Source organism: Schistocerca americana, chromosome 1 (genome assembly GCF_021461395.2).
Source record: "Schistocerca americana isolate TAMUIC-IGC-003095 chromosome 1, iqSchAmer2.1, whole genome shotgun sequence".
Classification (NCBI taxonomy): Eukaryota; Metazoa; Arthropoda; class Insecta; order Orthoptera; family Acrididae; genus Schistocerca; species Schistocerca americana.
In genome coordinates this window covers 1183474596-1184628028 of record NC_060119.1, presented here as the reverse complement: position 1 = coordinate 1184628028, position 1153433 = coordinate 1183474596, and the positions used below count along the sequence as shown (strand labels likewise).

Below are 1153433 nucleotides of genomic sequence, written 5' to 3'. Positions count from 1 at the left end.
AACTTCATGAAAGAATATAACAGTTCCCAACTTCACAAAATTTATAGACAACTGAACTACATACTCGTCATGTTAGCAAAAACACTGACTGACATACTTCACAGATCTCTTTGACTGACTGACAAAACAACAACTCAATAACTAACTGACTTTATATGACATTTTAACAAGAAATTCCAAAATAACCCACTATTAATTTTGTACAATTTTCATGTTACAATTAAATCTTACGAAACATAAAGAAAGTGATGTTACAGCCAAATAAGGTATAAAATACAATATTAATTAACATAATTTTTATAGTATCATCACTACAATAATGTCTCTTGTATAATTTTAGTTATGTAATTAATTATAGCTCCCCCCATGAACCCTGGACCTTGTCATTGGTGGGGAGTCTTGTGTGCCTCAGCAATACAGATGGCCATACCATAGGTGCAACCACAATGGAGAGGTATCTGTCGAGAGGCCAGACAAACGTCTGGTTCCTGAAGAGGGGCAGCAGCCTTTTCAGTAGTTGCATGGGCAACAGTCTGAATGATTGACTGATCTGGCCTTGTAACACTAACCAAAACGGCCTTGCTGTACTGGTACTGCGTATGGCTGAAAGCAAGGGGAAACTACAGCCGTAATTTTTCCCAGGGGCATGCAGCTTTACTGTATGGTTAAATGATGATGGGGTCCTCTTGGGTAAAATATTCCAGAGGTAAAATAGTCCCTCATTCGGATCTTTGGACGAGGACTACTCAGGAGGACATTGTTATCAGGAGAAAGAAAACTGGCGTCCTACGGATTGGAGTGTGGAATGTCAGATCCCTTAATCGTGCAGATAGGTTGGAAAATTTAAAAAGGAAAATGGATACGTTAAAGTTAGATATAGCGGGAATTAGTGAAGTTTGGTGGCAGGAGGAACATGACTTTTGGTCAGGTGGATACAGGGTTATAAATACAAAATCAAATAGGTTTAATAATGAATAAAAAAATAGGAGTGCAGGTAAGCTACAACAAACAGCATAGTGAACGCATTATTGTGACCAAGATAGACACGAAGCCCACACCTACTACAATAGTACAAGTTTATATGACAACTAGCTCTGCAGACGATGAAGAAATTGATGAAATGTATGATGAGATAAAAGAAATTATTCAGGTAGTGAAGGGAGTAAGAGGTAAGACAGATACTGTCTACAGGAAAATTAAAGAGACCTTTGGTGAAAAGAGAACCACTTGTATGAATATCAAGAACTCAGATGGAAACCCAGTTCTAAGCAAAGAAGGGAAAGCAGAAAGGTGGATGGAGTATATAGAGGGTTTATACAAGGGCGATGTACTTGAGGACAATATTATGGAAATTGAAGAGGATGTAGATGAAGATGAAATGGGAAATATGATACTGCGTGAAGATTTTGACAAAGCACTGAATGACCTGAGTCAAAACAAGGCCCCGGGAGTAGACAACATTCCATTAGAACTACTGACGGCCTTGGGAGAACCAGTGATGACAAAACTCTACCATCTGGTGAGCAAGATGTATGAGACAGGCGGTATACCCTCAGACTACAAGAATAATATAATAATTCCAATCCCAAAGAAAGCAGGTGTTGACAGATGTGAAAATTACCGAACTATCAGTTTAATAAGTCACTGCTGCAAAATACTAACGCGAATTCCTTACAGACAAATGGAAAAACTGGTAGAAGTCGACCTCAGGGAAGATCAGTTTGGATTCCGTAGAAATGTTGAAACAAGTGAGGCAATACTGACCTTACACCTTATCGTAGAAGAAAGATTAAGAAAAGGCAAACCTTCGTTTCTAGTATTTTTAGACTTAGAGAAAGCTTTCGACAATGTTGACTGGCACACTCTCTTTCAAATTCTAAAGGTGGCAGGGGTAAAATACAGGGAGCGAAAGGCTATTTACAATTTGTACAGAAATCAGATGGCAGTTATATGAGTCAAGGGGCATGAAAGAGAAGCAGTGGTTGGGAAGGAAGTGAGACAGGGTTGTAGCCTCTCCCTGATGTTATTCAGTCTGTATATTGAGCAAGCAGTAAAGGAAACAAAAGAAAAATTCAGAGTTGGTATCAAATTCCATGGAGAAGAAATAAAAACGTTGAGGTTCGCCGATGACATTGTAATTCGGTCAGAGACAGCAAAGGACTTGGAAGAGCAGTTGAACGGAATGGACAGTGTCTTGAAAGGAGGACATAAGATGAACATCAACAAAAGCAAAACGAGAATCATGGAACGTAGTCGAATTAAGTCGGGTGGTGCTGAGGGCATTAGATTAGGAAATGAGACACTTGAAGTAGTAAAGGCGTTTTGCTATTTGGGGAGCAAAATAACTGACGATGGTCGAAGTAGAGAGGATATAATATATAGACTGGCAATGGCAAGGAAAACGTTTCTGAAGAAGAGGAATTCGTTAACATCGGGTATAGATTTAAGTGTCAGGAAGTCGGTTATGGAAGTAACTGTATGGCGTGGAGCCATGTATTGAAGTGAAACATGAACGATAAATAGTTTGGACAAGAAGAGAATAGATGCTTTCGAAATGTGGTGCTACAGAAGAATGCTGAAGATTATATTGGTAGATCATGTAACTAATGAGGAGGTATGGAATAGAATAGGGGAGAAGAGGAGTGTGTGGCACGCTTTGACAAGAAGAATGGTAGTGCATGTTCTGAGGCATCAAGGGATCACCAATTTAGCATTGGAGGGCAGTGTGGAGGGTAAAAAACATAGAGGGAGACCAAGAGATGAATACACTAAGCAGATTCAGAAGGATGTAGGTTGCAGAAAGTACTGGGAGATGAAGCAGCTTGCATAGGATAGAGTAGCATGGAGAGCTGCATCAGGCCAGTCTCAGAACTGAAGACCACAACAACAACACAATTAATTACAGTTTGGATCTGGTTACTAACATTCAATGACTGTACAAATCTCGTGCTTTTTCCGACTACATACATAAAATACAACTATTAGAAGTTGAGTTCCAGTCTTTGATCTGCACAGTAGTTTGTATTATTGAGCACTGGTGTAGGGACATAGAAATCCAACATGTAGTTTTATCATCATATTAAAGGGCAAATTCTTACTGCAGAACTACTTCAAGGGGTGGAGGATCATACATTTATATCAGAAAAGGAACATAGTTCAAATCAAGACATGATCTCAGTACAGTAAGTGAAGACAAACACTCCAAAATATCAGCTATCGAATTAACAGGACTTGTTGTCATCAAGAAATTAATCATTTTGTGTGTGTATAGATCTCCCAGTGGTAGTGTGGACACGTTTTTCAATAAATTAACAGAAGTCCTAGATAAAGTCTCAAGTACAGAAGTCAACATAATTCTGTGTGGGGACATTAATATCAACACTAGCATCTTAAATGAATCCAGCAGTATCTTCATAAACATCCTTCAAAGTTTTGGCATGTACCTATTGGTCAATAGTGCAGCAAAAGTTACTACAATGGCTGCATCAGTAATTGACCATGTGGCTATAAATATGGTCAAGGAGAAAGAGAAGTAGCTGTAAAAAATCTCAGACTATCAGATCATCTCTGTCAAATAACAACAGTGAAATCAGGTACTGAATCATTCCCTAAACTTCAAGGCTACAAACGACATCTATCTGAACTCAAAATAAAAGTCATTTCAAAAGAACTAGGAAAACAAAGCTGGAATGAAGTGTAAAGGAAACCAATGTGAATATGAAATTCTCTAAATTTTCCACAATGTTTAAACTGAACTTTGAAAAGGCATTTCCGAAAGTATGTCTCTATCAACATCTCACAAAACAGATGGATAACTGCAGGTATTAAGAAATCCTTCCAAACACTTAAACACCTCAGTTCCATGAAAAAGATTTTCAATGATTCAGAATTCTTAAATTTCTATCATAGATAAAAAGATCTGTAGGAGGGGTTTATTGTTGCAAAAGAGTCATTTAATGACAAAATAATATATAATGCAGAGAATAAAAGCAAAGCAGTCATGGATGTTACAAAAAAGGAAACAGGGAGAGGCAAACAATTGCAGAATAACATACTGCTAAGGTAGGGGAATAAGGTAATAAACATATCACAACTCTTGGCAAACTATGTAAAAGAACATTTTTCAAGTATTACACAGAAGTTACGGCAAAATTCCCCAAAACAAATATAACACTTTTAAATATTGTTCCACTAAATACAATGATGTTACTTCCAACTGCAGAGAATGAAGTCAATAAAACTGTTCAAAAACTAAAAAATAAAAAGTCAGTAGGCTTAGATGAAGTACCAATGTGTTGATTGAAACAATGCATAGAGATTGTACAAGGCCCCTTAACAAATATAATAAATAAATCCTTCACATGAGGGAAATTTCACTGTGGTTCAAACAGGCAATTGTTGTACCTTTGCTTAAGAATGGTAATGCAGAAAACATAGGAAATAACCAGCCCATTTCCTGCTGTCAGAATTCTCAAAAATAACAAGCAATTATGTAAGACAGATTAATGAATTACCTTGATAAATACAATCTCTTAAGCGAATCACAATTTGGTTTCTGAAGTGGCAAAAATATGGAGTTAGCCATTGTAGAATTTATAAAAGTTGTACTTGATGCTCTTGATAAAGATGAGTGTGTCACAGGTATATTTTTGGATCTTTCTATGGCGTTTGATACAGATTCTATTAAATAAATTAGAAGCATTGGGAAGTAAGGGGTAGTTAATGACTGGTTTCGATCATACCTAGCAAACAGGGTACCAAGAGTAGAGATAACACGTACTTCAAATAGATCTAAACATTTAGTAAAACACTTATCAGAACCAAAATACATTAACATAGGGGTTCCGCAAGGTAGCATATTAGGACCAATACTATTCCTGATATACATCAATGAGTAGTGTTACTCATGGTGAAAAAATTCTCTTTGCTGATGACAGCAATATTATAGTCATTGAGAAAACAAGAGAACTCCTTGCTGAGAAAGCAAGTGAAACTCTCATGGAAGTTCATGCTTGGTCAATAAGCAATAAAGTGACATTGAACATAAAGAAAACTAATGCCATGAATTTCAGTTTTAAGTGGAAAAATGACAATATCAAATTAAATGTAGATGGCACCTCTATAGACTGTGTAACAAGTGCAAAATTTCTTGGAATGAATATTCAGTCTCAGTTGAAGTGGTGTGAACACACATAGGTACTTGCAAACAGAATGTCATCAGCATGTTACGCCCTTAAAAACCTATCATCAGTGCACAACACGCAGTGTCTTTTAGTTGCATGTTATTCACATGTACACTCAGTTCTTAGCTACAGCATTCTTTTTTGGGAACAAACGCACAAAATATGAACACAGTTTTCAAACTCCAGAAAAGAGCCATAAGAATAATAACCAAAAATACTAGTAGAGATCATTGTAAAGATCTGTTGAAAACACCTGGCGATTTTAACTGCTCCATGTGAATACATTTACCAGTCAGTTGTACACATCAAAAACAACATTGGTAATTACTGCACAAACAGCTCTGTTCATGACCATGCAACAAGGAATAGACTCAACTTACATTTACCAAGAAAAAATAAACATAAAAATCGAAACAGCATTTTCTAGCAAGGAATAAATTTCTACAATAAATTACCAAAAGAGATGAAAGAAACTACAAAAATACACTTATTTAAAAAGGCAGCTAAAAAGTACCTGTTATGCAATACATTTTATACATTGAAGGATTACTTAGATAAAAAAGAGTAGGGGTTTGATAAAAAATGTTACACCAATAAATAATAACAATAGTAATGATGACTATAAAAAACCAACAATCTACATAACACCTTCACTTTATGTTTTATTCCGTCTGTTTTCCTTTCTAGAAATACTTATCCCCAAGCTATGCACAACACAGTACTAACTCCTCTTCCTCTTTCTGAGCTCAACATCTCACTCATTATGATGGGATGCTGGCTCAGTTTTTCAGGATAGCAAATGGAAAGTTGCGGTACAGAAAATGGCCGAGAGATCACCAGCGTGTGTGTGTGTGTGTGTGTGTGTGTGTGTGTGTGTGTGTGTGTGTATTGAGTGAAGTGTTATGAAACGATGTGTGTATTGTGTGTGCAGTGACTGATAGTGAGGCATGAGTGAACAGTATGGCATTACATTATTAAATAATTTATTTGTAAAAAAAGTATTGTATACCAGGAGTAAATATAATGATTGTCTCTAACTAGAAGCATGTAAATATATGTGTATACGAATTAGCTTATTTTAAATTGGTTTAAACTTGTAAATACTTTGACGTGCCCTATATCGTCGTAAAAAGAGATATATGGATGAATAAAGCTTCTACTACTACTACTACTACTACTAGTGCTTCGGGAATTTCGGGGTAAATTCTAGAGACACTCGTATTTCGCCATCTCGATTACACGATATTTTAAGGATGAGTGTGTGGGTGTGCAAATGTGTCTACTGCGCCACAGGTTATGTGTGTGCAGGACAGGCGTGTGTTTCGAGAAGACTAAAGTTGTGGCGGTCTATCGGCGCTGACAAGTGGTGGCTGCACACCCCTTGGAAGCTGTATGTCCAGTACAAGGAATAATCAAGGACTACTCTTTGGCAGTGAAAAATAGTAGCGAATGTTGGGAACAAACGAAATATGCTTTATCGAGAGAGTCATATACTCTGTTGTTTGACTTGCTAGGAGCAGGAACTGTTTTGACAAGGGTTATTAAAGCCATAAGAGACTGTATTGATATATGTTAAGTACTAAAGTTTTCCAGACGGGGTTGATTTGTGGGACTTGAAAGCGCATGTAAAACCTGTTTAGATGTTTTATTCCGAAGAAGAAAATATAGCGAAGTTGATATGAAAGTATTCCGAGAGTAAGAAATCATTTCAAAAGTGGAGAAGTAGTTCAGTATCATTTCCCTAACCAGCACGAAATCTTCGGAGAAGAAGCATTGTGAAGATCGACGCAGCCTGTCCTGAGAAGAAGATCGGCTGCACACAATATGTAAATCACGCGAGAGAGACGTGTGAGTCTTGCACCCCAGCACCACACAGTCGCTGGTCGTCAGGAAAAGCGTTAGAACGTGGCGACCCAAGTGACAGGACCCGAAGAAAGCGGGAATTTTACGACAGAAATCGAGATAAGAAGATACTGAGTTGCCATAGCAACCAAGAGTAACAAGATACAGAAACTGTTACGCAGAATTGGATTCTGCCTAAAAGGAAAAACAGGGTGAAAAAGTTAATAAGCACCAAACAAAGGAACGCGCAGAGAATAGTTCGACTAAGAAGATTTGGTGTGCGGAAGTAAGCAGTACTCACACATACGTTGATCCACCCGACGCCGACTGCAACTGTTCACCGTTGGCGACTTCGCGTCAGCACGCCGACGCGGACGCCGCAACCGACATTCGATGCTGCCGGCGCCCGTGCTGTTCACCGGTGCCGATTCTACACCTGCTCACTGTCGCAGCCTAGACCTCTACGACGGGTGAGCAAAAACAGTTGAAAGAACTGCGGGGCAATAAACTGATGGTGTAGTGATTGTACACAATATTGTATTTTTGGTTAGATGATTACTATGTCAAAAAATAGAGAAATGGATAATATTCAGAAAATTGGAGAAACTTCAGAACCATCCATGGCCATGACGGTGAATAAGGAAATGCCAGACTTGTCTGAGGTAATAAATTTAATCAAAGCTCAGAGTATACAATTAAATACTATATTAGATGAACAGAGAGCAAATTCAGCTTCTTTAAGACAAGAACTAAACGCTCAAGATGCTTCGTTAAGATAGGAACTGAGTGTTTCTTTAAGAAAGGAATTGAATGAAACTTTAAGTGCTCTAAGTCTTAATTTAGATTCAGTAAATACACAATTGAACATCAAATTAGATGCTCAGAGTGCGGTTTTAAGTAGCCAAAGTGAAATCTTAAACAGTTAAGCAACAAATATAAGTTTGCTAAAGATTGAATTTGACACTCTGAATAATAAAGTCGAGAATCTGAAGTTAGATTTAAAGAGTGAACTAACCAATTCTTTAAATACTCATGTTAATCAACTATTTGCTGAATTTAGCCAGACACAGGATGTGCAATTTCAAGATTTAACTAAGAATTTAGCATTTGACATTGAAGATAAGTGCAAAAATGTAGAATCGGAGTTTAATGAAAAACTATGATCGTTTCAGAATGTATGTAATGTTACGTTCGATGCAGTGAAACAAAGACTACATACCTTAAAAGATAGTGCATGCAGGTGTCAACACTCGAGTCGATGACGTGGAGAGAAATTTTTAAGAAGAGCTAGCAACCTCAGACACCATAAATATAAGGGGCCTGGAAGAACAGGTAGAGGAAATAATCGACCTAAAAGTTGCCCCGAGGAAAACCACCGACAACTTGTCTACAACTCTCTCTTATGAACTCATTGGCATTGAGAAAAATATCAATGAGTTATGGAAGGAATTCAAGTTTATACAGGAGAGAGCAGAAATAGAACAACTTTACCTGATGTTGTGTTACATTGTAAAGTGGTGACTGTTTTTCTGTGGGGAGACTTTCACACAAAATTTAATGGGAAGTACCGGTTTCATTTGCTCAAGTGAGGTTACTATCAGATTCATGGGATCCAGATGGAGTCACATCTTCCCCAAGGATGATACCATTCTGTGTTAATGGGCGGAGCGACGACCGTCGGTTCCTGAGTTGTTTTCTGTTTTACTTCCACATAAGTTTTCCCACACCTAATTCCCTTCAAATCTTCAACTATTCTGTAACCTATTCATAACCTCTTAAACTATCCTATCATGTTAGTATTTAAATGACAGAATATGACTAAAAGGTTGAGATTAATTTAAGAGAATAACGAATAAGCAGTGATCTCTAAACATAAAATGGAACAAACAGAACAATAATTTAGTGGAAAATTAGTATGATGGTACTAGGTAAGCAGAATGACATCGAGATGACATGGACTGAACAATGTATTTTATGTGGGTATGAAAGGTAATATGAAGTGACTAACTAGATGAATATTTTATACAATAGTGTATAATTTTCTAATTTTATAGAATATTTTATACCTTTTGATGAGATATGATGTGGACACGGAGGGTTTATATCGATTTTGAAAGAGGTGGGAGTGTATGTACAAACAAGACTAACACTACATACAAACACACACCCACACACACACCACACCTTTCAGACAACCACACTGTCTCAAGTAGTCCGGAAAACGTTAGAATACGTAAAATTTACAAATAAGGCCTCAAATTCTAAAAATGGGAAAGTTGTGTGATGTAAACAGTTGGAGAGTTATTTAGAAATCTAATTACAAAGGATAATAATTACAGAGGAGAACATTAAAAGTAGATAACAAATGAAAATACATCGCTTGGTAATAACTTTTAAGCCGTTTATAAGGTTATAAGGTTCTCTGTGTCAACCCACCAATTAACTGCAATTAAGGTAATTAGAGGCGCCAGCCACTTATGCCAACATTTTCACAGCCTCTTAATATTTGCCACCAAATATTTAACACTTCAATTTCTTGATTAAACATCTAACTCAGCACCTGTACATAATTTTGTTAATGACAAGAATCCCCTGACATTGATGATAATATATGTTCCTCCAGAATATTCTACATACTTTCACAATGAATATCAAGTGTTTTAGCAAATTGGACAGAATGATATATATAAAGTCACACATACAATTCACTATGAAGCACTGACTCGTCAGACAATTAGAGCAACATGTACCACTGTAAATTCCCCTGTTATAGCATTGCCTCCGGTAGAAAAAACAGTAGAAAAAAATTCCAGAGACTTAAGAATGGAGAAGCGTTATCTGCGCTATCAGAATTACAAACATTATTATCTGTGTTCTTTTGTAGAGGAAGAATGAGTGTTTTTTTGTTTCATAGTCTTATCGATTCTGTTGTGCTCGTTGACGGATGTTAATTGTTCAGCGTCTGTAACTGATGCAATTATTTTTAGTAGAAATATAATTGCGCTGAATATATATATATATATATATATATATATATATATATATATATATATATATATATATATATGAGATTAATAACAGTAGTGCGTGTTTTTGTCAGTAGCGAGTACCTGTCCTGTATATGATTCAGTGCATAATAATTAAATGTTGCCCTGGCCATTTCTGTGTAGGCTCATTATTGCTACGATGCCATTAATGACAAACATTATATAAGTTTTCCAACAGTCACTTAATACGGAAAGTATAAAAAGAATAATCTTAATAATCTGAAAACGGTGTCTTTTAGTATTTTTCAATTCATATTAGGCTAGATGTACAGTTTTTTATTAATAGCGATATCAAGAAATGCTTACGCTGCCATTGCAAATAGGCAGCTATCTTGGAGCATCCAGTCCCACAGGAAAAGTACCTAAGCATTGTTTAAATGTATTAACGCGTAACATTAAAAAAAGGATCTTTAATTCATTGTGAGTAGGACTGATGTCTTCACTTTGGGATATGTATGCTTTTGTTGGTGACGGCGCCCTGAGAAAAATTAGCTGTGGCTTTAACAAACATAAAAGAGAAAAGATTTATTATTTCTATTTTTCAAAACCGTTTCATACAATAAGAACAACTGCACAGTTATCGTTGTATGCAGTATTCAATTAAAATTATAAATTTTTCATTACGTGATAACTGGCACCCAGCGTGGGGCCCGATGTTCTGGAAAATTTATGTATGTGGAAAGAATATATTATTAATAGAAGAAAATTAATGCTTGTGTATTAATCTGTTTCACTTATACGAGGATTATTATTTTCGATATAAAGAGGAATGAGAAACCTGGAACATACAACAGATGTGAATAACAATAAAGCTGACAATAAAAACGAAGGTAAGAGCTTCTGAAAATGTCTCTTGGTTTCGTGTGTCATGTTGTTTGCCAATATTGTTGGTTCGTACCGCTTGGTAGTGTCTTGCAAACAGCAACTCAAGTAGACTAGAAAATTTATATTTGCTGTAAATTTGTGTGGAATTAGAAATTTTATATTGTATTATTATTATATTGTATTATTATTATTTTTGTGGTGATTGCCATGTGGAAATAACTGTGATAGCATAACGTGTCGTTCAGAGTCAAAGAGATTACGTAGTAAGACTAGAAGAGAAGTTGATATGGAAGGAGATTCAGCAGAGTGTAATGATAACGAATTGAAGGAAATCCCCATGGGACCTACTTACAACAGAAATATACAGGAAAATATTATTGATCATGAAGTAGAAACTGCACATCAGAGCGCAGAAATAGAGCGTCGCGTTGATAGCAGCGAGTTGCCAACTGTTGCGGGTGAAACAAACGCGCCCACAACTAAACGAACAGTTGCTTGCGCCGCGCCGGGTTCCGACGCCGTGACTGCAACTCTGATGGAGTTAGATTAGTTCGAGAAGCAACAGGAGGAGAGAGATAGATAGAGCGACAGAAAGCAGTTAGAAAGGGAGAGACAGCAAGAAGAAAGGGAAAAAGAGGGGGAAAACAGAATATATGAACAGTTTAAAATTTTAGAAGTCACGAAAGCAAACATAGCCAGATTGAAACAAGCGTAGCAGGTATTACTAAATTTGGTAGCTAGTCTGCAACTAAATTAGAACAGCATGAAGGAAGACATTCAGAACATAACCAAGAGGGTAGAAAATACAGAGATAGGAAACGAGGAAAGAATACAGAAATGCCTCCCGGAACTTACTAATAAAGTTGAAGAAAAAGTAGTAGTAAAATGGATAAATAACAAAGAGAAACAGATAGACGATAAAATACAAATAGAAGATACATGCACAATTCGCGCAGTTCACTTCACTAGTCAGAGCAGTCTGACAGAACAGGAAAGAGTAAATAACATGAGAATGGAGGACAACTATGTACCTGCTTCGCATGTTTCACACGAAAATCCGCTGTTCTCTGCCACCTATAATACATTTTGTGGGATAGGGGCAGGATCGTGTCAAGGAAGCCTAAGAAAGTATTTCGAAAAGTATATCAACAAAACGCTATATTGGGACGAACCGATTTCAAATCGTGATGTGATCGGATTGTTAAAGCGCAGAATTCCGTCAAATATTAGAGAGACACTAATCCATGTTCCAGACAATGATTTGGATAACGTCTTGTCTGTCTTAGATTCAATAGATTTAATTCAGATAGACTTAAAGTTGCAAACTAGCAAGAGAAATAGCTACGATTATAAAGAAAAGAACAATAACAGAAAAAATGTTTGGAATAATTGTGGGAATTGTTCTAACGGACGAAACCACAACCTGTGAACGGAAACCACTCATTTAACGGTCATCCGAATGATGACAAAGGTAATAACAATAGACAGGCCTGGGGAATCAGTTCACCTCAATACCGACAGAAACAAAGGTATGAGGGAAGGTTTGGCCCAGGAGGTGGTAATCAACAGCCTATGTGAGACGCAGGGCCACAGGGAAAGGGTAGATTTGCAATGCCATGGTATCTGCGACAGGATAGTTATAATAACATAGAAAGATACCCTAACTATAGCAATAATAGGAACGGACATGGTCAAGCACGTACTTACCGCAACCCGGTTTGGCAGAATCGGAATCAAAGTGCGAGAATAGTTGATGTGACGAATGACAATCGTCCTAATTCAACCAATTCGACAAACTAAAGACGGCCGCAATTAGCTCTCCGTTGTCGGCCGTGGAAACGACAGCTCACAAGAGAGTAAGGAGAAACATGATATAGTGAATATGTTAAGATATAATAATGGTGTTGGAAGAGGGAGGAACTTCTATCGGAGAATAAGAGATGTAACCAAATAGATGGTGAGTTGACACAGGCTGTGGGTCAGGCTAACACCTTCATTTAACACCTTCATTTAAGGTGTTAAATGATGAAAAATGTGTTGTATAATTTCTGTCAAGATGAAGCCTAAGTCCCATACCAATGGAGTATAAATTATTCTGTTAGTTCGAGAAGGCGAATTTTAGATGGAGGCGACGATCTTTACGACGGCGATGCTCAGCAATGGAGGTACGTGATTGTGCTCACTACTTTCCTTTGGTGGCCGCTAAGATTAAATCCGATGTGTTTTTGCCGAGACAGTCAGAACCTGCAATTTTCTTTTCGTATAAAAATAGGAGTCCGATTGAAAAAGAAATATTCTTAAATTTAAATAATTGCAATTCCTTTACCCAGACCACAGGGAATAATAGAAAGAACGTGGCTCTACCCTGATTGTACGTCCGCAATCTCCGAGAGTGTTACGACGTAATTATTTTACACACAAAAAATTAAGAGAGATCTTTCTCATCAGATCGCAACCACCCGTACTCGAATGTACGTACCCTCTGAACGTGTATAGTCAGTCGTACGCATTGTTCTAAAGCATTTCTGTTAATATTCTGTGGATTGCATCTCCGCAATTAACTTTTGTTTATGCCGCAAATCGCACTTCAAGCGAAGTATTTATTACGCAAGTTTCAGGCTCCATTTAATGTCAAAAAATTCCGAAGTACGGCTGACTAAGCAAACCGCTACAATAATTTCATATCTCTACAACTACAATAACAAAAAACAATAACAAAAAAAACAAAAACAATAACAGAGAGAGGGTACGTTACAAACGCTACTTACTCCGTTCCGTGGCCGAAAAAGGAGGCAGTAAGACTAGAGATACGTAAGATGCTAGAATGGGGAACAATTAGGCCGTCAGTGTCACCTTATAGCAGCCCGTTACTAGCGGTTACAAAAGATAGTGGGAAAATATGTTTGGTATTAGATGCTCGCGACATTAATAAAATTATAGTGCCAGTAATGACTAGGCCAGAGAATTTGGAGGAACAGCTGCAAAAGATCTTTGGAGTAAAGTGTCTTTCGTCCATTGATTTGCGATTTTCCTACTAGCAGATCCACTTGACGGAACAGTCGAGAAAGTATACAGCTTTCATTTTGGCTGGTCGGATTTACCATTTTAAAGTGCTCCCATTCGGATTAAATACGAGTGCTGAGGTATTCATAGCAGCTCTTGATTCGGTGTTAGGCCCAGAGTTGCTTGATAGAGTCACCGTATATGTGGATGACATTTTGATTGCGACTCCTGCCTGGGGAAAGAGCATATTGAGATAATAAATAGAATATTGAGCAAATTCGAACAGGTGGGAGTCACTGCCAATCTAAATAAGTCAAAATTCGGTAGAGAAAAGATTACATTTCTGGGACATGTCATTTCACCCTTAGGGATTGTGCCAGATGAGAAGAAAATGCTAGCCATAAAGAATTTTCCTTCGCCTAGAACAAAAAGGCAATTGAAAGCATTCTTGGGCTTAGTATCCTTTTTCCGGCGTTCTGAACCAGAGCACAGACATCAGAGTACAAAGTACTCTTGATTAAGGATCAAACATACCGATGTAATTTTTTTGATATGTGTAAACGTATGTCTGAATTGCAAACTGCTGACTGTAAGTGGAAAAACATTGTACAAGTGATCACTGAGAATCCAAAATCGGAATTAGCCAAGCAATTTAACATAAAAGATGGCATTTTCTACCATAACCCTAAGAAAGAGGAAGAACAGTGTAGCTAGGTTCCATCCAGAAGCCAGTCCAGTGGAACGCGTATTCAAAGAATTTAACTGATTCATTCGGACATACGCTCTGAATAAGCATGCAAATTGGACTGAATATGTAAACCGGTTTGAGGACATATTTAACCATCTACCACATTCTGCCACGCAATACACGCCAACAGAATTGATGTTGTCTGAGGATGAAAGTGGCGAGTGGGTAACTTCAATGCCAAAAATAAACTGTGAGCAGCCGACTAGAGAAGAGAAGATGAGCTAGGCTTTCATCTCTCTTAAAAAAGTGCTGAATTTAAGAAACTGATGTATGACTAACAGTTAAGAAAAGTACAAGAGTTTGAAGTAGGAGAGATGGTACTTCTAAAGAACCACCTGAAGGCCTCTCTTCCAAATAAAAGAAATAAGAATTGGAAATTATTGTATAGTGGACTGTATGTGATTGAAAAGGTGCCGTATGGATGTAGTTATTTTCTAACTAATCCTCAGAATGGGTTTATACCCATATAAGGATTTACAGAAATTTTATAAATAATAAGTATGTATGTAATAGATGTGGGTTTAGGCTTAATAATATTTCTTTTCATTAATTAATTTTGAATTTATTTGTAGTCAAGATGCAAGTTTTATCCTAAAATACAGTAAAAGTTTCATGCAATTAACGTCATGATAGAAATATGTAATGACAAATGCAATGGCATATCTAGAATTCTAAAAGGGACCTAAAGGATTTATTAAATTATCAACAGCATAGTACGCGTAACGGTACAAGCCATGAATCGAATTAAAAAATAGTTAAAGATCAATAGGTAGAAACTAGGTAGTTTTATCTACCGTATTTATGAAGATAGAAGGTCATTAAGATACTTCACGTTTTGAGTGAACCAGACTGTCAAGTACAGTGATTATAAAAGTATCACAGAAGCAAAGACATATTCAGGAGTCCTCTATTTAGTGAATATATATTTATATGTATCTTAATATGTGACCAACTGAGTTATTGTATAAATCAGACCAGTGTCGAAAAGTCCTAAAAAAGGTCTAACTGGCCAAGCATATGTAACAGGAAGATCTAATTCTACCCCTGCTTAATGTGGCCTGTAATGAGTTATAATGTGAATACGAATACATTGTGTATTTCGTCATGTGAGTAAAATGTTAAAGTTTTCATGAACGATTTAATGTGCCACAAGAGACTGTGAGGAACAGTGACTGTGTGTGAGTAGACCCGAATGGATGTTGTGTAAAAAACTGTATTCAGTGTGACCAGAAGTAACGTCATTTTCGGGAACCGTAGTGTAATGAACAGTGTTCATGAAACGTTATAAACAGTGCGACGCCAGAGACGTTGGTTTTATTCTAGTGTATTAAGGTTAAATGTAGTAGATATATTACAGACAGTGGTAAGCTGAAAAGTGTGTTTCGGACAAAGAAGTTACTTAACGAAGTCGAAGCACAGCTGATCTAAAAGGACACCAGAAAATCAATATCCCGTCAACGACTGGAGTAAGTCAACAGTGGGAATCAGCCCACGCAAGCGAACAGAGCTGCTGATCTGTTCCAGCGTGTCCAGAGATACCTATTCGCGACATTATAGACAGTGTGGTGTGTAACAGAAGCAGTGAGAATGTGTAAACAGCCTACTCTGGGACACAGAAACAGTGTGAAACTATAAAAAAGGAAAAGTTAAAGTGTGACAAACTGTACTTAAACAGTGTCATACAGTGGACTTCGTATGTATTAACGAGTGAACGATTAATTCATATGCAAAATGACATAACTGGTGCTGGATGAAGCAATAAAACAGGATTAATGATCATGTGTTTTTCCAATCCGCAGGAATAAACATGTTTGTGTCTACAATGAACTGATGCTGTTCTTGTTCTTGCATTTCATGAAATTTTCCTGTGTAGCGGTGGCGGAGAACAGCTGCAAGGAGGGTAGGAGACGACACACGTCCGGTACGCAGTTGTGTGCGGCTTGGTGTCGCGCGTCAGCTGATCGCTCGCCTCGGTGACGTCACAATCTGCAGTCTGCCCTGACGGGGCCACAATCCGGCGTCCACTCCCTCATCACATCGTCAACGCACCACGAAAGAGAAATAACGATGAGCATTCTAATTTATGTAAAAACCTTAACGACACACCAAATTGGAGGAACTATGTCTGTATTTATGTATTTATATGTTTAATAAGAGCACAGTCTTTATGTCTCTGCCCTGGTTTTCCCTCGTTTTCCCAGTGGCGTTTATCCAAATGGAGAAGCATAAAACAAATCATTCCGAGGAAAAATAGTAGAAATGGCTGCACTCAACTGTAGAGTAAATGTATTCATGTGCAAGAATTGTACGATAGTACATGTATTATCATAACAATTAAAATCACGTGTGTCTGCATTCACCCGTTTGGACGCAGATAAACTTAAAATCTATTAATAACGTTGAAACGTCCCCTTTGAACAATTATACAAGACTGTGCTTAAACTGACACACAATATTTTGTTAGCGCAACGCAATCTGACTTTCAAAATTCCCTACAAAAGAATGGCCCTGACTAACATTAAACTATACCTTTCACAAATCACTTACCTCACAAAAATCTTCGCTGCTCAAGCTACTGCAATACAGCGAGCGCCACTACTGCCAGCTAAATAAAAGATTCAAACTAAGGAAGGCACTAACTACTGATAGGGATAGTTAGCAAATGAAAGATCTTAATAGAGAACAAACAATGTATTTACCTTGATATCATCATATATAAATATAGCAGTTCATGACAAATTTCAAAACTCCGCCATCTCTCTCCCCACATCCACCACTGCTGGCGGCTCACCTCCAATTGCGCAACGCTACGCGCTGTTCACATCCAGCTGCCGCTGCCCAACACTACAATGGCGAGTATTACAACAATGCAAAGCAGCCACAGACTGCACACAGCACAGCCAGTGATTTTCATACAGAGGTGGCGTTACCAATAAAAAAAACCTAAACAGCCTACTTACATAGCCCCCATGCTCCCCACAAAAATTTTTACAAATTGGATTGGGCAGTGGCCAATACAGATTTGAAAAAAATTTTTCATAATTACAATAACAAAGAAATCAAATGCACACACTTATTGATACAATGTTGGTCAAAAGCTAAAAATTTCTCACAGTCCATAAAGACAGTCCAGATTGTTCATCACAGTAAAAACGCAGAGTTTTTCTCAAAGTCTGAGCAGTAAAAGAAAATGCACACAGAAGTAGTGGATTTCCATGCAGTCTTGAAGAAGTAGTGTTGTCCTTCCAATGGAAAGACAGTGGTGACTCTTGACATGTATACAGGTAATGGACCACAACAGAGCAAACCCACAGCAGAGTCAGTCGAAATTTTGAAGAGTATTGGTAGGTAGGTCATCACAGAGCAGACCCACTGTAGTCCTGGTAGAGATTACGGTATTGGTGGGCCACCAGAGGTGCAGACCCACAGCAGTCCTTGTAGAAATAATGGTACTGGTGAGTCAGCAAAGGTGTAGACCCACTGTAGTCCTTGTAGAAATGGCCAGCAGCCATCTGTTGTGACTGTGCAGGTGCACAATCACCATTGAAGAGTCTTGCGGATAATATAGCAAGTTCATAACCAACACTTGTGCACTCACAAAGTTTTTGGAATTGTCCTTAGAACCAGCAATGCTGTTATCCAGTCCCTTGCTGAATTATTACCACACGTGCAAACACTAACAGTCTCTACTTCTCACATGTTGTCCATATACTATGACCAACAGAAACGTGTGCAGTGAAATGTAACTTACAAGTTAATAATAAGATGAACTGGTGTCAATTACAATTTTATAACATGAGAATACAATTACAAAGGTACAAAATACATCATTAAAGAACATAACAATACAGATAACATTTGTAGTAAAACAGGCGTTACAACAGAATAGAAATAGACATATACGTCAGTGTTACAGGAATTATGACATGAGTACATACATAAAAGATCAGAATAACTTTCGAAACATCAACTTCACACATGAGCATTAACACAAAACAGAATAAATAATGTCTAAACATCTTTACAAAGTAAATAACACATTATTAATGCCAATTGTATTTGAGGATAACAGTATTCCTCATCATAGTGAATGTAACTTAGTATTAGAAGAGAAAAAAGTTCTATGAAACAGTACACAGAGACAGGAAGAAAACAAATACACAAGGCTACACAAACATATAGTGGGATAACACAAAAGGGAAAGGACAGAGTTTGTTTTACTGCAGTATTTTGCATGGAGATCTCCCTTTGTTCATCATTATTCCCAAAAAGTCCTATCTAAGCCTGCTTTCTGTATTCTGTTCATATTTCTTTCAAAATAATTATTTCTGATTGTACAATACTCATTTGGGCCCAAATCTTTTTCATATTACTTCACAATGCATTCTTTACCTATTCTCCATAGTAAGTTACTTATATAGTCTACCCCCTCTTAAGCTAACTTAAATCTACTGAGCTCAGATGCTAAACTAAGGGACGAGGCAATGCAGCAGCACATAAAACAATTAATATAAACAGCAATGAAAAAAAATGGAAAATCGCAAAGCAAGCTACAGTAAATCTAAATTACCAAGCAATTCAACATTACAACTAATATGAGGCAATGCGCAGCAAACAAAAAAATAAATCTGGCTTAGCAGAGTAACACAAATTAAAGTTCAGTAGCACTATGCCTGGCAAACAGCAGCTTATATCTAAACATGACATAGCTCAAGCAGAAAAAATAGTACACTAAAGATAACAATGCATATAAGGGAAATGTATAATCACATCTTAATGTCTAAGTAATTAAACTGGCGCACCACAAATTATTCTACAAAAGAAATTACCAAGTACTTGAAAAGAAAATTATAGATGCAGTTACTGTTATTAGTCCCTTCTTATTGTTCTCTCCATTCCAAGAGCTCCTTTTTCGAAGAATGTGGATCAGAAAATACTTATTTAATAAATCTGTTGACAGAAAGTGTTCACATTAGCAGATGCATTTCAGTTTATTTCATAAAACCAATGCTGCAACACAGCTGGAAACCAGATATTAAACAAAATGAGCAATCTCTTAACTACAAAGACAATAGATGTAAAATGTTTCTAATCATTTCATTAGGCATTTTAGTAAATATCATAAATTACGAGCTCCACAGTATGCTTTCAACAAGGAAATGTCAATAGGGAGGACAATGGCCTCCCCTTTCTTTTATTCTACCTGTGCTTCTGATGAGGCATTCACTAATGACTTGTTCTCCCGGTGTCTGACACAGCTGTGTGCCCACGATGCATTACGTGCAGGTGGTCACTTAACTTTCTTACGGAAATATTTACGACAGCAGTTTCCGCTACTGTGACAGTCTCACATAAAAATATTTCACAGGTCAAGAATTAGCGTTGCAAATCCTATAAATATAAGTGTCCAAATAAAATATTCGTCAGCATTGTGATACAGTCACGCATTTACGCACATTTCATAACTCTTAAAGTACGATTCTTGGTTTCCAACATACTTCTTATTCCTCATATACGGTAGCATCATCTTATTGATCATAAACATATCTCAACAGCATAGTACACATCGTCGTCGTAATAATAACATCATAACACCTCAGTCAAATCTCAAAAACGTCGTAGCTTTCTGCAATAATTTCAAAACCTAAAAAAAATTCTCTGCTCATTTCAATAGTGTCATCTACCTCAAACGTACTTTAAAATCATGCTCCCTTACCAAATACATCATTCAAAGCTCTCATAGTATCACAATGATTCCGAAAAAATATGAATAGTTTACAAAGTACCGAAAAAATACAGTTTCATAAGTGTGAAGTTACCCAACTGTGTATTGCGTAAACATGTGTCACTGATGTAGTAAAAAAATGTTTATCTCTCAGTTAAATGATCAGATAGCTGTGTAATTTGTGTGTTAGAGAAATATGGTACCGATGTGTAAAGTTGTATAAGCAAATACCATATTAGCTAGGGTTCCTTGTGGTTGCCACACACATGGTACACACAATAAGCGTGTACCCCCCTGAGGATTAATGTAATTATACCCTCAGGTGTTACAGATTACAGCAATGGAATGAAATGTATCACGGAAAACTTTCTTTGTAATTCAGAAATCTTTAAAAATAAATGTTTTAAGTACAAAATTAATCACTCAAATACGTGTACTGTAGCGCTAAATGTGCGTCTTGTTGCAACATAATCTGTGTGGAAGTGTCGTAGTTATCGTCCTCCGAAAGCTAAGTTCTACAGAAGTCAATGTACTTACCTCATAATACACAAAAGTGAAATGCTTTGCGTATAAATGTCTTAGTTATTACGCTTATTGCCGTGATGAGGAAACTACTGTGCTGTAACGTATTGTTGTGCTACGGAAAAGGCAGTCTCATTATAGCTATACCACAAAAGTTACTGCTAAAACCTGCCTGATAGTCGTTACGTAATCGTGCAACTAACAAGCAAGAATGTACACCCACAATAACACTGTGTCGTCTGTCCACAATAACAATGCATTCGTCATTTCTGTTTCAATAAGTTCTCTTGGTTCTTGACTGGATATGTAACTTCAAACATTGTTGCATGTTAACAGATTCTAAGTCTGACAAAGCATACTAGCAATGTAAAGTAAAAAATTTTATGGCAAAGACAAAGTTTGAAAGCAGATTATCTTTCGATAAACGGTTTTACATGTGAAATGTGGTGTAAACCTTTACTCTTCCTGGTACGCAGAGGTTCAACTTGAACGGAATTATCATGCGGTATACGTCGGTGAGGAATGTTAAATCTTTTCTCAAGGTTAGCGTCTGTGTTATTTTTCTCTGAGCCAGCCGGCGCAGGTGGCTGCCTGCGGTGCGAGTCATTGTCTGTTCCTTTGTTGGCGCGCGTCGTTATTGGGATTAGGAGACCTAGCTTCTACAAATTCACTTTGTCGAAAGTGCCCTGCTCTGTTTGAATCCCGCCAGTTCTGATGAAATTCAGGTCTGTCGTTATGAATATATCGTCTGTCGTCATGTCGGTAGATTCCGTAGTTTCTTCCTTGTCCGTCACGTGGTGGAGAATTTCTTCCTGAATCGTAACTGTGCACCGAACTGTTGCGTCTGAAGTTATTCTGCCTCCCTTGATAATAATTGTTTTGGTTCCCATATTGTCTGTTTCTCTGATTGTCTCTGTGATAGTCATTACCGCGGAGAGGTGATCTTTCCCTGTAATTATTACTACTCTGCCAACGGTTGTAATACGGGTGGTGTCTGTTTCGGTCACGATTTGTGTTGTGAGAATAGCCTTGTCGCGTCCAGTTATTATTTCTTTCATCGTGGAATTGCGACGGATGTGACCTGTAATTGTTGTGTTCCTGGTTTCGCGTTCCGCAATTGTCAGTGTCAATTTTTAATTCTTGTAAGAGTCCCTGAAATGCTTCAATGTCGTCTTTGCAACGTCCAGCCAAAATAATATGTCGTAAATGTTTAGGCAGTTTGATTAAGCAAATGCGGATGAGTTCTGAGGGGCTGTGTGGGTTTGAAAGATACTGATTCTTATGCAACATGTCTTCAAAATATTTCATAAGACTGGAAAATTCAGATTGTTCGAAACGTTTCATCATTATGATGCTATGTTTTACTCGGTCTTGTGTGGCTTGAGACCAATATGCTGAGAGGAAGGCATGGTAAAACTCTCCTTCACTGTGGCAATCGTGAATTACCGATCGCATTCTTACAGCTGGTTCATTCTCCAAGTAGCCACACATAAATTCTAATTTGTGTTCTAACGACCAGTTGGGAGGAAAACAATGCGAGAATTGATGGAGCCATGCTTGTGGATGAATGTCGTTGCCAGAATTCTTAAATGTTTTGAATTTACGTGTAGTAATGAACAGCTTATAGTCAAAATCATCATGTCGGCGAGTCGCATGTCGGTCATTGTTACGTCGTGTCGGCCGTTCCATCTCAAAATTCGGTGCACATTGCCAATTTCTTTCATAACTTCCGAAATGCCCTGTGTTATTATTTTGTGGCTGTTCCGTATTTCTGTGTCCCTCTTCCCGTATTGGGGCGCGAGTATCCTCTGAAATATGTAATTCTTGTATTACCTGTGTCAGCTGATCTTGTACTTCTCGGACTTCTCTTTTGTACTGTGTATTGATTTGATTTTGGTTCTGTTTGAATTTTCTAATTTGTTCATACTCTTCTGTGTCAGTGAAGGCTACAGGTCTTGTGTCATTCAGATCATCATCTACCTTTGTAGATAAGTTAGTGACCTGATCCGAAAGTTCAGCTACTTTCTCCGATAGTGAACACGTTTCCTCAGTGTGTTTTTCTGAACCAAGTTTCAGAGTGTCCATTTGTGTTGAAATCGAATCTACTGTGTCCTTTAAGTTTTCCTGAGTTTTTGCAAGTTGCGTAACCGAATCGGTAGATGCAACTGAGTCAATTTTAGCCCACAAGGTCTCATGATTTTCATGAACAATGGTTTGCAGTTCTTTTATGGCTGCTTCGTGATTCTGTAATGCATTTTCATGCCGAGAAAAAATAGGTTGAAAATGCTCACAAATTTGTTTTTACGTCATTACAGACTTTTTGACATTTCGATTCAATGTTATGTAACTCAGTAGTTAAATCTTCGCGTGTTTGTTCAAGTGTGGTGTCTAACTTTTGAAGATTTTGTTCCATTGTGTCTAACTGTTGCTGTGTTTGTCTCTGGTGTTGTTCCATTGTGTCTAACTTTTTAAGATTTTGTTCCACTGTGTCTAACTTTTTAAGATTTTGTCCCATTTGTCTCTGATTTTGTTCCATTTGTTGCATTAATTGCAATAATAATGTATTAGTGTCTGGAATCTGTTTCTCTACGCTTTTCGGCAGTGCATTTGCACCGGCAACATTCACATTTTGACAAGCAGAAAATGTGTCTTGACTTATTTGAGAAAACGGTGATGACCCAAAACCTGAATCTACAGTATTTGCGAAATTGTGTCCTGTCATTTCGGATTCCTGAGGCGAGCTGTTGCCGACCGATTGATCGATAATGCTTCCCTGTTCACTACCTGTTTCACTGTCTACACCATTGTTTGCAGCCCGCTCCATTTCCCTATGCACAATTACCAAATTACTGCTTTGAACATCAGTTAATTCATTACTCGGTGGCGCTAACACACTGCTTTCACTTTCACTGTCATTTCTCAGTTTACTTTGGAGCCTAATATTACGTTTTTCACACGCCAGTATTGTCACAGTATTTCACACGACAACACAGGAAAACACAATTTGAAGATCAAAAATAAGAGAACACATTAACATAGCACTGAAAATAATATCTAGTTAATTGCACCTGTGAAACACTTGGTGCAAATCTACATGCATGCCACACCTGTTTTACTGTACAACAATGAAAAACTACAACTACAAAGGAAATTCTCTCTATAATTACGTGCTAGCAATAAACAATAGCTACACTAATTACACAAACTACAAGAAAAAAATCAGAAGATTCCAGTGAGGTATCCTCGGCTAAGGGTCGACATATGAAACGTCCCCTTTGAACAATTATACAAGACTGTGCTTAAACTGACACACAATATTTTGTTAGCGCAACGCAATCTGACTTTCAAAATTCCCTACAAAAGAATGGCCCTGACTAACATTAAACTATACCTTTCACAAATCACTTACCTCACAAAAATCTTCGCTGCTCAAGCTACTGCAATACAGCGAGCGCCACTACTGCCAGCTAAATAAAAGATTCTAACTATGGAAGGCACTAACTACTGATAGGGATAGTTAGCAAATGAAAGATATTAATAGAGAACAAACAATGTATTTACCTTGATATCATCATATATAAATATAGCAGTTCATGACAAATTTCAAAACTCCGCCATCTCTCTCCCCACATCCACCACTGCTGGCGGCTCACCTCCAACTGCGCAACGCTACGCGCTGTTCACATCCAGCTGCCGCTGCCCAACACTACAATGGCGAGTATTACAACAATGCAAAGCAACCACAGACTGCACACAGCACAGCCAGTGATTTTCATACAGAGGTGGCGTTACCAATAAAAAAACCCAAACAGCCTACTTACAACGTGATTAAATTAAATACGTCTATCTCAACTGTTTGGGCGTAGATAAACGATGAAAGCGAATAAGCTATCGTGGAATGCCATTTACAAGACAGTATGTAACTATGCAAACGGCATTCCAGGGCGCTTTTATAACATTGCCTCCAGTAGAAAAAAGCAGTAGAAAAAAAATTCCGCAGACTTAAGAATAGAGAAGCGTTATCTGCGATATCAGAATTACAAACATTATTATCTGTGTTCTTTTGTAGAGAAACAATGAGTGTTGTTTTGTTTCATTGTCTTATCGATTCTGCTGCAGTCGCTGACGAACGTTAATTGTTAAGAGTCTGTAACTAATAAAAATATTTGTAGTAGAAATATATTTCAAATTAATGATTGTAGTGCGTGTTTTTGTCATTAGCGAGTACCTATCCTGTATATGATTCAGTGCGTAGTAATTAAATGTTGCCCCAGCCATTTCTGTGTAGGCTCATTATTGCTACGACGCCATTAATGACAAACATTATATAAGTCTTCCAACAGTCACTTAATACTAAAAGTATAAAAAGAATAATCTTAATAATCTGATAACGGTATCTTGTAGTTTTTCAATTCGTATTAGGTCAGAGGTACAGTTTTTTTTATATTAATAACGATGTCCATGAATGCTTACGCTGCCATTGCACATATACACCTATCTTGGAGTATCCAGTCCCACAGAAAAAATGGCTAAGCATTGTTTAAATGTATTATCGCGTAATATTAAAAAAAAAGATCTTTAATCCATCGTGAGTAGGACTGATGTCTTCACTTTGGGATGTCTTTGTTATTGTTGGTGATGGCGCCCTGACAAAAATTAGCCGATGCTTTAACAAACACAAAAGAGAAAAGATTTATTATTTCTATTTTTCAAAACCGCTTCGTACAATAAGAATAACGGCACAGTTATCGTTGTTTCGGATATTCTATTAAAAATTTAATTATTCGTTGCACAGTACTGGTAAGATGAAAAATGTCATGTGGAATAATTTAAGCAACTAAAGACAGTGTGGCGTATCTTATAAGCAATCTATAAATTAATTTCACTTTTATATTGAGATCTCAAGTGACCTAAACTTAACACATTACTTTCAACATCAAATTGATTCATACAGTAATCATCAATTTTCTTACGTTAGTCACCATTGTATTTCAGAAAGATAGTTAATATTGTAAAATTGTACTTAGTTAAACGAGAGATAGTTTCTCCTTCATTCTCCTACATATCTCTCCATTCTCCAGTTTTTACACTTTACTTGTTTGAGATCATTATTTTAATAACATAATTTGTTTAGTTACCATTCATGAGATGCTAAATTTACCCCATTATTTACCTTAAGGGATTACATGTTGGTGTTTCATCTTAGCTTACTTTCCACGTTTACAAATCTCAGAATTGTTCTCATTCAAGGTGTATTCAGTGTATTCAAGAACTAAAAGTCTAAGCATTCGTTCGAGTCCTAGTAAATATACAGGGTGGGTCACCTAACATTACCGCTGGATATATTTCGTAAACCACATCAAATACTGACGAACCGATTCCACAGACCGAACGTAAGGAGAGGGGCTAGTGTAATTGTTTAATACAAACCATACAAAAATGCACGGAAGTATGTTTTTTAACAAAAACCTACGTTTTTTTAAATGGAACCACGTTAGGTTTGTTAGCACATCTGAACATATAAACAAATACGCAATCAGTGCCGTTTGTTGCATTGTAAAATGTTAATTACATCCGGAGATATTGTAACCTAAAGTTGACGCTTGAAACCTCCGACGTTCAGTTGCGTGTTGTAACAAACACGGGCCACGGTCGGCGAGCAGCATCTGCAGGGACATGTTTACGATGACGACAGTGTCTACGAGTGTGGCTGTAGTGCACTGTCGTGGTTTGGTCTAGCTGTCGCAGTGTCCGCATGTAGCGCTTGCTGCTATTGTTATTCTGCATTCGTCTCCGCACGCAGACCAACTGCAGTACACCGTGTTACCAGACGTCTGTGACAGTGTAGTGTTGTAGGAACTGTGACCATGGTGTATTCGAACTCTGAAAAGGCGGAGATGATACTCATCTATGGCGAGTGTCGACGAAATGCAGCTGAAGCCTGCAGGGTGTATGCAGAACGGTACCCGGACAGAGAGCATCCAACGTGCCGCACATTGCAAAACATTTACGGGTCCGGAAACAGTCCCGTCACAGGAGAAGCGGGTGCAGTTGGTGTGTTAGCTGCTGTTGCCATGAACCCACACATGAGTACACGGGACATTGCGAGAGCCGGTGGACTGAGTCAAAGTAGTGTCATGCGCATACTGCATCGTCAACGCTTTCACCCGTTTCATGTGTCGCTACATCAGCAATTACATGGTGATGACTTTAATCATTGAGTGCAATTCTGTCAATGGGCATTAACAGAGAATGCGTTGCAGTTCTACCTGTTTACCGATGAAGCGGGTTCCACAAACCACGGGGCAACGAATCTACGGAACGTGCATTACTGGTCCGTGGACAATCCTCGCTGGCTCAAACAGGTAGAGCGACAGCGACCGTGGACTGTAAATGTATGGTGCGGAATCATTGGCGACCACCTCATTGGTCCTCACTTCAATTCAGGGGCCCAAACAGCTGCAACATACATCGCGTTTCTACAGAATGATCTGCCAATCTTGTTCGAAAATGTCCCACTGGAAACGCGTCGACGTATGTGGTATCAGCATGATGGTGCACCTGCACATTCCGCAATTAACACTAGGCTGACCCTTGACAGCATGTTCGACGGGCTTTTCATAGGACGTGGAGGACGCATAAATTGGCCAGCCCGTTCTCCTGATCTTACACCTCTGGACTTCTTTCTGTGGGGTACGTTAAAGGAGAATGTTTACCGTGATGTGCCTACAACCCAAGAGGATATGAAACAACGTATTGTGGCAGCCTGCGGCCACATTACGCCAGATGTACTGCGGCGTGTACGACATTAATTGCTCCAGAGATTGCAATTGTGTGCAGCAAATGATGGCCACCACATTGAACATCTATTGGCCTGACATGTCGGGACACACTCTATTCCACTCCGTAACTGAAAACGGAAACCACGTGTGTACATGTACCTCACCCCTCATGGTAATGTACATGTGCGTCAGTGAAAAAGACCAATAAAAAGGTGTTATCATGTGGACGTAATGTGCTTTTGCAGTCTCTTCTGTACCTAAGGTCCATCACCGTTCCCTTTGGATCCCTACGTAGTTCGGTGCTCTCCGATACACACGATCGAACAGTGGAGGAGTGATACTCAAGCGTCAACTTTAGGTTACAATATCTCCGGATGTAATTAACATTTTACAATGCAACAAACGGCACTGATTATGTATTTGTTTATATGTTCAGATGTGCTAACAAAACTAACGGGGTTCCATTAAAAAAAACGTAGGTCTGTATTAAAAACATACTTCCGTGCAATTTTTTTATGGTTTGTATTAACCAATTGCACTAGCCCCTCTCCTCACGTTCGGTCTGTGGAATCGATTCTTCAGTATTTGATGTGGTTTGTGTTAAAAACATACTTCCGTGCAATTTTTTTATGGTTTGTATTAACCAATTGCACTAGCCCCTCTCCTCACGTTCGGTCTGTGGAATCGATTCTTCAGTATTTGATGTGGTTTACGAAATATATCCAGCGGTAATGTTAGGTGATTCACCCTGTATATGCTTTGGCTATTCCGTAGAATACTTCCCTTTTTTCATTTAGATCAGTTTCCTACTTTTGTATTTTTATATTCGCTGCATTCTCATGTAAGTCTCCGGGCGGATTAGTTTTATGTAGGTTTTAGTGATATATTTTTCTAAGTACAGTAGTACCCGTCATGTGTTGAGTATTTAGAGAATGACCAAGTACCATCACGGTTGCTAAATTCTGCAAAGGTGATTGACAAAGACGTTAGGACAAATTACTACAATTAAATGCTGTCATACATATTGCATTTTGAAGAGAAACAACGAAAGTTTTCTCTTTTTTTTTTACGAACATTCGATATGCAAACTATGAATGACCCAGCAGACATCAATACAGTAATCGAATTCTTGCAGTACCAATCCCAACATGGCATCGTCGACTGTGGCAGTCGTTTCCCGTATTCTCTCCCAGAGCTCTGCTACATCATATGGTAGAGGTGATACAAACACCAGATCTTTAATGTGTCCCCACAGAAAAATTTCACATGGAGTGAGATTTGGTGATGGACAGTTATTCCTGTTCACTTTTCCATTAATGTGAAAAGCGGCTTTTTCGCTAAAAATTAAGTGACCAATAATGCCATCCCCATCCTCATTCAATTGTTGCAACTGTGAACAAAACTCAAAATGCTTGTATTTGTCGTCATTGAGCTTCTGCACTAGTTCCAGTTTGAATGGTTTCAGGGACAGCTTCTGTCGCAGGACTTTCCACACAGTCATCGGAGCCATTTCAAGTTCACGGGATGCGTGACGCAGCGATTTCTTTGGAATCCTTATGAATGTCTCTCGTATACGCTCCGCATTCACTTCACTCACACTGAGATGTCCGCTTCTCTTTGCCAGACATAAGCAACCAGTCGCAGCGAATTTGTTGTGCCAGTGGTAAATGGCCTTCCTTGTTGGTGGCTCCTTATCGTAGTTGGTTCTAAACATCCGTTGAACAGCTGTAGCACACTTGTTTTTGTCGAACTCCAACACACAGCAAACTCACTCCGCACCTGAACTCGCCGTGTTAGCGACTAGCGCTGACTATCGGCAAGTTACCAAACTACACTGGGTGGTATACATGGAAAAAAGAACTTTCAGGGTTTCTCTTCCAAATGACATATGTATGACCTCTGTACAATGTTTTGACATTTGTAGAATGTTTGAATACCCTGAAAGAAGGAATATATAAAGCGGTTCAGGTCTTCCCTTCTTTGGATTCACCTGACCACAGTTATAGGTTCCCTTTTTCCAAGGTAAATCTACTCTCTCATTCTCCAACCCTCTACAAATCTGGATACACTCCACCTTCATGTTTACCATTATAAGCCTAGTCTCTGACCATATGGCTTTTACCATTTCTAATACTTAAGATTTATACATCTACATCTACATCTACATTTATACTCCGCAAGCCACCCAACGGTGTGTGGCGGAGGGCACTTTACGTGCCACTGTCATTACCTCCCTTTTCTGTTCCAGTCGCGTATGGTTCGCGGGAAGAACGACTGTCTGAAAGCCTCCGTGCGCGCTCGAATCTCTCTAATTTTACATTCGTGATCTCCTCGGGAGGTATAAGTAGGGGGAAGCAATATATTCGATACCTCATCCAGAAACGCACCCTCTCGAAACCTGGACAGCAAGCTACACCGCGATGCAGAGGGCCTCTCTTGCAGAGTCTGCCACTTGAGTTTGCTAAACATCTCCGTAACGCTGTCACGGTTGTGATCTTACGCAAAATCTACACAAAATATTAGTCTCTTACTTCCTTCTTTTCTCTTATCACTCCTGTTTCTCAATCTGTTATTATTTATGTGTTATATAAGTGCCTCTGAATAACGTAGCTTATATTAGTACGTCACTTTGTGGTTTCTTAAATTGTACCACCTTCTATCCTATCTCCACTTCCCCTTCCTCCCGCACCCATTAACATGACGTCACTAATATAAGCTACAACCATTCAACTTACTGGAAAAAGCTGAAAGTCTTAATGAGAAAAACAAAAACTTTAGTCTCTGTCACTTTGTGATTTTTGTCATGATCTCTCACCTTTACCTGTGGAAACCATTATACGGTCTGGATAAGAGAAGGGTTACAGCGACAGTAACATATGCATATGGAAAGAAGGAGGATAGGATTGGTACTCCCAATGGATAAGAAAGAAAATATAAGAATAAGTGCGTTAGGGTTAACAAGAAAAAGAATATAGACCGCAAAGACATTTTTCCTTCCTCTAAGCTTCTGGACTGTGATGTAGCAGGGAGGAGGTGGTCGGCATTCCTACAGAAAGGACTGTCACTGCTTCACCATCACAGACCTCGAAAACTGATGCTAACCCAACCCTAGGCATAGCCAGTAAAGATCTGGCAGTCACACATTATTCGTCATTTAATTGTAGTCATTTGTCCTAACGTCTTTGTCAATCACCTTTGCAGAATTTAGCAACCGTGATGGTACTTGGTCATTCTATAAATACTCAACACATGACGGGTACTACTGTACTTAGAAAAATATATTACTAATTCCAATAATCTCCCGCTTAAAACCTACATAAAACTAACCTATTGTTTATATGAAAGGAAGAAATACAGAAATCCCACATACAAAACATATAAAAATATTTTTATCATATATTTCATTTGAAATATCAGTGTACCTGTACTTTTTTAACAGATATCCTTCATGTTGGCAAAATCTCTCTAAGACAGTAGAAGAAAGTTGAAAGACAATAGAATAGTTAAAGAGGAAGAAGAAAACTAAAATGGAAAAAATGAAGCAATTAACTTGGAATCTGCAGGTTATTACCCCACCTAATCCGCAAAGAGGGCAGATTATCCTGAAGGCTTGAACATTATTTCGATTTACTGCATGTTCCAAATCTCCTCTTCCTTCTTTCAGGGTATTCAAACCTTCTACAAATGTCAATCGACTGTATAATATTTCTTTATATGCGAAATAAGGCTACCCCTAACCAGCACATGAAACAAGTGTTTTTCATTTAATGGTTTATCTAAATACTTAGAAATTCCACTGCATCAGCTAATAGATGTCCTAGTGCACACTTTACCTTTTTTAAAATATCAACGCATTTCTAGGGCATAGATTGAGGAAATACTCATAAGTATTACGCTGGATGTACTTCGCCTTTGGTCTTAAACTTTGGAAATTGCTTAGCACAGCTAACTCCATTTGCTATATGTAAATCTGCTAATAATTCTGGCGGTTATCTTATGTTAGATGTAACTATTTTGCTTCTAAGTTACTGTTTGGTATCTTCTAATTCTTTCCATAATTACCATTCATTACTCTTATTACTAACGGTATCTTTCACAGAATTAGATATATCGCTGTTGATATCTACTTCATCGTGTACATTTTGCTTTACTGTTACTTCTAGACGCTTCTCTAAATCAATTAAAGTATCTGTATAACTAGAAATTTCAATAATTTTTTTTATTTAGTTCTAATATTTCTACCCTATCTTGAGTCTCTGAGATTTGACTGCATATAGTTTTGTAGTTGCTCGAAAATGATTTCTCTAATTGTGTCATCTAATCATTTACATTTTTAAACTGTATTTTCACTTCTTGTCCATGTCACAACGCTCGGCTATTTTCGTTTTGTACTCCTTAGGTATTTTAGCTAATGTTGAGAGTTTGCAGGGCACTCACACTTCTAATTCTGTGTTGTGCTGCTTCATGTTCTCAGGGAATATGATCTTTGTTGCAACTTGGCTTCATACATCATGATGAAATGGTGGGCAGTATTTAATGCTCTTGCTTGCGTGCTCTAGGGAAGGAATAACGGTAATCTTTAACTTCATTCAAAGGAATAGCGTGCTGCTTTAAACGACTGCATTAATAGAGCAGGGTGACGGTGGGCCGAGGGAAGCGCATTTTTTCTGCAGAACCCGGGTGGAAACATTTCCGGACGGCCGAATTCCACGGTCTCATTGTGGATACACATTGGTTGGCGCCGGTCGGTAGGCAGCCACGTCCAGGTAGATTGACTAGCGCCGAGAAGTTGCCATTGCAATGGCCAGCACATTGTAGACCGGCAATAAAGCAGAGGATGGGCCCTTGTTAGGCAGGAAGCCGACAAGACAACTGTGAGCATTCTGCTAATTTCCGTGGGACAGGTCACTGACTCCCAGACGTCCAGACTCTGTTACAAAACATGTTTGTGAAAGCATGAGACTTTCAGCGAGTCTATGGCCGTTCTTAGGAAACTTCGAAATGGATGCAACAGGGGAGGTGACAGGCTTTTTATGGAGGGCTGTGGTTCCATCCTGGTCATGTTGTTAACAAAAGACGCAACATAAATGCGAGAAAGATGCCACGAAGCTGAACCTTTATTTTCTTTTTCCCATTTAACTTTCTAGTCTCTGATTGGTCAAATCAGTATATGCAGTGCAAGGGGTGCTTTCTGAGCTCCGAATGCTGCGCTCCACCTCATTATTGGCTTGTGCTAAAATGGGGGAAGTCTAAGATGTAAATGTACTTTGTTACCGAGCTGACAAGAAAGCACATTATGACCTTGACCCAAACACTTTTTTAAATGAATATTTTTGTCAATAAAAAATAGTTTAGTCACTGCTTGACGAAATCTGCTTGCCATGTTTGATTACTGCATAAAAGCCTAAAAATAGTTCTTTTGCTTCTATATCGACTGGTTGTCCATTTTCTGATCTGGTTACTAATGCGTATGTCAGAACAATGATTAGCTGATCTACCTTCGATATATCCTGTGTGATCTCCATTATGATGACAAAAAACGGTGATGCTCTAATTTGCTCTAGCAGCTCATTTTCAAGGTTTTTTCCCTAAACACTCAATCATTTCATTTTGAATTGTTGGACTTAGATACCTAGTAGATCCTAAAAAGAAAATGGCGTGGTTTTAAAAATGTTGTCGAATGTCAGCAATTGAAAAAAAATAAACAATAACATAAAATTTCCCAGAAGTGAAAATGATTACCTTTGGGCATATGTAAAACTTGCCGCAAAATGTGATCATACTGGGCGACAAGCTCTACAATTGACAGAAAATTGCCATGGTTTCCTTCTTCCTGGCTTAAGTTCTTTCGATGTCCTCTGAAAGGAACGTTTTGTTAGAGTAAGTATAAAATCGAATAACCCTGTAAGAACCATTTTGAAAAATGACGCTTCTTTACGTATTTCATTTTCAACTACCTTGTCGATAGTATCATTCTTTTTCCACGTTTGTACACAGTACATACATCCGTAAGGCCACTCGAGAATCTGTGTTCTTTAATTCTTTCTGATATGTGCTTCCAGTACCGATTACCCGCACACCATACATTATTCCTTTGCGAAGCAAACAACTAGCGAGGTTGACAGTAGGCAACATCTAGAATTATGGAATAACACAGTGAAAAACGATTAACTGGGCCATACTTAGAATCTGAAACATAGTACTATGTCGAAAAACGCGTGTTGTTCTGATGGGGATCTTTAGGAAAAGGTCCAGAAGCCTGTAACGGTCCCGCATCAAGAATTAGACGTTTTTATCCCTCAATGTGTTCGTGAAGTTTCTCATGTCACAGGTGTGAAGTTTCTCAAGTCACAGGGAGCTCTGTTTACCTTTTCAAGTGTATAGTTCAACGGTTCTTTCCCTGTTTTGTATTCCATGCAGATGTCGTCGACATGATCGGATGGCATCATCGTGTTCGGCGGCATTTTTAAACACAATTATTTGTCGGATCGTCTTCAGTAGGCTTCTCAACAGATACCACGTTATCTGAGTCACAATCAGTACAAGTATTTGGGCCGGAAGTACTTGTAGAAGGCTGAGTAAAGATTTGTCAGTTTTGGTCAATTTATAATAATAATAATCGATAATAATTAATTAAAAGGAAATCTACTACATGAAAAGTAAAATGAACCTAAATATTTCACACGAACACACGCACACACACACACACACACACACACACCACCTTTTTTTTGTCTGAAAATCCGCACGATATTATCGACTACGTAAAAAGAATCACTTCACTCCTTAGCTAATTCTACTCTTTTTTTACCTTTTTTATTGTTTGAAGTGAAGGTCGGTAGATTGTGGCGTGCTGAAAAACGTTTAATTTGGGTTTCTATAATCACAGGGAAATTACTGTCTTCTCGCCTCGTGAGAAAATTCAGAATAGTTCAATTTAATTTCGTGGGTATCGCGATGGCAACTCAAGAAAAATGTAGTAAAGCAAAACCTGGAACATTTATAAATCGGGGATTGATGATCATTACTACGAAATAAAAGCAGAAATGCCAAATGAAACAATTATTATTTAACGAAAGAAGCTTTTTATACAGACATCTGACATGTCGTGCATACCTCTCAAAGTTTTGGACATAACAAAGATTTTTTTCCGTATTCCGCCGAAATACATAAAAATTACAATAATCTTATCCCGACTCTGGAGCGAAAGAAAAAACTATTCATAGTAAAGTCATATCAGTAATCGCAATTAGCGATAATAATGGCACAATTAAACAAATTCCTAACAGGAATACAATTTCAGTTCATTTGAACAAAAAGGAAGAAAATAGGAATCTGATAGCGTAAGATGCTGTCGGAAAGGCGAGGGACTAAAGAAGAGAAAGAAAAGACGACTGCGCATTCTTATATAGAACAAAATACAGATGATAATGCTACGCCGCTCTCATTATCCTAGGCGTATATATTCGCTGACTTGCAGCGCAGTTTATTGACTCAGTGGTTAAATTTTATCTTTAACTCTTGATATTTCGATAGGAAAGGAAAATAGTATGTTATTACGTTGATAGACAGGGCACAATGTTACAAATTTTGGTTTTCTCTCTTCTTTTTTCTAACGTCGTTTTCGCTAAACGCACTACTGGGTTTCTTTTTTTTGTCCATGATTTTAGTTCATTTCAACAGAAATTTGCAAACCAAACAAACACTCCTAATGCTCGATTACCCGTATGTGTTCGAGTCGAATACTCGTTGCGCTGCGCTGACTTTATACGTTGTTAAGAAAAGACCTCATGTAAACATTGCGCTATGTATGCTTCCGCGTTTACTGTTACCTTATTGGTCTGTTGTTTACATGGAGCTTAAAGAACGGCCTCTCGAGTGCACTCAAGTAACATAACAATAAAACAAGTTGTGCTGTAATTTCGCCGATAAGACCGAAAACATCCCACAACCGCACAAATGTTACCGGCACATTTGCGCTGACTGGCCAGCCGTGTCAGCTACCTCATTGATTTGTGAACACCTGAAAATAATTTGTAGAAATGACTATCGACAGAGCAACGCAAATGCTACCTGATTTAAAAACAGTGAATTAAAATACGGTAAAACTTCCGAAATACGCATTTTAAGTCTATTGGAAACCATGTGTCAATTCAGAAAAAGATCAGGTAAATAAAGTGAAGCCACTAAAGGCAGTATTTACCGTCATCAACTCACCTGGTAATCTTTTAACTCCCTCAATATCTGAATACAGCAGTACAGATCACCACTGGAGTTGTTATTTGCTACACAGATGACGAGCCGATCACTAACACAATCCACAAAACCTTCCAAGACCAAGATCCTCATTTTCTCTTCATCTTATATGAAATTCGGAGTGCAATTGGTTGTAACGCTTTATCGGGATATATGATTAAGGATCATTCGCTTAGGGGAATTCCTTACACAATGCTTAATGCCATATTATTGATTGACCGCTACGACGTGGCCCCTCGCTGCCGTGGAGAATTCTAGATCCATGCAGAGCAAGGCCTTAGCAGGCGCGGCAAGAAATGGTAGGTGCTCTGCAGGGCCTGGAATTTCGTGCGACATACCTATCGTTTTCGATGTTAGAAATGATGCGCGCCAGCAAAAATGTTTCGTAATAATACAGTGTAGAGGCTTCGTATTCAAATGTCGTCACACACTGTATTGTCAAACACACTGCTAGTAATTCAGCGACACCCACTGTAAGTTCGCAAAGATTGGCAGCCATGGAAACTCCGATTTCAACCGAGAACACCCGAGTGGCGGCAGAGTCAATGTTTTAGCGGACGACCAATACACACGCCCTTTTATGTTTATATTCTGGATGTGGGAGAAAGTTTTGTGATTTCAATTCGTGCCGTTCGAGGTTTATTGGTCAAGAGCCAAAAATTTAAGTCGAAAATTCTTGGTTCAGCTAACAAGGGGAGGCCGCCAATTGTGAAATTCAGATTCGATTCATACTGCGCATAATAAAAGCTCATGGCCAGAGGTGTAATGTGGCAAAGCACCAAGATGCACTTCTCAGCCGTTGACGAGAAAATCGACAGTTAAAAGAAACCGTTGCGGTGAAATACTCTCGACGATTAGTAATTTTCTACAGCGTCGTGGCGCAGCGGTAAGCGCTCGGGTTCGTAATCCGAAGGTCCACTGATCGAATCTCGCGCCATCCAATTCTTTTTATTATTAGTTTTTTGTAATTCAAATATATATATACATATATATATATGTATAAAGTATTAATGAATTGCTTATGCATGTTGGTGAAGGCGGATCGCTGTCCAATTGTGCCGCCTCCATTTTTCCGTTTTTTTTTAACAGGGTGTACCAAAGCTCTCCCGTCCGCACTGATTTTCGACAATGTTATAAGTTGCGCTAGGGACCGCATCTACCTTCTTTCGAAGTTAGCAGGCAACTACGCTGATACGCGGCGGCTCGTTTCGGCCCATTCAACATCTGTCATTCAAGTGTAACGAGCGAGTGACGGAGTTTATATTTCATACTTGCCACAGCAAATTTGTGTTCGTGGGGTCTCTATTCTAATTCGAACGTTTGACTTACGCTATACGTATTCGTTTCGGAATATCGTTTCTACGTCTTCCGTTAACTATGCGTGGTTAACATTATGAAGACAATTAATAACATTTGTGAAATACAACTTCGTTTGCGGAAAACATAATGATGTTCGAAGTCGCCAGTTTTTCCACGACAAACGTCTTTCAACAACTTATTATATGCATAGTTGCTGCAACTGATTGCCGGGAATTATATATATATATATATATATATATATTTGAATTATAAAAAACAAATACTAAAAAAAAAAAGGTTCCATAGCGCGAGATTCGATCCGGCGACCTTCGGATTACGAACCAGAGCGCTTGGCTTACCGCTGCGCCACGACGCTGTAGAGAATTGTTAATCGTAGAAAGTATTTCAGTGCAATGGTATCTTTTAACTGTCGATTTTCTTGACAACGGCTGAGAAGTGCATCTTGGTGCTTTGCCACATTACACCTCTGGCCATGAGCTTTTATTATGCGCAGTATGAATCGAATCTGAAATTCGCAATTGGCGGCCTCCCCTTGTAAGATGTTATATAACGTTTTCGAATGTCGTTCAGGGAGGCCACAGTCGCTGTTAGCCGGTGCCGCATTCAGCTGCGCTACCAACAGCAAACCGATGGAGTGCTGTCGTCGGAAGCCGCCACAGCATTCGTCGTCGAAACCGTTCGCCGAAAATCCTTCTCTGTAATCGGCTTATCTTTTCGTGATGTACGTGCCGAGAACATATTCCAACACTTGAACGTTCGTTGTTGACCTGCTTGCTGTAGCCAACTGGTATTCCATTCGTTAAAGACCGTGACAATCTAAATTGCTTTGGTTCAGTTACAATAACAATCACTTTAGTTTGAATAATGCTGCTGTCGTTTGTCCGTTACTGCTTATATCCTTACGATACGGTTCTTGATGGTTTGTTTACTACTTCCGTCGCCCTAGGCAATGACGTACATCTTCCCCTTTTTCGTAATAGTTTAGTTTTAATTTCTTGTTATACCTCTCTTATTTTATTTCCTCTCGTCCGTAGGACGCCACACGAGGTGTTTTTCTTGTTGTAGACTTGTTTTAAGTGATCGATGTATTGCGAGGTTTCAAGACTTTACTCGTTCCCTATAATAACACGAACCTTACTTTCCGAATATCCCGGTCGCCGTCTTCTCTCAATGCTGTTGTTCTTGTATGTGGTGCCACGTATTTGACCGATGACCTCTTTTTCCGACTGCGAAGAGGCGAAGACTATAAGATAGTTTTTACATCTAAACAACTCACTACGAAATCACAAAACACGGTTTCCGTAATTCTTCTACATTCAGATAAGTTCTCAACTAATAACAAATAATAATTAACAAGCTTTTCAGACAATATGTTCATACATGATGCTTCAATGCTTGACGAAAACCATAAGTTCGTACTTAACTTGAGATAGCATAGCATAGAATCTATCAGTATACAACAACATTATTTTTCTTCAGTGTTCGACCATTTGCGGTGACGCGTTGCATTGCGAAGTTCCACTCACCTGGTGGTGAATCTCTTATTACACGCACACCTCCTTTAAATTACTGACATGCAGTTCTCAGCCGAAAAATGCTATAGAAAAAGAAAAACAACTGTACACATAGTAATCACAAGTCGTACTAACATTGTTTTGTCGATGGACGGAACAGTTAACTGAAAGAATTTATGTGCGTAAAATTTCACTCTATTACGGTAAGCTTGCATACACCAGTCACTACCAAGCCTCACTCTAAACTGTACAAAGTCTGAAAAGTCCACAGGCACATATCAATAATATTTACAAACGGATTGTTTCTTTTACAATAGCATTATCAGTCTCACGTAAAAAAATGTTTGCGTTCGCCAGTAAGCAACACATCACACGGAATTCAGTTATTTGAATGACACCAAATGTTCCGAATTTCACACTGTGCATTAAATCAAACTCTCTTCCACACTTTACGGCATTTCTCAAACATTTTAGTACCAAACTATCACAATATCAATAATTCTCAGCGGAGCACTTATCAGTAGGTCTGATCCCTATGAGATGCAAGCCCAGACTATACTCATCCCTTTACACAATAGAAATTCCTATTTCCCAAAATACGCGCGAAGTTTTTCTTGAAAATAAAGATATTGAGTAATTAAACTCCAACAACAGCCCAATTTCAAAACTAAAATATAGTAAATTACATTTCTCTTATTTCAGACTTGGTAGTTCTAAAACTAAAGTAGCCTATGATTTGATAAAATAATACTCCTTTTTCACTATGGACGGCGTCTCTTTAGCTTACATCAATTAAATTTTCTCCTGCCTTAATCTTGGCACTTCATTAGCGCCACATTTTTTTACACTCGTTTCTCACATATGTAGGGCACCAACGTATGTTGTGTCCATAACATTTGATTTTCAACTATAGTCCAAGCTTCAGTTAGAAGTCCATAATAGTTCCTGAAAACACAGTTTCGTCTAAACCTACAAATAACATTTACTAATTCCTGAAATGAATATTTGGTAAATATGTTTCATAAATTCCATTTGACATTTAACTGAATTAATGAAAACTTTAAATAGTTCGTTAAAGTGGCACCCAATTAAATTTACTTGAGACCATGAGTAACTAAATCGAAATAATTTCAAAACTTCAGTCAACTGCTGTAGCTAATGTTTGTTTATTTACTTAGCTAAGTGCAATATTCACATTAAATAGATTCAAGTTCTTTCAAAATCGTCTTACATCTAGTACAAATCGTTTTTGGACAATATTTACAACATAACATAGTGTAGTTACCATTGCTTACACCAATTCCTCTTCACAGTTTACATCCAGTCACATGCATTCTAGGTAGCCCCGAATGCCTCTCCAAATCCTCAGAATAAAATTATTTGATCTAATACAGAAAGAAATTACATCGAAAATCAAGGAATTATTTACAAAATTTTTCATGTCACTTTCTTTCAGTCTTTCTCTTTCACATTTGGTTTTAGTCATATTAGGACAACTGTTCAGTATTCCCAGTAAAACTCTACTTTATCATAATACTCCGTTTATCTCAATTAGTCTCATCTGGTAAGATTTTCATGAATATTCCGAAACATATTAATCACTCTTCTACAATCAGTACTTTATTTCATAATTTGTTTGTTTACATACACCAGTTAGTTTCCTGATAAACCACATCAGGTATCATTTACGTTTACCAATCTTTACACTACTCATTCAATAACCATTGTCTACTGTTCAACACAACAACACATCCACTCTACATCAAGTTACCTTATTCTTTCATTAATTGCTTCCCTCATTAACTACTTCATCTAATCACTTCAAATTGCATTAATTCTTCCATCCACAGTTAAAACTTTCTCTCTATTTATAGCCCTCGACTAGAAAAGACCCCCTCCTACTTTAAATTTACTACATAAGTGAAAAAATTAAAGATATTATACCAAACTTCAGAATGACAGAAGAGGAAGACTGGAAAAACGAAAAGAAGTTAAATTGATATGCTGTCAACTTGAAACACATGCGTCAAGCGCAGAGTTTCATCGGAATGTGTGTAGGTTGGGCCGCTGGGGCTGTGTGGTGGGGGGAAGCGATTGGAGCGTCACCAATACCTGTCGTGGTGACGTAAGCGTTATCATTGTACATTAAAATAGTTGAATGTGATTTTAAAAGAGATCGCTACATATTGCTCAAAATATTCTTCGTGTGCATTTAATATTCTTCGTGTGCATTTATTTAAATAATTGGTTGTTTGCAATTCATTCCATACTTAATTTCATTCTTAGTGGTATTGAGGTAATTTGGACTACTAGTTTCTTATTTTAGCACAATTTTTAGTATCTCATTTTCGTTTGTAGGTATGGATTTATCTGTTCCGATGAACCTGGATGATTTGAGAGAGGGTATGGGAGTAGACATGTTGGCCACGATTTGTTTTTTACGAATGTGTGGCCTCGTTGCCGAGTGTGTTTGATGTCGTGAGTGCCGCGAACATATGGTTGGTTCAAATGGCTCTGAGCACTATGTGACTTAACATCTGTGGTCATCAGTCCCCTAGAACTTAGAACTACTTAAACCTAACTAACCTAAGGACATCACACACATCCATGCCCGAGGCAGGATTCGAACCTGCGACCGTAGCAGTCGCGCGGTTACGGACTGAGTGCCCAGAACCGCTAGACCACTGCGGCCGGCCCGCGAACATATGCGCCTCACAAGTGTATCTCGTCGCCGTGCTCTCGACTTATTCGTATGGCGCTGCAGCAAAGATCGGTTGTGGCGGTCCATTAGACGAGGGACGTGGTTAGAAAAATCTAAGCTCGCCTTGAGAGACATTATGAAAATCACGTACTGTTGGTGTTTGAGACATCCTTTGCGGCTGTGTGTCCATGAATGTTGTGTGAGTGAGTGTACAGTTGTGGATTGGTACTCGTTTTGTAGGGAATTTGTGGGGAATGTATGAAATAATATAGGGGGCCGTTGGAGGGGGCCGGGTATTACGGTCGAAATTGACGAGTCACATTTTGGCAAAAGGAAATACAACAGGGAGGAACCTCCTGTGGGATTATGGGTTTGGGTGGCTGTAGTTTCAGGTGACGATGTAGTGTTTAAAGTAGTACCCAATCGAAGGAAGGAAGTTTTAGTCAGCTTAATTGAAGATCACGTTGCAGAGGGTTCCATTGTAATTTCAGATGGTTTTTCTTCATATAGGGATTTAGGAGAAAGGGGTTATCAGCACCTCCTAGTTAATCACAATATTGAGTTCAGATCATTATCTACAGGGGCTTGCACAAATAGCATAGAGGTTTATTGGTCAGCTGTGAAATCCCTTGTAGGAAAGGGGAAACGCCGGATTTCCACACTTAGACAAATATTCGTGGAGGCGTAGTATTCCCCAAACACATTGCTGTTTAAATGTTTTCTTAAACGTGTTGGGCAAATGTACTGCTTTGTTTGTTGCGTATGTGGGTATGTGATTTTTGTTGATGTCTTTCTGGGCGAGCTTCGGTTCTTTTAAGAAGTTCCCGTGTGGTAAGTTCAGTTTTCCATTTTTTTCTTTTACTGCATTTGACTATTTAGACGTATTTCATTGTTGTATTTCACCATTACGTATGTTTTCGTGTACTCCAGTACGTAATAGAAATTTCGCAGCTGTCGTTCTTTCGTTTTCCAGCACTAGTATCAGTACGATTTTTTCGAATCTGTACTAGCAATATTAAAGGCGGAACGCCCGACACAACTAAAATTTGTATCCCGTCCTTCAGTTGACCTTTACACTGACACTACCTATTCGAAAAGAGCGACATACGTAACATTGATGAGATTTACCGATATATGTCAACTGACAGCAGTATACAAATGTTGTGTATAACTATATAGCTCAACTAAAGAACGGGATACTATTGTCACTGTTGTCACTGCTGTGATCAAAACTATAACTTTCAGTCGATACTATTAGCATTGAAGGCGGAAAAAAAACTGTACCCCATAGAGAAGTACGGGACACAAATCGTATATGTGTCGTCTTATTGCCTCTTCGCGTAGTTCAAATGAGGCACAGGTTGCAAATGTAACGTACGTCCATTTCCACGATTTTGTTAGCAGTGTACGTATATATAGGTCAACGAAATTGTGGGATACAAATATTATGTACGTAGCTCCTTCTCTCATCACTAGTACTGCTATCTACGTAAGAACAGTGGTAGCGGAGGCGAAAGAAACAACACCTGTAAAATTTGTATCCTGTGCTTCAATTGACCTATATAGTTCAACTGAACAACAGGATGTTAATGCTAACGAAAACGAAGAAATCGGCGTACGCTAAACTTGTCTCCTGTACTGCAGTTAACCAATACAGATCGAATGAGGTTCGAGATACAACCTATATATGTGTGACGTGAAGTATTCTATGCTACCAATATTTCCAACCATTTCTTCCCCTTCATTTTCCACAGAAATAATACGATACAAACACGCGATATCCTTAACGTGAAAACACTACCCGCCTTGATATATGTCAACTATATTTTTCGTCTCTCGTATTCCTATGTTTCTGAACAGTGTTGTCAGCACTTTCATCTGTGTAATACAGAGTGTTTCAAAAATGACCGGTATATTTGAAACGGCAATAAAAACTAAACGACCAGCGATAGAAATACACCGTTTGTTGCAATATGCTTGGGACAACAGTACTATTTCACGCGGACAAACTTTCGAAATTACAGTAGTTACAATTTTCAACAACAGATGACGCTGCAAGTGATGTGAAAGATATAGAAGACAACGCAGTCTGTGGGTGCGCCATTCTGTACGTCGTCTTTCTGCTGTAAGCGTGTGCTGTTCACAACCTTCAAGTGTGCTGTAGACAACATGGTTTATTCCTTAGAACAGAGGATTTTTCTGGTGTTGGAATTCCACCACCTAGAACACAGTGTTGTTGCAACAAGACGAAGTTTTCAACGGAGGTTTAATGTAACCAAAGGACCGAAAAGGGATACAATAAAGGATCTGTTTGAAAAATTTCAACGGACTGGGAACGTGACGGATGAACGTGCTGGAAAGGTAGGGCGACCGTGTACGGCAACCACAGAGGGCAACGCGCAGCTAGTGCAGCAGGTGATCCAACAGCGGCCTCGGGTTTCCGTTCGCCGTGTTGCAGCTGCGGTCCAAATGATGCCAACGTCCACGTATCGTCTCATGCGCCAGAGTTTACACCTCTATCCATACAAAATTCAAATGCGGCAACCCCTCAGCGCCGCTACCATTGCTGCACGAGAGACATTCGCTAACGATATAGTGCACAGGATTGATGACGGCGATATGCATGAGGGCAGCATTTGGTTTACTGACGAAGCTTATTTTTACCTGGACGGCTTCGTCAATAAACAGAACTGGCGCATATGGGGAACCGAAAAGCCCCAAGTTGCAGTCCCATCGTCCCTGCATCCTCAAAAAGTACTGGTCTGGGCCGCCATTTCTTCCAAAGGAATCATTGGCCCATTTTTAAGATCCGAAACGATTACTGCATCACGCTATCTGGACATTGTTCGTGAATTTGTGGCGGTACAAACTGCCTTAGAAGACACTGCGAACACCTTGTGGTTTATGCAGGATGGTGCCCGGCCACATCACACGGCCGACGTCTTTAATTTCCTGAATGAATATTTCGATGATCGTGTGATTGCTTTGGGCTATCCGAAACATACAGGAGGCGGCGTGGATTGGCCTCCCTATTCGCCAGACATGAACCCCTGTGACTTCTTTCTGTGGGGACACTTGAAAGACCAGGTGTACCGCCAGAATCCAGAAACAATTGAACAGCTGAAGCAGTACATCTCATCTGCATGTGAAGCCATTCCGCCAGACACGTTGTCAAAGGTTTCGGGTAATTTCATTCAGAGACTACGCCACATTATTGCTACGCATGGTGGATATGTGGAAAATATCGTACTATAGAGTTTCCCAGACCGCAGCGCCATCTGTTGTTGTAAATTGTAACTACTGTAATTTCGAAAGTTTGTCTGCCTGAAAATGTACTGTTGTCCCAAGCATATTGCAACAAACGGTGTATTTCTATCGCTGCTCGTTTAGCTTTTATTGCCGTTTCAAATATACCTGTCATTTTTGAAACACCCTGTAAATGCTCTCTGGCCAATGCTGACGTCATTGGTCAAAGCCGACGTGTTGTATCCCCTGCTTCACTAGACCCACGGTGTTTTACTCAGGGGAGTCCGATTCTTTACGGAATCGGGAGTTAACTGGCTAGTACCTAACAGAATACTTGAGCTTAACACCACTTACCACGTACATATTAAAATCTTGCTCGTAAGAAACGCGCCATTTTTAAACTGATCAGATTTTAAAGTGGTTAATACTACATGTGTGGCCTGGCCGAAGAATTCCATGGAAACGACAGACGTTTCTCGTCACTACTCGTTTCCACGGTAACAGTGTCGGTGCAGCCCAGGCGCAGACAGTCTTCGCCGGTATCTCGGATCACAACTGACGCTAAGCGGCAGGCATGGTTTTGAAGGGCGAAGGTAACGGCGCAGTGTCTACTGGCTGCGCAGACGATGACGTCATCTTCGTAGGCGGCTGGCGGGTGGACGTCAAGCCCGAGCTGGTGGAGGACGCGGTCGCTGAAGACCACGGGCTACCAGGTACAGTGACGTTAAGAACCTTACCACTAGCAGCAGTCTGCTACAGTTGAGTATTAGTCCAAACAGAATGGAGGTTGGGGTCTACGCAAATTAGGGATACTAGCCGACGGCTTTGATCGCTGTTGTAACGGTAATGGATGTCACATTTGGTGCGTATTTTGAATTTAATTCCCTTGAACAGTTATTGGCAATTTCCAAGAATGATTGCCTATCGAAGTTGGAGCGCTCCAAACGATAGATATCGAAGTTGCGATAGTAAATCGATTATGGAGGTCTCGTGGCGCGCGTTACGAGTATGTTTCAAGTTGTCACTAGAGAACGACAAAAGAAAGACGTTAGAGAAGCACTGGTAAATGAAAGGAGACGACTTACCTTAGTCGCCGTCGGTGTTATCATCTTGTGAGAGTCCGCTCGATGTATAAGCTGCAGGGGACAAGCCCTTTTTTGCCATACCTGGGGTATACTCTCCAATATCGCGCAGGAATATTGGCAGAGTGTCGCATGCGTCGAATTTCCCCTGGAGACGCAAGTTGTGAAAGTATAGGTACTGGAATAAATAGATTTCGTCCCTCTGTCCTGTCTTTTTTATGGTTGACTTGACAGACTTCCACAGGCGTTCTATGTTCTGGGTATGGACACTTGCGTTATCTGAAGAGACAAACTCCACGGAGTGGTTCAAAAATTCGTGCTCGAACCCTTCAGCTTTGAGACTGTGGTATGACTGAAACCCGTCGATGATGACTTTAGTTCCTGGCAGTATGAAGTGCTTTATAAGACGCACTAGTCACCTTGTCTCGCGACAATACCCTGACAACGAAACACTTGCGTGACTCCCTTTCTATGCCATCAAAAACCCAAATATGATCTACTTCAGTTTTAGTAGGCCGCCCTCTCTGATTCTTTCGCCTAGCAATGTGAGACTCGTCTACTTCCACTATTTTATGCGATCCACCAATCGGCACACTGTCGTTTGTCACTATGACGTAGCACACTTCTCGGCAAAATCCGAAGTAATCACAGATGGTATTCGCCGATAGCCCAGTTTCTGATGCTGTGGCTTGCAGAGTGTACTCACGAGTCCAGCACGACACAAGAATTATGCTCGTCTCAATCGATAATTTAGAGGACTCGAACCATGTATTTTTCCTGATGCTGGTTCGCTTTTCATAAAGCCCGCAATGAAATTGCAATGGAATCTCTGTGTCCGCACTCCTCTTACGCAGTTTCACAGACTTGGCCGCACCACAGTCAATACAGTCTCTCGTGTCTTCGTCGGGCAGAAGTCCATATTTCCGGGAAAAAGTGAAACATTTGTCTACACTAGCCCTGCGCCTGCTATACAGACGTCTGAGTCACAGCTCTCGTACAAGATAAGTAATTTAAGTAGTAATTAACTCTTTTTAACACTTTAAACTAATTTATTACGTTAATTATAGTGCTCTTCAAGCGTACCATTAAAGGTTTTTGTCTTACTCTCGTATTTTCACAGTAATCACGTAAAGTTCGTTTTGTTTACATATCGCGGCCAGGCCGAACTTTTGAGCTTTCAGATTAAACTTCATATCGCAATTTTAAGTGCATTTACTGATAGTTTAGTGTGCCAAATACGTTTGCTGGCCCTTTATATCTGTAGAGTATCGTCATCTGTTAAGTAGTTTCCAGTAAAAAACTTCTGAACCACTTTTTACATAGTCGCGAGTAGGTCTAATTTTTCGTACACGTATTTTCATTGGGAATTGGGAAAATGAGCGAGACTCATCAGTGGTTCTGTAGGCTATGCAGTAGAGATAGAAAGATTGTGGAACAGGAGGGGAAAATTGCTGCCCTTCAGGCTGAGTTAGATGAGGCTAGGCGAGAACTGGGCAGGTTAAGGGGGGAGAAGGGTAAACAGGGGTGGGAAGTGGCGACAGGCATAAGGAACAGGCCAAGAAATTCTTCTGACATTTTTGTTATTAATGTACAAAATAGGTTTGACCTGTTGCCTGAGTCAGAAACTGATGAGCCTCTCACAGAAGTAGATGTAGACAGGGCTCAACAAGCTTTCAGCAACAAATTGAACAAGAATGTAGGGAAGTCTGCAAAGAGAGAGAAAGTCTTGTTGGTAGGTAGTTCACATGCTAGGGGTGTGGGCCAACTTCTGCAGGAGGAATTACGGTCAGAATACCAGGTCACAAGTTTTTTCAAACCTAGTGCTGGACTGGGGCAGGTTACAGAGGATTTAGGTTCACTATGTAGAGGCTTTACTAAGGAAGATACCGTGGTTATTGTGGGTGGGCCGGGCAACAGTATTGACAGACATCCGGGGTACAGCATAGTGTGTGACCTGGCAAAGGTTGCGTCAACATCGAGTCATACCAGTGTTGGGTTTGTGTCGCTTCTGGAGCGCCACGACCGACCTCATTTGAGCTCTTCTGTCAGGAGAGTTAATTTGGAGTTGGAACGGCTACTTGGATCTGGTGCAGGGTCACACATTGGTGTGGTTCCTGTTGATTCACTCTGTAGATGGGACTATACTAGACATGGCCTACACCTCAACAAGAAAGCGAAGGGTAAACTGGCTGGGCTGATAACAGGAAATTTAAAGGGGGGAGGAACTACATCTCATGGTGGAAACTCTTTTTTAGTGTAAGATCAGTGTCCAGTGGGAAACTCAGCCAGGCAAGTACTAAAGATGTTAAAAAAGTTCAAGATACTCACAAAAGTAAAGTGAAAAATAATGTTAGTATATTTCATCAAAATATTGGGGGGGTTGAAGAATAAAATTGATGAGCTTCTGCTTTGTTTAGAAGATATAGAAACTGAGAATGTAATAGATGTACTATGCCTGTCTGAGCATCACATTGTCACTGATATGCAAAAGGTTAGCATCAATGGGTACAAATTAGCTGCACATGTAAGTAGAGATAATATGATGAGAGGAGGAGTTGCCATATATGTCAGAAGCTTCCACAGTGTAAAAAATTTAGAAACTAAAAAATTTTGTGTAAAGCAACATATGGAAGCATGTGCCACTGAACTTAAACTAAATGATGGCATTTTCATAATTATAAGTGTATAGGTCCCCCTCAAGGAATTTACAGCTATTTCTAGAAAACTTGGATGCTTTGTTGTGCTGTCTGTCAGACAGGGGGAAGCAAATTATCGTTTATGGGGATTTCAGTGTTGATTCCCTGAAAGAGGGTAATAGGAAGAATGACCTTGTAGTATTACTCAGTTCTTTCAATTTGAGCTCTGTCATTGATTTTCCTACTCGGATAACAAAGAACAGCAGTACATTGATAGACAACTTTTTTATAGACCAAGATAAGTTTAAGGACATAAATGCTTATCCTGTTGAGAATGGTCTTTCAGATCATGGTGCACAGCTAGTTACAGTATATGACATAGTTCCATGCAGTATATCAAATCAGACTTTCAAAGCAGTGCACTCAATTAACAATATAAATATTGCAAACTTTAGGGAAAGCTTATAGCAGCTAGACTGGGATGAAGTGTATAATGAACCCAATGCAAACTTGAAATATAACTTATTTCACGATACATTTTTAAGGATATTTGAAAATTGTTTTCCCAAGAAAATAGTTAAACATGATTCCAAGAAAACATATAAAAAACCATGGCTAACTAAAGGAATAAGAATATATTAAACCATAAAAGAGAACTGTATCTAACAGTACTGACCCCGAAATTGTTCAATATTATAAAAACTATTGTGCAGTACTAAGAAAAGTTATTAAAAAGTCCAGAAGCATGTGTATCATGTCTGAGATAAGTAACACTGATAATAAAATTAAAGCAATTTGGAATATTATTGAAAGGGAAACAGGGCAACCAAGAGCACAGGAAAAATTTATTGCCATAAAACTGAATGACAAGTGTACTAACAAACAGTCAGAAATTGAAAATATTTTCAGTAATCATTTTTTTAATGTTGTGGAGAAAATAGGATCTAGATCTCCACTAGAAGAGGCAAGGCTACTAATAGAAGAGGCCATACCTGTGCAGTTTGAAACAACTGTAATTCCACCAACCTATCCCTCTGAAATCAGTAAAATAATAAACTCACTGAAAAGAAAAACCTCTTACGGAATTGATGGCATTTCCAGCAAGGTACTTAAAGCTTGTTCCCCACAGATAAGTACGATTCTCAGCCACATATGTAATAGCTCTTTGGAGCAGGATGTTTTCCCCGATAGACTGAAATATATTATTGTAAAACCATTGCATAAAAAGGGGGATACATCGGATGTCAACAACTACCGCCCAATCTCTCTTCTGACAGCTCTACCAAAAATTTTTGAGAAAGTAATCTATTCAAGAGTAGCCTCCCATACTTGTAAAAATAAAGTACTAACAAAATGTCAGTTTGGTTTTCAGAAAGGATTTTCAACAGAAAATGCTATATACACTTTCACTGATCAAATATTAAATGCTCTGAATAACCGGACATCACCCATTGGTATTTTTTGTGATCTATCAAAGGCCTTTGATTGTGTAAATCATTGAATTCTTTTGGTTAAGCTGGATCATTATGGTTTCAGGGGGGCAGTGTGCAAATGTTTTAATTCATACTTAACTGGAAGAAAGCAGAAAGTTGAAATAAGTGGTTCATGTAATGTTAAAACAACCGCTGATTCCTCAAACTGGGGGGGGGCTAATCAAGTATGGAGTCCCACAGGGTTCGGTCTTAGGTCCTTTACTGTTCTTGATATACATTAATGACTTACCATTCCACATTGATGAAGATGCAAAGCTAGTTCTTTTTGCTGATGCTACAAGTATAGTAATAACATCCAGAAACCAAGAACTAAGTGATGTAATTGTAAATAATGTTTTTCACAAAATTATTAATTGGTTCTCAGCAAATGGACTCTCTTTAAATTTTGATAAAATACAGTAAATACAGTTCCGTACAGTAAATGGCACAACTCCAGTAATAAATATAGACTTTGAACAGACGTCTGCAGCTAAGGTAAAATTTTCAAAATTTTTAGGTGTGTCCATTGACGAGAGGTTAAACTGGAAGCAACGCATTGATGGTCTGCTGAAACGTCTGAGTTCAGCTACGTATGCTATTAGGGTTATTGCAAATTTTGGTGATAAGAATCTCAGTAAATTAGCTTACTATGCGTACTTTCATTCACTGCTTTCGAATGGCATCATATTCTGGGGCAATTCATCGTTGAGTAGAAAAGGATTCATTGCTCAAAAACGTGTAGTCAGAATAATTGCTGGAGCCCACCCACGGTCATCCTGCAGACATCTATTTAAGGATCTAGGGATCCTCACAGTATATATATTCACTTATGAAATTTGTTGTTAATGATCCAACCCAGTTCCAAACTAAAAGCAGTGTACATAGCTATAACACCAGGAGAAAGGATGATCTTCACTATGCAGGGTTAAATCTGACTTTGGCACAGAAAGGGGTAAATTATGCTGCCACAAAAGTCTTTGGTCACCTACCAAACAGCATCAAAAGACTGACAGATAGCCAACTAACATTTAAAAATAAATTAAAAGAATTTCTAGATGACAACTCCTTCTACTCATTGCCTGAATTTTTAGATATAAACTAAGGGGGAAGAAATTAAAATAAAAAAAACTTAAAGATTAGTCCGTAAAATCTTCTCGGGTGATCAGCCGAGTAAAGGCGTCGTCTTCTCGCAACGTTTCGAAGGGTTTCGTACCCATCATCTTCGCTTGAAGATGATGGGTACGAAACCCCTCGAAACGTTGCGAGAAGACGACGCCTTTACTCGGCTGATCACCCGAGAAGATTTCACGAATGGAATACGCCGAGAAAGTCTCAAATCACATTTAAAGATTAGTGTCATGCAATATTTTGTGTAATGTAATATCTTGTACAGACATCATTTATTAACCTGACACGTTCCACATCATTACGAAGTGTCGTATTCATGATCTATGGAACAAGTATTAATCTAATCTAATCTGATCTAATCTAATCTACTGCTTATGCATGGGATGAGAGTTCACCATGTGAGGCAATCCGCAGACGAAGCTTGAGAAGCACCACTCATTACACTCGCTACGAAGGGAAAATGTCACAAACATTTATGACCGGAACGTACTTTACTAAAACTGAAGAAACAACGCAAAACTGATACAAATGACGATCACAAGTAATTTAGCATAACGCGTGCCTCTAGACCTCCATAATCGATTTACTATCCCAACTTCGATATCTATCGTTTGGAGCGCTCCAACTTCGATAGGCAATCATTCTTGGAAACTACCCAGTTATTTGTAGGTTTCGAGGGAAACTATAATTTTTTAAAAAATCTTTGTTTTGAATGAGAAAAAGGTAATTTACAAGAATAATTGCCTATCGAAATCGCGCGGTCCAAACGATACATATCGAAAGTGCGATCGTAAATCGATCATGCGACTCTGGTGGCGGGCGTTATGAGTATGTTTACGGTGGTCACTACAGCAACGACAAAATAAGAGCGTTACAAAAATACTTGTAATTAAAAAGGAGACGACTCACCTTACTAGTCGTCGGTTTTGTCGTCATTACGCTGGTCTGGATGGATAATTTGGAAGAGTCGAACCGCCGGCCGGTGTGGCCGTGCGATTAAAGGCGCTTCAGTCTGGAACCGCGTGACCGCTGCGGTCGCAGGGTCGAATCCTGCCTCGGGCATGGATGTGTGTGATCTCCTTAGGTTAGTTAGGTTTAATTAGTTCTAAGTTCTAGGCGACTGATGACCTCAGAAGTTAAGTCGCATAGATCTCAGAGCCATTTGAACCATTTGAAGAGTCGAACCATGTATTCTTCTTTACACTCGTTCGTTTTCCGCACTGTCCGCAATGAAGTTGTAACGGTATTTTAGCATCGAAACTGTTCTTACGACGTTTTACACACATCGCACCACCACAGCCTACACAGGCAGTCTACACAGTCCCTCCTTTCGTCGTCCTGTAGTACAATTTTCTATGGGGGATAAGCATGGAACTAGGTTTTTCCATGTGAGAGAATCCGCCGCAGAAACGTCAAAAACACCAGATATCCCAATCATTACCGATATAAATTATCTGGGTTTCACTAGCAACTCACAAATAATTCGCGGAGGTATGTAATTTAGTGCATCTAAGGGAACGACGGAAAACAGATAAAAATGCCGATCAGAAATAATTGATCATAACGCCTGACACTAGAGTCGTATGATCGATTTACGATCGCATGTTCGATATGTATCGTTTGGACCACGCGACTTCGATAGACAAAAAGCACTGTCTCCTCTACCCCGACATTTTGGATAAATTCTAGCGTTCGATTCCACCCATTGGCTTTGGCCAATGACGTCATACCTAAGCCAAAGACGCGAGATACAGATGATATTTCAAAGCAACGAGGCTTATTCCCAAACAAATGAAAATATCACAAAAAAAGATATACACACCCATACGATCAATTAAATCGACAGTTCACGCATTTAATTCCGTAGCCACGAAATATATCACATATAAATTGGAGAAACGAAAAAGAAAACAGCAACGGAAAAAAGGAAACAAACATGGGCCGGCCAGTGTGGCCGTGCGGTTCTAGGCGCTTCAGTCGGGAACCGCATGACCGCTACGGTCGCAGGTTCGAATCTTGCCTCGGGCATGGATGTGTGTGATGTCCTTAGGTTAGATAGGTTTAAGTAGTTCTAAGTTCTCGGGGACTGATAACCTCAGATGTTAAGTCCCATATTGCTCAGAGCCAAACATACATGCCTGAAATCAATAATTATCATGTTGCACGTGAGTAAATGAAAGTGCCACATACTGCCTTTAATATCATTGCAAGGTGACACAGCGAATACTAGTAATGTTATAGAAAATACATTTTTCTTAACAACGTATGATCTACTAGGCGAAAGTGAGGATATTACGCCGCGGGAAATTAAAATGTAACACGAAAACCAGAGAATGAAGTAAACGGTAGTCTAATTTACAGGACACGTAAAAAGGACATTAACGGGAAATTAGGAGCAAGCAACACAAAAATCCTAAAAGGAAAGACACTACACAGGTAACGAAAATTCAGGAAAAAATCGGTTACTAGAACTGACCTATATTACTCATCAGTTCTAGATGTCGAATACAAAGATTTATTAACCACATTTTTGCAATAGTACAGGAGAAATGTAGGATTACGCGAGACAACACTGATCAACAGTGGTAAATTGGTTCCCAGTCTTTTCGAGGCCATTATCCCCGAGTACAATCACAGAATGACTTATCTTGGACCGAGCGAGGTGGCGCAGTGGTTAGTACACTGGACTCGCATTCTGGAGGACGACGGTTCATTCCCGTGTCCGGCCATCCTGATTCAGGTTTTCTACATCTACATCTACATACATACTCCACAGTCCACCATACGGTACGTGGCGGAGGGTACCTCGTACCACAACTAGCATCTTCTCTCCCTCTTCCACTCCCAAACAGAACGGGGGAAAAATAACTGCCTATATTCCTCTGTACGAGCCCTAATCTCCCTTATCTTATCTTTGTAGTCTTTCCGCGAAATGTAAGTTGGCGGCAGTAAAATTGTACTGCAATCAGCCTCAAATGTTGGTTCTCTAAATTTTCTCAGTAGAGATTCACGAAAAGAACGCCTTCTTTCCTCTAGAGTTCCTGAAGCATTTCCGTAACACTCGTGTGATGATCAAACCTACCAGTAACAAATTTAGCAGCCCGCCTCTGAATTGCTTCTATGTCCTCCCTCAATCCGATCTGATAGGGATCACAAACGCTCGAGCAGTACTCAAGAATAGGTCGTGTTAGTGTTTTATAAGTGGTCTCCTTCACAGATGAACCACATCTTCCCAAAATTCTACCAACGAATCGAAGACGACTATCCGCCTTCCCCACTACTGCCATTACATGCTTGTCCCACTTCATATCGATCTGCAATGTTACGCCAAACTATTTAATCGACGTGACTGTGTCAAGCGCTACACTACTAATGGAGTATTCAAACGTTACAGGATTCTTTTTCCTATTTATCTGCATAAATTTACATTTATCTATATTTAGAGTTAGCTGCCATTCTTTACACCAATCACAAAATCCTGTCCAAGTCATTTTGTATCCTCCTACAGTCACTCAACGACGACACCTTCCCGTACACCACAGCATCATCAGCAAAAAGCTGCACATGGCTATCCACCCTATCCAAAAGATCATTTATGTAGATAGAAAACAACAGCGGATCTACCACACTTCCCTGGGGCACTCCAGATGATACCCTCACCTCCGATGAACACTCACCATCGAGGACAACGTGATTTGCCGGCTGAAGTGGCCGAGCGGTTCTACACTCTACAGTCTGGAACCGCGCGACTGCTGCGGTCGCAGATTCGAATCCTGCCTCGGGCATGGATGTGTATGATGTCCATAGATTAGTTAGGTTTAAGTAGTTCTAAGTTCTAGGGGACTGATGACCTCAGAAGTTAAGTCCCATAGTGCTCAGAGCCATTCTCGAACAACGTGATTTCCCTAAATCGCTCCAGGCAAATGCCGGGATGGTTCCTTTGAAAGGGCACGGCTGACTTCCTTCTCCGTCCTTCCCTAATTCGATGAGACCGATGACCTCTCTGTCTGGTCTCCTCCACCAAACAACCCCAACTTATCTTAGAAGATAGTTTAAAAAGACAGACCTACGTTTATAGCATTTGTAAGCTTAGAGTAAGCGTTTGGCAATGTTAACTGGAATACACTCTTTGAAATTCTGAAGGAAGGAAGCGAGATACTATTTACGTCTTGTACAGAAACCAGACATCAGTTACAAGAGTCGAGGGGCGTGGGAGGGAAGCAGTGGTTGAGAAGGGAATGAGACAGGGTTGTAGCCTACCCCCCCCCCCCCCCCCCCCGCCAATGTTATTCAGTCTGTACGTGCGAGAAAGCAGCAAAGGAAACCACAGAAAAATTTGGAGTTGGAGTTATAATTCAGGGGAAAAAAATAAAAACTTTGAGCTTTGCTGATGACATGTCAGAAGTAGCAAAGGACTTGGAAGAGCAGTTGAAGGGAATGGTCAGTGTCTTAAAAGGAGGATATAAGATGAACATTATATATATATATATATATATATATGAGGATAGTGGACTGTAGTCAAATTAAATCAGGTGGTGCTGAGGGAATTAGATTAGGAAACGAGTCACTTAATGTACGCTGGTGTCCAAAAGTAAAGCAACAAACTGATATTTTCCCGTCCAGTGTCTTTTTCACGAGATAATGATACCAACTGTCAACAGATATCGTTACGCTTGTGTTCTTCAAGGAAGATGGCTTTCCGATCAATGAATAACCACGCCAGGAATGACGTCAGGGCACCTAACGAGCGGTGTAGTGTTTGCAGAGTAGTCCCACAGCCACAGTCTCTATGTACACAGTCACAGACGGTGCAGTATGACACAGAGAACACGCCTACAGACTCTCTGCTGTGGTGGGCCATAGGAAGAATGGAAGCAGAAGAGTCGCAAACTAATGTGGTCCGACGGCTTAATGTGGATAGTTCTGGTGTTTCTCGGATGAGGCGACAGTTTATAGAGACCGAAACTGTATCCCAGAGACCAGGATAGGGCCGACCACGTGTGAGATCAGAGAGAAAAAAATGGTTCAAATGGCTCTGAGCACTATGGGACTCAACTGCTGAGGTCATTAGTCCCCTAGAACTTAGAACTAGTTAAACCTAACTAACCTAAGGACATGACAAACATCCATGCCCGAGGCAGGATTCGAACCTGCGACCGTAGCGGTCTTGCGGTTCCAGACTGCAGCGCCTTTAACCGCACGGCCACTTCGGCCGGCAGATCAGAGAGAGTGGAGTGTTACTTGGCTGTAAGGTGCACGACGGTAACGCCTTAGTACTGCACTGCAACTGGCATCTGACCTCGCAGCATCCCCTGTACGTGTAGTATCGAGGCAAATGGTGTTCAGAAGGCTTCGGCAGAGAGGCCTTTACTGTTGGAGACTTGCTGTCTTTTTACTTCTAGCGTGTCTTCACAGAAGGGAACGTCTGGAGTGGATCCGGCCACGTGCCACCTGGACGATCGAACAGTGGTCCAATGTTCTTTTCACAGTTGAGTCCCGATTTGGTCTGGAGAGTGATTCACTATGGATTCTCATCTGGAGGGCGCGTGGAACACGATTTCGGAACCGAAGCATCATGGAAAGAGACTGATATTGAGGAGGTGGGCAGGGATTATGCTGACCACTCGTAACGCCTTATCATGAAATTGTACGGGTGAATCAGTAAGATTTAACTGCTGCCAGGTACCGTGACGAGATCTTGGGACAACATATGTGGTCTCTGCGAGCTGGTGTGGGCCCAGACTTCGTATTGATGGACGATAATGCTCGACCTCATAGATCATGGGTGGTTGATGTTTTTTTGGAAACAGAAGATACTGCACGCATGACGTGGCCTTCTCGCTCTCCCGATTTGAATTCCATAGAGCATGTCTGGGATGCACTAGGGAGACGGGCTGCAGCACGTCAACATCCACCAACCACTCCCCAAGACTCGTCAGCAGCTCTGCAGGAAGAATGGGCGTCATTGCCTCAGCAAGAGATCGACAACATTATTCACAGCATGCCTGCATTGCTGCCAGGGTAGATCACAGCCCACTGCTGTGACATTAATCAGTCGTCAGAATGTGTGTGTAATTTGTTGGAAAAACACGAAGAATATTTTTGTCTACCGTTAGGCATGTTGCTATTGATTACGTTCTGTATTCCTTCTTTCTACTTTCCTGTCACCTATTTATACTGTTTTGTGGTAAAATAAACGCAACCTTGCAAAATTTCCGTTTGTTGCTTTAACTTTGCAAACCAGTGTAGTAGATGAGCTTTGCTATTTTGGTAGAAAAGTAACTGATAAGGGCTGAAGTAGAGAGGATATAAAATGTATAAAATGTATAAAATGTAGACTAGTAATGGCAAGAAAAGCAATTCTGAGGAAGAGACATGTGTTAACATCCAATACAGATATAAGTTTTGGGAAGACTTTTCCGAAAGTATTTCTACAGAGTGTAATCATACATTGAATCCTAACATGGACGATAAATCATTTACACAAAAAGACAATAAAAGCTTTTGACATGAGGTGCTACAGAAGCACTCCGAGGATTAAACAGGCAGATCAAATAACTAATGAGGAAGTACCGAATAGAGCAGGGACGAAAAGAAATTTGTGGCACAACCTGATTTGAGAAGGGATTGATTGATAGGACACATTCTGGGACTTCAAGAGATCACTGATTTAGTATTCGAGGAAAGTACGGGGAAGGGGGATAGAAACTGCAAACGGAGAGCAAGGATGAATATTTCAGTGAACTGAGAATTGTTTGTGATACCACATAGCATGCAGATAACCAACAAGATCGCCCCATAGTAGCAGCCAAAATCTAGTGAAATGAGACTTTTTTTCTGCTCTGGCATGAAATGATATATAGATGACTAATGAGACTGCCCCACGTTGGGAGCCAACAATTAAGTGACGTCAGTAACTAAATAAAGTCAAACACAAAAATTTATGATATTAAAGGATTGATAAGCGAATGGAATAGACTGTTTAGATAAATAAAACATGAAATGACTGCATTTTATTCAATAATTTTTCATCTGGATCTACATCTGCATCGTACTCCGCAAGCCACCTAATGCTGTGTGGCGGAGGGTACTTTCGGTACCGCTATCTGATCTCTCCAACCTTGTTCCACATGCGGATAGCGCGTGGGGAGAATGATAGTCGGTAAGCCTCTGTATTGGCTCTAATATCTCGAAACTTCTCCTCGTGGTCAATACGCGAGATGTATGTGGGGGGAAGTAATAGGTTGTCTGACTCCTGCTGAAAAGCGCTGTCCCGACATTTCAATAGTAAATCTCTCTGTGATGCACAACGGCTCTCTTGTAACGTCTGACAGTGGAGTTCATTTAGCATCTCCGTAACGCTCTCTCGCCAGCTAAACGATCCCGTGACGAAAAACGCCACACTTTGTCGGATCTTCTCTATCTCCTCTATCAGTCCTACCTGATAGGGATCCCAGACACATGAACAATACTCAAGAATCGGGTGAACAAGCGCCTTATAAGCCACTTCTTTCGTGGATGAGTTACATTTCCTTAAGATTCTTCTGGTGAATCTGAGTCTGGTATCTGCTTTTTCCACTATCTGTTTCATATGGTCATTCCACTTAAGGTCGCTCTGGACAGTTCGGACAGATATTTTAAGGCAGACGCTGTCACCAACTGTTGTCATCAATAATGTAGCTACACAGTAGTGGATTTCTTTTCCCATGTATGCGCAATATGTTACATTTACTTACGTTCAGGGTCAACTGCCAGAGCCTGCAGTATTCATCAATTCTCTTCAGATCGCTTTGCAAATTCTTAGTATCTTCTGACTTTGCTACTTTGGTATAGACAACTGCTTCATCGGCAGATAGCCTTAAAGAGCATTCGACGCTTTCCACTAGAAACTCTACTGGCCAATAAAATTGCTACACCACGAAGATGACGAGCCACAGACGCGAATTTTAACCGACAGGAAGAAGATGCCGTGATATGTAAATGATTAACTTTTCAGAGCATTCACACAAGGTTGGCGCTGCTGGCGACACCTACAACGTGCTGACATGAGGAAAGTTTCCAACCGATTTCTCATACGCAAACAGCAGTTGAGCGGCGTTGCCTGGTGAAACGTTGTTGTGATGCCTCGTGTAAGGAGAAGAAATGCGTACCATCACGTTTCAGACTTTGATAAACGTCGGATTGTAGCCAATCGCGATTGCGGTTTATCGTATCACGACATTGCTGCTCGCATTGGTCGAGATCCAATGACTGTTAGCAGAATATGGAATCGGTGGGTTCAGGAGGGTAATACGGAACGCCGTGCTGGATCCCAACGGCCTCGTATCACTAGCAGTCGAGATGACAGGCATCTTATTCGCATGGCTGTAGCGGATGGTGCAGCCACGTCTCGATCCCTGAGTCAACAGATGGGGACGTTTGCAAGACAACAACCATCTGTACGGACAGTTAGACGACGTGGCTGCGGTTTTGGGTACGGTTACCCTTGACGCTGCATCACAGACAGGAGCACCTGCGATGGTGTACTCAACGACGAACCTGGGTGCACGAATGGCAAATCGTCATTTTTTCGGATGAATCCAGGTTCTGTTTACAGCATCATGATAGTCGCATCCGTGTTTGGCGACACCGCGGTGAACGCACATTGGAAGCGTGTATTCGTCATCGCCATACTGGCGTATCATCCGACGTGATGGTATGGGGTGCCATTGGTTAGACGTCTCTGTCACCTCTTGTTCGCATTGACGGCACTTTGAACAGTGGACGTTACATTTCAGATGTGTTACGACGCGTGGCTCTACCCTACATTCGATCCCTGCGAAACCCTACTTTTCAGCAGGATAATGCACGACCGCATGTTGCAGGTCCTGTACGGACCTTTCTGGATACAGAAAATGTTCGACTTCTGCCCTGGCCAGCACATTCTCCAGATCTCTCACCAATTGAAAACGTCTGGTCAATGGTGGCCGAGCAACTGGCTCGTCACAACACGCCAGTTGATGAACTGTGGTATCGTGTTGAAGCTGCATGGACAGCTGTACCTGTACACGCCATCCAAGCTCTGTTTGACTCAATGCCCAGGCGAATCAAGGCCGTTATTACGGCCAGAGGTGATTGTTCTGGGTGCTGATTTCTCAGGATCTATGCACCCAAACTGCGTGAAAATGTAATCACATGCCAGTTCTAGTATAATATATTCGTCCAATGAATACCCCTTTATCATCTGCATTTCTTCTTGGTGTAGCAATTTTGATGGCCAGTAGTGTAAAAGCGCTATACGTTTCGTATGGAAATCGATCAGTCCTTTTCCGCTCTTGTCTGGGGGAAGCGTAAACGTTTGCAGGGCGACTGAAGATTTCTCCTATCTAATGCGTGACGTGTGGATAGCCCTTTCGAGTTCCTCAGGCACAGGCAAAACCTGTGCTGAATACTAGGTCTACGCTAGAATTTCGGTATTGCCCACCGTTGCACTCTCTCTTAAGACCAAATTTCTTTTTGCATTAGCTTCAGTTAACTCGCCAATAGAATGTAGCAGAGTGGGGCAATTTCAAGTTGCTACCATTTGTGTATTCGCTGTCATTAGCACTCCGAGAATTTTGTGCTTGTCTTTGATGTTGTAGCAATCACGCTGTGAATTCCTCGTGTTTATAGTTACAGACAATAATACAGATTAGCCGCAGTGGGACATCGGGTGCGGCGGAATCCAAGCCGCCTATTGATCCAATTAACAGATTCCCACGCGGAAACGGATGACAATGAGTGTCAGCGCTACATCATCTGGTGACAGCCGCTAACGGCGCAGGGGAGGGTATCCCTCATGTGTCTCGATTCAGCTAGCACATTCAAGATGCAGAGAGTGTCTTTACTGAAACATACAGTGTCGACGGAAAGCGTCGGTTTCTTTCCCGTTTCGAATTTAGTGATTTTAAAGCGGAATTTTACTTGGTCATTAGATAGAGCGTTTCCAAATTAGTCTAGTTTGATTTTCGTTTAATCAGTATGTATTAACTGGAATATTAAAAAAACACGAAGGATAGCCACTATATCAGCATAGCAAAGTGCAACAAGCCGCTAATCTATCCATGTCAACACCTCAATTCGATCCTTCCTACACATCGCCCCCGCCCCCTTGCTAATCTATCCATGTCAACACCTCAATTCGATCCTTCCTACACATCGCCCCCGCCCCCTTGCAAGTATTTCTTACTCATAACCTTCACATTTCTTAGTACAACGTCTCACCGTGCTCAGCGTTTTTAATACATTACTATCTTGCAGTTACTCAGATGCTACGGCTGTCCCCGCAAAATCCATAACATATTACAATTTTGTCATATGATGACATGATGGAGACAAATGTTGATGGTGTTAGGACAGCAACCAGCCACAAATTTACCGGTTTCGAATCGTTGTGATTCATCATCAAACGGTTTACACGCTTTCTTTATGACATTTGGTGTGTCTTTATAGATTAATTGTCGTGAAACGTCGGTTTCGAGTGTTTGTTTTCATAACATTCGTCCAACCGATGTAAATGCATTCCCACTGCATCCTCGTTGTTGCACACGTAATTAGTTCTCACTGTACACTTTAAATTTGTGGCTGCTTGCTGTCCTAACACCTTCAACATAACATATTAGTCATCTGTACGAAGGTGTTTCAGTATTCCACGCAGCTCTTCCTTTAGCACAGCCAAATTAACATTCCACTTCTTATGGTATAGCCAGGTGATTTTTATATTTCTGTGAAACTGTTTCAAGTGATTTTTTTCCCAGTAGTCCTCTTGCTGTCACATTGTGATTCACTTGTGGGAGAAATGATAGCTTCGCCTGGACGCCATGTTTATCTCTTTGTCTAACATTACAGTTCGCCCATTTTCCGTTTGTCCTTACCGATGTCACAAAGTGGTTTTGTAACAGAATATCGAATCGAATATCCAGCGGTCACAGGACCTCCAGGCCACGCGCCGCTTCCAGAATCTGCCTCCATTCCTTTCTGTTTTGTGTTCGCTTCCTTCAGGTGTCTCCAGTCTCCAGGGCTTCCAAGTCCTTCGCCAAGTCATCCATCTAGCGATGCCTCGGTCGTCCTATGCTTTCTTCGTCTATCTTTCTTCTGGCAGACGGGCTACATGGCCTGCCCACTGGATTCTTTTCTCTACAGTCTCTGTAGCATTGCTGGATGTTGCATCATGAGATACATTTCCTCATTCCTCCACTTTCTCCATTGACCTTTATCTACGATCGGACCCCATATCTTCCTGATTACCTCTCTTTCAGATATTAATAGTTTCTCATTTTCGAGTTTAATCATGCACCAGGTTTCAGAACCGTAAACGACTGCTGTGCATATCACTGTGCTATAGATTCTCACCTTTTTATTCGCTGATATTGCTTTTGAGCTCAGCTTCTTCCTGAGGGAATATATGCTTTTCGTTCCCACTGCTATCCTTTCCTTAATGTCAATTTCTATGCTGTTGTTGCTGTTAAACAAAGAACCGAAGTATTTAAACGCGTGAACTCTCTTGAACCTCACGTAGTCTTCCTCAAGAACTCTTGCTGCTCTTGTCTGCTTCCGAATTGCATGAATACCAGTTTGTTTTGACTCATCTTTAGCCCAAACTTCTGTGCAGAGCTGTCCATTTTCTGGTACATTTATTTCAATTCATGGAATGAGTGATGGAGCAGTACTGTATCATCTACATATAAAAGACAACTGAAATTACTATCTGCCTATACTCCAATGAAATGGTTTTGTAGTAGATGCAACCATATTTAAGTTGTTCTTACTATAGAACGCTTTTACCTAAATAACAGAAACCCTGTCTCTATGTCGCCACGCACGTACAACCCTCTCACTAAAATTTAGTTCAGTTTTCAAATAAAATACACATGGGAGGATAGTTCTGTTAATAGGAAACGCTGATCAATAGAGTTACCCTTTTCATAGGATTTGACCGAGTGTTGTGTCTAATGGATAAGTAAATCAGACTATTCAATTCTTTTCCTAAGATATTACCTAGCGGATAGAAAGAAACGCAGTATGAATAGTGCAACGTCCCCTTAGAAAAAATATACATGACTGTCTTAAACCGACACACAATATTTTTAGCGCAACGCAATCTGACTTTTAAAAATCCCTACAATGCCCCTGACTAACATTAACCTATACCTTTCACAAATCACTTACCTCACCAAAAATCTTTGTTACTCGAACTACTGCAATACAGCGAGCGCCACTACTGCCAGCTAAATAAAAGATTCAAACTACTGAAGGCACTAACTACTGATAGGCATAGTTAGCAAATGAAAGATTTTGATAGAGAACAAACAATGTATTTACCTTAATAGTGTTCAAAAGTCATAATACATATAGCAGTTCATGACATCCAGTCTTACAAATTTCAAAACTCTGCCATTTCTCTCCCCACATCCACCACTGCTGGCGGCTCACCTCCAACTACGCAACGCTACGCGCTGTTCACATCCAGCTGCCCAACACTACAATGGCAGACAGCAATGGAAACTAGCCACAGACTGCACACAACACAGCCAGTGATTTTCATACAGAGCGCTACGTAACGTTGCCAATAAGAAAACATAAACACCCTACTTACAATAGTATTATATTGAGGCTAGGACAACTCAGTTCCTGGTGCAGACACTGGAATTTTTTGGCTACTGCACCCTTATACTTACGTTTTTAAAAGAGAAAAAACCCAGCAGATAACTTCAAGGAAGCAAAACGAGCTGTCTTTTTTTAAACCCTCTCAATGTCCTTCAATCCTATCTGCTACAGATCCAGTGCTGCTCTTTAGTACTCCAGAAGAGGATGGACAGTCATAGTGCAGACAGTTTCTTTAGTAGACATATTTACTATGCAGTTGTAATTACAATGTTTCAGGTGCTAACAAAATCGAATGTTTTGCTATGCAACACAATGCGAAACCAAAACTTGCAAGTAACTTAGCGGTGTGTACAAGTTGCCTCTAGCGTGCGGTTCCAAACATTGTAAAGCACACTTGTTAACGAATGATATGGAACTCTATACGGCAGGCCAGTTTTTTCGGAAAACATGTTAAGCTTATTGCCGTCGTATTAAGGGTTGAACTATCTAGGTATTACTTGTCTCGGTGTAGAATGTAAATGTATAATGTCTCACTCTAATAAAAAAAACACAAAAAAAACGCTGCATCCTTTGGATATATAATATTATACAGCCTTTTCTGCTCACTCTATTGTAGTATTTTAGGCTCTGTATCTCTAAGGCAATGTAAACTATGCAGAATATCTGAAACGTCTATTTATCTTCGATGTCTCCCATGTCCGAAGTATAATCTAGACTAGTCTGTATTGCTATACATCACTGTAGTACCGTATTTTAACATCAGAACGCTTACATGCTGCAGGAACCCTACGAAATCTGTTCGACACCTTAGTTATTTTCTTAAGACCTGTGGAATAACAATGTTTGTAGGACCAACCCTAATCTGGTAATATCTCTACATTTGACGATAGAAAATGGTACGGGTGGAATCGATGTAGATGTAGCATTCTCAACAACGACGTTTTTGAGATTCCCTATTCTCGCGCAATTTGTCTGCTACTGATGTGCGGATTAGCCGCGACAGCAGCTAAAACACCTACTTAGGCATCATCATTTGTTGCAGATCGTGGTTGAAGTTTCACATGTGGCTCAACACTTCCTTTTCCTTAAATAACGTAACTATCCGGCGAACGGTCCGGACACTTGGATGATGTCGTCCAGGATAACGAGCAGCACACGTAGCACACGCCCGCTGGGCATTTTGATTACAATAGCCATCCTCAACACGATATCGACTTTTTCCGCAATTGGTAAACGGTTCATTCTAACACGGGTAATGTATCACGAAGCAAATACGGTCCGCACTGATACCACTTACTTATACGTTTGTGACTATTACGGCGCCATCTATCACAAATCGAAAAAAGTGGTCCAACTAAAGCATTCATATTTCTTTACGTACTACACGAATATGTAATAAAAATGGGGGTTCCTATTAAAAAAAAAACGCAGTTTGTATCCGTTTGACCTATGGCAGCGCCATCTAGCATGCCAACCATAGCGCCATCTGGTTTCCCCCTTCAAGCTAGACAAGTTTCGTTCTTTGCAGTTTTTTCGTTTGATGCTTATTTCGTGTATATGAGGACTGTTGAGATTGTCTCCTAAATTATTGATGTCGATTAGAAGTTGGAGAGGGGTTGCGTACTGCCTTGGCGAATGCCACATATCACTTCTGCTTGACTCGTTGGCTTTCTGTCAATCACTACAAACTGTGACCTTTCTGAGATAGCATCACTAATCCAGTCACACGGTTGGGACGATACTCTACACACAAGTAATTTGTTTGGAAGTCGCTTGTGAGGAGCAGCATCAAAAGCCCCTCGGATATCTAGAAATTTGGAATCAATTTGAGATCCCTATCGAAAGCACTCATTATTTCATGTGAATAAAGAGCTTGTTGTGTTTCACAAGAACAGTATTTTCTGAACCAGTGCTGACTAGATATGAACAGATTGTTTTCTTGGAGGTGATTCATGTTGTTGCTGTGGTTTTCAGTCCAGAGACTGGTTTGGAGCAGTCTATCCTGTGCAAAGTTCTTCATCTCCCAATACCTGCTGCAACATACATCTTTCTGAATCCGTTTAGTGTATTCATCTCTTGGTCCCCTCTACGATTTTTACCCTCAACGCAGCCCTCCAATACTATATTGGTGATCCCTTGATGCCTCAGAATGTTGTTGTTGTTGTTATGGTCTTCAGTCCTGAGACTGGTTTGATGCAGTTCTCCATGCTACTCTATCCTGTGCAAGCTGCTTCATCTCCCAATACCTACTGCAACATACATCTTTCTGAATCTGTTTAGTGTATTCATCTCTTGGTCCCCCTCTACGATTTTTACCCTCCACGCTGCCCTCCAATACTAAATTGGTGATCCCTTGATGCCTCAGAATGTTGCTGTTGTTGTTGTTGTTACGGTCTTCAGTCCTGAGACTGGTTTGATGCAGTTCTCCATGCTACTCTATCCTGTGCAAGCTGCTTCATCTCCCTGCACCTACAGCAGCCTACATCCTTCTGAATCTGCTTAGTGTATTCATCTCTTGGTCTCCCTCTACGATATTTACTCTCCACGCTGCCCTCCGATACTAAATTGGTGATCCCTTGACGCCTCAGAACATGACCTACCAACCGATCCCTTCTTCTAGTCAAGTTGTGCCAGAAATTCCTCTTCTCCCCAATTCTATTCAGTACCTCCTCATTAGTTATGTGATCTACCCATCTAATCTTCAGCATCCTTCTGTAGCACCACATTTCGAAAGCTTCTATTCTCTTCTTGTCCAAACTATTTATCGTCCATGTTTCACTTCCATACATGGCTACACTCCATACAAATACTTTCAGAAACGACTTCCTGACCCTTAAATCTATACTCGATGTTATCAAATTTCTCTTGTCAGAAACGCTTTCCTTGGCATTGCCAGTATGCATTTTATATCCTCTCTACTTCGACCTTCATCAGTAATTTTGCTCCCTAAATAGCCAAACTCATTTACTACTTCAAGCGTCTCATTTCCTAATCTAATTCCCGCAGCATCACCTGATTTAATAATTCATAGCGGTCGAATACTTGCAGACTTGCTGGTGTTGCAGTAGCTGACCAGTCCGTGGATGAGGCGCAGTGCGAGACATGCCGCTACCGCTGCAGTCGCACACGTAGCGAAGACAGCGCCCCTCGCGGCGGTGACGGGAACCAGCGCATCAAGCGCACTGTGCGACGTCTCCACCGGCGCATCGACTACCTCCTCGGCGACATCCGCCGTCTCCGCCGCCGCCTCAGGAACATGCACCGCCTCCGCCAACGGCTTCAGATCATCCGCAGCGAACAACGCTACTGGCGCCAACACCACTGGCGCCAGCGCCAGCGCTGGCGGGAGAATCAGATGCGGGGTTGGCGCTGGGAGGAGTAGGGACAGTGGCTTAACGGGAGTTGCAGGAGATGAGGGTATCTCACTTTAGGGTACCAATTTCATTATTTTCCATAAATATTATCTGTCTCATCTGTGCACAATATAAGAAATTCGAGTGCATACATATTCACTCCTTACTAACCAAATTATAGCAGAAGACCGTTTTGTATCTACATGTTCAATTAAAGTGACACACCACAAAACAAGAATTGATGCATTTGAGATGTTCTGGTATGATTAAGGCGTTTTAGGCAGCCAACAGTAAGTGGGAGGACTGGTAAATCCTTTATACACTATCTGAACAAAAGTATCTCAACACCAATATGTAATGCAGAATCTGCCCTACACATCAGGAGATGCGCACTTGCCGTTGTAAAAGGATGCAGGGAGGGAGTATTGTATTGGAAATATAAAAACATTGGCAGCAGAATGGATCAATCTGGGGAGCTTAGAGGGTTTTTACATTTTACATGGGCTGGTCACTGGATGAATAACAAATCCATCAGGGACATCTCAACCATTCTAAAGCCATGCGTGTTGAGCTGAGAATATAAATGTGAAGTGCATACACAGAGGAACAATCAAAACTAAACTAATACCAGGCAGGCAGGGACCACCGAGCATCGCAGAGGATGGTTGTAAAAAATCGCGTGACGTCAGAGGAAGAAATCACTTGACAGTTCCATAGAGTGCTGCAGCCGTTCAGGTAGCGCAATGACTGTATGTAAGGGGTTAAAGGGATTGTGTACAATGGTCGGATAGCACTTCATGAGTCATATATTTCTGTAGTAAATGCTAAATGATACTAGAGGTGGCGTAAAAAGCACCGCCACTGGACAGTGGATGACTGGAAACGTGTGAATTGAAGCCTTGTGAAAATCTAATGTAAGCATTTTTGACTTGACCAATGCACGAAGAATGTTACCTCCCATTGTAGCATCAGTAGTGAAGTACGTTGGAACTGCCGGTATGGCAAGTTTCGTGGTTACGCTGTGGTGCCCTCATTTCGTTTGGGAGAATGTTTAAATGCAGGAGAATATGGACACATTTTACATCACTGCATACTGTGTATAGTAGAGAAACAGTACAGAAACGATAGTAGGGGGACCAGGAGAGAATTACCCCCTGACGTCATCCAAGATGGCTGCCGTGATATCAGCTGATGACGCGATTATGCCGGCCGTTGTGGCCGAGCGGTTCTAGGCGCTTCAGTCTGGAACCGCGCGACCGCGACGACCGCCGGTTCAAATCCTGCCTCTGGCATGGATGTGTATGATGTCCTTTGGTTAGTTAGGTTTAAGTAGTTCTAAGTTCTAGGGGACTGATGACCTCAGATGTTAAGTCCCATAGTGCTCAGAGCCATTTGAACCATTTTTGATGACGCGATTGACGTCATCCAAGATGGCTGCTGTGGCGTCAGCTGATGACGTGAGTACCGTTATACAAGATGGCAGGAAAGTGCCAAGCCCCCCCCCCTCCCCCCTATGCAGGAAGTTTGAATTTTGGTGGGAAAATGAATTTCGGAGGGAAGATAGGTCCATTGGATTACCTCTACTAACCTAAGAAAATGGCAGGAAAAAAAGGAGCACTCGGGCTACCTCCACTAACCTAAGTCGCCCGACCGCTACCTCTTCCTAGGAACTGGGGGGAAAAAGGACTCGGCCTGTGCTGGACATAAGTCTTTATTTCCAATCTTTATTTAAACAATTAGAGGCACTACCACCATCAAGAGTGTTCGCCATAGGGTCCTGGCGTATCATCCTCTGGGAAAATGGGTGGGAATTTCGAAATTTGGAGGGTATTTTGCTCTAAGAGCTTACTCCTGCAGCTGAGGGGAGTATGGCAGAAATTTCGAATTTTGGAGGGAATTTTGCTCTAAAAGCTTACTCCTACATCTCAGGGGAGTTAGTATGGTGTTGCTCCCACTAGAGACTGCTCATGATGTCATTCATTTCGAACTTAATTTGTTTAAATTTATTTGCATTTGTATAAATTTGTTTAAATTTGTATAAATTTATTATCTACCTATAGCGGTAGTGGCTTAGTTTGGTGTTACCACCACAAGAGGCTGGGATATCAGTGCTTCTTGAACTGTTGGTGCCAGACGTGGGGAGCTTTAATAGCTGTATTCCATGCACTCATACAGCCAAGGAGTGCATCCACAGCTCACTGCATGAGGAATGGAAGCGATCATTAAAGCTTGAACATATGAAGAGGGGGAATACAGTCCTGCAAACAAATGCTTTGCATTAAAGATGCATTACACTATGCATAGAAACATCTGTCTCAGCTCCCATCACGTAAGAGACGACTGCCTCCGATCACTCAGACCAAAGAACTAACCTAGTTCTCGAGTTCACCGCTAGAGGGCATCGTGATCGTTCAGTTCAGTCCATAGAAGTACAGGATCATGATGACGTCATGTGTTTTTTGTCAGCTGCACGTGTGCCCCAGCATCCTCATCCATCCCCTCCCCCCTAGTGGTCTGGAAAATGAAATTGGCGTAAAAAGGAATCAGCCTGTTCTGGGCTGTTGGAGAGAGGAAGGAGTGTACTTTATTTTCTGAACAATTTATTTAGGGACAGATTTCATGTAGTTTATCTATTACGCTGATACTCACCCTGACTTGCTTGGGGATTTTCTCTGCCTCGTGATGACTGGGTGTTGCGTGATGTCCTTCGGTTAGTTAAGTTTAAGTAGTTCTAAGCTCTAGGGGACTGATGACCATAGCTGTTAAGTCCCATAGTGCTCAGAGCCATTTGAACCATTTTTTTTACTTGCTTGGGGTCATACTATACAGTTTACAGACCTGGAAACTACTCGTAAGCAATTCATTACACTGATGTGCAGAGATGCAAACAACTCGTAAATTATGTGATCGGAAGCTTTCCCGGCGTATGTGTTGTTTCCAGGGCTCTCGGGTGTCCATCCGGATGCGATCGTTGAAGTCCCACAATATTTCGGCGAATAACCTTTCCGCCATCGTCAGATGGTTCTGATGCAATGGTCTGTCTGCTCGTTGTCGGTGTTATTTATGTCCGTCAGTCGGGCTTCGATTCCCTGCGTCGCGCCGGGTAGTGGAAGATGCAGAATCCCGTGGAGTGTCCTCTGCGGCCGTCGTAGAAGGGTCTTGTGTCCGCTTGTGGCGTGACTCCTTGATGGAGTTAAGCAATGGTTGCCATGCCTTGCTTAGTTGAAAACCTGTGTCTCAGTTTATGAGATTGTCCATTACCCGAATTTCAAGCCTCCTTGAAGATGCTGCCCCAGTAGAAACTGGTAGGGGCCAGAATCGTGGTCTCTTCGTATTTCGCGTTGTGTCCAGTTTCCAAGCAGTGTTCTGCCAGTGTCGATTTGATGGGAATGTGAAGAAGCAGTCAGCCGAACAATTTCCAAAGGAGGGAATAATGAACCAGTGCAAACACACGTCCATAATGAGTCTTCTCAAATTTCCACTTGATCACGAAAGCTGTCCGACACATACTGTGTATTAGTTCGCTATTCGGCCGTCTAGAGGACTACGTGGTTAAGTCAACTACATTCCTGCACTGCAACAGACATCTCCACTCGGACAGCTCCCACGTAAAATCCATACCTTCCAAACGACTGGATATAGTCATTTCCTTTGCACATGTTCGAACACAAACACATACTTTATAAGCCTGATGCTCAAGGCGAACTTATCATACATCCCCTACTACTAAGTATAATACTTCGTCAGTAACTGATTGCAGGCAATGCGAAATAATACTGACCGAAAATCAACGATGGGTGGACTTGTCTCAAATGTTTTCTTGCAAGTGGTACCACTGTGTCCTAGAAAGAGAGGCGTAATCGTCTTACAAACAGCGAGATGTTACTGGTGCATACAAGTAAGTATCCACTTTATAAATCGAGGTATGGCATTACTCACTGAATGAAGTGGTTTATTCCAGACAAATACCATGTCACTAAATATAAGCGTTGATCGCCAGATTTTAAGAAGAGATGGGGTCCCTCCACGCCCGCACCAACGTGGTGACCAAACCAAAAGTTCTACTGTCACCTCCGTAAACATGTTAGTTATCTAGTAAGTGGATCACACGATGCTGGGCTGTGATGTTATCCGTGCGTCTGGGTAAGACTACTCATTAACACGGTCCATCAGGTGATAGATAGTGGACGAAACGCGAGTGAGGGTAGCGATTTGAAGAGCAGAGGGAAAAGAGTGCCATGGCTCGTGCCGTGGGAAAAAAACCTCTGCGACAGTTGGATGGGTAGTAAGGGCAGTAGTGTCTTACTAGCTGCGGCAGTGCATGCAAGGTTGGATTTGTTAGTATGGGTATCATGCATCATTACCGTGGCAAGCGATGGCGACGTATCCCAGTTGCTGCAGCCGCTACATTCCTGGAACAATCAAGATCGTTATACAGTAGTGGGAGATCGGCCATAGATCATCTCACTGTGTGGGGGATGTGTGGAGCTTGTCTGCATGCAGTGTACGGTACGGCTTCCCTGCGTGGTGCCAGTTATTCGGCAGTGTATTCCAGCTGGATATCCAGTAATGGCGTCTGATTAACAAGGGCTCGCCTGTACCGTTACGTTTGCGTATGCTTGGCCATAGATGTTATGTCCTTACAAGTATGTCTTTTGGTCTTTTATGTTTCCATCTATGGTTGTGGTCGTAGTTCCCCAGATTCAGAATAAACGGGTTCTGCGAGTGTCTGGAGTTTCTGTATAGTCTTGTGGTGAGATTGTGGATTCCCTCCGTGAGAGTCTCAAGTCGGTATTCCCGGTGAAGGTCCGCGATGCGTGTGTATCGTGGAGCATTGATTATGATTTTGAGTACTTTGTTTTGTATGAGCTGCAGACGGCGCAGGCTTGTAGGCGCAGCGTATCCCCTGACAGGAGCTGCGTACGTCATCAGGGGTCGGATAAGTGTCATGTACATGGACCTCGACACCCTTCTGTTCAGTGTGCTACGCCTGTTGAGCATAGGGTAGAGCTGTTTGAGCCTCGCGCGAGGTCGGTTGGTCATGTGTTGAATGTGGTCCCCCCAGAGTAATTTCCGGTCCAGCCAGACACCGAGGTATTTGACTTTCTCGCAGAAACGTATTGGGCGTGCATGTAGAGTTATTGGTCTGCAGTATCGGTGTTTCCGCAGTTGCTTCGGTCATCTAGTGAACGGAACGTCTTCGCACTTGTCGACGTTTACTCTAACACGCCATTTCTCCAACCAAGGCTCAGCCACTCTGAGTGCAGACTGTAGGCGTGGTGTAATGTTTGATGGTTTCCAATCTTGCGCAAGGATGGCTGTGTCATCCGCGTAGATTGCCATCGTTGTGTTGTGTGTGGTTGGGAGATCGTTTATGTAGAGGTTAAACAGTAGGGGCCCTAGGATGCTACCTTGGGGTACTCCCGCGTGTATACCGTGTCGTGTTGATTGTTTTCCCTGCACGTCAGTGTTGAAACTTCTGTCTGTGAGGTATGAGTGTATTAGACGCACCAGCCCGACGGGGAATCCCGCGTCGCTGAGTTTGCGAATGAGGCCGTTGTGCCATAGATGGTCGAAAGCCTTTTCGATGTCCGGGAACACCGCCCCTGTAGCTTTGTTTATGTTGAAGCCATATGTTATACGTTCAACGACCCGTAAGAGTTGTTGTGTTGTGGAATGGCGATTCCTGAAGCCGAATTGCTCCGGTCTCAGGATGTCATTTGTTATGCAGTGCCTAGTGATGCGTTTGAGAATCACCTTATCAACAATCTTACTGAGCGAGCTCGGAAGGCTGATGGGTCGGTAATTTTGTGGGAGGCTGTGGTCTTTCCCCGGCTTCCTGAACATCAGGACCTTGGCCGTCTTCCAAAAGGCGGGGAAGTGTTGGTGTTTTAGTATGGCATTCGTTATGTGTGTTAGGTACTCAGTTGCTTTATCTGTGAACTCCTGGAGGACACGGTTTTGAATGCCATCACGACCAGGGCCTTTCCTAGCAGCGGAATGCATTATAGCCCAGGAGACTTCGGCTGTGCTAGCATGTCGAATGTCGTCGCGCAATGGTTGGGCTAGAATGCGTGTAACCTCTTGGTCAGTTGCAAGTGTGAACACTGGGTCTGATGGTACCAGGTTCGGCGTGAATGACGCTGCGAGTGTGCGGGCCATTAGTTCTGCTTTCTCTTCCGCTGAGTATGCAGGTCCGTCAGGCCCTTGAAGCGTTGGGGTGTATATTTTCTGCTTGGTGAAGTGTCGGGCTAGTTGCCACACGCCAGGTCTTGCGGTGTCCAGCCCTTCGAGTTTTTGGTTCCACTGTTGTCTTCTGTGTGTTTGTATTTTATCTTGTATGATGCCCTGTAGCCTGTTAATGTGCCGTTTGAAGTACTGACGCCTGGTGCGCTGCCATTGTCTCCTGAGGCGATTCCTCCATTGAGATTAGGCCCAGGATTTCCTGGGGCAGGGCCGCACTGTGTTGTTGTGAGGTGCGATCAGGTATGGTGCCCGCCATTGCGTCCTGGACGGCGTTAGTGAGGGTTTCTACTGCCTCGTAAATTCGTGCTGTTTCATTAATTTCGTGTATGGGTGGGATGTGGCTGTCGAGCGTTTCCTTGAACAATGTCCAATTCGCACGCCCGTAGTCCAACATCTTGCGTTGTTCCATGTGCTGCAGTGTTTCCTCAATGTATAGTATTACAGGTTGGTGGGTTGAGGGCAGATCGTTTTCAACGGCAACGTTGAGTGTCGCTGTAATGCCCTTGATGAGGGCCATGTCTATCACGTCTGGCCTGTGTCCCCTCTGATAGGGAATGTGCGTCGGTTCAGTCGGCGCTAGTATAATGTAGTTTCTGCCTAGTGAATGTTTTTTGCCGTTGGGATCTCGTATGCGTGAATTCCATTCTGGCTGTTTTGCGTTCAGATCTCCAGCGACTATTACTCGCGATGAAATGTTGAGTAGTGTGCTGATATCGCGTGTTGAAATGCCAACAGGGCTGTTGTATACCGATATCAGTGTGGTGTAGGCTCCGTTGAACTTGACTCTGACGGCCGTAGCCTCGATTTTTTCCAGTTCAGGGAGCTCTATGTTTGCGTGCTCAATGTCTTTGTGTATGACGATTGCAGTTCCACCTGCCACGGCGTCGCCCGGTCGGTCGGTACGATAGACGCAGTTGCCAGGAAAGTTTAATCGTTTGTGCGGTTTAAGCGTAGTCTCGCTCAGTAGCGCGACAAGGATTCCCTTGTGCTCCATGAACGCGGCAAATTCTGCCCTTTTGTTGTGGATCGAGTCTGCGTTCCAGAACAGGATCTGTGATAGTGTGTGTACGGGTTTGCGTTATGGGCCGGGTGTGGTATATTATACATGTAAGAGTGTGAAAGTGTTGTGATGGCAGTGTGTATGACAGCCCAGTATTGCCCGGGTTCGGCGCTCATGAGCTGGGTGATGAGTGTAGTGACGGCCGTGAGCACCTTGGTAAGGATTTGAACGGTCATGAGTCGAGGGAATAGTGTTTCCAGTATTCCCCCAGGTGATGCGTTGGTGTTGGGTGTGGCAGCCTGAGGTGCTGTTGTGGAGTTAGCGGCCGCTTGTGCGGGTATTGGTGTGTTGTTAGGAGTGGTATTTGTGTTTTGTGACAGAGGTTGTGGCGCCTGTGTTACTTCTGTGGTGAGGGGGATGGTAGTGTTACAGTCTCGGTGTCTTGTTGACTGTTTTCCTGTGTGTTGTTGATCTGTTGTTGCTGGGTGGCCTGTTGTGGTGATTTCGTGTTTCCCACCCTGTGTGTACGTGTACGTCTATTCCTCCTCTGGGCTCGAGGTTCTGGGGGTTCTTGTGTGGATGTGTTTTCCTGTCGCTGGATATTTCTTCAGTATTTGTAACGCATTCTGTCTCGATGCCATGTCAGAGGTTTGGTGATGTATGGACTGGGCTATAGGTGATGGTTGATTAAGAAGGATCACAAACAGTAGTAGATGATGTGCTGATTGATGGCGTAAGAAATTTACACTAGCGTTTCAGATCTCTAGTGCTACACTTTCGGTAGAAATGCTGTCTGGGTTTTGGAATTAAGTCTTTCCATTCAAGCACATATCTGCAGTGGATCCTATGCAGAAGTCCTTTAATGATTGCAGCCACTAATGAATAATATTTGTGGCACTCTCATATTTCTAGATGAGGCCCGTTTCTCTAACCTATCTGCTACAGTAAAATTCCAACCTCATTTTAGGTAGTCCCTATGTATCCTGCAACTGCCCCCTCAGGCTCTGCGCTACCATCCCTGCAGCTTTGCGCATGTGATCGTTCCAATGTAAGTTGGAACTTAGTAGAAGTTGGAGAAAACTATATCTACCACCTTCTGCATCCCGTGTAGAAACAGGCAAAACTGTGGTACTGCAACAGGACTGTGTTTTGACCATTCGATGGAAACAGGAACTGGGAGAAGGATGAGGATTTTTGCTACTGCACTGTGGTGCCTCCCAAACTACATATAAGTACTACAGATCTGCATCCATCAAGGCCCATTCACATCTATCATCCAGACATGCTATCTTCGTTATTCTGTACCATCCAACAGAGAAAAATTACAAACTATAAAAGCTCCATTAACTTCATCAGATAGAGAACTCGATAATATTTTCACCGCATCTCCCTCCTCCCAGCCGGCAGCGGTGGTCTAGCGGTTGTAAGCGCTCAGTCCGGAACCGCGGGACTGCTACGGTCGCAGGTTCGAATCCTGCCTCGGGCATGGATGTGTGTGACGTCCTTAGGTTAGTTAGGTTTAAGTAGTTCTAAGTTCTAGGGGACTGATGACCACAGATGTTAAGTCCCATAGTGCTCAGAGCCATTTGAACCATTTTGAACCTCCTCCCATATATCGAAAACAAACATCACATGCGTGCCAGAATTGAGCACATGTGACGATCCTATTAAATATACAGGTATTTATCAAGTGCGTAGACCAGTTTAAAGTTTCATCACCTGCATTGTTGGAGGATGATCGTATCCTGCGGACTATACTGTAAGTCACAAGAGACACTCGTTGTGACCCTGACTCATTGTTTGAAACATTGTTTATTTCTGCTCTAACATGCTGTGTACACTGCCATACATTTGATATTTCTGCGACGACTTCGAGGTCTGTGTCAGATTCTAAACTGACATTAACACGTCAGAAAACTAGATGTTGCACGGTGTAAATCATGTTGTATTGCTGCTACCATAACACACCACACACACACTTGATGATTTTAAATAGAAGTCAGTTACAACATAAGGAAACCTGAACAGATTTGCGCCGTTGTGGAGAGTTTCCAAACTGCAGTCCAAAGGTGATTGACAACCTATGCATTTAAACTTGTCTATCACAATGATGGAATAGCTGATGGCTCTGCGTTCCATTTCCACTGGGTCCTCATCTTGCAGTCATGTACGTGATCACTATTTCAGTGCTAGCCACTCCTAGAAGGTATTGCCCCTCCACACAACTTTGTCCAACTCATACAAGCGTTGTCAGTCAATCATTGTGTGGTAACCAATAGCGTGGCAGTGGATGGATGGGATGGGAAAGCCACCATCAATGTACTGAAATAATAAGCATCGCAGTTGATAGTGCGAACAATTCTAGCAATTTTACAATAATTTCAACACCGACCAATGATGCAACATCATGTCTCCCAATTTCAGTATCACAGCTAAACCACCCCTTCTCCACTTTGCGAGTGTCATAGCGAATGTAGATAGATGACTGTGCAGTACATCCATGCATTGTTAATCCTCAAACATATACATCATCAAAGTATACCAGACAGCACTCTACATATTTCTAACACCTCAAGCATACTGCATAATTTATTATCTATCTTTATGCAGATGGGAGTCACAGAGCATTCTCGCAGTCTTTGGATAGTTATTAGAGACTGAAAGACCCCCTCACACTGTCATTGACCAACCTGCCCAACAGCACCATTACCGATTTAACCTGCAACCGACCAGAAGTAGACTGCTAGAGTCCGCGTCTTGTGAATGAATGGAACTTGCCGAGTGCTCGCCCATCCAAGTGCACAAGATTTCTCGAGATGTGCCCATGTCGAGGAGATTAGCTCTCCTTATCGATGTATAGTAACAGATTTGAAAGTGTTGTGATGTAATAGTTGACGGTAAGAAGTACAAGGAAAGGGTGATTTTTATGCGTGATGGAGCTCCAGACAGATGGAGTTTGAAGAATATTTAAGTAAATCAAACACACCATTAATATTACAGTATTGTTCTAGAGTCTAGGATCAGTACCTGGAAAGTACTGGTAAGAGAGAACATAAACACACGCACTCCTAAGGCTACAACGTTCCGCACTTAAAACAGGCCATATTGTTAGTTCGCCTGCGTTTCCGACCTACCAGTCGTATGGAATGTAGCGTTGTTAATATTCCAATGTAAGAAATATATTTCAAACGCATGACATACATCCTTCTTCCCGGTTTCTCTACGGTAAACTAGGGTAAACTAGGGTAAAACAGAAAAACTGCTTCCTTAAAACATTGGCTCTGTGTGATATGAGCACAATATAGCTTTCCAGAGATGTATAGCGCCCACTGTTCACATCCGATCACGGTTCTGAAATTATACTATGCCCGCATCAGTCCTATATAAAACAATCGTTGGTATTGGGGAATATCTCTTACAAGGAAACAGATAAACACATAGAAATAATGTCTGACATGTGAAATGACAGGTCATTCCGCCACTAACTCCGTAAACAGCACGTCTGTCAGGCTAGTGTATACACGGGGATTGCAGTGCCTCACAAATACCTATCGCTAATTTAGAATCATCTTAGTTATGATGCTAAAGTCTCAATTTTACACCCAAGATGCGACATTTGGATGGAGTACATCGCATAAATCACAGTTCGGTTAGACGAATGTATACCGTTTCATCCCGCATGAGGTAGAAGTCCTCTGATGACCGACAGGTTTGCCGTTAACGATCGCAAGAAGACAGAACTCTAAACCACACACAGAACATGTTGTTGTATACGAGTCGAACGCAGGCTATGTCACGCGACTGACGCATCCAGACAGAACAGCGGAAAAATTGATCTGCAGTAACTTCTCTCTGTCTAGAATGTATCATCAGTCTGCCATTAAATCGCACCTCCTTACAGCTCCGTCTCGATCAGGCCGTCCACTCCACATCTACATCTACATCGACACTCCGCGAGCCATCTGACGGTGTGTGTCGGAGGGTACCCTGAGTACCCCTATCGTTTCTCCCTTCTATTCCAGTCTCGTATTGTTCGTGGAAAGAAGGATTGTCGGTATGCCTCTGTGTGGGCTCTAATCTCTCTGATTTTATCCTTATGGCCCCTTTGCGAGATATACGTAGGAGAAAGCAATGTACTGCTTGAGCCCTCGGTGAAGGTACGTTCTCGAAACTTGAACAAAAGCCCGTACCGAGCTACTGTTTGCCACTGGAGTTGATCTATCATCTCCGTAACGCTTTCGCGATTACTAATTAATCCTGTAACAAAGCGCGTTGCTCTCCGTTGGATCTCCTCTATCTTTTCTACCAAACCTATCTGGTTCGGTTCCCACACCGGTGAGCAGTAATCAAGCAGTGGGCGAACAAGTGTACTGTAACATACTTCCTATGTTTTCGGACTGCATTTCCTTAGGATTCTTCCAGTGAATCTCAGTCTGGCAACTGCTTTACCGACGATTAATTTTAAATGGTCACTCCATTTTAAATCACTCCTAATGCCTACTCCCAGATAATTTATTGAATTAACTGCTTCCAGTTGCTGACCTGCTATATTGCAGCTAAATGATAAAGTGTCTTTCTTTCTATGAATTCGTAGCTCATTACATTTGTCTATATCGAGATTCAATTGCCATTTCTTGTACCATGCGTCAATTCGTTTCAGACCCTCCTGCAGTTCACTACAACTTTCCATTGTTACAACTTATCGATGTACTACAGCATCATCTGCAAAAAGCCTCAGTGAACTTCCGATATTACCCACAAGGTCCTACGACACTCCCCAGCGGCACACGTGAAATCACTCTTACTTCGGAAGACTTCTGTCCATTGAGAAGGACGTGCTGCGTTCTGTTGTCTAGGAACTCTTCAATCCAATCACACAATTAGTCTGATAGTCCATATGCTCTTACTTTGTTCATTAAAGGACTGTGGGGAACTGTATCAAACGCCTTGCGGAAGTCAAGAAACACGGCATCTAGCTGGGAACCCGTGTCTATGGCCCTCTGAGTCTCGTGGACGAATAGCGCGAGCTGGGTTTCACACGATCGTCTTTTTCGAAACCCATGCTGATTTCTACAGAGTAGATTTCTAGTCTCCAGAAAAGTCATTATACATATTCTACAACTGATCGACTTTAGAGATATAGGTCTATAGTTTTCTGTACATCTGTTTGACGTCCCTTCTTGAAAACGGCGATCACCTGTGCACTTTTCCAATCTTTTGTAACGCTACGCTCTTCTAGGGGGGCAAGTTCCTTCGCGTACTCTGTGTAAAATCGAACTGGTATTCCATCAGGTCCAGCGGCCTTTCCTCTTTTGAGCGATTTTAGTTGTTTTTCTATCCCTCTGTCATCTATTTCGATATTTACCATTTTGTCATCTGTGCGACAATCTAGAGAAGGAACTACATCGTAGTCTTCCTCTGTGAAACAGCTTTGGAGGAAGACATTTAGTATTTCGGCCTTTAGTCTGTCATCCTGCGTCTCAGTTCCATTTTGGTCACAGACATTTTGTTTTGATTCACTAACCGCTTTGACATAAGACCAACATTTCTTAGGATTTTCTGTCAAGTCAGTACATAGAACTTTACTTTCGAATTCATTGAACGCCTCTCGTGTAGCCCTCCTCGCACTACATTTCACTTCGCGTAATTTTTGTTTGTCTGCAAGGCTTTGGCTATGTTTATGTTTGCTGTGCAGTTCCCTTTGCTTCCGTAGCAGTTTTCTAACTCGGTTGTTGTACCACTGGGGCTCTTTTCCATCTCTGTTATCCTTTAATGCAGATGCATGTAAGTTTAGAGGCGGATGGTTTTCTGTCTTCTTGAAAGGCGTCAAAAACGGTAGTAAACTCGCGTGTATCACTAATACCTCAATAGACATATGGTATAATGCCACCTCGATGGAAAAATGTGACTGCTTTCCCGGTTCCCTTTGCTTCCATGTCGACGTTTTCTTGGATTCCTCTTGCTGCCGCATACTTGTTCCCTACAAATTTTTCTACGCCAAACAGAAGATACGCAAGTACTTCCTGAATTTCCCCAAATTTCGGTGTATATTCGATCAATTTATGTATATTGTCCCATCATTTTTCGCAAGTCTTTAGATTTTATATCAGTTCTATCCATGCGATCATGACATAACTCCTCGTTCTGTGTTCTAAAATTGCATGTAAATGTAGTACAGCTGCCAACACATAGCCCAAATGCACTGTTCGGGAGGAGTGGTACAGCACTGTATTCGATTGTACCCACTCGCCTCCACACCACCTAACACTGATGTCGGTGATGTAACAAATTCCAAATCATTCTTATAATTTTCAAAGTCAACTAAGGTGTTTCTCACGTCTAGAGAACCAGCAAACGTGTCTTCCACGCTTCTTTCACCTTCTAGATGTAGACATCACAGTCGATGCCGCCTCAACTAAATAAAGCTGCGGCAAGTGTAGAAGGAGTCAACCGGACAATTTACATAGGAGGGAATAATGGTCCAGCGTAAACACACGTCCACATTGAATCTTCTCAAATTTTTACGTGATCATGAAAGCTATCCAACACATACTAAGTATTAATCCACTATTCGGCCGTCTAGAGGACGCCATGCTTAAGTCAGCTATGTTCCTACATCCTAACAGGCCCCTCCATTCGGACACCTCCTACAGTTAACCGGAAACGTGAATCATTCCCGGCACAGGCCACCGGCGCAGACAGAATCATCCTAGGAAACCAGCCACATATACCGCGTGATCAAAAAGTCGGTATAAATTTGGGAACTTAATAAACCACGGAAGAATGTAGATAGAGAGGTAAAAATTGATACACATGCTTGGAATGACATGGGGTTTTATTGGAACAAAAGAAGTTCACAAAATGTCCGACAGATGGCGCTGGACAGCAAAACGTCAGTGACTGCTACCGTGACGGGTGAGAGGTACGCCGATATGTTACAGAATCGCATCATCCCTAGCCTGGCTGATAAACACCTGCTGGAACGTACGATGTTCATGCAGGATGGCGCTCCACCCCATATTGCTAGACGTGTGAAAGATCTCTTGCGCGCGTCGTTCGGTGATGATCGTGTGCTCAGCCGTCACTTTCGTCATGCTTGGCCTCCCAGGTCACCAGACCTCAGTACGTGCGATTATTGGCTTTGGGGTTACCTGAAGTCGCAAGTTTTAATGAAATAAAATAAAAAAATATATATTTATGATGTAAAAAAATAATATTAAAAATATTAATGGCTTTAAATATTCTTGTTATTTACTCTTTCAGTACGAGTACGAACTTTGTTGTAACCCCTTATTTACGTGTGGTAATAAAAATTCATTTAGACAGAATCAAGCACATTTAAAATTACGTGAACGTTAGCAACCCGCTCATGCTGATAAATTCATACTAACTGATTAATAACATTTATTTGAAAATTGTATAAATTAAATTTTTTACGTATTTCGGCCTTGGCACACATTTTCTAAATGCAGTGGTTTTTTAAATATTTACTGAATTCTTTCCCGGCGTTAGCTATGGAACACAAGACTGTCTCTGTTAGCATAAAATGGTTCAACATTGCCAAGCCGACCTGAACGTTTAATTATCTTTGACAAAACACACTTCACTATACGTTTAAGTTATTTGCTTTAGAAATTGAAAGAACCAACAGATTAACAACTTGAACGTTAATTATCCGCCTATGAATGCACAAATGTAAAACCAGTAATAAATTCCGTCAGCCTCAGGATCGCTGTAAAAGAAAAATATTTCATCTCCATATCAGCGCACACTCCGCTGCAGAGTGAAAATTTCATTCTGGAAACGTCCCCCAGGCTGTGGCTAAGCCATGTCTCCGCAATATCCTTTCTTTCAGGAGTGCTAGCTCTGCAAGGTTCGCAGGAAAGCTTCTGTAAAGTTTGGAAGGTAGGAGACGAGATACTGGCAGAAGTAAAGCTGTGAGTACCGGACCTGAGTCGTGCTTCGGTAGCCCAGTTCGTAGAGCACTTGCCCGCGAAAGGCAAAGGTCCTGAGTTCGAGTCTCGGTCGGGCACACAGTCTTAATCTGCCAGGAAATTTCAAAATATTTCATAATTCACTGCTAATTTTATCTGCTCCAGATTTACGGGTTTGGTTAATTTTTTTTATCGGAACAATTTTTTAAATGTGCCGCCGCTGCAAATCGTTCGGTCGCGGCACAGCCCAGCACAGCAACACCAACGATAATCGCTAAAAATGCTGAAAATTCTCTAAAGAAATATTTTAGATGACATGGGCAAGCTAATTTACATTAGTAATACACAATTTTGATATATTATAATGTATTTAGACCACAACAATAATTAAACTTACATTACTTTGTAATTTCTCCTCTAATGGCGGCTAAAGACAGATACAGACAAGAGAAGTCTACTCATTCATAAAATGCTACGTCACAGGTTCCTCTCTCTCACAGCTCCCGAGGAAGACGACAAAGAATACACACTACGTGGTGCTTTTTATACTACTGCTGACCATTAACATCTCTTTGTAATCCTACAACATTATTCTCCTCTGTGGCTATATTTTACATTTTTTTTTCATCGTAGATATTAACATATTTCGTAATTACATTGTGAGTATAGAAATATTACAATCATAAATACATCGAGAATATTGTTACAGAAAATATTACAATAATAACGAATGTCCTTTATACAAAATTAAATAATATTTTTTTGTTAAACAATTACAGTACATACGAATTGCTTCATAGCGGCGTACATAGTACAATTAAATGTCATTTCATTTTATTAATAGTGTGTGTGCTGCCAGGGAACGTTACAAAGTGTATCGTGATCGACCGACATCTCTAGGGATGCTGAAAGACAACATCCGACGCCAATGCCTCACCATAACTCCGCGACATGCTTTACAGTGCTGTTCACAACATTATTCCTCGACTACAGTTATTGTTGAGGAATTTCTGGTACAGAATATCATCTTTGCTTTCTCTTACTTTGTCATGCTAATTATTGCTATTCTGATCAGATGAAGCGCCATCTGTCGGACATTTTTTGAACTTTTGTATTTTTTTGGTTCTAATAAAACCCCATGTCATTCCAAGCATGTGTGTCAATTTATACCTCTCTATCTACATGATTCCGTGATTTATTCGGTTTTCAAATTTATACTGACTTTTTGATCACCCGGTATATTTTATCACTGTACTTACAATTAAATATTACGATCGCGGACTCAATTGGATGGCATTCGGCAAAGAGCGAAGTATACTGGACGTAGTCAGTCCCTTTGCACATGTCCGAACACACACACACATACTTTATAAGCCCAATGCTCAAGGTGAACCTATCTAGCATCCCCTACTACTAAATGTAATACTCCCCCAATAACTGATTGCTGGTGATACGAAATATACTGACAGAGAATCAGCGATGGATAGACATGTCAAACAATACTGAGAGAAAATCAGAGATGGGTGAACATGTCTCATAATTATTTCCTGCGAGTGCTACCCCTGTGTCTTAGAAAGAAGGGGCCTAATCGTCTTACAAACAGCTATATGTTAAAAAACATGATCGCAGTGACTGTAATACTGTCACAAACAGTCTTGGTTCTACAGGTGCAGACAAGTGCCCATGTTAAAAGATATACTGGCATTATAAATGGAGGTATGGCATTACCTCCAAATAGTTTTGAGAGGTGGCATGAGCCCCCTCTCATATTTCTATCTTACTTTTTTCGTCTGTAATTGCATGCGGTGAAAAGTTGCTATTCCTTTACACGCGGACTTGCCACGCAGCGTCTCTCGTCACCCAGGTGGTCCGGTGACAGGTGGGCTCTGCGGATCTCGAGAGGGTTAAGCCGACGAGTGTGAGGGAGTCGAGTGAATGCTTTCCAGGCGCCGACATTGTCAAAAGACACGCCCGGAGGGGCCTGAAGTAGCGGCTGGGCTAGAGGTTCCGTTACTTCGCAGAAACTTAGCGAAAACACTTTCTGGCGGGCTACCAGCGAGGCGTGGGAATGGCTTGTGTACCCAGGCAGTTGTGGCGGGCAAATTCCCGCGCTTTCTGCAAAATATTAACTGTGATTGGCTTGCTCAGGGCATAGCTCTGTGACGTAGCAAAATCAGGGCAGAAATTGGCGCCAAGAATCTCCATTGGTGGAATGGTAGTGCTCCGGCAATGGAGTGGAATTTTCCGCCGGTTTTCGAGTTGCTGATTGGAACGTTTAACCACGGCCACTGTCGTGGGGGCGGGAATGTTCTGTGTTCGGCCTGTACGGGTGCTCAGGAGTAGTCGGCTCTCGCTTTTCGGTCGAGGACGTCGAAGCAACCAGCCATCGCCTCCGGTACGCCAGATCGTGTTCTGGCAGTTAAGAAGACAGTTTGGTAATGTATGTCCGCAGCACCGGCAGACAGGGATTTTCCTAGGTGATAATCAGAGCTCAGCAGAGCGCGCCTGTTCGTCTTTTTCTAACTTTGTTCTGTCTTCGGTAGCAGCAATTAATGTTGGGTTGGCTATGTGTTTTCTCTTAAGATTTGAGTTGCAAGGAATTGGCTCCACATACCACTTCGTCATAATCCTCACAATATAGTTTAGGGACAACTTCACATTCACAGCGTTTATTTGAGTATCCAGTTTGAGCCAATTTGATGTACTGTAAATGTTTCATGTGTTTTGTTTATTATTATGTGTTTAGTCTTAATAAGTCATATTGTTATTTTGGACAGAACTTTCAATCTGTTAATCAGTGGAGCAACCCTATCATTCCTCACTATGTTAATGAAACCTTCGTTTATTTAACTTATTTATCAAATTAAATTATTGCAGGTGCCAAACTCTTTTCTACTCCACTGGCAGGGTTGATTAGAGTCAGTTCGCATTTTTTTTTTTTTTTTAATCCTTGTGCAACAGCAAAAGTCGGAGTTAGAATAGGGGGGGCTTAGAGCATCATTTACATATGTAGATTCAAGAATAATTTACTGTTAAATACACTGCTAGCCCCGGCACCTCGCAGTTTTTCCAGACAAATTCCGCAACACTGAATATCGGTGGTGATCGCCGGAATGGATATTATCAGACCAACAGTGCGGTTACACGTCACCGACGGTTCAACCTCGTAATAAAACTACAGAATTTAGAAAGTGATTCGGCTAAGGAGTGTGGTATGAAACCGGCATTTGCTACTTCCTCGTGCCAACGCTAGATATTTCTCCACTATTTCTAACGCATTCTGTGTCAATGGCCTGTCAGAGGTTCTGTGATATATCCACAGGGTATAGGCGAAGACTGATTGAGAAGGATCACAGACAGTAGATGGTGTGCTGATTGAGGTCGTAAGAAATGCACACAGGCTTTTCAGATCTCCAGTGTTACGCTATCTGCTAGAAATGCTGTCTGGGATTTGGAATCAAGTCTCTTTATTCAACCACATACCTGCGTTGGACTCATGGAGGAGTCCTTTAATGATAACAGCCGCCAGTGAGTCGCATTTCTGGCACTCTCATATCTCGAAACGAGTCACCTTTATTGACTCTATCTGCTAATTCCAACGTGATGTTAGTTAGTCCCTATGCATCTTGCAACTGCTCTTCAGACTCTACGCTACTATCCCTGCATCTTTGCGCATGTGATCATTCCAATTTAAGTCGGAACTGAGTAGTAGTCAGAGACAGCTATATCTACCACCTTCTGCAATCCGTGTAGAAACAAACTGAGCAGAATGAGATTTTCACTCTGCAGCGGAGTGTGCGCTGATATGAAACTTCCTGGAAGATTATAACTGTGTGCCCGACCGAGACTCGAAAGGCAAAGGTCCCGAGTTCGAGTCTCGTTCGGGCACACAGTTTTAATCTGCCAGGAAGTTTCATATCAGTGCACACTCCGCTGCAGAGTGAAAATCTCATTCTGGAAACATCCCCTAGGCTGTGGCTAAGCCATGTCTCCGCAGTATCCTTTCTTTCAGGAGTGCTAGTTCTGCATGGTTCGCAGGAGAGCTTCTGTAAAGTTTGGAAGGTAGGAGACGAGGTACTGGCGGAATTAAAGCTGTGAGGACGGGTCGTGAGTCGGGCTTGGGTAGTTCAGTTGGTAGAGCACTTGCCCGCGAAAGGCAAAGGTCCCGAGTTCGGGTCTCGGTCGGGCACACAGTTTTAATCTGCCAGGAAGTTTCAAGCTGAGCAGAGTTAGTGGGACAGTACTGTGTTTTGACCATTCGATGGAAACGGTAACATGATGTCATAGCTCTGCCAACTGTGCACGATGTGTAAGGTCAGCACCAAATGCAGCCCGCTCCGGCAACAAGAGGTAGTATAAAAGGCAGTATGGGAACTGGTCGAAGGACGAAAATTTTGCTACTGCATTGTGATGCTTCTCGGAACTACACACAGATACTGCAGTCCGAAGCAGACTCGCATCTCTCAGGGCTCATTCACCTCTATCACACCAACCTGCTATCATCGTTATTCTGTACCACACAACAGAGAAAAATTACGAACTATGAAAGCACCACTAACTTTATCCGATAGAGAACACAATACGATTTTTACCGCATCTCCTTCCTCCCATATATAAAAAACAAATACCGCATGCGTGGTTGCACTGAACACATGTGACAATACTATTAAATATACAGGTATTGATCCACTTGTAACGCCGGAAATGCATATCCTCCTATTTCCATCTATTGCACTGCAAATTTTTTTCCTTATTTTGTTACCTGAAGATATAACATTTCTGTGCCTTTATATATTGTAATTGTTTTACTGTTTGTATATATATATATATATATATATATATATATATATATATATATATATGCATTTATGTTGGTTTGTTTTGTGAATATTATTTGTATTTATACGCTGGGTCTGGCCTAGGGAAAACTATGCTATCGAACGAATACATCGATAGGTCGTGTGGAGAACAAAAGTGTTTAGGATCTTTGGTAGTGTTAAGTCTGTCGCGTGGAACGCGGGCAGAGGGAGAGTCTCGCTGGGGTGGTGCAGTGGAGCAGGTGTGTTGTGTGACGCTCCCGCGAGTTGCCGCGCTTTCGGGGTTGGGCAGCATGTAATTGCGCTCGACTTGCTGTGATAGTTTCTGACACGGTGTCGCGGACGGGAAGCATTAGCTGGCGCACATCAAGAGCCCGTTTCGCCTGGTGACCGTGTCGAGAAGAAGGCGCGCCAACATCCAGCTTCTGCAACAGCGACGGCCGACAATGAGTGACTGTCGCCACCTCCTCGATCGACGGCTTCAAACTTTCAATCAACCAACAAGGAAGACTGGAAGCACGTAAAGTTTTAGAACTGTATGGCAGATCTCAGCTTTTAAAATTGTTGCATCACAAAATTACAGCAACTTAGCATGAACCCTTGTTGCTCATTGTCCCAATTGCATTAACAAGCGGGGTCCCTTCCTTTTCCAAAATGAACCCGAGTGTCGTTGAAATTCAAACGCCAGCATTAAAGTAATATAATTAGATTTCACTGCTTTAATTTCAAAGTTCAGTTAAGGCATTCATAGCTGGCTACAATATTTAGATTACACAAGCACAAATTAAGAGTGCGAGTTTTGTTACCATATTTTAGCTTACCTGTGACTTCAGCTCAGCTTGGTACGTACTAAATTTTACTATTGTTAATTGTTCAGAATCATTTAATTCAAGTTCAAAGTCAAATCTCTTATTTCTAAATTGCGTAGATTCAAGTAGCTTTTGAAATGATTGTTGAGGTAGCCCAAGACTAACCGTATTTTACTGAATTTCGATATGCTTCAGAAACAAAGCTCACTATTAATTTCAGTCACTAAATTAACTTTCAATTTTCCGGTTTTATTATTTCTTTTGCTTAATTAAGTCAGAGTGTAGCGAAATTTATTACTTCTGACAAACTTTCAGTTTTCACACTACACGTGTCAACCTTCAGTTGCCACACTTCTAGTGCTAATTATATGTGTAATAACCTTTCTTTTTCAGTTACTATAGTAATTGTCCATAGGACTGGCGACCGTAATTTCCCCCAAATCTCAAATATCTAATTACCGCTAGTTAATTGTTAACGTAACGGCCGCACATTTACTTTCTTTATTAACTTTACCCCTTTTCAAAATTAATTTCCACCAGTTTCACTTGCATTTTTCCTTTCATTTAGATGTAACCCTTTCCTCCCTCTTTACCGACAGATTAACTTCGGTGACGATTGCTTTTCCCGAATTTCCATTAGGTACACGCGGTTTAATTTTTCACTGTCATTAAGGACGATAAGTGAGGGGGAGGTTACACACTGCACAGACCAGTTTAAAGTTTCATCACATGTAGTGTAGGGGTATTACCATATCCCACAGACTATACTGTAACTGTGACCCTTCTCGTTGTTTGAAACATTGCTTTTTTTCTACTGTAACACGCTTTGCACACTGCCATACAAATCGGTTTTCCACTACAATTCTAAACTGACATTAACACGTTCTGATCCATTTCCTCTCAATGGGAAGTAGACGTAGCATGGTGTAAATCATGTTGTTACTACTGCTACCATAACACACCACACACACTGGATGATTTTAAGTAAAAGACAGCTACAACATAAGGAAATTGGAATAGTTTGGCGGCGTTGTGGAGCGTTTCCAAAGTGCTGTCCGAAGGTGATTGATGACCTCTACATTTAAACTCATCTGTCACAGTGATGGAATAGCTAATGGCTATCTGTTCCATTTCGACTGATTCCTCACACTGCAGTCATGTATGTGATCACTGTTTCAGTGCTAGCTATCCCAAGAAGGTGCGGCCCCTCCACCAAAATTCTTTCTCCATCTCAAACAAACTATGTCAGTCAAGCATTATGTGGTGACCAACAACATACCAATGGACAGATGGGATGGGAAAGACACCATCGATGTACTGTAATAATAAGCATCACAGTTGATAGTGTGAACAATTTTAGCTATTTTAGAGTAATTTCAACGCCGAGCAATGAAGCGACAGAAAGTTTCCCAATTTCAGTATCATCGCTTAATTCCCATTCTCTACTTTGCGAATGTAGATAGATGACTGTGCAGTATGTCCATTCACTGTTAATTCTCAAACATAAACATCATCAGAGTATACCAGACAGCGCTCTACAAATTTCTAGCACCTCGATTACAGTGCATAATCTACGATCTATCTTTATGCGGATGGGTATCACAGAGCATTCTGGCAGTTTTAGGGTAAAATTAGAGACTGAACTCCCACCTCGCACTGTCTTCGACCTACTCACCCTGCAGCACCGTTACCAATTTAATTTGCAGCTGACCGTAAGTAGACCGCTACATTCTACATCTTACGAATGAATGGACATTGCTGAGACCTCGCCCATCCAAGTGCACAAGATTTCTCCAAATGCTCCCATGTAGAGGAGGTTAGCACCCCTTGTCGGTGTATGGTAACAGGTTTGAACGTTTTGTAATATCAGACGATTAAGAAGAACAAGAAACGGGTGATTTTTATGCTTGATGGCGCTCCAGATGGATGGAGTTCCAAGCATTCTACGTAAATCAACTACGCTATCAATTTTAAAGTGTTGTTCTAGTGTCTAGGATCAGCACTCCTAGGGCTACACGGTTCTGCACTTAAAACAGGCTATAATGTTAAATCGCTTCAGTTTCTGACCTATCAGTCGCGTGGAATGCAGCACTAATAATATCTCACTGTAAGAACTGTATTTCCAGCGCATGATATAATCCTTCTTGCAGGTTTCTCTACGATAAACTATGGCAACAAACTGTAAAACGAAAAAACTACGTCCTTAAAACAGCGGCTCTATGAGATACAAGCGCAATATAGCTTTCCCGAGATGTATAGCGTCCACTGCTCACATACAATCACGGTTCAGATATTATACTATGTCCAAATCAACCCTATATAAAATGATGGTTAATAATGGAGAGTACCTCTTACAAGGAATCAGATAAACGCATAGCAGCAGCGTTCGATATGTGAAATTACACGTCAGGCCACCACTAACTTTAATACATCATATTTCATGTTTGTGCTATTTTTTATCACAGAGAAATGTGGCCTTCCTTTGTTTTTTTAAATGGAGCCCTATGTTAAATTATAGAGTAACATGATGGGCTTGAAATGACGGTTTGAAATATGTGTATATCATAATATTTAGGCGAATAGTTTTTGAGACAAAGATATGTTCTCGTATCTTGTTCGTCCTTCGAAGCGGCGTTGTCCAATGCGACTTTTCCTGTTGTGTAGAGCACATGGTAAACGTCGCGAGTCCGTCCTTCCACAAACACGCCCATTTACCCGACAATAGGAATACATACTGCGATATTTTGCACAAAAATTAACTGATGATGTCGCGCAAATATTATTCAGTTATTTGGCAACTGTGATACCAAAGTAGTAGACAACGTACAGCATCAAAATACTACAAGATTTTAATACATTTTAAGTAAGTGCGGCATCGTCGGTAATGTCATTGTGGGGCCTTAAGTCATTCCGGGTATACTAAATGGCAATAACTATGCACAGTTCCTGCGAAACGTTCTGCCCATTTTGCTGGAAGACGTACCACTAACTACGCATCAGTTCATGTGGTTGCAACATGACGGCTGTCCTGTTCACTCTTCCCGTGTGGCTACAGAGCTGTTAAATGAAAAGTTGCTTGGTTGTTTGATAGGACGACGTGCTGAAGTGAAGTGGCCAGCCTGGTCTCCTGATTTGACCCCTCTTGATTTTTTTCTGTGAGCAGCAATCAAACATAAAGTGTATGCTCAAATACCAACTACGCCAGACGGTATGAATCAACGTATCATCGAAGCGTGCGCTGATATCTCACGTGACACCCTCGCAGCCGTTCACAAATCGTTCGAACGGCGACTAATGTGCATTGCAGCAGATGGAAAGCATTTTGAGCACATGCTTCAGTAAAGTTTTGTATCATGTACAGTATGTTTATTTCATCTTTGTGTGTATTTGCTTCGTATTGTGATCAATAGTACACATTTTCAAATAAAAAACAAATACGTACGAAATAATTATGAGCAAAGAGGGCTTCCTCATTTACATTTGTATTTCTGTTACTCAAAATGTATTAACAAAAAAATGGTTCAAATGGCACTGAGCACTATGGGACTTAACTTCTGAGGTCATCAGTCCCCTAGAACTTAGAACTACTTAAACCTAACTAACCTAAGGACATCACACACATCCATGCCCGAGGCAGGATTCGAACCTGCGACCGTAGCGGCCGCGCGGTTCCAGACTGTAGCGCCTAGAACCGCTCGGCTACCTTGGCCGGCAATGTATTAACATCTGGTAGTATTTTAATATTGTATGTTGTCTACAATTACGGTATCACAGTTGCCAAATAACTGAATAACATTTGCGCGACATCATCAGTTAATTTTTGCGCAAAATATCGCGGTAGGTATTACTATTGTCGAGTCAATGGGCGTGTTAGTGTAAGGACAGGCTCGCGATGTTTACCATGTGCTCTACACAACAGGAAAGGTCACATTGGACAACGCCGCTTCGAAGGACGAACAAGATACGAGAACATACCTTTGTCTCAAAAACTATTCGCCTAAATATTATGACATACACATATTTGAAACCGTCATTTCAAGCCCATCATGTTACACTAAAATTTAACATAGGGTTCCATTTAAAAAAACCAAAGATGGCCTCATATCTCTGTAATAAAAAATTGCACAAACATGAAATGTGATGTATTCAGGTAGCCCCAGTCCCTGCAATTCACTGTCCAGACGGCATCTTTGTATCTATTACGGTTGGGGAGATACAAGGGGTGTTATGACTTAGCTGCCTCACCTAGCATAGTGTAGTTTCGAACGGACAAGGGACCGGTACGAACGGTGATTCGATCTGCTCCCCAGGAAGTACCACTGAGGTCACGTGGGACATGGAGCGTACGTACAGCGGGCTGCCAGGTAAGACAAGTGGGAGGACCAAGAAAGTTTCCTATCGTGCATGAGCCCCAGGAATTTCGTAGATTAAACGAATGGAAGAGCAACAAGCCCAAGATGTAAAGACGGCGGAGGAAACCAATTGTGCCTCCAGAAATTCATTCAAAGGGTTTTGTCAGTGGAAAAAGAAAGCCATTGTCAATGCTCCATGAGTAAAGACGATCGAGACATCGCTGAAGACGCCGCCAATGAGACAAGTCCGTGGAGAACTGCAATAGATGGCAAAAACGTCAGTGAAAAGGGATCCGGAGACTCCTGGCGGAAGACAGGCCATTATAGGGTTTAAACATCTATTGGTACTGCGATCGTCTAATGATTTTATTGTTATATCTTACAGGTGGCGTGATTATCCAGTTGTGGTAGCTGTACTGCCATACCTCGATCGTTAACGTTGTTGTAGAGGAGATTTTTTGTTGGCTAAGGCCTTCTTGTTCTGTTCACTAGTTTTTGTACTTCTGGCAAAGTAGACCAGATAGAACGAGCAATGCAAATGTTAACCATAACACTAAAGTGACTAATCGTGAATACCTTGGAGGAGATAGAAATTTATATGCTCACATATAACTACTAATGAACATATTAAACGAACAAACAGATCGTAAACAGAAACACTATACTGCAAATGTTATTAATATCTTGAATGCAGATAACGGACAAACGTACACAGCCAACAATATTCTACAAGTAAAGATAAAATTGACAGCAAGGATCAAATCACTAATGCATAGAAACTCGTAGATTAATAAATTAAAACAAAACCGTATGTCACTGCTGATATCCTGTCGAGTACAGCTGCAAAAAGTACCAAGACTAATAAACAGAACAAAAAGGCCATAGTCAGCAAAATACCTCGTCCACAACAACATTGATAATCGAGATGTGACGGTATACATGTGAAACGTCCCCTTAGAAAAATTTATGAATTACTGTGCTGATAAACCTCTTACGTTATTTGATCTTCAAACAGCTGAACAGAACTGAACGTACTCAGACATTTCTCCCTTTACTTATTCTGATCAACACTAAACTGACACACAATATTTTTGGCGCAACGCAATCTGGCATTCAAAAATCCCTAAAAAAGAATGGCCCTGTCTAACAATAACCTATCCCTTTCATGAATCACTTACCTCACAAAAATCTTCGTTACTCGAACTACTGCAATACAGCGAGCGCCAATACCGCCAGCTAAATAAAAGACTAACTACTGAAGGCACCGACTACTGATAGGCATAGTTAGCAAATGAAAGATTTTGATAAAGAACAAACAATATATTTACCTTAATAGTGTTCAAAAGTCATATTATATATATCATAATATATATATCATGACATCCAGTCTTACAAATTAACTCTCTCTGATGGACACACGTCCAGATCATCCGCTCTCAAAACTCCGCCATCTCACTCCCCACATCCACCACTGCTGGCGGCTCACCTCCAACTGCGCAACGCTATGCGCTGTTCACAGCCAACTTCCCAACACTACAATAGTAAATTCCAACAAAGTAGACTTGGCCACTGTTTCTATGTTTCGATACAGTGTATCGATTCGTGGAACTGTTTCAGTCTTTCGGAACGGCTGTGGTTCACTGTTTCGAAACGGTGGTGTTTCATTCCGCCCCTGTCTCGGATAACCGGACCAGATTCGATCTCGAGCCAGACACAGAAACTGTATCGTTGTTTCACAATAAGGCTGTTTCAGTCCACCTGTGCTTGGAACGGACTAATTATATCGAAACAGTGATGTTTCATTCCGCTCTGTGTCGGACGAGATTCGGGTTCGGCACAGGTACTGAATCACAATATACCACTTCGTGAAACACTTTCAAGAGTGTCGAAATCTTTTTGACAAGCAATAGCATGAAGCTTAAGATATCCGAAAATAAAACTTCGTTTCTAGCTGATTGTCATATCCCGAAATGGCGTAACATCTGCTTTATAAACAGTAACCAAACAATAAAACAACGCATACTATTCACATTCAAAATAATAAATATGTGAAAATCATTCAGTTAAATTACACTTTTTTTTATAACATACGCTTCTCTGTTCATGTACAGTAATCATATTAAGAAACGCAAGTAAGCCTACAACATTGTGAATAAAGAAAAGGTGTAGAGTGACAGTTATTAGACATATATACAAATTTGATGTAGGTATAATTGCAAGCAATCTGTTTGACATATCACTGATAGTGTAATGGTGAACCTATAGTAACGGTTCGAAACACCTTGAAAGACAAAATTTTTTCTGTTATATTTTGTTATTTATTCTAATTATTTGGCATGATTTGTAAGGCTATAGTCACTGTGCCTATTATCCACAATGATTCCCTTTGTGTGCATGGAAATTAGCAGGATGGGTATATTACCCATACTAATGGAATGTGGGAATCCCAGTAGCATATCCGTTGTTTCTGCAGTTTGCTCCCACCTCCAGTTCCGTTCGTGGGGTTCTTCTGTCTTCAGCTATGGCTGTCCTCAGCCAATTGAAAAGTATGAAAGTCACACGACACGAAAGCAGCGCATTTGCTGCATGAAATACGAAACTGCCAAGACGCCTAACTGATAGTTTCATACTTCCTGCGATATGATTAGCGCTCTCGCATCTCATTCGTGTTTATATGGACATACTTATACAGTAGACATTCAAGATGATAAAATGTGTAGGTTTATTAAATTACAAAACACAAACTGTTTCACTGTTTCGAAACAGCGTATCGAAACATTACATTGTACTGTTTCATTTGTTTCGAAACAGTTACGTGTTTCAGTTTGCCCATCTCTACAACAAAGCAAACCAGCCACAAACTGCACACAGCACAGCCAGTGATTTTCATACAGAGCGCTACGTGGCGTTACCAATATAAAAACCTAAACAACCTACTTACACATGCCGCAATCATGTAATCACGCCACCTATATGACATAATAATCAATTAATTAGACGGTGACAGCACCAGTTGATGTTTTACGGACGTAAGTACTACTCTATAGTCACCAAACACTGCCAATAGCTACCCGTAAGAATAGAATCAACATTTTACGAAATCAGGTGTTATTCGTAGGCAGCTAGAAAATGGCACTGTAGTCGAAATAGGCCTATCACAAGCCAATAAAGCACTAAATACTTTAAAGATGGCAGCAGTTTGGATTTCTTTACTTATAGTGGAGTAAAAAGTTACACAAAAGATAAACTTATAGAAGGGAATATTTACTATGTAATTGACCTACTTCCATGTGGCCATGGTAATACAAAAAATAAAGAGCAAAACAGTTGTGAGTAAGCAGACAGAGTATTGTAGCAGTTACATGAATAAGTTTACTTGCGTAGGCGTAAAATCAAGTGCAGCTAAATACTGTGTACGTGTGCGTATAGCATGAAAATGAATGTTATAGAACTGATTTGCTATGGATACCACGAAGCACAGCACTGTTCATCAACTTTTCGTTATGGATACAGCCAACCGATGTATTCTCCGCAAAACCTACCTTCATTATACAGTAGTCTTAAATGAAGTGTGGCAGATGTCCGAACGACAGGGTGTTGACGTACAAGTGCGTGTCTTAAAACTTTGAAATACTGGTTAGTAATCTAATGTAAACCGACGTAGGTCATGCTAAGAGTTGTAATTTTTTATACTATCGCCTGATTATGCACTTCTCGTATTTTTTAGCGTTGATAATGGCTAGTTATTAGCCTAAATCTAGATTTGCTGTAATAAAGCCTGAAAGGAAAGAACGACTGATTGGTGTTCTCCATCGTTCTGAGAGTCATATCACAGTCATTGAGAGCATTCCACATTCTTAATGGAAGGTAGTTTGATGAACTAAATTTCCGTCGTTTCCGCCAGGACCAGCTGCACTTGGCCAAGATAATGCTCCTCTAACGGTCCCATCCGGTGATGAGCCTGCTGTGGCTCGAAAACTAGTTAATGGTACAGAAAATTAATCTTATCAAAAACTAAAAAAAAAGAAGCGACTGGTTCTATATCTGTACCCAAATAAATCGCCAACTGTATAGACTTCTCAAGATTTGCGATATGATACGGTAATGTTTCAAATAATTCATACTTCACTACTGACGACGAACGGCAGTACAGTATCAAGATGCAGGAACTGCATGTGTTTTTAACAAGTATGAGTGTGTAGTGAACTGCAACCCGCAACGTGCTAAAGCTGTATTGTGTTTCCTGTCAGCGTGAAGAGCCAAATTTTAGCACAAGTGGATTGGAAAATAATCTAAAAGTTTACACCTGAAATTAATTTTTATTGTCTATGGTGGCCCATAAGCATACATCTGCGGTTATGTCGCAACCGGCTCGTCTGCGGAACCATGTTTTCTGGATCATATTTCGTTTGTTGTCGTGTATTTTCCCCTGTGTCAGCATTTGCTATGAATTATGCCCAGCCTGTACATTTCTAGCAACAATAAAAAAAAAAGCGAATGTGAGATCCATAAGCCGGCCGCTGTGACCGAGCGCTTCTAGGCGCTTGAGTCCGGAACCGCGCTGCTACTACGGTCATAGGTTCGAATCCTGCCTCGGGAATGGATGTGTGTGATGTCCTTAGGTTAGTTAGGTTTAAGTAGTTTTAAATATAGGGGACTGATGACCTCAGCTGTTAACTGCCGTAGTGCTTATAGCCGTTTGAACCATTTGACACCCATACTACCAACAAAGAACTGCGCGTCGCCTCTGTTTGAAAGTTTGAAAGAAAACGATACGAGAATCTCGCGTACCAACAGAGTTGCCACTTTACAACGTTCTACAATGATTTGCATAAATTTTCCAGCTATGTCAATGCAGTCTCATTTATTCTGGATCGCGAAGCTGAAATAGAACGTTGTATTATCTTTGCGGCTGATAGGTAACACGCATTTTAATGAACATGGATCTACGCTCGGCTGTTGTAGTGGGACGAAATTAAGCGTCACCCATCCACCAAAGTCAGCCCAGTTTGCAGGTGACTATAAGTTTAATTTAGTTTTGTTTATGTGTTTTCTTATTATTTGTAATAAGATGTGAATTATCTAAAAGTTTTGTATTTTTTTTTATGTGTTTCATGTACGGAGAGATCGGCGCAACGAACGGGGACAGCATCTTCGTTGCCGCGACCAGAGAGGAAATTGCTGGCCGCTATACGTCGCGGGTCGACAGCCAAGGAGCAACAGAAGATCCTGGAACCGAGTTGTTGCGTCGTGTTTCTAAAAAAATTAAAAATGAATTTTTATACTCTTTTTGTACAACAATGACGTCATAATGAGCTTAGTCTTATTGAAATGTTAGTCACTGTCTGTCAACGCTCAAGTTCACATCTGTATGTGTAGGAAGCTAATAAAAATAGTGTATGCTACTAAAGTTGAAACACGTGTCGTGAAGATTTATTTATGAAGAGTTATGTGAACGGATTAATAATATATTTGACAAGATTATTGATTCAGACAGCGTTGGCCAACACTTTGAATCTAAAAAGTTTATTTAATGTGTGATTCTGATATCGATTAGATCAAGATAACGTGTGTCGATATAATTTTCTGAGGAGAAACAAACGAAATTTAAATTGGGAAAAGTTACAAAAACCAATTGGCCCAAGTGATGTAATTCTTTGCACACGACTCAACGGATGTTTTACAGTTTCGTTAAAGAACCATTCTATGACAATTTAAAAAGAATATGAATCATTTTTGAAGTGGGTTGTAACTGACGTAGGTGACGAAGTCTGCACATGGTCATATATCAAACGAAAAACTTAATACGTCGTTACACCGCACCGTGGCGACCTTAGAAACAGGACTTGTGTGCAACTAAGGCACACAGGTACGAAACAAAGCATCAAGAGTCCTTCGGAAGTCAACGCGAGTTTCTTGGAGCCTTCACCAGCCAGCGGCGACTTCGCGGGTGTGGGCATCTGACGGAGTGCAGCCAAGCAGTACGGTCACGCAGTTGTTCCACGAGAAGGCGCATCTGTTGGGCAGCAGCTGAACGCTGCAAACCTCGACAACCCTTTTTCTCCCTAAACTAATAGGCCCAGTACGTCAGCTGCGGGGCGTTCCTCCGGCTGGTATTAGAGGTGTTGCTGAGGGCTTCGCCTGTCTACGGCGGTGCCGGGCGTGGTTGTAGCCAGCGACGTTTCCGGTGTTCGACTCAGCGTCCGGCCGGTTGCGGAAGCGGGGTCGCAGCATCTCAGCGGCTGCATCGACGGCTGTTACATCTGCAGCCCATAGCAGCACACTGATCATCGAGAACTACAAATTACAATATTAGTGTCCAGTGAGTTTGTTTCAAGTTGGAAGTGAAGTGTTGTATATAGGGAGTGTGCTTTTATAGGATTGTTGATTACAAGTCTGCGTGTGTAAATAGTTAATATCTTACAATAATGTCGGGAAGTGAAATGTCAGACGAAGAGCAATCTATGTCCGATAGGAGCATGAGAGCCCTTTTTAGGGCGATCGCTAAATTAAAACAATCTAACGAAGAATCTACTGCTAGATTAAAAGAGGAACTTAAAGGGGAGCTAACAAAATCGACAGACAGGTTACAGGAACATCTTAATGAAACCAGTCGAGAATTAAGTGGTAAAATAGAGTCTTCTAAAGTTGAAATGCAGGAAAAACTAGTAGGACTTAGTAATAAGATTGCTGATAATTGTAAAAGGTTAGAAGAACATATCCAGGAATCGCGCGAGGAAAAAGCTCGCATGCGAAACGATATCACTGACTTAACCGAGAGACTAGATAGTGTCAATATCTTAGTTGTAAATGAAATACAGAAGAATAACGATATGTTACGAGATGAATTTTCTATGCAAACAGAAACTGTTCGCAGAGAATTATTGAAATCTATTAAAGAGGTCTCTACCAAACCTGTAGAGATTTCTTCAATAGATAATGTAGAATTAGAGACATTAACTCATCAAGTAGAAAAGGACCATACCGAAATCGAAAACATGAAATTTTTAATTACTGAAATATGCAGTAATCTTGAGACTGCCAAAGATAATAACATTGATGAAGGTACAGAGCGTTCACATCGTGAGCACAGTGAAGAATCGATATTAGCTAATCGAGTATCCAATACAGAAATGCGGATACAGGAAATTACTAAACGGTTATCGGAATTAGATAATAACGAGAACATTTCAGGTAGCAGAGGTAATAACATAATCAGAGACAACAGTCGCATCGAATTTGCTAGCTCGGACGACAACAATATGAATAAAGCAATCACGGCAAGCCAATCCGATACAACTCCGTCTCTGCAATCTAAACAAAATCCGACTATTTCTCTCGCAGAATGTCTGGATGACATAACGGCAAATTCAAATGTAGCAAGTCGATTTCCTGTATTTAAACCAGGAGGCGAACTTCACCCTATAATCTTTATAAAAGCTTTTGAAACATCATTATCTCCTAAATGGAGTAATGAAAAACGCATTCAATTTGTAATAGGACATTTAGAAGCAGAAGCTGCGAAATGGGCAGTACTGCATAGAAATGAATTCAGGGATTGGGATGATTTTGTTAAGCAGTTTAAACAAAATTATTGGTCAAGACGAAAACAACAACACTTAACTTTAGAGTTGTTAGCCCCTCCTCCATATTCTAAACGGTGGAGAGGTTATAGGAATTATTTTGAATGGAATTTAAACCGTGCTAAATTAATTGAAAGTCATCTAATACGAGTCCTAAGTAGTAGGTTACCGTATTACATAAAGGAAAGAAAAATGTTATTCTACGAATTATACAAAACCTTAATAATGGGGACGAAGCAGTTAACACCCGGGGTGTGTGGTTATATTTTAACGACTTGTTGTATTGGAAAGCACAGAGGGAACACCAGAGATGGAAAATCTGCATTCCGAAAACTGTTGTGGACGAGTTAATTACTTACATTCATGAAGGTTACGGGCATTTTGGAATTCATAAATGTATTAAACATCTAATGAAGTATTATTATTTCAAAAATATGTCCCGTATTGTGAGAAGTATTATTAGGGCTTGTGAAACCTGTCAAAAGGTTAAAGTTAATAACAAATCCAAGCGTTATAAATTATATGCTGTAATTCCTCGAGGTTTGTGGGATCTACTATCATTAGATTTTTTCGGCCCTCTGCCTCGGAGTTCAGGAGGATTAACATATGTGTTTGTTGTAATGGAATGTTGGTCCAAACATGTGAAGCTATATACTTTGAAACGAGCGAATACAGCAAGCGTTATACGCTGCCTCACCCGAAATTACTTTGTTAACTGGGGAATTCCTAAACGACTTATGTCTGACAACGGTAGTGCCTTTATTAGTCAAAGATTTCAAGATATGATAAGACAATATGGAATCAAACATATCTTAATTTCGAAATATCACCCTCAAAGTAATTTAGTAGAAAGAGTCATGAAAGAATTAGGACGATTATGTAGAACTTATTGTGCGCATAAACATACTCGGTGGGCCAAACTAATGCCTGAATTCGAAAAGATATTAAATGAATTGCCTCACCTAACGACGGGATTATCACCTATAGAGATTTTAGGCAAACGAATTATAGGTGAGCCTTTACTAGCTGCTTTACCTTGGCCACCAGTAAATGAGATCCAACAATGCATTCCAGACGAAAAAGTTTGCGAACAGATTGTAAAAAATGCCGAACGGAGAATTAAAAGTTATAATCAACAGGCTGTAGAACCCTCATTTCAGGTAGGAGATCTTGTGTTAGTACGATCTCATCCTAAAAGCTCTAAGATCGATAAGGAATGTAGAAAATTCTTCTTTATCTTTGAAGGTCCATATGTTGTACATAAGATTGTACATCCCAAAGCATTACTTCTTATGGAACCTTCATCAGGTGTAATTAAAGGATTATATAGTGTTGATCAAATGAAACTCTTCATTCCTAAATAAGTTAATATTTAGTATATGTTACATACGGAAGAGCGTTCATAGTTTATTCATGTGAAGTTTTTCGTGATAGTTACGTATTATTTTAAAGAATAGAACAGAAAGCTTAAACAAGTGTTCTGCAATAATCTACTGGTACTTCAAAAAGAGAAAGATAACCAAAAAGGGGGATTTATATGGAGGAAACTTTGCTCTTAGGTCAAAAGGAATTTTGCATATTTTAAATTTACTCGGATAGTAGGAACCAAAGGGGATGGTTAATAGTTTTAGGGACCATGGGCGTCCAGAGCTATATGGCTCACGAGAACATAGCAGAGTGCCTTTAATAGAGGTTTGCAATAGTGTTAATATAGAACACACCAAACGGGGCTCTCTCGCTTGTTTCTCCTAAATAAATGGCCATTACCCAACAAGGTGTCCGAAGGTAAAGAAAGCCGTGCCGAGATTCTAAAGAGAGTTTTGCTGGATTTCTTCTTGATCTCAGGCATAAATAAGGCATTAGGGAAGAGAATGACGTAAAGTAAATAGTACTATTAGTTATTGTGAGAAACTTATTAGTAATATACATTCTTGAAAAGAATAACTCTAGTAAATAAATGAAACTGAAATTAATCTATCACAATTTGAACGCTCTGTCCTAATGTACAACGTTAAAGAACGTACTAAATTAGTATTTATTAGCAACTATTAACTGAAGAGGAGCAATCTCCCTAGATTCGGTTACGAATTACCATAAGAGCACAATTAAGAGTAAATGACAAATAGTCACAACGATATCGTATTAAAAGGATTAAATCTCTCTAATAGCAAGGACTCTAGGTTACGTAAGATGTGAGGAAAATGTATTAACAGTTAAATATTGTATATTGAACAGTTTTAATTTCGGTTAAAACCTGACAAACTGAGCTTGTGGGTGGGGTATGTAGTGGGACGAAATTAAGCGTCACCCATCCACCAAAGTCAGCCCAGTTTGCAGGTGACTATAAGTTTAATTTAGTTTTGTTTATGTGTTTTCTTATTATGTGTAATAAGATGTGAATTATCTAAAAGTTTTGTATTTTTTTTTATGTGTTTCATGTACGGAGAGATCGGCGCAACGAACGGGGACAGCATCTTCGTTGCCGCGACCAGAGAGGAAATTGCTGGCCGCTGTACGTCGCGGGTCGACAGCCAAGGAGCAACAGAAGATCCTGGAACCGAGTTGTTGCGTCGTGTTTCTAAAAAAATTAAAAATGAATTTTTATACTCTTTTTGTACAACAATGACGTCATAATGAGCTTAGTCTTATTGAAATGTTAGTCACTGTCTGTCAACGCTCAAGTTCACATCTGTATGTGTAGGAAGCTAATAAAAATAGTGTATGCTACTAAAGTTGAAACACGTGTCGTGAAGATTTATTTATGAAGAGTTATGTGAACGGATTAATAATATATTTGACAAGATTATTGATTCAGACAGCGTTGGCCAACACTTTGAATCTAAAAAGTTTATTTAATGTGTGATTCTGATATCGATTAGATCAAGATAACGTGTGTCGATATAATTTTCTGAGGAGAAACAAACGAAATTTAAATTGGGAAAAGTTACAAAAACCAATTGGCCCAAGTGATGTAATTCTTTGCACACGACTCAACGGATGTTTTACAGTTTCGTTCAAGAACCATTCTATGACAATTTAAAAAGAATATGAATCATTTTTGAAGTGGGTTGTAACTGACGTAGGTGACGAAGTCTGCACATGGTCATATATCAAACGAAAAACTTAATACGTCGTTACACCGCACTGTGACGCATTGAGGAAGGCGTCTCTTAGTGCAAACAACACATCCGGGCGACAGACCATAGGTCGCGCTGGCCAAAGGACGAACAGTCTCCTCTGTGCTTCCGAGAGCGATAGGACCGCGGCCCGCCTGTCATGGTTGAGGGAAAAATGAAGAACACGACGCAGGGTATGTACCCCATTTAACGCACAGCAATTCGTAATGCTCTTCATTAACAATGGACTAGTATCCAGTCTGTAAGATATCTTTTGTATTGGGAAACTTGACTGTTGCTGTTATTGGCCTGTTCACTCGCTGAACATTTAGTACCAGCGTTTCTTTTAGAGTAGCATTTATTTTAATTCTGCCGCGTATAGTGCTTTCCGGTAAAACAACCATGTCGTATTGTCGTAATTATGCATTACGAGACACTGCTCTTTTTGTTGTAGTGACTCCATGTCATGTTGCAGATCTTTTGCAGTTTGAATATTCTTATACAGGTTATTTCAGAAGTGATCGTCAATTTTCTGGGATATGACAGGAATGATCAATTGAAAGAAAAAAGTCGAGTAAACATGGGCTCTGAAACACATACCTTAAGAACTATGTGCTATTCTTCACCTCCGATACTGTGAAACATATCTCTTCTGCTGCAAGCTCTTTGCTTTCCACATTTTGGGAAGTGGTAATATGGACCGAAACAAGAAAAACATGTCCAGTAAACAAGTGCTCTGAAATGCATACCTTAAAAGTTATGAGCACTTGTCATTAGAAGAGTTGTGTTTCAAAGTAGCGAAGATGAACAAGTGCTCACAGCATTTTACAGCATGTGTTTACTGGACATTTTTTTCTTGTTTTGGTCCATACTATAGTTCCCAAGATATGGGAAGCAAAGAGCTTGCAATAGAAAGAATTTGTTTCGCAATATCGAAAATCAAGAATTGCTCATAGCTCTTAAGATGAGCGGTTTAGAGCCCGTGTTTACTTAACTTTTTTTGTTTGGAATGATCATTCCTGTCATATCCTTGAATATCGACCATCACGTCTGAAACACCCTGTATACAGTTTCACATCCTGTTCCTCTTTTCTTTTCTTCCCAAAACTTTTTCATTAATTCACTGTGTTTTTCCTTCCTCCCTTCCATATTTTCCCCTGTTGCTTCTTTTCCTGGGATTTTTTCAGTTTTCTTATTATCTGATCTTAGTTCTGATTTGTTTTCTGTCCTTAACTTCGTCTTGCGAGATCTCCTGTCTTTCCAGATTCTTTTGTTGGTTTCACTCAACTCTTCTTTGATTTACTTGCATTAATAATGTTAAAAATTTTAGTTAGCTAGTCTGTTTTCATCCATCCTCCATGGGTGTCCGTAGAACTGTAGCCGTTTTTTCTAATTTCATCGATTCTGTCTGTGTTTTCGTAGAGTTCCTTTGTAGTACTGACCCAAGTTCCGTCTCGGAGAACAGCCCCATGGATTTTTCTAAGAATTTTCCGTTCTTTTTCCTCGACGTCATGCTTTTTTGTCATGTGGTTTCTGTTGCGTATAACACTTCTGGTGAAACAAAAGTCTTGTGACGTAATTTTGCATTAAAAGATATTGCTCTTTTGTTGTAGTGATTCCATGTCAGTTTCTACGCCTTTTGTAGTTCGAATATGCTTTCTGTGTTGGAGGTTGTATCCAGTCCTGTGGTTTGGATAGTTTCTCATATACTCTTGACTTGAGTGACCTGCGAGAGTTTCCCTGGTTGTGTTTTCAGTGGGATTTTTCCTCTTGATTTGGTGTCGGTATGTTGAGATTTTTCATACGAAATTTGGAGTCTAGTTTTTCAGCTTTCATACAGTTTGTGTAGTACTAGTTTGCCTTCATCTTTGTTGTTCGTTAATGTAGCCAATTCATCTGCAAAGGCCAAGTATTTCACAGTCTTTCTTTTTCCTTTCTCCTTTCCATTTTGTACTTGTTTCCCACATTCTCTGGTTACTTGTTTCCAATAAGACGTTGAACAAGAATGACCGATGAGTCAACTCTTTGTTGTAAATTTCGAATAAATTTGAGATTTTTTCCCCATGAAATTCACTTTTGAGGTGATTCCCTACATTTTTTCCTGGATAATGGTCCTGGTCTTTCTATTAGTTCCTGCTTGTTCTAGACTATTAAACACGGTTTGTCTGTCAACAAAATTGTGAAATCCACAAATGTGACTGCAGTGTTGGGGTGTCATATGAATCCCGCCTGATTCTCGGTAATCTGTGGGTCCGCTTGCTGCAACGCTTTAGAGAGAATTTTATAATTTACTGGAAGGAGTGAGGTTACCCTATAATTGTAAGGGTCTGTATTGCCTTATTTCTTATGAAATTGGTGTATCAATGTCCATTTCCATTGTTTTGGGACTTTCTCTATTTTGCAGACATCTGATATTCTATGAATTTTTGTATATGGTGTAAACAATAACTGTTCACAACGTACTGAAACAGTTTACAGGAAGTCGAAACAAACAATTTGATATAGGACACTCGTGATCTGTCAAGTCGGGAACATACCCCAAATTGGCCTACAAAAGCCAACTATCCTACAGTGGATCCAGCCCCCACGCGAACCGCTCCCCCCCCCCCCCCCCCCTCCTGGTTAGCATTTTTAGTAACTTATTCACGACAGTACCTCCTACCACTGTACAAAAGTTGGTGGACATGCGAATTATTTCCCACATTCGACCATTTTTGTCGTCATTGACTGAGCTATTATGCCACGGCTATTTCTTTAACGTTATTAACTTAAACTTTATCACGAATATGCCACGGCTATTTCTTTGACGTTATTAATTTAAACTTTATCGTGAGTAATGAAATAAAACAGACCTTAATCAACGTTATGCAAAATATGAATACGTTTACAATTCGACCCGAACTTGACGCTTACAAGCGTACTAATTTCGTAGTGAAAATGAAATGATTTTTTTTTCGCTTGGCATTATTGGTTGAGAGACCCAGCCTTGGGTGGAACGACCGCGTGGTGCAAGTCTTCTATTCGTATTAAGCTGGACTGTGCGGCGAACTGACTGCATTGCTTAAATTACGATGAGAAAAATATCTTTTGAAAATATTTAATACTAGTTTTCTGTTTTTGGTAACACTCCATTGCCTAAAAAGTATCACAGCTTCGCTCGTTCGCACATGAACCGGTTTGGATTCTTACTACCGTGAAATTATAGTCTCTACAAAATAGCGACAAAATATTTTCTTGGAGTAACTGGTTAATCGAGCGTAATGTTGTCCTCTCACCGCATACTAATATTCTTTTTGCTAATTTTATTGCCTTCAGAGGTTGTAAATTCGTTATTTAAATCTTCTAAGTACGATGTAATTCCGTTTATAGAGAGAGAAGAGATCGTAAAACCACTTCCCATTAATGCTTAAGTTCGAAACAGCTCGCTTGTGAAAGACAATAACCTGTCGAATCTAAGATCGATAATTTACAGCTGCCATTAGTCTCTTAATTTTTTCCGTAAAAATATTTCTTGTAGATGTGATTTGATAAATCTATTATGATCAGGCTCTATAAAATAATTCTAATTAGCCTTTATTATTTCTATTTTCCTAACCACCTTTAGAGATATTTACAACGCTGAGTAAACTTTGATTCACGGTCCAGAGACGCTACTCTTCACAGCTATTCTTCATATTTCACGTAACTGTTTTGTGAATGACTTCTCCAAATCAATCAGCATTAAAACTCGTCTTGCAATTCAGACCAGTACATTTTCTTTTAAATAAAGAGATATTTACAACACTGAGTAAACTTTGATTCACGGTCCAGAGACGCTACTTTTCACAGCTATTCTTCATATTTCACGTAACCTTTTTTGTGAATAACTTCTCCAAATCAATCAGCATTAAAACTCGTCTTGCAATTCAGACCAGTACATTTTCTTTTAAATAAACTGCTTGCACGCTTGTCCACTGTAATAAAATTTACGTAAACTAAATAATATTTTCCTTAATGAAGAACTAAGTCGCTGACGTACTCTACTGTTCAAGACACGTACACAACGCCAAAATACTGTCCTCCTTTTACTGTGCATACCGTGACAGATGTTAGAGCTAATAAGACATTAAAGAAACAGATATAATATTCTGTATTTTTGATTCAAGTTTTGTCGACAAAATACGGAGTCTCTCTTGACAATGCAATCCAGGAAATTTTGCTGGCGACGACTCAGGCTTCACTCCTTCATCGACCCGCACTGCTGCACGCCGCGTTAGTTGGTCATGAACTTGCTTGTTCATCAAACAGGGAAAGGAAAAATAAACATTTTTCAGCATTTTTAATACAGTTAATCAGGACACACCCTGCTATCTGACAGTTAATACTTCTTGCTTACATGACGTCGCTTAAGCGGGAAAATAAAACGGTGCTACGTATCACAATCGGAAGCACTGCAGCTGACAAACAAAACGATTTAACTGTTACTTTCATGCTGTTAAAATTCAACAAACTGGGAGGTGAAATTTACACAAACATCAGTGGCGTAAATAACCCAGTCAATAAAGCCCGCAAAGGGCTGAACATGACAAATCATTCGTACAGTCACAAAGTTTTGTGCTGTAGTTGGAGGGAGTGTCATAAACAACATTCTGAAAATCCTGACTGGTGGTGGAGGGGGGATTGAGTGTCGGCTTAGGGGTGCATTTGAAGATTACTTTTCCACATTTTTCTTGAATAAATCGAAAACCGCGCGCTCTAACGAAAACGCATCCTGTTACAAAATTACACTACATTAAATTTTCTTCTAAAAACGTCCTATACTTTTTTGCTCTAGGAATAATAGTTTGCGCGAAGAGAGCGGGAGAATATTGGAAAACGTCGCTTGATGCACATGCTTTGTAGCTTAGTTGGTTTTTGTAGGCCAATTTGAGGCAGTTTCCCAATTCGGTAGACCAAAATCGTACTATATTAAATTATTTGTCTCCTCGTCCTTTACACAACTGTGGTACGTTGTAAATAGTTATCATTTGATGCTAAGAGCCGCCAGGCGCGTTTTTTCTAGTGTTTCGGCAGACGTTTGCAATTTCTTTTTTGGTACGTGTGGCTGGGGTTGCCAACGGCCTTGCCGCAATGGTAACACCGGTTCCCGTCAGATCACCGAAGTTAAGCGCTGTCGGGCTGGGCTAGCACTTGGATGGGTGACCATCCTGTCTGCCGAGTGCTGTTGGCGACCGGGGTGCACTCAGCCCTTCTGAGGCGAAGTGAGCAGCTACCTGATTGAAAAGTGAGGCTCCGGTCTCGCAAAACTGACATACGGCCAGGAGAGCGGTGTGCTGACCACATGCACCTCCAGATCCTCATCCAGTGATGCCTGTGGGCTGAGGATGACGCGGCGGCCGGTCGGCACCAGTGGGCCTTTCAAGGCCTGCTCGGAGGGAGAGTAGCCGGATTGAGCCCGAACAACCCAGTGTGGACGAAACGCGTCGGTTTGTCTCCCGTTACAAACAAAATGGTTTTTAAAGTGGAATTTTACGTGCCTTTTCGATAGAGCGCCCCCAATTTGATATTCGTTATATCGGTGTGTGTGTGAACAGAAACAGTAAAACGCGAAGAATAACTAATATCACCCTGGCCCACGTCGATTACAATCGCCATAGCAACAGGACAATATACACTCCTGGAAATGGAAAAAAGAACACATTGACACCGGTGTGTCAGACCCACCATACTTGCTCCGGACACTGCGAGAGGGCTGTACAACCAATGATCACACGCACGGCACAGCGGACACACCAGGAACCGCGGTGTTGGCCGTCGAATGGCGCTAGCTGCGCAGCATTTGTGCACCGCCGCCGTCAGTGTCACTCAGTTTGCCGTGGCATACGGAGCTCCATCGCAGTCTTTAACACTGGTAGCATGCCGCGACAGCGTGGACGTGAACCGTATGTGCAGTTGACGGACTTTGAACGAGGGCGTATAGTGGGCATGCGGGAGGCCGGGTGGACGTACTGCCGAAATGCTCAACACGTGGGGCGTGAGGTCTCCACAGTACATCGATGTTGTCGCCAGTGGTCGGCGGAAGGTGCACGTGCCCGTCGACCTGGGACCGGACCGCAGCGACGCACGGATGCACGCCAAGACCGTAGGATCCTACGCAGTCCCGTAGGGGACCGCACCGCCACTTCCCAGCAAATTAGGGACACTGTTGCTCCTGGGGTATCGGCGAGGACCATTCGCAACCGTCTCCATGAAGCTGGGCTACGGTCCCGCACACCGTTAGGCCGTCTTCCGCTCACGCCCCAACATCGTGCAGCCCGCCTCCAGTGGTGTCGCGACAGGCGTGGATGGAGGGACGAATGGAGACGTGTCGTCTTCAGCGATGAGAGTCGCTTCTGCCTTGGTGCCAATGATGGTCGTATGCGTGTTTGGCGCTGTGCAGGTGAGCGCCACAATCAGGACTGCATACGACCGAGGCACACAGGGCCAACACCCGGCATCACGGTGTGGGGAGCGATCTCCTACACTGGCCGTACACCACTGGTGATCGTCGAGTGGACACTGAATAGTGCACGGTACATCCAAACCGTCATCGAACCATCGTTCTACCATTCCTAGACCGGCAAGGGAACTTGCTGTTCCAACAGGACAATGCACGTCCGCATGTATCCCGTGCCACGCAACGTGCTCTAGAAGGTGTAAGTCAACTACCCTAGCCAGCAAGATCTCCGGATCTGTCCCCCATTGAGCATGTTTGGGACTGGATGAAGCGTCGTCTCACGCGGTCTGCACGTCCAGCACGAACGCTGGTCCAACTGAGGCGCCAGGTGGAAATGGCATGGCAAGCCGTTCCACAGGACTACATCCAGCATCTCTACGACCGTCTCCATGGGAGAATAGCAGCCTGCATTGCTGCGAAAGGTGGATATACACTGTACTAGTGCCGACATTGTGCATGCTCTGTTGCCTGTGTCTATGTGCCTGTGGTTCTGTCAGTGTGATCATGTGATGTATCTGACCCCAGGAATGTGTCAATAAAGTTTCCCCTTCCTGGGACAATGAATTCACGGTGTTCTTATTTCAATTTCCAGGAGTGTACACATAACGGACGTGTAAACAATTTTACTCCTTTTTCTCGTTAAATATTCGTTCATGTTCATTGATTCTGCTTTCTCTCTCTGTCAATGGTTTTTTTAATCAGATGTGATAGCCAATTAGCGCAGGCGTTTTTACCACGTTCGCCTCTATACTGATACTACGTAAATAACAGCATTTCTAAATAAAAGTAAATAGATTCATTTAGAAGTTAAACAAAGTAATCATAGTGCAGACATATGTCGGCTTTCTGTTTAAACGTGCGTGAATTTTAAGTTAAATAGTAGCAGTCCAAGAATAATGCCTCTCTTTAAAGTGTTTGTTCAAGAGTCGAATTGATTCTGCATGTAATTTGAATGCAGTGACGTTTCGCTTACAGGTGACAATACAGTGATCGTATCTGAAAAAGATTCCCGCATCTATAAAATTTTGTAGTATAAGAAATTCTTCAACATGATGTAGAATTTATGGCTCGAACAGAACAAGCAAATATACATGATGCAGTCTACTCACGAGAAAGTGGACGCACCGTTGAAAATGTTTGTCTATAGCGCTTGCTATATCAACACAGAGCGAAAAGTGTAATTGCAGGATCCTAGCTTAAGTGGCCTTTTCCGCAAGCTTTTGGCTACTTTTACTGGTCATTAGCGTCTGTTGCGGAAGTAGTTGAACTGTTAAAGACGCCTTTGTTGATGAGGATTCGAATATCTGTAATAACACAATGATGACAGCTATTTCTTCAGCTCAAGGTAAGTGGTGGTTGTTGGGATGTTTAAGGGGGACTAAACAGCGAAGGTCATCAGTCCCCCACTCAAGGTAAGTAAGACACACAGTTCAGATATTCAGATCTTATTCTGGAGATAAACCTTCCTCCTCACCTCGACGATTCGAGCAATTCGTGAAAGTCTGACGTGCAGAAACTCCCGCACAGACTCAGGTCTGAGTGGTATGGTCAAATTTTACGTACAGTCTACCATATTTATTACTGCACCGTGCAGTTAGCACAATGATAATTTCTTTATCTTTTTGTGTGTTTATTTTACCTTGCTAGATTATGACTTATCAGGCCATCTCTCTTATTTCTCTTAAGAGTCTCATTATAATTAACATTTCATTATGCATAATACCGGCTTTTCGTTATATGGTACTGCCCTCCTTCCTCTCCGGCCATGGCCATAACCAGTTTAATAATGAAGCTCCAAAGAACAGCAGTGCATCTGGTTACGGGTTCGTTTAAGAAGTCCGAAGTCGTCATGGAGTTTATCATCGACATGCTCAGACATTACAAGAGAGATTTTTCCGCAGCAGAGTTCTTTATTCGTACAATTCCGAAAGCATGTTCCAAAAAGTCAGACAACAACCTACTGCGCAGCAGGAACGAATGAAAAGGAAAGTGAGAAAATATCCTCACGACACACCGTAAAGTGATTTGTCTTGTGTAAGCACACACGTGGCTGTACAGAGCTCTGGAAACTGCATTCATAATACCAGAATGCAGCCACATTGTTAAATGGCTCCTCTTTCCTACCCACTACTCTCTACCCATACTCATGCCCCCCAACCCCACCCCGAACCCACCGCTCTCAACGTCTGGTTATCCAAGCACAAGACGCTTCGCCTTATCCTCTTGGCAAACATGATTCATCTGTTAAGTGTGTACTAAGACGAGATAACAAGACAGACGACTCTCCGACCGCTCTTCTTAAGCTCCAAGTACAAGATAGGGAGGCTGGAGCGTGGCTTAGCCGTTGCTCACTGTAAACGGAATGAAGCTCAATTCTCTGGAAGTCTTAACTTCCGGAATGTTAGGTTTTGACATCCCGATATCTTTATCACCAAATAATGGCCATTCACATCCGGGAATGACCGTTTAAATAAACTGATATACCACCATTCATAGGAGAGCTTCCGTTACTTGTCATACTGATTGACACAATAAGTTCACAGTTCCACTTCTACCTACAGGTTCCGACCTGTCTTTGGCCAATACCACATAGCCCGTCAAAAACAGAACAGAGATCAAGCATGAAAACAGGAAGAAAGTGTACTGAACTGTAAAAAAAGCAAACTAGAAACAACAAACGGTCCAAGTTGAACAAGGGCAATATTGAACGAAAACGAAATGCTGCGGCGTCGTATTTCATTGGTCACGCTGTTGTACTGTAACACGAATAAGCCGTGTTCAAAATTCCCTCGTACATTTTTTTTTCCACAACATTATGAACTTTCCGTCCCGTCATTGAAATGTTTGTTAACTTTCTGTAGTCTTGACAGTTGTCGTACTATACATTGGTTACAGATTATCAGTCATGTGGTAAGAACACGTTGCTATCGCAAGTAAACGTGATGGATAGTGAGACCAGGCGAGATACCACACAGACGTCTCACAGAAATGGAAATAACAAATAAACAGATGTGAACCATGTTGCAACATAGGAACTCAAGAATCAAAACTTCCAAAACGGAACGCAACTTCAGAAACGTTAAAAATATAAGTTTTGACAGAGTACGGAGAAACTGTGTGATTGTGAAACCATTGCTTTCATTTCTTGCAGCTTATGTGACAAACTATTACGTCTTCATCATTTCCTTGGAAGAGATCAAATTGACACCCATACGAACGCCTACATCAGGCAAGGAGGCATGGCTCAGTCACTTACCAGGCGTACAAATTAGGTGCGACGGTAAGAGATTCCTGTCGTATGACACACGCGCTGTCACTACTGCCATGTATGTTCTTCGGTGGAGGTTTCGGTTGACTTGTCGCCTTGTCGTCAGATGTTTGTCCTTTCCATTCGAAAGCCACTTCGTTTCGGCTGCTAACAGAGTAGCTGTGCAGAATAAATATTATAGGTCACTTCATTACACCTCGCCATTGCAAAAGGACGTTACAGAAATTTGAATACAGCGAACTGCACCAAAAAAAAAAAAACACTGCTCACCAGCTTGGCAGTCCAGCCCGTGACCATTTTACCACGACGCCGTCATTGTTGCATGCTGTTATATATTGCGCTTCCTTTCCTTTGACAGTTCATTGTTTCTATTTTTTCCGTAGTTCGTTACACCTTCTTCCAGTTTTCATGCTTGTTTGTGTTCAGTTTTTGAAGGGTTGCCAGCTGGGTCCTCTTACAGTAAATCTGAAGGGGGTGCAATGGGGAGTTTCTTTTATCAGAGCTAATGAAAAGAAGAGAAAAAGCTTAGTAAAGGAAATCTCTTCGGTTTACTAATACCGTACACATTAGAGTTAGCTAAGCAATGTCACAAAAAGCAGTGTTTCAAACGTCGTCTAGTATTTTATATACACGAGATCCAAAGAATTTCTTGAGACAAGTTATCTTCCTGAGTAGGCCGTTTTTATTTTGAAATGATCTTGTTATTTCATGATTTAGCTGTCAGCTAATTTCGCACACTTGGGCGTTTTCAAGCTATCTGGTACTGAAAACAATATCTAAAGTTACAACACCATGAAGAACAGACATAAAATAAAACGAAACATACACATATATGAAAATTTTCACTCTTCTGTTACCTTTACCACAGTAAAAGGTTGTAATCATATATAATCACACATTCCACGCATCCGTATAGAAGTAGCAACATCCACTGGCGTGCTTAGCTTAATAACAGTTTCTTATGACCACGATAGTTACGGGCACAACATGTACATAACTGCTATTCAGCAGAATTCAAGCAAAAAAAGGTAATAAATATGAATTCAACACTATATTACCGTCAAACTGCAGTTCAACTTACTTTCTCAGACGTGAAGTCCGCTTGTAAAAAGCGAAAATTCTGACCCTCACCTGGGTTTTCTCACTGTGCCAGCGTCCAACACTTAAATACTTCAAAATACGTTCGTGTAACACTTAAAATATAACTCCACATGATGTGATTAACGCCTTGGAATAAAATGGAGTGCGTGTCGTTGAATTTAACAGCACGACTGTGTCGTCAAAGAATAAAAAAAAAAAGTTTTACAAAAAGAAGTACACCCCTGGTCGATGACGTTACTACATATGCTTGATCTAAAAGTCTTACAGAAAATATCGTAAGCGAAACATAAGCATATAGCAATCATGTGAAACTTAAACATGAGAAAGGGAGGGAAGTGTACAAGATTTCAGTTATGTGCGTAGGGAGAAAAGAGTCAGTCAAATCACAATAAAGGCAATCATACAATAAAGATACTAGAGTTCGGCTGAGTAACAGAGCAGTTGTACTACACATATGGAACAAAAGTTGTAACGGTTTTCAATCCGTATCCATAGCGACGGGTCCGCTTTTCTTGTTTGATGAGTTGCATTGTCACAAAACGTGCATTTATGCTGCGAGGATTTCTACTGGTAAATTACAAATCCAGTTTGTGTGTAAATCAGACGCTATTTACGAACAGAAATAAATTATCCCTCTTGCAAACGCATCACAGTACACACCTTAAGCTAATACTGTATGCCACAAATTAACTCTGTAGACGCAAAACTGTCTCTGAATGCTAACTCGCCCGCGACTTACTCCGAAGTCTCTCAGGTGCTGCCTTTTGTTTTATCAAGTCTTAAAGACAGCATTGTTGGCGTCAGCGAATATACTGCATTCATTACATACGAGACTAATGTATCCAGACGATGTCAGTGTGTTCCAAGTCTTCTGTTCGCTCGACAGGCCACTACGTGTAGTACTCCTACAACCAGTGAAACAATTTCATGCAGACGCTGCACTATTATCTTGCAAATTTGGATACCATAAAACTTTAGTGGAATTAACAAGCTAAATATTGAAACAGAAAATACAGATATGAAAACACTGTAAACCAGTTAAAATGGTCTCCATATATCTAAGAATTTATATTACAAAAAAGTCCATTATAAGAGGAGATAATTACATGTTGTATTATTTGTGGCAGGAAAGGCCTTTATAAAGAAGAAAATTACACCTTACACTATCTTTCGTAGAAAAGTCGAATCCCAGTACAACGAAAAAAAAGCAGCATAAAATTACAAATGTTTCACCGTTGTTTAAAAGTTGTCTAGAAACCGTCCATTTTTTTTAGCTCCAATCGCCTAAAATATTTTCTGTTTTTTTTTTTTTATTAAAATTGTGATAATTCTAGATCGCTTCCAAACTATTCATGAGACGCCTCTTAACCACTTATGTAAAATTTGCAGAGCCTCGTCAGTATCTTTAGCGCCACGGCTGTTACTATGCGTGTTACTATCGCTAGGAAGATTGTGTTCCTTGAATCTCGCGTTGAATGATCACCGGGAGAGGTGGCGCATGGGCTGCACACTGGACTCGCACTCGGGAGAACGAAGGTTCAACCCCGCGTCCGGCCATCCTGATTTAGTTTTTCAGTGGTTTCCCTAAATCGCTTCCGGAAATGCCGGGACTCGTTCCTTTGAAAGGGCGCGGTCGATTTCCCTCCCCATCCTTCCCTAATCCAAACTCGTGCTCCTTCTCTAATGACCTCGTTGTCGACGGGACATTAAAAACTAATCTCATCCTCTTTTTCGTGTTAAATATTCTACCCATCCGTCCGATAATAGACTGTCTCATGTACCACAATTGATTTTGTAAATCCCCGACTGCGTAAATGGTTACGTTTGTGAGTGTCGTCTCGGATTATCTTGCCTAAAAAATTGCTTGAACGAAAACTATATGTGCGCTGCCATATTGCCGAAGAAACGAGCTATTTATTCTATGAGATATTTTTCCATGGTATGTGAATACAGGGTATCTTGATTTTTCTTTGCTCTCTGATTTTCTTTCGCACCAACTGGACGATTACATAGCGTTCGTATCCTTTCACAACAGCTACGTCTTTCAATGGCACCAATTCCTTATTAATCTCTTATTGTCTTAAGTTGGCCAAACATGTAAATGCATGCTTGACAAACACGCATGAGCAAGTGTGCACACATCCCTCACGGCTCCACACAGCTCAAGCGTGCTTTTACAAGCATCAGTTTGTTTGCCAGGGTTCAGACGACGATGTGTTGGCTTTGGCAGTCGTTTTTGCTTGTGTTACGAAAAAAAAAAAGAGAACGCGTGATATGTGGCGGAAAGAGCGGTTAAAGAAACGAAAACATTATTCCCATATTAATCATTCTCGGAAACTGTCTTAAAGTGTTGTTTTTCTCTTTTTCATGTTGTATTGCATTCTTTGACTTTTCCTACAGTACAACCTTTGTTCATAATGTAAATGAACAGGACCAAGAAAAAATTAAATCAAGTCACAACCCTCCCTATTCTTGGTAGACTCGCTCAAGCGTGCTCACTCTTGAATGCTTGCTCAGGCAGGCCTAATCGAAGTCCGATCAAGCATCAAGCTGCTTCTACAGTCCTGAGGATTGCGCGGATTGATCCTAAACGCACTTGCAGATGCACGCTTATCAGTCATGCAGTTTCGTGTGCAGCCGCCTTTAGCGGTATTTTCAGCACCCTAGCAATCATTGATTAAAAGTAAGCATTTTTGGGTGATTGTGGGTAGCGTGAGAATTCCGGATGATTTTGTCCGTTGTTAGGTTCGATAAATACCGAAATAGTGGCTACCGTTAGTGATGGACAGATCTAGGAAATTATTTCTGGACTGGCGGGATAATTCACGTGTAAACGTCAGTACCCAACGGGCGCAATGTTTCGGCACCTGATTCTGGACTTGTTTTACTTCCACTGTGAATTTGATCTTGGGATGCAAACAACTCATCTTTTCTGTTGTGTATTCTATTTGTTAAAAAATTATTCGCAATATGATTTACGATAATATTCCATACTGTGCGAGCGGTAAGGTTTCCCACGGCTATACCTTAGACTTTGAAATACACATCGTCATCGAGTAAAAAGTAGTAAAATGGCACGATCAATTGTAGTAGTCCCACAGTTTGTCCACTCTCTCCCCGATATTATTCAATCTGTATATTGAGCAAACAGTAAAAGAAACAAAAGAAAAATTCGGAATAGTTATTAAACTCCATGAAGAAGAAATAAAAACTTTGAAGTTCGCCGATGACATTGTAATTTTGTCAGAGACAGTAAAGGACCTGGAAGAGCAGCTGGACGGTATGGACAGTGTCTTGAAAGGAGGATATAAGATGAACATCAACAAAAGCAAAACGAGGCTAATGGAATGTAGTTGAATTAAGTCGGGTGATGCTGAGGGAATTGGATTAGGAAATGAGACACTTAAAGTAGTAAAGGAGTTTTGCTATTTGGGGAGCAAAATAACTGATGATGGTCGAAGTAGAGAGGATATAAAATGTAGACTGGCAATGGCAAGGAAAGCGTTTCTGAAGAAGAGAAATTTGTTAACATCGAGTATAGATTTAAGTGTCAGGAAGTCGTTTCTGAAAGTATTTGTATGGAAGTGTATGGAAGTGAAACATGGACGGTAAATAGTTTGGACAAGAAAAGAATAGAAACTTTCGAAATGTGGTGCTACAGAAGAATGCTGAAGATTAGATGGATAGATCACATAACTAATGAGGAGGTATTGAATAGAATTGGGGAGAAGAGGAGTTTGTGGCACAACTTGACAAGAAGAAGGGACCGGTTGGTAGGACATGTTCTGAGGCATCAGGAGATCACAAATTTAGCGTTAGAGGGCAGCGTGGAAGGTAAAAATCGTAGAGGGACACGAAGAGATGAATACACCAAGCAGATTCAGAAGGATGTAGGTTGCAGTAAGTACAGGGAGATGAAGAAGCTTGCACAGGATAGAGTAGCATGGAGAGCTGCATCAAACCAGTCTCAGGATTGAAGACCACAACAACAACATTTCTGTATCAAAGTAAGTTATCTTTTATAGTAGAGATTGTTTCTGTCACTGGTTCCTTAGAATATAAGTTGGAATATCAAATAAGAAGAATTTTGACCCATCGGGGCTACACTTTTTTTAAAAATTCGTTCACTGTGTCCATTCCATTTTTGACTGAGTAATGTGTTTTAAAAGTACGAGTATATAGAGTTTTTATCATAGGATTCGATATTTTGCTAGTTAGATACACTAATCAGCTAGAACATTATTAAGCACATACCTAATAGCCGGTATGTCCACTTTTGGCACGGATAACAGCGGAGACGCGTCGTGGCATGGAATCAGTGAGGCCTTGGTAGGTCGCTGGAGGGAGTTGGCACCAAATCTGCAACACAAGTCACCTAATTCCCGCAAATTATGGGGAGGGGGGCGATGAACTCTGACGTCACGTTCAACCACATCCCATTTGTATTCGATCGGGTTCAGATCTGGCGATTTGGGGGCCAGTACATCAACTGGAAGTAGTCCCTGTGTTCCTCGATCAACTCCATCACACTCCTGGCCTTGCAACATGGTGCATTATCTTGTTGAAAAATGGCACTGCCATCGAGAAACGTGTTCGTCATGGGGCTGTACGTTGTCTGCAACCAGTGTACGATACTCCTTGGCCGTCATGGTACCTTGCACGAGCTCCACTGAACCCATGGATATCCTCGTAAATGTTTCCTAGAGCATATTGGAGCCGCCCCCAGCTTGCCTCCGTCCGGCAGTACAGGTGTCAATGAACTGTTCATCTGGTAGACGACAGATTCGCTCCCTCCAATCGGTAAGATATGTGTGTGTGTGTGTGTGTGTGTGTGTGTGTGTGTGTGTGTGTGTGTGTGTGTATGTGTGTGTTGTGTGCTCTGCCGATTTAATTATTTTTCACGTATGGGCCCAATAGGACCACGCGAGGTACAATTAATCAATGTCGTTTTTGATGGTTGGCCTTCCTTTGTGTCCAAATTTGTTTCAACCTTTAAGAATGTGTGCTCTTTCTTTCATCATACCACGGTGTTCCAGTCCGCTTTGTAATTTCCCTCTGAACAACTTTCAGATCAAATATCTTTTGTCTGAATTTTTTTCTATCTGTAACGTCTGCCTGAGTTGTACCGGCTACTTTAAGATCCTCCTTAATCACAGGGACCCATTTAACTGACTCAGTTTTGGCCTTACTTCTGTTTTCGTAGAATCTACTACTTGTCTTGTTAACCTAGTGGGCGCCATTTCTTTTAATGCGCCCATAAAATTTAAGTCCTCGTTTCCTGCTGTCACCGTATATACCTGCGTATTCTTCTGTTTCCTTATTTCTTCTCGACCTGTACGTTTCCCCATCAGTAATCTCAGGCCCTAATATTTTCCTAATAATCTTTCTTTGTTTTGAATTTCTTCAATATCCCTCTTCGTATTTAAAATTAAATTTTCTGCTCCATAATGGTTTGGTTACAGTGCTCTAATGCATAATTTTTTGAATTTAGAGAATGATTTTTATTTTAAATATTTTGTGTTAATCTGAGTGCAGCTGGCATTCTTTGACAGCAAACTTTGTTTACAGCTTATCCAGACGGTTTTATTATGTGATTTCTCCGAAGTATTTAAACTGAGTAATCCTTTTTATATTTCCACATTTCGTGTTCAGAAACTTTGTTGCTTGTTTGTTGTATGTCACTTATTCCGTTTTTTCGAATGTTATTTGTAGTCCTACTTTTTTCGGAACTTCTTTAAGAACTTCAATTTGTTTTTGAGCTGTGGTAATATCCCTAGCTAAAATTGGCAGATCACCTGCAAAGGCGAAGCAGTCTACTCTAATATTACTCCTTCCTGACTTAATTGATTCATCTATATTTTAACTCGACTTTTGCTTTCACCATTCTGTAATTACGTTTTTCTAAACACAGTTAAACAGTGTCCAACACCAGTCTTTATATCAAAAGGTTTAGAAATTTATTCCATGAATTTAAATTTAGAGCCAGTGTCGGTTAACGTTTCCTTAATCAGTGTTAGAGCTTTATTATCTAGCTCTCGTTCCTTTAGAATTTGTAAAAAGAGATTCACGATCAACTGAGTCATAGGCCTTTTTAAAATCAACAAATGAACACACCATGTTGTTGTTAGAAATCCCTTGGTGCTTACGGATTAGTTTTAAATTAGGGATTTGTTCCTGGCAGGATCTGTTTGGTCTAAAGCCTGCTTGGTATTCTCAAATTTTAGATTCTAACTGTTCTTGGGCTCGATCAAGTAAACACTGCGAGATGATTTTGTATGTGACTGGGAGAAGAGAGATTCCTCGGTAATTGTTAACATCGTTTCTGTCCCCTTCTTATGCAATGGATGAATTAGGACACTTTTCCAGTCTTCAGGTATTTTCTCAGTTTGCCAGGTATGTCCTATTAGTTAAGTGACCTCTTTTGTAATATTAGACCAGTTGATTTTAGCAGTTCTGGTATCATACAATCTTCTCCAGATGCTTTATTATTTTTAAGTCTCTTAATTTGTTTGGTTATTTCGATTTCGCCAGATTCTTTGGAATTAGGGTTGGTGTTATTAGTTTGTTGTGGCTGGAACTCACTCGCTGATTTAATAGTTTTTCAAAATAATTAGCGAGTACGTTACAGTTTTCCTGGTTGTCAAGAGCTTTGAGGTTGGTAACCAGTTATTTTTGTTTTGACTATTTTATAAAGGTTTCTTGCATTGTTACTTTGGAAGTCTTTTTCGATTTCTAAAAATTGAATATTTTCGTAGTTTCTGTTAGTCTGTCAGATTAATTTAGATGTTTCTTTCTTACAGATAGAAAGTTTTTGTACATACTTTCCGTTTTGTTACTATTCCAATTTTTGAGTGCCTCATGCCTAGCCTTAATTGCTGCTTCACAATCCGCGTTCCACCAATGCTGTTTTTGTTTCTTTCGAAGCGGAATTAAATTTTGTGCTGTTTTGATGAACTTTTCTTTTAGGCTTTGCCAATTGTTGGATTGTTTTTTTCTCAAGTTCGCTTGTTAGAGTTGGGGTTATTTCAGCAAATTTTAGGATAACATTTTTTTGTTTTGAGGAGTTTTTTAGGTTGAAGTTGTACTTTTATTCGTCTTCAATAACGGTCACAAACAATATTAGACCATTACTAACTTGGACATTTAAAATTTCTTTGTAGTTATGTAACGACATTGCTACATGATCGATTGCAAGTTCCCAAATAAATCTATCTGTTTAGAAGGGTTATTTAAAAAATGTGTTGACATGATGTTAAGTTAAAAATTTTCTGCACGTTTCAACAAGTCTTTGGCCATTTGGGACGTCTGTTTATTCTCAGGAAATCTACAGACCGTTTTCCTGTATTTTTTTTTCTCTTTAGCTACTTGAGCATTAAAATCGCCCACTTAAATTTTAACATGGTTTGAGGGAATTTTCGAGATGATGCTTTCAAACGTTTCCCAAGCTTCATTAACTTCTTAAGGTTTTTAACGGTAATCCTCATTGAGAGTGTATGCTTTATTTACGTATTTAACAGTTATTGTCATTAGTCTATTTTTAATTGGTTTCACCTCTGTTATTAAATTTAAAATATTTATGGAAACTGCAAAAGCAACTCCCAGATGTGGTGTATTATTAAGTAATCCTTTATCAGTTTTACTTTTAGAAAGACGATAATTGCAAAAAGCAATGGTGTTATTGTCCTTTGTTGTGTTTCTTGAAGTGCCAAAATTTGAATCTTCCGTTCTTTTAGTGTATCACCCATTTTATGAAATTCACTTGGCTGCAAAAGTGTTTTTATGCTAAATGTTGCAAAAAATGTATTTGCTCTAGTTTTAAGTTGGTCAGAGGACTGCGACCTCCTCTGTTAAATCACACTGCGTTTTAACCTGGGCGCCTCAGAATCCGAAAGACCAGTTGCTCCAATAATATTGGCGCTGGATTGACCACCTGGGTTAACGTTGTGATTATCAAAATTCTCCATGATGATTGTACCTGGAATCAGGTGAGGTTGAGAAGACTCATTGATCGAACTCAGAATTTTAAGATTGGAAGGGTTAGTTGCAGGACATAAATTTAAGCCGCACCACTGTTGAACAGACGCTGACCACTTTGCCACTTGTTACAAGACAGACGCAAAGTGGATTTGGTTTTGTTTTGCCTTGGTCTGGGACTGCTTATTCTGTATTCTCAGCTGTCCACCATATCTGATGAAACTTTTACTATCCACCACCTGTCGCCAGTCAAGTACCGTAGGCAAGGTTGACTTCTTAGACTTTTAGTTACAAAGTGTTGAAACATGAAGAAAATTCAATAATATAGGCTACTGCTAAAAATAATAAACTTGTTGCTTCATTCGATATCAATAACAGTCACAGTACAGCCTAACATAAAATGTTCTCATTTAGAGTTATTATCAAATATTTAATCATATTTTGAATTTTAATTACTAGTCACATGAAAGCAAGAGTATTCACAATAAATTAAAATTTGGTACCAAAATGTGAAACATCAGAGGGAAAAAAATACTTCTTTATTATTACAGACTGAACAGTATTACTGATATTTATTGTTTCCTTATATGTAGCAATAAAACATTCTTCAAGTTTATATCAAATTTTAATAAATTTAAAATACATTTAAGTAATTATAATAAATAGTAAATAATAAATAAAATGTTATTTTGTTAAACAGATACGATTCTATTTGTGTTAATTACCATCATCATTTGCAAATAACTACGAAATTGTAAAAAGGGTATTCGGAACTCAAAGAAGGACGCAGTTACAACACATGTTTTCTCCTGAAATAGTCTTTCTACTGTGCTGCAGGAATATTGGAAACTGAATATTATGAAAATGGCTGGATGTTGACAATGGTTCATCAGTCCCCTGAAGGAATATTTTCATCTTAACGACGCGGGCTTTAGATAGGAAGTCCACTATTTACTGCTGAGACAGTGACACACACAATCGCCACTTACTCTCTGGACTGATTTACGCGACCAGAATATTCCGAAAACAATAAACCCGCTAGACAGTATCGACAACGCGGGTATTCTCGCAACTGCAGCTCTAGTAAGTCAATGGAGCGATAGAGATTCGTATAGAGAGACAGAGATAGGGAGAACAAGATAATAAGTGCAGTCGCAGGTTAGCCAGTGCAGACCATCGATACCTCATGATAATGTTGCACCATTGTAAAGCAAAGGTCGTGGGTTCGATCCTGTTTGAAACATGAGTGAGACTGAATGGGCCACTGCAGTTATAGACCCACTGCAGAACCAAATGCAACAAATCCGCACCAGTTTCTGTGGGATACGAACAAGCGAAAGGAGGGTAATCCACTGTAGTAGTAACCCAAAATCAATGTGAATAATTACCAAGTACAAATATAGCTGATATTGTAAACATTTATGTTGGGATGGCTGTAATGGACTGTATGTATACTACAGTGATCTGTGGAACTGTGTTGATTAAACTTTGTTTTATTCACACTATAATTGATTTTTAGGGCCGGTTTTATAACCCGTTCCTGTTAGATTCAAGTTTAATTGCACTATAGACAAACAGTAGGCAGTCAGCGGGAAAATTGTTAAGGAATCGACCCAACAACACATGTTACTTCTTTCTCCGTAATAGCTGTGTCTAATGATCCTTAAAAGGCGGTTTCGCAACAGTTTACTGTGATGCTTTGTGAACCACAGGAAACGTAGTGAAAAGTAAACCATAATACAAAACTGAAGTGATGTCTGTAGAGACTTCGTACAGTCACCACGTGTGCACTGTTTTCAGAATAACTGTTCCACTCGAAACACCCGTCATTGTGCAGTCCACGCCGACGTTGATACTAAAGGGCATATTCCATTCTGGGGCTAGCAGAGGAAACCGAATGTACGTGTCCCTGCCCTTGCATAGGTATAGTTTCCACATGAACAGCGAAGGTTACTCCTGATGTGCTGCATCCAGCATACTTATCGTCAGCTCCAGCTCCAATAATATTGGGGAGATCTGCTTTTGCTCTGTCGATAACAGGAATCGGTATAATTATATTGTCACTGATTTCTACTGTGGCGTGTATTGAATCTGAAGCCATCTTCATTCTTTTTCTAGTTGAAACTAGTTGATACTGATAGCCTTAGTTACAACTAGAATTTACTGCTGGTCAAAAGCGAAAGTCAGTTAAAACTAGTTTTAACTAGGCAAAACGCGTTTTGACGAAGTGGCTCAGTAAAAACTAGTTTTAACTAGTAAGAACGAGTTCTAACTGAAAACTGGTTTTGACTGTAACATATGCATTACACAGAAATATGTGTACAAATTTTTGTTCATAACCTCGCTTTAATTATTATTTTTTTTTTACAAACATTTTGATAGTTTCCTTTTTTAATGCCTTGAAAGATTGGGTGTTACTAACAACTGGCCCTTATCTCGCGCTATAATTCAGTATTAATGCAGTTCTTACAGTTCTGACTCGTGTGAACCGTTAGTCAAAAAGGGGCCTAACACAAAACTCTTGATAATGCGCAACAGATGATTGTTTACAGGTTCCTTGGGGCCCTAAATATGCATCTGACTGACTACAGACACGTGATTCCTACTATGGTAAAAGTTCGCCCGCTCGAGGTGGATATTAGTATCAAAGAGCACTTTCAACAAGTAACTTTCCGTATAACATGCTTTAACACAGTGCAGTAGCAGCGCATCAACCAGTCAGCAAGTTATACTGTTGAGTTGGGCGTATTCTTGTGAAAGCGAATCGTAGTTGTTTGTATCGATCTGTAGGATGGTTTTTACAAACGGAAGCGTCTGTAGCGCAATAAATTGTAGCAACAACAAGAAGAAGATACCATATTTGCCTTTTTTTTAGGTTTCCTGGAAGTACTATGAGACATATACAACATCATATTGCTGCACTATTTCGTCAGGCTACGTTTCTTCTTTCGAGTAGAAAATGGCTAGTGAATAGCAGAAGAAAAGAGCACATGAGGAAAGACTCCCTTTACCGGAATAATAACGAGTAGTTTTGCTCGCTGGACTTTGATGTAAACCATTTCATGAACGCAGAAATTAAGAAACTCGTATGAAACGCAATACTCGCATAAGCCACCCCGACAGTCGGTGAAGAGGTAGGCTGCAGTTCTATCCAACATCACATGTAATTCCTCACTAATACGTTGTTACTTGTCTCTATATTCGTGTTTTCAGCCCTATTTCCACTTGTTTTACAAGAATCCATGTCTTCTGATACTACACAAACGCTTGGAGGCAAGGAAATGAAATAAATGTATCGTAAATCACGTAGAAAATGGATGGAAAAGAAACATTTTCCTTACGACGGATCTGACAGTCTGCTTTCATCTACATCTACATCTACATAGATACTTCACAAGCCACCATACGGTGCGTTGCGGAAGGTACCCGATACCACTGCTAGTCATTTCCTTTCCTATTTCACACTAATTTCTTGAATCTTATGTTCGTGTTCCTTACGCGCAGTATATGTTGGTGGCAGTAGAATCGTTCGGCAGTCAGCTTCAAATGCCGGTTCTCTAAATTTTCTGGATTGTGTTTTCCGAAAAGAACGCCGCCTTCCTTCCGGGGATTCCTATTTGAGTTCCCGACGCATCTCCGTAACCCTTACATGTTGTTCCGACCTACCGTTAACAAATCTAGCAGCCCGCTTCTGAATTGCTTCGACCTGGCACGGATCCCAAACACTCGAACAGTACTCAAGAATAGGTCCTGTATGCGGTCTCCGTTACAGGTGAACCACTCTTTCCCAAAATTCTCTCAATAAACTGAAGTCGTCTCTTCTTCCCTACACAGTCCGCACATGCTCTTTCCATTTCATATCGCTTCCCAGCTTTACGCCGAAATATTTCAACGACTTCACTGTGTCAAACAGTATACTACTAATACTGCATCTGAACATTACGGGTTTTTCCTCCCACCCATCAGCGTTACTTACATTTTCCTCATTTAGAGCTAACTGCCATTCACCACACCATCTAGAAATTTTGTCTAAATCGTCTTGTATCTTTCTACAGTCACTCAACTTCGAGACCTGACCGTACAGCACAGCATCATCAGCAAACGGATTGCGTCCCAGCCTGTCCACCGAACCGTTTGTGCAGGTACAGAACAATAGCGGTCCTATCATACTTACCTGGGGCATTATCTGATGAACGGTCGTCATCGAGGATAACATACTGGGTTCTACTATCGAAGAAGTCTTCGAGCCACTCACATATCTGTGAACTTATTCCATATGGTCGTATATTTGTTAACGGCCTGCAGTCGCGCACCGTGACAAATGCTTCCCGGAAATCTAGAAACATGGAATGTGGCTGTTGCTCTTCATCCATAGTTTGCAGTATATCATTGAGAAAACGGCAAGCTGACTTTCGCACGAGAGATGCTTTCTAAAACAATGCTTATTCGTGGACATAAGCTTCTGATCCTCGTTGTTGTTGTTGTTGTGGTCTTCAGTCCTGAGACTGGTTTGATGCAGCTCTCCATGCTACTCTATCCTGTGCAAGCTTCTTCATCTCCCTATATCTACTGCAACCTACATCATTCAGAATCTGCTTAGTGTATTCATCTCTTGGTCTCCCTCTACGATTTTTACTCTCCTCGCTGCCATCCAATACTAAATTGGTGATCACTTGATGCCTCAGAATATGTCCTACCAATCGATCCCTTCTTCTAGTCAAGTTGTGCCACAAACTCCTCTTCTCCCCAATTCTATTCAATACCTCCGCATTAGTAATGTGATCTACCCATCTAATCTTCAGCATTCTCCTGTAGCACCACATTTAGAAAGCTTCTATTCTCTTCTTGTCCAAACTATATATCGTCCATGTTTCACTTCCATACATGGCTACACTCCATACAAATACTTTCAGAAAAGACTTCCTGACTCTTAAATCTATACTCGATGTTATCAAATTTCTCTTGTTCAGAAACGCTTTCCTTGCCATAGCCAGTCTACATTTTATATCCTCTCTACTTCGACCATCATCAGTTATTTTGCTCCCCAAATAGCAAAACACCTTTACTACTTTAAGAGCCTCAGGAAAGTTTATTATAAGTGAACTGAGAGTATGTTGAAGTATTCTGCAGCAAACTGAAGTTAGGGACATTGGTCTGTAGATTTGCGGCTCCCTTCTTTCCTCTTCTTGTATAGTGGAGTCACCTGCGCTTTTTTCTAGTCACTTGGGACTTTGTGCCGGCCGAGAGATTCACAATAAGTGCAAGCTAGGTGTATGGAGCCAATGCTGTAGAGTAATCTTTGTAAAACCGTATCGTAGTTCCATACAGACTTGGTGATTTATTTTCTTTCAAATCTTTCAGTTGTTTCTTTATACCAGACATGCTTATTACAATGTCGTCTATATGGGAGTCTGTCCATGGTCAAATGACGGTACATTGGTACGATTATCCTGTGTGTACGATTTCTTGAACGTGAATAAAATTCGGCTTTCATTTTTCTATCTTCAAGATAGGTCGACAAGGGAATTAAAGAAAGCCTTAGACCCGCTTAGCGATTTTAGATCTGCTTTCGTACTACTTGGAACACTAATGTCACTCCAGCTGGCAAACGGCAACAAAGTTCGTAGCAGAGACTGTCGCGACTGTGCTGTGACACTTTTCACACGTAGATTAATATTAAAGTGGACATTAATTAGTAAATTCAAAATTAAATCATCATCCAGGCGCTCAGATACTCTAAACACGTAAAAGAAACCAATGAATTGGTAAACAAGTGCCGGCCGCTGTGACCGAGTGGTTCTAGGCGCTTCAGTCCGGAACCGCGCTGCTCCTACGGTCGGAGTTTTGAATCCTACCTCGGGCATGGATGTGTGTGATGTCCTTAGGTTAGTTAGGTTTAATTAGTTTTAATTCTAGGGGACTGATGACTTCAGATGTTAAGTCCCATAGTGCTCAGAGCCATTTGCACCATTTTGGTGAACTAGTAAGTCTTCATTATAGTCCGAAAAATACAATTACACTCAATGCGCCATGTAAAGACTAAGTAATTTTCGTGTGAGTCAAACAATATTAAGTTCCATGCCTGAACTTTACTTACGTCATCTACCCATCCAATATTCAGCATTCTTCTATAACACCAAAATAGAACAGAATGACGAGAGATAATAATTACCTTTAACTGGACTCGAAGATTTTTGGGAGTATTTTCGGCTCAGTTGAGTAGCTGCAGAAGCAGCCGTCGACGACTCATCATCGATGTGGTTATAACGTCAGATGAATAATTACTAAATAATGTATGGTATAATGAAGGCTCCAATGAACGTAGAGGTGTATTTAGGATCGCTAACGGTATCCCCCCCATCAACCATGGACCTTGCCGTCGGTGGGGAGGCTTGCGTGCCTCAGCGATACAGATGGCCGTACCGTAGGTGCAACCACAGCGGAGGGGTATCTGTTGAGAGGCCAGACAAACATGTGGTTCCTGAAGAGGGGCAGCAGCCTTTTCAGTAGTTGCAGGGGCAACAGTCTGGATGATTGACTTATCTGGCCTTGTAACACTAACCAAAACGGCCTTGCTGTGCTGGTACTGCGAACGGCTGAAAGCAAGGGGAAACTACAGCCGTAATTTTTCCCGAGGACATGCACCTTTACTGTATGATTAAATGATGATGGCGTCCTCTTGGGTAAAATATTCCGGAGGTAAAATAGTCCCCCATTCGGATCTCCGGGCGGGGACTACTCAAGAGGACGTCGTTATCAGGAGAAAGAAAACTGGCGTTCTACGGATCGGAACGTGGAATGTCAGATCCCTTAATCGGGCAGGTAGGTTAGAAAATTTAAAAAGGGAAATGGATAAGTTAAAGTTAGATATAGTGGGAATTAGTGAAGTTCGGTGGCAGGAGGAACAAGACTTTTGGTCAGGTGATTACAGGGTTATAAATACAAAATCAAATAGGGGTAATGCAGGAGTAGGTTTAATAATGAATAAAAAAATAGGAGTGCGGGTTAGCTACTACAAACAGCATAGTGAACGCATTATTGTGGCCAAGATAGACACAAAGCACATGCCTACTACAGTAGTACAAGTTTATATGCCAACTAGCTCTGCAGATGATGAAGAAATAGATGAAATGTATGACGAGATAAAAGAAATAATTCAGGTAGTGAAGGGAAACGAAAATTTAATAGTCATGGGTGACTGGAATTCGAGTGTAGGAAAAGGGAGAGAAGGAAACATAGTGGGTGAATATGGATTGGGGGGAAGAAATGAAAGAGGAAGCCGCCTTGTAGAATTTTGCACAGAGCATAACTTAATCATAGCTAACACTTGGTTCAAGAATCATGAAAGAAGGTTGTATACATGGAAGAAGCCTGAAGATACTGGAAGGTTTCAGATAGATTATATAATGGTAAGACAGAGATTTAGGAACCAGGTTTTAAATTGTAAGACATTTCCAGGGGCAGATGTGGATTCTGACCACAATCTATTGGTTATGAACTGCAGATTGAAACTGAAGAAACTGCAAAAAGGTGGGAATCTAAGGAGATGGGACCTGGATAAACTGAAAGAACCAGAGGTTGTAGAGAGTTTCAGGGAGAGCATAAGGGAACAATTGACAGGAATGGGGGAAAGAAATACAGTAGAAGAAGAATGGGTAGCTCTTAGAGACGAAGTAGTGAAGGCAGCAGACGATCAAGTAGGTAAAAAGGGGAGGGCTAATAGAAATCCTTGGGTAACAGAAGAAATATTGAATTTAATTGATGAAAGGAGAAAATATAAAAATGCAGTAAATCAAGCAGGCAAAAAGGAATACAAACGTCTCAAAAATGAGATCGACAGGAAGTGCAAAATGGCTAAGCAGGGATGGCTAGAGGACAAATGTAAGGATGTAGAGGCTTGTCTCACTAGGGGTAAGATAGATACTGCCTACAGGAAAATAAAAGAGACCTTTGGAGAGAAGAGAACCTCTTGTATGAATATCAAGAGCTCAGATGGCAACCCAGTTCTAAACAAAGAAGGGAAGGCAGAAAGGTGGAAGGAGTATATAGAGGGTTTGTACAAGGGCGATGTGCTTGAGGACAATATTATGGAAATGGAAGAGGATGTAGATGAAGACGAAATGGGAGATAAGATACTGCGTGAAGAGTTTGACAGAGCACTGAAAGACCTGAGTCGAAACAAGGCCCCGGGAGTAGACAACATTCCATTAGAACTACTGATGGCCTTGGGAGAGCCAGTCATGACAGAACTCTACCATCTGGTGAGCAAGATGTATGAGACAGGCGAAATACCCTCAGACTTCAAGAAGAATATAATAATTCCAATCCAAAAGAAAGCAGGTGTTGACAGATGTGAAAATTACCGAACTATCAGTTTAATAAGTCACAGCTGCAAAATACTAACGTGAATTCTTTACAGACGAATGGAAAAACTGGTAGAAGCGGACCTCGGGGAAGATCAGTTTGGATTCCGTAGAAATGTTGGAACACGTGAGGCAATACTAACCTTACGACTTATCTTAGAAGAAAGATTAAGAAAAGGCAAACCTACGTTTCTAGCATTTGTAGACTTAGAGAAAGCTTTTGACAATGTTAAATGGAATACTCTCTTTCAAATTCTGAAGGTGACAGGTATAAAATGCAGGGAGCGAAAGGCTATTTACAATTTGTACAGAAATCAGATGGCAGTTATAAGAGTCGAGGGGCATGAAAGGGAAGCAGTGGTTGGGAAAATAGTGAGACAGGGTTGTAGCCTCTCCCCGATGTTATTCAATCTGTATATTGAGCAAGCAGTAAAGGAAACAAAAGAAAAATTCGGAGTAGGTATTAAAATTCATGGAGAAGAAGTAAAAACTTTGAGGTTCGCCGATGACATTGTAATTCTGTCAGAGACAGCAAAGGACTTGGAAGAGCAGTTGAACGGAATGGACAGTGTCTTGAAACGAGGATATAAGATGAACATCAACAAAAGCAAAACGAGGATAATGGAATGTAGTCAAATTAAATCGGGCGATGCTGAGGGAATTAGATTAGGAAATGAGACACTTAAAGTAGTAAAGGAGTTTTGCTATTTAGGGAGTAAAATAACTGATGATGGTCGAAGTAGAGAGGATATAAAATGTAGACTGGCAATGGCAAGGAAATCGTTTCTGAAGAAGAGAAATTTGTTAACATCGAGTATAGATTTAAGTGTCAGGAAGTCGTTTCTGAAAGTATTTGTATGGAGTGTAGCCATGTATGGAAGTGAAACATGGACGATAACTAGTTTGGACAAGAAGAGAATAGAAGCTTTCGAAATGTGGTGCTACAGAAGAATGCTGAAGATAAGGTGGGTAGATCACGTAACTAATGAGGAGGTATTGAATAGGATTGGGGAGAAGAGAAGTTTGTGCCACAACTTGACTAGAAGAAGGGATCGGTTGGTAGGACATGTTCTGAGGCATCAAGGGATCACCAATTTAGTATTGGAGGGCAGCGTGGAGGGTAAAAATCGTAGAGGGAGAAGAAGAGATGAATACACTAAGCAGATTCAGAAGGATGTAGACTGCAGTAGGTACTGGGAGATGAAGAAGCTTGCACAGGATATAGTAGCATGGAGAGCTGCATCAAACCAGTCTCAGGACTGAAGACCACAACAACAACAACAACGGAATTTTACTTGCTGATTTGGTCGTCCTGCATCCCACAAGGCATGGCAGTGAATCTTAAGAGACCGTGCCAATAAAGGTCTGTTGACAAGGATGCGCTACTTCATTTGACAATCTTGTTCTCCCATCATATGTTCAAATAGTAGTAGAATCATTAGAACAGCGGTTTACCATGAGTACGCCATGCCGCGACATATTGCAAAGTACTTCGAAAGCGGGAATCTAATACTGCTTCTCTGTAGAACACTGTTGGCAACCAACGAAATCCTTTTGTTTATACTTTCAACGGCTTCTTGTCTAAGCCGTTTATCGTCAGTGTTTTTCTTCCATATATGGCTACACCCCAAACAAGTCTCCAGAAAAGACTTCATCTCTGTTTCTGTGTATTATGACGTCGATATGATCCTCTCGCTTAAAACCTGTAATGTCATCACGTCACTCATTCACTGCAGTATTTACAACCTTTTTTGCGAACTGTGCTCTGACTTCATTTTTTCGTAATGTCAAAGTCTCTCCGCATTGCCGTATGATTGTTAGCCGCGCGTGCCGTATGCCGCCGTGAATATACCGAAATGAAACTCAGTGAAATACAAGTTATTAACTTATTGAATATTCATTTTTACTTACAAATTTTCTCATTAAATGTTGAAAGTGTCCCCCCCCCCTACCCCCTGTTGTTGAATAAACAATTCAATTCTTCTAATTATGTTTCCAAACACGAGCTGTAACATTGCTTCTCTAACAGAAGCAGTGAAAGTGGATATTGCAGTTTTCAATTCATCGATGGATTTTGGACGGTTTTTATAGACAGTTGCTTTCGCTGCTCCCCAGAAGAAAAAGTCAGGTGGTGTTAGGTCAGGCGATCGTGGACGCCAAAGTCCCTGAGAAATTATGCGATCACAAAAAACATCAGCAAGCAGTCACTTTGAAACGCGAGCTGTATGCGCGGTTGCACCATCTTGTTGAAAATAACCGTTCAGAATTTAACTTAACACAAGTTCTCCTATGAATTGGTACAGAATATCACTGCAGTATCCTTGTGCGTTTAATGTTTCGTTGAAAAATATGGGACCCACAATCCGACGTCTAGAAATTACAACCCAAACTCCTATATTCACAGAATGAAGTGGTTCCTCATGAATACACAATGGATTTGCAGTACTCCACATACGAGAATTTTGCGAGTTCATGTACCCGGATAAATGAAACCACACCTCATCAGTGAAAAACGTTTCACTAAGAATATCCCTTCCATTTTGTTGAACGAAATTTTTGAACCATTGACAATATGCAGTCTCTTTCCATGATCAGTATTTTTCAGTTCTTGCACGACTAATTTTTTCCTTACAGCTGTGTGGGCCGTTCCGACGCTAACATCGATTTCCTGGGCGAATTTTCTTACTGACTCGTTCGGACTCATGGACATTTTGCCGGAAATATCGAGTAGTTTATCCTCAGACTAAAAGCTAGGACGACCACTTCTCGGTGCATCTGTTACTGAACCCATACTTCGAAATCTGTTAATCAAATCTCGCACAGTATCGCGATGTGGGAGTGTTGTCTCCGGGAAAACTGAATTAAATGTTTGACGAACTGAAACTGTGTATTTACCGCCAGCATTGAAAACTTAATCTACTGAAAACACACGTTCTTCAATAGTTAGCATTTTAACAGTGGCGAAAACGAAACAAACGAACAAAGGATCTAAACCATGGAGTAACTATGTCTGGAGTGAGCATTCACATGCGCAGAACAGATTTTGTGTTGTCAACATACATTTCCGGCCTGGTCACGTGTTCTTGGGACGTCGTGTGTGTGTCCGTAGCGCCCTGTATATTTAGAATGACACTACATCCCTAGTACAGACGGATTCTTTCCGTACGTGTCGTGGATTATTTATATGTGTTGCGCAGACATTTTAACAGTATCCATTTGATACCTGGAATAAACAAGCTACGTAACTTTTAAGGGCAAGTGATATTACATCCTGCTTCTTTGCGAAAGGTGTCACAGTTCAGGTGCACTCGATTTTTGGTAGTTTTCGGTATGATGCGGCACTTTATAATATTACAGACCCTGACGTACATTTTTGCAGTGATAGTCTTGCAAAACGAATTGACAGTACGCTAGTACTTTTGCAAGTGTCCGAAAAACATATAATTTGCCACACATTAGCGATTATATTGCTGCTCATTCGTCCTTTTTTTCTGCTACTTCTGCGCATTTATTTTCTCGTTTTTGCGACCTAAAGCACAATGTTTCTTACTGGTGATAAAAAAAATGGTTCAAATGGCTCTGAGCACTATGGGACTCAACTGCTGAGGTCATAAGTCCCCTAGAACTTAGAACTAGTGAAACCTAACTAACCTAAGGACATCACAAACATCCATGCCCGAGGCAGGATTCGAACCTGCGACCGTAGCGGTCTTGCGGTTCCAGACTGCAGCGCCTTTAACCGCACGGCCACATCGGCCGGCTACTGGTGACACTTTGAAGTATTTATTCAACGCATTTTACGTACTTGCTCCCAGTTTATTAAATAAATAGTAGACTGAGTAATCTATATACATAATCGACAAGTCACTGATAAATGCACGGAGGATAGTATTTGCTGAAACAACTAACCATTCCCTTTCCTGTTCCACTAGCAAATTTACGAGTGGAATCGATTGTTTGTAAGCTTTTGAACGAGCCGTAATATCTATTATATAGTCATAAAATCGTAGAAAAATAGCTCTACAGAATCAAGCCTTAATTATAATGCGTCTCGAAATTTTTAAACATATACCGTGTCTCTTACTAATATGATAACTATAATTAGAGCTACATGGTATGTACCCATGAAAAGTTACTGTCCCTCCTTTCACATATTTTTCTTTGCATCCATAGAAATGACAGTAATTCACCATCGTTATTACTCTATCAACAAACAGTGAAACACCACAAAAACTCTCGATATTATAAAGTTCAAACGCTGCAGAAAGCACATACGCACAGCGAAGTCCCGAATACACGTGACAATCCTGGTTTAATATTGGCAACATGCGTAGAACGCAATGCTCACTCCATAGATGTTTACTCTATGATCTAAACTTAAAAAGTTCACGTCAACACGTAGCGACACACACCAACGATACGTACTACTGACGCTGGCTGAGATAAGCGAAACAGTGGAATGTTGGGAGAGTCCACTTGAAGGGAAGTAACCCCGGCAGGCGAACAATCATACGGCACTGCAGAGAGACTTTTTGAACACCCCGTATCTTACTCTGCTACTCGCTACACAGAAGAGACCTCGAACGGCTGATAAATACTACGGGTATTTTTGAGCACTATATTGCTTATGGAGGTTACGCTGGTGAATGACGTTGTCCAATCGATTGGGACAAGAGTAACTTGTTACGACAAATACCCGAGTACTGAGCAGTTATGCGCGTTATGACGGTGTGTGTGAGACGCGTGCGTTACACAGATGTGACGCGCGTGTGACGTCGTCAGATCGCTCGGGTACTTTCGGGCAATAATAAATTGATTTGCTGTTGTAACAAATACCCGAGCAGTGAACATGTTGCTCGAAAGCGGTTGGGAGCTCCTTAACTTGCACACCATTGGCGATGACGTCGACGAGCGCTGGGGAGCAATGCGAGTTGCGCTGGAGCAACACCGACTCAAAGGAAGGCCTCGGCGCTTGTTGGTGACGTCACGTCAGCTAGGCACGGCGAACGCCAGGTCTGTTGCAGGCAGAAACGCCCGGGCGTTATAAATCTCTTATTTTTGGACAAACTGTTTGGTGTTGGTTCAAATGGCTCTGAGCACTATGGGACTCAACTGCTGTGGTCATCAGTCCCCTAGAACTTAGAACTACTTAAACCTAACTAACCTAAGGACATCACACACATCCATGCCCGAGACAGGATTCGAACCTGCGACCGTAGCGGTCGCGCGGTTCCAGACTAGCGCCTAGAACCGCTTTGCCACTCCGGCCAGCATTTGGTATTGTTTTGGATTCTGCAGTTTTATTTAGGTGAAAGATTTTCTTACTACCGTAAAGCTACAAATGAAGATCATAGTTCGGTATTACTGAATCCTGTCGAAACAAACGTAGATCAATATGAGAAGATGCTTTGCCCCATTGCAGGCTTCGGAAATTTTACATTTAAGAAACTATATTTACTTGATCCATTTTGTTATCGAAACTTACCCCAACCCCTTTACAATGTACTCGTTTCTTTTATTTATTTTCGTTTGACATCGTCACTGGAAATGTGAACTAATTTACATGTGTAAATGTCCAACTGTTGCCAGCCATTAGATTACAGTCGTTTTCAACGAAAGGAATTCTAAACAGGAAACAAAATAGTTTCATACATCGAAAATACTGCTGAGCTTAAACTTTTTTAAACATGCACAACAGAAAAGATAAATATTCCCCTCTTGCAACTGAAAGGAGAAACTTTATAAGATAAAAAAATTTCATTTCATAAAACAAGTATCTCTATTTTGCCTCTTCTGTCCACCAGCCCCTTCTTCCAACGTGTACAATCGCAAGATATTTCGTTAACATTCAGTGCTCCTCACCCCATAGTCAACCAAGATACCTAAAGAAGAGCACCGACATGTTCACAGTTTCTCGTAAAAGCAACCTAGTACAAACGTAACTTCCTCAGATTAACAAATAAGGTAAAGAAGCACGAATTCTGTTGCTGCTGAACCATGAAGTTGTTTTTGTATGTCAATCCTTATAACAGGTGGAAATTTAAGTTCAGGAGTACACTATTTGTTAAGAAGTGTAATGAATTGCACAATTAATTGATTGCAGAAATCTCTCAGAACAATGTGTGTTGGTCAACTACCTCCAATAGTTTCACATTTTCCTGTGTCAGAGAGGGAGACGCCACCATTATGAGTATGCCTGCAACAGACCTGGCGTTTTTTGACCTGGCGTTCGCCATGCCTAGCTGAGGTGACTTCACATACAAGCGCCGAGGCCTTCCTTTGAGTCGGTGTTGGCTGGAGTCGGGCGCGCCAAGCCACAGCGCGGTTGCTGGTGTCCGCGAAATACAACACGTGCACGCGGTGTCTGTGTCCCCGGCATGACCTTGGAGATAGGAAAGCACTGATACTGCTGTCAGCGAAATATAGCACCTGCGCAGGTTGGGAGCTTTAATGCTGGGCTGCACGTGACAGTGCACGTGCAAACTTAAGAGTCACACGCCATTAGTAGAGGCGTGTGGGAACGCAGGGGTGCACGTAGCCAGATGGGGAAGTCGTCATCCATGGAATATTACGACTCACGTGTGAACTACCGCCCACGAAAACGCGAATGCAGCGACTACGCTGGCTATACATCAGAGCCCGCGATCTCGGGATGGTGGGTCGGGGGGGGGGTGGGGGAGGGGGGAGGGGGAGGACTCCATGCGAAGTGGAGGAGTAGGGGGAGGAGAGAGGATGCCTCCACTCCTCTCCACTACTCGGCCTTGCCACGTGGTTCTCGGAATAATAAGTGTAAGACGTGTATATTTCTATTGTCTATTGTCAAACCACAATTTATGAAAGATGTTTATATTTTATTAATAGAATTAAGTAAGAATGTAGTCGAATTAAGTCGGGTGATGCTGAGGGAATTAGATTAGGAAATGAGACACTAAAAGTAATAGATGAGTTTTGCTATTTGGGGAGTAAAATAACTAATGATGGTCGAAGTAGAGAGGATATCAAATGTAGGCTGGCAATGGCGAGGAAAGCGTTTCTGAAGAAGAGGAATTTATTAACATCAAGTATAGATTTAAGTGTCAGGAAGTCGTTTCTGAAAGTATTTGTATGGAGTGTAGCCATGTATGGAAGTGAAACATGGACGATAACTAGTTTGGACTAGAAGAGAATAGAAGCTTTCTAAATGTGGTGCTACAGAAGAATGCTGAAGATTAGATGGGTAGATCATATAACTAATGAGGAGGTACTGAATAGGATTGGGGAGAAGAAAAGTTTGTGGCACAACTTGACTAGAAGAAGGGATCGGTTGGTAGGACATTTTCTGAGGCATCAAGGGATCACCAATTTAGTATTTGAGGGCAGCGTGGAGGGTAAAAATCGTAGAGGGAGACCAAGAGATGAATACACTAAACAGATTCAGAAGGATGTAGGTTGCAGTAGGTACTGGGAGATGAAGAAGCTTGCACAGGACAGAGTGTCATGGAGAGCTGCATCAAACCAGTCTCAGGACTGAGGACCACAACAACAAACAAGTAGGAATAATAAATATTTGTCATGTTGGAAATAATTGTGGTAGCAGGGAATGTCTGCACCAAAGTATTGGTGGCAGGAAAGACAGCACATTGATATAATTTTAAAAAAGGGCGGGAGAGACCGCCTATGGATACATTTCAAGAAAAGAGCGGGAAAGACCGCGCATTGATACATTTAGTCACGGTAGCAGGGATTGTCTGCACCAGAAAACATTGTTGGCAGCAGAGACAGCACTTTAACGTTCGTAGGAAGTCTGTAGTAAGCGAGATGTGAAGCGAGTCGGTAGCAGGTCTGAAGCGAGAGGTTGAGAGGAGCGGTGTGCCTGCCAGCTACCAGCTATGATTTACAAGAGATTATAAACGGATGTACAAAGACATCAGCTAACTATTATCATAAGAAGAACTAATATTATTGAATTATTTTTTTGAGAAACTCAAGACTACTGAAGGTATGTTTCGGCAATGCTAGTTGTAAGATTATTATAAAAAGTAAGTCCCATTTGAACGTTTGTATAATCATTTTATTCAGAATATAATTAATTTTTGCCAGCAATATTGCATTACTGGTTATAATCCATCTCAAAAACCATCAACATAAAACTTCGCAAAATTTTGTTGTTGTCAAGAAAAAGTTTAACTATGAATTACGTAACTTCAGTCAAATTAATTAAAGAGTTACGTAGCTTTGCTATTAAAGAATAACGTCAGCTTTGCTATTAAAGAATAACGTCAGCTTTGATAATAAATACAGCCACTTATTATGACAGCCCACCAGCAGCTAATAAAGTATAGTAAAACAGAGTAAGTATATTCGTGTCGCAGTTCGATGTAGCAGTCATATGGCGATCCAGTAACAGTAAGAAAGGTAAGGAACAGTTTTGGGTTATTCCAGATAACGACTGAGGGCCACGACGACGACACATTCTATGTTTCGTCAAAATAATCAGCAAATCAATTTTAATAAGCAGCATTTAAATTTCTATGCGAAGATTGAGAAAGAGAATTAATTTCAAAGGAAAGATTTCATTTGTTATTACTAAGCAAGATATAAATGGCTCTGAGCACTATGGGACTTAACATCTTAGGTCATCAGTCCCCTAGAACTTAGAACTACTTAAACCTAACTAACCTAAGGACATCACACAACTTCCAGCCATCACGAGGCAGAGAAAATCCCTGACCCCGCCGGGAATCGAACCCGGGAACCCGGGCGTGGGAAGAGAGAACGCTACCGCACGACCACGAGATGCGGGCAAGCAAGATATTGAAATCCTAAGGGAAGGTTTCATAGGTTATTGTAGAAAGGAACAGAAGAGATATAGAGGAGACGGGAAGGTTTCATAAGGAAGTGCCGATGCTGCAATCAGCAAAATACACTGCCGGAAAAAGAATAGTACACCCTTTTTAAGTTTCCAATTCAGTCAAGATTTATTGTTGCAACAGAGCATGTGGAGTACATGGTATGATTACTGTGGTGTCACCGCCAGACACCACACTTGCTAGGTGGTAGCCTTTAAATCGGCCGCGGTCCGTTAGTATACGTCGGACCCGCGTGTCGCCACTATCAGTGATTGCAGAACGAGCGCCGCCACACGGCAGGTCTAGAGAGACTTCCTAGCACTCGCCCCAGTTGGACAGCCGACTTTGCTAGCGATGGTTCACTGACAAAATACGCTCTCATTTGCCGAGACGATAGTTAGCGTAGCCTTCAGCTACGTCATTTGCTACGACCTAGCAAGGCGCCATTACCAGTTGCTATTGATATTGTAAATAATGTACAGAAATGAGCTACGTTCAACATTAATGGATTAAAGTATTCTACCATCTGCGTCCGTTTGTCTAAGTTCTAATTTCCTTGTCCTGTTCCAGACCTCACGCCAGCCTGCGTGAGCTTAAACGCGTGCCTTTCGGCTTCCTCTAACATTAGTGGGTTGGCTCTCCTGCCAGTCCACAACAATTACATTCACAGATCAACAGCACTAGCGGTTCTAAGGTACCCATGCTGAATCACTCATATTAGTACTTGGTGTAGCGTCCACGGCAATGCAGGTAGTGACTTTGGCATCCAGACGACCATAAAGATGGCGGGCACTGTCCTGGGATTCGTTATGCCACGCCTCCTCCACCTGTTCGCTTAGTTCTGCAAGAGTTATTGGTTGACGTGTCGCACGAATCACTTCTCGACCCATCATATTCCACACGTCCTCAAATGGAGGCAAGTCCGGTGATCTTGCTGGCCAGGGAAGTTGCTGCACGTCTTGCAGAGAACGATACGTTTCACGGGCAGAATGTGGTCGAGTACTATCCTGTTGGAACTACACATCACCTTCCAAAGGCGAACAAGAGTTGTGGCTTATCGCACCCCCAGACCATAAGGGCTGCGATGGGGCCAATGTGTCCTAAGCGAAAGCATTCTACGAAATATATGATCAGATAAAAGAAATCATTCGGACAGTTAAGGGATACAAAAATTGAATTTTGCTGGGGGCTGGAACCCGATAGTGCGAAAAGGGAGAGAAAGGAAAAATAGTAGGCGAATATGGTCACGGGGAAAGGAATAAATGAGGAAGTCGCCTGGTAGAATTTTTCACAGAGCATAATTTAATCATTGCTAACACTTGGTTTAAGAATCATAAAAGAAGCTTGTGTACATGGAAGCGACCTGGAGACACTGGAAGATTTCAGATTGATTATATAATTTTAAGACAGACATTTAGAGACTATCTTTCAAACTGTAAGACATTTCCAGGAACAGATGTCGACTCTGACAACAATTTGTTGGTTATGAACTGTAGATTAGAACTGAACAAATTGGAAAAAGATGGGAAATTTAGGAGGTGGGACTTGGGTATGTTGAAAAAACCAGAGGTTGTTGAAAGCTTCAGAAGGAGCATTAGGCAACGGTTGACGAGAACTGGGGAAAGGAATACAGTAAAAGACGAAAGGGTAGCTTTAAGAGATGAAATAGTGAAGGCGGAAGAGGATCAAATAGGTAAAAGGGCAAGGGCTATTAGAAATCAGTGATAACACAGGAAATACTGAATTTAATTGATGACAGGAGAAACTATAAAAATGCAGCAAATCAAGCAAGCGAAAAGGAAAACAAACGTTTAATAAGTCACTGACAGTAAATACGAATGGCTGGAGGGCAAATGTAAGGATTTAGATGAATAATTCACTAGGGGAAAGGTAGATACCACATACAGGAAAGATAAAGAGGCATATGGGGAAAAGAGAAGCAGCTGTATGGATATGAAGAGCTCAGACGGAAAACCAGTCCTATGGAAAGGTGGGTACATACGAGAGAGATAAACTTGAAGTAAATATTATGGAAACTGAAGGGAATGTAGAATTTGACAGAGCTTTGAAAGATCCAAGTCGAAACAACGCAATGGGGGTAGACAATATTTCGTCAGAACTAACGATAGCCTTGGGAAAGCCAGCCATGACAAAACTCTTTCATCTGGTGTGCAAAATGTATATGACAGGCGAAATACCCTCAGACTCCAGTAAAAATTTAATAGTTCCGGGCCCAGAGAAAGTTGTTGCTGAAAGGTGTGAAAATTGCTGAACTATCAGTTTAGTAATTCATGGTTGCAAAATACTAACACGAATTCTCATCAAAGAATGGAAAAACTGGTAGAAGCTGACCTCAGGGAAGATCAGGTTGGATTCCAGAGAAATGTAGGACCACACGAGGCAATACTGACCCTACAGCTTATCTTAGAAGATAGGTTAAGGAAAGGCAATATACGTTTATAGCATCTGTAGACTTAGAGAAAGCTTTTGACTAGAATGTTCTTTTCGAAATTCTGAAGGTATCTAGGGTAAAATACAGGGAACGAAAGGCTATTTACAACCTGTACAGAAACCAGACGGCAGTTATAAGAGTCGAGGGGCATGAAACGGAAGCAGTGGTTGGTTGAGAAGGTGCGAGACAGGGTTGTGGCGTTTCCCCAATGTTATTCAGTCTGTGCATCGAACAAGCAGGAAAGAAAAACAAAAGAAAAATGTCGCGTAGGTATTAAAACTCAGGGAGGAGAAATAAAAACTTTGAGGTTTGCCGATGACACTGTAATTCTGTCAGGAGGAGCAGTTGAACGAAATGGACAGTGTCTTGAAAGAAGGATGTAAAATGAACATCAACAAAACCAAAACAAGGGTAATTGAATGTAGTCGAATTAAATCATAGGATGTTAAGGGTATTAGATTAGGAGACGAGACACTTAAAGCAATAGATAAGTTTTGTTATTTGGTGAGCAAAATAACTGAAGCTGGCCAAAGTAGAGAGAATATAAAACGTAGACTTCAGTGGTAAGGGAAGCGTTTCTGAAGTAGAGAAATTTATTCACATCGAATAGAGATTTAAGTATTAGGAAGCCTTTTCTAAAGGTATTTATTTGGATGTAGCGATGTACGGAAGTGAAACATGGACGATAAACAATTTAGACAAAACGAGAAAGAAGGTTTTGAGATATGGTGCCACAGAATACTGTTGAGGATTAGATGGGTAGATCACGTAAATAATGAGTAGGTAATGAAGAGAACTGGGGAGACAAGAAATTTGTAGCACAACGTGACCGAAAGAAAGGATCAGTTAGTAGGTCACATTCTGAGGCGTCAAGGGATGAGCAATTTAGTATCGGAGGTAGGTGTGTGTGTGTGTGTGTGTGTGTGTGTGTGTGTGTGTGTGTGTGTGTGTGTGTGAGGGGGAGGGAGGGTGGGAGGTAAAAATCGTAGAGGGACACCAGAAGATGAATACAGTAAGCATATGTACAGTAGTTATTCGGAGATGAAGAGGCTTGCACAGGATAGAGTAGCATGGAGAGCGGCATCAAACCAATCTTCGGACTGAAGACCACAATAACAATAAACTTTTTTACACATTACAGGCAGGATTATACACCGTTTTCGCATACAGAAAATCTGTCAGCGGTGCAAACATGTTTTGAGCATTTTTCACACAATATTTTGGATTTCTTGTCTGCGTTTGTTGCACACATGTAGCGTCTTGTTTTCCTCGTAGTTTCTGGTTCAAAATGGTTGAAATGGCTCTGAGCACTATGGGACTGAACTTCTGAGGTCATCAGTCCCATAGAACTTAGAACTACTTAAACCCAACTAACCTAAGGACATCACACACATCCATGCCCGAGGCAGGATTCGAACCTGTGAACGTAGCGGTCGCGGGGTTCCAGACAGTAGCGCCTAGAACCGCTCGGCCACTTCGGCCGGCCGTGGTTTCTGGCTTAGAAGATGTTGAGGAAAGAGGAGTGCCACCAAGTTTAATTACAACATCTCTCAGTTCACGAGAACGCGGTTGGACCTCTCGACGTCGTGTGTGGGGTTTTGCTCAATCCACTCCGAGGCTCTGTAGCAATTCTTTTCTTTTTAAATCATTAATTTGATCAGTTGTTTTGGCGCACTGGGGTAAAACAGCAGCGGCGACTCCGACTACGTTGAAAATTGCATATAACACAAACATTGGCCATCTGTGTGGTCACCGTGATACTGAATAATTGGTGCACTGTTGGTCCAGGGCAACCACTTCTACTTTTGTGACATTGTAGTCAACGATTACTTCAAGTTTGTTCTTTGGAGTACTGAGTTTCTGAATGGTAGTGCCTAGATGAAAGCAACAAAACAGCTTGACCTTTCCGAGAAACGTAAGAAAAATTGTCTTTTCTTCGTTATGCCCAAATATTTCAGGTTGTACCAGGCGATTTCTGTTTGCTTTCAATTCCGCTGAGATCTGCGTTTTATTTAGCTTTAAGGCACCTAAAACAGTCAAGTTTTTGGCTTTCATCTGATCACAGAATATGAACCAATTGTCTACTGCCACATTTATATAAATTCCAACACATCCTGCGTTGGAATTGACAATGCGCTTTCATGTGTCCCTTGGCCTGTTTAGACAAATACATTGCATAAACAGCATGTTTGCGCATCACAAACGCACATAATTTTGAGGTCGATTTGGCTGCGATCTTAGGCACATACATGGGAAATATGCACATAGCACGAAAGGATCGTAGCATTTTCTCAATTGTCAAGCTCGCTCCTGGAGTATAATACTTTAGACAATTGCATATAAGAAATTCCCATGCATCTAATTGCTGAAAGTCTCGCATCAGCCACACTAGCTTCCCTTGAAGTAGCACAATCGAAACGCAAACAATACAAAATGAATTAAAATCTGTGAGTGCTCACTGTGGTTCGAAACACAAAGACCAGCTCCGTCATTAACAAAAAATCCAACAACATTTTTGTGATTAAATTTCCTTATTCTAGACCAAAAAAATGACTGCTGGTTCAGGTGCTCCGTATTTACTTGACAAGTCATATATTGTGGTTAACTGAGAATTCTTGTCTGCTGTCGGCCACGAAATGACGAGCATGACTACTGAGGTTACTCCACGTTGTAATGAATTCGAGAAATTGTTAGTGATGTCACATAATATGAAAATTACCACCGAGATCGCCCCACACTGGGAGCCAACAAGTGGTGGATATCAATAATTAAATGAAATCAAACACAAATGGCACGAAATTAACTGATTGATTTATGAATGTAAAAGAGTGCTTAGATTATTAAATCATGAAAGAAATGTATTTATTTCTGTGGCGTTCACACAAACAAAAACTAAATTACAAATCTCTCAGCCGATTTGACTGAGCCTGGGCGCGACTCATTTATTGGGGGGTACGGGGTGGCGGTGAATCGTCTCACTGTTATCCATTCATCTTCATTCTGTCGTGCGCTGCTGTCGGTTGCAGGCGCTGCGTCGGTGCGATCTCCGCGTTGTCTGACAGTTGTTGGTTGCGTGACCGAAGCTGTGGTATCAGGGTATCGGAAGTAATCGAATTTGGCGATGGACGGTGGGGACCTCAAGTCCTCTCGCTCCCGCGCCGTCTCTCCGGCACCTGCTCTTCTCGCTTCATCCATTTGCCAGCTCAACTCTTCCTCGAAATTTTTTCCTCTCGCGGCGTTGTCATTGGCGAACTCAGTTTGCTACGCAACCCAATGGCAGATCGCCGTTTCATGGTCACGCCTCTCCGTGTAGGGTGGAAATTTCCTTTCTGCTGTGGGCTGGAGTGTGCCTCGGGAATTGGCATCTTTCTCACAATTTCACATTCTTATGGCGTTTTCCTGCATTCCAAAGCTGTTGTGAGAGCAGCTACACAACACTTCTTTGTAACTGCTATATCTGCATGCGGCCTGGACAGACTGATGTTTGGGTTTCATCTAAGAGTCTACACTATTGGCCACTAAAATTGCTACACCAAGAAGAAATGCAAATGATAAACGGGTATTCATTGCACAAATATATTATGCTAGAACTGACATGTGATTACATTTTCACGCAGTTTGGGTGCATAGATCCTGAGAAATCAGTACCCAGAACAACCACCGCTGGCCGTAATAACGGCCTTGATACGCTTGGGCATTGAGTCAAACAAAGCTTGGATGGCGTGTACAGATACAGCTGCCCATGCACCTTCAACATCATACCACAGTTCATCAAGAGTAGTGACTGGCGTATTGTGATGAGACATTTGCTCGGCCACCATTGACCAGGGGTTTTCAGCTGGTGAGAGTCTGGACAATGTCGAACATTTTCTGTATCCAGAAAGGCCCGTACAGGAACTGCAACATGCTGTCGTGCATTATCCTGCTGAAATGTAGGGTTTCGCAGGGATGGAATGAAGGGCAAAGCCACGGGTCGTAACACATCTTGAACGTAACGTCCACTGTTCAAAGTGCCGTCAGTGCGAACAAGAGGTGGCCGAGACGTGTAACCAATGGCACCCCATACCATCACGCCCGGATGATATGCCAGTATGGCGATGACAAATACACGCTTCCAATGTGCGGCCAAACACGGATGCGACCATCACGATGCTGTAAACAGAGCCCGGATTCATCCGAAAAAATGACGTTTTGCCATTCGTGCACCCAGGTTAGTCTTTGAGTACACGATCGCAGGCGCTCCTGTCTGTGATGCTGCAAACGTCGTCGAACTGTTCGTGCAGATGGTTGTTGTCTTGCAAACGTCCCCATCTGTTGACTCAGGGATCAAGACGTGGCTGCACGATCCGTTACAGCCATGCGGATAAGATGCCTGTCATCTCGACTGCTAGTGATACGAGGCCGTTGGGATCCAGCACAGCGTTCCGTATTACCCTCCTGAACCCGCCGATTCCATATTCTGCTAACAGTCATTGGATCTCGACCAACGTGAGCAGCAATGTCGCGATACGATTAACTGCAATCGCGATAGGGTGCAATCCAATATTTATCAAAGTCGGAAACGTGATGGTAAGCATTTCTCTTCCTTACACAAGGCATCACAACAACGTTCCACCAGGCAACGCCGGTCAACTGCTGTTGTGTATGAGAAATCGGTTGGAAACTCTCCTCATGTCAGCGCGTTGTACGTGTCGCCACCGGCGCCAACCCTGTGTGAATGCTCTGAAAAGCTAATCAGTAGCATATCACAGCATCTTCTTCCTGTCGGTAAAATTTCGCGTCTGTAGCACGCCATCTTCGTGGTGTAGCAATTTTAATGGCCAGTAGTGTATTACCGTCCGTGATTTATAAGGAACGTCCTTACTGTCGAGAAAAACATCTTCTTCAGAACGCTGACTTCTTACAACGCTTCACTGCGGGAATTCCCCGCCCTTTGTGTATGCCCCCCCCCCCCCCCCCTCCTTCCCTTGTGCCTGTGGGGTGTTGGAATTGTGAGCACATTCCCGCTTTCTAAGGCAGGTAAAATGACTGCTGCCAGGCCAGAAGAACTCATATACTTTCGCGCGCACATTTTTAACTTTCTGTCGTAATGGCTGCACGTCTCCATCAGTTCTCGGCACGCTTCTCATTGTCAGCCAGGATCGTATCAGCACCTCGCTTCTTGGGCGAGTCGAGGGCGTCTGAGCGGCTTCCCACTGTGTGCTTGCAGTGTCATCTTCTCGGGCGCCATGAAAATTGCGGCCAGTGAAATTTGCGCCTGACCAGAAATCTGTGAAATCTGCGCCCAGTACCTGCTCCCTTTGTATCTTGGCTTACTTGCTCCGGGCCGTCGTAATTAGTCTTAACTGCCTGCTCTCAAGGCGCTGTCGAACTACTCCCGATAGACCTCCTCGACCACAGTAGCCGACTGCCTGAACAAACATCTCTCGCTGTCGTAGAGTTGACATCGTGCTGTTTGTGTATTTCCATCACAATTGTTCCGATATGGAAGTTTCAACGACCTTTCACGCTGATCATGTTGCCACTATGATACTTATTCTCACATTGTGAAGAGAATGAAAGAAGATGGCACTGTGACGCTGTTAAAGTCAGAAAGCAAACCACAGCTGAGGAATGCTTAAAACCAAGTATTCGACGCTGCTTTTTTTCACTCGAGCGTCAGTGTAGAGCTCTGGATGACGCTCGGTTGGAAGTAGGAAAGACTTTGAACCATGCAAAGAAAAGGGTGCGAGAGGAAGAGACTTCTATTTCCAAAATATATTCAGAGGAGCTGGGTTGTCTGCATAATCGAGGGTATGAGTTTGTTACTGAAATGCCATAGCAGCAAGCAACGCAGAGAACTCGCAGGGAAATGAGAGAGATCCGCAGACAAGAGGAGAAATTGACCTTAAAGCAGAGTTAACCATTAATGATGGCAGCAGTTTACTACTAAGCTACAACAAATTACGAGAAAGGACGATAGCTTTTAACGGAAGAGTAGGGAGAGAGGTCTAGAAACTAAACAAGACTTTTTGTGAATGGTACGTTTAAGTACAGTGGCAAACCGTTTTCGCAAATATATATATCATTCACACCGACTCTGGGAGTACAAATAATGAGACAATCATCTATACAGTTGCCATTGCGTTATTTTCAAACAAAAGAAAAATTGACACACATCCGTCTTTTACGAAATTTGGTGGAAAATATTCGAGAACGGAAACCTGCAATCGTGACCACGTGAGACAACAAATTCTCATGTGTGCTGCGCTGGCGTTTCTATTGCCTGAAGACGTATGTGACGGCTGGCTCGAGATACATTCGCAGGCACCGGATATCCCCAGGATTCCTGCATTTTTTGATTACTTTGTAGATAGATGGTTGGCAAATGGAGAAATCCCTGTCAACCTTTGGAGTTGCTACGAAAGGTGCCACATAACAACCAACGCGTTAAAAGGCTGACACCACAAAATTAATAACATGCTTGCTAAACCTAATCCTAAAATCAGTGACGTAATTACGTATATGAAAAGAGAAGCAGAAAGTTCAGCGTTCGTGTTAATGAGGGCAGAGCTGCGTATGGAAGGTAAACTAAAAAGAATAGTCTACATGCAATGGGATGAAAAGTTGGAAAAAGAAGTAAAAAAGTACGAAGAGGATGGTGAGATCAGGGCTTGCTTGAACTATTTCCTGTCTACAAAAGCTTGATTAAACTTCGCAGAAGATGTATATAGATAGAAAAATGTACAAAATGAAAATAGCAAGTAATAAATTTAAAAAAAATTAAAAATATGTATTAATGATGCTTCCCCCCCATGAACCATGGACCATGCCGTTGGTCGGGAGGCTTGCGTGCCACAGCGATACAGATAGCCGTACCGTAGGTACAACCACAACGGAGGGGTATCTGTTGAGAGGCCAGACAAACGTGTGGTTCCTGAAGAGGGGCAGCAGCCTTTTCAGTAGTTGCAAGGGCAACAGTCTGGATGATTGATTGATCTGGCCTTGCAACACTAACCAAAACGGCCTTGATGTGCTGGTACTGCGAACAGCTGAAAGCAAGGGGAAACTACGGCCGTAATTTTTTCCGAGGGCATGCAGCTCTACTGTGTGGATAAATGATGATAGCGTCCTCTTGGGTAAAATATTCCGGAGGTAAAATGGTCCCCCATTCGGATCTCCGGGCAGGGACTACTCAGGAGGATGTCGTTATCAGGAGAAAGAAAACTGGCGTTCTACGGATCGGAGCGTGGAATGTCAAATCCCTTAATCGGGCAGGTAGGTTAGAAAATTTAAAAAGAGAAATGGATAGGTTAAAGTTAGATATAGTGGGAATTAGTGAAGTTCGGTGGCAGGAGGAACAAGACTTCTGGTCAGGTGACTACAGGGTTATAAACACAAAATCAAATAGGGGTAATGCAGGACTAGGTTTAATAATGAATAGGAAAATAGGAGTGCGGGTAAGCTACTACAAACAGCAGAGTGAACGCATTATTGTGGCCAAGATAGATACGAAGCCCACACCTACAGTAGTACAAGTTTATATGCCAACTAGCTCTGCAGATGACGAAGAAATTGAAGAAATGTATGATGAAATAAAAGAAATTATTCAGATAGTGAAGGGAGACGAAAATTTAATAGTCATGGGTGACTGGAATTCGAGTGTAGGAAAAGGGAGAGAAGGAAACGTAGTAGGTGAATATGGATTGGGGCTAAGAAATGAAAGAGGAAGCCGCCTGGTAGAATTTTGCACAGTGCACAACATAATCATAGCTAACACTTGGTTTAAGAATCATGAAAGAAGGTTGTATACATGGAAGAACCCTGGAGATACTAAAAGGTATCAGATAGATTATATAATGGTAAGACAGAGATTTAGGAACCAGGTCTTAAATTGTAGGACATTTCCAGGGGCAGATGTGGACTCTGACCACAATCTATTGGTTATGACCTGTAGATTAAAACTGAAGAAACTGCAAAAAGGTGGGAATTTAAGGAGATGGGACCTGGATAAACTGAAAGAATCAGAGGTTGTACAGAGTTTCAGGGAGAGCATAAGGGAACAATTGACAGGAATGGGGGAAAGAAATACAGTAGAAGAAGAATGGGTAGCTTTGAGGGATGGAGTAGTGAAGGCAGCACACGATCAAGTAGGTAAAAAGACGAGGGCTAGTAGATATCCTTGGGTAACAGAAGAAATATTGAATTTAATTGATGAAAGGAGAAAATACAAAAATGCAGTAAATGAAGCAGGCAAAAAGGAATACAAACGTCTCAAAAATGAGATCGACAGGAAGTGCAAAATGGCTAAGCAGGGATGGCTAGCGGACAAATGTAAGGATGTAGAGGCTTATCTCACTAGGGGTAAGATAGATACTGCCTACAGGAAAATTAAAGAAACCTTTGGAGATAAGAGAACCACTTGTATGAACACAAAGAGCTCAGATGGAAACCCAGTTCTAAGCAAAGAAGGGAAAGCAGAAAGGTGGAAGGAGTATATAGAGGGTCCATGCAAGGGCGATGTACTTGAGGACAATATTAGGGAAATGGAAGAGGATGTAGATGAAGATGAAATGGGAGATACGATGCTGCGTGAAGAGTTTGACACAGCACTGAAAGACCTGAGTCGAAACAAGGCTCCCTAGTAGACAACATTCCATTGGAACTACTGACAGCCTTGGGAGAGCCGGTCCTGACAAAACTCTACCATCTGGTGAGCAAGATGTATGAAACAGGTGAAATACCCTCAGACTTCAAGAAGAATATAATAATTTCAATCCCAAAGAAAGCAGGTGTTGACAGATGTGAAAATTACCGAATTATCAGTTTAATAAGCCACAGCTGCAAAATACTAACACGAATTCTTTACAGACGAATGGAAAAACTAGTAGAAGCCGACCTCGGGGAAGATCAGTTTGGATTCCGTAGAAATACTGGAACACGTGAGGCAATACTGACCTTACGACTTACCTTAGAAGAAAGATTAAGGATAGGCAAACCTACGTTTCTAGCATTTGTAGACTTAGAGAAAGCTTTTGACAATGTTGATTGGAATACTCTCTTTCAAATTCTAAAGGTGGCAGGGGTAAAATACAGGGAGCGAAACGCTATTTACAATTTGTACAGAAACCAGATGGCAGTTATAAGAGTCGAGGGACATGAAAGGGAAGCGGTGGTTGGGAAGGGAGTGAGACAGAGTTGTAGCCTCTCCCCGATGTTATTCAATCTGTATATTGAACAAGCAGTAAAGGAAACAAGAGAAAAATTCGGAGTAGGTATTAAAATCTATGGAGAAGAAATAAAAACTTTGAGGTTCGCCGATGATATTGTAATTCTGTCAGAGACAGCAAAGGACTTGGAAGAGCAGTTGAACGGAATGGATAGTGTCTTGAAAGGAGGATATAAGATGAACATCAACAAAAGCAAAACGAGGATAATGGAATGTAGCCGAATTAAGTCGGGTGATGCTGAGGGAATTAGATTAGGAAATGAGACACTTAAAGTAGTAAAGGAGATTTTCTATTTGGGGAGCAAAATAACTGATGATGGTCGAAGTAGAGAGGATATCAAATGTAGACTGGCAATGGCGAGGAAAGCGTTTCTGAAGAAGAGAAATTTGTTAACATCGAGTATAGATTTAAGTGTCAGGAAGTCATTTCTGAAAGTATTTGTATGGAGTGTAGCCATGTATGGAAGTGAAACATGGACGATAAATAGTTTGGACAAGAAGAGAATAGAAGCTTTCGAAATGTGGTGCTACAGATGAATGCTGAAGATTAGACGGGTAGATCACATAACTAATGAGGAAGTATTGAATAGGATTGGGAAGAAGAGAAGTTTGTGGCACAATTTTACCAGAAGAAGGGATCGGTTGGTAGGATATGTTCTGAGGCATCAAGGGATCATCAGTTTAGTATTGGAGGGCAGCGTGGAGGGTAAAAATCGTAGAGGGAGACCAAGAGATGAATACACTAAGCAGATTCAGAAGGATGTAGGTTGCAGTAGGTACTGGGAGATGAAGAAGCTTGCACAGGGTAGAGTAGCATGGAGAGCTGCATCAAACCAGTCTCAGGACTGAAGACCACAACAACAACAACAATGATGCTTATAAGCTGATTTTAAACACGCCTAAATGACAATATTTTACTTTTGCCATTTATCCAGTCCAAAGCCTGGGTAAGGTGTGATGGAAATCTGATTATTCTTAAAAACCTATGCTCAATTGTATGGCTGGTCATACCTAATTTGGTTTTCCGTGGTTTCTCTGATCATTCCAGGCAAGTGCTGGGATGGTTTCTTAAGAAGGCCATGGTTGCTTTCTCCCCCTCCTATAACCACAAATCCGTCTGAAATCTCTAACGATAACAACAGTCGACGCGGCGTAATACGCCAAAAGCAAAATTTGTTTTCGCTAAGTTGTTAAAATTAAACATATCAGTGCACTGTAAACTTTGCTTCTATGAGTCAACTTCTGATATAACACTTCTGAGACGCATATGTTTACGTCATTAAAGTATGTGTAAGACTCAAGAGCTATTTAAATGTTACTGAATATCTTGGCGATATTTGCTGTGATCAAAAAAGCATAAAATACAACATTTGTATGTAGGAGTTTTTTCATATGTGTGATTAAGTAATCAAAATATAATATTAACTACTTCGCAGACAGTTATTTATGGACGAAAACGAACAAGTAATACGCGTTAAAAAAGAAACACAGTTTAACTGATTATTAAGAAAACAGAACAAGTAACCAAAGATCTCCTTAGTGACAGGTGACTATCACGTAGCTTATAATTTCATCTTTCTTTTTCGACTTCGAATTTTGAAATTGCCTTATCAATATCGATACCTTTAAGTAGCCCATTTTTATTGACTAATGCTAAATTAGACAGTCGTGCTTGACGTATAGTGGACCCAAGATAATTCTTAATTAATTTGACACTTGAAAAAAGAATTCTTGTAGATAATGCAATCGAAACACACCAAAATCTTCTTAGTTCTGATATTTGTGCAAGGATACAGTCTTCAGGAATCTCATAATAATTTTCAATTATTGTTTGTATGATTGTGAGAAGTTTCGTTTCTGAAGTTTTAATCAAATTATATGCGTTACATGGTTTTGCAAGGTGTAAATTTCTTGGTGCAAAAAGACAATTTCCATCCATTATTCCGTTAACATAATATTTTATTTATATCTCCTAGGTTCTCCAGACCCGGCAGGTTAGCCGAGAGCACTAATGCGTTGCTTCTTGGACTCGGGTAGGCGCCCCAGCCCCAGATTGAATCCGCCCAGCGGATTAACGACGAGTGCCGCTGTGCCTATCACCCTGGATGTAGTTTTTAGGCAGTTTTCCACATCTCACTGGGTGAATACCGCTCTGGCCCCCACGTCCCGCCTCAGTTACACGACTCGCAAACATCTGAACACTTTCGCACTATTCCACGGATTACACTAGACAGAGACACCTGGGGCACACTAATTCCGTCCTGGGAAGGGGGGGGGGGGGGGGTATGGGGTGGAGGCAGGAAGGGCATCTGGCCACCCCTTAACATTAACCTAGCCATATCCGTTCCTAACCATGCAGACGCTGCCAAACTGTGGGATTAAGGCACAAGCGAAAGAAAGAAAGAAAGGATCTCCTAAGTTCTCCAGGACCCCACTAGAGTAGTTAAAGGTTAATACGATGATTATCCCCAGTTTGCAGCTCTAATTCCGTCACCCAGCAAATATCTTCAGGGCATCTATCTAGGACTGTTACTTTAAAAGGCGAAAATATAAAGACACATGAATGAACGCTATAGTTCGGACACTTACAGCATCTTCCTACGTGGCTGCATGGTACCATACCATACATTTTGTGAACAACCGATCATATGAGCCATTCTTAATATTTCTAGTTTTCTATTCGTCAGGATTAACATTCCACAACGCCAGGAATGGCAGATAGATTTTCGTGGACTCTAATAAAGATGCTCTTTTGATGTTGTTTTGAATTAATTTTCAGCACAACAGTAACAATGGCGAACAGAGAAGACAGAAATGTTCACAGACTGTAGAACGCGAGAGAATGTCAAAGATATTGTCAATACTGCCCACAGACGGCACAATATTTCCTGACAGCGCAGCATCTTTAAGAAGAATTTTGATGCGCTCAGTATTATTGCGCAACCTCTCAATCTAACCTCCACACGAACAATATTACTGCACATTCCGAAATATTGCGCAATTCAGTCTAACCACCACTCGTTCAATAGTACTGCACATTCGGAAATATTGCTCAATAATGTTGACTGTCAAGGGCCGCTGAGCTTGTGTCGCGAGCCCCCACTGCTGCCGTCGACGCTGGGATGGGAGAAGAGTGGCGCATGACCTTCACGAGCCATTACTTACACAGAGTGTCCCACAAGGGGTGATCAATATTCTGGGATAGGACAGGAACGATCATTCGAAGCAAAACAGTCTAGTCAACATTAGCTCTAAGACGCTTACCCAGAGACCTGTGAGCACTTCATCTTCGATACTGCGAAAGAAATCTCATCTGCTGCAAGCTCTTTGTGTTCAGTATTTTGGGAGGAGTTAGTGTGGACAAAAAGACGCAAAATTTGTCAAGTAAACATAAGCTCTGAAGGGCATATCTTAACAGCTATGAGCACTTCTTCAGTAAAAGAGGTGTGTTTCGCAGTGGCTCTTAAGATACGCGTTTTAGACCTTATGTTCACTGGAGTTTTTTTCTTGGTTTGATCCATATACTATCCCAAAATTTGTGAAACAAAGAGGTGTATTTCATGCTATCAAAGACGAACAAATGCTCATAGCTCCTAACGTATGCATTTTAGAGCCCATTTTTATGGGGCATTTTTTTCTTGTTTTAGTGTAAGGAACAAGAAAAAAATCACTAGTTAACATGAGCTCTAAGACTCATACCTTAAGAGTTATGAGCTCTTGTTCAGTAGAAGAGACGTGTTTCACATTAGTAAAGATGAACAAGTGCTCATAGTTCTAAAGGCACGCATTTTAGATCCCATCTTTACTGGAAACGTTTTTCTTGGCTTGGTCCATACTTCCTTCTCCCAGGATATGCAAAGCAAAGTCCTTGCAGTAGAAAAGATCCGTTTCACAGTATCGAAGATGTACAAGTGCTCATAGCTCTTAAGATGTGGATTTTGGATCTCATGTTTACTTTTTTCTTGCTTTCGTGTAAGGAACCTGTCCCTAAAGCTTGTTGGTGGTTTTTTTTGAGACACCCTATATACATGTTAACGAGAGAGAGGTACTGTTGGTACGCTCCTTTCAAAGATATATTTTCGCTTTCTCAAAGGCACAGACAGATGTCTGCATTGTGATGGTATAGTCGTTACTGCTGTAGCCATTCGTTCCAGCAGAAGAACTGAAGCAGTAGCTCATTATATCTTCAATTGGAGTATTCCTTTCAGTTTGAGAAACTGTATTGTTGCCTTTTCTTTCTTTGAAAGTGATAACCAGCTAACTTTATATCCGTTACTCCCACATTTATTAGGAAAAGTATTTAACAGGAAGCTCCCATAATGATAAATAAACGTGCTGGTTTAATTGAAGTATGTTCTAATTTGTGCGAAAAATTACCGTTGCCTGAGGGAAACTTCATCTTCTTCCCATCCACTTAAAAGTAACCTAAACAATGAGAAAAAACATCAGCAGCATCATTTCTTATACTGGAGCCAGAATTCATTTCGTCTGCACATGTACTTTAATTGAAAACGTTATTTTTCAGAAAAGAAGTCTCCTAAAATAACTAGCTTAAAAACTTCCTTTTACTTTATAGACGGTTTGGACTAAGTCGCCTTTTAATGCCTTTTGCAAAAAATGCCAGTCTTTTCTTTGTTTTCTTCAATTCTAAGGGGTGGGCTCTTTCACCAGATAATCAACATGTTTTGAATATTTATTCGTATTTTCATGTTTCACGCGCGTTTTGTGAATTATTGACAATGACAACTCACTCCTGAGAGAGGGGGCTCTTATATCCATGTAACATCCAATATTATCGAACATACGTCTGTTATATTAATAAGAAAGTCTTAGAATCTTTGAGAAAAGGTGAGAAAAAGAGAAATTTGGAGTTAGCAGGACATGGGCCAGTACTTTAGATTTCGCAGCTCCACGTCTGTGTCCACTACGCCACAATGAACAAGTACGAATTGTGACCTTGTCCTTCGCCATAGAGCACCTGAAGGCTTTAAACGCCTGTAAGTCTTTACATCTACATCTACATAGCTACTCTGAAATTCACATTTAAGTACCTGGCTGAAGGTTCATCCAACCACCGCCAAGATTTTTCTCTACCGTGCCACTCTCGAACAGCGCGCTGGAAACCAACACTTCAGTCTATCCGTGCGAACCCTGATTTCTCTCATTTTATTACAATGCTCATTTCTTCCCGTGTTATGGGGCCTCAACATAATATTTTCGCATTGCTAAGACAAAGATGGGTTTTAAGTTTCGTGAAAAGATCCTGCTGCAACAAGAAACGTCTTTGTTTTAATGACTGCCACCCCAACTGGTGTATCATATGCACGAGACTATGTCTCCTATTTCGCGATAATACTAAACGATACGTCCTTTGAACTTCTTCGATGTCCTCCTTCAGTCTTATCTGGAGTATCACATACCTGCCCAGCAATAACAGAGCTCGGACAAGCGTGATGTAGGCAGTCTCTTTAGCAGACCTGTTGCATCTTCTAAGTGTTCTGCCAATAAAACGCAGTCTTTGATTTGCTTTCCCCACAACATTATCTACGTGACCTTTCCAGTTTAAATTATTCATAATTGTAATCCCTAAGCACACAATGGAATTGACAGCCTTTATATTTGTGTGATTTCTCGTTTACCAAAAATTTTGCGGATTCCTTTCATTCGTCATGTGGATTACTTCACACTTTTCATTATTCAGGGGTACACCTCATTTAAATCATTTTCCAGTTGGTTCTGATCATCTCATGACTTTACGAGACGATAAATGACAGGTCCATCTGAAAAAAAATCTAAGAGAGCTGCTCAAATTGTCTCCCATATCGTATATATAGAATAGAAACAGCAAAGGGCCTCTAATACTTTCCTGCGGAACGGCAGATATCATATCTGTTTCGTTCGATGACTTTCCATCAGTTTCTACGAACGGTGATCTTTCTAACAGGAATTTATGAACCCAGTCGCTCAATCTAAACGATACTAGGCAGGAAGGCAATTTGATTAGAAGTCCCTTGTGAGGAACGGCGTCAGAAGCCTTCTGGAGATCTATAAATATGGAATAAATTTGAATTCACATGTCGATATTATACATTACTACACGTGAATAAAGAGCTAGTCGTGTTTCACAAGAATGGTATTTTCGGATTTCGTGCTGAGTCTTCGTCAATACACTGTTTTCTTCGAGATAATTCATAACGTCAGAACACATGATAATTATGTTATAAAATCCTACTGCACATCGATGTTAGTGATACGGGTCTGTAATTCAGTGGATTAACGTATTCTCGTATTTCCTCTCAAAACGGATACAGAGATTAGTGCACACAGGGACGTCGTAGCACGACTGAATACCGTAACTCCCAAATCCTCCAAAAATAAAAAAATAAAAGCAGCTAAAAATTCGATAGCGTCTTCCTGAGAGGCAATCTCCACTCCTCCCAAATTAACAATTTAAGTTTACACCAGACATGGCTTGAATTCAATGAAACAGTATCGACAGCAGTTGAGAGATTTATACCACAAAATTAACAAACGAACTAGCTGATCTCCCACGGTACACAAAATAGGTCAGAGCATTCTTGCCGGCCGGTGTGGCCGTGCGGTTCTAGGAGCTTCAGTCTGGAACCGCGTAACCGCTACGGTCGCAGGTTCGAATCCTGCCTCGGGCACGGATGTGTGTGATGTCCTTAGGTTAGTTAGGTTTAAGTAGTTCTAAGTTCTAGGGGACTGATGACCACAGATGTTAAGTCCCATAGTGCTCAGAGCCATTTGAACCATTTTGAACCAGAGCATTCTTGCAGACATAACGAAAAATGCATGCCAAACTTAAACTAACGCAAAGTCTTCTAGATTGGCGATCTTTTACAGAAGCTCGAAATTTAGCGTGGTATTCAATGCGAGGCGCCTATAATAGTTTCCACAAACAAACCTTGTCCGGAAACTTGGCAGAAAATTCGAAGCGATTCTGGTCGTATGTAAAGTATGCTAGCGGCAAGACACAAACAATGCCTTCTCTGCACGATAACAATGGAAATACTATCATGACAGTGATGCTAATATAAAGTTACTAAACACAGCCATCTGAAATTCCTTCGTCAAAGAAGACGAAGTAAATATTCCAGAATTAAGAGTAGCTGCCAAAATGAGTAACTTAGAAGATACCCTCGGAATAGTGAAGCAACTTAAATCACGTAATAAAAGGAAGTCTTCCGGTCCAGCCCGTATACCATTTAGGTTCCTTTCAGAGTGTGCTGATGCAATAGCTCCGTACTTGACAATCACATACAACCGATCGCTCGACGTAAGATCCGTACCCAAAGATTAGAAAGTTGCACAGGTCACACCAATATTCAAGAAAGCTATTGGGAGTAATCGGCTAAATTACAGGTCCGTATCATTAACGTCGATATGCAGCAGGATTTTGGAGCATATATTGTGTTAGAACATATAAATTACCTAGTAGAGAACAGTGTATTGACACACAGTCATCACGGATTTAGAAAACATCGTTCTTATGAAACACGGCTAGCCCTTTATTCACACGAAATGTTGAGTACAATAGACAAGGGATTTCAAATTGATTCCATATTTCTTGTTTTCCAGAAGGCTTTCGGCACCGTGCCTCACAAGCGGCTTGCAATCAAATTGCGTCTTTATGGAATATCTCTTACTTAAGGGACTGTATTCGTGATTTCCTGTCGGAGAGGTCACAATTCATATAATTGACGGAAAGTCACGCAGCAAAATATAAGTTATTTCTGGCGTTTCCCAAGGCAGTGCTACAGGCCCTCTGTTCTTCCTTATCCATATAAACGATTTATGAGACAATCTGAGCAGCAGTATTAGGTTGTCCGCAGATGACACTGTCGTCTACCGACTGATAAAGTCATCAGAAGAACAAAACAAAACGATTTAGAAAAGATATATGTGTGGTCCGAAACTTGGCAGTTGACCCCAGATAATGAAAAGAGTCGGGTCATCCACATGAGTGCTAAAAGAAATCCGTTAAACTTCTGTTACACGGTAAATCGATCAAACGTAAAGGCCGTAAATTCAACTAAATACTTAGGAATTGCATTTACGAACACCTTAAATTGGAAAGAAAACACAAAAATTGTTGTTAAGAAGGTGAACGAAAGACTGCGATTTATTGGCAAATCACTTAGAAGATGCAACAGATCTACTAAAGAGACTACACTTGTCCGTCATCTTGTGGATTATCGCTGCTCATTCTGGGATAATTACCAGGCTAGGTTAACGGAGTAAATCGAGAAAGTTCAAAGAAGAGCACCTCGTTTTGTATTATCGAGAAATAGGGGAAAGAGTGTCACGGACGCGATACAGGATTTGCGGTGGACATAATTAAAACAAAGGCGTTTCTCGCTGCGACGGGATCTCACGAAATTTCGATCACCAACTTTCTCCTCCGAACACGAAAAGAATTTGTTGACGCCGACATACATAGGGAGAAACGATCATCAACATCATAAAATACTGGAAATCAGAGCTCGCACGGAAATATGTAGGTGTTCGTTTTTACTGCCCGCTGTTCGAGAGTGGAATAATAGAGAATTATTGTGAAGGTGTTTCGATGGACCTTCTGCCAGACATGTAAGTGTGATTTGCAGAGTATCCATGTAGATGTAGATGCTGAGTATTGGCGTAACCTGTGCAACTTACCAGTCTTTATAAGTAGCAATCTTCGACCAGTGAGCGGCTGTATGTCATTGTATGGAGCTATAGTATGAGCATACTCTGAAAGGAAACTAATAGATATGTGGTGTGGACCAAAGTAGTTGGCTGTTTTATGCCATTTAAGATGTTTCGCTACATTCTTGATATCTACTCAAAGTTACTCATGTTGGCAGCTGCTCTTGATTTAAATCACGGAACATTTACTTCGTCTTACTTGGTGAAGGAATTTCGGAAAACCATGTTTAATAACTCAGCTTTGGTTGGTTGGTTGGTTGATCTGGAGGGAGAGGACCAAACAGCGAGGCCATCAGTCCCATCGGATTAGGGAAGGATGGGGAAGAAAGTCGGCCGTGCCCTTTCAAAGGAACCAGCCCAGCATTTGCTTGAAGCGATTTAGGGAATTCACGTGAAGTCTAAATCAGGATGGCCGGACGCGGGTTTGTCCGCTTTAGTGGTACTGTCATTGTTACCGTTACCACTGCAATCGTGCAGTGAAGGTATTGATGGAGTCTTCCGTCGGCACGGTAGCTCAGCGTGTTCAGTCAGAGGGTTAGCTGCCCTCTGTAATAAAAAAACTGAGTTAATGAATCAACGACGAACTTAAACGAGTGTCTTACGACGTCCGCCCCGAGCAGATGCAACGAACAAAAGCGAACAAAATCAGATTAAAGTCTTCCCGTTGGTGTACGTTACATACGACTTGAACGTCTGGTCATTTAACTATAACAAATTATGCCAATACCGACCCTTTTCGAGAGCTCCTGAATGTGCTGATCTTTTGAAGGAGCATTTTTTTCTTTATTGTTATTTTCATACCTGTACAATGAGGTAGGCTGTCAGCGGCATGCTACGCCGCTCTTCAGCCATAGAGTTGACAGTTACAGAACACAGAATGGAGATCCAGAATGAACATAGTGACGGGCAAAAAATAGTGGTCACAGAAAGACAAAAAACACGGAGCCGTTCACACTCGACGATAACGACACTGAAAACATGTTGACACGGCGCCCACAACATTGATGAATCCGACGGCACAAGTGAACGTATGAGTATGTCGGCGGACACTAAAAACACAAAACGACGGTACACACACGCGAAAACTGATTGCTATGATCTCCGGCGCGCGAAAGTCCACAGATCGTGTACGAGTCCGGGGACCTGCCAAGAGGGGAAGAAGGGGGAGTGGGAGGGAGAAGGGTGACCAAGAATGCCAATGGTGGAGGAGACGGAGGTAAAAGATGGAGGAAGGCTTGAGGGGAAGCCCAGGGGAGGAGAGGGGAGAAAGGGAGGAGGGAGGGAAGGGGGAGAGAAGGGAGGGAGGATGCCCAAAGGAACAAACACGGGAAGAGGGAGGGAGGATCAAAGTTGGTAGGATGGGTAGATGGAGGGAGGATGACATCATCAGGGAGGGGGAGCTGGCGGAAGCCACCTTGGGAGAGGGTAAGGAGGGTGGAGAGATGGAGACCAGGTGGGACGTGGGAATACAGGCGCGGCAGCGGGCGGGGCCGGGAGAGGATGGGTGAGACAAGCAGGTGAGGAGGATCGAGTTTACAGGAGGTGTACAGGATCTGTATCCTTTCAAGGAAAAGGAGGAGGTGGGGGAAGGGGATGAGGTCGTACAGGATCTGCGCGGGGGAGGGGAGACGGATGCGATAGGCGAGGCGGAGAGCATGACGTTCAAGAATCTGAAGGGATTTATAAAAGGTAGGGGGGGGGGGGCCGGAGATTCAGGCCGGATGGGAGTAACAAAGGATAGGTCGGATGAGGGATTTATAGGTGGTGGTGATTAGTGTTTAACGTCCCGTCGACAACGAGGTCATTAGAGACGGAGCGCAAGCTCGGGTTACGGAACGATGTGGAAGGAAATCGGCCGTGCCCTTTCAATGGAACCATCCCGGCATTTGCCTGAAACGATTTAGGGAAATCACGGAAAACCTAAATCAGGATGGCCGGAGACGGGATTGAACCGTCGTCCTCCCGAATGTGAGTCCAGTGTGCTAACCACTGCGCCACCTCGCTCGGTGAGGGATTTATAGGTGTGGAGAATGGTGGAGGGGTCCAGACCCCACGTATGGCCAGAAAGGAGCTTGAGGAGACGGAGTTGGGAGCATGCCCTGGGTTGGATTGTCTGGAGATGGGGGGTCCAGGAGAGGTGATGGTCGAGGGTGACGCCAAGGTACTTAAGGGTGGGGGTGAGGGCGATAGGACGGCCATAGACAGTTAGATGTAAATCAAGGAGGCGGAAGGAAGGAGTGGTTTTGCCTACAATGATCGCCTGGGTTTTGGAGGGATTGACCTTTAGCAACCACTGGTTGCACCAAGCGGTGAACCGGTCAAGATGGGATTGGAGAAGGTGTTGGGAACGCTTCAGGGTGGGGGCAAGAGCAAGGAAGGCGGTGTCATCAGCAAACTGGAGAAGGTGGACCGGGGGGGTAGGGTGGGTGATGGCGGCGGCATGTCCGCCGTATACAAAAGGTGCAGAAGAGGGGAAAGGACGGAACCTTGGGGCACACTGGCGGAGGGGAAGAAGGTGTAGGAATCCGTGTTATGGATGGTGACGTAGGAAGGACGGAGGGAAAGAAAGGAGCCGATCAGATAGACGTAGTTAATGGGAAGGGCGAAGGTTTGGAGCAGGAAGGGGAGACCGGAATGCCATACATGGTCATACGAGGTCCAGGGAGAGGAAGATGGCAGAGCGACGGGAATTAAGCTGGTCGGAAAGGAGATGAGTGAGGTGCAGGAGAAGGTCATTGGAAGAGAAGGACGGCCGAACGCCACACTGGGTAACGGGAAGGAGGCGGTGCTGGCGGAGATGCTGGTGGATGCGTCGGGTGAGGATAGATTCCAGGACCTTGCTGAAGACCGAGGTAAGGCTGATGGGACGGTAGGAGGAGACGGCGGACGGCGGTTTACCAGGTTTAAGGAACATCAGTATACGGGAGGTTTTCCACAGGTCGGGGTAGTAGCCGATGGACAGGACTACATTGTAGAGCCTGGCCAGGGTGGAGAGGAAAGAGATAGGAGCTTCACGAAGGTGGCGGTAGGTGACACGATCGTGACCAGGAGCGGTGTTGCGTTTTGTGCGGAGTGTAGCAATGAGATCCTGTGTAGTGATAGGGGCATTGAGGTCCGTGTGTGCAATGTTCAAGGAGCATATTTTTTTTGAAGATAAGTTATAATGTAAAACATTAGCATTCTACTAAAAGCGATGAAATCCAACATGGCGCCTCCCAAGTTGTCTAGTCAAAAGTATATCTTTGAAAGGAGCGGACCTACACGTATACAGGGTGATCCATTGATAGTGACCGGGCCAAATATCTCACGAAATAAGCGTCAAACGAAAAAACTACAAAGAACGAAACTCGTCTAGCTTGAAGGGGGAAACCAGATGGCGCTATGATTGACCCGCTAGATGGCGCTACCATAGGTCAAACGGATATCAACTGCGTTTTTTTAAAAATAGGAAGCCCCATTTTTTATTACATATTCGTGTAGTACGTAATGAAATATGAATGTTTTAGTTGGACCACTTTTTTCGCTTTATGATAGATGGCGCTGTAATAGTCACAAACGTATAAGTATGTGGTATCACGTAACATTCCGCCAGTGCGGACGGTATTTGCTTCGTGATACATTACCCGTGTTAAAGTGGACCGTTTACCAATTGCGGAAAAGGTCAATATCGTGTTGATGTACGACTCTGTGATCAAAATGCCCAACGGGCGTTTGCTATGTATGCTGCTTGGTATCGTGGACGACATCATCAAAGTGTCCGGACCGTTCGCCGGATAGTTACGTTATTTAAGGAAACAGGAAGTGTTCAGCCACATGTGAAACGTCAACTACAACCTGCAACAAATGATGATGCCCAAGTAGGTGTTTTAGCTGCTGTTGCGGCTGATCCTCACATCAATAGCAGACAAATTACACGAGAATAGGGAATCTCAAAAATGTCGCTGTTGAGAATGCTACATCAACATCGATTGCACCCGTACCAAATTTCTATGCACTAGGAATTGCATGGCGACGACTTTGATCGTCGTGTACAGTTCTGCCACTGGGCACAAGAAAAATTACGGGACGATGACAGATTTTTTGCACGCGTTCTATTTAGCGACGAAGAGTCATTCACCAACAGCGGTAACGTAAACCGGCATAATATGCACTAATGGGCAACGGAAAATCGACTATGGCTGCGACATGTGGAACATCAGCGACCTTGGCGGGTTAATGTATGGTGCGGCATTATGGGAGGAAGGATAATTGGCCTCCATTTTATCGATGGTAATCTAAATGGTGCAATGTATGCTGATTTCCTACGTGATATTCTACCGATGTTACTACAAGATATTTCATTGCATGACAGAATGGCGTTGTACTTCCAACATGATGGATGTCCGGCATGTAACACGCGTGCGGTTGAAGCGGTGTTGAATAGCGTATTTCATGACAGGTGGATTGGTCGTCGTAGCACCATACCATGTCCCGCACGTTCACCGGATCTGACGTCCCCGGATTTCTTTCTGTGGGGAAAGTTGAAGGATATTTGCTATCGTGATCCACCGACAACGCCTGACAACATGCATCAGCGCACTGTCAATGCATGTGCGAACATTACGGAAGGCGAACTACTCGCTGTTGAGAGGAATGTCGTTACACGTATTGCCAAATGCATTGAGGCTGACGGACATAATTTTGAGCATTTATTGCATTAATGTGGTGTTTACAGGTAATAACGGTGTAACAGCGTGCGTTCTCAGAAATGATAGGTTCACAAAGCTACATCACATTGGAACAACCGAAATAAAATGTTCAAACGTACCTACGTTCTGTATTTTAATTTAAAAAGCCTAGCTATTACCAACTGTTCGTCTAAGATTGTGAGCCATATGTTTGTGACTATTACAGCGCCATCTATCACAAAGCGAAAAAAGTGGTCCAACTAAAACATTCATATTTCTTTACGTACGCAGTTGATATCCGTTTGACATATGGCAGCGCCATCTAGCGGGCCAACGATAGCGCCATCTACTTTCCCCCTTGAAGCTAGACAAGTTTCGTTCTTTGTAGTTTTTTCGTTTGACGCTTATTTCGTGAGATATTTGGCCCAGTCACGATCAATGGACCACCCTGTATATGAATAAGGACCCCGTACCGTCTATACAAATCTTCATCTACATCATACTCCACAAGGCACTTCATTGGTGTGTGGAGGAGGGTATTTCTGATGCCACTAACTGCTCCCCCTACTCTCTTCCACTCGCAAATGGCGCGTGGGAGGAATGATTGTCGGTAAGCGTCTGTATTGGATCTAATAAGGGCACGTCCGCCGGTTAGAGGCCGGACGCCCAGCAGACAGCACGCCTGTGACGTCAGCTGTTGACAACGGCGGTCGCAGCAGCTGCGCGCCAGCACAGAAAGCGGCAGAAGATTCCGCAGCCGCGCCGCTAGCGCTCCCCCCCCCCCCCCCCCCCTAGTGACTATGGAAGGGGGCGGGGAGGGGCTGTTTGAGGCCAGAACAGCTCCTAAGCCCGAAGAGGGAGCACGTGGGCCAGAACTGGAGCGCCGGCAGAGAAGCCGGCAACAGCGGCGCGAAAGACGGCGTGCTGGAAGAGGCCGAGACGAACTTCAGGATCGCACCACGTGCCTGCCAGCTATTGCGGGAAGCGCACCTGGGACAACAGATAGAGTCACATACCTTTGCGCCCGTGAATGTCACGTTGGCTTCCTCCCTAACTGAGGGCAGTCCACAACACAGGTAGCACAAACACTCCACGTGGACAAGCGCGAGAGGTGGTCGGAGCAGAAAGAACCCTGATGACATATTTTTTAATCCATGTAGGAGTACAGCCCCTCGCATGAAACACGGACCTTCCAGAGGTGGGGTGGCTTGCCTGCCTCAAAGACGGAGATAACCATACCATAGGTGCAACCACCCATCGAATATGGGTACATCACATAAGTAATGAGGAAGTATTGAATAGGATTGGGGAGAAGAGAAGTTTGTGGCAAACTTGACTAGAAGAAGGGATCGGTTGGTAGGACATGTTCTGAGGCATCAAGGGATCACCAATGTAGTATTGGAGGGCAGCGTAGAGGGTAAAAATCGTAGAGGGACCAAGAGATGAATACACTAAGCAGATTCAGAAGGATGTAGGTTGCGGTAGGTACTGGGAGATGAAGAAGCTTGCACAGGATAGAGTAGCATGGAGAGCTGCATCAAACCAGTCTCAGGACTGAAGGCCAGAACAACAACAACAGGTGCAACCACAATGAAGGGGCATCTGTGAAGCCAGACAAACATGTGGTTCTTGATTAAGAGCAGCAGCCTTGTCAATAGTTGCAGGGGCAACAGTCTAGATGATTGACTGATCTGGCCTTGTGACATCAACCAAAACGGCCTTGCTGTGCTGGCACTGCGAATGGCTGAGAGCAAGCGGAAACTACAGTCGACACTTTTCCCAAGGGCACGCAGCTCTGCTGTACGGTTGAATGATGGTAGCCTAATAATGATGGCATGCTCTTGGGTAAAATATTCTGGAGGTAAAATAGTCCCTCATTCGTATCTCCAGATAGTGACTATTCAGCAGGTGTCGTGATCAGGAAAGACAAGACTGGAACTCTGCAGGTGGAATGTTAGATCCGTTAATTCGGTACGCAGGCTAGAGAATTTCAAAAGGGAAATAGATAGACTGAAGTTAGATGTAGTGGGAATTAGTGGAGTCCAGTGGCAGGATGAACAGGACTTCTGGTCAGGTGACTACAGGTTTATAAATACGGAATCAGATATGAGTACGGGAGTTGTAGGTCTAACAATAGATAAGAAAATAGGAATGGGAGGAAGTTATTGTGAAGTCCATATGAAGCCAACACCCATCGCAGTAGTACAAATTTATATGCAAACTAGCTCCACAGATGATGAAGAGATTGAAAAAAAAATTATGATGAAATAAAAGAAATTATTCAGATAGTTAAAGAAGAAGAAAACTGAATAATGATGGGTGACTGGAATTCAATGGTAGGAAAAGGAAGAGAAGGAAAAAAAGCAGACGAATATGGGCTGGGTGAAAGTAATGAAAGAGGCAATCACATGACAGAGTTTTGCATAGAGCGTAATTCAATCACTGCTAACACTTGTGGAGGGAGAGCAAGAGGTGAATACAGTAAGCAGGTTCAAATGGATGTAAGTTGTAGTAGTTCTTCGGAGACGATGAAGCTTGCACGGGAGGGAGTAGCGTGGAGAGATGCATCAGAGCGGTCTTCGTACTGAAGATCACGACAACAGCACAGACCTCAAAAACATTTAGAAATCTGGGTATTAATTTCACTCGGTGATGGCCAGTTTCAGATCTGAGTAGACACAGTATAACTACTGAGGCCTGAGCTGTTCTTCACTGACTGAAATTAACAACTTGATATATAAATATTTTTGTGGTCTGTAAAGGGATAAAAAATGAATAAATATCTTCCTGGCTGACTGAAAACTTTTGCTGCAACTATGGCGCAACTCGTGAACGCTGACGACCTTCAATGAGAGAACAAAATTGTTGGTATGAACGTGCGAGAAGACAACGATACTAAGATGGTAACACCAGCAGTTCTCGCCAGGATTTTCGAAGGTTTTACCTGCCTATAGGGGTAATTTTGAAACTGTCCTCCACAATCCCCTCAAAATAGACTCCCAATGTGGACACATAAGTACCCCCTGCACTTACCCAGTCGTTGACTGATGCAAATAATAAAGACGCAAAACAGAAGGAACTCCCCTACACGTGGTTGGAAGCAGGAACGTCAGCCACGCACTGGAACAGCCCCCCTTCCTCCACAAGAGAAAGGAATGAAAAGCACAACAAAAAATAAAACAATAAATAATTTCATCACACTGGTAGTGATAGAGTATTACTTTTTTCAACTCCATTCAGAACTTTTCATGCCATCACTCTGATATTTCTTATGATACCACATAATTATCGGTTACTTGGTATCAATACCCATAAGATAGGTATCGAATCAAAAGGATCGATACTTACACTATATGATTAAAAGTATCCAATACGTATTAATGGACATTAACATAAGGTGCATCTACCCTTCCCCTTTATGATGGCTTGCACTCTGCTGGAGACACTTTCAGTGAGTTGCCTGACTCTCTGGAGGAATGGCAGCCCATTCTTCCTCAAGAGATAGATGGAGGCGGGGGCTGGAGAGAAGTCGCCATTCTAAGTCATCCCAAAGGTGTTCTTTTGGGTTCAGGTCGGTACTCTGAGCAGGCCAGAACATTTCAAGAATGTTGTTGAGTTAGATAGTTGGTTACATGTTTCATAGATCACCTGAACGAATCTTTCACCAAAACGACGTGGAACAACTGAGTTTACAGGATATGTACACATAATTAGTGTTAACGTTAATGAAAAAATTTTCAGTCTTACTCATGCAACCACCGTTTTTTCCCCTGGCTACCTGTTTTTAAACAGAAATTCGACAATGGAGTTGTTCAGGAGAAATGATTTTAAGTTAAATTTAATCTAAAAGTTGCTTCATCAGGGAGATGTTCAGGAGACAGGATTTTAAATTAAATTTAATATTTTCTCCGCTACCTCTCAGACCTTTTATTTTACCAGGTAAATGATCAAACATTTTTGTTGTTCCGTATTGAACTCTTTCCTGAGCAACTGACAGCTTTAACAACGGGTAATAGAGGTCATTTTTCCCTCTAGCCGCGCGGCGTAGCCGTCCAGTCTAGGGGACCTTGCTGCGGTTCGCGCTGCTCCCTCTGTCGGAGGTTCGAGTCCCCTCCCTCGGGCATGGGTGCGTGTGTTATCCTTAGCGTAAGTTAGTTTAAATTAGATTAAGTAGTGTGTAAGCCTAGGAACCGATCACCTCAGGAGTCTGGTCCCATAGGAACTCACCACAAATTTCCAAATTTTTTCCCTCTAGTGTTGTAGGTATGAACATCACTGTTTTTCTCATTTAGAATTTTCTTAAACGCAATAAGGGGACCACATACTAACAGCGAAAAATACCCGCAAATGATAACACTACTTCTTCTGTACTTCGCTGGTGGCAGCACACATGATGGCAAGCAATGTTCTTCAGGCATTCGCCATTCCCAGATCCTCCCCTCGTACTGTCACAGAGCATAGCGCGAGTCATGTCTCCAGATCACTCGTTTCCAGCCGTACACCATGTGATCAAAAGTATCTGGACACCACAAAAACATACGTATTTCATATTAGGTGCATTGTGCTGCCACCTACTGCCAGGTACTCGGTGTCAGAGACCTCAGTAGTCACTAGACATCGTGAGAGAGCAGAATGGGGCGCTCCGCGGAACTCACGGACTGCGAACGTGGTCACATGATCGGGTGTCACTTGTGTCATACGTCTGTACGCGAGATTTCCACATTCCTACATCCCTAGGTCAACTGTTTTCGATGTGACAGTGAAATGGAAAGGTGAAGGGACAGGTACACGGTAAAAGTGCACAGGCTGACATCGTCTGTGCAACGACAAGAGACCGCCGACAATTGAAGAGGGCCGTAATGTGTAATAGGCAGACATCTATCCAGGCCATCACACAGGAATTCCAAACTGCATCATGATCGACTGAAAGTACCATGACAGGCGGGAGGTGAGAAAACTTGGAATTCAAGGTCGAGCGGCTGCTCATAAGCCACACATGACGCCGGTAAATGCCAAACGACACCTCGCTTGGTGTAAGGAGCGTAAACATTGGACGACTGAATAGTGGAAAAACGTTGTGTGGAGTGACGAATCACGGTAAACAATGTGGCGATCCGATGGCAGGGTGTGGGTATGGTGAATGGCCGGTGTACATCATCTGCTAGCGTCTATAGTGCCAACAGTAAAATTCGTAAGCGGCGGTGTTACGGAGTGGTCGTGTTTTACATGGAGCGGGCTCACACCCCCTGTTGTTTTGCATGGCACTATAACAGCACAGGTCTACAGTGATGTTTTAAGCACCTTCTTGCTTCGCACTGTTGAAGAGGAATTTGGGGATGGCGGTCGCATCTTTCAACACGATCAAGCACCTTTCCATAAGGCACGGACTGTGGTGGAATGGTTACACGACAATCACATCCCAGTAATGAACTGGCCTACACAGTCCTGACCTGAATCCTATAGAACTCCTTTCGTATCTTTTGGAATGCCGACTTCGTGCCAAACTCACCGAACGACTCGATACCTCTCCTCAGTGCAACACTGCGTGAAGAGTGTTTAACAAGATAATAAGTTGTCGTCTCTTCCTCTAAGAATAGATGATGAATGCAGCTAGCCGCTAACTTTGTGTAATGTCTTGTCTGTATAGACGTGTATCTGTTGCCTTTAAGACCCTTTCACCTTCACACATAAACCTATACAGTAATGTAAGGGCCTCCCATGTCTTGGCTGATCGGTGATAAGACAGGCGAAAAGTTAGACTAATGGAGGATTGTTAGTACTATCTCTATTTTCATTCGCTCTCTCTCTTTCTCTCCTTTATCTATGTACAGTTTTTAATATAATATTTCATTACGTGAAATCAGCCAAATAGGATCTTTGGTGGAGTCCTTCGTCTTGGTAATCAGCGGCTGGCTTGCTGTAAGAGATCTTTACATTTATTATTACTGTTAAACACTGTATTCATTCGGGAGAATCAATCGTGTGGACAATTTGTTCCTTTTACGAAAGATCGCGAGTTCCAGATGTGTACGAAGCCTTTTTGGACGATTTGACACAGACTCAGTGATTGCAGGCTCTCTTCGACACAGCTGAAACTTCCCCACTAATTACAGGGCCAACGTGATCATCAAATGGATCAGAAAAAACTCATTCGTTCATTCACTCCGGAACAAAAAGTCACAAACCTTATTTATGAAGGAAATTGTGTTTAAATCCATCTCCATTACATGTCCAGATCTCCGGTGATTCCTCGTCTTAATTATTTTTCTTTTACAGTCTCTCTCTCTTGAAACAACCCGCTAGTGGCACAAATGTTAAGTGACTCGATTTAGCGAGAAGGAAAGCAGAATATGTATCTCTCAGAAACACGTCAATCCCTCAATCCATACTCCAGAAGCTGTCCTAGTTACCCCTCTCACAACCATGGAGAATGCATATATGCATCTCTGTTATTTCAAAGAATAAACGTACTAGAAAATACTTTGGCGTCGACGAGTTGTCGCCGCATATATTACGAGAAAATCAGATCAGATACTTTTCCAAAGTGAATAAATGTGGATGGTTTGATTGACAATGATTAATTGTTGCGTGGTAGAGGGTATTTTCTGTGGGGACATTACAAGTGGGCTGCCATTCCCCAAGAAACCTTCCAGCACCTGATTGAACATATACCTGCGAGAGTGGAAGCTGTCATCAAAGCTAAGGGTTGGCCAACACCATACTGAATTCCAGCATTACTGATGGAGGACACCACGAAGTTGTAAGTCGTTTTCAGCCTGGTGTCCGGATACTTTTGATCACATAGTGTATGTTGTCCATCGGTGTCGCTTTTTAAAGCACCTCAATCGTTGAGTAGCGTTAACTACAGAAACGTGTAGCGTGTGAGGAGCTGTTCGATCATTGTACCCCTTTGTTTTTATGTCCCTGCACATAGTCATTACACTAGCTAGAGTGCTGATAGTTTGGAACTCACTCCTTCCGCTGATTTCATGCGATTTTTTTTTTACAACCACCCGCCAGAATGCTAGGCAGTCCCTGCATTTCAGTACATCAGGTCTTCTGATAATAATTTAGTTGCTGTTCCTTCATGTTTCCACCTCACAATCACGTCACAGACAGTCGACTTTGGCAGCTTTAGAGGGGCTGAAATGTTTATGGTGCACAGTCCACGTTCGAAGTCACTGACCTCTGTTGACTGCCCCATTCTGCTGTCACTTCGTCTCTGCTGGCAACACAATAGTCCCTACCTCTTTTAAAAGGGCCAGTTCTGCCTATCATGGCATCTGGCGGTAGCCTAAATTCCGCATTACATAGGAGTATCGAGATATTTTGATTAGATAGTGTACATCGCTAAGAATCGGTATGTCCGTATGCATATGCAGCAAGCTTCAAACGCGATAGTCCACGAGCAGCGACTAGTGTGACTCGTGCATCTTCAGGACTGCCAGAACAAAACAGTTGCTTGTGTCACGGACAAGCTACCAGCACCTCGCACTTCTTCTACGAGCAGTATGGCGCCGTTGCCGTATCTCCGAAACTGAGTCGCCCCGTCTCTCCGAACACCAGACACATAGGCGCCTGCCGCATTAACCGAACCCGCCTGAAAGCATCCAGACGCGATACCGCTGTGATACGTGTGGCGCCGTGGCCAGACCTTCCGCAACTCGGCCCCGTTATCTGGGTGCGCCGCCATGTTGCCTGAGTGCACCGCCCAGTGCGTTAGCCCAGTCGATCGAGGGCTGCTCTTGCCTCCAACGCCGTTTCTAAGGCCAGCGGCACACGGACCGTGCATCCGAATGTTGAGCGTTGAGCGTGGCGAGTTTCTGACGTCATAGCGTGGAAAAGCACGTTCGGGAGCAATATCTGGCATGTCAGATATTCTGAGCGTGTGTCTGAGCGTTGACCAATGAGATGGCACAACGGCACCTGCGTCAAACGCACGCCGTCCCCCTTCAGTACAGAGTTGTGAGACGCCATATTGCCGTTCATTTCAAGCCTGTATGTATATATGCCGTTTCTGAGCACCAGCAAATTGAGAATCACTGGAAAACCCGTTGTTAGTTGTGTGATTCGTTCCAATAAAATAATGAGAAACATCATATTCGTGGCAAGAAAATTATTGTAACTTGCGTATTATGAGAGTAGGCTATTTGAAGGCAGCGACACACTAAAGATCCACCAAAAACGCATTGTTCTTAGTACAATTTTTTATAATTAAATTTCAGTTAGTAACATAATTATTTACGATTAACGTTTTTAGAAAGGGGTAACACAATATGGTTAAGTACACGCAGGGAGTTGTTTGTATAGCGTAATAAGGAGCGTCTCTGTACACAAATGACATTTTGTTGGGGCGGTGGTAAGCGTCTTAACACTTCTAAATTCTTTTTTCCTAACATTCGCGTTTTTATTAGGTTCTGATACTTTATTGTTAGTTTAATATAAGTATATGCTATAATGTTTGAGGTTATGTAAATATAAGTTCACCTTTTTTTGAGGGGTGACTTTGTTCGATTGGCTTAATCTACAGGACAGCTTGCGCTACTTGTGTAAACATATTTTGCTCCTTTTCCTTTTACGCTTCGTAGTTCACATGTTGCAAAGATTCTGCTACTGGCCAGGAACAGTGATCAAGTAAGACTGACCTTGGAGTTTTACTAAAATGTGGGAATGATGAAATAATGTTTAACTTATGCAGAGAAGTATTCCAAATTTGTACCGCGCTGTTTGTAATGGAACTTTTATAAGCCTGTGTCCTTACTGATTGGACATGGTACTTTCCTTTTCGTGGACGATGGAGGAAATGTGCGTTTTAATAGAGCTAACGTGGGAATATGACGCGCGCCCGTTGAGTAAACAGTGCGATTTACGAGCTAGAAACATCCCTCAACTGCTGCTGGAGTGCGTTGCGATCGCGTATACCACGTTGAAGTCCACGTACCGTACGCACAAGTCGCATCGTTCGTGAGCGTTCAGCAGCACGTTGAACTTGGCATGCTCAACGTTAACGTTCGACAGCACGGTCCGTGTGCCGACGGCTTAAGCGTTGAACTGTCTGCACGTGACGCAACGTTTCGACATATCCTGCAATAGTTACGGTCGCTCTGCCACAGCCTGGCAGATGTTACATTGCAATGGACACTTAACTTGATAGTATATTTTGGAGAATGACAGCCGAGTTAACGATTCAATATTAAGTTCAGTTATTCGCCTAACGAGAGAATCGAATTCTTCAGAGGCTCCTACGTACGGATTTATACAGACAGTCTGAAATCCTTAGGGTCAATTATAAAGTACTCGCTGTTAAAATTTCAAGATAAAAAAGGAATAGCAACAATGTATCAAAAGACAGATTGGTACTTCCGTACAGATTACACGTCAAGGCGTAATTAAAAGACACTCACATGTGGTTTCGGCCACAGCCTTCGTCAGTAAAAGACAAACACAAATACACACACACACACACACACACACACACACACACACACACCATTCATAAACACACAATCAATACCTCAAGCACGCAGGACAATCTGTCTTTTCCTACACTGCTGATATTCCAACCTGGAGTTTCTATTGTTTGACCAAAGTAAACAAGCATAACATATAAGGAAATTTTGCTTATTGTGTGTGTAACATACAGCAGGACGAACACGTGGTTAAATTTTTAGGTGATTAGGGGGTATACAGGATGCGTAGTTTAGTATACAGGCCTGCCACCACTTGCAGCGCCGAACTAAACTTGTAAGTAGGCTGTTTACGTTTTTATGTTGGTAACGTCACGTAGCGCTCTATATGAAAATCACTGGCTGTGCTGTGTGCAGTCTGTGGCTGGTTGGCATTGTTTGAATACTCACTATTGTAGTGTTGGGCAGTTGGATGTGAACAGCGCATAGCGTTGCGCAGTTGGATGTGAGCCGCCAGAAGTGGTTGATGTGAGGAGAGAGATGGCGGAATTTTGAGAGCGGATGATCTGGACGTGTGTCCAGCGGAGACAGTAAATTTGTAACAATGGATGTCATGAACTATACAGGGTGTTACAAAAAGGTACGGCCAAACTTTCAGGAAACATTCCTCACACACAAATATAGAAAAGATGTTATGTGGACTTGTGTCCGGAAACGCTTAATTTCCATTTTAGAGCTCATTTTAGTTTCGTCAGTATGTACTGTACTTCCTCGATTCACCGCCAGTTGGCGCAATTGAAGGAAGGTAATGTTGACTTCGGTGCTTGTGTTGACATGCGACTCATTGCTCTACAGCACTAGCATCAAGCACATCAGTACGTTGCATCAACAGGTTACTGTTCATCACGAACGTGGTTTTGCAGTCAGTGCAATGTTTACAAATGCGGAGTTGGCAGATGCCCATTTGATGTATGGATTAGGCGTGGCGCGGTATCGAGACAGATTTCCAGAACGAAGTTGTCCCGACAGGAAGACGTTCGAAGCAATTGATCGGCGTCTTAGGGAGCACGGAACATTCCAGCCTATGACTCGCTACTGGGGAAGACCTATAACGACGAGGACACCTGCAATGGACGAGGCAATCCTTCGTGCAGTCGACGATAACCCTAATGTCAGCGTCAGAGAAGTTGCTGCTGTACAAGGTAACGTTGACCACGTCACTGTATGGAGAGTGCTACGGGAGAACCAGTTGTTTCCGTACCATCAGCGTGTGCAGGCACTATCAGCAGCTGATTGGCCTCCACGGGTACACTTCTGCGAATGGTTCATCCACCAGTGTGTCAATCCTCATTCCAGTGCAAATGTTCTCTTTGCGGATGAGGCTTCATTCCAACGTGAACAAATTGTAAATTTTCACAATCAACATGTGTGGGCTGACGAGAATCCGCTCGCAATTGTGCAATCACGTCATCAACACAGATTTTCTGTGAACGTTTGGGCAGGCATTGTTGGTGATGTCTTGATTGGGCCCCATGTTCTTCCACCTACGCTCAATGGAGCACGTTATCATGATTTCATGCGGGATACTCTACCTGTGCTACTAGAACATGTGCCTTTACAAGTACGACACAACATGTGGTTCATGCGCGATGGAGCTCCTGCACATTTCAGTCGAAGTGTTCGTACGCTTCTCAACAACAGATTCGGTGACCGATGGATTGATAGAGGCGGACCAATTCCATGGTCTCCACGCTCTCCTGACCTCAACCCTCTTGACTTTCATTTATGGGGGCATTTGAAAGCTCTCGTCTACGCAACCCCGGTATCAAATGTAGAGACTCTTCGTGCTCGTACTGTGGACGGCTGTGATACAATACGCCATTCTCCAGGGCTGCATCAGCGTATCAGGGATTCCATGCGACGGAGGGTGGATGCATGTATCCTCGCTAACGGAGGACATTTTGAACATTTCCTGTAACAAAGTGTTTGAAGTCACGCTGGTACGTTCTGTTGCTGTGTGTTTCCATTCCATGATTAATGTGATTTGAAGAGAAGTTATAAAATGAGCTCTAACATGGCATGTAAGCTTTTCCGGACACATACATGTCCACATAACATATTTTCTTTCTTTGTGTGTGAGGAATGTTTCCTGAAAGTTTGGCCGTACCTTTTTGTAACACCCTGTATATATATATATATATATATATATATATATATATATATATATATATGTGTGTGTGTGTGTGTGTGTGTGTGTGACTTTTGAACACTATTAAGGTAAATACATTGTTTGTTCTTTATCAAAATCTTTCATTTGCTAACTATGCCTATCAATAGTTAGTCCCTTCAGTATATAGAATCTATTATTTAGCTGGCAGTAGTGGCGCTCGCTGTATTGCAGTAGTTCGAGTAACGAAGATTTTTGTGAGGTAAGTGATTCATGAAAGATATAGGTTATTGTTAGTCAGGGCCATTCTTTTGTAGGGATTTTTGAAAGTCAGATTGCGTTGCGCTAAAAATATTGTGTGTCAGTTTAGTGTTGATCAGAATAAGTAAAGAGCGAAATGTCTGAGTACATTCAGTTCTGCTCAGCTGTTCGAAAATCAAATAACGTAAGGGTTTTACCAGCACAGTAATTCAATAATTTTTCTAAGGGGACGTTTCATAAACTGACAATGTTGACAGGGGCGTAGGGATATAGGGTGACCAGCTCTCCCGTACTTCCCGGGATCTCCCGTATTATAGCAATTTCTTTAATTCTCCCGTCTTCCTTATCGACCGCCTGATTCTCCCGTATAATTTGTGAGTGATCACTGTTATAAATGTTAAGCCCGTGAAGTACTATCCGTAGCTCAAATTCCCTGAACGAACGATCGCGAAAAGTTTTCGTATAATAGTCGATATTATCGCCGACATGTAATCTTTTATCTTCTCGTGCTTCTACGGAACGAATACGGCTTGGATCGAGGTAATGCGAGGAGCGGAGAAAGAATGACAGCGAAAGCAAGGGCGGCGTGGAATCTGTTGCTGAATCGTCCAGTAGCGTGCTCCTTTCATGTTACGGTGCATGTCCACCAACTTTGTGTATTCCATTTATGCGTGTCTGGTAAGTCGTACTACGAAAATCATTCTGTAGTAGAGGTATGTCGATGGGACTCCTAGCCTTCAACCGTCCTTACTTGTCAGGAGATATTCATCCAGATATCGGCTCCAAACGTGACTATGGTGAATGTCTCATTTTCACCCTCTTAGCACACAGAGACGCAAACAACATAGAACACAAAGACTGGAATACCACAAGAAGTGCACTGACATCAGCACAGTAACGTGTTCACAAAACAGACTGCACATTGAACCATTCTTCCTGGAGATTTATTGTGCTAGAGAGATTTCGGTTGAGGACAGACAAGGATCCTCCCCAACAAGAAACAAAATACACACAAACAAGCTAGCTGTGGAAACGGTGAATCACCGACCAGTAGTGCAATTCCAGAAGCACCAGTCAAAGTATTCAGTGAGAGAGTTCGACATTATAAATGGCATTCGTACTTCTTTTTATTAGATTTTCACGTAAACTACTGGTATGTGATTTAAGCAACAGTTATCTTCGTTTTGTTGTGCCTTAATCCTGCATCTGCGCTGCGTCGACATTGTTATTGACGGATCTGGAGTGGTTAATTTTAAGGGGTCGCCGGATGTCCTACCTTTCACCACCCCGTTAACCCCAGGGATTGAATATGCGAAATCAACTGTCTACGTGTAGTGTTATTCATGTGAAAGTGAGTGAAGTTTTCAAAATGTTTGCGAATCGTGCAACAGATGTAACATCGCCAGTATTTAACTTGTGGGATGTGAGAAACCGCCTAAAAACCAAACCCAGGCTGGGTGGTAGACCCTCTCTTGTCATTAATGCGGGGGCCAGAGCATCTTCCCATCCTGGAAGGGGTGCTTCAACGCACTTGACACTCCAGGTGGGTCATTTGAACAGCTATACCTCCCTAAAAACGTAGCTCTATGTCAGTTTACTGCTGTAAATTTTAAGAAAAACGTTTTCTATCTTTTAGTAGCAAGGAGTGGGGGGGGGGGGGTATCGTTTTCGAGGCAGACAAAGGATTTTACCCTCCCCCAACCACTCAGCTGCCTCCCAGTTAAGATTAATTGGTCCTTGTGGCTCCTCCATTTCTGAGGAACCGCTCTAATTGCCTCTGTAACCCCTCCCTCACGCCCAGTTAAAATTAATTGTCCCCTTGGCCCGTGACACTGTGACACTCTCCGGCCCACGTATCTTCTCGGAGTACGCCTCGGGTCACATGGTCTGCCACGTAATTCCTCTTGCTACTGGTCGGTACCATTCTGTCAAGCAGGGGTAGCTGCAGAATGGAAAACGCATGACTATTTCTGAGTGTTCCTGCTTTTGTTTTGGTGCCCTCAATTTCACTCCCTATCTCCTAAATGAGTGTCTGGACACTAACTTTGCTACCGCTATCAGTCCTGATATACGACCAGAATTTGTTTGGATATTCTGAGAAATGTTCCGAATAATAAATACTGCGGTGCCTAAATTGATGGGATACCAATATGCACATACGCAGATGGCAGTTGTATCACGTACACAAGGTAAAAGAAAAGGGCAGTGCATGGACGAAGCTCTCATTTGTGGCAAGTGATTCATATGAAAAGGTTTCCGAGTGATTTTGGCAGCGCGACGGGGACTAACAGAGTTTGAACACGGAATGGTAAAGTTAGGTGCATGGGACATTCCATTTCGGAAATCAGTAGGGAATTCACTAGTCGGAGATCCACAGTGTCAACATTGTGCCGAGAGTACCACATTTCAGGCTTTACCTCTCACCACGGCAACGTATTTTTCCTTTTTTTTGCTTGTAAATGTTCAAGTACACATCTCACCTCTGCTCACGGGACCATCGCAAACGACGCATGCTTGTGGTCGCAACTGCAGAGCGCAAACCCCCCACTTTGCACTGCTTATTTGGAGAATTCAGCCAGAACGTCATGGCCGTCTACCAAATAGCCGGTACGTCCACTTTTGGCACAGATAACAGCGGCGACGCTCTGTGGCATGGAAGCAATGAGGCCTTGGTGGGTCGCTGGAGGGGGGTGGCACGACATCTGCACACAAAAGTCACATAATTCCCGTAAATTCCGGGGAGGCGGCGATGAGCTCTGGCGCCACGATCTATCACATCCCAGATGTATTCGATTGGGTTCAGATATGGAGAGTTGGGAGGCCTGCACGTCAGTTGGAACTCGCCATTGTGTTCGTCGAACCACTCCGTCACATTTCTGGCCTTGTCACATGATGCATTATCTCGTTGGAAAATGTCACTGCCGTTGGGAAACATTGTCGTCATGAAGGGGTGTACGTGATCTGTAACCAGTGTTCGATGCTCCTCTGCCGCCATGGTGTCTCGCACGACCTCCACTGGAACTGCGGACACTCACGGAATGTTCCCCACAGTATAATGGAGCAGCCGCCTGCTTGTCTCCACCCCGCAGTACTGTTGTCAAGGAGCTGTTCGCCTGAAAGAAGATGGATTCGCACCTTCCTACCAGCATGACGAAGAAGGTCTCGGGATTCATCAGACTACGCAACGCTCTGCCACTGTGCTAACGTCCAATGCCGACGATCACGTGCTCGTTTGAGTTGTAGTTGCCGATGTCCTGGTGTTAACATTGGCACATGCTTGGGTTCTCAGCTGCGGAGTCCTGTAGTTAGGAGTGTTCCGTGCACTGTGTGTTTAGACACATTTGTGCTCTGTCCGGCATTAAAAGCTGATGTTAGTACCGCCACAGTTCGCCGCCTGTCCTATTTTACCAGCTTACAACGTCCCACATCTCTAATGAGGGTTGGTCACCGAACCCCACGACGTCTGGACGTGTTTTCGCTTTGGTTTCGCCACTTGTTGAAGACACTCACCACTGCACTCCCCGACCAGCCGAGAAGTCGTGCAGTTTCCGAAATGCTCGTGCTGAGCCTCCGGGACATCACAATCTGCTCTCGGTAAAACTCAGATAGATCGAGCACCTTCCCTATTCTACACACGGACAGCATGCTCACTCATACTACATCCACCATGCGTGTGTTTGACTAGCAGTAATTTCTCGCCAGGTGACGCTGCTATGACTGGACAGGTTTATATCGATAGTTGGTCGGTGGCCTTAGTGTTCACATCTACATCTACATTTATACTCCGCAAGCCACCCAACGGTGTGTGGCGGAGGGCACTTTACGTGCCACTGTCATTACTTCCCTTTCCTGTTCCAGTCGCGTATGGTTCGCGGGAAGAACGACTGTCTGAAAGCCTCCGTGCGCGCTCTAATCTCTCTAATTTTACATTCGTGATCTCCTCGGGAGGTATAAGTAGGGAGAAGCAATATATTCGATACCTCATCCAGAAACGCACCCTCTCGAAACCTGGCGAGCAAGCTACACAGCGATGCAGAGCGCCTCTCTTGCAGAGTCTGGCACTTGAGTTTATTAAACATCTCCGAAACGCTATCACGGTTACCAAATAACCCTGTGACGAAACGGACCGCTCTTCTTTGGATCTTCTCTATCTCCTCCGTCAAACCGATCTGGTACGGATCCCACACTGATGAGCAATACTCAAGTATAGGTCGAACGAGCGTTTTGTAAGCCACCTCCTTTGTTGATGGACTACATTTTCTAAGCACTCTCCCAATGAATCTCAACCTGGTACCCGCCTTATCAACAATTAATTTTATATGATCATTCCACTTCAAATCGTTCCGCACGCATACTCCCAGATATTTTACAGAAGTAACTGCTACCAGTGTTTGTTCCGCTATCATATAATCATACAATAAAGGATCCTTCTTTCTATGTATTCGCAATACATTACATTTGTCTATGTTAAGGGACAGTTGCCACTCCCTGCACCAAGTGCCCATCCGCTGCAGATCTTCCTGCATTTCGCTACAATTTTCTAATGCTGCAACTTCTCTGTATACTACAGCATCATCCGCGAAAAGCCGCATGGAACTTCCGACACTATCTACTAGGTCATTTATATATATTGTGAAAAGCAATGGTCCCATAACACTCCCCTGTGGCACGCCAGAGGTTACTTTAACGTCTGTAGACGTCTCTCCATTGATAACAACATGCTGTGTTCTGTTTGCTAAAAACTCTTCAATTCAGCCACACAGCTGGTCTGATATTCCGTAGGCTCTTACTTTGTTTATCAGGCGACAGTGCGGAACTGTATCGAACGCCTTCCGGAAGTCAAGAAAAATAGCATCTACCTCGGAGCCTGTATCTAATATTTTCTGGGTCTCATGAACAAATAAAGCGAGTTGGGTCTCACACGATCGCTGTTTCCGGAATCCATGTTGATTCCTACATAGTAGATTCTGGGTTTCCAAAAACGACATGATACTCGAGCAAAAAACGTGTTCTAAAATTCTACAACAGATCGAATTCTACAACAGATCGACGTCAGAGATATAGGTCTATAGTTTTGCGCATCTGCTCGACGACCCTTCTTGAAGACTGGGACTACCTGTGCTCTTTTCCAATCATTTGGAACCCTCCGTTCCTCTAGAGACTTGCGGTACACGGCTGTTAGAAGGGGGGCAAGTTCTTTCGCGTACTCTGTGTTCTGGTTGATCTGTGTAGTGGGCGTAGAAAGATCAGAGATGGGGCTGAAATATTTTAGTATTAGAATAGCCTCACAATTATAGTAGAACTGGAGAACGTCCAGCGGGGTACAAAGATGCAGTTCATTAAGATGGAGTGGGACCACCTCTAAAGCAAGCTGAATTACAGCGAGGACTAGATGTCTGCCGACTACAACCTATTCCCTCAAGGCAGCGATCTCTTCACCATCACGGTGTCCATCGTCGAAGCGTATTGGGATGCTGCGCTGAAGTTAACATCTCAAGACACTGAGCAGAGTGTTTATGTAAAGTATCCGAGTGGTGTGAACATACGCTGTTTGTAGAATGCAACACGCATCGTGGGGACAGCCTCATGGCTGTGTTCTCCACAGTGGCCACTACACATCTGGCGCAGTTCACGGCCCTGATATACGCTATCAAGCCTGGTAACAACATTAAACATGCACTCTCGTAGCCGCTCTACGTGTCACAGAGAATTGACACTCTCAATCATTTACATTTACTCTGATGGAGTGTGTGTACGAAGCTACACTGACATGTGCCTGTGTCTTCTGGGTCCTTCACTTTCTTCGTCAGCCAGCGTATGTTTTAAGGAAGGGGGAAAGGTAAAGTTAAATGTCCTGTCGAATCGAGGTCATTGGAGATGGAGCACAAACTCTGATTGTTTCAAGGTGGGGGAAGGAATCAGTGTATATTTTAAGGATTGATGTAATCCATGCATTCTATATGCGATCAGTTTCAACACCACTCAGTTCGTATCCTGTTTCTTCGCATCCTATTTCCTATTTCGTAAAACGGGAATGTGGATGAATCACCTGTAAGATGTGATGTTCCTACAGCGCTTCCATATTTTTTCACAAACTTTCCATCCAACTATAGGAAACTGTTACATGGAATTTTTCAGGCATTCTGGTGTTGAATAAGAATCCTAATGTCGTCATTGTTATTGAACGTTGCTGAAGCAAAATTCTTGTGTGAGAAGTATTCGTGACATCATATTTGACCGGAGCACTTGCAAAGAGCGATTTGACTGCGTGGTTTCAACCCTATTGATTTACGGAATTTATAGTTCCCTCATGTTATCACATTGAGTTTCCGTTTTAGAGTGATACCCTTACGGCTGAACGTATCGCTTTGTATAGTATGCCCATCCTGTTTTAGGTGCAGACATATTACAATCTCTTCTATGTAAGACTCGGCAAGTTGTCCATCAGTATTCAACTCGAGATGACCTGATGTTTGGGCCGTCACTGGAAGGTATATGGTTTTGGAGGCTGACTTAACTATTTTATATCCTCGACTATCTGTAGGAAGAATCCGTAAACGGTGTTAACCATTTTGCCGGCCGAAGTGGCCGTGCGGTTAAAGGCGCTGCAGTCTGGAACCGCAAGACCGCTACGGTCGCAGGTTCGAATCCTGCCTCGGGCATGGATGTTTGTGATGTCCTTATGTTAGTTAGGTTTAACTAGTTCTAAGTTCTAGGGGACTAATGACCTCAGCAGTTGAGTCCCATAGTGCTCAGAGCCATTTGAACCATTTTGTTAACCATTTGTTTCATTGAGTCATGCATTTATTGCAATGAGAATTTTGCTAATCGACAGCACATCTAAGGTTCAGCAGACACATAAAAGTTATCAGAATCTGGATGAAAAGTATGAGTCCTTAAGCAACCAAATAGTGGTTTTGTTTGGATGTCTGTTGGCTCTGGTTATGTCCTTATTTCAGGTTTCAATGTACTGACTTTTGCATTTAACTGTATCTTTTTTACAAACTATTTTATACATGCATCTAAAAGCTGCAATATTTTATGTGTCACAGGGAATTTTAACAATTCTGTTACTTACTAGATACAGTTTACAGTTTTGTTTTGTGATGTTAGGAATGCTTATACACTCTCCAAGCAGGTCAGTGCAGGTTTCAATATCCTATGCGTAGATCAATTAGCTTAAAGTAATTCATGCTTAGAACTGACGAAAGTCCTTCTAAAGTCAGGGTGTACGACATCACACATGGAGCTCAGTTGGCGAATAGAGGACTAATTTTTTTAAAATTATTCTTCTTTGCTACTATCATGAGTAACGTGAGGCATAAATGTTTGCACAAGTATGTATTAATGTTTCGGCAGTGTTGCAAATTGTAGAACACATGAATGTCATTGATAAAATAGGAATGTAATTGTTCGGGTGTGCATAAGTCTCAGAATGAATCAAAGTAGTATACATTAAACTGCTTTTTTAGCGTATGCCACCCACCGAGTTTCAGGTCCTCCCACAACATTCTAATCTTTTATGTACAAATAAAATTATCACTTTCTTATGAGAAGCGAGATAACATGCTCAGTCATTATTGTACAACAGTCTTCGAGACAATTGTAGGAACAGAGTGGCTGAGTGGCAAGAGGGCAACCATAAGGTTGTAAAAAAAGATTTTAAAAGGGTGTCCACAAGGCTCTATCTACGGACTCATCTTCTGGGATATCATAAGTGAACCGCTCTTGAATTTAATCGAAGGAGATGAGCGATGGGACGGGATCGTTACCTGTGCTGATGACCTGTTAGTTATGATATCAGACAACACAAGACCAATGTTGGAAAACAAGGGCTGTGGTATGCTACACACAATACTACAATGGTGCAACCAAAAGAAATTATCCATAGCAGCACGAAAAACAGGGTACATAACGCTTAAAGGATCACTACAAAGACATCTGGCAGTTTAAATAAACAACATAAAACGCGAAGTAGTAACTGGATATCTTGGGGTACACATTGACGAACGGCATAGCTTGAACGAACACGTACGACTAATCACAAACAAAACCGAAAGTGTACTTCACAAACTAGTGACATTAAATTCGATACGATACAGACTACCACCCACGCACATAGAAATGTACCGCTGTGCACTTTTCGAGTCGGTATTGAACTTTGCAGCTGGTACATGGGAGACACAGACTCACTCTCGTCATGAACAGAATCACTCTTAGGAGGGACATATGAGTGTGCTGCTTAGACTGCCTGGGGCATTCTGCACCAAATCAGTCGATTCAATGCATGTGGTGCTTGGAATATCGAATATCGATATGACCATAAAATATAGGGCCGCAACATATTGGATGAAGATGGGTAGACCTGAGTGTGAGTGAGAGTGATCTCACTGAGCAGCACACAGAAGATAGGCGCCAACTGAAAACTGTCATGTGGACACTTGACAAAAAGAGTGGCACAAGAGTGATAAGGGCCGTCGAGTCTATTCATTTTTCCCCAAAATCAGGGAGCGCCATGTCAACACCAGCGAGGCATGGTTCATTTTGTGACTGGACATGGCCCTTATCCCACGCACTTGCAGCGCATTTCGCTTTCAGACAGCAACAAATGTGCATGCGGGGAAATTGGTTACCCAGAGCACTTCGTTTAAAATTGCATTAGATACAGGCACCTACGTAATAACATAGAACACTAAACTTAAACAACGCTATACAATGCACTGAGGAACCCAGACACATGTACACAGTTGAACGCAATCGCCAACAACATCTCGAAATCAGAACGTGATATATGCAAACAGACTCATCAATACAGAAGGCACAGAAGACGAAGACAGGTCGACGTAGACAGCTCGAGTAGCTCCACTATTGACGATGACACGAGTGACACTAACAGCACTGACATTGCACTGCTACACATGAACTCGTACCTGTAAAACATCCACAACTACTCTCTTGAACATTAATCTAAGATTGCAATTTATATCTTATTATGAATGAATCTAATTAAAAGTAGGAATAATTAGAATAGTGCGTGGATGGATAATGTTTTAGAATCCACGTTAAACCAGTACTCAACATTGTTAAGTTGTTACATAAACTAATACATCATTGTAAATTTAATAGTATGAATGTAATATAAATTTATACAACGTAAGCAAGCAAAATCAACCAGTGTAAATACACAACAAAAACAGATCATGCATATTAAGAAATTATACAAAATGATGGTCCACTAACAAAAAAAAATTTAGTTTAATTTACAAAAAAATTTTACAAGATTAATAATAGGTTAGTGGTGGTTTGTTATTTCTCCTGCAACTACATAGGAGCAATATATAACTTAATTAAGCTACATTGAGGCAGGATATTGTTCCAAAGCCATGCTGCATTTGTTTACTAACTAACATAGTAGTAGTAGTAGTTATGTAACCTAACAATTATTAACTCACACAGCAATGTACAAACGACACCAAAATCGGTTAGATCTGCATGGACTGAATAAGTCGAGTTTTCCCGAAGAGGGATGTTCATGTGGATAGTTACTAAAATTGGTAACACCACACATGGACTCTGGACTTCAAAGCGAAGTTCCCTTTCCCAGGCGGTGCTGCTGAAGGAATATCTATATCTGCTCTTTCCAGTCTTCTTTCATTCTCTTCTTAAATTATACTATAAATTTATGATTTTCTACTTCCAAATTTCTGCATATTTCTTTAAAAAATAAGTGTATTTGCTGTAAATAAATAAAAGAAAACGCCAAAGTGCACCCAAAAGAAGTCCGCGCAGCCCCACCTCCACAGGGCGCTGTATGGGCAACAGTGTCCGTGGCTTCCAATGCTTAGCGCAATTTTGCTGCGCGGTGGTGGCCATGGGTACTGGCTAAGAGATCTGTGTGGAGCACTACGGCCTGCATTAAGTAATAAAATGGCAGGCCCTAGTAGTTGTAATGGAGCTTGGAAAAAAAATGCAGCCATTATAGCTTAGGCAGTTGTAGCACACCACAACACAAACACATGCGTTTGGAGTAGTGCCTTCATTGAGGACCATGGACGGCAAATGAATGGCATCGACTCGATATTGTAATAAGGAAGAAACATCACATTCCCTCTGGATGTTTCACTTTCTTTGTTGCGCTGTGTGTAAACTGCCGAAAAAAATAATAATTAATGTAGGGTAATGAAATTTTGGGAATACATTTGTCTACGTAACATCTTTAATTGATCAACATTGCAAGACGACAGGTTAATGTAAGAGCGTGATAAGCCATTGAAAACGTGAAAAGCTGGTCCATTAACAACCAGTTAAAATGCCAAAATGCTTCGTACGAGCATGTAAATGTGCACGCATTGTATTGTACAGATGCCGGAAGTCACTTTGTGGAATGTAGTTCCGTGCCTGTTGCACTTTATCGGTCAATGCAGGGACGGTTAATTCCGTTTGTGGGTGTCGCTGGAATTTTCGCCTGATGACGTGCCATATGTGCTCGACTGGAGAAAGACCTGGTGGTCGAGCAGGCCAAGACACCATGTCGACCCTCTGTAGAGCATGTTGGGTTACAACAGCGGTGTGTGGGCGAGCGTTATCTTGCTGGAATCTACATGAATGGCAGCGCAGTAAGTCAAATGCGTGGGATAACCACCAGAGTATTCCTGCTGTCTCACAAAATCACACTCCAGACCATAACTCCATGTTACAGGTCCAGTGTGTTCAGCATGCAGCCAGGTTACTTGCAGGCTCTCAAATGGCCTCCTCCTAACCAACACATATCCATCCACCGTCACTGAGGCAGATCCAGCTTTCATCAGAAAAAACAACAGACCTTCACCCTGAGCTCCAATAAGCTCTGAGGCTTGACAACACTGAAGTACCAAATGGTCATGGTTTTGGGTGACACTCGGATTTTGTAGATACAGTGGTCAGAGAAATCTGTTTTTTCAGCCGTCGCACATCAGATTTATTGTCGCTGTGTACTTCATGATATTGAGGTGTGATGCAAATGGCCTATAATCTGTGTCATTAGCTTCTTAGTGTAATCAGTTTGCTTGGAAGGTGCACCCACTCTACTTCCATTAGCATCACCTTTTTATTCTTCTAAACATTCTCCATTTCAACAACCATTTCACGCTCCCTACCTGTCTTCAAGCCAAAATTTACACCCTTTTCCCTGAAAGAGTTAGTTTGCATGTGTCTAGGGACTTACAGAAAGGAGGCCATTCTGAAACTAACTGACTACGTGGGCCAACTGTTGAATCTTATATATAAATGCGCAACCTCCTCTCTGAGTTTCCTACTCCTGCCGTAGATAATAAAAAGGTACTGAGGCAATCAACCTGGATAGGACAGAGAGGAAGTTGGGTGCAGATGGATGAGGGATAGGCCTTGCCCTAAGTATAGATGTTTGCTAGAGAGAGTGGATCGCCCAAGGGGGGAGATTCGTGGTTTAGAATGGGGCAGCTCCAGGGACCAATTAATTTTAACTCGGGGAGGGTTAAGATAGAGGGAAATCCTTTGTCTGTCCTGAAAACGGCGTTGCCCCCTCTCCCCCCCAAAATACTTAGTCCTGTCGTTCAGTTTACGTTAACTGAAAATCACCTTACTTGTGGCTATCTGTCAGAATTAATGCGTCATTATACTAGGGATAGAAACTGTCTTTCGAATTCCCTGCCATTAAGAGTAACACGTCAGCACGGCTTCGTGCTTATAGAATGGATTGCGCAAAAAGGACTTGGAGTGAGCACTACGTGACGTTCTGGGTGGTTACTGCAGCCGTCGCAGAGCCTTTTACCACTATGTTCCTACAGTATTCCCTCAAGCTAATATATGGAAATATCAGTGATCCTGCCTGATGTAAATGTCTTTTCCCAGGCGGGAGAGAGAAAGAGGAGGAGAGGATCGCTCTTCTGGATGCAGAACCAGGACCCAGCTTCACATACGCACAAGGCCCCTCCAACTTTCCGGCGCTAGGCGAGAGCTCCAAAGCAGGTTACGGGACCATCGAGAGAGATGAAGCGGAAAAAGAGAAGAAGTCAGGTGCAAGCGCGTGAGTATCTTAACCAGTTGTTGTTGCTGTTGTTGCAGTAGTAGTGGTGCTAAGTTCCTGTCGGACCAAACTGCTGAGGTCGTTAGTCCCTAGGCTTACACACTACTTAATCTAACTTAAACTAACTTACGCTAAGGACAACACACACACCCATGCCCGAGGGAGGACTCGCACCTCCGACAGGGGGCGTCGCGCGAACCGTGGCAAGGCACCCAGACCGAAAGGCTACCTCGGGCACCTGTTGTTGCAGTGGTCTTAAGGTTCTTTTAATACAGCTGTGCAGACTAGTCTAGTCTGTTCTGGGCGTAACTGTGTGTATCTACTCCAACCTATATCCATTTCAACTTGTTTGCTATATTGAAGCCTGGGTTCCCCTCTAGAAATCTCAAAAAAAAAAAAAAAAAATGTTCAAATGTATGTGAAATCTTATGAGACTTAATTGCTAAGATCATCTGTCCCTAAGCTTACACACTACTTAACCTGAATTATCCTAAGGACAAACACACACACTCATGTCCGAGAGAGGATTCGAACCTCCGCCGGGAAAAACCGCACAATCCATGACTGCAGCGCCTCAGACCGCTCGGCTAATCCCGCGCGGCTAGAACTGTCACCCTCCACAATTCGCTCTATTACTACCATACAAGTGTTTACTCTTTCTGGTACAAGAATTGCGGAATGAGAAAAGCGATTGTGCTGCTAATATTCCACGTAATCAAGTTAGTGCCCTGGGAACATCTGATATCGCTCCACGTACAGCACACCTCGAGTGGCATTTTTGTCAATATGCTAATGATACTGTCATACACACACACACACACACACACACACACACACATACATATATATATATATATATATATATATATATATATATATATATATATTAATTTGTAATTTTTTAGTCATACAACTTTGATTAACCTTCTTTCATAAAAGATTGTTGATTAAGAATTTTTGTTTGCAGTGTACAGTGGATTTTTATGTGCAATATATAATTAGAAATAAGAAGAAGTGCAGAATCGGTGAAAGAAGGAACATATAGAAAACACTGAGAAAAGGAATGCACAGGATGGGAGGACATGTTTAAGTCATCATGGAACAGCCTCCGTGGTACTAGAAGGAGCTGCAGAGGGTTAAAAACTGTAGGGGAACACACAGACTGGAATGCATCCGACATATAACTGCAACTGCTGCTCTGAGATGAGGCGGTTACCGCAGGAGAAAAATACATGCCGGGCCGTACCAGACAAGTCAGAAGACTGATCACTCAAAAAAAAAATTCATTTTTTGTGAAGGAACTAATGGTCGGAAATGTATATTTGTTATGTATTTATTTATTTGACATTCTCACCTTGGGAGATCCGGGATTCAACTACAAATGTTTTGGTTACCCCAGATACAGAAAGGAATCAAACTCACTGCTTATGGAACTGTTTAACATGAAACAAGAACGTAATCTTATGTCGTTCATGTCGTACTGCAATTTGGAAACTGCCCCTGTTTATCGTATAAAAGGTAAATTAAAACCATTGTCTGTGACAGTCATTATTTTGTTGCACGACGCGTTTTAGGGGCAAGTGTGTCAGTTGTTTACAATTACTGGGTTACACAGAACAAAAGAAACTGTGATGTAACACACTGATTCACTTGAACACCAAGGGCTAAGCACTCGAAACTCGTCGTGGAAGTAAATATAAGAGACTGACACGGGTAATTGTTTTAGTTTATTTCATCAGGAACTTGTGACGATTGTTTTAATACTCTTGACAACAGGCACATAAACATTTATAAACTGGTCTTGGGATTCTCGTTAAAAGTTAGCATTAAAATATAAGTTTTGTAAGTGCGTGTGTGTCTGTGGAGGAGGGGGGCAGGTGGCTGAGCGCGTGTTTGCACGCTTATTGTGATTATTTAGAATCTAGTTTCTGAAACTAAGAAGCGCAGGCTTTAACACGTGTCTATCAGTTCTCTGGCTGACTCGTTTCATATGGCCTACCGGTACTGCGATTTATCGTTTCGTGATAATGATGCTCGCACTGGTCGGTATCCGACATGTGTCATGCGAACATGGAATTGATGGGGTCAGGAGTACAATATTTAAAGCCATGCTGGATTTCCGTGGTCCCGCGCGACTAGCTCTCGAGAGGACAGACACATTGCTTGCTCAGCCATGCACGATGGTACAGCCACCTGACGGAAATGCTCCCGTTTGCAGAAAAATAAGTATCCACACGGACAGTGTGACGACATCTGGAGGGTTATTGTCAACGCGGCGAACGTTGTTGGGCTTTTATTGAAATAGCATCAGAGAGAGGCGCACTGACAGTGATGCACAAAACGAATTCACTGGACACAGGAACGGCGCCATGTCGTTTATCCAGAGAACTCCTTTCATGTATGGAAGACCCGGGGAGAATGAAGGCTGCCAAACTCCATTCGTCACCATCAAGGTGGCTCAGCATCTAGCATGATGACATGACATTCCATTAGGTAAACAAAACGATCAGTTGTGGCTGTCATAGCCGGTAATTTGGATAGCAATAAATACCTCTCTGACGTGTAAAGGCCGTGACTATGTCCTATCTTTGAGATCTCCATGGCGTTGCCTTTCAACAAGATAACGCAAGACCACACGTTGCCTGTGCCAGTCTAGGTCCTTCGAGGGAGTTGATCTGTAATCCTGGTCAGCACCTTTTCCGGGTCGCTGAAAACATCTGGTCACGGGTTGTTGAGAGACTGACACGCCACCATTGGCCAACTACTCTTGTACAGAGTTCAGAACAGCATCTGTTGTACAAGCTCAGTTCAACTCCGTGCCCAGCCAGTTTAGACCCCCAGTTTCACCTCAGGTGGCAGCTCCTTTTACTTAATATCGCACCCTGTTCAGTCCAAACTCAGCTATAAATTTTATCACACGTTCCTCCTGCTACGCTTCGTCTACATAAGAAGTAAATTTCGTTACTTGTTGTCCTTCCCGGTATTACAGCATTAATGGCCAGCAGAGTTTGTGAAATGCCAGTGGTTGAGGTTGTGAGGGCTCTACCAAATATTTACTTCTGGACTGAAGTTTCCGTCTGGTACAGACCCAACCATAAGAAACATAACATTAATCTGTTCTCTATGGATTCCTACAACACTAATTAATAATATTTCGGCCCAATAGTAGTCCTTAAGTTGGCACTTCGACATATATCAATATGTAAAAAAAAAATGGTTCATGTGGCTCTGAGCACTATGGGACTTAACAGCTATGGTCATAAGTCCCCTAGAACTTAGAACTACTTAAACCTAACGACATAACACAACCCCCAGTCATCACGAGGCAGAGAAAAACCCTAACCCCGCCGGGAATCGAACCCGGGAATCCATGCTTGGGAAGCGAGAACGCTACCGCACGACCACGAGCTGCGGACTATCAATATGTACCATCTGAAATGGCCCACATAGGAAGTTAGAATAATAAAATTAAGTAACTAAAATAGTTGAAGTGAAAGAAGTTTCACTATAAGAAATAGATTTATTTACCCGTTTTACGAACTATAGGACGCACTTTTTCCTTCGAAAAATTGAGTCCAAAATTCAGATGCGTATTATACTCGAAATTAATATAAAAATGTCCACTGTTTGATTTAGAATTCCCGCCAGACTTAAAAATGTCCATGTATTCGATGCCTCAGGAAACCTATCTCTGTCTGGCAATGTTGGATTCAACTGGCAGCAGCAGTGCACCGATGCGGCGAACATGAGTTGCGGGGATTCACAAGTCTGCTAACATTGTCTCCCTCACGCCCCGCCACCGAGAACACTGTCTAGTCTATGATGCGCCATTACAGTCTACGGTGCCAGTGAACTTGAATTGAAAGCGATTTGTGTTATCGGTAACAGTACAATATTCCTGTTAGTACTCGCAGCTATATTCATAATGGACAAAGATACGAAGGTAGTTCCGAAAGTAAGGTCTCCAATTTTTTATAAGTACAGAACTCTGTTTGTGTGGCAGTTCGTCACACTGTTATGAAGAGTGCTTCACGCGCTGTGTGTGAACATGCGCACGCCGCGCTGAGGCGCTCAGTCATGGCTTGGCAGCCGTTCAGAACGGAGCTCCTGTTGGATGTTACCGCCAAGTGCGAGTTGCACGCGGTTATTCGGTTTTTGAACGCAAAGGGCACTGCGCCGATTGAAATCCATCGCCAATTGACGGAAGTGTATGGTGAGTCGTGCACGGATGTCAAAAATGTTCGTAAGTGGTGCACAGAGTTTGCAGCTGGCTGGACCGAAATTCACGATGAACAAAGGAGCGGGAGACCGTCAGTTTCTGAGGAGACAGTGTTGAAGGTTGAGCAAAGCATGCGTGAAGATCGGATCACCCTGGATGATCTCTGCACGTTGGTTCCTGAGGATTCCCGAAGCACCACTCACAGAATTTTAACGGAAACATTGAACTACTGGAAGGTGTGCGCAAGATGGGTGCCAGGCATGCTGACTGAGGACCACATGCGGCAACGAGTTGATGCTTCCCGCGCATTTCTTCACCGCCTTGCAGTCGAACAGGACAAACTTCCGGACTCAATCGTCGCGGGTGGTGAAACCTGGCCATACCACTTTACACCTGAGACCAAGCAACAATCACGTCAGTGGTAGCATCCTTCTTCGCCAAAGCCGCGGAAATTCAAACAAACACAGTCTGCCAGTAAAGTCATGACAACCGCTTTTGGGATCGGAAAGGGGTATTGTTGGTCGACTTTATGCCCAGTGGGACCACAATTAACGCCGACAGGTACTGTGAGACTGAAGAAACTCAAACGGGCTATACAGAACTGGAGAAGAGGATTGTTGAGCAAGGGTGAACACATTCTCCATGACAACGCTCGCCCACATAACGCTCGACAAACCGTTGCTCTCCTGCAAGTTTCAGTGGAACATAATCACCCACCCACCCTATAGTCCTGTGTTGGCGCCCAGAGGCTGTCACCTATTCCCTAAGTTAAAAGAACATTTGGCCAGAAAGCGATTCAGCTCTGACGACGAGGTGAAAGAAGTGGTTCATAACTTTCTGAACGGCATGGCGGCGAACTGGTATGACATGGGCATACAAAAACTGCCACAGCGTCTACAAAAATGCATCGACAGAAATGGTGATTATGTCAAAAAATAGCTAAATGTTCAAGCTGTAAACTGATGTAAACCATTGTAGAAATAAACAGGTCTATGTACCTATAAAAAATAGGATACCTTAAAAAAAAGGTTCAAATGGCTCTGAGCATTATAGGACCTAACTGCTGAGGTCATCAGTCCCCTAGAACTTAGAACTACTTAAACCTAAGGACATCACACACATCCATGCCCGAAGCAGGAGTCGAACCTGCGAACGCAGCGGTCGCGCGGTTCCAGACTGTAGCGCCTAGAACCGCTCGGCCACACCGGCCGGCAGAAGACCTTACTTTTGGGATTACCCGCGTAATAGGTGTTCATGTAATGCAAGCTACAAACTGAAAGTACGTTAACAGCATATGGAGAAGAACATGGAAACAGAGCAGCTGAGCGGAATTTCAGCCCTCCAGCAACAGAAAAAACAATTCGCGATTGGCGGGCTAGTAAAGAAGAACTGAAACAAATTAGAAAGACTAAATGAGAAAATAGAGGACCGAATGCAAAATGGCTAAAACTAGAATATGATATATTGAAATTGGTTCGAGGACAGCGTCAAAATGGCGTTGGAATTAATACAAAAATGATTCATATGTACGTTCGTAAGCTAGCGCTACAGTGGAACTTACCAGACTGCAGGAGTGAAGTTGATTAGTGCTATAGGTTTACTAAGCGTTATGGACTCAGCATGCGAACCAAAACCAAAATATCTCAGAAAATGCAACAAGAGTATGGTGAGAAAATAATATTTTTCAATTGCCTTATTATTTAACATCGAAAGAAAATCAATGTTGGACTAACAAGGGGAGGCCGCCAAATGTGAAATTCAGATTGGATTCATACTGCGCATAATAAAAGCTCATGGCGAGACGTGTAATGTGGCAAAGCACCAAGATGCACTTCTCAGCCGTTGTCGAGAAAATCGGCAGTTAAAAGAAACCGTTGCGGTGAAATACTCTCTACGATGTATAGTTTTCTACAGCTTGGTGGCGCAGCGGTAAGCGCTCGGGTTCGTAATCCGAAGGTCGCCGGATCGAATCTCGCTCCGTGCAAGTTTTTTTATCATTAGTTTTTTTGTAATTATATATATATATATATATATATATATATATATATATATACTATTAATGAATTGCTTATGCATGTTGGTGAAGGCGGATCGCTCTCCAGTTGTACCGCCTCCATTTTTCCGTTTTTTTAACAGGGTGTACCAAAGCTCTCCCGTCCGCACTGATTTTCGACGATGTTATAAGTTGCGCTAGGGACCGCATCTACCTTCTTTCGAAGTTAGCAGGCAACTACGCTGTTATGCGGCGGCTCGTTTCGGCCCATTCAACATCTGTCCTTCAAGTGTAACGAGCGAGTAACGGAGTTTGTATTTCATACCTGCCGCAGCAAATTTGTGTTCGTGGGGTCTCTATTCTAATTCGAACGTTTGACTTACGCTATATGCATTCGTTTCGCAATACCGTGTCTACGTCTTCCGTTAACTGTACGTGGTTAACATTATGAAGACAATTAATAACATTTGTGAAATACAACTTTGATTGCGGAAAACATAATGATGTTCGAAGTCGCCAGTTTTTCCACGACAAACGACTTTCAACAACTTATTATATGCATAATTGTTGCAGCTGATTGCCGGGAATTATATATATATATATATATATATATATATATATATATATATATATTACAAAAATCAAATACTAAAAAAAAGGGTTGTATGGCGCGAGATTCGATCCGGCGACCTTCTGATTACGTACCCGAGCGCTAACCGCTGCGTCACGACGCTGTAGAAAATTATTAATCGTAGAGAGTATTTCACCGCAACGGTTTCTTTTAACTGTCGATTTTCTCGACAACGGCTGAGAATTGCATCTTGGTGCTTTGCCACATTACACGTCTGGCCATGAGCTTTTATTATGCGCAGTATGAATCCAATCTGAATTTCACAATTGGCGGCCTCCCCTTGTAAGGCAAATAGCGAATATGGACGAAACTGCTTTGACATTTCATGTGCTAAGTAACCGAACTGGTGCCGTGAAAGGTGTTAAAACTGTAACTATAAAAAATCAAGGGGACATGAAAAAATGGACTACACTGTTGTCTTTTCAAGTTGTGCTGACGGTACTAAATTTAATCCAACAATCATTTTCAAGTGCAAAACAATGCCAAAACCTTCTGTTCACGTACATGACAAGAGTTAAATGGACGAGGCTGGTATGAAATTATGGATTAACAGAGTGTGGGAGAGAAGGAAAGGTGCGTTATTAAGGAAGAGTTGTCTTCACGTGCTAGATCGGTTTAGTAGTCATTTAAAAAATTCTGTGAAAGAGGAATTGAGACAGGCAAACACAGAGCTTGCTATTATTCAGGGAGGACTTACTTCACAATAGCAATCTCTTGATGTCGATAAGTAAACCATTGAAAGTGTATATGGCAGAGGAAAGGAACAAACGGACGATGGATGGAACCCAACGTGAATTCACTCCGAAGGGAGCTTTAAAACGACTTACAATCAAACAAGGGTGTCCGTGGATAAAGCAGTCGTGGTCTAGAGTGAGGGAAGACATTATTGTTAAATCTTTCAGGAAACGTGGTATAAGCAACGCTCTTATGTATGAAGAAGATACTTATGATGACGAAGAAGAAAGTTCAGATGACGATTTTCAGGGATCTTAAATGTCAGTTCTGTTTATAATAAAAGAATTTTTATTTAGGCTGGCTTTGCAATCAGTAATAAAAATGGTAAAAACGTTATTTTTAAAAAAAGTTGCTTAATAATTAAGGTGTGTCTTGTACTCACTAGCGTTTTATAGTCCGTAAAACACGGCATCTAAAAACATGTGGGAAATGGTGTTTTGTCATAGGCAAAATAATAAAAATTTGTTCAGACCAATGAGTCGCATTAATGGGAAATGAAGTGTTGAGTTGGCCTGCTCTAATGCACTCCACTATGCCATCTACTGTATTTTTTGGCAACACTATCTGATTTTACTCCATGAAACAGTGATTGTAGACTGAAAAATGTATCGGCTGCAGTACATTTAAAAAATTGATCAGCTGCTAATGCTAAATCGGAAACACACTACGGTGAGAGTTAACTGAAAAACTACTGAATTCCCGGAATTTAGCACAGACCGTTGCCAACGTGTGGACTCCGTGCACGGCGTTGTGGCGAGCTGCAAATCTGCGACAATGGCCGCCTGTGCTCGGTCACGAACCTCGGACTCTGTCGTTGCCACCGACTCTCCCCCTCGTCTTCCCGACATCGACTCTTCCCAAAAACTCGTGTCACTAAGCGCCTCGCACTACGGAATTTCTTCTCGTGGACACTGTGAGAAATGTATATCAACCAATAATGGGCAGCAATGTATCTCCACGCCAGTCGCATGAATAGATATCGCCGGTTTGTCTCCCTCCTGCAGTCGGGCAGAAGACGCCCTCTCAATAGATTTATTTCTCGCCAAAAAGTTAGATGTGCCTCGTTACGTGTCCAGGCGTCACCGTCTGATTTCCAACCAAAATGCTCGCTTATTGCGCACGCGGGAAATCACTAAGCGCGAGAGGGCCGGCCGAAGTGGCCGTGCAGTTAAAGGCGCTGCAGTCTGGAACCACAAGACCGCTACGGTCGCAGGTTCGAATCCTGCCTCGGGCATGGATGTTTGTGATGTCCTTAGGTTAGTTAGGTTTAACTAGTTCTAAGTTCTAGGGGACTAATGACCTCAGCAGTTGAGTCCCATAGTGCTCAGAGCCATTTGAACCATTTGAACTAAGCGCGAGAAGTAAACAGAGAACAGAAAATTTGGCTGTCTATGTGGGCGACACGATCTACATCTACATGGATACTCTGCAAATCACATTTAAGTGCCTGGCAGAGGGTTCATCGAACCACCATCGCTTATCTCTATTATTCCAATCTCGTATAGCGCGCGGAAAGAGCGAACACCTATATCTTTCCGGACGAACAGTGCTTTCCCTTATTTTGTCATGGTGATCGTTTTTCCCTATGTAGGTCAGTGCCAAAAAAATATTTTCACATTCGGAGGAGAAAGTTGATGATTGGAATTTCGTGAGAAGATTCGCCGCAACGAAAAGCGCCTTTGTTTTAATGGCGTCCACCCCAAATCCTGTGTCATTTCAGTGACACTCTCTCCCATATTTCGTGATAATACAAAACGTGCTGCCCTTCTTTGAACTTTCTCGATGTAATCCTTCAATCCCATCTGGTAAGGATCCCACACACCACAGCAGTATTCTAAAAGAGGACGGACAAGCGTAGTGTAAGCAGTCTCCTTTGTAGGTCTGTTACATTTTCTAAGTGTCCTGCCAATAAAACGTAGTCTTTGATTAGCCTTCCCCACAACAGTTTCTATGTATTCTTTAAAATTTAAGATATACATAATTGTAATTCCTGGGAATTTAGTTGAATTTACGGCGTTTACGTTTGACTGATTTATCGTGTAACCGGAGTTTAACGGATTCCTTTTAGCACTCGTGTGGATGACCCCACACTTTTCGTTATTTGAGGTCAACTGCCAATTTTCGCACCACACGGAATCGATCTGAAATCCGTTGTCAATATCACTCATCACCTCATGCGAGTAAAGAGCTAGATGTGTTTCACAGAACGATTTTTTCTAAATCCATGTTGACTGTGCGTCAATAGACCGTTTTCTTCGAGATAATTCATAATGTTCCAAAATCCTGCTGCATATCGACGTTAATGATACGACGTAAGCCACCCCGCTGTGCGCGACCAGTTTTTTCTTGGAAACTGAACTTCCACAATGGCTTCAGATACTGATCGCTGAAGCTAGACGTTCTGCTATTCAGCCCGCAATTACCGAGAGAGTCATAAAACAGTCGTCTTCCGGAATAAAACGTTTTAGAAGGGACCTCCCTGGCGTTAGTAGCTACCACTGTTGCTTGCTAAGGACGCTGGCCGACTATCGAACAATGAAGCCACCGGCGTCTACAGCTGCCGCCAGTCCCATTCGGCCAGGCTATTGTCTCTCTCTCTCTCTCCCTTGCGTGAGGTTCGCTTTGAGTGAAAGTGCCGCACTGCGCCCACTTAATGTACGGACTACCCGTCCTTATGGGAATACCTGCCTGGACATTGCATACAGAGCACAGAAGTAAGAAGAGGTGCCTTTCCTGTGACGAAGGAACCTCGCCACTTCGATTCCTACCGCGCCTAGCTCAGCATCAGTCGCGCTGCTGTTTTTCCTGCGTCTGCTTGTTTACTAACAAGGGAACCTCCCCATCGCACCCCCCTCAGATTTAGTTATAAGTTGGCACAGTGGATAGGCCTTGAAAAACTGAACACAGATCAATCAAGAAAACAGGAAGAAGTTGTGTGGAACTATGAAAAAATAAGCAAAATATACAAACTGTGTAGTCTATGTGTAAGATAGGCAACTTTAAGAACAGTGTGAGATCAGGAGCGCCGTGGTCGCGTGGTTAGCGTGAGCAGCTGTGGAACGAGAAGTCCTTCGTTCAAGTCCTCCCTCGAGTGAAAAGTTTAATTTCTTTATTTTCGCAGTTATGATCTCTCCGTTCTTTCATTGACGTCTCTGTTGACTGTAATAAGTTTAGTGTCTGTGTTTTGCGACCGCACCGCAAAACCTTGCGATTAGTAGACGAAAGGACGTGTCTCTCCAATGGGAACCGAAAACATTTGATCGCAAGGCCATAGGTCAACCGATTCCTCCACAGGAAAACACGTCTGATATATTCTATACGACACTGGTGACGGCATGTGCGTCACATGACAGGAATATGTTGTCGACCCACCTAACTTGTACACTTGGCGAATGGGTAAAAAGATTCTTCAACCTTGCCCGATTTAGGTTTTCTTGTGGATGTGATAATCACTCCCAGAAAAGTGATGAAAACATAAGAGTTTGTCACATAAACTGCAACAAATGAATGCAACAGCTTCACAGTCGCACAGTTTTCCCTGTGCTCTGTCAAAACATAAATTTTTATCGTTTTCAAATTTTTCCGTGTGTAGACCGTCAAATCCTGCATATGTCCAAGGAAATCTGAACATGTCCTGGAATTTTGGAGAGCGAAGTTCATTATGTGTGTGTGCCTGAAGTTTGATAATTGTCTGAAAATAAAAAATTAAAATTTTCACTCGAGGGAAAACTTGAACCAAGCACCTCTCATGCGCCAGCTGCTCACGCCAACCACAAGACCAAGGCGCTACTGAGTTAGTATTATCCTTAATGTTGCCTATCGTGAGCATGGACGACTCAGTTTGTATATTTTGCTTATTTTTTTCATAGTTCCACACAACTTCTTCCTGTTTTCTTGATTGATCTGTGTTCAGTTTTTCAAGGCCTATCCACTGTGCCAATTTATAACTAAATCTGAGGGGGGTGCGATGGGGAGGTTCCCTTGTCAGTACCTCATCTCGCGTTTCTACCGGGTTTGCTTTAAATCTGTTAGTTTGCAAGTTATCGTCGACAGCAGTACGCAGAACTATACTTTGTTTACGTACAGACAGGACCAAAGGTGTCCATCCATACACGACAGTATACAACTGACACACAGTCCTTGGCACTGTACAGTCACATTGTAGTCATAGTGCGATACTACTGCGTATTCTTAGCGTCTGCTGAAATGATAGTCTACGCGCAAATATACATTAAAGTATGCTCATATGTAAAAGTGTTGGTAAGTCACGTATTTCAATTCTTTCCAGAAGAAAAACGTAAAAGTTTCCATCATTTAAAAAATGTAAAAAAAATGTGACGTCTCTAGTTGAGAGGGGGGACACTGTGGCACGGCATGCTCACTTTCTTAGAACAATGAGGAAAAACCAGAAAGATGCAAAGACAGTTACAGCATTGAACTGACCCCCATCTCCAGTTGTTAGAGCGTAAAACAACAATTTCATCTTAATTTCGTATACTCTCTAGAAGAACATATTGATATTATATTACACATTGGCTTCACTTATTAGAAACTAAAACAAGTTTCATTTTATTTACTTTTTTCATTTGCTATGCTTTCCTCTATAATATATTAAAACTAAAACCACTGTTATCTACTACATAGACAGCTGCACTGTGCGAGCGTAAAACAAGTGTTATTTTCCTGTTGTTCATTTCAGTAGACGCGAGTTAAAAGAATGTGTGCTTGTTTTATTTTCTGCGCTTACACAAACTATAGTTCAGGAACCATGTTAACATTTTCACTGAGCGCACTTACAATGCTCGTGCGTCATTACCGAGTGAGGTGGCGCACTGGACTTGAATTAGGGAGGGCGTCAGTTCAAACCCGCATCTGGCCATCCTGATTTAGGTTTTCCGTGATTTCCTTAAATCACTTCAGGCCGGGATGGTTCTGTAAAAGGGCACGGCCGACTCCCTTCCCCACCCTTCCGTAATCCGATTGGACTGATGACCTCGCTGTTCGGTCCCCTTCCCCCAGTCGACCATCCAACCGTGCGTCATTCGAAACAGCCAATAGCAGACCATGTCAAAAGTTCGCAGTGCTCCCAGCTAAGATGGCAATTGTAAAGTGAACAGGTTATAATAAATGAGTGATAAATCCAGTAATATAGGTAACATTGTTTCCTGAAACCAGGCAGCATAATCTTATAAAAATATACCGTCAGCCTCATCGTCATTAGTTGACGATTCCCGGTGTCTTTTCATGGCATTGAAGTGTTTCTCTCACTTCCAGCTTCGGTTTGTATGAGCAGCATACGAAGAAGAGAAATATGAGGCAGCCTCACATTCCACATAGCACGCCTTAGCAGGCGGCAATAGCCGCACATGTGGTGCGTAGCTGCCAGCCTAGTCGCAGAAAATATCCGCTATATCTCACGAATTTCCTAGAGAGTGGAAACAGACATGAGCCTCCTTCCACAGCTTAAAAAAAAAAAAAAAAAAAGTCGATCTGTTAGCTACATTTCGTGCACAGCAACCAATATCCTAAAAGCCACGTAAACTGGTCAGCGATTACATTTTTCGCTGCAGAACGTTTCAAAATATGTGTGGTGTTGTACTTTACTTGGAAGTATCACAGAGCCATAACGAAACTAAAACAAGTTCGTTATCAAGCTTCAACGTTCGGCTAAGTGATGCAGAAAAATAATATCTTTTTACAGAATAGTTTCATCAAAATCCAATGGGAAATTTTGCTTAGCGGAGGACACAAGTGAATCGCAAAACAGTGGTTTTCATTTTTTTACGCGAAAACTAAAAGTTTTACTGAGAAACTAACTAAGGGCAAATCGGGTGACATGAAATTTCATTCCCCGTGTACCGTGCGATACGTTTCGCGTGGAGCGACAGCACTCAGTGGCTGTGGGTACTCAGATGGAGGGGGTAGCTTGACACGCCTCCCGTAGCCAGAAGGTTACATTCTATTTGCTTCTATGCTCTGTGCCGGCGCACTCCGAAAACACCTCATGGTAACACGCTTCCATCTGCATAGAGGATGTTTCAGAAGTGATGGTCAATAACTCACGTGTGGAAAATACAGTCCAAGATGCTACTCCAGGCGGATGTAAAAATTAATGTGCGCAACGGAAAATAATAATGCTAAAATGAATATTTTGGCCCTTTCTGACTATCCCGTGAAACAGATCTTAGGACCTCTTAATGGACTTTAACATATAAATTACAACATAAACATAAATGAATGATTAAGGCAACTAATACTACTAAATGATAAACGTTGTTCCTGCTCATATATTTACTGTAGATAAAAAAAAAAACCATTTATATTACAAAGTTTACATTTCCTAAGTAAAATTACAAATCGATTGCCCAACTCTGCCCCTTATTATGACTACGCGATCTAATTTGAATAACGCGAAATGACTGACATCATCTGCGTACCAAACACTAGAAGACACTACTTTCAAGGATGATCTACGTTGGTGTGGAACCTAATAAACTAAGGTGATCACAGCTGTTTAGCTTTTATAGCCCTAATAAGCCGAAGCAATTTGGGATATCACCGTATGTACTCCATCCGGTGCGTCGAAGTGATGGTTCTCGTACTCGTCTGCGACGATGGAACAACTCCAGCCATAAATAAACTCTTTCAGACACTAGGTCGGCAGAAGGCGGTCCACTGGCTAATATACTCCAATACTGTCTTCTCCTCTCTGTGTTCTACAGACGAGAAACGCGAACTCCCAGCCACAAGGACGGAGTTCAGATAACGTCTCAACGTAAGCATAAACGGAGGAAGTGCTCTCAATTACTGAATGCTGCGTACTTATCGACGACTTCCAACCCGGAGGTGAAGACCAGAATCGTGTAGATTCGCAACAGTACAGTGCCTAACTGTTCTAACTATAAACTCTCCTGCGAGCGAAGATAGCAAGTCTGTCTGTACCGACAAAGCTGATATCGAGCGACCGTCACACACGGGCGCTCACAACGGAAGACCTCGTCTCTCCACCGCTAGCCTCCCAGCAAGGCTCGGCTCCCCACCATCGTAATTCCGAAAACGAATCATATTCTTGAAACCGCGAAATATTCTCCCTTTCTACAGATTGTTCCGAAGGCCGACGAAGCATATTTTAGTCTTTTGTCGTCCAGCGCGAAAACTTTCCAAGGAAAAACCTATACTCGTACAATGGTTCACTTCTGAGTAAAAATCCTTGGAAATAACCCAGCCTGCTGAGGTGCCACTTCTTCGTTCCTCTCACCTGCACCCACGTTTGCAGAGTTCAGAAGTATTATCCGGTTATCCTTCCGACCCTACTACAATAGCGGCTGCCCGTCACCCTATTGAGCTCCAGAGCTCAGGTACCACGACGTCCGTCTGGCTACCTCCTGTGTTTAAGCAGGACCAACACCTGACAACACCTGTGCAGGCCTTCCACCCAGAGCTTGAGTTCTGCTTGCTGTTTCATCTCCACTGTCGTTCCAACCTCTACTAGTATAGCTAATCATTCATTATGCCGTTCTGATAATAAAAACACTCCGTCATACAATAAGCGTTAACAATTATTTACAAGAGGTATGTGAGAACGTCAGTCTCCATTATAAATTCATATATACGATGTACAACCTATCAAATGATATCTAATTGTGTTTGTAGTTCATGGCAAAGTTGGTGCATGGGTGCTTGTAAGGTGTGAAATTATAGCCACCTTACAACAGAGCAAAAGAAGCTAAAAAGCTCCAATAAACATGGGTCTACAAATCAACCATTGTCGAGATGCAACACATTTTCTGTTGCGGTTCATCAGTGTCTAGGAACACATGGCATCCCTAAACGTTAAAGTAGGTGTTGAAAATGTTGTCCAGGTGTATGAACTCATCTCTGAAATGAGTTGCGCATCCTCTCAGGCAGCCCTGGGAAATTCTGTAAATGCTGGAAGGCTACTTGAACCCGCAGCCGTAATGCCTCAACAGATTTGACCTCGGTAGCGTAGACCAAGGTTTTGACTTGACCCCACACGCAGAAACACATGGGATTTAAATCCGGAGACCTTGGAGGCCATGGCACACGCCTTCCTCTACCTATCCAACGCTGACCATACGTCCGAGTTAGAAGCCGGCACCCTCATAAATGAAAAATGTGCTGGAGTACCATCACGGGTGAATCACACGTTCAAGCGTTGGTTCAGTGGGACATCATCCTGTGCATCCGGAAGTAGAGTCCGCAGAAACTGCATGTACTGCTTGCTGTACGATTGGTCTATGTGGCAGGAAGTGTCCAATTATGCGGTCTCCGACTTGTCCTGCCCAGACGTTCAACGAATAACGCTGCTGATGTCGTCACACGCGTGTTGCATTAGGATTGACATCGCCCCAAATGTGACAGTTATGGTAGTTAAAAATACCATCTCAGGTTAATCCAGCCTCATCTGTGAACAGAATACTACTTACAAACAGAGGATTCAGGGTACACTATTGTTGTATCCATTTGCAGAAATCCTCTCTAGGAGGATAGTCTGCATTGTGGAGGGCTTCCACTCGCTGGAGATGATAGGGTAAATCAGGGTGATATGGTGAACAAAAAATTTGGGACTCGTAGAAGATAAGAAATTGTTCATTTAAACAAAATAAAAACGCTCTCCTTTCACAAAATACATAAGTAACACATTAACAGTACCACATCCACTTTAAGGCACTACAAAGGTAAAAAAATACTTATTTTTGTCAATTTCACGATTTCACCCATGTATATGGGTGAAATGGCGTATGCCCTTTGGGTGAAATGGTGAAATTATTTCCCCTGCTTTTTGCCACATACGTCACACATAGATTCATATTTTGAACAGTCTTCATGCAGACAACGTAGGCAGCTAATACATTTGATCCAATCCATATCCTTTTTAGTGCAACTGTACAGTTCACCGTACCCTGCACAACGACACTCTTCATTATCCGCGTCGTCATCGTCGTCTTACAATTGGATATCCAGCGACGAGTCGGATTCGGTGTCAGTGGTAGGCGCTTTTCGTTTCTTAGGCTGCTTCCTGGTAGTCTCTTTGGTTACGGTTTTTCCTTTGGTTACTGTTTTTCCTTTGGTTACGGTTTCTACGTTGGTCCTCTTTTTAGCATTTGCTCTACTCTTTACTGACTCATTTTGTCGTTTTCTGTTTCGCAGGTTGTCGATGTTTTCTGGAGATGTCAAAACCTCAGCTAAAGCTCTGGACTTCTTCCTTGCAGATGCAACTTTATCTAGGATAGGTATCGGCGAAATATGGTCCAAGAGTATGCTAGGGGTTATTTGAGATTCCTACTGTTGCCACTGTCGAGGTCATATCTGTTGCTTCTGATGAAGACTGCATGTTTTCCTGTGGATTTTCCGACCGTTGCGAACAGCCCAGTTGTGGCGAAGCTTGTATGTGTTCAAGTCCCTGATCGTTATCTACGTCTGCAGTCGCTTCTTCCGAGGGATTAGGTATCTCCTGCCAGTGCGAACAACTTGGTCGAGGTGAAGTAGGTCTGTTTTCATGTCGTTCGTTGTTTTCCTGGTGTTGATCTGAAGCTGATGTTAAAAACGCGTATTCGTGGATCACATCAGGATTAAACGGGATGATTCCTGTGCTTCTGAACCCGGATATTGCATTCTCTGTCGTCGCCGCTTGTACCCATGCCTTTGTAAGCAGTCCTCCGAACACTAGTCTGGAAATTTTTCTATTTGGATTCATTCTAATGTACGAATTACAAGCATTGTAATAATAGGATTTCAGAGTTTTAAAAAATGCTCTGTCTAGCGGCTGCAGATAGTGTGTGGTGTGGCTGGGTAGACAGAGCAAAATTATGTTTTTTTGTTCTGCAAACTCTAATGTATCCACGCTGCTGCAATGAGAGCGATGTCCATCCAAAATAAGAACGACTGTTCCCACAGGCTTCCTCGGTGCAAAATGGTTCCTTAGCCGCAGAAGAAAAATATCAGTTCTTACGCACGCCGACTTTTGTGGCATGAAAATCGTGGAACCCAGCGGCATACCGTCCTTGTACTCGGTCTTTTCATTTTTTCCCTTCAAAATACAAGTTGGGGGTAAAAACATGCTCTCTCCATTGCAGCAGGCGATTACAGATATGGTTTCACCCTTTTCACCGGTTGTTATCGCTGGAACGCTCTTAGACCCCTTTGCTGCCAACACGTAACCTGGTCTATTATTCAGCTGAAGTCTGGACTCAACTACGTTGAATATATTTCCCGGCTTATCAAGGAGGTTATGCTCTACCAAAATATTCTGCATGGTACGTACTTCTGTCCTTGTTGGTGCAAATCCGAAGTTTTTTTATGATATGTTTTACCAACTTTTTCTCACATTCTTGTGTTAGTACAGGCGGCCCACCCATAGGTTTTTTCGCAAAGCACGCGTTTGCTAATCGTCTCTTCAGCGTTGAGCATGGAATGTGAAACTCCTTTGAGGCTTTATTCAGGCTCATTCCATTTTGCACCGCTTTCACGGCATCGTTAAGTTGCTCCTCTGTCCAATTAGCAAGGCTGGATCCTTCTTGTCTTTTGTAAAATGTAGGCATCTTTGCCTGGAACAGTGGCGATAGTTAGAAGATTTACTTTTTTAATCACTGACAAACCAAACTAACTCGGAAAAAAGTATGTATAAAAATTAATTTTTAAATTAACGTTTGTATTGAGACGTCGGATAAAACAGAATATAACTCTCGCATGGGATAGGAAACGCTAAGATTTCATGACTTGTCAAAAACCCTGGTTGGGATGTACCTAAACAAAAGCTTTACACTTTACACATAAGAAAAGTCCTTCACCGTATCACCCCTGCCCGAGTTCACCATTTCTCTCATTTGCTATGGGTGAAACGGTGAACAGCACGGCAAGAAATTCAAAACACTAGACGCAACGATTTCTAGGTTATGTGGTACATAAGCAGTGTAAGAAGGCAGAGTATATCAAAAAATACCCCACGGACTATGCTACCTGAGGTAACATCTACAAATGCATGCAGCATATAAAAAATATTTAGCATCGAAAACAGTTTTGTAGAAAGTACTTACGGTTTTTAAAACGGAGCTGGTTTTCAACACGTGCACACTGCACAGATGATCAGAGATTGTTGGCATGCAGACATGTTGAGACATGTGTTTAACCAGTAAAGAATTAAAGCAATTCACCATTTCACCCAATCCACCATGTCACCCTGACTTACACTATACATAGAGTAAAATCCGCCACACACTACATGACTCAGGACACGCTCTTGGGTAGCAGTCCTCCTTGTTAAAGTACTGGACGTTCGTGTACAATGCGCAACACCCTTTTCTCAACATCCGGTGTTACGGACCTGGGTCGACCTTCTCATACATTGTGTGCGAAACTCCCGGTCTCTCTAAGGCGCTGATGTAACCGGCTAAACGGTCGCCTGTCGGGCTGCCTCAAAGGCACTGCCATTCGGTTTGCCATACATGAAGTGGATGTCAGAGTACTCTTCATGGGTCTAATCTCTGTTCATGGTGCCTTCACGATCGTAACTGATCGTGAGGCCAGTAGGGCAGAGCGCAGAGAGGTGAAAGAAAAGTAGCTGCGCTTGCGTAAACAAGACAGACAGTCGATCCCAAACTTTGAGATTCCAACGTGAATACCGCGGTATCCAGGGGCTTTATAGTTTGTTCCCAACTCGATTTAATATGGGCAACGGTTGATTCGCGGACACATGTTTATTGGAGCTTTTTAGCTACTTTTGGCCTGTACTTACCACGTGTGAATTACTGACCATCGATTCTGAAACACGGCAGCGGAGGAGACCAAGGAAATACCAGTCAAATGACGGAAGGATCCGTAACCCCTGATTAACCAGAGCAACTACGTGCGCAGTCAGTGTGTAACCTCCCCCTCACTTATCGACCTTAATGACAGTGAAAAATTAAACCGCGTGTACCTAATGGAAATTTGGGAAAAGCAATCGTCACCGAAGTTAATCTGTCGGTAAAGAGGGAGGAAAGGGCTACATCTAAATGAAAGGAAAAATGCAAATGAAACTGGTGGAAATTAATTTTGAAAAGGGGTAAAGTTAATGAAGAAAGTAAATGTGCGGCCGTTACGTTAACAATTAACTAGCGGTAATTAGATATTTGAGATTTGGGGGAAATTACGGTCGCCAGTCCTATGGACAATTACTATAGTAACTGAAAAAGAAAGGTAATTACACATATAATTAGCACTAGAAGCGTGACAACTGAAGGTTGACACGTGTAGCGTGAAAACTGAAAGTTTGTCAGAAGTAATAAATTTCGCTACACTCTGACTTAATTTAGCAAAAGAATTAATAAAACTGGAAAATCGAAAGTTAATTTAGTGACTGAAGTTAATAGTGAGCTTTCTTTCTGAAGCACATCGACATTCAGTAAAATAAGGTTAGTCTTGGACTACCTCAACAATCATTTCAAAAGCTACTTGAATCTACGCAATTTAGAAATAAGAGAATTAACTTTGAACTTGAATTAAATGATTCTGAACAATTAACAATAGTAAAACTTAGTACGTACCAAGCTGAGCTGCAGTCACAGGTAACTAAAATACGGTAACAAAACTCGCACTCTTAATTTGTGCTTGTGCAATCTAAATATTGTAGCCAGCTGAACTTTGAAATCAAAGCAGTGAAATCGAATGATGCTGGCGTTTGAATTTCAACGACCCTCGGGCTCATTTCGGAAAAGGAAGGGACCCTGCTTGGCAATGCAATTGGGACAATGAGCAACAAAGGTTCATGCTAAGTTGCTGTAATTTTGCGAGGCAAATGGAACAATTTGAAAAGCTGAGGTCTGCCATACAGTTCTGAAACTTTACGTGCTTTTAGTCTTCCTTGTTGGTTGATTGAAGGTTTGAAGCCGTCGATCGAGGAGGTGGCGACAGTCACTCATTGTCGGCCGTCGCTGTTGCAGAAGCTGGATGTTGGCGCGCCTTCTTCTCGACACGGTCACCAGGCGAAACGGGCTCTTGATGTGCGTCAGCTAATGCTTCCCGTCCGCGACACCATGTCAGAAACTATCATCGCGAGTCGAGCGCAATGACATGCTGCCAAACCCCGAAAGCGCGGCAACTCGCGGGAGCGTCACACAACACACCTGCTCCACTCGCTACTCCAGCCAGACTCTCTCTGCCCGCGCTCCACGCGGCAGAGTTAACACTACATCTACATCTACATTGATACTCCGCAAGCCACCCAACGGTGTGTGGCGGAGGGCACTTTACGTGCCACTGTCATTACCTCCCTTTCCTGTTCCAGTCGCGTATGGTTCGCGGGAAGAACGACTGTCTGAAAGCCTCCGTGCGCGCTCTAATCTCTCTAATTTTACATTCGTGATCTCCTCCGGAGGTATAAGTAGGGGGAAGCAATATATTCGATACCTCATCCAGAAACGCACCCTCTCGAAACCTGGACAGCAAGCTACACCGCGATGCAGAGCGCCTCTCTTGCAGAGTCTGCCACTTGAGTTTATTAAACATCTCCGTAACGCTATCACGGTTACCAAATAACCCGGTGACGAAACTCGCCGCTCTTCTTTGGATCTTTTCTATCTCCTCCGTCAACCCGACCTGGTACGGATCCCACACTGATGAGCAATACTCAAGTATAGGTCGAACGAGTGTTTTGTAAGCCACCTCCTTTGTTGATGGACTACATTTTCTAAGCACTCTCCCAATGAATCTCAACCTGGTACCCGCCTTATCAACAATTAATTTTATATGATCATTCCACTTCAAATCGTTCCGTACGCATACTCCCAGATATTTCACAGAAGTAACTGCTACCAGTGTTTGTTCCGCTATCATATAATCATACAATAAAGGATCCTTCTTTCTATGTATTCGCAATACATTACATTTGTCTATGTTAAGGGTCAGTTGCCACTCCCTGCACCAAGTGCCTATCCGCTGCAGATCTTCCTGTATTTCGCTACAATTTTCTAACGCTGCAACTTCTCTGTATAGTACAGCATCATCCGCGAAAAGCCGCATGGAACTTCCGACACTATCTACTAAGTCATTTATATATATTGTGAAAAGCAATGGTCCCATAACACTCCCCTGTGGCACGCCAGAGGTTACTTTAACGTCTGCAGACGTCTCTCCATTGATAACAACATGCTGTGTTCTGTTTGCTAAAAACTCTTCAATCCAGCCACACAGCTGGTCTGATATTCCGTAGGCTCTTACTTTGTTTATCAGGCGACAGTGCGGAACTGTATCGAACGCCTTCCGGAAGTCAAGAAAAATAGCATCTACCTGGGAGCCTGTATCTAATATTTTCTGGGTCTCATGAACAAATAAGGCGAGTTGGGTCTCACACGATCGCTGTTTCCGGAATCCATGTTGATTCCTACATAGTAGATTCTGGGTTTCCAGAAATGACATGATACGCGAGCAAAAAACATGTTCTAAAATTCTACAAGAGATCGACGTAAGAGATATAGGTCTATAGTTTTGCGCATCTGCTCGACGACCCTTCTTGAAGACTGGGACTATCTGTGCTCTTTTCCAATCATTTGGAACCTTCCGTTCCTCTAGAGACTTGCGGGACACGGGTGTTAGAAGGGGGGCACTACCAAAGATCCTACACACTTTGATTCTTCACACGACCCATCGATGTAACCGTTCGATAGCAGTTTTCCCTAGGCAAGACCCAGCGTAAAAATACAAATAATATTTACGAAACAAACCAATTATACATCGACATGAGTGCATAAGTATATATATACAAACAGTAAAACAATTAGAATATATAAAGAGACAGAAATGTCATATCTTGAGGTAACAAAACAAGGAAAAAAAATAATAGTACAATAGATGGAAATAGGAGGATATGCATTTCCGGCGTTACAAGTGTCAGAGAAAACATAACTTGCCACTATATTGAGAAGCAAACCCCATAATGATCGTAGTTATGGAAGGGCGGCAGTAAAATGGACCTGCCATCCGTCAAGCCGTCGTGTGACTTGCCCACTGCGTGCACTGTGTTGTCTTTCAGAGAAGACGGCGGCTGGGACCCCGAGATGAAGAAAGTGCTGCTGGTGGCTGCTCTGGCTCTGGCGCTCTTCCCGCTGGTCATGGGCCTGGCCTGGCTGCTGCCCTACGCGCTGGACGTGCACTTCCGGCACGCCGCCGTCGTCGCCGACGCTCCGGGCTGCGCCCACGCTGGGAGGTAAGACCGCGGCACCGGCGCTCCACCGCTGCTATCCACTGCCGCCTGTGTGATGACGAACCAGACGCTGGCTAGGAGCGAGGCGTCGCGTCAACGCTTAAGCCCTTTTTACACGATAGACTTTTTGTTTCGGATGACTACTCGAGACGAGTGAGTCTACTGCAGCGCCCCTGGAGTTTTATTCCTGTACTGAGAGTATCGTCTGTTTAGAAATGGTCATTTTCGGTTACAAGCAGCACCAAAATTGCGTGTGATGTGAGACCTGTCTACAATACAGTTTGGCATCTTAGCGGTTATTTTATTTATTCGTGTGCCTTGCATGGTCATTTTACAGTCTTATTTAAGGATCTCACATATAAAAGATTAAATATACACAAAATATGCATAACATAAACAAGCAAACAAAGAATCCATAGAAAATATTATAACTGGATATCTACACTCCTGGAAATTGAAATAAGAACACCGTGAATTCATTGTCCCAGGAAGGGGAAACTTTATTGACACATTCCTGGGGTCAGATACATCACACGATCACACTGACAGAACCACAGGCACATAGACACAGGCAACAGAGCATGCACAATGTCGGCACTAGTACAGTGTATATCCACCTTTCGCAGCAATGCAGGCTGCTATTCTCCCATGGAGACGATCGTAGAGATGCTAGATGTAGTCCTGTGGAACGGCTTGCCATGCCATTTCCACCTGGCGCCTCAGTTGGACCAGCGTTCGTGCTGGACGTGCAGACCGCGTGAGACGACGCTTCATCCAGTCCCAAACATGCTCAATGGGCGACAGATCCGGAGATCTTGCTGGCCAGGGTAGTTGACTTACACCTTCTAGAGCACGTTGGGTGGCACGGGATACATGCGGACGTGCATTGTCCTGTTGGAACAGCAAGTTCCCTTGCCGGTCTAGGAATGGTAGAACGGTGGGTTCGATGACGGTTTAGATGTACCGTGCACTATTCAGAGTCCCCTCGACGATCACCAGTGGTGTACGGCCAGTGTAGGAGATCGCTCCCCACACCATGATGCCGGGTGTTGGCCCTGTGTGCCTCGGTCGTATGTAGTCCTGATTGTGGTGCTCACCTGCACGGCGCCAAACACGCATACGACCATCATTGGCGCCAAGGCAGAAGCGACTCTCATCGCTGAAGACGACACGTCTCCCTTCGTCCGTCCATTCACGCCTGTCGCGATACCACTGGAGGCAGGCTGCACGATGTTGGGGCGTGAGCGGAAGACGGCCTAACGGTGTGCGGGACCGTAGCCCAGCTTCATGGAGACGGTTGTGAATGGTCCTCGCCGATACCCCAGGAACAACAGTGTCCCTAATTTGCTGGGAAGTGGCGGTGCGATCCCCTACGGCACTGCGTACGATCCTACGGTCTTGGCGTGCATCCGTGCGTCGCTGCGGTCCGGTCCCAGGTCGACGGGCACGTGCACCTTCCGCCGACCACTGGCGACAACATCGATGTACTGTGGAGACCTCACGCCCCACGTGTTGAGCAATTCGGCGGTACGTCCACCCGGCCTCCCGCATGCCCACTATACGCCCTCGCTCAAAGTCCGTCAGCTGCACATACGGTTCACGTCCACGCTGTCGCGGCATGCTACCAGTGTTAAAGACTGCGATGGAGCTCCGTATGCCACGGCAAACTGGCTGACACTGACGGCGGCGGTGCACAAATGCTGCGCAGCTAGCGCCATTCGACGGCCAACACCGCGGTTCCTGGTGTGTCCGCTGTGCCGTGCGTGTGATCATTGCTTGTACAGCCCTCTCGCAGTGTCCGAAGCAAGTATGGTGGGTCTGACACACCGGTGTCAATGTGTTCTTTTTTCCATTTCCAGGAGTGTATATTCAAACTTTTGTTAGGGTCAGTTGTAAGACAAGAGTTAGTCAGAGGAAACTTCTGCCAAACCTCTTCCCGTTCATAAACATCATATGCAAGAACACGTCTTGCGTTGCGTTGGCTGGGGTGGTTTTCCCTTTCAAAGGGCACGGCCGACTTCCTTCCCCATCCTTCCCTAATCCAGTGGGACCGATGCCCTCGTTGTACAGTCCCCTCTCCCCAAAACAACCAACCATACAACCAGGGAGGTTTTCTATATTTGTGTCTGTTGCCAGGTGTATTCTGTAGCTCATTCTATAGAAGTGAGATTGCTGCTGCTTCTCGTCTTACAGGTGGAGGTGCAATATTACACAATACAGGTAGCCATGAAAGTGGTGTAAATTTAGTAGCGCCACTGATTATTCTCACTGATCGATGCAATCTGACGTCAAGAATGTGTACAAGTGCACTTGTGCTGCAACACAACAAACATGGTTAACACAAAGGAAACTTAGTGTTGAAACTGAGGTTATGAGGGACTAACCTTTATTACGAAAAAATAGAAAAGTAGGAAAATACTGGAACAAGCAATGATAACAGACATTATCAATGTCCACAGCAGAATTCATAGTGGACGTTCTTGTCAGAGATCGTGTGTCACTTTCTTTACACTCCTGGGAATTGAAAGAATAGGAAAAGTGTCATCCAGTCATACCAGAACTTACAGGTATACATTCATTTGCTCCAGAAAATACACACTTGCAAACTCCAAACACGTCAAAAAATATCCAAAGCGCAGTAAATAGCGTCTTTTTGCTTTATCAAATCAAATGGTTCAAACGGCTCTGAGCACTAAGGGACTTAATATCTGAGGTTATCAGTCCCCTAGAACTTTGAACTACTTAAACCTAACTAACCTAAGGCCATCACACATATCCATGCCCGAGGCAGGATTCGAAGCCGCGACCGTAGCGGTCGCGCGTTTCCAGACTGAAGCACCTAGAACCGCTCGGCCGCTCTGGCTGGCTTTTGCTTTATCTTTTATAATTTGTTTTCTTTGCTAAGTGTCACATAACACAGATTTTTTTTTCTTGTGAAATATCTTTGACGTTTTCGGGGTCGAAATAATTTTCATTAAAACACTTTATCTATTTACGGCCTTTTTCTGCATAGTGTAATTTTGATTTCAGACATTTCGTCTAATTTGTAAGAGAACACTAGTTGGCGAAAATATCAGGACGTTGTGTAGCTTTACAATGTGTCACAAGAAGAAAGCAAACAACACAGTAAAGATTAAGGAGACACGAAAACATAAAATCCATTGCCATAACAGGAGTGAGCTCGCCCAGAATAGGTTAACTATCGATTTTAGCAGACGCTGCCAAAGTCCCTTGTTGCTTCGAATGCACAGTGTGCAGCATACTCGGAAATTTACAACTCCACACTCGGCATAATTTTTGGATCATTGACGTCACAGACACACTCGCGTCGCAGATCTTTGATGGTTTACACGCAACAAAAAGGCGCACGCACTCTGAGTAGTCGATTTTGACCAGAAAGTCGTTCGTGTTAAACGCGCCTGAAGTCGGCGTCGCAGGTTGACGTGGACAGGTCATGTGACGTCACGAGAGACTGCGGCGGCGGTACTCTGGGACAAGCTGCTTAACGCGATTTTCGCTCTCAGCGTTCTACAGTGGCCATTGTCAGCTTTATTTGGCTCACCCTTACAAACCGAACACAGAACGTTACAGCCCCCACCACAGTGGCCATGGTTAAACGTGCCAATCAGCAACTCGAAAACCGGTGGAAAATTCCACTCTATTGCCGAAGCACTACTATTCCACCAATGGAGATACTTGGCGCCAATTTCTGCGCCGAGTTTGCTACGTCACAGAGCTATCCCCTGGTCAAGCCAATTACAGTTATGATTTTGCAGAAAACGCGGGAATTTGCCCGCCAAGACTGCCTGGGAACACAAGTCATTCCCACGCCTCGCTTGTAGCCCGTCAGAAAGCGTTTTCATTAAGTTTCTGCGAAGTAACGGAATCTCTATCCCCAGCCGCTCCTTCAGGCCCCTGTGGGCGTGTCACCACCGCTCTTATGACAATGTCGGGGTCTGGAAAGCGACCACTCGGCTCCCTCACACGCGTCGGCCTAACTCTTTCAAGATCAGCAGAACCCACCTGTCACTGGACCACCCGGGTGACGAGAGACGCTGCGTGGGAAGTTCATGTGTGAAGGAATAGCAACTTTTTACCGCATGCAATTAGAGAGGAAAATATTCATATCTTCTGAGTTCTCAGTACTAGCTTTGTAATGAACATACTCGGCTATACTTCCCCAAATCGAATTACTCAGAGTAAGATATAAATATGAGAGGGGCCAGGTCACTGTGTGCATGGTAAAGGCATGCCACCTCTCAGACATAGCATGGCAGTCGCTTTCAGATTTTCATGTAGGCTTGATATTATAATGTAAGGAGGCGATCTAGATTAATGTAAAACAGAAGTACAAGAATGTATGTACAGGGCTATTACAAATGATTGAAGCGATTTCATAAATTCACTGTAGCTCCATTCATTGACATATGGTCACGACACACCACAGATACGTAGAAAAACTCATAAAGTTTTGTTCGGCTGAAGCCGCACTTCAGGTTTCTGCCGCCAGAGCGTTCGAGAGCGCAGTGAGACAAAATGGCGACAGGAGCCGAGACAGCGTATGTCGTGCTTGAAATGCACTCACATCAGTCAGTCATAACAGTGCAACGACACTTCAGGACGAAGTTCAACAAAGATCCACCAACTGCTAACTCCATTCGGCGATGGTATGCGCAGTTTAAAGCTTCTGGATGCCTCTGTAAGGGGAAATCAACGGGTCGGCCTGCAGTGAGCGAAGAAACGGTTGAACGCGTGCGAGCAAGTTTCAGCGTAGCCCGCGGAAGTCGACGAATAAAGCAAGCAGGGAGCTAAACGTACCACAGCTGACGGTTTGGAAAATCTTACGGAAAAGGCTAAAGCAGAAGCCTTACCGTTTACAATTGCTACAAGCCCTGACACCCGATGACAAAGTCAAACGCTTTGAATTTTCGGCGCGGTTGCAACAGCTCATGGAAGAGGATGCGTTCAGTGCGAAACTTGTTTTCAGTGATGAAGCAACATTTTTTCTTAATGGTGAAGTGAACAATGTGCGAATCTGGGCGGTAGAGAATCCTCACGCATTCTTGCAGCAAATTCGCAATTCACCAAAAGTTAACGTGTTTTGTGCAATCTCACGGTTTAAAGTTTACGGCCCTTTTTCTTCTGCGAAAAAAAAAAAACGTTACAGGACACGTGTATCTGGACATGCTGGAAAATTGGCTCATGCCACAACTGGAGACCGACAGCGCAAACTTCATCTTTCAACAGGATGGTGCTCCACCGCACTTCCATCGTGATGTTCGGCATTTCTTAAACAGGAGATTGGAAAACCGATGGATCGGTCGTGGTGGAGATCATGACCAGCAATTCATGTCATGGCCTCCACGCTCTCCCGACTTAACCCCATGCGATTTCTTTCTGTGGGGTTATGTGAAAGATTCAGTGTTTAAACCTCCTCTACCAAGAAACGTGCCAGAACTGCGAGCTCGCGTCAACGATGCTTTCGAACTCATTGATGGGGACATGCTGCGCCGAGTGTGGGAGGAACTTTATTATCGGCTTGATGTCTGCCGAATCACTAAAGGGGCACATATCGAACATTTGTGAATGCCTAAAAAAACTTTTTGAGTTTTTGTATGAGTATGCAAAGCATTGTGAAAATATCTCAAATAATAAAGTTATTGTAGAGCTTTGAAATCGCTTCAATCATTTGTAATAACCCTATAATATTCCATGGTACAGTCCATGTTTATGTAGAATTGTATTATACATCTTTACATCTGATCCCAGTGTGCTTGAATATACTGATCTATGCTTTATGGGGCCGCGCTGGGTAGCCTTGCGGTCAGCCGCGTCTTGTCACGGTTCACGCTGCTTCCCCCCCCCCCCCCCTTCCCCCCGTCTGGTGTTCGAGTCCTCCCTCGGGCATGTGTGTGTGTGTCTTGTCCTTAGCGTAAGAAGTTAGTTGAAGTTACATTAAGTAGTGGGTAAGCCTAGGGACCGATGGTCCTATAGCCCTTACCACAAATTTCTAAATTTTCTATGCTTTACGGATCTGATGATAGCAAAGAAGTTTGCTGAAACTAGTCATCACAGTAAATGCTGTACAATAGCAATCTTGGCTGCTTCAAATTGTACTTTCGTTCTTACATTAAGGTTACTGTCCACTGGGAAAACATTGAGTCGTTGGCCTTTGCAACAAGAATTACAGCAAAAGTCGGCGTTATTTATTTACAATAAATAACATCGACATGAGTAAGACAGGCCCAGAGTCTTTTAGGATACAAGAGGTGAAAAAGGAACTTAGAAGGAAGTGGACGTGGATCTGCTATCTTTCTCTTCCCAACTCGTGAGCACATGACGCAATCAACTACACTACAGCTTCAACATGACAACCATGCCTCCGTATATGGTACAGACTGTTTGCACAGATGTAATTATTTGATACTTAATATGCAAATGTACCAAACAGACACGATTTTCACAGATCATCATTGTGCCGCAGCACTGGAACGATATACTTTCGTACCACACAAGTTATGACACTAAAGGCCGGCCGTGGTGGTCTAGCGGTTCTAGGCACGCAGTCCGGAACCGCGCGACTGCTACGGTCGCAGGTTCGAATCCTGCCTCGGGCATGGATGTGTGTAATGTCCTTAGGTTAGTTAGGTTTAATTAGTTCTAAGTTCTAGGGGACTGATGACCACAGTAGTTAAGTCCCATAGTGCTCAGAGCCATTTGAACCATTTTTTTTATGACACTAAGGGCCCGTTGTATATAGCATTTCAACTTAGTTTAACACAGAAAATGACTTCAGATCACGTTTAAGTCGGAAATATGTGTTTTACAAACGTTAAATCCAGATTATATCGCCGTGAAGTAGGATCGATTTTGACTGGCGAAAATTCGTGGATCGAAGTTGGGTTCAAATGTAATCGTCGGTTTACAACGTAGCGGCAAAACAAAACAACGCTTCTGTTTTGTGCAAACACAAACTGAAATAACACAAAGTTATTAACACGTAAATATGTAACCACGCCACTCCCACACTGCTGAAACACGAAAGCAGCAATGACACAAAAAAATCACTATACGAAAAGATGATTACTGTAGCGTAATGAAATTCTGGGAATACATTTATTTCTCTAGCTAACATTTAAGTGAATAACATTGCAAAATCGCAGGTTAATGAAAGCACGAGATAAGCCATTGCAAATCTGAAATCCAGTTACATTAACAACGGATTTTACCGCCAGAATGTTCAATGCAGGCATGCAGAAGTGCATGCATTGTGTTGTACAGGTGCCGGAATCAGTGTGTGGAATGGAATTCCATGCCTGTTGCACTTAGCCAGTCAATACAGGGACTGTAAATTCTGTTTGCGGATGACGCTGGAGTTGTTGCCCAATAATGTCCCATACATCCATGCCCGAGGCAGGATTCGAACCTGTGACCGTAGCAGCAGCGCGGCTCCGGACTGGAGCGCCTAGAACCGCACGACCACCGCGGCCGGCTGCCATCAAGGAATGTCGCTCCTATTATTCCGTGACTGTGCACTGCACACCATGCAGTCACCCGTTGATGGTGAAGAGACATCTCGATGGCGAAATGCGGATTCTCAGTCCCCCAAATGCGCCAATTTTGCTTATTGACGAACCCGTCCAAAGGAAAGTGGCCAACAACAAGGGGATTGCGCATGCGCACACTAATTCCCATGGTGCCCCGCGCCAACCGTGTTGTTTGAACGTCCTGATGCAAACCGTTCAGAAGTTATGATGATTTTACTTCATATAGTTCAATTATTGTTGCCCTTTGTATAAGACCGTATGAAAAAAAGACGATGCTCGTAAAGTAAGAGCAATAAACACCTAGAGAGCGTCATGTTATATTACGACACTAACAAAAAGAAGCGAAAGGGGACTTCAGTATATATATGTAAAAAGAGAAGAGAGAAGATTTAATAAAACATTTTTATTTACTTACTAAAACATGACTAAAACTTACATTTTATGATGGCATGCAGTAATGTTCGTCTATTACGCTTTTGATGGATTATCAACGTAATGTGTGTTCATATGGCAAAATATGTTTTTTTACGTAATATAATTACCATGTAACAAGTTTCACACTTTTTGCTTCACTTATACTGTGAAACTTTGCTTCATACCGAATTTCATGATAATAAGTTTCATGATATAGGTTCTGGAGCATCAAAATATCTACATCAACATCTACATATATACTAGCCACCAAGCAGTGTGTGGCGGAGGGCACAATTCGCGCCAAAGTCATATTCCCCCCCCCCCCCCCCCCCCCTGTTCCACTCGCGGATCGCGCGAGGGAAAAGCGACTATCTGAACGCCTCAGTGCGAGCTCTTATTTCCCTTATCTTTGAATGGTGATCATTGCGCGATTTGAAAGTTGGTGGTACTAATACATGCTCTACATCCTCGGTGAAGATCGGATTTCGGTATTTAGTGAGCAGCCCCTTCTGTTTTGCGCGCCGTCTATCTGCAAGTGTGTCCCACTTCAAACTTTCTATGAGATTTGTTACGCTCTCGCAATGGCTAAATGTACCAGTCACGAATCTTGCCGCTCTTGTTTGGACCTTCTCAATCTCTTGAATCAGACCCAACTGGTAAGGGTCCCATACAGACGAACAATACTCCCAGACTGGACGAACTATTGTATTGTAAGCTATTTCCTTTGCTGAAGGTCTGCATCGTTTCAGGATTGTACCAATAAACCGCAATCTAGAGTTCGCCATACCCGTTACTTGTGTAATCCGATCATTCCATTTGAGATCATTTCGAATTGTCACACCCAGATACCTGACGGACGTTACCGCTTCCAAAGACTGGGCATTTATTTTGAACTCGTACATTAATGGGGATTTTCGCCTTGTTATACGCAGCAGGTTACACTTACTAATACTGAGAGATAACTGCCAGTCATTATACCACGCTTTTATTTTCTGAAAATCTTTATTGATTTTTTCACAACCTTCGTGTGGTTCATGGTGTGAGTTCCTGTAGTCATGTCCTAGTTCATGAACCACGGGCAACGTATGAGTGGCCAAGTAAGTGGTCCCGACAGTCGGGATACCAGTTACTTTGGAATAAGGCTGGGCATCTCGGACATATTCTGAGTCGTGGTCACCTTTGTGTTCATTCGGCAAAGACCACCAAATCCACCGGTTAGTCCCTCAACCGTTAGGGGTAAAACCCTATGGGACTCGGGGCAAGTAAGGCTAGCAACCTGCTTCCCTGGTACTTTAAATATGATGCTGGCAACAATCAGAGCAAAATGCCTCGGACCTTTGGAGGTGACGGAGTCCCACCTCTAACTGACAAACCAGGGACTCCTAAGATACGACTTGGCAAACAAATGGTAATGAGATGGGGAGCTATTAATATCAATGGGTCTACTCTGGGAAGAAGGTAGAGCTGATGGGGTTGGACGTTTTAGCTGTTAGTGACATTCGGGTAAGGGGTTAGAAAGAAGAGGAAGTGGGAGAATACAAGGTCTATCTGTCAGGAGTCAAAGCAGGAATAGCACAATGGGGTGTAGGGCTTTACACCAGGAAAGAAATGGAACCCAGCGTAGTTGCAATAAGGTGTGTAAACGAACGACTGATGTGGATAGATTTGATAGCGTCTAGCAAGAAAATTAGGATTGTGTCAGTATATTCGCATTGTGAAGGGACAGATCAAGATAAGATGGATAGTTTTTATGACGCACTCAGTGATGTAGTTGTTAGAGTAAAGGGCAAGGACAGTGTTCTGCTCATGGGTGATTTTAACGCCAGGATTAGAAATCGAACAGAAAGGTATGAAAAGGTTATGGGTAAATTTGGAGAGGATAAGGAGGCCAACAGGAACGGGAAACAACTCTTGGATTTCTGTGCTAGTATGGGCTTAGTAATCACAAACTACTTTTTTAAACATAAGAACATTCACCGGTATACTTGGGAAGGCAGGGGAACCAGATCTGTCATTGACTATATAATAACAGATCAGGAATTCAGGAAGGCTGTGAGGGACACACGTGTATTCAGGGGATTCTTTGATGACACTGATCATTATTTAATCTGCAGTGAAATTGAGACTGTGAGGCCGAAAGTGCAGGAGGTCAGGTCCATATGTAGGAGGATAAGAGTGGAGAAACTTCAGGATCAGGAAATCAGACACAAGTACATAACAGTGATCTCAGAAAGGTACCAGTTAGTCGAATGTAGTCAATTACAGTCATTGGAAAAGGAATGAACAAGGTACAGGGACACAGTACTAGAAGTGGCTAAAGAATGTCTTGGCACAGTAGTGTGTAAAAGTAGGATGAAGCAAACAGCTTGGTGGAATGACCCAGTCAAGGCAGCCTGTAAAAAGAAAAAGAAGGCGAATCAAACATGGCTACATACTAGAACTCAGGTAGACAGAGAAAGTTATGTTGAAGAAAGAAACAAAGCCAAACAGATAATTGCAGCATCCAAGAAGAACTCTTGGGAAGACTTTGGAAACAGGTTGGAGACTATGGGTCAAGCCGCAGGAAAACCATTCTGGAGTGTAATTAGCAGTCTTCGAAAGGGAGGTAAGAAGGAAATGACAAGTATTTTGGACAGGTCAGGAAAACTGCTGGTGAATCCTGTGGATGCCTTGGGCAGATGGAGGGAATATTTTGAAGAGTTTCTCAATTTGGGTGAAAATACGATCAGTAATGTTTCAGATTTCGAGGTAGAATGGGATAGGAATGATGATGGAAATAGGATCACTTTTGAGGAAGTGGAGAAAATGGTCAATAGATTGCAGTGCAATAAAGCAGCTGGGGTGGATGAAATTAAGTCGGAACTCATCAAATACAGTGGAATGTCAGGTCTTAAATGGCTACACAGGATAATTGAAATGGCCTGGGAGTCGGGACAGGTTCCATCCGACTGGACAAAAGCAGTAATCACGCCAATGTTTAAACATGGAAACAGGAAAGATTGTAACAACTACAGAGGTATCTCTTTAATCAGCGTTGTGGGTAAAATCTTCTCAGGTATTGTTGAAAGGATGAAAATCAGTGTGGGTTTAGGCCTCTTAGAGGTTGTCAGGACCAGATCTTTAGCTTACGGCAAATAATGGAGAAGTGTTATGAGTGGAACATGGAATTGTATCTATGCTTTATAGATCTAGAAAAGGCATATGACCGGGTTCCTAGGAGGAAGTTATTGTCTGTTCTATGAGATTATGGAATAGGAGGCAAACTTTTGCAAGCAATTAAAGGTCTTTACATGGATAGTCAGGTAGCAGTTAGATTGACGGTAAATTGAGTTCATGGTTCAGAGTAGTTTCAGGGGTAAGACAAGGCTGCAACCTGTCTCCACTGTTGTTCATATTATTTATGGATCATATGTTGAAAACAATAGACTGTCTGGGTGAGATTAAGATATGTGAACACAAAATAAGCAGTCTTGCATATGCGGATGACTTAGTTGTGATGGCAGAGTCGATTGAAAGTTTGCAAAGTAATATTTCAGAGCTAGATCAGAAATGTAAGGACTATGGTATGAAGATTAGCATCTCCAAAACGAAAGTAATGTCAGTGGGAAAGAAATATAAACGGATTGAGTGCCAAATAGGAGGAACAAAGTTACAACAAGTGGACGGTTTCAAGTACTTAGGATGCATATTCTCACAGGATGGCAACATAGTGAAAGAACTGGAAGCGAGGTGTAGCAAAGCTAATGCAGTGAGTGCTCAGCTACGATCTACTCTCTTCTGCAAGAAGGAAGTCAGTACCAAGACTAAGTTATCTGTGCACCGTTCAATCTTTCGACCAACTTTGTTGTATGGGGGCGAAAGCTGGGTGGATTCACGTTACCTTATCAACAAGGTTGAGGTTACGGGTATGAAAGTAGCTAGGATGATTGCAGGTACTAGTAGATGGGAACAATAGCAGGAGAATGTCCATAATGAGGAAATCAAAGAAAAACTGGGAATGAACTCTATAGATGTAGCAGTCAGGGCGAACAGGCTTAGATGGTGGGGTCATGTTACACGCATGGGAGAAGCTAGGTTACCCAAGAGACTCATGGGTTCAGCAGTAGAGGGTAGGAGGAGTCGGGGCAGACCAAGGAGAAGATACCTGGATTCGGTTAAGAATGATTTTGAAGTAATAGGTTTAACATCAGAAGAGGCACCAATGTTAGCACTGAATAAGGGATCATGGAGGAATTTTATAAGGAGGCTATGCTCCAGACTGAACGCTGAAAGGCAAAATCAGTATTAAATGATGATGATGATGACTTCGTGTGATACTACTTTCCTGTAGACTACAGCATCAACGGCAAACAGTCTAAGGCCATCAACCAATCGTTTACGTAAATCGTAAAAAGCAGAGGACCTATTACGCTGCCCTGGGGCACACCTGAAGTTACGCTTGTTTCTGCTGAAGTCACCCCGTTCCCCGTTCAAAACGACATACTGCTACCTGTCTGTTAGAAAACTTTCTATCCAACCGTATATGTCATCGGATAGACCATAAGCGCGCACTTTTTGTGGCTAGCGACAGTGCGGAACTGAGTCGAACGCCTTTCGAACATCGAGAAATATGGCATCAACCTAGGAGCCGGTACATGTGGCATAAATGGCCATATGTGTGGATTGAAGCGACTTGGAAGATTAAAATTTTTACATCTGCAAGGAAACATAGACCTTAATATGTGACATAATTCTGAACTTGATACTTTTACAGGTTACAGAGAAAGAAGGGTTCTTAACAATCAGACTAACAGACTGAAGAACAACAAAGCGATCGTATAAGGATTCCGTTTGTACAGAATGGTCACGGAAATATACACACATCAAAAAAAGTTTTGCATCACCCCAGTTCGCAGAACTCCTGAAGATAGACGATGACTGTGTATATTGTATCACAGTGACAGTCCCTTTGACTGTTCGGAGATGTCACTGAACCCGCCCAAAGATGTAAAAAATGCATACAACCATGTACGAGCAACGCCCATTAGACGGAGAGAGTCCGACAGCAAATCCGCTCCTCTCATTCCACCAGGAAGGAGGTACACGGCTCGTGTTGTCTGTAGTTCAACCATGCCTAGACGGTCAATACCGCGGTTCGATCCCGTCCGATTTGTTTCTTTGTGCCAGGAAGGGCTCTCAACAAGGGAGGTGTCCAGGCGCCAAGGAGTGAACCAAAGCGATGTTGTTCGGATTTGGAGGAGATACAGAGAGACAGGAACTGTCGATGACATGCCTCGGTCAGGCCGCCCAAGGACTACTACAGCAGTGGATGACCGCTACCTATGGATTATTGCTCGGAGGAACCTGACAGCAACGCCACCATGTTCAATAATGCTTTTCGTGCAGCCACAGGACTTCGTGTTACGACTGTGCACAACTGTGTGCAATAGGCTGCGTGATGCGCAACTTCACTCCCGACGTCCATCTTTGCAACCACGACACTATGGAGCGCGGTACAGATGGGCCCAACAACATGCCGAATGGACACCTCAGGACTGGCATAACGTTCTCTTCACCGATGTGTGTAGCATATGCCTTCAGCCAGACAATCGGCGACGTGTTTCGAGGCAACCCGGTCAGGCTGAAAGCCTTAGATACACTGCCCAGCGAGTGCAGCAAGTGGAGGTTCCCTGCTGTTTTGGGGTGGGATTATGTGGGGCCGACGTACGCCGCTGGTGGTAGTGGAAGGCTCCCAACGGCTATACAATACGTGAATACCATCCTCCGACCGATAGTGCAACCATATCGGCAGCATATTGGCGACGCGTTCGTCTTCATGGACGACAATTTGCGCCCCCATTGTGCACGTCTTGTGAATGACTTCCTTCAGGATAACGACGTGGCTCGACTAGAGTGGCCAACATGTTCTCCAGACATGACCCTATCGAACATGCCTGGGATAGATTGAAAAGGGCTGTTTATGGACGACGTGACCCACCAACCACTCTGAGGGATCTACGCCGAATCGCCGTTGAGGAGTGGAACAATCTGGACCAACAGTGCTTTGGTGTACTTGTGGATGGTATGCCACAACGAACACATGAATGTATCAATGCAAGACGACTTACTACTGGGTATTAGAGATACCGGTGTGTACAGCAAGCTGGACCACCGCCTCTGAAGGTCTCGCTGTATGGTGGTACAACATGAAATGTGTGATTTTCGTGAGCAATAAAAAGGGTGGAAATGACGTTTATGTTGATCTCTATTCCAATTTTCTGTACAGGTTCCGGAACTCTCGGAACCGAGGTGTCGCAAACGTTTTTTGATGTGTGTAAATAAAAAATAAAACCCGACGGTGCAAGAGAATAGTCATAATTACGAAATTTGATGCATTGCAAAGTTACGACACTGACGTTACGAGAAAAACAAACGATGCTTGAAAATAGGGAGTAATAAATTCCTAGCGACCGTCACGTTTTATTACCGCACTGATATTACGAATGTGAACATCACATTCGAAGAACGATACCGAAAACAATTTGAAGTTCCATGCGGCTTTTCGCGGATGATGCTGTAGTATACAGAGAAGTTGCAGCATTAGAAAATTGTAGCGAAATGCAAGAAGATCTGCAGTGGATAGGCACTTGGTGCAGGGAGTGGCAACTGACCCTTAACATAGACAAATGTCATGTATTGCGAATACATAGAAAGAAGGATCCTTTATTGTATGATTATATGATAGCGGAACAAACACTGGTAGCAGTTACTTCTGTAAAATATCTGGGAGTATGCGTGCGGAACGATCTGAAGTGGAATGATCATATAAAATTAATTGTTGGTAAGGCGGGTACCAGGTTGAGATTCATTGGGAGAGTGCTTAGAAAATGTAGTCCATCAACAAAGGAGGTGGCTTACAAAACACTCGTTCGACCTATACTTGAGTATTGCTCATCAGTGTGGGATCCGTACCAGATCGGTCTGACGGAGGAGTTAGAGAAGATCCAAAGAAGAGCGGCGCGTTTCGTCACAGGGTTATTTGGTAACCGTGATAGCGTTACGGAGATGTTTAACAAACTCAAGTGGCAGACTCTGCAAGAGAGGCGCTCTGCATCGCGGTGTAGCTTGCTCGCCAGATTTCGAGAGGGTGCGTTTCTGGATGAGGTATCGAATATATTGCTTCCCCCTACTTATACCTCCCGAGGAGATCACGAATGTAAAATTAGAGAGATTAGAGCGCGCACGGAGGCTTTCAGACAGTCGTTCTTCCCGCGAACCATACGCGACTGGAACAGGAAAGGGAGGTAATGACAGTGGCACGTAAAGTGCCCTCCGCCACACACCGTTGGGTGGCTTGCGGAGTATCAATGTAGATGTAGATGTAGATAGAAGTATGTTTCAGTGAAGTCCACCTGACAAAGTTTTTACTAAGAACGACACGAGAAGAGTTAAACACATAGGTAGTGGCTACCACAGAACGCTAAACGATATCAGGAGTTGCAAGGAAGGGCCGACCGATGTGGCCAAGCGGTTCTAGGCGCTTCAGTCTGGAACCGCGCGACCGCTACGGTCGCAGGTTCGAATCCTGCCTCGGGCATGGATGTTTGTGTTTAAGTAGTTCTAGGGGACTGATGACTTCAGATGTTAAGTCCCATAGTGCTCAGAGCCATGTGTGTTTGTGTAAGGAAGGGAGAAGCGTTTATTGTAAGTAATGACTTGCGCCGCGTGCGGCTGAGCAAGGCGCGCCGGTATCGAGACAAACGCACTCTCTTCAACCGGCAGCCGAATGAGACTGAGGGACAGCGACCGAAGCACAGCCTCGCTGCGCAAGCGCACAGGTCCTCGGCCCCCCCCCCCAAAAAAATCCCTCCCCCCTCCACCAGTCCCATCCCGCCATCTACTCCCCACGTTGCAGCCAAGCCTCGCGCGCCATCTGCCGGCCTCAGCGACAAGCGGCCGCTCCTCGCACCATTTCACCGACAGGCGTGTGGAGTAAACATCGTAAGGGGTTCTCAACGAGCAACCCGATAGCTGCTATGATTGTTTGCGAGGCCAGGGTGCCCGTTTACTCACTCTCAGACCTCCGTGATCTTTCGTATTGACAGTATTAGTTACATACATTGAAGATGTTTATTATTCCACATCACAAATGTTACAGATACAGTTGCTTAATTTCTCAATAACAATCCAACCACGAACGTTGTTACACAGCTTTATTTTTAAGCTTATTGATTACAACATCCTCATCGCACTGTTGTATTTTCATCATTAAGACTAATTCTGAAGTAATTACGCTGTGGTGTGTGGCACACGTGCAGAAATAGAATACAGACATTAGTTTTGAGTCAATACATTTTTTGGTGATGGGTTTTGGCAGATAGATTAGTAGAATAGCCCAGAAGGTTAGGCTAAAAGGCGGCAGTTTGATGCTACGTTCGTGAAATCAACGAGTGTGTTTTATGAGAATAGCTACAATTTTTGTTATGGTTACGCATATTTATGTCAGCCATTTTTATGATAGTGGTATAGAATGCTTCAGCAAATCTCGCGAAACAATGAGCATTTAATCTGTGAAAATTGCAGTGACTTAACTATTCTAGCTGCATGTGCAAGGCATCAGCAAAGAATCGAAACTAATTTCCCAGGAGGAAGAATATTCAACAATGCAGTATGCTGCCACCAGTACCTACGATTTTAAAGGAAGCGTAGGCGCAAGAAATGTAATAGAGACGATTGGACTAGAAATGAATATGAATAACTTTACAAATCCTACTCAGAGATCTCGAAACAAATGAAAACGACCTTCTCAAAACATGTCCCTCTTAACAAATCGCAAAATACATGAATATTTCCGTATACGTTACGTTTTTGCCGTTTTACATTTCCCTTTAAAGCAAGAGCCCCCAACCCCTTGCATTTTTAGTAGTTCATGTATTATGCATGAAAATACTCACCTGAAACATGTCCATGATCTAGTGAAGGTTCTCTGAATTTACCTTACAATTTTAGTTTTTATGACGGAAGGTTCGTCAAATATGGCAAATATTAAAAAATACACCCTACACCCTACCCACAAGTCCAGCCATCCTCCACCCCCCCCCCCTCTACAAACTAGTGTATGGGCGTCCTTCTGGACCTGTGACAAATGCGATTTTCATGAATTAGCACTCACCATTCACTTACTAAACTAATGAAATTAACCATTTTAATTGTTATTGTATTATTATTAATTATTAGTTATTTCAATTGTTATTTGTATTTTTACGTATTTTTACCAGGTTTTACGGAATATACGAAACGAGAATTAATAATTTCCTGTTGTACCTCTTGTAGTGTTAAGACTACTGATAAGTCTTACATTTAGTATTAAATAAAAACTAAAATTTAACATCAAAATTCTGAATATTTGTACCAAATAGGAAAATTACAACAACAGAACTCATTCTTATTACTATTTCATAATTTTATTCAATACTAAATTATAATATAAAAACCACAACATAACGTAAAGTAATTTTCTACCTCCTAATATATTTACAGTTGTCACAATCAACATCATAACGTACGTGTCTCATAGAAAGGAGGTAACCAATGTTATGATTCACAAAGCAGAATTTCATCTGTTTTAATGAAGCCGTGTCGGTTTTTTCTCTCGGTACGTATTTATCCTCCTTTAGAAAAGCTGTGCACACAGGTCACAAATACAGGTGGGACACATAATGTATTAAGCACCAATTGATGATGCCATGGGTATAGCAGTTATCAGGATTCCCGCAAGTTTAAGGGATCACACCTGTAGGGAAATATGTCTTAGGTAAATATTTCTCTAGTTCGACTATCATAGCAGATCTCGGCTTCCTTGGAGCTGACTGATGCTGTCATCGAATTCCTACCGTATAGAAGAATCGCCACCTACTGCGATAGTAATTGGATGTTTCTTTTATTTTTTATTCCTTGTATATCAGCAAGTTTGCTTAATGAGAACCGACTTTTTTTGAAAAATGTAACTATTCTTTTGATGCCCTCGACAGTTCCCTGTAGTGACTTCTGTATTGTGTGTTGCACAAGGAGATGAAAAGAAATTGCCTAACATGGGTTATACGGAAATTTCAATTACATACCAGCTGATTTCATATATCAAGCGCAGTCTGTTATCATAGCAGTGATTTTGAGCTTAATAAAATATTCGGTGATAACAGCCTTTACCTTATTTCAAATATTGTCTGTGGTGTGCCTTTCTTCACATTGTAGCCACTCAAGAAGATACGACTTTAATTCTTCTCATCTATAAAACGTAACTTAGGCGCATAGAAACTAATGTTGTTTATAGTTGCATGTCTATAATTGCCTTTCCAGTGGTTTAATCATTTTTAATTTCAGCAAATGATGGACATCAGATTGTTTGGTTACATTTTCCGAATTTGTAAATTACAATTTGGGTAAAGTATATTTCCAATTGTTTTTAAAAAAATGTTGTGTATCTAATACCAGAACATTAATGTTGTGTATCTGTGTGTTCTGCTGAGTTGTTGTTTCCATTTTATGCATAATGTTTCGACGACAAATCAAGACATATTATCTAGGTCCCGCGACATGAGAGGAAAATTAAAATTCCACAACAGAAAATAGCTACAACAATTGATAACATCCTATTAGGACTTAACAGTAAAAATCAACACGAATCAACGAAATAACAGGCCGCAAACTGAAAAATGCTTACACCCTGTAAAGCTAAGAAGCTTCCAATTCTTGGAGAAGACACCTTCTCGATCCTAACATTTCTCTATTCTACCATATGAAATAGGGTCGCCTGTTTGGACTTAAGCACTTGAACCAATAGATTAAGTACAGACGGCTGTGTTCTTCAGAGTCTACTTCAAGAGTTGTGCTATGTAACTCTGAAAAGACAATTTACAGGCCATCATTGGCCTTCTCGGGGCGTTGTTGAGGAAATTGGCAATAGATGACAGTCATGTATACTGCTTCTGTGCTTGTGTTGTACTGGAATCTGCGCTTCACAGTATTGTTTTGACCCATTTCTGCAACTCAAAATGACTGTATGAGGAAAAGATAGAGAAAAGATCGATAACGCCATTCCAGCACTTTCTGTAGAGGTTTGCATCCATTTTCACTGCAGTATAGCACCGAAATTGCCACTGCATCAAGAAATTAACATAATTTATCAAGAATGGTGTGAAAATGAAAAAAATCCCGGGACAGGTGGACATTACTAAGGTGGAGTATTTTCCATCATGCTAAGCAGTGTTAACTCAACAGTTTAGTACAGTTGCAGTAAGTTATTGCTAGAATTTCTTGAGAATTCTGTAGTGAATAAAAAGCCCATACCCAAGATTCCAGGAGGGGGCAAATGCCTCCTCTGCTCTGTCCCCTCCCCCTGTTGCAGACACCTATTAGATATTTTTGTATCAGAGAGTCACTACAAAAAGTTGTGTAATTTCGTATTCTGTATATATTGTAAATAAAAGTGGTTATTTATTCAATTACTAATTGTTTGGAGTGTCTGTAGTTAGCTAAGACATCTCATATCAACTACAGACACAATGTTCATGGCAAACCAAATTGCAACTGAGAAGACTGTGTTAAGAAGAAATCAGGTCGCACTGTGAGTGAACAGGTCAAGAGAACTGCGAACTGAAACAGTGACAGAGCCAAGAGCACAAAGAGTGGAGTGACTTCTGAGACTCCCTGAGAACTGTTCTGTGCTGAGTCACCAACTCCGGTGAGTCAGTTCCTTGCAGCTCACTTGCTCCCAAGTGAGCTGCGAAGAGCACCTTTCAAGTTGTCTTTTCAAGTCGAGATCAGAAACAAAAGGCAAAAGAGTGCTTCCTGCATTAATGCAGCACTCTGAAGAGCTGACCTGTCCATGGCAGACAGAGCTCCTCACAGCAGCAAAGTACGTGGGGGAGTTGGATAATAAGTTTATCTGTGTCGACTGTAGTCAGAGTTGTGAGTGAAAGGAAAAAAAAGAGAATGAGACATTAAAGATAAAACACATCTGTATTTTTCTTTATACACTACTGGCAATTAAAATTGCTACACCAAGAAGAAATGCAGATGATAAACGGGTATTCATTGAGAACTGACAAGTGATTACATTTTCACGCAATTTGGGTGCATAGATGCTGAGAAATCAGTACCCAGAACAACGACCTCTGGCTGTAATAACGGCCTTGATACGCCTGGACATTGAGTCAAACAGACCTTGGATGGCGTGTAAAGGTGCAGCTGCCCATGCAGCTTCAACACGATACCACAGTTCATCAAGAGTAGTGACTGGCGTATTATGACGAGCCAGGGGATCGCAGGGATTGAATGAAGGGTAGAGCCACGGGTCGTAACACATCTGAAATGTAACGTCCACCGTTCGAAGTGCCGTCAATGCGAAAAAGAGGTGACTGAGACGTGTAACCAATGGCACCCCATATCATCACGCCGAGTGGTACGTCAGTATGACGATGACGAATACCCGCTTTCAATGTGTGTTCACCGCGATGTCGCCAAACACGGATGCGACCATCACGATGCTGTAAACAGGACCTGGATTCACCAGAAAAAATGACGTTTTGCCATTCGTGCACCCAGGTTCGTCGTTGAGTACACCATCGCAGGTGCTCCTGTCTGTGATGCAGCGTCAAGGGTAGCCGCAACCATGGCCTCCGAGCTGATAGTCCATGCTGCTGCAAACGTCTTCGAACTGTTCGTGCAGATGGTTGTCGTCTATCAAACTTCCCCATCTGTTGACTCAGGGATCGAGACGTGGTTGCACGATCCGTTACAGCCATGCGGATAAGATGCCTGTCATCTCGACTGCTAGTGATACGAGGACGTTGGGATCCAGCACGGCATTCCGTATTACCCTTCTCAACCCACCGATTCCATATTCTGCTAATAGTCATTGGATCTCGACCAACGGGAGCAGCAATGTCGCGATACGATAAACCGCAATCGCGATAGGCTACAATCCGACCTTTATCCAAATCGGAAACGTGATGGTACGCATTTCTCCTCCTTACACGAGGCATCACAACAACGTTTCACCAGGCAACGCTGGTCAACTGCTATTTGTGTATGAGAAATCGGTTGGAAACTTTACTCATGTGAGCATTTTGTAGGTGTCGCCAACGGCGCCAACCTTGTGTGAATGCCTTGAAAAGCTAATCATTTGCATATCACAGCATCTTCTTCCTGTCGGTAAAATTTCGCGTCTGTAGCACGTCATCTTCGTGGTGTAGCAATTTTAATGAGCGGTAGTGTAATTTCCAAGAACATTGAGAAATTTGTCATACAACTTTATAAGCTTCAAAAAAGCCTTCCAGGAAAAACTCAGGGCGTTCCATACGGAAGAAGCGTTGAACGGCTTTTTTGACGTCAGCATTGCTGCCAAAGCGCCTTCCGCCGAGAGTCTTCTTCAAAGCAGGAAACAGATGCAAATCACTTGGTGCGAGATCCGGACTGTAAGGCGGATGGTGTAGGCGCTCCCGACCAAGAGTTGCAATATCGTTCTGCGTTGCCGTCGCCGTGTGTGGTGTCGCATTGTCATCCAACAGCAGAACGCCAGATCTGAGAAGGCCAGGCCGCTTTTTCCGAATCACCTCTTTCAATTTCGGTAGAGTGGCACAGTACCGCGCAGCATTGATGGTTGCATCCTCCAGAAAGCCCAGCAGAAAAACTCCTTTGGCGTTCCAGAATACGGTGAGTAGCACTTTCCTTGCAGACGGAGTGCTTTTGAAATTCTTTCGGACAGGTGATGACGGATGGATGCAACCTTCGATTCGGGCGTGTAATGGTGGACCTACGTTTTATCCACCGTCGCAATCCGAAACAGAAGGTCATTGCCAGATTCATGGTACCGCACGAGCTGTTTCCGGCTGAACGCCATGCGTTGTTCCACGTGTGTCGGGGTCAGTTGGCGGAGCCCCCATCGTGATCACAGCTTCTTGTATCGAAGAATGTTGTGGATGATCTTGTGAGCTTGTTCATGTCCGCTTCCAAGTTCTGCCGCTACTCCATCGATGGTGATATGCCGGTTCGCTTTAATCATGTCATCCACCTTCTTGACATTTGCATCTGTAGTGGCCGTGCGCATCCTTCCAGGTCTCGGTATGTCCTGTGCTTGCTGACGTCCATCACTGAATTGCTGGCACCATCTCCGCAGCATTAGCCTCGACATCATACCTGACCTATACACCTCAACAAGGCGGTTATCAGTTTCTGTGTCTGATACTCCACATGTCTATTCATAACGGATAACAGCTCTCACTTCCGCCTTTGACCACCACTTCAAAATGTACCTTTTCTCCACAGCTCCGGGAAAAGACCGAGCGGCTGGCCTCCGCTTTGCGCAGGCACTGCGACAGTGCCATCTGCTTGATCGCGGCCGACCTCTACCCAGTGGTGTATCGGTGTCTTGCACGTGCGCGTTCACCTGCTGTGTCGTCTTTCGCCCATATCACACAACTCTGCCCACAGTCGACAGGGGAAAGTTATTTTCCAATCCCCCCTCGTATGTAAACACGCACATACATGTCGTCTACAGTGCATTTCTCAGCACCTTCGGAAGCATTTCACCGAGTAATGTTGCATGTTGTGTGGGATGCTGTTGCAGAAACTTGTTCCACTCGCTAACGTCACTGGAGAGACATTTTGAACCTAAAGAACTACTGATTCTTTCTTGTGAGCCACTGACCGCTTACGCTGTAGAAGGATTTAGCTCTTTGGATCAGTTCGGGAGCAGATAGCCCATCTCTACAGTAAACCAGTCAATGATAAATGGTGATTGAGCACACAGCGGGGGCAACATTGCCTCGCTGCAAAATATAGACGTCGATATGTTAAAAGCAACTGTGATTTTCATAGTGTAACTAGTTTTGGCTGAAAACTAATTTTACGTTTTTAGTGTTTTTCGCTGCTGTGTCATTTCAAACTATGGCAAGTGTGACGAGTGCCACGCGAACAACACGTTAAGTGTCAAGGAAAAATAAAAGCATCCAGGCCTGCGAATTCATGTTTTTGGTGAGGTAGTACATTGAGAAAAAAGAGGAAAGAGATGAGGAGCTCTTATTTCCTTTTGTTCTACATGTAAAGGGGTCTGTAGGACCTTTGAAAAGAAGAAAAAACACTGTTGTAACGACAGGGAAAGGACAGTACAGTGTAGACTGCGACGAGACTGACTACCAAGCTGAAGACACCAGGGAAAACGGAGGCCAAGTATAGGACCGTGACGATTTCCAGAAGGATGCAATTCATTTGTATAACCACTGTAAGAGAAAGGAACATCTGTCACTTTCTAAACAGCTCGTGTCGCTACAGAGAGAGGATCTTTTTAAAGGCATAGAGGGAGCACTAATAATACGAATAATGCAGAGGGTAACGATTTGCCGCCAGATGCTGCTAGCGATGTGAGTGGATGTTATCGATTGTCATGTACTTCTACATCGACATACGTACTTCACAAGCCAACATACTGCAATGCAGTCAGGAAGATAAAAGGAGATGCTGTCGTCGATAGATCATCCATCGTATTGTCACTATTTGTGTCACATTATGACTGTTAATACGTTGCTAGAGTCTTATGTCACTTTTATGTTTTTAATAACGAAATATTTAACAATGAAAACCGAAAGTGTGAATATTCTACAATATTACCAGGACACTTGGCAATTATGTTGAGAAATCGTAACAAATAACTGTAATATATTTTAGCATATTAGATACAGAATATTTTGTTGCAGTTTTTCAAGATTGTGTATCGGAACTAGCCACTATGAATAATTTTACGTGTCATGTCCATTATAATTATCCAGGCTGTTATGCTATGGTCGGTTGATGAATTCTGTGTCAACTGCCAACGTTTCGTCCCCGTCTGCGCAGGACATCTTCAAGGGGGTCTGTAGCTCGATGGAAGGTCCAACACACCCACTGGCTCGCTACTGACTGCCGCTAAATTCCGTGTCCGAGCGCTCACGCGCTGTGGCGTGATGTCACGTGTTTTGAAAACGTCAGTGCAATTGGCCGCTGTCCGCTGCCGTCGATCGCCGTTGCCATCACCCAGTAGTGGACGGGTGGTACACATCTTCTTCAACACCGGCATCCATATACCGTTTAATTTCACGCCCTCCTCCTTTCGACTGAAATTATTAGGGTGTTTGGCGATTTCGATTGCCTCCCTGTAGAACCTTCCATAATAACCGCTTGTGGCCGCTAGTACTTGCGTCTCCTCGAAACGAATATGGTGGTTACCTGGCTGGAAAGCATGCTCCGCAACAGCTGATCGTTCCTTTTCTCCTCCTCTACAATTGCCCTTGTGCTCTTACATACGATTTGAAACAGTTCTTTTAGTGGTACCCACATAAACATCTCCACAGCTGCATGGGATCCTACACACTACAGCTTTTTCCAATGGTTTGCGAGCGTCCTTGGCATGCTTAAGGTATTGCTGTATCTTCCTGGTGGGCTTGTGAATTACGTGAATACTCCGCTTCGTCAAGATCCTCCCTATTATTTCCATTACATTTTTAATGTTGGGAATTGACACAGAATTCATCAACCGACCATGGGATAACAGCCCGGATAATTATAATGGACTTGACATTTCCGGCCGTGAAAGTCTACATTTTAATTTTACGTCACAACCCGCATATTGTCACGTATTTTGTTTTTACCACTAGAGGACGTGAGGCGTGGCGACTGTGGAGCCAGACTCTACGTTCGGCAACGTTGCAGCTGGGCGCATTAACTGTCAGGACCAACCATCTGTTTCACGCAAGAGGCGAGACTAGATGCCGGCCTCCCACTATGTATCAACTTTACTGTCGCAGACGGTGGGGGGAGGGAGGGGGGAGATGATGGGTGTTGTGAGTGTGAATGGATATGGTAGATGGTGGGGGGAAGGGGCTACCCGGGACAGGCAAGGAGGCTGGGTGGGGGGGGGGGGGGCGGTATGTATTTTCGTTGCACCGCAGCTGCGTGCCGGCTCCCAGGCGCGCAGCAGCAAACATACACTACTGGCCATTAAAATTGCTACACCAAGAACAAATGCAGATGATAGACGGGTATTCATTGGACAAATATATTATACTAGAACTGACATGTGATTACATTTTCACGCAATTTGGGTGCATAGATCCTGAAAAATCAGTACCCAGAACAACCACCTCTGGCCGTAATAACGGCCTTGATACGCCTGGGCATTGAGTCAAAAGGAGCTCCGATGGCGTGTACAGGTACAGCTGCCCATGCAGCTTCAACACGATACCACAGTTCATCAAGAGTAGTGACTGGCGTATTGGGACGAGCCAGTTGCTCGGCCACCATAGACCAGACGTTTTCAGTTGGTGAGAGATCTGGAGAATGTGCTGGCCAGGGCTGCAGTCGAACGTTTTCTGTATCCAGAAAGGCCCGTACAGGACCTGCAACATGCGGTCGTGCATTATCATGCTGAAATGTAGGTTTTCCAGCGATCGAATGAAGGGTAGAGCCACGGGTCGTAACACATCTGAAATGTAACGTCCACTGTTCATAGTGCCGTCAATGCGAACAAGAGGTGACCGAGACGTGTAACCATACTATCACGCCAGGTGATACGCCAGTATGGCGATGACGAATACACGCTTCCAATGTGCGTTCACCGTGATGTCGCCAAACACGGATGCGACCATCATGATGATTTAAACAGAACATGGATTCATCCGAAAAAAATGGCGTTTTGCTATTCGTGCACCCATGTTCGTCGTTGACTACACCATCGCAGGCGTTCCTGTCTGTGATGCAGCGTCAAGGGTAACCGCAGCCATGGTCTCTGAGCTGATAGTCCATGCTGCTGCAAACGTCGTCGAACTGTTCGTGGAGATGGTTGTTGTCTTGCAAACGTCCCCATTTGTTGACTCAGGGATCGGGACGTGGCTGCACGATCCGTTACAGCCATGCGGATAAGATGCCTGTCATCTCGACTGCTCATGATACGAGGCCGTTGGAATCCAGCACGGCGTTCCGTATTACCCTCCTGAACCCACCGATTCCATATTCTGGTAACAGTCATTGGATCTCGACCAACTTGAGCAGCAATGTCGTGATACGATAAACCACAATCGCGATAGGCTACAATTCGACCTTATCAAAGTCGGAAACTTGATGGTACGCATTTCTCCTCCTTACACGAGGCATCACAATAACGTTTCAGCAAGCAACGCCGGTCAACTGCTGTTTGTGTATGAGAAATCGGTTGGAAACTTTCTTCATGTCAGCACGTTGTAGGTGTCGCCACCGGCGCCAACCTTGTATGAATGCTCTGAAAAGCTAATCGTTTGCATATCACAGCATCTTCTTCCTGTCGGTTAAATTTCGCGTCTGTAGCACGTCATCTTCGTGGTGTAGAAGTTTTAATGGCCAGTGGTGCAGCTGGGCGACGCCACCAGCGCTAACGTGCATGGTCTCCAGATGCTCGCACAAATATTTGTCAACTAGTCTTGCGTATGACTTCATTGGGCAGCCAAGGAAGTGCAGTTAAGTCTGTTTTACACGAGCGACTTCCTGGTCAAAATCGACGTCTCGTGGGTGCGCCGTGTAAAGGATCCGCATACCCTCGCCGCTACTGTGTCTGCAACGTCAACTATTAGTTGACTGTGGCCACCGAGAAACGCAAGCGTGAGCGCACGTGCTTGTGACGTCGGCAACGCACTGTTCGTGACCAACGACAAATACTTTTTCAAAGCCGTTTGGTCAAAACTTTGACATTGTTGTAGGGTAGCTTTGGCGAAGATCCCTCATAAAAGTTAGAGCCAGGACCATTGTTGACATGCAACTTTGCTTGCCTTAGTGCATGGAAACTATATAAAAAAACGAAGTATGTTTGCTGCGTGCCTACCAATACAGTGATCAATGCAAAGTTTGAACAATACGAAAATCTTCATAACATAAACCATGCTGACGACAAAGACCGTAATAAGCGGTTGGTATCTTACAAAGAAATAACTGCAGCCCTCAGGTCCATTCGAAATTACTGTACTGTGGATGTTAAGGTAACATATACACTGAAGAGCCAAAGAAACTGGTTCCGTGCCTAATATCGTGTAGGACCCCCGCTAGCACGCAGAAGTGCCGCAAAATGGCGAGGAATGGATTCGACTAATGTCTGAAGAAGCGCTGGAGGGAATTGTCAGAAGTAGCGCTGGAGGGATTTAACAACATGAATCCTGCGGGACTGTCCATAAAGCCGTAAGAGTACGAGAGGGTGGATATTTCTTCTGAACATCACGTTGCATCTCAGATATGCTCAATAGTGTCATGTGTGGAGAATATGGTGGCCAGTCGGCGGAAGGTGCACGTGCCCGTCGACCTGGGACCGGACCGCAGCGACGCACGGATGCACGCCAAGACCGTAGGATCCTACGCAGTGCCGTAGGGGACCGCACCGCCACTTCCCAGCAAATTAGGGACACTGTTGCTCCTGGGGTATCGGCGAGGACCATTCGCAACCGTCTCCATGAAGCTGTGCTACGGTCCCGCACACCGTTAGGCCGTCTTCCGCTCACGCCCCAACATCGTGCAGCCCGCCTCCAGTGGTGTCGCGACAGGCGTGAATGGAGGGACGAATGGAGACGTGTCGTCTTCAGCGATGAGAGTCGCTTCTGCCTTGGTGCCAATGATGGTCGTATGCGTGTTTGGCGCCGTGCAGGTGAGCGCCACAATCAGGACTGCATACGACCGAGGCACACAGGGCCAACACCCGGCATCATGGTGTGGGGAGCGATCTCCTACACTGGCCGTACACCACTGGTGATCGTCGAGGGGACACTGAATAGTGCACGGTACATCCAAACCGTCGTCGAACCCATCGTTCTACCATTCCTAGACCGGCAAGGGAACTTGCTGTTCCAACAGGACAATGCACGTCCGAATGTATCCCGTGCCACCCAACGTGCTCTAGAAGGTGTAAGTCAACTACCCTGGCCAGCAAGATCTCCGGATCTGTCCCCCATTGAGCATGTTTGGGACTGGATGAAGCGTCGTCTCACGCGGTCTGCACGTCCAGCACGAACGCTGGTCCAACTGAGGCGCCAGGTGGAAATGGCACGGCAAGCCGTTCCACAGGACTACATCCAGCATCTCTACGATCGTCTCCATGGGAGAATAGCAGCCTGCATTGCTGCGAAAGGTGGATATACACTGTACTAGTGCCGACATTGTGCATGCTCTGTTGCCTGTGTCTATGTGCCTGTGGTTCTGTCAGTGTGATCATGTGATGTATCTGACCCCAGGAATGTGTCAATAAAGTTTCCCCTTCCTGGGACAATGAATTCACGGTGTTCTTATTTCAATTTCCAGGAGTGTATTTTTCACTATTTGCACGACGCTTTGCGAGAACTTTGTCTCACGACATTTGTGTGTGTGTTGTGTTACGATTTTTTTGAGTAGGTTGTGACACTGCCTAGTGGAGAAACGAAACACTATTTCTAAAATAGTGTTTCGTTTCTCCACTAGGCAGTGCCAGAAGTTACTCAAAAAAATCGTAGCACAACACACACACAAATGTCATACAAACAAATGTGAATCCAGCTGACAATGGAGGTTTAAACCTTTGAAACGCGTCGTGGAGATAAATAAACAGCGACTGGTAACAGTTAACTTGTTGTTTCGTTTAATGTCAATAACAGTCACGGTAAAGCCTAACCTAAAATGTTCATATTTAAAGGCCATCTTGTCTCACAACCTTTTTTTTTTAAAAAAAAACTATTTTGGATCTGTTTACTTACAATTCCGTTTTATGTGTGCTACAGGTTAATACTATCTAAAGGCGGTTCGGCGGTGGACTCTGCCGTGACCACAATGTTGTGCCAGGCTGTGGTCCACCCACACATTACCGGCCTGGGCGGTGGCTTTGTAATGCTCATATACACCGCAAAAACCAAAAAGGTCGAGACTCTCAACGCACTGCCAGCAGTTCCAAGTGGATTTTATAACTTCAGTTTACAACTTGGGAGACGCAGTAAGAGAGGTGAGCTGATTTTTTTAACGAACTTCACAGTAGCTTAAGTTCTAACAATTAATACACATTTACAAGCTCGTAAGGTCTGCCAAAACATTGACATAACACCTATCATTTGCAAAAATCCTTCTTTCTACGTAGTCATGTGCAGTTTGACATTTATTTAGAAAAGTTTCTTATTTTTTATGTAAAACCAAACAAAACCAGAGAGAAATCATGAATCTATGGGTCAGAAGAGGTCTAGGCTTAGATGATTCTGACCACTTTTTAAGAGAAATCATAGCAAATTTCAAAATAAAAGACGAAACCCAAAAAAGTCCATAGAACTGACACAAAATTTCTGTCAGACAAAAGGAACGAATACTTTAAACAGCTTCACTCAAAGAAGATGGGAAATAGGAATGAAATCAGAGAAGCAATGATAGAGACGTTGAAAGAACTAGAACAACCTTGAAGGAGAAGGAAACATGGGTAGTGGAATAAGACAGGTGGGAAGCGATAGAGCATAAACTAACTGCTGGGAGAAAATGGAGCTGTTGCCAAAAGGAAAGAGACTGGAACACATTCACTGAAATCAGAAAACAGACATCAAAAATTATTCCAACGGAGAAACGGTAATATTAGAAAAAACTATTAGTGTAAATAGATACAAATTTCAGACAGAACAACACTAGGGATTTCTAAAAACTTTTTAAAGATGAAATAGGAAGTTACAAGCCCATGAACATACACTTCAAAAATTCAACAGGCAAACTGATTACCAACAATGCAGGTAATTGTGAGTTACTAGCTAAATACTTCAAACATCTTCTAAACTGCGAGGAACCAACATAACGACTAATTTTCAGACAACCTCGAAAGGAAAACATACCTTCAGAACCTCTGTCATAGCATCAAATTGAACAACACATTGGCCACTGACAAACAACAAAACGCCAGGTGAAGACGGGACATAAGCTGAGATGTGGAATCTGGGAGTGAAGCGGGAAGCTGAAACCATTGATGAGGTTATTAAAGATTGCTGCAAAAAGAATACGGGACGCCTGGAAACAAGCCATAATCGATCCGCTAGATAAGGAAGGTGACAGAATAGACACCAGCAATTACCGAGACATATATCCAAAGCTCTGCTGAATAAGAAGGTCAAACAGAACACACAACTGGCGAGTACCAAGAGGGGCTTAGAAATATCGTGTCCAGAGCAAGTTTTAACTTCAAAACTGTCCTCAGGATCAGAACCTCTACACTGTCGTTACATTCATTGATTTCAAAAAAGCCTACGATTCTGTAGATAGACAGACAGTATTCCTAACACTGGAAGAAACAGCTGTCGACAAAACCACAAGACAACTAGTTGAACGGCCACTCAAAGACACAACTTGAAAAGCTAAATTTCGAGGGGAAGTTTCTGAAACCTTCGGAATTAGCATAGGTGTTCGGCAGGGCGATGTGCTCTCACCAATTCTCTTCAGTCTGGTCTTAGATAAAGTCATGAGAGACTGGGATAAAGAGCTACGGAGAAAAACAGCGAAGGAATCCATCCAGGACAAGGAAGAGGAAGATTTGAGGTGAAATGGCTCGCTTTTGCTGGCTATATTGCAGTAATTTCTTAGGATAAAACAGATGCAAAGATAACGATAGAAACACTTCACGAAATTGCAGCTAAAACCGGATTACTAATATCTTATATAAGAAAACAGAATACACTGAACACAGACACAACAGAAAAAATGTATACAAATCCAAAACGGAAACATCAAAAGAGTCGATAAAATAAAGTATCTGGGAGAATGGGTACAATTAAATGGATTAGATAACACCACAAGTAAGGGAAGATCGAAGAAAATGGAATTAGCATACAAATTACCCAAAACCAATATAATAAAAGATCAGTTTCATTCCAGGAAAAAATTAAACACTACGCAATACAAATTAAACCGGAAACACTTTACTGGTCTAAATACCTGACCGTGAATAAAGGAGGTGAATAAGAAGAAAAGAAAAGAAAAGATGAGAAGAAAGAAAGGAAAACAATCAGAAAAAATTTATGACCACGAAAGAATAACCGAGCGAAGAGGAGAAATGAAAATCTACATAGAAACGTAGAAACAATGACAGCTACAATTAGAAAGAGGAGATTAAAGTTCTACGGTCATATTTACAGAATGAATGAGAATATTGTAAGAAAATGAAACGCCTACGGCTCTCCTTATGATCTTATTTATTGTGTTGCTACCAGTTTCTGCGCTTCAATGCGCGATCTTCAGGCCTTAGTTGATGCTGAAGGGATTATCACGTTCCATATATACGATGCATCAGTGGACAACATAACTCGTTTACGCAGAGTATCTGTAAATGTGATGTCGTCTCTCCAACCATCAACTGCCAACTCAACTTGAAGAGTCTTTACTCAACAGCTTCTCACCTGCGAGCGATTCATGTAATTTTTATCTTACCGATTATTACAGTGTCTCACATCGGTCTCGTGTACTGACTCTTTCCATAACAATGGAGATTTGCTCCTCAGTTCGGTGGTAACGAACTGGACGCACAAAATAAAATAAAAAATGGGCGTTTGCAAAAATTTATCCAGGCGCAGTGGGGAGGGTAAGGGGGAAAAGGAGGTAAACTCCAAGCTTTCTGTGCCAATCAAAGTTTTACAGCAATTGCTAAAGCTGTAGTACTGTCTTATTGCCATCTACTGCGTAAAGCTACAATCGGTTAAATGAAACGCATAGCCCAAATCACGGGAAATCACTTCTAGAAGTGTACAAGAATCCGGTAGTGAATATAAACAGAGTACTCCAGTTTCCAGCCCGCCCCCTGCCACCTCGCGAACCCACATGTCTCTGTCAGTGACAAAACGTTTCAAATTAAACAACAATTTCTTCCGTTAGTGAATACAGTTCCATCGCAACCAGTTCCCGAGTGAACGGTACGAGGGGAGCTACATACATTGGACATTTGGAGTCGTTTAAATTGTAACGACGTGTAAAGCTGCAAGTCTTCAGTGAACCAGCCATCACACAACTCAGTAGATTCGTGAAGTTTGGTCTGATGAGTCGCGATTTCGCCTCTTTCCTAATGATATTACGCGTCAAATGCAGCGACGGACCAATAGGCGTTTAACCTGCTATGACTGAAAGGTATAGTTCAGGCCGAAGGTGGTTCTGTGATGTTTTTGGAGTGTCATTCATATCATCACTTGGCCCTATTCATTCGAGTTAACGAGAACAGGAACCAGGATGTTTATTTCAGTATTCTGGGTGAGCAAGCGTTACCCTTTCTTCCATACGTTCGCGATGCATATGCTTTAAACATTGATGTATTTCGGAATGACAATAGCCGTCTTGACAGTGCAGAAAGCGTACGTCTCTGGTTTGACATGAATTTAGGCACCACGGCACCCCGACGGTCCCGCTAAATCATCCGCTCTAAATCCCATACATAATATCTTGAACTACTTGCGGAATTGAGTGAAGAAACGCAATCAACATCCCTGTAGTTTCGTAACCATACGGAACGTAATCATTAATGAGCGGCTTCAGGAGGATACAGCAACCTGAACAAACCTATGGACTCTCTTCCTTACCATATGAGGCCAGTTTCACGGTTAGCGGATGTGCTACACGGTATTAGCCTAATATCTCCTGCGGAAGAGACTGGCACGTTCTTTTGTCCGATGTCATTATTGTAAATTATCTTATACAAGCTTTATATGTGTGTGTGTTTTTGCATTGTGCCCGTCAGGCCTGACGGGATGTACAGTGTGCTAAGAAAACTAAAATTATGTCCAGAAAAAAACAGAACACCTTGAACGACTATAGATATGATGATCATATTCACAGCACTTGTACATTAGTATGTTCTGCAGAAATGATTAGTATTTGAACCACGTTAGCCCGCAGGTTCAAGGTCAACATCGATATCGCGGCGTAGCACTTCCTACTGGTAAAATGTGCCTGCGGCCCTTGTTGTCGCTATAAACTGAAGGTAATGGATCAGTGTGACTCGAGCAGTAGCGCAGGATGCCCTGCGGACGTATGCGCGAACCGTACGATCAAACCAGTGAGTTTAAAAGAGGGAGCATTATTGGCATGAGAAAATGTGATGCATCCACCCGGGAAATTACAGCTAGTGGTGGACGAGGTGTTTCGGCAGTGCAGTGGGTATGTGCAGAATGGTTCACAGAAGGCCGTAGAACACGACGAAGTGGGCCAGGTCGCACCATCCAGACCACCCCACGAAGAGATTGACACCTCATCCGAGTGGCATTGTGGGAAAGATCTGCGTCCTCCCTTCCTGCCAGAGCTTCTGTGAAGTTTGGAAGGTAGGAGACGCGGTACTGGCAGAACTGAAGCTGTGAGGACGGGTCGAGAGTCGTGCTTGGGTAGCTCAGATGGTAGAGCACTTGCCCGCGAAAGGCAAAGGTCTCGAGTTCGAGTCTCGGTCCAGCACACAGTTTTAATCTGTCAGGAAGTTTCACATCGTACACTATCAGAGGTGAAGCCCGTCGCCGTTTATTACTGCATGGGTTACGGGCGCGTCGTGCACTTCTCCGCCTACCTTTGACGGAATTGCAGAAATATGCTAGACGGCAATGGTGCATGGAACGACGTCACTAGAGACAGGAATGTATCAGATAGCGTATTCGGACGAATCCAGATTCTACACTACTGGCCATTAAAATTGCTACACCGAGAAGAAATGCAGATGATAAACGGGTATTCACTGGACAAATATATTATACTAGAATTGACATGTGATTACATTTTCACGCAATTTGGGTGCTTAGATCCTGAGAAACCAGTACCTCTGGCCGTAATAACAGCCTTGATACGCCTGGGCATTGAGTAAAAACGGAGCTTGGATGGTGTGTACAGGTATAGCTGCCCATGCAGCTTCAACACCATACCACAGTTCACCAAGAGTAGTGACTGGCGTATTGTGACGAGTCAGTTGCTCGGCCACCATTGACCAGACGTTTTCAGTTGGTGAGAGATCTGGAGAATGCGCTGGCCAGGGCAACAGTCGAACATTTTCTGTATCCATAAAGGCCCGTACAGGACCTGCAACATGCATTATACTGCTGAAATGTAGTGTTTCGCAGGGATCGAATGAAGGGTAGAGTCACGGGTCGCAACACATCTGAAATGTAGCGTCCACTGTTCAAAGTGCCGTCAATGCGAACAAGAGGTGACCGAGACGTGTAACCAATGGCACCCCATACTATCACTCAGGGTGATACGCCAGTATGGCGATGACGAATACACGCCTGCAATCTGCGTTCACTACGATGTCACCAAACACGGATGAGACAATCATGATGCTCTAAACAGAACCTGGATTCTTCCGACAAAATGACGTTTTGCCATTCGTGTACCCAGGTTCGTCGTTGAGTACACCATCGCAGGCGGTCCTGTCTGTGATGCAGCGTCAAGGGTAACCGCAACCATGGTCTCCGAGCTTATAGTCCATGCTGCTGCAAACGTCGTCGAACTGTTCGTGCAGATGGTTGTTGTGTTGCAAACGTCCCCATCTGTTGACTCAGGGATCGAGACATGGTTGCACTATCCGTTAAAGCCATGCGGATAAGATGCCTGTCATCTCGGCTGCTAGTGACACGAGGCCGTCGGGATCCAGCACGGCGTTCCGTATTACCCTCCTGAACCCACCGCTTCCATATTCTGCTAACAGTCATTGGATCTCGGCCAGCGCGAGCAGGAATGTCGCGATACGATAAACCGCAATCGCGATAGGCTACAATCCGACTTTTATCAAAGTCGGAAACGTGATGGTACGCATTTCTCCTCCTTACACGAGGCATCACAACAACGCTTCACCAGGCAACGCCGGTCAACTGCTGTTTGTGTATGAGAAATCGGTTGTAAACTTTCCTCATGTCAGCAGGTTGTAGGTGTCGGCACCGGTGCCAACCTTGTGTGAATGCTCTGAAAAGCTGATCATTTGCATATCACAGCATCTTCCTCCTGTCGGTTAAATTTCGCGTCTGTAGCACGTCATGTTCGTGGTGTAGCAATTTTAATGGCCAGTGGTGTATTTGTTTGAATGCGATGGCCGCATTTTGGTTTCCTGCAGACAGCGGGAGCCGCATCACAGTGACAGCACACGCACGAGGCATACAGCGCTAAGCCTTTCGGGATGTAAGGTCGTCGTCCAACAAACTCTCCTGTCTTGACGTTTCGACCATGACTGCGCTGGACATCCCCAGAGGAGCTCCTCCGCTGAGTCTTGCCGACTGACCGGTCGGACGTCCGAGAGCGACATGTATACTGTAGGAAAGGGGGTGTGGTCAAAGTAATACGTGATGAGCAGAGATAATCCTGGTCAAAGATAAAACTTAACCGTCGATTGTCGTCTTGTCGAAGATAAAACTGTCCAGCGATTGTGCAGAGCTACTGTCCATATGTCGCTAAGTTTCAGTGCCTCCTGCTTCCTATTAAAATTATCCTGATGCTTATAAATTTCTTTGCCTTCTCTACATGGTCATGGATAATAATTTGACGTTTTACATAAAATTCCTGTTTCAGAAAACTTCGTGGTTTCCTGACTGAAGAGCATGCTCCGCTACAGCTGATTTCTCTATTTTTCCTACTGGGCAAGGACTTTTGTGATCTTTTAGCAGTGTATTTACACTCCTCTTCGTAGTTCCAATACAAACTTCACCACACACACACGGAATTTTGTATACACCACATGTCGACAGAGGGGGGCGTTTATCCTTCACTGATCGGAGTACTTGACTTATTTTATTTGTTAGGCTAAAAACCGGTCTGATGCCATGTTTCTATAAAATCTTTTCTTTTAATAGAAGGGAGAGAAACTATTTTATTTTTTCCTGAGTAGATGCTTCAGACGTTTTATTTCAGCGTGCAGGTGTTCCAATATCCGTTTAATGACACCTCTCTTTTGTTGTGGGTGGTGATTGGAATTTTTATGCAAATATCTGTCCGTATGTCCTACCTTCTGAAAAAGTTTATATTCCAAACTTCCAACGGACTTATCATAGACCGCTACGGTCGCAGGTTCGAACCCTGCCTCGGGCATGGGTGTGTGTGATGTCCTTAGGTTAGTTAGGTTTAAGTAGTTCTAAGTTCTAGGAGACTGATGACTTTTGACGTTAAGTCCCATAGTGCTCAGAGTCATTTGATCCATTTTTTTGACATTATCATAACTAAAACATGCAAGAAAGATACTGTGTTATCATTTTCCATTTCCATGGTGAACTAAATTTTTGGATTAATTCTATTTAGATGATCAAAGAATTCGTCCAAAGCCTTACTATCATGGGGACAAACCACAATGTGTCATCTACAAACCTGTACTAGCGAGATGGTTTCTTACTTGCTATGTTTGTCCAGAGTCGATTGTTCGAATTTCTCCACGTAGAAATTAGCGACCAATTACTTTGACCACGCCCCCTTTCCTACAGTATTCATGTCGCTCTCGGACGTCCGACCGGTCAGTCGACAAGACTCAGCGAAGGAGCGCCTCTGAGGATGTCCAGCGCTGTCCGGGCCGAAACGTCAGTAACAGAACAGTTTCTGGGACCGCGACTTCACATCCCGAAAGGTTTACCAGTAGCTAAGTCATCCGGTCGCGAAAGCCTTCATTCTATGATACAGCGCTAACTCGAGGATATATGGTGTGGAGTGTTGTTGGGTACAGCCACAAATCATGGTTGGTGCGTGCCCAAGACACTGTGACCAGTATGACCTACGACACCCCAGGCGCAATTTTTCAGCAAGACAATGCACTGCCATATGTTGCTCCACGAACACCTGCCTTCTTTTTGTCACAGAATGTCAGCTTTTTGCCCTGGCGCGTCAGATCACCAGACTTGTCGCCAATCGAAAATGTGTGGGATATGGCGAAACGATGGTTGCAGCGCTGTGACCCAATGCCAACCACCATAGATGAACTTTGGAACCAGGTGAATGCAGCATGGATGGTTACGCCATAAGACGCAATTAGCCCCTTATACGCGTTGATACCATCACGCATAGAACAAGTCTCTACCAAACAATAGGACATATGCTGAACCAAGGTCATCGAAATGCTAATCGTTTCCGCAGAACATACTAATGTACATGTCTTGTGAATATGAACATCGTATCTCTAGTCGTTCATGGTGCCCCGTTTTTTTAACGTGAGTGTATAATGATTTACGTAATCAATAATGTTATCACTAATGTTACTTATTTTCTGAGAGATCTTTCTATGGGTATGTAGGCAGCGTATTTCCTTGTTTTTGTGTAGCAATTGCCTTTGCATTGCGAGCTATTTTTTTAACTTCTTTGTAAGGCTGCCTAGTTCAGCAGCATGTATAGGGACTACAGCTGTTTGTTTTATTGTAATGAGTTCCTTGTGATTGTTATTTATGTTAAGCAGGGTTTCATTAACTCTGCAGATTAGTATGCGATATGTAGCTTGTTTGTGTTCTGCTCGAAGCGAAAAGTAACTATGTAAATTGTCGTGCCTGTTACTGTTTCTTTGCTGATGGCATTAAAGGTACATTCGTTTTCTTTGCTAATGTGTACTTCGTTTTATGGAAGGAAATAATATTCGGCACTTGGTACACAGTCAGTGTTATCTCGTAATTTATGTTGAGCGACATGATTTTAACACTGTTCCCATATTCAACCAACAGGTGCAGAATCTATCGCAGTTCCTGGTACGTTACCCGGCCTGTGGGAAGTTCATCAAAAGTATGGTAAATTACCCTGGAATATGTTGTTTGATGCAGCAATTGAGCTGTCTGCAAATGGATTCAGAGTTAGTCCAGATCTTGCTAAAAACTTAGCAAAGCACTCAGGAATGATATTATCAGACCCAAATTTGAGGTAATAGCTCTTTTCTCTCTGTCTCTCTTTGTATGTTTGTATGTTTTCTTTAGTGTTCTTAATATGCTGCCAAAAGCGAGAATTCAGACACAAATGACACAAATGGAAAAAAGTACCTTGTATTTGAAAGATGACTAATGCCTGAAACAAAACCCTGCAAAGTCTGAGAGCAAATGTCCCATTGTTCGCTAACGGTAAGCTATACATAATACTTTCTATGTTCTAAACACGTCAGTTGTGTGTTAAAAACCAACGTTTCAACGCCAGTTGTACCGTCTTCATCAGTAGTGAAACTGACTACTGCACCTGCTCTCTACGGTCCTTTTTAATCCTTATTCTACGGCTGAGATATTTTCGAAGACTCGTACCAGAACGCATGTTCTCGGAAAACACATGCGATGCACAGTAACCATCTTACGGCGTATTCCGTCGAAGTATGTTCACTACGTATTTCTGTGAAACATTCGATACCGACGAGGCAGAAAAACTCGCAGTGTTTCTGTGAATCTTCTGTATTTATTCTGTTAATCTGACTAAGTTACTGGATCACCAAACAATATTAATAAATTGGTGGAACGAGTGTTTTGTGTTTGACCTTCTTCGCTGGTGAATTGTGCTCCCTTGGAATTCTACAGATAAATACCAGTCTTGGCCAGGTCTAAATCACTCTGTAGCCTCTGACTGACTCCAGTGATTGATCATTGATCGAGTAGTCAAAGAGTACCAGACTAGTCGGCTATTTACATGCAATAGCTCTTTTGAATCCTGCCTGCAAGTTATGCTCGGAAACAGTCGTTAGGTAGGCCTCCTATTCCTCGTAGCGAGCTAAATTGCGAGTCGGACCTTCATAGAACCTACAGTCCGACGTTAAGATATCCTCAGAAAATGGTGACGAAACGCTGGATATCTCCAAGAAATTAATCTGACCACTGTACAATAGAAAAAAAGTTCGAATGTGTGTGAAATCTTATGGGACTGCTAAGGTCATCAGCCCCTAAGCTTACACACTACCTAACCTACATTATCCTAAGGACAAACACAGACACACCCATGCCCGAGGGAGGACTCGAACCTCCGCCGGAACCAGCCGCGCAGTCCACGACTGCAGCGCCTTAAACCGCTCGGCTAATCCCGCGCGGCACTGTACAGTAGACCGAATTATTTTAATCAGTATATATTTGGTTATGTCAAGCAGGACTTTCTCAGTACAACTGAATAAATGTTCCGATTCCGATATGCCATAGATATGTAACTTGCGAAAACCACACGCACGCACGCACACACACACACACACACACATACACACACACACACACACATCCTGGACTTCACTATGTGCAATCTGCATTTTGTCAAGGAAAAAAGCATTTAGAGTTTCGCACTAACGATGTTAGTGTAAAAAGTGCTAATTCCCACAGACAAGACATGTGATTGGTGCTCAAATGGCTCTGAGCACTATGGGACTTAACGTCTGAGGTCATCAGTCCCCTAGACTTAGAACTACTTAAACCTAACTAACCTAAGGACATCACACACATCCATGCCCGAGGCAGGATTCCAGACTGAAGCGCCTAGAAGCGCTCGGCCACAGCGGCCGTCCTGAATGGTGCGAAAAGTGGCAGTTGACCCTAAATAACGAAAAGTGTGAGATCATCTACACAGAGTACGCGAAAGAACTTGCCCCCCTTCTAACAGCCGTGTACCGCAAGTCTCTAGAGGAACGGAAGGTTCCAAATGAGTGGAAAAGAGCACAGGTAGTCCCAGTCTTCAAGAAGGGTCGTCGAGCAGATGCGCAAAACAATAGACCTATAACTCTGACGTCGATCTCTTGTAGAATTTTAGAACATGTTTTTTGCTCGAGTATCATGTCGTTTTTGGAAACCCAGAATCTACTATGTAGGAATCAACATGGATTCCGGAAACAGCGATCGTGTGAGACCCAACTCGCTTTATTTGTTCATGAGACCCAGAAAATATTAGATACAGGCTCTTAGGTAGATGCTATTTTTCTTGACTTCTGGAAGGCGTTCGATACAGTTCCGCACTGTCGCCTGATAAACAAAGTAAGAGCCTACGGAATATCAGACTAGCTGTGTGGCTGGATTGAAGAGTTTTTAGCAAACAGAACACAGCATGTTGTTATCAATGGAGAGACGTCTACAGACGTTAAAGTAACCTCTGGCGTGCCACAGGGGAGTGTTATGGGACCATTGCTTTTCACGATATATATAAATGACCTAGTAGATAGTGTCGGAAGTTCCATGCGGCTTTTCGCGGATGATGCTGTAGTATACAGAGAAGTTCCAGCATTAGAAAATTGTAGCGAAATGCAGGAAGATCTGCAGCGGATAGGCACTTGGTGCAGGGAGTGGCAACTGACCCTTAACATAGACAACTGTAATGTATTGCGAATACATAGAAAGAAGGATCCTTTATTGTATGATTATATGATAGCGGAACAAACACTGGTAGCAGTTACTTCTGTAAAATATCTCAGAGTATGCGTGCGGAACGATTTGAAGTGGAATGATCATATAAAATTAATTGTTGGTAAGGCGGGTGCCAGGTTGAGATTCATTGGGAGATTCCTTAGAAAATGTAGTCCATCAACAAAGTAGGTGGCTTACAAAACACTCGTTCGACCTGTACTTGAGTATTGTTCATCAGTGTGGCATCTGTACCAGGTCAGGTTGACAGAGGAGATAGAGAAGATCCAAAGAAGAGCGGCGCGTTTGGTCACAGGGTTATTTGGTAAGCGTGATAGCGTTACGGAGATGTTTAGCAAACTCAAGTGGCAGACTCTGCAAGAGAGGCGCTCTGCATCGCGGTGTAGCTTGCTCGCCAGGTTTCGGGAGGGTGCGCTTCTGGATGAGGTATCGAATATATTGCTTCCCCCTACTTATACCTCCCGAGGAGATCACGAATGTAAAATTAGAGAGATTAGAGCGCGCACGGAGGCTTTCAGACAGTCGTTCTTCCCGCGAACCATACGCGACTGGAACAGGAAAGGGAGGTAATGACAGTGGCACGTAAAGTGCCCTCCGCCACACACCGTTGGGTGGCTTGCGTAGTATAAATGTAGATGTAGATGTAGATGTAGATCATCCACATGAGTGCTAAAAGGAACTCGTTAAACTTCGGTTACACTATAAATCAATCTAATCTAAAAGCCGTAAATCCAACTAAATATCTAAGTATTAGAGTTACAAAACACCTTAAATTGGAAGGAAAACATAGAAAATGTTGTGGGGAAGGCTAACCAAAGACTGCGTTTTATTGGCAGGACACTTAGAAAATGTAACAGACGCACTAAGTAACTAAGGAGACTGCCTACACTACGCTTGTCCGTCCTCTTTTAGAATGCTGCTGCGCCGTGTGGGATCCTTACCACATAGGACTGACGGAGTACATCGAAAAAGTTCAAAGAAGGGCAGCACGTTTTGTATTATCGCTAAATATGGGAGAGAGTGTCACAGAAATGATACAGGATTTGGGCTGGACATCATTAAAAGAAAGGCGTTTTTCTTTGCGACGGAATCTTCTCACGAAATTCCAATGACCAACTTTCTCCTCCGAATACCAAAATATTTTGTTGACACCGACCAACGTAGGGAGGAACGATCACCACGATAAAATAAGGGACATCAGAGTTCGTACGGAAAGATGTAGGTATTCATTTTTTCCACGCGCTATACGAGATTGGAATAGTAGAGAACTGTGAAGGTGATTCGATGAACCCTCTGCCAGGCACTTAAATGTGATTTGCGCAGTATCCATGTAGACGAAGATGTAGATGTAGAGCGATCTGCAAAGATATCATCATATGCAAGCACAAAGTACGTTGTATAAATCTACAACAAACTGACGTCAGCGAGATACATTGATGATCGAAAACATAATGACCACTGCCCACCGCGAGATTCAGACTCTCTTGCGGGCACGTGACGCTGTAAGGAAAGTGTGTAAGCGAAGGAGAGATGAATGCAGAATAGTCATAGCGACGATATGGAAATGCAATGTCGTAAGTGACTTTGACGGACAGCAGATTGTTATGGATCGCACCTACGAGCGAGCATCTCGGAACAGCGAAGCTGATGGAGTGTTCGCGTTGGACTGTCGAGAGCACGCACATGAGTGTTTGAAGTATGGTGAAATGACGAGTAGAAGACAAGGTGTTGGACGGTCATGCCTCGTCACTAAATGTGGAGGTTGGATGCGCGCTCGCTCTGTAAGACAGGGTAGATGCGATCTATAGCAGATATGACGGCACAGTACAGTGCTAGTGCCGGCACCAGCGTTTCGAAGAACATTGTTCAGCACATGTTGCTAAACATGGGGCTTTGCAGCAGACCACCTCTACATCTCAGCGACATCGTCAATTACGATTTGCAGTGGGTACAGGATTATTGAGACTGGACCATGAATCAGTGGATGCATCGCTGAGTCATATGAATCACGTTTCTTGTTACACCAGGTCGACAATTGTGTCCAGGTACGCTGGTATCCAAAAGAATGGGTGCTCAAATACCCACCCCGACGAGGACACAGGACTGCGGGGCAGTATTGGGCTACAAGTGACGTTCACCTGGACTTTCACAGGGACTTTGGTAGCAATCATTTCATGCTTGATACCTTCCATGACAGGGACGGCATCTTCCAGGAGGATAACTGTCCGTGTCACAAAGCCAGAATCTTGCCTTATTTGAACCGATACAACACATCGGGACACTATGGAGCACCAGCCCTGCGCCCACGAGCCACCAGCCCAAAATTTACGGGAATTCCTTGACTGAGTGAAGACATTCGGTGACACATAGCTCCAGACACCTGCTGGGGATATGTTCAAACCATGCCACGGAGAATTACTGCTTCATTTCGTTCCAAGGGCGGAGCAAAACGTTTCTAAGTAGGTGTCATAACGAAAATTCCTGACAGATTAAATCTGTGTGATGGATCGAGCCTCGAACTCGGTACCTTTTCCTTTCGTAGGCAAGGACTCTACTAACTGAGCTATCCAAGCACGACTCACGAACCTTCCTCACAGCAGACAGAGATCAGGTACTGGTAGAAGTAAAGCTGTGAGGAAGGGCTGTAAGTCGTGTTTGGGTATCTCAGCTAGTAGAGCACTTGCCCTTAAAAAGAAAAAGGTCCCGAATTCGAGTCTCGGTTCGGCGAGCAGTTTTAATCTGTCAGGAAGTTTCACTTCAGCACACATTAAGCTCTCAAGTGAAAATCTGGCTCATTGGTGTAGGACTGTACGTATGCGCATCTCCACAGTGGCCCTTTGTAGAATCGAATGACATGTGCCACCAACAAGTCATGTAAGACGCTTCGTTGTGACATGTGACAGAACTAAGCAAATGTACAGTATCAACTAAGACAACTTACAAACACTTCGCATAATGAAAATCACTGAACAAGATGAAACCAGCTCTGCGACTCAGCTCTATTCTCTTCTTTCACCCCAGTACTCAAACTAATAAATGAGCAATTTAAAATGTTATAATAAAAACATTTAATTCCGACCTGCGATCATTACAACAAATTCTGGGTGGAAGTCATTTAACATGAAACGATGAATAATCCACTCTTTTCAAGTCAGTCGGAATGAATAACGAACACGATGTAACAAAACCGACTGCAAGTCATTGGGGGGGGGGGGGGGGGAGGAGGTAAGGACCAATACATGGAATTAGACAGATAAGTCAGCGCTGCGGTACAAGTGCACAGAAACATGTGACGTTTTGAAATGAGCTCACCAAGTTGAGTTCTTTTTGATTGAACAGGTGCTGTCCCAAGTGGCATCTGGTACACCAATTGTCCTTTAGCTGCACCCCAAGAACCGATGATTCCCTCACCTGATGTACGGCTGCCCACTTGGCCTACTGTCCTCACGTCCACGTGGCCCCAATGAGCATACCGTGCACTCAGCCAAGAACTGCTTAGAAGGTGTCCTACCATCTTGTTCCTCCTTGAGCGCCGGACTGAGAGACTTCCACGCGAGCCCAGTACACCTCCAAAAGGCTCGCTACTTGTCACGGACGCCCTCTGTGCCACCATGTGTGAAGCCATTGCTTGTTAATGCTCAAAGAGTGTAGCCATACACATTCTTGATAAGAGCCAACACAGCTCAGACACCTACTAAATATTGTGTTTGTTCTCTTTTGGGACACAGTAGAGCAGCGATTCTGCGTGACAAGGATTCGATCAGTCGTTATTTGTCTGGAGGCACAAGGCACCAGGAGACTGAGTACTAAGGCCAAGCAATTCCTGTGAATTATGGGCTGGCTGTTGGTGAATGTTCAGTAGCATCCCAGAGGTGTTGCATAGGGTTCAGAACAGGTCCATTTGGTGACCACGACATCAAGTGACATCATTATCGCCATCGTCAGATGACTGTAACATGGTCCTGGTCTTGTGACATGGACAGTTACCACAATGGAAGATGCTGCCATTGCCCAGGGAGACATCAAGCACGAAGGGATGCAAGTATTCCGTAATAATGTTCATGCAGGCCACCTCTGTCATCGTGCAGTCTATTACTGCCATAGGCCCCATGGGAGACCAGATGAATACTGTCCCCACCGGGCTGCGTCCATGGCGCGTTTCATGTGCAGAGCAGCCTGGATGACAGTCTAGACGGACACCACCATCGACCTGGTACAACAAGAAACTTGATCCATCCGGTCAGGCGTCTCGTCCACTGATCCATGGTCCAAGCTCAATGACTGCATGTCCACCGCAATCGTAACTGATGATGTCTTTGCGTCCACATGGGAAAAGGTCGGAGTCGTCTGTTGCGGAGTCCGCTGTCCAACAACGAGCGCTGAACAGTGTGCTCCGAAACACTGGACCCTACACTCTACCGTCAGATCTGCTGCAGGTCGCGCCACCTACCCTATTTTACTAAGTGGACTACTCTGGTATCTCCATGCTTTGTGATGAGACATGGACGCCCAACACCTTGTCGCCTACTCGTGGTTCACCGTCCTTCCAATGCTTTCAATGAATACTCACGGAAGTATCTCGCGAACATTTAATTAGGTTTTCGCGATACTCGTTCCCAAGCGCCGGTCCATAATAATCCGCCTTCTCAAAGTGGCTTTTCCCAGTGGATTTCCCCATTTGCAGCCCATAAAGTTCGTCTCCTCTCCGCCCACCTTACCACCCACATGCCCGCAACTCCACTAGGCATCATTCAGTCTGCAATGGACAGTGGTCAAAATATTTTTGCTCACCAGTCTATCTGAAGGTCTGTAATTCCAAAATTTCATACCACTGTAATGTTACGTACTATTTTTCCCCATTCTGCTGTTACTAAGTATTCTGTAATAATAGTGTCCCATGTTGTGTTTCAGTGACATTTACAAAAATCAGTCGACAGGAAAGGTAGCAAAGGAAGGTGATACGATACGGAACGTGTATCTCGCAAGGACTCTAAAACTGGCTTCTCAGTTAGGTCCCCAGGCATTCTCATCAGATGAGCTGGGTGACCACCTTTCAAAGGACATAGAAGCTGCTGGTGGCCACCTCAGTATCGGAGATCTCCAGAGTTACAGGTAAGAGTCGTGTCAGTGTTCGTTTCTGTATTGAAGTTATACTTTCAGATTTACGTATGCATGGCTTATCATACAATGTTTCAACTACGTACCTTTAGAAAATAATACACAATATAAAATTAAAACAGAACTAGCAAAATGCTTTCACCCCTACGTGGATCGTTATTACGGTCAACCATTTGACATTCGTTTCCGAAGGAAGTCGATTCACACATGACGGAAACGGACTAAACGGAACCAAAAGTATTTAAAACTGTCCATCGTTGGCGGAACCACGGGAATCGATAGCAAGAAAAAATTTACCTGGAATTGCGATTAAACCTTCTTCAGTTGCTTTCTAAATATTATTTTGTGTTTTTTTATCTACATAATTTCTCTGGCAAATAACTGTCTACATTTTGATATATTTAGACGACACTTTTCCTGTTGCTTCACTTCTCATCAGCTCGTCAAGAACATCCGTTCAAAATGCAACTTTGGCCAGTATTAAACTTAATCGTCACAGTTCCTTAACTCTAACGTAGTATCTCTATATGTGCAGTCTGCTAGACACCACTGTGCAGTGAACATTGCAGCACTTTGGAAGTTTGTGAAATGGTAGCAAAAGATTTCTCGAAAACAGGTTTACTGAGATGAGTTTGTCTACATCTATATATTCTGCGAACCACTGTGAAGGGCTCGGCAGAGGGTACGTCTCACTATACCGGTTATTAGGCCTTACTCCCTAACCATTCACGTATGGAGAGCGGGAAAAATGATTGTTCAAACGCTTTGTAAGTGCTGTACTTAATCTAATCTTATCCTCACGATCTCTAAGAGAACGATACGTAGAGGTTTGTAGTATATTATTAGAGTCATCATTTAAAGCTGATTCTTGAAACTTTGTTAATGGAATTTCTCGGGACAGTTCCGTCTTTCTTCAAGAGTGTGCCAGTTCAGTTCTTTCAACATCTCAGTTACACTCTCCAGCCGGTCATACAGGCCGGTGACCGTTCGTTTTCCCTTTCTCTGTATACGCTCAGTATATCATGCCAGTCCTATTTTGTATGGGTCCCTTACACACATTTGAGTATTACTGTTGAATTGGTTGTACGAGTGATTTTTAATCTCTTTTCTAGACTGACTGAATTTCCCTGGCATTCTACGAATAACCTGTTTTACCTAGTATTGAGCTTATGTGATCGTTCCACTTCATGTCTCTGCTAAGAGTTACACCCTAGTACACACATCAAAAAAAGTTTTGCATCTCCTCCGTTCCGAAAGATCCGGAACTTGTACAGAAAATTGGAATAGCGATCAACATAAACATCATTTCCGTCCTTTTTATTGGTAATGAAAAGCACACATTGCGTGTTGTACCACCATACAGTGAGACCTTCAGAGGCGGTGGTCCAGACAGCTGAACACACCGGTACCTATAATACTCAGTAGCACGTCCTCTTGTACTGATGCATGCCTGTATTCGTCGTGGCATACTATCCACAAGTTCATCAAGGCACTTTTAGTCCAGATTGTCCTACTCCTCAACGGAGATTCGGCGTAGATCCTTCAGAGTGGGTGGTGGGTCACGTCGTCCATAAACAGCCTTTTTCAATCTATCCCAGGCATGTTCGATAAGGTTCATGTCTGGAGAACATGCTGGCCACTCTACTCGAGTGATGTCGTTAACCTGAAGGCGTCATTCATAAGATGAGCACGATGGGGGCGCGAATTGTGGTCCATGAAGACGAATGCTACGCCAATATGCTGCCCATATGGTTGCACTATCGGTCGGAGGATGGCATTCACGTATCGTACAGCCGTTACGGCGCCTTCCATGGCCCCCAGCGCCGTACGTCGGCCCCACATAATGCCACTACAAAACTGCAGTGAACCTCCACCTAGCTGCACTTTCTGGACAGTTTGTATAAGGCGTTCAGCCTGACAGGGTTGCCTCCAAACACGTCTCAGATGATTGTCTCCTTGAAGGCATATGCGGCACTCATCGGTGAAGAGATCGTGCTGCCAATCCTGAGCGGTCCATTTGGCGTGGTGTTGGGTCCATGTGTACGGCGCTGCCTGGTGTCGTGGTTGCAAAGATGGACCTCGCCATGGACGTTGGCACTGAAGTTGCCCATCATGCAGCGTATTGCGCACAGTCTGAGTCCTAACACAACGTCCTATGGCTGCACGAAAAGCATTATTCAACATGGTGACATTGCTGTCAGGGTTCCTCCTAGCCATAATCCGTAGGTAGCGGTCATCCATTGCAGTAGTAGCCCTTCGGCGCTCTGAGCGAAGCATGCCATCTACTCATCGACAGTTCCTGTATCTCTGTATCTCCTGCATGTCCGAACAACATCGCTTTGGTTCACTCCTTGGCGCCTGGACACTTCCCCTGTTGAGAGCCCTTCCTGGCACGAAGTAACAATGCGGACACGATCAACCGCGGTATTGACCGTCTAGGCCTGGCTGAACTACAGACAACACGAGCCGTGCACCTCCTTCCTGGTGGGAATGCCAGGAAATGGTCAGCTGTCGGACGCCCTCCGTCTAATAGGCGCTGCTCATGCAAGGTTGTTTACTTCTTTGGGCGGATTTAGTGACATCTCTGAACAGTCAAAGGGACTGTGTCTGTGATAACAATATCCACAGTTAACGTCTATCTTCAGGTGTTCTGGGAACTGGGCTGATGCAAAACGTTTTTGATGTGTGTGTATATGTATGAGTTTGCAGATTCCACCTGTGACTCTCCAACGTTATATTCATACGATTTTTCTTTTATGAAGTGCGCAATTTTATATATTTGCACATTTAAAGCAAGCTGCCAGTCATTGCGCCGCTTTGAAATCTTATCATGGTATGACTGAATATTTGTACTGCTTCGTTCAGACTGTATTGCGTTATAGATAACTGTATCACCTGCAAAAAGTCTGGGGTTACTATTAATAATGTCCGCAAGATCGTTGGATGATCACTGTGAAGGACGTGGGGACGCTGTGAACTCATGTGGGGCAACGTTATCAGCACCTGACAGAGCCTGTGAGACGCCCCACTGCTGCTATATATTTGGGCAGCTGGTCGAATCGTGCAATATCCAGATTTGTGGGGCATTCGAAAGTGACAGAGGCCCGATATTGGACTGCATGGCAACGTGACAGTGGACATATTCGTCGTCAAGGTTCCAGCCGACCAGTGAGAATCGCCGTATTGTGCACCAATAACATTGTAACTCCTTCATTCCTGTGCCTGCCATCCGAGAACAAGTAACAGACTACCTGCACCATTCTGTATCTTTCCACATCATTGATCGAAGAGTAGCAGCAGCCGCACTTGGGATTGTAGAGGATAAGGGGTTATTTTTAGGTAATACGGTGCGAAATTGTGATTTAGTGTGTGTCAGTGCACGATGCGCCAGCCTCACGGCAGACGGCGGACGAAGGCTGGCCGGCGCGTTATGCAGGTGACACAATTTTGTAAAGAGCGTCAGTATGTGTGTACGTGCACGGCAGCCATCAACAGCCGGAACGCGGCATTAGCATAATTACGCAGACGCGGTCCGCATGTGGTGCGGTTGCGTTAGCCAACTCATCGAGAACATTCTAATAAACATGGCACAGCGTAACTGGCGGATTCAGCAGCGGTCTGCACTATTTAAGGGCATCAGAGCTGGGCGTCGGCATCGGTTCGACCGATTGGGCGTTCGGTCGTTATTACAACATCGTCATCAGTGACGCTGTCCCCGAGGACTGGCCAGCAGAGGGCATTGCCCGCTGCTGCACCAGCGACTCCCGGCGTCGTCACGAGCTGCAGTGTCTGCAGGAGGCGAACTAGTCCGGGCCTTATGCTGCTAACCTCCTACCGCCTGCGCAGCCGCTGACCGAGCACGCCGTCGTGTTCCCCGGGCTGCGCGCATCTGCACGTCTCCACCACAACACAAGTGGAGGGGGTGAGCTACCGGAAAATGTATTGGAAGAACCAACAATAAAGAGGAAGATTGCTAAAAACAGCCACCTTCTTCTACCCAGCAACGCCCTACAACCGCGACCACGTCACCCGCTCCGGTCATTCTAATACAAGTTGTCAGAAGGATTACAGGATTTACAGTTCCATGCGTAGGCTGACATAGACAGCACAGCACAAAGGCTACTTCTGCATTGGTGCTGTGATCGGGAAGCTTGAGGTGCTGACGAATGGCATCACATGGTGCTCAACAGTGAATTACGGTTGAAATGTCTCTGCGGTGTCGTTTCATAAGATGTTTGTCTCACTGGATTCTGTGCATTGTATTCTGTCCATCACCTTATTGCGGTTTAATTTATTAACTCTCCCAGAAAGACTGAGCAATCAAACTAAAGCTTATTAAATGATATTATGTTTGATTTTTTTGATGTTCAATAGGAATTCATGACCTGTATTTATTATGTTTTCCCTTCACCCCACCTTTCGTGTGCGTGAATGTTACTGAATGAGTGTTTTTACGTGTTGTTTCGGGTTTCTTTTGTGGGGGGCGCTGAGTTGGTTGTCGTCTGCTAGAAACAGGTGATGTTTGCTTCTCGTTTGGAGGGTAGCGCAGGATGACCGACTTAGGATCCCAGTATCTGGACAGAAAGGTTTACCCCTTTTAGTCTGAGGTTGGTTTGTCTGTCAGGTTGGTGGCGGAAGCCTACCCCTCTGGTAGCTTCCGTTGCACCAGTAGTTAGACGAAGCTCGGTGGAGAAAGGACACTCTGCAGCTAGCGGTTGGTGAGTACAGTTCGTAGCTCCTAGAGAAGGTTTCTGCTGATAGGAAGTAGGTCGAATTAGAACTTCCCTATGTTAACTCACGGAATATTTAAGTATTTCAGCTTAACTGAAGCGTGTGTAGTTATGTATTTTCGGAGAGTGGCGTAATTATTTTGTAAAAAAGAATCGGCGAGGATGTGGTTGAAATTAAAAGCGCGGGAGTTGCTTTGTTCCTTTTGGACATCATGGTGTGGAATTTCTAGCAGTGAATATGATTAGGAATAGCTAGTCAGCATAACTTCGGGTGAACGTGAGAATAATAGAGTTTTCGAGCAAGTGTGATTTTTATTGTTCTAATTTTCTATGGTTTCGTGGAAGATGCTATTTTCTTTTTGTGTTCGTCTAATACCTCGTGTTTGGCAACCGATGATCCTTCTGGTCTATTATTGCACTGCAGTAGGTTTTCATATTACCAGTTTAATTTTTTCCTGTGTTACAATTTCGGTAAAATATCAGTTTTTTGTGCGCATAGAGGAAATCTTTGTAACGGTTTGTTTCTGAACGGACCACGTGTAAGTTGAAACGGTTGGGGGGGGGGGGGGTTCTGCCTTGCCGAGTTAATTTTATTTCGTGGTGTCAAAATCATTCTGGTGTTGCACCATTAAAATTTCTTACATTTGTGCTTGGTTTAATGTTTAATTTCTGAACAGTTAACTCCTAATCAAATGTACCAGGTTCAGAAGTTTGGCCGTTCGTAAGCGGCAGGTGCGTTTTCTACGTCGTATGTCTACTCTACAAAACCTAGCGAATCAGATAAATCTCTTCCCAAGCTAGTGCATGAGCACAATGGTGATAGGTATCTCTCTGAACTATTTCTGTCGTAGGTATGTAGATGTAATGATTGAATTATTGTGTTCCACTTCCTCTAGTGTTTTTTTCCGTTTTCATTGCGCTGTCCTACCATATTTGCGAATTATTTAGTTATTTATCCAGGCACCAGTCATGGGTACTCATAGGGTGTGCATCAAATTCAGTCATGAAATAAATGTTCCAATTAAAAGATAAATTCAGGGTCCTTTATCTTTCTCATTGATGCCTCTTTCCAAATTAATTTTCTATTCCATGATTTTTTTAAAAAGTTAATCTGCTTGCTTGTGATGAACAAAAATGGAAGGAAAAATCAAAGTGAACGGTCTACTGTCTCAAGATTAAGGAATTCACGTGTAATTAAACAAGATCATTGATGTACGACATACAATGATGTTCATCTTGTTAGTTTTTCTTAATTTAATTAAACTGATAATTTTCAGTTCAGTCTTTCCTTAATTTTTGGAAGGGCTTGGGCTGGTGGCAACCCTGTAATTTTTAAATTTGTAATTTTGTTCATGAGGTGGCTTAACCAGAAATTGCGCACAAGGGTTACATCTCCATCATTCTTGGTACGTAACATATGTCGAGCCTTGGCTAGGATCCGTTTATAGTTCTACATACATACTTTACACGGTTCTGCAGTACCGTGGGTGACTATCGACAGCGAGTATAGTGGCAACCTGAGGAGAGGTTCCATTCTCCCAAATATTTTGAAGAGGTACAGCGGCTTGACTCCTGGTCATGTGGAGAGCGATCGGATATCACTTCAGACTATAGCTCGTAGTTTTTATGGGAACTCCGACGGAACAACGGTAAATAAGAGTTTTCTCTCATGCAGTGGTATCGTCATGTCATTTTTCAACAGGACAGCACCTGTCCTTGTAAGGCACATATCTCAATGAACTGTCAGCTTGATGTTGAGGTGATCCCTTTGGTAGCATGATCACCACATTTGTCCCCGACAGAACGTCTGGAACCAGCTTGGACGTCAACACCATCCCAATGGCAGTATCTGGGCCATCAAGGACCAGCTACAACACTTGTCGGCCAGCTTCCCTGAGGAGGGGACGCGATGGCTTTATAGCACCCTTGCCAACCGAATTAGTGTATGCATTTGGCCCAGAGGGAGTAAAAGTGATAAGTGATCTCATATTCCCAAGTTCTCTTAAATTTGACTCGACTTTATAATCAGTGAAATAACATTACATAACCTCTCAAGTTTCGTTTAGTTTCCTCTTCCCGTCCTCTGCGCTTTTTTTTTTTTTTTTTTTTTTTGTCACGCAGTGTATATTCGGCCTTTTTATATCACTGGTGGTATCTCAAACTCACTTTGATTGTTCGGTAGTGGTCCAGAAGAACTGACGTGTTGACGTTGTGCCTAGTGCAAACAGACGACCTTTTAAAGCTGATATGAAGTTGCTTTCCGTTCTGTTGACGCCCAGTGTGAATCAACCTAAAGGACTTCTTCCAGTCTTTCCCATGCAACAGTCTTCAGCCATAGGCATTACGTTGCCCTTGCGTGTTATCTAATGTAATCTCCTCACCAACCATTAGGTCGTTGGCTTGTTATTTTTCTCTCTTCCAGTCCATCAAAGCAATTTTCTTTCATCTACCGTCCACTCGCCTGGCTATATGCCCTGCCATCGTCCTTTACATTACCACTGCTGTCATAATCGCGCCTTCGATGCAAGTTTGTTTCATAATGCATTGCTAGTTATCTCATCTTTTATGGTACTGTAAATTACGAGAGCGTTCTGAAAAGTAATGCCTCTGATGATTTGTGTGTGAAAACTGTTGAGGCTTTTTGAACAGAATAAACGTTATTAACATTCCTTATCTTTATGCTTCATGTCTACAAATTTGCACCCCTTTGCCGCTAGCGGGCTCCGAGTTGTAGCGTTTAACACGGCGGTGTGTCACGTAACTATGTCGGTGCGAGAGAAGCAGTGTGCTGAAATCGAGTTTCGAATTCGAAGATTTCGTTCTCACCTGGAACATCCTCTCCTTCACCATGAGTATGTCCGATCACACTCGAGTGATGCGACATCTGCAACAATCCGACACCTTGGGTTCACTGTCATCGATCATTATCCATACAGTCCCAACTTGGTCCCATCCGATTTTGATCCGTTTCCCGAACTTAGAGAACATCTTCAAGCACAAGCAGACATGAGGTTGTGGCTCTGTCAACAAAGTCAAATCAGAGACTTTTTGTGGCTGGGACTAAAAACATGTTACGTGAAATGCTCGCAGGCAACAAAACAGTGGCCTCTAGAGATATAAAATTGGCCTTGGTGAAGTGCTCCGCCACGAGACTGAGTCTGCTCTAAGAGTCTTTCTATGAGATTTTCTTTCATCAGTCTGGAGAATTTGTTTTTGTTCATTCTCAATGGTTCAAATGGCTCTGAGCACTATGGGACTTAACATCTACGGTCATCAGTCCCCTAGAACTTAGAACTACTTAAACCTAACTAACCTAAGGACAGCACACAACACCCAGCCATCACGAGGCAGAGAAAATCCCTGACCCCGCCGGGAATCGAACCCGGGAACCCGGGCGTGGGAAGCGAGAACGCTACCGCACGACCACGAGATGCGGGCGTTCATTCTCAAATTCACAAAACTACTAAGTATAAAGAATCTGATAATCCAATGATGGGTGGAGTAGAAGATGCTTGTGCTACCTTCAGTCTGTTACTGGAAAATTTGTAGGGAATAAAAAGCACCCAAGGCGAATGGCCTTGCTGCAGTAGTAACAACCGTTTCCGTCAGATCACCAAAGTTAAGTGTTGTCAGGCTTGGATAGCACTTAGATGCGTCACTGACAGGGTCTGTCGAGTATTGTTGGCAAGTGGGGTGCACTCAGCCTTTGTGACACCAATTGAGAAACTACTTGATTGAGAAGCAGCGACACCGGTTATGAAAACTGACAACAGCCTGCAGGGCGGTGTGTTGACGGCATGCCCCTCCGCATCTGCATCTGGCGACACCAACAGGCTAAAAATGGTTCAAATTACTCCAAGCACAATGGGACTTAACATCTGAGGTCATCTGTCCCCTAGACTTAGAACTACACTACTGGCCATTAAAACTGCTACACCACGAAGATGAAGTGCTACAGACGTGAAATTTAAGCGACAGGAAGAGGATGCTGTGATATGCAAATGATTAGCTTTTCAGAGCATTCACACAAGGCTCGCGCCGGTGGCGACATCTACAAGGTGCTGACAAGAAGAAAGGTTCCAACCGATTTCTCATACACAAACAGCAGTTGACCGGCGTTGCCTAGTGCAACGTTCTTGTGATGCCCCCTGTAAGGAGGAGAAATGCGTACCATCACGTTTCCGACTTTGATGAAGGTCGGATTGTAGCCTATCGCAATTGCGGTTTATCGTATCGCGACATTGCTGCTCGCGTTGGTCGAGATCCAATGACTGTTAGCAGAATATGGAAACGGTGGGTTCAGTAGGGTAATACAGAACGCCGTGTTGGATACCAACGGCCTCGTATCACTAGCAGTCGAGATGACAGGCATCTTATCCGCATGGCTGTAGCGGATCGTGCAGCCACGTCTCGATCCCTGAGTTTGCGACATCGCGGTGAACGCATATTGGAAGCGTGTATTCGTCATCGCCATACTGGCGTATCACTCGGCGTGATGGTATGGGGTGCCATTGGTTAAACGTCTCGGTCACCTCTTGTTCGCATTGACAGCACTTTGAACAGTGGACATTACATTTCAGATGTGTTACGATCCGTGGCCCTACCCTTCATTCGATCCCTGCGAAACCCTACATTTCAGCAGGGTAATGCACGACCACATGTTGCAGGTCCTGGACGGGCCTTTCTGGGTACATAAAATGTTCGACTGCTGCCCTGGCCAGCACATTCTCCAGATCTCCCACCAATTGAAAACGTCTGTTCAATGGTGGCCGAGCAACTGGCTCGTCACAATACGCCAGTCACTACTCTTGATGAACTGTGGTATCGTGTTGAAGCTACATGGGCAGCTGTACCTGTACACGCCATCCAAGCTCAGTTTGACTCAATGCCTAGGCGTACGAAGGCCTTTATTACGGCCAGAGGTGGTTGTTCTGGGTACTGATTTCTCAGGATCTATGCACCCAAATTACGTGAAAATGTAATCACATGTCAGTTCTAGTATAATGTATTTGTTTCAATGAAAACCCGTTTATCATCTGCATTTCTTCTTGGTGTAGCAATTTTAATGGGCAGTAGTGTACTTAAACCTAACTAACCAGGCAGGATTCGAACCTGCGACCGTAGCAGAAGCGCGGTTTAGGACTAAAGCGCTTAGTACCGCTCGGCCAGAGCGGCCGGTAACAGCCTAAAGATGAAACGGCGGCCTATCGGTTGCATTGGGCCTTCAAGGCCTTTTGCGACGGCGTTTTTTTTTTTAACACCGACATTTCAAGAATACTGTCGAAACAGCGATGCAAAATTTCAGCAAGTTGGGTTGTAAAATGAGTGTAAAAGTCAGCTTCCTGCACTCACATATTGGCTTCGTCACTGAAAATGGAGATGGAAAAGTAGACCGGGAAAGATGGAAGAAAGTATGATGGTCAAGTGCTGGATGTTGAAGAGGGACAGTAAAGGTGAAGAAACTCTGAGAAAATCTAAAAAAGAAAAAGTTTGGTAATTCAGTGTAAATAGTACTCACAGTGTTGCTAAGAGAACTGTTTCTGATACATTACCCGACAAAAAAAAAAAAAAAATTGAAGCACCCAGCAGGAAGGAGGAAACATAGTGAAACTTCACGGGTTGAGCCTATAAGTGATTTTACTCGTATTTCAGTGATTATAGTATCGATTCAAATTTACAGCGAACTAAGTGGTATGAGCCCACTTACTGGTATGACGTTGGAACTTCGCTGGCCTGGATGCACGCACCGATTAGGTTGAAAAGAGGGTCATAAAGCCGTTGTATCTTCTGCAGAGGCAGAGATGGCGCACAAATATTTTAACTGGCGTGTTGCAAACGACGTCAGGCGCCGACGCCGCACTGCAACACAGTTCCGTCGGGTTGGTTGACAGCTCAGCCCCTGTGACTACACGCCATTTGCAGCGCGACCTGCAGAACGTCTTCGCATACACCGGAACAAATCTCAGAGAACGCATACACAGGCGGGCAAAAATATTCAGACACTGGGAGTAATCAGAGAAGTAAACCTTAAATGTGTTTTTAACTCAAAATATATATTTTATTCTTTACAAAAATGTAATACATATGTCAGTCTGAATATACGTGCCGGCCGCGGTGGTCTAGCGGTTCTAGGCGCTCAGTCCGGAGCCGCGCGACTGCTACAGTCGCAGGTTCGAATCCTGCCTCGGGCATGGATGTGCGTGATGTCCTTAGGATAGTTAGGTTTCAGTAGTTCTAAGTTCTAGGGGACTGATGACCATAGATGTTAAGTCCCATAGTGCTCAGAGCCATTTTTTATGCATTGGGCAAAAGTATTCAGATACTCAGCACTCAGTATTTGGTAATGCGTCCCTTTCTCTGGATTACAGCCCGCCGGCCGCTGTGACTGAGCAGCTCTAGGAGCTTCAGTCCGGAACCGCGCTGCTGCTACGGTCGCAGGTTCGAATCCTGCCTCGGGCATGGATGTGCGTGATGTCCTTAGGTTAGTTAGGTTTCAGTAGTTCTAAGTTCTAGGGGACTGATGACCATAGATGTTAAGTCCCATAGTGCTCAGAGCCATTTTTTATGCATTGGGCAAAAGTATTCAGATACTCAGCACTCAGTATTTGGTAATGCGTCCCTTTCTCTGGATTACAGCCCGCCGGCCGCTGTGACTGAGCGGCTCTAGGCGCTTCAGTCCGGAACCGCGCTGCTGCTACGGTCGCAGGTTCGAATCCTGCCTCGGGCATGGATGTGTGTGATGTCCTTAGATTAGTTAGGTTTAAGTAGTTCTAAGTCCAGGGGAACAGATGACCTCAGATGTTAAGTTCCATAGTGCTTAGAGCCATACGAACCATTTTAATTACAGCCCTCAGTCTTTGTGGCATGAAGTTAACAACCTTTTTCGTTGTAACCGAACCGACATTCACCCATTCTTCTTCTGTCTTTTGTGTTAGCAGAAGAGCCAACACCGTGTTACGAGTGGAGGCCGAAATGCACGCGTTTTAGCTCACGCAGGCTGGCGTGAGGAGGGAAGAACTATACTGACGTGAGGTCTGGAGCATGGCAAGGAATGAGAATTCAGAAAGCGGACGTATTAGTTTGATTCTTAACTTTAATCCATTAATGATGAACGTCGCTCTTGACGATACATGATTCACAATATTATCTGTTGAGAATACATTCTTAAAGATAGTAATAATAGTAACTGAATATGGCGCCTTGCTAGGTCGTAGCAAATGACATAGCTGAGGGCTATGCTAAACTGTCGTCTCTGCAAATGAGAGCGTATGTAGACAGTGAACCATCGCTAGCAAAGTCGGCTGTACAACTGAGGCGAGTGCTAGGGAGTCTCTCTCTAGACTAGACCTGCCGTGTGGCAGCTCTCGGTCTGCAATCACTGATAGTGGCGACACGCGAGTCCGACGTATACTAACGGACCGCGGCCGATTTAAAGGCTACCACCTAGCAAGTGTGGTGTCTGGCGGTGACAACACACTATCAATGCAGGCAATTGTGTGAAACTGCTCACATGTCTTTTGTGTTGTCTCGTTTTCAGTTCATTCCAAATGTTTTGGCGCTGGATTGAGGTGTGGGGACTGCGATGGGGTAACGAGGCGATGAGGCGTGTTGCATAGGGTCCACAGTTTGACAATTTGTCTTGTTGGAAATAAAAGTCACCTCCCAGAGCCAACATCGCAGTACCTTCTGTCAGATTTTGTTTGAACACATCGAGATAGAGAAATTTGTCCACGGTGCCTTCCATGAAGGCAAGCTCGCCAAAACCTCTGGAAGACATGCTCCCCCATACCCTCACACTGCTCGGCCACCATTGAACAGACGTTTTCAATTGGTGAGAGATATTGAGAATGTGCTGGCCAGGGCAGCAGTCGAACAATTTCTGTATCCAGAAAGGCCCGTACAGGACCTGCAACATGCGGTCGTGCATTATCCTGCTAAAATGTAGGTTTTCGCAACGATCGAATGAAGGGTAGAGCCACGGGTCGTAACACATCTGAAATGTTACGTCCACTGTTCACAGTGCCGTCATTGCGAACAAGAGGCGACCGAGACGAGTAACCAATGGCACCCCATACTATCACGCCGGTTGATACGCCAGTATGGTGATGACGAATACACGCTTCTAATGTGCGTTCACCGCGATGTCGCCAAACCCGGATGCGACCATCATGATGCTGTAAACAGAAGCTAGATTCATCCGAAAAAATGACGTTTTGCCATTCGTGCACACAGGTTCGTCGTTGAGTACACCATCGCAGGCGCTCCTGTCTGTGATGCAGCGTCAAGGGTAACCGCAGCCGTGGTCTCCGAGCTGATAGTCCATGCTGCTGCAAACGTCGTCGAACTTTTCGTGGAGATGGTTGTTGTCTTGCAAACGCCCCCATCTGTTGACTCAGGGATTGGGACGTGGCTGCACGATCCGTTACAGCCATGCGGATAAGATGCCTGTCATCTCGACTGCTAGTGATACGAGGCCGTTGGGATCCAGCACGGCGTCCCATATTACTCTCCTGAACCCATCGATTTCATATTGTGCTAACAGTCATTGGATCTCGACCAACGCGAGCAGCAATGTCGCGATACGATAAACCGCAATCGCGAGAGGCTACAATCCGACCTTTATCAAAGTCGGAAACGTGATGGTACGCATTTCTCCTCCTTACACGAGGCATCACAACACCGTTTCACCAGGCAACGCCGGTGAACTGCTGTTTGTGTATGAGAAATCGGTTGGAAACATTCCTCATGTCAGCACGTTGTAGGTGTCGCCACGGCGCCAACCTTCAGTGAATGCTCTGAAAAGATAATCATTTGCATACCACAGCATCTTCTTCCTGTCGGTTAAATTTCGCGTCTGTAGCACGTCATCTTCGTGGTGTAGGAATTTTAATGGCCAGTAGTGTAATTAATGGACTATAACTATCATAATTAAAATATTGTAGTCCGCAACAGCGCTGATGACCTCTGGGCCAGGGATGTGCTGTAGACAGCTGCGCAGTTAGCCAGTCAAGCGCTCACTCCGTTTCCGCGTTCCTTACTGTGCGAACCTCTGTCATTTTTGATAGATCGATCGCGTTTTACATCTGCGAACATACGACTGACTGATTACTGTGGTATTCTCTGAGTACGGTGAGTTTTGTCACAATGGCAGAAACACCTAAATGGCGTTAAGTGTTTCAGAAACAGGCAAGGGACATTGCTATCGTTCTTCAAAGGCGAGGCAGATTCAGGCGCGCTATTGTGCAAGGCTGCTAAGATGCAAGAACGCAGTGTAGCTTTCTGTGGCGGTATTGGTCTATGCAGTGTTAGATGAATCATCCAGGATGCCAGATTTCTCAGCAGGCAGCTTGAAATATGGAGTTTCGGTCTCCAGGGAAGAAACAGCGTGCCAAAGCGGGTAACAGGAATCAACGATATCGAGCAAGATGTTTTATTTCGAAAGGTTTTAGAATTTTTTGGTGGAGCCGAGTTCCCCACAGAAGTGACGTTGCTATCGGATTTAAACATATAAAATTCAGTGACGGCGGGAATGTTTTAATGGAGTGTAGTGATAGTACTGTTGCTAGGCTGACATTTCTAAGAACTATGCATTAAGTCAGATCAAAAGGAATGTCAGCTGTGTATTACCTGGATGAGACTTGGGTAAATCAGAACCACACTGGCAATTTTATTTGGCAAACATCTGAGGGACAAGGCAACTTGACAGTTCTAGTGGCAAAAGGAGGGCGTATTATATGTCACGCTAGTTCCGCTGTTACTGGATTTGTGCCGGAAAGTCAACTCCAAGAAAAATCGAAAAGCCTTTCTGACTACCGTGCAGAAATCAAAGGAAAAACATTTCGAGAATGGTTTCAGAATCAGCTGTTGCCTTATTTGCATCCAGGTTCTGTCATTGTTACGGACAACGCGAGCTGTCATTTATTCTCGATATGTCTCCCACTACAGTGAAGTAATAATATATCGCATATTGAAACACAAATAAGAGAAACGGTTTTGGAGCTCTTAAGATATCAAAGACAGCGGTAAAAAAATAGAAAATTGATTCCATAGCTCTGCAACATTGTCACAGGGGGTTACAAATATCTCCTTATCGTTATCATTATAAAGCCATAGAACTGGTGTTCATATAGGTCAAGAGATAACTAGGTGGCAGGTAAAAATACTGTGCTCAAAGTAGCCGACACTGAAAGTCTGATCCATGAAGCAGCAGATAAAAATCACCGTTGCTGATTGGGAAACTTGCGTACGTCACACAGAATAACTGCTAGAGGAGGATCGTCGCACACAAGTTGTTACAGACGAAATAATGGATTCGTTAATCTTCAGCCTTCCAACTACTCCAAAATCCGAGTAATAAGCTGTGTGAATGGAATGTAAATTTCTTTTGTAATTTAGATGGAAAATTTACTTTATTGTCAAGCTGTCGGTGCGGCAGAGTGTAGTTCAGAGCACAATCTGTTCTGTATTGAGAATTTTATTTTACATTATCTTGCTGTTCTCTCTACAGTATTGCGTAGTTTAAAATGATGTTCTTCTTCTTGCTGTGACTATTGTATATTTGATTCTTTCGTCATTTTTTCAATAAAGTAAGAGGCAATAGAAGGGGTTTACCTTGGTGCAATCCTTTCTATAAGGTGCAATTTATTATAGAACCCATTCCGCAGTGAGAGAATCTATATCATTGGTTTTTCTTCACGTTATTAAGCCTGGGAAAAATTGAGTACATATTCAATTTGATAATGTATATGTCATAGTTATTAGGTACATTTAAAAAATTCATCACAAAACTGTTTGCAGCGCACATCGAATATGGCCGTGGCGAAACAGTTTAAGCGTCAGCTATTGCAGCCGTTCCTATTGTAGCTACTGTCTTTATATTTTCAGCCGAGTTGGCAACACAGCATCCCTCGGTGCTATGGGGTGAGGGTTCATCAACGGTCTTCCTGACTATAATGGTCTATAACTGTCATTATAATTACGGTACCACAATTTACAGCCAAGACGGCGGCGGAGTAGTGCGCTTGCGCTCATGTTTACCCGGGTGTTAAGTTAATGGTCAAATGCTTTTAGCCTAAATTGATTAATGTATTCATAAAAATGGTAATTTATTTCCCTGCCTCTCCCACTGGTGCAGTGTTCTCCTATTGATCCAACCCCACCAAAGCCTCCCTAAGTGTCCCAAGCAAACTGGGATTTGGTATTCGTAGTCTGTACCTCTCTCGAAAAACAGCAGCATAAAATTCAGATGATGTCCACAAATTTCCAGCAGAGTATTGTATTCAATGGTACTGGATTGGGTTTCGCAAATGCCTGGCTATTTTCTGCAATATTATCATCATCCTTGCCTGTTTCAGTTTAGGGAAGAACACAACTGATCTTTCCATCTCTTCTTAGGACTCCCAGCATTTCTTTTCCGTGAGCGTGAGGTATGTATTTGTATATTAATGTAGTTATTCTTTCAGCTGACTTCCTTTGAGTATGTTCATGCCATTTCTTTCTGTGCTCTATATTCTGAAACATGCTTTTGATGCCCAGTTCGTTTCTAAATTCACTATTCTTTGTCCTGTCTATGAGTTTTTAACCAACTAGAGGTTTTAGGGCTCTCATCTCTTCCGCTTCAATCCTTCTCCTTTTACTGGTCGTTCTAGTCCAAGTCTCTGACCAATACATTAGAAATGATATTGCCATCACGTTCAAAAATTTTGGTACTCTCTTCTTCCTGACTTTTTTTGAGGAGAGTGCAATTTGTAGCACCTACCAACTGTTGTAATTTTTGCAGTTTGTATTCTTCATCATTGGATGCATTATATGGAATCTCACATCCCAGGTACTTAAAAGTATTTATTTGTTCTAGCAGTTTATCATCAATTATTATTCTTGCTCTTAAATGCTACTTACCATGGAATGTCATTATCTTAGTTTTATCTTTAGATATTGTCAAATCATAATCATTTGCTTTTTTGTGCAAGGCCCAAAAAATTGCTCTCTGTGTTTTATCTTCTGACTCTACTATGGTTATTTGAACTTGGACCATGGATCAGTGGACGAGTCGCCTGGATTGGAGGTATTGAATCAGCGGCACAGTGTAGCTCTGATAGTAAAGCGGTACATTTCTTAGTAAAACTGTACAAAATGAGCTGACTGAATTCCGTGACGACGAAATTATTTCGAAAATATTACAAAGAATCCGAGAAAACAGATTCTACAGTACTAAATTTGATAAGACCACTGATATTAGTCACAAATGTCGGATGACAATTTTTCTCATATATATTTGCAAAGCAAAGATAATGATCAGATAATATTTCAAACATTTTATCAATCTGCGGAAGTCAGAAAAAAATCTATGGAAACAAATTACGAAAGTTCACCACGGATATAAAGTAAACGAAGATTCCTCTTAAACATCTGAAAGATACAGCCATTAGCGGGAGTCTTTCGAAGATGACAAAGTCGCCAATATTTGCTACAAGGATAGAGGAGAAAAAGAGAGTAAAGGTCGCCGAATGATTGGAGTAAAATTAGATGAAGCTGTGTTAAACAGCATGATAAGTCGTGATCTCCATCTTTGTAACTGCGTTAGTACTGCAGCAAAAGGATGCTTTGTCGTGAGTTCTGAGGTTGTAGGAGAAGACACTACAGTAAAGAAAGAATTTAATAATGCTGAATGAGCACCTTATTTTAATAATTCTTTAAATTTGTCTGTTTCTAAGTGCTCTGACGTGCAACTGCTGCGAAACTCAACTGGGATCGTTAAAGAGGTTGTCTCGTTTTCTTACAGCTTTGCCATAAGGAAATGCTGTTCTCATAAGTCATGTAAGAAACGAGATAGTCTCCATGTGTGCAACAAGTAGGGTAGAAAGACGTCTGTCTCTAGCGTCTTTCCTTAAAAAAACATTGAAAAATCGTGTCATGCATACCTTGAGGAAATACGCAATGGTCACATTTTTCAAGTGATGTATCTGGCGTAACAACTGGGACCCTTTTATATGTAATCATTATTAAAGAATACATCGTAACTCTTGTGTTCCTTGTTGATGTGCTCAGCCAGACAGCACTTCACAGTAGGTTCTTCCAAAAAGAGACTACTGATGATACCAGAGGAACTGAGATTTTGAGCAATATTTTATGATTTTTGCAGGCTTCAAGCATCTGTACAATCAAGTCAAAAAAACTGGCATATATTATTGGGCGCACCATCTAAACACGTAGGATCACATTTCAGGGATGCCAAAACTCTGGCTACAATGTACCACAGAGTATTTAGGCGAGGATGAAGGTGACTGCATTTCTAATCTGAAGGCAGATTGGCAAAATGGTAGAGGAAGATGCAAACAAAACACTTCTGGCAGGCAGTACAGTCCAGTGTTTGCAGTTTCGCACTCCAGAAAATTTCCCTTCAATTAGACGTTTGATGTTGATCCTTTCTTTTCTTTCTGTGTCAACTGAAACAGCAGAAAGATCTTTCTTGACAGTGGAACTCCTTAAGTGTTGGTTGAGAATCCATTGTGGGCAAAACCGTTTAACAGTACTTGAATTGTGGTATGCCCATAGAGACACCGTTATTAACAAAGAAAAAAAACAGGTGTACTGAGAAGGAAGGAAAGAACAAAAAAGATATGTTTTTTTAAGTACAGGTTTTGTGTAATGCCTGTTGTTATGTGATGTTCAAAGAAAGAGTAATTGGAATACGTACACACCCACACACACACACACACACACACACACACACACACACACACACACACACACTATGTTTTACACTTTTATGTAAGAACAAGGAAAATGCGAATCAAATGCTAATATGTTTGAAGCACACCAAATGTACACTGTATGGCCACAGAAGAAAAATAAAAACATAAAAATGATAATTTTTGTAAAACGGTCTTCTATGCCACATTTTAACCAATAAGAGCATTAATAATACAATATTACTTAAAAATTACGGTTTTGTGCAGTTTCAGGTAAGATTTGAGTTACTGTAACGGTGTAACATCATTTGTAACACCCCAACCGTCACTTATCTGGTTTTGGCGTGTATTCACCCCAGGTAACTGACTAACAGATCAACAGAGAGTGCAAAACTGCCGCAATGTCGGATAATGCAAAGAAAGTAATAAGGCCCTGTGACTCCTGATTGAACTGCAGTGGCAGTGTTGACATTAATTGCTTCAGAATTGATCCCTTTTAATTAAAAAGGGGTGCACATTGATGTTATATTCAGCTATTGAACACCAGATGCAAATGTTGAACATAAAATTAATTAAGAAAGTGACTTGGGATTTCAACTACTTAATTGAAAACAGATGCAGTCAATTAGCACAAATTTATTTTTAACTCACGACCTACAATCGTCACATTACATGACTCTCCTAACAGGCAGTGGTAATAAATTGCGTTTGCGTGGAGTAGTGTAAGAAGAATTCTACAATACATGGCCCATGAAACCCTCGTAGAAACTTTGCCGACGTGATCCAATAAATTAATCAGTGGCCTAACTCAAGCTGGAGTGGGCGCAATATCACAGAATTCAGCGTGTTGGGGCAGCGGCGTTGTGCGGATGTCGGCCGACCTCGTGGTGCTGCAAGGCTGCGCTCGTCTACTTACTCCTAGCTATCTTGCTCGGTACATAGCTAAACAAAAACTTCCTATCTCCAAGCTCAATCGTTCCGTTTGCTAAGTCCTAAACTGCAGAGGTGCTCACTGTCTCTCAGGCAATCTGAGTAAAGAACGCCACATCCATACTCTAGGCAAGCTGGGAACGGAAGACTTCTATGGAGACTTCTGCCAGTCTGCTCTTCGCCTCGGTTGCCCCTCCAGCAAAATCACTTATGCCAATTGCAGCGCACGTCACGTTACTTATGCGTCACTTCCCAGAGCCGACCAATGCCCGCTCTAGGAAGTGAACAAATTCCCACAAAATTTCCTTTCCTCTCAACTTCTGCTGTTTAGCTCCTCCTAGGCCACCCATCAAGGATAGCATCTGCACAAAACACCAATTTTTCCGGAATTCTGACTCCCAGGAGAGTCCTTCAAATTCCTTGGTCCTACATTCCCATCGGAGGCCAGCATATTTCATTCTGTTGCTCTTCACCTGATTTACTTCAGACTCTGCAGACCCTGAATACAGCATGAAGTTGCTATAATCACAAATGCATATTTTGGCTTCTGTTGACCACTCCACCATAGCTTTGTGTGGCTTTCTCGCATGTTTCACTGAAAATGGGATGATGGAAATTTATCAACAGGCGTACAAGTTCTCCGTCTGCTTCCCAGTACACCAACATGGGGTAAATCACCCCCCCCCCCCCCCCCCACTGTCGCTCATCTTAAGGCAGCTGGAGGCCGCACCCCGTTACCGCTTTCTCAGAGTTTGAGCCGTCCTAAGCTGCCTATTGTCGCTTCCCTTCGCTGCTCCCCAGCCCAACCGCGGTCAACTCTGAATACTTCCTTGGGATAAACTAGCCTCCAGTAAGTCAACGCATTTCCACAAAGTTTTCATGTTCCTTGAATTACTTTAAAACCATCACCCAAAATTAATTATTCCAATACGTCCATACTATACCCTCTACAAGATGCATTGTGCCTTGTCAGTTATTTTTGTTCAGCCCTACTGTTCACTTAACATGAGTTCGGTGATCTTTAATGACTTCATGTAAGAGGCATAGTTCTTGCCATCTTACACATTCTCACTGTTTTCATTGCACTTCTTTTGAGGTATTAGTTTCAAATGCATTGTTTTACTTATATAATTAGTATGGATACTGCATTTTTATTCCTGCTACATTTGTTTCAATATGAGCATCATTAAAAGTGTGTTAAAAATAAAAAAAAGTATTTGAATATCTATTCGAGACTTCGCAAATATTATTTTAAAAATATAGGTGTAAATATTTATGAACTAACTGCCAAAAACAGCTGTCAACAAATTAAAAACTACGATTTCAAAATTATTTTAGTTTAATTTCAATTTCTTTGTTTTTAATTTGCTTGACAGCTCTGTGTTGATGAATCGTTTATAGGGCTTGTGATTGCGTGCTAACAATTATATAAAAAAAAGGCTGTGAATGCTCTACATTTCAAGAAAAGTATAATTTTTTTTGTCTAAATTAAAGTACATTTTTGTACTTCTTTGATATTTTCATTTATCAAAACAGCTTAAAATAGCATTTTTTGAAGTTGTTTTCCTTAACTTTCAACACAGACTAAGGAGCAGTTGGACAGAAACTGAGGTGGAGATGGACACAGACAGGGGGTAGGAGATGTAAAGAGGGAAGATGAAGGAGGAAACGGACTGAGAGATTGGTGTAGGAGGAGATGGATGGGGAGAGAAGGATGTGGATAGAAAGAGAGGAAGAAGTAGATAGGCACAGAGAGTTCTCTAGTACAAGACAGGTGTAAATAAATACTCAGGCAACACCAGTTACTCAGCTAGCAAACATACAGTGTCTGCTATCGTTAAGACCAGGGCTTACGTGCAACTGAAGACATAACTTGTGTTTGATCACGTTTGTAATGGTTGGCCAGTTGATTCACAGTTATAAACATTTGAGTCTTATAGCATGGCACTACTTCAAAATTAAAAGATGAGGGAAGTGTAGAAGCAAGAGCCAATAGCAGCCAAACTGCAGAGTGTGATGGGGAATACGGAAGATTTAGCTGGAAATTGATGTTGAAACCGAGAGGGGACTTCGGTGGGGGGGTCGAGAGAACCCAGATGTAATTCTTTTGGGAGGTGTGGCTCCGAGATTAGTGGACTCCTGTTGGCGACTCGAAAGAGCGAAGACGTTTCGGTTCTAGTAGGAGTATAGTTGGACTTGGGCCGTGATGTATCCTGAAATGTATAAATTCCCGAATTTTTCCTTTCCTCGAGAGTATACCGCCATTTAGAAGATTTTCGTGTGGTTGAACTGTAAGAGCTTTGAGCATTCAGTGGGTTTATCTCAGTTTCGAATACTTCCACCAATGGCGCTGTATCCGAGCAGTAAAATTGTGTTGGGAAGTGTGGTCAGACACAGGAAAACGTAGAATACTTTTCGCAAATTGTGAGCAAGACCATAAGTTTCTCATGTAAATTAGCTACTGCTGACGTGCCCGACATAATTAGTGGAACTGATAAACTGTTGCTTTTAAATAAACAAGAACAATTTAAACAAATTGGTTGTGTCGCCTACTTTCGTTTCTAAACTCTAGCTTCTGCTAGATAAATTTGACTGTAACACGGCTAGAAGGTCTGCTAGGACATTATGAACTTGAGATCATTATAAATGCCCGTTTTTGCTGGCCCTATACGAAATGTGACGAGGCTAAATTCAGATAAGATTCAATTGCATTTACGTTCCTCCCCCTAGGTGGAATTGTGATTCAACAGCAGAGATCGCACTGTACTCTAGTAGATCGTACTCTATAAGTGTATCATATCATCATTTAATGTCTTCGTTGTGTATTGCGAGATTCTGTGTTTCAAAGTTGCCATTCAATTTTTTTGTTTCTTGTGGTTGTAGAAGCTTCGGTCCATAATGAACCAGAAGACGTGAACAACAAGGTTGAGGCAGTAATACTAGAAAATAGATTTACAGCCCGAAACTTTGGTCCTGTCAAACACAATTTCATGACGTGTAGGTGGAAAGTGTCTTCTCGTATACTTAATTTAATTACGGGCCATCAGTCGCTAGTCATTGACTTGTTGCATCTGTCGCTGGATTTTCAGTTTCAATAAATAATTTTAATGACGACCATAATTTCCATAATTCTAGTTCACTTTTTCCCCGGCATGAAATAAATAAGATAATTCAAATTATAATCGTCACTGCTGCTACGCATTTACACAGATATTTTTTTCCAGCAGCCACGTTGCACAAGCTGCGGCTAACTAGTGAACAATTTTAAAAGAAATATTAATTTATAATAGAATTCTTATAAATACATGTTTTAATTGCAAGTATCGTACAAGTACCTTGACACTAAGGTGAAAATCATGTACTGACCTTTGTTGAAGTAGTGGGAACGTCATGAATTCATGATCAGCATTGCTGGGATATAGTCTCGTGAAATAGTTAAATGAATTATAATTATTTAATAATGAATAATTTAATCTATTCGACAGGCCTCAATGGCAGAAACCTCTGTCGATCGATGTGAAGGTGCCAGACAAGAGGACAGTCTGCCTTCATACAACACCTTTGCCTACAGATGGCTTCAAAGTTGCGCTCATGATGAGACTCTGTGAGGGTCACTACGATAAAAGCAGGGCCAGTAAGCAACAGATGCTCTCAGCTTTCAAGACGACTTACGCTGTGTCCCATCTTGTTAACAATGGCAACATGGATCAGGTAAGCTATGGGAATTCCAGAATGACTTGTCACTGTAATCTGTGCTGTCAAGTCCCATAGACTGCTCTGCCAATAGGGGCAGCAAATACTTTCCTGCAGTCCTGTGGGGTTACTTCGAGCAGTATTGTGTACGGTTTTAAAAAAATTGTCAGGCCGTACTTTTCCTTTCCTTACATTGCGCGTGTTACAAACAGTATCACAGAACTGATATTTACTTTACAAAGATTTATCAAAACGACTTTGTCAAGGGTTATTAGACTGTATGGGAAACGCCTGTTCAATATATAACTGTAATTATTATAAATATAGTTATAAATCAATTCCAAGGTGTGTGAGTTCTTTGCTACTGACGGAGCGGTATTTTGTTAAACTTGTATATTTTTACAATGGTTTCTACAACTTCGCAACTGCGAAAAGTTTAGAAATCTTTCCATAAAGTAAAAATCTAATTCTAACTTATGCTGACGCCCTTCTTTCAGATTCTGAAATTCTACCGCATCTCTTTATATAACCAATCCACTTACACCTTTTATCAATTATTTTTTCCTTTAAAGTCAGGATCTTTAAATAGGTCCTGTATTTCTAAACTTTTTTTTTCATTCAACGGTCTCCACTGAAAGAGTCTATCATTATACCAAAAGTTTTGTGTAATATTGTCTTCTCCAATATCCTGAGAACTTCTTCATATTGTTTTGTCGAGGGTCCAAGTTTCACCTGTTATAAATTGTGTGTCTTACAGATGCATATTTTATTTTACTGAATTCTCTCTAGACTGGATTAATAACAAAACAGAGAAAAATTATGATGGTGGTTTTAACGCTCAAGTGTTCCTCATAGTCTCCCACCACATCAGTAGAAGGCACAGAAAGTTCACACAACAATGTAAAACTATCATAAAAGTTATTTTTTGGAATGTTTTTCAATTGTGTCGTATTGGCTTGAACGTCGGTTATGTGGTAATAGTGTTGACCTTCCATGTGACTCTCTGCACTTTATCGTTTTACAGTAGGTTCGTATTGATAAGACGAAGTCTCGTCACCCGCGATGATTTTGAAAAGAGTTGCCCGCATTTTGCTTTTCTATCAATTCGCGGATGGTGTCCAAGCGTCTTGTTTTTGTTCTGAAGTCAAGTTGTGCGGGACAAACTTTGTATACAATTTTCCTTCATCAAAACTTTCTAGAGAATGTCTTGAACACATGAGTCAGTTAATTAGTTAGTTACATGTTCAAAAAATGTGTGTGAAATCTTATAGGACTTAATTGCTAAGGTCATCAGTCCCTAAGTTTACACACTACTTAACCTAAATTATCCTAAGGTCAAACACACACACCCGTGCCCGAGGAGGACTCGAACCTCCGCCAGGACTAACCGCACTGTCTGTGACTGCAGCGCCTCAGACCGCTCGGCTAATTCTGCGCGGCGTTACATGTTCCATCGATCATTTGAACGACACTTTTATCGAACTTATGTGGAACGAGTCAGTTTACAGGTTATGTATACATGATTAGTGGTACCATTAATGCGCACATTCGTTTTTAATCCAACTCGTGCAACTGAAATTAAATACAGTGGCCGTCACGAAACTAGACACCTCAAGGTCAAAGCTGCGCCCTGCTGTCAGCCAGCGTCAACCGCTATGATTTTGTACTTCGATAAAGGAGAGTATCCGAGGACTTGAAAAATTGCTACGAAAAAGTTAATTTTTCTGGCTCAGCGATGTCCGTTCTTTGTCTTCACCGTACTTTTTATTTTAAATTCAGGAAGTCTAATGATGGACAATAAACTTAAAAGAAACGCAGTGACACATCAGCAGCGAGAACGACGTTTTGTGTAAAATGCACCACTGTGTGCTGAGGAAAAGTCTTGGGTTTCACAAAAGCACGAGCAAAAATATATTTTGTTCAACTCCAACGGATATATTTGCATGAATGAACCTACTGGGGCTTCAGTATAGCGTATTACCGATCCCCCCCCCCCCCCCCCCCCCCCATGAACCATGGACCTTGCCGTTGGTCGGGAGGCTTGCATGCTTCAGCGATGCAGATAGTCGTATCGTTGATGCGATCACAACGGAGGGGTATCTGTTGAGAGGCCAGACAAACGAGTGGTTCCTTAAGAGGGGCAGCAGCCTTTTCAGTAGTTGCAGGGGAAACAATCTGGATGATTGACTGATCTGGCCTTGTAACATTAACGCAAACGGCCTTGCTGTGCTGGCACTGCGAACGCCTTAAAGCAATGGGAAAGTACAGCCGCAATATTTTCCGAGGGCATGCAGCTTTACTGTGTGGTTAAATGATGATGACGTCCTCTTGGGTAAAATATTCCGGAGGTAAAATAGTCCCCCATTCGGATCTCCGAGCGGGGAATACTCAGGAGGGCGTCGTTATCAGGAGAAAGAAAACTGGCGTTCCACGTATCGGAGCATGGAATGTCAGATCCCTTTATCAGGCAGGTAGGTTAGAAAATTTAAAAAGGGAAATGGATAGGTTAAAGTTAGATATTGTGGGAATTAGTGAAGTCCAGTGGCAGGAGGAACAAGACTTCTGGTCAGGTGAATACAGGGTTATGAATACAAAATCAAATAGGGGTAATGCAGGAGTAGGTTTAATAATGAATGAGAAAAATAGGAGTGCGGGAAAGCTGCTACGAAGAGCATAGTGAACGCAATATTGCAGCCAAGATAGACAAAAAGCCCACGCCTACCACAGTGGTACAAGTTTATATGCCAACTAGCTCAGCAGATGACGAAGAGATTGAACAACTGTATGGTGAGATAAAAGAAATTATTCAGATAGTGAAGGGAGACGTAAATTTAATACTCATGGGTGACTGGAATTCCATAGTAAGGAAAGGAAGAGAAGGAAACATAGTAGGTGAATATGGAATGGGTGTAACGAATGAAAGAGGAAGCCGCCTGGTAGAATTTTGCACAGAGCACAACTTAATCATAGCTAACACTTGCTTCAAGAATCATGAAACAAGGTTGTATACATGGAAGAGGCCTGCAGCTACTGGAAGGTTTCAGATAGGTTATACAGGGTGTTACAAAAAGGTACGGCCAAACTTTCAGGAAACATTGCTCACACACAAATAAAGAAAATATGTTATGTGGACATGTTTCCGGAAACGCTTAATTTCCATGTTACAGCTCATTTTAGTTTCGTCAGTATGTACTGTACTTCCTCGATTCACCGCCAGTTGGCCCAATTGAAGGAAGGTAATGTTGACTTCGGTGCTTGTGTTGACATGCGACTCATTGCTCTACAGTACTAGCATCAAGCACATCAGTACGTAGCATCAACAGGTTAGTGTTCATCACGAACGTGGTTTTGCAGTCAGTGCAATGTTTACAAATGCGGAGTTGGCAGATGCCCATTTGATGTATGGATTAGCACGGGGCAATAGCCGTGGCGCGGTACGTTTGTATCGAGACAGATTTCCAGAACGAAGGTGTCCCGACAGGAAGACGTTCGAAGCAATTGATCGGCGTCTTAGGGAGCACGGAACATTCCAGCCTATGACTCGCGACTGAGGAAGATCTAGAACGACGAGGACACCTGCAATGGACGAGGCAACTCTTCGTGCAGTTGACGATAACCCTAATGTCACCGTCAGAGAAGTTGCTGCTGTACAAGGTAACGTTGACCACGTCACTGTATGGAGAGTGCTACGGGAGAACCAGCTGTTTCCGTACCATGTACAGCGTGTGCAGGCACTATCAGCAGCTGATTGGCCGCCACGGGTACACTTCTGCGAATGGTTCATCCAACAATGTGTCGATCCTCATTTCAATGCAAATGTTCGCTTTACGGATGAGGCTTCAACGTGATCAAATTGTAAATTTTCACAATCAACATGTGTGGGCTGACGAGAATCCGCATGCAATTGTGCAATCACGTCATCAACACAGATTATCTCTGAACGTTTGGGCAGGCATTGTTGGTGATGTCTTGATTGGGCCCCATGTTCTTCCACCTACGCTCAATGGAGCACGTTATCATGATTTCATACGGGATACTCTACCTGTGCTGCTAGAACATGTGCCTTTACAAGTACGACACAACATGTGGTTCATGCACGATGGAGCTCCTGCACGTTTCAGTCGAAGTGTTCGTACGATTCTCGAAAACAGATTCGGTGGGTGGCCGATGGATTGGTAGAGGCGGACCAATTCCATGGCCTCCACGCTCTCCTGACCTCAACCCTCTTGACTTTCATTTATGGGGGCATTTGAAAACTCTTGTCTACGCAACCCCGGTACCAAATGTAGAGACTCTTCGTGCTCGTATTGTGGACGGCTGTGATACAATACGCCATTCTCCAGGGCTGCATCAACGCATCAGGGATTCCATGCGACGGAGGGTGGATGCATGTATCCTCGCTAATGGAGGACATTTTGAACATTTCCTGTAACAAAGTGTTTGAAGTCACGCTGGTACTTTCTGTTGCTGTGTGTTTCCATTCCACGATTAATGTGATTTGAAGAGAAGTAATAAAATGAGCTCTAACTTTCTTTCTTTGTGTGTGAGGACTGTTTCCTCAAAGTTTGGCCGTACCTTTTTGTAACACCCTGTATAATGGTAATACAGAATTGAGGAACCAGGTTTTAAATTGTAAGACATTTCCAGGGGCAGAAGTGGACTCTGACCACAATCTATTCGTTATGAACTATAGATTAAAACTGAAGAAATTGCAAAAAGGTGGGAATTTAAGGAGATAGGACCTGGATAAAGTGAAAGAACCAGAGGTTGTAGAGAGTTTCAGGGAGAGCATTAGGGAAATATTGACAAGAATGGATGAAAGAAATACAGTAGAAGAAGAATGGATAGCTTTGAGGGATGAAATAGTGAAGGCAGCAGAGGATCAAGTAGGTAAAAAGTCGAGAGCTAGTAGAAATCCTTAAGTAACAGAAGAAATACTGAATTTCATTGATGAAAGGAGAAAATATAAAAATTCAGTAAATGTAGCAGGCAAAAAGGAATACAAACGCCTGAAAATGAGATCGACAGGATGTGCAGAATGGCTAAGCAGGGATGGCTAGAGGACAAATGTAAGGATGTAGAGGCATTTTTATCACTAGGGGTAAGATAGATATTGCCTACAGAAAAATTAAAGAGACCTTTGGAGAACAGCGAACAACTTGTATGAATATCAAGAGCTCAGATGGAAACCCAGTTCTAAGGAAAGAAGGTGTATATAGAGGGTCTATACAAGGGCGATGTACTTGAGGACAATATTATGGAAATGGAAGAGGACGAATGGGATATACGATACTGTTTGAAGAGTTTGACAGAGCACTGAAAGACCTAAGTCGAAACAAGGTCCCGTAAATAGACAACATTCCATTAGAACTACTGATAGACTTGGGAGAGCCAGCCTTGACAAAACTCCACAATCCGGTGAGCAAGATGTTTGAGATAGGTGAAATACCCTCAGACTTCAAGAAGAATATAATAATTCCAATTCCGAAGAAAGCAGGTGTTGACAGATGTGAAAATTGCCGAAATATCGGTTTAATAAAACACGGCTGCAAAATATTAACACGGATTCTTTACAGACGAACGGAAAAACTGGTAGAAGCCGACCTCGGGGAAGATCAGTTTCGATTCCGTAGAAGTTTTGGAACACGTGAGGCAATATTGACCCTACGACTTATCTTAGAAGGAAGATTAAGGAAACGCAAACCTAAGTTTCTATCATTTGTAGACTTAGAGAAAGCTTTTGATAATATTGACTGGAACACTCTTTGAAATTCTAAAGGTGGCAGGGATGAAATTCAGGGAGCTAAAGGCTATTTACAATTTGTAGAGAAACCAGATGGCAGTTATAAGAGTCGAGGAGCATGAAAGGGAAGCAGTGGCTGGGAAGGGAGTGAGACAGGGTTGTAGCCTCTCCCAGATGTTATTCAATCTGTATATTGAGCAAGCAGTAAAGGAAATAAAATCCATGGAGTAGAAATAAAAACTTTGAGGTTTGCCGATGACATTGTAATTCTGTCAGAGAGGGCAAAGGACCTGGAAGAGCAGTTGAACGGAATGGACAGTGTCTTGAAAGGAAGATATAAGATGTACATCAACAAAAGCAAAACGAGGATAATGGAATGTAGTCGAATTAAATCGGATGATGCTAAGGGAATTAGATTAGGAAATGAGACACTTAAAGTGGTATATGAGTTTTGCTATTTGGGGAGCTAAATAACTGATTATGGTCAAACTAGAGAAGATATAAAATGTAGACTGGCAATGGCAAGTAAAGTGTTTCTGAAGAAGAGAAATTTGTTAACATCGAGTATAGATTTAAGTGTCAGGAAGTCGTTTCTGAAAATATGTGTATGAAGTGTAGCCATGTATGGAAGTGAAAGGTGGACGATAAATAGTTTGGACAAGAAGAGAATAGAAGCTTTCGAAATGTGGTGCTACAGAAGGTTGCTGAAGATTAGATGGGTAGATCACATAACTAATGTGGAGGTACTGAACAGAATTGGGGAGAAGAGAGATTTGTGGCACAACTTGACTAGAAGAAGGGATCGGTCCCTAGGACATGTTCTGAGGCATCAAAGCATCACCAGTTTAGTATTGGAGGACAGCGTGGAGGATAAGAGTCGTAGTGGGAGACCAAGAGATGAATACACTAAGCAGATTCAGAAGGATGTTGATTGCAGTAGGTGTTGGGAGATGAAGAAGCTTGCACAGCATAGAGTAACTTGGAGAGCTGCATCAAACCAGTCTGTGGACTGAAGATCACAACAACAACAACCACATATTAGCGATTTAGGTAATGTGTGCAACGACGAAGGGTCAGTAAGAGCTGCAGATATATTTTCGGAAGGTAGGAGATACTCTTGGTCCTGTTAAGGTGAGCCGTCGCAATAAAATCCAGGCGAAGAAGTAGAAGCACTAGCGCACTCACGTGCACGGAGTCTCTCGTAAATAAATTGCGTGCATAGATGTCATCAAAATTAATTTCATAGTTTTCTTAACAACTTTCTCGCTAGAAGTTTCTACGATATCCAACAGAACGCCATCTCATCAGCGACGACACTTTTCGTTATGCAGGAGGAACAGTTTCACATCTCTTACGGTATTTTATTTTTTATGTCGGAATACTTTTAAGTTTTAACGATAAAATATGTATCACGTGAATCTATAAATTTAGAGAGCCTTCATACGTTACTTTCACTCCAAATACGTCAGTGGTTCTACTTTTTTCCCACAGATTGAATTAAAAAAACCTTTTTTTTTCAAAATTTCTTGTAACGTTAGCTTTTTATCTTAGCGGCTGGCAAGAACTTTATTTTGAAAAGTACTTCATAATATCCTAAGCTAAAAATGTATATGTTCAATGTTCTTTCAGAATTTTTACTTAAATTTGAATTTTTTATTTGGAAATGCAGGTTTGTACGATTTGTAACACAACAACATTGACACTCTGCAGCCACACGCCCACAACTCACCACTGCCAGCTCACAAATGACTTGTTGAATGCACAGCTGTTGTTTAGAGCTGCTAGTTCAAGCACCCACCGTAATTACTGCACTGATGTCCCTTGTACACCACCAGCAAAATACGTCTCGGAATGTGTTGGATGGACGGTGCATAATGCGAATATGCAGATCAACTCTATATAATGCTCGCTTTTATACAATCCATTCTTTCTTTTAAATTGGTGGGTTAGCACAGAAAAGCACGCCATGAGATATTATTAAGCAGAAATATGCGAAATACGTTAAGACGTATATCTGTTTGTATCCGAAACTAATAATTACGTGGACGGTAAGTTGCTGAACATAACTGTTTGAGTTCAATAGTAATTTGGCAACGTTCTACCTTAGTCACTTACTCTCAGTCCACGTACTATGTATACTGTTTTTGTTCTGTGTTGTACAGAAATGAATCTAGGATGTTGTTTCCGAATCATGGGATGGTTCTCAATTTAAATTTAACTTAAATTTATCCATGTTTTATAGAATTGAGGTCAGCTACAGTATTGCAAACTTATGAAATGATTTTTACTGCTTGTTACTTTTCACTGATGTTAACAATTCATAATCTTCTGAATTTTTTAACTTTTTAACTCTCTTTAATATGATTAAGGACAACATGTGTGCAAGTGACTCAGTACCATATAAAAAGTGCCAGCAGCACTTGACATTTGTGTTACCAGTGGGACGTCGTTTTCACTAGATAAAGAATAGCTGCTCTCTTCGACTGAACAGGCGTTAGAAGACAATCATGTCGACCGACCGCCGTGTCATACTCAGCCGATAGGTATCATTCGATACAGATATGGAGGAGCATTTGGTGAGCAACCGCTCTCCTGGCCGTAGTCAGCTTTCGTGATTGGATCCGCTTTTTCTCAGTAAGTACACTACTGCCCATTAAAATTGCTACACCAAGAAGAAATGCAGATGATAAACGGGTATTCATTGGAAAATATATTAGATCTGACATATGATTACAGAATGAGCGCACACTCCGCTGCAGAGTGAAAATCTCATTCTGGAAACATCCCCCAGGCTGTGGCTAAGCCATGTCTCCGCTGTATCCTTTCTTTCAGGAGTGCTAGTTCTGCAAGGTTCGCAGGAGAGCTTCTGTAAAGCTTCGAAGGTAGGAGGCGAGATACTGGCAGAAGTAAAGCTGTGAGTACCGGGCGTGAGTCGTGCTTCGGTAGCTCAGATCGTAGAGCACTAGCCCGCGAAAGGCAAAGGTCCCGAGTTCGAGTCTCGGTCGGGCACACAGTTTTAATCTGCCAGGAACTTTCATGTGATTACATTTTCACGCAGTCTGGGTGCATATATCCTGAGAAATCAGTATCCAGAACAACCACCTCTGGCCGTAATAACGGCCTTGATACGCCTGGGCATTGAGTCAAACAGAGCTTGGATGGCGTGTACAGGTACAGCTGCCCATGCACCTTCAACACGATACCACAGTTCATCAAGAGTAGTGACTGGCATGTTGTGACGAGCCAGTTGCTCGGCCACCATTGACCAGACGTTTTCAATTGGTGACAGATCTGGAGAATGTGCTGGCCAGGGCAGCAGTCGAACATTTTCTGTATCCGGAAAGGCCCGTACAGGACCTGCAACATTCGGTCGTGCATGATCTGCTGAAATGTAGCGTCCACTGGTCAAAGTGCCGTCAATGCGAACTAGATGTGACCGAGGTGTGTAACCAATGGCTCCCCATACCATCACGCCGGTTGATATGCCGTATGGCGATGACGAATACACGCTTCCAATGTGCGTTCACCCCCATGTCACCAAACATGAATGCGACCATCATGATGTCGTAAACAGAACCTGGATTCATCCGAAAAAATGACGTTTTGGCATTCGTGCACACAGGTTCGTCGTTGAGTACACCATCGCGGGAGCTCCTGTCTGTGATGCAGCGTCAAGGGTAACCGCAGCCATGGTCTCCGAGCTGATAGTCCATGCTGCTGCAAACGCCGTCGAACTGTTCGTGCAGATGCTTGCTGTCTTGCAAACGTCCCCATCTGTTGACTCAGGGATCGAGACGTGGCTGCACGATCCGTTACAGCCATGCGGATAAGATGCCTGTCATCTCGACTGCTAGTGATACGAGGCCGTTGGGATCCAGAACGGCGTTCCGTATTACCCTCCTGAACCCACCGATTCCATATTCTGCTAACAGTCATTGGATCTCGACCAACGCGAGGAGCAATGTCGCGATACGATAAACCGGAATCGCGATAGGCTACAATCCGACCTTTATCAAAGTCGGAAACGTGATGGTACGCATTTCTTCTCCTTATACGAGGCATCACAACAACGTTTCACCAGGCAACGCCGGTCAACTGCTGGTTGTGTATGAGAAATCGGTTGGAAACTTTCCTCATGCCAGCACGTTGTAGGTGTCGCCACCGGCGCCAACCTTGTGTGAATGCTCTGAAAAGCTAATCATTTGCATATCACAGCATCTTCTTCCTGTCGATTAAAATTCGCGTCTGTAGCACGTCATCTTCGTGGTGCAGCAATTTCAATGGCCAGTAGTGTAGCTTCTCAATTGGTCTCAAAATGGCTGAGTGCACCTCGCTTGCCAACACCTGGCAGACTCGGACGGTCAGCTATCCATGTGCTAGCCAAGCCCAATAGCGCTTAACTCCGGTGATCTGATAGGAACCGGTGCTAGCACTGTTGCAAGGCCGTTTGCGCATAAAGAATAGTAGTAGATCCAAAAGTGAAACCTCTGTGACCCCACTAATGATTTCTCCCCATTCACCAAAATTTTCTCTCCTTCCGTCGTAGTCTGATTTATTCAGCTCTAGATTTTTAAATTCTCTCTATTCTAGGTGGTTCAAACCATTAATATTTTCTGGAAGAGAATGGTGAGTCGTATCTCTCAAATATTTACGGGAGTTGCATATAATCATATAAGACGGCTGTTATAATGGCAAACCTGGTTCGATGACCAGTAAAAACATAATTTTTTTAGGCGGCATTGATGGGGGTACTGAATTACAAGCTCTTCGAAATTGCAGAATCACCAAATCAACAAGTTTCCTCTATCCATGAAATTGAGGTTATCACCTGTACAACTGACTGAAGTAACACGAGTGAGGAGTTGCAGCATAAAATAGGTTTCCCGAGTGCGAGCCCCACCAAATATACACGGATGCGCCCAAACATTATGATCACTGCCCACCAGAAGTTGAATCTTGGCGTTTCGGGCAATGGCGTGATGGGCACACAAGAGACGAATGAGTTATCATTCTAGCGATGATACTGGTTGCAAACAGAGAAATCCACTGACATAAGCTATTATGAGAAAGGGCCGGTTGTTGTGGCCCAGTGCCTCGAAACGAGCATCTCGGGAACTGCAAAGTTGGTCGACTGTTCCCCTGCTACTCTCATGAGCATCTACAGAAAGTGCTAGTAGGATACTGAAACCACATATAGGTGACATGATGTTGGATGTTCACATATCTTCACAGAACGTGGAGTTTGGAGGCTTGCTTGCTCTGTATACCGGGCAGCATACTGCAGAACACTGTGCTCCGCAGTAGATTGCACATCTTCCCTTGTGGACCCGATGACGTCATCAATCATAATTGCAATGGACGCAGGACCCTTGAGATTGGACCATGGCTCAGTATAAGCGTCGTCTGCTCAGACGAATCAAGTTTTTTGCTACACCAGGTTGATGGTCGTGTCCAGATAAGCCATCAGTGAGACAAATGGTTTCTCAAAACACGCACTGCACCACCTACGCAGACCGACGTGGGGCACTGTTATTCTATGGGAAATTTTTACCTGGGCTTCTACGGGAAACTGTCGTAGCAACGGAATACACCATGACAGCTATATAAACGGTGTTTCACTAAATGTCTTTGCCTCTGTAAGTTATGAAGTAATAGGCGACGGAAATATTTATTGCGGTAGGTCACCATAAGAAACGTTACACTGTCTGCGGAGCTATGAACATACACTCCTGGAAATTGAAATAAGAACACCGTGAATTCATTGTCCCAGGAAGGGGAAACTTTATTGACACATTCCTGGGGTCAGATACATCACATGATCACACTGACAGAACCACAGGCACATAGACACAGGCAACAGAGCATGCACAATGTCGACACTAGTACAGTGTATATCCACCTTTCGCAGCAATGCAGGCTGCTATTCTCCCATGGAGACGATCGTAGAGATGCTGGATGTAGTCCTGTGGAACGGCTTGCCATGCCATTTCCACCTGGCGCCTCAGTTGGACCAGCGTTCGTGCTGGACGTGCAGACCGCGTGAGACGACGCTTCATCCAGTCCCAAACATGCTCAATGGGGGACAGATCCGGAGATCTTGCTGGCCAGGGTAGTTGACTTACACCTTCTAGAGCACGTTGGGTGGCTCGGGATACATGCGGACGTGCATTGTCCTGTTGGAACAGCAAGTTCCCTTGCCGGTCTAGGAATGGTAGAACGATGGGTTCGATGACGGTTTGGATGTACCGTGCACTATTCAGTGTCCCCTCGACGATCACCAGTGGTGTACGGCCAGTGTAGGAGATCGCTCCCCACACCATGATGCCGGGTGTTGGCCCTGTGTGCCTCGGTCGTATGCAGTCCTGATTGTGGCGCTCACCTGCACGGCGCCAAACACGCATACGACCATCATTGGCACCAAGGCAGAAGCGACTCTCATCACTGAAGACGACACGTCTCCATTCGTCCCTCCATTCACGCCTGTCGCGACACCACTGGAGGCGGGCTGCACGATGTTGGGGCGTGAGCGGAAGACGGCCTAACGGTGTGCGGGACCGTAGCCCAGCTTCATGGAGACGGTTGCGAATGGTCCTCGCCGATACCCCAGGAGCAACAGTGTCCCTAATTTGCTGGGAAGTGGCGGTGCGGTCCCCTACGGCACTGCGTAGGATCCTACGGTCTTGGCGTGCATCCGTGCGTCGCTGCGGTCCGGTCCCAGGTCGACGGGCACGTGCACCTTCCGCCGACCACTGGCGACAACATCGATGTACTGTGGAGCCTCACGCCCCACGTGTTGAGCAATTCGGCGGTACGTCCACCCGGCCTCCCGCATGCCCACTATACGCCCTCGCTCAAAGTCCGTCAACTGCACATACGGTTCACGTCCACGCTGTCGCGGCATGCTACCAGTGTTAAAGACTGCGATGGAGCTCCGTATGTCACGGCAAACTGGCTGACACTGACGGCGGCGGTGCACAAATGCTGCGCAGCTAGCGCCATTCGACGGCCAACACCGCGGTTCCTGGTGTGTCCGCTGTGCCGTGCGTGTGATCATTGCTTGTACAGCGCTCTCGCAGTGTCCGGAGCAAGTATGGTGGGTCTGACACACCGGTGTCAATGTGTTCTTTTTTCCATTTCCAGGAGTGTAGTTTATTGTGTTATTCTCCAAAGAGTTACAGCAAAAAGATACATTTTTTTAAATAGAACAATAGTTGTTTCTATCGTGCACTGGAATCAGTAACACCAGCTGTGTATACATCAATTCAAATTACATTTCTATCACTTTTAGTTAGGGAGCTACAACCCTTCAAAGTTTCAGGGGCAGATACCACACGCGGTACATAATACATGGCTGTGTGGTGGGTGATGGATGTTCTGCCGGTGGGAAATTGATTTAAATGAGATGTTGAATTGTGTGTCCATGTTCGTGAATGCACAATGCAATGCGCCTTCTATAGGATCTGAGGAGGAGATGTAAAATCGCCGGTGTCACGGAGCAACATGCGTCCTCGATGCGCCGTTTTAGATCATCTGGGTATGTGGGCTTAGTGACATAAACACGATCCTTTAGATATCCCCACAAAAAGAAATCTAATGGCTTTAAGTCGGGCGACCTTGCGGGCCATGTCTGAGGACCATGGAGCCCCAACCACCTTCCTGCAAACCTGTTGTTTAGTTCCTCCACAACAGTACGCACAGAATGGGCTGGGTGACTTCGCGCTGCATCCACATATGGACTCTCGTGTGTAGACACACATGTGCAAGGAGACCACCCAAACTGTCAACTATAAACGCGCGATATAACTGAGCTGTCAGTGTACCTGGGAAGCAGTGTGGATCGATGATTTCAAAATGGTTCAAATGGCTCTGAGCACTATGAGACTTAACATCTGGGGTCATCAGTCCCCTAGAACTTAGAACTACTTAAACCTAACTAACCTAAGGACATCACACACATCCATGCAGAACTACTTAAACCTAACTAACCTAAGGACATCACACACCTCCATGTCCGAGGCAGTATTTGAACCTGCGACTATAGCGGTCGCGCGGCTCCAGACTGAAGCGCCTAGAACCGCTCGGCCACATCGGCCGGCGATGATTTCATCCCCAAGGATTCCACATCATACATTGATAGACCACCTACGTTGACGGTCGACAGGTCGTACCCACCGAGGATTGTCTGCGGCCCAGTAGTGCAAGTTATGGCGATTCACTGCTCCATAATTTGTGAACGTGGACTCATCAGAGAACACAACACCTTGTAAAGACTCCAGCGTGAAATTACGCATGGCCCATTCACAGAATGTAACTCTCGAACGGAAATCGTTCCCATGCAGCCCTTGGGTCAGTGACACACGGTACGGGTGAAACCTGTGGCCGTGGACTATACGCCACACAGATGTGAGACTGACACCAGCGACTGCAGCAAAGGCTCGTAAGCTGACATGAGGATCGTGGGTTACTGCAGCTAAGACAAACACCTCCGTCTCCTCACTTCTAGCAGTTCTTCGTCTGTTACTGCGGCGCATTACCAAGCTGCCTGTTTCCCGAAGTCGTTGTTCGGCACGTAGGAACGTAATGGCTGCCGGAGCTCTTCGCCTAGGATATCTCACGGCGTACGCCATGGCTGCTTTAGTGGCATCGTGTCGACACTCGCCGAACATCAGCAACATGCCAACGTACTCGTTGTTCGTGTATTCCATCTTCATCCGGTGCCAGTAACTGTGGTATATTGAGCCCCGTTAGTTTGTGTGGCTCGAACTGTCAGGTATACGGCCGTGTGCGGCGACAGTCGGTAGTCTAACAGCGCATCGAGGAAGCTTCTCGCTCCGTGACACCGGCGACGTTACAACTCGGCCGCACCACGTTTAGAAGTCGCATTGCGTTATGCGCAGCGTGTGTGGTATCTGCCCCTGAAACTTTGAAGGGTTGTAGCTCTCAAATTAAAAATGATAGAAATGTAATTTAAATTGATGTATACACAGCTGGTGTTACTGATTCCAGTGCACAATAGAAACAACAATTGTTCCATTTAAAAAATTGTACCTTTTTGCTGTAACTCTTTCGATAATAGCCGCGTGGGATTAGCCGCACGGTCTGAGGCGCTGCAGTCACGGACTGTGCAGCTGGTCCCGGCGGAGGTTCGAGTCCTCCCTCGGGCATCGGTGTGTGTGTGTGTGTGTGTGTGTGTGTGTGTGTGTGTGTGTGTCCTTAGGATAGTTTAGGTTAAGTAGTGTGTCAACTTAGGGACTGATGATCTTAGCAGTTAAGTCCCATAAGATTTCACACACATTTGAACACTTTTTCGATAATAACACAATAAACTATGTTCATAGCTCCACAGGCAGTGTAACGTTTCTTATGGTGACCTAACGCAATAAATATTTCCGTCGCCTGTTACTTCGTAACTTACAGAGGCAAACACATTTAGTGAAACACCCTGTATATAATATGAATATTACTACGGACCATCTCCATTCCTTCATGTTGGTGGCCTTGCCGACAGCAATAGCATTTTTTTGCAGGGTAACTGTCTGTGTCACGAGGCTAGATTCATGATGCAGTCACTTGAGGAGCATGATAGTGTAGTCACGTTGATGTCTTAGCCGCCAGGTTCACCTGATCTGAAACCGATGGAACACATTAATGATGCTGTTAGATATCAACTCTGCTCTCACAAACCACGGGCCCCGTAATTTGCGGGAATTGCGTGACATGTGCGTAAGTATTTGATTCATTAAACTCTCGGAAACCTACCAAGGAATTCGCGGCTGTAATGCGTTCCAAAGGTGGACCAACACAGGGTACATACCATGTAAATGACTAGTGCATGACGTAAGCATGTCGGATGGAGTCAACTGTCATGGCAGGAACTGTTCTCCGGCGATGTGTCATCTGGAGAGGAACTGTTGCTGTGAGAATATGAACTTCAAGGGCACTACAGATGTGGATGAATGGTGCACCATGCGACTCAAGAAAATTTGAACATTCTGGACTAAAATTACAAAAATGGAAACATTTTTTTGTTTGGCTTTACCTTGATGGTCATAGATACCGAATGAAACAAGCAAGTTTACCGTCACCATTTACTGTTTATTTCCACAGCACGTTTTAAAGGTTTAAACGTCCACTATCAGGTGGATTCTATGGATTCTTGTGTTATGATTCTGGAGTAATCTCGGGCAATGTCCGGCAGAGACATTTATATTTTCATTCATACTTTCAGTCAAACACCCCTAAGAACTATGAGCCATGTACTGAACTAGTGTTTTGTTTTTCTCTACCAGTCAGTGCCACAGGTTACTCCAAACTCGTAACACAACATACACATGCTAATTACTCCATGTAAATGCACCTAACGATGGAGATTTATGTCTTTGAAACGTGTAAGCGACATAAATAAACTGTAGCTACTTCATTCGATACAAACGTGGGTTCTAAACTTTTATTTCCTGCTTTACAATAGGGACAGCATTCAGTGGATTCTTCATGTCATCACAGGTAAGACCAAAGATTTTTACATCTGCCATTTCACTTACGTACGGTGATACTTCTTTTCATTAAGAATGCAATACTTACCCACGTCCTTGAAATACTACAGGGCTATTACAAATGATTGAAGCGATTTCATAAATTCACTGTAGCTCCATTCATTGACACATGGTCACGACACACTACAGATACGTCGAAAAACTTATAAAGTTTTGTTCGGCTGAAACCGCACTTTAGGTTTCTGCCGCCAGAGCGCTCGAGAGCGCAGTGAGACAAAATGGCGACAGGAGCCGAGAAAGCGTATGTCGTGCTTGAAATGCACTCACATCAGTCAGTCATAACAGTGCAACGACACTTCAGGACGAAGTTCAACAAAGATCCACCAACTGCTAACTCCATTCGGCGATGGTATGCGCAGTTTAAAGCTTCTGGATGCCTCTGTAAGGGGAAATCAACGGTTCGGCCTGCAGTGAGCGAAGAAACGGTTGAACGCGTGCGGGCAAGTTTCACGCGTAGCCCGCGGAAGTCGACGAATAAAGCAAGCAGGGAGCTAAACGTACCACAGCCGATGGTTTGGAAAATCTTACGGAAAAGGCTAAAGCAGAAGCCTTACCGTTTACAATTGCTACAAGCCCTGACACCCGATGACAAAGTCAAACACTTTGAATTTTCGGCGCGGTTGCAACAGCTCATGGAAGAGGATGCGTTCAGTGCGAAACTTGTTTTCAGTGATGAAGCAACATTTTTTCTTAATGGTGAAGTGAACAGACACAATGTGCGAATCTGGGCGGTAGAGAATCCTCACGCATTCGTGCAGCAAATTCGCAATTCACCAAAAGTTAACGTGTTTTGTGCAATCTCACGGTTTAAAGTTTATGGCCCCTTTTTCTTCTGCGAAAAAAACGTTACAGGACACGTGTATCTGGACATGCTGGAAAATTGGCTCATGCCACAACTGGAGACCGACAGCGCCGACTTCATCTTTCAACAGGATGGTGCTCCACCGCACTTCCATCATGATGTTCGGCATTTCTTAAACAGGAGATCGGAAAACCGATGGATAGGTCGTGGTGTAGATCATGATCAGCAATTCACGTCATGGCCTCCACGCTCTCCCGACTTAACCCCATGCGATTTCTTTCTGTGGGGTTATGTGAAAGACTCAGTGTATAAACCTCCTCTACCAAGAAATGTGCCAGAACTGCGAGCTCGCATCAACGATGCTTTCGAACTCATTGATGGGGACATGCTGCGCCGAGTGTGGGAGGAACTTGACTATCGGCTTGATGTCTGCCGAATCACTAAAGGGGCATATATCGAACATTTGTGAATGCCTAAAAAAACTTTTTGAGTTTTTGTATGTGTATCCAAAGCATTGTGAAAATATCTCAAATAATAAAGTTATTGTAGAGTTGTGAAATCGCTTCAATCATTTGTAATAACCCTGTATATTATGTGCATTGATATTCTTCCAGAATATTCTTCTGTTTTGGAATATGGGCTTTCTGCTTCAGGTGAACAAGACTCTACAACAGTTGCTTTCCAGTGACCGCCTTGTGGGAATTATGAAAATCTTATCTGACCGTATATCTACAGAGGATATTCTCTACAGTGCCGACAACATGGACACAGATCTCGATTCTGACGCCAGTGGATTTTGTATAAGGGCATCGAATGGAGATGCAGTCGCAGTTGCCAGCACTCTCAACTCAGTGTCAGTATAAATACAGTCTCAAGCTAAGTATGAATCAGCTGTTAACTGCCTGCATCAAGAAACATCCATTCTTTGAATGGGAGGATATGTGAACAAAAGTTGAAGTGAATTGTAGTAGTTGCGTGTGCTATATCAGACTCTTGCACTGTGTTCCAACAAATTGTCAGAATTCAGTCCACCAATGCTGCTGCACAGCAAACATAAAAAAATATGTCTTTGAAATTTTCTGGTTTACTAACACTGTGTGCCAGTCTGCGACATGAACTCATGATTTCGCCTCTTCTGGGCTATGTTCTTACCCAGCCTCACAGCATTACTTCTGCCTGTATCCTGATATGTATGCACCAAATATCCATTTCATGGCATTCCAGTAGAACCGAGAGGTTCCATCTTCAGCTCTACTGTTCTGACCACAAGCAGGTCAATTGGGTCCAACCCACCACTGTCATCCATCAGCCAATAGCATCACTTGGATGCGGTGTGCTTGTGGTCAGCACACTGCCCTTCCAGCCGTTGTCGGGTTGGCATACCCAGACACACCACGACTACTTGGTCAAGTATCTCCTCAATTGGTATCATGAAAGTGAGTGGATCCTGTTTCAGTTCTGCCACCAAGGAAAACTCCTTGGCAGTATCAGGAATCGAACCTGGGTTCTCTGAGTGATCAGCTATGAAGATAGACAAAGTTCGTCTTACCTCTTAAAATACAATTTCTGACATAGTCCTCCATAGAAATTTATCCAAGAAGGGATCAGATTGTAAAACTGACTTTTTGATATAACTGATTCGACGTGTTTGAGAATGTGTCATACGCCTGTAACTAAATTCGACAGGCAGTACACTAAATGTTTCGTATGTCAGCTGATTGATAGTTTTAACTCAATACTTTTTGAAAGTAAATCATAAAATTCTAGAATTTTAAATATGGCAGCACTTCAGCAATGGTGCACATAGAAACTTGAGAGGACTGGAAGTAACAGCCAACTATTTACATAATTAAAGGTTTGTTAACCCTTTACCATACTTTCGACAAAAATTAATTTGTCTTCTTAATAAGAAAAATGGCTTCAGCATCCATTTATGTCAATATGTGATTTTACGAGTTCGTTTTTCTTATGAAGAAGACAAATTCAAATTTGTCGAAAATACACTTAGAAATATTCACAAAAGATACTTTTTTCATATAACAATAATGTTACTTTCACACAGCAAATTAAAAATCTAAAGAAGGAAACAATTATAATAACTGGAGATCAGCTTGTTGGTTAACAAAACCAACTGCAGAAATGTCACTGATTAATACTTTTCGAAATTAAGAAACAGGATATAAACTTTACAACGGTTATTCAGCTATGACCCCATCTTCAACACTTTGTTTGCTTACAGAATTTCACATCGCGATAACGGATTTATTAAGCTATTTGCTTGCTTTATGTTTTTCAGATTTGTCTGGTGTAATTAAATTCAAATAAAATCTGCTTTGAAAACTACATTTTTTGGTTGTTTGGATGAAACGTAACTCTGGCCAGACAAACGTGTGCAGCCTTCTGAAACAACCTCAAATTGGCCGTTATAACCGACTCATAACATGCATAGGACTTACTCAGTATGGTCCTCGTCTTCCCAGTTTACTACGTTTTTGTGCAGACATGAAAAAAACTAGAGTGTTGAATTCGTAATTCTATTGCTGCGTCTCGAGCTGTATTGCACTCCGTGGAGTTTGAGAAAGTCACCATTGCTGGAGTAGAGAGCTTTTGACCTTGACATTTCTTATTATCTTCTGTCTTGTAGCGCAGAAAATGATATTTTGTCTCTTCAGTCAACACATTTGATTCCATACACGAAATCCGGATGAACTCTCTCACGTTATTGTAAAATCATGCTTTTGAGAATCTGTTACAACCGCTCTGTGACTGTAGAAAGGAATGTGATATGAGCAAGCAGTAATGGATTTTCTTTGACCACAGACAAATGGTAAATCATTGTTGTGCAGCAGAGGGATGAGGCGTCTTTGCGGAAATTGTGGTCAAGCCTAACAACCGAACAGACCAACACTACATACACGTTACTAGAGCCGCAATGTTTTCCGTCACACTACGCAATCTGCTATGTAGTACAATCGCAGATAAACATATCTAGAAATATGTCAGAATTCTGTGATAAGTAAAACTTCTGTGCTTCAAGTTCCATGAGGGGTAAACCGTCCCCTACTCCACTTACGGACCCCTCTGCTCCTCGGTAATGGATTTACAGTGACCTGAATCAATTGTTCCACAAGGGTAACATTTTATTCACGTATTATACAACTTGTAGAGTGAACAGGTTCTTAATCACAGAGTTACAGGCTGCCTACGACATTTTGCACAGGTGAGTAGATGTGTCTAAGTCGCTGTTTTTCGTTCAGAAAAAATACTCGTCGGGCTAAAATCATCATTATCATCGTAGCCATCATCAGCACCACTCATCTGACATCCACTGCTGGAGAAAAGGTTCCTCGGAATTCATCCCTGCATTAAAATCCTCATCTACACACACCCAAGTAATTCTTGCTTGTTTTCTAATGTCACCTACCCATCTTCCATTAGGTCATCGTCTCAGCGAAGGATCTCTTTGGGCCAGTTGCCACTCGTGTGGCAGCCTACACGTCCCACCCACCTCCATTTTGAAGGGTGTCCCATAAAGAATGCAACTTCTGAGTGCATAATAACACATAAATTTATTGATGACATTAAGTAATTGTGCATATTATTGCTGTATATGCCACCTGTAATCGTGTATGAAATATTACTGGTTTCTCCACACTTACTCGAGTATTTTCTGTGCCCCAGATCGTGCAATTTTGCTTGTTCACGAAGCCGTTCAACAGAAAGAGCACATCAGTGAACATTATTTTGTTGATGAAATTATGAAATTATTATTCACTCTTTGTTTCGTAAGCACCCATTGTACAAATGTTTCACTCTTTCCACGTTCGTTTGGCTTCAGTTCTTGTATCAGTTGGATTTTCTGGCCAAAGGTGTATATCTTTTTTGAAAACTCGGTGCATGCTAGTTACCGCGCGGGATTAGCCGAGCGGTCTAGGGCGCTGCAGTCATGGACTGTGCGGCTAGTCCCGGCCGAGGTTCGAGTCCTCCCTCGGGCATGGGTGTGTGTGTTTGTACTTAGGATAATTTAAGTTAAGTAGTGTGTAAGCTTAGGGACTGATGACCTTAGCAGTTAAGTGCCATAAGATTTAACACACATTTTTTGCATGCTAGTTCTGGCAATATCCAACTGCTGTGAACGTCGGCGAATAGGTTTCACCAAACTTACAGCAACATTATCACTCTCTACGCCCACGTTTTCCGCAGAAGGGCTAACACAAGGTCGCCCCGAGGGTTTATGTCCACAACCGAACCAGTTTACCCAAATTTAGTGATCAGTCTCGCATAGACATCGATGAATTATATAGACCAAATATTCCATTGAGTTAGCGAACAGCTTTTGCACCGACATTCACTACATTTGTAAGACGTTTTCACTATGACAACACGCTGTTCCGTTGTAAAGCGCTTCGTTATTGACCACAAAGGAAACGGATGAAAATCGTGCCACTTTCAATGCTGCCAGATCACTAGAACAGTAATTGCGGGCACTTCGAAAGCTGCTTTCTCTATGGAATACCCTTTATATTCATTGAAACCATAATTATATCGTCCGCTTATCCTGCTCCCTGATCCGTCCGTGGTTCCTATTTGTGCTACCAATTGGCAATATGCATCTCTCCATTCCTCGCTGAACACTCTGCATTCTTTGACAGTTTTGACATGGAACTCAATGTCTCAAGTCTGAACTGACAACATAAGCTCATTGTAAACTTGTCTTTTCAGAAACAGTAGAAGGTTAGTTTGAAAAACCTTAGTATTTCTAAAAACACTCCACACAATTTTGCTCTTCCATTTGTATCTCTTTCTGTCCAGCCAGACATTGTCTTCAAGTTAACCACATACAAAAACTCATCAACTGGTTCTTCTTCTTCTTCTTCTTCCTCATTCATTTCAGCCGACATTGGAATAATTTAGATCCGACACTTTTTAATGTTCTCTGTCTTTCTATTACCCCAGTAATGTTTCATTCTTTCTCATTTGCTTTCCTTTTTTCTTCAGAGATTTGGATCGTTCATTTCGTTTTGATTTTGACTTGGAACCTGTCTTTCTTGCCTTGGGTAACTTTTTTGCAGTTTTATCTGTGAGCATATTTTCTGTGATTTGTAGTTCTTTTAAGTCTTCTGTTTCTTTGTTACAGAAGTAGTCAAAAAAATTTTTTTTCATTTAGTCTATTTGTGTTCATACTCAGGATGTGACCATAAAAATCAATTTTTCTTTTCGTCTTTCAGTCTGAGAGTTTTTCGATCTGTTGATGGATCAGTTTGTTCCTATGTAATTTGGGGCCTAGGATATTTCTTAATATCTTCCTTTTTTATCTCCAGCCTTGCAAATGGGCCATGGTTGCTGATGGACAGCGTTCTGGCAGCGTGTAGAGCTTCTGATTTCATTACCGTGCTGTATTGCCTAATTTTTGCACTGCGTGAGAGAGACGTTTTGTTATACGTGTCCTTGTTGCGTTGGAAGGCCAGTACAACTCTATTTATTCTAGATTCCATAGTTTTTGTCGATGACATTGCAGTTGAGCCTCTCTCCAAGATATTTGAATTCTCTAACGATTTCTATTTTTTCCTCCCATTTTAAGACTCTTCGGTGGTATTTTTATGTTTGTCATTATGTTGGTCGTTTCGAAGAAGATTTTGAGACCAATTTTTTCTGCTCATTTTTATAGTCCGAGTTTGGTTTCTTCTCAGGTCTCGGCTAGCAGGACCATATCTCTGCAAACGCTAGGCAACTGACTTTGTCTCTGTTTTTTATTCCGAGTCAGATCCCGCTATGCGTCATCTCTGCAAACGCAAGGCAACTGACTTTGTCTCTGTTTTTTATCCCGAGTCAGATCCCGCTATGCGTCATCGCAGTGTTTGATTTCTAAAATTGTAGGTGTCGCAACGCATCTCTCCAACCATACAACCGCTCCCCCCCCCCCCCTCACCCCTCCCTCAACCACAGCCATAAAAATTACCAGTTTCGAAAACTTACAGTGAGAAATCATTTTTTTTACAAAATATTATTCTGAAATTCAATTTAAAATATCATTTCCTATAACCAAAACAATAAAACGACGAGATTCAACATAAACAACAGGTGCTTCCCTCTGTCCCTGTAGCTGTGTCACTTTGCTCCTCAGACCTGCTCGATACTAATCGGCACAAGACGATAGTCTTCGTGACTGTGGCGTCACGTTTTCAGCTGCTACCCCCCCCCCCCCCCCCACACACACACACACGCACATACACATACAGTACCTCGCCCCACGGCCCTGCCCATTGCATAACATAACGTTGGTCTCACACTGTCACTTCACTGGTGCTGGCGCAGCTACAAATTACAGTTACATCGCGATTTAATACAAGCACTATTTTAAATCTCTGATGCCAGCTTGTCCCAGTGAGTTAAGAAAACAATTCCCTCGGATGTGCCGGAAAGCCGTTGCGACCGAAATTCTTTGTGTTCCACTCTCTGACCACTTTTTCTAGGGCACAGTTAAAGAGCAATGAGGAGAGTCCATCCCCTAGCCGTTCACCAGTTTTTAACTCAAAAGGATCAGTGGGTTATCCCATGAATTTAACTCTGGAGTGTGTGTTTGGAAGGGTTTCTCTGACCAGGTTTGTGATTTTTGTTGTCTTTTAGTGTAGAGGTGAGGTATTGCCAGTCTATTGAGTCGTATGCTGCGTATGATTTTGCTCTATTATTTTATTGTTAATTAGTACTATTTTCTTTTCGATATGTTCGTTATACATTACTTTAGTCTTACTATGATTGATTTGAAGCCATTTTTCAAAGCAACTCTTTTAATTTTTTCCATTCATTGTTATAGTGTTCACACACTAGTGACTAGCTGATTATTTTCACCAAGAAAACTTTGTCCCACAAACGTATCATTGGAAGGTAATCTATTGTTTATTTTTTTACATTTTAAGCATTTGACAACGTCATAATGTTTAATTAGCAGCTCGAAGAAATCAAGATGCGTCCATGAAACATGACAATGGTGTTTAGTGCTGTTTACATATTCACCATTCAATACGACACATTTTTCACAATGGTGGGTGACCTGGCGGAGACCTTAGTAGCACAAGACTGCGTTTTGGTTCTTGAGGAAATGTTCCACCTCGATAATCATCTCTCGTCGTTCTGGAAACGCCTGCCACGGAATGTTTTCTTTATACGAGGAAAAACTGAGAAGTCACTGGGTGCCATTTCAGGAGAATGCTTTGTGTGAAGCAACATTTGATAGCCCAATGATGCAGCATGCACCACAGTCTCCTGTGCAGAACGAGTTGCGGTGTTGACAGGAAGCGAAAGCATCTCGTTGGACTCTTTCCTCCGACGATGGGTCTCGACGGTCTCACTTATCTCGTCAAGAGATTTGGGTAGTGTACTTCTCTGACAGTTAGCATAGTCTGGTAGCACCACACCATGGCAACTCCCAAAAGACACACAGCATCACCTTACTGGTTGGGTCTTCAACTGCTTCAGTAGAGCCGGTCGATGTGGCCGAGCGGTTCTAGGCGCTTCAGTTTGGAACCGTCCGACCGCTAAGATCGCAGGTTCGAATCCTGCTTCGGGCATGTTTGTGTGTGATGTCCTTAGGTTAGTTAGGTTTAAGTAGTTCTAAGTTCTAGGGGACTGATGACCTCAGATGTTAAGTCCCGTAGTGCTCAGAGCCATTTGAGCCATTTGCTTCAGCAGCGCTGAATGCACTTGTTTTAATTGCTTGCTTCTATCGTTTGTCTTGGGATGATAGGGAGATACCCATAAGTTGCACATAGTGATTAGGTGCCTAAATAGGCCGTATGGTGAGGCCTGACATGGCTGCAATAGCCGGCCGCTGTGGCCGAGCGGTTCTAGGTGCTTCAGTCCGGAACCGCGCTGCTGCTGTGGTTGCAGGTTCGAATCCTGCCTCGGACATGGATGTGTGTGATGTCCTTAGGTTAGTTGGGTTTAAGTAGTTCTAAGTCTAGGGGTCTGATTATCTCAGATGTTAAGTCCCATAGTGCTTAGAGCCATTTGAACCATTTGGCTGCATTATTTTTGCTGCTGCATCTATTCGGCAGGCTGTTTTAATTTGTGTAACCAGTCGCAAAACCCAGCTGACGGTGACCTTTGTCATGTTCAAGATGGTTGCAAGATATTGAAAGCTGATCCTGATTGACTTTTGCTTCTTATCTTTTCGTGCTTCAATCTGTAAAAAAAGAACCCTTCCAGGATCTCTTTGTTGTCCATCTGTCTGTCTGTCTGTCTGTCCGACTGTTAAGCATCTTATTTCTCAGGAACCGGTAGAACTATTAAGTTCATTTTTGCCTCATACTAACGTCTGTGGTCCCCTGGCAGCGTTAAAATTTTAAACTTGTAAGTCAATTAAGTGAAAAAAAAAGAAGCCCACCCGGCTGGCCTCGCCATCTAACGCGCTGCTTCCTAAGTGGGAAGGCGTGCCGGTCCCCGGCACTAATCCTCCCGGCGGACTAGTGTCGAGGTCCGGTGTGCCGGCCAGCCTGTGGATGGTTTGTAAGGCGGTTTTCCATCTGCCTCGGCGAATGCTGGCTGGTTCCCCTTATTCCGCCTCAGTTACACTACGTCGGCGGTTCCTGCGCAAACACTATCTCCACGTACGTGCACACCATAATTACTCTCTAGCACGCAAACATTTGGAGTTACACTCATCTGGTGTGAGACGTTCCTGGGGGAGGGGAGGGGGGGGGTGTCCACTGGGGGCCAAACCGCACAATAACCGTGGGTTGGGTGTGGGGCGACGGTGGGGTGAGTGTTCTGTTGTGGGGTTGTGAACCACTGATGGCTACGGTGGGACGAAGCCTCTCTGTCGTTTCTAGGTCCCCAGTTTAGTACACAACACACAAGTCAAAAAATACGACCATCTATTTCGAATATTTAGATACTGGAAAACTCAGTCTTCAAAAGCGACCTAGAATCATGGAATTTGCAGAGACGCACTGTTTCAGATTACAAGTAAAGGGAAAAAACCGGAAAATTCTTAATTTGTAATTATATCATACGAAAAGAATGTTTTTTTGATCATTTTGTATCCATCCCTCTGTCTGTCCGCCTATTAAGACCCCTTTTTCTTTGGAACAAGTTGTCATATCATGTTCAAATTTGTGTCACACACAAAAGCTTATGATTCCTTGGCGGTGTAAAACATTTACGCTTGTAAGTTAATTCGAGAAAAAGATTCGAACATTCATGTCAAACATTTAGGAACTTGCAAACTCAGTCATCAGAACCCTACAGGGTAATTCCTGTTGACCTAGAATCATGAAATTTGATAAGAAGCAAGATTTTACAGTAAAAGCAAAGTAAAAAACTCTTAAAAATGTTAAACTGTAGTTATATCACATAAAAATATCTTTTTGCCATTATAACATGCATTGCACTCGTCATCCGTCAAAAGGATAATAGATGAACATTACTGCACACAAACTTAATATGTAAGTTGCACTCACGTTTCAGTAAGTAAATAAAAATCTTTTATTAAGTCTTCTTCTATATCTACATATATAAACATAATTCTCCACTCCCTTCTTTTTGTATATTGGGGCTAGCCTGAGGAACTACTGTAGAGATTTTGATATGCTCTCGGAACTCCTGGGATTGATATTCTGTTACCGAGTGCCTTGGGTTTCGAATCCACACCAGACAGCATGGACGTCAATTACCACTAGAGGGCTCTGCAGCCGTCACTCTGTAAGCCGTGGCTGTGCGCGCTCTTGGCCTGAGTATAATGTGAGGGCGCCACGGTGGAGCACGTGGTCCCAGTTGCCAATAGCGACATACCCTGTCATGTGTTTAAGCATCTGCCTCTTGCTCAGTGAGTCCTCCTCCACCTGACGACCCTTCCTTTCCACTCACCTCAATTCCCGTCGCTCCATCATCTTTGTATCCCTCGACCTAGAATGCGCCGATGACCGTGTATGGCACCCCAGCCTCCTCTTCAAACTCCAGACTTACGCCCTCCCAATCAACTATGTTCGCCCGATAGCCACCTCCCTCTCTCACCGCCCCTCCTATGTTACCATCCACAGCTCCAACTCTTACACTTTCTACCCCTCCACAGGTGTGCCCCAAGGCTCCGCCCTTTCCCCTCTCCTCTACCTCTTATACATGGCAGACATGCCGCAGCCCCCACCACCCGTCCATCTCCTGCAATATGCCAATGACACCGCCTTACTTGCTGTTGCCCCCTTCCTCCAACGTTCCCAGCGCCACCTCCAGTCCCACCTTGACCCATTCACTGCATGGTGCAACCAATGGCTCCTTAAGATCAATCCCTCAAAGACTCAGGCAATCATCATAGGTCACACCACCCCATCCCTTCTGCCTCCTAGATTTCTACCTTACCATCTATGGCCGCCCCATTGGCCTCACTCCCACCTTCAAGTACCTTGGCATCACCCTCCACCACCACCTTTCCTAGACCCCCCAGCTCCTCACAGTGCAAGCCAAGGCACCTAAACATCTCCGTCTCCTCAAACTCCTCTCTGGTCGAACATGGAGATTAGACTCTTCCACTATCCTACATACCTATAAGTCCCTCATTCACCCCATCCTATGTTATGCCCACCCCGCTTGGATGTCTGCCCCCCACCTACTACAAATTCCTCCAAATCCTTGAGTGCCATGCACTCCACCTCGCTTATTGCATCTGTCTCCCATCCCCCACACAGATCCTTTATGATCTGATTTGCTTCCTCCATCTCCTCCTGATCCTTTAATGAATACGGATCCTATGCGTCTCCCGCAAACTGGATCCCCCCATCCTTTAGTTTCCCGCATCCTCTCCCTCTCTGGCCTGCTGCCACCCCTGTACCACAGTGTCCTGCCTAGTCTCCACCTCCACACACTCCATACCCTCGCCCAAGGTGGCTTCCACCAACTCCCCCTCCAGGATGATGACCTCAGCCTTCCATCTACCCCTCCTACCAGATCTAATCCCTCCTTCTTCCCCCACTCCTCAGGGCTCCCTCTCTCCGTCCCTCTCCCCCTTCCCTTCTTCCTCGTTTTTCCCTGCTGACGAACACCTTCTTTCTCCTTTTCACCCCCCCTCCCCTGGGCTTCCAGCTCCTTTCCTTCTCCCCTCCACTGCCCCCTCCTACCACCCTCCTGGTTTCCCCCTACCATCTTAGCCCCCCATTTTCTTCCCCCTTCCTCCCTTCACCCGGTGGTAGGTCCTCTTCGGTGCAGTGATATATAACGTTTTCATTGTGGTGTCAGTGTTTCTTCAGTGTTGTGTGCAGTACTACGTTCCAACAGCACCAACAGTGATGCCAGTATCATTCATTTGAATTCCCACTGTGGAGTCTTCTTTGTTTTCGTGTCGACTCACAGTGTTCAATAATGGTTCAAATGGCTCTGAGCACTATGGGACTTAACTTCTGAGGTCATCAGTCACCTAGAACTTAGAACTATTTAAACCTAACTAACCTAACATCACACACATCCATGCCCGAGGCAGGGTTCGAACCTGCGACCGTAGCGGTCGCGCGGTTCCAGACTGAAGCGCCTAGAACCGCTCGGCCACTTCGGCCGGCTCACAGTGTTCATTCTTCGCATGTGTGTGTGCCTGTGGTCTATGTTGTTTTTAAATCTACCATTTACACTCATCTATTTCTGTTCTTGTTTAATCATCACTTTATACCATTCTATGTTATGTGTACTTTTCTCATTTTTTTTCTGTAACTCTCCTGGCTGAAGACCGGAATATTGTGCCGCAGTCAGCCCTCCCCATTTCGGGGAGTGAAATAACAAAAACAAAGCTCAATGAGGCAGTCTGATATTCGTGTGAGTCTATCGACATCTCGCCTACAGACAGCGTGTTTACTTTACTTCGTTTCCGTGTACGTGTGGACGTTGTGGATTCGTGAGGTTCTCTCTTGTTACCGCATTGCTTCTTGCGTGTTGTTGTTCATAAGGTCTTGCTCGGTCTTCCATCTTCCGTCCTTTCCCGTTTGTTTCGTTTGTTCATGGGCTGCCCCCGTTTGGTCCCGCCGCGCTTTCATTCTCTGCAGCCCCGCGACAGTTCCGGTCGCGGTTACAACAGATATCTTGCCAGTATCTATATCGAAAACAGGCAAAAATCGTTGAGATTATAGATTCCCAGTTTGGGTGAATAATGTGTAAGTCTCCACAGAACCCTCAGTGTGAGAGTCCTACTTGCAATTGACCAGTGTTTTTTACTGTCGCCTCGGCTGCACTTATTTCTCTGCCTCGTGATGACTGGGTGTTGTGTGATGTCCTTAGGTTAGTTAGGTTTAAGTAGTTCTAAGTTCTAGGGGACTGATGACCACAGATGTTAAGTCCCATAGTGCTCAGAGCCATTTGAACCATTTTTTTTTTTTTCGGCTGCACTTCGCTGTAAAATATCTAGGAGTAACTATTCAGAGCGACCTCAAGTGAAGTTAAAATTTCTGGGTTATTAGGCCGCGTCATATTTCTTCTAAAATAGTCGACGTTTCGACCCCTCTGCTGGGATTTTCCTCAGGATCTTCCGGTGTCCACTACTGCTAGAACACACCTTAAGTGAAATGACCACTTAAACAAATAATGGGAAAATCGGATGCCAGACTCGGATTCGTAGGAAGAATATTAAGAAAACGTAGCTCATTCAAGAAACAAATGGCTCATCAGGTGCTTGTTCGACCGATTCTAGAGTATAGTATCTGGGATCCCTACCAGATAGGACTGACCGAAGAGATAGAGAAGACCACATAAAGAGCAGGACGTTTCGTCACAAGATCGTTTAGTGGGCACAAGAGCGTTACGGAGATGTTCAACAAACTCCATTGGCAGATGTTACAAGAGATGCGTTGTGCACCACTGAGAAATTTACTATTGAAATTTCTACGAGAGTGCACATTCCGGGAAGAGTCGGACAACATAGTACTCCCCCCCCCCCCCCCTCCCTCCCACACGTACGTCCCGCCTAATGACCACAAGGAGAAAATTCGAGAATTTAGAGCCGATACTGACGCTCACCCACAATCATTCTTCCTACGGATTATCCGAGAGTGGAACAGGGCTGGAGGGCTCAATCAGTGGTACAAAAGTACCCTCCGCCACACATCATTAGGTGGCTTGAGGAATATGATGTAGATGTAGACTGTGATACGCCGGTCTTTAGAGCGCCAGGGCCTCCACTTCTGTTGCGATTCTTGGTTCTTCAGAGAGTGAGATGGTCTACAACTTTGTTGGTCGTCATTCAGACGTGTTTGACTACACTGGAATGGTCGTGCAATCTATGCACTGTCATATGACGGTGCATTGTTGCCGTACGTGCCCACCGACTTGGAATGGTCTGTTGCAGCGTCGTTCCCCTTCAAATGCACAAAATGATCTTTGCAGATAGTAAAGCAAAATTTGATAACAAACTTAGAAAGTTTCCCGTTGAGAACTCCTTTTATTCTGTAGAAGAATTTCTATTATTGCAATGTGTAAAAAGTGATGAGTAGGGATTACTAAGTTACATCTGCGTATCTTTTTTTTTTCTTTTTTTTTGGGGGAAAAAAAGAAAGAAAGAAAGAAAAAGAAATGTTCAGAATTTAACGATATATACAAATTAATTTGCGATGTGAATGTATAACGACCCATTCTACATCATTACGATTTATCGTGCAAAATGATCCATGAAACATGTCACTAACCAATTACGTTACTAACTAACTGCACAGCACTCCACTTTATCGTCCGCCTCCGTAGCCGCCTTGGGCAACGGTGGTAGATCGCCACAAGACTTTAGAGGGCGTAGTCGATCGCAACCCGACCAAAATGGCGGCAGTTAACTGGCGAAAGGTTGCGATTTGTGTTCAGGGAGCGATCCTTGAATACGAGCTCCGTTTCCTTAGCCTCCTTAGACACCTGTATTTTCAGTAAAGTGTATTACGTAGCACAGATTGTCCCACCTGCCGCGATGATGGCCTGCAGCCTCAATCAACTATCCGGTCGATCCTTGTAGCAACGACACATCGTTCCCGTTCAGTACGAGTTGGTGGCCATGCTAGGAGGATTAGGTCTACCCGATATTAGGGTGAAGGCGTCCATCTTGTTTGTACGACGCAATGTCTTAACATGTACACAGGCGGCGTATTCCGTCACATCTCGTTTATGTTCCTATCTCCAGCCGGTCGGTCTGACTCTTCCCGTTGATGTCGGACGGGTTAACCCTAGCTCGCGACATATCCACGAGTATTTTATAACTGTCTGTTTCTTAGGTGCTGATGTCCTTTCAAAGACGCACCTCACTACTGGAGAGTTATTGTCCCGTTGGGATCAACCATCTTGTCTATCCTCTTTTGAAATAGCTTCCCTGTCCACATGCTGGAAAACTGGCTGGTCTCATCTTACTCTTCCTATATTACAGATGGAAAATGCTACGTCGTGGTAAAGGGTCATTCACCGTTTGATATCGACTGGCGACCGCCTTTTTCGCATAGGCCTCCTCTCGACTGACCACTGTGCTCATTGTCATCATGCTGATATCTTACTCCACAGGCTGGTCTCTTGTGGTCGGGTTCATTGGCTCTAGATTCGGTGACAATTGTCTGTTCTTTCCCGAGGGCCTGGATCCGCTTTCTCGAATGGTTCAAATGGCTCTGAGCACTATGGGACTTAAGATCTGAGGTCATCAGTCCCCTAGAACTTAGAACTACTTAAACCTAACTAACCTAAGGACATCACACGCATCTATGCCCGAGGCAGGATTCGAACCTGCGACCGTAGCAGCAGCGCGGTTCCAGACTGAAGCGCCTAGAACCGCTTGGCCACTTCGGCCGGCTTTCTCGAATGAATTTCGCATCGTCCGGACGTATCGTTTTTTCGTCAGACAAAAACGAATACGATCATCTGGCTCCTGGGTCACTTCGTTGCTGAAGGGGTGGGGGGAGAGGGGGAGGACGCTGATCCCCATGTCTTTCACCAGTATCTGGAGACCGTGCACGGGAAGAGTCTAAGGTTCCCACGTTACAGAGTACTTTTTGCAAATATGCTTTCTCTTGTTTGTAATAGACATGGTGTTGGATAAGTTCCCCTGTGATCTTTGATGCCTCCCTGTTACTGATGGCCGTACACATGAAGACCTGTTCTGTTCACTTTTACTCCTTATACAAATAAAAAATAAAAAAAATGTAAAAGATATGTAAATAAAATTAACAAAAAATGTACAATAGGTTGTGAGTTACTCGTAGTTTCCTGGTTACTCGGGATCTTTTCCTCTTGTCTTGTTATTAATTATTATTTGTTTTCTCGAATTTCAGCCCATATTACATGATGGTTTTGACTACGGGCGTCTGAATGTTCATAAACGTACCAAGTCGACACATTAACAAAAAAAATGAGATGATCTGCGAGGCTGACTAGCATGCAAAGGACCCGGTTTCGATTCCCGGTAGTGTTAGGCCCTTTTCCTTGGTGTGAAGACTGGAATGAGGTACCTGGGTTCGTGAGGCAAAGTGAAGAGCTACTTGAAGGAGAGATAGCGGTTCCAAGGTCAAGAAGCCCAACATTGACCGGGAGAGAGATGTACTGAACGCATGCCCCACTGTACCGAATTCGATGAAGCCATTAGCAGAAAACGACACGGTGGTCGGACGGGCCGGGACACAGAACTTTATCTTACCTTTAATTTACACTATGAATTTGCCGCGCCATTTTGTTTTAGTTTATGCAGCTCCGTTTTACGATATTGTCACGCAGTGATTTCACTGTGTACTGGGGACTGCAGCCATGTACCCGGAAACAAACAAAAAAGTAATGATGCAACTTAATTTTTTTTCGAGATCATGAGTAAAATCTTATGACTAATCCTTGTAGAACTGCTGAGAAAGTTATGGTGTTACCAAGTTTCCTTGTGTGCCTACACTCTTAATTCAGAAATTTTTCTTTTCTGATAAGTCTAATGGAAGCTGTAGCATTGATGTATGTACACTTCAGTATGTTACCATAGTTGTATCAATGACTTTTTGCTTTCCGTGGCAGAGTGACACTGGTTGCTGGCCTTGGATTTGAACCCAGAATCTTGTCTTTCACCGGCCATGCTTCTCCCATTTGAACTATTCACGCGTGACTTACGATTCACTATCGCAACTTCGATTCTACCACTATCCGTTTCCTACGTACATAACTTCACATAATCTCTCGTCCACATTGTTGAATTAGCACTCTTGGAAAGAAGTACGTCACAGTAAGGGCGCCCATTCCCGAGGGAAAGGGGGAGCCGCCTGCCACCTCTAGCCCTCAGGAAAAGGAAAAAAAATATAGTGTTCTAAGTGAAGTGATTTAAAGGTCGGTATTATCCAGGGTCGGAACTGGAACTTTTTATGGCTGCTTAAAAGTCGTCATATTTGTCTCCCAAAATATTAAAAATACTCAATACTTCCAGGTATGCCCCGCCCCAAAAAAAAAAAAAAAAAAAAAAAAAAAAAAAAAAAAAAAAACAAAAAAAAAAAATATCGTATTGGTGCCCTTGCCTGATAGAGAAGTGACTTGGTCACCGGCAGGATTTTGGCACACAGTCTGAATACACTAGGAAGTTTTAAAACAGCATCCACTCCGCTGCAGAGTGAAACATTCATCCTGATACTTGTATTCATTTATTTATTTTTCCGGTGGAGCTTTCCAGTAATAGATTTTTCGACTAACTTTAAGTCCTTTACCACTTTATATCATATTTTTTAGCAAATAAATGACATTTCTTCTTACGAAATGTTCTTCCAATGAACATTTATTCTCGTGTTATAATTGGAATTGTTATTTATCGTTTCGTTTACTTTCAGGTTTGGCTCAGGCGTAATGTCTCGATACACTGGTATACTTTTAAATAATCAGATGGATAAATTTGTTCTGGCTGACAATGTGACGCATGAGAACGGCAGCAACACCATCAAGCTGAAGCAAGAGGTGGTTTCTGTTGCGCCAACGATTATCCTGTCTTCACACGGAGATCTTGAGCTGGTGTTGTCAGGGGGTGGTGGCAGATATACCAGCGCAGACACAGCTTATGTAAGCTCTGTTTTTAATATGTACATATTATAACCAGTCTCATTTCGGATACTACACCTACAAAACGAGGATACTGTTGCGTATTAGAAGTAAATCAAGTGATGCTGAGGGAATAGGATTAGCAAAAGAGAATCTGAAAGCAGTAGATGTGTTCTGCTATATGAGCAGCAAAATAACTGACAACGGGAGAAGTAAAGATATAATATTACCCATTTTAAGTGTGTAAGGTAACTGTTGCTATGTTTTAACAGAGTAATTGTTAGCATTCAACCGTATTTTTGTCCTATATACAGTTCAACAATGCTTCCTGAGAGACAATGCTCTGTTGCTCCTTGTATCTGATTGAAATTGTTCTTCCTTTCTGTCCAACATAATTTGCATTACAGAATGTGCATTGAATTCTATAAACTACCGATCGTTCGAACTTATCTTTTTACCGACATCATGTTTCAGGTTATGCCTCACGAGATTACTTGCCTGGAACGCTTTTTCGATACCGTGCGGTGCATTCACGTTAAATAACTATGGCATATCAATTGCTGCGAACCTAGCATACTAAACAGGACATCCTATTAAGAAAATAGAGGTGGACTCAGAAAGCTTGAACATAGAAAAGAAAGGGGTTAAAACTCAACTTGACCTAAGAACTGGAGATCGCCTTTCATGGAAGGATACTTGGCAATAATCTCAACACTCAGGTGAAAGACAACGGAATGTGATTTCTTAACGACTTTTTAGAATTATTTTAAGCAGGGACATAATTATAAACTTGTAATAATTTTTTGACGAAATAGATAGAGGCTGATTATCGTAGATTTTGGAAATGAGGAAAAATTGATGACCAATAGAACAGCTTCTTTTGAGCCATTAACTGCGCTTACACAAAAACATAACTGTTACACAACTGCCGGATCTCTGCAGATGCGTCGACGTGACACAGTCTGGCAGTAGCTAGTGTGCGATGTGAGATGGGGAGCCAGTTCACTGAAGTCGACGATTTAAGTGCAAGATGAGAACCCACAGTACGATCTGTTTTTATTGGATTTCATTTTGTGAACACAGCAGTTATGTCGGTAGATTTTTAGTGTTGTAACCTCATGAGGAAATTCAACCTGTCGATGAGAGAATTGTCTCTCAAATGTGTTGTTGAGCTGTGTGTAGGACAGAAATATACAGGGCTATTACAAATGATTGAAGCGATTTCATAAATTCACTGTAGCTCCATTCATTGACACATAGTCACGACACACTACAGATACGTAGAAAAACTCATAAAGTTTTGTTCGGCTGAAGCCGCACTTCAGGTTTCTGCCGCCAGAGCGCTCGAGAGCGCAGTGAGACAAAATGGCGACAGGAGCCGAGAAAGCGTATGTCGTGCTTGAAATGTACTCACATCAGTCAGTCATAACAGTGCAACGACACTTCAGGACGAAGTTCAACAAAGATCCACCAACTGCTAACTCCATTCGGCGATGGTATGCACAGTTTAAAGCTTCTGTATGCCTCTGTAAGGGGAAATCAACGGGTCGGCCTGCAGTGAGCGAAGAAACGGTTGAACGCGTGCGGGCAAGTTACACGCGTAGCCCGCGGAAGTCGACGAATAAAGCAAGCAGGGAGCTAAACGTACCACAGCCGACGGTTTGAGAAATCTTACGGAAAAGGCTAAAGCAGAAGCCTTACCGTTTACAATTGCTACAAGCCCTGACACCCGATGACAAAGTCAAACGCTTTGAATTTTTGGCGCGGTTGCAACAGCTCATGGAAGATGATGCGTTCAGTGCGAAACTTGTTTTCAGTGATGAAGCAACATTTTTTCTTAATGGTGAAGTGAACAATGTGCGAATCTGGGCGGTAGAGTATCCTCACGCATTCATGCAGCAAATTCGCAATTCACCAAAAGTTAACGTGTTTTGTGCAACCTCACAGTTTAAAGTTTACGGCCCCTTTTTCTTCTGCGAAAAAAACGTTACAGGACACGTGTATCTGGACATGCTGGAAAATAGGCTCATGCCACAACTGGAGACCGACAGCGCCGACTTCATCTTTCAACAGGATGCTGCTCCACCGCACTTCCAACATGATGTTCAGCATTTCTTAAACAGGAGATTGGAAAACCGATGGATCGGTCGTGGTGGAGATCATGATCAGCAATTCATGTCATGGCCTCCACGCTCTCCCGACTTAACCCCATGCGATTTCTTTCTGTGGGGTTATGTGAAAGATTCAGTGTTTAAACCTCCTCTACCAAGAAACCTGCCAGAACTGCGAGCTCGCATCAATGATGCTTTCGAACTCATTGATGGGGACATGCTGCGCCGAGTGTGGGAGGAACTTGATTATCGGCTTGATGTCTGCCGAATCACTAAAGGGGCACATATCGAACAGTTGTGAATGACTAAAAAAACTTTTTGAGTTTTTGTATGTGTGTGCAAAGCATTGTGAAAATATCTCAAATAATAAAGTTATTGTAGAGCTGTGAAATCGCTTCAATCATTTGTAATAACCCTGTACTTGAATGCTACCAAATTAGAAGTTAAGAAGTCTGGCAATAGCATGGAAAACTTTTACGAAAAAATAAATACGTCAACTTCAGATATAGGAAAACCTTTCTCGAAGTAGGCTATCCCTTCGAGTGTGGCGTTATGTGGAAGTGACACGTGGAAGACAGACATTACAGACAAGAAGAAAACAGTATTGCAAAAAAAATGGCTCTGAGCACTATGGGACTTAACATCTATGGTCATCAGTCCCCTAGAACTTAGAACTACTTAAACCTAACTAACCTAAGGACATCACACACATCCATGCCCGAGGCAGGATTCGAACCTGCGACCGTAGCAGTCGCGCGGCTCCGGACTGAGCGCCTAGAACCGCTAGACCACCGCGGCCGGCACAGTATTGCAGAGAATGCTGAAGCTTTGATGAGTGGACAAAACTAACGAAGAGGTATTGAATCACGCCAAGAAGAAGAAAAAAGCTGTATTGTAACAATTCAGCCAAAATAAGGAGTGCGTTGGTAAGACACATTCTCAAGCATCAAGAAATAGTTAATATGATAAAGGAGGTAAGTTTAAGGAGTGAAAACTTCAAACTGAGGAGGGGCAAGGTTTGAATACGGTAAGCAGGCTGCAATGGGTGTATGTATTAGCTGATTCATGCAGGACACATTCATAGACTTAGGACAGATTGGTGTGTAGGGCTGCAACAAAGCAGTCTTTGGTCTCAAGACCATAACGCAGCATCTTAGCAGATCGTAACTACACGTAACGTCAAACCGTTAATCAAATCAGAGTGATATAAGAGTACAGCTTGGCAAACAGAAGACATATGTGAAAGTATCGGTTTTTTCCCTCTCAGAGTTTCGTCTCTTTATAATAACACTCCATTGTCTCGTAATAATTGAGAAATCAAATAAACGAAATGCTATAATAACACTCCATTGTCTCGTAATAATTGAGAAATCAAATAAACGATATGCGTTCCAGCAGCTGTTGCTAGAAAGAACTTGTTTCATCTAATGTTCTGCAAATCACTGATAAATTTCGTTTGATTCGTTACAGGTTGCAATTAACAGACTGATTTTAAGACGACATCTGCGGTCATCTATCTCGCAAACACGTCACCATGTTCTTCCTTTTACTGATATTGTTGCACATGAGAGAAGATCTCCTAAGGTAAGTATCCCATATGTAATTTTATTTTGTTTATATTACTTAAAAACACAAACTAAATATCATTTTATCTTTAACAACGAGAAAAACGAATCCCACTGACTCTGTGCTAAAGGGAAACACAATCAGTTGCAACGAAGAATGGCAATACGAATGAAAAAGTGTCATTACGTCTTTTAGGGTGTCTGGTGACTTAATTTTAGGCAACAGCAAGGAAACAGACGACTGACAGATTCTTTAGCCATTCTACAAAAAAACACGTGTTTCTTTCTGTATTATCGAATAATTTTGTAGAGACATCTCGAGATAGTAAAGGAATGTCATGCGAGCGTGCAGTCACTGTCTGTCAAACGCATCGATGTATAATCTGAGTAGGACGGGCGGTTGACTGTCAGTGGCGTTTAACAGGGGAAATTTCCTCGCTACATTGTTTTCTGTTTCTGCACATAGTCTCGATGTAACTCTGTGAACCTGGGACAATGATTTTCTCAACACTTTTAGGCATTTCAAAAAGACGACTTATCGAGGACTGAAAAACTGGGCCGTGTTTCGGCTATGATTATTTCACTCGACGTAAATCACTTTTATCGAACTATTTCTTCAGTTCTACCTAGAGAAATTCACCAGAAGCGGACAAAAATAGATACTAGAGGAAGTGCGGAAGCGTATTGTTCCACCCGATTATTTTGACCTTGAGACGCGTGAGCAGCCCATTATCTGGTAAAAATTAATCTTTCACTGCGACCTGTTAGTTGCTTTATGAACTGTTTCTTCCAAAATTTATTCGGATGAGAATTAAAAAAAAAAAAAAAAAAAAAAAAAAAAAAAAAAAAAAAAAAAACTAACCTTTTCGAGCTCATGTAAAAGTTTTCCAATGGTTCAAATGGCTCTGAGCACTATGCGACTTAACTTCTGAGCTCATCAGTCGCCTAGAACTTAGAACTAATTATACCTAACTAACCTAAGGACATCACACACACCCATGCCCGAGGCAGGATTCGAACCTGCGACTGTAGCGGTTGCTCGGCTTCAGACTGTAGCCCCCAGAACCGCACGACCACTCCGGCCGACTAAAGGTTTTCGCCTTCCTTGAAGTAGAGTGGAAAGTAATGAAACTACAGTTCATTAACTGTGACATAGTGCCACAAATTTCACTTGTAACATGTCCAAACATAGCTAGGAATCGCATGGTTTCGCTTTTTAAAGGTGTGTGTCGATTAGCGGGCAGACTTCCGCTAGTCGCTTACAAAGACTACTTCTGCAAGTTTTGACTTGGAGAACCCCCACCAAGTCAACTTTCGCAAGTTTCGTCAACTTCTAGAAGCAGCTACGGCATGTTAATGGAAACAGTATCATACATCTTGCTGCAAGAACTTGTCGAAATTACCGGCTGCTGGAAATTTTTCTCAAACTTCTTCCAGTTTTTGTTTTAGATACAGGTATGAAAATTTTTGTGTCGACAAGGAGAGTGGCGCAAAGACATATCGGCTGAAACAAATGTGCTTCAGCCAGCCCCGGGGGTGATGAGGTTGGTCTAGTGCAGGATGGCTGGTGACATAGGATTGAGGCCGGGTATCAAGCAGCAGTAGGCCCAGAGAGAATCATCTATGAGAAAAATACTTTATTTCACTTAAGCATTTGCTCCATGCCAGAATGGAGCAGTGAGCACATCCTCCGCAGCACGTGGCGAGAACCACGTAGCTTGCGAGTTGACGGCCAGCGTTGAGCCACCTGAGTGCAACCCGTACACCAAGGACTGCTGATGAGAGTGCTCAGTATACGGTACACGACCCAGTTACGTGAGTCACGCTACAAGCACCCTGACTCAGAGGCACTCAAAGACGGTCAGGACTCTTGTACTGGTGGCCAGCTCCGCGGTGTATGACTGCATCCCGGCTGCCCGCGGTGTGAGATGCAGCGGCACCCACACTGCAATGGTGGGAGGTGGCTGCCTTGCCTGGGACACAAACCAGTGTCGTCTTGGGCAGGAGTCCAGTTTTCTGCTGGACTGCAGCTGGGATGATCCAGCTGCACCATGGTACTAATTCTAGGAGGTGCACTTAGTGCTGTTTGTTGCTGTGGTATTCAGTCCTGAGACTGGTTTGATGCAGCTCTCCATGCTACTCTATCCTGAGCAAGCTTCTTAATCTCCCAGTACCTACTGCAACCTACATCCTTCTGAATCTGCTTAGTGTATTCAACTCTTGGTCTCCCTCTACGATTTTTACCCTTCACGCTGCCCTCCAATACTAAATTGGTGATCCCTCAATGCCCCAGAACATGTCCTACCAACCGATCCCTTCTTCTAGTCAAGTTGTGCCACAAGCTCCTCTTCTCCCTAATTCTATTCAATACCTCCTCATCAGTTATGTGATCTACCCATCTAATCTTCAGCATTCTTCTGTAGCACCACATTTCAAAAGCTTATATTCTCTTTTTGCCTAAACTATCTATCATCCACGTTTCACTTCCATACATGGCTGCACTCCATACAAATACTTACAGAAACGACTTCCTGACATTTAAATCTATACTCGATGTTAACAAATTTTTCTTCTTCAGAAACGATTTCCTTGCCATTGCCAGTCTACATTTTATATGCTCTCTACTTCGTCCATCATCAGTTATTTTGCTCCCCACATAGCAAAACTCCTTTACTACTTTACGTGTCTCATTTCCTAATCTAATTCCCTCAGCATCACCGGACTTAATTTGACTACATTCTGTTATCCTTGTTTTGCTTTTGTTGATGTTCATCTTATACCTTCCTTTCAAGACACTGTCTATTCCGTTCAACTGCTCTTCAAAGTCCTTTGCTGTCTCTGACAGAATTACAATGTCATCGGCCAACCTCAAAGTTTTTATTTCTTCTGCATGGATTTTAATGCCTACTCTGAACTTTTCTTTTGTTTCCTTTATTGCTTGCTCAATATATAGGTTGAATAACATCAAGGAGAGGCTACAACCCTGCCTCACTCCCTTCCCAACCACTGCTTCCCTTTCATACCCCATCTGCTTTCTGTACAAATTGTAAATAGCCATTTGCTCCCTGTATTTTACCCCTGCCAACAGCAGAATTTTAAAGAAAGTATTCCAGTCAACATTGTCAAAAGTTTTCGCTAATTCTATAAATGCTAGACACATTGGTTTGCCTTTCCTTAATCTTTCTTCTAAGATTAGTCGTAGGGTCAGTATTGCCTCATGTGTTCCAACATTTCTACGGAATCCAAACTGATCTTCCCCGAGGTCGGCTTCTACCAGTTTTTACATTCGTCTGTAAAGAATTCCCCTTAGTATTTTGCAGCTGTGACTCATTAAACTGATAGTTCAGTAATTTTCACATCTGTCAACACCTGCTTTCTTTGGGATTGAAATTATTTTATTCTTCTTGAAGTCTGAGGGTATTTCGCCTGTCTCATAAATCTTGCTCACCAGATGGTAGACTTTTGTCAGGACTGGCTCTCCCACGGCTGTCAGTAGTTCTAATGGAATGTTGTCTACTCTGGGGGCCTTGCTTCGACTCAGGTCCTTCAGTGCTCTGTCAAACTCTTCACGCAGTATCATATCTCCCATTTCATCTTCATCTACATCCTCTTCCATTTCCATAATATTGTCCTCAAGTATATCGCCCTTGTATAGACCCTCTATATACTCCTTCCACCTTTCTACTTTTACCTTCTTTGCATAGAACTGGGTTTCCATCAAAACTCTTGCTATTCATGCAAGTGGTTCTCCTTTCTCTAAAGGCCTCTTTAATTTTCCTGTAGGCGGTATCTATCTTACCCCTAGTGAGATAAGCCTCTACATCCTTATATTTATCCTCTAGCCATCCCTGCTTAGCCATTTTGCACTTCCTGTCGATATCATTTTTGAGACCTTTGTATTCCTTTTTGCCTGCTTCATTTACTGCATTTTTATATTTTCTCCTTTCATCATTTAAATTCAATATTTCTTTTGTTACCCAAGGGTTTCTACTAGCCCTCGTCTTTTTACCTATTTGATCCTCTGCTGCCTTCACTATTTCATCCCTCAAAGCTATCCATTCTTCTTCTACTGTATTTCTTTCCCCCATTCCTGTCAATTGTTACCTTATGCTCTCCCTGAAACTCTGTACAACCTCTGGTTCTTTCAGTTCATCCAGGTCCCATCTTCTTAAATTCCCACCTTTTTGCAGTTTCTTCAATTTTAATCTACAGTTCATACCCAATATATTGTGGTCAGAGTCCACATCTGCCCCTGGAAATGTCTTACAATTTAATCTCTGTCTTACCATTATATAATCTATCTGATATCTTTTAGTATCTCCAGGGTTTTCCATGTATACAACCTTCTTTCATGATTCTTGAACCAAGTGTTAGCTATGATTAAGTTATGCTCTGTGCAAAATTCTACCAGGCGGCTTCCTCTTTCATTTCTTAGCCCCAATCCATATTCACCTACTATGTTTCCTTCTCTCCCTTTTCCTACTCTCACATTCCAGTCACCCATGACTATTAAATTTTCGTCTCCCTTCACAACCTGAATAATTTCTTTTATCTCATCATACATTTCATCAATTTCTTCATCATCTGCAGAACTAGTTGGCATATAAACTTGTGCTACTGTAGTAGGCATGGGCTTCGTGTCTATCTTGGCCACAATAATGCGTTCACTATGCTGTTTGTATTAGCTTACCCGTACTCCTATTTTTTTATTCATTATTAAACCTACTCCTGCATTACCCCTATTTGATTTTGTATTTATAACCCTGTATTCACCTGACCAAAAGTCTTGTTCCTCCTGCCACTGAACTTCACTAATTCCCACTATATCTAACTTTAACCTATCCATTTCCCTTTTTAAATTTTCTAACCTAACTGCCTGATTAAGGGGTCTGACATTCCACGCTCCGATCCGTAGAACGCCAGTTTTCTTTCTCCTGATAACGACGTCCTCTTGAGTAGTCCCCACCCGCAGATCCGAATGGAGTACTATTTTGCCTCTGGAATATTTTACCCAAGAGGACACCATCATCATTTAATCATACAGTAAAGCTGCATGCCCTCGGGAAAAATTACGGCTGTAGTTTCCCCTTGCTTTCAGCCGTTCACAGTACCAGAACAGCAAGGCCATTTTGGTTAGTGTTACAGGGCCAGATCAGTCAATTATCCAGACTGTTGCCCCTGCAACTACTGAAAAGGCTGCTGACCCTCTTCAGGAACCACACATTTGTCTGGCCTCTCAACAGATACCCCTCCGTTGTGGTTGCACCTACGGTACGGCTATCTGTATCATTGAGGCACGCAAGCCTCCCCACCAACGGCAAGGCCCATGGTTCATGGGGGGACACTTAGTGCAGGAGGCTGGTATCACAATGGATACCCAAACTCGTGACTTCTGCTGATGGCTCCATGATGTCCCCTTAGCTGGCATAGCCTCTATGTGCTGGTAGAACTGTGGGGGCAGCCAGTGCATTTATCACCAAAATAACACACCCATTAGGCCAACGCATAACTTCTATCCACATTCTTGGCAACATTTCTGAAACCCATCAGTGGAGAAACTCCTGGCCCTTACTGCAAAAACTGTGCCTTACTGCTGTGCTGGCAGGCTTCACAGGACAGAGCCTGACCCCTCTCCCAATAAATCAACGGCTCTGTTACTGTAAATGGAATGCCAACACCTGCACTCGCCTGCTACCAGCACCTGCTGCAATGCTTTATGTAAAATACTAGTAGCACTACACTACATTCAGTGCTCTGTCAAATTCTTTTCGTAGTATTGTACCTCTCATCTCATCTTCATCTACTTCCTCTTCCCTTTCAATAATGTGGCCCTCAAGTTCATTTCCATTGTACAGTCCCTCTATATATTCCTTCCACCTTTCAGCTTTCCCTTCTTTGCTTAGTACTGGTTTTACATCTAAACTCTCGATATTCATAAGGCCAATTCTCTTTTCTCCAAAGGCCTTTTAATTTTTCTACAGGAGATTTCTATCTTTCCAATATGCACACAAGCTTCTATCTATAGACTTGAATTTGTTTCCTAACCATTCCTGCTTAGCCATTTTGTACTTTCTGCCAGTCTCATTTCGTAGGCATCAGTATTTCCTTTCACCTGCTCCACTTGCTGCATTTTTACATTTTCTCATTTCATCATTTAAATTCAATATCTCCTATGACATCCAAGAATTTCTGCTAGGCCTTGTATTTTTACCTACTTGATCCTCTGCTGGCTTCACTATTTTGTATCTAAAAATTACCAATTCATCTTTTACTGTGTTTCTCTCTCCTGTTTCAGCCAATTGTTACCTAAAGCTCCCTTTGAAACTCTCAGCAACCTCAGGTTCTTTCAACTTATCCAGGTTCCATATCCTTTATTTCCTACCTGTTTGCAGTTTTAACTGAATTGTGGCCCCTGGAACTGTCTTACAGTTTAAAATCTGGTTCCAAAATCTGTATTACCATTATATAATCATATGAAACCTTCCAGTGTCTCCATGTCTTCTCTACATATACAATTGTCTTTCATGATCTTGAACAAAGTGTTAGTGATGATAAAATTATGCTCTGTGTAAAATTTTACCAGGTGATTTCCTCTTTCATTCATTTCCCCCAGTCCATTTCTCCTACCATCTTTCCTCTCTTCCTCTTCCTACTTCTGAATTCTTGTCACCCATCAGCATTACGTCTTCTTCTCTATTAACTGAAGGATAATGTCATTTATCTCACATTCTTGTATCTCTTCACCTGTAGACTTATTTGGCACATAAACCTGTACTACTGTAATGGAAGCTGGCTTCATGTTTATCTCAGCTATGATAATGGTGTTCACTATTTTCTTATTCATTATTAGATGTACTACTGACCCATCTGAGTAGCCATATGCATTAAAAAGATGATTTAGGATTCAATGAGGCATGCCGGCCCCGGATTGAATCTGCCTGATGGATTAATATGAGGGCAGTTTGTAGTCTATTTCCACACCTGACTGGGTCTATAGTGGGCTGGCACCCACATCTCACCTCAGTTACATGATTTGCAGACATTTTGAAACCCTTCTCCCACTTTCACACAGCATAACACTAGACACAGACAGATGGGGTACACAAATCTGATCCCAGGGGGTACAGGCAGTGACAGGAACGGCATCCAGCCACCCTCTACCAATAATAATGCCAAATACAGAATAAAATGCCAATGCTTTGAAGGCATGAGATAAGGGCACAAAGAAGAAGAAAAAGATTATTAGACACACTCCAACTTGCATTAACCCTAATTGATTTTGAATTTGTAACCCTGTACTCACCTAACCAGAAGTCCTCTTCATTCTGCCACCAAACTTCACTAATTCTCAGTGTATCTAAATTCCACCTGTCCCTTTCCATTTTTGAAATTTCTAGCCTACCTACCACAGTGAAGGGAGCTAACATTATGTGCTCTGACCAGTGAATGCCAGTTTTGTTTTTCATGATGTCAACATTCCTCCTGAGTAGTCCCCAGCCGGAGATCCGAATGGGGGACTATATTACCTATAAAACATGTTACCCAAGATGACACCATCATCATTTAACCACACTATAGAGTTGCATCCCCTCAGAAAAAGTAACAGCTGTAGTTTCCCCTTTTGTTCAGCAATACCAGTACAGTGTGACCATGTTGGCTGATGATACAACGACAGATCAGTCAGTCATCCAGGCTGCCCGTAGTGCCACTGAAAAGGCTGCTAACCATCTTCAGGAAACACATGTTTGTCTGGCATCTTCATAGATACCCGTCCCTTTGCGGTTGCACATATGGTACCACTAACTGTATCACTGAGGCACACAATCCTCCTCACCACCTCGAGGAGAATGGTTCATGGGGGGAAGTGGGGTGGGGATTATTAGTATACTGGAATCAAAGTACCTTTGCAGTATTGACATTTCTACAGTAATGAGAGCCTCTACAAATTTGTAATCTGTTACAATATCTTTGGACTACTATGTGATGCCGTGTTACTTTTGTACAAATAAGTGATTATAATGACCTGCTGAAGGCTAGAATAAGATTCCTATCACAAAGTTTAAGAATATTTTGCCACATTACAAGGTATTAGTTACTTAGTTGAAGATGAAGCACATCATTTTGCCAATACACTAACTATTCATGGATTCAAACAAATGACTGAAGAAGTATACTGTGGAATGAATGAAAGCAGATCCATCTAATGGACATTCATTAGATGTTGGAGGGGAAAGGTGTACAATACCAGTAAGTTAAACAGCTTTTAACTTAATTTCGGACTGTCAGGCCAAGTGGCTTGACAGTGGGCCATTATGTGTTTCCACAGGCCAGTTGACTGGCTGGTACGGTGGTGGGGAGACGCACTTGCAAGTGTTTGTTGCCTGTGGAAACAGGGCTTAAGCTGTTCAGTATTTACTGACTAATAATTTTATGGTCAGTGTAGTTAGTGTAGCTGTCCTCAATCAGAAAATTGGTTAGTGCAGTTAGTGAAGTGGTCCTCAGCCAGGAGGTTGGTTTGGATGCTGCAGTCTCATTGCCTCTTTCTGACTCTGAAGTGACTTACCCACCAGATAAAGGAGGCCTACAGATTTACCACCGACTGAACCATGGTGCTAGTTGAAATTTTTTCCATTGAACTGTTGCCAGAGGTGAATGAAGAGACAAGGGCCAGAAAAAATATCCTAGGACAAACTATGGTTTGAACCTCGGACCTTTGGATTTATGATCAACATCTACAGGTCAGCAAATCACATATGACCATTGTAGTAACAATGAAATGCAAATCTAAATCTTTGCAGTCATCAAATTTACATGTGCATATTTATCAAATTGTAGTAAGCCTACATTATGGGTATTTGACATCCTATGTAGCACATCAATTTCTCCTGTACCTAATAACTTTTCTTCTGTTTTAGGATGAAACTGGAGCACTTAAGAAGCTTGATGTAAATGTTTCTGAAGCATATTCCTTTAGAACGGGGGTTATTGGGGTAGCAAATACCACTTCCAATCAATATGTCGTCAGCCTTGATCGTCGAAGAAGCACAGAGTTTGATGTTATATAATTACTTCTAATAATAATTTTTAGACAGTGTTCACAAATTAAAAAACTCTTATTCTTATTATTTCTTTTTTTGTCGCAATACCTATTTACAATAATTGCAAAACTGTTTTTAAAACTCGGATGACACTTTTTCGTAGGCTGAAAGATAATGCTCTGTTTAATTTTTCCTCAATTTCACAACTTCTAAATATAGTGTGAGCATGTCAGAAAGATGAATATCCATGAAATATTTTTTTGTGTGGCTCCACATAATTTAACTTGCAGAGTGCACCAGAAGTATAACTTACTGCAAACATACAAAACAGGTATAATAACTGGATCCTAACATTTACTACATGGACACCTACATTCCTTTGAGAGTTCTGTTTTGTGTTGAAGTCCACCCTCCCCTTTCTATTCCTACAGAAACAGTCTTTGCAACCTAAACTTGGCTTCCCAGGCCATTGTCAGATAACTTAATGTTGAACAGAGAGTCCACAACTTCAGCGAGCATTCATAGCTACACATATTAAAATTATGTGAGTGTATAAAGCAGAAATGTTCTACAAGTGAGTAATGGCACAGGCTACTATGTCATATGGACAAACTGGTGAATATGATGAACACACCAAATAAAGTGAGGGGAAGAAAGACGTCTATGGAATCGGGTTGTTGAACAGTTATAAAAGGCTTTCAGCTAATGGTGAGGGGAATAATAACTGGCTGCTACTTTAATAAAGGAGAAGAGTGGAACTGTGTTTAGTCATTGAAGACTAGGTCAGGATTCTTTGACTGGTGTTTATTAATGGCCAGAACTTCAAGTAATGTTAGTTTTCTCCCTTTACTTTCTTTATGGAGGGCATCACATTTCACATCATATGAATGACATTCATTAAGAGCATGTTCGGAAAATGTGGAATCTTTCTTTCTCAGTCTCCAGTTCCTTTCATACTCGGTCAGTATCTGAGATGGCCTAAGAAGCTGAAACTTGATTCTAATAAATATTACTGTGGAACATCAATACATTTATTCAAGTTATTAATATGTCTATGTTCCTCCAAGAACTGGTAGAATATTCCACAAATAGAATATTTATACATAATATGAATAATATACACTCCAGACCTGGACCTTGCAACATCAAACACTTCACAATAACTGAAATGGAACTTAAATGCTGTACATGTTCACCTAGATCAGAACTTTCCACACTTGGTGTCCTGACAGATTAGTGAATTCACACACAAAGTGAAACAAATGATTAAAAATGTCAGAAAATAACACTTTTACTTCAGGCTGTATCTTTATTTTATCCATGATATGCCTTAACTAAAACTTAAAAGTAACTAAATAAGTAAATTCAGAAGAAGGCAAGCAGAATGATGTGTACAGTGAACAGCGAGAAAGTTGTGTTCATCTTGCAGAAGTATTTTTAAGCATCTTGGAAATCGGACACTTACTTACCAATACATTGATCCTTAATGGTTTTTGTTGCTAGTACTAAGAGAATGGTTCAGCTGAATTGTGATTTATACACTCAAGACACAAGGCAAAAAAATAATTTTCTATGGTTCAGAATGAGGTTTTGTGTTTTGATGGGAAGATGTTAAATAGGCTTCCATGCAACATGAAGCAAGACATCTGGAATCCCTACCAATTAAAAAGGAAATTAGAAATATACCTTATTAGTCACTCTTTCTACAATTTATCTGGGTATCTAGATTCAGGGATTGAAAAGTTCTGTTAACTACAGCAGTATTCATTGTCAAACTCGCATGACAAATAGTATAGGACTTGGTATATACATATGTGGTAATCCACGCTCAAGCTCATATTGGTGAATTATGAGTGTGGCAAGAGACCTTGTTACTTTGTCACTGGGTGATGGATTTTGCAGTGTCCCGATAGGGGGAACATGGAGAGGAAACTATGAAAATTTAGTGCCAGATTCCCCTGTCTGAGCTTTGTCTTGTTTGGTACACCATCTGGTGCTGATGGTACTAGAGTGCTGAAGTGGTATGCTGTGTATCAGATAGATTGTACCTCAAAACGAGGTATGGTGTACCGTGAGGATGTGCGGTATTTACCAGTTATTTTCCGTGTGTGTGGTGTGTCACAATGGATGGAATCCTCCTTTTGGGAAGGCCTTAAACTGTTGGCATATTTCACTGATGATTTACTACAAGTTCATCTAAGTAAATGTACTATTTTGAATTTAGTGAGCCTCAATTTGTTAAATCTGAACTAATGATTTTGATTCATTGGAGACCCATTTTATTGTAAAGTTCCTGCTGCTCTTTGGTGAAATAAAATAATAGTAACAGTGTTAAATGTGTTTTTAAGGAGCTTTTTATGTGGTGATGTCAACTTGTATTTAATGACCCTTTCAAAACCCATTAGTTTTAACAGTATTCATTAAGTCTCATCTGTGGTGTTACATGAACTTCTCTTGTGTACAAGAATTGGTAATACGAGTGTTGTATATTATGATTTTCATGGCCAGAGGGGTGATGAGTATTGCTTAACCTGTAATCATTTTTTGGTATGAATTTCACATTGCATGGCCCACTGATTGGATTTATTCCTTTTCATGGAATTACATAGGTGGCATGTGTACAACTCTGCTCTCTTTATGTTGTAGTAAACTGGCAGATTAGCTTGAATTGCTTTCATAATCTCAAACAATGGAAAATCCAGGATGGAATGTTCCTTCAGAACCTCAACAACTTCTACCCCATTTGCTTCACCTGGTCTTACTCAACCCAACAAGACACCTTCCTAGATGTTGACCTCCACCTCAGAGATGGCTGGATCAGTACCTCCATCCATATCAAACCTGCTAACCATCAGTGATACCTCCATTTCAACAGCTGCCACCCTTTCCATACCAAGAAGTCCCTTCCATACAGCCTAGCCACCCTTGGTAGTCGCATCTTCAGTGACGAGCAATCCCTCTCGATCTTCAGTGACGAGCAATCCCTCTCGATCTTCAGTGACGAGCAATCCCTCTCAAAATATACCGAGTGTCTCACTGAAGTCTTCACAGACTGTAATTATCCTCCCAATATTATGAAAAGAAATCTCCTGTGCCTTATTTCCAGTCCCCACCACATCCCAAAGTCCCACTGTCTGGCCACAGAGGAGCATTCCCCTCATAACTCAGTGCCACCAAGGGGCAGAGCAACTGAATTACATTCTCCGCCAGGGTTTCAAATACCTCTCACTGTGCCCTTAAATGAGAAATGTCCTGCTCACTATCTTTCTCACCCCTCCCACAGTGGTATTCCACCATCCACCAAACCTACACAATATACCCACCCATCCCTAAACAACCCCTGCTCCCAACCCCTTACCTCACGGCACATACCCATGTAATAGACCTAGATGCAAAACCTGTCCCATACATCCTCCCATCACCACCTACTCCAGTCCAGTCACAAACATCACCTGTCCCATCAAAGGCAGGGCTACCTGTGAAACCAGCCATATGATCTACAAGCTAAGCTGCAATCACTGTGCTGCAGTCTATGTGAGCATGACAACCAACAAACTGTCTGTCTGCATGAATGGCCACTGACAAACTATGGCCAAGAAACAAGTGGACCACCCTGTTGCTGAGCATGCTACCAAACATGACATCCTTGATTTCAATGACTGCTTCACAGCCTGTGCCATATGGAACCTTCCCACCAACACCAGCTTTTCTGAATTGTGCAAGTGGGAACTCTCCCTGCAATAGATCTTATGTTTCCATAACCCTTCTGGCCTCTATCTTCATTAGTCATTGTCCTCACCCATCCAGCCCCTTCCCTGTTTCCATTTCAGCACTACACAGCCCTCATTCCACCATCACACGCAGTCTTTTTACATGTCTCCTTTCCACTCCCCCCCTCCCCCTCTCCCCACATCTCACCTGCCCTCCGTCTAACCCGCAGCACTTCACTGTCCGCGAACCCTATGCTGCTATCTTTCCCCCTCCCCATCCCCTCCCCAGCCTCTTCCTTATCCCCAGCCAGTTGCCACTCCCACAGTGCACTGGTGCTGCTGCTCACACTGTGGCATCAGATGCCTGAGACTACAGTCATTGTGTGTGAGTTGTATTGTGTGTGTGTGTGTGTGTGTGTGTGTGTGTGTGTGTTTTACCAATTTTTGATGAAAGCTGAACATTTTATTTGTGACAGTCCTTTTGTCGTGCCTATCTGCAACTCAGTATCTCCGCTATGTGGTGAGTGGATGTTTCATAATCTCAGCTGCATTTTGTGCCACAGAGTGGTCTACTTTGCTCTTGACCACAGTTTTGCAGTGGCAATTCATCCTAGTAGACCGCTGGTTGGTACTCATACCAATATAAAAAGTTGTGCAGTGATTCACAGCAGAGGTGGATATGAGATGGCTGCTTTCACAGGTGGCCCAGCTTCTGATAGGGTAGGATAAGCCTGTGACAGAACTGGAATGGGATTGGACAGGTCTTGCACCTTGGTCTTAGCCAGGGATATGATTCCTGTGACAAGTGCTTGGGATTGGGAGTGGTATAGAGATAGACTGAGATGTTGAATAGGATGTCCCTCATTTCAGGGTGCAGGATGATAGTAATCAAAGCCCTGGTGAAGACTGTGGTTCCCAAGGTATAATATACAGATTAAATGGCTATGATTTCTTATCTTTTGTTGATTTATGTCTTTGACTTGTTTCATATTCCTGAAGGTTCTCCTCCTTTAGCCAATCTAAAGAACGTGAGGAAAGTGAATAAGTATCTAAAAATAAATGAAGTATGTCTGCAAGTAAGTGATCAGCCAGAATATTAGCAATATCCGTATGATCAGAGACATCCGTATGTGATCTTCTTACAGTAAGGCAACAATATTTTATCTTACACTTTAATTTCACTTTTTTTTTTTTTTTTTTTTTTTTGACAGATGTGTGCATCATCTGATTCTCTGTGTAAAATCTTAAAACCAACAACAGAAAGAATAAAGAATAAACCAATGATGAAAACCACTTAATAATCAGTAGTTGCAGGGTTTCTCTTCCCACCTGGAATCTTTTAAGTAGCTGGAAAAAAAAACGTGTTTTCTTTCCCTTTTACTGTTCATTGATTTAGCAAAACTAGTTCATAACTGTCAATCATGTATTTCCATTGCATGGATATCAAAACATGACTTAACAAAATAATCACATTTTCAATAAATAATCAATAATAAAATTCACAACTGCACATTATGTACAAGAGAACATTAGCAAATAATAAAATAAATATTACACATAAAAAAGGAAGCAGTAATACTGAATTTTAAATCACCAGATGTTAAATATTTCGTAGCTCTTTGAAGCTTAGGACTATGACTTGTTCATAAAACACTGCTCCTAGTACACCACTGTAGTACTCACATACCTATCCATTTATTTAGCTTTACATATTTACACACACACACACACACACACACAGAGTCAATTTAAACCAACATAGACATGAAGAGAGAGAAGGAGTGGTGGGAGGGGAGATGCTTGGAGGGAGAGTAGGGTAGACAAAGCAAAGTATCACAAGATGCACCATAATCTCTTTGTCTTGCTGCACAACACTTTTTAACATTCTGAAAATTCCACAGCATAGGATCACGATCTCAAAAACCAGCAACCACTCCATTGCGCCTGAAGTCTGAATTTGCGTAAATTTTCCCACCAGACACAGCAATTCCAGTTGCTGTCGATCCACCGACAGCAAATTCTTGTACATCATGGCCAATTGCATGGAGGCCTTTGACGACATTCTGCAAATTCATTGAATAATTCAGTGAATAAATGTCACAGCCCAAAATAATATTAACATTGTAACTGTAGATGTAAAATTCCATAATCAGTCATAACAGACAAATAAAGAGTGTGTGTGGCTACTTCTTTACCTTGAAACATTGTGAGGTGACTTTTGTACTGTCAGTTACATCACAATAGTACAAATAATTACTTTCGCTTCTTGAGAATTCACTACTTGTATAAAAACATATGCTGCCTGACAAAAAAAGCGAAGCACCCAGAAGACATTGTCAGATTCAAATTCAACTCTGTAAAGGTACGCACCATTGGTGGGTATGTATGTTGGAATTTGCTGTGACTGCTATAATGTTCACCACAGTGCATCAGTTTTGTTATCAGGCCTGGTAGAGTACAGAAGGACTATGAACAGTGTCAGATGTTGAGTGACCACTGTGAAGTACACAGAGATGAAGCATACTAGTGTGACACAGCATGGTTTTCCATTTGGTCGGCTGGTTAATCCTGCAATATCCAGATTTGTGGCACATTAAAATGTGACATGGCCTGATGTTGGACTGCAGGGCAATGTGAGGGAAGGCATACTCATTGTCAAGGTTCCGGTCAACCACATCTGACCACGACCATGACAAGGAGGATCACCAAATTCTGCACCAGGCACACTGCAATCCCTTCACATCAGTGCCTGCCATCTAAGAACAAGTAACAGACTCCCTGCGACATTTTGTGTCATCCCACAACATTGGTTGGAGACTGACAGCACCTGGGCTTGGGAATTACTGTTCCATGCACAGGCTGCTGCTGTTAACACCATAACACAAATGGCAGTGTTTGGAGGGGTGCCAATGAATGGTGTCATATTGTGTTCAGTCGATGATTCGTGGTTCTGCACTAGCCCAGATGACCACTGTCAGAGATTATGACGATGACCTATGGAGAGGTCCCATTCTTCCAATGTTTTGGAGATGGACAGTGCTATTTCTTCTGGTGTCATGATGTGAGGAGCCATCGGGTATGACTTTGGGCCGTGGCTGGTAGTGACTACAAGAACTCCAATGGCACAATGGTACTCAGCGGACATCTGGCATCTTCATGTGTTACCTGTCATACGAAAGAATTGTGGTGCCATTTTTCAACAGGACAATGCTCATCCACACAAGGCACGACTCTATGAACTGTCTGCATCATGTTAAGGTACTTCCAAGGCTGTCAAAATCTGCAACTCTGTCCCCTAGAGAGTGACAGAATGTGTGTGGGTCCAGCTTGGATGCCAACTTTGTCCCAGTGCCAGAATCCAGGATATCAAGGATGCTATAATGTGATATTGATAACTGTGATTACCCTGCCAAGTCCTTTGTAAATTGGAATTGGTTTTGTAATCACTGAAATAACATCACGTATGGTCTCAACACTTGAAGTTTCAATTAATTTCCTCCTATGCCTATAGATGCTTCACTTCAGGGAGTAGAATATCATTGATGTAGTGCTGTCCTGTTACGGTGCCATGGATGACAACCAAAGTGGTGGTGCTGCTTATGTCAGAGAGTGTAGTTGTAAAATTTGAGACAGAATTACTGGCCACTGCAGTTGTACTGCCAACAGACACACATAAAAATACATGGCAGTATCTGAGCTCTCCAAAGGCTTGAATGCCAAATGCTTTTACATGAATCTATTGGGGGCACTAAATATTTCACCTCACTGGCCAAGGCAGTGTTTGGCAAGCACTATGACAGGCAGCAGAAAGTCTTGGGTGTTATCTTTCTGAAATGTATGTCCAGGATGGCTGCCATGAAGGGCAACACAACAGGGCATAGAATATTGTCGATGTACCACTGCACTGTAAGAGTGCTAAGGATGGCAACTAAACTGGTCCCGCTATGAAAAGAGATGGCACCCCAGGCCATCATTCCTGGCAACAGTCATTTTGCTATCCCACTACTGTCCAGGGTATCTCAAAACATGTTTCAATGGGAATCACATTGATGTGAGTAGAATTGTCTTCTGTGATGAGTCCCACTTTGAGATGAGCCCCAATGACCAACAAAGACATGTCTGGAGACCCCTCAGACAGTGGCGGTATATCAACCTGACTGCCACACACCATATGGCCTGACAATCAGGAGTAACGGTCTGGAGCGCCATAAATTTTCATAGCAGCACCACCACTTTGGTTGTCATCCATGGCACCGTAACAGGACAGCACTACATCAATGATATTCTACTCCCTGTTCTGTTGCCCTTCATGGCAAGCCATACTGGGCTTACGTTTCAGAAGGATAATTCCCACCCATACACAGTGATAGTTTCTACTGCTTGGATGTCTTGTTTTCTTTGTAGAAAGCATCTTTCTAAATGTGGAATCTGTTATGTGACTTGGATGCTTGCAGTTTTTAAGTTTTGTACCTTACAAAGCAAAAAAATATTAAAATTTGTAGATTATCATTTAATTTATACTCACCTCCTCAAACCCTTCTTCATACTGAAGTGCCATGGGAAATAACTGATGATGAATTCGCCTGTGGTCAATAGCTTCCTTTATAGTTTTATTGAACCATAGGCTATACATAGAGACCTGTAAATACATTCTACTGTAGTAGCATAATGATTTGTAATTATTGGTATATGTCTGCATGTTCTTTACAGCAAGAAATTAATTAAATGTGGAAATACCAGTGCTGTCCCTGATGTAATTTTAGTTCCACCAGCTGCCCCAGTAACAAGTTGTACATCTCCACTGCCATTGACAAAAATTGCGGGTGTCATGGATGAAAGTGGTCTTTTCCCTGGCTGAATAAAATTGGCTGGCGATGGAGGAATTCCAAACGCATTGGTAATGTTTGGTGCAGAGAAATCATCCATCTCATCATTAAGGATGATACCTGTAGAGTTTGATACAACCTTTGCACCAAATCTGCAAAAAATTTGAGAATTTTATCAGTTTACAAAGAGTAACCACAAAAAATAAATAAATGCACATTAATTCTTTCATCACACTCCATTGATCACTTCAAGGAGACTCTTCACCGCATTTGAATAAATTAAGTGCTACAGAAACTAATTCTGCATGTGATATTAATAATCCAATATCATAAATTGCAATATTCTGTTTGCACTTACGCAGGTTATAAATTAATATGTTTTCATGTGATCCAGATGCAAAGTTGAGGAAAATGCAGAATCGAGGAAAATATTAAAATCCTCAAAACAGGAGCAAAAACATATGTAGTTGGCATATATTATTGAAAATCGTTATTCTCACCAATACATTGTATAAAATATGTGTAAGTGAAGGGAATTTAATATACAATGCAATGTTTACACGATAATTTGTGGTAATGAATTTCATCAGTGCTTAAAAAATCACAGATGTGTAACAGCAAGTAAAAATTTGTCAAAAAATTGAAATTGGTATCAGGAGACAAGGTAATTAAGCTATTTTCTGAGGTAATTAAGCTATTTTCTGACTTGCTACAACCACAAATTGTGCATCAAAACACACATTTTTGAGAGATCTTTCCTTTGTGCTCACCCTGAAAAAAAGGAGAAATTGATTAACTTCACAGTTTTCAGTTTACTCCACCATGTAAGCTATAAATTTTTTCTGTTTTCGAGGTGAACATAAAACGAAAGAACCCTGAGAACTGTGTGTTTTAAGGTATAATTTGTGGCAGTAGTGTGTTGGGAAATGGCTCATTTACTTCATACATCATTAGCAAAAGTGATTGTCTTTTCAATTATATACTCTACAGTACTACTAGTGGCAAGATCCGCTTTTTTTCTAATAGGACCATTACAAGATGTAAAATTTTGAATTTCTTTCTTGTTTGTTTATGGACTTGCAATTTGGTTATGTCAGTTGATGTTATGAGTGTTTGTGTTGGGAAAATTGCTACTTAGGAGGAGAAGAATGAAATCCTCGCACCAACTTTGATTTATAGATTCTATGCCTGTTTATATTTTATAATCCAGTACTTTAGGAATTTTGAATGTTTCATAGGCTAAGGTCTGTAAACTTATTAAGTGTGTTACTGTGCTGTGGTGACTGTGCTGGCTATTGAGTGACATAACAAGTACAAGAGCTCACTAGCAGGAAATGGCAGTTTCCTTGATTCTGACAGAGCATGTCCTTCGAAACTCGGTGCTTGAATTTGAAAGGTTGAGCATTGATCTTATTGCTGAATTCAGTACATCAGAAATACATGCAAAAAGATGAGACTGCGTTATAAGTGGCATAAAGAAAGGTGGCGGCTGGACTCCTTTGTGACTTATTGGTTTGGTATTGAACACTTTGTGTTGACAGTCTTGTTATTCCATTGATGCTGAAACCTAGCAGTAGTTGTATCATAACTGCGTGGTGAAGCTATACATTGCAAGATGTGTTGGCTACTGTGATCGTGAATTATGTCACCATTTCCTCTCTCATGTCCCCCCCCCCCTTTCTTGCAATGGCCTAAAATATTCCCTTAGCTCTGCCACCAAACTGTGGCACAATTCATCTGCTTTTTTTGCCACTTATAACTCGTTCAGTCCCATCAAATGTCAATGGTAAGAAAACAAATGAAGTCAAGTGAGATATTGCATGAGAATGTAGAACTGAGTAAACCTTATTAGGAAGAAACATAAAATCAGGGAATTTTTAGCATTCATCTTATGGGTTTTTCGCAGGAGCTACGAATTTATGGCATTAGATTATAAAATCAAAGTTCCACTGTATGACATATACGCAGAATTTTGCAGCTGAAATTCAATTTTATTGCACAATGAATGAAAACATTACTATTGAGCTGAAGTGCAAAGTTTCAAACAAATAAAGCTTTTTGTCATCTAATGACAAAAAATTACAGTTGAACCCTAGGACGACTGCACACATAGTATCCGCTACCCTTCATCACCACAAATATTTAACAAGTCACCAACATCATCTGTTTCAAGCATCAGGCCCTTGGACCTGCTGTGAACCTTACATTTCATTGACTGTTGCTCTCTCGATCTAATCTCCAATGTGCCCACTCTAAAGAAGCCTTCAAGCTGATGCTTGCACAGTGATCTTCATAAGTGTGCATCTCTCATCCACTCTACATGAGATCTCAACTTCTGGCAATATTACACATTATTATTATGTAGGCTGTAAATGTTAAGTGATTACTATGTAACTCTATCTCACAATCTGCCTCCTCTAGTTACTCCAGTAATCAATGAAAAAAAAAAAGAGCATGGATTCTATTTTTCTTTTCTGGAAAGGAAGCTTATCCTGCACAATATTCATTAGGTTGATGAGAGTAATCCTTAGTTACTAACTTCAAATTATCCTGTGATGCTGACCATATCTAAATGGTAATAAATAAAAGTATCATCCAATAAGTAATGATAGAAACACGTAAAGAGAGAAAGTAGAGCAACTGAAGCGACACATTCATGAAATACTAGATCTGCGTTTGTATAACATTACATTCAGATTTAGCTCAACTATGATTAATGTAAATGTCCTCAAATGAAATAATGAGAAAAGGGCAACACGTGGAAAAAGAAAGTATTTTTGCTGAGTTTTCTGACTACTGTTTTTCACATAAATCTACACTCCTGGAAATTGAAATAAGAACACCGTGAATTCATTGTCCCAGGAAGGGGAAACTTTATTGACACATTCCTGGGGTCAGATACATCACATGATCACACTGACAGAACCACAGGCACATAGACACAGGCAACAGAGCATGCACAATGTCGGCACTAGTACAGTGTATATCCACCTTTCGCAGCAATGCAGGCTGCTATTCTCCCTTGGAGACGATCGTAGAGATGCTGGATGTAGTCCTGTGGAACGGCTTGCCATGCCATTTCCAGCTGGCGCCTCAGTTGGACCAGCGTTCGTGCTGGACGTGCAGACCGCGTGAGATGACGCTTCATCCAGTCCCAAACATGCTCAATGGGGGACAGATCCGGAGATCTTGCTGGCCAGGGTAGTTGACTTACACCTTCTAGAGCACGTTGGGTGGCACGGGATACATGCGGACGTGCATTGTCCTGTTGGAACAGCAAGTTCCCTTGCCGGTCTAGGAATGGTAGAACGATGGGTTCGATGACGGTTTGGATGTACTGTGCACTATTCAGTGTCCCCTCGACGATCACCAGTGGTGTACGGCCAGTGTAGGAGATCGCTCCCCACACCATGATGCCGGGTGTTGGCCCTGTGTGCCTTGGTCGTATGCAGTCCTGATTGTGGCGCTCACCTGCACGGCGCCAAACACGCATACGACCATCATTGGCACCAAGGCAGAAGCGACTCTCATCGCTGAAGACGACACGTCTCCATTCGTCCCTCCATTCACGCCTGTCGCGACACCACTGGAGGCGGGCTGCACGATGTTGGGGCGTGAGCGGAAGACGGCCTAACGGTGTGTGGGACCGTAGCCCAGCTTCATGGAGACGGTTGCGAATGGTCCTCGCCGATACCCCAGGAGCAACAGTGTCCCTAATTTGCTGGGAAGTGGCGGTGCGGTCCCCTACGGCACTGCATAGGATCCTACGGTCTTGGCATGCATCCGTGCGTCGCTGCGGTCCGGTCCCAGGTCGACGGGCACGTGCACCTTCCGCCGACCACTGGCGACAACATCGATGTACTGTGGAGACCTCACGCCCCACGTGTTGAGCAATTCGGCGGTACATCCACCCGGCCTCCCGCATGCCCACTATACGCCCTCGCTCAAAGTCCGTCAACTGCACATACGGTTCACGTCCACGCTGTCGCGGCATGCTACCAGTGTTAAAGACTGCGATGGAGCTCCGTATGCCACGGCAAACTGGCTGACACTGACGGCGGCGGTGCACAAATGCTGCGCAGCTAGCCCCATTCGACGGCCAACACCGCGGTTCCTGGTGTGTCCGCTGTGCCGTGCGTGTGATCATTGCTTGTACAGCCCTCTCATAGTGTCTGGAGCAAGTATGGTGGGTCTGACACACCGGTGTCAATGTGTTCTTTTTTCCATTTCCTGGAGTGTATTTTTCTACTCCTGAGTGAACATGTTAATTCATTCATTTTATTTCAAACAGCCTGTCTAGGAGGAAAACCTTCATTGATGTGGAATGAGTCAAAGTATACATTAACAGTAGAGAAACAACTCTTAGAAACCCAACCTGTTCACTGTATTAACAATGAACTTCCACTCTCCACTTAATACTGGGTGTTTTTAAAATGAATATCGGAGTTTAAGACTGTGTAGCATTTATTATATTCAACATACAATTATAAATAATACATCAAATGAAAGATCAACTCAAACAGTTTTTTTTTACAAGTGCTCAATGTGAGCATAATTTGTATACAGCACACGTCAAGTCGACAGGTGAGTTTTCCGAAATTTGATTAGTTTACATGGAATAATTGTTGCAACAACTACTTCAGTCCTGTTTCTTAAGTCTGGTAGACCAGCTGGTAGCAGAGGTACATATCCATGATCCTTTATGAAACCGCAAGATAAAAATTGCATGGCATCATTTTGGGTGCGTGTGGAGGCCATGCGAAACTATCTCTGTCATGCAGCCCCTTGTGGCCAGCTCAGTGGCCAGGTATAGTGTTGTTTAACCAATCAAATACTGAGTTATGCCAGTGAGGCAGTGCACCATCTTGCTGCCAAATAAAATCCTGTGGTTCAACTTCTTACAATTCAGGAAATAGCCATAGTTCTAGCACATCAAGATAAGAAACACCAGTTACAGTTGTTTCAATAAAAAGAAAGACCCATAAATTTTCTGCCGAAATGTGGCAAAATAAAAAAATAAAAAATCGACATTCAATTTAGGGGAGTCTTGTTGGAACTGTACCATTCTGTGGGAATTTGCAGACCCCCAGATGCCCACATTATGTGTGTTCACACTTCCATTTAGGTGAAATGTTGACTCATCACAAAGTGACACGATCCAGAGAATCATCACCACGTAACAACATTTTGTTTGAAAAGTTGGCATCTAAACTGTAGTCTGTAGGCTTTAGAGGTTGTAAAGCCTTAAGACCCAACACTGACTTTAAAACACCCATTCCTACTTAGGTTTCCCCCAGAAAGTTATAATGAAATATGCTACCATAGAAAAAGCTGATAAGCCCCAGTTATATCAAATAGCCTCTACTGGTAGATGAATATCTACTTGAATACATTGAAAGCTTATGTACTATATGTATAAAGATTAAATTTTATTTAATTTTTTTAATTGATCCCAGAAATCATGTTCTGTGTTGTCACATATTCATATTTGGATATGGAACAAGTCACAAATTAAAATTTGGATAAATATTATAATTAACTCTTAATAAGAAAAGTAAGTTACATGTACAGAATGAAGTGAATTAGCTATGAGCTTAAGAAAATATTTCAACTTTGTTGTATCAGACTGCCATTCATAAATTGTTTTGCTGTATAGAAACAGCCTTTTGAAGGAATGTTTTTACATTTCCTCTGAATCCCTACCTATTAGACTTGAAGCTTGTTGTATAGAAGAACTCCTATGTAAGTACACTGCTGTGTCCTTTATGTAGTCATTAATAGCTATAGATATGTCATTCGAATCATGGATCTGATGACATGGATAATTTTATCGTTTGCAAAAATATGTAAATTTTCCTGAATAAAACACACTGTTGGGTGAATATAAATAAAAGAAACTGGCGGGATATTGAGCATCAGAAATATATATTTAGTGGTGAATGAGAGAGACATGTGTCTCATTATCTTGGCAATTCTCTTTTGCATAACAAATACCTCTTTCTAAGACACTACAAAGTGGAATGTGATATGGAGTACTGACTGTACTAGTGCAAATTATGAACATTTTAGTGTTTTGATGTTACAGACATTATTCAGGACATTAAATGCATAGGACAAACTGCTCAGTCTATTTACTAACCTTTTTTATGTATTCCCCACCATAAACTGTCATCAGTCCACACTCTATGAAGTTTAGTGATTACCTCATGGTTTTTAGGCACATTTTCAAACTTGACTTTCTCTCTCTGTGATAAAACTGTATGTGATGGGCTAAAATTTGTATACTCAGTTTTGTCATTATTCAGTAACAGTCTGTTCGTGCTTAACCAACTTGTAGATTCTATCATAAACCATGTATGGAACTCATTAACACATTGTATCACAGTGATTTGAGTACAGGTTATTGGTGTCATCAGCAAGCATAACTGATAGGTCTTTCTGAATGCTTTGGAGCAGAACATTGATAAACCTGTCAGGCCTTAGGTCTAGCAGTACAGTGCATGCCTGGAAACTGAAAGGTTGTCACAATGTTATGTAATCCAAACTAAATTGTATTTAATAATTAATGATAAAAATGTAAGTTATCTTGACGTTGTCTATTGCTCTATGAGCTAAATGTCAGTAAAATTTGATTGAATGATTGATTAACATTAATTTTTTCAGTCTGTCTTTAACCTAGCCATCACCTGCTAATGATGTGAAGATTCACTAAAAATGACACATGGTTCTGATTCCACATTACACTGTAGGTCCCTTTCCAATTGCTGGATAACTGTGGTAGGTTAGGGACCCACAATTTGCCAGTGACATCCAGTTGAAAGACTTATACCAGACCATTAAGCCACATGAGGTTATTAATTGTTATTATTGATAAATATAATAAACCGAAGTGGTCCAAGTGTGGAATCTTAAGGAATGCCTTGTCTTATAGCTTGCTCCTGTGACTGCCTGTCTACTTCCAACTCTTACTCTAAAGTCTCTATGCTTTCAAATGAAAACTGATACCCACCACAATGGTACCATGGAATTTAGTTCCATTCAAAAGCAGTCACCACATGCCTTAAGACGGATATCCCACTGGGTGTTTCCTGTTTTGTAGAACATGGTCAACTAGTGATGGGTCCATAACAGCAAACACCCTTGCACTTCTTGTTCAACGGAAACTGATGTCCATACATATCTTTCTTCAGGTTGCGAAAGATGTGAAAATCACATGGTAAAAGATCCAGGCTGTGTGGAGGATGTTGCAGTGTTACCCAAACAAATTGCTGAAGTGTAGCCTTTGTCCATGGCAATGTGAGGGGTAGGCATTATTGTGCAACAGGATGGATTTGTCTGACAGCATTCCAAAGGCCCGGTGGCAAATTGAAAAGCCAACAATGGAAACATCCCACTTTTCCACCACCAAAGTAAGGTTGGTATACACTGCAACATCCCCCTCACAGCCTGGATCTTTCACAGTGGGATTTTCACACCTCTGGGGACTTGAAGACTGACCTGCATGAATGTCAGTTTCAGTTGGATGAGGAAGTGCAAGAGTGGATGGAGTTGTGGATCCATCAGCAGCTGACTGCATTCTATGTGACAAGAATGAAAAAGAAAGTTTGTTACAAATGTTTCTAAAGTGTTCCAACATCAGCACTAGTTGTAATGCAATATCGAGATTTGAAGAAAAGGAACACACCAATGATGAGGTTTTGGTAGAAGTTATTAAAACTGGTGGGTATTTGTAGAATTATTAAGAGAATGTCTATGAAAGGAGACAACTCCACAGAATTGGAAAAAATTGTAAAAACATGCAATATGCTGTAATTAGACCTCTCCATAAAATTGGAGGTGCTATATGCATCTTAACTATTCTCCCTCTCGTGCCATTAACAATATTTGTTTCTGAAAAAGACTGTATAACATGGTACTGGAAATCCATAGACACCTGGTCAGGATGCAGGAGCCTAGAGACTTGTTGCAATTTCCTTTAAGTTGCAAAGAAATGTATTTAACACCAGTGAGGTGTTAATCCTGTATTTGTCAGAGCATTTCTGTGCCAACTTCCTGTGACACTTGTAGACAATTTGATTATTTGGCACAATATTATTTTGAGTCTTGTTGGGCCATGATTCAGCACAAAAACTAATTTAGTTCATTTTATGTGTATACTGTAAGTGCAATTTTTCCCATTTTTCTGTTACTGTAACAACAGTTGTAGAATATACAAAATTTCTTCTTAAATACTTGTTGGTTATCTGTCAGACTTTTGATACTATTTGGTAAGTGACCAAAGACTTTAGTGCCAGTATAATTCACCCCTTTCTGTGCCAAAGTTAGATTTAATCTTGAATAGTGAAGATCATCCTTTCTCCTAGTATTGTAGTTATGCACACTGCTATTACTTTTGAATTGGGTTTGGTTGTTAATAACAAATTTCATAAGAGAGTATATATACTGAGAAGCTACTGTGAATATCCCTAGCTCCTTAAATAAATGTCTGCAGGATGATCTTTGGTGGACTCCAGCTATTATTCTGATTACACGCTTTTGTGCAATAAATACTTTATTCCTCAGTGATGAATTCCCCCAAAATATGATGCCATATGAAAGCAATGAGTGAAAATTGGCGTAGTAAGCTAATCTACTAAGATGTTTATTACCAAAATTTGCAATGACCCTTATTGCATAAGTAGCTGAACTCAAACGTTTCAGCAGATCATCAATGTGTTTCTTCCAATTTAATCTCTCATCAATGGACACACCTAAAAATTTGGAATATTCTACCTTAGCTATATGCTTCTGATTAAGGTCTATATTTATTAATGGCATCGTACCATTCCCTGTACGGAACTGTATGTACTGTGTCTTATCAAAATTCAGTGAGAGTCCGTTTACAAGGAACCACTTAGTAATTTTCTGGAAGACAGTATTGACAATTTCATCAGTTAATTCTTGTTTGTCAGGTGTGATTACTATACTTGTATCATCAGCAAAGAGAACTAACTTTGCCTCTTCATGAATATAGAATGGCAAGTCATTAATATATAATAAGAACAACAAAGGACCCAAGACTGACCCTTGTGGAACCCCATTCTTGATAGTTCCCCAGTTTGAGGAATGTGCTGATCTTTGCATGTTACGAGAACTACTTATTTCAATGACCTGTGTCAGTGCTACCAGAAACAGAATGTCAGATGATTCCTCAGGGAATAATTTAATAGTTTGGCACAGAACCACAGTAAATCGTTGGGATTCTTCTTGGATAGAGCCCAGGAGATAAATGCAGAAACATAACAGCTAACGTGAAGTGCATCTGCTGATGGAGTCATCCTGTATAAAGCAGAGGACAGGGCTCTCAGTCTCTTTTTATGGGTTATCCGCATTGTCATGTCATGCAGAGTCAGGATGGAGAATCCATCTGAGAATGTCTGGATGTAAGGGCCATCTTCAGAATCAGTGTCTTGAATCAGAGTGCTAAAAATGTGAACAAGTCAGACATAAATCATAGGACTGTAAAAATAAGAAACAGGAAATGCAAATGGAATCCATTGCATGATGGAAAGCATTCCCATTCCCAGCAGGACATAATACTGCACAGACATATGCAGAGATGGAATTCTGCTTGTTAGGCTTAGTATAGGGCAAGGAACATAAGATTGTAGTAGACTCAGGTCATTAGTCTGGGTCCCTTAGGCAGGAAGACACTTAGCTCTCCACATAACATATTATATGAGGTAGGTGACAATGATGTGAAGTCATTAGTGACAACAGTGCTTGACTTTAGCATTGGAGGGTAGAGTTTTTGTGGACACAGGGAAGTGTTGTCACATTTTGGTGAAGGGTATTCTGCAATTCTCGAACTAGATGTCCTTGGTAAATGTCATGCTAAAATTATGTTTTAGGGAGAAATTTTGTTTCCACTGGGAACAATAACACCAAGTAAGGCAATGACACAAGATGCACTTATGCAGGTGCTGCCAACTGAACTGCGAACACATATTCTAAGGATTGGTTCTCATGTTAATATACCATCGGGCACAAGAAGTTAGTTTGGATTCCTGTAGGTACCTATTTACCACACGAAGTATTGTGCATGGTAGAACCACTACAGAGTATTGAAGAACTGCATAAACTGCATTGGCTTGTTTCCAGAAGTGTACTGCATATTAGTAATATAAATGGTGAGTTTATAGTTCCTGTTAGCCTCCATAATTTTGGCATGGTTGGTGTTAGTCTGCCAAAGAGCTTAAAAAGGCTTTTGATGAAGAATATATTGACCCATATGATGACCAAAGCCACAAAAAAACTTCTAAAAAGGTGAATCACTTACAAGGGAGTGACTGATAAGCATTGGAAGCTTTACTACTAAAATTCATGGATTTGCTGAATACAGATGGCACAATAGTAGTGTCACCTGTCATACAGCACTGGATATCCTCATGCAACAATTTTTTGGTCTACAGGCCACCATACCATGTCCTAAAGCATCTGCAGCTGTTCTACATCTACATCTACATCCATACTACGCAAGCCACCTGACGATGTGTGGCAGAGGGTACCTTGAGTTCCTCTATCAGTTCTCGCTTCTGTTCCAGTCTCATATTGTTTGTGGAAAGAAAGATTGTCGGTATGCCTCTGTGTGGACTCTAATCACTCTGATTTTATCCTCATGGTCTCTTCGCGAGATATACGTAAGAGGGAGCAATATACTGCTTGACTCCTTGGTGAAGGTATGTTCTTGAAATTTCAACAAAAACCCATACTGAGCTACTGTACACCTCTCTTGCAGAGTCTTCCACTGGAGTTTATCTATCATCTAAGTAATGCTTTCACGATTAGTAAACGCTTACTAAATGATCCTGTAACGAAGCACACTGCTCTCCATTGGATCTTCTCTATCTCTTCTATCAACCCTATCTGGTATGGATCCCACACTGGTGAGCAATATTCAAGTAGTGGGCAAACAAGTGTACTGTAACCAACTTCCTTTGTTTTCGGACTGCACTTCCTTATGATTCTTCCAATGAATCGCAGTCTGGCATCTGCTTTACCAACGATTAATTTTATATGGTCATTCCATTTTAAATCACTCCTAATGCCTACTCCCAGATAATTTATGGAATTAACTGCTTCCAGTTGCTGACCTGTTATATTGTAGCTAAATGATAAAGGATCTTTCTTTCTATGTATTCGCAGCACATTACACTTGTCTACATTGAGATTCAATTGCCATTCCCTGCACCATGCGTCAATTCATTGCAGATCCTCCTGCATTTCAGTATAATTTACCATTGTTACAACCTCTCGATATACTACAGCATCATCCGCAAAAAGCCTCAGTGAACTTCCGATGTTATCCACAAGGTCATTTATATGTATTGTGAATAGCAATGGTCCTACAATACTCCCCTGCAGCACACCTGAAATCGCTCTTACTTCGGAAGACTACCCTCCATTGAGAATGACATGCTGCGTTCTGTTATCTAGGAACTCTTCAATCCAATCATACAATTGGTCTGATTTTCCATATGCTTCTGCTCTTAGTTTGTTCATTAAACGACTGTGGGGAACTGTATCAAACGCCTTGTGGAAGTCAAGAAACACAGTATTTACCTGGGAACCCGTGTCTATGGCCCTCTGAGTCTCGTGGATGAATAGCTCAAGCTAGATTTCCCATGATCGTCTTTGTCAAAACCCATGCTGATTCCTACAGAGTAGATTTCTAGTCTCCAGAAAAGTCATTATACTTGAACATAATACGTGTTCCAAAATTCTAGAACTGATCAACATTAGAGATATAGGTCTATAGTTCTGCACATCTGTTCGATGTCCCTTCTTGAAAACGGGGATGACCTGTGCCCTTTTCCAATCTTTTGGAATGCTATGCTCTTCTAGAGACCTACGGTACACTGCTGAAAGCAAGGGGGGCAAGTTCCTTCACGTACTTTGTGTAAAATTGAACTGGTATCCCATCAGGTCCAGCGGCATTTCCTCTTTTGAGTGATTTTAATTGTTTTTCTATCCCTCTGTCATCTATTTTGATATCTACCATTTTGTCACCTGTACGATAATCTAGAGAAGGAACTACAGTGCAGTCTTTCTCTGTGAAACAGCTTTAGAAAAAGACATTTAGTATTTCGGCCTTTAGTCTGTCATCCTCTGTTTCAGTACAATTTTGGTCACAGAGTGTCTAGACATTTTGTTTTGATCCACCTACCGCTTTGACATAAGACCAAAATTTCTTAGGATTTTCTGCCAAGTCAGTACATAAACCTTTACTTTCGAATTCACTGAAGACCTCTTGCATAGCCCTCCCCACACTATATTTCGCTTCATATAAGTTTTGTTTGTCTGCAAGGCTTTGGCTATGTTTATGTTTGCTGTGAAGTTCCCTTTGTTTCCGTAGCAGTTTTCTAGCTTGGTTGTTGTACCACAGTGGCTCTTTTCCATCTCTTATGATCTTGCTTGGCACATACTCATCTAATGCATATTGTATGATGGTTTTGAATTTTGTCCACTGATCCTAAACACTATCTGTACTTGAGTTAAAACTTTTGTGTTGAGCCGTCAAGTACTGTTAAATCTGTATTTTGTCACTTTTGCTAAACAGAAAAATCTTCCTACATTTTTAATATTTCTATTTATGGCTGAAATCACTGATGCTGTAACCACTTTATGATTGCTGATTCCCTGTTCTGTGTTAACTGTTTCAAATAGTTCGGGTCTGTTTGTCACCAGAAGGTCTAATATGTTATTGCCATGAGTCGGTTCTCTGTTTAAATGCTCAAGGTAGTTTTCAGATAATGCACTCAAAAAAATTTCACTGGATTCTTTGTCCCTGCCACCTATTATGAACATTTGAGTCTCCCATTCTATATCTGGTAAATTAAAATCTCCAGCCAAAACTATAACATGGTCGGGAAATCTACTTGAAATATTTTCCAAATTTTCCTTCAGATGTTCTGCCACAACAGCCGCTGAGCCAGGGGGCCTATAGAGACGTCCAATTTCCAAGTTTGAGCCTGCTTTAACTGTGACCTTCAGAATTCATTGATCAGCAAGCAGCAGATGGAATAATAGAACATAATGATAGTCCATGGGGTGCAAATGCCATCACTGTTCCAAAAAATTACCTTATAGTACTACGAAAAACAGATTCTATTGCAATTCCCATTACTTGAACACAAAAACTGCCACTGATGTGTATTACATCCACAATATTACAGATACATTGGACAACTTATGCCAAGGCAGGTGTTCTTCAGTGACGGACTATGAACAGCATATCTGTCACTCAGCATGGGTAAATACCTTTTTGTACAGATGGAATTTAACTACCTCATGCATGTAATTATTGGGTGACTTCTTGACACCATAAACAACAATTCAGTTACAGTAGAGCCTCATTAATCCAACCTCAGATGGTCCCTGCTTGGTCCAACTGTCCCTGTTTGTTTGCATGACTCATCATCTGCGAGATGGATCACTAGGCCATTGATTGTTGATAGGTGTAGTAGTTCGATGAGTTTTAGTATGAAATAACTTCTTTATAACTCAGTCAATAAAGGTTATTGGGTATGTACACTCCTGGAAATGGAAAAAAGAACACATTGACACCGGTGTGTCAGACCCACCATACTTGCTCCGGACACTGCGAGAGGGCTGTACAAGCAATGATCACACGCACGGCACAGCGGACACACCAGGAACCGCGGTGTTGGCCGTCGAATGGCGCTAGCTGCGCAGCATTTGTGCACCGACGCCGTCAGTGTCAGCCAGTTTGCCGTGGCATACGGAGCTCCATCGCAGTCTTTAACACTGGTAGCATGCCGCGACAGCGTGGACGTGAACCGTATGTGCAGTTGACGGACTTTGAGCGAGGGCGTATAGTGGGCATGCGGGAGGCCGGGTGGACGTACCGCCGAATTGCTCAACACGTGGGGCGTTAGGTCTCCACAGTTCATCGATGTTGTCGCCAGTGGTCGGCGGAAATTGCACGTGCCCGTCGACCTGGGACCGGACCGCAGCGACGCACGGATGCACGCCAAGACCGTAGGATCCTACGCAGTGCCGTAGGGGACCGCACCGCCACTTCCCAGCAAATTAGGGACACTGTTGCTCCTGGGGTATTGGCGAGGACCATTCGCAACCGTCTCCATGAAGCTGGGCTACGGTCCCGCACACTGTTAGGCCATCTTCCGCTCACGCCCCAACATCGTGCAGTCCGCCTCCAGTGGTGTCGCGACAGGCGTGAATGGAGGGACGAATGGAGACGTGTCGTCTTCAGCGATGAGAGTCGCTTCTGCCTTGGTGCCAATGATGGTCGTATGCGTGTTTGGCGCCGTGCAGGTGAGCGCCACAATCAGGACTGCATACGACCGAGGCACACAGGGCCAACACCCGGCATCATGGTGTGGGGAGCGATCTCCTACACTGGCCGTACACCACTGGTGATCGTCGAGAGGACACTGAATAGTGCACGGTACATCCAAACTGTCATCGAACCCATCGTTCTACCATTCCTAGACCGGCAAGGGAACTTGCTGTTCCAACAGGACAATGCACGTCCGCATGTATCCCGTGCCATCCAACGTGCTCTAGAAGGTGTAAGTCAACTACCCTGGCCAGCAAGATCTCCGGATCTGTCCCCCATTGAGCATGTTTGGGACTGGATGAAGCGTCGTCTCACGCGGTCTGCACGTCCAGCACGAATGCTGGTCCAACTGAGGCGCCAGGTGGAAATGGCATGGCAAGCCGTTCCACAGGACTACATCCAGCATCTCTACGATCGTCTCCATGGGAGAATAGCAGCCTGCATTGCTGCGAAAGGTGGATGTACACTGTACTAGTGCCGACATTGTGCATGCTCTGTTGCCTGTGTCTATGTGCCTGTGGTTCTGTCATTGTGATCATGTGATGTATCTGACCCCAGGAATGTGTCAATAAAGTTTCCCCTTCCTGGGACAATGAATTCACGGTGTTCTTATTTCAATTTCCAGGAGTGTATTTGTTTTATAAATTAATGATAGTGTTCCTTTTTCACATTAATGTGGGTGAAACTACAGTGTGGCATCAAATGAACATAAACACATGACGCTGTCTTTGGCTGAGAAATTTAAATTACTTGAAAGATTAGATAAGCCTAGCCTCTTCAAAACACTGCAAGTGAGGTGGGCATTGGTGTAACAACTGTTAAATACTGGAGAAAAAAATAGGAAAACTCTTGAAAGCCATAAAAACCAAGATTGATGATGAGAAGGGACTGAAAATACCCAAGACTTTGCAGAAGCCTAAAAGTGAAATTCTAGATAATGCTTTGAGGGTCCAGTTTAGCAGAAGAGAAAGCACTGATATTGCATGAAAAATTAATGGAAGAAATGAAAATGAAAGGTTTACCATGAATGAAGGCTGGTTACATTGGCGGAAAAAAAGACATGGCAATCAAAATGTAATTATTTCCAGGGAGATGCTGTCTGCTGATGAAACAGCTGTCAATTAATTTGTTCTGAAAACAGAAAACTTAATTAAAGAGCTTAATCTGACCAAGTGCATAACTTTGCCATGTCTGGCTTAAACTACAAAATATTCGCTACAAAAACTTTGTTGCAAAAAATGATTCTGTAACAGTTACAAAACTTGCTTAAGATAGAATAACTACTGCTCTCTATAGTGATGCTAATGGCAGTCACAAGATACTGTGTCATTATGTTGCAGATCAATAAAAGCATTCCTCTTATAATCTGACCCTTTTCATGTTCCAGCCATGCTCCCAGCCCCATGGGGGACAGATTATTGAGGTTCTACTGTGCAATCACTCATAGTCCTACATAATTATTATCAAAATTTCATCAGGAATTCTGCTGAAATTGCGAACAATTGAATCATTTATTAAGGCAAGGTATAAAATTTGGGTGGGCGACAGAGTGCTGTAATGGGACACCCTCCTCTAACATTACCTCTCTTTAACAGAAGTAACTGATACCAAAAATATTTTTGAATCTTGTATAGGTGAACATTATCCCAGATATTTAAATAAATGAATTTCATAAGATTTTGTATATGATGTATTATATTTCAGGCTAAAATCTATAAAAAGAAATTACTTTATTACAATAGATATGTATTAACTCTGTATGTACAGTTAAAATCACTCTTCTTTTAGAAACATTTGAAATTATGAAATATGTGGCATACTTAAAATTCCTATTATTAATTGCATAATTTGACAATATTTATTAAATTTATTTCTGGACTCATTTATAAAATAATCATATATCTTGGTGAGGATTGTTCTTTTGTCAAGAAAGTTTGTAAACTCTTTTTGTTTTGTAAACTCTTTGGAATATAGTTAGTACCACAAAATGGGTGAGTAGTGGGCAAGCCACTGATGGAATCTGATGTGTTTTTATGTTTAGCAACAACAGTGTAAATTTCTGTATTAAAGTGGAGATTGTAAAGACAGTGTGACATAGAAAAATGGGATAAAATAAAAAAGTCATAGAAACAGAAATTATGCAGAAGGCTTACTTCATCAGTTATCATGTCATCTGGAACCCACAAATTCAAAAATTACAGCCTCAAGAATTTACCCCTAGACATGACGAACTACAGTCAACAATGAGAAAATAAAGATAAGTTAAAAAGTTTATTTGCAAATCTTACTTCACAAAGCTTATTAAAAGAAGTTAATTATTGTGAAGAAACTGAAACTCTACTGGTGATGTGTGGGAGGGTAAGATTATAGTGTCAAACAGCATTGGAAACATTGAAACAAGTATTGATCTCAGATCCAGTACTGATATTTCCTTATTCTCATGTGATCCCAGCAGCAGTGCAGTTGGTTGAATTTTGAGTTGAAAGGTAGATGATAAAGAACACCCAGTAGCTTATGCATCCAGACAACTGAATAGGGTGGAAGAGAACTACTCCATTACAGAAAAGGAGATTTTAGCAGTTATTTACAGAATCAACTATTTTCGATACCATTTGTATGATCAACTAATTTGATTGTTGGGATTAAAATATCCTTCCAGAAGACTGATGAGATGGACACTCAAACTGAATGAATTAGACTATGAAGTTATTCATAAACTTGGTAACAAGCATACAACTGCAGATACTATAAGTAAAAAAAAAAAAAAATGAAATTGTAGTGCTGTAAACACAAGCCAAGAATGTGGCTGAATGGCAAAAGGCATAAGCATCTGTCATAGGCTATCAGAGATTTGGGTCACAGCTTTATTTCTTGATGCATGATTGCTTACTCTGCAGATCAATGAACAGACCACATATGATAGTTCTGGCACATTCAGGGATGAGATTTTTAAAAAGTGCATGATCACGTTTTAGCAAGTCATGGCAGTCACAGAACAATGGATAGATAAGTCGCAGAGAAATTCTGATAAAGACTAGGAGACTTGATGTGGAATAATATGTGAAAGACTGCACACCATGTGTGCAGGAGGCTAACCTTAGTCATCATAAAATTATGTTACAAAGGTTACCGGATGCATCGAAACCTTTTGAAATGATTGGACTACATATTTTAGGCCCATTTAACATGACACCAGGAGTGAATAAGTATACATTAACAACAATAGATCATTTATCATGGTATATAGAAGTGATAGCAATTCCAGACCAATAAGTTAAACTAGTAGCACAAGCAAAGGTAAATAGTTGGATCCTTCATTTGGTGTACTGGATACCATAAATACTTAAAAGTGCACAAATTTTGTGTCCAATTTAATGAAACAGTTGTGTCATTTTCTTCACATTTGAAAACTCTGAACCAGTCCTTTTCATTCATAAGCAAGTTGACAAACAGGGAGGGTGCATAAAACCCATTTCTAAAATGTTAAGCCACTACAAAGATTGTGATACATACGTTGAGTTCAGGAGTTTTGCTATTTGGGGAGCAAAATAACTGATGATGGTTGAAGTAGAGAGGATATAAAAAGCAGACTGGCAATGGCAAGGAAAGCGTTTCTGAAGAAGAGAAATTTGTTAACATCGAGTATAGATTTAAGTGTCAGGAAGTCGTTTCTAAAAGTATTTGTATGGAGTGTAGCCATGTATGGAAGTGAAACATGGATGATAAATAGTTTAGACAAGAAGAGAATAGAAGCTTTCAAAATGTGGTGCTACAGAAGAATGCTGAAGATTAGATGGGTAGATCACATAACTAATGAGGAGGAATTGAATATTGGGGAGAAGAGGAGTTTGTTGCACAACTTGACCAGAAGAAGGGATCAGTTGGTAGGACATGTTCTGAGGCATCAAGGGATCACCAATTTAGTACTGGAGGGCAGCGTCGAGGGTAAAAATTGTAGAGGGAGACCAAGAGATGAATACACTAAGCAGATTCAGAAGGATGTAGGCTGCAGTAGGTACTGGGAGATGAAGAAGCTTGCACAGTATAGAGTAGCATGGAGAGCTGCATCAAACCAGTCTCAGGACTGAAGACCACAACAATTTTTGGGTTCATAAACATTTTATTTTCATCTCTTATTACTTTTATGTTGTAATTTCATGTACTGATATGTTCCATGACCTTGGAGGTTTGCTCCTCAATTTGGTCCTAGGGGACTTGACATGTAAACAAATAAATACAAAATGGCAAGAGTTGTTTTTCATGCAGTTTTGGAAAGGCTGTCATTACACCCAGCTGGCACTGAGCCAAGCCAGGCTTGATCAGTGTCACAACTGGAATGCTAGATAGGTAGGAGAGCCGATACTGCAAATATCATGGCACGCAACTAAGATCAATGCCAAACACCACTTGAGTGATATGTCTGAACTGCCAATTCAGCCATATGACCTCACTTTGAAGGGAACATAATGCCATTCTGACCACACTGGAAGGTACTGTAACAACACACAAATCTTAAATAAGAATTTTTGTAGCCCACTGACATTGTAGAAAGTGTTAAGCAGAAGAGCTGAAAGCCCCATCTGAGATCTCGAAGTTAAGTGCTGAAAGCTGATGAGTCATAAAACCAGGCCACATTCAGTCATACTCTTCAAGGGATGGTGTCATTGCCATCGACAGACTGCTACAGATACAAATACTCAAGGTCCTGTGTTGTGCTGACTACTGCAATAGGGATAGCTGAAATTTAACAATGACTAAACAAATGTTGTGGGGGGGAAAATAATGCTGATGACTGCTGAAAATCTGTAGTATATTATAATTATGCTGATTATGAATCAGAATGTTAGTACAATACGCAGTGTGCATCTACAAACACAGATAAAACCTCATTCAAACAAGATTATACTTAATGGTGATAATTTAACATTTTCCCCTAAAATTTGATTCTTCTGCATTCTTTTTAGTTTTGATAATGGAAATGCAACAATTTAAAATAATTTTCCAAATAATGGAAGTCCAGCATGAAATGATGACAATATTATGAACAGAATAAATTGCTACTCACCATATACTGAAAATGTAATAAAACTGAATGCCTACAGCCATTCTTATGATGTCTTTTATTATATGGCTACCAGTTTTGGTGCTTCAGTGCACCATCTTTAAGCCTTAGCTGATGCTGACAGGGTTAACACCATCTGTATACACAATGCATCAGTGGCCAACACCTGTAACTGGTTTTCACCGACTACCTGTAACAGTGTGCTGTCTCTCCAATCATCAACTAGTTTGTGGCTGGAGAGATAGCATCACTATCAGAGGCAGTCTGCAAAAACCATGTGGGGGTCCCACCTGCTTTTATTTATTTGTCGACTGATGTTTGTTGATTGTCCTCGGTGTCTTCATACTGCATTGCTACACTGGCTGAAAAATCAGTTGTGGATTCCGACACTGACTACTTTAAATGATGCAGCCGACAGATGCACAGTTACGTTTTACAGTACTTTAATTTTCACTTTACACAACCTCCGAATAATACACAGTTATATGTGTATGGCCAATGCACTATTGGTTAAATTTTCCATAAGCTTTAATAATAGTTTGCAGGCAAAACTCCTCATACTGCTACAACAGTTTCTTGTTGAACATCTACGGGCAGTAAAACCTAACCATAAAGTTCACAGTTCTTGAAGAATAATCAGGTACATATGGAGCAGACATTGTCACTGTTTTTACACCCGGCCTAATTGTTTAACACTTATTCCACAGTTAATTTGAAGCATTGTTGTAGTTCTAACCAGCTCAGGTTACTCATCTGAAACTCGGCCTTGAACTGACTGTCTCGTGACCAAAAATTGGGCCCTTATATATAATCACAATAATTGGTACTGAAACTACACATTGTTCAAAGTTAAATTTAACTCATTAAATTAACCGAATGCATAGAAAAATTGTGCCTCTTTAACAGTTTCTTCTACTACAAAAGTTAGGTCAAGTTATTTGTTTAAATCATGAAATTAACAACTATAGTTATATAAACAACACTTTTGACAAAACAGTTAATTACTTTGGAATAAATGAAGAGCTGGCTTTGGTAACAAGTTTCTGACTAGAGCAAAATAGGTACTTTGAGATTACTAGCATTTCATCTTCCAAATGTTTACAGTTATTACAGAATTTATATTTGTTTATATGTAAACGATAGAATTTAAGTTATGAAACAGTTACTGATTTCACCCCATAATGAAAAATACTAACTAGGCATAGTCAAAATAAATTAGAAAATCAATTACATATATAAAACTAAGCACAAAATTAGATCTGGTGTTATATTCTTTGAAACTGAGGGCCAACCTTCTTCTTTTATGAAAATACAGATTATATTCGCATATGTTAATGTTAAATAGTTAAAAGTAACAAACAAATTTAAGGAGGCAGATGCGAAAACAAGAGGGGAATTAAAATTATTCCCAGTTTGCTTTGTCACAACCAGTTATAGATGTTGGCCACTGATACATTGTGTATACAGATGGTGTTAACCCACTCAGTGGCAGCTAAGGCCTGAAAATGGTGCACTGAAGCACTGAAACTGGTACACATATAATGGCATCATAAGGATGGCTGTAGGTGTTCCATTTTATTACACAACTGAATGGCCGAAATCCCTCAGGCCTCCAATCACAAGGATGGACATACAAAAAAATATAGTGGAATGATGAGTCGCAGACAGGCACAACAAAAAGACTGCCAAAGAAGTAAGCTTTTGGTTAAAATGCCTTCTTCTTCCTTAGAAAAAACGCATCCACCCACCTATCCATTCACACACACACACACACACACACACACACACACACACACACACACACATTTACACAAATGCAATTCTCACACTTGACCACTGTCTGCCTGCCACTGCCAAATTCAAGTCTGGCCGAAAGCTTCCTTGTTTAGCAGTCTTTCTGTTGTGCCTGTCTGTGACACAGCATTTCCACTTTATGGTGAGTAGCTATCTATCCTTTTGATAATATTGTCATTAAAATAATTTTTCACATTTTAAGGAACTTGAACTTTTCAAAAACCTTATTACATACATTAAATTGATGGTACTTGTGACAGAGACAGCATCTCCATTAGGTGCAATGACTGAAATATGTGCTGTCCCATGATCATCAGGCTGACTCAACACAGCTCCATAGTGTTCCGGGTCACTGTATGTTTCAGTATCAGTTATTTGTGCACGTATACTTTCTGCATAACTTCTTGATGTTAAGTTTTTAACAATCTGTGAATAAAGAAAAAAAGAGATTGCAATGAAAATGTTATCAGAGTTGCCACAATGTAATAGCAAACTTTTAGTCAAGCACCAACCTCTAAAACACTCTCATTAAAATAAGGATCACCTAATTCTGTCCTTCTGCCATACCCATATTTAAAAGCTTCTGTGATACGCTGATATGTTGTGATCTCATCAGAGGTAGGTATATAACCATCCAAGATATTCAGCATAAATACAAGCAAAGGTCCTGATCCAGGTAGGGGAGATGTATATAGTGTAATGTTACCACCCATTTTAGCAGAAACTGGAGGCTCCCAAACAACCCTAAGAACAAGGGAAGAAATTATTAGTAAAATAATTGAAATAGACCTTTTAAATCACTTACCTTGCTGTGATTGGTTAAAAATTAACAAAAATAAATTACGCTAGTAACAATTTATTTGGGTTTCATACAAAAACCATAAACTTCCTATTCTGAATATGTAAGACCAAAATTAAAACTATAAAAGAAGTGAAAATCAGACTGCAGGTCCAGATCAATAAACAAAAAGTGGGAGGAGAGATAAAGAAATCTGATAGCCAAGAGAATGAAGAAGTACAGATGCAGGACAGGCCACAAAAATACTTTGGTTAACTCCAGACTTCCAAACAGATTCACTCATTGGGTCATCTCACACTGGTGGACTCTGAGCTCTTGAACTGATACACAGAGGTTTCCTGTTCTGATATCCAAGTATGTTTATGAAAGAATAGAACAGACTTGATATCTGTTAGCAATTAGCCACTCCTCCCCTCCCATTCCATTCTCTTATTTTATTTTATTATTTATTTACTTATTTATTTTTTTAGAAATGAGTATTTTTTCTGCCTCGGCTGTTATTAGATGTTTTTATTCAAGTTGCAATTTCAGCCTATCAGCCAATATCAAGCTCATTATGACGTGTCTCATTGCATAATTGTTCCTTATAAGAGGATACTGTCCTTCTGTCAAGCATGTTTACACATTTCGTGCATAATAAGACAGGAATGTTTGTCATTTATATAAAAGGATGTAGCACTTCATGTTATACTTCTTACTGAATTCAGTCATCTGCATTATTGATTCTCACAGTGCATCCACTAGGAGTGACATTTGGCAGCAAAGAGTCTGTCTATTATTTGTGCCGTATTCCCACAGTTACGCAGGGTCGGCGTGGTTAATTGGATTTGGCAAGGTTAGTTTAATGGGTGGCCGGATGCTCTTCCTGCCGCCACCCAGTATCCCCCAGGACGGAATTAGTGTACCCCAACTGACTGCGATTAGCATAATCCATGGAAAAGTGCGAATGTGTTCAGATGTCCGCAGGCTGTGTAACTGAGGCAGGACATGGGGACCAGCTTGGTATTCACCTAGTAGGATGTGGAAAACCACCTAAAAACTACAACCAGGCTGGCCGGCACACCGGCCATCATCGTTAATCCGCTGGGCGGATTCGATTCGGGGACGGTGCGCATGCCCAAGCCCAGGAAGCAATGCATTTAGTGCTCTCACCTAACTTGGCAGGTTGGAAGCAAAGAGTGCACATGACATAAATCAATAAGAATTATTATGTGAACTCATCATCATTAGTTTTCTGCAATATTAGCGGAGGCTTTGCCTCTCCATTTTCTGTGATCCATTGCTTCCTTCTTAAGGCTGCTGTATGTTGTTCCGTCCATCACATCATCCAGTATCTGAAAGCTTTTCTTTCCTTGCTTCCTTTTCCCTTCTACATACCCTTCTAAAACTGTTTTTAACAGTCTACCATTCTTTCTTAATATATGCCCAATCCAATTTCTTTTTCTTCTTTTTATTACATCTAGTAACTGTCTTTTCCCTCCCACTCTTCTCAGTACCTTTTCAGTTTTTACTATGTCCTTCCAACTTATTCTTTCCATCCTCTGCCATGTCCACATCTCAAAAGCATCCAGATTTTCTCTGTCTTTCTTCCTCAAAGTCCATGTTTCAGCACCATACATAAGAACACTCCACACAAAACATTTTATGAGCCTTTTCCTCAGTTCCCTGTCCAGACTGCTGCAGAAATTCTCCTTTTCTTATAAAATGCCTCTTTTGCCATTGCTATCCTTGTTTTAGTTTCTTTAACTGAGGCTTTTTGATTAAGATATAATGAGTTTACAAGTCTTCATGTGACCTACTACATCCTTTTATATAAAAGACAAAGATTCCTGTTTTGTTACGCTTGCTGATTATGTAAACATGGATGATTTGACAACAGCATCCCCTTAAAAGGAATGATTAAGCATTCATACACTTTACACAAAATTCCTAGGTATATGGGTGGATGAGCCCTTGAGAGGGGAAAAGCATCTAGAAGTTTTGAGTAAATAACTAAGTAAATACTGTTATGTGCTAAGAATGCTTCAGGAATGTTGCAACACTGAATCACTGCTGTGTGTCTTATTATGCTTGTATGAACAGTTTGCTTAGATATGGTGTGATCTTCTGGGGAAATACAGGTATGCCAAAACAAGCTTTCAAACTTCAAAAAAGGGCCATTAGAATAATGAAAGGGGTTCCCAGTAGAGTGTCATGCAGGAAAATATTTAACAAATTTAAAAAATGTCTCTTCCTAGCTTATACATCTAAGAATGTGTTTGCTTTCTGAAAACTCACCAGGAATTTTCAACATTAAATAATCAGTTTCATAACCATGAAATAAGGAACAGAGATGATTTTCACAGAGACATCCACAAAGGAGCACTCTACCAAAAAAGGGTAAACTACCAGCCCAAAATACTTTTTACTGCACTGCCTGCTACAATAAACAAAATTAAAGAATTTCATAAATTTAAGGTAGACCTTAAACAATTTTTACTAGCACATAGTTTTTATAATGTTGAAGAATATCTGAATATGGAAAAGTAATATTATTTATATATACTGATATAAAATATTTGTATTTATTATCAAAGTTTCTGAAACAAATTAAATATAAGAAATTATATTGTAATTGACTACATCCATCCAATGTATATTGTTAACGGATGAAACCAGAGATGGAATGGCAAGAGTTTCAAGTAAAAGAGAAGAAAAGAAAGACAAAGTATACTAAACTAAAGTAAACAATTGAGAAAAACCTTCCAGAGGCTTTATGAAGGTACAATGCAAATCTGATACAAAAAACAATTGAGAAAAGAGTATGTTGGTAGCCATTACATTTCAGCAGTGGGAGACTAACAGTACAGAGAATCAAGAGATGAATTAGAATCACAGAAAATTCATAGTGGAAGTAACAACTAGTGAAACACAAAATCTATTCAAGGCTCAAAGAAATAAAAACTATTCAAGGTACAAAGAGAAAGAAAAGGGACCTGGAGATGGTGTTTCTCAATAGAAATCATTAAAGGTGACGAAAATTAATAATAAATGAACCTGCAAAATTATATACAGAAATCCTGCAGAGGAAGACATTCCCTAAGAATGGGAATTACACTGTAATTTTCAAACAAAATGAGACAGAGGATGCATAAAAGCTACAGACATATCATCCCTCTTCCATAATGCACAACGTACTTTCTAAAATCATCATCAACCACATGGAAAAGACACCGCATTTAAACCAAGCCCAGTAACAAGCTGTCTTTAGAAGGGGATATTTTGGACTGTTCCAGTCTCTTATTTTTTATGGACTGCTGGAATGGGAACACACTTCACATACGAGGGTTGGAAGTTAAATAGTGGCAACTATTTATAACGTACAAAATAGATAAATGTTTCAAAGTTTTACTGACCTTGAAAGTAGTCAGCAACATTTTGTATAACCCACTGCCAGCGATGTGACAGTCATAGGATACTCTTAGCAGTGCCAGTTGTGTTGACAGTTCGAGTGGCATGGTCTATTGCCCAACAAATTTGTAGCAGTTCTGAAGCAAATGCCGTGATGTGTTTCCTTCAGTTTATAAATCGAGTTGAACTTACAAGTGTTTAAGTCAGGGGCGTGCAGTAGGTGGTATAGCACTTAGCAGCCCCAGCAGTCAAACAAATCAGTGACAGCTTGCACTGTACGTGCTTGAGCATTGTCCTGCAAAACAATGGTCCAGTCCTGCAGAAAATGTCATCACTTCTGTCATGGTCATATGTTGTGTTCCAAAAATGAACAGCATAGAGACAGAAGTGTTGACACTTTCTGCAGGACCGGACCATCATTTTGCAGGACAATGCTCAAGCACATACAGTGCAAACTGTTACTGATTTGTTTGACTGCTGGGGCTGCTAAGTGCTATACCACCTACTGCACTCCCCTGACTTAAGCCCTCATGAGTTCAACTTGATTTATAAACTGAAGGAAACACTTCCTGGCATTTGCTTCAGAACTGCTACAAATTTGTTGGGCAATAGAACGCACTGCTTGAACTGTCAACACAACTGGCATTGCCAAGAGCATTCTGTGACTTCCACATCACTGACAACAGGTTATACACAATGCTGCTGACCACTTTGAAGGTCAGAAAATCTTTGAAACATGTATATATTTTGTACGAGCTGTAAATAATAAATAGTTCCCACTATTAAAGTTCCAACCCTCGTACAAGCAACATATAGAAAATTTAATATACATATCATAAAGGAAACGTGTAGGGCTGGCTAAAGAGATCACTCTCAACCTCTGTTTGGAAAACTTATGGTTTTTGTTGTTATCTGACACTGTCAAACAGAGAGACAAGTGATCTGTTATGTTGAAATGTATTGATAAAATATCCTAAGCCAAGATCACAAAAATATCTTTGTTGGTAACTAGTTCCAGCTCATTGGTGAGACATCTTTGGATAAAAAATACAGAAGACTGCATATAAGAGCTAAACAACAAGATACAGTTAATAATTTAATATCCATTATATGATACATGCCAATATAAAATTATTGTTTTGTTCAGTGTGTACCAGCCTCCAGGCTTTACACATCATCATAACCTGTTGAGCTGAATTGTTCTTATTAAATTAAAGGATCATGAAGTGTTCAGTGCATACCAGCATCCAGGCCTTACACATTGCCATAACCTGTTGAGCTGAACTGCTCTTAAATTAAAGTATCTTGAAGGCATGTACAAAATGGAAAATATAATAGATTGTGACAAAAAATAAACATGCACAAAAGTATATTTGGTAAGTGGTATAAAAATGAATATCTTACATAAAGTAGAATGTTGCCATTGGTTAAAACAATTTCTAATATTGGCCATTTATCATTTATAGATCCTCATTGAGGTACTTTCCTTTAGGAATGTGGATGCACTCAACGATATGTCTCAACTGTGATATGACTTTCAAAATGATGGAGCACAGCAATCAGTTGTCCTTTTCTTTCAGGTTTTATTAAAGCAAATATAGATTTTGGCTAGTGCCTAGCCATTACCAGTGCACTATTTCATAGTTTCAGTACATGTCCTCATATGTCAGTCCCCTTTGGTTTGGGTTTCTGTCACAGTTCATTCAAGAATATGGTGAAAAGAAAAGTTGCTACTCACCATACAGCAGAGATGCTGAGTCGCAGATAGGTGCAACAAAAAGATTGTCACAAATAATAGCTTTTGGCGAGTAAGGCCTGTGTCAGAATTAGATGACAATACACACATACACACTCACACAAACATAACTCACACACATGACTGCAAACTGAGGCAACTGAGGCCACACTCAGTGACTTGTGACAGCTTTTTGTTGTGCCTATCTGCAACTCAACATCTCCGTTATATGATGAATAGCAACTTTCCTTTTCACAATATTGTTACATTCCATCCTGGATTTTCCATTGTTTGAGTTCATTCAAGAACTGTAACAAAAGTCCAAACAACAGGGGATTGACATATGAGCTCATGTACTGAAACAATGAAATAAAACATGAATAATGGCTAGGCACTAGCTGAAATCTAGATTTGCTTTAATAAAACCTGAAAGAAAATGATGACTGATTGCTGTGCTTCATCATTTTGAAATTTATAGATCCAGTGTACTTATTTCCACACTTGTATGTTAATACAAGTGATTGACAGGGGTGACAGTTAAATAGTCCATTAAGTGGATGTAAACAAGATGTATCTTGGAAGTACTAGGGTTGTCAGAGAGATGCTTTATATGTAGCATCATGGTTACATAAAAAATCATGACAACTGAAATTCGGAGTATAATTGTGCTAAACTTATGTAAAGTTCTTTATTATTCATTAAAGTTTTAGCACCCAGATATTAAACCAAATACCAGGTCTGTTCAGAAATTCCGGAGCATTTGTAATCTTGTGCCAATGGTGTATTGGAGCAAAATGTTGTTGGCATACCTGCACACACCTGTGTTTAATATGCAACTGCTGGAAGTTTCATTGTTGTATGTCTGTTAGTTATTGTTGAGTATGCATTGAGTAGAATGCTGTGTCACACATTTTGCAATTTTGAGATGACAAAGTTAGTGGTGCAACACGTCTGCATAACATTTCATATGACACTCGAAAACCTTTACAGAGACACATCAAATGATGCAGGATGCCTACAGTGACGAATGCTTAGGCTGTACCCAGTGTTATAAATGGTTCACATGGTTTAAAAATGGCTGGATGGAATGCAGAGATGACCCTCGCTCAGGACACCCTTTGGCATCTACCGACAATGCTCATTTCAGGAACGTCAACAAAATTGTGTATGCCAACTAAAAACTGACTGTCCACGAGATTGCAGAAGAATATAACATTTCAGTTGGATCATGTCATGAAATCCTGACACAGAATCTTGTAATGCATTGTATTGCCATGAAGTTCATCCCATGGCTCATGATCAGAAAGACTTTTGCCTTGCAATCTGTGAAGAGCTTTTGGATAGCACAAATGAAAATGAGGTGTTCCTTAAGAGAATCCATAACTGGTGGTGAGGCATGGGTCTATGGTTATGATGTTGAGACCAAGGTTCAGCCAACACAATGGGCTGGGAATGGTTCTCCAAGACCCCTGCTGTCAATTGTTCATATAAACACACAGGTATGGCAGTATGAGCATGGGATCTAAAAATGATAAAGGGGCAACATCAGAAATTTTTGTAAACAATGACAACCTTTTACTTTAGATAACATAATAGTTTTATACCACTTACCAAAAATACTTTTTGTACAGCTCTATTTTTGTCATGATCTTACATATTTTTCAGTATATACATGCCCATAAGATCTTTCAGTATAATAAGAGAAATCCAGCTCAACAAGTTGTGACAATGTACAAAGCTTGGTGGGTGATATACACTGAACAAAATAATAATTTTATATTGATAGGAATCATACAGGGTGAGTCACTAACTATTGCCAACTAGAATAACTCTGAAAGTATGATAGTAGCTGAAAAGTTTGTGGGACAAATGTTGCATGGGACAATGGGGGCCATAATATGACATTGGTTTTTTGTTGCTAGGTGGGGTTGCTTCAGAGATATGAAGGTCAACTTTTTTAAAAATGAGATGCTATAGTTTGATACTTATTTTCTGATAATGGCCATCGAGATGAATCCAATGATGTGTAACAGTAAGGTCTTTGAAGGTGAATGAAGGTCACAAAGGTGGCTGAGCATCCTTTTACAGGAGGTGTTCAAAATGATGATCATTGGTATCAATGCAGTTCTGCAATCTTCTTATCTTGGACTGAGTGGTATTCCTAATCACTTTGGCACTTATCAAAGCACATGCTCTGACAGTTCTCTGTCGTGTATCATGCAAATACTAAATATTCGCCAAATACAGCGTATCCATCTAATGTGCCATCAACATGTAAACACCATTTGTGGTTTCGCAGTACAACACTAACAGGATGGTAAGACTAATATTGTTGAATCAACTGAATGATGTATTCCTTCAAAGAACAAGTCGATATGCATCTCATTTATGGAGAAAGCCAATGAAATTCAGTGACAGCTAGAGAATTATATGCTGAAAGATATCCTAAATGTACTCATGCTACACATCATACATTTAAATATATGTATGATGAATTGAGAACAATTGTATCTTTAATGGATTGGAAACATATCCGGCAAAGGAAAGTTACTAATGAGGAAACAGAAATTGGTACTCTTGCCACTGTGGTTCGAGATCCTTATGTTAGTTCACCTCAAATCCCAAGGGAATTGAGCACGAGCCAGAGTAGTGGTGTTAATGTTCTGCATCACCGTAAATATCATCCTTACCCTATCAGTCTCCACCAAGAATTAACTGGTACAGATTGTATGCATTGCACTGAATTCTGCCGATGGGCTGAACTTCAGATTCAGAGGGACAACACATTTATTAATTTCATTTTATTTACTTATGAGGCTACATTTACAAAGCATAGAAATGTTAATTTGCATAACATGCATTATTGGACAACTGAAAATCGTTGGCTGCAGCAAGCTGCCTGCCAAAAACCATGGTCGGTTAATGTATGGTGTGCGATTCTGGAGGACAGAATTATAGGCCCCTATTTCATCAAAGGAATTGTAATGGTAGGAAGTACAGCATATTCCTGCAAGAAATATTAGGTCTGTTATTGGAAGAAATACCTTTAGGAACAAGGAACAGAATGCAGTATCAACACGATGGGTGTCTGGCACATTTTTCGCTGATGGTTAGAAATGAGTTGCAGAGACAATTCCCAGATCTTTGGATTGGATGTGGAGGAGATGTGTTGTGGCCAGCTCATTCACCACACTTGAGATGCCTTTGGATTTTTTGTGGGGGGGATTTGTAAAAGACATTGTTTATAAAGACATTCCAACTATACCTAAAGATATGCGTGAGAGAATTGTCAGAGCATGTGCTTCGATAAGTGTCAATGTGATAAGGAGTACCACTCAATACATAAGAAGAAGATTGCAGCACTGCATTGATACCAACGATCATCAGTTCGAACACCTTCTGTAAATGGATGTTCATGTCACCTTTGTACCTTTGTTGACTTTCAAAGACCTTACTTTTACACATCATTGGATTCATCTTGATAGCCGCTGTCAGAAAATAAGTATCAAACTATAGCATCCCGTCTTCTCAAAAAAAAGGCGATCCCACCTAGCAACAAGAAACCAATGTCACATTATGGCCCCCATTGTCCCAAGCAACTTTTGTCCCACAAACTTTTCAGCTCCTATCATACTTTCAGAGTTATTATAGATGGCAATAGTTAGTGACTCAACCTGTATAATGGAACTTCAATTATTAAATATATTTTGAAATTGTTCACATCTTTTATACATTTTCTGTATTTTAGGTCTGAAGATGGCCCATCAGATCTGAAACTAGCTATGAATAAAGATATTTTTTGTGATTTTTACCTAGGATTTTAACTCATACAAGAAAACTGAAGATACTCACAGTTGTACTTCTGTACATACATCTCCCATTCCTTCCTTCCTTTCTTTTGCCGTTTATCCAACCAACACTGGGTTAGGATTTGTACGGTATATTCCAGTTTCTTAGAAAACAAACCATACCTTTATATACGCTATTATTACATGGGGTCACCATCACTCCCAAAGGCATTTTAAAGCTACTGCCAGCCCCCTTGGGTAGGAATCCATTTCCTTCTCCTTTCTGCATCTAGTATAATCAGAGAGTCAAATGTCACATCATTTTACAAACTTTTTGCATATCTTGTATCTGAGTTGGGATGTGGAAAACTGCCTAATAGCTACATCCAGGCTGTCTGGCACACTGGCCTCCCATCATCAACCTGCACGATGGACTCGAACTAGGGCCAGAAGCACCTCCTTGGGCCCTGGTGTGGGCACTTTAAAACACTCAGCTATCAAATGGATTTACAAATATGTCTCATTATTATACTTAAACTAAATGTAAAAGAATTGCGCATAAGAAGACACATCCATCAGCACAGCCCTAGATGCCAAATGAAAACTGGTGTTCCAAGACACAGGCTGGTGAAAGCAGTCCACCTACCAGAGTTAGCTCTCTAAAATCTGTAATAAATTACTACCCTCTGATTGGTCCATGACTGGAAATTGTTTCAAAGAAAACTGTATAGCTACAAACTCATATTACAATGTTACCTAATTTTTTTATGTACAGAGTGTGAACTTGTGAAGTTAAAATTCAAAATCCATGACTAAATTTCAGTAATTATGTATGCCTGTAATTAAGAATAACTACAAATGTCTGTAATTATGTACAAGAGATGAAGCTTATTCTGTTTCAGATATGGTGAATGGTGAATAAAAATTGACAGACTAGTATAGCACAATGGGCCATCTGTAAGTTGCACATGAAATTACAGAATGTAAGAATGAGGACAAATTACTGCTCCTGCTGAGGTCTGTAAGTCATGAGAAAGCATATGGCTCAGTTTAAACCAAATATTTGCTGTCAATCAATAATAAAAGAGGATTTTAGTGTAAGACTCTACTTGCTTTTTTGTTTCACCTTGCAAGCTAATGAAAGATGAAATCCATAACAAACTGCAGTATGATCATAGATTGACTTTGATGAGATCAACCACAATGAGTAAGCAGCCTCATTGCCTAAGTGTGAATAAATGTTATCCAGCGTTAATGATGCAGATATTTATGAGGAATTTACCTATCATACTGAATTTTTCCTTAATACCCTGAGCACAACTGTGTTGCACTAACCTATATCAAAAGGACTCTCCTAGAAACAATGATAACTAAGACACAAAGGAATGACAGGCATTGGCTGTGATTGGGCATTGATTGAAATCAATGGGGAAAATTGAGAATTTGCTGGACCAGGATTTGAACCTGGGTCTCCTGCTTATTAGGCAGATGTTCTGACCACTAAGCCACCTGGACTCAGGGGTCATTGCAATTGCATGGACTACCCTAGCATGCCTCCCGTCAGATCAGAATTCTCTGCTTATTCACACGTTGATTTGCCAAAGTCTTTATTAGCATTTTCAGTAACATGATATGTTCGATATGCTATGATGTCACGATCAACAAAGCTTTCCAGTCCGGATACATTGGGTACGCCTGTTCCACCACGTACAACAGCGACTGTTAGCCATCCATTTCCGTGGGTAAACGAATCATTGATGTCGATGCTGAAGTTCAGTCTGCATCCACAAAAAACTGCAGGTCTGTCCAGTAGAGCGTGTGCAGCGACAGATTTGATCGTATTCTTTTTCTTGTCGGCGGCAGATGTGGTCATTTCAACGTCTTCAATTGTTTTATATATAGTCTGTCTTGCACGACGACGGCGACTGTATCTTCTGTAAGGCATCTTGGCAGCGTTCAATGCAGTTGCCTGTGCAGCAGCAGCAGCGCGAATGATCCGCTCCGCGGTCAGCGCTCGCTTTTATGGCCGCGCAGTGGCGCGGCGAGAGATAAGGGACTTAGAAAATTTCACAGTGCCAGCAGAGCGTTATCCCGTACGCGGGCACTAGTCGCACTAGGTGCCCGCGTACGCTGTTTGTCAGTCTTCGGCGGCTGGCGCGCTGCCAAGATGGCCTTGAGCCGCCTTATCGGCTGTTGTACGTGGTGGAACAGGCGTACCCAATGTATCCGGACTGGAAAGCTTTGTTGATCGTGACATCATAGCATATCGAACATATCATGTTACTGAAAATGCCAATAAAGACTTTGGCAAATCAACGTATATGTCACCCTCACCCTTTTCCTTGTATACACGTAATAGACGTAAATTATCTGTTAATGAAACTGTTTTTATATGGATTAAAGGTAAAGGTACTTGTGAATATGTTAAATTTGTAGGAGATTGTACATTGTATTTTCACAAATAAATTGAATTGTAGCGTAGCCCTGAATTCTGTAGCGCCCCTTGCCCTTGATCCTCATTACTCACGGCATTTCATCAATTCCTGTAAGAGTTCAAGCCTGGTGTGCATCTGCACTGAGGAGATTATTGGCTACCTTGCCCTAATTATATATATCCAAAAGATCGCGTACCATATATATATATAAGGTGCGACAGCCAGTGACCTCTTCAGTGCAATGCACACCAGGCTCGAACCCTTTTGGGAATTGGCGAAATGGCATGAGTAATGAGGATATTGGCCAAGGGGCACTACATTAGTAGTGTGCGGACAAGTTGAGAATTTGAGTCTAATGGGTGGCATGCTGGGGTAGTCCACTCAGTTGTAATGACCACTGTGACTGGATGGCTTAGTGGTCAGAGCACCTGCCTAGAACGCAGGAGACACTGGTCCAGTATAAATTTTCTACTGTCCCCATTGATTTCAATCAATGCCCTGTCACAGCCAATGTCTGTCATTCCTTTGTGTCTTAATTCATAATGGCTGCCAAATCGATATGGCATCTGTTCTTTTGGACATGTCTGAAAGAGACCAGGTACTACACACACACACACACACACACACACACACACACACACACACAACACACACACCTACACACAACGATAACTGCATTAACAGATCATTATAAATACAAAATGCATTTTTAAAGTGTATTTGTGTCACGTCAAACGTAAAGCAAGATATGAGAAAAAGCTGTAAAATGAGAAGAACAGTTATGTTACCAGTGTCCTTAATACAATTATTTTTATGGTTACATGATTGCCAGAGCTAATAAACAACACTTATATTTAAGAAGATTCAAGGAAACCTCCACTTATGACAGAAGGGTAATATTATTTCTCTAACTTAAATTGAATTGCATACATGAACATACTCATAATTCCTTAGGTCATCCATTGTCATGACTCCTCCAAGATCTTTGACATCCTGAATAAAGTCCTCACCAAGCCAGCCATTATAGAAAATATCTATACCATATTCAGCAATTTGTATTAATGTTTCACCTAAAGTAGGTCGTTTCAGAATGTCGCCCAGCTGCCACACATTTCCAGTTTCAGGATTGATCAAAAGTTCACTGCAAAATAATTTTCATTGTCTCATTATACAAGAATATATTATGTCCATTTTCTGTTTATTCCTGATTCAAAGCACCAGGTACAACGCCTCCATTTATAAGAATATTAATTCATTATAGCAATATGCCAGACCAAGGGTAATACACCAGACTAAGGAAATGTCATTTTAATTGAAAATAAGTGCATGACTACATACAAGGTAAACATTAATAAAACCAACAAACTGCAGGACAGATTCCTGACAGTAAATGGAGGAAAAAGGTGCAGTATTCACATCAGGAACAAGCTGAGATGGTGTCTGTGTATGGCTAAGCAGATGGAAATTGTCAAGAGGCAGCATGCCTATAACAAAACAAGTACCCTCTCAGACACCTACCACATCACACAACATTTCAAGCCCTTTTTGGGCATTTATGTGATCATGGATCCGTTCAGACACACGAATGTGCATGGAAATGCATGGAGGTGATGGACTGTGTGTGCACCAGATTTGGAGGTCTGGGTTCTATAGGATATTGAGATGAACCCTAGTACAAGCTCCAGGAAAGTGGCCTGCCAACATGGTGTAAGCCGAAGTACAGTCTGTGTATCCTGCATAACAACTGCTACCATGGAGGCCAGTTTGAACATCTGTTGTGACGTGGATTCGATGCAATTTTGTACTGTGTTCTGGGACAATTTGCTGTTGTTCCATGAACACCGTCAATTTCTGGACACATGTTCATAGGACCTTTTTACCTCTTTTTCCAGTCTGGAATCGACCCCTGCAGTTTGTTGGTTTTATTTATGTTCACTTAGTTTAAAGGTTAATTATTTTTTGGATTATAAAAAAAAATGGAAGTTTTTAAAAAGACAGTAAGTAACAAATACAGCAATATTTTCCCTGCTATTAGAGCAAGTGATCAAATAGACAAATTTTCATACACTGTATTTTTGTAGCATATATTACTACACTAAAAATTTATATGAAATAAATTGTCCCATTTCATGTTTGGTCATCAACCTTAATGGTACAAAACAACAGACAGTTAACAGCATCACAGGAAACACTGCAAGATAAATATGATATTAAAAATAACACAAATTAACAATATTTTTCTCCATTTGGCCTGTGGTGACTAATTCTTCCTCAGCTACTGGGCTATTGATGAGGAATTAGTTCACACTCAACACTGGTTACATCAATAAACTATATAAACTGAATACCAAACACATGTTAACATCATTTAATTTTCACACTAAGCTTTGCTGTGTCTCAGTGAAAGGTATGTTTGGCCTTCATAGTTACAAAATCATAATATCAAACACAGAAAACAATGGCTACCATAATAGAAAATCATGAGTGGAAAACAATAGGAGAGGATAGAGGTACTAGCAGTTGAATAGTTGAGTAGCTCAGATTTTAATCTTGCAAAGGAAGATTAGAGTTTAACAGCCTGCTGACAATGAGGTCATTAGAGATGGAGTACAAGCTCATGTGAGAGAAAGATGGGGAAGGAAATTAGCCATGCCCTTATCAAAGGAACGATCCCAGTATTTGCCTTAAGTGATTTAGGGAAATTGTGGAAAACATAAATCTGGGTGGCCTAACAGGGATTTGAGCTGTCATCCTCCCAAATGTGAGTCCAGTGAAGATCTTTTAGCTCGTCATTTAGTCATTGGTTATGATCTCATTACGAAGGATACCTTAAGGGATATGGAACGAACCAAGTTATACATTAACAAAGGGAAAAGCATCTGTCACAAACTGCATTTATAATTACGCATTATTAACCCACTAGAAACTGTTTTTTGTGCACTGAGGCTGCATTTAAAGTAATATAATCAGCATGAAAGCTACTAATTCAAAAAATGCTGACACCTCTTCAGCTATACCAACTATCTGCAGTTTGAAACTTCCTGGCAGATTAAAACTGTGTGCCCGACCGAGACTCGAACTTGGGACCTTTGCCTTTCGCGGGCAAGTGCTCTACCAACTGAGCTACCGAAGCACGACTCACGCCCGGTACTCACAGCCTTACTTCTGCCAGTACCTCGTCTCCTACCTTCCAAACTTTACAGAAGCTCTCCTGCGAACCTTGCAGAACTAGCACTCCTGAAAGAAAGGATATTGCGGAGACATGGCTTAGCCACAGCCTGGGGGATGTTTCCAGAATGGGATTTTCACTCTGCAGCGGAGTGTGCACTGATATGAAACTTCCTGGCAGATTAAAACTGGGTGCCCGACTGAGACTCGAACTCGGGACATTTGCCTTTCGCGGGCAAGTGCTCTACCAACTGAGCTACCGAAGCACGACTCACGCCTGGTACTCACAGCCTTACTTCTGCCAGTACGTCTCCTACCTTCCAAATTTTACACAAGCTCTCCTGCGAACCTTACATGACTACATTGGTATTTGTGAAAGAGGAACAGTTATTTTAAAACATAAGAACAGAACCCTGTTTACAATAAACACTGCTGTGGACATGCCGGTAAAGGGAATCTACAATCCTCAAATTGAGGCACTCAGATAAAATGGAAAAGAACCAGTAGAATTTTTTTTATAATTCATATGTATTCCCAATTTTCTAATTTATGCTTATGGTGTCTTGTTAAAGGCCTTTCCATAAGGCTACAGACCCCACTCTGGACCGCAAACAAAAAAGTAAAATGTAAACAAAAATTAATTTTATGCCAGAATGAAATTTTCATTCTGCAGCAAAGTGTGCACTGATATGAAACCTCCTGGCCAATTAAACCTGTGTACTGGGCTGATACTCGAACTTGGAACCTATGCCTTTCACAGGCAAGTGCTCTACTGACTGAGCTACTCAAGCATGACTCATGACCCATCCTCACAACTTTACTTCTGCAGTACCTCATCTCCTACCTTCAAAACTTCACAGGAGCCCTCCTGCAAACCTTGCAGGACTAGCACTGCTGGAAGAAAGGGTATTGCATACACATAACTTAGACACAGCCTGGGGGATGTTTCCAGAATGAAATGTTTACTCTGCAGTGGAGTATGCCCTGGCATGAAACTTCCTGGCAGATTAAAAGTGTGGGCCGGACCAAGACTTGAACTTGGGACCTTTGCCTTTTGCGAGCAAGTGCTCTACCAACTGAGATAGCCAAGCATAACTCATGACCCATCCTCACAGCTTTACTACTGCCAGTACCTTGTCGCCCACCTTCCAAACTTCACAGGAGCTCTCCTGCAAAAGGCAAAGTTCCCAAGTTGGATTCTTGGTCCGGCACACAGTTTTAATCTGCCAGGATGTTTCATTATCTTCATGTTTTCTATTGTGTTTGTGTAAATTACATTTCATATGGAACTTAATTTTATTATTTGCAACATAATTCATTAAGAACAAATGTACTGGAACATTAGTGAAAATATTCTGAGATTGTTGAAGAGGCTTTTACACAATCTGCTGAAAAGTGTACAAAATCAGAATCAGAGTGAGGTCAGGTAGTAATAATGGTATTCGTATTAGTAGTAGTAGCGTTCTTCTGTGGATCACTTTTAGGCTGTGGTTATAGTGGAGTGACACTAAACTATAGGAGCACCTCAGTGGTCAGAGTACAGTAGATCAGAGCAGGATTGTGAAACCAACCAGTGCTGCTTAATGCGTGTGAATATAGTGGTTCTGCAATCAGAGTGGAACTGAGGAGAGCAGTGCAAAGCAGTGCTCAAGGAATCAAACATGTCTGTCTCTCAGAACGGCATCCAGAGCATTTAAGTAACTCCAGCTGCATTTGGGTATCACTGCCAGTGTCTGGCTGTTGCTGCACACGCCAGCATCAGCTGTTCCCAGTACTATTGTTGGCACTTTTGTTTTTCTTGTTGTACTGTTGAGGAAATGGCATCAGTGGACATCTTGATAGCAGCTGTTTTTACTCAGTGGCCTTCATGAGGCCAGTGAGACAACATTCATCATAACAGATTCATTTTATACATATTATGGGATGAGCTAGCAGCAGAATTACAGACTACAAGTAAGTTCATAATATGTTCCCTTAACATGTTATTCCTTTTATTGTCTTAAAATGAGAAGTGATACTAAATTTGAAAGTAGCATAGCTGACAAACATGAAACTTGTATTTTATTATGTGAGATAATGTTTAAAAAAAGACTCATAATATTACAGCCTCATTTGAAGCAACTTGCCTAGAATGCTCAATCTCTACAGTACTTTCCTCATCAACATTTAGGGATTCTTCTGGGTCAGTGGTAGTATTCTGTAGAATATAAACACATTGCACAATATCATCAGCAAATTGTGGTGAATTTTCTGTTGGCTTTCAAGGTATTCTCTACCTATTATTCCAAACACACATTCATCATGTTATGGGAAGGCTTTTACTGAAATATCTTTCCTCTGTATCTAAATCCCATAAATTGTAAGGCTCGATAAAATGTCTCAACAATGGTATCCACTGTATCATATCCAATGAATACATATGGAAGTTGTAAGGGACCCATGATTCCCCATCCAGAGGAAACCATATTTCATTCACAGAGTTCAAGGTTGGGTAAGGAACTACTTGTCAGGTGTTGAGAGCACTGGATCAGTGAGATTGCTGTCATGCAGTAGTGGTGTCATCATTGTGATGGTGTAGAGGGAGGTTATGAGTCAAAAGTACTATCAGCTGAATGCTGTGGCAGCCAGTTATCATGTGCTAATGTGCTGCAGCACACTTTAGATATCACACACAAATTATGCCAGTTCTCTTTGTGAGCAAGGTAGAACAACTACCACCATCATACCTTAGTAAAAGATCTTGCCGAAACTCAAGAAAATTCTGTCCTATGTAAAACAAGGAAACGGGTCAAAGGCTTCTGTCCAGTCACATGTTGACCAGTCTGATGTGGCATTAAAAGATAGAAAACAGAAAGCAAAGTTTTAACTTTTGCATTTAAGAAATCATTCACACAGGACAATCATACAAACAGACTGTCATTTGACCATTGCACAGACTCTCACATAGAGGACATAGTAATACGTATCTCAGGCATAGACAGACAACTAAAAGAGTCAAAAAAGGCAATAAGTCCCTAGGTCTGGATGAAATTCTAGTTCATTTTTACAAAGAGTATTCTGTGGCATTGGCCCCTTACTTAGCTTGCGTCAATTGTGTGTCTCTCACGCACTGCGAAGAGTGGCTGGAAAAAGTGCTGATGACTCTTGCACACAAGAAGGGTAAAAGAACAGACCCCTGAAATTACAGACCAATATCTTTATCACTAGTTTTCTGCAGAATTCATGAATGTATTCTCAGTTTGAATATAATAAATTTCCTTGAGACAGAACAATTCAATCTGCAAATGATCACGGTTTTAGAAAGCACTGCTCATGTGAAACTCAGCATGCCTTTTTCTCATATGTCATCCTGTGTACTATGGATGAAGGGCAACAGGCAGATTCCATATGCCTGGATTTTTGAAAGGCATTTGACACAGTACCTCAATGTACTTTGTTAACAAAGGCATGGGCGTATGGAATAGGTTCCCAGATATGTAAGTGGCTCAAAAACTTTTTTAATGACTGGACTCCAGATGGCGAGTGTTCATTGGAGACATGGGTATCATCAAAAGTGCCCCATGGAAGTATGAATGGACCACTATTATTCTCTACATACATAAATGATCTGACAGATTGGATGAGCAGTAACCTGCAGGCATTTGCTGATGATGCTGTGGTGTACTGTGAGGGTTTGGCCTCGAGTGAGTGTAGGAGGATACAAGATGATTTAGACAAAATTTCTAGTTGGTATGATTAATGGCAGCTAGCTCTAAATGTAGAAAAATGTAAGTTAATGCAGATGAGTAGGAAAAAACAATCCTGTAATGTTCACTGTAGCATTAATATTGTGCTGCTTGACACAGTCACATTGATCAAACATGTAGGCATATGTTGAGAGCAATATGAAATGGACCGAGCACATAAAGACTGTAGCAGGGATGGTAAATGGTTGACTTCAGTTTATTGGAAAAATTTTAGGGAAGCATGTTTCATCCGTACAGGAGACTATTTATGGGACACGAGTGTGACCCATTCTTCAGTACTGCTCTAGTGTTTGGGATCCCCACAACCGCTGGATTGAAGGGAGACACTGAAGCAAATCAAAGGCAATCTGGTAGATTTGTTACTGGTAGGTATGAAGAACATTCAAGTATTATGGAAATGCTTTGGGAACTCAAATGGGAATCTCTGAAGGGGCAACATTCTTTTCGAGGAACCGACATTCAAAGCTGACTGCAGAATGATTCCACTGCCACGAACACACATTTTGCATAAGTGAAGATAAGTGAAATTAAGACTCATGTGGAGGCATGCAGACAGTCATTTTTCCCTCAGGCTATTTGCGAATAGAAAAGGAAGGGAAATGACTACTAGTGGTACAAGGTACCCTTCTCCATGAACCATACAGTAGCTTCAACTGTATGTATGTATGTATGTAGATGTAGGTGTAGAAGTAGACTCTCAAGTATTTCCTTAATCACACTATCCCAAGAGCTGGAAGTGCACACTAGAATCTGTGTTGATATACTCGACAGAATGACAGTGCCAAGGCATTGTGCTGCAATAGCATTTTAACTCATCTATCATAAGCATGTGTGACACTTATGCTCAATACTCTGGTCCTCAGCAGACCTAATGATCTGGCCAATGTATAACATGCCCCAAGGAACTGAAATCATCCTTTACAGATCCTAAAAGGGCCCTGATCTTAGTTGGTGGTTGAAAAACACACTGCATACCATGAAACTTCCTGGCAGATTAAAACTGTGTGCCGGACCGAGACTCGAACTCGGGACCTTGCCTTTCACGGGCAAGTGCTCTCCACTGAGCTACCCAAGTACGACTCACACCCCGTCCTCACAGATTTACTTCTGCCAGTACCTCATCTCCTACCTTCCAAACTTTACAGAAGCTCTCCTGCTTGGTAGAGCACTTTCCCGCCAAAGGCAAAGGTCCCGAGTTCGAGTCTTGGTCCGGCACACAGTTTTAATCTGCCAGGAAGTTCCATATCAGCGCACACTCTGCTGTAGAGTGAATATCTCATTCTGGACACTTCAAACCATGTTCCTGATGAATACAACCAATCCTGTTGGAAATTCTAACAGTGTAACGCTAAGAGGCTGTTGACTTCGGTGCTATCCTATTATTTCCATGACTCACCTGATTCATGGTTGGTCGATAATGCAACATGCATCTCATCTGTCTTTCAATATAACCATTGTGGTGGAAAGTGGAATCTAGGTGGGCTAAATCAACTAACTTTCAAAGTCTGAGAAGACATAGGCCTTATAAAACAAGATATGAAGTATCCCTTCATGCTGAGCTGATTGGTTTCTACTACCAGCATAAGGCTACAAATGACTGTGAACTGACCTCCTGTAAAAGGACTGTCCAATGTACAACCAACCTTCCTGCTCTCTACTTGGTCAAACAAAAGAGAGACGGAGCCAGTGCTATATAAGCTCACCTCTTGTTAATTAATATTCCCCATCAGTAACTGGCAGTGCTATTTGTTTAAGGTGTGTGTGTGTTATCTTTCTACATGTAACCCATATAACAAGATTTAAAATTTCTGTTCACAGTGCTGTCTCATTGCATCTGTGCCTTCAAAATGAAGGGGTGTGCACCTGTGGGAGTATTAGACATTGCTGAAGACATTGCCTGACTGCATCCTCATTTTATATGCCAGGAGAAACCCAGCTTTCACAACAATACTGTATAAAGTAGGGGAAATTTTGTTTTTGAGAACTGTCTTCAAAGATCTTGGAATTCTTACATTCACTTCCATATAGATTTAAAGATATGCTAGCATTTCCTCCATGCTTTGCCCATGTATGCATTCAGCACATGTATTTAACACAACTCATCCTCCCCTCTCTGTGTCCACCTCCTCCTCTCTCTGTCTGTCCATCTCATCCTCCCTCCTCTATCTGTCTATCTCCTACTCCCCATTCTCTCTGTCTCTCCATCTCTCCATCTTCTCCTCTCCCTCTTTTTGTCCATTTCCTCCATCCATTCTTTCTGGCCATATCTCCCTCCTCCCAGCCTCTAACTATACCCACCACCCCTCTCTCTTTCCATCTCTGCCTGTCCACCTCCCCTCTACATCTTCCATCTGAGTCATGCATCTCCCCCTCCTACCCTCTTTCTAAACATTTCCTCCTCCCCCTCAATCTGTCCACTCCCTCCTGTATCCATCCCAACCTGTCACCAATCAAGCTGATCAGCCTGTGTAGCACCTGCTACATAGTTCAGTAAAGCAGACCGATACTACTCCAACAACATGCTTGTCATACAAAGCAGTCTACACATCAGGGGCTCAAAAATCATTTATTTCCCTCTCACACAAAGCAGGTCATTACAGCAGGCTGATACTACACCAACACAGCACACTGTCATGAAGGGCAAGCTACATGTCAGGGAATTGGGAAACCATTTCTTGCCCCTGACCTGTAGGCTATCCTGCACAACAAGTTGATTTGGCTGGCCCATAATGTCCCCACACAACATGTCTGTTGTGCAGGGTAACCTGCACATCAGGGGGTGGACGAACACGTTTTTGCTCGTATCTCTGCCCCTACAGGAGTTAGGAGGTTATAAACCCCACAGTACTGATATGTGCGAGGCCTGATGTTTCCATGCCGAATTTGGTTGCTTTATACACTGAAGCATCGAAGAAACTGGTATAGGCATGCATATTCAAATACAGAGATATGTGAAGAGGCAGAATATGACGCTGCGTTCGGCAACGCCTATATAAGACAAGTGTCTGGTACGGTTGTCAGATTGTTGACTGCTGCTACAATGGCAAGTAATCAACATTTAAGTGAGTTTGAAAGTGGTGTTATGATTGGCACATGAGCAATGGGACCCATCATCTCTGTGGTAGCAATGAAGTAGGGATTTTACCAAATGACCATTTCACGAGTGCACTGTGAATATCAGTAATCTGATAAAATGTCAACTCTATGACATCACTGCAGTCAGAAAAAGAACCTGCAAGAAAGTGACCAATGACAACTGAAGAGAACTGTTCAATGAGATGGAAGTGCAACTCTACCATAAATTGCTGCAGATTTCAATGCTGGGCCATCAACAAGTGTCAGCATGTGAACCATTCAAGAAAACATCATTGATATGGGCTTTGGGAGCTGAAGGCCTATTCATGTACCCTTGATGACTGCACAATATAAAGCTTTATGCCTTGCCTGGGCCCATCAACAGCAACAATGGACTGTTGACAACTGGAAACATATTGCCTGGTCAGACGAGTCTCATTTCAAACTGCATCATGTGTATGGACATGTACGGGTATGGAGACAACCTCGTGAATCCATGGACGCTGCATGTTCATGCTGATGGAGGCTCTGTAATGGTGTGGGGAATGTGCAGTTGGAGTGATATGGAGCCCTGATACATCTAGATATGACTCTGACAGGTGACACATATGTAAGCATCCTGTCTGATACCCTGCATGTCCAGTGTGCAATCCAACAGACTTGGGCAATTCCATTAGGACAATGCGACATCCTACACATCCATAATTGCTGCAGAGTGTCTCCAGGAACTCTCTCTTGAGTTTAAACACTTCTGCTGGCCACCAATCTCCCTAGACATTACCATTATTGAGCATATCTGGGATGCTGTGCAATGTGCCATTCTGAAGAGATCTCCACTCCCTCATACTCTCACGGATTTTTGGATAGTCCTACAGGATTCATGGCATCAGTTCCCCCCAGCACTGCTTCAGACATCAGTTGCGGCACTTCTGCATGCTCTTGGGTACCCTACACGATATTAGGCAGGTATACCAGTTTCTTTGCCCCTTCAGTGTATGTATAACAGAAAACACTGATAATGTTAAAAATCAGCCAGTTGAACTGGAATCTACAGAACCAAAATGCAAAACAGAAAAATAATCTCCAAATAGGCTGTCACTTGATTAATGTTTAGAATGGGCTTCTGTATTCTGGAAGAAAGCCTTTAACAAGCTTTCAACATACATAATGAGGAAACAGAGAAAGTCTACAAATCATTAAAAAATTTGAAATAGTCAATATGATGAACTACTTCTTCAAGTTATCTCCTTACGTAGATACAAAGATTCAAAATTAGTGTTGGAGATATTACAAGTAGCGAGCCAGCGGTTGTGTTGGACCTTCCATCGAGCTACAGACCCCCTTGAAGATGTCTCCCACAGACGAGGACGAAACGTTGGAAACTGAGACAAAATTCATCAATCGACCATGCCATAACAGCCCGGATATTCATAATGGACGGTAGCAAAGCACATTGTAAACAAGCATCTATTTTTACAGTGCACAGATTACTATTGTTCTACTATACTATAAATATTGATATTACCTTATAATAAAAGATGAATAGCAGCTGTTTAAAATAACTGGAGAGGCAGCAGCTTTTTTTCAAAGTATTTCTGTTAATTTTACTACATTATATTTAATTTCAGTAAGCAGAAATAGTTATTTGAGTTTAACAATAGTTAATTATCAATGCAATTATGTGCAGTGTCGCTACCTTATTCAAGTGAGCCTTGACTTCATTCTTCATGATGGTTTCTATAGAGCATGATGAATCAATATGACCATTATAATGAATTCTGGTTATTATTGGTACTTTGTAATCTCAGTCTCTGTCGGTAAATCTACACCTTTATTATACAAGTCACCTAATTGTTAGTGATTAAGGATATTGTGTACACCACTGTCATTTTCCTTTTTAATGTTCTATTTGTGAATAATGCACAGAAAATCTGACTGGAGTTCAGTGAGCATCATCATGAAACTCTTGCATTTACTAAATGAATGTATGATGATGTCCACTCTTTCTTGGGTCTTTTCTATTTCTTCTATTAATTTTGTATGGGAAGGGTTCCGGACTGAAGAGTAACACTCAACAATTGGATACGTGGGGGTTCTATAAGCTATCTCCTGTATATGTGCTTTATGTTTGCATAATATTCTACCAGTAAATCTCAGTTTGGTATTTGCTACAACTAATTTTATGTGATTGTTCCATTTTAAACTGCTCCAGATTGTAACACTGCAGAGTGGTATAACAGTTGCTGATGTGACCGATTCCACATCAGTTTGAATACCTGATACCACAGCAGAATATTCTACTCACACATTATGGGTTCCATTTAAATTATGAATTCATATGTTCACCAGAATGATTCGTTCACTCTGCAGAGGAATATGCACTGATTTGAAGCTTCCTGTAGATTACAGCAGTCTGCCAGACCGGGAATTGAACCTAGACCTTCCGGTTTTGTGGGCAACATCCAGGCAGATTAAAACTGCGTGCTGGATCAGAACTCGAATCCAAGACCTTTACCTTTACCTGCAAAAATCAAAGTTTGTGAGTTCCAGTCCCAGTCCAGTACACAGTTTTAATCTGCTAGGAAGTTTTGTATGTTTACCATTGTGTGAACTTTATTTCAGTTTACATTTGATAAACACCCTGAGAAAAAAAATGAGAATGAGAGAGAGCAAAAGAGAGAGAGACTCCAAGAAAGAATTATTTAAATGGTATGGAAATTGGTGGTAGGCATGATGTACATGTACAGACAAACAAACGATTACAATTTCCAAAAATTGGATGGTTTATCCACAAAAATGAACTTCACAAATCAAGTAAGTCAATAACACAATGGTTCACCTCTGTTCCTCACTCAAGCAGTTATTCAGCTTGGCATTTTTACTGATAGAGTTATTGGATGTCAATCTGAAGAATATTGCTCCAAATGCTGTCCAATTGGCACGTTAGATCATCAAAATCACAAGCGGTTTGGAGGACCCTGCCGACAATGCTTCAAATATTCGCAATTGGGGAGAGATCCATTGATGTTGCTGGCCAAAACAGCGTTTGGAAAGCATGAAGACAAGCAATAGAAATTCTTACTGTGTGCAGGCAGGCATTATATTACTGAAATGTAAGCCCAGGATGGCTTGGAATGAAGGGCAACAAAATGAGGAGAAGAATATTGTCAACATACCATTGTGCTGTAAGGGAACTGTAAATGACAACCAATGTGGTTCTGCTGTGAAATGAAATGACAGCCCATACCATCACTTCTGGTTGTTGGACCATATGGTGGGTAAAAGTCAGGTTGGTATCCCATTGTTGTCCGGGCCATCTTCAGATATGTCTTCAGCAGTCACCACGGTTCATTCTGAACTGGAGCTCACCACTGAAGACAGTTAAGACAATTCTACTCCAATCAATGAGGCACCAGGCCAAAAGTACCCAACACCACTGCAAATAGGTTTGGGTGTACAGAGGTCAATGGTAGTTGGTGCAAGAGGCCCTGAAAGCTCAGCCTCCTTAGGTGAGCTGCCTATTAAATGTCTTTGTGGTCACTGAAGAACCAGCTTGGAATAATTTGTAAATAAGTAAAAAATACTGTTCTGAAGAATGATATAGTATATTTTCTTGCAAAGCTCATAAAATACCCAGAAATATTATTAAAGCAATAGGTGATGTCTAACACACTGCAATTTATCGATGCCAGAGAAGGAAAGTTGCTACTCACCATATAGCGGAGATGCTGAATCGCGATAGGCACAACAAAAAGATTCACACAATTACAGCTTTCGGTCATTAAGGCCTTTGTCAGCAGCAGACACACACACACACACACACACACACACACACACACACACACACACACACACACACGCACGCAAATGCAACTTGCACACACGTCTGCAGTCTCAGAGAGCTGCGAACAGCAGTGTGGTTTCAGCTCTCCGAGACTGCAGACATGTGTCCAAGTTGTGTGTGTGTGTGTGTGTGTGTGTGTGTGTGTGTGTGTGTGTGTGTGTGTGTGTGTGTGTCTACTGCTGATGAAGGCCTTAATGGCTGAAAGCTATAATTGTGTGAATCTTTTTGTTGTGCCCATCGCGACTCAGCATCTCCGCTATATGGCGAGTAGCAACTTTCCTTCTCTAGATTAGATTAGATTAGATTAGATTTACTTTCATTCCAATTGATCCGTAGTGAGGAGGTCCTCCAGGATGTGGAACATGTCAGAAAAACAACAATACATGACAAATATTTAAACTAAAACAAATAAGCTAATGTACCATTCCACAGGTCCCAAGTGGAATGATCGTCATTTTTTAATGAACACTAAGAGTCATTTTACAGATACTATTGCACTGAATTTAAAATAAAAAAGTTTTTTATTTATTTATAAGGTAAGAAACATGTAATACAACTACTGTAATACTTATTTACAATGAACACATTACTGCACTGAAATGGTGCAGAAGTTAGATTATACTTACACACACACACACACACACACACACACACACACACACACACACACACACAAATTTTCAGTGAACACATTACTGCACTGAAATTGTGCAGAAGATATGTTGTACTTATATACAAATCAGTTGGTTTTCCTCAGAAATTCATCAATGGAGTAGAAGGAGTTGGCCACCAATAAATCCTTTAGGCTTCTCTTAAACTGAATTTCATTGGTTGTTAAGCTTTTTATGGCTGCTGGCAAGTTATTGAAAATGTGTGTTCCTGAATAATGCACACCTTTTTGTACAAGACTAAGTGACTTTAAATCCTTGTGAAGATTATTCTTATTTCTAGTATTGATTCCATGAATTGAGCTATTGGTTTGAAAAAGTGATATATTTTTAATGACAAATTTCATTAAGGAATAAATATATTGGGAAGCTGTAGTTAGTATCCCTAGTTCCCTAAACAGGCTTCTGCAGGATGTTCTTGAGTTCACACCACATATAATTCTTACTGCACGTTTTTGTGCCCGGAAAACTTTAGCTTGGATTTTCCATTGCTTGACACTGCAATTTATGTTATGTGTAACATTTGTAAATCTCCAAATTTTAATTACAATATTGGTAAAACTATTTTTCCATTAATGTAAGACTGTTTCTTAATTGTTGTAACATTATTATGATTACATGGCAGATATCATGTGTGTCAGTTTCATATCAGTCTTTGTGGAATGTAGTCTGTACCACTCAGCATAATGCTTATAAGTTCATGGTAAATTCTTCAGTTTTGTGAATAGATAGAAAAGTTAAAGCCAAATATGTGTCACCTTCATTAATTGGTAATTAGAGTACTACAAACTTATTTCAGCAAGCAGATAACAGTCAGGCTACAAACATTTTATTTCAGCAAAGGTGACTTTTTAATAGCTGGCAATAGATTAAAATCTTAGTTTAGTCATCTAATTACAGGCTAGTTATAAGATATACACTTTCAAATATTTAACAGTTGCAGTTGGTTCCAGTTCTTAGTCCCCAATTCTCTAATCTAACAATAATTGCTACTCCACATATTTGTGTGCAGTATATCATATTTATTCATGTTGAAGATCAGTGGGTAGTCCTTGTACCAAAAGCTGAACCTTTGAAGGGCTTCCTGAATTTTGCTAAAGTTTCTGGGTTTTGTGACATCTCTTTTTACAACAGTATCATCTGTGATCAGCCTCAGAGAGTTTCTGATATTATTCTCAAGGTAATTTGTGTGTATCTTGAACAATAAAGAAACACAACCACCCACCTGTAGATGACTGATGTGGTGTATAGGAATAGGAGCAGGTGAGTAGTTGCCTTCCTTAATTTTTGTTTATTGTTTCCATCCTGCAATATCCTGTAATATACCATGAATAGTAAAAGTTCCATGGAACTTCTTCTTCTTTTCAGTGATCACAGGCCCTATAGACATACGCTGCATCCACAATATGCTTCCATCTTCTTCTGTCTCTCACTGTCTCACCCCACCCTCCAGGGATTCCTAATTCTCCAACGTCCTTCTTTATGTCACCGTTCCACCATTGCAAGGTTGACCCAATGGTTTTGTTGCTTGGAGAATGCTGTCAAATGCCTTCTTAGGAATTTTGTTTGTTTCCATTCTTGCCATATGCCCAGCCCATTGCAGTCTCCTACTTTTTAATTTCTGGATGACTGTGGGCTGCTTCATTAACTGATAAATTTCAGTGTTCTTTTGAGCTCTCCATGTTCCATTCACCACCACAGATCTCCACATTTTTCTCATCACTTTTCTTTTGAAAACATTCAGTTTTTTCTTTCTTTCTTGCTAAGCATCCAGCTTTCTGAACCATACAGTATCACAGTGCAGATAATGGTGTTATATATCTTCATCTTAGTGGTGAGCGACAAAGCTTTACTTTTGAGTGGGCTGTCTAGAGTGTACAGATATCTTGATCATTGAGGCCATTTTGTTGTTTTTTTCCAGAGTTATGATATTTTTACTGGAACTACCTTGGAATATGCATGAGCCTTGTGTCGCATCTGTTGATTTCTCCTTATTAAAACTAATGCACTCAGAGTAACTGATACCACAGTCTTAGCAAAATGTAGGAATCCAGTATGAATGCTACTTTGGCATACAATATTTACTTTCAATCATTATATGTTCTGCTAAAATGTAGAAACATTTCATCTCATTCACTGTCTTGTCCTAATTTATGCTCCTCCTCATTCTGCAAGAACTGTTTCAGTTCAGTAGGAACTCATTTCTACATTTTTAGTTGTTTAGTAGCCAATTTTCTCTGTTTCTTAATTGCAACATTTTTTTTATTACAATTAAATGTCTTCCTGCAGACATGAGCCTCAAGTACGTGAAAGTATAACGTTGGTTAGGAGATCTTATTTACAGGAAATGTGATCATTGTTTATACTATAGAATAATTTCAAGTACTGGTTATCGAACTTGCATCAGTCTGCTCTGAGGGTGGCCTAAAAATGAACTATGATAAAACCAAACAATGGAAACTCCAGGTAGGAATATCGACAATATAGGAAGATATAGATTGTTCCTTACCATAAAGAAGACACATCAAGTTGCATCTTCATCTACATGAATACTCTGCAAATCACATTTCGATGTTTGGCAGAGGGTTCATCGGACCATCTTCACAATTCTCTATTATTACAATCTCGTACAGTGCACGGAAAGAACGAACACCTTTATCTTTCTGTAAGAGCTCTGATTTCCCTTATTTTATTATGGTGATCATTTCTCCCTATGTAGGTTGGTGTCAACAAAATATTTTTGCATTCGGAGGAGAAAGTTGGTGATTGGAATTTAGTGAGAAGATACTGTTGCATCAAAAAATGCCTTTCTTTTGATGTCCAGCCCAAACCCTGTATCATTTCAGTAACACTCCCATATTTCATGATAATACAAAACATGCTGCCCTTCTTTAACTTTTTCGATGTACTCTGTCAGTCCTATCTGGTAAGGATCCCACACAATGCAGCAGTATTCTAAAACAGGACAGACAAGCATAGTGTAGGCATTTTCTAAACGTCCTGCCAATAAAATGCAGTCTTTGGCTAGCCTTCCTCACAACATTTCTATGTGTTCCTTCCAATTTAAGTTGTTCATAATTGTAATTCCTAGGTATTTAGTTGAATTTACGCCTTTAGATTTGACTGAGTTACCACGTAACCAAAGTTTAATGGATTCCTTTTAGCGCTTATGTGGATGAACTCAAACTTTTCGTTATTTAGGGTTGACTGCCAATTTTTGCACCACTCAGATATCTTTTCTAAATCATTTTGCAGTTTGTTTCGATCTTCTGATGGCTTTATTACTCAATAAACGACAGCGTCATCTGCAAACATTCTAAGATGGCTGCTCAGACTGACTCCAAAATTGTTATACAGATAAGGAACATCAAAGGGCATATAACACTACCTTGGGGAATGCCAGAAATCACTTCAGTTTTAATCAATGACTTTCTGTCAGTTACTATGAACTGTGACCTCTCTGACAGGAAATCATAAATCCTGTCACATAACTGAGATGAAATTCCATAAGCACACCATTTCTCTACAAGCCTCTTGTGTGGTACAGTGTCAAAATCCTTCCAGAAATCCAGAAATAAGGAATCAATCTGAAATCCCTTGTCAATATCACTCAACACTTCATGTGAATAAAGAGCTAGTTGTGTTTCACAAGAACGATGTTTTCTAAATCCATGTTGACTGTGTGTCAATAGGCCATTTTCTTTGAGGTAATTCATAATGTTCGAACACGATATTTCAAAATCCTGCTGCTTATCAACATTAATGATATGGGCCTGTAATTTAGTGGATTAATCCTACTACCTTTCCTGAATATTGGTGTGATCTGTGCAACTTTCCAGTCTTTGGGTATGGATCTTTCATCGAGTGAATGGTTGTATATGATTGTTAAGTATGAAGCTAATGCATCAGCATATTCGGAAAAGAACCTAATTGGTATTCAGTCTGGACCAGAAGACTTGCTTTTATTAAGTGATTTAAGTTGATTCACAAGTCTGAGGATATTTACTTCTTTGTTACTCATGATGGCAGCTGTTCTTGGTTCGAATGCTGGAATATTTACTTTGTCATCTTTTGTGAAGGCATTTCGGAAGGCTGTGTTTAGTAACTCTTTATTGATGAAGGCTGTGGCTGAAAGCTATATGTGAATGTCTTTTAATTGTACCTATCTGCAACTTGATGTGTCTTCTTTACGGTAAGTAGCAATCTATATTTCCTATATGGAAAAAAAAAACTTATGATTGAACTGGCAACAGGAAGCTCAAGATTGGCAGAAATCACACCAACTCAAAGAGGCCACATCATCAAGTGATCGAATTTGTTGCTGCTGCTGATGATGATGAAGATTTATACTGTAAACTTAAAGATATACTCTAATGACATGCAGGTCACAAGAAATATCATTGTCTTCATAATGTGATGGCAGTTTCAATAAAATGACAATTATATTAAAACATGTTATAACAATTAAATGATTTAATTATAATTAAAATTATTCAATAGTTCAGTGTCGAATGACAAAGAAAATCTCAAACTAAGGGCAGACATCAAAATTTACCATGAATACTACTTAGATTTATTAAGACTGACTGGGAGCATTTATGTTGCAAACAAGCTTCAGGCTTGACACAATATTACTGCTGGTGTCTGGGCCATGATGAACAGTTTTGAACATGCAGAGACAACTACTGCTGGGAGTTCATTATTAACCACAATGGAATGTTCATAAAGGGTCAACTTGAAATTGCAGACATATTCAATGGATACTTTTCTTCAGTAGGAGAGCCTATACCTAGATCCCAGAAATTGCAAAGAAATAATGAACATCATTAGCTCTTTAAAACCCTCCATTTCTGTTGGGAACAACAGCATCAAAATTACCGCATTAAAAGTGTGCACACAAAATGTCTCTGTATCACTGTCTTTAGCAGAAAATAACATAATAGAACCTAGCACCTTCCCACAGACTGAAAATAGTCCAGGTAACACTGATCTCTAAAAAAAGTTGACAAGTACAAAACTGAAAATTATAGGCCTATCTTGACAGTTTTCATCACTTCCAATATAGTTGAATAAGTCATATACAAGGTGGTCCACTGATCATGACCAGACCAAATACCTCATGAAATAAGCGTCAAACAAAAAAACTACAAAGAACGAAACTTGTCTAGCTTGAAGGGGGAAACCAGATGGCACTATGGTTGGCCCCCAAGATGGCGCTGCCATAGGTCAAACAGATATCAACTGCGTCTTTTTAAAACTAGGAACCCACATTTTTTTTATTACATATTCGTGTAGTACATAAATAAACATGAATGTTTTAGTTGGACTACTTTTTTTGCTTTCTGACAGATGGCGCTCTAATAGTCACAAACGTGTAAGTACATGGTATCACGTAACATTCCGCCAGTGCAGACGGTATTTGCTTCGTGATACATTTCCTGTGTTAAAATGGACTGTTTACCAATTGCGGAAAAAGTCGGTATCATGTTGATGTATGGCTATTGTGATCAAAATGCCCAACGCGCGTGTGCTATGTATGCTGCTCGGTATCCTGGACGACATCATCCAAGTGTCCGGACCATTTGACTGATAGTTATGTTATTTAAGGAAACAGGAAGTCTTCAGCCACATGTTGTAACAGAACATATTAAAGGCTTTACTTTAATGAAGTAAGTGATACCCTCCAAATTCAACCAGTTTAACGAGTATTTATGATTATAGAAGAGTTATTGTGTATGTTAACAATGATTGCACAACATGTCTCCATAAACAGTCAACCCATTAAATTATACTGAATAACTGACCCACACAAAAGTTAATATCACTTGGTCACTGATACAGCAAATGTCATCATGTAAAAACACTAAGTTTATCTTAAATAATTAATATGAAGTACGAAAAATAGTGGCCAACTTAGGTATTTTGGATCTCCTTAAATAAAAATCACTCAGTGAAACCTATTTATTCACTAGGAGCGGTTTCACTCAGTATTCACGAAATCAATCCTGTTTTAGACGAAAACCAATGTAATTCTTAATAATTTATGTTAATTACTTATTTATGCAAATTAGAGAAGTCAATTGACAAACTTCTAAAAAATGGCCTTTTTGTAACAAAGAATTATTCTGTCAAGTCAACAAATCTGTCTGTCATTTTCATAACATGTTAAATTATGTCACTCGATGCAAATTAATAACTTATCTGCACAAATTACGATAACAGATGTACATGTGACTTATAAACGATATCTCTTTTTAGTAGTTCTTTGACAATGTTATAAATACAAGCAGCAAGAAGGGTCGAAGAGGCAGTCAGAATGTCACTTTGGTAGAGTGTGTTTGTGTGTTATTGTTTGAGGTGGATAAACAATGCAAAGATCATGTAATGGAAGTACTACTTTGTGTTGTGTCATGGTCTTTGGTGGACAGTGGAATTAAGATGGCCACCAGAGTAATAAATATTTGAAGGTTACATATTTGTTGGTTTTGCTCGTTCTTTATCATCAAAAGCACATAAAAAACACGGGACCTCATGTTTTTAACCCTAGACAACCAGATTTAGAGCCAGCATCAGCATCGAGACACAGCAGCGATCCAGCAAGCAGCAGCGATTACTACAACACATTTTAATGGCGCCAACCAAACATCAAGTGCTAACAAGCTCCGTAAATGGGAGTGAAATAGTGCGATTACAGCAATTAGCAATATCAACGACTAGGCGACCATTACAATGTGAAACATCAACCATGGCCTGCAATAAATGATGATGCCAAAGTAGGTGTTTTAGCTGCTGTCGCAGCTAATCCGAACATCAGTAGCAAACAAATTGCGTGAGAATCGGGAATCTCAAAAACGTCAGTGTTGAGAATGCTACATCAACATCGATTGCACCTGTACCGTACCTCTATGCACCAGGAATTGCATGGCGATGACTTTGATCATCATGTACACTTCTGCCACTGGGTGCAAGAGAAATTATGGGATGATGACGGATTTTCTGCATGCGTTCTATTTAGCGACAAAGCATTATTCACCAACAATGGTAACGTAGACTGGCATAATATGCAGTATTGGGCAATGGAAAATCCACGATGGCTGTGACAAGTGGAACATCAGTGACCTTGGCGGGTTAATGTATGATGCGGCATTATGGGAGCAAGGATAATTGGTCCCTTTTTTATGGCTGGCAATCTAAATGGTGCAATGTATGCTGATTTCCTACATAATGTTCTACCAATGTTACTACAAGATGTTTCACTGCATGACACAATGGCGATGTACTTCCAACATGATGGATGTCCAGCACACACCTCGCATGCGCTTGAAGTGGTATTGAATAGCATATTTAATGACAGGTGGATTGGTCATCGAAGCACCATACCATGGCCCACACTTTCACCAGATCTGATGTCCCCGGATTTCTTTCTGTGGATATTTGCTATCGTGGTCTACCTACAATCCCTGACAACATGCGTCAGCACATTGTCAATGCATGTGCGAAAATTATGGAAGGCAAACTACTCACTGTTGAGAGGAATGTTATTACACACATTGCCAAATGCATTGAGGTTGACGGACATCATTTTGAGCATTTACTGCATTGATGTGGTATTTACAGGTAATCACGCTGTAACAGCATGCGTTCTCAGAAATGATAAGTTCACAAAGCTGCATGTATCACATTGGAACAACTGAAATAAAATGTTGAAACGTTCCTATATTCTGTATTTCAATTTAAAAAACCTACCTGTTACCAACTGCTCATCTAAAATTGTGAGCCATATGTTTGTGACTAGTACAGCGCCATCTGTCACAAAGCAAAAAAAGTGGTCCAACTAAAACATTCATATTTCTTTATGTACTACAAGAGTATGTAATAAAAAAATGGGGGTTCCTATTTAAAAAAATGCAGTTGATATCCGTTTGACCTATGGCAGCACCATCTAGCAGGCCAACCATAGCGCCATCTGGTTTCCCCCTTCAGGCTAGATGAGTTTCGTTCTTTGTAGTTTTTTTGTTTGATGCTTATTTTGTGAGATATTTGGCCTGGTCACTATCAATGGACCACCCTGTATAATTGAATTATAAATTTTCTCAACAACCGCAATATAGTGTTTGAAAATCAAAATGGATTCCTAAAACGTAAATCAACTAGCAGTGGCTTAGCTAATTGAAGAGATTTCAAGCACTATCGAGATCAATGAATGTGTTGCAGGTATACACCCAGACCCTGAGAAAGTTTTGACTTTGTAAAAGTTACTATCCTATTAGATAAGCTATCAAACATTGGCATAAGAGGCCCTGCTTATGATCTAACAGATTCCTACATGAATAACTGAAAACAGTTTGTGCTACGTCAAACTGAAAGTGCGGTTCACAAATCTAAAATAACTAATACAAAATATGGAAAGTCCCGGATGAAATAACAACAATATGGAAAGGATAGATTGCTACTCACTACCTAGAGGAGACACTGAGCTGTAGGCAGGCACAGTGGAGAAAGACTGCTAAAAAATTAAGCTTTCGGACAAAGTCTTTCTTCTGAATTAGAAAACACACACACATTTTTACATTTTCAATACCGGAGAAGGAAAGTTGTTACTCACCATATAGCGGAGATGCTGAGTTGCGATAGGCACAATAAAAAGATTCACACACTTAAAGCTTTCGGCCATTAAGGCCTTTGTCAGCAGTAGACACACTTACACACATGCACACACACACACACACACTCACGCAAGTGCAACTTGCACACACATCTGCAGTCTCAGAGAGCTGAAACTACACTGTGAGTGGCAGCACCAGTGCATGATGGGAGTGGTGACTGGGTTGGGGTAAGGAGGAGGCTGGGGCAGGAAGGGGGAGGGATAGTATGGTGGGAGTGGCAGACAGTAAAGTGTTGCAGTTTAGATGGAGGGTAGGAGAGAATGTGCGGAGGGGGGAGGGAGTAAGTAGCGGAAAGGAGAGAAATAAATATAAAAGACTGGGTGTGGTGGTGAAATGACGGCTGTGTAGTGCTGGAATGGAAACAGGGAGGGGGATGGATGGATGAGGACAGTGACTAACGAAGGTTGAGGCCAGGAGGTTACGGGAATGTTCAGTAAAGCTGGTGTTGGTGGGAAGGATCCATTTTCACAGGCTGTGAAGCAGTCATTAAGATGAGGGATATCATGTTTGGCAACCAAACATGATATCCCTCATCTTAATGACTGTTTCGCAGCCTGTATCGTATGGGTCCTTCCCACCAACCCCAGCTTTTCTGAATTGCGCAGCACCATCACACACAGTCTTTTATTTTCTCTCCTTTCCGCTACTTACCCCCTCCCCCTCTGCACCCTCTCTCCTGCCCTCTGTCTAAACTACAACACTTGACTGTCCGCCACTCCCACCATACTATCCCTCCCCCTCCCTGCCCCAGCCTCCTCCTTAACCCCACCCAGTCGCCACTCCCATCATGCACTGGTGCTGCTGTTCGCAGTGTGGTCTCAGCTCTCTGAGACTGCAGACGTGTGTGCAAGTTGCGTTTATGTGAGTGAATGTGTGTGTGTGTGTGTGTGTGTGTGTGTGTGTGTGTGTGTGTGTGTCTACTGCTGACAAAGGCCTTAATGGCCAAAAGCTTTAATTGTGTGAATCTTTTTATTGTGCCTATCGCAACTCAGCATCTCCGCTATATGGCGAGTAGCAACTTTCCTTCTCTGGTACTGTTACATTCCATCCTGGATTTTCCATTGTTTGATTTTTACATTTTCACATTCACACAAGCACAACTCTCACACATTTGGCCACTGTCTCTGGGCACTGGAGCAGAACTATAACTGCATGAAGTGGGGAGGGGAAGGGTCTGTGTATGTGTGGATGGATATGTGTGTGTGTGCGCGAGTGTATACCCGTCCTTTTTTCCCCCTGAGGTAAGTCTTTCCGCTCCCAGGATTGGAATGCCTCCTTACCCTCTCCCTTAAAACCCACATCCTTTCGTCTTTCCCTCTCCTTCCCTCTTTCCTGATGAGGCAACAGTTTGTTGCGAAAGCTTGAATTTTGTGTGTATGTTTGTGTTTCTTTGTGTGTCTGTCGACCTACCAGCACTTTCATTTGGTAAGTCACATCATCTTTGTTTTTAGATATCCTACGTGGAATGTTTCCCTCTATTATATTCAAAAGTAGTTCTGTACACAGTTGACACATCCATTGTGTGTAAAAAGGATCATTTAATGACTAAAGACCCACTGTAATAACGTGTCAAATGAAATTATTCCACTGCCTGGGAAGGGGGATGGGGTGGGAAAGGACACTTTAAGAATTAACCAGGAGAGATACATGAATTCTGCCTCATGCATTCCTACATTCTGCATTTCCCTCAGCCTCAGACTTGCACAATATTGTGACACTGTCATTTCGTACAAGTGGCATCATACCAAAATGACTACTACTGAACAAACATCACATGGTTTGTGTGTCAACAGTGTGCTTGGTTCATACAGCTATTGCCCTACAGAGGTACATCATTTTCAGCAATAGGGTTTTTGCTGCTACTTCACTACAATTTTGTAGGATCTCATAGATTGGCAAGCGGGGCTGAAGCAAATATGCTATTTGACTGAAGGCTGCCAATTTCTGCAACCTGAGGACTGGAGTGAAACTGTTTAAGTGAGAGTGTTTCAGAACATTTGATAGAATAATAATACACAGAGAAACATCTCACTTTAATTCTTTGTTAGGAACGCCTTAAATGAAAGTTCTGTATCTTATTTTGAAAAATATGCAACAGATTTTGGAGCCAAATATAAAATAATATTATAGATACAGATGAGGAGGTTAAGGAAACAGTGGCTTTAAAAAGAGGGAGCTGATGAAAAGCACTCATACAGATTTGCATCAGGATACTTTGGCCTGGATATTATTTCATGAAAAATGTGAGAGTTTAGAATGCTAATGGCAAAAGATGAGTCATCAGAGTGTTTAACAAGAGGCAGTGGTTCCCCAAATCATGATGTTATACAAGAATTTCACTTAACAACATTCTGATAGGAGGATATGCCTTCAGTTCTTAATTAGTAAATAATTTCCTGTTTTATAGAGCACCTGCATGTCATTTATGGTAATGGTAAATCTAAATTCATCTATAAAATGATGAATTGTTTCTCTTTCATCATCACAAATAAATCACATTACAACTGGATATGCAGCCACATTATTATATGTTGCTGCTGCTTTTTGAAGTCAGACTTTTAAGGCTGAAGTGAATGTCACTTACCTAAGTGTCTCACTCTCCTTAATGCTGTCCTCATTTGATTTAAGAACGTTTGCTAAGTAGGAACTAACCTCAAAGCCTTCCTGGCAGATTTTAACTGATGGGTATACAAGATCACTCCATGTTACATTCCCACTTTTATAGGCACTAAATGCTTCCCAGTAACCTTTCAGTTCACCGGGCACAGCAGCAGCCATCCCACCTAGAATTGCACATTGAACACATGATTTTAGTTAAATATTTTGTGTAGATAACATATGTAGATGTACGATAAACATAGAAATGGATCATTTTCATTGAATAGCTGAACTGTACCCCATTAAAAATTATTAAAAAAATATGTGTGTAATTTTTAAAAATGTATTGTTTGAAAACAAAAATTATTTTATAGACACTTGAGACAGACAGCTGTTGGCTAAAGGAGGTTGGACTAGAATTATTTAAATAGTCATATTATACAGAAGGAATCATCTGTCAAAGACTACAGGTTATTTCACAGACGTGCACAAGAGTTTTACTTTTGTGTTACAGAAACCTGTAGACAATTTAAATAAAGAGAGGAGTAAATATGACAATGCACCATATAGTTAAGGTATTCAGTGGGCAGTAGCTACATATATAAAACTGAAAACATTGCTAAGCTCCTGGATGGTGTCCTTTATCAGAGCTGACATATAGAATACACAAACATAGCCATATACACATATGGCTTCAACTTTCTGATGTTGCAGGTCAGCTGGAGTGAGGAGCTGAGATTGTTGAAACTGATGAAAGGGGAAAAGGGGCATAGAGGTGGTGGACAACTGAAGGTATATTTTGCTGTCAGCTGGGAGGGAGAGGCAGCAAGGAGATGGGACAGGAATGTGGCAGTGGTGTAGGCAGGGGGAGCTGTTTGTGGCTCACACTGAAGTGAAGAAGTGTATTGGAAGGGGGAGCTAGAACAGAGGAGAAGACAGACTGCACCGAATCTGGTGTTGGGATGGAGCATCTAGATGTAATGGGTTGCAGAGCAATGACTGAAGTTGAGTATGCTGTGCTCAGCAGTGTGTTGTGTCACTAGGTGATGAATTGGTCTTGGCCACAGTTAGTCAGTTATTCAATATTTATGTATGCTGGCCTTCTATAGGCTTTTTTCTCTAAAAGTGGCATATTATTTGTATTCAAGAATTCCTTTCTGGAATATAAGCAGTTCTTAAACAGAAACATTTTTAATCTACGTTTGAAAACACTTTATCTGTCAGGCTTTTATTTCCATGGATAGACAGTCAAAGAGTTTTATAGCTGCACTTTCTGTGCAAAAGTTAGAGTGCCCATTCATTTAGGTGGACAACTGATTAATGGGGTAAGTGGTCATGCCCAAATAATTGACTGTGCAAAAGTTGCTGCAAAGCTGGCATATGAGATGACTGCTTTCACAGTTGGCTCTGCCTCTGATAGGGTAGCACATGCTTGTGAATGGATTACAATAGAATGTGCTTGGTGAGTGTATAGAGAGGGTTCACATGTGGCAAAGGTTTGGAAGTATGTTGGTGCTTGTGTGGTGGGGTGTGAGAAGAAAAGGGGAAAGGACCATGTAGGTGTGCTTGCAGGTCCCCATTCCACTCCTGCTATCAACCTCTTGCCCCACGGTTCATTCCCTGTGATAGATCCAGATGCAAGACCTGTTCAATACATCCTCCTGCTTACACCTACTCCATTCCTGTCACAGTCAGCTCCTACCCCATCAAAGGCAGAGAGCCACCTGCGATAGCAGCCATGAGGATACTAACTTGGCTGCAACTACTGTGTGACATTCTACATGGTATAAATTTCCCAATCATATATGAGTGTTGGAACTTAAATAGTGGCAACTATTTATTCATAACCGATACAAAAAGAGTTACATGTTTTCACCTGTTACTGTCCTTCAAAGTAATCACCACTGATGTGTAGAACCCATTGCCAGTGATGTGGAAGACTTAGTATACCATTAGCAGAGCCTGTTCTGTTGATGGTGTGAATGGAGTGGTCTACTGCCTGGAACAGTTCTGAAGTGAATGCCACGAAGTGGTTCCTTCATCTTCAGAATCAAATCAAAGTCACAAGGACTTAAATCCAGGGAGTATGGTGGATGGTACAGTACTTCACAGTCAAATCGACCAAACAGAGCAGCCACAGCTTGTGCTGTATGCGCCTGTGCACTGTCGTGCAAAATGATGGGTGGGTTGCACAGAAAGTATTGACGCTTCTTTTGCAAAGATAGTCACAGGTGATGCTCCAAAAACGAACAGTAATACTGTGCACTGACAGTCTTCCACAGAGGAATGTAATGTTAGAATAACACCATCATAGTCGTACACAAGAATCACCATAACTTTCACCATACTGGTGCTCTGACGCACTTTCGACTTTCGTGGTGACCCATAATGATGCCACTCATTGGATTGGCGTTTCAATTTTGGCTTCATGGCATTCGATTCAGAACTGTTCCAGAGATTTGACAGGCAGCTGACCACTCCATTCGCACCATCAACAGATCAGGCTCTGCTAATGGTATGCTATGCCTTCCACAACACTGGCAACAGGTTCTACACAATGCTGGCGACAACTTTGAAGGACAGTAACATGTAACTCTTTTGTATCAGTTGTGAATAAATAGTTGCCACTATTTAAGTTCCAACCCCCATATAAGATCAAAATTTAAATATCATTTCAGACATTGCAATGTACTCTAAATGTAAAAGAGTTACCTGTAAATGACAAAAAAAGTTCTTTGGGCAGGGATTGATACACTATTGTGTTGACACGTATCTTGACATACTGAGGATGTCCACAGTTGTTGATCAAGCTATTAAATCATTCTCATTCACTGCAGAAGTTCAAGGGTTGCTTATTCAACAATAAAGTTCTTGTTTCAATTTCACTACATTACTATAGGATCTCATAGATCAGTGTGCAGATCGTCTAGGGCATAGAACATGTCAGAAAAACAAGAATACACACTAAATACACTGAAGTGCCAAAGATACTGCTACAGGCATGAATATTCAAATACAGAGATATGCAAACAGCCCGAATATGGCACTGTGGTTGACAATGCTTATATAAGACAACAAGTGTCTGGTACAGTTGTTAGATCAGTTACTGCCTGCTACAATGGCAAGTTATCAAGATTTAAGTGAGTTTGAATGTGGTGGTATAGCTGGCAAACAAGCAATGGGACACAGCATCTCTGAGGTAGTGATGAAGTGGGGATTTTCCCATATGACCATTTCACAAATGTACCATACTGTGAATATCAGGAATCTGGTAAAACATCAAATCTCTGACATCGCTGCAGCTGGAAAAAGATCCTGCAAGAAAGGGACCAACAATGACTGGAGAGAATCATTCAGTGTGTCAGAAGTGCAACCCTTCTGCTAATTGCTGCAGATTTCAATGCTGGGCCATCAGCAAGTGTCAGAGTGCGAACCATTCAATGAAACACCATCGATACAGACTTTTGGAGCTGAAGACCCACTCACATTCCCTTCATCAGTGCATGACAAAGGTTTATGCCTTGCCTGGGCTCGTCAACACCAACAATGAACTGTTGACAACAGGAAACATGTTGCCTGGTCGAACAAATCTCATTTCAAATTGTATCAAGTGGATGGATGAGTACGGGTATGGAGACAACCTCATCAATCCATGGACCCTGTACATCAGCAGGGTATTATTTAAGCTAGTGGAGGCCTGGTAATGGTGTGGGGTGTGTGAAGTTGGAGTGCTATGGGACATCTAGATACAACTCCGACAGGTGACACATATGTAAACATCATATCTGATCACCTGCATTTCCTTTGTTCATTCCAGCAGACTCAGGCAATTCCAGCAGGGCAATGCAGCACCCCACACATCCAGAATTGCTACAGAGTGTCTCCAGGAACGCTCTTCTGAGTTTAAACACTTCCTCTGGCCATCAAACTTCCCAGATATGCACATTGTTGAGCATATCTGGGATGCCTTGCAACGTGCTGTTCAGAAGAGATCTCCACTCCCTTGTACTCTTATGGATTTACGGACAGCCCTGCAGGATTCATGGTTTCAGTTCCCCCCAGAACTATTTCAGACATTAGTCGAGCCCACACCATGTCATGATGCAGCACTCCTGCATGCTTGCGGGATACCCACACTATATTAGGCAGGTGTACCAGTTTCTTTGCCTCTTCAGTGTATTTACGAAGAGAAACAAATATGCTAATATACTTTCCAGAGATCCCAAGCAAAATTATCCTTATGGATGTGGAACACATCAAAAAATCTTAAACATATTTTCATTAAAATGGTAATAAATATCTAAAATTGTCTCTCTTCTCTGTTTCTTTTTTTCTATCAGTTTTTGCACACTGTCTGTGGCTGTGCCTTTGGTGGTGGCGTCTCAGCAACCACTCCGTACAGACTCTATTACAACTGAACTGGAGGAAAAGTTAGCAGACTCTCCTCATGCCTATTCATATTGGTTTCCACAGCAGTAGCCACCACATCTCCCTCAAGAGGCTACAAAGTCATCCTCAGGAGGCAGAGTGGACCACATTGCTCTACTAACACCTAGGTAAAGCTCAAGTCCTCTAAGTTGCAGTGAGGCTTGCTGAACACACAACTACAGAGAAAGATTCTTGTTGTAGTTATGTAGTTTCTCACTATTCAATAAAATTTCAGGATCTGCACTTTTAAACAAACAATAAAAATTGTCATTTTATCACATGTATAAACATTAATGCTGTAACTGCCTTTGTTATAATATACCTTTACACTTATTGTAATTCTCACATATTCTTTCTACAGTTACAGCCTGCTATTTTAGGCTGTTAATTAAGTGTCCATCTGTTATATGACCTGGTACTTGCACATGCACCACTATAGTTAATAAAAACTGCTTTTAAGTGTGTGGTATTTAAGTTTCTTATCTAGCATTATAGCAAATGCCATATATTGTGACCTACTATTTTCTTTAATTTATGGTTCAGACTGCATATTTATATGACAGAGTGTTAGTGAAATACTATTTATGCATTTATACAAGAAATATAAACCAAAAGATACAACTCAGACAGGGAAGTACTTCGGTATATTAACTACGACAGTAACAGCACACAGAACAGTGTTTGAGAAGAGTAATTCTGTTGTTGTGATGGTAAAAATTTTGGAGAAATTCTTTCTGAAACCTCTTTGTAACTATTTTACACATTTGTGTGTGCATGTGTGTGTGTGTGTGTGTGTGTGTGTGTGTGTGTGTGTGTGTGTGCTTGCATGAGAGAGAGAGAGAGAGAGAGAGAGAGAGAGAGAGAGAGAGAGAGAATAATATACATAAAAGAACATTTACAGAATTAATATTCATTAATAAACTCAGATAATCAAGCACTGAGATTAACATCAAAGATAACTGTCGTATCGCAACACACTCTACAGTCAGTTTTTGGTTTAATTACCCTCTCATAGTTCATAGTCCCCACACCCAGTCACCAATCACCTCTGTCTTGTGCATACAGCTAGCCACACCGTCAATGCAGCTGCTGGATGTGGTGAAGATGTTTCTGCATCAGTGTCTCCAGGTGTGATGAAACTTGTGACGTCTGCATGGTGTATTGCAGAGGTGAAGGTAGGACTACACTAGCTTGATCCAGTCAATAGAGACATTTGTGGTTTTGCCATTTTGCAAGGTCTTGATGGTGTTGACTCCTCATCACAACACCAGGAAGGTGGTTGGAGTGGCAATTTGTTTGATTTGTGATTTGTCTTGCCTAATTTACATCATGGTCATCACTTGAATAGGCACATGGTTTGTCAATTTCAATTTTTATCGGCAACATGCATGTCATACTACCCAAAAATGTTAATAAAGCTGTTTCTAGGTCACCAATAATCTGGGTGGGCAGCATTACAGCGTGCCAGAAAGATAGCTCTCCTAGGTCCTCCTGGCTGCAGGTGGGGTTATATCTGTCTGGCCAGCATCACCTAAACTGCATAGCTCTTCAGAATTTCTCAGGGGAGTCATTCGGAGTGTGAAGGAACCACACTACAGCACTTTCTCTTCGGACGAGTTTGGCATCCACCAGACGGAGTTGGATGGCACATCATCTGCTGATGACATTATGACAGCTGGTGATCCAGTGTTGCATATATGCTGTTGGCTACTTTTAGCAATTAGTCCACTGGTTGGTCATCGTGCACTGCCAGTGCTAATTGCACTTGTGAAAGTAGTGCTATTACCAAGTATGTAACAATAAACCTCCTGAGACAGTAAATGCAATGGATTTAATGAGAATAGGTGAAACAAAAAGATACTAACAGATGGGTGCAAGTAAAAATTGTAACTGTATGCAAACAGTCATGAGAAAAGCCTTTCAACTCCCCTTCATGATGCTCTACATGGAGAGTATTATGTTTTCACAAAATTTAAACCTGGAGCAATATTAAGTGTTGTACTCGAAAACCTTATGATAGAAACAAACAATCTGAAAAAAAGACAATCACTTTTAATTATAGGCAGTGTCAATGATGTCTACAAAAATGAGAGCAAGACAGCACTCGGAACTTACAGGAAGTTATTGCCTAAACTGTACAACACAAATGTCACCTTAATAAATGCACTAGTGTGGCATGATCTCCCTTAATGGTCATGTGTGAACAGAGAAATTGAGCACTACAACTCCGAACTACAGAAGTTGTGTAAAAAATTTAATCATGTGCACCTAACAGATATGAGCAAAATAAAGCACGAAGAACATACCAGATATGGACTCCACTTAAACAGAAATGGAAGGCACAAGTTGGTGAACCAGGTAGTGGAACTTTGTAGCGAACTATATAAAACCAGGGGCCCTACCATCATAGACTGCAATCAACAGGATTTTTTATGCACAAGAAGCTACACAATAGTATGGAATTAAACAACATAGCCAGTCAAAAGCAGTAACCAACTCATCACCAGCAAACAGTCCAACACCATCACTTATGAAAAATGACAGGGGTGGAAGAGCTGATATTCACAGTGCAACAAGAATCATGGCAAGACTCTGGTCAATTTGTAAGTAATGTGTGCACAAACATAGCCTACAAGAGGAAGCCTGTCAGTAAATCAAGTACCAGTCCTTATTAATTGTGAGACACTAATTTAACCTCCAAATGCTGCAACTTAAAATCTGTTATGAATGATAAATTATGTATATTCCACCAAAATATCAGGAGCCTTAGAAATAAAGTGGAGCTTTTGGCTCACATCATAAATGTAAATTACTCCCTAGCCCAAGCCCATTTATTGTGTTTCACAGAGCAGAATGTAAAGTCTGCCATGCTGATGCCTCACTTGGAGGTTTATGTCCTAGCTGATAGTTACTGTAGAGCAAATAGAGAGAAATGTGGTGCTGTAGTATACATCAAAGTGGGTATAGCTCATAAATCACTTAAGTATTCATTGTGAAGATTTTCATTTTGAAGCCTGTTATCTGAAATTTTTGCTGATAATTGGTTGGTTATGGTGGTGACAATATATAGGGCTCCTGCAGGGAAATTTTGTGTGTTTTTTAAAACAGCTTGAATCAGTTTTGTTAAAAATATATTCAAAGGCCAAGTATTTAGTCATTTTGGGTGACTTTAATGTAAACTTCCTTACAGACAACACCACTAGAAGAGAACCAGAACATTTGTTACAAACATTTAATCTAACTCCAGTAGTTGAATTTACTACCCAAGTGACAGAGACCAGTGTAAGCCTCATTGACAACATCTTTATCGATAAGTTTAATAGTAGTCACAGTACTGTAAGTCAAATTCTCAATGGTCTGACTGACCATGGTGGAAAGTTGCTTACTCTTAATAACATATGTTCGAGCATTAAATGTAAACTAGTTTTTAGGTCTTTCAGAACAATCAATGTGGGCACATTAGAGAAGCGCTTGCAGCAGACTGACTGGAGCGAAATGTATTACTAAAGAAATGTTAATATTAAATTCAATCTATCCATTTTTGAAGCAGTATTTCTAATTAAAAAAAAAAATAAAAAAATAAAATAAAAAATAAAAAAACCTGTGAAATTACTGAATCCCCAGGCCTTCAAAATGAAACCCTGGATTACAAAAAGGATAAAAATTTCATCTAAGACAAAAAGAAAGTTATATATATCACAAAGATGTTCTGATGAGCCAGCTGTAAAAGAACATTATAGATCATATTGTAAAATACTGAAAAGAGTTATAAGGTGCTCTAAAACATTACGTATTAAATCCGAAATACACTCCTGGAAATTGAAATAAGAACACCGTGAATTCATTGTCCCAGGAAGGGGAAACTTTATTGACACATTCCTGGGGTCAGATACATCACATGATCACACTGACAGAACCACAGGCACATAGACACAGGCAACAGAGCATGCACAATGTCGGCACTAGTACAGTGTATATCCACCTTTCGCAGCAATGCAGGCTGCTATTCTCCCATGGAGACGATCGTAGAGATGCTGGATGTAGTCCTGTGGAACGGCTTGCCATGCCATTTCCACCTGGCGCCTCAGTTGGACCAGCGTTCGTGCTGGACGTGCAGACCGCGTGAGACGACGCTTCATCCAGTCCCAAACATGCTCAATGGGGGACAGATCCGGAGATCTTGCTGGCCAGGGTAGTTGACTTACACCTTCTAGAGCATGTTGGGTGGCACGGGATACATGCGGACGTGCATTGTCCTGTTGGAACAGCAAGTTCCCTTGCCGGTCTAGGAATGTTAGAACGATGGGTTCGATGACAGTTTGGATGTACCGTGCACTATTCAGTGTCCCCTCGACGATCACCAGTGGTGTACGGCCAGTGTAGGAGATCGCTCCCCACGCCATGATGCCGGGTGTTGGCCCTGTGTGCCTCGGTCGTATGCAGTCCTGATTGTGGCGCTCTCCTGCACGGCGCCAAACATGCATACGACCATCATTGGCACCAAGGCAGAAGCGACTCTCATCGCTGAAGACGACACGTCTCCATTCGTCCCTCCATTCACGCCTGTCGCGACACCACTGGAGGCGGGCTGCACGATGTTGGGGCATGAGCGGAAGACGGCCTAACGGTGTGCGGGACCGTAGCCCAGCTTCATGGAGATGGTTGCGAATGGTCCTCGCCGATACCCCTGGAGCAATAGTGTCCCTAATTTGTTGGGAAGTGTCGGTGCGGTCCCCTACGGCACTGCGTAGGATCCTACGGTCTTGGCGTGCATCCGTGCGTTGCTGCGGTCCGGTCCCAGGTCGACAGGCACGTGCACCTTCCGCCGACCACTGGCCACAACATCGATGTACTGTGGAGACCTCACGCCCCACGTGTTAAGCAATTCGGCGGTACGTCCACCCAGCCTCCCGCATGCCCACTATACGCCCTCGCTCAAAGTCCGTCAACTGCACATACGGTTCACGTCCACGCTGTCGCGGCATGCTACCAGTGTTAAAGACTGCGATGGAGCTCCGTATGCCACGGCAAACTGGCTGACACTGACGGCGGCGGTGCACAAATGCTGCGCAGCTAGCGCCATTCGACGGCCAACACCGCGGTTCCTGGTGTGTCCGCTGTGCCGTGCGTGTGATCATTGCTTGTACAGCCCTCTCGCAGTGTCCGGAGCAAGTATGGTGGGTCTGACACACCGGTGTCAATGTGTTCTTTTTTCCATTTCCAGGAGTGTAGATAACTCAAACAATAAAATAAAAACCATCTGGGGTGCTATCAAAAGGGAGCCAGGGAAAAAACATGATAGTGTTTCTAAGGTAGAAATAAGACATTGTGGTAGTTTGATTAAAGATACTAATGCAGTTGCAAGTGTCCTTAATGAGCACTTTCTAACAGCTTCTGAAAAAATGAGTTGTAAGGGCTTGATCAATGAGGCTATGTACCTTCTGAAAGAGATTGGACAGAATAAGTCAAATGCATATAGCCCCAGTTACTGTCAGTGAGGTGAAAATGATGATCACTAAAATGCAAACAAAAAATTTGTCTTTGATAATATTTCCTCTAAGGTACTTAAACATTCTCATAAATTATATTTAACGAATCCCTTCAACAAGATATCGTCCCAGACAGAATAAAGTATGCAGATGTGAAACATTCTACTCAAGAAAGAGGACCGCTCGATTTCCCTTTTAACAAGTTTCTCCTAAGTTCTTGAGAAAATTATACATAAGAGAAATGTGGAGCATCTGAACATCCACAAGGCTCTTAGCCATTGTCAATTGAGATTCTAAGCATGGCTGTCAATTGACAATGTTATATTTGCATTTACCAATAATATTTTGGAAGCTCTGAACAATTTATTAGCTTCAATTGGTATATTTTGGGATTTAACCAACTGTGTGAAGCATGAAATCCTCCTTTCAAAAGCTGTCTATTATGGTTTAAGAGGCCAATGGGAAAGTGTCTTCAGTCATTCCTAACTGATTGAAAGCAGAGGGTATCACCCTCCATATCGACACTAAATTTAATAAATTAAATTGGTTGTGTCGTATTCTGGAGTTGAGAAAAATACTTAGTACAGCAACTTATGCTCTGTGTATTGTACCAGTGACTGCAAATACTGAAGCTGTCAAGGCTGCTTATTTTTACTATTTTCATTCATTGTTGTCATGTGGCACAATGTTTTGGGGAAATCAACCAATGAGAAATAAAGTATTCGTCACTCAGAAAACAGCAATCTGAATTCTAAGTGGAGTGTGTAGAAATCGTTCATGCATAAATCTTTTTAAAAGACACAAAATATTAACACTGACCTCACAATGTATCCTATCCCTTATATCCTTTTCAGTTAAGAACCTGCCCTTGCACAAAACCAACAGTGACTATCGTGACAATGACACAAGGTCAAAACACGTGTTGCATGTGCATGGAAAAAAACTTGGGCCTAGAACAAAAAGGGGTACACTACTCAAGCAAAAAGATGTTTAATGCTCTTCATATCGGCATAAAAAATCTTACTACTGTAATACCATAATTTAAAAATAAATTAAAAGAATATCTTCTGGAACACTCTTTTTACTCTCTAGATGAATTCTTTGACATAAAAACTTCTATATTTAAGTGAGATATGGAACATTGACTTGTAAAATTTGCTGTTGTCACTTAGTAACTGAACATGATGAGCTATGTCAGAGTAACCACGTACTTGACTTCTAGAAAAGTTTGAACTTACTATGGAATAATTGTAATTTATTATTGTATTGTTTTATACCTCTGTTTTACTTTAAGAAATTCCTGTGCTTGTAAATGTTAACATTGTATCTATTAGTATTTATAAGTTCTCATGTGTAATTATGACTCATTCCACATCCACACAATTCTCTTGTATATGAGATTTATGAAACACTAATAAATAAATAAAGAAATAAAATTGTGTCTATCGTATGTCATGTGTGCTGTCAGAGCTCTGAAAGGGTTTTGTTAATCCTTTTTTCTTGATAAAGCACTTGTCTAAGCCTTTGGTCTGTTGATTCTTTGCTGTGAACAATTAATACAGCTTTCAAAACAAGTTAAACCTGAAGACAAGGGAGTTGCATACTAATGCCCAACACTAATGCTGTCACCCAGTGGACTAAATTACTGATCACTAGTGTAATTGTTCTCAGGCAGCAGTAACTTGTTGGTGCCCGATAATATTTTCTATAACCATGAATCAAATAGTGGGCCCAATAACTGCCAATGCAGAGTGGAAGAACTGCATGAGCCAATGGAGAGGCAGTTCTAACTTCTGAGGGCAATTGCAAGGCAGAAGAAATCACTGGACAGTCAACAGTTTCAAATCTATTAACATCACTTCCCTGGGGTAATGGAAAGATCAAATTCATAGTGGTGTGTAGTTGGCACAGTTGTCTGAATTTTTTGAACTGAAGCAAGATTGTTTACTGCTTTAGCATTCAGTTCTTTGCACTGCACTGTGTCCACTTTTTGTATTGCAAGAAGGGAGAGATCCAAAACCTGAATTTCACTGCAAATTTGTTCAATCTCATTGCTAATGGCTTTTGAGTGTTTTCTATTCTCATGGCGCCATATTTAACTGTAAAAAAAGGGCTGTCCAAAATTATATATGTTTCTTCATTGACAGGGTCACAAAATGTATGGGTAGTGGGTAAGGCTTACACACCACTTGAAATAATGTACACAGAAATAAAGCTCACAGCATTGCTTTATGCTTCTAGCAACACAAGTATACATTCATAAATGAAGACAGATAACTTGACACTGGGATTGCCTTCAATGATAACCCTTGTACCACCTGTATCACACTATATATTCAATTTGTAATGGGACACCCTCCTGTAACACTACCTTTTTTCTGTATAGAAATAACTGATACCAAGAACATTCTCTGCTGTTTAACTAAAAGAATTTCATATGATTTTGTATACGATGTATATTTCACACTAAAATGTATAAAAAGAACTTAATTTGTTACACTCTGTATGTACAGTAAAAATTATTCTTCTTTTAGAAATATTTGAAATTACAAAATATCTGGCATACTTAAGAATCATATTATTAACTGCACAATCTCACACGAATTACTAAATTTATTTCTGGAGTCATTTATAATACAATGATATAAGTTGAAGATTCTTCTTTTGTCAAGATTGTAAACTCTTTGGAATATTGTGAGTACCATAGAAAGGAAACGTTAGTGACAGCCCCGGACATTTGCACAAGCCCCGCCCACTTACCACCCCTCCACACCTACCCCCGCCACACCAACCAAGAGCGCATCAATATGATCTTTGGTAGTCCTCGTCGCTGTCGTGTTTTTGTTCATCGTTTTTTGTTTTACCGCGGTTGTTCATACTAGCAGTGTTGTGCTGTTAGTGCTTCTTAGCAGTTTGTGTAATACTGTCAAAATGAAACATAGATATGCACTCTCAATAAAGTTATCATACACAAGGTACCTAATCTTGACTGTTGTGGCCAACTGCTGTCAAAACTGGTAGCTAACAGACTGATATCTAACAGTCATTAAAGTACGATAACATGTGTTGGAATGACACTGACGAAATTATGTACATATGTTTAACAATAGGCAGCTCTAAAGCTCTCAAACACTGAAGAAGAACTCAAAGTAACCTCGTGTCTGCTATAAGCAAGCAGTCATAAGAGTTCACAAGTACAAACTCACCCATTACACAGGCAAATATTAATGAAGAATGTCACTGTATAAATATCTGACTGCTTGCATTACGCATTTCTACATTATCCCACTCTTATATTCTTTAGTCTTAATGAGGTAATCAGAAACAAACAAAGACATCGACTTTGCCTTGTTTATGCACAACATTGACTTTAGACCATTGAGATAATGGACAGCATCCTTGGTGATACCGCCAATTAATATTTCCCAACAGAATTTCTTACACTACGCGATGTGACGGAAATTTTCGCTCACTGCAGTTAACAAATGTCAGGTTTTTTGATACAGTGCAGATGAAAGCTCATGAAATAAAAAAGACAGTGTGGATACCATTTTTATTTTTCATTCTTATTCATGATTTTTCAACTCGCACATTCAATGAACATATCTCTAATTCTCTTCACAATGGTACCGGAAAAACTGTATTTCGTACTAACTACTGATTTTATCCCTTGTTATGACTGGCATATCTGTGATATGAACAACTTTGATGTTGGAACATGCGGCAGACCATGTGCGGAGCTTAGGATATGGATTGGTGTGGAGGGGGGTGATTGGGCGGGACTTGTGCACCGTCCGGGGCTGTCGCTAACGTTACGTCCACAGAATTTTAGTAGCCGTGGGCATGCCTCTGATGGAAATGCTCATGTTTGTTTCATTTTGGCTACAACAATCTAACTGATGGTTTTATGGAAAAGGAGATTGTGAAGTCAGTGTGATATTGAAAAATGTGACAAGAATAAAATAATAGTTGGTGGTGACTTTAATTCACCCTCAATATGTTGGAGAAAATACATGTTTAATTCTGGAGGTACGCATAAAATATCATCTGAAATTGTGCTAAACACATTCTCTGAAAATTATTTTGAGCAGTTAGTTCATGAGCACACGCGAATAGTAAATGGTTGTGAAAACACACTGGACCTCTTAGCAACAAATAATCCTGAGTTAATAACCAGCAACATAACCGTTATAGGGATTAGTGAACACAGATTTGTCATAGTGAGATTGAATATTGTAATCCCCAAATCCTCAAAAAATATACCTATTCAAAAACCCAGATAAAAATTCACTTGACGCCTTCCTGAGAGACAATCTCCACTCATTACAAATTAATAATAAAAGTGTAGACCAGATGGCTTAAATTCAAAGAAATAGTATTGGCAGCAATTTAGAGGTTTATACCAAATAAACTAACAAACGACGGAGCTGATCATCCTTGGTACACAAAATGGGTTAGAACACTGTTGCAGAAACAACGAAACAAACATGCCAAATTTAAACAGACGCAAAATCCCCAAGATTGGCGATCCTTTACAGAAGCTTGAAACTTAGCGCTGAGTTCAATGCAAGACGCCTATAACAGTTCCCACAATGAAACTTTGTCTCGAAACCTGGCATAAAATCTAAAGATATTCTGATCGTATGTGAAAGATGTTAGTGGCAAGAAACAATCAAATCCTTCTCTGCGTGATAAAAATGGAGATGCTATCGAAGACAGTGCTGCCAAAGCAGATTTACTAAACACAGCCTTCCGAAACACTTTCACAAAAGAAGACGAAATAAATGTTCCAGAATTCGAATCGAGAACAGCTGCCAACATGAGTAACGTAGAAGTAAATATCCTCGGAGTAGTGAAGCAACTCAAATCACTTAATAAAAGCAAGTCTTCTGGTCCATACTGTATACCAATTAGGTTCCGTTCGGAGTATGCTGATGCATTAGCTCCATATTTAACAATCATACAACCGTTCGCTCGATGAAAGATCTGTACTCAAAGACTGGAAAGTTGCACAGGTCACACCAATATTCAAGAAAGGTAGGAGGATTAATCCACTAAATTACAGGCCCATATCATTAACGTCAATATGTAGCAGGATTTTAGAACATATATTGTGTTCGAACATTATGAATTACCTTGAAGGAAACAGTCTATTGACACACAGTCAACATGGGTTTAGAAAACATAGTTCCTGTGAAATACAACTAGCTCTTTATTCACATGAAGTGCTGAGTGCTATTGACAAGGGATTTCAGATCGATTCTATATTCCTGGATTTCCAGAAGGCTTTTGACACTGTACCACACAAGCAGCTCATAGTAAAATTGCGTGCTTATGGAATATCGTCTCAGTTATGTGACTGGATTTGTGATTTCCGGTCAGAGAGGTCACAGTTCGTAGTAATTGATGGAAAGTCATCGAGTAAAACAGAAGTGATTTCAGGCGTTCCCCAAGGTAGTGTTATAGGCCCTTTGCTGTTCCTTATCTATATAATCGATTTGGGAGACAATCTGAGTAGCCATCTTAGGTTGTTCGCAGATGACGCTGTCATTTGTCGACTAATAAAGTCATCAGAAGATCAAAACAAACTGCAAAACGATTTAGAAAAAATATCTGAATGGTGCAAAATGTGGCAGTTGACCCTAAATAACGAAAAGTGTGAGGTAATCCACATGAGTACTAAAAGGAACTCGTTAAACTTTGGTTACACAATAAATCAGTCTAATCTAAAAGCCATAAATTCAACTAAATACCTAGGTATTACAATTACGAACAACTTAAATTGGAAGGAACACATAGAAAATGTTGTGGGGAAGGCTAACCAAAGGCTGCATTTTATTGGCAGGACACTTAGAAAATGTAATAGACCTACTAAGGAGACTGCCTACACTACACTTGTCTGTCCTCTTTTAGAATGCTGCTGCACAGTGTGGGATCCTTACCAGTTAGACTGACAGAGTACATCGAAAAAGTTCAAAGAAAGGCAGCACGTTTTGTATTATCATGAAATATGGGAGAGAGTGTCACAGAAATGATTCAGGATTTGGGCTGGAAATCATTAAAAGAAAGGCGTTTTTCATTGTGACGGAATCTTCTCACGAAATTACAATCACCGACCTACAGAGGGCAGAACGATCACCACGACAAAATAAGGGAAATCAGAGCTCGTACGGAGAGATATAGGTGTTCATTTTTTCAGAGCGCTATACGAGATTGGAGTAATAGAGAATCGTGAAGGTGCTTCGATGAACCCTCTGCCAGGCACTTAAATGTGATTTACGGAGTATCCATGTAGATGTAGATGTAGAAAATTTCAGAAATAAACAGGCAAATCTTCATCGGTTATTTAGTCATCAGGGACCCCACAACATTATAAATGAAAATTTCAGCTGCAAGGATGTACCTGCAGACGCAAGAACTGGAGCCAACAACAAGAAGCGAAAATGAAGATAAGTAAAAAGTTTTTCTTTTGTATGTCTTATGCTTCTCGAAGCTTTTGAAACTAATGAAGACACTAAGAAAAATTTAATAGTGATGTGTGGGAGAGTAAGACTATAAGTGTGGGCTTGAGCCATGATCTACTGACTGAAAATGAAGTTTTGTCTGTTGCAGAAGAAGAATGGATTTTGGATTTGTGTCATTTGCAGTTTATATATAAATGTAATTACAATGACATGACAAAAGAAGACCCGAGAGTTGCCCAGCAAAGTCCTATCAACAGTGACAAGATAATAGATAATATCAACAATGACAGACCAAATGAATTGAAAGAGGACTTTATAAATACGACAAAGACATCAGAAAAGATAAGTAGAAACTATTTGTGATTGCTAGGAAAATGAATAGAGACGAGGGTAGTGAAGTAGATGTGAAAGCTGTAGCATCCAGCTTAGAAATCTTTGAACTAAGTGAAAGTGTAGTCAGCAAAGAAACAGTGAAAACTGATATTATGCAGTTGATTTTGGCAATACAGTGCAGTGAATGATCAATTAACAGAAATGAAAACAGATAACATAGCAAATTTCATGCATTTAATGAGCAGTTAACTGAAAAATTTACTTCACTACAACAACAATTAAATGACCTGAAAACTGAGAACAATGATAAAATGGACAGGGTACAACACCAAATAGGCCAACTTAGTAGTCAGGTTTCAGAACTAAAAAATGGGTTGTCAGATGGATGAAAATGTTGACTGAAAAAGTCAATGTCACAGAAAATAAATTTATTGTTTTGGAGAATGAGTTAGCTGCAAAATCTGCAAATCAGGAGAAGAATGTTAATGACATTAAAGTTGAACAGAAAGCCGTAGCAGAAAAAATGGAACAGAACTTTAGTAGTTTAGATCAAAAAATTTACAATGTTGAAAACAGTGCGATAATTAATGCAAATGTTCTAGATCAAAAAATTTCAGTAGTTCAGGAAAATTGTATTCACAAAAATCTTTATTCAAACAATTGTATTGGATGGTCCAACATTCCAGTCAAGAGACAATTTACATCCAATAGATTTTCTGCACCACTGTAGAGACAGTTTTGTGTCAGGCATGACGTCTTGAAGGCGACATTCTGTCTTGGGTGAATCTAAATTTAAGTCAGTGGGAGACATACCGAAGTTCAGAAAAAGTTTTTTAAAATAAATTTTGGTTGGAAGCTGAACAATGGAGAATTAAAAGTGAATTTCTGAATGGTCCAAATTATAGGAACAGGGAGGGTACAATGAAAGAGTTCTGTAAGAATCAGCTTAAGAAATTACCACATATTGCCGGCCGTTTGATAAAATGATATTGACTGATGCACTAAAAAGGGGATTACCAGAGAGGTTGCAGTGAGATTTAGTACACGGACTTGATGATTGCCTTTAACAATTTTTATGATATGTGGGCTGGCTGGATAGGGCAGTAGAAAGAAGCATGTACCATAATAATCGATATGATAAAGATCACAATAACTCCAGAAACAGAGATAATGGTAATTTCTATCAGGGTCAGCTTGGTAATAGAGAAAGAAAGTTTTAACATCAGCAGAATAGGAACAATGGGGATAACTATGGGCTATTTAATAGGAAAAACAATCATAGAGGTAACTATTCAGGAAACAGCAGTCCGCCTCAATGAAGGTCCACAGTTTTGGGGTGAGGAACACAACAAGTACAGGACACCCAATTTACACTTGCAATTAGACGATCACAATAGTGTTAATAATGTGGCACAAGTATCTGAAGTTGAACAGAAGGAATATTAGATTTCTCATTTATGTTTTGATCAAAAGTTTTGGAATACTATGTTTAATTATAGTGATGTAGCTACTAATCACCAACCAGGATGTGAGAATAATGAGAATTTTGGTGTAGTGTGTACTAATAATTTCTTCTCCTGGTCAGAAAAAAAGTATTATTGATGTATGTAAAACAGGTGATGACTGTATTGATATGAATTAGGTGGTATTTTTGATGTACATGTGAATGAGAGCTGTGAACTGACAGAGGCTGGTAAGTCTGAGACTGGTAGCTTATTGCAAATGAATGTAGGAGAAGTGTGTGACTTTGATGGTAATGAGACTTGTGTTGTTAATGATGTTGTTGATGAACTAATTTTGGAAGCATATGATGATGATGATGATAAGTATCAGTTATTTGTAGAGTTTAAGAATAAAGAAATTTCAGAGTTGTTTGTGAATACAGATAAGGTATGTGATGTTTGTGATGATGTATGTGAGAGGCATAGGATACCAGTCCAGTCAGAGCAGTTTTTCATTAATGTCATGCAGTATAACGATCCAAACAGTAAAGGTGAATTATCTGTAAGCCTAAAGAATAAAGGTGAAAAATTTTTGAAATTTGTTTGTGACCAGATTGATGATAACATAGATAAATATGCATCCTGGAATAAGCTAGCTGTGGTTAGTCAAAATTTCTATCTAAATTGGTGGAATGAAGTGAGAGAAGATCTAAGTATGAAATGTAATTTTAACAGTAAAATATTTTGAGTTCCTTCTGTAATAAGTGATGTTAGTTGTGCTGTGGAACCCATTCCGTGTGTTCTACTTTTACTTGACAATACATTGATAAAACCCTGCAAAAACAGTATGGATGTACCATTTGATGAAATTTAAAGTGAGCTCTTACATGAAGTGTCTAATAGCAGATACGATAATTCATATTTTATATGTCCTTGCATTATGATTAAGACTGACCAGTGGGAAGGGAAATGCTTGACTGATACAGGTAGCCTGATTTGTCGTATATCCGAACAATTTAGAGACAAGATTATGTTTAATGAAATTTGTGGAAATTGCACGTGTAAAGATAATAGGAGCTACTGTTAAGGAAAGCAAGTATGTAATTGTCAAGTACAGTTAACATGAAGGACAAGACATATGAACATGTATGCATAATGATACCTAGTGTATAAAATATATTCACTATATTTGTAGATTTATAAGACTATATAATTGTGTTTTGTTTGCCATGAATGTAGTACGTAAGGTCATACAGTTTCTGAAGTTCTGTCCTATCCAGTGACTGAGGTCAAATCTATTTGTAGATTTATAAGACTAGATAACTGTGTTTTGTTTGTCTGTATTTAATATGTAAGATGATGTGAATTTTAAAGTTCGGTCTTATCTATTGACTGAATTAAAATCTATGATACACTATATAGTTGTGCTCTGTAATAGATTTGGGCTTTAGAATTAGACACATATATGTCATGAGACTAAAGGAGTAGATCTTTTTACAGTTTTGAAATGGAATAATGTTCAAAATTTGTACTGCAAATATTAGTAATAGTGTCATTTACCATTTATTTATTACCATTTATTACCAGGTCTTCGTAATTCACCAGCCTTGGCTGGACTTACTGCATCAAAGTTACAATCAAATTATTTACAATATAGTGAATTACAGAATAACATTTAAACTTTATACAGGTAATGTATACAGACTATGTCATGTTCACTGCGTCCATTCGCTTTCTTCACAGACAAAGAATTCTTGGACCGAGTATAGTGGGTATTGTTTTAGGCCTTCAGCAATTTCTTTCTTGAAGTTGTCCAGTGGCAGGGTCTGCAATTCAACAGGTAGTTTGTTGAAATTCCTCACAGCGATCATTGGAGAACTGTCTCTTGTTTTGGACAGTCGGCAGGTTGGTAGATTTATGTCTTCATTGCTGCAGGTATTACGTTTATGATTGTTATGCCTCTTGCTGTAGGTGTCTAGTTTTTCCCTTACTTGGATAAGGCATAGTAATACATAGTGGCTATAAACAGTTATTATTCCCAATGTTCTGAATAATGATCTGCATTGTTCCTGGCTGCTGCTCGATGCAATAATTCTTATTGCCCTCTTTTACAGTAGCAGCACATCCTTGCAGCCTGCTGAATGATCCCATAGCTGTAATCCATACAGAATGTGGCTATGGAACAAAGCGTAGCAGACAGTCATCAGAAACTGGTCTGTAATCATTTTTTTAATCTTCATAGGAGGTATATTACAAGAGAGAGATTCTTGCCTACATGCACAGTGTGTCCATTCCATGAGAGTTTGTGTTCTATGTTGAAGCCTAACAGTTTCACAGATTCTGTATGGTCAGTGTATGTGTTTTTTCTGAGACTGCGTACCATACACTGAGTTTTTTCTTTGTTTACTTTCATCTTGTTAGTGATGCAACATTTTTTAGCGTTTTCAAACTGTACATCAGACTTCACGACTGCTTGGGCACACTTTTCCCCTTTGGCAATAAGAGTGGTGTCGTCCGCAAATTGCAGTGTCTCACCAACTTCACTTAGATCATTTACAAAAATGAGGAAGAGGAGTGGGGCTATGACTGAACCTTGTGGCACACCGTATTCTACCTTCTGTTCCTGGGATATTACTCATTGGACTGAAACGATTTGCCTTCTGTTTTCCAAGTAAGACTGAAGTGTAGCTATGGCTGTTCTTCCCACACCATAGCATTTTAGTTTTTTGAGCAAGATTTTGTGGGGGATGCAGTTGAAAGCTTTGCTTAGATCGCACAGTGTGAGTGCCACAAACTCTCTCTCCTCAAATGCCTGCAGTGGTACAGGACTTTTCCTTCTGGAAACCATGTTGTGCATCATTGAAGAGATTGTTTTCTCCAAAATAAGTTAGGATCTGATCTTTCATGATGGATTCAGTCAACTTTGCTAGTATAGAAATGATTGATATTGGCTTGCAACTTAACACATTATCTGGGTTTCCTTTTTCGTCAACTGTTACTGTCCTTCAAGTTTCAAGAAATCTGGGAATACTCCTGCAGATATGCAGCTGTTTATAGCTGTTGTTAATGGCTGTGCAATTTTTCCAATAATTTTCTTTGGGACAGTATAGGACATCACATAGATATCTTGACTCTCCGAAGTTTTGTAATATTTTACTATTTTCACTATGCCATTTGCGTGTACTTTTTTCCATGTTCAAATTTACTGTGAGTTTTATTTTGTATGTAAACAGCAGGATCTATAACCGAGTCTGGGATTTCAGCAACAGTGTTTTCTATTACTATTGATAAAGTAGCCATTGAAGTCATCAGGACTGCAGGCATTAGAAGAGGAAGTAGGCTTCTTCCTATGTTCATTTACTGGAGTCCAGGGTGCTTTGCACAGATTCTAGGCTTCTCTTATGAATCTATCATTCCCCTCCTTTTAACTTCTACTTTTTTTCTCTAAAATCTCTTGGCCTCTAAGTAATTGCTGCATAACAATTGTTTACTATTTGGATCTGTGGCTGCTTTGGCACAGTGATTCCACATTAGAACAATGATTTTTAGATTGGCTAGCTCAGGTGTGTACCATGTTTTTGCATTTACTATTTTCTGTTTTCCTTGTGCTTTACCTGTGTGGCTTTTCTTTGGTATCAGCGGGAACATCTAATCAAAATTTGTTTTTAGTGTCTGGAAAAGAACATTTAAGGCATCATTGGGTTTTGCTTCTGTAATTAATTGCTGCCAGTTTATACTGGACAGTGAGGCATTGAAAGTGTCTAGTTTTTCTTTTGGCGTTATTCTTCTGTGAAATACATAATTCGATTGCCATGTATTTGTCTGTTGGTTACCCAGACAGTAGTCTCATGACTAATGCACTGTGGTCTGCTATCATCATATCAACTACATTTATTTTGTTATTCCAGGTATTTATATTTGTAATAATTTGCCTTAGTAGTCCATTCCTTCTCATTACATTTAACACTGAATATTGATGTTTCATATGTGAACACTTTTTATTCACACCTGACATAAATCCCATATAACTGACTTTGAAAAGTTACTAAGGAGAACATATCTCGTGTGATGTGAAGAAGGTACTGAACAGCATATTCAGTACACAAAACAAGGTTTCAGGATTTGATGTGATTGCTAGACAGGAAGTTACCTATCCATTGGAGCTTGTGGTGAGAACTCTAGGGAGGAAACGGAAAGATGTGGGTGGTTCTAGTCCCCACACTGCAGTATGGCTGCACCCTACTGGACCAGTCGACTTGCAAGAGATCATGGGTGCTGGGTAACGTACTCGAGCATCTGTTGACTGCATGTGTGTTGTGACTTTTATTTGTGAATTGTTAGCTAAGACTGCTAAAGACAGTGTTATTCAGCATAAATGCACTTTTTTTTTCAAGTAGGGGGATTGACTTTCCAATACATTATGTCAATTTAAATCACTATGTATTTTTTATTTATCATTTGTAAATGAATCTTCCGGGTCTTTGTGTATGTAGGTTAGTTTGTATGGACAATTAGCAAATAGTGTGGAAGACATTTACCAGTATGGCCAATATAAGAAGATATATAAATGCCTGATTTTATTCACTGGTTTTGGTTCTCAAGCTACCTGATTGTGTCATCCTTCAAAGATCACTATGACTCTGTTTACTTGTATTTATCTTGAGTATTGCAATATTGCATCTGATTGGAACTTGAGTTGTGGACAGATTAATACTTAACTCTGTTTTGGGTAACTGTGGTCATCGCGACTATGTTTGTATGTGCTCAAGGAGAACGTCCAACCATTGATTGCAGCTTGATGCTTCTTACAATTACTCTTTGCATATAATTGAACTTATTGATGTGCTTATGAACTTCATTCATTTTGTTGTGTCGTAACATTTTCTGCTGGTTTGTACCCAGTGTGTTTGGATTCATGGGTCGATCCCCACATAATAAACTTAGGCCTTAATATTTATCCATTATTTTGTTCTTTCACAAGTCAACATATCCTCAAATACTATGGTTTATGTCTCTGACTGATTTTGTACTATATTCCTACCCATGACTGAATATATTCTTCTGGTCTGTACCTATCGTTCTGAGTTTTTCGAGTCAGTTCATTTGTCGTACTCATAGGCTCTGAAATTTTTCTCTTCTCTTTTGATTTGAATGTTTGATTGTATGGATGTTAACTTACAATTTATAATTCTAGTAATTTACATTGTCTCTGTATTTATTTCTATAGTTTAGTTGTGTAATGTTGTAGTTTTGACCTTGTATTATTTGTCTTGTGACAGTACGTTCCACAGATGTGAAAATCTGAATACCATATCCTGATATATGTATAGATTATGATGTATATAGTAGATATTTCTCATATATTTTCCATAATATGTTATGTATTAGATACTTCTATACATCTATCTGCTATCCTCGACATAATTTTGTACACTGTTTGGCAAACCTTGTAGTCTGTCACAGGATATTGTAACCACCCTGTATCCAAATTTTGTGATGGGGACATTGTAATAGGACATCCTCCTCTAGCACTACCTTTTTTATAGAAATAACTGATACCATGTATACTATCAGTTCTGATATAGGTGAACGTTTTCGGCTGTTTAACTAAAAGAATTTCATATGATTTTGTATATTATGTATTATATTTCAAACTAAAAAGTATAAAAAGAACTTAATTTGTCACCCTCTGCATGTACAGTTAAAATTATTCTTCTTTTAGAAATATTTGAAATTACGAAATTTCTAGCATACTTAAAAATCATTATTAATTACATAATCTAATGCAAATTAGTAAATTAATTTCTGGACTCATTTATAAAATAATGATATAACTTTAAGATTCTTCTTTTGTCAAGAAAGTTTGTAAACTCTTTGGAGTATTGTGAGTACTCCAGAATGTTAGTAGCAGTAGGCATGTCTCTGATGGAAATGCATGTTTTTTTTTAATTTTGTCTACAACAATTTAATTGATGGTTTTATGAAAAGTGAGATTGTGAAGTCAGTGTTGTATTGAAAAATGTGTCAAAGAGTAAAATTCAAGAAATAAACAGTTCATCAGTTCATCAGTTATTTAGTCATCAAGAACCCACAATGTTATAGATCAAAATTTCAGCTGCAAGAATGTACCCCTAGGTGCAAGAAGTGGAGCCAACAACAAGAAGAGAAAATGAAGATAAGTAAAAAGTTTTTCTTTTGCATATTTCAAGCCTCTCGAACCTTTTAAAATTAATGAAGCCACTTATGAAAATTTGATAGTGATGAGTGGGAGGGTAAGATTACAAGTTGCTGGACTGATTATTTACACACACACACACACACACACACACACACACACACACATGCACACACACACACACACACACACCAACTGGTAAATGACAAACAGTGATTAGTCCATATCAGTTGTATTTAAGCATGGACCTTTAGGCTGCAATGTATGCAATGTAGTTGCACTCTTATTCACTTTCATGACAGATTTAAACTGTACACCTGGTGAAGACTCAATCCTGCAAACTTACCCTTTGCAACCATTGCTCATACTGTCTTACCTATTGATTCACAAGTCCTGCGCCAGCAAAGGCTATCAGCTGGATAACTAAATCAGTTACATCATTGCTCAGGAAATATAAGGATTCTTGTCTGGGTACTGGTGTGGCACCCAGTTTTAATGTCAGGAAGTGATATGCTTTTCTTTCAGAACTTGAAATTGATGCCAGACATGTGGAATGAGATCCTATAGAAGTAAACATCAGCACAGCAGTATTCTAAATTTTCCTTTAGTTTATCCATGACCAGATTCAGAAAGTTATGGGCAGGAATGTAAATACCTACATATTAAAAATAATGCATAAAATGGCCAAGACCTATGGTTCTGCATTCCATGTGACTGATCCTATGCCAAAAACCTTCCCCTTTCATTGCTCATTATTAAATTTATTGTTATTGCAGTTGATAAAGATGAATATGTTCTACTGTTTCATGACCCATTACTATTCTGACATCTCTGTTTTATAGAAGTATAGATATCTTATAAAATACTGTATGCCACAGACCCACGAGCATAAAAACAAAATTAATTAATTAAATTATCTAAAAATAACTGATTAATAACGTCAGAGTAGGCCTAAATGCTGAAACGGTAGCAATGGACAATTTTTAAATCCTTGGAAGACACTTACCACGTTGAGAAAGTGTAGAATTTCCATGGTACATGTCTGGAGAGGAATTTGCAGGCGCTGTTTCACGTGCATTCAGTGTCACTGCAGTCTGGTTCTCTCGAGAGTAAATTGTCATTAGGAAGCCACCCCCTATTCCCATGCTCTGCAGACAGATCACTCCCTCACAGAAGAGAGCAGCTATTGCAGCCTCAACAGCATTACCTCCCATCTCCAATATATCTCTGAAAAGACCATAAGTGTAGAATTTAAAAAAAGGATATTGTTCAAATAAAGACATAGTTTAAATCAGGATTGTCGTGAATCAAAAGCAAAATCTTATTGTTATGTTCTGTTCAGTACTTTAAAAAGTGAAATTATCATAAAAAAGTCATTAAAACTCTGCAAAGCTGCAGGCCAAAAAGTCAGATGATAATACACTTCTGATCAAAACTGTCTTATCACCTAATAGTGAACATTAATACGGGAATTGTGCACACATTACTTTATTAATTTTTTTCATAATGTGGGGCCACAGTCATAATATATTTCTTTACAGTCAATACCGCCATTAGACTGTTATTTACTTGCAGTGTTACATTTACACGATCATGATTTCTGCTTCAAAGTGGCGTTATCAAGTGTTTTAAGTGTTATACACTGCCTAAGATGGCATACTGTCATATTTAAAATACACTATTAGACACATTGTCTAAGGGTCGATATTTCTGGTAAAGCCTACTGCTTTGTTTTATCACTGAGTATACCATCTTGTAGACGCTTTAAAAAACATTGTTTTATGAAGGATTGAATTCTGCTGTGCACGCTTTCAATGAGTGTCTGAATGTCTGTGGAGAAACAGCAGCCCTCTCTTCTTCAAAAGCTGAAACCAGAGAAGGTAATGAATGACGTTTGTTACTGGGGTCTGTAACGAAGTCAACAATGTTGTGAGGGTAACCCCAAAAGTAAGGTCTCCTATTTTTTTTATAAGTACACAGACCTGCTCATTTCTACAATTGTTTACATCGGTTTACAGCTTGAACATTTAGCTATTTTTCGACATAATCATCATTTCTGTCGATGCATTTTTGTAGACGCTGTGGCAGTTTGTGTATGCCCATATCATACCAGCTCTTGCCGTGCTGTTCAGAAAGTTATGAACCTCTTCGTTTGAGCTGAATCGTTTTCCGGCCAAATGTTCTTTTAACCTAGGGAACAGGTGATAGTCACTGGGCGACAAGTCAGGACTATCTGGTGGGTGGGTGATTATGTTCCACTGAAAGAGTTGCAGGAGAGCAACGGATTGCCGAGCGATGTACGGGCGAGCGTTGTCATGGAGAATGTGTACGCCCTTGCTCAACATTCCTCTTCTCCGGTTCTGAATTGCCCGTTTGAGTTTTTTCAGAGTCTCACATTACCTGTCAGCGTTGACTGTGGTCCCAGTGGGCATAAAGTCGACCAACAATACCCCTTTCTGATCCCAAAGATGGTTGTCATGACTTTACTGTGTCTGTTTGCATTTCCGCAGCTTTGGCGAAGAAGGATGCCTCCACTGGCATGATTGTTGCTTGGTCTCAGGTGTAAAGTGGTATGCCCAGGTTTCATCACCCGTGACAATTCAGTCCAGAAAGTTGCCCTCTTCGGCTGCAAGGCGGTGAAGAAATGCGCGGGAAGCATCAACTTGTTGCCGCATGTAGTCCTCAGTGAGTATGCATGGCACCCATCTTGCGGACACCTTCCGGTAGTTCAATGTTTCCATTAAAATTCTGTGAGTGGTGCTTCGGGAAACCTCAGGAACCAACGTACAGAGATCATCCAGGGTGATCTGCCATTCTTAACGCATTCTTTGCTCAAGCTTCAACACTGCCTCCTCAGAAATAGACGGTCTCCCACACCTTTGTTCGTCGCGAATTTCTGTCCGACCAGCTGCAAACTCTCTACACCACTTACGAAGGTTTTTGACATCCATGCACGACGCACCATACACTTCCGTCATTGGCGATGGATTTCAATCGGCGCAGTGCGCTTTGCGTTCAAAAACCGAATAACTGCGCGCAATTCACAGTTGGCGGTCACATCCAACGGGACCTCCATTCTCAACGGCTGCCAAGCCAAGACTGAGCAGCTCAACGCGGCGTGCGCATGTTTACACACAGCGCGTGAACCACTCTTCATAACAGTGTGACCAACTGCCACACAGAGTTCTGAACTTATAAAAAAAATGGGAGACCTTACTTTTGGGATTACCCTCGTACTTAACGTAAATGTGTTCCATGCGGCTAAGGTCTGGACTCTTGGCAGGCCAGTCCATTTCAGGTATGTTACTGTCCACACAACATTGCCACACAGCAGCTGTTTTGTGATAGATCACATTGTGATGCTGATACAAACTATCATTGCCTCTGAGCTGTTCCTCTACTACATCGTTTCTCCACGTTTCAGTATTAATGACCCAATTTTCAATCATAGTTTCCATCATCCCCCTCCCAACCCCTTCCTCATTATATATAGCAATAAATTTACTTATTCTTGGTGATTTGTAGTGTTCGTAATTTAGCAGTTTTAGTGTCAAAGTACATTATATATATAATGTATTTCCAGTACGTTGACACTACAGTTACAAAGTTACAAACACTACAAATTACCAAGAATAAGTAAACTTATTGCTGTTTCGCTGTTGCTATTGTTACAGCTATGCATGTGAATAGTTGATGGATTACCTCAGGGGAGTGTGGGGTGTTGTGTAAGAGCACGTGAACGTCCTAACTTCCAGCACCTTGCGGATTAAATAGTTATTTTTCTTTGAGTGCTGTTAAATGTTTCCAACATAGACACTGCAATCTGAAAGCTACAGCACTAAAACCTACTGCACTAATGCTCTTCTGGACTTCATGAAACCTGGCATCAGGGTCGCGAGCACACCTTCAATTGTGCACGATTTAAGGGGCTTCTGTGCATGCACAGCTGGGGTGATGTAATTGCCTTCCGAGTCAAATAAATACGGATTTGATAAACAACATGCACGGTTCATGATGTGCACAGCTAGCTCTTACCACTCAACTGCAAGTTTATGTCAGTGCTACCAGTTGTAGCACACTGTGACAGACTTTTATCCCCCTTCACTCGGTATAAATCACGCTAGATGAAAGCACGCTCATCAGATAGGCCAGTTCACTCACTATATAGCGAAAACAGATCGAAGGTCAGTATATGTTAGGTTATACTGATAGAAAATCTATTTTGTGAGTTCCGAATGAGTTATAGTATATTAAGTTTTGAATTTTATCATACAGTAATCCATTTGGAACCCTGGGAGTCATAAGGGCCTAAAGCACATCACCATTGATTGTGAGATTGTAGCATTTATTCATGCGTCTGCAATCTGTTGATCTTATAGTGAGTCAGATTTATCTGTGCTGCAGGCCCACATTGTAAATATGAACATTCATGATAAGCTGTCTCACTGGTTTCTCCAATATTCACTTAAATGTGGGATCGACAGTGGTGTGCTTTAGGCCGTTGTGGATCTCAGGGCCTCATTTGTATTTGTCAGGTGACCATGTTGCTAGACGTTACTACTTGAATTAATCCTTTCAACAAACAGCAGTTCGTGTATGAAGTCGGTTGTTTACTGGGCAGGGATCGGCTTTCTTGTCCAGTGTAAACATGAACTATGTTCAATCTACTTTAAATGCTAACAGAAAAGTAAAACTGTGAGGACAGGTTGTGACTCTTGCTTGGATATCTCAGTTGATAGAGCACTTGCCCATGAAAGGCAAAGGTCCCACGTTCGAGTCTCCGTCCGGCATACGGTTTTAATCTGCGAGGAAGTTTCAGATCAGTGCACACTCCGCTGCAGGGTGAAAATCTCATTCTGGGAACAGAAAAATAAATTATGGCCTCCCAGACCACGTCCGTTGATTGTAAGAGTGACGGAATCAAATAAGCATGACTGCAGACAAACATTCAACAAGGAAGTTCACAATTAGCATAAGTTGTTGTGTGGATGGCACATAAGAATATCTGATTTTCAGCCTAGTAGATAAATTTGTGGACTAATACATCTATTAGGGATCTTGTACATCTGTCCGGAAAATGAAAAAGCATGAAAACTCTCACTTACACAAAAATGCGAAATGCAGAGTTGCGAAGGCTTACAAATTATTTCGATCTTCCCTTAAACTGTAAATAATTATGTACAAAACAAGTCCCACAAAAAAATCTTCCTTTTGTCTGATAAGTTACGCATATTATTAATATTATTATATTATTATTGCTACTGATATCGTTACTGTTGGTAGTGTCTGTAGTTGTATAAACTTGTTGATAAGCATAACTGTTATAAAGCAGATGCTATTGATTTCACACTCTCAAAGTTATCTGAATTTGTGAACATTCAGAACGCACACTCACGAGCCGCCATTTGATGCAACGGCAGAAATTAAACACGTAAGTAACAAGTGTTCGTTAATACACGTCACAAAGAAAATCATCTTCAAATGTGGCACTTACTTGTAGCTGCTTATACAACTTAGTACACACAGTGTGAATGTGACACAAAACTTGGTCGCGATCCTGATGCCCCTGCGTCACTCCAGTTTTTTTGTTTTTTTTTTTTTTTGTTTTTTTAGAACAACACATCTCGCTTGCCTGTGCTGTGTACTATAGCAGTTTGCTCCCCCGAGACCGCACAAATTCCCGCGAAACTGATTATGACAAAGAAAACTATTCCACAACCTGTCAAGTGACAAGAAATTTGTATTTGTATAGGGGCTGGGAATTATCACAAAAAAACTTATATTTAGATGCCGTCTGCTTTCAAAGTATTGCGAGGCACATTCATAAGTACTAATTCGAACGAAATGTGAGTGTTTCAATGAATCCAAGTCAAAAGTAACCTCCTCCACCCAGACGTTGACAGTGACTTTAGTACCACATCACTTACTTCGCTGACGTTGGCAGCAATGAGACAAATGAGCGCATTTGACACGAAGTGTTCCGAATGGTGCCGACTTAACAGCTACGGGTACTGGAGGGCCGTAAGCTAATGTGTCGCGCGCTACTGCACTTCAACAGTCATTGCCGCCTAAAGGAAAAAAAAAAAAAAGTCTACCAAATCGGACATCGTCGCGGCATCGAGAGAATCTGCTCATGTTGCTGGGAGCGATCTGATATTTGGTAAATGAGAATATTTGGCATCCAAGATCGAGTGTGCAGTGTTTTTATTTTTATTTTGTTTTCTCAGTGGTCGGTTTCGACAGGGTGTAGGTGTCATCTTTTGATCTTCTGGAAATGATGTTGCTGGAAATAATGTTTCTGTGCGTGAATCGCACGAACATAACGGGCAAACATAACGAGAGCATATTCCACTTATAAAACAAAGGTGCCAGTTTGGCTTGTCAAATACTCACATTGCTTGATATGCCATAGCAACAACTGATCCACTGAGTAACTCACCTCCTCAGGCGAACACTGATGGCGCTGTGGACTTTTTATTCACTCTGTTTCATACATTCGACAAGCAAATGTGGCGCCTTTGTTTTATAAGTGCAATATGTTCTCATTATGTTTGAGCGATTCATGCACTGTCATGTTATTTCCAGAAGATTCGAAAATGACAGCTAATTTCTGTCGAAACTGGTCACTGAGGAAATAAAATCTTGACTGGAAAATATTGTTGTTTAAAATCCAATTAGCCTAGAAAGTTTTGGAATGTCTGCACGACCGCGACGTAAACGTGTGTAAATGCTGCTCCTCGTTCAAATCCAGCCTGTCTCAGTCCATTCGACCTTAGTATCGGTTATCGAATCTACAGGGAATGTCTATATTGTAGATTGCGTGTTAAAGTGCAGTTCACGCTATAAAATCTTCACAGCAGTAGGTTTATAAAGAATCATGGGCAAGTTTTTAAGTGAACATACGCGAGCATTAGGTAGTAGTGAAGTATCAAAAAGTCCACACAGAACATGGTTACGAAAGTGAAATCAAAACATATTCTAAAGAATGCTTAAATTCTGCATGAAACCTAATAAGCTTAAACGACATTCGAAAACACTTCAAAGTGAGTACCGGTATATTAAAAAAACCCTGAGATTTCTTCGAATTGAAATTAAAATAATTTCAAAACCAAAAATAAGTTTCATATAAAATAGCCAGATGTAAAAAGTCTCATACCATTGGCGAAGAGCTTGCTTTTTTTAACTTCAGTTGAGATTTTAGAAACTATGTTGCTCTATCAAATGAAACTATTTTCCCGTAGAACTGGCGATATAGCTGAAAATGAACAGCTTCATGAAACAATAGATAGTAATAAAGATACTCATTTGATTGGCCTCGGTCAAATTTGTGGTGCTATGTCAGCAGCAGAAAACTACTTTTCTGCAAACCAATAGAACTGAAAGCAACAGCACTCGCATTATTTACTACCTTAAATGATTTTACATATAAGCGAACATAGAATGGAAGAAATGAATTCGATTGTGCATCGAAGGCGCTCGTTCAGAGTCTCGAAGATTCCATAGTATACAAGGGCGCCCATACGATAGTTTTGGAAGGGGGGAGGCGAGACCTTGGGGTATGTAATATTTTTAACATTTTGGAAGACGAATGGCAACTTCTAAATACCTATAGAAAAGTTGCAGTTCCAACCCTGATAGAACCTGCGTAATACGACTTTTAAATCATTTTCTTGATAGAAAACCACTTGAGTAGGCAATTTTTTTTCCTTTAAGAGATTGGGAGGGGAGAGAGAGAGAGAGAGAGAGAGAGAGAGAGAGAGAGAGAGACAGAGAGAAGGGCGGGGGGGGGGGGGGATGCTTGCCCCCGTGTATGAGCGTCCTTGGTAGTACAAAAGCACGTGTGAGAGAGAATTCCTTACACTATGTCTAGACACATAATATGGTACACAGGGAAGCTCTGGCTTCCAAAGAAATAAGTCCTAGTCTGGATATCGTGCTAACGACGATTATAACAGTTGTAAATTATATAAAACTGAGACTTCTAAAATCAAGAATTCTTTCTGGACTTTGTAAAAACATGGGGCCAGCAGAATCAGCGTTACTATTTTATTGTTAGACAAAATGGTTATCGCGTGGGAAATTGTTGCAACATGTTTATAAATTAAGAAACGAAATCAACATTTTTCTATAAGAAAAAAACCGACCGAAAGCTAGAAAGTTTCGAGATATTTTATTTGTGGTGGACCAAAGACGCTGGGCTACTTGGTCGGCGTATTCGAGAACTTTAAATACCTTGAATTTTCAACTCGAAGGAGCAAGTATACATATTTCCAGAATGAGATTTTCATTCTGCGGCGGAGTGTGCGCTGATATGAAACTTCCTGGCAGATTAAAACTGTGTGCCGACCGAGACTCGAACTCGGGACCTTCGCCTTTCGCGGGCAAGTGCTCTACCATCTGAGCTACCGAAGCACGACTCACGCCCGGTACTCACAGCTTTACTTCTGCCAGTATCACGTCTCCTACCTTCCAAACTTTACAGAAGCTCTCCTGCGAACCTTTCAGAACTAGCACTCCTGAAAGAAAGGATATTGCGGAGACATGGCTTAGCCACAGCCTGGGGGATGTTTCCAGAATGAGATTTTCACTCTGCAGCGGAGTGTGCGCTGATATGAAACTTCCTGGCAGATTAAAACTGTGTGCCCGACCGAGACTCGATCTCGGGACCTTTGCCTTTCGCGGGCAAGTGCTCTACCATCTGAGCTACCGAAGCACGACTCACGCCCGGTACTCACAGCTTTACTTCTGCCAGTATCTCGTCTCCTATCTTCCAAACTTTACAGAAACTCTCCTGCGGTCGGGCACACAGTTTTAGTCTGCCAGGAAGTTTCAAGTATACATATGTTGGAAACGACTGGTGAAGTTAATGCCTTCTGTAGAAAACTGGAACTGTGACGGACTAAAAAATTGTTCGCAAGTAGAGGTGGATGTATTAAAACTTACAAGGCTGAAGAAAAACATGTGACAACTGTTTCTGCAACCATTAAAATCATTTAAACACGCTGGAAAATAATTTTAAAAAATATTTCCTTGCTGACGGAAACTCGGTAGTACGTTACGAATGGGTTAGGTATCCATTGCTAAATATTCCCGAAGGTCTCTTCAACTGCCGAAGAAGACATCTCCGTAGTCTTCACGACAAGTTTCGAAATCAACAGATAATTCAGCAATAAATCGCCCTTGGAATGCTGACAGCCGCGCGGGATTAGCCGAGCAATCTCAGGCGCTGCAATCATGGACTGTGCGGCTGGTCCCGGCTGAGGTTCGAGTCCTCCCTCGGGCATGGGAGTATGTGTTTGTCCTTAGGATAATTTAGGTTATGTAGTGTGTAAGCTTAGGGACTGGTGACCTTAGCAGTTAAGTCTCATAAGATTTCATACACATTTGAACATTTTTGGAATGCTGAGCACAGGTGAATGATGAGTTTTCCGCACTGAAAATGAGTTTTCTGCACTGAAAAGAAGAACATTTCTATTCTATCGCCATTTACAACATTCTACTTTTACGGTGCAGGATTTTTTGCGTTGGCTGCTTTGAAGACAAAATATAAACTTCAGCTAAACGCGGGAAATATTAAATTCTCTATGGAAAACTTTGCTGTGCAGGCCAGGCTCAAGGGAATCATTAATTATTACTAGACCAGTTTTTAATTTAATATTGAAAAGTTGATTATTAAATGCATCGCGCAGCATTAATACAGACCAATTTGTAAGCGCATGATGTTAGTGCAAATGCGATTTTTTTACTTTTTATTATATTAGTATTACTTGTTGTTGTCGTTGTTCTGGTCATCAGTGCCAAGACTGGTTTGATGCAGCCCTCGTAAAGCTGCATGCCCTCGGGAAAAATTACGGCTGTAGTTTCCCCTTGCTCTCAGCCGTTCGCAGTACCAGCACAGCAAGGCCGTTTTGGCTAGTGTTACAAGGCCAGATCAGTCAATCATCCAGACTGTTGCCCCTGCAACTACTGAGAAGGCTGCTGCCCCTCTTCAGGAACCACACGTTTGTCTGGCTTCTCAACAGATGCCCCTCCGTTGTGGTTGCATCTACGGTACGGCCATCTGTATCGCTGAGGCACGCAAGCCTCCCCACCAACGGCAACGTCCATGGTTCATGGGGGGGAGGTAATATTACTACAGAATGTATTTCGCTTTGCTCACTTTTCGGTAAATTAAGCAGTTTTTGAATTCATACTTTTTTTCTTTTTCAGTAAGCTCGTGCCCTCCATTTAGCGTTATCACGCCCCCCAAGAGGGGGAGGGGAGGGAGGCCGGCCCCAACAGGTTGGGGGTCGCTGCGGTACTGCAAATAGGGCAAAACACTGTATAGTATGTTCATATCCTTCCGCGTTTAGCATTTTATTAAGCGGAATAAGTGGACCACCACATCCTAACCAATAAAAACATTCTCATGTCATAACATCATCTCTTCATTATTGGTTTCACACATGATGGATGGTAATGCTCTCCACTTATTTTCCAAGCCCAAACCCTTGCATTGGATTACCACAGGGCACAACGTGCTTCATCACCCCAAATCATTCGTTTCCCGTCACTCATTGCCCGGTGGCGTCCCTCGTTATACCACCTCAAGCACCGCGCAGTGTTGACTCCAGAAATGAGTGACTTATGAGGAGCTGTTCAACCATAGTACCCAATTCTTTCCAACGCCCTACGCACAGTCAATGTGTCAGCTGGACTGCCGGTAGCATTTTGAATCTCACAGGCCATTCCTTCCGCAGATTTCATGCGATTTTTTTTACACCTATCTTCCGCAATCTTCGACGGTCCTTTCCCGTTCCCACTTCGCTTTAGGAGGGCTGAAATGTCGCAGACGGGTCTGTTAGTCAGGTGTCACCCAATGACTAGTCCAAGTTCGAAGTCACTGACTCTCCAGATCGAACCTCTCTACTATTACTGCTTCTCTACTGACAAAGCAATCCTCCCTGCTCCTTTTACATTGGCGGGTCCGACTTTCGTTACATCTAGTGGTAAATTTCGCATAGATGTCCGGATAGTTTTGATGAGATAGTGCAGATGTTGTGAAAATAGCCAGTTGTTGTTGCTGGTAGCATGTTGCAGTCTAAATTTTATTAGAACCTTTTGATCACGATATCGTATTAATTTGGTCTTCAGGACATAAGAGACATAATTTAGAGCTGGATCTGTTAGCCATAGACTCACCTTCCAATACCCGCGCACAAATACCCATTCGTGGCGACTGCAGCATGAGTGTAGACGCCCATGATGGAGTCTGAGGGCGGCAGTGGTTTCGGGCCATCGTCGGGTTGAGGTCGCAAGGCGAAGACTAGACCGACAGCCAAACCCACCAGAACAACAGCCACCGCTAGGGCCATCAACGCCCTCTTCATGTGCGATCTAAGAATAAATTCGAACAGGAATTTCTCTCAGTAAAGATAGTAACATTTACATTGACCAAGCACTTGAAACAAGAAGTACATCAAATTCTGCATCTGCCACAGAGTCTTTTATCAACAGTGCTACCACCTGCGTAGCATTGATCCTCATTCTTCTGGCACTTTAACATACATGGTTAGCTCTTGATGCTAGGTGCCTGATACACGCTCAAGTAACATTGGAAACTGGTAGGGTACCCTTTACCATGTGGTCCACAATAAACTGTCTGAAGCTGGAGGATTAACCCCTCGAAACTGGTAGTATTGTTAATAAAGGACACTGTAGCAAAGGTGGACTTTTATTAACCGGACTTAATAACTGCTATGGACACGTCACAACTTGGATAAGCGCTTGAAAAATATCCAGCGGTGAACGATTCAGGTAGTTCCAGAATGAGATTTTCACTCTGCAGCGGCGTGTGCGCTGATATGAAACTTGCTGGCAGATTAAAACTGTGTGCCGGACCGAGACTCGAACTCGGGACCTTTGCCTTTCGCGGGCAAGTGCTCCACCATCTGAGCTACCCAAGCACGACTCACGATACGTCCTCACAGCTTTACTTCTGCCAGTACCTCGCCTCCTACGTTCCAACCTTGATAGAAGCTTGCAGGAGAGCTTGTGTGAAGTTTGGATGGTAGGAGACGAGGTACTGGCAGAAGTAAAGCTGTGAGGAAGGGGCGTGAGTCGTGCTCGGGTAGCTCAGTTGGCAGCCGGCACGGTAGCTCAGCGTGTTCGGTCAGAGGGCTGAGTGCTTTCTGTAATAAAAAAAACTGAGCCAAAGAATCAACGATCATCTTCAACGGATATCTTGTGACGTCTGCCCAGACCAAACGCAACGAACTATATCGAACAAAATGGAAGAGGGGAGAAAGAAAAAAAAGTTGGTAGATCACTTGCCCGCGAAAGGCAAAGGTCCCGAGTTCGAGTCTCGGTCCGGCACACAGTTTTAATCTGCCAGGAAGTTTCGATTCAGGTAGATGTCTGATTTTTATACTGTAACGTTCTGCCATTAGAGAATCAGCTCATATTTAATAAGGAGTGTTTTAGAATGTTGTTTAAGAGTGGCAACTGACAAAGGCAAGCATAAAATTATTTTCATGGCTCATTTTATAACCATTCTCCTGATATTCTGCCTACATCTACATAATCATTGTGCAATTGCGGCAAGAGATGTAAACATGCTTAGAGATGTGGACGAGGTAAAAGCAAAAAAGGTACAAATATTGGACGTACCGTAAACGAAAACACAGAATACATGTTAATGTCCAATTATAAGGCTAGAAGAGCATCACCTGACGAGCAGACTACTAACAAATGTTTTAAAGCTGTGTGCTGCTTCCTTTACCAAGGTGTCCTTTTAACCAGCGCCGGCCGCGGTGGCCGAGCGGTTCTAGGCGCTTCAGTCCGGAACCGCGCGGCTGATATGGTCACAGGTTCGAATCCTGCCTCGGGCATGTATGTGTGTGATGTCCTAAGGTTAGTTACGTTTAAGTAGTTCTAAGTTCTAGGGGACTGATGACCTCAGATGTTAAGTCCCATAGTGCTCAGAGCCATTTGAACCATTTTAACCAGCGATAGTGATATCCTGGTGTCCAAAATTAAAGCAACAAACCGCTATTTCCCCATCCTGTGTCCAGTTCACGACATAGTCACACAGACTGTCAATAGATGTCTGTACGGTCATGTTTTGTACGCAAGGTGGCATTCCAGTCAACGGACAAGCACACCAACGATGACGTCAGGGCACCTATCAAATGGGTTAGTGTTTCCCGGGTAGATCCACATCCACAATCGCTGTATACAGTCATGGACGATGCAGTATGATACAGAGAAAACGTCATAGGAAGAATGGAAGCAGCCAGTCGCAAACTGATTTGGCTTGGTGGCTTAATGTGAATCGTTCTGTTGCTTCTCGGATGTGGTGACAGTTTATAGAGACCGAAACCACATACCGAAGACCTGGGCAGGGGCGACCACATGTTGCATCAGAAAGAGAGGACCATTATTTGGCTGTAAGGGCACGACGGTGCCGCGTTGTTACTGCATGGCAACTGGCATCTGACCTCGCAGCATCCACTGGACGTGTTGTATTGATGCAAATGTTGTACAGAGGGCTTCGGCAGAGTGGCCTTTATTGTCAGAGATCTGCTTCCTCATAGAAGGAAACGTCTGGAGTGGAGTCGTCAACATGTCACCTGGACAGTAGAACAGTGGGCCGATGTTCTTTTGACATACGAGTCCCGATTTGGTCTGGAGAGTGATTCACGGCAGATTCGCATCTAGAGGGAACGTGGAACACGATTTCGGGACCAAAACATTATGGAAGGAAACCGAGATCGAGGAGGATCCCTAATGATGTTGGCAGGGATTATGTTGATCACTCGAACGCCTCATCAGGAACTTGTACGGATGAGTGGGCAAGGTTTAACTGCTGTCAGGTGGCGTGACCAAATCTTGGGACCTAATGTGCGGTTGTTGCGAGGTGCTGTGGGCCCAGACTTCGTAGTGATGGATGGTAATGCTCGACCTCATAAAGTACAGGTGGCTAATGTTTTCTTGTGAACGGAAGTTATAGTACGCATGGCGTGGCCTGCTCGCTCTCTCCATTTCTGTAAGTTGGCTGTTTAGGTTTTTATGTTGGTAACGCCACGTAGCGCTCTGTATGAAAATCACTGACTGTGCTGTGTGGAGTCTGTGGTTGATTTGCATTGTTGGAATGTTTGCTATTGTAGTGTTGGGCAGTTGGATGTGAACAGCGCCTAGCGTTGCGCAGTTGGAGGTGAGCCGCCAGCAGTGGTGGATGTGGGAAGAGAGATGGCAGAGTTTTGAGAGCGGACGATCTGGACGTGTGTCCGTCAGAAGAACGAAATTTGTAAGACTGGCTGCCATGAACTGATATATATATATATATATATATATATATATATATATATATATATATATATAGTCTGTTTGTTCTCTATCAAAATCTTTCATTTACTAACTATGCCTATCAGTAGTTAGTGCCTTCAGTAGTTAGAATCTTTTATTTAGCTGGCAGTATTGGCACTCGCTGTATTGCAGTAGTTCGAGTAACGAAGATTTTTGTGAGGTAAGTGATTCATGAAAGGTATAGGTTATTGTTAGTCACGGCCATTCTTTGGTAGAGATTGTTGAAAGTCAGATTGCGTTGCGCTAAAAATATTGTGTGTCAGTTTAGTGATGATCAGAATAAGTAAAGAGAGAATTGTCTGAGTACGTTCAGTTTTGCTCAGCTGTTTGAAAATCAAATAACGTAAGAGATTTACCAGCACAGTAATTCATAAATTTTTCTAAGGGGATGTTTCATTTGAATCCCATAGCCCGCGTCTGGGATCCACTAGGACTAGGGAGATGGGCTGCATCGCACCAGCAACCACCAACCACCCTCCAAGACTTGTCAGCAGCTCTGCAGGAAGAATGGGCGTTATTGCCTCGACATAAGGTTGATGACATCATCCACAGCATGCTCCGTCGTTGTCAGGCCTGTATTGCTGCCAGAGATGGTCACACTAACACATTAAACAGTTGTCGGAATCTGTGTGCAGGTCCGTTAAGCTGAGAAAAACGAAGAAAATTTTTGTCTGCCGTTATGCATGTTGTAGTTGTTTATGTTCTTTAGTCTTTACAGGGTTCCTGCTTTATTGACACCTGTTTATAATGGTTTGTGGGAAAATAAACGCAACCTTGGAAAATTACGGTTTGTCGCTTCAATTTTGAACACCAGTGTGTTAGACAAATGATACAAGCAGGAAACAGAGCCTATTACGACAACTTAGACGTATTTCAGAATTCTTTAACTACAAGAGCAACCAATCGAATAGTATACACTGAGGTGACAAAAGTCATGGGGTAGAGACATGTAGAATTTACGTCCCAAGAGTGAAACATGATGGGGGTTCTGTGATGATTTGTGTAGTCGTGTCATGATATTCCTTGGGCCCCATTGTTAATCTGAAAGGTGGCGTTACTGCCAACGACTATGTACCATTCTGACTGATCATGTCCTTTACTTGGTACAATATTTGTTCCTCGATGGTGATCCAGTGTTCCAGGACGACAAGGCCCCTGTTTACACAGCTCACTTGATCCAGCACTGGTTTTGTGAGCACGGGTTTGAACTGCCGCATCTTCCCTGGCCACGACAGGCACCATATCTGAGTACTGTCGAGCCTTTGTGTTTGACTTTGGAGAGGAGGGTACGTGATCGTTGGACACCTCCATCGACGTTATCTGAGCTTACCAATATTTTGCAGGAAGAATGGTATAAGATTCCATTTAAAATCATATGTACCGTTCATGACGATAAGTGAAAATTTTGTCCAAGTTTTTCTTCATTTCCTCATTGCCGTGGACAACAGCTTTCTCAGGGAATAACCTGCTAGTGCTCTTGTCTGATAAATCGTTTGTGTCTTTTGAGAACGGTAGAGGTCCTATAACGCTTCGTTGGGACTACATCCGATGCTACTTTTGTTTTTGTTGAATATTCGCCGTCCAGTATAGCGTACTGAGTTCTGTTAGTAACATAGTTCTCTTGTTGTTGTTGTGGTGATCTTCAGTCCAGAGACTGGTTTGATGCATCTCTCCATGCTACTCTATCCCATGCAAGCTTCTTCATATCCCAGAACCTACTGCAACCTACATCCTTCTGAATCTGCTTAGTGTATTCATCTCTTGGTCTCCCTCTGCGATTTTTACCCTCCACGCTGCCCTCTAATACTACTAAATTGGTGATCCCTTGATGCCTCAGAATATTCCCTACCAACCGATCCCTTCTTCTAGTCAAGTTGTGCCCACAAATTCTCTTCTCTCCAATACTATTCAATACCTCCTCATTAGTTATGTGGTCTACCCATCTAATCTTCAGCATTCTTCTGTAGCACCACATTTCGAAAGCTTCTATTCTCTTCATTTCTAAACTATTTATCGTCCATGTTTCACTTCCATACAAATACTTTCAGAAACGACTTCCTGACCCTTAGATTTATACTCGATGTTAACAGATTTCTCTTCTTCAGAAATGCTTTCCCTGCCATTGCCAGTCTACATTTTATATCCTCTCTACTTCGACCATCATCAGTTATTTTCCCCAAATAGCAAAACTCTTTTACTACTTTACGCGTCTCATTTCCTAATCTAATTCCCGCAGCATCACCCGATTTAATTCGACTACATTCCATTATCCTCGTTTTGCTTTTGTTGATGTTCATCTTATATCCTCCTTTCAAGACACTGTCCATTCCGTTCAGCTGCTCTTCCAGATCCTTTGCTGTCTGACAGAATTACAATGTCATCGGCGAAATCGTATTAATAGTTCTCTAGGGAGCCATATCTTTGGGAAGACATTCCGTACGATCTTATCTCGGTTAGCAATCATCAATATCGTAAAGTGACGAATGTCTGGGAGATCTAGAAAGACGGACTCTACCAGTTCAGCAGACCGATGACCATCGCAGTCTGGTCCCTTTAACCCCCACAAACCCAGTTCAGCAACATCTATTGTTTGCAAGTGATGTGTATGAATAGGGAAACCTGAGTTTCACAGGGTTTTCGTGAATTCGTGATGATTTGTGAGATAAGCTGGTTTCCAGGCAGGAACGTCGTCATGTTTGGGCTTAAGTGGGAGTCGTATGACAAAATTGGCGGAGCCATATAAGCTAACATAACTTTTACTGTTTGAGAGATAACCAAATTTTGCGCATGTTGTCATTATTTTATTGTCTGTAATGAAGGTTTCTTTTTCATTTGTTTTTACATTTTGATCAGGACGTTGCTGAATACTTTTAGAGCACATGAGGAACATTTTCTCAATTACTTTACTTATCACTTTGAGAATGTGGTAGGTTATTCTTAGTAATTAGATAAGCAAATCTGTATACCATTTGTTAATGTCAGTCTTAGGACTCTCGCAACAATTTATTAAATTTATGTATGCGATACATAACAGATTTTATTTCACGAAAATTTAAATAAGTTAGACAGTGACGCACTTTTAAAAATTTTGTAACACAGGAATGTACAAAGTGACGCACTTTTAAAAATTTTGTAACACAGGAATGTACAAAGTCTGTCGTAGATTCGCCTTTTTATCTGAAATAGTTCAGAAGAAAAAGTTCCTTATACAGTGAAAAATGAAACTTACAGGAAATGCAGAAAAATATTAGCATTTATGAAATATACAATTAGGTTAATGTTGGCCATAACCATACAGTTGGTCTTTATGGTCTTCATGTAACTCTTTTCTTCTAGTCTGGTCCTTCTGGCGTACCATATTGGCAATGTTCTTCGCTGACATTTCAGAGCTAGCAATACGCACATCATCAGTCTTTTTCAATAGGTTTTCAGTAAAACAGCCTTCAACAAATCCTAGCCCTGATTCTTCCAACGCTACCATCATTGAACACCAGACAAGCATCATATGAGGAAATTTTAACAATAGTAGGTGAGTCGAATGTTGTATTTGGGCATGTCTTCTAAATGAGGTTATTGAAGCTTTCGTTCGTGTTTTGTGTTCCATCACGTGTGCACTTCTTTAATAAATCGTAATTAATCGCATCGTAAATAGGCTCGCAGCATTCTATACTCTACAGTTATCCTCTCTGATAGCAGGAAATAATAAAACATCGCAAACAAGGACAGAGTCTTGCAGAAAAGGGAGCGCGGCACAGCGTATTGGTTGAAGCATTATGGCTTTCATATAATTTCCAGCACGATTAAACTCTGAAAATTATAAACAATACTTCTAACATGCTACAGAGCTATCTGAGGGCAAATAAAAAATTTCAACATTTTCGACCAGTTTTACAATACGTAAAACACTATCTTGGACCACACCGACGCCAGTAATTCTGTGTATCCGATATTTTACTGTTTTTGTAAATGCGAGTGACCTGCGCTGTCTTCTAGGCTTGCGGAACTGCGGGCTAGTAAAGGAACTATTCCGCTCCCATTCATCGTAAAATGTAACTGAAATTCCGTCACGATCTGGTGCGTCGTTCAAGTAGTCTTCATTTGTGATGCTTATATTAATATCTCTCATTTGTGAGTCCATGCGGCAGTGAGAGATTGGTATCCTCTCGCGTAAATATGTTTTAACGGTTGGTATTTAATAGTTATGCTTTCTGTGAGCTGGTTTCAGTTTCAACACAGACGAATCCACGACAGATTGACTGCAATGTCTGGACCCATTCGTTGACTTTACATGCGGGCAAAACTTCCTAATACTTTCTCAAGTATCCTTCGCCAGAATCTGAATGCGAAAACTAATGCAGGCTTCCCGCTTGGATTTTCTTACGGATGCACGAGTTGCTATAAAGTTTCCTGTATCAGTTTCTCGCAGCCCCTTTTGTAACGGGTGTAGTCTTTTCTCGTAATATTCTCGGAATTGTAACAATGTTACCGAATATGTGACGCAATGGTTAGCACACTGGACTCGCATTCGGGAGGACGACACGACGGTTCAAAGTCCCGTCCCGTTATCCAGACTTAAGTTTTCCGTGATGTGCCTAAATCGCACCAAACAAACCCGGGATGGTTTCTTTGAAAAAAAGCGAGCCAGATTTTCATCCCCATCCTTTCGTAATCCAAGCTTACAGTTCCGTCGCTAACAACCGTGCTGTCCGTGGAACGTTTAACTCTAATCTTATTTCCTTCGGTAGAAATTTCAAATCAAGGCGGCTCTTTGGCGTCTTTTATTGCTTTCCTTGATATGCGTTTATGTAGTTGGAAAGTCATCTGTCTTTAAGCACAATTGTTCTGCTTTTGCCGTGTCAATTTGTCCTGTAAGCAAAGTGTTTGTCACTGTTCTTTAGTGCGACCAAACGTAAGTACTTTCTTAGCTTTATTGGTGAGATGACATTTTTGCCTTTGTTTATCAGATAATCCTTTAAGAGCATCATTGCCGCTAATCTCCCTCTCACTGGCGACACTATCGAAAAGAGCACAAGTGTTTATTATCAGGAGGTTTAAAGTGTTTATTTTGTGTATGTGTTGTACTAATTGTTCGAGGCAGTTGTCAGATAATGTATTCAGTATTGCGCGTGGTTTTCTGTCATCCGGGGCAGGGAAAATCACCTCTTACGACTACAGTATGATGTTTTAAATGATTCTGCGACCGGTGTTTCTGAATCTGGTGGTCAGCAGAAACGTAAGGTAAAAATTTACCTAAATCGCACCAAACAAATCCGGGATGATTTTTTTTTTTTAAAGAGCAAGGCTGATTTTCTTCCCCATCCTTGACATTTTTGGATGGGAGGAGCATGTAGTCCCCTATTTGGAAAGCATATAAACATCTTTTCATAACGAATAATCTTATTTTTGTGTATTTTTTATCTTACTAAATACGACGCCCATCTTAATGTCGTCAGGTGCCATTTCTCCGGAATTTCTCTAGATATGTTCAGTCTTCATTAATAATTTGTAGGTGGATCTTCTTCAAAATATTCCATTCATAGGTAGATACAGAAAAGAAATTGAAACCATTTTGAATTCTTACTGAAATGTGACAGCAAGAGGATATGATCGCACTGCATCGCACACGAGGTTTAACGAATGAGACTCACACGCAACTAAAAATTCCCGAATTTAAGGCCTTTAATCTTTCTTTTGAACCTTCATATTTTCTCCTTTCTTATTTGAACCGTTATCATATCCTTGGCTTCGGATACTTCAAAGGGATCATCCGCGATACCAACTCGTTTTAGAGAAAATCAGTTAGAGATTCACCGGTAGTGTCTGTAACTGGAATAAAGCTGAGGAAATGTTCTATGATAATTACCTCTTCCCAAGGCCCGGACTGAACAAAACGGACGACCACCGACGTTTCTTCTGCGTCACTCATGTCAGGAGTATGGACTAAAATAGCTGAGTGGTGTATTGCCTGTTTTTCATTTAAGATGTAACATTGAAGACCTGTTGATAACAGAGTGATGGATACTACACTCCTGGAAATTGAAATAAGAACACCGTGAATTCATTGTCCCAGGAAGGGGAAACTTTATTGACACATTCCTGGGGTCAGATACATCACATGATCACACTGACAGAACCACAGGCACATAGACACAGGCAACAGAGCATGCACAATGTCGGCACTAGTACAGTGTATATCCACCTTTCGCAGCAATGCAGGCTGCTATTCTCCCATGGAGACGATCGTAGAGATGCTGGATGTAGTCCTGTGGAACGGCTTGCCATGCCATTTCCACCTGGCGCCTCAGTTGGACCAGCGTTCGTGCTGGACGTGCAGACCGCGTGAGACGACGCTTCATCCAGTCCCAAACATGCTCAATGGGGGACAGATCCGGAGATCTTGCTGGCCAGGGTAGTTGACTTACACCTTCTAGAGCACGTTGGGTGGCACGGGATACATGCGGACGTGCATTGTCCTGTTGGAACAGCAAGTTCCCTTGCCGGTCTAGGAATGGTAGAACGATGGGTTCGATGGCGGTTTGGATGTACCGTGCACTATTCAGTGTCCCCTCCACGATCACCAGTGGTGTACGGCCAGCGTAGGAGATCGCTCCCCACACCATGATGCCGGGTGTTGGCCCTGTGTGCCTCGGTCGTATGCAGTCCTGATTGTGGCGCTCACCTGCACGGCGCCAAACACGCATACGACCATCTTTGGCACCAAGGCAGAAGCGACTCTCATCGCTGAAGACGACACGTCTCCATTCGTCCCTCCATTCACGCCTGTCGCGACACCACTGGAGGCGGGCTGCACGATGTTGGGGCGTGAGCGGAAGACGGCCTAACGGTGTGCGGGACCGTAGCCCAGCTTCATGGAGACGGTTGCGAATGGTCCTCGCCGATACCCCAGGAGCAACAGTGTCCCTAATTTGCTGGGAAGTGGCGGTGCGGTCCCCTACGGCACTGCGTAGGATCCTACGGTCTTGGCGTGCATCCGTGCGTCGCTGCGGTCCGGTCCCAGGTCGACGGGCACGTGCACCTTCCGCCGACCACTGGCGACAACATCGATGTACTGTGGAGACCTCACGCCCCACGTGTTGAGCAATTCGGCGGTACGTCTACCCGGCCTCCCGCATGCCCACTATACGCCCTCGCTCAAAGTCCGTCAACTGCACATACGGTTCACGTCCACGCTGTCGCGGCATGCTACCAGTGTTAAAGACTGCGATGGAGCTCCTTACGCCACGGCAAACTGGCTGACACTGACGGCGGCGGGTGCACAAATGCTGCGCAGCTAGCGCCATTCGACGGCCAACACCGCGGTTCCTGGTGTGTCCGCTGTGCCGTGCGTGTGATCATTGCTTGTACAGCCCTCTCGCAGTGTCCGGAGCAAGTATGGTGGGTCTGACACACCAGCGTCAATGTGTTCTTTTTTCCATTTCCAGGAGTGTATTTTGTCAGGTAATGACACTTTAGGAGTACTGTACACAGTATACTAATTTAGCTCTTGGGGTGCCTATGACACAGAGTTGGAAAAAACCGACCGGTTAAAACCGATCCCGGTATTTTAATTCTAAATAACGGGTACTTTTCTTTACATGTTTGGTCTCGCTTATAATAGGTATTTTAATTTTTTGCGGGCATAAAACCGATGTATCTATTTTCCATTGCAGTTGTCTGAAATTTTTCGTTTTTAAATAAAACTTTTTTTGTGTGTAAACGAGTTTGGTAGGAAGTTCTGTGGCTTCTGTAAGATTCGCATCGTCTTAGAATGATACTCATGAAAGGAGTTATCATATCATAGAACGAATATTTATGAGCGGTTGGATAGTAATTATTGATCAATGGATTAATTCATTACTGAAACTGTAACTATTGTCTTATAATTGTTCGTGGCAAATGCCGTATTTTCTCTGCTATCCAAATCGTTCATTTGAATTTTTTGAAAGAGCATTTTTGATTTCGTCAATAAAAATAAATTATGCTCAAATTCCCATTAAAAATTAAAGTTATATAATTCGCTAGAACCGTGTGTTTAATTCGAAATAATTAAAGAAAAAGAAGGCTACAAATTTTACACAAAAGCTTATAGTGTGGCTGTCATTTCTATGGAATAATAAAAGAGAAAGGAAGTCATGGTAACGGCAATAAATCAAAAACTTAACTTTATAGTAAGAATAGAAATTAGCTGATCTGCTACCTGTGTCTACGTAATATGCCTTTCTTCGCTTGTAGCCCTTTGGAATGGACAGGTTAACACGAAAAACAGAGTCCTACATCCCGTTTTCGTTCTCTAGTGCGGACTATTCGCGATACCCAAATTTTGGTATGATCCTCCATTACGATACGACTTTTTATCAAGGATTTAAAAAATTAGAATCAGTAGGAGAATACTGGTGTATTTAATGACAGAATGGTAGGACATCTGTTAAGACATCAGGGAATAACTCCCATGGTACTCGAGGGAGCTGTACAGGGTAAAAACTGTAGAGGAAGACAGAGATTGGAATATATCCAGCAAATAATTGAGGACGTAAGTTACAAGTGCCACTCTAAAATGAAGCGGTTGGCGCAGGAAAGATATTCGTGGCGGGCTGCATCAAACCAGTCAGAAGATTGATAATTCAAGAAAGTGGACTCGCCATGAGACGTTCCATACGACGCTAGCTATCGACGACACAAACATCGTGTTGGCTACCATTCAGGATCGGTTTCAAGGAACAAGCGACACAAGCGGATGTTTGAGGCACCAAATTGAGAGGGGCGTCAGAGTAGGGATGGCGGTTATCGCAACCACAACCGGTTTACGGTAGTACCATTTTTTTCTTTTCATCCCCAGTTTGAACTAGCTATTAACACCACTCAAAATAACCGATATTCGGTTTTTTATTGTTGTGGTTTCCAGAAATAAATGTGGAATATCGAACAAAGACTGGGACGGTACATTAAATTTTCCCACTGATTCTAATTTTTTAAATCTCTGCTTAAAATTCATGGTGTAATCGAAAATCATACCACAAATTGGAATCAGTGCTAAAGAGTGACAACGGGTAACACGACTTTATTTTTCGTATTGAGTTGTCCATTTCCAACGGCTACACGCGAATAAAGGCATTTTACGTAGACACAGGCAGCAGAGCAACTAATGTTTTTTATTACAAAGTTGAGTTTTTAATTTATTACAGTTGCCATGACTTCCTTTCTCTTTCATTATTTCATAGAAATGACGGACAAATTATAAGCTTTTGTGTGAAATTTTTAGCATTCTGTTTTCATTAATTATTTCGAAATAAAAATACGTAAAATACGTTATTAATGAAATATATCTTTACTTTGTAATGAAATTTGAACCTAGTTTATTTTTTTGACACAATCAAAATGCTCTTTCAAAAAATTCAAATGAACAGTTTAGATACTAGACAAAGTACAGGGTGGTCCAAAAGTCCGGAAACACCCTCATAAAATCCAAATGGAGTAGCAAACAAGGAAACAGAGTCCCTACACACGAGGAACGGGAAGGGGGAAACTTTATAGGCTATGCCACCAACATGGCGGCCATCTTGAAAGCCGCCATCTTGGATTCAACTCCAAAATTTCAAATGGGAATGTGGTCATGTGACATATCAAACAGATAGAGAATTTCACCAGAAAAACAATGCCGTTGTTATTTTAAACATAGCTTTATTCATTCTCGGGTTATAGCCAGTTACGTGTGGCAGCGGTGGGGCGCTCCGCAGCATGTGTGTTATGTGCCGAAGAGACATTACGCTGATGTTACACAGTCCCGAGAGACCACCAACGTGGTGGCCACTCCACAGCACCCCTACGACCAATCCACTTTTGAGGGAACTGCACATCCAGGTATGCTCGCAAATTGTGCCCATAATGTGGTGGGGCTCCTTCATGGTGGAAGCATTCCGAAAATGTCCCGTCCTCCGTTAACAATGAGGGAAACACTTCTTCATACAATAACCTCAGATAACCGTTGGCTGTTAACGTACCATCAATAAAAAAATGGTCCAACGATTCTGGTAGCCCACACACCACACCAGACCATCACTTTTTGTGAGTCGACCGTTTTGGAAGAATCAATCCAGTGCCAATTTGTGTCGGACCAGTATCTGTGATTCTGATTGTTCACTTCACCATTGATAAACCAAATGGCTTCATCACTGATCAGCACCTGATAGGGGAAACGTGGGTGTATCTGCAGCTGCTGTGTCACCCATTCTGCGAACTGTACCCGACGGTCTGGGTCATCCTCGTTCAGGTGCTGGAGCAGCTGAATTTTGTACGGGTGCCATTTGTACTGCGATAAAATTCGCAGTATGGAGGTACGGCTAACCCCACATTCTTGTGACAGGCGACGAGTACTTCGTTGCGGACTCCTATGCCAACACGCTCACTGTTGTTGCTTCATCGGTGGCGTATTTTGGTCTTCCAGCCTTATGTTTATCTTCAACAGAACCTGTTGCTCGGAATTTGGCCAAAAGCTTGGCAACTGCGCTGTGAATGATGGGCTGTCTGGTTGGGTGACGACTGTTGAAATCCTCAGCAATGACCCGTGTGCATCTTTCTCCTGATATCAGGATGATTTCAATGCATTCTTCATAAGTTAAGGACATTTTGTAACCCTTAAATAAGGAAACAATGACTAAAACGTTAGCATGAGTAAAAGATACCTAACAGTTAAACACATGTAACATATCAGGCATGGGATAGTCACTTTGCACCGTTTCAGACTCCATTTTATGACTTCTCAGTACGTAAGACTCACGCTGCCGAGCCGAGCGTCCCACCGCTGCCACACGTAACTGGCTATAACCCGAGAATGAATAAAGCTAGGTTTAAAATAACAACGGCATTGTTTTTCTGATGAAATTCTCTATCTGTTTGATATGTCACATGACCACATTCCCATTTGAAATTTTGGAATTGAATCCAAGATGGCGGCTTTCAAGATGGCCGCCATGTTGGTGGCATAGCCTATAATGTTTCCCCCTTCCCGTTCCTCGTGTGTAGGGACTCTGTTTCCTTGTTTGCTGCTCCATTTGGATTTTATCAGGGTGTTTCCGGACTTTTGGACCACCCTGTGCAGCATTTGCTACGAACAATTACATGACAATAGTTATAGCTTCAATAACCAGTTTCATTGACCAATATTTACTATCCAGTATGTCCACGAATAACCGTTGTATCATGTGCTGATCCGTAGGTTGACTTCTTATCAGTACCGTTCAAAGACGATACGAATCTCAAAGAAGCCACAGAACTTCCTACCAAACTCGTTTACAAAAAACGTTTGATTTAAAAACCAAAAGTTTTAGCACAACTGCTTTGGAAAACTGATATATCGGTTTTATATCCGGTTATCGGCAAAAAATAAAAGTATCTGTTATAGCAGAGACCAAACCAATACCGAAAAATATCGGATATTCAGAATGAAAATACCGGGATCGGTTTTAACCGGTCGGTTTTTCCCATTCCTGTGTCAGAGGCGCCCAAGTGCTAAATTTGTCTTCTTTGTACAGTACTCCTAAAGTGTCATTATCTGATAAAATAACGTTGATTACTCTGTTATCAACACGTATTGAAGAGGACATTTTAAATGAACTTAAAAGGCAGCGCACCACTCAGTTATTTTAGTCTCTACTCCTGACATGAGTGGCGCAGAAGAAATGTCGTAGGTTGTCCGTTTAGTACAGACAGAACATGGTGAAGAAATAACTATCAAAGAACCTTTCCTCGGCTTTATTTCATTACAGGCACTATCAGTCGATGTCTAACCGATGTTTTCTAAAGCGATGATTCCTCTGAAATATGCAAGGCCAAGAGAATGATGACGACTCATCTACATCTAAATCTACATACATACTCCGCAATCCACCATACGGTGCGTGGCGGAGGGTACCTCGTACCACAACTAGCATCTTCTCTCCCTGTTCCACTCCCAAACAGAGCGAGGGAAAAATGACTGCCTATATGCCTCTGTGCGAGCCCTAATCTCTCTTATCTTATCTTTGTGGCCTTTCCGCGAAATGTAAGTTGTCTAAATTTCCTCAGTAGCGATTCACGAAAAGAACGCCTCGTTTCCTCTAGAGACTCCCACCCGAGTTCCTGAAGCATTTCCGTAACACTCGCGTGATGATCAAACCTACCAGTAACAAATCTAGCAGCCCGCCTCTAAATTGCTTCTATGTCCTCCCTCAATGTGATCTCAAGATGGCTTTAATAGTTGACAGTTGATGCTTACCTGCTTGCCCGCAAACTTTAATCTCATTCAGACATTGAAAGAGAATAGAAATTTGTTCCCAGCTGAGCGAAGAAGCAATTAATCTGTGAGTCTAACGAAGAACTTATAGAAGGTGAAGAAGTACGCTCCTCTAAGATAATTTTTCCTATTTTATTGTCGATGCAGATATCTGCTCACCAAAAGAGAGATTCGATCTGATGGACAGTCGTATTAAGAGCTTCAAGCTTTCTAAGTAATATTCATGATATTCTGAAGTAGGATGGCGGAAAACTAAAAGCCTGATGGGTGGCACTTGAGACTGATGTAATTGTGATGGATCTGACATCAATGGGCAGGAATGAAACGGTGGAAATTTGATATTAGAGCCCATTCTTCCTACTGGAAGATCTCCACAAAGCTCATTACGTTATACTGCAAAGGGTCAACTCTCCGACTGTGTGGATTTTCAGTTTTATCCTTCGAAAGCGATTAATTGAAATCAACAGATTCAGATTCTAATTAAAACCTAGAAAAACTTAAATATATGGTTCTTATCTCAGGGGAAAATCGTCAATACAGATACTTTAGAACTGTAGGTATTACACATGATTTTGTTAACAGAATATTTCTGTTTCGTATCACACACCAGTTTGTGGTTTCTTTCAATTGCGTACTGAAACATGTTGACCATTTTCATCAGTTTTCCACTACTGTACTCTAACTACTTACTGGTGACATTTCTTCACATACCACATAGAGCTTATGCAGCTAAAGAGTGCCTTACATGTAACACCTCAATATGAAATTAGATGATATTTTTGCGATGAAAAGTGAAATAATTTGTAAATTATAGAGTTGAAAAGTTCCAACATTAAACTAAAATAAATGGAATTTTAAATTTCTATTCTTTCCACTCTGCTTGGTAGGCAGCACATTTGTTTTTTAGTTGAAGCTAGAACAGTAGGTTTAGTTCTTTCCGATTTATTACAGGCTTTTAAAGATCTCAGGATTTATTTTGAATGGAAATGTATTGCTTCTTCTTTTAATATTTAATATTGGTATAAGATTGAGGAATTAATGCCTGTTACTCAGAGATGTCTATGTTTACGGGGCAGGTAAACGAAAACCAGACGGATGCAGAAAAAGTTAGTAAATCGTTTATTATTTCAAAATTAATCGTCATAACTGTTAATACATTTATCCCACTGCGAGACAAAACGGTTAGTCTCTTCAAGGAAAAATGTTTACGGTTTCCTACGGAACCAGCCGTATACCTCGTCCTGCGATGCAAATCGACAGCCAAAAATATGGAAATCGCATGGGGACGAATCGGCACGTTATGTAGGATACGCGAGGCAGCAAAACGTCTGCAGCGTAGTCGAAACAACCTTGGAAACATGTGGGCGAGCTTTATCTTAAAACAGAATGATGCCGTCCGTGAACATTCCTGGGCGTTTGGACTTGCTGGCGCTCTTCAGTTTTTGTAAAGTGTCCACGTACCCCTGTGCGCTAATTGTGGGACGGTGTTCCATAAAGTCAATGAGCAGCGGGTTGACAGACAGCATCTTTGGTCTGTCCACATGTTGCCAAGGTTGTTTCGACAACGCTGCAGATGTTTTGTTGGGAAACTCTTACATATCCTCCATACAATCCCGATCTCTCCCCATAGGGTTACCATCTTGTAAGAGCCCTGGACAAAACATCCGTGGCCGTCAGATTTGCTTCGGAGGAAAAGGTGCACGGCTTGGTACAATCACGGGACCGGTTTTTTTTTTTTTTTTAAGTCATCAATTTCCTGACTGGTTTGATGTTTCCCGCCACGAATTCCTCCCTTGTGCAAACCTATCCATTTCAGAGTAGAACATGCTGCCTGCTTCCTCAATTATGTGTTGGATGTATTCCAGTCTCTGTCTTCCTCTTCAGTTTTTGCCCTCTGCAGTTCCTTCTAACACCATGGAAATCATCCCATTCTCAAATGGTTCAAATGGCTCTGAGCACTATGCGACTTAACTTCTGAGGTCATCAGTCGCCTAGAACTTAGAAAGAATTAAACCTAAGGACATCACACACATCCATGCCCGAGGCAGGATTCGAACCTGCGACCGTAGCGGTCACGCGGTTCCAGACTGAAGCGCCTTTAACCGCACGGCCACACCGGCCGGCATCCCATTCTCCTTGCTAGCGTTTACCACATATTCCTTTCCTCTACGATTCTACGCAGAACCTCCTCATTTCTTTACTTTATCACTCCACCTAATTTTCAACCTTCGTCGGCAGCACCGGATCTCAAATACTTCGATTCTCTTCTGTTCTGGTTTTCCCACAGTTCATGTTTCACTACCATACAATACTGTGCTCCAAACAAACATTCTCATAAATTTATTCCTCAAATTTAAGCCTATGTTTGATGCTAGGAGATTTCTCTTGGCGAGGAATGCTTTTTTTGTCAGTGCTAGTCTGCTTCTGATGTCCTCCGTGCTCCGTCCGTCATTGGTTATTTTGCTGCCTAGGTAGCAGAATTCCTTAACTTCATCTACTTCGTGACCATCAATCCTGATGTTAAGTTTCTCGCTCTTCTCATTTCTGCTAGTTCTCATTACTTTTGTCTTTCTTTGATTTACTCTCAATCATTGTTATGAACTCACTGGACAATTCATCCTATTCAACACACCCTGTAGTTCTTCTTCACTTTCACTCAGGACAGCAATGTCATCAGCGAATCGTATCATTGATATCCTTTCATCTTGAATTTTAATTCCGCTCCTGAACCTTTGTTTTGTTTCCATCATTACTTCTTCTACGCACACATTGAACAGTTGGCGCGAATGACTACATCCCTGCCTTACACTTCGTTCTTGGTCGTCCAGTCTTATTATTCCCTCTTGGCTCTTGTACATATTGTATATTGCTCGTCTCTCCCTATAGTTCACCCCTATTTTTCTCAGAATTTCTAACATCTTGCACCATTTTACACTGTCGAACGCTTTTTCCAGGTCGACAAATCCTATGAACGTGTCTTGATTTTTCTTTAGTCTTGCTTCCATTATCAACCGCAACGTCGTAATTGCGCTCTGGTGCCTTTAACTTACCTAAAGGCAAACTAATCGTCATTTTTCTTTTCATCGTTAATTTTCTTTTCCATTATTCAGTATATTATTTTTGAGATTAACTTGGATGCAGGAGCTGTTAAACTGATTGTGTGATAATCCTCGCACTTGTCAACTCTTGCAGTTCAAAATGGTTCAAATGGCTCTAAGCACTATGGGACTTAACATCAGAGGCCATCAGTCCCCTAAACTTAGAACTACTTAAACCTAACTAACCTACGGATTCACACACATCCATGCCCGAGGCAGGATTCGAACCTGCGACAGTAGCAGCCGCGCGCTTCCGGACTGAAGCGCCTAGAACCACTCGACCATAGCGGCCGGCGTTCTTGCAGTCTTCGGAATTGTGTTGATGCTATTTTTTTTCCCGAAATTCAGATGGTATGTCGCCAGACTTATACATTCCACACACCAACGTGAACAGTCGTTTTGTTGCCACTTCCCCCAATGATTTTAGAAATTCTGTCTTATTCGATTTAAGTCCTCCAGAGCTCTATTAAATTTTGATTCTAATACTGGATCGCCCATCTTTTCTAAATCGTATTCATCTACCACATCAGACAAATCTTCCCCCCTCATAGAGGCCTTCAATGTACCCTTTTCCTCCTATCCGCTAGTTTCACCGAAGGTTTTTTTGACTTTACTATATGCTGAGTCAGTCCTTCCGACAATCATTTCTTTTTCGTCTTAGCCACCCTGCACTTCCTGTTCATTTCATTCCTCAGCGACTTGTATTTCTGAATTACCCTGAGAATTTTTGTACTTCCTTCTTTCTTCGATCAACTGAAGTTTTTCTTTTGTTACCCATGGTCTCTTCGCAGTTACCTTCTTTGTATCTATGTTTTTCTTTCCAATTTCTGTGATTGCCCTTTTTAGAGATGTCCGTTCCTCTTCAACTGTACTGCCTACTGCGCTATTCTTTATTGCTGCATCTATACCTTTAAAGAACTTCAACCGTACCTCGTTATCCCACTTCTTTGCGCTGTGATTCTTCCTCATTAATGTCTTAAGCTTCACCCTGCTCTTCAAGACTACTAAATTATGATCTGAGTCTATATCTGTTCCTGGGTACGCCTTACAGTCCAATTTCTGATATAGGAATCTCTGTCTGGCCTGGATGTAATCCAACTGAAATTTTTCCGTATCACCCATTCAGTTTCCAAATATACCTCCTTCTCTTGTGATTCTTGAACAGGGTATTCGCAGTTATTAGCTGAAATTTATTACAGAACTCACTTAGTCTTTCTACTCTGTCATTTCTTGTTGTAAGCCCATATTCTCACGTAATCGTTTCTTCTACTCCTTCCCCGACAACTGCATTCCAGTTCCTCATGATTATTAGATTATTATCTCCCTTTAACTGCTGAATTTCCCTTTCAATATCCTCATATACAGAAACCACATGGCAGTTATAAGAGTCGAGGGGCATCAAAGGGAAGCAGCGGTTGGGAAGGGAGTGAGACAGGGTTGTAGCCTCTCCCCGATGTTATTCAATCTGTATATTGAGCAAGCAGTAAAGGAAACAAAAGAAAAATTCGGAGTAGGTATTAAAGTCCATGGAGAAGAAATAAAAACGTTGGTGTTCGCCGATGACATTGTAAATCTGTCAGAGACAGCAAAGGACTTGGAAGAGCAGGTGAACGGAATGGACAGTGTCTTGAAAGGAGGATATAAGATGAACATCAACAAAAGCAAAACGAGGATAATGGAATGTAGTCGAATTAAGTCGGGTGATGCTGAGGGAATTAGATTAGGAAATAAGACACTTAAAGCAGTAAAGGAGTTTTGCTATTTGGGGAGCAAAATAACTGATGATGGTCAAAGTAGAGAGGATATGAAATGTAGACTGGCAATGGCCAGGAAAGCGTTTCTGAAGAAGAGAAATTTGTTAACATCGTGTATAGATTTAAGTGTCAGGAAGTCGTTTCTGAAAGTATTTGTATGGAGTGTAGCCATGTATGGAAGTGAAACATGGACGATAAATAGTTTGGACAGGAAGAGAATAGAAGCTTTCGAAATGTGGTGCTACAGAAGAATGCTGAAGATTAGATGGGTAGATCACATAACTAATGAGGAGGTATTGAACAGAATTGGTGAGAAGAGGAGTTTGTGGCACAACTTGACAAAAAGAAGGGACCGGTTGGTAGGACATGTTCTGAGGCATCAAGAGATCACAAATTTAGCATTGGAGGACAGCGTGGAGGGCAAAAATCGTAGAGGGAGACCAAGAGATGAATACACTAAGCAGATTCAGAAGGATGTAGGTTGCAGTAAGTACTGGGAGATGAAAAAGCTTGCACAGGATAGAGTAGCATGGAGAGCTGCATCAAACCAGTCTCAGGACTGAAGACAACAACAACAACAAACATATACTTTCTCTGTCTCTTCACCTTCAACTTGCGACATTGGCATGTGTACCTGAAATATCGTTGTCGGAGTTGGTTTGCTGTCCATTCTGATAAGAACAACCCTTCCCTTCACTGAACTTGTAACATCGAAAATGCAGATAAAATATCTTCTGCACCATCCAAAATGTTCGCCGTTTAATATCTGTTGATAACTTGCACCCTACTTTTGATTATGAAGCTGTAAGCGGCATTACAGAAACTATATTTAATACGTAATCTATGTACTAGTGTATTTATCTTTGACTGTACAGAATTGATTGTAATTATAATGAAAATATTGTAAATTGCTGGGTAATAGCCAAGGGAACTTTATTGAAATGTGTCGATACCAACGACAAAATGGTAGTAGCTGTGCTGTTGTTTATCTTTGCGTACGGAGAGTCTGTGTCGCGTTGCGAGCGGAGAGGAGGCAGAGCAGCTCGAGTAATGAAAGAGTGCGGAGGTGTTTGTTGGGCGCTCCAGCCGCCGCGGTGTGCAGCTGTACTCGCGCCAGTGTAGACGCGTCTGATTTGATAACCCGCGAGTATTCAGAGCATGGTAGGAGTGCACAGGCAGAGGAAGCTGCAGTTCCAACTATTGCCTGTTGATAGTTATCCGTGGCTCTGAGACGGCTTGGGATTCTCATTGAATAGCAGCAGCAGCAACAGCGACAACTCAGCATTGTCATCGGCTACATTCTTCATCGTCCGCACAGCTACAAGTAGGACTGTTAAATGACATATATAGAAATGTAGGGGCTTTATCCAGTTGATTTTCTTTCACGAAGTACGAATAACTTAAATAATAACTTGCAATAGTTAAAACTTGTAAGGCACCAGTGTTGTCATTGTCCTCAGAAAGTATCACCTTTTCCTTTCAATGCAATCACCGAGTGTCATAAGAATATGAGAACTGATTAATTATTTACTGCCAGTTTTGTGTGTTTGCTAATGACCAGTTTCAGTCTATATTTTCTGCCTCAGTAACAGTTCATTCTTGTATTGCATGACAGAGGCTACTTAAAGCAAAGTAAAATTTCACTAGTAAAATTAATAACGAAAGATACAGCACAAATTAAGATTGCACAATTTCCTTTATTCTGTATTTAGCTTAGCGAGTGACTTCTGCTGGCTTGGTATGTATTTTATTATTGTTATTTTAAAAGTCCCCCCATGAACCATGGACCTTGCCGTTAGTGGGAAGGCTTGCGTGCCTCAGCGATACAGATAGCCGTACCATAGGTGCAACCACAATGGAGGGGTATCTGTTGAGAGGCCAGGGGCAACAGTCTCGATGATTGACTGATCTGGCCTTGTAACACTAACCAAAACGGCCTTGCTGTGCTGGCACTGCGAACGGCTGAAAGCAAGGGAAAACTACAGCCTTAATTTTTCCCGAGGGTATGCAGCTTTACTGCATGTTTAATTGATGATGGCGTCGTCTTGGGTAAAATATTCCGGAGGTAAAATAGTCCCCCATTCGGATCTCCAGGCGGGGACTACTCAGGAGGACGTTGTTATCTGGAGAAAGAAAACTGGGGTTCTACAGGTCGGAGTGTGGGATGTCAGATCCATTAATCGGGCAGGTAGGTTAGAAAATTTAAAAAGGGAAAATGGATAGGTTAAAGTTGGATATAGTGGGAATTACTGAAGTTCAATGGCAGGAGGAACAAGACTTCTGGTCAGGTGAATACAGGGTTATAAATACAAAATGAAATACTGATAAAAATAGGAGTGCGGGTTAGCTACTACAAACAGCATATTGAACGCATTATTGTGGCCAAGACAGACACGAAGCCCACGCCTACCACAGTAGTACAAGTTTATATGCCGACTAGTTCCGCAGATGATTGTAGAGATTGATGAAATGTATGATGAGATAAAAGAAATTATTCAGATAGTGAAAGGAGACGAAAATTTAATAGTCATGAGTGACTGCAATTCGATAGCAGGAAAACGAAGAGAAGGAAACGTAGTAGGTGAATATGGAATCGGGGTAAAGAATGAAAGAGGAAGCCGCCTGGTAGAATTTTGCACAGAGCGGAAAGACAAACCTACGTTTCTAGCATTTGTAGACTTAGAGAAAGCTTTTGACAATGTTGACTGGAATACTCTCTTTCAAATTCTGAAGGTGGCAAGGGTAAAATACAGGGAGCAAAAGGCTATTTACAATTTGTTCAGAAAGCAGATGGCAGTTATAAGAGTCGAGGGACATGAAAGGGAAGCAGTGGTTGGGAAGGGAGTGAGACAGGGTTGTATTCTCTGCCCGATGCTGTTCAATCTGTATATTGAGCAAGCAGTAAAGGAAACAAAAGAAAAGTTCGGAGTAGGTATTAAAATCCATGGAGAAGAAATAAAAACTTTGAGGTTCGCCGATGACATTGTAATTCTGTCAGAGACAGCAAAGGACTTGGAAGAGCATTTGATCGGAATGGACAGTGTCTTGAAGGGAGGATATAAGATGAACATCAACAAAAGCAAAACGAGGATAATGGAATGTAGTCGAATTAAGTCGGGTGATGCTGAGGGTATTAGATTAGGAAATGAGACACTTAAAGTAATAAAGGAGTTTTGCTATTTGGGGAGCAAAATAACTGATGATGGCCGAAGTAGAGAGGATATAAAATGTAGACTGGCAATGGCAAGGAAAGTATTTCTGAAGAAGAGAAATTTGTTAACATCGAGTATAGATTTAAGTGTCAGGAAGTCGTTTCTGAAAGTATTTGTATGGAGTGTAACCATGTATGGAAGTGAAACTTGGACGATAAATAGTTTAGACAAGAAGAGAATAAAAGCTTTCGAAATGCGATGCTCAAGATTAGATGGGCAGATCACATAGCTAATGAGGAGATATTGAATAGAATTGGGGAGATGAGAATGTTTGGGCACAACTTGACTAGAAGAAGGGATCGGCTGGTAGGGCATATTCTGAGGCATCAAGGGATCACCAATTTAGTATTGGAGGGCAGCGTGGAGGGTAAAAATCGTAGAGGGAGACCAAGAGTTGAATACACTAAGCAGATTCAGAAGGATGTAGGTTGCAGTAGGTACTGGGAGATGAAGAAGCTTGCACAGGGTAGAGTAGCATGGAGAGCTGCATCAAACCAGTCTCTGGACTGAAGACCACAACAACAACATTTTAAAAGTAAAATTAATTGCTCATTTGCTTAAAGTAAATTCGGTTCAGTCTTTCAATAATCAAAACTAAATTGCATGCCTTTTTCTAAATTTTGCACTCGTTGCACTGAAATTACTGAAAGTAATTTTTTTTACGTAACGAAGCTTAAGTTAAGCCTGTCATTATTTAACCAGTAGCTCCATTTAATTTTACTTTCAAAATTTAGTATTTCAGAATAAGTAACTGCAAACTCAGTGCTTTCTGTTTCATTTATTTTCTCGTGGACTGTTGTGCTGTGGAAAAGCGTGACTACCTTCTGTTGCCACGCCAGTGATTATTTGCTTAAAATTCTTTGCCATTCCCTTTCTCAAGATTCTGGAGTTTCATTGCCCTAGCGGGCTGGCGACGGTTTAATTATCCCTTCTTTTTAGCTAATCGATGCTTTCTTTGTGTTATCAGTGATTTTAGTAGTAAATATTACCCGTGGTACCCTTCCCCCTCGCCCCCCCCCCCCACCCCCACCCCCAGTGCGGTTCGAGAGCGACTGCACTATATTCCACCCATTTCAAAATTATCATCAGTATTTAGCTGATATTTAAAATAGCTTCTCCCTTCAGAAGAGCCTGTTGTTCACTTTCCCCAACCAATCAGCGTTATTTTCCTTCGGTAATGATAGCTTCACTTACTGAAAAATTTCATAAGGCATATGCGATCATGTTTAGTTATGGTGCAACCGTAGGCTACTTTACACATTTTCCAATGAAGGCATTGCCCGTCTTGTCTCAATGGGATAAATGTATTAACAGTTGTGACAATTACTTTTTAAATAATAAACACTCTACCTAGTTGTCTGCATACGCCTCATTTTCATTTGACTGCCCCTCGTAGAAGTTATTTTAAAAGAAAGGATAACCCATTTCCACATTCACTAGATTTCGTTTATTTTTTAGTGCCTTATTAGGATCCCAAGGAAAGGCAACTAATGGTAAAGGGTGCGGGGGTGAATGGCAAATGTGATGTCCTCTGGTAGTCCCGACAATACATACGATGTGACAACGTGCTGCCTCGCAAGCAGCTGTTATCGTGTGTGGCTGGGGCAATGAAGGATGCCAAGCGATTTGGAAAAGGTACGATTATTGTTGCTTTCAAGTAGGGTCGTATGAAAGATGCACATAACTATGGACCTATATCGCTGACGTTAATATGTAGTAGGAACATGGAACATGCTTTAAGCTTGCATATTATGGATTTGCTGAATTCGCTCATGAGATCTAGGAAGGCAGAAGACAGCACTAACGAAGTTGCTGTTTTACTTTCGGAAAGCGTTTGATATCGCTCTGCATTGACGCCTAGCGAGCAAAACACTAACTTTCGGTCCTTCCTTAGTAGGAAGGTAATCATTACAGCTTCAAAGGCAGCAGGTGCTGACAGGTGCTAATATTACCGAACTATCACTTCAATAAGTGTGTGTGTGTGTGTGTGTGTGTGTGAAATCTTATGGGACTTAACTGCTAAGGTCATCAGTCCCTAAGCTTACACACTACTTAGCGTAAATTATCCTAAGGGCAAACACACACACCCATGCCCGAGGGAGGACTCGAACCTCCGCCGGGACCAGCCGCACAGCCCATGACTGCAGCGCCTAAGACCGCTCGAATAATCCCGCGCGGCTCACTTTAATAAGGCTTGGTTGTAATATACTAATACGAAATATATACAGAAGAACAGAAAGACTGGTAGAACGCAGGCTAGAGGAAAATCAGATTGTGTTCTGGAGAGATGTAGAAAAGCGCGACGCGGTACTAACTCTACAATGTATCACAGGCTGTAAACAGCAAATATGACAGTCTGTTTTTAGGATATGCTTCTATACTAGCCCACGCACTGTCTGTTAGGTCCTAGTGCCATGTATACACATGGAATGCGTCGTATAACTATAAGATAAGTTAATAATTTCATTGTAGAACAAATTACAGTACTCGTACCATTTTAGTTATTATGATGTTTAGTATGATCCGTTATCACCTACTATATGCTACAAAGTTCGTACAATTATTTCTTAATCACATGAAGTACGACCTACGCAATAAAGTGCTGGCTGATACGGTGGATACACCAAATGACAACAAATAAAAAAATATAATTAAATAAAAGAAGGTACACAGGACCAGAAATCCAAAGGCGACTGTCTCACATTGGGCGGTCTTTGGTCAGCGTCTGTTCCCCAGGTTAGGGGCGGCTGGGAAAAACCTCCAGGGCTAACAACCGTGGTTGTAAATTTGTGGCTCGAAGAGTCACCCCTTACATAATACTATCAATCATGGAAGAGTGTAATGTGAAACAAATTACCCCAGGTGGACAATCCACCGCACCAAGGTGCGCAAGCAGACTATCGGATTCTGGGGAGTCTGCAGCATTGCACAGAGATGAATCGGGACATGATAAGACATCAAGCAAATTGAAATGTAAAAAAAACAAGTTACATAGCTACTTGCAATGTAAACTCTCTTTTAAAAACAGGAAAATTAAAACATCTTACAGATACCCTCAAACATCATAGAATACTCATAACATCACTACAAGAAACTCGATACATAGATGAAAACAATTTTGATTCCGGAGGTTTCAGAATATACAAAGGAAAGGTAGGCAAAAGAATAATGAAAAACACACCCCACCTCGGAACGGGCTTTATAATAGATAAAAGTATTTTAGACTCCATTATCAGCTTTCAATCACAATCGGAAAGACTCTCCACACTCACTTTTAAATCTGCTAATAGAGTATACACAATTGTGAATGCACATGCCCCCATAAATGAAGACAATAGGAAAAATAAGGAAAAGGTGGAACGTTTTTGGGAACAACTAGATGACGTGGTGCAAAAGATCCCAGACAAACACAACATCATACTTACGAGGGACTTCAATGCTCAAGTAGGAAAAGAGAAGAAATACAAAAATATTGTTGGAAACTACCCAGCGCACAATAGAACTAACCAAAATGGAGTCAGATTAGTAGAACTCTGCCAAGCGCATGGCTTGATCCTGAAATCCACAGCCTTTAAGAGACTACCCAGAAAACAGAAGACATGGACCTTACCAAACCCACACTTGGGTGAATTTCAACTTGATCATGTGGCGATAAAATGGAAACACCATACAGAAATACAAAATGTCAAAGTACTCAGAGGAGCAAACTTGGATTCTGATCACTATCTTTCTAAAATAAAACTCAAAATTATCCCCAAAAGAAAAGATAGAAACAGTAAACCCAAAAGCAGAAGATACGATCCAGAAAAGATAATGAATTCGAAGGAGTTTCCCCTCGCGACTCAAGATATAAGGAACCAAAATTGGGATCAAATGAAGGAAAGCCTACTAACCAAAGCTGAACAAATAGCACCTATAACCAAAATCAAAAAACACGCATGGTGGACAGAGGAATGTGACAAACTTATTGAGCAAAGAAAGAAAGCATGGCAACAGACGCAATCTCAGAAAAATGAATATAATAGGCAAAATTTCCTGAGTGTAAGAAAACTAGTGAGTAAAAACCTCAAAAGAATTAAAAAAGCACAAGAAGATCAACTCCTTTTGCAGATCAACGAAGACTTCAACAAAAACAAGACTAGGAGCTTTTACAGAACTTTTAAACAAAAAATAACCAAGTACAGCCCACCGACACTCCAATTACAAGATAAAAATGGTAATATTCCACACAACAACAGGGATAATTGCAAAATTTTGAGGGAATATTTCAGAAACCTTCTCAACTGTAAAGAACCAATTGAAAAAATGGATTTCAGCAACTCAACTTCAACAAGTCCTAACTCAGAACCACCCACCGTCGAGGAACTACAATCAATCATTTTGAATCTCAAAAACTATAAGGCTTCGGGAGAGAACCAAATTACAGCTGAACTGTGGAAAAATGTCAATAGAAATGCCATAGAATCTCTCCAAAACATATTTGAAGAAATATGGAAAACAGAAAGAATTCCGGATGAATGGAAGATGGCCCTCATTCACCCAATTCATAAGAGGGGATCCAGAACAGACCCCAACAATTACAGAGGGATTTCGCTCCTTGACGTAACATACAAAATACTGTCTAAAGTCCTTTTGAACAGAGCAGAACCCCAGCTAGATTGTCAACTTGGAGAATACCAGGCAGGCTTCAGAAAGGGAAGATCCTGCCCAGAACAAATTCTAAACCTCAAAAATCTTATGGCCTACCAAAAATCGAGAGCAAAAGCGTATGTCATCACATTCATTGACTTTCAAAAGGCGTACGACTCCATAGACAGGGAATCTCTAATCTCCATATTAAAAGAATTGAACCTAGACAATAAAACTACAAACCTAATTAGAGAAACCATCACCAACACATACTCCAAAATTAAATTTATGGGAGAACTCTCAGACCTATTTGAGATAAAAACTGGAGTACGACAAGGTGATGGACTCTCTCCATTGTTATTTAACTGTGCCCTAGAAAAAATAGTAAGAGAATGGAACAAGAAAATCAATAGTGGAATCCGACTAGGAACAAAAAACAAAGGCATCAAGGTTAATTGCCTAGCATTTGCAGATGATATGGCCCTACTAGCTGAAACATGGGAAGAAGCCAAAGAACAGATCCTCGAATTACAGAAACAAGCAGAGAAAATAGGCCTTAAAATTTCTTTTGAAAAAACCAAAATAATCACAAATATAAAAAAGCCAATGAAATATCTTAAAGTAAGAGACCAAAAGATCGAAATTGTTAAAGAATTCAAATATCTTGGTGAATGGATTAGCTGGAACGCCCTTGAGAAAAAAGCAATAGAATTAAGAAGACACAAAGTTGAACTAGCCTTTCAGCTTACTAAAAATACTTATAATAAAAAGTCCCTCTCATGGAATTCAAAAATAAAACATTACAACACTGTCATTAAACCAGAAGCACTATATGCAGCGGAGACATTATCTATCACTAACCATGGCCCAATTGAAAGGCTAGAGATCAAAGAAAGAAAAATATTGAGAAAAATTTTAGGCCCCAAATTTCATAACGACAAACTAATTCATACCAAAAATGAAACACTCTACAAAACCACAGAAAAACTTTCGGATACAATGAGGAAAAGAAGAATTGAGTTTTATGGGCACATTCTCAGAATGAACCCAAATAGACTTACAAAAAGAATGTTTGACTACTTCAGGAATAAAAAATCCAAACCAAATTGGTTTATCCAAACAGAGAAAGACTTAAGAGAATTACACATCACAGAAAAAATGCTCACAGACAGGACCGCAAAAATGATAAGCAAAGACAGAAAAGAGGGATTCCAGCTCCAAAATAGAAAGAAAAGAACGATTGTCATCTCTGATGAGGAAAGAAAAGCAAGATCAGAAAGAATGAAGCAGTACTGGGCGAAAAGAAAGGCACAGAACACACAGAAGTGATTGATTCAACGTACCCCAAAGTTGGGTGAAACGAAGAAGAAAAGAAGGTACAGGACAAACACAAGGAGATGGCCTCACATCTATTCTGAGCAATTGTGTCCTGGATGAGTTAATACAAAAATGGCAGAAAGATAAGGGCCGTCACAATTTCACTTGCGGAAATAGTTCAGGCTATCTAAGGACTAGGCTTAAATTACGATACCTCACTTCTGAAAATGATCAAGTATTTATCGCATGCAGCTGGACATTGCAAACAAGCAAAGAAGTTTCATTTCAGCGCACACTCCACTGCAGAGTGAAAACCTCATTCTGGAAGCAAAGAAAAGTCGTGCGGACGGCAATGGATAGTGATATTAAAGGAATACAGAAGTTAAAATACCTAACTGACACTGTAAATCCTAACATGAATGTGAAGGCAACAGTTAAAGGAGGGAGCTATAAAGGAGGTAGCATCCAGATCACGACAACACATTTTAAAAAAATACCAATCCCTATTTTAACGCGACCAAGTCAGACACCACAGCGCCACAGTTAAAGCTTAATGATTATACTCCACCAAGATAACTGCCGGAAAGGAGCTTTCAGAAATGAAGAAATTGCAAAGGAAATTTCTGAGAAAAATTCTGACAATGGAAAAAGTAACAGCAGATGAGTTTAGCTTTCGCTTGGGATCAAACAAGGAATTATTTGGAAAGTTTGAAAAGAAATCAGCCACAATGAAAAAAGAATGCCGGCTCTCTACGTACACATCAAAAGAATGAAATCAGATAGGACTGACAAATAAGGTACTGAATTACAAGGAAAACCGAAAACACAAATCTCTATGCTGGCGAAGTATAACATGATCAAGAGAAGTGAGGGATCAGTAAAGAAACAGACACGGAACAGAGAGGGGTTGAGAGCAGTCAAAGGAAGAGCTAGAAAGAAGACAGTGTTGAGATAACGGCAGAAATATAACTTGATGAGAAGTGTGGGATCAGTAAAGAAACATATAGGAAACAGAGAGTGCAAGGAGAGCGAGAATGAAGGAATACTGGCGCAGGTAGGGGGAAGGAAGATTAGGATGTAATATCCCCTAGACGTCGAGTTCATTAGAGGCGATGACAAGCACTGATCGCGTAAGGATGGAGAAGGAAGTTTCAAAGAAACCATCCCGGCATTTGTCGTTTCTAGTTTAGGGAAATCGCAGAAAACCTAAATTTGTTTTGTCAGGCAGGGAGTTGAACTAATGTTCTCCCGAAAACGAGACCAGTGCCCTATCAGTGCCACTTTTCTAGATCTGGAGAAAGAGGAAATGACTTAAGAAGTGAAAGAAATTGTACAATCATGGTCCAGAGGTGGTTAAAACGATCACATACATAAAGGGAAATCAAATCATAGCTTTATAGTTAAAGGTTACTGGCTCTGAGGAGATGTCGAAAGTTGCTGCGCACCGTTTAGCCATTAGAGCTAAACACATCGTTTTCGGTTTTTAAACAAAAGAAAAAAAATCTGTATTCGACAGTAAGTTGCTGATTACTTACCTGCCAAGAAACATGTTGACTAGAGCGGCAGAACGTAGTCAAAACAACGATATTCCGCGTTCCTGCAGTACACCTGCAAAGAAAAGAAAGAGAACGTCTTAATATTCGATACATTTATTTAATTATATTTTATTAGTCAGCAAAATCTTGACATCATTGTTTGGCATCCGGTGATTCACTATCATAATCAAGACCAATAATGTTACGTCCACTCCTAGATAAAGGCTCCTCTAGCTTATGCTTACACTGCAGCCATCAGAAATATCCATCTATCCTGAGATTACCATTTACATTTTCAACCACCAGATTTTACAAGCATAAATGATAAAATAGCTCCAGTTCTTCTACACGAATTGAAGTTTTATGGGACTGATGGTATAGCATATCAATGGATAATGTCATATCCGACCAAAGGAATGGAGAAAGTTGTACTTACTAATTAAACTAATGTAGTGTGGGGACGTAATTCTGACTGGGGAGCAATCACCTATGGGGTTCCCCAAGGTCCACTATTGTTTCTCATAAATGTAGACGATCTTCAGTCCAATACACAACACGCAGAATTAGTTCTTTTTAAATATAAAACTAGTAATGAATGAAAGCAAGCATTGATACAGAAGCAGAGGAAATAGTAAACGACGTTCTTAAAGCATCATTGACTTGTCTCCTGCGAGTGGTCTCGCCCTGAATTTTAAAAATACGTAACGTATTCAGTTCTGTACTTTCACGGGTACTAAAGCAGTGAAAAGAATAACATACGGTAAGGAAATAATAAATAGAATGGAAACTTCAAAATTCTTAGGCGTCCATATCGATGAGAATTGAAACTGGAAAAAGCACATTTTGGAACTCCTAAAACAACTTATTTCAGCCACATTTAAACTTAGAATAATTGGAGGGATACAAATCAGTAAACTTTCGTATTTTTCATATTTTTTATTCAATAATGTCAAGTGGAATAGTGTTCGTGGGCAATTCATCTTTGAGAAAGGAAGGCTTCGTTCCTCAAAAACGTGTTGTGAGAATAATATGTGGTGCTCACCCACGATCATCTGTTTAAGGACTAGAGTATTCTGACTACTGCTTCACAGTATATTTATTTCCTCATGAAGCATGTCGCAAACAGTCCATTACAGTTCAAAAGGAACAATGATATACACAATTACGATACCAGAACAAAAATGGCATTCATTACTCCATATGAAGGTTGTCTTTAGCACAAAAGGGGTGCAGAATTCTGCAAGAAAAATTATTGAGCACTTTGATATAAAATGTCTGACAAACAGCAAAGTAAAATTTGAAAACGAACTGAGAAAGGTTCTCCTTGACAACATCTTCTGTTCCGTAGAAGAATTTCTATTATTGTAACGTGTAGAAGGTGGTAGGTAGCAGCTAATAACTCACATCTGTATATCTTTAAAAAATTAGTAATGTTGATCATGTAACTATATGAACAAATTAATTTGCGTTGTGCAAGTTAAATGACTGGTTCCACATCATTACGATTTATCATGCAAAATGATCCATGAAAAATGAAACTAACTAAATAACTCAATTCCGTTCGTTTTACAATTTCATGCCACTTCCTTCCATTGCGGTGTATTTTTGGTTTTTTCCTTATCTAGGAAAGAACTGATTTGGTCTATTTAGCACTCTTAATAACTTCTAACAAGCATCTCTTCATCGCTCAATGAGCAACTCTCAGTTTGCATCTACATCCATAATCTGAAAATAAATACGAATTCCGTGGTTGAGGGCTTTTGCTACTATACTGCATACCAGGATTTTCTACTTAAACATTCGCGTAAGGAAAGCGCGAAGAATGACTGTTTCAATTCCTCTGTGCGGGCTGTAATTAACATTGTCTTCGCGGGAATAGTTTATGCCCGAGTAATGACTCCGCTTAATATAATTGTATTTACACTGAAGTGGCAAAAGTCATGGGACACCTACTAATATCGTATCGGGCTTACTTTTGCCAGGCACAGTGCAGAACCTCAACGTGACATGGACTCCACAAGTCATTGGAAGTCACCTGCAGAAATAGTGAGCCATCCGGCCGTTGTGGCCGAGCGGTTCAAGGCGCTTCAGTCCAGAACCACGCGGCTGCTACGGTCGCAAGTTCGAATCCTGCCTCGGGCATGGATGTGTGTGATGTCCTTAGGTTAGTTAGGTTTAAGTAGTTCTAAGTCTAGGGGACTGATGACCTCAGATGTTAATTCTCATAGTGCTTAGAGCCATTTGAACCATTTTAAAATATTGAGCCATGCTTGCCATAAGTGCGGAAGCGTTGTCGATGATGGATGTTGTGCACGAGCTGACCTATCGATTATGTCCCATAAATGTTCGATGGAATTCCTGTCGGGCGATCTGGGTGGCCAAATTGTCATCTCAGATTGTCCGGAATGTTCTTAAAACAAGTTTCGAACAATTGTGGCCCGGTGACATGACATTGCTGTTTGAAAATATAGAGATCTACGGATCGGAGCGTGGAATGTCAGATCCCTTAATCGGGCAGGTAGGTTAGAAAATTTAAAAAGGGAAATGGATAGTTTAAAGTTAGATATAACGGGAATTAGTGAAGTTCGGTTGCAGGAGGAACAAGACTTTTGGTCAGGTGAATACAGGTTTATAAATACAAAATCAAATAGGGATAATGCAGGAGTAGGTTTAATAATGAATAAAAAAATAGGAGTGTTGGTAAGCTACTACAAACAGCATAGTGAACGAATTATTGTGGCCAAGATAAACATGAAGCCCACGCCTAATACAGTAGTACAAGTTTATATGCCAAATAGCTCTGCAGATGACGAAGAAATTGATGAAATATATGATGAGATAAAACAAATTATTCAGGTAGTGAAGGGAGACGAAAATTTAATAGTCATGGGTGACTGGAAAAGGGAGAGAAGGAAACATAGTAGGTGAATATGGATTGGGGATAAGAAATGAAAGAGGAAGCCGCCTGGTAGAATTTTGCACAGAGCATAACTTAACCATAGCTAACACATGGTTCAAGAATCATAAAAGAAGGTTGTATACATGGAAGAATCCCGGAGATACTAGAAGGTATCAGATAGAATATATAATGGCAAGACAGAGATTTAGGAACCAGGTTTTAAATTGTAAGACATTTCCAGGGGCAGATGTGGACTCTGTCCACAATATATTGGTTATGAACTGTAGATTAAAACTGAAGAAACTGTAAAAAGGTGGGAGTTTAAGGAGATGGGACCTGGATAAAATGACTAAACCAGAGGTTGTAGTGACTTTCAGGGAGAGCTTAAGGAAACAATTGACAGGAATGGGGGTAAGAAATACAGTAGAAGAAGAATGGGTAGCTTTGAGGGATGAAGTAGTGAAGGCAGCAGTGGATCAAGAAGGTAAAAAGACGAGTGCTATTACAAATCCTTGGGTAACAGAAGAAATATTGAATTTAATTGATGAAAGGAGAAAATATAAAAATGCAGTAAATGAAGCAGGCAAAAAGGAATACAAACGTCTCAAAAATGAGATCGACAGGAAGTGCAAAATGGCTAAGCAGGGATGGCTAGAGGACAAATGTAAGGATGTAGAGGCTTATCTCACTAGGGGAAAGATAGATACTGCCTACAGGATGTAGATCAAGATGAAGTGGGAGATATGATACTGCGTGAAGAGTTTGACAGAGCACTGAAAGACCTTAGTCGACATAAGGCCCCGAGAGTAGACAACATTCCATTAGAACTACTGACAGCCTTGGGAGAGCCAGTCTGGACAAAACTCTACCATCTGGTGAGCAAGGTGTATGAGACAGGCGAAATACCTCAGACTTCAAGAAGAATACAATAATTCCAATCCCAAAAAAGCAGGTGTTGACAGATGTGAAAATTACCGAAGTATCAGTTTAATAAGTCACAGCTGTTAAAATACTAACGCGAAATCTTTACAGACGAATGGAAAAACTGGTAGAAGCTGACCTCGGGGCAGATCAGTTGGTATTCCGTAGCAATGTTGGAACACGTGAGGCAATACTGACCCTACGACGTATCTTAGAAAATAGATTAAGGAAAGGCAAACATACGTTTCTAGCTTTTGTAGACTTAGAGAAAGTTTTTGGCAATGTTGACTGGAACACTCTCTTTCAAATTCTGAAGATGGCAGGGGTAAAACACAAGGAGCGAAAGGCTAGTTACAATTTGCACAGAAACCACATGGCAGTTACAAGAGTCGAGGGGCATGAAAGGGAAGCAGTGGTTGGGAAGGGAGTGAGACAGGGTTGTAGTCTCTCCCCGATGTTAGTCAATCTGTATATTGAGCAAGCAGTAAAGGAAACAAAAGAAAAATTCGGAGTAGGTATTAAAATCCATGGAAGAGAAATAAAAACCTTGAGGTTCGCCGATGACATTGTAATTCTGTCAGAGACAACTAAGGACTTGGAAGAGCAGTTGAACGGAATTGACAGTGTCTTGAAAGGAGGATATAAGATGAACATCAGCAAAAGCAAAACGAGGATAATAGAATGTAGTCAAATTAAGTCGGGTGATGCTGAGGGTATTAGATTAGGAAATAAGACACTTAAAGTAGTAAAGGAGTTTTGCTATTTGGGGAGCAAAATAACTGATGATGGTCGAAGTAGAGAGGATATAAAATGTAGACTGGCAATGGCAAGGAAAGTGTTTCAGAAGAAGAGAAATTTGTTTACATCGAATATAGATTTAAGTTTCAGGAAGTCGTTTCTGAAAGTATTTGTATGGAGTGTAGCCATGTATGGAAGTGAAACATGGACGATTACTAGTTTGGACAAGAAGAGAATAGAAGCTTTCGAAATGTGGTGCTACAGAAGAATGCTGAAGATTAGATGGGTAGGTCACATAACTAATGAGGAGGTATTGAATAGAATTGGAGAGAAGAGGAATTTGTGGCACAACTTGACTAGAAGAAGGAATCGGTTGGTAGCGCATATTCTGAGGCATCAAGGGATCACCAATATAGTATTGGAGGGCAGCGTGGAGGGTAAAAATCGTAGAGGGAGACCAAGAGATGAATACACTAAACAGATTCAGAAGGATGTAGGCTGCAGTAGGTACTGGGAGATGAAGAAGCTTGCACAGCATAGAGTAGCATGGAGAGCTGCATCAAACCAGTCTCAGGACTGAAGACCACAACAACAAGAATCGCAGACCAGAGGGCAGTGTCGGCAGTAGTAGTAGCAGTAGCAGTTCGCAGTCGGGCGGTTGGGTCAGGTCGCTCATAAAGAGCAGTTATCGAGTTCGGACAATGCAGTCCAGTAGTGGTGTTTTGTAGCTCGAGAAGAGCAGTAGGGTTATGGAATTACCAACGAAGGTCGTGGGGAACTATGGCGGTGCCTGAGCGATGTAGTATAAGGTAAAAGCAAAATATTATTGTTCTTTATTGCCGCACGCATATGTTAACCGCTACAACTGATTTTTGTACTATTGTTATATCAAAATCCCATGTAATTGTTTTCAAAAATCCTTCAATAATATTTTTTCTTATAAAGACAACTATTGACAGTCATTCATCTGAATTTAAAGTTTTTACTAATTTTTCCTATCCATAGTCATGCCGATTATCGTAAAGAAAATCAGTTGCTACATAACAGAATCTAGTGGCCCGCACTGCACTGGACTGTGCCAGAAAAGTTTCTTATAGGAGGAGATATATACGCGTTATCCGGCGACGTCATTGTGGTAAGAATTTTCAGTTTATTCAGAATGATTTTTCAGGGCCATGACGCAGCACTGCTGACGTCCAGATTTACCAGTTTAGATTCACAGTCAGTTAATTATTGAAAGGTTACATTACGAGATTTCTTTTGAAAGGTTATATATGAGTCACATTTTTATTGGGAGGTTAGTCACATTTTTACTGGAAGGTTACGGAATTTATTTACTGGGAGGTTACAGTAGTTTGTTAGAGAATAGAAAGAAAGCCTGATGTCGGGAAACCATTTTCAATTATCATAAACAAGCTCTAATATAACCGTGATAGGTCCCCCATGTAATTAGGCTACTATGAATGTAAGCTTTGAGAATGATACCAGGTCTTTCGTATATTTTTAATTGTAATCAGCATAATAGCTACTACTGTACTTGTTTACTTTCAAGCAAATTTATTGTGCTTTTCCAATGTAACATAACGAAACACAAAGCTTAAGTCTATTCATTCCGTCCCCGCCTGATGCAAGCATCTAATGAATTTATAGTCTTCCTCATGTGGTTCGGCAGTTGTGCTATGGATCTCTTGGGTTTCAGAAGCAACTATAGATATTAGTACAAAGGCAGAGAAGGTGGCAGACGAAAAAACTTTCTGTCCTGCTAACGCAGAATCGGAGAGAACGTGAACTTTCTTTGTCGGTTCGCTAAAAGACCGACTACCAGTGGTACACTAGCGAACATTAGCGAATGCAAACCAAACACGACCGAATGCAGTTCGATCGCGTTCGCTTACCGTTCACACCATAGAGAATTCTTTGTTCGCTATTGTGTAAACCAGTCTTTGCTTGTGCATCTCCCTATTACCAATCAGATATAAAGTACATAACTTTAGGTACGGAGATGTTACCCGATTAATCTTACGAGAGTGAAAAAGCGTACCGCAACATGTTTCCTGTTGTAAATGGCATTAGAGAGGCGCGCGGAACGAGATGGGAGCTCAGATAACTCGCGGAGGAAGTTCGCATCACGCCGCTTGACAACACAAAGGAAGCTTTGTCCTCCGACGGAGTCACGATCTGTGAAAATACGGAGAATCTCAGTGGGGGCACTCGCTGGCTTAGTCTCTGCTACAGAAGTTGAGTATTCTAACCTGGGACAAGCCGAGTGATCTAGATTCTAGATTATGCGGTGTCTCTGTTTGTCTCACTGAAATCTCACCAGCCTCGTTATTTAAGGAACGGTGTTAACTCTGTTAACAGTCTCAAGCTTTATGTCAGGTACACTAGAAAATTAACGAAAACCGGTCCCACCATTCTGACATTACGTTAAGCAGGTGTACGTGGTATCACTTAAGACATTGTCTCATATATAAGCTAATCTTGTGAAGCTTAAACTCAATATATCGAAGAGCTCATGCTAGTAGATACACTGATCGTCAGTTGTTGACCCACCAGCAATATATTATCTTACACTTCTGCAGAAGTTTGAGTCAAAATGAAGAGAACAAATTCGTCGTACCTTCTTCGTACAGGTTCTACCTTATTTAGTTAACTATGAAAGATTACCTTATTCCACTTTTTTTATTTTGTTTGAAAAGAGAGGTAAAGATTGTGGTACAAGATGAGCCCTCCCCCACAATCCGTAAGCTACTGTAATGTGATGCTAGCGTTCTCGCTTCTCGCGCCCGGGTTCCCGGGTTCGATTCCCGGCGGGTTCAGGGATTTTCTCTGCCTCGTGATGACTGAGTGTTGTGTGATGTCCTTAGGTTAGTTAGGTTTAAGTAGCTCTAAGTTCTAGGGGACTGATGACCATAGATGTTAAGTCCCATAATGTTCAGAGCCATTTTGTAATGTGATGCAGATGTGTCAGTATTGCTTCACGTGTTCTCACATTTCTTCGAAACTCACACTGATCTTCCACTAGATCGGCTTCAACAAGTCGTTCCATTCTTTTGTATATAATGCATGTTATTGTTTTGGAACTATGAATTACCAGTGCAAAATGGTGCTATCTGAACAGAAAAAAGGCGAATATGCACCTGTTTATTAAAAGTCTCTGGCTGAAAAGTGGGGTACCAGCCGCCTCATTCTACTTTCCCCACCACCTTTGAAAATTTTCCCAAAAATTTGGTGGGCGAAAATATTGCTGCTCTTTTTGACATCCAATTCATCTCTCACACCCACAGGTTCACACGCACCAGTCCATCGCTATAAGTCGCTCATACCGGTCCACTCCCACTTACCAGTTCTCTCTCACTCATTCAGCCCAACTCATTGTCAAATCTCTACGTGTCTCTCTAACTGTCACTGTCTCCTGTGTCACGATCTCCTTCGTTCTGTCCTACTAATACTGTTCCCTCTTGCTCTCCCATACTGCTGCTATCTCATCCATTCCTTCCCACTGCTCCTGTCTCTTCTCTCTGTCACTATCTCTCTGTTTCTCAATGTCGTTGTCATAGACAGTCTCTCATATTCGCTGGCTCTCGCTCGCTGCACTCTCTCCTTCACTTTATTCCACGCCGACTGGCGCTGTCTCCTTCACTCTTTTCCTAGCACTGTTCTACTACTTTTAACGACACTATGTGATCAAAAGTTCGTGGCGCCCTCCATCGGTAATGTTGGAATTAAGTATGGTGTTGGTCCACACTTAGCCTTGATGACAGCTTCCATTCTCGCAGGCATACGTTCAATAAGTTGTTGGAAGGTTTCTTGGGGAATGGCAGCGCATTCTTCATGGAGTGGTGCACTCGGGAGAGGTAACGATATCGGTCCGTGAGGCCTGGTACGAACTCGGCATTTCAAAACATCCCAAAGGTGTTCTGCAGGATTCAGATCGGAACTCTGTGCAGGCCAGTCCGCACAGGGATGTTATTGTTGTGTAACCATTCCGCCAAAGGCCGTGCATTACGAAAAGGTGCTCGATCGTGTTGAAAGATGCAATCGCCATCCCCAAATTGCTCTTCAACAGTGGGAAGCAAGAAGGTGCTTAAAACATCAATGTAGGCCTGTGCTGTGATAGTGCCACGCAAAACAAACGACCACGCCACAACACCAGCGCCTCCGAATTTTACTGTTGGCGGTACACACGCTATCAGATGACGTTCACCGGGCATTCACCATATCCACACTCTGCCATCGGATCGCCACATTATCGTCATTTGTCACTCCACACAACGTTTTTCCACTGTTCAGCCGTCCAATGTTTACGCTCCTTACACCAAGCGAGGCATCGTTTGGCACTTATTGCATGATGTGTGGCTTATGAGCAGCCGCTCGACCATGTAATCCAAGTTTTCTCACCTCCTACCTAACTGTCATAGTACTTGTACTTGCAGTGGATCTGATGCAGTTTGGAATTCCTGTGTGAAGGTCTGGATGGATGTCTGCCTATTATACACATATCAAAAAAAGTTTTGCATCACCCCAGTTCCCAGAAATCCTGAAGATAGACGTTGACTGTGGATATTGTATCACAGACACAGTCGCTTTCACTGTTCACTAAATCCGCCCAAGATATAAACAACCATGCATGAGCAGCGCCAATAAGACGGAGGGGGTCCGACAGCCGATCAGTTCCAGTCAATCCACGAGGAAGGAGGCACACGGCTCGTCTTGTCTGTAGTTCAACCGTGCCTAGACCGTCAATACCGCGGTTCGATCGCGTCCGCATTGTTACCTTTGTGCCAGGAAGGGCTCTCTAGAAGGGAAGTGTCCAGGCGTCTCAGAGTGAACCAAAGTGATGTTGTTCGGACATGGAGGAAATACAGAGAGATAGGAACTGTCCGATGACATGCCTCGCTCAGGCCGCCCAAGGACTACTACTGCAGTGAATGACCACTACCTACGGATTATGGCTCGGAGGAACCCTGACAGCAATGCCACCATGTTGAATAAAGCTTTTTGTGCAGCCACAGGACGTCGTGTTACGACTCAAACTGTGCGCAATAGGCTGCATGATGCGCAACTTCACTCCCGACGTCCATGGCGAGGTCCATCTTTGCAACCACGACATAATGCAGCGCGGTACAAACGGGCCCAAGAAAATGCCGAATGGACAGCTCAGGATTGGAATCACGTTTTCTTCACCGATGAGTTTCGCATATGCCCAACCAGACAATCGTCGGAGACGTGTTTGGGGGGCAACCCGGTCAGGCTGAACGCCTTAGAAACACTGTCTAGCGAGCGCAGCAAGGTGGAGGTTCCCTGCTGTTTTGGGGTGGCATTACGTGGGGCCGAAGTACGCCGCTGGTGGTCATGGAAGGCGCCGTAACGGCTGTACGATACGTGACTGCCATCCTCCGACCTATAGTGCAATGATATTGACATCATATTGGCGGCTCATTCGTCTTCGTGAACGACAGTTTGCGCTCCCATCGTGTACATCTTGTGGATGACTTCCTGCAGGATAACGACACTGCTCGACTACAATGGCCAGAATGTTCTCCAGACATGAACCCTATCGAACATGCCTGGGATAGATTGAAAAGGGCTTGTTTATGGACGACGTGACCCACCAACCAATCTGAGGGGTCTACGCCGGATCGCCGTTGAGGATTGGGACAATGTGGACCAAAAGTGCTTTGATGAACTTGTGGACGAATACAGGCATGCATCAATGCAAGGGGACGTGCTACTGGGTATTAGAGGTACCGGCGTGTACAGCAATCTGGACCACTACCTCTGAAGGTCTCGCTGTATGGTGGTACAACATGCAGAGTGTGGTTTTCATGACCAATAAAAAGGGCGGAAATGGTGGTTATGTTGATCTCTAGTCCAGTTTTCTGTACATTTTCCAGAACTCTCTAAACGGTGGTGATGCAAAACTTTTTTCATGTGTGTACATTACGACCCTCTTCAAATGTCGGCGGTCTCTGTCAATGAACAGTCGAGGTTGGCCTGTACGCTTTAGTGCTGTACGTGTCCCTTCACGTTTCCTCTTCACTATCACATCAGAAACAGTGGATCTAGGGATGTTTAAGAGTGTGGAAATCTCGCGTGCAGACATATGACAGAAGAGACACCCAATAACCTGACCACGTTCGAAGTCCGTGATTTCCGCGGTGCGGCACATTCTGCTCTCCCACGATTTCTAATGACTACTGAGGTCGCTGATACGAGTACCTGGCAGTAGGTGGCAGTACAATGCACCTAATATGAAAAACGTATGTTTTTGAGGGTGTCCGCATACTTTTGACCACATATTATATGTTCCACTGCCACTGTGTCCCTCTGTTTCTCTCACACTCTCATAGTCTCCTTCCCTCTTTCTATATCACAATCACTGTCTACAGTCTTCCAGTGCTTATTATTTTCCGTCTCTTTCCACTGCCATTGTCTCATTCACTCTCCGCATAAAAAAGCGCGAATATGTTCGCATGCTAAAATTTGTGGAAAAATTTTTGAAGGTGAGGAGGAAGGCAGAAGGAGACAGCTGTCACCCAACTTTTCAGTCAGACTTTTAATAAACATAAGCGTATTGGCCTTTTTTATGCTAAGATAGGAGCATTTTTCCGCTGTTTCCCTTCTCTTTCCTGCTACTACAGGGTATGTCACTCATAAGAGAACAATTTTATAGGTCAGTAAAATTTTAATAGTATAATTATATGAAACTGAAATAACGCAAAAGTCATTTTACCTCAGATTGGATTTTGCGTGCACAAATATTTCGCATGTGCTTCAGTACTACAACCCTTCCGACGACAACGGGGACACTTTTGCAGCACATTACTGCGTGCTACGTCACTTTATAAACTCCCTTTCGCCTCACATAGGATTTTATGTGCTTATTTTACGTGTAGAAGTAGAGTAATTTGAACCCCTGTATCTCGGAAACGGATAAAGGGATTAAGAAAATTTTCAAGGTTGTTTGAGATCTGGACCTTAGCAATACATTCTAAAAATTACAATGATTTGCTGCGTATAGCCGTCTGATTCTGAAGCGCCAAAGAAACTGGTGTATGCATGCGTATTCTATTTTTCCAGCATCTTCAAGTTCTTCAAATTTGTCTTACAACAGCGTATAACGAGAGGACTTTGGAGACAGCGAAGCAGAGATACACAGAAAAGGGGGTTTTGCCTGAAGAGTATTACTTACCAGCACCGTGACAGAAATTTTCACATTTATTTACAGAATAGAAATTCTGAATATATTCACACTCCTTTACTCTGATCTTGTGCCCTTATTTGTTGTGCACTGTAAGGAAATACGGTATACTGTCTTTACAGCCACCTCGAAGTATCGCGATCCAGGTACCGTCAGTGGAATCAAGAAACTGTTCTTTCTCGGTGCTATTACTGTGACCCATTATGGGCTACAATGATACAATCGATTCCAATAATAATTTCAAGGTTTTTCTATTACCGTGGCGACAGTAGAATAAATAAGCAAAGATGCATTAAGGAACTATAGAAATCGTGGCCGTATATTTCCAAACTGTCCAAACAGCACTGAAGAATAAGTAAATTAACAGCTACTCAAAAGGAAAGAAAAAAATACTGTTCGAATGTCCTTTACGTTTTTATTTACAAGGATCTTGACCTGAAACGTGCTAAGCTTCAAAATAACAATGTCACAAAATTCAGCTGTCTGGTTAGAAACTGTTGCTAGGGTAGCCTCTAGCGTTCCGATAAAGTTTATCGCCTGTCACATTCACATTTCATCTTATCTTTTTCGAGACGATATATTGCCACTAAGCTCAGATATTATCACCATTCTGACTTAGATGCGATTGATGATTCAGTAAGACGGATTTCAAAGCATATTTGTTTCAATTTATACACTGAAGCGCCAAAGATACTGGTATAGGCACTCGTATTCAAATACAGAGATATGTTAACGGGCAGAATAAGGCACATCGGTCGGCAACGCCTATATAAGACATGTGTCTGGCGCAGTTGTTAGATCGGTTACTGCTACTACAATGGCAGATTATCAAGATTTAAGTGAGCTTGAACGTGGTGTTACGTGATGATGATCATCATGTCGTGTTACAATCGGCGCACGAGCGATGGGACTCAGCATCTCCGAGGTAGCGATGAAGTGGGGATTTACCCGTACAACCATTTCACGAGTGTACCGAGAATATCAGGAATCCGGTAAATCATCAAACCTTCGACATCTTTGCGGCCGGAAAAAGATCCTGCAAGAACGGGACCCACGACGACTGAAGAGAATCATTCAACGTCACAGAAGCGTAACCCTTCCACAAATTGCTGCAGATATCAGAGCTGGGCAATCAACAATTGTCAGCGTGCGAACCATTCAACGAAACATCATCGATATGGGCTTTCAGAGCCGAAGCCCCATTTGTGTACCCTTGATGACTGCGTGACACAATGCTTTACGCCTTTCCTGGGCCCGTCAACACCAACATTGGACTGTTGATGACTGGAAACATGTTGTCTGGTCGGACGAGTCTCGTTTCAAATTATATCGAGTGGATGGACGTGTACGGTTATGGAGATAACGTCGTGAATCCATGGACCCTGCATATCAGCAGGGGACTGTTCAAGCTGGTGGAGGCTCTGTAATGGTGTGGAGCATTGCAGTTGGAGTGGTATGGGATCCCTCATACGTCTAGATACGACTGTGACAGATGGCACGTATGTAAGCGTGCTGTCCTGATCACCTGCATCCATTCATGTCCATTGTGCATTCCGACGGACTTGGGCAAATCCAGCAGGACAATGCGACATCTCACGCGTCCAGAATTGCTAGAGTGGCTCCAGGAACACTCTTCCGAAGGTAAACACTTCCGCTGGGCACCAAACTTCCCAGATATGAACTTGAACATTATTGAGCATATCTGGAATGCCTTTCAACGTGCTGTTCAGTAGAGATTTCCACCCCCACGTACTCTTACGGATTTCTGGACAGCCTTGCAAGAGTCGTGGTGTCAGTTCCTTCCAGCACTACTTCAGACATTAGTCGAGTCCACGCCACGTCGTGTTGCGGCACTTCTGTGTGCTCGCGAGGGCCCTATTCGATGTTAGACAGGTGTGCCAGTTTCTTTGGTTTTAGAGTAGACTCTACTGCCCGGTTTTGGTACCCAAAAAACATGTTTTTCGGGTTTTTTCAGGAACCGCCGGTGAACTAAATGATGCCTCCAAAGATCCCTTAAGGTGCACCATACATCACATCTAATGCAAAAAGAACCAACCGATTCGCTCCATTTGCTTAAGCTATAGAAAGTGTGTAATATTCAAACTTTAACACTTTACTGTCGGATAGTTACAGTAAGACTATCCTTCTGTTGGGTATACAAACGGTAAGCGACCAAAGGGTTGTTCAAGCAATTGACTCTACCTTTCTATCACCAATAGAACCTGAGATATAAGCCCCTGAAGTATCTCGTTTTTATACGCGGCGTTTTGGAACATATTAGATAGCTGCAAGGTTCGTAGTAATTCTCAGGGAGTGTTTTGTATTCGAGATATCTTGTTTCAACTTATATCATTAAGTGGGCTGTCTAATTCCTCACGTCATGTCACGTCCTTCATCTGATTTTCATCCACTTCACACTCTCTTTCCATAATGTTGTGTTCAAGTTTCTGTGGTATATACATTGATCAGCCAGAATATTATAACTACCGGCCTACTGTCGGTATAAACCAGTCCAGGCGACAGCAGTGTCACCTGGTGGAGGAATGACTGGTGGTCAAACAAATGCACGATGCATACAGTAACAGTGAGCGTGCTGTCCGTATGTAGAATGTGGAAGGCGCGCGATCTATCTGAGTTTAACATGGGGGCAGACTGAAATGGCCTGGAGACTCGGCATGAGCATTTCGGAAAATGCACGACTTTTCGGGCGTCTGAGGAGTGCTCTGGTGCGTGTCTTCAACACTTGGTGAAGCCAAGGTGAAACCACATCCAAAGGTTGTTGGGTTGGGCGGCCACCCCTCGTTACAGATGTTGGACGTCGTAGGGTGGGCAGACTGGTAAAACGGGACAGGCGGCGAAATGTGGAGGAACTAACATCAGACTTCTATGCTGGAAAGACTCCAGGTGTGTCTCAACACACAGTGCACCGAACATTACTAACGATGGACCTTCCCAGCTGACGGTCCTTGCATGTACTAAAATTATCACCACGACATCGGCAACTACGACTGAAATGGGCAAGTGACCATTGGCACTGGGCGTTGGCGCTTGGGCAGAGTGTAGCATGGTCTGATGACTCCCGGCACCTTCACCATACGGATGGGAGGGCGTGAATCCGTCGTCTTCCAGGGTAACAGCTCCTTGATACTTGTACTGCGGGACGGAGACAAGCTGGCGACGGCTCCATTGTGCCCTGGGGAAAATTCACATGGGCATCCATGGATCCTGAGGACCTTGTGCCACGCACAATGGCGGTCAAGGAGTATCGTACACTGGTTGCAGACCACGTACGCTCCTTTATGACAATCATGTCATTTTTCAGGAAGATAATGCTCCATATCACAAGGCCAGGAGTGTGATGGAGTGGTTAAAATGGTTCAAATGGCTCTGAGCTCTATGGGACTTAACATCTGTGGTCATCAGTCCCCTAGAACTTAGAACTACTTAAACCTAAGTAACCTAAGGACATCACACACATCCATGCCCGAGGCAGGATTCGAACCTGCGACCGTAGCGGTCACGCGGTTCCAGACTGAAGCGTCTAGAACCGCACGGCCACACCGGCCGGCTGTGTGGTGGAGTGGTTTGAGGGGTGAGGGGGAGGGGGGGGGGGGTCCACTGGGAGCCGAACCGCACAATAACCCTGGTTTCGGTGTAGGACGGCAGTGGGGTGAGTGGACTGCTGTAGCCTATTGTGGGGTTGTGAACCACTGAGGGCTACGGCGGGGACGAAGCCCCTTCGTCGTTTCTAGGTCCCCAGTTCAATACATACGAAAAAAACGTAAATTAGTTACAAACTACGGGACGCACACACTTTATTCGAGATGTAAACGTCACTACAGATATTAGGACATGCTCGATATGCCGATGTGACGCAAGTGAATAGCGAAATTCTACACGACCCGCTGAAGTATCAGAACATCGATGCTGTCGATGGCGTTTCAGCTGTTCGCAATAATGGAATAGCAAGGCCATTTTGGTTGGTGTTACTTGGGCAGATCAGTCAACCAGCCAGACTGTAGCCTCTGCAACTACTGAAAACGCCGCTACCCCTCTTCAAGAAACGCACGCTTGTTTAGCATTTCAACAGATACTCTCCGTTGCGGTTGCACCTGTGGTACGGATATCTGTATCACTGATGCATGCAAGCCGCCCCACGAACGGCACGGTTCATAGTTCATGGGGAAGGGGGAGGTGCAGTCGTCATAGGCACACAAATACGTTTCTGCAGGGAAGATGTTATTAGAGCAAAAGAAACACCAAACTTGGTTCAGCAAAGTACTATTGAAGAACGCCGCCTACGCTTCGAATGAGTGACTGCTAAACAGTAGACATCGGACCGCAGGTGTTCAGTGCTTTAAAATCGGAAACACAACGGAATTTGCAGCCCTACAACACAGCTTACAGTAAACAGACAACATACAACAGAAGCGAATGTTGCGAGTTGTAGGTTTGTTTGATAAACATCTTCGTAGCGTCGACTGTACACTGATAACGAGGCCAAAGGGTAACACCTGCGTCAACATGTAGTGTAAGTTACCAGGTTGTATCAAATGATGCAATGCTTCTATAAAGCGCTCAGTAGCAACACAAGGATGTATGAAGTCGTGACTATGATGACGTCTGCCGCGCTTTGGATGTAGGCAGTAACGCAACGGAATGCTAGGAAAGAAGCGATGGATGACGATGATGTATGGTTTGTGGGGCGCTCAACTGCGCCGTCATCACCGCCCGTACAAAGTCCCCATTTTTACATAATCCAATTTTTACGCAGTCCAGTCTTGCCATTGTCACGAATGATGATGATGATGATGAAATGACGAGGACAACACAAACACCCAATCCACGGGCACGAAGATGGAAAGTCATCAGTTTAACCTGAAGTCTACGTCACGTTTCAGAAGTAGCTCAAAAACGTCTGTTAGAAAGATCTTAAAACTACACCTCTTCTCTAAATTCTCATATTGGAGCCACTTAATGGCTGCTTCATGAAGTTCTTCGTCGGAGTCAAAACGAAGGGATTCAAACGATTAACTTTTTATACCTGGGATTCACAGTCATGTAGAACTTTATAAAAGACGTCATATTTACGCCAGTGACTGTAACACTCTTTATGTCAGTTTTGCAATTTCGGCCTTAGGCCATTATCAAGTGCAGATTTTTGTGGCTTTAAGCCATGTCAACTTAAAATGTGCCTCACTCTAGGAAACTACGATCACAACCACAGGTGGAAGCACAAGCGGCCAAAGACACTGCTAGCTAGGGCATAGCCACCTATGGTAAACTAACATACACAAACAAGCGACAAACGTCGGCAAGCCCCTGCATATCAGCAACACTGACTGGCAACTACCAGCTGCTATTAGAGCCGACCAACAGGCCACAGCAGGGACACCGACGAGCTCGCCCACAGACGCAAAACAATCCGCCAACATTCCCTCACACTGTGCTTCCGGTATATAACCTATCGGACACAAGATCGCTAATAAACCTAACTGTTGCAGGTTGCTGACGCTGAACGAGGACTCTGCACCAGCACCCGGCACCAGCCGCCGAGCAGCGCAACCGCACAACGTCAAGGTATCGACATGCATGATGCCCACTACTAACAAAGCCTACCCTTGCACGACCTATCGCAGGCAGCAAGACATCCGCTACTGCTCTTACCACCCGACCTAACTATCGCAGAGGTTTTTTCCCTTTGCTCTTGCCTTGGCACGTTTTTCCTCTGCCCTTCAAACCGCTACCCTTCGTTCGATTTCGACCCAATCTATCTCCAGATGAGCGCGTATTAATGGTTAACCTTAACCAGACGTACGCAAACATCGCAGTACCCACATCCTGCGATACTAAATTTAGTGAATATTAACCCTTATGCAGAGATGGCTGTAGACCTATTGTGTTGGCCATCATGCCGGTGTGGGCGTGGAGGGGCTCCACCTCTTGTTAATATATATATATATATATATATATATATATATATATATATATATATATATATGTCGTTGTCATTACTATTAAATTCATTCGTGATGCTGTTACATATTGCGAGCACACATATCCATATGTCATAGGACAACATAGTCTGTGAAAACTCATGTTCGTTAGCCCATCACTAGTCACTTATGCATAAGTGACTAGTGATGGGAACTAGATTGTTGTTTGGTTTTAAATGTGTAGTACGAAGTCGTGTGTGGACGCATATACTAATATTTTAGTGATATTCTGAGGCCAAACAATACTTTCTACTTGTTTATAGAGTAGAAAACATCTACTATTATTTGAACAATTTGTCATTTTCATGTTAAACACTACCATGTTCTGCCCTTCCTTCGGAAGGAAAGTGAGCACAGGGATTTGTGTCGCCACCAGATATACATCTGCATCTACTACTACATCTATGCCTACATACATGTATATTCTGCAAACCACTATGAAAGCATGGCAAAGAGTACCGCTCCACATATTAAGATTACTTCCGAATCAGTTTCGTATGGAGCGTGATTACAATGATTTTTCAGATGCCTCTGTGTGCGCTGTAATTAATCTAATCCTGTTTTAATAGCCCTGTGGGAGAGATACGTAGAGGTTTAAATATATTTCTTGATTCTTCACTTAGTACTGGTTCTGGAAACTTAGTAGGTATGTGCCGAGCAAAGTTGCGAGGAATGGAAAAGATCCTCCATACTTCGACAGCCATGTTCAAAAACTGCTACGAAAGCAAAGAGAGCTTAACTGCAAATTTAACCGTAGTCAAAGTCTCACGGACACACAAAAATTAAACGAAGCGAAAATTAGAGTAAGGAGAATCACGCGTAAAGCGTTCGTCGAATTCCGAAGTAAAATTCTGTCTACCGGCTTGATAGACAATCCTAAGAAGTTTTGGTCTTACGTTAAATCAGTAAAAACATCGAAGCCATCTGTCCAGTCACCCTTGTGACTTTAATGGCATTGGAGCGGATGACGACACAGAAAAGGCTGGAACACTGAACGTCTATTTCCAATATTGTTTCACAGACCAAGATCGCACTGAACTGCTTCCTTTAAATCACCGCACGAATGACAAAATGGTCGATATCGAAATAAAGAAATGAGAAGCTGAAAGAGCTTAATAGAGGTAAGGCCACTGGACCTGACGGGATACCAGTACGATTCTACACAGCGTATGCCAAAGAACTTGCCCCTCTTCTAGCAGCAGTATGCCGTAGGTCTTTGTAGGAGCGAAGAGTTCCTGATGATTCGAAAAATTCGCGTTTTCATGAAGAGTCGTCGAACAGTCGCACAAAACTATAGGCCTATATCTCTGATCTCGGTCTTTGTAGAATTTTGAGACTTGTTTCATACTCGCGTGTTACAACATTTCCGGAGGTCGAAAATACCTTCTGCAGGAACCAACATGGGTTCCGAAAACAACGATCGTGTGAAACCTCGCTCGCTCTATTCGTCCACGAGACCCAGAAAGCAGTAGATACAGATGCCGTGTGCCTTGACTCCCGCCAGGCAATGTTACAGTTCCGCAGTGCCACTAAATGAACAAAACACGGGCGTACGGAATATCAGACCAACTGCGTGAGTGAACTGAAGAATTTGTTGCAAGTGCAACACAGCATGTCATTCTGAATGGAGAGGAGTCCTCACGCGTAAAAGTAACTTTTGGCGTGCTCCAGGGGAGTGTTATAGGGACATTACTTTTCACAATATACATAAAAGGTCTAGTAGATAACTTCGGAAGCTCGGCGAGGCTTTTCGCGGATGATGCTTTTTTGTGCAGAGAAGTCACGACTCTATAAAAGAAGACCTCTAGAGAATCGACTCTTGGTTCAGGGAGTGGAAATTGCCCCTCAACATAAACAAATGTAACGTATTACAAATACACATACACGAAAAGACCATTTATTGTATGACTACGCAATTGCAGAACAGTCACTGGAAGCAGTTACTTCCATGAAATATCAAGGAGTACGGTTCTATTTGAAGTGAGACTACCCTACACACTAAATCGCGAGTAAGGCGGATGCCAGACTGAATTTCATTGGAAGAATTCTCAGGTAACGACGTCCATCAACAAAGGAAATAGCTTTACAAAACACTTGTTCGACCAATTCTTGAATATTGCTCTTCAGTATGGGATCCGTACCAGAAATGACTGATAGAGGAAATAGAGAAAATCCAAGGAAGAGCAGCGCATTTCGTTACAGTCCATTTGGTAAGTATGAAAGAATAACAGAGATGATCACCCAAGTACAGTTGCAGAGGCTGCAAGAGAGGCGTTCTGTTTCGCAGTGTGGATTATTGTTCAAGTTGCGAGAGCGTAATTTTCTTGAAGTGTCGAGGAATATTTAGCTCCCTCCTACGTATGTCTCGTGGAAAGAGCATGAATATGAAATTGGAGAGATTCCAACTCACAGGGAGGCTTACCGGCATTCGCTCTTTTCGCCAACTATTTGACCGTGGAACAGGAAAGGGTAGAAGAGACAGCGATACGCAAAGTACCGTCGGTGTTACATCACGAGGTGGCGTGTGGAGTGTAGATGTCGGTGTAAACAGGTTTAGCGGGATGAATCATGTATCTCAACAAGCTTCCACCAATTCAACATTGCCCTAAACCGTCTCCCGGAGTCAATCGAAGCTGTGACCGACCCTTTTGCCCTTCGCTGAGTACGTTCAGAATCCCCTGTATGTTCGAAATTCTGAGAAAAATGGGGGTAACCTTTAGGGAGAGGAGGGTAACATACAATATGTACAAGAGCCAAGAGGGAATAAAAAGGGTGGACGACCAAGAACGAAGTGCTCGGATTAAAAGGGGTGAAGACAGGGATGCAGTCTTTCGCCCCTCCTGTTCAATCTGAACATCGAGGAAGTAATGATGGAAATAAAAGAAAGGTTCAGGAGTGGAATTAAAATTTAAGGTGAAAGGATATCAATGACACGATTCGCTGATGACATTGCTATCTTGAGTGAAGGTGAAGATGAATTACATGATTTGCTGAATGAAACGGACAATCTAATGAATACAGAATATGGATTGAGAGTACATCGAAGAAAGACGAAAGTAATGAGAAGTAGCAGAAATGAGAACAACGAGAAACTTAACTTCAGGACTGATGATCACCAAGTAGGTGAAGGTAAGGAATTCTATTACCTAGGCAGCAAAATAAACAGTGACGGATGGAGCAAGTAGGACATCAAAAGCAGACAAGCACTGGCAAAAACGGCATTCCCCGCCAAGAGAAATCCACTAGCATCAAACATAGGCCTCAATTCGAGGAAGAAATTTCCGAGAAAGTACATTTGGAGCATAGCTTTGTATGATAGAGAAACACAGACTGTGGGAAAATCGGAGCAGAAGAGAACTGAAGTATTTGAGGAGTGGTGCTAATGACGAAAGTTGAAAATTAGGTGGCCTAGTACGGTAAGGAATGAGAAGGTTCTGCACAGAATCGGACAGGAAAGGAATATGTGGAAAACACTGTTAAGGAGAAGGGACAGGATGATAGGACATCTGTTGAGACAGCAGGGAATGCCTTTCATGATGCTAGAAGGCGTTATAGAGGGCAAAAACTGTAGAGGAAGACAGAGATTGAAATACACCCAACAAATGATTGAGGACGTAGGTTGCAAGTGCTACACTGAGACGAAGAGGCTGCCACGGAGAGGAATTCGTGGCGGGCTGCATCAAACCAGTGAGAAGACTGATGACTCAGAAATATCCCCTGCTACTCCTATTCCGTTTTGGTCCCACGCGCTGGAGCTACACTGTTAGGTAGGATGCAAAAAACATAGGCTATAAGATTTGTCTAGATACTTGAGCACTTTTTTTCGGACAATACTTTATTATAGAGAGCTGCACGATCAGCGATAAGTCCAAGGCTACTATTAATATTGTCTGAAGTGTTGTGAATATATTGTACAATGTTACAGCAAAGGTGCCAACACACTTCGTTGGGGCGTATCTAAAGTTATTTCTATTTCCACCGATGAATCTGCATCCTTAATTATATGCTGTGTTCTCGCTAAAAAGGAAATTCTCAGTCCAGTCACAAATGTGAGTACTCAGTGATTCCCAAAATGTTTCGAATGAACTGCTGTACCCGATATGTGATAAGGAAAACAATAGGTATATTTTGGAAATACAAAGTACTGTGTTCCGTTAATGTTTTTTGCTATATTGTCCTTTCATTCTCTCGATTCTCACTGGTGTGGATGGGCTGATTGCGGTAGAACATGCTATTCCGCAGACACAGGAGGCAGAAGGATACTATCGGGCACGTGCACATCGCTTAAAGACTGTAGACTGCAGTTTTCGTTGTGGACCAAAATAATAATAATGTCTTATCGCCAACGGCCTGGTGCCAATCTTTCAATTGGACGTCGTTTCGGGGACGGGAGTGTTCCTGACCCAGCAGCACACAGATAATCCGGAAGGTCACCCATTCAAGTACAAACTGGGTCAACCGTAGCTTAATTTCGGTAATTGGGAGAGAACCGGTGTTTCCAACTTGGTAAGGCCGTTGACTTAGGACCAAAATGACAAGCCTGATCTGAACAATGTCACATAAAACAGTTGTATATGTAAGGACTGTTCTTCGGCTGTATTGTTTTTTTTCTTTTATTTTCGCGCTGGAACTTTCGCAAGAGGCTTTTGTTTTCTGTTTCCGGTTTTGTTCCCCACACGCTTGCGAGCTAGTCTTCCACTATATCTCAGTTTAAGACTTGTATTGTTGAAACGTCAAGACTCGATTAGTATCAATGCAACAGTTTCTCTATCAAGATCAGATTTTTGCTGCAGAGAAACGTACTGGACCTCGTCACTGATCATTGTTGAGTTTGGCGTTGTTGGGTCACAAGCGTCACGATATACATGACGTCCCATTCATATTGACAGCTCCAAATAATTTTTTATCCAGAAGCAAATAAATAAATTGTAAACCAAATGGTGTTTAGCTACCAAGGGGGACATCAACCATGACTGTCTTTCTTGTTTCTTTGTTCGTTACGAATATATAAATAACACCGCCGGCTGGTCCCGGCGGAAGTTCGAGTCCTCCCTCGGGCATGGGTGTTTGTGTTTCTCCTTAGGAAAATTTAGGTTAAGTAGTGTGTAAGCTTAGGGACTGATGACCTTAGTAGTTAAGTCCCATAAGATTTCACACACAGACAGAAATAGCACCGCCTTCATTTTAAGGTTTGTGTCAGTGGAATGTACATCAAAGAAGAGAAGGAGGAAATGCTACTTATATCGTTTGAAAGTACCAGGTGATTATTATTAAAGTGTAGCTGCTCGCAGAGGTCCAGTGGGGGCTTTTATTATCGTGTGGCAGCGAAGCTTGTTAGATTATCTAATGCGTTAATATGGAACCGATTTATGTTGGAAAAAAATTAGTTTCAAGTTTGGCCACTAGGTCCAAATCTGGCGCTGTGCATGCAAGAGAGACGTATAGAAATGTTTCCGTATGTGTTGGATTAGGAACGGGACGTGAGCAGAAAAGGTCAAATAAGTGAAACAGGTATAATGCGACTTTATTACTAACCGCCGATTACAGAATTTGTTCAATATGGGCACCGGAGACGTCAACGAGATGCTGTACAGCGCCAGATTTGCACCTGGTATCCAAAATTTGAACCAGTTTTATGGCAGCGTAAATCGGTTCCGTAATAACTCGTTAGCAAATGAACCAAAGGACTTTCCTGAGTAGCTGCAGTTAAATTATGGCCATCCGCTACTATAGAACTGTATTATATGTAGCCGTATTGTGAAAAGGAAAACAACGTTGCAATTACTGTTCATGTAACTTATATTCTCCATAGACGAGTAGCATTTTTACCTTCTCTCGCTGCTGGCAGAAACCTTCACTTTCAGCTTAGGGGCCACTGTGAAGGACTGCTGTGTTGTTATAAACAGAAAACCACTGAGTGAAGAAGTGATGCTGAGAACAAATGGCCATGTGGAGAAACGTGTGGTGCAACCTGCAGTAGCTAAAGATCCCCAACTTGTCTGTCTTAGCGTTAGAGCTATTTCGAGGATTTAAATTTCCTGGAAACAGTATACGTCTATAGTTGTCCTTCAGCGTGCTAAAACATGCTTGTAATGTCGCCGGTCCAAGTATAGCTATCTGACTGCGACAGAGGTAGAGACGGTCTTCACACGTAAAGTTAGCAAACGTGTTTCGCAATTGTGTGCTAAACAATGGCGGAAGTTGAGCGCTCTCTCGCCGTGCTTGTGTACAGAAGCGAACCGTGCGTCAACAGTGTGTAAGAAGACATTCCTGTGATAGCTCCGTCGATTATTCGTTATTTAAAATTTATTTTTATTTTCTGTATAGGTACTTTTTAGAAGCAGTTACGGCTCTCGACGCTGAACAATAGAGCGATTTATCTCTATCTTTTTTTTCAGTTTATAAATCACTTCCTTTATTGAGCTCGTATTCGAGAACAGTGAAGTCCTCGTCACCATTGGGTATAGGCGCCTTGTAAGCTTTGATCGCAGTTCATAATGAGAAGCATCGGAGACTATGAGAACTTTTTTTTTTCAGACTGTTTTTCAGACCATAGCCAGTGGGCACTAGCATGTACCCGCTAAAATCGCGATACTGGTCCTCTTACTGCTAATGTAACACACACACACACACACACACACACACACACACACACACACACACACACCACACACACACTTGAAAAGTATAAATATCACTATGCTGAATTTTAAACCTTTTGGAACGGTGTCTTGTAACTCTAAGGTGATATTTAAAGTATTTTTCTTTCTGATTTCAAATCTGGTTTTGGTTTTTAGGGCTCGGTACCGCAATTGTTAAAAACGGAATCACCTTGTTGTCCCTATCTATCTATTCATCTGAGGGGCGCGGGTGGAGAATTTATTTCTATTGTATTGCTGCCATTCTAAACTAACTACAGTGATGGCAACAAGAAGTGATTAGCAAAACCGTGATGCCTGTAATTAGAGTTCACTGTGCGCACTCTGATGGAGAATTAATGTCATTGATCATTGAAGTTTATTACTCTGAGGATTTAGGATATCTGGGATTCATGTAAAATGCAGTTTACTATAACAATTTTCACTATATTCTGAAAACGATAAAGTGTAAAATTCCGGACAAATGATTACCCATATCAACTATCAGAGTTGTTCAGAGTCTATTGCACGGATCCTATTATCCCTAGATAACGAAACTGTTCAATATTTGTTATCGATATAAATGTTCAAAGTGAATGCTCGCCAAAATTTGATGTTAATACTCATCAAACGCCACGCTAGTAATGATAGAAGGTCTGTCCAGTGGCGACGCCTGAAAATACGACAAACGCAAACTGAGAATAAATCACTGGAGTCGTTCCGCAATTAACACTTTACCCCAATGCAAACACATTGTTACCTGCGTACTAAGTTACGTAATACGGCATCCAAGGCTGTTCCTTGCAATTGCACAAACGCGACGCGGCTTCCGACTGGGAGTGCGTGCTGATACGAATCTAGAAGAGAACTGGGGCCTTTCTCCAGCCCGCAGTGCTCTTATTTATATAGCCGCGGTGCGGACCGCCGAAGGCGCAGCCAACATTTGATTTCCTGCCTAGCCGCTCGTGCTAGTAAAACACCACTTCAAGTTACTAAATAATTAATTGCTTCATTCGCTGAAGGCCAATGAAGCTCTCAATTTAATTGTGCTATCAGCACACAGTTAAGTAACTGTAATAAATTTCTGAAGTGGCTGGGTTAAATACTTTTGGCGAGAGGATTATTTTAGTTGCACTGCACGCAATAGGTGAGCTCTGAACTTGCCCTTTCGAGAGACGCTACAGCTATAATTTTATAGTTACCTTTTGGAAACTTCTTGCATCTTTGTTAAATAGCGTATCTCCATTCTACCTAAATCTAAAGATCCTAGCTTTATCTAATCACTTACTTAATCTATCTTGCTTCTGTACTTATAGGACCCAAAAACAGAAAATCGTGAATTTCAACCAAAATATTACTTTGTTAGATCCAGCACTCTGTTTCCATTAAATTACGATGAAAAAGGAATCCGAATATATATTTTGAAGTTTCTAGCTCCTTCCTGTTGCGCCGATGATTTTGAAGTAAAACGTCCAAATTTCTAAAACAGTTAAAGTTACTAAACTGGAGCTTAACACATTACTATTTTAGCATCACTCCTGACGTGCTATTAAATTTTCAGATTATTTACTTTACTTTTAGGTAATGCGCAACATGTGTGATGTCATTGCTACTTACAGCGGACTAGGCTGGCAAACAATGGAAAACATATGAATTCCATATGGCGTGAGTAGGCTGTTTCTGTACACGTCTGATCAAAACAACAGTCGAGATCGCAATAACATTTGTTTATTATGACCGGTTTCGGCTTATGTTGAAGCCATCCTCAGATTGTTTCGGCCTTCTATGGCTAGTACTGGCGACTTCTCGGTTTTTCACGTGATGCCACGATCGTACACTGTGTAAATCTGAAGATGACTTCAACATAATAAACAAACGTTACTGCGATCTCGACTGCTATTTTACGCAAAGTATAGCACCAGATCGCTGCGTTCCAGGGACAATGGTGTCTAAATTTATGTCCCTCCTTCTTCTGTCCGACTGTTAAAAATCCTTTTACTCAGGAACGGGTACACTTATCAAGTTGACATTTGTGCCACATACTAAGGTCCACGGTCTCTTCGAGGTATAAAAAAGATAATCTTATAAGTCAATGTAACTAAAAGATACGGCCATTTATGTCACATAGTGTGATACTTGCAAACTCATTCATTAAATAATTTTCAATGCGATAGGGTCTGCAGTTGCGATGAATTTTTTGAATGATTTCGTGATGCCTTCAGCTGCCATTCTCTTTATTTCATGTACGATTGTGTAATTTCGACCTTAGAAATATGCAGGTTAATTAACAAATTTACGTAAAATAATTATAATTTTCTGGGGTTAAGTACGTTAAAACATGGACCTTATATAAGAGCTTTGCAACGTGCTCCTAAAATAGCGTGAAATCTCTCTAATATATTTTATGATCATAACGTGGAGTCACAGGAGCAACGACATACATAGCATAATTTACTACTAAAAAAATCATCCGTAAAGTAAATTATAATGAGCTAGTTTATCTACAGATATGACTTGTTGCTACATCAAAATAACAAGTGTCACTAATGTATCCAATGTATAATGTTTCCGTTTTAGATACTTGAAAATGGCCTAAGGCCGAAATTGTACAATCGTACATGAAATAAAGAGAAGGGCAGTTGATGCCATCACGAAATCATCCTTTAAAAATCATTATTAAAATCTACAGAGTACTTCCCTTTCCAGCGAGGTTTACGCAGCACAAGTGAAGGAAAAATCAGAAAATTGTTAATTTGTAATTATATCACACAAAAAAATACATCTTTTGTCATTTGTTGTCCGATTTCAGACTTAAAATTAAAATATTCTCGAATAGCTTTGAATTCCTGGCACTGATATCGTGCCAGTAACAATGTCGATAACAGACAAAAATAGTCGAGATTCTCGATTCACGGGATGGATGAACTTCCTATTGGGACTGTTGAAATAATATCGATTTTGTACACAGAAAATATTGATAACATTTCGACGTTTTTTCACTTACAAATCGATATGTTGACATCGTCATGATATTATCGAGTGCCGATATTTTTATTTTGTACCACATTTTTTTGGCAATTTTCTGTTTGTATAGTAATTTGGAAATTTTCTTTTGGAATAGTGGTAGAACAAAATTTTGGTTTCACTGTGTGAAGGAATCTTACTACTTTTTAAGCTTTTATCGCGTCCAGTCTTTCCGACTGTGTGAAGCAATTGTACGTGGCACAACGAAGAAGTGCCACTCCACTGCACTCGGCGGGGGGGAGGGGGGGGGAAGGGGGGGAGTTGGGAATGGAATTATGAAATATCCGATGTGAAAAAATAGCACATTAGTTGCGTTAAAAACAATTTTAACACAGATAATGTGCTATGTCTTCACATCTGCATTATTCAAAAACAGTTGCTAAATCTGATGAACAAAAATCTAAATGATAAGGTTGGTCTTTGCAGTGGGCGGAGACGCGCTAGGGGGGAAATGCTGACGTAATACGTGCTCGGCGCTACTAAAAGAAACTGCGTTAACTTCACCACACGATTTTGACATTAGGACTCCTAGTTTGCTGGCGTTTGCAATAACGAAAAAAACAGGGAAGTCGACATGATATGTTTCACACAAATCCGATATGGGGTGAAACCGATTAACCGACACATCGGACTCGTATAATTATGCCACTTACATGCAGTTACCACTGTCAGCAAAGTGGTTATCGTCAAGCACGAAAGTTCATCGTTTTCCTTTCAATTCCTCCTCTAATGGGAATAAGCCCGCTGCTAACTTGTTGATGTACAGAATATCTAATAATGAATCAATACTTAAATATACAGTTCTAAAACTGACAGTATATTTACAACGCTGACCCGAATTTTCTTTATTTTCTTTTTTTGGCCGCTACGGGGTATTTCTTCCGTCGATATATCTATTGTTTTTCAAGATTCCACTACAGCCGATAACGATGCCTTTTGAATATCGATTTATCGAAATGCCGATATCGTTCAAAATATCAACAGTCATACTGTCTAGATATATAATTAAGTTTTTATTGAGACTTCAGAGCTAGAATCCTACTCTAAGCTGGCCAATTTTTCTGTTTTACGACAGATCTGTGTGCAAATCACATCTGATGTTTTAGTTGAAATAACTTTTTTCCAACACCCAATTTTTAAAATTGAATTAGAAATTAATTAGTTATTTTGTGACCTTGTACTGAATCACTACACAGAACATTTGAGCAGACAACGGTATATGATGGTTTAAAAATGCTAATAATTATTGCAAAAACGCAACACATCAATGACAATTTAATTTCCCTTCGCTGCTTTCACTGCATCGAGTTCTTTCTGACATGGGCGAAACTTCTCCTCCTTGACTGACTCCCTTCAACAGTGCCATCTCTCTTTAGCATAAAGCAGTAGTCAGCCATCGTGTTTACATCATACACTTTCCCTCGTATCTCTTGCCATCTCCTTGATGTCCTGGTGGACTGTTCTCCTTGTCCTTTGCTGACATCGCCAAGGTTCACATAGCAAAAATCACTATGCGAATGTGCAAATTAAGCTTAACACTCATGTTACATCCCAATTCCATGAAGGAGTACAGCATTGTGTTAGCCGTGGTTCTATAATTTGGATTTTTGTTGTTGCCCAGAAAGTTGGCCAAGCCTCTTTAAATGAAACGCAAGACCATTTTTCCATTGTATTCGTTGTACTTTAAAACAAATTGCCTGTCATTAAATTTCTGATCTGCAGCCTCACAAAGATTCCTTTTCTCAAGTTTCTCATAAAATGTATTATGGCTATCATCCTTCCCCTAATACTGGATCACCTATGTCTTCCATATCAATTCTTCTTGTATCACATCACCTCACGAATTAACAGATTTTGGACGAGATATGTTATTGGCGCAAGACGCGTGGGTCACAGTATGTCGAGGCTACACAAAATTTCGAGTTTCCCAGGTTAACACTGTCTAGGGCGGATCTTCAGTATCTCCGAGGCAATGTTTCCACACACCTAAACCTCAGCACAGCGCAACCACAAGTGTTTGACGAACGGACGCCTCGTCGCCTCCGCAGAACCAAATGTAGCGACTGAAGGTCTACTGTGAGTCAGATCTTCGCCTATTTGGATGTGGGGCGTCACGAGCCTTTTTCTAGCCGGACTGTATGAATAGGCTTCAGGACCCCACGACCGAGTCGCGTGCGTTTGCTGATACATCGACACAGACTTCAACGAGTGGCATGGGTCAGCGATTATCATACCTCGACCATAGAACAGTTGGGCGGTCGGCATGGTGCGGTGAATCCCAGTTTCACTTGTATCTGGAGCTGATAGGCACGTGAGCGTATGACGTATGTCCTGTGAAGCTATGGACCCTGCCTGTCAACAAGGTTGTGCCCAGTTGGTGGTGACTCTGTTATGGTCTTGGCTCTATTAACATGGTCGTAATTAGGCCCCATTTTCCGGCTGAAGGGACCACTGACACATGAACCTTATGTGGACATTCTTGCAGTCCATCTGTATCCCTGGCATTAGAGTGTTTAGATTTATGTACTGGGTCCCAGCAGGCCAGTGGGAGATGTCACCGCGGTTTGGTTGCATACAGGCTTCATGAAGACTCTACTAGTTTCAAGACCATGACTTGGCTCTGCAGCCCACCCGATCCTAATCGAAGATTTATGTGATGCTATAGATACCGTATGCTCCCGACCCCACCACAAACTACAGAAAATCACTTGTGGTTAGATTGGTAGATATGCGAATCGGTATGAGTCTAGAACGATTCTGTATCTCCACATTTTATGGCAGTTTTAACATGTTTGATACGAAGTGACACTGCATGCCGTTGACGAAGGGCCGAGTATACGAGTTTCATTCCCAGAGATGTGAGTGTCTTGAAGACTTAAGTAATAGAACCCAATGCGTTATCCCCGACGGCGAGTGTTTATTAGAGACATAGATATCGTCAGAACCGTCCCAGGGACGACCGTAGGACCGCTATAATTCTCTATACAGAGTACTTAACAGATCTGAAAAACGGTACTGCAGAAATAAACAGCTACATCTAACCATGAAGTCTTTCACGACGTGCTTGACGTATTAAATGTTTTCGGTACATTTGCCAAGTTGATTCCGCACCAGAGTTCGATATTTCTATAATGTCGGCCATTGTCTTCGACAGGAATTCAATCGACAGTCAAAGAAGCACTGGATGTCACTGATGTAGCAGATTCCGCAACGACCAAAGATTACACTGGCGCCAGCGTTGAGCGCATGGAGATAAAAGTTATTTCATTACTGATTGTGAATCCCGTTTCGCTACTAAAGTTGTTGACATACGTACTAATTTCTACAGCATCTTTAATAACTGAGTGTAGGCTGGAATACGTGCCTGATATATATGAGATTACACACAAGTCTCAAAAAATTCTTTGCCACACACGTAATTAAACTAAAACAGTCGCGGAACAGATGAAATGTATCTGAGAACAAAGATTTGGAATACGAAAGCTACTGACTCGGGACTGGAATTATGGACGTGCGATTTATGCAAATCATCAATGCTGATTTCGATTTCATCATCGACGACCTATAACAATCGACTCCAAAACATCGATGATTTTGACTTCCTTATTAGATGATGAACACTCCTATCCCACAACTATTCTTCTACAGACTGTAATGATTTTTTTATCATTTCTTGCTAGTTTCAGTTGTGATACAGGTGTAAACCGATTCTTATTGCTCACTCCGTACCTGACGTAACGCGGAATTCTCCTTCACTTTTGCAATGAGTTTCGTAACAATGTAAGTGTAAAAAAAAATTCTGGTGCGTTGTTCGGGCCCGCGGTGTAGTTTTTTGGTCAAGACGTCGGGATAAAATCATACCAAGTATCTCGTGTTAATATGCAATTTAACTATCTATCTCTTTAAGAGAATGGTTACAGAGAGTAGTACAATGGTTACAGAGTAGATACATCAGACGTTATTTACGAATCATTTGAGACGGCATCTTTTATTATTTTGCAATTTGCAATTTAATATCGATTTTCACTTATATTTGGAAAAATATATTTATTGTCTCACTTTGGGCCCTAGCAGTGTTTCTCAAGTACTCCCTGAGGAATTCTCAATCAATGTTCTAGCTAAACGCGTTTCCAAGCGAGACCACTTCATAACTTTACACCATGCTAATTTATAACAATCGTGAAGAAAGGAAGAAGGAAGATTATGGTTTAACTTTCCGTCAACATCGAGGTCATTAGAGATGAGGCACAAGCTCGGATTGCTTTAAGGATGGGGAAGGAAACCGGCTGCATCCTTTCAAAGGAACCATCCCGGCATTTGCTGCCTGGTGCGATTTAGGGAAATCACAGGAAACCTAAATCTGAATGGCCGGATGCGGGTTTGAACCGTCGTCCGCCCGAATGCGAGTCCAGTGTGCTAACCACTTCGCCGTCTCGCTCACTGTAACAATCAGGTGCATGCGCCTAGGCTGATGCGATGACGTCACAGGCAAAAGAAATACTGCGCACAAACACGTATACATATGATCTATCCGTTGTGGGCTCAATCACTGTGTACGCATTATCAGTCTCGTGGATATCAGAGGTTCAAACCGACATCGTCGCAGGGTCGGCATGGTTATTAACGGATTTGACATGGTTAATTTTCAGAGTGGATGGATGTCCTTCCTGTCATCACCACTCTGTTGCTTCCGCCCCTTCTCCCCTCCCCCCCCCCCTCCTCCCCATTGCTCCCTTCCTCTACTGAGGCGAAATGTGTGTACCCCAACTGTAGTGTTGTTCACATGAAACACGGCGAAAGTTTTCTAAATATTCGCTAATCGTGTAACTGAGGCGGTACTTCGGTACCAGTCCAGCATTCAGCTAGTGAGATGTGGGAAACCACCTAAAAACCAGTTGCAGGCTGTGCGGCCCACCGATTCTCGTCATTAATCCGCTGGGCAGATTCCATCCGGAGCCGACACACTTCCCCATCCTTCCCCATCCTTCCCCTCCAACACGCACGGCTACCCGGGCAGGAACGATATTCCTACACCTCCGCATCATTTTGTAACCGTCTTTAATGTTAGCGCATACAGCATTAAGGTGAGGAGAGTTGAAAGTTTTGTATTATTCTGATAATAATCTTGCTAGGTAACAAAGTAAAAGATTAAAATTATTCGAGAGCTGACAGAACACATATATCAGGAAAACCTTAATTTTGCATATACTGGTTCCTTTATATAAGTGGATCGAATGTAATCTTACGTACCATAAACTGAAAATGTATTGAGATAAGTCAGCAATTAAAGAAAACATTCCAAATACTATGGGCATATACTGTTTGATGCTGTGAAAGAATGAACTGAGTGAGCAACCACTGGTATAGTCCACGTTTAGCTATAACAATAGGCAATATTACAACGTAAGTTTGTTCAAAAATATGGCCACCCCCTTCCTCCCCCCCCCCCCCCAATCCACCGGTCACCGGTTAGCCATGTTTAGCAAGTCGCGGGAGTGTTGCGCTGTTCTCGTTGTGAGACATGTTCAAAACATGATTCGTAATCGTTTAGCTACACCAATAGCCAATGTCCCTACCTTACTTCAAAAATATTGCTGTGCCCCCCCCCCCCCCCTACCCTTCAACGATGCTTAGTCGCGTTTGACAAGTCCCGAAATTGTTGCGCTGTTCTTATTATGAGACATGTTCAAAACATGACTCATTTAAATTACCGTAACGTTATTCACAGCAGCCTTATTACATTTTGTTTTGGCAAACATTGAAGGCCGATATTTTGTTATTATTGTTTCAGTCTTCATTATCCATATCGGAACATCAATTTTTAATCTCCGAATATAAGTATTTTGTAGATATTAATGGTGATCGAACATCCCTTGCTGGAATACATAGTGGTTATAACGGTCATTATCGGCTGCCGGTTCCTGACTGCAAAACGTCCCGCTGATAGTTCCAAATGCTGCCACCGCTAACTGTTCGTGAGAGAGGCTATAAAAACATATCATCCTAAACAAATTTCGTTGTTTCCATACGTCCCATGTATTATTTGAGCAAATGTATCAATACTGCTCCACTTACAAGACGCATATAAGGAATTATATAGAAGCCACGAAAAATTCCTTATCACACAGTAAGTTAACTTACACTGCGCGACACAATAACAGAGTCACTACTTCGAAACCCTGAAACTGTCCGTCATCGTACCGCAAGAAATTTAAAATTTGGCTCAATGGTACCTACAGTCTTTCTCTGTAACAGTGCAAAAGTGTGGTGCTCTGCAGCCACTAGGGACCATCCAAAATCATTCCACGAAATTTGAACGAGGCAGCAAAGACTTGTATATGTCTTTTCAGGCCTCCTATTTCGCGCCCTTCTATGGAGTGATCGTGGGAGCGTGCGATATCGGCACATGCGTGAATAAAACGCAAAGGGTCCGTCTGACACGCGCCAATTCGGCAACACCCCAACTGCCAACTGCGCATCTTTGCCGAGAACTTAAAAAACGCCCCTGTACAGAGACTGTCATTTATTGAGTTCATGTGTCTGCGTGACAGGCATCCCTTTCGACACCCTTCAGATTCCGCATGCGGCCAGCACGAGCTAGTTCAGTGACATATCGCCACCCAGCTCAGGTGTGTCGAATTGGCTGTCTGTCACATCGGCGGCTAGGAATCAGTGAACGGCTGTCTTTGTACAGGGGCCTTTTTAAAGTACCGCACAAAGGTGAGCAGGTGGCATCGAAGGTGTTGCCGAACTCGGAGATATTAGAGGGCTTCTTCCCCATTTCATTCACGCATTTGCATCCCTCCATGTGATCACACGAGGGCTGAAAAAGCATTAACACCCTTTGCTATTCAGATCACGTTCAAATGTCTTCCAATAATTTTGAACAGTCCCTAGTGATTCCCAGCCTGTACATCAGAGCAAAAGCCGTGGTCGCGCTGCATTCTGAAGGGTCGCGATCACATTCAGTGGGGATGTGGACCACAGTGTGCTTAGAGACGGACTGGAACGTTCAGAGGTACCAAAGATTCTGAAGAACCTGTTCCTCTTGCTGATCGCACTACGAACCGTTGTTTTCGGTCGCCACGTGTGTGTGAGTCAACAATCTTAAGGCAAGTGGTGGTTTCATTGACGCTCTTTATGCCACTCCGTGAGGCCTTTTCGTGTCGATTCTCAGGGGCAATGCTTCTCAAATGCTTTCCTCGGCCACCCATAAGAAAACTGTATGATTTCAAAGCGGGACGTCGCGATTCCGACCTCCGTCGCAGAGACTCAAAAGAAAGGATGAAATGCGAGTAAGAGACATCCTGTGACACGGCCATAGCGGCGTTGGGCAGAATTGTGATGAAATTTGGTGCCAATACGACATCATTAACTCACCTTGCACCTAATATGAACTTCTGAGCCCAGGTTTTTGTTTTTTCTTTTTTTCATTTGTAGACACCTTTATGGTTCAAATGGCTCTAAGCACTATGCGACTTTCTTCTGAGGTCATCAGTCGCCTAGAACTTAGAACTAATTAAACCTAACTAACCTACGGACATCACAAACATCCATGCCAGAGGCAGGATTCGAACCTGCGACCGTAGCGGTCGCTCGGCTCCAGACTGTAGCGCCTAGAACCGCACGGCCCACTCCAGCCGGCACACATTTATGTTTGAAGCGTCATGGAGCCCGAGGGTTACTTCAGAGAGCACCACACTTTTTCATTGTTACAGAGAAACGTTTTAAGCATCTTTGAGTCAAAGTTCAAACTTTTGTGTCGCAATGGAGGACAATTATGGGGTTTCGGAAAGCGATCCTTGAATTGTGTTGTGCAGTTTATATGACGCCGTCAGTGTTCAGTGACCAGGCACGAGCATCGAAGTTCGAAGTTGCGGCACTAACAAAACGTACCTAAGAATAAAGAATTATGTAATACCGGTTTCTCGACAGTGAACAGACAACGATCTGAAACCCGTCTAATTTCTCGCCAACCGAGACGCGTTAGTGAATAAAGCAGGTTACAAACACGGACATTGGAACCCGGTTAATCAGTTTTGTTTTATCGTGATGGTATGTGGGAAATTCTGAAATGCAGTTTCAATGACTGCGATAACATCTATCTTAACATGATCAGCCTACACGTGGCGATTAATACGAATATTAGATGCTTATCTCGCAGGTGAGACAGACTCCCCGAGCCAAAACCAAAACGGTCACAATATGCACTCTTCCAGACGAATCGTATGAAGCTATGCAACTTTGTAATAGACAAGGTGTATGCTTTTTTTTGAGTGAATGTGTCGCAACACTATCAATCTGATTTTGTACCTGTTACCAAAGTTGAATCAAATTGCCTTTACATTTTCTTTGTACCTGCGCCTGTTTACACATCAATGGCACGTACAGACGGAAGTACATGCAGAGAGTAAGACCTTCGCATTCTTAGCCTAAACGGTGCATTAAAACGCACAATCGTAACACTAACAATCGTTTCCAGGCGACAACCTTACTCCCATCCGCTGCGCTGGAAATAGCGAGTGGTTACGCAAAAGTGCAAGCGAGATTCAGCAAAAAATGAGTTCCAATTGTGGCCACCAGGTGTAAATCTGGCGCTATGAATGCATGAAAGACGTATATAAATGTTTCCATATACACACATCAAAAAAAGTTTTGCATCACCACGGTTCCGAGAGTTCCGGAACCTGTACAGAAATTTGGAATAGAGATCAACATAAACTTCTTTTCCGCCCTTTTTATTGCTCATGAAAACCACACATTGCATGTTGTACCACCATACAGCGAGACCTTCTGCTTTTCAGAGCATTCACACAAGGTTGGCGCCGGTGGCGACACCTACAACGTGCTGACATAAGGAAAGTTTCCAACCGATTTCTCGTACACAAACAGCAGTTGACCGGCGTTGCTTGGTAAAACGTTGTTGTGATGCCTCGTGTAAGGAGGAGAAATGCGTACCATCACGTTTCCGACTTTGATAATGGTCGGATTCTAGCGTATCACGATTGCGGTCTATCGTATCGCGACATTGCTGCCCGCGTTGGTCGAGATACAGTGACTGTTAGCAGAATATGGAATCGGTGGGTTCAGGAGGGTAATACGGAACGCCGTGATGGATCCCAACGGCCTCGTATCACTAGCAGTCGAGATGACAGACATCTTATCCGCATGGCTGTAACGGATCGTGCAACCACGCCCGATCCCTGAGTCAACAGATGGGGACGTTTGCTAGACAACAGCCATCTGCACGAACAGTTCGACGACGTTTGCAGCAGCATGGACTATCAGCTCGGAGACCGATGGTGTACTCAACGACGAACCTGGGTGCACTAATGGCAAAACGTCATTTTTTCGGATGAATCCAGGTTCTGTTTACAGCATCATGATGGTCACATCCGTGTTTGGCGGCATCGCGGTGAACGCACATTGGAAGCGTGTATTCGTCATCGCCATACTGGCGTATCACCCGGCGTGATGGTATGGGGTGCCATTGGTTACATGTCTTGGTCACCTCTTGTTCGCACTGACGGCACTATGAACAGTGGACGTTAAATTTCAGATGTGTCACGACCCGTGGCTCTACCCTTTATTCGATCCCTGCAAAATCCTACATTTCAGCAGGATAATGCACGACCGCATGTTACAGGTCCTGTACGGGCCTTTCTGGATACAGAAAATGTTCGACTGCTGCCCTGGCCAGCACATTCTCCAGATTTCTCACCAATTGAAAACGTCTGGTCAATAGTGGCCGAGCAACTGGCTCGTCACAATACCCCAGTCACTACTCTTGATGAACTGTGGTATCGTGTTGAAGCTGCGTGGGCACCTGCACCTGTACACGCCATCCAAGCTCCGTCTGACTCAATGGCCAGGCGTATCATGGCCGTTATTACGACCAGAGGTGGTTGTTCTGGGTACTGATTTCTCAGGATCTATGCACCCAAATTGCGTGAAAATGTAATCACATGCCAGTTCTAGTATAATATATTTGTCCAATGAATACCCGTTTATCATCTGCATTTCTTCTTGGTGTAGCAGTTTTAATGGCCAGTAGTGTAATTGTGTAAACTGTTCCTGGAAAATAAAAGTTACTGCAGTTACTGCTGCGTCACTGGTGGCTCCGGGCACAGACTAGCCCCGTCCTCCTGCACACAACGTGACCCCAACTCGCCATGTACCAACAGTCCATTACATGAGTTCCATCAAGTTCTCTTCGCAATTTTCACTCGGGAGGACCTGGATTCACCGACAGCGACACTTCCTGTCACTTACAAGCCGTAACACTCGTCTCTTCTCCATGTCGAAAAGAATCTACATCTATAACTACCTCTACATGGTCGCTCTGCAAATCACATTTAAATGCCTGGTAGAGGGTTCATCGAACCACCTTCACAATAATTCACTCTTATTCCACTCTGGAAAAGTGCGCGGAAAAAACGAACAACTATATCTTTCCGTGCGAGCTCTGATTTCCTTTATTTTATTATGATGATCGTTTCTCTCTTGTAAGCCGGAGTAAAAAAAAAAAGTTCGTATTCGGAGGAGAAAGCTGGTGACTGAAATTTCGTGAGAAGATCCCGCCGCATCGAAAAACGCCTTTGTTGTAATGACGTCCACCTCAAATCCTGTACCATATCCGTAACGATCTCTCCCCTATTTCTCGATAATACAAAACGTGCTGCTTTTCTTTAAACTTTCTCGATGTACTCTGTCAATCCTATCTGGTAAAGATCCCACATCGCGCAGCAGTACTCATAACGAGGACGGATAGGTGTAGAGAAGGCAATCTATTTAGTAGAGGTGTTGCATCTTCTAAGGGTTCTGCCAATAAATCGCAGTCTTTGATTGGCCTTTCCCAAAGCATTTTCTAAGTGTTCTTTAAGATTTAAGATATTCGTAATTGTAATTCCTAGGATTTTAGTAAAATTTACGGCCTTTACATTTGATTAATTTATCGCGCAACCGAAGTTTAACGGGTTCCTTTTAGCACTCATGTAGATTACCTCACACTTTTCATTATTTAGGGTCAATTCCCAATTTTCGCACAATATACAGGGTGTTACAAAAAGGTACGGCCCAACTTTCAGGAAACATTCCTCACACACAAATAAAGAAAAGATGTTATGTGGACATGTGTCCGGAAACGCTTAATTTCCATGTTAGAGCTCATTTTAGTTTGGTCTTCCACCTACGTTCAATGGAGCACGTTATCATGATTTCATACGGCATACTCTACCTGTGCTGCTAGAACATGTGCCTTTACAAGTACGACACAACATGTGGTTCATGCACGATGGAGCTCCTGCACATTTCAGTCGAAGTGTTCGTACGCTTCTCAACAACAGATTCGGTGACCGATGGGTTGGTAGACGCGGACCAATTCCATGGCCTCCACGCTCTCCTGACCTCAACCCTCTTGACTTTCATTTATGGGGGCATTTGAAAGCTCTTGTCTGCGCAACCCCGGTACCAAATGTAGAGACTCTTCGTGCTCGTATTGTGGACGGCTGTGATACAATACCCCATTCTCCAGGGCTGCATCAGCGGATCAGGGATTCCATGCGACGGAGGGTGGATGCATGTATCCTCGCTAACGGAGGACATTTAGAAAATTTCCTGTAACAAAGTGTTTGAAGTCACGCTGGTACGTTCTTTTTGCTGTGTGTTTCCATCCCATGATTAATGTGATCTGAAGAGACGTAATATAATGAGCTCTGACATGGAAAATAAGCGTTTCCGGACACATGTCCACATAACATATTTTCTTTCTTTGTGTGTGAGGAATGTTTCCTGAAAGTTTGGCCGTACCGTTTTGTAACACCCTGTAGATATCTTATCTAAAGCGTTTTTCAATTTGTTTGAGTCTCGACAGCTTTACTAGACGGTAAACGACTGCATCATCTGCAAACAACCTCAGATGGCTGCTCAGATTGTCCCCTAATCGTTTATGTAGATAAGGAATAGCAGACGACCTGTAACACTACCTTGGGGAACGCCAGAAATCACTTCTGTTTCACTCGGTGACTTCGCATCGGTTTCTACGAAATGTGACCCCTCTGACAGGAAATCACGACTCTAATCGCATAACTAAGACGATATTCCATAAGCACACAACTTGATTACAAGTCAGTGTCAAAAGCGAAACGATTTTCCATAAGCACGCTATTTGATCACAACCACTTGTGAGGTACAGTGTCAAAATCCTTCTGAAAATCTAAAAATGGGAACATTTCAACGATTAGTTAAATGGCTGAGAATATTACGCCATTCCTTGTAGCCTCGTTGGAAAATTCGCGTCGTCACAGCACGAAATGGAGCAACTTCATGTACAGTGTGGTCATTGGCGCGTGCAAACACGTTAGCTCCTTTCTGTCATGCTGTCACTACTCCATGTCTTCTCACCTTACTGTGTTGATTCCAAACAACTGACTGTCCCATACACACATACTTGAGACTGCCATGACTTAAGTCAGCGATGAAGGATCACGTTGACCGCGAGGTACTACACACTAGTTAAAGCGCTCCGAAGCTACCAGTGAACTCTCTTAAGGGTCTGTGCGGTGAGCTTACTTGCTGCTATGTATCCGTCAAGTCACCATTACAACCGAGCAAATGGAAGTACAGTTTGTCATTATTCACTATGATCCGCGCGTGTGAAAACTCAGTTATTGTTTCTTGCCGCTGATAAGAGGAACACAGGATACAACACTATTTATTTGAGGCTACGACGCAAAACCTCGATGTTCAGAGAGGATTATTTTGTATGGTGGGTACTGTTCCTGACGAAGTAAGGAAAATGAAGAATTTAAGTGTGTCAGTTTCGAGGGTAAACGTGACACTGAAGAAGGCTATAATTTAAACACTGGTTACTAGCAACTGGAGACATTTACGACAGTACTGTCGAATGTCAATAGCAGCTATGTATCAGATAGTTTCTGATGTCTGTAATGGTGTTTGCGAAGCACTTTAAGGGTTTTGTTGTAGTAGGTGAAAGAAAGATAAGGTCAACAAAATATGAGTAGTGAAGTGTGAAATATGCATGCATCTGTCACATAGGTTACTTCATAAAATCAGCTATATAATTTGTTACGTGGCAGACGGCGTGATCCTGGTTAAATCAGTTTTGCTTGTCATCAGAAATCTCTAACATTAGGGTGATAGTACTTACAGCTACCATGAACGTAAGCAACGGCAATGATCAGGTCTTTCGTATACAATGGGCAACACTATCAAACTACACTCCTGGAAATGGAAAAAAGAGCACATTGACACCGGTGTGTCAGACCCACCATACTTGCTCCGGACACTGCGAGAGGGCTGTACAAGCAATGATCACACGCACGGCACAGCGGACACACCAGGAACCGCGGTGTTGGCCGTCGAATGGCGCTAGCTGCCCAGCATTTGTGCACCGCCGCCGTCAGTGTCAGCCAGTTTGCCGTGGCATACGGAGCTCCATCGCAGTCTTTAACACTGGTAGCATGCCGCGACAGCGTGGACGTGAACCGTATGTGCAGTTGACGGACTTTGAGCGAGGGCGTATAGTGGGCATGCTGGAGGCCGGGTGGACGTACCGCCGAATTGCTCAACACTTGGGGCGTGAGGTCTCCACAGTACATCGATGTTGTCGACAGTGGTCGACGGAAGGTGCACGTGCCCGTCGATCTGGGACCGGACCGCGGCGACGCACGGATGCACGCCAAGACCGTAGGATCCTACGCAGTGCCGTAGGGGACCGCACCGCCACTTCCCAGCAAATTAGGGACACTGTTGCTCCTGGGGTATCGGCGAGGACCATTCGGAACCGTCTCCATGAAGCTGGGCTACGGTCCCGCACACCGTTAGGCCGTCTTCCGCTCACGCCCCAACATCGTGCAGCCCGCCTCCAGTGGTGTCGCGACAGGCGTGAATGGAGGGACGAATGGAGACGTGTCGTCTTCAGCGATGAGAGTCGCTTCTGCCTTGGTGCCAATGATGGTCGTATGCGTGTTTGGCGCCGTGCAGGAGAGCGCCACAATCAGGACTGCATACGACCGAGGCACACAGGGCCAACACCCGGCATCATGGCGTGGGGAGCGATCTCCTACACTGGCCGTACACCACTGGTGATCGTCGAGGGGACACTGAATAGTGCACGGTACATCCAAACCGTCATCGAACCCATCGTTCTACCATTCCTAGACCGGCAAGGGAACTTGCTGTTCCAACAGGACAATGCACGTCCGCATGTATCCCGTGCCACCCAACGTGCTCTAGAAGGTGTAAGTCAACTACCCTGGCCAGCAAGATCTCCGGATCTGTCCCCCATTGAGCATGTTTGGGACTGGATGAAGCGTCGTCTCACGCGGTCTGCACGTCCAGCACGAACGCTGGTCCAACTGAGGCGCCAGGTGGAAATGGCATGGCAAGCCGTTCCACAGGACTACATCCAGCATCTCTACGATCGTCTCCATGGGAGAATAGCAGCCTGCATTGCTGCGAAAGGTGGATATACACTGTACTAGTGCCGACATTGTGCATGCTCTGTTGCCTGTGTCTATGTGCCTGTGGTTCTGTCAGTGTGACCATGTGATGTATCTGACCCCAGGAATGTGTCAATAAAGTTTCCCCTTCCTGGGACAATGAATTCACGGTGTTCTTATTTCAATTTCCAGGAGTGTATCATGTTTTTGAAACACCATAATTGTCTTCCAGTGCGACGCATAAGTTTGAATTTTGACTCTCAGAGGTGGCTACAACTTTCCTCTGTAATGGTGCAAAAGCATGGCACACTGCGACTCCAACCTAGTGCTCCGCGACGCGTCAAACAGAAAGACCAGGGCTCAGGAGTTCACGTGAGCTGTAAGACGGCTTCAAAATGAGATTTTCACTCTGCGCTGATATGAAACTTCCTGGCAGATTAAAACTGTGTGCCGGACCGGGACTCGAACTCAGGACCTTTGCCTTTCGCGGGCAAGTGCTCTACCATCTGAGCTACCCAAGCACGGCTCACGCCCCGTCCTCACAGCTTTACTTCTGCCAGTAGGATGGGTTAATTATGTAATAATTGCACCAAATTTCACTAAAATTCTTCCCAGCGCCACTATGGCCGTGTCACACGATGGAAAGGTGGCCACACCTCCTCTTAACCACATTCCATCCCTTCGTTTGACGGTTCGGTGATGGTGATCAGAACCGCGAAGCCTATCGAAATCACGTATGTTTCTTATGGATGTTCGAGGAATACACTTCAAATACATCGCCGCTCAGAATCGAGACGATAAGGCCACAGGAGGTAGCATAACGTGCATCGGTGAAACCACCTCTTCCGTAAGGGTGATCATTTTCACACATTTCGTGCTCGGAAACGAAGTTTCCTTTAGGATGTACAACAGGACGACGTTCTTGACAAATTTGCCGCTGAAGACACCAACAGGACGATTCTTCAATTTTCTAAGGACATCACGGGGCTGCTGCCCCACTGAACGTCAGCTCACCACTTTGGAGTGTAGCGTGACCGCAGGGACTACTAACGAACGTTCAAAACTATTCGATGAAAGGTGAACGTTATCCGAAGCAGAAAAAGTGTCCTTATGTTTTCTCATCGCTATTTGTTCGCGCCCTCCTGTGGCGTGTGCACGGAGAGGGAGGGGGGGGGGGGGGGATGCGATATCGAAACGTATGTGAATAAAACGGCAAAAGATCCATTTAAGCGGCATTGCCGAGCCCAAGAATGATGTTGCAATACGCCATATTTTTGCACCATTATCGAAGAATATTTAACAAAGAAATTCGTCAGACATCCGTGCAGCTTGAGCAGTTCTTTATTTTATATTCGCTACCAGTTTCGGTAGTTCATTTTGCCATCTTCAGGTCCCATATGCACCTCTAAAAAGTAATCGATATTGGCCTATGTTTCTCGATATCGGAATTCTTAAGTGCTTCCTTCGAAGACTTGACTGCAACTCCCAAGTAGGCCAGTACCGATTATTTTTGAGACGTGCATATGGAGCCTGAAGATGGCGTAATGAATTGCCGAAACTACTAGTGAAAACAAAATATAACAACTTCTGCACGGCTGTTTGGTGAATTTCTTTGTTAAATATGCGACCTGCAGCCGTCCCATTTCCGCAATGGATCAACAGAGATTACCAAACAAGGTTCTACAACCTTTGAGCCAAATTACAAACTTCTGATTCGCAATAAGAGACAGATACGGGATTCTTCCATAATATATTTTTAATCTGTCAGTATACTAGTTACATATTCGTAACTGATTATTTTTAACGATAACAAATATAATGCTTGTGCATATTCTCTCCTTTCCCACTTAATGCTAGCATCTAACGATATTTTCGTCTTTCTCACATGTCTATTTTATAACCTCTGAGTGCTCTAAAATTTTCTGTTGACTGTATTTCTTTTCATTTGACCTGTGGATCTCATTCATCCCAGAGGAATCTAAGATACACTACTGGCCATTAAAATTGCTACACCACGAAGATGACGTGCTACAGACGCGAAATTTAACCGACAGGAAGAAGATGCTGTGATATGCAAATGAATAGCTTTTCAGAGCATTTACACAAGGTTGGCGCCGGTAGCGACACCTACAAAGTGCTGACATAAGGAAAGTTTCCAACCGATTTCTCATAACAAACAGCAGTTGACCGGCGTTGCCTGGTGAAACGTTGTTGTGACGCCTCGTGTAAGGACGAGAAGTGCGTACTATCACATTTCCGACTTCGATAAAGCTCGCATTGTCGGATTGTAGCCTATCGCGATTGCGGTTTATCGTATCGCGACATTGCTGCTCGCGTTGGTCGAGATCCAATGACTGTTAGCAGAATATGGAATCGGTGGGTTCAGGAGGGTAATACGGAACGCCGTGCTGGATCCCAACGGCCTCGTATCACTAGCAGTTGAGATGACAGGCATCTAATCCGCATGGCTGTAACAGAACGTGCAGCCACGTCTCGATCCCTGAGTCAACAGATGGGGATGTTTACAAGACAACAACCATCTGCACGAACAGTTCGACGACGTTTGCAGCAGCATGGACTATCAGCTCGGAGACCATGGCTGCGGTTACCCTTGACACTGCATCACAGACAGGAGCGCCTGCGATGGTGTACTCAACGTCGAAACTGGGTGTACGAATGGCAAAACGTCATTTTTTCGGCTGAAGCCAGGTTCTGTTTACAGTATCATGATTGTCGCATCCGTGTTTGGCGACATCGCGGTGAACGCACATTGGAAGAGAGGAGGAGGAGGAGATTAGTGTTTAACGTCCCGTCGACAACGAGGTCATTAGAGACGGAGCGCAAGCTCGGGTGAGGGAAGGATGGGGAAGGAAATCGGCCGTGCACTTTCAAAGGAACCATCGCGGCATTTGCCTGAAGCGATTTAGGGAAATCACGGAAAACCTAAATCAGGATGGCCGGAGACGGGATTGAACCGTCGTCCTCCCGAATGCGAGTCCAGTGTGCTAACCACTGCGCCACCTCGCTCGGTGCACATTGGAAGCGTGTATTCGTCATCGACATACTGGCGTATCACCCGGCGTGATTGTATGGGGTGCCATTGGTTACACGTCCCGGTCACCGCTTGTTCGCATTGACGGCACTTTGAACAGTGGACGTTACATTTCAGATGTGTTACGACCCATGGCTCTACCCTTCATTCGATCCCTGCGAAACCCTTCACTTCAGCAGGATAATGTACGGCCGCATGTTGCAGGTCCTGTACGGGCCTTTCTGGATACAGAAAATGTTCGACTGCTGCCCTGGCCAGCGCATTCTCCAGATCTCTTACCAACTGAAAATGTGTGGTTAATGGCCGAGCAGCTGGCTCGTCAGAATACGTCAGTCACTACTCTTGACGAATTGTGACACTGTGTTGAAGCTGCATGGGCAGCTGTACCTGTACACGCCATCCAAGCTCTGTTTTACTCAATACCCAGGCGTATCAAGGCCGTTATGACGGCCAGAGGTGGTTGTTCTGGGTACTGATTTCTCAGGATCTATGCACCCAAATCGCGTGAAACTGTAATCACATGTCAGTTCTAGTATAATATGTTTGTCCAATGAAATCACGTTTATCATCTGCATTTCTTCTTAGTGTAGCAATTCTAATGGCCAGTATTGTATATCTGTATTCTTGTAGCACAAGCATTACATTCTCTTCAGACAAGGCCATCGCTCGTGGAGCTCATCTGAGAACAAAAGTGGACAAGATAGCAAACGTAAGCTTTCCTTACTGCTGGCGCCGAAGCGGAGAGGATGCGAACTGCTTTTGATGATTCGCTAAAACAACGTCAGCCAGTGGAAGACAAATGAACACCGAATGTCGTTGGCTCTCGCGCGCCTAGTTTTACACCAGAGAAAAATCTCGTTCGCTGTTTCGCGTTCGCTTGTCTAGGCTACGGTGGAAAGGCGGCGCCAGGCGTCGAGGCGCTGCATAGCAGCAAGCGTTGCGTACCGCAGGTGGCTCTACGAGCTGGCACGCTATTGGTGGGCGGCAGTAGGTCAGCGGGACGCGCAGCGCCACACGTGGTCGCAGGCCCATCTGCCGAGTCCTTGGCGCCTGCCCACACTCGAGCTTCGCGTCACGTTCCGTCCCGATACTGCCGCTTCTTCTGCCGACTGTGCTGGCCATAATTACGTGGACGACTGCCGGGGAGTTACACCCCTCTTCCTGTTTGTAGTGCGTACTTGAGTGCTCAGCCTAGTTACCCACGCCTCTAAAATAGTAACCTCAATTATCCTAAAACGCATAGAACAAAAAGTCGAAGCTACACTCTCCGATGATCGGTTTGGATTCCGTAAAGATACAGGAACCAGAGAAGCAATATTTGCTCTAAAACTAATAATAGAGAAACGACTAGATAAGAACCTGACAACATACGTAGCTTTCGTAGATGTAGAGAAAGCCTTTTGTGGTGTGCGCACTGTAAGACCTTCGGTACGCACGCCATCGGATTATTTGACTTGTCGCTCTGCCGAAATAGGCGAGTGTCAGCAATATGTCTCGTGGTCTTATCGTAGCGTGTCTATCTTCTGCCGTTAGGTCAGACGATAGAAATGCCACTTGCACGCTTAGAGTAGCAGATTGACGGTGACCAACTTTAAACAGAACTTGATTAATTTTCACACACATTTATTAAAATAATAAAAAGCACAGACATTACGTAACTTGATTCTGGATGCTGTTTACAACTGACAATCTGAAGTTCCTTTGGTCTTGGTACGTTAACCTTATTCTCACATATCTTTGATACTTGGCAAAGTGTCTATTCATTTATCTTCATGGGTATGTACAGGAATATGGTAATCTTACTCGGTGCAGACTGAAACTTGACTATAGACTGGTACAGACTAATGTGGACTGGTACGGAATGGTGCAGACAAATGCAGACTGACTAATCGGAGGTCTGTACACTTGTTATAAAACCTCGCGGGTTCGGGTACCACTGCGCGAGTGTGATCCGTGAGGAGAAAAGGTTCTACATTAGCAGCAACCTCATTGGCTGCGTTGCATATTAATACGTGGATCGGCGGAAGCAGAATTTGGTCCGTCTCTAAGGCAGCGCCATCTCATAGTGCGGAGATGGACGAGTGCTGCACCTGCGTTGTTGTGCTTAGCAGGGCACGCTCTAGTGGGAAAGTTGTGTACACGCTGTCTACGTGGAACTATATACACAACACCTTTGATAATGTTAAATGGGATAAGATGTTTGAGGTACTCGAAAAAGTAGGAATAGACTATAAAGATAGAAAAATGATATGGAACCTTTACAAAAACGAGACAGCAGTGATCCGTGGACGGACAAAACAAGAAGAGGTGCAGATACGGAAAGGTGTCCGACAAGGTTGCGCACTATCCCCTGTTATCTTTAACATATACATTGAAGAGGCACTGAAAAAAGTAAGGGAAAATTCACAGACAGGTGTAGTAATTCATGGTCAACGAATAGATATGATAAGATATGCATTTGTAGACTTAGAGAAAGCTTTTGACAATGTTGACTGGAATACTCTCTTTCAAATTCTGAAGGTGGCAGGGGTAAAATACAGGGAGCGAAAGACTATTTACAATTTGTACAGAAACCAGATGGCAGTTATAAGAGTCGAGGGACATGAAAGGGAAGCAGTGGTTGGGAAGGGAGTGAGACAGGGTTGTAGCCTCTCCCCAATGTTATTCAATCTGTATATTGAGCAAGCAGTGAAGGAAACAAAAGAAAAATTCGGAGTAGGTATTAAAATCCACGAAGAAGAAATAAAAACTTTGAGGTTCGCCGATGACATTGTAATTCTGTCAGAGACAGCAAAGGACTTGGAAGAGCAGTTGAACGGAATGGATAGTGTCTTGAAAGGAGGATATAAGATGAACACCAACAAAAGCAAAACGAGGATAACGGAATGTAGTCGAATTAAGTCGGGTGATGCTGAGGGAATTAGATTAGTAAATTAGACACTTAAAGTAGTAAAGGAGTTTTGCTATTTGGGGAGCAAAATAACTGATAATGGTCGAAGTAGAGAGGATATAAAATGAGGACTGGCAATGGCAAGGAAAGCGTTTCTGAAGAAGACAAATTTGTTAACATCGAGTATAGATTTAAGGGTCAGGAAGTCGTTTCTGAAAGTATTTGTACGGAGTGTAGCCATGTATGGAAGTGGAACATGGACGCTAAATAGTTTAGACAAGAAGAGAATAGAAGTTTTCGAAATGTGGTGCTACAGAAGAATGCTGAAGATTAGATGGGTAGATCACATAACTAATGAGGAGGTACTGAATTGGATTGGGGAGAAGAGAAGTTTGTGGCACAACTTGACTACAAGAAGGGATCGGTTGGTAGGACATGTTCTGAGGCATCAAGGGATCACCAATTTAGTATTGGAGGGCAGCGTGGAGGGTAAAAATCGTAGATGGAGACCAAGAGATGAATACACCAAGCAGATTCAGAAGGATGTAGGTTGCAGTAGGTACTGGGAGATGAAGAAGATTACACAGGATAGGGTAGCATGGAGAGCTGCATCAAATCAGTCTCAGGACTGAAGACCACAACAACAACAACAAGATATGCCGATGATGTAGCTGTCCTAGCTGAAAGTAAAGAAGATCTTGTAGTCATATTGAATAGAATGGATAAAGTTATGGGGGAAGAATATAACATGAGAACTAATAAAGCAAAAACAAAAGTAATGGCATGCGACAAAAAAGATCAAGTGAAAGTCCAAGTTCATGGAGGCAATGAACTGCTCGAACAAGTTGATAAATTTACTTATATGGGCAGTAATATTACCAGGGATGGAAGGAGCATGGTAGAAGTGAGAAGTAGAATTGCTCAAGCAAAGGCTGCTTTTAACAAGAAGAAAAACATCTTAACATCTAAGAGCATTAGCTTTGAAATCGGGAAAAGATTTTTGAAATCATATTTGTGGAGTGTGGCATGCTATGGGTGTGAAACATGGACTCTCGGGACAGAGGAAGACCAGAAGCTAAATGCTTTTGAAATGTGGTGCTATATACGCAAGCTCAAAATAAAATGTATCGACAAAGTCACAAACGAAGTGGTTCTGGAAAGAGCAGGTGAGAAGAGAAGCTTCTGGAGTTTAATTGTTAAAAGAAGAGTGCAATTTACAAGCCATCTATTATGACATAAACGACTACTGAACACAATCATAGAGGGATATGTCGAGGGAAAAAGACCAAGAGGAAGACCACGGCTGAGGTACATGGATCAAATCGTGAAAGATATGGGATGTAACACCTATAAAAAAATGAGGAGAAAAGATGGAAGACGCACAGAATGGAGACAAGCTGCCATTGCACCTGTTGCATACGAATCCTTGGATTGACCACTACAGAAGAAGAAGACTTAAGTGCACCTTGGGACCGCACTAGACACCGATGTAAGTCACAAGCTGCAATATCGTCGCGACCAAAACAGTGATCCAGAAAGTGCAGAATAAGTTTCTTTACTTCTGTCTATCATCGTAAACTTATTAAGCCTTCAGACTACTGGTTTCGGCCAGCAACGACATTAAGACACGATTTTAAAACATATGTTTTGTAAAACAGATCTGAAGACGGTCATTGCTGGCCGAAATCGGTGGTCTGAGGACATAACAAGTTTGTCATCATAGACGAAAATACAGTAACTCATTCTACATCTACACCTACATCTACAGCTACATTTACACTCCGCAAGCCATCCAACTGTGTGTGGCGGAGGACACTTTACGTGCCACTGTCATTACCTCCCTTTCCTGTTCCAGTCGGGTATGGTTCGTGGGAAAAACGACTGCCGGAAAGCCTCCGGGCGCGCTCGAATCTCTCTAATTTTACATTCGTAATCTCCTCTGGAGGTGTAAGTAGGGGGAAGTAATATATTCGATACCTCATCCAGAAACGCACCCTCTCGAAACCTGGACAGCAAGCCACACCGCGATGCAGAGCGCCTCTCTTGCAGAGTCTGCCACTTGAGTTTGCTAAACATCTCCGTAACGCTATCACGCTTACGAAATAACCCTGTGACGAAACGCGCCGCTCTTCTTTGGATCTTCTCTATCTCCTCTGCCAACCCGACATGGTACAGATCCCACACTGATGAGCAATACTCAAGTATAGGTCGAAACAGTGTTTTGTAAGCCACCTCCTTTGTTGATGGACTACATTTTCTAAGGACTCTCCCAATGAATCTCAACCTGACACGCGCCTTACCAACAATTGATTTTATATGATCATTCCACTTCAAATCCTTCCGTACGCATACTCCCAGATATTTTACGGAAGTAACTGTTACCAGTATTTGTTCCGCTATCATGTAATCATACAATAAAGTATCCTTCTTTCTATGTGTGGTGTCACCACCAGATAGCACACTTGCTAGGTGGTAGCCTTTAAATCGGCCGCGGTCCGTTAGTATACGTCGGACCCCCGTGTCGCCACTATCAGTGATTGCAGACCGAGCGCCGCCACACGGCAGGTCCAGAGAGACTCCCTAGCACTCGCCCCAGTTGTACAGCCGACTTTGCTAGCGATGGTTCACTGACTACATACGCTCTCATTTGCAGAGACGACAGTTTAGCATAGCCTTCAGCTACGTCATTTGCTACGACCTAGCAAGGCGCCATATTCTTCAAGAATGTATTCTGAACTGATAATATTGTGAATCATGTACCGTGAAGAGCGACGTTCATCATTAATGGATTAAAGTTAAGTATCAAACTAATTACGTCCGCTTTCTGAATTCTAATTCCTTGTCATGTTCCAGACCTCACATCAGTGTAGTCCTTCCCTCCTCACGCCAGCCTGCGTGAGCCAAAATGCGTGCATTTCGGCCTCCATTCATAACACGGCGTTGGCTCTTCTGCCAACACAACACTATGTATTTGCAATACATTACATTTGTCTATGTTAAGGGTCAGTTGCCACTCCCTGCACCAAGTGCCTATCCGCTGGAGATCTTCCTGCATTTCGCTGCAATTTTCTAATGCTGCAACTTCTCTGCATACTACAGCATCACCCGCGAAAAGCCGCATGGAACTACCGACCTAAATGCTGGTATCACAATCATACAGACTGGACGACTGTTAACCACCGCTAATCAAAATACGGCGTAAGTGAAGATTTAGTTATCTTGACCATCACCTGCAGTGTAACTCAATGACTCAACTATAAGGTTACATTGTAATCGTCAAGATAATGGAGCTAGCTTCTGCAAGAATGGCAAGAAAGAATGTTACTGCACTGAATCTGAAATACATCTGCTCGGTTTGTAATCACGTAAATTACACTGTCGGGAAAAAAATTAGTACAGCCTTTTAGAGATGTCCAATTCACTCAAGATTTATTGTTGTAACAGTGCATGTGGAGTAAATGATACGATTGCATCTACAGATCAATCGCACAAGCGATCTAAGGTACCAGGTATCGACCCACACTGAAACTTCCTTAGAAGTACATGGTGTAACCTTCACGGGTTGCAAGGCAGCCGCTCACTCTGGCGTCCAGTCGATCGTACAGATGGCGTGGGTTTCGAAAAAGACGATTGTGTAAAACCCAGCTCGCGCTATTCGTCCACGAAACTCAGAGGGCCATAGACACAGGTTCACAGGTAGATGCCGTATATCTTGACTTCTGCAAGGCTTTTGATACAGTTCCCCATAGTCGTTTAATGAAGAAAGTAAGAGCATATGGACCATCAGACCAATTGTGTGATTAGATTGAAGAGTTCCCAGATAACAGAACGCAGCATGTCATTCCTCAATGGAGAGAAGTCTTCAGAAGTAAGAGTGATTTCAGGTGTACCGCAGGGGAGTGTCGTAGAACGGTTGCTATTCACAATATGTATAAATGACCTTGTGGACAACATTGGAAGTTCACTGAGGCTTTTTGCGGATGGTGCTGTGGTGTATCGAGAGGTTGTAACAATGTAAAATTGTACTGAAATGCAGGAGGATCTGCAACGAATTGACGCATGGTGCAGAGAATGGCAACTGAATCTCAATGTAGACAAGAGTAACGTCCTGCGAATACATAGAAAGAAAGATCCTTTATCTTTCAACTGCAATATAGCAGGGCAGCAACTGGAAGCAGTTGATTCCATAAATTATTTAGGAGTAGGCATTAGGAGTGATTTAAAATGGAATGACCACATAAAATTAATAGTCTGTAAAGCAGATGCCAGAATGAGATTCATTGGAAGAATCCTAAGGAAATGCACTCCGAAAACAAAGGGAGCAGGCTACAAAACACGTGTTCGCCCACTGCTTGAATACTTCTCACCGGTATCAGATAGGGTTGATAGAAGAGATAGAGAAGATCCAAGGGAGAGCAGGGCCCTTCGTTACAGGATCATTTAGTAATCGCGAAAGCATTGCGGAGATGATAGATAAACTCCAGTGGAAGACTCTGCAAGAGAGACGCTCAGTAGCTCGGTACAGGCTTTTGTTGAAGTTTCGAGAACATACATTCACCGAGGCGTCAAGCGGTATATTGCTTCCCCCTACGTATATCTCGCGAAGACACCATGAGGATAAAATCAAAGAGATTAGAGCCCACACAGAAGCATACCGACAATCTTTCTTTCCACGAACAATAAGAGACTTGAATAGGAGGGAGAACTGATAGAGGTACTCAAGGTACCCTCCACCACATACCTTCAGGTGGCTTCCGGAGTATGGATGTAGAACACCGTCCTGCAATACGTTATGCCACGACCTGATCACTTGGTTCTGTAGTGGCCGAGCGGTTCTAGGCGCTTCAGTCGGGAACCGCGCGACTGCTACGGTCGCAGGTTGGAATCCTGCCTTGGGCATGGATGTGTGTGATGTCCTTTGATTAGTTAGGCTTAAGTAGTTCTAAGTTCTAGGGGACTGATGACCTCAGATGTTAAGTCTCATAGTGATCAGAGCCATTTGAACCATTTGAACTTGGTTCTACAAGAATTGTTAGTTGATGAAGCGCTTGAGTCACTTCTTGTCCCATTATATCCCACACATGCTCGATTTGGGGCCATGTTGAAATGGGAATCGCTGCACTTCTTGCAGAGCACAATGAGTTTCTGCGCGCAGTACTTGGGCGAGCATTATCCTTTGGGAACAACACATCACTTTCCTGCTGCAAGAAGGGCAAAAGGATGGCTCTAACAACATTCTGCAAGAACCGAGCGCTAATAAGCGCCCTTCTGGAAACGCCAATGGTGAACGAGAATTGTACCTTGTCGCACCGCAGATCATAAGGTCTGGGTGGGGCCAATGTGTCTTGGACAAATGCACTCCACTAGACAGCGCTCTCACCACGTCTACGTCCGACGCACAAACGACCATCACTTGGGTGCAGGAGGAACCTGCTTGCATTGCTGAAGGCCACGGCGCCAGTCCATCTTCCAAGCGATCCTCTTACGGCACCAGTCTAGCCAGGCCCGTCGATTCTGTGGCGTGAGTGGAAGATGGGCTAGACTTGTGCGCGCCCGCAGTCCTACTGCCGATAACCAGTTCGTGTTGAGACTTTTGGGCTCACAGACCCTCTTATCTATTCTGTTGTAGCTCTACGATCTGCCACTGCTGCCCTTACAATACGACGATCCTGGCGCGCATCTGTGTTGCGTGGACGTCCAGAATCTTATCCAAGGCTGGGAGAATGTTCCCATGACCGTTGATACCAGCATCGTTGACAAGTCGCGCAGCACGTCAAACTTGTGTGGCAGTTCTCCGAAAGGACCATCCCTCCACTGGGAAGGCCACAGGCTCAAACAGTTGGCTGTAAGAAGCAGGAGTGCATCTGGCATGGTTGGCCGCTTGAACCACACTGAGCCTTCTCCTGAGAGTATTCCCTATTAAAGGGTAGACACAGTAGTTACGCCATTACGCTATCTGTGGGCGGAAGATGCTGAAACCATTATCAGTACACCTACTACCCTCCAAGTGGTGAATGCCGTCATCCTCCAAAACTGACGTCGTCTCTCCAGGTGCACAATTTCTTTCTTTTCCAGCTGTGTACTTTCAGTCCATAATATTCAGCGGGTTAGATGAACGTGAAACAGTGGGAAAGATTAACATGGTGATGATGATGGCGTTTTTTTGCCAATTAGGCAGGTTCATCACAGCAAGTTAACATCCTTCACTCCTTCCGGTTTTCCGCCATTCTCTTTGTAGCAGCATCTGATGCATTTATCTAGACGTCATCAGTTAACTGGTATCTTCTTCTCCTTCTGGTGCTTTTTCCCGTCTCCATGCCTTTTAATACGTCCTTTATATTACGCAGGCTCTTCTCATCTATGTTCTAGTCCAGTCTTTTTCCTGGTCTTAATTCTTTCCAGTACGTTCCTTTACACTTTCACTCTTTGTGGACCAACCCCATTCCTTATTTTACCTGTCCATTTCACACATTACATATTTCTCCAGATCCACATCCCAAAAGCCTCTAACATTTCTCATCTTTCCACTAACGTGCCCATGTTTCGGCTCTGTACCCATCAACAAGTCCAAGAATAATACTTCACTACTCTTTTCCTCAACTGTTCTAATGGATAACAGAAATACTCATTCATCTGTAGAACGTTTCTTTTTCAGCAGCTATCCTTGTTTTTATTTCTTGATTACATGTCATATTACCGATAATTTTTTAAGTTAGGTAGCTGAGGAGTTCCATTGTTTAACTCATTACTAATTTTCACTTTAATCTTTCTAGATTGCCCTGTAAAAAAAGTAATAAACAGCAATGAACAGTGCGCCACAGCGCTGCGTCAAGAGGTTTAAATTCTGACAGTGGCTCACGTGAAGTGGTTGTAGTGTTCTCACCCGAAATATCGGCAAATGCACATACGAAAGGTGATGGGATATTCTGTACGCCGAGAAAACTTCAATAAGTATACTGTCATATTGTTTGTTAATCCGAGAGAACATGCCATTCTGAGACTTTAGACGTTATGTTTACTTAGCTACTAATTGAACAAATGATTAGCACTCTTTGCAAGGTTGCTAGTTAACACAAAAGTTTTAGTTCCCGGCATAAGGCGTTGCCTTCACTGTATATTTCATGAATTTTATAAAATTCGTGACTTATCACTATCGGTTTCGATAAATAACCTTCATCACATTAAGAAAATGTAGACAGCTGCGTTTCATCAAATACTTATAGGCGTTGAAAATCGCCTTAAAATGTTTACTTTTCATTATTAAATTAATATTTGGGTCAACATTTGTAAAACTCTAATTCCTCTCTCTCAAACCTCACCCTATGGGAGAGTTTTAGTTTTAGCGAATCAAAATTTACGAAGTAAATAAGTATTTTTTATTTATCCGTAACTATTTTCCACGCAAAAATGAGAACATGGATTTTCTTGAATTACAGCGCCAACTACCAAGAATCAAAACAAATGTTTAATACACAATGTAGGTAGTTTTTTATGTAGACTCTGATTCTGCAATAAAAATGGGGGTTCCCATTTGAAATTTTAAAGTTGCCTTCTGCCCCATCCCCTGGGGGCTGGGGTGACGGGCTAATTTTAGCACTAGCAGATGTCCCCCTCCAAAATAATCATCTACATATTTTTTCGTGTGAAGCTTATTTTTCGAGTTATTCTGGTTTGTCAACTTAAAATTTACACCCTTTATATGTCGATTCGTTTAACAATGGAGTGAACTCGTCCTAGGTGTTGTCTTTGTCACGCACAATCTGTGACTGGAGAAGAAAGAATGTCCAATACTGTTGGCGCTACGCACTGTAATGTCTGCCTTGTTATACGAGGCCTGCTGTTAACTATGCAGCCATAAAACCTTCCCATTAATATATCAACAAGGCAGCCATAAATGCGCCAATTGTGCTGCAGCCCATTCGGCCAACTACAGTGGGTGCATTGCATACAAGGAGACTCTGAGGCGCAAAATAGCTAAACACGTAAAAACTGTCGCCATCACAGCTCCGAAACCGCCCCCGCGCCCAATAGGGAGTGGAATATTCTTACTGGTGTGGTAGCTGGCACCCCCAGCAGCGCAGGGTGGTCAGAGGAACTTCAGAGCTGCGCACCCACACAACAAACACTCCCAGCAGCAGACACGCAGCCTTGGTCGGCCGCTGTGGCCGAGCGGTTCTAGGCGCTTCAGTCTGGAACCGCGCTGCTGCTATGGTCGCAGGTTCGAATCCAGCCTCGGGCTTGGATGTGTGTGATGTCCTTAGGTTAACTAGGTTTGCAAAGTTCTAAGTCTAGGGGACTGATGACCTCAACTGTTAAGATCCATAGTGCTTAGAGCCATTTGAACATGCAACCAAGACATATAACACCCAATACCACAACCGCATCGGCTACAGCACAAAACACAAATAACAACACCACCCTACTGCCTGAGACCACGGACTGCAACCCACCACCAGCCATAGAAGACGCACCTAGACAGGAACAGCCACAACACCGGAGAAGGAGAAGACACGACCGGAACAGGGGGAGCACAACCACACCACAACAGACAACAGGACACCAATACGCACATACGCAATTCGGACACCAACACAACAACCCAAACAACACACTCCCTCAGCACAGAGACCACACAGGCGTCCACAACCACGCCAGAAACAGCTGATCCACAAGCCAGTCCACACCAAACGCCAACAGAAGTACCAGCGGCCGCCAACACAACCGATAACCCACAGGCCGACGCTCCCATCATTAACTCAACACTCCGAACAATAATGGAGTCTTTATTCCCCGGTCTCACGTCCACCGAAGTACCCTACTGGACATTAAAATTGTTACACCACGAAGAAGACGTGCTACAGACGCGAAATTTAACCGACTGGAAGAAGACGCTGTGATATGCAAATGATTAGCTTTTCAGAGCATACACACAAGGTTGCGCCGGTGGCGACACCTACAACGTGCTGACATGAGGAAAGTTTCCAACCAATTTCTCATACACAAACAGCATTTGACCGGCGTTGCCTGGTGAAATGTTGTTGTGATGCCTCGTGTAAGGAGGAGAAATGCGTACCATCACGTTTCCGACTTTGATAAAGATCGGATTGTAGCCTATCGCGATTGAGGTTTATCGTATCGCGACATTGCTGCTCGCGTTGGTCCAGATCCAATGACTGTTAGCAAAATATGGAATCGGTGGTTTCAGGAGGGTAATAAGGAACGCCGTGCTGGATCCCAACGGCCTCGTATCACTAGCAGTTGAGATGACAGGCATCTTATCCGCATGGCTGTAACGGATCGTGCAGCCACTTCTCGATCCCTGAATCAACAGATGGGGTCGTTTCCAAGACAACAACCATCTGCACTAACAGTTCGACGACGTTTGCAGCAGCATGGACTATCAGCTCGGAGACCATGGCTGCGGTTACCCTTGACGCTGCATCACAGACAGGAGCGCCTGCGATGGTGTACTCAACGACGAACCTGGGTGCACGAATTGCAAAACGTCATTTTTTCGGATGAATCCAGGTTCTGTTTACAGCATCATGATGGACGCATCCGTGCTTGGCGGCATCGCGGTGAACGCACATTGGAAGCGTGTATTCGTCATCGACATACTGGCGTATCACCCGGCGTGATGGTATGGGGTGCCATTGGTTACACGTCTCGGTCACCTCTTGTTCGCATTGACGGCACTTTCAACAGTGGACGCTATATTTCAGATGTGTTACGAGCCGTGGCTCTACCCTTCATTCGATCCCTGCGGTACCCTACATTTCAGCAGCATAATGCACGACCGCATGTTGCAGGTCCTCTACGGGCCTTTCTGGATACAGAAAATGTTCGACTGCTGCCCTGGCCAGCAAATTCTCCAGATCTCTCACCAATTGAAAACGTCTGGTCAATGGTGGCCGAGCAACTGGCTCGTCACAATACGCCAGTCACTCCTCTTGATGAACTGTGGTATCGTGGTGAAGCTGCATGGGCAGCTGTACCTGTACACGCCATCCAAGCTCTGTTTGACTCAATGCCCAGGCGTATCAAGGCCGTAATTACGGCCAGAGGTGGTTCTTCTGGATACTGATTTCTCAGGATCTATGCACCCAAATTGTGTGAAAATACACTCCTGGAAATTGAAATAAGAACACCGTGAATTCATTGTCCCAGGAAGGGGAAACTTTATTGACACATTCCTGGGGTCAGGTACATCACATGATCACACTGACAGAACCACAGGCACATAGACACAGGCAACAGAGCATGCACAATGTTGGCAGTAGTACAGTGTATATCCACCTTTCGCAGCAATGCAGGCTGCTATTCTCCCATGGAGACGATCGTAGAGATGCTGGATGTAGTCCTGTGGAACGGCTTGCCATGCCATTTCCACCTGGCGCCTCAGTTGGACCAGCGTTCGTGCTGGACGTGTAAACCGCGTGAGACGACGCTTCATCCAGTCCCAAACATGCTCAATGGGGGACAGATCCGGAGATCTTGCTGGCCAGGGTAGTTGACCTACACCTTCTAGAGCACGTTGGGTGGCACGGGATACATGCGGACGTGCATTGTCCTGTTGAAACAGCAAGTTCCCTTGCCGGTCTAGGAATGGTAGAACGATGGGTTCGATGACGGTTTGGATGTACCGTGCACTATTCAGTGTCTCCTCGACGATCACCAGTGGTGTACGGCCAGTGTAGGAGATCGTTCCCCACACCGTGATGCCGGGTGTTGGCCCTGTGTGCCTCGGTCGTATGCAGTCCTGATTGTGGCGCTCACCTGCACGGCGCCAAACACGCATACGACCATCATTGGCACCAAGGCAGAAGCGACTCTCATCGCTGAAGACGACACGTCTCCATTCGTCCCCCCATTCACGCCTGTCGCGACACCACTGGAGGCGGGCTGCACGATGTTGGGGCGTGAGCGGAAGACGGCCTAACGGTGTGTGGGACCGTAGCCCAGCTTCATGGAGACGGTTGCGAATGGTCCTCGCCGATACCCCAGGAGCAACAGTGTCCCTAATTTGCTGGGAAGTGGCGGTGCGGTCCCCTACGGCACTGCGTAGGATCCTACGGTCTTGGCGTGCATCCGTGCGTCGCTGCGGTCCGGTCCCAGGTCGACGGACACGTGCACCTTCCGCCGACCACTGGCGACAACATCGATGTACTGTGGAGACCTCACGCCCCACGTGTTGAGCAATTCGGCGGTACGTCCACCCTGCCTCCCGCATGCCCACTATACGCCCTCGCTCAAAGTCCGTCAGCTGCACATACGGTTCACGTCCACGCTGTCGCGGCATGCTACCAGTGTTAAAGAGTGCGATGGAGCTCCGTATGCCACGGCAAACTGGCTGACACTGACGGCGGCGGTGCACAAATGCTGCGCAGCTAGCGCCATTCGACGGCCAACACCGCGGTTCCTGGTGTGTCCGCTGTGCCGTGCGTGTGATCATTGCTTGTACAGCCCTCTCGCAGTGTCCGGAGCAAGTATGGTGGGTCTGACACACCGGTGTCAATGTGTTCTTTTTTCCATTTCCAGAAGTGTATAATCACATGTCAGTTCTAGTATAATATATTTGTCCAATGAATACCCGTTTATTATCTGCATTTCTTCTTGGTGTAGCAATTTTAATGGCCAGTAGTGTAGTCATGAATATTACGGAGTGTGTCTCACAACGGTTCCTTACACAGTTCATGTCGGGCTCACTCAATTAGACTGGCATTCAAACTATTATCACGCCACTGTTTATATGGATAATGCGGCACACCAGCCTCGAAACTCAAACGCCAACACAAACTCACAGATTCTGTTTTTGAATGCCAACGGGATCATAAACAAAATAACCGATATGGTTGCGTTCATGGAGCGAAAGGGTATCTGAATCGTCCTTGTGAACGAAGCACTGCTTACGCCTCACAAACAGCTAAACATCCTAGGTTAGTGAGTCTATCCTACCGAAGGAGCTGACGGCAGGAAGGGCGCCGCACAGCCATCATTATACACAAAGACATAGAACACACGAATATAGAGCTCCCTGCACTTGTGAGTCTAGAGGCTACAGCCGTCAGGAACAAGTTAAACGAAGCTATCGACACAGTGGTGTCGCTATACAACCCACCTAAATACATAGTAACAGTGGACATCAGCACAGTTCTCTACATGAGTAATCGCTGTTGGATGTCTAAACGCAAAACAACCCCACTGGAATTCACGAATTCATACATCCACCAGCAAGAAACTATGCGAATGTGCACCAGGCCGAAACTGCATTACACTTGGTCCGACGTCCCCATGTACGTGCCAGCACAGGACCGACTCAGGCCAGACATGTTAGACGTAGCCCTCATGAAAGGCATGGTTTGCACCCTCAGCCTTATCGTTGGAAACAATCTGGACACAGACCACATGCCTGTAACACTACACATGGAAGAAACACTGCAGGACACAGAACCATGCAGGATACTGAACTACAAGCGCGCGAATTGGACCCTGTTCAAGGAAACGCTTGAGAGTTGTATTCCGGACGCTCACGAAACTAATAACACGCAAAATATTGATAAGGCGGTGGAGGCTCTTACTACTGCTGTCCAAGACGCATAAAGGGGTAATTACCTGCAGGTTGGGAATCTATGTTGTAAGTACACTACTGGCCATTAAAAATGCTACACTAAGAAGAAATGCAGATGATAAACGGGTATTCATTGGACAAATATAGTACACTAGAACTGACATGTGATTACATTTTCATACAGTTTGGGTGCATAGATTCTGAGAAATCAGTACCCAGAACAACCACCTCTGGCCGTAATAACGGCCTTGATACACCTGGCCATCGAGTCAAACAGAGCTTGGACGAAGTGTACAGGTACAGCTTTCCATGCAGCTTCTTGGCAGAAAATCCTAAGAAATTTTGGTCTTATGTCAAAACAAAATGTCTAGACACTCTGTGACCAAAATGGTACTGAAACAGAGGATGACAGACTAAAGGCCGAAATACTAAATGTCTTTTTCCAAAGCTGTTTCACAGAGGAAGAGTGCACTGTAGTTCCTTCTCTAGATTGTCGCACAGATGACAAAATGGTAGATATCGAAATAGACGACAGGGGCTATCCGAAACATACAGGAGGCGGCATGGATTGGCCTCCCTTTTCGCCAGACATGAACCCCTGTGACTTCTTTCTGTGGGGACACTTGAAAGACCAGGTGTACCGCCAGAATCCAGAAACAATTGAACAGCTGAAGCAGTACATCTCATCTGCATGTGAAGCCATTCCGCCAGACACGATGTCAAAGGTTTCGGGTAAATTCATTCAGAGACTACGCCATATTATTGCTACGCATGGTGGATATGTGGAAAATATCGTACTATAGAGTTTCCCAGACCGCACCGCCATCTGTTGTTGAAAGTTGTAACTACTGTAATTTCGAAAGTTTGTCTGCCTGAAAATGTACTGTTGTCCCAAGCATATTGCAACAAACGGTGTATTTCTATCGCTGCTCGTTTTGTTTTTATTGCCGTTTCAAATATACCGGTCATTTTTGAAACACCCTATAGATGCCGTGTATCTTGACTTCCGCAAGGCGTTCGATACAGTTCCCCACAGTCGTTTAATGAACAAAGTAAGAGCATATGGACTATCAGACCAATTGTGTGATTGGATTGAGGAGTTCCTAGATAACAGAACGCAGCATGTCATTCTCAATGAAGAGAAGTCTTCCGAAGTAAGAGTGATTTCAGGTGTGCCGCAGGGGACTGTCGTAGGGCCGTTGCTATTCTCAATATACATAAATGTCCTGGATGACATCGGAAGTTCACTGAGGCTTTTTTCAGATGATGCTGTGGTGTATCGAGAGGTTGTAACAATGGAAAATTGTACTGAAATGCAGGAGGATCTGCAACGAATTGACGCAAGGTGCAGGGAATGGCAATTGAATCTCAATGTAGACAAGTGTAATGTGCTGCGAATACATAGAAAGATAGATCCCTTATCATTTAGCTACAAAATAGCAGGTCAGTAACTGGAAGCAGTTAATTCCATAAATTATCTGGGAGTACGCATTAGGAGTGATTTAAAATGGAATGATCATATAAAGTTGATCGTCGGTAAAGCAGATGCCAGACTGAGATTCATTGGAAGAATCCTAAGGAAATGCAATCCGAAAACAAAGGATGTAGGTTATAGTACGCTTGTTCGCCCACTGCTCGAATACTGCTCAGCAGTGTGGGATCCGTACCAGATAGGGTTGATAGAAGAGATAGAGAAGATCCAACGGAGAGGAGCGCGCTTCGTTACAGGATCATTTAGTAATCGCGAAAGCGTTACGGAGATGATAGATAAACTCCAGTGGGAGACTCTGCAGGAGAGAAGCTCAGTAGCTCGGTACGGGCTTTTGTTAAAGTTTCGAGAACATACCTTTACCGAAGAGTCAAGCAGTATATTGCTCCCTCCTACGTATATCCCGCAAAGAGACCATGAGGATAAAATCAGAGAGATTAGAGCCCACACAGAAGCATACCGACTATCCTTCTTTTTACGAACAATACGAGACTGGAATATCTACATCTACATCTACATCTACATTGATACTCCGCAAGCCACCCAACGGTGTGTGGCGGAGGGCACTTTACGTGCCACTGTCATTACCTCCCTTTCCTGTTCCAGTCGCGTATGGTTCGCGGGAAGAACGACTGTGTGAAAGCCTCCGTGCGCGCTCTAATCTCTCTAATTTTACATTCGTGATCTCCTCGGGAGGTATAAGTAGGGGGAAGCAATATATTCGATACCTCTTCCAGAAACGCACCCTCTCGAAACCTGGCGAGCAAGCTACACCGCGATGCAGAGCGCCTCTCTTGCAGAGTCTGCCACTTGAGTTTATTAAACATCTCCGTAACGCTATCACGGTTACCAAATAACCCTGTGACGAAACGCGCCGCTCTTCTTTGGATCTTCTCTATCTCCTCCGTCAGACCGATCTGGTAAGGATCCCACACTGATGAGCAATACTCAAGTATAGGTCGAACGAGTGTTTTGTAAGCCACCTCCTTTGTTGATGGACTACATTTTCTAAGCACTCTCCCAATGAATCTCAACCTGGTACCCGCCTTACCAACAATTAATTTTATATGATCATTCCACTTCAAATCGTTCCGCACGCATACTCCCAGATATTTTACAGAAGTAACTGCTACCAGTGTTTGTTCCGCTATCATATAATCATACAATAAAGGATCCTTCTTTCTATGTATTCGCAATACATTACATTTGTCTATGTTAAGGGTCAGTTGCCACTCCCTGCACCAAGTGCCTATCTGCTGCAGATCTTCCTGCATTTCGCTACAATTTTCTAATGCTGCAACTTCTCTGTATACTACAGCATCATCCGCGAAAAGCCGCATGGAACTTCCGACACTATCTACTAGGTCATTTATATATATTGTGAAAAGCAATGGTCCCGTAACACTCCCCTGTGGCACGCCAGAGGTTACTTTAACGTCTGTAGTCGTCTCTCCATTGATAACAAATGCTGTGTTCTGTTTGCTAAAAACTCTTCAATCCAGCCACACACGTGGTCTGATATTCCGTAGGCTCTTACTTTGTTTATCAGGCGACAGTGCGGAACTGTATCGAACGCCTTCCGGAAGTCAAGAAAAATAGCATCTACCTGGGAGCCTGTATCTAATATTTTCTGGGTCTCATGAACAAATAAAGCGAGTTGGGTCTCACACGATCGCTGTTTCCGGAATCCATGTTGATTCCTACATAGTAGATTCTGGGTTTCCAGAAATGACGTGATACGCGAGCAAAAAACATGTTCTATAATTCTACAAGAGATCGACGTCAGAGATATAGGTCTATAGTTTTTCGCATCTGCTCGACGACCCTTCTTGAAGACTGGGACTATCTGTGCTCTTTTCCAATCATTTGGAACCCTCCGTTCCTCTAGAGACTTGCGGTACACGGCTGTTAGAAGGGGGGCGAGTTCTTTCGCGTACTCTGTGTAGAATCGTTTGGTATCCCGTCAGGTCCAGTGGACTTTCCTCTATTGAGTGATTCCAGTTGCTTTTCTATTCCTTGGACACTTATTTCGATGTCAGCCATTTTTTCGTTTGTGCGAGGATTTAGAGAAGGAACTGCAGTGCGGTCTTCCTCTGTGAAACAGCTTTGGAAAAAGGTGTTTAGTATTTCAGCTTTACGCGTGTCATCCTCTGTTTCAATGCCCTCATCATCCCGTAGTGTCTGGATATGCTGTTTCGAGCCACTTACTGATTTAACGTAAGACCAGAACTTCCTAGGATTTTCTGTCAAGTCGGTACATAGAATTTTACTTTCGAATTCAATGAACGCTTCATGCATAGCCCTCCTTACGCTAACTTTGACATCGTTTAGCTTCTGTTTGTGTGAGAGGTTTTGGCTGCGTTTAAACTTGGAGTGAAGCTCTCTTTGCTTTCGCAGTAGTTTCCTAACTTTGTTGTTGTACCATGGTGGGTTTTTCCCGTCCCTCACAGTTTTACTCGGCACGTACCTGTCTAAAACGCATTTTACGATTGCCTTGAACTTTTTCCATAAACACTCAACATTGTCAGTGTCGGAACAGAAATTTTCGTTTTGATCTGTTAGGTAGTCTGAAATCTGCCTTCTATTACTCTTGCTAAACAGATAAACCTTCCTCCCTTTTTTTGTATTCCTATTAACTTCCATATTCAGGGATGCTGCAACGGCCTTATGATCACTGATTCCCTGTTCTGTACATACAGAGTCGAAAAGTTCGGGTCTGTTTGTTATCAGTAGGTCCAAGATGTTACCTCCACGAGTCGGTTCTCTGTTTAATTGCTCGAGGTAATTTTCGGATAGTGCACTCGATGCTCTGTCCCTACCACCCGTCCTAAACATCTGAGTGTCCCAGTCTATATCTGGTAAATTGAAATCTCCACCTAAGACTATAACATGCTGAGAAAATTTATGTGAAATGTATTCCAAATTTTCTCTCAGTTGTTCTGCCACTAATGCTGCTGAGTCGGGAGGTCGGTAAAAGGAGCCAATTATTAACCTAGTTCGGTTGTTTAGTGTTACCTCCACCCATAATAATTCACAGGAACTATCCACTTCTACTTCACTACAGGATAAACTACTACTAACAGCGACGAACACTCCACCACCGGTTACATGCAATCTATCTTTTCTAAACACCGTCTGTACCTTTGTAAAAATTTCGGCAGAATTTATCTCTGGCTTAAGCCAGCTTTCTGTACCTATAACGATTTCAGCTTCGGTGCTTTCTATCAGCGCTTGAAGTTCCGGTACTTTACCAACGCAGCTTCGACAGTTGACAATTACAATACCGATTGCTGCTTGGTCCCCGCATGTCCTGACTTTGCCCCGCACCCGTTGAGGCTGTTGCCCTTTCTGTACAAGGCCATCTAACCTAAAAAACCGCCCAGCCCACGCCACACAACCACTGCTACCCGTGTAGCCGCTTGTTGCGTGTAGTGGACTCCTGACCTATCCAGCGGAACCCGAAACCCCACCACCCTATGGCGCAAGTCGAGGAATCTGCAGCCCACACGGTCGCAGAACCGTCTCAGCCTCTGATTCAGACCCTCCACTCGGCTCTGTACCAGAGGTCCGCAGTCAGTCCTGTCGACGATGCTGCAGATGGTGAGCTCTGCTTTCATCCCGCTAGCGAGACTGGCAGTCTTCACCAAATCAGATAGCCGCCGGAAGCCAGAGAGGATTTCCTCCGATCCATAGCGACACACATCATTGGTGCCGACATGAGCGACCACCTGCAGATGGGTGCACCCTGTACCCTACATGGCATCCGGAAGGACCCTTTCCACATCTGGAATGACTCCCCCTGGTACGCACACGGAGTGCACATTGGTTTTCTTCCCCTCTCTTGCTGCCATAGAAGGGAGAACCGATAGAGGTACTCAAGGTACCCTCCGCCACACACCGTCAGGTGGCTTGCGGAGTATGGATGTAGATGTAGATGTAGATACCACAGTTCATCTAGAGTAGTGACTGGCGTATTCTAACGAGCCAGTTGCTCGGCCACCATTGACCAGACGTTTTCAATTAATGAGAAATCTGGAGAATGTGCTGGACAGGGCAGCAATCGAACATTTTCTGTATCCAGAAAGGCCGGTACAGGTCCTGCAACATGCGGTAGTGCATTATCCTGCTGAAATGTGGGGTTTTGCAGGGATCGAATAAAGGGTAGAGCCACGGGTCGCAACACATCTGAAATGTAACGTCCACTATTCAAAGTGCCGTCAATGCGAACAAGAGGTGACCGACACGTGTAACCAATGGCACCCCATACCATCAAGACCGGTGATACGCCAGTATGGCGATGACGAATACATGCTTCCAATGTGCGTTCACCGCGATGCCGCCAAACACGGATGCGACCATCATGATGCTGTAAACAGAACTTGGATTCATCCGAAAAAATGACGTTTTGCCATTCGTGCACCCAGGTTCGTCGTTGAGTACACCATCGCAGGCGCTCCTGTCTATGATGCAGCGTCAAGGGTAACCGCAGCCATGGTCTCCGATCTGATAGCCCATGCTGCTGCAAACGTCGTCGAACTGTTCGTGCAGATGGTTGTTGTCTTGCAAACTTCCCCATCTGTTGACTCGGGGATCGAGACGTGGCTGCACGATCCGTTACAGCCAAGCGGATAAGATGTCTGTCATCTCGACTGCTAGTGATACGAGGCCATTGGGATCCAGTGTGGCGTTCCGTATTACCCTCCTGAACCCACCGATTCCATATTCTGCTAACAGTCATTGTATCTCGACCAACGCGAGCAGCAATGTCACGATACGATAAACCTCAATCGCGTTAGGCTACAATCCGACCTTTATCAAAGTCGGAAACGTGATGGTACGCATTTCTCCTCCTTACACGAGGCATCACAGTAACGTTTCACCAGGCAACGCCGGTCAACTGCTGTCTGTGTGTGAGAAATGGGTTGGAAACCTTCCTCATGTCATCACGTTTAGGTGTCGCCACCGGCGCCAACCTTGTGTGAATGCTATGAAAAGCAGATCTTTTACATATCACAGTATCTTCTTCCTGTCGGTTAAATTTCGCGTCTGTAGCACGTCATCTTCGTGGTGTAGCAATTTTAATGGCCAGTAGTGTAGAAGTTAGCAACAAGAGGGGAAGGAGAATTCGCCTAACTCTCCCAGTTCATTCTTAATCCATTTTTCTTTTCTCTTTCCGGTCACTTTCAGTACCAAATCTGTGCCTGCGTCCTTGGCGAGAATCTATCACACCGTGCCTTTGGAACAGCGCTGGACCAGTGACAAACATCTCACACGTTGATCATACTCGTATAACTACTTTTAGTGTCAGCAGAAATCAGAAAATCTGCCGTACACAAGACAGTCATAAAATCATTCTTCAGAAACGTTCTTTCCTCGAAACCTGCCAATCCCCACAACTTTCTGGAAGCCAAGAGAGTCTTCTCCATTTATTATCATTTCAGGACTGCATTTAGTGCGAACGGGTATGAAAACTTAACGCAATGACGTGGAATTAATCCTAGCCCTGTCCGTAAACCATGTTTCCTGTCATGAAAATGTGTGGAAACCCATGGAAGCCATCTAGGATTATTATACAGAATGTGGGCAAAATAAAGTTGGCCCAGGAAATATTTCATGCATCTTAAGACAGACATCCCAACTTACTGCATCTGTACTCGGGTTTAAATTGTGTAAGTTGGTTTGCCTATGTGATGCTGCATGAAATATTTTCTGGGTCAATTTTATTTTGCCTACTCTGTCGATTTTTTTACATCTAATGAAGTGTGGGGACAGAGGAGAATCGCCGATTACTTGGGACGAAGTGGGACATTTGGAACAGCAGTAATAGCTGCAACTTCTGATAAATATTACTTCTGACCAATGGCACAAAACTTAAGAAAATCGCTGTCCCAGGAAGTACAGGACGGGGAATGCCGAACAATTGAAAAGGGACAGCATTGGCGAGAAGTTGTATGAAATGGATGACTTATCTGATGTTACCCTTTGCTGATCTCCACAGTTGTCTGTGGTGCCTGCATTCACCGTAGTCGTCTGACGGCCCTTGACAGCCTTTGCAGACTCAGCGCCTAATATGTTTAAGGACCCTACCAGTCGGACAATGCGGTCTGCCGCACGCTTCAGCCTGCCCTACAGTCTCCGTTAAGGCTCAAGTGTACTGAGGACTCTGTGCACTTCACTTTGGATGTTGGCTGGTTTTGTCCTTCTTTTTTTTTGGGGGGGGGGTTAGGGAGGGCAGAGTCATCAACCTTCTGACTACGATGTGGCAGCCACAACTACTTTTCCTGTAAAACCTCTTCATTCCAGCCATCCAACATCCTCAATTATATATTGCAATTTCTGTGCCCCGCTACAGTTTTTCCCCTTTGTAGCACCCTCCAGTACCGTGGAAGTTATTCCTTGATGTCTTAACTCTTTTTATCCCGTGTTTTCCTCTAGTCAGCGTCTTCCACATGTTTCTGTCCTCGTCTATTCTGTGGAGAACCTTGTCATTCCTTACCATGAATCCTTCTGTATCACCACCTGAGAGAACAGTGGGATAGATGACCAAGAACGAAGTGCTCGGATTAAAAATGGCGTAAGACAGGGATGTAGTCTTTCATCGCTGTTAAATCTGTACATCGAAGAAGCAATGAAGGAGTTAAAAGGACATTCAAGAGCGGGATCTAATTCAGGGTCAAAGGAGGCCAGTGATAGGAGTCTCTGATGACATCGCTATCATCAATGGAATTTAAAAAGAATTACAGCAACAATCGCCTAGAATGAACAGTCTGATTAGTACAGGATGTGGATTCAGAGTAAACCGAAGAAAGTCGCAGGTAGTGAGGAATCGGAGAAATGGAATTAGCGCTAAACCTAACATCAACATTAGTGGCTTCCAAGTACATGATGTTTAGGAATTCTAGCTTGGAAGCGAAATAAAACATGATGGACGAAGCCAAGAGGATGTAAAAAGCAGACTATCACAGACAAAGAGGGAATTTCTGACGATAAGTATCAAACACAGGCCTTGATTTAAGGAAGACGTTTTTGAGAATGTATGTTTGGAGTAAAGCATTTTATGGTAGTGAATCATGGACTGTGTGAATAGCGAAAAGACGAGAACCGAAACATCTGAGATGGGGTGCTACAGAAGGATGATGAAAATCAGGTGGGCTGATATGAAAAGAGGAGGTTCTCCACAGAACCGGTGAAGAAAGGAACATATAGAAAACACCGACTACAGGAAAAGAGAGAATGATAGGATAGGTGTGGAGACATCAGGGAATAATTTCTATGATACTAGAAATGTAGTGTAATGTATAAACGGTACGGGGAAGACAAGTCAGAAGACTGGTGACTCAAAAAACTTCCATACTACGCTGTGCTCCAGACGTAGATTTTTAGAGCATTCTTCCTCAAACTAAACCGGTAGCGCTCGACTTCTTTTGACTTTTGATGCCCTCTCTGCCTGCGCTAGTTTGCTTTTTATGTCCTCCTTTCTCCACCCGTCACGTATTATCTTGCTACCAAAGTAGCTGAGTGCCTTCACATTGTCTGTTCCGTGAGTACCAGTTTGGATATAAAGTTTATCGGCAATTTCAATGCTGCAACTCCTCGCTACTTTAGTCTTTCTTCGATTTACTCTCAACCCATAGTGTGTGCGCGTCAGACAAGTCAGTTCAACATCGCTCTAATTTTACCTCACTTTCGCCGAGTATAGCGGTGTAGTCAGCGAATCTTATCACTGATATCCCTTCATCCTGAATTTTATCCGACTCCGGAACCTTTCTTTTATTTCCGTCATTGCTTCGTAGACGTACTGATTGAAGAGCAGAAGTGGAGGCTGCATCTCTGCTTTACATACTTTGTAATCCGAGCGCTTCCTTCTCGGTGTTTCGTTCTTATTGTTCGGTCTTGGACAATGCCTCCCCTACCAATGAATCGAGGTGCAAGAACACGATGTGAGTTAATGAGCACTGCGCTCTCATTTAAGTATATGGCCGAATGAGTCAGCCTTCAGGAATTATGAAACGAACCCTGCCGTCCAGGACCGGATGCCACAAAGGCTGCAGATTCATCACGAGACGGGGAAACTCACAGGCGTCTGTTGTCTATTGAGGCCTAGCCGCTGTAGTGTGCGAGTGAGACAGACGAGAACCTACGTCATAGGGAAACCCAGTAGAAGGCTTTTGTGGCCGAGGGGACGTAGCAGTGTGAAATATGATGGACCTAAGATCGGCCATAAAGAGAAACATTTATGAAAACTATTTAATTCTGTAGTAATGCAGGGAATCAAGCCACAGTAATTTTCATCTGCTGTCCTCCATAAATTTTCATAGTGATCCCAATAAAACTTGAATTTTGATCATATCTATAATAGTTTAGTATTTACTGTTAAAGTGAAATTAACAAGTTTTGTAACAATGGCCTGAATGCTAAAATCTGAACGCTTTGGTCGATCTTAACGTTCGACATTTCATATAGAAGCGCATCATTAAAATGACAAACGTTTTAAATATCAACTCTGTAACTTTATTTGTTTAAAAGATATAGTGAATTTAAATTATCAGTATTTACAGTTATGCATCAGATCATCATTTCCTCCACACAAAACACATTGAACATTGACAGCATGACACCTTATTGAATCATTAGGTAATAGAATATTTGTTGTAAAGATTAGTGCATAATAGTTACTTTTGTTCTTTGTTTATTTATAAGAAAGCACATTGGTGCAAGGCTACTGGCCGTGATATTCAAAGCTAAGAAGAAAATTGGATTAGTTTTACGTAAAAGAATTTAGCGTTTATTATGTAATGGATATTATTGTTACTTTATTTAGAATGTGAAAGTGGTCAAGCTTTGATTATATGAAAACGTTAAAATGTAAAATAATGTAGAGTAAGCTGTAGCCAATCAGATGGACGGCTTCAGGAAAAGGAACTGCCCTAGTCAGTTGAGCGACGATATTCGGCGTGCGGGAAACGGGGTCGGAGACGAGCAGAGAGCGGACAGTTCACGTCGAGACACCAAAGGGGACAGTTCGGATGGAGATGCGAAAACGGACAGTTCGGCTGGAGACATGAAAGGGTACAAGCGGACAGTCGGTTTTTAGGCATCTAGGAAGTGAAACAACTTAGAAAATTTCGGGTTCTGTCGTATCGCGGGACTTAGTCTCTGAGCGGTGAGCAGCCGGGCGCCTGGTGTGAACTCTTAACATTTCGCGTGGTTAACGAGATGGACTTGTAATTCGAGATAAGATTGTGAATGAACTGTGTCAAATGGATATGCGCTCGAGTGTAACAGTATCTCCAAATACGACCATTTTCGCTATTAGTTTGCTTTCTGAATAAACATTACTCTAACCAAATCGCAACTGCGTTGCCTACATCATTTAAGGGTCGTTAATTTAGTTCCCTATATTACTATTACTGTTATTATATGTTATATTAACTTTGTATTTCGCAAACTTGCCATTAGCCAGACAATTTAACCAAAGAGTCACAAGTGTCTAATTTGGGGCGTATAATGCGACACGTGTGGTTCAATCCCTAGACGAGTTTGAGCCAATATATTTCGATGAAGGGGAACCGCATGTAAGCAAGAAACTTCTTCGGGATGTTTGATCGCTACGACCGTTGTAAGCTGATGGTCCAGTGCTGCTGAGTCGATCGATTTTGGTGAAATTTTTCACAACGTATGGGCCAGTTCAAGGTCAAACATCTGTCACGCACTTTTATGCCACAACAAATAGTTCTTACGAACGTGAGAGGACTCTTTTTTCTTGGGCCGACTCTTCATATGTCCTTCCACATGACTGGTGTCCGACGAACGAGGTGACCACGACCTTGAGAAATCCACCGGCCGTAGTAAACACTATTCAAGTGTCGTCGCGCATTATGGAGGGATAGGAGAGGTGCCCCATCATGCGTAAATCGAGCTATACTCCGTGCGTGCAGATAAGCATCTCCCTTGTCGGCGGCAGGAATTACTCCGTCTAGGAGACACGTAATTACCTTTTTTCGCTTGGCTTTGTGATATTTACGATAGATTTAGCAGTTGCTTCCGGTGTGTTGGGACCCTTGCTGTTCATGTTGTAAGTTAATAACTTACAGGCAATATCAATAGTAATCTCAGCCTTCTTGCAGATGATGCAGTCATCAATAATGAAGCACTGTATAAAAAGAGACATACGTATTTTCGATGTGAACTTGATAAGGTTTCATAGTGTTGAAGTTTGGCAACTTCCTTCAGATGTTGAGAAACGTAAGCATGTGCACATCACACAATATAAAAACGTACTATTGCATGACCACAATATGAATGAGACAACTAAAATCAGCCGTCTCATCTTCGTGTAACAGATTGTGGGAGTATTAAATAGCGAGGACACAGACTCAGTCATAGATAAAGCAGATGGTTGGGTTCATTGGTAGGATAATGGGAAAATGCAGCCTGTCTACAAAAGTGAATTGTTTAAAAAGCTGTCGTGCGAGCTATACTACACACATCAAAAAAAGTTTTTCATCACCTCGGTTCCGAGAGTTCCGGAAGCAGTATAGAAAACTGGAATAGAGATCAACATAAACATCATTTCCACCATTTTTATTGCTCATGAAACCACACATTGCATGTTGTACCACCATACAGCGTCTCCTCAGTGGTGGTGGTCCAGATTGCTGTACACACCGGTACCTCTAATACACAGTAGCACGTCCCTTGCATTGATGCATGCCTGAATTCGTCGTGGCATACTATCCACAAGTTCATTAAGGTACTGTTGGTCCAGATTGTTCTACTCCTCAAAGCCGATTCGGTGTAGATCCCTCAGCGAGGTTAGTGGGTCACGTTGTCCATAAACAGCCTTTTTCAATCTATCCCAGGAATGTTCGATAGGGTTCATGTCTGGAGAACATGCTGGCCACTCTAGTCGAGCGATGCCGTTATCGTGAAGGAAGTCATTCACAAGATGTGCACGATGGGGGCCAGAATTGTCGTTCATGAACACGAATGCCTCGCCAATATGCTGCCGATGTGGTTGCACTATCGGTCGGAGGATGGCATTCACGTACCTTACAGCCGTTCGGCGCCTTCCATGACCATCAGCGATGTCACCCCAAAACAGCAGGGAATCTCCACCTTGCTGCACTCGTTGGATAGTGTGTCTATGACGTTCAGTGTGACCTGGTTGCCTCCAAACACGTCTCCGACGATTGTCTGGTTGAAGGAATATGCGACACTCATCGGTGAGGAGAACGTGATGCCAATCCTCAGTGGTCGATTCGGCATGTTGTTGGGCCCATTTGTACAGCGCTGCATGGTGTCGTGGTTGCAAAGATGTACTTCGTCATGGACGTCGGGAGTGAGGTTGCGCAGCATGCAGCCTATTGCGCACAGTTTGAGTCGTAACACGGCGTCCTGTGGCTGCACGAAAAGCATTATTCAACATGGTGGCGTTGATGTCAGGTTTCCTGAGAGCCATACTCCGTAGGTAGCGGTCATCCACTGCAGTAGTAGCCCTTGGGCGGCCTGAGTGAAGCATGTTGTCGACAGTTCCTGACTCTCTGTATGTCCTCCATGTCCGAACAACATCGCTTTGGTTCACTCCGAGACGCCTAGACACTTTCCCTGTTGAGAGCCCTTCCTGGCACAAAGTAACAATGCGGACGCGATTGAACCGCGGTACTGACCGTCTAGACATGGTTGAACTACAGACAACACGAGCCGTGTACCACCTTCCTGGTGGAATGACTGGAACTGATCGACTGTCCGACCCCCTCCATCTAATAGGCGCTGCTCATGCAAGGTTTTTTATATCTTTGGGCGGGTTTAGTGACATCTCTGAACAGTCAAAGGGATTTTGTCTGTGATTCAGTATCCACAGTCAACGTCTATCTTCAGGAGTTCTGGTAACCGGGATTATGCAATACCTTTTTTGACGTGTGTAGACTGTTGCTAAATTTGTGGGACCGAGTAGGACTAACAGGGAAAACTGAACGTAAGCGAAGAGGATCACCACGAATGAAAACATGCTGCTTGACACAGTCATATCGATTAAATACCTAGGTGTAACGCTGCAAAATGAAACGGGCGCGCAAGGTCTATAATAGGGAAGGCCAGTGGTCGACTTCAATTTATTGGGAGAATTCTAGGAAAGAGTGGCTCATCTATCAAGTAGGGTGCGTATTGAGCACCAGTGCGACCCATTCTCGGGCTCTGCTCGAGTGTTTTCGATACCCATCAGGGAGATTAAAGGAAGACAACGAAGCAGTTCAGAGGCGAGCCGCTGGATTTGTTACCGGTAGATTGGCTCACAGTCTTTGGACTGAAGATCACAACAACAACAATAACAGGTTGGATCAACACGCGAGTATCACGGGAATGCTCCGTGAACTCAAATGGAAATTGTAAGTAGGCTGTTTAGGTTTTTCTATATGAAAATCACTGACTGTGCTGTGTGAAGTCCGTGACTGGTTTGCATTGTTGGAATATTCTCTATTGTAGTGTTGGGCAGTTAGATGTGAACAGCGCATAGCGTTGCGCAGTTGGAGGTGAGCCGCCAGCAGTGGTGGACGTGGGGGGAGAGATGGCAGAATTTTAAGAGCGAACGATCTGGACGTGTGTCCGCCAGAAAGAGTAAATTTGTAATACTGGATTTCTCTATCAAAATCTTTCATTTGCTAACAATGCCTATCAGTAGTTAGTGCCTTCAGTAGTTAGAATCTTTTATTCAGCTGGCAGTATTGGCGCACGCTGTATTGCAGTAGTTCGAGTAACGAAGATTTTTGTGAGGCAAGTGATTCAAAAAAGTTATAAGTTATTGATAGTCAGGGCCATTCTTTTGTAGGGATTATTCAAAGTCAGATTCCGTTGCGCTAAAAATAATATTTTGTGTCAGTTTAGTGATGATCAGAATAAGTAAAGAGAGAAATGTCTGAGTACGTTCAGTTTTGCTCAGCTGTTTGAAAATCAAATAACGTAAGAGGTTTACCAGCACAGTAATCATTAACTTTTCAAAGGGGATGTTTCAGAATCCCTGGAGGGAAGACGACGGTCTTTCCGCCACACACTTCTGAGAAACGTTAACATGAGAGTTTTCTGGCATAGTACCGTATCAGTAGACCCGGAAAAAGGCCGCTCTAACGGTCGAAACGTTGGTCTCATCAGTCGTAGTTTTTTTTTTTTTTTTTACAATATGACGCGCTACCATACCCAGAAAACTGTGTAGTTAACTGGACTCTGGGAACGGAAGCGTTGGCAATTATACCGCTGAGAAAATTTGGGGAACCAGCATTTGCGACTGACCGCAATACGATACTACCACCGCCAACGTTCACTTCGCATAATAACCGCAAAGAAAATGTAAGAAAAATTAAGGCTTGTACAGAGGCAGATAAGCAGCCGCTCCATTTGCGAGTGGGACAAAAAAAGGAATCGCTGGTAGTGGTACAACGTATCCTCCACTATGCAGCGTATGATGGTTTGTGGAGTAAGTACTGTATGTACATATAGATGCAATGATATCAGGTTTATTTGACGCACAAGTCTGAACTGGCAGAAGCTTGGAAGCAGATGCGAACTACCTCGCTCCCCAAGATTGACAAAGTTCTACAGATGTTCGAAATATGGCGCATACTACAATGCGAGATGCTTTTAATAATTTCCACAACGAAATTCTCTCTCGAAATCTGGCAGAAAACCCAAAGAGATTCTGGTCATACATAAAGCACACCAGTGGCAAGACGCAATCAACACCTTCATTGCGCGATATCAACGGTCAAGTCACTGATGACAGTGCCACTAAAGCAGAGTTATTAAACACGGTTTTCCGAAACTCCTTCGCCAAAGAAGACGAAGTAAATATTTTTGAATTCCAATCAAGAACAACTGCCAAGATGAAAAACATACACTCCTGGAAATTGAAATAAGAACACCGTGAATTCATTGTCCCAGGAAGGGGAAACTTTATTGACACATTCCTGGGGTCAGATACATCACATGATCACACTGACAGAACCACAGGCACATAGACACAGGCAACAGAGCATGCACAATGTCGGCACTAGTACAGTGTATATCCACCTTTCGCAGCAATGCAGGCTGCTATTCTCCCATGGAGACGATCGTAGAGATGCTGGATGTTGTCCTGTGGAACGGCTTGCCATGCCATTTCCACCTGGCGCCTCAGTTGGACCAGCGTTCGTGCTGGACGTGCAGACCGCGTGAGACGACGCTTCATCCAGTCCCAAACATGCTCAATGGGGGACAGATCCGGAGATCTTGCTGGCCAGGGTAGTTGACTTACACCTTCTAGAGCACGTTGGGTGGCACGGGATACATGCGGACGTGCATTGTCCTGTTGGAACAGCAAGTTCCCTTGCCGGTCTAGGAATGGTAGAACGATGGGTTCGATGACGGTTTGGATGTACCGTGCACTATTCAGTGTCCCCTCGACGATCACCAGTGGTGTACGGCCAGTGTAGGAGATCGCTCCCCACACCATGATGCCGGGTGTTGGCCCTGTGTGCCTCGGTCGTATGCAGTCCTGATTGTGGCGGTCACCTGCACGGCGCCAAACACGCATACGACCATCATTGGCACCAAGGCAGAAGCGACTCTCATCGCTGAAGACGACACGTCTCCATTCGTCCCTCCATTCACGCCTGTCGCGACACCACTGGAGGCGGGCTGCACGATGTTGGGGCGTGAGCGAAAGACGGCCTAACGGTGTGCGGGACCGTAGCCCAGCTTCATGGAGACGGTTGCGAATGGTCCTCGCCGATACCCCAGGAGCAACAGTGTCCCTAATTTGCTGGGAAGTGGCGGTGCGGTCCCGTACGGCACTGCGTAGGATCCTACGGTCTTGGCGTGCACCCGTGCGTCGCTGCGGTCCGGTCCCAGGTCGACGGGCACGTGCACCTTCCGCCGACCACTGGCGACAACATCGATGTACTGTGGAGACCTCACGCCCCACGTGTTGAGCAATTCGGCGGTACGTCCACCCGGCCTCCCGCATGTCCACTATACGCCCTCGCTCAAAGTCCGTCAACTGCACATACGGTTCACGTCCACGGCATGCTACCAGTGTTAAAGGCTGCGATGGAGCTCCGTATGCCACGGCAAACTGGCTGACACTGACGGCGGCGGTGCACAAATGCTGCGCAGCTAGCGCCATTCGACGGCCAACACCGCGGTTCCTGGTGTGTCCGCTATGCCGTGCGTGTGATCATTGCTTGTACAGCCCTCTCGCAGTGTCCGGAGCAAGTATGGTGGGTCTGACACACCGGTGTCAATGTGTTCTTTTTTCCATTTCCAGGAGTGTAGAACTGGATATCCCCGGAGTAACGAAGCAGCTTAAATCACTTAATAAAAGCAAGGCCTCAGGTCCAGATTGTGTACCAGTCAGGTTCCTCTCAGAGTATGCTGATAAAATAGCACCGTATTTAGCAATTATATACAGCCACTCGCTCAAAAAAAGATCCGTACCTAAAGACTGGAAAATTGCTCAAGTCACACCAATACCCAAAAAGAGAAGTAGAAGTAATACGCTGAATTACAGGCCTATATCACTAACGTCGATTTGCAGTAGGGTTTTGGAACATATACGGTATTCTAACGATTTATTGACACATAGTCAGCACAGTTTCAGAAAATATCATTCTTGTGAAACACAACTAGCTCTTTGTACTCATGAAGTAATACGTGCTATCGACAGGGGATGTCAAATTGATTCTATATTTTTAGATTTCCGGAAGGCTTTCGACACCGTTCCTCACAAGCGTCTTCTAACCAAACTGCGTGCCTACGGAGTATCGCCTCAGTTGTGCGACTGGATTCGTGTTTTCCTGTCAGAAAGGTCACAGTTCGTAGTAATACACGGAAAATCATCGAGTAAAACAGAAGTAATATCCGGCGTTCCCTAAGGAAGTGTTATAGGCCCTCTAGTGTTCCTGATCTATATTAACGACATAGGAGACAATCTGAGTAGCCGTCTTAGATTGTTTGCAGATGATGCTGACATTTACCGTCTTGTAAAGTCATCAAATGATCAAAAAGACTTGCAAAATGATTTAGATAAGATATCTGTATGGTGCGAAAAGTTGCAATTGACCCTCAATAAAGAAAAGTGTGAAGTTATCACATGAGTACTAAAAGAAATCAGCTAAACGATTACTTAGAATGTGCAGCAGGTCTACTAAAGAGACTGCTTACACCAAGCTTGTCCGCCCTATTCTGGAGTATTGCTGTGCGGTGTGGGATCCGCATCAGGTGGGACTGGTGCATGACATCGAAAAAGTATAAAAAAGGGCCAGCTCGTTTGGTATTATCGCGAAATAGGGGAGATAGTGTCACAGACATGATACGTCAATTGGAGTGCCAATCATTAAAACAAAGGCATTTTCCGTTGGGACGGGATTTTCTCATGAAATTTCAATCACCAGTTTTCTCCTCCGATTGCGAAAACATTCTGTTGGCACCCACCTACATAGGGTTCTAGGCGCTTCAGTCCGGAACCGGTCTGCTGCTACGGTCGCAAGTTCGAATCCAGCCTCGGGCATGGATGTTTGTGATGTCCTTAGGTTAGTTCGGTTTAAGTAGTTCTACGTTCTAGGGGACTGATGACCTCAGGTGTTAAGTCCCATAGTGCTTAGAGCCATTTAAACCATGTTTAATTTTCTCATTTGGTTTTCACAGCTGTCAAGGTCTATCCAACAGGCATACACTATGTGATCAAAAGTATCCAGATACCCCCAAAAACATACGTTTTTCATATTTGGTGCATTCTGCTGTCACCTACTGCCAGGTACTCCATATCAGCGACCTCAATAGTCAGATATCGTGAGAGAGCAGAACGGGGCGCTCCGCAGAACTCACGGACTTCAAAAGTGGTCGGTGATTGGGTGTCACTTGTGTCATATGTCTGTACGCGAGATTTCCACACTCCTAAACATCCCTAGGTCCACTTTTTCTGATGTGATAGTGAAGTGGAAACGTGAATCGACACGTACAGCACAAAAGCGCACAGGCCGACCTCGTTTGTTGACTGACAAAGACCGCCGACAGTTGAAGAGGGTCGTAATGTGCAATAGGCAGACATCTATCCAGACCATAACACAGGAATTCCAAAATGCATCTGGATCCACTGCAAGTACAATGGCATGTAGGCGAGACGTGAGAAAACTTGGATTTCATGGTCGAGCGGTTGCTCTTAAGCCACGCATCACACCTGTAAATGCCAAACGATGACTCGCTTGGTGTAAGGAGCGTAAACGTTGGACGATTAAACAGTGGCAAAAAGTTGTGGGGATTGACGAATCGCGGTACACAATGTGGTGATCCGATGGCAGGGTGTGGGTACGGCGAATGCCCAATGAACGTTATCTGCCAGCGTGTGTAGTCCCGACAGTAAAATGCAGTGGTGTTGTGGTGTGGTTGTGGTTGTCATGGAGGGGGCCTGCATCCCTTATTGTTTGCGTGGCGTTATCACAACACAGGCCTACATTGACGTTTGAATCACCTTCTTGCTTCCCACTGTTGAAGAGCAGTTCAGGGATGGCGATTGCACCTTTCAACACGATCGAGCACCTGTTCATAATGCACGGCCTTTGGCGGAGTGGTTGCACGACAATATCATCCCTGTAATGGACTGGCTTGCACACAGTCCTGACCTGGATCGTACAGAACACCTCTGGGATGTTTTGGAGCGCCGACATCGTACCAGGCCTCACCGACCGACATCCATACCTCTCCTTAGTGCTGCACTCCGCGAAGAATGGGCTGCCATTCCCCAAGAAAACTTCCAGCATCTGATTGAACGTATGCCTGCGATAGTGGAAGCTGTCATCAGGGCTAAGTGTGGGCCAACACCATACTGAATTCCAGAATTACCGATGGAGGACGCCACGAACTTGTAAATCATTTTCAGGCAGGTGTCCGGATACTTTTGATCATATAGAGTATGATTATTATTTCGTAGTTCTGTAGCGCATGCCCTATATGTCCGGCTAAATATGTTTATTTTAAAAAAAGGAAAAGCTTAATTTTTTGATGATCCTTGTATATAAACTACTTTTACAGTTATATATGTATTGACGATGTCTTATAAATCAGAGCTGTTCACAGAGAAATAAATCTATTTAAATTTGAAATGCTAAGAAGTGCTCCCAGAGTTGTTTGGACACTTACCAGTGATAATGACAGCAATGAATAAGATGCAGATCTAGTTACGACCTTGTCGTTCCTTTGTTTATCTCTTATCACTCCGCCCTTGAAGTGAGCCCGCAGTGTAGCATGGCTTATCACTACTTAACAGTGAGCTTGCAGATTGTCTGTAGAATGGAGTCGCATTATCACTAATTTGCACGCTATCATCTGCTTCAAAACCACTCTCATTATTTAGCACTAGCAGGTACTAAATCGTATTACTTTACTAAAGTGCTTCTTATTACTTTTAAAGTTGCGATCTCCCGCGAAACATAAAGCGGAGACAGCAATGCAGTGTTAGACGCAAGGAAACAACATAAAATTAGCAGTATTTGACAAGCTGACGTTCTCCCTGTACGTCAGAGTAAGGAAAAGCTGTATTTAACAAAGACCTAGTACAGCTTAACGTGCAGAAGGCTGACTTACGAACCAGGGAGGTGGCATATACCAAGACAGGAACAGTACGGTACGTTATGGCATTTGGCTGATGTATCGGCCAGCCTGCTGGTATTTAAAGTTTTCCTCGTTCCTATAGGCTAAAACTGGACTGGTTTCAAATCTCTACCTAGTAAAATAAGATACACAAACAGTTAACATATGATGACTAATAGAGCTTGGCGCACGCTGAAGCGTATCAGGGGGGGAGGGGAGGGCGGGAGGGAGGATGGTATATTCACATTATTACGGTATTCGATAACACTACCTATCAAACCTCTCGATACTAACCCCTTTACTGAATTATGCGATACATGTGATCACATATAAGTAATTATTCTCTTTACCATGTGTTGTAACTAATAAAAGTAAGTTTTTCCTTCGATCTGTAGTACACGACGTATATTTAACGTTAGTAATAAAGAGTCATCCTCACGTGTATTTTGAATTAAAGGGAGTAATTAAAGAGCAGGACTATCTGTTAAATACGTTCTGTACAGTTGATATCGTCCAAAAATTGTCGAAATTTTATTAAAGAAGTTTCACATTAAATTTCATTACTCAGTATTTAGTTATGAGTTTTCTGATTGTAAAAGTTCAATTAGTTTTATTAAAACTTTTTATTTAAAGAAATACGATAAAATTTGATGCTTACAAAATATGTACTGCCTAAAATTTCTACACAGGCGAACGTTGTTTGGATTAGCCTTGCCATACCTCAGTAGAAACCTCCTCTTCTTCATCTTTGAAAAACAAATTTTCCATTTCCAACAATAAGTTGCTACTGTTAATAAAAGACTTCGCATTCTAGAACGTTCTTTCATGAAAGTCAGTAAGATTTGAATAACTAATAGTATATTCTTGTAACTATAATTCTAAAGTTTCTAAAAATGTATACCTCTGTAAAAATTAATGTGCACGATATAGAGTTATTGTAATTAAAATAGTTCCTGTTTGGTGAAAATTCTTTCCGGAAATGCGAGCCAATAAATGTGGGAGTTACACACCAGTTCTGCGTGTTTAGCTTCTGACCTGTAAAGATACTATTCCAGTCAATCTACTACAAAGATACTGTGCCATTCGTCTAGAGACTACGGTAGACTTCTGTAGACTATGACAAGTGAGCATGGACTACGCTAGTTTTCCTAGTAGCTTCAGTCAGTTAACCACGTTACCTGTATGTTGTGTGTGTTTCATACTTATGGGGCGATTCCTTATTTCAATCGCTTTGGTTGCATATGATATCAGTGTCCTATTAGATTCCCCTAGAAAGTGAAAGCGGCGAACAGTCCACAACAGTAGGGACAAATAAAGGGTCGCGTAATCTAAAGAACATTTCTGTTTTCCACAGTTGCAAAACTGAAACTGACAATGTTTTATTCGAAAATTTTTGATTTGTAGCGTGAAACAGATTGATGTAGTAAAAATGAAAATAGTACACATTTATAGCATAGCACTAAAAAAAGCAATTTTCTAAAAAAAATATAAAACTAAAAAAGGCTGCAAAACAAACACATGTCAGGCATCGCTTAAACACTTTATCGAACTTAAACAAAAACATGTTTCTGTTATTCATAAACAACTTTCGCACTTGTCAGTAACAACAGAAAACTCTTGTATTTGGTCGTAATGAAGAACGTTCTATTGAGTACAAGAAACAACAGTAATAATATACATAACATAAAGTTTGTGCATGTACACTGTACTTGCATCAATACCCGCCAGGGTAGCCGAGAGCGCTAACGCTCTGCTTCCTGGACTCGGGTAGGCCCGCCAGCCCCTGATCGAATCCGGCCAGCGGATTAACGACGAGGGCTGGTGGCCTGAATGTGGTTTTTCGGCGGTTTTCCACATCCCACTAGGTGAAAACCGGGATAGTTCCCACGTCCCACCTCAGTTACATGACTCGCTGACATTTGCAACACATTCGCAATATTTCATGATTTACACTAGACGCAGACGGCTGAGGTACATTAATTCAATCCCGGGGGGTATGGGGTAGTGACAAGAAGTGTATCTGTCCACCCCTTAGAATTAATCATGCCAAATCCGTACTTGATCCTGCGCTTGATGTAGGACAAAGGCAGAAGCAAAAGCAAACTGTACTTGCATCAAAAGAAATTTTTATTACTTATAAAATAATATTTATCTTTTTTAAAGATACAGAATACATAATGGACTAACACTGTACGATTTGCGGTTCTAAATATAAGCAAAAAAGAAGGAGGGGAGTGGGAGAGAGACAGAGAGAGAGAGAGAGAGAGAGAGAGAGAGAGAGAGAGAGAGAGATAGACGTCGTCGGCTCCCGGTTTCTCTCACATACATTCGTTTAATTTCTCTCCCTACCAATCTTACCAACCAATGCTACTGGGACCGGGCGAGGTGGCGTAGTGGTTAGCAAATGGTTCAAATGGCTCTGAGCACTATGGGACTTAACTGCTGTGGTCATTAGTCCCCTAGAACTTAGAACTACTTAAACCTAACTAACCTAAGGACATCACACACATCCATGCCCGAGGCAGGATTCTAACCTACGACCGTAGCGGTCACGCAGTTCCAGACTGAAGCGCCTAGAACCGCACGGCCACCACGGCCGGCAGTGGTTAGCACACTTGACCCGCATTTGGGAGGACGACGGTTCAAACCCAGGTACTGCCATTCCGATTTAGGTTTTGTTTGATTTCCCTAAATCGCCAAATCGCCTCAAATGCTGGGATGGTTCCTTTCAAAGGGCACGGCCGAACTCCTTCCCCATCCTTCTCTAATCCGATGAGGCCGATGACCTTGGTATTTGGTCCCATTCCCCAAATCAAACAAACATACAATACTACCGGTAATCCTACAATTTACTGCGTCATTTATGTATTGTACCAAAACGACCGAACCGTAGTTTTGGTGGAGCGAAACTCTGCACACACAACTTCCGTCCCTTAGGTTAACTGTGGCGACAGGAAGTGCCTTCAGCCACAAAGTTAGATAAAAATACACATTTGCCTTAAACGAATGTTGGCTTGGACACCACTGTGATTTACCAGCCTCGGACCGAATGGATGTGATATGCCTTCACGATCCTCGGAGCTTGGACATGACTTACTCAGCAACTTATAGAGGCTCTTCACATTCTGAGGAGAAAGTTGGTGACTGAAATTTCAGAGGATGTCATGCTTTTGTTTTCACGACTGCCGTTCTAATTCGTGTATCTTATCCGTGGCACTCCTTCCCCTGTTTCGCGATGATACAAAACGACATACCCTTCTTTGAAGTGTTTCGATGTCCTCGGTCAACCCTATCCGATGCGAATACCGCACCGCACAGCAAAACTCCAGAAGAGGACAGACATGCGTAGTGTAAGCAGCCTTTGTAGTAGAAGTGTTGAATTTTATAAGAGTTCTTCCAATGAATCGCAGTCTTTGCTTTGCTTCCCCAGAACATTATCTATGTGATCGTTTCAATATAAGTTATTTGTAGTTGTAATATCTAAGTATTTAGTTGAATTTATAGTCTTTAGATTTGGTTGATTTATCGTGTAACCGAAAGATAGCGAACTCCTCTTAGTACTCACTTGGATGACTTCAGCCGGCCGCTGTGGCAGTGCGGCTCTAGGCGCTGCAGTCCGGAACCGCGGGACTGCTACGGTCGCAGGTTCAAATCCTGCCTCGGGCATGGATGAGTGTGATGTCCTTAGGCTAGTTAGGTTTAAGTAGTTCTAAGTTCTAGGGGACTGATGACCTAAGATGTTAAGTCCCATAGTGCTCAGAGCCATTTTTTTGGATGACTTCAAAAAATCCATTATTTAGAGTCACTGGCCACTTTTTTTACCATAAAGATATCTTCTTTATATCATTTTGCAAACGGCTTGGATCATCTGTTGTCTTTGCAAGACGGCCAGTGACAGAATCCTCTGTAATCAATCTAACAGAGCTCCCATGGCTGTCTCCTAAATCGTTTATGCAGATAGGGAACAGCAGAGGGCTTGTTACACTTTCTTGGGGAATCCAAGATATTACTTCTGTTTTACGGGATGACTTTCCGTCAGTTATTACGAATTCCTTTTAACTCTCTTTCCTGAAGTATTCATGTCCGTACGGCGCTGCTGTTATCAGTTGTGTGCACGTCCGAAAATCAGGAAGTCTTGGCAGGAACTGCTGTGTATTCCACGATATCACCCTTATGCCGTGCAATATATTGCTTAATATACAGGGTGAGTCACTAACTATTGCCACCAAGAATAACTCCGAAAGTTTGACAGGAGCTGAGAAGTTTGTGGGACAAATGTAGCATGGGACAACGGGGCCCATAATATGACGTTGGTTTTTTGATGCTAGGTGGGGTCGATTCAAAGATATGAAGGTCAGCTTCGCTTTCTTAAAAAAAACTGGGATACTTGTTTGGTATTTATTCCCTGATAGTGGCTATCAAGACGAATCCAATGATGTGTAAGAGTAAGGTCTTTGAAGACCAATGAAGGTCACAAAGGTGCCATGAACGTCCATTTACAGAAGATGTTCGAAGTATCATGATGCTTAGTATCAATGCAGTGCTGCAATCTTCTTATCATGGATTGAGTGATTTTCCTTGTCATATCGGCATTTATCGAAGCATATGCGCTGACAATTCTCTCTCGCATATCTGCAGGTGTAGTTGGAACGTCTTTATAAACAATGTCCTTTACGAATACCCATAAGAAAAAATCCAAAGACGTCAAGTCTGGCGAACGACCCGGCCAAGACACATCTCCTCCGCGTCCAATCCAACGATTTGGGAATTGTTTCTGCAACTCATTTCTAGCCATGAGCAAAAAAATGTGCCGTACACCGTCGTGTTGATACCACATTCTGTTCCTTGTTCCTAAAGGTATTTCTTCCAGTAACAGACCTAATGTTTCTTGAAGGATTTTGGTGTACTTCCTACCAATGAGATTATCTTCGATGAAATAGGAGCCTGTAATTCTGTCCTCCAGAGTCCCACACCATAAATTCACCGACCACGGTTTTTGGAGTGCAACTTCCCGCAGCCAACATGGATTTTCAGTTGTTCAGTAACGCATGTCATGCAAATTAACATTTCCATGCTTCGCAAATGTAGCCTCGTCAGTAAAGAAAATCAAAATAATAAATGTGTCATCCTCTGAATCTGAAGTTGAGCCCATTGACAGAATTCAATGCGACACCGGCCGCTGTGGCCGAGTGGTTCTAGGCGATTCAGTCCGGAACCGCGCTGCTGCTGCGGTCGCAGGTTCGTATCCTGCCTCGGGCATGGATATGTGTGATGTCCTTAGGTTAGTTAGGTTTAAGTAGTTCTAAGTCTAGGGGACTGATGACGTCAGATGTTAGGTCCCATAGTGCTTAGAGCCATTTGAACCATTTCAATGCGACGCATACAATCCGTACCAGTTAATTCTTGCTGGAGACTGATACGGTAAGGATGATATTTATGGCGATGCAGAAAACGAACAACAGTACTCTGGCTCATGCCAGATTCCCTTGCGATTTGACGCGAACCACAGTGGCAAGAGTACCAATTTCTGTTTCCTCGTTAGCAACTTTCCTTCGGCGGATATGTTTCCGATGCGTTAAATATCCAGTTGCTCTCAATTTACCATACACATATTTAAATGTACAACGTGTTGGGTGAGTACGTAGAGGATATCTTTCAGCGTGTAAGTCTCTAACTCTCATGAATTTCCTCGACATTCTCCGTAAATGAACACCGTATCGACTTGCTCTTCATTAAGTAATCGCGAAAGCATTACAGAGATAATAGATAAACTCCAGTGGAAGACTCTGCAAGACATACGGTCAGTAGCTCGGTACGGGCTTTTGTTGAAGTTTCAAGAACAGACCTTCACCGAGGAGTCAAGCAGTATATTGCACCCTCCTACGTATATCTCGCGAAGAGACCATGAGGATAAAATCAGAGAGATTAGAGCCCACACAGAGGCATACCGACAATCTCTCTTTCCACAAACGATAGGAGACTAGAATAGAAGGGAGAACCAATTGAGGTACTCAACCCTCCGCCACACACCGTCGGGTAGCTTGCGGAGTATGGATGTAGATGTAGATGTAGATTCACCTTCCCTTGAGTCGACGATACTAGTCTTACCGTTCCTATTTGTGTTGTACTGTGAAACCGTCGAATGGTGTTTACATGTCAATTGCACGTTAGATGGATACGCCGTATTGGGCGAATAGCCGGCCGGGGTGGCCAAGCGGTTAAAGGCGCTACAGTCTGAAACCGCGCGACCGCTACGGTCGCAGGTTCAAATCCTGCCTCGGGCATGGATGTGTGTGACGTCCTTAGGTTAGTTAGGTTTAAGTCGTTCTAAGTTCTAGGGGACTAACGACCTTAGAAGTTAAGTCCCATAGTGCTCAGAGCCATTTGAACCATTTTTTATTGGGCGAATGTTTACTATTTGCAAAAAAATGGTTCAGATGGCTCTGAGCACTATGGGACTTAACATCTATGGTCATCAGTCCCCTAGAACTCAGAACTACTTAAACCTCACTAAGCTAAGGATAGCACACAACACCCAGACATCACGAGGCAGAGAAATACTATTTGCAGATATAGGAGAGAGAACTATCAGAGCATGTGGTTCGATAAGTTTCGCAATGATGCGAAATACCACTAAACCTATGATAAGAAGATTGCAGCACTGCATTGATACTAATGGTCAGGCCGGCCGAAATAGCCGAGCGGTTCTAGGCGCTACAGTCTGGAACCGCGTGACCGTTGCGGTCGCAGGTTCGAATCCTGCCTCGGGCATGGATGTGTGTGACGTCCTTAGGTTAGTTGGGTTTAAGTAGTTCTGAGTTCTAGGGGACAGATGACCTCAGACGTCAAGTCCCATAGTGCTCAGAGGCATTTGAACCATTTGATGCTAATGGTCATCACTTCGAACAACTGTAAATGGACGTTCATGCCACCTTTCTGACCTTCGTTGACCTGCAAAGACCTTACTGTTACACATCATTGGATTTGTCTCGATAGCCGCTATCAGACAGTAAGTACCAAACCGTAGCATCCCATTTAAAAAATAAAGTTGACCTTCACATCTCTGAAGCGACCGCACCTAACAACAAAAAACGAATGTCATATTATGGCCCCCGTTGCCCCATGCAACATTTGTCCAGCAAAATTTTTGGCTACTATCATAATTTGCCGGCCGCGGTGGTCTCGCGGTTCTAGGCGTGCAGTCCGGAACCGTGCGACTGCTACGGTCGCAGGTTCGAATCCTGCCTCGGGCATGGATGTGTGTGATGTCCTTAGGTTAGTTAGGTTTAGGTTGTTCTAAGTTCTAGGGGACTGATGACCACAGCAGTTGAGTCCCATAGTGCTCAGAGCCATTTGAGCCAGCCATCATAATTTCGAAGTTATTCTAGGTGGCAACAGTTAGTGACTCACCCTGTATTAAGAGGGCGTCAATGTTTTTAAAAGGCCGGCCGAAGTGGCCGTGCGGTTAAAGGCGCTGCAGTCTGGAACCGCAAGACCGCTACGGTCGCAGGTTCGAATCCTGCCTCGGGCATGGATGTTTGTGATGTCCTTAGGTTCGTTAGGTTTAACTAGTTCTAAGTTCTAGGGGACTAATGACCTCAGCAGTTGAGTCCCATAGTGCTCAGAGCCATTTTTTGAATGTTTTTAAAGCTCTGCAGTATCCTTCAGTACACTGCGCAAGCCGTCGCTACCGCTGTCAAACGGTCAATATTATTGCATAATAGTATCGCTCAATAAATATTGAGCGTGTGAGGACTCCTTAATAGTTCCTTGGGTTACTCCCGAAATAGCCTTTAAACCTGTCGGAGCTACGCGCACTACATTACATTTCTTTATGTTCAGGGCCGACTGCCATTCGGTGTATCAATTGTGGACCCTTCACAGGTCTTCCCGAGCCTGGCACAGGAGAAGAATTCGCGGGGTATCGCATCAACTTAGAGAAGTGTGAAACAAAACACAGCTTTTGCGGTACACCGGTACACTCACCGAAAACAACGGAAGATGGTGACGAAAGAGCGCCTGCAGTGGTGGTGACGTGCGACACGAAGCGGCGACAGCGCCGAACTGCACGCCGTCCGTGGCAGACGACCGCTAACTGGCGAAACGCCGGCAGCCTTTAAGTGCCCCGAGCATGCACCGCCTGTTTAGCGATAAGCCGCTAGCAGGCCTGCGGCGATACGTCCGCCTGGCACCGTGCGTCCACACGTCGAAGCGCTGACAAGGCGGAGGGAGTCGCATCCTTCGCCAGCACTTTTCTGTGTGAGGCGTTCTGCCGAAAGGCAGGTCCTGCAGTACTGAGGTCATCAACACGTTCCACGCTGTCCCTCCTTAGCGCCATCTACATTAATAAACGGCCAAAGTAACCAAAGACGAGTTGCAGGTTGCGTATCCGACAGCTTCACGGCGCAACAAAAAATTGATATTCTGTTCCTCATATAATTATTGGGCGAATTTAAAAATTTAAAGGGCTATTATAATGTGCACGTTAAGAGGTGTTATTTTCCATTAAAGTGTTAATGTTACTGTAAAAGTAAGATGATTGGTAAATCCTAGAATTAACTGCTGAAACCTAAGACTTACCATCACAGTGTGAGAAAAGTCCGAAATTTCTTATTATATTAATAGATTTCGAACTTTTCCCAAGAGACGTTCGTAAATCTTTGGATGTACCCATACCAACTGGTAAAACAGTATTCATTAAAAAAATCAGCTTAGGAATTTATTGAAATACGCTATTGGCCATTAAAATTGCTACACCACAAAGATGACGTGCTACAGACGCGAAATTTAACCGACAGGTCAAATGACTCTGAGCACTATGGGACTTAACTTCTCAGGTCATCAGTGCCCTACAACTTAAACCTAACTAACCTAAGGAGATCACACACATCCATGCCCGAGGCAGAATTCGAACCTGCGACCTAGCGTTTGCGTGGTTGCAGACTGTAGCGCGTAGAACCGCTCGGCCACCTCGGCCGGCGTTAACCGACAGGAAGAAGATGCTGTGATATGCAAATGATTAGCTTTTCAGAGCATTAACACAAGCTTGGCGACACCTTCAACGTGCTGACATGTGGAAAGTTTCCAACCGATTTCTCATACACAAGCAGCATTTGACCGACGTTGCCTGGTGAAAAGTCGTTGCGATGCCTCGTGTAATGAGGAGAAATGCGTACCATCACGTTTCCGACTTTGATAAAGGTCGGATTGTAGCTTATCGCGACTATGCTGCTCGCGTTGGTCGAGATTCAATTACTTTTAGCAGAATTTGGAATCGGCGGGTTCAAGAGGGTAATACAGAACGCCGTGCTGGATCCCAACGGCCTCGTATCACAAGCAGTCGAGATGACAGGCATCTTATCCGCAGGCTTTAATGGACCGTGCAGCCACGTCTCGATCCCCGAGTCCACAAATGGGGACGTTTCCAAGACAACAACCATCTGCACGAACAGTTCAATGACGTTTACAGCAACATGGACTATCAGCTCGGAGACCATGGCTGCGGTTACCCTTGATGCTGCATCACAGACAGGAGCGCCTGCGATGGTGTACTCAACTACGAACCTGGGTGCACGAATGGCAAAACGTCATTTTTTCGGATGAATTCAGGTTCTGTTTACAGCATCATGATCGTCGCATCCGTGTTTGGCGACATTGCGGTGAACGCACATTGGAAGCGTGTAGTCGTCATCGCCATACTGCCGTATCACCCGGCATGATGGTATGGGGTGCCATTGGTTACACGTCTCGGTCACCTCTTGTTCGCATTGACGGCAGTTTGAACAGTGGACGTTACATTTCAGATGTGTTACGACCCTTGGCTCTACCCTTCATTCGATCCCTGCGAAACCCTACATTTCAGTAGGATAATGCACGACCGCATGTTGGAGGTCCTGTACGGGCCTTTCTGGCCACAGAAAATGTTCGACTGCTGACCTGGCCAGCACATTCTCCTGCCTCTCATCAATTGAAAACGTCTGGTCAATGGAGGCCGAGCAACTGGCTCGTCACAATACGCCAGTCACTACTCTTGATGAACTGTGGTATCACGTTTATGCTGCATGGGCAGCTGTACCTGTACACGCCATCCAAGCTCTGTTTGACTCAATGCCCAGGCGTATCAAGGCCGTTATTACGGCCAGAGGTGGTTGTTCTGGGTACTGATTTCTCAGGATCTATGCACCCAGATTTCGTAAAAATGCAATCACATAACAGTTCTAGTGTAATATGTTTGTCCAATGAATACCCGTTTATCATCTGCATTTCTTCTTGGTGTAGCAATTTTAATGGCCAGTAGTGTACATTAGTGAATGGCCAAAGTAACCAAAACCGAGTTGCAGGTTGCGTATCCGACAGCTTCAAGGGGCAAGAAAAAAATTTTATATTCTTTTGTTACACGAGGCTGCTTTCATTTTCTTCGCCTGCAATTGAAGACCTTCTTTGGCAGCTTTTCTGATCCGTTTCACTTCATTAACACTGTTGGAAGTTGTCAGCGCCTCGTCACAACCATCAGCTGGTGCCGGTGCCTCGTTGTTAACTGTTGTGAAATCCCGTGTCTCTAGTGCTTTTTCATCTGCTGCAGCCGCACTTTCTACCTCCGTTCCTTCTGTTCCAGTAATTGATTCACTGTCATCAATTCCTTGGCCGTCATTTTGAGGTTCCTGTTAGTCATTGGAGGTGGTGTTGAAGATTGTTTCCAAGTCTTCTTCAGTGTTTATATTTTTTATTAAATAATGTGGAACAACTGAGGTCGCAATGCCCATTTTCATTGGAACCCCAGACATGTCTTCATATGGTGAACATCCGATCGCTTCATGATAAGCCCTATTTTTCTTTGCTTGCACAAACCTTTCCCCTTCAGACCATTTTGATGTTTCATTTGTTTCCATCCAAGATGGTAACATATTTTCGATGTCTTGATTTGCTCTTTCGACTGATCCCTGAGACTGACTGTGGCTCGGCTTCCCGTGGAATGGCTTTATATCACTCCACAACCCACATAAACTTTGAATGACTTGGTTGCAAAACTCTATCATTATCAGAATGAAGGATACTTGGGGCAACAAAGGTGATAAAAATTTCCAAAAGATTACTTGCTATTTCATCAGCTCTTTTAGAAGTTATTGCGTGGAGGTTAACAAATTTTGTCAAATGATCCTGGTACACAATTGTGAACATCGACTTATTGTCTTGGTTTGCCTGCATGTCGATTAAGTCAGTTTGGCATCGCGAATTCATTTCACTGTGTATGGCAGGTTTCACTACAACACCCCTTTTCAGTGTTTTTTGCTTTTTATGACATGGTTCACATAATCTCAAATAAGTAACGATTGACTGAACGGTCACATTCTTGTACTTAACGATTCAGTTCCACAATAATCCGTGTTCGACCGCCATTGTCTACAGCAAATGGGTCTCTTGCAGTACGTTAAAAAGATCATCAAAACGAACGTAATAACGAATTTCTTCTTTTCCAGTAGACGCTGGTGCTATGAGTTTCCCTTCACCTCCGATGTTGAGAACATCATATAGCTTCAAACGTCTGCAGTGAACACATTTTTTATTGGAAACGATTTTTGCATTTTTCACTTCACTTTACAGAATATTATATTGCTCAGCACCTGCATAAAAATTATTGTCCTTCTTCTTATTCACTTAAAAGTTCGTAAAAACTGTTACGCATAACATCACTCATTCTGATGCAAAGCTGCAGAAGAAACACCACTAGAACTAGTCGCAAAGATGACTGTACGAACGATGCTCGAATGCTCGACACTGAGTGAAACTACGCAGCGATGAGCGGACTGAGAACTCATAACTCATAATTGGCAACAAAGAAACTTATATGAACACAAAATTAAAGCTGTAGACTTGTCAAACTTTTTATGGCTACAATTTGACCACAAACTGAACTGGAAAATTAGACTTAATGAAACGCCAGAGTTCAGCTACATTTGCAGTACGCACGATAGCAGAAATAGGTGATTTAAAAATGAAGAAGTTAGTTTATTCCGGCCTACTTCCATTCACTAATGAGTTATGGAATCATCTTTTGGGGAAACTCCTCCCACAAAGAGAACATTTTCAAAATTCAGAAACGAGTCATTAGAAATATATCTGCTGTCAGTCCTAGATCATCACGGAGAGACGTCTTTGAGAAACGTGGTATTCTAATTACTATTTTTCAGTACATATACTCATTGATGTCCTTTGTCGTTTCCAACATGTATCTTTTTACAGAAGCTAGTGCAAAACATGGTTATAATACCAGAACCATAAACAATTTGTGTAAGGACTATAAAAGTTTAACATTAGTAGAAAACGGAGTCAAATACATGAGTACTCATACATTCAATAACTTACCAGAGCATATCATAGGTCTTGTAAGTGATAAAGATCTGTTTCAGAGTGAATTGAAGAACTTCCTGTTGGCCAACTCCTTCCACTCCATCGATAAATATATTCACAAGGATTAGAGCTCATAACTCTACCTGCATTTGAATTGTACAATATCCATGTATCTGAGTTAAAAAAAAAAAAAACTTCACTCTTTCCACATCCCAGAGACTCCTCGCCAAGGGATCCATGGAAAACGATAAATTAATGTAAAAAAAACTGTGAACTGACTAATCACATGTACGAAGTTATATTGATATCCGATCATGTCTTTTGGGTGCTTCAGTGTTTCTTTTCTTTTTTTTTTGTCAAGCAATGTATCATTTCTTTTTTTGTCTTGTTCTAAAAATGCATCTGAGACAAAAAAGGCCAGCTGTTGTAATTGACTGTATCGGCGGTGGGAAGAACATCTGCTTGTGTAATTACAATAACATAATTGCCAAAGCATGGAGTGCACCGCTACTGAAAGAACAAAGTCGAACGACGAATTTATGATGATGTGGTATCTGTGTTGATTTGCACATTCTTCAGTTCTCTGAATTTCGTAAACTTTCCTTCTATGTTATCTGTGGAGAAGCAAGCATGAAATTCCCCGCCACGCTGGACAGGGAATTACCCGGTATCTGTTTATGTCTGTGCGCAAACTTGTAACCTTGAGTAGACTGAAGCACCCAAAAGACATGATCGGATATCAATATACCTTCGTACATGTGATTAGTCAGTTCACAGTTGTTATCAATGGAGAGACGTCTACACGCGTTAAAGTAACCTCTGGCGTGCCACAGGGGAGTGTTATGGGACCATTGCTTTTCACAATATATATAAATGACCTAGTAGATAGTGTCGGAAGTTCCATGCGGCTTTTCGCGGATGATGCTGTAGTATACAGAGAAGTTGCAGCATTAGAAAATTGTAGCGAAATGCAGGAAGATCTGCAGCGGATAGGCACTTGGTGCAGGGAGTGGCAACTGACCCTTAACATAGACAAATGTAATGTATTGCGAATACATAGAAAGAAGGATCCTTTATTGTATGATTATATGATAGCGGAACAAACACTGGTAGCAGTTACTTCTGTAAAATATCTGGGAGTATGCGTGCGGAACGATTTGAAGTGGAATGATCATATAAAATTAATTGTTGGTAAGGCGGGTACCAGGTTGAGATTCAATGGGAGAGTGCTCAGAAAATGTAGTCCATCAACAAAGGAGGTGGCTTACAAAACACTCGTTCGACCTATACTTGAGTATTGCTCATCAGTGTGGGATCCGTACCAGATCGGTCTGACGGAGGAGATAGAGAAGATCCAAAGAAGAGCGGCGCGTTTCGTCACAGGGTTATTTGGTAACCGTGATAGCGTTACGGAGATGTTTAATAAACTCAAGTGGCAGACTCTGCAAGAGAGGCGCTCTGCATCGCGGTGTAGATTGCTCGCCAGGTTTCGAGAGGGTGCGTTTCTGGATGAGGTATCGAATATATTGCTTCCCCCTACTTATACCTCCCGAGGAGATCACGAATGTAAAATTAGAGAGATTAGAGCGCGCACGGAGGCTTTCAGACAGTCGTTCTTCCCGCGAACCATACGCGACTGGAACAGGAAAGGGAGGTAATGACAGTGGCACGTAAAGTGCCCTCCGCCACACACCGTTGGGTGGCTTGCGGAGTATCAATGTAGATGTAGATGTAGAACTGTGATACTGTACTTCGTCACTAAATTATTGCCACGTAACCGGTATAGTCTTGAATATCTTTGTGGAGAGAATATTCAAAATGTAAAAAAATGTAAATGTCGTGTGACTAGGGCCTCCCTTTCGGTAGACCGTTCGCCGGGTGCAAGTCTTTCGATCTGACGCCACTTCGGTGACTTGCGCGTCAATGGGAATGAAATGATGGTGATTAGGACAACACAACACCCAGTCCCTGAGCGGAGAAAATCTCCGACCCAGCCGGGAAACGAACCCGGGCCCTTACGGTTGATATTCTGTCGCGCTGACCACTCAGCTACAGGGAGCGGACATTCAAAATGTATTCTGCAAGGATGAAAATGGAAAGATGAGTTCCATTTGGTCCGGGTCAACAGCGGCGATGAATTGTTTAATTGACTGAAAGCCGCTTGAAAATGTCATCTGTTATTTATTCGTTGTATGACTGAACAATTTCGGACCTAGTCCATAATCAAGTATCCTATAAAACTTAAGTGTATTATCAATCAGCAAAGGTTAAACATAATAACAAGTCACATCTTGAGCTGTACTAGGGTTAATACAACTTACTACGCAAAACATTCCTCGGTGGTACATGACGCCATACAAGTCTCCGCGCCAGTGTATATTTAAATAGCGACCATCGACATTGTAGGGATGCCGTTACCTCGCTACAGTCATCAAATAATAGATTGATAATCTGGTTTAAGATGATTTGGTTGCTTGAATGTTTGCTAATGCAGGCTGTAAGTGAGTAGTGATTACCTGTGTGTGTTATCGTAAATGCAAATCTGGGGATGTGAGTCGACAACCTATATGTGCTACTGAGCTCAAAGCCACATCATTGACATGAAATTGAAAAGAATCCCTCGTGTCTGGAAACTGATTTCATTCATAAGCAAATAAAAAAACAAGCCAAACATTTCACTCTCGGTAGACTTGGTCAGTGCGAGTTGTTTGAAAAAAACCTGACTGAATGTTTTTTTAAAATAACCTCTAATGTCGACGTGTATAAAAATGTAACCTGAAACAGACGAAAATTTCTGCACTTACATAAGGCTAAAAACTAACTACAGTTGGTCCAGGAAAATTTGGCTCATAATCTTGTCAGAGAATGCCAATGAAACTCGTTGCTAGTTCTGAAATATCATTAAGGAAGGTAGTCACCAAAAAAAAGAATCGTAGACTCTATTAAGAAAATTCATTTAATCTAATGACTTAAATGGTACAGTAAATTAACTCAGAAGATCAATCAATGAAATAATTATCAAAAACTCGACGGTGACGAGGATGAAGTGGATCAACAAGACAAGTGTATAAAAATAAATGTAAACGTTTTACCTCGTCAAATAATACCTTGTTCTTTATTTGAGAATCTTTTTTATGTCAAACCACTATTCTGAGTCATCATTCCTCCTCGTAATAAATCTGCAGCTCACATAGGCCCAAATATGCGTCCATGCACTACACTTTACACTCAACAAAAAAAACTCCCGCCTCACACCGCAGCATTCACTGGCTGTCAAAGATTCTACGACACCACAGTACTGGGGTCTGTTACCTAACTGTTCCTCTGACCACAATTCTTGAAATATGTCATTTTCCTTAACAAACATTAACACGTCAAATAACATCATCAAAAACCGCCATCCTACAAGGCTTATCGAAATATTGGAGTGGAGTAATTTTGTAATTGTAGTCATTGTCAGTACGGCCCCTTTACTGTTGTTGGGTACGAAAGACATTGTTTTACTAGCTGCATAAAAATAACTTGTTTGTACACACTGTACATGACAGATAAGAGACTATAGGCAAATATCTGATACAACAATGTTGGTAGTGTTTATAGTTTTTATAAAGAAATATTTTATTATAACTTGTAGGATGATGACAGCATGTGAGCAGTGTAACGACTGAATCTTAATGTACAGCAAGGTGCAAACCACTGGTCAACTATCTGGTTAGTGTACGTATTGAACATGCTGTTGGTGGGACATTTATTAACGTCAGTGGCTAACTAACTGTATAGTAAATATGAGAAATTTGCTTGTTTTGACGATTAATGGGTTGCAAAAGTTGTAATATTTTACGAAGTGAGCTGAATGCAACATACGATATAGTTTAAAGGTTTTCATAATTTACAATGTGAGCATGGCTACAGCTGGTAAGCTATGGAGCGATAATATGGCTTCTAATATAGATAGGATTTAGGCCATTAAATTATATAGCGCGCAGGAAATCTTGTCACAGTCAAGGTTGCTTGAAAGTTTGCTAAGGCAGGCTTACCGAAATGTTGTATGGAGCAGTATGTAACTGTTATTGTCACTAAGGCAACTTTATTGTGGTTGGATACGTAAGGTAATGTTTTAGTAGCTGTATAAAAATAATCAGCCTGTGCATGATATGTACACCAGATGAGAGATGTGTAGGCAGACATGATAACCACTAGTGATAGCGTTCATGTAGTATTTATGATGTGGGTTGATGATAATATGCGATCATTATGACGCTTGTAACTTAATGTGTAGCAAGGTATAGACAACGTGTCATTAATCTGGTTACCGCAGATATGAAATGTGCTGAAGGCAGGACATTTGTAAACGTCATTATTTCACTAACAGTAAGGTAAATATGAGAAATTTACCTATTCTAGTGATCATGTTTTAAAAGATGTAATGTTTTACGATATCACATGAATGTTTGAAGATTTTAAAATCTGCGGTGTGAGCTGTTCATAGCACATGATGAGGTTCAAAGAAGAAACATTGTGGTAATAGAATGTAAAAAATGAGATAAAATAGATAAATAAGATGAAAATATGTACAGTTATTGCATTTGGCTACGTGAGTCGAGACTGATAGACATTGGCTTTGGGCACGCCGCATTGTGGCGCTACTTTGATTTATTATAATGCATGGTATATCATAATTACGAGTATCTACGTAAAAAAGAAACACATGTAAATGATTGTATACTGTAAGTGCAAGTAACGTTTCAGTTACGTCCAAGGCTGTCACATATCACTGCTAGCGAACAGGGTAACGCAGCGCTTCAGTCTTGTGCCGTTCGATGTGAAGGTAATCGCAATGTATACACATATAAAGTTTAAAATTTGGTATTCATGTAATGACTTCTAGCGACGAATAATGAACATTTGGTTACTCAAATGTACGAGGGCAGTTCAATAAGTAATGCAACACATTTTTTTTCTGAAACAGGGGTTGTTTTATTCAGCACTGAAATACACCAGGTTATTCCCCAATCTTTTAGCTACACAACACTATTTTTCAACGTAATCTCCATTCAATGCTACGGCCTTACACCACCTTGAAATGAGGGCCTGTATGCCTGCACGGTACCATTCCACTGGTCGATGTCGGAACCAACATCGTACTGCATCAATAACTTGTTCATCATCCGCGTAGTGCCTCCCACGGATTGCGTCCTTCATTGGGCCAAACATATGGAAATCCGACGGTGCGAGATCGGGGCTGTAGGGTGCATGAGGAAGAACAGTCCACTGAAGTTTTGTGAGCTCCTCTCAGGTGCGAAGACTTGTGTGAGGTCTTGCATTGTCATGAAGAAGGAGAAGTTCGTTCAGATTTTTGTGCCTGCGAACACGCTGAAGTCGTTTCTTCAATTTCTGAAGAGTAGCACAATACACTTCAGAGTTGATCGTTTGACCATGGGGAAGGACATCGAACAGAATAACCCCTTCAGCATTCCAGAAGACTGTAACCATGACTTTTTCCAGCTGAGGGTATGGCTTTAAACTTTTTCTTGGTAGGGGAGTGGGTGTGGCGCCACTCCATTGATTGCCGTTTTGTTTCAGGTTCGAAGTGATGAACCCATGTTTCATCGCCTGTAATAATCTTTGACAAGAAATTGTCACCCTCAGCCACATGGCGAGCAAGCAATTCCGCACAGATGGTTCTCCTTTGCTCTTTATGGTGTTCGGTTAGACAACGAGGGACCCAGTGGGAACAAACCTTTGAATATCCCAACTGGTGAACAATTGTGACAGCACTACCAACAGAGATGTCAAGTTGAGCACTGAGTTGTTTGATGGTGATCCGTCGATCATCTCGAACGAGTGTGTTCGCACGCTCCGCCATTGCAGGAGTCACAGCTGTGCACGGCCGGCCCGCACGCGGGAGATCAGACAGTCTTGCTTGACCTTGCGGCGATGATGACACACGCTTTGCCCAACGACTCACCGTGCTTTTGTCCACTGCCAGATCACCGTAGACATTCTGCAAGCGCCTATGAATATCTGAGATGCCCTGGTTTTCCGCCAAAAGAAACTCGATCACTGCCCGTTGTTTGCAACGCACATCCGTTACAGACGCCATTTTAACAGCACCATACAGCGCTGCCACCTGTCGGAAGTCAATGAAACTATACGAGACGAAGCGGGAATGTTTGAAAATATTCCACAAGAAATTTCCGGTTTTTTCAACCAAAATTGGCCGAGAAAAAAAATGTGTTGCATTACTTATTGAACTGCCCTCGTACGTCGATAGACTGTATAATTAGACTTACGGCAAAAGTATTAAAAATATGTTTTGCACGGATGGAAAAATATTGTAATGATTTATGTAACGCTCAACTCATACACACAATTGTATAAGTATATTGTAATTTTCACCTTTGCTAACACCGTAAAATCTTTTTTTGGCTGTTGTTGTTGTAGTCTTCAGTCCGGAGATTGGTTTGATGCAGTTTTCCACGTTACCCTATCCAGTGCAAACCTCTTCATCTCCGATTAACTACAGCAACCTACATCCTTCTGAATCTGCTTAGTACATTCATCTCTTGGTCTCCCACTGTGATTTTTGCTCCCCTCCCCCATCCCCACCCACAATTCCCTCCAATACTAAATTTTTGACCCCTTGGTGTCCTAGAATGTGTCCTATCAACTGATCCCTTCTTTTGGTCAAGTTGTGCTACAAATTTCTTGTCTTCCCAATTCCATTCAGTACTTCTTCATTAGTTACACGATCTACCTATCTAATCTTCAGCATTCTTCTGCAGCACCACATTTCAAAAGCTTCTACTCTCTTCTTGTCTAAACTGTTTATCGTCCATGTTTCACTTCCATACATGACTAAACTCCGTACGAATACTTTCAGAAACAACTTCCTGACACTTACATCTATACTCGATGTTAACAAATTTCTCTTCTTCAGAAGCGTTTTTCTTGGAGCTTTGTATTCTCTATACTTCGGCCATCAACAGTTATTTTGCAGCTCAAATTGCAAAACTCATCTACAACTTTAAGTGTCTTATTTCCTAATCTAATTCCCTCAGCATCACTTGATTTAATTCGACTACATTCTAATATCCTCGTTTTGCTTTTGCCGATATTCACCTAATACCCTCCTTTCAAGATACTGTCCATTCCGTTCAGCTGCCCTTCCAAGTCCTTTGTTGTCTTTGACAGAATTACAATGTCATAGGCAAACCTCAAAGTCTGTATTTCTTTCCCCTGAACTTTAATTCCTACTCCAAATTTTTCTTTGATTTCCTTTACTGCTGAATAACATCAGGGATAGGCTATATAATCCTGTCTCACTCACTCGGTTAGAAAATGGACGTGATGGTCCTAAACTAGTCACCGCAAAGAAATGACCTTCATCGAAACTGTGACGGATATTGGAAGAAAATAAAAATAAATATTACTTTCCACAAGAAAAATCTTACAATCGTGCACCACGGCTCGAAGACTTTTGTGAATAAAAAGTATTTTCCAAAACCGATCGCGTGCTCCAGTTCGACAATATCAAATTTCATTGTAAAGGTACAGAGTTAGTCCTAAGACCTCTTTTTGTAGCTCACCTCTGTTGCGCACTTTACACCGTAGTTCGGGGGCCACTTCTTCCCCCCTACTCCTTCCCCTTCCCCCGTCCCACCGCTGGGTGGATAAGTTAGTTCTAATGTCGGAGGAAGCCAGAGAAGTTCTACCTCGTATAGGATGATGTTAATGAAGCACTGCGTTGTTCAGAAGCTTAAAACTATCGGTCCATTATTTTCTCGCGAAAGCATCTCTAGGAACACACAGATAATCTGTACTAGAGCGCTCGTTGATGTTCTAGCTGGCTTCCTGCAGCACCTTAACAGCCGCAGAGGTCAGAAGCAGTAAAAGGTAGCCTGGCAATATGCCATCGGCAGCTGGTAAATTTTCTAGGCACTACGAAAAACCCACTGTCGAGACTTAAACAAAGGGATTACCAGGGCGCAGTCTTGCTGTCTTCACAGACCTGCAAAGACCTTGATGTTTGTCATTCAAAACATTGAGGTTGGGAACAAGATGTCGCTCTGGACTGTGTGCTGTTCTATAACTTCCAGACAGGTTAAAAATATTTGCCGGACCGGTACTCGAACCCACAATCTTCCCTCTCGCAGGCACCCAGTTATCCCTGCAGTCGCTCTCTCCTTCTTACCAAACTTCATAGCTCTCCTTCATACTCTGCTGGAATGGCAGTCACGGCTGAAAGCTCATGGCAAGAAATGGTTTAATCACAGCCCAGGCTGTGACAGCCCGTGATGAATGGCGGTACAGGCTTGGTACACGTCTATGGCAGACAACGAGTACGCTGAAAACAACATGAGTGATCGCTCTTCCCAACTAGGCACTGTGCAGGCAGGTTCTGCCACTAGTCTGTTTTACGGACGGTGTACACATGAGGGGCAGTCAAATGAAAACGGAACCGATGGGGAAAAATAAGAAACTGTTTACTATTTCAAAAGTAATTCATTCCGAGCGGAATGAAAATTAAATCATTTACTGGTGAATATTAGCACTACGTTCGATAAACAGGCGCCTTTTCACGGTTCGCGCGGCTCCTCCCGTCAGAAGTTCGAGTCCTCCCTTTTTCGTTTCCTTTGCGCAATGTTTCTGTATTTTACCAGGGCCTTATGTCAGTGCACAAATTTTCGTATGTTTCAGGCTACATTCTTATACAGATCGACATTAGAGGTCCTTTAAAAAAAATAAAGTTACGTTTTTTTCAAACAATTCGCACTGACCAAGTCTTCTGAGAGTGAAATGGTTGGTTCAAATGGCTCTGACACGGGAACCTCCCCATCGCACCCCCCTCAGATTTAGTTATAAGTTGGCACAGTGGATAGGCCTTGAAAAACTGAACACAGATCAATCGAGAAAACAGGAAGAAGTTGTGTGGAAGTAGGAAAAAAATAAGCAAAATATACAAACTGAATAGTCCATGTGCAACATATGCAATATCAAGGAAAATGTGAGGTGAGCAGCGCCGTGGTCCCGTGGTTAGGATGAGCAACTGCGGAACGATAGGTCCTTGGTTCAGGTCTTCCCTACAGAGAAAATTTTAATTTTTTTATTTTCAGACAATTATTATCTGTCCGTTCGTCCGTCCGATGCGATCACTTTTTTGGGAGTGATTATCACATCCAAAAGAAAACCTAAATCGGGCAAGGTAGAAGAACCTTTTTACCCATTCGCCAAGTGAACAAGTTAGGTGGGTTGACAACATATTCCTGTGACGCACATGCCGTCACCAGTGTCGTATTGAATATATCAGACGTGTTTTCCTCTGGAGGAATCGGTTGACCTATGACTTTGCGATCAAATGTTTTCGGTTGCCATTGGAGAGGCACGTCCTTTCGTCTACAAATCGCACAGTTTTGCGGTGCTGTCGCAACATACAGACACTAAACTTATTACAGTGAACAGAGACGTCAACGAACGAACGGACAGATAATAACTTTGCGAAAGTAAAGAAAGTAAACTTTTCACTCGAGGGGAGACTTGAACCAAGGACCTCTCGTTCCGCAGCTGCTCACGCTAACCACGGGACCACGACGCTCCGCAGCTCAGCTTCTCCTTGATGTTGCTTATGTTGCGCATGGATTACTCAGTTTGTACATTTTGCTTATTTTTTTCATAGTTCCACAAAACTTCTTCCTGTTTTCTCGATTGATCTGTGTTCAGTTTTTCAAGGCCTACCCACTGTGCCAACTTATAACTAAATCTGAGGGGGGTGCGATGGGGAGGTTCCCTTGTGAGTACTATGGGACTTAACAGCTTTGGTTATCAGTCCCCTAGAACTTAGAACTACTTAAACCTAACAAACCTAAGGACAGCACACAACACCCAGTCATCACGAGGCAGAGTAAATCCCTGGCCCCGCCGGGAATCGAACCCGGGAACCCGGGCGTGGGAAGCGAGAATGCTACCGCACGACCACGAGCTGCGGACATGAAATGGTTGGTTTGCTTATCTATTTGCTTATGAATGAAATCGGTTTCCACACACGATGGATTCTTTTCAATTTCATGTAAGCTCAGTAACACATTTAGGTTGTCATCCCCAGATTTGCATTTACGATAACACATACAAGTGAACGCTACTAACTTGCATTAGTAAACTTTCAAGCAACCAAACCATCTTAAACCGGATTATCATCCTATTATTTAACGGCAGTAGCGAGGTAATGGCACCAAATATTTAAACCTTTAAAACATATCACGTACTCTAATTGTCTCACAGTGTAAAATATTAAAACTTTTGAGCTCATTCATCTCCATAACAGGTAAATTCCTCACGTTTACCGTACGGATAGACAGACCATAGAAGGTACTGAATGTTCTGCCTGCAACACCCATAATACGTGCACTGACCAGATAAACGACAGGTAGTCCACACCTTGTTATACATTAAGGTGCAGTAATTACAGTGATCATTTGCCAACGTCATCTCACATTATAAAACAAAACTTTTCTTATAAAATAATGAATCTTAATACCAATTGTTATCAGACATTTTTCCTATATGTCTCATCTGGGATGCACATTACATACATATTATTTTCATGCAGCTACTAAAACACTGCCTTCCACATATAACCACAGTAAAGCACCCATACTAACAGTATCAGATATAAATTATTCCTCAACATTTTGGTACATCTGCCTTAACAAACCTTCACCACCGCCTTGCCTATGGCACGTATTCTCACACACACCTACAGGTTGTAGCCAGGATACATATTATAATATTAACACATAGAATTATTGAACAATGAAACATTTGTCTTGTCCTAAACACACACATTGCCGTTTAGTGCACACAGAATAAAGTGGCTGGTAGATGCGCTGAGGATAGGCACACGTGGGGGAAAGCAGGAGTGACATGGGTTATAGGCAGTTGCTGTAGGGGAAATGCCGAGCACTGGAGGGGAAGTGCCATTCTGAACTGCAGCCTACCCTCACATTTTCTGTAAATATTAAGTGGCGGTCATGCCCACACTTGCATGGTGATCATCATGTCACCTATGCTTTGGTTAGTATCTAAAGAGAATTTCACCAAAAATGCAATTATTTATTTTTGCCTGGCTTGTAAACCATTTGTAACTTTCAGACACGCATGATGAGTGGCGAATTTTGATTAAAACTTACACATTTCTCTGGTTGTCAAGTTAAAAATTTCTTATTTTGCCAAAACACAGCGGAGTTTACACAGTCTCAAATTTCGGAAGCCGGCCGAAGTGGCCGTGCGGTTATAGGCGCTGCAGTCTCGAACCGCGAGACCGCTACGGTCGCAGGTTCGAATCCTGCCTCGGGCATGGATGTGTGTGATGTCCTTAGGTTAGTTAGGTTTAACTAGTTCTACGTTCTAGGGGACTAATGACCTCAGCAGTTGAGTCCCACAGTGCTCAGAGCCGTTTGAACCATTTTGAAATTTTGGAAATTTGTGATAAGGACTTACAGGACCAAAATCCTGAGGTCGTCGGTCCCTAAGCTTACACACTATTTAATCTAACTTAAACTAACTTACGCTAAGGACGACACACACACCCATGCCTGAAGAAGAACTCGAACCTCTGATGGGGGGGGGAGCCCGCAGACCAGTACAAGAAAAGACGCCTCAGACCGTGCTGCTACCCCGCACGGCTACACATTCGCACCTCACTAATATGTTGTGCAGACGCACTTTCAAAAGAATTCTGAAAAAGTCGTTTATTATTTTTACTATGTGAGGAACTGAGGAAAAGTACGTCCAGTAGTTTATGAGAAAGAACATTCTCAGTTCAACACAAATGTCTAATATCTTCACTTGCTTTGTTCCAAAACCTAGCATTTCTCGTTTCTCCAGTTATCGATGGCCCTTAAAAATTGCATTGTTTCATCGAACAATTCTGTAGTTACTGGAATAACAGGGTAGAAAATAGAGTTTTGCATAATACCCATATGGCAAAATCTCATTTCGGCATCTCAAACCATTTATGAAATATGAGGAACGTTGTGGATATTTCGCTCTGACTTTCGCTGGCGCGGCGCGATCGAAAAAGAGTGTGCTACGTCAGATCAGTTATCACGAGACTGATGACAGATAGAGACCTCCACCCAAGTCTAAAGAAAAATTCAATGTGTTAGGTAAATTTCGTGTCCCGCAACATGTTATGTAATATGCACCAAACACAAAATCATGGCGACCCCTATTTTTCATTCCAAACTTTTTCGAATTTCACGCAATGTCTTACTCCACGTAAAAAGCACAATAACTACGACCATTATCGAAATGATGAGCATGTCATCATGAACCTGAAATACATAGCTATAAGTAACAAAAAATGAAATTTTTTTAATGAATAGTTTCCGAAAATTCCTTTCAGAAAATCTGCAGGGCGTGCGCCTCGATTCTGTCATCGCCGACCAGCCGAAAGGTTTCAGACACTGACGGCCTCCCCTTCCGAACAAACGAGTGAACTCGCCCAGCGCTTTGGACGAATATCGGCCACTGCGCATCTGTCACCGTATCCTGGGCGGATTACACCAAATGCTTCCATTTAGCTAGATCTAACACACTCTTTCGTAGTGCTGAAGCAGTTTTATGCAATTGTTATTATGCTGTCAATTATAGGTCGTTCCTGGATAGGATAAAATGGTTGTTAAATCTGAATTCTGAGTGCTCGCTTATTATTTTATCAGAATCTTTAATTTTATCTCTGTATATTTCCGATTCCTCAAACAAGTCTAGCTGCAGTCCTTTAAGTGATGTTCAACTTATTGTATGTGTACAACTGTGAAAGTTCATTGTAATTTTTACCTTTGTTAACACCATAAAATCTTTTGTAGGCTATGGATTGAAAGTGAACGTGATGGTCCAAAACAAGGCGCCACAAAGAAATGAGTATTATTCCAACTGTGACAGATATTCGGAGAAGATAAAAATATGTGTTATTCCATCATGTGTACGTAGAATGGGAATGCAGCTGGTCGAAGACTTAAAGAAAATAGATACCAACAGCAAAAATTTTATTTAGCTACTAGTTTCGGTGCCTCATTGGCACCATCTCCAGATCCCTATAGTACACGAAACTAGGTAACTCATCTAGTCATTTGCGTTGTTATAGGGACTACTACGCTATGTAATCAAAAGTATCCGGACAACCCCCGAAAAAGACGTTTTTCATATTAGGTGCATCATACTGCCACCTACTGCCAGGTACTCCATATAAGCGATCTCAGAAGTCATTAGACATCGTGAGAAAGCAGAATGGAGCGCTCTGCGGAACTCACGGACTTCGAACGTGGTCAGGTGATTGGGTGTCACTTGTGTCATACGTCTGTACGCGAGATTTCTACACTCCTAAACATCCCTAGGTCCACTGTTTCCGGTGTGATAGTGAAGTGGAAACGTGAAGGGACACGTACAGCACAGAAGCGCACAGGCCGACCTCGTCTGTTGACTGACAAAGACCGCCGACAGTTGAACAGGGTCGTAATGTGTAATAGACATCTATCCAGATCCTCACACAGGATTTCCAAACTGCATCAGGATCAATTGCATGTACTATGACAATTAACCTGGAGATGAGAAAACTTGAATTTCATGGTCGAGCGGCTGCTCATAAGCCACGCATCACGCCGGTAAATGCCAAACGACGCCTCGCTTCGTGTAAACATTGGACGATTGAACAGTGGAAAAACATGTGTGGAGTGAAGAATCACAGCACACAATGTGGCGATCCGATGGCAGGGTGTGGGTATGGCGAATGCCCGGTGAACGACATTTTCTAGCGTGTGTACTGGCAACAGTAAAATTCGGAGGCGGTGGTGTTATGGTGTGGTCGTGTTTCTCATGGAGGGGGCTTGCACCCCTTGTTGTTTTGCGTGGCACTATCACAGCACAGGCCTACATTGATGTTTTAAGCACCTTCTTGCTTCCCACTGTTGGAGAGCAATTCGGGGATGGCGATTGCATTTTTCAACCCGATCGAGAACCTGTTGATAATGCACGACCTGTGGTGGAGTGGTTATACGACAATAACATCCCTGTAGTGGACTGACCTGCACAGAGTCCTGACCTGAATCCTACAGAAAACCTTTGGGATGTTTTAGAACTGCGGCTTCGTGCCAGGCCTCACCGACCGACACCGGTACCTCTCCTCAGTGCAGCACTTCGTGAAGAATGGGTTGCCATTCCGCAAGAAACCTGCCAGCACCTGATTGAACGTATGCCTGCGAGAGCGGAAGCTGTCATCAAGGCTAAAGGTGGGCCAACACCATACTGAAATCCAGTATTACCGATGGAGAGCGCCACGAACTTGTAAGTCATTTTCAGACAGGTGTCCGGATACGTTTGATCACATAGTGCACATCCAGTTGCACTTCGTATATTTCTGAAAACTTCTCGGTCGGCATTGACCCGTCAAGCTCTAACGAGTTGTCGTGTATCCCTCACACCTTTAACGACAACTCTTAATTTATTCAAGAAAATAAAAATATTTAATATCCAGGTTGCCGGGCCTATCCTCCATCAGTATGTTGGAACTTCATATTTGTGTCTTGATCGATACTTGGATCTTCGGTGGTTGTCACCAGGGGGCAGACGGAAGATGGGGATATAGACGCGTGCTTTCGTAGTTAGTGCTCGCTGGCCACAGTGCTCTTAGAGCGGTAACAGTGAGTGGTGTTTTGACCTGCAAGGAGCGTAACCGCGGTGTTTTTGGCAAGAACGCTCAGCTGTGCTTCTGGCTTTGCCTCATTCCAGGAGACACCTAGTGCAGCGTGGAGTGCAACTGGCAGTGAGCAGGAGTCAGTCACCCTCAAGAGTTTTACAGATTTACCTCTGCAATGGTATGCCTTGGAAGGAGCCGTTGCGACTACAGCACAAAAGGTGGGCCGCATATTCAACCTTGCACTTCCTTTCGCTGTGTTTCTTACTACGATATTTGGCCAGCTTACTTCGAGAGGATTGCGTCGATGTTATAATGATGAGCATCTGCTTTACTCCGTTCTTTCAAGAAGATATTGCCGGCCGCGGTGGCCATGCGGTTCTAGGCGCTCAGTCCGGAACCGCGCGACTGATACGGTCGCAGGTTCGAATCCTGCCTCGGGCATGGATGTGTGTGATGTCCTTAGGTTAGTTAGGTTTAAGTAGTTCTAAGTTCTAGGGGACTGGTGACCACAGATGTTAAGTCCCATAGTGCTCAGAGCCATTTGAGCCAAGAAGTTATTCCGTTTGTTCCAAGCAGCCTGCCAGACTCCATATATTGGTTTCCAATCTGTTGTAGTGGTTTACTAGAAGCTCACTGAAGGTGCAGCTTTATATACAGGGTGGCGAGTATTGAACTATATGAAAAGAAACCTAGATTAGTTACAATTATTACACAATGGCTACAGGTAAATGAGCCACCAACTTTAAAATACTTTACTTGAAGTAATTTTCCAACGGCTCAGGAAATTTACAGGCCAGACAAAAGCAAGTACCGATTAGTCATAATATAACTTGATAACAATAGCATTCGGCCGTCACTCGTCTCGGAATTAAAAGGTAACTTTTGATAAATGGTGATTTCTTACATGTGAGGCAGCGGAACACCCACTAATTGAATTTACACAGTATTCTAAATGAAAAAATAATTCTTACAGGGCGAAATTAATGAACTATATGAAATAAAATCGTCGTAATTTCTGAAAGGTTTGCGTTAGGACGTTCAACCTACACGGTTGGTCGCGGGGCCTGATGAGAATTTTCATATGAATATGATTTGGTTAGCGACGAAGCCCACTTTCAATTCAATTGGTTCGTCAATAAGCAAATCTGACGTATTTGCGGGACTGAGAATCCGCATTTCGCGATAAAGATGTCTGTTCACCCTCAGCGGGTGACTGTGTGATGTGCACGGGATAATCGGTGCGATATTCCTTGATGGCACGATGACTACCGACCGGTACGTGAAGGTTTTGGAAGACGATTTCATCCCCATTATCCACAGTGACCCTGATTTCGAGAAGTTGTGGTTCATGTCAGACGGAGTTCCACCTCATCGAAGCAGGAGAGCGTTTGATGTCCAGTTGAAGAAATCTGGAGACCACATTCTGGCTCTGGGGTACCCAGAGGCGACTGCTACGGTCGCAGGTTCGAATCCTGCCTCGGGCATGGATGTGTGTGATGTCCTTAGGTTAGCTAGGTTTAAGTAGTTCTAAGTTCTAGGGGACTGATGACCACAGATGTTAAGTCCCATAGTGCTCAGAGCCATTTGAGCCAACAAGTTATTCCGTTTGTTCCAAGCAGCCTGCCAGACTCCATATATTGGTTTCCAGTCTGTTGTAGTGGTTTACTAGAAGCTCACTGAAGGTGCAGCTTTACATACATGATGGCGAGTATTGAACTATATGAAAAGAAACCAAGATTAGTTACAAACGAGGGCGTTCACGGACTTTATTCAACATGTAAACGTCACTAGAGACATTCGAATTTAGGTTATGACGTTCGATTTGCCTACCATCATTCGCGATGATATGCCGCAGACGTATAGCGAAATTCTGCATGACCCGCTGAAATGTCGGAACATCGATGCTGTCGATGACCTGCTGAATGACTGTTTCCAGCTGTGGCCGAGCGGTTCTAGGCGCTAAAGTCTGGAATCGCGCGACCGCTATGGTCGCAAGTTCGAATCCTGCCTCGGGCATGGATGTATGTGATGTCCTTAGGTTAGTTAGGTTTAAGTAGTTCAAAGTTCTAGGGGACTGATGACCTCAGATGTTAAGTCCCATAGTGCTCTGAGCCATTTGAACCACTTTTTGTTTCCAGCTCAGAAATGGTTTTGGAGTTATTGCTGTACACCTTGTCTTTAATATAGCCCCACAAAAAGGAGTTGCATGTGTTCAGATCCGGAGACTATGGCGGCCATTCGAGGCCCATGTCAGTGGCCTCTGGGTACCCCAGAGCCAGAATGTGGTCTCCAGATTTCTTCAACTGGACATCAAACGCTCTCCTGCTTCGATGAGGTGGAACTCCGTCTGACATGAACCACAACTTCTCGAAATCAGGGTCACTGTGGATAATGGGGATGAAATCGTCTTCCAAAACCTTCACGTACCGGTCGGTAGTCATCGTGCCATCAAGGAATATCGCACCGATTATCCCGTGCACACCACACAGTCACCCGCTGAGGGTGAACAGACATCTTGATCGCGAAATGCGGATTCTCAGTCCCCCAAATACGTCAGATTTACTTATTGACGAACCAATAGTATTGAAAGTGGGCTTCGTCGCTAACCAAATCATATTCACATGAAAATTCTCATCAGGCCCCGCGGCCAACCGTGTAGGTTGAACGTCCTAACGCAAACCTTTCAGAAATTACGACGATTTTATTTCATATAGTTCATTAATTTCGCCCCGTAAGAATTATTTTTTCATTAACACTGTGTAAATTCAATTAGTGGGTGTTCCGCTGCCTCACATGTAAGAAATCACCATTTATCAAAAGTTGCCTTTTAATTCCGAGACGAATGACGGCCGAATGCTATTGTTATCAAGTTATATTATGACTAATCGGTACTTGCTTTTGTCTGGCCTGTAAATTTCCTGAGCCGTTGGAAAATTACTTCAAGTAAAGTATTTTAAAGTTGGTGGCTCATTTACCTGTAGCCGTTGTGTAATAATTTAATGCATTGTTTTCAAGTTCTAAGTACTTTCGACTGTTGAAATTACGAAGGGTTATTTTATTGTATGTGTGTGTCAACTGTATTTGTGGTCATATATATTTGGTGTGTTTCTGGCAGCTTATTTATTGTACTGTAAACGCCTTGAAAATATAAGCTATTACTTGGAGGGTGTGGCGTACGATATAGTTAGCAAAGATGGTGTATTGTGACCGCATTACCACCGGGTCTTCACGTCGTACATGAGACGTGTCTGCGGTTTCTAGAAATTACAGTTGTAAAGCTGTAATTTCTCTTAGAACAACTTTTAAACACTGAACGTGTGTTCCTTTAAAGTTCTTGCACTATCGTTTCCTGTAGAATTTTCTTAAATAGCTTAAAGTTCTTAATTGTGATTTTAATAATTGCTTTGGTCTGAGTTGCTAAAAAAATTGAAGAGCCTAGATCGTATAAATATTTGTTTATTTAAGACAACCGGTTTCGACATATTTTGCTGTAATCTTCAGGTCTTAAAAAAATCTTTTTGTTATGAAACGCGTTCATTTTACGTTGGACCTCACGCCAAGTTGTCATGTGGAAAAAAACCAGCATATGACAACTTGGCATGAGGTCCAACGTAAAATGGTCACGTTTCACAACAAAAAGATTTTTTAAGACCTGAAGATGAGAGCAAAGTCTGGTGAAACAGGTTGTCTGAAATAAAGAAATAGTTATGCAATCTAGCCTGTTGAACGTTTTTAGCGAGTAAAACAGATCGCACCTTCGGTCTTCTCAAAATGAGAAAATTCAGTTGGTTTGAGTCCTTTTTTATTACATTCATTCTGATGAAGATTCTTATTTCCTGTTGTCCATAGCGGTCGTTGTTTATTGTAAAAGAAAAAGAAGATTATTGTTTCCTATTGTCTATAGCGGACGTGGTTTATTATGAAATAAAAAGGTCAAATCTGTTTCACACTCGAGTTTTTTAAATTTTTTAAATAAATTGCTTAAATAATTATGTTTTTCCTTAAAGTCCACCATCTAGCTCCCTACCATTTCAGTCTTGTTGGCACCGTATCAAGACACTTTGATATCGAGTGACCAAGATCATCGTAGGTGTTATTTTGTAGCAGGCCATTGGTCCTGAAGATGACTCTTAAGAGGGGGGGGGGGGGGGGGGGGTAGGACATCAAATGGTAATTTCCACTGTCTATACTTTTACAAATAAATTCATAAACTTTGTTACTATGAACAGGAAGGATTCGAGATTCACACTCATAGCAGTGGAAGTTCAAAACTTAACGAAATATTTTTTTTTTACATTTGAAATTTCATCATTTTTTTCACTTACTATTGGCTGCATTTGTTGCTATAGATACACCTTTCTTCATAAGTAAGACAGATTACTCGATGAATTTTTCACAGCATACAAACCATACTTACAGGTGTATGAAACTCTAGAATTTTCCAAATCTATTAGGAACTGTGGTAAAAATGAACATAATTAACTATGCAATTTGAATTTTTCTAAACATGAAATTTAAAACGCAACGCTCATTCATTTTTTCATAAATTAAATAAATTCTAGAGATAGCGGTGAAGCCAGGGTTACAAATATCGTGTGACAAGACCAAATACTTTGGGAGCTGGCATTCCAGTAACATCCTTTTGACGGCTATACATGGAACGATTGGGAGAGTTAATCACTCTCGTTAGCTTGGTGAATGGGTCCTCCTCAATGGTAGAGACGGCACCTCCATCATAGAAAGGCGTGACAAACTCAACGCAGCATACCATCTGTCCCACAATCTGTACAACAAGAAGTGCATTTCGAAGAATGCTAAGGTCTGTCAGTACAGAACTGCTGTCAGACCACAGCCTCTGTATGCCGCAGATACCCTCTTGATGAACAGAAAAGGCACGATGGATGACATAGAGAAAGCCGAGAGACGTATTCCGAGAAAAATTCATGGCCCGAGATTGCTCCCAGATGGAACCTACCGATTGAAGTCTAGTTCTTAACTGTATCAACAGTTAGAATCAGCCAACACCAGTATGCGACGTAGGAGGCTCACGTTCCATGGGCACCTACAACGAATGAACAACAGTAGGCTTACCAAGAAGATCTTCTCATTGGTTAAAAGCTACAAGACTGGAAGCCTGTGGCTTAATGAAGTACTAAAGGACTTGGATTCGGCTGGGATCTCTGTTCGTGAGGTAGAAGATCGTTCCAAATTTTATGCTATGGTAGAGTCTTGGACCCCCACCACCTAGAGTCCCTAGACGTCGGACGCTCCTTTGACAGGAGAAGAAGGAGAAATTATCACCACTACTCAAGAGATATTGGGAACGGAAGATAGCATCAATGAAGAACTAGTCATAAGCGCTCCATATTGTTGTTGTTGTGGTCTTCAGTCCTGAGACTGGTTTGATGCAGCTCTCCATGCTACCCTATCCTGTGCAAGCTTCATCATCTCCCAGTGCTTACTACAACCTACATCCTTCTGAATCTGCTTAGTGTATTCATCTCTTAGTCTCCCTCTACGATTTTTACCCACCACGCTCCCCTCCAACGCTAAATTTGTGATCCCTTGATGCCTCAGAACATGTCCTGCCAACCGGTCCCTTCTTCTTGTCAAGTTGTGCCACAACTCCTCTTCTCCCCAGTTCTATTCAATACCTCCTCATTAGTTATGTGATCTACCCATCTGATCTTCGGCATAATTCTGTAGCACCACGTTTCGAAAGCTTCTATTCTCTTCTTGACCAAACTATTTATCGTCCATGTTTCAGTTCCATACATGACTACACTCCATACAAATACTTTCAGAAACGACTTCCTGACACTTAAATCTATACTCGATGTTAACAAATTTCTCTTCTTCAGAAACACTTTCCTTGCCATTGCCAGTCTACATTTTATATCTTCTCTACTTCGACCATCATCAGTTATTTTGCTCCCCAAATAGCAAAACTTCTTTACTACTTTAAGTGTCTCATTTCCTAATCTAATTCCCTCAACATCACCCGACTTAATTCGACTACATTCCAGTATCCTCGTTTTGCTCCATAGTGGGCTTAAATAAATAAATAAATAATAATAATAATAATAAATTCTAGAGTTTCATGGTTTGTGTAGTGTACAAAATTCATCGAGGAATCACTCTTACTTATGAAGAAAAGTGTACCTATAGTGTAAGTAGGATGTTTAGGTTTTTATGTTGGTATTGCCACGTAGTGCTCTGTACGAAAATCGCTGACTGCGCTGTGTGCAGTCTGTGACTGGTTGGACTCATTGTTGGATTATTCGCTAGTGTAGTGTTGGGCTGTTGGATGTAGAGATGGGTCGAACTCGTTCATTCCAGTGAACTACTTCATTCATTTCACTCTTTGCCGTGAAGCGTTCAAATAAAGTAGTTCATTCATGAAGTACGGAAGCCTGTCGAAGTTGCCCAGTTCGCCGCTCAGCCGCTGCTACGCTCGCTTCGCCTCGCTCGTACAATGAAGCTTCGTAATACTTCATAATTTTACCAACAGATGGCCAAACTATGCAGTAACGTGCACGCAACGTTTTACGCTCTTACAGCGTCTGAGTTAACTTAAATAGAGCATGGTCGAAGGGGACAAAGGAAAGATAAACAGAGAAGCCTGTCACATATAAAGAAGGTATTACATTTAATCTTGCTCGAAATTTTCTCATGAAGCGTCCAAAAAAGTCTTTATCTGCCAAATGAAATATTATTTGTTGTATTCATGAACTGAAAAATAGGGCTACCAACGAAATGCAGTCCAATTTTATGTTCCTTGTAAAATTTAATCCAAAACAGAATGAGTATGTTTACCACTGTCACAGTCTATATACCTACGTTAAGTAATTATTCAGAAGTTTTCCTGTAGATTTTATTTTTGTTGAGAATAATAACCCTCCAGATTCAAAACGTAAACTGTCACCTGTAGTCACTGGTACGATTTCAGATAAAATCCCTCTTTCAGTGTTATTAACAAACCTTTTATTTTCATGTTGGCTGTGCATGCTCACACAGCCAGCCCCTTCGTTTATATCTTTAATATTCATTTGTCTGCAAGCGCTGCCAACGGTAGGCTACCCGTAGACGCGAAGTATAACTGCACAAATAGTCACAAGTAATGTCGGCACTGCACGTAGCAGCTGACGCTGCCTTCCCCTCGCCCCTCACCTCATCAACCCCTCGTAAACCTATCGTTCCCAACAAACCCCGCGCGATTCGTCGACAGGCAGCAGAGGGAGGACTGAAGTGAAGGTAGGATGAGTGACGCAGCGCCGATGTAGTGGGAGAGGGAGAGGGGAAGAGGGTGAGTGAACTAGAAAAAAGTGTGGAGTGTGCTATCCGTGAAGAGTTTGAAGTATCAGTTCATTGAAATTGAGTGGTTAGTTCACACTTCACGGAAGTGAAGCGTTCATTTGAACAACTCATTCACGAGCTCCCCATCACTAGTTGGATGTGAGCCGCCAGCAGTGAAGGATGTGTGGAGAGAGATGGCAGAGTTTTGAGAAGTCACTATGAGTGGACGATCTGGACGTGTGTCCGTCAGAAAAAGGAAATTTGTTTAATTGTATGTCACAAAATTATATATATATATATATATATATATATATATATATATATATATAAAACATATAATATAAAATTATATATATAATGACTTTTGAATGCTATTGAGGTAAATACATTGTATCTTCCCTATCAAAATCTTTCATTTGCTAACTATGGCTGTCAGTAGTTAGTGCCTTCAGTAGTAAGAAACTTTTATTTAGCTGCCAGTATTGGCGCTCGTTATAATGCAGTAGTTCGAGTCACGAAGATTTTTGTGAGGTAAGTGATTCATGAAAGGTATAAGTTATTGTTAGTCAGGGCCATTCTTTTGTAGGGATTATTGAAAGTCAGATTGCGTTGCGCCAAAATATTGTGTGTCAGTTTAGTGATGATCAGAATAAGTAAAGAGAAAACTGTGTGAGTACGTTGAGTTTTGCTCAGCTGTTTGAAAATCAAATAACGTAAGAGATTTTCCAGCACGGTCATTCTTTACATACAAAGGGGAAGTTTCATAATAGCAACAAAGGCAGCCAATAGTGAGTGAAAAAATGATGAAATTTCAGACGTAAAAACACTTTTTTTCTTATGTTTTTGAACTTCCACTACTATGAGGGTAAATCCTGAGTCCTTCATGGCCATGCTGATAAAGTTTTATGAATTTATTTGTAAAAGTATAGACAGTTGAAAATAAAATGTCCTTTGATGCCTCTCCTGCTCCAAGTCGACCTGTTTGACGTCCTACCCCCTTAAGGAAATACCAGTAAACTGTTGTAAGTCTATCCAACACGATCGAGATACACTACTGGCCATTGAAATTGCTACACCAAGAAGATATGCAGGTGATAAACGGGTATTCATTGGACAAATATATTATACTTGAACTGACATGTAATTACAGTTTCACGCAGTTTGGGTGCATATATCCTGAGAAATCAGTACCCAGAACAACCACCTCCGCCGTAATAACGGCCTTGATACGCCTGCGCATTGAGTCAATCAGAGCTTGGATGGCGTGTACAGGTACAGCTGCCCATGCAGCTTCAACACGATACCACGGTTCATCAAGAGTAGTGACTGGCGTATTGTGAAGAGCCAGTTGCTCGGCCACCATTGACCAGACGTTTTCAATTGGTGAGAGATGTGGAGAATGTGCTGGCCAGGGCAGCAGTCGAACATTTTCTGTATCCAGAAAGGCCCGTACAGGACCTGTAACATGCGGTCGTGTATTTTCCTGCTGAAATGTAGGGTTTCGCAGGGATCGAATGTAGGGTAGAGCCACTGGTCGTAACACATCTGAAATGTAACGTCCACTATTCAAAGTGCCGCCAATGCGAACAAGAGGTGACCGAGACGTGTAACCAATGGCACCCCATACCATCATCCAGGGTGATACGCCAGTATGGCCATCGCAGGCGCTCCTGTCTGTGATGCAGCGTCAGGAGTAACCGCAGCCATGGTCTCCGAGCTGATATTCCATTCTGCTGCAAACGTCGTCGAACTGTTCGTGCAGATGGTTGTTCTCTTATAAACGTCCCCATCTGCTGACTCAGGGATCGAGACGTGGCTGCACGATCCGTTACAGCCATGCGGATAAGATACCTGTCATCTCGACTGCTAGTGATACGAGGCCGTTGGAATCCAGCACGGTGTTCCGCATTGCCCTCCTGAATCCACGTATTCCATATTCTGCTAAGAGTCACTGTATCTCGACCAACGCGAGCAGCAATGTCGCGATACGATAAACCGCAATCGCGACAGGCTACAATCCGACCTTTATCAAAGTCGGAAACGTGATGGTACGCATTCCTCCTTACACGGGGCATCACAATAACCTTTCACCAGGCAACGCCGGTCAACTGCTGTTTGTGTATGAGAAATCAGTTGGAAACTTTCCTCATGTCAGCACGTTGTAGGTGTCGCCACCGGCGCCAACCTTGTGTGAATGCTCTGAAAAGGTAATCATTTGCATATGACAGCATCTTCTTCCTGTCGGTTAAATTTCGTGCCTGTAGCACATCATGTACGTGGTGTAGCAATTTTAACGGCCAGTAGTGTCTTTGTGAATATACCCTTTGCATTTGTAATCTGGCACTTATCCGACGGGCTACCTAGCAACCGGTTAGGCAATGACTACACACAAGAGTTGCGTGGCAAATCGCTATCGGTCACTTTTATCTTGGTTGTGGTCCTGCAGCGCGGTCTCAGAGGAGGTGCGTCGAGCTGTCAGCGGCCGGCAGGGTGTGAAAGAACAAACAGCGGCCGGCGTGGCGTGGCCGGCGGGAGCGCGGGCGGATGGCTGCGAGCCAGCAGAGATTGGCTAAGTGTGGGCAGGTAATGGGCGCAAGAAGGTCACGGCTGGCCGCAAGTGGCGCGGCCCTGCGCCTCCGGCCACCACCGGCTGGACCCGCGGGGATCGCAAAAACTACAACGGTACCTCCGTCGCATCCGCGAGTGCGCGGTTTACCCGCTAGCGGAACAGTAGGCGCTTTCCCATTTTGATTACGGACTGAAACGAGAGGGTCGAGGGGCGGCGGCAAGAGCATATCCGTAATCTGCTCTTTGACCTCCTTGCGGTGTGTGGCGAAGAGTACTTGAGATACTAACAACATCCTGTACCCCTCTCCTCTGTTCCATTTGCATAAGAAGAAAGGCTATCGTTACACTTTCGTATGAGTTCTGATTTCTCTGACTTTTTTGTTTCGTAGTCCTTTCGCAAGACATATTTGAGAGGAAACAACTGCCCAACTCTTCTTCGGACGTACGCTACCGTGATTAATCTGAGCGCATATGGTCTCAAACAACAAACGCTCCAGAGAAGACAGAATTCATAGCACACTGCAAATTGTTTAAATGTCTTTTCAATTATTTTAGGGGTGTAGGACATCAAACGGGCCGACTTGGAGCAGGAGAGGCACCACAGGACATTTTAATTTCCACTGTCTATACTTTTACAAATAAATTCATAAGACTTTGAAAGAATGATCAGGAATGATTCAGGATTCATACTCATAGTAGTGGAAGCTCAAAAACGTAACACAATTCATTTTTTACGTGTGAAATTTCATCATTTTTTCACTTAATACTGGCTGCATTTGTTGCTATAGGTACACTTTTCTTCCTAAGTAAGAGAGATTCTTCAATGAATTTTGCACAGCATACAAACCACAGTTACATGTGTATGAAACTCTAGAGTTTATTTAATTTATGAAAAAATGAATGAACTGTTACATTTTAAACTTCTTGTTCAGAAAAGACTCAAATTTTATAGTTAATTATCTCAATTTTTACCAAAGTTTTTAATAGATTTTGAAAATTCTAGAGCTTCATACACCTGTAAGTACTGCTTGTATGCTGTGCAAAATTCATTGAAGAATCTCTTTTACTTAGGAAGAGAAGTGTACCTACAGAAACAAATGCAGCCAGTAGTAAGTGAAAAAATGATGAAATTTCACATGTAAAAAAACAGGTATTTTGCTACGTTTTTGAACTTCCACTGCTATGACTGTGAGGCCTCAATCCTTCCTGGTCATACTGACAAAGTTTTATGAATTTATTTGGAAAAGTATACACAGTAGAAATTAAAATGTCCTGTGGTGCCTCTCCTGCTCCAAGTCGGCCCGTTTGACGTCCTACCCCCCTTAACACTCATACTCTGTCACTGTGTTTTATAAATATTACGAAGCGTGAGGACACGTAATGAGAACGCAGTACTCGAATATAACTTTTAACACAAGTCTGATTTATAATTTTAAACTTACATGTACCTTTTTTCATCAATGAGAACAGAAACGAAATGGGAATTTAAAATGGCCATAATTACTTTTATAAATATTTTTCAATGACCAGCGAGTCATGTCCGCATGCAACTGATTCATAATTCGTGCCTTAAGGTCCTATGCGCGGTTCTACGTCTACATCTACACGGATACTCTGCAAATCACATTTAAATGCCTGGCAGGGGGTTTATCGAACCACCTTCACAATTCTCTATTATTCCAATCTCGAACAGAGCACGGAAAGAACGAACACATATAACTTTACGTTCAACTTCTCACTTCCCTTATTGTATCGTGGTGATCCTTAGGCAACAGAAGAGATATTCAGTTTAATTGATGCAAGGAGAAAATATAAAAATTCTGTAAATAAAGCAGGCAAAAAGGAATACAAACGTCTCAAAAATGAGATCGATAGGAAGGGCAAAATGGCTAAGCAGGGATGGCTAGAGGACAAATGTAAGGATGTAGAGGCTTATCTCACTAGGGGTAAGATAGATACTGCCTATAGGAAAATTAAAGAGACCTTTGGAGAAAGGAGAACCACTTGCATGAGTATCAAGAGCTTTGATGGAATCCCAGTTCTAAACAAATAAGGGAAAGCAGAAAGGTGGAAGGAGTTTATAGAGGGTGTATACAAGGGCGATGTACTTGAGGACAATATTATGGAAATGGAAGAGGATATAGATGAAGATGAAATGGGAGATATGATACTGCGTGATGAGTTTGACAGAGTACTGAAAGACCTGAGTCGAAACAAGGCCCCCGGAGTAGACAACATTCCATTAGAACTACTGACAGCCTTGGGAGAGCCAGTCCTGACAAAACTCTACCATCTGGTAAGCAAGATGTATGAGACAGGTGAAATACCCACAGACTTCAAGAAGAATATAATAATTCCAATCCCAAAGAAAGCAGGTGTTGACAGATGTGAAAATTACCGAACTATCAGTTTAATAAGACACAGCTGCAAAATACTAACGCGAATTATTTACAGACGAATGGAAAAACTGGTAGAAGCCGACCTTGGGGAAGATCAGTTTGGGTTCCGTAGGAATGTTGGAACACGTGAGGCAATACTGACCCTACGACGTATCTTCAAAAATAGATTAAGGCAAACCTACGTTTCTAGGATTTGTAGACTTAGAGAAAGCTTTTGACAATGTTGACTGGAATACTCTCTTTGAGATTCTGAAGGTGGCAGGGGTAAAACACAGGGAGCGAAAGGCTATTTACAAATTGTACAGAAATCAGATGGCGGTTATAAGAGTCGAGGGGCATGTAAGGGAAGCAGTGGTTGGGAAGGGATTGAGACAAGGTTGTAGCCTATCCCCGATGTTATTCAATCTGTATATGGAGCAAGCAGCAAAGGAAACAATAGAAAAATTCGGAGTAGGAATTAAAATCCATGGAGAAGAAATAATATCTTTGAGGTTCGCCGATGACATTGTAAGTCTGTCAGAGCCAGCAAAGGACCTGGAAGAGCAGCTGAACGGACTGGATAGTGTCTTGAAAGAAAGATATAAGATGAACATCAACAAATGCAAAACGGAGATAATGGAATGTAGTCGAATTAAATCGGGTGATGCTGCGGGGATCAGATTAGGATGGCTCAAATGGCTCTAAGCACTATTAGACCTAACTTGTCAGGTCATCGGTCCCCTAGAACTTAGAACTACTTAAACCTAATTAACCTAAGGACATCACACACATCCATGCCCGAGGCAGGATTCGAACCTGCGACCGTAGCGATCACGCGGTTCCAGACTGAAGCGCCTAGAACCGCACGGACGCACCGGCCGGAATTAGATTAGGAAATGAGACGCTTAAAATAGTAAAGGAGTTATACTATTTGGGGAGAAATAATAACTGATGATGGTCGATGTAGAGAGGATATAAAATGTAGACTGGCAATGGCAAGGAAAGCGTTTCTGAAAAAGAGAAAATTTTTTAACTTCGAGTATAGATTTAAGTGTCAGGAAGTAGCTTCTGAAAGTATTTGTATGGAGTGTAGCCATGAATGGAAGTGAAACGTGGACGATAAATATTTTAGACAAGAAGAGAATAGAAGCTTTCGAAATGTGGTGCTACAGAAGAATGCTGAAAATTAGATGGGTAGATCACATAAGTAATAATGGAGGTATTGAATAGAATTGGAGAGAAGAGAAATTTGTGGCACAACTTGACTAGAAGAAGGGATCGGTTGGTAGGGCGTGTTCCGAGGCATCAAGGGATCACCAATTTAGTATTTGAGAGCAGCGTGGAGGGTAAAAATCGTAGAGGGAGACCAAGAGATGAATACACTAAACAGATTCAGAAAGACGTAGGTTGCAGTAGGTACTGGGAGATGAAGAAGCTTGCACAGGATAGAGTAGCATGGAGAGCTTAATCAAAACAGTCTCAGGACTGAAGACTACAACAAAAACATCGTGGTGATCGTTCCTCCCTATGTATGTCGGTGACAACAAAATATTTTCGAATTCGGAAAACAAAGTTTCTGATTGGAATTTCATGAGAATATTTCGTCGCAACGAAAAACGCCTCTATTTTAATGATGTCCAGCCCAAATCCTGTATTATTTCAGTGAGACACTCTCCCATATTTCCTGATAATACATAACGTGCTGCCTTTCTTTGAACTATTTCGATGTACTCCGTCAGTCTTATCTGGTAAAGGTTTCACACCGCTTAGCAATATTCTAAAAGAGGAAGGACAAGCGTAATGTAGGCAGTCTCCTTAGTAGATCTGTTACATTTTCTAAGTGTCCTGCCAATAAAACGCAGTCTTTGGTTGGCCTTCCCCACAACAGTTTCTATCGTTCCTTTCAATTTAAGTTGTTCGTAATTGTAATTCCTAGGTATTTAGTTGAATTTACGGCCTTTAGATTTGACTGATTTATTGTGTAACTGAAGTTTAACAAATTTCTTTTAACACTCATGTGGATGACCTCACACTTTTCGTTAATTAGGGTCAACTGCCAATTTTCGCACCATTCAGATATCTTTTCTGAATCGTTTTGCAATTTGTTTTGATCTTCTGATAACTTTATTAGTCGATGAACGACAGCGTCATCTACAAACAACCTAAGACGGCTCCTCAGATTGTCTCCCAGATCGTTTATATAGATAAGGAACAGCAAAGGGCGTATAACACTACCTTGGGGAACGCCAGAAATCACTTCTGTTTTACTCGATGACTTTCCGTCAATTACTACGAACTGTGACCTCTCTGACAGGAAGTCACAAATCCAGTCACATGACTGAGACGATCTTCCATGAGCAAGCCCGCTTGTGTGGTACAGTGTCAAAAGCCTTCTGGAAATCCAGAAATACGGAAACGATCTGAAATCCCTTGTCAATAGCACTCAACACTTCATGCGAATAAAGAGCTAGTTGTGTTTCACAAGAACGATGTTTTCTAAACCCATGTTGACTGTGTGTCAATGGACTGTTTCCTTCGAGGTAATTCGTAATGTTCGAACACAATATTTGCCCTAAAATCCTGCTGCATATCGACGTTAACGATATAGGCCTGTAATTTAGTGGATTACTCCTACTACCTTTCTTGAATATTGGTGTGACCTGTGCAACTTTCCAGTCTTTGGGTACAGATCTTTCGTCGAGCGAACGGTTGTATATGGTTGTCAAGTATGGAGCTAATAGATCAGCATACTCTGAAAGGAACCTAATTGGTATACAGCCTGGACCAGAAGACTTGCATTTATTAGGTGATTTAAGCTGCTTCACTACTCCGAGGATATTTACTTCTACGTTACTCATGTTTGCAGCTGTTCTTGATTTTAATTATAGAATATTTACTTCGTCTTCTTTTGTGAAGGCATTTCGGATGGCTGTGTTTAGTAACTCTGCTTTGGCACCACTGTCTTCGATAGTATCTCCATTGCTGTCGCGCAGAGAAGGGATTGATTGTTTCTTGCCGTTAACATACTTCACATATGGCCAGAATCTCTTTGGATTTTCTGCCAGGTTTCGAGACAAAGTTCGTTGTGAAAACTGTTATAAGCATCTCGTATTGAAGTCCGCGCTAAATTTAGAGCTTCTGTAAAAGATCGCCAACCTTGGGGATTTTGCGTCTGTTTTAATTTGGCATGTTTGTTTCGTTGTTTCTGCAACAATGCTTTGCCCCGTTTTGTATACCAAAGAGGATCAGCTCCGTCGTTTGTTAATTTATTTGGTATAAATCTGTGATCTTGCAATGTTGACCATTTACATATGTTACCTAGACAAATGTAGTCCCGAAATTTCATTACTCGACGCGTATTATTTTTTGGCGTTGTGATTTTTTTCCGTCAGTGCATATTACACAGTTTACATACATAAAAGTTAAAAGAGGTAAAAGTAGGTATTCAATCTACATATCACACTTGTAACTAACGTAAATAACGAAGTACAATAAATTGAATGGAGTATGAACTGCAATCCATAACACGCTACACTGTTGAACACAATATTTCACGAAAAAGTCTCATTATTCATTATAACACTTCACAAGTCACTTTGTTACATCTAAATGACTCAGAATTATCCTGTGTCGTTAGAGCGGCAGTGAAATGTATGCACTGCTTAGCATTTCTAATGTATTCTGTCTTGAATATTAATGCTGTTAAGCAGATGCCAGTAGTACTTCAGTCCCACGTGGGTCGATAACGTCTACTGTCAAATCATAGGCTGTAAATACCAATGATCATCAGTCACATTCTAAAAACAAATCTTCTCGTCATTCAATTAAGTAGTCTGTACAAGGCAAACATAATGCCATCAGTACATAGGAAGTTTCTAACCTAAGACAAACGGTTTAGCTGTTCACGGCCGTCTAGTTAACTGTCATACGTAAATAATATTTAAAGTTTTAAATTCCTAGAAATTAAAAAAAGTGTCTAAACGATGGAAAGGGTCCCTATTTTTTTCATTTTGCCTAATTTTCAGCAGGAATGTAATTCATCCTCCGTCATTATTATCGAAGGCATTTCGGAAACCAAGCTAATATGGTAATCCATTACAGGTTTTCGCAGTTAGGAGCGCATTTATTCTTAACCTATATTAGATGCCAAGTGTTTTCTTCTCACCCCCTCCTCTCCTCTCTCTTTCTCTTTTTAATTTCTGTTTCACTGTTTCTGAAATCGTTCTTCGAAGTCCAACCATAAAGGCAACGGCAGCTTAGAATTATAGCGCTGTTATTTGTGCCACTTGCTCATATTTCCTTTGCGATCTGAACTCTTTTTTTCAATTCCTTCCTTCTTTGTCGACATGTATGTCAAGCAGAGTAGATGACAAATTGCAACTCCATTTCCAAGAATTCGAACCATCTTGTGTCCTGACTTTTCTACGCCTGTAGGGCGAGAGGGATAGTCTAACGATTAATCAAGTCGTTGCATAGAATTTATGGTACCAGAGATATCTCATCGAAATTTCGGAAGATAGTGCAGTGTGGTAAGTTGTTCGGGTACGGATAGGACTTCTTCTCGGCTGAATGCAATGAAATAAGTATTTGTACGTATTTGCTGTATTTCACTGCAGAAAAAAGTTCATAAGATCGATCTGTTTTTCGTTCTGTAAGCCCAAGAGTAGAGACAGCTGTCTGACGTCCGGCATATTGTAGAGCTTCGGTTCCTTTTAAATACTAGGTGAGCTTGTAGTGGGGCAGAAAACGATCCCGAGCTGGGAACAAATAGAGTGAGATCACCAATACTGACATTTGCCTTCCAATCAAGCGAAATCAACCGAAAACTTTTGTTAGAATCTTGGACATATGTACTTAGAAAAACATAAGTTTTATGGAACTGATGGCCATTGACACAAATGGTTTGCACCACATTTAACAAACAGAAAGCAGAAAGTTGTGCTGACCAATTCTAACAATGTTGAAAGGAGAGATAATTTTAGTGACTGGGGAGAAATCACGAACAGCGTGCCACAGGGCTCAACTTTGGGTCCTCTCCTATTCCTTACACTTGTGACTGACCTTCCATCTAACTTTCATAAACCGGAAGTAGTACTTTCTGCGGATGCACTAGTATTATAATTAATCCCATTAGAGAGATAGCAAAAGAAGAGGTTGTTAATGATGTTTTTCAAAGTATTATTAAGTGGTTCTCCCTTAATTTTGAGAAAACGCCCTGTTATCAGTTGTGTACAACAAACAGAGATGTACGAGATGTACCAACGATTTATATAGCACAAGAATAGGTGTCAGTAAACAAGTCAGAATGCTCCAAAATTTTGGGTGTACATATTGATGTAATCTTGAACAGGAAGAAATATGTATTGAGATTCTCAAACAATTAAGTTTAGCTACTTTTGCTATTCGTGTAATTGCTAGTCTTGGAAACAAACGAATCAGCCTCGTGACGTATTTGGCATATTCCCACTCAGTAATGCTTTATGGGATAATTTTTTGTGGTAACTCAGCTCTTGGGAAAAAAGTACTGATTGCACAAAATCGAAAAATACGAATAATATCTGTTGTTCACCCATCACGTAGGAACCCTTTCAAGTAGTTAGATATTTTAACTGCACCGTCACAAGAAATATATTCCCTATGGAAATTCAACATAAATAATCCATCCCAATTTGAGGAGAATAGCAATGTCCATATTTACAACTTGAGAGAAAAAAATTATCTCCTTACCCATTATTAAAGCTGTCAGTGGCTTAAGAAAGAGATAAATATGCAGCTAAAATAATTTTCGACCAGCAAAGCAAGATTTAAATCTAACCTAAAACCAGTAGATAAAGCGAATAATTACGGGATGCATTCGGAGTTGGAACAGCCTATAACTTTCTCTACTTAGCTTTATCCCAACTCTAGCTCTAAGAAAATCAGAAGTTATCCTGAAAGTCTGGAACACCTTTCAGAAGCATCTTCAGCTACTCATTCATCGATATACTGCACATGCAGAACACCAAGGCTTGAAATCGAGAAAACTCGCCACGCAGCGCAGCAAACAACTTTGTTGGACGCTCTATCGTTCATGGAAAACCCAGTTGGTGTAGTCATCAGTAGTCAACAAACAACTAGTAGAGAACCCTTCCTTGCGGATACAAGGGTTCGATCTCCCCAGAAGTTAATATAAGACAATAAACCGAATGTATTAACCTAATGCACAAGCCGTGATAGGCTAGTCCTGTAAAGTGCCTCCTTGTTGCAGTTAATCCACCATAACGCTGCTGACTGTCCTCTTCGAATGTACAAAAATGGTTCAAATGGCTCTGAGCACTATGGGACTCAACTGCTGAGGTCATTAGTCCCCTAGAACTTAGAACTAGTTAAACCTAACTAACCTAAGGACATCACAAACATCCATGCCCGAGGCAGGATTCGAACCTGCGACCGTAGCGGTCTTCCGGTTCCAGACTGCAGCGCCTTTAACCGCACGGCCACTTCGGCCGGCGAATGTACAAAGGATATATATATATATATATATATATATATATATATATATATATATATATATATATACGCAAGTCACACACACATGACCACCATCATATATATATATATATATATATATATATATATATATATATATATATATATATATATATATATGATGGTGGTCATGTGTGTGTGACTTGCGTTTGCGTATGTTTGAGTGTGTGTGTGTTGTCTGTTTTCGACAAAGACCTTGTTGCTGAATGCTCACTTTCCAATAGTCTTTTTGTTGTGCCTATCTGCGACTCAGCATCTCCACTATATGCTAACAACTACCCTTTTCAAATGAGAAATTTCTCCTGCACAACTTCTTCTACTCCGTGGACGAATTTTTATATTTGAAAACTGGTACCGTGTAAAGAAATACTAGTTTTTAAGAGCAATTGCATGATTAGGACCAAAAACATGGATATTCAGTAATGTTAACACTGTTCATATTTACATATCCTTAATATACACATATGCCGTAAGCTGAGTGGCTCCACATTATTTCGACAGAAGGATCTTTCAAACGCCCTACGGCTTACGCAACTAACCGCCTCACAAACTCGCCAAGGAACGAGGCATGGTGAGAGGCAAAAATCATGGAGACCATAAAAATATTAACACACCCTAGTAATATGAGCAGAGGAGACGGTTATAGGCTAGCACCATCATGGCTGCCTAGCAGGCAGCTCAAACGACATGGGATGCAAGTACCGGCCAGTAGCTGCCTCTGCGTTATCACTGTCCCCCACGAGAAGAACAGCATCCCACAACCCATACATCAACGACTATTGGTCATTAGACTGTACTGAACGAGGCAGTAGATAACAACAGATTAACATGCTTCCCATAGCAGGGAGCCAGTCTAATAGCGTTTCCCATTCATTCCACTACAACAAACAATTCCTATCAATACTTTTTAAAATTGTGACCCAATATCTTGACAAAATGTAAGTGTATCCTCGACAACATGGCGCACCAGCAGCCCAGCGGAAGACCATTGCAATCGTGGCCGAAGCTGCAGCTTTTCTAGAAAAACTCGATTCAGATGTGGGCATCTGGAAAAAGTGCTGTGAATTAAGACACCTCAAGCACTTCTAGGGTTGGGACAGGGGAGCAGAAAAGAGGTAGAGTGTAAAAATGTTCGGAAACTAATGTTATTAATATGCTATTGTGTTATTCTGATGACACTGCACTGCGGCAACCACAGCCGTTACGAAACACATCAGATGAATTCGCAGCTGCATGCGACTTTCAAGTACAATGTCTGATCTGTAAGGGAATACACATAATGGATGTGCGAGTATAGATTGTAGACGTATGGTTGACGACATATGGAAGTTTGGGCGCGGCCGTGAGTAGTGCACGGATAGCCAAATAATGCCGGCATGGTAGCTCAGCGTGTTCGGTCAGAGGGTTAGCAGCCCCCTCTGTAATAAAAAAAAAATAAAAAAATGAGTGCATGGATCAACGATGAACTTAAACGGGTGTCTTGGGACATCCATCCCGAACAACCAGAACGAACAATACCGAACAAATTAGATCGGCGGTAAGCGGGAGTCCGGTTTCGAGTGCCCGTCCGGCGCATATTTTTATTGTCCAGTTGATGGTAGTCATTATTCGCAGCATGGTGAGAGGCAAAATTACACATCATCTGATGTGTACTGTTACTAACGTCGAATCCACATTGTTTTTAGTCGCAACGTTGAATGGTTACTGTCATGTGACCCACGTAGCTCGAAGCATGATAGAAGAAAAGCTTGACAAGATACTCCACAATGGAAGAGCTATAGGGCCTTATCTTATGATGTATGTGAGTTGACAACACCTTTATATTTCCGTTTTGACCAACTAGGCTCATGTGACAACTTCAGTTCCTCTTCTCTCTTTGTTTCTTGTTTCTTAATTTTTCACTACTACTTTTTCTTCTGCCCAGGTTGTCTTTTCCTTTCTTCTGTCCACGTTGTTACCGATTTCTTATTTCTTGTGCACTGAAAGCCATCTAAATATAGTATTTTATTACTAGAAAGGGGGTTTCTTTTTGTTATCTACGAATATTTGATGTCGTTTCTTTCAAGTTCTTTCCTTATTTCTGTAAGCCATGTTATTGCCGATTTTTTCTGCCATAAATACAGGAACTGTTGTTTCGTTAGCCTGTTCTCATTTATTTGGTTGAGATGTCCAAAAAAGACTAATCCTTGCTTAGGCATTACTTCTGATATGTTCTCTGCATTTTTGTAGATATCCTCATTACTTTTCATCTTCCAACCATCTGCAGTGTCTATTGCACCCATTATTTTTCTAATACTCTTCCTTTCAAGTACCTCTATTCTGTCCAAATAACAGTTCGTTGTAAGGTACGCACATCGATATAAACTTTCTGGTCGTACCACTGTGCTATAATGTTTCTAACTCTTACACCTATTGCAAATTTATCTAGTCCATTGTCTTGTATAGTTTCTCCAAGACATCTGAACTTATTTATTCGCTCTATTTTACCTATTTCTGTTTCTATGAACTTTGGTGCATTTTTATATTTGTCACGAATTCTATTGTTTCAGCTGAAATTCTGAGACCACTTCTATTTTTTCCAGAGGAATGATTTGAATAACTGGTTCTCTCATATTTGCTGAATGTATTGCAAAAATCTTCTCGAAAAGCCACGCAAGTTTACCTTAATTTCATTTGTTTTCCTTCCCAGAAGTATTAGTTCAATTGTGTGGCTAATTTATAACATTAAATTAAAAATCTGTTCTATGCAGTACCCTCCCTTAGGAAAACCACCTGATGTTATTATAGTTGTTTGCCTTTAATATAATTCCGTAAGTATTTGGTGCAAAAGAATAACCATTTTGAATTCCTCATCTGTGAAACACGATACACGAAGTGGCCAGAGAAAAGATGTATTCAGCACCAAAAAATTACCTTATTAATTACTTATTTCCTTCTCTCCCCCCTTTCTCGTCGCCCAGTCCCTCCAACATTTATGAATGCCAGTTTTTGTATATGTACTATGTATGTGTGTCTCAGACTTCCAAACATGTATCTGGTCTTCTTATTCCAAACTACTTATTTCCTGTAGTTTAATACATTACGGAGTTTCTACTTGAAAATGGCTTGATAATATCCTAGAGCTAATATTTGAAAGGAGTCCACCACTTATTTGAGCAATGGATGGTGATACTACATATTCGACCATGCATGCAAGATGTTCTGGCGTAGTGGGAAGTCGGTTGCACAAATACGTTTTCTCTTTGGCCTACAGCGTTGGTGATCTCATGAGATGCAAGACTGCTGCAGTAATAACGAGGTAGCAGGAGTGTTTTGCGGTCGTGTATTCGCTACGCTCCACTTCGGTGCCTGCAGCCTTCATTTGGAGAGAGAAGCTGTAGTACCGCTCTATAATCAAACTTTGGTTTCTTATTTGCTCCGACGTTTCACAGTTTACTCCGCTGCTGCCACCATTTTAAGTCAACACATTTAAAACTGAAGCAAAATATTAAGAACGGTATGAAGTGCTATACGTCAGAAGAACGTTTCGTAAATAGACGACTTTCCCATGGGTACAAAACATCTGTTTAGGTATTGATTCGGATGTGAATGCCACATTCACTGTTACTAACATTTCTTTCTTAACATAATTAGATCTAAAAGCCAAGCACAATTAAGAACAAGAATTATATTCTGAAATGGCTTCCCAGTAGTTTAATAGCACGTTAAAGTTTCAGATACATTTGGCATACAACTATGTGAAAGACATGCACTTACAGTAGTTATGAAAAGAGAAATATGCCTTTAAAACAAAGAGAGAGAAGGTGGAGGAAGGAACTGGTAATAACATAAAGGAAAGTGAAAGAAAGGTCCTGATAGAGAATAAGCGTAAAGGAAAGGAACTGACAGAAAAGAAACGGAAAGGAGTGCAAAGGATAGGATGTGAAAGGATAGGAATGGAAGGGAAATGAGAGGAAAAATAAAAGAAAGTAAAAGAAGGAAAGGAAATGATAGAAAAAGAAGGAAAAGAAAGGATAGGAAAGGAAAGGGAAGAAGCGGATAGAACAAGTAAAGGATAGAAAGGGACAGAAAAAGGAAAGAAAAGATACAGATGGGTGTAAAACAATGGAAAAGGCTAGGAAATAAATGGTAAAGAAAGGAACTGATAGAAAAGAAACGGAAAGGAGTGTAAATCGTAGGATAAGAAAGGAAACGAATGGATAGAAATGGAAGGGAAAGAGAAGGAAAAATAAAAAGAAAGGATAGAAAAGAAGAAAAGGAAAACTTAGAAAAAGAATTATAGGAAAACAGGGGATAGAAAAGGAAAGAATAGAAGAAAATAGAAAAAGGAAATGATGGAAAAAGAAAAGGAAAGGATACAAATGGATAGGAAATACTGGAAACGAAGGCTATAAAAGAAATGGAAAGGAAAGGAACTGATGGAAAAGAAATGGAAAAGAGTGTAAATTACAGAACAGAAAAGAAAAGGAAAGGAAATGATAGGAATGGAAGGGAGAGGAAAGGAAAAATTGAAGGACATAGAAGGAAGGAACAGAAAACGATAGAAAAAGGAAAGGATACAAAGATAGAAAAGGATGGAAAAAGGAAAGTAAATGATATAAATGGACAAAAAATAATGGAAAAGAAGGCTGGAAAAGAAATGAAAAGGATAGGATGGAAAACAATGCAAAGAAAACATTGGAAAAGGAACGGATAGAAGCGAATAGAAAACACTGAAAATAAACATTAGAAATAGGAACTGATAGAAAACTAATGGACAGAAAACAACGGAAAGCAATGGATAGGAAAGGAATTGTTAGGGATGCATAAATAACAGCGTAAGAAAAGGACACGAAACGAATGGATAGGGATGGATAAAAACCAATGAAAAACTGGACAAAAAAGGAACGGGTAGGTATGGATGAAAAGAAAAAGGTTGGTTGGTTGGTTGTCTGGGGAAGGAGACCAGACAGCGTGGTCATCGGTCTCATCGGATTAGGGAAGGATGGGGAAGGAAGTCGGCCGTGCCCTTTCAGAGGAACCATCCCGGCATTTGCCTGGAGTGATTTAGGGAAATCACGGAAAACCTAAATCAGGATGGCCGGACGCGGGATTGAACCGTCGTCCTTCCGAATGCGAGTCCAGTGTGCTACCAAAAAGAAAAAGGAATAACGCGCGAAAATATCTTACATAACCAGAAAAACATTATCAGGGGATAGGGACACTGGCCGGCCGTTGCCGCCGAGCGGTTCTAGGCGCTTCAGTCGGGAACCGCGCGACTGCTACGTTCGCAGGTTCGAATCCTGCCTCGGGCATGGATGTGTGTGATGTCCTTAGGTTAGTTGGGTGTAAATCGTTCTAAGTTCCCAGATGTTAAGTCCCATAGTGCTCAGAGCCATTTGAGCCATTTTTTGATAGGGACACTCTTAGCTGCCATATTTTCTTGGCACCAACAATGCGTGCTATCTGAAGTGGTTTTATGAGCTCTATCGGTAGCATATAGCATTCATGACAATTATCTGTTCGACGACCTGGAAGTGTTTTCGGTGCTGGCTGGCATGCTGCAGTTCCTGTCCGCATTACAGCTCATACCCCCCTGCATAACAGGTAAGAAGAATTCACTAGCCAGTCCATGCAGTGATAACTTTGATTCGTTAAGTACATCAACCAGAGCACCACGGCTGCGCATTATCGTCTATTAGTGGACAATCTGTACCAACTGTGTAAGGGGAGGAGGCGGCGCACCATTTATTTGGCCTTATAAGGCGTATTATAGCGAAAGGGTTGACGGTGGCTATTACTCTAACTGTTTTTATTTCACCTGCTGTGTAAAAATTACATATTCATGTCACAAGAATTACAGCGACTAATGTAATGAGTATGGTTTTGTATACGAGGGCGCACTGAACAGTAATGCCTCCGAATTTTTTATGTGAAAACTCTTAAACCTTTTTAAATAAAACAAACGTTATTAACGTTTTACATGTTTATTCTTGATATCTGCATATTTATTTCTCTGCTTAGTCACTCTGGCGACAAACACATGTCTCCCAACGAGAGACCAGTTTATTGGTAGTGGCACTGTAGAATGTCTGACTTTCTTGACGGAGCTGCAACATCACCTCTGCCTGTACCGATCCATCACTATCAAAGGGAAGCTCGAACGTGTTCTTTAAGTTCTGGAAACAGAAGAAAATGGATGGGACGAAGTCGGAACTGTATGGAGGATTATCAATAAGAGGATGATCGATGACAGTGAACTCGAGGCGTCAAATTTTTGCAGTTGTCGCAGCGCTCGTCTGTGGTCTGTCATTGCCATGGTGAAGGAAAGGTGCGCCAAGTGTGGACGAACTCTTCGAATTCAAAACTCGATTACAGCATGCTGTTTCTCACGCATCGACATAGTTGCGTTACACACAGTCCTGTTACTTGCTACAATTCGGAGCTCTCAAGCGGCAGAGTGCTTCAAATGTTTTCTTTATGAAGCTTTGCGAGTTTCCACAAAAAAAATTCGGAGGCATTGCTTTCCAGCTTGCCTTCGTACTATGGAGAAACTACCTAATGTTTAGTAGAAATACTAAAGCTGCCTTAGGAAGGACAAACGAAATTACCCAGATTTGTACAATGTATATATGAAGGGCTTATTTCAATACTGGTACAAATACATTTTTATTCATTTTGAGATACGGAGTCCTAAAGTTAAATGAGCGCTGAAAAATCTGCAGTTGAGATACCAGAAATATTCAAGCATATGGCTTCTTGTTAGAGATGAACCTTTCTTTCTGTTTGTTTGGATAATTAATTTCAGAAGCATTATAGGCAGAAAAGTGGAGGTAATGGACTTGTACCACTATTGAAATAAGCACTTCATATATGACTATTGATAAATAAAAATATGTATCTTTGTAAAAAAAGAGGATAAGTATATATATTAGTGATGACTTCCGAAAGTCTGGGGTTCACTCCACAAAAGGTCGTGGCATTAATTTTTTCCTTCACCCATCGCGTATTTGGCATCTTATTAATGTAGGAATTCTTGGAATGAGTCTGAGATCATTATGAATCTTTTCTAATTACACCGTCAAAAACGTTTAATTATTTTACTTATTACATTATTTCAAGACATTTTTCGACTGTTCCAAACATCAACATCAGTATACATTGGAACAGATGCATCAGTAATCGATAAAAATCGATGCTTTACGAAGCTTTTTCACTTTCGATAGTGACTCATTCCAAGTTGCAGCGTGGTCAAAAACTACTTTTAACTGTAGGCTTTCTATAAATGGTTGGTTATTTCAGTTTAAACATACGAGGAAGGAAAGCACGAAGACAAGCAGTAGAAACTCTCGCCATGTGCGGGCGGGCATCATCTTGCTGAAATGTAAGCCCAGGACGGCTTGCCATGTAGGGCAACGAAACGGAAAGTAGAATATCGTCGAGGTATCGCTTTTGTGTAAAGGTGCCGGGGATGACAACCAAAGCGGCCCTGCTATAAAATGAAATGGCGCCTCAGCCCATCAGTTCTGGTTGGAAGGGAAGGGAAAGGAAAAATGAAAAAGATAGAAAAGAATAAAAGGAAAGTTTAGAGAAAGAAGGATAGGAAAACAAAGGATAGAGAAGGAAAGGATGGAATAAATAGGAAAAGGCAAGGATGTTAAAAGGAACAGAAAGGATACAAATGGATAGCAAACAATGGAAAAGAAGGCTGGAAAAGAAATGGAAAGAAAAGGAACTAATAGAATAGAAATAGAAAAGAGTGTAAAGGACAGGACAGAAAAGAAAGGTTGTCAGGCCCTGTGGTGGTAGACAGTCAGGTTGTTATCCTAACGCTGTCCAGGGCGTCTCCAGACACATCTTCGGTGGTCATCGGGGCTCAGTCGAACCGGGACTCATCACTGAAGACAATTATTCCCCAGTCAATGAGATACCGTTCTGAATGTGCCCGACAGCACTGCAAACGGGCACGTTGGTGCTTGTGGTCAGTGGAGCACCAGTTGCACATTGGATCGATGATGAATCCTAGGCCTCTCCGACGATTGCTCGGTTTTTACGTTCTGTCGTCTCTTGAGGTCGGCTGCCTCCCTCTTGACGCTGTGTTCGGCCACGCTTCACTCATTCCTGCCAGCATTGTAGAATAGTGGTATCACTGCTATTTAGATGTCGAGCGATTCACCGATTACTCCAAATTGCCTCTTTGCGCCCAAGTACCGGACCACTCTCAAATGCTGAAATTCCTGACAGCTGCGTATATTGTACACGCGACTGTCGAAGAGGCATGGTTACCACCCAGCTGAGTATACGGAATGAAATCTGAAAAGACTTCATGCCCTGGTATCGACATGTCCCCCATTTACTGTCACTGTCGACAGCGCAGTGAAATTGCGTTAGAGCGTAAAGCCTAGTTTACACGACGACACTAGGTTGCAGGCAACTGCACTACCGGCCACTGCGCATGCGCGTCTCGCGTTTGCGCAACGCTTTCGGAGTGTTCCAACTTTGGTGACACTAGTTGCATGAGTTTTGAGGTTATGTGTGTTCGTAGAGTGTAGACAAACTGAAATATGAAGTAGGGAACGGAGAATAATGTTCGATTTTGGTTCAAATGACTCTGAGCACTATGGGACTTCACGTCTGAGGTCGTCAAAAAAATGGTTCAAATGGTTCTGAGCACTATGGAACTTAACTTCTGAGGTCATCAGTCCCCTAGAACTTAGAACTACTTAACCCTAACAAAGAACTCCCCAGACGTGTGTGATGTCATTAGGTTAGTTAGTGTTCTTGATTGTAAGGCAAGCAATCTGATATGTAACTTCAGTTCTGGCGACAGTGCTTCATGCATCACAGTACATTTATTCCTTATCGCATAATTAACTCTGTTTAGAAGAAACGTGAACAGTCCTGGTGACATTCTAAGATAATTAAAAGAACTTCTTGGATCTTCCGTTATAAATTATTTCAGCAAGGATGCTGAGCAACCGAGCTGACGTCTTTTCTTCATCCAGTCACGAATCGAAACGCGTTTCTTATTTTTTTCTTATGCAGTGATTCCACGCAACAAGCTTTAACACCATCACAACTCGTGCGACGTGCAGCTGCCAAAACTTTCATTTCAGACACGACTCAGGGACCTACAAAACGACGAAACTGAAGTGTATACCGGTGTCGCCGTGTCTACAGTCATATATGAAACCACTTGCGTGCAACTCATTCTACGGAACAAGTGGCGCAACCCAATGTCGTGGTGTAGACTACGCTTAGTACATTCATCGACCGCCAAAGTTTACAATTTGTCATTTTCTGTCGCTTGATACGAATATAAATTTTTGATCAATTTGCGTAACTCCTTCGTGATGCGCTTTTTTTCCTAGATTGTAATTTTATGGTTATATATATTTTTTGTTTTAGAGTGTAATTTTGTGGCATTATCAAAATCAGCAGAGTGTCTTTTCTCTGCCTGTGCCTTTTCTAATTTTTTCTTTGTCAGGGCGAAAGTGACGCTGGAAACCGAAACTCAGTGTGTTGTATCATCTTTTTAATTGCATTTGATATTTAGCACACCTTGTACCCGTAACCTCCTGTCCTAAATGTTGATGGCCGGTGGACTGAGTGAATAGGGGTGTAATATGCAAACACATGCATCTCGAGGAATTCAAGTAGACTGTCTTGCTTCAGTTTGAGTTTAACTTCAAAGGTGACTGGAGGCGTCAGTCATGTGAAGCCTCGGAGCGTTATCTGCCTGGGTTTCTTAACGGGGGCCAGCACTATTGGCTTTTTTGGACTCTTACTCGAGAGGCGCGTTTGATCAGATTTTAGACGTGGAAATGGTGGAAAATTTTGAGGATGAGTGAACAGGCGTAGTCACACTGGGCGAGACCGCTGGCAACACCGAAAAATTTGTCCTACTGATTGGTCAGTTCGCTCCGGTCAAGTTTTTTTCGGTCTATGGGCACGAAGACGAGGCAGGTTGGATCTTGCATCAGGTCAGTCAGTGTATATTTAAGTATTGATTTATTATTAAAAACTCTGTACATCAACAAGCTAGCAGGCCCTTAGAGCAAGAATTGAAAGAAAAACGATGCACGATCACGCTTGGCGATAACCACTTTGCTAACAATGGTAACTGCATGTAAGTGGCAAAATAAAAGATGACCGATGGGTCCGTCGTTCAGTTTCGTCACATATCGGATTTGTCCGGGACGCTTCATGTCGACTCCCCCCCCTTTTTTTTTCATTTCTGCCAACGCCAGCGACCTTGCAGTTATAGTGCCAAAATTTCGTGGTGAAGCTAAACATTGCAGCTTCTGTTGTTACCACCGAGCGCCTATTACGTCATCATTTCCCCTCACAGGTCTCCGCCCACCGCAGAGACCAATCTTGTCATTTAGAGTTTTGCTCATCGTTTTCACCAATTGTTTTTGAAGAGTGCCGAAAAATGTTGTTATTCCATTCCCCCTCCCCAGCGCAATCGGACTTCCTCTTTCGTGCCACTTATACTTGCTTCACACAGTCAAAGAGAAATATTGGATGTGATGAAAGCTTCAAAAGTAAGTAAATTATATTCGAATACAATTTCAAAAGAAGGTCTTCAAATCTTTACCGACAACTGTGAAAAAATATAATTTGAAATAAAAATATCGGCACCCGATATTGCCACTTTGATATCGATATCTCGGCACGTGGAGAGAAGTATCTGCTGTGTACATCGACATTTTTGTGATAAAATATCAATATATTTTATCAAAAGCTCTAGTCAGAAGCTTTATGGGGTTCCTGCGAGTGACAATTGTGACCTCATTTAACTAAATTCATATGTGGCAATACTTGCTCTTTACTTGGCCACGATTCACTTAATATATCATGTTTCCGATTGAGTTTCGTATCTCTTTTCGCTGCGAGGCACGATCCAACTTAAGCTAAAGTGTGGCAACCTTTATCTTCGGTTGTTTTGCGACTGTTTGAGTCTTTGCGTGTGAGATTTAGAGCGTCCATGATGCGCCCCTGACCCAACTTAATCGCCGCTGAGTAACGATGATTAAAGCAGTTTACCGTCATGAAAACTTTTGTGTTAGGATTTTATACACGTCATTTGTTTAATGAAGTTCCGGAGTAGGCTCCACTTTCTGAACAAATTACCTCTAATGTCCTCTATCAAATTAGTTCGTTAAAAGTTCCCCTTTGTGCATATCAGTATGCCTTTTCTCTTCCCGTAACTATAAACCTCATGCACCATATAAGAGGAAGTGACTAGGAAGAGTTTAGCAAAGTTCAATCTCTGATCAGTCGATCTGGAGTCCGACAGTTAGATTTCTGTTGCACATTTTCTGTGTGATACAACCTAGGGATAAAATCCAATTAATATTTCTGGGACTTCAGATGATCTGGAACTCAGGGAAGGTGGAGAGTGTTGACCACTTTATGTATGCAATAGAAAGTTCGCAGCTACAAAAAGTCACTGTTGTAGAGCAAAAGATCGATCCCCTCCTCCTCCCCCCCCCCCCCCCCGCCCAACACATTTTCTACCGATATTTAGACGTTTTGGATACTCAATTAACAACGGGCGTCTTTCAAGATCATTATCTACGAAACTCATAAGGCATTCTGCACTTTTCTCGAGTCATCAGTCTTCTGACTGGTTTGATGCACCTACTACAAATTCCTTTCTTGAACCAACCTCTTCATCTCAGAGTAGCACTTGCGCCTCCGATATTTGTTGGATATATTCCTATTTCTATCTTTCCCCGCTGTTTTTACACTCTGTAGGTTCCTCTAGTGTTATGGAAGTTATTCCCTGACGTCTTAACTCATATCCTATCGTCCTATCCCTTCTTGTTTTCCATAGGTTCCTTTATTCGTCGATTCTGTGGACAACCTTGTTATACCTTGTCTTGGCAGAGCACCTAATGCAGCCGCGCGGGGTAGCCGCGCGGTCTTGGACACCTAGCCTCGGTTCGTGCGGCTCCCCACTTCGGAAGTTCGAGTCGTCTCTCGGGCATGGGTGTGTGTGTTGTCTCTAGCGTGCGTTAGTTTAAGTTAGATGAAGTAGTGTGTAAGCCTAGGGATCGATGACCTCGGCAGTTTGGTCCCATAGGAACTTACCACAAAAAGTCACCTAATTGTAATCATCTTTCTGCAGCACCACATCTCAGATGATTAAATTCTCTTCTTTTCCTGTATTATCAGTGAGCCGCGGTGGCTTATTCGCAGTGTTTCGGTATCACTGTTCGTATGATCTTTGACCAACATGTTGCCTATGGAGTGCAGCGCCCTCTGGTGTGGCGACCATGGACGTGTGGCCGGTTTGGTGGGCAGTGAGAGCTGAGGAACGAAGCTGTAACGAGCTTTCCGTGGGGCCTCTTTGTCGTGGTTTTAGCTGATAGCGGGCGAGCAATATTGGGGTCACGTTACCTTGTGGAAGTTATCGAGCACCGTCGTGGCTTGTGCTGTGAGTTATCAGAAGGGCGTCGAGCTGTCAGGGCACTGTTCACTGTCATTTTGGTCTACCTTCCTTCTGCTTGTTAGGTATGGACGCTCATTTCCCCATAGTATTCGAAGGGTAGTGTGATTGCAAGATCTGGTACACATTTTCAACTAATTAATTGGCTGATATCGCATTATAAAGTGATTTATGTGTTAACGTTATGTATGCGTGGTGCTTGTGAACCTTTAGTCAGTGTAATGCGACGTGTTCCAGAAGAAAGCTTGTTTTGAATGATGGCGGTGTGCATTAGCAGATGCGTTACCTGTTCTTCTCGGCTTCCCCTTAAATCTTCTGATTTTTAAAGTAAATGACTAGTCATGTAATTCTCAATGGGAGACGCAGTGAAATGTTTAGTATTTCCAGTTTCCACGGATGATTGATCGTGTCAGAATGTGCGTCTGTTTTGCTGTTTTATTGGCCTGTTTATAATTTGCTTTTGTTTTTCTGGTTTCTTTGATGCTAATGATATAGGTCTATGCTGTGTAAGAAATTATTTAGTGTGTCTGACCTACACTCCTGGAAATGGAAAAAAGAACACATTGACACCGGTGTGTCAGACCCACCATACTTGCTCCGGACACTGCGAGAGGGCTGTACAAGCAATGATCACACGCACGGCACAGCGGACACACCAGGAACCGCGGTGTTGACCGTCGAATGGCGCTAGCTGCGCAGCATTTGTGCACCGCCGCCGTCAGTGTCAGCCAGTTTGCCGTGGCATACGGAGCTCCATCGCAGTCTTTAACACTGGTAGCATGCCGCGACAGCGTGGACGTGAACCGTATGTGCAGTTGACGGACTTTGAGCGAGGGCGTATAGTGGGCATGCGGGAGGCCGGGTGGACGTACCGCCGAATTGCTCAACACGTGGGGCGTGAGGTCTCCACAGTACATCGATGTTGTCGCCAGCGGTCGGCGGAAGGTGCACGTGCCCGTCGACCTGGGGCCGGACCGCAGCGACGCACGGATGCACGCCAAGACCGTAGGATCCTACGCAGTGCCGTAGGGGACCGCACCGCCACTTCCCAGCAAATTAGGGACACTGTTGCTCCTGGGGTATCGGCGAGGACCATTCGCAACCGTCTCCATGAAGCTGGGCTACGGCCCCGCACACCGTTAGGCCGTCTTCCGCTCACGCCCCAACATCGTGCTGCCCGCCTCCAGTGGTGTCGCGACAGGCGTGAATGGAGGGACGAATGGAGACATGTCGTCTTCAGCGATGAGAGTCGCTTCTGCCTTGGTGCCAATGATGGTCGTATGCAGGTGAGCGCCACAATCAGGACTGCATACGACCGAGGCACACGGGGCCAACACCCGGCATCATGGCGTGGGGAGCGATCTCCTACACTGGCCGAACACCACTGGTGATCGTCGAGGGGACACTGAATAGTGCACGGTACATCCAAACCGTCATCGAACCCATCGTTCTACCATTCCTAGACCGGCAAGGGAACTTGCTCTTCCAACAGGACAATGCACGTCCGCATGTATCCCGTGCCACCCAACGTGCTCTAGAAGGTGTAAGTCAACTACCCTGGCCAGCAAGATCTCCGGATCTGTCCCCCATTGAGCATGTATGGGACTGGATGAAGCGTCGTCTCACGCGGTCTGCACGTCCAGCACGAACGCTGGTCCAACTGAGGCGCCAGGTGGAAATGGCATGGCAAGCCGTTCCACAGGACTACATCCAGCATCTCTACGATCGTCTCCATGGGAGAATAGCAGCCTGCATTGCTGCGAAAGGTGGATATACACTGTACTAGTGCCGACATTGTGCATGCTCTGTTGCCTGTGTCTATGTGCCTGTGGTTTTGTCAGTGTGATCATGTGATGTATCTGACCCCAGGAATGTGTCAATAAAGTTTCCCCTTCCTGGGACAATGAATTCACGGTGTTCTTATTTCAATTTCCAGGAGTGTATTTAAGTACCTCAAATAAACTCAAGTCTGCTCCTGGACGCATCTGTTTTCTCGTAAACGCAATGGACTAATTTGTGTACTGATGAGCTCTGAATGTCATGCGAGTGTCCCTGCGACCGATTTAATGGTTTTCTAGAAAGGAAAATTTTTCCGATATTACTGTCTTATAGCTGAATGTTTTTTAAATATTTGTAGCTGGTTTCTTAAATCCTTTGGTCAACTTGTTAAAAGGCAGTTAAGTTTTCATGGTTTTGGGTAAGAGCTCAGATTAGTTAATTCTACCGTAAGAGTTACCTGTTCGCTGCACGGCTGTGTGTTGCAACTCTGTCTAATTAAAATTATTTGTGCTGCAGGAAACAGTCGTTAACGATCTCTTGTGCTCCATTGCTGGTACGTGTTACCTGGGATCGGGCCCCACTTACCCACGCTTCGTCCGCTTGCTTAGCCGACTGTTTGTCATTTGGAGTGCATACACTCGGCAGCTCTCACCGCTGTCTTGTGTTTCGCGCTGTTTCCTCCAACCGTGGCTGCACTACTTAATGTTCCTAAATTAAGTTCATACTTGGAATAATTTTGAATTTGTATCCGTTTGCTTCTTGCCATCGCCTTAAGAAAATTTTGACGTGTGTTGGGAGCCCAACACATACCTTAATCTGTTGTAACTCAATTATTCTTGTGTTATCGGAAAATGTGTTAATTTTTCAAATGATGTGTTTTCTGGGTTTAAAGTTATCTTGCCTGGATACTGGTGTTAACTTTTTTCATTGATGTAAATATAGTTTTAGGTTTTTTAAATCAGTCAAGTTTAAATCACGTTTTATTTTCACCATTTTATAATTAAGGCCGTTCTGGTCTGTTCTGGTACTGTTGTTTAGATTTACATCTGCCTTTATTACGCCTTTAGTTTTATTACATTATGTGCCTTACATAGGGCGTGTCTTGCCTCAAAGAATATTAAGTCATCTTGGGTTAAAGTAAACTTTAAATTTACTGTAAATTATCTGATCTGGCATTGAATTTTAAATGTATTTCTCATTGCTTGGCCTTTAAATTAATTTAAAAATTGAATAAAAGCTTAATAACTGCTTTGTGCTTGAAACTGTGTAAAATAAATTTGTTTATTACCAGTAAATGAAGAGTGTAAAATCCAGACTGGTCCAGCCCTTCCCGGTTTCCCTTCCTGGCTGAATTAAGAGGCTGTAGTTATGAACATTTCAACCACAGTCCAAGTGTCATTATCACATAGTGCTGTGGTCCAAATGTTGAGTCTCAGAAATTCCTTCCTCAAATTAAGGCCGATGTTTCATGGTGGCAGACTCCTCATGGCCCAGAATGCACTTTTTGCCTGCACTAGTCTTCTGTTTGTATCCTCCTTGCGTCGTCCGACATTCATTATTTTGTTCTAAAGATCGCAGAATTGCTTCACTTCGTGGGCATCAATCGTGATGCTGAATTTACCGCTCTTTTTTTTTCTTCATTGTGATTTAATTCCCCTGCCCCATATGGGAGGGGAGGGCTGTCAGCGGCACAATCCGCCGCTCTTCGGCCGTGTGACAGTACAACTAATACGCGATTAAAATGTTACATATAAGGCGATAAAAAAGGGGGACGTAAAATAGAGTAAGGGGTGATAATGGAGGTAAAGACACTGACATGGAGACTGTCATGGGGTGATAATTGAAAGAGTCGACATAAAGTTAAAAAAACACAGTTGGCGAGTTGTAGAACACAAAAAAGACACTGAAGTCACACCCACAGGTTAAAAGTTGGCCATAGTAAAAAACACTCCAGAACAACACACTTAAAACCCATTGGGAGAACACACGATGAAGAATAAAACTGCCAGGTGGGACATGCCGAGGGAGAGGTCTGAGAAGGTGGAAAAGGAGGGGAGAGCAAGGTGCAGCAGGGTAGCGGGCGGGATGAAGAGGGTAGGGGCGTCAGTGGGTACACGAAGAGGCAGGAGACAGGCGGGGCAGGAGATGAAGAGGGAAGACAAGGCAGGAGGGAGTGCAGAGACACTGAAGGAGAGCACAAGAGAGGGAGGGGGAGTAGGAGGGGGAAACCGCTCAGGAGGAGGGAGGGGGAGGAGAGGGAGCCATGAGGAGGAGGTAGGAGGAAGATGGGGTTAGAGTTGGTAGGAAGGGTAGGTGTCAGGGCGAAGCTAATCATCTGGGAGGGGTAGATGGTGGAAGTTGCGTTGGAAAGGGAGGAGGAGGGTGTGGAGACTACCGTTCTCATTTCTACTACACCTAAATACTTTAGTTTTTCTTCGATTTATTCAGTATATGTACTCGCTAGACCATTGATTTGCAAACTCTAGGGCGCAACCCCCTCCCATGCCAACTGCCAGTGGGTTGCGTGGGGACGTATAAAAGGGGGCGCAGTGGGGCGAGCGGTAACAATGCATTACGTTATGAAGAAATAACTGACCGTAGCTAATCCGACCGCTGGAAGTCGTAGCGTACGAGTACAGCACCAGGTGTAAAAGTATGAAAGCGGAATTTCCGTATAGGTGGTGCAGGCCTCAGTGAAGGGCTTATGAGACCGCGTGTACAGCGCCATCTGTTTCCTGTAACGGCTGACGACAAATGTCAACACACAGTAATCCATATTCCATACATCGGTATGTATTTCAAACCCGTAAACTTGTCAAGTTTTGTGCCAACGAACTACGATTTGCGGACAGCATTGGTATTCTGTTATCATTTGAAGAGAACTGCTAAAGAACTGCATCGACTGCTTGTAGAAGCTTTCGGCGAACATGCTTTTGGGAAAACACGCAGTTTTGAGTGGTTAAAAAAATTCAAAAGTGGTGATTTTCACGTGAAAAACGACATACTCGGGAAACGACCGATAAAGTTCAAAGACAACGAGTCACGGGGCTCTCCCGCCGGAGGTTCGAGTCCTCCCTCGGGCATGAGTGTGTGTGTGTGTGTGTGTGTTGTCCTTACCGTAAGTCAGTTTAAGTAGTGTACAAGTCTAGGGACCGATGACCTCAGCTGTTTGGTCAGAAAACGTGTAAGTAAGAAATTCAATATGAATTTTCAACATTGCCTAGATGTAATTTTTAACTACGTATAACGTCCCTTAAATCACAGTGGGATAGTTCAAGCAATGCATGCACTTGGATAAAGTGACCGTACGTCTGAATTAACAGAACGATCTCGCTGCAGTTTCCAGGAAAGGTGTTGGAAGACAGGGGTCTATGTTCTATACTGACCTGTCAGTTGGAGAAAAGGGTGTTGTGCAAATATACTTGCAGCTCCCTCACGGTATTCAATATGTAGGCTTTCCTGCTGCTCTCACCGCGGCAGGTTCTCAACAGTGGTAAACACGTGTACTGGACAACAACGAGCGAACTGCTGGGTGAAATATAAACGGCAGAGCTCAAGGAGAACAGCGTAAAGCACTCCTTGTTCACGCCCACAAGACATATATAGGGTCTTACGACAGACCTACGTCAGACTGGAGTCACGGACCACAAGACGTATGGCTACAGCTTTACACTTAACCTGAGACGCTTAACTGAAACTTTCGGGTAACTAGAGATCTGCTGTCTCGGAAAGCTTTACTGTCGGACTGTCAAACAGGGCTGCATAGATCTGCACCCTCATATCAGTGAGACAGCAGAGCGGCGCTTGTCTTCCAGTCTACATCTACACCGTACGGTGTGTGACGAAGGGTACCCTGTACCACTCTACTAGCCATTATTTTCTCTCGTATTTCACTTGGGAAAACCTACCGGTTAAAACCGATGCTAGTATTTCAGTTCTGAATAACCGGTGTTTTTCAGTATTTGTTTGGTCTGTTAGAACAGGTGATTTTTATTTTTTACTAATAACGGGGTAAAAAATCTAAATATCAATTGGCAATAGCAGAAGTGCTAAAAATTTTTTAATAAATATTTAAAAAAAAACGAGTAACATTTATTCGTAAAATTTGCGAAGATATGATATATTGTTATTATAAAAAATGGGAAAAACGATCAGTGCTGTGATTACGTAGGCTTTCCCGGCGTAATAAGTCTTGAAAGTCTCTTCGCGTTTGCTGCCGGATCCTAAAATCAACTTGACTCGATATTTCGGCGACCCAACTGGTCGCCATCTTCAGGAAAATGCTGCTTCTGCTGATGAGTCAGTTCTCAGCGGTACTCATCAGCAGAAGCAGCATTTTCCTGAAGATGGCGACCAGTTGGATCGCCGAAATATCGAGTCAAGTTGATTTTAGGATCCGGCAGCAAACCCGAAGAGACTTTCACGATCAGTGCTATTTTAATAACAGTGTCGACAAAACGGTGCAACAAACACGTAGCACAAGAATTGGTACAGCACTGCTGAGACAATGATATAAATGTTACCATGTGGCGTGGCCTCTTACATGGTACACGTGAACTTGAAGTGTGTAACACTTGCCCCTCCAGTACGCACGGTACTTTTTCACTGTTGTCGTCGTATATAAGTTGTATTGTAGAATGGTAACATCGCTAGTCAGGAAATATGTTACAAAGTACGGTGTCAATGAAGTACAATGCTCCAATTGCTTTAAAAGATTAAAATTGGGAGCAGCCGCAACAAACTTGCGACATCACATCAGGAGAAAATCAAAAACAATTTTTTCATAGTTTATAGTAAATATAGGAAGTAGCTGATCTACTGCCTGTGTCTACATTGTATCTGCCCATAGCTCTTGAAAACGGAAAAATCAGCACGAAAAACATTCATCAACTTCAGGTTTCATCCTTTGGCAGTGGCTATTTGCCAGCCGGTGTGGCCGAGCGGTTCTAGGCGCTTCATCTGGAACCGTGCGACCGCTACGGTCGCAGGTTCGAATCCTGCCTCGGGCATGGATGTGTGTGATGTCCTTAGGTTAGTTAGGTTTAAGTAGTTCTAAGTTCTAATGGACTGATGACCTCAGATGTTAAGTCCCATAGTGCTCAGAGCCATTGTCTAAGTGAGACGCTAACAACTGCTTATCTCACCTTCCTAGCAGAAACACTCTCCTACCCAGTATTGTGCTGATGTCATTGAACACACCCGGATGACAATAATATCACCCTTGCGCTCGTTGGGCGAGACATAAGTTGGAAGAATTAGTACGGTTTAGGACTCGCGTCAGTATTCGAGCCCTCGAAATTTGTGATTTTTCTGTCCGCGGTGGACAGCGAAACTATACTGGGATCTTTCTCTGTAATTCGTCTAGCATTTATGTGGCACTGCTCTGATTAATTACGCCTTTAACTGTGGCACCGAGCGAGGTGGCGCAGTGAGTGGTTAACATGGTGGCTGAAAATGGCTTACAAGTTCGTGGCACCCTCCATCAGTAATGCTGGAATTCAGTATGGTGTTGGCGCACCCTTAGCCTTGTGTGTAGTTGACAGACATCTATCCAGACCACCACACAGGAATTCCACACTGCATCAGGATCCACTGCAAGTACAATGACAGTTAGGCGGAAGGTTAGAAAACTTGGATTTCATTGCTCAACACGCCTGTAAATGCCAAACGATTCCTCGCTTGGTGTAAGGAGCATAAAAATTGGACGATTGAACAGAAGTTATTGGAGGTATGCATATACCTAATGTTGTCATCTGCATTTTAATCATAACTCTACGCACTGACCTGTGAACAAAGCAGCCCTTCTGCTCTCTCACGATGTCTAATGACTACTGAGCTCGCTGATATGGAGTACCTGGAAGCAGGTGGCAGCACAATGCACCTAATACGCAAAACGTATGTTTTTGGGGATGTCCGGATACTTTTGATCACATAGTGTACGAATTGTTGATACTGCGTGCAGCAGAAAATAAAAACTGTTCAACCTATTATTTTCTGCCTTTGACCCCCGAAAACTAAACACTTCTTTGGAGCTTATACCCGTAATATATGAAATTTGTTGATATAAACTATTTTGTGTAAAGTCATAAAGAGTGAACAAAACCCCGAAAATTGAACTCAAAGTTCGAGTTAGCAACATATAGACAAATTTAAGCTTATTTCATTGTGGTTAGGTATACGCTCTCATCAATTTAATGTAGTATCGACTGATGTTATCCATATTTCATTTCAGATAAATCATGACGGTCTACACTGCGCGCAGTCTGGGAACTTCAAACTTGCAGGCCCTTAATCAAGCCATAATTATGGGCGTCATTTTATTCTATTGAAAATCTAAAATAAAGTCAAAGTGTGATCAATCATAATCCCGAAACGGATCCTTTGTATGTCTTTTCACTCTCTCAAAAAATTTCATAGCTTTTCCTATTTGTTGGTCATTTGAATGAATATTCGGCCTTGAGGCTACGAAGGGAAATTCAGGAAAAGGTCACGCACAAAATATACCTCGCGCCGTACTGGCGCTGGATTCAGGCAGTGGCAATTGGCCTGTAGACTATGCCGTAGCTGCCGCCGAACTCCACTGCAGTAGGTCGGACTGTGATCTACTGGCATTATAGCCGGGCAGCCAGCAACTTACCTGGCATGAGCTGCTTAAATCGTTTAAGCTACATGAAATTGGATATACACATTTACCTAATATTGTCCTCTGCGTTTTATCATAACTCTACGCAGCGAGTTGTGAACAAAATAACCCCTACACCAGCCAATTCTTCGAGTCGTAGATATTTAGCGCTACCCGTGCAAAACCGGGACAGATCGCTGGCGATAAATAAAGCTACATGAAATTGGATATACACATTTACCTAATATTGTCCTCTGCGTTTTATCATAACTCTACGCAGTGAGTTGTGAACAAAATAACCTCTACATCAGCCAATTCTTCGAGTCGTAGATATTTACCGCTACCCGCGCAAAACCGGGACAGATCGCTGGCGATAAATAAAGAAATAACTAAGAGTCGATATAGCCAGCTTTCTACTTTTTAACCAACTGGACTTGGACAAGTCAGTTCACATTCCAAGTTAAGGAGGTCCTAAATTATTAAGATCCGAAAAAAATGTTATATAGTAGTTCATCGTGTACTTACGCACAGTGGTTGCTTTGCACCTTCACCTTCGAATGTATCGCACCCGACGACGTATCAGCCTCTGTGCAGTAGGTTCGTATCTGAAAATAATGAACACTCAGTGAGAAACGGAAGTGGATACTGACACAGCACACTGTATTTAGTCTACATTTACACTCGGCAAACTACTGCAACATGTTTAGCAGAGGGTACTTTTTAAAGGTCATATATTAAAGCCAAGGGAAGTGCAATGGTGTCAAATAGTTCAAATGGCTCTGAGCACTATGGGACTTAACTTCTGAGGTCATCAGTCCCCTAGAACTTAGAACTACTTAAACCTAACTAACCTAAGGACATCACAAACATCCATGCCCGAGGCAGGATTCGAACCTGCGACCGTAGCGGTCGCGCGGTACCAGACTGTAGCGCCTAGAACCGCTCGGCCACACCGGCCGCCCAATGGTGTCAAGTAGAAGCATTAATTTGAGGAAGAAATTCCTTAGAATGTTCGTTTGGAGCGCAACATTGTATGGTAGTGACTCATGGACGGTGAAACATGAACTGTGGTATAACCGGAACAGAAGTGAATCGAAGCATTTGAGATGTGATGCTACAGAAGAATGTTGAAAATTAGGTGGACTGATAAGGTAAGGAATGTGAAGGTTCTCCGCAGAAACGGCGAGGGAAGGCTTATATGAAAGTCACTGACAAGGAGGAGGAAGAGGATGGTAGGGCATCTGCTCAGACGCCAGGGAATAACTCCCATTGCACTAGAGGGAGCTGTAGACGGTAACATTTGTAAGGGAAAACAGAGATTGTAGTACATGCAGCAAATATTTGACGACATAGGATGCAAGTGCTACTCTGTGGGGGAGAGGTTGGCACAGGAGGGGAATTCGTTTCGGGCAGCATCAATAACGCCAATTCTTCCTGGAGAGCTGCGCGCAAGTCTTGGAGAGTGGTTGGTGGTTGCTGACGTGATGCAACCTCTCTCCCTAGTGCATCCCAGACATGCTCTGTGGGATTCATATCGGGAGGGCGAGCAGGCCTCGCCATGCGTGAAATATTTACCGTTTCCAAGACAACATCGCCACCTGCTCTCTATGAGGTCGAGCATTATCGTCCATTGGTATGAAGTATGGATCCACATCACTTCGTAACACCGGCGTATGCGATCCCAAGTTGTAGCGATACCTGACAGCAGTTAAACCTTGATGATTCACCCATACAATTTCATGAAGAGGTGCACATAATCCCTGTCAACACCATTAGGGATCCCCCTCGATATCGGTCTGTTTCCACAATGCTTGGGTCCCGAAATGGTGTGCACGTTCCTTCCAGATGCGAATGCTTGGAGAAACACTCTCCAGACCAAATCGGAACTCATCTGTGAAAGGAACATTGGCCCACTCTTTGACGTCCAGGAGGTATGTTGGCGATTCCACTCTAAACGTTCCCTTCTCTGAAGACGCTTCAGAGGTACACATGAAACAGGTTTCCGACAGAAAAGACCACTCTGCCGAACGCTTCTGTCACCGTGTGTCTCGATACGACAAGTGGATGCTGCCAGGTCAAATGCCAGTTGCCGTGAGGTACTAAGGCGATACCATCGAGCCCTTACAGACAAATAACACTCCTCTCATTCTGATATCACGCATGGTCGGTCCTGCCCTTGTCTTTGGGATACTGTTTCGGTCTCTATAAATTGTCGCCACATCCGAGAAACTTCAGAACGATTCCCATTAAGCCATTGGGCCACATCAGTATGTGACTGTCCTGCTTCGATTCTTCTTATGGGCCTCCATCGCAGAGTGTCTGGTAGGCGTCTTCTTTGTGCCATACCGCTCCGCCTGTGATTGTATCCACAGATACTAGCTCGTTTGATAGTTGCCCTGACGTCATCGTTGGTGTGGTTGCCCGTCGACCGGACTGCCACCTTCCGTGCAGTTAATAACTGTATCGACAACTGTTGACAGTTTCTATGATTATACCGTGAATTAGACGCAAGACGCGGAGATAGCGGTTTGTTACTTTAATTTCAGACACTAGTGTAGATGTAGATGTAGACGTAGATGTTGATGTTGGTTGAAGGGGATACGAAATTAAGGTATTAGGAAAGAACGAAACGTAGAATGAGTAAACAATAACATATTGTAAGGTAGAAAGAATTGGGCCCATCACCGACAAAGAATGGATAGTACTAGACTTCCCACGGCAGCAATGGATAACACGCCGAGGGGAATAAGTGATCCAGGACAACCCAGGACATATTGCAGACAAGTGTGAAGCCGGAACGTGAAGTAATTCCTAGTCCATGAAGTGGAGAAGAAGAAGAAGAAGAAGAAGAAAAAGAACAACAAATCACGGTGTACCTCGTGGAAATCTGAGGGAAGGGTTTGGGTTTGGCCAATGCCTGCAGAACGTTACCTGATCTCATGTGTAGTGCCAACAGGAACCCACTGGGCGCATTAACACCCCGCTTCCGCTACTCGGGAAGACGAACCACTCGAGGATCGTTCTCGGGGATTAGCTACGAGGGCTGGTGAAGTGGGCAGCTTGGATTTACATCTACAGCTGCGAGATTACTCTGCTATTCACAATAAAGTGCCTGGCAGAGGGTTCAATGAACCACCTTCTCTACCGTTCCACTCTCGAACGGTGCGCGGGAAGATTCAAATTTTCATATGGCTCTAAGCACTCTGGGACTTAACATCTGAGGAGTCCTCTAGACTTAGATCTACTTAAACCGAAATAACCTAAGGACATCACACCCATCCATGGCCGAGGCAGGATTCGAACCTGCGACCGTAGCAGCAGCGCGGTTGCGAACTGAAGCGCTAGAACCGCTCGGCCACAGCTACCGGCTGCGCGGGAAGAACGAGCACTTAAATTTTTCTGTGCGGGCTCTGATTTCTCTTATTTTATCGTGATGATCATTTCTCCCTATGCAGGTGGGTGCCAACAGAATGTTTTCGCAATCGAAGGAGAAAACTGGTGATTGAAATTTCATGAGAATATCCCGTCGCAACGAAAAACGCCTTTGTTTTAATAATTGCCACTCCAATTCACGTTTCATGTCTGTGACACTGTCTCCCCTATTTCGCGATAATACAAACGAGCTGCCTTCTTTGAACTTTTTCGATGTCATCCGTCAGTCCAATTGATGCGGATCCCACACGGCACAGCAATGCTCCAGAATGGTGCGGACAAGCATGGTGTAAGCAGTCTCTTTAGTAGACCTGTTGCGCCTTGTAAGTGTTCTGCCAATGAACCGCAGTCTTTGGTTGGCTCTACCCACAACGTTATCTATGTGATCTTTCCAATTTAGGTTATTTGTAATTGTAATCCTTAAGTCTCGTATTTAGTTGAATTTACAGCCTTCAGATTTGTGTGCCTTATCGCGTAATCGAAATTTACGGTATTTCGTATTTCTTTTAGTACTCATGTGACTAACATCACACTTTCCTTTATTCAGGTGAATTACCACTTTTTGTACCATACAGATATCTTATCTCAATCATCTGGCAATTCGTTTTAGTCATCTGATGACTTTACAAGGCGGTAAATGACAGCCTCATCTGGAAACGATCTAAGATGGCTACTCAGATTGACTCCTAAGTCGTTAATATAAGTCAGGAACAACAGAGGGCCTATAGCACTCCCTTGGGGAAAGCCGGATATTACTTCTGTTTTCGATTACTTTCCGTCTATTACTACGATCTGTGACCTTTGTGACAGGAAATCTCCAATCCAGTCGCACAACTGAAGCAACATTCCGTAGGCATGCAGTTTGGTTAGAATACGCTTGTGAGAAAATCTAAAAATACGGATTCAGTTTGACATCCCCGGTCGATAGCACTCATTACTTCATGAGTATAAAGAGCTAGTTGTGTTTCAGAAGAACGATATTTTCTCAATCCGAGCTATGTGTCAATAAATCGTTTTCTTCGAGGCACTTCATAATGTTCGAAACCAGTGTATGTTCCAAAAGCCTATTGCAAATCGACGTTAGTGATATGGGCCTGTAATTCAGCGGATTACTCCTATTTCCTTTTTGGGCATTGGTGTGACTTGAGCAATTTTCCAGTCTTTCGCTAATCTGAAGAGAACCTGACTGGTACACGATCTGGACCAGAGACCTTGCCTTTATTTAGTGATTTAAGGAGCTTTACTACACCGACGATATCTACTTCTATGTTTCTCATCTCGGCAGTTGTTCTTGATTGGAATTCAGGAATATTTACTTCGTCTTCTTTGGTGAAGGAGTTTCGGAAAACCGTGTTTAATAACTCTGCTTTAGTAGCACTGACATTAATGACTTCATCGTTGTTATCGCGCAGTGAAGGTATTGATTGCGCCTTGCCACTGGTGTGCCTTATGTACGAGGGCAGTTCAATAAGCAATGCAACACATTTTTTTTCTCGGTCAATTTTGGTTGAAAAAACCGGAAATTTCTTGTGGAATATTTTCAAACATTCCCGCTTCGTCTCGTATAGTTTCATTGACTTCCGACAGGTGGCAGCGCTGTACGGAGCTGTTAAAATGGCGTCTGTAACGGATGTGCGTTGCAAACAACGGGTAGTGATCGAGTTTCTTTTGGCGGAAAACCAGGGCATCTCAGATATTCATAGGCGCTTGCAGAATGTCTACGGTGATCTGGCAGTGGACAAAAGCACGGTGAGTCGTTGGGCAAAGCGTGTGTCATCATCGCCGCAAGGTCAAGCAAGACTGTCTGATCTCCCGCGTGCGGGCCGGCCGTGCACAGCTGTGACTCCTGCAATGGCGGAGCGTGCGAACACACTCGTTCGAGATGATCGACGGATCACCATCAAACAACTCAGTGCTCAACTTGACATCTCTGTTGGTAGTGCTGTCACAATTGTTCACCAGTTGGGATATTCAAAGGTTTGTTCCCGCTGGGTCCCTCGTTGTTTAACCGAACACCATAAAGAGCAAAGGAGAACCATCTGTGCGGAATTGCTTGCTCGTCATGTGGCTGAGGGTGACAATTTCTTGTCAAAGATTGTTACAGGCGATGAAACATGGGTTCATCACTTCGAACCTGAAACAAAACGGCAATCAATGGAGTGGCGCCACACCCACTCCCCTACCAAGAAAAAGTTTAAAGCCATACCCTCAGCCGGTAAAGTCATGGTTACAGTCTTCTGGGACGCTGAAGGGGTTATTCTGTTCGATGTCCTTCCCCATGGTCAAACGATCAACTCTGAAGTGTATTGTGCTACTCTTCAGAAATTGAAGAAACGACTTCAGCGTGTTCGTAGGCACAAAAATCTGAACGAACTTCTCCTTCTTCATGACAACGCAAGACCTCACACAAGTCTTCGCACCCGAGAGGAGCTCACAAAACTTCAGTGGACTGTTCTTCCCCATGCACCCTACAGCCCCGATCTCGCACCGTCGGATTTCCATATGTTTGGCCCAATGAAGGACGCAATCCGTGGGAGGCACTATGCGGATGATGAAGAAGTTATTGATGCAGTACGACGTTGGCTCCGACATCGACCAGTGGAATGGTACCGTGCAGGTATACAGGCCCTCATTTCAAGGTGGCGTAAGGCCGTAGCATTGAATGGAGATTACGTTGAAAAATAGTGTTGTGTAGCTAAAAGATTGGGGAATAACCTGGTGTATTTCAATGCTGAATAAAACAACCCCTGTTTCAGAAAAAAAATGTGTTGCATTACTTATTGAACTGCCCTCGTATGACCAGAATCTCTGGGTTTTCTGCCAGATTCCGAGACAGAGTTTCGTTGTGGAAATTATTAAAAGCGTCTCGCACTGAAGTACGCGCTATAGGCAAGAGTTCGAACAACTAGTTCGGACAGTTGTTTATACTTGACATCGATATTACAAATTCTCGGGAGGAAGCAAAAACTTTAACCAAACGGTCTAAGGCGCTACAGGCATGGACTGTGTGGCTGGTCCCAGCGGAGGTTCGAGTCCTCCCTCAGGCATGGGTGTGTGTGTTTGTCCTTAGGGTTTTTAGGCAGTTTCCCACAGGTAAGTACCTGGCCGGTAACGAAGTCTCATCTTAGATGCGCGCTATGCAAACATTTAGAAAAACATTGTCTAACTTGAATATTAGATTTAGTCTACAGGTAGAGATACGGGATGGACTGGAGGCCTCAGGAAGGGATTTGACATGTGGCTAACTTTGCCAACACCACGTAAACAGTTCTAATGCCGTTGACAAACGGGAAAAGGCAAAGAACAAGGTGCGTAGGGCAAACAATGAAGTACGGAGGACGTGGTGTTACGGTGTGGGAGTACTTTTCGTGGTTCTATTGGCTGGTTGATCTGGGGGAGGGGACCAAACGGCGAGGTCATCGCTCCCGTCGGATTAGGGAGGGATGGGGAAAGAAGTCGACCGTGCCCAACGGCCCAAAGATGCCGGCATTTGCTTGAAGCGATTTAGGGAAATCACAGAATACCTAAATTAGGATGGCCGGATGCGGGTTTGAACCATCGTCCTCCCGAATAAGAGTCCAGTGTGCTAACTACTGCGCAACCTCGCTCGATCTCGTCGTTGGGACGTGGTCCCCTATAGTGCTTAAGAAAACACTAAATGCGGAAGGATATGAACACATTTTACTATACTCAGTACTGCGTGCAATAGAAGGCCAGTTAGGAAACAATAATTGATTACATGGACATGAAAACGCACATTCTCGTAAAGCAGTATCAGTGAGTTAATTATTTGTCGAAAATAACATCCGTGATATGCATTGCCGCGTCCGAGTTTGTGACACTTGTATTGATGATGATGAGGATGATGATGATGTTTGGTTTGTGAGGCGCTCAAGTGCGCTGTCATCAGCTCCCGGCCAATGTCCCAATTTTTACACAGTACAGTCTTTTTACATAGTCCATAGTCCAGTCTTTTTACATAGCCACTGTCACGAATGATGATGATGACGAAATGATGAAAACACACACTCAGTCCCCGGGCAGAGAAAAGCCCCAACACGGGGATTCCCGAATCGAAGCCGGGATCCCGTGATCCCACTTGTACTGAGAGACAATTGTGGGGAGATGGAATGTGTTGACATTTCGACAGAGGCCAGGACACTTCAGCTAGGAGACTTCGGAACAGGGTATTCCAGAAGTGCAATACACCAGCTTGTCCGTCGTTACCAGCGACGTACTACTGGCAAAGGTCACTTCCTACACTAACAGCCCTGTACGCTCACCAATTGACAGACGGATGTGGTGCATGGCTTTTTCTCAGAGTTCAGTACTGCAGGTGACCTCTGATTGGCAAGTATTGTTCCGTATTCTAAATGCTGTGAAAATGGAGTTCACAGAGACCACCAAAAGTAAACCTTCATTGATTTACAACTGGCATCAGTATATGGTGAACTACAACAAGAAGGAAGGTGTAACTTTCTGAGGTTGTGTAAAAGTGAGAAAGAATAAATACAAGGAGAGACTATCCATTAAAAAATAACACATTATTAGGCAAAGGTAGTCATGCTTCTGTTCGAAATGACACAGCAATTGAAGTGCGAAAACGTATTGTAAATGCAAAAAAAGCGTGCAAAAAGAAAAATACTACAATTTCATCCATTTTCGTTGACGGAGTAGCACTTTAATCGAGGCTATGGCTTGGTAACATCGATACCATCACATGGAGGTGCGAGACAGTAACTGCATCACATTAGCAGAAAATACATGGGACCCACACAAGATCCTACCGATTCTGGAGATACATTCTTTCAAAAAGTAATTTACTGATGAATGCTGCATATTTTTGTTTGCAGTTAACAACAGAGGACGGAATGAGGGCATATTGGTGTCCGTCACCAAAAAGAGAACAAAAAATCATGTTTCTCAAACTGTGAATCATTCTTTGTGGATAGAGCGTTCAAGAGTTCGAACAGTTGTTTATACTTCACATCGGTCTTACACTCCCCGGTCGGAGGTTCGAGTCCTCCTTCGGGCATGGGTGTATGTGTTATCCTTAGAGTAAGTTGCTTTAAGTTAGGTTAAGTAGTATGTAGGCTTAGGGACCGATGACCTCAGCACTTTGGTCCCATAAGACCTTACCACAAATTTCCATTTCCAGTTGCCTACGTTTCGCTACCGATAGAAAAGCGAGAAACATGTGGTCTTTTTATTTAATTACTAAAATCAAAGTGCTTGGATGGAATCTTGCTTCTCTTATGATCACATCTAAAACTATCGTCCAATCAACAAGAACTTTCTGTTCCTAAAACACCGATTATGGGTTGCAGTTTTCATTATAATCAAGGCTAGTAGAAAAAAGGTCAGTGTTGCGGCTGTATTGCTTCTGTTATGACTTCCTTGCACGTTGTCTGGTTCTTTAGTGGATACAGAAGAGAGGAACAGATGCTGTTCTGGAACAGGGAGTTCAGATAATAATCTGTTCTCCGTGTAATATCAAATAGTAAATATAATACATAATTTTGTTGCTGTAGTTGCAGCGTCAGGTGCTGACAGTAGATCTGAATCTAGAAATATATACAAATACAGAAAATTTATAAATCTGTCAGTCTTCAATACAATGTCTAGTCAAAAGATGTCGAGCCCTGGCAACTACGAAAGTCTCTAAATGTTATTCAAATGCCAAATACATAAAGAGGGGTCAATGCCAGAATGTTCGAACTTAAATACATCCGCCGCTGGAGCTCCTGAGAGGGGATGTTTGCACTCATTGGCAGCGGCATAATCGTTCATAGTAGCCCCCTCGTGCCGCCGTTGCGGCTGTAGGAAACGCGGCGGCGCAACTGGCTGCTCGCGTATCTGAAAGCGGGGCCGACACCACAACTTCCCACGAGGAAAACGAGTAAATACACTTTTACATACGAATGCGTTCAGGTGTATCATATCTCTAAGGCTGCTTAGCTGGGTGTTAACGTGCTTCCCTGCCATGCAGCGGGCCTAGGTTCGATTCCGGGCCGGGTTGTAGACTTTCTCCGACTGGGTGTTGTGTTGTCCTCATCATCCTGTCGTCACCATCATCACTTTCGCAGGCGGGGCCTCCCGGCCCCTAATATTTCATTTTTTGTAGCATACCTTCCCTTGGAAATGTTGCATGATGGCTGGCTGTCGATAGAGGGGAGCACATCTGCAAACCAAAAGCTTCAGAACTTTATGACTATTTCTGGACGAGAGGCTCAAAGCGGAACTGCAGTGGAAGGCGCCATTGCTCTGCATCATTTTATTTCGAGCCATTTTAAAACTTCCCATATCTTTGACTCTTCGTCGAGTTACATTCCTGAGACGTTTCTGCGCGCAATCCAAACTTCTCTGTAGTAATTTTCGTTCTTCTCGCTATCAGAAAACACAGAAGACGTGGTCACCATTTTATGAGCCCCTACTTCTGCGACAGATTTTACCTAGACCGTACGTGAATATCAGACCTTATTGAGTTGATTAGATAATGCCTATCTTGAGAATTAATTCAAGAGAAAAGTTTTATTGTCAATAAAATCATATGTAATTGTTATTGAATATCCGTGTGAATTATTTACTTGTCCTCATCACTGAAATATTTAAAAAAGGAAAGAGATTATCTAGAAAAAGTTGAATAAACGTAAATCTCATATACAGCTTCGTCATCTTATTTGGAAGGCAGAATATCATAGTCAGTGCTCAAACAACATTTTATTTTGATGATATAGGGATCTGCTACAAGTGTCGAATATTAAGGCCTACAATAATTAGACTTTTCCAATGCCATTTACGGCCGGACAAGACGAATGTTATTCACGTACTGAATACTAAGAGCCGCAAATAAAGCACTTGTGGAAACAAGTTGTGTTACATCCTTGTTCTTTCCTACAAGGAAAACGCGTAAAAATACGGTTACATAAAAAACATTATAATAGTACCTGGCAAGCGCTGTTATACGAGGGCTGTTCGGGAAGTAAAGAACGATAGGTCGCGGAATGGAAACCACAGTGAAAATCAAAACTGTTTTATTTGCAACAGTTAGCTACGACTTCCAGCTACACTACTGGCCATTAAAATTGCTACACCACGGAGATGACGTGCTACAGACGCGTAATTTAATCGACAGGAAGAAGATGCTGTGATATGCAAATGAATAGCTTTTCAGAGCATTCACACAAGGTTGGCGCCGGTGGCGACACCTACAACGTGTTGACATGAGGAAAATTCCCAACCGATTTCTCATACACGAACAGCAGTTGAACGGCGTTGCCTGGTGTAACTTTGTTGTGATGCCTCGTGTAAGGAGGAGAAATGCGTACCATCACGTTTCCGACTTTGATAAAGGTCGGATTGTAGCCTACCGTGATTGCGGTTTATCGTATGGCGACATTGCTCCTCGCGTTGGTCGAGATCCAATGACTGTTAGCAGAATATGGAATCGGTCGGTTCAGGAGGGTAATACGGAACGCCGTGCTGGATCCCAACGACCTCGTATCACTAGCAGTCGAGATGACAGGCATCGTATCCGCATGGCTGTAACGGATCGAGCAGCCACGTCTCGATCCCTGAGTCAACAGATGGGGACGTTTGCAAGACAACAACCATCTGCACGAACAGTTCGACGACGTTTGCAGCAGCATGGACTATCAGCTCGGAGACCGTGGCTGCGGTTACCCTTGACGCTGCGTCACAGACAGGAGCGCCTGCGATGGTGTACTGAACGACGAACCTGAGTGCACGAATGGCAAAACGTCATTTTGTCGGATGAATCCAAGTACTGTTTACAGCATAATGATGATCGCATCCGTGTTTGGCGACATCGCGGTGAACTCACGTTGGAAGCGTGTATTCGTCATCGCCATAGTGGCGTATCACCCGGCGTGATGGTATGGGGTGACATTGGTTACACGTCTCGGTCACCTCTTGTTCGCAATGACGGCACTTTGAACAGTGAACGCTACATTTCAGATGTGTTACGACCCGTGGCTCTACCCTTCATTCGATCCCTGCGAAACCCTACATTTCAGCAGGATAATGCAAGACCGCATGTTGCAGGTCCTATACAGGCCTTTCTGGATACAGAAAATGTTGGACTACTGCCCTGGCCAGCACATTCTCCAGATTTCTCACCAATTGAAAACGCCTGGTCAATGGTGGCCGAGCAACTGGCTCGTCACAATACGCCAGTCTCTACTCTTGATGAACTGTGGTATCACGTTGTTGCTGCAAGGGCAGCTGTACCTGTACACGCCATCCAAGCTCTGTTTGACTCAATGCCCAGGCGTATCAAGGCCGTTATTACAGCCAGAGGTGGTTGTTCTGGGTGCTGATTTCTCAGGATCTATGCACCCAAAGTGCGTGAAGTAATCACATGTCAGTTCTAGCATAATATATTTGTCCAGTGAATACCCGTTTATCATGTGCATTTCTTCTTGGTGTATCAATTTTAATGGCTAGTAGTGTATTTCGAGCCATTTTAAAAGTTTCCTTATCTTTGACTCTTCGTCGTGTTAGATTCCAGAGACGTTTCTGCGCTCAATCCAAACTTCTCAGTAGTAATTTTCGTTCTTTTCGCTGACTATCAGAAAACACAAAAGACGTGTTCACCATTTTATGAGCCCCTACTCCTGCGATATATTTTACCTAGACCGTACTTTTATATCAGAGCTGATTCTATTGATTAGATAATGCGTATCTTGAGAATTAATTGAAGACCAATGCTTTGTTTATCTTTGCGATGTAGCACTGCGGAACGCATTGGCTGATGCAAGTTTCATTGTCAATAAAATCATATGTAATTGTTACTGAATATTCGTGTGAATTATTTACTTGTCCTCATCACTGAAATATTTAAAACAGGAAAGAGATTATCTATAAAAAGTTGAATAAACGTAAATTTCGTATACAGCTTCGTCATCTTATTTGGAAGGCAGAATTTCATAGTCAGTACTCAAACAAAATTTTATTTTGATGATATAGGGACCTGCTACAAGTGTCGAATATTAAGGCCTACAATAATTAGACTTTTCCAATGCCATTTACTGCCAGACAAGACGAATGTTATTCACGTACTGAATACTAAGAGCCGCAAGTAAAGCACTTGTGGAAACAAGTTGTGTTACATCCTTGTTCTTTCCTACAAGGAAAACGCGTAAATACACGGTTACATAAAAAACATTATAATAGTACCTGGCAAGCGCTGTTATACGAGGGCTGTTCGGGAAGTAAAGAACGATAGGTCGCGGAATGGAAACCACACTGAAAATCAAAACTGTTTTATTCGCAACAGTTAGCTACAATTTCCAGCTACATAGTCGCCGATCCGACTTAGACGTTTGTCGTAGCGTTGTACCAACTTTACAATACCCTCATTATAGAAGGCAGCCGCCAGTGCTTTCCACCAATTCTCTATTCTGACCTACAGCTCGTTGTCTGTGCCAAAATGCTGTTTTCGTAGCCATCGGTTCATGTGAGCAGAGATGAAACTCAGAGGGAGACAATTACAGGCTGTATTGTGGGTAATCAAACATTTCCAACTGAAAACGATGCATGAGCATCTTCATTGCCCCTTCAGAATGCGGCTGAGGATTGTCTTGAAGAATAAAACGCACGACAGTTATGTAATGTTGGCTGCATATCTTCAGGCGAAATTTCTCTCCAGGCCCTCGTACTTGGCGGGAGACACTATTGTTCTAGGTATCTTTATGTGCGCCCTGTGTACTCAGAACTAAAAAGAACCACGTAACGCGATCGACGGGCATACTAGAGATACTGCCCAACCCATCTACATCTACATCTACATTTATATTCCGCAAGCCACCCAACGGTGTGTGGCGGAGGGCACTTTACGTGCCACTGTCATTACCTCCCTTTCCTGTTCCAGTCACGTATGGTTCGCGGGAAGAACGACTGTCTGAAAGCCTCCGCGCACGCTCTAATCTCTCTAATTTTACATCCGTGATCTGCTCGGGAGGAATAAGTAGGGGGAAGCAATATATTCGATACCTCATCCAGAAACGCACCCTCTCGAAACCTGGCGAGCAAGCTACACCGCGATGCAGAGCGCCTCTCTTGCAGAGTCTGCCACTTGAGTTTGTTAAACATCTCCGTAACGCTATCACGGTTACCAAATAACCCTGTGACGAAACGCGCCGCTCTTCTTTGGATCTTCTCTATCTCCTCCGTCAACCCGATCTGGTATGGATCCCACACTGATGAGCAATACTCAAGCATAGGTCGAAGGAGTGTTTTGTAAGCCACCTCCTTTGTTGATGGACTACATTTCCTAAGGACTCTCCCAATGAATCTCAACCTGGTACCAGCCTTACCAACAATTAATTTTATATGATCATTCCACTTCAAATCGTTAAGCACGCATACTCCCAGATATTTTACAGAAGTAACTGCTACCAGTGTTTGTTCCGCTATCATATAATCATAGAATAAAGGATCCTTCTTTCTATGTATTCGCAATAGATTACATTTGTCTATGTTAAGGGTCAGTTTCCACTCCCTGCACCAAGTGCCTATCCGCTGCAGATCTTCCTGCATTTCGCTACAATTTTCTAATGCTGTAACTTCTCTATATACTACAGCATCATCCGCGAAAAGCCGCATGGAACTTCCGACACTATCTACTAGGTCATTTATATATATTGTGAAAAGCAATGGTCCCATAACACTCCCCTGTGGTACGCCAGAGGTTACTTTAACGTCTTTAGACGTCTCTGCATTGATAACAACATGCTGTGTTCTGTTTGCTAAAAACTCTTCAATCCAGCCACACAACTGGTCTGATATTCCATAGGCTCTTACTTTGTTTATCAGGCGACAGTGCGGAACTGTATCGAACGCCTTCCGGAAGTCAAGAAAAATAGCATCTACCTGGGAGCCTGTATCTAATATTTTCTGGGTCTCATGAACAAATAAAGCGAGTTGGGACTCACACGATCGCTGTTTCCGGAATCCATGTTGATTCCTACATAGTAGATTCTGGGTTTCCAAAAACGACGTGATACTCGAGCAAAAAAACATGTTCTAAAATTCTGCAACAGATCGACGTCAGAGATATAGGTCTGGCCAGGCATAGTTCACCATCTTTCGGGTCCCAGTTTTCTGTGGTTTCTATTTCGCGACAGATCGTTCCTTACGTTCAGAATAACCCTCGTCATATCTGAAAACCTAAATTTTCTGGATTTACACGAATATTTCCGAAACAGTGGCTCGATAATGAGCACATGCCAAAAGACATTTTACAGTGGAAGGCGCCATTGCTCTGACAACGTTTCCGAAGGATGGAACGGAAGTATAAATACCTTAGTATCAAAAGTTCACCCAAACGTTTACTCATTAGAAAAAACGTCACCATTTTTAACGATTAATTTTAAATTTCGATGGGAAAAGAAGAAATAAATCAGCAACGAAGACTGAAGAAACTTCTGCGAAGGTTTTAAAAAGACTCCAAGTGGACGCCAACATAAAATCAGTTATGACTTGCGTAACCCAGTGCGTAGTGAAGAGAACGTCACAACCACTGTATATGACGTAAATATAGAAAAGTAATTTACGTCATACTTACTGGCAATTTTGTAAATGTGTTTAATGGAGGACAAAATAAGACTGCCCTCTCGTGGTTTTCCTGGGAAACGAACGAAGTCAGCTGAATGTCTCTTGCAATTTGAAAAATATCCGCTAATGATTACCAACAAGACTACCTCAAAGGCCATTCTTCTCCTAGGGAGTCATCGTAGCATTCCCCTTGAGAGACTCTATGAATAAAAATCGGTATGGTTGGACACCGAGCACTAAATCGTTGCCGTGATAGTGCAGGCATATGTAATGCAAACTTAGGTTGGCGCTTAAGTTCATAGCGTTTTTCCAAAAGTTTAATAAACACAATAATACACAACAGGGAGTTTAGTCACCAGTAATATATCCTCCTTCAATATTTTCAACAGTCTGCCAACGGTGGGGTAACTTGTAGATTCCGCCACTGCAGAAATCTCGTGGTTTTGAGGCGAAGAAGTCGTCGAACTGTGCTCGGAGCCAATTTTCATTCAGAAAGGAAGTTAATTGAAGGTTTTTCGATAAAAAGTGGAAAAGGTGAAAATCCGACGGCGCCAAATTAGGTGAATAGGATATGAGGAATGATTTCCAACGCAACTCCTGTGTAGTGCTTTGCGTCCATCTAACGCAAGCGGGCGTCATCATGGAGCAGCGTCACTTCGCGCACTCTTCCTGGTCGTTGCTCCTGCACTGCATCTGCGAGACGTCTCAGTTGTTGATAATAAGTGTCAGCAATGATGGTTATTCCTCGGGGAAGGAATCAGTACATCACACTGTCACTGTTCCACCAGAGTCATGACGTCAACTTTTGTGGATGCTAGTAGATCCGCGTACGTGCAGTCGCTGTTTTGTTTGGGCTCAACATTTCCCTTATTTTCATTATTTTAGCGCAGGGGCGGGCAAACGTTGCACGCGGCTCATGAGCGCACAGCGCTGTATGTGTGCTGCTCGCGTGCAGGCGTCGACCGGGGCTGTGGCGACAGCCGGCAGGTTGCGGCAGTGTAGTGCCAGGCTAAGCTGCGGACGTTGATGCGAAGCGAGCATTATGTAGTGAACGTTGTATTTCAAGAAACGGAGAAGTGGAGATTTGCTATCTTTTAAAAAGTAATGGGAGAATCATTTTTTCTTTGTGCAAAAACGTGAAAATTCGAAATGTTTAATATGTGGCAGCATTCTCGCTGGTCAACGAAGTTTAGTATTGAAGGCCATTATAATAAATTTCACAAGGACGAGTACAATTTATTGTCGGATTCTGAGCGGATGGGGAATTGACTGAGCTTAAGAAGAGCGATTTGACTATACCAGACGAATCTGTCGTAGTTGGCCGGCCGGAGTGGCCGAGCGGTTCTAGGCACTACAGTCTGGAACCGCGCGACCACTATGGTTGCAGGTTCGAATCCTGCCTCGGGCATGGATGTGTGTGATGTCCTTAGGTTAGTTAGGTGTAAGTAGTTCTAAGTTCTAGGGGACTGATGACCACAGCAGTTAAGTCCCATAGTGGTCAGAGCCATTTGAATTTGTCGTCGTTGCTGTTGTCACGAGAGATCTGCGGCTTTCTCTCGTCATGTCTCTCATCTAACTGATTTAAATTTTTATGGAGCACTGTTTCCGAGTTTTCAGGACGACAACAATAATAGCCCAGCAGTATGTGCAAGTTATAAGACTGCGCTTAATATAGCGAGAGCTGGAAAACCATTTGCTGAATTAATAAGTCTCGGTTAAGAGCAAACATCAGTGATGAAAATTTACGTAACTGTTTGTGTTTGTCTGTATGTAGAAATTTTGTTCCAGATATTAAACGTGTTGTAAACTCCACCTGTGATAAATAAAACGAATCGTAGGTAATAGGTACTCTTTCAAACCATGATTTCCTTCAAGCACTCCTACTAACCTTATTTATTCACTCAATGAAGCAAGCTAGGAAACAAAAAGCATTACAGAGGAAGGAGCGGGCAGAAGGTATGGTGGGGATGGGAGATAAGCGGGTGGCCAGCTTGACCCTGTGTGCCCGCGGAACACCTGTTAACTGCACGCGTGCAAGTGCACCGCACATGTGCAGGATTCCTACCCGCCCCTGTTTTAGCGTGTAGACACCATTTCTCATCACCACTAACGATGCACGATGGATATGGTCAGTGTTGTTCACGGGCCAGTTGACGTGACCAAGCAGAGATGCAAGTGTGACCACCCGCTGGTTTCTGTGATTTTGGCTTAGAGCATACAGTACCCACACACCCGCTATTTGAACCTTCCCCAATGGACACAAATGTGCCACGTTGGTGGGATGATCACATTTTACAGTTTCGAGTACAGTGACAGATTATTATTGAGTAATGCGTTTAAACGATCTCCATCACACCCCGAAGGTCTTCTGAACGTGGAAGGTCACTAATGTCAAAACAATCCTTCTTAAAATGACAATACCTTTTTTCAGCCGTGCTCTGTCCAACGGCATTACCCTCATAAACGTCGCAAATGTTGCTGCCTGCTTCCACTGCTGCCATCGTTCTATCGAACTCAGACGAATATGTCGAAAATGTTACGATTTCTCCACTTGGCTCTTCATTTTCTAGCTACCACAGCTCCACCCGATATCTCTAGGTAATACAATATCAATACGTAGGCTCAAATAGCAACAGTGAAGTACAAATAATGCATCCATACTTAGACCAACAGCAACCAGAATATCAACACTCGTAACTAGTAATAAGCTACGTAATGATGAAGTAACACCATTTAACCTTTCACAATCCGTCACTCAGAAGACGTGTCATATTAATCGACCACAATATATATTGCACCTGCGAGTGAGGACGTTTCGGTTAGTTTGTGTCGCGTGATATTTCTCGAGGACATGCAGAAACATTTTATACTATATGCACAGCTGTCTTGAAAGATTTCACAGTGCGATGCATTTTCCTTTGTCACCACTTACTTTTTTATTGTAACCTCACCATGTGTTTCCGACAAAAGCCACCCGAGGCCAGGTGCAATTACATCGGTAGTAGACTACAGTACGCTGCGCTACACTGTTATACTTTTTAGGGTGCCTGTACCTGTGAAAAGCAGTTCACACCGGCAACAAACCCAGGCTCTGCAGAAGTGTCACCCCGTGCAAGTGTCACTCCGTAGAGGTGTTCCAACCCCGTCCCACCCAGAGTCCCCATATTTGAGTATATCCAGAATTGGGGGCAGGTGCTACTATTAAATGAAGAGCCTAACACAGAAGAGGAAGTTTGGCGGGCGGCATCCAACCTGTCAGAACGTACGCCCTCGAAGTTTTACCAGTAACGCCCTTCGTAATGCACAATTGCCACTGGAGTTTATCTTCGAAACGTTCTCGTTTTTGCCAAACGAAGTTGTGGAAATCACACCGACCTTTTTGGATGTTACATCCTTTATGTGCCGTGCCTGGTAAGCGTCATTTGCTTGAGATTTGTAACCTCCCCCCTCACTTATCGACCTTAATGACAGTGAAAAATGAAACCGCGTGTACCTAATGGGAGTTTTGGAAAAGCAATCGTCACCGAAGTTAATCTATCGGTAAAGAGGGAGGAAAGGGTTACATCTAAATGAAAGGAAAAATGCAAATGAAACTGCTGGAAATTAATTTTGAAAAGGGGTAAAGTTAATAAAGAAAGTAAATGTGCGGCCGTTACGTTAACAATTAACTAGCGGTAATTAGATATTTGAGATTTGGGGGAAATCATGGTCGCCAGTCCTAAGGACAATTACTATAGTAACTGAAAAAGAAAGGTTGTTACACATATAATTAACACTAGAAGCGTGGCAACTGAAGGTTGACGCGTGTAGTGTGAAATCTGAAAGTTTGTCAGAAGTAATAAATTTCGCTACACTCTGACTTAATTTAGCAAAAGAATTAATAAAACCGGAAAATCGAAAGTTAATTTAGTGACTGAAGTTAATAGTGAGGTTTCTTTCTGAAGCACATCGAAATCCAGTAAAATACGGTTAGTCTTGGACTACCTCAACAATCATTTCAAAAGCAACTTGACTCTACGCAATTTAGAAACAAGAGATTTAACTTTGAACTTGAATTAAATGATTCTGAACTATTAACAATAGTAAAATTTAGTACGTACCAAGCTGAGCTGCAGTCACAGGTAAGCTAAAATACGGTAACAAAACTCGCACTCTTAATTTGTGCTTGTGTAATCTAACTATTGTAGCCAGCTAATGCTTGAATTGAACTTTGAAATTAAAGCAGTGAAATGGAATTATGCTGGCGTTTGAATTTCAACGACACTCGGGTTCATTTCGGAAAAGGAAGGGACCCTGCTTGGCAATGCAACTGGGACAATGAGCAACAGAGGTTCATGCTAAGTTGCTGTAATTTTGCGAGGCAAATGGAACAATTTGAAAAGCTGAGGTCTGCCATACAGTTCTGAAACTTTACGTGCTTTTAGCCTTCCTTGTTGGTTGATTGAAGGTTTGAAGCCGTCGATCGAGGAGGTGGCGACAGTCACTCATTGTCGGCCGTCGCTGTTGCAGAAGCTGGATGTTGGCGCGCCTTCTTCTCGACACGGTCACCAGGCGAAACGGGCTCTTGATGTGCGCCAGCTAATGCTTCCCGTCCGCGACACCATGTCAGAAACTATCATCGCGAGTCGAGCGCAATTACATGCTGCCAAACCCCGAAAGCGCGGCAACTCGCGGGAGCGTCACACAACACCTGCTCCACTCGCTACTCCCGCCAGACTCTCACTGTCCTGCCCGCGCTCCACGCGGCAGAGTTAACACTACCAAAGATCCTACACACTTTGATTCGTCACACGACCTATCGACGTAATCGTTCGATAGCAGTTTTCCCTAGGCAAGACCCAGCGTAAAAATACAAATAATATTTACGAAACAAACCAATTATACATCGACATGAGTGCATAAATATATATATACAAACAGTAAAACAATTACAATATATAAAGAGACAGAAATGTCATATCTTGACGTAACAAAACAAGGAAAAAAAATAATAGTACAATAGATGGAAATAGGAGTATATGCACTTCCGGCGTTACACGTGCCCCACATTGTCTGAGGATGTTCGTGTAACGTAAACAGACTCAGAAAATGTCCCAAAAAAGAAACAGCGGAAATGCATATGCTCAAAACATCAACAAAATTTAGCATTCGTCTAATTAATCATAAATCAATTTTTAGACCATAATAATTGAGTGGGGACACTCCTAATCTTATTCCACTCTGTCATCTTGCACAAAATAAAACAGGTTGACAACATATTAAAATTCATAGAAGATATAGAAAATGGTTTAGCTATTCCAAAATCATTAAAATTCGTAACACTATGAGAAATGGAATACTATTTGCAAAATTAATCAGAGTACATGGTCATAAAAACAGGTAGATCAAAATACGCAAGTTAATAATTAATTACATAGAATACACATTTTTACATAACCTTTTCATAATTAATATCTCGTCATGAGATTCCACTTAACGCTAAACAAGAAAATAATATTCAGTAGATCGAAAAAACATAAATATTGACAGCAGAATTCTTTCACATCAGCTGTCCGGGAAGAAAAACTATTCCGCCTTTCGTACTCGCAAGTACAAAGAATGCCGACAGCGGCACAAGAGCTAACAGCGGCACAAGAGCCGACAGCGGCTCGCCTCGCCAGTATTGTTGCGCCCGCGTGTGCGGCGCGCTTGATCTCACTCGCCCTTGTGACGGCGTTTCCAGAACGTCCGTTTCACTGAATTCTTTAGGAAAAACTCACTCCCGAGTAATCTCAAGGAGTCCCTTAATACTATCACAGTGGATAACTCAACACTGTCCATCATCACACGCATGTACTAGCCTGAAACTTAAAACAGCGTCTAAGTACATCGGCAATGACTAGTAAAACACATATTCATGAAATCTTACAGCTAGTTACAAAATCATATTTACGTTGCTTAATCTACTGTGACTCAGCTGAAAACTTAAATTAGCAGCTTGGATTTTTCAATTGATAAATAACCACTCTCTCTTAAATCATTTAGTCAAAATTAATTACTTATTAATTACAACTTCTTTAATGTCCTCTTGGTCAGTCAAAATCATGGCAATCTAGCAAACCTTAAATCTTACACTCTATATTTACATATTGTACAAATTACCCATTGTGTGGTATTAATCGATCCTAGGTTGGTACAATTTCAAATCTATTATATTTCGTATACCTAACAGCTTTCCAGAGCTTGGATACTCTAAGCAATAAGCATTTGTGTGAGGTATACCAATGACTTTATATGGTCCATTATGAACAAACTTAAATTTAGAGATTTCATTGTCTATCTCGCTCGATTTCTCATGAGCTTTTACAAGTACTAAGTCTCCGATCGCAAACTTAGCAAAACGCGCTTTAGCGTCATGACGACGTATGCGAGCATCGGCTTTAAGCTTCATTACTTCTCGCAAACGATCTTTTTTCACACCAATACTAATGTTAATTCGTGGAGGGAATTTGATTATCTCTTCCAATTCACTTTCTACACTATTGTCAATTCCGAGATTCCTCACATTACAGTAGTTCAAATTCATACCTACGTCAATACCATTCGGCCAGTTAACAATGTGTATAGGCTGGTATTGCCTATGCACACCGTCTCCTGTCTCGTCAAAACTAACTACTATTGTTTTATCTTGGGACGTACATGTCAACGTTTTGCTTTCGCAGTTAATCACTGCACGGTACTTTAACAGCCAATCTAACCCGATAATTACTTCCGTAGTTAAGTCTGGCACGACGACAAACTCTTGTTCAAATCGTGCCCCACATATCTCGAAGCTGACAAAAATCTGTTTTGTGACCGGTTTACTGGCCTTCCCAGTAGCACCGATAATTTTCACTCCTGTTACTGGCATAACTACGATGCCAGGTCTGTCTTTCAGTAACTCAAATATTTTCCCAGATACAGCACTCAATTCTGCACCGGTGTCAATCAACACGTTTAGTTGTAGGTCGTGCATATTAACAGACACTACTATCTGTCTACACTTGTCCTCGACTGTTTCTTTATTTTCCCACAGTAAATCCTCGTCTATATCCAGGTCATTCCAGAATAAACCATCCGGCTTTGATCCTAAATCCGGTTTATCTGGCGGCTTTTTCAGCCTCTGTTTACATACAGTTTTAATTTCAACACGTCTGTCCTGACGCTTAGTCTGTAGCTTCGCCTCCAATACCGAAACCTTTTCCTGTAACTCGTCAACTAGTGAGTGTTGCTTTGCTATCGATTCACTAATTGTCACCTTCGTTGATTCCACTTTGGTCAGATTAATCTCATCCGCCAATCTACCTGGAGGAATGTGCCCAGTCGCATCTGAAATTACTTCCTCTGGATCTGCGCAACCCACACTGCTACCGTCTGACCGCATAACGTCAGCTCTAACCTCATACACGCTGAAATCTATGTGCTTTTCTACCAATTGTGTCCGGCTATCACTAAAATTTTCGTAATCTTTCCCCTTAATACTCTCGCAATGTTTAAACTGGAGGTTTGCGTCGGATGGGTCGGCTACTTCTACCACTATAACTTTCGGTAAAGTCTGCCGGTTAGGGCCAGAACTTTCCGTTACTCCTTCAACATCTAACTCCTGCGGGACGAAACACGACGAATCTTGCTCGTGCTCCCCATTAACATCAACTATTTCTGGTAAAGTCTGCCGGTTAGGGCCAGAACTTTCAATCACTTCACAAATACTATCTTCCTGTGGGACGAGACGCGGCAAATACTGCACGCGCTCCCCATAAACACTTCTCCCATACAGACCCCTATAATCTCTTAGTTCGTCGTATAAGCGACCGAACTGCCTTAACCAGACCTCATCCCTCTCTGCATCCCCTCGCTCGATGACGGACGTTTTATCCGACATCTGATCTTCTCTCAACAATTGCGAATCATTCTTAAACTCAATCTCCAGTTCCGCTGTGGGTATTACAGCTGGCACCTTATAATCGATTTCCGGAACACTACTTAAATTGTTCTCACAGACAGTGAATGTACCTTCTACTGCCGTGTATACAGCTGATCTACTACTTGTGGGCGCACTCCTTTCTCTTAACACTGGCACACTCTCCCGCCGTTGATTATTCCATACGGAATTTTCATAACGACGACACCTGAGTTTTCTACTGTTATTGGGCCGCCAAAATTTCTCCACGCCCGGTCGGCCCCTCACCGGCGCGGCTAATGGTTTCCCTGTCTCGTCCCAGCAGATACAGTCCCCGGATGCTGCTGAGGCGGCTGATCACACCCTCTGGCGTTATTACTATTCTGTGAAGCCCGTATCACGTTAGTATGATACTGGTTTCCGTCATTCCTGTTATTATTTGCATTGTACCGATTGTTATTACGGTCCGAACCATTATTGTTGTTGCTGCCATGGATGCGGTATGCATTATTCCCGTGGTTATCGTTGTTGTGGTTGCTGTGGTACCCGTTGTTGTTACCACGGCCTCTGCCACTGTCGCGATTATTGCGCCAATAGTCCTCGTCCTCAACTCTTCCCAGGAAATCATTGATTGTCCTGTGATTGCTCCCTACGTAGCGTTTTGTATCATCTGGAAGCTTCTTGTAGAGTTCCCAGACTATTTCGGATTCCGAGCGGCGGTCACGCAAATATTCCAACTTGCGGATCCAGCCCTCACAAAACTCCATCATCGAACCGCGCGAATTCGCATCGAAAGGCCTCGATACGACAAATTCGCGCCAGACACTTTGCTGTTTTCGCTCTGACCAGTATTCAGCCAGAAACAAATTTTTAAATTCGTCAAAAGTCAGGTCCGTAATGTTGAGGTTTAGGCCCCAACGCTTGGCATCACCAGCCAACACATCAATAACCGCATTAATTTTTCTCTCATTAGTCCATGATCTGGGTAAAACTCTTTCACAATTTTTAATGAAATCCGTCGGGTGTATACCGCCTTTTTTCAAGGGGTCGAACCGCTCCTCTTTCGTCAACAACTCCGAACTATGTGCACAGATTGGCACATAGCTCTGTTTTTCGTCAAGTTTCCTTTCTAATTCCGACACCCTCGTAATCACTTGGCAAGTGGTTGTCGCAAGCGTTTCCACTTCCCTCTTTTTCTCTTCGCAGGTGTTAGCCTGCTTCGTCACTTTGGTATCTACTTCGGATACTAAAGCCTTTAAAGTTTCCACCTTCTGTTGATCCTCTTTCCTCACTAATTGAATTTGTTCCGTCACCTTATTCTCGATGATCGGAGCAACTGCGTCTCCTACACTTTTCTCGATTCTGCTAATTTCGGAATCAAAACGAGTCTTTATGCTCGCAATTTCCGCCTGAACGCCTATCATGTCCTGTTTAAGATTACCGATTTCGGTATTAATTACAACAATATCTTCTTTGATTTTATCAACTTTTGTGTTAACAACTCCAACATTGTTGATAACAACGTTAATAGCTTTGTTCTGATTGTCTAGCATTCGTTCAATTTTTTCAGACTGAGCTACTTGCTTGGCAGCCTGAGCTGCTTGCTCGGCAGCCTGAGCTTCTTGCTTGGCAGCCTGATCTTTAATTTCTGCCGATTGACCCTTGATTTCGTTAATCAAAACATTCAATAAATCAGTTAAATTCCCGGAAACCACCGGTTTTACTTCCGTAGCGGCTTCCTCTTTCATTGTCTCCCCGTATTCGTCATCAAGGGATTCAGATTTGATTTTCACTTCCGATTCCGAAACATTTTCTAAAGTCTGGAATTCCATTTCTGCTCTTTGTTGCGTTTCGGCGGTCGCATCTTTCATGCTAGCCGCCTGCCCCCGAACAATGGGTACCGCGGTGCGCGTTTCCCACTGTTCGACCGATTGTTCCGTATCCAAGTCTACCAAATTTTGGTAATTGTTGCCTTCACTCATTTTAATAATTTTCAATATAAATGCAAAATCTCAACTCTAATTAGGATTCCTCACACGAATATTCTCGCTGACGTATCGACCATTTCGTAACCAGTACTTTGTTACGAGATTTGCACAATGCAAAATTCGTGTCCAGAACAACCTCAAATTTGAAGATTGTCCTGTCACGGTCGCCACGTGTAACCTCCCCCCTCACTTATCGACCTTAATGACAGTGAAAAATGAAACCGCGTGTACCTAATGGGAGTTTTGGAAAAGCAATCGTCACCGAAGTTAATCTATCGGTAAAGAGGGAGGAAAGGGTTACATCTAAATGAAAGGAAAAATGCAAATGAAACTGCTGGAAATTAATTTTGAAAAGGGGTAAAGTTAATAAAGAAAGTAAATGTGCGGCCGTTACGTTAACAATTAACTAGCGGTAATTAGATATTTGAGATTTGGGGGAAATCATGGTCGCCAGTCCTAAGGACAATTACTATAGTAACTGAAAAAGAAAGGTTGTTACACATATAATTAACACTAGAAGCGTGGCAACTGAAGGTTGACGCGTGTAGTGTGAAATCTGAAAGTTTGTCAGAAGTAATAAATTTCGCTACACTCTGACTTAATTTAGCAAAAGAATTAATAAAACCGGAAAATCGAAAGTTAATTTAGTGACTGAAGTTAATAGTGAGGTTTCTTTCTGAAGCACATCGAAATCCAGTAAAATACGGTTAGTCTTGGACTACCTCAACAATCATTTCAAAAGCAACTTGACTCTACGCAATTTAGAAACAAGAGATTTAACTTTGAACTTGAATTAAATGATTCTGAACTATTAACAATAGTAAAATTTAGTACGTACCAAGCTGAGCTGCAGTCACAGGTAAGCTAAAATACGGTAACAAAACTCGCACTCTTAATTTGTGCTTGTGTAATCTAACTATTGTAGCCAGCTAATGCTTGAATTGAACTTTGAAATTAAAGCAGTGAAATGGAATTATGCTGGCGTTTGAATTTCAACGACACTCGGGTTCATTTCGGAAAAGGAAGGGACCCTGCTTGGCAATGCAACTGGGACAATGAGCAACAGAGGTTCATGCTAAGTTGCTGTAATTTTGCGAGGCAAATGGAACAATTTGAAAAGCTGAGGTCTGCCATACAGTTCTGAAACTTTACGTGCTTTTAGTCTTCCTTGTTGGTTGATTGAAGGTTTGAAGCCGTCGATCGAGGAGGTGGCGACAGTCACTCATTGTCGGCCGTCGCTGTTGCAGAAGCTGGATGTTGGCGCGCCTTCTTCTCGACACGGTCACCAGGCGAAACGGGCTCTTGATGTGCGCCAGCTAATGCTTCCCGTCCGCGACACCATGTCAGAAACTATCATCGCGAGTCGAGCGCAATTACATGCTGCCAAACCCCGAAAGCGCGGCAACTCGCGGGAGCGTCACACAACACCTGCTCCACTCGCTACTCCCGCCAGACTCTCACTGTCCTGCCCGCGCTCCACGCGGCAGAGTTAACACTACCAAAGATCCTACACACTTTGATTCGTCACACGACCTATCGACGTAATCGTTCGATAGCAGTTTTCCCTAGGCAAGACCCAGCGTAAAAATACAAATAATATTTACGAAACAAACCAATTATACATCGACATGAGTGCATAAATATATATATACAAACAGTAAAACAATTACAATATATAAAGAGACAGAAATGTCATATCTTGACGTAACAAAACAAGGAAAAAAAATAATAGTACAATAGATGGAAATAGGAGTATATGCACTTCCGGCGTTACAGATTCTTCCACTGAACTTCGCATGGTATATATTTCTCCAGCAGCTTCAACATCTTCAATTTTGTCTTACAACAGCGGATAACGCAAGGACTTTGAGACAAGAAAGAGGAGATAGTCATAAAAAGAACTATTTTCCTTATGAGTGTTACTTACCATCACAGTGCTAGAAATTTTCACTTTTGCTTTCACGTTAAAACTCGTTTCCTCTGATCCTGCACCCTCTTTGTTGTGCACTACAAGGAAATAGATATACTGTCTTTATACCCACCACGAAGTAACGCAACCAACATATCGTTAGTGGAATGAAGAAACTATTCTTTCTCGGTGCTATCAACGTGACCTATTATGGGTTACAATGACATAACCGATATCAACAATAATTTCAATGTCTCTTCCGTCATTGTGGCGACACTACATTAGATAAGTAAACAAAGGAGCATTAAGGATCTATAGAAATCGTGGCGGTATGTTTTGAAACAGTACGGAAGAACAAGCAAATTTATAATTACTTAAAAGGAAAGAAAAAAAATACTGTTCCAATGTTCTTTACACTTTTGTTTACGAAGATCTTGACCCGAAACCTGCTAAGCTACAAAATAACAATCAGTCACAAAGTTCAGTTATCTGCTCAGAAATTGTCACCAGAATAGTCTCAAGCGTTCTGATAAAGTTTATGGCCTGTCGTATTCACATTTAATCTAATCTTTATCGAGACGATATATTGCCACGAAGCACAGATATTATCGCCGTTCTATCTTAGATGCGATAGCTGATTCAGTAAGACGGCTTTTGAAGCAGATTTGTATTAAGATATAATTTGCGCACTGAAAGACCTGAGAAAGGATTAATTAATTTCATTCGATAGAGCCGAGGGAGACAGCATATCGACTTCTGTCGATCTGAATCGTATCTACATCTATACTCCGCAAGCCAATTAAGGAGTACCGCTGAGGGTATTTCTGATTACACTACCTGACCCTGCCTTCCCTGTTTTATTCCCGAATAGGTCATCAAAAGATCGGTTGTCGGTGAAACTCCGCTTGAGCTCCAGTCCAATTTCTTGGACTTTCTCGTTGTGGTCATTTCGTGAGACGTATATGAGACGCGTGTCGCGTCGTCAGAGCCCCTGTAAGTTTTGCAATGTAACCAAGTAATTTCTTTCTCAAATCTATGTTTATTTTCAGCATTTAATTGTTTCTTGATTTAATCAGTAATTCAGTTCTTTTAGTTTTTCACTCAAAAACCATAGCATTTGAAAGAGATAGTGTCTAAATTCCCTCCTGTAGAAGTTTCTGTGGTGTCACCGCCAGACACCACACTTGCTAGGTGGTAACTTAAATCGGCCGCGGTCCATTAGTACATGTCGGACCCGCGTGTCGCCACTGTGTGATCGCAGACCGAGCGCCACCACAAGGCAGGTCTCGCGATACGGGATAGCACTCGCCCCAGTTGTACGACGACATTGCTAGCGACTATACGGACAAAGCCTTTGCTCTCATTTGCCGAGAGACAGAATAGCCTTCCGCTAAGTCCGTGGCTACGACCTAGCAAGGCGCCATTAGCCTTACATAGTTTGAGAGTTATCGTATAAATGTCTCAAGAAGAACGTTGTAAACCAACAAAGAATAAAGTTAAGTATTCGAGGAGCTGCATACTTAACTTTATTCTTTGTTGGTTTACAACGTTCTTCTTGAGACATTTATACGATAACTCTCAAACTATGTAAGGCTAATGGCGCCTTGCTAGGTCGTAGCCACGGACTTAGCGGAAGGCTATTCTAACTGTCTCACGGCAAATGAGAGCAAAGGCTTTGTCCGTATAGTCGCTAGCAAAGTCGTCGTACAACTGGGGCGAGTGCTATCCCGTATCGCGAGACCTGCCTTGTGGTGGCGTTCGGTCTGCGATCACACAGTGGCGACACGCGGGTCCGACATGTACTAATGGACCGCGGCCGATTTAAGCTACCACCTAGCAAGTGTGGTGTCTGGCGGTGACACCACAGTTTCATCTACATCTGCTTGGATACTCTGCAAATCACGCTTAAGAGCCCGACAGAGGGGTCGTCGAACCACCTTCACAGTAATTCTTTATCATTCCAAACTCGAACAGGGCTCGGAAAAAAAGAGCACCTATATCTTCCAGCGTGAGCTATGATTTCCCACATTTTATTATGATGGTCGTTCCTCCCTATGTAGATCGGCGTCAACAAAATATTTTCGCATGGGGAGGAGAAAGTTGGTGATTGAAATTTCGTGAGAAGACTCTGCGGCAATGAAAAACGCCTTTGTTTTAAAGATGTCCACCCCAAATCTTGTATCGTGTCAGTGACATACTCTCTCCCCTATTTCGCGATAATACCCAAACGTGGGGCATCAAAGGGGACCAGTGGTTGGGAAGGGAGTGAGACAGGGTTGTAGCCTATCCCAGATGTTATTCAATCTGTATATTGAGCAAGCAGTAAAGGAAACAAAAGGAAAATTCGGAGCAGGAATTAAAATCCATGGAGAAGAAATAAAAACTTTAAGGTTCACCGATGATATTGTAATTATGTCAGAGACAGCAAAGGACCTAGAAGAGCAGTTGAACGGAATGGACAGTGTCTTGTAAGAAGGATATAAGATGAACATCAACAAAAGCAAAACGAGGATAATGGAATGTAGTCGGATTATATCGGGTGATGCTGAGGAAATTAGATTAGGTAATGAGACACGTAAAGTAGTAAATGAGTTTTACTATTTGGGGAGCAAAATAACTGATGATCGTCGAAGCAGAGAGGATATAAAATGTAGACTGGCAATGGCAAGGAAAGCGCTTCTGAAGAAGCGAAATTTGTTAACATCGAGTATAGATTTAAGTGTCAGGAAGTCGTTTCTGAAAGTATTTGTATGGAGTGCAGCCGTTTATGGAAGTGAAACATGGACGATAAATAGTTTGGACATGAAGTATAGTCGAATTAAATCGGGTGATGCTGCGGGAAGAGAAGATAATAGAAGCTTTCGAAATGTGGTACTACAGAAGAATGCTGAAGATTAGATGGGTAGATCACATAAGTAATGAGGAGCTACTGAACAGAATTGGGGAGAAGAGAAATTTGTGGTACAACTTGACTAGAAGAAGGGATCGCTTGGTAGGACATTTTTTGAGGCATCAAAGGATCACAAGTTTAGGATTGGAGGGCAGCGTGGAGGGTAAAAATTATAGAGGGAGACCAAGAGATGAATACACAAAGCAAAGTCAGAAGGATGTAGGTTGCAGTAGGTACTGGGAGATGAAGAAGCTTGCACAGGATAGAGTAGCATGGAGAGCTGCATCAAACCAGTCTCTGGACTGAAGACCATAACAACAACAACCCAAACGTGCTGCTCTTCTTTGAACTTTCTAGATGTACTTCGTTAATCCTATCTGTAAGGATCCCATACCGCACAGCAGTGCTCCAAAGAGGACGGGTAAGCGTAGTGTAGGCAGTGTCTTTAGCAGACCTGTTAACATTTGCTAAGTGTCCTGCCAATAAACCGCAGTCTTTGGTTTGCTTTCCCCACAACATTTTCTGTGGTTTTCTTCCAATTTAAGTTGTTCGCAATAACAGTTCATAGGTATTTAGTTGAATTTATGACCATTAGATTTGACCGATTTATCTCTTAACCAAGGTTTAAGAGGTTCCTTTTGGCACTCATGTGGATGACCTCACACTTTTCGTTAATTAGGGTCAACTGCCAATTTTTGCACTATACAGATATCTTATATAGTTTGCAGTTCGTTAAGATCTTCTAGTGAATTTACTAGAAGATAAAAGACAGCATCATCTGCAAACCACCAAAGACGGCTGTTCAGATTGTCCCCTAATACGTATATATAGGCAAGGAACAGCAGAGGGGCTATAACAATACCTTGGGAATGGCAGTAATCACTTCTGTATTACTCGATGACTTTCCGTCAATTACTACGAATTCTGACTTCTCTGACAGGAAATTACAAATCCAGTCACATAACTGAGACGATATTCTACAAGCATGCCGTTTCAGTACGAGCCGCTTATGTGGTCCTCATATTAAGAGTGGCTTTTATACCCCACATTTAAAATACGAGTCTGTTCGGAAAGTAATGTCCGATCAGTCGCGAAATGGAAATCACTGTCAAAATCAAAAGTATTTTGTTTCCAAAGTTAGCTACAGCTTCCAGCTATTTTTCTACAGAGTCACATCTCCGACTTACATACTTGCTATACAGTCACATCTCCGACTTACATACTTGTCCTAACGTTGTAACTAACTTTGCAATACTCTCGGCATAGGAGGTATCCGCCTGTGCTTTCCGCCAATTCTCTACGCTGGCCTACAGCTCGTTGTCTGTGCCAAAATGTTGTCTTCATAGCCAGTGGCTCACGTGAGCGTACATGAAATTCAGAGGGAGCCAACTACGGGCTGTATTGTAGGTAAATACTCCCCATCAAAAACGCTGCATGAGTATCTCAGAACGCGGGCGAGAATTGTCATGAAGAAAGAAACGCATGACGGTTACGTTATGTGGGCTGCATTAAATAGGCGAAATCTCTCAACAGGACCTCATATTTGGTGGGAGATATTATTTTCTAGGCAATTTCCGCTCAGATCTGAACAGAGTTCTAGCTCCGTGAGGCTATTTGCAGATGACACGGTTGTCTACAAGAAAGTAGCAACATCAGAAGACTCGTACGTACTCCATGAGGACCTGCAGAGGATTAATGCATGGTGCGACAGCTGGCAGCTTTCCCTAAACGTAGATAAATGTAATATAATGCGCATACATAGGGGCAGAAATCCATTCCAGTACGATTATGCCATAGGTGGTAAATCATTGGAAGCGGTAACGACCGTAAAATACTTAGGAGTTACTATCCGGAGCGATCTGAAGTGGAATGATCACATAAAACAAATAGTGGGAAAAGCAGGCGCCAGGTTGAGATTCATAGGAAGAATTCTAAGAAAATGTGACTCATCGACGAAAGAAGTAGCTTACAAAACGCTTGTTCGTCCGATTCTTGAGTATTGCTCATCAGTATGGGACCCTTACCAGGTTGGATTAATAGAAGAGATAGACATGATCCAGCGAAAAGCAGCGCGATTCGTCATGGGGACATTTAGTCAGCGCGAGAGCGTTACGGAGATGCTGAACAAGCTCCAGTGACGGACACTTCAAGAAAGGCGTTACGCAATACGGAGAGGTTTATTATCGAAATTACGAGAGAGCACATTCCGGGAAGAGATGGGCAACATATTACTACCGCCCACATATATCTCGCGTAATGATCACAACGAAAAGATCCGAGAAATTAGAGCAAATACGGAGACTTACAAGCAGTCGTTCTTCCCACGCACAATTCGTGAATGGAACAGGGAAGGGGGGATCAGATAGTGGTACAATAAGTACCCTCCGCCACACACCGTAAGGTGGCTCGCGGAGTATAGATGTAGATGTAGATGTAGAGTGACGTGAGGCGATCGACGGGCGTACTACAGACACTACTCAACAAATGTGTGCAAATCTTCGTCGAATTTTCATTATGGTTCCAGAATGAGATTTTCACTCTGCAGCGGAGTGTGCGCTGATATGAAACTTCCTGACAGATTAAAACTGTGTGCCCGACCGAGACTCGAACTCGGGACCTTTGCCTTTCGCGGGCAAGTGCTCTACCAACTGAGCTACCGAGCTGAGTCGTGCTTCGGTAGCTCAGTTGGTAGAGCACTTGCCCGCGAAAGGCAAAGGTCCCGAGTTCGAGTCTCGGTCGGGCACACAGTTTTAATCTGTCAGGAAGTTTCATTTCATTATGGTTGCCATTTCGCACCCGGTAGGCCTTACTTTCCGAATAGCACTCGTAGTTTCACTCTGATCCTGCAAAATGTGTTCTTCAAATTGTTCACTTAACGCTAAAACTGTATGTTCGACAACTGCTATTTACGAGTATCTAAACAACCGGTTTTCGGCTTTCAAGTCTATCGGAGTGTAGCATTGTACAGACGTGAAACGCAAATAATTTCCAGTTCAGATAGGAAAAGAACAAAAGCTTTTGAAATTTGGGGCTGTAGAGGAAAGCTGAAGATTTCCTGTCAGAGAGGTCACAGTTCGTAGTAATTGACGGAAAGTCATCGAGTAAAACAGAAGTGATTTCAGGCGGTCCCCCAAGGTAGTGTTATAGGCCCTTTGCTGTTCCTTATCTATACAAACGATTTGGGAGACAATCTGAGCAGCCGTCTTCGGTTGTTTGCAAATGATGCTGTCGTTTATCGACTAATAAAGTCGTCAGAAGATCAAAACAAACTGCAAAACGATTTAGAAAAAGTATCTGAATGGTGCGAAAAGTGGCAGTTGACCCTAAATAACGAAAAGTGTGAGGTCATCCAAATGAGTACTAAAAGGAACTCGTTAAACTTGGGTTACACGATAAATCAGTCTAATCTAAAAGCCGTAAAGTCAACTAAATACCTAGGTATTACAATTACGAACAACTTAAATTGGAAAGAGCACATTGAAAATGTTGTGGGGAAGGCTAACCAAAGGCTGCGTTTTATTGGCAGGACACTTAGAAAATGTAACAGACCTATTAAGGAGACTGCCAACACTGCGCTTGTCCGTTCCCTTTTAGAATACTGCTGCACGGTGTGGGATCCTTACCAAGTAGGACTGAAAGAGTACATCGAAAAAGTTCAAAGAAGGGCAGCAAGTTCTGTATTATCGCGAAATATTGGAGAGTGTGTCACAGAAATGATCGGGATTTGGGCTGGCAATCATTAAAAGAAAGGCGTTTTTCGTTGCGACGGAATCTTCTCACGAAATTCCAATCACCAATTTTCTCCTCCGAATGCTAAAATATTTTGTTGACACCGACCAACATAGGGAGGAACAATCAACAAGATAAAATAAGGTAAATCGGAGCTCGTGCGGAAAGATATAGGCGTTCATTCTTTCCGCGTGCTATACGAGAATGGAATAATAGAGAATTGTGAAGGTGGTTCGATGAACCCTCTGCCAGGCATTTAAATGTGATTTGCAGAGTGTCCATGTAGATGTAGACGTAGATGTAGATGGGTAGGACGATTAATAAATAAGGAGTTGCTGTATCCAGTAGAGGAAAAAAGAAATTTATATGGGGCATCACGAAATTGTCAGTTTGGTAATATTGGGGGGGGGGCGGGGGGAGGAGTGCTTGGGGTCACAACTGTAGAGTGAGACCAAGGCTTGAATACAGTAAGCAGACTCGGATGGATATGGGTTGTGGAGATGCTTTCACAGAACAGACCAGCAGAGAGCTGCTGCAAACGGCTTCGAACTAAGGACCACAAAGACAACAACAAAATCAGACAAAAGGTATAGTGAAAACATAGATAGATAGTACTGATCGTTCTACAATAAAACACTATTGGAAAGTCTGAAATTAGTACACCTGGAAAGTCGACGTCGATTTTGATGCGATGACGGCATATGCCACCTGGGGGATTGTAGATACACTCACAATGGTCGTCCGCCAACAGATAGCACAGTGGCATAGTTACCTGAGCGCCATCTGTGTTTGTACTTTAATAGGAAATGCTCACAGCCAGGAGGTTCAGTGTGGTGCAAACGTGTGAACAAGCCGACAACCATGCCACAGAGGCGCACTCTTGCTTCCTACGGACAACTGAGCAAGTTTTAAAGGTGCCAAATTGTGGCCTTCAGAGTGGCCTTTCGGAGAATTGCCACACAATCTGGACGTACTGCGTTAGTTGAGCAATGATACTAGTGTCAGCGCTCACGTGGACATTCACATACACGAGGTTCTGGGTGTCCACATACACTACTGGCCATTAAAATTGCTACACCACGAGAATGACGTCCTACAGACGCGAAATTTAACCGACAGGAAGAACATGCTGTGATATGCAAATGATTAGCTTTTCAAAGCATTTACACAAGGCTGGCGCCGGTGGCGACACCTACAACGTGCTGACATGAGGAAAGTTTCCATCCGATTTCTCATACACAAACAGCAGTTGACCCGCGTGGCCTGGTCAAACGTTGTTGTGATGTCTCGTGTAAGGAGGAGAAATGCGTACCATCACTGATGATCGCGTATCATGTCGTTTTTAGAAACCCAGAATCTACTTTGTAGGAATCAACATGGATTCCGGAAACAGCGATCGTATGAGACCCAACTCGCTTTATTTGTTCATGAGACCCAGAAAATATTAGATACAGGCTCCCAGGTAGATGCTATTTTCCCTGACTTCCGGAAGGCGTTCGATACAGTTCCGCACTGTCGCCTGATAAACAAAGTAAGAGCCTACAGAATATCAGACCAGCTGTGTGGCTGGACTGAAGAGTTTTTAGAAAACAGAACACAGCATGTTGTTATCAATGGGGAGACGTCTACAGACGTTAAACTAACCTCTGGCGTGCCACGGGGGAGTGTTATGGGACCATTGCTTTTCACAAGATATATAAATGACCTAGTAGATAGTGTCGGAAGTTCCATGCGGCTTTTCGCGTATGATGCTGTACTATACAGAGAAGTTGCAGCGTTAGAAAAGTGTAGCGAAATGCAGGAAGATCTGCAGCAGATAGGCACTTGGTGCAGGGAGTCGCAACTGACCCTTAACATAGACAAATGTAATGTATTGCGAATACATAGAAAGAAGGATCCTTTATTGTATGATTATATGATAGCAGAACAAACACTGGTAGCAGTTACTTCTGTAAAATATCTCGGAGTGTGCGTGCGGAACGATTTGAAGTGCAATGATCATATAAAATTAATTGTTGGTAAGGCGGGTGCCAGGTTGAGATTGATTGGGAGAGTCCTTAGAAAATGTAGTCCATCAACAAAGGAGGTGGCTTACAAAACACTCGTTCGACCTATATTTGAGTATTGCTCATCAGCGTGGGATCCGTACCATGTGGGGTTGACAGAGGAGATAGAGAAGATCCAAAGAAGAGCGGCGCATTTCGTCACAGGTTATTTCGTAAGCGTCATAGCGTTACGGAGATGTTTAGCAAACTCAAGTGGCAGACTCTGCAAGAGAGGCGCTCTGCATCGCGGTGTAGCTTGCTCGCCAGGTTTCGAGAGGGTGCGTTTCTGGATGAGGTATCGAATATATTGCTTTCCCCAATTTATACCTCCCGAGGAGATCACGAATTTAAAATTAGAGAGATTCGAGCGCGTATGGAAGCTTTCAGACAGTCGTTCTTCCCTCGAACCACACGCGACTGGAACAGAAAAGGAGGTAATGACCGTGGCACGTAAAGTGCCCTCCACCACACATCGTTGGGTGGCTTGCGGAGTATAAATGTAGATGAAGATGTAGATGTAGTTTCCGACTTTGATGAAGGTCGGATTGTAGCCTATCGCGATTGCGGTTTATCGTATCGCGACATTGCTGCTCGCGTTGGTCGAGATCCAATAGCTGTTAGCACAATATGGAATCGGTGGGTTCAGGAGGGTAATACGGAACGCCGTGCTGGATACAAACGGCGTCGTATCACTAGCAATCGAGATGACAGGCATCTTATCCACATGGCTGTAACGGATCGTGCAGCCACGTCTCGATCCCTGAGTCAACTGATGGAGACGTTTGCAAGACAACAACCATCTGCACGAACAGTTCGACGACGTTTGCAGCAGCATGGACTATCAGCTAGGAGACCATGGCTGCGGTTACCCTTGATGCTGCATCACAGACAGGAGCGCCTGCGATGGTGTAATCAACGACGAACCTGGGTGCACGAATGGCAAAACGTGATTTTTTCGGATGAATCCAGGTTCTGTTTACAGCATCATGATGGTCGCATCCGTCTTTGGCGACATCGCGGTGAACGCACATTGGAAGTGTGTATTCGTCATCGCTATACTGGCGTATCACCCGGCGTGATGGTATGGGGTGCCATTGGTTACACGTCTCAGTCACCTCTTGTTCGCACTGACGGCACTTTGAACAGTGGACGTTACATTTCAGATGTGTTACGACCCGTGGCTCTATCCTTCATTCGATCCCTGCGCAACCCTACATTTCAGCAAGATAACGCACGACCGTATGTTGCAGGTCCTGTACGGGCGTTTCTGGATACAGAAAATGTTCGACTGCTGCCCTGGCCAGCACATTCTCCAGATATCTGACCATTTGAAAATGTCTGGTCAATGGTGGCCGAGCAACTGGCTCGTCACAATACGCCAGTCACTACTCTTGATGAACTGTGGTATCGTGTTGAAGTTGCATGGGCAGCTGTACCTGTACACGCCATCCAAGCTCTGTTTGACTCAATGCCCACGCGTATCAAGGCCGTTATTACGGCCAGAGGTGGTTGTTCTGGTTACTGATTTCTCAGGATCTATGCACCCAAATTGCGTGGAAATGTAATTACATTTCAGTTCTAGTATAATATATTTGTCCAATGAAACCCGTTTATCATGTGCATTTCTTCTTGGTGTAGCAATTTTAATGGCCAGTTGTGTAGCGCTTCTGGGTGTCCACATAGCATAGATGCGAGCTAGAATCGTCGTATTGTAACGGTAGCAGTGGAGAGTCACACAGCTACCACTGCACAGAAAAGAGAGCATGTGTGCCCAGATGTATCAAACCAAACATCTGCGAACTGGTTATTAGCAGTGGGGCTACGGGCACGCACGGCTCTAGTCCGTCTTTGACCCACGCCACAGCATCGACGTGCACAGGTCCGCTGGTGCCGTCAGAGGATCACGTGGAAGGTAGAATAGAGCGCCGTGGTATTTAGTGATGAAAGCACATTCTAGCAGGCAAGTGATGGTCGTTTTCAGGTGGTGAACACTGTCTGGAAGATTGGATTTTTCCGAGATTCACTGGCAATAACTCTCGTTAACCTTTGGAGTTTCTGGAGAGGACGCTAACAAGCGCTCGATACGAGCGGAATGTTATCAGACCCGTACTTTTGCCGTTCTTGCAACAAGGTGGTGTGTTGTTCTGATAATGCTCGCCCACACAAAATGTGCAGCAACTTCCCTGATCAGCACGATCTCCAGACTTGTGTCAAGTGGAATATGTGTGTGACATGATGGGACGAGAAGTGATTGGTGTGACTCGTTAATCAAATAGTCTTACAGAACAACGTGGAAAAAACGGTTCAAATGGCTCTCAGCACTATGGGACTTAACTTCTGAGGTCATCAGTCCCCTAGAACTTAGAACTACTTAAATCTAACTAACGTAAGGATATCACACACATCCATGCCAGAGGCAGGATTAAACCGAGCGAGGTGGCGCAGTGGTTAGCACACTGGACTCGCATTCGGGAGGGCGACGGTTCAGTCCCGTCTCCGGCCATCCTGATTTATGTTTTCCGTGATATCCCTAAATCGTTTCAGGCAAATGCCGGGATGGTTCCTCTGTAAGGGCACGGCCGATTTCCTTCCCAATCCTTCCCTAACCCGAGCTTGCGCTCCGTCTCTAATGACCTCGTTGTCGACGGGACGTTAAATACTAACCATCACCACCACCAGAAGCAGGATTCGAACCTGCGACCGTAGTGGTCGCGCGGTTCCCGACTGTAGCGCCTAGAACCGCTCGGCCACTCCGGCCAGCCAATGTGGAAAGGTCGAGCAGGTGTGGCATAATGTATCTCGGGACAGTTTTCCCCATGAGTATGATCGATTTGGTGCTAGAGTCAGTACAGGCATTGCATTGCTGCCTGTGGGTGCTACATCACTGACTAACAAGGATGTTGCCCGCATCTCGTGGTCGTGCGGTAGCGTTCTCGCTTCCCACACCCGGGTTCCCGGGTTCGATTCCCGGCGGGGTCAGGGATTTTCTCTGCCTCGTGATGGCTGGGTGTTGTGTTCTGTCCTTAGGTTAGTTAGGTTTAAGTAGTTCTAAGTTCTAGGGGACTTATGACCACAGCAGTTGAGTCCCATAGTGCTCAGAGCCATTTGAACCATTTGAACAAGGATGTTACAGCATGGGTCGTACCTGCTACCTCAGAACTGCTTGTGCTATCGGTCTGTGCATGTAATCATTTCATGTACTCCACACGCACTGCTGCAACAATAAATCTTGAGTGAACTGGATGCCTTTAAAAGGTTGTACTAATTTTTTTCCGGCAATTCATTTATTTTATAGTTGATTATGAACTGCTTCCTGCTATTTAGACCCTCCTCGGAGAACTTAAGACTAAACAGATAGTCCTCATAACATCAGTGAGGCAAATGGAAATGAGCATACGGCATTGTGGGCCGGGAGTCTTCATTCGCCGAAGTTCGGCCTCCGAGGGCAAGTACTTATTGCATTCGACGCCGCACTGGAGATTTGCACGTCAAAGATGAAGATGAAATGATAATGAATACAACACAACATTCAGTCCCTGAGCGGATAAAATCTCCTGCCCCAGCCGGGAATCGAACCCGTGCCCCCTGGCGTGGCAATCCGCCGCGCTGACCACTTTTTTTCATTTTTGCATTTTGTTCGTTGTTGGTCGTTGTGTTTGGTCGTTTCGGACGTCACATGATATCCGTTCAAGTTCGTTTGTTGATCCTTCAACTCAGTTTTTTTTAATACAGAGGCGAACCAGCTCTCTGACCGAATACGCTGAGCTACCGTGCCGGCACTCAGCTAACGGGGGTGGACGTCAGTGAAATTTTATAGCTGTAAAAAGATAGATATGCTACCTCTTGCACAGGCATTATTAAATTCACACAGAAACTGTGGACATATCAATTTCATATTACTTTTATAATGAGATTAAGAACATAAGACTTAAAAGTCCAAAAACCGGTACACGGGTGATTACTTGCACAGACTACTATGTTATATGGACAAAATAACTAGTGAATGTTGAGAGCAGACGAACAAAGCGGTGCACGGAAGGCAAGTGAGCAGAGGAGGATCGAGTCACTGGAATGTGAGTGGGGAACAATTATACTATTTACTATTATTATGGTGAGAATAATATTAACTGGTTGCTGCTTATTTAGTGAGGGTTTTCTGATTAAGGTCTATAAAAACGATGGCCGGTTCATAAAGAATGTTATGAAGTCTTTAACACGGCCTTGTTCCTCCAAGTGCCGACGAAATACTCGTATTCCTTAAATGCTATCGAAAACTAGTTATCAAAGATCTTTGAAAGCGGGTGAACAACTACGGGAAAGATATTATCTATGAAATGGACCTTCTCCTTGGAAAACGCCTTGCATTGTTTTATTTTTGGTGTGTTGAGTATTCAGTAGTTTAATTTTATTTTTATTGATTTCCAGGCAGACACTGAAATTCGTTCTATTTAGTTATTTGTTGCTGATGATTGTATTCTTTCATTTTTAGCGGACGAATTCCTCTCAAGCGTCGTAGTCGCACGTTAATATGCTCTACCGATCTCAATTCCAGGTATCAGAATTAAAATAATAAACAGAAAGATGGGAGATTAATTCGATTCGAATTCCCGTCTCTACATTTAAGACACGAACACAATTCCTGGCTTTATAGATGCGTTTATCTGCAGAATATCTTTGAAACGGAATCCTCTGGCGTATCTAGCGTCGTGTAGAACAATCAATTCTTTCATCTCACAAATTTTCATACTCGTACCCCTGTTTCTCCATAGGTAGCGTGTTCAAGGTGGAAATACACGTCACTGTTAAGCTCTGCAAGGAGACGAACGGTACATAGGAAAAAAAACCCTGACATTGCGCAATCGTCAGAAATGGCATAGGGCCAAAGATAGCACCAAGGACAGCTCACATATTGGCTCGGCATTTCCCAGACAACAGACAACCGTTCCTCATGCTGCATATGGCCTGTACAATAGTTCACAGTTGAACTGTGAATTATGACTTGTGTAGTTCTTTCAATGTTAACTCGGGGACTGTGAGATTATCAGCGACTTGTTAGATATGCCCGGCGCGTAGAAGATACCATTTGCGGTCTTGTGACGAACGGAAGTACGAATTTACCACCACTTACATAGGTGTGAGGCAGTGTGTATTGTGCCACGCTAAACTGTACAGCTAGAAACGCTACCTTAGCTAAAGATGTCTAAAATGTGATATAGAGAGAGTCCAGAATGGCAAAACAAGAATGGCTAGGTAGCTGTAAAACTGTAGAAGTATGCAAGACAGAAAGACAGATGCCTTGCATAGGAAAATAAAAAAAAGACGTTTGGAAAAGAGAAGCAGTTGCATAGATATCAAGCCCTCAGACGGCAGGTCAATAGTAACTAAATAAGGGAAGCCTGAAAGATGGAAGTAATATAAATAAAGGCTAAATGAAGGAAAGAAAATTGAACGTTGTATTAGTCAAAGGGAAGAAGACCATAATGAGCGGAAAAATATTATGCTGCGAGAAGAATTTGACAGAGCACTGAAGGACCTAAGTCGAAACAAAGCACCTAAAGTAGATGGCATTCCCTCTGAATTATCGAGAACTTAGGGAGAGCCACCCATGACAAAACTATACCAATTGGTAGGCAAGATATCAAAAGCAGCCTAGCACTGGCAAAAGGGGCATTCCTGGTGAAGACATGTCTACTAGTATCGAACATAGGCCTTAATTTGAGGAAGAAATTTCTGAGATTGTACGTTTCGAGCACAGCATCGTATGGTAGTGAAACGTGAACTGTGGTATATCCGGAACGGAAGAGAGTCGAAGCGTTTGAGATGTGGTGTTATAGATTGATGTTGAAAATTAGGTGAACTGGTAAGGCGAGTGCGACCTGATGTTTTCTGCATTTTCATAACTGCACCACTAATTGGACTGTTCAAATTTGTGTGAATTCCTAAGGGACCAAACTGTTGGAGTCATCGATTCCTAGACTCAGACACTACTTAAACTAACTTATGCTAAAGACAACACACTCACCCATGCCCGAGGGTGGACTCGAACTTCCGGTGGGAGGGGCCGCACAATCCGTGACATGGCACCATAAACCGCGCGTCCAATCCGCGCGGCACTAAGTGGACTACCCCTGTCTGTAGACACATGTCCGCAATTCAACTCGGGACCTGCTACTCAGGTGAAATGAATGTTACTGGGTTGCTCTTGCCACATGTACTTGGAGGTACTAATCAACCTAGAAACATACTACTTGTAGTTATTTCTGTGCAAATTACGCAAATACTAATGCAATGTTGTTCAATACATTGTCCTCGGTCACCAATAGAAATATCTGCACTCATATCCTGTATATAACGCAATCATTCATAGATCGCTTAAGTCGTCTGGAGTTTTCGCCATGTGTACAGTGCTGAACTATCTCGTAATATGTGCAACAGTTGCGAAAAAGAGAACAAAAAGAAACTTTTGAGACGTAGATTTGTAGAACAGTGGAAGGTGGAATATACGGTGGGGGGGGGGGGGGGGGGGATGGAATCAGGTTATGTTGTACAGCGTGAATGAGGAACAACAAATACAGGAAACAATTAAGAGGAGGAAAGTTGACTAGTACGCTGAATGAGAAGAGAATAAATAACTAAGGACGTACACATCAATGCAAAGTGTGCGGAAAGAATGTCGGAAAAATTTGGGGACCAGAGAATGCTCAACTTTAACGTAGGAGAATAGGAATGAGTAGCTGTTCATTTGATCAGATACAAAACTGAAAGACGTTTTTGATATTTTCATGCTCAAAAGTGTCCGAACGACCTGAACTACGTTCCACCTGATTTGCAAGCAGTCCCCATAAAATGACTTACTTGCAAGTCCTCTAATCTCTGTTCGATACAATCGTATGAATATACAAAATAGTTACCACAAGCGATCACTAGAGGCTACTACACTCTGTGTCACTCAATCCAAATGTAAATTAATACCTCAATATTACAAACATTAGGAAACAAGTTGTTAGAGATGAGGCTGTTCGTAGTGCATGTAAACTCAATATTACTATATTAAGTGATATTTCAAAATATTACCACTTATCAGTATCTGAGACAACTAATACCCGTAACTGTATCTCGTCAATCATTCGGTAATCCTTCGTCAAAAACAGATTTTTTATGAATATGAGATTTCGCAAGAGTGTCTATGCTCCCAAAGTTCAAATATAATTAAAAGTATTCCTGCTCTCTAAAAGGCCTTCCAAGACGTCGTTCGCTTGGCGCGTGGTTTTGCATAAACTCGTTAATGAATAACCAGTCAGATAAACGCTGTTACCTGTGTCAAGCCCTCAACGCAAAAACTCTATATCGACAGTGGTGTACTTCCTAGGTGCTCATGATGAAACGTGAATCTACGTGCAGTTCAAAAGTCACCTATCGTTAGTTTTATCTAACATAAAGTGATATTAAATATCTAAGGTATTTTAAGAAGCTAGTTGTGCATAAAAAATGGTTCAAATGGTTCTGAGCACTATGCGACTTAACTTCTGTCATCAGTCGCTTAGAATTTAGAATTAATTAAACCTAACTAACCTAAGGACATCAAACACATCAATACCCGAGGCAGGATTCGAACCTGCGACCGTAGCGGACGTTCGGCTCCAGACTGTAATGCCTAGAACCGCACGGCCACACCGGCCGGCAGTTGTGCATATGTTGAACTTTAAATGACTTGCCTATCTGTGTGGTTCTGGATATGAATTTAGTCCCACTATCTATAGCAGCCACTAAGCATGGTTGTTATGCCTGATCGAGGCATAAAGAGATGTGAAATACCTAATTTTTGATCAGTAACAGTTTGTAAATATCAACTTGAAACCAAATGACAAAAATCTTCATACTGTAGTGGGACTCCCGTTCAGCATCTAATATCCCTATTAACCCGAAAGATTTTAAATTTGGTTTCACACACAAGTAGCAAAGTGTGCGCATGTTTATATTTGAATCGACGTGACGTCAAGTTTTGCGTTGGACGGGGATTTGAACTCAGCACTTACTCGGATTGTTAACTAAGTGCAGTCAAATGTTAGACATAGAATTTTTTTCACAAGTAGGAGATGTCAGAAACTGAAATGATGTGACGAAAAAGTTTCGCCTCACCACGATCCGAACCCGGCGCTTATCGCCGTTGTTTTATAGCCACGAATAGTCGTCAAAAATCGATTTCCCTCACCAGTACCGAGACGTGCGCATGTTATAACTAGAAATAACGTGATGGAAAGTTCTGTGTCTCACTGGGAGTCAAAACCGGCATCTATCGCTGTTATTTTATAATCAAAAAGTGATATTAAAAATCAGAATTATTTTACACCAGTAGTTAGGTATGCGCATGCTTGAGTTTGAAGTTTGATGATGAAAATTTGTCTCGAATAGGAATCGAACCCCGTCCCGCGCCTTTTGGGAGACCTTGAGGAGACTGGACTCTTAGTAAAATAACGACATGACAGAAATTTGCTGCCTCGAAGGGGTAAAATCCCGCAAAGAGGGATGATCTGAGTTCGAATACTACTCCAGCGCCTATACTTTCAACATCTCAAGTTGAAATACGATAAGAAAAAGCGCAGTGTGACTTTATGTGACGATTAAATAAAATTTCTAGAGTAAGAAAGCTTATTGGTGGCAAAGTTTGTACTTGTCGCGTCTTCCACCTTTGGCATGGCTCAACCCAAACCGACACTCCTACCGTTGGTACCGAAAGGACATCACGTTTAGCGCGTATCTGAAACCACGAGACAGCACCTGCGTTATTCAGTTGTCATTACTGAGGTGAAGAGTTTCTTTTAGTGCCTGTTAAAGTTGCCTATCGAACCGACGGCATACCAAGCTAACCTCAAACCAACAGACCTCCAAATCAATCATTTTGTCAGAATGGAGGATGTATGATACTGGATGAGCATCTGGCTCTCTGGCACCCTGGAGGCTGTTCAGTTCATTCGTTTCCTTACCTGACAGTATCACCATTCACCAGCTGATACGGCTACCCAATGCGTGCTTTCGACTTGATTTCGTAATCACTGAAATAAATTCACGTAACGGTCCATCTGCATGAACTGGCAACACTGTAGATTTCTACAGCAAGTGTTGCTTTCGTATTTAAATGTTCTAGTTGTGTATGTGTTCGTGGTCCATCGGCAAACGTCGCACAGCGTAAAAGCAAAGTCGAGATATGGAGTGCAATACTCTGTTTATTTTTCAAAAACAGCATTTCGTCTCATGTAATTGCATAGGCCGATACTGGGACGTCCTTGTATTGAAAATTAACCTGACGTCCCGACACATACAGGGTAAATGTGAACTCCACGTTAATATTGCCGGACATTGCGATATATTCTGAGTATTTTGGAATAAGGGACTCATGGGTTCCGGTGGTTCGTTACAGAGTAACTGCAATTCGTTTACTGGCGGAGGTTCGAGTCCTCCCTCCGGCATGGGTATGTGTGTTTGTCCTTAGGATAATTTAGGTTAAGTAGTGTGTAAGCTTAAGGACTGATGACATCAGCAGTTAAGTCCCATAAGATTTCACACACTTTTTTTTTTTTTTTTTTTTTTTTTTTTTTTTTTTTTTTTTTTTGCAATTCGTTTATCTTTGCATCTGTGTTGCACTGAAAACATTTGTACAATACCGCAAGTGTCGACGGGATACGCTGCCTTGTGTGGGAATAAATTTGTTTCATTCATTCACGGTACGTGTTGTCAACAACACTAATGCCTACTTTCCTATTCGCCCTAAGGCGGTTCTGCCCCACGTTTGTTATTCGGGCTGTGTTACTTGTACGTTAACAGCGATAGAAAGCAGTATGAATTGTGCAGTATGCAGCTTGTGGATCGCTGAACACAATAGCACAGCGCCGCACGGACGCTACGCTGAGGTATTCCCGCATTGGCGGCGGGTACGTCACAGTACTTAGAAGCTTTACAAGGACAGACCCACGTAATTTTATATAAATGCAACGTCGCAAAAACTACGGAATGCACAAAAATGTGCTCTTATCCATTTATTTGCTGTAAATAACTTCAAGTCCAAATGTTGTTGTCTTCAGTCCTGAGACTGGTTTGATGCAGTTCTCCATGCTACTCTATCCTGTGCAAGCTTCTTCATCTCCCAGTACCTACTGCAACCTACATCCTTCTGAATCTGATAAGTGTATTCATCTCTTGGTCCCCCTCTACGATTTTTGCCCTCCACGCTGCCCTCCAGTATTACATTGGTGATCCCTTAATGCCTCAGAACATGCCCTACCAACCGATCCCTTCCTATTGTCAAATTGTGCCACAAACTCCTCTTCTCCCCAATTCTATTCAATACATCCTCATTAGTTATGTGATCTACCCGTCTAATCTTCAGCATTCTTCTATAACACCACATTTCGAAAGCCTCTATTTTCTTATTGACAAACTATTTATCGTCCATGTTTCACTTCCATACATGGCTAAACGCAATACAAATACTTTCAGAAACGACTTCCAGACACTTAAATCTATACTCTATTTTAACAAATTTCTCTTCTTCAGAAACGCTTACCTTGCCATTGCCAGTCTACATTTTATATTCTCTCTACTTAGACCATCATCAGTTATTTTGCTCCCCAAATAGCAAAACTCATTTACTACTTTAAGTGTCTCATTTCCTAATCTAATTCCCTCAGCATCACCCGACTTAATTCGACTACATTCCATTATCCTCGTTTTGCTTTTGTTGATGTTCATTTTATATCCTCCTTTCAGGACACTGTCCATTCCGTTCAACTCCTCTTCCAAGTCCATTGCTGTCTCTGACAGAATTATAATGTCATCGGCGAACATCAAAGTTTTTATTTCTTCTCCACGGATTTTAATTACTACTCCGAATTTTTCTTTTGTTTCCTTTACTGCTTGCTCAATATACAGATTGAATAACTTACATCAGTTAATTATGTGAAACGTAATTCTTATTTCATAAACAGTATTTGAAAGATATAATGGCAGTCACCGAGTGGCTGATTGCGATCGACTGGAATACTTTTGTTTTGTTTTGGAGAGTAAGTGAAGAGCGTTCCTGGCTAAATGGTTCAAATGGCTCTGAGCACTATGGGACTCAACTGCTGAGGTCATTAGTCCCCTAGAACTTAGAACTAGTTAAACCTAACTAACCTAAGGACATCACAAACATCCATGCCCGAGGCAGGATTCGAACCTGCGACCGTAGCGGTCTTGCGGTTCCAGACTGCAGCGCCTTTAACCGCACGGCCACTTCGGCCGGCGAAGAGCGTTCCTGCTCGGATCTCTCTGTCTTATCTGTTAGCCTTCGTACTGATAGGACGAGCTATATCTGCTTTCTCTGCTTACCAGTAATTAATCTTTCTTTTGTGTAGACAGATCTAAGTGACATATATTAGCTTTAGAACCATTTGCAATTAAATTAATGTACATTAGTTAAGTCTCTTGAGTTCTCGTTTTAGCAATTCTCTGAATATAAGATACATGAAATGTTTTAGTGTTTTATTTTTACAGTCAACGACTAATACGAGCTTAACGGATCGTGGCTTGGAGATGCAATGGCCGAATACAATTAGTACTTTGCCATTTATTTATTTGCGACTTACCGCAGCGTCACTGAGATTAGCTTCCGATCATCACGAAGCGTTTTGCAAACTTGAGTGCAAGCGTGGAACCTTGAATGATCTGGAAACATTCTCCAAGCTACGATTCCATTTCGCCCGTAAATAACAGATGCCGGCCTCGCAGAGTTTTATGGTGCTATTAAAAGATGTGATCTTCTATAAATTTGACAGTATTTTTCTAGAAGTTAATTTTGCCACTAACAAAAATGCATCCACTATCCACAATTGCCGTTTGCTCCAGTTACTTTTAGCGCTTGTCTTTCCAGTGATTAATTTCAATTTCTACTTAAAACCACTGAAAGACCTAAGTCGATACAAGGTCCCGGGAGTAGACAGTCTTGGGAGAGCCAGTCTTGACAAAACTCTACCATCTGGTGAACAAGATGTATGAAACAGACGAAATACCCTCAGACTTCAAGAAGAATATAATAATTCCAATTCCAAAGAAAGCAGCTGTTGACAGATGTGAAAATTGCCGAACTATCAGTTTAAGAAGCCATTGCTGCAAAATACTGACGCGAATTCTTTACAGACGAATGGAAAAACTGGTAGAAGCCGACCTCGGGGAAGATCAGTTTGGATTCCGTAGAAATGTTGGAACACGTGAGGCAATACTGACCCTACAACTTATCATATAAAATAGATTAAAGAAAGGCAAACCTACGTTTCCTGCATTTGTAGACTTAGAGAAAGCTTTTGACGGTGTTGACTGGAATACTCTCTTTCAAATTCTGAAGGTGGCAGGGGTAAAATACAGGGAGTGAAAGGCTATTTACAATTTGTACCGAAACCAGATGGCAGTTATAAGACTCGAGGGACGTGAAAGGGAAGCTGTGGTTGGGAAGGGAGTGAGACAGGGTTGTAGCCTCTCCCCGATGTTATTCAATCTGTATATTGAGCAAGCAGTAAAGGAAAGAAAAGAAAAATTTCAGCTAGGAATAAAAATCCATGGAGAAGAAATAAAAACTTTGAGGTTCGCCGATGACATTGTAATTCTGTCAGAGACAGCAAAGGACCTGGAAAAGCAGTTGAACCGAATGGACGTGGTCTTGAAAGGACGATATAAGATGAACATCAACAAAAGCAAAACGAGAATAATGGAATATAGTCGAATTAAATCGGGTGATGCTGCGGGAAGAGAAGAGAATAGAAGCTTTCGAAATGTGGTGCTACAGAAGAATGCTGAAGATTAGATGGGTAGATCACATAACTAATGAGGAGGTATTGAATAGAATTGGAGAGAAGAGAAATTTGTGGCACAACTTGACTAGAAGAAGGGATCGGTTGGTAGGGCATATTCTGAGTCATCAAGAGATCACCAATTTAGTATTGGAGGACAGCGTGGAGGGTAAAAATCGCAGACGGAGACCAAGAGATGAATACACTAAACAGATTCAAAAGGATGTCGGTTCCAGTAGGTACTGGGAGATGAAGAACCTTGCACAGGATAGAGTAGCATGGAGAGCAGCATCAAACCAGTCTCTGGACTGAAGACCACAACAACAACTTAAAACCAAAATTTAGTACTCTTACGTGAGCCGACGCGTCAACTTGAACGTGTAAGGTAGTCGATGGAGCGTCGCTAAGTACTTTGCCGTGGCTATGGGGGGCGACTTTTTGAACAGTATCTGTATGGGAACAGTTCTGCATTTGTTAAGTACTGTACTGTTCACTGACAGAACACACTGAACACAGTGCGGTAAAAGCATGTGTGTTTTTTGTTTTATGTTTTGATGACTGCCCATTGCAGGCTTTTTACTGTGTGAAGATATTTCTTAAAAAAAGAGAGGTAACTGAGGTAACAAACTGTTCACAATTACGTTATTTTGGATACCACAGATCCCTTCTACGAAGGTTGGTTGACTTGTGGGAGGGGACCGAACCGCCAGGTCATCGGTCCCATCGTATTAGGGAAGGATGGAGAAGGAAGTCGGCCGTGCCTTTTCAAAGGAACCATCCCGGCATTGGCCTGAAGCGGTTTACGGAAATCACGGACAACCTGAATCAGGATGAACGGACCGTCCCCGTCACGAATGCGAGTCCAGTGTGCTAACCACTGCGCCATCTCGCTCGGTCCTTCTAGGAAAATTCTCAGAAAATATATCTTAAAAACTCCGAAATTTTGTCGATGTAGTTCGAGTTCATTGTTTATGTTGTGATCTTCAGTCCTGAGACTGGTTCGATGCAGCTCTCCATGCTACTCTATCCTGTGCAAGCTTCTTCATCTTCAAGTACCTACTGCAACCTACATCCTTCTGAATTTGCTTAGTGTATTCCTCTCTTGGTCTCCCTCTACGATTTTTACCCTGTACGCTGCCCTCCAATACTAAATTTGTGATCCCTTGATGCCTCAGAACGTGTCCTACCAACCGGTCCCTTCTTCTTCTCAAGTTGCGCCACAAACTCCTCTTCTCTCCAGTTCTATTCAATATTTCCTCATTAGTTATGTGATCTACCCATCTAATCTTCAGCATTCTTCTGTAGCACCACATTTCGAAAGCTTCTATTCTCTTCTTGTCCAAACTATTTATCGTCCATGTTCCACTTCCACACATGGCTACACTCCATACAAATACTTTCAGAAACGACTTCCTGACACTTAAATCTGTACTCGATGTTAACAAATTTCTCTTCTTGTTTATACCTCTTACTAAACGTGCAAATTCGAACGGTGGTTCACATTGCACTTCATATTGCAGGGAGGCGAGGGAATGCCTCCTATACTAATACACGATCCTGTCACGTTAGTGCAGTGTGCGATTTGCAGGGGGAGGGATTTCCACCCCCCCCCCCCCCCCCCCCCCGTCACCCTCTGCATCAGACCCTCCCCTCCTCTGGTTTTAGTTTCTGCATCCCAACCTGGGATGTTTATTTCCCACGCACTGGAGTAAAACTTTACACATAATTTAAATTTGTGGAGCCGAACACTGAAAGTTTTTAATACAGTCTTACTATTAATATGTTTGCTTATTAATTTTGAAAAAGTGTTATGTAGTAGGTAAGCATTTCAAAACATTTAGAACTAAATGACAAGACGACGCACGCCACATTTCCGTAGCATGCCACAATGTTGCAAGACGTCGCCCCTGCGTAAACGAGGCTTTAGAGCCAGGTCTGTATTGTATGGTGGATGTGATGTGTTGCGTACGAAACTAAAACCTGCAATCAGATCCAAACGTCGTGGGAAACTGTGGAGAGGTGTCATCCTGCAGCAAGATAACGCTCGCCCACATTGTGCCAAACGGACAGCCGACGCAATAAAGGAGTTGCGATTCGAGGTGCTGGAACATCCACCATACAGTCCAGACCTGGTTCCAAGCGATTTTCACATGTTTGGACCCTTAACGGAAGCACTACAGGGAAGATGATTTGAAAGTGATGAAGACGCCACTGCTGCGGTGCAAAATTGGTTACAAATGCAAACGATAAACGTATTTACTGATGAAATAAAAAAACTCGTAAAACGCCGGGAAAACTGCATTGAAGTCGAGGGATGTTACGTAGAAAAATAACGCATGTTTCAGTTTTCTATCATCAGAATAAGTACAGCTTTTCGCAAATGTACCCTTACTTTTTGAATTCCTCTCGCATACCTGCATGTAGATGATTTTGTAAATAAGCTTTACCTATAATGTACTTTCAAAGATATAACAAGGGATGGCTTTTCTGATAGTGCATACGCGTGAATAGTGAGTTTCGGCATTAACATCTATTTATAAATAACTGTTTAACCATGGGTAACGCCACGGTCCAAGCTAGTAACATATGTAATTATACTAACCCCCTAAGACATCCCCCCCCACTGGTAAAAGCACAAAACGCACACTGCATTAGTGTATCCAGCGCCTATGTTAGAGCCGGCCGGAGTGGCCGTGCGGTTGAAGGCGCTGCAGTCTGGAACCGCAAGACCGCTACGGTCGCAGGTTCGAATCCTGCCTCGGGCATGGATGTTTGTGATGTCCTTAGGTTAGTTAGGTTTAACTAGTACTAAGTTCTAGGGGACTAATGACCACAGCAGTTGAGTCCCATAGTGCTCAGAGCCATTTTAGCCTATGTTAGACTTCAGCGTGGAATAACCACTTACAGAGGGCAGGTGGCAGCACTAGCAGCGGAGGATATAAAAGCGAGTCGGAGAGGACTTCAAGAAATAGTGCAGTTGTTGTCGTAATGAGGAAACGGAGTGATTTATGTGATGCCCAAAAGAGCATGGTCATTGTTTTCGAGGCCATGGATGGAAGTATTTTCGAAACGGCTAAGTTTCCGAACAGTTCGCGTGCCGTCGTGATTAAAGTATAGCGCGCGTGGCAAAATGGTCCTATCCAAAACCGGCGCAGAGACAACTCTGGTGCACTGCGGGCCATAGATGACACGGGTGAACATCAGCTGCGGAGATGTGTGCAGACAAATAACGTGCAACAGTTGGGTACTCGAACCAAGGGGCTTTAAGTGTCTCTTCAACGACCATCCAGCGTGCCTTTTCCATGCACCCATTTTGACTGGTGGTCATCGGCGACGACAGCTGGATTTTGCTCGCTAATACCGCAACTGGACGTGCCCTTTTCAGATGAATCACGTTTTATGCCCCATGGGTCAGATGGACGTTGGCATGTACTGCCTAACACGTCTGAAAGCAAACATCTTGCCACAATTAAGGTCTGGGGAATGTTTTCGTGGCTATCCCTGGCTAATCGCCTCATTCTTGAAGGCACAATGGATGAACACAAGTATGCATCTGTCCTTGTGGACCATGTTCACCCTTACATGGCGTTCGCTTTTCCTCAGCGCAATGGCATCTACCAGCAGGACAATGCAGTGTCTCACAAAGCTTCGCAGAATACGTGCGTGAATTGAAGAGCATCAGGGTGAGTTTGCCGTACACCATGACCACCATACTCCCTGGATATAAACTTAATCGAGAATCTGTGGCCCCACGTCGATCGGGCTGCTAGCGCCACGGATCTCCAACCTCTACACTTAGCGCAGTGGCCCACGGCAGTGGATTCGGCATGGCTCCACATCACTGTTGGTACCTTCCAGAACGCCTCCGACTTTCTCCTGCAAGTCTCGCAGTGGTCCGTGCGGCAAAAGTTGGTTATTGAGTTTACTGACAGGCGGTCACATTAACGTCTTTGGACAATGTACGATGGCCATTAAAGTCATTCTGGTTCTCAAATTAATCTTCCGGTTGATGACGGTTGATGACTGCTTTATTTTCGTGTTAGTTAACAACATAGAAAAAATGAAATTATTAGAATCTAAAGCGTAATTTATCCACAAGTTTATATGCGGCAAAATAGAAACTGCCGAGAATTCTTCCGGGTTGTATGGCCGTGCTGCATGAGTTTCTTAGAAGTAGATACCTTAGGGGTTGCGAGCAACTCAAATCGCTTGATACGGGCAAGTCTTCAGGTCCAGATTGTATACCGATTAGGTTCCTTTCAGATTACGCTGATGCAATGGCTCCCTACTTGGCAATCGTATACAACCGCTCGCCCGCCGATAGATCGGTACCTACAGATTGGAAAACTGCGCAGGTCGCACCAGTGTTTAAGAAGGGTAGTAGGAGTACTCCATCGAACTACAGACCTATATCATTGACGTCGGTTTGCAGTAGGGTTTTGGAGCATATACTGTATTCAAACATTATGAATCACCTCGAAGGGAACGATCTATTGATACGTAATCAGTATGATTTCAGAAAACATCGTTCTTGTGCAACGCAGCTAGCTCTTTATTCGCACGAAGTAATGGCCACGATCGACAGGGGACCTCAAGTTGATTCCGTATTTCTAGATTTCCGGAAACCTTTTGACACCGTTCCTCACAAGAGACTTCTAATCAAGCTGCGGGCCTATGGGGTATCGTCTCAGTTGTGCGACTGCATTCGTGATTTCCTGTCAGGAAGGTCGCAGTTCGTAGTAATAGACGGCAAATCATCGAGTAAAACTGAAGTGATATCAGGTGTTCCCCAGGGAAGCGTACTGGGACCTCTGCTGTTCCTGATCTATATAAATGACCTGGGTGACAATCTGAGCAGTTCTCTTAGGTTGTTCGCAGATGATGCTGTAATTTACCGTCTAGTAAGGTCATCCGAGGACCAATATCAGTTGCAAAGCGATTTAGAAAAGATTGCTGTATAGTGTGGCAGGTGGCAGTTGACGCTAAATAACGAAAAGTGTGAGGTGCTCCACATGAATTCCAAAAGAAATCCGTTGGAATTCGATTACTCGATAAATAGTACAATTCTCAAGGCTGTCAATTCAGCTAAGTACCTGGGTGTTAAAATTACGAACAACTTCAGTTGGAAAGACCACATAGATAATATTGTGGGGAAGGCGAGCCAAAGGTTGCGTTTCATTCGCAGGACACTTAGAACATGCAACAAGTCCACTAAAGAGACAGCTTACACTACACTCGTTCGTCCTCTGTTAGAATATTGCTGCGCGGTGTGGGATCCTTACCAGGTGGGATTGACGGAGGACATCAAAAGGGTGCAAAAAAGGAAAGCTCGTTTTGTGTTATCACGTAATAGGGGAGAGAGTGTGGCAGATATGATACGCGAGTTGGGATGGAAGTCATTAAAGCAAAGACGTTTTTCGTCGCGGCGAGATCTATTTACGAAATTTCAGTCACCAACTTGCTCTTCCGAATTTTGTTGAGCCCAACCTACATAGGTAGGAATGATCATCAAAATAAAATAAGAGAAATCAGAGCTCTAACAGAAAGGTTTAGGTGTTCGTCTTTCCCGCGCGCTGTTCGGGAGTGGAATGGTAGGGATATAGTATAATTTTGGTTCGATGAACCCTCTGCCAAGCACTTAAATGTGAATTGCAGAGTAATCATGTAGATGTAGATGTAGAACTCTTCTATCCCTGTTGTTTCGACCAAAGCTAAGTTGGACATCTTCGGAGGTGTTCCTGGTTGTGTTGAGTCTTGCCGACTGACGACTCGAACGTCGAAGAACGGCCTAAATACTGTGGAAAGTGGGCGTGGTCTGGATTTCACGTGACAGCAGAAATGAACCTTGTCAAGGATAAAATATAACTATAGATCGTAGTACGTCAAAGACAAAAACTTCTCATCGATTGTGTAGCGTCACTGTCCATATATCGCTGCGTGTCATAGCTTCTTCTTTTCTGTTAAAATTATCACCATATTTATATAGAAATATATAAACATATAGAAAACATATTGAAATATGTAAACATGGTGATAATTCTAACAGAAAAGAAGAAGCTATGAAACTCAGCGATGTATGGACGGTGGCGCTTCAGAATCGATGAGAAGTTTTTATCTTTGACATACTATGATCGATAGTTATATTTTATCCTTGACAAGGTTCTTCTCTTCTATCACGTGAAATCCAGACCACGCCCACTTTACACGGTATTTAGACCGTTCTTCGACGTCCGACTCGTCAGTCGGCAAGACTCTGCACAACCAGGAGCACTTTCTAAGATGTCAAACGTAGCTTTGGACGAAACGTCAGGGATAGAAGAGTTCCATGGACCACGGCCATACAACGCGGAAGAATTCTCGGCAGCTGAAACATCCGGTCGTGAAAGTCTTCATTGTATGAAAAATAGAAACTGTTGAGTGCATAGCAGATGGCTGAGTTCTGGAGGAGTGGAAAGTAAAAGCGAATCGAGCTCGCAGTGAACCGAGGTAGGCAACGCGGGTGAAAACAGAAGCAATTACTCTCTGCTGATCTGCACGAACTCCGAGAAAAATCTGTTGAGTTAATAAGATGTTTCACTTGTTGAACTCTTCCCAAATGAGAGTGCAACAGCGGGGTAAGGAACGGAAATCGTATTCGTGAGGTGACCATTTAGGTCCCTTTAGGATTTTGCGCGATTTTTCTAAATACACTCCTGGAAATTGAAATAAGAACACCGTGAATTCATTGTCCCAGGAAGGGGAAACTTTATTGACACATTCCTGTGGTCAGATACATCACATGATCACACTGACAGAACCACAGGCACATAGACACAGGCAACAGAGCATGCACAATGTCGGCACTAGTACAGTGTATATCCACCTTTCGCAGCAATGCAGGCTGCTATTCTCCCATGGAGACGATCGTAGAGATGCTGGATGTAGTCCTGTGGAACGGCTTGCCATGCCATTTCCACCTGGCGCCTCAGTTGGACCAGCGTTCGTGCTGCACTTGCAGACCGCGTGAGACGACGCTTCATCCAGTCCCAAACATGCTCAATGGGGGACAGATCCGGAGATCTTTCTGGCCAGGGTAGTTGACTTACACCTTCTAGAGCACGTTGGGTTGCACGGGATACATGCGGACGTGCATTGTCCTGTTGGAACAGCAAGTTCCCTTGCCGGTCTAGGAATGGTAGAACGGTGGGTTCGATGACGGTTTCGATGTACCGTGCACTATTCAGTGCCCCTCGACGATCACCAGTGGTGTACGGCCAGTGTAGGAGATCGCTCCCCACACCATGATGCCGGGTGTTGGCCCTGTGTGCCTCGGTCGTATGCAGTCCTGATTGTGGCGCTCACCTGCACGGCGCCAAACACGCATACGACCATCATTGGCACCAAGGCAGAAGCGACTCTCATCGCTGAAGACGACACGTCTCCATTCGTCCCTCCATTCACGCCTGTCGCGACACCACTGGAGGCGGGCTGCACGATGTTGGGGCGTGAGCGGAAGACGGCCTAACGGTGTGCGGGACCGTAGCCCAGCTTCATGGAGACGGTTGCGAATGGTCCTCGCCGATACCCCAGGAGCAATAGTGTCCCTAATTTGCTGGGAAGTGGCGGTGCGTTCCCCTACGGCACTGCGTAGGATCCTACGGTCTTGGCGTGCATCCGTGCGTCGCTGCGGTCCGGTCCCAGGTCGACGGGCACGTGCACCTTCCGCCGACCACTGGCGACAACATCGATGTACTGTGGAGACCTCACGCCCCACGTGTTGAGCAATTCGGCGGTATGTCCACCCGGCCTCCCGCATGCCCACTATACGCCCTCGCTCAAAGTCCGTCAACTGCACATACGGTTCACGTCCACGCTGTCGCGGCATGCTACCAGTGTTAAAGACTGCGATGGAGCTCCGTATGCCACGGCAAACTGGCTGACACTGACGGCGGCGGTGCACAAATGCTGCGCAGCTAGCGCCATTCGACGGCCAACACCGCGGTTCCTGGTGTGTCCGCTGTGCCGTGCGTGTGATCATTGCTTGTACAGCCCTCTCGCAGTGTCCGGAGCAAGTATGGTGGGTCTGACACACCGGTGTCAATGTGTTCTTTTTTCCATTTCCAGGAGTGTAGATGAACTGAATGACAGTTTCATGTTTCAAAAAGTTCGTGGTGGATTTCTTCGATAATTCTATTCCGACTAGGTTAAATTATAATTCTTATTCCTTCTCAATTCATTTTTGTGAGAAATTATTATAATGGTTTCCTCAGCGAAGAGTTGTGTATCGCTTACGTCTACACGAACTGCGTGAGTAGAAGAGGTGTTACATAATTATCCTCTACTTGGAATGCTTCTTCTTTTATTATGATATTATTGCAGACCTGTCCATCATCTTTATACGAATGCTTCGTGTCACTTTCAGCGACTGTGGTTGCTATCTGTTTAATAGCACCAATTTACTGAGTCGCCTTGGTGAAGGCTGCGTGCAGTAGTTGGCGGCTACATCGGTAGTTTTGTGAATACGAATTTTATTGAAACGTGGAAGTTTCTTTTGCTTTTTAGACATGGTCTCAATTTTTTTAATTCCTTAGAAACTCTTTGTTTTCTGCTTGTCCACTTCTTCCATCAAGCAGTAGATCTTCTGGCCCGTTGCTACTTCAAGTCTGTAGCGTTGGCTGCACCTTCTATTTGGTCCTCGTACACTAGAGGGCGCATCAAAAAGAATCATCCATTTAAAAAAAAAATCATAACTATTACTTTATTCGAGATATATATGTGAATAGTGCACTGCTGGGAAGAGCAAACTCGCGAATTTTACATGGTTCCCGATAGGTAGCAGCAGTGTACGCCCACGTCAGTTCTAGTAAAAATGGTGCCGGGACAACAGAAAGCGTTTTGTGTTCTACGCTTTGCGCAGTGCGTGTCAGTAACAACTGCTCAGCGTGCCTTTCGTACTAGCTATGGTGTGGATCCTCCCACAGCACAGACCATTAGATGATGGCATGAACAATTCCGAGAAACACGTTGTTTGTGTAAAGGCAAATCGCCAGGCCTTCCCCGACTGTCTGACACAAAGGTCGAACGCATGCGCCTTAGTTTCACAAGCAGTCCGCAGAAATCGGTCCGCCGTGCAGCTCGGCAGCTAAACATGCCCCCTACGACCGTCTAGCTTGTGTTCAATGAATAAACTGAGACATAGCATAAAAGCAGCTGTGGAAGCAGTAACTGAAGACATGCTTGCTGCAGTGTGGGAACAATTTGAACACTGCATTGACATATGTCGTGCATCTCAAGGGGGGCATATTGAACTCCTTTGAAAAGGCATGAAAAAATGTTTTAGTTTTTCGTTCATCAAAAAACAAAATTCATTGTATATGCTTAAGTTTCAAAAATTTAGACGTGCCAAATCGGATGGTGCTTTTTGATACACCCCGTATTTTCTTCTCCCCCCTAGATGGTAAGGTATTATCGTTGAAGGTATTTTTTCACTAAGCATAATCTGTAAATAGTTTCATTTTTCATTTCTATAATACACTCTTCTTATCTCTAAATATTTAGCTCTCGACATACGAAGATTCGAAATGTCAAACATTCTAACTGCCGTATCTCACATTTGTTGGGAGATTCAAAAGATAATGTAGCTCATTTTCCACGTAACTTATTTGTATTCAGAAAGCTGACTAGGTGTTCTGCTACTCACCTCACCACTGCAAAAAAAATGAGACAAATTAGAAAATAAATTATGTATCAATAACGTTCTAAGTGCCATACCGGGGAAGTGACTGGTTCTAAGAGCCAATAACAAAATTTCTAATCAAATGAAACTATAGGGCTCCAGAGACCTTTTCGACCCTCAGATATCTATAATGTATACAGGGTGGTCCATTGATAGTGACCGGGCCAAATATCTAACGAAATAAACATCAAATGAAAAAACTACATCGAACGTAACTTGTATAGCTAGAAGGGGAAACCACAAGGCGCTATGGTTGGCCCGCTAGATGGCGGTGCCATAGGTCAAACGGATATCAACTGCGTTTTTTAAATAGGAATCCCCATTTTTATTACATATTCGTGTAATACGTAAAGAAATATAAATGTTTTAGTTGGACCACTTTTTTCACTTTGTGATAGATGGCGCTGTATAACGTATAAGTACGTGGTATCACGTAACATTCCGCCAGTGCGGATGGTATTTGCTTCGTGTTACATTACCTGTGTTAAAATGGACCGTTTACCAATTGCGGAAAAAGTTGATATCGTGTTGATGTATGGCTATTGTGATCAAAATGCCCAACGGGCGGGTGCTATGTATGCTGCTCGGTATCCTGGACGACATCATCAAAGTGTCCGGACAGTTCGCCGGATAGTTACGTTATTTAAGCAAACAGGAAGTGTTCAGCCACATGTGAAACGTCAACCACGACCTGCAACAATTGATGATGCATAAGTAGGTGTTTTAGCTGCTGTCGCGGTTAATCCGCACATCAGTAGCAGACAAATTGCGCGAGAATCGGGAATCTCAAAAACGTCGTGTTGAGAATGTTACATCAACATCGATTGCACCCGTACCATATTTCTATGCACCAGGAATTGCATGGCGACGACTTTGAACGACGTGTACAGTTCTGCCACTGGGCACAAGAGAAATTACGGGACGTTGACAGGTTTCTTGCACGCGTTCTATTCACCAACAGCGGTAACGTAAACCGGCATAATATGCACTATTGGGCAACGGAAAATCTACGATGGCTACGAAAAGTGGAACATCAGCGACCTTGGCGGGTTAATGTATGGTGCGGCATTATGGGAGTAAGGATAATTGGCCCCCATTTTATCGACGGCAATCTAAATGGTGCAATGTATGCTGATTTCCTACGTAATGTTCTACCGATGTTAATAGTGCACGACAGAATGGCGTTGTTCTTCCAACATGATGGAGTCCGGCACATAGCTCGTGTGCGGTTGAAGCGGTATTGAATAGCATATTTCATGACAGGTGGATTGGTCGTCGAAGCATCATACCAGAGCCCCCACGTTCACCGGATCTGACGTCCCCGGATTTCTTTCTGTGGGGAAAGTTGAAGGATATTTGCTATCGTGATCCACCGACAACGCCTGACAACTTGCGTCAGCGCATTGTCAATGCATGTTCGAACATTACGGAAGGCGAACTACTCGCTGTTGAGAGGAATGTCGTTACACGTATTGCCAAATGCATTGAGGTTGACGGACGTCGTTTTGAGCATTTATTGCACTAATGTGGTATTTACAGGTAATCACACTGTAACAGCATGCGTTCTCAGAAATGATAAGTTCACAAAGGTACTTGTATCACATTGCAACAACCGAAATAAAATGTTCAAACGTACCTACGTTCTGTATTTTAATTTAAGAAACCTACTTGTTACCAACTGTTGGTCTAAAATTGTGAGCCGTGTGTTTGTGACTATTACAGCGCCATCTATCACAAAGCGAAAAAAGTGGTCCAACTAAAACATTCACATTTCTTCACGTATTACATGAATATGTAATAAAGAATGGGGGTTCATTTAAAAATACGCAGTTGATGTCCGTTTGACCTATGGCAGCGCCATCTAGCGGGCCAACCATAGCGCCTTGTGGTTTCCCCCTTCAAGCTACACAAGGTTCGTTCTTTGTAGTTTTTGCGTTTGACGCTTGTTTCGTGAGATATTTGGCCCGGTCACGATCAATGGACCACTCTGTATAAGCAGACTGAAGTGACGAATGAAAATTTGTACCCAGGCCAGGATTCAACTCGGGTCTCCTGTTCAGTAGACAGATGCGCTAAACACTACACCACCTTGGCAAATGAGAGATGTTTGAGACTTGGAAAGCTTTTTGGAGCCATATATTTTCGTTAGATTAAGCACCTATGCCTGGGCTTCAGGCAGGATTCTCGGTATCTTTGGATGCTGATTTACTATTCCAATACAGTTGGAGAGCCTCTGCAATGCTGTTCGTGTTTAGGGGAATACCGAATGGATTGTGGCGTTAATAGGAATTTAGGTTCAGGAGGGAGGCGTACTAGGGTAGTCCTTGCAGTTGTGCAAATCTACAGTGCAGGGTGGTGTAGTGGTTAGTGTATCTGTGGTTAGTGTATCTGCCCAGTGAGCGGGAGACCCGGGTTCGAATCCCGGTCCTGATAGAAATTTTCATTCGTCGCTCCCGTCTGCATCTTTAAAAACAGTTTTTGTTTCAAGTGCCATTAATAGTGAGGCATTACAAAAAATGGTTCAAATGACTCGGAGCACTATGGGACTCAACATCTTAGGTCATAAGTCCCCTAGAACTTAGAACTACTTAAACCTAACTAACCTAAGGACATCACACACACCCATGCCCGAGGCAGGATTCGAACCTGCGACCGTAGCAGTCCCGCGGTTCCGGCCTGCAGCGCCAGAACCGCTAGACCACCGCGGTCGGCGAGGCATTACAAAGAATTGGTGATAATACAAGAACAGAAACATAGGAGTAGTGTTTTAGCTGGTAGAACCGTAGCCTGAAAAAATCGCTTCTCAACTAAGTAAATTCGAGGAAAAAATTTCTCCGTATTGACGTCTATTTCTTACACAACGCCGTTCTTGTGATCAGATGCTGCAAGGTTTACTGTAAAGCTCTGCTGTTGAGCAAGAAACGGCAACATCGTGAACAGATATTTCTGTTTTTCAACTGAGAAACATGGCCGGTCTCTCAGATGAAGAATCATACAGCATGCAACAGACACGATCTTTTTTCTTTTTTTTTTTCTTTTTAATACACCGACATTTTTTCTATTCTTCTGTTTCAGAATAAGAATTTTTAATAGCTTTGTAAGGTGCATGGGTATGAGACATTTTGATTACACTGCATTTGGAAATAGTACACGTCTGCATTGACGCCGATGTTTCAACAGCATATTTAAAAACGAAGAAGTCAGTTACGCATTGGAACTACATGAAATAGGTTCATAGGTTTAGCTGACTCAGCAATCTTGTGTAAATGTTGGGGAACAAAGGTCCTTCTTCGTTTCGCTATAAATGCAAACTCCTCCTTCCATTACAAAGATGTTTTATTGATACAAACTAAAGCTTACGTGCACTATAATTACCAAACAAACTGTGCATCATCCACGGAGCATGGCACTTGGAACTAAGAGGGAAGCTCTTCTTTGCACAGAGACCAGTGGTGAGCGTTTGGAACATTTTCTCCGTGAACTGGTATTGAAACACGTCTGTGGGCACGCAACATGGAACCGAGAACACAACAGCACTAAAAAGGCGTTTTGCGCAGAAATGGCACTTACAAGAGGATCGCCCATACTCATCAGCGACTTAGTCCATACTTATGGTTTATTCAAGACCTTGCAGGAAACGAAAGTGACAACAATGTTTTAAAAGAAATAGCATTTTTTGCGAGGTTAGGGAGAGGCATGAAGCATTTACACTGTCCAGTCAACTGTCAAAAAGCCAGAATAACGACCTTTCGCAGCGCGGACCGCTTCTAGACGGGCAGGAAGGGAGTCAGTGAGGTTCTGGAATGTATGAAAGAATATGCGAAGGCATAACGATTCCAGTACCGTGACAAATTTTGGAGAGAAACAAATCAGGAACATTTTTGGAAGATGACTATTAACAGACGTCAAGTAACGCATAAAATGCACGTTTCACCATCAGCTGTTTTTTTTTTTCATTTAAATCAAAAACATCGACCGGTTTCAGCCACAGACCATCTTCATGAATTAGGGTTAAAACAGTTTAATCCAGGAAATATCATCAGTCATTACTTAAATAATGGCCACGTCTCATGTGTAGACGTACAAGTCAATATTTATACATCTGATCTTCTCTTCAACACTGCTCTGTTTACACAAGTTATTGGTGTGTTTGCCTTTAAAACTCCTGTGAGGTACACTGAAATTCATGACATGCTCTACATTTGAAACGTGGCCATTATTTAAGTAATGACAGATGTGATGTTTTGGCTTAAACTGTTTTTACCCTAATCCGCGAAGATGGTCTATGACTGAAACCGCTCGATACTTGGGTTTGAAATAAAAAAGCGCCTGATGGTCAAACTTGCGTTTTATACAAATCAGGAAGTTGATATAATCTGAATATTTTCATTCAGTAACGTCATATGGAATAATGTTCTGGGGTAACTAAAATTCAAGAAATAAAGTCTTCGTTGCGCAAAAACGTATCTTACGAGTAGTATATGGTCTCATCCACGATCATCTTGTAGATATTTGTTTGAGCTGGACATTCTGGTTACTGCTTCACAGTATATTAATTCCTTCACGAAGTTTGTTGTAAATAATCCAGTTGAAAAGGAACAATGATTTCCACAATTACAACACCAGAGGAAAAAATTACATTCATTACTACACCTTAAGGTTATCCACAGCACAAAAGGTATGCACAATGCGTAAACAAAAAATTTTGATCACTTTCCAAGCGATATAAAATGTCTGACAGACAGCAAAGTAAAATTTGAAAACAGGCATAAAGTTTCTCCTTGACAACTCCTTCTATTCCGTTTAATAATTTCTATTACTGTAGTGTGTAAAACGTGGTGGGTAGGAATTACTGACTTTCGTATGTATACCTTTTTTTCTTTTTGTAATAAAAAAAGGAAAAACTTACAAATGTTCAGCATTTAACAGTATGTACGAAGTGATTTACGATGTGAATGTAAAAATGACTCGTTATACATCATTACGATGAAACATGCAAAATGATCCCTGGAACATGCAACAATAACTAACGAACTGTATTAACTTACCGAATTCTATATACACAAAGTTGGCAGTTATTCTTATAGCAAAAGTAGCCGAACCTAAACGTTTTAGCGGGTCTGCCACGCGTTTTTTCCAGTACAGTTTTCATCAGTATGTACACTCAAGAACTAAGAACTTACTGCCATGTTTATTATTTCTTGTTAGACGAGTTAACAAGAACTGAGATATTCTTGACAATACGAAAGTGGATGAGCTTTTTTTTTTTTTTTTTGGTTTAAAGCTAGGTCATTTGCGCAGAACAATCAGTAACCTTAACAAAAACATCGTAGAACGTAGGTTGTTATGGACCTTGACACTCAACGGGTCTTGAAACCCGTCTATTGCTCGACTGATTGGGGAATGTACAACCTGAGATGGCTCCGTACCTCCGCGATGACATTTATTTGCTTGTGTGTGTGTATTGAACCGGCGACCTAGAAACGACGGAGAGTCTTCGTCCGCCATAGCCCTCTGCGGTTTACAACCCCACAACAGGCCACAGTGGTCCACCCACCCCACTGCCGCCCCACACCGAACCCAGGGTTATTGCGCGGTTCGGCCCCCAGTGAACCCCCCCTCCCAACAATTCCCACCCTCCCTGCCCGGGAACGTCTCAGACCAGACGAATGTAACCCCAGATGTTTGCGTGGTAGAGTAATTGTGGTATACTCTTACATGGAGACAGTGTAATCGCCGACATTGTGTAACTGATGCGGAATAAGGGGAACCAGTCCGCATTCGCCGAGGCACGTGGAAAACCGCCTTACAAACCATCCACAGGCTGGCCGGCACACCGGACCTCGGGCGGATTCGTGCCGGGGACGGGCACGCCTTCCCGCTGAGGAATTTATTCGCGTACTTAAAACAGCTCCGTGAGCGAGTCCTCAACAGGTCGCCACCGCAGTCAGCCGCGCGTATTTTCTGGTCGATACGCGGCACTGTTGGAAATAACAGCTCATGACTGCCTTGCGTGCATTACACTACGACCGTACGAGAATGGCCATGTGCATGCGACGTTGTTTTCTCCGCTAGTGCCTGGGTAGGCTACGTAAGCGTTAGTACACCCACTGCCAGGGCTCATGCGCATTATGGTATGATGTCATCTTACCTACGCTCAGCAGTCTGAAACATAGCTACTCCTTTTCACTATGCAGTGGGCTCTCGCAACTCGTTCATCTGATGTCAACAAACCGGACCGTATGACATGTGATACAGTGAACTCTTGTGTTCTGCCTATTTCTGCGATTTCAACAAACCGTCTTCCCGTGTCATATTGGTGATATTTGTCGATCTGACTTCTATGATTTGAAATCTCAGCTAGTCGAGAATAAATATTGATGATATAAGAGCATAGTATATATCTTTTCTGAATCGTTTAAGAACTTGGGAGCATCATTTATAGCATCTTTTTGCTAATATGTTTACAACGCTTCAGAGAATGAAAAATTTAACTTACATTTTGTACCACGTAATCTTATTTCCACTGCCTACACAATGCAATGCATGAAAGATGTGGTAAGCAGTATTTCTTTGGGATGACTGCAGCTACACACCGCAAAAACGAAGTTGAAAATATCTACCGAAACACCAGAGAAAAATGCTCCTGACGACTCTTACGAGAATAAAGGGTGATTCGACTGACTCTATCCAAGGATATTATGCATCCTGCAACGCCTTCAAATACCATACACACGATTTTCATATTCTCTCCCTCGTTAAGCATAAACTATTAGTTCTTTTTCTAGGAAATTAATGTAGTTAAATTTTGCACTGCGATCCGTTTTCGCTAGAGGCTGCCGTTTTCTAATTATCTAAGAAATGTGTACAAAAGTGACATACATCTGCGTTTTTCTTGAATAACTCGAAAACAGTGGTCTCCAGCGAAAACCTGTATCAGTAAGAAATTTAACTACATTAAATTTCCTTAAAAAAAGACCTCTTCCTTTCTTTCTATAAGACCAATAGCTTGCGCATAGCGAACGAGGGAATATGAAAATCTTCTTTGGTTCTTGAAGGCGATGTGGGCTGTATAAAACCCGTAGGTATGGGCAGCTGAATCACTCTGTGTGTGTGTGTGTGTGTGTGTGTGTGTGTGTGTTGTGTCTGTATGTTCTGCTAACTCCCTCCAGATCGTAGCATTTTTCGTGAATATAGTAGATAGAACAGGTAACTAACTGCCGATGTAGCTGTTCCTTGTGTCTGATCTGTGTGGCTGTGTAATGATTGGTTTAAGACATTCAACTTTATTTTTTCGTCTTACTATTACATTAGGGATGAAATAATTAGACACTGAATAGGCGAATCAGAATTAATCATGGAAATTTGTGTCTATGGTTGGGTGGATGTTGCTTGCTAACGTTTGGTTTGGGTGGGATTATGGAAGAGAGTGGGGACTTCAGTCTTATACGGATTTAGCGTTTTGTGCCATCCTGTTCACCGATTAATCTCTTATCGCACCCATATAACGACACAGATTTCACCATCGAGTCAAAGAGGTTGCAGAGAGCGTCAACTTGGTATTGGCGGTACTCCCTGTGTCTCACCTGGCTCCGCCACTGGAAGGCCAGAATGCCTTTATAAGCAAAGGCCAGATACTTCATTGACGTACGCAGAACTATGTGGCGAACCATCACACGTCCTTCTGTTTTATATGGTTCGAAGGTTTGAGGAATGACAGCCGACGGACGCCTACGACATTTTCAGGGATTACGGAATAATGATGATGACGATGAAGATTTCTGGTTTGTGGGACGCTCAGCGGAATGGTTATCAGCGCCCGTACTAATACCCAATGTCTTCACTGTCCAGTCTCGCCATATTCCCGAAAGATGAAATAATGAGGACAACACAAATGCCAAGTCCCTGGGCGGAGAAAATCCGCGACCCGACAGGGAATTGATCCCGGGACCCCGTGATCCAGAGGCAGCAATACTAAACACTAGACCACGAACTGCGGACTATTATTACGGAATACGATTTTCAGAGTTTTATGAACGCTCCTCGGTACTCTCGCAACACTGTCATTAGGCGACAATAATATCAATCATCCACCACTCATATCATTCAACAGAAATCCGTCATACGATACTGGAATATTAATTTTCCTGAAACTTCCTGACAGAGTAAAATTGTGTGCCACACCGGTACTCGAATTGGGGACCACTGCGTTTCGCGGGCATGTCCTCTACCGACTGAGCTATCAAAGCAAGACCCACAAGCCACCCTCATAGCTATACTTGCAAATCTGAAAAAAAGCATGACGAATACAGTGCTGTCTTGTAAATTATTTAGTCACTAGCGGTTTCGGTAACAGAGCATCTTCACACACGTGTCAATGAAACAAAACGAAAGCTATGAACATAGAAACAAAAAAGGAAAAACTTCACACACTTACAATTTTCTTCTCTTTAGTGTGGCAACATCACATGACATTTTGCCTTTAAATAAGAATGAACACCACTGTCGAATCAAAAAACTTAAGAACATTTAACATGGGTATTCAGTACTATAGCAATGGCTCAGTAAACAAGAAGTGAATTTCTGGCAATCCAGCGTAGAAATGCGATCCAAGAGGTCACAATGGTAATCCAAACACCATGGAACCAAAGACAATAGAAGTATAAAGTAAGCTACAATATAATGTCCTGACTTAAGACGTATAAAAAATTTAAAAAAATAAAAATTCGAATATAACTTATGATGAATACAAGAATTTTACATACATAAATTTCCTGTGCACATGTACAACGACCGATATTAAAGGCCCAAATGCAGCCAAGTAACATAATGCTGATACATGGTGAAACAACGCTCTGGTGGGCGGTTTGCGGGTTTCAATCACCTCGGGGTATGACCAAGTGGTGCATTTGACCTGCGCTCCTCGCATGGTGGCGCTGGCAGCAGTCCACATACGCAGAGGTGTGTCGGTGCATGTCAGAGTACGGTGCAGTGAGTAAGTTTGCAGACGTTTTCAGACGTGCTAATGGTAACTGTGTGTTGAAAATGGCTCCACGAATACCCATTGATGACTTTATAAGGGGTAAAATACTAAGGCGACTGGAGGCTGGTCAAAAACAGCAGGTCGTAGCACGGGCCTTCCGTGTCCCACAAAGTGTGATCTCAAGATTATAGCAACGATTACAGCAGACAGGAAACGTGTCCAGGCTCTACAGTACGGGACGTCCACAGTGTACAACACCACAAGAAGACTGATATCTCACCATCAGTGCCTGCAGATGGCCACGGGATCTTACCGCAGCCACTGAAACAGTTGTCTCCAGACACTCAGTCTACAGACGACTGAAAAGACATAGTTAACTCGCCTGGAGACCTGCAATCTGCATTCCACTGACCCTTGATCACAGGAGAGCCCCTAAAGCCTGGTGTCAAGAACACAGTATATTCTCATTGGAACAGAGGTCGCATGTTATGTTCACGGAAGAGTCCAGATATAGTCTGAACAGTGATTCTCGCCGGGTTTTCATCTGGCGTGAACCAGGAACCACATACCAACCCCTTAATGTCCTTGAAAGGGACCTGTATGTAGATCGTGGTTTGATGGTGTGGGGTGGGATTGTTATTGGTGCACGTACACCCCTGCATGTCTTTGACAGAGGAACTGTAACAGGTCAGGTGTATCGGGACGTCATTTCGCACCAGTATGTCCCCCTCTTCAGGGATGCAGTGGGTCCCACCTTCCTCCTGAAGGATGATTATGCACGGCCCCACCGAGCTGCCATCGTGGAGGAGTACCTTCAAGCAGAAGATGTCAAGCGAATGGAATGGCCTGCCTGGTCTCCAGACCTAAACCCCATCGAGCACGTCTGGGATGCTCTCGGTCGACGTATCGCTGCACGTCTTCAAAGCCCTACGACACTTCAGTAGCTCCGACAGGCACTGGTGCAAGAATGGGAGGCTATACCCCAGCAGCTGCTCAACCACCTGATCCAGAGTATGCCAACCCGTCGTGCGGCCTGTGTATGTGTGCATGGTGATCATATCCCATATTGACGTCGGGATACATGCGCAAGAAACAGTGGCGCTATGTAGCTCATGTGTTTCGGGACGGTTTTCTCAACTTATAACCAATACCGTAGACTTACAGATCTGTGTCGTGTGTGTTCCCTATGTGCGTATGCTGTTAGTGCCAGTTTTGTCTACTGCCACGTCGTGTGGCACCACATTCTGCAATTATCCTTAATTTATGTGCATGAGTGTATTTAATCCTAAGTTACATTCCAGGTGAACAGAAACCAAACATTAATATCAAGCCACAAAATAATTACATACAGACACCTGCATTAAAATATGCATAAGTTCTTTCTCTACTCAGAATAGCGATGTACACGTCAAACTCAGTTAAAAATATGATTTAAGTCTGGATATCAGGCCTCATTTGTGCCTACACTGATCAGCCAGAACATTATGGCCTCCTGCCTAATAGTCGGTATGTCCACATTTGGCGCGGATACCAGTGGCAACAGGTCGTGACATGGAAGCAATGAGGCCTTGGTAGGTCGCTGGACGGAGGTGGCATCACCTCTGCCCACACAAGTCACTTAAATCCCGTAAATCCCGCGAAGGTGGGCGATGCGCTGTGACGGCACGTTCAATCACATCCCACATCGATCACGTTCAGATCTGGTGAGATGGGTGCCAGCACATCAACAGGAACTCGCCGCTGTGTCCCTTGAATCACTCCATCACACTCCTGACCTTATCAAGTGGCACACTATCTTGCAGAAAAATGCCACTGCCTTCTGGAAATATGATCATCATGAAGGGGTGTAAGTGGGCCTCAACCAGTGTACGATTCTCCCTGGCCGTCATGGTGCCTTGCATGAGCTTCACTGGACCAATAGATGCCCACTCAAATGTTCCCCAGAGCACAATGGAGCCGCCACCAGCTCGTCTCCATCCCGCAGTACAGACGTCAAGGAGCTGTTCTCCTGGTAGACGACGGATTCGCGCCCTCCCATCGGCATGGTGATGAAGGTAAGCGGATTCATCAGACCATGCAATGCTTAGTCACTGCGCCAACGTCCAGTGGTGAAGGTCACACGCCTATTTCAATCGTAGTTGACGACGCCGTGGAGTTAACATTGGCCATGCATGACTAGTCGGCTGTGGAGGCCCATCGTGAGGAGTGCTCGGAGCACTGTGTGTTCGTACACACTTGTACTCTGCCCAGTATTAAAAGTCTGGTGTTAGTTCCGCCACAAATCGCCGCCTGTCCTGTTTTACCAATGTGCCCAGCCTACGACGTCCTACGTCTGTAATGCGAGGTGGCTGCCCAACCCCACGACATCTGGACGTGGTTTCACCTTTCGCCACGTGTTAAAGACACTCCCCACAGCACCCCTTGAACACCCGAAGAGTCGTACAGTTTCCGAAATGCTCGTGCCGAGCCTCCGGGCCATCGCAATCTGCTCTCGATCAAACTTAGATAGATCGCACGCGGTCCTCTTTCTGTGCACAGACAGCATGCTCATTGATACTGCATGTACTCTGCGTGAGTCTGACTAGCAGAAATTGCTCACCAGATGAAGTTACCATCTTCTGGACGGGTCAATATCGATAGTAGGTCGATGGTCACAATGTTCCGGACGATCAATGTAAGACTGGTGTTAGTCAATTATAACATCCAAAAATGTAATTCAGATATAAACGATTACCAGATAACAGGACCCACTTTTTGGTTTGATATGGAAGTTTCGTTCAGTGTCTCATACATCTGACGCATTTGGAATGTAATTTAGTTTCATATAGTTGACTAGTTTGACATCTAAGGTCATATATATATATATATATATATATATATATATATATATATATATATATATATATACACTCCTGGAAATGGAAAAAAGAACACATTGACACCGGTGTGTCAGACCCACCATACTTGCTCCGGACACTGCGAGAGGGCTGTACAAGCAATGATCACACGCACGGCACAGCGGACACACCAGGAACCGCGGTGTTGGCCGTCGAATGGCGCTAGCTGCGCAGCATTTGTGCACCGCCGCCGTCAGTGTCAGCCAGTTTGCCGTGGCATACGGAGCTCCATCGCAGTCTTTAACACTGGTAGCATGCCGCGACAGCGTGGACGTGAACCGTATGTGCAGTTGACGGACTTTGAGCGAGGGCGTATAGTGGGCATGCGGGAGGCCGGGTGGACGTACCGCCGAATTGCTCAACACGTGGGGCGTGAGGTCTCCACAGTAGATCGATGTTGTCGCCAGTGGTCGGCGGAAGGTGCACGTGCCCGTCGACCTGGGACCAGACCGCAGCGACGTACGGACGCACGCCAAGACCGTAGGATCCTACGCAGTGCCGTAGGGGACCGCACCACCACTTCCCAGCAAATTAGGGACACTGTTGCTCCTGGGGTATCGGCGAGGACCATTCGCAACCGTCTCCATGAAGCTGGGCTACGGTCCTGCACACCGTTAGGCCGTCTTCCGCTCACGGCCCAACATCGTGCAGCCCGCCTCCAGTGGTGTCGCGACAGGCGTGAATGGAGGGACGAATGGAGACATGTCGTCTTCAGCGATGAGAGTCGCTTCTGCCTTGGTGCCAATGATGGTCGTATGCGTGTTTGGCGCCGTGCAGGTGAGCGCCAAAATCAGGACTGCATACGACCGAGGCACACAGGGCCAACACCCGGCATCATGGTGTGGGGAGCGATCTCCTACACTGGCCGTACACCGCTGGTGATCGTCGAGGGGACACTGAATAGTGCACGGTGCATCCAAACCGTCATCGAACCCATCGTTCTACCATTCCTAGACCGGCAAGGGAACTTGCTGTTCCAACAGGACAATGCACGTCCACATGTATCCCGTGCCACCCAACGTGCTCTAGAAGGTGTAAGTCAACTACCCTGGCCAGCAAGATCTCCGGATCTGTCCCCCATTGAGCATGTTTGGAACTGGATGAAGCGTCGTCTCACGCGGTCTGCACGTCCAGCACGAACGCTGGTCCAACTGAGGCGCCAGGTGGAAATGGCATGGCAAGCCGTTCCACAGGACTACATCCAGCATCTCTACAATCATCTCCATGGGAGAATAGCAGCCTGCATTGCTGCGAAAGGTGGATATACACTGTACTAGTGCCGACATTGTGCATGCTCTGTTGCCTGTGTCTACGTGCCTGTGGTTCTGTCAGTGTGATCATGTGATGTATCTGACCCCAGGAATGTGTCAATAAAGTTTCCCCTTCCTGGGACAATGAATTCACGGTGCTCTTATTTCAATTTCCAGGAGTGTATATATATATATATCTTTGGGTTCAGCATAGCTTATTTCTAACTGTTTTGTCCTTCTTACGTTATTACAGTATGTTGTAGCTTACTTCGTACTTTTATTGTCTTTGGTTCTATGATCTTTGATTTAGCTTTGTGACCTCTTGAATCCCAATTGTGTGCTGGATTGATAGTATTTCACTTCTTGTTGACTGAGCCATTACCATACTACTGAAAACCTAAGTTAAATTTTTGTTACTTTTTGACTCGACAATCTTGTTCATTCATATCTAAAGGCATGAATGCCATGTGATGTTGCCACTGTCAAAACAAAGCAAACATTCGTAACTATGTCAAGTTTTAGGTTGAGTTATCCTTTGCGAATTGTGTTTCGTTTCGATGTTAATTTCTTGATTTTTGTTTCGTGCGTGTGTAGCACAGTGAAGAAGCTCTGTGACCGAAACCGGTTGTGAATAAATAATTTACTAGACAGCAATGTGTTCATCATGCATTTTCCCGAGTACATCTATGTTGTTAATAATTGCCTGAAAAAAAAAAGTTCGTTTTAGCTTTACTTCCGCCAGTACATCATTTCTTGCTGTCCAAACACCAGAGAAGTTTCGCTCTGGAAACTAATCTCTCCGTCATTACCTATTCCATCACTTGGCCAATTGCACAAAATTCACTCCATAAAAGGCTGAAATGGTCGACACGTGACACTTCAGGGAAGAAGACACATTCAGATACACATCCAGTAACACAGTAAATGTCTGAAGACGGCCTTGTAAGCCGAAACCGGTTAACACAATAAAAGTAATACTGTAGAACAAAAGAAGCAAACCAGTGCTTTTCATTTATTAGTAGCACTTTAGTCATACTCTCCCACTTTTCTATTCATCGCCAGCATATCGGACGGTCGCAACACTCTGTAGCACTTCAAATTATACTGTGATCAAAAGAGGCCAATATCATATATTTCGCCGAGTGAAGACTGTTGATATCATCTTCGTAACGCGCTGCTGGAACCTGGCTGATTTCACTACATTTGGCTTCGGATTGCTGTAAGAGCTGTTAATAGCTGTGCTGTTAAGGACTTTGCGCAACAGTTACAGTCTTTTTGGTATTATACTTCCTTTATCAAGATTGCACGCTCATGCCGACTCAGCTCATTGAGAGTTTGTGAAGTAATAAAAGCTGTTCACGTTAATACACAGGAACCATACAACCTTGTAGAAACAAGGCGGTTGTGATGGGTTCTTCCGACTCTTCTCGGTACAACGATTTCATACTTACACACACATAAAAAAACTTTCTCATCACCTCGGTTCCGAGAGTTCCTGAACCTGTACAGAAAATTGGAATAGAGATCAACATAAACGTCATTTCTGCCCTTTTTGTTGCTCATGAAAACCACACATTGCATGTTGTACCACCATACAGCGAGATGTATGTGGTCCAGATTGCTGTACACACCGGGACCTCTAATACCCAGTAGCATGTCCTCTTGCATGGATGCAGTCCTGTATTCGTCGTGGCATACTATCAACAAGTTCATCAAGGCACTGTTGGTCTAGACTGTCCCACTCCTCAATGGCGATTCGGCGTAGATACCACGGAGCGGTTGGTGGGTCACGTCATCCATAAACAGCCCTTTTCAATCCATCCCAGGCATGTTCGATAGGGTTCATGTCTGAAGAACAAGCAGGCCACTCTAGTCGAGCGATGTCGTTATCCTGAAGGAAGTCATTCACAAGATGTGCGCGATGGGAGCGCGAATTGTCGTCCATGAAGACGGATGCCTCGCCCATATGCTGCCGGTATGGTTGCACAATCGGTCGGAGGATGGCATTCACGTATCGTACAGCCATTACGGAGCCTTCCATGACCACCAACGGCTTACGTCGGCCGACATAATGCCACCCCAAAACATCAGGGAACATCCACGTTGCTGCACTCGCTGGGCAGTGTATCTATAAGGCATTCAGCCTGACCAGGTTGGCTCCAAACACGTCTCCAACTATTGTCTGGTAAAATGCATATGCGACATTCATCGGTGAAGAGAAGTTGATGTCAGTCCTGAGCGGCCCATTCGGCATGTTGTTGAGCGCATCTGTACCGCACTGCATGGTGTCGCGGTTGCAAAGATGGACCTCACCATGGACGTTGGGAGTGAAGTTGCACATCATGCAGCCTATGGCGCACAATTTGAGTCGTAACACAGCGTCCTGTGGCTGCACGAAAAGCATTATTCAACATGGTGGCGTTGCTGTCAGGGTTCATCCGAGCCATAATCCGTGGGTAACTGTCATCCACTGCAGCAGAAGCCATTGGGTGGCCTGAGCGATGCATCTCATCGACAGTTCCTGTCTCTCTGGATCTCCTCCATATCCATCATCGCTTTGGTTCACTCTTATTAGACGACTACACACTTCCCTTGTTGAGAGCCCTTTCTGGCACAAAGCAAAAATGCGGACGCGATCTAACCACGGAATTGACCGTCTAGGCATGGTTAAACTACAGACAACGCGAGCCGTGTACCTCCTTCCTGGTGGAATGACTGGGACTGATCGGATGTCGGACTCCCTACGTCTAATAGACGCTGTTCATGCATGGTTGTTTACATCTTTGGGCGAGTTTAGTGACAATACTGAACAGTCAGAGGGACTGTGTCTGTGATACAATATCCAGAGTCAACGTCTACCTTCAGGAGTCCTGGAAACGGGGGCGATGCAAAACTTTTTTTGAAGTGTGTAATTGGAAAACAAACCAACTACATTTTTCCACTAATATTTGTTTATTACGATCGTTTTTTAGAATTGTCAGAGTATCATCGGCTGACAACGAAGTCAGTGGCCTTAAAACGATTTAATCAAACAATGGAAAGGCTAATTTTGAATGGTCGCAGATGGGGTATGGGCTATTTTTCTCCTGAATTCCAGTTCTGCTGACCACTGTGCCATCTCACTGAGTATTCAGAGCCTAACAGAGTTGTATCGTTCATTGAGCCAATCAGTGGTGTGAGGATTTTTTTGTAGTTACGAGTGAGTGGGATTAAGATGACATTGCTATCCTCGGTGAAAGCGATGGATAATTGCAGAATCTGTTAAATAGAATCATCAAACAAGTACACAATTGGTCTCAATATCTCAGATGCAAGGATGCTATGCTCTTGCCTAGTTTGCAATGTTGGTTTGATTCGTTCTTTTGCTCTGCAGATCATGGTGTAATGTTACCAGTTTAAACATAAGCTCCTTTACACTCGCTGTTTCTGATGTTATCACGTAGTGTACGAATTGACCCGATAGCCAGATTACCACATTGTTTTCCTGATCGGGGTATCGCTTTTGGTCTGGTTTCGCAACTTCGTTTCTTCACAGATTTCTGTGCCGTCCTCAGTAGTCATGCACGTTTTTCTTGAGTCCATTACCAGATTTCGCGTGCGTGGAGACATAAACCAGTGTATGAGTGTATTCTGTCCATTACACCTATCACGAGTCGGTGAATCCGCAAGAATGGTAGAATATAGGCTTGTGCCCACTGGAATCGTTTCATTGACTATCTTGCATCATTATGTCCTAACATCTCACTAAGTTGTGTGTCGTGAATGTTCTTGCACACAACAGGCCAACTGATGTGAGGGTATTTAGTCTCCATTGTGTTAGGAACTGATTGTGTCTTAATATAATGGCACCATTTCTTTGCATTCCACATTTAGTCTTCCTGGGCTACGTAGCGGTTCTCCACTATGGAGGATCTGAGAAAGCTGAGCTCTGAATGCACTGATGGTTCCTACTTGGCTTTCTGGCTGAACTGCTTTCAGATGTATACTTGTCAGGTTGGTAGGGCTGAATTTTGATCTTTTAAGGAAGTTGCGTACTAGTAATGCTTTGCATTTTGCGTCAGTATCTATTAATCCCATCCCACCTTTTGCAAACGGTAATGTTAGTATGCTATATTTTATCCTGAAAATATTTCCGCGATACACGAAGCAACGAATTGCTGGTAGTAGACCTTTGGTTATTGGCGCTGGTACTGGCAAAATGGGCGTCATGTAATACACTTTCGATAACGTCATCTCGTTCGTAAGTTTTACTTTCTGGATCATATCGAGATTTTGCCTGGGATGTACCTGCATCCTCTTGTTCAACATGTTATGATTCTCGTCGTCAGTTGTTATGATGACAGGTGGCCAATGCTAAATAGAAACATACACCACTGGCCATTAAAATTGCTACACCAATAAGAAATGCAGATGATAAACGGGCATTCATTGGACAAATATATTATACTAGAACTGACATCTGATTACATTTTCACGCAATTTGAGTGCATAGATCCTGAGAAATCAGTACCCAGAACAACCACCCCTGGCTGTAATAACGGCCCTGATACGCCTAGGCAATGAGTCAAACAGAGCTTGGATGGTGTGTACAGGTACAGCTGCCCATGCAGCTTCAACACGATACCATAGTTCATCAGGAGTAGTGACGAGCCAGTTGCTCAGCCACCATTGACCAGACGTTTTCAATTGGTGAGAGATCTGGAGAATGTGCTGGCCAGGCAGCAGTCGAACATTTTCTTTATCCATTAAGGCCCTTACAGGACCTGCAACATGCGGTCGTGCATTATCGTGCTGAAATGTAGGGTTCGCAGGGATCGAATGAAGGATAGAGCCACGGGTCGTAACACATCTGAAATGTAACGTCCACCGTTCAAAGTGCCGTCAGTGCGAACAAGAGGTGACCGAGACGTGTAACCAATGGCACCCCATACCATCACGCCGGGTGATACGCCAGTGTGTCGATGACGAATACACGCTTCCAATGTGCGTTCACCGCGATGTCGTCAAACACGGATGCGACCATCACGATGCTGTAAACAGAACCTGGATTCCTCCGAAAAAAATGACGTTTTGCCATTCGTGCACCCAGGTTCGTTGTTGAGTACACCATCGCAGGCACTCCTGTCTGTGATGCAGCGTCAAGGGTAACCGCAGCCATGGTCTCCGAGCTGATAGTCCATACTGCTGCAAACGTCATCGAACTGTTCGTGCAGATGGTTGTTGTCTTGCAAACGTCCCCATCTGTTGACTCAGGGATCGAGACGTGGCTGCACGATCCGTTACAGCCATGCGGATAAGATGCCTGTCATCTCGACTGCTAGTGATGCGACGCCGTTGGGATCCAGCACGGCGTTCCGTATTACCCTCCTGAACCCACCGATTCCATATTCTGCTAACAATCATTGGATCACGACCAACGCGAGCAGTAATGTAGCGATACGACAAACCGCAATCACTATAGGCTACAATCCGATCTTTATTAAAGTCGGAAACGTGGTGGTACGCATTTCTCCTCCTTACACGAAGCATCACAACAACGTTTCACCAGGCAACGCCGGTCAACTGCTGTTTGTGTATGAGAAATCGGTTGGCAGCTTTCCTCATGTCAGCACGTTGTAGGTGTCGCCACCGGCGCCAACTCTGTGTGAATGCTCTGGAAAGCTAATCATTTGCATATCACAGCATCTTCTTCCTGTCGGTTAAATTTCGCGTCTGTAGCACGTCATCCGCGTGGTGTAGCAATTTTAATGGCCAGTAGTGTATATTGCAGTAGCTGGCTGCATAGTCGGTATCTGCAACGACTGAAATAATTAGTAGTCGTTGGTAAAAAATAATATATATTGTACTTATCTTGTGGTACAGGCTTCTTCATATGATGCATGCATATTATTACAAACATACCTAGAGAGGCGTTACTTATGCCATACTTGACTAAGCGCCTTGTTATGGGTTGCTTCCTATCAGCTGAAGGCTACGCTACATTCCTAGTTGACATCCCGAGCAAGAGTGGACGAGAGCTCGTTAGATACTTGTCACAAGCCGCAGAGCGGCGCTGGCGGCGTTAGTCGCGACCTCGCGGGTCTAGCGATATCTAATACGGACCGCGGTCGATATCTGCAACCCCTAACAAGTGTGGTATCGAACGTTGATACCGCACAACCTTGATTGCCAGTTGATATTCTGCATCCTTTGTACGTCCGACACCAGACCTAGCTCTAGACCTCGTATCTTCGTTGCTGTGGGTACCATTTTTGTTCCTTCCCTAAGTTCATTATCTTGGAATTGTTACAGTTGATCATGGCTCCTGTTGCTGTACAGTAAATGTTCAGTAAATATTTTGCGTGCAGTATCTGGTCTTGTGCTGAGACAAATAAGCTCAGATATTTTCCAAATGCTCGAAGTAGGATTTTCGTTTCTAGTATTATCAAGCAAGGCTAGAGGACAAATGTGAGGATGTAGAGGCTTATCTCACTAGGGATAAGATAGATACTGCCTACAGAAAAATTAAAGAGACCTTTGGAGAAAAGAGAACCACTTGTATGAATATCAAGAGCTCAGGTGGAAACCCAGTTCAAAGCAAAGAAGCGAAAGCAGGAAGCTGGAAGGAGTATATAGAGGGTCTATGTACTTGAGGACAATATTATGGAAATGGAAGAGCATTTAGACGAAGATAAAATGGGAAATATGATACTGCGTGGTTTGACAGAGCACTGAAAGACCTAAGTCGAAACAAGGCCCCGAGAGCAGACAACATTCCTTTGGAACTACTGACAGCCTTGGGAGAGCTAGTCCTGACAAAACTCTACGACCTGGCGAGCAAAATGTATGTGACAGGTGAAATACCCTCAGACTTAAAGAAGAATATAATAATTCCAATCCCAAAGAAAGCAGGTGTTGACAGATGTGAAAATTACCGAACTAGCAATTTAATAAGCCACGGCTGCAAAATGCTAACGTGAATTCTTTACAGACGAATGGAAAAACTGGTAGAAGCCGACCTGGGGAAGATCAGTTTGGATTCCGTAGAAATATTGGAACACGTGAGGCAATACTGACCCTACGTCTTATCTTAGAAAAATGATTAACGAAAGGCAAACCTACGTTTCTAGCATTTGTAGACTTAGAGAAAGCTTTTGATAATGTTGACTGGAATACTCTCTATCAAATTCTGAAGGTAGCAAGGGTAAAATACAGGGAGCGAAAGGCTGTTTACAATTTGTACAGAAACCAGATGGCAGTTATAAGAGTCGAGGGACATGAGAGGGAAGCAGTGGTTGGGAAGGGAGTGAGACAGGGTTGTGGCTTCTCCCCTATGTTATTCAATCTGTATATTGCGCAAGCAGTAAAGGAAACAATAGAAAAATTCGGATTAGGTATTAAAATCTATGGAGAAGAAATAAAAACTTTGAGGTTCACCGGTGACATTGTAATCCTGACTGAGACAGCAAAGGACTTGGAAGAGCAGTTGAAAGGAATGAACAGTGTCTTGAAAGGAGGTTATAAGATGAACATTAACAAACGCAAAACGAGGATAATGGAATGTAGTCAAATTAAGTCGGGTGATGCTGAGGAAATTAGATTAGGAAATGAGACATTTAAAGTAGTATATGAGTTTTGCTATTTGCGGAGCAAAATAACTGATGTTGGTCGAAGTAGACAGGATATAAAATGTAGACTGGCAATGGCAAGGAAAGCGTGTCCGAAGAAGAGAAATTTGTTAACATCGACTATAGATTTAAGTGTCAGGAAGTCGTTTCTGAAAGTATTTGTATGGAGTGTAGCCATGCATGGAAGCGAAACATGGACGATAAATAGTTTAGACACCAAGAGAATAGAAGCTTTCGAAATGTGGTGCTACAGAAGAATGCTGAAGATTGGATGGGTAGATCATATAACTAATGAGAAGGTGTTGAATAGAATTGGGGAGAAGAGGAGTTTGTGGCACAACTTGACTAGAAGAAGGGATCAGTTGGTAGGACATGTTCTGAGGCATCAAGGGATCACCAAATTAGTATTGGAGGGTAGCGTGGAGGGTAAAAATCGTAGAGGGAGACCAAGAGATGAATACACTAAGCAGATTCAGAAGGTGTAGGTTGCAGTAGGTAATGGGAGATGAAGAAGCTTGCACAGTATAGAGTAGCATGGAGAGCTGCATCAAATCAGTCTCAGGACTGAAGACCACAATAACAACAACATTGTCAAGCCTGGGAGCGAGCTGTTAAGTTTCTTAAGGAGAGGTTCGACCGCAATTGCATGTAGCGTCATCGACAGGGTGGCAACCCTGACAGACTGTCCGCTTTATACCGAATGAAATATTGTTGTTCATTGGTCATGATTTTGGACTGAGCTCCTAGCAAAATGTCTCTGACAAGGTGGGAGAATTCGTTGCACCGCTTTTAGTAGATAACTATGAGAGATCCGGTCTAAAGCTTTCGATAAATCAATAGATATTACAGAACCGCTTGTTTTACAGATCTCCGTGATGGCTATTATGTCATGGGAGTCATTCAGGGTGTCGGTTATACTGCGCCCAGGGACTGCACACATTTGGTAATCTCACATCACGTTTTTCATTACGCCCCATAATTTTGCGTTTACTGCTCGAGATAGCGTTTTGTAGTCGGTGTTCATCAAGGTCATCGGCCGGAGGGATTTGATGTTTGTTGGCAGGTATTTCTTGGGTACCAATACGGTGAGCTCGTCGTAGAAGCTTGTAGGAGCTGTTGGACAGCCTATGCATAGCTGAAAACGTTAATTAGCTTGTTTCAGTTTGTTCCAATGTATAAGCTAATATTCTACTGGTATTCCACACATTCCTGGTGACTTTCCTTTCGGCTTCTCAATAGCGCATCATATATTTCCTATTCTGCAGATTGTTCTCTGAGAGAAATTTTGGCAGCTTATGTGAGCAATATCATCCATAAAAACTCATTCGAGGTTCTCTTCGTCTACTGCAGCATAAAACCCATGTAAATGTTGTAGTACTCCGCTTTTGATATGAGCCTGTTGCTGTATTGTCTCGTTTCCTATCTCGAGTTTCTCGATTTTTTTGTCCTTTTCGATTCTCAGATCAGGTAGTAAAGTGACGCATTCTCCTCGTGGGTACTATTTTCAGCGCTGGACCTCATTTCCAGACCCTCTAGATTTCGTCTCTGCATTGACATTATCTTTGCTTTAGTCTCCTTTATCTGTGAACTGTTAGTGGTTACATCTCTTATATTTTTGTACAGTTCTCGGAGACATGTGAAATAAAATTCCTCTGTACTTTTCTTCCCGCCATTTTGGTTGTAACCATAATGTCTAAGCAATCTCTGTAGCTTGAGTTTCTCACGGTCCACCCACTAATTTAATCTGCTGGGGTACTTTCTTATGTCAGTGACGCAGGCCTCCCATGTTTACAGTACTAAAATTCTAAATTCCTACTCTTTAAGTAAGGTAACATTTAACTTCCAGAATTCTTTTCCGCGGAAAGTCGTTTGCTTCTGTAAACTGCTTCTGGTAATATATGCACAATGGTCGTAAAACTTAACAATCCAGATTTCTGACGTAGAAGTGTTACGTACTAAGTTTTGTGAGATGTAAACCAGGTCTACCTGCTCGCTTAATGACTAGTGACGTAGGTTATGTTAATAAGTCTGTGTTTGTTGCCTCTCACGTGTTAAGCACATTTAAGTTTCTAACCATGTATTCGAGTTACACGCTTCTGTTGAAATTTGGCTTTTAGTCTTTTTTGCTAGTAACAGAGCTAAAATCACCACCAATTACGACTCTGATCCATGTCGTTGGTAAAACAATTTCCTGTTTGAAAAACTCGGCTTTCGCCTCTCTACGACTGCTTCCAGATGGGGCATATGCATTTACAAAGATTGTATCTTCTATATGTGCTGATATTTCCTAACGAATAGCCCACTTGAATGTTGTATTTTGTTAATTTCCCCTGACCAGCACTTTCATATCTGTTGAGACTTACGTAGTGTCTTGCAGTTTCATGTAGATTGCTAGTTTGGACTTCTTGCAGTAATGCTATATTTACACTATTGCGCCAAAGAAATTGGTACAGGCGTGCATATTCAAATACGGAGATATGTAAACAGACAGAATACGGCACTGCGGTCGGCAACACCTATATAAGACAACAAGCGTCTGGCGCAGTTGTCAGATCGGTTGCTGCTGCTACAATGGCAGGTTATCAAGATTTAAGTGAGTTTGAACGTGGTGTTATAGTCGGCGCACGAGCGATGGGACACAGCATCTCCGAGGAAGCGATGAAGTGGGGATTTTACCGTACACCATTTCACTATGTACTGTGAATATCAGGAATCAAATCTCCGACATCGCTGCGGCTGGAAAAAGATTGTGCAAGAACGGGATCAACGGCGACTGAAGAAAATCATTCAACGTGACAGAAGTGCAACCGTTCCGCAAATTGCTGCAGATTTAAATGCTGGGCCATCAACAAGAGTCAGCGTGCGAACCATTCAACGAAATATCATCGATATGGGCTTTCGGAACCGAAGGTCCACTCTTGTATCCTTGATATTTGTACGGCACAAGGCTTTACTCCTCGCCTGGGCCGTGCGGGTTGGCGGCGCCATGTTGCTAATTGCACGGCCTCTCCCGCCGGAGGTTCGAGTCCTCCCTCGGGCATGGGTGTGTGTGTCTGTTGTTCTTACCATAAGTTAGTTTAAGTGACTTTAAGTAGTGTGTAAGTCTAGGGACCGATGACCTCAGCAGTTTGGTCCCTTAGGAATTCATACACTTTTGAACATATTTTTCCTCGCCTGGGCTCGTCAACATCGACATTGGGCCGTTAATGACTGGAAACATGTTGCCTGGTCGGACGAGTCTCGTTTCATATTGTATCGAGTGGATCGACATGAACGGATATGGAGACATCCTCATGAATCCATGGTCCTTGCAGGTCAGCAGGGGACTGTTCAAGCTGGTGGAAGCTCTGTAGTGGTGTAGGGCGTGTGTATTTGGAGTGATATGGGAACACTGATACTTCTAGATACGACTCTGACAGTTGACACGTACCTGCATCTATTCATGTCCATTGTGCATTCCGATGGGCAATTCCAGCAGAACAGTGCGACACCCCACACGTCCGGAATTGCTACAGAGTGGCTCCACAAACACTCTTCTGAGTTTAAAAACTTCAGCTGGCCACCAAACTCCCCAGATATGAACATTATTGAGCATATCTGAGCTGCCTTGCAACGTACTCTTCAGAAGAGGTCTCACCCTCTTGTACTTTTACGGATTTATGAACAGCCCCGCAGGGTTCATGGTGTCAGTTCCCTCCAGAAATGCTTTAAACATTAGTCGAGTCCATGCCACGTCGTGTTGCGGCACTTCTGCGAGCTCGCTGGGTGACCCTGCACGATATTAGGCAGGTGTATCAGTTTCTTTCGCTCTTCCGTGTACTTCAGTCACATATAAGAACAGTTAGAGATAGGTCACTTTAAACTTAGTTGATATTCTGTTGAAATTTAAAGTACAAATTTTATAATTTTGATAGGTCATAAACGTCTTCTGTGATTGTGAATTAATTTTTTTTAGTTCCCATGGTAATTTGTTGCTCCTGATCTTTTAGGTGAGATTAGGCTTTGCCTCTCTTTTTTTATATTTCTGCTTGATCCTGCTTGGCCTCAGAATCCGGAGCTTATGTACTTTCTTTCCTCCTTTACGACTGTCCGCAGACAACTGATATTCGGCATGGGATACCACTTCTGAATTAGATACTGGTGCACCTTCAGTCTCGCTGTCCTCTACACCACCTGCGGAAGTTGTTGTGGATTCTTTGTTTACATCGTTTCGCTCCCCTTCGTTACAACTCGCAGAAATTTTTCACTTAGTCCTTTCAGTCGAAACTTAACCCAGCTTTTCTGTACCAGCAGACACAGTCGTTTCTATACCTGATTGTTCTATTGTTTCTGATGGTGAATTCCCAGATGCTTTCGCTGGATGTATCATCCATTTAGTTTCAAGTCTTGGCTCCAGACCACAGGTCACCGCGATACCATGAACGACCTACATGGCGCACATTTCTGAGTTGGTTGTTGTAAATTGTCCGGTTGCGATTGCAATGTCTCTTTGAGGGTCGAACTGTTTACAGTTTGTTGCCTCGACGATGTTAGCACCAGCTGAGCTATCATCTTCAGCTATATTATTGCCATGGACGCGACTGTCAGGTAATGGTTCAGTATTCCCAGTTTCTAAATGGGTACACTTAAAGGCGGAGACACGTTCGTCTGAAACTGGAATATTATTTCCGTGTTCAGGCTGATTGCTTATATCTGGGGATCATTCACAGCAACCGAATTACTTTCAGCTCCTGTGGCATTGTTTCCTGCCGGTTCAGTACTTATTCCTGTTATGAGGTCTCAAAATAAAGGTTTAGGTTTAGTTGAGCTGAGTTCATTTTCGTCTGGGGCAGTCCTGTTTAATGTGATCTGTTTAATTACATATGAAACATGCTGGTAGTTGCCCCATGTATGTAATATCTCCTTGATAGCACCCAAAACTCATTAAAATGGGACAGATTTTTTAATTTCCATTTTGATAGTTCTGATTCCATTAGGGATGGGGAACGGATAAAACTCTGCCTAGACCTCGTGCCGTATTTGCACGAACGTTTTCATTAGGCTGCTATTTGAGTTTCATAACTTCGTTAGGAACCTCCATGGGGTTGTTAAAGACACGCACATTTGTCAAGTTGCTTTCGACTGGACTAACGGCACACTTAGCGATAGAGCCCTTTGCTAATGTTAACTCAAAGTGAACAGTACAAGCACGCATTACACGCTCCTACACTGTGGTAGAGCGAATTTTGAAACAGTAGATCGACTCGCTGGTATTCAGTTGCATACTACCTACTTGGTCTCTTGTTAGCGTCATATAGGTAGTTAGCCATCTGTGGATTTCGTGAGCTGTTGGCAACCTGTTGTCTTTGTCGTAATCTAGTTTCCATTGTTGTTTATACTTCATACTTTTCCACGCTCTTAGGAAAGTGTAAAGACTATCACTTTCCGCCTAACGCAGCTGTGTAGTAGGCGCTACGCAAGACCACACCGACTGCACGCGTCTTGCAAACTCGGGCTCCAGCGCACGTTAGTAAACACCGTGTCACTGACCACTTCAGCCGCCGGAGCGGAACTACCTGGCCCGATGTGTCCTTAGTTTTGATAAATGATTTTGCACGATAATACACTGACGGAAAAATAAAATCGTAACTCCAAAAATAATGTAGAGCAATAAAATTTCGGGGATAAATTTGTCAAAGTTACGTATTTATCTGATTAACATTGTAGGATTGCAGGTTAATGTAAGCGCGACGTAAGCCATTGCAAGTGTGAAATGCCGGTCATTAATAACCCGTGTAACCGCAAGGCTTTTGAATGTAAGCATGCAAACGTGTATGCATTGTGTCCCACAGAAGCCGGATGTCAGTTTGTGGGATGGAGTTCCATGACTGTTCCACTTGGTCAGTCAGTAAAGGGACTGTTGAGTGCTGTTTTGTGGCTGACGCTCTAGTTGTCGTCATATGATGTCCCAAATGTGCTCGATTGGAGGCAGATCTGATGATAGAGCAGGCCAAAGCAACATGTCAACGCTATGTAGGGCATGTTGGGTTATAACAGCGGTATGTGGATGAGTGTTATCCTGTTGTAAAATACCGCTTGGAATGCTGTACATGAATGGCAGCACTAACAGGTCAAATCACCAGATTAATGTACAAATTTGTAGTCAGTTTGCATGGAATAACTATGTGAGTACTCCTGTTGTCATACGAAATCCCGTGCCAGACCATAGCCTCAGATGTAAGTACAGTGTGTCTAGCGCGCAGTCTGACCAACACACGATCATCACTGGCGCAGAGGCAGAAGCAGCTATCATCAGGAAACACAACAGATCTTCATCATGCCCTCCCTTGTGCTCTTACTCGATACCACTGAAGTGGCAAATGGAGGTAGTTTGGGGTCAGTGGGAAGCACGCTACAGGATGACTGGTTCAGAGTTGTTCTTGAAATAACCGATTTGTAAACTTTAGTTGTCACTGTGGTGCCAACTGCCCCTCAGATTTCTGCTACAGATCAGTAAGGCGCGCCAGAGCCCTGCGTCGAACACGATGGTCTTTTCTCTCGATAATGCCACGTGGCTGTCCGGAGCCCGGTCCTCAAGCGACCGTACACTCTCGTGCCTAACTTTGCCAGCAATCATGTACGGAGGCGACATCCCTGCCAAGTCTTTATGTAGTACCGCAGAAGGAACATCCAGCTTCTCGTAGCCCTATTATATGACCACGTTCAAACTCAGTGAGGTGTTGATAATGGCATCTCGACAAACATCAACTCACCACGTCCAATTTCAACGGTAGCTGAAGCTCACGACCGATACAGCGTGTATTGAAAAACTAAAAACCCGCCTAGATTGCGAAAAAAGCACCTAGTGTTAAGTGTTAACCCAGGTTTCGGCGCATATAACTACACCTTCTTCAGAACAACAATAAAAGCCACAAGTGCCTAAGGAGACCTTTATCAATGATTAAAAGAACACCATTTATAAACGAAAAAGAAAATGAAAACACAAACAGTACATATGTACAATGTCAAAACCACTACTTAATGGTGTACGCTCCACCTCACACCGGCCTATGTTCGATGGGCCATGACCCCCCATAATCACTGACAAAGGTCTTCTTAGGCACTTGTGGGTTTTATTGTTGTTCTGAAGAAGGTGTAGTTATCTACGCCGAAACCTGGGTTAACACTTAACACTAGACGCTTTTTTCGCAATCTAGGCGGGTTTTTGTTTTTTAATATATTAACCAACGATTGCTGACGCGCTGCGATATTGAAGGTTCTTAGATACAGTGTGTATTTAAAACAAACCCGATTTGCATCCTCATAGTGGCGATAATAGCACCACTCTTATGGACTGGTGCGAAATTTGATTAGACATCATCTTTCAAATGTAGAAACACTCCTACTCACTTTCGTTTGTCGCGGAACTTCTTCATGGTGTGGCAATTTTCCCCCATTAGTGTATATGAGATAAATGGACGTATCTTTTGATTGCATTGACTTACAAGTTTAATTGTTTTTCACCGCCAAGGGACCGTAAGCCTTAATATCTGACACAAATTTCAACGTTACACAGCAACCCGCTCCTGAGTAAAAGGGATCGTAACATTCGGACTGACATACACACAGCCGCACAACAAGGTCAATCTACTGTATAAGAGTTACGCTCTTACCGACTGACGTGTGGAACCCTAAAACTGTGGAGATTCTCCGCAGAATCGGCAAGTAGAGGAACATCTAGACAATACTGAAAAGAAGAAGGGACAGGATGATAGGACATGTACTAAGAAACAGGAGACTAACTTCCTTGGTACTAGAGGGACCTGTACAGGGAAGGCAAAGATTTGAAATTATACTACAAATACACTACTGTCCATTAAAATTGCTACACCAAGAAGAAATGCAGATGATAAACGGGTATTCATTGGACAAATATATTATACTAGAACTGACATGTGATTACATTTTCAACCAATTTGCGTGCACATATCCTGAGAAATCAGTACCCATAACAACCACCTCTGGCCGTAATAACGGCCTTGATACACCTGGGCATTGAGTCAAACAGAGCTTGGATGGCGTGTACAGGTGCAGCTGCCCATGCAGCTTCAACACGATACCACAGTTCATCAAGAGTAGCGACGAGCAAGTTAATCGGCCACCATTGACCACACGTTTACAATTGGTGAGAGATCTGGAGAATGTGCTGGCCATGGCAGCAGTCGAACATTTACTGTATCCAGAAAGGCCTGTACAGGACCTGCAACATGCGGTCGTGCATTATCCTGCTGAAATGTAGGGTTTCGCAGGGATCGAATGAAGGGTAGAGACAGCCGGCCGCGGTGGTCTCGCGGTTCTAGGCGCTCAGTCCGGAACTGCGCGACTGCTACGGTCGCAGGTTCGAATCCTGCCTCGGGCATGGATGTGTGTGATGTCCTTAGGTTAGTTAGGTTTAAGTAGTTCTAAGTTCTAGGGGACTGATGACCACAGATGTTAAGTCCCATAGTGCTCAGAGCCATTTGAGCCAAGGGTAGAGACACGGGTCGTAACACATCTGAAATGTAACGTCCACTGTTCAAAGTGCTGCCAATGCGAACAAGAGGTGACCGAGACGTTTAACCAATGGCACCCCGTACCATCACGCCGGGTGATACGCAACTATGGCGATGACGAATACACGCTTCCAATGTGAGTTCACAGCGATGTCGCCAGACACGGATGCGACCGTCATGATGCTGTAAGCAGAACCGGGATTCGTCCGAAAAAATGACATTTTGCTATTCGTGCACCTAGGTTCGTCGTTGAGTACACCATCGCAGGCGCTCCTGTCTGTGCTGCAGCGTCAAGGGTAACCGCAGCCATGGTCTTCGAGCTGATAGTCCATGCTGCTGCAAACGTCGTCGAACTGTTCGTGCAGATGGTTGTTGTCTTGCAAACGTCGCCATCTGTTGACTCAGTGATCGAGACGTGGCTGCACGATCCGTTACAACCATACGGATAAGATGCCTGTCATCTCGACTGCTAGTGATACGAGGCCGTTGGGATCCAGCACGGCGTTCCGTATTACCCTCCTGAACCCACCGATTCCATAATCTGCTAACAGTCATTGGATCTCGACCAACGCGAGCAGCAATGTAGCGATACGATAAACCGCAATCGCGATAGTTTACAATCCGACCTTTATCAAAGTCGGAAACGTGATGGTACGCATTCTCCTCCTTACACGAGGCATCACAACGTTTCACCAAGCACCGCCGGTCAACTGATGTTTGTGTATGAGAAATCGGTTGGAAACTTTGCTCATGTCAGCACGTTGTAGGTGTCGCCACCGGCGCCAACCTTGTGTGAATGCTCTGAAAAGCTAATCATTTGCATATCACACATCTTCTTCCTGTCCGTTAAATTTCGCGTCTGTAGCACCTCATCTTCGTGGTGTAGCAATTTTAATGGCCAGTAGTGTAATTGAGGAACTGGTACTCTGAGATGAGGGTGGCAGAGGGGACGGAGTCGTGGCTGGACGCATCGAACCAGTCAGATGACTGAAAAAAAAGAGAGAGATAGTGACAGAGACAGAGAGAGATGGAGACAGGTATATGAAAGACATTTTTAAGTACTTACTGTCTTTGGGAAAGCTAAAAGCGTAGAATCCTTGTAGTTGGCAGCTAAGTACAGCCATCTACCGCGAAAATAATGCCGACAATGCTATTGTGAAGACCTTGACGTGTGTCGGCATCTTCCGCCATAGAGAGCCATGAAGTCTCGCAAATTGCGCACACTCATTAAACACGACAGCGCAGGATGTTTTAAGTGTAGGTCTGAGAGTACCGCATTAAAGTGCCTGACCTTAAACATCAGCGAAACAAGTCTGACAAAAGAGTTCTGACAAATGTATGGTGGACACATACTGCATAAAAGCTTTGTGATAGGTGGTGGTCATATTCTGCAGTTAAATTAAAACTTCTGTCTTAAGTAAAATTCTGTACCACCTTTCATTGACCCTTAGCGTCTCAGCATGAAACCATTTCCAAAGGATCTGAATGAAATAGATGTAGCATACAATGAGAAACAAAAGTAATGGATAAAATATGAAAAAGTATACATCGAGAAACATGTGAGCAACACCAATGGAATACTATATGAGCACAGCACAACTTGCAACTACCCACATCGTATTGATATAAAGTAACGTGCCGACGTATTCATGAAGCGTAGGTGCAAAGTAGCTTAAGTGTGGTCAATAAATTATCAGGTTGGTGTAGAAGTTCTTAGCGTTTTTGTTTTGCATGTTGGTATTGTGGCTGCTATTGGTTTATTTATCATTTATAATTTTTCATTTGTAGTTCACTGTTGCTACTTGAGGTTACGCATTGTCATTTTTGTCAATTGGAGTTAGTGAGTGGTAATGTGAACGCTAGAAAATGGAGTGTCAAGTGGAGAAATCGGTACATTTCCGACATATTCCCCTTTTTGAGTTCAGTACAGGGATGACAGTAGCGGAGGCAGCCACAAAGATTCGTGCCGTGTATGGATTAACGCCGTTGGGCAGAGCGCGGCTAGAAAATGTTTTGTCCGCAGCTCGTGGTCGTGCGGTAGCGTTCTCTCTTCCCACGCCCGGGTTCCCGGGTTCGATTCCCGGCGGGGTCAGGGATTTTCTCTGCCTCGTGATGACTGGGTGTTGTGTGATGTCCTTAGGTTAGTTCGGTTTAAGTAGTTCTAAGTCCTAGGGGACTGATGACCATAGATGTTAAGTCCCGTAGTGCTCAGAGCCATTTGAACCATTTAGAAAATGGTTTTCTCGCTTTAAGGAGTATCGTTTTGACATTAGTGACTCTCCACGTTCAGTAAGACCGTCGGAGTTTGATGAAAATCGTTTAAACACACTAATCCAAAATAATCGTCGTCAGTGTGCTCGAGAACTGGGAAATGTGATGAACCACGATTATTCCACCATCGTACGATGGGGCAGGTTCAAAAATCGGGTGTATGGGTACCGCATGCTCTAAGCCAAAATCACAAACATTAGCGGGTAGCCGCGTATGTTATCTCTTCGTTCATCATCATTTAGCTCGTGAACACCACCGTCCACCGTTTCTGGGGACGATAAATTCTGTCTGTACGTTAACATAAGGAAAAGAAAGGGACAGTTGAGCCCAAAAAAAGCAGCAGCTCCTCGTACAAAGACCTCCGCGCAGCCACGAACGACGATGTTACGCATCTTGTGGAAAAGCGACGGTGTGGTGTACTACGAATTGCTTGCCTGAGGTGTAACCATGACTGCTGACATTTACTGTCAACAACTGAGACGTCTTGCACACGCAATCGAGGAACAACGAGCAGGAAGACTGCGTGAAATGATGCCTCTGCGCGATAAATCCCGCCCGCATTCTGCTACACTGACAAAAAAACAGCCTTCAAGGAACTTACTTTCCGAATGAAAATGCGATCCGAATACTGCTCGACGAGTTCCTTCACCTCAAAACCACGTGATCTGTTTATTTTTTGCATTTTTTTATTTACACGTCAAGTTCCTTAGGATCAAATTGAGGAGCAAGGTCATGGAAAGTGTCAGTATGTGAAATTACAACATAAAAGTAATAACAGATAAAAATAAAATGTTTATGAACCCAAAAAAAAGTCAAGCCTAAAGTTTAAATAAACGCAATCAACAATATAGCATAAGAATCAGCTTACGTTTTCAAGGAAATCCTCAACAGAATAGAAGGGGTGACCCATGAGGAAACTCAGCAGTACGAGGTGCATTCAAGTTCTAAGGCCTCCGATTTTTTTTCTCTGGACTGGAAAGAGATAGAAACATGCGCATTCTTTTAAAATGAGGCCGCGTTCATTGTCAATACGTCCCAGAGACGGCAGCACCGTATGGCAGATGGAATTTTACCGCCAGCGGCAAGAATGAGAACTGTTTTAAGTACTTAAAATGGCGACGTTTTCCTTACTTGAACAGCGTGCAATCATTCGTTTTCTGAATTTGCGTGGTGTGAAACCAATTGAAATTCATCGACAGTTGAAGGAGACATCTGGTGATGGAGTTATGGATGTGTCGGAGGTGCGTTCGTGGGTGCGACAGTTTAATGAAGGCAGAACATCGTGTGACAACAAACCGAAACAACCTCGGGCTCGCACAAGCCGGTCTGACGACATGATCGAGAAAGTGGAGAGAATTGTTTTGGGGGATTGCTGAATGACTGTTGAACATATCGCCTCCAGAGTTGGCATTTCTGTGGGTTCTGTGCACATAATCCTGCATGACGACCTGAAAATGCGAAAAGTGTCATCCAGGTGGGTGCCACGAATGCTGACAGACGACCACGCGGCTGCCCGTGTGGCATTTTGCCAAGCAATGTTGACGCGCAATGACAGCATGAATGGGACATTCTTTTCGTCGGTTGTGACAATGGATGAGACGTGGATGCCATTTTTCAATCCAGAAACAAAGCGCCAGTCAGCTCAATGGAAGCACACATATTCACTGCCACCAAAAAAATTTCGAGTAACCGCCAGTGCTGAAAAAATGATGGTGTCCATGTTCTGGGACAGCGAGGGCGTAATCCTTACCCATTGCGTTCCAAAGGGCGCTACGGTAACAGGTGCATCCTACAAAAATGTTTTGAAGAACAAATTCCTTCCTGCACTGCAACAAAAACGTCCGGGAAGGGCTGCGCATGTGCTGTTTCACCAAGACAACGCATCCACACATCGAGCTAACGTTACGCAACAGTTTCTTCGTGATAACAACTTTGAAGTGATTCCTCATGCTCCCTACTCACCTGACCTGGCTCCTAGTGACTTTTGGCTTTTTCCAACAATGAAAGAAACTCTCCGTGGCCGCACATTCACCAGCCGTGCTGCTATTGCCTCAGCGATTTTCCAGTGGTCAAAACAGACTCCTAAAGAAGCCTTCGCCGCTGCCATGGAATCATGGCGTCAGCGTTGTGAAAAATGTGTACGTCTGCAGGGCGATTACGTCGAGAAGTAACGCCAGTTTCATCGATTTCGGGTGAGTAGTTAATTAGAAAAAAAAATCGGAGGCCTTAGAACTTGAATGCATCTCGTATACGGCACACCTTTCTGCACAGGAGTTAAGGAAGTCCGATCCAAATGCAGATTGGATTCCTGCCGAGTATTAACTGAGCGAAAGCTGCTTATTCCTCGGAATAAGTTAATATTGTTAACAAGAAATGACAATAACGAATAATGTACTGAGAGACCATTGTCAAAATACCCAGACTCGTGAACAGGAGTCGACAATAGGTTCGTGCACTTACATCACTCATTGCTCGAACCGCCCGTTTCTCAGCCAAAAATATCCTTTTAAAATGGGAAGAGTCACCCAAAAATATAATACCACACGACATAAGCGAGCCGGCCGGAGTGGCCGAGCGGTTCTACGCGCTGCAGTCTGGAACCGCGCGACCGTTACGGTCGCAGGTTCGAATCCTGCCTCGAGCATGGATGTGTGTGATGTCCTTAGGTTAGTCAGGTTTAACTAGTTCTAATTTCTCGGGGACTGATGACCCCAGAAGTTAAGTCCCATAGTGCTCAGAGCCATTTGAACCATTTTTGACACAAGCGAACGAAAATAAGCAAAGCAGACTAATTTTCGTGTCGAAGGATCACTTACTTCAGATACCGTTCGAATAGTAAAAATAGCACCATTATTAAGTCTCTGAACAAGATCCTGAACGTGGGTTTTCCGCGACAGTTTACTGTCTATCTGAACACCTAGAACTTTGAAGAGTTCAATTTCACTAATCACATGCCCATTCTGTGAAATTAAAACATCGGGGTTTGTTGAATTGTGTGTTAGAAACTGTAAAAACTGAGTCTTACTGTGATTTAGCGTTAGTTTATTTTCTACAAGCCATGAACTTAGGTCATGAACTGCACTATTTGAAACTGGGCCAATGTTGCACGCAACATCCTTTACTACAAAGCTACTGTCATCAGCAAACAGAAATATTTTAGATTTAATACTAGAGGGCATATAATTTGTATAAACTCCCCCCCCCCCCCCCCTCCCATTTCACCATACCCCATTCAGACCCCACATCACAGCTATTGTCAACACTGTGAACACTCGTTGTCTTTTGTTAAAGTAAGAAGTGAACCAATTGTGAGCTACTCTCCGTATTTTGTAATGGCCCAACTTCTGGAGCAATGAAGTACAGAGCTAACATGTGCAGCATAGCACTTTAGTATTCTGCTAGGCACTCCATCATAACCACGAGCGTCCTTAGTCTTCAGTGATTTAATTATTGACTCAATCTCCCTCTTGTCTGAATCACAGAGAAGTGTTTCACACATCAATCTCGGAAAAGCACTTTCCAAGAGAGTTATGATTCCCTGTAGAAACTAAATTTTTATTTAATTCACCAGCAATGCTCAGAAAATGATTGTTAAATATTGTACATATATCTGATTTATCAGTAACAGAAATATTTTTACTACGAACTGACTTTATATTATCGACCTTGTGCTGCTGAGCAGACACTTCCTTCACAGCTGACCATATGGTTTTAATTTTATGCTGTGAATTAGCTACTCTATTTGCGCACCACATACTCTTTGCCTTCCTAATAACATTTTTAAGTACCTTACAATACTGTTTGTAATGGGACACTGTAGCCTGATTGTGACTACGTCTAACATTTTGATATACTTCCCTCTTTGTTTTACATGATATCCTTATCCCGCTAGTCAGTCGCTCAGGCTGCCTTCTCGTACTGGTAGTACCCCGTTTAGAACGTTCTAATGGAAAGCATGAGAAATGTGTTAAGGAAAGCATTATATCTGTCATTTATGTTATCGGCACTATGAACATCCTGCCACTCTTGTTCCTTGACGAGGTTTGAAAAACTCTCTACTACCATTGGGTTGACTTTACTACATAGTTTGTAGTTATATGTGACATTTCTTTGAATACAAAAACCTTTTAGTGTTAAAATTAGTGCTTCATGGTCTGAAACGCCATTCACCCTTTAACCAACAGAATGCCCATCCAGCAATGAAGAAGGAATAAAAATTTTGTCTATGGCTGTCCTACTATTCTCCTGCACCCTATTTCGAAAAAAACACAATCTGCATCACATCATATGAATTTAGAAGATCTACGAACATTCTTTTTCTTGCGCCATCATATACAAAATTAATACTCAAGTCACCACATATAACTAATTTCTGGTACATCCCATGAAGTGTATCAAGAACCCTCCCTACCTTGAGCCGGGGTGCTCTGAAGTCAGAGTCGCAGAATCGAAAAGTTACTCCAGCGTTGACAGACTGTTGTAAATAATGAAGTTGTATGTAGTACTGATGACTAAAGTCTGTTATGTGTATCTGTTGTGTTTATTAAACTTATAAGAAAATGCTACCAACTTATGCACCAAGCTAATGTAAGGAAAGCAGCCCCACAAGATGGCGCCAATGTACAAAGATGACATAGTTACGCAACGTGTTATTTTTGCGTTTACAAAAATAATTTGACATTTTGCAACACACTAACATATTACGTAAATTTAACCTCTTATTTATATTTTTATTATAAGTACAGAAGACAATACCTGAAGCTAATAGTTTGTTATACGACTGTTTAACGTGCAAATTAGATAGATGACATTTACGTACAATTATGACCTTTTGTTGCAACAAATACATATTAGTTTTGCAATTCCAAAAGTATTAAGTGTACATTTTACAGTTATATGAACACTAGCATCTATCGTTTAGTAAGCACTTAACGTCTTATTTATATTTTTATTGAAAGAGAAAAGATAAAACACTCTAAGTTTCCGCGAGGTTTGAGTCGCCATGTCACGGATTGCGCCACCCCTCCTGCCGGAGGTTAGAGTCCTCCCTCGGGCATGGGTGTGTGTGTTGTTTTTAGCCCAAGTTAGAATAAGTTAGTTTAAGTAGTTTGTAAGTCTAGGGACAGATGACTTCAGCAGTTTGGTGCCTTAGGAATTCACACACATTTGAACATTTGATAAAAGACTTTATTATGCAAATGTTTTGTGTGGTATCCGCTGTGTACTCGCAATCTGGGTCAACTAGTTTTTAATTTATTCATTTCGTCGAGTAAATACTGACTCAGTAAAAGGTTAATACGCAAAACACGTCTCTGTTTTTTGAGTTAGTAAAATGTTTTATTTTTTGTGCTCTTCCGGAATGAAATTGCGTCAGTCGGTGAGACAGCGAATTCCTATTCGGGAGGTGACCAATTACATCACCTTGGTTGGAGGTTCCCGTAATACTTCTGAGTGCAGTTGAAATGCAAGTTGACCTTTGCTCTTCCTTGTCCGATTAAGTTCAGGGTGCCATCCCATGATTGTATATCCATGAGGCGTTAATTAATCTTCTACTACTATAAATTTTTCCAAATTTATTGTTCTCACAGACAGTTCTGATGTTTTTCCTCAGAAATAATGCATCGTATACATTTACGTGAATACAGTTGGAGGAGGAAGCATTGTTGATTTATCCTCTAAATGGAACGCTTTTTTCTGTTGGATGATATTGTTAACCCATTAACCGTCTTCAGAAAATTGTTTAGTGCCAGGAGAAAGTATATTATATGGACAACAGCACTACACGTGCCTAGAATAGAGGCTGCGAACAGTGGTGTATTTGATTTGAGCATAGCTTTATTCCTTTCTTGATGTTTCTCCTTACAGGCCACGTGAAAGTTATCACAAACCGACCGGATTGAGATCGTCCTGACATCGTGAGAGATGAGTACTCGTATTATCGCAGAGGATTTCAACCAACACCACCGAGACGGACCATCCATTACCCACAATGCAGCGGTGAGAAATCTGGCGTAATATCGTCAAACTGGATCTGTCGTAGACAAAACCGAAAGTTGGACGACTGAAAACAGCTACGGATGAAGTAACATCAACAGGTGATCTGTCATATCTGGCATCGTTCAGTAAGCATCCGGAGCGCAGTACACGCGGAATTTGGCATGAAACTGGGGTCAGCTTTACACCAGTAATGAGAATATAGCGATGTGGTATTGTACAGAGATCGCTTCGTCATATCAAAGCTGGAAACGTGAATCGATACCACAGACATTAGAGGGGACACGCTGCAGTCCGCAACGACTTACAGGAAGCGCTCCTGAGGGACACGCCTCCCTTCTAAGGTTAACAGCGCCCTGACAATGAGGTCAATTTAGTTTTGAGCTAGCAATAGTTCTGCTCCAGTTCGAGACCTCAGCTACAACACTCAGGATGGTCCTCTAGGTCCGCAGTTCGTGGTCTTGCGGTAGCGTTCTCGCTTCCCGAGCACGGGGTCCAGGGTTCGCTTCCCGGCGGGGTCAGGGATTTTCACCTGCCTCGAGATGACTGACTGGGTGCTGTTGTGTCGTCTTCATCAAATTCCAGCGAAATGCAGGAAGACCTGCAGCGGATAGGCACTTGGTGCAGGGAGTGGCAACTGACGCTTAACAAGGACAAATGTAATGTATTGCGAATACATAGAAAGAAGGATCCTTTATTGTATGATTATATGATAGCGGAACAAACACTGGTAGCATTTACTTCTGTAAAATATCTGGGAGTGTGCGTGTGGAGTGATTTTAAGTGGAATGATCATATAAAATTAATTGTTGGTAAGGCGGGTGCCAGGTTGAGATTCATTGGGAGAGTCCTTGGAAAACGTAATCCGTCAACAAAGGAGGCGGCTTACAAAACACTCGTTCGACTTATACTTGAGTATTGCTCATCAGTGTGGCATCCGTACCAGGTCGGGTTGACAGAGGAGATAGAGAAGATCCAAAGAAGAGCGGCGCGTTTCGTCACAGGGTTATTTGGCAAGCGTGATAGCGTTACGGAGATGTTTAGCAAAATCAAGTGCCAGACTCTGCAAAGAGAGGCGCTCTGCATCGCGGTATAGCTTGCTGTCCAGACTTCGAGTGGGTGCGTTTCTGGATGAGGTTCAAACGGCTCTGAGCACTATGGGACTTAACATCTGACGTCATCAGTCCCCTAGAACTTAGAACTACTTAAACCTAACTAACCAAAGGACATCACACACACACCCATGCCCGAGGCAGGATTCGAACCTGTGACCGTAGCAGTCGCGCGATACCGGACTGAAGTGCCTAGAACCACTCGGCACCGCGGCCGGCTCTGGATGAGGTATCGAATATATTGCTTCCCCCTACTTATACCTCCCGAGGAGATCACGAATGTAAAATTAGGGAGATTCGAGCGCGCACGGAGGCTTACCGGCAGTCGTTCTTCCCGCGAACCATACGCGACTGTAACAGGAAAGGGAGGTAATGACAGTGGCACGTAAAGTGCCCTCCGCCAGACACCTTCGGGTGGCTTGCGGAGTATACATGTACATGTAGATGTAGATCATCATTCATCCCCATTACCGTCGCAGGAAGGCAATAGTAAACCGCCTCCACTAGCAACTTGCCTAGTACGGCGGTGCGGGTCTCCCGCATCGTCCCCTATGCTCTGTTACAGAGTATGGGACTTCATTATCATCATCATCATGGTCCTCTAGGCCCAACTAGTATTCAAAGTTTCAGATGGACATATACTTTTGGTCGATATCGAACATTGTACCTCAAGAGAACAGTTGTCCACTACCGCATCAAGTGATGCTTTGCTAGTCCTTGACAGTTGTAAATTTCCGGTACTCCCAAGTGTGTGAAAGTTGTGTAAATGTGTAATTCATTTATGTAATAAAGTGAACTAATATTTCATCTGCCGCAGTTAAAAATGAATCACCTCTCGGAGCACTCAAAGAACTCACAGTTGTGGCTGAACGAAAGAAGCTTCGCCTGGTGACAACAGGCGATCCGTAAATGGCACTCTTACAGAATGGAAATGTTACAACATCTCAGTGCGCACAACTCTGATCTTTCCACAATGGTGACACACAAGCTGAACGAAAATAATAGTTTTCCCTTCGTCGCATTGTCTACAGATGAAGTTAATTTCTATGCTAACGGAGACAAGTACACATGCTTTTACTGAATGGACTCATCGAAGGTAACTGAAGCATTGAAAGTGATGGTTTGGTGAGCAATGTAGAGATTGTCATCTTCTTGGGCACCTCTTCACTGTTGGAATAATAACGACAGCATATTATCTGCAGTTATACACAGACGAGCTGCTGTCTGAACACCGGGCATTTCCAACTTTCTTTCAGTGCGATGATGCCACACATAATTACAGGCTAGCTGTCCTGCATACCTCGGCACCAAGTTTTCCTAAAGAAAAGGTTGTAGAGGAGCGGTGGAGTAGTCAACACTTTACCCGGACATTACATACTTCTGTCTGTGGGTACATGGGAAGGTAACTATGTATGCGGTGAAGATAAGAAGCCTTGCACAACTCGATAACGAATTGTGATGCCTTTGCCCGCTTCCGATACAATTGTTGATTAAAGTACATAAGTTCATGGTTGAAGTGGCTGAACGACCACCTTGGAACGCGCCGTGTTAGACAACACGTCGAACACACCATATAGCCTCCATGCGTTATCACCAGCACAAAATGCACATAACTTGAGTTATGTACGTTAAGAGAAAGAGATGCAGGAAACACTCTTATTGGCACTTAAAACTAGTCAGTTCCCTGGTAAGGCACCCAAAGCGTTCTTAAAACATTATTTATTTTCTACTTTGTCTCATTATTTTCGGTAGTGATGAAGTGAACAGCATAATTCTGCTGTTTGGGAACACCTTCTCCATTTTTACGGATACAGTAACAAGTTCTGCACAAAAAAAGATACATTGGTTGAGTATCCTGGTAAATTTGGGGTTTGGCATTTAGAATTTTGATATAACAACACTTCACTTGATTTGGGAATTTTGAAAATCCTCATCAGCTACATCATTAGTTGATAGACGTTTTCCCAGCAAACAATAACTTCTGATAAGCTTGTTAACAATGTACCGAAACCTATTTCAGAGACCTAACAACCGTGAAGACACGTACTATACTTCATGCAGAATAATGCAAGACCACGTGTGTGTGAGAGTATTTCAACGACGGTTCATACCATCGAAAGCACCGTGCAACGATTGATTACTTCGCACTTTTTCCAGGGCTCCCCTAGTTCGATTGTCAGACAAGTGAAACTATATCTCGCCCATGAACCATTTAATGCCTGATTTACCGTATTTATCGGCCGCGAACTGAGAGAAACAATTTGCCACTCTTTTTCACTTCGCTTGGCTGCTCGGCCGTTCTAGATCACCACGCTACGTGGTGGCAAACAAGCGCGGTCCACTTTAGAAACATACCTCGAACTTGTTTTAGTTACAATGGAGTCCACAGCCATGATAAATTTCTTGAGTTGCACCAGCACACCGCACTGGCTGTTATCGTTGGGATTAAAACGATCATCTTCTTTTATATTGCTTAATACTACGTAGTTGTTCATGAGGATACTCAAATGATTACTATGAAAGCTGCTATATATTCTGAGCTTCTCAAAAATGTTCCTAACTTTTCTTTTGTTACTCTTATAAAGGATATGTACTCTGTTTCCTATATTCGATGTCTCATGCCTTTCTAACGTAATGTGTCTGCCAAAAGGCGAATTACTACTGTCGCTTGTAGATGTAGTTCCCTAAACCTTTCATCAAAAGTTCTGTTCTCGGACATACATAGAACTTTCCTCATGTTCCACACTAGATTTTGTAAATACCCGAATGCGATAAAACGGATATTTGATGAGTATCGTGACGCAGTTTCCTACTCAAAGGGTTCTCTGTACGGAAACTAGTTTTTACTGTAGCTACCTTATTTGAAATGTTACCAAGACAGGGTAAGACGCTCCATTTAAAATTTCCTTTCCCTGATTCCTTTAATATTGTTATACTATCAACAACTTTTCCGTTATTCCCAGTGCGTTTATTATTACAGAACATTTACGCTACACCTATTACGTATCTTGTAAGTAACTATACTGTGTAAGTATTGTTTTTGTTACACCTGGTCTCATGGCTATAACTTAAAACGTGGTAATGTAGTCAAATATATTATTGTATCATACCCTCCCTTCCCGTACAGTTACCATTTTTCAATTTACTTACTTTATGTTTAGTTTGTTGTACGTCACGTAAAATATGCTAAACTTCTACAATTGGGTGGCGTAAATAAATACGCTGATTGCTTAGAAATAATGGAAATTAGTAAACATATGTCCATTTGCCCAAGCTTAGTACTGATTGGTTAGGCACATTTCCCTTACTCACCACTTCTAACTGCATATACTTTTAAAAATCTAATCCAGACCACTTCGTACGTTACCCCTCCTACGTACATGCCTCATTTTTCCTTTATTTCAGTTACTATTGTTTCACTTGCACCGTTAAAAATCTTTATGTAATTACAGTTGTTTCACTTATGTGTTTAGTCTGATTTGTATTACCTCACCCGTTCGTATTACTGCCCTTTCTAAGGAAAAGATGAGGCCTATTTTGTTCAGTCAGAACCTTGGAACAGGCCATCAAAGTTTACTACATATTGTTATTATTTTTCTTCTCACAACAGTTGCTGAAATTCGTCGTGTAGTTCCTCTTTTAACGCGTCACATATTTTACCTAAACTTTATAGTTTTAAATCGCGTTTTTATTGAAATAATACCTTCCATTTCAGTTCTAATTCAAACATTAAGAATTTTCGTGTTTGGAAATCAAAACTGATAATATCCAAAAGAAGCACTAGTCTAAAACATTTGATCCCTCAAAATTTTCACAGCTGCACATTTTTATCTTTGTACCTGACGATAGCGTAACAGCCGAAACTGGTTTGTAAAATAATGATTGCGGAGTATGACAGCAGTATCGTGTGTTCTTCGATTCATTTCCTATAAAGGGACAGTTTGATTTTGTTAATAATAATAAATGAAGTGCTCAAAGTATGAATAGTATGAATAAACCCACTAGTTTTGTTGAAGAAATTAACGAATACATTATTCCCATCTTTTCTGAAACGATTCTTGAATAAGCAGGTGATAACAAGACTGAATTTTGTGTAATGCATTTCAGCTCAAAGAGTGTTGCCATGTGTTACCGCAACGAGAAGACCCCGGTATTCTAGAAGTAGATTTCCTCATTACGTACTTGAATAGATATCGTAAGATAGACTCTTTCAAAGTCAGACAATTGAGTTTGCAAACGTTATTGTAACGGAGAGGCTCGCTAGTCAGTTAATACCTCAGTGGACAGAGCTATAGAGAAACTGTTGTTAGTGACTGATTTTGCGAATTTGCCCTCACATGAGGTAAATGCTAGAAGGTCCGATTTTATCTAAGGATTCTCTGAAATTTACAATTATTAACAATTATTTCAAAATTATATGTTCCATTTGGAATAGTGACCGTATTTCTTACCTGGTTACGAACAGGTGGGGTAAATCCAACCTAGTAATTTCTTGTGGCTATAAAACGTTTATCCGGCGTCGGATCTTTAACATTATATGTGTTAAATTATAGGTTATGTAAAGGAGCATCTGTTTGCAAAATATTTTTGTTATACCATCAATAGTTTTTGAAATATCTGTATTTTAAATAACGTCCATTTTTGCCATTTGCAAATCCGGCCCCCTATTTGTTTGGCTGATTTTGCACAGAAATAGTTCTAAATGAATGTTTTTTTTTGGGAATTATAAGCAATTATGTTTTTTACATAAATGAACAAAATGTATTCAAAAATAACAATGTTTAGAGTACTAAATGTACTGAAAGTTAAATGAATGTAAATTTTAATTGAAAAAGGATGATTTCATTGCACGGCGGTGCAACAGCAATGTCGATCGCTGAATGTTAAAATCACGAGCGACAGCTCGTAAAGACATTCCCATTTGCATTGCAGCAACTGCTCGGCGAATATCGTTTTGACTGCGTTTTGTCGTTTTTCGTTTGTAATTTCGTACCATTTTCCTAAAAATAAACAAAAATTCACTTTGTGTCCATGAATAAATAATTCTGGACACATAAACGATAAAAAATATGCGGTCGGATTTACTTCACCATTTAGCTGTCGGATTTACCCCACATGCCATTTTTCATTTAACACACATGGAAACAATTTACACGAAATTTCCAACAAAAGCGATACATACACTGAATAGGACACTAAAGGCACAACAAAATCACTTACCGTTTATTTTGCGATCGTTTTATTTAATAAGGTAAACCTAGTGATACAATCTGCTCAGAAATTACATTTAAACAATCGAAAACACACTTGTTGTCTTTTGAGTGTCTATATGTCAAATGCGGCAAAGCTGTTAAAGTGACATTTTCGTTATTTCGAATGCTCTATGCGGTAACACTAATACGAAATCGCTCCGCTTTGCCTTTTGTCACACATAGAGCGCGGTCGGGTTTACCCACCTGGTCGAGTTTACCCCACCTTAGCCTAATTACAATTGCTAAACGAATTCGTGTTCATATACTGCTTTCTGATCAGTATTCTCCAGTACAAAAGAATGATGATTTTTCAAAACGAAACTAGTGCACTTGCTTAAAATCCGTTAGTTATAATATCGCACTTTTATACTGAGGTGACAAAAGTCAGGGAATATCGATATGTACATATACAGATGGCAGTAGTACTGCGTACGCAAGGTATAAAACAGCAATCCACTGCAGAACTGTCATCTGCACTCGGGTGATTATTGTGAAACGGTTTCCAGTGTGATTATGGCAGCACGACGGGAAATAACAGACTTTGAAAGTGGAATTGTAGTTGGAGCTAGACGAAAGGGACTTTCCATTTCGAAAAAACATTAGGGAATTCAACATTTTGAGATCCACAGTGTCAAGAGTGTGTCGAAAATGCCAAATTTCAGGCAATACCTATCACCACGGATAAGGCAGTGACCGACGGCCTTCATTTAACGGCCGAGAACAGCGGCGTTTGTGTAAAGTCGTCATTGCTAACAACAAGCAACTTGGCGTGAAACAACCACAGATATCAATCTGGGACGTACGACGAATATACACTACTGCGCATTAAAATTGCTACACCACGCAGATGACGAGCTACAGACGCGAAATTTAACTGGCAGGAAGAAGATTCTGTGATATGCAAATGATTAGCTTTTCAGAGCATTCACACAAGGTTGGCGCCGATGGCGACACCTACAACGTGCTGACATGAGCAAAGTTTCCAACCGATTTCTCACACACAAACAGCTGTTGACCGGCGTTGCCTGGTGAAACGTTCTTGTGATGCCTCGTGTAAGGAGGAAAAACGCGAACCATCACGTTTCCGACTTTGATAAAGGTCGTATTGTAGCCTCGCGCGATTGCAGTTTATCGCATCGCGACATTGCTGCTCACGTTGGTCGAGATCCAATGACTGTTAGCAGAATATGGGCTCAGTGGGTTCAGGAGGATAATACGGAACGCCGTGCTGGATCCCAACGGCCTCGTATCACTAGCTGTTGAGATGACAGGCATCTTATCCGCATGGCTGTAACGGATCGTGCAGCCACGTCTCGATCCCTGAGTCAACAGATGGGAGCGTTTGCAAGACAACAACCATCTGCACGAACAGTTCGACGACGTTTGCAGCAGCGTGGACTATCAGCTCGGAGACCATGGCTGCGGTTACCCTTGACGCTGCATCACAGACAGGAGCGCCTGCGATGGTGTACTCAACGAAGAACCTGGGTGCACGAATGGCAAGATGTCATTTTTTCGGATGAATCCAGGTTCTGTTTACAGCATCGTGCTGGTCGCATTCGTGTTTGGCGACATCGCAGTCAACGCACATTGGAAGCATGTACTCGTCATCGCCATACTGGCGCATCACCCGGCGTGATGGTATGGAGTGCCACTGGTTACACGTCTCGGTCACCTCTTGTTCGCACTGACGGCACTTTGAACAGTGGACGTTTCATTTCAGATGTGTTACGACCCGTGGCTCTACCCTTCATTCGATCTCTGCGAAACTCTACATTCCAGCAGGATAATGCACTACCGCATGTTGCAGGTCATGTACGGGCCTTTCTGGATACAGGAAATGTTCGACTGCTGCCCTGGCCAGCACATTCTCCAGATCTCTCACCAATTGAAAACGTCTGGTGAATGGTTGCCGAGCAACTGACTCGTCACAATACGCCAGTGACTATTCTTGATGAACCGTGTTCTCGTGTTGAAGGTGCATGGGCAGCTGTACCTGTACCCGCCATCCAAGCTCTGTTTGACTCAATGCCCAGGAGTATAAAGGCCGTTATTACGGCAAGAGGTGCTTGTTCTGGGTACTGATTTCTCAGGATCTATGCACGCAAATAGCGTGAAAGCGTAATCGCATGTCAGTTCTAGCATAATATATTTGTCCAATGAGTACCCGTTTGTCAGCTGCATTTCTTCTTGGTGTAGCAATTTTAATGGCTAGTAGTGTATCAGTCAGGGCAGTGCAGAGAAATCTGGCGTTCATGGGAGGCAGCAAACGCGAGTGCGTTTGGTAACAGCTCTATACCGACTTCAGCGCCTCTCCTTGGCTCGTGAACACTACAAGACTGCACGACTGGAAGACCATGGTGTGGGCAGATGAGCCCCGATTTCGATTGGTAAAAGCTGATGGAGGAATTCGAGTATGGCGCAGACCCCACGGAGCCATGGATCCAAGTCGTCAACAAGGCACTCTGCAAGCTGGTAGTTCCGTAATGGTGTGGGCTGTGTTTACAAGGATTGGAATGGGTCCTCTGATGCAACTGAACCGAACCGATCATTTGACATGCCTAAATTCTTCTATTTGGAGACCATTTGCATTCATGGACTTCATGTTGCCAAACAACGAGTCACGAGTCCTGTGGCTGCATGAAAAGCATTATTCAACATGGGGGCGTTGCTGTCAGGGTTGCTCCGAGCCATAATCCGTAGGTAGCGGTCATCCACTGCAGTAGCAGCCCTTGGGCGGCCTGAGCGAGGCATGTCATCGACAGTTCCTGTGTCTCTGGATCTCCTCCATATCCGAACAACGTGGCTTTGGTTCATTCCGAGACGCCTAGACACTTCCCTTGTTGAGAGCCCTTCCTGGCACTAAGTAACGGTGCGGACGCGATTGAACCGCGATATTGACCATCTAGAAATGGTTGAACTACAGAAAACACGAGCCGTGTACCTCCTTCCTGGTGAAATGACTGAAACTGATCGGCTGTCGGACCCTCTCCGTCTCATAGGCGCTGCTCGTGCATGATTGTTTACATTTTTGGGCAGGTTTAGTGACATCTCTGAAGAGTCAAAGGGACTGTATCTGTGATACAACATCCACAATCAACGTCTATCTTCATCAGTTCTGGGAACCGGGGTGATGCAAAACTTTTTTTGGTGTGTGTATCTAGGTAGGTAATGGCAGAAGTTGAAACGATCGGTCTTTCGTTATCTTGTTGAAAGGTAACGTCATGGAGACCTCAGAGGTAGGTTACGAGTGACGAATTCCGGCATTACAGTCGAAGCAGCATGTAATGTACATTTATCTGTCTTCCAAGTGCAGTTAGACTCGATGCTCAGCTGAGACTGTTGCTACTAGAGGTGGCAGTGCTATGTGCTGTATTCCGCACCTATTACATCCAACATCCCCTCGAAGACTGAATCTATCAAAACCATCCGGAAACAGCTATTTAATACGGAAATGATCACCATAATGACGTCAGGCGGATCCGCCAGTTTAAAAAGGGGGGAGGAGGGAGAGTATTGCATTGTCATTACAGAAGCAGTAACAACAGAATGGGTCGGTCAGGAGAGCTAATTGACTTCGAACGTTGGTTACTCATTGGATGTCACCTGAGTAACACATCCATCAGCGACACTTCAAGATTTCTAAAACTGCCCAAGTTGGCTGTTGGTGACGTGAGTATGAACTGAAAACACCAAGCAACAACCACATGACCAGGCAGACCTCATGTGCTCACAGATAGAGCCATCGAACTCTGCAGAGGGTGGTTGTAAAAATCGCATGAAATCAGCACCACGAATTGCTCGCTAGTTCCAGAGTGGTACCAGCATCCAGCTAGTACAGGGACTGTGCGTAGGCAGTTAAAAAGAATGGGCTACAATGGTCGAGCAGATTCCCAAACGCCGCACACTTCGGTATTCAGAGCTAAGCAACGTTAGCAGAAGTGCAAAGCGCGACGATGCTAGGCAGTGGGACGAGTGATGTGGAGCAATGAAATACGCCGTACCCCGTGGCAAACCCATGATGGCTTTGTGTTTGGCAAACGCCCAGAGAGCAGTACCCACCATCGTGAGTTGTGCCAGCGCGGAAGTATGGAGGAGTTGCTGTTATAGTGTAGGGGTGTTCTTTACGGTTAGAGTGGTCCCTTCGCTGCACCTAAGAAAATTCTAAATGAAGAAGGAAACGAACACATCTTGCAGTGTTGTGTACTGCGTACAGTAGAAGAACAGTTCGGAAACGATGATTGTTTCAGTATGACAGCCGGTCGGAGTGGCCGTGCGGTTCTAGGCGCTACAGTCTGGAACCGGGCGGCCGCTACGGTAGCAGGTTCGAATCCTGCCTCGGGCATGGATGTGTGTGATGTCCTTAGGTTAGTTAGGTTTAATTAGTAGTTTAATTAGAACTCGAACCTCCGACGGGGGGTGGGGGGTGGGTAGGGGGGCGGGGGGGGGGGGGGGGAGTAGCTGCGCGAACTGTGACAAGACCCCCCCCCTTCCCCCTAGACCGAACGGCTACCCCGCGCGGCGCCCTGCCAGAGCCCCAAACTGAACTCAATGGAGCAGCTCTCTGGCGTGAGTTAGGAAGCTGACTTGCTCCTGAACCCAACGTTCAAAATCACTGCCTTCTAATGTTGCAGGTGATTCTAAAATATTTCTATTTGCTGGTGACTCACGCGTGATAGTGAGGAGTATTGTCTGCAACATTGACACTGTATCAAGTAATGCAGTTCAAGACATAAGTTCACGGCTTGTAGAAAGTAAATTGATGCTAATCTCAGTAAGACTCAATTTTTTCACACAATTCAACAACTGACATTTTGATTACAAAGACTGGGCGTACAATTAGTAAGACTGAACAGTTCAAGTTCCTAGGTGTTAATATAGCTAGTAAGCTGTAGTGGTATATACATGTTGAGGATCTTGTTCGAAAAGTAAATGCTGTTTTCTTTTACTATTATATAAGTATCTGAAATAAATGATTCTCCAACTAGGGAAGTAGTCTGCTTTGCTTATTTTCGTTTTGCCTATGACGTATAGTATTATTTTTTGGGATAAGTCTTCTAATTCGAAAAGGGTATTTTTGGCTCGGAAACGAGACGTTCTAGCAATTTATGGTGCAAGATCGCGAACCTCTTATCGACTCCTGTTCTGTAGTCAGGGAATTCTGAGACAGGCCTCTCAATATATATTTTCTTTAATGTCGTTTGTTGTTAACAATATCACTTTATTCCCAAGAGTTCGCAACTTTCACTTAGTTAATACTAGGCAGAAATCCAATCCGCATAAGGAACGCACATTCTTCACTCTAGTGCAGAAATGGCGAGAAGTATTCTGCTGCATACATTTGCAATGAGCTGCCACAATTAAAAAGTTAAGCTAATTCCTGTGCTGCACTGTTGATTATGTTTGTTTAAACTTACGGATTATCGTCTGCATAGGATTCATATACATTTCATTTTACCTCTTAATACTCTTCTGTTACACACTGACCAGGCAGAACATTATGACCACCGGCCGACTATCGGAATAAACCCGTCCAAGGGATAGTAGCGACACCTGACGAGGAATGACTGCTAGTCAGACACACGCACCATGCACATAGTATCACTGAGCGTGCTGTCGGTGTGTAAATTGGGAAGGCGCGTGATCTATCTGAGTTTGACCGAGGGCAAAGAGTGATGGGCCGGAGGCTCGGCACGATTTTGACAGGTGTTCGAGGAGAGCTAGAGTGAGTGTCTTCAACTCGCGGCGAAACCAAGGTGAAACCACGTAAAGACGTCGTTGGGTTGGTCGGCCACCTATCATTACATATGTCGGGCGTCGTAGGCTGGACAGACTGGTAAACCAGGTCAGGCGGAACTAACGTCAGATTTTAATGCTGGGCAGGCTACAAGTGTGTCTCAACACAAAGTGCACCGAACATGCCAAACGATGGGCCTCCGCAGCTGACGACCCATTCATGTATCAATGTTAACACCACGACACTGGCACCTACGACTGAAATGCACACGGGTATCGGCACTGGACGGTGGCGGAGTGTTGCATGGTCTCATGAATCCCGAGACCCTCTTCATCATGCCGATGGGATGGCGCGAACCCATTGTCTTCCAGGGTAACAGCTCGCTGAAACTTGTACTGCGCGATGGAGACAAGCTGGCGGAAGCTCCAACATGCTGTGGGTCCAGCGGAGCTCGAATAAGGCGCAATGACGGAAAAGGAGTATCCTACACTGGTTGAAGACCCTTTCATGACGATCACGTTTCCCGAAGGCAGTGGCATTTTTCAGCAAGATAATGCGCCATGTCACGAAGCCAGGCGTTTGATGAAGTGGTTCGAGGAACACAGTGCTGACCCCCAACTCGCCAGATTTGAATCCGATCGAACATATCTGGGATGCGATTGAATGTGACATCAGAGCTCATCGCCACCCTCCCCGGAATTTATGGGAATTGGGTGATTTGCTTGTGTAGATGTGGTGCCAACTCCCTCCAGCGTCTTAAAAAAGCTCATTGCTTCCATTCCACGACGCGTTGCCGCTGTTATCCGTACCAGAGGTGGGCCTACTGGCTGTTAGGTGTGTGGCCATAATGTTCTGGCTGATAGGTGTAATTTCATGTACTGACTCGTTCCATTACATGGACGCCTGCTCCTCAGTGTGGTCGTAAGAAATATCACATGTAAAACAAAAAATTTATAAAACCTTGTCTGGTTTCGGCTCGTGAGGAAGAGTGGACTGTCATTCATCCACAGACATTCAGACTCTCATTGAAAGTGTTCTCAGCAGAGCTCAAGCCACCATAAAGACGAAGAGTGCGCACACCACATATATAGTTACAGCCATACCATAAATACACAATAAGTACAGGGTCTTTATAAATGAATATTGGGTTTTAACGCTTTATAATATTTATTATATTAAACTTACAGTTATAAATAACATGTCAAATGAAAGAGCAACTCCAACAGTTTTACCAAGCACCTTATAAATGTTCAGTGAGATCACCATTTGTCACACAGCACACATCAAGTCTATAGCCAAGTTCTTCCCAAATGTTGATAAGTGTGTCTTTAGTGATTGTAGCAACATGTTCACTAAGGTGAAAGGTCGCTTCATCACTGAAGACAACATGATACAGAAAATCTTCATCATCATGAAATAACATTTCTTTTGCGAAGTTGGCACATAATCCATGGTCTGCCGGCTTTAGAGCCTGTAATAACTGCAAACGTTAAGGACGTAGTTGTATGTGTTTTCTTAAAACTCACCAAACAGTCAGCATGGGAACTTGTAATTCATGACTAGCCTTCCGGACTGATTTCTTTGGGCTACGAGTGAACGACTCTCTCACTCGCTCAACAGTCTCTTCACTAACTCTTGGTCGTCTTGTGCTCTTCCCTTTACAAAGGCAGCCTGTGTCTTCTAATTGATGATACCATCTACAAATGTTATTATCACTTGGAGGATCACAACCGAACTTCAGCCAGAACGCAGGTTGCACAGTAACACAGATTCGGTCTCTGCAAACTGCAAAACACACAACGTTTTCTTTTCACTAGTCGCCATATTCGCTACTACTGCTGTCTAGCGGATTGCGACGGAAACATTGCGCGCTGCGTATGTGCACTGGTGCCAAACACAACTATTTGAGTTGCTCTTTCATTTGACATTTCATTTATAACTGTAAGTTTAACGTAACAAATATTATAACACGTTAAAACCCCGATATTCATTTATAAACACCCTGTATTATTTACTTTACTTCATGTCTGTGGTCAGAAATTTTTGTCATCAGACTGCCGGTTTTGGTCTATAATGACCATCTTCAGATCTGTTTTATAAAAATTTGTTGTAATTTACTGGAGCCATAGTGGCATTGTCAAATGTTAAAGACAAAGTTAGGACCAGCATCGTCAAATATATGTAAATAACAGCGTATGCAAGAGTCATCTTGTCAGCAGCACTACTGTTCTAAACAAACTCAGCAGCCACGTTTACATAGAGGTGTCACTGTTGACAGACAAGTAGTGAAATAACAGCAGTCTGTTTTCAACAGTAGTACTGCTGACAAGATGACTCTTGCATACGCTGTTATTCACATATAATTGACGATGCTGATGCTGATTTTGTGATTAAAATTTGACGATGCCACTATGGCTCCAGTACATTAGAACATGTTTTTTTATAAAACGGATTTGAAGATGGTCATTATAGTCTGATGACAAAAATTTGTGACCACAGACGGGGAATAAAGAAAATTTATTGTATATTCGGATCACTGTTTTGTTGGCGACCATATCACGGCTTGTTCAAGTATACTACTGGTCATTAAAATTGCTACACCAAGAAGAAATGCAGATGATAAACGGGTATTCATTGGACAAATATATTATACTAGAACTGACATGTGATTACATTTCCAAGCAATTTGGGTGGATAGATCCTGAGATGGGTACCCAGAACAACCACCTATGGGCGTAATAACGGCCTTGATACGCCTAGGCACTGAGTCCAACAGAGGTTGGATGGCGTATACAGGTACAGCTGCCCATGCAGCTTCAACACGATGCCACAGTTCATCAAGAGTAGTGACTGGCGTATTGTGACGAGCCCGTTGCTGAGCCTCCATTGACCAGACGTTTTGAATTCGTGAGAGATCTGGAGAATGCGCTGGCCAGGGCAGCAGTCGAACATTTACTGTATACAGAAAGGCCCGTACAGGACCTGCAACATACGGTCGTGCATTATCTTGCTGAAATGTAGGGTTTCGCAGGGATAGAATGAAGGGTAGAGCCACGGGTCGTAACACATCTGAAATGTAACGTCCACTGTTGAAAGTGCCGTCAATGCGAACAAGAGGTGACCCAGACGTGTAACCAGTGGTACCCCATACCATTACGCAGGGTGATACGCCAGAATGGCGATGACGAATACACGCTTCCAATGTGCGTTCACCGTGATGCCGCCAAACACGGATGAGACCATCATGATGCTGTAAACAGAACCTGGATTCATCCGAAAAAATGCCTTTTTGCCATTCGTGCACCAGGTTCGTCGTTGAGTACACCATCGCAGGCGCTCCTGTCTGTGCTGCAGCGGCAAGGGTAACCGCAGCCATGGTCTCCGAGCTGATAGTCCATGCTGCTGCAAACGTCGTCGAACTGTTCGTGCAGATGGTTGTTGTCTTGCAAACGTCGCCATCTGTTGACTCAGTGATCGAGACGTGGCTGCACGATCCGTTACAGCCATACGGATAAGATGCCTGTCATCTCTACTGCTAGTGATACGAGGCCGTTGGGATCCAGCACGGCGTTCCGTATTACCCTCCTAAACCCACCGATTCCATATTCTGCTAACAGTCATTGGATCTCGACCAACGCGAGCAGCAATGTCACAATACGATAAACCGCAATCGCGATAGGCTACAATCCGACCTTTATCAAAGTCGGAAACGCGATGGTACGCATTTCTCCTCCTTACACGAGGCGTCACAACAACGTTTCACCAGGCAACGCCGGTCATCTGCTGTTTGTGTACGAAAAATCGGTTGGAAACTTTCCTCGTGTCAGCAAGATGCCGCCACCGGCGCCAACCTTGTGTGAATGCTCTGAAAAGCTAATCATTTGCATATCACAGCATCTTCTTCCTGTCGGTTAAATTTCGCGTCTGTAGCACGTCATCTTCGTGGTGGAGCAATTTCAGTGGCCAGTAGTGTATAATTTCGTTATTTGCTGCTCTTCCTGGTATTGGCAGGCTGTGAAAAATTTCGTGCTGATGACATAGGAAGCTGCGTGTGTGAACGGTGAATTGCGTGCGCTCGATAAGAATTACTGTTACTGGGGAGACGAGGCTAGTGGAAACCGCAGAGGGACTCACCGCACGGTTGCGCCGCGCCTGCGCCCGCAGAGCTGGAGTGCGAACACAGTGGTGGCTGCCTGCCGACTGCCGGCCTTCCCGGGTCACGGCTTTCGCTTTGAGCGCAGGTAGTGGGGCGCCGCGGCGGACACTCCCAGCAGAACAGAACGACGCGCCGGGCCCGTCACTGTCGCCGCCGTGTTTACTGTCTGCTCAGCGTTCCGTGCGCGTAGCCGAGCACTGGCCGCAAAGGTGCACTACTGTGCCGTGCTGCGTAGTCGCTGATAGCCGTGCAGTGTTCGCCGGACAAGCTCCTTCACTGCCTACATCTGCACACCTACTCCGCAGGTGTCAAGCGATATGGGCCAGCAGGTTTTAATCTCACAGAACGGGCATATGATTAGTGAAACTGAACAGTTCAAATTTCTAGGTGTTCAGATAGATAGTAAGCTGTCGTGGAAAGCCCACGTTATCGATCTTGTTCAAAGACTTAATACTGTCATTTTCACTATTCGAACCGTATCAAAATTAGTCTACTTTGCTTATTTTCATTCACTTATGTCGTACGGTATTATGTTTTGGTGTAACTCTTCCCATTCTAGAAGGATATTTTTGGCTCAGAAACTGGCGCTTCTGGCAATAAGTGGTGCGAGTTCACGAACCTCTTGTCGACCTCTGTTCACGAGTTTGGGTATTTTGACATTGTTACCAATATTAGTTTATATCCAAGAATAAGCAGCTTTCACTCGATTAATACTCGGCGGAAATCAAACCTCCATTGGATCGGACTTCCTTGACTCTTGTGCAAAAAGGTGTGCAGTATACTGCTGCATTCATTTTCAATAAGCTGCCACTCGAATTCAAAAATCTTAGCACTAATCCACGCGCTTTCAAATCGAAACTAAAGAGTTTCCTCATAGGTCACTCCTTCTATTCTGTCGAGGAGTTCCTTGAAAAATGGTTCAAATGACTCTGAGCACTATGGTACTTAACATCTGTGGTCATCAGTCCCCTAGAACTTAGAACTACTTCAACTTAACTAACCTAAGGACATCACACACATCCATGCCCGAGGCAGGATACGAACCTGTGACCGTAGCAGTCGCGCGGTTCCGGACTGAACGCCTAGAACCGCTAGACCACCGCGGCCGGCGGTTCCCTGAAAAATTAAGCTGATTCTTATTGTACAGCTGATAGCGTTTACTTAAACTCATGGACTGACTTTCTTCAGCTTCATGAACATTTATTTTTATCTGTTATTACTTTTATGTTGTAGCTTCATCTACTGACACGTTCAATGACCTTGGAGATTTGCTCCTCAATTTGGTCCTACGGAACTTGACGTGTAAATAGTTAAATAAAAAAAAAGTACAAAAGAAGAGCAACAGCAGAATGGATCGGTAAGAATCAATTCAGTGACAATAGACGTGAGATAGCGATATTCACATACATATCTACATCCCACATCTATTCTCCGCAAGCCACCTGACGGTGTGTGGCGGAGGGTACCTTGAGTACCTCTATCGGTTCTCCTTTCTATTCCACTCTCGTATTGTTCGTGGAAAGAAAGATTGTCGGTATGCCTCTGTGTGGGCTCTAATCTCTCTGATTTTAGGCCAGCCGCTATGGCCGAGCGTTTCTAGGCGCTTCAGCACTGAACCGCGCTGCTGCTACGGTCGCAGGTTCGAATCCTGCCTCGGGCATGGATATGTGTGATGTCCTTGGGTTAGTTAGATTTAAGTAGTTCTAAGTTTTAGGGGACTGATGACCTCAGATGTTAAGTCCCATAGCACTCAGAGCCATTTGAACCATTTTTCTCTGATTTTATCCTCGTGGTCTCTTCGCAAGATATACGTAGGAAAGAACAACATACTGCTTGACTCCTCGGTGAAGGTATGTTCCCGAAAGTTCAACAAAAGCCCGTACCAAGCTACTGAGCGTCTCATCTGCACTCTTCTACTGGAGTCTATCTATCATCTCCGTAACGCTTTCGCGCTGCTCTCCATTGGATCTTCTCTCTCTCTTCTATCAACTACTGGTGAGCAGTATTCAAGCAGTGGGCGAACAAGTGTACTGTAGCCTACTTCCTTTGTTTTCGGACTGCATTTCCTTAGGATTCTTCCAATGAACCTGTCTGGCATCTGCTTTACCGACGATTAATTTTATAAGGTCATGCCATTTTAAATCACTCCTAATGCCTACTCCCAGATAATTTGTGGAATTAACTGCTTCCAGGTGCTGACCTGCTATATTGTAGCTAAATGATAAAGGATCTTTCTTTCTATGTATTCGCAGCACATTACACTTGTCTACATTGAGATTCAATTGCCATTCCCCGCACCATGCGTCAATTCGTTGCAGATCCTCCTGCATTTCAGTACGATTTTCCATTGTTACAACCTCTCGATACACTACAGCATCATCCGCAAAAAACCTCAGGGAACTTCTGATGTTATCCACGAGGTCATTTATATATATTCTGAATAGCGACGGTCCTACGACACTCCCCCGCGGCGCACCTGAAATCACTCTTACTTCGGAAGACTTCTCTCCACTGAGAACGACATGCTGCGTTCTGTTATCTAGGAACTCTTCAATCGAATCACACAATTGGTCTGATAGTACATATGCTCTTACTTTCTTCATTAAACGACTGTGGGGAACTGTATCGAACGCCTTGCGGAAGTCAAGAAACACGGCATCTGCCTGGGAACCGTGTCTATGGCCCTCTGAGTCTCGTGGATGAATAGCGCGAACTGGGTTTCACACGATCGTCATTTTCGAAAACCATGCTGATTCCTACAGAGTAGGTTTCTAGTCTCCAGAAAAGTCATTATACTCGAACATAATACGTGTTCCAAAATTCTACAACTGATCGACGTTAGAGATATAGATCTATAGTTCCACACATCTGTTCGACGTCCCTTTATGAAAAGGGGGAAGACATGTGCCCTTTTCCAGTGTTTTGGAACGCTACGCTCTTCTAGAGGCCTACGATACACCGCTGCAAGAAGGGGGGCAAGTTCCTTCGCGTACTCTGTATAAAATAGAACTGGTAACCCATTAGGTCCAGCGGCCTTCCCTCTTTTGAGCGATTTTAATTGTTTTTCTATCCCTCTGCCATCTATTTCGATATCTATCATTTTGTCATGTGTGCGACAATCTAGAGAAGGAACTACAGTGCAGTCTTCCTCTGCGAAACATCTTTGGAAAAAGACATTTAGTATTTCGGCCTTTAGTCTGTCATCCTCTGCCTCACTACCATTTTGGTCACAGAGTGTCTGGACATTTTGTTTCGATCCACCTACCACTTTGACATAAGACCAAAATTTCTTAGTATTTTCTGTCAAGTCGGTACATAGAACTTTACTTTCGAACTCATTGAACGCCTCTCGCATAGCCCTCCTTACACTACATTTTACTTCGTGTAATTTTTGTTTGTCTGCAAGGCTTTGGCTATGTTTATGTTTGCTGTTTTTACATAGGTGGCTATAATATAGCGTACACAAGGTATAAAAGTGCAGATCATTGGCGGAGCTGTAATTTGTACTCAGGTGATATGAAAAGATTGCCACCGTGACCATGGCCGCACAGTGGGAAGTAACAGACTTTGAATGCGGAATTGTAGCTGGAGCCAGAAGCGTGGGACGTTACTTTTCGCAAATCATTAGGGAATACAATATACCGAGATCCACAGTGTCAACTGTGGTGTCACCGCCAGACACCACGCTTGCTAGGTGGTAGCCTTTAAATCGGCCGCGGTCCGCTAGTATACGTCGGACCCACGTGTCGCCACTATCAGTGATTGCAGACCGAGCGCCGCCACACGGCGGGTCTAGAGAGACTTCCTAGCACTCGCCCCAGTTGTAAAGCCGACTTTGCTAGCGATGGTTCATTGACAAATTACGCTCTCATTTGCCGAGACGATAGTTAGCATAGCCTTCAGCTACGTCATTTGCTACGACCTAGCAAGGCGCCATTATCATTTGCTATTTATCTTGTGATGCATGTACCGTCAGACCGATGTTTACCAATTATGGATTAAAGTTAAGTATTCCAGAAGCTACGTACTTTTCTTGCTAGTATAATTACTTTACCTGTTCCAGACCTCACGCCAGCCTGCGTGAGCTTTAACGCGTGCCTTTCGGCTATCTCATAGTGACTTGGCTGTCTTGTCAAGTCACAACATCAACACCATGCCGAGAATACCAAATCTCAGGCATTACCCCTCGTTACGGACAACGCAGTGACCGACGGTCTTCACTTAACGACCGAGAGCAGCGGCGTGTCAGTGCTAACAGACAAGCAACACTGCGTGAAATAAACGCAGAAATCAATGTGAGACTACGATGAAGGCATCAGTTAGGACAATGCGGCAAAATCTGGCGTTAGTCGGCTGTGGTAGCCGACTAACGAAGCGAGTGCCTTTGCTAACAGCATGACATCGCCTTCAGCGTCTCTCCCTGGCTCGTGACCATATTCGTTGGAGTCTGGATGGCTGGTAAACCGTAACCTGGTCAGATGAGTCCCGATTTCAACGGGTAAGAGCTGATGGTAGGGTTCGAGTGTGTCGCGGATCCCACGAAATCATGGACCCAAATTGTGGTGTCCGTTGTAAGTGGTTTCTTGAAAACCTGCAACTGTGAAAACAATAAGTTTGTTTATAGACATCTTTTCTGCTACCAGTCCGCAGCTCGTGGTCTTGTGGTAGCGTTCTCGCTTCCCGCGCACGGGGTCCCGGGTTCGATTCCTGGTGGGGGCAGGGATTTTTCCTGCCTCGAGATGACTGGGTGTTGCCGTGTTGTTTTCATCATCATCATTCATCCACATTACGGTCAGAGGAAGGCAATGGCAAACCATCTCCGCTAGGATCTTGTCTAGTCGTCGGTGCGGGTCTCACGCATCGTTCCCTACGCTCCTCGGAGTATGGGCCTCATCATCATTTCTGCTACCAGTCACAATTTTCTTTCATTCATATTTTACACAACCCGTTTCGGGAAATTATTCTCATTTTCAAGCTCGTTTTCTCTTTGCACTATCCCATTTCTAAGTAATGTTTTCGATGTATGAAATTCTGCTTTGTTTTGTTGACTTAAACCTAACACATCGAAAACATTACGCAAAAAATTGCGTAGTACAAAGAGAAAACACAGTTGAAAATTGGAATCACTTCTCGAAACGCGTCGTGTTAAATATGAATAAAAGCAAATCGTGATTGTTAGCAGAAAATATATTTATAAATAAACCCACGGGGCCAAGTTGTCAACAAGACACTTTGGTAGCAGGTGGAGGCTACATAGTGGTGTGGGCTGTGTTCACATGGAATGGACTGGGTCCTGTAATCAAACGCAACCGATCATTGACTGATAACGGTTAGGCTCTGCTAACTGAAGACCATTCACAGCCATTCATGAAGTTCATTTTCCTAAACAATGTCACGTCACCGGGCCACAATTGTTCGAGATTGGTTTGAAGAACATTCTGGACAACTCGAGCAACTGAGTTAGCCACCAAGGTCACCCGACATGAATCTCATTTATGGGACATACTCGATAAGACAGTTGGTGCACAGATTGCTGCACCGGCAACACTTTCACAATTACGGATGGCTGCACATGGATAGCCGGCCGTTGTGCGGTTCTAGGCGCTTCAGTCCGGAACCGCACTGCTGCTACGGTCGCAGGTGCGAATCCTGCCTCGGGCATGGATGTGTGTGATGTCCTTAGGTTAGTTAGGCTTAAGTAGTTGTAAATCTAGGGGACTGGTGACCTCAGATGTTAAGCCCCATAGTGCTTAGGGCCATTTGTACATGGCTCAGTATTTCTGCAGGGGACTGTGGTGTCACCGCCAGACACCACACTTGCTAGGTGGTAGCCTTTAAATCGGCCGCGGTCCGTTAGTATACGTCGGACCCGCGTGTCGCCACTATCAGTGATTGCAGACCGAGCGCCGCCACATGGTAGGTCTAGAGAGACGTCCTAGCACTCGCCCCAGTTGTACAGCCAACTTTGCTAGCGATGGTTCACTGACAAATTACGCTCTCATTTGCCGAGACGATAGTTAGCATAGCCTTCAGCTATGTCATTTGCTACGACCTAGCAAGGCGCCATTATCATTTGCTATTTATCTTGTGATGCATGTACCGTCAGACCGATGTTCACCAATTATGGATTAAAGTTAAGTATTCCAGAAATCACGTACTGTTTTTGCTACTATAAGACCTTGACCTGTTCCAGACCTCACGCCATCCTGCGTGAGCTTTAACGCGTGCCTTTCGGCTTCCTCTCCTAGTGACTTGGCTGTCTCGCCAAGTCACAACAGGGACTTTCAACGACTTGTTGAGAACATGCCACGTCTAGATGCTGCACTACGCAGAGAAAAAGGGGTGCGATACGATATTACGAGGTATCTCATGACTTTTGTCATGTAGAGAAATGAGTAACAAACCTATTAATGACATTATTTAAAGCCATCTAAAGCTGTCCAAATCTACTGTTGGTACCATGATTGTAGAGTGGAACGCGAAGGAACAATCAGTTAAACCGAGACGTCAAGTAATGATGGACAGGGGATTGCAGAGTGTGCTTGTAACAAATGGCTTGAAATCTGAGGAAGGAATCATTCGTTAGTTCCAAAGTGCTGCAAGCAGTGCAGCTACGACAGTTAAGGTACACAGGGACTTAAAAAGCCATAGTGTATAGTGGTCGAGCTTCTCCTCATCTAAGCGACACGTTTTAATAGTCGATGCTAAGCGCCGTATCGGCAACGGCCTTGCCGCAGTGGATACATCGGTTCCCGTGAGATCACCGAAGTTAAGCGCTGTCGGGCGTGGCCGGCACTTGGATGGGTGACCATACAGCCGCCATGCGCTGTTGCCGTTTTTCGGGGTGCACTCAGCCTCGTGATGCCAATTGAGGAGCTACTCGACCGAATAGTAGCGGCTCCGGTCACAGAAAGCCATCATAACGACCGGGAGAGCGGTGTGCTGACCACATGCCCCTCCTATCCGCATCCTAAACTGAGGATGACCCGGCGGTCGAATGGTCCCGATGGGCCACTTGTGGCCTGAAGACGGAGTGCTTTTTAAGCGACGTATCAGGTGGTGAGAAGAGAGATGATTGAAAATACGTGATTTGATGTGATGAATCACTTTATAATCTGTGGAAATCCGATGGAAGGGGTTGGCTTTGGCGTAAGAAACGGAGAACGTCACCTGCCATCATGTGTACTGCCAAGAGTATAGTGCGGAGTAATTTCGGGAGTACCGCAGGGAAGCGTGATAGGACCTTTATTGTTTACAATATACATAAATGACTTAGTTGACAACATCGGTAGCTCCGTGAGGCTATTTGCAGATGACACGGTTGTCTACAAGAAAGTAGCAACATCAGAAGACTTGTACGTACTCCAGGAGGACCTGCAGAGGATTAATGTATGGTGCGACAGCTGGCAGCTTTCCCTAAACGTAGATAAATGTAATATAATGCGCATACATAGGGGCAGAAATCCATTCCAGTACGATTATGCCATAGGTGGTAAATCATTGGAAGCGGTAACGACCGTAAAATACTTAGGAGTTACTATCCGGAGCGATCTGAAGTGGAATGATCACATAAAACAAATAGTGGGAAAAGCAGGCGCCAGGTTGAGATTCATAGGAAGAATTCTAAGAAAATGTGACTCATCGACGAAAGAAGTAGCTTACAAAACGCTTGTTCGTCCGATTCTTGAGTATTGCTCATCAGTATGGGACCCTTACCAGGTTGGATTAATAGAAGAGATAGACATGATCCAGCGAAAAGCAACGCGATTCGTCATGGGGACATTTAGTCAGCGCGAGAGCGTTACGGAGATGCTGAACAAGCTCCAGTGGCGGACGCTTCAAGAAAGGCGTTACGCAATACGGAGAGGTTTATTATCGAAATTACGAGAGAGCACATTCCGGGAAGAGATGGGCAACATATTACTACCGCCCACATATATCTCGCGTAATGATCACAACGAAAAGATCCGAGAAATTAGAGCAAATACGGAGACTTACAAGCAGTCGTTCTTCCCACGCACAATTCGTGAATGGAACAGGGAAGGGGGGATCAGATAGTGGTACAATAAGTACCCTCCGCCACACACCGTAAGGTGGCTCGCGGAGTATAGATGTAGATGTAGATGTAGATGTACGTGGTGCTCCGGTATGGGTGTATCTTTGTGGTTGGTGTGTGGTTCCCTTCCTCTGGTCGAGAAAACGGATCTCAACAGATTTTATAGCATTATGTACTGCATACAGAGGAACACTTCAGAGATGATAACTTTATTTCGGCATCACAATAGACCCTGTCATGAAGCAGCGCCCGTAAAGCAATGGTTTGTGGACAACGTTCCTGAAATGGACTAGCCTGGCCAACCTGTACCTAGTGGAACACTATTTCTGGGATGAGTTAGGTAGTCCACCTCGCTTCCGAACTCAGCGTCCAGCACCACTAACTTTTCCGGTTTCGCGTACGAATTTCTATACAACTACGTGTTGCATCAGTAAGAGTGTCGCACATGATACACGAGCATCCCTACCACCGCTGATTTTGTAAGGTGGCTATAATTTCGCATCTTACAACCACTTATCCACATACTTTGCCCTAATCTACAAACACAATTAGGTATCATATAATATCATATAATAGTTTGTACATCGTATATATGAATATATAAAGGAGACTGACGTTGTCACGTACGCCTTCTAAATAATTGTTAACGCTTATTGCATGAAAGGTGACGGAGTGTCTTTATTATAAAAAAGGCGTAATGAATGATTGCCTATACTAGTAGAGGTTGGAACGACAGTGGAAATGAAACGGCAGGCGGAACAAAAGCCCTGGGTGGAAGGCCAACACAGGTGTGTTGGCCCTGTTTAAACACGGGGAGTAGCAAGACGGACGTTGGGACACTGAACGCTGGAGCACAATAGGGTCGCGACTGGGCGGTTTTGTAGCCGGACGGGAAAGATTATACTTCGGAAACTACGAAAATCTTTGACGCAGCTGAGACGAACGAGGAAGCGTCCCCTTGGAAATCATGCAGGCTAGGTTATTTCCAAGGATTTTTACTCAGAAGCGTACCATTGTACGAGTGTAGGTTTTTCCTCGCAAACTTTCCCCGCTGGACGACGAAAGACTAAAATATGGCTGGTCAGCGTTCGGAAGAATCTGCAGAGAGGGAGAATATTCCGTGGTTTCGGCAATATGATTAGTTTTCGGTATTACGAGGGTGGGGAGCCGAGCCTTGCTGGTAAGCCAGCGATGGAGAGACGAGACCTTCCGTTGTGAGCGCCCGTGTGTGACGGTCGCTCAGGATCAGCTTTGTTGGTACAGACGGACTTCCTGCCTTTGCTCTCAGGAGAGTTTATAGTAGGAACAGTTAGGCACAGTACTGTTGCGAACCTATACGATTCCGACTTCACCTCCGGATTGGAAGTCGTCGTTGAGTACGCAGCGTTCAGTAATTGAGAGCACTTCTTCTGTCTATACTTGAGATGTTATCTGAACTCCGTCCTTGTGGCTGGGAGTTCACGTTTCTCGTCTGTAGAACACAGAGAGGAGAAGACAGTATTACAGTATAGTAGTCAGAGGACCGCCTTCTGCCGTCCTAGTGTTTGAAAGAGTTTATTTGTGGCTGGAGTTCTTCCATTGACGCAGACGTGTACGATAACCAGCACGCCGACGCACCAGACGCAGTACATACGGTGATATCGCAAATTGCTTCGGCTTATTAGGGCTATAAAAACTAAACAGCTGTGATCACGTTAGTTTATTTCTACTGAAGTTCCACACCACCGTAGATCATCTTTGAAAGTAGCGTCTTCTAGTGTGTGGTACGTAGATAATGTCAGTCATTTCGCGTTATGTATGTTAGATCGCGTGGCGTTAAAAAGGGGGGCAGAGTTGGGCAATTGATTAATAACTTTAATGGTTAAAATGGCTCTGAGCACTATGGGACTTAACATCTGAGTTCATCAGTCCCCTAGAACTTAGAACTACTTAAACCTAACTAACCTAAGGACATCACAAACATCCATGCCCGAGGCAGGATTCGAACCTGCGATCGTAGCAGTCGCGCGGTTCCGGACTGAAGTGCCTAGAACCGCTCGGCCACCGCGGCCGGCTAATAATTTTACTTACGAAATATAGACATTTGTCATAAGGGCGTTTTTTCAATCTGCAATAAACGTGTAATAAACAACGTTTATCATTTAGTAGTATTAGTTGCCTTCATCATTCATTTATAATTATATTGTAATTTATGGAATTAAGAGATCATAAGATTTGCTTCAGGGGGTAGTCAGACAGAGCCAAATCATCATTTTAGCGTTTATTATTTTCCGTCGCGCACATTCATTTTACACCCACCTGGAGTAGCATCTTGGAACGTATGACAACTATTGAGGAAGGAGATAATAATAACAGACAGAAATTTTGTGAAAAAGGCATTCCTAGTGAAATGGTTTCCATAGATTCTCCCTAATGTTGAATAAAAATTTACCCGCGTCGGTGTGAATACCTGATGCGGCTCTCAGCAATAGGCTCTTCAAAAGTCCCAGTGTTACTGGGGACAGACATGGTTCAAATGGCTCTGAGCGCTATGGGACTTAACATTGAGGTTATCAGTCCCCTAGACTTAGAACTACTTAAACCTAACTAACCTAAGGACAGAGGCAGCATTCGAACCTGCGACCGTAGCATCAGCGCGGTTCCGGACTGAAGCGCCTAGAACCACTCGGCCACAGTGGCCGGCGCAATTCCTTCAGAGTTTATTGCCGAAGTACCTTGGAAGTGTATCTGTGCCTACAGTAACTGTGATATACACTCAATAGTGCGTAAATCAGAGTCAAGAGCGCATAGTAATTGGACAGCTCCTATGTTAGGGAATATCGCCAGAGCGTCGTTGCTGCACGCGACACGACTGTCACGTTGTCGGACCTTTAAACTGGCCGCCAGCGTGACATTCAAATAGTTCAAATGGCTCTGAGCACTATGGGTCTCAACTGCTGAGGTCATTAGTCCCCTAGAACTTAGAACTAGTTAAACCTAACTAACCTAAGGACATCACAAACATCCATGCCCGAGGCAGGATTCGAATCTGCGACCGTAGCGGTCTTGCGGTTCCAGACTGCAGCGCGTTTAACCGCACGTCCTGCGTGACATGCGAGCTCGGAATGAGTAAGGGCACGGTATGAGGCGTCTGATAGCGAGCAGATAGTGTGCGTACGCCGTCGCGAGCGGCTTTCCAACGCCAAGGTCGCGCAGCCACTGAGCTTTCCTGAAGTCACCGTGTCAAGGTCCTTCAGTCTCTCAGACAGACCAAAACACTGTGCACAGCGGACTACACACGAGAGTGCAGTACAGTTGCAACCAAGTCGGGATCTCTGACTGTCACAGAAGAATGTGAGAATGACAGGGTCATCTTGAGTTAACCTTAATATTCCAAAACCCAAACACACAAGCAATGCCGTTATCGACAGAGACGACGCGAACCTATGAAAATCATTCTGACTGGTTAGATGCGGCCCACAACGACTACCTCCCTCGTGCCGACATCTCACATTACCATTTGTACCCAACGTGCCCAATATTTCGTTGGATATACACTCCTGGAAATGGAAAAAAGAACACATTGACACCGGTGTGTCAGACCCACCATACTTGCTCCGGACACTGCGAGGGGGCTGTACAAGCAATGATCACACGCACGGCACAGCGGACACACCAGGAACCGCGGTGTTGGCCGTCGAATGGCGCTAGCTGCGCAGCATTTGTGCACCGCCGCCGTCAGTGTCAGCCAGTTTGCCGTGGCATACGGAGCTCCATCGCAGTCTTTAACACTGGTAGCATGCCGCGACAGCGTGGACGTGAACCGTATGTGCAGTTGACGGACTTTGAGCGAGGGCGTATAGTGGGCATACGGGAGGCCGGGTGGACGTACCGCCGAATTGCTCAACACGTGGGGCGTGAGGTCTCCACAGTACATCGATGTTGTCGCCAGTGGTCGGCGGAAGGTGCACGTGCCCGTCGACCTGGGACCGGACCGCAGCGACGCACGGATGCACGCCAAGACCGTAGGATCCTACGCAGTGCCGTAGGGGACCGCACCGCCACTTCCCAGCAAATTAGGGACACTGTTGCTCCTGGGGTATCGGCGAGCACCATTCGCAACCGTCTACATGAAGCTGGGCTACGGTCCCGCACACCGTTGGGCCGTCTTCCGCTCACGCCCCAACATCGTCCAGCCCGCCTCCAGTGGTGTCGCGACAGGCGTGAATGGAGGGACGAATGGAGACGTGTCGTCTTCAGCGATGAGAGTCGCTTCTGCCTTGGTGCCAATGATGGTCGTATGCGTGTTTGGCGCCGTGCAGGTGAGCGCCACAATCAGGACTGCATACGACCGAGGCACACAGGGCCAACACCCGGCATCATGGTGTGGGGAGCGATCTCCTACACTGGCCGTACACCACTGGTGATCGTCGAGGGAACACTGAATAGTGCACGGTACATCCAAACCGTCATCGAACCCATCGTTCTACCATTCCTAGACCGGCAAGGGAACTTGCTGTTCCAACAGGACAATGCACGTCCGCATGTATCCCGTGCCACCCAACGTGCTCTAGAAGGTGTAAGTCAACTACCCTGGCCAGCAAGATCTCCGGATCTGTCCCCCATTGAGCATGTTTGGGACTGGATGAAGCGTCGTCTCACGCGGTCTGCACGTCCAGTACGAACGCTGGTCCAACTGAGGCGCCAGGTGGAAATGGCATGGCAAGCCGTTCCACAGGACTACATCCAGCATCTCTACGATCGTCTCCATGGGAGAATAGCAGCCTGCATTGCTGCGAAAGGTGGATATACACTGTACTAGTGCCGACATTGTGCATGCTCTGTTGCCTGTGTCTATGTGCCTGTGGTTCTGTCAGTGTGATCATGTAATGTATCTGACCCCAGGAATGTGTCAATAAAGTTTCCCCTTCCTGGGACAATGAATTCACGGTGTTCTTATTTCAATTTCCAGGAGTGTATTTCAGTATCTTTCCCTCACAGTTTTCGTTCTCTAAAGATCCCTCAGCCATCAGTTATTCCCTGACATCTCCTATTATACTGTCCCTTTTTCTTGTCACTGTTTTCTACATTTTACTTCCCTCGTCTGTTTTGTTGACAACTTCCTCATTTCCAGAATTTTATTCTGGAAACATCCCCCAGGCTGTGGCAAAGCCACGTCTCCGCAATATCCTTTCTTCCAGGAGTGCTAGTTCTGCAAGGTTCGCAGGAGAGCTTCTGTGAAGTTTAGAAAGTAGGAGACGAGGTACTGGCGGAAGTAAAGCTGTGAGGGCGGGTCGTGAGTCGTGCTTGGGTAGCTCAGTTGGTGTTTGGTCAGAGGGTTAGCTGCCCCCTGTAATAAAAAAAAACTAAGTTGATAGATCAACGACGAACTGAAACGGGTATCTTGCAACGTCCGCCTCGAGCAGATACAACGAACGAAAACGAACAAAATGAGATTAAAAAAAAAAAAAAGTTGGTAGAGCACTTGCCCGCGAAAGGCAAAGGTCCCGAGTTCGAATTTCGGTCCGGCACACAATTTTAATCTGCTAGGAAGTTTCAACCTTCTCGTTTCTTGTTTTACCTGCCCACATGCTTTTTAACGTCCTCTTATAGCACTAAATCTACAACTCTACAACGTATTACCCATTTGTGATGTTTGCCAGCAGTTTCAAACCTCTTTAGCTTCTATTACGCTTCGTGAATGGCAGAGATCTGATCGGTCCGCCATGGTGCCTGGATATTTAACTACACTGGCTCCACCCAGTACATGCGTATGTGGGCGGAACTGATACTACTGGCACGATTCGATACACGTACGTATCTATGCCCGTTGCAGAGGCTGCATCGATATCATTGTCATGGTCTAAAAGAGAGGAGAATATCTGTCGGCTCCTTTTTAGAGATGAGTTGCGCCCCGATTGTGTTTGACAGGGACGATTCCTGATCGCTTCTTGGTATTGGGGAACGATGCATATGCTCTTCATGGAGGTAAGTGATACCCCGCAACCCATAAGCTATATGTGCCAGACTATAATTTGCATCTTGTTGTCCAAGCAAAATTCGCCGATGCTCTTGTCAGTTTCTAGAGTGCCTACCTTTAGTCTGTATGTGGCTACCATGTACATAATGGTCAGGTTTTTGCGCGTTCTGATATACACTCGAAAGAACAATATTGTATCGTACGTACTTTACATTTCCTGAGACCCCATGGAATTTCGCTAAGATTTGTTCCATCACTTGTCGAAGTAAAAAAGGGTAATACATTTTGGAATCAAGTTTTGATGATAATACTGAATGTTTTAAATTGCAGGTTAGTTCTAGAATAATGTTCTAAAAAGTTGTTTAATTTCTGTGGCACCGCCTCGTCTCTCTCTCTCTCTCTCTCTCTCTCTCTCTCTCTCTCTCTCTCTGGAGGAAAAGCGAGACCCATGTCATCATTCTGCCACGCAGCGTGGAAGTGCGGCAGGATTGCTAAGGTAATCTTCGGCATAGTGGGGACTGTAGCAGAGCTTAACAGTTGTCGCCGACTGGGCCATCTGAGCACGTCATCAAAAATCTACAAGTACCTGGAATTCTTCAAGTCACACTGGAGGCTGAGTATTTTATCTGGCTCTGTCAGGTGATGTCCACATTGCTTGTGCTCTTCCAGCATATTCAGAAAACGTTCCTTAGGCGCCGACTGTAAAATTTCAAGATGTGTTTCTACTGGTGCTCGCTAGTATTTAGTTTCAGGTAGATGATATCCAAATGCTGTTTTATTATTTCGTATGGAACTGCGTTCCTTAAATCGGATCTCAAAAGTTCTATCAGCTTGATCCTTGCACTGTTTATGAAATTCGTTGCATTTAATTTTATACGCACCTGATACACTAAATTTGCTTGAATTATTTGTATCATCTTTAGTTTAAAACGAAAAATTTCACTTGTTAAGAAGTGTATCATTAGTTACCAAATGTGACTAATTGCAACTCATTGTGTATTGCCATAAACATTTCCTAAAAAATTATACAGTTGTGGCATCTCTCTTGAGAATATACCATCCATTATTCCAAATTTAAATTGTTCTGATATTAAGGTAATTTTATAAGAACTACGAGGGCGTGCTGGAAAGTAATGCTTCCGAAATTTTTATTGTGCTTTCAATAACTGTTTAGGTACTACAATCGGGTTTTAAATCGCAGAGAATGAGCCTCCAATACATGTTTCGAGCGTGTAGTTGATGGGTTCCTTAACAAAATTGTGCCAAGTGATGAAAGCAGAGTTCACCGTTTTGACTCCGAAAACGAAAGAGCATCAGTGGAGTTCCGCCACAAACCACCACCGACGCCAGGAATGTTCAAGACCATGCCACGAGCAGGTGAAGTCATTCTCACAGGGTTCTAGAATGTTCAAGGCGTGAAGAGTTTGGAAGTCATGCCTAAAACTATGACCATAAAGTTTGCAAGGTACTGCGAGACACTTAGAAAGCTGAGAGCACGAATTCGAGGACATTGTCCACACATGGCTCACACTCTCCTTCAGCATGACAATGCGAGACCACAAAGGAGCGCTGCAAAATCTGCAACAATCCGACGCCTTGGGTTCACAGTCATTGATCTTCCCCCATACAGTCCCGACTTGCCCGAATACAATTTTCATCTGTTTCCAAAACTTAAAGAACGCCTTCAAGAACATCATTGTGATAGTGATGAAACGGAGCAAGTCGAAATCAGTTTGTGTCTCTGTCAACAAAAATCAAACAGTCTACAGTGACGGTATCAACAGATTTGTCTCTCTTTCGGAGAAATGTGTTCAACGTCAGGATGACTCTATTGAGAAATAAATATGTAGACATGATGAATAAAGGTGTAGAATGTTAATAAAGTTTGTTTTATTTAAAAAGCTTTCTGAGGTTTCACTTAAAAATTTGGTTGCATTATATTATGAGGTCGCCAAGGTAGCCCCTGCGGGCCAGCAACACGTCAAACACCAAACAAGACCGAGATTGTCTATGCCCAAGGCGTAAGCAATGGTAAACATCGGCTGTTTTGGAAACAGACTTTCCGCGTACTACTTCCTGCAGAGGGAGTTCGAGATGGCCTTCAGGAAGTATTACTACACCAACATCTGATTAGTTGGTCAATACTATTTAAAGGCTAGAACCAGCACCGGACGTCAGTTCACGCCGATTTCCGACCTCAAGGACGTCTCCACGTAAGACTACGTCTTTGCCATCGGAATAGGACTTTGAATTAAGTGTATGTGTGTTATCTCGGACTCTTGCAGGAAACTTAGTTATCTTTTGTTGATACTAGTGGGACATTCTTACTGGCTTTGTGATTCTGACTTTTCGTTGTTATTCAGTGATTTTCATGTAGACTAACGTAAATAAAAGTTGTGTTGTAAAAATTTTCAGATTGTCAGTTACAACACATTACTTTTAGTACACCGTAGTAAGAGACTTTTCTTTAATTTTATTACTTCACTTTGATAATCATGATGAGATGCAAGCAGAGGTGACGTTGTGGTCTGTCCAGGGTCAGACAATCAACAGTGACAGTATCAACAAACTGGTCTTCATTCGGGAGAAATTTGTTTGTCGCCAGGGTGACTACATTGAGAAATAATTACATAGAAATGAAGGTGAGAGGTGTGCTGACCACATGCCCCTCCATATCCGCATCCAGTGACGCCTATCGGCTGAGGATAACACGGCGGCCGGTCGGTGCCAGTTGGACTTTCATGTCCTGTTCGGGAGGAGAGAGAGACATGAAGATGTAGAATGTTAATAAAGTTTGTTTTGCTTAAAAAGCTTAGAGTTTTCAGTGGGAAACGTTACTTTCCAGCACACACTCGTATATTACACAATAACGTGACGTGGGACTACTTGGGGAGCCACGTGCGAATGTACTCCAGTGGCGAAACAACCACTAAGGCCGGTATTACACTATCAAATTTCGTTGTCAAAGATTTGATCAAAGATGTGATCAAATATTCGTCAAATATATTTGACAATGATCTTTGACGTGGCACTAAAAAGGGGTGTTACACTGTCATCACATTTTTCGTCAAAGTTCAAGATGGCTGACAACAACAACTTGTTATTAACCACAGCAGTTGCATGTACCACAATTGCACTGTGTGCACATGAGGAAGAGAAGCGGGGGAAAAAAAGGAAACGTACATGGGTGATGCCGTCGGTTTTACGAAGACACGAGAAAAGCATCCAGCAAAACTTGTTACGTGAGCTTGTAGTGGAGGACGTCAAGACGTGCATCAATTACTTAAGAATGGATGAGCATACATTTCTGTATATGCTAAGTGAAGTGTATCCTCATATCACAAAGCACATTGCTCACTTAAGAACTGCTGTATCTGCAGAAAACAAGCTCACTGTAACACTCCAATTCCTCGCTACAGGAGACAGTTAGGTTAGGTTACGTTACGTTAGGTTAGGTCTCCAATCATCCTAATCTATTTTTGTACTCAGGGTGCCTCACGTTTTAAAGCACCTCATCAGCTTCATACATCTCTATTAATTTTGTAGTTGTCGGTACAAACCAATTGTATTTAGCGGCAATGTTTATGAAAACACTACATACGAGTATGACTGAACGCTGCAGCGATGCTAGCGCTCCATGTGGTAACATGTCACATTGCAGTGAACAGAAGACAAGCGACTTCTTTGATCGAACCTGCAGCACAGTATAACATAACAGTCGCGACACTCAGTGCTGTAAAAGTTGTTACAGTTTGACAGATGGAGCGACACTGGCGCTCCAAGCGGCGAGTAAGGTGAACATCAGACGCATCGTAAGCATAATGTTTGTTTTCCATCCATTTCCTACGTAATTTACCAAATATTTGAGTTATTTTCTTGTTTCCAAGGTTTTGTGTAGTATCAGAAGGCATATATGTTTCTAAAAATGATTCTAAAATAAGCGCAAGTATAGACAAGAACCATCAATCGAGTGGCAAGCTACAACACATTCGTGAAGTAACACTTGTGACGTTGGATAGAATTGCCTCTTACCTCGTTGATATCAAAAGAATATAAACACACAGATTCACACGTAAGAAGCACAGACATGTACCTCTACATGCAAAAGCGGTCGACAGCTCATTTATCGTTCTGTAGGCCTACCGTGTTTGTCATTGTCGCCTGTAGCCACAAGTATGACCTTCACCTTTATATTATTCTAAGTGGGACAAGCAACTGCCAAATAGTGAGTGAAATATGTTGAAAACATTATAATGAGCTGATTACATTACATTTCACGCAAAACCAAATATTTGAATTATTTTCACACAATCTGTCAGTGAACAAGGTGCTAACAAAATAATGTCATCACACGAAGGAAGCAAGGAAAATTATGTGACTAACAACAGAAGTGAATGAAATACATACCAAACATTACGATTTTGTAAGACACGAATAACTGCACTTCATCTAACCACTTAATCGTCAAAGCAGGTCTGTGTTAACGATTCACACGAATCTGGCACTGATACGTGGAGAGCAGAACTGGTTGCTTCTGTGTCGTAGGACTGTTTTACAGCTTTAGATGGATTGTCGAATCTTTGGGGCAGTTTCCTCTTAATCGTCAGCTGAGGTGGCTTATTTGGGATGTCAAACAGTGTGGGTACTGCATTCCACACGAGTTTATTATTGTCTGCGATTGTGAATTGGTTTTGATCGAAATGTAGCGAACAAAACCTAATATTATTATTATACAGGTAAACTGGGTCTTTTTTCATAAGGTCTTTTCGTCTGCTATTAATCAGCCATTTTCTGCTCCTAAAACGAAACATCAATCATTAATACACACGTAGTTTGTAAGTGAATCCTGACGATACAATTCCGTAACATGATGGTATATTCCTCTCAGTATCTTTAGGAAACCTAAAAAAGACAGCTGTGGTGTCTTCTTTCTGTTGTTACTGCAATTTATTGCGCTACAAACGCTCCCGCTTGTAAAAACCATTGCAGAAATCAAAATAAACAACCACTATTCGCTTTCACAATCGCGCCGAACTCACAGTTTAAGTTACTGGCCACTTGGGGCACTACTGATGCCGTAGGCAACAAAATCGAGGCCAAAATGGTACTGAAACAGAGGATGACAGACTAAAGGCCAAAATACTAAATGTCTTTTTCCAAAGCTGTTTCACAGGGGAAGACTGCACCGTTGTTCCTTCTCTAGATTGTAGCACAGATGACAAAATGGTAGATACCGAAATAGACGACAGAGGGATAGAGAAACAATTAAAATCGCTCAAAAGAGGAAAGGCCGCTGGACCTGATGGGATACCAGTTCGATTTTACACAGAGTACGCGAAGGAACTTGCCCCCCATCTTGCAGCGGTATACCGTAGGTCTCTAGAAGAGCGTAGCGTTCCAAAGGGCACAGGTCATCCCCGTTTTCAAGAAGGGACGTCGAACAGACGTGCAGAACTACAGACCTATATCTCTAACGTCGATCAGTTGTAGAATTTTGGAACACGTATTATGTTCGAGTATTACGACTTTTCTGGAGACTAGAAACCTACTCTGTAGGAATCAGCATGGGTTTCGAAAAAGACGATCGTGTGAAACCCAGTTCGCGCTATTCGTCCATGAGACTCAGAGGGCCATAGACACGGGTTCCCAGGTAGATGCCGTGTTTCTTGACTTCCGCAAGGCGTTCGATACAGTTCCCCACAGTCGTTTAATGAACAAAGTAAGAGCATATGGACTATCAGACCAATTGTGTGATTGGATTGAAGAGTTCCTAGATAACAGAACGCAGCATGTGATTCTCAATAGAGAGAAGTCTTCCGAAGTAAGAGTGATTTCAGGTGTGCCGCAGGGGAGTGTCGTAGGACCGTTGCTATTCACAATATACATAAATGACCTTGTGGATGACATCGGAAGTTCACTGAGGCTTTTTGCGGATGATGCTGTGGTATATAGAGAGCTTCTAACAATGGAAAATTGTACTGAAATGCAGGAGGATCTGCAGCGAATTGACGCATGATGCAGGGAATGGCAATTGAATCTCAATGTAGACAAGTGTAACGTGCTGCGAATACATAGAAAGAAAGATCCCTTATCACTTAGCTACAATTTAGCAGGTCAGCAACTGGAAGCAGTTAATTCCATAACTTATCTGGGAGTACGCATTAGGAGTGATTTAAAATGGAATAATCAAAATGAAGTTGATCGTCGGGAAAGCAGATGCCAGACTCAGATTCATTGGAAGAATTCTAAGGAAATGCAATCCGAAAACAAAGGAAGTAGGCTACAGTACGCTTGTTCGCCCACTGCTTGAATACTGCTCAGCAGTGTGGGATCCGTACCAGATAGGATTGATAGAAGAGATAGAGAAGATCCAACTCTAAAGCGCTACGGAGATGATAGATAAACTCCAATGGAAGACTCTGCAGGAGAGACGCTGAGTAGCTCGGTACGGGCTTTTGTTGAAGTTTCGAGAACATACTTTCACCGAGGAGTCAAGCAGTATATTGCTCCCTCCTATGTATATCTCGCGAAGAGACCGTGAGGATAAAATCAGAGGGATTAGAGCCCACAAAGAGGCATACCGACAATCCTCGTTTCCACGAACAATACGAGACTGGAATAGGAGGGAGAACCGATAGAGGTACTCAAGGTACCCTCCGCCACACACCGTCAGGTGGCTTACGGAGTATGGACGTAAATGTAGATGTAGAAGTGTCGCGATTGTTATGTTAGACTGTCTACAGCGAGGCCCTAGGTTTGATCAAATATTTGACGACATTTGACAAAGTTCCCTATTAGACCATCAAAATTTCTTTGTCAAAGATATTTGACAAAGATATTGGACAAGGAAATTTGATAGTGTAATACCGACCTGAGTCGAAACAAGGCCCCGTGAGTAGACAACATTCCATTGGAACTACTGACGGCCTTGGGAGAGCCAGTGCTGACAAAACTCTACCATCTGGTGAGCAAGATGTATGAGACAGACGAAATATCCTCAAACTTCAAGAAGAATATAATAATTCCAATCCCAAAGAAAGCAGGTGTTGACAGATGTGAAAATTACCGAACTATCAGTTTAATAAGTCACAGCTGCAAAATACTAACGCGAATTCTTTACAGACGTATGGAAAAACAGGTAGAAGCCGACCTCGGCGAAGATCAGTTTGGATTCCGTAGAAATGTTGGAACACGTGAGGCAATACTGACCCTTCGACTTATCTTAGAAAATAGATTAAGGAAAGGCAAACCTACGTTTCTAGCATTTGTAGACTTAGAGAAAGCTTTTGACAATGTTGACTGGAATACACTCTTTCAAATTCTAAAGGTGGTAGGGGTAAAACACAGGGAGCGAAAGGCTATTGACAATTTGTTCAGAAACCAGATGGCAGTTATAAGAGCCGAGGAGCATGAAAGGGAAGCAGTGGTTGGGAAGGGAGTGAGACAGTGTTGTAGCCTCTCCCCGATGTTATTCAATCTGTATATTGATCAAGCAGTAAAGGAAACAAAAGAAAAATTCGGAGTAGGTATTAAAGTCTATGGAGAAGAAATAAAAACTTTGAGGTTCGCTGATACATTGTCATTCTGTCAGAGACAGCAAAGGACTTGGAAGAGCAGTTGAACGGAATGGACAGTGTCTTGAAAGAAGGATATAAGATGAACATCACCAAAAGCAAAACGAGGATAATGGAATGTAATCGAGTTAACCCGGGTGATGCTGAGGGAATTAGATTAGGGAACGAGACGCTTAAACCAGTAAAGGAGTTTTGCTATTTGGGGAGCAAAATAACTGATGATGGTCGAAGTAGAGAGGATATAAAATGTAGACTGGCAATGGCAAGGAAAGCGTTTCTGAAGAAGAGGAATTTGTTAACATCGAGTATAGATTTAAGTGTCAGGAAGTCGTTTCAGAAAGTATTTGTATGGAGTGTAGCCATGTATGGAAGTAAAACATGGACGATAAATAGTTTGGACAAGAAAAGAATAGAAGCTTTTGAAATGTGGTGCTACAGAAGAATGCTGAAGATTAGATTGGTAGATCACGTAACGAATGAGAAGGTATTGAATAGAATTGGGGAGAAGAGGAGTTTGTGGCACAACTTGAGAAGAAGAAGTGATCGGTTGGCAGAACATGTTCTGAGGCATCAAGTGATCACAAATTTAGCGTTGGATGGCAGCGTGGAAGGTAAAATTCGTAGAGGGAGACCAAGAGACTAATACACTAAGCAGATTCAGAAGGATGTAGGTTGCAGTAGGTACTGGGAGATGAAGAAGCTTGCACAGGATAGAGTAGCATGGAGAGCTGCATCAAACCAGTCTTAGGACTGAAGACAACAACAACACAACAATACCGGCCTCACTCAGCTAACGCAGCCACGCGTGTGGTTCTACTGACGTGGTACGGAGCGCCTCAGGACTGTGGCGGGCTGCTTGCCTAGTTTCCCCCGCCTACCCCGCCCAGCTGCCTTCTCCTTTGGACGGCCACAGCACGGCTGTTACTCACCGGGCGCCGGGTCAAGAGTGGCCGCCGCGCCGGCCCCTTTCGCTCGCTCGCCAGGTCACGCCGTTCGATACGACTAACGCCGTGCCGTGCCTCGCCGCACAGTCGCGGCCAGTCGGTGGTGCGTGACGGCAACGCTTCCGCCCCGCCGCTTGGCCGCGGTGTGCACAGGCGCAACAGCCCACAGTGGCGGGCGATCGGGGAAGAAGGTGCGGACCACACTGAGCAGTCCCGCCATTTACCAGTGTCACTCAGCACAGCGCAGGTACCTCAATACATAATCGTTACACAAATAACACTGCATTACAAGCAAGTAAAGGGGAGGAGGAAACCAAGTGATACTCCACCGGTTGAGACGGTATTATAACAAACCAAGTACTACGGTAACGTGAGGCGTAACGCCGTACACCGATCCTGCCTTGGAGGCAGTTAAGTGGAAGATGTGCCTCACAAGGGAACCTCCCCATCGCACCCCCCCTCAGATTTAGTTATAAGTTGGCACAGTGGACAGGCCTTGAAAAACTGAACACACATCAATCGAGGAAACAGGAAGAAGTTGTGTGGAACTATGAAAACAATAAGCAAAATTACAAACTGAGTGCCGGCCTGTGTGGCCGTGCGGTTCTAGGCGCTTCAGTTTGGAACGGTGTGACCGCTACGGTCGCAGGTTCGAATCCTGCCTCGGGCATGGATGTGTGTGATGTCCTTATGTTAGTTAGGGTTAAGTAGTTCTAAGTTCTAGGGGACTGATGACTACAGATGTTAAGTCCCATAGTGCTCAGAGCCTTTTTTTTTACAAACTGAGTAGTCCATGCGCAAGACAGGAAACATCAAGGATAGTTTGAGATCAGGAGCGCCGTGGCCCGGTGGTTAGCGTGAGCAGCTGCGGAACGAGAGGTCCTTAGTTCAAGTCTTCCCACGAGTCAAAAGTTTATTTGCCGGCACGGTAGCTCACCGTGTTCGGTCAGAGGGGTAGCTGCCCTCTGTAATTAAAAAAAACTGAGTTAATCGATTAACAACGAACTTAAAAGGGTGACTTACGACGTCTGCCCCGAGCAGTTGCGACGAGCAAAAGCGAACAAAATGATATTAAAAAAAAAAAAAAAAAAAAAAAAAAGTGAAAAGTTTACTTTCTTTATTTTCGCAAAGTTATGATCTGTCCGGTCGTTCATTGACGTCTCTGTTCACTGTAATAAGTTTAGTGTCTGTGTTTTGCGACCGCGCCGCAAAACCGTGCGGTTAGTAGACGAAAGGACGCGCCTCTCCAATGGGAGCCGAAAACATTTGATCGCAAGGTCATAGGTCAACCGATTCCCTCCACAGGAAAACACGTCTGATACATTCTATACGACACTGGTGACGGCACGTGCGTCACGTGACAGGAATAAGTTGTCGACCCACCTAACTTGTACACTTGGCGTATGGGTAAAAAGATTCTTCTACCTTGCCCGATTTAGGTTTTCTTGTGGATTTGATAATCACTCCCAAAAAAGTGATGAAAACATAAAGAGTTTGTCACGTAAACTGTAACAAATGAATGCAATAGATTCACAGTCGCACAGTTTTCCCTGTGCTCTGTCAAAACATATGTTTTTGACGTTTTCAAATTTTTCCGTGTGCAGACCGTCAAATCCTGCATATGTCCAAGCAAATCTGAACATGTCCTGGAATTTTGGAGAGCGAAGTTGATTATATGTGAGTGCCTGAACTTTGATAATTGTCTGAAAATAAAAAATTAAACTTTTCACCTCAGGAAAGATTTGAAACAGGGACCTCTCTTTGCCGAGCTGCTCACGCTAACCACGGGACCACGGCGCTCCTGAGCTGACGTTATCCTTGATGTTGGTTATCTTGCGCATGAACTACTCAGTTGTATATTTTGCTTATTTTTTTCATAGTTCCACACAACTTCTTCCTGTTTTCTCGATTGATCTGTGTTCAGTTTCTTAAGGCCTATCCACTGTGCCAACTTATAACTAAATCTGAGGGGGGTGCGATGGGGAGGTTCCCTTGTGAGCAGTCCCACCACTTACCAGCGTCTTTCAGCACAGCACAGCTACCTCAATACACTATCGTTACACAAATAGGACTGCATGACAAGAATGTAAAGGGGAGAAGGAAACGAAGTGATACTTCACAGGTTGAGACGGTATTATAACAAACCGAGTATTACGGGAATTTCTTCAGATTATAGGAATTTGCGATACTACTTAATTTTCAGTAATGTTTATGCCAATTTTCGGATCGAAAGTATGAGAATTAAAGTTTTTCCATAATTACGCAAGGTGGTTGTACACTGCTGAAGTTCTCTATCTCTCAGAATTTGCCCATTATGTAATAATCATCTTACAAGTTTCCGTGTTTTAATATTGTGTTATGAAAATTAGTTATCCTACCAATTTTCAACAGAAGAGTCGTGTTTCAAAGTAGCGAAGAAGAACAAGTACTCAAATCGTTCAAATGACTCTAAGCACTATGGGACTTAACATCTGAGGTCATCAGTTCCCTAGAACTTAGAACAACTTAAACCTAACTAACCTAAGGACATCACACACATCCATGCCCCAGGCAAGATTCGAACCTGCGATTGTAGCAGCCGCGCGGTTCCGGACTGAAGCGCCTAGAACCGCTCGGCCACAGCGGCCGGCCGAACAAGTACTCACATCTCTAAGGTTTGCATTTTACAGCACATGTGTACTGGACATCTTTTTCTTGTTTTGGCCCACAGTGTCTCCTCCCAAACTATGGAAAGCAAGGAGCTTGCGATGGAAGAGATTTGTTTCACAGTATCGAAGATCAAGAATTGCCCCTAGCTTTTACGGTATAGATTTTAGAGCATATGTTTACTTGACTTAAAGTTTCGAATGATCATTCCTCTCATACCTGAATAGTGACGACCACTTCTGAAACAACCTGTATACAATTACACTCCTGGAAATTGAAATAAAAACACCGTGAATTCATTGTCCCAGGAAGGGGAAATTTTATTGACACATTCCTGGGGTCAGATACATCACATGATCACACTGACAGAACCACAGGCACATAGACACAGGCAACAGAGCATGCACAATGTCGGCACTAGTACAGTGTATATCCACCTTTCGCAGCAATGCAGGCTGCTATTCTCCCATGGAGACGATCGTAGAGATGCTGGATGTAGTCCTGTGGAACGGCTTGCCATGCCATTTCCACCTGGCGCCTCAGTTGGACCAGCGTTCGTGCTGGACGTGCAGACCGCGTGAGACGACGCTTCATCCAGTCCCAAACATGCTCAAGGGGGGACAGATCCGGAGATCTTGCTGGCCAGGGTAGTTGACTTACACCTTCTAGAGCCCGTTGGGTGGCACGGGATACATGCGGACGTGCATTGTCCTGTTGGAACAGCAAGTTCCCTTGCCGGTCTAGGAATGGTAGAACGATGGGTTCGATGACGGTTTGGATGTACCGTGCACTATTCAGTGTCCCCTAGACGATCACCAGTGGTGTACGGCCAGTGTAGGAGATCGCTCCCCACACCATGATGCCGGGTGATGGCTCTGTGTGCCTCGGTCGTATGCAGTCCTGATTGTGGCGCTCACCTGCACGGCGCCAGACACGCATACGACCATCATTGGCACCAAGGCAGAAGCGACTCCCATCGCTGAAGACGACACGTCTCCATTCGTCCCTCCATTCACGCCTGTCGCGACACCACTGGAGGCGGGCTGCACGATGTTGGGGCGTGAGCGGAAGACGGCCTAACGGTGTGCGGGACCGTAGCCCAGTTTCATGGAGACGGTTGCGAATGGTCCTCGCCGATATCCCAGGAGCAACAGTGTCCCTAATTTGCTGGGAAGTGGCGATGCGGTCCCCTACGGCACTGCGTAGGATCCTACGGTCTTGGCGTGCATCCGTGCGTCGCTGCGGTCCGGTCCCAGGTCGACGGGCACGTGCACCTTCCGCCGACCACTGACGATAACATCGATGTACTGTGGAGACCTCACGCCCCAAGTGTTGAGCAATTCGGCGGTACGTCCACCCGGCCTCCCGCATGCCCACTATACGCCCTCGCTCAAAGTCCGTCAACTGCACATACGGTTCACGTCCACGCTGTCGCGGCATGCTACCAGTGTTAAAGACTGCGATGGAGCTCCGTATGCCACGGCAAACTGGCTGACACTGACGGCGGCGGTGCACAAATGCTGCGCAGCTAGCGCCATTCGACGGCCAACACCACGGTTCCTGGTGTGTCCGCTGTGCCGTGCGTGTGATCATTGCTTGTACAGCCCTCTCGCAGTGTCCGGAGCAAGTATGGTGGGTCTGACACACCGGTGTCAATGTGTTCTTTTTTCCATTTCCAGGAGTGTAGTTTACAAACTTACTTCATCTGAAGCTTTTAGCGTGTCATATTTTGAAAATTATTTAGTTTATTTTCATAACTACATAAATATCTTTTGTTTATATTACATTTCTAAGAATTTTTGATCCACAAAAAGATAATTACATTTACATCTGCCTCTGTCATTACGAATGGGAATCATACCATTTGTTAATTGGACTATTAGACCCTTTTAGATGTTTTTGGAAGAAATAATGTTTTATATATAACATGAAATTCGCACCAGTTCAGTCCAGGCACTTCTGCTCAGGCACTTTTTGTGAGCTCTTAGACTGCAGAGCTACTGGACATTTAGCCTTTGCTCGAACATCGTGAAAATGCATATGAAACTGTTTCTGATTTCTGTTAAAATGAAATATACAGTATGAAGTTCGTGATGAGTGATCATAAAAATAAAGTGTTAGTACACTAATACACCGAAAATAAACCGAAATAATGTTCAATATATTACAAGTATTAATATTTTCATAAAAAGTATGAAAATAAAAGGCAAAGGAAAATTTGGAATTGCAAATAAATTTCCAATAAAAGATTTTAAGGTGTACATGAGAACTTCGTATATAAAACTGGGTACTTTCATTATTTTACAGCTGATGATTTACACGTTTTGGGGTGATATTCTTCGCGAAAAAGGAGAAGCAGTAATTTTCTCGCCGCCTGTCACGCGTTATAAACGCCTCATTTTTACAGCTGCATGGTTGTTTTAAGTTTTAAATAGGAAAACAAACTTGGTTCACATACGTAAGAGGTTCTCTCCCATTGCACGGTTTGACAAAAAACATCATGTGTAAAGCATCATTTCGACAAATATCGGCGAGTCTATAGATGATATTGTGCGGTAGAATATATTTTGATGCAGTCTTCTCATGTCATTTCTTTTGCTCTCTCCATGAGATAAGAGCAGTTTCGAAGCTGTATGATCAAATTCTTCACCTCACGATAAAAATAGACATTGCAGGGCTGCACTAGCGGACTGCATTTGTGGGGAATCATCCTAATACTGCACGATTTCGATCATTCATCCTGAAAAATCTCGCAGTATAGTTGTCGACTTGCTTGCCCCCCTGAGGAGTGAATTAAAAGAATAAACTTGTTCTCCTGTATGTAGGACACCATATCTGTCAAAACACTCCTTTTCACGCATTTTATGAAAATATTAAGAAATGCAATATATTGAGGTTTATTTCGGTTTACGTCAGCGCAAGTAACGTAAAAATTGAAAATATAAAAATTTAAAAACTAAGAGTTTCCGCTTAGGGACTCGACCCGACGTCCCTCGGATTACCGTTCTGTGCTCTCATCGCTGCGCCAAGCGTTGCCTCGAAACCAGGACAACATAAATAGTTCATATCTTTCTCTACGCGTGCTATATGCGTTATTTTTTGTACATACTTGGCCATCTGGAGCTCTTACATCTGCCACTTTGATTTCTGTTCAAGCCCTGCCTATTCCACAAATTTGGACGAAACTGCTGATCACCAGTGGGCGCCGTCCCCTTGTAAGTCAGTTCAGAGCCTAGAGCCGCGGTGAGGGCCTCCTGATATTATAATGTAAGTGACCAGACAAATTTTGTAGAATAGAGTAAGACGAATAGATAGCCTACACAAAAACAAGTACTTGAAAACTATGTACTTTCTAACAGAACTGCAAACGAAGTCCAAATTGAAACTTCCTGGCAGATTAAAACTGTGTGCCTGACCAAGACTCGAACTCGGGACCTTTGCATTTCGTGGGCAAGTGCTCTCGGTCCGGCAAACAGTTTTAATCTGCCAGGAAGTTTCATATCATCGCACACTCCGCTGCAGAGTGAAAATCTCATTCTGGAAGTCCAAATTGTAGTACACTAAGAATCACGCCTAAATCTGACGAGGAGTGCGGCTGGTTACCAAGTAAAGTGAAGTAGACAATATGTAGAGCATTCTATGTCTATTCTTGGGCTGACACTGACAAGCTAATCGGGAGGAGTAGTTGCATATTCCTTCAGCTCTCATTCATCTTATTGCCACTCCCACTCGATACCAATAATCAACACCATTCCCTGCTCTAACGGCATGCGCAGAAGACGCGTAGCGTCCAGCTATCACCAGACTTGGAGCTTACGTCCAACATCTGCGCTACGCTTCCATGACTCAAGACACAGTACCACAAGATTTCGGGCGAACTACCCAATGTCGGTTACTTCCTGCCACATTATTTAGGGGCAGATTCTTCGCGAAAGTTGCAGATGCTTACGGCGACAAACCACCAAGTTCCCTACCGAAGACCCTGTTAGTGCAAGCGTGGTGTAGCCAGCTATCACTGCCCAAGCTTTACTTGAGCTCATGTGCGTCTGCTGTGAGCTTGTTCGTTGCTCCGAGCGCCCTGTATAGTGGAAACTCCTCTGACTGATATCACGTCGATCGTCTTCACACGGAAAAGTTGCAGATCGGCGCCGACTACGACAAGCACGATGTTTTGCAGTGACAGGACACCATTCAATATCCAATTAAAAACCACCGTCACCATTTACAGGACCTTCAGACATCCGTATTTCCAATGATTTTTTTATGATAGAGTTTCAAAAGCTTAAACCGAGAGCCACAATTTTTATTTCATTCTGTATCATCGAATGGCCAGCAGAAACAGTGCGCGCAATAGCGGATTCGTTGGCTTCGAAGAGGCAAGTGGGCCTCTGGTGTTCCATGACTCGCTCCTCAACGCAGCGCATTGTTTGCCTTGCACTGTATTTGATTTGCCGCGCTCACACAGGATCTCACAAACTGAACACCTGTAAGCAATCTTCCACCTAGATTTTTGCTGGAAGACGAAAGATAGGTCTTACGTTTTCTTAGTTTCTCAGAAACATTCCCATATATTATACAAATGTAAATACCTACAAAGGCTGTGTTCAATATCTTCTCCTGGAGCACTGAAGTGAATTCAACCAAACTTGGTACAAGTATCACTTAATGTCTGGAAATAATCACTGTGGTGTTAAGAAACATCTAAATGTGAAATGGATGGGGACTAGGGTGAAAAAGAAGTGTAGCCGGTAGCGAAGGAATACCCACACTTTATTCATCCAGCATATGAGAGTGGAGATACTTCGTAACTGCAACAAACTATGCGCATAATTTCAAGCCTTTATGAAACTTTTTCTTGCTGACAACGTCCAAGAAAAAGTTTCACTTATTGCGTTTTCATACTGTAAAACTGCCGTATCAGGCGTGCGTTTTACTTTCATACTTGTTTGCTACTGACTGTGTTCGTCATACATGTAGCAGACAATATTAACATATACCACTGAATGTGCCCCCAAAATTGTGACATTAAGGAGATATGACATCGTAAACATAGATACGTGAGAAACTGCCGCATCTTAAATGAAGTTTAAATCAGATGAAACTATATGGTTCCATAGAACTTTTCAAGTCTCAAACATCTGATCTATATACACACACACATCAAAGAAAGTTTTGCATCACCTCGATTCCTAGAGTGCCGAAACCCGTACAGAAAATTGAAAATTGTAAGAGTTCAACTTAAACATCGTTTCCGCCCTTTTTATCGCTCATGAAAAACACAAACACCCTTTGCATGTTGTACCACCATACAGCGAGACCTTCAGATGTGATGGCTCAGATTGTTATACAAACCGGTACCTCTAACACCCAGTAGCACGTCCTCTTGCATTGATGCATACCTGTATTCGTCGTGGCATACTATCCACAAGTTCATCAAGGCACTGTTGGTCCAGATTGTCCCACTCCTCAACCGAGGTTTGTCGTAGATCCCACAGAGTGGTTGGTGGATCACGTCGTCCATACAAAGCCCTTTTCAATCTATCCCAGGCATGTTCGATAGCGTTCATGTCTAGAGAATATGCTGGCCACTCTAGACGAGCGGTGTCACTATCCTCTAGGAAGTCATTCACAATATGCGTACAATTGGGGTGTGAATTGTCGTCCATGAAGACGAACGTCTCGCCAATATCCTGCCGATATGCTTGCACTATCGGTCCGAGGATGGCATTCGTGTATCGTACAGCCATTACGGAGTCTTCCATAACAAGCAGCAGCGTACGTCGGCCCCACATAATGCCACTCCAAAACAGCAGGGAACCTCCACCTAGTTGCACTCGCTGGACAGTGTGTGTAAGGCGTTCAGCCTGTTGCCTCCAAACACGTCTCCGACAATTGCGTGGTTGAAGGCATATGTGACACTCATCAGAGAAGAGAACCTGATGCCAATACTGAGCGGTCATTTCGGCATGTTGTTGTGCCCATCTGTACCGCGCTGCATGGTGTCGTGGTTGCAAAGATGGACCTCGCCATGGACATCGGAAGTGAAGTTCCGTATCATTCAGCCTATTGCACACAGTTTGAGTCGTAACACGACGTCCTGTGTCTGCACGAACAGCATTATTCAACATGGTGGCGTTGCTGTCAGGGTTCCCCCGAGCCATAATCCTTAGGTAGCGGTCATCCACTGCAGTAGTGGATGGGGGCCTGAGCGAGGCATGTCATCGACAGTTCCTGTCTCTCTGTATCTCCTCCATGTCCTAACAACATCGCTGTGGTTCACTAAGAGACGCCTGGACACTTCCCTTGTTGAGAACCCGTCCTGGCACAATGTAACAATGCGGACGCGATCGAACTGCGCTATTGACCGTCTTGGCACAGTTGAACTACAGACAACACGAGCCGTGCACCTCCGTCCCAGTGGAATGACTGGAACTGATCGGCTGTCGGACCCCCTCCGTCTAATAGGCGCTACTCATGCATGGTTGTTTACATCTTTGGACGGCTTTAGTGACATCTCTGAACAGTCAAAGGGACTTTATCTGTGATACAATATCTGCGCTCAACGTCTATCTTTAGGAGTTCTGGGAATCGGGGTGACGCAAAACTTTTTTTGATGTGGGTATATATATAGCAGCTATGCCTGCGTTTTAGGCAGGATTGCCCATTTCGTTCGATGCTGAGATGCTATTCCAATACAACTGGAGATCTTCTGTAATGCTGCCCGAGTTTAGGGGGAATAGTAAATGGGCTGAGGTGTGAACAGAAATTTGGACTGAGGAAGGAGGCGTGCCAGGGTGGTCCGTGCAGCTGTACAATCCACTGTGTCTGGATGACATGTAGCACGTCTGCCCCCTACTGAGCAGGAGACCTGAATTTGGCACAAATTCTTATTCGTGGCTTCAGTCTTAATATATACATAACGTTTAAGTTTATTACTTCTTTGTTACTAACTCTACTCACAACACATTTCTTCGACAGTATCCACATATGCCGCTGAATGTACCTACAACCTTAGATTATTATAGGACACGTAGCTCGGGAGATACAACATCATAAACATTGAGCTGCATGAAAACGAAACTGCAGTGTGGAATTCGTAGAGAAACAGATGATTTATATGAACAAATATGTGTGAAACATATTAAATTAATATATGTGACACGTGCTTATGCGGCCAAAGCCGCTGGTAAAAAGCTTCTAAAGCCCTGGATCTATTTCAGCCAAACTTGGTACACACATTACTTACTACCTGGAAAGAAATATTGTGGGATTAAGAACCAGCAACCTCCTATTGAGATGATGGTGATAACATGAAGAGAGAATGGGGGAGGAAGAGATGAACAGCCTGATAGTGGGATAAAGTTCACGGACTCGGATACTTGTGAAGAGGAGGTGGACAGAGAGGAGAGGGGGAAATGGATAGAGAAGGGAAGAGCAGGGAGCGGACAGAGAGAGAGATGGCAAGAGGAGATGGACTCAGAGAAGTTGCAGATAGCGTGGAGGAGCAGATGGATAGGGGGAGGGGGGGGGGGGGGAACAGCACATGACAGAGGTGGAGGTGGGCAGAGAGGAGAGAGAAGAAGATGAACAGAGCGTAGGGCGGAGGAGGTTGGGAAGGAAAGGATGGACTAAGGGAATTGGAATTGATACGTGCATGGGCAACGCCAGGTACCGGCTATATGGCCTTCCGGACAACAGTCAAAATTTAAAAAAATAAAATAAAAAGAAAACCAAAACTGCGGATACTCAGCTAGTTTCCAGTTTATGGCATGTAATGTCGCCGACTCAGTGTCTTGACAATGTCCATTATCTGTGACGGATGATGGCAGCCTATAAACACAAGTCTGTGCGAGTAAATACATTTTTTTAAAATTTGTCTTCATCACAACGTTTTCTGATCAGAATTGTCGGTTTCGGCTACGAAATAGCCCTGCTCAGAATCTACAATAAACGTTAAAGAAAATACATTAGAAACAGCTGCTTTAATAGATTAAAAATAAATGGCAGAAATTATAATATAAGCACGATATAGCTATCATTCTGCTGCACTGCAAGTCATAACCATGTAAAAGTAACACGAGTCAAAATTGTTATGCATGCTTAAAACTATTATATACAGGATGCAAAGCTACCACAGGGGTCGTTGATACATGCATAGCGTAGAGACGATTACGCAAAGCAATTGAAACGAGGTTCTGATTGGCACACTCCTTACTACAACACTGCACATTCGACAAGTGTAACATTCAGTGGCACCATAAAACAAGAAAGTGTCCATGAATTGCAATGATTTAACCATCAATAAAAGGTTTCATTGGCTGAAAGAAATACATTTCCTGAAACACCAAAACGGCTGCCTTGCATCACATAATTCACATCTGTGATTGACGGTGTCGTTAAAGCCGCGATAATGAATTTGTAATGTCTCAAAATCTGGCGGTCGGCGCGCACCGACACTCACACAAAAACAACCAACACAAGGCAGCACAAACGGCAATCAGCACAAGTAACTACTGGTCAAAACCGTCAATAAGAACGTTGGTTAGGTCATATTCAATGACTCTACCTTGTCTCTAATCGTTCAAGTTACCGGTAACATAACCCCATAACCTAAACCATTGGCTGCGCTATGACACGAATAGCGTGTGCTCTATAGTGCGCTTTAGATGACTCTTAGTACTAATTGTCGTTAAGTAGACGACAATGGCTCTTAATACTGAGTTTTACTCAAGCTTAACCGTTTATTGTCAGACGCACTACCCGCGATACTAAATATACCTTAGTTAACTGAGGGGAGTACCCCCTCTATTCCCACACACAGGTATTAACGTTAGTCAATTAATTCTTAAGGCAGATTCTTAATTTAGAACTTCCCACACACAGGTATTAGTGTTAGTCAATTAGTTCTTAAGGTAGACCCTTAATTTAGAACTAGACAGTGTTCAGCATTCTAACGCAATTTGCCACCGGCAAACAGTATGCTCTACGGTTCCTATTCCTTAAGACGCAATTAGATCTAAACTTGGCGAATATACCGCTCTCCGTGATGTATACCGTGCGTAATAACCAACCCTCACCAGTTCACAAATCTCCTCCGAGGAAGAAATAACTGCAGCAGACCAGACAGCCACAGCCATACAAACGACAAGAACAGGTTATCCACCCACTTAAGAATTTGCACCACACTCAAAATTAGATAAGACAAAGTCCAGTCGAAAAACTAACATACATAAAACAGAATTTAAGCAATTTCACGTACTTCAGACGTAGCTTTCACAGTGAGCCTCGCACGGCCAAGAGACGGAGGCACACTTGACCGAACAATAGTTTAGCCAACGATGGTGTGACTACACTTACTACGTTGCTAGTTTTTCAAATAATAAACATCCGACGCATTTACGAAGTTTCCCTGTATGAAGTGCAGAATACCTCCACATCCACCCACAGCCTGCACTGAGCTCACAGCCACTGTAATAGAGGACCGCTACCTAGCTCTGTGTAACGCCAATGCCCATAGTTCAACGGCATCAATCAACAGCACAAGTGCACGATAACGGACAAATGTAATTATCGACTTAACTTACATCTACATCTACATTTACACTCCGCAAGCCACCCAACGGTGTGTGGCGGAGGGCACTTTACGTGCCTCTGTCATTACCTCCCTTTCCTGTTCCAGTCGCGTATGGTTCGCGGGAAGAACGACTGTCTGAAAGCCTCCGTGCGCGCTCTAATCTCTCTAATTTTACATTCGTGATCTCCTCGGGAGGTATAAGTAGGGGGAAGCAATATATTCGATACCTCATCCAGAAACGCACCCTCTCGAAACCCGGCGAGCAAGCTACACCGCGATGCAGAGCGCCTCTCTTGCAGAGTCTGCCACTTGAGTTTATTAAACATCTCCGTAACGCTATCACGGTTACCAAATAACCCTGTGACGAAACGCGCCCGCCGGCCGAAGTGGCCGTGCGATTAAAGGCGCTGCAGTCTGGAACCGCAAGACCGCTACGGTCGCAGGTTCGAATCCTGCCTCGGGCATGGATGTTTGTGATGTCCTTAGGTTAGTTAGGTTTAACTAGTTCTAAGTTCTAGGGGACTAATGACCTCAGCAGTTGAGTCCCATAGTGCTCAGAGCCATTTGAACCATTTGAAACGCGCCGCTCTTCTTTGGATCTTCTCTCCCTCCTCCGTCAACCCGATCTGGTACGGATCCCACACTGATGAGCAATACTCAAGTATAGGTCGAACGAGTGTTTTGTAAGCCACCTCCTTTGTTGATGGACTACATTTTCTAAGGACTCTCCCAATGAATCTCAACCTGGTACCCGCCTTACCAACAATTAATTTTATATGATCATTCCACTTCATATCGTTCCGCACGCATACTCCCAGATATTTTACAGAAGTAACTGCTACCAGGTGGTTTGCGCTAGGCGATACAAGTACATGTCCGAAACATCAACGACAGTTAACTGTGAAAATAACACTACCAAGCAATACTCGATTTCCCAAGATGTGATGTCACCGTGCTCCGGAAAACACACTCACGCACACATAGACCACCTTCGCATGGAGGTCAGGTAGTCAGTTCCTGGCGTGGAGGCAAGATCTAAAAAAATGGCCAACTTTGCCTAATGAATACGACTAGTGGCGCTCCAGATTTTAGTGAGCATTAGCTTCGGCTTGAGCGACATCAGATAGGTCAAAAAAGTGTGCAATTTAATTACATATCTTTTGCATACGATGTGTGTACTAAAATGCTGTTTTCTTCTCTTTGTCTCGTGTCGCACGGAGGAGATCCTAGCAGGTGATTCAACGGTGTTCCACTGACGCAGCAATCGGCAGTGCGCATCGCTAACCACAAGAATGGCGACGTTCCGACGGCGAGAACGTCGATTCATCATTGTCATCATCTTCTCTGCGCATTTTTATAAAATTTATGTTTCAAATGCATTTATGTAAATGTGTCAGTTCACAGAAAGTCACGAACTTGTAATGACCATTGTATGTTATTTCAACGTCTTGTAAATAAAATGATTGTTTTTTAAACGCATATAACTACGTTTATCGAGTAGCGTAGTGTTTGTACCAACGAGGAAGACAGATATCATTCCAATTTTACTTTCGTCGGAATAGCATTGGAAAGCTTATGATAAATAACTGAACAAAGGAACTTTTATTTGAAACACTAATGCGAAAGCTATTAGTGATAAAGTTATTTTGTAAAGAAACTTTGTGAAGAAACTTCTGAATCAGAATTTTGGAAAATTAGGAAAGGAAAAAAATTTTCTTTTTGGTGACTAACACTACAACAAAATAATTTGATTCATTTGCGTGATTGTAAATATGATTCTCGTGGTAACTCAAGAGCTAATCTAAGAACAACATGGTTATGTGAACTACACAGAATCTGTGGTGCTTACCTATTAACAGTTTCATATTACACTCACACTCACAAATTAAGCATAATGGTGATAAATGGTGGAACAACGCTCTGGTGGGCTGTTTGCGGGTTTAAATCACCTCGGGGTATGACCATGCGGTGCATTTGACCAGCGGTCGTCGCACGGTGGCGCTGGCAGCAGTCCACATATGCAGAGGTGTGTTGGTGCATGTCAGAGTACGGTGCAGCGAGTACGTGTGCAGACGTTTTTAGACGTGTTAATGGTGACTGTGTGTTGAAAAAGGCTCAAAGAACACATATTGATGACGTTATGAGGGGTAGAATACTAGGGCGATTGGAGGCTGGGCAAACACAGCAGATCGTAGCACAGGCCGTCCGTGTGCCACAAAGTGTGAGCTCAAGATTATGGCAATGGTTTCAGCAGACAGGAAACGTGACCAGACGCTACAGTACGGGACGTCCACAGTGTACAACACCACAAGAAGACTGATATCTCACCATCAGTGCACGCAGAAGACCACGGAATACTGCAGCTAGCTTTGCTCGGGACTTTACCGCAGCCACTGGTACAGTTGTCTCCAGTCACACAGTCTACAGACGACTGAACAGACATGGTTTATTCGCCCAGAGACCTACAAGGCGCATCCCACTGATCGCTGGTCACAGGAGAGCTCGTAAAGCCTGGTGTCAAGAACACAGTAAATGGTCATTGGAACAGTGGTCTTAGGTTATGTTCACGGACGAGTCCAGGTATAGTCTGAACAGTGATTCTCGCCGGGTTTTACATCTACATCTACATCTACATTTATACTCCGCAAGCCACCCAACGGTGTGTGGCGGAGGGCACTTTACGTACCACTGTCATTACCTCCCTTTCCTGTTCCAGTCGCGTATGGTTCGGGGGAAGAACGACTGTCTGAAAGCCTCCGTGCGCGCTCTAATCTCTCTAATTTTACATTCGTGATCTCCTCGGGAGGTATAAGTAGGGGGAAGCAATATATTCGATACCTCATCCAGAAACGCACCCTCTCGAAACCTGGACAGCAAGCTACACCGCGATGCAGAGCGCCTCTCTTGCAGAGTTTGCCACTTGAGTTTATTAAACATCTCCGTAACGCTATCACGGTTACCAAATAACCCTGTGACGAAACGCGCCGCTCTTCTTTGGATCTTCTCTATCTCCTCCGTCAGACCGATCTGGTACGGATCCCACACTGATGAGCAATACTCAAGTATAGGTCGAACGAGTGTTTTGTAAGCCACCTCCTTTGTTGATGGACTACATTTTCTAAGGACTCTCCCAATGAATCTCAACCTGGTACCCGCCTTACCAACAATTAATTTTATATGATCGTTCCACTTCAAATCGTTCCGCACGCATACTCCCAGATATTTTACAGAAGTAACTGCTACCAGTGTTTGTTCCGCTATCATATAATCATACAATAAAGGATCCTTCTTTCTATGTATTCGCAATACATTACATTTGTCTTTGTTAAGGGTCAGTTGCCACTCCCTGCACCAAGTGCCTATCCGCTGCAGATCTTCCTGCATTTCGCTACAATTTTCTAATGCTGCAACTTCTCTGTATACTACAGCATCATCCGCGAAAAGCCGCATGGAACTTCCGACACTATCTACTAGGTCATTTATATATATTGTGAAAAGCAATGGTCCCATAACACTCCCCTGTGGCACACCAGAGGTTACTTTAACGTCTGTAGACGTCTCTCCATTGACAACAACATGCTGTGTTCTGTTTGCTAAAAACTCTTCAATCCAGCCACACAGCTGGTCTGACATTCCGTAGGCTCTTACTTTGTTTATTAGGCGATAGTGCGGAACTGTATCGAACGCCTTCCGGAAGTCAAGAAAAATAGCATCTACCTGGGAGCCTGTATCTAATATTTTCTGGGTCTCATGAACAAATAAAGCGAGTTGGGTCTCACACGATCGCTGTTTCCGGAATCCATGTTGATTCCTACATAGTAGATTCTGGGTTTCCAAAAACGACATGATACTCGAGCAAAAAACATGTTCTAAAATTCTACAACAGATCGAGGTCAGAGATATAGGTCTATAGTTTTGCGCATCTGCTCGACGACCCTTCTTGAAGACTGGGACTATCTGTGCTCTTTTCCAATCATTTGGAACCCTCCGTTCCTCTAGAAACTTGCGGTACACGGCTGTTAGAAGGGGGGCAAGTTCTTTCGCGTACTCTGTGTAGAATCGAATTGGTATCCCGTCAGGTCCAGTGGACTTTCCTCTATTGAGTGATTCCAGTTGCTTTTCTATTCCTTGGACACTTATTTCGATGTCAGCCATTTTTTCGTTTGTGCGAGGATTTAGAGAAGGAACTGCAGTGCGGTCTTCCTCTGTGAAACAGCTTTGGAAAAAGGTGTTTAGTATTTCAGCTTTACGCGTGTCATCCTGTTTCAATGCCACCATCATCCCGTAGTGTCTGGATATGCTGTTTCGAGTCACTTACTGATTTAACGTAAGACCAGAACTTCCTAGGATTTTCTGTCAAGTCGGTACATAGAATTTTACTTTCGAATTCACTGAACGCTTCACGCATAGCTCTCCTTACGCTAACTTTGACATCGTTTAGCTTCTGTTTGTCTGAGAGGTTTTGGCTGCGTTTAAACTTGGAGTGAAGCTCTCTTTGCTTTCGCAGTAGTTTCCTAACTTTGTTGTTGTACCACGGTGGGTTTTTCCCGTCCCTCACAGTTTTACTCGGCACGTACCTGTCTAAAACGCATTTTACGATTGCCTTGAACTTTTTCCATAAACACTCAACATTGTCAGTGTCGGAACAGAAATTTTCGTTTTGATCTGTTAGGTAGTCTGAAATCTGCCTTCTATTACTCTTGCTAAACAGATAAACCTTCCTCCCTTTTTTTATATTCCTATTAACTTCCATATTCAGGGATGCTGCAACGGCCTTATGATCACTGATTCCCTGTTCTGTACATACAGAGTCGAAAAGTTCGGGTCTGTTTGTTATCAGTAGGTCCAAGATGTTATCTCCACGAGTCGGTTCTCTATTTAATTGCTCGAGGTAATTTTCGGATAGTGCACTCAGTATCAGCATCTGGCGTGAACCAGGAACCAGATACCAACCCCTTAATGTCCTTGAAAGGGACCTGTATGGAGGTCATGGTTTGATGGTGTGTGGTGGGATTATGACTGGTGCACGTACACCCCTGCATGTCTTTGACAGAGGAACTGTAACAGGCCAGGTGTATCGGGAAGTCATTTTGCACCAGTATGTCCGCCTTTTCAGGGGTGCAGATGGATGATAACACACGGCCCCACCGAGCTGCCATCGTGGAGGAGTACCTTGAAACAGAAGATATCAGGCGAATGGAGTGGCTTGCCTATTCTCCAGACATAAACCCCATCAAGCACGTCTGGGATGCTCTCGATCGACGTATCACTGCACGTCTTCAAACCCCTGCGGCACTTCAGGAGCTCCAGAAGGCACTGGTGCAAGAATGGGAGGCTATATCCCAGCAGCTGCTCGATCACCTGATCCAGAGTGTGCCAACCCTTTGTGCGGCCTGTGTACGTGTGCACGGTGATCATTTCCCATATTGATGTCGGTGTACATGCGCAGGAAACAGTGGCGTTTTGTAGCACATGTGTTTCGGGACGGTATTCTGAACTTTTCACCTATACCGTGGACTTACAGATCTGTGTCGTGTGTGTTCTCTATGTGCCTGTGATATTAGCGGCAGTTTTGTGTAGTGCCACGTTGTGTGGCACCACATTCGGCAATTATCCTTACTTTATGAGCATGACTGAAGATGTGTGTTCGACATTCAAGTGGACATACACTGATGTGACAGAGGTCGCGGAATACGTGCTAATACGGTGTCGGGCCTCCTTTTGCCCTGCCTAGTGAAGCAACTCGACGTGACCTGGACTCAACAAGTCGTTGGAAGTCATGTGCAAAAATATTTTGCCACGTTGCCTCTGTACCCGTCCACAATTGCGAAAGTGTTGCCGGTGCAGAATTCTGTACATGAACTGACCCCTCCCATTATGCCCCATAAATGTTCGCTGGAATTCACGACGGACGATCTGGGTGACCACACCATTAGCTCCATTTCTCCAGGATGTTTTTCAAACCAGTCGCTAACAGTTGTGGCCCTGTGACATGGCGCATTGTCATCACAAAAATTCCATCGTTGTTCGGGAACATGAAGTCCACGAATGGCTGCGAATAGTCTCCAAGTAGCCGAACATGTCCATTTTCTGATCGGTTCAGTTGCACCAGAGGAGACAGTCCACACCACGTAAACACAGCCCACACCATTATAGAGTCAGCACCAGCCTGCACAGAGCCTTGTTGACAACTCCTTGTGGGGCCTGCGCCACACTTAGACTCCACCACCAGCGCTTACCAAGTGAAATCGGGACTCGTCTGACCAGGGCAGGGTTTTCCATTCGTCTAGGGTGCAGCCGATACGGTTACACGCACACGGGAGGAGCTGCAGGCAATGTCGTGCTGTTACCAACGCCGCTCGCGTCCGTTCTCTGCTGCCACAGCCCGTTAACGCCAAATTTCTCCGCACTGTCCGAACGGATACGCTCGTCGTACGTCCCACATTGGCCTTGTCTATTATCACTGACAGCTCAAGCAAAGACCGTTTCTCTCGGTCGTTAAGTCAAGACCATCGGCCACTGCGTTGTCTTGATGATAAGAGGTATTGCCTGAAATTTAGTGTTCTCGGCACACTCTTCTACTGAATTCCCTAACAATTTCGGAAATGGGATGTCCTATGCGTCTAGCTCCAACTACCATTCCGCGTTCAAGGTCTGTTAATTGCCGTCGTGCGGCCGTATCACGTCGGAGTCCTTTTCACGTGAATCAGCTGAGTACAGACTCCCCTTATTGCCCAGATTGTCACCTTTTGGATACCGATGAACATCGTTTTACTTGCGCATCATCGTCCGGAGTTTGGCGACTAACACAGAAGATATTGGCTTGTTACCTCCGGGTCACACCTGATATGATTGACCCTCAGACCCTACTCTGTCCCGATGAAACTTACTTTCCGGCTGCAAAATATCATGCGCTTACATGGTTCAAAGAACTCACCGTCGCCTACATCTTTAGCGACGGAGAGAAAGAGCAGCTTGATTACTGGTGGTTCCTACAAAATGCTCACAGTGCCCTCGAACGCACACCGAAATATCGTACGCTCTTCGCAAATTATTTACGCAGCGTTTTCGTTAACCCCCCACTCAGCTGGGGAGTGCCAACCTGCGGTTAATGTTCTGTGCCGCATCACACTGACGGCTGAACGTTCTGCCTTGTCAGCCATGAGCGAAGGAAGAGACAAGCTGCTGCAAGGATGCTGTTTTCCTTGAGGCACTAGCGAAGCAGAATGACTCAGTTGCAGATGCCCTTCAAAGGCGCTATTGGAGATATCAGATAACGATGGCGAGGCTCCAAGTGGAACCAGTTACATTATTGAAGAACCTTTTAGTTGGAATCACATCAGTGATTTATATTTTTATTTTTTGATTACTCTTTTATGTCACCTTTATTGTTGTAACACTTACTTGTAACACTTAGTTACTAGAATTCTCATTTGTACACGTTCCCTAAATGTAATCATGTATAAAGAAAAGGGGGGGTAGCGTCTTTGATTCATAATCAATACGTCTTCGGTCCCGGGTTCGATCCCCGCCACTGCCTAAATTTTGAAAAATAATCAGCATTGGCAGCCGAAGACTTCCGGCATAAAAAGTCAGCCTCATTCTGCCAACGGCCTTGTCAAAGAGGGCGGAGGAGCGGATAGAGGTTCAGAGCACTCTCTTGTCCTAGGGGTGGGAAATTGCCCCTAAAGGCGGAGGAATCAGCAATGATCAACGACATGAGGATGCAAAAGGCAATGGTAACCACTGCATTAAAGACACGTAACTTGTATCCACAGGACATGTGGCCTGTAATTGAAGAAGTGTCATGATGATCTCTCCATTGGCCAAAGATTCCGGAATAGTCCCCCATTCGGATCTCCGGGAGGGGACTGCCAAGGGGGAGGTTACCATGAGAAAAAGATTGTTTAATCAACGAAAGGATAACGTTCTACGAGTCGGGGCGTGGAATGTCAGAAGCTTGAACGTGGTAGAGAAACTAGAAAATCTGAAAAGGTAAATGCAAAAGCTCAATCTAGATATAGTAGGGGTCAGTGAAGTGAAGTGGAAGGAAGACAAGAATTTCTGGTCAGATGAGTATCGGGTAATATCAACAGCAGCAGCCGGCCGGTGTGGCCGTGCGGTTAAAGGCGCTTCAGTCTGGAACTGCGTGACCGCTGCGGTCGCAGGTTCGAATCCTGCCTCGGCCATGGATGTGTGTGATGTCCTTAGGTTAGTTAGGTTTAATTAGTTCTAAGTTCTAGGCGACTGATGACCTCAGAAGTTAAGTCGCATAGTGCTCAGAGCAATTTGAACCATTGAACCAACAGCAGCAGAAAATGGTATAACAGGTGTAGGATTCGTTATGAATAGGAAGGTAGGGCAGAGGGTGTGTTACTGTGAACAGTTCAATGACCGGGTTGTTCTAATCAGAATCGACAGAAGACCAACACCGACAACGATAGTTCAGGTATACATGCCGACGTCGCAAGCTGAAGATGAGGAGATAGAGAAAGTGTATGAGGATATTGAAAGGGTTATGCAGTATGTAAAGGGGGACGAAAATCTAATAGTCATGGGCGACTGGAATGCAGTTGTAGGGAAGGAGAAGAAGAAAAGGTTACAGGAGCATATGGGCTTGGGACGAGGAATGAAAAAGGAGAAAGACTAATTGAGTTCTGTAACAAGTTTCAGCTAGTAATAGCGAATACCCTGCTCAAGAATCACAAGAGGAGGAGGTATACTTGGAAAAGGCCGGGAGATATGGGAAGATTTCAATTAGATTACATCATGGTCAGACGGAGATTCCGAAATCAGATACTGGATTGTAAGGCGTACCCAGGAGCAGATATAGACTCAGATCACAATATAGTAGTGACGAAGAGTAGGCTGAAGTTCAAGACATTAGTCAGGAAGAATCAATACGCAAAGAAGTGGGATACGGAAGTACTACGGAATGACGAGATACGTTTGAAGTTCTCTAACGCTATAGATACAGCAATAAGGAATAGCGCAGCAGGCAGTACAGTTGAAGAGGAATGGACATCTCTAAAAAGGGCCATCACAGAAGTTGGGAAGGAAAACATAGGTACAAAGAAGGTAGCTGCGAAGAAACCATGGGTAACAGAAGAAATACTTCAGTTGATTGATGAAAGGAGGAAGTACAAACACGTTCCGGGAAAATCAGGAATACAGAAATACAAGTCGCTGAGGAATGAAATAAATAGGAAGTGCAGGGAAGCTAAGACAAAATGGCTGCAGGAAAAATGTGAAAAAGATATGATTGTCGGAAGGACAGACTCAGCATACAGGAAAGTCAAAACAACATTTGGTGACATTAAAAGCAACGGTGGTAACATTAAGAGTGCAACGGGAATTCCACTGTTAAATGCAGAGGAGAGAGCAGATACGTGGAAAGAATACATTGAAAGCCTCTATGAGGGTGAAGATTTGTCTGATGTGATAGAAGAAGAAACAGGAGCCGATTTATAAGAGATAGGGCATCCAGTATTAGAATCATAATTTAAAAGAGCTTTGGAGGACTTACGGTCAAATAAGGCAGAAGGGATAGATAACATTCCATCAGAATTTCTAAAATCATTGGGGGAAGGGACAACAAAACGACTATTCACGTTGGTGTGTAGAATATATGAGTCTGGCGACATACCATCTGACTTTCGGAAAAGCATCATCCACACAATTCCGAAGACGGCAAGAGCTGACAAGTGCGAGAATTATCGCACAATCAGCTTAACAGCTCATGCATCGAAGCTGCTTACAAGAATAATATACGGAAGAATGGAAAAGAAAATTGAGAATGCGCTAGGTGACGATCAGTTTGGCTTTAGGAAAAGTAAAGGGACGAGAGAGGCAATTCTGACGTTACGGCTAATAATGGAAGCAAGGCTAAAGAAAAATCAAGACACTTTCATAGGATTTGTCGACCTGGAAAAAGCGTTCGACAATATAAAATGGTGCAAGCTGTTCGAGATTCTGAAAAAAGTAGGGGTAAACTATAGGGAGAGACGGGTCATATACATTATGTACAACAACCAATAGGGAATAATAAGAGTGGACGATCAAGAACGAAGTGCTCGTATTAAGAAGAGTGTAAGACAAGGCTGTAGCCTTTCGCCCCTACTCTTCAATCTGTACATCGAGGAAGCAATGATGGAAATAAAAGAAAGGTTCAGGAGTGGAATTAAAATACAAGGTGAAAGGATATCAATGATACGATTCGCTGATGAAATTGCTATCCTGAGTGAAAGTGAAGAAGAATTAAATGATCTGCTGAACGGAATGAACAGTCTAATGAGTTCACAGTATGGTTTGAGAGTAAATCGGAGAAAGACGAAGGTAATGAGAAGTAGTAGAAATGAGAACAGCGAGAAACTTAACATCAGGAATGATGGTCACGAAGTCAATGAAGTTAAGGAATTCTGCTACCTAGGCAGTAAAATAACCAATGACGGACGGAGCAAGGAGGACATCAAAAGCAGACTCGCTATGGCAAAAAAGGCATTTCTGGCCAAGAGAAGTCTACTAATATCAAATACCGGCCTTAATTTGAGGAAGAAATTTCTGAGGATGTACGTCTGGAGTACAGCATTGTATGGTAGTGAAACATGGACTGTGGGAAAACCGGAACAGAAGAGAATCGAAGCATTTGAGATGTGGTGCTATAGACGAATGTTGAAAATTAGGTGGACTGATAAGGTAAGGAATGAGGAGGTTCTACGCAGAATCGGAGAGGAAAGGAATATGTGGAAAATACTGATAAGGAGAAGGGACTGGATGGTAAGGACATCTGCTAAGACATGAGGGAATGACTTCCATGGTACTAGAGGGAGCTGTAGAGGGCAAAAACTGTAGAGGAAGACAGAGATTGGAATACGTCAAGCAAATAATTGAGGACGTAGGTTGCAAGTGCTACTCTGAGATGAAGAGGTTAGCACAGGAAACGAATTCGTGGCGGGCCGCATCAAACCAGTCAGTAGACAAAAAAAAAAAAAAAAAAAAAAAAAAACGTCGGAAACATTTCCGCAACTAACAGCTTCGCCAACGCACTACCTTTTTATACCTTGTGCACGCGATACTACCGCTATCTGCATATGTGCATATCGCTACCCCATGACTTTCGTCCCCTCAGTGTGGTATTTAAAGAATAACAAATCTTGCATTCTCACCGAAAATATTAACTGGAATTTTCATAGAAAAACAGTTCAGTGTGACGTATCTCGAAGCTACAAAAAAAAGCTTTTAAATAGTGTCAGTGGCTGGTCGAAGTTCATGATACGATGTGACATTTTTTGATGAACCGCAAATATCAGTTCTTCGCGACAGTGACGAATGTCATTTTTTTTGATGAACCGCAAATAGCAGTTCTTCCCAACAGAGGCGAAATCACTTATATCAACGACAGAAGCCATTTGAAGAATATTAGTTAACTTATAAAACATGTGAAGTAAGAATACCACGTCTTACTACATCCAGGATACATCAGCCTGGCTCTACGGGTTGTTGGAGATAGAAAGGCATGCAATTTTTATGGTGCTACGTCAACGAGAGAGTAGGCATTCGGTGGGGCACGCCATCGCGGCTAACACCGGAAGGGGCACTTTAAATTCACGACAGTCCTCAACCACCAAATTACCTCAAAGTACACAAGCACTCTTGGCCTTGACTCGCCGTCGTACCAAGTCTGCCAGTACAGTCTTCCACTTACAGCGAGTCCAGGAAACCAGCCATTTCGACATACATACATGCCACGCCTCACACCAGTAATTAAACGCGAAAGTACACTTGTCACCAAACGTGGCAGTTGGCACCTGCTGATGGACTCTTCTACTCGGTTCAGCGGCACTCAAGAAACACCTGTCCTTAGCAGAGTGTGCGTCCACAGATCCAGGGAAACGACAATAAGGATGGGGCACAACGATCAGCACGCGATTAGCACCGGTAATTCAAATACCTGCGGACGCTGAGCACTTGGTTCAAATGGCTCTGAGCACTATGGGACTCAACTGCTGAGGTCATTAGTCCCCTAGAACTTAGAACTAGTTAAACCTAACTAACCTAAGGACATCACAAACATCCATGCCCGAGGCAGGATTCGAACCTGCGACCGTAGCGGTCTTGCGGTTCCAGACTGCAGCGCCTTTAACCGCACGGCCACTTCGGCCGTGAGCACTTGGTTCGGAACAAAGTGTAATGAAAATGAAAATGGGAAGGAAACGGACGTGAAGAATAAAAAATCCACCATCTTCTTTCCATCCCCATGTCCCAAGAAGACTTTGACCAACAACTTAATACAATAAAAACCATAGCCACAAATAATAATTTGACCCCAACATTATTGACAAAATTAAGTAAAAAGACGAAAAGGCAAGTCAGGTCAGGTCCCAATGAACAGGAAAACTGGAAAAGGAATAGTGCAGAATACCTTTTATAGGGAAAACGTCAAACAGTACAAGTAACTCTTTCTGAGTGCAAGTAACAGTTTGAAGGCAAAGGGTTTCTCTGTGCTTCTCTATGTCCCCGAGACAACAGGTAGTTACCTGTTCAATGCAAAAGACAAACAACCAGCCATCACAAAAAGTGGGATTTATAATATCACATGCCTGGAGTGTCAATCTTGCTACACTGGACAGACGGGGAGATCGATTTACAGTAGACTTAAAGAACGTCATAGAAGCTGGCGATTGAAGAAGCCTGATTCAGCCATTGTGGAACATTACCTTAACAAAAACCACAAAGACACAATAGATGAAGACGTGTTAAGCCCAGAGGAGAAGGGGGCAAAACTCAGCCAGTCAGAAATTCTAGAAATTATAAAAACAGAGTTTATTTCTCCGTACCTGTTATTAAATGAGCAAACCCAATTCAATTTTTCACCTCTTTTAGATGACATCGCAACTCCTAAATAGAAGTATAACTTTCGGCTTCAGTCCAAGAGTAGATAAACAGTTCTACGCCGATTGATAACTTTATTCCTAGGTATGTTTAGTCTTGTTAGTGTAATTGCTGAATAGTTTAATTACATATGTAATTTGTGAAAAAAACGGGCATTAAAGTAATTTTACCTTAGGCCAAGGACCGATACATTAGGAAGTTGAGATGTTTATCTTTGCCTTATCGTCATATTTATCTTTGGTTTGTCATCTCGGGAATCAGTAATGTATTTGAAAAAGGGCTTACAACCCGATACCTAGTCTGAGCAATAATCGTTCTAAAATTAGTGAAACAAGGCGAAAAACAATGTTCGTTTAATTTACAATGTTTCACCAAGAACCCACAGTTGATTCAATTAAAATAACATATATAAATAAGTTACAGGAGCATTTCAATAAAATAATATTGGTTCCTCTCGGCTCCACATGTTGTGCTACTGAAGTTAGCGAACGTTTCTGCTGGGGCCTGCCTCGAGCGCCACACGTCCACAAAGATTGCACAGTAGATGACAGCGGCATTATTCACCTCTGAAAGCCTTCGACAGCGCACGATAACACTTCACACTAGCGACTCAAATGCCAAGAAGTAACTTCTTCAAAGGTTTCTAATTAAAATTTTTGGTTGAAATTACTTTGCTCGTTAAGAACGCTATCAAGATGCTGCCTATTACTGCCAAACTTAAAAATTCCTCAAAATTGGTGACGTATCTATACTCTAAGACAAAAAAGAAGACGTATGACGAAGGAGTTATTCGAATTGGACGGAAATTGGTACAACTGATGCGCATTTATAGGCAAACAAATAATTACAATTTCAGAATAATTGGATGATTTGTTCAAGAGAAAGAGCTTCATAAATTGTCTAAGTCAAAACGTGTTGGACCACCTCTGGCCCCTTTGCAAGCACTTATTCGGCCTGGCATTGATTGACAGAGTTGTGGATGCACTCCTATGGGATGTCGTACCTAATTCTGCCCGTTTGGAGCCTTAGATAGTTAACATTCCGACCTGATTGGGCACAATGTTCCAAACGTTCTCGACTGGGAAGAGATCCGGCGACATCGCTGGCCAAAGTAGGGTTTGGCGAGCACAGACACATGCAGCGCAGACTGCCGCATTATCTTGCAAAAATGTAATCTCTGTATGGCTTGCCATGAAGGGCAACAAAACGGAACCTATATCTCTAACGTCGTTCAGTTGCAGAATTCTGGAACACGTATTGTGTTCGAGTATAATGACTTTTCTGGAGACTAGAAATCTACTCCGTAGGAATCAGCACGGATTTCGAAAAAGACGAACGTGTGAAACCCAGCTCGCGCTATTCGTCCTCGAGACTCAGAGGGCCATAGACACTGGTTCCCAGGTAGATACCGTGTTTCTTGACTTCTGCAAGGCGTTTGATACAGTTCCCCACAGTCGTTTAATGAACAAAGTAAGAGCATATGGACTATCAGACCAATTGTGTGATTGGATTGAAGAGTTCCTAGATAACAGAACGCAGCATGTTACTGTCAATGGAGAGAAGTCTTCCGAAGTAAGAGTGATTTCAGGTGTGCCGCAGGGGAGTGTCGTACGACCGTTGCTATTCACAATATTCATAAATGACCTTGTGGATGACATCGGAAGTTCACTGAGGCTTTTTGCGGATGATGATGTGGTATATCGAGAGGTTGTAACAATGGACAATTGTACTGAAATGCAGGAGGGTCTGCAGCGAATTGACGCATGGTGCAGGGAATGGCAACTGAATCTAAATGCAGACAAGTGTAATGTGCTGCGAATACATAGAAAGAAAGAGCCTTTATCATTTAGCTACAATATAGCAGGTCAGAAACTGGAAGCAGTCAATTCCATAAATATATGGGAGTGGGCATTAGGAGGGATTTAAAATGGAATGACCATATAAAATTAATCGTCGGTAAAGCAGATGCCAGACTGAGATTCATTGGAAGAATCCTAAGGAAATGCCGTCCAAAAACAAAAGAAGTAGGTTACAGTACACTTGTTCGCCCACTGCTTGAATACTGCTCAGCAGTGTGGGATCCGTACCAGAGAGGGTTGATAGAAGAGGTAGAGAAGATCCAGCATAAGCAGCGCCCTTCGTTACAGGATCATTTAGTAATCACGAAAGCGTTACGGAGATGATAGACAAACTCAAGAGGAAGACACTGCAAGAGAGACGCTCAGTAGCTCGGGACGGGCTATTGTTGAAGTTTCGAGAACATACCTTCACCGAGGAGTCAAGCAGTATATTGCTCCCTCCTACGTATATCTCGCGAAGAGACCATGAGGATAAAATCAGAGAGATTAGAGCCCACACAGAGGCATACCGACAATCCTTCTATCCACAAGACTGGAACAGAAAGGAGAAACGATAGAGGTACTCAAGGTACCATCCGCCACACACCGTCAGGTGGTTTGCGGACTATGGATGTAGATGTAGATATCGTCGGCGTACCGCTGTGCTATGACAACCAGAGGATTTCTAACGACGCTGTCGGTGTTCCTCTAGACCATCTATATTAGGTCGCAGCTTCTCCTTACATTTGCAGCCGACTTTCCGTACGATTAATCTCATTAAATAATTCCTCCATGGATACTACGATGACTGTTAACGAGTCACGAATTATAATTTATTCAAAAACTCAGTACAAATTAACACTTTTGATAACATTCAGCATTTCAATCTACATAGCACGGTTCGCCACCGATCCCTTCCACACTGAAATTTAAGCAACGGCCGATCGCGGCACGGACATTCTTTAAAAGCATTAAGACGGCTACCGAGCAGTACCGACCGATGCACTATCCAAGCTCGTCTCATTACGTCCTGGCCGAGAGATCAACTGTAACTAGCTCACACCACAAAAAAACTGTTCTCCAGCTTATTGTCAACAAGCAAAGACTGACACGGCTACAGCATGCTCAATCGAGAACTTCATCGTAAACTATACAGGGTGGTCCATTGAAAGTGACCGGGCCAAATATCTCACGAAATAAGCATCAAACGAAAAAACTACAAAGAACGAAACTCGTTTAGCTTGAAGGGGGAAACCAGATGGCGCTATGGTTGGCCCGCTAGATGGCGCTGCCATATGTCAAACGGATATCAACTGCGTTTTTTTTAAATAGGAACCCCCATTTTTTATTACATATTCGTGTAGTACGTAAAGAAATATGAATGTTTTTGTTGGACCACTTTTTTCGCTTTGTGATAGATGGCGCTGTAATAGTCACAGACGTGTAAGTACGTGGTATCACGTAACATTCCGCCAATGCGGGCGGTATTTGCTTCGTGATACATTACCCGTGTTAAAATGGACCGTTTACCAATTGCGGAAAAGGTCGATATCGTGTTGATGTATGGCTATTGTGATCAAAATGCCCAATCAAAATGCCCAACGGGCGTGTGCTATGTATGCTGCTCGGTATACTGGACGACATGATCCAAGTCTCCGGACCGTTCGCCGGATAGTTACGTTATTTATGGAAACAGGAAGTGTTCAATCACATGTGAAACGTCAACCACGACCTGCAACAAATCATGATGCCCAAGTAGGTGTTTTAGCTGCTGTCGCGGCTAATCCGCACATCAGTAGCAGAAAAACTGCGCGAGAATCGGGAATCTCAAAAACGTCGGTGTTGAGAATGCTACATCAACATCGATTGCACCCGTACCATATTTCTATGCACCAAGAATTGCATGGCGACGACTTCGAACGTAGTGTACAGTTCTGTCACTGGGCACAAGAGAAATTACGGAACGGTGACAGATTTTTTGCACGCGTTCTATTTAGCCACGAAGCGTCATTCACCAACAGCGGTAACCTAAACCGGCATAATATGCACTATAGGGCAGCGGAAAATCCACGATGGCTGCGACAAGTGGAACATCAGCGACCTTGGCGGGTTAATATATGGTGCGGCATTATGGGAGGAAGGATAATTGGCCCCCATTTTATCGACGGCAATCTAAATGGTGCAATGTATGCTGATTTCCTACGTAATGTTCTACCGATGTTACTAGTGCATGACAGAATGGCGATGTACTTCCAACATGATGGATGTCCGGCACATAGCTCGCGTGCGGTTGAAGCGGTATTGAATAGCATACTTCATGAGAGATGGATTGGTCGTCGAAGCACCATACCACGGCCCGCACGTTCACCGGATCTGACGTCCCCGGATTTCTTTCTGTGGGGAAAGTTGAAGGGTATTTGCTACCGTGATCCACCGACAACGCCTGACAACATGCGTAAGCGCATTGTCAATGCATGTGTGAACATTACGGAGGGCGAACTACTCGCTGTTGAGAGGAATGTTGTTACACGTATTGCCAAATGCATTGAGGTTGACGAACATCATTTTGAACATTTATTGCATTAATGTGGTATTTACAGGTAATCACGCAGTAACAGCATGCGTTCTCAGAAATGATAAGTTCACAAAGGTACATGTATCACATTAGAACAACCGAAATAAAATGTTTAAACGTACCTACGTTCTGTATTTTAATTTAAAAAACCTACCTGTTACCAACTGTTCGTCTAAAATTGTGAGCCATATGTTTGTGACTAATTCAGTGCCATCTATCACAAAGCGAAAAAAGTGGTCCAACTAAAACATTCATATTTCTTTACGTACTACACGAATGTGTAATGAAAAATGGGGGTTCCTATTTAAAAAAACGCAGTTGATACCCGTTTGACCTTGGTAGCGCCATCTAGCGGGCCAACCATAGCGCCATCTGGTTTCTCCCTTCAAGCTAGACAAGTTTCGTTCTTTGTAGTTTTTTCGTTCGACGCTTATTTCGTGAGATATTTAGCCCGTTCACGATCAATGGACCACCCTGTATACACTGAAGCGCTAAAGAAACTGGTACAGGCATGGGTATTCAAATACAGAGATATGTAAACAGGCAGAATACGGCGCTGCGGTCGGCAACACCTATATAAGACGACAGGTGTCTGGCACAGTCGTTAGATCGGTTACTGCTGCTATAATGGCAGGTTATCAAGATTTAAGTGAGTTTAAACGTGGTATTGCAGTCCGCGCACGAGAGATGGGACACAGCATATCCGAGGTCGCAAAGAAGTGGAGATTTTCCCGCACGACCATTTCGCGAATGTACCGTGAATATCAGGAATCCGGTAAAACATCAAATGTCCGACATCGCTACGGCCGGAAAAAGATCCTGCAAGACCGGAACCAACGACGATTGAAGAGAATCGTTAAATGAGACAGAAGTTCAACCCTTCCGCAAATTCCTGCAGACTTCAGTGCTGGGCCATCAACAAGTGTCAGCTTGCGAACCATTCAACGAAACATAATCGATATGGGCTTTCGGAGCCGAAGGCCCACACATGTACCCTTTATGACTGCACGACGTCTGTGCCCGCCAACACCGACGTTGAATTGTTGATGACTGGAAACATGTTCTGTAGTCGGATGAGTCGCGTTTCAAATTGTATCGTGCGGATGGGTGTGTACGGATATGGAGACACCCTCATGAATCCTTGGACCCCTCATGTCAGCAGGGCACTGTTCAAGCTGGTGGAGGCTCTGTAATGGTGTGGGAGTGTGCAGTTGGAGTAATATGGGACCCCTGATACGTCCAGATACGACTCTGACAGGTGACACGTACGTAAACGTTCTGTCTGATCCCCTGCATATATATATATATATATATATATATATATATATATATATATATATATATGGCAAATACATTGTCATGTGACGACACGTACCCTCATAGGGTCCTGAGATAAGAGAAATGGCACCCCAGATCATTACCCTTTTTGTCGGATAGTATGGCGGGCGACTGTCAGGTTGGTATGTTGGTGCTGTTTGGGAAGTTTCCTGGAATCTTATTGACTGGAGTTGGACTGCATCAGTGACGAGTCCCATCGGGCTGAGCTCAGATGACCAGCGTAGATTTGTCTGGAGACATCATATGGCCCAACAACCAGGAGTTTTCCTTAGAAGTAGGGTGTTTGAAGTGTTTGAAGAAAAACTCTCATTTTCCAGGTGTTTAATAGAAATTTCTGCTGTGTTTACTGTCAAGCTGTTTCCTATGGATAAGCCTTCTTTTTGTTGGTATATTTTATTACTGAAAGTAAAATAGTTGAAGGATAAAATACGAGGGCAGTTCAATAAGTAATGCAACACATTTTTTTTCTGAAACAGGGGTTGTTTTATTCAGCATTGAAATACACCAGGTTATTCCCCAATCTTTTAGCTACACAACACTATTTTTCAACGTAATCTCCATTCAATGCTACGGCCTTACGCCACCTTGAAATGAGGGCCTGTATGCCTGCACCGTACCATTCCACTGGTCGATATCGAAGCCAACGCCGTACTACATCAATAACTTCTTCATCATCCGCGTAGTGCCTCCCACGGATTGCGTCCTTCATTGGGCCAAACATATGGAAATCCGACGGTGCGAGATCGGGGCTGTAGGGTGCATGAGGAAGAACAGTCCACTGAAGTTTTGTGAGCTCCTCTCGGGTGCGAAGACTTGTGTGAGGTCTTGCGTTGTCATGAAGAAGGAGAAGTTCGTTCAGATTTTTGTGCCTACGAACACGCTGAAGTCGTTTCTTCAATTTCTGAAGAGTAGCACAATACACTTCAGAGTTGATCGTTTGACCATGGGGAAGGACATCGAACAGAATAACCCCTTCAGCGTCCCAGAAGACTGTAACCATGACTTTACCGGCTGAGGGTATGGCTTTAAACTTTTTCTTGGTAGGGGATTGGGTGTGGCGCCACTCCATTGATTGCCGTTTTGTTTCAGGTTCGAAGTGATGAACCCATGTTTCATCGCCTGTAACAATCTTTGATAAGAAATTGTCACCCTCAGCCACATGACGAGCAAGCAATTCCGCACAGATGGTTCTCCTTTGCTCTTTATGGTGTTCGGTTAGACAACGAGGAACCCAGCAGGAACAAGCCTTTGAATATCCCAACTGGTGAACAATTGTGACAGCACTACCAACAGAGATGTCAAGTTGAGCACTGAGTTGTTTGATGGTGATCCGTCGATCATCTCGAACGAGTGTGTTCGCACGCTCTGCCATTGCAGGAGTCACAGCTGTGCAGGGCCGGCCCGCACGCGGGAGATCAGACAGTCTTGCTTGACCTTGCGGCGATGATGACACACGCTTTGCCCAACGACTCACCGTGCTTTTGTCCACTGCCAGATCACCGTAGACATTCTGCAAGTGCCTATGAATATCTGAGATGCCCTGGTTTTCCGCCAAAAGAAACTCGATCACTGCCCGTTGTTTGCAACGCACATCCGTTACAGACGCCATTTTAACAGCTCCGTACAGCGCTGCCACCTGTCGGAAGTCAATGAAACTATACGAGACGAAGCGGGAATGTTTGAAAATATTCCACAAGAAATTTCCGGTTTTTTCAACCAAAATTGGCTGAGAAAAAAAATGTGTTGGATTACTTATTGAACTGCCCTCGTAATTTGAATGTGCTCAACAACTCCAGTGATTTCTGCAGCATATGTCTTCTTCTAATTGAGTAGATTTGTTTTAGTGATCTGTATCATCTTGTCAACTGGGAGGCTTGCATATAAGTTAGCATTGTCGAGAGAGGCTGATACCGATTCTTCTGATATCTCTATGTTTTCGATCTCTTTCGCAACGACTTAACTGTTCTTAATGCTAATACATTTCTGAAAAGTATGCTTGGCCTTCCATCCGTTAGTTTTCTACTGAGTTTATAATTCGGACACATAATGTAATTAACGGGAGCGATTTTATAACCTGTTGAAGCATGTAAGACAATTTTGATTCATGTATTCTTACATGGTTATGCGTTTTTGCAATGCAGAACTATGAGAGGTATATCGCCTTCATATTGTAATGCCCGCCCTTTGTTTTTATTCTGTGATTGTAGTATCTAGCAATGTATTTTCTTTCGCTTCTAAGATTCTGAAGATGTTTGTTGCATAGCCAAAGCCTGTACTTCTACACAAGAAACTTTGCGATCAACACAAATAAAAAAATTATGTACATCACATGATCGCTCTCCGAATTGCCTTATGACAGGTTATGCTTAGTTCGAGTGGGCTATCGATACATCGAGTGCCACGTCTTACGCCGCTCTAAGATGTCTAAAAGAGGCAAACCACCATTTTTCTCCAAGTTCATGGTGATTTTCGTGTTCTCATATATGGAATTACGATGTCGAAGGGCCTTTAGGAGGCTTTCCAAATCATAAGACCAAAACTGCAGGGTAACCATGGGGCTAATGGAATAAAAAGTACGTCGAGAAATGTATGTACACACAGCGTACAGCAAAAACACAGTTCGTAAACGATAATCATATCAACACGGCCTATCAAAAAGCAGCATCTGTGGGGCAGTGCTGGCTAATAACATTCTTGAAATGGATTGGCCTGCCTAGAATCCCGTCCTGAATCCAGTTGAACGCCTTTGGGGTAAGCTAGAATGTCTACTTCATTCGACATCGAAGAGCCAACATAACTACTCTCCCTGGTTTCGCCTCTTGAGAAAGAGTGGGCTTCCATTCCTCCACAGAGAGACAGACATCCCAGCTCCTTATTGGAAGTGTCTCCATCAGAGTTTTAACCGTCATAAAGGCGTAGGGTGAATACACCTCATTTTAATGTCAACTAATAGCTGACTGGATATTTTTGATGAGCTATTGTACTTAAAGAATGGATCTTGAATCGATTTGGCGGTTGACGTTCAACCTGGACATAGATTTTATTGCGGCTAACAGCGAACTTTATTTTACGAGTTCCTAGTTTTGCTGAAAGAATCTGTAACAGCAAATGCGGATGCGTTAATCAAGGCTAGTGAAGATGTAGATCTAAGAATAAGTGAAGACAAAACTAAATACCTGGTTACCACTAGAATGCCAACAGCAGTAGATCAGGAAATGTTAAGAGTTGGAGACATGCAGTTTGAAAAAGCGAACACATTTAAGTATCTAGGCGTGGACATCACTTCGAGAAATGAGATTGAATCCGAACTAAGGAAGAGATTACGGGCAGGAAATGCGTGCTACTTCTCACTGAATAGATTACTTTCATCACGGATTTTGTCTAGGAATTTAAAGATTAGAACATCCAAACCTATTATTCTACCAGTTATGCTGTATGGGTGTGAGACTTGGTCTCTTACTGTGGAAAATGAAAAGCTGTTTCGAGTACTTGAAAACAAAATTTTGAGAAAAATTTTCAGAGCAAAAAGGGATGACATTAGTGGAGAGTGGCGAAAACTGCATAACGAAGAGGCTCACGAACTCTATTCGAGCCCTGACATAATCAGTATTATTAAATCACGTAGGCTGCAATGGGCGGGTCACGTAGCTCGAATGGATGAGGGCAAGGCAGCGCGCAGAGTACTGGTAGGGCACCTAGAGGGAAAACGTCCTGTGGGGAGACCGAGACGTGGATGGGAGGACAATGTGAAGGCTGATTTGAGGAGCCTAGGTATTGGAGGTGAATGGAAGGAAAAAGCCCAAGACAGGGACAGATGGCGAAAATACGTTGTTGCGGTGATGGACTCTAGAGTCCGGTATGACCAGTGAGTGTGTGTCTAGTTTTGCTGGGTCAGTTACTTACTTTTTACTAATATCAACTAGTAACGTTTATCTTGCAAATCTCACTCCTATATTACTTCCATTTTAATTGGGGATCTGATGATGGTAGTAGCCTAAACGTCATAATAAATTAAAATCTATTAAGTGATCCAGGAAGCTTTATTCGCAGAATATCAAAGAGATGTCACACGTGCATACTGCAGGTACAGGAGATGGATATAACTGATGAGTGATTTCGTAATTCCAACTACCCCTGCAATTCCTTGCTTATGGAACTCCATTCATGTCAGTTTGATACTGACAGGGTTCACGAGTTTGGCATCCAACTCTGAAGTAACTTTTGCTGTTGTCATCCGCTTATTTTTAACACATTACCATGTTTAATACGTTGTAGGAAAACCGTTGGCATTCAGAGCAGCTTCCAGTCGTCTCGGAAGGATAAATGCAGCTGCTGAATGGTTTTTAAGGGAATCTTATACTATTGCTCATGCGAAATAGTGGCAAGTTCACGAAACGATGTTGGAGTTGGGTAGGGATCACGCACCTTTCTCTCCAAAGCAGCTTCCATAGGCTCAAAAATAGTGTTGCATTTTGTACTTGGATTTTGTACTTTACCATAACTGTCATAAAGGAGTGCGACTGAATAAAATTTAAAATGTTTATTTGACGCCACAAACGGCCGTCAAAACACAATCATTAAAACAATAATTTTTTTAAAAAAATGTTGCATCATTAGTTTTCACGTGTGAGCTGTCGTTTTCTAATGTGATCACAAACCTGGAAAACTGCAATTATTAGTGCAGTTTTTGCGCTTTGTGGTTACATTTGAAAATGACGACTCAGTGCGTCGAACATAATGATGCAACTTTTTTTAAAATTTTATTGTTTTAGTGGCTGTGAAATTACGTTTGTGGTATCAAATAAACCCTTTAAAAAGCATGAATTTCTCGCGCTGTTTCCATGTTTTTGTACAGTCTCTGTACATTCCATGACATAAATACAACGAAATACACCTGTTGATCGTCGGCATGAAAAACGAATTGAGGTAATGGATAAAAGTTGCGTGAAGCAAAACCTCGTTTGTATATACAGGGTGTTACAAAAAAGTACGGCGAAACTTTCAGGAAGCATTCCTCACACACAAATAAAGAAAAGATGTTATGTGGACATGTGTCCGGAAACGCTTAATTTCCACGTCAGAGCTCATTTTAGCATCGTCAGTATGTACTGTACTACCTCGATTCACCGCCAGTTGCCCCAATTGAAGGAAGGTAATGTTGACTTCGGTGCCTTTACAAGTACGACACAACACGTGGTTCATGCACGATGGAGCTCCTGCACATTTCAGTCGAACTGTTCGTACGCTTCTCAACAATAGATTCGGTGACCGATGGATTGGTAGAGGCGGACCAATTCCATGGCCTCCACGCTCTCCTGACCTCAACCCTCTTGACTTTCATTTATAGGGGCATTTGAAAGTTCTTGTCGACGCAACCCCGGTACCAAATGTAGAGACTCTTCGTGCTCGTATTGTGGACGGCTGTGATACAATACGCCATTCTCCAGGGCTGCATCAGCGCATCAGGGATTCCATGCGACGGAGGGTGGATGCATGTCTCCTCGCTAACGGAGGACATTTTGAACATTTCCTGTAGCAAAGTGTTTGAAGTCACGCTGGTACGTTCTGTTGCTGTGTGTTTCCATTCCATGATTAATGTGATTTGAAGAGAAGTAATAAAATGAGCTCTATCATGGAAAGTAAGCGTTTCAGGACAAGTGTTTACATAGCATATTTTCATTCTTTGTGTGTGAGTAATGTTTCCTGAAAGTTTGGCCGTACCTTTTTGTAATACCCTGTATAACTAAATACACCTGTCGATCGTCAGCATGCAAAACGATTGTGGTCATGGATAAAAGTTGCTTGAAGCAAAACTTCGTTTATGTATGTATATATATATATATATATATATATATATATATATATATATATATATATATATATAATTCCACAAATTTACAATAGGCAATCAAAAGACGACGTCAACGAGTTGGGTGTCGATAAAAAAACATGCTGCTCGTATTATGTGTTCGTACAGCGCTATTTGTAGTACATTCTTTCCCGCATCAGTTACATTTTAATGACCACTTCGCGTATCGACGGTTATCATTAGGTGCATTTCGTTCTGCTTACTTGATGGAACGTATTTTCAGCATGCACAGGTGTCCTCTATTTGGTAAGCAGCCTAGCTGTCACATTGCTGTTTCTCGAACAGACGACACATGCGCACGACAAGTACTTTCCTCCAAGTAAACAGAACGAAATCTACCTGACGATTACGGCACGACGATCGAAACGCCTAACGGATGAAAACTGATTGCAGCAGATAATCGATCTTTTTGTTACTTCACGAACGTAAAAGGGGAAATCAAAAGAGAATGCCAGTGAGTTGTAAGTCGATAAAAAAAAGTGTCCCACAAACGAGTCGTTTGTACGACGCTGCATACAGCACGTTGTCCAGTGCCTGTACGCGTGGGAACAGCGATACTCACCGGAAGAGCAGTGCGCACGCCGCGACGCAGTGCTCGGACCGCCGACTGCCGGCTGACTGGCTGACTGACTCGGCGTGTCTGGAGGGACTGTTCGCCATCAAGTGGCCGGGGGGCGGGGAGGGGGTGCGCCTCTGCCACCTCACGGCGCGCGATTCGCACGCACAACTCGCCGCCGTCGCGCGTCGCTCGCTAACATGGCGCGAGGTCACGACAATGGTCACTTGCGCTCTGCACGGTGTTCCGCAACGTCGACAAACGGCGAGTCAAACCAGAATCTGGAATGGAGATTTCAGACTTCCAGACGAGTCGCACTGTTCAAAAAAAAAGGCTGACATCGAAATAAGTGTCCAAGGAATAGAAAAGCAGCTGAAATCACTCAACAGAGGAAAGTCCACTGGACCTGATAAGATACCAATTCGATTTTACACAGAGTACGCGAAAGAACTTGCCCCCTTTCTAACAGCCGTGTACCGCAAGTCTCTAGAGGAACGGAAGATTCCAAATGATTGGAAAAGAGCGCAGGTAGTTCCAGTTTTCAAGAAAGGTCGTCGAGCAGATGCGCAAAACTATAGGCCTATTTACATTTTGTGCAGAAACCAGATGGCAGTTATAAGAGTCGAGGGGCATGAAACGGAAGCAGCGGCTGGGAAGGGAGTGAGACAGGGTTGTAGCCTCTCTCCGATGTTATTCAATCTGTATATTGAGCAAGCAGTAAAGGAAACAAAAGAAAAATTCGGAGTTGGAATTAAAATCCATGGAGAAGAAATAAAAGCTTTGAGGTTCGCCGATGACATTGTAATTCTGTCAGAGACAGCAAAGGACCTGGAAGAGCAGCTGAACGGAATGGACAGTGTCTTTAAAGGAGGGTATAAGATGAACATCAACAAAAGCAAAACGAGGATAATGGAATGTAGTCGAATTAAATCCGGTGATGCTGCGGGAATTATATTAGGAAATGAGAAACTTAAAGTAGTAAATGAGTTTTGCTATTTGGAGAGCAAAATAACTGATGATGGTCGAAGTAGAGAGGATATAAAATGTAGACTGGCAATGGCAAGGAAAGCGTTTCTGAAGAAGAGAAATTTGTTAACATCGAGTATAGATTTAAGTGTCAGGAAGTCGTTTCTGAAAGTATTTGTATGGAGTGTAGCCATGTATGGAAGTGAAACATGGACGATAAATAGTTTGGACAAGAAGAGAATAGAAGCTTTTGAAATGTGGTGCTACAGAAGAATGCTGAAGAGTAAATGGGTAGATCACATAACTAATGATGAGGTGTTGAATAGAACTGGAGAGAAGAGAAATTTGTGGCACAACTTGATTAGAAGAAGGGATCGGTTGCTAGGGCATATTCTCAGGCATCACGAAATCACCGGTTTACTATTGGAGAGCAGCGTGGAAGGTAAAAATCGTAGAGGGAGACCAAGAGATGAATACACTAAACAGATTCAGAAGGATGTAGGTTGCAGTTGGTACTGGGAGATGAAGAAGCTTGCACAGGATAGAGTAGCATGGAGAGCTGCATCAAACCAGTCTCTAGCCTGAAGACCACAACAACAACAACGTCACATCCACCATCTTCTGTTTTTACTGTTTCATACCTCAATCGGTAAAAATGGAACCTCTTTTATTTGAGGCATCAGTCTTCTGACTGGTATTATCCGGGCTGCCACAAATTCCTCTCCTGCGCCAACCCCTTCATCTTAGAGTGGCACTTGCAACCTAAGCCCACAATTATTTGCTGAATGTATTCCAATCCCTGTCTTCATCTACAGAGGCCCTCTAGTACCATGGATGTTATGCTCTGATGTCTTAACACAAAGTCCTACAGGGTGACAATTACCGAAAAACACGTAAATTACTTACAAACTACGGGGTGCACACACTTTATTCAACATTTAAACGTCACTACAGATTTTCGGATTTAGGTTACGACATGTTCGATATGCCTGCCGTCGTTGGCGGTGATGTGGCGCAGACGAATAGCGAAGTTCTGCATGACCCGATGAAGTGCCAGAACATCAATGCTGTCTGAACTCCTGAACGGCTGTTTTCAGCTCAACAATGGTTTTGGGGTTATTGCTGTACACCTTCTCTTTTATATAGCCGCACAAAACGGAGTTGCATGTGTTCAGATCCGGAGAATATGGTGACCAATCGAGGCCCATGCCAGTGACCTCTGAGTACCCCAGAGCCAGAATGCGGTCCCCAGAGTGCTCCTCCAAGACATCAAACAGTCTCCTGCTTCGATGGGGTGAAGCTCCGTCTTCCATGTGCCACTTCTTGTCGATCATCATGATGATGCTTGGTTTGTGGGGTGATCAACCGCGCGTTTATCAGCGCCCGGACTTCTTGTCGAAATCGGGGTCACTTTGGATAATGGAGATGAAATCGTCTTCCAAAACCTTCACGTACCGTTCGATAGTGAAACCTTCCCCGTCTCCTCTATATCTCTTTTGTTACACAACCTTCCCTTCTACAATAACCAATGAAACCTTCCCTTAGGATTTCTATCTCTTGCTTAATAATAACAACTTAAATCTTCCGTTTGAAATTAATTGTCTTTCTCAATAATAATAAGTGCAATCTTCGAATACAAATTTAAATGCTGCTTATTAAAAGTTATCTGCTGATTATTTCGACGAGACATACAATGTGTCGTCGTCGTGGCCCTCAGTCGTTACCTGCAATAACCCAAAACTGTCCCTTACCTTTTTTACTGTTACTGGATCGCCATCTGACTGCTACATCGAACTGTGGCATGTATATACTTACTCTGTCTTACTATACTCTATTAGCTGCTGGTGGGCTGTCGTAATAAGTGGCTGTATTTATTACCAAAGCTGACGTTATACTTTAATAGCAAAGCTGTCGTTATTCTTTAATTAATTTGACTCAAGTTACGTAATTCATAGTTAAACTTTTTCTTGACAACAATAAAATTTTGCGAAGTTTTACGTTGATGGTTTTTGGGATGGATTATAATCAGTAACGCAATATTGCTGGCAAAAATTAATTATATTCTGAAAACGATTCTTCAAATATTTACTGTTGGTAATGAAATGATTTTACAAACGTTCAAATGGGACTTACTTTGTACACTAATCTTACAACTAGCAATGCGCAAACATACCTTCATTAGTCTTGAGTTTCTCAAAAAAAAAAAAAAGATAATTCAATAATATTAGTTCCTCTTATGATACTAGTTAGCTGATGTCTCTGTACATCCGTTTATAATCTCTTGTAAATCATAGCTGGTGGCTGGCAGGCTCCTCTCAACCTCTCACTTCAGATCTGCTACCGACTCGCTTCACATCTCGCTTTCTACTGACTTCCTATGAACGCTGAAGTACGGTCTCTCCCACCAACAATGCTTTCTGGTGCAGACAATCCCTGCTACCACAATTATTTCCAAAATGACAAATATTAATTATTCCTACTTAATCCTATTAATAAAATATAAACATCTTTCATAAATTGTGGTTTGACAATAGACAATAGAAATATACTCGTCTTACGGTAGTTACTGTGCTATCAAGGAATATCGAGCAGATTATTCCGTGACTGGACATGGCACACCACACAGTCACCCATTGAGGGTGAAGATACTTCTCGATCGCGAAATGCAGATTCTCAGTCCTCCAAATGCACTAATTTTGCTTTTGACGAACCAATTCAAATGAAAGTGGGCTTCGTCGCTAAACCAAACCAAAGGCCTGTTCGTCAATTCTGTGGACAACAGTTTTGGCGAAACACAACCGCTGTTCCATGGTCCTGCGGCTTAATGGCTGATGGGTTTGAATTTTGAATGGGAAGAGGTGCAGATCTTCAACTACAGTTTGTCTCAGCATCTGATTCCCACCTGTTGTGCAGCTCGTCTGATCGATTTCCTGGGGCTGGTTTGAAACACAGCGCGTAACTTCTCGATATTTTGAGGTGTTCACACCTTTTTGGGACCGACATTGGCAACACTGTCGTTACGAACACTGCCCGTTCTCTCAAACTTACGAATCAAATTCGTGATTATTAGTACATTTGAACCGGTTGTCTTCGGCTTGAGCTTGTTCGCAAACTCCCTTTGAGCCGCAGTTTGGCTATTATCGCTCGCACGGTCGGCTTTCACAAGCGCTATACTCTCAGACATGCATGCTGTACCGTGGCATTTTGACGTCCAAATGGCCAACAACAAGGCGCGTGCACGTACGCATACTAATTCCCATCATGCTCCGCCGCCAGTCATGCAGTTTGAACGTCCTAACGCAAACCGTTCAGAAGCTATGAAGATTTTTTTAAATATAGCTCAATAAATGTCGCCATATATCATCCTGTCCCTTCTTCTTGCCATTGTTTTCCATATATTCCTTCCCTCTCCGATTCTTCGCAGAACCTCCTCTTTCCTTACCTTACCAGTCAACCTAACTTTCAACATTCTTCTGTAGCACCATATCTCAAATGCGATTATCTTCTGTTCGAGTTTTCCCACAGTCTATCTTTCACTACCGTGCAAGGCTGTGCTCCAAACGTACATTCCCAGAAATGTCTTCCTCAAATTAAGACCTATGTTTGATACTAGTAGACTTCTCTCGGCCTGAAATGCCTTTTCTGCCAGTGGAAGCCTGCTTTTGATGTCCTTTCTCCGTTCCTCACGGGTTATTTTGCTGTCTAGGTAGCAGAATTCCTTAACTTCGTCTACTTCGTGACCATCGATCCTGATGTCAAGTTTCTCGCTGTTCTCATTTCTACTGTTTCTCATTATTTTTGTCTTTTCTCGATTTACTTTTTGTCCATATTCTGCACCTATTAGACTGCATTAGCCTCTGACAGGCTGCTTTGACTTGCGCGTGTAACCTCCTCGCGACGGTTTTTGTGTAACTGGAAATTCTGACTTTTGTTAGATATGTCGTTTCTGCATCTTGTAGTTCAACTGTTTGTTCCATGTCACTAACAGTGTCCCATTTCGGTAAAGTTCTTGGGACAAGTGCGAAGTTCAGGCATTTTGAGAGGGCCGAAGTTCGAATCAACTTCTTTCTTTATTAAATTTTGTGTTGCTCTAGTATTATTTGTCTCCTTGTTCATCGGTTCATCGTCTGAGCAGCCAACTGTTGGTCAGAAGGTGATGGGTTTGACCCTCATCGAAAACTTCGTAATATTTCAACGCCGTGTGGTGTCACCGTTGCTGCATTTCGAAGGACAGAAGAACAAATGCATCTGTGAGGAGCAACAAAAAAATGGTTGAAATGGCTCTGCGCACTATGGGACTCAACTGCTGTGGTCATAAGTCCCCTAGAACTTAGAACTACTTAAACCTAACTAACCTAAGGACATCACACACATCCATGCCCGAGGCAGGATTCGAACCTGCGACCGTAGCGGTCGTGCGGTTCCAGACTGTAGCGCCTAGAATCGCTCGGCCACTCCGGCCGTCGTGGTCGTGCGGTAGCGTTCTCGCTTCCCACGCCCGGGTTCCCGGGTTCGATTCCCGGCGGGGTCAGGGATTTTCTCTGCCTCGTGATGGCTGGGTGTTGTGTGCTGTCCTTCGGTTAGTTAGGTTTAAGCAGTTCTAAGTTCTAGGGGACTGATGACCATAGATGTTAAGTCCCATAGTGCTCAGAGCCATTTGAACCACTCCGGCCGGCTGAGGCGCAACAACGCGAGGTTAAGCATCTTTGGTCTCAGCAATGAGTTTTACCATTGCCTGTCGCTGAGCGAGCGCCAGCAAAACAGTAGTTCATGTAGAGCTTTTAGATGTGGTCTATCGCGAACACACGAGCGGAGAAAGTAGTCGGAAGAAAGTCAAGCAGTAGACTCAGTTTTACGGTCGCGTGTTGGATGAATGTCGAACAGTAACAGTTACAGAATGTTGTTCAAAAGCGTGTCTCGAAAGGGACTTTACAGCTTTGAAAAGCCGTATAAATTAATTCGTAGTACCTACAGAGGTGATTGTAGTGTGCCGGCCGCGGTGGTCTCGCGGTTCTAGGCGCTCAGTCCGGAGCCGCGCAACTGCTACGGTCGCAGGTTCGAATCCTACCTTGGGCATGGATGTGTGTGATGTCCTTAGGTTAGTTAGGTTTAAGTAGTTCTAAGTTCTAGGGGACTGATGACCTCAGATGTTAAGTCCCATAGTGCTCAGAGCCATTTGAACCATTTTTTTTTTTATTGTAGTGTCAATTTGTAGGGAAATATAAGACTTGTTTGCTATAGGGATGGGGCCCCTCCACGCCCGCACCAACGTGGTGACCAAACCAAAAGTTCTACTGTCACCTCCGTAATCATGTTAGTTATACAGTAAGTGGATCACAAGATACTGGGCTGTGATGTTATCCGTGCGTCTGGGTAAGACTAGTGCCGAATCGCACCGCAAGGAGCGCTAGCGGCAGTTGCGTTAAAGATGGTTGCCTTCACTAGACCCAAGCGTGTTAGCTGTGTGTTTTGGTTTGAAGAATCGAAGTCAGCGACAACAGTTGAACGTAATTTCCGTACCAAGTACACTAATCCTTCTAGTAGGCCTACAACTTATGTTTTGTAGGAACAGGGTGCTCGGTAAGACGGGAAATCATCAGGTGGTCCAAGACACATGACTACATCTCTGAGCGAGTGAGGCAACGTTTCGTCAACAGCCCTAGGAAATCGACCCAGCACGCATCTCATTTTTTAAACACCCTGTATTAAAGCACTAATGAAAATTGAATTCCTACCAATTCCTGTGGCATAGTTTCGTTACTTAGCCCGATCCACGAAGGATGGCGGTTCGCGCAGCTCGAGACAAAATGGTTCACATGGCCCTGAGCACTATGGGACTTAACATCTGAGGTCATCAGTCCCCTAGAACTTAGAACTACTTCAACCTAACCAACCTAAGGACATCACACACATCCATACCCGAGGCAGGATTCGAATCTGCGCCCGTAGCGGTCGCGCGGTTCCAGACTGAAGCGCCTAGAACCGCTCGATCACAGCGGCCGGCCAGCTCGAGACACGGACAGGAATTGATTTGTTGCCAGTTGCAAGCGACGGTTGCGGCAGGTGCATCCGCGTGCTCTGTGCTTGAAGAAAGCCTGTGCAGAATTTGTCACTCACCACCATCATTAGCTGTGAAATTCGTAACAAATGCAATAAAAATTCATTAAATGAGTCGCTACGATACGTTTGATGCTCGCATTGGCGACCACAATCATAGCAGAGCGCTGAGAACACTCTTGGGCCCTCACTGATTATCAGACAATGCGTGACGTAGATGCGCAGAACAAGACTAAATTCGACTGCCATCATCCGTGACTCCAACTACATGATTCAATAATACCTTTCGGCAAAGCAGTAAGGAACTACAAGTGGCAACTCTACCCACTGAACTTAATGTACTTCTCTCAATCGTTCGTCAAATAATGTTGTTGTTGTGGTCTTCAGTCCAGAGACTGGTTTGATGCAGCTCTCCATGCTACTCTATCCTGTGCAAGCTTCTTCATCTCCGAGTAACTACTGCAACCTACTTCCTTCAGAATCTGCTTAGCGTATTCATCTCTTAGTCTCCCTCTACGATTTTTACCCTCCACGCTTCCTTCCATCACTAAATCGGTGATCCCTTGATGCCGCAGAACGTGTCTACTAACCGATCCCTTCTTCTAGCCAAGTTGTGCCAGAAATTCCTCGTCTCCCCGATTCTATTCATCAACTCCTCATTAGTTACGTGATCTACCCATCTAATCTTCAGCATTCTTCTGTAGCATCAAATTTCAAAAGCTTCTATTCTCTTCTTGTCTAACCTATTTATCGTCCATATTTCACATCCTTACGTGGCTACACTCCGTACAAATACTTTTAGAAAAGACTTCCTGACAAATCTATAGTCGATGTTAACAAATTTCTCTTCTTCAGAAACACTTTTCTTGCCATTGCTAGTCTACATTTTTTATCTTCTCTATCTCGACAATCATCACTTACTTTGCTCCCCAAATAGCAGAACTCATCTACTAGTTTAAGTGTCTCATTTCCTAATTTAATTCACTTAGCATCACCTGATTTAATTATACTACATTCCATTATCCTCGTTTTACTTTTGTCGATGGTCATCTTATATCCGCCTTTCAAGACACTGTCCATTCCGTTCAACTTTTCTTCCAAGTCCTTAGCTATCTCTGACAGTTTTACAATGTCACCGACAAAACTCAAGGTTTTTATTTCTTCTCCACGGATTTTAATTCCTACTCCAAATTTTTCTTTTGTTTGCTTTAGTACTTGTTCAATATATATATTGAATAACATCGAGGATAGGCTACAACCCTGACTCACTCCCTTCCCAACCACTGCTTCCCTTTCATGTCCCTCGACTCTTATAACTGCCATCTGGTTTCTGTACAGATTGTAAATAGCCTTTCGCTCCCTGTATTTTACCCCTGCCACCTTCAGAATTTGAAAGAGAGTATTCCAGTCAACCTTGTCAAAAGCTTTCTCTAAGTCTACACACGATAGATACGTAGGTTTGCCTTTCCTTAACCTATCTTCTAAGGTAAGTCGTAGGGTCAGTATTGCCTCACGTGTTCCAACATTTCTACGGAATCCAAACTGATCTTCCCCGAGGTCGGCTTCTACCAGTTTTTCCATTCGTCTGTAAAGAATTCGTGTAAGTACTTTGTAGCCGTGACTTATTAAACTGATGGTTCAGTAATTTTCACACCTGTCAAAACCTGCTTTCTTTGGGATTGGAATTATTATATTCTTCTTGAAGTCTGAGGGCCTTTCGCCTGTCTCATACATCTTTCTCACCAGATGGTAGAGTTTTGTCTTAGCTGGCTCTCTCAAGGCTATCAGTAGTTCTAATGGAATGTTGTCTACTCCCGGGGCCTGGTTTCGACTTAGGTCTTTCAGTACTCTGTGAAATTGTTCACGCAGTATGGCATCTCCCATTTCATCTTCGCTTACGTCCTCTTCCATTTCCATAACATTGCCCTCAAGTACATCGCCCTTGTATAGACCCTCTATATATTGCTTCCACCTTTCTGCTTTCCCTTCTTTGCTTAGAACCGGGTTTCCATCTGAGCTCTTGATATTCATCCAAGTGGTTACCTTTTCTCCGAAGGTCTCTTTAATTTTCCTGTAGGCAGTATCTGTCTTAGACCTAGTGATATATGCCTCTACATCTTTCGCCATTTTGCGCTTCCTGCCGATCTCATTTTTGAAACGTTTGTATTCCTTTTTGCCTGCTTCATTTACTCCATTTTTATATTTTCTCCTTTCGTTAATTATATTCAATATCTCTTCCGCTACCCAAGGATTTCTACTACCCCTCGGCTTTTTACCTACTTGTTCCTCTGCTGCCTTCACTATTTCATCTCTCAAAGCTACTCATTCTTCCTCTATCGTATTTCTTTCCCCTGTTCCTGTCAATCGTTCCCTAATGATTTCTCTAAAGCTCTCTACACCCTCTGGTTCTTTCAGTTTATCCAGGTCCCATCTTCTTAAATTCCCACCTCTTTGCAGTTTCTGTTTTACTCTACAGTTCCTAACCAATAGACAGTGGTCAGGGTCCACATCTGCCCCTGGAAATGTCTTACAGTTTAAAACGTGGTTCCTAAATCTCTGTCTCACCATTATATAATCTATCGGAAACCTTCCAGTGTCTCCAGGCCTCTTCCATGTATACAACCTTCTTTCATGCTTCTTAAACCAAGTGTTAGCTGTTATCAAGTTATGCTCTGTGCTTCCTCTTTCATTCCTTATCTAAATTCGATATTCACCGACTACATTTCCGTCTCTTTTTTTTCCTACTATCGAATTCCAGTCCCCCATGACTATTAAATTTTCGTCTCCCTTCACTATCTGAATAATTTCTATTTCCTCATCATACATTTCATCAATCTCTTCGTCTTCTGCGGAGCTAGTTGGCTTATAAACTTGTACTACTGTGGTAGGCGTAGGCTTCGTGTCTATCTTGACCACAATAATGCGTTCACTATGCTGTTTGTAGTAGCTTACCCGCGTTCCTATTTTCCTATTCATTATTAAACCTATCCTGCATTACCCCTATTTAATTTTGTGTTTATAACCCTGTATTCACCCGACCAGAAGTCTTGTTCCTCCTGCCACCGAACTTCACTAATTCCCACTACATCTAACTCTAACCTATCCATTTCCCTGTTTTAAATTTTCTAACCTACCTGCCCGATTAAGTGATCTGACATTCCACGCTCCGATACGTAGAACGCCAGTTTTCTTTCTCCTGATAACGACATCCTCCTGAGTAGTCCCCGCCCAGAGACCCGAATGTGGGAAATGATAGTAACGATGAAACAACACATCGCCTGTAGGGAGAAGCGTAAATGTCAATGTAGTCAGCAACCAGAAAGAAACTCTTAACTTCCACTCAGCTTGAAAACCAGGAAGTTTACATCAGCAGTATACACCAGAAAAGCCTACATTCACACAAACTTGAATCGCACCGCTTTTCATACCTACATTCACACTCTTGTTTTACTTAATTGGTACTGCTGAAAGTGTGTAGTGTAATTAAGTCGGGTGATGCTGGGGGAATTAAATTAGGAAATGAGGCACTTAAAGTAGTAAAGGAGTTTTGCTATTTGGGGAGCAAAATAACTGATGATGGTCGAAGTAGAGAGGATATATAATGTAGGCTGGCAATGGCAAGGAAAGCGTTTCTGAAGAAGAGAAATTTGTTAACATCCAGTATTGATTTAAGTGTCAGGAAGTCATTTCTGAAAGTATTCGTATGGAGTGTAGCCACGTATGGAAGTGAAACATGGACGATAAATAGTTTGGACAAGAAGAGAATAGAAGCTTTCGAAATGTGGTGCTACAGAAGAATGCTGAAGATTAGATGGGTAGATCACATAACTAATGAGGAAGTATTGAATAGGATTGGGGAGAAGAGAAGTTTGTGGCACAACTTGACCAGAAGAAGGGATCGGTTGGTAGGACATGTTCTGAGGCATCAAGGGATCACCAATTTAGTATTGGAGGGCAGCGTGGAGGGTGAAAATCGTAGAGGGAGACCAACAGATGAATACACAAAGCAGAATCAGAAGGATGTAGGTTGCAGTAGGTACTGGGAGATGAAAAAGCTTGCACAGGATAGAGTAGCATGGAGAGCTGCATCAAACCAGTCTCAGGACTGAAGACCACAACAACAACAACTGCTGAAAGTAAGTTCCACACATTGTGCCACTCTGAGACCATTGCGCAGTGAGAGCGGCACATTGTCAGTACAGAGTTCGTCTTAGGAGTTCCTCCAGAGACAGTTCAGCTGCGGTGTGGAAAACAGGTGGATCACGGTGTGCCACTGAAACGGAGCGTCAACTGGAAACTTACTCCAAAGTTTAAGTACCCGGAACAGTACGAGGAGGAGACCAGTGTTTAACGTCCCGTCGATAACGAGGTCATTAGAGACGGCACTCAAGCCCAGATTAAGGAAGGATGGAGAAGGAAAGCGGCCGTGCCCTTTCGGGGAAACATTCCCGGTATTTGCCGTAAGCGTTTTAGGGAAATCACGGGAAACCTAAATCAGGATGGTCGGAAGCAGGGTTTTAGCCGTTGTCCTGCAGAATGCGAGTCCAGTGTGCCAACCACTGCGCTACCCAGGAACAGTACGACACTTTTGGGGAAAACATCTGAATTGCACACAGATTCACCGTCGAATTATTCCATTATTTGGACCAAATGCAATATCTGCATCTACGTGATTACTCTGCTATTCGCAATAAAGTGCCTGGCAGAGGGTTCAATGAACCACCTTCATGCTGTCTCTCTACGGTTCCACTCTCGAACGGCACGCGGGAAAAACGAGCACTTAAATTTTTCCGTGCGAGCCCTGATTTCTCTTATTTTATCGTGATGATCATTTCTCCCTATGTAGGTGGGTGCCAACAGAATGTTTTCGCAATCGGAGGAGAAAACTGGTGATTGAAATTTCATGAGAAGATCCCGTCGCAACGAAAAACGCCTTTGTTTTAATGATTGCCACTTCAATTCACGTATCATGTCTGTGACACTATCTCCCCCATTTTCGCGATAATACAAAACGAGCTACCCTCCTTTGTACTTTTTCGATGTCATCCGTCAGTCCCACCTGATGCGGATCCCACACCGCACAGCAGTGCTCCAGAATAGGGCGGACAAGCGTAGTGTAAGCAGTCTCTTTGGTAGACCTGTTGCACCTTCTAGGTGTTGTGCCAATGAATCTCAGTCTTTGGTTTGCTCTGCCCACAATATTATCTGTGTGATCGTTCCAATTTAGATTATTTGTAATTGTAATCCTTAAGTATTTAGTTGAACTTACAGCCCTCATATTTGTGTGACTTATCGCTTAATCGAAATTTAGCTGATTTCTTTTAGTACTCATTAGATTAGCTTCGCACTTTTCTTTATTCAGGGTCAATCGCCACTTTTCGCACCGTACAGATACCTTATCTAAATCATTTTCTAAGTCGTTTTGATCATCTGATGACTTTACAAGACGGTAAATGACAGCATCAACTGCAAACAATCTAAGATATCGCGTCCAGCCTTAGTGAAACGGTGCCACCAAGTTGCCGAAAGCCACATAGGCGTGGGCGCTCGTGATGTCTGGATCTTCCACCATGAGATTTCCGTCTTTTCGCCAAACTTAAATGACATCTGGCGGGAAAGATGTTTTCCAGCATGAGTACGTTCACAAAGCGATTCTCGATTGGTTCCGTGACCAAAAAGTAGATTTTTATCGTCGAGCAACTGAACAACTGGTAGACTTAATGATTGGGCAGAACAGTGGTATCAGGCACCTGCATCACTTTGAGCTGTAGTGCAGCATTCAATAAAAGTTAGCTCGCCTGCCATAATGGCGTATAACTTACATTTTGAAGTCCTTCAGGTAACTTACCGCTGTATCATACTTTTAAGTATTGTTCTACTCCGATCCCATACACAGATGTAGAATGGGAAGTGTGATTCACACTTATTGAAATATACTGGGATATTGTGCCGCCGTCGAATGAATTTATTAGTGAAAAACAAAGATTCGTCCCCCTCTACGGAGGACATCTCCACGAAATGCTACTCGTCTGTCTTCGGCTGTGTGCCACTTTAGACTACGCAGTATTTCAACTACACACTCCGATGAGACTAATAAAACTCTGACGATTCATTCTGTCCTTATTCCAATACGCACTATCTTCCAATTGCGTCACCTTCGGTGAGTATTCCAGTATAGTCCTTGAGTGGAGTATTAGTGAAGTATGGGCAGAGTGCGTTCTGGAAATGTTTGAGTAAGTTGTTTAACTCATGCGTATAAGGGCAGAAGAAGTGCCCACAGTATAGAATTTCGTACACCGAAGTTCATTTTATAAGAAAGGAGTGAAAATATGTGTAGCAATTAAGTGAAACTTTATTGTTAGGTTGTACGGTCGAGTTTTAAAAAACAGGATAGAGGGGATATTGACGATAGCAAAGTGGATTCCAGAAGGAACAACATACACTGTGTGATCAAAAGTATCCGGACACCTGGCTGAAAATGACTTACAAGTTCGTGGCGCCCTCCATTGGTAATGCTGGAATTCAGTATGGTGTTGGCCCACCATTAGCCTTGATGACAGCTTCCACTCTCGCAGGCATACCTTGAGTCAGGTGCTGGAAAGGTTTCTTGGGGAATGACAGCCCATTCTTCACGGAGTGCTGCACTGAGGAGAGGTATCGATGTCCGTCGGTGAGGCCTGGCACGAACTCGACGTTCCAGAACATCCCGAAGGTGTTCTATAGGATTCAGGTTAGGACTCTGTGCAGGCTAGTCCATCATAGGCATTGTCGTGTAACCACTCCGCCACAGGCCGTGCATTATGAACAGGTGCTTGATCGTGTTGAAAGATGGAATCGCCATCCCCGAATTGCTCTTCAACACTGGGAAGCAAGAAGGTGCTTGAAACATCAATGTAGGCCTGTGCTGTGATAGTGCAACGCAAATAACAGGGGGTGCATGCCCCCTCTACGAAAAACACGACCACACCATAATACCACCGGCTCCGAATTTTACTGTTGGCACTACACACGTTTACCAGGAATTCACCATACCCACGCCCTGCCATCGGGTCGCCACATTGTGTAACGTGATTCGTCACTCCACACAACGTTTTTCCACTGTTCAGTCGTCCAATATTTACACTCCTTACACCAAGCGAGGCGTCGTTTGGCATTTACCGGCGTGATGTCTAGCTTATGAGCAGCCGCTCAGCCATGAAATCCAAGTTTTCTCACCTTCCGCCTAACGGTCATAGTACTTGCAATAGAACCTGATGCAGTTTGAAATGCCTGTGTGATCGTCTGGATAGATGTCTGCCTATTACACATTACGACTCTCTTCAACTGTCAGCGGTCTCTGTCAGTCAACAGACGAGGTCGGCCTGTACGCTTTTGTGCTGTACGTGTCCCTTCACGTTTCCACTCCACTATCACAACGCAAAAAGTGGACCTAGTGAGGTTTATGAGTGTGGAAATCTCGTGTACAGACGTATGACACAAGTGACATCAAATCACCTGACTACGTTCGATGTCCGTGAGTTCCACGGAGCGCCCCGTTCTACTTTCTCACGATGTCTAATGACTACTGAGCTCGCTGATGTGGAGTACCTGGCAGTAGGTAGCAGCACAATGCACCTAATATGAAAAACGTATGGTTTTGGGGGTGTCTGGATACTTTTGATCATTTAGTCTATTTACTTTAAAACGACTAAGAGACTGGAAAGCAATGTGAATAGCCATTTAGCTCGAGAATGCGTATGACACAGCGTCGCTGAAGAAAGTGGAGTCCTGAGTGGGAGTGGGCTTGAAAAGATATGTGTTAGAAGTATATTCCTTCACCAAAGAAGGCAAAGTAAATATTCCAAAATTCGATTCAAGAACAACTGCCAGCATCAGTAACTCAGAAGTAGATATCATCGAAGTTGTGAAGCAAATTAAATCATTTAATAAACACGTCTTCCGGTCCAGATTGTATACCAATTAAGTTCCTTTCAGAGTACGCTGATACAGTAATTCCATGAGGAAACAGAAGTAATCCACTAAATTAAAGCTCGTATCATTAACGTCAATATGCAGCAAGATTTTGGAACCTACTCTGTGTTCGAACATTCTGAATTTCCTCGAAAAGAACGGTCTATTGACACACAGTAAACACGGATTTAGAAAACATCGTTCCTCTGAAGTACAACCAGCTCTTTATTCACACTTAATGTTGAGTGTTATCGGCAAGGGAATCCGCATTTCTAGATTTCCATAAGGCTTTTGACACTGTACCTCACAAGCGGCTTGTAATTCCATTACGTACTCAGTTATGCGACTGGATTCGTGAATTCCTGCCAGAGAGGTTACAATTCGTAGTACACCACTGGCCTTTAAAATTGCTACTCCAAGAAGAAATGCAGATGTTAAACAGCTATTCATTGGACAGATATATTATACTAGAACTGACATGTGATTACATTTTCACGCAATTTGGGTGCATAGATCCTGACAAATCAGTACCCAGAAAAACCACCTCTTGCCGTAATAACGGCCTTGATAAGCCTGGGTATTGAGCCAAACAGAGGTTGTATGGCGTGTACAGGTACAGCTGCCCATGCAGCTTCAACACGATACCACAGTTCATCAAGAGAAGTGACTGGCGTATTGTGACGAGCCAGTTGATCGGCCAACATTGACCAGACGTTTTCAATGGGTGAGATATCAGGAGAATGTGCTGGCCAGGTCAGAAGTCGAACATATTCTGTATCTAGAAAGGCCCGTGCAGGACCTGCAACAAGCGGTCGTGCATTATCCTGCTGAAATGTAGGGTTTCGCAGGGATCGAATGAAGGGTAGAGCCACGGGTCGTAACACATCTGAAATGGAACGTCCACTGTTCAAAGTGCCGTCAATGCGAACAAGAGGTGACCGAGACGTGTAACCAATGGCACCCCATAAAATCACGCCGGGTGATACGCCAGTATGGCGATGACGAATACACGCTTCCAATATGCGTTCACCGCGTAGGCGCCACACACTGATGCGACCACCATGATGCTGTAAACAGAACCTGGATTCATCCGAAAAAATGACGTTTTGCCATTCGTGCACCCAGGTTCGTCGTTGAGTACACCATCGCAGGCGCTACTGTCTGTGATGCAGAGTCAAGGGTAACCGCAGCCATGGTCTCCGAGCTGATAGTCCATGCTGCTGCAAACGTCGTCAAACTGTTCGTGCAGATGGTTGTTGTCTTGCGAACGTCCCCATCTGTCGACTCAGGGATCGAGACGTGGCTGCACGATCCGCTACAGCCATGCGGATAAGATGCCTGTCATCTCGACTTCTAGTGACACGAGGCATCACAACAACGTTTCACCAGGCAACGCCGGTCAACTGCTGTTTGTGTATGAGAAATCGGCTGGAAACTCTCCTCATTTCAGCACGTTGTAGGTGTCCCCACCAGCGCCAACCTTGTGGGAATGTTCCGAAAAGCTAATCATTTGCATATCACAGCATCGTCTTCCTGTCGGTTAAATTTCGCGTCTGTAGCACGTCATCTTCGTGGTGTAGCAATTTTAATGGCCAGTAGTGTATTTGACGGAAAGTCAACGATTAAAAAAAAAATGATTTCTGGCGCCCCCAAGGTAGTGATATAGGCCCTCTGTTTATCCTTAGCTATAAAAACGATTTAGGAGACAATCTGGGCAGCCACGTTAGGTTTTTTGCAGATGATGCCGTCGTTTATCGTATAGTAGAGTCATCAGAAGATCAAAATAAATTGCAAAGTGATTTAGAAGAGATATCTGTATCGTACGAGAATTGGCAATTTACCATAAATAATAAGAAGAGTGAGATCATCTACATGAGTGCTAAAAGGAATCCGCTAAACTTCGTTTACACAGTAAATCAATCAATTCTGAAGGCCGCAAATTCAACTTAATGCCTAGGAATTACAATTACGAAAAACTTAAATTGGAAAGAACACATTGAAAATGTTGTCGGGAAGGTGGACCAAAAGACTGCTTTTTATTGGCAGAACACTTAGAGGATGCAACAGAGCTACTAAAGAGACTGTCTGCTATAACACCCTAACGGCCCCCTTAAAGTCAATTAAGACAGAATATCATAATATGAAGAGGACATCTTTGTCGATAAGCTAACACCAAGAAGTTTTGATAACAACAACATTATACATCACTGAGAGTTTTTGTTTTGAAAAGAGGAGGAAGAAACCTCAGATTTAATTAATGGACAAATATCCAAGTGATAATTGTAATTAATATCTTGAAAGCTAAGTCCAAGATGATTTTAGTCAGAGATAACTTTTATGTGGAAGAGAGTTGTAAGCGCAACGGAGAAATTCAGTGCGCCTACAATACTCTTTCACAGAAGAAGTCGCTTGCTGGCTCTCGTCGTGTAAAGACGTGCGAGAACAATTCTTGTCTTAGTTATTGAGAGTACGGAACGCGACGAGATTATTTTGCGTTCAGAAGTGTTTCTTGCTTGACGTGACTCACGAACTTCGGAAACTGATTTTCTAAGCAGAGACAGGAACTGATAGACGCGTTTGACCGTGCATAACGGGTTAATTGAACTTTATTGACGAAGCTAGTGAATATTGGACTCGACTTTCAAATAGTTGGAACTAAAAGACGAGTGGATAGTATATCAAAGGACTACACTCAATTAGTCTCGAGTAGGACACAATTATACGACTTCACGAAGATAATACAATTACGCTGAAGAGTCAAGTTGTCGTAATTCTCAAGAAAATTAATTTTAATAGAACTGACTTTAGCAACCAACTGCGTGTGCGTGTGGTGCGAAAGTTATAATGTATTTATTGGCCAAGGAACAATAACTGTTTGTTCCAAGTGTAAGATCAAGCGTGGACTGCATTATTAAGTGATTTAATGAATGATAGTTAACCAACGACTGTTCAGCAGGGACAATTTAATCTGAATATCAAAATACCTGCTCCATTAATTGATAAGAGAACTTTTGAACATTTTTTTTTTAACATCACGGCGCAGGTTCACTCAGACGTGATTAAAGAGTATCTGTGGATCTCGCTTCATACAGGTTCAACAACTGCATAGCAACGAGCCAACAACGTACGAGAAGACTGATAATTACAATGTTTCCTCGCAATTGGTGGCGTGGACGATGCGGATGAGATAAGATTTAACAGCTACTGCATATCAGGGCAATGAATCATTCAATCTTAAATCAGAAGAAGCATCCATCTTACGAGTTCGCATTTCTGTCTCCCGTTCACCAACGGGGACCTACGTCATCGCGCGTCGTGCCTCAACTCCACTGCGAGAGCTGTGGCAGCAGCAGCTCTTCGGCGTCGACAAAATCAGCACGAGGTTGGAGTGCGGGGACGCCACACTGCACTACGCTTTTCCATCCTCTTTTGCAATACTGGTGCGCTGTCTGGGATCCTTGCCAGACAGGATTAACGGAGTACATCGAGAAAGTTCAAAGAAGGGCAGCACGTTCTGTATTATCGAGAAATAGCGGAGAGACTGTCACGGACATGATACAGCGTTGGCGATGAACATCATTAAAACAAAGACGTTTCTCGTTGCGGTGGGATCTTCTCACGAAATTTCACTCACCAACGTTCTCCTGCGAATGCGAAAATATTTTGTTGACGCCGACCTAAATAGGGAGAAACGATCACCATAATAAAACAAGGAAAATCAAAGCACGAGCGGAAAGATGTAAGTGTTCCTTTCTTTCTGCGCGCTGTTCGAGAGTGGAATAATAGAGAATTAACGTGAAGGTGGTTCGGTGAATCCTCTGCCAGATACTTAAGTGTGATTTGCAGAGTAGCCATGTGGATGTAGATATAGATGTAGATTTATATGCAACCTACACTAATTTTACGAATGTTTGATCGAAGTGGGGAATACAATTTCGTCAGATCCTTTCAAAATTACAAAAGGACTGAAGCAGGGGTGCTGCTTGTCTCTTACCTTGTTTAAAATATACACCTAGAAGGCCTTAGACTTGTGAAGTAGGAAATGTGCAGGTATGTGTATTCAGATAACGAAGTCTCAACGTGTGTTCACTTTATTCTTCGCGGATAATGAAGTTCAAATGGCTCTGAGCACTATGGGACTCAACTGCTGAGGTCATTAGTCCCCTAGAACTTAGAACTAGTTCAACCTAACTAACCTAAGGACATCACAAACATCCATGCCCGAGGCAGGATTCGAACCTGCGACCGGAGCGGTCTTGCGGTTCCAGACTGCAGCGCCTTTAACCGCACGGCCACTTCGGCCGGCGGATAATGAAGTGATGGTGGCTAGGGCAGAGGGTGATATCTGGTTCGTGTTAAGAAAATCGTTAGAATAATCTGATAAAAGCTGAGTAAAAGTAAATTTTCGTAAGACTTAATGCCTATGCAGTGCAGAAAATGTAGGAAGCATAATAGTAGGTGATGTGTCCCAATTGATTGTACTTGACCATGATCGGTTGTTTTTCTTTAGCGTTACTGGAACTATTTATCAATGATCAGAAGTTTTAAGTAATGCCATTATATAAATCTCACACTGCTGTTTACGTGTTTTCTAAACTCTAATATAAGATATTGCTTAAAAGATTACTGATGCTTACGTCGCAAGTTGGTCTGTGGATGTTTTTTGACGATAAAAATTCTGGGTCAACGGCTTGAATTTATGGCAGTAATTTCATATTACTGACAAACGTCCCAAGAAAGTTATGCAATGTTAAGATATCTTAAATGGTTTGCTGTACAAGCAATTAAACTAAACTGAAATTTTTATTAAGAAAAAAAGAAAAGGTAGCCGTAGGCTAATAGGTTTCTTTGATTATTTTATTGCCTTTCGCATTATTGTTAATATTACTGTGGTTTGGTCCATTGTTTCCTTTGAATAAATGTTTTTATTGAGCTGAAGTTTGACTGATGTATATCTTAAGTACCAAGGAATGAAAGTTTATTGTAATGAAGATTGTGTTAATAAATCTAACATCTCGAGAGATGGTTCAGCAGCAATTACCAAAGGGAGCCTGTTTCCTGACCAACTTGCCGAAGTGCCCTAAAAGATTTAACGAAATTCCCGTTTCAGTAGATGGCCACCACATCAAGGCATGTAAAATATTTAAATATTTGGGCTGCATCCTATTGGAAGACGGAACAAGTAGTTAGCAACTAATTCATGATAACTCGTGTGAGCTTTACCCAACAAAATCGTTAATGCTCCACAGCACCAGTTCAAACTACAAGTCCCACATTGGCTTCCCACTAAAATTACACTAAGTCCAACTTGTAATTGGGTGCAACAAACTAAAATTGAAGAAGTCCCAACGAGCTTGTTCTAGCCGCAGTGGACACACCACGGGATCTGTAAGTCCAGACTGGGCACTTAGAATAATTCCGCCTCACAAATCGGAAAAAAATCACAAGTTCCTACAAACGACCCACCACGAAATTCTCTAAGCAAGAGCTGAGGACTTGGTCTACGACCACTGAAGTCAAACCAACAACTTAGACAACTGCTGAAATTTAACCATTTAACATACCTATTGCACGTGAACTTATACGGAAATTTTCCGATAAATCTTGTGTTGCCGTTCGTTGTTTTCTATTCGGCATAGTTTCTTTACAAATAACATTTTCTGTGGCCATCCTAAGTTTGTCAGGGTTTAAGGAATCAAAACATTCGCGTTTCAATCTAACTGCTGCCTAGGCGCCTGAGGTCACATGTTTACGTCCGAAATCAGGGTCTCTCGCCTTCGCAACGGGCTAGCCCCTTGCAAAAGCAAAGAAGATTATAGATTTATTGTAGCTATAACATCTTACGGATGCTAGTTCAAAATGTTCAAATGCGTGTGAAATCTTATGGGACTTAACTACTAAGGTCATCAGTCACTAAGCTTACACACTACTTAACCTAAATTATCCTAAGGACAAACACACACATCCATGCCCGAGGGAGGACTCGAACCTCCTCCGGGACCAGCCGCACAGTCCATGACTGCACGGATGCTAGTGTTCTAAGCTTACTGGAAAAAATAAAAACAAACTGAGACTTATAGAAATAGACGATCTCTGAAAATTGTGTAGCATACCTCCGCGAGATCACGTAAGAAATGCAACGGTTAGGGAAACGACCCAAGAAAGCATTGTAGATAGAATAGAAGAACGGCAGCTCGCCTGGTGTCAACATATAATGCGAATGACAGATAACAGATGGCCACATAAGAACTTGAAGTACTCTCCTCAGGGAAGAAAGATATAAAATGACTTTTATCGTAATAATATGAATATTTATATATGTGTTTGGAGAGAAATAGAGAGAGATTGATTTTGATTGAGACTTTACTTTAAGTCTTAACTGGTACCTGAATTTTGGTTGCTGCCACCTTAAATAATCAGCTTCTGCACCAGTTGGTGATGTATTATAATTTGGAGGAAGTTATTGTTCTTTAAGATTTAAAGTGCGACTCTGTTGGTTACTTGGCCGTATTGCGGACAACTTTGAGCCCAAGTTTTCTTAGCTTATCATACCTAACGGACCACTGTTGTAAGTAAATACGATCAAACAGCAATTTGCTTTTCCTGAGAAAAGGAGATTGCTTGGCACACAAACTTTTCAAACCACACGTCCTGCTACATCAAAATTGGTCAGTGGAGTTCACCACCGTACCATTGTACAAGATCATATAATCCAATTACTGTAATTAAGAAATTATGAGAGGTTGTTACGTACTGAATGAAAATTGTAGAGAATACATTTCCTTTCCTGTATTTTAGTGAACTTTGTACACTTACAATTCTGTCGATTGATACCCGGCGACGACAATGAAGTTCACCTCCTTTTCCAAAAGCAAGGTATTTCTATTCTTCACTTGCAGAAAATTTGTATACATAAATGTTTGACAACTCTTACACATACTTTACTCAGTTTTATCACTACAATAGCAATTTTCATTACATGTAACAATACGTTCTGAGCGACGGCCTAGCAACACTTCCTTTTTCCACAAGATACAGATTACCAGTCCTCTTTTTTTTTAATAAATCAGTTGTCTTTTTTTTAGAGTCCACACTCAAAGATTCACAACTACTATCGTTGCGGGGATTGCGCGCTAAAGAGTTTCTTGCTGTCCAGCTGCACTTCACTTCACTTCAAGTACTTTTTGAGTCACATTTACATTTTCGGTATTTACATACATTACTGAGCTTCTCAGAATAAAATCAGACACAAATTGGTTAAAAATGGGCAGTGAGGTTCATATAACACTACAGAGAGTTGAGGACGACCGACGGTTGGCTGTTTAGATGGAGTAAAGAGGGCAATGAAAAGAAGAGAAATAGAAGAAGACGAGGAAGTATAGAGTGATAGAAACTGATACTGATTGAGGTGTGGGATGCGGCGACGCTGTAGGAACGCCACAGGAAGACAAGGAACAGTCTTTTTCGTATACAAACTACAGATTCTCAGCATCGCACCCATGAAGCGAAGTCTACTACTCAAGTAATTTGCTCGTCCCATTGTACAACGTAACTTCCATATCGATTACCACGCATTTAGAAAACCGCAAGAGTTTCTTCGCCGAACAAGATCACAACGATTTTCCCACTGGAAGATTGCAGAAAAGGGAAAAAGGTAGAAAATACACTGATCAGGCAAAACATTGTGGCCGGCTGCAGTGGCCGAGCGGCTGTAGGCGCTTCAGTCCGGAACCGCGCGACTGCTACGGTCGCAGGTTCGAATCCTGCCTCGGGAATAGATGTGTGTGATGTCCTTAGGTTAGCTAGGTTTAAGTAGTTCTAAGTCTAGGGGACTGATGACCTTAGATGTTAAGTCCCATAGTGCTCAGTCATTTGAACCATTGTGTCAACACGGGAACACGGTGGAGTTGTCTGCTGAGGAGTGCCATGTTCATCAATGTGAGATGAACAATGTGCAAAAAGCTTGTGCGTGCACCAGCATTGTACTCTGTCGTCAGATTTTCCATAGATCGCCACCTGTCTCGCTTCATAGAGCGGGCGAGCTTCCAAACTCCAGATTCCGTGATGACACGCAGGCATCCAACACCCTGTCGCCCGCACGTGGTTGCACCCCCTTCAACTACATTCCATAGATTCTTACTACAGTAGCACGCGAACAATCGCCTAGCTTGGCCACACACCGTCAGGTGGCTTGCGGAGTATGGATGCAGATGTACACTCCTGGAAATGGAAGAAAGAACACATTGACACCGGTGTGTCAGACCCACCATACTTGCTCCGGACACTGCGAGAGGGCTGTACAAGCAATGATCACACGCACGGCACAGCGGACACACCAGGAACCGCGGTGTTGGCCGTCGAATGGCGCTAGCTGCGCAGCATTTGTGCACCGCCGCCGTCAGTGTCAGCCAGTTTGCCGTGGCATACGGAGCTCCATCGCAGTCTTTAACACTGGTAGCATGCCGCGACAGCGTGGACGTGAACCGTATGTGCAGTTGACGGACTTTGAGCGAGGGCGTATAGTGGGCATGCGGGAGGCCGGCTGGACGTACCGCCGAATTGCTCAACAAGTGGGGCGTGAGGTCTCCACAGTACATCGATGTTGTCGCCAGTGGTCGGCGGAAGGTGCACGTGCCCGTCGACCTGGGACCGGACCGCAGCGACGCACGGATGCACGCCAAGACCGTAGGATCCTACGCAGTGCCGTAGGGGACCGCATTGCCACTTCCCAGCAAATTAGGGACACTGTCGCTCCTGGGATATCGGCGAGGACCATACGCAACCATCTCCATGAAGCTGGGCTACGGTCCCGCACACCGTTAGGCCGTCTTCCGCTCACGCCCCAACATCGTGCAGCCCGCCTCCAGTGGTGTCGCGACAGGCGTTAATGGAGGGACGAATGGAGACGTGTCGTCTTCAGCGATGAGAGTCGCTTCTGCCTTGGTGCCAATGATGGTCGTATGCGTGTTTGGCGCCGTGCAGGTGAGCGCCACAATCAGGACTGCATACGACCGAGGCACACAGGGCCAACACCCGGCATCATGGTGTGGGGAGCGATCTCCTACACTGGCCGTACACCACTGGTGATCGTCGAGGGGACACTGAATAGTGCACGGTACATCCAAACCGTCATCGAACCCATCGTTCTACCATTCCTAGACCGGCAAGGGAACTTGCTGTTCCAACAGGACAATGCACGTCCGCATGTATCCCGTGCCACCCAACGTGCTCTAGAAGGTGTAAGTCAACTACCCTGGCCAGCAAGATCTCCGGATCTGTCGCCCATTGAGCATGTTTGGGACTGGATGAAGCGTCGTCTCACGCGGTCTCCACGTCCAGCACGAACGCTGGTCCAACTGAGGCGCCAGGTGGAAATGGCATGGCAAGCCGTTCCACAGGACTACATCCAGCATCTCTACGATCGTCTCCATGGGAGAATAGCAGCCTGCATTGCTGCGAAAGGTGGATATACACTGTACGAGTGCCGACATTGTGCATGCTCTGATGCCTGTGTCTATGTGCCTGTGGTTCTGTCAGTGTGATCATGTGATGTATCTGACCCCAGGAATGTGTCAATAAAGTTTCCCCTTCCTGGGACAATGAATTCACGGTGTTCTTATTTCAATTTCCAGGAGTGTAGATGCAGATTGTGAGCATTGACTTGCACGAGAATGGCGCCGCCTATTGGTGCTGCATGCGTGTTATACGATCAGGGAAGTGTATAAGCTGAGCAGAGGCAAGTGGATAATCATTCTAGCAACGACACGAGTCGCAAAGGGGAAATTCATTGACGTAAGGGCAAATTGTTATGACCCAGCACTTGGGAACGTGCATCTAGGAAACAGCCAAGCTAGGCGATTGTTCGCGTGTTACTGTAGTAATAATCTATGGAATGTAGTTGAAGGGTGGTGCGCCCGCTAGAGTCCTGCATGACCGAGTAAGCGAGCACAAAATACGAGGTGGGGCGAGCACACCCTAACTGGATAGGCTGCCCGCACTAGTTCTTGTGACCGAGCATAGAAGCCGTGACCGAATACGTAGCACGTAACTTCAAACACATTACACGTGTCATTATCCGTGTGAGACTGCAGCCAGTACGGGCTTCTCATTTGTGGTGTGCCTCTCTCTCTCTGTAATCATGCAGTGCGAGGAAGCCAGTGCAGTAAGACGCAAGATTGAGACCAATGTTTGTACATTGAAGAGACGGGAAGGTCTAAAAAGCCAAGTATGGAGCACATTTTTGTTGGTTGCAGACGAAAACAGTGCGTCTACTGGGTACGTATCGTGCGTAAACTGCTCCACGTTATTGTGTTTCCAATCGGGAACCACTCATTTAAAGAAACACAGTTGCAAGAAACCTCACAAAGATACAGCTCCTTCATGGATACAGGCAGTAATAAAAAACAGTATTACAGCAGAGTGTGTTGCAGTGTGTGCGAAAGATATGAGATCTTTTAATGCTGTTTTCGGTGAAGGTTTCAGAGAACTAGGCCAAGCATTAATACATCTAGGTGCGCATTATGGAGAAGTTAACGTGGCAGATGTCAAGCCACATCCCTGTACTATAAGCAGACATGTCAAAGAACAAGCTGATGTAATACGAAACAGCACAATGCCTTCCGTTATTGCAGAAGTTATTAATAAAACATGTGCTGCGACAGTTGATATGTGGACTGATTCGCATAATCAGGTGCTCTATTTGACGCTTACAACACATTACATTAACACAGGTTGGTCTCTTGTGATCAATGTTTTATTTACAACAAAATTCCCGGACGTTAGGAAGACGGGAGTAAATATTATAAAAGAAAGTGCTCTATGTATTTAGCTGTGTTACGCACCCGCTCCTGGAAACGTTACTTTTGTATTAAAAGAGAGAGAGAGAGAGAGAGAGAGAGAGGGAGGGCGAGAGAGATGCTTTGGATTTGTACAGTACAGTACAGTGCAGCGAGCCCTGGCGAGGTGAGGTGTGACGTCAGCGGTGACCGGTCATGCTCGGTTATCCCCGTGTCCGGAATCCTGACAACAGACATGGGGCGAGTACGTGACCGGGCCGAGTCGTATGGGGCCAGACACGAGCTGCTCGGTCCCCCCGTCAACAGGCGAGCCGTGACCGGTCAAACATTGAGCGTTGCAGCACTCTAGCACCCACGAGCGGGCGACAGGGTGTTGGATGCCTGCTTCTCATTACGGAATCTGGAGTTCGGAAGCTCGCCCCCTCTGTGAAGCGAGACAGGTGGCGAACTATGGCAAATCTGACGGCAGAGTACAATGCTGGTGCACGCACAAGCTTTTTGCACATTGTTCATCTCACATTGATGAACACGGCGATCCTCAGGAGACAACTCCACCGTGTTCCCGTGTTGACGCACCACCGACAGCTACGTCTGCAGTGAGCTCGGGATGACCGAACACCGAGTCTTTCACGCAACAAACAAAGGTATAGTGTGCGAGTGTCACTAAGACCACACAAAGTTGGTGTCGTTGGTGGAAAACCTGAGAGGCAAATTCTAACAAAAAATTTTAACAGCATTATACAACTCATATATTGTAAAAAAAATTAATTATTATTATTATTGTTATTATTATTATTATTATTATTGATAACTTCCTGCTTATTGAATTTGCTTGGGAATTGCATTGCCTGGATTGTCTGAAAGTGAGCCGTAATTTATCTCTGGAACGATTAGTACATCGGCTCTTTCTCGTTCCCGTGCTTTGCCGCGGTGTGATTGGTCGCGATCGCCTATTTAGGAGCACGCGGTACGATACTAGGAGAGGTAGTCCATGACTACCGTCGCGCCATCTGGGATGTCTACCGGGAATCCATCGCCACACAAGTCGAAAGCTACCATCTTACCTATCACCATCCTGACGACTTCATCCAAGCCTCGTCCTTCAGAAGGCCATTACTGACGCCGTGGAGGCCCATGTTCCTACTAAAACCATCCACCTCCACCGTCCCACTCTTCCTCCATGGGCTGTCGTCCTCCTCCTCCACGAATCCCGCCGCCTCCATCACTCCTTCCTGCACACTCGTGACAGGGATACACTCCAATGCCACCGGCAAATACAGCGACACGTAAGGAACCTTATTACAGCAAAGAAACTCCGGGACTGGCGCCAGACCTGTACACGACTCAACGCCACCCTCCCTGTCAACTCCTCCAAGTACTGGTCCGCCTTCCATCGCCTTACTGGTTCCTATTCCGCACCCCACTACCCCCTTCTCCATAACGACCGTGCCCTTCCAGACAACCTCAGTAAGGTCAATCACCTAGCTTCCCACCTTTCCGAGGTCTTCTCCATCTCTAATGATACGCACTTTGATTATTCTCTTTTCCCCACCATCATGAAACGCGCTGATACCTCGGTCGCTCGACTTGCTCCTAGTCTCCAGTACTTGGGGAAGTTGCCCCCCTCTGACATCAACACTCCAATCACAGCACAAGACATTAAACTTATCCTCCAGTCAAAACACTACACGGTCCCTGGTCACGACTGTGTCACCTGACACCACCTTTGAGAAAGCCTCTTCTCCTTCCTGACTGTCCTTGCCAATCTCTACAGCTTCATTCTCTCTACCAGCTTCTACCTCGACCTGTGGAAGACTTCTCAAGTCCTCTTATTCCTAAAACCCAACAAACCCCCTTCCGTCACCTCTTCCTATTGTCCCATGTGCCTCACCTCCATCTTCAGTAAGGTCTTTGAATCCATCCTATCCTGTTGTAGCCATCAGCACCTTAATCAACACCACCTACCCCCCCCCCTTACCCAGTGTGGCTTCCGACCCTCCTTCTCCACCTAAGACCAACTCCTTAACCTCATCCACCTTCTCTCCCTCTGCCTTAACTCCCATCACTCTGCCATTTTTTCCCCTCGACCTCCAAAATGCCTACAACTGCGTATGGCATCCTGGTATCCTGCCTATTATTTTTGTCCATCTGGTCGCTTCCTTCCTTTCACACTCTACTTCATATGTCATCCTGCACAACACCAACTCCCATATCTTTTATCCCACTACTGGTGTCCTCCAGGGCTCCGTCCTCTCCCCTCTCCTCTATTTCCTCTACACTGCCAATATGCCTCAGCCAGCCCCTCCTGTCCACCTCTTCCAATATCCTGATGACACCGTCTTCCTGACTCTCTATCCTACCCTCCAACGGTCCCAACGCATCCTCCAAACCCACCTTGAACAGTTCACCACTTGGTATAATCAGTGATTCCTTCGTATCAACCCCTCAAAAACCCAGGCAATCATTATAGGCCGCACCACCCACTCCTTCCATCTCCACGATTTCTACCTCGCCATTTATGGTCGACCCATTGAGCTAACCCCCAGCCTCAGATACCTTGGCCTCACCCTTGATCGTCACCTCATCTGGACCCTTCAACTCCTGACCATCCAGCAGAAAGCCCATTCCCACCTCTGCCTCCTGAAACCCCTGTCTGGCCGGACATGGGGATCACATCCTTCCACCATCCTCCACACCAACAAATCCCTCAACTGTCCTATCCTCTGTTATGCCAGCATTGCCAGGATCTCCACCCCCCCCCCCCCCCCCACTTCTACAAGGCCCTCCAGTTCCTCAAATGCCACGTGCTCTGCCTTGCCTTCCGTATCCACCTTCCTTCCTCCACACGACTCCTGTATGACCTCATCCCCTTGCTCCACCTCCTACTTTTCTTCCAACATCTCTGCATCCTGTCTGCAGGCTTGATTCCACCACCCCCTGGTTTCCTCCTTCCTCTCCACCCCCCACCCATTGCAGCGCCTATATCGCTGCATGCCTCCCTCTCTCCACCACCAAACCCTCCATCTCTTTCATCAGGGCAATTTCCAGCTCCTCCCCCTCCCAAATGTTGAACTTCACTGTGATATCTACCCTTCCTTCCAACTGTAACCTGGCCTTGTTCTCCCCCCTCTACAGGGCCTCCCCTTTTCCTCTCCTCTCCTTCTCCCAGAGTGTATTTTCCTCCTCCCCCCTGAGTCCCTGCACCCCCTCCTCAACTGTTTCCCTCCCAAGTGCTTCCCTACCCGGCCCTCTTCAGCGCCTCCCCCCCCCCACCCATCTCCCCCTCTCCTCCCCCTCCTTACCTCTCCCTCGTCTCTATACCCCTGGCAGAACCCCTTATTATGCTCATTGTAACCAGTGTGCTACGTCAGCGTTGTTTTTGGTGCTGTTCTCCCATGTGTCATTAGCTGTGATTTTAATTGTGTGGTGGTTTGAGACATAGTGTTACTGTCAGTGGTTATGTGCTACGACGTCCATCGATACTCTTCCGCTCTGGTCATACTTCGCTCTGTGTTCTTTAATTGTCCCAGTGTGAGTTTTTTTGTGTAGGCTACTTTTTTTTACTGTTTATCTCCATTTTACAGTCGCCCCCCTTTCTGTCTGTTCTCTTCCGTACTGTTCCCCATTTTTATATCTATGTACGCCATTTTTTTCTCCTTTCTGTTATTTTAAATGTCTTTTTTGCATGATTACTGTCTTTCGGCTGAAGAGCAACGCATATGCTGCTGCCAGCCCGCTCCAGATGGGACACTGAAACACAATAAAGAGATAAAGATTCTAGGAGGGTCACCGCAGCAGCGACACGCGGTGTAAGTTATGCTGGTTACCGAGAGAGGGCAGTGGCCCTGTCAGTCGTCGTCGTTGTTGTAATGGTCGTGTTGTGGTCGGTTGTGGGCCGTGCGAGCCCGGAGTTTGTTTTGACCGAGTAGGGAAGCATAGCTCGTGAGTGGACGACGTGGCGTGGGACTTCACGCTAATAGCGGAACTGAGGCTTTACGTCTGGAGGAGAGTGCAGCCGCACTGGGGCCTGAATACATTCTGTCACCGCGCCAAGACTTCTGTCTGCCTCTGCCATCTTCAGCTGTGTTAATTCTGGTGGGTAAGCTGTTTCCCCATCGAGGATCGTTCTTGTGCGATTAACTGTTCGGTGGCCCTTTACGACTTTCGCGTTGAGCTGGCTCTGAGCACTATGGGACTTAACTTCTGAGGTCATCAGTCCCCTAGAACCTAAAACTACTTAAACCTAACTAACCTAAGGACATCACACACATCCACGCCCGAGGCAGGATTCGAACCTGCGACCGTAGCGGTGGCGAGGGAGTTGAGCTTTGTTACCTCAAATGTGCTGCCGTGTTTGTGTGGGAGTTCTTCGCCCTGATGGTGCCTTTGTGATTGAAAATACTGCCTGTGTTTATTGCGTAATTTACTTTGTCTAACTTACGAAGATTGTGCAAATTGTTCAAACTGTATAGAGCTTGCGCCTGGAAAATTTTGCTGGAGTAATATCTGTTTATTTGTAGCCCAATACCTGTCAAGTTCTACAAGCGCGATTGTGGTAAAGTCTCATATTGTTTGAAGTACGTTGTATTGAATAGCAGCGTATGCAGTCTTAATTGCGAGTCAACCAAATTAATGGTAGAGGTTTCTCTTGCAATACTTTATTACGCATTGGTTACCTCTGCTCAATTGCGTGCGCAAGCAGTTCAAATTGTGCAGTGTCATTTTAGTCGTAATTCTAAAGTAATTTTATCTTGACCCTATAATGGATTGTGCTTTTACTGCTTTGCGCACTGCTAAAATATTCAATAAGTTTCCTACTTAAATCATTCTATGTTTAAAGCTGCCATGAAAATGTCTTACGTGCTTTAAACTATTACAATTTTCTTTCAGAACTTCCAGCTTATTGCAATTTGCAAGGGTGTAAGTTAATATCTGATTTAACATCTTGCATGCAAAAAGTTGGATGGCTTCACATTTGGCGTAAAACGGGCCATGATCTAATAGTTTGTTTGGTGTGTTACAGAAGGAAATTGCTGTTTTCTAAACCGACTGGGTTGTTTCTCACGCGTGACCAGTACAACTAATTGGGACTACGACCACGGAGGCTGCTAAGTTTGAGCAGTACTGTAATTGATGCATGTATTCTACCACTAAGAAATTTTTTTCTTATTTTAAAGCTGTAGCTTGTAAATCATAGTTTTGGTGTTTTAAACTGTTCAAAGAATTCCGACCGCTTTCGGAGCCACCAGGCATATTTGTCGTCTGTCAAATAATTTTGTCTAAAATATTTGCAGTGGAGAAGTAAAATAACTGTAAAGTCTTTTCTTAGAACTTCTTGTCCTTTTTTAAAAAAGAAAGGGAAACTATTTTGCATCTAAGTTTTGTCACACGCTAAAGCATAAGGTCCAAGAAAAAATGTTTAATTGAAGGAAATCACTATCAGTTGTCTTAAATTAAATTATATATTCTTAAACGTTACGCTTATTGTTTTGCAAGATTTTTCTGAATTTTTGAGTTTAAGTACTATTTGAACAATTAGTAAGTTGTAATATCATTGTGTCTCTGTTCTATTAACAAATGGTTCAAATGGCTCTGGGCACTATGGGACTCAACTTCTGAGGTCATTAGTCCCTTAGAACTTAGAACTATTTAAACCTAACTAACCTAATGACATCACACACATCCATGCCCGAGGCAGGATTCGAACCTGCGACCGTAGCGGTCTCGCGGTTCCAGACTGCAGCGCCTAGAACCGCACGGCCACTTCGGCCGGCTTCCATTAACAGTGCTGGTTGTTTCCATGCCTGGTAAATAGAGTTTCTTGCTGAAAATTCTCTATGGACTTGGTCTTTTCACTCCCCAAAACCTGCAGACCTGATGTCAACATATCAGGAAGGTGAATGTAAATCCATCTTCTGTCTGGAGTATTGGACTACGCCTGGTCAGTATGCAATACAACAATACCAATCGCGGATATTTAGGTTTTATTTTTAGGCTACCAGTTTCGACGATACACTACGTCATCTTCAGGCCTGCGTCAATCGAGTAACTTTCGTGTTGCAAAATACAGCAGCACTTTTAACTGGTCTCGTAACGGTTATTACGGGCATGCGTGCTCCTTGGACAACAGTCAGTTGCTGTATTTTGTAACACGAAGGTTACTCGATTGAAGCAGGTCTGAAGATGACGTAGAGCATCGTCGAAACTGGTAGCCTAAAAATAGAACCTAAATAATGGTGATTATTATTGTTGTATTGGATATCAGGAAGGTTGTCTGAGTAGTTAGTTGCGTCTATTGCAAACAACGAATCGATACAGAAGTTAACCTGACTGCGTTATTCCCAAGAAAGTGTACTGAACCGCCTAATAAAGAAAACCAGATTCTACCTATGCTCCCTTCAAAAATCGCAACGCTCTGTTTCATACTTCTTTACTTCCCTGACATGAAACTTGACAAAACCTTAACCGATTACCGGTCGTAAGAAAGGATGTCCCTTGAAATCTGAAATTTAATTTTTTCTCTTGCTCTTTTGGCTTACCTGTGGCAATGAATAACGCTTGGGCAACTGCTGTCTGGAAACTGCTGCAGCTGCTACTACTGAAAGCTATTAATATGGAGCGTCTCATTTACTGAGGACTCCGTGTGCAATGATTCCACGTAACGTGTCTGCATTTTAAATTGCAATTGTGAAACTGTATTTATTGAAAGACGAATATTGGGAAATGGATGGTGACATCATAAATTACGTTAATGTCGATTCCTTTAAGAGGTATATTGCAAATTTAGAAAAGACACTTTACAAAAGTATTCTTCATTGCAATCAAGAATGTCAAAGAAATGATATTACAAATTAAATACACTCATGCTCATAAATTAAGGATAATGCTGATACATGGTGAAACAACGCTCTGGTGGGCGGTGCATTTGGCCTACGGTCGTCGCACTGTGACGCTGGCAGCAGTCCACATACGCAGAGGTGTGTCGGTGCATGTCGGAGTACGATGCAGTGAGCAAGTGTGCAGACGTTTTCAGACGTGCTAATAGTGACTGTGTGTTGAAAATGGCTCAAAGAACACATATTGATAACGTTATGAGGGGTAGAATACTAGGACGATTGGAGGCTGGGCAAACACAGTAGGAAGTAGCACAGGCCGTCCGTGTGCCACAAAGTGTGATCTCAAGACTATGGCAACGATTCCAGCAGACAGGAAACGTGTCCAGACGCCACAGTATGGGCGTCCACAGTGTACAACACCACAAGAAGATCGATATCTCACCATCAGTGGCCGCAGACGGCCGCGGAGTACTGCAGTTAGCCTTGCTCGGGACCTTACCGCAGCCACTGGAATAGTTGTCTCCAGTTGTCTCCAGACACACAGTCTACAGACGACTGAACAGACATGGTTTATTCGCTCGGAGACCTGCAAGGTGCATTCCACTGACCCCTAGTCACAGGAGAGCCCGTAAAGCCTGGTGTCAAGAACACAGTAGATGGTCATTGGAACATTGGCCCCAGGTTATGTTCACGGACGGGTCCGTGTATAGGCTGAACAGTGATTCTCGTCGGGTTTCCATCTGGCGTGCACCAGGAACCAGATACTAACCCATTAATGTCCTTCAAAGGGACCTCTATGGAGGTCGTGGTTTGACGGTGTGGGGTGGGATTATGATTGGTGCACGTACACCCCTGCATGTCTTTGACAGAGGAACTGTAACAGGCCAGGTGAATCGGAATGTCATTTTGCTCCAGTATGTCAGCCTTTTCAGGGGTGCAGTGGGTCCCACCTTCCTCCTGATGGATGATAACGCACCTCCCCACCGAGCTGCCATCGTGGAGGAGTACCGTGAAACAGAAGATATCAGGTGAATGGAGTGGCCTGCCTGTTCTCCAGACCTAAACCCCATCCAGCACGTCTGGGATGCTCTCGGTCGACGTATCGCTGCACGTCTTCAAACCTCTAGAACACTTCAGGAGCTCCGACAGGCACTGGTGCAAGAATGGGAGGCTATACCCCAGCAGTGCTCGACCACCTGATCCAGAGTATGCCAACCCGTTGTGCGGCCTATGTACGTGTGCATAGTGATCAAATCCCATATTGATGTCGGGGTACATGCGCAGGAAACAGTGGCGTTTTGTACCACATGTGCTTCGGGACAGTTTTCTCAACTTATCACCAATACCGTGGACTTACAGATATGTGTCGTGTGTGTCCCCTATGTGCCTATGCTATGAGCGCCAGTTTTGTGTAGTTCCACGTTGTGTGGCACCACATTCTGCAATTATCCTTAATTTATGAGAATGAGCATATATTGGCTCTGAGCACTATGGGACTTAACATCTCAGGTCATCAGTCCCCTAGAACTTAGAATTACTTAAACCTAACTAACCTAAGGACATCACACACATCCATGCCCGAGGCAGGATTCGAACCTGCGACCGTAGCGGTCGCGCGGTTCCAGACTGAAGCGCCTAGAACCGCTCGGCCACCAGCGGCCGGCGAGCGTATATTCATTGTACATTAAAAAAGTTGTACAAATTGAGTTAATCTTTCCTGAATTGTCGCTAATATTACCTAATTAAGAAGGGGCAAAGTTCTTTGTTGGATGCCAAATTGCTATAATGGTGTGCAGACAGCAGCTCGTGAGAAATTAAAGCTAAGAAAATTAATTATTAGCTTAGTGTGAAGTCTTCATCAAATCAATTAAAAAGTCTTTCTCTCTCGTAGTAAAGATGTCAAAAGCCATATTATAAAAGCTGTTTCCTCAATAATGAGAAATTTTCATCATTCTTGTTATGCTGCTCTCTCTGCCGTGGCTCACTTCATGGTTACCCAAAGCGAACTGCCTGTCTCTGCGACCAGCACCCGCGCGAAGCAGCCGAAGCAGAAATAATGTTGGAGACGTACAGCGTCGTAGATGACATTGCGCGGCGTCTAAGAAACAAAGTGATCCCTACTGCCGTCTGTGTACACAAGTTATAATGGAAGCTGACAGTGAACAAAATGCAAAACCTCTTTCAATTGCTGTATTTTAACTCTTCTGTCATCCATACCTTAACTACTTTGCTGTCCTCATGGTTTGCGTTCCATAACTGTTTTGTCGGTACCTTTGTTGTGCACGACCTTGGAAGCTTTGTGATTTATTTGATTCCGATCGACAGCAAAAGCCTATTGCTAAATGAGATTGTAATATTTTATTTTAGACAAATGATTTTTGTACTACTCAGAACCTCGCAAGGATATGAAGTATTCACGTAAACAAGTAAGATGAAAAACGACCGACGAGGTGGGGGTAGCAAGTAGCGGAAGATCCACAAGAGTGCGTCGTTTGTGGGAGAAAGAAATCAGAAGGTTGTCCCACACGGAGGCTCGCCATTGTGTGTGGGCGAGATATGGGACGGCAATTCCAGCAAGCAGGGGTTATTCGGCGCTGGCCGGCGCTAGTGCAGCACTGTACCCAGCTCTGCTCGATGCTGCCCTCTTAAACGAAACATCCTCTGCCGTTCTGGAGACTCCGTCCAGAATTCCGTGATGATTCAGCTCAAAAAGCCGAAGTTACACGAATTAGATAGGTCTAGAAAGTAAAGATGGATCCCATTTGGTACGCCACATACACTCAGGAGACAGAAAGTCATGGGATAATGATGTGCACATACACAGATGGCGTTATTATCGCGTACTCAATGTATAAAAGGACAGTGCATTGGCGGGGCTGTCATTTGAACTCAGGCGATTCACGTGAAAAGGTTTCCAACGTGATTTCGGCCGCACGACGAGGATTAACAGATTTTGAAAGCGGAAGTGCAGTTGGAGCTAGACGCGTAGGGCACTCCATTTCGGAAACGTTAGGGAATTCAATATTCCAAGATCCACGCTGTCAAGAACATCTACATCTACATTTACACTCCGCAAGCCACCCAACGGTGTGTGGCGGAGGGCACTTTACGTGCAACTGTCATTACCTCCCTTTCCTGTTCCAGTCGCGTATGGTTCATGGGAAGAACGACTGCCGGAAAGCCTCCGTGCGCGCTCGATTCCCTCTAATTTTACATTCGTGATCTCCTCGGAAGGTATAAGTTGGGGGGGGGGGGGGAGCAATATATTCGATACCTCATCCAGAAACGCACCCTCGCGAAACCTGGACAGCAAGCTACACCGCCATGCAGAGCGCCTCTCTTACGGAGTCTGCAACTTGGGTTTGCTAAACATCTCCGTAACGCTATCACGCTTACCAGATAACCCTGTGAGGAAACGCGCCGCTCTTCTTTGGATCTTCTCTATCTCCTCTGTCAACCCGACCTGGTACAGATCCCACACTGATGAGCAATACTCAAGTATAGGTCGAACGAGTGTTTTGTAAGCCACCTCCTTTGTTGATGGACTACATTTTCTAAGGACCCTCCCAATGAATCTCAACCTGGCACCTGCCTTACCAACAATTAATTTTATATGATCATTCCACTTCAAATCGTTCTGTACGCATACTCCCAAATACGTTACAGAAGTAACTGCTACCATTGTTTGTTCCGCTATCATATAATGATACAGTAAAGGGTCCTTGTTTCTATGTATTTGCAATACATTGCATTTGTCTGTGATAAGGGTCAGTTGCCACTCCCTGCCGGGAATACCAAATTTCAGGAATTATCCCTCACTCAGGACAACGCAGTGGCCGATGGCCTTCACTTAACGACCGAGAGCAGCACTAGCAGACAAGCAACACTGCATGAAATAACCGCAGAGATCAATGTGTGACGTACGGCGAACGTATCCGTTACGACTGTGCGGCTAAACTGGGCGTTAACAGGCTATGGCAACAGACGACAGACGCGAGTGCCTTTGCTGATTGCACGACGTCGCCTGTAGCGCCTTTCATGAGATCGTGACCGTACCGGTTGGACACTGGACGACTAGAAAACCGTGGCCTGGTGAGATGAGTCCCAATTTCACTTGGTAAGAACTGACGCTAGTGTTCGCGTGTGACGCAGACCCCACGAAGCCATGGATCCAAGTTGCTAACAAGGTTCTGTGCAAGCTTGTGGTGGCTCTATAATGAGGTGTATACATGGAATGGACTAGGTTCTCTGGCCCAACTGAACCGATCACTGACCGACCATTGTTCGGCTACTTGAAGACAATTTGCAGCCATGGGATTTTTACGGATGACAACGCGTCGTGTCACTGCGCAACGTTCGCGATTGGTTTGAAGAACATTCTGGACTGTTCGACCGAACAATTTGACCCCCCACATAGCCTAACATGAATCTCATTGAACGTTTATGGGACAAAATCAAGAGGTCAGTAAGCGCACAAATTCCTGCAGCGGCAACACGTTCGCAATTATGGACGGCTATAGACGTAGCAGGGCTCGGTATTTCTGCTGGGCTTCCAATGGCTAGTTGAGTCTATGTCAAGTCGAGCTGCTGCACTACGCCAGATAAAAGGAAGTCCGACACAGTCTACCGTATCTTCCTTCGCCGTCGGCGTTGTCGTGGTTACCGTGAGACACCGTTATACCAAGAGGAAAGGCGCGTCGATCTTAGAGCATGAGATATGATGACCTTAAGCCATTGACAACACACAACGGTCACGGTAGCACCTGATTCCAGAATAGCTGCAGTAGTTAACATCTACGAACTATCCCCTGTTGACCAGGTCCCCAAAACTTAACTCGTAACGAGATCCCTTCAAAGTAAATTGTCATAACGATCGTCTATAAAGGCTTCGTACAACGAGAATAAATGTTACGGTTTATGGAATAATAACAGATACGACCAAACTGTCTTGTTTCTTCTGCTTTATTTAACATAACTTCGTTCACAGTTTCATTTCGCATTCACCACTCATTCACCGAAACCCTTTGATGAACAGTTTTGGTTGCTTAACACCAACAGTCAATGATAATGATACAGCTTTTCTCCTTTTTATAAACTGAAGCCCGCTCTCCGTGATATAATTAAAAAAAAACCGGTCTCAATACCGCGTCCCTCGTGAGATGCGAATAGACTTATCCCGGAATTGACCGCCCTGTAGGTGTACTTAATTTAATGACCACATTTCACTGTCCGCTATTTCGCGTAACTGAATGTCCATTTGTTAGTCTGATTATACACTGTAGCTATTTAAAATTCGCCCCTATATTTTTCACAACGCACAATTAGCACTTCGTTACTTGTTTTCTTTTTTTTTTCTTCTAAGAGTAAATGGAAAAAAAGACGCCGTATCATCGGCTTAGTCGACATAAAGCAAAACACCTTAATATGCTCAATTCTACCTCTTCTTATAGGATCGGCTACCTTACTCATTAATTTATTACATATTATTTCCAATAACGCTAAACAGGTATCGCCGTTATATTTTAATTGTATTCGAAAGCATGTTACTACTATTATGACCGACCAAATCGTAACAAATCGCGCGGCGTGCGTTTTTAACGATAACTTTACGCTATTCAAGTTCCGTTACAGCTGTCTTGACTCGTAATGTTACAACAGTACGAGGAGGTACCCATGGATCATGTCACCTCAGTTTAAATGAAGATACCGCCACCAAGTTGTAAAACGAGGCCTGCAGCTTCACAGGCTTCCTGGAAGGACATTTCATTAACTGATCTTAATTGTGCTGATGGCTCAGAACTGCGTTTACATATGCTACCATGTTTGCTCGGAATGCATAATCTACAGATGATATTTGAAACCAGTGATTTATCATCACCGTAAATCATTGATAACTACTGACTCTGCGCCATTGTAAACCTCTTATGGAAAAATTAGTGGGGAACGATATCAGAGCAGGGAGGGAGTTGCCTGGCATCATCTTGCAGACATCAGTGTTCTGAAGACATCGCAAGTAAGTCAACATGTAACGAAGGAAGCTGGTATCTCTTTACTTCCTCTCTTGTTTTGCCATCTGCCTCCTTAAATTCATTTTATTTACATATTTGCCTGATTACCATTAACATGCACGAGCATAAGCTGAATTTCCATAAAGGAGAAAGATTGGCCTTCAGTCTTAAGGAATATAGCACCACGTCTAATTCTGTGCTTAGTTTTATGTATGTAATTAATTTCCTAATTTATTTTGACCCTTCCTAGTTAATATCTTTTGCTATAGATCATTATAGGGTGAAATCAGTAATTGTTTCGTGACTTAGATTCTATTGTTGACTTATAAACAAATATAGATTCTGTACTAATTATAAAAATTTGGAAGAGGAAATACTAGGATTCTTAAAGTATTTATTTGGCTATATTCGAAAACATTAGCAAAGCCAGCTCTTAATTCCAAAATAATTACAAGGTTTGTCAAAATTATTGTTTTTATAGCTGCATCTCTTAATTTCATTATTTAAATAAATAATTCGGCCTAACCTTTGTGGTAGAAGGCACTGTTAAAAAGAAGGAATTTTTTGATGTATTCAGTTAATTGAATGACTTATGTTTTAATTGTAATTTCTGTTACTTAAAAATCGAACTATGTATAGTTTCAGTGCTTATTATTGTGATGATATATAAAAGACCGATTTTTGGCCCCGAGACAGTCACTCCGCGGCCGATTTTTAGATGTGAAACATGTATTGATTAGATTAACATCAATGCATCATCTTAACAATGGAATAAGTATTACACAAATAGGCCGTGTGTTAGAACACTTAATGACAATGTCTGTTTAAGTCATTAAAATTCGTCTGGGTTTGTGACTGCATTGTCAACTATAACAAAGGCTGCGGAAGTCTACTTTTACAATGTCTGTTTAATATATTTGAAAAATAGCGTCACACGTACTGTATTATTCTGCAAGAACTGTGAACTGTGTGGTTAGGTTTTTACTGCTCATAGATGTTCAACAGCATACTATTGTAGCAGCATGCTGATGTTGCCTGCAACCTATTAATGAGGCTTATCAACCTTTACCAATAGTGAACTGGCCATATAATTGTGCATTACTGGTAGGTTGTTAACAGTGACAGTAAAGAACTGTCAAACAATTGTGCAACTTTAGGCTACATTATTTATAGTAGTCAATCTTGAACTTCTACCCCGCATTTTTCAGAGTATTACAATGCAGTACGTAAACACCGAGGACTATCAACCAAGAAATAAAGCAGGTGAACGTCACAAACTCTCTGCCTACATAGAATTGTGACCAGTATAATCTCAATCAATAAACTGCCCCAGTTTCCTTTCTCTTCATTAGCTTGTTGCTGGAACATTAACTACTAATTTATGTCAATAAAATATAGAAAAAATAAAAAAATACTTTTACGAGTATGTGCTGAAAAGTAATGGATCCGAATTGCCTACGTGAGGACTCATAAAGCTTTTTAAATAAATTAAACTTTATCAACATTCTACGTCTTTATTCTTAATGTCTACATATTTATTCCACGACATAGTCACCCTGGTGACGAACATCCCTCCTTGCTAGATACCAGTTTGTTCATACCGTCACTGTAGAATGTTTGGCTTTCTTGATCGAGCAACAAACTAACGTCTGCTTGCTTCCCTTCATCACTATGAAACTGAAGTTCTCGGAGATGTTCTTTAAGATTTGAAAACAGATGTAGCAGCGCTCGTTTACGATCTGGCATTGTCATGCTCCAGGAGACGGTGCTCCACGTGTGGACGAACTCATGTCCGGTTTGAAACTTGATTATAGCACGCGGTTTTTCACGGACCGACACGGTTACTTTACACACCGCAATTTTACACGCTGCAATTCGGAGCCATCTCGCGGCCGAGGTTCGCAACTTCTTCAGCGAATCGGGAAAGTCAACTGAGTAACGTGCATGACGTGTAATACCTCTACCGAGTTTATGAATAGAATAAAAAATTCGGAGACATTACTTTTCAGCATTCCTCGTATTTTCATCTCATTCATGTAACGGACGACTTGTCCGTTACTTGGCATATGCATTGCGTTCAGATCTCAGGTTAATGACCGGCCGGTGTGGCCGAGCGGTTCTAGGCGCTTCAGTCTGGAACCGCGCGACCGCTACGGTCGCAGGTTCGAATCCTGCGTCGGGCATGGATGTGTGTGATGTCCTTAGGTTAGTTAGGTTTAAGTGGTTCTAAGTTCTAGGGGACTGATGACCTCAGATGTTAAGTCCCATAGTGCTCAGAGCCATTTCAGGTTAATGGGAGCAGCAGTACGAACGCAGCACGTTTTACTCTGCGACGAATCAGTTTCATCTGCTATGATCAAATGAGGGGACAAGTGGGGTGAGTGTGATGAAGGTGACACTGGAGGTGATTGGAGCCCCGCCTGTTGCCAGGAACAGAGAGTGTTTTGTACGGCTTTTACGACTCCAGCGTAGCGGGAACGGAGAGCTACATAGAACGCTCTTTTCTGTCGTCAATAGCTTTTGGTTGACCATGCAGACGCCATAATAATGAATTCAACTGAATACTATAACTGAAGCCCGATAGCCAAAAACTGTTGCGGTCTAAAGGAAAAGACGGTTTTTGTGACACCTAGAATTTGGTGCATTATAAAGGGTGACTTTTTCCACCGTGTATAAACTCTAGGGATTAATCGAAGACAGGACACGGAAAAAAGGGTCTAATGTACTTATGTCCGGAAATGCATGGTTTACATGCTGGAGACCATATATTCAACCATACTTTACAGAGATTGCAGTCCAACACCCGCTGTACCACACAGCCACAGTTACAGTATGCATGGTTTCCTCCTGGAGGATGGTACTGTTCCTCATACGCCATGTCCTAGCGCCCTCTCCCAGCACAGTAATTGGTAATATTGTGTCCGATTCACTTCTCTTGCTGACTCACCTTGTAGTGGATGCGATACAGCGTTGGACACAACGGGTCCGTATTCGAATCGAGAGCTTGCCGACATGGTGTCTACTTACGGAAAGGCAAATGGCTACAGGAGGTGGGCAGAAAGGTTGTATCAGGAGACCTATCCCCACCAACAACAACCACAGCATTCAATGTTTCGCCGTTTGTTTGAGACAGGGTCGTTTCAGTAAGGAGGAAATCGTGAAGGACGTACCCAAATGTTCGGGCGCCAGACTTGGAGGAAAATGTAATTAACACTGTGGAAAGCGTCGCTCAATGCAGTTGGCCCGCCAGTACAGGTTAAGCCAGACGACCGCGTGGAGCATTTTTCCATGACAACCGTTACTACCCTCATCACTTACAGCGTGTGCAGGGCTTACTAGCTACAGACTTTATACATCGGGAGCAGTTTTGTCACTAGTTTCTTCACCAGGCAACTACGATTCCGGGATGTGTGTCATCCATCCTATTCACAGATGAGACCACCTTCACGCGGAGTGGCGTCTTCAACTTTCATAACAGACATCTGCGGGGTAGTACACAAACCCCTCTGGTATCGTGACAGCGAACTATCATCGTCGGTGCAGCTGGAAGATGTGGGCCGGGACAATTGGCGATCGTATTTTAGGACGAGTCTCCCTTCCACGTCGCCTAAAACGCCAGAACTACCTGCGTTTCTTGCGGGTGACTTTGCCTCCCCTGTTGGAAGAAGTGCCAATGATGATTCGAAAGGTTATGTGGCTGCATCATGATGGTGCTCCAGCCCACTTCGCCGTTAACTTCCAGACGCATCTCAATCATATCTTACCCATGAACCATGGACCTTGCCGTTGGTGGGGACGCTTGCGTGGCTAAGGCATACAAATGGCCGTACGTAGCTGCAACCACAACGAAGGGGTATCTGTTGAGAGGCCAGACAAACGTGTGGTTCCTGAAGAGGGGCAGCAGCCTTTTCAGTAGTTGCAGGGGCAACAATCTGGATGACTGGCTGACCTGGCCTTGCAACATGAACCAAAACGGCCTTGCTATGCTGGTACTGCGAACGGCTGAAAGCAAGGGGAAACTACGGCCGTAATTTTTCCCGAGGGCATGCAGCTTTACAGTATGGATAAATGATGATGGCGTCCTCTTGGGTAAAATATTCCGGAGGTAAAATGTCCCCCATTCGGATCTCCGGGCGGGGACTACTCAAGAGGACGTCGTTATCAGGAAAAAGAAATCTGGCGTTCTACGGGTCGGAGCGTGGAATGTCAGATCCCTTAACCGAGCAGGTAGATTAGAAAATTTAAAAAGGGAAATGGATAGGTTAAAGTTAGATATAGTGGGAATCAGTGAAGTTCGGTGGCAGGAGGAACAAGACTTTTCGTTCGGTGAATACAGGGTTATAAACACAAAATCAAATAGGGGTAATGCAGGAGTAGGTTTAATAATGAATAAAAAAATAGGAGTGCGGGTAAGCTACTACAAACAGCATAGTGAACGCATTATTGTGGCCAAGATAGACACGAAGCCCATGCCTACTACAGTAGTACAAGTTTATATGCCAACTGGCTGTGCAGATGATGAAGAAATTGAAGAAATGTATGATGAGATAAAAGAAATTATTCAGGTAGTGAAGGGAGAAGAAAATTTAATAGCCATGGGTGACTGGAATTCGAGAGTAGGAAAAGGAAGAGAAGGAAACATAGTAGGTGAATATGGATTGGGGCTAAGAAATGAAAGAGGAAGCCGTCTGGTAGAGTTCTGCACAGAGCATAACTTAATCATAACTAACACTTGGTTCACGAATCATGAAAAAACGTTGTATACATGGAAGAATCCTGGAGATACTAGAATGTATCAGATAGATTATATAATGGTAAGACAGAGATTTAGGAACCAGGTGTTAAATTGTAAGACATTTCCAGGGACAGATGTGAACTCTGACTACAATCTGTTGGTTGTGAACTGCAGATTAAATCTGAAGAAACTGCAAAAAGGTGGGAATTTAAGGAGATGGGACCTGGATAAACTGAAAGAACCAGAGGTTATACAGAGTTTCAGGGAGAGCGTAAGGGAACAATTGACAGGAATGGAGGAAAGAAATACAGTAGAAGAAGAATGGGTAGCTCTGAGAGATGAAGTAGTGAAGGCAGCAGAGGATCAAGTAGGTAAAAAGACGAGGGCTAGTAGAACTCCTTGGGTAAGAAATATTGAACTTAATTGACGAAAGGAGAAAATATAAAAATGCAGTAAATGAAGCTGGCAAAAAGGAATACAGACGTCTCAAAAATGAGATCGACAGGAAGTGCAAAATGGCTAAGCAGGGATGGCTAGAGGACAAATGTAAGGATGTAGAGGCTTATCTCACTAGGGGTAAGATAGATACTGCCTACAGGAAAATTAAAGAGACCTTTGGAGAAAAGAGAACCACTTGTATGAATATCAAGAGCTCAGATGGGAACCCAGTTCTAACCAAAGAAGGGAAAGCAGAAAGGTGGAAGGAGTATATAGAGGGTGTATACAAGGGCGATGTACGTGAGGACAATATTATGGAAATGGAAGAGGATGTAGATGAAGATGAAATGGGAGATACGATACTGCGTGAAGAGTTTGACAGAGCACTGAAAGGCCTGAGTCGAAACAAGGCCCCGGGAGTAGACAACATTCCATTAGAACTACTGATGGCCTTGGGAGAGCCAGTCCTGACAAAACTCTACCATTTGGTGAGCAAGATGTGTGAGACAGGCGAAATACCCTCAGACTTCAAGAAGAATATAATAATTCCAATCCCAAAGAAAGTAGGTGTTGACAGATGTGAAAATTACCGAACTATCAGTTTAATAAGTCACAGCTGCAAAATACTAACGCGAATTCTTTACAGACGAATGGAAAAACTAGTAGAAACCGACGTCGGGGAAGATCAGTTTGGATTCCGTAGAAATATTGGAACACGTGAGGCAATACTGACCTTGGAAGCTAGATTAAGGAAAAGCAAACCTAAGTTTCTAGCATTTGTAGACTTAGAGAAAGCTTTTGCCAATGTTGACTGGAATAATCTATTTCAAATTCTGAAGGTGGCAGGGGTAAAATACAGGGAGCGAAAGGCTATTTACAATTTGTACAGAAACCAGATGGCAGTTATAAGAGTCGAGGGGCATGAAAGGGAAGCAGTGGTTGGAAAGGGAGTGAGACAGGGATGTAGCCTATCCCCGATGTTATTCAATCTGTATATTGAGCAAGCAGTAAAGGAAACAAAAGAAAAATTCGGAGTTGGAATTAAAATCCACGGAGAAGAAGTAAAAACTTTGAGGTTCGCCGATGACATTGTAAAACTGTCAGAGACAGCAAAGGACTTGGAAGAGCAGTTGAACGGAATGGACAGTGTCTTGAAAGGAGGGTATAAGATGAACATCAACAAAAGCAAAACGAGGATAATGGAATGTAGTCGAATTAAGTCGGGTGATGCTGAGGGAATTAGATTAAGAAATGAGGCACTTAAAGTAGTAAACGAGTTTTGCTATTTGGGGAGCAAAATAACTGATGATGGTCGAAGTAGAGAAGATATAAAATGTAAACTGGCAATGGCAAGGAAAACGTTTCTGAAGAAGAGAAACTTGTTAACATCGAGTATAGATTTAAACGTCAGGAAGTCGTTTCTCAAAGTATTTGTATGGAGAGTAGCAATGTATGGAAGTGAAACATGGACGATAAATAGTTTGGACAAGAAGAGAGAAGAAGCTTTCGAAATGTGGTGCTACAGAAGAATGCTGAAGATTAGATCGGTAGATCACATAACTAATGATGAAGAATTGAATAGAATTGGGGAGAAGAGGAGATGTGGCACAACTTGACAAAAAGAAGGGACCGGTTAGTAGGACATGTTCTGAGGCATGAAGGGATCACAAATTTAGCATTGGAGGGTAAAAATCATAGAGGGAGACCAAGAGATGAATACACTAAACAGATTCAGAAGGATGTGGGTTGCAGTAAGTACTGGGAGATGAAGAAACTTGCACAGAATGGGGTAGCATGGAGAGCTGCATCAAACCAGTCTCAGGACTGAAGACCACAACAACAACAACAGATGGATCGGACGAGGTGGGGTCCAGTTGCATGGCCTGCTCGTTCACCGGATCTCAATCCGTGCGATTTCTGGTTATGGTGCCATCTTCAAAGAATCCTGTATAGAGAGCCTTTTCCAGATGTGGAGAGAGCTGGCCGTTGTGGCCGAGCGGCGCTTCAGCCCGGAACCGCGTTGCTGCTACGGTCACAGGTTCGAATCCTGTCTCGGGCATGGATGTGTGTGATGTCCTTACATTAGTTATGTTTAAGTAATTCTAAGTCTAGGGGCTGATGACCTCAAATGTTAAGTCCCATAGTGCTCAGAGCCATTTGAACCAGATGTGGAGACATTGAAGCTGCGTACTCATGCTGCCTTTGGCACTGTTCGGATGTAGCGTAGCCGATGTGAGCATGTGAGACAGACCTTGCTACAGTGCGTACACGCATGCGTTGAGGCACATGGAAACCATTTTCAACACATACTGTAAGTGTGGCTGCATGCTAAAACGCGTATTAGACTGCAGTCTCTGTAACATTGTATGATTGCATAAATGGTCTGTAGCATGGAAACCAAGCATTTCAAGACCTAAAAAAAATGTTCAAATGTGCGTGAAATCTTATGGTACTTAACTGCTAAGGTCATCAGTCCCTAAGCTTACACACTACTTTACCTAAATTATCCTATGGAGAAACACACACACCCATGCCCGAGGGAGGATTCGAACCTCCGCCGGGATCAGCCGCACAGTCCATGACTGCAGCGCCCTAGATCGCTCGACTAATCCAGCGCGGTTCCAGACCTAAGACCATTAGAACTTTTTGTTCTGTACCCTCTCATCGATCAATCCCTAGAGTTTGTACACGGTGGAAAAAATCAGCCTGCATAAGAAGCGATCAAAAAGTTTCCATTCGTAGGCCATACAGTCTAGAATCGGTAGGCCATCACACTATGTCGCCGTCGCCATTGAGGGAATCATCCCACCAATGAATCAGCTTGAAGATACGCCTCTTGGAAAAACACCACGTCCCGCTGCGAGAATAAGTCCGTAACTGCTTGCTGCGCATACTAGTCCGACAGAAATCTTAGACCCCTGAAGACCTTTTTTAAGGGACTGAAGGCGTGATAGTTACATGGGGAGAGATCAGGATTATAGGACAGGTCCTCGAGTGTCTCCCACTTGGGTTGTCGTAACTCCTGCTGGTTTTCCAGATCGACCGGCGCTTGGTATCGAATCGCCATCAGCACGGAATTCGGCGGACCATTCCACAATGGTGGTCTTCGACAGACGTGTGACCCCATACACATTATTATTTCTCCAGTGGATGTCTACCGGTGTCTCTCCTTCCGCAGCGAAGAAAACAATGACAGCACGTTGATCCTGTTTGGATGCAGTCGGCTGTAACGTCGCCATGGTTCACGTTTCCACATTAACCGCACTCAAGTCGGAAAGACGAGAATGCCACACCAATCCCTTGGCTACAAATCAGTCTCATACATTTGCATCAGAGTCGCCCTACGTTGCGTAAGTAGGATGTGATTGTTCTTTTATGGACAATTCAACGTCACTTTCTAATTATGCCAATTGCCCGAGCCTTAATATTCTCATAACAACAATAATGTCACATGTTGCAACAGCCCCTGAGACGGCTGCGTCGTCCCTCTCCTCCCCCCCCCCCCCCCCCCGCACCGTCGTGACGTCACACGATAACCCAACTGCCGGCCGGTGTGGCCGTGCGGTTCTAGGCGCTTCTGTCCTGAACCGCGTGTCCGCTACGGTCGCAGATTCGAATCCTGCCTCGGGCATGGATGTTTGTGATGTCCTTAGGTTAGTTAGGTTTAAGTACGAGGTGCATTCAAGTTCTAAGGCCTCCGATTTTTTTTCTCTGGACTGGAAAGAGATAGAAACATGCGCATTGTTTTAAAATGAGGCCGCATTCATTGTCAATACGTCCCAGAGATGGCGGCACCATACGGCAGATGGAATTTTACCGCCAGCGGCGAGAATGAGAACAGTTTTAAATACTTAAAATGGTGACGTTTCCCTTACTTGAACAGCGTGCAATCATTCGTTTTCTGAATTTGCGTGGTGTGAAACCAATTGAAATTCATCGACAGTTGAAGAAGTCATGTGGTGATGGAGTTATGGATGTGTCGGAGGTGCGTTCGTGGGTGCGACAGTTTAATGAAGGCAGAGCATCATGTGACAACAAACCGAAACAACCTCGGGCTCGCACAAGCCGGTCTGACGACATGATCGAGAAAATGGAGAGAATTGTTTTGGGGGATCGCCGAATGACTGTTGAACAGATCGCCTCCAGAGTTGGCATTTCTGTGGGTTCTGTGCACACAATCCTGCATGACGACCTGCAAATGCGAAAAGTGTCATCCAGGTGGGTGCCACGAATGCTGACGGACGACCACATGGCTGCCCGTGTGGCATGTTGCCAAGCAACGTTGATGGGCAACGACAGCATGAATGGGACTTTCTTTTCGTCGGTTGTGACAATGGATGAGACGTGGATGCCAGTTTTCAATCCAGAAACAAAGCGCCACTCAGCTCAATGGAAGCACACAGATTCACCGCCACCCAAAAAATTTCGGGTAACCGCCAGTGCTGAAAAAATCATTGTGCCCATGTTCTGGGACAGCGAGGGCGTAATCCTTACCCATTGCGTTCCAAAGGGCACTACGGTAACAGGTGCATCCTACGAAAATGTTTTGAAAAACAAATTCCTTCCTGCACTGCAACATAAACGTCTGGGAAGGGCTGCGCGTGTGCTGTTTCACCAAGACAACGCACCCGCACATCGAGCTAACGTTACGCAACAGTTTCTTCGTGATAACAACTTTGAAGTGATTCCTCATGCTCCCTACTCACCTGACCTGGCTCCTAGTGACTTTTGGCTTCTTCCAACAATGAAAGACACTCTCCGTGGCCGCAGATTCACCAGCCGTGCTGCTATTGGCTCAGCGATTTTCCAGTGGTCAAAACAGACTCCTAAAGAAGCCTTCGCCGCTGCCATGGAATCATGGCGCCAGCGTTGTGAAAAATGTGTACGTCTTCAGGGCGATTACGTCGAGAAGTAACGCCAGTTTCATCGATTTCGGGTGAGTAGTCAATTAGAAAAAAAATCGGAGGCCTTAGAACTTGAATGCACATCGTAGTTATAAGTTCTAGGGGACTGATGACCACAGATGTTAAGTCCCATAGTGCTCAGGGCCATTTGAACCCATTTGATAACCCAACTGTGCTAATTCCTGTGATCTCTGGATCCCTGGGTGTGTTTGTTCGATTTCTCTACGTGTTTAATTCGCACATTACGTAATTATCCTGGTGCTGTCTCCTGAGATATGTGTCATATTTACATCAAATAGTTATGTATGATACTATCAGACAATTACGCTGCTCCCTGGGTCCTGGTCTCGGGATCCTGAGAAGTATTTAATGATTTTATCAGATTGCTACGCTGTCACCTGGACCTGAATCCAGGACTCAGTGTTCTGGATATGCTTCAGCATGCTTTAGATGTATGTCATTATTCCATCAGAATTTTGTACTAGAGTCTTTCGGTTCGATCTATTACGCAGCTGCGATTCTACCAGACAATTGCGCTTACGATAGGATGTTTTCACTGCTTTTCACGTACAATTCCATCCACCTAGCACAGGTTTTAAGATTTTCCCTACACGTTCAAAACGCTTCTTGAGTCCAAACCTGTCACTTGCTGTTTGTTCCCATGCCCCGATACATGCAATATGGTAGATATACTACCACTTAATCAACTGATGAATAACTACACATTGTCTACAAACCCCATTTTCTTAATAGTGTGATGAACAGAATATTGTTTTAAACTGAAGCACAGTACAATAATTAACTTTTAGAGAAAAACGTGCAATGAAAATATTTTTTTAAACTGTTGTTCTGCAAGTTAAAATGGGAAACCTACTCACAAATGTGAAATTAAGTAAGATGACTTAAGTCGATGTTTACAAAGTATTCTGGAACCCATCAGTCGGGGAAGTTGGAGTTTAATGGCCCCCAACTCAATATGGCATGTCGTAAATGAAGGCGCTAGATCCTGTTTACGCCACGGAGATGTTTCCGTATACTGCTCCCAAATTGCCTTGCAATAATTACAACTCAGTTAGGCCTATTACAACGCTAATGAAAGACAATTGAATAAAAATGTGCTAGAAGATAGACTGTTAAATCGTTAGCCCCTGTACCTAAGTGACACACAATCTGTTAAAAAAAATACTATATAAATGTAAAATAACGGTTCTTATGAGTATAATTATTCTTATTCCTTACAGGTGACGTCGTGGAATATGCTTGATAACATCTGCAGATTGGTTCAAATGGCTCTAAACACTATGGGACTTAACATCTGAGGTAATCAGTCCCCTATACTTAGAACTACTTAAACCTAACTAATCTAAGGACATCACACACATCCATGCCCGAGGCAGGATTCGAACCTGCGACCGTAGCAACAACGCGGTTCCGGACTGAAGCGCCTAGAACTGCTCGGCCACAGCGGCCGACCCACTGCGGATCCTCAAGTTGAAAGTATCGCGCTGTATATCAATACATATAGCTTAACAGCAATGAATCCAAAAGTCCACTCTACATCACCACACACACGGTTTAAACAGTAGCGATATGAAACGTGTGGTTATACACTCCTGGAAATGGAAAAAAGAACACATTGACAGCGGTGTGTCAGACCCACCATACTTGCTCCGGACACTGCGAGAGGGCTGTACAAGCAATGATCACACGCACGGCACAGCGGACACACCAGGAACCGCGGTGTTGGCCGTCGAATGGCGCTAGCTGCGCAGCATTTGTGCACCGCCGCCGTCAGTGTCAGCCGGTTTGCCGTGGCATACGGAGCTCCATCGCAGTCTTTAACATTGGTAGCATGCCGCGACAGCGTGGACGTGAACCGTATGTGCAGTTGACGGACTTTGAGCGAGGGCGTATAGTGGGCATGCGGGAGGCCGGGTGGACGTACCGCCGAATTGGTCAACACGTGGGGCGTGAGGTCTCCACAGTACATCGATGTTGTCGCCAGTGGTCGGCGGAAGGTGCACGTGCCCGTCGACCTGGGACCGGACCGCAGCGACGCACGGATGCACGCCAAGACCGTAGGATCCTACGCAGTGCCGTAGGGGACCGCACCGCCACTTCCCAGCAAATTAGGGACACTGTTGCTCCTGGGGTATCGGCGAGGACCATTCGCAACCGTCTCCATGAAGCTGGGCTACGGTCCCGCACACCGTTAGGCCGTCTTCCGCTCACGCCCCAACTTCGTGCAGCCCGCCTCCAGTGGTGTCGCGACAGGCGTGAATGGAGGGACGAATGGAGACGTGTCGTCTTCAGCGATGAGAGTCGCTTCTGCCTTGGTGCCAATGATGGTCGTATGCGTGTTTGGCGCCGTGCAGGTGAGCGCCACAATCAGGACTGCATACGACCGAAGCACACAGGGCCAACACCCGGCATCATGGTGTGGGGAGCGATCTCCTACACTGGCCGTACACCACTGGTGATCGTCGAGGGGACACTGAATAGTGCACGGTACATCCAAACCGTCATCGAACCCATCGTTGTACCATTCCTAGACCGGCAAGGGAACTTGCTGTTCCAACAAGACAATGCACGTCCGCATGTATCCCGTGCCACCCAACGTGCTCTAGAAGGTGTAAGTCAACTACCCTGGCCAGCAAGATCTCCGGATCTGTCCCCCATTGAGCATGTTTGGGACTGGATGAAGCGTCGTCTCACGCGGTCTGCACGTCCAGCACGAACGCTGGTCCAACTGAGGTGCCAGGTGGAAATGGCATGGCAAGCCGTTCCACAGGACTACATCCAGCATCTCTACGATCGTCTCCATGGGAGAACAGCAGCCTGCATTGCTGCGAAAGGTGGATATACGCTGTACTAGTGCCGACATTGTGCATGCTCTGTTGCCTGTGTCTATGTGCCTGTGGTTCTGTCAGTGTGATCATGTGATGTATCTGACCCCAGGAATGTGTCAATAAAGTTTCCCCTTCCTGGGACAATGAATTCACGGTGTTCTTATTTCAATTTCCAGGAGTGTAGATATGTCTTCAGAGTACAGTTTTAACCCTGTGATAGTGTCTGAAGATACTTAATATTTAAAAAGCATGATGATACTAATGAGTTATGAGTGGAGTCAGTTCTAAGAAAATTAATGTCAGATATCTGCAATGTATACTCGAAATACACAAACGTCTACAGTGAATTTAGAAAATCACTCACTGTGTAAAACTCTGCAACAATATTGAAAATATTCACATAAATGAAGAACGTTATAAAAATCTTGTTTAGTGTAGTGATGCTACTCAGAGAACTATGAACATAAGAGCTAGTTGGCAACTGTATGTAAGTAAGGTACGTGAAATTTATTGCCGAACGTGAGTTTCAACCAATGAGGGAACTATTTCTAAATACTACAATAGCTGTTGCGCATTTACACCGACACCAAAAATGGGCCATATGTAGAGATCACTGGAGCTGAAATGAAATCATATTTAAAGCAGTTCAGCCCGGTTTGAAATAAATAAAATAAATGTATAAACCTTGTTTATGTTTCATCATAAAACTTCTTACAAAGTAATACGAACGTCTATCGTGCAAAATGTCTACGTGGAAGAAGCATACTCTCCCTAAACAGATCACATTAAACAACTCGACGTGCGATTCAGTTAAAAAAAACTTCGGATAGAAATGGGAAATTACTGCCAAGCAACATATGTGCGATTATTGTTAGACCTTCTGGTTCTGGAAAAACGAATTTACTTATGATTTTATTAACCCAACCAGATGGAGTACGTCTTGAACACGTATATGTATTTTGTAAAAGTTTGTTCCAGCCAGAGTATAAAATATGACTTTAGCAATGATGGGTCAGTACCACCACTAGTCAAAGTAGAACCAAAATGTTTTTACATGTGACGACGTTCTTTGTGAAAAACAGACTTAGATTAGGAAATACTTTTGCTTTGGCAGGCATAACAATGTAGACACGTTTCACAATTCGCAGACATATTCACAAATACCCAAACAGCTGATTCATGACAATACAAACGTTATTTTCGCTTTCAAACACAACAACACGAATATGAAACACATTTACGAAGACCATGTCAGTACAGAAATTACAGAAAATGAAATCAAAAGCATGTGTGCAGAATATGGACTGTAGTGAGTATGGATTTCTACTTACTGATAAGACACTAAAAGTGAATAATGGACGTAAGACATGAAATTTCCAAGAATGCTTTAAAATACCTGTTAACGATGTGCAACACACTGTATCTAACTATGTATAGGAATAATTACGTCAGTCGTGGATATGTTTGGTAGGAGTTTGCATAAACACTCCGAGGCAGAATTTACGTTAACGTCAAACTTGAACGATTGAACAATGTATAAGAGGTATTTGCATGCAGATAGATAACATGAATACGACATTTAACAGTAAACTTGAGAAGGCTGATGAACAGATGAAAGGAAAAATTGAAAAATTATGGAGAACAAGCAATCCACTGCCTCCAAAAGCTATAACCACTCAAGAACCTCTTATAAAAAAGAATAAAATCTAACCTGAGTCTCCTCCCCACCTCCTATGTACACTGAAGCGCCAAAGAAACTGGTATAGCCATGCGTATTCAAATACCTTGATATGTAAACAGGCAGAATACGGCGCTGCGGTAGGCAACGCCTATATAAGGCAACAAGTGTCTGGCGCAGTTGTGAGATGGATTACTGATGCTATAATTGCGGGTTATCAAGATTTAAGTGAGTTTGAACGTGGTGTTATAGTCGGCGCACGAGCGATGGGACACAGGATCTCCGAGGTGGCGATGAAGTGGGGATTTTCCCGTACGACCATTTCACGAGTGTACCGTGAATATCAGGAATCCGGTAAAATGTCATATCTCCGACATGGCTGTGGCCGGTAAAAGATCCTGCAGAAACGGAACCAACGGCGACTGAAAAGAGTCGTTCAACGTGACGGAAGTGTAGCCCTTCCGTAAATTGCTACAGAGTTCAATGCTGGGCCATTAACAACTGTCAGCGTGAGGACCATTTAATGAAACATCATCGATATCTGCTTTCGGAGCCCAAGGCCCATTCGTGTACCCTTGATGACCGCACAACACAAAGCTTTACGCCTCGCCTGGGGCCGTCAACACCGACATTGGACTGCTAATGACTGAAAACACGTTGCCTGGTCGGACGAGTCTCGTTTCAAATTGTATCGAGGGGATGGACGTGTACGGGTATGGAGACAACCTCATGAATCCGTGGACCCTGCATGTCAGCAGGGGGCTGTTCAAGCTGGCGGAGGCTCTGTAATGTTGTGTGGCGTTATAAAATAAATAAAATAAAATAAAATAAAATAAAATATTAATTATTTTTATCTGTCTGATTGGCTCTCCTATGAGTCGTCAGGTTTTGATTATTCGGTATCAGACGCTTGACAATGGCTTTTTCGTAAAGGCAATGTTACTCGTAGTTGACCGTGAAATAAAACTGAAATAATCGGACTTCGTAATTAAATCGTTTCCAAAGACTGCTGCGGTAGGTGCGGACTCATAATCTAAATCTCAATATTACAATAATTTGCCAGCCATGCCAAAACGTCGTACAGAGGTGATTGTCTACTAAACAAAAAATTACACAGTTAGTTAAATCAGATATATTCAATGAATAAGCCTACAGTTCATAATCCTACTTACTTTTATAAATATAAATTCTTTACAGAATCGAGTGCCTAGTATGGTTGCAATTTTCTATATCATGAAATATGGCGGTGTGCCAGACAATAAACTAAAATACGTGCTTCTCGCACCACTTCAACGAGAGCTCTTCCTTTTTTTTTTTTAATCAAACATACGACTAACGAAAATGTACTTTTGTTTTATCAGCGACACAGCGCTGCAGTTGTGTGCCATAGGCTTTATTTATTTGTCACTGATTATTTATTTAATTAATATCTCGCGTTTCCGAGGAAACTCACGCTCGGCATGCAAATGTGCCTTTATATTGCCCCCTGAATTGCGAGGCGAAAGGACACACCTGCAGGCGAGCAATTCACCTAAAGGCACAAGAAAATCTAAGTTATCTACAACTATTTACATGACTTACATTATACTGTATATTATACACAAAATTTGAATGACGCGCGTGCGCCGAAAAAGTTCTTATGTTGGCAAAACAGAGTGCGCGCATGCGCAGAAGCGTCTGTGTAACTACGGCACTGCCGTTATTTCGTAAATTTAGATCACGCGGCACAGTATTGCAGTTCATATTGTTCGTGTGCGCGCGCATTTCTTAGTCGTTGCACAAAGAAAATATTCCACCAAGATTACATATGAAGACTACATTCTATGACAGGTAACTTAGTTTTAAAATTACAATATTTGTTATAATACAATACAACTTTAGATTGTTGAATGTTCTTAGTTACATAGCATTGCAATGAAATGCTTCAAAGAAAAATGTCCGTATTTTTCAGGTGCGTTGACCTATACACATGGTGTCGTTATCACAGTTCATATTCATCTGCTGCACAATAATTTTTTACAGGTTAGTATCGTCGTGGTAAAGTTTTTTTGATCACAGTAACATCGTTGTATAACAACGTGATTGATACATAAGCATGTCCATTTCCTATTTCCATTATAGTCGTTGTGATGCAGTTCGTTGTGACAAAAAGCATTGTTTATTACAGATCAGACGTGACCCGTCGAGTAATTAGTCCATATGCAGTTCGTTTTCGATATTCCGTGGAAGCTTGGTTGCAGAACCTCGGACGGCACATAGCTGGCGTCGATCCTTGGACAGTCCAGGTAAGCGTGTCCGTCACATTTCGAGAACATTTCATTCCCTGAAGTTCCAACCAAAATTCTTCCACCCGTCGTGTTGTTTTCTGGACAGGCACTTTGTGTCCATTTAATCCAGTTAACATCTTGAAGTTGGGTACTGTAGTAATGTCGCTAGACGATGCACGAATTATGCACTTCACATATTCAGTTTTTTTTTTTTAAATATAGCTCACCTAAATGTTCGTGGTTACTCATCGAAGAAATCGTTCATCGCGTTAACAAAGGTACGATGCATCATGAATGTCATTAACAGTTTCTTTCACATAGGTTTCTGCGTAGTTGCAGACTTAGTAATGTACGTTAATGTCCGTGAATAGTGGTTCACTACGCAATTTTTTTTTTTTTTTTTAAAAAAAGTTTTTCACATTTTGGCACTCGTTATCGTTCAAATTTTCACACAGTAACAGTTACATTATACATCAGTTTAAAAAAACATAAGTAATAATACATACACACGTCACATATTTTCTTAGCATAAACATAATACAGTTGCACATAAACATGTTTACATCATCATTACATAGCTATAGGTTATTACATTGTGTCATATTTGATTACATGAATTGCAGATATTTACATCCTCTTTAGCGGTTTTGCTGGGATATTATCGATGTTTTTTGTGATGTCATCTGAAATTAAGATAGGTTAGACACAACATTCATTACATCAGTAGGCAAGACCAGGCGTTTTCACTACTCAATAAATATTCAAAATAGTAAGAGAGAGAAAATGTTCGATTCCTCGCGTTTTGTGCGTGTGTGTAGAGTGTCTGTGTGGCCTTGACTACTGATAGATGCTTTTCGTGTTGAGAGATGTGCGTCTAATCTATTTCTCAAAGTAAAAGATCGCTTCACAGATGACGTCTGTCAGTTCGTCAGGTGTCATATCAAGTCAGTGGTACCTACAATAACAAATGTTCCGTGAAAAATTATCATTCACTGCTACGTAATCATAAATTTTACTTTAATATTCAGTCTTCTCGGTGGTGCCGCGGCGTTGAAAGAAAAGTTCTTCTGTCTTCAACTGCGTCACTGGAACCGCTGAAATGAAAATTTCTATACTACTTATAATCTATGTTGTAATTTGTTTTAGTTCTTGCCACACAGCAGGTCGTTGAGATAACGGTACGTTATATGTCTTATGGTAGAAGATCTTGTGAGGCTTAACTTCAATCTTGTACACATACGTGTTGATAACACCTAATCGTTTGGTAAAAACTTGTAAATATTTGGTTAACACTTCCTGTAGTTTTATACGTTCATGTACACTGAGAGCTGTAGCTTCACTTATCTTATGATCAAGCAATGTTTTCAAGTCCATTAGCTCTCTGTCAGATGAGTGTGTTTGCATGTCTTGAATGTCTTTGTCAAGTACTAACTGAACCTTGTACCCTGTACAGTGTTTGTCATGCTTTAGAGTTCTCCTGTCCAAATCAATAATAATTACCCTGCTTTTATCATTTAAAATACATTTACCTTTGGAGAAGTCTATAATGCAGTCCTTCTCGCTCATAATATCTATTCCTAATATGCAATTAGTCACAAGGTTTTGTACAACCAGGAATGGCCATTGTACGGTTCCATTACCTATTTTAACGTTTACAAAAACTTGCTTCGTAACCCTACATGACTTATTACCTAGTGCAGTAGTTATTTTACAGTTTTGGGCAGGAAACTCAGGCACAGGTTCCAATTCACACATCTTTTTATAAAAATTAAAAGATAAAACGCTCACAGCTGCACCTGTATCTAGGATAATAGTAGTTGGAATCCCACCTACTACACCAGTAGTGGATGCTAAAACAATTTCATTTGTGTTTAAACGACATTGTGTACTGTCTTGTAAAAGTTCATCTGATATATTGTTATTGTGGTTGTATCTTATAAATAAAACAGGTAGTTTTTGTTTAGAATTACTCGGCATATCATTATTCTGTTGTTCAAGTGTGGTGTCAAATAACTGATTAACATTGAAGCTGCCCCCCAAGGATTCTTCAGCCACGACCTGGGGCAAAGTAGTGACTGTTTCTAGTTTGTTGGATTATCATTTGTACTAGGTACTGACACAGATTGAGGTTGTGCATCAGGTGTCATTTCTATTATATTCACATTCGGATATTGCCTATTATGATCTCCAAACTTTTGCGGTTGTTGTTGCTGTTGCGCATTATAACTTACCTGTCGGTCGTAAGGTATGCTCCAATTTTGACCTGGTGGCTGCTGTGGTAAAGCAGAGTTTGAATGAAAGTACTGATCGTTACGAGTCCAACCTTGATGCTGTCTTGGCTCGTAGTTATTATTATTTCTATTTCTGTTTGTGTTTTTGTTATTACCTTTGTATCCGTTGTTACCGTTGCAGTTATTACCGCGGTGCCTTTTGTATGGATTGCCGCATGAAATGTTATTACTGTTGTAACTATTGTTCGTATTGGAATACGCGTGTTGATTTTGATTTCCGTACTGAGACGGCATGTGAGTTTGCTGTTTTTGTTGTACCGCGTATCCAACTGTGGGCGCGCCAGAATTGTGTTGGCAAGCCTGCATGTTTTGCATACCACTAGTGTAAACATTGTGGCTGCTGTTTTGCCGCGCGAAGCGCTGATCTTCAAGTAACATGTCAACCGAATCTAAAGCTGTTAAAAAATAATCTGAATCGTCATCCGGGATATGTAGAAGTTTTTCCTTAATGTTGAAAGGCAATTTGGCCTTCAACGCTCGGAGTATATCACGTGTTGCGACTGGTTCGTCTAAAAAATGTCCCATGTTCAAGTATTTTTCAAAATATCTGCGTAAGTTACCATTTTTACTGTTAAAAGTTTCAGGTTCTAAAATTTGTCTCCTGAGTCGCTCCTGGACGGATTGCGACCAGAATTTGTTCAGAAAGGCACGCTCAAACTCACTGTACGTGGTACATACGTCAGCTTGACTGTATGCCCAGACAGCTGCATCGCCTTGGATGTAACCGACAATATATGAAATCTTTTTCCGGTCACTCCAAGTGCGTGGAAATGCGTTACTAAAAGATTTAAGAAAAATCACCGGATGAATGGTTCGTTTCTCTGGGATAAAAGCCTGAAATTGCCTGTGTTTTATTAAGCTTTCTTCTTCCTTTGCATTATGATATGGATTTGTTCCACTGTAATTACTGCAATGCTCAGCTGGCGAGTAATTACGATAATGTTGCTGTGGTTTACCATGATAATAGCTTGTGTTTGTGGTTGCACGTCGTGGTATGTGTTGTAGTCGTGGTGTGTTTTGTTCTTGTGTGTTTGTGGTGTGCGGTATGTGTGCGTCATACTCGAATGTATATTGGTTTCTGAACTGTACATTTTGACTGATATTTTCGTTACATTCAGACTGTGGTTGATCGGTGAATTGTCTCATGGGTGCAGTGACGGATTGTACTGCGTCACTAATCAGCTGTTTGTTATTAGTGATGTATTCCGCTACGGAGTCGTGTACAATTGTTGGTAAATTTTCACGTATGCATCTATCAAAATGTTTGTCTTTGTTCTCTACCCAATCATGAAATTCTTTATTAATATTTTGAAAATGAGCTGTGGCATCAGATTGTAAGATGTCAGTCAGGTGTTGTTCAACATCGTCAAATTTATTCTGCACGTCAGTAATTCGTTTTTCAAGGTTGTCGTGTACTGAAGGATATGTTTGAATTTGTTCAGTAAGAGCTTCACACGTGACATTAAGGTTTTTTAATTGTTTCTGTAAAAGTGCTACGTCATTTGTAGTCTTTTCTTGTCTCGTATTAAGCTTGGAAAATTTCGTACTGAGTTCAGTCATCTGTTCGGTCAGTGTGGCGTCTATAAGTTCCACACGTTTACACAAAGTGTCATTACATGCCTTGATTGCTATGAGATCAGATTTAATTTCGTCATTTTGTGTCTTTAACTGTTCATTTTGTGTCTTTAAGGTTGCCATGTTTTCCGCGTTCTGCATCCTTAAGGTTGCCATATTTTCTGCGTTTTGTTTCATTAGCATTTGTAACATGTTGGCAATGTTTACTGTTTGCAAGGTCTCTGCCCCCGCCGCGTCATTAGACGTGACGTCATGTATTAACATGGGCTCTGACTGAGACTTTGAAATTTTTGTGGTGGACGGCCTATTGTCAAAATTTCCGTTGACACTTGCGTCAATATTTAATGTATCGTCACTACCGGTTGCTGTCGTAAAGTCATTTTCTAACATTTGTCTCTCGTCCGAGTCGGATTGCGTCTGAATAGTATGTCTTTGCTGTTCCATTTTTGCGTATTGTTTTCTAGTTATTACCATGCCACACGTGCTATATATTTCAAGAAATTAATGTTTGACACTGGTTTTAAAATAAAATGCAGTTGAGCATGAATCGGTCGTAGCAACAATGGCTGTCTGTTAATTTAAAAATATAAACTGAATTTGAGATTATTGGTAATGGCTGCTGGCCATGTTACATGATATCGTGCAGAAGTCGGCCATATTGTACACTCGTGTATTGGTATTGTTGCATACGTTATTGTTTAAGGAAAAATACTGAGAATGGAATTTATCACTGAAACTGTTATGCGGAAAAGAAACACTACAGAATTTTACTGAAAAGCTAATACACTGAATTATACGTCTGGTCAAGCCTGCTAATGCAAAGATGCTGCGTCTTACCTTATTTTGCTGGAAGCTTCTTTGCGTCTTCCCGCAAAATTTTATAATTGGCAAATATCTTCTGATTTTTTTTTATTTCTCATATAGTCAAGTCCAGGACCAGAAGGTTGATTTTTCACATGAAACAAAGAGAACAATGTAACAAATGACAAAATAACAAGTCCTGTCACGGTCGCCAATATAAAATAAATAAAATAAAATAAAATAAAATAAAATATTAATTATTTTTATCTGTCTGATTGGCTCTCCTATGAGTCGTCAGGTTTTGATTATTCGGTATCAGACGCTTGACAATGGCTTTTTCGTAAAGGCAATGTTACTCGTAGTTGACCGTGAAATAAAACTGAAATAATCGGACTTCGTAATTAAATCGTTTCCAAAGACTGCTGCGGTAGGTGCGGACTCATAATCTAAATCTCAATATTACAATAATTTGCCAGCCATGCCAAAACGTCGTACAGAGGTGATTGTCTACTAAACAAAAAATTACACAGTTAGTTAAATCAGATATATTCAATGAATAAGCCTACAGTTCATAATCCTACTTACTTTTATAAATATAAATTCTTTACAGAATCGAGTGCCTAGTATGGTTGCAATTTTCTATATCATGAAATATGGCGGTGTGCCAGACAATAAACTAAAATACGTGCTTCTCGCACCACTTCAACGAGAGCTCTTCCTTTTTTTTTTTTAATCAAACATACGACTAACGAAAATGTACTTTTGTTTTATCAGCGACACAGCGCTGCAGTTGTGTGCCATAGGCTTTATTTATTTGTCACTGATTATTTATTTAATTAATATCTCGCGTTTCCGAGGAAACTCACGCTCGGCATGCAAATGTGCCTTTATAGCGTGTGCAGTAGGAGTGATATGGGACGCCTGATACGTCTAGATACGACTCGGACAGATGACACGAACGTAAGCATCCTGCCTGATCACCTGCATCCATTCACGTCCATTGTGCCTTCCGACGGACTTGCGCAATTCCAGCAGGATAATGCGACACCCCACACGTCCAGAATTGCTACAGAGTGGCTGCAGGAACACTCTTCTGAGTTTCAACACTTCCGCTGGCCACAAACTCCCCAGACATGAACACCATTGAATATATCTGGGATGCCTCGCAACGTGCTGTCCAGAAGAGATCTCCACCCTCTTGTACTCTTACGGATTTTTGGACAGCCCTGCAGGGTTCATGGTGTCAGTTCCCTCCAGGACTACTGCAGGCATTAGTCGAGTCTATGCCAGGTCGTGTTGTGGCAGTTCTGCGTGCTCGGGGGGGGGCGGTGGGGGGGGGCTACACGATATTAGGTACGTGTACCAGTTTCTTTGGCTATTGAGTGTATAAGCTGCATACAGTCTCTATACTAGTTTAGTTTCCAACAACTTTTTTTGCAAAACAGAAATTCATTGACATACACAAAGCTGTTGTTGTTGTGGTCTTCAGTCCGGAGAATGGTTTGATGCAGCTCTCCATGCTACTCTATCCTGTGCAAGCTTCTTCATCCCCAAGTACCTACTGCAACCTACTACCTTCTGAATCTGCTTAGTGTATTCATCTCTTGGTCTCCCTCTACGCTGCCCTCCATTGCTAAATTGGTGATCCCTTGATGCCTCAGAACATGTCCTACCAACCGATACCTTCTTCTAGTAAAGTTGTGCCACAAAGTCCTCTTATCCCCGGTTCTGTGCAGTACCTCATCATTAGTTACGTGATCTACCCATCTAATTTTCAGCATTCTTCTGTAGCACCACGTTTCTAAAGCTTCTATTCCCTTCTTGTTTAAGCTATTTATCGTACATGTTGCATTTCCATATATGGCTACACTCCAAACAAATACTTTCAGAAAAGACTTCCTGCACTTAAATATATACTCGATGTTAACAAATTTCTCTTCTTCAGACACGCTTTCCTTGCCATTGCCAGACTACATTTATATCCCCTCTAACTTCGATCATCATCAGTTATTTTGCTCTCCAAATAGCAAAACTCATCTAATACTTTAAGTGTCTCATTTCCTAATCTGATTTCCTCATCATCACTTGATTTAATTCGACTACATTCCATTATCCTCGTTTTGCTTTTGTTGATGACAAAGCTATCCGTCAAAAATTACGACCATTAAGAGTAGGACAACTGATCAGATATGAGTATTTCAGAGAAAAACTGAAAACTTTCACTGAAAGCACTGCACATGTTCCGCAAACAAACTACCGATCAAGAGGAAGATGGTGCAGCTAAATAATATCCGAAACAACAGAGCTGCAGATTTAGATCGAACATATGGTGTCACCACTGACAAACCGTACAGGCGTGACGCATATCAAAATTCAAAAGGCTCAAATGGCTCTAAGCACTATAGGACTTAACATCTGAAGTCGTCAGTCCCTTAGACTTAGAACTACTTAAACCTAACTAACCTAAGGACATCACACACATCCATGATCGAGGCAGGATTCAAATCTGCGATCGTAGTAGCGGCGCGGTTCCAGACTGAAGCGCATAGAATCGCTGGCCGGCTGACGCATATCCTATAAAATTAAGCAAGAAAATTATACATATTGGAGATAGAATTTATATCAACACTTAGTTTATCAAACTTCATACTTTTAAAAGAAACCGTCTGAATTTGACAGTTACGCAGCTGAAGACGTAAAGATTTCTGCAGAGATTCTACAGGTTACAAAAGTAAATGAGAAAAGCAGTGGTGAAGTGAAAAGCACACCTAGTAATGAATATAAAAAATATTAAACTTTCATTTGGTGGTACTTTTAACGGTAGTTGGGGGTGCAGTTATCGGTATTCAGGAAAAGAAACTGACCATTTGGTCTATGCAGTTCATTTACTACGATGATTTCAACAACATTGTGAACTGTTTAAAACTGTAGACGGCTTCATCAGCCACTAGTATTACTGCAACATACGAATGAAATCGGTTATTTCAAAATTACAGGAACAGAATTATCGAATAAGTATGGAAACTGTAGTTAATGAACTTCACAGACCTGCGAGACAGGCTAGGCAATTCATGGTAATCAGATTTTGTAGATATGAAGCAGCATGCAAAAGAAAACAGTGGTTTCGAATATATTCCAATGATTATCGGCACATAATCTAAATATGCGTAGGCTGTTCCTGTAAAAAGCAAAGACAGAAAATGCAGTAGCGCGAGTGATGGAACAGCTATTGCAAACTGGAACTAGCTGAATTGCAGTCAATCTACAGACAGATCAAGGAGGCGACTTTTATAATCACTATTTCACAGTTGTGGTAAGACATTAGGGAAACCCTCACAGTTCAACATTTACACGTATGAAAGCATGCGTCTAGGATGACTGAACAGAATAATAAAAATCGATAGATGGAGAAAATTCTATCGATGTGGGTTGTATGAATGGAGCGATATATTTCTGCAAATACACTCATATTCAGAAAAAATCAGAACACTTCGAACGACTGGAGATAGGACGTTCATATTCACAAGAGATGTACAGTAGTATGTTCTGCAGAAACGATTAGCATTTGAACCATGTTGGACTGTAGGTTTAAGATAAACAGCGATATCACGGCGCAAGACCACCTAGCAGTAAAATATGAATGTGGCTTTCGTTGTTGTCGCTATAAATCGAAGGTAATGGACCAGAGTGACTTGAGCAGACGTGCGGGATGCCTCGCAGACTTATACACTAACCGTACCATCAAATCAGTGAGTTTGAAAGGGGACGCATTATTGGCGCAAGAGAATGTGATGCATCCATCGGGGAAATTGCTGCTAGTGTGGGACGAAGTGCTTTGGCAGTGCAACAGGTGTGTGCAGAATGTTTCATGAAGGCTGTAGAACAAGACGAGATGGAAGTCGCACCATCCAGACCCCCCCCCGCGAAAAGATCGACACCTCATCCGAACGGCATTGCAGGACAGATCTGCATCCTCTTCGCCTCTGGCGCAGCAGTGGAACAGTGTAACACATCATACACTATCAGTGATGACAGTCTGTCGTCATTTACTACGGTATGGGTTACGTGCGCGTCGTCCACTTCGCCGCCGTCCTTTGATGAATGTGCAGAAACCAGCTAAAGGCAATGGTGTACGGAAACGACGTCAATTAGGACAGGAATGGCATCAGACAGTGTTTTCGGAAAAACGATGGCCGCATTTTGGTTCGTCGCAGACATGAACCATGGACCTTGCCGTTGGTGGGGAGGCTTGCGTGCCTCAGTGATACAGATAGCCGTACCGTAGGTGCAACCACAACGGAGGGGTATCTGTTTAGAGGCCAGACAGACGTGTGGTTCCTGAAGAGGGGCAGCAGCCTTTTCAGTAGTTGCAAGGGCAACAGTCTGGATGATTGACTGATCTGGCCTAGTAACAATAACCAAAACGGTCTTGCTGTGCTGGTACTGCGAACGGCTGAAAGCAAGGGGAAACTATGGCCGTAATTTTTCCCGAGGGCATGCAGCTTTACTGTATGATTAAATGATGATGCCGTCCTCTTGGGTAAAATATTCCGGAGGTAAAATAGTCCCCCATTCGGATCTCCGGGCGGGGACTACTCAAGAGGATGTCGTTATCAGGAGAAAGAAAACTGGCGTTCTACGGATCGGAGCGTGGAATGTCAGATCCCTTAATCGGGCAGGTAGGTTAGAAAATTTAAAAATGGAAATGGATAGGTTGAAGTTAGATATAGTGGGAATTAGCGAAGTTCGGTGGCAGGAGGAACAAGACTTCTGGTCAGGTGACTACAGAGTTATAAACACAAAATAAAATAGGGATAATGCAGGAGTAGGTTTAATAATGAATAGGAAAATAGGAATGCGGGTAAGCTACTACAAACAGCATAGTGAACGCATTATTGTGGCCAAGATAGATACGAAGCCCACACCTACTACAGTACTACAAGTTTATATGCCAACTAGCTCTGCAGATGACGAAGAAATTGAAGAAATCTATGATGAAATAAAAGAAATTATTCAGATTGTGAAGGGAGACGAAAATTTAATAGTCATGGGTGACTGGAATTCGAGTGTAGGAAAAGGGAGAGAAGGAAACATAGTAGGTGAATATGGATTGGGGCTAAGAAATAAAAGAGGAAGCCGCCTGGTAGAATTTTGCACAGAGCACAACATAATCATAGCTAACACTTGGTTTAAGAATCATGAAAGAAGGTTGTATACATGGAAGAACCCTGGAGTTACTAAAATGTATCAGATAGATTATATAATGGTAAGACAGAGATTTAGGAACCAGGTTTTAAATTGTAAGACATTTCCAGGGGCAGATGTGGACTCTGACCACAATCTATTGGTTATGACCTGTAGATTAAAACTGAAGAAACTGCAAAAAGGTGGGAATTTAAGGAGATGGGACCTGGATAAACTGAAAGAACCAGAGGTTGTACAGAGTTTCAGGAAGAGCATAAGGGAAGAATTGACAGGAATGGGGGAAAGAAATACAGTAGAAGAAGAATGGGTAGCTTTGAGGGATGAAGTAGCGAAGGCAGCAGAGGATCAAGTAGGTAAAAAGACGAGGGCTAGTAGAAATCCTTGGGTAACAGAAGAAATATTGAATTTAATTGATGAAAGGAGAAAATATAAAAATGCAGTAAATGAAGCAGGCAAAAAGGAATACAAACGTCTCAAAAATGAGATCGACAGGAAGTGCAAAATGGCTAAGCAGGGATGGCTAGAGGACAAATGTAAGGATGTAGAGGCCTATCTCACTAGGGGTAAGATAGATACTGCCTACAGGAAAATTAAAGAGACCTTTGGAGATAAGAGAAAGACTTGTATGAATATCAAGAGCTCAGATGGAAACCCAGTTCTAAGCAAAGAAGGGAAAGCAGGAAGGTGGAAGGAGTGTATAGAGGGTCTATACGAGGGCGATCTACTTGAGGTCAATATTATGGAAATGGAAGAGGATGTAGATGAAGATGAAATGGGAGATATGATACTGCGTGAAGAGTTTGACAGAGCACTGAAAGACCTGAGTCGAAACAAGGCCCCCGGAGTAGACAGCATTCCATTGGAACTACTGACGGCCTTGGGAGAGCCAGGCGCGACAAAACTCTACCATCTGGTGAGCAAGATGTATGAAACAGGCGAAATACCCTCAGACTTCAAGAAGAATATAATAATTCCAATCCCAAAGAAAGCAGGTGTTGACAGATGTGAAAATTACCGAACTATCAGTTTAATAAGTCACAGCTGCAAAATACTAACGCGAATTCTTTACAGACGAATGGAAAAACTAGTAGGAGCCAACCTCGGGGAAGATCAGTTTGGATTCCGTAGAAACACTGGAACACGTGAGGCAATACTGACCTTACGACTTACCTTAGAAGAAAGATTAAGGAAAGGCAAACCTACGTTTCTAGCATTTGTAGACTTAGAGAAAGCTTTTGACAATGTTGACTGGAATACTCTCTTTCAAATTCTAAAGGTGGCAGGGGTAAAATACAGGGAGCGAAAGGCTATTTACAATTTGTACAGAAACCAGATGGCAGTTATAAGAGTCGAGGGACATGAAAGGGAAGCAGTGGTTGGGAAGGGAGTGAGACAGGGTTGTAGCCTCTCCCCGATGTTGTTCAATCTGTATATTGAGCAAGCAGTAAAGGAAACAAAAGAAAAATTCTGAGTAAATATTAAAATTCATGGAGAAGAAATAAAAACTTTGAGGTTCGCCGATGACATTGTAATTCTGTCAAAGACAGCAAAGGACTTGGAAGAGCAGTTGAATGGAATGGACAGTGTCTTGAAAGGAGGATATAAGATAAACATCAACAAACGCAAAACAAGGATAATGTAATGTAGTCTAATTAAGTCGGGTGGTGCTGAGGGGATTAGATTAGGAAATGAGACACTTAAAGTAGTAAAGGAGTTTTGCTATTGGGAGAGCAAAATAACTGATGATGGTCGAATTAGAGAGGATATAAAATGTAGACTGGCAATGGCAAGGAAAGCGTTTCTGAAGAAGAGAAATTTGTTAACATCGAGAATAGATTTAAGTGTCGGGAAGTCATTTCTGAAAGTATTTGTATGGAGTGTAGCCATGTATGGAAGTGAAACATGGACGATAAATAGTTTGGACAAGAAGAGAATAGAAGCTTTCGAAATGTGGTGCTACAGAAGAATGCTCAAGATTAGATGGGTAGATCACATAACTAATGAGGAAGTATTGAATAGGATTGGGGAGAAGAGAAGTTTGTGGCACAACTTGACCAGAAGAAGGGATCGGTTGGTAGGACATGTTCTGAGGCATCAAGGGATCACCAATTTAGTATTGGAGGGCAGCGTGGAGGGTAAAAATCGTAGAGGGAGACTAAGAGATGAATACACTAAGCAGATTCGGAAGGATGTAGGTTGCAGTAGGTACTGGGAGATGAAAAAGCCTGCACAGGATAGAGTAGCATGGAGAGCTGCATCAAACCAGTCTCAGGACTGAAGACCACAACAACAACAACAGCAGACAGGGGGAGCAGCATTACAGTGACTTCATTCGCACAAGTCTCAAGGTATGGAGCGCTACTGGGTACAATCACAAATCACAGTTGGTGCGTTTCCAGGGCACTGTGTCCAGTGTGACCTACATGAATGACATCCTGCGACCCGTAGCCTTACCCTTTCTGCACAACATTTCAGACGCCATTTTTCAGCAAGACAATGCACGACCGCAGGTTGCTGCGTGAACACGTGCCTCCTTGGGGCTGACAGAATGTCAGCCTTTTGTCCTCGTCCTCCACATCACCAGACTTGTCGCCAATCGCAAATGTTTGGAATGTGGGGGAACGATAGGTGCAGTGCTGTGACATAATGCTAACAACCACAGATGAACTTTGGAAGCAGGTGAATGCAGCGTGGATGGCTATACCACGGGGCGTTATTCGCGCCTTACACACATCACGCCTGGAACAAGACTACTAGGAAACAGGACACATGCTGAACCGAGGTGACTGAATTGCTAATCATTTCTGCAGAACATACTAATGGTCATGTCTTGTGAATATGAACGTTCAATCTCTAGTAATTCAAGCTACTTTCATCTGAACAAGAGTGTAATTATGAAGTTCATGCCATGCATGAAACTACTAATATGCCACCTATAAATGTTGTTGTTGTTGTTGTTGTGCTCTTCAGACCTGAGACTGGTTTGATGCAGCTCTCCATGCTACTTTACCCTGTGCAAGCTTCTTCATCTCCCAGTACCCACTGCAGCCTACATCCTTCTGAATCAGCTTAGTGTAAACATTCTCGCTCTCCCTCTACGATTTTTACCCTCTACGCTGCCCTCCAAAACTAAATTGGTGATCCCTCGATGTCTCAGAACATGTCCTACCAACCGATCGCTTCTTCTAGTCAAGTTGTGCCACATACTCCTCTTCTCCCCAATTCTATTCAATATCTCCTCATTAGTTATGTGATTACCCATCTAATCTTCAGCATTCTTCTGTAGCATCACATTTCGAAAGCTTCTATTCACTTCTTGTCCAAACTATTTATCGCCCACGTTTCACTTCCATACATGGCTAGACTCCATACAAATACTTTCAGAAACCACTTCCTGACATTTAAATCTATACTCGATGTTAACAAATCTTTCTTCTTCAGAAACGCTTTCCTTGCCATTGCCCGTCTACATTTTATATCCTCTCTAATTCGACCATCATCATTTATTTTGCTCCCCAAATAGCAAAACTCCTTTACTACTTTAAGTGTCTCATTTCCTAATCCAATTCCCTCAGCATCACCCGACTTAATTCGACTACATTCCATTATCCTCGTTTTGCTTTTGTTGATGTTCATCTTATATCATCCTTTCAGGACACTATCCATTCCGTTCAACTGCTCTTTAAGTCTTCTGCTGTCTCTGACAGAATTACAATGTCATCGGCGAACCTCAAAGTTTTTATTTCTTCTCCATGGATTTTAATTCCTACCCCGAACTTTTCTTTTGTTTCCTTTACTGCTTGCTCAATATACAGATTGAATAACATCTTGGATAGGCTACAACCCTGTCTTACTCCCTTAACAACCACTGCTTCCCTTTCACGCCCCTCAACTCTTATAACTGCCATTTGGTTTCTGTACAAATTGTAAATAGCCTTTCGCTCTCTGTATTTTATCCTTGCCACCTTCAGAATCTGAAAGAGAGTATTCCAGTCAACATTGTCAAAAGCTTTCTCTAAGTCTACAAATGCTAGAAACGTAGGTTTGCTTTTCCTTAATCTAGCTTCCAAGATAAGTCGTAGGGTCAGTATTGCCTCATGTGTTCCAATATTGCTACGGAATCCAAACTGATCTTCCCCAAGGTCGGCTTCTACCAGTTTTTCCATTCGTCTGTAAAGAATTCGCGTTAGTATTTTGCAGCCGTGACTTATTAAAGTGATAGTTCGGTAATTTTCACATCTGTCAACACCTGCTTTCTTTGGGATTGGAATTATTACATTCTTCTTGAATTTCTCCTGTCTCATACATCTAGCTCACCAGATGGTAGAGTTTTGTCGCGCCTGGCTCTCCCAAGGCTTTCAGTAGTTCTAAAGGAATGTTGTCTACTCCGGGGCCTGGTTTCGACTTAGGTCTTTCAGTGCTCTGTCAAACTCTTCACGCAGTATCATATCTCCCATTTCATCTTCATCTACATCCTCTTCTATTTGCATAATATTGTCCTCAAGTACATCGCCCTTGTATAGACCCTCTATATATTCCTACCACTTTTCTGCTTTCCCTTCTTTGCTTAGAACTGGGTTTCCATCTGAGCTCTTGATATTCATGCAAGTGGTTCTCCTTTCTCCAAAGGTCTCTTTAATTTTCCTGTAGGCAGTATCTATCTTACCCCTCGTGAGAGAAGCCTCTACATCCTTACATTTGTCCTCTAGCCATCCCTGCTTAGCCATCCTGTCGATATCATTTTTGAGTCGTTTGTATTCCTTTTTGCCTGCTTCATTTACTGCATTTTTATATTTTCTCCTTTCGTCAATTAAATTCAATATTTCTTCTCTTACCTAAGGGTTTCTACTAGCCCTCGTGTTTTTACCTATTTGATACTCTGCTGCCTTCACTATTTCATCCCTCAAAGCTACCCATTCTTCTTCTACTGTATTTCTTTCCCCCATTCCTGTCAATTGTTCCCTTATGCTCTCCCTGAAACTCTGAACAACCTCTGGTTCTTTCAATTTATCTAGGTCCCATCTCCTTAAATTCCCACCTTTTTGCAGTTTCTTCAGTTTTAATCTACTATAAATGTACATGATAATAAACTTCTAAGTACAGTATGCGGTTATATTATAATGACTGATCCACGTAAAGTCGTAAACGGAAAATTAACGTCGGTGGTTTCCTTCATATCTCTAAATTCAAGTCAGCGTTAAGGAAATTGTATTTACAAAACTGGTCAACGGAAATATTTTCAGTTTCTAAAGTTCAGCGAACGAACCCTAGGACTTATATTCTGAAATACAGTAAAGTTGCTGAGATGGCAGGCTGTTTCTACACAGAAGGAATGCAAAAATCTAGTGTACCATACGTGTTTCTCTTTGAACGTGTTGTTAAGTGAGTGGGAAACAGAGTACTTGTACGATACTTCGGATTCCCATCGTCACATGATAGTTGGTTTGCTGGTAAAGTCTTGACCAATAACAAGGTTAAGCCTTCAAACCTCACAATTAAGCATGGGGGTTAGGAGATAAGTTGTGCGTGGAACAAGTAGTGGAAGTACGTATCTCTACATGCAATTACCGCGGAATCAGAACAAAGCTACGGAAACTTTTAGCAGAAGCGACAAAGGTATTAACGAATTAGACAAAGCCTGCAAAATTCACGACATCTCATATGGTACAACTAAAGATACAACCGAGTGTTACACTGTAGACATCTTTTAGCCGACAGAGCTAAAGAGATATGATCGAGAAAAGACATAGGTTAAGGGCAGCAAATTGTGGCGTTTACCATCGTTTAAACAATGCGAGCAAAAATTATATTGGGTGCCAGTACAAGTCTCTGCCGAATTATGGACGCAGCTCGTCGTACGATGAAGTCTCGCAGGTTTATATCAACATATACACGATCATCACTGGCGGCAACTAAACGAGCTATAAAACAGAAACAGGAGAGAAAAAAAGACAAGTAAAAACACCTAGAGTTATACCACTACTTAAAACATCAGGGATACCCTCTCCTTCCTTATCCTCGCACTGGCTGATGTGCTTGCGATACGTTCTTTGGCAGGAGGATGAAGTGCAGTAGTACGTACAATTAAAATGCAAAAAATTTGCAGCAACAATTGGACTAGTCCTGAAGACATAACGAAATAATGGAATCTATAGCTGTAGGCCTATCTTTCAAACCGTGTCGACGTGGACTAGGATTGTAAAAAATCAGCATTTTACCAGATAGGCCTCTCACAAGTATAGATCTGCTTAAATGTGTGCGAAAGCTCCTTGTACCGAGAAAAATGTCGGTATAAGAAGATTTCCCACATATTTAAGCAGATCTGTATTTGTGATAGGACTGTCTGATAAAATGCTGATTGTGTTTATGGATGACGCCTTACCAAGTAAGTTATCAGAAAGATAGGTTTGAAAGATAGGCCTACAGCTATAGATTCCATTATTTCGTTATGTCTTCAGGACTAGTCCAATTGTTGCTGCAAATTTTTTGCATTTTAATTGTACGTACTACTGCACACCGGACCTCGACCCTTATCCGCCGGTCGGATTCGTGCCGGGGACCGGCACGCCTGCCCGCTCGGGAAGCAGCGCGTTACACCATGCGGGCTAAGTGTTACATACTCCCTTTCATTAGGCTTGAGCATAGGAACGTGGAGTATTGGACTGACAGCTCTCGAGACATAACTTAATTCCGAATGTTACAGCAGAAAACTGTAAATTACATTTAACAAGCTGACGAGGTGTGCACATTCCATATTGTACTTATGACATTGATGATATAAACACGCATTTAAAACAGCATATAAAAGGATTCACGTTACGTGCAAATACCAACACGTTTAACGCAGAGGTACGAAAAGTTGAAGAGGGTAATGACTTTGCAAAGGAATGCAGACACTGTCACTTCAGCACAATTCCATTAGTGGCAGGTACAGTATTACCAGCAGTATATCTAATAATAATGACCAGTTGATGTTAAAAAATATATCGGCTCAACCGCTTGTTTATAGTGTAAAACACTAAGATTGACGCGTTTCGGAAGTCAAGCTTCCATCGTCAGAATAACAAAAAGTAAAAGAACCTGTTAAAACTCGCTAAAATGGAACATGCACCAGGCACAATAAAATTGATAATAAAATTATTGTGCCTGGTGCATGTTCCATTTTAGCGAGATTTAACAGGTTCTTTTACTTTTTATTATTCTGATGATGGAAGCTTGACTTCCGAAACGCGTCAATCTTAGTGTTTTACACTATAAACAAGTGGTTGAGCCGATATATATTTTTAACATTGACCTTCACAACCACGACCTCTCATCCAGTATGGATAAAATCAATGACCAGAGTTGCCTGAGATAAGCTAGACCACAGGAATTGAGAATGTTTTTGGATACCTAAACGCCCTTGTATTTACAACTACATGCAGATCTGTTTGAAGTCAAGGGGTGTCTAAGGTTTTAAAGAATCCTCAGTACCGTTCAATTGAGTTTGAAGCAGTGCTGTGCTATGAGTTCGCAGTTCCTTGCAGATCACCATGTGACTGGGACGTCAGTCAAGCGTTTGTGGAGTAGAACAAACGTAACATTGCAAAGCACCTCACTCACTGAATGGTATGAGAAATTTGACCATTTACAAACAAGGTTAACAGAATTCGAAGAAAGAGAACCCAGGAAAGCATTAAGAAAGTGCTGAATTTCGACGTTTTTACGTTTGTCTATGACTCAGTCATGGTGTTTTTTCCTACATAAAACTTCCAAAATATACTGCGTCAAAACCGCGACTATTAACGTAATAAATATAGATGAATTCTGTTTTGCATGGTCCTTTCTGGCCTGCGAAAATTTCGAGACACATCTGGAGCATCCTGGTAAATATGGCATATATGACGTTCCAGTTATTATAAACATGAAGACACTGATTATCCCACGAAAATTCAGAACACTGGTAAATTTGAAAAGCAGAATCCACATAGTTTTATTCATGTTTGTAACATGGATGCATTCGAAGGTAGTGATGGTAAGATTGCTCGTAAAGTTGTCGGCCCCCTGCATTTTTAGAATTTGCCAGACAGCAGAAAAAACATTTGCTGCTCACCTCTGATGAAAACAATACCAAGCAGCATTATTGTTGGATAAAGAAACTGTCGCATCTTATTGCAACACAACTGAGTAAACATAGTGGTATATGGTCTTGTCTTGATGCATTTTGTATGAGTGAAAATTTATATGAGCATCAGTGAGACTGTTCTATAAAAGCCGCCGTTCATATAGAGATGCCGACAGGTCATGATAAATTTCTAGAATTCAAAAATTTTCTTCTCAGAGAGCGAGTACCATTTCCTGTCCATGCAGACTTAGAACGTCTGCTCACGCCTGTGGCGCAGTGTTAAGGATATCCTAATATTTCGCAAACTTCCATCACAGAACAATATGTATTGTTTTCAGTGGCATACCAAGTCGTATGTTCACAAGAGTCATCTCTTAACCTTTTATGATCGTACACTGGGAAAGATCCTACAAGATGGTTGCTCTCTGAGCTTGAAATCCTTGCATTGAGAGTTGATGATCTTTATAACTCCCCTGTTCCTATAATGGAAATATGAGTACACAACTAATCGTTCCATTTGCAGCGAACTGTTGGACAGGACAACTGAAAAAGCTGTTAGGGGACCATTGCCATTTTACTGGTAAATTCCACGGTGCAGCACACAGCTCGTGCAATTTGAGTTGTAAACCTCCCCGGCACATACCTGTGTTTTATCACAATTTGAGCAGGAGTGATGCACATTTCTATGCCGTACTCTGGAATGATTCGGTTAATGCTGTAGCTCAGAACCCTGAGAAATACATTTCGTTTTCCAGAGAATAACGGAAAATATCTCATAACATTTCTTGGACTCATTAAGGTTCATGAAAGCGCCACTACAGAAACTTCCTGAAGCTATATACCCTGAAGATTTACAACTCACTCGAGGGTATACGATGACGACGCTAAATTTCAGCTCATAATTAGGAAAGGAATTTTCATGTATGACTATTTAACTTCAGAGGAAAAACTCAATGAAACAATACTGCCTGACATAATCGCATTCTACATCAAGCTTACCAACAATAGTATTACAAAGGCCGCGCGGTTTCAGGCGCCATGTCACGGATTGCGCGACCCCTTCCGCCGGAAGGTTCGAGTGCTCCCTCGGGCATGTGTGTGTGTGTGTGTGTGTGTGCGTGTGTGGGTGTGTGGGTGTGTGTGTGTGTGTGTTGTTCTTAGCGTGCGTTAGCTGAAGTAGTGTGATCGTGTGATCACCTCAGCAGTTTGGTTCCCTAGAAATTCACACACATTTGAACATTTTTGAACGTATTACAAATGTGGAGTATGAACGTGCGGTACGTGTTTGGAACGAATTTAATCTCTAGTTGAGGGGAACATACACACACACACACACATATGAATACAGACGTGCTTCTACTAGAGACATTTTCGAACAATTCAGGTATTTGTGCATGCAAATGTATGGGTTAGAGCCAGACATCTGATTTACTGCACCAAGACTTACATTGAATCCAGTGCTCAAATATACCAAGGTTTCGTTAGAACTCTTAACAAATGTTCACGTGCTGCTATTTTTGAATGTGGAATCCGTAGTGGCTTACGTAAATGTGAGCATAGACATGCAAAGGCACAGAATCGGTGAATGAGTGGAGATGGATCGTAGCCTGTTGTCAATAACCTCTCGATGTGCTTCATCCGCCTACATAGCTTTCTCCACTCAATTTCTGTACACTGTATTTTTAGCATTATATGAACATTCCCAACTTCTACTACAGCTTCACATTGACAATCAGATGCTAATCCAACATTAAAACGTTTTGGATGACATGCTGTTAACATAAACTTCTGGCCACCAAGAAGAAATGCAGATAATAAACGGGTTTCCATTAGACAAATACATTATACTAGAACTGACATGTGATTACATTTTCACGCAGTTTGGGTGCATAGATTCTGAGAATTCAGTACCCAGAACAACCACCTCTGGCCGTAATAACGGCCTTGATACGCCTGGGCATTGAGTCAAACAGAGCTTGGATGGCGTGTACAGGTGCAGCTGCCCATGCAGCTTCAACACGATACCACAGTTCATCAAGAGTAGTGACTAGCGTATTGTGACGAGCCAGTTTCTCGGCCACCATTGACCAGACGTTTTCAGTTGGTGAGAGATCTGGAGAATGTGCTGGCCAGGGCAGCAGTCGAACATTTTCTGTATCCAGAAAGGCCCGTACAGGACCTGCAACATGCGATCGTGCATTATCCTGCTGAAATGTAGGGTTTTGTAGGAATCGAACGAAGGGTAGAGCCACGGGTCGTAACACATTTGAAATGTAACGTCCACTGTTCAAAGTGCCGTCAGTGCGAACAAGAGGTGACCGAGACGTGTAACCAATGCCACCCCATACCATCACGCCGGGTGATACGCCAGTATGGCGATGAAGAATACACGCTTCCAATGTGCGTTCACCACGATGTTGCCAAACAGGGATGCGGCCATCATGATGCTGTAAACAGAACCTCGATTCATCCGAAAAAATGACGTTTTGTCATTCGTGCACCCAGGTTTGTCGTTGAGTGCACCATCGCAGGTGCTCCTGTCTGTGATGGAGCGTCAAAGGTAACCGCAGCCATGTTCTCCGATCTGATAGTCCATGCTGCTGCAAACGTCGTCGAACTGTTCGTGCAGATGGTTGTTGTCTTGCAAACGTCCCCATTTGTTGACTCAGGGATCGAGACGTGGCTGCACGATCCGTTACAGCCACGCGGATAAGATGCCTGTTATCTCGACTGCTAGTGATACGAGGCCGTTGGGATCCAGCACGGCGTTCCGTATTACCCTTCTGAACCCACCGACTCCATATTCTGCTAACAGTCATTGGATCTCGACCAACACGAGCAGCAACGTCGCGATACGATAAACCGCAATCGCGAAAGTCGGAAACGTGATGGTACGCATTTCTGCTCCTTAGACGAGGCAACACAACATCGTTTCACCAGGCAACGCCGGTCAACTGCTGTTTGTGTATGAGAAATCGGTTGAAAACTTTCCTCATGTCAGCACGCTGTAGGTGTAGCCACGGGCGCCAACCTTGTGTGAATGCTCTGAAAAGCTAATCATTTGCCTATCACAACATCTTCCTGTCGGTTAAATTTCGCGTTTGTAGCACGTCATCTTCGTAGTGTAGCAATTTTAATGGCAAGTAGTGTATATGTACTGTTAAAGGGTAGCAGTCCGAAATGAACTGACAATATCAGCTCGCTGAACGGTTTGTATACATCATCGAGATGTAGGTCCTCAGAAGCCAATGAATTAACATGTAAACATGTAAAAATAACATGTAAAAATTATAATAACATGTAAAAATTATACAGCACAACTGCAGAGCATTACAAACATTCTGGTCAGTGAAGACATCATGAAAATGACGCATTACAACGAATCTCATCGTCTTCATATTGGTAAGGACCATTTCAGTGTCTAGGGCCCAGGCTATCTCAGGATCCAGGGACTAGACTCAGGGAGCAACGTAATTATCTGATGAAATTGTGACAAACATCTCAGGATCCAGGGGACTGCAGCAGGATAATTATATAATTTGATAATTAAATATGCAGGGAACTGAACCAACACATCTGGGGATCCAGAGATCTCAGGACTGAGCACAGTTGGTTCATCGTGTGACTCCACATTGTGGGAGGGGGGGGGGGGGGTGGGGGGGTGGGCAGGGGATGTACAGATGTACAGCCACCTCAGGGGATGTTGCAACATGTGACCTTATTATAAGAATATTGAGGTTAGGGCAATTGGCGTAATTAGAAACTTGAATTGTCCGTAAAAGAAGCTTATGCGCTGCAGCAACATCCTCGGGCGAAAACTTTTTGTCGCCTCTTATCGACCACAGTTTAAATATACCAGTTGTTAGCAAAAATTACACATTTTACTGGTCATAAGGACATAATAATGCGATAACAATTCGAGATATATGATAGCGGACCTACGTTGATGTCTTAATTACCTGATTCTCGTTATCTGAATCTTATAGGGCAAATATTGACTGCTGTCAGGCGCCAGGTCCAGCCCACAAACCACCACATGTATTAGGAGTGATCAAAAGTTCCGTTTATGGCCATTGCTGCAGAGTATATGCAACGTAGCGCGACCCCGACCCAGGAATACAGGATGGACAGCAACAGTCTGAAAAGCTTATAAGGGTGTTGCAGCGTAGCTTGTGCTGCGAAATAAGTATTAAGAAAAAAAATCGATACGTTGCGCCGTTCCCGAGTCAATTAACATTATAGTTACCCAATCAGACTGTTGGACGCCCAACTTCAAGCGACCTTCCAGAGACGGTGCAGCCAAAGATGTTCTTCGTTTGGTTTCCTAAAATATATAAAGAGAGCGATGCAAAAATTGGACATGAGACGGTAATAAATAGGGACCTAATTATACGAGGTGTGGCTCGAAAAAAACCGGACTAGTACTGGTGAAACAATAAAACGAATGCAATAAGGCTGAAAGTCGCGTGGCCTGTCACGTGACTCTCGCTCCGCCTACTGCTCGAGTTTCATCTGCCTCCTGCACTCAGTTTGCCCGTGGCGTCTGTTTTAAGTAGTTGACGATTTGTCTGTGCGTCGGAAAATGTTGAGTGTACAGAAAGAACAGCGTGTTAACATCAAATTTTGTTTCAAACTAGGAAAATCTGCAAGTGAAACGTTTGTAATGTTACAACAAGTGTACGGCGATGATTGTTTATCGCGAACACAAGTGTTTGAGTGGTTTAAACGATTTAAAGATGGCCGCGAAGATACCAGTGATGACACTCGCACTGGCAGACTATTGTCAGCAAAAACTGATGCAAACATTGAAAAAATCGGTAAACTTGTTCGACAAGATCGCCGTTTCACAATCAGAGCAGTGTCTGAGTTAACAGGAGTTGACAAGGAAAGTGTTAGGCAGATTCTTCATGAAAGTTTCAACATGAACAAAGTGTGTTCAAAAATGGTTCCAAAGTGTCTCACAATTGAACAGAAGGAACGCCGAAGAATGATTTGTTCTGACATCCTGGAAAACATTGAAAGTGATCCCACCTTCTTACAAAATGTTATTACTTGCGATGAATCGTGGTTTTTTTACTTACGATCCCGAAACTAAACGCCAGTCGATGCATTGGAAAACTCCTGGTTCTCCACGACAAAAAAAATGCACGAATGTCAAAATCGAAATTCAAGGCAATGATGATTGTTTTTTTTTTTTGACATCAAAGGGATTGTGCACATTGATTGGGTACCAGAGGGACAAACAGTGAATCAGCATTACTACATTAGCGTCCTGGCTACCCTACGTGAGCGAGTACGAAGAAAACGGAACGATTTGTGGAGAAAAAAGTCATGGATCCTTCAGCAACACAATGCCCCAGCTCACAGTGCGTTGACAGTGAAGACGTTTTTGGCAAAACACAACATTCCCATCTTAGATCATCCACCCTACTCACCTGATTTGGCCCCCTGTGACTTTTTTCTTTTCCCTAAAGTCAAGTCAGCTTTGAAAGGAACTAGACTTGAGACTGTTGAAGCAGTAAAAGAAAAAGCGACGGAAGTAATGTATGGACTTACCGAAAATGATCTGCAGAATTGCTATGAACAGTGGAAAATTCGTATGGAGCGGTGTAGAGACCGAGGAGGAGAGTACATTGAAGGAGATAACATGAAATTGTAAATAATTGTAAATAAATGTTTTTTCCAGCATCAGTCCGGTTTTTTTCTAGCCGCACCTCGTATGCAGTTGCATGTTGCATATGCATTTGCATATTTGACTCCTTTTCACCGGTTATTGCATATTTTAACTAAAAACCAGTGACGATGCATATTTTCGCTCTATGTTTACAATATTACAAAACTTTAGACGGGCTGCCTTTAGCACAATCTTGTTTTGATGTCTCACAGATTGACCGCGATCTAGAACTGTGTGCAGTCGCTAACCGAGATGTCACTGCCTAGCGAAATCATTACAGAAGAGGAACAGGCAGGCAGAGTCAACGCTCCTGCGCCCGCGCCCTCCGGTTAATCCCCTCCGCTGTCATACCGTACGCATCGGCAACAATTAAATTAAACTACGCAAGCTTTCAGCTGCACGTCCATTGTTTCAGTCTAGCTTTCTGTTTACTTGTACACAGCTGAACGTGTTTACGACGTGTATGGTCTAACGTGTTGTGCACCATGCCGCCCGAAAAAAGAAACGTCGTTTCGTGGATAGCTGTCTGTGGTATCGATAGCTACGATGCCACGGCGTAGGTGCAAGTTCTTAGGTTGGCACTACGACACCGACACCGACGACAGCGCCCTCTAGCCGGCGCTGTGCAGCTCTACGAGCGCCGCTCCAGATTCCGCCCATTTGATGCCGAGCAGACGACCAAGCAACATTGTATTTATTCCATAGTGGCGGAGCCACTACTTGTAACTTTGTAACTTGATGTACAGCTTCGCACCTACGTGCTCATCTCAGCCAAAGTTAAGTAAAACCACTTTTAATTGCATACCGAAGCATTTCACCTTTTCCTGCTCTTACTCACTTTCTACATTCGGCCTACCCTTCAGTTTACAGGAGCAGTCCCATGCGCCGCCTTCCAGGCGGGATACAAAACTGACCATCCTGGAACATTTACATATGTCGGGATTGTTTTATACTGTCGAGTTTCCGAGAGAGACGTTTCGTGCCAAAAAAGTTTCAAATAGACCAGCATATCAAGACAAGTCTTTATATTGCAGGAATGCAGAGGAAAGCACGAGGACCACAACTTCTGATAACAGCAAACTGAATTGCAGTAGCAGAGATTTGTCCAAAGATAACCAAAAAAGTCCGTTTAATATGTATCTATGTGAAGCATGCAGTACAAGCGATATTCCTTTTCACAGACTTACAAACCCTTCCCTCAAAGGCTTCATGCGCAAATACTGCTAAAATCGAAATATACCAGATGAATCAACATTGCAAAAAAATTACATACCGACAATTTATGTAAATGTTCTGGAAGAAATACGCAACGAACTCAAGTACAGCGTTATCTAGACTTCATTTGACGAAACTATAGACACTTATGGCCGTTACATTGCAAATTTATTGTTGGTGCTTTAAAAGGAGAGCCTTCTTCTTCCTATTAGCAGCCTACAAAGAACTTGAAAAAGCAAATCATTCTACGTCCGCCAGATTTGTGAATGAAGGTATTAAAAGAATATTTCCAGAATCTTCTACAGATGATAGGGTGTTTGTGTTTATTTCATATGCTTCTCCCTGTATGATCAAAGCAGGAAAAGCCCTCCGAGGATTTTGTCCCAATTTGATTCATGTAGCGTGCTTTGCACATGGAGTACATCGCCTTGCTGAAGAAGTTTTTTCCACTTTTGTGAATGTAAATCAAATGATTTCATCCACAAAGGAAGTGTTTCTAAGGGCTCCTGCTCGCATCAAGACCTACAAAGAAAAACTACCAAATGTGCCTTTACCTTCCGAACCAGTGGTAACTCGTTGGGGTACGTGGGTCCAAGCTGTGTTGTTTCGAGATATTGCCCAGTTACCTCAGTTGATGTGGAACGGTCCTTTTCAGCTTATAAAAATATTTTGAATGATCGAAGACACAATCTCGCTACCGAACATTTGGAACAGTACTTGGTCGTTTATATTCACAATAGTAGGAAAACGTAAAATAAATTGTAAATCGTGCTTTGGTCCAATAGTATAAATTAAAAGTTCAAAAATTCATGATTGTATGTTGTTTTTTAAATAAAATATTACGTAGTTTTTTAACGTGCCCCTCTGCATGAGATATATCTCGAAGCTGGTCCTGTACTTATCGATTGTTTCGTTGCGACTCACCCGCATCGCATCCACTTGTTACCGATAACAACAGCGTAGAAGGAACAAGTCTTGAAACACGGTATGAGTCCCCAGTTTGCAAATTTTTAGAAAATAATCCCAGAAAGACACCCTTCCTAACATTTACCAGAAAGTATTCATAAAATGATATTAGCGTTCTCTACGTACCAAAAAAGGCACTGAGCACTATGGGACTTAACTTCTGAGGTCATCAGTCCCATAGAACTTAAAACTACTTAAACCTAACTAACCTAAGGACATCACACACATCCTTGCCCGAGGCAGGATTCGAACCTGCGACCGTACGGTCGCGCGGTTCCAGACTGTAGTGCCTAGAACCGCTCGGTCACCCCGGCCGGCTATACGTACCGATTTTTCGCGTGGCCGGCCCTCTTCTCGTAATTGACACGTACGACTTTGAGCTATAATGCACGCAGTAACACTACCACGTTTTTTAGTATTTGATCTTGCATATTTCTACACTTTTCATCCATTTTTAAACATTTTTCATGCATATTTTAAGGTTTTTATGATGCACATAATCCGGTCTCTAGTAATAAGGATCGAACCCGGACAGTCTCGTACGCTATCATCTACGCTTTGAGAAAAACCGCCACTAATTTTATCTGTCGGACCGCTTGAATTTGAAAGCGCAACCGCCTAATGGGCTAATTTCAGAGCTAATTGACTCTTAAATGGCGCAACGTATGAATTTTTTGCTTCAAATTTATTTTTCAGCGCAACTTATCTTGCAACTCCCTTACAAGCTTCGCTGCTTCTTAACACCCTGCATAGGCATCGACATATACGGAAGCTGAGCCCCGCCTGTTGCCAGCGTCAGATAGCTTTTTGCATGGCTTTTACGACTCTAACATAGCGGGAACGGAGATTGCTAGCTGGATAATAGAAAGCCCTTTCCTATCGTCAATAAACTCTGCGTTGACGATGCAGAGTAGTCAGTTACATGGGCCACAGGTCAACTGAACGATTCTTTTATCGAAATGACGTGCTGCGAGTCAGTTTACAAGATATGTATACATGATTAGTGTTAACATTAATGAACACGTTATTACTTTTAGTGCTACTCGTGCATGTACACTTACCTTTTTCATTTTTATTTTTGTATTGGTTTTTAAGTAGAAAGTTGTCAATGGAATAGAAGGAGCTGCTCAGGAGAAATGATTTTAAATTAGATTTAAAACTTGCTTCACTACCCGTCAGACATTCTATATGATTGGGCAAATGATCAAAAATGTTTGTTGCTGCTTATTGAACTCCTTTCTGAGCCACTAACATCTTTAAGAATGGGTAATGAAGGTCATTTTTTCTCTAGTGTTGTAGGTACGTGAATCACTGTTCCTCTCAAATTGTGATGAATTATCTGCTGCGAATTTCAAAAGCGAATATACGTATTATGACGACGCGGACTAAAAGCCTAATTCATTGAAGAGGTACCTACATGAAGTTCGTAGGTGAACACCAGATGTTATAACATTGAATGTTACTCAGTACTGTAACTAAAACAAAGTCCGATAGCCGGAAAATTGTTACAACACAAAGCAAAAAGTTTTTGGACAACTAGCGTTTGGTCCTTTGCAGTTAGTAGTTTAAATATTGCTGTTGTTGGCAAATATTACAAATTGTCCCTGTCAGAAGGCCAGAATCACGCAAAGGCAACTGCATGATAGTGAATTCACATTGATGTCTTGGTCACCAGATTCACATGATCTGAACGCGATGGAACAAATCTGGGGTGCTACCGGGCATCAGTTCGTTGCACAGTAACCAACGGCCCATGAATTTGGGTTCAAAATGGTTCAAATGGCTCTGAGCACTATGGAACTGAACATCTGAGGTCATCAGGCCCCTAGACTTAGAACTACTTAAACCTAACTAACCTAAGGACATCGCACGCATCCATGCCCGAGGTAGGATTCAAACCTGCTACTGCAGCAGCAGCGCGCTTCCGGACTGAAGCGCCTAGAACCACTCGGCCACAGCGGCCGACGTGAATTTGGGAAATGTGTAGCCTGTGTCCAGACATGTGGTGGGAATTGCGTGGCCTGAGCCCAGACATGTGCTACCACATACCTTCACAAACGAACCATGTACATCTCTAACCCATACTACGCACAACAGTTGCCGTATTTGGGTTACATAGACGGACAAAAGGCTATTCAGTAGGTGCTCGTAATGTTTCTCTCACCTGTGAATTGAGCACAGAATAGAAAATCAGTACGAGCCACACGATAGAGGAAAGAACAGTGGATGTCATGTGGGGCCTGTTCGACTCTTTACCGAACACTCTGAGTAATTAGCAACTAATAAATAATTAAGGTAGGACAAAACACTTTTGGTAAATTTTAAATTCTTCTGGGCCTGCAGCGTTATATATGTCTTGTGAGGACATTATGTGTACATTAAAGCCAAAACGCTGCTTTATGTATCAGTTATTATTATTGTGTCTTTATTTTCATTGGCTGTAGGCCTATTTCGGCTCAAAGGCCATTTTCAAGCACTGTGCAACATATAGTACGGTATTTAGATCATATATCCATGAGTTTTCGTAATAAATAATTATTTTGTACATTTGGCGTAAGACTTACTTCCATATTACGTCGTTGAGGCTCTTGCTGACAGATATCTTACTTGGTGCGTTTTTAAGCAAAGCACAGGCGAAATTATAAATTACTCGCTAAGTAATGTCTCAGCAGTGGAATTTTTTCTTTTTTGACCAATATCGTTAAGATCTTGTTAGCATTTTGTAAGTTTGACAGCTTCGAGTTAGGTCAGCGATGTTACATGGTTACAGATATTTTTTTATAAATATATGGAGTTGTGTGATACTAAAATCTTTGCAGCTGTATACTGGTGTTCGTTTTATGAAATAGCGTATACATTGGCGTATTACTCATATATGTGTTAGGAAATACTAGGGCATACATACTGAAGAACAAAATATATGAATCTCAGAAATGAGATAGGAAGGCAGCAAAATAGGTTCTTAGGAACAAAATCAACAGTTAATGAAAACGAGCAAAATCAGAACACATAAGCAAAACATGCTAAAAAGTCAAGAAATATATGATTCTACATATAATCGAATAGAATTACAGGGAAGTCAGACGCAATTTCAAGGAAGTAAAATGTAATGGTGTTAACCTAGGAAGTCCAGACTTTAATACGAAGAAGAAACGGTAACAGATGAGGAAATGGAATTTAATGCGGTAGGTGGTGATCCAGTAATGTTCTCAGAATCTGACAGAGTACTTACGACATAAAGCACAAAATTCTTGCAGTAGTCCTCTTAAAAATGACTAAAGGGCTAAAAGCCCGCCCAGTTGGTCGTGCGGTCTAACGCGGATTTGTGTCGAGGTCCGGTGAACCGGCCAGTATGTGGATGGTTTTTGGGTCTGTGGATGGTTTTTAGGCGGTTTTCCATCTGCCTCGGCGAATGCGGGCTGGTTCCCCTTATTGCGCCTCAGTTACACTATGTCGGCGATTGCTACGTAAACAAGTTCTCCACGTACGCGTACACTACCGTTACTCTACCACGCAAACATAGGGGTTACACTCGTCTCGTGTGAGACGTTCCCTGGGGAATCCACCGGGGGCCGCACCGCACAATAACCCTGGGTTCGGTGTGGGGCGGCGGAGGGGTGAAGTGGACTGCGGTAGTCGTCGTGGGGTTGTGGACCACTGCGGCTGCAGCGGGAACGGAGCCTCTCCGTCGTTTCTAGGTCCCCGGTTAACATACAATACAATGGGCGAAAAGAGTAATAGGGGATTGTGTGAATTAATAGTTTTTACTATCTAAGACAACGATCATGTCTTCAAAAAATCAGTAATTGGACTCAAACGCGTCAACAAATGGTTCAAATGGCTCTGAGCACTATGGGACTTAACATCTATGGTCATCAGTCCCCTAGAACTTAGAACTACTTAAACCTAACTAAGCTAAGGACAGCACACAACACCCAGTCATCACGAGGCAGAGAAAACGTGTCAACAGATGTAGATAACATACCTTAGCAGACAGTTGAAATCTGTTGGAAAAGACTATTTGGTTTGACGTCAAAAATCTATGAAAATGGTGGATTACAATCAGCTTTCCAGAAAATTTCATTGCCTGGTCATTACCAAAATCACATTACCAAAGAAGGTACTTGCAGAAAATTGTGAAAATTATTTGACAAGTCATAATTATAAACTGTTGACAGTCATAACGTACAGAACAATAGAAAGTAAAATAGAAGATACACTGGACGAAGATTAGTTTTATTTTAGGTAGAGAAAAGGAGTTGGAGTTCTGTTATGACACTGAGGTTAGTAATTGTGGCGAGATGAAAGATAAATCATATGTCATACTAACAACTAATTGAAGGCAGAAAGAAATGCTTCTACATGGTAAGGTCGAATAACATGTTTACACTTTTAGAAGATTGGGACCAGAACACACCATATAACCAAAAGTTTCCGGACACCTGTTAGTGGACATTAATAATGGGTGTGCTTGAAACCTGATATCTTGAAATCTGCTATCGACACTTTCAGTGAGGTGTCTGGATGTTGAATGGTAGCCTTATTCCTCAAGAGTCAAAAGCAGAGATGGTAGTCATGGTCGACACTGCGGTCTGGAACGAAGCCAACGTTCTAACTCATCCCAAAGGCGTTCCATTGGGTTCAGTACGGGACTTTGAACAGGAATGTCACTGTCCATAAACAATCGCCTCATACATACTGCTTTATGACGAGGTGAACTGTCATGGTGAAAGTATCATCGTCTCCAAACTGTTTCCTTACTGTACGTAGTACACAAGGCCGTAAAATGTGTTGACATACTTCCGCATTTAGCATTTTCTTAAGCGCAATAACGGCACCATATCCTGCCGACGGAAAATATTCCCACTCAGCACCATCACCTTCCCCGTACTTCGCTGTTGGCAACACAGTTCGTGGCAGGTAAAGTCCTCCAGGCTTTCGCCAAACCCAAACCGTTGTATCGGATTACCACAGGATATAGTGCGATTCATCACTTGAAATCCCTCGGTTCCCGTCATCCACTGTCCAGTTGTGTCGGTCTTCACACCATTTGGAGCGACGCTTAACAGAAACCTGTGTCTTACGAAGGGCTGCTCGGCCACTGTACCTCATTGTTTCTAAATCCCTAAGCACGAACCCTGCTCTAGTAGCAGGACGGCTGGTAGCTCTTGGGAATTCCCAAGCGATCCGCTAATTTCATGCAACGCTCTGAAGAAGGACCAAGTACTCTATAACACCAAGAACCGGCCAGTGAAATACAGCCTGGAAGACTTGCTAAGAATTTTTACGTCTGTGCAAGAAGTGGAACCATCGGTAAAATTATTGAAGCGCCACTTTGGGTCATGTCGCATCCTTCCTCGCTTTTCGGACGTCACGTACGAAGTCAACGATTATGACCCTTCATTGTTGTTGTTGTTGTTGTGGTCTTCAGTCCTGAGACTGGTTTGATGCAGCTCTCCATGCTACTCTATCCTGTGCAAGCTTTTTCATCTCCCAGTACCTACTGCAACCTACATCCTTCTGAATCTGCTTAGTGTATTCATCTCTTGGTCTCCCTCTACGATTTTTACCCTCCACGCTGCCCTCCAATACTAAATTGGTGATCCCTTGATGCCTCAGAACATGTCCTACCAACCGATCCCTTCTTCTGGTCAAGTTGTGCCACGAACTTCTCTTCTCCCCAATCCTATTCAATACTTCCTCATTAGTTATGTGATCTACCCATCTAATCTTCAGCATTCTTCTGTAGCACCACATTTCGAAAGCTTCTATTCTCTTCTTGTCCAAACTATTTATCGTCCATGTTTCACTTCCATACATGGCTACACTCCACACGAATACTTTCAGAAATGACTTCCTGACACTTAAATCAATACTGGATGTTAACAAATTTCTCTTCTTCAGAAACGCTTTCCTTGCCATTGCCAGCCTACATTTTATATCCTCTCTACTTCGACCATCATCAGTTATTTTGCTCCCCAAATAGCAAAACTCCTTTACTACTTTAAGTGCCTCATTTCCTAATCTAATTCCCTCAGCATCACCCGACTTAATTAGACTACATTCCATTATCCTTGTTTTGCTTTTGTTGATGTTCATCTTATATCCTCCTTTCAAGACACTGTCCATTCCATTCAACTGCTCTTCCAAGTCCTTTGCTGTCTCTGACAGAATTACAATGTCATCGGCGAACCTCAAAGTTTTTATTTCTTCTCCATGAATTTTAATACCTACTCCGAATTTTTCTTTTGTTTCCTTTACTGCTTGCTCAATATACAGATTGAACAACATCGGGGAGAGGCTACAACCCTGTCTTACTCCCTTCCCAACCACTGCTTCCCTTTCATGTCCCTCGACTCTTATAACTGCCATCTGGTTTCTGTAAAAATAGTAAATAGCCTTTCGCTCCCTGTATTTTACCCCTGCCCCCTTTAGAATTTGAAAGAGAGTATTCCAGTCAACATTGTCAAAAGCTTTCTCTAAGTCTACAAATGCTAGAAACGTAGGTTTGCCTTTCCTTAATCTTTCTTCTAAGATAAGTCGTAAGGTCAGTATTGCCTCACGTGTTCCAGTGTTTCTACGGAATCCAAACTGATCTACCCTTCATTAAGAAGACGAAAAAGCAGAGATGTCGTCTGTGTCCTCCTCATGATGCCCTAATACAATCCTGACTTGCAGATCTACGATGCGGCTTCTCGTTCAAGGAAACTGAAACTCGGCTCGGTAATCCCAAAGCTTCGACGAGAGCAGATACAACTGACTCTCGCCATGGTGCAGAGCATGGTAACACTCGGACTGGGATACTAATACCAGTGACACAATTCTATAATGCTGCCCCTTTACCACCAGATTTAAACTGACCGTGATCATATACCGTAGAGGAAAGTAATCATAATATAATTCGTCACCTGAAGTGTTGCGTATTGAAAAGATGAAATGTTATTCTAGTGGGCATCGATCTACGTATACAGAGGCGTCCAAAAAAATGTATCCACTGTTTAAAACTCCATAACTTGCAAACTAATTGACGGAGTTGTCTCATTTTTGGTGAAAGTGTAGCTTAAAGCCCATCTTAAAGATATCACTGTAGGTGTTCGAAATGGTCACCATTTCCAGATCGTCGAGGTCGTCCAGATCGTTGTTTGTGTATATCTTTAACACAGCCTTCGGCTTCAAATATGTCTCGAATGCTTCGAATTGTTAAACGTGTCGGTGGCTCTGTTTGATACTCATTTCGCCACTGCCGTTGAACCTCATTAACGTTTTCGTACTTGAAATACCACTTCAAAACTGACTTCCTTTCATCGAATGTAAGCCTTGCGCCAGCCACGTTTACTCGAGTAACTAGGTGCAACTCAGAACAAAACACTGACTAATCTGGCGACTGTCATCTGACAAAACAACGCAATGCAACGCTTGTGTGGCGATTGCAAACTACAAACTATTACACTAACAAAAATGAGACAACTCCGACAATTAGTTTGCCAGTTATGAACTTTTAAACAGTGGATACATTTTTGGACCCCTCTGTATTGTTTCAAAAGTAAAAGCTGTGGTCATTCAAATAAATGCGGTCGCCAGCTTAATTAGACAAAAGTAGTTTCAAGTAAACATATACTAAACAAAGTTAATTGACTGCTAACTTGAACTCCCCCAAGAGAAAGTTTTATTTAGTAATCGGACATGAAAACAACAACGCACGCTACTATTTATGAGCAAAATAACTATTCACAAGCAGAGTTGATACCTGTTTGAGTTCAGGCACAACAGACTACTGCACACTAGAGTATACTATTTGCTTTAGTGTGTATAGGGTAACTCTAGTTACAATCCACAGGGGAAAAGTGCTGATAATTTGTACATGAGGTGTCCCTAAAACTTCACTACTGAAGGACATTAATCTGATATAGACTGACGGAAAAAAATTGTAACACCTAGAAAATGATGTCTACTACACTACTGGCCATTAAAATTGTTACACCACGAAGATGACGTGCTACAGACGCGAAATTTAACCGACAGAAAGAAGATGCGGTGATACGCAAACGATCAGCTTTTCAGAGCATTCACACAAGGTTGGTGCCGGTGGTAACACCTACAACGTGATGACATGAGGAAAGTTTCCAACCGATTTCTCATACACAAACAGCACTTGATCGGCGTCGCCTGGTGAAACGTTGTTGTGATGCCTCGTGTAAGGAGGAGAATTGCGTACCATCACGTTTCCGACTTTGATAAAGGTCGGATTGTAGCCTATCGCGATTGCGGTTTATCGTATCGCGACATTGCTGCTCGCGTTGGTCCAGATCCAATGACTTAGCAGAATATGGAATCGGCGGGTTCAGGAGGGTAATACGGAACGCCGTGCTGGATCCCAACGGCCTCGTATCACTAGCAGTCGAGATGACAGGCATCTTATCCGCATGGCTGTAACGGATCGCGCAGCCACATCTCAATCCCTGAGTCAACAGATGGAGGACGTTTGCAAGACAACAACCATCTGCACGAACAGTTCGACGACGTTTGCAGCGGCATGGACTATCAGCTCGGAGACCACGGCTGCGGTTACTCTTGACGCTGCATCACAGACAGGAGCGCCTGCGATGGTGTACTCAACGACGAACCCGGGTGCACGAATGGTAAAACGTCATTTTTTCGGATGAATCCAGGTTCTATTTACAGCAACATGATGGTCGCATCCGTGTTTGGCGACATCGCGGTGAACGCACATTGGAAGCTTGTAACAACCGGCGTGATGGTATGGGGTGCCATTGGTTACACGTCTCGGTCACCTCTTATTCGCATTGACGGCAGTTTGAACAGTGGACGTTACATTTGAGATGTGTTACGACCCGTGGTTCTACCCTTCATTCGATCCCTGCGAAACCCTACATTTCAGCAGGATAATGCACGACCGCATGTTGCAGGTCCTGTACGGGCCTTTCTGGATACAGAAAATGTTCGACTGCTGCCCTGACCAGCACATTCTCCAGATCTCTCACCAATTGAAAACGTCTGGTCAATGGTGGCCGAGCAACTGGCTCGTCATAATACGGCAGTCACTACTCTTGATGAACTGTGGTATCGTGTTGAAGCTGCATGGGCAGCTGTACATGTATACGCCATCCAAGCTCTGTTTGACTCAATGCGCAGGCGTATCAAGGCCGTTATTACGGCCAGAGGTGGTTGTACTCGGTACCGATTTCTCAGAATATATGCACCCAAATTGCGTGAAAATGTAATCACACGTCAGTTCTAGTATAATATATTTGTCCAATGAATATGCGTTTATCTTCTGCCTATCTTCTTGGTGTAGCAATTTCAATGGCCAGTAGTGTAATATTTTGCACCAGTTGCATTAGAGTGGTGCCAGTAACGTGACTATGAAGATACAAGTCAGGTTTGCTTTAAATACTTGTTGTAACGGTCATAAGTGTTAGTTATCTTTGAATTTGGACGTGGTGAGCTGATGTTAGTAAAGAATGCATTTAAGGCGACAAAGACACATCACGGAGTTTCAACGAGGTAGGGCTACGAGAAGCTGGATGTTTCTTCGGCGATTCTGCAGAAAGACTTGGCAGGAATGTAGCCACTGTACATGACTGCTGGCAGTGGTGGTCAGGAGAATGTTCGGTTGCAAGAAGACCGGGCTCGGGACGGCAACGTACCACTACCAAGGGGGAAGACCATCGTGTTCGGTGTGTATGACTGGCACATCGTTCTGCATCTGCAGCAGCAATCTGAGCACCACAGTCACACAACGAACTGTTGTAAATCGATAAATTCTTATCTATGTTACCGGCCAAACCCGATTTTAGGATGAACTTGTTTTGCCTAGGTCAAACTCGCTCATCCTGTTACCGATAGGGTAAAACAGTTTAGCCTAGGTCGAATCGGTTTATCCTAGTTAGAATTTACACGCTTTAGGATAAACTGGTACGTCCTAGTTTGAACTAATTTCGTCTAGTCAGTACGCATGTCGCTGCCTGTACGAACGGGGAATCCCCGAATCATCTCTGGCTCGCCACTCGCGCCTCTCAACCACTCTTTGCTCGCACTGTTCTATGTTTTGAACGGTATTTTGCATCGACGAGTGCGCGTGTTAAGTTGCTGGTTGCGTTTAAAAGATTTTATTATAATCCTAACATAATTATTGTGAGGCGTTTCATCATGGATGAACCTTCGTGTAGTAGACAAGCCAATCGAAAGATGTGGAGAGAAAAGTTTCTGAAGGAAATTTTGCAGAGTGAAGGCAAAAAGTCTTCTCATTATAATGTGTTATCAGTAACGAATATGCGGATTTGGTTAAACAAGTACAAGACGCGGAAAAGGTGGAAAAAAGAACATCGTTACAAAAAATAAGACTGAAACAATTTGCTGTTTTGAAAATTGGTGATGTGAAAAAACTCACTGCACGGTGTGAAGGGAATATAAAATACTTTGTTCCAGCTGATGAACTTTATGACGCGGTTGATGCAGTTCATGTAGCTGTGGGTCATGGAGGTTGCAATAGGATGTTAGCCAAGACATCAAAAAAATATGCCAATATCACAAAGGGAATGATATGCCTCTATTTATCAATGTGTGATTTTTGTCAACAGAAGTAGACAAAAAAGAGGGCTAGTTTCAAAGTCAGTTCTCCATTCGGAAATGAATAGCAGATGCCAAGTCGATTTGATTGATTTCCAAACACAACCAGACGGGAATTTAAAATTCATTCTAGTTCACCAAGACCATCTCACAAAATTTGTTTTCCTTCGTGCGTTAACATCAAAGAGGGGTGAAGAAGTGGCTTATCGTTTGAATGACATATTCCTAACTGTAGGGGCCACGTGCATTCTTCAATGTGATAATGGCAGAGAATTTGTCAATAATGTTATAAGTCAACTCGCAAAGCTTTGGTCAGAACTGAAAATTGTGCACGGAAAACCAAGGCACAGCCAAAGTCTAGGTTCTATTGAACGTACCAACCAAGACATTGAAAATATAATAAGTTCTTGGTTAAAGGACAACAATTCGACGAAGTGGTCGGAAGGATTAACGTATGTCCAATTCATTATTCGGAATAGAAACTAAAGTAGGACTTTCCACTTCCTCGTTGCCTCAAGAAATCATAAATGATATTCAGGTTAAAGAAAACCTAAAGAAGGCAATCGAAGATGACAGCAATACTGAACAGTACAAAGACAGTGATGATGATAACAATGCGAAAACTGACACAAACGACATTCAAAATGCTAGGAAAATTGCGACAGAAAATTTAAAAAAACAAGCTAAAATAACGAAAGCTTCCTCCGACAAATCCCATCCACCAGGTGACATTGGAGACAACGTAACCATATCTATTCCAGATGCAGATAAAGGCAAAGGTGACCTTCGAAACATAGTTGGAGCAATTCTTCAAAAGACTGATGAAGGCCTCTACAAAGTTGGCACCAAACATGGTGTACTTCAAAAACATTATTGCAGGTATAATTTTATTAAAATTTTCCATAATTTTTTGTAATAAAATATTAAAAAATATTTGTTTTAACTTCTTTTTTTTATTTATATTTCGACGTCTGCATTCAGAAGTTTTTAGATGTGTGAGATATTAACCAGGATATTGAAATATCTTTAAGGACTGCAGACACAAAACATTCTGCTGGATCAGGACAAGGCTTCGTGAAATGCAGTTTCATGAAAAACCGTACAACAAACAAATGCAATTGTAAGGAAAACAAAGCACCCTGCAATTCCCCCAAGCTCCACCAAAGTAGACCTTGTAAAAATAAGTAACTAAGCAAATTGCAGATAAGGTGATTTCTGTGGATGGATATATGTAAGTTGATCTAGTGAAAGATGTTAAATTACGGATTACTTAATAAATCACTTTAATAATTCATATTGACTATATTATTTCTATTCCTTTATTCAGTATACTTTGAAAGCTTATAGAAGATACAAACTATGTGAAATTAGTTCAGACTAGGACGTACCAGTTTATCCTAAAGCATGTAATTCTAACTAGGATAAATCGATTCGACCTAGGCTAAACTGTTTTATCCTATCGGTAACAGGATGAGCGAGTTTGACCTAGGCGAAACTAGTTCATCCTAAAATCGGGTTTGGCCAGTTACATCTATATAAACGATTTAGATGATCTGCGCAGTTTTCCTAGGTTGTTTTCAAATGATACTGTGGTTTATCGTCTAGTAAAGTTATCAGAAGATCAAAACAAGTTGCGAAACGATTTATAAATGGTGTCCGTATGGTGCGAAAATTGGCATTTGACCCTCATCATCATCATCATCATTCAACAGTTCCAGTTTCCGGTTACTAGTAATGAGCCCCTTCCACTTCGTCCTGACCTGATACACCTGTTCACGGAGAGCATCATCCACTGTCCATATCCTGGCCACTAGATCAGCACTGATCAAATCCATCCATCGGATTCGAAGTCTTCCTTGAGGTCTTTTCCCGTCCACCTGTCTTTCAAAATTTATTTCAACTGGGCCTTCATGCCCTGTTCGGGAGGAGTTAGTTAGTTCGATGAAACCTCTGTGAGGAACTTAAGTGTAATTTGCAGAGTGTTCATGTACATGGAGACGTAGATGTAGATTACTTAAAGCCCAGCTAGGAGACGGACATCCTGTAGCGTGCATCCACTGACCCCCAATCACCGCCATTTGCCGTTTCAGTGGCGACAGGAGAACTCACTGGAGGGTAGGGTGCAGTTCTGTTGTGTTTCCAGATGGCAGCTTGTTCTGCCTCGGTGCCAGTGATAGCCGTGTGTCGAGTGAAAGGAGATCCACTGAGCGCCTGCAACCAGCTTGTCTGCGTGCCAGAAACACTTGACCTACAGCTGGAGTTATGGTCCGGGGCGCCATTTCGAATGACATCCGAAGCACTATCGTAGTTATGCCACGCACCCTGACTGCAAAATTCTCCTTCAGTCTGGTGAGTCGACCTGTTGCGTTGTCGTTCATGAACAGTATTCCAGGGAGTGTTTTCCAAATAAATAACTCTTGCCCACAAACCGTCGTTGTAATCCAACAAGCTGCCCTGCTCGATCGACAGATCTGTTCAAAAAAATGGTTCAAATGGCTCTGAGCACTATGGGACTTAACATCTTAGGTCATCAGTCCCCTAGAACTTAGACCTACTTAAACCTAACTAACCTAAGGACATCACATACATCCATGCCCGAAGCAGGATTCGAACCTGCGACCGTAGCGGTCGCGCGGTTCCAGACTGAAGCGCCTAGAACCGCACGGCCACAGCGGCCGGCAACAGATCTGTCTCCAATCGAGTATGTATGGGACATCATATGACGACAGCTCCAGCATCATCCACAAACAGCATTAACCGTCCGTCTACTGACCGACCAAGTGCAACAAGCATGAAACGGCATCCCACAAACTGAAATCCGGCGCCAGTACAAAACAACGCATGCACGTTAGCATGCTTGCATTCAACAGTCTGGCGGTTACAAGTGTTATTATAGTACCAGCATTTCAGATATGCAATGGCCTATCTTGGATTTACATTAAACTGCGATCTTTCAATGTTAATTACTTAGATAGGCCTATCTACGTTGTAGCCTATCCCCGATGTTACTCAATCTATATATTGAGCAAGCAGTAAAGGAAACAAAAGAAAATTTTGGATAGGAATTAAAATCCATGGAGAAGAAATAAAAACTTTGAGGTTCGCCGATGACACTGTAATTCTGTCAGTGACAGTAAAGGACCTGGAAGGATAGTGGAATGTAGTAGAATTAAGTAGGGTGATGCTGTGGGAATTAGATAAGGAAATGAGATGCTTAAAGTAGTAACGGAGTTTTGCTATTTGGGGAGCAAAATAACTGATGATGGTCGAAGTAGAGAGGATATAAAATGTAGACTGGCAATGGCAAGGAAAGCTTTTCTGAAGAAGAGAAATTTGTTAACATCGAGTATAGATTCAAGTGTAAGTAAGTCGTTTATGAAAGTAATTGTATGGAGTGTAGCCATGTATGGAAGTGAAACGTGGACGATAAGTAGTTTGGACAAGAAGAGAATAGAAGCTTTCGAAATGTGGTGCTACAGAAGAATGCTGAAGATTAGGTGGGTAGATCACATAACTAATGAGGAGGTATTGAACAGAATTGGAGAGACGAGAAATTTGTGTCTCAACTTGACTAAAAGAAGGGATCGGTTGGTAGGGCATATTCTGAGGCATCAAGGGATCACCAATTTAGTATTGGAGGGCAGTGTGGAGGGTAAAAATCGTAGAGGGAGACCAAGAGATGAATACACTAAACAGATTCAGAAGGATGTGGATTGCAGTAGGTATTGGGAGATGAAGAAACATGCACAGGATAGGGTAGCATGGAGAGCTGCACCAAACCAATCTCTGGACTGAAGACCACAACAACTACAGATAGGCCTATGTTACCTAGATAAATGTATCCCCAAAATTTCATTACTCTACATTAATAATTTTTAGTGCTGCGATTTTTTTTCTATCGGTGAAGTTACCAACTTGTTATTTTAACTAACAATAATACTAATAGGTTTCATTGACTGTATGTAAGCCTTTGCGTTGAGCAGAACTTGAGTTGAAAATTACTATTTGAAAACCTGTCACTCCAACATCCAGTAATTGTTGTAGGCTTTCATACTGTTTTGATCTAGACTTTGTTTCTGTAATTACTGTTCTGTAATGAATTTTATATTCTGAGAAATGATTTTAGTAATCCCTGTAAGTTTCACTTGAGAATAAAATTGTTATTAATTATGCTTTAACTGTAGATTGAACCTAAGATCTTTAACTATCACGTTGAACACTTCAGTCTAAAGACTATTTGTACAATAAAATCCTATTGCTCCACAAAATTTACCAGTACCTTTAATTATGGTACTTCATGATGGAAATTAACTCACTTCTTCATAAAAGGAAAACTCGGAATATTCTTCTCAGAAGAACAGGATCCTTTCAAGGTGAGTGACTTAATATAAAACAGGGTTCGTGATACAAAGTTAGCGTTAAGCAGTTATTGTTAAAAACTTCAGCAAACACTGGTCCACGCATACATTTACAAAATTGTTACTTTCCCTGAAGGTGGATGCAGTGGTCATTCTGTGGTGGTAGAATAGAGCCGTATCATAAAATCAAGGCTGTTGATGCAACATGGTCTATCAAATGTCTTCTTGGCGTCGCAAATGCAGATTTTAGAGCAACCAGTAAATGACATGATACACTGGCTAATAGCAATCCACACCAGAGGCGCCATTTCTCTACTTTTCCGGAAATCTTTGCCTCATTGATCACACGGAGGGTTTCCCCCCAGCTTTTCTATCGTATAAATTCCACATCCCCTAAACCAGAACGAGTTATAAATTACTGTTTACTACATAAAATGACATAGCTTCAGAAAATACATTTATAGATACACTCCTGGAAATTGAAATAAGAACACCGTGAATTCATTGTCCCAGGAAGGGGAAACTTTATTGACACATTCCTGGGGTCAGATACATCACATGATCACACTGACAGAACCACAGGCACATAGACACAGGCAACAGAGCATGCACAACGTCGGCACTAGTACAGTGTATATCCACCTTTCGCAGCAATGCAGACTGCTATTCTCCCATGGAGACGATCGTAGAGATGCTGGATGTAGTCCTGTGGAACGGCTTGCCATGCCATTTCCACCTGGCACCTCAGTTGGACCAGCGTTCGTGCTGGACGTGCAGACCGCGTGAGACGACGCTTCATCCAGTCCCAAACATGCTCAATGGGGGACAGATCCGGAGATCTTGCTGGCCAGGGTAGTTGACTTACACCTTCTAGAGCACGTTGGGTGGCACGGGATACATGCGGACGTGCATTGTCCTGTTGGAACAGCAAGTTCCCTTGCCGGTCTAGGAATGGTAGAACGATGGGTTCGATGACGGTTTGGATGTACCGTGCACTATTCATTGTCCCCTCGACGATCACCAGTGGTGTACGGCCAGTGTAGGAGATCGCTCCCCACACCATGATGCCGAGTGTTGGCCCTGTGTGCCTCGGTCGTATGCAGTCCTGATTGTGGCGCTCACCTGCACGGCGCCAAACACGCATACGACCATCATTGGCACCAAGGCAGAAGCGACTCTCATCGCTGAAGACGACACGTCTCCATTCGTCCTTCCATTCACGCCTGTCGCGACACCACTGGAGGCGGGCTGCACGATGTTGGGGCGTGAGCGGAAGACGGCCTAACGGTGTGCGGGACCGTAGCCCAGCTTCATGGAGACGGTTGCGAATGGTCCTCGCCGATACCCCAGGAGCAACAGTGTCCCTAATTTGCTGGGAAGTGGCGGTGCGGTCCCCTACGGCACTGCGTAGGATCCTACGGTCTTGGCGTGCATCCGTGCGTCGCTGCGGTCCGGTCCCAGGTCGACGGGCACGTGCACCTTCCGCCGACCACTGGCGACAACATCGATGTACTGTGGAGACCTCACGCCCCACGTGTTGAGCAATTCGGCGGTACGTCCACCCGGCCTCCCGCATGCCCACTATACGCCCTCGCTCAAAGTCCGTCAGCTGCACATACGGTTCACGTCCACGCTGTCGCGGCATGCTACCAGTGTTAAAGACTGCGATGGAGCTCCGTATGCCACGGCAAACTGGCTGACACTGACGGCGGCGGTGCACAAATGCTGCGCAGCTAGCGCCATTCGACGGCCAACACCGCGGTTCCTGGTGTGTCCGCTGTGCCGTGCGTGTGATCATTGCTTGTACAGCCCTCTCGCAGTGTCCGGAGCAAGTATGGTGGGTCTGACACACCGGTGTCAATGTGTTCTTTTTTCCATTTCCAGGAGTGTATATCCAGATCACATCAAATTAGCCGGCCGAAGTGGCCGTGCGGTTCTAGGCGCTACAGTCTGGAACCGCGAGGCCGCTACGGTCGCAGGTTCGAATCCTGCCTCGGGCATGGATGTGTGTAATGTCCTTAGGTTAGTAAGGTGTAACTAGTTCTAAGTTCTAGGGGACTAATGACCTTAGAAGTTGAGTCCCATAGTGCTCAGAGCCATTTGAACCGTCACATCAAGTTACAGAATAATAAAAGATATTTGCATACATTTCAAGTCAAAGCAGTTACATAATACAGATGTTACAGTATCGATAGTCAACTGTCACAACACTACCTGAATGTGAGGATCTTCCAACGCTGCCGTACAGATAACGACTGACAACATCTAGATCGAGAATAGTGTAGTCAGCTGCAATGGGAACTCCAGAATGAGCACGTTGCTGTTTCTCCAGGAGAGGGAAAATTGCTGCGAACTGTGCTGTAGGCAATGTGGAGTAGCGGTTAGCGTCGCTTGCTGTGGGCCACTAGTACAAATCCGAGCCCAGAAAATATTTATTGTTTAGTATTTAACGCTTCTAGAAGTTTCTAAAAATTTCTTAAGATTTTAATTCTTGCGTATTCTGGAATAATTGATGTTTCTATAATCAGTAGCACCGTACGCCCAGAGGGCAGTTATGTTCTGGCTGTATGAGGGTATCCGTTGGACTTGATTGTGGTTACGACGTAACAATATTGCTACTGGCGCCTTACAAAATGCTATGGTCATTACCGATTAGGCATCAGACAGGAGTCTTACACTATCAACGTTTAGACGTCTGTCTTATCTTGCGCATATTCTTCCAACAGTTTCACGTCACACGGTAGATGCGAAATTTTTAAGACAGAGCACTCCAAGAACGTTAAATTTGCTGTAGACTGTATGCTAATGCCGGTATTTAATATTCAGTAACCATTATAACTCGGAAAAAATAACCATAAGCATTTCGCACCCTCAACACCGTGTTACAACAAAAATTTTAAGTGTACATGGTAACAGCACTTTAACGTGAAAATGTGTGAAACTGAGATTGGAAAGAAAGAAAATATTAACTATAGCTGGAAAATTTACCTAGGTATCGCTGATGTGTGTTTGTGTGTGTGTCTATGTGTGTGTGTGTGTGTGTGTGTGTGTGTGTGTGTGTGTTTGTGTGTGTGTGTGTGTGTGTGTGTGTGTGTGTGAATTCCTAAGGGACGAAACTGCTGAGGTCGTCTGTCCCTAGACTTACTAGTTAAACTAAGTTATGCTCAACACACACGCCCATACCCAAGGGAGGACTCGAACCTCCGGTGAGAGGTACTAATGATGAATCTCCTATAGCACTGAGTTACATAACAACTACAGGCCATAATAATAAGTGGGCCCTTACTTACATACCTCTTCATACAAACTAGATTATTACTCATGCATTAAACAACATTCTTACCAATATAGATGATACCATTGCGGGCTTTCATATAAAATGATGTCGTGTGGTGGCCTTCAACTACGCACCCTCAGACTCAGAGTTAAAATATTAAACGTTTTGGCTGGTTTCGTTGTCTAGGGGCTGGGACACGTAGTTGCCGCATTACAAGCCAAATACTGATCAGTCTACAGTATACAATATGAATAGACCCATGAATCGAATGGTCGAAGGTTCCTGTCACTCGGCAAGTGCGAATTTCAAATGTAACGTAGAAATTTATAAATGAAAGATTCCAATTAAATAAAATCTGCAGGTACTAATTTTGTTGTTGTTGTGGTCTTCAGTCCTGAGACTGGTTTGATGCAGCTCTCCATGCTACTCTATCCTGTGCAAGCTTCTTCATCTCCCAGTACCTACTGCAACCTACATCCTTCTGAATCTGCTTAGTGTATTGATCTCTTGGTCTCCCTCTACGATTTTTACCCTCCACGCTGCCCTCCAATGCTAAATTCGTGATCCCTTGATGCCTCAAAACATGTCCTACCAACCGATCCCTTCTTCTAGTCAAGTTGTGCCACAAACTTCTCTTCTCACCAATCCTATTCAATACCTCCTCATTAGTTACGTGATCTACCCACCTTATCTTCAGCATTCTTCTGTAGCACCACATTTCGAAAGCTTCTATTCTCTTCTTGTCCAAACTGGTTATCGTCCATGTTTCACTTCCATACATGGCTACCCTCCATACAAATACTTTCAGAAACGACTTCCTGACACTTAAATCTATACTCGATGTTAACAAATTTCTCTTCTTCAGAAACGATTTCCCTGCCATTGCCAGTCTACATTTTATATCCTCTCTACTTCGACCATCATCAGTTATTTTACTCCCTAAATAGCAAAACTCCTTTACTACTTTAAGTGACTCATTTCCTAATCTAATCCCCTCAGCATCACCAGATTTAATTTGACTACATTCCATTATCCTCGTTTTGCTTTTGTTGATGTTCATCTTATATCCTCCTTTCAAGACACTGTCCATTCCGTTCAACTGCTCTTCCAAGTCCATTGCTGTCTCTGACAGAATTACAATGTCATCGGCGAACCTCAAAGTTTTTATTTCTTCTCCATGGATTTTAATACCTACTCCGAATTTTTCTTTTGTTTCCTTTACTGCTTGCTCAATATACAGATTGAATAACATCGGGGAGAGGCTACAACCCTGTCTCACTCCTTTACCAACCACTGCTTCCCTTTCATGCCCCTCGACTCTTATAACTGCCATCTGGTTTCTGTACAAATTGTAAATAGCCTTTCGCTCCCTGTATTTTACCCCTGCCACCTTCAGAATTTGAAAGAGAGTATTCCAGTTAACGTTGTCAAAAGCTTTCTCTAAGTCTACAAATGCTAGAAACGTAGGTTTGCTTTTCCTTAATCTTTCTTCTAAGATAAGTCGTAAGGTTAGTATTGCCTCACGTGTTCCAACATTTCTACGGAATCCAAACTGATCTTCCCCGAGGTTGGCTTCTACTAGTTTTTCCATTCGTCTGTAAAGAATTCGCGTTAGTATTTTGCAGCTGTGACTTATTAAACTGATAGTTCGGTAATTTTCACATCTGTCAACACCTGCTTTCTTTGGGATTGGAATTATTATATTCTTCTTGAAGTCTGAGGGTATTTCGCCTGTCTCATACATCTTGCTCACCAGATGGTAGAGTTTTGTCATGACTTGCTCTCCCAAGGCCATCAGTAGTTCTAATGGAATGTTGTCTACTCCCGGGGCCTTGTTTCGACTCAGGTCTTTCAGTGCTCTGTCAAACTCTTCACGCAGTATCTTATCTCCCATTTCATCTTCATCTACATCCTCTTCCATTTCCGTAATATTGTCCTCAAGTACATCGCCCTTGTATAAACCCTCTATATACTCTTTCTACCTTTCTGCCTTCCCTTCTTTGCTTAGAACTGGGTTGCCATCTGAGCTCTTGATATTCATACAAGTGGTTCTCTTCTCTCCAAAGGTCTCTTTAATTTTCCTGTAGGCAGTATCTATCTTACCCCTAGTGAGACAAGCCTCTACATGCTTACATTTGTCCTCTAGCCATCCCTGCTTAGCCATTTTGCACTTCCTGTCGATCTCATTTTTGAGACGTTTGTATTCCTTTTTTCCTGCTTCATTTACTGCATTTTTATATTTTCTCCTTTCATCAATTAAATTCAATATTTCTTCTGTTACCCAAGGATTTCTATTAGCTCTCGTCTTTTTACCTACTTGATCCTCTGCTGCCTTCACTACTTCATCCCTCAGAGCTACCCATTCTTCTTCTACTGTATTTCTTTCCCCCATTCCTGTCAATTGTTCCCTTATGCTCTCCCTGAAACTCTGTACAACCTCTGGTTCTTTCAGTTTATCCAGGTCCCATCTCCTTAAATTCCCACCTTTTTGCAGTTTCTTCAGTTTCAATCTGCAGTTCATAACCAATAGATTGTGGTCAGAATCCACATCTGCCCCTGAAAATGTCTTACAATTTAAAACCTGGTTCCTAAATCTCTGTCTTACCATTATGTAATCTATCTGATACCTTTTAGTATCTCCAGGATTCTTCCAGGTATACAACCTTCTTTCATGATTCTTGAACCAAGTGTTAGCTATGATTAAGTTATGCTCTGTGCAAAATTCTACAAGGCGGCTTCCTCTTTCATTTCTTCCCCCCAATCCATATTCACCTACTATGTTTCCTTCTCTCCCTTTTCCTACTGACGAATTCCAGTCACCCAGGACTATTAAATTTTCGTCTCCCTTCACTACCTGAATAATTTCTTTTATCTCTTCATACATTTCATCAATTTCTTCATCATCTGCAGAGCTAATTGGCATATAAACTTGTACTACTGTAGTAGGCATGGGCTTTGTGTCTATCTTGGCCACAATAATGCGTTCACTATGCTGTTTGTAGTAGCTAACCCGCACTCCTATTTTTTTATTCATTATTAAACCTACTCCTGCATTACCCCTATTTGATTTTGTATTTATAACCCTGTAATCACCTGACCAAAAGTCTTGTTCCTCCTGCCACCGAACTTCACTAATTCCCACTATATCTAACTTTAACCTATCCATTTCCCTTTTTAAATTTTCTAACCTACCTGCCCGATTAAGGGATCTGACATTCCATGCTCCGATCCGTAGAACGCCAGTTTTCTTTCTCCTGATAACGACGTCCTCTTGAGTAGTCCCCGCCCGGAGATCCGAATGGGGGACTATTTTACCTCCGGAATATTTTACCCAAGAAGACGCCATCATCATTTAATCATACAGTAAAGCTGCATGTCCTCGGGAAAAATTACGGCTGTAGTTTCCCCTTGCTTTCAGCCGTTCGCAGTACCAGCACAGCAAGGCCGTTTTGATTAATGTTACAAGGCCAGATCAGTCAATCATCCAGACTGTTGCCCCTGCAACTACTGAAAAGGCTGCTGCCCCTCTTCAGGAACCACATGTTTGTTTGGCCTCTCAACAGATACCCCTCCTTTGTGGTTGCACCTACGTACGGCCATCTGTATCGCTGAGGCACGCAAGCCTCCCCACCAACGGCAAGGTCCATGGTTCATGGGGGGGGGGGGGGGGGTACTAATTTTAAGGACTTTAAATGATGAGTGTGATAGCAGAAGTACCTTTAAGAATGCCTTTTTTTACTGCAGACACTGCATGGGGGCTTAATTAAATTTAATGAAAATAATTTTTAATTTATGTAGCTGACTGTCCGGTTACGCAGTCTCGTAACCGGTTGGCTCTGACTGGTTCTGACTGCATAGAATAACAACAAGAAATGAAAGAAAACTTCCGTTAACACAATTAATTAATTAAGTCCCCAGCAACTATAAAACCTACGAAACAACAAAACACAAATGTAACTGATTCAGTGTGATTCAACGTACACATCTGGCACGGTTGTGCCTCAATAAGACAAGGTATTTTAAATACCATTTACACTGAATTAATTAAATAAAACTTAAATACTACAATTGCACATAGAAACCCGAATTACAGTCTAATACATGAACACAAGCCAGATGCTTTGTTGACTGAACCTGTGACCAAGAGACATTGTTAGTTAGGACATTTGAAATGAAAAAATAAAAAAAATTTTTCTTTACCCTCATATATATTGACGAAACATACACTCTGATCATTACAACATCCGCAATCGAACAGCATCGGCTGTCTAGCCCCATCAGAACAACTGCATACAACATGCTTACAACTAGTCACGGCTACATCAGAACTCCTACTGCCCACTTCCCAATAAGCACTCTCCACCACGACATCTCGACAAGAACTCTCCGCTACCACATCTCAACAAGCAGTCTCCACCACCACATCTCAACAAGCACTGCCAGTGGAGGCGGCTGAATAATACTCTTTGGCGCAATCTCTGGCGCTGTGACTCAGTGTAGCCACCTTTCAACACTTATTGGTGTCGATGGTCCAGCAATTAAATAAAATATAGGTTGAATAACAGGGAAACAATAGATTGCTAGTTCACGTAATTAGTTATGAACAACAACATAGCTCGCGAGGTATTCACTTGTAAACGCATACTACATCTTCACTGCAGAAGCCACAGAAGTCTCACAAGTGCACAAGTAGGCACTACGAAATATTTCTAGTTCCCGATACCACGTGCAAACTGCTCCACTCTCCAAGTCTTTCCCACGACTGCCCCTATCCAGCTGCACCGTCCACCACTCCTCCCCCACTTCCATCCAGTCTCCCCATTAACGAGCGCTGTGTTTGGCTAGAGCGCTACCGCCATTTCTTCAAGCCATCGCACGCTCACAAAAATATTTAAACGCATACGAAATACTGGATTTAGATTTAAATAACTTGAAATTAAATAAATACTCATACGGCTGGACCATAAACACGTTCTAACACACATTATTAAATATGTAAACAAATCAAATAAACATAAATCAAAGGAATAGAAACAAAAGGTAGGTCAGTAGCCTAATGTCTCTGTGCTTACTACAACACATTAAATATTTAACCAATTTCTTCATGAATAGTATATATCGGATATAAACAAAGACATAGATGAATAAATATATTTACAAGCATGCTATTACCGTTGTTTTGTGACCTTGTGGAGTACTTCTGGCCTGACGCGATCAATAGTAATCAGCCACTTTGACATCCAATAACTCACGTACTATTCAAGTTACATGCCCGTAAGTCATACCAATTTAGGTTTACAGTAATAGCTTTCTAAAGACACGTCGATCGGCAAAATTGGATGAACCGTTTAGATTTTGGAAATTCGTTGCTGGGTGTTACTTGTATAATTTACAGTCAGATACTAAACTTTAAACTAATAAAGATATTGAAAATCTGATTACACCATCAGAATCGTCGTGCAAATAATGATAATGTTCATGATTCTTGTGGCTATTATTAATTTCTGCATGAGCTGTGAAAAGTCTGCTATTATGGTTTCACGAAGTCTGCCATCTTTGGTACTCCCGGCATACAAATCTCCTTCATCGACACAAAGCACAGTCCTCGATACAGTGTCAACATGGAATTCCCAGCCACGCGGTCGGCCTGGACCAGGCACCGGGGCTACCCTCTTGCCCCGGCCTTTAAATGTATGTTAATGTCTTGAATTTACTGTGTAATTACAAGACGTACAGAAAATTAACCCCATATTTAAAAAGAACTGATCTGAGAAAATATCTTGACTGCACACCGAAAACGACGGCGGAGACGCGTGGAAACACTTGTTGACGAGAGAAGATGAGTTGAAAATGTAACAGAAAAAATTGCACAATTACTGCTTCAGTATGAAGAAACGTGACACTTAGATGGCTGGAATGGAGATATGGCCACAGACTTCTGTATAAATTGTAGCAAGTTACTGAAGAGCTACAAGCCATTAAGTATACAATTGTCCAGTTTTTGCTGATACGTTATAACCAACTATTGACCCATTGTTCTGAAGATACGTCAGAATTCAAGGGGTGTATAGATTTGTCAATCAGGTTCTTTGAGTTTTTGTAAAAGATATAAAACATAGAAACACGAGCTATCACATCCATTTTCAAAAATGGTGCATCTCCTGATAAAACGAGCGGAATCACTCCTCATAGAGAAATTAGGAATTAGGGAAGAATATCTGGTTGTGGTGTACCTGTGCAATGATATAAGGCGTTGAAAGAAATTTTGTGTTACTGAAACAGTAGGATCCAAAAGCATGTATGCGATCTCCTGAACCGCAAAGAGAATGTAAGGTCCAACTTAAGAGCGCACCACTTGAAGTTTTAATTCCTGTAATTGTCATCCGGCAGCAATTTATCGTGAATATACTCTGACAAGAATCATGGGATAGTGATACGGACATATACAGTTGGTGGTATAAAAGGGCAACGCATTGGTGGAGCCGTTATTTGTACTCAGATGGTGTATATGAAAAAGTTACGTGCGTGATTTTAGCCGCAGGACAGGAATTAGACTTTGAACGCGGAATGGGACGTTCTATTTCGGAAATCATTTGGAAATTCAATATTCCGAGATCCACAGCGTCAAGAATGTGCCCAGAACCCGAAATTTCAGGCATTGCCTCTCACCATGGTGAAAGCAGTGAGCGGCAGCCTTCACTTAACAACAAAGAACACTGAGTTTGCGTAGTGTTGTCAGTGCTAACAGTCAAGCAAACCAGCCTGAAATAACCGCAGAAATCACTGTGGCACGTACGACGAACGTATCTGATAGGACAGTGCGGTGAAATTTAGCGTTAATGGGCTATGGCAGCAGACGACTGATGCTACTCTTTTTGCTAACAGAACGACATCGCCTGCAGTGCCTCTCCTGGCCTCGTGACCATATCTGTTGGACTCTTAGACGACTGGAGAACCGTGACCTGATCAGATGAGTAGTGATTTCAGTTGAGAAGAGCTGACGGCTGCGTTCGAGCGTGGCCCAGACCCTACGAAGCCATGGGTCCAAGTTGTCAACAAGGCACTGTGCAAGTTGGTGGTAGCTCCGTGGGTTGAGCTGTGTTTACATGGAATGGACTGGGGGTCCTCTGGTCCAACTCAACTGATTATTGATTGGAAATGGTTATGTTCGGTTACCAGGAGACTATTTACAGCCATTCATGACTTCATGAATTAGAGGCAATTTGTAGCCAATGAACGATGCAATGTTTACAAAGAATAATGTGCCATCTCACTGGGCCACAATTGTTCACGACTGGCTTCAAGAACATTCTTGACAATTTGAGAGAATGATTTGGCCACCCACATCGCCCGACATTAATCCCATAGAACATTCATTGGGCATAATCGAGAGATTAGCTCGTGCACAAAATCCTGCACCGGTAACACTCTCACAATGAGGAACGGCTGTGGAGGCAACATGGCCCAATATTTCTGGGGCGGAATTTAATGTCAACGACTTATTGAGTCCATGCTACGTCGAGTTGCTGCAATATACCGGGCAGAAGGAGGTCCGACACGGTATTTGAAGGTATCCCATGACTTTTTGCACGTCAGTATAGTTCCCTGGGTCTTTTTCTAGATGTACAGAATGAAATAACGTCACAGGCTAAAAGCACGTCGTCCATGAAGGGCAGATTTGGAGACCGGGTTTCTGAGAACGACACGCCTGAAAATGTCAATATGTGTTTCGTGGAGGAGGCGAGAGCGTACCTGGCAGGCAAGCCAGACAACGAGGGCCCAGATACGGGGATTTCCTGTTAAAAGTTTCGGCAGCATTGCTTTACAGATCTTTGTAAGCTGGCGCGCAAGGCCATAGCCATTCCTACTGCGAGCGCATTGACAGAAGCAATGTCAGTTTTGCAGGACTTGTGCTTCAGAGAAAAAAAGCGAAATAAGTGCTCTAAATGTGAATGATACTCTACTTATATGCAATTATTAGGTAAGGTTTTCACCACATTTGTTTATTTCAAAATTGTGAAATTTTCTTTCGTGTACGTTCCGCCGGCTACTGTGGGCGAGTGGTTCTAGGCGCTTCAGTCTGGAACCGTGCGACCGCTACGGTCGCAGGTTCGAATCCTGCCTCGGGCATGGATGTGTGTAATGTCCTTAGGTTAGTTAAGTTTAAGTAGTTCTAAGTTCTATGGGACTGATGACCTCAGATGTTAAGTCCCATAGTGCTCAGAGCCGTTTGAACCATCTAAGTTCCGGATGAGTAAACAATTTTTCGTTTTTTTTTGTTTTTTTTTCAGCATAATCTGATGCTCCGAGCTTGCAGAAAACATAAGCCTCAAGCTTCTTAGTTCTTGCTTCTTAAGACTGTTACGTAGAGAAAACATTTGTTTTTTTTTGCGTCCATCCTTTTGACAGGAGGTCGCTGGAACGTTGACCGTTTACTGTTTATTTATTTTGTTGTAACCAGTTCCGGCACTTGAATGCGCCATCCTCAGGCTGTAGTTGACGCGGAAGGTCTTGACACGATATATATATATATATATATATATATATATATATATATATATATATATATATATAGAGAGAGAGAGAGAGAGAGAGAGAGAGAGAGAGAGAGAGAGGTCCATTGATAGTGACCGGGCCAAATATCTCACGAAATAAGCATCAAACGAAAAAACTACAAAGAACGAAACTCGCCTAGCTTGAAGGGGGAAACCAGATGGCGCATTGGTTAGCCCGCTAGATGGCGCTGCCATAGGTCAAACGGATATCAACTGCGTTTTTTTAAATAGGAACCCCCTTTTTTATTACATATTCGTGCAGTACGTAAATAAATATGAATATTTTAGTTGGACCACTTTTTTCGCTTTGTGATAGATGGCGCTACAATAGTCACAAACGTTTAAGTACCTGGTATCACGTAACATTCCGCCAGTGCGGACGGTATTTGCTTCGTGACACATTACCCGTGTTAAAAAGGACCGTTTACCAATTGCGAAAATGGTGGATAACGTGTTGATGTATGGCTATTGTGATCAAAATGCCCAACGGGTGTGTGCTATGTATGCTGCTTGGTATCCTGGACATCACCCAAGTGTCCGGACCGTTCGCCGGACAGTTATATTATTTAAGGAAACAGTAAGTGTTCAGCCACATGTGAAACGTCAACCACGACCTGCAACAAATGATGATGCCCAATTAGGTGTTTTAGCTGCTGTCGCGGCTAATCCGCACGTCAGTAGCAGACAAATTGCGCGAGTATCGGGAATCTCAAAAACGTCGGTGCTGACAATGCTACATCAACATCGATTGCACCAGTACCATATTTCAATGCACCAGGAAATGCATGGCGACGGCTTTGAACGTCGCGTACAGTTCTGTCACTGGGCACAAGAGAAATTACGGGACGATGACAGACTTTTTGCACGCGCTCTATTTAGCGACGAAGCGTCATTCACCAACAGCGGTAACGTAAACCGGCATAATATGCGCTATTGGGCAACGGAAAATCCACTATGGCTGCGACACGTGGAACATCAGCGACCTTGACGGGTTAATGTATGGTGTGGCATTATGGGAAGAAGGATAATTGGCCCCCATTTTATCGATGGCAATCTAAATGGCGCAGTGTATACTGACTTCCTACGAAATGTTCTACCGATGTTACTACAAGATGTTTCACTGCATGACATAATGGCGATGTACTTCCAACATGATGGATGTCCGGCACATAGCTCGCGTGCGTTTGAAGCGGTATTGAACAGCACACTTCATGACAGGTGGGTTGGTCGTCGAAGCACCATGTCATGGCCCGCACGTTCACCGGATCTGACGTCCCCGGATTTGTTTCTGTGAGGAAAGTTGAAGGATATTTGCTATCGTGATCCACCGACAACGCCTGACAACATGCGTCAGCGCATTGTCAATGAAAGTGCGAACAGTACGGAAGGCGAACTACTCGCTGTTGAGAGGAATGTCGTTACACGTATTGCCAAATGAATTGAGGTTGACGGACATCATTTTGAGCATTTATTGCATTAATGTGGTAGTTACTGGTAATCACGCTGTAACAGCATGCGTTCTCAGAAATGATAAGTTCACAAAGGTACATGTATCACATTGGAACAACCGAAATAAAATGTTCAAACGTACCTACGTTCTGTATTTCAATTTAAAAAACCTACTTGTTACCAACTGTTCGTCTAAAATTGTGAGCCATATGTTTGTGACTATTACAGCGCCATCTACCACAGAGCGGAAAAAGTGGTCCAACTAAAACATTCATATTTCTTTACGTACTAGACGAATATGTAATAAAAAATGGGGGTTCCTAGTTTTTAAAAAACGCAGTTGATATCCGTTTGACCTGTGGCAGTACCATCTAGCGGGCCAACCATAGCGCCATCTGGTTTCCACCTTCAAGCTAGATAAGATTCGTTCTTTGTAGTTTTTTCGTTTGACCCTTATTTCGTAAGATATTTGGCCCGGTCACGATCAATGGACCACCCTGTATATATCACATCAGTGGCCAGCATAACTGGTCACAGTTGATTGTTAGGGTGCAGACAGCTAAATTTTCAGATAATTTGCGTATCCAGTTTCACTGGCCACTGATGCGATATATACAGGGATCGTGTCAACCCCTTCCGCATCAGTTATAGCCTGAGGATGGCGCAGTGAAGCGCCGAAACTGGCTGCAACAAGGTAAATAAAATCATAGGACGGCTGTAGGCGTTTTATTTTCTCACAGAAATATTTTATGGTTGCCATGTATGTAATGGATGTAATTTTTTTATCTTTCGAACAGAAACGTAAGCTCACCGGACAAAAAATTTATCACTCCTCGAGAAATCATTACCAGCATCATTTAATACCGTGCAATTTCACCCCTGAACTTTATAGCTGTCTGGATTCGGCTACGAAGTGATTCCGCAAGATGTGCAGGTACGTCGCACCCATGTTAAGTCACTCGCTGAGGTTCTGATGGCGCATTTCCAGCAAATTTCTGGAATGCTGATGTCGGCGTTTTATCGGCTGTTCCAACATGTCCCACAGATTTTGTACGGGGTTCAAGTCACGTGATTTTACATGTCAGTCATAATACGGAGTGAGAGTAGTCAGAAAACCAGTCACATATTCTTCCAGCCCGCTGAACCTTTGCTATTGTCGTCTTTATGTGCCTGTGTGAGCAATGGCCTCTTGCGAGGTGACCGACTCCATATGTTTATCGCATGCAGTTCCCGACGTAATGCTCTCTCGTTGGCGGATGAGGATGGACCCTCATTCCCTACCTGTAGGAATTGCTGTCAGGTTTTGGTGGCGATTTCGATCCGCATCCCGTGAAACGCGTCTCCGGTCCCTCTTGGTCAGAATCTTTTTCCGATCACAATTCTGATGTCATGTTTCGTGGCCAAGTGTGTTACACCACTGCTTATGTACACATTGAACAGCCTGCCGCGAAACACCAGCAAATCCTGCAACTTCATACACCGTATGGAAATGGTTCCCAACCTTTCTGAAACCATCACCCATGTGTTAAGTCAGATATTGGCGATCCCCGCCACGTCCTCCCGCCATCATCAACATTAGCCCTAACAAAGCTTTAGAATGAGAAAGAATTTTCTTTGAACACTTACATTTTTTAAAATAACTAAAGAAGAATGAGATTCATATTTTTAGGAGTTTTATGAAACCACGAATTAATGAGTCAATGAGATAATTGGCAATGCCTATTTCTAAAATCCTTTTCTATAGAGTGATGAAGTAATTTTTAGTGCCTCGCGAGAGCTACCTGTAACTCCTTCTCAGAAAGCAATGTTAACTATCCACACTGAGGGTAGACAGTGCTTATAAAACGTGTTTCCTTTGCACCACACGTTTCCCTAGCGGACCTCGCTTCACCCACACCTGCACCCCCATTTAAAATCAACAAAATTAAAATGTGTGCACCATACTTATTATACTTAGACCTAATGTGTGTAAATCACTTGATGCTGGAACCATACTTCTAAACTAAAAGAAAGTACCACTGTCATTAATAATTAGAATAACAGCAGTAATGGTAATAATAATGCGTGGGCGAATTGCAGTTGTAAATTGTAGAGAGTAGGAAATCTATGGTTATCCTTAAATTCCCAAAATAAGACCAGATTGTTAGCCTGAATTATTACAGATTCAGTCTCCACAAACATGTGGAACAGACACTGTCGGGATACCGCCACTAACATGTGAAACCATAATGCCCTCTGTCCACTTTTGCATCGACAAGAGGCTGCCTCTTTCGACAGCTCCGCCGTACCGAAGTCCAACTTCTCCGTCTTCGCTGCCGTTGAGGTCTTCACCGTAGTACTGGCAAGGAGCCCTTGTGTGGTACTATTAACCCGGCCGGCTGAACCAAGGTATTTTTATAAGAGGTGTTACTCCTCTACCACTCCTCCTTTATCCTGGCTTATGACAGGCAAGCTTGGAACCTTTAGGGCCTAGGAAAGAAACAATATCAAAGAATCGGAAAACCAGACAGAAATCTTTTTAAGAATAAAATATTAAATTTAGAAGGTTTTCAATGCAGAAGAAATAACAAATCGGGAACAACGTGGACAGAAGAAAGAAAAAGACAACATGGGGAGAAGATGAAGCAGTAGTGGAAAAATAGAAAACAACAACGAAAGAAAAGGAATTGATGTTGTTAGAGGGGTAGAGAAACAATTAAAATCGCTCAAAAGAGGAAAGGCCGCTGGACCTCGTGGGATACCAGTTCGATTTTACACAGAGTACGCGAAGGAACTTGGCCCCCTTCTTGCAGCGGTGTATCGTAGGTATCTAGAAAAGCGTAGCGTTCCAAAGGATTGGAAAAGAGCACAGGTCATCCCCGTTTCCAAGAACGGACGTCGAACAGATGTGCAGAACTATAGACCTATATCTCTAACGTCGATCAGTTGTAGAATTTTGGATCACGTATTATGTTCGAGTATAATGACTTTTCTGGAGACTAGAAATCTACTCTGTAGAAATCAGCATGGGTTTCGAAAAAGACGATCGTGTGAAACCCAGCTCGCGCTATTCGTCCACGAGACTCAGAGGGACATAGACACGGGTTCCCAGGTAGATGCCGTGTTTCTTGACTTCTGCAAGGCGTTCGATACAGTTCCCCACCGTCGTTTAATGAATAAAGTAAGAGCATATGGACCATCGGACCAATTGTGTGATTGGATTGAAGAGTTCCTAGATAACAGAACGCAGCATGTCGTTCTCCGAAATAAGAGTAATTTCGGGTGTGCCGCAGGGGAGTGTCGTAGGACCGTTGCTATTCACAATATACGCAAATGACCTTGTGGATGACATCGGAAGTTCACTGAGGTTTTTGCGGATGATGCTGTGGTATATCGAGAGATTGTAACAATAGAAAATTGTACTGAAATGCAGGAGGATCTGTAGCGAATTGACGCATGGTGCAGGGAATGGCAATTGAAACTCAATGTTGACAAGTGTAATGTGCTGTGAATGCATATAAAGAAAGATCCCTTATCATTTAGCTACAATATAGCAGGTCAGCAACTCGAAGCAGTTAATTCCATAAATTATCTGGGAGTACGCATTAGGAGTGATTTAAAATGGAATGATCATATAAAGTTGATCGTCGGTAAAGCAGATGCCAGACTGAGATTCATTGGTTGAATCCTAAGGAAATGCAATCCGAAAGCAAAGGAAGTAGGTTACAGTACACTTGTTCGCCCACTGCTTGAATATTGTTCACCAGTGTGGGATCCGTACCAGAGAAGGTTGATAGAAGAGGTAGAGAAGATCCAGCATAAGCAGCGCCCTTCGTTACAGGATCATTTAGTAATCACGAAAGCGTTATGGAGATGATAGATAAACTCCAGTGGAAGACTCTGCAGGAGAGACGCTCAGTAGCTCGGTACGGGCTTTTGTTGAAGTTTCGAGAACATACCTTCACCGAGGAGTCAAGGAGTATATTGCTCCCTCTTACATATATCTCGCGAAGAGACCATGAGGACAAAATCAGAGAGATTAGAGCCCACACAGAGCCATACCGACAATCCTTTCCACGAACAATACGAGACTGGAATAGAAGGGAGAACCGATAGAGGTACTCAAGGTACCCTCCGCTACACACCGTCAGGTGGCTTGCGGAGTATGGATGTAGATGTAGATGTAGATCCTATCCGGCCAATAATGAAATTTTAAACAATTCATTTTCCCTACAGCAGTGTAGCAATCATCACGTTATTATTGTTGTGTTGTACTGTCATTTAGTTCGTTTATGGTGAAAAGTGAATAACGAAGCAATTGTGTGACCTGTAACTCGGAAAAGGCATTTTCGTGAGACATTTAAGCATATGTGATGCATATGTCTTATTTTTACTGTCACAGGTGCGTGGTGTCAAGTGCAAGGTATGTGTGCAGTGGATTAACTGTGTGAGGAGGATGTTCATACATTTGTTTCACGAGCTGTAATCTCAACCACGTTCTGTCATGCGTTGGAAAAAATGTAATTATGGTTAAGTTATGTAGTCACTACCTCAGTCTTTCGAAATAATGGTAATACTAAAGATTTTTAAAAATTTAGGTTCTTGATCCAAACACAATCAAAACCCTTTGTTTTTGCCCCTCAGAAAATTTCATTTTAGCCCCCAGGGGATAGTTATTCCCCGTTTGGGAACGAGTGCCCGAATGGCCATGCACACGCGCAAAGACGATTGCCCCTTTTTGGTACTTTGTCACGTCCTTACATTTACCCAACGTTTATGTACAGCGTCCGCATGAATCACTAATGTCACATCCGAAGCTACTTCCTTATGCTCACGTGAGGCAGCGCTCGATGTTGCGCACGTGACTCGATTGCTGCGCCGCCTGTAAAGGCTTAACGATTCACTTGTGCGTGTGCACTGGAGTGACTAATTTTTTTGTCCGGTAACCTCAGAAGTATATGCAACTGCTTATACTATAGCAAAGTAGCTCTCGTAGCCTTAATTTGTCCTCCACGCTTAGTTAGGTTAATTCAAACTGTTTGTGCAGAAACTAGTACTTGTTAAGATATGAGCTGTTTCAATTGCGAAGAGTAGTGTGCAGGCAGAATTCACAACAGATGGCGTAGTACGTTAACACAATATGTACATGTGAGCAGAAGCATATCCTCGAGCAATCATAGAGGTGAGGCAGCAGAATCGCTTCAGAGTCAACATATGGGCGGGAACTGTCAGACGGTCTAATAGGGGCAAATACTTTAACAAATAGATTACCTGGTACTATATATCACCGATTTCTGCGCACTGAATTACTGCGAGTTATTGGAGAACGTTACCGTTGCGGAGAGACAATGACTATGGTTTAGGCACGATAGGGCACCACCACATTTTCTATGGATCGTGGAACAGTACGTCACCTCAAGGTTTCGTGGGCTGTGAATTAGTCGAGGATGTTCTGTAGCATGGGTTTACCTTTTACCGGACCAGAATCCGTTCTGTTTCTGGCTACATGAACATTAAAGGCATTGGTGTGTGCCCTCCCATGTGCGGATGTTAAAAAAATGTGTAATCAATGCATGTTGCTGGGCAGCAGGTAAATAATCTCGAAATAGTCGATGTTTTTCGTTATAATTGACACTTAAACTGTCTCTGCGTGCTTTACACCTACCTCTGACATTTACAAGAGGTTGAAAACTATTTTTGTGGTGTTTCTACTTGCTATTTACTCAGTAAGATCAGGAACAATGACTGTTAATGAAAGTTTTGTGTTTAAACTCATTGACATATTCAGTAAAAGTTCACATGCACAAAACATAGTAATATTGCTTGTAATTGTAATAATGTCCCTAAACCGCCAGGTTAGCCGAGAGCTCTAATGCGCTGCTTCCTGTACTCGAGTAGGCGCGCTGGCCCTAGATCGAAGCCGCCTGGGGGATTAACGACACGGACCGGTGTGCCGGCCTGTCTGGATGTGGTTTTTAGGCGGTTTTCCACATCCCACAAGGTGAATACCGGGCTGATCCCCACGTCCTGCATCAGTTACACGACTCGCAGACATCTGAACATGTTTGCACTACACCAAGGATTACACTAGACACAGAAAGCTGGGGTGCACTAATACCATCCTGGGGGGGGGGGGGGGGGGGGGGTATGGGTTGGTGGAAAGGAAGGGCATCCCACCACCCCTTAACGTTAACATTGCCAAATCCGCCCCTAACCATTTTTGGGATTTTAAGTTGTTGTATAGTCTAAGCTGTAGGTTGCCAAATTGTTTAAACAATTCCACCCTCATCTGCGGGACATTGATCTTGATATCTGACTTAAGGAATGCAAATTCTAAGAAAAATAAAAACAATTCGTTTAATTTATTAAACATCTGCTAGTGGCAGAAACCAGAGGTATGGTTCAAATGGCTCTGAGCACTATGGGACTTAACATCTGAGGCCATCAGTCCCCTAACTAACCTAAGGACATCACACACATCCATGCCCGAGGCAGGATTCGAACCTGTGACCGGACTGAAGCGCCTAGAACCGCTCGGCCACTGCGGCCGGCCCAGAAGTATGGTTTCCTAAATTGTACCAGTGGATGTGTAAGTTGTACCACCCACATTAATTATGTTCCTGAGTTTCAGGTATCTCTTAGTCTCATTTTAAGGAAGTATTCCGTATTTTAGTTCTTACATCATTATTTGCAGGCATGCAGTATAACCTTTTCTCTCTTTCCCCCACCCTGCACACTTTGAGTGGATCCAGATTTTCTATGTCATGCATCTGATCTTTTCTTCCATTCGACCTTCCTCACACAGTTCGCTACGTCATTACTCTGTTTTACAAATGAGTTTCTGTGGTGGCTTCCTCGCTGAGTTTCTAAACTGCTTCCTTTTCACAACTAAAGGTGTAGTTCTAGATTCAGTAGCCTATGTCTAGTTACCTTATTTTTTTTTTTTTTTTTTTTGCATGGGTTGCTCTTCAACTGACAGGCTATTTGGCTAGATCTTGAAGTTTTAAGTGGAGCTTTCATTTCACTCGGATTTCGAGATATTTCTTCGATGGACACTTTCATCCCACTTTTTGCCTACCATGGCTTCTTCTGTACTGAAGTTAAGAGGCAACCTGTTTCGTTCAGTAGTGTCATACATAAGTTTTATTATGCCACACATTATCCCTTCAAACGTAAGAATACACTCCTCCAATTTGTTTCCAATTTCGATTGAAAACAGTTTCACTGTGGACAGAAATTTTTGCATTCCGGTTTACATTATTGTTTTTATTTACGGCATGCCCCTTAATTGTTGATTTAAGCAGTTTTTCTCTATATGCACATTAATTTAATCTGTAGTACCAATTGAGACATACTGTTACAGCTAAATACAATTCATCTGTGCTTCACTTTCCGTAACACCTTTTTGTGGTCGTACTGTAACAATAAATATTTACCTAATAACTTAATGCTGTAGCTGCCTGGCTGTTTTTCCTCCGCACACCAAGTAGGCTGTGCGGGCAACCGCCCCGTCAGGAGTACGTGTGTAAACGGCTTTCATCAGCACTAGGGCTGTCGAAGAGATATCGACATTTTATATGATATATCGATATTTATTGGCGATATATTTTCCAGTATTAACGATATCAAGACAGCAATATCGAATGGCGATATTTTTATATTATATTTTTTCACAGTTTTTCGCAAATATTTGAAGATGTTCTTTTGAAATATACTGTTACTTTCACTATGTGAAGGAGTCTTACTAGTTTTTGAGCTTTCATCATGCCCAATCTTTCTCTTTGACTGTATGAAGCAATTATATGTGACCCAAAAAAGAAATCCGATTGCACTGGAGGGTAGTGGTGTGAATGGAATAACAAGATTTCCGATGTGAAGAAACAACACACCAGTTGCGTAAAAAAAAAAAAAAATTGCGGTGGGTGGATACGTGTGAATGGAAATGTTGACGTTATCGGCGCTCGGCGCAACCAACGGAAACTGCGAAGTTTATCTTCACCACGAAATTTTGACACTACGACTGCTAGATCTCTGTTGTTTGCAGAATTGAAAAAACAGGGAAGTCAGCATGAAGTGTTCTGGACAAATCCTATATGTGACGAAACCGAATTATGGACCCATCAGACACCTTTTATTGTGCCTCTTACATGCAGTTCCATTGTTAGCAAAGTAGTTATTACCTTTCAATTCTTGCTCTAAGAGGGGTAAGCAGGCTGCTAGCTTGTTGATTTACAGAATATCTAAAAGAAGTCAATACTTAAATGTACAGCTCTAAAACTAGCAGTTTATTTACAATGTGCAGCCGATATTTTATAGGCAGGTACGTCGATATTTTTTCCGCCGTTATATCGGCGCCTTTTTCGATATATCGAGAGTCAATAACGATATTTTTTAAGTATCTATGGATCGGATTCCCGATATTTTTGAAAACATCAGCAGTTCTAACAACACCGAGATGTGTATGGCCTGGGCGGTTTACCACGGTGTTACGTGTCGCGTCATCAGCGTCTGGTGGGCGGCAGCCTGGCCAATAGGCAAAGCGCCTGTCGCAAAAAACGAGCGCTGTCGACAGGGCACTATTTTGCTACGCCAGGTCACGTGCCCACGCAGCGCCACATTGATATTAAAAATGGCTCTGAGCACTATGGGACTTAACATCTACGGTCATCAGTCCCCTAGAACTTAGAACTACTTAAACCTAACTAACCTAAGGACAGCACACAACACCCAGCCATCACGAGGCAGAGAAAATCCCTGACCCCGCCGGGAATCGAACTCGGGAACCCGGGCGTGGGAAGCGAGAACGCTACCGCACGACCACGAGATGCGGGCACGTTGATATTCATCCACACTACTATATAGGTCACCGCCGGACTGTGCGATGTCAGTTACGCCCTGCGCCTCAGCCGGCCGTGGTGACCGAGCTGTGCTAGGCACTTCAGTCCGGAACCGCGCTGCTGCGGTCGCAGGTTCGAATCCTACCTCGTGCATTTATGAGTGTGATGTTCTTAGATTAGTTAGGTTTAATTAGTTCTAAGTCTAGGCGACTGATGACCTCAGATGTTAAGTCCCATAGTGCTTAGAGCCATTTGAACCTGCGCCTCGAGTCGGTAGTACTTGCAGTTCCAAAGCTACAAATTGGCACTACCAACAGTTTCTCTCAGTGCTTTCACGCCGGCAGACCCGGTTCAGTTCGTCCCCGTCTTCACTGGCAGCACGTCAGCCGCCATACGCCCAGTAACGTCCCAGATCTTCACGCCGCTGCCTATCACGACTCCAGGGTTCGTCGCGTAGCCACACCACAGACAACGTCACAGATATGTCAGTTGTACATAGTTGCGTGGATTTTCGTCCAAGATCATTATAGCACTAAGAGGATACTTCTCTTAGAGTAATGAAATGATCGTATGGCATTGTTGTCCGGGAGGATACGTGGAAGTTCTGCCGCCGTATTGGAAGTCCTTTTTAGTTTATGACTGATGACCTCAGAAGTAAGTCGCATAGCGCTCAGAGCCATTTTTTTAGTTGACGCCACTTCGGCGACTTGCGAGTCAATGATGATGAAGAACACACAACACCCAGTCATCACGATGCAGAGAAAATCCCTGAACCCACCGGGAATCGAACCCAGGACCCCGTGCGCGGGAAGCGAGAAAGCCACCGCAAGACCACGAGCTGCGGACCTCTTAGAGTAAAAAATGTATTAGAAAATTCATCACATCATTTCTAAACATTATGTTACGCTAATAATCGTAAACGCATTATTTAAAGCTCATAATTCGAGCAAGTTCCTTAAACAGTACCGGTACGAAACCGAAAACTCGTGGCGGCACATTGTGGGTAAGTTTGCAATTTTCTATTAGTCAGTTTCGCACAAACGAACCGTAACGAATACGAATTCACGACTGTCTGAAAACTAAGGTTATTTCCTATGCAGGGTGAAGCGAAATTCGCGCACTCTGGCTTCGCATCGTGACTCCTCACATGCCAGGCTGAAAAAGGACGTTAAAGAGTGTCAATCTGGCAACACTGTAATCACATGTAGGGTAACTACCTCTGTAAGCAATTATTGATTGTACTGTGGAGCTGGTGTAGTATATAAAGTTTTGGGTTAGCGTGCAGGAGGGCGATGGTTCGATCCTGGGTCGGGCCACATTTTTTTTATTTTTTTTATTTGCTGATTTCGTTTTGACGTTTTATTCTGTAATGTACACTATTTATTAGGTCAAACGTATCCTAAATTTACAACATTTTGTAACACTGAACATACCAAATATGTGGTTAGACAAATAAGAAATACAGTTGAAACAAATGACCTGTCACAGGACAGAATAACTACAAAAACAGTATCTGTTTCGAAATGCTAAAGATGATAGCACAGTACAATAACACAACGTCTACTTCTCATTTATACTGGCGCTCAGACGTCGCACATCAGCAATCAGTGAAAATAATAATGTCCATATTAATGACTGCATGACCTTCACAACAGTCACGTTGTTCTCAGAACAACAGATGCTCAAAGCGACCTCGCTCCACGTCCAAACATTGCGCAACTCGCCGGATCATACAGCTCTGGTCCCTTCGCACCTAAGATGCATCCACAGTAACAAGAGCAGCATCAACACGTGCTACCAATTCTTCCACATTCGTCGGCGAAGTACAGTACATGTACTCCTTCAGCTGTCCACATAGGAGGAAAGCCAGGGGATTTAGGTCAGGTGAACGCGGTGGCCATACAACTGGACCTCCACGTCCGGGCCATTTTCCTGAAATTGTGCTGTCCAAATACCGTGGCACATTAATTCCAGAGTGTGCAGGTGCACCATCACGTTGGAACCATATCCTCTGCCGAACATGTAGTGGAAAATCTTCCAGCGGATCAGGCAGATAGTTCGATAGGAATGCATGATACTGTTGTGGAATCAACCGGTCAGGCAATATGTAGGGCCCAACCACCTGACACTGGACTCACATTCGGGAGGACGGCGGATCAATCCCGCGTCCGACCATCCTAATTTAGGTTTTCCGTGATTTCCCTAAATCGCTCCAGGCAAATGCCGGGATGGTTCCTTTGAAAGGGCACGGCCGACTTCCTTCCCCGTCCTTCCCTAATCCGATGAGACCGATGACCTCGCTGTCTGGTCTCCTTCCCCGAAACAACCAACCAACCAACCCAAAAACAACCAACCAACAACCAACCACCTGTTGCCCAATATTCCGGCCCAGACGTTGATACCAAAGCGAACTCGGTATCCACGGCCGTGGGTAATGTGTTGGTTAACCTCACACCAATGGTTGGCATTGTGCATATTGAAGACACTGTCACGAGTGAATGCTGGTTCATCTGACCATATTACGGTGTTCACAAAGTCAACGTTGGCTTCCTGTTGTTGTTGGAACCATTCACAGAATCGCATTCTCTGATGGTGAAGTGTAGGATGCAGGTGTTGCGTGAAAGCATAATGATAGGGATTCAGCCCATGCTCGAGCAGCATGTTAACGATCGTGCTTTTCAAGACACGCAGCTGCCTCCCTACGCTACATGTACTTCGCTGAGGTTCTTGGTTTATGACCTCCAGAACAGCTTCCTCAGTAGCTGGAGTACAGCGAGTCCGTGGACGACCTCTGTCACGCGATGGTGGAAGGAGACAACCTGACTCCCTAAGTCGCAGCTCCAGATGACAAAAAAAAATTTTCTGGATGACGTCGACGAGGATATCTAGCAGCATGTTCACCAGCGGCAATAGCAGCCCGGTTATCAGATGCGCCAAGGACCAGAAGCATATCCACATATACATCGTTTGTCAATGTCATATGTCTGCCACACTGATTAAGAGATTTACAACGAGAAAATTCGACACTTGTAAGCTTGTACATTGGAGTCTGTCATGGGCGCGTTACTCCACTCGCAACTAGTCCCTGTCTGGTGGACAACGCGTACAGTATACGAGGTGTGGCTAGAAAAAAACCGGACTAGTACTGGTGAAACAATAAAACGAATGCAATAAGGCTGAAAGTCGCGTGGCCTGTCACGTGACTCTCGCTCCGCCTACTGCTCGAGTTTCATCTGCCTCCTGCACTCAATCTGCCCGTGGCGTCTGTTTTAAGTAGTTGACGTTTTGTCTGTGCGTCGGAAAATGTTGAGTGTACAGAAAGAACAGCGTGTTAACATCAAATTTTGTTTCGAACTAGGAAAATCTGCAAGTGAAACATTTGTAATGTTACAACAAGTGTACGGCGATGATTGTTTATCGCGAACACAAGTTTTTGAGTGGTTTAAACGATTTAAAGATGGCCGCGAAGACACCAGTGATGACACTCGCACTGGCAGACCATTGTCAGCAAAAACTGATGCAAACATTGAAAAAATCGGTGAACTTGTTCGACAAGATCGCCGTTTAACAATCAGAGCAGTGTCTGAGTTAACAAGAGTTGACAAGGAAAGTGTTAGGCAGATTCTTCATGAAAGTTTTAACATGAACAAAGCGTGTTCAAAAATGGTTCCAAAGTGTCTCACAATTGAACGCCGAAGAATTATTTGTTCTGACATCCTGGAAAACATTGAAAGTGATCCCACCTTCTTACAAAATGTTATTACTTGCGATGAATCGTGGTTTTTTACTTACGATCCCGAAACTAAACGCCAATCGATGCATTGGAAAACTCCTGGTTCTCCACGACAAAAAAAAGCACGAATGTCAAAATCGAAATTCAAGGCAATGATGATTGTTTTTTTTTTTTTACATCAAAGGGATTGTGCACATTGATTGGGTACCAGAGGGACAAACAGTGAATCAGCATTACTACATTAGCGTCCTGGCTACCCTACGTGAGCGAGTACGGAGAAAACGGAACGATTTGTGGAGAAAAATGTCATGGATCCTTCACCAAGACAATGCCCCAGCTCACAGTGCGTTGTCAGTGAAGACGTTCTTGGCAAAACACAACATTCCCATCTTAGATCATCCACCCTAATCACCTGATTTGGCCCCCTGCAACTTTTTCTTTTCCCTAAAGTCAAGTCAGCTTTGAAAGGAACTAGATTTGAGACTGTTGAAGCAGTAAAAGAAAAAGCGACGGAAGTAATGTATGGACTTACCGAAAATGATCTGCAGCATTGCTACGAACAGTGGAAAATTCGTATGGAGCGGTGTAGTGACCGAGGAGGAGAGTACATTGAAGGAGATAACATGAAATTGTAAATAATTGTAAATAATTGTTTTTTCCAGCATCAGTCCGGTTTTTTTCTAGCCGCACCTCGTAAACACGCCGCCAGTCCTGTGCGTTGTTCCACCTGATGCACATTACCCTTCTGACAGATATTGTTCTGCATGTTTCATCCCGACACCGCTGATTGTGAAATGTTCGGTTTCGAATTACACTGTTTCCACAGTCCTATCGATAGAATAATAATAATAATGCATCGAGATACGAGCTAAACAGCGCGGTTACCAGACTCATTGTTGAAAGGCATAATTAGTGGGACCATGGTGATGACAAATACAAATAGTGACAGATTGGACATTATTCACAAAGCACGTTGCTAGACCTACTGGTAACGTAAGGCCCTAACGAAATGCAGTGGACCTCAACGAGGCAAGAATGATAGTTGGTACTAATCTATGGGACCATTGGAGGACGGTACAAAGAAAAGAGGTTTCGCATCTAGTAGATGAAGTGGTGCGAATAAATTCACGCCCACGATGTGGAAAGGGCTTCTTCCAAAGCTGACCAGTTTTCCATTTCTACGGTTTTAGTATGTAAGCGCAAATGTTTTCTAGAGGACCCGCTGCAATCGCTGTTGACGATTGAGATGCCACTTACCTTTTAACAGTAATCCCCTTCACCACATACACATCTTGCATATTCATGCCGCTGGAAGCGTTTGTTGGTGCACCGATCTCCCATTGCACAGCGAGAACCACATTCTATCATCAAAAGGCGGTTTAGACAGTCCTCTCCACAGCCCATATCACCTCGAGCTAGTTCTTCCTTGGTGAGGAAGCAATCACATACCATTCGCTTTGTTTCTTTGCTTGTTGATCTTTCTGTAAGATACTCGTTCTCATACAATGTAATGTAATTGCGAAGTCTCTCCTCCATTTCTCTCTCTTCTCTTTCCTTTCTCTCATTACGGACTTCCTTCTTAGTTGACACTACATCCAACATGTTCTCATTCGCTGGAAAACTGGGTGCATTGTTCGACTACCACCTGGACTACAATTACCAAATAAAAAACGGATGCCTCAACCCAGGATATAACCCTCGACCTCGTGCATGCTAACCCAAAACTTCATACACTGCACCAACTGCACAGTACGATATGTGCTGACTGAGGTAGTCTCCATACATGTGGTTACGGTGTTGCCAAATTGCCACTCTTTAACGTCCTTTTTCTACTGGATGTACTCGCCAGACGAAATTTTTGGAGAGACATTTTTTTGTCGCTGGCATGTGAGGTACCGCGCTGCGAAGCCCGAGTGCGCGAATTTCGCTTCACCCTGTATATTCACCCACAAACAAAACATAATGTTGCCACTTACCTTTTAACAGTAATCCCCTTCACCACATACAGAGAAAATTAGATGAAAACTACAACAAAATAAATGCTGTCGTCAGAAGATCTGTTCCTCAACATGCGGAACTCAGTAGCTGACGATATGGCTCTAAGAAGCACATACTTCACTAAATTTCGGGTAATACGAGAACTACACATTTTATAACTGTGCTAGCTATTTGTTGCTGGTACAATATACGCAACTCTTCTCTAGTATACTTCTACGTAACAGACAGATGGGGGTGACAGGACAGTTTCGCCCATATGTCAAGTATTGGTTTCTGGACATATCATAATAGCAACTTTTCTTCTAGTTGTGATCAACACACCTGCTGCAGGAATATGTGACACTCTTTTTGAAATACCCTATATCAGCGGACCAACCAGAACCAGCAAGGGCCACGGGCTTACCTCGCAAGACAGGTGTTCTGGCAGGCAAGCTAGCTGCCAGACGCCAGCGTGCAGGTAGCTTCCCGATGCCACAGAGAGACGTATATGGCTCACTTAATCAGAAGTCGGTGTCATAAGTCAGCAGCTATAAAAGTTAGATATTACATGAGTGCGTCAGATAATTCGCCACATTCGCCGCTACAACTTAGTGAAAAAGCACCAAGCTATACACTGCTGGGTAAAAAAATTGCTACACCCTCAAGGACATGGCCATTTTATTATCAAGAGATCTGATAGGTAGTTCATCGTGATAACAAATTTAGATCAAATGAAAGACACATCTCACAGTAAATGGTGCCTAAATAACCACATCAATACACAGTGTCTTACCCCTAGTCAGGTGACAATGCAGGAGTGTATTCTCGCACGTAAACGATCATAAAGGTGCCGATGGCATACTGCAATAGATCACCCCAAGCACCTTGTGCCTTTTGTTATATTTCGGTAATAGTTATTGCAGGCTCTGGAGAACGAATAAGTTCCTGCTTCATCATGCTCCATACGTGTCCAGTGGGTTAGACATTAATTGGTGATCTAGATGACCAAGGTAGTTTCTGTACACCATGAAGAGGAAGTTGCATCGCAGCAGTCCTGTGTGGGCGTGCGTTGTCCTGCTGGAAAAGCACACCACCTCCCTGTAGAACAAATGGCAGCAGTATGAGATAACAGTCTATGTAATTACTTTACCCTACAGAAACACCAGAAGCGACTGCGAGTTGTAAGTGATGCCCCCCCCCCCCCCCAAACCATGAAGTTGGAGGTGGGATTGCGTCTCGTGTGGAAGCACTGAAGCGAAAGGAGTTGTAGCTTCGCCACGGATTTGCTATTGAAATGTATCGGACGAAAGCATAACTATCTAGGAAATATTTTTCTTCTCTGAAGAAGCAGTCTTCCACACCTGTTGTAATATTAGTAATTTTCACCTCACAAACATTAATATGCGCTTAATAGTAAACGCCTGATGGCTTAAAGTTATCGAACAAATGTAAAGTAAAAGAAATGAACCATCGCATAGTAGCGACAGAATCTATTATTCTTTATCTTTGCCGTTCTTGATCAGTGCCTGTAAATCTCTATGTACATGTATCGATTAATGATGTAAAAAAGAATTCTATTGTTTCAAGACAAATGAGACATTGGGCGTCTCACCTTTTACTGTTTGTATTCCATGAAAGGTGGACGCGGACTTGCTGCGTTCCCCATCGGTATTTTATATTTTATGTGAAAAATATTCAATAAATGTGCTAATTGCTATTTTTCCAATCAGAAGACATGTAGTTTCTTGTAACTGATTACGAACAGACAACATCAAGAGGATATTTTGACTGTTATGTATAAAGTATTTTACCACAATGGTCATCCATTGTAATTTAATATCAAAAGGTACGTACCATTAAGAAAACCTTTGTTAAAGATAAGTGTTCTTTTTTAGTAAATTGACCTTGATGATTTCCATCTCCTCATTTACTTGAATGATAATTATTTTGTGTTAGTTCATCACCAGAAATTACGATCACGCTGATGGGCCGAACGCAGCATGGTTCAAATGGCTCTGAGCACTATGGGACTTAACTTCTGAAGACATCAGTCCCCTAGAGCTTAGAACTAATTAAACCTAACTAGCCTAAGGACATCACACACATCCATGCCCGAGGCAGGATTCGAACCTGCGACCTTAGCGGTCGCGCAGTTCCAGACTGTAGCGCCTAGAACCGCTCGGCCATCCCGGCCGGTGCGAACGCAGCGTGAGGCAGAATGAACATTATCGTTTTCCTATTATTTCTGAATCAACTCTTTTTTTAATTGTGTAGTGTTGCATTTCTTTTAAAGTCTATAAATCTTCTGGTCCATTAGTGTTGTTCCGGGTATGACTACATCGCGACTATAAAAATGCAAAGAAATATCAATGTTTCTTCCGAACGATCTGAGATAAATCAATCTGCTGCTCTTATTCAGGTGTTTAATGCTCAACGTATGTTATTATAATGGTGTAATCAAGTTGCCAAGTGGCCCACCAAAATATTCACTTTTTCGACATTTTTCAAAAAAAATATAAAATAACAATTCTTTTTCTTTTTGCCCCCCAAGAGCAACGCTGGTAAAGTTAATCGTGCACAATATTCGGGTCTGAGGTTCGGAAAACGCCCATGGTTTTCGGGAACATATCAGAGACAGCGAATGTGCACCGGTCGCCGATGAGACAGTATAGTTACATCATTCTTCCTCGTCAAGTAAACAGTTATGGGAATTGTTTATCCGGACGAGTGAGCAATTTGCTGTCTGTCAACTTCTTCCTCTCCAGTGGAATGTGATCTTCCAACAACAAGGTGCACCACCACACTGATGTTGACAAGACGTTGTGTATGCCTTGCCTGTACCTGACATGGCGATCTAGGAGGGAGATACGTGCCTACAATGACCTCCATTACCTGAGGCACGATTGTTGGGACATAGCTTCACATACAGTATCACGTAGATATTTTGCGGGTTACGAAAGGAGACTGTGTAGAAGCGTATTAACTTTTGGTCTTAAATTTTTTGAGCTCGATTATATTATGTCGTAAATCGCAACTATTTATGTCTCTTTTTTTTATTTGTATTTGGAAGTCAGGGGGGTTTCATATGGACACCCTAATAACCGAAGTTCGTTGTATCGAAGGTCAAACTACTTATGGGTGCTGGTGAACCTTTCGGGGTACAAGATCGTGGTCCACGAAACTCTTCTGTGCCTAACGTTTCGTCCAGAACGGTGCTGGACATCTACTGAGGCGTTACTGCTCCGTTAAACCTTGCTGACTAACGGGTCGGACGTCCGAGAGTGACATATACAAGGTGTAAATTTTAAGTTGACATACCAGAATAACTCGAAAAATAAGCTTCACACGAAAAAAAATGTGTAGAATCCAAAGTGTATTTTCGAGGGGACATCCGCTGGCGCTGAAATTAGCCCGCCACCTCAGCCCCGTGGGGGTGGGGCGGGAGGCAACTTTAGAGAGCGAGACGACTTAAGAGTTCTACAAATGTTGACCCAAATATTAATTTTTTCCGCAGATTCGGATAAGGTTTGTTTGTTTCGTGGTCAATATTCGTACAACTCCAATTCCTCTCTCTCAAACCCCACAATATGGGGAGAGAGGGAGAGTTTTAGTTTAAGCGAATCAAAATTTATGAAGTAAATATGTATTTTTTATTTATCCGTAACCGCAGTCAACGCAAAATGAGAACATGGATTTTCTTGAATTAAAGCGCCAACTACCAAGAATCAAAACAAATGTTTAAAACAAAATGCACGTAGTTTTTGGTGTAGAATCTGATTCTGCAATAAAAAATTGGGGTTCCCATTTGAAATTTTAAAGTTGCCTCCCGCCCCAACCCCAGGGGGCTGGGGTGGCGTGCTGATTTTAGCACCAGTAGATGTCCCCCTCGAAAATAATCAACTTTGGATTCTACACGTTATTTCGTGTGAAGCTTATTTTTCGAGTTATTCTGGTACGTCAACTTAAAATTTACACCCCGTATACTGTAGAAAAAGGGGCGTGGCCGGAGTTACATTTGATAAGCAGAGATGACCCTTGTCAAAGATAAAACTTACCTATCGATTGTCGTCTTGTCAAAGATTAAAAAAACTGCATTTACGGCTAAGTCTGCTACTCGAAAACAAAACCTAAGAAGCTGCACTTATTACGGCGTAAAGTCAAGCGCCGGCATTCCATGTTGGGATCGAGACAGCAGAGGGGGCTGTGAAGAAGGCGCCAGTCAATTGCACACTGTCCGACTCCTCTCCAGGATGACAACGCGATGACAGCGGCCTCTAAGCGAAGAGAACAACAGCGCCGCGCCCGACTAGCGCGGCCCAGTTCTACAGAAGCTTCAAGACAAGCGACCGGAGTAGAAGAGTCAAAGCTCATTACTTTGCATGTACATTCTATATAGCTCAGACTTGGAATTGTTATACTGAAGAGATTTCTTATTTTGTCTGTCGCCCATTTGCTACCGACAATTCTGTTTAACGCAAAGTCAAGTATTGTCATTTTTTTGGTTATAAAACTCATTAATACGATTTGCTTGAATTGTTGTCTAGCGATCCGAGAAAGCAGATTTCCTGGACACCCCACAATTGATGACTAGGCAGGATTGAGAAGTTGGCACCACAACGAGATATCGCGTTTAATGCCTTAATCTTTAATACACTACTGGCCATTAAAATTGCTACACCACGAAGATGACGTACTACAGACGCGAAATTTAACCGACAGGAAGAAGATGCTGTGATATGCAAATGATTAGCTTTTCAGAGCATTCACAGTAGGTTGGCGCCGGTCGCGACACCCACAACGTCCTGGAATGAGGAAAGTTTTCAACCGATTTCTCATAAACAAACAGCAGTTGACCGGCGTTGCCTGGTGAAACGTTGTTGTGATGCCTCGTGTAAGGAGGAGAAATGCGTACCATCACGTTTCCGACTTAGATAAAGGTCGGATTGTAGCGTATCGCGATTGCGTTTTATCGTATCGCGACATTGCTGCTCGCGTTGGTCGAGATCCAATGACTGTTAGCAGAATATGGAATCGTTGGGTTCAGGAAGGTAGTACGGAATGCCGTGGTGGATCCCAACGGCCTCGTATCACTAGTAGTCGAGATGACAGGCATCTTATCCGCATGGCTGTAACGGATCGTGCAGCCACGTCCCGATCCCTGAGTCAACAGATGGGGACGTCTGCAAGACAACAACCATCTGCACGAACAGTTCGACGACGTTTGCAACATCATGGACTATCAGCTCGGAGACCGTGGCTGCGGTTACCTTTGACGCTGCATCACAGACAGGAGCGCCTGCGATGGTGTACTCAACGACGAACCTGGGTGCACGAATGGCAAAACGTCATTTTTTCGGATGAATTCAGGTTCTGTTGACAGTATCATGATCGTCGCATAGGTGTTTGGCGACATCGCGGTGAACGCACATTGGAAGCGTGTATTCGTCATCGCCATACTGGCGTATCATCCGGCATGATGGTATGGGGTGTCATTGGTTACACGTGTCGGTCACCTCTTGTTCGCATTGACGGCACTTTGAACAGTGGACGTTACATTTCAGATGTGTTACGACCAGCGGCTCCATCCTACATTCGATCCCTGCGAAACCCTACATTTCAGCAGGATAATGCACGACCGCATGTTGCAAGTCCTGTACGGGCCTTTCTGGATATAGAAAATGTTCGACTGCTGCCCTGGCCAGCACATTCTCCAGATCTCTCACCAATTGAAAACGTCTGGTCAATGGTGGCCGAGCAACTGGCTCGTCACAATATGCCAGTCACTACTCTTGATGAACTGTGGTATCGTGTTGAAGCTGCATGGGCTGTACCTGTACACGCCATCCAAGCTCTGTTTGACTGAATGCCCAGGCGTATCAAGGCCGTTATTACGGCCAGAGGTGGTTGTTCTGGGTACTGATTTCTCAGTATCTATGTACCCAAACTGAGTGAAAATGTTATCACGTGTCAGTTCTAGTATAATATATTTGTCCAATGAATTCCCGTTTATCATCTGCATTTCTTCTTGGTGTAGAAATTTTAATGGCCAGTAATGTACTTATGGCTGCTGTTAAACCTTTCGGGATATAAGATCGTGGTCCACGAAACTTTTATGTTCCTACGTTTCAACCAGAACTGTGTTGGACATCTACAGAGGCGTTGCTCCTCCGTTGAGCCTTGCTGACTGACGGGTTGGACGTCCGAGAAAGACATATATACTGTAGAAAAAGAGGCGCCGCCTGAGTTACATGTGATAAACAGAGATGATCCTTGCAAAGATAAATATAGCTATCGAATGTCGTCTTGTCAAAGATAAAAACTGTATATTTCCGGCTAGGCCTACTACTCGTAAACAAAACCTAAGAAGTTGCCCAGTTCTTCAGAAGCTTCAAGGCAAGCGACCTGAATAGAAAAGTCGAAGCTCGTTACTTTGCTTGTACATTCGATGTAGCTCAGACTTGGAATTGTTATACTGAAAAGATTTCTTATTTTGTCTGTCGCCCTTTGCTTGCGACACGTCTGTTTAACGCAAAGTCAAGTTTTGTCTTATTTTTTGATAATAAAACTCATTACTACGATTTACTTGAATTGTTGTCTAGCGATCCGAGAAAGCAGATTTCCCATACGCTCCACAATTGACGACTAAGGTAGAATTCAAAAATTGTCACCACAACGAAATATCTCGTTTAATACCTCAATCTTTAATAGTTAAAGTCATTATCTTCTATATGTCACGGTTTCTAAAATGATAGCTACATTGAGTTTCAAATTTTAAACAGCCCAAGATGCTGCTGAGACCCCTTGTGCAAGGAAATATAGGGACGTTTTAATTATTCAAAAAAAAAAAAAAAAAAAAAAGTTCAGTGTGTGTGAATTACTAAGGGACCAAACTGCTGAGGTCCTCGGTCTCTGGCCGGCCGAAGTGGCCGTGCGGTTCTAGGCGCTGCAGTCTGGAACCGCGAGACCGCTTCGGTCGCAGGTTCGAATCCTGCCTCGGACATGGATGTGTGTGATGTCCTTAGGTTAGTTAGGTTTAATTAGTTCTAAGTTCTAGGGGACTAATGACCTCAGAAGTTGAGTCCCATAGTGCTCAGAGCCATTTTCCTCGGTCTCTACACTTGCACACTAGTTGAACTAATTTATGCTAAGAACAACACACACACACAAACGCGCGCGCGCGCGCGGCTTCTTAATATTTTGAATATTTTGCCAGTCTAATGTAACAGTGTAGCTGAAGTCCATAAGGTCGTTGAGAGACTTAGAAGTTGAGAACAGTGATAAGAGGTTTCGCCATAGTTGCACAACTAGCAAGGTGATAGAGCACTACGTAAATCCTCCGTCATCGTCTTTGCGTTTAAGGCTTCTGCGACGCTGAATGTCCACGTGACGCCATTGTGTCCTCGGGTAGCGTTATCAGTCCCAGTAATGACTCTGTGAAAACAAAGATATTTAAAGTGGCTTCGCAAAAGTCTTTCAGCGTGCCCCCCCCCCCCCCCCCCCCCCTCTTCCACGTGACACAGCGGGAAATTAGGCTCAGGCGTTCCTGAGTGCAGTGCGTTGCGATCTTTGTTGTTCACGTTGTATATTAACTTCCTGGTAGACAATATCAACAGCAACTTCAGTCTCTTTGCAGATAGTGCACTCAATTGTTATGAAGTAAAACATGAAAAAAGCTGCACAAATTTTCAATAAAATTCCAAAGTGGTGTAACGATATGTAACTTCTGTTATATGTTCAGAAATGTAAAACTGAACACTTCACATTTGAAAAAAAATTACACAGTGATTACATTACCATATACTCCTGACACTGGCAGAGTTGGGGCGAACTCAAAAGAAAAACGTCAAAAGCCATGATCGCTAGTAAAGCATTAATTTCGGATCAGAAGATGGTAACTTAGTCGTACCGGAACGGGTTATCGAAATAAATGCTTTACTAGCTATCTGGGCTGTTTGAAGGTTTTCTTCAATATCAGTATCACATCGAGCTAGTTAACTTATAGAAATAGCAGTTTGTATGGAAATGAAACGATCACATAGTCTGGAACTTCTCCCTCGGTGTTATACCCAAGAATAAAATCTAAGTGAATTATAAGTTACCCTTTTCATAACACGAAAGATAGGCAACAAAGATTAGAAATCTGGTTTAACGTCTACCTTCACGCAAGCCCCTTGAGTATCAAGAACCCCACACGTAAAGTGGTTAAGCCCAAAATAAATCATTGTTACTGCTATCTGACCCATCCAAAGACATAATGAAGGATGCATCTTATGTCTTTTTATTATGTGAAGACGGAAGAACCCATCTGGTATATGATCATGAAATAAGTTACAGAGTCCTACAAACGTTATGAAGCTTTCCATGAAAGAGCGCATTACAGACACAGAAACTGACTTTTCAAACGCTTGCCGTGCCTATTTTAAAGTACTCTCGCTACTCGACTTCCAGTACATGTAACTACAGCACTCGTTCCAGCGACCGCCAGCCGGAAAAAGGAGTAATCGCGTGCATGTGTGTTCCTATTGGGGCATGCAATGAACACTTCAACTTGAAAATTGGTTGTCACAATGAAAACTTTCAAATTTATACCTTCTTCCTTATATTCTGGATCGCAGCCATACTTCTTCGAAGACGAGACGAAGGAACGTTTCAGTTGGAGCTCTAAGTTTTAAATTCATTCCTGACATGTCTAGAAAATTCAGAGTCTTTTACACAAGAAGAAGTATTTCTCGCTGCAGTATCCATGTACGATTCTCTGGTGACCTTTCTTTCAAAGAAGATTATGTTCTTACGTCAAGCAGTATACCATGACACCTTTTTAAAGTTAATATTCTTTTATGGGACATAGAATTTTGTTTCAAGGAAGGGCAGCATTAGCAAGACGTCAGACAGCGTTGCCTTCTGAGACATTATAGACTTGCAGCGTAGAAAACTTCCTCATATTCATGCTATCTTTATGGTCTTCTTAAACCTCAATAACACAATCTCTTAATTGTTTTGTTGTGTCTCTGTGGAGGTACTCCCGTTATTATGGAGCATTAACGTCGTCGACAGAGACGATTTCATAACACCACTATCGCTGAAAATACACGGAGGCAAAGATAACAGCTAAACCGTTAAAACGTATAACCTGTGCAAATGAGGACCATTTTAAAAAATGTATAATCCACTGAGTTTTGTATGGCCTTTGTTATTCGCACTGTTCAAATACCGAAATAATGTTGAATGCCTGGAGCAAAAGTGAAAACGAAACGAGAAATCGAAGAAAAATTGTAGCATATAATGAAACGGCCGGAAGGAACATATTGTTATAGTGAAGGGTCTGGTCTGCTTGAATTAGTGGGATTGAGATGGTTTTGCGTTCACTGCTAGCGCCTTGTTGGGAATTTCAGGATTCATTCTTCTGAAGGTGGAGTCGCCGTTGAAAACATACATCAGCAGTACGGCATACCAGTATATCGTGACATAGTGATTCTTCAATGAATTGTGTACCGACATGCTGTTCTGAACATTTTTTACATGACTTGGTTCACATCTACCTGATGATAATGTGGATTATGAAGGTGGCAGTTCAACAAGTATGATATTTTAAATAAAATAAAACTAGAAAGGATATGTCTTGAAATAAAGCTACACAAGATTACCTCCATCAGCTGACAAAAATTTACGGAAGGAAAGGAAAACTTCTGGAGACAGAAGTACTGACCCGAAAAGAATGAGAAAGCGCCGAGAACTGAAATTGCTTCTGAAGGTGAGATTAGGCTTTCAGCTGCGTTACTACGTGGTACATAAGCTTAATATACAACACTGATGTTGAGAGTGGACAGGGTGATTTTTTCCACCGTGTAAAAACTCTAGGGATTGACCGATGAGAGTATACGAAACAAAAAATGTCTAATGAACTTATGACTGGAAATGCCTGGTTTCCATGGCAGAGATCATTTATTGGCTCAAAAATGGTTCAAATGGCTCTGAGCACTATGGGACTTAACTTCTAAGGTCATCAGTCCCCTAGAACTTAGAGCTACTTAAACCTAACTAACCTAAGGACATCACACACATCCATGCCCGAGGCAGGATTCGAACTTGCGACCGTAGCGGTCGCGCGGTTCCAGACTGTAGCGCCTTTAACCGGTTGGCCACACCGGCCGGCAGAGATCATTTATTCAATCCTGCTTTGTTACATAGACTGTGGTCTAATACGCTCTGTACCATACAGCTACAGTTAACAGTATGCAAGGTTTCCTCCAACGTCATGTTCTAGACCCTTCGCCTGCTACAGTAATTGGTAATGTTGTGTCCGATTCACTTCTCTTGCTGACTTACCTTGTAGTGGATACGATACAGTGTTGTACACAACGGTTCCGTATTCGAATCAAGAGCTTGCCGACATGGTGTGTACTTACGAAAAGGCAAATGGCAACTGGCGGCGGACCGCAACGTCGTATCAGGAGACCTATCCCCGCCGACAACAACCACAGCATTCAATATTTCCAAAAGTATTTCGCCGTTTGTCTGAGACAGAGTCGTTTCAGGAAGCAGGAAATCATGAAGGACTTACCTGAAATGTTCGCACACCAGACTTGGAGGAAAATGTGATTAATACCGTGGAAGGCGACCGCCGTGTCATTACCAGTGGGTTAGTATGCAGAAGTTCCATGGTACGGGAACAGTACATCATCAGCATCGGTGCAGCCAGAATGCGTGGGCCGCGATAACTGGTGACCGTATTTAGGAACCAGTCTTCCTTTCACGTCGCCTGACAGGCCAGAATTATTAGCGTTTCTTGTGGGTGACTTTGCCTCCCATCCTGAAAGAAGCGCCGTTGACAATTCGAAGGGCATGTGGCTGCTACATGATAGTACTCAGCCCACTTCGCCGTAAGCGTCCCTGGTCGATGGATCGGACGAGGGGGTCCAGCTGCATGGCCTGCGAGTTCATCGGCTCTCAACACGTGCGATTTCTGGTTACGGGGCAATCTCAAAAGTATTTTGTATGCAGAGCCTATTCCATATGTGGAGACACTGGAGCAGTGTATTCGTGCTGCCCTTGACACTGTTCGGATGCATCGTGGCCGATGTTAAGGCCGGTTGCACACACGGCGGATTTTTTCCGCCGCGGTCAGTTGACCGTCGCCGCTCGCAGAACTCTAGCGTTTACACACACGGCGGTAAAATCTCCGTCGTCAGCAGCTCACTGTGTTCGCTTTGCCGTGCGCTTGGGCATCTAAACGAGTCAGGCAGTTTTCTACTGGCAGTGCTCGTTCATTATCAAACCAGTCCACACAAATTTACTACTTTATTTGAAGCATTTGTTGCTTTTAAGCACACGGTGTCGTCTGAAATGAGCAGAGTGCGAATTATAAGTTTACTGTTATTACGTCGGCGAATGAAAAGGGGAAGAAATAATCGATTAATTTGGGTTCATCCAATTAATGAAAGAAGAAGGGAAGCTGGAGATTTCTACACGTTGTTTGAAGAGTTGAGGCAGGATGACACGAAATTCTTCAATTATTTCAGAATGTCGGTGTCTGCCTTTGACAGGCTCCGTGTGCGGTTGAGAGATAGTATTCAGCGGAAAAATACCAAAATGAGGAATTGTATTCAGCCTGTAGAAATGCTGGCAATAACACTGAGGTAAGTTTGGGATAATCATTTTCAAACTAGTTTTAAAGTAACGGTATTTATTGATAAAATTCCGAAGAAAGATACAAAATATCTACATTACCAAAACTTTAAATAAACAAACGCACATTACAACACAATGTAGTATTGATGTCCATTGTAGTGGACGAATTCGAATTTCAACACTCACAGGAAAACACTCACAGGAAAATTTTCATAATGTTCAGCTGCAGATTTTTTTTATCCTTTGTGGGTTGGGAGGGTGGAGTTGGTAGTTCATCTAGGGTAGACACCGAGGGAATCGATGGTGGATCGTAATCTGGGAGATGTAGAACCTGTGAGGGATACAGAGTTCTGAATGCAGAATGCGTTCGCCCTGGCTGGGATACTGAAGGACATAGTGCATTTTGAGTTGAAACTGAGGGAATCGTTGGAGGGGCATAATGTGGGACATATGGTGGTTGTGAGTACTGTGAAGTGACAACAGAGAAATGTTGTTGAGGTGGCAGTGGATTGGTCTGTTGTTGGAGATGGTATGGCGTTGATGCTGGATGTGGGAAACGGATTGTGCGGTGTCACTTTGATAGTGATGAGGCGCAACCTTCTGATTCTTAATATTGGAAACCACTCTAAGAACTTCCATTTGAAACTGTAGCCATCCATTATTATCAAACTTCTCTGTATGTGGTAGCAGACTGGTAAAAGGACATTGGGAGTTTGGTTTCTCTGGTTATATTTTTTACAGTGCCTTTAAAAGCCTCAGATCTATTTCGTCCATTTTCTTGTACTTCTTCCGAGGTTGAGTGGTGGACAGAGGTTCTTCCTTTGTTCCAATTGATACGTTTACTTCATGTTCTGTGTTCTGACGAGGTTGCGAAGAGGCATCGGTTTCATCCCTGTTCTTTTTTTTCTGCGCTGAAACTTTCTGTAGTGTCCGTTGTTTCGTATACTCTTTTTAAAAAACTGGAGTTCGTCATGAAATATGTACTTTCTTTTTTTTTCTAGCTTGTGAGCCACTAGTTTTGTTTTCTTTTGCCCTTTTTTCAGCCTTGGCGAAGGCATCACGTAAATGTTTCCATCGTTTTATCACTTCCTTACCTAAAAATGAAAATAATTAACGCCTACATTAGCTACGATAAAATACACAATAGTTATTTTACATTACAAAAAAATTGTGAATAACAATTCGTTAATTCTTCACATTTTAAATGATTTTTTTTTCAGATTCTAGGAAGTGGATGTACTTTCACCGACCTTCATTATTCCTTCAGAGTAGGAATCTCAGCCGCAAGAGCTATAGTTAGATACGTTTGTCGAGCACTATGGAATGTTATGCAAAGCGAGTGCATACCTCCCCTTACAAATGAAATGTGGCAGTCAATAGCAAATGGATTTGAGTATGCAGCAAACTTTCCTCATTGCATTGGGGCCGTAGATGGAAAACATGTCCGCATTGTGAGTCCAATAGAAAATGGATCTATGTATTTTAATTATAAAGACTACTAATCAGTTGCGTTATGAGCACTGCAGATACGAAGTACCGATTTGTTTATGTGCATATTGGTAGCTATGTAAAAGATTGTGACTCATCGATTTTTAAACAGACTCAGCTATGGAAATCTGTTGAAAGCAGTTCAAAAAATCCACCTGATGAGATGTGCCTACCAGGCACAGGAAGTCCGAAAGTGCCACATTTTTTTTGTTGGTGATGCAGCATTTGGGTTACATAAACATCTGCTAAGGCCTTATTCTGTAACACATTGAACAATCGACAAACGAATCTTCAACTATCAATTGCACCGAGCAAGGAGGTACATAGAACGTGCTTTCGGCATTCTTACTAACAAACGGAGAATACTCCATCGACCATTAAATGTCCAACCACATTTTGTCAATGACATTGTTAAAGCCTGCATTGTTCTTCATAATTATGTTAGGGATAGAGATGGATACATTGTTGAGGATACAACGTGAATTATAGAGCTGGAAGATATTCAGGCAGAAAATACGGTAAGAGGAGGCCTCAAAGCAAACAGTGTGAGAGACATTCTGTGTAAATATTTTGTTTCAAGTGTAGGAAGCGTTTCCTGGCAGAAGTCCATGATACAAGGGCATTCCGAACAGCATGATGTGGAGAACAGATAACTGTGGAATAGACCGTCTTCACATTAAACACAAGTATTCCAGTACACGACTTATTTTTCGTTATTGTATTACTAGAAGTAAGCTGCAAAAATAATAATACTTTTTAAAAATGTGACTTTGTACTGTTTTTCAATAATGTTCGTTTTCATAAAATAAAACATTATTAATAATAGCCCAACACGGTTGTCACGATAATAAAAAACTAAATAAATAATGAAGTCAGGAAATGTCTGCTATGTGAAGTGAAGATCCTGTTCCACTGCAAAGAGTGAGCGCCATCACTTCTAGAATCTATAAATCGAGTTTATTCTAGTACATATATGTGAAAAAGCATGTAGTTACCAAAATCATTCCTCTCCCTTTCGTCCAACACATCAAAGTCGCTACGAATTCCCTTGCAAACTTTATACCAAGCGTTTCTGGAAGCATCTCGGTCTTTGTATATGTCGAGGGTTTTGTCCCACAGAACAGACCTTTCTTGAATTAATGAAATTAAATTTACATTATCTATGTCTAGATTACTCATGTCTGACAGAAGAAACCAGTTAACAACTGTCAAGACCACGACGCGACTCTGTTCACACTGAACAAAAGCCGGCCGAAGTGGCCGTGCGGTTAAAGGCGCTGCAGTCTGGAACCGCAAGACCGCTACGGTCGCAGGTTCGAATCCTGCCTCGGGCATGGATGTGTGTGATGTTCTTAGGTTAGTTAGGTTTAACTGGTTCTAAGTTCTAGGGGACTAATGACCTCAGAAGTTGAGTCCCATAGTGCTCAGAGCCATTTGAACCATTTGAACTGAACAAAACAGCTGTCGGCGGTAGAAAAACCGCTACGTGTGTAAACGTGCGCCGGCCGGGTGCCCGAGCGGTTCTAAGCGCTACAGTCCCGAACGGCGCGACCGCTACGGTCGCAGGTTCGAATCCTGCCTTGGGCATGGATGTGTGTGATGTCCTTAGGTTAGTTATGTTTAAGTAGTTCTAAGTTCTAGGGGACTGATTACCTCGGAATTTAAGTCCCATAGTGCTCAGAGCCATTTGAACCATTTTTTGTAAGCGTGCATTTGGTCAAGTGTGCCACTACTTTGGCCGTGGCGGTTGAATTGCCGACGGCGCCAGTGGCAGCCGGCGGTCACACAACTACCGCCGACAGCAGATGTACCGCTCTTTTTTTCTTCCGCTTAATGTGCAAGCTCTGACTTACTCCTGTGCACCACTGCAGGAAAGGCGGCGGAAGAATCCGCCGTGTGTACAACCGGCCTTTTAATAAGAGTGAGACAAAACACGCTGCGACATGTACACACTTACGTTGAGGCACAAGGAAACCACTTTCAGTACATATTTTAACAGTGGCTGCACGCAACAGCGCGTATTAGACCGCAGCCTGTGTAACAATGTATGATTGAATAAATGGTCTCTAGCATGGAAACCAAGCGTTTCCAGAAAAAAGTTCATTACATCTTTTCTGTTCCATATCCTTTCATCGATCAATCCCTAGAGTTTTTAATGATGGAGAAAATCATCCCGTATATGTAAGTAGTAAAGCAGTTAACGCACGGAAATGTAGCAGCAAAATAATGGAAGACCTTATGTTTCCTTCTTTTTATTCATACTTTCGCACAACCCAGACAGAAAGAAAACTGAGAGGCCCGTTAAGAAATCTGGTGAAGCTGAAGCCACAAAACTGAGATACGCCGCTGTCGAGGACATGAGGAATATCCGCAAAATTCGCTGTAACTAAGATAAAGTTCATGAAGAGAGATCACCTACGTCAGCATTCTGATCGTCTGCCTTAAAAACGACTCACTGCGTGCAAATGGAACAATTGTTGAAGTTCTTTATACACTACTGGCCATTAAAATTGCTACACCAAGAAGAAATGCAGATGATAAACGGGTATTCATTGGACAAATACATTATGCTAGAACTGACATGTGATTGCATTTTCACGCAATTTGGGTGCATAGATCCTGACAAATCAGTACCCAGAACAACCACCTCTGGCCGCAATAACTTCACCCAATACGCCTAGGCATTGAGTCAAACAGAGCTTGGATGGCGTGTACAGGTACAGCTGCCCATGCAGCTTCAACACGATACCACAGTTCATCAAGAGTAGTGCCTGGCGTATTGTGACGAGCCAGTTGCTCGGCCACCATTGACCAGGCGCTTTCAATTGGTGAGAGATCTGGAGAATGTGCTGGCCAAGGCAGCTGTCGAACATTTTCTGTATCCAGAAAGGCCCGTACAGGACCTGCAACATACGTTCGTGCATTATCCTACTGAAATGTAGGGTTTCGCAGGGATCGAATGAAGGGTAGAGCCACGGGTCGTAACACATCTGAAATGTAACGTCCAATGTTCTAAGTGCCGTCCGTGCGAACAAGAGGTGACCGAGACGTGTAACCAATGCCACCCCATACCATCACGCCGGGTGATACGCCAGTATGGCGATGACGAATACACGCTTCCAATGTGCGTTCACCGCGATGTCGCTAAACACGGATGCGACTATCATGAAGCTGTAAACAGAACCTGGATTCATCCGAAAAAATGACGTTTTGCCATTCGTGCACCCAGGTTCGTCGTTGAGTACACCATCGCATGCGCTCCTGTCTGTGATGCAGCGTCAAGGGTAACCGCAGCCATGGTCTCCGAGCTGATAGTCTATGCTGCTGCAAACGTCGTCGAACTGTTCGTTCAGATGGTTGTTGTCTTGCAAACGTCCCCATCTGTTGACTCAGGGATCGAGACGTGGCTGCTCGATCCGTTACAGCCATGCGGATAAGATGCCTGTCATCTCGACTGCTAGTGATACGAGGCCGTTGGGATACAGCGCGGCGTTCCGTATTACCCTCCTGAACCCAGAGATTCCATATTCTGCTAACAGTCATTGGATCTCAACCAACGGGAGCAGCAATGTCGCGATACGATAAACCGCAATTGCGATAGGCTACAATCCGACCTTTATTAAAGTCGGAAACGTGATGGTACGCATTTCTCCTCCTTACACGTGGCATCACAACAACGTTTCATACACAAACTGCTGTTTGTGTATGAGAAATCGGTTGGAAACATTCCTCATGTCAGCACGTTGTAAGTGTCGCTACCGGCGCCAACCTTGTGTGAATGCTCTGAAAAGCTAATCATTTGCATACTACAGCATCTTCTTCCTGTCGGTTAAATTTCACGTCTGTAGCACGTCATTTTCGTGGTGTAGTAATTTTAATGGCCAGTAGTGTACATTGCCTTACATAGAAAATAGGACATGAAAAGATGTACAGTTATATGATCATAAATAAAGTATTATTACATATAACATGAAACCATATGCATAACAACATTCATAATATGCTAAATTAGAATAACAAATGAATACAATTTAGTTTTCAATGAGCATTTTGGGCCATTATGGTGAAGGAAATAAGGTACTGCATATTGAATGCTGGTGATTTAAGTATCCCTTGATACTATAAAAACTCTTGCTAATTAACATTTTTAAGTTATTTTTTGAATATGATTTTGATTATCGATCGTTTCATATCATTTCAAGTTGGTGCATAACTGCAATCGAAAGGACAGGGGGTCTGGGAAACTTTCCATCCGCTGTCACGGAACGCATTAGACGTAGAGGCTTTGCCTTCCGGGGTGCATGCCCGCTGCTTCGGCAGATGCAGGCGCTGCGCCTGGATGTGACGTCAGCTGCTTGCACTCACTTTCTTCTCTTCAGTCACGTCTGCCTGTGCTTTCACTGTGCCTCTCATCCCGTCGCCTCGTGCCTTGGTATCGCACAGCGAAGCCAGTGTCCGGAAACGTGCCCAGAATATGAGAGCATGGTGCGTTTTACAAAAAGGAGGCTACAGAGGGATTTTTGAGGTCCCTTGCTATGAATCTGCTGTTTATTTAAAATGGGTTCCTCAATACAGCAAACAAAAAGATCCCGTATGTCAACCAAAGGTATAATAGCGTAAAAGTTCATAGGTAAGGGATTTTGTGTATCCTAATTAAGAATCTCGAGCTAAAAATTTCTCAGCATATGCTACACTAGTACTACTGAACACATCATTGTATTTTTACACACAGTGAGTTTTGTATTCTCCAGATGTCTATCTCACGATGTGGCATGTGTTTTAAAACAAGCTGCATCAGATAGCCAACGCACAACTTTATCCCAGAGGTGGGATCCATTGGTAATAATGCTAAGCATCAGTGGGTAACCATATCAATCACAAGGGCTGGGTATATGTGAAAACAACACAAGAAATGCATACTTGAAGATAAATGCAGATACTAGCTGAGCCTGCAGGTTGTGCTGTAGTATTTGACCACGAAGAGCACCTGTGCAATAGCCTCAATATGTTGCAAATGCCATTCGTGGTCAGAATAGTGCTCTATGTAGTTGTGAGTGCATTGTGTAGGAGCTAAGTAACTTAGAACTTTAGCAAGGTTCAAATTGCCGGCCCTGGTCGATGGTGATGGTAGCGGGGCAGATAAAGCAGGAAATCCAGCAAGAAACAAAAGCCTTAGTCATGGTTTCGGTGGTTATGTTGGTTAGAGGTATGGCCTCTACCCTCTGAGATAAATGATCGATGCAAGAAAGAACATAACAGAAGTTTTCTGTGGAGGAAAGGGGCCGATGAAGTCCAGGTGTACGTGGCGAAAGAAGCTAGATGGAATTTAGAATTTGCAGAGAGGTGGATCAGTGTGCCTGGTGACTTTTTTGTGCTGGCAGGTGATGTAGTTTTGGGCCCAAGTCTGACAATCGCGATTCATGTCCCACCACATGAATCGTTCGGACACAAGGTGTGTTGATGACTTAATTCTGGGGTGTGCTAGAAAATATAGTGTGTCAAACACTGAATGGCCAAGGGGGTGGAGATGAGAGGGCGGAGGGCGCCAGTGGAAGATCCACACCAGACCTCCCCTTAGATGCCAGGGAATTTTGCTTTGGTGAAAGACAGTGAAGTGGAGGTGCAGTTGAGGAGTTGCTGTTTATCCTCATCCTCATTCTGTAGGGACACAAGGTCAGAAAGGTCGACGACTGTTGAGATGGTGCTAATGCGGGAAAGGAAATCTGTAATGATGTTGTTGGTGCCTTTGATATGGCGGACGTCAGTAGAGAACTGATAGATGATATCAAAATGGCAAAAGCAACGGGGGTGAGTGTCGAGAGGGGCATTGCCTATGGCATCTGCTACTGGTTTATGGTTGGTCAGGATGTGGAAAGGTCGGCCTTCAACATCATGGAAGAAGTATATCACCGCCTCATAAAATGTTAAAAGTTTGCGGTCAACAGCTGAGTATTTTTGTTGGGAACGTGGAAGCTTCTTCGAAAAGAACTGAAGTGGCATGACCACGTCATTGTGGCTAAGTTGTAGGACCGCACCTACCATGGATCCACTGGCACCCATGGTGATGAAGAGTTCTGCATCCAAGATTGGATGAGCGAGGGTGGCTGCTCATGCGAGAGAGTCTTTCAGGGCCTGAAAGGCTGTGCACATTGGTTCCATCCAAGAAACGGGGTGTGTCCCTGAAGCCTGCTTGCCTGCAAGGGTGTTAGTGAGGGTGGCCTGGGTGTCGGCTGCTGCAGGTAGATGATGATGGTAGTAGTTTATCATTCCCAGGAACCAACGCAGCTCTTTGTATGCGTTGGGGAGTAGCATGGATAAGATTGATTGCACCATCAATTCAAGGGGGCATATACCCCAAGAACTGAACAGATTGTTGACGTCTTTGCAGTTTGTTGGTGTTAATCTAGACTCCGTTACATGAGTGTGTGTCCTTTACTATCATCATGTGACATTTGTGATCTTGCACGGATTTGCTGAAGATCAGGATATCGTTGAGATATACGAAGTCGAACTGGAGCAAGAGAGAGTCAATAAAGCATTGCCACATCTGTGTGGTGTTTTTTAATCTGAATGGGGTGAAATGGTACTCATACAACCTGGCAGGGATGATAATCGCTGTTTTCAGAATGTCCTTGGGTGCGACTGGCATTTGATGATAAGCACGTTTGCAATCCAGTATGCTGAAAATTGTAGCACCCACAAGGAGGTGAATGAAGTTGGAAATGTTTGGTACAGGATAATTGTCCATCACAGTTCTAGTATTCAAGCATCTGCAGTCATCACACATACACTCCTGGAAATTGAAATAAGAACACCGTGAATTCATTGTCCCAGGAAGGGGAAACTTTATTGACACATTCCTGGGGTCAGATACATCACATGATCACACTGACAGAACCACAGGCACATAGACACAGGCAACAGAGCATGCACAATGTCGGCACTAGTACAGTGTATATCCACCTTTCGCAGCAATTCAGGCTGCTATTCTCCCATGGAGACGATCGTAGAGATGCTGGATGTAGTCCTGTGGAACGGCTTGCCATGCCATTTCCACCTGGCGCCTCAGTTGGACCAGCGTTCGTGCTGGACGTGCAGACCGCGTGAGACGACGCTTCATCGAGTCCCAAACATGCTCAATGGGGGACGGATCCGGAGATCTTGCTGGCCAGGGTAGTTGACTTACACCTTCTAGAGCACGTTGGGTGGCACGGGATACATGCGGACGTGCATTGTCCTGTTGGAACAGCAAGTTCCCTTGCCGGTCTAGGAATGGTAGAACGATGGGTTCGATGACGGTTTGGATGTACCGTGCACTATTCAGTGTCCCCTCGACGATCACCAGTGGTGTACGGCCAGTGTAGGAGATCGCTCCCCACACCATGATGCCGGGTGTTGGCCCTGTGTGCCTCGGTCATATGCAGTCCTGATTGTGGCGCTCACCTGCACGGCGCCAAACACGCATACGACCATCATTGGCACCAAGGCAGAAGCGACTCTCATCGCTGAAGACGACACGTCTCCATTCGTCCCTCCATTCACGCCTGTCGCGACACCACTGGAGGCGGGCTGCACGATGTTGGGGCGTGAGCGGAAGACGGCCTAACGGTGTGCGGGACCGTAGCCCAGCTTCATGGAGACGGTTGCGAATGGTCCTCGCCGATACCCCAGGAGCAACAGTGTCCCTAATTTGCTGGGAAGTGGCGGTGCGGTCCCCTACGGCACTGCGTAGGATCCTACGGTCTTGGCGTGCATCCGTGCGTCGCTGCGGTCCGGTCCCAGGTCGACGGGCACGTGAACCTTCCGCCAACCACTGGCGACAACATCGATGTACTGTGGAGACCTCACGCCCCACGTGTTGAGCAATTCGGCGGTACGTCCACCCGGCCTCCCGCATGCCCACTATACGCCCTCGCTCAAAGTCCGTCTACTGCACATACGGTTCACGTCCACGCTGTCGCGGCATGCTACCAGTGTTAAAGACTGCGATGGAGCTCCGTATGCCACGGCAAACTGGCTGACACTGACGGCGGCGGTGCACAAATGCTGCGCAGCTAGCGCCATTCGACGGCCAACACCGCGGTTCCTGGTGTGTCCGCTGTGCCGTGCGTGTGATCATTGCTTGTACAGCCCTCTCGCAGTGTCCGGAGCAAGTATGGTGGGTCTGACACACCGGTGTCAATGTGTTCTTTTTTTCCATTTCCAGGAGTGTATGAAAGGAGCCATCCTGTTGAGGGTTGAGGTGTATGGGAAGGCAGTAAAATCCCTGCCTCAAGAAGTTTCTGTATTTGCTGGTGAGCTAAGTGTAACTTGAATGTGTTAAGGCGGCGAGACTTGTGGCGAATAGGTGGGCCCTTGAATGTGACAATGTGATGAACAGTTCCATTTGTGATGGTGAAAACTGAATGTTTGATGGCTGTGTGCAGGCAGGGGATTGTGGTGGTTGATTTTTTTAGGGGCTCGTGGCTTGGAAACAGCGTAGTTGGCTGCTTGAGAGGGGAATGGCAGCGCAAAAGTCAGGTGTTTGTCATGTTTGTTATCTTCTGTCAGTGTGGATGGCAGTTTGTGAGTACCGAGTATGTGGTGGTGGGCGCAAGCAGAGCTCTAGAGTGAGCCTTGCAAGGAGACACGAGGGTGGGGGGGGGGGGGGGGGGAATGTTTACCAACACATTGGGCGTGCTCGCTCTTGGCAGCAGTGGGCATGGTGGAGCCTGGACAGCTGGATTGTCTTGAGGCGTGCAAGTGTCAGCTGGTGAAACAGGTGAGAGAGACATTGACACACTTGGTGGGGACAGGGGTGGCACTGTGTGGTTGTTGAGATGGGAGTCACACGAAATAGGTGTGGTGTTGATAACCTGTGTGCTGCTGTTGACAAAGCTGTCAAGTGCAACGGATGAAGGCTCAGGTGTTGGCACTGCCGAGCGGTGTGAATTGATGCAGGTGGTGATCGCGGCAAGCTCATCCTCGGTGCATGCAATGCGATATATCAAAATGGAATTTCAGAGCAGAGGGTGTGTGTCCTGACACTTTCTGCCAGGATGCGATTCATGATTGCACAAATCCTGCTCATGAGAGCCATGCACTAAACAGTTAATGGCGTTTACACTTGGAGAAAGTGGTGGAGCACAGTCACACGGGATGTGAGAGTTAGAGGTGTTATGAAACAGAGAACCTCAAATGATGTTTGGAGACAGGTGGTGGTGTAATAAGAAGTTGATTCCCAGGATTCGTTCTGTGACGTCCGCCACATGGAAGATCCAGAGGAGGGAGAGGCTGTTAGAGAGGTGGAGTTGAAGCTCGATGGAGCTGCAGGTCTCAAGTGTAGCTGAGTTCATGGCTCGAAGGAGAGAGCATGTGCATGTGAGGCGGCATGAGACCATCGATTTAGGTACAATTGAGAAGTCAGTACTGGTGTCCATGAGGAAGTTGTGACTCGAAGAATAGTTTTTGACATAAAGGCAGCCGTTTGATGGGATGGAAGCATGGATAGAATGTAGTGTGGGTTGGCACTTATTGGACAATTGGCTTTTCGGGTGCTTGCAAAGAGGGCGGCACTTTTTTGCGTCATTGCTGAATACAGTGTGGTACCAACAGTGAGATTACGTTGGGAGAGGAGGCAGCCTATCATCCTCAATGTGGACCATTAGATTAAACAGTCAAAGATCTTGCGTGAAGAAAATTCTCATTCACAGTGAATAAAGATTGTAGAAAATGGCTAGTAGCTGTGTTTACTGATGAAGGTGCATATCAAAAATCACAAAATAGGTGTAGGGGAAGAAAAGGATACGTGGATCCATAGGAGGAATGGCATTTTCCTTGGTCAAGTGAATCCATGGCTGGAATGACCTGTACTGATTTATGTAAGTAGGAGAAGTGTAAGGATAGGTGAACCCATGGAAGGGATAGTCTATACCTTGGTCAGGTGAATCTATTGGGAGAATGAACTGTACCATACTTTTTTGTGTGTACAGGGAAAAGGACAATACCTGCATTGTAATGGCATAGAGGTTTGATACAGTGTATGCCTTTAGAATGAGTGTAAGTAAAGTTAATACCGAAATATGAAGCTGTATAGTGACTGATGCTCATGATGTAGAAATTTTCTACAAATTAGTAATAAAATTGAATATATTTACCTGATAGCCAAGATGAAAGATGGTTTGCAGCAGAGATTTTCCACACAAATTGACAAAAGCACACGCTGAGATTTGACTCTAGAGGTCGTACAGTAGACATATATCTGACTGGCAACACTTCAAGTAATAATGATGTCAGAAAATGTTGGAAATGTGTTCAAACTCACATAGGTATTTAAGTACACATAGTTATTTCAAATAAAATAAGGATGTAATTCTCAGGTAATAGATAAACAAAAAGATATCTAAAATATTGTACTAGATTAAAGATGATACAGTAGATAATAGCATAAGTACAGAAACCACAAAAAATCATTTTAAATATTTTTCTGACTTTAAATCTGGTCAAGTAGATCCATATCCATATGAAAAAGATATATATCTCTTTTTAGAGAGACTGGTCATTACATAAGTTTACTGCATCAGATAAACAGAATATCAAGTATAGAAGACAAATACTCCTAAGGCAACACTGCGTAGCAGAATATGCTGAAAATTAAATAAAAGGTTTATCACTTTATTATAACATTAAAATTGAAAGAACAATACTAAAATAGGGTTGAGAACTGTAAATGGATGGGATTATGCAAGACTTGGGGCTTGTTATTAAAGATGGAATATTTTCTCCTTAATGAAAAGTCAATTAGCATTAAGTAATTATGAGTTTTATGTTATGAGAATTCATTTGTAGCTAGCAGAGTAAAGAGTGGCCCTGACAACTTTCCTTTAAGTGGGGGGAGTCTGTAGTGTTATATACCATTTAGGCAAATGACATTTCCCACTCCCTATTGATTATAAGTAAAGATACCCATGTCAAAATAGTGAAGTAGTATTAGGTAGGGAATAAACTGCAAAACACGCACTGTGCGCAGACGTCTTGTTTCACGTTTGTGCAGAGTTGAATGGAGAGGTATACGGTTCAAGTAATCAGCAAGACATGATGCTGAGTAAACATCTTCACCCGCTGTGGGCAAAGGCTTTTATGTTTTGATGTTGCACCTTGGCAGTGTCAAGGAGCAAACAGCCTATCCAAGAATGTAAACAGCAATAAACAAAGGAAGCCTTACAATGAAACGTTACTTATTTCTTGTCAAGCCTTTAAGGCAGATGTTCTATTTAATTTATATTGTATCCACTCCAAGTAATGAAGTAAATGTTGATCAGTACACCCATTGAAACAAATACAAAACAGTCATTGATGAAATGCTGACATCATTTCATAATTAGAGTAGATATCATTTTTCCTTCCACCAATAACAGCTGCATAAGGCAAGATAATGAATGGTGACCAAGTTACATTAAATGTAGATTAACACACGATATGTCAGGTGACAGATCAAATGTGAGTATTCCGACTCAGCTCCAAACACATAAGAAGAGGGTCAAAAACACTTCACAGTCACTCTCCCTGCCTCTACCCTCTGTACCTAACACCAGCCCAGTACAACCAGTCCACCTGCCAGAAAGTCTCTGTCACCATCATGTAGGAGCAGAGGCGCGTGTATAAGCATGCACTCATATGTGTGTGTGGGTGTTTGCATTCCATGTGTGTGTGTGTGTGTGTGTGTGTGTGTGTGTGTGTGTGTGTGTGTTTGTGTGTGTGTGTGTGTGTGTGTGTGTGTTTTATTCTAGCTCATTAGAGGACAACTCCAAAAGCTGGTAAGTTCTCTTTCTTTTGAGTGAGGCTATTGACAACTCAATGCTTCTTCCATTTGGTGAGTGTTCTCCTTTAGTCCAAAAGTATTTAATTTCTTATTCATTATATATCTTTTTGAACTTCATTTTTCACAGTATTATTGATCAATTCCTCATGACAATAGTACATTCAATTCATGTGGAAACATTTTATTTAAGGAAATATCCATAAGTTATAATGCCTGTAAACTATGTGCATATCAAAACTCTACCCACGAAGAGTTCTCATTCTTAAGCTTGATATAGCTTATTTAAAAGCCACAATATTCTCCTCTTTCAAGCAGACTTTTTTAAACTTAATATTGCAAAGGTTATTCCTATACAAAATCTTCATGTTTCAATCTTAAATTGTGTAACATTATTATGAAAAGAATAATTGCTGCTCTCCATATAGCAGAGATGCTAAGTCACATATAGACACAACAAGAAGACTGTTTGAAAGTGAGCTTTCAGCCAATAAGGCCTTTGTCAGAAGTGTATGACGTACACACACACACACACACACACACACACACACACACACACACACACACTCACACACACACACTCATGCAAGCACAATGCACACAAACATGCCGCAGTCTCTGGAAGCTGCACAATGGGAGAGAGAACCAGGTGGGGGGTAAGGAGGAGGCTAGGATGTGGAGGAGGAGGGATAGCAGGTCAGGGTGGGGGCCAGTAAAGTGCTGCTAGTGGGAGTGTGCAGGGACGAGTTGGAGAGAGGGTAGGACAACTAGGTGCAGTCAGGAGGTTAGACAGTGGGCAAGGGAGAGGGGGGGGGGGGGGGGGGGGTAGGAAAAGGAGGGAAGTAAAAAGACTAGACACCTTTAGACACCTTGGTGGAATAGAGGGCTGAGAGGGCTGAGTAGTGCTGGAATGGGAACAAGGAAGGGGCTAGTTGGGTAAGGACAATGACTAATGAAAATTGAGGCCAGGTGGATTACAGGAACATAGGATATGTTGCAGGAAGAATTCCTATCTGCACTGTTCAGAAAATCTGGTGTTGGTGGGAAGGATCCATATGGCACAGGTTGTGAAGCAGTCACTGAAATGAAGAACGTCACATTGGGTGGCGTGCTCAGCAACAAGGTGGTCCATTTGTTTCTTGGCCACAGTTTGTCGGTTGCCATTCATGCGGACAGACAGCTTGTTGATTGTCGTGCCCACATAGAATGCAGCACAGTGGTTGCAGCTTAGCTTGTAGATCACATGACTGGTTTCACAGGTAGCCCTGCCTTTGATGGGATAGGTGATGATGATGATGAGCGTTTGGCGTCATTGGCCGGGAGGCCCCTCGCGGGGCAGGTCCGGCCGCCATATCGCAGGTCTTATTACATTCGGCACCACATTGGGCGACCTGCACGCCGGATGGGGATGAAATGATGATGAACACAACACAACACCCAGTCCCTGAGCGGAGAAAATCTCCGACCCAGCCGGGAATCGAACCCGGGCCCAGAGGACGGCAATCCGTCACGCTGACCACTCAGCTACTGGGGCGGACATGGGATAGGTGATGTTTGTGATCAGACTGGAGTAGACGGTGGTGGGAGGATGAATAGGGTAGGTCTTGTGTGTAAGTCTATTACAGGGATATGAGCCATGAGGCAAGGGGCTGGGAGCTGGGGTTGTGTAGATATATGAACGACAATATTGTGTAGGTTTGGTGGGCAGCAGATTCCATCTCCTTCCTTGCCCCAGCCTCCTCCTTACCCTCACCCAGCTGTCTCTCCCATCATGCACTGCTGTTCATAATGTGGCCTCAGCTGCCAGAGACTGCAGTCATGTGTGTGTGTGTGTGTGTGTGTGTGTGTGTGTGTTTGTGTGTATTTTCAACAAAGCCTTATTGGCCAAAACCTCACTTTCTGACAGTCTTTTTGTTGTGCCTATCTGCAACTCAGCATCTCCACTACATGGTGCATAGCAAGTATCCTTTTCGTAATATTGTTACATTCCATCCTGGATTTTCCATTGTTTGAAATGTGTAATTCTTTCCAAAATCTGATGTAATAATTTTGTAGCTCTTCCCAAAAATTTATACTTCAAAATAAAATGTTAGTTTATTAACAGTATTATGAAAAGGACATATTTCTACTCACTGAATAGAGGAGATTGTAAGTTGCAGATAGCCACAAAAAAAACTCTATTATACACTTTAGTTTTTGCCAAAAAGGCCTTCCACTGGAGTGGAGCAGCCTTTTCTTTGTTCATGATTCAGCATGCCCAGTGTAAGATGAGTAGCAGTCTATCCCTTTCATAATATCATTGTTATTCCATCCTGGACTTTCCACTGTTTGTTTATTAATTATTCCAATAAGAAAATACCACTTTTTCAAAAATTCTTGGAAAACTTTTGAAATCCTGGTACACATTAAAACTTCCCTCTATGGAAACAGTATTTGTTATTTTTCATTTTCTAATTATAAAGCTGTAACAGCACAATTAATCAAATAGTAAAGAGAGTTTCTGATGGGCTAAAAATGGGCAATGTCTTTTGGACTGTTGTCTTTGTTATTTTCCCTTTTGTCTTACTTTCTTGTGGTTTCCATTTTATACAGTCTCGTGTTGCACCCTTTTGCAAGCGTGCAATAATAAATTGCAATATTTCACCTTTAGCAGCTATGTTCTGTTTTTACTATCGATAGTATTCCGACAACTGGTGTATCCGTCAATAGCTGTCAATAATGAGAAGCACATCAACCATGAATCTGCAATGCTGGTTACAGTAGATGCTGTCTCATCAGATCAGTTATTGAATGAGCCAGTTCTGATTCTCAAATGTTTCCAACCAACTGATGTTCATCAGAACTGTTGGCTTTTGTGCAATCCTTGAACATTTTATCAGCTGGTTGCACCACATATTAAGCACAATGTACCAAAGTCATTCATAGTTCCCCCATATATGTTGCATTAGCCAGACCTATGATTCAAAACGCTAGAACTCTCATTTACTGCCTATGACATATGTGATGATAATTTACAGTTTATATTTACTATTCTTGCTCTGGCAACTCATACTTTGCTATTATTGTCAGACATTATTCATACCACCCCTACCATATGCAAATATCAACACCTCGAGCAACATGTATGTGGAAAACAAGAAAAAAATGCATACAACAAGTCTTAGATAGTGAAATAATGGGTGACAAGTCCCCATCAGAGTTTTGGTGTCACCTCTGAATATCAGTTATATACACAGAAATTTCAGAAACAACCACACAACAAATGCAGTTCAACCAGATACCATTTGCTGTTAAATGTGCTGTGTCTTAGAACAACAGGGAAGACTTATCTTCACGGTTGCCTGTGGCTGACCAAATGCATAATATTTTGCAAAATGACAGTTCAAATGTGGCCCTTCAGACTTGTAATAGCATCACATTAGTAATGTCATTCAAAGCTACTATATGGCAGCACCTCCCACTAGGAGAACAACAGGACTTCATCACTTTCCACTGGCACATAATGGAAATTCACACAGAAATGCTGACACAACTGCTAATGGAACAGCAGTGAATAGGACTCATGTGGAAATGTCAACAAGTGGTCACAAACTTGTTGGTACCACTTACACTTCAGGCTATAGGCACAGAAGTGCACTTTCCCTTGTGGTTACTTAAATGACAACAGTGAGTGGGTGTAGGTGTGACCAGTAACTCTGAGATGATGCATGTACCTATCAACATTCACCAGAAAAGTGTATGAATCTGTCGAAAGCTGTCGATGCTTTTGCCATTAATCACGACCTAAAAATGACTTGTCAGTAAGCCACTAGGTCTGTGCTCACACCCAGTGTTGACAATGGAATTATTCATGAAACACAGGAGTGACACAACATTCTTGCCATTTTTTTGTGGACCACATCATTTATACATCGTAAACACTTCTGTTTTGTGCATGTAACTTGTTGACTTCAGATCTGATGTCAGAGTACTTACTATGAATCAGGACAAAGAAACATTAGCTGACTCTTGGCTTACAGGTGCTAATAACTCCAAAACTATTGTGCTTGCTAAATGGATCATGGCTGTAAACCAAGAAAAAAATTTGAAATTTGTGATAAGATCTTATGGGACCCAACTGCTGAAGTCATCAGTCCCTAAGCTTACATACTACTTAATCTAACTTAAACTAACTTACGCTAAGGACAACACACACACCCACGCCCGAGGGAGGACTCGAACATCTGACGGGGAGAGCCACGCGAACTGCAGCAGGATGCCTCAGACTGCCAGCCTACTCCGTGTGGCTGCTGTAAACCAAGGCTTCAAGAAACCTCTACAGTGGGTTTTCCTAACAGCTGATGTCAAGGAACCAAATCTTGGCACTGATAACATAGTCATTTCCATATGCCACACACAAATCTGTGTGGGTTTTGAGATGGTTCATGGATGTCTTCGTAGAGCAAGCAGCTCTCAAATTCTGCATTGTACCTCACAATAGGGCACATCACAACATAGTGAGGTTCACAGCATTCCTGCACTGGATAACATGGTGACAAGGTTGGGTTCTGTCAGCTCCGGCTCCCACAACAAAATTACTTCCCAGAGGATCTTCATACATTACAGTGTGCTTACTGTGATTAAATTGACAAGCTATTTTCCCTAAGAGAAGAGAAAACAGACATTACTATGCAGAATAATTTGTTATATTTTAAAATGATTTCAAAATATGAGGAAGTGGAGGAGGCCCAAGCTGAACTACACAGATTGTGTGGACATTTTCCTGCATCTACATCTTGAGTGTCTCAAGCCACTACCGCTAAAGAGCAATCTATACCTGTTTTTCCTGTTGCACAAAATGTCAGACATAACATTTAGACTTCTCCCAGACCACCTATCACCTTTAAGGCTCACATTTTAGCAATGGAAAAATATGCTTCAGCACAGAAAGAAATTAGTGATTTATTAAATGTAGGAGTAAACAGCCATTCTGATAGTATCACCTCACACCTCCTAAAAAAGAAAGATGGCTCCTGGAGACTATGCAGAGACTATCTAGTGTTAAAAATTTGTGGCAGCCACATATGTGCCCCTAACTAACCCATTATCAGTACCAAATTCCAGTGGATGGTGCCCTCTTACTTAGATTACAGTAATGTTACAGGTGTTTGACAAGATAATGTCCAGTTTAAGTGTGCTCATCCTGCTAGTGCATCTTGTCCATTTCAAACATCTTGCCATTGTATTGGACACTAGTCAAGTGGTGATATGGGTGTTGCTTCACCACCAAATAAACTTTACAAGGAAGTCACTTGGTTTTTCCTCCTGGCAGTTGTCATACTAACAAATAGAGTAGAGTGCTTATGAAAAGCAACTGTAAGCAATGTATGAAGCTATTAAGCACTTCAGACATACATAGAAGCATGAGTCTTCATCATGGTCTCTGAACCTAAATTTATTTATGTTGCATTTCAAATGCTATGTCAATCCTTTTCACTGAGACAGTGTTGCCAGCTGGAATTTTTCAGCCAATTTACAACAAACATTCACCTTGTAGGGGGCAGACAATATGGTAGCATGTTTGGAGAGATTTCAGGATTGCAGCCAATCATCATAAATTTCACTCCAAAATATTTCGATAGCCAATCATCTTCAGGTGAGTCATCAAAGACTAACAAAGACGTTCTGTGCTCCACCCTAAATAGCGCACTGAGAGTATTGCCATGCTGGGGTCAGAGTCACAGTGACAGACGGACCACACTGCTCAGCAGCAGTGCCTTCACTAGTGGAACTGCGAAGATTAGTTGTCTTTGGCACAGCTGCTTGCCACTGCCATCGGAGTATTCTGGCATCTTCATCTGGAGCAAATCTCAGAGATGACAGGATTCCACACATTATCCAGATGGTAGCCACTGTCACGGTTCATTGGATTTTCTGTGACATGTATTTCAATAGATTCTTTTACAATGGGGTCCCAAAAAGATGTCACTGTGGCCAAAATTAATGTTTTGTCATACTCTATTGAATGTCCGTTGGAGATACAATGTTCTGAAATTGCAGACTTGCTGGGTTTACGTTTACGTTCTGTGCAGCATTCTTCCAGTGTGCATGTTGTTTGGCTATATAGGCCATACCACACTGGATGGTATTTAGTGAGTTTCCAGCTTCCACAAAAACAAATTGCCCTTCACTGATCCCAGCAGGTCTGAAATCTTAGATGGTGGGCGGAAAATCACTTTCACCTGAAAATTACTATGAATTCTTGCTGGTTTGAAGGTAAATTTCCAACAAAGCGAAGAAAAGCTAGGGACTTTGCTGGCACATTCTCCTCTTTATCCACTTCCTGGTTCTTGGTTTTTGCAGAGAATGCCATGTTAATTTGTCAGGTAGAGTATCCCTTGTCTCTGAACACTGTCTTTGAATGTGCAAGCTCTTCAGGCAAACTATCTTAATCTGGCACTGTATGGGCTCCGTGTAGGAGTTTTAAGCACACTCATGTTTTGGAATGGGTGGTGGCAACATGAAAAGTGTAAGGACAAATCTGTGTGAGTGGGCTTATGATAAACAAAATGTACCTGATTCCATAGTAAACTGAACATTCTCATGAAAAAAAATTAAATTTCACAATATAATACCAGACAATTTTTCTCAAATTAATTCTGGCTCTATATAGATCAACTATAAGCTACCGTTCACAGCAGCGTGGTTTCTTCCGTCCCTTTATGATGAACCTGCACCTACCTGTGAACATTGTCTCAGCAGATCATCAGTAGGGAAGCTGAGCGAAACCTACTGTACTTCGATGTGAACCACGCTACAATTAAAGTCACTAATCTATGTTTTGGGAGAAAGTTTTCACACGAAATGAAAGGTTGGAAATTTTGTCCTTATCTAATATTCTGAAACTTAGGTAAACAAGTATCACTGCCAAGCCCAAAGGGATTGTGAGTGACTGTGTTAAGACTATCTTAACACAGTCACTCACAATCCCTTTCACTCATGTTAGCAAGTTTATGGTGTTGTATTTCCCAAAAATGTAATAGCTACAAAAATATGGATTTTTTTGACTGAGAATGCTCGACAAATATTAAGTCTGTCGGTACCTAATGCAGTCACAGTTTTTAGACACCAACCTGCTCATTACACCACGCGGAATTTATGTCTGTTCTCGTCACAAAATTCACTTAAAAATTCCGAAATTTCTACACACCCATCGGAATAATTATGCCGTCACTTTAAAACACTTTTGATGTATGAAACACAATTATCTTCATATTAACCTTAAACCACACTCATGCATCATTCATACAGCTAAAACACATTTATAACTGTTTCTCTACCAGCAGAAAAAGGCGCGCGAAGAATATTGCTTTACCATTGGTCAGTTTACTCAACAGCCAATAGCAAAACAACATTCTCCTGCATCAGTCCGTGCTTTTCATCAATAACCAATCGCAAAATAGTAAACCCTATGACTGCACTTTTTACCGACGTAATTATCTAATAGCTGAAGTTTTGTTTATGCATAAAGTTATTTACTATTGTTATTTATACCTGAATTAACTTTCCCTTTACCATAAACTTACTTTACAAATCTATTCTAAAAAATCCCCTTTGTTCAAATCCATGCTTCTTCGAAATGTTCCCACACTAAATCCCACTACATAACTCATTACACAATTATCTTCATATTAACCTTAAACCACACTCATGCATCATTCATACAGCTAAAACACATTTATAACATTTTAAATACGCAAAAAGACATAATAACACTTTATCAAAATACTAGAACAGTTTATGAAAAACATTCTATTACTTTAGTGCACTCTAGTGGGCACAATCGAAACTAAATCACAGTCCCCTATACAATTCTGTCCTCTATTGGCTGATACATAAACTATGTGCGTGCCCAGTCTCACATCACCATCTGTCACTATCCAGCTCTGAGACACATCTCCCACTTCACCGCCTCCAATGCAGGATCGGTATATGGTGCTACGCCTCATGTTGTCTGCACAGATTATGGATGTACAACTATATCAACTTATCAGCAGCCAAAAAATTGAGCCAGAACTAAAGTGGCTTCCAGTGGATGGATCCCAAACCTTGTTTTGGTGAGATATTTCTAAAAACTGGCCTTGCCCTTTTATATCTCCACCTCTTGGGACACTAGTTTTTGATTCTGTTCATGGACTCATGCATTCTATGTTCATCACATAATTTTCCATCAGATCAGTCATGGGTTAGTTTTCAATGTATAGTTATTCTGTTAATCATTGCCATTTGTGAACTTTCTCAAACTTTTTCTAGTTGATGTAACTACTGATCTGTGTTATGATATTAATGCACATATATTCTAAAAAGCTGACCACTGAAACTGTGCTTAGTACTAACAAATGTGAAGAGAATGAAAATCAGATTCTGTAATGTTGGGTATATTATTTAATAACTGTTTACTGCATTCAATATTATAGGAGGAAGATTAAAGAAGAATATCCAGGAAGCCTAAGAGGTACAAAAACAAGATGGTAAATTTAGATATGACCTAATATATTTTAACATCCTAATCTTTCCACAGTGTTGGTTTACAGTCTTAAAAACCGGCTACTACTCCATTAACCCTGAAGTCTGAATTTGCATAAATTTTCCCTCCAGACACGGCAATTCCAGTCACTCTTGAAGACACTCCAATTCCATTCACTGATGTCCCACCAAGAGGAAATTCTTGCACACTGTGGCCAATTTTGCTGAGGCCTTCGATGACATTCTGTAAATCAATTGAACAATTCAGAAAACAAATGTCTGAGCTAAATTCTATTAACATTTTAAATATAGATATTAAATTAATAACCAGTTGTAACTGACAAAGTAAAATGGCATGTGTGGATTCTCCTTTATATGCAAACACTGTGAGATGACTTTTGTAGTGTTAGATACACTCCTTCTTGTACACATCATCACTATTGTTTGTTAAGACTTCTCTACCCATATAAAAATATGTTTATAAAATTATGGGGTGTAATTGCTGGCTAATACTTTCCTTCGAGAGACAAAACATTTGACACTCCCAATTGACACATATAAAGGTCCATGAGACTCTCCTGGCTTTCCAAAATCTAAGACACTGCTGTGTGCGTTTATTTGGGTCTATCAGCATTGTTACATATTTAGTATCCTGGAGGTATGTATTGTTGAGAAAACTGGAAGCAGAACATGGTTGTAAGCACAAAATATTAGTTTTAAATGATTTATTCGCTGAAGCAAAAAACAATATGTGACATACAGGGTGATTATAATTAAAGTTAAACTTTCAAACCACTTTAGAAATAACACCACTGCCCAGAATGACATCAAATTGCAATGGAACATCATTGGAGAAGGGGGAAAATGTATGGCAGAAGGAAAATAAATAGCTACGAAATGTAGCAATGTATACCACTTTAAGCATCATAATTTAACAGTGGTTGACTACAAATGACAAATGACTCATACAACACTGCCTAAGATGTATGTTTGACATTAAACAAACTGTACTACTCAGTGTGCATGGGTGTGCAGGTGTGATACAGTTAGTTATGTAAGCCCATCCACCATGTCAAGGTCATATCAAATTGTATGGGAAAAATCAATTTTTCATTGTCCTGAGACCAAAAACTGCATAAAAAGTATCAATCACACTGGTTTTTAATTGTCCTGAGGCCAGAAACCACATAAAAATCATCAATCAAAATCAAATTGGATTATTACTTTCCATGTGATTGGCACAAAACTTGTTCAATATGCTGTCCACTGTTTTCTGCAACAAGTTGAAATCGAGAAACAGCATGTTCAACAACTGATCGAAGTGTTTCTGGGGTCACATTCAGAAAGTGTTGTGCAATGCACACCTTTAATGCAGCTAAGTTTGAAATCAGAACATTGAACACCACATCTTTCAGATAGCCTCACAGCCAGAAGTCACGCGGATTAAGATCAGGTGATCAGGACAGCCAGGCTATAGGGAAATGGCGGCTGGTAATTCTAGTATTTCCTAAATGACGCTTCAGCAGCTGCTTAACTGGATTTGCAATATGCAGAGGTGTGCTATCTTGCATAAAAATGATGCCATCCACACATCCATGCTGTTGTAGAGCTGGAATCAAGTGGTTGCACAAAAGACACTCATAGTGCTTACCAGTGATGGATGGTACAGGTAACAGGACCGGAAGCACCTGTCTCTTCAAAAAAATATGAACCTATGACAAATGATGCCATAAATCTGCACCACACAGTGACCTTTTCAGGATGAAGTGGTACTGGTTGATTTGCATGTGGATTTTCTGTTGCCCATATTTGAAGAATGGATAGCAAAGAAGAATGTTTCATAGGATGTTATGCACCATGCTCATGGCTCTCAAGTCAGACCAGCTCTGTACTGGTGTGCATTCTCTGCTTGGACAATCAATAGTTGTGTTAATTTTCTGTAACCTTGTCATTATTCCATGCAGTTATCAGCCAACATAATTTTTTTTGTATGTAGTGGTTATCAATAAATAGTGTAGGTACACCAGTTTTGGTGACAAGGTAGTTGGTTCTGCATGTGTCTTTCATGAGTAAGATGAATCTGGCATTGGTTCAGTTGCTACAACAACAGAAGCAACAACTTGAGCAACAACAGCACCAGTTAGACTTGTTTCATCAATTATTTAAAAATTTGCTGGGAGCAACAGCAGCCCTCCACTGCTACCTATGCACCCATCTGAAACCCCCCCCCCCCCCCCCAAATCCCCCCTGCCCCCCCACCAAACTCCCCTGCCCCCCCCCCTCCCCCAGTTTTTCCACCATTCCAAGAAGCAAAGCAAGACTGGGATACATACGTGTGGTGTCTACAGTAGCAGTTCAGGTAGAGGATCCATTATTGCAATAAGCTAGTTTTTTTTTTTCCATCGATCATGCCTGAAATGTTTCATTTGCTTCAAAAACTTGCCACATTAAAAGACCCATCAGTGTTGTCATTTTCTGAAATGTGTCACTTGCTTTCTTGCTTATTACTTTAAGCAAACCGAAGCGGTGGTTTCCCATATGGAAATCCACCAATGGCAAAAGAATCCAAGCCAGTCCAATCAAGGGTGGGTAGCTGACCTCTGTTGGTTCAGTAGGAAGTGTAAATTTGTGTGTTGCTCACTGCCAACATTCTATGCTGATTCTCTGATTTGCGACATTGTTGTTCGTTCTGCCCTAGAACAGAGGTCCATTGGGACATGTTGCATTTAGAAGATCCAATGATTGGGGTAGAGCTAAGGCTTTCAAAGTGTCACAGGCTGCTTCTGAACAGTTTGAGGATGTCATTGATGTTGCATCAGAGTGATCATTGGCCAATCATCAGTGGCATTCCTGATGTCCTCGTTTTGACCCTGTAATTTGTTTGGGTCACAATCTGACATTCCTGTTTTCCACCATTGTTTCCCATTGTGTCCTGATTATTACTGTGTACACTCCCAGTGCTACTGCCCACATAGGTGTACCATGTGTGCCACCTGCAGTAAACAAGGCTAGATGTCCATCGTCTGCCATAAGTATCCGTGCAGTCAGCACTTGGATGTGGATGTAGAATCCACAGAAGTGCATAATCTTATGCCAGTCCATGGCTGCAAGCTTGATGTTCAACAAGACTTACATTATATAGTTAATTCAGCAACAACCATTTCTTTTCCAGGTGACACCATGCACTTTATGTCCCTTGTGAACCATATCTTCAACTAGTTGACCTGAGCTCTCCTCCACAAATTGTCATTTTGTCAGTTATGGAAACCAACCCATTCCTGTTCAAAGAGAATTCATGACCGACATCAAGTATCAACTTGTCACGAGGGCACTCTGGCAGTAGACAGTATGACACTGGAGAACATTTTTACTCTGATCCATTCATGGGTTTTGGGTTTCAGATGCAAGACATGGTCCATCTTGTTTCTGATTCTATTCCATTCCGGGAACTAGATGACTTCTCCTCTCCTCGATCCCTTGTTTTTGCCATGTTTGGGGACAGAAAAGGATTTTGAGGTACACATCACCATCAAACCAATGCATGTACCTAAGTTTTGTCATGCTCAGCCTCTCTCCTTTGGACTAAGATTAGCAGTCGTGGTGAAACTTGAGAGGTTGCAGGGCCAAGGGGTCATTGAACCACTTCTCCCTAGCTAAGAGGCTATGCCATTAGTTGTCATTCGCAAATATTCAGGGATCCTTCATCTGTGTGGATGTTTCAAATCCACCATTAACACTCAGTCAATAGTGGATTCTTATCTGATTTCATGGACTGGAAAAATCTTCAGAAAACTGGTGGGTGGTGAATATTTGTTCAAAAATTGATTTGGCAGAGGTATATCTACAGCTTCATCTGGATTCTGCTTCCCAACAGATTATGGTTATCAACATCCCGTTCAAGTTATACCATTACACATGCTCGCCTTTTGGCATTGTGAGCCCATCTGCTATTTTTCAGGAACTCTTAGAACAGTTGATACGCAACATCCCCTGTTGTGCACACTACTTAGATGATTGAGTTTTCTCATGTTAGAAATGAGAAGGCGTGAACTGTTTTACTTGGTAAAAAACTTTCTATAGATTAGATCACATAAATATCACACATTTTCGACAAATGGCTTCAATAGACTTTGCTATCATCTTCTGGTCTTTAAAATTTTTGCTAAAAAACGTAGTCATTGTGAGTTGGAACTTCATGCCAAGTTGTCATATTAGTGGATAAAATGTAGCACATTGTATAAAGGTTTCCCACAAATAAAACATTTACAGTTATTTCTGACAAACCTTTGTACACAGTAAGCTACTATCACAAACAACACAATGTCCAATGTATATGGCAATTCAGATAGTAAAGAAGATAAAACCATTCAAATATGTAAATATTATTCATAAATATAAGTGAAAAGAATTACACATGTGTTGAAATTGTACGCATTAATTTTTTTTCTTTCAGGATGAAAAAATAATTACCTTACTTTTATAGTCATTGCTGCTAATTATTTAAAAGTTAACTAGGCTATCAAACTTAACATGAATAAAAATCAGAAAAAGATCATACATAGAAATTAGATTTAACTTAATATGGTAGTTACTTTTTTATTTTATTTTACTTATTTATATTTAATAAACTGAAGATTATAATTTTTTGTTACAGACAATGCTTATTCACTTGTCTCACATCTAAACCCAAGTGAACCTTCTTGTTCTTTTTAAAGACAGTCATCAAATGGCTGTTAAACTGACTCCTGGCTCATTTGATTACTCTGGATGAAAACAACCTTTAAAGAACCTTCTCTGTGGGTTGTTTCCTAGCTTGAGGCATGTTATATGGAAGACGGTTATGTGGTTTTATTATGATCCGATAAGGCAATCATTTTATGATCCTTGATTTTTTACCAAATACCTCTGTGTGATTTCCAATCAACTTGAACAATTCTTCTTCTTTTCTGGGTACAAACATCGAAATGCCATTAATTGTCAAACATATTTCATCTGGATTAAGTTCATGTTGTTGTTCTGACTCCTCTAAATTTCTAGCTGGTTTGACTTCATAAACCTCTGACACATTGTTTTCATATCCTTTCATTTCAACTACTTGGTAGATTCATGAAAATTTCCTATCAACTGCCATGTTTTTGACAAACTGAATTTTCTTGACTCCACCATCTCCTCTTATTCTTATCTCATTCTTTCCATAATCTATTTCTGCTTGCTGCTCAGTGAGTCAATCCGATCCAATAATAAATTCCTCTTGTAACCCAGGTACCACCATGGCATCCAGCTGATACATTTCTCCATCTATTTTGACAGCTAATTGGTTTCTCAGCTTCTCCCACAGGTGATTTAATCTTAAAATCCATCACAGGCAAACTTAGTATTTGTGCACTCTCCATTAATAATGCTTGTAAATGCTGTTGGCGATTGCAGACAGCTCACTTCCAGATTCAATCAGTTTTCTCGTTTTCCTTCCATAGATTTCTGTTTTTATAACTGGTTTGATTACTGCCTTATCATCACCAACTACCTCTTCTACTAGCAAATCTTCTTGGTCAACTCTGAATTGGTCTTAGGTTGTTACAAAAACTTTGCTAGTCTCATTCATATTGTAATGTTGTGGCCCACTTCATCCATTTCAGGTCAGGCCACACCTGAAACTATGGCCTGTTTCCATCTGATTAGCCTGCAAAATGTTCTACTCTTCACACTCACTCTCAAGTACCGCATTCATTCCCATATGTGTTATGCTCATCTTCCTCCCACGTCTCCACAAAAAAAGCCTTTGTATCCATAGCTGCCTCATCCTCTGGCATGCACTGTCCAAACTTCATTTTTGTTTCATGCCATCCTTCTGGCTGTCACCTGGCAGTGTCAAAGTTACCTCTAAACACTGCCCCTAGTCTTTCTTCTCTCTCTAGTTCAGCAAATATCATACTTGCTTGTATGACGGACTCAATAAGGGTTCCTACTAAGTGGTTGAGTGTATTTCTTGGTAATCTTTGCACCACCCACCTTACAACTGCTCTTTCATCATAGGGAGTACTTAAGTACTGGTTCCTTTCAAGTTTCTTTTCTAAAAATTCAGCATATGTCCCAACCGATCTCCTGTTATACGGGCAGTTACAAATCGATATTAGTATATCACTCTATTTGTTTTGCAGCCAATATTTGTCCAGAAAGATTTTTTCAAATTCTTGGTATGACATTCATTCCTTTCCTAGTCATATATCCCAGCAACAGGCTTTATCTTCAATCTGATTCACCACAAACACGATTTTTATTTTACATCCCAACTTACAGGTAACAGGTCATGAAGATTACTAATGAAAGCAATGGGGTGAAGTTTTGCTCTTGGATGAATTTGCTGAATTTACAACTATTAATGAACTCAAACTGTGGGTCATTTTTACTAATCATAGTTGTTTGTCCAGTAAAAGCTCCCAATTTCTGCTTCAGTTTACTTTTCACTACCAGATCGACCTGTTACTCTACAGTTTATGTATCCCAAGTACGGTTTGGCTTACTGTTTCTAACTTTTTATCAACTTCATGAACCATTTTGGCTGTCTGCTCTTGAGTTGTGTGGTATCATTTGTGAGAACTGAAACCGCTACCACACTATCCTCTAAAACAGTTTGCTTTTCATGAATTTTCCCAGTTTTGCCCTTGTGTAAGTTCCCCTACTGTCTTAATTCCTTACTGACCACTGATTGTTCCTGTTTTACATTTTATATTTGTTCATTAATGTCCTTTATCCATTTTTTTTTTTTTACTGAGTTGTTGATTGTTTGTTAATGCCATTTCCAATTTTTCCTCTAGTTTCTTAAAACCTTCATTCAATGCCACTGACTGCAGTTCATTAAAATTTTCCTTCATGAAATCCATGATTTATTTGCTAAAAACTTCCTGATCTACTTTTCTTATTGGTGTTTCTATCACTGTACTACAGCCTATTCCCTTTTTAAACTATCATTTCCTTCTCTACTATGTTTTCCGTTCATGGTGTGTTCTGAATTTTTGCGCGTTTTATCTGCCAAGCTCCCATGTTTACCATGCTCTCCATTTCCACTCTGTGCCCTACCATTATTTTTGTAGAATTTCCTAATGGATTTTCCATTATTCCCACAGACATGTTATCCTTCTGAATTTGACTTCCAGTAAATGATTGATCTGAAATACTTACCTCTTCCTAAAATCCTCTCTCCTCATTTACATTTTACTTTTAGCTTTATCTACAGAAGTGTACAGTTCCATTTTACCCAGTAAATGTTTCAGAAATGTTGAACATTGAAAGACACACTTTCTGATAATATTGAAAATGCTATGTTTGTCACATGCACTTTTATTAGCATGTGCCTTTCTACTTCAGTCTTACTGCCAAGTGCATTTATTTTCACACATATGGGCCAAAAACTCAGATACAGTGTAAAAGCAATGATCAAGCAGGAAGGTTTTCGAAATCTTATTAAACAAAGGCAGAGACTTACTGTTCCATATTTCTGATGGCAGTCTGTTGTACAGTTGGAGGCCTTGGTTAAATGGTGAGTTTTTGAAGGTGGAGGTATGCATATTTTGAACATTGAGCTTCACTTTTAGTCTTGTACCATGATCATGAACATCCACATTTTTGTTGAATTTAGTAATATTACTTTTTACAAACTTACATTTTGTAATATGTAGAGACTGCCAAGAGGAAGAATGAGTGAACTTTGAAAGAGAGGTCTGCAGCTGTCAGTTGGCTTTGCCCTGTTCATTATTCTCACAGCTCTCTTCTGGGTAAGGAGAATGTCTTTGTTATGCATGGAGTCTCCACACAGTGTGATACCATACTGCATTACAATATGAAATTGCACATAGTAAACAGTGTAGACAGTATCTGTGCTAGTGCAGTATGTGAGGATATGTAAGGTGTAGCACACTTCATTCAGCTTACTATTCATTTTGCTGATGTGTGTTTCCCACTTTAGGGAAACACAGGTCGAAAAATCTTGTTTCTGATGTGGAGGATATTACAGACCCATGCAGTCCCATGTCAAGCATAAATTTTGTCGTTCTCAGGTGGAAGTTTAGGAAGGTTATTTTTCTTTGTATTGACTATCAGATTACTTCCATCAAACCAGTTACCCACTTCATATGCACTTTTAGTTATGGCCTCTTCCAGGTCATAGTTGTTTCTATTGGTAAGGAGGATATTGGTGTCATCTGCAAAGAGTGTGCAGGCCGGAGTGGCTGAGCGGTTCTAGGCACTACAGTCTGGAACCGCGCGACTGCTACGGTCGCAGGTTCGAATCCTGCCTCGGACATGGATGTGTGTGATGTCCTTAGGTTAGTTTTGTTTAAGTAGTTCTAAGTTCTATGGGGCTGATGACCTCAGAAGTTAAGACCCATAGTGCTCAGAGCCATTTTTTGCAAAGAGTGTACTGGTAGTGGCACTGATATTCAATGACAAGTCATTAATGCAAAGAAGGAACTGAATTGGTCTAAGTATTGAACCTTGGGGCACACCTTGTGCTATACCACCATAGTCACAGCAGCAAATTTCAGTATGTCTATGATAATTGCATGTTACTGCTACTTTTTGTTTCCTGTTTGAGATATATTATCTGAACCAGTGTAGAGGGATGCCTCTGATCCCACACAACTGCCATTTGTCAAGTAGAATACTGTGGTCTATGACATCAAATGCCTTTGACAAATCTAGGAAGATCCCAACTGCTTTTTGCTTTTTTTTGGATATTATCTAGGGTGGAGTATATATAATCATATATACCTGTTGTTGTGGATTTATTTTTCCCGAAGCCATGCTGGGTAGTTGAGAAGATTTGGTTCTTTAACCTTTGACAGATTAGTCTTTCCACAAGTTTACCAAGCACAGGTGACAATGATATAGGTCTGCAGTTTCTGACATTATTTTTCGCACCTTTCTTAAATACTGAGATAACTTTTGCCACTTTCATGCAATCAGGGAATGCACCTGTCATCAGCAATGAGTTGTACACATTGGACAGAGGATAGCTATTTCATTTATGCAGTTCTTTAAGATGAAATCTGGACTTTCATCCATTCCAGATAATAGTTTTTTAAAGGCTTTTGGGCTTAATATAATTTTGTCAGCAGTGGTTTCCCAGAAGACTATACAGTCTACAGAAGTTTTTATTTTGTTTTGTCTATCGGGTGTGATTATGGAACTGTTCATATATTGTAGTAGTTGCTTTACAGTACTTCCATGGTAATTGTTGAAAATATTGGCAACTTCATGTGGATTAGTAACTTTGGAATTGTTGTGGCTCAGTGTTGTATTTTCATGTTCACAGGGCAGTTGATTTTTTTTCATTTCTATTGATAGAAATCATGCCAGGTGTTGTCCATGGCTTCTTTTTGGGTTCTTCTGATTTGATATGTTTCAGTTTCAGAGAAATGCAGTACTGAAGTGGTACAGGAATGTATTTAAGGATTCCACTTTTTTGTATGTACTTGTGCTTTGTATACCTCATTCCATTTTTCTGCTACTAGAGAATTGTTGAATGTTTTCATATTTTCATTGCTTTGAGGATAATCCCAAAAGTAAGATCTCCTATTTTTTACAAGTACATAGACTTGTTTATTTCTACAATGGTTTACATCGGTTTACGGCTTGAACATTTAGCTATTTTTTGACATAATCACCATTTCTGTCGATGTATTTTTGTACATGCTGTGGCAGTTTTTGTATGCCCATGTCATACCAGCTCTCCGCCATGCTGTTCAGAAAGTTATGAACCTCTTCTTTCACCTTGTCATTGGAGCTGAATCGCTTTCCGGCCAAATGTTCTTTTAACTTAGGGAACAGGTGATAGTCACTGGGTGCCAAGTCAGGACTGCAGGGTGAGTGGGTGATTATGTTCCACTGAAACTGTTACAGGAGACCAACGGTTTGCTGAGTGATGTGTGGGCAACTGTTGTCATGGAGAATGTGTACGCCCTTGCTCGTCATCCCTCTTCTCTGGTTCTGAATTGCCCGTTTGAGTTTTTTCAGAGTCTCACAGTACCTGTCAGCATTAATTGTGGTCCCAGTGGGCATAAAGTTGACCAACAATACCCCTTCTGATCCCAAAAAACAATTGTCATGACTTTACCAGTAGACTGTGTTTGTTTGAATTTCCGCGGCTTTGGCAAAGAAGGATGCCACCACTGGCATGATTGTTGCTTGGTCTCAGGTATAAAGTGGTATGCCCAGGTTATGTCACCCATGTCAACTGAGTCCAGAAAGTTGTCCTGTTCGGCTGCAAGGCGGTGCAGAAATGCATGGGAAGCATCAACTCGTTGCTGCACGTGATCCTCAGTCAGCATGCATGGCACCCATCTTGCGCACACCTTCCAGTAGTTCAGTGTCTCTGTTAATATTCTGTGAGTAGTTCTTCAGGAAACCTCAGGAACCAATGTGCAGAGACCATACAGGGTGATTTGCCAATCTTCATGCATGCTTTGGTCAACCTTCAACACTATCTGCTGAGAAATTGATGGTATCCCACTCCTTTGTTCATTGTGAATTTCACTCCAACCAGCTGCTAACTCTCTACACCACTTATGAACATTTTTGACATCCATGCGCGGCTCACCATACACTTCCATCAATTGGCAATGGATTTCAATCAGTGGAGTGCCCTTTGCATTCAAAAACCAAATAACTGCGCGAAATTTGCACTTGGCAGTAACATCCAACGAGAGCTCCATTCTCAATGGCTGCCAAGCCAAGACTGAGCGCCTCAGTGCGGTGTGCACATGTTTACACACAGCGTGTGAAGCACTCTTCATAACTGTGTGACCAACTGCCACACAAACAGAGTTCTGTACTTATAAAAAAATAGCATATCTTATTTTTGGGTTTACCCTCGCATACCTTCTTATTTTGGTTATGTATTTTTTGTTGCAGTTTGGAGGGAGGGAATTTGTAAGGTGTAGGACTTGGGCACTGTGATCACTATAGCCTGTAACCACAGGTTCTATAGCCTGGTAGTGATGGTTTATAAATATCTGGTCTAGAGATGTTTTGATGCTATTTTGCATCTTGTGGGGAAAGTTACTGTTGTTTTTGAGTTGAGTGAGTTTATGAGGTTCAATAGTGATTCTCTTACATGCCCTGGAGACAGAAAACCAACATTAAAATGGCCACAGAAAATCAGTTCTCTTTTGTTTTGGTGGAGTTTGTTTAGCAGCATTTCAAGATTTTTGAGGAAGACATATATACTGCCTGTTGGGGAGTGGTAAAAGCATCCAATGATTATATTTGTTTCTATGATTTCAATAGCAGCTAGTTCAAAATCCTTGTCTTTATTTAAATAACGAAACTGGATGAAACTTTTATATTTTATGCAATTTTTTATGAATATGACTTTTACTGCAATAACAAAATGCTAATTTGTAGCCAGGTGTGTTTATTGAGCAAACCTGTTCTGGCTTTAGCCAGTGTTCTGTAATGCATATGACATTTATGTATTTTGAGGCTGTTGTAAGTAAGTTCAGTGTCTGCAAATTTGTCTGTTATTTATTGTACATTGTGGTGCCACACAAAAAAGTTATTTCTCTTGCACTTCTGGTGGATATGGCATACTGTATTATTGCCTATGGTTACTCTGGTATTGGTTTTCTTGGATAGGAGGCATGGCCACCAAAAAATTTTAAGATGAAATGTGTTACACTCATTTGCATTTACAGTATGTTTTACACTGTATTTGTATTTGGGTGCAATTTTTTCCTTACCAATGTTTGGTTCTCTATACCTGTATGGTATAATAGGGTCACTTAGTGCTTTTTCTTTCTTTACAATCTTTAATATGAAATCTGAGATTAATCTTCTCCCAAGACTGTTTAAGTGAGACCCATTTCATGTATAAAAGTCTGTGTTGAAATTCACTTGCTTTAATTATTGTAATATTTGTGGATTTTGAACACAGTTTATAGATCTACAAATTTATGCTTACTTGTTTGAAAACCACATCTTCTAAAAAACCTTTCTTTGATACAGTGCATGGTAAATTTGTTTTTAAAGGTTTTATTAGATGTTGGCTATTATTGCAAGCAACATCATTTGTTCCTGTTGCAATTACCACAATGTCAGAGGTGCATGTTTTGAGAGTGTTTTGGTTAATTTTTTTTAGTACTAAACTTGCATTGGCTTGGGGGTAAACATAGCATAAAAATTCAATCTGTGTGTCTTCATTTAAAAATCTAGATAAACTGTGGCTTTGGCTGTCACCCGAGATGGTACCCTTGAGCTTTTGACCACACAATTTTTCTTTTTCCTGAAATTTTGTGTTTACTTCTGCTTTGTTTTTGGAAACACTGATAAGTAACTTTGAGCTTTTGATTAGTGCTGACTTCGTTTTTGGATGAACATTAGGTCTGGATGACAACAGACATGATTGCACTTTACCATTTGAGCTGCTGGTGATACACATATTTTTTCTTGCAGTTCTTGTTTGAAGCACTAGAATCGTGGTCTTGGTTCACAGTAATAAGCTTGTTATTATTGGCATTCCTAGCCATATGCGGATCACATGAACACAATACATGGTCTACATGCTGATCACTTTCAGTTTTAGGCAGCTTTTTCTCTGCTTCCCAGCATTTCTTCATGTGGTCTTCGTATTCTGAACGTGTTGCAGCCAAATCTTCTTTCAGTATATTAATTTCCTTTTCCTGTGATTAAAACTGTGTGCCGACCGAGACTCGAACTCGGGACCTTTGCCTTTCGCGGGCAAGTGCTCTACCATCTGAGCTACCGAAGCACGACTCACGCTCAGATGGTAGAGCACTTGCCCGCGAAAGGCAAAGGTCCCGAGTTCGAGTCTCGGTCGGGCACACAGTTTTAATCTGCCAGGAAGTTTCATATCAACGCACACTCCGCTGCAGAGTGAAAATCTCATTCTTGAAACATCCCCCAGGCTGTGGCTAAGCCATGTCTCCGCTATATCCTTTCTTTCAGGAGTGCTAGTTCTGCAAGGTTTGCAGGAGAGCTTCTGTAAAGTTTGGAAGGTAGGAGACGAGATACTGGCAGAAGTGAAGCTGTGAGTACCGGGCGTGAGTCATGCTTCGGTAGCTCAGATGGTAGAGCACTTGCCCGCGAAAGGCAAAGGTCCCGAGTTCGAGTCTCGGTCGGCCACACAGTTTTAATCTGCCAGGAAGTTTCATATCAGCGCACACTCCGCTGCAGAGTGAAAATCTCATTCTGGAAACATCCCCCAGGCTGTGGCTAAGACATGTCTCCGCTATATCCTTTCTTTCAGGAGTGCTAGTTCTGCAAGGTTTGCAGGAGAGCTTCTGTAAAGTTTGGAAGGTAGGAGATGAGATACTGGCAGAAGTAAAGCTGTGAGTACCGGGCGTGAGTCATGCTTCGGTAGCTCAGATGGTAGAGCACTTGCCCGCGAAAGGCAAAGGTCCCGAGTTCGAGTCTCGGTCGGGCACACAGTTTTAATCTGCCAGGAAGTTTCATATCAGCGCACACTCTGCTGCAGAGTGAAAATCTCATTCTGGAAACATCCCCCAGGCTGTGGCTAAGCCATGTCTCTGCTATATCCTTTCTTTCAGGAGTACTAGTTCTGCAAGGTTCGCAGGAGAGCTTCTGTAAAGTTTGGAAGGTAGGAGACGAGATACTGGCAGAAGTAAAGCTGTGAGTACCGGGCGTGAGTCGTGCTTCAGTAGCTCAGATGGTAGAGCACTTGCCCGCGAAAGGCAAAGGTCCCGAGTTCGAGTCTCGGTCGGGCACACAGTTTTAATCTGCCAGGAAGTTTCATATCAGCGCACACTCTGCTGCAGAGTGAAAATCTCATTCTGGAAACAGTACTTATATTTTGACAGTTGCCGTCTTTTCCATGTCAAAGGTTCCCTCCCATACAGCCTTGGCATTTGAGGCAAACGTATGTGTTCAGATGCAGAATCTTTACAGCAATACACCACCACTCTCATTTCAGCCTTCACTGAACATAATTATGCCCACACCCTAGCTCAAAAGCAGATTTCCTGGACCATCACATTCAATCCTGGTACTGCTGAACCATTCAAAAAACAACTTCGGAGCACAAAACTTGTCACCCACTATTATCCTGGTTTTGAATGTATCAATCAGCAACTTTGACAAGGCCATAACTTCCTAAAATCATGCCCTAAAATGAGATCCAGTCTGTCTGAGATTTTGCCCACCACACCTAGAATAGCTTATCACTTTATATGTGACTGTGACTGTCATTTTGAATAATTGATCCTACCCCTGTGACCGTCCCCACTGCAAGACTTTCCCTATGCATCCATGCATCCTCCTACCACTGCATATTCCAGCCCTGTAAATGCCAAAACATATTCTATCAAAGAGAGAGCCACCTGTGAAATGTCACACGTTATATATTAATGGGCACAGGCAGAGAGTGTATACACTAACACATAATATACTGTTGCACAGCATGCTGTACAACATGACAGTCATGACCTCAGTGCCTGTTTCACTACACACACCATCTGGATTTTTCCCCCAGACACCAGTTTCTCTGAACTTCACAGCTCGGTACTAGCACTACAACATGTCCTTGGTTCTCACCAGCCACCTGGCCTTAATTTATGTTAAATCCTTTCATATCAGCATTTATTCACAGTAACTACTCCTTTCTTCACTCTGTTTCAGTTTTCTACATCTTTCGTTTTCTGACTTGTCTATTTTTCACCATCCCCCCTTCCACCTCTGTCACGTACAATGCACTTAGCTTTTCACTCTTACTAACTTATGCATGATATTTTAGTAGTAATCTCTGTCTTCCACATTACCCTGTCTTCCACTTTTAAGCTCTCAGTTTTCCAAATCTCATCCGGTGCAGTCCCCAACAATCAGACCTTTCTTCTCATCCTATCTGGTAAGTCCCCCCTTGACCTGGGGTTCTGGGTGACTTTTTTTAATTGTACGCCTTTTCTTAAACCTCTCCAGTGCTTTTTCTTAACCCCCCTTCCTTCCTCTTCAACTCTTCTGCCAGAAGAAGGAGCCACTGGCTCTTAAGCCTTGTAAAAGTCAAATCTTTTTGTGTGTGTGTTCCTCCGCTACTGCATGGTGTGTAGAATGTATGAGACTGGCAATATACTTACCTGATTTTTGGAAAAACATCATCCACACAATTCCAAAGATTGCAAGACTGACAAGTGTGAGAATTATAGTACTGTCAGCTTAACAACTCATGCATCTAAGTTGCTGAAAAGAGTAATATACAGAAGAAAGGAAAACAAAATTGAGGATCTGTTAGATGATGATATGTTTGGTTTCAGGAAAGATAAAGACATCATAGAGGCAGTTCTGATGTTGTCATCAACAATGGAAGCAAGACTGAAGAAATGTCAAGACATATTCATAGGATCTGTGTATTTGAGAAAAACTTTCAACAATGTCGAATGGTGAAGAAGTTTGAAAAAAAGAAGGGTAATATACAATATGTATAAGATCCAAGAGGAAACAATAAGATTGATGCTCAGATTAAAAATAATGTAAGACAGGGATGTAGTCTTTCACCCCTACTGTTCAATCTGCACATCAAAGAAGCAATGACAGAAATAAAAGAAAGGTTTAAGAGTGGAATTAAAATCCAATGTAAAAGGACATCAGTGATAAAATGAAATTGCTATCCTCAGTGAAACTGAAGAAGAATTACAGGATCTACTGAGTGGAATGAATAGTTTAATGAGTACAGAATATGGATTGAGAATAAACTGAAGAAAGACAAAAGAAGTGAGAACTAGCAGAAGTGAGAGCAGCAAGAAAGTTAGCCTGAGGATTGGTGACCATGAAGTAGATGAAGTTACGGAATTCCACTACCTAGGTAGCAAAATAACCAGAGACGGTCTTAGCACAGAGGAGATAAGAAGCAGATTAACAATGATAAAAAGGAATTCCTGGCCAAGGGAAGTCTACTATCAAACATAGGCCTTTATTTGAGGAAGAAATTTCTAAGAATGTATGTTTTGAGAATAGCATTGTATGGGAATAAAACATAGCCTGTGAGAAAACAGGAAAACAAGAGAATCAAAGCATCTGAGATGTGGTGCTATAGAAGAACGTTGAAAATTAGATTGACTGATAAGGTAACAAGGTTAGGTTAGGTTAGGTTAGTGTTGTTTAACGTCCCGTCGACAATGAGGTCATTAGAGACGGAGTGCAAGCTCGGTTTAGGGAAGGATGGGGAAGGAAATCGGCCGTGCCCTTTCAAAGGAACCATCCCGGCATTTGCCTGAAATGATTTAGGGAAATCACGGAAAACCTAAATCAGGATGGCTGGAGATGGGATTGAACCGTCGTCCTCCCGAATGCAAGTCCAGTGTGCTAACCACTGCGCCACCTCGCTCGGTGATAAGGTAACGAATGGTTGGTTTGTTGATTTGGGGGAGGGGACCAAACAGCAAGGTCATCAGTCCCATTGCATTAGGGAATGATGGGGAAGGAAGTTGTCCATGTCCTTTCAAAGAAACCATCCCGGCATTTGCCTGACGTGATATAGGAAAATCATGGAACATCTAAATCAAAACGGCTGGAAATGGTTTTCAACTCTCATCCTCCTGAATGCAAGTCCAGTGTGCTAACCACTGTGCCACTTCACTCAGTGGTAAGGAATGAGGAGGTTCTTGGCAGGATCAGCGAGAAAAGGAATATGGAAAACACTGACAAGAATAAGGGACGGAAAGGTAGGACACCTGTTAATACATCATGGAATAACATCTGAGTCGTGTCATGGCTCAGCTCATTTGATTTACCCACGAGATTATTTCTTTTGTTTTCACCGCAGTGATAGGTTTTGGGAGGACGGCTCAGTCGTGATGGACAGGACAGAAGTGGCAGGGAGTCAACTGGTGCCTGCCGATTAAGGACTGCAAAGAGTATGGCTGTTTGCTAGCATATGGGGAGGACGGAATGCTCGCTTGCTTAGCGTGGTTCTCCATGACCAGCTGTTGTTTCCTGGGCCTAGCACTCGAGTGTAACAGGAAACTGCATTGGTGTGGTTCTCGTCACCTGGCCAAGGCCGAAATTTTCGTATACTTTTATATTTAATGATCATTACTTTATTATGTGGTTGGTACTTGTTGCCAACATTTTGTGATTTGCAATACTTCAGAGAATATTATCATGTGCCAGGTGTCTATTGTGAATAATTCTTAATTTGCTCATAGTGTATGGCACGGTATCCACTATCATCGATCATTTTATGAAAGTTCTGTCCAAATTATTATTACATTAGACTTTGTTAAAATTGGTGCGTTTAAAATGCAAATTTCTTAATTATACTAGTATTGCTTGCGATAAACCCATCTATTTCTTGATATAACCATATTTGTGTATTAACTTGTGTTTCTTCTCGAGACTGACTGAATTGATTTTGGAACATGTGGGGCGAGTATTTAAATGAAAATTTGCTAGATAACACAACCGTCATGAAATTGAAAACTTGACAGTGTTTACTCATGTCACCAGTCGTTAATGTTATTCTTGTCTTGTAGCTTACTTAACTGATATAAAATAAATTAGAAATTTTGTGTATTTGTCACGAAAGGTGAACTGATGTCACATGAGAGAAAAATAAGTGACATTTGTGTAGGGTTTATGTAAGCTTAAGTGAAATCAGGAGGTAAAAAATAAAATAAAATAAAAATAAAATAAAAATAAAAAATAAAATAAAAATTAAGCAGGCAGTAGGGAATTTGTTGCACTCTTGCCAAATTGGATTTTTTTGAGGTTTGATTTACATGTAGTACAAATCACAAGTTCAATATTTTTCTGGTGTAATTGTTAATATTTGTACATGTTGCACTATTGTACGATATAATATACCCTTTACTAATAGTACCTTCATGTAATGTTAGAGTGGGGCTGCATGTTCTTCTAGAGAATGTTTTAAGAAAAATAAATTTTATTGTTAAAATTTCCTTTTAAACTGTTAATTTTATTAACTTGGATGTATAACCAATTATTGTAAATAATAAATTTGTGTCAACAAGGCTTTGACCAAATAAATGTGCCTACACCTTCCCCATCCTGGCTCTGCTACTGTCTATAAATCACAACGTCCATGGTACTAGAAGGAGTTATAGAGGTTAAAAACTGTTAGAGAAGACACAGATTAGAATACATCCAGCAAATAATTGAGTATGTAGGTTGCAAGTGCTATTCTGATGAAAGAGGCTGTCACAGGTGAGGAATTGATGGCAGGCTGCATCAGACCAGTCACAAAGCAGACAACTGAGAAAAGAAAGAAAGGAAACTGGCTGTCCGTGGTTGATGCAACACTCCTCCTTACTACAGATTCAGATGAAGTCTGCATTGTCATCCCACTGATCCTGCAGTCCTAGATTCTTGCACATTTCCACCATGGCCACTGGGCCACAATCTGCACGAAAATGCTAACCTGACATTTTGACTAATGACCCAGCTCTGATTGTGATGGAGAAGCTGTTCCATAGGTGCAAACAGTATGGTGTACATCATGCAGCTTCCCATGAACTATTGCTCCATGGCCTACTCCCGATCAACTAAGGGACCACATCCACAGTGATTTTGTGCATGCTTTCCTGCATTCCTTGTGGTTATTAGTGATTGGTGCACTGTAAAATTATCCATACGTCACACACATGAGCTTCACCTTTGCAGATGCTAATGGGCTGGCCCTAACAGGTTTTTGCAGTGAAAGTGTTGCCACAGATGATCATCTCGACAAAGACCCACGGTGTACCTCAGTGTTCTTCTGTGATTTTTGTATCTGTAACAGTGTTCAAAATGGTTCAAACGGCTCTGAGCACTATGGGACTCAACATCTGTGGTCATCAGTCCCCTAGAACTTAGAACTACTTAAACCTAACTAAACTAAGGACATCACACACATCCATGCCCGAGGCAGGATTCGAACCTAGGACCGTAGCGGTCACGCGGCTCCAGACTGAAGCGCCTAGAACCGCACGGCCACACCTGCCGGCTGTAACAGTGTTACTCACATCAAATCTAATATGCACAATTCTCTCTCCCCCCCCCCCCCAATTGAATGGTTAGGTGGAATGTATGTTGCACACATTTAAGATGCAAGTGGCAAAGTGCTTGGTGGATCTGTCTGCCAATAGGGCATTGCCTCCATTCCTAAGCACCTACAGGACTACTGTGATGAAAGGCCACAGCCCAGTGGAGGCTCTAGATGGCCAACAACCCCATATGTTGCTACACTTGCTTCGTTCTGCAAGGTCGTGTCCTTCACGAAATGTTGTGGGCAATCCAGCCTGGGCATGCACCTTCAGTCAGAAGTTGAGATGGGCACCAGCTATCGTTTAGGAGATACACGGATGGTGAATGTTCACCATGGATGCATGTGGGGTGTCCTGTTCCACCATCAGAAGGGCTGGGTACCATAGAGGCTCCATCTCTGGTGGGTGTCAACAACATCAATATGGTCCTTCTGCCCTCCCCGGACCCTCAATCAGTGTCTGACAGAGGCTGCTCAGATGCTGCTCACTCATAAGAGCATCTGGTGTCACTGCTTCTGTCTCTTGCTGTGGCACAGTCCAAAGAGCCCCTGTGGCGAGGGTCATCACTGTGGACAGCACACCACTGTCTGGAACACATCCCTGCAAGAGTGACGCCTCTTCGGATGCTGATGAGCCAACAAAAGCCAACACTGTCACCATGCTGATGCCATTGTGCCTTTGCAATCATCACTGTCATCATTTTCGAGTCACCTGGTCAGATCTGGTGGCTTCCTCACATGTCCTGAGCTTCCACCAGCAGTGATCTGTCCCACATAGTCCTCCTGCCTGTGAAGCTGACTCCACAGAAGAGGGGAGGAATGTGATGGCACACCCACACAATTCACCACAGCAGTATTTGTATTCAGTGCCAGCAGTGACTGGGGAAAGCAAGGGTGCTACCATTGCATGCAGCCAGCACACAGGCCGGAAAATGTGAACACAGCACACTGCTGCCAGTGGGGCCTCGTTCACTTGCACCTTCTCCAGCATACACAAATTTTCTCAAGTCAGACCAGTTCTATGCCAGGGTGCATTCTGTTGTCAGTGATAGAACTCTGTACTTTGACCATTAATAGTTTTGTTAATTTTCTCTAACCTTGTTATTATTCGGTGTGCAGTTATCACATGATGTAATGTTTGTGTATGCAGTGATTGTCAATAAAGACTGAAAGTACAGCAATAGACCTCTTGTTTTTAGGTAATTCACATACTGTGCAGGTCTTGTTTTCGTTTATTACTCATACCTGCCACAGCATGAAGCCTTTCCTCTGTTGAAATATGCTGAAGTTAAGCCACTATTTAAGAAGTGAGATAAAGAAATAGCATCAAATTTCCATCCAATTTCACTTTTGCCAGTATCCTCAAAATTTTAGAAAAAGTAATGTACTTTATAACCATCTTATCTCAAATAACATACTATCAAAGACACAGTTCGGATTTCTCAAGGGTTCACATATTGAGAAGGCTATCTACGCTTACAGTAAAAATGTGCTTAATTCTTTAGACAAAAAATTGCAGGCAACTGGTATATTTTGTGATCTGTCAAAGGTATTTGACTGTGTAAATCACAATATCCTTTTAAGTAAATTAGAATATTATAGTGTAACAGGAAATGCTGCAAAAGAGTTCAAATCTTGTATCTCTGGCAGGAAAGAAAGGGTGCTATTAGGAAAGAGACATGTATCAAGCTATCAGGCATCATCCAACTGGGAACTAATTACATGTGGGGTCCCAAAAGATTCCATTTTAGAGCTCTTACTTTTTCTTGTGTATATCAATGAGCTTCATCAGTAACATTACCAGATGCCAAGTTCATTTTGTTTGCCGATGATACAAACATTGCAATAAATAGCAAATCAAGTGTAGTCTTAGAAAGATCGGCTAATAAAATATTTTTGGACATCAATCACTGGTTCCTGGCCAATTCTTTGTCAATAAACTTTGAAAAAACACACTACATGCAGTTCAGAACTTGTAAGGGGTGCCCCATGAGTATGTGTCTAACGCATGATGACAAGCAGATAGAAGAAGTGGACAGTGTTAAATTCTTGGGATTACAGCTTGATAATAAATTCAACTGGGAGGAGCACACCACAGAACTGCTGAAGTGTCTTAACAAATCTCTATATGCAATGCAAATTGTGTCAGACATAGGGGATATAAAAATGAAAAAGCTGGCATACTGTGCTAACTTTCATTCCATAATGTCATATGGGATTATGTTTTGGGGTAATTCATCAAGCCAAGCTAAAGTCTTCCAGGCACAAAAACGTGCAGTAAGAGTTATATGTGGTGTGAACTCAAGAACATCCTGCAGAATCCTGTTTAGGGAACTAGGGATACTAACTACTGTTCTCAATATATTTATTCCTTAATGAAATTTGTCGTTAAAAATGTATCACTTTTTCAAACCAACAGCTCAATTCATGGAATCAATACTAGAAATAACAATAATCTTCACAAGGGTTTAAAGTTACTTAGTCTTGTACAAAAAGGTGTGCATTATTCAAGAACACACATTTTCAATAACTTTCCAGCAGCCATAAAAAACTTAACAACCAATGAAATTCAATTTAAGAGAAGCCTAAAGGATTTGTTGGTGGCCAACTCCTTCTACTACATTGATGAATTTCTCAGTAGAAGAAACTGATTTGTGTGTGTGATATTATAACTTCTGCACAATTTCAGTGCAGTAATGTGTTCATTGTAAATAAGTGTGTATATGTGTGTGTGTGTGTGTGTGTGTGTGTGTGTGTGTGTGTGTGTCAGTGCAGTAATCTGCTCATTGTAAATAAGTATTTAGTAGTTGTATTACATATTTATTACCTTATAAATAAATAAATAAACTTTTTTATCTTAAATTCAGTGCATTAGTATTTGTAAAATGATTCTTTCATGTAGTTTTCATTAAAAAAAAAAAAAAAAAAAGACAATCATTCCACTTGGGACCTGTGGAATGTTACATTATTTGTTTGAGTTGTAAATATTTGTCATGTATTATTGATTTTCTTACATGTTCTACATCCTGGAGGACCTCCTCACTACGGATCAATTGGAATGAAAGTAAATCTAATCTAATCCCTGTATCTGATCTAGTGTAGAGGTAACTGAAAGTCTCTCAAACTACTCACCGTACATTTTTGCATTCAGTGCTAATGCTGCCTATTGTTCCATCCATGCCTGACATTTCCTTCCTCTTATCCTTCTGCAGATATAATGAGATTTCTCATCTCCTGCTTCATTGTCACTTGATATGGTATCATTCCTGTAGTCACTAAAATTTTCTTCATCAATGGTAACCTCAACAATTGTGGTTTCTTAACAAGAGAACCAATCTTCATTATTAAAATCAAAATGACTTTTGTGAAACTTGATGTCTCTTCCAAGAATGATGTGTCTCTTTTCCAGACACCATAGCTGATATATATTAACACAGTATCCAACTATGAAGCAATTCTTAATTAGGGAATCAAACTTTTCAGCAATTATTTCTGCAGCAAGTTGTAAATATGCCACACAACCAAACTCTTTCAGTTTCTGTAAATTTAGCATTTCACCATAAGACATAGTAGCAGGAGCTGTTATTTTTAATGTACATTCAGGTGTTCTGTTTAACACATAAAGAGCAGTCTGTACTGCTTCTGACCAAAGTGGTTTTTCAGGTTTACTGTTCAACAACATGCAATTAGCCTTGTTTGTGATGCCCCTATTCATGCTCCAACTCATTCCATTTTGTCAATTCACAACGGGTTCTCTTCATTGTAAAGAAGCTTTTGTTTGACAAATACTCACCTCCATTACTGGAGGAAAATCTACTAATTCTAAAACTGAAATGAGTGGTTGCTACAGCTTCATAATGTTTAGCATATTCCAGTAATGGGATTTATTTTGTGTCACATATAATCCGTAAAATAAGTATAGTCATCTATAAATGTAATGATATACGTCTTTCCATTGTGAGATGAGGGAGTAATAGGACCCATAATGTCACTATGTACTAGCTCCAGTGGATGTTTTGCCCTTGTCCTCTTCTGCTTACATTGAAGTCTTGTTTGCTTCCCTTCCATACAGAAGGTGCATGAATCTGGTGTCTTCATATCTTCAGTGTCTATTCATTCCACATATTTTGGAAGTACTTGTAGATCAGTATAATTAATATTAGTGTATCCTTTCTTGTCTTACGGAATAGTACTGTGGGGTGGGACTAGCAAATTAATATGGAAAGAGTTTTCATACTGAAGAAGCGAGCCTTGGGGATCATGGCTAAGGCAAAATCAGGAACTTCCTGCACACCCCTATTCATTAAACACAATATTCTCACACTTTATGCCAAGTATATACTACAAACTATAATGCTAGTGTAAAAAGACACTAAGATCACAAAAAGAAATATGGATATTCACTACTATGAAATAAGGCTTAGAAAAGATTTTCATATAGTTAACAGAAGAGTAACTTTAACAGCAAAAAGCCGCTATGCCACAGGAGCTGTTTTTAATAACTTGTTACCAAATGAAGTTAAGATATTAACAGGGAATACTTTCAAAAAGTGAGTCAAGCAGTGGCTTGTCCAAAAAGGCCCTTATAAGTTGAATTTATCATGAATTACAGAGTAATAAGACATAATGTAAAGTAAAAAAAATGTAATTGTAAAACTTTATACTAAGTTGAAAATGCGCTGTATGTAAAATTATGTGTTATGAGTAATTAACTAAATTGCTTTGAATGTCATAACCTTTGATGACAGATTGTTTCAGAGGCAATTCCGTGCAGGAATTTCTAGTTAATTTCAGAGCACATAGTTTTTCATGTAATTTTCTCTTTGAATAGCTGTCCTTCAATTTTCAGCTTTGAAACCATTTGTCTCCAATCTGTTCACTGACAATAAGTTATGAGCTAGTCCAGAAACAAGTACACTACTTTTAATCAAAACTCGTACTGCCTTTCCATTGAAATAGCTAAGGACATTCATTTCATTTAAGTGTATTGCCTTCAAAACAGTTCCAGTTTTTGCAACAGTAATCACTACATGTCTTTCAAGCATTTACAGTTTATCAATATCCTTTAAACCATTTACAAAGTGTTCACTCACATCAGAGCCCAAAAACCAGGAAAGCAATTCATTTAATGCACCAGTTGAAAACCAACATGCTTCTGAACTGACAGGAACCTACTGAGAGTCAGAATCTATTGAATTTTCAGAGTTTTTCATCTTTTTTTCTTTTATTGCAAATCAGCTCTTTTGTGTATTTGTTTTTCCAATAAATTTTACCATGGCCGTAAATGTTTCTACACATATGTTCTGTCCACACACCTACTGTGCAGTTTACATGTTTATTCTTGTGATCTAAGAGCCTGTGGGTATTCTAGTGCTACATCATAGTACAAAGTACTAGAGCCACACATTTCAGTTATATACAGTTTATTCATGATATCTTTACACAAAGCCCATGGTGAATAATAGCAACATACAAAACATTCCTGATAAGAAAACTCAAGGGGAAAAAGTCAAAGCAGTTCGTCCTCACAGAGGTGATGGTTGGCTCATGCCAAGTCAACTGGCACCACAAGCGTATTTTTAATCAAGCTCAACTTCAGATTTTCTGTAGATAATGTCCTGATTGCAGTTACATTATCATATATTATCATTTATGAGGGAAACTATGAAACATAAAAATTGCTTTTTAGTGTGAGATTTTTCCATGTAAATTCTTTTTCTGTATTGAAGAGTGTTTAGCAGCAGCTATATTAACGGAAAGCGGACCTCGTGTGATTAACGAGTTTGAAATAGAAGGTACTGTTAAATCAGGAGCTGGTTTACAAGATTTTTCAACATCAATCAAGAAAGAAAGCACAGTCCTCGCGGACAGAGACTTTTTAGTGGTAATGGCCGGAGCAAACGACGTCAGCAGAAACGAAAGGAACATTGCTACTTCGACACTGAAGAAGACTCTCGGAATGTTAACCCACACCAACGTGATTGTTGTTAATGTGCCACATCGACATGATTTGCCTCAGTGGTCATGTGTGAATAAGGAAGTGGAGCAGACAAACAAGGAGTACAAAGCTATCTGTAAGCACTTTAAGAATGTTTCCCTAATTAACACCAGTAGTTGTAGCAGAGAATGGCATACCAAGCATGGTCAACATTTCAGTTATCTAGGTAAACGTGTTTTAAGTGATACAATTATTGGAATAGTATTGGATAAGCTAGAGAAGGAAAAAAGACCAGTAATGTGTTTGGATTATGTTTCAACTGAGATGACAAAAAACTTGTATGCATAGACCAGGTTGGGTGTTCCAGTAACATAAGGACACAACCTGATCAACTTTCATGCAGTAACAGTAGGTCATGTCAACTAAGAGAATACGCAAAAAAAGAAATGCCTAAAGTAGAGTTTAAAATATGCTACCTCAATATTCAGGGCATGGCAGATAAAAACTTAATTGTCAACGAATTTTCAAATGAAAACGTGATAGATATTCTATGTTTAAGTGAACATTTGTGTAAAGAGGATGAGCTTGGGTACAAAGTATTGGATGATTACACACTACTTAGTTGCTATTGCAGAAAACAGCACTTACGTGGTGGGGTAGCAATATATGCAAAAACACCTCTTGCACCAAACTGTGGCAGGATAGATCTCAATACCCTTTGTGATGAAATGCATTTTGAAATGTCAGGTCTAGTAATTGAGAGCCTTAAGCTAATGGTAGTAGTAGTGTACAGGCCAGCTAGTGGTGACCCCCATATCTTTCTGGAGAAACTTGAGGAACTCTTAATGTACATATGTATACCGAAATGGAAAAAATACGATGTTGTCATTGGAGGGGATATCAATTCAAGTTTTGATGTCCTGCAGGACAGAAAAACTGTGACAGAGCTCAAAAATGTGCTTCGACAATTTAACATGTACTCTGTTAACTGCAAACCTACCAGAGGCTCATCCTGTCTAGACAATATATTTACAAATATTAAGAGAACTTGTATGTCCACTGATGTAATTAGTTTCCCTTTCTCAGACCATGATGCAGTATATCTTAGTCTTAATAATGTAACTTCAGACTGCACCAAACCAGAATCTAAAACTGTGATTACTAGACCAGTGAGCAGAGAGAGGATGGATAGGTTTAGACATGCCCTCACGTATTTCAGTTGGGACATATGTTTTATTAGGCTTCAACACCATTCAGCTGATATTGTATTCACAAAGTTTTTCTCCATCTTTTTAAATGTATTTGAAAATAGCATCCCTCTGAAAAAATGTATAGTGAATATTAGTAGTAATTACAAGAAAAGGAAAACGAAGGAATGGTATACTCCACAGTTAGGGCAACTGAAAAATACTGTTATGCTGTATTCCAGTCTGTACAAAACCAGTAAATCAGAACTGTATAAAGACCTGTATGCTAAAGCTAAATGCAAGTACAGGAAGGCAATAAATGAAGCAAAGAAACTGTATAACATAGTAAACATTGAAAAATCTAATAATAAATGCAAGAAGGCCTGGAGTGTAATAAACTCCATTGCACACACTAAACACGAAGAGGAAATTGCCATTACCCCAGAAGAATTTAATAAATATTGCATTCAGTCCATTGAAGAAATTAGTAGTTCAATAATCAAACCACCTGAAAATGCACTTAGTATTATGGACAGCTGCTTTGAAAAGCTTCCCCCAAGCACCTTCACTTTCACAGAAGTGAGCCCAAATAATATCCTAAAAATAGTGCAAAATTTCAAACATTCAGTTAGTGTTGATTACTATGATATGTCATGTAATTTGTTGAAAGATGTTATTGATTGTGTGATTTAACCTTTAATCTTTTGTGTTAACAAATGCCTAGTTGAAAGTAAGTTCTGTGACATACTAAAGATTTCTAGAGTTGTGCCCATATACAAAAAAGGGGAAAAGAACTGTCCCGCTAGCTACAGACATATATCCATGACCCCAGTTTTTTCAAAAATTTTAGAAATGATTATGTATGAGCAAGTTAGTGCCTACTTGGGTAAACTAAATATAATTAGTGATAAACAGTTTGGATTTAGGAAAGGTAAATCCACAGCAGATGCAATGGACTCCCTCGCAAAATTAGTCCTAGATGTGTTCGAGGCTAGGGACTATGCCCAGGCTACATTTTGTGACCTGAGCAGAGCCTTTGACTGTGTAGAGCATGACACTGTGCTGAATAAGCTAGTTTACTATGGTTTTGATGACAACAGTATAAATATGTTCATGTCTTTTCTAGAGAACCGTCAACAAGTTGTTTGCATTGGTAGGGAGAAATCAAATTTGGTTAATGTTAGGTACGGAGTGCCTCAAGGGTCGGTGCTTGGACCTTTACTGTTTATACTAATGATTAATGACCTGCCCTTATTCATAAAATCTCATACAATATTGTATGCTGATGACACAACTTTTCTACATAAAAGCTCTGATCTAGGTACACTGAAAACACTGACCGAAAATACCCTTGCTCAGTCCTCATTATGGTTCAAAGCTAATGGCTTCTTGCTAAATGAAAACAAAACCCAGACACTTTACTTTAGCCTCAGAGAGATTCCTAACTACCAGGAATTAGAAACTGTTAAATTTTTAGATGTTACTATTGACTATAAATTGACGTGGGAACCACACATTAAAAATATATTGGCTAGGCTTTCAAGAGTGATTTATCCAATTAGAAATTTAAAAGGGCATGTTCCCAATGACTATGTGAGATCAGCATATTTTGCCTTCTTCCAAAGCATCATCTCTTATGGAATTTTACTGTGGGGTAGTAGCTGTCATGTAAATGACATTTTACTTTTACAGAAGAAAGTAATAAGAATAATAACGGATTCTGATAAAACAGAACATTGTAAACCTCTGTTTATTAAATTGCAGTGTCTTAAAGTAGTAAACATATTCATCTACAATGTTTTAATGTACATTAGAAACAATGTGTCTAATTTTGTGTTGAGAAGTGATATTCATAGCCATAATACTAGAAACAGAACATCTGTAGACGTACCATATCATAGATTATCAAAATCGCATAACTCTTACCTAGTTCTTGGACTAAGGATGTTTAATAGACTAAGTGCTGACTTTAAAGAACTGCCTGTAAATATCTTTAAAGCTAAATTACACAAGCTACTAGTGAACAATCCGTTTTACTCCATTGATGAATTCTTTGAAGATGAAAATACTGTATTCTAACGTGTACCTATTTTATGTAAACCAATTCACTTCGATATAGTAGTTTATGTAGAAATATATGCTCTTGACTTTGTCTATTGCTGTAATCAGCTGAACGACAATAAAATTATTATTATTATTATTATTATGTTTCCAATTTCTCAATATTTTGAACTCTTACAGAATTATTTCAATGTCAAATTCCACATTTCCACCACCATATTACACTGCATAGCTCATCACTGTTCATATCTCCACTGTCACATTCCCTTCTACATTTCTGTTTAAAACAATTTTTTCTGCTCATTGCTGTTACACATATTCTGCACTTTTTTGATTTTCTTTTACAATTTGCAGTCAACGCGCTAGAATTATTTTCATATTACTTCATTCTTTATTCTCCTCATTCAGTAACACCCTTTCAAATTTTCATTTTATCATCATTCTATTTCTGTTTTCTAAATTTTTGCTTCACACATTAAGCAAGTTATTTAATGGTAAGCATATTCCTCCCCCCCCCCCCCCTCCCCTCCCCCCATTCTCCCAGCACTCATTGCCTTTCTTTTTTACTTACTAATTACATGCTTCCAATTTTCTTGCCTAGAAACTTTACTTTGCCACCTACACAATATGGTCACACACTTATGTCAAGGTAGAGAAATTTCTCCCTGTGCTGGAAGAGTTTACTCTGAACTCCCATTTTAATTTTTTATCTTTATTTGTGATCAAAAAGTAATATTTAACAGCAGAAAGTTCTCAAGTGAACATCCCAACTGTTGTGGTACACACATACCATATTTTAGCAATTCACAATTCACAGTTCTATGTCTCATAGTGAATCGGTCAGTAGCCTGAAACTTTTGGCTCACGATAACAGACCGAGAAAAAGTGATGATTTTAATTTCTGATGACAATCATTTAGGTGGATGCATGCAAGCGCACATGCTCACATACACCCTAACCCATCCCCCCCCCCCCCCCATTCCACACAAACACAAACACAAGTAAACAGGTTGTCCAACCTAATTTCGCCACTTCATATTTCCAAAATGAAACAAAGTGTGAAAAATGCAACTGAACATGGATGCACCTATGTCAGGGGCTCCCACAATGGGCAGGAATGCACAATGCATACAAGTAAACAAAGATCACTTTCAACACAAAGTTACATTTTTTAAACTGTGGCACATGCATGTTTTTTTCTACCAGAAAGAATTAATGATAGCAGACTTGGTTTCACTGCTCTAAACCTCATATCTTCTGGAATACTTAAGACTTCAAATAATGGAAATGGTGCCACATTTTCTGCATTAATGCTGTAATGCCATGATGTTGGTTGCCTGCACTGTCATGAAACAACTTTTGCTTTGTGCATTATGGCATAAACTATGGCACCATTGCCATCATTTTAAGTCTACATATTTCAGAATGTATGAGGTTTAGAACAATGAAAACAAGTCAACTATATGTTGAAAGTGATGTTTACATTTATGAATTGTGCATTCCTGCCCCTTGTTTGAGCCCCTGACATAGGTGTATCACTGGCCAATTGCATTTTTCACATTTTTTTTTTTTGTTTTGGAAACGCATGCAGTGGCAGAGTTAGATGGGACACCCTGTATATCTGAACTAGTGAATCCTGTTTAATTGTATGGACTGTGGATGAACAGACTTGTAATATGTAGTAATGAAATTATCTTGTGTGATATGTACTTGTTTCCTTTGTAAATATCATCTTCCTAATAAGGAAATCTGTAATGTGACTTGACTGTCTACAAATTTTAAGTTACCTACATTACACAATGTAAAATATTAAAATTTATAGAGCATCATGTAATTTGTACCTACCTCCTCAAACCCTTCTTCATATAAAAGTGTCATAGGGAATAGCTGATGATGAATTCGGCTATGGTCAATAGCTTCCTTTATAGTTTTGTTGAACCACAGGCTATATATAGATACCTGTAAATATATTGTACTGCAATATCTTTATGATTTGTAATTATTGGTGTATGTTTTAACTTTCTGCTAAAGCAATTAATTAATGAAATATGCAAATACCAGTGTTGTTGCTGATATAATTTTAGGTCCACCAGCAGCTCCAGTAACGAGTTGTACATCTCCACTTCCATTGACAAAAATTGAAGGAGACATAGATGAAAGTGGTCTTTTCCCTGGCTGAATAAAATTTGCTGGTGATGGAGGAATTCCAGCTGCACTGGTAATGTTTGGTGCAGAGAAATCATCCATTTCATCATTAAGAATGATACCTGTAGATTTTGATACAACCATTGCACCAAAGCTGCAAAAACATATGAGACTCTTCTCAGTTTTCAAAGAGAAATCATAAGAAAACCACACATGCACATTCATTCATCCATTACTTCATTCATTCATCCATTCACTCATTCATTGCATTCCATTTATTCATTAAAAAGGGGAATCTAAACCAAGTTTGAATAAGTGACGAGCTGTCGCGAATTAATGATGTAGATTGTATTAACAATTCACTATCAATAAAATACTATATTCTATTTGCACTTACACAGGTTAAAATAAGGTATTAAGAGTAGCAGGAAATCTTCTATTGGAAAAATAGTGCACACAAATACATATGTACAAATATTAACATAGATACAGAATTTGGCTGTTAGAAATTCAATTTTATTGTAGAACGAATGAAAATAAACTTTTCGGTGGCAACACAAATTTGCAGAGATAAACTTTTTTTTTATTATGTTGAAAAAAAATTAATTACATTTCTTTGGTGAGACATCAGGTGTTACTGTGAAATTTCCACAATATTTCATCAGCACAACTAATTATCACTCTCAGGTGCAATGAACACAGAGTGTTCACTGCACCTGATGACATTGGTCAGTTGCCCAATGAAATATTATGGAAATTCACAACAATGTCTGATATCTCACCCAAGAACCATATTTACAACTAGTCTGTTTGGAAAGCCTAAATAAATACAGATTAACTACAGTTGAGCCTCAGGATGACAGCACACACAGTATCCACTATCCTCCATGATTACAAATATTTAACAATTCATAATCATCATTTGTTTTGAGCATTAGACCATTGAACCTGCTGTGAACTTTATATTTCATTAACTGTTGCTCTCTCCATTTGATCTTTGAATTGTCTGCTCTAACGAAGCCTCTAGGCTGATACCTCCACATAAGTGTGCATCATTCATCCATTCTACATGAAATCTCAACTTTTGGCAATATTGCATGATTTTGTCAAGTAAACTACAGACATTCTGTTATTGTGATATCTTTGATACAAGATCAGTCTCATTTAGTTACTCCCATAATCAATGGAAGAAACAGCATTTCCAAATCCTAGATTTTACTTTCCTTTGATAGGAGGGAAGCCTATTCTGTACAATACAAATGAGGTTTTCAGAAGAATCCTAAATTACTGACAAACTTCAATCAGCCTTTGATGCAGACTACATACAAATGATTCCAAATCAAAAAGACACAATCAGTAATGAGAGAAATTTGTAAAGAAAGATAACACAGTATGTAAATAGCACTTTATATCATAGTGTAAGACATGCACAACAGAATGGCCATAATGAACCAAAGTTTATTCTTCATCCCCATACAATTGAACAACAGTCGAAAACATGAGAGACAAACATAGAAACAGTCTAAGCACTGATACAAGCAGTTGTTGACAATAAGTATGAGCATAACATGAAGGTAAATGCCTGTAGCACTGCACTTATGAAGAGGAGGGCTCTGGAAGCTGGTGTAGTGGATGCCGTGCTGTGTGGACAAGCATCACATCAAGGAGGAAAACCTTCAGTAGCCAAAATGTAGCAAAGAGGATGCATTCCATTTGCTACACTAGTAATCCTTAAATAAGTATTTTTTTATTTTTTTTTATTTTTTTTTATGTCACCTAATTCCATTTAAAATGTAACATCTATACCACCTGTACATAAAATGGCCAAGTTCTTTAATGATCTTACTGTTTATGTTCTAATTCCCATGGCATAGATAGTTTTCCATAAAACATCTTTACATCTTTACATAAGATAAATCTTTAACTAAAGCTGCTCCAGTGCTATGTGGTCAAAAAAATGTTATGTGTTAAAAAGTAAATTTAAGAAGACTGGCTCAGCTGGATAGCTCTACATTCACTCTCCACAGTAACTAGTTTAACTTGGCTGACAATTCATTAACTTAGAAACAGCCTGGGAGATGTTTTCAGAATGAAATTTTCACTCTGCAGTGGAGTGTGCACTGATATGAAACTGATATGGCTAAGCCATGTCTCTGCAATATTCTTTCTTCCAGGATTGCTAGTTCTGCAAGTTTCACAGGAAGTTTGGAAGGTAGAAGAGGAGATACTGGTGGAATTAAAGCTGTGATGATGGGGTGTGAGTCATGCTTGGGTAGCTAGGTCAGTAGAGCACACATCTGCAAAAGGCAAAGGCCCTCAGTTCAAGCCTCAGTCCAGCACACAGTTTTAATCTGCCAGGAAGTTTCATATCAGCACATACTCAACTGCAGAGTGAAAATTTCATTCTGGAAATTTTGTATTATTCACCATTAGAAAGTGCACTGTTAAGATCCTGCCAGTTTCAGAATGTTTTGTAGACTTTTGAGTGTGTCTAACTGTAATTCGTATTCTACATGAAATCTTATAAACTAACTGATCAACACATTGCTACAAATGATAATAAATGTGGAAACCAGTCAAAAATCTAAATAATGTGTTGCAAGCATTATTTAAAAATTCATCACAAAACTAGATTACAGTAAAACGAAGGACAATTTGATGACCCGCTGCAAGGGCAATCATGAAATTGTAAGAAATATTCATGCCAGGAAGTGGAATGGTTTGGATGTGGTTTGACAATACTGATACAATTATGGGTCGCATTCCATTTAATGTTAAGCTTGCCCTTAAATGGTTTTTCTAAGTTTCCACACTTTATCTCTGGCTTTAAACATTTGGAGTATGTGACTTGCATTCTTCACTACACATTTATCTTTCTCAAACAATGGAAAGTCCAGGTTGGAATACCAACAACATTATGAAAAATATAGATAGCTACTAACCTTAAAGATATGACACAAGGAGTTTCAGACTGACACAACAGGAAGGTTATTACACATTGAGCTTTCTTCAGAAAAGAAAACAGACACATTCACAGAAGCAGGCACACCTCATGCATACATGACTGCTACCTCCAACTGCTGCAGCCAGAATGTGACTGTAACATTGAACAAAGGCAACAATCAGAAGTGGGGCAGGAAAGGGGGTTGGATAGCAGGGGGTGAGTAGAAGTATAGAATTGCACTGTCTGGCAAAGCACAGATGAAGAAGAAGGGGGGGGGGGGGAGATGGGGAATGGAAAAGGAGAAGAACAGAGAATGGGGAAAGGTTGCTAGGTCTAGGTGCATTGGCAGAGAATGGAGCACAGTCAGCATGAGGAAATCTGAATTGGAAAGAAGCGATATAACAGAGGGGGCAGAAACTGTTAGATGGGCAGGGGGGGGGGGGAGGGGGGCATGGTAATTACTGTAGGCTGGGACTAGAATAATTTTAAGGGTAGAGAATGTGTTCTAAGGATAACTCTCATCTGTGCAGTTTAGAAAAGCTGGTGGTGGAAGGGAAGATCCATGTTATCCAAGTCGTGACGCAGCCATTGAAATCAAGGGTGTTATGTTCAGTTGCATATTGTGCTACAGGGTGGTCTACTTTGCTCTTGGCCACAGTTTGGCAGTGACCATTCATCCTGGTGACCAGTTGGTTTGCAGTCTTACCAATATAAAAAGCTGTGCAATGGTTGCAGAAGAGATGGTATGAAGAGATGGTATATGACATTGCCGCTTTCACGGCTGACTCAGCTTGTGATGGGAAAGGACAAGCCTGTGACGGGACTGGAATAGGAAGAGATGGGTGGACTGAGCAGGTCTTGTACCTAAATCTTCCACAGGCATATGATTCCTGTGACAAGGGGTTGGGTCTAGTAGTGTCTATGGATGGACTAGTATGTCATGGTGGTTGTCTTGGCAGTGAAACACCACTTTGGGAAAGATGGGATGGTTCTTGGGTAGGATGTCCCTATTTCAGGGCATAATGATAGATAATCAAAGCCCTGATGAAAGATGTGGTTCAGTTGTTCCAAACCAGTCTGTGGTGATACTGATGAAGGGAGTGCTCCTTTGCAACTGGTTCTTGAGGGTGGTGGGATGATTGGGGAGGGGGAGTGGAGAGGCGGATGGCATGAGAAATCTGTTTGTAGACTAGGTCTGGGGAATAGTGCCTGTCTGAGAAGGCCATTGTGAGAACTTCAGCATACTGGGCAAGAGAGTTCTTGTCACTTCAGACACATCATTCTTTGGTGACCAGGCTGTATGGGAGGGATTTTTTGGTGTGGAAGGAATTGCAGCTGTCAAAATGCAGGTACTGTTGGTGGTTGGCAGGTTTAATTTGGACGAGGTGTACATGGAGATACAAGAGAGGATGAGGTTAACACCCATGAAGGTGGCATGCTGGGTTGAGAAGGACCAGTAAAGTGGGTGGGATAGAAATTGTTGAGGTTGTGAAGGAATGAGGGAAGAGTGTCTTGCGCTTGAGTCGAGATCAAGAAGATATCATCAATGAACCTTAACCAGACCAGGTGTTGGGATTTTGTGAGGCTAGGTAGGTTTCTTCTAAATGGCCCATAAACAGGTTCACATAGGAAGGGTGACATACAGGTGGCTATGACTGTGCTGCAAATTTGTTTGTATACCTTCCCTTCAAAGGTCAAACAATGGAAAATCCAGGGTGGAACGTAACAATATTATGAGAAGGAAAGTTGCTACTCAACGTATAACAGAGATGCTGAGTCACCGATAGGTACAACAAAAAGGTTTTCACACTTATAGCTTTCGGCCAATGGCCTTTGTCAAAAACAGACACGTAATCGTGTACACACACACACTCACGCAAACACAACTCACACTTATGACTGTCGTCTCAGGCAACTGAAAACACACTGCGAGCAGCAGCACCAGTGCATGATGGGCACGGTGGCTGGGTGGGGGAAAGGAGGAGGCTGGGGCCGGGAGGGGGAGGGATAGTGTGGTGGGGACGGAAGACAGTGAAGTGCTGCAGGCTGGGCAGTGAGCAGGGGAGAGGTGTTGAGTTTGGGGGGGGGGGGGGGGAGGGGGGGAAGTAGTGGAAAAGGAGAGACATAGAGAGAAATAAATAAAAAATAAAGTAACTAAAAACCTTTGTTGGTCGCTGTCCTCACCCATCCAGCCCCTCCCTGCTCCCATTCCAGCACTACACAGCTGTCCTTCCACCACCACACCCAGTCTTTTTTTATTTATTTGTTTATTTTTTATTTATTTATCTCTATGTCTCTCCTTTTCCACCACGTCCCCCCCCCTCCCGCCCCTCTCCACCTCTCCCCTGCCCACTGCCCAACCTGCAGCACTTTACTGTCTGCCATCCCCACTGTACTATCCCTCCACCTCCCTCCCCCAGGCTCCTCCTTTCCCCCACCTAGTCGCCACTCCAATCATGCACTGGTGCTGCTGTTCGCAGTGTGGTTTCTATTGCCTGAGACTGCAGTTATGTGTGAGGTGCATTTGCGTGTGTGTGTGTGTGTGTGTGTGTGTGTGTGTGTGTGTGTGTGTGTGTGTGTGTGTGTGTGTGTGTGCGCGCGAGCACATATGTGTGTCTATTGTTGACAAAGGCCATTGGCCAAAAGCTTTAAGTGTGAAAATCTTTTTGTTGTACCTATCTGTGACTCAGCATCTCCACTATTGATGAGTAGCAACTTTCCTTCTCAATATTGTTGCATTCCCTTCAAAGGTGAACTATTTGCATGTAAGGATGAAGTCAGTAAGGTGTATGAGAAATGAGATAGTGAGTTTGGAGTCTGAAGGACATTGGGAGAGGTAGTGTTCAATAGCAGCAAGACCATGGGCATGAGGGATGTTAATGTCTAGGGAAGTAGCATCAACAGTGACGAGGATTCCAGGACGTGAAGGGGTGGGGATACTGGAGACTCAGTGAAGGAAGTGGTTATTATCTCTGATGTCAAAGGTTAGATTTTCGTCAGTTGGTTGCAAGTGTTGGTCAATGGGGGCTGAAATTCTTTCAGTGGGGGCACAATAACCAGCTACAGTGGTGCATCCAGGATTGTTGGGTTTTTGGATTTTGGGGAGCTTGAAGAAGGTGGGTGTGTGGGGTATCATAGGGGTGAGGAGGGATATGGATTCAGGAGACAGGTTCTGGGAAGTGTCTCAGGCCTTAAGCAGGGATTGAAGGTTATGTTGGACCTCTAGAGTGGGATCATTATGGCAGGGTCTGTAGGTAGAGGAGTCACAGAATTAACAGAGACCTTTCACCAGGTAGTCACTGTGATTTATAAGGACAGTTGTAATGCCACTTCCTTGGACAAGAAATGAAAATCAGAAATTAGCTCCAAAATTCCCAACGATTTCCCCAAAACAAGTCCCAAATTCCATGAAAAATGAACAAGCAAACAAATTTCCAGTTAATACTTTTATCTGGATTTAACCAGTAATTGAATCAGGAATCTAATACTCTGTAATTTATTAACATATGAAAGAAAGATAGGATTCCAGTAAAATCAAACTCATAATTCAAAATCATAGTAAATCGCAAAATCATTATAATTACAATTCACAAAGTAGAACCAACATTCCCAAAGAATACTCCGTGAGAGTACTCTTTGCGATTCATGAGTAATGGCTAAGGATAATTCAATCCATTGTCACTACGTTACAAGAGTTAGCCAAAGCAAGTCATACTTTTGAATGCTCGAATGCTCGTATATGTAGGCGCAATTAGATTGTTTTTTCAGAATTGGTTATTGTGATCTACTATGAAACAGTGAAATGATACTTTGACTTCAAATATTATGTTATTTAGAATTCAGATAGAGGACTTGCATATATTAGACAGAAGTGACTTTTAATTAGATAACCTGAAGTTAACACTATTTAGGAAGTGAACACAGATAGGCAATTTCATTCATAATAACTAATGGACTATGGAACTTGGCGATAGTTACGTAGCATATAATTTATAATTCCCCCTAACACCTGGGAAAATCACAGCTCTTTTAGGAAGTGACTAATATTGTGTAATAAAACAGCATATCGTGTCAATTCACGCATTTATCATTCAAGTTTTACGATATTATTTATAGAGCAACATGCTGCAATATTATTTGACTGAAGCGCTCGGTGCTTATATAGAAACTCCTTGACGTTAGGAATTAAAAACACTGTTACGACTGATTATAGATTTGAGATTACAACCAGTATATAGGGAATTTGGTGTCGCTGGAACTAATTCGAACTTATCATTAATTTTTAAATAGCAACTGATAAACCATCGATTATAAATGATTTAATCACGACATTTGGTGAAATAAATATCTCGCACCAAGTTCAGTTCATCAATGTTCTTTTTGTAATGTCGATACCGATACATAAGAAATAACAATCTCATTGCTCTACCGCTGAGTGTTAGCCGAAACCAAAGATCTGAAAATGACATTACACAGTGACACAACCTTTGTTTTCAGGTATTATGATAAGGTAAGGAATTATTTTGAGGCAGTAATTGGCTCTGCCAGAGTTCTTCTCTTCCTCTCACCCATACCCTTCTGTCCCATCTCCTTGCCTGCCTCACTCCAGATTGCTACTTTCATTCAACACAACAGTTGCCTTCTGGCTGCAACAGCCAGAGATAGTGGTCCTGTTTGCATGATGTGTGCTTGCTTGTGTGAATTTGTCTGTGTTTTCTTTTCTGAAGAAGAAGGTTTTGACTAAAAGATCGATAAGTAACTATCTTTTCATTGTGCCTGTCTGTAACTCAATGTGTCATTTTTATGGTGAGTAACAATCTGTCTTTTTCATAATATTGTTTATCTTTCTCCACTTCTTTTGTCTTTTGTAATAATTCAACATCTGAGTCTGGCTGTTCCACAAATATTTCTGTGTCAATTTTACCATTGAGAAATGCAGTGGTGATATCCAACTGTGAGAGAAGCAAGTCAAATTTCACTAACATAGCTGTGAGTAGCCTAAATAATTCAGTTCCTGCAACTGGGGAGAATGTCTGCAAAAAGTAAACTTCAGGCCATTGGTTGAATCCTTCTGTAACTAATCTTGCTTTTCTGCTCAGCAAAGGCCCATCACATCTGTATTTATTCCTCAGAACAGTTCTACAGTCAATTATTCTTTCAGCTATTGGCTTGTCTACAGTTTCCCAGTTGTTATTTTTCTTCAGTGACCTGATTTCACTGTATACAGCCCCAAATCAGTCCTGATGATCTCGACCATGTAATGTATCACTGAAATTTACCTCCATTGGTGTTTGAAATGGAGTTAGTATTAAGAATTGAAACATCTATCACCTGTTGAGCAGGGGTGACATTTGAAGAATTATTGTCTTCATGACATGATAAGTTACCATCAGGTTAATCCTTTTGATTCTTTTGATCTGCAGTGAGTGGAAGACCATCTTCTTCAAAGCCATAGAACAGCTGGTTCATTGTCTGACAATGGCTCTGATTCATTGTTTACACAACCATTGAAATCCCCTTCACTGGAATTTATGTTGATGCCTTCTAGTTGGTGATAATCTGATTCATTTTCATAAGTCCAAATAAATTTTCTTGGGCTCAAAACTGTCCTGCTCAAGGAACTTCATATCTCTTAACATGTGAATCCTGTGATCTATTCATACCACACATGACCAATTTTAAAATAGTTGGAACAGACAAGAAAAATCCCTTCTTTGCCTTTAGGATGAAACTTGCCTATGTTTGGTGATTTATCCATGGTGACAACCTTTTGACCAAATGTACAAAGATGAGATTGGTCAGGTTTTCTCTTCAGCTGCTTCTCATGTGGAGTTCCATCAGACAGTCTTTCAATTAAGCAACACTTTCGGTTGTAGTTAGCTGTGTTAATGGCTTCAACCCAAAAAGATGTCTGCCATGTTATCAGTACACATATCATACATCAAATCACTGAAAGATGAAGCTGAGGCCACGGAAAGTGGTGAGGGGTCATCAGGTGGATCTGGAGGGACAGTGCATGTGGCCCGAATAAGATTGTTGGTGAGAGATAAGGCAGGTTTCAATCGATTCACCAAGATCATATGACATTTGCCATTAAACATGATGTCATAGGTGCCAAGTGTGCATTCCAAAGTTCCACAAGATCACTGCTCTGTGGGTAATAAGATGTGGTGTGAAAGTTTGTCATCGCTGCACAGTTCATAAAGTTTTGAGAAGGCAAGAACTCAGATTGGCAGCCCTGGTTGATTGTAATTGAGGAGCGGCAGTAGAAGTCGGCAATTTAGGAGTTAACAAAACTATGAGTAACTGTTTTGGCCATAATGTCAGAGAAGGGAATGGCTTCATCCCAACTTGTGACTCAGTCAATGACAGACAGAATGTAGAGAAAATCATCTTAGGGGGCTAACAGCCCCACAGTGTCAATAATGACATGATGTAGGCAGCCCTTGTGGATGCCAAATTTTCCAAGATGGGCTGGGTGTGCAATCCCACCTTACTCCTCTGACATTGGGTACATGTGCAATGATTTTTTTTATATACCTGCCTAACAAAACATTCAGTGACTAGTTTAGTGGTAGCTTTGCTTCCTGGATGGGCCAGTCTGTGCAGAGATGTGAAGATCATCTGGCACATAGGAGCAGACAGGACCAGACAGAGCACAGCTGTTAAAGTGTTGTACACCATGAGGGAACCTGTGAGGACCAATACCAGCATTTTATGTCTGTCAACATTTTGGCTAGCTCAAGATCATCTGTCTGTAGACAGGCCAACTCGTTCCTGTCCAGGGCAGTCAAGATAATGTTCATATGAGACAAATAATCTACGACAACATTGTCAGACCCATGTGTATACCATTTATCTGTGGAATACTGACAGATGAAGTCCAAGTGCTGAACCAGTACAGGGGGAATGTCCTTTCCTGTGTTATGGGTGGTATCAGCCAACAGGAGATGGAGAATTCACATCCCTTGGTATTGGTGTAGGTAGTGTTTGATTGCCTCATACAACATGAGGAGTTGGTGATTGAACATTTGTCATTTGCACTGAGAGGAGAGAGTTTCCTAGAAAAGAACTGAAGAGGCGCAATATGCTGCTGCAATAACTGCAGCAATCGATGTATTACTCGCATCTGCGATTACTGAGATGTGAGCATCAAGCACCAGGTGAGCCATTATGACAGCATGTCTGAGGGTGGCCTTGAATGACAAAAGCTGTGGTCATATCATTTGTCCAAGGCACCTTTCTAGCACCTGCAGTGTTCTTACCAATGAAGGCGTTGGTAAGGGATCCTGGATAGAGGTGGAATGTGGCAGGTGTCAGCAGTAGCCATTTATGATACCAGGAACTTACCCTGATTCATAGCTGTCCATAGATAAAGATAGTTTGGGAATGAACTCAACACAGTCAGATGTTGGTTGGATGCTGTTCAGATGAAACAGTATAACCTAGAAAAGTGAGACTGATTTCAACTCCTTTGTGGTGCGGCAATGTCTGGGCCTGCAACAGGTGATGTTCATGTTCCTCAGTGGTAGATGAAAAAATCAAAATGTCATCGAGATAGGTGTATGCAAATGGCAGGTTGAACAACAGAGAGTCAATAAATCTCTGTTTTGGACTGCATTTGTGAGGCCATAAGGCATGAAGCAGTGCTCACAAAGCCTGAAGGAGGTAATCAGTGTGGCTCTTTGAATGCTGTCAGTGAAAATAGTATTTGGTGGAAGTCTTGCAGCAGTCCAGGACACTTACCTGTGTGCCATTAAGCAATTGGGTGAAGTCTTGAATGTGAGTGATTGGACAGTTATCTATGATAGTTCAAGAGTTCATGACCCAGTAAAACCTGCTTGGATTAAACGAGCTCTCTTTCTTCTAGGAAAGGTGGATGTGGGTAGACCAGCTGCTGTCCAATGGATGAATGATTCTGGTGTTGAGTAGTTCACTGACAACTGCCTAGGCATATTGTAACTTTTGGTCATTAAGTGCCTTATAATATATGGGTGGACATTCTGTTGTATTAATTCTGCAGCTCTTGCCATTAGAGATCACCACCATGAGCGCATCGTTGCAGCTCGCCTGAGGAGCATCAGTGTCAGAGAGTGAGGGGGGAGTACACTGGGGTGTGATGCTGGAGAGACAAATGTCACTGACCTTGGAGTCCTGAGACATCAGTAGCAATGAACATAGAGTAGACTTGATAACAGCCGCATCACCAGATTGTGAGGAACTCATGTTGCAGAGTTGGTGTACTATGTGAAGAGCCTGTGCCTGCTCTACAAATGAAGTGTTGGTCTGTCGGTGTAGTGGGGCATTGTGCACTTGAAGAGCATGAGCAGTTGACCAGTGAAATGAAGAGCTGGACCCATAACATAGAGGTCATAGACAGAAAGTGAAGGTGGGGGGGGGGGGGGTGTCTTTTGTAGTGAACTTGGTACGGGTGGTGCCAAATAAGCCTGGAATTAGTATTCCAGATGCATAAAGAGCAGCAAACCTGACTGTACATTGGATGAAAGTCCAAAATTTCTAAGAAAGTCAATGCCAAGCAATGATCATCAACATTAACAATGTGAAACATCCATGGGAAACAGTTCAGACATTAAATGGACCTGGAGATCTGCAGCACTGAGGACTTTGATGTGGGTGTTGTTCACTGCTCATGATGTCAGTTTGATACACTATGTGATGAAAAGTATCTGGACACCAAAAACACATATGGTTTTCATATTAGGTGCATTTTGCTGCCACCTACTGCCAGGTACTCCATATCAGCGACCTCAGTAGTCATTAGACATCATGAGAGAGCAGAATGGGGTGCTACACGGAACTCACGAACTTCAAATGTGATCAGGTGATTGGGTGTCACTTGTGTCATACATCAGTATGTGAGATATACACACTCCTAAACATCTCTAGGTCCACTGTTCCTGATGTGATGATGAAGGTGAAACGTGAAGGGACACGTACAGCACAAAAGCGTACAGGCCAACTTCGTCTGTTGACTGACAGAGACTGCTGACAGTTGAAGAGGGTCGTAATGTGTAATAGGCAGACATCTATCAGACCACCACACAGAAATTCCAAACTACATCAGGATCCACTGCAAGTACTATGACAGTTAGATGGAATGTGAGAAAACTTGGATTTCATGGTCGAGCAGCTGCTCATAAGCCACACATCATGCCAGTCAGTGCCAAATGATGCCTCACTTGGTGTAAGGAAATAGTGTAAACATGTTGTGTGGAGTGACAAATCATGGTACATAATGTGGGGATCTGATGGCAGGGTGTGGGTATGACAAATGCCCAGTGAAAGTCATCTTCCAGCGTGTATAGTGCCAACAGTAAAATTTGGAAGCAGTGGTGCTATAGTGTGGTCATGTTTTTCACGGAGGGAGCTTGCATTCCATGTTGTTTTGCATGGCACTATCACAGCATAGGCCTACATTGATGTTTTAAGCACCTTCTTGCTTCCTGCTGTTGAAGAGCAATTTGGGGATTGTGATTGCATCTTTCAACATGATCAAGCTCCTGTTCATAATGCATGGCCTGTGGCAGAATGGTTACATGACAATAACACCCCTGTAATGGACTGTCCAGCACAGTGTCCTATAGAACACCTTTGGGATGTTTTGGAACGCCGACTTTGTGCCAGGCCTCACTGACCGATATTGATACCTCTCCTCAGTGCAGCACTCCGTGAAGAATGGGCTGCCATTCCCCAAGAAACCTTCCAGCACCTGATTGAATGTATGCCTGCAAGAGTGGAAGCTGTCATCAAGGCTAAGGATGGGCCAACACCATATTAAATTCCAGCATTACTAATGTAGGGCACCATGAAATTGTAAGTCATTTTCAGCCAGGTGTCCAGATACTTTTAATCACATAGTGTATGCAAGGTGGAAGGCAGGGCTAGTGCCGTAGGTATAACAGTAGCCTCCACACCAGTGCCAATGAAAAATAGGAGGCTTGATGAGCTGTCCACAATGGAAAGATGACCACCATAAGATGAGTTGTTTACCTATTGTTGTTTGATAAGGCGCACTGTAGGAAGGGCACAGCTAAACTGCTTAAACCAGTCCGCATGCAGAGTTTCCACACAAGGCATGCAGCAGTTCCAAGTGGCATCTCCAAATGTAGCTTGTAACCAGCAGAGGGGAACATGAGGTGGGGAGTAAGCTGTGCCACACACATGTCTCTGTTGGATTCTGCAGAAAAGCGTCCTGCTGTACAGCTGCTTTTTCAGTGGTGGTCAGAAGTTATCAGGAGTCAGAGCAGGTAATGCACAAAAGTTACCACCAGATGGCTGTGTATCATCCCAGGCAACCACATGTGCTCTTCTGTGGCTTCTGCCAACTGAGCAAAGTGGAGTGGGAGGAGGGAGCCTGCCCACAGTGCCAACATCATCATCTGAATGACCGTTTAGGCTAACGAGAAAGTGTATGCACTGCAGGATTGCAGGAAGCTATATGCTTGATCTGCAAGGTGTAACTTATTTTCCAATGGATCAGAAGCATGTGACAATAATTGTAATTGCAATTCATCTGGGAGTTTGATGATCCACAATGACCACAACAAGATGTCCAGCATGAATTCACCATCCACTGATGTGTGCAGATGCCACAAAAGTTGGGCTGGAGTCCTAGATCCTAAGTTCTCATCATTTATAATATGATGCATGACCTCATAAGGGGGACATGACAAACATTCAGTAGTAGTAGTTTTAGTCACAGACCATGTGCGATGGGCAGTTGCTGCTAGGACCAAGGCACTGATAAAGTCTATATGGCCACACAAATAATTAAACAGGTAAATAAAATAGGAGTCTTAATTCAAGATGCCATGAAAGTGGAAGATGTTATCTGCTAACTTGAACCACAGGTGAGTGTCCTTCAGTAATGAAGGAAATTTAGGAAACCTGCCAGATAAAATTGTATGTGTAAGTGAAGAATTAATTTTTCACTCTGCAGTGGAGTGTGCACTGATATGAAACTTCCTGGCAGATTAAAACTGTGTGCTAGACCAAGACTCAAACTCGGGACCTTTGCCTTTCATGGGAAAGTGCTCTACTGACTGAGCTACCCAAGCACAAGTCACGACCCGTCCTCACAGCTTCAGTTCTGCCAGTATCTCATCTCCTCTCTTCCAAACTTCACAGGTATCTGTAGGTGTTGGTGCAGGAGGTGAATCTGTGGTGACTGATGAAGGCAGTACAGCACTGGCAGTGGTGAACTGTTGATTGAGCAGTTGTGGGTTGGACACCTGTCTGAGGTCACCATGAGGGGTTCAATGTGATGGTCGCACACAGCACATGGCACAGTAGACATGGCAGGGATGACCATGGTCATTGAAGATAGCATTGCATGAACATACAAAAGACAGAAGTGATGTGATGTGTCAGCCAAGGCCCATATTGAGGACCAAGGATGCATGACACAGGAGGTGTGGAAGTGTGGTTGAATGTTATGAGAGGTACAGCCATAACTGCAGAGTGCAAAAATGGAGAAGTAAGAACATACAGAGCCAGAGAATGGAAGGTATCTGTAGAAGATAAGCGCACAGACCTCTGGCCACCGATTGGCAGTGATGAACTGTGTGGCATAGTAGTTGCACACTGTGAGGTATACCATCAGTTACAGAACATACATTGTGAACAGGCTGCATGACATGCAAAGTGCTGAATTAACATTGCTGTGTGGAAACACTGAAACTGGTGCACTGTTTTAGCACCATTGTGCAATTGGCGAGGCTAGAGCATCCATTCAAGTTGGGTAATGGCAGAATTGCTGCTGCTCCAGTTTAATGATCAGACGTGGAGGGAGACACATTTGACATTCACAGTCTATTGGCACAATGTAATGGGGTAGCACAGAGTTTGGAGCACTGTATGTTACAGGATTCAGAGTTAGTAAGGTGCACACAGGGAAGTAAACAAACTCCAGAATAATTTTTGATAGAATGTAGATGAGTCTGGGCCTGTACACACTCAGGTTGAGAAAATACACACTAATCACACTTCCAGTACATTGCATCCTGATGTGACAAGCTGTAAAACTGGCAAATGTAGAAGTCCAACGAAAGATAACTGCATTGTCAGTCCATGATGAAGTGCAAACCTATGCTGTAGGCATTGAAAATGATGTTCATGAGCATCGTCAGGATCACCAGTGTTGTAATTCCAGTCCTAACAATGATATGGTAGAGGATGGAAATCACCAGCAAGCGATTAATTATCAAAAACTTTAACGAAACATCGAAGCACAACACAGTTGAACTCTTAACAGAGGATAGATACAAAGATCAAGATAGCAGAGTCAAAGATTATAACATCAAAAAATGTATGATAGTGTTCCAGTGGTCAGTGGTTGCCACATATTAATATTGTCTGCCAGGTCATTAATACACAACATGAACAGCAAGTGCCAAATCATATTTCCCTGGGATATAGCTGAAGTTGCTTCCACATCTGCTGATAAGTCAACATGAACAGTAAGGGTCCAATCACATTTCCCTGGAGTATACCAGAAACTGCTTCCACTTCTGTTGATAAGTCAATATGAACAGTAAGAGGCCAATCAAGCTTCCCTGGGGTATACCTGAAGTTGCTCCCACATCTGTTCATAAGTCTTCATTCAAAGTAATGAGTTGCAGCATCCTCCCTACCCAGGAAATCTATAACACTTATGAATAATGTTAGTGTGGTACTGAGTCAAATGTTTTTCAGGAGTCAATAAATAACACATCCATCTGACTACCTTGATGTAAGGAGATTAAGAAAACATTACTAGGAAAAGGGTACAAAATCTACCCACCAAGTGGCAGCAGGAGAACAAACATACAAAACAAGGTCTAAGCGAGGTTTCAGAGCCAGTGGCTCCTTCGTCTGGCAGAAGGACTGAAGGGGAAGAAAGAGCCACTGGCCCCAAAAACTTGCATAAGCAAAACTTTTTCTGTATGTGTATTCTCCTGCCACTGCTTGGCGTGTAGAATTTTTTACCTATCCAATTACATTATATCGTTAAGAATTGATTATTATGTTGCAATATTAGGAAAAGGATAAATTGTTACTCACCATAAAGATGACTCACTGAGTTACAGACAAGCATAATAAAAAAGACTGTTAAACATCATAGGTTTCAGTGAAAGCTTTTTCTGGATTGGGGTGGGGAAGAGGAAGGGATAACAGGGTATGGATTGGGGGAAAGAAGAGCCCTGTCTGGCTGGGTGAGCAGGGGCTAGGCACAGCACTGAGAGGTGGGGTGTGTTTGGGGGTAGGGTGTGCATGTCTGCGGGGAGAGGGGGGGGGGGGAGGGAGGGAGGGATATGGAGTGGAAAAGGAGAGGAGCAGGGAAGGGGAAAGGATGGGTGGGTCGGCAGAGGGCGGTACACATAGGGTGTGAGGGAATGTGAAAAGGGAGGAACTGATAGAACAAGGAAGCTGAAACTGTTGGGTGGAGGGTGTGGAGATAGTAGGTTAAGGCTTGGATAATTTCAGGACCAGAGATCATTTTCTTAGGATAAAAAATAGAGCACCCTGTGGCACAATATGCAGCTGAACATAACATGCTTGCTGCCAATGGCTGCTTCACAGTCTGGGCCACCTAAATCCTCCCTTCCCCTGACAGTTTTTCTGAACTACACAGATGAGAGTTATCCTCACAACACATTCTTCGCTCCCGAAATTAACCCGGCCTCAACTTATGGTAACCTATTGCCCCACACTCTCCACCCAACAAGTTTCATCCCCATTTCATATCACCTCCTCCCTTTTCACATTCCCTCACCCTCACCCTTTTTCTTTTTGTGTGCTGCCCTCTGCCAATGGACCCCCCCCCCCCCCCCCCCCCACCAAATCATTTCCCCTTCCCTTCTGCTCTCCTTTTCACTTCCTGGTCTTTTTATTTCCTACACGCCCACCTTCTGACGTTGTGCCTGGTAGTCTCAATGCTGTGCACATCATGCCATACAGTGCTCTTCTCTATCCCATCTGTACCCTGCTATCCCTGTCCTTTCCCTGGACCACTTCAAATTGCTATTCACATGACAGTCACATTCCGGTCAGCGCCACCAACGTTAGTGGACATGTGTGCATAACATTTGCTTGTCTGTGTGAATGTGTGTGTTTTCTTTGCTGAATAAGGCCTTGGCTGAAAGCTATAGTGTGTAACAGTCACTTCATTGTGCCTGTCTGCAACTCAATGGGTCATCTTTACAGTGAGTAGCAATCTATCCTTGTTGTGACTCACTGATCTTTCAAAGTGCCGCCGCGCAGTTACACGCATCCTCTATATGCAGCGCTGTCTGCCAGCCATGCAGCAGCAGCGCCACCTATGCGGCCAGCCAGCAAGAGGCCGCTAGACTCGGACTCAGTTATGATTTCACTGTTAAAGTGTACACAGGTCCTACTCTGTTTACTTGATCTGTGACTTTCATGTATTGCGTCTTCCCTGAAATATATTTGTTCAACTTGAAGTTATAACAATCGGCGATGAGGATGGGATTTTTCTTTTCCATCGTTGACCCACATGTTTCCATGGCTACTTTAGAGCAACTATTGCTAGGTCTCATAGAACAGCAAACGCTTCTCACAAATGCGATTCGTGATTTCGTCGCGGCATCAAATGTGGGGCATCTCTCATCGTTGTCTCTACCTCCTTTTCCTCCTTATGATGAGACGGTGGAAGACTGGTCTGATTACGAAAAACGTCTTTGACAGCACTTCTTGGCATTTCATGTTGCGGATGAACAAACATGTAAGTCTCTGTTCCTTTCATGGGTTTCACCTCAAATGTATCGGTTGTTGTCGCAATTGGCTCCTTTGAAAGATCCTGTGTCTCTGTCCTTTGCTGAAATGTGCTCACTTCTGTCCATCTATTTTCAAAAGCAAACGAATGTGGTAGCCTCTCGTGTTGCCTTTTATCATTGTCAAAAACAACCGAATCAATCCTATTGCGGTTGGGCTGCTGAACTTCACGGCCTCAGTAGAAAGTTTCAATTTGTTACTGACGTTCACAAAGAATTCTATGCCGATTCCATGGTACGGGATGCTATTATCCAATTGGTGCCCGACAAAGAAGTTAGGCAATGTGCCCTTTAGTTGGCAAAAGCGACTCTAGATTAAGTCCTATCCATCGCTCAGTCTTTTGAAATTTCTTGCGCCACTGGAGCGCAAATAGAGGCATGGGTCGATGTCAGGGAAATACTACCTCTGTGCGATGTTGACGAAGCGTGTGGCGTGTCCCCGCTGGTCGATGTGGCCACAGTACGCTGCCAAACCCAGCCTCGGCCTAACCGTAAACTAACCTCTAAGAAACTGCAGCAAAACCCATGGCAACTTCCTTCATGTCCGCGGTGTTTTACAAAACATTCACGAGAATATTGTCCACAACGTTGGGCCGTGTGTCACAAATGCAATAAAAAAGGGTAATGTGTCGTCCGTTTGCAAATCCGACCACATACATGATGTTCATGAACATGACACTGATTCTGATTCTGTGTTGTCTGTCAATTGTACTTCTTTCCTTTCAGGGAAGTTATTCCTCACTGTCCAAATACTTGGCTGAGATGTTCGCATGCAGGTGGATACTGGTTCTGCTGCCACTATCATCAATTCTCAGACGTACCTTCAGTAGGGTTCTCCAATTCTGTCACCTGTCACTAGGCAATTACAGACTTATAATAAACAGAAGATTTCTCTCTTGGGACAATTTGATGCTGAGGTATCTTACAAATCTGTCATTCGCACTGTTCCCATATTTGTGGTCAACCATAGTAATGCGGAGAATCTTTTTGGTTTCGATGCCTTTCGCACTTTTGGGTTCTCCATAGATGACTCTGTCAATATCGTCTCTGATGCTATTCCTTATGCTCAATTGGATTCCATGTTGATGACATTTTTGTCCCTTTTTTCTCCTGGGTTAGGCCGTGCAAACGACTTTGAAGCTCATATCATGCACAAACCCATTGCTCGGCCTACATTTTTTCGGGCTCGGCCCATTCCTGTGGCCCTTTGTGATCAGGTCAAATGGGAGCTGGATCATCTCGCTGCTTCAGGGGTCTTGCTTCCTGTCACTTCCAGTGAGTGGTCCGCTCCCGTCATTGTCGTTGCTAAGCCAAATGGTGATATTCGTCTCTGTGGCGATTTCAAAGCCACTGTAAATGCTCAATGCCTTATCGACACTTACCCTATGCCTCGACCTGAAGAATTGTTCACTAAACTTGCTGGAGGCCAGTATTTTTCTAAACTTGACCTGTCAGAAGCTTATCATCAACTTCCTCTCAACGCTGCTTCCCGGCAGTTTCTGGTCCTTAACACGCCTTTCAGCCTCTATCAATACCAATGATTGCCATTCGGGGTTGCCAGTGCCCCCGCTCTCTTTCAGCACTTCTTGGAACAATTATTGCTCACTGTCCCTGGGTGTATAAATTACCAGGACGACATTGTTGTCAATAGCTCCACCACTGACAAACATCTTCAAAATCTCCGCACACTTTTTCATGTCTTACAGACTGCCGGTCGTAAGTGTAATCTTCAGAAATCAAAATTTTTTCAGGCATCTATCACGTACTTGGCGTTTCAACTCTCTCGGGATGGTATTCGTTTGCTTCAGCAAACTGTCGCAGCGATCGATGCCCTTCCTCGCCCTACATCTTTTAAGTAACTGCAGGCCTTCTTGGGGAAAATAGCATACTGTCACAAGTTTTTACCGTCTGCTGCTTCCGTGGCTCAGCCGTTGCATTGCCTGTTGCATAAAAACGTGCCTTTTTCACTGGTCCGCGTCATACGATGCGGCTTTCCAGAAATTGAAGACTATACTGAAACAGGCCCCGTGCCTGGCTACTTATCAACATGGCCAACATTTTTTTCTTGCCATGGACGCCTCTCAATACGGGGTTGGTGCAGTCCTTGTGCACCATTTTTCTGACGGTTCTGAACAACCCATCGCTTATGCCTCCAAAACGCTCATGGATGCTCAACAAAAGTATTCTCAAATTCAAAAAGAAGGTTTGGTCATTATTTATGCTCTTCATAAGTTTAGTGTTTTTCTCTATGGATCCAAATTTCATCTCGTTACGTATCACAAACCACTTGTTTCCTTGTTTCATCCATCACACCGCCTCCAGCATTGGGCTCTTTACTTGTCTCGTTTCAATTATGAGATTCATTTCCGGCCAACGACTCAACATGCGGAAGGCTGATGCACTGTCTCGCCTTCCCATGGGTGCTGATCTGGCATTCGATAAGGACAAACTTTTGTGTCTCCACCTGGATGTTGCCGAGCAGCGGGTTGTGGATGGGTTCCTCATCACCAGGGACCGGCTGGCGGCTGCTACGGGTTCTGACTCTACCCTCTCCCGGGTTTTATGCTGTATTCAGAAGGGTTGGCCAGATCGTCCATCCGCTAAGACTTCTGATCCATTGTGGAACTACTACGCTTTGCGTTACTGCCTCACAGTTAGGGATGGTGTTATCCTCCTTTCCACCAAAACTGCTTCGCCGCATGTTGTGGTACCTGCGCCTTTGCGTGCTTCAGTCTTGCGCCTCCTTCAGCAAGGGCACTGGGGTGTCTCTTGCACAAAATCTCTGGTGCGCCGTCATGTGTACTGGCCCAGCATCGACTCTGAAAATGCACACACGGTCGCTGACTGCGGTCCTTGTGCGTCACAGGCCGCCGCCCTGAAGTCATCTTTGTCACCGTGGCCTTCACCTGAGAAGCCCTGGGAGCGTATTCAGGCTGACTTTGCAGGACCTTTTTTAGGTACTTATTGGCTTCTCGTTATTGATGCCTACTCCAACTTTCCTTTCATTGTCCGTTTCACGTCACCTACCACCGTGGCAACCACCAACGCTCTAGCTCGCATTTTCTCTTTGGAAGGCCTTCCCTCTACTCTTGTTACTGATAATGGTCTGCAATTTGACTCTTCCAATTTTGCGGATTTTTGTGCCTGTCACGGCATTATGCATGTCATGGCCCTTCCGTTCCATCCACAGGCAGAGGATGAATGACTGGTCCGCACATTTAAGGCTCAGATAAGGAAACTCCTGACTTCTTCTGCTGCTGATGATGCCCTTCTACAATTTCTGGCTTCTTACCGTTTCACCCCCATGGGCGACCACAGACCGGCTGAGCTCTTACATGGCCAACAGCCCTGCACGCTACTTCGTCTTCTGCGGCCTTCCATCTCACGGCCGCGGGTGCCTTCGCTTGGCCGGTTCACCGCCGATGACCTTGTGTGGGTATGGGGATATGGCAGACGGCCAAATTGGAGTCCTGGCCACATCTTACGACACCATGGCCAGCGCCTGTATGAAATCCAGATGGGCACGGGTGTTGCAGTGCCAGAAACACCTGTTCCGGATGCCGCTACACCACCTTCTGCTCTACCTGATGCTCGGGATACTGGAATCTCTCATTACTCACAATGCCTCCTCTCACCATCATATCGGTGCCAGCACAAGAACTGACAGCACCTGGAGACGTGCCCATGCAGGAACCAGATGACCATCATCTGTCGGAGCAACTCTACTCGCCTCCTTCTCCTATGGATTCGGACACATCGCCCATGTCTCCTGTTATAACAACCGGACTTGCCGCAACGGGCAGGTTGGTGCACGGGGCCCCAGCAGATTCGACCCCCACGTCTCCTGTCATCTCGACCCGTTATCATCGGAGACACTTCCGTCCGCACGGGAAGGAAGCCTCCTCCTCGAGACTTTACGGCCAGTCAAACAACACCTATGGACGTTAGCAATCTCCAGGCCACCTCCATCAAGACCTGTGCAAAAACTTAAAAGGGGGGAAAAGTGTTGTGACTCGCTGATCTTTCAAAGTGTTGCCGCGCAGTTACGTGTGTCCTCTTCATGCGGCTCTGTCTGCTAGCCATGCAGCAGCAACGCCACTTAAGCGGCCAGCCAGCCAGCGGGCGCTAGACTCAGACATGATTTGACTGTTAAAGTGTACACACGTCTTACTCTGTTTACTTGATCTGTGACTTCCATGTATTGTGTCCTCCCCGAAATATATTTGTTCAACTTTAAGTTATAACAATCCTTTTTCTAATATTGTTGATATTCCAACATGGAGTTTCCATTGTTTGATTTTGCCTAATTGCTTTACTTCCATCCCACAACACTGTGTTATTTTCCTTTGTTACTATCTCTAAAGTGTTACATTTCTCAGTGTCTATTATTTCTCTTCCTTCATAAGTTTTTTCACCGCCTTCCAAACTGCACATGCTCCGACTTCCGAATCTCACTGTATCAGCGATCTTGCCTGCACACAACATATATCTACGTGACTGTGTAGATTGTTGGTGCAACATCTCATGACCCAATTTCTTCCCTCCAATAATTAAAATTATTCCTATTGACCATAATTCCTTCCTCCTCCTCACATATTTTCGAGCTTGATATCCCATACTTACCTGTGACAAACAAACTCCTACATTTTTATTTGTATTTTGCATATATTTGTTTGTTTGTGCATACTTTCACATATTTGTGTGTATTATCAAGTATTTGTGAGTATTTTTACGTATTTGTGTGAATTTTTATGTTTTTGTGTGTTTTTTGTTTATTTGTACCTTGTTTTTTGCATGCCTCTACGTATTTTTGTGGGTCTTTTTCTGTAATCCAGTTCCACTCAGAACCACTCAACGCCTCAATTTGCCCATTTGCTATGTCATTTGCCATTTCCCCAATGTCATCCCTGCCACAATGAATCCTGTTCCATCTTTCTGCATCAATTTAGATAATTATTCCTTTTCCTGGTTAAAATCCAGTCCCACATTCTGCTCCTTAAATGCTAATTACTAACAATGGCCTAACCATAAAAATTTCTTTCTCTGGATGCCAACCCTCCTTTCACAATGACCTTCACCTTTTGAGATTCCCCCAGTCCCTGTCCCCCACAGACCTAACCTGGTATTGCAGAAACACACTTCCATGCCGTATGCATCCCAGAACCACCTCTGTTCCCTCAGCAAGCAATCCCTACTACATACATCACATCTCTGAAACTGAATCTCTTGCTCTCCAGCACCTGGAAGAGCATTCCAGACACCATTTCCATAAGATAACCAACCTGCTGACATCCTACTGTCACCTTGGGGCACCCCTATCCAACCCCTATCCTATCCACAGTGCTCCATCTCATCAATCCCTATAGGACCCAGACCCCGGCTAGCACCCTTTTCAAGAATCGGAATCAGAATTTTATTGTCTCATGATGTACAAGCAAAAACCATTGATTTTAAAGTGCAAAAGACTTGTCAATATAACTACCTGAGATTCATAGAATGTGCCAAACACACAACAAAAACAATATTAATTTACAAAAATCATTACAAATTTGTTTCATTACTCTTCGTCATCATTTAGAAATTCCACGAGTGAATGATAACATTTTTGCACTAGGATGACACATAACCATATCTTCCGTAAAACAAGCTCATACTGTGAAAGTTTTCCATTTTTAATTTGTTATTAATTTTGATAGCCACATATTGAGGACTCTGTGAGCAGAGTTTTAGTCTACGAGACAGCAATCTAAAATTATCTTTGTTTCTTTTGTCACACATATGTTGGAAATTCTAGCATTTGTAGACTTAGAGAAAGCTTCTGACAATGTTAACTGGAATACTCTCTTTCAAATTCTGAAGGTGGCAGGGGTAAAATACAGGGCGCGAAAGGCTATTTACAAATTGTACAGAAACCAGATGGCAGTTATAAGAGTCAAGGGACATGAAAGAGAAGCAGTGGTTGGGAAGGGAGTGAGACAGGGTTGTAGCCTTTCCCCGATGTTATTCAATCTGTATATTGAGCAAGCAATGAAGGAAACAAAAGAAAAATTCGGAGTAGATATTAAAATCCACGGAGAGGAAATAAAAACTTTGAGGTTTGCCGATGACATTGTAATTCTGTCAGAGACAGCAAAGGACTTGGAAGAGCAGTTGAACGGAATGGATAGTGTCTTGAAGGGAGGATATAAGATGAACATCAACAAAAGCAAAACGAGGATAATGGAATGTAGTCGAATTAAGTCGGGTGATGCTGATGGAATTAGATTAGGAAATGAAACACTTAAAGTAGTAAAGGAGTTTTGCTATCTGGGGAGCAAAATAAGTGACGATGGTCGAAGTAGAGAGGATATAAAATTTAGACTGGCAATGGCAAGGAAAGCGTTTCTGAAGAAGAGAAATTTGTTAACATCGAGTATAGATTTAAGTGTCAGGAAGTCGTTTCTGAAAGTATTTGTATGGAGTGTAGCCATGTATGGACGTGAAACATGGACGATAAATAGTTTGGACAAGAAGAGAATAGAAGCTTTCGAAATGTGGTGCTACAGAAGAATGCTGAAGGTTAGATGGGTAGATCACATAACTAATGAGGAGATACTGAATAGGATTGGGGAGAAGAGAAGTTTGTGGCACAACTTGACTAGAAGAAGGGATCAGTTGGTAGGACATGTTCTGAGGCATCAAGGGATCACCAATTTAGTATTGGAGAGCAGCATGGAGGGTAAAAATCGTATAGGGAGACCAAGAGATGAACACACTAAGCAGATTCAGAAGGATGTAGGTTGCAGTATGTACTGGGAGATGAAGAAGCTTGCACACGATACAGTAGTATGGAGAGCTGCATCAAACCAGTCTCAGGACTGAAGACCACAACAACAACAACACGTTGGAAATGGTTTTAAACAGATAATTCTGGATTAACACAGATAAAGGCAAACAGTTTATAAACGTAAATACATGGAAGTGTCAAAATTTTTAGATCCCATTTTTAGATCAGAATAACTTTTTAAGCTTAATATTACACATATTTCTAATAACAGGTTTTTGAAGTAATAATATTCTATTTACAACATATGGCTTCTCCCAAAAGATTATTCCAATCTTATGATGGTTCAAAATAACTGCAGTAAACAACTTTCCTAGTGTCAGTATCACCTGCATAGGACAATACTGTCATTGCAAATGCAAGACTGTTTGCCAGGTAACTTGTACACTCCTATTTCTATTCTGTAGAAGAATTTCTATTACTGTAATGTGTTAAAGATGGTGAGTGAATGTAAAATGACTCTTTCTGCAACATTACAATCTGCTGTGCAAAATACTCCCTGGAATAACTAGCTAACCATGAATTTTTTTTTTTTTTTTTAAATATCTCCAAAAATTTTCAAGATTCTGCTTCCCTTAATTCCTGATTTTTATCTGGAAGTCACTTGAATTTGATTGTTCAGTTTTAAACTGTGTGAGGTGGGTTTTTTCATGTTTAGTTTTAATCCATTTACATCAAACCAATGTTCTAAACTATTTAGGGTGTCAAAGACACTTTGGAGAATTTCTTCTATGATCTCACTTGCAATGAGTACAAATGTGTTGTTCACAAATAAAACTGAGTATGATGTTATATATAAAAACAAAGATGAGGTGACTTACCGAACAAAAGCGCTGGCAGGTCGATAGACACACAAACAAACACAAACATACACACAAAATTCAAGCTTTCGCAACAAACTGTTGCCTCATCAGGAAAGAGGGAGGCAACAGTTTGTTGCGAAAGCTTGAATTTTGTGTGTATGTTTGTGTTTGTTTGTGTGTCTATCGACCTGCCAGCGCTTTTGTTCGGTAAGTCACCTCATCTTTGTTTTTATATATAATTTTTCCCACGTGGAATGTTTCCTTCCATTATATTGAGTATGATGTTATATTTTGCAGTTAATTATTTACATAAAATAAAACAAGAGTGGGTCCAAGATGGAACCTTGAGGGATGCCTGTGAAATAATTTTTCATTCTGAGAAACAATTTCATGTACCTGATGTTTGGTTTGCCTTTGCTTTCTATGTGTTAAATATGATTTTAACCTCAGCAAAGGACTACCATTTATTACAGATCTTACTAATTTATGTGACAGTAGAGAGTGGTTTACACAGTCAAAAGCCTTCATAAGATCATAGAAAAACCCTGTGTCTGCCCCTGTAAGCTGAGCGGTCAGAAAGATGGAATGCCACAACATGAGGACTGGGTTCAATTCCCAGCTGGGGCAGGAGATTTTCTCCACTCAGGGACTTGGTGTTGTGTTGTCCTCATCATCATTTCATCTCCATCTCTGATACTCAAGTTGCCCAATGTGGCGTCAAATGCAATACGTACTTGCCCTCGGGGTCGTTATCCTGAAGGAAGTCATTCACAAGATGTGCTTGACAGGGGCATGCATTGTCATCCATGAATACGAATGCCTCGCCAATATGCTGCAGATATGTTTGCACTGTCGGTCAGAAGATAGCATTCACGTATTGTATAGCTGTTATGGCATCTTCTGTGACCACCAGCGGCCTACATTGGCCCCACATAATGCTACCCCAAATCATCAGGAAACCTCCACCTTGCTGCACTCGCTGGACAATGTGTTTAAGGAAACTTCCTGGCAGATTAAAACTGTGTGCTGGACCAAGACTTGAACTAGGGACCTTGGCTTTCACGGGCAAGTGCTCTACCAACTAAGCTACCCAAGAACAACTCACGCCCCGTCCTCACAGCTTTACTTCTGCCAGTACCTCATCTCCTACCTTCCAAACTTTACAGAAGCTCTCCTGCAAACCTTGCAGAACTAGCACTCCTGAAAGAAAGGATACTGCAGAGACATGACTTCAGCCTGGGGGATGTTTCCAGAATGATATTTTCTCTCTGCAGCAGAGTGTGCACTGATATGACACTTCCTGGCAGATTAAAACTGTGTGCCGGACCAAAACTCAAACTCTGGACCTTCTGTAAAGTTTGGAAGGTAGGAGATGAGGTACTGGCAGAAGTAAGGCTGTGAGGATGGGGCGTGAGTTACGCTTGGGTAGCACAGTTGGTAGAGCACTTGCCCATGAAAGGCAAAGGTCCTGAGTTCGAGTCTCAGCCTGGCACACAGTTTTAATCCGCCAGGAGCTTTCATATCAGTGCACACTCTGCTGCAGAGTGAAAATCTCATTCTGCAGTGTGTCTAAGGTGTTCAGCCTGATCGGGTTGCCTCCAAACAGGTCTCCGATGATTGTCTGGTTGAAGGCATATGTGACACTCATTGGTGAAGAGAATGTGATGCCAGTCCTGAGCGGTCCATTCGGCATGTTGTCGGGCCCATCTGTACCGCACTACATGATGTTGTGGTTGCAAAGATGACTTCACCATGGACATCAGGAGTGAAGTTGTGCATCATGCAGCCTATTGTGCACAATTTGAGTTGTAACATGACATCCTGTGGCTGCAGAAAAAGCATTATTCAACATTGCTGTCAGGGTTCCTCCGAGACATAATTCATAGGTAGTGGTCATCGAATGCAGTAGTAGCCCTAGGGCAGCTTGAGCAAGGCATGTCATCGACAGTTCCTCTCTCTCTGTATCTCCTCCATGTCTGAACAACATCGCTTTGGTTCACTCTGAGATGTCTGGACACTTCCCTTGTTTAGAGCCCTTCCTGTCACAAAGTAACAATGTGTACATGATCAAACTACAGTATTGACTGTCTAGGCATGGTTGAACTACAGACAACACAAGTCGTGTACCTCCGTCCTGGTGGTATGACTGGAACTGACCGGCTGTTGGACCCCCTCCGTCTAATAGGTGCTGCTCATGCATGGTTGTTTACATCTTTGGGTGGGTTTAGTGACATCTCTGAACAGTCAAAGGGATACAATATCCACACTCAATGTCTATCTTCAGGAGTTCTGGAAACCGGGGTGATGCAAAACTTTTTTTATATATATGTTTAGTTTATTTAGTCTAAATTCGTTTTGTGTTTCAGTTAATTATGTAACTTTTTTTGGCACTTGATACTTTTATACCATCAGTTATCCATCTGAGTCTGTTTGTCTTTTCTTACAGGAGACTCTGGGGCAAAATATTCCATTAAAAACTTGCAAAAATCTCTCAAGAAGTCCATAATAATTTTTAGAAATTTTAGTACAATGATTCACTGGCCAGTTTACTTCTTTAAGCCAACAATAAAACAAGTTTATATTGTCCTTACTGAAGCGTTATTTGATACATGAGTTTCTAATGTCTGGTTCATTTACTTTTGGTACCTCCAAAAACAGTGCAGAATGATCCAAAATACCCAAATCAACACAGAATTTTTAGGTATCATCAAATGAATAATTTGTCAGCATATTATCTACACATGTTGTTATCAACTTGCCCATACCCTCAAAATTCCCTAACTGCATTCTAAATCCAGAGCCTAAACAATCCGAGAACACTACCATTAACCTTTCTGCCAAAATCCTCAGCTCAACAGAGACCTCACTTTAGCCCTGCACCCACATTTAACAATGCTGGACTTGTTATAGACCTACACTCCTTCTCCTGATCCTGCAATGGAATCACTTCTTTGCCACCAATCACTCCAAAGTAAGACAGCCTAATTACAACAATGAACCCTGCCTCTCCCAGTTCATACCACCATCCAACTACGACCCTCCCTCCTTGCCACACAACCACCCCTGGTTCCCTTCCAGGAATTCCTTACCTCAAGCTTCGCCTCACCAAATATCCCCAGGTCCCTTTCTAAGAATACCAATGCTTCAGAAGAGGAAAGGACAGGGCTGGGTGTCATATTGTAGCTGGTTATTGTGTCCCTACAGAAAGGGTTTTGGCCCTCATTGATAAACAGCTCCAACCAACTGCCTGTAATCTAGCCTCCCATGTCAAAGACACCAACCCCTTCCTTCACTTCCTCAGTCTCCACCCCTTTACCTCCTGGTTCCCTACTGGTCACTGTTGATCCGCTTCCTTATACACCAACATCACTCAAGGCCATGCAGTGGCGGATACAGAAAAACCTCAAGGAGGGGGTGCTAAAGATATCTTGAGCTACCTTTACTTTTACTGTAATAAAAAATAATCAAGTTACATGTAAAGTCTAAGAAAGTTTTATTTAAACTGATTATACACGTATACAAGACAATGTTATTTTATAATATAAAAGAGTTCCAATTGTGGTTCTCTTCCTTAAATGATGAATTCTATGCACCTATTCTTCCTGGCAAATTGGTTAATTACATCGTCAATAGGACAATCACCTTCAAAAGAGCTAAGCCATTAAGTCAATCCTCCTTCATTGTCTACCTCAGCCATGTCTTTGTATGCTGCAATGTTGAAAAACTTCTTTCTACAGTAGCAATAGATGCAGGTAGACAAGCAAGTATTTTGTACAGCATGTGCAAAGTAGGATAGTCAGATCTAGGACAAACAGACAACACTTGCACAACAGAATCATGATCATTAAGAGCATTTATGCTCATTTGTTTGTATTGAAGAATCACTCCCATTAGTATCTTTTTGATCACAAAGAGTGATCCTTCTTCAAAGAACGGTAGTTCAGTTAAGCACTGGTTCAATTTATGTGCCAGATTATTACCGTCATGTTTCAGTAGTTGTGAGGGCAAAAGTATGTTGAATTTTAAATGATACATATTTTCTTCAGGAATACATTCTCTCATGTCAGTCATAACATGGCCCAGTGTTGGAATAAAAACAGTTCTTTTCCAGTATGCCATAGCATCACCATTATGATCGCAATTTTCCCTGTATCTTTGTCTACCTGCAAGACGAGGAACACTCATCTCCATGTCTAACTCTTCCATAACTGCCTTCACCTCTTCAACACACCTCTTCAACAATATAAGCAAAGTGGCTATCAGCATTAGCTCTCATGCTGTCGTACACCTTGAACGTCGAATCTAATTTTGCTTTTGCCATCATGATGTCCAGGCTAGGGCCTTGTAAGATTTTACTGACTGGATATGTTATGCTCATAATGTCACTCAGTGTAAACAGAGTGATAATACACTCGCAATTAAAGAGAGCTTGAAGGAAAATATTGGTTTTGACAGCTGTTGTTCTATCCTTCCAACACTGTATTTCTTTAAGAACTTTGCAAACTGTTCCAAGATCAGCTGCAAATTGAATAACAATATCATGCCACTCAACCCATCTTGTTTGACAATGGAAATGAGCGTTTGGCGTCATTGGCCGGGAGGCCCCTCGCGGGGCAGGTCCGGCCGCCATATCGCAGGTCTTATTACAGTCGGCGCCACATTGGGCGACCTGCACGCCGGATGGGGATGAAATGATGATGAACACAACACAACACCCAGTCCCTGAGCGGAGAAAATCTCCGACCCAGCCGGGAATCGAACCCGGGCCCAGAGGACGGCAATCCGTCACGCTGACCACCCAGCTACTGGGGCGGACGTTTGACAATGTGACTGCTGTGAGTGTTTTAGGTGACTCTTCAATGTTGTGAAGTGCCTGCTAGACACTTTAAAGAACAGTACTACTTCTTCAATGGTACCCAGTGAGTTTCTCACACTTGTAACTTTGCAACTGCGAGAGGCAGTGAGGTTGAGCTGAAGACTTTGTCACAGAGCCACTTGCGTGTTGAAAGCTTTCTTTTTTATTGTAGCTTCAGCTCCTTTCAATTCTGACATATTAACTGAGCAATCATCACAGCCTGTACCCACACAGTTCTCCAGTGACAGAGAAAGGCTTTCCATTCTCCTTAGAATCATAGTACCTAATACTTCACCATTAATGCTATGCTCTTCATCTTGACTCTCTTGAGGTTCATCATCAATGTTTCGACTACAATCATTGTCCTTATGCATGTTAACGAAACCCAAAAATCATTCGTGTAATTTGCCTTAATCATCACCATATCTTGTAGCTAAACTCAATTGGGCGATGTGCTCTATGTCTGTAATCTCATTAAAGATTATGCTGTAACAACGAGAACCTTTGATTTCCTCCAGTATTCTCAATAATATCACTGTTTCACAGCATGAAATAAGTTTGTTACATGTTGCTTTACTTATGTAAGTGACATTCACTTTAGTGGTCTCAAGATGATTTTGTAGTTGCAAGTCTACAGCATCAATTCTAAATCTTAGAAGTGCTCTAAAGTTTCCCTCATTACTCACTATACTTTCATGATCATTTTCGTTTTCTAGTAGAATACCACCATTTCTATGCCCCTGCAGAGGATTATTTTGCTTTCCATGAAATATGATTGTTTTTATTATAGTTACAAGACGGTCTCTGTTTTCCGTAATGCTTCCATTCTCTGTCTTGACAATTGATTTATGACCTCAAGTTTATTGTTGTCTCATGTCACCAAAAATAATTTTGCATCTGTTGATGCTTCAACATGGTACTTGAGCTGAGAGTGGGTCTCAAAGTCACCATCTTTACCAGTAAATTTGACAAACTTTATTAGTGGTTCAGTTACAAGTTTATTGGCGATATTGGATTTCTTTCCTCCAACCATTTTATTATTCACAAAAATTGAACAGTTAATGAAAAGAAGTCTCTTTTCAAATTGTGAGAACACCACCCATGGATACTGTTCAAAGTGATTATCATGCACTTGTCTGCATTCAACCCGTCCCCTCTTATTGTGCATAGAATTAGGAAAGATATAACCTTTTTTGAGTTTCCTTGAAGCTGTGAGAAGCTTGTGTTTTATATCATCACTAATATTTACTGATACCAATATATCCAAATAATCGCCAATATCTGTGGGATTAAAGGAATCAGTCGATGAACATTGTTGTGGAAGTTTCGACGAAGTGCTGGGCTCTGCCTGTACATCTGGTGGTGTTTTTGAGGCTGAATGGTGAATGGAATCTTCAGATGTTTTTAATTTTCTTTTTCTTATTACACAATGGTCCATTTTATTATATTGTTATGATGCAGGTAAATTAGATGCCAATTGTTCTTGAAGAAGCACTTTATTCACACTGGAAAATGCAACACCAGTACACCTAGCACGAAAACACTCACAGTCACACTCTGTGTATTTCTAATATCACTGAGCACAACACTGACTCAAGTCTGTGGTAATAGCCAATAATTGCAGTTCACTTTTTATCACGTCCAAGTTAATGCGATGATTGTAGCTTTCAAACTGGCTACCTGGCAGCGACTCTGCTTCCCTAATATATGTGGCTCAGTTGTTTTGAGAACATTCACTGCCAGAATGTTCACTTCCAGACTTTTATGGAGTGTGAACAAATACCTACTGTGAAAGCGACAAGCCAATATGTACCTTACAATGTATAATATAAGGGCGAGTTTCCAGTGATGATGTTATCCAGCAATTTGTGTGTGTGGAAATTTTATTGTTGATACTGTTCCTTTCTAGTGCATTTGATAGAGAGCCTATATAGTAACAATATGTTTTTAGGAATCTTCTCAAAAGTCACTATTACTGGAGATATATGCATCAATCATTTCCCATACGTTACTGTGAGTTAGGTATGGGAAACTATGGTTACGTTATTAGTAAAAATATTGTTACAAGTTTCATAATAATATTTTTACTAAGAAATTACTATGAATTACTATTATTAATACTTCACAATCATCTGGTCACTCTCTCTCTTGACTAATCTTCAAACTTACACTTGCTACAACTAAGACTTTTTACTTATTCATTCTTCAGTCTTACTATTTGTGCTCTGAATGTAAACTGTCTTCTATTTGGCAAATAGTCCATATTTATAATGCTTTGTATCGAAGGTTCTCTGTACAACAAAACAGTAGAATATTCCCAACTTTTCTCGAACAAATGCCAGACAGAATAACATATCGAGATCATTAGAATGGCCGCGACTTTTCTCGTGGGTGTGTTAGCTGTCTATATGTCAGACAGAAACATACAAAATATGACGACGTGGATGCATGTGCTACATAGGAAAGTACAACTGCTCGATAACTGAATTCAGCCAAGTCGACTGACAAAAGAAACATACGAATAGTGTGCAGGCTGACTGACGGAGGCAGCGCGGGTGGCAATGTGGTTGTCCTGGCAAGGGGGAGGGGGGGGGGGGGGGGGGTTGCACATCCCATGCACCCCCGCACCCCCCTATATGTATCTGCCAATCTGCCATTGTGCCCATAACGCAGCTGAACACTGCCTTTCCCAATGTCCATCAGGCTCCAAACCCACTACTTCATTCCTCAGTAACCTAATTAACTTTATCTTAACACATAACTACTTCTTGTTTGAAGGGACGGTATACAAACAAACTCATTGCACAGCCAAGGGCATCCACATGGCACCCTCTTATGCCAACCTTTTTATGGGCAATCTAGAGGAAACCTTCCCAGCCTCCCAAAACCCCAAACCCCCTGGTCTGGTTTAGGTTCATTGATGATATCTTTATGATCCAGACTAAGGGCCAAGGTCCCCTATCCTCATTTTTTCACAACCCCAACACCATCCGTCACTAAGTGAGGTGGTGCAGTGGTCAGCACACAGGACTTGGAAAGGACGATGGTTCAAACCAGTGTCCGGCCATCCTGACTTAGGTTTCCCGTGATTTTCCTGAATTACTTCAGGTGAATGCCATAATGGTTCCTTTGAAAGGGCACAGCTGACTTCCTTCCCCATCCTTCCCTAATCCCCTGGGACTCATGACCTCGCTGTTCAGTCCCCTCCTCTAAATTAACCAACCAACAGCTTCCCTCTCATCAGTTTCACTAGGTCCTCCTCAACCCAGTGTGCCACTTTCCTAGGTATTGACCTCCTATTTTCTGATGGCTTCATCCACACTTCTGTCCACATTAAACCCACCAGCCACCAACAGTACCTGAAGTTTGACTGTTGCCATACCTTCCACACCAAAAAGTCCCTCCCATACAGCCTTGCCACCCAGGGATGTTGCATCTGTCATGACAAAAACACACTTTTCCAGCATGCTGAATGTCTCACCAAGACCTTCACAGACAGGCATTATCTCCCAGACCTAGTCTGCAGAAAAATTTCCCATGCCTTTTCCCAACACACATCCAATCCTGCAACCACCTTCAAGTAACAGCTACAAAAGAGTGCCACTCTGTCACCAAATACCACCCTGGACTGGAACAACTGAGTCACAGTCTTCATCAGGGCTTTGATTATCTATCATCATGCCCTGAAATGAGGGATATACTACCCAAGATCCTTCCCACCCCTCTTAAAGTGGTATTCCATCACCCACCCAACTTCCACAACATCCTAGTCCATTCCTATGGCACCCCAGTGCCCATTCCTTACCACATGAATCATATCCTTGTGGAGGACCCAGGTGAAAGACCTGCCCAATCCACCCATCCCAAACTTCCTATTCCAGTCTTGTCATAGGCTTATCCTAACCGAGCGAGGTGGCGCAGTGGTTAGCACACTGGACTCGCATTCGGGAGGACGACGGTTCAATCCCGTCTCCAGCCGTCCTGATTTAGGTTTTCCGTGATTTCCCTAAATCGTTTCAGGCAAATGCCGGGATGGTTCCTTTGAAAGGGCATGGCCGATTTCCTTCCCAATCCTTCCCTCACCCGAGCTTGCGCTCCATCTCTAATGACCTCGTTGTCGACGGGACGTTAAACACTAACCACCACCACCACCACCACCGCTTATCCTACCCTATCAAGGTCAGGTCACCTGCGAAAACAGCATGTTGTATACCAGCTCTGCTGCAATCATTGCACAGCTTTTTATATTGGTATGACTACCAACCAGCAGTCTACAAGGGTGAATGGCCACTGCCAAACAGTTGCAAAGGGCAAATAGAACCGCTGTGTTGCACAACATGATGCATCTGAACATAACATGCTTGATTCCAATGGCTGCTTCTCAACCCATGCAGTCTGGATCCACCCCTCCTCCACAAGCTTTTCAGAACCGTAGAGATGGAAGTTTTCCTTTCAACATGTTCTCTGCTCCCAAAATTATCCCAGCATCAACCTATGGTAACCTATCATCCCAAAAGCCTCCACTCAACAGTTTTTACCTCCTCCCTCACTCTCACCCTCTTTATGTGCTGCCCTCTGCTAATATACTCATCCATCCTTTCCCCTTCCCTGCTCCTTCCTTCCCTGCTCCTCTCCTTTTCCACTCCCCATTGTCCCTCCTCCTCCCACACACACACTCACACTTCACCTCCAGACACTGTGCCTGGCAGTCTCTAGACCTGCACGCCCAGACACAGTGCTCTTCTCTCCCTCCATCTGTACCCTGCTATCCTACCCCCTTCCCTGTCCCACTCCAGATTGCTATTCACATGACAGTCACATTCCAGCCAGAGCTGGTGGTGGTAGTGGTCATGTGTGTGTGTGCGTGAGGTATGCTTGCTTGTGTGAATGTTTGTATGGGTGTATTTTCTTTGCTGAAGAAGGCTTTGGCTGAAAGCTATAATGTGTAACAGTATTTTTGTTGTGCCTGTCTGCAACTCAACACGTTATCTTTGTTGTGAGTAGCAATCTATCCTTTTTCTATTATTGTTGATATTCCAAGCTGGAGTTTCCACTGTTTGGAGATTAAGTAAAACTGTGATGAACACATCACTACCACTACTGCACTGTTATCATTCTAATTATTATTTGGTCTTTAAATATGTCTGCTTGTGTCTGTATGTGTGGATGGATATGTGCGTGTGTACGAGTGTATACCTGTCCTTTTTTCCCCCTAAGGTAAGTCTTTCCGCTCCCGGGATTGGAATGACTCCTTACCCTCTCCCTTAAAACCCACTTCCTTTCGTCTTCCCCTCTCCTTCCCTCTTTCCTGATGAGGCAACAGTTTGTTGCAAAAGCTTGAATTTTGTGTGTATGTTTGTGTTTGTTTGTGTGTCTATCGACCTGCCAGCGCTTTTGTTCGGTAAGTCACCTCATCTTTGTTTTTATATATAATTATTATTATTTATATTCTGTGTATTTATATTACATGTAATGACTTATTTTACATCCAAGTGATTTATTTGCCCATGCAAGTCTAGGACATACATATAACATATAAAAATAATGAGTAAATGTATTCTAGTGAGCACACAAAGTCCAGATACAAGGACTATGTCAACTGGGTTTGATGGTTCTAACTCACCTACCCAGTAAGGAGTTCATTAATTTTTCTATCCTGTTCTAAAATATTTTAATAAGACAAAAGTAGCTGAAATTTTATTGTAACAAATTAAAAGTTGGGTGGGAGAAAAACAATTCTGGTGACCACAAGAAATTTGTATTACCCTACGATTATGCTGCTTCATTATTTTTTGAAATAGAATGTTGGTATAGTATACAATAAGTATAATACACCAATAAAACCTCATTCAAGGAATATTATAGCTTAATGGTGATACTTTAACATATTCCACTAGAGTTTTATTCTTCTGCATTCATTTTAGTTTTGATAATGGAAATGCGACAATTAAAACTATTTTTTCCTATTTTAAGAAATTTTAAACTTTTTGAAAACCATATTACGTACAATAAATTGATGGTACTTGTGACAGAGACAGCATCTCCATTAGGTGCAATCACTGAAATATGTGCTGTCCCATGATCATCAGGCTGACTCAACACAGCTCCATAGTGTTCCGGGTCATTGTATGTTACAGAATCGCTTATTTGAGCACGTATACTTTCAGCATAACTTCTTGATGTTAAGTTTTTGACAATCTGTGAATACAGAAAAAGATGATTTGCAATGAAAATGTGCTCAGGATTGCAACAATGTGATACAAAAGTTTTAGCCAAGCACCAACCTCCAAAACATCTTCATTAAAATAAGGATCACCTAATTCTGTCCTTCTGCCATACCCATATTTGAAAGCTTCTGTGATACGCTGATATGTTGTTATTTCATCAGAAGCAGGTATATAACCATCCAAGATATTCAGTATAAATGCAAGCACAGGTCCTGATCCAGGTAGAGGCATTGTATACAATGTAACATTGCCACTCAACTTAGCAGAAACCGGAGGCTCCCAATGAATCCTAAGTAAAAAAAGAAGAAAGTGTTAGTATAGTAAATAAAAGATACTACTTAAATCACCCATTTTACTCCAAAGAGTAAAATGTTTAGAAAAATAAATTTTGCTAACAGTGGTTATTTTTTTACGGGGGCGGGGCGAGGGAATTATATGAAAACCATGAAGTTCGTATGCAGAACAGGAAAGACCAAAACAAAAGCTATTAAAGCTATAAAATTATAAAAAGATAAAACAAAACAGACAAAAATTAAGAAACTGAAAGCCAAACAAATCAAACTATAGGCTACATCAGTAACCAACCAATGGCAAAGGAGTGATTTCAGGTGAAGAAAGAAATCTGGTAACCAAGTGAATGAAGAAGTAGTGGGCTAACAGGAAACTGAAAATCCCCTTGAAAGCCATAAAATGTAAATAAATAATAAAAAGTTGATCTTGTGTTTTGTAATGTTATGATAGCTTATTGAAATTTTAAAGGTGAACATTTTTGTTTCTGTAGATTATGCTGCAAAGAAGGATCGGGTGGATGTAGGATGGGCCAACAAAATACTTTGGTTTAATCCTGACTGTCAAACAGATTCAATAATATTACATTGGTAGCTCTCAGACTGACTTATGGAGGTTTTCCTATTTTGTGACGAAAGAGAGGGATGAAAGAACATTGTAGACATGATCTACATTAACTTCCCCATCCCTTGTCCTCTTATTCGAATTTTATTATTTTTGGTTACTCATTTAAACCACATCCTTCGCAGGCCAACTTATCACTTTTAAGTGACTTTGTGCTAAGGCTTTCTGTCCTGTCGAAGGCAGTAAGAAGGAATGCTGAGAGTGCCAAGTCCCGTCCTTGGTGATGCATACTCTTCATCTTTGCTGAGGGCCAAACTCCATGGACTTACTGGCCTCCAGCAATGCACAGCTGTTCTAGGTCTTCTCGTGCAGGATGGCTTTTAGGCCACATTTTCTGCCCAGGCAGTTATTAGATGTATGTATTCACAACTGGAATTTCAGCCTATTAAGCTCTTATCAAAAGACAGTTCACTGTGAAGTGCATCAGTCCATGATCATTCCTTGTAAGAGGACACTTTCTTTGTGACAACCTTGTTTATACATTTCTCATGCATAATAATAAAAGAATTTTTATCTTTAAGGATATGGCATGCACATCTTCCTATGCACATGGAATAGGTAAATGTGGTTCATATGAGTCAGCCCACTCTTAAAAAATCACATACCTCATAGTGGGCTGTCTCTTGACAATGACACAACATACTGAAGGTGCAATTGTGAATAAATACACTTAATATGTAAAGGAGCAATGCAAATTTGATAAGAGAAACAACTGATCACTATAAGAATACATTGGGTAGTCATTACATTTCACCAGTAAGGTGGCACAGTAATGGTACAAAGAAAGAAGACAAGAATCAGAATGACATATAGTTAATAATGGAAGTAATACTAGATGGAATGAAAAAGCAACTGAAGTACAAAAACAAACAGACACCCATGACTGATGTATTTCAATAGAAATCTTTAAACCTGAAGACAAGTAACAGAAAGCAAACTTTCAAAATGATATGCAGAATTCTTGCAGAGGAAGACATTGCCTAAAAATAAGAATGTTGTTGTAATTGTTCTGCTTGACAAGAAATGAAACAGGTAGGATTTCAAAACTATAGGCTTATCAGCCTTCTTCAGTAATGTGAAAGATACTTACTAAAATTATAATCTACCACATAGAAGAAAATATTGTATTTTAATTGAGCAAAGTAACAAGTTGTCTTTAGAAGTGTACATAGTACAATGGAATGTCTCTAAGTTGCAAATGAAATTATGGAATTGAGGAATGAATATAAATCATCACTTTTTCTAAAATAAGTTAATAATGAGAAAGCATTTGACTCAGTTTCTACATGGTATGTGCTGGCAAAATTTTAAAAACAAGAATTTTAGTGTAAAAATCTACTTGATTGTTTTGTCTCATCTTGTGATTGAGACAAGATACAACATGTAACATAATCTGAGCATAATTTCATTCCAGCAACCTATTTTAAAAGAGGCCCCCATAAAATGATGATAACGGCATAAATTAATTAGTTATAACAACATGTTTTTAAAGTATATTTATTTGTGTGTTGCATCCAATGTAAAGTAAGAAATGAGAAAAAGTACCAGTATTAAAATAAGAAGCAATGTTAGGTTACTCTTTAACACAGCTATTTCTACAATCACATAAATGTAAGAGCTGAGCAGTATAATAGTTATATTTATGAAGATCCTGGGAATCTATGGAGATTTAACCTTCATTTATGAAAGTTATGTAATATTTTTGCTCTAACTTTAGTTGAATAGCACACATTAACATACTCATAATTCCTTAGGTCATCCATTGTCATGATTCCTCCAAGATCTGTGACGTCTTTAATAAATTTCTCACCAAGAGAACCATTATAGAAAATATCTATACCATTTTCAGCAATCTGAGTTAATGTTTCACCTAAAGTAGGTCGCTTCAGTATGTCACCCAGCTGCCACACACTTCCAGTTTCAGGATTGATCAAAAGTTCACTGCAAAATAATTTTCATAGTTTCATCATAGAAGAATATATTACGTACATTGTCTGTTCATTCCTGCTCCAAAGCATCAAGCACAATTTCTCCATTTATAAGCATATTAATTCATTATAGCAAAATGCAAGATAAGAAATATGTTATCTTATATTGCAAACAACTGCATGTCAACATGTAAATAATACAGTAATTACTTTTTACATTACAAAAATGAAAGCTTTTAAAATGGCAACAAGTAACAAATACACCAATATTTTTTCTGGCATGAATATGAGTCACCACACAGACAAACGTTCAAACTCTGTGTTTTTATAGTTTAATAAATAAAGTTCCTCATTCCAGTTTTGCCCATCAAGCCCAGTGATACAAAACAACCAGAAAATTAATAGCAGCACAGGAAATATGTAAGTGAAATATAACATTAAGAATATCATAGGTTAACAAGATATTCTTTGAAACTTCCTGGCAGATTAAAACTGTGTGCCGGACCAAGTCTTGAACTCGGGACTCGGGACACCGAGTTCAAGTCTCGGTCCGGCACACAGTTTTAATCTGCCAGAAAGTTCCATATCAGTGCACACTCCACTGCAGAGTAAAAATCTCATTCTGGAAAGATATTCTTTATTTTAATTTGCAATTTTGGTCCATAGCAGCTTACAGGTGGCTACGAAATAGTTCTTCCTCAGCTGCTAGACTACTGATGAGGAAATTAGTTTACATTCAACTCAGGTTAAGTTAATAAAGTGAGTATTCAACAAAAAATAACTTCCTTTGAAGTTCACAGAAAGTTATGATGTGCCTCAGTGAAATGTGTATTTGATCTTCATATTTACAAAATCATCAAACAAGTAAAAACAATGAATATTTTAACAGAAAATCACGTATGAAAAACAATTTTGTGAGTCAGTACAAATACCAGACAAGTGAAGAGTTGAGCAGCTCAGCTTTTGCACTATAATCTCGCATCATTTATTCATTAGTGTGATCCTATTTTAAGGAGAACCATCAGGAACATGGGAGAAGTCAATTTGTGTGTTAACAAAGAGAAACATCTGCCACAAAACGCATTGATAATTATGTATTATTAATCCACTAGATATTATTTATGCACACTGATGCTGAACTTGTGTAGTAGAATTAACACAAAAGCCACTACTTTGAAAAACACTACCACTGTCTTGGGTATAACAACTAGCTGCTGTTTATATCTCACTTACTGTATAATAATTACATGGTCACATTGATTTTTATCGTTCAACAACTGTTATTTAATAATATAAGACTTGAGTTCAGTTTACAATAAGAATTGCTATTTACAACACAGCAGGAAGCTACAGTCCTTAAATTGATGTAATCAGATAGCTTCGAGCAAAGTGGAAAGATTTTTTAATTTTTCTAGTACATAGGTATTCCTCAAACAATGGAAAATCCAGGATGGAATGTAACAATACGAGAGAAGGAAAGTTGCTACTCACCATATAGCGGAGATGCTAAGCCGCGATAGGCACAATAAAAAGATTCACACAGACATAGCTTTCGGCCATTAAGGCCTTTGTCAACAGTAGACACACATACACACACGCACACACACACTCATGCAAGTGCAACTTGCACACACATCTGCAGTCTCAGAGAGCTGAAACTTCAGTCCATGATCATTCCTTGTAAGAGGACACTTTCCTTGTGACAACCATGTTTATATATTCCTCATGCATAATAATACAGGAATATGCAAATGCTGTGTTGGTGTGAATCTTTTTATTGTGCCTATCGCAGCTCAGCATCTCCGCTATATGGTGAGTAGCAAAGCAACTTTCGTTCTCTCGTATTGTTACATATGTATTCCTAATATATACACTGACAGAAAAAAATCAGAACACCAAACAATAATTAATGGAGAAGAGTGAAATTTTAGGAATACATTTATCTAGGTAACATATTTAAATGATTAACATTGCAATTTCACAGGTTAATGTACACATGAGATAAGCCATCTCATTCTGGATGAGATAAGCCATTGCAGATGTGAAATGCCGGTACATTAATAACCAGCGTAACTGCCTGAATGTTGAGTGCAAGCATGCAAACGCACATACGTTGTGTCATAGAGGTGCCAGATGTCTGCCTGAGGGATGGAGTTCCATGCCTGTTGCATATGGTCAGTCAATTCAGGGATGGTTACTTCTGTTTGTGGATGACGCTGGAGTTGCCATCAGATGACATCCCATATGTGCTCTATTGGAGACAGATCTGGTGATCAAGCAGGCAATGGCAACATGTCAACACTTTGTAGAGCATGTTGGGTTATAACAGCAGTGATTGGGAAAGCATTATCCTGTTAGAAAATACCCCCTGGAATGCTGTTCATGAATGGCAACACAACAGGTCAAATCACCAGACTGACATGTTGTTGTTGTTGTTGTTGTTGTTGTTGTGGTCTTCAGTCCTGAGACTGGTTTGATGCAGCTCTCCATGCTACTCTATCCTGTGCAAGCTTTTTCATCTCCCAGTACCTACTGCAACCTACATCCTTCTGAATCTGCTTAGTGTATTCATCTCTTGGTCTCCCTCTACGATTTTTACCCTCCACGCTGCCCTCCAATACTAAATTGGTGATCCCTTGATGCCTCAGAACATGTCCTACCAACCGATCCCTTCTTCTGGTCAAGTTGTGCCACAAACTTCTCTTCTCCCCAATCCTATTCAATACTTCCTCATTAGTTATGTGATCTACCCATCTAATCTTCAGCATTCTTCTGTAGCACCACATTTCGAAAGCTTCTATTCTCTTCTTGTCCAAACTATTTATTGTCCATGTTTCACTTCCATACATGGCTACACTCCACACGAATACTTTCAGAAATGACTTCCTGACACTTAAATCAATACTGGATGTTAACAAATTTCTCTTCTTCAGAAACGCTTTCCTTGCCATTGCCAGCCTACATTTTATATCCTCTCTACTTTGACCATCATCAGTTATTTTGCTCCCCAAATAGCAAAACTCCTTTACTACTTTAAGTGCCTCATTTCCTAATCTAATTCCCTCAGCATCACCCGACTTAATTAGACTACATTCCATTATCCTTGTTTTGCTTTTGTTGATGTTCATCTTATATCCTCCTTTCAAGAAATTGTCCATTCCATTCAACTGCTCTTCCAAGTCCTTTGCTGTCTCTGACAGAATTACGATGTCATCGGCGAACCTCAAAGTTTTTATTTCTTCTCCATGAATTTTAATACCTACTCCAAATTTTTGTTTTGTTTCCTTTACTGCTTGCTCAATATACAGATTGAACAACATCGGGGAGAGGCTACAACCCTGTCTTACTTCCTTCCCAACCACTGCTTCACTTTCATGTCCCTCGGCTCTTATAACTGCCATCTGGTTTCTGTACAAATTGTAAATAGCCTTTCGCTCCCTGTATTTTACCCCTGCCACCTTTAGAATTTGAAAGAGAGTATTCCAGTCAACATTGTCAAAAGCTTTCTCTAAGTCTACTAATGCTAGAAACGTAGGTTTGCCTTTCCTTAATCTTTCTTCTAAGATAAGTCGTAAGGTCAGTATTGCCTCACGTGTTCCAGTGTTTCTACAGAATCCAAACTGATCTTCCCCGAGGTTGGCTTCTACTAGTTTTTCCATTCGTCTGTAAAGAATTCGAGTTAGTATTTTGTAGCTGTGACTTATTAAACTGATAGTTCGGTAATTTTCACATCTGTCAAGACCTGCTTTCTTTGGGATTGGAATTATTATATTCTTCTTGAAGTCTGAGGGTATTTCGCCTGTTTCATACATCTTGCTCACCAGATGGTAGAGTTTTGTCAGGACTGGCTCTCCCACGGCCGTCAGTAGTTCCAATGGAATATTGTCTACTCCGGGGGCCTTGTTTCGACTCAGGTCTTTCAGTGCTCTGTCAAACTCTTCACGCAGTATCATATCTCCCATTTCATCTTCATCTACACCCTCTTCCATTTCCATAATATTGTCCTCAAGTACATCGCCCTTGTATAGACCCTCTATATACTCCTTCCACCTTTCTGCTTTCCCTTCTTTGCTTAGAACTGGGTTTCCATCTGAGCTCTTGATATTTATAAAAGTCGTTCTCTTATAAAGCTGCATGCCCTCGGGAAAAATTACGGCTGTAGTTTCCCCTTGCTTTCAGCCGTTCGCAGTACCAGCACAGCAAGGCTGACATACAAATTCATAATCAAGGTGCACAAACTGCAGTGGTTTGGGGTCTGTGGAAAGCACACTGCAGGGCATCTGGCTTGGAGCTGTCTTTAAAATAACCAGTTTTTAATAGTTCGTTACGTCACTGCAGCGCCAATTGTTACTCAAATTGCTGCTGCAGATTCAGTATGATGCAACAGAGCGATACGCTGAACACTAGGGTCTTCCCTCTTGGTAGTGTCAAGTGGTCATCCAGAGCCAGTCTTCTTGTAACCTTAGATTCTTGTAACCACTGCTGCCATCAATCATGTACAGTGGTTACATTCCTGCCAAATCTTTCTGCAGTATCGCAAAAGGAACATCCAGGTTCTCGTAGACCTATTACATGACCTCACCCAAACTCAGTGAGGTGCTCATAATGCCTTCTTTGCTGCCTTAAAGGTGTTCTTGACTTACATGAACTCATCACACCCAATCTCAAAGGTTACTAATGCTCATGACCATTACAGCATGCATTTAAAGCAAACCTGATTTGTATCTTCATAGCAACAGTACTAGGACCAATCTTATGTGACTGATGCAGATTTTGAACAGACATCATCTTTCATATGTAGAAACACACCTACCAATTTTTTGTTTATGCCACACAACTTCTTTTCTTGAGTGTTGCAATTTTTTTACCATCAGTGTATGTGACTGGACCTTGTTAAAGCTCTTTACGTTAGAATACAGACCCCCCATTCTAAACCATAAATACACATAAACCATAGACAAAGAGGCAAAAATTAAATTTAAATTATTTTATGTATTATATTATGTTTGCATAAATTGTAGCTCATGTGGAACTTACTTTTTCTCTTTCAAGATACACCACTGAGGACTAAATTTACTGAAAACTAAGTGTATGTATTCGGAGATCACTGAATAGGTTTTTTACGGAATATATTGAAAGCTACCACATAGTTACTTATATTGAGTTCGTGCAGTAGTAGTAGTAGTAGTAGTAGTAGTAGTGCTGGTGGTAGCAGCATTCGTACATGGATCACTTTTACAAGGGTGTTTGTCACGTTGCGGCATCAAAATTTCAGAATAAAAAATATAATTAATATATATAGACATTTACATACTAAAAGGTCTGTTTTGGCAAGTATAGTAAAAGTACCTGGGTATGAGGTTATAGCAGGAAGCCCACCAGAATTTTCTTGAAGTAATTTTTTAGCAAAAACATGTAATACCAAAATCAGTACGGACAGATGAGGACTGGAGCCTCCATCCTCCCGAACAGAAGTACACCCTGTTAAAATAACACTATCCCCTTCAACAACCTGGACTTTCCATTGTTTGGCAATTCTTTTCAATTTGACCCTAGTGCACAGTTCCAGTTTTCTTGTACATTTTAGCGAAAAAGTTAGTGCTACTCTATTCATTCACTTCTTAACACCAGTCACTGCATACACTACACACACAATGCACGCATTATTTCATTATGCAAAAAGCTACTGGTACCACTTCACTGTTATTTATTTCTAGGGTTCCCATATTATTTTCAGCTAAACTCAGGGCTTTTTAAAATAACTCAAGACAAATGAAGAAAAATCAGGACACAATAGAATTACCATCAATATAGGCTTAACAGTAATTTATTTTCATGCAGTCTTTCATACCAATGCAGAAATCCATATACAATTTTGACACAAATATAAACACAAATTTCACACATTTTGCATTGAGGATGATGGTACAGACCCCACAGGCATTTGAGTAGTAATTTTTAGTGGTGTGTATTTTATCCAAAAGTTTATTTTCATTTAGTATCACATTGTAAAAACCCTTACAACGGTGGCTAACAAATATGATTTTTAACACTGTCAGAGTTTTTCCTGTTTCTGAACTTGGCTGACATGCACTTGCAGAGTTTACAGCTCTTCTGTTGCATCCTACTGTTGGTAGTTCATTATAGTTGGTGATAACCATTCAGGTCATAGTATGCAGTTGCCAATAAGAATAGCTCAGTCTTATAATCTTTGTTGTCACAAATATTTGGTTGTTCTTTTTCCAGTGAGTGAAACTACCAACAGTAAAATTTATAACTTTGGCTCTGACAGATATTTATCTTTTTTCCCCAACTATATCACAGTTTCTGAGGTGGTGGTTAGGGTGCAGATGTGTATGAATGGACATGTGGTCAGCACACTGCTCTCCTGGCCATTGTGCAGACTTTCCAAATGATGGATCTGCTGCTTCTCAGTCAAGTAGCTCCTCAATCGACATCATGAGGCTGAGTTCACCCTGTACCAGTCCTCCTTTCAAAGAAAAATCCTTGGCAGTACCAGGAATTGAACCTGGGTCCTCTGCACAGCAGTCATCTACACTAACTGCTCAGTTACTGAGGTGACAGGTTAGATCTAACAGCACAGCTTAAATTGCAGCAAGTGGAACAAAATACCAGTTCATGTCATTTACAGAGCATAGGAAATTACAAATGAGAAATCCAACTAATAACTTGTGTTCACTTCCTGTCACTCGTTGTGTGAAACATTACCAGTAGCAGCATGCAATGGAAAAATCCACAGACACTCTGAGTGCACTTTTACTCCTGCCAAACAGTTGCACAGGTGTAATGGATACACTGCTTCATTGTATTAATATCATTGACCAATGGATCACGGACAGATTTTTCATATGTCACCACAACCAAAAAGCTCAATGAATGATACAAAGCCTAGATCTGACCCAGTGGTGGTAATTTCTAATTTGAAGTGTGCTGGGGTTCAATCATGCATGAATTACAGAGTGAGGTGAACTGCTAGGTTCTATTGACTCTCAATGAGATCAATTATGCTGGTCATTTTGGGTCATAAGAGTAGAATTCACTTGCCAATCATAGATCATACCATGCTCTATGTTGTGTCCAGCCACATAGCACTTGCATCTTGACCACTTCAGAACCTATGTTGTTTGTTGTTGTGGTCTTCAGTCCTGAGACTAGTTTGATGCAGCTCTCCATGCTATCCTATCCTGTGCAAGTTTCTTCATCTCCCAGTACCTACTGCAACCTACATCCTTCTGAATCTGCTTAGTGTATTCATCTCTTGGTCTCCCTCTACAATTTTTACCCTCCACGCTGCCCTCCAATGCTAAATTTGTGATCCCTTGATGCCTCAGAACATGTCCTACCAACCGGTCCCTTCTTCTCGTCAAGTTGTGCCACAAACTCCTCTTCTCCCCAATTCTATTCAATACCTCCTCATTAGTTATGTGATCTGACCATCTAATCTTCAGCATTCTTCTGTAGCACCACATTTCGAAAGCTTCTATTCTCTTCCTGTCCAAACTATTTATCATCCATGTTTCACTTCCATACATGGCTACACTCCATACAAATACTTTCAGAAACGACTTCCTGACACTTAAATCTGTACTCGATGTTAACAAATTTCTCTTCTTCAGAAACGATTTCCTTGCCATTGCCAGTCTACATTTTATATCTTCTCTACTTCGACCATCATCAGTTATTTTGCTCCCCAGATAGCAAAACTCCTTTACTACTTTAAGTGTCTCATTTCCTAATCTAATTCCCTCAGTATCACCCGACTTAATTCGACTACATTCCATTATCCTCGTTTTGCTTTTGTTAGTGTTCATCTTATATCCTCCTTTCAAGACACTGTCCATTCCATTCAACTGCACTTCCAAGTCCTTTGCTGTCTCTGACAGAATTACAATGTCATCGGCGAACCTCAAAGTTTTTATTTCTTCTCCATGGATTTTAATACCTACTCCAAACTTTTCTTTTGTTTCCTTTACTGCTTGCTCAATATACAGATTGAATAACATTGGGGAGAGGCTACAACCCTGTCTCACTCCCTTCCCAACCACTGCTTCCCTTTCATGCCCCTCGACTCTTATAACTGCCATCTGGTTTCTGTACAAATTGTAGATAGCCTTTCGCTCCCTGTATTTTACCCCTACCACCACTAGAATTTGGAAGAAAGTATTCCAGTCAACATTGTCAAAAGCTTTCTCTAAGTCTACAAATGCTAGAAACGTAGGTTTGCCTTTCCTTAATCTTTCTTCTAAGATAAGTCGTGAGGTCAGTATTGCCTCACGTGTTCCAATATTTCTACGGAATCCAAACTGATCTTCTCCGAGGTCGGCTTCTACCAGTTTTTCCATTCGTCTGTAAAGAATTCACGTTAGTATTTTGCAGCTGTGACTTATTAAACTGATAGTTCGGTAATTTTCACATCTGTCAACACCTGCTTTCTTTGGGATTGGAATTATTATATTCTTCTTGAAGTCTGAGGGTATTTCGCCTGTCTCATACATCTTGCTCACCAGATGGTAGAGTTTTGTCAGGACTGGCTCTCCCAAGGCCATCAGTAGTTCTAATGGAATGTTGTCTACTCCTGGGGCCTTGTTTCGGCTCAGGTCTTTCAGTGCTCTGTCAAATTCTTCACGCTGTATCGTATCTCCCATTTCATCTTCATCTACATTCTCTTCCATTTCTATAATATTGTCCTCAAGTACATCACCCTTGTATAGACCCTCTATATACTCCTTCCACCTTTCTGCTTTCCCTTCTTTGGTTAGGACTGGGTTTCCATCTGAGCTCTTGATATTCATACAAGTGGTTCTCTTTTCCCCAAAGGTCTCTTTAATTTTCCTGTAGGCAGTATCTATCTTACCCCTAGTGAGATAAGCCTCTACATCCTTAGATTTGTCCTCTAGCCATCCCTGCTTAGCCATTTTGCACTTGTTGATCTCATTTTTGAGACGTTTGTATTCCTTTTTGCCTGCTTCACTTGCTGCATTTTTGTATTTTCTCCTTTCATCAATTAAATTCAGTTTCTCTTCTGTTACCCACGGATTTCTACTAGCCCTCGTCTTTTTACCTACTTGATCCTCTGCTGCCTTCACTACTTCATCCCTCAGAGCTACCCATTCGTCTTCTACTGTATTTCTTTCCCCATTCCTGTCAATTGTTGCCTATGTATTTACTTTCTTTCAACCTATTTTTGTAGGGCTTCTGTATCACCGTGATAGCCTAACTGCAGGTTTTATGTGGCTACCCTTGAGAACATTGTAGAACATTGTTATCCATTAAACACCATAGGGACACATGCCATATCTGTAGAATTTATGAAACAAGTAGCCACAGTGCTCTCTGCTACTGTGACTGCATTGCTACTGTTTCAGAAAAACAATGGATGGAGAATTTTATGAAGCTGCACTAGGATGTTTGAAATCTAGCAGAAAAGTTTTTTGAAGTCCATATATTCAGACTGTGATTTGGAATAGCATTAATAAAAAGTTGGGCAAAAAATTAGAGAATCCTTGTGATCTTATCTATCCATCTTCTCATCATTTTGTAGTGTGATGTTCAGCTGCACACAGTTAAGTTATCAAAATACTGAAATGTTTGTAAATTGAAGAGTAAAAGGTAACAAAGCAAGTTTGAACTGAATGTCAATCTTGTATGTCCTTCACATGTAAACCTAAGAACTTCATTAGCAGGGATCACTGAAAATTAACCACTCCAGTGGAATCCGGGGGGAAAGTTTCACAGAAATTATTATGATGACACTTGTACTAGGAATCATAACATCTACAAACTACAATTTGTCTGCCAAATTTGCAAATAAACTATTGATGAATAAAGAAATATTTTCCAATCATGTTGTCTACAGTTCTTTACCTATTATTCAGGTGATTAGAAAAGATTGCGTGCATGTGCTTCCACTTGCATCTGCCAGTTTTCCTAACATTTGAAACGAAATTTAAGTACTTGTTGGAACAGTTACCCAGACTTCCTGAGCAAAGTATCAGAAGTTGGTATTAACAGAATGTGTTGAGTGAAACGAATGATACTTACACTGAACACTTGTAGGACAATCTGTTGGAGTTGCTTTTTAATTTATCATTTATTATTGTAAGTTTGACTTAATAAATATTGTATCTATTTAAAACTGCTACATATATATATTTTTTTAAATTAGATACTTTTATCAAGAATTACAGATAGCAACATCCAGAGATATTTTTATCAAGGATTACAGATAGCAACATTCAATAACAGACTCGTTGTGCCTGTCTGAAATTCAAAGGGTCATCTTTATGGTGAGTAGCAAACTACCCATTTCCTAATATTGTAAATAGTAACATTCTCTAACCATTTCTAATGAAAGTACCTACAGAATAAACTACAGAACAACAGCTGTTAAGAATTTGCAATGTACTTCATACTAAGAATTTCTCCCGGCAGACCTAGGCAAATTATCTTCTAAATCAAACATTCTTCTGAAAACTTTGGTATTTTGCAGTCTTATTCTATATACTAAAGATGTACTGTGCAGAAATCTTGTTTTGTTATGTGGCAATCTCACTTGGATAAAAACAAGATTATACCATCAGTACCAGGCTGTGATCCTCATGTTAAATAGACAAACATAAGCAATCAGTCTGGTTTATGCAGTAGTGACATAAATTTATAAAAATTGAGAGAAAGAAATTATTTATAATTACAGGGCAATTTTTCTCCTTGCAGTCTTTTATAAACATTTGAGGTAGTGGGCTGCAATAACATGTTGACTCATTTTTCATGGCATGAATTTCTAATGTCTTCCAAATTGGCACTTATAAAGCAATTTCTAGAGAGAAAGACATAAAGGATCTCACAAATATAGTTGGGTCAAAGCTTCACAACAAAAAGTATTACATTAATGTATCATGTGATCTCTCAAGACCATTTATTGTGCAAATTATAAAATTCTATTAGCAAAACTGAACTCTAATGGCATCTCAAATATTGATATGAAGTTTTATCTTCATAACAAGAGGCAGAGAGATTGTGCTGACAAATTTTATGGCAAGAAGAAACAAAACTAAGAATTGGGAAACATAAAAATCTGATATCCCACAAAGTTCAGTACAGTCTTTGGTCCAATTCCTAATCAATATAAATGACCTTTGTAGAACTGTAAGGGCTCTTCAAAAACTATTTACTGGAGATAAACAAGGATCCAAACTCTACACAGTCAGACAGAGGACAGAATATTGCTGAACAGGGTTACAACTGTTTTGTAGGAAACAATTCCAGTGTTTAACTCACAATGGCTCATATTATGAAATTTCAAACAAAAATGAGCTTCTGATGGCTACACACTAAATGGAACATCATGTGTGAGATTTCTTGGTTCCGTGCTGAGTTGAAAGCAGGCACAAAAAAAGACTGTTGCACATTTAGCTTTTTTGCCATAGCCTTCTTCAGAAAAGTAAAAACACACACACTCTTCACACAAGCGAGCACACCTCATGCACATGACCGCTATCTTCAGCAGCTCTGGCCAGAATGCCAGAGCTGCTAGAGATTATGGTCATGTGTGCATAAGGTGTGCTTGCTTGTGTGAATGTGTGTCTATTTCCTCTTCTGAAGAAGGCTATGGCTGAAGGCAAAATGTGTAACACTCTTTTCATTGTGCCTGTCTGCAGCTCAATGCCTCACCTTTACAGAGTGTATCATAATAATGTTGATATTCCATCCTGGACCTCCCATTGAAACTTCCTGGCAGATTAAAACTGTGTGCCCGACCGAGACTCGAACTCGGGACCATTGCCTTTCGCAGGAAAGTGCTCTACCATCTGAGCTACCGAAGCACAACTCGCGCCCGGTCCTCACAGCTTCATTTCTGCCAGTATCTCGTCTCCTACCTTCCAAACTTTACAGAAGCTCTCCTGCGAACCTTGCAGAACTAGCACTCCTTAAAGAAAGGATACTGCGGAGACATGGCTTAGCCACAGCCTGGGGGTTGTTTCCAGAATGAGATTTTCACCCTGCAGCGGAGTGTGTGCTGATGAAACTTCCTGGCAGATTAAAACTGTGTGCCCGACTGAGACTCGAACTCGGGACCTTTGCCTTTCGCGGGCAAGTGCTCTACCATCTGAGCTACTGAAGCACGACTCACGCCTGGTCCTCACAGCTTCACTTCTGCCAGTATCTCGTCTCCTACCTTCCAAACTTTACAGAAGCTCTCCTACGAACCTTGCAGAACTAGCACTCCTGAAAGGCAAAGGTCTCGAGTTCGAGTCTCGGTCGGGCACACAGTTTTAATCTGCCAGGAAGTTTCATATCAGCGCACACTCCGCTGCAGAGTGAAAATCTCATTCTGGACTTCCCATTGTTTGATTCCTTGGTTTAATCTACATAATAATCTAAGCAGATGTGACATGCAGATAAACAACACAATAAGTTCAGTTGAGCATGTTTTACATTTAGGAATACCCCACTAAGCTGTTTCATATTGGAAACTTCTAATCCCCATTTTCTTATAGAATTATCTTCTGGGGTATATAGCTAAAGTAGATAAGATAAGCAGTAATCAAAAGTGACCAATAAAAGTACTATGAAAAATAGATAACAGTATGTTTCCAAGATCAGTCTTCAAAGGTCTTGGAATTTTTATTCTCATTTCCCAATAAATTTACTCTTTCATGGTAACTTTTAGTAATATTAAAATAAACAAAATAAGGCAGTTGAACTGCAATGTACATAATAACAGTACAAAAGAGAACAGTCAGGTGAGTGCATATGAGTGAGAGTGTGTTGCTTGTGTGCATGTTTTCCTTACAGCTAGAAAAAGGAAGTGCATTCTGAAAACAAGCCAAGCTCCATACCTCTGTTTGTGGACCTATCGACAACATAGCATTTCTGCCTGTTGGTGAGTCATCCCCTTTATTCCTAAATAATTCGTAATTTTTCAACCAGATGTTTCTGTACATTATTCAAACTCATCTCCAATTAGACTTTGACCCTTGATTATGTCTCAGAGTGGATTCTGTATTCTGGTAGAAAGCTGTTAACAAGCTCCCAACATTAAAAAATGAGGAAATTGAGAAACTTTATGATGTGTTGGTAAATGTGCCAACACCTTGTAGATAGAGGCGGCCAAAATGCACACTCTCTAACACAGACGGGTGTGAATTCTGGAACAGGATAAGTAGTGAATGGTAGCAAGAAAAGTACGTAGCTGCTAAGTATCAAACTATGTAAGGCTAATGGCGCCTTGCTAGGTCGTAGCCATGGACTTAGCTGAAGGCTATTCTAACTGTCTCTCGGCAAATGAGAGAAAGGCTCGTCAGTGTAGTCGCTAGCAAAGTCGTCGTACAACTGGGGCGAGTGCTATCCCGTAACTCGAGACCTGCCTTGTGGTGGCGCTAGGTCTGCGATCACACAGTGGCGACACGCGGGTCCGACATGTACTAAATGGACCACGGCCGATTTAAGCTACCACCTAGCAAGTGTGGTGTCTGGCGGTGACACCACACTTTATAAATTATTAAAAAGGTAATGACATATTAGCAATATATTCTCTAAGTTACCTCACTATGAATATTTTTATTTCCTTTTTCTGATCTCTTTTCTTTAGTAGTGGATATACCATAATTAGGCTACACAAAATGACTAAATACTCATTCATGCTATAATTCATTCACAGTGTAATTTACCAATGTCTGTGAACAACAGTACATTTAGTTCATACAGAAACATTTCATGTAAATAAATGTTCATAGTTTATGAAAGGCCCTACCTATAAACCATGCACACATCAAAATTCAAAACTGCCAAAATGATGTTTTTTAAAGATTCAAATACCTTATTTGGAAGCCATCATTTTCCTCTTTCAAACAAATGTTTCACTATTTCTGAAAGTTTAATATTTCAAAAGTTATTTCAATTCACAATTTTTGTGTTCCAAAATACTCCACCCTTAAGGTGTAATTCTTTCAAAAATTACAGTGATACAGTTTTGCAGATGCAAATTTTCTCCTTCCAGAGAGGTATACTTTTAGTAAAATAACATTTTGTGTGTTAATTATTCAAAATAGGAAATTTCACCATCTCAAAAGTTTTTAGCAAGTTTCTGGAATCCCTGTGCATGTTAAAATTTTCCTGTACAAGCAATGATCACACGCACGGCACAGCGGACACACCAGGAACCGCGGTGTTGGCCGTCGAATGGCGCTAGCTGCGCAGCATTTGTGCACCGCCGCCGTCAGTGTCAGCCAGTTTGCCGTGGCATACGGAGCTCCATCGCAGTCTTTAACACTGGTAGCATACCGCGACAGCGTGGACGTGAACCGTATGTGCAGTTGACGGACTTTGAGCGAGGGCGTATAGTGGGCATGCGGGAGGCCGGGTGGACGTACCGCCGAATTGCTCAACACGTGGGACGTGAGGTCTCCACAGTACATCGATGTTGTCGCCAGTTGTCGGCGGAAGGTGCACATGCCCATCGACCTGGGACCGGACCGCAGCGACGCACGGATGCACGCCAAGACCGTAGGATCCTACGCAGTGCCGTAGGGGACCGCACCGCCACTTCCCAGCAAATTAGGGACACTGTTGCTCCTGGGGTATCGGCGAGGACCATTCGCAACTGTCTCCACGGAAGCTGGGCTACGGTCCCACACACCGTTAGGCCGTCTTCCGCTCACACCCCAACATCATGCAGCCCGCCTCCAGTGGTGTCGCGACAGGCGTGAATGGAGGGACGAATGGAGACGTGTCGTCTTCAGCGATGAGAGTCGCTTCTGCCTTGGTGCCAATGATGGTCGTATGCATGTTTGGCGCCGTGCAGGTGAGCGCCACAATCAGGACTGCAAACGACCGAGGCACACAGGGCCAACACCCGGCATCATGGTGTGGGGAGCGATCTCCTACACTGGCCGTACACCACTGGTGATCGTCGAGGGGACACTGAATAGTGCACGGTACATCCAAACCGTCATCGAACCCATCGTTCTACCATTCCTAGACCGGCAAGGGAACTTGCTGTTCCAACAGGACAATGCACGTCCGCATGTATCCCGTGCCACCCAACGTGCTCTAGAAGGTGTAAGTCAACTACCCTGGCCAGCAAGATCTCCGGATCTGTCCCCCATTGAGCATGTTTGGGACTGGATGAAGCGTCGTCTCACGCGGTCTGCACGTCCAGCACGAACGCTGGTCCAACTGAGGCACCAGGTGGAAATGGCCTGGCAAGCCGTTCCACAGGACTACATCCAGCATCTCTACGATCGTCTCCATGGGAGAATAGCAGCCTGCATTGCTGCGAAAGGTGGATATACACTAAACTAGTGCCGACATTGTGCATGCTCTGTTGCCTGTGTCTATGTGCCTGTGGTTCTGTCAGTGTGATCATGTGATGTATCTGACCCCAGGAATGTGTCAATAAAGTTTCCCCTTCCTGGGACAATGAATTCACGGTGATCTTATTTCAATTTCCAGGAGTGTATTATTTTACCTCTTTCTAATTATATAGCTTGTGGTTAAACATATTTACTCCACTGCCAATTGTATGTTTGTGTGTTTCTCTTTTTCTGTCTTTCATGTTAATACCTAAAAATGTGGTAGTACTGTACTTCACCATTTTGCATTTTCTGTAACATAGACATTGACAACAGCAGGCATCAGACAGGGCCCCAGAGTAAAATCAACAACTTCTGCGGCAGTTCTAATGTCTTTTGCTCAGTATTATCAGTCACAAAATTTTCAGTCCACTGCATGTAGCCAATAAGTCAACTCCTGAGTCAGTAGCTAATCATCGATGAGTGCACTAAGTATGGTCAGTATCCAATTTTATCACGTAATTTTCTGTCAGTCATGGATTAGCTTTCAGTTACTGTAAAAATGTATAATTATTGTGTTGATCATAAACACTTGTGAACTTTTTGAAACTTCATTGAGTTGGTTTAATTTACTGATTTGTGTTCCAATATTGATGCTCAAACACACTAGATACACGGTGGCATGCAATCGTTCGAGTGACATATCTTTGGATTTCCTTCTTTGGGGTTTGCGGCTGATAGCACACAGATCTTCAGTGCATTGCAAAGATTTGAAATGGAGGGGCTGTGTGTTGATGTTATCAAGCCAATCATTGAAGTACTTATCTCTACACATGGAATTTTAGTGTATTCATTTAAGTCATCATACTTACTTCCACACTGGTGACCCTGACAACAAGTGTTCCAAACTGTTTCATGTTTTTCTTATCATCTTTTGTTGCTACGCCATGTGGCCTTTCAACAGCCAACAGCAGCTACCTTTGCCTACCACGACTCAAGCACATTACTTATCAGGGAACCAAATGCCATCGCCACTTCCATCTATGCAACCAGAACTTCTGAACACAAACTTTCAACATTTTTCAGCTGTGCCCGTGAATGCTATGGTTAATAGGGCCCATGCGACCACCACCATATTGCCTCTGACTATGCCTTCGTACATGTACGGACATTTAAAACAAGAGAGTGATGTATCACGAACTGTGCCTCGTGCTTCAATATGTACTGCATCCAACTTCATACAACATGGTTTTGCCGACCCATGTCATCTTGCCTTGGCCAAGGTTGAGTCTGCTGTGCCGTGTGTGCCAGCCACATTTCCGACTGAATTACAGCTCTCTCCCATGACTATCGCGCGTTCCAAGCAGTGCGTTATGGATGTGGGAGATACTACTACCTCATTTCCCGACATCTTGACTGAAACAGGAACTTTGCCTGCCATGTCCCCTCTCCCCAGTGTTACCACACAAACAGTTACGTGCAATCAAACCACAAGTAATGCTGTATAATTGGACATCCCGCATGCCAAAATTCTGAAATGCCTACATTTGTAAAGAACCGGCCACACACCTGGCTTACACTCATGGACTCTTACATACTACTGGTGTCCACTCCAAGGAATCAAAATTCATGTGCCTCACCAGACATTTACACGACCATTTGGACTTAATCAGTGACACTGTGGTGCATCCATCCTCCCCCCCCCCCCACCCCCTACCCCACCCCACCCCACCCCCACCCCCACATACTGCCTTACTGCGCAATACACAAATGTGAAAGGACTTATCTGTGAATGTTTGTTGCTACCTTCTGATGGGACCATTCACCACATTATTCACAAGGAACATTTAGGCAACCTCATTCCGTCCACACTGTGGTGTCGTCTACGTACCCTTGCAACATGTAACTTCCTGCCAGATGCAACACTGTGGTCCATCTGGTTAATGAAACTCCTGGAAACATTAAAACTGCAACTCCTGCCTCTCACATCAATCTCACTCGACAAGAAGCTGTTAGTGGCGGATCGCGCTTTCAAGATAATTCGCCAGCGTGAACTTTTATTTCACATTCCAGCATCCTCCACTCAGTCAAGTGACGTCAGAGCAGTACTGCCCCCTCCACCACCCAGTATCAGATGCGCGTGTCCATGCACCTAGCAGCCAGCACGAGTGCTTCCATCTGGCGGCCTGAACCATGAACCTGCAATGCAGACTGTCCCCCCCCCCCCCCCCCCCACACACACACACACACTCCCTTTGGCAGCCTCAAGTGACACACAGTGCAGCATTGCAGCAACCTCCGGTACTAATGCAGGTACTCAACTGCACCCACATTATCCCTTATGCTGGTTTCATGCCATGTTCAGCGACGCCACTCACAACTGTCAGTCACCATGTGCTGTGGAAAACATGCAATACGACATGCATTAGGTGCCTCGTCTCATGCAAAAAATACATGGTGCCACAGTCACGAGCATTCAGCATATATCACCTCACCAGTCAGCAGGTGCCTGTATGTGCATGATGGCACCAATAACCAAAAGTTTTTGATTGACAGTGAGGCTGACACAAGTCTCATTCCCCTGTCACTTGCACCTCCAAATCTGTGACCTTTGCCTACATTACTATGGGCTGCAAACGATTCAAACATCAATGTGTTTGGTTCAGCTCCAATCACGTTGGAATTATCCACCTCTCTGCTGTTTCCGTGGACATTCCACGTAGCAAACGTCAGTTACCCAGTGCTAGGCATTGATTTCCTAGGCCACCACTCGTTTTCTATCAATACAACGGACAATACCATGAGTCATCTACCTACTGATATGACTATTCCTCTCATGTCTGCCTCTTGAGTGCAACTCCCACCCCCTTGTGACTGTTCTCTTAGCTCTTTTACAGTTGAGTGTGTCTTGCTTACAGCTAAACTCGCAAGTGCAGCTTGTGACATGGTAGTTCAATGCCAACAGATTAGCAACCTCCAAACTAATCAAGCCACATTACAATGACTCATCGAGGATACTGCTCATGCCCTCGACCTCACCAGACCGGAGATCTCCAGACTTTGCAGCACCAGCTGTTCAGCATCACCACCTGCTGCTGCCACCAACCACCATGTGACGGATGATATTAAGGTCAGTGTTCCTTCCTCACCTAGTGAGCAATGTGATCCCCAACACCAACCGCAGTGTTTTGGCTGTCACCAATGGTGCATGTCACAAACAGCACACTACTGAAGGCCCTTAGACATAAAGCTCGGAGACTGAACCCTCATAACCTCAAGATCGCTTCTTCTGTCGCCACATCCCTAAGGCTACATCACTACTAATGCCATTGACAGATGCTCTGTCAGGCCCACATACAACAGGCATACACAAAGTGCCATGGACTGAAGAAATGGAGTGCACATTTGTGGATTTGAAACAGGCCCTCGCACAAGCCGTCACCTTAGCTCATCCAGTCGTGGACGCCAAAATCTCCATCACCACAGACACCAGTGATTCTTCCATTGGGGCCATCCTACAACAGCTTGTAGGAGACAAAGTACAACCCCTACATTTATTCTCACAAAAGTTATCACCCTCCCAGAAGAAATGGTCAGCATTCAACAGAAAGCTACTTGCTGTGTATGAGGCTATATGTTATTTCTGCAAAGACATTGAGGGTAGAGATGTTACGGTCTTCATTGACAACTGCCCCCTCGCAGATGCTTTACACAACCCACCTGGGGACCCCCGTTCCCACCAGTCTGCCACGTGGACCTTCTCTCCAACATCTCTGACGTAGATAGTGTCATTGACTTTGATGCACTTGCCCTAGCACAACATCATGTCACAGAAATAATGAAATTACTCACAACAATTCCATGTCTCTTAAGATCAAGCCTCGTCCCACTGCAGCGTGACGGCTCAACTCACTCATCCCATCATCTGTGAGAGGACAGGTTTTCACTGCCATACACAACCTCGTCCAGCCAGGTGTCAAGGCTTATCACCAAACCCTTAATGTGGTCTGGAATTAAAGCTCAGTGGTGCAACTAGACATGAGCATGTGTTGCATGCCAATGCTTCAAAGTTGATAGGGTTGCGCAACCCCCAACTGGCATGTTTGATTTACCCCCAGATCGCCTCAGACATGTATACCTTGATTTGGCTGGTCCACTCCCCCCTCACAAAACTATAGATACATCCTGTCAATTATCAATAGGGCTACTCCTGTGGTGGACATTTCTGCAGACTCTGTTGCTCATTCTTTCATGTTGTTGTTGTTGTGGTCTTCAGTCCTGAGACTGGTTTGATGCAGCTCTCCATGCTACTCTATCCTGTGCAAGCTCCTCCATCTCCAAGTACTTACTGCAACCTACATCCTTCTGAATCTGCTTAGTGTATTCATCTATTGGTCTCCCTCTACGATTTTTACCCTGCAAGCTGCTCTCCAATACTAAATTAGTGATTTCTTCATGCCTCACAACATGTCCTACCAACCGATCCCTTCTTCTCGTCAAGTTGTGCCACAAACTCCTCTTCTCCCCAATTCTATTCCATACCTCCTCATTAGTTATGTGATCTAACCATCTAATCTTCAGCATTCTTCTATAGCACCACATTTTGAAAGCTTCTATTCTCTTCTTGTCCAAACTATTTATCGTCCATGTTTCACTTCCATACGTGGCTACACCACATACAAATGCTTTCAGAAATAACTTCCTGTTACTTAAATCTATACTCAATGTTAACATTTTTCTCTTCTTCAGAATCGCTTTCCTTGCCATTGCCAGTCTACATTTTATATCCTCTCTACTTTGACCATCATCAGTTATTTTGCTCCCCAAATAGCAAAACTCCTTTACTACTTTAAGTGACTCATTTCCTAATCTAATTCCCTCAGCATCACCCGACTTAATTCGACTACATTCCATTATCCTCATTTTGCTTTTGTTGATGTTCATCTTATATCCTCCTTTCAAGACACTGTCCATTCCATTCAACTGCACTTCCAAGTCCTTTGTTGTCTATGACAGAATTACAATGTCATTCCCGAACCTCAAAGTTTTTATTTCTTCTGCATGGATTTTAATACCTACTCTGAATTTTTCTTTTGTTTCCTTTATCGCTTGCTCAATATACAGATTGAATAACATCGGGGAGAGGATACAACCCTGTCTCACTCCATTCCCAACCACTGCTTCCCTTTCATGTCCCTTGACTCTTATAACTGCCATCTGGTTTCTGTACAAATTGTAAATAGCCTTTCACTCCCTGTATTTTACTCCTGCCACCTTCAGAATTTGAAAGATAGTATTCCAGTTAACATTGTCAAAACTTTCTCTAAGTCTACAAATGCTAGAAATGTAAGTTTGCCTTTCCTTAATCTATTTTCTAAGATAAGTCACAGGGTCAGTACTGCCTCACGTGTTCCAATATCTCTCCGGAATCCAAACTAATCTTCCCCCAGATCAGCTTCTACCAGTTTTTCCATTCGTCTGTAAAGAATTCACGTTAGAATTTTGCATCTGTGACTTATTAAACTGATAGTTTGGTAATTTTCACATCTGTCAACACCTGTCTTTCATAACCACACAGATTTCTCACTTCGGCTGTCCACCCTGTGTTACAACAGATCAAGGCCGGCTTTTTTCCAAATTATGCAAACTCTGCAGGGTGACACAATCCCGGACTACTGCCTACCACTCCCAAAGTAATGGCCTCATGAAAAGCTGCTCTCATGTGCCACAACTCCTCATGGTCTGATGCATTACCCTGGGTTCTCCTGGGTATTTGTGCATCCTTCAAGGAGGACATCAAGACCTCCCTGGCCAAAATATTGGCCATTGTTTCTTACAATCCAGTTCATTGAGGACTCACCTTCACTTGCAGACACTGAACTCCCTCCACTAGTAGAGCAGACGCGCTCCCATATTTCTAGACAGCGTTTGCTACCTCCCTGTTCTCACTCCACTCCGACCATGTTTATCCACAAGGAACTAAACAAGTGTGACTATTTGATGTTATGCAAGACTCAGTGCATGCAGCTTTACAATGCCCACATTCTGGCCCTCATAAAGTGATAGCCCGTGCATCGAACACATTTGACATCCACCTATGAGACCGCCCTCTCACCGTTTCAGTTCACTGGCTGAAGCCAACATGGACCATTACAGACGACACTGTGGATGAGTCTGCTCCTGTCGAACTGCCTACATCAATGCACGAGGTCTCTGCTGACAGTGACGTCTTGCTGCCTGACGGCTGCTCGGTAGTAGCTCCAACTCCAGCCTGTTCGAGTCGGGCCCCTGATGGCAAAGGTTCCCCTTCTTCACCATTCACCCACTTTTCCCCTTCCCCTACTAGCTCTTTTACCCTCCAAACAGAAGTGTCCCGTTTCACTACAGTTTCTCTCTACAGTTATGCGACAATTTCCTTTTCATCCTTCATGCTCCTCCCCGCTCCGCCAATGACCCTTCCACCTCTTCCATTTCTATCATCAAACACCTCTAACTCCCCCCACCCCACCACCCCCCAGGTGCGGAGATCAATGTGATCTCTTCTTTCATCAATGCTATAGACCTCCTAACCATCACACTCACTCCCCTCCCCCCCCCCCCCCCCCCCAACCAATTTTGATGGTCCGCCCCACTCCCACGTGGGCTGCTTATTATGCCCACCTGTGTGGCACAAGGACTATGTCACAAGATGTACCTACTGCTCCTGCTGGATCTTCACCTGTGAGCAGTGTCTCCAATGCCTCCCCCCCCCCCCCCCACCTCCCAGCATAATGCCACAAGTGCTCTGCTCTTCCGGGGGAGGGGGGGAGGGGAGGGTCTCTGTGGCAGCTTGCAATTGGTCGAGTGACCTATCTTTGAATTGCCTTCTTTGGGGTTTAGGGCTGATAGCTTACCTTCAATTCATTCTGATGATCTGAACTGGAGTGACTGTGTGTTGATGTATAGTGGTATCAAGCTGATAATTAAAGTACTTATCTCTACATGTAGAATCTTAGCATATTCATTTAAGCCATCATACCTAATTCCACAGAAAGCTAGTCATTGAAACTGAACTAAGTGTTAATAAATGTGAAGAGAATGAAAAGCAAATTCTACTATTTATGTACATTTTTAATAACAGTTTACCACATTTAGTAATCACTGGAGGAAGATTAAAGAAGAGACAGAGGCATTCAAAACAGATCACTAAGTTACAAACTAAAGGATTAGCAGTTTTTTTTTTAAGTGGAAGCACTCCTTGTGATGAAGCAAGCTGGGATCTCTTTACTTCCTCTCTTGTTTTGCCATCTGCCTCCTTAAATTCATTTTTTTCGTTTTTGACTAATTACCATTGACATACGTGAGTATGATTTGCATTTTCATAAAAGAGAAAGGTTGGCCCTTAGTCTTAAAGAATATGCAACCAGGTCTAATTTTGTGCTTAGTTTTGTGTATGTAATTAATTTCCTAATTCATTTTGACCATTCTTGGTTAATATCTTTTGTTATAGGGTAAAATATATAATTTTTTAGTGGCGTAAATTCTATTGTTGACTTACAAACAAATATAAATTCTGTATTAATTATAAACATTTGGAAGAAGAACTACTAGGATTCTTAAAGTATTTATTTGGCTCCATATGAAAACATATTAGCAAAGCCCCCCTTAATTAGTTCCAAAATAATTACCAAGTTTGTCAAAAGTATTGTTTGTGTAACTATATCTGTTAATTTTATTATTTAAACAACCTTTGTGCTAGAAGAAACTGTTAGAAAGAAGGCATTTTCAATGTAGTCAATTAATTGAATGAGTTATATTTTAATTGTAATTTCTGTAACTTAAAACATCAAACAGTGTATAGTTTCAATGTGTATTATTGTGAGGATATATAAAGGATGGATTTTTGGTGCTGAGACAGTCAATCCGTGGCTGATTTTCAGATGAGAAACCTGCATTGGTTAGGTCAACAACAATACATCAACTTAACAGTGAAATAAGTGTAACACAAATAGGTCATGTGTTAAAACAATGACAGTGGCTGTTCAGTAGTGTCACACGTACCGTATTATTTTGCAAGAACTGTGTGGTTAGGTTTTTATTGCTCATAGATGTTCAATTGTAAACTATTGTAGCAGTACGCTGACATTTGTCTGCAAACTATTAATGAGGCTTATCAAAAGTTAACCGATAGTGAACTGGCCATAAAACTATGTAATCTTGAGGGGTTGTGAACAGTGAAAGTAAAGAGCTGCAAAAAGTAACTGTGCAACTGTTGGCTACATCGTTTACAGTAGTCAGTGTTGAACTCCCACCCCCCCATTTTCTAGTCAGTATAACAATGCAGTACGTCAACACCAAGGATTATCACCAAAAAAAATAAATCAGGCAAATGTCACATCCTGCTAATTTTAGTATGTTATACATAGCTTCAGGAAGCACAATTTTTATTGCAGTTTAACAATAGGTAATTATTAAACCAGTTGCAGACAACATCTTTACTTTATTAATGTGAGCCTTGACATCATCCTACATGATGGCATCTACAGTGTATGATCACTAAGTCGACCATCACATAGGAATCAGATCATGTATGCTATTTTATAACTGAAGACCACATGGAAAGAAGGGGTTAAGTCCATTTTATAGATTTTTCAGAAGAGCAATTTTAAAGTTTAAAACATTACAGTTTTGTTGGTTATTGAAATATGCTTTTGTAATTTATATGGTACATTCAATGACCTTTTCTTTAGGGTTCCCTAAAAGTGGAAAAAAATATTATTAAAAATTGGGTCCTGTATGTCTTTTTATCTGAATATTTATTTTTTAAATTCTTTGTATAATATACTAATTAGATTCTAAAGGTCAGAATGTAATGTGATACTGGGGTGATACTTCACTATAAAACTTCCCTACAACTCCATTGACAAACACATCTATTCATCTTTGAGTCTAATCATTATTGTACAGGTTGTTTGTGACTAATCGGGTTTTAGGAAAAAAACTGTTTATCAATATTCTGTTTTTATTTTCAATGAACTCATTTAAATTTTAATGATTAATAAGCCCATGTCTCAACTTTTGTATCTTTAAATCACCTGGTATACAACTACCAACAATTATTCAATAAATGGTTACAACACATACATTAAAAATATAGTTAATAGGACTTAATTTCAGTTATCAGCATAAATTACAGTTTACTTATTACAAACAAATAACTTAAAATGTGTTTGTAAATTCACTGTCAGAAAGGAATATTTGTATAATACTCTTTAGCCCCTGTGTCACAGAACACCTTCATTCTTGCAGATTACTATAGTTTCCCTTGATGATAGGTAGCAATCCTGAAACATTGGACATGCAACCTCTTATTAGAGGTCAATAGGTTTGTTATAGTAAAGCAGGTCCTTCTATTTCATGGACAGATATGATCTAGTTTCATTTAATTACTGTGACAAGTCCTTACCAGCCTGCCTTCGTAACAGGGTGAAGGGAACAAAAACTCCCCTCCTGCAAGTTCTGGTCCCTCTTCCATTTGTCCAGCAGGAGCAGTAACGACTGATGTGATCCAAGATCCATTGTAAGTGCCACAATATATGATAATCCTTGGATGGTGACGTTCTTTCTTCATCTCCTTAATAAATCCCAATGTGAATGAATATTTTGGTCAGTGTCATGGTTATCAGTCCAGTCACCTATCATTAAGCCATGAACTTCAAGAACCTGAAAAGGAGTGGGTTTTGCATGTGCATCCTTAATTATGTCTGTCCAGTCCTTTGGGAGCTCAGCTTTTGGTTTACATCTGATGAGGCCCATGTCTTTGTCACTTTCCAGGTATGAAAGTCTTCTTACTGGAAATGTCACCCGAATTGATTCAAATCACTTTGCACGATGGACAAGGTAATGGATGAATATGAAAATTGTGTGGTTTTTGTTTTGACCACCACATATGTCATAGAAGATTTCCAAATTCTTAGCCTCAGGATCCAAGAATGGAGTAACATAATGAGGCAGAAGGAAACTACTTCACTTGAAGCTTTCTTCCCTATGGTTTCAGGGTAAACACAAACACTGCATTACTGCCTGAGAGTCGACGTATGTTAAATAGATTTAGAGAAAGCTGTCACTTATAATAGGCAATGTTGGTGCTGATGTGTGGCTATGGAAGATTTTGTTGGAAATCCATACATATTGATTCTGTGTTTGTAAACTTTCTACTGCTGTTGAGATTGTCTTTTATACTGACAGAATGCATCAGCTTTATGGCTGTGCAGCTCATATTCAATCTTCTCTCTCTTAATATTACTTTGAAAGTCTGATCTTTCCTTTGCATTTGTTGCATGTGTGAGTTGTGCCTCTAGAGATTTGAAAGTTACAGAAAACTTATCACAAATACTGCATGTATCACTTCGAGGGAAACCGAATGAGATATTAAATTTTGTATTAAATATTTTATGATAATTTCCATATGATATAGAACAAGTAGAATGTGTCTCTTGAAACATCTTGAACATCTTCTTGATTGTGAGTTCTTCAGGGCAAATAAAGTTTCTGAGTTTTATTTATGCTGTAATGCCTGGACCATCCTTTAAATGATTTGATGTGAGTGCAGATGTTTTGCTCTGTTTCTGTTGACAGTTTATGGACTTGGTTTCTGTGTTTCCCTCATTTATGAATTGGAACTCCTGATAGTTTCTAATACATTCTTTGAAATACTGTGCAGTGATACAAAGACCTTATGACAAAGAAACAATTCTGTCACAGTAATGTCTCTCATTATTGTGACCTTGTAATGAAATGTATAATCATGTAAAGTAGCTACCGTCTCATCTCTGGGAGGCCTTAGGCATAGTACATTGTCAACAGAAATCAGTCTTGTCAGGTGACAACTTTGCTCATTCCAGACCTTCAGCAAATTGAAATGAGATATTAATGTAGACTTCTCTGCATCAGTTAGCAAATCAGTACAATTCTTCTTGCAGTTACAATGCTCTCGTATTTCATGTGACATTGTTCTTAGCTTTTTAGATACGTCAGGTTGTCTACCATAGTTCTGTCTTTTTCTAGACTTACCACTGCAGCTTGACTCTGGATATTCCATCGCCAGTTGAAAGACTGACCTGAGTTGGGTTTTACACAAAATTCTCTCTACCACACCACAAAGCGCTGAAGTGATTGTCAAGGCTGCTCTGTGTTAGTACAAATCACGGCACGAAATTCAGTTCCACCACAGCACAAAGTAAAGGAACCAATGTCAATTCTGCTCTGTGTCAGCTTTGACAACACATAAGAAAGATCAACAATGACATTGCATTGAACAATGTCAACAATGAGACTTCCATAAAAGCAGACAAAAAAATCAATACAGGTCAGAAATCTGCACCTGCTGGACTTCACCCCTTCTGTCCATGTAATGGATGGACTCGACCCATTTTCTCCATGTATACCATATTTTAATCTGGCTACAACTGTGTGACTATATCCATCACATTCATTTAAGTGCACCCAACTGAAAGTACATCCAATGAACTTCATGATGACATCACTAACTCATTTACGTGAGATTTGGACTTAGCCCTTTCTTTCCGTGTAGTCTCCAATTTCAGTCTCTGTGGATACATTTACAACCACATCAGTGCTCTACAAGACATTGTATTTTGAGTGATTAAGGGTATTTCATGCACAACTATTGCTGTATCCCACTACTGGTGCTTGTGGGTGTGAGTGCACTGTCCCTGTGAATATGAATCAGCCACCATCTGTATCAGCGAGGGCAAGCCACTATAGGCCACCAGTAGGAAGTGGCATGCAGCACATCTCTGCTGCAACATCTACTGGCAGCCTGTGCCTATATATGTGTGGAGCAGTGCTCACAGACTCACTCTATGTTATTCTAGTTTGTATCATGCACATCAGTTGTTCTGTGTCTTGTGGAGTTCTGAGAGCTATTTCCATATTGTTCAGAGGTTTGAATAAAGCCATATTTGTGTGACCCGGATCTGGTTTGTGTATTACTCGGTCACTAGAGCTATCATTTCCCCCATTTCCTGTTCTATTTGCAAATGATGAAATCCACTCCCATTTTTGGTTCTTTTCTATTTCCTCTATTAATCCCATTTCATAAGTGTCTGAGACTCAAGAGAAATACTCAACAATTAGTGAGCAACAATATTAAAAGGATAGATTACTATTCATTACGTAGGGGAGTCATTGAGTCGCAGACAGGACCGAGGAATGAGGCTGCTAACCATTTAAACATTTGGACAAAATGGTCCTTCTTCAGAAATAGAAAACACACGCACATTCACAGAAGCACAACTCACACAAACATGGCCAGTGCCTCATGCCGCTGTGGCTCAACTGCGGACTGTGACTGCATTTGACGTGAGCAGCAATCTGGTGTGGGGTGATGGGGAAAGGGGGAGGCTTGGAGTGGGGAGAGATAAAAATGTTGGGGTAGGAGATGATGTGCTGCCTTTGGGAACTTACAGGGATGTGGTAATCTTTGACTAATGGGTCCTGTGTTTGAACCCTGCCACTGCTTAATGTTTTAATGTAATAATTGGATATAGGCAATTAATTATGTTATAACTGATTTGATTCATGCTCACAGAAATGATTATTATTGAGATGTATGAATACGTTTAAAAAGTAGACATCACTTATATGTAAACATTTACATTCAGAATTGTTCACCATAACAGGTTGGTATACAGGTTTTGGCACATTTCTATTTGATTCATAACTGTTTAATATATGTATATACGGTAGTAGGGTGTAGCGGGCTTAGTGTTACTTCGTGCAGGCATTGCTGAGAAAGTGCCTCCATGTGTCTGGAATTTACATCATATGGTTCCCCACACCAAGATTCCAGTTATCCCAGTATATCACTCGACAACATTCTGATAGGATATGCCTTCATTTCTCATTTAATTTCATTTCCCATAAATCATTGGCATGTCATTTATAGTAAAGGTGAATCTAAATTCTTCTCTGATAATCACAGTCTGTTTTACTTTTCATTATCACAAGTATATCACTTTATAACTGGCTTGAAACACTATTTTTATCAGTGTGTTATTGTTTCTGCTCTCTTAAGTCAGACTTCTAAGGCCTGAGTAAATGTCACTTACCTGAGTGTCTCACTTTTTTTAATGTTGTCCTCATTTGACTTAAGAAGTTCTGCTAAGTTGGAATTAACCTCAAAGCCTTCCTGACAGATTTTAACTGATGGATACACAAGATCGCTCCAGGTCACATTCCCACTTTTATAGGTATTAAATGCTTCCCAGTAACCTTTCAGCTCACCAGGCACAGCAGCAGCCATCCCACCTAGAATTATGCAGTCAACAAAAAAATTCAGTAATATTATGTGTGAATAACAGAATGATAAACAGAGAAATGGACAATACTCACCATATAGTTTAAATACACCCTATCAAAAAAATGTAACAAAATACTTATATGATTTGTGACTGTTCTGTTTGTTATAGAAACATGAGATAGGGAACTGTTGTCTGAAGGAGGCTGGACTAGAATATTTTTGAATAATCATAATGTACTGAAGGAATGGTCTGTGCGCGAGTACAGGTTAAACCAAAGAAGTGTAGCAAATGTTCACATTGGGTTCTATAAACAAATGAAGTAGTAAAAGTAATAATTCACCATATATTTGAGATGTCGAGTGGTCTTTTATAATTATTTATTTTATGGCCTTCATTGGACCACTCTAGTCAAAAATACAAAGTTTTAAACAAGTTGTTACACAGGGATACAATTTGGCTCAACAATAACTTAATATGATATTTAGGTAATATAATTATTAGAGTCTATTCTTATATGAAAGGTGTTTTGCTCTTCTGTCTGCCCAATATTTCTTCATTCTTTCAGATATTTTCTTTCTTCCTTCATCTGAGACCACTCTTCCTGTACTCCTTTTATTGATTTTCATTTGTAGTCTGGTTTGCGGGTCTTGCAGTATTCTGGTTTTCTCTGTCTTGTTTTTTAGGTCATCTACTGTAATTTGGAGTTCTTTTATATGTTCCTTAATTTCTGTGATCCATTTAATGTCGCTCTTGCTATTCCAAGATTTTTGTATTATTTTTTTACTAATTCTGTTTTCTGGAGTTCTCATCAGATGTCCAAAGAATGAGATGTGTTTCTTCCTGATCATGCTCATGACTGGTTCTATTTTCTTATATACTGTTTCATTTGATGCTATTCTCCAATGTCCATTTATTTTATACTGTTTATTTATACAAGTTCTAATTATTCTTCTTTCTATTTTTAGTATTCTGTCAATTTCTGCTGTATTAGTTGTTTTGAAGATAGTTTCAGCTGCATACGTTATTTCTGGTTGTGTAACTGTTTTATAGTGTTTTAATTTTGCATCTATAGATAGGCTTTTTTTGTTTATTTATTTATTTATTTATTATTTGTCCCGTATATCAAATCAGTACAATGGCTTGTACAACTGATATGGGATAAGTCAATACAAATATACAGTTTACAGGAGTCTAAAATAGTAAACAAGAGTATAGAAGAAAGATTATTTTACATTACCTACCAAATTATGTTACTTAAAGTTACAGCTTTACAGAGAATTGTTACATGATGTGACAAGACTGACTTAACAACATTCAGCTTTGATACATTATCATGCACTAAGACAATTTTGATTCCAAATATTCCTGGATGGTATAAAAGCATTCTTTTATTAAAAGAGATTTCGCTGCCTGTTTGAATTTATTTATTTCTTGAATTTCTTGTATAAAAGTTGGAAGATGATTATATAATTTTATTCCCATGCACTTGACACCATCACTGTACAGTTTTGTTGAGTGGGGAAGTATTCTTAGAGAGGTTATTGATCTTGTGTCATAATCGTGGTAGTCCATATTTTTGCTAATTTAGTTGATACTTTTTTTGGTAAAGAATAATAATTCTAGTATATATTGGCATGGGAGGGGCAAAATATTTAGTTTCTTAAATAATGGTTTACTAGTGTCTCTCTGTTTTTTGAACATAATTGTTCTGACTATCTTCTTTTGCAGTTTGAATATCTTAATTGATTCAGAATTATGGCCCCAGAAGATGATTCCGTAGTTAAGTACAGAGTGAAAGAGTGCATGGTACATTGTGGTTAGGGTACTTGTGTTAGTGACATTCCTTATTGATCTAATCATGAAGCATACTCTACTAAGTTTTGTGCTGGTAACGTCAATGTGCCTTTTCCATGTGAGCGTATCAGTAATAGTGACCCCCAAAAATTTTATTTCATTTTCAAGTTTAACATTATTTTTTTCCAGTGATATAGTTGGTAGTAATGGATTTCTGTTTTGGGCAGTGTGAAAGGTTATTCCAATTGTCTTTTTTGCATTAATCAGCAGCCTGTTACTTTGAAGCCATCGACTTATTTGATCTGTGGTTCTGTCTATATTAGATTGGAGAATTTGTTCGGGCGCAGATATGAGTATAGAGGTGTCGTCAGCAAATAAAAGGGTTTTTGTGTTTGGTAGGCTGTGAGGAAGGTCATTTATGTAAAGTAAGAACAGCAAAGGGCCCAGGACGGAGCCTTGGGGAACGCCTTGCTTTATGGTACGTATGGAGGAGTGTACAGTGCTAGCTGTACCTGAGAGCTTAGTTTCATTTAATTCATTCGATCTTCCAGATAGCTTTTAAACCAGTTATAGGCATTTCTTCTTATTCCATAGGAATGCATCTTTTGCAGAAGTATACTATAATTAACCATGTCGAATGCCTTTGTTAGATCTAGGAAGATACTTATGGCTGGGAGTTTTTTGTCCACAAGCTCCAGTGCATGATCTAGAAATTCTTGTATTGCATCTGTTGTAGCTTTCTTACTTTGGAAGCCGAACTGAGCAGGTGACAGGATATTTTCTTTGTCTAGAAAGGACATGATTCTGGTGGCCATTATATATTCAAATACTTTACTAAAAGTTGAAAGTAGTGCAATGGGTCGATAATTACTGGGATCCTCTTTGCTTCCTTTTTTGTGGACAGGTATAATTTTTGCAATTTTGAGCATACCAGGAAATGTACCATTCAGGAATGAGAAGTTTATTATGTGAGCTAGGGGTTTACTGATAAAGTTACTGCAATTATGAAGGAGGAAGCATGGGATTTGATCTTGTCCAGCAGATGATTTTTTTTTAAATTTTTCTATGAAGTGCCTTTTCAATTTCAATTTCAGATGTAGGCCTTAAAAATAGAGTATCAGAGCATAAGTATGGTTCTAGTTGTAAGGGACAGCTATTTTTAAGATGGTTAGCCAGGTTTTCTACTGTTTCTGTAAAGTAGTTATTGAATTCCTCTGCTGTTTCTTTCCCACTAGAGACTAATTTTCCATTTATTTTTAAGCTAATATCACTTTGTAGCTGTTTTCCTCTATTAGTATGTATGTAGTTTTGGTAATGTAATTTACGTAGTTCAGTTTTTTTACTCTGTTCTGCCATGATGGCTTCTCATTTAGATTGTATGTTATTATTTTGCCTAAATATTTAAATTGATCAACAATTTTGATTTCCTGTTCTCCTATTGTAATTCTGTTTGCAAGTGGTGGATCATTTAGCATAATCTCCATTTATTCAAATGATATTCTAAGGCCTACTTTCTCTGCTATTTCCTGTAGTGATTTCACTTGTTGCCTGGCTTCTTGAACGGTGTTGGCTAGGAGAGCAAGATCATCAGCGAATCCCAAGCAGTTTAAGCTAATATCATCTTTTGCACTTCCAATTATTATTGTCTTTGGATTGTCCTTGTACTATTCTCTCATTATTTATTCCAGTGCACAGTTGAACAGTAATGGTGATAGGCAGTCACCTTGTCTTAACCCTGTTTTTATGAGGAATGGTTCTGAAATTTCTCCTCTAAACTTCACTTTAGATTTGGTGTTGGTTAGAGTGAGTTGTATTATTTTAATTAGTTTTGGATGGAGTCCTAGATTTCTTAAAAATTTTTAATACTGAAGGTCTGTGGAGACAGTCTTATGCCTTCTTAAAATCTACACATGTTATTGCCAGAGGTTTGTTCTGTTTCTTGTAGTATGCCATAATCAATTTTAAACTAATTATCTGCTCTGAACAGCTTCTCCATGGTCTGAAACCTCCCTGATATTCCCCTAACTCCTGTTCTAATTGCTCCTTGATTCTTTCATATAGAATCTTGGATAGAATTTTGTATGAGCAGTCTAAGAGAGAGATTCGTCTGTAGTTGTCTGGAGCCTCCCATTTTGTGTAGTGGGTGGATGATAGCTGTGGTCCAGTGTTCAGGGAATCATTCTGTTACCCAAATTTTTGTTAGAGCCATGTGTAAGGAGGTCTTGACTGTGTCACTTGCATATTTCCGCATTTCAACAAAATCCTGATCTTCTCCACATGCCTTATAATTTTTTTGTTCTTTAAGAATTTTTTCTACTTCTTGGAAAGTCGGAGGGTCTAGTTTGTTAGATTTGGTTTTTATTGGGGTATTTATGTTGATTTGTAAAGGTTCTTTGGGTTCCTCGCAATTCAGGAGTTTGTTAAATGCTTTTGCCATGATTTCTGCATTTTCCTTGTTACTGTGTGTCATTCTTCCATCTTTATCTTTTAGTATTAGTGTAGGGGCCTCATATTGTTGTAGTTGTTTCCCAAAGATTTTATAGTAGTTCCTGGAGTTGGTTTTATGATAATTACCTTCTATAGAGTTTATAATATCTTTATGGAATCCTCTCTTGATTCTTCTAATATTTTGTGTGAATTTTTTCCTTTCATTTTTTAGGTTGATGGCATTTTCTTCAGTTTTATGTGTTTGAAACTTTAACCATGCTTGGTGTCTATCTTCATGGAATTTGTCACATTCTGATGTCCACCATGCATGTTTCCTTCATGGGTTCAAGGGAGCTAGATTCTCTGCTTCTTTTTTAAGATTAGGCACTAGTTGTTCTAGATCATCTGTTAATTTGATGGTTTGTGTTATTTGTTGGTATTTATTATTTTTAATTAGCTGATGTGGGTCCAACCTCCTTTTTATTTTATTAGTTTTTCCGGTCCTCTTCTTTAATGGAGTGAATTTGATTTTAATTTTAACTATATAATGGTCTGAGCCTGTGTCTACTTCTCTCAGTACTTCAACATTGTGGATCTCCATAGAGACATGGTCTAGCTGCCACTCCCCCTTCGTCCAGTCTGGATGTTTCCATGTTTTAAGTTTACTTGGCTTCCTCTTAAAGTATGTTGATTTAGATATAAGGTTGTGTTCTCTGCCGAGTTCTACAAGTCTTTGACTGTTTTTGTTCGTAAATTTATGTGGACTCCATTTTCCAATTATATCTTTATATTTCCTTTCTTTTCCTCTTTACTCATATAAACAAGACTGAAAATATTGCAAAGCCTCTGGATTCACCATACATTTGAGATGTCGTGTGGTCTTTACTCATATAAACAAGACTGAGGACATTGCAAAGCTTCTGGATGAAATTCTTTTACAGAGAAATAATACAGAAGACACAAACATATCCATATACACACTTGACTTCGTAGTCCTGTTGCTGCAGCTTGACTTGGGGGAGGGTTTAGGCTGGATGAAGTTAGACTAACAGTTGGGAGAGTGTCAACAGAACTAACACACACACACACTTCACATAAAAAATGAAAACTACTTACATTCAAGAATTCCTCTATTGCATAGAACAAGTAGTTGGAGAGAAATGTCTTTATCTACACTTGAAAACACATCTGCTATTTGTCAGACATTTTATTTCCTGAGGTAAGTAGTTAAAGAGATTATTTAATGGCTGCATATTTCACCCCTTTCTGTGCCAAAGTTAAATTAATTGAAGGATAATGTCATAATTATTCCTTTCAGTATTGCACTTTTGAATATGTGCTACTTTCAATCTCAAATAGATTGTTAATAACAAATTTCACATGAAAATAAATGTACAGTGAGGTTGTGGTTAGTATTACCGGCTGCTTTACACCAGAGCAGGTGCACCATTTTTCATAACACGATCAAGCACAAGGCGTACTTTGTACACATATAAAGTATAGCAGCGTTAATATTACCAAGGTAAACATGTATGAGTGAAATCACTGTTTAATCTTAGTTTAATTAAACAATGATAAAATAAACTTACATAATAAGAGCTAAAGCACTGTTTAATTAAATAATAATGAAATAAACTTTCTTTCATTATAGCACTCTGCATCACATCCCAGCCATCCGCTTATTCGATTAGTAATCATCTGGTAGATGACTGCCATATTGTGAAATTGTACTTGTCAGCTGGATCTTTTTTTCATGGAATGTAAATTTCTTCTCACTTAACTCACTGTTTATTTTATATTACTGCTGCTCACTGCTTTATCACTGTGTTTGCTGAAGCAATAATGAAGGTCTCGTAATTGTGAAGCATGAATGGAATGATGCAAAACAATTTTATTTATGGTTGGTGCACCTTATACATAGGTGTATCTGCTTGAGGGTTGAAGAGCTGACTTTAAGCTGTGTCCATGGGAACCCCAAACATAATTCTAATTACCTTATTTCCTGCAATGAACATGTTTTTTTCTGTGTGAGTAGTTCCTTCAAAATATTATCCCACAAGACATCAGTGAATGAAAATATGCAAAATATGTTAATCTACTGACTTCCATATGCTAAAAGTTGGTGACTATTCCTATGGTAAAAGTAGTCAAACCCAGTTGGTGGCATCTATTTATCTGTGTGGACAGCAGTTTAATGGGGTTAGTGGTCATGTGAAAATTAAAGGCCATGAAAAAGTTGTTCCAGAGATGGTACATGACATGACTGCTTGCACATGTGGTTCTTCCTCTGATACAGTAGCAAATGCTTGTGACTGATTTAGATTAAGCTGTGCTGTCTGACTGCATAGAGAGGTCTTGGATCTGGATCTTCCACAGGGATATAACCCATGTGGAAAGGCTTTGGGAGTAGGTGTGGCACACGGATGAATCAGAATATCTCATAGATTTCTGAGCCAAGTGATAGAAAATGCAGGATCATTGTGCAAGGGTTTCACAAAGCAGGATCATGTTGTGGTAGTTGGTGGAGCAGGAAACAGTGTTGACAGCGATCAAGGCTACAATGCTGAGTGTGACCTGGTAAATGTAGCATCTGCAACAAACCACACAAATGTTGACTTGGTTCCTGCTTTCATGTGGTATGATCAGCTCCAATTGATCAGCTCTGTCAAGAGGGGCAATATGGAGTTACAGCTACTTTGGGCAGCTAACTCATGAGAGTACCTCTTCTTTAGACTAAGATCAGTGTCCAATGATTCAACATTGTATGAAATTAAGCTTCATGAGAAGTTCAGACAGACAGGTACTAGAGATGTTAAAATATCACAAGATTCTCATAAAAGTACAGAGAAAAATAACGTTAGTATATTGCATCAGAATATCAGGAGGTTAAAAACCAACGTAGATGAGCTTCTTGTTCATTTAGGATACTCAGAAACTGAGGGTGGAATAGATGTAATATGCTTGCCTGAACATCATGTAGTCATAGTTATGGAAAAGGTAAATGTAGGTGGATATAAGCCTCCAGCACATGTAAATAGAGGAACTATGGAGAGAGAAGGAGCTACCATATAAAAATTCATCATAGTGTGAAAACTTTAGAAAGTAAAAAAGTTGTGTAGAGCAACATATAGAAGCATGTACCTGTGAGCTTAAACTAAACAACTAAACGATGGTACTCTGTAGCTGTAGCTATGTGTAGGTACCTATTGGGAAATTTTTAGCTATTTCTGGAAAACATGGATTCTTTGTTGTACTGTCTGACAGACAGAGGGAAGCAAATTATAGTTTGTGTGGATTCAGTTCAGTTCAGTTTATTAGTGTCCTTGTAGTGCATCATCGAAATGACACAGGACTTGTCAATAAACATTACAATTTAAAATACATATACATGAAAATTTATAATTGAATTTACTTGTCACTTAGACATTACAATTTTAATAGAACTTTTAGAACATTAACATAAAAATATACAAGTAGGATAACAACGTAAAAAAAAAAGGTTTGTGATTCTCACATCAAAGATTATTTACATTCTTACATTAACACTGTTTCACACTTTCATAGAAACAGCAAGTATTTAAATGTGAGCAATTACACATATTTATTATGTCAGGGAAATATGAACTGTGCTTTTATTGTCAACGATTCATAAACTCTTCAACACCTTAAAAACTATTGCTCAATAACATGTTTTTTAATTCTCTTTTAAATATGTACAGTTTTGGTATTATTTTTAGTTCTTTGGGGAGAGCACTGTAGAGGATTTTGGGTTGGTATAGTACAGTTTTGTGATATGTAGCTGTTTTATGAATTTCTCTGTGGAAATCATTCCTATTCCTTGTTTCGTAGTTGTGAAATTCTCTGTTTAATGTAGAAAATTCCTCGTGTTCTTTTAAGAAACATATGCTTTCATATATGTATAAAGATGGTAGTGTCATGATTTTTAATTCTTTGAAAGCTTGCCTACAAGATTATCTATATCCTATACCTTTTATTATTCTGACTGCCTTCTTTTGTAGTCTAAATGAGTGTTTTGTTAGACTGATGTTCCCCCAAAACTGTACGCCATATCTTAATAAACTGTGCATGAATGAGAAATAAACACATAACACTGTTTTAATATTACATGAGCTTTTAAGCATTCTAAGTATATAACATGTTTGACTTAATTTTTTGTTCAATGATATTACATGCTTTTCCCATCTTAAGTGTTCATCAAACCATACTCCCAAGAATTTAGTGTATGATGCTTGTTCAATCTTACATTTACCCAGTTCTACTGTAAGGTTAGTTTTTATTTTATTTGTAATATGTCTGAAGTTGATCCACGTTGTTTTTTTGGCATTCACAATGAGTCTGTTTTCATTAAACCATCTGTCTGCTTCGTCTGTTGCTAATGTGACTTTTTCCTGTAAGTCAGCTTCACTATTTGCTTTAACAAACAAACTTGTATCATCAGCAAACAGTACTGCCTCTGCTTCAGATAGTTGACTTGGTAGGTCATTGATAAATATTAAAAACAGTAATTGCCCTAATACAGATCCCTGGGGTACTCCATACAAAACTCTCTCGAATCTTGATGAATATGTCCTATCTGCCTGGCTTATCTCCACCTTCTGATACCTGTCTGACAGATATGATTCAAACCATTTGTGGGCAACTCCACGTATCCCATAGGCATATAACTTCCTAAGCAGTAACTTATGGCCGATGACATCAAAGGCCTTTGATAAGTTTAAAAACAATCCACAATTTAATTCCTTTCTGTTTATGGAATTTAGAACAAGTTGCAAAAAATTGAAGATAGCTGTTTCAGTTGATTTATTTTTACGGAAACCATTTTGCACATTAACCAATATTCTATTCTTAATAAGAAATTTGTATAGTCTCTGATACATTATCCTTTCTATTATTTTTGAGAAACCTGACAACATTGATAAAGGCCTAAAGTTACTAACATATTTATCACCATTCTTGTACAGTGGCTTTATAGTTGACATTTTAAGTTTTGATGGAAACACTCCTGTCTTAAAAGATTCATTTATAATTTCAGTGAGATGCGAGGCTATGTTTCTTGCACTTTGCTTAATGACTTTGTCAGGAATCCCATCACACCCACATGACATTTTATTTTTTAACTTATTTATAGCATTTAGTACCTCTGAATCAGTTACTGGATAAAGGAACATTGTCATGTCATTCATGGTGATTTTTACTTTGCTATTGGAATTGCATTTAGTTTCAATTAAATTTATGGCTATATTTGTGAAATGTTCATTAAATGTGTTGGCAATCTGAAGTGGGTCCTTAACAGTTTTACCCCCACTTTTAATTACAAAGCTGTTATCTTTCCTTTTGTGTCTACCTATATTTTTATTTATTACCTCCCAAGTTGACTTCATTTTGTTGCTACCTTTCTCTATACAGGTATCATTATCAAGCTTCTTAGCTGCAATTATTACTTTCTTGTACAGGCTTCTATAACATTTCACATGTGCTTTCAGTACTACATTCTTGCTGGCTGATTTATTTAACTTTCTGAGAGTGTCTGATGACTTTCTAATCCCCTGTGTAACCCATGTTTTGGTTTTATGTTTAGTTTTGACTCTTTTTATAGGAATGGCAACATCGAAGCAGTGTTTGTAGCTTTCAATGAATGAGTCAAACTTTCTGTTGACATCACCACTTGATTCACTACCCCAGTTGTTATTTTCCAGAATGATTTCAATGTAGATTTTCTGAAAGAGTCTGATAGAATGAATGACCTTAAAGTATTACTTGGTTCTTTCAAGTGACATCTGTTATTGATTTTCCTACTCGAGTAGTAGATTACACACTAATAGATAATGTTTTTATAGATCAAGAGAAATTTAATCAAATGAAAATTTTACCTGTTAAGAATCAGCTTTCTGATCATGATGCACAGCTAGTTACAGTATGTGACGTAGCTCCACTACAGTAATGCGAAACAGTACTCCAAAATAGTGCATTCAGTTAATCATTAAACAGTTACAAATTTTACAGAAAGCTTGCAATAGTTAGACTGGGACAAGGCGAACTGGGAAACTGATGCTAATTTAAAATTTAACTTATTTCATGATATCTTTGTGAGTATATTTGAAAACAGTGAACATAATTGTAGGAAACCATCTAAAAGCCATGGCTTAGCAAATGGGTAAAAATATGTTATAAACAGAAAAGTGAAATGTATCTTGCCACTAGAAGGAGCACTGATCCAGAAACAGTCAAACATTATAAAAACTACTGCACTGTCCTAAGAAACATTATTAAAAAGTTCAGAAGTATATGCATTATGTTTGACATTAGCACTTCTGATAATAAAGTTACAACAATCTGAAATATTGTTAAAAGGAAACAGGGCAACACTGAGCACAGGAAGACCATATTTCTATCAGACTCAACGAAAAGTTTGTTAACCAAAAGTCAGAAGTACAAAATATTTTTAATAATCATTTTTCAAGTGTTCTACAAAAAATGAGATCCAGCTGTTCATTAGAAAATGCAAGGCTGTATATGAGAGAGGCAATACTTAGGCAATTTAATGAAATTAAAATTCAACCCAACTCTCCTAATGACATTAGGAAAACAATAAATTCACTCAAAAGTAAAAGTTCATATAGAATTAACAGCATTTCCAACAGAGTAATAAAAGCTTGTTCCCAACAGATAAAAAGGATTCTCAGCCACATACGGAGCTGCTCACTGAAACAGGGCATTTTTCTGGATAGACTGAAATATGCTATTGTTAAACCATTGCATAAAAAGGGGAATAACAACTCCCACCCTATCTCACTTCTATCAGCTTTATCCAGAATTGTTGAAAACATAATGTATACAAGAGTATCAAACAATGGAAAATCCAGGATGGAATGTAACAATACGAGAGAAGGAAAGTTGCTACTCACCCTAAAGCGGAGGTGTGAGTCGCAACAGGCACAATAAAAAGATTCACACAATCATAGCTTTCAGCCATTAAGGTCTTTGTCAGCAGTAGACACACACACACACATGCACACACATGCTCACGCAAGCGCAACTTGCACACACATCTGCACTCTCAGAGATTGCAGATATGTGTGCAAGTTGCGGTTGCATGACTTTGTGTGTGTGTGTGCGTGTCTACTGCTGACAAAGGCCTTAATGGCCGAAAGCTATGATTGTGACTCTAAGGTATAAAGAACAGGTCCCGCAGGGTTCAGTCTTGGGTCCATTATTGTTCTTAACCTTCCTTCTCTCGTATTGTTGCATACAAGAGTAGCTTCACATATTTGTAAAAACGAAGTACTAACAACATGTCAGTTTGGTCTTCAGAAAGGCTTTTCAACATAAATTGCTATATATGTCTCCACAGATTAAATATTAAACCCTCTGAATAACTGAATATCACCCATTGGGATTTTTTGTGATCTCTCAAAGGCTTTTGACTGTGTGAATCATGAAATTTTCCTAGGTAGGTGTAAGTATTGTGATATGAGTGGGACAGTGTACAAATGGTTTAATTCATACTTGTTCAATTCACATTTAACTGGAACAATGTAGAAGTTTGAAATTAACAGTACAGATAGTCTGCAAAACTCAGCAGGGTTCTCTAAAGTATAAAGAATGGGTCTCACAGGGTTCAGTCTTGGGTCCCTTATTGTTCTTAATATACAGGGTGTTGATTTTAACTGAAGACACTGAAATATCCATAAAACTACACATTGGATAAAATAAGTTATAATTCATATTTGTTTGTTTTGGAAGAGGACATCCAGCGATACCACACACAACCCCCACTCCATCCCATGTGCAGAAGGTGGGGACAACTTTGAAGTCTTCAATGGGAACCCCATTTTTTATTGCAGATTACAGTTCTATGGATAAATCTACATACATTTGGTTTGGGGCATTTTCCTCATTTCATCATAGGTGGCGCTGCAGTTTGAGGAACAGAAAGAGGTACACAATCATAATTTACAACATGCTACCCAATGGCCCTTTAATATCTGATGCCATGTGGGATGCCATCTCCACATTGTGAGGGTAGGAAAGGCCAGTATTTCATAACATCTAGTTGGAAACCCCATTTGCATTGTATTCCTCTAACATATTGAACAGGGGTCTACCTAACATACCGCCATGGCAACGTGATGAACTACGATGTATCATAACTGGAAATACACTGTGGCCAGAGTTCATGTATCGTGCAGATGTATAACAGATAGTGTCTCTAAACATTACAATACTTGCACTGTGTTATTGCCTGCACACCTACCTATCACTTGGAGAAAAGATGTGCAAGTGGACAATGACTGTTGCAACCACAGAAGAAAAAACTGAAATACAGCCTGATATGCGAAGAATGTAGGAGAAATGCAGAGGCTGCTATTGCCTTTTACACTGGGCATTTTCCAGAGGAAGCTTTCTCTTGTTTGTTATTTTACAAGGTTGTGAATGACTTTATGTCTAATGACAGCACACAGACCAGCAAAACGAAATGAAGCAAACGTGTTACAGTAAAAGCTGATGAAATAGCTGTACTAGTGGCATTACTCTAAATGCAACTATTTATGTTGTGGTGTTAATGCCAAGCTATGCATGGGGTGGTAATGCCTAGTCCAGCTGCTGCTAGTCTCAAGATATGAGACTTCAAGACAGGTTGAACACAGTGCAAAACAGGAAAGGGGAATGTTGCAAAGGTTTCAGTCAACAACATCTGACCACTTACACTTGCAAATAATTGATAAATACATAACATGAAAGGATGTGCTGAAATGGCAGCTATAAACAAGTTGAAATCCTTAGAAGAGGCTTACCGTATTGAGAAAGTGTAGAATTTCCATGGTACATGTCTGCAGAGGAATTTGCAGGTGCTGTTTCACGTGCGTTTAATGCCACTGCAGTCTGGTTCTCCCGAGAGTAAATTGTCATGAGGAAACCGCCCCCTATTCCCATGCTCTGCAGAAAGATCACTCCCTCGCAGAAGAGTGCAGCTATTGCAGCCTCAACAGCATTGCCTCCCTTCTGCAATATATCACTGAAAAGGCACAAAGATGCACAATTTTTAATACTAGTTTTACAAGTTACTGTAGCAAATAAACAGTCAAAGACATAGTTTAAATGAGCATTGTCATAGAACAAAAGCAAAGTCTTCTTGTTATGCTCTGTTGAGTAGTTAAGAATGAAGAAGTTAAATTGGTTATAAAAATTGGGCAAAGCTGCAGACACAAAAAAACCAAAAGGTATTCGATCTGAAATAGCCATTTAGTGTTTCCATCTGTTGTGGTCTGAGTTTAATTAGTAATATATCTCTGGTATCTGACAGTGAGATCAATACTCTGCGGTATCCACTATGAATGACTTGTGTGGCACAGTTAAATGAGCCAGTGGCCATCACATTGCGCTGGCTGCTGGGCCAATGAGCTGCTGCAAGACACTTTGAATCATGCTGTGCTAAAGTCTCTACTGCGCTTACAGCTTACTTTTGTCACCTGACTGCATGCAGGCTGCAATTGGACTAGATTTTTGATTGGTGTTATATGAATTATTGATGGATTGGTTTGACCATGGACAATCTGAGTTATTCTTTTGGTGTCTTCTGCAATTTATAATGACCATTGTGAACTGGAATTGTGAAGTATTAAGTGATTACAGTGTATCCGTACTTTCTGTGTAATAAAGAATTTGTTGCACTACAGCATGTGTCACAATTTTTTAATACAGTATCATATTCTGTTCATCTTGTGGGTGTAAGAGACATAATTTAACATTTTAGAACTAGATTTGTTAGCTACAGACCCACCTTCCAATACCTGCACATAGATACCCATTGGTGGTGACGGCTGCTTGATTATAGATGCCCATGATGGAGTCTGAGGGTGGCAGCGATTTCAAACCATCACTGTGTTGAGTTCGCAGAGCATCAGCCAGCTGCACCAGAACAGCAACCAGCACTAGGCTGATGAATGCCTTCTTCATGTGTACCGGTAATCTAAGAATAAATTGAAAGAGGAATTTCTTTCAGTAAAGACAATGTCAAGAATGAGTACCATTGAAACTGAAGTATGCAGTAAATAAAATTCCATCTTTGCCATGATGTTGTTCATCAACAATGTTATGGGTTTCAGAACATTTATTCTCATTCTTCCAATAATTCGACATGTTGCCTTTGTGTGAGACCGCATGTACAACATTCGTGTGCCAATTTGGAGTTCTAGATTCGCATAGTTTACTGTTCATGTCGCTTCTGCATAATCTATGATTGATCACATCAATAGCTGTTTCTGTTGTAATATATTGTGACATTTTGAACATTCGTGAGTGCTGCAACGAACTTGTACTGTCATCGTCAATTGTAGGCTTACCCCACTTAATTGTGCTCTTTTAAAATTTTTGTGAATAGTAGGCCTATCATATATCAGAAAAACTGTTCTCCAATTTCATTGAATAATTGTGTGAGAAACAGTTTATTTTTGAGAATTTTTGGATGAATATGATACTATATTTTCTTAAGTTAGCAGTACAGGTGTTTTCTGTTTTGGATGTGTAATCTATTTTATAGCAAATCAGCATTTGTGATTCACAGTTACTGCCAAAGAACACAACGCCCCTGAATTTAATTGTGTATCAATGCAAATAAATGAGTGTTTTAAAGAATTTTTGGAAGCTACCATTGTCCTTTACGTAATCTATGAGTCATTTGTAGTAAACTGCCGTTTGTGATTCAGTTACTATAGCAGATATTCTACCTAATATATTGTATTACATCCAGTTTTTCCTTAAAGAGGAGTAGCCCTATATATTATCTGTATTTAACTTAAATTAACTCCGTTTTTGAGTCTACTAAAAGCTATAATTAACCTCAAAACGTTCTTGGAAACAAAAAAAATTACCACAGGTTTTTGTGTTGCCTTAATGGAACTCTTGTTTTGCGTATTTTCTTCCATTCTTATTGGGATTTAGCAACTCTTTAGCTCTACAAGTTAAAAGATTATCAGTGGGCTTAATTTAAAGTTAATTGTTCACTGCCCTGTAAATCACTGCACTAGTAAAAATGAAGCCCCACTGTGAATGCTGTTCTCAAACTTCTCCACAGTTTTCGTTTTTACGTTCAGAGGAGAAGTAGACTGGATTATAAATTTACTTAAACGTTTATTAGTGTGCAAAAACTAAGATGGCGGCGCGTGTAGACGTACTAATAAACCGATCCGCGGAAAATTACGAGTTTTTAAATCCTGTGTGTGTAAAATGCAGTAAGAAGGTGAAATATGGTGTTAAATTATGTTCGTGGTCACAGAAATGGATCCATCGTCAATGTTTAAATGTCTTAGAGGAAAAAAACATGACCTGTGACTGTGGAAATGTGCACTGTAACTATCGTCATATCGTGTGTTTACAAACGGAATGCGAAGAAGAATGCACGACTTCTTCATTAAAATATGATCTTATGTTAGCTAAACTATATGTAGAGAAGCTTGAATCAGTGATAGATAGTGTACAGAAGCTGGAAGAAGTGATAGACCATTCAAAGGGTAGTGAAACGGTTGTAAACGAACAAAACGGTAACTTTATTAGGCCTAAAAAGTTTTGTCGTGTTAATCGTAACGTAAACAACTTTCGTCTCCCACAAGCAAATAAGTTTGAATTTTTAACGTGTGATGAATATGAAATATGTGAAAAGAACCAAAGAAAGGAAGTATTTTCATCAAATGCATCGACCACCAATCATTTCAGTAGGCCTACGAAGTCCTGTAATAACAAGAAAGGAAATACCATAAAATACATGGAACATACTTATCGTGCAAACAAGATATCTACCAATACAGGTAAGAAGAAAAAAGAAGATATTTTCATACTTTCAGACAGTCATGGAAAGGGCTTAGCCGACATTTTGTGTAACATGCAAACTATATTCAAGGTTAGTGGAATAACGAAACCGGGGGCCCCCTTGCGCGAAGTTTTAAAAGACTGTGAACATTCTTTGAAGCTTGGAAGCAACTGTCTAATAATAGGAGGTGCTAATGATGTTTATAGGAACGAGGGCAAACTCGCCACAAGAGCTCTAAGAAGTACATTACAGAAAATTACAGATGTTAACTTCTTCATTGCCAGTATCCCACAAAGACATGATCTTATAGAAGAATCCTGTGTCAACAAAGAAATCACAGTTACTAATAGGAAATTTGAGAAAATCTGCCGAAGCCTCCCAAATGCCACATATGTGGACGTACCATCCACAGAGAGAAGTCATTTTACAAGGCATGGGCTTCACAGAAATAAACTCGGAAAATCATTCATTAGTCGAGAAATCCTTAATGCAGTGAAGGCAGTTAAGGACAAGAATAGCACGACCATACCACTTCCACCACCAAACACAGCAACTGAAAATTTCCAACAAGAAAATGAAACTGAATCACTGACAACAGGTCCAGCACTAGAATCTCCACTTTCGTCACAAACAGCTGAGATAAATGAGTCAACTAGGACAGAAGTTTCCAAAGCAGCTTCAGCAGAAGCAGCTACATACTACGCAACTGCATCATTAACAAGAAAAAAAACGCCTGATGTGCCAACAGCCAATGACCTTTCATCAGTATTGGCCGCTCCTCAGTCTTCAACAGTGAAAGACTTTTCACCAGCTTCACCATCATCATCATCAGTAACAGAAGCAAACAGAAGAAGCACAAGAACCAGGAAACTTTCAACTCTCCAGGATTTTTGGTACCCGGCCTCAGTTACAAGACTAACATAAGGCAGATACCCTCAGATACACCAACTTCCAAGTCAAACCGGCAACAGACTCACCTCCACTGTCATCAACAGAAGAATAACCATGCCACCAGCTCATCTGAAGGATTTTTTAGCATCAGGTCTAAAGGGAAAGGTGCCACCAAGATAAGTGAAAACAAATACCTAACAGTGTTTCACCAAAACATTCAAGCCATAAAGAACAAAGCACAACAGCTAGAAGTAGAATTGGAAAAATTTGATAGCCAAATTTTGTGTATCACTGAACACTGGTGCAAAGGGAAGCAAATTGAACACATTGCATTAGCCTCATTTGACCTTGCATGTTACTATAGCAGAATCTCAATGAATGGTGGAGGTTCATGTATCTATGTAAAAAAAGGTATGTCATTTAAAGTAAGATATGATCTTTTAGATCTAGGTGAGGACAAACATTTCGAACTTTCCGCTGTTGAAATAATAGGACCTGGCATAGCAAAAAAAATAGTCATATTTTGTGTGTACCGCTCTCCTAGTGGAGACATTGATATATTCTTCTCAAAACTGAATCAAAGCTTAGACAGGGTTTCTGGACCAAAAGCAAATGTAATTATCTGTGGTGACTTAAACATTAATATGATGAAGCCTGATAAGGCTAGCAACATATATGTGAATATTCTAAGCTGTTACGGAATATCCTCCCTTGTTAATTGTCCAACTAGAATAACGAAAGAATCCTCCTCATCTATAGATCATGTAGCTACAGATATTGATAGTAAAAAATGTCATGTTGTTGTCCAAAACCTGGGCCTAGCAGACCACCTCGGCCAGATCTTAAAAACTAACATTCATGTAGAAACTCCTCCTAAACTTTGTACATACAAAAGAATGTTTTCCAAATCAGCCCTGCATCAGTTTAAATCCCAGCTAGAATATGAAGATTGGAGGGAAGTCTATGCAGAAACCAACGCAAATCAGAAATTTATCAAGTTCATGTCAATTTTTAAACTCAGATTTGAAGAGATGTTTCCCAAAACTCTTTATCAAATTAAAACTACAAAGAGAAATCAGTGGGTGACTACAGGTATCAAAAAATCCTCAGAAACTCTTAGATATCTCAACTCCATAAAAAATAATCAGTCTAACCCAGAAGTTCTGCAATCCTACAAAAAGTACAGGAAAATTTACAGAAAGGTGTTGCTAGCCGCAAAAAAACTTTCAAACAACAAAATATTACTTGAAGCTGAAAACAAGAGCAAAGCAGCCTGGAACATCGTCAAACAGGAAACATCTAACTCTGCTAAAAAGGACCTCAATTCACATATTAAAAACAAAGATGTACCAGTAGGTAACCCTAAAAAATTAGCTGATTTTGTAAACTCATATTTCAGTAGTATTGCAAAAAAATTACAGCAGAAATTTCCAGATACGTATGATTTACCTACTCAGAACCAGCCAACAAACTCAATGGTGCTCTTGCCAACTACAGAAAGGGAAGTGGCACTAGTAGTATACCAACTAAAAAATAAAACTTCAGTAGGACTTGATGAAATTCCAGTCTGCGTAATTAAAGATTGTGTAGACTCCATAAAGGGCCCATTAACAGACATAATTAATGAATCTTTCGAGTCTGGATACTTTCCGGAGTACCTAAAACAAGCAAAAGTTATACCTATCCTTAAAAACGGAGATGTGGAAAATGTAGAGAACTACAGGCCGATCTCTATACTGTCTATCATTTCTAAAATAATAGAAATACTAGTCAAAAAGAGACTGCTAAATTACCTGAATAAATATAATCTTCTTTCCAATGACCAATTTGGTTTTAGGCCCGGAAAAGGCACACAATATGCTATAGCACAGTTCACTAAAGCAATTTTAGAAGCACTGGACAAAGGTGAAAATGTAAGTGGTATCTTTTTCGACTTGTCCAAGGCCTTTGATACAGTTGACCACAAAATCTTACTTCATAAATTAGGGCAAATAGAAATAAGAGGTGTGACAAAGAAGTGGTTTAAATCATACTTGGAAAACAGAGTTCAACGAGTTGAGATATCACAAGTTTCATACAATTCCCTTATAAAACACCTGTCTGACCCAGAAAATGTGAATATAGGCGTCCCACAGGGAAGTGTATTAGGCCCAATATTGTTTCTTATATACATTAACGACTTCCCACAACGTATCAGACATGGCGAAAAAATACTTTTTGCTGATGATAGCAACATAGTAATAACAGGTGAAAATCCAACACAACTGTCAGAAAGAGCAAACGAGGCTCTCAGTGATGTCCACAACTGGTCATTAAAAAATAAAGTAACCCTAAATGTAAAGAAAACTAACTATATTAACTTCCAATTGAACAAAAAACACAATGCCACTAGAATAAAAGTTAATAATAATGAATTAGAATGTGTAACAAGTACCAATTCTTAGGGATGAATGTAGACAGCCAACTGAAATGGACAAACCATGTCAACATTTTGGCAAACAAATTATCCACAGCATGCTATGCTCTTAGAATCCTTGCACCGGTATGCAATAATACCTGTCTTAAAATAACATATTACGGATATCTACACTCAGTCCTCAGCTATGGGATCATGTTTTGGGGAACAAGTGCCAGTAACATACAAACTGTGTTCAAAGTACAAAAAAGAGCCATAAGGATAATAACAAATAGCAAAAACAGGGCCCACTGTCTAGAATTATTTAGAAAGCTAGGAATTCTAACTGTTTCTTGTGAGTATATCTTTCAGAACATAATGTTCATGAAGAAAAATCTTAACATGTACAACACAAACAGCCTAATACATGACCATGAAACAAGAGCTTGTCACCACATCCATCTAGATAGAAAGAACAAGGCAAAGACACAAAAAAGTATATTTTACAATGGGATAAAACTGTACAACAAATTACCACAAGAAATTAAAGAAATAAATGAGCCCCTCACTTTCAGACAAAAGCTTAAAACCTTTTTAGTAAGTAAAAGTTTTTATACTGTAAAAGAATATTAACATAGATGTAGATTATTAGCAACATATGACATTATCACCAAAATATTATGTAATTATAAATATGTGTATGACTAGTTATAAAAACTACACAAAATATGAGAAACCTGTTTAATTGTAAATGTAAATGTGTGCTCATGTGTTGTAATCTGACGACATCCATACAATATTTATTGTTCCACGGATGAATAAATAAATAAATAAAAAAATAAATAAAAGGCATTTTTGCACAACTGCATTTATACGTATTTTAAATTACACCTCACATCTATTACACATCGATTCAAAGATCAACTAATGACCAAATTTGACTTGATTACTTAAAGACATAAAAATTCCAATTCTTCTCATGCCTATGGAATATCGGCCAAGCTGCGGGCCTGGCTTCGTGATTTCCCATCAGAAAGGTCACAGTTCGTAGTAACAGACAGAAAGTGATCGAGTAAGACAGAAGTAATATCCGGCGTTCACCAAGGAAGTGTTGTAGTCCATCTATTGTTCAGGTTGCTGTCATTTACAGTCTTGTAAAGTCATCAGATGACCAAAAGGAATTGCAAAATGATTTAGATAAGATATCTGCGTGGTGCGAAAAGTGGCAATTGACCTTGAATCAAAAGAAGTGTGAAGTTATTCACATGAGTACTAAAAGAAATCCGCTAAATTTCGATAACGCGGTAAGTCACACAAATCTGAAGGCTGTAAATTCAACTAAATACTTAAGGATTACAACACCCATACAATGCATATTGTTAACGGATGAATAAAGAGACTGAATTGAACTGAATTACAAATAACCTAAATTGGAACGACCACATAGATAATTTTGTGGGTAGAGCAAATCAAAGACTGCGATTCATTGGCAGAACACTTAGAACGTGCAACAAGTCTACTAAAGAGACTGCTTACACCACGCTTGTCCGCCCTATTCTGGAGTATTGCTGTGCGGTGTGGGATCCGCATCAGGTGGGACTGACGGTTGACATCGAAAAAGTTTAAAGAAGGGCAGCTCATTTTGTATTATCGCGAAATAGGGGAGATGGTGCTGCAGACACGATACTTGGATTGGAGTGGCACTCATTAAAGCAAAGGCGTTTTTCGTTGCGACGGGATCTTATCATGAAATTTCAGTCACCAGTTTCCTCCTCCGATTGCGAAAACATTCTGTATTGACCTTGAATCAAAAGAAGTGTGAAGTTATTCACATGAGTACTAAAAGAAATCCGCTAAATTTCGATAACGCGGTAAGTCACACAAATCTGAAGGCTGTAAATTCAACTAAATACTTAAGGATTACAACACCCATACAATGCATATTGTTAACGGATGAATAAAGAGACTGAATTGAACTGAATTACAAATAACCTAAATTGGAACGACCACATAGATAATTTTGTGGGTAGAGCAAATCAAAGACTGCGATTCATTGGCAGAACACTTAGAACGTGCAACAAGTCTACTAAAGAGACTGCTTACACCACGCTTGTCCGCCCTATTCTGGAGTATTGCTGTGCGGTGTGGGATCCGCATCAGGTGGGACTGACGGTTGACATCGAAAAAGTTTAAAGAAGGGCAGCTCATTTTGTATTATCGCGAAATAGGGGAGATGGTGCCGTAGACACGATACTTGGATTGGAGTGGCACTCATTAAAGCAAAGGCGTTTTTCGTTGCGACGGGATCTTATCATGAAATTTCAGTCACCAGTTTCCTCCTCCGATTGCGAAAACATTCTGTTGGCACCCACCTACATCACGATAAAATAAGAGAAACCAGGGCTCGCACAAAAAAATTTAAGTGCTCGTTTTTCGCGCGGGTGGTTCGAGAGTGGAACGTTAGACAGCTTGAAGGTGGTTCATTGAACCCTTTGCTAGGCACTTTATTGTGAATAGCAGAGAAATCACGTAGACGTAGATGAACATCAACTGGCCACATCCAGTGAACGTTAACCAACGCTCACAACTGTTATAGCCTGTATTTAAAGCGTACCTGATTTGCAACCTCATTGGGGCGCTACTCTTATGCGACTCGCGCGAAATATGAGTAGATCTCATCTTTTAGTTGTAGAAACATGCCTGTCAACATTCGGTTACGTCACACTTCACCTTCTTGACGTTCCGACTTTTTTCCGTCAGTGTAGTAGCTTTTAATGAAGGAGATGAGGCCCGAAGATCCACAGGAATTTAGAAACTTCTCCAGAATGGATGTGCCTTGTTGACTGTATGTGACGGGATTCACGCAAGTGATCCAGCAATGAGAAACGCTATTTCACAATAGTGCGATCGCAAAGGTGCAGAAAGGCTTTTACAGTTCTCACTAGTCGCGGCCGGCACAACTATTGTGACTCTTGCGGTTATTCTCTCAGAACTATCCCTCATGGCATGCTGAAATAATATAAAAGATGCGATCAAATCAAACACATAAGGTACTTTCACCAACTAAGATGATACGTACGCATATCAAGAATAAAATTATATGCTCATTTACGTAAAACATATAAACTCAGAATGAAATGTTTGCAGACGTATCTCATTATGGTCCAGCGTGTCTAAAGGAACATGTAGACACCTTTCTTTGTTGTATGCCTCTATAAGCACGATTATACTTGCTTTGTTTCATTCCGTTTTTGTGATGACACAATTTCAATAGATGCGCTACACAGCTTTTCTCAATTGCAACACAAAAAAAAGAGTTTTCGTTTGTTTTATTCTGTATTTATACAAAATTTCTCACTGCAAAAACGTGTAAATATCTCGCACAATAGCCAAAAGTACCCCCCACAGCTCATGTAATGATCGTCTGCTGAGCACACGTGGAAACAATAACAAACGGAAAGCCCGCTTTAAACGCACAAACACGAGAGGTGCACCTCTTCTACTGCGCATGCGCAGATCCACGGCGGAACAGAACTGATCCGATTCTCCCCGACGGATAAACCATCTGCTGAAACCGCAGTTTCAGCCCAAGGCGACTCAAATCAACTTCACCCATTCTGCCTATAGGCGGCAGGTCGTCTACACCTAACTTGTACATAGTAGGTGTTTCGTGTAATACCTTATTTAACGGATGCTGCATTTCCGCTTTCCCTGCATGCGGTAGAAGTCTTCGACAGGTTGCTTCTCGAAACACCAATCACTTCGGCTGCCTTGGTAACAGAAGCCCCCACCATACGAGGACCAACAATTTGCCCACGTTCGAATTCGCTCCGACGTAATGCACCCCCAACTACACAGAACGTTGGTTCTAACCGCGACTGATACACGCAACGTGTTGAACACTGCACAGGCGTTGTTCGTGATCAAATATAACAGCGGAACCTGCAGGCTTGGCTAGCTGCTGCATTTATGTTCAAGGACGCATTTCTCTCAGTGTTTCCATACTTTTGTCTAGTTCCTGTTTGTCAGTAGATTCTCCCATTTGCGGCCCATACCACTGCTGAGAAGATTCTCCCTTCGTCTCTGCTCCGCTTACACAGTGGTGGAAATCAGTATAAATGCAGGATTCCACGAAAGTAATATTACAATGTCTGAGCCATACATGTATCGAATTTACTATGAAAGTAACAGATATATATAAGACATAAACAATCATGATGGAATTACAAAGTTTCTTTCATAACACGAGTAACTGAATAAGGCGTTTGCATTTCCTGGATGGAAATTAGCATAAATGCACTCACTGTTGTGTTAGTCTGCTGTTAGTATGAGGGTTGTCGAGAACGAAATCCAGAGCATTTTCTTTTTTTTTTCCTTCGCTACGGTCGCAGGTTCGAATCCTGCCTCGGGCATGGATGTGTGTGATGTCCTTAGGTTAGTTAGGTTTAAGTAGTTCTAAGTTCTAGGGGACTGATGACCAAAGGCGTTAAGTCCTATAGTGCTCAGAGCCATTTGAACCATTTTTTTCTTCAACTATTGTTAAATGAATATAATGAGAATTACACACACAAAAGAATGGTGTTTTATCTACACGCCCAATTTTTTCACGTAGTCTCTATCCCGTTCTACGGCCTTCCTCCAGCGCGAAACAAAGTCGTGTATGCCCTGTCGTTACCAATCCTTGTCCTGGTGGTGGAGCCAGTGCTCCACTGTGTCAATCACCTCCTCATCATCCTCAAAATGTCTTCCACGAATGGAATTCTTTAAGGGCCCAAAGAAGTGGAAGCTGACTGTGTCACGTCAGATGTGACAGTCGTGGATGGTCTCCCCGCCGGCTGCAAATCGTGCAGCTACGCCGAACCGCCTTCTGATGACCTCACCCTCCGTGCCCAGCGACTAACTGTACTTCTGTCGACAGCAGATGCTCCATAGACTTTCCACAAGTGTTTGTGAATGTTCCCCACAGTTTCTTCCCTGCAGTGAGAAATTCAATGACGCCACGTTCTTTGTAAAGGCGCGTTCACACTGAGTTCGCAACATTGTTCGTGGCTAGTAATGGACTACCGATGATCGCAACATGTGGACAACAGGTTCACAACACAAAATCAGTGTTCCACGGCTGTGTCGGTAGAGATCAAAGAAACATTGTTCGTGGCCTGCTACCATTAAATTCCGCTACGCAGCGCTAGTGTTCGTTTGCTCTGACAAGGGAACCTCCCCATCGCACCCCCCCCCCCCCCCCTCCCCCTCAGATTTAGTTATAAGTTGGCACAGTGGATAGGCCTTGAAAAATTGAACACAGATCAATGGAGAAAACAGGAAGAAGTTGTGTGGAACTAGGAAAAAAATAAGCATAATATACCAATTGAGTAGTCCATGTGCAAGATAAGGAGCATAGAGGACAATGTGAGCTCGGGAATACCGTGGTCATGTGGTTAGCGTAACCAGCCACGGAATGAGAGATCCTTGGTTCAAGTCTTCCCTGGACCGAATATTTTAATTTTTTATTTTCAGACAATTATCAAAGTGCAGGCACTCACACAAAATCAGCTTCACTCTCCAAAATTCCAGGACACGTTCAGATTTACTTGGACATATGCAGGATTTGACGGTCTACACACGGAAAAATTTGAAAACATTAAAAACATATGTTTTGACAGAGCACAGGGAAAACTGAGCGACTGTGAAACTGTTGCATTCATTTGCTGCAGTTTATGTGACAAATTCTTATGTTTTCATCACTTTTTTGGGAGTGATTATCACATCCAAAAGAAATCCTAAATCGGGCAAGGTAGAAGAATCTTTTTACCCATTCGCCAAGTGTACAAGTTAGATGGGTCGACAACATATTCCTGCCATGTGACGCACATGCCGTCACCAGTGTCGTATAGAATATACCACGTGTTTTCCTGTGGAGGAATCGGTTGACCTATGACCATGCGATCAAATGTTTTCGGTTCCCATTTGGGAGGGGGGGGGGGGGGGGGGGGGGCACGGCCTTTCGTCTACTAATCGCACGGTTTTCCGGTGCGGTCGCAAAACACAGACACTAAACTTATTATAGTGAACAGAGACGTCAATGAACGAACGCACAGATCATAACTTTGCGAAAATAAAGAAAGTAAAATTTTCCCTCGAGGGAAGACTTGAACCGAGAACCTTTTGTTCCGCAGCTGCCCATGCTAACCACGGGACCACGGCGCTCCGCAGCTCACCTATCCTTGATGTCAGTTTGTATATTTTGCTTATTTTTTCATAGTTCCACACAACTTCTTCCTGTTTTCTCGAGTGATCTGTGCTCAGTGTTTCAAGGACTATCCACTGTGCTAACTTATAACTAAATCTGAGGGGGGTGCGATGGGGAGGTTCCCTCGTGAGTGAGTGTTTTGGTGTTTGTTTCGCTGGAGTGTAGTGGTGCGTTCATTTTATGTCCCATCATTTTTATTTGAAATGGAGTGGTCACGAGACAAAATTTTCCAGCTGATGTCTCTCTATGAGGCAGCGGAGTGCCTATGGAATGTACGTTGCGCAGGTTACAAAAATGCTAAAATCAAACATGATTCGTTACAAAAAGTTGCTGTGGCGCTTGGCACCAACAGCAGGGACATGGACAAAAAAATTAAATCTCTCTTGTCTCAGTACCGACGAGAGAAAAGAAAAATAGAGGTAAGTAAAAAATCTGGATGTGGTACTGACACACTTTACGAAACGAAGTGGTTTGGATTTAAATATCTACGTTTCCAGGATGATATGGAACTATTTGAGATTTGGCTGGTTTTGATAGGAGTCTCCTATTGCCAGAAAACGAAGACTAACAGCAAGTCTTTGGTTCACAGGGATTGCTTTTCCGAAATTTGTCACTTTCTTTGAAACAACTTGTCCTATAATATTCAACAACATTTCAAAATCTGACGGCGACATCCTACTGAAGTTGCGAAAGCCAGAACTGTCTTCCCAAATTCAGCTCACAAAGCATGTCATTCCCGCCACATCTTCTATAGTATGTTCTGGTCCACCGAAGACGACTACATCGTTTTCTTCGTCTGTTAATTTCGCTAAGTATTATTAATGCAGCACCAAATGTCATTAATTCTTCCTCTTCACTTGACATAGCGTATCTCTTGTGAATACACAAAGTAACCTATCAGTTCACGGCAGCAGACTATGAGAATATGTAGAAATACTGGTCTCTAGTGTAAACGGGAATGCGAGCAACGAACAGTGTTGCCAAACATGTTGAGGGAACAAGTTGCTCACAATGTTCCGAACAAAAACATGTTCTGAGCTCAATGTAAACGGGCCTTAACGTACGTCACCTACAGATGCCATGTTGGAACTGTCCTGCAGCTACGCTATCTGTCGGAAGTGACGGAAACTTCAAATAACACATTCGTAACGTTTGACATAGCTGCGGCTGAGATAAAAACGCGTTGCGCCACTTTCTGGGCAACCTTCACACTTTGTCCAACCTCCGTTCTTCCTAATTACCTAAAAAGTTCTCTTTGGCATTGACTTTGTTAGGGTTTGTAGTTCTTGCTATGGAACAGTCACCCATTCTCCTCATGCTGTTCTCTTGAGCTCCCATACAGCCTCAGATTGCCTTCCATTGCGATAAACACTCATTGTAAGTATTCCAGAAAGATATTCCAGTTACGAGCAGGCCAGGGCAAGATATCTTTGTCTTCAAACCACTTTTTGGTTCAAGCAGAACCATACACATTGCAACATCTTGTTGAAACATTAGACTTTAGTCCCCTAGGTCCTCATGCATTCTAATCAATTCTGTATCTAGCATCTCAGTGTGCATGTTAGAGTTCATTAAGTTTTCAGCCAAGCAATGTGTCATTCACCTTTAGCGCAGAAGGCTGCCAAATCATAACACTTCCACCAGCAAAATTACTCGTCATTCTTATCTTCTTCTATATTGAAATCGAGCCTCGGCATCTAAATTAAACTCCTTCTTATCACTGACTATAAAAAAAGGCTCTGAGCACTATGTGACTTAACATCTGAGGTCATTAGTCCCCTAGAACTTAGAACTACTTAAACCTAACTAACCTAAGGACATCACACACATCCATGTCCGAGGCAGGATTCGAACCTGCGACCGTAGTGGTCTCGCAGTTCCAGACTGTAGCGCTTAGAACCGCTCGGCCTCCCCGCCGGCTCACTATCACCTTATCCCATATTGAAGTCCATGACGTATGTTTCTCAGCGAACTCCACCCTTGCCTGTTTATGGTTGGGTGTTAAGGCGAGTCTCTGCAGTCGTTTCTTGAACGCAACCTGTTCGCCACGTGACAAAATTTGTCGTACACGTCTGACAGTTAGTGACAACTGTAAATCAGCAACAAATTCAGAAGAATAACGCTCTGTGGCACTCGCTTTGCGCAGAAGTAATCCTTTCTGCGCCTTACACGATTTTCCACTTTGCCTATATCTTCCGTTCTGTCTACATCGTGCGCCCAGTCTAACCAAATTATCAATCACTGTACTTGAACAGTTCATCTTTTAGCCAATTTGACGATTAGAGAGTTATCTTTCCTTGTATGACCGATCTTTGCTTTTTCATCACAAGATAACTGCTTTCTGCGTGGCATTGTGGGAATCGTGTTCTACGTACACAACGTTCATTGTGGCTAATGGTGTCAGTTTCCTATCTGCACTAAAGGAACGTACGCACGTACTAAAACCGCATAGAGCCAACTGCCTATATACTGTGTAACACCCTTGACCTCCTGAACTGTTGATGTCTGTTTTTATACTGTGCTGCTTACGTCAAATGCCTTACCATTTGGCAGCATTTGTCGTTATACCACATTTAACACTATTGCATATACACGGTGTATCAAAAAGAATCATCTGATTTGGCACGTCTCTATTTCTGAAACTACACTACTGGCCATTAAAATTGCTACACCAAGAAGAAATGCAGATGATAAACGCGTATTCATTGGACAAATATATTATACTAGAACTGACATGTGATTACATTTTCACGCAATTTGGGTGCATAGATCCTGAGAAATCAGTACCCAGAACAACCACCTCTGGCCGTAATAACGGCCTTGATACGCCTGGGCATTGAGTCAAACAGAGCTTGGATGGCGTGTGCAGCTACAGCTGCCCATGCAGCTTCAACACGATACCACAGTTCATCAAGAGTAGTGACCGGCGTATTGTGACGAGCCAGTTGCTCGGCCACCATTGACCAGACGTTTTCAAGTGGTGAGAGATCTGGAGACTGTGCTGGCCAGGGTAGCAGTCAAACATTTTCTGTATCCAGAAAGGCCCGTACAGGACCTGCAACATGCGGTCGTGCATTATCCTGCTGAAATGTAGGGTTTCGCAGGGATCGAATGAAGGGTAGAGCCACGGTTCATAACACATCTGAAATGCAACTTCCACTGTTCAAAGTGCCGTCAATGCGAACAAGAGGTGACCGTGACATTTAACCAATGGCACCCCATACCATCACGCCGGGTGATATGCCAGTACGGCGATGACGAATACACGCTTCCAATGTGCGTTCACCGCGATGTCGCCGAACACGGATGCGACCATCATGATGCTGTAAACAGAACCTGGATTCATCCGACAAAATTTCGTTTTGCCATTCGTGCACCCAGGTTTGTCGTTGAGTACACCATCGCAGGCGCTCCTGTCTGTGATGGAGCGTCAAGGGTAACCGCAGCCATGGTCTCCGAGCTGATAGTCCATGCTGCTGCAAACGTCAAAGTCGGAAACGTGATGGTACGCATTTCTCCTCTTTACACGAGGCATCACAACAACGTTTCACCAGGCAACGCCGGTCAACTGCTGTTTGTGTATGAGAAATCGGTTGGAGTCCGCCCCCGGTAGCTGAGTGGTCAGTGCGACAGAATGTCAATCCTAAGGGCCCGGGTTCGATTCCCGGCTGGGTCGGAGATTTTCTCCGCTCAGGGACTGGGTGTTGTGTTGTCCTAATCATCATCATCATTTCATCCTCATGGACGCGCAAGTCGCCGAAGTGGCGTCAAATCAAAAGACTTGCACCAGGCGAGCGGTCTACCCGACGGGAGGCCCTAGCCACACGACATTTCATTTCATCGGTTGGAAACTTTCCTCATGTCAGCACGTTGTAGGTGTCGCCACCGGCGCCAACCTTGTGTGAATGCTCTGAAAAGCTAATCATTTGCATATCACAGCTTCTTCTTCTTGTCGGTTAAATTTCGCGTCTGTAGCACGTCATCTTCGTGGTGTATCAATTGTAATGGCCATTAGTGTAATAAACATATGCAATGAATCGTTTTTTGATGAACGGTAAACTCAAATAGTTTTTTCATACCTTTTCAAAGGTGTTCAACACGCCCCTCTTGAGATACATGGCATGTCTCAATCCGGTATCGAAGTTGTTCCCACACTGCAGTGAGGATCTATTGAGTTACAGCATCCACAGTTGCTGCTATGCGATGTCTCAGTTCATTCACTGTTGTTGGTAACGGAGGCACATTAACAAAGTATTTTAGAAGAACCCACAAGAAACAATCACTTATAGTCAGGTCCGGTGACTGTGGAGGCCAGTAATGTAAGGCTGAATCATTTGGTCCAGTGGAACCGATCCACCGTTCAGTAAAATTTTAATTCAAAAATTCCCGCACTTCCAGATGTCAGTGTGGCAGTGCCCCATGCTGTTGGTAAATTAAGTCGTTCGAATCAGTCTCCAACTGTGGGAAAAGAAAGTTCTCAAGCATATTCAGATATGTGTTTCCTGTAACTGTTCTCGGAAAAGAAAAGTGGACCATACAGCTTTTCCCGTTAAACTGTACAAAACACATTAAATTTTGGAGAGTCCCTCTCATGTTCTATAATTTCATGTGGTTGTTCTGTATCCCAAATTCTCACATTATGTCGGTTCACCCTTCCATTTAAAAGGAAAGTTGCCTCGTCACTAAACACTAACCCGGTAAGTGTGGAAGAAAACCGTCATCCTCCATCTTGCCAAGAACAACATTACAGAACTCCACATGTCGTTGTTTGTCACCTTCGCGAAGAGCTTGCAGTAGCCAAATTTTCTATGGTTTCATGTGTAAATGTCGACGCAACACACGACAGACGGACATCGGGGGCATGTTGAGCTGTCGAGTTGCGCGGCGAACGGATTTCTGTGGACTCCTCGTCAAACTATGGCGGATGCGTTCGACTCCTGTGTCAGACATCTGGGAACTGCCCGGCGATTTACGTTTACCCAAACAACCTGTTTCTCGGAATTGTTTATGTCATCGTCTAATGCTCTGTGCTGTAGGAAGATCCACACCATACTTAGCACGAAAATCACTGACCCCGCACTGCGCAAAACGTTGAACAAAAACGCTTTCTGTTGTCCCGACCTCAATTTTACTACAACTGAAGTGGGTCCACACTGCTGCTGCCTTGCGGGAACCATGTAAAGCTCGAGAGTTTGTTCTTTTCAACAGTCCGTTGTTCACGCACATATATCTCAAATACGATTTTTTAAATCGGATGATAACTTTGAATTATGATGGGGTCTTTGTTGTTCCATCATCTCTTTCCTAGCATTCTATTGGTAAGTATCATTGCCTATGTTATGAGTGAGTCGGATGTCCGTATCACGACTTTATGCATCCTAGTGCCGATGCTGAATAGCTATAGAAGTATTGCGTCAGTTGATACAATCTTGTGTCTTGCACTGTTTGTGCCTTAGCACGTTAGTCTGTGGCCTCTGTATTTGTACAGGTACTTCCCAGTCGCACTACGAAGATATTTATCAGACCAATACACTACTGGTGTTACTTCATCCGTTTTGTGGTATCTGTTTACTGTATGATCTTTTTCCTGAATGGTTTATGACAGTATTGGATTATTTGACGCAATTTTGTATCTATCACTGCCTGTTGACTCAGCATGTTTGTCTATGGCCTCTTTATCTATACAGGTACTTCACAGTCGATGCTTCGAAGATATTTCTCAGACAGATGCACAGCTCGTATCATTCACTTCTGCTGTATACGAGTATCTATTTACTAAATATAATGTTTTACTGTGTTGTAGGGCAAAGAAAATTCTGCGTATATTAATATAATGTCCTTGGAAAAAATGCACTGTAACTGGTTGTAAAATAGGTTCTCTTATAGTCCTTATTGATTGCTTCAGTTTTAAAAGAATTAAAAAATCTCAGCAATCAAGATGGACAACAGAGAATCAGTTATAAAGAAAATTCTGTTATGTTCTCGATTTTAAAGGATCAATATCGTACTGAACTGGTGCGCTCTAATGTCTACTGTCCCGGAGTCACAAAGCTATAGTTATTCGGCGAATCGTGCGATGTGTAGGCAGGGCTCTTCATTGAATTGTGCTGCAAAGTAGTGTACCAGCTACAGAAACGTATATGTGCGTGTATAATGACCTAAACAGTGTTGTAGTAAGCAAGTAAGGAACATTATTACTGTAATTAATGTATAACAATTGCACTAGCTACTTGCTGTAATATCTATAGCGTCAGTGTGCTACAGACACATAACATATAGAAGAATCGCAAAAGGCATCATCTATACTTCGGCAATGTAACCAGAAGCTTCGCTTTAAGAGTAAATCTCTCTAAACGCAACGTGGAACAAATCAGAAATAATAACGGTTGTAAGTAGTGTCTTTCATGCGTCAATTAATTTGTAACAGCCACAAGGCTAACCTCAACTCCTAAATGACTGTCATCTAATCAGAGTTACCTTTTTATTCACTGTAACTTTGTCTACATTCCCCAGCTGGAAGGTGCTAGCATTTATTTATCAGTCTTCACCCATAAGGCTACGATTTTTTTTCATAAAGTGATATTGCAAAGAGATGAGTTTTGTTTATAAATACAATTTTACAATAGATTTTAGTTGCCGTAAATCACCTATTTCAATAGCACGCGTATTGTGTTAGCGGTTCACAGAGGTTTATTTAACACATAAGACACGAATTCACAATTAATGAAACAGATGACCAATACATGTCTGGTAGTAGGAAGTGGAATGCCAGTAGATATGAATTCCACGTCCTACAAATAAGTACACAGTCGTCACCAGCAGAAATCTAATCAGCCAATAGCAAGTTACCACAAGTATAAAACAACTACCACCGTCACACCTTATAAAAATATCTTGCCGAGAAACCGAAACAATTCTGGCCCTATGTAAAATCGCTAAGTGGATCAAAATGTTCTGTTCAGTCACAAGTTGACCAGTCTGTTGAGGCAACGGAAAACAGCTAAAGGGAAGCAGAAGTTTTACCTGTTGCATTTTTACACAATGATTGTACAAACATAGCGTTTTTAGACTGTCGTACAGTGCAGGACGTGGTAATAGGCACCCCTGGTGTAGAGACGCAACTGAAAAAGTTGAGAATAAGTAAGTCCCAATTCGGTTTCACAAAGAGTACCCTACGATATTGGCACCTACTTAGTTTGCATTTATCGCGGATCTCCCGCTCAGCGCAAAGTCCCAAGCAATTGGAAAAAAAGCGCAGGTTACTCCCACGTACAAAAATGTGCAGGATGCTTGAACGTATTCACAGTTCTAATATAATAAATTTCCGCCGCACGGTCTAGGGCATCTTGCCACGGTTAGCGCGGCTTCCCCCGTCGGAGGTTCGAGTCCTCCCTCGGGCGTGGGTGTGCATGTTGCCCTTAGCGTGAGTTAGTTTAAGGGGACCACACCCTGCCTATCTAACCCATGTTAATTTAGACAAGTTTTTGACCCATTTCTGAAGAAACTATTTGGTGCGGGACCTCAATATTTTTACTATATGTTACATGATGCTAACAGTCAACTGTACTAAAAATCTATTTTATCCATTTTATAGTTTTTAAGAAATACCTTTTTAAATTTATTAACAAAAAATATTAAGTTTTTCTGCAGAAAATATTTTTTGTGAATTTCCTAATGGGGGAAAATTAATGAATGTATTACCAGAGGTGGCTTTTTATGATATGCAGAGTCTCTGAAAATTTCATTCATTTATCTATGATAGTTTCTGATACAATGGGGCATATGTACTGAAAATTTTAGTTTGTGGGAAATTGGCTTTAAAGAAAAATCTTTTGAAATTTGTTACTTGAAGTTAATTAAAACTGTCCTACTGCATATGATGACCCTTCTTTGGCCTCTAGCAGGTCTTCCAGCTCACCTTCCTGGATGTTTGTCTTGCTTTCTTGGCCATATTAGATGCAGACCTGTCTGCATCGGCTATCCTCATTTTATTGCAATGTTGCAGCCCAGTGATCATATTTTCACCAGGATTAATGCCCAGCTTTTTCAGCATCCAACACTTTCCAATATTACCATAACTGAATGTAATAATAGCATCATGAACTCCTAGTTTCATTGATGCATACCTTCAAATACAGGTTTGGGAAGGCGGTTCCAAATTGTGCTGTTGAAACATTCATTTGGGTTCTGTGTCTGCCCATGCAGACATTTCCTTAGAAGGTCAGGATGAGCCAAGTCTCTGAAAATAGGTTTAACTGCTGTAATAACAGCAGCAGGAAGAGAATGGTGGTGAGAATAAGATTCTCCAGTTGCCTGAGCCGTATTGTATTTGCATCACGAATTTTCTCCTGATGGACACAATCCATGACATGGCTTATCATCAGTAGAGGACTTACGGAAGAATATGGCCCAAAGATCTCTCTTCATTGCCTCCAGATTTTCTTTATTTCTCCTAATTGCCTGCCCATAGTATACCTGCAAGTTTTCTATTTCAGTTTTAGTTAACTGAACCTATCTGGTCAATAATTTTCCATCTTCTAATTTTTTTCCTCTCATATCAACGGTTAGTTTTCTCAGCCTTGTTCCCAAACGGTTTTGAACATGGCCTACACATTCTATTTTGCTAATAATGTCATCTCCACATGGCTTAGAGTTGACAGTGGGTGGGTTGACAGTGCGTGACAGAAAAGTGGGCGTGGCACATAAACACACGTGGTAGGAAAATGCTCTTTAAATGCTCGAAAAAAATGTTTTTCAGCAAAATCCTTTTCAGAGTACTTAAATAAAACTATAATCTGCCGAAATATGATGGAAACCGAAAATCGATTTTTTTCGACCTGAACCACTGTGTGGTACCCTACTTAGTTTGCATTTATGGCGAATCTCGTGCCCAGCGCAAAGTCCCAAGCAATTGGAAAAAAAGCGCAGATTACTCCCACGTATAAGAATGTGCAGAATTCTTGAACGTATTCTCAGTTCGAATATAATAAATTTCCGCCGTGAGGTCTAGGGCAACTTGCCACGGTTCGCGCGGCTCCCCCCGTCGGCGGTTCGAGTCCTCCCTCGGGGATGGGCGTGTATGTTGCCCTTAGCGTAAGTTAGTTTAAGTTAGATTAAGTAGTGTGTAAGCCTAGGGACCGATAACCACAGCAGGTTTGTCCCACAGGAACTTAAGGCAAACTTCCAATAAATATCTTTGGATCAGAAAAGCTTCTGTCCACAAATCAGCATGGATTTAGAAACCATTATTCGTGCGACGCTGAGCTTTCTTTTTTCTCACATGAGATCCTGTGAACAATACATGGAGGGCAACAGGCAGGCTCCATATTCCTACATTTCCGGAAATCGTTTGACACGGCGCCCCACTGTAGATTGTTGACGGAGGTACGACCATACGGAATAACTTCCCTGGCTCAAATACTTCTTAAGTAACAGAGTGTTCTCGACGGCGAGTGTTCATCGGAGACAAGGGTATCGTCAGGAGTGCCCCAGGGAAGTGTGATTAGCATCATTAGTATTCTGCCGAAAGTCAGGTTTTCACATGGTAGTTCTTCAGGCTGCCCGGTCTTCTACCATCTTCTCCAGGTCTGCATAATTTCCCCTTCCCTTTATGTCGTCTAGCATCTTGTATCTCCTTCTTCCTCTCAGTCTTCTCCCACAAACCAATCCTTCCAAAGCAACTGCTAGCAAGCACTCCCTTCACAATGAATGTCCCAACCAGTTCTTTTTCCTTTCTCTTACGACCTTCAGCAGACATCTTCTCTCACCAACCCTTTCCAGTACTCTTTCATTACTCAGTCTTTCCATCCAGCTTATCCTCTCCATTCTCCTCCACATCCACATGTCAAATGCTTCTAACCTTTTTTTCATCCTCTTGTCCCAGCGTCCATGTTTCTGCCCCATAAAGTGCCACATTCCAGACAAAACATTTGGCAAGCCTTTTCCTTAGACCTTTATCTAATTTTCCAAGAAAGAGTGTCCTCTTTCTGTTCAATGCCACCTTCGCTATGGCAATTCGAGTTTTCACCTCCTGGTGACACCTCAGGTCTTCAGTTATTGTGCTTCCAAGATATTTAAATGCACTTACTTGGCTAATGGTAGATTGTCCTATTTTAATATTGGATAGTCTGTCTCTTATACTGACGACCACACTCTTTGGTTTTCCTGTGTTTATTTGCATCCCACATTCCACACAAGCTTCATTTAGATCTTTCAGCATGTTGTTCACTGTCCGCTCACTTCCTGCCACTAATACCATGTCATCAGCAAATCTTATACATTCTATTCTCTTTCCACCATTACATATTCCTCTTTTCCCATCTAAGCCTTTCGCAATACAGTAATCTCTTCAAGGCATGCATTAAACAACAGTGGGGAAAGGCAACAACCTTGTCTAACACCTCGTCCAATGCTGTTTCTTTCTGACATTTCATTTCCAGTCCTTATCCTTATTTTCTGGAATAAATATAGATTCTGTATCAGTCGTCTCTCTTTCCAATCTGTTCCTTTCCTCCTCAAAATATCCATCAGCTTGTTCCACTGAACTCTGTCAAAAGCGTTTTCTAAAGCTATAAAAACAGCGAAGATTTATTTGCCTTTTTCCATATATCTTTCGCCTACAGTTCTTAACAGGCCAATAGCATCTCTTGTTCCTTTTCCTCTTCTAAATCCGAACTGCTCCTCTGCAATCCCTCTATCCAGCTTGCCATATAGCCTTTGTAGGGAAGCAGCCTACTCACGCCGTAATAAATTCTCATCAGTCTTTCCATTGTGTGCCAGCCAGTCCGCTGTAACTAGCTCTGACGTCATAAATGTTGCGCAATACTTTAAAAATCAAGTAAATAACCTGAAACGGTTCTAGCATGTCAGGAGTAATACTAAATTAATATGTGTTGAATATCAGTTCGATAACTTTAACCATTTTCGAAATTTGGACGTTTTTCTGTAAAAATCATTGGCGCAACAGAAAAGAGCTAGAGACTTAAAAATTTGTATTTAGATTCCTTTTTCATAATAATTTAATAGAAACAGTCTTCTGGATCTCACAAATTAAGATTTTTGTGGAAATTCATGATTCTCTGGTTTTTGTCTTAAAAATTAAGGAAGCAAGATAGATTAAGTAGGCTAATAAATAAGGCTAGGATGTTTAAATTTAGGTAGAAGGGAGATCCGCTATAATCATAAAGATGTGAGAAATTTCAACTGAATGACTATAAAACTATAGCGATAGTGTATCTCCAAAGGGCAAGTTCAGAGCTCGTCTACTGCGTGCAGTGTAATTAAATTAATTCTCTCGCCCAAAATATTTTACTTAGCCACATCAGACTGTTATTATGATTACTTACCTGTGTACTGAATGCGCATTTAAATTGAGAGCTTCATCTGCCATCAGCAAAAGAAGCTATGATTTATTCAATAACTTAATGTGGTGCATACTAGTCCAGCGGTTAGTCGGGAGAGCCGATTTGATCAGGCGTTCCCTTAGCCGTCCGCACCGCAGCTTTATATATAAGAACGCTGCGCGAGAGAGAAAGGCCCCAGTTCTCTCTGGACGCTGAATAGCACACCATCTGTGTCGGGAGTCGCGTCGCGTCGGTATCATTGCTATAAACAGCCTCGGATGCCGTATTAAGTTACTCGGGATACGCGTAACCATGAAATCATTTTCGAGTGAAGTGTTAATTCTGGGATGACTTTAATTATCTATCTTCAGTTTGCGTATGTCGTACTTTCACGTGCCGCCGCGGGACAGACATTCTACCATTATTTAGCGTGGCGTTTGATGAACATTATCATCAAATTATGGCGAGCATTCACTTAAACATTTAATTTGGACAGTTATAGGTGCATCAGCGCATTTGACTCTGAACTGCTCTGTTAGTCAGATTGTGTGGATTCTTTTTTTTTCATCTGTGACTTTCAGAATATAGAGAACGTTTTTTCCACGATCGTTTTTGATTATGAATCCCAGACAATCTCCTAACTCCTCAGAGCTTTAAGCTGTAGCTATAAAAGTATTTCTCAGATGAAGTGGGCACTAGGAATTCTAATTACAGGCTTCACGTTTTGCTAATCACTTTCTGGTTGCCAATATTGTAGTTAGAGAGCCAGTGTTGAGAATGGCAAAAGACAGCATAAATGATAGGAACATTTTAAATAACAACATTTATCCCACCCGACGCCCCACAATTGGTGCTAATCGGCAGGGAAATGCATCTTTTCTACATTACAATTCTACATAAACAACAATCAATTCCACCTGCCGCCCCCACACCTTCTATTCAACACTCTCAGCAACACTTTAGCTGCATGAGAAATTAGACTGATGGTCCTGTGCTCTTCACATTTTTTAGTATTTCTCTTTTTCTCTACTGGTATAATAACTGTTACACGGAAGTCCTCAGACCATTCCCCTTTGTCATATATCTCGTTACAGAGGTAGACTATTTCTTTTCTTGCCTTGTTTCCCAGACTCTTCAACAGTTCTGCTGGCAAATCATCAATTCCACATGCCTTCCTATTCTTCATCTCCTTCAGCGCCCTTTCTACTTCTGCTTCCAAGATGGTAAATCCCTTTCCATCTCCCAGCACATCTTGCTCGTCTGCAACCTTAATTTCGCTTTGTATTTCATCCCCCTTATACAGACATTCAATATGTTCTTGGCATCTGTTCAAAATCTCCTGTGATTAGGATTGCTGTTATTTTCTATACACATAAATGATCTAGTGGGCAGGGTAAGCAGAAGTCTGTGGCTGTGGTATATGGAAAGGTTTCATCGTTGAGTGATGCAGGAAGATGCAGTGTAGGATCTTGCCCACTCGTGGCTTATAGGGTGCCTAAAGTATGCTGCGTTCTTGGAATGCTATACAACAATTCAAACAAATAACATTAGTAGTTTTATTTCTATTAAGCAATTGACAATACTTAACTTTGGAGATACATCAGTGTCACAAATGACATGCAAACGACGGTCGTCGTCGTGCAAGACAGACAATATATAAAACAATTGAAGATGTCGAAATGACAACATCTGCTGCTGACAAGAAGAAGAATACTATAAAATCTGTCGCTGCACATTCATTACTAGATGGACCTGCTGTCTTCTGTGGATGTAGACTGAACTTCAGTATTGACCTGAATGATACATTTTCGCATGGTAATGGCTGGCTAACTGTGGCAATTGTACGAGGTGGTACAGGTGTACCCAATGTATCTGGACTGTCACAAATGACAGTGTCACAAATGACATGACAGATGTGTATAGTGTTGCAGAACTTTTTAGCAAAATTTTATAACTGTTACTGAAAAGATGGGGTTGTCAGGTTCGGTAGATGCTGCTATGGAATATCTCACGCCAGACATTTCAAGTAACTTCCATAATATGAATTTGACCCTCACTACCCCAGCAGAAATAATGTCCACCATAAAATCTTTATAATCAAAAACATCTAGTGGATATGGCGAAATATCAACAAAGTTAATTAAAGAATGTGATTCTGAGCTAAGTAACATATTAAGCTATCTGTGTAAGCAGTCGTTTATCAGTGGAATATTTCCTGAATGGTTGAAATATGCTGAGGTTAAGCCACTGTTTAAGAAGGGAGATAAAGAAATAGCATCAAATTTCCGTCCAGTTTCACTGTTGCCAGCATTCTCAAAAATTTTAGAAAAAGTAATGTAGAATCGGCTTTATAACCATCTTATCTCAAATAACATACTGTCAAAGTCACAGTTCGGATTTCTAAAGGGGTCTGATATTGAGAAGGCTATCTACACTTACAGTAAAAATGTGCTTAATTCATTAGACAAAAAATTGCAGGCAACTGGTATATTTTGTGATCTGTCAAAGGTATTTGACTGTGTAAATCACAATATCCTTTAAAGTAAATTAGAATATTATAGCGTATCAGGAAATTTTACAAAATGATTCAAATCTTATATCTCTGGCAGGAAACAAAGGGTGTTATTAGGAAATTGACATGTATCAAGCTATGAGGCATCCTCCAACTGGGAACTAATTACATGTGGGGGCCCACGAGGTTCCATTTTGGGGCCCTTATTTTTTCTTGTGTATATCAATGACCTTTCATCAGTAACATTACCAGATGCCAAGTTCGTTTTGTTTGCCAATGATACAAACATTGCAATAAATAGCAAATCAAGTGTAGGCTTAGAAAGATCAGCTAATAAAATATTTGTGGACCTTAATCACTGGTTCCTAGCCAATTCTTTGTCACTAAACTTTGAAAAAAACACACTACATGCAGTTCAGAACTTGTAAGGGGTGTCCTATGTGTATATGCCTAACATACGATGACAAGCAAATAGAAGAAGTGGACAGTGCTAAATTCTTGGGATTACAGCTTGATAATAAATTCAACTCGGAGGAGCACACCACAGAACTGCTGAAGCATCTTAACAAATCTCTATATGCAATGCGAATTGTGTCAGACATAGGGGATATAAAAATGAAAAAGCTGGCATACTATGCTTACTTTCATTCCATAATGTCATATGGGATTATTTTTTGTGGTAATTCATCAAACCGATCTAAAGTTTTCCAGGCACAAAAACGTGCAGTAGTAGTTATATGTGGTGTGAACTGAAAATCATCCTGCAGAATCCTGTTTAGGGAACTAGGGATACTAACTACTGCTTCCCAATACATATATTCCTTAATAAAATTTGTCATTAAAAATATATCACTTTTTCAAACCAAAAGCTCAGTTCATGGAATCAATTCTAGAAATAAGAATAATCTTCACAAGGATTTAAAGTCACTTAGTTTTGTACAAAAAGGTGTGCATTATTTAGGAACACACATTTTCAATAACTTTCCAGCAGCCATAAAGAGCTTAACAACCAATGAAATTCAGTTTAAGAGAAGCCTAAAGGATTTATTGGTGGCCAACTCCTTCTACTCCATTGATGAATTTCTCAGTAGAACTAACTGATTTGTATGTGTGATGATATAACTTCTGCACAATTTCGGTGCAGTAATGTATTCATTGTAAATATGTGTGTGTGTGTAAGTAAAATCTAACTTCTGCACCATTTCAGCCCAGCAATGTGTTCATTGTAAATAAATATTGTAGTAGTTGTATTACACGTTTATTACTTTATAAATAAATAAAAAACTTTTTTATTTTAAATTCAGTACATTAGTATTTGTAAAATGACTCTTTCATATAGTGTTCACTAAAAAATGACGATCATTCCACTTGGGACCTGTGGAATGGAACATTAGCTTATTTGTTTTAGTTGTAAATATTTGTCATGTATTGTTGTTTTCTGACATGTTCTACATCCTGGAAGACCTCCTCACCACGGATCAATTGGAATGAAAGTAAATCCAATCTAATTCACACTCCGGAAATACCTCCCACTATTGTCTGTACACTGAGTCGATCTGAGTGGCCGAGGCTGGCAGGAGCGGCGCTTTCATTCACTTCTTGCAGGGGGCGCGCCTGGCGCGGCTCAGTCCTTGTCAGCAGGCTATTGGCTGACGTTTCCTCACCGCCTTCTCTGGTTTTCCGTTCCTCGTCTTCGTTCTGGCGCTTGTGGTTATGCCAGAACATACAAGAGACTCACACAAAATTTCTAGTTGGTTCGATGAATGTGACAGATGTAGGTTAATGCAAATGAGTAGGAACGTCATCTACATCTACGTACGTACCTCCAAACTACCGTGTGGTGCACGGCGGAGGATACCTTGTACCACAATAAGTCATTTCCTTTCCTGTTCCACTCGCAAGTAGAGCAAGGGAAGAACGACTCCCTAAAAGCCTAAGTACAATCCGTAATTTCTTTTGTCTTATCTTCGTGCTCCTTACGCGAAATATAGATTGACGACAGTACAATCGTTCTGCAGTCAGACTCAAATGCTGGTTGTCTACATTTGTGCAATAATGCCTCACAAGAATGCATCGTCTTCCCTCCAGGGAATCCCACTTCAGTTCAAGCAGAATCTGCGTAACACTTGTGTGCTGACCGAACCTATCAGTAACAAATCTACCAGTCCGCCTCTGAATTGTTTCAATGTCTTCTTTTAATCTGACCTCGTGGAGATCCCATATACTCGAATAGTACCCAAGGATGAGTCGCGCTAGTGTTCTATGCGCCATCTTCTTCCGGATAGGTTAAACTTTCTCAAAATTCTCCCATTAAATCGAAATAGAGTATTTGCCTTCCCTACTACAAGTCTGATGTGCTTATTGCATTTCACAGTGCTTTGCAACATTACGCCTAGATATTTAGTCGAAGTGACTGTGTCAAGCTGCACCCACTGTATTCGAACTTACAAGACTGTTTTTCCTACTCAACTGCATTAACTCACATTTTGCTACATTTAGAGCAAGCTGCCATTCATCACACCAACTATAAATTTTGTCTAATTCATTTTCGATATTCCTACTGTCACTCAAGCACGACATCTTCCCGTAATCACAGTGTCATCAGGAAACAGCTGTAATTGCTGCTCACCCTGTCCATCAGGTAATTTGTGGATACCGAAAATAAAAGCATCCTGTCACACTTCCCTGGAGCACTACTGACGATACCCTTGTCTCTGATGAACACTTGCCATCAAGAACCACTTACTGGGTTCTATTACGTAAAAGGTCCTCAGCCCGCCCAGTTAGCCGTGCAGTCTAACGCACTGCTTTCCGGGCGGGAAGGCATACCATTCCCCTGCACAAACCCGCCCAGCGGATTAGTGTCGAGGCGGATTAGTGTGCCTGCCAGTCTGTGGATGGTTTTTAAGAAGGTTTTCCATCTGCCTCAGTGAATGTGGGCTGGTTCCCCTTATCCCGCCTTAGTTACACTATGTCAGCGATTGCTGCGCAAACACTTTCTCCACGTAGGTGTACACCACAATTACTCTACCATGCAAACATTGGGGTCACACGGTGTGAGACGTTCTCGTGGGGGGAACCACTGGGTGCCGAAGTGCGCAATAACCCTGGGTTCGGCGTGGGGTGGCTGTGGGGTGAGTGGACTGCTGTAGCCTGCTGTGGGGTTGATCTAACACACTGCTTTCCGGCAGGAAGGCGTATTGGTAGCCAGCACAAATCCACCCGGTGGATTAGTGTCAAGGTCCAGTGTGCCGGCCAGTCTGTGGATGGTTTTTAAGGTGGTTTTCCATCTGCCTCGGCGAATGAGGGCTAGTTCCCCTTATCCCACCTCAGTTACACTATGTCGGCGATTGCTGTGCAAACACTTTCTCCATGTACACATACACCATAATTACTCTACGACTCAAATGGTGTGAGACGTTCCTGGGGGGGTTTCCACTGTGGGCCGAACCGCACAGTAACACTGGCTTCAGTGTGGGGCAGTGGTGGTGCGAGTGGACAGCTGTAATCTGTTGTGTACCACTATGAGCTGCGGCAGTGACGAAGCCTCTCTGTCGTTTCTAGGTCCCCAGTTACATACAATACAATACAAAAGGTTCTCTAGCCGGTTACATATATGGGAAGATATATTGTATGTTTCGACCTTCGTTGACAATCTGCACTGGGACACCGCGTCAGACGCTTTCCGGAAATCTAGGAATATGGAACCTCCTTGTTGCTCTCCATCCATGTTTTGGAGCGTATCATGGGAGAAAAGGCCGAGCTGAGTTTCACAGGAGCGATGCTTTTTAAATCCGTGCTGTGGACAGAAGCTTTTCTACATCAAGGAAATTTATTATATTCGAACTCAGAATGTGTTCAGGATTTCTTCAGCAAACCGATGTTAAGCATATTGGCCTTTAATTATGCAGGTCAGTTACTTTACCTTTCTTATATACAGGAGACTTCTGCGCGTTATTCCTTTCGGTTGGGACTTTGCGATGGGGAATAGATTCGCGATAAGAGCGAGATAAGTAAGGGGCAAATGCCGCAGTGTACCGTCTGTATAACTCAACTGGCATTCCATCTGGTACTGGAGGCTTACTTATTTTTAACTCTTTCAGTTGCTTCTCTACGCCAGTGACGCCTACGTACTCCTTGCAGGAGTATGTACGACTGTCTAACGACGGTATGTTTGTTCAATACTTTTACGTGAATTATTTCTTAAAAGTGAAATTTAAAACTTCATCTTTTCTTCTGCTGTCTTCTATTCCCCCCCCCCCCCCCCCCTAAACTAGCTGAAATGTGACTGGATAGCGGCGTTCGACTCGTTTAGTGATTTTATGTGTGGCCAAAATTTTTTTTCCAGTTTATGGCAAGATCTTTCGCTAAGGAATGACGGTGGAACTTGTATGCTTCGCACACTGTTTTCTTTACGGACAACAAACTTCTGATAACTTTTGCTTGTCAACATTTGCGCGTTGGTTTTTGAACCGAGAGTGCAAAAATCTCTGTTTCCTCAACATTTTCAGAATTTGATTATTAAGCCATGGAGGGTCTTTCCTTCCTTAATCCACTTACTTGGCAAATACCTCTCCAGAGAGCGATTTACAACCAGATTGTTCTTTGCCCATAATCCCCTTTTGCCCGTTATACTGGACCTAATTGATGTTCATTCATAGTCTAAGTGGAATGATAACAGTTGCTTATCTGCTTTTTCTGGCATAAACGCTCCCATGGCCTTGTTGATAGATTTATTAACTTTAGTAGAAATCGCCTTCCACGTACAAGGTCTATTCGAAAAAATTCCACAACATTCGTAATTTCGCACCAATGGTGGGTTGGAGCGAAATGCGGTTGGCTTCCCTGCACACGCCTGCGTTTAATGTTTAACAGTCGGAAGTTTCACTGCGGTGTGTCTGTTAATTATTGTTAAGTGCTGTATTAAGTAGAACGTTGTGTCGCGCAGTTTGCAAATTTCGAGATGGAAGAGTTAGAGAAGCAACGCGTCTGCATTAAATTTTCCATGAAATCCAAGAAACCCTTTACATAGACACACCAAATGATGACCGAGCAAGGTGGCGCAGCGGTTAACACACTGGACTCGCATTCGGGAGGACAACGATTCAGACCCGCGTCCGCCCATCCTGATTTAGGTTTCCAGTGATTCCCCTAAATCGCTTCAGGCAGATGCCGGGATGGTTCCTTTGAAAGAGCACGGCCGATTTCCTTCTCCATCGTTCCCTAATCCAATGGGATTGATGACCTCGCTGTTTGTTCCCCTCCCCCTAAATTAACGAACCAATCAACCAACCAACCAACGAAATGATACAGAGAGCCTACGATGATGTGTGCTTCAGCCGAACTCGGTATTACGAAAGGTTCACAAGGTTTAAAAATGGCCAGACGGAAGTTAAAAATGACCCTCGTTCAGGACGCCCTCCGACGTCTACCGATGACGCTCATGACAGGAAACGTCAACGAAATTGAGCGTACCAATCGAAGATTGGCTGTCCGAGGGATTGGAGAGGAATGTAACATTTCAGTTGGGCCATTTCATGAAATCCTGGCACATCATCTTGGAATGCCGCCAAGTTCGTCCCACAGCTCATGAGTCAAGACCAGAAAGACCTTCGCGTCGCAGTGTGTGAAGAGCTTTTGGATTTCGCAAAAGAGAACGAGATGTTCCTAAGTGAATCAGAACTGGTGATGAGCCATGATGTTGAAACCAAGGTTCAATCTTCACAATGGTTCCAGAAAGGTTCTTCCAAGATCAAAAAAAGCTCGCCAGATCAGATCAAACGTCAAAGCCATGTTAATAGTTTTCTTTGACTTTGAAGGATTAGTTCATCATGAAACGAAAGTTTTTCATTTCGAACATATAACGTTACTCTGTACTCTTCTGACGTACAAAATTGGAATGTAGTTGTAAATGTATAATCGTAAACACAGGAAATCTTTGAATCTTATTGTATTTTAACAAACATGATTTAATTATTTTTCTGCATTCTGTGGAACATTTCAAAGCCCTGAATAAAACTGCGTCATAGAAACATTGATCAAGGATGCCAAAGTGGCATCCATGACCATTAGCATCCCTGCGTGTCCTTTTATCACACAATAAAGAGGGAAAGACTTCATATCATATGTTACTGTTGGGGTATGAAAGTGTCCGATTATTAGAATTGACTACACAAATGTGTGGCTCATGAGAAGCTGGTCGACCATTCTACCCCATTCTTGTTAACTTCCTACAGTCATTGTTCAAGCTGGACTGCTGGTAGCATTTTGGAGGTCACGAATCATTCTTTGCGCTGGCTTCATGAGATTTTTTACAACCACACTCTGCAATGCTAGACGCTCGCTGTCCAGGGTAGCCGCGTGGTCTCGGGCGTCTTGTCACGGTTCGTGCGGCTCCCTCCGTCGGAGGCTCGAGTCCTCCCTCGGGCATGGGTGTGTGGTGGTGTGTTGTCCTTAGCTTAAGTTATGTTAGGTTAGATTAATTAGTGTGTAAGCCTGGGGGCCGATGACCTCAGCAGTTTGGTCCCAGATTTCCCTATTGTCCGTCGGTATATGAGGACTGCCTGGTCTTGGTTCAGCTGTCATTGTTGCTGCATGTTTCCACTTCAGAAGCACGTCAACAAGAGTCGACTTGGCCAGCTTTATGACTGAAATCTCCCTAACGAATTTGTTACTCAGGTGACATCTAGTGACCAGTCCACGTTACAAGTCGCTGACCTCTCCTGACCACCATGTTTGGCTGTCACTGCTTCTCTACTGACAGCACAACACTCTTCGTTTCCTTTTGAGGGCTATCCACATACCGTTGATCAGTGTATATTATAAGTAGTAAAAGCTCTATAACACACTACTGGCCATTAAAATTGCTACACCAAGAAGAAATGCAGAAGATAAATGGGTATTCATTGGACAAAAATATTATACTAGAACTGACATGTAATTACATTTTCATGCAGTTTGGGTGACAGATCTGGAGAATGTGCTGGCCAGCGCAGCAGTCGAAGATTTTCTGTATCCAGAAAGGCCCGTACAGGACCTGCAACATGCGGTCGTGCATTGTCCTGCTGAAATGTAGGGTTTCGCAGGGATCGAATGAAGGGTAGAGCCACGGGTAGTAACACATCTGAAATGTAACGTCCACTGTTCAAAATACCGTCAGTGCGAACAAGAGGTGACCGAGACGTGTAACCAATGGCACCCCATACCATCATGCCGGGTGATATGCCAGTATGGCGATGATGAATACACGCTTCCAATATGCGTTCACCGCGATGCCGCCAAACACGGATGCGACCATCATGAAGCTGTAAACAGAACCTAGATTCATCCGAAAAAATGTCGTTTTGCCATTCGTGCACCCAGGTTCGTCGTTGAGTACACCATCGCAGGTGCGCCTGTATGCAATGCAGCCAGCGTCAAGGGTAACCGCAGCCATGGTCTCCGAGCTGATAGTCCATGCTGCTTCAAACGTCGTCGAACTGTTCGTGCAGATGGTTGTTGTCTTGCAAACGTCCCCATCTGTTAACTCAGGGATCGAGACATGGCTGCACGATCCGTTACAGCCATGCGGATAAGATGCCTATCATCTCGACTAATAGTGATACGAGGCTGTTGGGATCCAGTACGGCGTACCGTATTACCCTCCTGAACCCACCGATTCCATATTCTGCTAACAGTCATTGGATCTCTCTCGACCAACGCGAGCAGCAATGTCACGATACGATAAACCGCAATCGCGATAGGCTACAATCCGACCTTTATCAAAGTCGGAAACGTGATGGTACGCGTTTCTTCTCCTTACACAAGGCATCACAACAACGTTTCACCAGGCAACGCCGGTCAACTGCTGTTTGTGTATGAGAAATCGGTTGGAAACTTTCCTCATGTCAGCACGTTGTAGGTGTCGCCATCGGCGCCAACCTTGTGTGAATGAACTGAAAACCTAATCATTTGCATATCACAGCATCTTCTTCCTGTCGGTTAAATTTCGCGTCTGTAGCACGTCATCTTCGTGGTGTAGGAATTTTAATGGCCAGTAGTGTACATTCTCCGGGTAATCCTAAAGTATCTTTCATCTGTCGATTTTGCCCCGTTTTAAGAACGTCTTAAGATCTATCTGCTAGGATACTCTGAATTAAAATACAAATCTGGTCCGATTCTCGGTAATTCGTCTTCTTGTTTACCAACAATATATCACCTCTCGTGACATATAGTGGTTGGCTGGTTGTTTGATTTGTGGAAGGAGACCAAACACCAAGGTCATTGGTCCCATCGGATTATGGAAGGGTGGGGAGGAAAGCGGCCGTGGCGCTTCAAAGGAACCATCCCGATGTTTGTCTTAAGTGATTTAAGGAAATCACGGAAACCTAAATCAGGATGATTGGACGCTGGGTTGAACACTCATCCTCCCGAATGCGAGTTCAGTGTGCTATGCTAACTACTGCACCACCTCGCTCGATGAAGCTAGTAGTTAATTGTGCATAACATAGGGCTGTCCAAATACCGTTGATGAGTGTATATTATAAGTGGTAACGGCTCTATAACACATTCTCCGCGTGATCCCAAAGTTCCTTTCATCTGTCGATTTTTCCCAGTTTCAAGAACGTCTTAAGATCTATCTGCTAGGATATCCCGAATTCAAATACAAATCTGGTCCGATTCTCCGTAATTCGTCTTCTTGACTACCAAACGACAGGGCAGAAATGTACGAATGTGAACATGTCATCACTCTGACTGCCTAGACGAGATTGAGGGGGTTCTCCGCAGAATCAGTGAGGAAAGCAACATGATGAAAACATTAACTACAAGTAGGGACATTTCTCAAGACATCAAGGCACAATTTCCATGGTACTTGAGGTAGCCTGAGATGGAGGGATTGGCACAGGAGAAGACACCGTGGAGTGTCCCACCAAACCAGACATATCTCAGGAAAAAAAATACCTTTAATGAGAAAGCCGGTATACTCGCCACAGACAGTGGAGATCGTGACGAAAGAGCGCCTGCAGTCCGGATGATGCACGACACGAAGCGGATAAACGTGCTGAACTGCGGCATACGTTCCCCAACTGGCGAATCGCTGGCAGTGTTAATCTACCGGCCAGGAGCAAACGCCAGCTGCTGATCGTCAGCGATAAGCCGCTAGCGAGCCGGCAGTGATAAGACAACTTGGCACAGCGCATCGTCGCCCCGAACCATTGACACAGCATGTAGCGACACCGTGAACTGCAAATGTTGGAAGGTCAGCGTACTCCATGCTCTCCCGCTTTTGCATCACGATGTGGTGTCCGTAATTAAAGTTCCAGTTTCAAAATGCTGTAGAAAGAGAACTGCTGCTCAGAATGACGTCAACTTTGAGCAGCATATTACTGACTCGGGGTAAACGCCATGGAACAAAAAAAAAAAAAAAAAAATACGAAACTTTGACCAATAGGCGGCTCTGTTAGCGTCAGAATACGCACACTATCAAATGCAGAGCACACTGCTATACTGCAGTTTGCGTCCCAGACGCCCAACATGATAGTCTTCATGAAGGATCGCGCGCTGCTGGCAAAGTTCTTTTACAAGAACAGTGCCAGTCGCCGATAGCCCTGCAGAAGTTCTGAACGCTCAAGGGTATGAAAAGAAGGCATTGGTCCGACGTCTGCTAATGTTTTGGATGAAATGACCACAAAATTCGAAAAGACAGGTTCTTTTGAAGTGCAGTGTGGCAGAGGGATGAAAGCAGTTGATTTGACGTGTGTCGAAGATGTGGCAACAGCACTGCAAGAGGAATCGAGTAGTAGTGTGCAAACATGCAGCGCATGGGAAATTGCCCGATTGTTGGACATGCCTGCGAGCACAGTGCATAAACTGATTCAAAATATCCCATAGTCATCTCAACAGTACTGGGATACTTTGTAAATCACAGTTCGGATTTCAAAAATCCTGTTCCACTGAGATAGCAATATACAATTTCACTGTCCACATAATAGAGTCTTTAAATAGTAAAATGTCACCAACAGGAATTTTCTGTGACATGTCCAAATCATTTGATCGTGTCAACCATGACATTATGTTACCGAAATTACAATTGTGTGGTATAAATGGAATAGCATATGAATGGTTTAAGTCATACCTTTGGAACAGGAAGCAAAAAGTTTCCTTATGTGAGTCAAGTGATTTAAATAAGTTTGCCACTTCATCTAACTGCGGTGAAATTACATTAGGTGTTTCACAGGATCCAATCATGGATCCCCTTCTGTTCTTGATACATGTGAACGACCTCCCTTCCTATCTGAGACAGGAAGCTGAACTGACATTGTTTTCTGATGATACAAGCATGATAATTAATCCAGTAATAGAAACTCCAATTGAAAATGATACAAATAAGGTCTTCAGAAAAGTCATTAATTGGTTTTCTGCAAATGGGCTTGCCCTAAACTTTGAAAAAGCACAGTAAATACAGTTTTCTGTTGAAAAAAGTACAATTCCTTCAATAAATATAACACATCGACAGAAGTCAGTACACAGGGTAGAGCATACTAAGTTTTTGGGTGAACACATAGATGAGAATCTTAACTGGAAAACTCTTATTTTGGATCTTCTAAAGCGAATAGGTTCAGCAACTTTTGCAATCAGAATAATTACCAATTTTGAGGATATAGAAATTAGTAAGCTAACATACTTTGCATACTTTCACTCTCTGATGGCATACGGAATAGTATTTTGGGGTAACTCAACATTTAGACAAAAAGTATTCACTGCTCAAAAGAAAGTGGTTAGAATAACGCGTGGGGTTCATAGTCGCACATCTTGTAGGCATCTTTTTAAGAGATTGGGAATTCTTACAACAACCTCACAGCACGTTTGCTCACTAATGAAATTTGTTCTCAACAGCATGGACCAGTTTAAAAACAACAGTGACATTCATGATTATAATACCAGAAAAAAGAAAGACTTACACTATCCCTTACTCAACCTATCTTTGGCACAGAAAGGGGTAAAGTGTGCTGCAATAAAAATTTTCGACAAATTACCAGATGAAAAAATGTCTGACAGACAGCAGTAATAGCTTCAAAAATAAAGTGAAATCATATCTCCTTGGCAACTTCTATACAATTCTTGAACAGGAATAAATAAATCTATAAATATAGTATATGCATGTTGTGCCATTTAAGGGAATGGGGAAAATAATTGAAATATTAATCTTTAACTCTGTATTGTAATACGTTTATACTAAAAAAATCTTGTTTCAAATGTGCATTTGTTCTGCACTTGAGACGTTTCACATCATAACTGCTACCGTACCGTGCGATTGATCAATGGAACACGCAACCAACTACCTAACTAACTTAGCTAACCATACAAGATCACCCATGTTCAGGGATTGTTCCCTGATGACCTGCCAGCAAGACAAACGTTCACTCTGGAATTTCTTGCTCGCATGGAAGTGGACACTGAATGGCCATGCAACATTCTGTGGACAGATGAAGCCCGTTTCCGTCTCCAAGGACATGTTAATACTCAGAACTGCAGAATGTGGGCTATGGAAAATCCGCACACGCTTCAACCACACTTCATTTTCTGCAAAGGTGACAGTGTGGTGAGGGTTGGCTGCCTATTTTTTTTTTTTTTTTTTAATGAGGAGATGAGTCCTGCGGCTCCTGTTATAGTCCATGCAGAATGCTGTGGCTCGGTAGACGTACAGACAGCAGGGCACGCATGGGAGATCTGTAGGGGTGGAGGCTAAGGGCAGGTGTTGTAGGTAAAATGCCGGGCGCTGGAGAAGAGCCTTTTTAAACTGAAGCATACACTCAACACTTTTTGTAAATCTGAAGTGGGACCCCTCCACAGGCACACTTGCATGGTGACGATACAGAAAGATCTCTGCTTTTGTTAGTTTGTAAAAAGAATTCCGCCGAAAATGGAGCGGTTTATTTTCGTCTGACTTGTTAAACATTTGTAACTTTCAGAGAAGCGTCATGAGTGGCAAATTTTGAGGAAAACCTACACATTTCCCTGGTTGCCACGTCAAAATTTGCTCCTTTTGCCAAAACAAAGCGGAGTTTACACAGCCTCGCCTCACTAACGTGATGTGCAGGCACAACTGCGAGAGAATTCTGAAACAGTGGTTTATTAAGTTTAATAAGCAAGGAACCAGCGAAGGACTTTGGAAGAGCAGTTGAACGGAATGGATAGTGTCTTGAAAGGAGGATATAAGATGAACATCAACTAAAGCAAAAGGAGGATAATGGAATGTAGTCGAATTAAGTCGGGTGATGTTGACGGTATTAGATTAGGAAATGAGACACTTAAAGTAGTAAAGGAGTTTTGCTGTTTGGGGAGCAAAATAACTGATGATGGTCGAAGTAGAGAGGATATAAAATGTAGACTGGCAATGGCAAGGAAAGCGTTTCTAAAGAAGAGCAATTTGTTAACATTGAGTATAGATCTAAGTGTCAGGAAGTCGTTTCTGAAAGTATTTGTATGGAGTGTAGCCATGTATGGAAGTGAAACATGGTCGATAAATAGTTTAGACAAGAAGAGAAGAGAAGCTTTCGAAATGTGGTGCTACAGAAGAATGCTGAAGATTAGATGGGTAGATCACATAACTAATGAGGAGGTGTTGAATAGGATTGGAGAGAAGTTTGTGGCACAACTTGACTAGAAGAAGGGATCGGTTGGTAGGACATGTTCTGAGGCATCAAGGGATCACCAATTTAGTATTGGAGGGCAGCGTGGAGGGTAAAAATCGTAGAGGGAGACCAAGAGCTGAATACACCAAGCAGATTCAGAAGGATGTAGGTACTGGGAGATGAAGAAGCTTGCACAGGATAGAGTAGCATGGAGAGCTGCATCAAACCAGTCTCAGGACTGAAGCCCACAACAACAACAAGCAAGGAACCGAGGAAAAGTCAGGTGAGTAGCTTATGAAAAAGCACATCGTCGATACAAAAAACCGTGTAATGTCTTCACTTACTTTGTTGCAAAACCCACAGAATTTCTCAATTCACCAGCTATCAATTGCGCTTAAAAATTACATTTTTTCATCATAAAAGTCTGTAGTTAGTGAAGAAATACGGTAAACAATGAAGTTTTACATAATAACGATGCGCTAAAATACTCTCCTCTTTGTGTGCTATGATTTGCCAAAATCTCATTTCGATATCTGAAACCGTTTAGAAAATATGAAGAATGCTGTGAAAATTGTTTGAGAAAGACTGCAAGGCATGCGCCTCGATTCTCTGTCACCGCCGACTGGCCGAAAGGTAGAAAACAATTGTCGGCCTCCCCTTCCAAACAAACGAACTCGTCCAGGGCCTGGGACGAAAACTCGTCACCGTATCCTACTTGGGCTATACCTGTACCATTACTGGTAAACACTATGAGTCTTTTTGCGCACCAACGTCATTCCAACACTTCAACAGCGTGGGGTGTGGCTAGGATCATTTTTATGCAAGACGGCGCTCCTCCGCATATTGCACAGACGTGAAGTGGCTGCTGCAGAGGCATTTCGGAAATGCTAGAATTATCAGCTGTCATTTCCGTACAGTCTGAGTGGCCAGATCACTTGGAGATATCTGAAGGATTTTGTGTGCAGTGTTCCAATTACGAACATAGCTGAATTGAAGGCGCGCACTGCGCAACTCTTTCTGAACGCGACCCACTAGATACTCCGATTTGTTGTAGAACATGCCGTTTTCCGATTTCAAATGTGACAGAAATCGGTGGACGGCATATTCAACATGTCTTGCGCCATTTTCACGACAAGTAGAAACCGATATCATTTTGCTTTTTATTCGGTTTTCAGTCCCAGGACAATTAAAAACCGATGCCATTATTTTGCTGTTTATGGCTCAGATCAGTTAAAAATCGATTTTTCCCATCCGATGTGGTGCAAACTTGCCGTGTTGGATGGGCTCACCTAACTAACAGTGTCACAACAGTTCACTGTCGAACTTGTGCAGACGTGCACATTGAACAGTACGGACGGCGTTAAGTTACAACTCATACCATAGCCGTCCTATCGCGATTCATCGTCGTTTGTAACCGATCCCGTTGCGTCTATAATATCCAGTTCAAATTTGACGTCATTTTGAGCAGTGGTTCTCTTTCTACAGCGGTTTGAAACTGGAACTTTAATTATGTACTTCCGTTTCACAGCATCGTGAATTCGCCTTGTCCTTCTCATGTGAGTTGACATGCGACGCGACAGCTTGCAAGACAAGTAGACGACATCTGGTGTAATGCACGGGCCACCACGAGCTTGATTTTGAGGCGGTTTTTCACACTCGTCTACCCAGATTCAGATCGGGTTACCATCGAAGGCTGGGCGCACACTGATCCAGCATTTCACCTGAAGCAAGTGTTGCGAAACAAAATGTTTTGCTGGGTACGAGCGCTCCATGTACACTCCTGGAAATGGAAAAAAGAACACATTGACACCGGTGTGTCAGACCCACCATACTTGCTCCGGACACTGCGAGAGGGCTGTACAAGCAATGATCACACGCACGGCACAGCGGACACACCAGGAACCGCGGTGTTGGCCGTCGAATGGCGCTAGCTGCGCAGCATTTGTGCACCGCCGCCGTCAGTGTCAGCCAGTTTGCCGTGGCATACGGAGCTCCATCGCAGTCTTTAACACTGGTAGCATGCCGCGACAGCGTGGACGTGAACCGTATGTGCAGTTGACGGACTTTGAGCGAGGGCGTATAGTGGGCATGCGGGAGGCCGGGTGGACGTACCGCCGAATTGCTCAACACGTGGGGCGTGAGGTCTCCGCAGTGCATCGATGTTGTCGCCAGTGGTCGGCGGAAGGTGCATGTGCCCGTCGACCTAGGACCGGACCGCAGCGACGCACGGATGCACGCCAAGACCGTAGGATCCTACGCAGTGCCGTAGGGGACCGCACCGCCACTTCCCAGCAAATTAGGGACACTGTTGCTCCTGGGGTATCGGCGAGGACCATTCGCAACCGTCTCCATGAAGCTGGGCTACGGTCCCGCACACCGTTAGGCCGTCTTCCGCTCACGCCCCAACATCGTGCAGCCCGCCTCCAGTGGTGTCGCGACAGGCGTGAATGGAGGGACGAATGGAGACGTGTCGTCTTCAGCGATGAGAGTCGCTTCTGCCTTGGTGCCAATGATGGTCGTATGCGTGTTTGGCGCCGTGCAGGTGAGCGCCACAATCAGGACTGCATACGACCGAGGCACACAGGGCCAACACCCGGCATCATGGTGTGGGGAGCGATCTCCTACACTGGCCGTACGCCACTGGTGATCGTCGAGGGGACACTGAATAGTGCACGGTACATCCAAACCGTCATCGAACCCATCGTTCTACCATTCCTAGACCGGCAAGGGAACTTGCTGTTCCAACAGGACAATGCACGTCCGCATGTATCCTGTGCCACCCAACGTGCTCCAGAAGGTGTAAGTCAACTACCCTGGCCAGCAAGATCTCCGGATCTGTCCCCCATTGAGTATGTTTGGGACTGGATGAAGCGTCGTCTCATGCGGTCTGCACGTCCAGCACGAACGCTGGTCCAACTGAGGCGCCAGGTGGAAATGGCATGGCAAGCCGTTCCACAGGACTACATCCAGCATCTCTACGATCGTCTCCGTGGGAGAATAGCAGCCTGCATTGCTCCTAAAGGTGGATATACACTGTACTAGTGCCGACATTGTGCATGCTCTGTTGCCTGTGTCTATGTGCCTGTGGTTCTGTCAGTGTGATCATGTGATGTATCTGACCCCAGGAATGTGTCAATAAAGTTTCCCCTTCCTGGGACAATGAATTCACGGTGTTCTTATTTCAATTTCCAGGAGTGTATTTCAATGGGAGCCCGCACACTGATCAAGCAAACGTTGCGAGGCGTTTCGCAACGCCTTGAAACATTTGATCAGTTGCTCGACGCCTGGATCCGATACAGCACAATGCTTGGAGTTTCAAGGAGCAAGACGTTCTGCGCGTGCGCCAACTCCCTTCCACTACCCACTACTACAGCTGTCAGGCGCAGCTCTGACAGTACACACCGAGCGAGGTGGCGCAGTGGCTAGCACACTGGACTCGCATTCGGGAGGGCAACGGTTCAATCCTGTTTCCGGCATTCCTGATTTAGGTTTTCCGTGATTCCCCTAAATCGCTTCAGGAAAATGCCGGGATGGTTCCTCTGAAAGGGCACGGCCGACTTCCTTCCCATCCTTCCCTTACCCGATGAGACCAATGACCTCGCAGTCTGGTCTCCTCCCCAAATCAGCCCAACCAACACTGACCGTACAGAAGCGCTGCTTTGTGTTTTCGGATCTGTGTTTTAGCCAAGTGTATTGTGTAATGACCGAAACAGGGGAAGATGACGTGGTCGACGATACAGTTATCGATGTTGATAAGCTTGTAGCCCTCGTGGAAACCGGACCCGAGTTGTACGTGATTACCAGGAAAGACCACCACAACCAGGACGTGATCGCCAAAGCATGGCAACACATAGGTCAGGAAATGAAGATCTCAGGTAAGAAATGTATAATTAAAAAACAAATTAATAAAATTCGTGCAATTTTATCAAGAATGACCTTCATGAGTTATAAAAGTGTTCATATTTTGAAAACCTCTTCTTTCAATCGTTTTATAGCTTTAAACATAATGTTTTATTAAGATTTAAACAAAAATATTTCTAAATTGATTGTAAATTACTATTTAGTAAGATAATAAAGTAATAATTTAATCGTCATCTTTACTTTTGTACATGAGTTCATTTTTACATTCAGGTCTATATGTTAATAATTTTTCATACATTGATTGATTAATATCTTAATTACAGAAGGCCATCCTGTCTTGCCAAGGAACAGCACCTGTTGGGCTATTAAAAAACCGAATGTAGCTTTCTCTAACATTGTAGGCTGCTTTTGAGGCTCGTGTTCCAGCCTGCTGTGGTTCTTCATCAACCTGAACACTATGCATAAGCTCATCATAGACTTTTGCTAGTTTTCGTTCCCTTTTTCTTATGAAATTGTGCAACTCTACTATTTTGCGAGCTCTAGATAACCTGTAATTGTATATTTTTCTATTATTACTTAGAAGTGTTGATCTTGGAAATGGTTTCATCATATTGATAGCCAAACCAAATGCATCATCAGCTACAAACACATAAGGAAACGAAACGTTTTTGTTTGGGTACAACACTCAGGATACAGGGAGGTTTAACCTCTTGTCAACGAATCTCTGTCCAAAGCTCGAAGAGAGAAAAACACCAGCATCACTGTTTCTTCCTAGTGCTCCTACGCCAACTATCAAAAAGTTTCCTTCAGCATCTACCACTGCTTGTAGCACGATAGAGTGAAAGTTCTTGTAATTGTAGCAGGCTGATCCACAGTTCCACGGTCCCTCAGTTCTTATATGTTTTCCATCACTGCGCCTTAGCAGTTTGGAAAATTCCACAAGTCTTCAAAGCGTTCAGCTACCGATGCCCATTTTTCAGTTGTAGGCTCTGTCATCACATACAACGGTGACAGTACTTCCCAAATATAAGTACATGTCTCAACTACTATTTTTCCGACTGCCGTTGCACCAACACGAAGATTGTAATGGACGTATTGAAATCTATCTCCAGTAGCCAGAAACCTGAAAATACCAAAAACCATTAGCATACAAATAGTTTTTAACTTATTTTACTAATTTTTGTTGTTTTGTTTTAGGGAATGAGTGCAAGTCCAAGTGGCACGTTCTGAGGTCCTCATACGCGAGATATCTGCGTGAGCTGAAAAATATGCCAAGTGGATCAGGTGGAAACGAGAAAAAGTGGTGTTTGGCTGACACAATGAGTTTTTTGCTGCCCTACATTGGACATCCAAAAAGTACAACCAGCGATATGGTTCGAACGCGAACAGATGTAGCAGCTGAGGAAGGGACAGAAGAGAACTTGGAACAACCCACAACTGAGACAGATGTTGCCGCAGTCGCTGGTACTTCATCTTCACTTACAGCAGCGGTCGAAATGAATCCAAGGAAAAAAGGCTAAGACACCAACGGAGGTAGTGGTTGAACCAATGGCTGCATATTTTAAATCGATCACCCAAAAAAAAAATCATCATAAGAACATCCTATGATCCTTTATTTTACAGGTCTAATGCTGGAAATTGAAAAATTGTCTGACACCTCTCAAAGACATTTCAAAATGGATGCTGTAAAACAGCTGAACTACTATCTTGATCAAGAAGAAGGGGTTTATTCAGGACAACCGAATCTCCCTCAAATTTCACCAGCATCAACTTCCTGCAGTTCTCATGGCAGAAACCCGTCAGGTCATTTGACACCATCTCAGATATCTGCTCAAGACGAGTATAATCTTTTACAGCGTGGTGACTATCATAATTCAAATAACCTTTTGTGGTCCAACAAAAAGTAACTCTTCCTTGAAAAATATGTTTTGACATTCCATTATAATGTAACAGTTATTTTTTGAGTTTCCTTTGAACAGTATTGTTTTATTTCGTTTGGTATCAATTTTATTTTATAATTAATAAAATATGTTAATAAAACTTAAGGTTTCATTTCATTTTACCTAATGACATGTGTGATTGTATAAATAAGTAGCGCTTATTTATTATGTTCTATGAGCATGACATTTAAGCCTAAAGACTTGAATTTATGTACCATCATATTACAATATGAGCAACATATAGAAACAAAAATGTACAAAATAAATTCAAATATTTTCTTGATAAATGTAGAAAAGAAACAAATTTAGAAGACGAAACAGTCGATTGATTTTATATGGATGTCCCATTTCTGTTACGTATACGAACTGTGAATTGCTGCCAAAAAGAAGAAAAAAAATTCTCATGACTGATTTAAAAACGAAATATTGTATGTGGTCCGCCTCGGATTCTGAAGGGTAAGAAGTGGTCCTCAGCAGTAAAAATGTTGAGAACCACTGGTACAGCTGTTCCACATTACAAAATATAATTATAAATTTTAATTATAAAGTTATTATGAGGCTAATTACGGCACAACATCAACAAAAGCAAAACAAGGATAATGGAATGTAGTCGAATTAAGTCGGGTGGTGCTGAGGGAATTAGATTAGGAAATGAGACACTTAAAGTAGTAAAGGAGTTTTGCTATTTGGGGAGCAAAATAACTGATGATGGTCGAAGTAGAGAGGATATAAAATGTAGACTGGCAATGGCAAGGAAAGCATTTCTGAAGAAGAGAAATTTGTTATCATCCAGTATAGGTTTAAATGTCAGAAAGTCGTTTCTGAAAGTATTTGTATGGAGTGTAGCCATGTACGGAAGTGAAACGTGGACGATAAATAGTTTGGACAAGAAGAGAATAGAAGCTTTCGAAATGTGGTGCTACAGAAGAATGCTGAAGATTAGATGGGTAGATCACATAACTAATGAGGAAGTATTGAATAGGACTGGGGAGAAGAGAAGTTTGTGGCACAACTTGACTAGAAGAAGGGATCGGTTGGTAGGACATGATCTGAGGCATCAAGGGATCACCAATTTAGTATTGGAGGGCAGCGTGGAGGGTAAAAATCGTAGAGGGAGATCAAGAGATGAATACACTAAGCAGATTCAGAAGAATGTAGGCTGCAGTAGGTACTGGGAGATGAAGAAGCTTGCACAGGATAGAGTAGTATGGAGAGCTGCATCAAACCAGTCTCAGCACTGAGGACCACAAAAACAACAATTACGGCACTCACAAAGTTCATCAAGCCATCGGAGGTAACCACTGTGATAACTGCACATTTTACATAACCATTTGAATCGTAATTGCAGTAAATTAAACTTACCTTAAAGTTATTAACAGTCGTTCTTCAGCAGGGATGCTGCATCTCCAATTAGTGTCCTTTCTGGAAATTTTGTCTCGGACGAGTTCCAACAACACTTCAAAACTATTGACCCTCATTCTACAATAATTGTAAAATTTTCTCGGATCTGATTTCAGTTCTGAGAGGAAAGACTTAACGTCTCTCCTTTGATTGATCGGGTGAACCCAATGTTTTCTTTCTTTGAGTCCAAGATTTGCAAAACTGTCATAAAGTAAAGCTACGTTGATTTCCTCGTCACACATGTTACTTGCGACACTACTGGAGGAGAACAATACAAACAATATTATGTACTGTTGCTCGAAACAAAGTATTACCTCCCGCACACTGGAGCAGCAAAGAAGCAAAACGCCTGCAGCAAAACGTTGCGCAACATTTGCTTCAGGTGAAATGCTGACCTGTGTGCACCCAGCCTAACAAGCGAAGCCCACGCCCAGCTGATGAGCGGTTTTTGTTTGTCTTTCCACAGATTGTAGCACATCATTAGACGCAGGAAATGCTGCTCCAGTAGGATTCCCGAGAAATCGACGTTCGAAGTATCATGAGTGGCAGCCACTGAGCAACGGCATTAGCGCAATCGGCAACAGCAGGGGACTACGATTGTGCACATAGAGCAATCGGGTCCCGTCATTTTCTGAAACATTTTTTTAATCTTCCACAAAATATTTGCAGCACTACAACGAACCACGTTTCTACGGGAACGAGCAATAATAAAGTGTCGTAGTGGTACATTCAAAATGACAGATAATCGATATGGAGTAAGGAGACTGTAATATTAGTAATTTTCGCCTCACAAACATTAATATACGCTCAATAGTAAACGCCTGATGGCCTAAAGTTATCGAACAATTGTAAAATAAAAGAAATGAATCATCGCATAGCAGCGACAGAATCTATTATTCTTTATCTTTGCCGTTCTTGCGCGGTGCCAGTAAATCTCTATGTACATATATCGATTAATGGTATAAAAAAGAATTCTGTTGTTTCAAGACAAATGAGGCTTTTCGCGCCTCACCTTTTACTGATTGTATTCCATGAGAGGCGGACGCGGACTTGCTGCGTTCCGCAACTGTATTTTATATTTTATGTGAAAATATTTAGTGAATATGCTAATTGTTATTTTTTTCCAATCAGAAAAGATGTAGTTTCTTGTAACTGATATCGAACAGACAGCATCCAGAGGACATTTTGACTGTTATGTATAAAGTATTTAACCACAATGGTCATCTATTGTAATTTAATATGAAAAGGTACGTAGCATTAAAAAAAACGTGTGTTAAAGATAAGTGTGCTTATTTTCGTAAATTAACCTTGATGAGTCCATCTCCTTATTTACTTAACTGTTAATTATTTTGTGTTACTTCATCATCAGAAATTACGATCACGCTGATGGGCCGAACGCAGCATGAGGCAGAAGGAACATTATCGTTTTCCTATTATTTCTGAACCAACTTTTTTTAATTGTGTAGTGTTGCATTTCTTTTAAAGTCTATAAATCTTCTGGTCCCTTAGTGTTGATCCGGGTATGACTACATCGCGACTATAAAAATGCACAGAAATGATAATGTTTCTTCCGAGCGATCTCAAATATATATATCAATATGCTGCTCTTATTCAGGTATTTAATGGTCAACGTATGTTATTATAATAGCGTAATAAATCCCTGATTCTGTTGCCAAGTGGCCCACCAAAATATTCACTTTTTCGACATTAAAAAAAAAGTAACAATTCTTTTTATTTTTGTCCCCCAAGAGCAACGCTACACTTGGCGCCCGAACAGGGACTCGAACCCTGGACCCTTAGGCCGAGACTTGCAGACTTGCGGCACTTGAGGAGCTTGCGGGGATGTTATGACGCGAGAATTTCTTTTAATACACCGTTCACGCAGACGCTCACCGCAGTGCAAGTGAAGTTTTAAAGTTCGACGATTGTCAGTGGCAGTATTCTACTGCACCATATGTGTGAAAATTTCGTTGATGTGTGCAGTGTGTAATAATCAGTGTCATTCCACACATGCAGTTGCAGCGGTAGCTACCACTTACCTGTGAATCCGTAACTGGATAGTGGACAGGAAGTGATGTGAGGCAGTTTCGGTGGCAGAAGCTCCCTCCAGCAATCTAAAAAAGCACAAAGCCACGATCCGCCGAACAAAAGCGACGCACGGCACCTCAAGCGCGAAATCAACGCTCTGCAAGAAAGCTCCGGTCACGTGCGCGCGCACAGACTGAATTTCAAGATTGCTCGCAACAGTGGAGGCGGACAGCCACCACGTGACGAAATAATGTAAACGTTCAACCGACAACACAGTTGCTGTGCGCTACATTCTGTAGCAAAAACATTCACACCCAGTACTGAAAACATTTTGTATGTATCATAAACATTCCGAGAGACTCTAAAATAGAGAAGTTAACGTAATTATTATAATGACTGATTGTACACAGAGACAAGTCACAAGGTCACCTCTGAACACTGTTGAAATGTAAACTTTGACGAGAGGTCACGATACGAATGAAAATAAGCACACGAAAATACGTCAAAGGATCCGATCCTTCCTATATCCCATCCCACATGTATATAAAATTAGTTTTGTAAGCTATTCTAATATAAGACATTTTATCTGTTTCATATGTGAAATAATTCGGAGAGCCACACTCGAGCCCTGAAAGTGAAAGATATGGACTTCCTTTTCGAAGCCATCACCAGTGGCCGCTCTACAATCCAAGTCTATCATAAATAGTGTATGTGCGACGAAAATAAATGTATAATTAAATGCGACGACGGACAAGGCAATCAATCGACAAGACGATGACAATATAATGAATACTGTCAAAACTGAAAGTTGTGTACCAGTTGTGATAGTCAAATTACTTTTGCAACGATGAAAAATGAAGTGTGACTCTATTTCCTTATAAATCTTGTAAATATGTGTACTTATAGCCTTAATTTTAAGAATCATCAAGATAGACTGAATCCATGCAAACACTGATAGAAAACAGAACAAATTCACAATGATCCACCGTCAGTAATTACAAATTGAAACGTTAATTCTTTTATTATGGAATGAATATGAAATGAGACTTTTAATAACCTGTATGTTACACTCGAAAATTACAAATATTCCAATGGGCATGAGGATGAAAGTAATACCTTCGGTATTCCTTCCCTCCTCATGGGAGGCAGTGTAATATTAGTAATTTTCGCCTCACAAACATTAATATACGCTCAATAGTAAACGCCTGATGGCCTAAAGTTATCGAAAAATTGTAAAGTAAAAGAAATGAATCATCGCATAGCAGCGACAGAATCTATTATTCTTTATCTTTGCCGTTCTTGCGCGGTGCCAGTAAATCTCTATGTACATGTATCGATTAATGGTATAAAAAAAGAATTCTGTTGTTTCAAGACAAATGAGGCTTTTCGCGCCTCACCTTTTACTGTTTGTGTTCCATGAGAGGCGGACGCAGACTTGCTGCGTTCCACAACTGTATTTTATATTTGATGTGAAAATATTGAGTGAATATGCTAATTGTTATTTTTTCCAATCACAAAAGATGTAGTTTCTTGTAACTGATATCGAACAGACAGCGTCAAGAGGACATTTTGACTGTTATGTATAAAGTATTTAACCACAATGGTCATCTATTGTAATTTAATATGAAAAGGTACGTAGCATTAAAAAAACGTGTGTTAAAGATAAGTGTGCTTATTTTCGTAAATTAACCTTGATGAGTCCATCTCCTTATTTACTTAACTGTTAATTATTTTGTGTTACTTCATCATCAGAAATTACGATCACGCTGATGGGCCGAACGCAGCATGAGGCAGAAGGAACATTATCGTTTTCCTATTATTTCTGAACCAACTTTTTTTAATTGTGTAGTGTTGCATTTCTTTTAAAGTCTATAAATCTTCTGGTCCCTTAGTGTTGATCCGGGTATGACTACATCGCGACTATAAAAATGCACAGAAATGATAATGTTTCTTCCGAGCGATCTCAAATATATATATCAATATGCTGCTCTTATTCAGGTATTTAATGGTCAACGTATGTTATTATAATAGCGTATTAAATCCCTGATTCTGTTGCCAAGTGGCCCACCAAAATATTCACTTTTTCGACATTAAAAAAAAAAAGTAACAATTCTTTTTATTTTTGTCCCCCAAGAGCAACGCTACACTTGGCGCCCGAACAGGGACTTGATCAAAAAATCATTTCATGTATGTGTTTAAAAAATTTTCTTTGCTTGTTCTAATAACTGTTTCATTTTTTTCATGTGGATGCAATTCAACCGAGAAAGAGAAGTGGGAAAACCTTTTAATTAATTCAGAAGAACGATTGATGAAATTACCAAAAAACGCGAGTATCCAGCTGTATCATTATCAAGACAGCCATAGTAAGTCAAATTTTTATACGCAGTAGCCAAGCTTTCGTAGTGACGTAGCATCTTTCGAGTTGATCAGAACGTAAACCTGTCTTTCCTTGCCTTGAAACAGCTTTATTTCAATTTGTCCATAGTCCATTCTTACGTAGTTAAATTCAGTGAAAGTGTAACATTGTTGTCAGTGCATAAAAAAATTACGATATGGCGGATAACTACGCTCAAAACTGGTAAAACGTGTGATATTTCATTTGTTTGTAATTAGTAGGAACCATCTTGTCTTCTTGGCGTAAATGAACGTCAGTTGTTACCCAGAGTTAAAATTTTATCTTAGGTCCCAGTAAGCCATAGCACTACGTCACAGACAAACGACTGACGGCAGTGACAAACAATATCTGTAGCATTTTGACGTTTGACAAATAATTCATGAACATGGCTGACGGTAAACAGCGGACACAAACAAAACCAGACGACAGCGGTGATGCGAATGGACCTCACTATCCATTACGATCACGCGCGATAGGTACACGAGCGGAGGCAGAAGCAGCCTCGACCGAAGTTTTAGAAGCTGGTCCTAGTGTGCAAACTATTCCCGCTTTTGAAAAAAATGACTTGGCTGCAATGATCGAAGCAATAATGGAACGCAAGTTCGAAAGTCAAAGACAGAGAGAGGCGCAAAGACAGGAACGTGAAAAGCAGGAAAAATTAGATGAAAAGGCCCGCGAAGAAAAAGAGAAGGCCGAAAGACGGCATAATAAAAATCAGGTCCTTACAAATCTGTGCAACTCAGTAAAAGAAGACATAAATTCAGTAAAAACAGAAATAAATTCGGTAAAAACAGACATAAATTCAGTAAAAACAGATCTGCAAACGGAGATAAATGACCTAAATACACGGTTAAATTCGGTAAAGGCCGAACTAAAGGCAGACATAACAGCTGATTTAAATACCCTGTTGGGTAATGTCCAAAGCCAAATCAGCAGTCAGATCACGATCATGAGGCTAGAAATTGACACACAAGTAGAGTCAAAAATAGAAGATATTTCAAAACGGTTAGATGAAAAAATCGAAGCAGCCAAGGGGGAGATAAATTCAAAAGTGATAGAATATCAAAAACAAGCTGCGACCTTAAAAGAAGATTATACTGCAATCTCTGATGAGGTCAAAGGAGTTAAAACCGCAGTAGACACGATCGAGAATGTTGTTGATGATCTTTCGAAACAGATTGAGACTCTTAATGTAGAGGACCAAATAAAGAATACTGTTAAGGCACATGCTGAAGCATTGTCTGATCACTACCAAGAGTGGATTAAAAACAAAGACGGATTCATAGAAAACAAGGTCAAGAACGAACTCAGGGAAACTGTCAAAAACATGACCTTTGAAATATTGGCAGCCCCTGGAAAAACAGGAGACACGGTGATGTCAGAATTAGGCCAGATAAGACGAACGTTAGCTCAAGATTTACCTGAATGGCGTCAACAGATAGTTGATGAAGTTCGTACACTAAAATGTCAAGTTGAAAATTCCCCACCTCCCGTGTCAGGAAACTGGAATAATTCACCACGAAGTAATGAACAACAGCAGGTACATTACCGTTCACCATTTGATAACGCTCAAACTCATAGTTCTATAGAAGCACACGTTAACCAGACTACCAGCCCATCCACTTTTGTCAGTTTGATGCAGGAGGAAAGCGTGATCAAACATCGTATTTTTCCGACCTTTCACCCACAGAAAAGAGAAATTCATCCTATAGTGTTCCTCCGAAATTTTTCAGGAATTTTCCCGAGTAGCTGGAGTGACCGCCAGCGAATTCAATTTGTTAGTGGATTTATCGTAGGCGATGCTGCCTTATGGGGAACCGAAATGGTCGACTCTTGTAAAAGTTACAAAGAGTTTGAACAGATGTTTTTAGCTAAATTCTGGAGTTCTGGTGTGCAGCAGCGCCTGAGAAAAGAGGTTTACAACGCCGAAGTGTTTAACAGTAAGCGCGGTAGTTTGAGAAGATATTTTGAAAAGTATTTAGCGAAAATCAAGTTCTGGGATTCGCCGATCACCGCCAAAGACGTTATTATGATTCTAAAAACTAAGCTACCGATTGCGATCAGAGAAAAGTTAGTAAACGTGTCTGAGGACGATACGGACACTTTCCTATCTGTGTTAGACTCGTTAGATCTGATTTACGAGGACGCTAGAGTTGATGTTGGCAACGCCCACTTCAGTGCAGGCGGCCAGCACAATACAGAATACGCAGGCAACAATGGTGGCCGAGCGAAAGCGCGTCACAGCGACAGCCAGTACCAACCCCACAACGGTTTCAAAAATAAACGCACTACGTACTCCAACAGCAAATACAAAAATAAGTACAATAACGGCCAGAGATACAATCCAATATATAATTCGTCACCACCTCAGTACGAAAATACACATTATAGCACACAGCCCCAGCAATATGGAAACACGCAACCGATCAACGGTAATTATCAAAACGATCAGTCTTACGATTCAAATCGTCAGTGGAAAAGAAATAAATGGCATAATCAAGGTGGAGACCAATGTACACCTTTCAGTAACGGTTACAATCAACACAAGCCACAGCAAAATACCTTTCAGCCACAAAATATACACTTCACGCAACAAGCGAACGGACCTTCGGGAACTCTGAAGCCTAAACGCCCGCATAATACGCAAATTTATTATGCGCAAGCGAATACGCCAGGACAACAAGATCCGTTTCCAACAGAGTTCGTACCACAAAACCAACACCAGTTCCAGACGGAAGAAACATTAAGAAATATAAATCAGCAGGAAAGTAAGCGTCGAGCGGAAAATTAAAAGCAGCACCTTTGAGCCTCCTAGAGGATGCTGCAGGTTTGAATGGGGGCACCCTGTCCCTTAGTCCACACGAAATTAAAGCAATTAGGTATGACAAAGAGACAAACTTACGGGATGATCTAGTAGCAGACACTGAGACGAAAGACAATGATGACGTATGGGACGAACAAGTTCAAGCTTCCATAAGGGTATCAATTGCCAACATACCAGTAACAGCTATTGTAGATACAGGAGCTAATATAAATGTCTTATCTTTATGTTTATTTAAGCAAATATCCTCTGTATGCAAAGTTTTATCACTTCCAATTCAAGGTTGCACCATATCGGGAGCAATTGGTCCACTAACACAACGTGTAAATCTTCAGACTCAGCTTCAAATCCAGATAGAGTCTATTTCAGTAACGTGCATTTTTCTTATTGTTAAAAACCTATCAGTGCCATGTATCCTGAGTATGGAATTCTTGAGGCAGACGAAAGCTAAAATTGACATCGAGTGTGGAATCTGTACTCTAGTAGCGAGCCAGCAACAAGTAACTGTAAATTTGTTAAGAAGTAAGGTGAAGACAAACTTTGGGGTGCTTCAAACAGCAGTACGGCCATGGACTAAAAGACAACAGTACAGTCAGACAGAAGACATGACAGATCTTGAAAGTGTTAATGACGATGAGTATAAAGACCTAATTCCCGGTCAGAATGAATTATACGGTAAAGCTAGTGAGTCCATTGAATTATCCAAACAACAGAAGAATGAGCTTTACAATTTGTTAACAGATTACGTTCAAGTATTTTCTAAGAAACCTGGACTAATAAAAGGCTTTGAATATCGAATGGATGTCCTGCCCCATTCAACCTACTGTAGAACAAGCTATTCCATTCCATATGCGAGACGCGAAGCTGTCAAGTGCGAGATCAAGAAAATGTTACGCTGGAATGTGATAGAAGTATCTCATTCACCTTATTCGAGTCCTTTATTGTCTGTGCTAAAATCAGATGGTAGCGTAAGGCTAGTCCTAGATGCAAGATTAATCAATAAAATTATAGTACCCATAAGAACGAGACCAGAGGCTCTTGAAGAGCATCTGCAGAAGTTTTATGGAGTTAAGTATTTGAGTACCCTTGATTTGAAAAGCAGTTACTGGCAAGTAAAACTTGCGCAGGAGTCTAGGAAGTACACTGCGTTTATATTTGCAGGTAGATCTTACCATTTCAAAGTTGTACCGTTTGGACTAAATGTGAGTTCCGGAATTTTTATTTCTGCCCTTGACTATGTACTAGGTCCTGAACTTTTAGATGAGGTAACAGTCTATGTGGATGACGTTCTTGTAGCATCGAAAAATTGGGAAGATCATGTGGCCCTTCTGCAAAAGATATTTCAACGATTCAGAGAGTATGGTGTTACAGCAAATCTTAAGAAATCCAAGTTTGGAAAAAGTGAAATTAAATTTTTAGGGCACATCATCACCCCTGAAGGAATTAAACCCGACCCGGAAAAATTATCTGCTATAAAAAACTTTCCAACCCCTGTTACAAAAAGGCAACTGAGAGGATTTATCGGTCTTACGTCATTTTTCAGACGTTTTGTTCCCAATCAGGTATTGAACAATCCCGCTCTTCACAACCTTTTTAAAAAGAATTCACATTGGAATTGGACGCCGGAATGCCAAGACGGATTTAAGAAAATTAAAGACAGTCTGGTTAACAGTAACATTCTCCATCATCCTCAGATGGATAAGGAATTTTGTATTACTGCAGACGCTTCCTTTGTGGGTATCGGCGCTTGTCTTTTCCAGATTCAATTAGTAAATGGACACGAGCAAATCCAAGTGATTAGCTTTGCGAGTCGAGTGTTATCAGAGTGTGAGAAGTCTTATTCGGTTACGGAGTTGGAGGCACTTGCCGTAATATGGGCTTTTAGGCGATTTAACTATTATATCTATGGAAGAAAAATTAAAGTCTATTCAGACCATCAAGCCTTATCATTCCTCCTTACATGCAAGTTGCAACACCCTCGTCTTACTCGATGGTGCTTATTCCTGCAGGAATATGACTTTGACATTGTATACATAAAAGGTAAAGATAATGTTATAGCAGACGCACTTTCTCGCTCACCTAAGGGCTTACTAGAAACCAGCGAACTGGTGGAACAAATGTCTAATTATAAAGTTTTGTTAATGAAAGATCCAATTCACAGAAAGTATTTTCTTCAGTTATGTAGGCAGATTCAGATTCTTCAAAATACAGATCCAAAATGGAAAAAGGTTATACAAATTCTTCACGAAAATCCAGCCCACAAGTTGTCCAAGTTTTATAAAGTTCATAACCAAGTGCTATTTCATAAGACGTCTGAGTCATCTGAGAGGTGGTGTGTTTGCATCCCTCGAAATTTCATTGAACATCTTCTGTGGTACACTCACATTTCATGGGGTCACTACGGACCAGAAAAATGTAAAAGGAAAATCTCGACTTACTGTTATGTTCCGAATCTACACCAGAGAATTCATAAATTATTGAGAAACTGTGTCATCTGTCAAAAGGCAAAATCCTTAAACATTTCCACTTCAATTCCACTAAATCCAATAGTTACTGAAAGGCCAAACCAGCTTCTTAGTATTGATTTAGCAGGTCCACTACCCACCGGTAGGGGAGGCGCTAAATACTTAGTAGCAATCCTGGACAATTTTTCTAAGCACATAAGACTGTACGCAGTAAAATCTTCTTGTGCAAATCCAATAATTCGTCGCATTGAAAATGATTATTTCCCACGATTCGGGGTTCCAGAATCAATTTTGTCTGATAATGCTTCAAATTTCACATCACGCCCGTGGCGTGCATTTCTTGCTCGCCATAGAATCAAACAAATTTTGATATCCCTGTTTCGACCGCAATCGAATCCGACAGAAAGAATCTTCAAAGAATTTAACAGATTTATAAGGACGTACATTCCGAATAAGCAGTCTAAGTGGGTAGACTTCGTAACACCATTCGAACAGATTGTAAACCACCTTCCTCATCTGTCGACCGGATTCACGCCACATGAGTTAATGTCAAGATCAAAAGAGAGGAATGAATGGATAGACCCCCTTCCAAAGTTACAAGACAACGAATTGGACCTAGACGCAAAAATCAGGCAAGCTCTCATATCATTGACAACGTATGCTAACCTCCGAAAAAAGGCATTTGATAAGAAGATAAACAGAGTTATAGATTTCAAAGAAGGAGAAAAGGTATTAGTCAGGACTCACTTTAAACCATCCCTGTTGTTAAAGAAGAATCGTAAGTGGCAACACATTTATGAAGGTCCCTTTGTGATAATGAGGAAACCACACATTGGTAGCTATTTGTTATCTGACCCTGCCATGAATAAAATCAAAGGATTGTTCCACCATCAAGATTTAAGAAAATTTTATAACGCCAGGAATTAAGTTAATTTAAGCTGTAAGAAAATTCTAAGGTATTGGAGATCAGGATTAACCAATGGGTAACAAGAACGGAACTGAACTGACTACGGACGTTAACCAGTGCTGAAAGGAAACCTTGTGTATTAAAACAACGCGTCTGGAAAATAAAATACAGAATAAGTTGCAGACAAGTATTTACATGAATAATCTTTATGTAAACAGGAGGACATGTCCTAGAGGCGATTTTCAATTTTAGTTATAAGTTAGTATGTAAGGAAAATGATGTACTCGAGAGGTATTAATTAGCCCCGAGGTACTAAAATGAGGAAAGAGGAAGGAGCGAATAATGCACTTCTCTCGCTAAATAGTAATTTGAGAATGAGCAGGAAGGAGCGAATAATGCACTTCTCTCACTAAATAGTAATATGAAAATGATGATTATATGTGCTTAGTATTAGTAAGTGAAATTTAATCGAGGACAAATTAATGACCTGTTTTAAAAGGAAATACTTAAACGTCCAGACAAAATAGGAAAGTTGTAAGAAAAGATTCGATTCCATGAGGTTATTCCCTATTTTCAAATGTGACGTAAATAAGGCACCACCTGTTAGCGTAAAACAGTCGGTAGATTTAACTTGTAAATTCCAGCACAGTGCTGTGCCAGCGATAAAATAACATCTCTTTGAAGTGAACAGATACCTAGGATTAAGCATGAACAGATTGATGACGCAGTGCAATTGTTCTAAAAAGGCCTGACGTTAACCTTAAGTAAAAGCGTGATGGAATAAAAAGGAAGTTTATTGTATAACGCAAAGTAAGATGAGTCCAGACTATAAACAAGATGAGTCAAAGAAGATATGAGTAACATGGGTTATTATGCCAACTTCACGGTACTATTGAGCATTAGCGATACTGCAAATTCACAAGCTAGCAGCACATATAATAAGGATCTCGCCCAAGCTTCACAGGTAGCGACAGCAAAAAAAAAAAAACAACACTCTAGTGAGAGGCTTATATATATATACAAATGATAATTAATACCCAAATGCGTAATGCATAAACTTGACTTAGTCTAAGAAATGAGCAAAGAGTAGTAAGCAAGCTGCAGCAAGATACATATTAGATATACATGCTTGAAGTGATAGATTTTATTTTAAGTGTGCACTGCAATATTTATTGTTTTCTCTGTGATTATGTGATTATTGAATCCCTTTCCTAAGTGCAAATCCTTTAAGATCCTTGATCCTATCCACTCCTCAGGATCAACTTGTAAAGATGCACGTGTGCTTAGGAAGTGAGGCACTACATATAAAAATGTGTAGGTTCGCGACGCGCAAATTGCTTTTGTAATGCGCAATGTAAATTAAATTTTCGACCTGGTAGAGGAGTAATTTAAATTCTGTCGACGATCAGCGAGTAGACCCGCTTTTCCCACCTTTCTTTTTTTCGACTGTTTGTATTTCTACACGAAACTCAGAGGCGGAATTGCTATTTTCAAATCTGTGCTCGAACTTTCTTTAAGTACAAGCACATACGAGAAAAACTTTTGACATAAATGAAGCTCCCCTCACAAGTCACTAAATAAGACGAGCACTAAAAAAAAATGTATTGGTCCTACAAAATGAATAAGCAAGCGTGATAAAGATTACTATGAATGAAATTAATTTGTAAAGGAGATTGGAATGGAGTTGGTCAAAGAAAAAGTACTTAAATAAAAAAAAGACTAATTAAGAAACAATTGTTTTGATTCAAAGTGGTCAATTAGATTATTTATCGATTTAAATGAACTCTTGTAAATATTAGTATGTAAATCAACTTGTAAACACCGTGTGATGTTATGACGCGAGAATTTCTGTTAATACACCGTTCACGCAGACGCTCACCACAGTGCAAGTGAAGTTTTAAAGTTTGACGATTGTCAGTGGCAGTATTCTACTGCACCATATGTGTGAAAAATTTCGTTAATGTGTGCAGTGTGTAATAATCAGTGTCATTCCACACATGCAGTTGCAGCGGTAACTACCACTTACCTGTGAATCCGTAACTGGATAGTGGACAGGAAGTGATGTGAGGCAGTTTCGGTGGCAGAAGCTCCCTCCAGCAATCTAAAAAGCACAAAGCCACGATCCGCCGAACAAAAGCGACGCACGGCACCTCAAGCGCGAAATCAACGCTCTGCAAGAAAGCTCCGGTCACGTGCGCGCGCACAGACTGAATTTCAAGATTGCTCGCAACAGTGGAGGCGGACAGCCACCACGTGACGAAATAATGTAAACGTTCAACTGACAACACAGTTGCTGTGCGCTACATTCTGTAGCAAAAACATTCACACCCAGTACTGAAAACATTTTGTATGTATCATAAACCTTCCGAGAGACTCTAAAATAGAGAAGTTAACGTAATTATTACAATGACTGATTGTACACAGAGACAAGTCACAAGGTCACCTCTGAACACTGTTGAAATGTAAACTTTGACGAGAGGTCACGATACGAATGAAAATAAGCACACGAAAATACGTCAAAGGATCCGATCCTTCCTATATCCCATCCCACATGTATATAAAATTAGTTTTGTAAGCTATTCTAATATAAGATATTTTATCTGTTTCTATGTGAAATAATTCGGAGAGCCACACTCGAGCCCTGAAAGTGAAAGATATGGACTTCCTTGTCGAAGCCATCACCAGTGGCCGCTCTACAATCCAAGTCTATCATAAATAGTGTATGTGCGACGAAAATAAATGTATAATTAAATGCGACGACGGACAAGGCAATCAATCGACAAGACGATGACAATATAATGAATACTGTCAAAACTGAAAGTTGTGTACCAGTTGTGATAGTCAAATTACTTTTGCAACGATGAAAAATGAAGTGTGACTCTATTTCCTTATAAATTTTGTAAATATGTATACTTATAGCCTTAATTTTAAGAATCATCAAGATAGAATGAATCCATACAAACACTGATAGAAAACAGAACAAATTCACAATGATCCACCGTCAGTAATTACAAATTGAAACATTAATTCTTTTATTATGGAATGAATATGAAATGAGACTTTTAATAACCTGTATGTTACATCCGAAAATTACAAATATTCCAATGGGCATGAGGATGAAAGTAATACCTTCGGTATTCCTTCCCTCCTCATGGGAGGCAGTGTAATATTAGTAATTTTCGCCTCACAAACATTAATATACGCTCAATAGTAAACGCCTGATGGCCTAAAGTTATCGAACAATTGTAAAATAAAAGAAATGAATCATCGCATAGCAGCGACAGAATCTATTATTCTTTATCTTTGCCGTTCTTGCGCGGTGCCAGTAAATCTCTATGTACATATATCGATTAATGGTATAAAAAAGAATTCTGTTGTTTCAAGACAAATGAGGCTTTTCGCGCCTCACCTTTTACTGATTGTATTCCATGAGAGGCGGACGCGGACTTGCTGCGTTCCGCAACTGTATTTTATATTTTATGTGAAAATATTTAGTGAATATGCTAATTGTTATTTTTTTCCAATCAGAAAAGATGTAGTTTCTTGTAACTGATATCGAACAGACAGCATCCAGAGGACATTTTGACTGTTATGTATAAAGTATTTAACCACAATGGTCATCTATTGTAATTTAATATGAAAAGGTACGTAGCATTAAAAAAAACGTGTGTTAAAGATAAGTGTGCTTATTTTCGTAAATTAACCTTGATGAGTCCATCTCCTTATTTACTTAACTGTTAATTATTTTGTGTTACTTCATCATCAGAAATTACGATCACGCTGATGGGCCGAACGCAGCATGAGGCAGAAGGAACATTATCGTTTTCCTATTATTTCTGAACCAACTTTTTTTAATTGTGTAGTGTTGCATTTCTTTTAAAGTCTATAAATCTTCTGGTCCCTTAGTGTTGATCCGGGTATGACTACATCGCGACTATAAAAATGCACAGAAATGATAATGTTTCTTCCGAGCGATCTCAAATATATATATCAATATGCTGCTCTTATTCAGGTATTTAATGGTCAACGTATGTTATTATAATAGCGTAATAAATCCCTGATTCTGTTGCCAAGTGGCCCACCAAAATATTCACTTTTTCGACATTAAAAAAAAAGTAACAATTCTTTTTATTTTTGTCCCCCAAGAGCAACGCTACAAGTCGTAATGAAATGAACATTTGCTTATGGATATACTATATCTGATCAGATGTATTCGGACACCCCGATGTACTATGGAATTGATCACCAAATTTCACAACAGTCAGTATAAAAGGGAGCGGGAAGTATTGTGTTGCCAATAGAGCAGCATTAACAACAGAATGCATGGATCAGGGGAGCTCAGGTACTTCGAGCGTGGGTTGGTCATTGGATATCACATGAGTAACAAATCCATCAGAAACATTTCAACATCTCTAAAGTTGCCAAAGTCTACTGTTGCTGGTGTGACTGTGAAGTGGAATCGTGAAGGAACAACCACTGATAAATCATGTTCAGTCAAACCTTATGCTGAAAGATTCAACGAAAACTTGAGTGTCTTCTCAAACACTTAGTCCACTCATATAGTAATACCTGGTGGTGACTCCAGTCTACCCTCAATACGTTGGCGAAAACATGTTAAAAGCTGGCGACAGCTTCGCCCAAAATTGTACTAAATGGTTTCTCTGAAAATTATTTTGAGCAATTAGTTCAGGAGTCTACTCGAGGTGTAAATAGTTGTGAAAACTTACTGACCTCTTAGCTACAAGCAATTCTGATCAAATAGGCAGCATCATGATGGATACAGGGATTAGTGACCACAAGGTTGTTGTAGCGAGACTGAACAACGTAACAACCAAAGCCAACAAAAACAAACGTAAAATATGTCTACTCAAAAAAGTAGATAAAAATTCGTTTGATGTCTTCCTAAGAAGAGTACTATACGAACTATGTATGTGTGCACCAGATGTGGCTCGAATTTAAAAAAACAGTGTCGACAGAAATTGAAAGATTTATACCAATAAATTAATAAGAGATAGAACTGATCCCGCATGGTTCACAAAATAGGTCGGAACACTGTTGTAGAAGCTACAAAAAAATCATGCCAAATTTTGAAAGAACCTAGTGTCCCCAAGATTGGCGAAATCTTACAGATGCCGCATGGGGTAGCCCCACAGTCTTAGGCACCTTGTCACGGTTCGTGCAGCTCCCCCCTCGGAGGTTCGAGTCCTCCCTTGGGCATGGGTGTATGTGTTGTACTTAGTGTAAGTTAGGTTAAGTTAGATTCAGTAGTGTGAAAGCCTAGGCACCGATGACCTCAGAAGTTTGGTCCCATAGTCCTTACCACAAATTTCCAAAAGTTTTACAGAAGCTGTGATAGGCAATGTACTCATTCATGTTAATATTGCACAGATGTGTTTGTTCACAGCGCCTACGTCGATTACAATTTTAATAGGAATGAGTATATTGCCTATCACAGTTCTTATAGAATGACAATGTAATTTTTATAACTAGATGATAGGAGTGTACTATTTATGGTTTTATCACCTAATGATAATGGTTTCATATTTCGCCAAACATGATGCTGTGAATACTTTTATGAATGTGATAAAGTACTTTACCAGCAGCTGAAGGCCATAATACGACATCTTTCAAATACATAAGAGCTCTGGGGCACCACCTCCTGAAAATACATCATACGAGTGTTTGAAAAATCGGAGAAAGAATAGATCACGGGACGGGACTTAAACTCAGTAGGGGCAGACTTGTAGTCTCGCACCTTTAGTCGGCTGCACTAACCCCATTGGTCTCGCAACGTGATCTAGTGGCTCGTGACATTTTGAACCGCGATTTTGCGGAAACGTTTGAGAAATGCGTCGTACTGGAGCAGTATTTGTGACATCTACGTACGAACTGCAGTTGTGCGTAACATGGGCAAAACTGGTGATCCTTTCAGCGTATGTTCCCCCACCAAAGTCCCAGAAGCAAAACACAGTTATGAAGTTAAAACAGGACAGCAAAGCTAACGCAATTTACACGATTCAGATGTACACAGCAAACAGAAATTTCCACCATTATGTGGAAAGCACAATATGTAAATCAAGGTTACCCAGACCCTGGCCTGCTGACCACAATGTGGCCCACGAACGAATTGTAAGTTTCAAAATTCCCGCCAAGTTGAAAAAGTTTCGTGTGCCGCGGAAACAAGTGATGCGCGTTGTGCGCGGTCACGCGATTGGCTGTCCCGTGCGGGAAGTCACAGTCCCTTGTTCCCTTTGTGTTTGGGCACATGTATTTATTTGCAGTTCCAATTTATAATTATCTGCCTTGAAAGTTATGTACGTAAAGGTATTTTAAATTGTGATTTTAAAGATCATACTGCATCATACACTGGACATACCTTGTCAGTTTATCTTAAAAACAACAAGAAGTGTTTACTTTGGCATTCAAGGTATGTTATTCATTTGTCTCTAATTTAAGTCTTCCCCACAATAAAACTGATCAAAAGTTTTCCCATTAGGTATTCAGGAAGTAAAGTAAAACATGCTATTTGTTACAGTATGGCTCACAACAAACTAAGTTCATCGAAATCGACAGAGTACTACAGTGTTTTTCATGACGAATGAGAAAGGAAATATTATCTTACTGAAAGCAAGGCACAGAAATCTGCACATTTATTTTGCTTTACTACAGTAACAGTTGCAAAAAATATAATTTCGAAAGGAATTTCAAACAAAATCATTGTAGTTTTGAAGAAGAGTATCCTGTTGGTAGTGTCATCAAAGATTTTGTAAAGAAAAAGAAATGGGAACCATACAACTACAGAATATTTTCGTTAAAAGGCACAGCGAGCCTGAATCTATGATCAATACATCTTAAGAAATTTCTTTGCTCTTAGAGAAAGAGAAGAAGCCTTTTTCTGATGGAGAAATCGTTAGAAAGGCTTTGACAATTTTTGCACAAAATGGTAATGCTCAAACCGTCAAAGCTAACAGCGACACAGCGTTGCACTTCCACGAAACACTTTTACGAGGTGGGTGGAGGAAATGTCACTTGTTGTCAGCAACCAGATCAAAGAGGTCGTAACAAAGTGCAGCTAGTTTTCGGCGGGGCGTGGTCAGTCGTCTTATTTTTTTGTTGATGCTTTCATTCAGTTCACCTACCGACCGCCCCCGGTAGCTGAGTGGTCAGCGCGACAGACTGTCAATCCAAAGGGCCCGGGTTCGATTCCCGGCTGGATGCACTGACGGCCCTCCCCCTCTCCCCTCCTGTGACATAATCCAAGATGGCAGTCTGGGAAAAAAATAGTGAGGAAAGGACTCAGTCTGTGTCTAGCTGCTGGACTGGGAGAGAGGATGTAATTGTTTACTGTGTTCGATGGATGAGATGTCTGTGCTAGAGGAGGAGGAGTATATTAGCTGTAACCATGCATCAGAGGACTGTGTTGATAGCAATGATATACAGTGAAGACAAATACGCTTCATGAGAAGATGCAGCAGGATGGAGCTCTCACAACTCATGCTGATAAATGTGTGTGCTGTAACTGTAGATCATTCGATAAAAGTCCAGTCAGTCTTCCAAAGCACAAGAGAGAAGACCTTCACTCCAGTGTGTGTGTGATCTGCTGAAGGAGAGGTCATGCGCCACCTTACAAACATGGCCATGTGGTAGCCACAGGAGGGGCCACATACTTCTTTTCGCATTGGAAATACCTGCAGCCTTCCTTGTCCTTCCCATCCCCAGCTCATAGATACCCTAGCAGTTACTACATCTGGTGTTGCGAAATATTGTCACATATGTAACTTGAAGAGGTCATAGGAACTAAATGTACCACTGCAGAGAGAAAGAGAGAGAGCTTTGCATATGACACGAGAATATTTAAACAATTAAATGTGCAGAATATTGTCACATACGTAACTTGAAGATGTCACAGGAACTAAACGTGCCACTGCACAAAGAAAGGGAGAGAGCTTCACAAGACGATGCGAGAATATGTAAACATTTACACATTTTATTCAGAAGAATACCACCACTGTCACACTTGAACACGAACTCTAAAAAGACCACTACGCACTTGTGAAACCATCCATGATACACTTCGCGCGCTTTTGTGAGAAATACCCCTTTATTTGAGCATGAGCTGCTTCAGGAGTTACTAAATCCGATTAAATATGTCTCTATACATTTTCAAAAAGATCACTGCACAGTAGTTGTTTCAGTTTTGCAGTGTATATTGCCACACTTGAACAAAACTAGAAAAGAAGATCACAGTACACTTTTGAAACCTCTCAGTCTTGCTTCACTACTCTGTAATATGTTTAATATCTCAATATCTGCAGATGTTGGTTTAAACAATTTATTTCAGATACATTCGCACAGAAAACACTGCACTGTCTTCCCAGGTGCATGATGAATGGAAATACATTATGGCAAAATACACTCGAAAAAATACATCTCAAAAATAAATGAGCACAAATACACCATGTCGAAACTCAAGACGATCCTACCTCATGTAAAAAAAAAAAAAATATTGTAAAGACATTATCACAATGTCACAACTGGGGTACCTGCAAAGCGACGGTGAGTCCGTCAGCGGCCGCAGCTCTCCACAAGGTGAAGTGGTGGCTGGAAGTGGGAGTTTTCTGGCTGTATCCACGAGTGCATGAAATTGTAGGCAGCCAGACCAGCAAACAACTTGTCCTGCGTGCTCAGACCGGCATTTATCCGCAGGTGGGGTTGATTGCTGCACTCCTTTTGCTTCTTGAAAATACTGTTCAGGACTTTCTATCAACCACCCTTCCTATTTGGTTCTCGCCAGATCAGTGTGTCTATATAAATCATACCTCCTCCACTCCTCGTCTCATTCTGCCAGTGTCCGTTCGCCTGTGTGGTCATTCTTTTAGTTTTGTATGCATTTGTTTGTTGTTGAAGATGAAATGTTTGGCAACATAAAACACCATCAACCTTAGCGACGAACAACTTAGAATTGTAGAAGAAGAAGAATATGAACTGTCCCATAAGTAAATAATTATTTTTTTTGTAAGTATGTGGTTGTGGTACTGAAATCGGAAAAAATGTAGTGTGTTAAAAAGTTGTCATTGGTAACTCAGTGTCTTTTCCTTGTTTTACAGGGCAACTCCAGGATATTATCCTGCATTGCGAGGATAGGCAGGAGGAGGAGGAGGAGGAGCAGGAGGTTGGGTCACAGCCTGTTGAGGTCTCGCCTCATGTGGAAAGCCTGCAGCTAGAGCTGGAGGGTATTTACCAACTCTAGCAGCACTCTCTGGTACCCAGTGAGACAGCAGAGCAGTTCTGTAACTGCAAAAAAAGAACTCTAATTTTTTTGTGTCTGCGGTATAGAAGATTTTCCTTCTTCTTCCCTAACAAATCTGTATACACTACTGACCATTAAAATTGCTACACCAAGAAGAAATGCAGATGATAAACATGTATTCATTGGACAAATATATTATACTAGAACTGACATGTGAGTACATTTTCACGCAATTTGGGTGCATAGATCCTGAGAAATCAGTACCCAGAACAACCAACTCTGGCCGTAATAACGGCCTTGATACTCCTGGGCATTGAGTCTAGCAGAGCTTGGATGGCGTGTTCAGGTACAGCTGCCCATGCAGCTTCAACACGATACCACAGTTCATCAAGAGTAATGACTGGCGTATTGTGACGAGCCAGTTGCTCGGCCACCATTGACCAGACGTTTTCAATTGGTGAGCGATCCTGAGAATGTGGTGGCAAGGGCAACAGTCGAACTTTTTCTGTATCCAGAAAGGCCCGTACAGGAACTGCAACATGCGGTCGTGCATTATCGTGCTGAAATGTACGGTTTCGCAGGGATCGAATGAAGGGTAGAGCAATGGCTTGTGACACATCTGAAATGTAACATCCACTGTTCCAAGTGCCGTCAATGCGAACAAGAGGTGACCGAGATGTGTAACCAGTGGCACCCCATACCATCTAGCTGGGTGATACGCCAGTATGGCGATGACAAATACGCACTTCCAGTGTTCGTTCGCCGCGATGTCGCCAAACACCGATGCGACCATCACGATGCTGTAAACAGAACCTGGATTCATCCGAAAAAATGACGTTTTGCCATTCGTGCACCCAGGTTCGTTGTTGAGTACACCATAGCATCTGCTTCTGTCTGTGGTGCAGCGTAAAGGGTAACTGCAGCCGTTGTCTCTGAGCTGACAGTCCATGCTGTTGGAAACGTAGTCGAACTGTTCGTGCAGATGATTGTTGTCTTGCAAACGTCCCCATCTGTTGACTCAGGGATCGAGACGTGGCTGCACGATCCGTTACAGCCAAGCAGATAAGATGCCTGTCATCTCGACTGATAGTAATATGAGGCCGTTTGGATCCAGCATGGCGTTCCATATTACCCTCATGAGCCCACCGATTCCATATTCTGCTAACAGTCATTGGATCTCGACCAACGCGAGTAGCAATGTCGCGATATGATAAACAGCAATGGCGATAGGCTACAATCCGACCTTTATCAAAGTCGGAAACGTGATGGTACGCATTTCTCCTCCTTACATGAGGCATCACAACAACGTTTCACCAGGCAACGCCGGTCAACTGCTGTTTGTGTATGAGATATCAGTTGGAAACTGTCCTCATGTCAGCACGTTGTAGGTATCGCCATTGGCGCCAACCTTGTGTGAATGCTCTGAAAAGCTTATCATTTGCATATCGCAGCATCTTCTTCCTATCGGTTAAATTTCGCGTCTGTAGCACGTCATCTTCGCGGTGTAGCAGTTTTAATGGCCAGTAGCGTATATATCTTTTTGTTGTTGTTGCAGACAAGATGGATCAGAGGCACCATATTGATTCTGACGAGGATGAGATACCTGAATGGGTCAGCGAAATGACCATAGCTGAAAAGGTGGAGAGGCAGTGCGACCTGGCCCTTTTAAAGGATGAGATACCTGAAGTTGTGGTAGAGACATCTAACAGTGTAGATGAAATGTTCACGCCATGAACCCAGAGTGTGAAAGGTCTTTACTCACTCTACTTAACAAATAATCAGTATTATTTATTGTCTTGTAGTAGCAGCAGCGGTAAGCAATGTCTAGAACGTTGTACTTCATTTTTTTTTTCATTATTCTGCAATGTATGGATCAGGGGGGCAATTCACACAATACAGCGTGGCTCAGGTACCAGGTGTGGCGAAGCCTATAACATCGAAACGAGGTCCTGAGCGGCATGCTTCGCCAGCAAGGGCACTGCTAGTCACTGCGTGGGAAGCCACCGCTGCTGCCACAGCCACCCCAGCCATCTTTGGATTGAGCAAGGAGCTACCATCCCTCAGGCTACTGGGTCAAGCATACAGCAGTAGCAGCAGCATCAGGAACCATTGTCACAGCCAGGCTGCTCCCACTGGTCTGACACCGTAGTGCCGCCTCGTCTTCCCTCTCAGCCTCATCAGAATCATCACCGGCAATGGAAGGTATGTGTGCCTCCCGCCGACTCAATCATTGACAGGACTGACATCGCCCTGTAGTAGTAGTAGTAGTAGTAGTACTAGCAGTAGTAGTAGTAGTAGTAGTAATAGAGAAGATGCTGTGGCTAGCAGCTCCTTTTAGTGAAGGAAATCAGGTCAGTGACACTATACCAGAGTTAGCATACTCGGTGATTGCAGGCGTCTTTGAGGAGTAAATCTCGTTCATGAGGATTGAGAATCTGGCAGGAGGGTACCACAACCCCATTGGTTTTCTAAGGGCATGGCTTCCAGTTGTGGAAAAGGAGCTCCTCAAGACAGTTAATGATCCGTGGTATCCCACAGCTTGTGAGAGAAATTACAATTGTACAGATCATCCTAAGCATCCCAGTGCATACCATATAAATGATATTATTCATGTTATAATTTTGATGGTATCAAGTTCTCTGTCAAGATCCAGGACATACCTAAATTTGAGGTGCAGGATCCCAGAATATCAGTTCATGTTTATGGCCTGGAGAAGAAAAGCAAGTCAGATGAACAGGACAAGCATGTTGTCATTGGCCCCCTCCATTTCTCAAAATTTGCCGGTGAGTGTGAGATGCATGTGAACATGGTACTCTTCTCTGAACATGATAATTATCATTATTTTCGGATCAAAGATATGTCCCTACTCCTTTCCACCCAACTGAGCAGACATGCACATAAACTTAAGGTGACCCAATACCTTTTCCTCAGACAAGTTATTAGAAGGGCATCTAGTAGACTGCACTTCCAAGGACGTGGTTTGTATTATTATGCCTACTGAGGAACACAAATTCGTAAAGTTTAAAAATGCACACCATCAGGAGCGAAGACCATTTGTAGTGTATACCAACTTTGAATGCTTTCTTTCTCCCATGACTCGCTTGGAAGGTTACCCCAAGACCTCACATATCACCTTTACAGAAAAACACATACCATATGTGGCAGCATACCAAATTGTATCGTCATAAGACTCGAGTCTTAACCAGTATAAATCTTACGTCAGGGATAATCCTGCAGTTTGGCTGCTCACTGACCTCGAAAAACTTTCATGGGAGGTTGATAAACTTTAGAGCGGCAACGTTCCCATGATCAAATCGAAGGAGAATGAACATTTGTACAACAATGCGGTTGACTGTCATATTTATGAGTTGACTGTCATATTTGTGGGCTGCCATTAGCCAGAAATGTGGAAACTCCTCATAGGGACCATTATCACCTTACAGGGAAGTTCCTTAGTGCAGCTCACAGTACTTGGAATTTGAAGTACCAGCTACCAAGGCACATACCCGTTTTCTTACATAATTTAATTGGGTATGACACTCACTTTCTTGTTAAGCACTCATCTGATTCCGGTTGGAAGAAAAATCAGGTCTGGGTCCTACCTGAGAACATCGAGAAGTACATTTCATGCTCCAAACGAATGATGCCAAGAATTAAGCTCTGCTTCCATGATACGCTACATTTTATGCAGGTGCCACACCAGAAACTTGTTTAAACTCTACGCCAGGGGGATGTGCATATCACTTGAACTGCATTTCCTTGTGAGGAAAAGTTTCAACTTGTGACTAGGAAGGGGGTTTTCTCATACGAGTACATGGATAGTATGGCAAAACTCAACAAAATCTGGCTACTTAACACGGCTGCATTCTTCAACAACCTTACAGGCGATGCCATAACAGATGCAGATTATGAGCATGGGGTGAATGTCTGGTGGGAATTCAACATCTCTATTTTAGGAGAGTTGCAGCTGTTCTCGAGAAATTCCGGAGTCTATGCTTGAACACATATTCTCTGGATGTCGCTTTTATTACACAGCGCCTAGGTTGGCTTGGGATGCATTGCCCATAAAACGAAGAGCAGCATCGAATTATTGACTAATGCTGACATGCTTCTTTTCTTTGAGCGAGAGATCTGTGGAGGACTTTGCCAATGTATACATAAGCATGCCAAGGCAAATGACCCACGGATTGGTGACAGGTTCAACACATCCCTTTGATTAGAGTTACATAATATACTTGGATGTAAGGAACTTATACGGACATGTCATGCAGCAGTTACTGTCTATTGGTGAGTTTTGTCTGAAGACGAATGCAGGTGGAAAAACGATGGGGGTATGGCGGCTGATTCTGATGTAGGCATGTATAGGAAGCAGAACTCACATACCCCATTAGTTTGCATGATGTGCAAGCCAATTTGCCACTGTGTGCAGATCAACTAGTACCACGAGGAGGCTCCACCCCAAAACTGATCACAATGCTGGGAAATACCGCATATGCTGCAGCAAACTAGTATTCGATCGATGTGACACAAGGTGTACACTGTTCTGCAGTCTGAAATCAGCCTGTTGCTTCATGACGATAAAAGGGTCATTAGTGATGAGGGGATTGCAACTCTCACTTACTCACACTACTCACTTGTAACGGGAGAAGGGGTGGGGAACTTCGCTTACACTGTCAATACTGTACATGCCAGGTTCTATTTCCACAATGTCATTTTCACCATTAATATCCAGATGTAGTTTGTTGTTACCCTCAGTGGTGTTTGGGATGCTGTTGTACGTCTCCAGTCCAATCAATGCAATACTCTATTCACCAGTGGTCAAATCAATTGGCAGGAAGTAATTTGGAGTGTAAGGGGTGCGTAGGCCCTTACTATAAATTTGCACTCGGCACAGGTCGATAGGGCAAACAATCGATTGTGTCGTGTTGCGAGAGCGAGTGTGGAGTTGAGTCAGTGCCATGTTGCGGGTAGAGGTGTGTGGAGGCCAGTTGTTGTAATGCGAGGCTTTATCGACAAAGGGAGTTGCCATCGCCGCGGTTTAACCCCTTTGTGCTAGAATAATACCGGGAAAGTGAATAAGTGTTGTTACGAAAGTGATTAGTGATATTCTAGTGCCGATATTTTGGTTTCGCGTCTACCGCGCCGGCATCTCTTTGGATTGCAGTGATGGATTAGCGTGTGACGAATAATGGAAAATGAAGAGGCCTGTGCTGAGATTAGCCGTATTTAGATATGTATGACGAAGGCAGTGGCTGTCTCCTCCTTTTTGTGTTTTTGAGACGAATATAGGTTCGTAATCAGTGAAACTGTGTTGGTGTTTTTCTTGTTACCAGACATCTCATTATTACAGCATTTGAGAAGGACGAACAGGAAAGTAACAACTTCCGTAGCAGTCAATTCCGATTGCCAGCCCCATTAGGTACACGGTCACATTAATAATAATTATTGGGCTACTATTCGATCAGATCAGGTCGGGATAAATAAACAGAGGTGTTACACCTTGGCTTACCGTGAAAGGACAAGTGCAATCTTCAGACGAATAGTAAGAACAATAGGTAATTTTATCTTGCGTAACGCGAGAAAATGTTTTCCAATTTCGGATCAAGACAGAGCATAAACTTTAAAATCGCGACAAGAAACAGTGCATTTAGAACAATACGAAGTAATAGCATCTTACGATTGTGAATAAACTGTTTTTTCCGCCATATTAGATGAGAGTAGTAGTGTCGATAAACTGTGTTATAATGTGCAAACGCGTAAATCCGCACGAAAAACTGTGAAAAGTGAACACCAAAGAACCCAGCTAGCACTCAAGCTTATTTCAAGGTGGATATTGAGTTTAGGTTCAGTTGAAAATTCAAGATTGAAAAATCAACCTGTTACACAGCTTATTTCAAGGTGGATATTGAGTTTAGGTTCAGTTGAAAATTCAAGACTGAAAAATCAACCTGTTGCACAGTTTACATCAAGCTGTAAAAATTTAGCTTGAATTAAAATAATTTTCCCAAGCTTGAAATAAACTGTAATTTCCCTGGAAGGCTGTACAGCAGATGCGCGCGCAGCATAGCTTTCATAGACGTCCACGGGAAGCGCCACAAGCGTTTATAAGCCTTGCAGTTGCACTGACTCTGCTAGGTTTACGGCCATTTTATTTTTGTGATGTGCGTTAATGATTGTTGACTGTTGTGAAGTTTGTTTTATACTGGAAAATAGTTCAGAAAGTGTGTGGCGTCCCCTGCCTTACTGCTGCACCGGGTCTGAAGAAGATATATAGTGTATTACAGGTACGCTGGTGCATTTTTTCTCTAGTGGTACGTTAATATTACAAACGTTAAATATTATTATGTAATAAAGAAATATCATATTCTTTTACGTAGAAAAATTGAACCTGGATGAAAGTGAAATGGATTACCAGCTAAGAAAACATATTACAAGTTGTTCAGCAAAAAGAGGTCATTTTAAACTAGCTCTCTAGCACGTGGCGCCAATAAATTAAAACTTAATGTTGTTTTACCTTTTTGAAATCTCGCCTTTTTACATATATCGCCCTATTACATTTGTTTACTTGTAAATACTCGCATGTGTCACACCATGAATGAATAATCGTGAAGTGTGCAAAGTTTCTTTGCTAATACAAATAGTAATGATATGGTGAACGGGAAAAGTGCATCAAGAACCAGTCACTACATAGGTGTCAGTCTTTTTTATTAATGTAGCTTTGACTGGTCTTCAATTGCTCTTAATTTTGTTGTTCCCTAGGTGAAATAATACTGCAAGGCCTACTGGTACTTCTTACTTTTATTGTTATTTGTAATATGGCTGAAATCTAATAAAAGGCAATATTAAAATATGACAAGGAGAACATTTTTTGATCTTTTACATTACAGTTCCACTGAACTGGTAATTTCTTAAATTCATTTCAGTTTCATCTTTAATTTCATTTTGATTCAGTTTTACTCACTAAAATATAATTGTGGATAGAATAAAACGTCTACATTTTTCCAAACGGTAGTTGCCTTATAAGCTTACAGTATGAGGTGTATATGATTTCAAGTAATTGTTTCTTTATAATTCAGATTAAATGGCCCTGAAACTGTTAGAAATAGTGATGTGTGGCTTCTTCATGAAGTCATCGCAAAATTACCCAAATGTCATCTTTACTTTCAAAATTTCAAACAAAAAGTTATTTCAAATTACTTTAAAAACTCTTTGGAATGAAGTCACCAGAAGCAGCTGCTTACTCAGTGACGTTTATACTAGTTAATGATTCTTACTACATCAAATTTGAAGTTATTTTGCTAATCTGGGGCATAAACTATATTTAGGTTGATCAGTTTCAACTTTTTACATTTTTTACGTTTAGGTATGGCTAACATTTTCTTTTACCTGTTACAGGATCATTATACCAGCAGAAGTCAGCGATATTTGATCCTGCTCTGGTCTGTGTACTGGGGCTGGAGGGGCTTCAGAATAATTAAATTTTAAAATAAAACAATTTTAAACACTTTGAAAATAAATTTTTTTAAACATACATGTCTTGATAATTTTTTTCACACCATTTCCATTCTGATATTTATTTAATTAATTAGGTTCAATAAATTCAGATTAATAATTATGTAGCTTAAAACAAGCTGTAAATACCAGGCTGTATTCCACGTGTGTAGATACAGCTGGAGCCAAACTTGATAAGTCAAGCTTGAAATATAGCTTGAACCCTGCCAACTTTGATGTTTGTTTCAAGCTTGAATCCAACTAACAGGCCTGAATATTCCAGCTTTGATCAAGCTTATATACTTGAACTTTACATCTGGAAACAAGTTTGAAACCGGCTTACTGTGCTATCTGGGAAGACACGTGTGAACATTACCACAACAAAACGAGCTAAGAATTCGTCACAGAAGCTTTTAAAGAAGTGTTTAGTAGTAATGTTATGACTGATATTGTTTTTTGAATAATGAAAATCGAGCAACTTCATGTGGACCCATAAACTGTTATGCAGGCGACAATTTATGTGGCGACGCGATTGTTGAATGACGTCACGCAGACCCGCGCAGCAGCTGCGCCAAAGAGCTTCGATCCGCGAGGTGATTTCACACGTCATCCCAACTACCTGTGCAAGGAGTAGGTTAGACGCAGACGCACTACACTGGGCCAAGACCACCTACAATGGGTGGTCTCATGAAGGTAAGAATAGAGGGAGACGCCGTGATGTCACAGCTGCGAAGCTATGTCAAGCCGAGGGTAACCATCTCAGTCCGACCAAAACATTGCTGCTGTAAGCTTGTGTGTATATGCTTGTCGCTCGCTTTTGGAAGGATTTTGCGCTATTATGGTGACTTGTGTGGTGTTCAAGTGTACGAATCGTTCTGATTGTGATGCGAAATCGAAGGGAATAACATTTCATGTGTAAGTTGTCTCGTTAAGTGTGATTTTACAACTTCATTGTGAAAGAACATGTGCTACATCGGTATTTGTACTATAGCGTGTTTTTCTCCTGTATGATTTTAGATTTCCTAAAAATGAAAGTCGGAAAGCGCTGTGGGAGAATGCCGTGAGGAGGAAGAATTGGCGTGCGTCTAAATGGAGCACTATATGTTCTCAGCATTTCCGAGAAGAGGACATAGACCGAACTTCCCTTTCAACAGTAAGTCTCCGAGAAAATGCTGTACCATCAGTTTTCCCTACACGCGCAAAACATTTGCAAAAGGTATGTTAATTCAAAGAATTAAAGTCTTAGTTTTCAAGTCACGTTTCAGTATAATACGTACGTATCGTCGATAATCGAAGTGTTGAGTAACTCACTTTGTCTTCGTCATGTACCAAATTAAAAGCTAACACTACATTAACTGGCGTAAAGTATAGGCCTAAACAGGACACTGTGTAGATTTGCCATTCTATGTACCGTATTTCAGTAAATATTGGTGGTAATGAACAGTGTTTCCCAGTAGTGTAACGTAACTGAAATGTCCCAGAACGTATTACAAACAAGATGTATTTATGAGGCTTTGGAGGGAGAGTATAGCTAACTTAGTTTTCAGTTTCTATTATTTAGCTCTAACTCTGAAAGTAATGGAATACACGTGTGAAGTAAATTATATCAGTTATGTGAATATTTAAGGCAGTAGTTTGTGAACATCTCACTTTGTCTGGTCTACTGTGTTGTACAACATTTTTATTGCACTGTCTTTGCTAGTTAATGGCAGTTATGTTTTAGGAGTAATTGATACAGCTCTAGTTTTACTTATATATGTTTATTTTGGGAGGATTCCTTCAGGTCATTTGAATACATTAATTTCACTTTCCACCTGATTAGGTCCTTACACATAGCTTTTGCCTAGGAATTATTCCATGCTGTATATAGAATTTAAGAGGGGACGTGCTGGAACACTGAAGTGTTTCTGCAGCTACACAGTATGTTATAAAGAGATAATCTGTTTCTCCACATTGTCATGTAGAAACAAATTTATGAAACTCCTTTTTGATGAGCATCAGCCTCTGCACACAAGAGAATATTTGAGAAGAAAGTTCAGGTTCGCTGTTTAGATTATGAGACTGCTGAAGCTAACAAGTTTGTCTGGTATAATTATTTAGTGAAGTCACAGAAATTAACACTTGGGCTGTGTTAAATATAACTCTGTATTAGGCACAGCAAATGAACATTTCTTTTGTTTGATGCACTATTCATTGACATTCTCCATTGAAAGATACCATTGATAAAAAAGCTTTGGCAGTACCTTCTTGTTAACATTATCCACTACTGTGGAACATTGAATATGCACCAACCACTAATGCAAAATTAGATATAACACACAATTTTATATCTTTAACTGTTGGACCAGTTGTATTGAGAACTTGTTAACTGACAGCACCCATAGCGATACAGTGTGATAGTTAAACAAGACACCCCAGCAGAAATATTTTACATGTTCAAAGTTTATATTTTTTCAATAAGTGTGTATTACTTGTAGCTTCGCACATGGGAGGCATTTCAAGTTGTCTGCGGAACACAAGGACTAAGAATAGGAGTAATTAGTAGGCTGTAACATGCTGTTCATGACAAAGACTGTAACACCTTCAACCATCTGTTAAAAACAGCTCTTAATGTTTTCCATCCTTTTATTTCATTTAGGGAGACAAGAAGAGAAAGCCACCATTGCGGAAGGAGAGCTCTTCCTTTCCATCTTCAGTTTTGGCTGCCATCAGCAGAGTGCAGGATGAAGAAGTTCCTGCTCTTGTTCCTGAGTACACTCCAGGACCACCAGAACGTAGTCAGACATCCTCTGAAAGTGAGGAACTGAAGACGAAGTGTGAACACCTCATAAGAAAAACTGATCGGTACAAAAAACAAATTAAAGCTCTTCAGTAGTCTAAGCGATGACTTAAGAAGAAAGTGGCTAACACTTCGGAACGGTGGCAGTTACTAAGCACGGAAAATAGTGCAGCAACAACTGACAACGACCACGATTGCTTTGCTACTGGAATTTATCTCTCTGAAGTGGCAGTCCATATTGTAGTATATATAGCTGGATTTGTGGTGCGTCACTTAGAGAAAACCTTAAAATGTGAGCCATGTTTATCCGTGTTGAGAGGGGATGGTAGACATGTTGCTTATTCTCTCATTCATAGAAAGAGTAGGAGATGGTTGGTTTTACCATCGAATGATGTTGTTGACATCTGTGTGTGTGGAGAAAAAGTGTTCAAGTGCTATACTACAGGTAATTCTAAAGTTCCTTTGAAAAATCAGTTTTCCAAATGTGTGTCTGAGGTGCGTAGTGAATTCATATTCAAGCCAGTGTTTAAGGAGTTAGCAGACCACATGAAAAATCAGCATCCCTTGGACAATCATATGATACTGCTGATTAAAGCAATTGCCACACGATACCTCCTGACACGGCAAAAACATGCAGCCAAGAGTAAGTGATGCATTGCATGAAAATAAAATCAGGACAACCTATACAAAACTGGTACTCTTTAAAGGTCAGTAACTGATATTTGTACACAGAGGTCTAGTGTGTGAGGCATCCTGTATAAAGCACTCATTATATTGAGGCACACTGGGAATGTAACCTTATTGTAATTAATAAATGATGCACATTCTTCCTTTTCCATTATGTCTATGTTGTTATAACCAGCTACAAAATGTTTGTGATGTGTGTATCTTCAAACTATTAGTACTAGCATATTCAGGATATCTACGAAAATTTGTTCCTGGTGTGTGATGGAGTCAGACAATTATAATTGTATGTGTGTGTGTAATACCTTCCAAATATATCTTTCTCAAACCAAAATTTCGAACTACATTATATGTAGTGTGTTTCCAAGTGATTGATACTCCACCATACCAGTATGCAGTACTAGTTTTGCAATAGCTTGTGATCTGTGTGCTTCCAAATGGGACATACATTTCTTTTTGAAATATTTAGCCATTGTTTGGCAGAGTATGCTGCAGTATGTTCTAGCCAGTGTTGTTAATTAAGTTTCCACGAGTGACAACATGTTAATGAGAAATAGAATTGCCTCATTTTTGGCACATTGAAATACATTCCCATTATTGTGTGGTATGTTATGGTTTTTGCTTGTGTGTCATTACAAATTATATTTTTTTGTGATCTAGTCCAACAGTGGTTTAGCCTCAAAAAATGAGAGATAGTAATGTTCGCAGGTGAGCGTTATTGGTTTTTCACTACTTCATTGCGCACTAAATTTTCTAGCAGAATCTCCCCTAATCCATTGAAATGTAACCCATGTGTTATACAGAAACTACAGCCCACAACATTTATATCTGTAGTAAGACATATTTTATAAATGATTGCATATTTTCTTATGTTTGTTTGCTTGACTACTTTCCTGGTTTATGCAAGACCACTGTGATAAATCATATGTATGTGGAATGGTAAATAGTATTACATTTGTATCAGTCAGGAGACTGAGACATTTCTTTCATTCTCAACAAGCAATGATGTGGACTTTGTTACAATTTCATATAATTTTTTTTTACATAGTACTGTGTTATTTTTAAATTCCACAATCTTGTGAAAAAGGCAGTTAACTGAAAAGTCACATTGTAATAATTTTTCTGTATACCTGTAACAAGCAGTTCAACAAAGTGGATAACAACAGATCAAGAAAAGCTTTTTTGCTGGAATAAAATTCTGAATATAGTACCTAATTTTATGCTTTATTTCATTCCCAGTTCCCATACTTTTTATGATTGAATAAGGAATATATAGCCTATATTTTTATTAGGACAATGATTTCAAAAGCAAATCCTAGTTTCAATGTCAGTAAAACTTTGTCATTGGCAGGCAATGAAGCTTCTGCTTATTGATTGAGACATTTCACACTTCTCAAACTATGATGTAAAGTTTTGCTACATGATCTGTCTCAATCCCTTCATCATTTCATTTTGTACCACTGTAAATACCTGTCAACTTGACAAGAAAGGCTTGCATTTAAAAGAATGAAAATTATAAAATAGGGAATGACATAAACAAAGCTCAATGTAGAATGGTTTATGCCTAAGCTACCTAAAAACACTGGGACATTGTTGCCCTGTTAGAAATCTCTTCCATACCAAAATAAGAAATTGCAACCTAAGGTAAGTAAGCAATAAGTAGAACTCCTTACTAATATTAAAATGAGTCCCATAGCAGATGAAAATTAGAACACTGTTATACTGCCTTGGCTAACAGACATGTCATTTAAGTGCTGCTGCTGCAGTTGATTTGTTAGTTACTAAAAAAAAGTGCCGTAGTGTCATATTAGAGCTGCTGCATATCACTTAAGAGAAGAAATGTGGATATGTATTGAAGTGTGTATGAACTGTATGGCAAAGTGTTTTGTTTTCTTCCTCAGGGTCAATGTTATCCAAACTGAAAGTACCTGTTTTGTGTATAACAAACACCTAATCTATATTTCTTGGGATTCTCCGCAGTTATATTCCACTTGACAACAGAATGAAGTTGTGCACAATGTGACAGGTTGTTGGCTAAACATTAACTCACATTGAGTTATTTTATCAGACTTATTTATCTGCTGCTTCATTGTTTAAATAATTAACAACAAAGACTTGGTTACCTCTTCAGATATAGGTGGTGGGCAGAACCGCAATCAGTCTGTTACACATTAGTAAATAGCTGTTACAATACATCATTCTGAACTCAAACAACTGAAAAGTTTTGGTTTGTATGTCACGAAAATCGGAAAAGACGACGTCGCTTTTCGTAAATCTGGCATTGCTTCGTCCAATCAGATGATTGTAAGAATAAGTAAAGAAAGAACCCTAGTTTGTGATACACGTTGATTATTGAATTAACAAAATTGTATCGTTTACATTGAAGACTAGCCATTCGTAATATTACATTAAAAACTATTTTTAATCAGAAGAAACGCGGAATTTCGCCTTTACGAGATTTTATTTTACACAAAAACTTTGAAACAACCAATCTGATGACGTTACATGCGTGTATGGTGCAATTAGCGACTTTAATACACGCAGCGCTATAGCACACTGGCAATGTTTTGGTCAGAGTGTCATGGCAGCGAGCCACGCCCCCATGGCTTCAAAACGTAGTACAGCTGGGATACGTAGCGCCATCTCCCCTTATTCTTACCTCCATGGGTGGTCTTGACTGGGCAGCGGTCAGCGCGACTTCGAGACACCGAGCGCCAACCCGGCATCTAGCGGCCGAACTACAAACTACGCCCGCCTGCAGCACCACGGAGCGGCCGACAGAGAACTACGACGACTCGCCACAGATCCTCAGTGCGACTTCACGTGGCTCCGGCGGCAGTACAGCGCCACGCCCACTTCAAACGTCAAAACATCGCGACTCATGGTAACGTCAGTTGGTGAGTGAAGACAACTGGTTAGCATAACATTAAATTGCAGTATACTGTCTTCACGATAAATAAACAGTTTTAAACTGTGTTTCACCTTAGGAGAAGTGCCCAATTACAGTAATTTCCGAAAAGTTTGCGAAACATACTCTGAAATATAGCATACTTATTTATGCATACTGCGATGTCTAAATGGTGATTATACAGATATGCTCATTGTTTTTGGGGATTTTACATTTATAGATTTAATGAATGGTGTGATTTGTTTTATTTAAAACATTTTACATAAACTGTGTATGTGAAAATTGATATTTGAAGTTATTAGGTTTTGAGAGTCGTTATGTTCAGTACTCATACGTATTGTATCAATTTTGGGATTAACTGAAGATATTGCAGTACTGTTTGATTAGTTTAGCGGTAATTAGGAGTGTTTTGGGTTACTAGAGGTTATTTTATATTACTTGCCTGTGCATTAAAAATAAACCAAACATGTCTACTGAAGATAAGCAGGTTTGTGAGGCAGTAGTTGAAAGGAAAGGGATAGGACAGGAAGACAGAGATGATTCAGGGATCAGTGATTATGGATTGTATTTAGAAAGCCCATTAGCACATTCAACTAGTTACCCCGAGACACTGGGACAAACGACGAGAGATAAGTCAGTTTCGGAGGGTGCAGATATGCGGTCGATGTTGGCAGACTTGCTAAAGGAAATCAAGGCAACAAAAGTGAGGGAAGAAATATTCCGCAAATCATTAAAGGAAGATTTACAAGAAACTAGAAAATCGTTAAAGGAAGATTTACAAGAAACTAGAGAAAGGGAAGAAATATTCCGCAAATCAGTAGAGGAAGGTTTACGAGAAGCTAGAGAAAGGGAAGAAATATTCCGCAAATCATTGAAGGAAGATTTACAAGAAACTAGAGAATCATTAAAGGAAGATTTACAAGAAACTAGAGAATCATTTGAGAAAGATTTACAAGAAACTATAGAAAGGGAAGAAATATTCCGCAAATCATTAAAGGAAGATTTACAAGAAAGCTTAGAAAAATCATTTAAGGAAACTATAGCACAAGAGATCAAAACATCGCAAATGAAGATAGAATATAATCTGAAGAAGGAAATGCAGGAGTTACAAGAACGATTGAAGATGGACATCAGCGAGAGAGAGAGTAAGCTACAGAAGAGTATAGACCAAGTCCAGGGAGACGTGGAGAAGATGGAAGGAAAGTTAACGAAAAAGATAGAAGACAATATTGAAGAAACTAAAGCCGAATTGGGAGAAAGGATCACCGAAGTGGAAACAAATTGCAATCATCGAATCGCCGAGGTGACACAGATGCAGAAACAATGCAATGATGCGGTTAAGGGGATAGGAGATAGGCAAAACCAACTGGCTGTCAATCTGAGAAATGCTATAGCCGTGCAACGGGAAGAGGATAACAAGAGGGTTGCAATGGAGGTCAGGCAATTACAACAGGGAGTGCAACAATTGGAGAGCAAGACAGAAGAAATTGATAAACGAATTAGCAATGCCACTTCAACTGTTGGGGAAGGTAGAGTCGTTACCTTGATGAGCAGTGATAATCGGTACATCCAAAATAATACAGGGCAGAAGTTTAAACCGAAAGGAGGGTTACACCCAATGATATTTATGAAATGGTTAAAAGGAGTTTTCCCAGCACATTTCAAAGACGCAGACAAGATTCAATTTGCAATAGATAGGATGGAAGGTGAGGCCTTCACTTGGGGAGTCGGGAAGAAGGAAGGGACTACTGGTATTGATCAGTTTGAAGGGGAATTCTTGAAGAAATACTGGTCCAAAAGTCATCAGTGTGCAGCAATTGAGGACCTACTACACCGCAAGTCACTTAATACATGGAGAGGAAAGTTGAGAGAGTTTGCCGAACATTTGTGGGAATTGAACGAGACCTTGGAACAACCCCTGAGTGATGACATAATGATATCAGCGATAAAAAGAAGATTGAGCCAGAGAATGCAAGAAACTGTATCCGGGAGCCTAATTAAAGATAGGGAGGCCTTGATGGAGATACTGGAACAGTTGGAATCTGTTCGATCACAGGAACACAATCAAGCTAATGATCAAAACCGAGAGGGACGTAGTGACCAAAGGAATCCTTTTAATAATTCGTCTAATTATAGAGGAAGAGGTGGTGGCAATGGGTATAGGAACCATGGTGGAGGACGGCAATGGAGAAATGACTGGAGAAGGAGTGAAGAACCAAGAGATCATGAGAGAGGAAGGGATAGGCGAATGAATGACACAGTGCATATAGAAGTGGCGGAGAGACCAGAAAACTGAATGACGCTCCAGATGAGGTCCGGTCAGGAGTGAGAGCTACAAGGACCAGAATAAACCTACTAAGACACGACAATGGTGGAGATCTAAGAGGAGATCTACTGGAGGAAAGAAGTAGGATTCCCAAAGAACCCGTACTACCCATGATAGGGATCAAGCTATGTGGACTGAATATCGAGGCATTAGTCGATACAGGAAGTGAAGCATGTGCAATATCCAAGAGGTTATATGAACAGGTACTGAAAGCAAACATTAGCTTGCCTAGTTTCCCGGTGAGTGGAGTGAGAATTGTGAATGCGTTGGGTGCGAGGAGTAAACCTATTAAAGAACAAGTGTTGATTACCTTCGAGATAGAGGGAGAAGAATACATAGTAACATTTTTGGTGGTGGCTGGACTGAACACATCAATTATTTTAGGAATAGATTGGTTGAATGAAGTTGATGTAGTAGTGAGTTTTGATGAAGGTACTATCAAGGTCAAAGGAAGAAAGGGAGAAGAGAAGAGGTTAAAGTTTGCTGAGGGTAGTGCAATCAAAGAAGAGGAAGAATTTAAAAGGATAAGTTTGTGTTATGAAGAGGAACCCACAATAGGATACGGGGAAGAGGAACTAGAAGAAGAAGTGTTGATATACCTTGAGGGATTAGCACGAAAGGATAGACGTAAAGAGGATAAGATCAGTAAAAAGTTGGAGGAAATGACACACCTAGATGGGGAAATTAAGAGGAAATTAGCCACAGTGTTATACAGGCGTCATAATGTGTTTTCTCAATGGCCAGATATCATGAAAGAGGTGGGGTGTAAGCTAAAAATAAAGAACCATAAACTGTTCAATATAAAACAGTATTCCATTCCCCAGGCGAAAAGAAGAGCAGTAGATGAAGAGATACAGAGGTTGATGGACCTTGGTGTTATAGAGAGGGCCAACAGTCAATATAACAACCCCCTATTTGTTGTTGATAAGAAGGATGGAAAGGTGAGGATAGTTTTGGATGCACGAACAGTGAACAAGATCATCGAGCCGGAGCGAGACAAGCCTGAGACTATAGAAGAACTAATTCAAAAATTCCGAGGAGCGAAGGTACTTAGTAGTATCGACTTAACTGCTGGTTATTGGCACATACCATTGGCCACAGGGTCCCGCCAGTATACAGCATTTACTTATGGAGGGAGGTGCTATCAATTTAAAGTGTTGCCGTTTGGGCTTAATGTGTCAGTGTCTGAATTCATAAGAGCGATGGATAAGATACTGGGCGAGGAGTTACTTAAAAAGGTCACCGTCTATGTGGATGACCTCTTGATAGCAAGTGAATCATGGGAAGAACATTTGAATAGATTGGATGCAGTCTTGGCAGCTTTTGAAACCGCAGGGGCAACTATAAACCTGGACAAGTCGGAATTTGGCAAATCAAAGATTAAAATTCCTGGGCCATATAATATCAGAGGAGGGTATCTATCCTGATCCTAGTAAAATGGAGGCAATTAGTAATTTTCCGACCCCCCATAGTAAGAAGCAGTTGCGAGCATTTTTTGGGGTTTGTGAGTTTTATAGAAAATTTGTAAAAGTATCCGTACTTAATGCCCTGAGTATGAGGGAATTGACCAAGGCGAGGATGACATGGCATTGGAGTGCAGAGTGCCAAATCGAGTTTGAGAATATCAAGAAAGCACTATATAGTGCAGACATATTGTACCACCTGGATTTTTCCAAGGATTTCTATTTGGGAGCAGACAGCTCTGACTATGGACTGGGAATACATTTGTACCAAATGGAGAGGAGCGAAAATGGTGAGAATGTAAGAACAATAGCGTTCGGTAGCAGGAGTTTAAATGCTTGGGAGAGGAAATATTCTATTACTGAAAGGGAGGCATTGGCAATTGTGTGGGGGTTTAAGCGTTTCCGTTATTATTTGGCCGGGAGGCATGTGAAAGTAGTGACTGTCCATAAGGCCCTTACATTTCTGACCACAAGCAAGTTGAGGTATAGCAGACTAACGCGATGGGCCCTGGCACTACAGGACTATGACTTCGAGATAATTTATGAGCCAGGAGCAACCCATATAATACCTGATGCCTTGTCAAGATTACCAACTGACTCGAGAGGAATGTTGGTGGACAGACCAGAAGGAGAAGGAGTTGGAATTAACCTGATGAAAGGAGTACAGTATGAAGAATTCATAAGGAAGTTCCTGAAGAATGTGCGCAGGGAACAGAACGAGGACGAGAAATTAAAGACAATTAAAAACAAATACAGGTGGGCAGGAGAGGAAAGAATTCGCACATTTTATTGTATTCATAATGGGATACTTTATAAAAGAAACAAGGAGAGTGAGGAGAACTGGAAACTCTGTGTGCCTGAGCATGTGGTAGAAAAATTAATTTGGTATACACACTATAGTAATGCACATTATGGACCGAAGAAGTGTCTGGAAAAGTTGAAGTTGGATTGTGCATTCAGCAACATGGGAAGGCGTATACGTAAGATACTGAGTACATGTGACACTTGTCAGAAATCTAAAACAACTACAGTACAGCACAAAGGATATATGCATCCAATTGTACCAACAGCAATTAAGGACATAGTTGCAGTGGATCTCTTTGGGCCACTTCCTGCCTCACGAGGGAATTACACACAAATCTTAGTAGTGGAAGAACTGGTTTCCAAGTACATAAAATTTTACCCATTAAAGAAAGCCACTAGTAGAGCCGTCATTAACCAATTTGAGAAAGACTATTTTCGAAAGGTGTGTATTCCTAAGCGAATTTTGAGTGATAATGGGTCACAATTTAGGTCAAAGGAGTGGACAGAGATGCTAAATGGACACAAAATAGAGCAAATTGCCATTTCTAGATATAGGACCGCTTATAACCCTGCAGAATGAACAATGAAGGAATTGAACCATTTATGCTGAACATACTGTCATAGGAAGCATGGTTCATGGAAAGAATATCTGGAAGAATTTGAGCGGGTCAGGAATCACCTCCCGCATGATTCTACAGGGTTTGCACCATGTGAAGCATTGCTCAATCAAGAACCCGACAGTATTTTTCGCGAGTTGCTAGTCTACCCACCAGGAAATTCATTGACCTGGGAAAGGAAATTGGAGCTAGTGGAATTAAGTATGAAGGAGAAGGCTAGGAAAAGACAGGAAAGACACGACAAGCTAGTGAGACCGATAACTTACCGAGTGGGAGACTAGGTACTAGTAAAGGTTCATGCAAAATCAAGTAAAATAAACTCTGAAATACACAAATTCATCCACGTTTATAAGGGACCGTACAGGATTATAAAAATTGGTCATCCTAACATGGTGGAGTTGGAATATGCACAGACAAAGAGACTGCATGGTAAGGAGCATGTGGAAAACATAAAAAGGTACTACTCACACGAGAACAGGGATAACCCAGGTGAGGAAGGGGAACTCGATTAGGGCGAATGTCTGAAAGGAGAGTGTTCAAGCTCCTTGATGTAGTTGGGTAAGACATGTTTAGAACATTTAGTTGTTAAACGGACATTTGAAAAATGGCAATGTTTATTTGCATTGTATTTTCTGATGTACAGGGTTATTACAAATGATTGAAGCGATTTCACAGCTCTACAATAACTTTATTATTTGAGATATTTTCACAATGCTTTGCACACACATACAAAAACTCAAAAAGTTTTTTTAGGCATTCACAAATGTTCGATATGTGCCCCTTTAGTGATTCGGCAGACATCAAGCCGATAATCAAGTTCCTCCCACACTCGGCGCAGCATGTCCCCATCAATGAATTCGAAAGCATCGTTGATGCGAGCTCGCAGTTCTGGCACGTTTCTTGGTAGAGGAGGTTTAAACACTGAATCTTTCACATAACCCCACAGAAAGAAATCGCATGGGGTTAAGTTGGGAGAGCGTGGAGGCCATGACATGAATTGCTGATCATGATCTCCACCACGACCGATCCATCGGTTTTCCCCTTACAGAGGCATCCAGCAGCTTTAAACTGTGCATACCATCGCCGAATGGAGTTAGCAGTTGGTGGATCCTTGTTGAACTTCGTCCTGTAGTGTCGTTGCACTGTTATGACTGACTGATGTGAGTGCATTTCAAGCACGACATACGCTTTCTCGGTTCCTGTCGCCATTTTGTCTCACTGCGCTCTCGAGCACTCTGGCGGCAGAAACCTGAAGTGCGGCTTCAGCCGAACAAAACTTTGAGTTTTTCTACGTATCTGTAGTGTGTCGTGACCATATGTCAATGATTGGAGCTACAGTGAATTTATGAAATCGCTTCAATCATTTGTAATAGCCCTGTACTATAACTAGAACTTCATATTTCATATCGACGATTACCTGAGAATGGGTGTAAAACCTGTAACAACTAATTTGTAATATAATAATTCATATGTCATGTATTCACGTAATAATTCTTGATTGTATGTTGTGTGTTACATTCAATATGGACTATAGAGGATTATTGCTGCTTGATAAAAAATTGTGATTTGGACAATGCCATGTTTGTGAGATGTATTAACCTTTTGTAGTATATTATTGTGGAGGCAGCCCACTACCAGAGTCGAGGGATTATTTGGTGAATTGTAATTTCATTAATTATTTACACTATGTGTTTTGTTCAGATGTAATGGTATCTAATTCCCTTGCCGATTCTTTTACGCCAGAGGCTCCAAAGAAGTTTTCGAGGGCGGGGATGTAAGGGGTCCGTAGGCCCTTACTATAAATTTGCACTCAGCACAGGTCGTGTTGCGAGAGCGAGTGTGGAGTTGAGTCAGTGCCATGTTGCGGGTGGAGGTGTGTGGAGGCCAGTTGTTGTAATGCGAGGCTTTATCGACAAAGGGAGTTGCCATCGCTGCGGTTTAACCCCTTTGTGCTAGAATAATATCGGGAAAGTGAAGAAGTATTGTTACGAAAGTGATTAGTGATATTCTAGTGGCGATATATTGGTTTCGCGTCTACCGCGCCGGCATCTCTTTGGATTGCAGTGTTGGACTGCAGTGTTGGATTGCAGTGAAGGATTAGCGTGTGACGAATAATGGAAAATGAAGAGGCCTGTGCTGAGATTAGCCGTATTTAGATATGTATGACGAAGGCAGTGGCTGTCTCCTCCTTTTTGTGTTTTTGAGACGAATATAGGTTCGTAATCAGTGAAACTGTGTTGGTGTTTTTCTTGTTACCAGACATCTCATTATTACAGCATTTGAGAAGGACAAACAGGAAAGTAACAACTTCCGTAGCAGTCAATTCCGATTGCCAGCCCCATTAGGTACACGGTCACATTAATAATAATTATTGGGCTGCTATTCGATCAGATCAGGTCGGGATAAATAAACGGAGGTGTTACAGGTGGTAATACAGATGACCATTATTTTAAAGTCAAAGCATACAACATTGCATCTGAACCTGAACTGACAAAAGAATGTTTAAAACTCTTCCTTATAAATTCATCTTTTTCTTTGTAAACGTCAAGAAAAACATGATACATATACGAGTGTTGGAACTTAAATAGTGGCAACTATTTATTCACAACTGATACAAAAGAGTTACATGTTTGCACCTGTTACTGTCCTTCAAAGTAGTCACCAGCGCTGTGTAGAACCTGTTGCCAGCGATGTGGGAGGTGTAGTATACCATTAGCAGAGCCTGTTCTGTTGAAGGCACGAATGGAGCGGTCTAAAGTTATGGTGATTCTCGTGTATGACTGTAATGGTGTTATCCTAACGCATTACATTCCTCCATGGTAGACTGTCAGTGCACAGCATTACGGTTCGTTTTTGGAGCGACCTGCCACCAGCTTTGCGAAAGAAGTGGCGACACTTTCTGTGCAACCCACTCATCATTTTGCACGAGAATGCGTGGGTGCATACAGCGTAAGCTGTGGCTGCTCTGTCAGTCGAAGGGACTGGGAAGTACTGTACCAACCACCATTCTCCCCGGACTTTGATTTGATTCCGAAGATGAAGGAACCACTTCTTCCTGTAAAAAATTGCTTTCACTTCCTCTACTTCCATTGCTCCACTCATGCCATGAAAATTTGCTTCACAACTTTCACTATGTTCGTCCTTGGTACTGCCCTTACATCTATAATGTTTTGAGAGAATAGCAACATCAGTTACTTTGCAACTGTCTCCATCAGTAGCTGTCACAACTCCATTTAGAGATATATGACATATACGTTGCCATGATCCATCTAAAGCAACAGTTAAATCTCTACAATTCCCATTACCTGTCACAGCTTCTTCAACTGTTTTCTTCATTGTTGCTTGAGCAATATCTTCAGCAGAAGACCCCACCAATTCATTATAATATCCAAACTTGGTTGGTGGTTTTGGCAAGTTCATAATTCCACACAACATTGCCCCTGCAGCACTGCCGTTGCCAATGCAATGCAAGCCATACACTAGCCTAACGTTTATATCATACACTATTACCACTGTGAGAAATACTGTTAGAATTAGAAAACGAAACTTCTGCAGGACATTCGTTACACTTCAATAACATTTTACATGCCAAACCAATGTGTGAAGTTATTTTCAGTTTCAGTTCTCTTACTTCGCAAACTTGGCATAATATATTATGTTTCAAAATATTTGAGAACACGGAAATGTTAATTATTTCATTCACATCATTACTGTTCCTTTTGTAGTTTTCAAATTTTTCTTTGCAGTTACGAAGTTTCTTGCTGGAAGAAGTTCTATCACATTCATTTGGAGTACTCGGTGAAGCAGTCTGAGCAGCATCTCCCTTCGAAACAAAAAAAGGTTTCTTCTTCCATTCATTGTGCCTTTTCTTAAACACTCCATTGCTGAAACGGGCATATTGATATCCACATACCAAATACATAAAACAGGTACAAGCAAAATTCGTCAAATACACAGAATTGAACAGCTAAAGCCCGGTCCACACGCAACGCTCTGTCTGCGCAGACATCGGCGCAGATGTCTGTACATGCAAAAGATCGCTGCAAATGTGGTGTGTTCACACGACACAAACCCCAATCTAGTACTCGCCCGCCATCTGTCGGTGTAGAAAAGAAATCAGTGGCAAGTGACTACGCTCCCCGTAAACGTCAAAAATTTAATTCAGTTATTCTGAAATATAGAAATGGAGGAAGTTCTGTTGTGGTCTGTGTTCGCCACTTGTGTTGCAAAAAACATTCAGACCAACCGCAGGAAACAGAGAAAGCGGTCAAAATGGTGTAGACAGTGGCTGCTAAAGCGAAAGCAGTTTTCTCACGTAAATTTACTGCGAGATTTGCAGGGCGAAACTTAAGAAAGCCAAGCAGATCAAAATACTATAACATTGGCTGGTATACTTGATCTACCCCAACACCAGATCTTCTAGATTTCTGAACTTTGGATAACTCTTTTCGGTAAACAGTTCACAACGAATTTAATTTTTTATTACTGTTTCTCTGTTTGCCAAGGCGTCAACTGCCCGCAATTTTTCAATTAGAGCATTGTATGCTGCTGTATTTTTGTCTCGGTCACTATATTTATTCTTTACTTTAATCTTCCACAAACATGGGTGGTTTCTACATATTTCAATGAACTCACTAACAAACTCTCGAGAACACTGACGAGTTATCAGCCATTTTAATGCCCTGTGCGCACAAATTCAAACACTAGACTGAGCAAACAGCTGTTTCGCGCCAGATTTGCGGCGATCTTCTGTCCACACGCTCCAACTCGTCTGTGCAGATGTGGTTTGAACCCACAGATTTGAGAGGTTTCGCTCAAACCTCCAACTCCAACTTCCAGGTTTGCACACACCTCAGGTTGGTGCAAATCTTCTGTCCACACGCAACGATCTGTCTGCGCAGATGTGATGTCCAGAGACATTTGCGCAGACAGATCGTTGCGTGTGGACGGGCCTTAAGCAACACAAAGCAAGCTCCACAAATCAACACACATGGTATAGAGTTAATGTTTACCGATATGAATAGTCACTTGTCACAGAGATAAAGCCATACAACGTTGGCAAACAAAACACTCTCTAATTCCGCAAAGATACCCTGCTTCAGCCAGCGAGCGGCGCCGTTAGATGTGACATACCAAGTCGCTACAACCGTTTACGCGGTGTGTCAACTTTGCAGTCATAAAAAACGCACGTAGTATTCACTTAGAAGGGTGAAAATTGATTTGTTTTATTCAGAAAACTCCAAATAATTTTATAATGAAAAAACCAAGAAACGTTAATTTTGTCATTTTCATTGTTCCGGCTCCCCTTAATGTGTTTAGGTTGCTGAATAGGGTATGTTTCATGGTTGACCATCAGCCATAGGCCATGATGATCATATAATATTGGATCTGTCACTCAATACTGATATTCATCTTTTGTTAAATTGGAAATTACGTTATCCAGGCATACCGCTAATCGTGTTGGCTGGTCATTCACTCAGTACAAGTTGTTGGATCTTAGCAGTTGGAAAACATGTGACAGTTTTGTAGAATGTCAATATTAATCTCACCAATGTATACTATCTTGTGGTGCCTGTATTTTACCAACAGGTAGGTACTTATTCAGAGTCTTTATTTGATCAATAAACTGATTTGTATCAGAGCTTGGTGTGCGATAAATAGAGATGAGCACTAACTTTTGTTTTGGAAGTAGCACTACAACAATTTCAAAAACTTGGTCTTTGCAAAAATGATCAACTTTCTGTGCTACATATTCAATGTTAGAGTTTTTATTGACAAAAATTGCAACTCCTCCATGTCTGCTTTTGTGTCTGCAGTGTGAACTAGCTAACTCAAATCCTTCAGGGATATACAGAGCAGTCTCATCAGGTGTGAGCCAGTGTTCATTTACACAATAAATATGGCATGGGTTTGAAATTAGGAATACACCTATTTCATCTGTTTTGTTTCTGATAGACTGTACGTTTGGAAGCAAAATTAAAATTCTGTTGTCAGCAAGGATAGGCAAATAATTTGATACTTCTGTATTTACAGTTTTTGTGGCACTGACTGGGGCATAATAGTTCATAAAAAATCTTCACTACAGCTAGTCACTTTCCTGCATCTGGCAGATGAGCGAGTGGCAGCATTATCCTTCCTCTTGGGTGTTGATGTGGATGTATCTGCAGTTCTGGCTGTTACACTTCTGTTGCGGTCAGGTGAGGTGGCTGCTGCTGTTGGCTCAATAGTGGGTTCATGCCACCCTAGTTCTCTGGTGGTCTTTTGGGACTTACATTTAATAGCTTCATTTATCATCTTTCCTAATTTATACTTTCCTTTACTGTTCAAGCGAAGTCCATGTCTGGCAAAGCATGTTCTGTCAAGTGAGCTGACATCTATTAGTCTGACATTACTAAATGTGTTGCAAGTCCTTTTTAGTTTAACATTTATTCTACGAATTTCTTTGTTTATTGGTGAGCTTTCAGGCAGGTCATATCTGTGGCTAAAGTTCACGAGTACAATATTTGTATTTGTTAAGAATAATGTAAGTCTTATGAGCTGTTTAAAAATCATGTTCATGGCACTGTCTTTGTAGATGTCATTTGCTCCAGCACAAATCACTACATTGTCTTTTCCGGTATAGTTATTTTTCGTGATATTCTTCGTCACTTCTTTGAAGTAGGCACCTGGTTTAATCATACCTGTAACTGCCAGAGAAGTATTGATACTTTTAAGTCCTTGTGAAAGTCCCTTGGCATGACTGTCTCCATATACATCGATATTTGTTTCTTTCTTCTTCATGGCGCGTAGTTCATTTTTATTTACACTTTTAACTTGTCTCTTTGGGTCATTTCTTCTGGAAAAATTTGTAGAAAAGGTATTGTTCGTTCGCGCGTCTTCTCTATATTGCTCGCATCTAGAGGTGGGAATGCACTTATATCGTTCACATCTACAGGTGGGAAAACACTTTTATCATTGTTCATCTCACTGCATTTTTCTTCAAGTTCAAGAGCATCGAATTTATTTGTGACACTTAATACGTTCGCACTTTTAGTTTTGTTCTGCACAACGTTCCATGATACACTGTTTTTTGATCGGCGCCACATGTCATTGTTTACATCGGAATTGCTGAAACGGCAAAGGTCTTTTTGAGGAACTTGCTTCTCTAAGTTTGCACATTTTTCACTAAGAGCTTTGTATTTAGTTTTTAACGAGTCGATTTCGCTTTGGAGTTCTTTTATTAACTCGTCTTTGTCCGTTAAAACTTTATTGACGTCATGTTGGCACGTTTCTGTAATGCACTCCTGACATTACCACACGAAATCATTGTTACAACTTTTACACACACTTTCGAACACTTCTCATGGAACCAAAAGATACATATGGAACACCGAATGCCTTTCACTACCTTTTTTACGCACAGTTTACACTTGTTACCGGTATTAATTTCATTTTTCTCACGATCGTTCTCACTTGCTACTTTAATCTGCGCCATCTTGTCGCTAGAGTCTAGTCTATAGCTCCATATCTTAACCAACTAATCTACATTGGCTACACAGAGAATTCAGCTATATATTTACCCATGATGAGTAACTTCATCATGCATTTTGTCAGTGACTGGTGAGGAGATGTTTGAGGCAATTGTCTGCTGCTGCATTATTATAGGTGCAGCAATGAAAGTAATGATATTAATAAGCGTAATACTTGGACTACATTGAGAGAGGTATGAAGTAAAACACAAACACAGTATGCAGCCATACAGGGTGTTTAAAAAAGAACTCCCTAGTTTTAGGTATAGATTTAATGGGGAAATTAATGGAAAATTATGTCAATGAGTACATATCATGAAAGAGAAGTCCTTCAAGTTTTGTTTAATGTCAGTAGTCCTGAACGTGGGATCCATTTGTTGCCCTGCACATGTCGAGACAATATTCCTCTTCTCGCCAAGTATTCACCAACATTTCAGGTGTAACTGTCCCAACCACCACGATAATTCTTTCCCATAAATGACTGATGGTTTTAATCTATTCAGTGTACACAACATTTTTAAGCGACCCCGAAAGAAAAAGTCCAGTGGGGTTAAGTCTGGGCTTTGTGGTGGTCAAGGTATTGGGCCAGCCGAGCCGACCCACTTTCCTGGAAAGCAAGTGTCAAGAGCCGCATGCAGATGGTTACTGTAATGAGGTGAGGCTCCAAACACATGAAACATGGATCTGTTCAACATCTTTAGAAGTTCTCAGTCTACCTGGTGATTTTGGTTTTAAACACTATGAGTTTCCTTGAAAGACTAGCCAATGACAGATAGATTTTGCTGCATGTGGGTCACTACCATACTGATGTCTAAAATTATGTTGCACTATTACAACTAAGTTTTCACAAGCCAAATGACACACTGCACTTTCTGTTGTGGAGTTCACATTGTTGCTGAGTTGCTCTGCACTGTACTGCACACACACCTGGACTGAACTGAGGGAACAGAGGAAGAAAATAGCACTGGTGCCATCTCAAGGTCAAGCAGACCTGCCAACTGCAGGAGAGCCAAACTTCGAGAGTTGATGAATCAAACACCACAAACTAGAATAGTGTATGTCACTTTATACAGATTCTATGGCACATTGAAACTAGGGAGTTCTTTTTCAAACACGTTGTATATACACACATTATTTATTTAAATATCATGCTTTGGATACAGTATTTCAAAAATATCATCAGACTCTTTCTTTATCTTCTTCTTTGCACCTGTGTAGTATTCCTCCAATAAACCTTTTTGATATGCAATAAATTCCACGTGTTTCACCTTCAAAGTGAGGGGTACCTCACAATACTCAAGTTTCTCACATGCACAGTTAACCTGTTTCTCTTTTCGCTTTGCACTCATGTGCAAACAATGGTACTGCTCCAAATCATCAACATATACACTGAGCACATATAGAAAGTTTACAACATCATTGTATGCGGAGTCTATGTTTGGAAACCAATGACGCAATCTCTCCAACGCAAGGCGTAGCGCAATATCCACATCTTATAAGTTCATAATTGAGCCATGCCATAGATAAACACACTTGTCACCTGATTACACACATAGTGCAGAGTAATCGTACACAGTTATAGTAGATAGTGTCACACCAGCGAGGCGAGTGTCCAGGGGATACAAGTTGAATAATATTCTATAGTTATCTGCTAATTGATGTAGCACTCTGCACAACTTATTTAATCCCAGTCGAACTTACAAATAGGCACCTCAACGCCCTTCGATTTCTATTTCAATTCATATTCTAACATGCAAGCCCTACCCACATTTACACATTTTGTTCCACTACGAGTTAAATCGTATATAGAACTGAAAAGCATGGGTACACTTGATACCTTCTTATCCACAACATCTGCATTCTGTGTCTGCACTAGCACAGAGACGCTCTACTGGGATGGGTCGTATGCTGGTGACCGATACTGTCGTCCATCTTTCAGTTGCTTAGGACCACCAGTAACATTTGATGTGTTGGTAGCAGATTGTGCATCCCCATCACACAAATCGATGAGTGGGACAGGCAATAACAGCTTCACATTCTGCTCCAGCAAGTGGGCTATGTGCATTACTTGTTCACTACAGGTTCAGACATGCTGGAGTTTGTTGCTGCTGCAGGTCCAGAGGTCGGTGCAGTCTCAACAAGATGGCAGCTGAGGTTGCCACTGGCCCAGACATGGCAGAGGTCATCACATTGGCACTTGCCCCTGCAGGTTTGGACATGTTGAAGGCTACTGCTGAACAAACAGGAGGAAGCATTGTATATGGACCAAGACACAAAAATAACCAATAACAATAATAATGGTAGCTACAGACAAAGATGTGATATGGGATACTTACTTTTCTGTTTCTTACTGTTCTGCAGGGCTGTGCTGGTCGTGACTGCTGTTGATGCTTCATGGTTCTTCTTCTTCTTCTTCTGCTGCTGCTGCTGCTGCTACTGTTGCTGCTGCATCTTCATTATTGCATGAAGTGTATTTGTCTTCACCAAATATCTTTTATATCAACACAGTCCTCAGAGGTATGGCTACAGCTAGTCCATTCCTCCTCCTCCAGCACAAACATCTCTTCCATTGAACGCATTGAACAATTACATCTGTCCTCCCAGTACAGCAGCTAGACTCAGACCGAGTCCTTTTCCCAACATTTTTTGCCCATCTTGGATTATGTCACGAGAGTGGAGAGGGGGCGAGAGGGGGTCCGACAATGAACTCTGGTGGTTTAGCTGTGAATTAGGGTCAGCTGGACTCTGGATCTAATGGTGAACACACTGGACGGAACAACTATCTATGACAACTCAAATTGCTTAAGAAACACACTGCATACTTACATCTGTCCTGTCTGGCAGCCCAGCACAGACTGAGTCCTTTTCCCACCAATTTCCAGATGGGGAGGGGAAGGGGGAAGGGAGGGGGATTAGGTTGGTTGAGGTAACCCAATTGACCTATTTTCCCACCAAATTTGAAATTCTCACCTTGATGTCACTCCAATGTTTCACATCTATGGCCGCCATTTTGAATAAATTTGGCAACAACGCAGAGTGGGACCGCACTAGCTTTGCCCTACTATCAGATTGACTGAAATAGTGACTTATGCTGCCAGTATTCAGTTGGAACTCAATTGAAAAATCAATCCACATCAAGAAATGCTTTGCAGAAAAAATATCTTCAAAGTCACTAACTTCTTCAGAAGAATTTGTTGATTCTGGAAAGTGGTGCCAAAAGAAGAGTTTCCTGAAATAAATGACCTGGCCTTTCAATTTTTAAGTAATTTCAGATCAAGAAATGTCTGCAATTTTTTTTAATTTTAATTATATAAAATTATATAAAAGCTGCCGGCTTTTTCCCGTGCCCAGCACCAAAAAAAATAAACTTCAGTCAACTCCAAATGTTTTTCAGGTTGCCCGCTTTTCATAATTCGTGGTTAATCTTTCATGCATTTTCACCTGTAGAGTTTTACTTTACATCACTTGTTTTATGTCTCTTGTAATTTATTCTTTGTGCTTCATTCTATTATTGATGCTTCAGTCAGAAAAAAACTAATTATAATAACTGACAGTAACAGTTGCAACGATTCTGCTACATATTGATTTAACATCTTTTTGTTAAATACTGGTGCAATATAGTTGAAGAACATTAAGATCGACAGCTTAGAGTCTTTTATGCAATGAACAAAGACATAGAGGAGCGGGCATCACTAAGATCAAACGAGTAATATGACATTGATGCAAAACCTGAGAGGCGAATTCAAACAGAACTTTTCCTTGTTATTCTGCAAATTATTATACTACTAAATTTATTCGTATACAAGTGTGCAATGTTTTATTTCGACCAAAGAAAGTAAATACGAAGTTTTTATGATATTTTGAACCACACACGGATACAAAATATCAGCGAAAATAAGTAGGTTGAAAGGTGGTTGAAGAGACACCTGAGTGCAGACTTTGTGAGACAAAAGCAGGGAGAAGGCTTTCAGACCTGGAAGCGACCGTGTTATTGGGCGACAGGGACAGTGCAACAATGTGTGATCGATGACGACAGGGCAACTGAGTATGTGACCCCAGCTCCATTTGACACTGCCATTGGAGGCAATGCTTCCTCTGCCGTTTTGGAGACTCCACGCACAATTACACAACAAATCAACTCGTAATTCGCTGCACCACATAAAGGAAAGAACCAATACCAACTTGTGAAATGAACCATACAAATTCAAAAATTTGCTGAAGAACATTTTATCAGCTGAACCGGACGCTGTAGCAATGGTTCAGAATTGCTTTTGCGTTTTTGCTGGAATATATCATTCAGAAAAAAACTTGAGCCAGTTATTTTTATCTCCCTAAGTCCAATATAAATAAAACAGTTTTCTGTGTTCATTACTTATTTATTTTTCCATTATTCATTTCATCTTCAGGTGGAGAATTATTTAGTTATATAGCTGCTGTAACTGAAGGCTGCAGATGCCATTTCGCAGCAGAAGATAAGGGCTAACGTAGGTTATGTTGGGTCTCTTCTGAGCTACCCTCTTTAGATCTGTAACAAAGTGCGAACACATGGAATGTGTCTCATAACTTAAAATGCACTATTTGAGATAAAGGTTTTAGTTCGGCATTACGAAAAACGGAAGTGGAACAGTAGAGCTAAATAACTTAAACCTTTTTGTTGTTAAACGTGTTCGTTTTAAGCTGGACTTCACGCCAAGTTGTCATGTAGATAACGAACAGCACACTATAAACGATTTGTCATAAAAGTGTAAAGCACCATGTGCAAATGGACATGTCCATATATACACAGCCCACAAATGACTGTTACGTCACGAATTACACAGTAAACAGTAGCACGTCTATTTACATAAGCTGGACATATCCTGAACTTTGAAAATCGCCCTTAATCGGTGCATAAGATACAACTGAACTGAGTTAAGCTCAGTTGTACCTTATGTGCTTTTTACAGTGGATTTTCAGTGTTTAGAATATGTCCAGCTTATGTAAACAGATGTGCTACTGTGTACTGTGGTTTTGTCTGACATAACAAACATTTTTGGGTGGTATATATATGGACATGGTCATTTGTACAAGGTGCTTTATGTTTTCAGACATCTTAGTTATGAGAAACCTTTTATAATGAGCTTATTTTTATCTACACAACAACTACGCGTGAGATCCAACTTAAAATGAACATGTCTCATAACAAAAACATTTTTAAGGTATGTAAATGTACAGTTCCACTTCCGTTTTCTGTAATGCCAAACTAAAACCTTTACCTCAAATATTACATCTCAACTCATGTTGTGAAACATATCCCACATAACTGCACTTTGTTACAGATGTGAAAATAACAGCAAAGTCTGTCGAAAATGGTTATTTAAATAAAGAAATATTTATGTCATCTTGGCTTTTGAATGTTTTTGGCAAGTTAAACTGATCGCTCTTTCTATCTTCTCAAAAAGAGAAAATTCAATCTGATGATGATTTTTTCTTTTTTTTTTTTTTTTTTTTAGAGAAGGCACTTTTCAAGTTAAAAAACATGAATGAGTGATAGTAAACTAAACTGTACTAAAAGGGGCAGTAGAGTTGTAAAAAGTCTGCACAGTGCTACTTGTTGTATGTCCTCCCTACTCTACATTGTGTTTGTTTACACTGTCACTGCAAAGATGTTGCACATGTTACAGATATGCTTGCTCACGTGGGACATAAAGACAATTAAAAGGTGCTATAGCCAGATCTTGGTTATTCGTTACTCTCTATCACAATTAAAGTATTATATTAAATGGTTATATATGTCAATATATTTTTCTTTATTTTAAAAATATGAACTCACTGCAGCAGAATATGAACATGTACGGAATTCAGTAGTTATATCAGGTGGTTACACTGAATATATATGTATATATATATATAATTTTCTTGTATTTTAAAAGTATGAATGGACTGCAACAGAGTATGGACATATGCACAATTCAATTATTATATTAAATTTTTACTCATAAAAAGATTACAAAGGTCATACATATACTCACTGAGACAAAAAGAAACGTCATGCCTTGAAGGAGTTACAAAAATTGGTCACAAATTGATATTCATAAAGTTATTTTGGTGATCGACAGATGAAAGTGTGAAGGCCAATTCACATTGGCCATCATTTCGCCGTCATGTCACAGTACCGTTATGTCAAGGTGTATTCAACTCTATCTGACATGTCACGGCACATCAAGTCAGTTCAAGTCACGTGATATCAACTCGCATGGCTGTCTGCAACTTTTTTTTTTTCCTCCACGAGAATTGCGATCTTAGTGTTGCCAACTTAGGAGGTATTCCTCCAAATTTAGGGGGAAGTTAGGTGAAAAGCGTTTTTTGCAGGCGCTTCAGTTTTATGGGGGGATTTTTGAGGGGACTCTAAGAGAAAGACAGAAAGCGCACATGAGCGACAGCGGTTGAGATTATGGAGACTAAAGATAAGGAGTGTGCACAGCTTGCTTCAGCAATGGGCACAAAATCCATACCTCTTGTGGCGGCGCTGTGGTCGGCAACATCTAAGACGTATATATATGTAGATGGGGCTATGATGGGAATGGTTTACTCTAGTCTCCAAGGTAACGGGAAAGACCTTCGTACCGCGCAAATGCTGAACGGTATTGTACTGCTATTGGTGGTTATTGTGCAACTTCGCGCCGCTCGCGGTACAGCACAGAACTAGCGAAAGAACGGATTTCCAGTACGCTGATACTACGTGTTCTCCTATCCTGTGCACACTCCTTCACTCTATTCTCCGTGGTTGAGATTCTAATGTGGCCAGGTATCTGATGGCCTGTGTAGCAGCATATTCTACTCTTTAAAATTACAAAGTAAGTTATAATTGTCTTTCTAAAGTACCCCAAAATGAACAAGAACATCAATGAATAACGATTGATGCTTATATTCATACTAGAACGCCAAAGGAAAGCACGAAACGGTATCAACAAAAATATGCAGAATGTTGGGAGACTGATCCAGAACTCAAAGGTTTGTTCAAATGGTTCAAATGGCTCTGAGCCTACGCAACTTAACTTCTGAGGTCATCTGTCGCCCAGAACGTAGAACCAATTAAACCTAACTAACCTAAGGACATCACACACATCCATGCCCGAGGCAGGATTCGAACCTGCGACCGTGGCGGTCGCGCAGTTCCAGACTGTAGCGCCTAGAATCGCCCAGCTACCTCGGCCGGCTCAAAGGTTTGTAGCCAAGCTTTTTTTTTTTTTAATTGGTATAAAAATTGTACATGATATATCGCATTCTAGTCGAAATATTATATCCTCCTAATCATACCCTGTCCCGGAAAAAGAATAATCGTCTGTGATTAAGGAAAATCTAAATTGAAAAGTAAAATGAGGTTAGGGAGATAACCTAATTTCCGTAGTCAGATTGTTTCCATCAGTCATTGTTTTGCAGCAATACATAATGAATAGTCATGTAAATGTTGATTCTTTCGATAAATGTTTATATGCAAGAATTTCTTCAAAGCTTCCAGACCAGGAGACCAACGAAGATTTTCGAAACATTATCTTAAAAAAAAAAAAGGTAAAATAGGTTAAGAATGTCAGTTGTCAGTGTGTTTCAGTTCAGTTTGTGGAATGCCTTTGAACAGGAGCTTGATTCGATAGTGAATGACTATTAGGCCTACTTCCAGGTGTTGCACATGAATTTTGTTCAATTTACATGTACTTGCTTGCTTGTTTTTCTACATGAGTTCGTTAATATGTCTAGCTTACAAATGAATCTTGGGGATATTTTTGTTGGCACGCATTTTGTATATTTTCGTGCTTGCACTCGTGACATTTGATATGGAGGTGGTGTGAAAGTTCTTTTTAACTAATGTTTTTACATTTATTCCGTTCCTCAGGCAATTGGGGTGGTCTTTGCAACTCATTAAAAATTGTCTGAAACTTGTCAATCTGGTTTAATTTGCACAGATAAATACCGTTATATGTTATTGAATATCGTGTTATTTATATTACAGGTTGGATAGGACCTGATCCATCTGATTCATGCTCCGCGACTTGCAAGTACTGTCGAATTACGTTAAAAGCGCACAAAAAGGATCTCGTGAGTCACGCAAAGGCTGAAAAACATCAGAAGGCTGTAGCATTCGAGAAATCTGCAAAGTATTGCAAAACTTTGACTTCAACGTTCAAACCAGTTTTATCTGAAACTACCAAGATTGCTGAATTGAAAATTGCTGCATTCATCGCACAGCACAGTTCATTACAGACTGTGGACCATATCATCGAGATACTACCACAGCTAAACCCTTTGTCGCTTGCAATTTCGGATCTAAAACACCATCATACTAAATGTTCGATGTTAATTAAAAATGTGCTCGGTCCATGCATGCTTCAGGATTTGGTAGAAGCAATTGGTGATGGTCCGTATTCGATCATAATCTATGAAAGCACTGATTTTTCGATGCAAAAGGTTTTGTGTTTTATGCTGCGATTTTCTGTGCAAAGAAAAAGACACTGCTCACAACTTTTTACAGATTGATAAAAATAATTGATGCTGATGCAAAAAGTATGCATGGTGCCATTAAAGCTCAATTAGAAGAAGATTGTTTCAAAGTTGAAAATATAGTCGGGACTGGCGTCGATGGTGCAAGTATCATGGTTGGGAAGCACAATTCAGTCACCACTCTGTTTAAGAATGAAATAAGTGACATAATTGTCATGAGGTGCGTTTGTCATTCACTCCATCTGTGCTCTGAAAAGGCATCAGAGACATTACCGCATCGACTGGAATTCCTAGTACAGGAAATACATAATTGGTTTTCCTACAGCCTAAAGGATCAGGAAAGTGTAAGATACTGTACGAAACTATGAATGGAGCTGGAAAACCAAAACAGATTCAAGACCTTAGTGGAACACGTTGGCTTGCACAGTCTGAGACAATTAAGACAATATTATATCAGTAGGAAGAACTACAACTGCTATTTCCAATTGCTATATCGGGAGATAAATGCTTTGTGGCTGAACACCTTTACGATATTATGACAAGATTACCGTTCAAAGCTTTCCTGGTCTTCCTAAAATTTGAACTGAAAAACATAACACAACTAAATTTACTTTTACAAAGTGACCACGTGGAACCTACTAAGTTGTTCGAAGATCTAATTTTTGATGTTCAGAAGTTTACTGCAAAAACTTTTTGTACCATCGAGCCTACAGAAAGAGACATTGAATAAGAGGATTTTGATTTCAAGTCCCATCTAATGCATACATACACAATGTATTTTGGCTATGAGTGTCATTCCATTGCACATAATGTCGACGAAAAAGACTTACAAGATGTCAAAGAACGGTGCACAGTGTAACTAAAAATAAATTACGCGGTAATATGTCTCTTGAAGTACTTCAAATAATCATTATGGTAAGATTTACATTGCAAAGAGACTGCACTTCATGTGTCATATTCGTTCCATCCACTCGTATGCTCGAATTATTCAACGTTAATATGTTTTTGTTGTTGTTGTTGTTGTGGTCTTCAGTCCTGAGACTGGTTTGATGCAGCTCTCCATGCTACTCTATCCTGTGCAAGCTTCTTCATCTCAATATGTATGATCACAAAAATCTTTGATTTGTAACCCTCCATTATGAGACAATAAACTACACACACACACACACACACACACACACACGCACACACACACACACAGGCAATAGGAAAACGCAACATGATTTGGCGAAATATTCGATGTTTTTTAAGTCGAATTTGGGGCACAATTTTATCATTCCCAAAATATTTTTTGTTTCATGTTAAAGTAGAAGAATTCGTACTGTGTGTTATTTTTTTCTATTATCATTATAGTCTTAACTTTCAGATTTACTAACCTCAATGTTAGTTAACAAACAGCATTACTAAGTTTTTCAAATAATGAATCAAACAACCTTAGTTAAAAATGTTAATTTTTATATCAATTAACATCATCGCAATGCTTAAGAATTAGTTGAAATCATTCGCCAGTGTCTGTTTATCATAATAGGGTATTTAGAGCATAAGTTGCATTGTACAAAACACAACTATGTAAATAAAATCATCATTTCTTCCTATGTTCTTTTATTAATAGTTCAATTGTTCTATCAAACACAGATGACTATTTGGAATTTTAGGGAGGGTCGAAGGAAAATTTAGGGAGATTTCGAATTGACCCTAGAGGGAACGTTTTTTAGGAGTTGGCAACTCTGAGCAAGCTTGGCAAAGAAAATTTCAGCTGTTTTTACGTGTGAAGTGGACACACACAACATAGTAATGTATGCTAGCGACCACATTTGTACGAAAATGACGTTTATTGGACTCAAATGGTTTGCAGTTTGCAAGAATAGCTTGTATATTAGAGAAGGAAGAAAGAAGCACAAAAAAACTCAAAAAATGAATGTGAGTCCGAAAAATGTGGTACACAATGGGCGTTTCATACACTGTATAAGGAGCTCGAGGATGAGAAATCTTTATTTTATATTTTAGAAAGTCGAAGGATCACTTTTTTTTCATTTGTTGTGACAATTGCATCAAGAATCACTGAAAGGAATACACTGTTACAAGGTGCCATGAAAAATTGGTTTGTTTAAGGTTACGTTTAGTTGCTAGTCCAGTGCGAATCTTTGTGCAATAGTCATATCTCCCTCAATACCTTTCCCTTCAAGATTTATAGGTTTTATTTGAGTTCTGTATTTGGCTTTAAACAGTTCAAGCACCTAATTTGTACTGGGGTTACCTCATGAAACCACATAAACATTGACCACTGATGCTTCCAAAACTGTTTCATACACAATATGGAGAGGTACTTAACAATAAATAAGTCCACTGCAAAAACACAGTTAAACAAAGGACTTGTAGAGTCTGAAGGTTTCAACCCGTTTCTTTACAAAACGCTACAAATGTTTGGCAAAATAAAAATAAATTCCACCTGCTACTCAGTCTGATTCTACCCACAATACATTTTTCACTTCAAGTTGCAGCCATACTACACTGCATTTCGTTGTAAAATATTAAATACCATATCAGTATCTATAAAAATCCACTTTGTAAATGTAGTAGAGGCCAAGTGATTTAGTATGCTCATGTAGTACAATTCAGACTGCTGCCTCACTGATTCGATCAATCTTTCATCATTTATCACAAATTTATAAAAGAAGTAATGAAACAAAACAATTTATAACTAATAACAAACAAAAAACAACTGATATTAACCACAAAAAGCACAAAAAATTAAATATGGATATTTGTGCACGGTTGTGGATTGCAAGGAAATGACCTCAGCATGATCAACAATGGATGGATGACATCAGCCTTCAAAACTTTCTTCCCGAGAGAACTTGAAGGTGCCATGACATGATGTGACAGGACACCACAGCCAATGCAGATGTCGTCATTTGAAATGCTCTGCAGAATGTTTTGACAGGACGGGACATGATGTGACATGACATGACGTGACGGCCAGAATGAAATGGCCTTGATGTTGCAGTACAATTTCAACACACAGCCAGCAATGATAGTAAACAGGGGACAGTCGATTCCAGGACATAAATCCTCTATGAATTTCATTCTGTGTAGTCAATTAAACAGTAACTATGCCTCACAGATAGGTACATGAACAATATAGCCAGATGTCAGCATTTGAGGGAGGATGTGTATCTGGGCTCAAAGAAGCTGATTTGAGCAATTGGCAAATCGCTCAACATCTAAATAGGAGCGATGCCAATTTTCGATGATGTTGGCAGACATGGGGGAGCTATGGCTGAACATGGTGTCTAGAAGGAAGTGGCCAACTCCCAATGACCTCTGTATGCCCATTTGCAGTAGTGTGGGGCACATTTGGACTGGAATCTCATTGACTGGAATAGAAGTGTCTTCATGATGGAGTCTCGTTTCGAACTGAGCCCTGATAATCAGCAAAGACGTATCTGTACATGCCCCAGACAGCTGCAATATATCAGTCTCATTGTTGGCCACCAATGGCCCAACAGCCAGGAGTGATGGTATGGGGTGACATTTTATCTCATAGCAGGTCCCCTTTGGTTTCATCCACAGCACACTTAACAGCACAGCGGTACAGTGACGATAGTCTACAGGCTGTTTTGTTACCCTTCATGGCAAGCCATTCTGGACTTACATTTCAACAAGATAATGCCCGACCACACAAGGCGAGAGTTTTTACTGCTTGTCTTCGTGCTTGCCAAATCCTACTCAAGGTTGCCAATCGAGAACGTTTTGAGCATTATGGGCAGGGCCCTCCAACTAGTCAGGATTTTGACGATCTAACGCACCAATTGGACAAAATTTGGAACATTATCCCTCAGCAGGACACCCAACTCTGTCAATCAAAACCACAATATCTAGCCGAATAACTGCTTCAATAAGGGCCAGAGTAAGTAAGACCAAAGCATTATGACTTGCTGAATTTGTGACGCTCTTTCTCCTGAATAAATCATCCAATTTTCCTGAAATTTTAATCGTTTATTTGCCTGTACATATACACGTACATTACATCCACCGATTTCCATACCATTCAGATGACTCCTTTGTGATGAGTATTTTTTTCTTTTTTCTTAGAATGTATATTGCAGGTTGAGCTTATTGGGAAATGAATGGGAGTGGTTAAATAAAATGCTGTGCACTGAAATTGTAAATTCTGAGAGTGCTTTAAGTGTCTTGTCACAGGTTCTGAAGAAGTTGGTTAAGCCTGTTTCATTATTCCCTTTGAGCAGATTTTCCTCAAGTTTCTTTCTCTGGATATGGACTTCTAGTTCTTCACGTAGAGACATCCTGGGTCCTTTGTTCAGTGTGTAGTTTCTTCGCGTTGCTTTGTACACTGTTAGATAGATGTCCTGTATCTTTTATATGGGACGCCGATGCAGTTATGTGTGGCGTGTTGTATCGGAAGGCGTTGATGTGTGGTGCGTAAGCCACTGCCTGTTTGACCTGTGTACTCATCTGGGCATTCACCACATACAATTTCATGTATATAGTTTAGAAGTTAGTCTGTTTGGAATATAATTCTTATTTTGTGTCATTAGAAGATAGCGGGAACTTTTTGGCGGTGGGGAACAATATCAGAGGAGATGGGAAGCTGCCTGATATCATGCCGCCAAAACCAGCACTGTGAGAACATTGAAACTAAGTGAACTGTCCAATTACTTAGAACTGTGTAATAATTATCACAAACCATAAACTTAACTGCATTAAATACCTTTCGCTTGATTAATTCTGTCATTGTTGTGGCTTGTTGCTGAAGCCATTAAGATTAATTTCTTTCACTAGCATTTCTGCAGGAAAATTAATAA

At 42.2% G+C, this 1153433-nt stretch overlaps 4 protein-coding genes and 1 pseudogene across 7 annotated transcripts; 3 read left to right on the top strand and 2 right to left on the bottom strand.

The window, feature by feature from the left end:
• Positions 1 to 107957: 107957 nt before the first annotated feature.
• On the top strand, positions 107958 to 108075 carry LOC124557989 (annotated as a pseudogene).
• A 102399-nt stretch (positions 108076 to 210474) lies between these two features.
• LOC124597953 (glutathione hydrolase 1 proenzyme-like) lies at positions 210475 to 325805 on the top strand. Its single transcript, XM_047135971.1, has 8 exons — positions 210475 to 210569; positions 239302 to 239519; positions 248182 to 248374; positions 255733 to 255933; positions 278776 to 279001; positions 296735 to 296934; positions 312860 to 313085; positions 325656 to 325805. Exons 1-8 carry the CDS (start codon positions 210475 to 210477, stop codon positions 325803 to 325805), a joined length of 1509 nt encoding a protein of 502 aa, XP_046991927.1.
• A 5136-nt stretch (positions 325806 to 330941) lies between these two features.
• LOC124552058 (scoloptoxin SSD14-like) lies at positions 330942 to 778786 on the bottom strand. Of its 4 annotated transcripts, none has more exons than XM_047126487.1 (12): positions 778715 to 778786; positions 607603 to 607682; positions 459935 to 460007; positions 428957 to 429151; positions 418782 to 419002; positions 393431 to 393629; positions 368620 to 368820; positions 356045 to 356276; positions 355768 to 355958; positions 334226 to 334466; positions 334014 to 334127; positions 330942 to 331551 (listed from the first exon to the last, which is right to left on the bottom strand). In XM_047126487.1, exons 3-12 carry the CDS (start codon positions 459946 to 459948, stop codon positions 331405 to 331407), a joined length of 1755 nt encoding a protein of 584 aa, XP_046982443.1. In that variant the 5' UTR covers positions 459949 to 460007; positions 607603 to 607682; positions 778715 to 778786; the 3' UTR covers positions 330942 to 331404. The 4 variants fall into 4 exon arrangements, with proteins under 4 accessions (XP_046982443.1, XP_046982446.1, XP_046982444.1 ...); XM_047126490.1 differs by having other exon boundaries at positions 607607 to 607682; XM_047126488.1 differs by lacking the exon at positions 778715 to 778786 and adding an exon at positions 718867 to 718883.
• Positions 778787 to 936178: 157392 nt separating this feature from the next.
• On the bottom strand, positions 936179 to 1082919 carry LOC124552042 (scoloptoxin SSD14-like). The gene is made up of 10 exons (XM_047126486.1): positions 1082808 to 1082919; positions 1048456 to 1048644; positions 1047470 to 1047690; positions 1034241 to 1034439; positions 1005627 to 1005827; positions 1003032 to 1003263; positions 1002755 to 1002945; positions 966444 to 966684; positions 966231 to 966344; positions 936179 to 936440 (listed from the first exon to the last, which is right to left on the bottom strand). Exons 2-10 carry the CDS (start codon positions 1048629 to 1048631, stop codon positions 936267 to 936269), a joined length of 1749 nt encoding a protein of 582 aa, XP_046982442.1. The 5' UTR covers positions 1048632 to 1048644; positions 1082808 to 1082919; the 3' UTR covers positions 936179 to 936266.
• A 44958-nt stretch (positions 1082920 to 1127877) lies between these two features.
• Positions 1127878 to 1129707, top strand: LOC124597937 (myosin-4-like). Its single transcript, XM_047135970.1, has one exon. It carries the CDS (start codon positions 1127878 to 1127880, stop codon positions 1129705 to 1129707), a length of 1830 nt encoding a protein of 609 aa, XP_046991926.1.
• Positions 1129708 to 1153433: the final 23726 nt, after the last annotated feature.

Excerpts from the sequence above, each read along its gene's own strand:
- LOC124552058 (XM_047126487.1), bottom strand. Across the intron at positions 393,630-418,781 it reads TTCTACACTTTCTCAACGTG|GTGGGATGGCTGCTGCTGTG; the intron begins GTAAGTGTCTTC and ends GTGCAATTCTAG. Across the intron at positions 368,821-393,430 it reads AAGGAGAGTGAGACACTTAG|TGAACTTTTGATCAATCCTG; the intron begins GTAAGTGACATT and ends ATTATTTTGCAG.
- LOC124597937 (XM_047135970.1), top strand. The coding sequence starts at position 1,127,878 with ATGTCTACTGAAGATAAGCAGGTTTGTGAGGCAGTAGTTGAAAGGAAA.
- LOC124552042 (XM_047126486.1), bottom strand. The coding sequence starts at position 1,048,631 with ATGAAGAAGGCATTCATCAGCCTAGTGCTGGTTGCTGTTCTGGTGCAG. Across the intron at positions 1,047,691-1,048,455 it reads CTATGTGCAGGTATTGGAAG|TGATATATTGCAGAAGGGAG; the intron begins GTGGGTCTGTAG and ends GTGCCTTTTCAG. Across the intron at positions 966,685-1,002,754 it reads ACAAGTACCATCAATTTATT|CTTTGGTGCAATGGTTGTAT; the intron begins GTACGTAATATG and ends ATGTTTTTGCAG.
- LOC124597953 (XM_047135971.1), top strand. The coding sequence starts at position 210,475 with ATGGGCCTGGCCTGGCTGCTGCCCTACGCGCTGGACGTGCACTTCCGG. Across the intron at positions 296,935-312,859 it reads GCCAGCACTCTCAACTCAGT|GTTTGGCTCAGGCGTAATGT; the intron begins GTCAGTATAAAT and ends GTTTACTTTCAG. Across the intron at positions 313,086-325,655 it reads CCAGCGCAGACACAGCTTAT|GATGAAACTGGAGCACTTAA; the intron begins GTAAGCTCTGTT and ends CTTCTGTTTTAG.